The sequence below is a fragment of the Nycticebus coucang genome, chromosome 20 (genome assembly GCF_027406575.1).
Source record: "Nycticebus coucang isolate mNycCou1 chromosome 20, mNycCou1.pri, whole genome shotgun sequence".
NCBI lineage: Eukaryota > Metazoa > Chordata > Mammalia > Primates > Lorisidae > Nycticebus > Nycticebus coucang.
In genome coordinates, this window is record NC_069799.1 from 60,864,683 (window position 1) to 62,018,115 (window position 1,153,433).

At 41.7% G+C, this 1,153,433-nt stretch overlaps 1 protein-coding gene, 1 long non-coding RNA gene, 3 other non-coding genes and 1 pseudogene across 22 annotated transcripts; 4 read left to right on the forward strand and 2 right to left on the reverse strand.

Moving 5' to 3' along the window:
• Positions 1-76,649: 76,649 nt before the first annotated feature.
• CELF2 (CUGBP Elav-like family member 2) lies at positions 76,650-842,998 on the reverse strand. 17 transcript variants are annotated; one of them, XM_053572290.1, is made up of 15 exons: positions 842,945-842,998; positions 659,190-659,228; positions 464,301-464,336; positions 232,382-232,578; positions 182,816-182,898; positions 156,344-156,392; positions 147,434-147,568; positions 138,554-138,633; positions 134,455-134,613; positions 129,689-129,752; positions 118,071-118,205; positions 94,074-94,193; positions 86,999-87,196; positions 82,381-82,524; positions 76,650-79,362 (listed from the first exon to the last, which is right to left on the reverse strand). In XM_053572290.1, exons 4-15 carry the CDS (start codon positions 232,557-232,559, stop codon positions 79,235-79,237), a joined length of 1,473 nt encoding a protein of 490 aa, XP_053428265.1. In that variant the 5' UTR covers positions 232,560-232,578; positions 464,301-464,336; positions 659,190-659,228; positions 842,945-842,998; the 3' UTR covers positions 76,650-79,234. The 17 variants fall into 17 exon arrangements, with proteins under 17 accessions (XP_053428265.1, XP_053428251.1, XP_053428253.1 ...); XM_053572276.1 differs by lacking the exons at positions 659,190-659,228; positions 842,945-842,998 and adding an exon at positions 571,665-571,858 and having other exon boundaries at positions 76,650-77,881; positions 79,195-79,362; XM_053572278.1 differs by lacking the exons at positions 659,190-659,228; positions 842,945-842,998 and adding an exon at positions 571,665-571,858 and having other exon boundaries at positions 76,650-77,881; positions 79,195-79,362; positions 86,999-87,178; positions 94,062-94,193.
• On the forward strand, positions 726,155-727,248 carry LOC128572386 (Y-box-binding protein 1-like; annotated as a pseudogene). Its single transcript, XR_008376193.1, has 2 exons — positions 726,155-726,779; positions 726,812-727,248. The product of XR_008376193.1 is annotated as a Y-box-binding protein 1-like (transcript).
• LOC128573182 (U6 spliceosomal RNA) lies at positions 749,669-749,772 on the reverse strand. The gene has a single exon (XR_008376351.1). It is a non-coding gene; the product is annotated as a U6 spliceosomal RNA (small nuclear RNA).
• Positions 842,999-843,112: 114 nt separating the features above from the next.
• LOC128572384 (uncharacterized) lies at positions 843,113-902,351 on the forward strand. Its single transcript, XR_008376192.1, has 3 exons — positions 843,113-843,334; positions 885,933-886,035; positions 902,275-902,351. It is a non-coding gene; the product is annotated as an uncharacterized LOC128572384 (long non-coding RNA).
• A 113,530-nt stretch (positions 902,352-1,015,881) lies between these two features.
• LOC128573281 (U6 spliceosomal RNA) lies at positions 1,015,882-1,015,988 on the forward strand. The gene has a single exon (XR_008376424.1). It is a non-coding gene; the product is annotated as a U6 spliceosomal RNA (small nuclear RNA).
• Positions 1,015,989-1,117,940: 101,952 nt separating this feature from the next.
• LOC128573245 (small nucleolar RNA U13) lies at positions 1,117,941-1,118,045 on the forward strand. Its single transcript, XR_008376398.1, has one exon. It is a non-coding gene; the product is annotated as a small nucleolar RNA U13 (small nucleolar RNA).
• Positions 1,118,046-1,153,433: the final 35,388 nt, after the last annotated feature.

Below are 1,153,433 nucleotides of genomic sequence, written 5' to 3' on the forward strand. Positions count from 1 at the left end.
TGGGCAACAGAGTGGTCTTCTGGACTATTCCAGACTGAGTGTTACAGCCCGTCACTACCATCACCGGTACAATATGCAGTGAGTAGGGCCCAGTGTACAGAGATGGGACTAGAGATCCCGGTTTCATCACAAGGGCACCGGGAGGCCTGGTGAATTCACACACACTTCTAGTAGTCAGCATCCTCCTGGGAGGCTCCTGACTGCACCTCGGGATGTCTGTGTGGTGCCAGCTCATTAGGAAAACCCATTCAGGGCCTCCTGTGAGTGAACCCAGGGAAGGATAAGTAGGGTCGCTGTTGCTGGTGCCCTGCAGCGCCTTGATAGAACACGTGATTTGCTAACGAGCACTGTGGTTCAACAGGCAGTTACTACAGTGTAGCACCAGGGGCAGCTGGAGCTCGGGATGAACCAGGAACCCAGTTCCACCGGAAGCAACTCCCTGTGCTTCTTAGTGTGGTCTGTCACCCCTGAGAGGCTGACCCGGGCTTCAGGGCCACCATTCCTGCCCTCTTCCCCCAGGCTGGGCAGAGTCCCATGACGCCAGTGAGCATTTCTTAGCATGTGACTGGTAGTGCGTAGTTTAGCCTCTGAGGCAGGGGTTATGTAAAAATAAGCACATAAATAGAGAAAGTGACAAATAGTCAAATTTGGAAACAGCTAAAGAAGCAGATTTTTTGGTTTTTGTTTTTTAATTTTTTAAACAGGACTTCTCAGAGCCTTTAAGATGCCTCAAGGCACTGGGCATACCTTATTTGACCATCAGACCCATTTTTCCTGAGATTATTTTGGGTGAAGAGTGTTATAATGACAACTTTGGGACATGTACCCAGAGCCACTCAGAGTGTGGCCTGTGGTCCATTGGAAGAGATGGATTCTTTTTGGTTGGCAACAGAGTACTGGAGTTGAGAGTTAAGCTTTTAGAAACTCTTGCAGCATTTGACAAGAGTCATCTTTATCTTTTGAACCTAACCATAAAGTGGTGGAGCTTGCACTGATTTTTTTTTTTTCCAGTTTTTTGGCCGGGGCTGGGTCTGAACCCCCCACCTCCAGCATATGGCGCCGGCGCCCTACCCCTTTGAGCCACAGGCGCCGCCCTTGCATTGATTTTATTCATCTTGTTTTTCTAGAAATTAACTTCTAGACTACTTTACAAAGAAGATCCATGCCTAGCATTAAAAATGCAGATGCCCAGCGTACAGCTATCCTGAAGCTCTCCAAACCTGTCCTCTTGGGTGTTTATGGAGGCCTCAGTATGAGATGTGATCCATTAAGCCACTGGCCATTGGTGATCATTTTGACCTTTGGCCTCCTCCTCTCCCCAGACTGTGGGGTGGGGCTGGAAGTCCCTATCCCGCCTGGGAGTTCTGGTGACCAGCCCTGTCCAGGAGCTGTCTAGGGGACTGCCGGCCACCAGTCAATTCATTAGCATACAAAAGGCTTCTCTTTGGAGATTCCAAGGGTGTTAGGAGTTGTGTGCCAGGAGATCAGAAGGCCAATTGTGTACTTCATAGCATCATAGACAGCCATACACACTCAGCAGGAGCTGCTCGTAGGATACCCAGGCGACCATTCTGCTTCTCATCGTCAGTTTCATATTTGATAAATTACACGAGATACTGAGCACTTTATTACAAAATAGGCTTCTCATAGGATGATTTTGCCCAAGGGTGGGCTGATACAAGAATTCCGAACATGTTTAAGGCAGGCTGTGCATGGCGGCCGTGTCCTGGAAGTTGGGTGTGTTAAATGCATTTACAACTTACTGATGTGTCTAATTTACACTTACCAGGTCATCATAGCCCTGTCATTAGTCAGGAAGCATCTGAAAAATTTGCCCCCACCCCCATGATTTGAGAATGTCCCCACCAACACCTGACCCCCAATCAGATCTTTCAAACATCAGGCTCAGAGCACAAAGGTCACCCCAAACTCCTGACCTCCATGGCATCCAGCTCACACCAGTAACACTACAGTGTGAGGACCCCCCACCCACCCACAGACCCATAGCAAGGGTCACAGCCTTAGGAGCCCTGGGGGTGGGGAGTGGGGAGTGACAGCCTTCACCTGGCCACCCCTGCAACTCTGCTCGCGTGTTGTGTGGGTCTCCTCCCACCTGGGTCTCTGGCTGACAGCTGGGTGGAAACTTCCAGAAGGGTGACAGCTGTCTGCAGAAACAGGGGACAAGTAGGCAGGAAGCAGCACTGGTCATTTGCTCTCCTGATTGAGCTGGTCACATGGCGGGTCTGCCCTCTTCCGTTCTCCACTAGGGGACTTCAGTTTCTTAAAAACAGTAATTTCTGTAGCAGCGGCAAATTACTCTAATTGGCATTCTTTAAGGTAGATCCTTCTCGCCCACCTCGTTCCGAAGCGTGAGTCATGTTCTGATTTGGCACATTCCTCTCAATGGAGCCCTGTTTCACTTGCTCTTTGTAGCTATTAATGGGCAATGTGGGAGGGGGCATAAGAACTTCCAGAACTTCCAGAATAATGACAAGCACTTTTTCTTTGTTTTGGGGTAATGGGAGACCGCCATCTTTATGGAGAGAGAGAAACGCACATTGTGTGGAGGGACTGGTCTCATCGGGGCCTTTTTCTTTGTGCCCCAAGGGTTCTGTTTCATCACAAAAGCTTCTCCTGCCCTCAGCAGAGTCTCTTTCACTCGAGTTTCAGAGGACCGCACTGTCATCAAGGGACAGTGGTTATCCCACATAGGGTCTTCGATCCCCACATAGCCCCAATCTTTAGAATTATTGTTTGGGCTGCTTGAGCGGCTCTGAGGAATCAGGTGAAGTGTGTCAACGTTCTCCCTCTGCACTAGGGGCCGAGGGGACGCACTGCATGGAATCTCGCTTTGTGGGACGTGCGGGAGCACCTGGGGCCAGCCCCGTAGATCACGCTCTCCCTTCTCGTGTTCCGTGTCGCTGCGGGGGACACAGGTGTGCAAGCTCTTGGCTTTTAAAGTTCTATCTTATGTTAAGTTTTGACATCCCAGTTGCTGCTGGTGAAATTGCTTGAAATGTCCCCTCCATGGGTGTCCAGACAAGAGGGAAGTGGGGAGCATTGAACTTAGCGTCTCGAGCTCCTCCTTCTGGAGTGTGAAGTGCGAAGACGAGTGATTGGTACCCTCTGGTTCTCTCGCGTTTCCACTTTTCTCTCCTTCCTTTGCCCCTTGTCCACTTTCTAGGAAGAGAATTAAAATGTTTCCTCCGGTTTTTGCTACTACCTATCCATTACACCCTGTGCCTCTCTCCCCCTCTCCTCTGTCTCTGTCGATCCATCCACCCGCCCTCCACCTGTGTATTTATCATCTGTCTTATACCTCCAGCTCTATCTTTTCGTTTCCTTCCTTCCTTTCCTCTCTTTCTTTCACACGTTCTTCTTTCCCTGCCATCCACCTACCTTCCTATCCATTCATCCAGTGCCAACGTCAGCCTGTCCATCCACGCAGCCTGTATCTGTAGCCTTCCTGGCCGTCCATCCATCCATCTTCATCTTCTTTCCTTCTACCCAGCTATTCACCATCCATCATCTGTCTAGTCGTCCTCCTGACACGTAAGTCTTCCTCCCTCCCTCCTACACCTCTGTCTCTGTCATCTGTCTGCCTGTCATGGTTGTCATTGTTGATAGCCTGCCTGTCCAAGCCCCCGCTGTCTGTGACTGTCAATTCAGCCCTACTTCACCTTTCCACGAGTCCCCCAGCTGCTTGTTAATTCTGTGACTCGTTCATCTGGGGTCCCCTCCCAGCCCAGGGTCTCAGACACTTCTGGTGTGGAGCTGGGCACCGCATAGCCATCCCCTCAGGTTGCTGCCCTGACAATGTACCCAGGCATCAGGACCTGCAGTTCAGATACAGGACGGGTTTCCCTTAAATTCCTGCATCATGGTGACTGTCCTGAAACCAGACTCCCTGAGAGTTAGAGATAAAGAAGGAGGACAGGGTGGGTGACTTAGAAGTCTACTGGATGTGGCCACCGTTAGAGCTTCTAGGTGGGTCTGTCCTTGGGCCCCTCCCTACCTGGCTTCTAGGTGGCTCTCATGGGAAAGAGGGGCCGCCACTTCCCCTGGGAGGAGGGTGTGTTATCCCTGACCGAGCGTCCACCCCAGCTGCTATAAGACGCAGTCTGAGGACAGCATCTGTCCCTCATCTCCCATCTCTGGGCCAGGCTGTCCCTAGGGTGTGTGACATCAGACATGCCCACTGTGTCTGAGGGGTGCCCACCCTTAGCCTCAGGGACTAGTAGGGAAATGAGTCCCCACCCTGATGAGCCTGGTCCCTCAGATTATAATCCTCTGGCATCAAGGTGTTCACCGGGCCTGCGGCAGCAGCCTTCCCCGGCACCTCGACACAGCAAGTCCCCCGCCAGGCCCTTATTCTGGGCTTTCTTCAGGGGTGAGGACACTGTGGGGAATTCTCCACCTCCGCACTCATGCGAATGCATATTTAGAGGAGCACGCTGCCCCCAGAACCTACGGAAGAGGCCCCAGAACCCACAGAGGCTGTGTGCAGTCTTCACAAACCCATCCTAAGAAAAGAAACCTTTCCTAAGCCTCCCCTACCAACTGATTTTTTTCCCCCCCAGAATCAGTTCTGATTCTACTATTGACTCTACTCAGAATGCGCAGCTTCTAGCCCTACCACATCTGCATTCAGGCCCATGGTTTCCGAAGGCTAGTGACTATTTGCTTTATGTTTAGTAATCAAAGGCTCATTGCTGTGTTCTTCCCAAAACAAAGAATCAATTTGCCCCAAAGGTGAATTCAGATTTCCTCTCTTTTTGCTAGATAAATTCTGCTTGCAGATTTCCAGTGGTTTTAAAAGGGTAACAGAATAAACAAAAAGTAAAAACCTTGGGGCCTGGGGCTCTGCTGGCCTTTTCTCCTCACCTCTCTGCCTGCCCCGCCTCTGTCCTCTCACAAGGACGCTGCTGCCAGGCTACTTGGGGAAAGTCCTTACCCACTGCCCTTGGATGCTGTTTGGCCCGACACTGGGCCCCAACCTGTGTTCCCCTCTTTTCTGTCCCCTTTGAGGCAGAGGTGAAAGAGACCGATCCCTCCAGTCCCGTTAGCCCTTAGGTGGGCTCTGGCTGGATCTAGAAACAAATTGATGCCAGACAGATGAACAAGAGAAAAGCAGACAGGTGGTGTTTATTTCACAGGTGCGTGGGGATCGTCATGGGAAAGGGAATTCTTAAGAAGTGGCCTAAGAACTTTTTTTTTTTTTTGCAGGTTTTTTTTGGCTGGGGCCGGGTTTGAACCCGCCACCTCTGGTATATGGGGCCGGCACCCTACTCCTTTAAGCCCACAGGTGCTGCCCAGGTCAAAGAACTTTTATACTTTTTAGACAAACAATAATAAATTTGGGAAGAAATGACAGGATAAAGAAAACCGGACAGGACCAGCAAGTGTCAAGGGGATCACTAGGAGATATATAAGAGGGTTATAACTGGTGGGGGGGGTTAGGGTCACCTCGTCGTTCAGTGTGTTCATCCCGGTCCATTGCAGTGCTCAGGTCCCAGTCTCTGGAGATCTGGGCTGTTTCTTTGCCCTGCAGAAGACAGGTCAGCTTGCCTTTTCTGAAACTAAAATTTCTCCAGTGTTTTCAACTTGAAATAAAGCGCATACTAAACCAGCATGTTTAGGGGATGGCACGTCCTTTACTCCTTCAATGGCATGTCATTTTGGTGTCAAAATGAGCATCATTTAATAATCCTTCGTATGCCCAAGGATTATTTAATAATCTAAGGCAGTGGTTCACAGCCCTGAGCCCCCTGGGGAAGTTTTACACTAGGGGGAGCCATTTTTGATTGTCATGACTGGAGCTGGGGAGCTACTGACAATCAGAGGGTAAGACCACGGGTGTAACCAAACATCCCAGGGACGCCAGGCAGTGCACAGGATGCCCTTTCCCCAACCAGGCTTTAGCCTACTTCCTGTTTCCTATCAATTCAGGGGCCCAGAAGTGTTACGTGAACTCTCAATTTTTGATAGAGAGGAAAATAAGTTCTGTCTGGTTGAAAAGATGACCCCAAATGTTGTAGTTTATTACTCTATAGGATGTGTGTATTAGCCCGTTTTGTTTTATTTTTATTAACCTAATCCTCAGATTCTAACAACCCTTTATTAAATTGTCTAAAAGTATCAAGTTCCTCAAATGCTCTTGGAACCACGTCACTGCTTCCACCATAACTGATGGATTAGATTTCTTATGCTGAAGTAGGTTGGAGGATAATCTTTTACAGTACTCATTTCAATGCTGTGATAGTTATAGCTGTGTAACAAATAGCCCCAAATATAGTGGCTTAAAACAATATGCAGTTTCTGTGCATCAGGAATTCGAGTGTATAGTCATGTCATATAGCAATGGAGATACATTCTGAGAAATGCATCATTAGGCGATTTCATCGTTGTGTGAATGTCATAGCGTACACTTATACACCCCTAGACGGTAGCACCTACCACACCCAGAGTATCTGGTGTACCTACCGCTCCTAGGCTACAAACATTCACAGCATGTTACTGTATTAAATACTGTAGGCAATTGTAAGATGATAAACGTTTGTGTATCTAAACATAGAAAAAGTACAGTAAAATGTAGTATTCTGACTCAATGGAGGTGCCATACTATGTATTTGGTCTGTCATTAACCAAAATGTTGATATGTGGCCCTGAGTGTATTTTTCTTTCTTTCTTTATTTTTAGACAGAATCTCATTATGTTGTCCTCGAGAGAGTGCTGTGGTGTCACAGCTCACAGCAACCTCAAACTCTTGGGCTTAAGAGATTCTCTTGCTTCAGCCTCCCAAGTAGCTGGGACTACAGGTGCCCACCATAATGCCCAGCTATTATTTTGTTGCAGTTGTCATTGTTGTTTAGCTGGCCCGGGCTGGGTTCAAACCTGCCAGCTTTGGGGCATGTGGCCGGTGCTGTAACCACTGTGCTACAGGCGCCAAGCCTATATTTTTATTTTATTTTATTTATTTTTTTGGAGACAGAGTCCTAGTATGTCACCCTTGATAGAGTGCCGTAGTGTCACAGCTCACAGCAACCTCAAACTCTTGGGGCTTAGGCGATTCTCTTGCTCAGCCTCCCAAGTAGCTGGGACTACAGGTGTCCGCCATAATGCCTGGCTATTTTTTGGTTGTAGTTGTCATCGTTGTTTGGCGGGCCTGGGCTGGTTTCAAACCCATCAGGTGTATGTGGCTGGTGCCCTAGCCGCTTGAGCTATAGGTGCTGAGCCAAGCCTATATTTTTAATAGAATAGTTTAGCTTGGACTGTTTCCTGATGTTACAATAGAAATGTCAGCGGAGGCTGCAGCCCTCTGAAGCAGGTTAGAGGATCCACCCCCACCCGTATCTTGTGTGTATGGCCTGCAAGTCAGTTTTGCTGTTACCAGGAAGCCTCAATTCCTTGCCATATAGACCTCTCCATAGAGCTGGCAGAGTGTCCTTATAACAGGAAAGCTGTCTTCTCCTGCCTGTCGAAGTTTTAGGATCCAAATTTATCTTTTCCATTTGTGCCATTTCTGTCCTCTTCAATCTAAGCTGACACTCTTTTCCCCAATACAGTTCTCTTAAAGAACACTCTGAGTGTCCTGGAAATCTCAATGGGGCTCCCTCAAATAATAAAAAATGCTCACTCACACATACCTCTCATATAAGCCCTTTTCTAGCTGGGTTGTCTGCTGAGAAGGCCAAGGGACATTATCTGTTTAGAAGTCCCATTGTTTGAGCAGCACCCTCGGTCTTTCCAAGGTGGGAACAAAGGGTTTTAGAGTCTGTTGTGAATTGAATTGGGCCTCCTCCCAAATCCATATGAAGTCCTCAACCCGAAAATGACTGTATTTGGAGACAGGACCCACTTTAAGGTTAAATGAGGTCATCCTCAGGGGGCCTTAACCCCATAGAAATAGTGTCCTCATGAGAAGAGTAAGAGACACCAGTGATCTCAGCCTGTCTCCTGTGTGCAAAGAGGGGGCTTCTGTCTGCAAGTCAGGGGGAGAGGCCTCCCCGGAAACCAGTCCTGATGGAGCCTTAATCTTGCACTTCCGGCCTCCACAACTGTGAGAAAACACCCAGGCCGTGCTCTTCGTTTTGGCAGCCCAGGCATGCTCTTGAATTCATCTTCAGATTTTCCTGACAATGCCCTGTCCTTATTTTTTCCTTGTTAATTTTAGTATCATTTGCCATCTGACAGATTGAGAATTTTCAAAACCAGGCAGGTGTGGCTCCCTTTGTTGGACAGTTCTTCATTTAGCCGACGTCTTCGCACGTTTTGCTGGAAGCAGTGAGAAGAAATCGGATGGTACCGTCAACACTCGACCTGGCTGTCTCCTTAGCTGGATCACCCAGGACACAGATGTGGTTTCTATTTCCGTGTTACTTCCAGCAACAGCACTGGGAAACGTCCTGCCTCTCCCATGTAACTGTTCACAGTAAACCTTTTTCTTTTTTTTTTTTTTTTTAAAGGCTTCCCCCAAACCATACTTCTTTGAACAATTTTTGAAGGGTCTTCAAGGTTGCATGGACACTTTTCCCAAAGTCCTTCCAGCTTCTGTTCTCTGCCAGGGTCTAGAGCCATGCCCACATTTTGGGGCTTTCATTATAACATCCCAACTAAATCACCCCAAAACTGAGCAGCTTTAAGCAGCAGTGAACATTTATTACCGTGTACAGTTTGACTTGGAGTCCATAATCCCATCTTCCCTTTGTCCCCGAGTGGTTTCTCCTCCCTCCCCAACTGTGGCTCTAGCGTGTAGGAAGTGCTCAGGACACCTGGAATGACTCACGGGTGGGTGCGTGTCTGATCTTCACTGCACCCCTTCCCCACCCAGCTGCTGCTGAGATGGAAGCAGAACACTCCACATGTCAAGCTCTGCCTCCTTCCAGAGGCTTCCACAGTGCCTCCCTCCGCCAGCCCCCAGGTCCAGGCATGACACATTCTCTCCAGTCCCAAGGAAATGTTATGTCCGGGCACTTGATTAGAAAGGTGTGCTTGCAAATGAAAAGCAGATGAGAAAAAAACCTCTCCCCTCCCGCTCCCCAGTGCAAACTCAACGCTAATCCTATTGCAAATCATCCCTGAAGCTTCCCTGGGCTCACAGCCTTGACATGTGGTCCTGGAGAATGAGCTTCATGGGGACAGTCTGCATTTCAAGTGTCCTGTCGGGTTCAGCAGGAGGAGTGAGTCGGGTTAATTCTGCCTCACATCAAGGGCCTTGTTGCGATTCCTTACAGCTCCCGCCTCGAGGTCTGCAGGGAGAAGAGTGTTTTTAAATCAAGGACAAAGCCTCAGTCCAAGCAGGCGGCGGGGACTGTGGGGTCTTTGTAGGCAGCTCTCAATACAGAAACTGGCTTTCAAGGCCAGACTTTCTCAGGTACAGCCTTCCCCACAAGGACCGCTGAATGCAGGGCCCAGACAAGTGGTTCTTTTTGCCCCAAAGTGCTTTGTTCTGTGGCTGAATGTGAACTTGGTGCTGAAGACCTGTGTCCACCTCCCCAGATAGGGGTGGCCGGCCTCACTGTCCTCAGAGGGGTGTCCACAGGCCTGCGGGTCCTTCTGCGTGTCCTCCCTCTGCAGCCTCCTGGGAACTGTGCACTTTGCTCAGGGCTTCTGGAAAATGGTGCCCAGCAGGCAGCTGCCCCTGGACATGCCGTCAGGCCGTGGTGGGCTATGTTGCTCTCCCCTGAGTCCGCTGTCCCGTGTCCATCCGAACGCAGCAGCGTCTCAGTGACAGCTTTCGTCTTTTATTTATTCACGTACACATGCTTGGGAGCCGGGTGCCGTTGGCAAAAGATTTATGGCCTCTTAAAGTTTCAGAATCTCTGTTCTTGTGGCCACTGCTTGCTGAACAGAAGTGCTGTTCAGGACACGACTGGCTTGCCTTCTGCTGCGTGGTGGATGAAGAGCGGAGTTCCCTCTCTCGAGGAGAGCTCTGGTGCGACCCGGTGTGCACTCTGCTGCCACCAGCTCTCCTGGGTGTTTGTGAATTCACATGCTGGCACACCCTCCCAGCGGGATCCTTCTGTGGTCTCTGGTTCTGGGCTTGTGCTACGTTCCTGTGACTTGTCATGCTGAGTCCAGGGTCTCAGAAGTTCCTCTGAGAACTACCAGATGCAGATAGGTGAGTCCCCTCTGTCCTGGCCCTTGTCAGGGTGTTAGACTGCAGATGAGGAAGTCGACACAGGCCTGCCCAGCATCTGTGGTTAGGAGTCAGGGTGTCTTAGTCCGTGTGTGCCGCTCTAACACAGTATCGTAGTAAATGAATAATCGAAATTTCTTACGGTTCTGGAGGTTAAAAGTTTGAGATCAGGGTGCAGCCTGGCCAGGTTCTGGTGAGGGATGTCTTGCTCATAATTGGCTTTCTCTGGCTCTGACCTGACCTGGTGGACGGGGAGAACGCCAGTCTCTTCAGCCATATAGAAGGCACTAATCCCACTTATGAGGGCTCCACCCTTATGATCTAATCACCTCCCAAAGGCCCCACCTCCTAATACCATCACCTTGAGAGTTAGATTTCAACGTCTAAATCTGGGGGGCAGGGGACACAGCATTCAGTCCACAGCACAGGTGGCTGTTGTTAATGTCATTAGTAAAAGTTGCTCAGGAATGTGTAGGCTTGCCTTGGCCCAGTCCTGCCTGTTGAGTTTTAAGGGACCTAAAGATATAAGGAGTGGCCGGGAGGCACCACTTAAGCGTCAGTTGGGCTGGTGCATGACCTCGCTGGGCAGGTCTAGCTCATGATGCTGGTGGCTCCTACAGCAGCCTCTGCCCTGCAGCCACAACCTTGAAACACAGGCTCTTACCACACTGCGACCTGCTGCCCAGGGTGTAGAAACCAAACCTGACCACACTTGGGCACCTTGGCAAGAAGAAAGAAAAAGCACAGTGGCTGGGCTCAGCGGTCAAACCTGTCCCACCAGAGACTGGAAAAAGGAATTGTACCCAGGTGTCCTTCAAACAGTCAGGGACTTAACCGCCCAGCCGATGCAGCCCAGGTAGGTGTGGCCTGAGGGGTGGTGAGGGTTCCTCACTCTCCATGTTCCCTGGGGGGCGGCAGAGAGTGACAGCCCTACCTCCTGCACGTTCTCCGTCAGTGCCTTACATCCTCATGAGAGCATTAAAATGAAAGTTCAGCTCTTGTGCCCCTCACGGATCAGAATGGGATATTAATTGGAGCCAAGAACACACTTTCCATTGGGTGCCAGTGTACGTGCCTGGCTCCCCAGAGGGTGATGCAGGGACCGCTTGACGGCACAGCACATGTACAATACCAAAGCCAACAGAAGCCCCTCCGGTTTTGTTTCACCAGAGACATTAAAGGCCCCCAAATGAAATCCCCTGTTGATTTATCATCTCTCAGCTCCAAATCCATCCCTCCTTGCTCTGCCTGTGATACTGGAGCTGGGCTCTGTTAAGGTTTCTCCTCTGCCAGCTGGAGCGAGGTCAGGCTCTGACTGCTGAGGGCAGCACAGTGACCCCTCAAGGCCGCAGCTATAGAACACACTTCTCTTCTGGTTTCTGGTGCTCTGCTCTGTTTTTTTTTTTTTTTTCTTCAGGATAAGAGTCTAGTCTCGGTGTACCCTCCAGCACATTTCCTGGTCATTCTTCTTTGGCCTTTGTCCCTTTGAGAGCTCTGGAGCTCAGCCTTGAGATGGAGGTGGGGTCTCCTTCCTCACCCTTAATTCCTTTATCATCCACTCTCCCTCAGCCAAGAGATAGCACCTGCCACCTTGGAGGCCTTGTAGGAAACAGAGAGCAAGGCTCTTATCAAACACCAAATCCGATGCCTTGGGCTTGGCTTTCCTGGCCTGTAGAACCGTGAGAAATTTCTGTTGTTCACAAGCAACCTAGTTTATGGCATTTCATTTAGCAGCCTAAACCGACTAAGACATGTACTCAAGCCCTTTCTTTGCTTCATGGTTGCAAAATAGATGCTACAGCTTCAGACATCACATCTGAGGTAAAGAAAGAGGGGAGGTGGGGAGTAGAACCAGTTACATCTATTCCTTAAATGAGAAAGCAAGTTTTCCCAGAAGAATTCTCTGCCAGCTCCCATTTAGGTATCATCGGCCAGAAGTAGGTCACAGCCACCCCTACTTGCAAGAGAAGTTGGGAAAGCAAGGTAGGGAGCTATCATATGATTCATTATCTGGCGCCTGGAGAATGATGTCATGTAGGCAACTGAACAGGTGGCTTTCCTGAACTGAGAATCTCGCCTTCATGCAGAGCGCAGGCATATGTAATCTCATTCTATTGCACATTATAGAACTTTGCAAATATTGCATTTTTTTACAAATCGAAGGTTTGTGGCCACTTTGCTTTGAGCTTGTGCTCACTGCATGTCTGTATCAGCGTTCTTTTTAGCAATAAAGTATTTTTAAATTAAGGTGTGTACATTTTATGCATAATTGTTGCATACTCAGTAGACCGCGGTATAGTATAAACCTGACTTTTATATGCACTGGGAAACCAAAAACATTTGTGTGATCAGCTTTATTGCAATATCTGCTTTATTGTGATGGTCTGAAGCCAAAGCAGAGATATCTCCAAGGTATGCCTGCATTTTAGATAGAGGTTAGTTTATGATATCATCTGTTAGAGCAAACAGGGTCTTGTCACCAGCTGTCTTCTGTAAACAAAATTACTTCTACAAGTGACATTATTAACATCCCGGCTGAGCCACCCCGTGGTTTGACCTTGGCTTGCCAGTTTGGAGGGAACTGCTGAATACTGTGTATTTACCAGCTGTTCTGTTGACAATGTTTGAGCATTTGGAACGAAAATAAAGCAGGTGGGTCTGAAGTTTCATGATGAAGTTGAAGGTATGAGGCGGGAGTCCTCCTTCACAAAGAAAGGCCTTTCAATACTGCTGAAGTATTTGTTTGTGCGAAGGCCTTAGAGTGTAGGGACAAGTGGTGGTTGCCCGTGGTAACCAGGGTGAGCTTGTTCCTGATTGGGCGGATTCAGGCCGGGGGCAGGAGCTGCCCGGCTGCTGTGTGCCTAGGTAGGTTTTTTTCCCCTGTAATTACAGAAATGAAAGCAGAGTGGTAGATAAGAGCCCATGGTAGAGGGGTTTTTGCTTTTCTCTGCCTATTATTAGCCAGGACTGCCTTTATCACATAGGATGGCGGGAAGGAGAGAACCCAGAGTGACTATTGCTCCCGAGATTTCTACCACTTAAAACAAAGTTCCAGAAAGACTCTTCAACTTAAGCTAAAGTTTGGTAGCGCTTTATAAGAGCTGGAGATTTTAGTGAGGCGACACTACTTTGTTCTTATATAAATAAAAGCTTGGGTAAGATTAAAAGAATCTGTGCATGTTTATTTATTCATTTATTTTTAAAAAGATCTACTAACCTCCTAAGTTTTCCAATTCTCTCAGTTTCTCAAGCTGGGCAGGTGGTGTCTGTCTGACATCACAGGCCACCCCGCAGCCACAGTGGGCGTGGTAAGGTCCAGCGGGAAACAGGTTTGCCCTCTGGGGCATCCTTGGTGAATGCAGCCCTTTTTTGTTGATAGAAGCTGAAACACGAGCGGATTTGTGTGGCTCGGCCCAGCTCACACGGGATTCTGATTTCTGCTTTTCTGATTTCGTCCTTGCTGGCTTGACCAAATCTTTGAGTATTAGCTCCTTTGTCATCCTTCGGCAGGAAGAGTCGGCCTCGCTCCCTGATAGCTGAGGACACGGGCACTTCGGTAGAGAGTTGGCAATTGGCTGTGCCGTGAAGCACCACCCTTGCCATGAACGAGAGCTGGTGGAAAATGGAACTAAAGAAATTTCAGCCAATTCCAAAAGTGGAGCCCGCAGAACTAGACCAATGTGGACAGGAGAGGGGCTGAAGGTGGCAGTTTGTAAAAATGGCTGTGGAGGGAATGGATCCTGCTTTCTCTGACAGGGAGGCTCACACCCCTCTTTCTGCAAGGGCAGGGACGCAACTCATTGAGGTGTTTGCGACAGAAAGAGAAGCTGGTCCTTGCAGCTGGTCAGTGGATTACTTCAAGGGTCTAGAATGCCGTTTTACATATCTGCTTTGGTGAGATGTCTGTGGAGCTCTTTGGCCTATTTCTTAGGTTGCTTTCTTATTATTGAGTTTTACGAGTTCTTTGTATATTTGGGTAATAGTCCATTATCCGATATGTTATTCACAAATATTTTCTCCCTACCTGTGGTCTGTCTTTGTTCATTCCCTTGATGATGTCCTTTGTGGAGAAGAAACTTTTAATTTTAAAGAAATTCACTTTATTCTTCCATGAACTGTGCCTTTAGTACTGTATCTAAAAAGTCATTGTCAAATTCAAGGTCATCTAGATTTGTTTTCTACATTATCTTCTAGGAGTTTTATAGTTTTGGGTTTCATATGGAGGTCTGTGATCCATGTTGAGTTAATTTTTGTGAAGGGTGTAAGGTAAATAAATCTTTCCCTAGATTTATTAATTCATGTTGGCATGTGGGCTGTCTACGTGTTCCAGCACCATTTAGTGAGATTCTTTTCTCTAGTACCTTGTCTTTGCTCCTTTGTCAAAGGTGAGTTGACTGTATTGATGGGGGCCGTATTTCCGGGATCTCTATTCTGTTCCATTGATCCATTTGCCTGCTATTTTGCCAACACTACTGTCTTGATTACTGTAGCTTTATTACTGTCTGAAAGTCCGGCAGTGTTAGTCCTCCAACTTTGTTTCTCTCTTCAATTTTGTATTGGCTATTCTGGCTCTTTTTCCTCTCCCAATAAGTTTGTTGATATCCACAAAATAATTTGGTGGGGTTTTGATTTGAGATTGCATTGAATCTATAGACCAAGTTGGGAAGAACTGATAGCTGGACGCATACTGAGTCTTCCAATTCATGGATTATTCCTCTGTCTTTTTGTTTTGTTTCGTTTTGTTTTGTTTTTTATTTTTTGAGACAGAGTCTCACTATGTTGCCCTTAGTAGAGTGCTGTGGTGTCACAGCTCACAGCAACCTCAAACTCTTGGACTCAAGAGATTGTGTTGCCTCAGCCTCTCAAGTAGCTGGGACTACAGGTGCCTGCCACAATGCCCAGCTTTTTTTTTGTTGTAGTTGGCATTGTTGTTTAGCAGGCCGGGGCCAGGTTCAAACCCACCAGCCCCGATGTATGTGGGTGGCACCCTCACCACTGAGCCACAGGCACCAAGTCTATTCATTTAGTTCTTCTCTGATTTCTTTCATCAGAGTTTTGTAGTTTTCTCCATCTGGATCTTGCACATATTTAATTAGATTCAAGTCTAAGTATTTCATTCTGGGGAGTGCTAATGTAAATGAATTGTTTTAATTTCGAATTCCACTTATTCTTTTGGCATGTAGGAAAGCAGTTGACTTTTGTATATTCATCTTGTGTTACGTAACTTTGCTATAATCTCTTATTAGTTCCAGTTTTTCTGTGTTTTCTTTCAGATTTCTACATAGATATCATCTGCCAAAAAAGACAATTTTTATTTCTTCATTCCCTATTTGTATGCCTTTTATTTCCTTTTCTTGTCTTATTGCATTGGCTAGGATTGTCAGTGCAGTGTTGAAATGAGAAGTGACCTAACCTTAGTGTGAAAGCTTGATGTTTTTTGCCATTAAGTGTGATGTGAGCTGTAGATGTTTTTTTTCTTTATCATGTTGAAGTTTTCTATTTCTAGTTCATTGAGGGTTTTTAGTCATGGATGAAAGCTGAACTTTGTTCTAAGCTTTTTCTGCATCTACTGATGTCAGGTGATGTTTTCTTCTTTAGCTCAGTGATAGGATAAATTACATTAATTGATGTTCAGATGTTGAACCAATCTTTCATAACTGGAATAAATTTTACTTGGTTGTGTATAATTCTTTTTATACATTGTTGAATTAAATTCGCTAATTCTTTTGTTGAATTTTTATATCTCGGTTCGATAACGATATTGTTCTGTAGTTTTTCTTGTCCTTGTTTTTTTTTTTTTTTTTTTGTATTAGGGTGACACTGGCCTCAGAGAATGAGATAGAAAGTATTACCTCTGCTTTTATCTCTTGAATGAGATTGTAAAGAATTTCTGTAATTTCTTCCTAAATGTTTAGTAGAATTACCAGTGAGCCCATCTGGGCCTGTGCTTTTAATTTTGCTTATAAATTATTGACCGAATTTCTTTGAGATGTACCTAGTCAGATTGTCTGTTTCTTCCTGTTCAAGTTTTGACAGATTGTATCTTTCAAAGAATTGGCTCATTTCATCTAGAATATCAAGTTTGTGATAGTTATTCATAGCATTCCTGGATTATCTTTTTATTGTCCATGGGATCTATAGTGATGACACCTCTTTAATATCTGAAATTAGTAATTTGTGTCCTTTTTCTTTGTTTCTTAGGTAGGCTGGTTAGAGGCTTTTGATTTTATTTATCTTTTCAAAGAACTCGATTTTGGTTTTATTGATTTTTTTTTTTTCTCTGCTGATTTTCTGCTCCCCTTGCTTTTTTTTTTTTTTCTAGGACAGAAGCTTAGATGATTAGTTTTAGATCTTTCTTCTTTTGTAATATGTATAGTCAATGCTATAATTTCCCTCTAAGTGATACTTTGACTGCATTTCACAAATTTTGATAAGTTACAACTTCATTTTCATTTGGTTCAATTTTTAATTTATCTTGATTTCTTCTTTGACCCAGTGTTATTTGGAGGTGTATTGTTTAATCTCCAAGCATTTAGGCATATTTCTGTTGGCTTTTAGTTTAATTCCACTGTGGCCCAAGAACAGACATTGAACGATGTCTGTTCTTTTAAGCTTATCAAGGTGTGTTTTATGGCCCAGAATATGGTCTGTATTGGTGAATAGTCCATGTAAGTTCCAGATAATATATAATCTGTGGTTGTGGGGTAAAGTAGTCCATAGATATCTATTATATCCAGTGGACTAAAAGTGTTGTTAAATTCAACTATGTCCTTGTGGATTTTCTGCCTGCTGGATCTGTCTATTTATGAAAAAAGGATATTAAAGTCTCCAACTACGATAATAGATACCTCTATTTTTCCTTGCAGTTGTGATTTTTGTTTGTTTTTTTGGAGACAGAGTCTCACCCTGTCACCTAAGCTAGAGTACCATGGCCTCAGCCTAACTCACAGCAACCTTAAATTCCTGGGCTCAGGCAAACCTCATGCCTCAGCTCCCCAACTAGCTTGGGCTATAGGTATGTACCCCCACCCTGGCTAATTTTTCTATTTTTAGTAGAGATGGGGTTTCACTTTGCTTAGACTGGTCTCGAATTCCTGACCTCAAGCATCCTCCTGCCTCAGTCTCCCATAGTACCAGCATTATAAGCATGAGCCACTGTGCCTGGCCTTGCTGACAGTTGTATCAGTTTTTGCTGTGTGTATTTTGATACTGATTTGTTGAGCGCACACCTGTTAAGGATTATTGTATCTTCTTGAAGAATTGATCCCTTTATTATTATGTAATACCTTTCTTGTCCCTGATAACTTTTCTGAAGACCGCTCTGTTTGAAATCACTAAACCTGTTCCTGCTTCCTCTCCATTAGTGACTGCATGTACAGCTGGATTAATATCAACCAAAAAATTTTCTATTTGTCACATTTGTCTTTGCTACTATTTTTGTCTTCCACTCTTTTTCTGCCTTTTATGTGTGTTTTATTTTTTTTTAAGAGACAGAGTCTCATTTTGTCACCCTTGGTAGAGTGCCGTGGCATCACAGCTCACAGCAACCTCCAGCTCTTGGGTTTAGGTGATTCTTTTGCCTTAGCCTCCTGAGCAGCTGGGACTACAGGTGCCCGCCACAACACCTGGCTATTTTTTCTTTTTTTTATTGTTGGGGATTCACTGAGGGTACAATAAGCCAGGTTACACTGATTGCATTTGTTAGATAAAGTCCCTCTTGCAATCATGTCTTGCCCCCAAAAGGTGTGGCACACACCAAGGCCCCACCCTCCTCCCTCCCTCTCTCTGCTCTTCCTTTCCCCACCACTCCCTCCTCCTTTCTCTCTCTGCTCTCCCCTTCTCCCACCCCCACCGTGACCTTAATTGTCATTAATTGTCCTTATATCAAAATTGAGAACATAGGATTCAAGCTTCTCCATTCTTATGATGCTTTACTAAGAATAATGTCTTCCACTTCCATCCAGGTTAATACGAAGAATGGAAAGTCTCCATTTTTTTAATGGCTGAATAGTATTCCACGGTATACATATACCACAGCTTGTTAATCCATTCCTATTTTTTTGTTGTTGTTGCAATTTGGCAAGGGCTGGGTTTGAACCTGCCACCCTCAGTTTATGGGGCTGGTGCTGCCCTGCCTTTTGTGATTTTAATTGAGTATTTTATATGATTCTATTTTTTTCTCAGTATATTAGGTTTTTTTTTTTTTACTTTTGTTAACGGTTGCCCCAGAATTTGCAATATACATTTATAACGAATCCAAATCTGCTTTACACTATACTACTTCGTAGGTAGGGTGAGTACCCATCTTACATTCAAAATATAATCCGAATCCCCCTCCTGTCTCCTGCATCATTCCTTTCATTTATTTCGCTTGTGCAGAAACCCATGTAATCAGACACACAGCATACAGAATTGACTACATTGCTGCTATTATTAGTTTGAACAAACTAATACCTATTAGATCAGTCAAAATAAAAAGAAGAAAAAATTTTACTTATTCCTTGCCAATGTTTGTTCTTTTTTTTTTTTTTAATTTCAGAGTAATGTAAGGGTACTGTTTTCTTTACACAGATCCTAGTTTCTAACATATATCACTTTCCTTCTCTCCAAAAAGCTTCTTTTGAACATTTTTTCTGAGACAGATCTACTGGCAACAAATTCCCTCAATTTTTGTTTGCCTAGGATAAGTCTTTATTTTTCCTTCACCTGTGAAGGATAATTTTGCAGAGCACAGCATTTCTTGTGGTACTTTTCTGGGGATTTCCATCCCTCTTCTTACATTGCCCATCTGTTCTTGCATGCTGTCTGCTTTATCCATTAGACCCCTTAGGATCTTAATCAAAATTATTTAAAATTCCTGGTCTGATAATACAACCTTCTTGCCATATCTCAGTCTGGTTCTGGTGCTTACTCTGTCTCTTCAAATTGTGGATTTTTGCCTTTTAAATATGTCTTGTAATTTTTTCTTGCTAGCCAAACATGATGTACTAGTTATAAGTAACTGCTATGAATAGACCTTTCATCATGTGGTGAGTGGGAGGGGGAAGTGGTCTGTAACCCTGTGATTAGGTCTCCGTCTCTTAGCTGTGCAGCTGCTTCTAAGCCTCCTGCTTTATGTGGGAGAGGATGGTTCAAGTAGGAATTGGGTGTATCTCTTCCGCTAGGGTGTTGGTCTATGATAAAACCCCAGCAGGTTAGGTCAGGCGTCCTCAAACTTTTTCAACAGGGGGCCAATTCACTGTCCCTCAGACCGTTGGAGGGCCAGACTATAGTTTAAAAAAAAAACAAAACTATGAACAAATTCCTATGCACACTGCACATACCTTATTTTGAAGAAAAAAACAAAATGGGAACAAATACAATTCACACCACTTCATGTGGCCTGTGGGCTGCAGTTTGAGGACACCTGGGTTAGGTTCTGGTTAGCTACAGATGATTCTTGGTTTACCATGAGGTTACCTCTTGATTAAACCCTTCAGAATTGAACATATTGTTAAGTCAAAAATATATTTAATCCACCTAATTTACTGAACATCATACCTTAAACATGCTCAGAACACTTACATTCACCTACACTTGGGCAAAACCATCCAACACAAACCCTATTTTATGATGAAGTATTGAGTGTCTCATGTAATTTATTGAATACTGTACTAAAAGAGAAAAACAGACTAGTTGTGTATGCCCTCCACTGACAGTTTGGCATTGCACCCACTCTAAAGGAGAAACGCTTGGAGCCGACCCAGGTATTTGCAGGTAACGAAGGGTGAACTTGAAGCCAATAGCAGCAAATGGATAAGTGACACATGGGCAAAAAATTTTGGTTTCTGTCTGCAAGATAGAACAATAGGAAGCAATTAAATTATGTTTTAAAGAGTTATTTAATTTGCATTTCCCTAATGATCCATGATATTGAGCACATTTTGTATAACTGGTGGCCATTTATATGTCGTCTTTGGAGAAATGTCTATTCAAATTTTTTGTACATTTTTGGTTGTGGGTTTTCTGATTTTTTTTTTTTTTTTTTTTGTTCTGTTGAGTTGTGGGAGTTTCTCATATGCTGGCTATTAACCCCTTATCAGATGTGTGGTTTATAAATATTTTCTCTCATTCCATCGGTTGGTTATCTTTTCACTCTGTTAAATGTTTCTTCTGTGCTAGAGATTTGCTGATGCAAGATACAATAAAAAGAAATGACAGCATCTAGAAGCATCTGGATCTGTTAATATACTTTTTATCTGCACCATAAACTCTTCATGTTTTCCTGTCATGATGCACTGTCTGTACATACACTAAATTTACCAAATTCAGTCCAACTTCACAACATGTATCTTGAAAGTTGAAGATACTATTCCCTGTGTTGTGTCCTCAAGAGTTCCCAAAGGGAGTAACTCTTTGTAGCAAAGAAAGTCTTCTGTTATGACCCAAATGAAGTATAAAACCTGCACTCAGACAGCTATGTCATTTGATTCATCCAAAACAATTGAAGAACATGTATTTTCCTTTTGAAGTATTGCATGAAGTTGTTCTGTTAAGTTTAAGGCTAATTCATTCTCCTGATCAGTTATGGTACGCTTTTAAAGCAATGTTTGTACTTTGAAATGTTATTGAGATTGAAGTAAACATCCTACAACTTCGACAATGTATTCTTTCACAATTTCTGCATAACTGAATGGCTTCCCTTCCTCCCCAAGAATACAAGCTAATTTATAAGTTGCTTCAGTGGCATTATTTCCAGGTCCTATTGCTCCTTAAAAGAACTGACTTTGCTTTTGCTTTTTGTCTTTTCATTTCTGCAATAAAAACTTTCTTTCCAGGCTTGGCGCCTGTAGCTCATGTGGCTAGGGCACTGGCCACATATACCAGAGCTGGCGGGTTCAAATCCAGCCCAAGCCTGCCAAACAATGACAACTACAGCCAAAAAAATAGCCAGGTGTTGTGGAGAGTGCCTGTAGTCCCAGGGAGGCTGAGGCAAGAGAATTTCTTAAGCCCAAGAGTTTGAGGTTGCTGTGAGCTATGACACCACGGCACTCTACCCAGGGTGACAGCTTGAGACTCTGTCTCAAAAAAGAAAAAAATAAACCTTTCTTTCCTCTCACTGTAATTTAAAATATTTGTAATCCTTAGGAGTGTTATAATGCTGGATGAGCAAAGAATTTCTTTAATATTGGTATTGCGGTATCACAAAGCAAGCAAATCATCTCAGAAACAAGGTAATACTGTAATTCCTGCTCCTCATTAAAAAATGTTTTCTTCCTTCAAAAAAAAAAAAAAAGTTTCTTCTGTGCTTTTCAGTTCAATTCATACTTGCCTGTTTTTTGCTTTTGTCATATCCAAGGAATCATTGCCAAGACCAACATAGGGAAAATTTTCTTCTAGGTGATTTATAGTTTCAGGTGTTATGTTTTGATCTTTAATCCATTTTGAGTTGATTTTTGTGTATGTTGTGAGGTAAGGGTCCATTTTTTTATCTTTTGCATGTGGATTTCCAGTTTTTTCACGAGCAGTTGTTGATGAGAATGTCCTTCCCCTGTCGTGTATTCTTGGCAGCTTGTTGGAGATCGGGTGGCTACATAAATATGGGTTTGTTCCCGGGGTTTCTACTGTCAGTGGGTCAGTATGTCTGCCTTTTTCAGTGCCTTGCTATTTTGATTACTATAATCAAAATTGCCTTATAGGATATGCAGGGTGTCCCCAAAGTCGTCATACATTGGGAAAATGGGAAATTGTAGCTAAAGTTACCCTTATTTACAGAATATCCATTACAAAATTGTACACAGAGTTGGCCCACACATGCGGCATATTTGGTGACTATTTTGAGATCAGGAAGTATGATGTCTTCAGCTCTGTTGTTCTTTCTCAAGATCATTTTGGCTATTCTAGGTCTTTTGTGGTTCCATATGAATTTTCAGTATGCTTTTCAATTGTAAAAAATGCCACTGGTGGCTCGGCGCCTGCAGCTCAAGCAGCTAAGGCTCTAGCCACATACACCAGAGCTGGCGGGTTCAAATCCAGCCCGGGCCCGCCAAACAACAGTGACAACTACAACCAAAAAATAACCAGGTGTTGTGGTGGGCACCTGTAGTTCCAGCTACTTGGGAGGCCGAGGGAAGAGAATTGCTTAAGCCCAGGAGTTGGAGGTTGCTGTGAGCTGTGACGCCATAGCACTCTACCCAGGGTGACAGCTTGAGGCTCTGTCTCAAAAAAAAAAAAAAAAAGAATGCCACTGGCATTTCAATGGAGGATTACATTGAATCTGCAGGTCACTTTGGGTTACACAGCATTTTGACAATATGACGTCTTCCAGTCCGTGAAAACTACAATTTGAGTCTTAGTTGTGGTGCTGGTATCTGCTGTATTCACATGTCCATACTCACCAAATTATGTACATTAAACATGGTCAGGGGATTTTAGTATATCAGTTATACCTCAGTAAAGCTCGCTTGCTCTCTCTCTTTTTTAAAATGAAGTCTAATGCCTTAAGAAAATCTTAGTTATCTATGAAATGAAAAACCAAATGACAAAAGCAATCAGTATGCTTTCATCCTAATTTTGCGAAAGAAAGCACAGCTCTTCATTAAAAACAGTTTCCAAATGTGTGTTCTTCTGTGCCCCTGCCTTTTGCCCCTTTCTATTTTTTCTCTTGATTTTATAAAAGTGAGAAAGTAAAAGAAAGCTCTTGAGGGAGAATCTCTGTATGTATTAGGGAACCAGTGATTTTCATTTCTTTTGTGGCATCTGCCTCATCCCTCACCCGGGCAGATTTGGGAAATGTGCTCAGTTACCTAGGATTGCGACCTGTAAGTGCTAATGGGCCACTTTTCCTCTCCTTCCTCTCAAACTCCCCCACATTGGATTAGCCTCTTTTGGGCCCAGGTGAGCTGGAAAGGATTTGTACAACCAGCTTAAGGAAGGGCTATGAGAAAATGTGGTTCCCTATAACACGTACTTTAGCATGCATCCATCTAAGGGGAAGAAAAGTGGGCTCTGGGCCCTGCTGCTGGGTAAACGATGTTTAAAGGGAAGAAAAGTGGTCTGTGGTCACTGCTGCTGGGCAAACAGGGTTTCTTGCTGCCAGACTTGGCAGGGTATTTACAGGCTCTGTGAATCTCTGCGTGGTCTGCAGCATTTCCTGGCTTTCATTTTAATTAGTGAGTGTGTGTGTTTTGTAGAACACAGTTTAGAAAACACTGCTAGAGAGAAAGACATAAAAGATGTTTGTGAATAAACACTTTTTAAAAAATATTTAAATATGGAAGTGCCTGCGATCTCCTAGCGTACTGGTGATTGACTTCTGTCATAAATGCAGTGTTACCTATAAACACATCACTGCGTACATGTGCACACAAGCTCATATACACACACACGTCTCTGGCCTTGACAGAGACCAGAGGGGTCTACACCATAGTGGTGGCGCGCCCTGAAATCATGGATGATTTATTCTGTGTGCTTTGCCTTGGTCTCCAAAATGTCTATGATTATTTTTTTTCTTTTGTAGTAAGACAAAAAAAACTGTGACGTGCCTTTTATCATTATTATTTATTATTGTTTCTATTATGATGCTGATGGCATTTAAAACCATCTGCCAAGTGCCACTCTGCAGGAGGGCTGGCACATCACCACCTCCACACCACCAAGGTGACTGCACAGGGACGCCACTGACGTCAGATTTCTTGATGAGGCGGTAGCAATGCAAATGTCAGCCGGGGAAGGTCCCCTGACCTGCTAATAAGCAGGACCTCCTCTCCTCCTAAGGGACCCTCTTGTTTTCTCAGCCAGTGAAGCCCTGACCTCTTTCTGACAATTATTACTTCGTGTCACAGACTGCTGCACTGAGCTGTCCAAAGCTGACAGCAGAAGACAGAAGGGCCCCCATCAAACTCCGGGCCACGAGGCTCCAGAGGAGGGTTGAAGGTTCTGGAGTTTTCGTGGAAAGACATAGCAGCCTCTTTCCCATGTTCCCTGGCGGCTGCCTCCTAATAGGACATCACCAGCCCACAGCATCCTTCTGTGCTGGAGCAGCATCCTGTGGACGCTGGCCTGGCTCCATGCAGTGCAAACGTGACAGGGCAGGCTGCCTGCTGTGCATCTGTGGGACAGGGAATCTTCATTTCCTGGAATTTGTTCAAAGAGGAATTAGAAGTGGCTTCTTCCTCCCTGTCATGAAAAATGGACTACATAAACCCCCAAGCTTTCTGCAGGCATAGAAGGGGGGGATGCATTTTATCATTGACACCCCTACCACCCCCTTCAATGTGGGTTATGACATGTGGGAGGAAAATGGGGGATCCCCAAGTTAGGACAGGGTGACAGAGAGTAGCCAGTCACCAGAAAGAAGGTCACTAAGATGGGAGGGACCAGCCTGGCTCACAGGAAGCAGTTCTCCAGGCAGAAGCTGGTGGAATGTCTAGGAACAAACTCAAAAGTACCAGTGACATCGAGTTCTACCTTGTGACCTCCCCTGCCCAGCTGAGTGACATGTGGAGGGGCCAGGAAAAAATGCAGCTGCTTCCTGGCAGCGCAGAGACCTGCTCTGTGTGAAGCATGTTTGCACTGATGGGTTTAGAATGAAGATGCTGACCACAGCCATGGCTGAAGCTTCTAGAAGGTGGTTATTTCGCTTCAGTCTTTCTTTCCGCATGAGCCTGGACACTTCCTGTGTGCCGGCGTCACCCTAGCTGCTGCCATACTAGGGCCAACAAAAATGATGGAGCCTCGTGGATAAATAAAACCTGGTCTAGCGATAGAAGGAGACATTATTCAGCCTTAAAAAGGAAGGATATGCTGGCACACGCTTCCGAGTGGGTGAGCCTTGAAGATGTTATGCCAAGTGAAATGAGCCAGTCTCAAAAAGACAAATACTCATTTGAGGTCCCTGGAGCAGTCAGTTACCGAGACAGAAAGTAGATGGGGGAGGAGGGGGGTACCCAGGGCTGGGGGAGACGGAAGAGGACTTCGTGTTTAATGGGTGCAGAGTTTCAGTTCAAGATGAAAAAGTTCTAGAGATGCGTGGTGGCGATGGTGGGACGGTGTGAATGTGCTTAATGCGACTAAACTGTCACTTGAAAGTGGTTAACATGGTGAATTTTATGTGTGATTTATCACAATTACAAAAAGAGACAAAAGGGAAAGAGACAATGCCCTTGCTCCCCAGGGGCCTGTGAACGGGGAGGTTGAAGTCCCAGCGAGTTACACTTCGTGTGGAGCTCAGAGGGGTCATCAGACACTCCCAGCAACGCAGGCGGCATCTAAGGATCTGGGTGTGGAGTGGTGAGAGACACACTCACGTCCATCTTGGGGACTTCTGAGCCACGGCTGACTCCTCTGGGCCCCGCTGCCTCCATCCCGCACAAACCATGCCCCCAGATGCCTTTGTCCCTTTCTGGGGTGGCATCAACCGAGGCTCCACCGTAGACCTCCTGGCAGGCTCTGAAGGTGCCAGGAGGCCTTGCCTTTGATCTGGTCCTCGCAGTCCCTCCACCCCAGCCTGTCCTTGGTGTCCGGTTTCAGAGCTAGAGCCTCCATCCTCTCCTCTTTGCTGGGGCCTGGCGCTGCGGAGGTGCCCCCGGCCCAGAGCATCATGTGGCGGGAGCCCAGGGCTTCCCCACCCGCACCCTCCTGCCTCTCACGGTCCTCTCGGGGCCTTTGGTTCTCACAGTGCATTCCTGTGTATCCCCTCCGCGTCCTATGTGTGACCCCTGGGATACAGAGCACCTGCCCGTGGGATGCCCCCGCTGACCTTGGTCCTGGTGGGACACAGACACTACAGACTGTGTCCTTGTCAGGCTGAGGATGTTGGTGGGGTGACCAACCGCTCTCCCTCCCCTCGCTCCAGCTGGCCCCCTGCACCCTGTCTCCGGAAGCTATAAGAATGAGGGCAGGGAAGGGCCATCCCTGCCGGGCCTCACCAGGCACTGGCTGTGGCTCTAACCCAGTGACCTCAGGCACTCGGGGCTTCCCAGCTCTATCTCCCCAAGTTTTCCCAGAGAAGCTCCCCGGGCGAGCCTGCTGGGCAGCTGGAAGTGAGAACCATGGCCTCTCACCCTTGATCATACACTTGGATCCACTGGGGAACTTTATAAAAAGCCCAGGAGAGTCTCATGTCGTGGCCTGAGTGTCACACAGGCCATAGGATTTCCAAAAGCTCCCAGGGCACCGTGACAGGCAGCTGAGGCTGAGACCCAGGGCCTGTCAGCTCCCCGAGGCCGAGACCTCTGCCAGGCCTCCATCCCTTGGGCTCAGCGCCCGGGAGCCGTGATGCTTTGAGGGAATCACATGAAGGTTTTAACTTTCATTTCTTTTAAAATCAGAAGTAAAAAAATGAACTCTCAGGTTAAAGAATATGTTGTTGTAGCTAGTATTTATATATTTATCTTTATACCAACCCAGTCGTAAAGTAGAATATTTAATCTGTTTGGAGGAGGGAGGCCCCTAAGCTCATGTCCCGAGCTGTCCCCAGGGACCCACCCGGCGCTTTGCAGCCACTAGGCATGGAATAAAGGAGGGAAGGGACTCGGGGCTAAACAGCACTGAAGAGGAAAAAATACCTCGTGATGCAAGGAGGTACTAGTGGGATCTTGGAAATCCACTGCGCTGGATAGGTCTGGAGGGAGAGGCTGAGAGGGCTAAGTCGCAAGCAGAGCTATGTCAGTGTGACCCAGAGGGCAGTGTCTCCAGCAGTGTCTCTGTCAGTCTCTGCTTTGTTTCCTTCAACAGAAGCCACAAACTTCATTCAATCTGAAGCCAAAGAATTTAGGATGGATGTTAGGAAAAATTTCTAGAACCTACAAATGATCCAACATCAAAAAGGATGATTCCCTGGGGGCACAGCAGAGGGGACACCCAGACTGGACGGAGACTTGAGTTTGTGCCCAGGGCCCTACACTTCCTTGACCCTAGTCACTGCCCTGTGTCCCCGGGTTGGTGGCCTGCCCTGCCCTGGTGCAGTGATGACCTCTGGGATCCTCCAGGAGTGCACCGATGTGGGGGCAGGGAATGGATGTGGCACCTTTGTGAGATCCGTTCCCAGGGACAAGGACGGCCTTCCTGAGAAAGCAGGAGGGAACCTGGCTTTCAGCTAATTTAAAAATAATCGAAGTGAAGAAGCCAGCTGACCATAAAGCCTTTCCTTGTACCCCAGAGGGAGAGCCCTCAGCTGACCACTCTGAACTTAGATTTTCACGGCTGGCTCTGGGGGCAGCAGTGCTCTCTGAGAGGGGCCATCAGAGCCTCCCTGGTGGCCTGGCCAGGTGGCACCTGCCTCCTCTCTGGGACGTTCTACTTATGTGCAGGGAGGAAAGATCAGCCCATGTGCTTCTCAAGCCGGGCCTGATCCCGGGGGTCTCTGGGCGCTGAGGGGCTGGGTGCAGGGTTTCTGCCGGCACTGGTTCCTGTGAGGAGGTGGAGGCTGGCATTCTCAAGCCACTGCTAAAATGTTCCTGGGGTTTTGTGCTCTGCTGTCAAATGTTATATGGTGACCTGGTGCAGCATCGCTGGGAACCCCACGAAGCCCTGGGAGAGGTTCACCCCATACGGGGGACCAGTGCTGGGCCATACTTCAGTGGGTTCCAAAGAGCCCCTACCCTGTGGCCCCTGCCTTTAATCAATAAACACCTGCAACCCAATGGCCTTCCCCCCACAGATTACAGGTAAAAATGATCCAGGGTCTGCTATAGTGCAGCACAGAAAGCTTCACTCAGGACCCCCATGGTGGGTGCAGGGACCGCTCTGACGGGTCCTGGAGCAGGGGAAAGGGATTGGGCTCCGCTCGGAACCCAACAAGGGCAAGTGGGAGTTTGCAGCCGGGCAGCAGGTGGGGGTCAGTGGGAAATTTCTGGGAGGAAGCATTGTGGGAAGGAGGATTCTAACAGGATTCTTGCTGAAGGCAGGCTGGGTGATCATATGTCCCCCGGGGATGGTGGAGCTTGGGGAACCTCTCAGATATCAGGTGACCAGATGTCCAGGGTGGGGTGGAGCAGTCTCACTAAACTGATTAGCAGGGCTCTTACTGAAACTGGATTTTATAAGTGCCCAGATGGGTTTGGGAGAAGGTTCAGGGGCCTGACTAAACTTTAGCCAAGCAAAGAATCTTCGTCATTGGAATGTTCCTGAGAGGTCTACCAAGTTTGGAGGGAAGGTGATGTCATTGCTTTAGCATCCCATAAAACAACTTGAGACCCCCTCCCCCCCGGCGCCCTCAGTCGCACCCCTTCCTTTCGTACCCCTAGGCCAGGTTCCTCTAGAATATCTGGGGATTGTCTCTCTAATATTCTGCCACAGTCCAGCCCCCATAGCCTGCCTTTCTGAGGTTCCTCCTGCCAGAGCCCTGGGACTTAGCCTACTTCCTTCGTCCCCTGATGCGTGTCAGCCCCAGGCCTCTTCCTGGTGGTTTGGGCAGCAGAAGTGGAGTCACTGTGTGGGGACAGGCGACAACTTAGATGTTGACACCTTGTCCTCAGGTGCTCCCTCCAGCTCTTTGTGACTTCCTCACCAGCCATTGTCTTGGAGTGCTGCCCCAAGTCCTCTCCTTCATTCCAGGCCCTCCCCAATTCTCCAGGAGAAGATTCAAGGTTTGCTGCTTGAATTGCTGTACTTTATTATGGCTGAGTGCTTAGCCCCGCTTTGGCTAACCTCCTGCTATCTGGGTGATGCCTTTGGGGGAGGGGCAGTCATGTTTTTTAAACTCAAGACCCAAGGAAGCCCTTTTCGTTTCCAAAACAAAAGATTACCTGCCCCAAAGTTCAATTTTTCTTGCCAAGAAGAGCCTGCAGTTGGGCTTGGCTGGAAACAGCAGTCCTGTCTGTCCTTCTGCTCCTTGGTAATTGGGAACTGCCTGTGGACTTGAGCCTGAGACGACCCCGGGTAGCTGGGGAGGGCCATGGTGAACAGCTCTGAGTTTTGTGGTGCCTCAGGGCAGGTTGTCAAGGTGCTGGGTAGGGGTCTACCTTCAGGGAGCACAGGATGTCCCTGCTGAGTGTTTACGGGTCGTCGCTATCCCAGGGACATGGTTCTTCCACTGTAAAGTTCTGCACTGGGTTCATCCTTGGTTTCAGACCTGGACAGGGAATTTTTCTCTACTTACTTCCTGACTTTTATCCTTGTTCTAAATGGGGGTAACATTTGGTTTAGGAAACTGAGACACCTCCCCCGCCCCCTCTCCTGGAGATCTCTGTAAAAATCAGGGTCCCGCTGTCCTCCCAAGTCCTGGCTGAAGTGTCAGGGAGGGGCAGAGCCTCAAGGATGCAGAGTCAGAAAGAACAGGCCGGCCCTGGCTTCCTGCAGTGTTGGTCACATGTATACACACGCATATGCATGCACGCACATGCACAGGGCACACACACGCGTTTAGGCACTCATGCATCAGATGCCCATATGTGCACATGTATGACATGTGTGAACATATACATGCATACCCACGCACACATCCACTCACGGTACAACACAGGCATGTGTGTGCCCACATACACACACACCCTGAGGCCACCTCTGCCGTAGTTACGGTCACACACACATAGATGGGTGCCCAGAGTCTGTGTACAGCTTAGGGCAACTGTCGAATAGCATTCTGCCCAGGTGACTGGCTGTTGGTGAAAATGGCCACGGCCACAGCTGAGTGTGGGCACCAGCCAGGCTTTTGCGGGATGTGAGGAAGATGAGGTCTGAAGGGGTCAGGGAAATGGAATGGTCTTAGGAGGGAGGGTTGGGACAAACAGAAGAAACGTGGGGCTTTTAAGATAAAGGGGATGATAAAGGGGGCGTGGACATGAAAGTTGGCAAGGAGATGAATAACTCAGGCGAGAGCAGGGTGGGTGCACTGGGCTGGGGGGTGCATGGGAGAACAGTCCAGAAACAGCGGCAGGTGGATAAAGTATGGCCAGACCAGTGGGAGCCTCGAAGTGTAAACAATGTGATGGGTGTCAGGGCCCCTGATGCTTCTGGAAAGGAGAAATGCGTGTTCCCTGCTCCTGCTGTTTGCCGATTTGAGGCTGGGGCTGCACACCTGTTCCTTCCTTACCACAATCCTGTGAGGTAAGATGATGATATTCCTAGTTTTACAAATGAGGTGACCGAGGCTCGAAGAGGTGACATAACCGGCCCAGGGTTACATAACTTGTCGCTCGAGCCAGTTTTCAAGTTCAGCTCTCCCAGCTCCAAAGCTCCTATGTTCTCTGTGTCACGCTGCTGCCCAAGAAGAGAAATAGAGCTCAAATTAATTTAAAGGAAGATTAATCTAGCTGCAGTGAGGACACAGATGGATTGGAGACTGGGGTCAAGGGACTTGCTCTGGAAATAAGAGTGAGATGAATGTATGAGAGGAGACCGGAGCATCTCGTCACACCAGAAAGCGAGTCAACGGTCAAAGTGGACACGGGCACCCGAGTGGTTCCAACTGGCCAAAGATGAGGCCATTTAAGCATCAGTTTGGACTGTAACTGCAGGGGTTTGACTACAATAGATTAAATATGCCAAATATGTTGAAATCCAATCTGCAAGTTGATATTAATGCTACTGATAATACCCACACAGGCCAGGTGGCTGGATTGCTTGAGCTCAGGGGTTCAAGACCAGCCTGAGCAAGAGCGAGACCTCTGTCTCTACTAAAAATAGAAAAATCTAGCCAGGCATTGTGGCAGGTAGTCCCAGCTACTTGGGAGGGTGAGGCATGAAGATCTCTTGAGCCTATGGATTTGAGGTTGCTGGGTGCTATGATGATGCCATGGCACTCTATCCAGGGTGACAGAGTGAGACTCTGTCTCAAAAAAAAAAAAATAATAATAATATCCACATAGGCCACTTGTGGAGGATGCTGGGAAAACTTTTTTGGGGGAACTGGCATAAGGAGAGAAAGAACCAAGAATTCATTCCGCTTTTCCCAGTACGAAGTATCTTGTTTGTAGAAGGACTCTAGCTAATAGATGAGAGAAGAATTATAGGGTTAAGATCATCACCACTTAGCAACCTCAAATGAATGAATGGGTGAATGAATGGGTCTGAGCAATGATCGTTGATCCCTAACGGCATCACAAAAGACAGCCAGGTACTAGCCACCTCCCTATGGAAGCCATGTTGCCATCTTTGGAGTTTCTTGCCCAAAATAATCATGCCTGAATCGGATTAAGTCTCTAGAAAGATGTACATAATAATTTACAAGAAATTCAAGGGACAGAGGAACACATCAAATGACATCTTGTGGATGTAGTCCACAAAATCCAGACTGCAGGATCATGGGGTGGATATTGGAGAATCTTCAGAAACTGGCATCATTGTTTAAAGGAATGATTAATGGTATTGTGGATATGTATTAAGCAAACTCTGGTCTTTTTGGGATGGGTTTGGGAATATTTTGTGGATGAAATGATGAGATGTCTGGGGCAGAGGTTGGAAAAATAAAACAAGACTGGCCCTGCGTTGAAAATTGTTGAGTTCAGATGATAAATTATTTCTTCTACTTTTATATACGTTTAGAAATATGCCTTGGGTACAGTTGCTGCAGGAAGGATGGAAGAGAGGTGCGTAAGGAGGGGCTGTTCCCAGGGAAAGATTAATGAAGCACAGCTGGACCCGGGAATAAAGTAGAGGCAAGGGCACAGTGAGTCTGAGCCCTTGACACCCCCCATCAGTGTGCAGCCACGAATGTGACCTGGCACGACCCAGGTTCCCGCGGAGCACGACCCTGACTGCGCACAAGCTTCTCTGCCCTAGGGGAGCCGAGAAATGTTCTCAGCCCAGCTGGGAAAATTGTCTGCCAGATCTTAATGATCTGTTCTGTACTCCCAGCTCCAATGTCATCTACTCTGCGAATCCTCCCAGATCCCCCCAGTCCTGGGCAGAGGGAGTCATTCCCTCCTCTGGGCTCACACCCCAGCCCTGATGGTGGTCTGACTTGTATCGTAGTCTGTGCATTGAACTCTCTGTTCCATTGCCTGTGTGTCCCTGTGTGGCGCAGATCCGCATAGGAGCCCCCCACCCCCCAGAAGGCCTGTTGGTTATGAAAGTTGTCACCCTGGCAAGTGGGGACAGTCAGGGATGGACACAGTGGAAAGCCTCCTTGTCCTGTGGTCTGACGCTTGCCCACCTGCCCCACAGCCAGGATTGAGACCCTCAGCTGTTTCCATGGCCACCTGAACTGTGGGCTTCTGAATCTTTCTCAAACTCAAGTGCACTGCGGATCTGGGATCAGCAGAATGCTGCAGGCCCTTCCCAGTAGGGTGTTTTCTAGTCCTCCAGCCCTGTGGCTTCAGAAAGTGAAAGTGAGCAGAGCTGTGCCAGGCTTAGGTGGTCGGGCTTCTAGGAGAGACCACCCTGCCCTGGGAACTGCAGAGGAGGCACAGCTGGTGGAGAAAGCAGGGGGCAGGAAGGCCCGGGAGGCCCCAGACGTGGTCACACGCTCCTTTCGAATCCCCTCTCTGCTTGGATTTGGGGAAGCGGGGCCATCTCTGGTGCATTCTGTGCCACTGCTACTGAGCCCAGGCAGACTCCCTGGGCGCACCAGAGTCTTGGCCACGTTCCAGCTGCGTAATTACATCCGCCGCTTAGGCTCCCCCCGCAGCAGTCTCTACTGGATACTGTAGTCATTGAATTTGCTTTTTCAAATGAGCTTTCAGAGGGGCATCGGCAGATAGCTCGTTTCACGGAGCCGTCTCACGGGGCAGGGACTTGGAAGAGAGCCCCAGGTCGCGCTAACACGGGGTTTCAGGAGCTCCTGGCCATGTCCCTGCTGCTGGGGTCCAGAACTGGCTAGGGATGGTGGCAGCTGGTGGGTGGGGCCCTCCACAGGGTGCTGGGGACCTGTCTGCTTATTTGTCCTGCTTCAGCTCAGGGCAGAGTGGCTCACAACAGGGTCAGGGTGAGCAGGGCTGCTGTGTGAGCCACAGGCTGGTGGCTGGGCCAGCTGGACCACAGTACCTAGCCCTGTGACTTTGAGCAGGGTATCCTGTCCAAATTGGATGCCTTTGAGGTTGCTTCTAATTTTAACAGGATGTGTTTTAGAGTCTTGGAGTTGTCTTGGCTCTGTGAAGCCAGGCAGCTCCCCCCAGGCTAACTGGTCAGAGGTGCTCCTGGGGCCTCCTTGGCCCCATTGCAGCCAAGTCCACAAGCAGACAGGCCGCCTGCCAGCAGAGCGTGCCCCAGTCCAATAAGTTTTGGAACTCCCAGAGCTGCAGACCATTTTGAGACTCTGTCAGAAAGGCTTGGTGGGTGTGGCTAGAGTTCCCCCGCCCTCATGGTCTCAGGATCGCAGGCGTTGGGTATCACTGCATGGGCAGTTCACATGGGCCCTGGGCACTAGTGAAACCAGGTCAACTCTGCCACCCCCCGAACACATAGGCCCATCTTAGAATCCTGGGGTCCTTGGAGAATAGCTTAAGTCCGTGGGCTTAGCCTAATCCCCCACTTTCTGCAACTGGGAACTGAGGTTAGAGGTCACCCAGCTTGTCAGAGGTAGGATGGTGACCAGTGTGTGGCTCCTAACCACAGTCCCAAGTTTTACACATCACCGACAATGCACTACCCCTCCTTCAGTGACTTCTCACCGCCTTCCCCAGCACCTGCTGTCCCAGGGGCCGTGCGGACTTGCTGGGCGGGCACATAGGTGGGTCAACTGCCCGAGGCCCTGGGCCAGGAGACCTTATCCTCACATCTGGACATTGTGCCCACCAAGAGGAGGGTGGCCTAGAATCCAGATGCTTAGATAAGTAAACTGAGGAACTGCCCAGCTGGAGAGTCTTCCTGGAATGTCCCCAGATACCTGCAGGTGGCCAGGACATGGTTGGTGCTGAGGACAGCTGGTACCAGCTGGCCTGGTGGGGGAAGTGGGTTGGTGGCCTGTCCTAGAGGCCAGTCTAAGAGCTGTCCTGAACGTCACTGTGAACGTGTCCCTGTGCAATCCGGAAAGGGCAACAAGCTACTCGCCAAAATGGCTGTAGAAGGTGCTTGATGATTGTGAGGCACCCCTCCCTGGAGGAGGCGCAGTGCGCTGTCTGTGCCGTGTAAAACTTGGGACTGTGGTTAGGAGCCACGCCCTGGTCACCATTCACCCTCTGACAAGCTGGGCGACGTCTAACCTCAGTTGCCAATTGCAGTTCTCTCCCCAAATCTGCTTCCTGTGGGCGCCCTCTGCAAAATCATCTTTAGCGATTAAAGCTTGGCGTTAAACTCTGCCCACCTCCAAAGTGTGTAAGTTGAGTGCTCGAGTTGTGATGAAGGAAAATAGTAGGATGAAAAGCCCTAGGCCAGAGGGCAGGGCTTAGATCCTGTCCGCCCCTTGAGCAAGGCTTCTAACTTCTCTGAACCTTAGTCTCCCCATCTGTAAAGTGGGAATAATAGAAGTGCCTACATTGCTGGGCTTTCCGGAGTAGGAAATGCAATAATCCGTGCAGGATGGCACAGTGCCTCTCAGAGACGTGCTTAACAAATGTTAGTTGTGTATTCGCCTTAAATGTGATTTATTCATCAGGAATTTTGAGTAGATGAGTTCCTGCCTCCAGATCTTTAGTGCTTAGGAGAAGCAGGGAAGGTGGGGAACAGACAGCATCAGAGTGTCTGATGGGGACGGGGACAGGGGGACGACAGGCTCCGCTGACATTCTTCCTGGTGACTACCTGGCCCTTTTTCCCTCCTGGCATTGTCAGGCAGAGAACAGAGAGGTTTCTGGGTCACAAGAGCCTCCTGAACCCCTGGTCCATTTGGTTGCCATGGTGATGGCCCCATCATGTGATGTCACTGAGCTATCTGAGGCCATAGGTTGTGCAACTGCTGTGTCCTGCCCTGCACCTCACACCTGCACATCCCGGCACACTCACATGGCGAGTGTTCAAGGGGGTAGACGGGAAGCTGGGAGGAGGGACTTGGATGGGTGGCTGGAGGGCTCACTGTCCTCAGCTGGCCCAGAAAGGCACCTCCCACCTGAGAAGATGACACCCCAATGACGCCCCTGCGGGCACCGAGTCCCAGCCCCTGACACTGCTGGCCTATAGGAGACCACCCGCAGGAACCCCTGACCCCTTCCTGTTTCCGTCTGCATCCCCATGAGTGATTTCAGTGGGAGTGGTTGGAAACACCTCACCTTACCAATGGGGTACACGTGACATCACTCCTCCTTGGTAGGAGTGACCATTCTACTGATGTCCTTTCTGGGAAGACTTGCTGGTCTGCACTCAGTCAGGGCTGCTGTTAACTCTGTCTGTGCCCAGATCAAATCCCTTTTCTTGATTAGTCATAACTTTCTTACAGTGATCTAATTTCTGAGCAAGTGCACACCAGGGGAGGTGCAAGGATGCAGTATTGGAGTCAGCTGTGGTGGGGGGCGCCTGGGGTGCTCCCTTTTTCTGTGGTCCCGGGGGAGGTACCAGGGGGGCCCTCACTTGGGATGTGCTCTCAGCCTACAATGTTTCCTGTTTCCCAGTGGCTGCAGACATGTGGGGCTGAATCTTAGGAGCATCTCGACAAGCTCCCACGTTTTCTAGTTACTCTCAAAGTTTTTCTCCACCCCTAAAGAGGGGAAGCTTCTCTGGAACTTGTGGTCCACGCAGTGTGAGTTGAGCCAAGCCAGGCAGCTCCAGGCAAAACTTAGGTTTCTTTGACAAGCATCTTCTGGCCCCAGAGATCACCCATGGCCCCTGCCTATGGATGGGGTGAGTGATGGAGCCTCTTGGAATGATAGACAGTAAATATAGAACCCTGGACCTGGGGGGCTGGGAGGTGGGTGAGTGTCTATTCTGTGTATGGGCGCATCTTGGTGGATCCCGACTTTACACCCCAGATCTTGCATGGTCAGGAGAAAGTTTTTCCAAAGCACTAAAAACTTTGGGGCTTTAGTGAATGACCGTCACCTCCCTATTTCTCTTTCCTGAAGTAGTCAGGAGGTCGGCTTCCCTCCTGCACTTGCTCATGGGGAATCAGTGGGAGGAGAGGCTGCATTGTCTGGGCCCTAATGAGCCCAGGAAGCGGAGAGAGGACTTGTGGGGGTGATTTAATTTGGGATTCAATGGCCCAGTGATCCTAGTGGGCTTTAATCTGGACCCTGGGGGTGTCCCAGAGCAGTCAGCCGGCACCTGTGCGCCTCTTGTAGGGAGGCTGGGCGCAGTGAGGCGGGAGAGGGAGGCCGAGGCGGGGAGGAGGAGCTCCCCCCAACCAAGGAAGTCCTTGCTGTCGTCTTAGCTGCTAACAACACCCCTCACGTCCCCCGCCCAGGCAACAGAGTGGTAGCGGCTTTAATTACAGTCCTCTAGCTCTTCCAGTTAGTTCAGAATATTCTGGAGGAAACACGCGGCTTGCCTGTGTAATGTGGTGTTCTAATTCCACAAGGTTTATTTATTTATTTTTTTTGCAGTTTGGCCGGGGCTGGGCTTGAACCTGCCACCTCCGGCATATGGGGCCAGCGCCCTACTCCTTTGAGCCACAGGCGCCGCCCAGCCACAAGGTTTAGATGGGTCCTGCCTGGCTCTGTAGGTTCCAAATAGCTGAGGGGCACAGGTGTCCGTTTTAGGGCAAATCTTATAAAAAATAACAAGACTGATCAGCGTATCTGCTGCCAAATCTGTTGAGCATTCATTATTTGTCATTTATAATTTGTGTACTCAGCCTGCATTCGTGACAGCCGTAAGATATCCCTCTATTTGAGGGTCTGCCCTGCACACGCCCCTTCCCGGGGCTCTCTTGCTTCCACCGCAGGCTCTGATTGCTCTCGGTGAACAGGAGACTCGTCCCTTCCCTTCCCCAAAGCCAGTGCTCTCCTTGCCTCCTCGAATCTACCGCTCCTTGTCCGCAGGCTCTTTGTCAATGCCATCCCAGCGGGTTCTAATCTTCTCCCTCGTAGGAAGTTCCTTTGGGATGTCTGAGCTCTCCAGTTACTCCTCCTCATCACAGCCAAGCAATGCCCAGGATGTCCCCTTAGCTCCTCTTCCTGTGAAAACTTGGCTTTCAAACCTATGTGCCCCTGAAGCTGTGTCCACCCAGGCCACTTACGCTGTCTGGACAGGTCACGCTCTCACTTGCGTGACCACATCCTCTGAGGACTACTTTCTGAGAGTGTTCTGGTGGCTACCACCTTCCCTTGGTTTCTTCCCGCCCTTCTGGCTGCCCCTGACTGGCTTCTCCACGCCGCCGTCCTTAACTCCCCAGCTTCCTCTCTCCCCTCCCCACTGCTAGGGTTCCACGTTCCGTCCACACCCCAGGGTCTCCTCCCATTACCTCTCCCCAGGCCTCTCTCTTGTCCTTGAGGGGTCGGTCTATTTTGGTTCCCCCATGTGGACAGCTCAAAGATGCCTGGTACTTCTGTTTTCATCTCCAGAAATCACATTCTTCCTCTCCATCACGGTTTTCTTTCTTACTCCCCAAATCGTTCTTGAGCTCTTCCCTCCCTGCCCCCACTCCTGGAGTGACAGGTGCTCAGACTGAGATCCTCTCGAGCGTACCCAGGACGCCCCCCGGTGACATGGAGTGTTCTCTTTAGTCTGTGTCACTCTCACTGTCACCTGCACCCTGCACTGTGTCCCCTCCAGTGAATTTTCCGTGATGCTCACGCAGGGATCTTTCCACAACACCAAGTTGTCTATCATGTCACTCTTCTGCATGAAACCCTTCAATGGCCTTACCTTGAAGGTAAAGTCTGAAATATTTAACCCGACGTATTAGATTCTTCATGATCATGCCCTCTTCTTCTCCAGCTCCTTTTTTTCTTTCTAGAACATTCTTTTTAGGATTGGTCACCTGGGTAGCAGCTAATTGCCTAGTAGGCTGTTACAGGCTTAATAGTGTCCCTCCCAAAATACGTGTGATAGTTCCAACTCCCCAGCTTCTCAGAATGGGACTGTATTGGGAGACATGGTCTTTAAAGAGGCGATTAAGTTACAATGAGGGCAGTAGGGTGGGCCCTCGTCCCCATGATGGTGTCCTCTAAGAAGAGTAGAATCGGACAGACAAAGCCAGACAGAAGACCCCATGAGGACACCAAGGACGGCCCATCCATAAGCCTCAGAAGGGGAGAAGCCTCAGAAGAAGCCACCCCTGGTCACACTGTGATCTTGGACTTCCAGCCCTGAGAATTGCGAGAAAAGAATTCCTGTTTTTCCGTCTGTGGTGTTTTGCTAACTGCAACCTGAGCTAAAATGGCCAATGGGCTTCTGCAGGCAGCGGGTGAGAGGGAGGTTTGCAGCGACCTGAGGGTTTCCTTGTGCAGCCGCAGGGCCAGGCAGTGGAGCATTGAGACAGAGAGAGGACGGGCGGGTAGACACTGCAAGTGGCCTGGGTTTCTGAAGAGTTTCTAGCTCCTTGTTCTAGAACTTTCTAGAGGCCCACCTGCATGGGTCTCCTGAATCACTCCCTCTGTCTTTATAGCCTTTTTTTTTCTTAAGCTGGCTTGAGTTGGTTTCTCCTCTGCGCCTGGTAACAGACAGCCCCAGGGTTCAGACAGCTGTCATCTCCCAGGTTCCTCGCCTGCCCTGGGGTCTGACTACTTTTGTGCTTGGCTGTTTGGAGAGGGCCCCATCCCACGCAGGGCTTAGCCCAGCCTGCCAGGTTTTCCACTGGTCTCCCGTAAACCACATTACCAAACCTAGAGCTGCTTCTTTGAGCTAATAAATATATTTTTGTCTTGTGTTCCCAAGTTCAAAACCACCATCTTAGCAATGAAAACACATACTTATTTTTTACAGATTTCCATATGAGGCCATGTTCACATATATTTTTGTACGTATGGCTTTTCTGCAACAGACCTGAACAGAAATACTTGTTCCTACAGAGGGTCCCGTTGTGCCCACTGGGTGGAAGTGACCCAGCGTGTGCGTGCCTGTCTATATTATACATGGAACTGAATCACAGTAGGGCAATTTTCCTGAAAGAGGGAGGGAATAAAACCCTCGGGAATACTTTGCTTGATCAAAATTTCTGGGCCCTGCATTTCATATTTGTTAATCCTCCCGGAAGAACAGTGCTACGGTAATGACTAACGCACGCTGAGTTTAGCCTCTCTTTATTGAAAATGTTTCTTTTCTTTCTTTTTTTTTTAAGGAGTTTAATTTGAGCAGTGGCTTCAGCCAGTCTCCCTGGAATTACAGCCACCCATCCTCATTGCTCGTCCTGTCAAGCTCAGGGGAGTCACAGGGTTAGGGCTTGATGGCAGGCAGGGAGGCCTTTCTGGGAGGATTTCATTTGCTTTTTTATTTACATATTTTCTCTTTCTTCCTTCCCTTTCCCTTTTTTTCTTTCTTTTCCCTTCCCCCCCTTTTCCCCCCTTTTCCCCCTTAGCTGCCACTTGGCATACAGGGTGAATATTTAGATTGCCAGAGCCAGGCTTGGTGCAAAAACCCATTATTATTTTTTCCCCCATGGCACACCTCCTCTGAGTATTTGTCCTGTTGGTTTCCTGGGTGTCTGGATGAGTTGTGAGACTTGAAGCTCATCACACCCAGGGAAACAGAGCAGGTGCTGGTCGCATAGGACACAGATCAGCTTGTGGCCATGGACTCAACCAAATGTTCCCAGATGTCACGGCCAAATCACCCACCCTGCCTTTGCACAGCCCTGTGTCCCCCTGAGGGCATCTTGGGACCCTTCAGGCTGTGTTCAGTGTTGCTGAGCTGTGAATCCTCCGCAGGTAGCAGGCGTCACTGTCCTAGCTCTCTGCCCCCAACACTGTGGGAACATCCTGTGTTTTCACCCTGAGCCAGTTTAGGTGCATAACTCCACAAAAACCTTCCCTGACATAGCAGCATGAGTGAGCCATCAGAGGTGACAGAAACTCCTGGGGAGACAGACGCAGGAGATCACATCTCAGCAAACAACCTAAGGACCCATTTTAGATGTTCTCTATCCCCAGGAAGCACCTAACCTACGTAGCTGTCCTCTCCTTTCTTACCCAGAACCAAAGTCTTTATCCCAGCTCTAAACTTAACTCTGTGTACAGATGACAGTTATTGGATTAACTAGACTCACTCTCCATAAAAGGCAGTTTTATGAGTATCTTGGATACTAAAGATATAATATATCACGGTTGCCATCTGTGATACATTAAAATATTTCTTTCAAAGAGGCTCCTCTAAGAACAGTAATTGAATAAGCCTCTCTTCTCCACTACTGAGTTTTGACTGGTGGTTGTGAACATTATGTCGTATTTGACACTCAGTAGATGCCCCCACCCTGTTTGGAGCCCCACATCCCACTGCTCGTTAATTAGTTCAGGAATTTCCTTACACTCCCCTCTGTGGGCCGGGCACTGTTCTGGGAACACCTCAGCCCAGCACCCACGGAACTTTTTCTTTCTTTCTTGGTAGAGTGCCATGGCATCATAGGTCACAGCAACCTCAAACTCTTGGGCTCAAGTGATCCTCTTGTCTCAGCCCCTCACCCCACCCCCCAAGTAGCTGGGACTATAAGTGTTTGCCACCATGCCCAGCTAGTTTTCCTTTTTTTTTTTTTAAATTGAGATGGGGTTTTGCTCTTGGTCAGGCTGGTCTCAAGCTCCTGAGCTCAAGCAATCTACCTGCCTTGGTCTCCCAGAGTGTTGGGATTATAGGCACGGGGTCCCCATGTCATGCCATCTATTGGGTGCTCTTGGCTACAGCGTTGGTCTCCAGAGCTCCACCCCCACCCTGGGAACGTGTAACCTAATTCTCTGCTACTCCTCTCTTTCTCACATCCCACACCCCATCCACAGAGGGCAAACTAGGAACTGGGACTGCAGTCCTGCCTCAGGCTCCATGAAGTGTGCGAGCAGCCAGGTGGGAGGTGGTGGTCACTGGACACTAGCTCTACCATATTGCTGTAGAGAATGGGGTGGCACTTGTAACAAATTAGGATTTGTCCCAGTAACCTGGGTTACTTTGTCATACCCCAAGGGGCAGGGGACAAAGTCTCTCAGGAGGCCTCCCAATTTCGGATTTGCACCTGTCTCACCCCTGGTCCCCTAGCCAGGGGTTGGGTCCAGGAGCTGTGGGACAGCTTCGAGCCTCTTTGTAGGGCCGGTCCAACTGCTGTGACCTGTGACCCTCACCTGTCTCCAGACTGACCACATCTCTTGTACCAGAGAATATCTCACAGGACACATTCAGCTGCCCTTTGACCCCACCCTGTCTACACAGTCATACCCAAAAATAGACGGCAGAGCCCTGAGTTGTCGGGCTTTGGAAGAGGGTCTGGAACTTGCTCATCTCAACCCTGTTGGGGGAAGCCACTAACTCTCTGTAACTATTTTTCTTTCTGTCCCTGAGACCCAGTATGCAGCAGTATTCTTTTTAAGATTTCCATGGCCTCTGCTTTCTCCTCTTCTGCCTGGACTAATCATGAGGATTCTGGAAGGCCCTGAAGCAGCTCTCAGAGCCCGAGGTTGTTTGTTAACAGTGTCAGTTTTTCCAAACAAACTCCTGGCTGGGTCGTGCTGAGATTTCAGATGAGTCAGCCCAGAGTCTTTGTCCCTGTTTCCACTGCCTCCCACAAGTCTTGCCAACTTCAGGTCTTCTCACTCCCTCTCCGCCAGGCAGTACGAAGTTTACCTTGGATTTTCCCCGAAAATCCTTTCTCTAACAGATCTGGACCTTATCAGACATGGGCTGAACGTCTGTGTCTCCTCAAAATCCACATGTTGAAGCCCTTCACCCCCAAGGGGATGGCGCCAGGAGATGGGCCTTTGAGAGGTCACTGGGTCATGAATGGGATTCATGCCCTTGGGAGAAGAGGTACACAAAAGACCATCTCATTCTCCACCATGCAAGGACACGGTAAGAAGATAGCATCTGCAGACCAGGAGAGGGTGCTCCATCCTGGACTTTCCATCCTGCAGGACAGTGAACGATCTATCAGGGTTGTATAAGCTAACTGGGTTATGGTGTCCGGTTAACACAGCCCAAACTGACGGAAGTCTCATCTTTGCGTGAAGCTCATGCCACTCCCAAGAAGTTTCCAAAACCAAGATTCCACCTGCCCATCCCAAGTCTGAAGAGGTGACTCTATCTCTGTAACCACAGCCCCGGATGGCATAACAGCTCTGCAGCCTGACAGGGCTTACCTGTGCCTCTAGGGGACCCAGCTATGACTGAAGCACACCTGGACTTTGCACCCCAGTTTGGAGATCCTCTTACATAACACACTTGTGTCTTCCCACTCAGATCTGAGCTAAGAGTGGGAGGAGAGAACCCAGAGGACTCTACCTCATTACTTTTTCAGCCATTGAAGAAGCCTCCTTGCCCACACTACAGATAATTCTCTTGTTTGGGTTGAGTGGATCTGGGGAGTGGCTTTTATTCTCCACCTAGGCCATTATTTCCTAAAGTGAACACACACGGGCAGAGGGGAGCCCTGGGATGTTCAGCTGGGTCTTCCTGTGTGTGGTGAGACGTCTACGCTCCAGAGGTGGGTGTGGGGATAGAAGAGAAATCAGGCGTCACACACTCCTCCCACACTCATCCCGGCCTGGCCACCTTGTGTTCTTGAGAGTGCAGCCATCTGGGTCCAGGGATGGCCCCTGGGAGACAGGGACAGGATTCCCTGAACTAGCACACTGCATCTTCCCTCCGATTTTCTTCCCACTCATTTCTTTTCATATTCTGTTGACTCCTTCCTCTTTGCCCAAGTTCCTTTGCCCAAGTCCAAGTGCCAGACTCCACTGGAATTGGAAAAGTTTGCAGTTTCTTTTGCTATTTTGGTTAAGCTCTCACCACCTCTGGGTATAACCTCGACCTGGGTGAAGATGGCACCAGGTGACAGGGGCACGTTGCCATCTGGGGACCAGGTGACAGGGGCACGTTGCCATCTGGGGACCAGGTGACTGGGGCATGTTGCCATCTGGGGCTTGGGCGCCGGAGGTGGCCACTAGCACAGGCCCTACAGAGGGTTGAGCAGTTGGCATTTCAGCCCCCCTAATTAACAAGAAGCAGGGACTTCAGGGTTGCAAACCAAGTCCCTTCTGGCTGGAGGCCCTTGTTGTGTTCTATCTCCCCCTTTAAGTCTTTAAGAAAATACCAGGTGGGCGGGGAAGCCTTTAGATAAGATGCAGTTTTCTGATTGGGTGGGAATGTGCCCACGGTGGAGGGCCACCGACAGGCCCCAGCCCCTGCCCTTGCCTTTGGGAAGCCGCAGGGCCAGACTCTCTCTCCCCAGTTCTCCTGCAGTCATCTTAAACAGGAGGATCATTTTCCCACTCTGAAAAGTCCCGGGAGTCTGCAAATGCCAGTAGAGTGGAATCCAAAGACCCCACGTGGACATCCAGAGTCCTCCGTTCTCTCACACTTGTCCAGGTCGTAATCCCAGGTTCTAAAGGGGCATTTCCCAAGGGGATGTGGTTTGCTCATTCTCAAACCTCTGTGGGCCAGGTGGAGGCCATGGGTACCATCTCCAGTGCTGTCCTTGTGCTGGGGTCCACCTTGACCTGCCGGCTCCCCTGCCTGGCTCTGCTGGCCGCTGGCCCACCTAGCTGTGCCTTTACTCTGTGGGCCTCAGAGTCATGGAATGTCAGAGCGCAGTGTGACCTGGTCACTTTGTAATGGAAGCAGCCGGGGCCCTAAGAGGGTGAGGGGCATGGGCCAGGACACACAGTTGCCACTGAGCACAGACTTTCCTGTGTTGGAAGAGCAGGGCCACACTGCCCCTGGGGTATCTCTGGAAGTCTCCCACCATGCCACAGAGTGGCGTCTGTCATGAGTGCTGCAGGGCTGATTTATCTCCTCCTGACATCTGCAGCTCTCTCTGAAGGAGAAATGGCTCCAGCAGGAGCAAATCTTGTTGGAAGAAAGGTCCTCAGAGATGGGGGAGAGAGCTTCTTCCCATCTTCCCAAGTGGTCTTAGCCTGGCTTCTGGCTAGTCCCCGGGACCTCCCCAAGTGGCCTGTCTAAAGGCCCTGCCTCCCGAGCTGGTTCTGGTGGCTGTTCCCTACGAGCACAGGTGTCCTCTCCCCTCCCTGTGTGATGGACAGTCCCTCATCAGGCAGCAAATCCCAGGCTAAGCAGCTGAGCGGCAGTTTGTGCCTATTTGCAAATCAGCTCTTCTCTGTCCTGTGGCCCCTCGGAGGGGGCTGAGCAGGACTGAGCAGGGCTGAGCAGAGACAGCACAGTACACGGACCGGCCCAGGATTCATGGTTTTAATTACTTTCCCGCCAGGGGCTGAGATGATTGTGGAGGCGGCAGAGACCGTCGGTTCCCTCTTCCCTTTCCTGTGTTTGCCCCAGCGGAGTTCTAACAAGGAGCTGATTTTCCAGTCTCGTTAAAAGTATCACACCAGAGCCAAAAAGGCCTGAGGGGAGAACCTGCAGCTATGGGGTCTGTGGGAAGCCCATGGGCACCAAGTGCGAGCCCCTGGGTCTGTGTTCTAGTCTCAGACCATCCCTGACTTGCTGTGTGATCTTGTGCAAGTGGTTTGACTTCTCTGAGTCTCAGCTCACTTGTTTGCAAATTATCTGTGATTCTAGTACTGGCCTTGTAGGAACTGTCCAGAGTGACATGGAGGAACTTATTCATAATAGATTCCACTTCCTGAAAGCTCACAGTGGGCCAAGCCCTTTCATATTCACAACACTGCTAAGAGTCTGTGCCTGTATTATCCCCACTTAATAAACGAAGAAGCTGAAGCCCAGAGTGGCTCAGTAATTTGCCCAGGAACACACAGCTAGTGCGCACAGAGCCAGGACTGAAACATGGATCTGTTGGCATCCACGGGGACTGTTCTATCTCACTGTGTCACCTGGGTAGAGTGGCGTGGCATCCTCATAGCTCGCAGCAAACTCCTGGGCTGAAGTGATCCTCTTGGCTCAGCCTCCGGAGTAGCTGGGACTCCAGGTACCCTCCGCGATGCCTGGATAGTTTTTCTATTTTAGGTAGAGATGGGTCTCACTCTTGCTCAGGCTAGTCTTGAACTGTACTGAGTGTTCTTAACCCTGGGCTATGCTGCCTCCTAGAACTCAAACTTGAAGCTCTTCCATTTTCCAAATGGGGTGACGATGTTGGTTTCTGCTCTCCTTTCCTTGGGTGTTCTGAGCCGTGAGGGGACTAGAAGAGTCTCTGGGGGAAATTTCAAACATCCTTAGACTCCATGATTCTTCCACCACTGGGTTGCCTGTCAGGGAGGGAGCACAGAGCAGAGGACAGCGGTTCTTGTCCCCTCCCCGCCTCTCTCTCTCTGCACTGGGTCTCAGAGGGCAGGATCGCTGGCCTCCGTTTCTCTGTAAATCTGTGCTGTCCCCACTGCCTGGTGTTTGCCTGGTGCCTGCCCCCTCAATAGCTCTAAGGGCTGTTTGCTTTTCCTGAAAACTAGGACTCAAACCCCTGCCCTGGTGTACATATACCACAATTTATTAATCCATTCATGGATCGATGGATATGTACACCATGGAATATTATGCAACCTTAAAGAAAGATGGAGACTTTACCTCTTTCATATTTACATGGATGGAGCTGGAACATATTCTTCTTAGTAAAGTGTCTCAAGAATGGAAGAAAAAGTACCCAATGTACTCACCCTTATTATGAAACTAATGTAGGACCTCCATATGAAAGCTATAACCCAGTTACAACCTAAGAATAGGGAGAAAGGGGAAAGGGAGGGGAGGGAGGGGGGAGGTAGAGGGAGGTGGATTAATGGGATTACACCTGTGGTGCATCTTACAAGGGTATATGTGAATCCTAGTAAATGTGGAATGTAAAGGTCTTAGCAGAATAACTAAGAAAATGCTACAAAAGCTATGTTAACTAATGTGATGAAAATGTGTCAAACGATCTGTGAACCAAGTGTATGGTGCCCCACGATCATACTAATGTACACAGCTATGGTTTAATAAAAAAAACAAACCACTGCCCTGCCAGTGGTTGAGCTTAGTACTCATTTGAATGAAGAGAAACTGTTGAAAATGCTGCTTCCTCACCTCTGGCCTCTACAAACACGGACCTTTGTGGCCATAGCTCTCCCACGAATTTTCTCCTCCAAGGTCAGTGGAGAAGGCCTGCCGTGTGTAGCCGCCTTCTCTGTGGCTTCTGTGCACTGGCATCCAAGCTCATATACTGTCGAGCTGTTGAGACTGTTCCCTGTCTCATCCTCCCACCCAGTTACAGAGCAGGGCAAGGCTCACGGTTGAAAGAGCTGGCCAGAGCCTGGGCCATCTCCCCTGCCGTGGACATCATCCTAGCAAGTGTGTTTTAAGGATGGCACAGCAGAGTGGGCTAAGCAAGGACAGTGGCGACACAGCCTGTGCATGCAGTCCTCCAGGAGGCGTAGCTGTCTGCCTTAGGGAGGGACCACCCTGGAGTCTGCTGTTCCTCACCATATCCACAGCTGTCACTCACAGCCGAGCTGCTCTTGTCTCTGCCTGGGTGGTGGAGGTCACCTTCTGACTCCCTCCTTTCTCCCAACATGCACTCACAGGCTCTCTGCCCCTGTCGCCTGGTGGGGGTTGCACCCCTCTCCAACTGGCTCTTGTTATCCCCTGTCCTTGACATCTTGGTCCAGTCCAGGATGCAGATGGGGGCTGAGGTGGGCTGGGGGGGACAGTCTGGAGCAGGTGTTTGCTAACCCTGACCCTCTTGGCTGCTTTGGGGCCTGGGTGCTGACCCAATAGGAGTTGACAGAGGCCCCAGGGCAGTTTGCGCAGGAGGTGCTCAGGATGGAGGGACCCTGGTAAATGGGGGTGTGTTTGACCGTTGCCAATTTTCCCATGGGATAAACCTGGCTCAGTGGTGTCCTCAGAAATGGAGCTTAGGGCCTCCAGATTCTTTTAAAACACGAGTCTAGAGCAGGGGTCCTCAAACTTTTTAAACGGGTGGCCAGATCACTGTCCCTCAGACCATTGGAGGGCCGGACTATAGTTAAAAAAAAAAAACAAACTATGAACAAATTCCTATGCACACTGCACATATCTTATTTTGAAGTAAAAAAACAAAACAGGAACAAATACATCACTCCCCCTCTTGTGGCCGCGGTTTGAGGACCCCTGGTCTAGAGGCTCTGAAGTCCTGATGGGTCACAGCAGGGGACAAGGTGTGTCCCCTCTGATTCCCCCGCCCCGCGCTGATGGTGTACGGCTCATTGGTGTCATTTCACGGAAGTCGGCCTTTCCCTTCCCTGATCTGGTGACTGTCTCCATTTTACAAGGATTTGATTCTGAAAACACTGGACCACCTTGAACCGAGGAGTCTGGTGGGGGCCGAGAAGTCCCAGGTCCCACCTGAGATCTTCCTGCAGCAGCCCCTGTGCACCCTGGGAGAGGGCTCTGGGCCCTGGGAGAGTGACAGAGGCCTGACCAGCACCCGTCCTCCTCCCCAGGATCCCCATCCAGGGAGGCCCTGGGGCTACAGCGGTGGGGTGGCCACATTCCCAGGCAGGATTCAGCCTGATCTGCAGGCAGTGGTGAGCCGACAGAATTCCAGGCAGCAAGTTCATATGAGCAGTTTGCCTTTTTCCCCTTTTCTTACTGAGTTCATCAGTTTGCCTTTTCCCCCTTCTCTTACTGAGTTCATTTCTTATAAGGTCTTCAAAAATTAGTCCTTCAAAACCTGGGCTTCCCTTGAAACATTTTCGTTACTGTAAAATGTATCTATTCGCTTACAGTTCCTATCATCACTACAGCTATATCTGCAGGTTAAGGACACCACCATCAAACTTTGAACATATTTACTTCAGGAATTTTGCAGTATGCACTTTTCTCCCAGTAAAAATGCAACAAGGAAAATGTTGCAATAAATGCTAACTGGCTGAGAGGCTGGGGGGACTTGGGGACAGCTCTCGCTGTGCTGGGTCTCCCATTTGTCCATCTTTAGATAAAATACTTGCTCCTTTTTGGACTTGGACAGCGTAAACAAGTCTCTATATAAGAGAAAAAAAGTTATTTAATCTTTCCTCTTTTTTACCTTTTTGAAAAAAAAAATCATCCAAGGCTTATGAGGAGGACGGTGGACATGGGGGCCGATGGCAGGCTGAAGAGAGCATGGCCCAGGGCAGAAGTGCAGGCGGCTGGGAGGATGGGGTTGGAGGTTGCGGAAGTAGAAATAGGTGAGGGCCTGGCACCAGTGGGCACAGATGCACCCTCAGCCCAGGGCCTGGAGGAGCCACAGTCAGAGGGACCCCAGCAGCCGGGCTCCCACCAGATTTTTCTCCCCCATTTGAAAACCCTGCAGATGTCACTAGAGCTGTGACTCCCTAACTCCACGTAATATGTAATTATTGCAACACAAGTATAAAATTACCAAGGATAAGTAGCTGCAAAGTAATTATAGGATTCTTTGTAACTTGGAGGGCTTTTTTTTTTTTTTTTTTTAATATTTTCAAGCTGATTCCATTACACACATTGGTCTGGTCTGGTGGGAGGGCAGCAAAGCAGGGGCCACGGGGCATTGGACTGATGGGTGAGGTCACACTGGGTCTGCAGGTCCGGGGTGTACCTGGGCTAATGGGGGGGATCTGGGCGTCAGTCTGATGTCCTGATGTCCCTCCAGCCCTCCTGAGCGAAGAGCATCACCGCAGCCCCCCAGGGTGGGGAAGGGTCAGGAGTTGGTGGGGGGCTGGAGTGGTGCTCCTAGGCAGCTCTGCCATTACCACGATGTTGTGCGGCACCCTACACCCCGCCCACGCCCGCACACAGAGTCCAACACAGTGGCATGGCACAGCATTCACGCCACCTGCAGTACTGTGCCACGACTGTGACTCATCCCCCACACTCAGCTTATAAAGCTGGCATCATAAGGAGACCTTGGGCTCGCTGCCCAGCCTCAGAAACAGAACGGGCCTGCTCTGACCACCTTCCTGTGGATGTGAGGTGGAGAGGGAAGGTTCTGTAGTGACCATCCTGCCCCAGCCTCTGCATACACCAACCTCTGTGGGTACTCACTTGTCTGTGGCAAGATCCTCTTATCTTCATGATTCCCTGATCCTGGCAGCTGCTCTGCTAGTGACAGCCCTGCCAGGGTCCCTGCTGAGCACAGCGTGTGCAGACGCCGGGCTGCCCTCTGTGTCTACCCAGCTCAAGGTTACGCACACAGTTGGTGGCTAATTGAGATTTATCAGATGGAGTATTGGACTGAAGAGGGACTTGGCTATACCAGGCGGGAAACCCAGTGAGCGGGGACTGTGGTATCATCCTCTTTCTCCAAGGGGACCTGGAGAGTGGTTACCCAGACACCATCCCTGTGCCTCTGTGATTGCTCAAGTTAGTCCTGTCCTCGGGAGGTCCTGGTGCCATCTTTGAAATGGAATTTTCAGCACATACCCCTCTCCTCCACTCAGGGGCACCATTATTAATTTGCACTTTGAAATGTGATGTTTGCGAAGGGCTTTGGTCAGCTCCAGTCAGGAGTGTCTCTATGGGACCTAGAGGGGGCCCTGCCCTGCCAGGCAGCAGTCTGTGTTGGGGGCACTGTGTCTTCTGAACGCCCTCGGACACTCCTTCACTGTGGCCACTTTGGAAACCCTCTCATTCCTACGCGCTATAGTTTGGATCATAGACCCTTCATCTCTGTGAGCGCCTGTGTAATCCACAGGTCACATGCATTTGCTCTCCTACCTCCTGATGGTGTCGGATACCCCCGCGCTTAGCAGAGCCCCCAAAGCCAGCAATGGGCACAAGCCCAGCTACCCCGTCTGGGGGCTGAGGAGAAGTGGTAGAGAATCCTCCGGTTCTGACTGCCAGTCCAGGAAGAGCAAGGCAGAGCTGGGTCCCAAGGAGGTTTCCCCAACACTCTCAGTGACGGGCTGCCTGGGCAAGCTTGTAGCGCTGTAGAGGGTCCCCCCCAGGAGCTGGATGTGGGGTGTCATAACAGCCCTTCGATTAGCCCAAATGCTTGTTTGGTTGGGGTGTAAGAGTTTCATTCCTTGGTGTCCAGTGTGGGGAAAGGCAGACACCCAGATGTGACACCATCTCCGTGGCAGTTCAAATGGGGTCGCTGCCCATGTAGCCACAGGTCTCGCTTTCTGTGGAAGGTTGGTCAGGGTCTCGCTTTCTGTGGAAGGTTGGTCAGGATGTTTGAGAGTCTAGCTGCAAAGGCATCTGTAGGACAATCGCCCAAGACACTAAGCCTGTTCAGGATCTGCAAGTCTTGAACTTAATTCCCGAAGGAGAGAGAGGAAACTGCCACTGTGCTTTTTAACTACTTTCTCCCTCGACTGTAGAGTGAAAAGTGAGACTTTGTTCCTGCCTGACTCAGCCCTACCCACCCCCCATGACCCCAGGAATAAGCATGGTTAACAGTGGGGTGTGTGTACTTACCTTATCTGCCCTTCGAGAAAGATATACATGCAGCCATACAATTTTTTAAAAATCACGTAAATATAGCCGGGCGTTGTGGCGGGCACCTGTAGTCCCAGCTACTTGGGAGGCTGAGGCAGGAGGATCGCCTAAGCCCAGGAGTTGGAGGTTGCTGTGAGCCGTGTGACGCCACGGCACTCTACCGAGGGCCATAAAGTGAAACTCTGTCTCTACAAAAAAAAAAAAAAAAAAAAAATCACATAAATAGGTCAATGATATATACAGGTGGTATTTTGACTTTATGATGGTGAGGAGGTGACGTGAGTACCCAGGCTCCCACTACGCAGATGATCGTTCTGCTTTTCACTGTCAGAACCGCACTGGGTAACTTGAAGGAAATGGTCAACAGCCTATCGTAGAACGGACTCTGTGTCAGGGACCCCGTCCGACAGCAGGGCGATGCACGTGTTCTGAGCCCGTTTAAGGCAGGCCAGGCTTAGCTATGCTGCTCAGTGGGTTAGGGACATTAACTGCATTTTCAGCTGATAATATTTTTGGTGTACGATGGGTTTATTGGGACTTAACCCTCTCCTAAGTTGAGGAGGCACCATATTGTTCTGTTGACTGGTCTGCGTCACTTGATGACAGGTCCTAGAGATCTCCGCTTGCCACTCTATAAGCACATGTGTACGTGACACTGTACAGTAGTTCACCATGTGGACGACTCACAGTTATCACTTCCATATCAATGATCTCTAATTTTTGGTATTACAAATGCTCCTGTAGGGCCTGGAAATGCATTTTCTTGTAAGAAATAAAAATCTGACTATGATGGCTCGAGCAAGATTCTTCCCTCCTTCCCGCTCCCCTTTTTTCCTTCCCGTTGGTTAGCATAACCGGACATCAGAGCTGGGCAGGCAGGGCCTGGGTAGCTGGTCGGGGAGCTTCTCTGCCTTTCTCTTCGGCCAACCAAGTGTGTGTCTTTGGTCCTCCCGGTCGGAGCGTGTCTGCAGCCTCCCCATAGACTGCTCCTGTATTTTAGCCTGGAAGGAAGAACAACCAAGGAGAGGAGCAAAAGGCAGACGCTTTCTTCTTTTGAGACTTTGCCTTTGTACGTGGGGCGGGGAGAGGCTAGGACAGAAGAGAACCCATCCCTTCACAGGGGCTAGACTGCCTTGGAATGGCCAGTGTGATTTTGCCTTAAGGACAGCTTGGAAATGGTTCATTTTATGGGCTCAGTTGCAGCAGAAGGTGGCAGCGAGGAAGTACATGGTTAGAGGCTCTGAGAAGCAGCCTCAGGGTACAGTGCCACAGGGCGCGCAGAGGGTCTGCATTGTTTTGGTAAACTCCGAGTGTTTGACCTAGTACTTGAGGCCAACCTCGCCACCTCCCAGCGGCCCCACCACCTAACACCATCACCTTGGGGTCAGGATTTCAAGGTATAATTCTGAGGGGCACAAACTCTCTGAACAGGGAGATGTTGATTCTCCTTTTCTTAAATAGGCAACTTGGGCTCGGGGCCTGTAGCTCAGCAGTTAGGGCACCAGCCACATACACTGAAGCTAGTGGGTTTGAAGCTGGCCCGGGCCTGCCAAATAACAATGACGACAACAACAACAAAATAGCTGGGTGTCCTGTAGTCCCAGCTACTTGGGAGGCTGAGGCAAGAGAATCACTTAAACCCAGGAGTTTGAGGTTGCTGTGAGCTGTGATGCTACGGCACTCTACTGAGGGTGACATAGTGAGACTCTGTCTGAAAGAAAAAAAAAAGGTAGGCAACTTGGGCACCGGGTGCACCAGAGTAGCACCATGGGGTACGGCTCTGGGTGTCCTCCCTGCTCCCTCCTCAGGGAGAGAGTTGCTTTTGTCATGACTTCAGATACGTTTGCAGTAAGGTCACCTTGAAGAGAGAGGTCTCCAGGGGGTAGCTGTAGCTGTGCTCAAAGCTGGTGGCTTGAGGGCCCTCTCAACAGCCTGAGGGCAGCTTTGGACGGATGCGCCTACCACTTTTTCTGGGCTAAAATTATGTACTCTTCCTCGCTCAGGTAGGATTTGGGGCTCCTGTGTTATATTCAGATTGAAAATAACTAAGGCGAGCCGGTCTTTCTTTTTCTTTGTTGTCTTCATGGTGATTGGCTCCCCTTCCTGCCCGAGACTGCGTCGTTTTTCGTTCACAAATATTTATTGAGTACACGTTGTCATTACGAGAGAAGGTGTCAGAATGGAATCAAAGCCTGGTCTCACCATTTACTGGCAGGGAATGTTGGGTAAATTACTCACTGTGACCCTCAGTCTTCTCATCTGCTAAATGGGAATAACAACCATATCTGTCTTGTGGCACACTGGTAGGATTACATGGTGTGACCCATGGAAATACTTAGAATAAGTAATTGGCACATAGTAAATAAATAATAACAACAACAATGCTGGCTATTATTATCATTATTTTGAGACAGAGTCTCACTGTGCCAACCTGGGTAGAGTGGCGTGGCATGGTAGCTCACAGCAACCTCAAATTCTTGGGCTTGAGTAATCCTTTTGCTGAAGCCTTTGAAGTAGCTGGGCTACAGGCATGTGCTATCACATGCAGCTAGTTTTTTTTTCTATTTTTAGTACAAATGGGGTCTCACTCTTGCTCAGCCTGGTCTCGAATGCCTGAGTTCAAGCAATTCACCTCCTTCGGTCTCCCAGAGTGCTGGGATTACAGGTGTGAGCCCAGCCAATACTAGCTACTGTTATTTAGAGCGCCTGGCACAGGGCTAAGTGGATGTAGTTGGCATGACCCCTGCCTCCACATAGCTTATGGTCTAGGGTGCAAGTGTCCCCTTAGCACACACCTCAGCTGATGGTGATAATATTGGAGTCCTGCTTCCCTGGGCACATCAAAGACCTGAATCCTGGGAACTTGCTAGGGAATGTGAGTGGAAATTGGCCATCATTTCATACATCCCATATATGGCTGGGAGAAACATTAAATTTTAAAATTAATTTTTATCTCATCGAAGTAAAGTGTGCACATGGTCAAACACACTAAATAGTGCCAGAAATTTCAATCAGGAAAAAAAGTGGTCCCCTTCCACCTACATCCATCTGACCCTCCTCCTTAAGGAATACTTTAATTCCCTTTCCCGCGGCTTCTAGCATTTAAGCCACACTCGTAAATGAGATTCTGTATTTTAATTCATTGGTTTTGCAGAAGATGAGGATTTCGACTTCCCCTATCTTCCCCTCCTCCTGTTCCCCCACACTATGGCTAAATACATTTTAAAAATTAAGTCCTTATTCCATTTTTTAAAATTTCAAAATACTAAACATTTAGATTACACGGGTTGCTTTTTTTTTTTTTTATTGTTGGGGATTCATTGAGGGTACAATAAGCCAGGTTACACTGATTGCAATTGTTAGGTAAAGTCCCTCTTGCAATCATGTCTTGCCCCCATAAAGTGTGACACACACCAAGGCCCCACCCCCATCCCTCCGTCCCTCTTTCTGCTTCCCCCCCCATAACCTTAATTGTCATTAATTGTCCTCATATCAAAATTGAGTACATAGGATTCATGCTTCTCCATTCTTGTGATGCTTTACTAAGAATAATGTCTTCCACGTCCATCCAGGTTAATACGAAGGATGTAAAGTCTCCATTTTTTTTAATAGCTGAATAGTATTCCATGGTATACATATACCACAGCTTGTTAATCTATTCCTGGGTTGGTGGGCATTTAGGCTGTTTCCACATTTTGGCGATTGTAAATTGAGCTGCAATAAACAGTCTAGTACAAGTGTCCTTATGATAAAAGGATTTCTTTCCTTCTGGGTAGATGCCCAGTAATGGGATTGCAAGATCAAATGGGAGGTCTAGCTTGAGTGCTTTGAGGTTTCTCCATACTTCCTTCCAGAAAGGTTGTACTAGTTTGCAGTCCCACCAGCAGTGTAAAAGTGTTCCCTTCTCTCCACATCCACGCCAGCATCTGCAGTTTTGAGATTTTGTGATGTGGGCCATTCTCACTGGGGTTAGATGATATCTCAGGGTTGTTTTGATTTGCATTTCTCTAATATATAGAGATGATGAACATTTTTTCATGTGTTAGCCATTTGTCTGTCGTCTTTAGAGAAAGTTCTATTCATGTCTCTTGCCCATTGATATATGGGATTGTTGGCTTTTTTCATGTTGATTAATGAGTTCTCTATAGATCCTAGTTATCAAGCTTTTGTCTGATTGAAAATATGCAAATATCCTTTCCCATTGTGTGGGTTGTCTCTTTGCTTTGGTTATTGTCTCCTTAGCTGTACAGAAGCTTTTCAGTTTAATGAAGTCTCATTTGTTTATTTTTGTTGTTGTTGCAATTGCCATGGCAGTCTTCTTCATGAAGTCTTTCCCCAGGCCAATATCTTCCACTGTTTTTCCTATGCTTTCTTGGAGGATTTTTATTGTTTCATGCCTTAAATTTAAGTCCTTTATCCATCTTGAATCAATTTTTGTGAGTGGGGAAAGGTGTGGGTCCAGTTTCAGTCTTTTACATGTAGACATCCAGTTCTCCCAACACCATTTATTGAATAGGGAGTCTTTCCCCCAAGGTATGTTCTTGTTTGGTTTATTGAAGATTAGGTGGTTGTAAGATGTTAGTTTCATTTCTTGGTGTTCAATTCGATTCCAAGTGTCTATGTCTCTGTTTTTGTGCCAGCTTATCATCAAAAAGTCATTCATCATGATCAAGTAGGCTTCATCCCAGGGATGCAAAGCTGGTTTAACATACACAAGTCCATAAACGTTATCCACCATATTAACAGAGGCAAAAATAAAGATCACATGATCCTCTCAATAGATGCAGAAAAAGCATTTGATAAAATCCAGCATCCTTTTCTAATTAGAACACTGAAGAGTATAGGCATAGGTGGTACATTTCTAAAATGGATTGAAGCTATCTATGACAAACCCACAGCCAATATTTTACTGAATGGAGTAAAACTGAAAGCTTTTCCTCTTAGAACTGGAACCAGACAAGGTTGTCCTGTGTCACCTTTACTATTCAACGTAGTGCTGGAAGTTCTACACGGGTTGCTTTTGTAATGCTTGAGTCCTGGCTGTAGGATTGCCCAGAACCCAAATAGTGTTCGCTGTGCCCATCAGGTAGGTTTTTTTCTCCCCACTCTCTTACCCCCCTTTCTCCCAGGTGATTTTCACTGAGTTTTACTTCCCTCTGTACACATGAGTGCTCGATGGTTATTTCCAATTTAATAGTACGTTTGTTTTTCTATTCTTGAGATACTTCACTTAGAAGAATGGTCTCTGATTCCACGCAGATTGTTGCAAAAGGTATTAATTCATCTTTTCTAATGGCTGAGTCGTAGTCCATGGTATACAAACACTTTTTATTAATCCACTCATGAATTGATGGGCACGAAGTCTGATTCCACATCTTTGCAACTGTGAATTGTGCTGCAATAAACTGAGTGCAGGTGTCTTTTTGATGAAAAGTCTTCTTTTCCTTTGGTTAGACACCCAATACTGGGATGGCTGGATTGAACAGTAGATCCACTTTGGGTTCTTTGGGGAATCTGTTTTCCTTAGAGGTTGTACTAATTTGTAGTCCCACCAAGTATAAGAGTTCCTTTATCTCTGCATCCACATCAGCATCTATTGTTTTGGACTTTTTAATAAAAACCACTGTAACGAGGGTAAGGTGGTGGTTTTAATTTGCATTTCCCTAGTGATTAAGGATGCATTGAACACTTTTTCATGTTTGTTGGCCATTTATTTTTCTTCTTTGGAGATGCTTCTGTTCATGTTTTTTGCCCACTTTTTAAGATGGCTGGGTTTTTTTTTTCCTAATCAATGAATCAGAACAGAGAACCCAGATATAAAACCATCTACCTACAACTAACTGATCTTTGATAAAGCAGACAATAGGAAAAAGAATCCCTATTCCATAAAGGGTGCTGGGAAAATCAGATGGCTACACACAGAGGAATGAAACAGGACCCCTACATCTCAGCACTCACAAAAATTAATTCAGGATGAACACGCCACTTAATCTAAGCCATTAAACCATAACAATTCTAGAGGAAAATGTAGGGAAAATACTTGTAGATATCTGCCTAGGCAAACAATTTATGACCAAGATCCTGATGGCAACAACAAAAATTAATAAATGGGATTTGATTGCATTAAAAAGTTTCTGGGGTGGCACCTGTGGCTCAAAGGGATAGGGCGCCAGTCCCATATACTGGAGGTGGTGGGTTCAAACCCAGTCTCGGCCAAAAACCACAAAAAAAAGAAAAAAAAAAAAAAGTCTTCACAGCTAGGGAGACAACAGAGCAAACAGACAACCTATACAATGGGAGAAGATGCTCACAGTCTCTACATCTGATCTGATAAAGGGTTAATACCCTGAATTTACAAAGAACTCAAGCAAATAAGCAAGAAAAAAAATCCCTTATTCCATATTTTTTATTGTGACCCTATGAAGTATTAGCCATTACTGAGGTAAATAATGTATCATGACAATATTTTATTTCTTGTTCAACTCTTATTATTTTTCTTGGAGTCAATAACTAGACTAGTTTTTTCCTAATCTAGCTAAGTTTAGTTATAAAATTTTTTCTCCTATGAAATTTCCGTTTTCCTCAACTTTCATTTTTTGTTGCAGTTTGGCCAGGGCTGGGTTTGAACCTGCCACCCTCGGTATATGGGGCCAGCGCCCTACTCACTGAGCCACAGGCGCTGCCCTCAACTTTCATTTTTTTCTGTTTGTCTTGGCACAGGCTTTCCTCACACACCTGGTGATGCTTCATAGCGCCTCCTATTGAAAAGTGGGGTACAGGAAGTTGGTGGGGCCTCTGTGCACAAGAATGTCTTGGAGGCAGAGTGGTGGTCGTCAGCAGGCTTTTTCCTTGGAGACCTCCATATGTCAGTATCTGTGGGTCTTTCTTTTCTCTGGAGTGTTTTCATTTCATTAGAGAAGGATTCTTCAATTCCCTGATGGGGAGTGTCACCCCGTTTGCTGGAGATCTGGGCTGAAAAGAAGCAAAGGGCTGACTGTCTTGCTTCTGGTACACCCACCTTTATCCATCCCCCGAGCCCAGTCCTGTGCCTCCTCTGGGCTGGAGACTGGGGGGCCCCCTCTCACATTCGCTGTCTCAGCACTCCCGGGGTGTGGGGGAGAACTGGTTGCCTGACCCAGTGGGGTCTGTCTCTGGGAGTCTCAGTTCTCCTCCTACAGATGGTCCTAGGATCTTCATGTGTTCACTTCTTCACGGAAAGTTTATGTGCCACAGAAACCCATGAGTTTAAAAACCAAATCTCAGTGCAATAGGATTAAAGGTAGAGTCTTTAGGAGGTGATTAGTTCTTGAGGGTGAAGGCCTCATGAGTGGGATTTGTGCCCTTTTAATAAAAGAGCCCTGAGAGAGGTTTTTTGCCCCTCCATCGTGTTAGGACCCAGCAAGACAGGTGCATCTGGGAGGAAAACGGCCTTCACCAGACACTGACTTTACCAGCGCCCTGATCTTGGTCTTCCCAGCCTACAGAAATGACAATACATTCCTGTTGTTTATAAGTCACTGAATGTGAGGTGTTTTGTTTTAGCAGCCCCAATGGACTGAGCTATCTGCCTTCCACTGCATGTGTGACTCTAGTCCAAAGGGTTTGCTTCTTCAGTGTTTATCTCCTTCTATCCAGCCCCTCACTGCAGGCTTTTAGATTTGACCTTCCCGCTCCAGCCTGGGCATTTCTGTCTGCTTTTTATCCTCATTCTGTATTGTTCTAAGTTGCAAATATCCCTCAGCTTCATTGAAGATTAGACCTGTACTTCTGATTTTTCTTTCATGTTCGATTCTTTTGACTTTCAAAAATATATCCCACTAGGCCCAGCACCCGTAGCACAGTGGTTACGTTACCAGCCACATACACCAAGGGTGGTGAGTTCGAACTCGGCCTGGGCCAACTAAACAACTGCAACAAAAAAACATAGCCGGGTGTTGTGGCAGGTGCCTGTAGTCCCAGCTACTTGGGAGGCTGAGGCAAGAGAATTGCTTAAGCCCAAGAGTTTGAGGTTGCTGTGAGCTGTGATGCCACAGCACTCTACCAAGGTCGTCATAGTGAGACTGCATCTCAAAAAAAAAAAAAAAACAATCGAACAAACAAAAAACAAAAATGTATCCCGCTAATCGACAGGGAAATGCGAATCAAAACCGTGACAAGATGTCACCTCACACCTGTGAGGATGGCAGCTATCTAAAAGATGAGAGAAGTATGGGTGCAGAGAATCCTCCCCCTGGCACGCTTTGGGGGAAGTGTGAATTAGCCAGCATGGAAAACAGTGTGGATGTTCTTCAAAAAAGCAAAAATAGAACTATTGTATGATTGAGCAATTCCGCTTCTGAGAATATCCTCAAAAGAAATAAAACCAGTATTTCAAAGAGAGCTCTGCCTTTCATGTCCATTGCAGCCTTGTCCACAGTCATTGAGATGGGACATCTCCTGGAGTAGCCATCAACAGATGTATGGATGAAGAGACGTCTGTCACACACACAAGAATAGTATTCATCCCCGAAAAGTGGAAATTCTGCCATTTGAAGCAGCATGGATGGAACTAGAAGGCCGTATGCTAAGAAGCAAGACAGAGAAAGACAAATGCTGTATGGCATCACTTACAGGGGGGATTCTTTTTTGAAAAGTCAACTAATAGAAACAGAACAGAATGGTGGTTGCCAGGGGCTGGGGGTTGGGAGTGGGTTAAATGGGAAGATGTTGGTCAAAGGATGAAAACCTTTAGCTATAAGATAAAAAGTTTCTGGGGATCTAGGGTACACCGTGGTGACTATAGTTAATAACACTGTATTACTCAGAATGTGCTATGAGAGAGCAGATGTTAAACATTCTCATAAAAAAGGGCAACTATGTGAAGCTGTGGATGTGTTATTTAACTTGATTGTTGTAAGCAATTCGCAACGTAAAATAACACAATACATATAAACAATTTTATTTGTCGATTATATCTCAGCAAAGGGGTAAAAAGAACAGTTGACGGAAATATCTTTATTTGGCAACTTGAAAGTAATTAGTTGGCAGCACATCAAATGGAGATGGGTAAAAGACAGGTGGTCCTCCCCACATCTGCATGATCTAAAATTTCCCTTTGAATTTAGCCAACGCCACAGAGAACCGAAGTCGAAGCCCACTGCATTGCGCTCCTGACTTCCGTGTTGGTGCGAGGCCACCAGCTTCTATGCCGCTCCCAGGAACTCACTGTGGCGTGTCCTGTAAGGACACCTTTGAGGAAGGTGGTCATTGCATTCAACATGGTCCCCTTGCGATGATCTTCAGGAGAGTTGCTTAGTCTTCTATTTCCGAGTCTAGTTGTTTTTTTTACTGAGTGGTCGATTCACTTTTATTTTTCAGTCTGTGCAAATTTCCCTTTTCATGCTGGCTTCCAGATAGCTCTGAGCTCAATTTTGGGCTTGCCTTTCGCAAGCCCAGCGAACTGGACTTTGTGTTCTTGACTAATTTTTGTTGGCATTTTACCCCCCCTACCTTTGTTTGTCTTCGCCTTTGTTTCTTTCTCATCTGCTCTTAATTCTTCTTTTAAAATTAAATCATAGCTGTGTACATTAATGCAATTGTGGGGTACGATGTGCTGGGTTTTTGTTTTTTAGTTTTTGGCCGGGGCTGGGTTTGAACCCGCCACCTCTGGCATATGGGGCTGGGGCCCTATTCCTTTGAGCCACAGGGGCTGCCACACAATGTGCTGGTTTTATATCAATATGAAATATTTTCATCAAACAGGTTAACACAGCCTTCATGGCATTTTCTTAGTTATTGTGTTAAGACATTTGTATTCTACCTGTAGTCAATTTCACATGTACTCTTGTGGTGTGCACCGTAGTCCCACCAATTACCCTCCCTTCCCCTCCCTCTCCCCTTTCCCCATATTCTTGGGCTATAATTGGGTTATAGCCTTGATATGAAAGCTGTAACTTGGTTTCATAGTAGGGCTGAGTACCTTGGATACTATCTCTTCCATTCTTGAGATATTCTTATTACATTGCTCTGTTTTATATGTTGGTCGTGAACAGCTTTGCATCTTTTTTGCATCAAAGGGTTATCGAAATAAAGAAGTAGAATGTTGATAGAAAGTAACAAACAGGAGAATCGCCTAGGCCCAGGAGCTGGAGGTTGCTGTGAGCTGTGTGAGGCCACGGCACTCTACAGAGGGCCATAAAGTGAAAAAAGAAAAAAAAAGAAGAAAGTAACAAACGCATATATATTCCCCCCTGGCAGTTGTTTGGTGTGTGTCTATTTTAGTCACAGGTTGGATCATTTCATACTCTGGTATAATTCAGTCTTTTTCTTTTTTTTTTTTTTTTTTGTAGAGACAGAGTCTCACTTTATGGCCCTGGGTAGAGTGCCGTGGCCTCACACAGCTCACAGCAACCTCCAACTCCTGGGCTTAAGTAATTCTCTTGCCTCAGCCTCCCGAGTAGCTGGGACTACAGGTGTTTTTGGCGTTTTTTTTTTTTTTTTTGGCCAGGGCTGGTTTTGAACCCACCACCTCCGGCATATGGGGCCAGCGCCCTACCCCTTTGAGCCACAGGCACCGTCCCCTACGCCCGGCTATTTTTTTTTTTTGGTTGCAATTCAGCCAGGGCCGGGTTTGAACCCGCCACCCTCGGTATGTGGGGCCGGTGCCTTACCGACTGTGCCACAGGCGCTGCCCCAGTCTTTTTCTTTTACAGACAAGGAGGCTGACACATAGATACATAAAGCTGATTTACTCAGCATCACCAAATTAGTGGCAGAACAAGGTCACAGACCCAGGGCTCTTTTCATGATTGTACTTTGCTACTTCCTAGGAGATTTGGAGAAACAGAAGGTTCACCAAGCTTCTTTGGGACCAAACCCGGAACACTGGTCATGGGTTTCCTGCTCTTACAGTCTACCCACTTGGAGGTACAGAGCCCCGAATTTTTAAAGCTCTGTAGTCTGTGGATTTAACCACATTCTAAATGTTCATTTCTCATTTCTGTTCTCCTTCCCTGGACATCAGCCCTCTGCCTTTAGGTCCAGTCTGGACTTATGTCGGATCCAGGGCCTGGTGGGACATACGGACAGGAAGATAGGACTCTGTTCCTATTAAAAAAAAAAAAAATCCTTAGATCCATCCAGCTGAGGATATTCACCCATTCCTACCTATATGTGCAACACTAAAATACACGGTGATACAAAAGGGTGTTTTTGTTACGAGAGAAATAAGTTGAAACTCCATTTTCAGAGAACTCTTGGTACTGTCAACCACGTGTCCTCAAAGAAAGTGAGGCTCTTTCTTCTCAGGCAGCTCAGGGAGAGAAAGGACCTCTCGGTTACAAGGTAATAGAATATTTAACTTTACCAAATACCACCAAGTTTCTGTCCCAGGAAGAGTTTAACCAGTTTCTGCTTCCACCAGAAGTTTATAAGAGTTCTTTTACCTCCACATTCAATGATCAGATTTTTGTTTTGAAAAGATTACTCTGGTTGTAAAGAAAAAAAGTGAGTTGTGGGGAGTGATGGAGGGAACGGAGGCCAAGTAGGGGGCAGGCAGATGGAGGGGTTAAGAACCAGGCCGGGCAAATCTCCTCCGGTCAAACCTTGCGGTGGAGAACTTTCCTGAGACACGAGGCTTCCCTTCGCTGTCCTCTCTTGTATCAGCACCAGGCTGACAAGAATAGAATTAATCCTCTTCTCAAGTGGTATCAATCACATAGCAAATTGTCTGGAAAACTGAACCGCTATTCTTCGTAGAAAATTATTATTTATTTTTTATTTGACAAAACTCAAGGCTGAGAGGGCGCCCATTGTGCTCTTGTGTGACGTTGGTGTTTTTTCTGCGTCGGCTCCGCCGGCTGTTTGTTATGCGAGAATTGTCGTGCGTGTGTGGAACAAATGAAGCCAAGATATCAAATTAATGCTGTGATCTGTTTTCCTGTTCTGTTGCCATAACAATCTGTGGCTCTTGAAGCAAAGAGAAAATTAGAATTGTATTAAAGGTGTTTATACCACGTGCATTCAGTCCCGGCTTACTATCTATCGCTGTTAATAAGTGTATTTAACATTTGGTTAAGGAGAGTAAACTGCTACTGAGTTTTTGCCTTATGTTTTTTCCTGCTCATCCTTCCAACATGATTTTGCTTCTGACCTTGACTTTTCTCATTGTTCTGAACAGGAACGAAGGGAGGACGTCTGCTTACATGATTTTGGACTTCAGGGATCCTTACACTGGTCTCTCTCCGCCAAATCTTTGGAGCTTTCTTAAGCCAAGAGTTTTGGTTAGAAACGAAACAGGACCCGGGGTAAGTTTGGCTGCTTTTGTCCCATTCTTGAACTCTAAACCTGACTAGGAGGCTTAATACCCTTTGGAAGAGAGGGTAGGAGAATTAGAGAAATTTGAGCCTCAGAAGATGTGCAGTGGAGATCAGTATGACCCGAGGAGACACGGGTGCTGGGCTAACTCTGTTTCCAGTGTCAGGCACTGAAGTGCTGACAGTTGGCTTTGACTGAAGCCTTTCCTGCCCCAACCGTTGCAGACAGAGCTGCAGGTGGCTGAAATGGTGGGGCAGAAAGCTAAGTAGATACTTGTACTCACGTGGATACCTGCTTAGGATTGTCCGGTATTGTGAGGTCTTTGGGGGAAGGTGTCGGCCTACAGTTCTTAGAATAGTGTGGGGCATGCAAGACCCCGAACGGGGGTCTTCACTGGTGGTTCTGGCCATTGTGGTGACATTAAAGAAAATCCTCGTCATGAGGGAAGATAGGTTTAAGAAGGTATAACTCTGGATGATTATGCCAATTTTCCAAAGTCTGTGGCTCCAGAGAAGACAGGTGAAAAGTGACATTCTGGACCCTTCTTGGCGTGTTCAGGTGGCATGTGTCTGTTTTCTTCTTTTTCATCAGGGAAGAGCAGGTCAGAGAGGGCGGTATGGGGACATTCCACACGAGTGACCCTCTGTGCAAACTGATCAGTCACCGAGGCCCAGGGAGTGGACAGGTTCAGCAGTGTCTTGCCGCTCTCCTTTCTAGCCCAGGGATCTTGAGGCAGGTCCAAAGCCCAGCGAGGGATGAAAGCCTTTTTTGCGCTAGTCTCCTTTTGAACAGGAGAGTCTCAAACCTGGGATGGCCCTAGGTGAAAAGTGTCTGTGGGGACGAAGAAAAAAAAATCAGACTGTCTTTTGAGGTCAAAGTTATTTTCTTTCTCAAATTCTTGAGCATGTGCGCCTGTGCGTACACACACACGTGCACACATCCTTTAAAAGAAAGGATAAAGAGTCTAAAAACGGGCTTAGCACAGCCTCGTCCATGGAGGCAGCTGCTGTGGACCCGAGGGAGAAGTGTGACATGGAAGGGAGGCTTAATCAGGGCAGTGGAGGGAAGATGCTGGGGAGAGTGTGGCCACGTCAGGAGGGTGCCAGACATTGGGTAAGGTTGGCTCTGGGTGTACCCTGGGAAAGGCCGATCATGTCGTTCAGATTTCCTGCTTGTCACTGCCCAGCCTTGCTTTTCTGCCTGGGTGACCGTCTCGAGTCCTAGGCCAGAAGTGTTTCTGGAACTAAGGATGAGATAACAAAAGAAAAGCACAGGGCAAGGTGCGTCCTCCTGAGACACTGACGCTTTGCTTTTATGAATAACCCAACTAAATGTTCCATTTCAGTCAATGTCTCCTTTTTGTTTTTTGAGACAGAGTCTCACTGTGTCACCCTCAGTAGAGAGCGGTGGCATCTCAGTTCACAGCCACCTCTGACTCTTGGGCTTAAGCGATTCTCTTGCCTCAGCCTTGGGACTATAGGTATCTGCCACACGCCCAGCTATTTTTTGGTTGTAGTTGTCGTTGTTTGGAGGGCCCTGGCCGGGTTTGAACCCACTAGCTCCAGGGTATGTGGCCAGCGCCCTCGCCTCTGAGCTACAGGCACCGAGCGGTCAATGTCTCTTGTGTAGACATTTCTGAGCAGGGTGAGTAACTGCACTTAATTCCTTTTTCTCTAGGGATTGAAATTGTTTACAAAGTGGCCCATACTTAAGCCCAGTTGCCCATTCTGCCTGCAAGGCTTGTAAAGTACAGTGTGTTTGTTTTGGCGCCACGCCCTTTGCTGAGATGTAGGGACCTGAAGGCCCTTTACTGAGGCATAGAGACACGAACTTGTCTGGGCTCACACCAAGAGTAAGCGCCTGACTGCAGAGCCCTGTGCAATCCTGCTGGCTTAAACAAGCACGCATGTGATGAGGGACTGCTGGGTTGTTGCTGAATTTTACTTAGTTGAATTCCCTCCTGTCCACTTGGTCTGAATGTCCATGACTGAAATGCAGTCACAAGACGGCAGGTTCCAGTACCGTTGAGTGCAGACACAGGTGCATTCCACCTTATGTCCTGTGGGACAGCGTTATTTGCTCCAAATAAATACCTCAAACTCCTGGGCTTGAGTGATCCTCCCTAACTCTTTCACATCTATTCCTGGCCCCACTTCCTGCGAACAAGAACAGGCCCATGTCCTCACTCACCCTTGCAGGAGATATGGTTCTACTGTACCCATCTCGAAGATGTGACATTTGTTACCATGGTGGCTTTCTCCTAATTCTTTGTCCTCTATTTTTATGTTCAAAATATTAAGGGGGTAAAAATTGTTTTGTTACATGGATACCTTTTATAATACTTAAGTCAGGGCTTTTAACGTGTTCATCTAAATAGTGTCACTGTAAGTTTTTTTTTTTTTTTTTTTTTGAGACAGAGTCTCACTATGTTGCCCTTGCTAAAGTGCTGTGGCATCACAGCTCACAGCATCCTCTAACTCTTGGGCTTAAGTGATTCTGTTGCCTCAGCCTCCCAAGTAGCTGGGGCTATAGACACCTGCCACACCACCCAGCTATTTTTTATTGTTGTTGTTGCAGTTGTCATTGTTTAGCAGGCCTGGGCTGGGTTCGAACCCACCTGCCTCAGTGTATGTGGCCGGTGCCCTAAACACTGAGCTATAGGCGCTGAGCCATTGTAAGTTTTTAATATTCCCCTTTGTTCCCCCTTGATTTCTGGTGACAACATCTCTTTGTGCTTGTGTGTGCCCACCAATTAGCTCCCCATGGTTTGACCAGTGGTGTTTGTTTTTCCATTCATGAGTTATTTCACTTAGGATACAGGTCTCCAATTCATACAAGTTGCTGCAAAAGTTCAAGGCCGAGTAGCACTCCACGGTACATACGTATATATGCCCTTTTCTTAATCTACTCTTGAACGGATGGGCTCTCAGGTTGATTCCACATCTTTGTGACTGAATTTTGCTGAGATGAACATTCAAGTGCAGGTAACCTTTTGATAAAATGACTTCTTTTCCTTTGGGTAGACACCAATAGTGGGGTTGCTGGGTTGCCTGGTTAAGTGTACATTTATTTTTTTGAGGCATCTCCATCGTTTTCCACATAGGTTGGGGTAATTTGCAGTCCATCCCACCAACAGTATGTAAGCATTTCTTTCTCGCTGCATCCATAGCAGCATCTATTATTACTGACTTTTTGGTAATGGCCTTTCTGACAGGGGTAAGGTGGTATCTCGTTGTGGTTTTAACATGCGTTTCTCTAGTGATTGGTAATGTTGAGCGTTTCTTCATATATATGTTGGCCATTTGTCTATCTTCTTCTGAAAAACCTCTGTTCATGTCTTCTGCCCAGTTTTTAATGAGGTGGTTTGTTATTTTTTGTGCCAGTTTGAGTTCTTTATGGCTCCTGGATATCAGGCCATTCCTGGATGTACAGTTTGTGAATATTTTCTTTCATTCTGTGGGTTGTCTGCTTAACTTCGTCGATTATTTCCTTTGTGGTACAGAAGCTTTTTAATTTAATCAAGTCTTATTTATTTATTTATGTTGTTTTGCTATATTTGCCTGTAGGGCCTTAGTCATAATGAATTCTTTGCCTGGGCTAAGGTCTGGAAGAATTTTTCCTGTATTTTCTTCTAGAACTTTTATGGTTTCATGCATTAAATGTAAGTCTTTTATCCACCTTGAATAAACTTTAGTATGTGGCAAGAGACAGGGCTTTTGTTCTATTTTTCTGTGTGTGGCTCTTCACTCCTGGCACCGTTTATGGAATGGGGCTTCCTTTCCTCAGTGAATGCTGCTGTCTGCTTTGTCAAAGACCAGTCGGTCGGGGGTAGATGGTTTTTGCTCTGAGTTTTCTATTCTGTTCCACTGGTCTGTGTCTCTACTCTCAGACCAGCACTCTGCTGTTTCAGTTACTGTAGCCTTGCAGTATAATTTGAAGTCAGGAAATGCTATGCCTCCAGATTTGTTCTTTCTGCTGAAGATTGCTTTGGCTATTCAGGCTCTTTTTTGGTTCCAGATGAAGCTTAGGATTTTTTTTCCTCCCTGGATCTGTGAAATAAGACTTGGGTATTTTGAACAAATGCACAATTTAGCACTGAGTTAAACCCGGTTAAATAGGTAGGTCTTTGCCGTGGGTACAGAGACTTCTTAGGAGCTTTTGGTGGACTATGGCAATCCTGGGAGTTTCCAAGAGGAGGGGGCAGCTGGTAGTATTTCTCACACCTTTTGGCTACACAAACCTATTTTTCTCAAAGATTATTCTGCAGGGTAGGGTCTGTGGGATGTAATTTGGAAAACGTTACTTTGGATCAGTGTTTCTAAATTCATACCACACTGTAAGTTAATTATCCATATTTTAAACTGGACAGTTGTCATTAGAGAGGTGTATGACAGACACGGAGTCTCCAAGTTTTCCTTTCTGGTTTGCTTCGGCCACTCCGCGGGTGCAGCCGTCTCACCCTCATCCTAGGGCCAGGGAGGTAGGGTTGGGACTCTCCCTTTCTCTGACACTGGCTCTCCAGAGGGTTGAACGCCAGGCAGGTGACATAATGGTTTGGTACTGGGAAGACGGCAGTAGTAGGAGTAGGGGTATGTCTGGCATTCTAGGAGACTCGATGGGGCAACTCAGGGGCAGACACAGTTACAGTGAGACGGGAAGGTGGCAGAGTTGGGAACTGGGTGGAACGCAAGCTTTTGGGCTGGGGACAGCCGGGCTGCAGGTGGGTGGTGACTGCAGCATCTGCTCGGCAGTGCACCCCTCCCTCATTCCCACAGACGTCCCTCTCCCCTTATCTGCCCCCTGCTCTCACCCAACATCACAGTTCTCCTTGAGGGGAGGGAGCCCAGCTTTTGTTGCAATTTTTTTTTTTGAGACAGAGTCTTTCTCTGTTATCCCAGCTGCAGTGCAGCGTTATCCTCACAGCTCACTGTGATCTCCAACTCCTGGGCTCAAGTGATCCACCTGCCTCAGCCTCCAAGTAGCTGGGATTACAGTGTGTACCACACCCAGCTTCTTTTTCTATTTTTTTCTAGAGGCAGATGTCTTGCTTTGTTTTGCCCAGGTTGGTCTCAAACTCCTGGCCTCAAGTGAGCCTCCCTCCTTGGCCTCCCCAGGGTAGGGATTACAGGCGTCAGCCACATGCCCAACGCAGTTCATAGTTTTTAAAGGGGTGATGTTATTGGCTGGCTCCCATGTCGTGGGCTGGTTAGTGTGTCTGAGTCGGGTGGGGGGACATGGCCCCTGAGCACATGGAGCCCCTGTGGTCAGCTCGGCCCTGAGTTGGAGACACTGGTGTGTGGAAGACATCTGGGGCAGCTCCTGTGGCCTGGTTCTCCCCAGGACTGACCTGTAAGCTCTGGCAAGGAGGCACTGGGTCTGTGCAGCAGGGAGCCCAGCCCTGGGCTGGGAAGTCTGAGCTGGGAAGTCTGTGTACCTCTTTAGCACAGAACCCCACCTGGGTACCCTGGAGACTATGGGACGTTGCGTGTTGTGGAGAAAGAGAGTTTTGTCTGAACCATCCAGTCTCTTACCTGGCTGCAGGCTGTCCCCTTACTTGGCAGGGAGGCTAATTGTGGCAAAACTCCTCGAGGCAGGGCTGATGTGTCCCCACCCCTACCAGAGTGCCTGTTGGGGACAGTTCTTTAATGCATGACTTTTAAGCGAATGGCTGGTGGGTTATGTACTAGCTTTGTGGCAGCTAGTGACAAGTTAGGACATGTGAGTAGGATGCAAGCCCACGTCCCAGACGTCTGGAGCTCGGTGGCATCGAGCAACAGCCCGGGCCTTCCCAAGGCTGTTTCAGTGGCTCAGCCATGCTGGGCTGCTGCGGGCTGGGCCGGGACCTGTGCTGTGCCAGGACTGGGGAGACAGGAGAGCAGGGGTGACCTGCTTCTCAGGGTCGCCTCAGAACAGGAGCTGCCTGCCTTTCTATTCATCTGTATTCAGTCCTGTGGCTCGTCTGTTCTCTTAGATGTTAAAAATCTGTCAGAAAGCTGTACTCAGATATGAAATATTCTTGAAAGGGTGTAAAATATAGCTTAAAAGAGAGGGCGGCACTCCCCAGGTGGCCTGACCCCATTGCAGGCACGTGCTCCGTGCAGGACCCCGCAGCTGAGGAGCCCTGTGGCCGCCTGCAGAGCCCGCACAGGGCTCACAGAAGACTCCTGTCCTGGCTGCTCCACTTGCCACCAACCTGAGCCTATCCTTAGCCAGCCCGGTCTCCAGTGTATTTCCCGAGACAGTGCTCAGTGAGTAAAGGACAATTTTCTCCAGCACAGAGAGGTCACCTGCCACATCCATTAATCTGCACGGCCACCCGGCCATCTGGCATGCTTGGACAGTGATGCCAGGGGGCACAGGGGACCCAGGGGTGAGTGCGACGGTCATTGCCCTCAGAGTCACAGTGTGGCTTGAGGATCAGACGTAATACATGGGAGTGGCACACGATGAGTAGCAACAGCTACCCCACATGGCAGCTGAGGAGTCGGGGGCGGAGAGGAGAGAGGCAGATGGGCAGAGCCACCCCAAAGACCATACCATCTACTACAGGGTTAGGAGGCAGTGAGCTTGCAGCTGCCTCTGCTAGAGCACGGGCTTTTCATCTTTGCACTTTTCGTGGCAAAATTGTTTTTCTAAATAAAATTCTGCAATGCTCACCGAAAAAACAAGCGGAGGTGGGGTGTTTTTGGCTGTACTGGGGGGCAGGGGTCTGGGCTTCTGAGCCCCCCCCCCCACTTGCTGTAGAGGACAGAGTTTGGCCTTGGAGGAGCCTAGAACCTGCAGGCTTGTTACAGACACATCCACAAGTGACGCTGTCCCTCCTGCCTGGGGCTCCAATTGGAGAGCCCAGCTTCCTTTTGGGGAAGAGATGCCTATATATAACGTTCACTGGGAGGAAGTGGGGGATTGGAGTGAGGAATCAGCTTCCTTTTCTGAGAACAGAGTTGTTGGTCATCCCAGTGCAGCGTGGAACTGTGTGGTGTGCTCACCAGCAAGGTAGGGCCCCCTCCTGGGCAGTTTCTCCGGAGGGAAAAGCCTGTTCTGGGACGTGCTAGTGCAGGACCCTGTCAACAGTACCCCAGGGAACCCAGGGGGCACCGTGGAGCTCCCTGAGGAGGGTGGACAGGACACCTGGCGGGAGAAAGTGACAGCAGAGGGGAGCGTAGCTGACCGTGTCCGCAGGTCCTCACTGATGCCCTATGGAGTAGGTTACAATGTGACGGACCCTGGTGGCATCACTTTTGTGAACTAAAACTGAGTTGCTGGCCCTAAGGAGATCAGCCATGCCTCAGCATGTCCCCCCTGCCGCCTCAGAGATGTCCTTTGTGACTCATCAACAGGCCTAAGGCATACCTCAATATACACAGCAAAAGACTTGGGGTCTCTGATTAACAGAGAGCAGCCTTAACTTGCATCCCTTTCACTGACTCCTGATCTATGACAGCCTAACTTTCAGCCAATTGAACCCACTTATAACCTGTTTGTCCCGCCCATGCCTTTCACATACTGATTTATGACTTTACCTGTAATTCCTGCCTCCATGAAACGTATAAAAGCAAACTGTACCCCCCAGCCCAGTCAGCCCACTTGGTCCAAGTTTTTTGGGCATAGCTCTGGATCATGGTTCTTTACATTTTAGCTCAGAAAAAACCTTTTTCTATAATTTTACATAATATGGCTTCTTTTCTGTCGACACTTTGTGTGTCTTGGCTTAGGTAATCCTTATAACAACCCCATGCATTAGGTATTATTTTTACTCTCATTATGCTAATGAGAAAATTAAGGCAGACAGAGATGACCTGAGTAATTAGTGCAGAGCTAGAGTTCAGACGGAGGCAGCCAGCTCTCTAGGGAGTGCTTCTAACACTCACTTTCTGAACCCTCGAACCAGCTTTGTGATGGGACCATCCAGGGTCCCACTCTCTTTAGGTGGAGAGTGTGGTGTGTTTGTTGTTTATATATTTTATCTATTTTTGTTCTTTTAAAAACATCCTCCTGCAGCAGGCAGGTAGAAGTTGGTGCCAGGCTGCTTTGCTACCCGCTGAGGGAGGTTCAAAGAAATGGAGCCCGCCACTTGCCCAGGGAGCAGCTTGAGGTGGTCTCCCAGCAGGCAGTCAGTCCCTAGCTTTGGAGGCGCAGGAGCCTTGGGAGTCAGGGCTGCAGACAGAGGGGAAGATGTTGATTTTTAGTCTCTCTTTCTCCACTGGGGCTCTTATCCATCATGGCCTTGGCCCTGTACCCCTTTACAAAAGGGGCAGCTTTTTAGCTGTGTCTGACTGGCAAGGGTCTCCCCGGACACGCCACCTGCAGTCAGCTCTTCAGCACCCACACCCAGGCTACACAGACCAGTGGACTTCTGGTGTTAACCTCTCTCCTCATTCCAGCCGGGCTGCACGGCCCTAGCGGGTGCCATCTACCCCTGTACTTTGATTTGGAGATCTTTTCCTGTCTGTTGGGTATTTCTTTGCTCACTTTCAGTGGAAGTTTTGTTTCTTTTCTGAGACAAATTTATGAGCAGGAGCTTTGGGGGTAGGAGGAGGGAAAGAATGGAAGCATTTTGGATAATTATCTGTAAACTTTCATCACCTATGCTCTGTCTCATTACCAGACATGACTAAGATTTGCTTTATGAAGGATTAAGATGGCTGCCATGTTAGCAAGGAGAAGTTTAGGAGTTTTTCTTAGGATCAGACATTAAGAAAAACAAATCTTACATAAAGCCCCAGAGCAAAGAACTCCAACAGAAGAGACCATTCTGTATCTTCTTACAGCCTGTAGGAAAAATTTCAAAAATATTCCTTCAAAGGGGCAAGCAGCAGGCCTCCCGTTTAGGCTTTATGACTGTTACAGGATGTCTCTCTCTCACATAGTGCTTTGAAATTTTACCCTTCTCATCCTGAATGATCAAATACCTTCTCTAGCTGACTCTGGTTTTGTGGTCCTGAATAGAAAGAAGGGCTATTGTCCTCCAGCAGGGTACGGTGTTAGTGTCACATTATTCTGGCAAAGTATTGACGCAAATCGTCATTATTCTTGGCTCTGCCTTTCTCTTTTGTCCCCTTTCTTCAGAGCCTAACGCGAGCGCATTCAGAAAGGCCAGTTGGGTTTTGTAGGTTAGGGCAGACTGGGCGCTCCCCCGTGTGCTTCTGGGGTGAAGGGACTGAGGTTCTGCTACCCACGGCGCCCGGGCAGACACTTGCCACGGTCCCCAGGAAAGGGATGGGTTCCCACATGGCTCTCGATAGCGTGTACTCTGAAGAACTTCCCCCCTACTCCATTTTGTTTCCAAAGTTAATTTATTGAATATTAATTCATAAAGCCAGTGATATATTTTTAATGAAAAAACATCCTGTACCACTCGAGACTTAAAAGAACAAATATACCCCTTAGAAACACTGCTTTGAAAAATAATCACATTAACTTTACACACAACATTCCTTTCTTAAGCTTTATTTAAGAAATCGAGTACTATATAGTTCAATATATATAAGACACATCCAGTATTGTGTTCCTGATAGCAAGTGCATAGATTTTGTTAAGATATCATTGTCACTCAATATAAACGTTTCATGGTCACACGAAGATAATATTCCCAGTGATTTTTGCCCAAGCATGAGAGGAGAAAACAGAACACAGCAGAAGTAGTGAACTACAACAGAGATGAAACAGAAACAGCAAATCAGCAGAACAGTCGATTCCTGATAAGTGAATAAGCTGATTGTTTGGTCACAACGTTTTATTCACTTATCAGGAACGATTCACAGTACGTGTGTGTTCACTGTGCCTCCTGGCCTGCCAGCTAAGAGTCCCAGCCCATGGACTGCCCCCCAGTGCTGTGGCCTGGGCAGACTCGTGGCCTCCATCAGCAAGGTCAGCCCTGACGGTTCTGTCATTCCCAAGGTGGCCCGTACATGGCAAACAGCTACACCTTGCTCGCACTGCAACGGTGTGATACAAAAACTGATAGGCGTGCATTTTAAGCAGGGACTAACTTTACAGTCCTAAGTGCTTCCAGGAACTAGCATTTCCGTCCCCTTCTTTGGAGAATTATTATTGTTGCTGTATCCAAAGCAACAAAAACTGGCTTTGTCTTTTCCCTTCCTTGGCTTAGTGTCAGTATTTTTGCCTTGTGCTAAATGGTGGCTATATGTACTTAGATATTTTAAAGATAAACACTTGCACCTTGGAAAGAATTTAATCACCCTCTTCACCCCCCCTTCCCTCGTACTTCCCAACCCTCCCCCCCAATAAAAAAGAAAAGAAATCCCACCCTTAGCCATCTTTCCCACTGCCGTAAGCAGTGGGTCTCAGAGGCTCACTGAGGAAGGTTGGGAGCAGAGGAGTCAGCAGGACGTCAGCCCCTTCTGTGCAGGTGTGGAGCTGGTGGAGCCACTGTCACTGAGGTTTCCATCTTAGGGGGGCCTTTCCTCCCCTCATCAGGCCCCTCTATTGTTGAGCCAACTAGAAAATACAATCTGGGGCCAGAGGGGCAGCTGGAAGGAGGGAGCAAAGGGCCTGAGCACCTACGGGGAGAGATCTCGCTGGCCCCCGAGGAAGGCTGCCAGGGGCTGGGTCGCCTGAGTCAGACAGAGCTTGTGCGTCTGGAAAACTGGAAGGAGAGATAAGATGTGGGAGCGAACACCAATGGAATCTTTTAAGAGCACTTTAAGAGCAATCAGATTCCTGAGCATAGGAGATGGGTGGGAAAGGGAGCGGAAGGAATGGGTCTGCTCTTTTGGTAACAGGTCTCGGGGCCAGGGTGTGGACAAGGCTTATTCCTAACTGCACGCTGCTCCGGGAGGGGGTGTGTGGATGCGAGTGGCATTAGTTGCTTTCACAGAGGAAACACCATCCTAGGGAGAGCTGGGCGTGAGGAACTGCCTCCTCACCCCGGGCTGGGCACTCCTTCCCCCTGAGGGCCTGGACAGGTTTCTCTTCTGTTGGTTGTAATAATTAAAGCTGCCCCTGGATTCAATCTTAAGTTACTTTTCTGTACATATCTTGGGATGGATGGCAACACACGGACTTAAGTTTATTATTCACCAGCTAAGTGTATTATTTTTAATTCCCTTGAGAACCCACGTCTTTTAAAAAGGTAATTGGTTTCTAGGGACAGTTGGACTACAGTGATGCCTTTGGACTAGTGGAGACAGAAGAAAACTTAGCAGCAGTTTTGGAGGAACCTTAAGCCCTGCGTCTGTATGTGTATACACACTCACGAGGGAGGGAGTGTGCAGAAGAGAGGGTGAAATTAAACCTGTGTGGTCAAAAGGCCATCCATCAATTGTCCCGGCACATCCAGCTCAGCAGGCAGCTACTTCGGTGAACCATGCTCGGGGAAGCAGTGGTTAAGGTGGGCTGTTGTACGAAAATCAAAGGTGGCTGGTGTGCAGTTTCCCCTTTCCCAAATCAGATATTCACTTAAGTGGAATCGACTGTATCTTTTTACACAACATATAGAAGAGAACAGATACGTCAAACAGTGGGGGGGTGCAGATGTATCACCAACACATAATGACCACCAACGATACAACACGCAGAGAGAGACAAGTATTAGGAAAATGGTTTAATATTGGGGACAGAAGCAGAAAACCGCATCACACAGTAACATACATTACAAAAATAAGTCTGACTGTTTCAACTACACGGTCATGTTCACAATGAGGACGGGAGAATCAGGAAAACTTGGATCTAAACAGCAAAAAAGCAAACCCCTAGAGTTTTAACTAATACATTTATCCACTTAAAGTGACTGAGTACTTCTAAATCTAATTACCTTATTGTGTAACTGCACGATACAGAATAAAAAGTGAAACTTACCGCTGTATTTTTAAGACAAAATTCTAATGCTAGATATAAGCAAAGGGAAAAAAAGAAATCAAGCCAAAGTTTTTAATCTTCAAAAGAAAAGCAACTTTCGTTCTATCAACCAGAAATCAAACTTGAAATCAGTCATTGTCAGGGCCCACGAGAGCAAGCCACAAAAATTCCCATTTTTTTTAAATCTCCAGTATAAAAAGTTCCACTGGTACAAAATGCGTAAGTACAATCAGTTGTAGAAATAGGAAAGCCTGCGTATTTTTTTTTTTTGGCTCAAATTCCATCAAACAACAAAATCCAAATGCATCAATAAAACAAACAATACTCAAATGGTCTTACAGTTTCCACTAGGTTGCATTAACTTTGGCTTTTCTCTGACAATATTTAAAAACTATTTTGTAATTCTAAACAAAATGGTATCATTAATCTACAAACAACAATTCTCACAGCACAAAAAAACACAAATACATTTTTTTGTATGACATTATTCAAAAAGGTAATGAAACTACAGGTCTTTTTAAAATTTTATTTCTTCTTTTTAATTAGCACTTAAGATAATAATAAAAACAAACAGTAAAATGATTTCAGAGTAGCACAAGCCAAAGAGCTGTAACCCCTATGGTGTAAGAAAGATGAACTTGTCACGCCTCTGAGGACTGCCATTTTGTCACAATTCTCTGATTTAGTTTAAAAATGACTATTCTCTACACTTGATTTAAAAAAAAAAAAAAGCAGTTTCCCTGTGTTTTTTTCCTTCTGGTACAGGCCCTTTGCACCCTTGCAGCTTTTTTTTGGATAAAGGATATTTTGTCTCGGAGGAAGGTTGTTATAATTTTAGCAATGAAAAATGCCAAGAGAAAAAAAAAAAAAAAAAGGACTTTCCCCTGAATGTACCTACCATCTCGGCTGCTTGGAAGTAAGAATTCCTGAACTTCACCTGCCCAACCTGAGCTCCTGTCTCCTGGGGGGTGGGGGGAAGCAGGTGGGATGAAGGCAGGAGCAGGGAAGTTTGTGTGAGTGAAGGAATCAGAAAACGTCGCCTGGTGATAAGGAGATTCTAAGAAATTCAGATGGTGTTCGCTGTATTTCTGTGTCTGTATCCGCACACCCCCATACACTGGAGATGAGAGAGCTGTGTGTGAGAACTTTGTCACTGAGCTGATTGCTGCAGGAAGTACAAAATAGCCCTCAGAGGATGAAGGAAGGCCCCAGCAGTAGTAAACAAGTGTGAGGATAATACAGATCGTTTTGTTGTTTAAGTGCATGTGCTGTAAGAAGGAAACTTTTGTTTTTGTTGTTTTTTGCATCAGTAGAGGCTAGTCCTTTCTATCCCAGGGCTATCACGTCCACATGAGATCAAAGCAGGCGCTGAGTGGGGGAAAGGAGGCTGGAACCAAGATGCTTCCCGGGCATGCTTTGGGGGGACGGCTGGAGGGATGTCAAGACCTCAGGGTACCCAGCCACAGAAAGTCAAAGTTACATGGCACTTTAAAAGGTGGCAGTGGGAACTGGTGCTAAGTATTTGGTCAGTAAGTGTGATAAAGAACTGAGCTTTTACTTACAGGGCCAGTCCCCTTTAAATGTGTTCACTGAAACAATAAAAAGGCCAGGACTATGGGCTTCTAACTCCAGACCCCTTGCTCACTCAAGAGGTGACTGCTGGGGTCAGAGACGCCCCAGCCCTGTGGCTGATCAGAAAGAAACATTGCTGAGGGGTATGTAAAAAACATAAGCGAAACCCCTCAAGGTGTGTGAAAATATTCCAGGCTAGAACATAGCACTGAACTTGATCTCAGAAGCGTCCTTTAGAGGGTTTATCCAATTTTCATTAAAACGAAAGAAAGTCCACTAGTATAGTAGGATTTCTTTTCCCAAAAAAAAAGGGAAAAAAACTGAGATAAATATAGGCGGTGGGGGAATCAAATTAGAAGAAAGACCCTCCCCCCCCCAAACAAAGCACGAGAGTAGAAGAGGTTACCAACTTCCAGATAGCTCTGGGTAGAAAGGGTTAAAAGTTCAAAACTTTCTCACCTTAGAGGTTTCCATATATTATGAAGAAAGTACATGGTCAGGCTGCCTTCACAGCGTGGGTGTGCAGAGTGGTTAGAAAAGTGGGAGGCAGGTACTGATACAATATGCCTTACAAAAAACATCTTAGAGAAATAACAAACAATAACAATTCCAGGCAACAAGACCACAGGATAGCAAGTTAACAAACTTTTAAACCTTTTTTTTTGTTGTTTTTTTGTTTTTTAAATATTAGGGATTTATACAAAACACATAATAAAATACCCATGTTATCAAATTACTTCTCACAAGAAACACACTGAAGCTCTAGGAAGGAAGTACCTTTGGAATTTGGCACTATATATTTTCACTTTTTTTCTTTAAAAGAAAAAAAAAATCACATTTTGCTGAACACAAACACATCTAAAATAGTCCACAATTAAAAAAAAATGACATCAATGCTTCACAAGCCAACACAAAAAACTTACTCTGGAATAGTTCTTTTTTTTTCCCCCCTCACATGAAATTTTTTTTTAAGCAAACTTTTTTTTTTTTTTTGAAATTTTTTGTTTTAAGTAAACCAATTCTAAACTTGTCTTATCAACAAATAACATTAAGACCGTAAGACTCATGATGAAACCACAACTTAATTCACAGAAGCACCAACGTAACAACAGTTTACAGTAACCTTTCTCCTGTACATTGAAACAGTATAAAATATAGGTAATTTCATGTGCATTAAACCATGGATTGTCTAACTGTGAGTCAGTTCAGCAAAAGGTGACACAAATAGGTAGCATTTGCCCCAAAACAGGGTAAATATTTTTCTTATACTAATCTACAAAAAGTGGTTCTATATATATATATCTTAATGAGAAAGTGAGCCACCTAAAATGGCCTTATCAAAAAACTTTACACTGCCTGAAAAATGTAAAAACTATTACAGACCTCTAGAGACTTAAAATCAGACAGTTTTTTTTTTTTTTTTTTTCTCAAACTGTTTTTGGAAGTAGTCTGTTAGAAACCAACATTCTGTGTCCCTGGACACATATTGCTATTGTTACCAGTGACCGGGAAGAATGCCAATCCCTGTATAATACTTTCAAGTCTGTTTTATGAAAAGAAAAAAAAATAATAAGAAAGAAACGTTTTTGCCACAGGTTGTTTTTTTCTATAGTTAACTTGTCTAATAATAAATTTCAGTCTTGCATGAATGCAGCAATGTTTTTCACATTGACTTCCCAGAATTCATAGCTAGATGAGGTCACATGCAAATTTCAAAGGTCAAACTAGATCAAAAGTCAGTAGGAGAACCAAATGTGATGTGAGGTCAGAAAGACATCAGAAACAATGACGGGACGATGAAACTTTGTTTGAGACGCCACAGGGACATGCTAGGCAGACGATGAACTAACGGGCATGAAGATGTCTAGGGAAAAAACAGGGAGAGTAAAAAGTTACACAGGATTATGCAGCAGCAACACCATCACTTTTAGGGGTGCAGGAGAGAAATTAATGCAAATCTTAGGTCATTAGGGAGTCTACGAGCCATTCACATAATTTGCATTTCTTACACTCTTAATCCACAGCACAATGAAACCCCAAGAGAATCCATCTGGAAAGAGCCCAAGGGGATGGATTCCGGTGTTTTGGGGTAAGAGACGGGCAAAGGACAGGGGAGAAGGTCCAGTTTCAACAAATGTGACATATGGGGGGAGAGTCGGACGACTGAACTGTAAACTAGATAATGGAAGTTACGAACAAACTAATTAGACAGATACGAACAACGAGAGGGTAAGCATGAACTTTAGGTCTAGGGTTCAACGGTGAAAAAAAGCCCATTCCTGGAACAATTCCTCTAGAGACTACTTCAGAAGTTTCTAGCTAGACAGAGAACTGCTCTTTAGGTACCCAATAAGTTAACAATAGGCAATAAATAACTTCCATTATTTCTGAGGCAGTAAAAATTTTGTATAAAAATAGAAATGCTTTTTTTACAAATAAAATTTACAGGCCTGTGGCTTTCTTTTTATTTATTTATTATTATTAAATTTATCTTTCAAGAAACATCAAGTATTTTCACTCATTTTTATTTTATTTTTAAACCCTGTAGCTTTAAGAAACAGATCTCTAAATCTTTTTTTTACATTAATCCTTTCTAAAAACTAAAATAAAACAATAACAAAATAGACCACCAGTGTAATCATCTGACGAATAAATGTCATATTTCTTTGAACCCTAAAAATCAATGTAGTGGAAAGACGTATGTTGTTTTAAGTGCTTCTCCTGGCTCCTCCCTCTCTAGGCCACCACGGTCCCCTCCAAGGCCAGGGCCCTGGAGTGGTGGGCGCCGGACAGGGAGGGCATTCTCCAGGCAGTACTCTGGGGCACCCGTGGTTTCAGAGTTAGAATTGCACATTAGCGTTTGTTTGCTTTTAAATTCTCGCGAGATGTCATTTGTGTGTTATGTTTTTCTTTAAAAAAGCAAAAACAACATCAAAAAAAATTAAAAAAAAAAAGATTCAATTTGCAAAACAAAGGAATATACAGTGGCACAAGTGGAGGAGGAATTCACTCAATAGAAACAAGGTAGCCCAGGTTTTAATTATGGCAAACTGGGTGGGGGGATGGGTGGGGAAATGGAGGCCTTATTGTAAAAATAACCGTCTCTCTTGGTAAAAGTTGGCCGTGTGGTCCTCCTCTGCCTCCCCTGTTGAGAGCAGGCTGGCTTGTGGGACTTACCCTAAGAAAGCTAACATGAGAGCAGGGAGCCTCGGGAGGATCAGTAAGGTTTGCTGTCGTTTTTGGAGCGCTTCAGCTGCACCTTCAAGCGTTTCATGCCGATCTGAAAGCCATTCATAGCCTGGATGGCAGCCTGTGCTGACACTGGATTGTCGTAGCTCACAAAGCCTGGAAAACACCAAGGGGAAGGTTAAGGGGGGTCAAGCCGCAGAGGAAGCTGAGCTGAAAGGGAGTCTCAGGGGACTGCCCGAGCTGGTGCCTACCCGGGACTCGGTCGGCTCTGCTCGGCTGCCCGTGTGTCTGCCAGGAAGGGACAGGGCGTGGGGCAGTGTGGGGACCCACTGGGACGCAGCCATGTGCCAGGCAACTGGCAGCACGCGGAGAAAGCCTCCCAGAGCACTGACATCTCAGACTGGGCATCTTTGTGTTAGCCTGTAGTTACTAAGGTCAGTCAAATTGTGCTTAAAGTCCCTCAGAGTCTTCCTGATGAAGCCCAGGTACGCAGACATGGGCTACTCATGCACATAGTGGCATAAACATCTGCTTCCGTGTCCCCACCAGTTGAGGCAGGCTCAGTCAGGGAGGGGCTGGGGGACGTGGACACTGCAGAGACCTGCCCGCCTTTCTCTCCAGCGCCCTGGTGTGTTCGCAGATGGAGCCACGCCTGCTTGACTAGAGGGTGGGTGGGTCAGTTACCGAATTAACTCCAGAATAACCAATACGGATTTTTAACAGTTTGGAGTTGACAGGAACCCAGGAAAACGCTGGGCCTTTCTATCTCAATATCCATTTTCAAAGCTCTAGTCAATTTAACAGAAAAGAAATTGCTATCTTGCATCTCCCAAAGTCTTGGGGAATAAAGAGGCTAAGGTAACTCTCAGTATCCTTTTCCGTAGCAGCCCCAGCCATCAAAAACAGGAGTGCATGCTTTTGAAAAAGAGGCCCCCAAACAAGAGAATGTAGACCGCCCAGTGTGTCTGATCTCTGGGGGTGAGGTGCCTCGGCCGGGCTGGTGCTTGGTGGCCTCGGACAGCTCCCTCTTAGCGCAGGGGTGAGAGGCGGCTGCTGCACACATGTCACATCCTGCTCCGAACCTCTGCTGTTCACTAAGCATCTCCGTCTATTGACTGTGGAAGTTTAAGGCTAAAGAAGAAATTCCTTTACAAACTAGAAGAGGAGAAAAAGGACATAAATACGCTTTGAACAGAATGCTCAGCAGATGAAAGCTCCCCAGAAAAGCTTTTTGTAGTGGGCTGTACTGCAAGTGGCTTTTATAATTTTTATTAAATCTAATTCCCAATAAATGTGAACTTGAACCCAAGATTTGCTGCTATAATTTTACTTTCTCCATTCCTTCTAGGTGTTCATCTAGAAGCACCAAGATGATTAGAGAATGGAAATGGGTCGAAGATGAGATGAAAACAAAACCTGGCCAAGAGGTGAGAAGGAGGCGGCAGCCGGGGCCGAGGGGCTGGGCTGCTCAGCGAGGAAGCGGTGGGGTAAGTCCTTACTGTTAAACACCTGTCTGCCAATACCGACAGCTCTAGCTTGCTTGACTGTGGGCTGATATAATCTCTTCCCAAAGCAGTGAACGTTCTCGCAAATCACATCATGACGCCCAATCCCTTTCTAATCTTCAAATAAGCCTAGAACATTGTTTAGCTGTGAAAAATATGGAACTGCCTCCAAACCTGGTACAGGGAAGTCTCCCAAAGGTAAACTCATGGCCCCCCCACCCCCCAATAATTTAATCTCCACCTCACTCTCTCCTGCACCTTCACAAGGGGGTTTGCAGGTTCAGGCTGACAGCCTCTCGCCAGGAGAGGAACGGGACTTTACATGGCTGAACATGCCAATTCCCCTAACAACGGAGGCTTCAGACCTTCCTGGGTGATAGCACAGAAATTAGAAAGATGCTTTGATCATGGAGTTTTAGAAACCAAGAAATTTCTCTTTGGACTAACTACATGTTACTACCCTGTTGCCCTGAAAATAAGACCTACTTACAGGAAAGATAAGACATCCCCTGAAAATAAGATCTAGCGCATCTTTGGGAGCACACCTTAAAATAACACACCGTCTTATTTTTGGGGAAACAGGGTAGTCAGCCAAATAGTAGGTTGGAGTTTTTGGCTGTTCGAGAAGGACCCTGCCTGTGATGTATTTTTCACAGCACAATCCCATTGTTTCCTCTGGCCCGTATCTGCTGGAGCTGGTTTTATGCTTCAGTAACTACCTGCTAAGAGGGTGACCTGCTACACGGCAAGAGTGACGGAGGTGCCTGTTCTTACTCAGACCAGGCTGTATACTGAGCCTCCTGGCCTCTCAACTGCTGTGGGGGCCAAAAGGGTTTGAAAACTAAAACAAGGAAGAGATTTAAGGCCTGCTGGCTTCCTGCATAAGGCATTAGCTCCACCCTGTCAGTTTTCTTCTCAGGGAGTGACAAACGCCATGGTGGGCAGAGCCAGGCAGGATCGTGCACCACCCCGGACACTGCCGCACGAGACCTGCACACTCCTGCCAACCTCTGACTCCCAAACTCGGCTGTCCGACGCCATCAGAAGCAGCACTGCGCGTAAGCCTGAGCTACGCCAACCACTCACCCTGTGCTCATGGGGCTACAACTGGGCGGCAGCCTCAACAGCTCACTGTGTCTGAGTGGGTGTGCGTTTGTGAAAGTCGGCAGACGTGTGTCAAGATGCTGAAGCAGCAGCCACCAGTTGAGGGTGCTACCCACAACCCTGGTGGGGGGAGTCCCACAACACCCAGAGGGGAAGGAATCAGCAGCAACAGTGTCCACCATGACATTCTGTGTCAGGAGAGCCTAAGCCCCAGCTGCTAACTCCGTATGTCCATCCGAGAAGAATTCCTGGTTCAGGCCATAGGGACTGAAAAGCAAGTTCTTGCTCTGCAATGCAAGGTTATTAGCTATAAACAGCGTAATACTCTATAGTATAGTATAGAATGTTTCCTAATACATGGGCACTTAGTTTAATTCTCCAGATCTTCTTTTATGTAGCCTTTCCCCCTTTTTTCGTCAAATAATTTTGTCCAAATCTGCTCTGTCCATGCAGAAAATCAGAAACCACCACTACATGGGAAGGTCCCTGACTTTGAAAATACGGGTCACTTGCATTCTCACTTGGGAACCCGCTGCAACCTGTTAGCATGGTTTCCTTTGCATACCAAAGCACTTGCTCAGATTGGTCTGTTTGTCAATGAAGACTTTAGCAGAGATGACGTTCCCAAAAGGCATGAACATCTGCAGAATGTCCTGGTCTCCAAACTCCTGTGGAAGGTGGTAAATAAAGAGGTTTGCCCCCTCTGGACCTAAAGAGGAAAAACAAATCAGAGTAAGGTACCCCAAAAACTCTTCCTAGGAATCCTTTAACAAGGAGGCTAAGCCTTCAGCTTTCCCCATACAAAAAGAGAACACACAGATGGGTAAATGTCAGGTGCTGGTGTGTCTTTCAGGAAAGCTCTGACTTCCCATCTTCCTGATTTCTAAAGACAAGGGCTACAAACGGCTTCCTTCTTCTCCAGTAGTCTTCTGTGGGTGACACGTACTACTGCCCCTTAGCACACTCTCCAGTCACCTGTTCATGGAGTTAAAGGTGGCAGTCGTAGGCAGGATGGGGTGGAAAACCCAGGCCTAGGTATAGATGGGCACTGAAGACGTGCTCCATACCTTCTCACCTAACTGCAGCAGTGCACGCCGTGGAGGCAGGGCTGCTCAGATTTCTCCATCATTTACCCAGTTATCCAGCCAGTTTGGGTTTGCCAGATCTCTCAGCACAGGGTGAGAATCAATGAGTCAAGGCAGGGAGGGAGGAGCCTGAGGCTCAGCGCTGACAGACCTTTGTCCTGCTGGGCCCCAGCCCTGAGAATGAACGCGGTGGACGCAGAAGCTATCAGAGGCAGAGCTAAGCCCTTCTACACATTCTTTCCCAGCAAAGGCAAGAAACAAGGGCGGGGCGGGGAGATGGTCCCCGCGCCCCTGCGGGGAGAGGGGAAGCCCCTTGGTGCCCCTCCAGTTCACTCCGCTGACTCCACCCACCTCTTCTAGAGCTAACTGAAAATTAAAAGAAGCTACAAGGACAAAGAAGGGACTTCTCTGTGAGGTGGGTGGAGGTGTTTCTGGGTCTCTGCAGGCTTGGTGTCTGGGAGGAAGGGGTGCACACAGAGCTGGGGAGGTGACTTGTGCATCCAGTGGGCTCATGGACCCTGAGCTGGCATTCACAGGAGAGGAACAGGCCTGCCCACTCCCTGGGAAGGTCAGGCGGGATTCCCTAGAGATATTGGGGGAAGGGTATCTGTGTGTAGGGGGTTGAAGAAAAATTAAAGAGGGTAGGAAGAACTCTAAAATAAATGGATAAATATCTTTGCAAAGAAAATGAAACCAAATTTCTTCCCCGGTGTTGTAGTGAAACTGTTCTTATTTAAAAATGTGTCTGCACGACTACTTTAACTTTCTGTATTTACGATTTCCATGGACGACAGTCTGCATTCTTTTTTTCCCCCCAGACAGGGTCTTGCTCAGCCACCCTGGCTGGAGGGCAGTGGTACAGTCACAGCTAACTGGAACCCCGAACTCTTGGGTCCCTAAATAACTGAGACTATAGGAATGCACCAAACGTCTGGCTGATCTTGCGTTTTTCTTGTATAGACAGGAGTCTATGTTGCCCAGGCTCATCTTGAACTCCTGGCCTCTCGCAATCCTCCTGCCTTGGCCTCCCCAAGTACTAGCATTACAGGCAGTCTATATAATAAAGGGACAGCACTGGAGGTCTCAGCTCCTAAATATTCTCTGGCTTAAAAAAAATCTCAATTTAATATGAATAAAACCAAAATACTGGAAATGGACTTTCTGAGTGCTGCGTTGCCCTGCGCAGCCTTTGGAGTGTGTATTGGTCCAATCTGGTCCTGCCAGATTTAACATCCCTGCTAAACAAAGATTCAAATGCACAAATGAGGATTAATGGACCCAATCTGAACTGTGAAGTACATCTCACTGCCTGAAGCCTGGGGAGAAAACACAATTCTGAGTAAGGCTGAGTGACGCTTGTGTTTCAAATGCTGGACCTTCTGAGTATGTCTACGCCAGACAGAGAGACCAAGAAAATACAGAGCCAGGTCAGCAACCCCCAGTAGGCTTTGCTGATTGGCTCATCACTTTCCCAAGGAAAAAAGTCAGGAGCATCAGGTGTAGACCCCCCAGGTTTTCCATCACCAAGAAACAGTTTTGATTTGGCAACTCTCCTCCACAAGTTTCTTTGTATTAAAATGAGGAAAAGGTGATTTTGTATAGAGAACATCCCCATATACAACTAACGTGGCTAATACCCAGGGGATAAAAATACATTTTGGGGAGGACTGTACCTGTGCAACATCTTCTCCTCTACCGCCAGGAGCACAACCCTGTTCACAATCACCCTGGTTGGGCCCCCATTTTCCCCAGGACAGGCCGTCGGCACCGTCAGAGAGTCAAGTGCTACACCAGTGCCCAGCTGGCCGGAGAGTCCACCCTGGCACTGCTCACAGGGCATTTGTCCAGCCCTGGGGCGTCTGTGGGACTGCGGCTGGGTCAGACCACCCGCACTCCCTGGCTCCTTGCTGGGTGTGTCCCGTGCATCTCTCGCCTCTTAAAAGCACAGGAAGAGGGGAAGGGGCGAGTGGTCAGGGGATCTTTGGGGGGGTGCAAAAAAGGTGATCAGGTTTCCTGGATAGTAGATGCCATGACCCTTCAGAAGGTTTAGCTGAAAAAAGTTAAAACCATTTATTTTTAACAAAGCCAGACTGGTTTACTTTCCTGTGGGGGTAAAATACACCAGGGTACACGACTAAATATACCACATTGCCTTTCAGTTCTCTTGACGGGAGGACAGAACTGTGGAGTAGGAAATTTCAAAGCCTATTTAGTACTGAAGTTCCTTATATTTCTTCCCCCCCCTCCTGGTATAATGTGCTTTTTAAATTACATTTTTATTACACTAATGTTAAGATAGTTTAAACATCTTGAGCACACGTGACCTGAGAGAGGGGAATTCTGCACTAAGCACTTGCTAATACTCAAGGCAAGGAGATTCCGAGCAGGGGACTGGGCGAAGCAACTCAGCAAAACGCTATTGCAGACCCCCTCTTTACTTCTAAGCCACTGAACGTTGAGTCTTCCGGTGATGCAGCTTACTGCCATGGGCTATAGAGTGTGTGGTAAGACCCTGTTGGATAATGAAAAAGGAACTAACATTCCCTAAAGCCACGTGAGGGAAGTGGCTTTATGGTCCCTGTCTGAGGCTCTCGTTATCTTACAGAACCCCACCTGCGGCCCTCATCTGTCACCATGGCACTCAGATCACAGAAGAAGGGTGCACGTACGGGCTATTCTTTGGGGAGATGGGGGCCTCTCTCACATGCCTGGTGAGCCACAGTTCTCTGAACAGTGGTGCACATTTATAACTCAGAATTTCATATATCTTTTGTTGTTAATCTTTCATAAAAAGAAAACCTTTTCCTTTTCAAAAAAAAAATGTTTTCAGCTATGTGCCCTAAAACGCACAACTTTACTAAGTAAGTCTGCTCTATTTCTTATACAACATCATGTTTAAGGTCAAAGCATTCACACAAAAGCAGTTTGGAATTATGGAGGGAAGATAAAGGAGAAGGAAAATAAATTTTAAAATATTGCCTTTGGTACTTCCCATATTCTAAACAAGGGAGGAAAAAAAAACCTATCATGTTACAGATTTTGCTTTAAAGTAACTTCATTTAAGGAGAAATCAAAAGAAGAGAGAAACTATCCTTATCAGGACTAGCTCATTGACCGTGTTATAATTAGCTTTAATTTATTCTTAGCATTAACTTCCAGAAGTTTATTTGGCTTTATTGCCAGAGAAGCAAGGCAATCAATCACTTACTTGCTTTCCCAGAAGACCCCCAATTAAACAAAGACGAACTCAATCCTCACTGTGGATTTTATCATTAACCTGAAAACCACTGTCTACTGAGAGGCAGTCACACCATCACAGGGTAGGGGGACTTCAAAACCCTGAGACATCCAAGGCAGAGGGAGCTTCACCACAGAAGCCTGTCGTTAAGGAGAAGAGCAGGAGAGAAACGGAGGTCCCTGGTGATGGCAGCAACTACTAAGTAACTGTGTGTAAACACACCACGGATGAGAACTTCATCTTCAGAGACACAGGGGTGGGGAGCCTGTGGCCCTGGGGCCACCTGTGGCCTTCTGGATCCTTAACTGCAGCCTTTTGACTGAATCCACATTTTACAGAACCAGTATTTTTAACAAAGGGATTTGCTTTATGACGTTTGGGTTTGGTGGAAGGGCTGCACTTGGGGATCTGGACGGCCACATGTGGCCTCTAGGCTGCAGATTCCCAGAGGGATTTTTCTTAGTTTTGTTATTTGAGACAGGGTCTTGCCTCGTCCGTGTAGTCTGTTTCTTGCCCCCTTTTCTTAACACTGCAGGAGTGAGCTTATTCCTGAAGGCTACAAGGCTGTCTCTCTGCAGCATTGGCATTTACACCAACAGGTTGGAGCCCAGTGGCATCATCACAGCCCACAGCAACCTCAAATGCCTGGGCTCAAGTGATCTTCCTACGTCGGCCTCCCGAGTAGGTGGGACTACAGGTCCACGTCACCATGCCATCTTACTTTTTTTAACACAAGAATAAAACCATTTGGTTTCTCTATGACTCAGGTTCAATCCGGTACCTTCTATACATGCTCTAAGGGTCAATGCTGCCTGTGGGCTGACCCCTGCGGGCCCTGGCCAGGCGAGGGGGGCACCTACCTTCCTTCTGGCTGCCTGCAGCGCTCTGCTGCTGCAGCAGGCTCTGGCTGTACAGAGTGGGCAGCGCGGCAGCCGCGTACTGCTGAATTCCTGAGTAGGCCTGGGTGAGGGCGTCCATGGTGCCAGCCGTGCCATTCGTCAAGCCTGTGGCGCCAAGTCCTCCATTCAAAGCCGCCATACCTGAGAGCATTTGAGCAACTTTACAAAAAACCCAACAATAGAGAAAAGAAATAGCACTTATTCATTAGTGCTTTCCAAAGGAAGTGAGAGAATCATTAGACACAAGTACTACGTTGAACAGCAAGTACATGCAGCTAGCACACCAACCACATCAACAGGAAATTAAAAATAGAACCACGGAGCAATGAATCACAATAATGCGAAAAAAAGACCTAAGCAGTGATGACCCTCCCTCCCTGGGCCAGTGACCCAGATGCACCGAGGCACTACACTTAGACAACACATCTCAGTCCCATGCGGCGTGCTACTGGCAAGTACCATTATTATCTTTGGGGACTAAAAGCCTTCTTAGAGCTTAGAAGAATGTGCAAGAACTTCAGTGGCAGAGGCCTGCCACATCTGTAGGCTTAAATCCACCTACCGGGCTCTTTGAGGAGCCAGGGGCTGGCTCAAGGGTTTGGAGAAGAAAGGACAAAATAAAACTTTCTCCCTGAAGCTGATGAGGAAAGGGCACACAGACAAGGTGACCAGTGGGTCAGCGGGTCCATCAGCTGCCTTCCCTAAGCAGCTGAAGGATGTTGTCAGGGTGTAGGACCTCAGGAATAGCCTCGCTCATTAAGAATGGAGGTGGAGGAAGAAACATGGATGCTTCCCCAAACTACAGAGAACTGAAGCTACTTATTCAATATCAAAGGCCAGAAACTGGTGGTTTTCAGCAGCAAATAGTTACTGTGCACGTGTGAGTATCGATCCCTGCCCAACACTGGGGTTTCTGCCATTGAAAGAGCTCTGCGTCACGTTCTGCTGTCCACTGAAGTGACCTTGTGTCTGCACGCCGGATCCTGGCTGGGACTGACGTGCGTGGGAGGCTGGTCAGTGTACCTTTCTGCTTTCCTCCCATGTCCGGCTGCTCTTCCGCAGTTTGGTTGCTGACCGTGTCACACCTTCCCTGAATACTGAGCCAAAAAGAGCAACACTTCATAGAGTGTCAATGTCCATTTCAACTCAGGAAACACAAGAGGTGACATCACGATTGCCTCTGCTCCCTTTACGATTACAATTTAATAAAACTGTTTCTGTGAAGAACTTACTGAAAACATTAGTGACGACAGAAATGGGTGGGGAGTCTCACAGGGAGAGAGGATAGCTAAGACTGGGTGGTGGGAGATTCCACAGGGGAGTCCAAGCTCCATATGCCTTCAGGACGACTGCTTTCGTCCCCAGGAAGTCAGGGAGGTGGGGAATGTTCTTCCGAGTCCATTCGGGCTTCTGTTCCTGGCCACCTTCACCTTTCGTTGAAAGGACAACGTGTGAGATGTGAATCAGACTGCGGCTCTGCAGCAGAGGACTCCCTGTGCCTCAGGTCTGTGTCCCTGTGATGGGGCCTGAGGAGACAGAGCTGGGCCTCGGGTTGGGGACGAGCACATCCTCCTCAGGACGCCGGCAATGTGGGCGGGAGATGGTGGTGGGGGACGAGCAGGGGACAGCACCACGGAAAGAGGGAGGGAGGTACTGGCCAACAGATCTCTTGTCGCGTCTAAGCTACTTATCAAGAATCTGTTTTTTTTTTTTTTCTTCCCAGTCATGCAAGTGTGTGCTGCTAAGAGTCTGGAAATGGTCTGTCCTCATAAGGACCCCCAACGATCCCTCAGACACCCACTCATCCCCTCTACCTCCCGGCCTCCTTTTCTCCACCATCCCTGTTGTTATTACGGTTGCCAAAGGGCTGAGAAGTGGTTTTCATGTCCCCAGGAGTCTTATTTCACCCCCGCCTCCCAGGACTTCTGTGATGTGAAGAAACAGGAGTGTTTCTTTTCTGACAGGAGAGAGGAGGGTCTGAAGTAACTTGGAGGAAGACAGGCACTCCTGACGGATTCCGCTGGCTTCACTTCTGTTAGGCTACTGCAGGGCTGGGGACTAGACAGTCCAGCCCCGGCTCAGCCCTTGGGAAACTCCGATCCCTGCGTGGTAGGACCTTCTAGCAGGACAGTGAGCGGTGAGCTGCACATGATGTACACCAAGGTGTGTGGGTCTCGGAAGGCGGCGTCACCCAGCTGCTGGGAGTGCGGCAGGAAGACATCCCTCTCTGAGGATCATCTCTGAATTTCCCTGCCACTCATGGAGCGTGTCGCCGTGACTCCTCATCCTCTGAGGGGGTTGCCATTTCCAGGCCCAGCCATTAAGATCCCTAGGAGTGCCTTCCCACAGAGCCCCTGTGACTCAGCCGTGTCTCCAGGGGGCTGGTGTGCAGGTGGCCTCGTCTGTAACCACCTGTCTCTGGCACAAGGTCTTCTGCTGTCTAGGCCAGGAGAATTCTCTTTCCATGTTGAACATCTGTCCTCCTTTAGCCCCTCAATTTTTTTTTTTAAATACAGGCAAGATGAACTTCATACTCTTGAAATACTGGATGGATGTTTCAGGACTAAAGAGAGTCCTGGTGACACTTGCAGCCCTAGCAAGTGGCGTTCCAGACACGTCCTCCATGCTTCCTGCCTACGCGTTACAGTGGTTGGCTGTTTCTGGACTACACCTCAGGGCCAATCTGCATTCTGGAAGGCCTCTGTTTGCTTTTGTTGGTCCCATGTGTACACAGAGTATACCAGATAGTCACAGATGGCCCTACCTGTCTGGAGAAGGGGAGGGAGGTAGCCGAGGACGCCACGTGCCTGGGATGTGGAGCGAAGAAATGCTGACGGGGCTGAGTCAGGGATCTGTGCAGGTGGGAAGAAAAGATTGGCCTCTCCAGCCCAGGGCTTGCCGCTTCCTCACTGTAACCTTCCATTTGAACTCAAAATAAAGGAGAAAGTTCTAACAAGACAAAATGCATTGAGAATATTTAAAACCAAATCTATTTTGGCAAATCCGGGGGCGGGGGCGTTTGCCAAATCCATGAATGAGTGTTTGCCAACTACCACAATAGGTAGTTGGTTCCATGGTAGAATTTTAAGAACCATGAAAGGAAGATTTTAACTTTTGAGTATAATTCCTACAAATTACCTGTTATATCAGTGTTAACACTTACCAACTTCACTGCTGGCAACTGATTATCTCTAAAAGCTTTGGATAATAGAAGCAGGAGTTGTCAAGAAAGTTAAGTTGAATAGAATGCTTCCAGAGGGCTTTTCTTTGAACTGGCCAATGGAGTGACCCCTTCAGTCCCACACCTGCTGTTTGGATGAGGAAGGCTGGAACAAAGTGACAGTGTGGCAGAGCTGGGCAGGGCAGGCCCCTGGTTTGTCGGGAGTGTGGTGCAGAGCCTCCTGACCCCTCAGTGTTGAAGGTTCAGTGACAGAGACCCAAGGGGCTGTGAGCTCACTACAGAGATGGTACTGAAAGGCAGAAGTAGGGCCAAGTATCAAGAAGACCATGCTCTGCTGGATTTTATAACAAAAAAGAAAAAAGCAAAGAACATCGTCGTATGTTCTCATGGATTTGTACCCTACTTACTGGGATGAGTTTTCCTTTGTGCAGATGAGGTATCATCCTTCTAAGCTGCAAGCTGCTAAATGAGAACCTAGGAATCAGATGCCTCCAGCCAGGGTAGATACCTAACAGTTTGTCCAATTAGTCACAGTTCTATGGACACTGTGTCATTAGGGTCACAAATATGTGTGTGCACTGTGTGCTTGGGTATGTATTTAACTGCATTCAGCTGTATAAATTCCAAGAGTATGATTAAAACAGTAATTTCACAATGTAAATAGTGACAAGCCACAAGACTATGCCCAAAAAAACATCTTCTCTTTTTCTCTACTTTACACACAGTATTTCCATAAACACTTTTCACCAGGCATCTGTGGCTGGTTCTATTCAAACAATCATAATTTTAAACACTATATGGGAAGCCATTTAGAAGAATTATGCAGTTTAAATAAGAGAAAATAAGGATGCCACTTGACATACATTTAAACACAAAATCAGATACAGATCTGTGGGTGGACATATCTGCAGGGCCATCCCTCATCTCTGATGCTGACTATAAGACGTGGCTGGGGGGCCTCCGACAGTCGAGAGGCGGAAGCCCAGGTGGGGCACGCCCCTGCCTCACCTGGTATTGCTGACTTTATACTCAGGTGCTGTGCTGTGTTTTACACCCTCCACTTATTAATGTGTAATGGGAGAAAAAGGCTATAAACACAGACAGTTTAACTTAGCTGCTTATCTCCTAACCCAAACCTCCACTCTGGAAGGGCAGGGTTGGGCTGTCAGGCAGGGGAAGAAGGTAAAATTTAGGTTTTCCCAAAGAGTCATCTACCAACTTTCTTTCTGGCTGCCATATCCAAGGCAAAGAGCTGGCTCTATTCAGAAAACTCGAATACCCTCCTGTATAGTAGCAAATAATGGCCCCTGGGACAGAGCAGGGTCGGGAACAAGAACGAGATGGACGCTGTGGCCAACTTGTGCAGAGGCTGGCTCTGTCTAGGTAGCCATTTCTTGATTACCTTCTTTGAGAATTATCCAGCAGAACAGGGAGCATCATCATTTTGTTAAGGAAGAATGGTCTGAAAGAGGATACTCTATCTTAGAAGATTTTTCTCTTGATTGAAGTTTAACTTGAGACAAGTAGCAAACATTCGCTCTAAGTCAATTTGAGAGGGTAAACTAGCTCGCCACGAACAGTACTTGTCAAATCAGAAGGAATGAACTTTCATTTGTACGTGAATGACTTTTGGTTTCCTTAAACATTTTCTTGGTTCATACTTGCCTGGTAGGGGTTCTATGAAACTACAAACATTCGTTCTTAATTTCCCGTGAACTATACATGTTTGTAATAACCCAATGGCAAAGAATTTTGAAAAACAGAACGATTTAAACCTATTGTCCTTGCCAGAAGCAAACTCTGTATAACACAAGCCCCGCGCGAGAACTACTCATGGTCGCTCTGCCAATAGACAAAGCCTTCTCCAGTCCCTTGCGCTAACAGCGGGCAGATCCCAGCAACAGAGAGCGGAGTCACGTGGACAGGGCGGGACACAGACAGAGGACACACACACACAGCAGTCATGAGCACGTGCTGAGGAGGACAACCATTCCCACTGGCCTGTTACTCTGCAGACCAAGGACAGGCGGGCGATCAAATCAAAGTCCTTGTTTTAGGGGAACTAGGTCCTGGGGCAAGAGAAGCAGCATGAGGGGACATGTGCGAACACGCGCGTCCTCAACCTAGGTGCAGGGCAAGGTCAGGAAGAGGAGCTGTGCCTGAAATGGGAGGCGAGGCAGTGAGGCTGCTACTGGCTGCTGGAAAAGGGCAAAGCTGGAATCAGACGTGCTGGCTGTCAGGGTGACCTCGCGTGTACTGTGTGCTAGTCAAGAGCCGTCACCTTGGGGAGGAAAATGTGTGTCCTTTCCCCAGCGCTGGGTAAAACTCAGCCAAGTTGCTGTAGTTCTCAAAGAATCTGACTACAAGGATTTCAGAAAACCTGAAAATTTCCCACTTCTAAACATATTTTTTTATCGGGGTTATAAAAGTTAATCTTTATCTGGATGAATTTTAGGTTCTTTTTTGTAACCATGTAATCTGCAATGTACTCTTTCCGAGCTTTTAAAGCAGGGGTGCCCAACCTGTCACCCGCATGCTGATTTAGTGAGGACTTTTTTTGCTTATCTGTGGTCTCTGTACAGACCTTTTCTCTGTTGTTGCTATCAACTTTCATTACCATTTGTGTATTAACTGTGTGGTCCAAGACAACTCTTATTCTTCCAAAGTGTGGCAGAGAAAAAAAATGGTTGGCTACCCGTTTTAAAGCATAAAATTACGATTTTTCTTTCCTTTTCTAAATCACTGTCTGCTCACCGTTTAAAATTAGTCCACTTACTGACTCACAGTTTTAAACAGGACAACTGTCAAATATACCTTTATTAAAAACTCAAACCTGGGCTACAAGGTAAGTAACTGGGCTCCCAACTTGGCAGTTCTGTTGGCTGCCACAGACTTGGACTTGGGTCCTCTCAAGGCGACCAGGGGGTGCCAAATGGAGAGACCGGCAAATTCCAGGTCCCCTCTCTGGGCTGAGGATGTTTCTCCAGGGCAGGAGCCTACAGCAAGCATGAGCCTAAAATAGGACTTTTCCCCTGGCCTAGATGCTACTCTCCACATAGAGCTTAAGTGACAGACTAGAAGCCGGAGTCCTGTGGTGAGTCTGTTATGTTTCAGAACCAAGTGTAATTCTGCAACCCGTCTGCCTCAAAACCTATTTCAACCCACCATGGTTAACGGACGCTCGTTTGGATAGGCACTGCTGCGGAGTGACTCCTGCCACGCTTGACCGCTGCTGGAAAGTGACCCCTGCCCACGGGTATTCCATAAAGATTCTAGAAGATGATTCTCCCCCAGCAGCTCCTCTCCACTCAGCTTCATGCCCTTCTTTCAAGGGCCTCATTTTGTCCTGTGTATAACAGTCAGGAATCTTTAGAGTTTAGTGCTAGGGGGCGGGGGGGCCTTTAAGATCCTATGATCCAAAACTTTCCATCTGCCACGGAGAGTCTGAAGCCCAGAGAGGGAGTAGGGACCTGCCTGAGCTCCTACCACTGATCAGCAGCAGAGCTGAGCTCTGGCTTCCTGACTTCCCATTATGACATGCGGCTTCATGGGAGACAGAACCCAACCCAACCCCACCTGACCCGGGAAACCTGACCAACTGTCACCCACAGGAATCTTCAGATAGGTGCACATACTATGTATGGACAAGAATCTAGGGGTGGTGAGTGGCTGGGTATTTTCTGAGCAAAATGAAGGTAGACAGCTTTTGCCTATCAAAGCATGCGCTCCTCCATCCCAAGTTTTAGTTCTCCCCGTCACGTATCCTTTTTAGGTCATTTCTGGCTGACCACTTTCTGTGGAGAATTTGGGGGAAGGCTGTCCACCAGAGCAGCAAATACTCACTGTTGATGGTACCTGCTAGTGCATTAATATTATTCAGTCCAACAGTGGCTCCAGCCAATCCTTGCAGAGTCCCAAGAGAGGTCAAGGAATTCATAGCTGCACCAGCAGTGGAGTTAGGGGTTGAGGCAGCCACTGAAAGACAAAAGAAGACAGAAGATAGGATGAGAATGCATAGGGTGAGTGAAGGCCAGACGGAGAGGGCAGTGATCTGTCTCAGCCCTGCACAGGAGTGGGGAGCCAGCCGGACAGGGCAGTGATCTGTCTCAGCCCCGCACAGGAGTGGGGAGCCAGCCGGACAGGGCAGTGATCTGTCTCAGCCCCGCACAGGAGTGGGGAGCCAGCAGGAGAGGGCAGTGATCTGTCTCAGCCCCGCACAGGAGTGGGGAGCCAGCCGGACCGGGCAGTGATCTGTCTCAGCCCCGCACAGGAGTGGGGAGCCAGCCGGACCGGGCAGTGATCTGTCTCAGCCCCGCACAGGAGTGGGGAGCCAGCCGGAGAGGACAGTGATCTGTCACAGCCCCGCACAGGAGTGGGGAGCCAGCAGGAGAGGGCAGTGATCTGTCTCAGCCCCGCACAGGAGTGGGGAGCCAGCAGGAGAGGGCAGTGATCTGTCTCAGCCCCGCACAGGAGTGGGGAGCCAGCAGGAGAGGGCAGTGATCTGTCTCAGCCCCGCACAGGAGTGGGGAGCCAGCAGGAGAGGGCAGTGATCTGTCACAGCCCCGCACAGGAGTGGGGAGCCAGCAGGAGAGGGCAGTGATCTGTCACAGCCCCGCACGCAGAGTGGGGAGCCTCTGAACCATCCTGAGTCTGTGAGCTTGCTTATGTGACTGGTGTGAAAGATGCAGGATGGTACTTGGGGGAATTTTGACAATTAGAAGTGCTCATTTTGTTCTGCCAATACAGCACATGTGCTCACTGCTGGTTCATGGGAACATCTGTGAGAGGGCGGACGGGCTGTCCCTCCTGCTGGTCCTTCCTTACCCACCTTAGGGCAGCCTCGGTCTGCCAAGGCTCCTTCTCATCTGGCCTAAAAAGTCACTGGAACAAAAAGGGGAGCAGTTGGGGAGCACTGGCATGTCCCAGCTCCCCCGTCGTCTCTGCGTCAGACTTGGTATTTCCTGAGTTTGACAGAAAACTTTAGGGACCCAGAGAGGTGGTCAAGTGATGTCCATTTTGCTATAATTCTCTTCCTCTATTCCCCTTTTTTAAAAAGTAACAGCTTTATTGAGATGTAATTCATATTCCATAAAATTTATCCCTTTAAAAATACAATTTGAGGCTGAGTGCAGTGGCTCATGCCCGTAATCCTCCCACTTGGGGAGGCCGAGACGGGTGGGCCCCTTGAGCTCGGGAATTTGAGACTAGACTGAGCAAAAGCGAGACCCCGTCTCTACTAAAAATAGAAAAACTAGCTGGGTGTTGTGGCAGGTACCCATAGCCCCAGATACTAGGGAGGCTCAGGCAGGAAAATCACTCAAGCCCAAGAGTTGGAGGTTGCTGTGAGCTATGATGCTGGGGCACTCTAGCCACAGTGACAGAGTGAGACTCAAAAAAAGAAAAAATAATTAAAAACACAATTGGGGGGGTTTAGTATAGTCAGAGAATGGTATAACCATCACCACCACCTATTTTTAGTGCTTACTCTCCATTGTCCCAGCCCCTTCCACATGGCAACGGCTCATCTACTTCCTGTTTCTCTGGATTTGCCTGGTCTGGGTATTTCATATAAACGGCATCATGAAATATGTAATCATCTTCCACTTAGCATCATGTTTTCAACAAGGTTCATCTATATTATGGCATGTGTCAGTACTTCATACCTTTTGAAACAAACTTTTACTCTCTCTCACAGTGTGATAGGGTCTCACTATGTTGCCCAGGCTGGCCTCGATCTCCTGGGCTCAAGTGATCCTCCTGCCTCAGCCTCCTAAGTAGCTGGGACTGCAGGCATGTGCCCTGCCATGCCTGGCTGGTACTTCACTTTTTTAGATTGCAGAATAACACAATATCCCACTGTATGAAAACATTACACCTTGTTTATCCATTCATCAGTGGTAGACATCTGGGTTCTTTCTACTGGTCAGCTGTCATAAATGATGATGCTGTGAACAGTGTGTACAAGTTTCTTGCTGCCCCATGTTTTCAATTCTCTTAAGTATGGACACCTAGGAGTGGAATTGCTGGGCCACGTCATAAATCTTAAGTTTAACATCTTGAGCCAATTGTTGCCCGAAGTGGCTATGCCCCGTCCTTTTGCACTTATAATCACGTCTGTAAAATAATATTTCAAGTATCTTTGATTTGTGTAGCTTCACAATCCACTGACCACCCTCACATATGTACTTCCATCATTTCCCTTTATCCTGGGGAAGGAGGTACAGGCTGCCCTCACTTCTGAGCAGCCCTGCTAAAAGCAGCACTGGTCCGTTTCTAGCTGTGAAGTGCCCTGTATGTGAACTTGCTTTTCCTCTCTGGAATGTTCCTGCCCAGCCAGGCTGCTGGCTGTGCCTTCAGAGACCCCCTGGCACTGTCTGCAGGAGATTCTGCTCGGGATCCTTTCTGGGTAAGGCCAAATCAAATTCCTAAAAAATGAACTCCCCGTCTTGTTACATTTCTGTTCATGTATTTCATGAATACCATTTGCTTCTGAGACCTGATAATGTATATTTTCTACTTTTTATTAATTTTTACTTCTATTACTTTTTTCAAGACAGGGTTTCACTCTGCCATTACCCAGGCTAGAGTGCAGTGATGTGATTGTAGCTATAAACTTTAACTTCTGGGCTAAAATGATCCTCCTGCTTCAACCTCCTGATAGCTGGGAAAACAGGCACATTTTTTATTTCTCCAGCCAGGGTAATAAAAAAAAAAAAAAAATTTTTTTTTTTAAGAGATGGGGTCTTGCTATATTGTCCAGGTTGGTCTTAAACTTCTGGTCTCCCAAAGTGCCAGGAGTACAGGTTTGAGCTGTTGTATCTGGTCTCTTTTTTCTTAAAGAAATTATACATAATGTAGTCAGTGCTTCTTACCAAACATACACAAAACCAGAGACAATAACAAAATCTTATAAATTCACATTGAGATTTTAGAACATTCAAGAACCAACCTACCTTCTTCCATAACTGTATTTTAAAGCAACATTTAGACCTTACGTCATCTCACCCCTACATACTATAATATGTGGCTCTAAAAGTTACAGACATTATGTTCTTAAACTGCCAAGCCACCATTATACATAAAAAATTATAATTCCTGGGCGGCGCCTGTGGCTCAGTGACTAGGGCGCCGGCCCCATATGCCGAGGGTGACGGGTTCAAACCCAGCCCTGGCCACACTGCAACAAAAAAATAGCCGGGCATTGTGGCGGGCGCCTGTAGTCCCAGCTGCTCGGGAGGCTGAGGCAAGAGAATCGCGTAAGCCCAAGAGTTAGAGGTTGCTGTGACCCGTGTGACGCCACGGCACTCAACCCCAGGGCGGTACAGTGAGACTCTGTCTCTACAAAAAAAAAAAATAAATAAATTGTAATTCCTTGGGTTCCTTATTTAATAGCATCTTGGTCAGGATTTCTTTCATTTATGTACATGAATAAGATTGGCCTTCATTTCTCCTTTTACTACCAAGCCTTTGTTAGTCTCATAAAATGATTGGGAAAGTATTATAATTGTGAGCTAAGTGTTTGTAGAACATGCCAGTAAAAATGTTCTGGAGTTGGTATTTCTTCCTGGGGATATTCTGAATCCTTCTTACATTTCTCTAATAAATAGGCTTCTCTTACTTTTCTTGCTCCTCTTGAATCAATTTTATTAAGTTACTGCTTCGTAGAAATTTGTATATTTTGTTTATGTTTTCAACGGCATACTGGTATAAAGTCACAGTAATCTAAAAGAAAAAAAGATTTAAAATTGGGGGAAAAAAGCCCTTGTGTAATCCATATATGATATATTCATGTTATCACGTGTTCTGCTTCTAGCTCGGTTTTTAAAATCCAGTACATCATGATTATTTTATATAATATGTACGTAGGTTTGTCCAAACATTTCCTATTTCCTTTACTTATTCTTCTTTCATCTGAGATTATTTATCCATTAGTCTGAAGTATATCCAATAAAGGTTCATTTAGTGAGAGTCTACTGGTGGAAAAGTCCCTTAGCTTTGGTTTAGGCAGAAATAAAATAACACATTTATTTTGCACTAGCTCATAACATATGTGTGTGTTATATATTCTGGGTAGACAGTTTATCTTCACATGTCTTACGCCCTCTGACTTCCATTACTGCTGTCAACATGTCAGGTTTTAAGGGGTCTAATTGTGTTCTTTTGAGGGTTTTTTTCTCTGTCTTAAACATTTTCCTCTTTGGTGTTTTGCATTTTTCACTATAATGCTTCTGATTTATGGACTTATTTTTCTTGTCCCTCCTTGAAAACTCATGTGGGTTCCTTAATATGTGGATTTTTGAACCTTGAACTTGACCCTTGTATCAGTCCTACAAAGTTCTTGGTTGTCAGCTGTTCTTATATTGCCTATTCTCTTTTCCTTCAGGAACTTCATGTCATTTAACCTTTCATTTTTTCTCTGTTCAGTTATGTGTAATTTTCACAAATCTGTCTTCCAGCTCACCACATTCTCTCTTCAACTATATCTATTACTAAGATGCTGCTAAACTTACATATCCATTGGATTTCATATTTTGATTATTCTATTTTTCACTTCTAGAAGTTTACTTAGTCGACATGCTTGGTCACTTTCAATTATCCTTGCTTTTTCCACTTTTCAAATTCTTTTAAGTTTCTGTAAACACAGTAATTGTACTTCCTTTTTGGTATATGTTGGTATCAGTAATTACCATATCTGAGGTATTGGTGGATCTAAGCATGGTGTCTAATTCTCCCTCTGCTGCCTCTTACTCCTGGTATTTGGTTTACTTGTATATTTTGTGACCTATGGATTGTGAACTTAACTGTTTTAGAAACTTATTTCTTGGAATTCTTTGAGGCCTGAGTTGAAGATGGACCCTTTCAAGGATGACCTACACTTGATTCTATAAGGTGCTAGAGGGAACTTGGCACCAGTTTAAGGTTGTGCCTTAAGGATTAGCACTCAGACAAAATAAAATTTGGTTGTAAACTCATGTGAGGATTGATACATTGTTATAAATTCTCAGAGAGAAACTCCTAGCCCTACTCAGCATTAATTTTGAGACAGCCAGTTTTCCTTGTACTGTTCTAACGGGGAGTATTTCTTGTTCCTCTTTACACTGGATATTTAGCTTTTTTGTGGTCTCTCAGGTCTCCTATTAGAGGTGACCTCAAGGTGAGCCTGGACTTCTTGTACTCCTGAGTACTGGAAGCCTTTGAGAACTAATTCTCATGTTTATCTGGTCCACCAAGTGTCCGTAAGGTGAAAGTCACCTTCAGGGTGCTGCTTCTTTGGGTTCCTCTTTCACTTAATCATTGATTTCCTTGACAATTTGCTAGTTACTGACTGATTAAAAATACTTAAAAAATGTCTTGTTATACATTTCAGGTTTTTTTCCCCCCCAGTGGAATGGTCTTTCTAGTAACCTAGTCCACTCCACTGCCAGAAACAATTTCTCCCCATCTGGAATATTTCTCATGGACTGTATCTGATGTCAGTCTACATGTAATAGCCCTTACCAGGTTGTTGTATCAGTGATTAAGGCATTAAAAACTATCTCTAGTGCATATTCAGATTTTAAACTAGTAATAAAGGACTGAATTTTTTACATAATTTTAGGTGACAACAGGGAAGCACTTCTCAAATGGCAGTATAAAGATAGCAGTGTCCCTCTCCCCAGTGAAACAGCGGGTAAAAATTATAAAGATCAACCACTTAAACTTTCTAGTAATTGTCCTAAGTACATACACAAAGAAACAATTTTCTGAAGAAAATGTACCAAACCTAAGTAAGAACAATAAGAATCTGTGTCATTTGAGCCACGATCCACAATTGCTTCCTTCCCTGGGACCAACTCCTTATACCCCCTGGGTGGTTATAGCCTCAAAGATGGAATTTTATGTAAAATGTGCAGTCACTAACAAAAAATAACAATACATTCAAAGAAATAAGAACGTGTACAAAGAAGACAATAGGAACTGTGTGAGAGGCCACGGTGTAGGCTTCATAGGCTAAGACATCAAAGAACTAAAAAAAATCATATATAAATAATTAAGCATGTAAGTACAATGTTTTAATCAAATAAAAATATCAACAGAAAGATAGACATTATAAAAATTGAAAAGGGGACATTCTGGAGTGGAAAAGGAAAGAACTGAAATGGAAAATTCACCACAGGAGGTTTGAGGTGGAGGAAGAATAAGCGAATTTGAAGATCAACAGAGATTACACAACCTACAGGAGAAGCAGAAAAAGAATGAAGAAAAATGAATAGAGCCTCACGGAAATATGTGCATCACTAGGCAAAAGAACACACATACGATTAATGTACCAAAAAGAGAAAGAAAAGACCAGAGAAAAACATGGGGGGAAGGAAAGGCAATGGGCTGATAATTTCTCAAATTTGATTAAAAAAAAAACACAAAAAACTACATTAATCTACACATTGAAGAAAGTCAGAAACCCCAAGTAGGATAAACACAAATCTATACCCAGACATGTGACAGAAAAAGTGCTGAAAATCAAAGACAAAGAGAAAATCTTGAAAGCATTAAGAGAAAAACAGCTCATCACCTACAAGGGAATCCCAATAAGATTAACAGCTGAGTTCTCAGCAGAAATAACGGACTCAAAGGCAGCAGGATGGCATATTAAAAGAAAAAAAAAAAACTATCAACTAATAATAATCTTACTTCCAACAAGACTACCTTCCCAAAATGAAGAAATAAAGATAGTGCTAGATGAACTAAAGTAAGGACAGAATTCATTTCTAGCAGACCTGAGTTACAAGAAACACTCAAGTTCTTCAGGCTAATAGCAGATGATCCCAGACACTAATTTCAATCCACACAAAAAAACAAAGAACACCGATACAAGTGATTATGTAATTATGAAAGACAGTTCACACATCCCCCTTCTTTCTTAACTGATTAAAAATTAGTTGACTAAAACGACATGGATATAATTGTATTGTTGAGTCTGAAATGCAGACATGTAATCTATCTGACAATAATGTGGGTGGAGTTGTATTGAGGCAAGGAAGTTATACCAGAAGTAACTGGAATCTGCGGAAAGAAATGAAGAGAACCAGAGATTGTAAATAAGAAGATTACAAATAAACACTGTAAATATAAATACATTTTTGCTCTCCTTTATGCTTTTAGTTCCTCTAAAAAGATGAAGACTATATAAAGAAATAATTATAACAATATATTGTTGGTTTATAACATACATAGATGTGTTTATAAGTCATAGCATAAAAAGGATAGGGGAAGGAATTATATAGGAGAAACATTTCAAAATCTTACTGGAATCAAGAATATAAATCTGAAGTAGATTCTGATAAGAAATGACTTATTACTAAGACAATTTTAAAAACACTGAGGACAATCATTAAAAAATTAAAATATTATGGGCGGCGCCTGTGGCTCAAGGAGTAGGGCGCCAGTCCCATATGACGGAGGTGGTGGGTTCAAACCCAGCCCCGGCCAAAAACCAAAAAAAAAAAAAAAAATTAAAATATTATAACAGAAAATATTCACTTACTGCAAAATAAAGTAGTCAAAGAAGACTAGAAGAACAAAAAAACAAGAGACAGGGAAAACAAAGATGAAAGGGCAGATGTGAAGTCAACCATATTCATAAGAACATTAAATGTGAATGAATTAACAATCCAGTCAAAAGGCAGAGACTGTCAGATTGGATTTAAAATAAGAAAACCACCAAAAATGAGTTCTAACTATATCTTGACTATAAGAGACACACTTTAGAAACTAAAACATAAAGAGACTGAAAATAAAGAGAAGGAAAAATAATATACCATGTAAACAGCAACCAGAAGATACAGGATTAACTGTACTAATGTGAGACTAATACAGACTTTAACAACAATTTCAGAGAGAAAGATACTTGGGTCAACTGCTTGATACACTGTCATGAAAGATCAATGTCTCTGTCCTGATGAAATGCAGCTAATAAACTACCCCAGAGCCAGTGCACAGGGACTGGCAGGGAACCCTCATACTTCTCAGGGCTCTCTTGTTTTCCTCCTCAGACTCTGCCTTCAGGTCTAAGGGAAGGTGACGGAAAGGAACAGGCTGAGGAGATGAGATGTTCCTCACACAGCGCGGAAAACAAACTGGGAGCCAACTGGCAGGAGGAGCAGCAAAGAGGGCTGAGTGACAAGGACAGCCTGGCACTCATCTGGAGCATGTACAGGCACCTGTCCCATTCAGACGTGCAAGGGAGAAGCGTGGGTGCTGCAGCCGTGGGCCAACCTGGAGAGCCAGCAGTGCCGCCTCCTTCCCGGCAGAGCACTCACGCACCTGCCGCCGTGCCAACTACCTGTCCCAGTCACTGTAATTGCTGGGACAGAAAAGCATGACAGGCCCATCTCTCTGTGTGGGGCTCGTGTGTAGAGCCTCATTTTACAGCACAGACCTGTCTGGTCTCAACTCCTCTGCACTCTAACTTGGGAAGGTCCCCTGCTTTCTAACCCGTGGTGAGTCGGGGCTGGCTGGCAGGGGCACCATGGAGGGGCAGGAGGAAGGGCCCAGTTGAGCCTCATAGTCACTGAAAACTGAGGCCGTAGCTCTACCCAGGGGACTGGACACACGGTTTCACCAGCCCCTTTTAGTGTACCCTTAGAAACCGCAAACTGGAGGCAAAAGGACCAAGTGCCTTAGACTCAAATTGTTCCCTCATCTCCCCAAGCTTCTGCTTCATTGTTTCCAAGTAACATACCTGAACTCCAAAGGGTGGCTGTAAGGATGAAGGTGACCTATGTAAGGGAGGTGGCACAGCGTCACCATTTGGAGAGTTTAGATCACTGTCAATTACTACCCCGTTTCCCCCAAAATAAGACATCCTCCGAAAATAAGACCTACTCACAGGAAAGATAAGACGTCCCCTGAAAATAAGACCTAGCGCATCTTTGGACACTGTCTTATTTTCGGGGAAACAGGGTAGGTAGTGGCTGGCCTGAGGCGACAAGACTATACAGGATGTATTTCATGTATTTCGTAAGATGAGAAAAAGGAGAAAAGCTCCTCTCCACTTTCAGTCTCCACATTCTCAGTGGCTGTGCTGGGGGCCTCTTCCGGCTCACAGGATTTAGAGAGGATCCCGTGTGCCTGCGGATGCGGCCTGCTTGTACTATCATCCGGAACAATCCAGAGCGGGACGGCATCAGGCCTGGCTGATCTTATGCCTCCTGGGTGGTTTTCCAAATCCTGCAAGCCTCTGAGGAAGGCTGAGGAAAAGGTGAGCTAAGCCTTACTCTGCTTGCGGGCTCCCTGCGCAGGAGAGAACAGTCAGGCAGACAGCAGACCAGCACCGGGAAGCCCAAGCTGGGGGGGCGGGGCGGGGTGGGACAGGAAGAGGTCGCCTGGAGGGGGGACCATGTGTCACCGATAGTAAAAAACAAAACAAACAAAAAAAAAACATACACAAGTTAGAGGCCTCTTTACCTTTTTGGTTTTCTAATTATTTAAAAACCTGGGAGACTGGCTACAGTGAACTGGACTGAGCCTGGTTTCTTGACTCTTACTCATGCTGTTTACTCCTGCTGTTCTTGGGCAGTGCTAGGAGGACGCAGAGGGGGGGAGAAAGGAAAGAGAAGAACCGCGTGAGAGAGCAGGAGAAATTAGCAGGTGACCTGCCTTTAGGTGACGGCTCGCGTGGCCCACCTCAGCCGGAGCACACGCTTCAGCAGTTCAGCACGACTGGAGTCTCAGCTGGAAAATCTCTACCGCTATCCAGCAGCCTTTAAGAACCTTTGGAGGGCGGCGCCTCTGGCTCAGTGAGTAGGGTGCCAGCCCCATATACCGAGGGTGGTGGGTTCAAACCTGGCCCCGGCCAAACTGTAACAAAAAAATAGCCGGGTGTTGTGGCAGGTGCCTGTAGTCCCAGCCACTTGGGAGGCTGAGGCAAGAGATTTGCTTAAGCCCAAGAGTTGAAGGTTGCTGTGAGCTGTGACTCCACAGTACTCTACCCAGGGTGACATAGTGAGACTGTCTCAATACAAAGAAAAATAAAAAATAGCCAGGCATTATGGTGGGCACCTATAGTCCCAGCTACTTGGGAGGCTGAGGCAAGAGAATTACTTAAGCTCAAGAGTTGGAGGTTGAGCTGTGATGCCACAGCACTCTATCTAGGGTGACAGAGTGAGACTCTGTCTCAAACAAAGAGAACCTTTTGAATGTTAATAATCTGATTTAAAGTAAAAAAGAAAAGCTCGAATTTGTCCCATAGCCAACCTCAATCAAGTCCTTAAAAACTAAATGTTCAAGAGATACACAATAAAGAGACCCCGGACACAATAGACAGAAACAAGTTCGAGGCCACCAACACACATTCTTTCCCATTTCTGTGTTGGCAGACTGGCAAGATGCTGCCTTGGGCAGCTGAATTCTGCCCACCTAAAATTCCCTTGTCTCCAGCGAGCACTGTACCCTTCACTTCCTCACTTCAACTGTTTACAAAATGCCACAGGAACATTTCAGGAGAAAGTGGGGCAAATGCTAGATCATACTGGCTAGAACAGAACAAAGCCCAGAGCAGTGCTGGTGGGGCCAGCAAAGCCTGCCTCACTCAGCTCATATAGGAGCAGCAGTGACCTGTCACATGTCACATTTTAGGCCTTGTTTTACCACTGGTTAGAACCTATTAACCAGCCCAAAGATGCTCTGACCGGCTGGCTAACCAGGAGAAAGAATGGTCATGCAGTTAACAAAAGCCATGCCTTTCATGGCTCACGGGGCAGGCAAAGCCTGTGCCCTTTTGTGAAAATGGTGTGTGTGTCTATGTGGGGGGTGTTAAGAGACCGAGGCGAGGTGTCACAGAGACAGGTGCTGTGACACCCCACCTCAAAGATGGGACACACCCATCTTTGCTCATCTGACAGGGTAGCTCATCGCTGGAAAGACTAACTGGGTAATCCCGAATGTCCATCCCAACTAAGGGGACAGGAGGGGTTCTTTCTCCTCAGGGCCGTGTGTGTCCTGGATGAAAAACACACCAGTTAGAGTTTCTTGGCTCAGGTCAGAACCGTGGGTCACAGATTGAGTGGTTAGGTCATTAGGACGTCGCTATGCAAGGGCCTGAAGAGAAGAGAGAAGCTGGTGCTAGAGGCCCACCTGGCCAGCTCCTCGGACGTGGCTTAGCACCCACCCCACCCACCCTGTGCCAGGCTTTGCTTCTGCGATCCCAGCCTCAGTGACAGCCAGCAGTAAGAGTGATTTCAGAGTGACCCTATGGCTGCAGGTCGGATCCTAGCGGGCAGCCTGTGAACAAGACAGGAGTCTCCTCCACTGGAGAGATGAGGAGGTGGAGTCCAGGGCACAAGGTGAGGGGTGCCAGCACCCAGCCACGTATGCGAGGTCTCCACAGGGATGTAAAGGTGGTGGGGTTTTCTTAAACCAATCCTAATAAGACAAACTTTACCTTAAAATTGAAGTTTCACTGTTTCCTTTTAAAGTTTGTTTCTGCCAGAGAATGCTTTCTCCCACTATTTTAGATTTCCAGAGAGTGAGGGACTCTTGGCTCTACTTCCCAGGAGAAAGTCTCTCATTTCTAAGTGGATAACCTGGACCACCCCCACCCTTCTCCATGATCTTCCTTGTGGGAAGAGGGTGACAGTGCTTTGACTGGTGGAACTGGAAAGACCCACATGCACTGGGCTTGGGGAGGGCCACTGAGCTGAAATGGAAGATGCCAACAGGTGCTTGATGAAGGCCTTCCTGCTTTGTTCTGTGACATTTCTGTTCCTGGTGGTAAGAGATGCCATTGCATTCTCTACTGTGGACAGGACAATCTCCCCATCCCCTTAAGATGTCTGTGTCCTAATTCCTAGGACCTGTGAATTTGTTAGGTTATGTGGCAAAGAGAAATTAAGATTGCAGGTGGAATCTGCTATGGTTCAAAGTGTATCTATCAGATTTCGTGTGCTGGAAACTTACTCCCCAACGTGGCAGTACAGAGAGGTGGGGCCTTAAGAGGGGCCTGGTCAGGAGGGCTCTGTCTTCACGAGAAGATTAGTCCCTTCGTGGACTGATGGACCAGCAGCGTGAGGGGTTATTATGGGAGTGGAACTGGTGGCTCTGTAAGATGATGACAGTGACAGGTGTGAGCTGCCACACTCAGTCCATGCCTTGTACCACCTCCTCAGGACTCTGCAGAGAGTCCCCACCAGCAAGAAGGCCCTCACCAGATGCATCCCCTTGACCTTGGACTTTTCAGTCCGCATAAAGGTAAGAAATAGATGCCTTTTCTCTAAAAATTACCCAGTTTCAGGTTTCTGTTATAAGCAAAGAAAATGGTCTAAGAATTAAGGTTGCAGTTAACCTTGAGATGAGGAGGTTATCCTGGATTATCTGGGCAGGTTCTTGTAAGTGGAAGAAGCAAAAGAGATAAAACCAGAGAGATGGAGGCATGAGGGACACTTCCCGACTCCGCAGGCAGCGGAGGGGCCATGAGCCCTGCCCTGAGCTCTTCTATGACAGGGGCCTCCTAGAGCCAGGAAAGGCAAGGAACGGGTTTCTCCCCTGGGGCCTCTAGAATGGACACGTGTGCTGGCTGCTGTTCTAAGCACTTTATATGTATGAGCTCATTTGGTCACCTGTGGTTATCCAGTGATGCAAGATAACTTGTGGGAGTCACATAGCTCTCAAGAGGCAGAGTCAGAACACACCCAGCCGTGTGGCTCCAAGTTGGCAAACTAGAGCTCTTGTTTTTCACCCTCTATCAGGGGTCCTCAAACTATGGCCCGTGGCCACATGTGGCGGTGTGATTGTATTTGTTCCCGTTTTTTTACTTCAAAATAAGATATGTGCAGTGTGCATAGGAATTTGTTCATAGTTTTTTTTTCTTTTTCTTTTTTTTAGAGACAGAGTCTCACTTTATGGCCCTCGGTAGAGTGCCGTGGCATCACACAGCTCACAGCAACCTCCAACTCCTGGGCTTAAGCGATTCTCTTGTCTCAGCCTCCCGAGTAGCTGGGACTACAGGCGCCCGCCACAACGCCCAGCTATTTTTTAGTTGCAGTTCAGCCGGGGCCGGGTTTGAACCCGCCACCCTCGGCATGTGGGCCCGGTGCCTTACCGATTGAGACACAGGCGCCGCCCCATAGTTTTTTTTTTAAACTATAGTCCGGCCCTCCAACGGTCTGAGGGACAGTGAATTGGGCCCCTGTTTAAAAAGTTTGAGGACTCCTGCTCTCTCTCGTGGAAGCAAGGAACTTGCAGTCACTCTGACATGCCTTTAATTTGGGGCTCTGTCCCTTCTTTCGGGCAATACTGGCTGAGGCTCAGTGTTCATCACAGAGCAGGAGCAACGTGCACTGACGCTGAGATGGACCCAATAAAATGAGTTGACGCTGATGCCTGATACACAGCAGGTGAGGGGTGAACACCTGTGGGATGCACATCCCAAGGAGAAGCGGGTTATTCCATCCTCAAAGGAGGAATTATATTTTTTCTACTTCATTTTGCCAACCCTTCAATACCTGTAATGAAGGTTCAGCACCACCCCCAACCCATGGCGGCTTATTCTCCTGCTTCTGTTCTTAGTCTGGTCATTGTGTATACAGGACATGAAAGTCAAGGTGACAGAGAAAGTGCTGATAAAAGGTAAAAGTCTTAGGTCTTAGCATCAGAAAGATATTCTATATAGCTCAAGAGACCAAAATGAGGATCAGTGGGTGAAAATCATAAAGAGGCAGGTTTCAGTTCAATATAAAGGAGAACCGTCTAAGGATCAGAAGTCTTCTAAGGCGAGCTGAGCTGACGCGCATCAGGCCGAGGAAGCTGCGGCTAGCCACACGTCCAGGGGGGTTCTGCAGACCCCGAAGCTGGGTGGTACGCCTCGCAAGGCAAATAAACCAACCTTTGAAAATCTTATTGTTTCTACTAGAGCCAACTAATGCATGTTGGCTACATCCCCTGGCAGGGAAAAAAGGACTCCAAGAATGCAGAATTCTAATGGCTCATGGCAGAACTTTGGTGAAGGTTCCAATTTTCAGTGCCCACAGCATAACTGAAGAATGTGAAAACCTCAGGTCAATTTATAGACCAAAGAACAAAGGATCTACATAAATACAAGCCCGTCAAGCTTCAGTTATAAACAGCTTTTACCAGCTCCTGTCTCAGGAAAACCTGGGCAGCAGCTGTCACACTCTGAGCACACCTGACCCAAACCCTAAATGACAATTACAGGGCAAACGATCAGGAGCAAGGCTAGACTTCAGTGATGTAGACTCGGTCTGACCCGTGCTCAGGGCTACTGATGTGCTTGCTGGTCAGAATCATTCTGTCCGCTGGAGGCAGGCGGCACACTGCTCTTTGGAGGAGGGGGTTGGGGGGAGCTGTAACCAAACACTCATTTATTGCAGAAAGGCCTTTTTTGTTAATGTTTTAAGTCTGAGACCTCCTGCATCCGAATCACCTGTGAGGCCAGACTCTGGCTGTGATTTAAGAAGGCTTCTCGGTGCTGCTTTGCACACAAATGCTTGAGAACCACCGGCCTCAGGAGTGTCTGAGGCAGCACTACCAAATTCCATCAGGGCTGCGCGTAAAATTTAGCCCAAGACCTGAGAAGGTGAAAGGTCACACAGGGAGGGAAGGTTTGGTTTCCAGCAGGTAGGGGGAACAGCTGGGAGGCAAGTAACCCGGGGTAAAAACTGCATTCAGATGGTAAGTTACGATTCTGTTCTACCAGAAAAAAGTATCCTCCCAGAGGATGAGCTTATTCCACAGCAGGACTTCTGCCTTATTCCTGGCACCTACACGCACGACACGGTGGGCACAAGGTCAGCATTTGTGAATGAACAGGCAGTTGATGACTCTCCTGAAGGCTGAGGCAGGTGTATGGGCCTCCACCAACAGTCAGGGTGAGGCCCATGTGCAGGCCTTTCAGGAGCTGGAAAAGGATGTCCCCTCCCACCAGGTGCCATAGCCTCATGAGAGGACTCCCAGTGATACAGCTGAGTCTGCAGGAAGGAAGGACCCTCCCACACCGTTCCTTTCTGCTCCTGAGCCAGAGAAAAACTGGATACTTTAAAAACCAGAATGAATGGCGCCTGTTGCTGCCTAACTAAGTGTCACCAGGACAGGGCCGGAGACACCGTTCATTCCCCTGACACAGCACTTCAGCAGAGTGACCGACGTCCATCTCAGCTCCCAGGCGCCGCTCCTGGGCACACCCTCCATCAGCTCACCTCCCCTTTCTTGAACTGGCAGCAGGCACAGAATGACTTTGTCCTCCCCTGTCCTTGTAAGGATTCCAGATCCATTAAGAAAGGTAGAAAAACGGTGATGGGGGCCTCTCAATCCCTCACATTTGCCATTTCTTTTCTTAATTCTTCCTTTGGCAATGTTGCCCCTTCCCCCTTGTTTTCTCACGGTGTATTTGCGGGTCACGTCCACCATGAACCGATCCCAGGAACAAGTCTGCTTTCTAGGGGATAAGCACTTGGGTGTCCTCCATCACCTCAACTGGACAGCAAGAGTTTTTCTTTTAAAGCTACAATAAAATGACACTAAGAAAAGACAGCGAGGACTTGCCCCCCCACCCCCTACTCGTTAAACGTTTTCCACAGAACCATTAGACAGTGAAAGCACAGTGGCTTTGCAGTTTAGGAAATAGAATTGTAAACACAGAAAATCACCGGTACTGACCCAGTGGACTCAGGACCCTGGAGACTGTGTTTGCCGTTTTGACTCCAGTGAGCTGGACCCTGAGTCCCAGCGGCAGGAAGGTGCTGTGGGGGCAGAACAATTAAGCAGAGGGGCAGGCACTATCCTCAGTAGCTAATCATAACCCCAGGGCATTAGCACATTGCAGACTGGCGCTTTTCCCACGGGGCCTAATTATTCTACAGCAACCACACCTTTCATTGTAATTTATTTTCTAAAAGGTATTTTTTTGGGGTGCTGGGCGTGGCGATGGGCAGGAAGAAACGGGGATGGAAGGTGGTACTACAGTAGCAATGGCGCCAGGGCGGAGGCTGTCTGGCCCTGCCACTCCCACCCGGGACAGCGCCTCTCTACTTCATAAACACCTGTATGGCTAGTTCTTTTATGACCCATTTCCAGTTCAAAAGGACACAGGTATGCAACTTGGCCTGGTGCAATCCTGGGCCAGACAGGTCATTACTGGTCTCTAGAAGCTGGAACAGAGGAGAACTCTAAGTCCAGTGGGCTAGATTTTTTATTTATTTATTTATTTTTTATATTTGTTTATTTTTATTAAACTATAGCTGTGTACATTAGTATGATCGTGGGGCACCATACACTTGGTTCACAGATTTGGACTTAGAATTACTCTGGAGGCTTCGTTCCATGACAGCAAACATCTTGGAAGGTAAGAAATTGAATTGGGCAGTACCATACTCTTAACATCTAGAGAAGTCACATCGTTTTCCTTGCTTTAATTTCCATTTCCAAATGCTTATTACTCTCACTGGTTGGTGTTTCTGAGAAAGAATTCCAGCGTATTAGCTGTCAATAAACCAGGATACCTTCCTACCTGGCCTTATTTTTCGTACTTTCTCCAGCTCCATGATTACAAACTTCTGGGAAGTTGTGACTAGAATAAAGCTGTGTTGGTCGTCCTACCTAATATAAACCACAAGTGGTACTAACAAGCTCCTATCAGACAGCAATATAGATAATTGAGTGGGACTAAAAGTCTCAGTGAGTAGTCGTGTTGGACAGAAAACGTGCCTGAGCACACATCACAAGGGGGTCTGATGCGGGCCCACCACACACTGCAGGCAAAATGAATCACTAACACTTAGCACAGCACAGACCCCAGGGCCACTAAGGGCAGAAAGAAAGCACACCAGGAACCAGAGTCAACGTACTAAAAGCACACCCAAAGCCAAGGACAATGCACCAAGTTTGCGATAGCCCTAAGACGCACGATAGAGTGTGTCCACTCACAGGATGACAGAGTTTAGGGCACAGGTGGAAGCTACCTGTACCAACCACACCTCCCAGGGTAGGATCTGTGCTGCGCTGTAAGTGCCTCTGCTCCTCAGCTGTACAGCTTCATTAAACTCAAAACTGGTTCAGGACTATGAAGAGACTCAGCCTGCCCCAGGCCAGGGCATCCCACAAACCACACTCCCCCCACATGCAGGGCCCTCAAAGCCCCTCTGGCTGGGAGGTATTTGCTTGCCTTTCCCCTCACCAGAAGCAGGATGAGCAGTGCCAAAGAGAGCGCCTGGCACAAAGACACATCCCTCCCAACCGTCACCCCTACCATAACAAGAGTTTTGAAATGCCTAAGAACTTTTAAAATACTTGGTTTCCATGTACTGATTCTGAAGCCAGAAAGCAGAAGTGCCAGGGACCTCGACAGCCAACCCTTCTCACTTCCTGGTTTTGCCGCTTGCCAAACCTACCCTAAGAGCAGATGCTACCCGAGCTCTCTGTTGCATAAGCAGATTAAACAATGATAACAGCTTAAAGAAGAGAAACAAAGTAAAGAAGGTTTCTTTCCCTCCCGACCTTGGTCTAATTCACAAAATTTAAGCTATATAAAAATATTGGCTATGAAAAGTTTTTTTTAAGGGTGTGGAAGTAATGGTTTAGGGCTGGGCACAATGGCTCATGCCTGTAATCCCACCACTCTGGGAGGCTGAGGCAGGACTATTCCTTTAGCACAGGAGTTTGAGACCAGCCTGAGCAAGAACAAGACCCTGTCTCTACTAAAAATAGAAAAACTTTTAGCCAGACCTGGTGGCAGGTGTCTGTAGTCCCAGCTACCAGGAGGCTGAGGCAAGAGGATCAAGTGAGCCATTGGCCTGATCCTGCCTTAGTAAAATCCTTACCACAAGAGTAAACAGCTAACAAAGGCAAGCGTAGACAGCTTTGAGAGTCACTGGTTTTCCCTGCTAATTTGCAGTGACAGAAAATGGGTCTAAGAGAGAAAGAGGAGGGCAGGAGACCCAGGCAGCCTTCATAAGTCTGGTCCCTGAATTAGTTAAGAAAAACTCTGATCAGCTCAATGGGACACTGCGGTAGGTAATTGGAGCAGGGAAGAGCCATGGAGGTTCTGCTGCACACATAATTAAGGGGCACTTTCTGAGGATGATTCCTTTTTGCGTCATGTTTCAAAAGCCCACGTAAGAACAAGCGGTTCTTCTGAAAGAATCTGATGTCTCTTACATGTTCTAAACATTGGAATGTTTTGAAAGCCATTCTTTATAAAGATACTTATAATAAAAAAACTGCTTTGTGTGACTTTGATGAAAGTCAGTACTAATTCATTCTTCAGAAACCCTTCAGACCTGAACATTCAGGGGTGGCTATGTTTGGACTCCTCATAGGTGAATGCTGGACCCCATCAATGTCACTGTGATGGACTTCAGAGCCCCCAAGAGACGTGTGTACTGAATTGGACGGGATGGGTGGCCTCCAAACACCTGTCTTAGACTATAGTGTTTTTCAAGCTTTTCTATCTCACAGTACACTTGATATACAAACTTCCATGGCACACTTACAGTATGTTAAAAAAAAAGAGTATACTTACTATGCTTTGAATTTATTTTGAAAACTAATAATCTTTTAAAATGTTTGTGCCACAACTAAGAACTTCTCGTGGCCCACCCGTGTGTCACAGTACACTGGCTGAAAGTCACTGATCTAGACTAGGGTGGGAAACAAAGCATGTGCCCAAATAACTGTCGTGTGAAGGAACTAGGACATGTGCCAAAGGAGGTGTGAAGAACGTGCTTGGTAGGACAGGAGGAGGAGGCTTTACTGAACTCCCGGCCTGTGCTGACTTCAGCCTCCTCTTCCTCTGCCCTCAAGGAGCTCCTGGCTGCTCCTTATGGAAGGAGTCTGCACTGACACAGGTCTAGAATTAGTTAAGCATTAATATTAGAACTACGATTACTTTAATAATATTTATTATTATTAATTATTTATAGCAATTATTTCTTACTAGAAGGCTTCATGGTGGAGGAGCACTTGAATTAATCCTTACAAGTAGCAGGACTGACAACAGCTTTTGTCAATGACTACCCCAAACTTTTTAAATTGTAGTTTAATTTATACAAGTAGTATAAACTATACCTCCATAGTGTGCATTAAAAACGTCAGTTTTATACCTACACATTCCTTAGGAATGAACAGGAACAGCTACTACAGCAAATTACTGATGTAGAAGATTTTCATGGCTCTATGAGATGTGGATTTTTAACAACAACAACAACAAAAAAATATATATTAAAAAAACAAATGATTTTCATAGGAAGAAATGGGGGAGAAGGTGCTCTAGGTAGGAAAGCCCACAGGCTGGCGGTGTCTGGGGCATGGAGGATGCCCTGACTTGGGTGAGGGCAAGTGGGCAGTTGGGGCCTGACTGCTGAGCTCAGCAAGGGCTTCACTCCACAGGGCGCAAACGGTGAGAGTGGCAGGGCCGAGGGGGAGGCTGTTGAAGGAGCCAGAAGGGAGTAGAAATGTCTGCTGAAGGAGAAAAAGGCTCCTCGGCAAGAATGAAGGGGTGCGAGGTAGCCCAGAGGCTGGCCAAAGATCAGAGACCGAGTCCTGATTGAGACACAACCAGATGATGTGTCCAGCAGGGAGGGGAAGGTGGTGGGAAGAACAGTCCGTGGGAGAAGTCTGGCTTTGTATTTTCTGAGGTTGTGGCATCACTGTAGTAGTTGTGGGGAGATGGCCTCTCTCCGAACCCTGTGTCTGTCTGTCTGTCCCTTTCTCCAGGCCTCCTCAAACCCCACTTGTGTTACTGTCATGCAGAGAGGGTGGCTCAGGGCTCAGCTCATTTTTGTGTCTGCCCTGCACAGGCTGGGAGGCTCCGCGACGTGGGCTGAATCAGCCCGTGACACGCCATCTCTACACACACGTAAGTTCTCATCTGCTACAGATGCGGACACGTCCAAGGTGGTGACAAAGCCTCCCACCAGCGGGAACCCCTGCTTTCTGGGGCTCAGTCAGCAGCTCTGGTGAGCCCACACAAGCACTGACAGCTGCCGAGTGAGGACGCAGGTGAAGCCTGGATCACGGTAAGCCACTTTCAACCTGGGGTAACTGCAAATCTTCCAAAGGGAAGTATCTCCATTTCCTAGGCCCTTGATCTGAGCTCCTTAAAGACGAGCAGAGACACTGCCTGGGATTTAAAGTGAAGACTCTTTGCAAAGCTAATCGTGGCAAGGGAAAAAATGTTTCCTAGCATTTTAAAATGCCTTACATTTCTTTCTATGGAAAGAAATTACCTATTATCCTGAAGTGTGCACTTGACTGAGTCTGTACTTACAGAAGCATTTGGGGAATTTTAAAACAGACTTTTCTTTAAAAAAAAGAAAACAGAAAAAGGTCAGTGGAATATTGTGGTACATGGCTGCAATATTATGTTTGACACAGAAAATGTTGAAGACATGTTCCTAGTAGTAATAGTAATGTTCTCTCCCAAGCTCTCAAAATTACCAGAAAAAAACAGATCTGTAAGCTGGTAGAAGATATCGTTTTTAATCTTTTAAAGATTATCGTCTTTAAAGGGTAGAGGAATTAAACACAGAGACAGAGTCCTCAAATACAGGTTTTAAAACTGGGTAAGAAGAAATGACCTAAGAATTAACTGACTAAATAGGAGTTTGAAGTAAACAAAGGAAAAATGATCATATCAAAATAAAAAGACAAGAAACATGATTAAATTAGGCTTCAAAAAACCCACGAGAAACTCATAAAAGGCATAATATGCACTTACCTGGTTTTTATTCTTTCATGATTTAATTTCTAATTTTATTCACTATCATCTGATAATTGCATGAAACTCTTATTCCAATCATGGGCAATTTAAACTATTTTAATTTTTATTTCAAGGCCATGAGACAAAGGAACTTATTTATTGCCTAAGGGGATTTTTTTTTTTTTAACAAAAATTAAAGCTTAATCTTTCATGTTTTAAAGCCAAGACTGTTTAAAATCATTTACCATAATGCTGAAGGGAGACATTTCCTGGGCATGCAAAATTGAAATAAATTTACAATTATTAGAAAAATTAATAGTTTGGGGGATTGAATTGTTCCTCTCCTTTCCAGATGAATTCGTCTGAAGCTCGAGATGTATTTTAAAAAAGAAGGTAAACCCAAGGCCTGTGCAGGTTTCCATGCTTGTCACAGGTACCAGGATGGCTCATGGTGTAGGGTAAACCCAGCTTATTGTTACTTATTAATAAAAAATAAATTATGGCATCGGCTTTGGGAACAGTTCCAACCCTTATAATTACCCTGATAAAGTAGAGAGCCATGAATTCTACTAACTACATTTTCTGAGACTTTGAAACATTCCCTGATCAAAATAAAATAATTTACTTTCACCTAAACACCAGATTTTTTAATTACACTTAAGAAAAATAATTGAAATGTAGATTTAAATCATATCTGCTGCTGCACTTCAAGATTCTAATGAAATACTTTTAGCTATTATGCAAAGCATTCCTCAATAGAGAAGAGAAATCTCTCCCAGGGATATCTGAACTAGCAGAATCCAGCGCCTGGCAGAGGGCCTCTTCAGGGGCAGTGAAGGGGACACTCTGCTGGCCAGGTTTGGACTAGAATACGGGGTAAGAGGATCTGTCTCTGAAAGCGGTCACAGGATTAACATTCCTTCTGACAAACACGTAGGCCATCTTTCTAGGCTGAACAGGCTGTATTTCAAGATTACAGCAAACTAGTGGTTCCTTACCGTGTAGGATAGAATGACAGGGACCTCTCCCTGGTCACGGGTCCCCTGCTCAGCACTCGCTAATCTCCCAGCATGCCTGGCTCCTCCTGCCCCTCAACATTTGCTCCTTCCTCTGTCTGAATACTCCACCTGCCTTCCAGGTTTCTGCCCAAATGTCACCTCCCCTTCACACTGTACCTTACCCTGCTCTGTTCTCCACAGCCCCATGGGTCACAGACGTGCTGGGCACCCAGGTGCTTCCTGAGTCCCCGTGGATGTGTGCGCTGCTCACTTCTGGGCCCCAGCGCCAGGACGGTGCCTCCCGAGACACAGGCTGTTCCCAGGTACCACTCACGGACCACGCTGCTGTCGCACTGAGCAGTGTCCACCCCTCCCAACTTATACAGTGGCGCGCATGCATAACGTGCTGTGCTATGTCCGTGTAATCGTAGTCCTCACTGGGGAGAACAACTTACTTAATACTTTTTCTTGATTTTTTTTTTTTGCAGTTTTCGGCTGGGGCTGGGTTTGAACCCGCCACCTCCGGTATATGGGGCCGGTGCCCTACTCCTTAAGCCACAGGCACCGCCCATTTTCTTAAATTTTTTTTAATATCAAGTTACTTAAAAAAATTTTTTTAAGATCATAACTGTGTATTACTGCATTTATGGGGTACAATGTGCTGATTTTATATTTAATACTTTTCAATCTGACACATGGGACATAATTTAGGTCAAATTTATGTTGAAGAAAAATTACTACTTTTTTTATTTTTATTTTTTTACAGTTTTTGACCACGGCTGGGTTTGAACCTGCCACCTCCGCATATGGGGCCGGCGCCCTCCTCCTTTGAGCCACAGGTGCTGCCCTACTATTGTTGTTTTATAAGAGGGAAATTTATGTCAAAATTGTTTATTTCTCAAAAGGGGTCATTATAGGATTTATTTAAATAACATGTTTACGTATTATATTAAAGCAGTAACCTAATTTCTTGAAAAAACTGACAATGTTTATTTTCTGGGAGTAGACTTTACAGTACGAAATGAGGCCCACTTACAGGGTATGATTCTTGAAGACATTTTATGTGATCAAGTGAATACACCTGACACCCTGCCCCCACAAGGTTTCCGCCCATGAAGGATAAACCCACCAGCTTGTCCTAAACATCTCTCACGCTTCTCCCTCAGAACTGTCCACAGGGTGAAGTGTCTTAGACACACAGAGCTTTACAAAGAGACTGAGGCTACTCCTCTTTCGTGCTGTGGGCTCTAGGAGCATGCCTGTGCTCCCTGAAGTCCACAGCCTTAAGAAAGTTCCGAGGTGTGCTTGAGCTTTCACTGTATGATTTTCTGAAAGAAAACACGTGCGGGATTTTTGTTAAAGTTTTTCTGACACTTAGCTCATCTTTTGGGCGTAACTGATAGAGGGTCCTTGGATTTTCAAAGTTAGAGGGAAGCCTGGAGATTGTCCAGGCCAACATCTTCACGTGATAATGGAGGAGGTGAGATCAGCTATCAAAATCCAGAAAACTCAGAGGAAGAGTAAAGCCAGAGAAACATTCTGCCTTTTTTAAATTAAAACACCATCACCACCACCACCACCACCCCCACAAGTCATGGTAGCCAAGCAACCACATTATGTCCCGCTTACATGGAAAGAACAATGGCACCTGCTCTTGGATACGGCAACATAATTTGTGAGGAAAAAAGACTTTCCATGAAATAGCCCAGAATCTGACCAGAAATGAACAAAAGGTGTTCCTTGCTAGAGCATGGATTTTCAAGTTAAATGTGAAAGATGAAACTGCTGTGAAATATCAACATTGGAATATTTAGGAATTTTGAGATTTAACAGCAAACTCTTAAATGATTTTAAAGAAAAAAGGACAAAAAAAGCAGAAGTAAGAGACCCAGGCTATTCGTGGTAGGAAGGCTTAACGAGGGTAGAATGGACAACACAGACCTTTTTTAAACCAACATGAATCCATGAGGGGTGCTAGGCAGCACAGTGGACTTTCCTGTGAAAACTTTTTCATTTTATCCTTGGAAAACAAATCACACAAACCTTGTTTCTTTAAAAAAAATGACACCCCAAAACATGTAAATAGCCCAGCGGCATGTCCTGGCTCTGTCCTGGACACATCCAGGCCTGCCTTCGCACCTGCGGGAGGCATGACCCCTTACTCACCGGGACTCGTGAGGGCTCCCAGGGCGCTGCTCGTGGTAGAGAGAGGGTTTGCATTGGTGCTGGTGGCTGAGGTCTGGGCCGCGGCTGCAGCGGCAGCAAGGGTCGCCAGGTTCTGCAGCTGTAAAGCATTCATGCCTGTGGAGGGAAGACGAAGCACCTTTAGTGACAGGCCCCAGGCCCCCGGGTTCCCACCAAGAGAAGGCCGCGTCAGCAGGGTGGAACACCGGCGTGGACCCCTGTGGTTGCGTCCGTGATGGTGCTGCACGCACCGGGCAGCCCCCTTCTGTGTGGGAGCTGCCTTTTTCAGCGAGGACACTGCTTCAGAGACCTCATGCTGAGGGAGGCAGTGGAACCCCATCCCACTCTTCTCCTAATAGAGTCGTCCCTGGGGCCACCTATGCTACCAGGTTCTGGTCCCACCTGCCGCCTCCTGATGCTGTCAGGATAATCTGAGGACAGAGACCTGTCTGGGGCTGCTGGCCTCTGCTGTGACATGGCTGGCAGGAAATCGTGAGAGGTAGGCTTGGGCAGGAAAAGCTTCAGGGTCAACTCAGAAACCCTTGACTTGAGGGATGATAGAGGAAGTTTTGTTTTATTGATAAAAATCTCTTGCTCTAAAGTTGAACTCACAGGGGCTCTAACTCCAGCGGTGCCATTTCTCCAACTGACTCTGGGCGGTTGTATGCCGTTTCTCGCCCACAGAGGGCCAACATTAACCACATCCTACTTCAAGGTCTGCAATACAGATTAAATAAGGTGACCAAAGCCAGTTACTCTGGTCACGAAAGTCCCTGACAATGCTAACTACTGTATCGTTGTTACTCTTGCAAGCAAGTCCCTGGGTAATGAATGAAATAGGTTCTGTAGGTTTGTTCTTAAGGTCAATTTGTGTGTGAGCTGGACCTCCATTTGTAAGTGTGAGTCATGTTAGTTGGATTTTTGTCACTTGGGGATTACCTGTATTTCCATTGAACTTCTCTCTCTGGATTTATTTTAAATGGGACTCTACAATGTGTACATGGTAAGAACTCAATATTAGATTAACAGAATAATGAATGAAAATGGTAGTGCCTTAATAGTTTTATTTGTAAATTCTTTGTGTTTGCCTTCTAAAAATACATATATATATATATATACACACACAATTTTTTTTTTGTTGTTGTTGCAGTTTTTGGCTGGGGCTGGGTTTGAACCTGCCACCTCTGGTATATGGGGCCAGTGCCCTACTCCTTTGAGCCACAGGCGCTGCCCAAGATACTTATATTTTTAATGGGTGACTACTTTCAACTGGAACGCATTTCTGACCAGTGACAATTACGAAAAAGAGCAGAGAGGAACAAAAATTTCAAGAACACGTGGGTGGGATCAGCCGAGGATGTGGGTGACAGGTGGGCTTAGGCTGCAGCCTCCGCTTTCTGCACGTTTAATATCTTTTCTCCTCTTTGCATCTGGTTCCTCCATCCAATGGTCTCTGAATGGTCAAAGTATTATGAAATACAATAAAATCTTAGGCTCTCCCCTGTTGACTGAATGGACTCCTTCTGGGCCAAGGGGACCCCAGAAATACCCTAAAGCTGAGCTGTTGTCCAGAAGGGAGGCTCAGAATAAACCTTTTTCATTATTTGACAGAGCTGGCTTCTTTTCCGTTGACAGTGTTTTTCCACGATTTACTTCACACTAAGAGAATGTACATGCAACAGGCGGAAACGACGCTTCTCAGCTTCTGCAGGGGATTTAACACAGAAGCGACTGCAGTTACATAATCAGCTTAAGTCTACCTTCTTCTCATGCCTCAAATCCAGGTCTTGATAATTATCTACTGAACAAATCTAATCTGTTTTAAGGAGAGTGGCATGGTAACTGCTTCCATATGAGTTGAGACGGGTGGATGGAGAAGTAAGAGAATGTTCTAGCAACATACCTCTAGCCACTGGTGTGGTGCCCCCAGCATGAGGGCGGCTCAGAACCTGGCTGCAGGGCTCTCCAGGGCACGTCCCTGCTCCTCCTTAGTCAGAGCGTGTCTCTACTCACATAAAAGTTCCTGACGTCTTCCTTGCAAATGGGTTCTCATTTTGTTCAAAATGATATTCTTCTCCCGGGAGATATCCAGACCTATTGGCTTAGGGTGAAAGCCAAACATCTGTTTTTCCAAACCCACTTAGTTTGTGGGGTGCTCAGAAGCAGGACACAACTGTTTGTGATTTCTATAAGAAAAGTGCAGACTTTCTACAACCTTCAAGTAAATGCAACCTGGAACAAAGCTCTCTCTTGTTCTCTCAGTCCGAGGGTCAGTGGCATGCTTACAGGATGAGGGTGTTGAGAAGCACTGGTCTGTTCTGCAGTTTTACTTCAGGAAGATGGAACTGGCGGAGATGCCCAGCTTCAGGGCAGACCTGTGCGGGCCCAGCAAGCGGCTCTGTGTCCTGAGACCAGGAGTGCACTTCACAATTGAGTGTGACAAGAACACCTGGGCTGCAATGACCTTGCAAGGAGCAAAGCACGGTGGTACTGACCCATCTGTGCCCTCTGGAGACTAACGTGCCTCTAATGTCTTAATGACATAAACCAGACAACCAGACACATCACTGACGTGACTGAGTGCACGAGATGGCTTAGTGCTGGAATGAGAACCTCTGACACTCGTCTGGAGCTGATTAACAGCAGGCAGGGCCTCTCTGCGTCGGAGCGCAGGAAGGGGGCTGCACTGACACTGCCTCAGCCTGCTCACCTGGCAGAGACATCAGGTCCCTGGCAGTCCCAGCCCAGCCCAGGGGCAAGGCTTTCTATGGCACCTCACACCGCCTCCACACAAGACTGCAGTTTGTGCTGTGTGCAACACTGTGTGTTACCCGAAAACTCCCTCATCTGTTTATAACTTGTTTGTGGCTCTCAGCAGACCCTACTTTGCCATTAGTTGCATATTATTTCTCACCTTCATAACTAAATATTAATTTCCTGGAGGACAAAGACTTTGTCTTATTCATTTTCTATCCCAGCTAAACACAGACCCGCCCCCTGCTGAATGTATAGTTGGGGATGAACAAACCTGTGTAAGACGAGTGACAGGTGAACAGGCAGGATGACATTCGCATGGACTGCGGTACAGACTGCCATCTGCAGAGCCTGCCCAGGCTTGAGTTTTCCCCATTCTTTGTTAGTTCTGTGGTATTTACAACTGAATCAAATATTGACCATTTTCCCTCAGTCATTAGCTAATCCACTGTGCAAATACTTCCCAGAACTGGGTCTATTCCTTATCACACTCGCTGACATTCACTAACAGCCCAGAGCCAGGCGACAGCGCTCAGGTCCTTTCTGCCCAGCCCTCTCCTTCAGGCAGCGAGGCCTGGATCCTGGCTGTCCCTCCTACTCACACTTTACCACCCACGAGAGCCCCCGACACCCCATTTAGCTACCCTCCTGCCACCTGGAAAGGCTAGGCAGACCGAGTGAGTTTCTGGGGGCACAGCCAATGCTGTTCAACAAACGCATGACAAGGAAAGGGGAAAATGTGGGCCAGGGAGGCAGAGGTGGAGAGAAGAGAAGAGAAGAGAGCCCACTGCAAATCCCATCATCTAACAGATTTGGAGAAAAGCAAAAGGGGAAGTTAGAATCAGGTGAGGATCTGCATTTGCTCACCCGTCCATCATCCATCCATCAATCCATCATCTACCCACCCATTATCTACGCATCCATCCATCTGTCCATCCATCCACCCATCATCTACCCACCCATCTATCCATCCATTATCTACTCGTCCATCCATCCACTCATCATCTACCCACCCATCTACCCATCCATTATCTACTCATCCATCCATCATCTCTCCATTCACCATCTCCCATCCATTCACCATCTTCCTTCCATCCATCCATTCATCTTCCATCTATCCACCCATCATCTGTCTACCCATCCATCTATTCATCCATCATCTACCCAGCTGAATCCATCTATTTATTCAACCGGTACTTTTGAGTGGCCATGATGAACCAGACGCCGTGTTAGACACTGAAGATAAAGTAGAAAACAAAACAGTCCCTGTGCCCAAGACGGCTGCTGGATACTGAAGCAGGAAGTTGCCAGTGAGTGGGAGAACTCCTGCCAGTTCATCAGTTTCTGGCAACAGGTCCAGATGCTGAACTCTCACTCAAGTCTCCACTTTGAGGGGGATGAGAGAGAAGCACAGGAGAACAGCTGCCAGCTGAGGAGCTGAAGGAGGAGTCACGCTGGAGGGTCACTACCTGTCTCTTTCATGGTCCTGAATGCCATCCCATGAGGCTTTCGTGGTCCCCCAACTGCCAATCTCAGAAATTAGTGCTGTTCAGGGTGTGGTGGCAGCACTTGTAGTCCCATCTACTTGGGGGCGGGGGGGGAGGGGAGGAGTCCCTTCCCTTGAATCTGGGATCTCCAGGCTATGTTGAGCTATGACTATGCCTGTGAAAAGTCATTGCACTCCAGCCTGGGAACCTGGAAGACAAAGCAAGACCCCATTTCTAAAAATAAAATAAACCCAAACAGAACTCAGTGGACACACCACAGGTGAGGCAGGGCAGCTGGCCCCTTCCCCATTCCGCTGCCCACATCCTGCTCTTCTCAGCAGGGCTGGCAGAGGCATCTCCTTCTTCCCCTGTCCTGTGTCCCTTGGGCTGGGAAAGCACAGCATTCCCTGCTGGTGACCATAGTGGCAAGAGCAGCGACACCTCCCGGAGGAGCTGGGGCTGGCCCTGCTCTCACACCGCCAGGGTTTAACGCCACCTCTGCTATCCCTGATGCCAGCCTTGGTCACCTCAGGCACATGCTCGCCTGTTTGCACCATGAGATTTGCAGTTGTAAGGGGGGCTCAAGGTAGAACCCACGTCTCGAGGGCTAAGGGACTAAAAGTGTCAACACTTGCAAAGCTCCAACAACAGCTCAGAGTCTTGCCGGGGAGGCTAATGACTGCGGCAAAACCGCGACGGCAGCAAGAACACAGCTCACGCCACGCGTGCTCTGCAGTGTGGCTGCTTAGTGCTCACGAGGAGTTCCACATGGTGCAGACACTACTGTTATCACACAGGCCACGGACAGAGGAGCCGGGCTGGAGGAGTGAAGAGGTCAAAACACATTCCAAGGGCAACTCCCTGAAGGAACAGTCCAGGGTGAATGTGAGGACAGTTCTGCCCTTTCCCCACTAGGCCTGTCCCTTCCTGCCAGCCTGGCCACCTCATGAGCCTTCTGTCCCCTCACCCCCAACTGGAGCCCTTCTGCCTTCCTCTTCCTCCTCCTCACCGTGCCTGGGTGTGCACTGACTTCACTGAACTTTGCACCGCAGGGATGTTTAGGAGGGACAGGGAAGCGGGGAGAGAAGGGGAGGGTGGCCCAGCACAGAGTTTCACAGGACAACATGGGTGGGGCCCTGGGAGTGCACCTGTCTCCCTTCCCACATCTGCCTAGAGAAGCCTCATCTGCTGTCACTGCCACGTGAGCAAAGACAGTTGCCAGCTGTACCATTTCAGTCCAGCAAGATACAACGTGAGTCCAGAGTAGCACAGTAGCCGACTCCCAAATGCCACTCTCTGCTCAGTCTGTGGGGCCCAAACCCCAGAGGGCAGGCTCTGATTTGTGATTTCATCTTCATTGGTGGTTAGAACCCGTTAACCAATGACTGCGTCATCGCTATGTATTCCATTTGCTCTCCCAATCACTTCAGCAAGTCTTTAATTTTTTTTTTTTTTTGTGTGTGTGGTTTTTGGCTGGGGCTGGGCTTGAACCCACCACCTCTGGCATATGGGGCCGGCGCCCTACTCCTTGAGCCACAGGCACCGCCCAGTCTTTAATTTCTTAATGTGATTCCTTCTGCATCATTACCAAAATCCCAGATGTCACAGACCACTGGTTCCAGCTGCTTCTGTTCACAGCAGAGGATCTGCAGCCGCCTACCCGCGCTCAGCACACCGTGGGCTGCGGCCCCCACATCAGGCACCTGAGCTCAGGGCTGGGGACTCCTGGAAACTTTACGAAAAAGTGCATGTATGATGTGTGTGCACAACTTTTTGGGTGAGGGATCCTAGAAAGTTTACGAACTTCTGACCTGCCTAGAAAATCTGAAAGAGACACGCCCTAGCAGGAAAACCCTGACCGGGAGCCTGGGGTGAGGGAGCAATCAGTGACGTGAACAAGCAGGAGTGAGGACGAGGACGCGGAGGGGGGAGGGCAGAGCTGAGGACGAGGACGCGGAGGGGAGAGGAAAAGAGCATGAGGATACGGCTCCCACTTGGGGCAGACGTACGAACACACAGAGAGCACCAGAAGACACCAGAAACCTGGCTCGGTCAGTCCTGCTGCAGCCCTGGGCCTGGCGGACACCAGGAGGGCCCGGTAAGGCTGAACTTCCAGGCCCGGAGCCTCTCCTCCTGCCCCAGGGTCCTCCCGCCAGCCGGGCAGAGGCCTGAGGCCTGTTCTCTACCCAGCGCTCCCCAGGGAGTGCACCGCCCTCGTCTTAGCCGCCACCCGTGTCTTGTGTTCCTATCACATCACAGTCACGATCCTGGGGGTGGGAAAGGAGTCTGCGACGTTTTTATTGGGCTCAGTGTCTCCGGATGTTTGGGCAGCAGCAAACATCCCTGTGACTGACGTCTTGGCTCCTCCTGCCACCAATGCGCCTGCTGCCACGGAGCCCTCATCTGGCCCGTGGACATCTCACTTGCCATCCCCTCCTACCTGGAGGATGAGCTGTTTCGGGAAGAGGCAGTGGTCCTAATGGGGAACACCAGAACAGGCGCTCATACCCAGAATCTCCTCCTCTCCTCCTTCCCACCTCCAGCACCCTGGACTTCCTAGTACTCTCCTAAGTCTTCCCAAACCTCCTAGCAGTCTTACCCTGCTCCCATGTGGGAGGCAGCGGCCCCTCAACTCTGCACCTGCCTCCCTGGAGCACAGCCCTTAGTGGGGGCACCTTACATGCTCTCCAGTTCCTCCTCTGCCCATGGGAATCTTCATGTCCTCTCTGGGTGTGTGAGGGCCAGCCCTTCTCCCCCAGCTCCTCTCCCAGGTCATACTTTCTCCAACATTCATCCTGAAAGGGCATGAGGCAGAGGAACACCCCAGGAGGCTGCTCCTGGCTCCTCGAATACTTCTTCAAAGAAAAAACAACACCATGTAACTTCAGGGGGTATTGTGCTCAGATGGGCACCCCTAAAACCATGGGCAACAATGCACTGGCTAAACATGCAGAACAGCTCAGTTTCAAAAAAAAAAAAAATGGACACTGCCACCATCAAGATGGCAAAAAAAAAAAAAGTTAGGAATACAGGGATTCACCTTTTCATTCATTACTTGGGGAAAAAAATCCTCCTCGAAATGAAGAAATTATGTACAAAACAGATGTGCAATATGCCTACTTGAAATTTAAGATTTAAAAAAATTATTTATAAGGAGAAGGGCATGAAAATTTAATTTAATGTTCACCTTAGGTAATTTTGTGTCTTATTGTTCATAGCAATTACCATAAATCTGCATATCAATAAGCAAGAACAGATGTCGGTTGTTACAAGTGCTTGCCAATCAGGTCTGTTAAAAAGTGACAGATGGGTGGTTATAGAACATTCTCCTAAGGCCTATTAGCACATTCGCAGGAAGTGTCTGCAGAGGGGACTGCCGGAGACTCAGCTTGGGGAAGAACCAGGATCTCTGTGGATCTAAGAGGGACACTCCACATCTCTGAGAGCGTCTCCAATTCCAGAGCTCAGATCTCCAATACACTATTTCTGCAAATGTCTTCCTCCTCTGCACTTGTGACAGACACTCCAGGCTTCTCAGATAACAGATCTCAAATGGATACAAGGTTTTAAGCAAATATTCCCCTCTATCATTTTATGATGACTTCTAAAGCTTAGACCAGATATTCTGGCAGGGAATTACTGCAAGCTTTACTGAAAATCAGAATTAAAATCAAGCAGTTTCCTCCTGTTCATCAACAAATACTTCTCTTTCTCCATAGCTTCATAATCTATAATTTGTTTCATAACAATGCCTTATCCTAGGAAAAAAATTTGCCTGACATAGAACCCACTTGTGATAAATCCGAAATGCTTTCCAGAGTGAAGGGAGGCAGTTTTCCTGTAACTATCTCTGAACTGCTTCCTTTATAAGAGTTTGAGGCCTGTTAGACACCTGTGTGGGCAGATCAGTTTGGATTATTTGTGCAAGCACACCCACAGGGGCTGCCACACAGTTCTGTTTCACAAGCTCGGGGACAACAGACGCTCAGGTGGAGCCAGACTTGACATTTACATCTGCCACTTACTAGCTCAGTGAGTTTGGACAAATATGAAAACTCTCTACGCCGAGGCTCAGCTGCTCACCTGTAAAATGGGGTAGTAATCGTTTCTACTCAAAAAGTTGTCATGGCATTGGGGAATTCAGCATTCAGTATGTAACCCATACTACGCCACTTCCTGGTGCAGTGATCTTATGCCATTTCACTGCTTCTATGTTCGCACTTGTAACCAATGGAGAGGGAAGAGCTGGGCTTGGCAAGCTGTGAGGGTAAACTGCGTGATGATTACAGAAACTCTGTCAAGAACAAAATTGCAAAATACTTCCCTTGTTTTTCTATCATGATATTCTTTTTTGTTACGATTGGTTTTTTTTCTTTTCTTTTTTTTTTTTTTTGTAGAGACAGAGTCTCACTTTATGGCCCTTGGTAGAGTGCCGTGGCCTCACACAGCTCACAGCAACCTCCAGCTCCTGGGCTGAAGCGATTCTCTTGCCTCAGCCTCCCGAGTAGCTGGGACTACAGGTGCCCGCCACAGCACCCGGCTATTTTTTTGTTGCAGTTTGGCCGGGGCTGGGTTTGAACCCGCCACCCTTGGCATATGGGGCCGGCGCCCTACTCACTGAGCCACAGGCGCCACCCATTGTTACGATTGTTTTAAGAAAATAACTTTCTAGCCAGGTGTTGTGGCGGGCGCCTGTAGTCCCAGCTACATGGGAGGCTCAGGCAAGAGAATCACTTAAGCCCAAAAGTTTGAGGTTGCTGTGAGCTGTGACGCCACAGCACTCTACTCAGGGTGACAGCTTGAGATTCTGTCTCAAAACAAAACAAAACAAAACAAAAACGTTCTTCCTTTTTCCTTTAAGAAAAATCTGGACTCTTAGCCCAAACTCAGACTCAAGTTTCTGAGTTGTCAGAAATTCACTGGACAAGCAGCACAATTGAGTGAGAAATGGACAAATTTTTATTAGAAATTTTATGAGGGAAAATAAAATCAATCAACTTCTAGGAGTCACGAAAAGTACACATAAAAGGACTCTGCTCATAAAGATGTGATCCTAATCCATTTTCAAACTCCATATTTAGTAAAGGCTCACTTCTATAAAAACCATAAAACACATTTGGAGTTATTTTTAGTTTGGCGTGAATATGGTAAAGATTTTAAAGGAAGAAAACACACAGCCGATGTCTCATTCTATTGATGCAGCTACTTAATAACTTGTCATCTAAAATTTCTTTTTGTATTTTTTATTTTATTTTCTCCTCAAACAGAAAATGTTTTACTCATATAAATGTGACATTTTATACTTCAGCTATAATCTTCAGTCTCCTGAAGGACATACTGTTATGTTTTGAGATTTGTCTGCAACAAAATATTATTGGTTTAGGAAAAGATACTTCATCCTCTTTCGTTGACGGTGGTCCAGGCTGGACTGCTTAGATTTTAGATGTGGAAACTATAACGTATGTCACCGTGATACATAAAAATTGTATCTTAATTGTTTATGAGCCCACTCTGACAATGTCACAACATCACTCACTCAACAAGCATTTTAGCATCAGGTGGGATACGGGGTAAATAACCTCTTGGGTCTCCCCCCTCTGTGCTGCCATTACATGACTCCTACAGTATATGTTACGTTTTATGTTATAGAAACTATCTGTAAATCCCAACAACTCATGTGCAAACTCATTAGTTTATATAATTTTTTTTTTTTTGGTTTACATGTAAGGCTAACATCAAATTTCTTAATTCAAAAACAAGGTACTTAAGGTCCACTGGCAATGTACCCTGGATGACAAGCTCCACTTTAGCCTCAGGATCCAGTGACCTTCCCTGCATAATTCAGCTGTGGGAGTGGGAGAGCCCGAGGCATCCTCTGAGGGAAGCCCCGAATTTCAGATCGAGGTTCCAAACTATTAGGAGAAAAACAGTTCTTCCTACACTGAAGGTGTGACAAGTCTTAGCATTTATTCTAGAGCTTGCAGTCAGGGGGGTTTCTCATTTAGAGCAGAAAACCTCCTGAATATTTTACTTACGTCTCTCCAGTTCTCCTTATAGAATTAAAAATAAATTAAATACTCAATGTGATTCTTAGCTCCAAGGCCAGCTTCCCCAACTGCTTTCGTGAAGATACTGCGGAATGCTCAAACTATTTGTCATTTCAGATATATTTTTCTAATAATCCAAAAGCTGTATTACAACAGAAGGAGCTGTCAGTGCCAACTGATTTAAAGTCCGGTGTCTAATTCCGCAGTATTTTTACTGCAGTCTGATGTACACTTTCACACAAGGAGCCACCAATTAGCCGTGCGCCTCCGTGGAGGGCTGGGCTGAATGCACAGAATGAGAAGGCTCATGCAAAGCCTTTCCAGACTCTTTCAAACTGAAATAAGAAAAAGACCCAGATGCGTATTGGGGGGGTAGGGGGAGGGGAAGAAACGTGGCAAAAAGAAGTTCGTAGAGGCAGCTAAAGAAATGTGACTTTCATTCTGCACATTCTGGTTTCATCTCATTGATTCAGGGGTGTCCTTGATTAAAACAAACTGTGCCTGATTCCAAGATGCCTCCAAATCTGTTCTCCCCACCCCCCCACCCCCCCGCCACCTCTTTGGAATCAAAGGAGAAAGCTTTCTAACTGCCCCTCGCAGCAGGTTAATGGGCACCTGTGTTCTGATTTATAGCACGCGCTGCCTTCCCTGGCCCTGTGTTAGGCAAGGAAATCAGCATGGAGGTGGCACAGTAGGAGTGACCTTTCACTAATCACTGCGCCTCGGTTACTACTGGCACAGCTCATTATAAAAAGGAATCTTTCAATGAGCTGGCTTTCAAATACAGTCACACTTTGATTTTCTCAAGAACAAAGATTATACTTTCACATAAAAGCTTCTGATGCACAGTTCTGTCAACTGGGGCACTAAAGTAAAAAAGGCACCCTGTTAATTGTCTGTCGTTATCAAGGGGTTGTAAACTGAATCAAAGATAGGCCTGCAATTCGGGCTTTCATTATGGAGGTCAGAACATTTTTATTGACTGCCTATTATTAAAATTTTAAAGAGATGTCAATCATTTTGGCTGCCCTGGATATGGGAATCTTGCTGGAAATGCCCCCACTAATCAATCTCGTTTAAAAAATAAAACAAACCAAAAACCAAATGGCTGGAGAGCTTATAGATGTGTACCAAGCAGGAATTCTTAGATCCTTCATTGTGGAGCTGCTGGAGCACTGAAGGGCGGGTAGGGAACACAAGTAGGTCTGGGAATTATCCTTCCTTCTTTTTCCCCCCTTCTCCTTTTCTTTACCCTCTGAACCAACACCAAATTCAGACAATGGCTCACAGGAGAGGCAGGCTCTTGACTTACCAGCCATTTGCTGAATGCCGCTGAAGGCGCCCAGGTTGCTGGAGGAGGTGGCCTGTTGCAGAAGCTGCGAGGGAAAGCACAGGGCAAAGTCAGATAAGGTGGAGATGGGAACACGGTCACCCCACTCTGACCAGGGGGTGGATGCGTTTGCTTTACCTTTACAGAGTTGGTTACTACTGCCTAGTGATGGACTGAAGGTCCCCAGAGCTGGGGCTGTAAATCCACATTAATGTCTAATCTCTATTAGGAAACACAGACACTGGGGAAACTCACTAACGCTGCTGCCTTAAAACAATTAATCAATTTACTCTTTTTAACAACCAGGTGTTAAATCTATTGAAGCCAACACAGCGTGACTAATTCTCTCTCTAGTCTGGTAGTTACCATAACTCATCTCTGTCAATCAAGGTCCACTCCCCCATCTCTCCTAACTTCTGCACGTTCAGAAGCACATGGATTCACTGACTCTGGGACCACAGGGATCAGCACGACAGCTACAAACACAACTGCATCTATTCACAGCCATAACCAAAGGACCAAGCACGTGACAGGCCGTTTTTAAGATGGTCTTCACTGGCAGAGAGAACGGTGCTTGTCAAAACTGGAAATTACCTGTGCTATGTACTTCAAAGCTATTCATTATAAATATACCCATCTTTAAAAAAAAAACTCATGTACCTGTGAAAAAACCCTGCATTTCTCTCCAGGGCATTCAACACATTTTTTTCCTGTCCTGCAGAATCAGTGGGTGCTACATGACAAAGGCATGTTCCTCCTGTCCCCAAGTGCTCCTGGACTGGCCCCATTCAGATGAACTGAATCGAAGGTCTACTTAGATGCTCGACAGAGTGCTAGACTAGATTTATGGACATTCCCTTTGTAAAGCAGATGGACACAGCCTACAGGGGAGGCAAGCATGTTGTTACTTTCCAATGTGCACGGATACCAAAGAGTGTAGGTTTACTAAATCCACCTTACTACAGAAATAGTTACCACACTATGTGCTCAGGAGGAACAAGATGAATTCAACTACTTAAAAACAGCTTTTAGAATGTATTTAGAGCTCTGCAAAAAATAATGTAGAACACTGTTCCTCGGGAAAGAACAGGCCTTTTAGGTGGCATATGAAAAACTCTAAAGCCCAAGTGCCCTTTGATCCACGAATGGATTAATAAATTGTGGTATATGTACACCATGGAATATTATGCAGCCTTAAAGAAAGATGGAGACTTTACCTCTTTCATGTTTACATGGATGGAGCTGGAACATATTCTTCTTAGCAAAGTATCTCAAGAATGGAAGAAAAAGTACCCAATGTACACAGCCCTACTATGAAACTAATTTAGGGTTTTCACATGAAAGCTATAACCCAGTTATAACCTAAGAATATGGGGAAGGGGGAAAGGGAGGGGAGGGAGAGAGGAGAGAGAGGGGAGAGAGAGGGGGGAGGGAGGAGGGGGAGGGAGGAGAGGGGGGGAAGTGGGAAGAGGAGGGAGGTAGGGAGGGGAGAGGGAGGTGGGAAGGGAGGTGGGGAGGGAAGTGGGGAGGGAGGTGGGGAGGGAGGTGGGGAGGGAGGGGAGAGGGAGGTGGGGAGGGAGGGGAGAGGGAGGTGGGGAGGGAGGTGGGGAGGGAGGGGAGAGGGAGGTGGGGAGGGAGGTGGGGAGGGAGGTGGGGAGGGAGTGGGGAGGGAGGTGGGGAGGGAAGTGGGGAGGGAGGTGGGGAGGGAAGTGGGGAGGGAGGGGAGAGGGAGGTGGGGAGGGAGGGGAGAGGGAGGTGGGGAGGGAGGTGGAGAGGGAGGTGGGGAGGGAGGGTGATTGGTGGGATTACACCTGAGGTGCATCTTACAACGGTACATGTGAAACTTAGTAAATGTAGAATACAAATGTCTTAATGCAATAACTAAGAAAATGCCAGGAAGGCTATGTCAACCAGTGTGATGAAAATGTGTCAAATGGTCTATAAAACCAGTGTATGGTACCCCATGATCACATTAATGTACATAGCTATGATTTGATAATAAAAAAAAAAGAAAATCTCTACAATTGGATATGACTCAGAACGGGGCTCCTCTCCAGTGAGGTGGAAGTGCCAAGCCCTGGGGAGTACCAGTGGCTGACCGCGCCCGTCCCTCAAGAACAAGGACCTTCTGAGACAGAACATTAACACACGGACTGCCCCACTAGAAAACAACTGTTTCTCCTTGCGGCTGCAGTGTTTTATTATAAAAATGGAATGGGAAATATGAAAACAAAATGATCCTTTCTCATTTAATGAACAATCTATTGTTTTTTATTGTGTTCTGGGCATGAGTGGTACGCTTTGATTGACAGTGGAAACACGAGCAGAGGGTCCACCAGTGGAGAGAAGCTACGGGGCTTCTTGCCCACTCACTGGCTCCCATGTGCCTCACGAGACCCTGGGTTCTGAACTAGTATGAGTGAAATACAACTCACACGGCACTTATTGTGCGAACTAATGCTGAGAAAGAGCCTGTGATGTCCGCCCTGCTCCTCGGCTCCCCCTGACTATAGTCCCAGTGCCCAGCTATGCACACACATCACACAGAGAGAGGACGGAGCCAGGCGAGGGGACAGGAGTGGTGCTCTGGAAATCCCTTGGTTAGGTCTGATTTGTTGGCCTTCCCTCTCTCTTGTGCTCACAAGCCTAAATCCCTTCCTCACATTTTGTTTTAAAAATTAAAGTAAAATTAAACAAGTTTTGGGGATATTTGGAGATATTATTAAGACCTACCTAGGTGAGGAAGACATGATGTCATTAAACCATCTCCAAGAGTTATCCCGGGGAGAACCAGCCTCTGCTAAGTCGGGTTGGAATCTGCAGCTAAATACGACCCCAGAGCTCTTTGAGAAGGAAGAGTTTTCAAGTCAAAGATGTAGAACAGACCTGGCTATGAGAGAACTGAAGCCGCCAATTCTTCTCATAGTTAAGAGCTCATGAAAGTGAGTTTTCATAAGTGAAGCCGAAATTGACTCCAGAAATGACATGCAGATGTGATCACAGAAACATGGGTCAGAGATCTCCATGGGCCGTGGGGCACAGGAGATGGGCCAGGAGGCTGAAGATTGGCGTGTGCACCTTACTTCTCAGAAATGGGAGAGTAGGAAGCCGGACTCTTAGTATGAAAACGTGAGCACGACAGCATCTTGGATAGAAATTCTAGAACTGCCAAGTGTATGGTGCCCCATGATCATATTGATGTACACAGTTATGGTTTAATAATAAAAAAAAGAAATTCTAGAATTGCTGACTCGACCAGTGGGGTGTGAGCTCCTGAACAGCACAGTTTCTGAGAGCAGATTACTAGACTCATTTCTTTTTTCTTTTTTTTTGCACTTTTTGGCTGGGGCTGGGTTTGAACCCGCCACCTCTGGTATATGGGGCTGGCGCCCTACTCCTTTGAGCCACAGGCACCGCCCTCATTTCTTTTTTCAAATAAAATCGTTAGATGGATACAAAAAGACAGCAAAGCATATGCAAATTTTAGCAAGACAGCTGACATAGTGTCTTGTGCCATCTTGTATGGAAGGTGGAGAAATAGCCACCGAGGAACAGTGGACGGAGTTGATGCTTTTGTGAAACTCCGGTGAAGACCGGAAGGACAAGCCTCTCATTCATTAACCACACAGCCATGGAAGAACTCGTCCACACCAGCCCCCAGAGGGCATGAGTGGTAGGCGTGGTGCAAGGTGGGGGTGAGCCTTCCTTAATCCTCACCTGTACTCAAGATCCTCCGAGAGGCGACAGGACTCTCCAATACTCCACACCTATGTGGCCCACCTGCAGCTCTGTGGGCCTGGGTAAGGTCACCTGCCCTTTCTGAGCTTCCCTCCCTTACCTGGACCAGCAGGAACACCTCACCTTTCAAGGTAGCAGGGAGGACACTCAACAACACAGTGTGGCTTCTGCCACCAAGTAAAGCTAGTGGGTAATATGGTTCTGAGAGGGCTGGTTAAAATGTAAAGTGACAGAATTAGGACACCACGCATATACTCACACACTTTCGGAGGCTTCTGAGCTCGAAATGTGAAATTAATAAATGTGAACTCCAGCACTTATACTTCAAAGCAGAAAAGTCGACTGCAGAGCACAGTTTAGCAGAGGTTTAAGTAAAAACAACAACATAGGGGCCTTCGCCGCCTTCGAGCCTAGGTCTCACCCGGCTACTATGAAGGCCACTCAGAAGCTACCTAGGGTGTGGTCAAGTGCACACTCAGGGTCACTGCTCTGTCCTGTTTAGACCTTAGCAGGGAAGCTGTTTAAAATTCCGACATCGCATGTAGTGTGATGCAGACACTGACCAGGTGAAATGGGCAGCACAAGGAACGAGGAGGGGAAAGTTGAGAAACCACCGAACGTGAAGGACGGTGGAAGGGACTGGGTCACTATGGCCTGAAACGACGCCTAACTTTGCTGGCTCCTAAGAGATGAAGGCGCTCTTGATCGCATCAACATAGTTCCACTAGGAAGACCCAGGATCAAGGAAGGAAAAGTTCCGGGAGATTTCAGCCAGGCAGTGGGGTCTCAAGCACATTTGCCCCAGTACCCTTCAATTCCAGCACTGGTTGGAAGCTGGCAAGAATTACGTTAGTCTCATTTTTCTGCTAATCAATTTAAGCTGGAGAATTCTTTTGCATTAAATGCTAATTTCAAAAGCTTCCTGAGACCCAAAATGTACCAAAAATGTATTTCCTGATGTACTTAGGGGCTTGGGGGCCGCACACCATGGCCTGTCCCTTGGCACTTACCGCCAGGTACTGTGGGGTCAGTCCGCCCAGACCCGTCAGGTTCCCCCAGGTGGCAGTGTTGAGCTGCTGCATCTGCTGTGCCAGCTGCTGCTGGAGGCGCCTTTGCTCCTTGTCCTTCTGAGTGTCCGCAAACTTCACCACGATAGGTGAAGAGCAGCCCTGTGGTCAGACACATTGGAAAGTGGACAGGGGGTTACAGCTGGGTTGGAGCCCCTCGGGACACTCAGTCTGCACTGGGTCTATTCTTAACTATCTTGGCACACATGGAATGGTCTGAAATGGTTTTAAAAACAGTTTGATATTCCTTCTTCTTCTCTGAATGGAACCATCAACAGAAAATGCCAGGTATTGTCACTGGGCTCTCTGGGGGGTCTGGTGGTTGGGGAGGCCATTTGCTCTCTTGGTCTGATTATTAAACTGCCTCTCCTCCTCTCTTCACGTGTCTTCAACCTTCCAGGACCTCCTTAGAGACAACAGACCACATCAACGTCCTTTAATTAAGCTGCACGGTTCGCTTGTCTTAAATTAGATAGACTTGTCTTTCTGTGGCCGCCTGTGTCCACAGGTGAGCAGACAACAAAGGGGGAGAAATTGCAGTGAGAATGAAAATGTCTCTCATTAATTCATTATTTTTGACTCTTCCCAATGTTCAGTTATGTTATTTTTGAACGTTAGAAATTGTGGGAATCACATGTATCCAGCGACAAAAGGGAGAAGTTGGCTTTATTTTAGTAATGTGGATGAGGAGAGAGAGGCTCAGAGGACAGAGGGACGGGCCAAAGGCACTGTCTCTGCTCTTCCTTCTGCCATAACCAGTCTATCTGCAGTTCCGGGAGCTACCGAGAACCCCCCCAAACCAGAAGTCCATTCTCGTTACAGGAGCGAGGCCTCACGTGGCAGGAAGAGGACCTACCTGGCTTCTCTCCCTGATGAACCTTACCATTCTAGCAGCTTCTTTCAGTTTTAATTTCCTTGAAAAGGCAAGGACTAGGGTGGCGAAAAAGAAATGGCCACAGGCCACATAATAGGGTGACTCCATTTCTGTGGTAGATAAAATCGTTGGGGGGAGTAACGGCCTACATGCCAAGCATGAGACCTCCTTCCAAAGAACTTCTGAAACAGGTGCCACCTGGCCAGTACTGAGACGGACCTGCCCTCCCTCCCCCCACTTTCTCCTGAGTTTGGCCCACCTATACGCTGCCTCACAGTTAAAGCTGCTAAATTTTGCTGAGGTAAAAAGAAGTAATTCTACCCAAGTGATTAAATAAAAACTTTTTTACTGAAACTCAGCATGATAATAGACCCCTCTCTCTCTCCTTTCAGAAATGTTATGTTCCTAGTTATAAATGAGCTTTTCCCTTCCATTCCCGCTGGGTCATTTTTCTTTCTCTTAAAAAACAAACTTATGTCTTTTTTTCTTATCACTTTGGGTAGTTATTGGGGACATAAGCTATGAATATATGAGGCTATCATGTCTGTTAATTAAAAAAAAAAGTGAGAAAATTAAGAAGACTGTTTCAGTGCTGAACGTCCAGCTTATGGGTCTTCAGCCATGGTAGGCAGAGTCATGGGATAGAAGGTTAGCTGCCAGTCAGCTACATAAAAACATTATTTCCATCATTTAAAAAAATCTATAATTCATTTTTCTCTTTATCTGCTCCATGTTTTAGCACTTCAGTACTTTAAAGAGCGCAAAATACTCGGAAGATGAAAATTATTTAGAGAAGGGTTCTGCATGGAAAAGCGTTTTATGATTGTTGCGTCAAATTTGTTCCATAATAAATTACAGCATCTCCTCCTAACCGTCCATTTATTGTTTTTTTCTTCCTTAAACACTAAAAAAATGGTATAAAGGCAGGTAATTAGGCTAATAATTATGGTTCTTAAAAGACTTATTTAAACCATGAAAGAAAATAAAAACGGGCTGGGGAGCGTGTGAAGGGAGTGGAGAAAAGAAGGCACAGTGTGGACTGTTTGTAAGACCTTGTTCTTGTATTACTATTCACGTCCTTTTGAATTAGATACATCTTGGTTAAAGATGTACGCCCGAGTCCTAAAAATAATGTAATTTGTTAAAAAAAATAACGTCAGTGGTACAATTATGTGACTGCATAATCTATCAATCTTTAAATGTCAATCTTCTTGAATTAAAGAAGAAATTTCTTGTTGTGAGGGCCCCTTGTTTAAGCATATCCAGTTTTAAAAACAAGCCACCAAATCTGATGTTCTCTAACAGAGATATTAATACAGGGTCCAGGGTGTCTAAACACACTCCACTCCTCTAACAAATTCTTCCCATTTTGGGAGCCTGATGTTTTCCTGGTTTGGGTTCATGCCCTGTTCCGCTTTAGGACCTTGAACCTACTTCTGCAGCAGCACAGGAGCACAGGGCTCCATCCGCATTCAGGGGTTCTGAGTGAAGGGAAGGGGATGGCGATGTTTCTGACAGTTGAGAGAATTTAGGTTAAAAATTCATCTAAAGGGAGACCACTTTGGGTACAAATCACTAAATTACAGGAAATAAGAATGAACACATATATGGAGGGTAAATACAGGGAAAGACTTTTCATTTTTCTAATAGCATTTTTATCTTTAAACTGATAACGTGGCTGCAAATCAGACTGATTTGTAATAATGGGGCAGCCTAAGTGAAGAGACAGGGAGACTCAGAACGCCATCACACAGGTAACTGTGTTTTACAAGACCAGATTTCCTAGGGCTTTCAAATCCTGCTACCTATTTCCTATCATGGCCGACTTTCACCTGAGTTTGCCTTCAGGTGTGTGTGGGGGGGATGTGAGAGTCTTAAAAATGCATTGCACTGAAAGGAAAAAGGAAAACACATTGATTATATAAGAAATGTTAGGAATATCAAAGTCAAAATGAATGTTTAAAAAAAAAGACAATAGGCTTTGCAATGCTGGTATCACAACTCAGAAAAGTACAGTGAACAGATAATGACAGTGCCATGCACACTCCTTCCCCCCACTTTGCACCCACCTTGTGATTCACTATTAAAAAAGTTGCCCACAAAACATGACGCGTAATGATCACTTAGCTCCCAGCATGCTTTGGGAGATGCAGCATTGCAAAAAACAAACAAACAAAAAAATAAACCCCCAAGAAAATGGGGCTAAAAGAGAAGCTCAATCAATAAAAAAAGTTTGTTTGTACATAAAATAAAACTGAAAATCTTTTTTTAGAAAGTATGAAAACATAGCTTCAGGAACACCACAAGGCCACCTCCAGAAAAGATCACCCATACACAAATATACAGTGTACACGATACAGCAGAACATGCGCTCCCAAATGATTCAATCAGACAATACAGAGAAAGTAACGGCATGTCACTCTTGGAAAGCTTTTGTGCAAAATTCTGAAAGGCCATGACCCAAATCACAGACTGAAAGTACAGAGCCGACTATCTACATGTGTGGGCGTCCACCCACACCTGTGTGTTTATCTTCCCCTAAAGCCGCTATCTCTCGTTAGGAGACCAAATTCGAGCCTTTGTGTTTCTTTGTTACTGCTCATATTTTGGCAAGGAGACAAATCTAATTTTTCAGGGGTCTCTCATAAATTAGCATCTTCACTGCTAAGTGAAGCGGGAGAAGCATCAACGTTCTCCAGCAGTCTGGATACAGAAATACAATTTTGTTTGACTAGATTAAAAATAACTTGGCCCCGAGTAACAAGAAGAGCCTTGTGACTTAGAGCAGGGCAAGCTGCAATTTGGGGTGGGGACTGCTACTGTATCAGCCACATCAGGGCTGGGCTGGGGAAGGTACTTGATCCTTTAGGTCCAGAGTGACACTCTGCTTAAAGAGGCACCACGACGTTACATTGCAGGACCTGTGCTGCAGCAATAGAAGTCTCCAGAAACAACTGCAGAGCAAGTGGAAGCTTTTGCTAAATGCATTTCAAGTCATTAGGGGAAAAATGCAGAGAGAGAGAGAGAGAATGAATATGAATGAATGAAAACTGAGATGGTGAAAGTTTAAATCTGTGATTGTCATGGGAACGATTCACACAGGAGAGAACTTTACCATTCCCCGTCATTTGCACAAAGAAAACAAAGAAAGGGCAGATGATACAGTACCTCCATGGTCTGAGACTGATGCATGGCTTTGATTGCATTCTGTGCCATTGCCCTTGTAGAAAATGTGACAAACGCACAGCCTGTGGGAAACAAGGGGACAGGGAGCAGGAAAGACAAAAAACAACAAGACAAAAGGGTTGGACGCTTGTTAAACCAACACAGTCTACGAGAACTGCCACAAGACGACACTGTTCTCAGTAGTACATAAAAATAAACAACTTCCCTCCTTGGTTTTATCTTATTTTGCTTTTTAAATTCACAGTGCTGACTTGCTAATCTGACCAAAGCAGGAAGATTTTATTTATTGATTAGTTTAATTTTTTTTTTTTTTTTAACAGAAACTAGGGGGAGGAGGTTGGGTACTGTTTTTAGCCACAGGGTTTGAAATGAGCAAGATCTAGTTTGCATTTTCTAAAATAAAAAGTTGCTATTTTCCATTTTCTCCTTGGCTGGTGATCTTCACTGAGGGCATCAACACATCAGGGCTTTGTATTTCAAATTTTAGCGTTGATCTTTTTAAGAAGCAAATAAGAAAATCCTCACACCGAGGGCAAATTAGCAAATACATTCCAAGGACTCAAAATATCAACAAATAAATATATTTGCTCCCTTCTGGGTAGTTTAAAATATACATCTATATATATGTAGAAATATAAACTGATGCTATTCAAATGTAAACAAATATACCAAAATCTGTTACACGCTGTTTAGTAACTAATTATTAACAAAAACAAATGCTCCATTACTCTGAGAATATTCAACACTGTATGTATAGTAAACTTTAAAAATGTGCATTAGAATTACTTGAATAAAAATCTTCATGCTTTCTGAAGGCTATGAATTTTTGAAATGTAGCAGAGCTCTGACCTGAAGTCTAACACGCGTAAGACATCCGTGCCTCTGAATGTCTACCTGAGGTCTGTGAACTTTCATGCTATTTCTCCTTGTGCTGCAAAGTAACTAGACTCTACACGGCCTGTTCCTGGTTCTTGTACCAGCTCTGGCCACCATGCAGGTCACCGCTCCAACTACATGGCTCACTGCCCTTTTCACTAATAAAAACACTGCCTTCTCAAATTTACATTTTATTCATCATGCACCCTTGGGCTTCTTAGAGAAAAAGACTGTGAAATTAATGCAGATTCAGGCTGATTTTATAATAATGCTACGGCACACTAAAAGCTTAGCTAAAGCAACACAGACTTATTTCACTTATGATCTCTAATGACTTCAAAAGTGCATTGATTTTCAGCTTCTTTAGGCTTGCACAGTATGAACTTAGGTATCAGAGGATAATTTAGTGTTCCACTCAATTTCCTCAAAACATTATTATTATTACTACTTAGAAGATTTCCAAATGAAGCAGATCTAAACACCGAGAGGCTCAAGCCTATTGTCGTTGCAGAGAGAATGCAGGAAAGCAGAATTCTGGCACCAATCATACAGGGTTGTTGCCCCTGTGGCCAATAAGCCAAACAGAACATTCTACCTTCAAATAACCAGCAGACTGTTTGGTTTACGTACATCAACTGGTGAGCCATGAAATACATTTCCTTCTTTTGCTCTACATGTGCACCTGGTGAGATTATCAAGTCAATCTGGTCGTGGCACCTTTTAATCAAACAACAGTAAGAGAAAGGAATGCCTGCCCATCACCCCCAAGCACAAGGACACCCCGTCATGAAAATAAGTCAATGCATTTTTTTTTTTTTTTTTGCATCATGCTGTAATTTTTAATACGCAGAAACTCTCAGTACATGGAAAATTCATTTCACATTCGCCTCCTGGGTAAGCTGGCTGTAAGGGGCCTAAATGAAGTCCGGCTTCCGTAAGGTTCTCTGTCAGCACAGCAGCCGAGGAAGCTTACTATTTCAACACCCTACCTGTACCTAGACTGACTGCAGCTTTTGTCATCAACAAATGCAACTCTGCGGCCTTCTCTCAGGCATCCAGACGATGTGTGTAACAGAGTGTGAGACAGATGACAGAGCCTCTACTGGCTTCCACACTGAAGCTGAGCTCTAAAATGATGGCAGTCCAAATTTACCATCTGCTTCAAAGTAACATCTCCTCAGAAGCCTCGTGATCATCACCGACATTATGAAGAAATAATGCTACGAGATTTTAATTTTTCTACTTCTTATCTTGAAACTCCAATGGAGGAAAAAGCTTCGAAGCCACGTGAAGCCTAGACTAATGCTGCTTTCAACAGTCAAGAAGATTGTAACATTCATTGCATTTGCTCTTACTATTCGGGAACATGTGCCAAACTGACAATCTCCAAATGGAAGTTAAAAATGGATTAAAAAACATGTAAAATGTCACCAAGAATCAATAAGGCACAGTTTAGGCATTCACCACAATTTCGTACAAGCGGGACCTTTCTCAGTAACTTAGCCAGGAAAAATACAGCAATTAACAGGTTTCAGAAGAGAAGTGTTAGCAATAGAACAATGAAATTCTATTTCTATAAACCCAAATCATTGCCCTTTCCTCTATGAAACCTGCAATTAAAGACTTAACTGATGCTTCTAATTATACAATAGTCTTACCCCATCCAAAAAACTAATCTGACAAATGTGATGCCTTCTTGAACCTTTTAATTCTGTTGGCAGTGGTGCAGGGGGAGAAAAGCCGTCTCCTTGGGGGCTTCGTCAACTTCTGTACCGTGTGATGTGTTCGAATACTTAAGAGAAAAAAATTACTGTGTCATTTATAAAGTGGGAGTACATGTTGAAAAATGCCACTCTCTGTGTGACTCTGGATAAAGTTAAGTGACTTCAGAACCCAGTGTTTCTTGGAATGGTAGCTTGTTAATCTTTGTGATTTCTCTAAAAGAGGAGAAAATCCTATAGATAGATGTTAATATTCTTTTTTTTTTTTTTTGCAGTTTTTCTTTGGCCAGGGCTGGGTTTGAACCCACCACCTCTGGCATATGGGGCCGGTGCCTTACTCCTTTGATCCACAGGCGCCGCCCAATATTCTTTTTAATACTACAGAAAACATAGTGGTGGCCTTAGGACAGGGCCTCCAAACCTGTGGCTTTTTACCAACACAGGATCGCATAAGCCCCTACCATTGAGATGGGCTGCTGGCTTCTTCTCTCAAGTCAATGAGAAGGCTGTCCATTGGACGACAATAATCTAGGTCATAGCTGTTTCTGTCTCCTACTAAAAAGGAGCTTCCGGGTACAGTGGAGTTTACTGGGTCTTGAAAAGACAGTGGCCCGGACCTTGTAGGGTCAGCTCTCAGCAATTCCAGACTATGTCAGCAATCAGTTTTCTGGCTACTGACCAAAATGTTGGCGAAACTAGGCTGGGAGAAAAAAGATACAGGTATCAAAATAATAAAGCTGCATTTCTTTTTTTGGTAGGAAGGGGGCTTAGGTAAGATGACATGTATATTACTGTCTCAAAACCTCCAAATATATGAAATAGCCAAAAAAAAAAAAATCCATCTGTAAACGTGGCCAAACTGTAATCTACCTTTGTAATTATTTATTGTCTCTGCTTTCAGAATGTCAGACTGCTAATCCACATGATAGGAGCTGGATTCCTCCTATTTTGGTGAGGTTGCCTTCTTGCTGCTAAAACAGATAAATGATTGACTGGGGGAAGGTTTCTCAAAGTAATTTCCTCCTACAGACAAGATCTAAGGAAGGCACAGAGCCCTGTCACAGAGAAGATTTTGGAACACATCTATTACACCTGTCATTTCAACTGAAAGGATAGCTTAACTTAGGCGTTCTGCCTTTTGACTCAGATGCAAGAGAGTTTTGAGAGAACTGGATGGATTCTTGCTCTGCACCCTGCCCCCACCCCCAAAGAAAAAAGTAAAGGCACTTTTAACAGTACGAACAACACCAGGGCCTCTTGCTTCTCTGTTACTTCTTTGAAAGATGTGCAGAATCCTGCTATATTTCAAATGAAAGAAGCACAACTTAAAATGACCAGCACTGAGTGATGGAGAGTTTGACCTGTGGAAAATTTGTTTATGAATTCCTAGTTAGCCAAACAGAGATCTTTAGGTAGCCAATTTTCCTTGTTGTATCTTCTTAGCAGTGGCAGGATTTATTAAACATATGCTATCAGTATAATATGGGGGCATAAAAATTAATACCCTCATGCACCATCCTTGATGTTGGGCTGGTTGTTTAAAATTGGCATGGAAACATCATTCCCTTATGGCATCTGAGGCTGGGTACTGATTAGGACCTACCTAATAGTTGGCAAAAACTTCATCCCTGAGATGAGGCTAGGAGATTGTACTCAGAACAAGATTGTAAAAACAAAGCCAGCCATGCAGGGGGCATGTGATAACTTTCCACATATCTGAATGTTTAGGTACTTTGGAGGCAGAGCTAAAATGATCAAAATAGAGTCCTCTCTGTGAACATCTTTTAATAGCTGAAAGCCTTACCCCCATGCCCTGATCAGATACAACAAAAACAAATGAGGATTTAATGGCTAAATCCAGTCTGTGCGCTCCAAAATCCCTGAAAATATTGCCAATTCATATGTCAGGGGTTCTGGCAGGGGGAATGCTGGAGCACCATAAATATAGCTGGAATATTCTTAAACAAGCAGAAAGTTTCCTTAAATGGCAGTAAAGATCTGACTCCAGTTTGTGGGAAAGAAAAATGAAATAAACTCCTTCACTGTCTCCAGGCCACAGGCCCACAGCAGCCTTTGTGCAGAAATCCCTGTCAACTGTACCTAAAAAGCCTGTTCTGACGGTGGGGTTACGGCAAAGTGAGAATGCGTGTTTCAGGAAATCAACATGCTCAGTGACACGGTCAAATAAGCACATCCGGCTCAGAAGCCTCAAGATCTGCTTTTGAGAGCCAACACTTCCTCTGAAGGGCCATGCGCGGGCTCAGGGACACTGCTCAGGCCCGAGAGGCTGGGCTGCTGCTGCGCGGCATTCCAGTGTCCCGCAGTTGTGTGAGAGCATCTCGAACCGTGTTTTCCAAACTATGTGAGTTACTGGCCCCAAAGAGGGAAAAGCGCACTTTGCTGTGCACAGTGCTGCCTCAGCGAGGAGGCAGCGAGGAGGAAAATGTGTCAAACGATCTATGAACCAAGTGTATGGTGCCCCATGATCATACTATTGTACACAGCTAAGATTTAATAAAAATAAATTAAAAAAAAATACTTTTGCTTGTGAATAGGGAGATCGTGACTTTTCAGACAAAGACAATGCTTCTAACTGAAAGTGTAGCAAGACCTGATGGGCACAGCTGTGGGCCCTGCCAGCCTTGGCAATGCACCTCTGATGTAGTCAGGGTACTGGGGCAAAGGGTCCTGGAAAAGCCTCAGCATCACACCATCCAGGGAGGAACTAATACTACTGATGTGGCAGAGAGGAAGTGACAGTGGAAACCTGGTGGGAACCAGCTAACTAACTGCCTCCTTTTCTTCTTCTTTTTTTGAAACAGAAACTCACTCATTTCACCTTGGGGTTGACTGCCCTGGCATCATAGCTCACAGCAACCTCAAACTCTTAGGGCTCCAGTGATTCTCTTGCCTCAGCCTCCCCAGTAGCTTGGACTACAGGCACCTGCCACAATGCCTGGGTATTTTTTTAGAGATGGGGTTTTGCTTTGGCTTAGGCTGGTCTCCAACTCCTGAGCTCAGGCAATCCATCTGCCGTGGCCTCCCAGAGTGCTGGGATTATAGGCGTTAGCCACTGCACCTGGCCACCCACCCCACTGCTTTTTTTTTTTTTATGTTGAGACAGAGTCTCACTGTCTCCCAGGCTAGAGTACTGTGGCATCATAGTTCACTACAACCTGAAACTCCTGGGGTCAAGTGATCCTCTTGTCTCAGTCTCCTGAGTCTGAGACTACAGGCACCTACCACAATGCCCAGCCAGTTTTTCTATTTTTAGTAGAGACGGGGTCTCGCTCTTGCTTAGGCGAGTCTTGAACTCCTGAGCTCAAGCGATCCACCTGCCTCTGCCTCCCAGAATGCCAGGACTACAGGGCTGAACCACTGCGCCTGCCCAGCTGCCTCCTTTGTCTCCATTCTTATAGGTGAATTGGGCAAAGACAGGAAAAGAACAGCGAACCACTGAACTGTACCTCTCCAAGATCAAATGCTCTGATTTTAAAACTTTCTTGCTGAACAATTCATACCCTGATTTTGCATCAGAAGGCACTTTTCAGAGCAGCCCAGCTTTTGTTTCACTTAATTTTTATTTATTTTTTTAAATGCTGAGCCAGCAACAGCCATTCAGAACAGAACTCCTGAAATCCCCTTATCTGAAGTGCCACTAATGGGAAATATTTATTAATATTTGATTGAAAACTGTAATTCTTTAATAAAAGCAAAATAGTAGCATAAAAGAGAATTGTTCTTTTAACGAATGCACTGATTCAAGAGCAAGTCTCTGTAGCCAGGAGTCCCTGGGTCCTGCTAATTGAAAAACGTACCACTCTCTGTCTTTATATTTCAGAACAAATGGTTATAAATGAGCATTTTCTTTTCTGCAATAGGGAATTCTCATCAGTTCACCAGAAATTACTTTTCTGGTGGAAAAAAAGTGGAGAGGGAGGACCATTCTCCTTTTCACACTAAGCCAGCATTTGCATAAAATATTGAGGAAGGGGCACCCATAACTTGTTTCAGGAATGGGCTGCTTCTGGTGCCAAGTGTGGTTAATCAACTAAACGGCAGATCAAGTCAGCCAAGTTCTCTCTGTAAGCAGTGGGTTTGCTGCTTGCTCTTGACCGTGAAGGTTCTGGCTGCTGGACAATCTGATAAGTGGAAATAACCAGGTGTGCTCAAGGAGCCCTGGGCGCTGCAGGCTGCACTGGTGTGCGTTACCATCCCCACCAGACAGATGGAGAAAGTGAGGCTGAGAGCCACGTCATAAACCAGCCAGGTCATGCAGAGGCCAAGGCTGAGGCCAGGCGAGTATTTGAACCTGGTGCATGTGGGCCCTGCACGACCTACGCAGGCCTGCTCAGGCGGGCGTTACCACCACTTTGCTAACTGGCGATTCCCTACAGGATAAACAGGGCGGGTCATTTACAAATGGGGAAACTGAGAGAGAGAGGTAGGAAGATGGAAGGACTAAGGCTGGCTACGTTTCAGGTCAGCAGAGGTTCTGGGAGTGGAACCTGGAGTCACTGACCTCGAAGCCCTTGCACATTTCACTATGATTAAGGGCTTCCCTTCACCCTTCTCTCCAGGCTGTACCTGGGGGATGAAAAATGCAGTGTGACTGACAGGAGACAGAGGGGACTCTAATTACTAAATGGGCCGCAGAAGAGGGATTACAGAGACCTTATCCTGTCTTTGGACACATCGGGCTCTTCATCTAGCCTCCCTACCTTTTCCGGGACCATCTCTCTCCTGGCTGGTCTTCCTGAGTGGACATCAGTGAAATACAGCTGCTGGAGTGCCCAGAAGCTCTCCTGGCTGGAACGGTGAGGACGCACCCCTAGCTAGTGAGACTGTACGGGAGCCAGAGGCTGCGCAGTCCATCCGGACGCTGAGCTGTCACTCTGGGCCCTCCATCTGCTATTCAGGGACCCTACTCAGTATCTCACCTCCTTCAACGTTTAGAGAATCACATCTATTAAGTGAGTGTTACATAAGAATTCTGGAATTGTCAGAGAATGCACAAGCTGTGATTTTGATGTCCCCTCCCCTCTTTAAAACTGCCTTCAGAAGAAAATGCTGGAACCAGAGCTTGGAACTGCCACGCCTCCTTCCGGCTCCCTCTACGCTGCCCCCGCCTCGGGGCTCTGGAGGTGGCTGGAGGTGGAACTTTTGTTCCTCAGGCCTTCAATGCTAACAGCTGACATGATGAATCTCTACCTCTAAAAATCAAAAGAACAAATATTCTTCCTCAGGTGGTGCTGAGCGTAGGTAAAACCAGTGAGGTGGGTGACAGTCAGTCCTTCCCACTTACGTCTCACTCCTTCAACATGCGGCCAGCCGGAGACTGAGAATGAAACTAAGTTTCTAATTAGTCCTGTGGAAACTGCACTCATAACTGTAGTAATAACAAAAGGAAAACTTCATGTTGCAAAAACATATATTTCTTTTTTTTTTTTTTAACATATATTTCTTATAGGAACTGAAAAATGTTTTACACTGTGGACTGATTCAGGGAACTGCAGTCAGACCCTGTTCACACTCAGCGAGGGGCAGTGCCAGGGGGGCAGGCACACAGGGCAGAGAACAGTAGTTTCCGACTATTTTGTACAGCTGCTTGCAAAAATACTGGTTTTCATCAGGCTCTGAGGGCAGCTTTTGCTTGTGTCATCGTGGCAAAAAAGAGCCTACAGCCTTTTTCAGGATGAAGTCATTTTCTGTCACCTAAAGAACTCCTTGGGCTTGGGACACCAGGAGTTTCACTCTTTAAAATAGAACTCGAATACCCCAAGACGGGCCCGCTATTGTGGGTCCATACCTGCTCTGCACTGATGTGAACACTGACACTTTCTTCTTGGTTTCCACACTGCGAAGAGGCCCATACTCCTAACACTTCTTTCAGGCATGAGCAGAGAGCCAGAAGACGAAGACAAAACCAACAAATATCCTTTCTCATCTCCCAGATCTCCTCCTTGCCCCCTCCCCCCAAATCGTCTTCAACTTGAGACGAAAGGGGTGTGTATGGTAGGGCAGCCTGTCTGCTTTCCGCCTGACAGTGACAACCTGAGTTAATAAGTTGGCACTGAGCCCTTCTCAACTTGTGAAGTAAAAGGTGATCATTTCAGCTACGGTGAGAAGTTCAAGTTGGAGAACTATCACAGGGGACACATTATCGGGTGACCTCTTGCTGTGAGCGGTGCCTACGTCTACCTTGACTATGACACACAGTTCCAATTACACTCCAGCAGAGAGGCTTCTGGGACGGCACACTCACCTCGACTCAGGCCGTCGGGCCCCCGGAGGATCCTGCATTCTTCTATCTGACCAAACGCGGAGAACATCACCCTGATGTCATTCTCGTTACATTTCTTTGAAACCATTCCTATGAACAATTTCCTGTCTTCCACAGCTAGGAGATAAAAATAATGAATGAGCAGAGGCCATTTCATCATTTTTCTTGTGGTCAATGCTTCATCAGCCCATCAAAACAGGCTGCAGCCCTGTGAGACTGAACGTGAGTCCTGAGGCTGCCTCTGCAGACGCCGGCCCGCCCTCCTCCTTCCAGGCGCCCAGCACCCCTCTCCCTCCCACCCTGCCCTTCCTGAACATTTTGAATCTTCCTGCACCTGTTCTTACTAATAAAACATCTTAATAGGGCACAGAAACCAACAGCAGTTTCCCATTCAGAAACGAACAGCAACGTGTTTACTACAATTTTAAAGCACTTTTGTAATTGCTAATGACTACTGCGCCATAGAGGTTACTGGATATAGATTTTAATTGTGGTGCTTTGTAGATGTTCTTTTAACTTAAGTGACAGCAAAGAAGAGAAAGGTCAGGAGAGGAACAGTGACAGAAAGGGAAAGGGTAAAATGCAACTCCAGGAAAGGAAACCCTTTTCCAAATAAGCTGTATCTCCACTGATCTAGACCAGAAGGAGAGACCAGGGCGATTCTGATTTCCTGGGAGAGCCAGGGAAGCACTTCCTTCCCATGGCATGGACTTCACAGTTCTCACCAGCTGACCAGCCAGTCCTCTGAGAAGTTCCTCTGACTGCCCACGCCCACCCTGCCATTCATAACAGAACCAGTGGGAGGCAGGATTTCTGCTGAACACAAATGTATTTTGGGTGTCATGACAATATGCAAACTTGAGCTTTGGAAAGTGACAGCAGGGAAAGAGAAGGCTGGTTTTACCTCAGAAGACCTGGGAGATTTTCCTCAAAATCTCCACATTCCTGCTCGAGATATGTGACCTACATTTGGCCTGAAAGGCAAGGTTAAAAATGATTTGAAGACAATGTTTAAAGCCTTTTTTTAGGAAAGATGCCTTTTTTTCAGGATATCACAGATGCCCCCAGGGAGAAGTCCTGCTTATTTCTCACCATCTCATTTCAACCCATTTCTGAGATAAAAACCAGAGACAGCACAGTGTCCTGCCTGGGCATGGGCTCTGCCTCCAGTCACTGGTGTATAAACCTTTGTTTTACATCTGTGTTATACTCTTGTCACTGCTATTTAATAGGCTTTTATTTTTGTTTCCTTCATATGCCTTCCTTGGGCAGTAAATGTCTCATCTTCATTTAACCAGCAAGCCCATATCTCAGACTTTACAGGGCCGGTTGCTTCTGAAGGCTGAGTTCAAATGCATGGTCTGTGCCTTGCAGCAGCCAGCATCTCCGGTGACGAGGAAACACGGGGCTTCCCCTGTGGCAATGCCACCTACGTCCATGCTGTCCACACAGAAGCTGAAGCCACCTGTGGCTACTGACCTCTTAAAAGGGGCTGGTGTGATTGAGGAAGTGATTTTTAAATGTAGTTTTAATTTAAAAAGCCACATGTTGGTGCGAAGGGCCTAAAGGTGACGGCTAAAAGCTCCTTCTCCTACAATCCCAGACCAGAAGAGGCACAAGGGATATTCTGTCTTTAAAACAGTTCCAGATCTCACAGGGGCGGGGCTGCCTGGGCACCTTCAGCCTGGACCTTCCCCAAATTCTTCTCCAAGTTCAAAGGAGGAGATGAGGCTTCCAGGGGGGAAGTGATAGCCCTGACCAGTTGCCATTCATTTGATGTGTGCCCTTAGAGCAATGGTTCTCAACTTTCCTAATGCCGCGACCCTTTAATACAGTTCCTCATGTTGTGGTGACCCCCAACCATAAAATTATTTTCGTTGCTACTTCATAACTGTAATTTTGCTACTGTTATGAATTGTAATGTAAATATCTGATATGCAGGATGTATTTAGGCAACCCCTGTGAAAGGGTTGTTCGACCCCCAAAAGGGTCACGACCCATAGGTTGAGAAGCGCAGCGTTAGAGAATCAACCAGTTAGCTGACCTCTGAGGATCTCAGTTTTGTCTTCCATGAAATGAAGTTTTCAACATTATTCTGTTTCCTAGCAATGGAGGGGCTGCCTGGAGTACTTGGGGTGAGGGTGTGGGAGAGGTGTGCAGAATCCCTTGCAGTCAGCTGCTCTCTGCACTTGGGACAGCTTCTGAGATAACTCGAGAAATTCGAGGGCTCCAAAGCACATAGGCTGGAGACCGTGACACCACATACTTATAAACTGTGAATTGTGCACTCGAGCAAGGCCTGATGGAAGCTGCGGGATTCGAGCTGACCAGGCAGCACAGGCAGGCTGTGGAGGGACCGGAGGGGCTGGAGGGGTGTGGAGTCAGGGACACGTGGGAACTGTGTTTGAAAGGTGAGGGAGAGTGGCTTGACCTCAGGGTGCCACACCCTGTTTTCTGCTTCTCCTGTAGGTCAGGGGCTCACATGTGAGGACAGCAGTGGCCACTGAGTGTGCTGGGACACAAGGCAGACGTGGCCATAGGCATCGTGGGCTCTCAGGGAGGGACCGAGCTGAGGACCTGACCTCCTGTATGTGGATAAAGAATTTCCAACTGAAGTTCCTTCTCCTCCCCTCAGAATATGTCAGGTACCCCTAGTCCGCTGTGACCTGGAGAAAGCCTGGCAAGTCACGGGCACTGCTGGCACAGTGACTACGCTGCGGATCCACTGTCTGAAGCACTGAGCCTCTGGGCACCGGATGCCTGCAGGCTCTCTGAGGGGCTGCACTCCCCAGCCAGGGACGGGACGGGCATGGCCCAGGAGGCATGGCATTATTCCTGGGAAGGGCAGGGATGGAACTGAGAGGGGGAAGCTTCCAGACTCATCCTTCCCTCTCACCTCCGCAACTCCTACACCCAGCAAACTGTGCCTGGCATCTTTGGGAGAGTAAAAGCTCGGCTGCTCTTCTTCTTACCCTGAAGAATCTAGTTCTAATGCTTTTAAACAACAACAAAAAATTCCCACTTGGTCCTCGGTTTCACCGGTAAACCTATAATCATGGTATTTAGCTGGAACAATTTACAGGTTTTGAGCTTCAGGAGAGACGCCATAGCAAATTAAACATGCAACTCCTGAGGAAGCTCAAACATGATTCTTTCCTGAGATGAATAATAAGAAAATGGAAACCACCCATTAAGAAATCCTGACTTCCCAGCCATTGCTCAGAGTAAGCTTAGCAAGGCAACAGTAACTTTCACTTTTTATTTTATTATTATTTTTTTGAGACAGAGTCTCACTATGTCGCCCTGGGTAGAGTGCTGTGGCATCACAGCTCACAGCAACCTCAAACTCTTGGGCTTAAGCGATACTCTTGCCTTAGCCTCCCAAGTAGCAGGGACTACAGGTGCCCACCACAACACCCAGCTATTTTTGTTGTTGTTGTTGCAGTTTTCATTGTCTAGCCGGCCCAGGCTGGATTCAAACCCGCCAGCCCTGGTGCATGTGGCTAGTGCCATAATCACTGTGCTACGGGCACCAAGCCAACTCTCACTTTTTAAAGCAACTAGTATTGGCTAAGGAAAAAAAAAAAAAAGGAGACGGAGCCATGCACCTGCTATTCAGGATGCTCGCTTCCTCCTTGTTGTGTGCACACCTGGGTGGCACTGGGGAGGCTCAAGGAGTGGACACAGCAGCATTTCCCCAGCCAGGGCTGCTCTGCTTGCTTCAGGGGCAAAACGCAGGTGATCAAACATACCCAGCTTTCCTCTCGAGTTTTCTTGATTTTCCAGTGGAAATTTATTCATAAAATTTATTCCCAGGATTCCCATTCTAAGGATCCCTAACAGCTTTGTACATGTCCTAAATAAACATAGTTATCTTGAATGTACTTAACTTTTTCATCAATTTTTGATGACTTTCTTGGTGAGTTTTTCCTAAGTATTTATAGGCATAAAGTATCTCACTTATTTTTTCTTTCCTTTTCCTTTCTTCTTTCTTTTTAAAATAGAGACAGAATCTTGTTCTGTCTTCTAGGCTGGAGTACGGTAGGGCAATCACAGATCACTACAGCCCTGAGCTCAGGGGCTCAAAGCATCCTCTTATCTCAGCCTCTGAAGTAGCTAGGACTACAGGTACCACCACACCCCATTGATTTTTTTTTTTTTTTAGGAATGGGGTCTTGCTATGTTGGCCAGGCAGGTCTTAAGTGATCCTTTTGCCTCAGACTCCCAAAGTACTGGCCAGAGAGGTGTGAGACACCATGTCTGATTCTCACTTATTTTTTTAATCTGTAAGAATGCCAAGTACTTAAACAAACCTAGTATGTTTACAATCTATTGCTACTTTAGGGGCATTTAAAAAAGATAATTAAAAGGTAAGGTCCTTGCCCTGTAGAAGGAAAAGTAATTTCCTCTAAGACAGCCAATGAATCAGTAAATGTGGGGAAATACTTTACATTTATGGACCAACTGCTGCACAGATTGGGTCCCCTCCATTGATAATGACAATAGACATGAAATGGGTTTTTCTATGCTGGTGGTCATTCCAAGCTCTCCTTCCACGGTATAATAAGAAAGGGTTAATATTTTAAGTACAAGGGGTGACGTTTTTAAGTTAGGGGAATAGAAACTTCATTTTTGAGAAAGCCCTAATTGTAAGTTTGTGCTAACATCCGGGTGTACAATCTGTCAAAGTCACACCTGGATTTGGGGCTGCCTGAATTAATTAACAACTTTTCAATGTGTTAGTGCTAACATATGGCATTTAATTACTGCCTCCAAATCTGTGAGTCTCTCCACTTTGAATTTCAAAATTATTTCTTCATTTTCCAGTAAATCAGAAAGTGACTGGCTGGAAATACCCCGTGATTCCTATTTTTATGGTGGCTTCGCAGGCCTTTACCCTCCCCTGGTGATACTTAGTTATCTTGACTCCAGCTAGCTCTGAACTTGACATAGGGACACTGGAGGCCTTGAGAAAGAGAGACAGCAGCTTAAATGGCATTGCTGGATTTTCAGCAAACTGTGAGGTTGGAGGGTTAAGGCAGGACGGATCAATGCTCTGTCCGCAGAGTAAGAACAATCCTCCTCATAACAAGAAATGTAAGAGAAAACACTGGCTCCAGCCACCGTCACCCTTGCGTAGAACCACTGCAAACTCTGAGCCTCTCTGATCACTTGCTGCTAGACCAACTTCAGCAACTGTTTTTAATTTTCAGTCTTACATAACTGGTACCTTTTTCTGGATAGCAAGAGAAAATTAAAAGCTGGATGGTACATACAAAATTAAACAGGGTAACGATGTTTGGGCTACTTTATACTGGTACCAAAATCCACACCTCCTCAAATGCCCCCCCATCATTCAACTTTCTGCAATGGAGAAATAACAGACAAGCTGGGCTCTGCTGAAAGCCATGTATTTATTCCATGGCTCTTTTTAATAGCCTCAGCAGTTCACTGCTTAGGGATTTTTTTCTCTTGGACACCTGGCATAGCAGGAGCTTGTGGACAGAAAATACAGTACTACACATTTGCGTAGATATGCTAGAGGCTGCAGCTCAAACCAGGGCCGACTGAGAGGGCAGGGCATGGGAGCCTGGGGACTTAAGAAGTCTGTTCAGGAAAATCCCACAGTGCAGGGCTGATCGGAGAGCCATCTACCATTTCTGGGCTCGACACAGAGGCACAATTTGCCAGAATCTCTAGATGAAGAAGGCTTCCAAGGGTGATTGCTTTTCTGGAATTCATGTGTCCATCACTAATTAATCTGTGATTAGCAGCCTTTTCTTGCTCAGCAAATACAGAATTTCAGCAATCTGAACACACTGATAATGAAGACGGTAACTGTCTAACTGTGACGAGTCCTTTGTGCTATCCATAAATGTCAGTAAACTCAATAAAAGTGCAATTAGAGCTCGTTATACTTCTTTCACAACTATAGGAGCTATTTAGAGCATCCGAGTCACAGAAATCTTTGTGCTCTCGGAGCTTTTGAAACTCTGCTTACCTGTCAAAAATGCCATGTGAAATCAGAAAAGGCGTGCAGCTTTTATCACTTGTTTTAGAAAATTATACATTCTCCTGATTCCTCAATCAGGTTCAAAGAGAACCTTAAAACCTCTCTGCGTCTATGCAAGGGGAGGCTCCATTTGACCTGCTGTAAAGAGCCCTTTAAAAGTAGCTTGGGTCCATTTATACTTTTTGGCTTTTCTTACTGGAAATTTAGAAAATGAAATTTAATCTACAAAGCAAAGAGAGAACTGGGCCAAGCAGGGGTGTGGGGGTTTTCACTGTATATACAGATCTAAGCTTTGGTATGAAGCCCTAGCAAGGCCAGGCCTGCACCCACCCCTCAGAACTCTGAAATGGCTGTCTCAGGGAGCAGAATTACGCTGCTGACTTAGCATAACTTAGTATGCTGCGTATTTACTTTGTCCAGGTGTTACGCTAAGCTCTTTACTGTCCTGAGCTTACATAACCCTCAAACAACCTTACAAAAGGAGTTCAGACCACACTTTTGTAGCCCTTCTTACAGTCGAAGACACTGAGGCTGAGTGAGGTTCAATAACTTGCCCAAGGACACAACTAAAAAGTGCAGAGTCAGGGGTCAAATCTACACTTCTCAAGACAGTTCTTAACTGCTGGCCTATGCTGTTTCTTGAAAAATAGTTGACTGAGGTACTTTCTCATCCTAGTGATGATGGTGCCCAATCTGCTTGGCTTCAGAGATCACGCAAGATTGGGTGTGCCCATGACAATTTTATTGTGTTGCTGTGGTTCTAGACCCAGAGCAAACTCTATCCTCAGCATCCAGAGCAGACTCTGGACAGAAAGCAACGGGGCACTCTGAGTACTCCTGGCAGCTTCTATGGAAGGGGTTCTGAGTCAGAGGGCATTCCTGCACCGCAGCGCGCGCGCGCACACACAAACTCAATCCAACTGCTGGGGTATTTGGGGGTTGCCTGCTTTCATCTCTGTTTTCTAACTTGTCATGTTTTTATATCTATACAACCTTAGGTTCAGAAATGAGATGGAGCCTTTTCCGCAAACTTGAATTCCACGCTCCTTGCCCTGACATGCTTTAGAGAATTATGGGGCCACAGTGCATAGTTCTCATCAGGGAACACCTCTTGTGACCAGAAGCCCCAGGATGACCTGTCCCGACAGGATTCGCCCCGCAGGTACAAAATCATCTCTCCTCTCCCCCAAGGAGGGACCCAACAGACCACAAGCATGCACATCCTGAGCCAAAGTTCTCAAGCAATCAGCCTGGCCTTCCACACAGGCAGCACACTCAGCAAAGGGCCCCAAAGAGCCAGGTGACAATCTCTGCACGATGACAGCACTCAATGTTTTATAGACATGCTCTATAGTTACATAGACGGTTCACAAACATCTTATTTGAGTATTGGGGAGAAAAAGCCAATCTACGGGACAGAGTTACCATTAATCTCATTTTAAGAAAAAGAAAATTGAAGTCCAAAGCTGAATTGACCTCTAGATAGACTAAGCATAAATTTTATGAGGTCAGAGACGTGGCCTCCTGTAATCTTTTCTCTTTCTTCCTTTTCATATTCATTGCTGCAGCCCCAGCCCCTGGCAGGAGAGCAGTGACTTGGTCATTGTCCCACAATAAAGTAGCAGATTTTAGAGCTTTGACACTAAAGGCCACGTTTTGATAAAGCAATATAGACAAACGGGAATTAACCCCAAGAAAGGTATAAGCCTGAGGAGAAGACAGTGGTCAAAGTACCAAAAGTCTACTCCCAGAGAGAGCAAATCTTTTTAAAACTGTACATATTTATACAGAAATGGCATCTTGCTATGTCACCCAGGCTGGGCTTGAGCTGCCCTCCAGCTCATGAGGTGGTCACACCTCAGCCTCCGGAGTAGCCGGGACAACAGGTGCACACCGCTGTGCCAGGTGAGAGAGGGAAGCCCTGACAAACCAAGTGCTGGAAGTGCCAGGCTATCACTTGGACTTTTCTTCAAAACTTCCTAGTCTGTGGAGAAGCCAGAAAATGGAATGCACTACAATTAGCAAAAAAATACCTTGTGGAGAGATTTAGAGCCCAATCATAATTTACATTTGCAGATACAGAGATCTCTAAGTGCATGGCTTCTGCCCTGATTACTAATTAATGAGGTGCAAAACTGTCTGTTAGAAGGAAGCGGTGCTGATTATGTCAGTCTTGGGGGACAGAGAAGCTCTCTGGTCTAAGAAGGTAGATGATTCTTTTAACATACATTTCAGTAAATTAAAAGAACAAAACAGGGACAGAAGGCTTGTAGAAATGGAAGCAAAAACTTGATAGAGAGAAACGTGCCTATCAGCTCTCTCGTGTTTTCAAGAGGCAAATCCCAATTATTTCATGGACCTCATCAAATGCATATTTTCGCACCAAGTGTACGTTTATTTAATCAACAGGCTGAACTTGGAGTGAATTCTGATGCGAATGCATCAGCACAATTCAGAGAAGAGTGTAGTGAGATTCTCAAAGTCAAAGAGGAATAAATAGGCAAGAAAAAAAAAGGAGGGTGGGTGGGGGGAAAAAGAAGAAGAAAAACAAAGCAAGCCTAACTCTTGACAGGCACTTCCTTTCTGGCTTGTGTCCTGTCCCCATCAGGTACCCTCACGTTGGCCAGCTGGAGGAGACAAGAGCCACAGGGTCACCACAGGGACCATAACCAGAGGGACAGGGGAAACACTCACAGATCTTTACGCCAGAGATGAACAAGGCTGGAGAGAGACTTGCGGACACAGCAGAAGGCTCCCGGAGCAGTGCTCCCTGCCGCCCCCCAAAGCAAAAGCAGCTGGGCTGGCTCTTCCCTCCCCCACCTGACTTTGTAATTTAAAGAAGCAAACACGAGCAAAGGAGAGAGCTGGTCACCACCTACCGTTTGACTTTTCACTATCTGCAGGTTTCATCTGAATGGGATGATGCATCTAAAAACACAAAAGTGAGACAGTAAGGGCAGATTGAATAGCTGTAACAACAGTCTCAGAAATCTGAAGCAGTTTGAGTACTGATATTGTTTCAGGGGCACATAAATAATAATAGGACTTCTCCCAGGTAAAATCTGCTACAATAAAAAGCAAGCCTGTGCTTTATGTTCAGGAATCTAACCCTTTGAAGCCATGGGGCCCTGTAACCCAGTGTGTATTTGGAAGTTCGGGCTTGGGTGTTAGACAAGCTTGAAACCTGGTTCTGCCATTCAGTATAATGCTGCCCCTATGTGACAGGTCATTCTGGCTCTGCCGTTCATCACAGCTGTGTGATCCTGGGCAAGTGTCTTCACTTCCCTGAGCTTCAGTCTCCTCTCCTCACCTGCATGGTGAGGCAGTGAGGCTGTATGGGTTGTGAGGACTATAGGGGAATGCTGGGACCTCGTATACAGAACCTAAACTGTGCTGGACACAGTGGAGATGGTGCGATCACAGATGGACAGCAGACTGCCTCTGCTCCTCGCTGGCCATTCTATGGCCTAGCAGTTGGCTGACTCAGGTGCAGCGCATAGTTCTCATCAGATGCTAATAAAAGTACAGGAGCAGAGAGCCACTGCAGCATGGAAGGACAGATAGAGAGGCGGCTGCCCAGAGGAGGAGGACACGGAGCTCGCCATTATGCACCGTGTGCACACAGAGCGGGAGGAACCCGCAGCAGGATCCCACCTGGGGCGGACCTGGATGCCCTCTGGCTGTCACACGGTGCCCTCCACTCCACTGGCACCATCCACTGAGCTTGCCCCAAGCACAGAATGCTACCATTTCCAATTAAAATAAATCCCTCAAACTGCTTTCAAAGGTCCTCTTGCTTCATATTTCATCATACTCCAAGGAACACAGACGCCACAGGGTGGATGGAATCACTGGCTGTGCGGATGCTTTTATTATAATGGGCCCTGTTCTCTCTGAACCTTTAACTTCCCCAGTGGACTCCACCACGCACAATCCACAGCTCTGGGCTTTATCTCATTTAAATGAAAGGGGAACAGGATTTGGCTCTGGCACTGGCATGCTGAGAGATTACCACCCAGTAGCCAGGACCACGCACACCTAACGCCTGTCAGGGTCTTCAGGATGGAAGGGGATGAGGTGGGTGGGGATCATCGAGGTACCTGGGCTGCTTCGCGTCTCCTAAAGCCAAGAAAACAGGCCTTGGGACGTGGGGTCTCTCAGAATTCCACTCCATTACTTAATGGATTCAATTTGGGGAGGGGGAGACTAGAATGAGAATGTTTAGGGGTACATGACCATTTTTTTTTTCAGAAAAGAGTGAAATATATATCTTAAAAAGTTAACTTCTGTGCAAACCCCTGATTCGGGCTGAGGAATGTGACCTCCTTGCTTTAGTGAGAAAGACAGAAGGCCTATTTGGGGCCGACGCATAGAGGCTTCGTGTGAGCCGCCCTGCAGTGCCCAGCTCCATGCCCATCAACTGTGGTAGAAACAGGGACAGCGACAGCACATCAGGCTGTGGACTAAGGTTCACCGAGGAGCCATCCCCTCAGTGCTCACTGTGGTGGGGGCACACTGTTGCCAAGAGCCAGCGCAACAACCTGGCCAGTGCTTGGGGAGAGGCAGGACCAGGGTGTACTCGAGTCTAGGGGCCCTGAGTCCTGTTGGAGAGGAAAGCCAAGGCTCCCAGCAAGGGCAACATCTGGTTTGATCCTTGAACTTGCCAGGAGAGGATGAAGGGGAAGGCACGGGACACCCACAGGCGATCCCATACAAGGATGTGGGGAGTGAGAACACAGTTCCTTTTTGCAAAGAGTCCCAAATGGGAGTGGGGAAGGAGCCTCCAGATCTCAAGGGCCTAGAGAAGTGAGGAAAATGAAACTTGTCTAAAATTCCCATGGTCAGGTACAGAAGATTTAAGCAGCAAAGGCAGCAAGCCGGACATTTGTATTCTAAGAAAGTCATCTGCGGCTAGGGCACGGAGGGTGGCTTACAGAAGAGACAGCAATCTCCCTTCCTTCACTCCTGTGAGGACTCCTCTGTTCCACTCTCTTCTCTACAAAGTGTCCCCCTTGGGCCCTGAACATATGAGCCTTCGAGAAAGAGCTGTAGGCCTCACTGGCCGTGGGCGCCTGAGACAGCCCCTCAGGGGAAGGGCCTTCCTCCCAACTCCTGCAACCCTGTGTCTCCGCAGCTGTGTGGCTGGTGTCATGACTTGACTCTGTTTCCATGCAGCTGGTGAGAGAATTAGCTGTTCCTGACCTAAGACACCCAGAAGGCTCAGGAAGGCACCAGTTAGTAGTGATGGCACGGTCTCTGCGGATTTGGACTTGTTTTGGTCTTTCCCAGGCTCAGTGGGCAGAAAAGTCAACTTCGCAGATACGTGAATTGTCAGACCACAGTGAATGGGTGGTCACCCTACTCCAGGTATGTTCGGAAGCCAATTTAAATAACGTATGCAAAGCCCACGACCTTCTTGGAGAAAGGTGTTCAATCAGCACTGTATTAAGAACGGCTCATTATCACCAACAGTTCATTTGAGTTACAAATTTCTGATCACATACAGGATGTAAATGTCAAGAAAGGCAAAAAAGGGTTTGGAGTTATTGTTCTCACAAGGTCTCACTTTGCCTGTATCTCATGATTCTAAGAACTTCAGTAGATTTCTTTAGATGAGCAGGGAAGATCTTGTTTTGCGGGGGGTGGGGATGGGTATCCAGTTTAAATTTTCAAGTTATAAAAAGGGGAGTCTTTCCCATAACAGAAATGGTTTCAAAGATTTGGCCCAGACTGACTCTGGGACTACTGATTCATTCACTGTGTCTGCTCTTACCAGACACTATGTCTGATGCAGGAACAGAGAATGAGGAAGAGTTCTCATCATGACAGAGCGTGTACTGTACCCCTGGGGCAGAGACAGTGACCGTCTCCCACTGTGTGACACAGGGTGTGACACGGGGTGTGCTGAGCCTGGAAGTGTGCAGACGCAGAGACTGACACAGAGAGGGGAGGACACACCAGAGCAGCTGACGCAGATGAAGAGGATTTGAGCTCACTCTCGATGGAACCCTAACCTGGTGATAACTGGACGACGTGTGAAGGGCATTTCAGGGAAGAGGACAGCAGTATTTGAAGGCGCACGCTAAGAGAAAACAGGTTGCACTGTTTAGTAAAAGAATGATGACATGGCGACATTTTAACCAACAGAGGAAGCCACAGAAGCTATCAAAGACAGTTTGCTAAAAACACAAGATCTAAAGCGTAACAACACTTACAGTGAGGAATATACTTGGGGATGGCAGAATTTTAGGTAAGAAGGAAAAAATGCTGGTCTACCCAATCCTGAGTTAAAACTGCCCTAGGCACCAGGACTGGTCGCCAGAGGTCACACCCTTAGCACCTTTCTCAAGGACCAAGACAAAATCAGCAGCTTCTCCCTCTCGCTCCAACTGTGACCAGGGAACCTGGCCTGTCTGCTCCCAGGGTCAGATGTGGCTGAGGCTGGATCTCCATGCTGTACTCTGGCCATACTTGGAAGGCCCAGCTAATAGCAGCAGACCAGGAGAAGGCCCAAAGAACGAGCAAGTCACTATCCCAATCTGGGTAATGTCTAGTCAGGTGTAAGGAGATCTCCGGGTCAGGCTGAGGCCAGTTCCCAAGGGCTACCTGCTTCTTCTGCCTACGGCAAGTGAGCACATGAGCTTCAAGAGTTTTTGCAGGGAGTCTCCTAAGAAACACGAAAATGTTCACATACTAAATGGCCGGACTTCGCTGCTATGCAATATATCCATGTAACAAAATTACACCTGTACTCCATAGACTTATACAATTGAAAAAAACATTCAGTAGTCCATACTGTCATGATCTGTCCGTGCTTTTTGGTAAGTCTAGGAATTTATAAACACCAGCCCGTGACATTTATTTACAGGGTTTCATGATGGGACCCAGCACGGAGCCCACCGCTCGCATTCCATTCAGCTGTACTTGCATAAAACTTAGGAGACAGCAGGAGAGCTACGGTTGTCTCCACGCTAGGCTCTCTGCAGCCCGCCTGCACCAGAGACAGCAAGAGCCGGGGTTTGGGCAATATATCCTATGATATATTGGGAATAAATGTGGCAGTGTATTTCTTCAACTTTATGTTTCTACCAAGCAAGGCTTCTAAATCCATTTCTTTTAAGACTTTTTGACTATCAATACATTTGTAAAGTTTTCTTGCAGAACACTTCGCCTAAAGTTAACGCACTAAGGTACTGATTAACTTCTTGGTCTATGGCCCACAATTTGTTCAAAACGAAAATCTAACAAAAGGGGAAATTTTAAGAGTTCTGTCCCTTCCTCCTTCCATGGGGGAGCAGGAGACTAGAGATAAGCATGTTCCTTCCAAGGCCCGGGCTCAATCTCTGTGACGCCTGGGTGTCAGGCACCAGCATCACATGAATGTCCAGGGCGGACCACTCAGAGGGATGGTCTCTGTGGTGGGATCTGCTCAGGCTTTTAGCACAGTGGCACTTCTTGAGCACAGGCCCCTACCTCGGTGTCCTTTCTATCCCGAGGCTAAACTGTGCACCCACAGAGGCTGCAGCGTGGCTCAGATACAGGCACTAGCTGTCATCAGGCCTCCATCCTTGTCACACTAGTAGGAAGGAACACAAGTCCCCTTCATCCCACCCCTACTGAGAGAGCGGCACGTGGTCCTCTGTACACATGCAGGGACCAGGGACTGAGCCATCCACCCCTGGTCTTGAGAGTGGCTGACCTCTGACTGGATCTGAAGTTCCTTGCTCCTGAATGTGGTGATCTTTCCTGTGTCGCAGAAGAACCCAAGTGCGACTCATTAAAATGAAAACAAGGAACGACCCTGGAAAAGTCTGAGGGGCAGCTGCATGCAGAGAGTGCTGTGCACAGCTCTGGCAACAGCGACGTGATGAGGCTGGTCCCCGAGCATCAGGGCTCAGTAGCCATGCTCTCAGGGATCCCCCAGTAGACGGAGTCTAGTCTGATCTCTCCAGAGCTCGTGGCCGCAAGCCCTCGGATGCATAACACAGCCTAGAAGGGAAGATGGAGCCCCAGGGGAAGGGAAGGGCTGAGGGCAGGTGGCACGGCTGGTTCCCCCACACAGGAGAGCTCGTGTTGAAACCTGTTTAACCCCAACCATCACCAATTGATGAGTTAACCACCTTTCACATGAGATTCAATAAAACATGCCATTTTTAACCTGAAATGGGTTTTTACAGAGTCACTTTTACGCATCTCATTATTAAACCTATCCTGACCCCTGGAGAGAACAGACGTGTTAGCACATATTATAAGTTTCCTGTCCATAAAATATTTAAAAATAGAGAAAGAAGGGAGGGAAAGAAGTGAATTCACAGAAGAGATATACACCAAATGAGAAAACGCTGAGAGCATTCCAGCCAGCAAAGACCCACTGGTATGCCTCTTTCATTCCATGACAATGCAAAAATAATCCACGGAGAATATTTCCTATCTTGCTTGATAATCACTATGAAATATCTGTATTTTCTCAAAAAATATTATGAGTGGGTAAAAATGTTTCAAAAGAGTTGCCACCAACTTGAGGCACACCAGCCCCCCAAATGAAAGCCTCTGTGTATTGTCATGGGATCCCCATTACATAGGAGGTACCCCTGAAGCCAGGCAGGGGTGCCTATGTCCCTTGGTGAGTGACTCTGTCATCTCAGTCACTGTTACATTATGCTCTGTGTAATGGAGACCGGGAGAAAACAAAGGTAGCTTCAGGAGCATGGATTTTGTCATGTCCATCAGCACTGAACAAGGACCTTCAAATTTTGTTATTTTATGTTAACGGTATGGTAAACCTGCTAAGGTTTCTTGAAAAGCATGACACCCCTGTAGAAACACAGATGACAAAAATAATTTGTCTAGTCAGTCAAATCCAGCTTTTATCCCAGGAACAAAGCCATGTTTGGTGAAATGGAGACATGAGGCCACGTCTGTACCAACCGAGCCCATCTTCCGTTCACTGTCAGTGTTCCGAGCACTGTTACAGGCCCTTTATCCATGTTATTGAGAACCATTTTAATTCTGACAAGAGCCTATGAGATCAGTACTTCAGAGGAAGCCATGGAGAGAGCAGTTAAATGACTTGGCCAAGTCACACGGGATGTGGTGGAGGCAGAATTCAAAGGCAGGTCTGCCAGGGGCTGGGGCACAGCCCAGAGCCTACGGTCTGGACTCCATCTGCCTCTAGCACATACCGCACAAGGGCGCTGTGAGCAAGTCTGGGGTTTCTAGGGGCCCAGAAAATGACCTTAACTTTCCTCTTCTACACCACACACACAGACTGCATCCGTCTGCAGGCTTCCCTCCCATGTCCTGCTGTGTGTGGCCTGCAGATGTCCATGCAGGTATGTGCATAGATTTGCATACACACATACCATTATTTTATAAGTGGTTCAAGAACAAAATTATTGTTTGGGTTTTCTTCATGAAAAAGGCAGGAAAAAAAGTTTAAAAGAATGAATGAAAGAAAAAACCGATCCTGGCTTTATAGTCATGCCAGCAAAGTACAGCCCCCGACAACGTGACTCTGGAGGAACCATCCACGGGCTCTCCTCCAGAGGTTCAAGACCCACACAACGGAAGCAGAACTGTTTTATACCCACACTGAGGAGGAGCAAACTTACGGCAAGCAAGATCAGCTACCCATTATTCTGTGAGAGGAAAGGAATGGTTTAGCTTCATGGACATTAAATGATTCCACATTTTGTGGTTTATTCACAAATGAAGAAGGCAAATGGTATGTTAGGATTTACAAAATGAACCACAGTGCGGACCCCTGAGGGCTGGTAAGTCACTGACCCCAGCGGAAGGCCGTGGTAGCTGGCTCTCTGCTAACCGCCTGTGTTAGACAAGGTCTGTTCATGTGAACACTGCCTTGGAAATTCTGGGGCAAAGGTGACCTTCTGAAGGTGCTCAGAAGGTAGCTCATGGGATTCAGCTGAGCTTGGACCACACGCCATTCCAAGTTGCTTTTCCATGCAGCAACATTAAGTGTGGTTAACACATTAGGTACAGAGGACTTTCAGTCAATACTGGCTGACATATTCTTATAAAAGGGATCTAAACCAAGACGGGGGGGGGGGGGTATCTGAATGGTAACAACGAAGAAACGTAAACTACTCTTCTCTCGTATCATCCTTGCAATAGGGGAAAAAGCCATAGTGGAAATAAATTAGGATTTCTCCTTAATTGCCACTGACATGGGAAAAGTGTCCAAGACACTGCACAGTAATGTTCAATAAAGTTATCACCATCACCATCATCTTACATAGACAAGAGGTTCTCTGAGGGGGAAAGAGAAAGGGTCTCGTCCACAGGAGAACAGATTGGAAAGAAAGGCCTTTCTTGCTTACCAGGGATTTGGACAACTATTACCGCTCAACTCCAAGCTATTATCATATATGCTAATAACCTCACGACCGAGGAAAACCTGTAGGACTCAGAATTATAAATCTGCTTTTGGCTTATGAGGCTCCAAGGCAGCCCCTTTTAGCTAAATGACACCTCCTATTTACATTGCTGTTAAAGACATGTGGTACACGAGAGGGGAAAAACAAGCAACGGAACCATTTAGTCCTGGCAAAAAATAAAATAAAATATTGTAAGGAAACTAGATTCCTCTGGGTGGAATTCTATGAGGGAATTTGGCGTCTGTTATGGTGATTAAGTCATCATTTCTGACAGATTACTCTAATCGGCTGTCAAATAGCATTCCACAACCCCATCTGTAACTTGGCATCCCAGCTACCCAGCCTCTGTTACCTTCTGCATATAAAACACACACCCAACACGAGGAGGTACTGCCTGGCATTTATTAGACTCATTAGCTAAGATGAGGCTCTGTGTTTTCACGCTAAATAATAACACAAGCTTCCATTTTGCCTTATTTAATCTTAAAATTAGAAGAAAAATGAATAGGCTTAAAATAGGAGGCACAGACCATGAATGAAAAATAAATGTAATGACCAAAGTGTGAGCATAATGCGTTCAAAAGCACTGCTATTCAAAAAGAATGGCAGTCTTTTCTTAGTTCAATTTTCCTTAGAGATATTATATTTGTTATGGAGGTAAATAAATCTATGCCACTTTTTAACCTTCAGCCAGGTGTGGTACCTAATTAGCTACTACTTCAGCAGAAAGTATCACTGTGTTTGGCAGTATCATTGTGAAGAGAGAACAGATTTCTGTGATCATGTTTCAGTGCCTCCCTTTAATGTTACTGCACCTTTGTGATGTCATAAACAACGGGACCCAGTCAGTTAAGCTCCCAAATAAAAGCTGAGCAGAACGAGTTAATTAAATTGTACCTAGGTCTGCCTAGAACCTTCTGTTTAGATCTATCTGCTTTAATAATAAGAAAACTAAAGGGTATAAAACAATTCTGAAAATGGAGGTCAGCGGAAAGATTCAATGTTAAAAAAGGCCTTGTGAGGTTACAGTGCTGCTGAGGCCATGCGACAGCAGCTACCATACAGCATGAGGCCACGTGAATTGTGTGTGATAGTGGGCAGATCACAACCACTACTGATTAACAGGCTAAAATGAAGAGAAAGGTAATAATCTGCCCCAATCGCTGAGCGGGAAATACACCGATATCCTCTCTAACCATGATTTCTTTCTGATTTGTGGACAGTCTTCCACCGTCAATGGTGGAGCTCCCACACTCAATCTTCCAGATGTTACCCAGATGCTAAATTAGACATGCTGTCTAATGGGGCAATGAAACACCATACACGCAGAATGGGAACGCCCGACCTGGCCACTGAGGAGTGGTTTAACGACCTGACAGTCGTTTACATTTCCAATACTAGATTCTACATGCCAACCAACTTAGTATCATCTTGTATTTTAAGAGAAATGAGTCTGGTTTAACAGTAAATTACTCTCTTGACATTCGTCTCTGCCCACAGTGACGCCTCCGGCCTCCGTTCTCCTGCAGCGCCCGGCTCCTTCCCCAGGGCCAGCCGTCTCCAGCTGTTCACAGCTTCTTGCTTCTCGGCATCCAGTGCACTGGGATGGGTGACGTCCAGCGTGTAGGGAGACGCCGACCTTGCAGCCCCCTCGCTACCCTTCATTCTGAGTGGAGATTCCCGTTTTATCCGACTGGCCCATCTGCCTGGGTCCGCGGGGCAGGGTTGTGAGCACCAGCCCCCAACCGGGACTGTCTTCTTACCTGGTTCTCCCCAGCTTCCTTTCAGGGCTCCACCCTGTTTCTGACAACCTTTTACATTATTTCCAGAATTATCTTAAGTCTCTTTCAGCCACAACCCAGCCTCACCCCCACAAGAAATACCCTTTGGACAGTGAACCCTGCCCAGATTGGACTTGAATTTGGGCCCTGGAAACCCAAGATGCTGGACGGAGATGGCTGCTTACAGAGTCACCTCTGGAGGGAGTGCACCTCCTCCGTTTCCCAGACCTCCTACACAACACTCTGGCTCACCCTAAGTTTGCTTGGTTTTCTTCCCTTTGGAATTCTCTGTTCAGGTTTCTCTACTTAATTTCCTTTCCTTGTCATATTCCTTTGCATCTCCACTGCTGCTGCCCTGGTGAGGTCTCACTCCCGCTTGCCTGGGTTCCTGCACAGCAGCCTCCTTGCCAGTTCAGTCACTGCCTCCCAGACCATCATCTGCACCCTTGTCTCTTTAATCTGCCTCAAACTCCAGGTCCAGGAATTTCCTTCCTCTGCTCAAAAACGTCCAATTATCCCAGCTCCTTGGCCTGTATTTCAGGGAATCCTGGCTTTGACAGGGGAGTTCCAGGCTTACTCCCTGCTTACTTTTAATTGCTATATCACATTTTCTCGTCTGGTGAAACTGGACAACTCCTGAGACACACACACACACACACACACACACACACACACACACACACACACACACACACACACACACACACACACACACACACACACACACACACACACACACACACACACACACACACAGCATTTCCTTTGCCAGTGGAACTGTCCAGTTTGTTCTATGCTAATATGAACACCTCAAGTTAGGTTGAATCAAGTGAAATTACCATTTTTATAGATCTAAAAATGGTTTAAGAATCACAGTTTCATAGGGTTGAACCTCACACCGCATAGCAATGGAACTCCATTATCTTCTCTTTCGTGACGCATAAAAGGTTTGGAAAGTTCAATTTCTGCAGGCTCTTTCCCTTCGAAGGTTTGGACAGCTTTCCAGTAGTCCATCTGCAATACTTACTAGTTTTGATTTGAGTTAAACTAAACACTGACTCGATGACTTAAAACAATACTATACTCTCTTAACTAACCAGGACCTGATGAGCAAGGCCCCTTCACCCCCTCCAAGCAGCTTCACCGCTGTTAGTCTTACTGATGCTTTATCCTGTCATCTCTAGTCTCCTTTCACCTCCAAGGCAATCGAAAGCCAACACAAAAATACCCCTCTAACAAATCTTTAAAATCTCCACTTCAAAACTGACTTGGAAAATGTAAGCCAACTGCCTTTCATCTTGAACCTTCTGGCAGGATACAGGCGCTTCATCGAATCAAAAAAAAAGCACCAACGAATTCCGTATTCTAATATGATCCTTCCAGGGCTTAGTGTGTGAGTCCTGAGTTGTTTGAGCTGCTTTGCCAACCACGTTTATTAATTAGTGTCTAACACTTCCACCTCTCTGCAAGTTGCAACCTCTCATAAAAAATGCATGATTTGATTGGTTTAGGAATGACAACTTCATTTATAGCAGACAAATAAATATCATACTTCACTCACCATTCTTTTTCCATTTATTTATTTAACTAACTCCACGGCCTTTGGGATTTGTACTAAATGAATGAGTGTAGATAACTGGGGTAATTTTCCTCTCTTAATCATGCTTAAGCAAAAATGATTAATTCTCTTTTTTTAAACAAATGAGGCTGGCAAAAAAAAAAAAATCCCTCCTAAAAATAAACGGCAAGTTTTGAAAAATGCCTTAAGGGCTATTTCATATTACCCGTGTTTAAAATGCAAATCCATTAAACATCTGAGCAAGACATCAGATATTATTTTCGGCAGATATATTTATCCATTTCATCTCCAGGAGTATTAACTATGGTTGATATTTCACCAAAGATCTCTCCTCCAGTGCTGCTAACTCTTTATGAGTTTTGAGTTTAATTCCAGGCTCACTTTAATTTTTATCTTCTACCCTAATATGTGAGATTGTTTACCAACTTTAGAAATTACTTCTTGGCAAGGCCTAGAGAAATTATTAAGACGGTTCGATTGTTCTACAAATACCGTTATCCTGAAGTCTTCTAAAGATCAAATTCAAGGCCTTCAAATACTTGGTGCGTAACCAAAATTTAAACTGCAAATACCTTTGTCTTTGCAGACAAAGAACCCGCGAGACAACACTAGGCAGGACAGTCTATATTAAGGAATAAACCAAGAAACCTTTACTGACAGCGCTTGATCCGCAATGGCAAACCTACTTCAATCATTTCTTATGGCTCTAGATATTCAGCACTCAACGGGAATTTGAGAAGCTTGGGTTGCTTACAGTTGTTCTGTGGTACAAAGAAGATCACAGTTAGAATCATAAGGTCTGGGTTTGAGTCTCTGCTTTGCCAATTGTGAGTACTTCAGAGTCAAATCACTTGACCCCTTTAAGCCTTGGTAAACTCAGGTTTGAAGCAAGGATCGTATCGGATAGTATACATGAAAAGGCACAGGGAACTATTAAGTACGGCACAGTGATCTCTTCTTCATTCGCGTAAGGATTTTAATTACAGTGAGAGATGGTTTGTGCCTCTGTACGCGTTCCTGTCTGTTCCTGTCTCACCCCGAGCTTCCAGTTTGCAGAGCAGGGTCCACCAAAAGGGCTGTCACGGGGAACGCAAGGTTTGAGGCCCACTTCCTGCTCCTCGCCCCCACCCCCACCAGTTTAAGAATTCTTGAATTTTTATGTTGAGAGTGTGTCTATGAATAAAAGCTATCCTCGAGAGTCATTAATATGACAAACATTTGTTGAGTGCCACCTCTGGCATGAGACACCCAGCTGGGCTCTGAGAATGCTCCTTCTCCTCAGGGAAGCTGGGCTGCAGCATGGGAGTGGGGAAAGGGAGTATAGCAGGTGGCAGTATAAATTTTAAGCTCATGTGGCACAGGGACTGTGAGACAACATGTGTGGTGTCACAGGGCTGGATACAGCGTGAACAAGAATGTCCTAGAGGCTGAAGGAAAAGGAAGGGGCCTGGTTGGAGTCTGAGTCTCACCCTTTACACTCGGCAGCCACAAGACACGACGTCCACACTCCCGTGATGTGCCGAGGGTATGGCTCAAGTATGCCCATCTTCTCTCACTCGAGAAAGCATTTGGAAGACTAACAAACATAGTTATTACACGGCTGACCTGGAAAATCCCTTAATCCCTCTGTGCTTTTATTAGCTGTGATGACAACTGATAAGCCCCAACTGATAAGAAAGGAGGCCTTCTAGCGATACCACTAAGACAGAACACGGGATTTCCTCGTTGACTGGCCCTGGGGGGGAGTGGTGGGGGTAGAAAGGCGCCGTCTGGGAAGGAGAGAGGGTGACTGGCTCTGGCTTTCTCAGTTGGCAAGTCCATCACCTGGACAGGTAACAGGACAGGGCTGGGTCGGTGGTAGTAAAGTAATGCCTTCAGCACTAGAATTTCCCGTGGACTGCCTGAATGGATCTGTTCAATAACAGATATTGGATGTCTGGGTTTGGGGGAGTAGCAGAAAAGTCTGATTTCAAGGTAAGTATTTGGCAGTCAACGGCCTGTAGAGGTAGTGGAAGCTCTGAGAACAAGTGACAGGGACCTCAGGAAACCACACAGTTGAGAGAAGAGAGGGAAAAAACAATCCAGGGCACAGCAACTCTTAAGAGGCTCTATGTGAACGCATGCTCTGCTTGCAATCCCTATACAAATACCAAAATTCTTTTATACTGAAAGTGTCCTTGAACTCTCCTCCTGGAGTGAGGAGAGCACGGAGGCGGGCATCGCGTAGCTTGTCTTTCTGTGTTCTCCGCGCTCTGCCCTGCTCCAGCACAGCTCCAGGTTCAGAGCTGCAGCCCCGTCCAGCCTTCCCTCTCAAAACCCAATACCTGGCCAGCGGGTGTATTTATCCTTTCATTATTTAGAGTTTTACTAAGTTAATTTTCTTTCCCATTAACGCTTTTTAAATTTACCACTGGAAATATTTAATATCCATGTCATAACAAAACTTGAAGAACTTATTACGTCATGTTTAGAGAACAGAGTCAAAATAAAATGCCTATGAACACATCCAAAGAGTCCTACACCATCTATCCAAGCAAATGCTGTCTGTCATGAGAGACAGAAGGCCGTGGATATCGAAGACTTGGGGGCGCTATAATATTTGGGAACTGTGCCCTGTTTAGGTGACTTTGACAGATGGGCCTCAAACGAGAGTCCTGACATGGACACCGTGCGTTCTGCCATCTTCCCTTTCTCATCCATGGATGTGAATGGCCATCACCTCTGAAGCCAATTGCATACAAATAAAACATGAGTACGTCCTTAAAATCAGTACAGTGCATGTCGGCTTAGCTGACCTCATTAAGGCACATCTCACGAGGAGCTCTCAAAGACGGGCACTACGACTGGAATAGCCGCAGCACTGCTCCTGGCCTCTTTTCTAGGAAATAAAGATTCTAGGGCTAGACATTTGTGCTGAGAGTGCAGAGCTCATTTTCACTGACAGGCTGATGGTGACCACTTGATCCTGTGTCTGGGTGAGTTACTTCTGATTTGTTTTGCCCCAAGACCGAGGGTGAAGGAGACTCAGAGGCAGAATCCTCACTGATGAGAAAACAATGAGGCTTACGAATCTCCAAAAATTTATCATGACAAAGCAGCTGGTTTTTAGCCTCACATCTATTAATTTAGCTCTAATCAGATACTGAAATACAGAAATGGGTGGAGGAATGTGAAAAAGAAATGTATCAACTGCATACAAACTTTCCTCCAAGGTCAGTCATTTGGTTGCAAGCAAAACAAACAGCACATGTTTCTGTGAGATCCCCAGGAAGCCTGGCTGTCTCCATCTTCCACTCCACCTCCTCCCTCCAGACGCCCGTTCTGGGCAGGTCTGACCCTGCAAACTGGTGTCAAACCCTGTGTGTGTCTGAGTTGGGGCTCTCGCTTCTCCTGTGCCGCTCTGCTTTCTTTCCCACGTGAGTTCGCTCTTCACTTTCTGCTTATTTGGTCAACTAACCGTAGTTCACACCCTGGTGCTGGTCTGATGGGCACAGCTTTGATTTAGGTGAATGCTGGCTGTGAATAAGTCTTAGTTTTATGTGGCAATAAGCATTTTGTGCTGATAGAGTCCTACCCACGATGTCTAAGTGCTGAGGAATAACCCCAAATGTGAAAAACTTCTCCTGATCCACAAGAAGAAAGAATGGAAAACAAGAACTCACTCAAGGGCAAATCTCACACTGCTCAGGACACACGACATTCCTTTCAAGCCTCCCACATTGCAACAACAGACAGCGTCCCTTATTATGCAGTAATACATTCTACCGTGCCATTCACGTGGTAGTTACATTTTCTTTGTCAGCAGAAGTCTCTCAAGCTGTGGATATCAAGAGTAAATGCTTTACTTTCCTGGGAAGAAATTCACAGTCCCTGAAGGATGAAACAGCAGGGACTCCACACTCTTATGGTTTCTGCAAGGTGGAAAGGAGCTGGAGTGTCACAGACTAACTCTTTGAGGAGAAAACGGCTCCTCGCACCTTGGAACGAGCTTATACTGACTGGTGAGACTGCTTAACACAGCGCCATTTCTACTCGTCCCGCCTCATTCTATGCTAAGGCCCATTCAGAGATTCCCTAGCAGGTTGACTATGGCTGGGGGTGGTGGGCAGGAATCCAGGTGCCCATTCAAGATGGCCGAAACCACAGGACATCCTCTTGTCCACGTTTCCCTCCTGACCTCCTGTCCTGTGTGGTCAGGTTGCCCCACCTTCAGAATGTCTCCAAAGCATCAAGGGAGGAGCCCGAGCCCACGCGGAGAGGGACGCCCCGGGCGGTGGCGTCGGTGAGGCCTGGCTCCGTGCAGCGCAGCTCACACTCCACTCTGCCCGTGTAGCAACTAGGAGTTAGTTTTTCTCAATGTTTAAAAAATTTTTTAATTTTTCTTCTTTCCTGTGTACAATGTGACATTTTGACATACACGCATTGTGAAGTTATCAAAATCAAGCTCAGTAACATTGGCATCACCTCACACAGCTATTCCTATGATGTGAGAACGGGGGAGGGGGGCTGAGAGTCTTCATATCCAACACGTTCAGATGGCATCACAGCCACCGGGCTGCCTATACGCCGCGCGTAGCAAGACCATGCTGAGCTCCTGGAGGACAAGCAGTGGGTGCGAGTGTGTCCCCATGCATCCAGACCACTAATCCTCTTAACAGTGGTTCTCAAAGTCACTCAAACCATTTGGAACCATTTGGGGAGTTTTAAAAATGCTGCTGCCAAGTTCTCATCCCAAGAGATTCTTAACTGCCTGTGGGGTGGCCGAGCATATGTAGTTTTAAAAGCTCTCCAAGTGATTCTGCTGTGCAAAGTTGTAAATCACTGCCCTGGTTTTAGAAACAAATAGTCTTACGCATCAAGGACCACTACATCAATTCTTTATAGATTAATTCACCTCAGATGTCATTCTGGGTCTTTCTCAGAGAATGAAAATGAGGAGACACCAAGTTCCACGGCCTCATGTGATAGAATGTAAGGGACTGGTAATTTGGGCTCTGAATTTCTGATTCATTCTTTTTGTGTGTGTGTGTGTGTGTGGTTTTGTTTTTTCTGGCCGGGGCTGGGTTTGAACCCGCCACCTCTGGCATATGGGACCGGCGCCCTACTCCTTTAGCCACAGGTGCCACCCGAATTTCTGATTCTTTACAGTGACATGTTTGGCATAATCTTGTGGAGAAAGCCCGGTTTCCCAAAAAAGAGCAATGGGCTCATGGTTAGGAGGGGTGAATGATCTTTGTTCCACCTCCACCACTAACTAACGTGTGACGTCCAGCACACACCACCTGCCACCTGACCTTTCTGGACTTCAGTCCCCAGGTGTCCAGTGAGGAGCTTAGACACCACGACCCCCTACAGTCTCATCTATGGTTTGGTTTGACTGCCTTCCCCCTTTCTTCTCTGTTGATCCACCTAACATTCAAACAAATAACTGGAATTAGCTACAGGGTTTCCTGGGCCCCTGATTCTTCATTTTCCTTACTGATGATATTTAGTACTCACCTAAGCTGACAAGTAGGTAAAGTGCTCAGCTCCACAGATTCAGATCGCCCTGTGACCTGCAGTCACTCTACTGAGCTTCCTAGAGTACAGATGAGGACAGGTCCAGGGAACCCATCCTCTGCTCTCACTCAGTTACTCCTGTCCCTGTGGACAGTGCTGCACAAAATGTCAGCCTAGAAATTGCTGAGAAATTCCTGGTCCAGACCCAGATCAGTAGCCACCAACAGTGACTCTCCAAACTAAGAGGCAGAGATGGCCTGAGCCTTCAAAATGCGTTTATCACTTACGCTGACACATGAACAGAAACCATAGCGGGACAGCTACAGAGAACTTGCCCGACATCCTAGTTAGGGCTTCAGCCTTCACTCTCAACTGGCCCCTGACGAAGAGGGGGACGGGCTGGTGGCACAGCGGAGAGCAGGAGGCTGGCCCGGGAGAGGGACAGCAAACACTCTGTGTACAGCACCTGCTGACGGAGGTGATGCAGTCACTGCCTGATGGGGCTAGTGGGTGGACGCTGCCCATCCAGCCCCACCACTGCAGTGTCTGTCTATAGTTCTCCTTGGCAGCCGTTTGTGGTAAAGAGTCTGGTTCCTGCTTGATCGCTAATTACCCATCAGTGAAGTAAGAGGGCAGAACTGCTTCCAAAGGTGTTTTCAGGGCAGCAGGGTACGGTGATGGCAGGTGCCTGGTTGTTTCCCAAGGTCAGCTCTGTGCTGTTGCAGGTAACAGCATTTGTGCTTACCCTCCTGAGTGGGCTCAGTGCCCCACCCACCCTCCCGCTCGGAGCAGGGGAGCAGAGATGGGGGCAGCTGGATGGAGACGTGGCATTAGGATGCACACGGCGGATGGGACCAAAAGCCTGTGGCTGCAGATAAAGAAATGTGCCCTAATAACGTGAATGCCAATGAGGGATGTTAGTAAAGCTACACTCCTCCAAAGAGGGACACTGCATTTATAATCATTTTTGCAAAGCAGTTCCTCTTCGAGTAATGCCTGTCTTTGATCTACAGCTCTGTGTTCATAGCCTCACACCAAGTTTCGAGCAAACACCTTGTCTTGCTCACTCAACGTCTTTCTCAACTTGTGCCTGTGAGGCAGAGCTATGTCACGTCTCAGGCAGAGTGGCAGCCATGTGCCCAGGGCTCCTGCTGTGGCAGCATTGACTCCTGGGTATGCACATGTGCGCGCACCTGTGTGCTGTCTGCCCAGCTGACGCCCAGGCTGCAGCGCCACCCCTGGCTGCTTCACTCTGCAGCACAGCCCTGCTGTTCTCCACCCATGGTGAGTGGCTGGAGTGGGAGGGGCTGAGGATCTGGATTTATTCTGTGACATCTACAAAGGGAACACACAGGGTTCTCTGAGACCCTACACCTGCTGACTGGAGCTGGGGCTAGGCACCCAGAGAACAGCAGAGCAGCTCCTGGGCTTCTGAGTCCAGACATGGTGGGTTGAACCTGATCGCCTATACTCACAGCTATCAGGTGTGTAATGCCAGACAAGTTACTTGTTGTGAGTTCTAGCAGAGCTCCATGTGGGGCAGTTAATAAAGAGAAGTTACCTTTGCAATGACCATTTTTATGGCCGAAACTCCCTGGAATGAGGCGAACGCTCTGCCTATGTCCACCCCACAGGGCCAGCTGCCCTGGGAGTCGCAGTCCGTGTGACTTCTAGCTCTAGTTCCTTCACTGTTTTGCTCAGGGAGGTCAGAGAAGTTAATTTAATCTCTCCCATCTGTGTCTTCAGTGTAACAGGCATAACAAGGTGAAGGCCACCAACACAAAAATCACCTAAAATGTTTTTAGAAGGGATAACAAACAACCTTCTAAAGCTATTTGCAAACACAGACAACTTGCTTATCTATGTTAACTGGGGACAGGAATTAGATAGATAAAAGAAATTCACCAATAATCCTGAAACCTCATCACACTAATCACCCTTTCTTGTCAAACAAAGACTGTAAACAAGGAATTAACTGACTTGTGAGAATCCACCCCCTTTCTTTTGCTTCCCGTTTCCTGGTGGAAACCTCATGGGTGCTAAGTCCCCAGAGGAGAGGGGGAAGCAGGTGCCCAGACCATCTCAGCATGGATGGCCCAACCAGCAGTCAGGAGCCAGGGGTGTCCAACCTTGTCTTCTTCTCTGCCACACGTGGGAAGAATTGTCTTGGGTTACACTTTACACGAATACTAAGGAAAATTGGTGACCCAAAAGAAAAGGTCCATGCATAATTTTTGTGATATCTAGCACCACAGATAGGCAAAAAAGTCCTCACATAATCTGCCCATGGGCCACAGCAGGTTGGATACACCCAGAAGTACTCTAAAATCACTAGCCAATACCGGAAGCAAGTCGAGTGTCACGTATGTAGTTTTATTTTCTTTTTCATTGACCAGGATATGACTGCAGACAATGCACGACAGCTGAGGACAGCTGTGCAGGATTGTAAAGCATCGTTTTTGTCCAACCACTGCATTTTGCAGATAAAGAAAGGACTTTCAAGGGTTTCTATGTGCTGGAGGAGGAAGAGATGGCACCACGGGTGTGTGTGTTGAGTGCTGAAGGGAAGTAATGACCGTCTGCAACAATAAGGAGCGCAGAAAGGGAACGCTTGTCACGGTGCCCTTCTGCCATCTCCCACGCGCACGGTGGACTGTTTATCCTTTCATCTTGGGGGTTGTGGGTAGTGAGGGCTGTGATGATATGGTCCTGAAATACTGCTCTGTTATCAAAACAAAATTTAATAGCTTATGCCATAATATTAAGAGGACTTCCTGAGCACCTGTGTCCTCCGACAGTCTGTGGCTAAAACAAGCAGAGGGACGTGAGACTCCTTGCACCGGCTTCTCCCCCTGACAGCCACAGCTCTTCCCCTACACTCGCCAGACCAGGCCTGGCTGAGATGGGTGGTCCCCACGATCCCTTTGATCCTGGCCTTGGTTCCCCCTGGCTCAGCCACTCTCTCTTTCTTGGTGGGTGGGGAAGACCTTGGTGCTTCCAGGAGAACTCTCTTTTACATGCACCGGTGTTGTATACTTTCTCGAGGTTACAAACTGGCCAGCCCACGTCACCTACACCTCATCTCCTGAGCTGTGCCCACCTCACCTGTGAAAGGTTCAACTTCTGTCCCAGCATGATGTAATACATCCAGTGACGAGTTCTCACACAAATGCCACACTGACAACAGAAGCCGGACCTGTAACTAACCTTTTCCCAAATGCTTTACCCTTCCAACTATCATAACTTCTGCAATTCCTTCCAGACAACTTAATCAAATTCATGGATTCTCTCCTCAAATCTTCTTTTAAATCTTATAAATCTCTTAGGAACTGAGGCCCATATATGTGAGCTTAATATCCCAATGTAGTTTTGTACTATCGCAGAGAAATGATTTTCTCAGAACTCTGTCACTATCCCCGGAATAACGACACAGGGAAATTTAGCAGATCTGGCCAGGCACCAGGTTTTTACACACACTCCCTCATAAGCCCCCCCAAAAGTCCTATTAATCAGGTCTGTGGTTGTCCTATTAATTAGGTATGTAGTCGTTGTTTGCAAAACAAAACGGTAATGCCTTCTGCTGCGTTCTAGAGCCAGGAAACGGTGCAGCTGCTCCCTCTTATAACCCTGTACTGTCATTTTCAACTTTTTTTTTTTTACCACCAAAGAGTCTTGGTTAATTTTCTCCAATGAACTATGTTGGCTTACTGAGTAGGCCATGTTTGGAAAGTAACTAGTTTTCCCTTTCGTTAATCAAAGCTGTACATAAATAACTGCCTATCAACGTTATTGAACTGATAGACTGCCAGCCCAAAGCAAAGCAGCTGCTCCCCAGTGGCACGTGCAATCTCATGCAGGTGAAATAGATCATTTCCAATGACCTTTTATGAAGTATTAAAATATAATTTCCAGACCCCGGGCCTAGGCCTGCAGATTGGTGCCCACTGGGCCAAGGTGCTCCTTTTATCCTCCAGCTTTGTCTCTCGGGTTAAAATGTGAAGCTGGGAGCAATCCAGTCACACTGGGTGAGCCTCCTGGGCAGGCTCTGTACCTTGACCCTGACCTTTCACACTGGCCTGGGTCTCAGCACAGGCTGGGGCCTCGGTACCTTGGCACTCTTAAATAAGTCATCTTGAAGATCCTTATTTAAGTAATCCTTACTTTTGCTTTAGCTTTCATTTCTACAGGATTTAAGCATGGTATCAAAACAACATAGCCGGGGAAGGGTTTCTCTTAGGCAGGCGCACGAGGCCAAATATTTCAGCCCACGTCAAACTGTGCAAATGTAAAAATCTGGAGAATATATACCAAATGGATGTCCTGTTTCATAAACTCCACAGCAAACACATTTTACACGCTGGGTTGCTACCCAAGAAGAGGTCGTACCTACAGAACGCGAATCTGGTAGCAACAAAATCTCCCCAGGCAGTCTCCCGCTCAGCCCCACGCCACTGGTAAGGAGGCAGAAGGCAGGAATCACCACTGAGCAGCGGTCCTCACGCGCCCTCTCATACACTATGAATCAGAATTCAGAGCGCAACCAAAGGGTTATGATTATACTCAGGAACTGAGAACACTGATGAAGCCTAAAATAAGAAAGTGGACCACAAAGCAATTAAGAGTATGTCGGCAGGCCAAATAGCAAATGGGACTTTGTTATGTATTTATGTGTTTATTCAGACAGATGCCCACATGTGGATGTGCGTGAGCTTACTTTCATCTATCTTTACCTATAAAGACATACACGTGAATAGATCTGTGTCTATGAAACAAATTATACCACTGAACACATATGCGTGTAAAAAATCTACATTCATCCACTGTTTTGGAAGGTTTGGAGTATTTATGGGCAGAATTATTCTTTTTTATATATTATATATATGAAAAAACCTCAACTCTCTTGGAAATAGTTTATAAAACTAACCTATTTGGCCATTAAACATCTGACAGCTACTTACTAAACATTTCCCGTGTAAGAACATAGTGGCAGGCTTTGCTGGCTGGTGATTCACCTGTCCAGGGCATGGCTGCTGCTACCGTATTCCTAGTCTTCACTATTGCCTGGCAAACTATAAAAATGCAGCGTATGTTGAATGAACGGATGCTGTGTGCATCGCACATGATATAAGATGTCGAGGACTCCAACCTAGTCATGCAGATGTTTTTGCTGTTTTTCTATAACCATTTTAAACAAAAGGCACCAAACTTGGCCCTTTCACTCAGATGGGATGGTTTTAGGGGGAAATTTCCATGATATGAGCAGACAGGGCTTGAGGGATTTTATGACAAAAATAATGATGACAATGATAAAATAATAATAACCATGGCCCTGAGAACAAAGGCCTTAAGTACACAGTAACGAGGAGAAGTGGTTCAAAGAAAATGAGTAGCTCAAAATACATTAACATAGGCAAACTGAATTTGGCCTCAGAGTCTGCGAAGTGGTTTGTAGAAAAGAATGAAAACCCCAGCATTCCACCCTTCAAGAGACATTCTATGGAGACAATCCTAAGGAGCGCTGAGTTAGGAGGAAAGCACCTACCAATAAGGGTAAGTCAATTCTTCCAGGGCAAGCCAGGAAGGGGCCCATTCACTTCACGTGGGTGAACACACTTGTCCCAAGAGGCCATTTCACTTACGGCTTCTTCCTACTGGATCAAGCTCATTTGTTTTTATATCTGAATACTAAGTGTAGACCTCACTCACGTTGTGTTATGTACTAAGTGTAGACCTCACTCACGTTGTGTTATGTACTAAGTGTAGAACTCACTCATGTTGTGTTATTATAAAATACCTTTCAGTACGTCACTGCTAAAATGAAGGCTCTAAACAAATGTTCTCTCAGGGCAATAGCTCCTTAATATAAACTGCATTTAATAAAACTGGTAGTGATTCTGAGAAGAAAAAGGTAAGGCATATTCAGAGAGAATGTCTGCAAGAAATTTGCAATTAATATTTTACAAGACATTTAGATTCCGTAGATTCCTCCTCCTTGCTGTTAAAATTTAAGAGCTTTTTCAAAACTGTATTCCTCTCCGTTATTACATCCTTAATTAAATTAATTTATACAGTGAACGCTCTAATGATACTGCTGTAGATTTTCAATCAAAAAGGCCTCACTCTAAGAGACAATATGTGTTAAGACCTTGAAAAAAGAATGACATATGGGCAGGTACTGTGCTGATACTGGCACAGGGACGTGTGGCCCTGACATTTGATCACTGAAAAGAGCTCAGTAGTTTTCCCTGGGCCTCAATAAAGCTCTTTATTTTACTTTATTTTTTAATTGAGCTAAATTAGGTCAATGAAAACAAAACAAATCTTGCAAGTTGCCTTTACGAGGATTTCTCTCTGGGAAACACAATGGCAGGTAAGGACATTTCTACTGAATCCTACTACCAGTTGGGTTGTGCCTACCTGAAACCCTAAACAAAGGAGGCTATTTCTAAGCCCAAGCTGATGCGTCACCAAAGCAGAGGCGACCGACATTTGTCCAAGAACACAAGTGGCCCAGGGGTGGAAGGAGTGGCTCTCATGCTGTTACACCAAACCCAGCGACTCCCTGCGTGGCCCAGGCTCGGCAGACACAGCCATGGTATTATCTTTAGGCTGTGGAAGCATCATTCATCGAGGACCTTACGGGTGTGTGAGTGGAGCTGGTACTCGGTCAGAAGCGGCAAAGCACTAAAGCATAAACCACATAAGCAGTAATTACCTGTCCACTGGCCATCCTCCCTCCCCACTAGATCAGCTGGAGTCCCACCAGCCTTGATCTCTGCTACTTCCTGCCAATACCCCACTTCGTGCCAGGCACACAGTAGGTACTGGGTAAATTACCATTCTGGATGCACAGATCTCATGAAAAGTCAGTCATGAGTAAGGTGCTACAGCTAAGATTTGATCTGCTGCTTGAACCATCATCAACCAAGGGCAGGACTTCCAGGCCCTCATTCCTTGCTCTGGTGTCAAGACACCAGATCTGCTCCCTTTATTTCTACCAGTTTATTTCTGGAACTGATGTTGAGCATGTCAGAGGGTTTATGACAGTGTCTTTCTTGGTCACACAGGAAGAGGCCGGCTTGAGAAGCATGTCCTCTCTCTACACTTCTCAGGAGGGCCCTGCTTCTCCCCCTCAATCCCAGGGTCCTCCCCCTCCCCCACACAGAGGGGCACAAGAGTCCACACACCAGGTGAAAAGGAGGGCGCCTTAAATCAAGAGCTGAGAGAATTCACGCTGACTGAACAGACAGTCCCCACAGCTTGTTTCCGCCCCCTAAGGAACCGAGATCTTTGTTTCCCTCGGGGAAGGAGGCTGATGCAGAAGTGGGGAAGCAGCCCCCAACACGTTACTCGAGTTGACTTGTGTGATAAAAGTTCCTTGTGAAACAAAACATCAACTGCAAAAGAAAATCACAGAGGAACCCCCCTACAATCATTATTTGATCTTGCTTTAAATGGAAAGTTTTGGACACTTTAGAAAAAAGGCAGCAAGTGACTTTTTAATGGATTTTATCCACAGGAAAATGATTACAGCCAGAAAAGCTTTAAAGTGTCAGCTGGTGATGCATTTTTTCTTTATCCCTTTTATTTTTATTCAGAAAGAAATTGAAGGCGTATGGCAGAGTGCATCATTAATTTCTTATTAATTTCATAATATGAAGGCAACCAGTTAAAATAGTAGTGTACAACTTTAAATTACCCAACTCACTTGGTATTTAATGAGAGATTTAGCACAGCAGGGTTTCTGTTAAATTAAGTTGTGCCTTCACATCACAGTGGGGAAACAGGTGTCTATTGGTTTAGAATTATGGAAATGTTGACTAATTCCAAGGCTTGTAATCAAACAGCAAGGTACCCTGTAATATTTTTTCCCCAAGAATATCCATTAATCTTTCATGTCTGGTCCCATTTCTTCCTGTCCACAAAAGGTGCACAGCTGAGAGGCAACCACTTTCACATCTTTCCTATGGCTGTTAAGGGTGATGTGTATCGGGTGAAGCTGTGAACAGATGCAAGACAGGGAACTCTGTCCTCATTTACCATATTTGAAATGGCAAAGGAAGCAAGTGTGTAAAGCTATTAGCCTTACAAATAAGACCTGACTTTTCAGATTTTCGATTCACCTGCCTCAACTAATTGGGCATATGGATGCGAACTAGATAAAAAGAAAATCAAAAGTAATCCACAAGCCATCTTTTCCAGCTCCCACATCACCATCCTTTACCATGGGTCTCTAAAACCACCACCCATCCCTGGATCCCTCATGCAGAATTTTTAAGAAAAAAAGAAAGAAAACATACGCACCTTTAAAAAGAAAATTATAAAATACGCGATTCCTTACCTAAGAAGAGTCAGACATCCCAAACCCACACTGCTAAGTCATTTCTGTGCATTTACTGTGCCCCTTCGTGACATTAACCCTGGGTCTCCTGAGACCTTCGCACACAAGATCATGTGAGAGCCAGGCTGCTAATGGACAAATGCAGACACCCAAGCTTTACATTCACGAAAAACATGACATCACTGCCATCACACTCTGCTAGACCTTAAACGATAAATAACAATTCATCACATCACATAACTTTTTAAAAAACACCAATAGAAGGGATTTTGTGTGCTAATCACTGTCAAACATGTCTTTTTAAGAGAAGGCATACAAGTAACCTGTTGGTTGAACCAGTAAGTATTTGCCTTGGTTCTCTCATTCCATAATGTGACCTGACACTCCGAGAATTTACATTGGAAAAATTCTTTCTACAAGGAGAATGAAGCCAAACTCCAGCTACTTTCTCTTCCAGCAGCTGAGCTTAACAAAGGCAGGCTTGCTTAGAACCACCTGAGTGATTCAGGGAGAAACAGATAAACTGGGAAGGAGCGTTCTGGTACCACATGCTTGCTTTTTTGAACCTTGTTTTCTTTGACTTCCTCATGTGAAAAAGGAAAAACCAAAGTGGTTAGGATTCAAGAGTGAGGTTCACAACTATGACTTTTGGGTGATGAAGATGCTAACATTTTGAAAACCTTTTGTTGAGAGCATCTTGCCACTACAAATTGACAACATTTTCAAGGATTCTAAAGTGAGTCATCCAAATGTGCTGTCTTGTCTGGGTTAGTGGGGGCTACAGAGCTTACCTGTGAATATGTTAGTGTGGGTGGGCATGTGTTCAGAGTCGGATACATGTTGGTCAGATTTTAACAAAGTTAAAATCACACCCTGAAAACATCAGGGACATTATGTCACCTTTCTTTTATTCTTAGCAAACCAGGTTTCAATAAAGCCATCATCACTCCACTGGTTCTTCATCAGAATCTATAATACATGTCATTATGATCCTGAACACACTTGTCACTGATATTTGGGTCAACTGGGAAAATATTCAAACAGCACAGAGAAACTAACTGCAGTATGAAACAGCAGCAGGAAACATAAAAGTGGCGCAAAGTCCTTTAGACAAAACGTATTCTGATGAAGTTGCTACGTGCAATGTCACTCCATTTCTGCTGAATTGTGCTCACCATCAAACATTACCAGGAAGGAAATGGGGGAAAAATTGCAAGCATCATATATTTTCTGTTCTCTATCAACATGAAGCCACAAATTGGGCATTAAAACATTGACTTTGTTAACCACCACTGACTGTTTAGAAACCATTAGGAGGCTTAATATTATGGCAGTACAGGGTACGTTTTGTCCTTTCAAAAGAAAATCTAAAGACAAAATTTGAAAAGGGGCTTCCGGGGAGTAAAAGCTTTTCCTTTTCCATTTGCTTCTCTTGTGTGTGTTGGTTTTTTCCCCCCTCTTAAAATCTTTGCCCACCCAACACTCTTTGCAGCTGCTGCTGCCCAGTGGGGTCACTCTGATTTTCCAGCCAGGGGACATGCTATTTGAGAGCTCTTCCCGGCAGCGTTAATGCCAGCTCTGCTCTAGGGGCTGGCCAGCTGGTCTGGCTGCTGCAGGGAACAGAGGGTCACAGCACACACTCCTCAAAAGACCAAAGTCATTTTTGGCACTAAGAGCCCATAACTAGAACCTTCAGTTGAAAGGACCATTTTCAAGCAATAAAGTGATTCTGGTACGAAAGTAAACCGACTCACCCCAGGTAAAGTTTTAATATTGTGCAGTGCATTCTGGGCCTCAAGTGCAGCTTTTCTTGTATAAAATGTTACGAAACAACAACCTACAGAGAGAAATGAAAAGGTTTTAGAAATTTCTGTGAATGCTTTGCTTAGATATAATGGAGACTGTGGCAAACAAACAATCTACTTAAAAGGATGCACAATTTAAAAGTAATAAAGCGTATGAGAACAGTAATAACATCTCAAGCATTCATCCAGTGCCTTTTCACCCTAAATCATATTCATTAGCTTTACCCATGTTGGAGTCAATTCATAACTCCTTGCATCGGCCATCTGGAACACAGCTATTCAGAATGAGGGTGGGAGGTGGGGGTTAGGTGGGTGAGGTGTTAATGGGATTTGTGGGTAGCAACTACATAAAGTATTTAATCACAGTAACAACAGCATGAGCTTACAGCAATTATAATTTTCTTAAAGGGTATCTTCTCTAAAACATCAGATTTTTGAAACACTTTCTCAAAAGTGAGACAGCTGGATTATAAGCTTCCTAAAAGCTGGGATGGTTAGTTTTTTTTTTAAAACCTCTACCATAGTAAATGATGTAAAGTTCCATTCCTATGATGCTCAATACTTATTTGCCAAAAATGAAAGACTACGTTTTAACCAGCTTAGAAAAGAACTTACAATATAGGTTGGTACACACCCAATAGATGTTAGCAGACTCTGGCCCCCGCATTAAAAAGGGCTGTGGTATGCCAATTGGCAACCACTTAGCTACTCATTTCTAAGAATGTAGGTCACTGGGGCCCTTCCAGGCCAGAATAGCATATACCCTACCCTTTTTTTTTTTTGCAGTTTCTGGCCAGGGCTGGGTTTGAACCTGCCATCTCCGGCATATGGGGCCGGCACCCTACCCCTTTGAGCCACAGGTGCCACCCCCTACCCTCTTTCTAACCAACCTCCCCCTCCAAAGAGCAGGTGTTAAAACCTTAGACTTTCTGCGTGTGTCCTGAAGGCTGGCTGACACCTACCTCAACCTGATGATAAAGGTACTGGTTACCAATCTGGTAATCAGCATATGTACAGTTTCCCAGTACACGCCCACCACTCAGGCATCCGCAGCGGTCTACACGCCTGGCACACAGGCATCTGCAGCGGTCTACACGCCCAGCACTCAGCGGTCTACATGCCCAGCACACAGGCATCCATAGCAGTCTACACGCCCGGCACACAGGCATCTGCAGCGGTCTACACGCCCGGCACACAGGCATCTGTAGCAGTCTACACGCCCGGCACACAGGCATCCGTAGTGGTCTACACGCTCAGCACACAGGCATCTGCAGTGGTCTACACGCCCAGCACTCGGTGATCTACACGCCCGGCACACAGGCATCCGCAGCGGTCTACACGTCCAGCACACAGGCATCCGCAGAGGTCTACACGCCCAGCAGTCAGCGATCTACACGCCCGGCACACAGGCATCCGCAGTGGTCTACACGCCCAGCACACAGGCATCCGTAGTGGTCTACACGTCCAGCACACAGGCATCCGCAGTGGTCTACACGCCCAGCACACAGGCATCCGTAGTGGTCTACACGTCCAGCACACAGGCATCCGCAGCGGTCTACACGCCCGGCACACAGGCATCTGCAGCGGTCTACACGCCCAGCACTCAGTGATCTACACGCCCAGCACACAGGCATCAGCAGTGGTCTACACGTCCAGCACACAGGCATCCGCAGCGGTCTACACGCCCAGCAGTCAGCGATCTACACGCCCGGCACACAGGCATCCGCAGCGGTCTACACGCCCGGCACACAGGCATCTGCAGCGGTCTACACGCCCAGCACTCAGCGATCTACACGCCCAGCACACAGGCATCCGCAGCGGTCTACACGCCCAGCACACAGGCATCTGCAGCGGTCTACACGCCCGACACACAGGCATCTGCAGCGGTCTACATGCCCAGCACTCAGCGATCTACATGCCCGGCACACAGGCATCCGTAGTGGTCTACACGCCCAGCACTCAGGCATCCGCAGCGGTCTACATATCCGGCACACAGGCATCCACAGCGGTCTACACGCCTGGCACACAGGCATCCACAGTGGTCTACACGCCCGGCACTCAGGCATCCGCAGCGGTCTACACGCCCAGCACACAGGCATCTGTAGCGGTCTACACGCCCAGCACTCAGGCATCCGCAGCGGTCTACATGCCCAGCACTCAGCGGTCTACACGCCCAGCACACAGGCATCTGTAGTGGTCTACACGCCCAGCACTCAGGCATCCGCAGCAGTCTACACGCCCAGCACTCAGCAGTCTATACGCCCAGCACTCAGGCATCCATAGCGGTCTACACGCCCAGCACTCAGGCATCCATAGCGGTCTACACACCCAGCACTCAGGCATCCGCAGCAGTCTACATGCCCAGCACTCAGCAGTCTACACGCCTAGCACTCAGGCATCTGTAGCGGTCTACACGCCCAGCACTCAGGCATCCGTAGTGGTCTACACGCCCAGCACTCAGGCATCCGCAGCGGTCTACATGCCCAGCACTCAGGCATCCGCAGCGGTCTACATGCCCAGCACTCAGCGGTCTACACGCCCAGCACTCAGGCATCCGCAGTGGTCTATACACCTAGCACTTAGGCATCCGCAGCGGTCTACACGCCCAGCACTCAGGCATCCGCAGTGGTCTACACGCCCAGCACTCAGTGGTCTACACACCCAGCACACAGGCATCCGTAGCGGTCTATTCAGGGGAACGATGCAGGTGAGAAAAGAGCAGAATAAGACCACACAGCTGCAGGTAGGGAGCTGGCACTGGAGCCCCCAGAGGTTTGCAGTGAGACACCAGCATTCGGATGCCTCCAAATAAAAACTCATTCAAAGGAGTCAGGGGGTTGGGGGGAATAAAGTGCAATCCCCTTCACACAGCATTCCTGAAGATATCGAAGATGCTTCCTCCCCATCTGGAAAGGAAATCTGGAATCTTGTTCTCTTACACTTGATTATTCAGAATCTGATAAGATTAAATGTAACAGGTACAGAACTTTCACCTTTTGGACAGAGAGGATGAGCACAGCTTCTTGGCGCCTATGAAGCTCCTTGAATCTCAGCATCGGAAACCCTTCATATCTGAATATGTAAATATGGAAGGAACTGAAAATTATGAAGTTTCTTAAAGCTCTCAGAGATGGAGAGACTATTTTTATGTGAGCTTTTCATGTCAGCTCTCTCGACTTCTTTGACTAGAGGTCACTGGGCCATGTTGCTTGATGGTAGATTTTTTTACTGGAGCGATCAACAAAATGAGTGATTTCAGCTTCATTGCTCTAATGTAAGCTCTGGAAAGCTATGGAAATTGCTTAATTTTGAAAAGCAAAGTAAAGTCCCAGATTCCAGTAACCCACTGTAATCATTTTTAGAAGCAGAGAAATACCAACTACGCTTTGCTAGGCTTCACATAGAGAAACAAGACAAGCCTTCCCAGCACTTCTAACAGACAGACTCTCAATATGATCTCCTTCCCCTCTCCAGGGCTTATAGGAGTTAGTTTCTAGATAAGGAACAATGGGGACATTCTGAATTTCAACCTCGTGTAATAAAGTTTTAATAAAAGAGGCAGAATCTGACACTTTCAAGTTGGTAATTTTTTTTGGGGGGGTGATATGCTTAAAAAAGATTTAGCAATGGAGCAGCTTGCTTGGCTAAAAAGAAAGAAATCAAGGAAGGTAAGATTGGGAAATGAAAAGCAAAAGCCAGTTTGGCCATGCCAGACAGAGTCAAGAACGGGATGTTTAGGTCGGCCTAACAGAGAGGTGGACTGAGGGGGAAACTGAAAATGGAGAAGTCAACGCAGTGATAAGATAAAGGCAGCGAGGAGCAAAGATGATGTGAACCGGGAGAACTGTGTGCCCGTGACACTGGGCCAACGCGCAGCGGGCTCAGGAACAGAGGACATTTTCCTTCTTAGATGCCTGAACAAAATCCCTGCATTTCTTACTATCTGAGAGTCCACCAGGAAGGTGCAGTCCATTTGGTATTTAAATGTGACAGCCTTAGTCTTGCCTAGGTGTTCCATCTCAGTATCTGACTCTGGCAGCTTACAATGCTTTCTTCTTGGTAAGGCTCTTAGTGAACACAAGGTGGGTGGTTTTTGTTTCGTTTTTTTGTTTTGCAGAAAAGGCAAGTTCACAGTTTGCATCTGAGCAAGGTGAATGGCAGGTTAAGAGGGGGAAGGAGTGAAGAGTATAATGCCCAGAAGGGGAAATGGGAAGACACCCCAAATTTCCAACTCTTCCCAATTTCACCCAGGGTCCACGCTGCCTGTGCAGTCAGTACAGTGAAAACAGGGGTCATCACTACACACTATTCTCCACTGTTTCACTGCACAACCACTTAAACAAAGACTCTTCAAGACCATGTCAGCAGCTCTAGCTTCACAGTGATAGGCAGACTCTTTGTAGAAAACACCCCAACTCAACAGCCCAGCCCGAGAGCCTCTGTGGTTGGCAGGGGAGCATAAAGCCTTTGTGTGAAGTGGAAAATGGTGTCCCATCTCCAGGCTGGCCACTCCCTGCCACAGCCCAGGGCTTGGTGAGCAGAGCCCAGGCTGGACTTCTGCCCCTGCTCAGGCCTCAGCTGGGCAACTCGTGATGCAATTTGCACAACGCGAGGGTCCTGGGCTAGACAAGATGATGGGGAATATTACCCGAAGAGTCTTCTTTTGGTTTCATACTTTTGGTTGTTGAATGACTTAGGCGAAAATACCTTACTTTTGCTGTACCTTACCTTCATAAAAAACAAGTCTGCCTACAATCCTCCCCAAACTACGCGAATATACAGAGGGCTTCACTCAGGACAAACAAAAAAGGGTCAAAATTATTCTTTCTCTTTCTTGGGCTCAAAAAGTCTTATGCTTCATTTAGCATTCACAATGATTCACTTAACAAATTCAGCCTTTAGTGATCTGAACATGTTTAGGACAAACACAGACTCCAAATTTAAAGTCACCTTAGACGCGTGTAAGCCCTAAGAGGATCTAGGTTCCTATGTTTCCAGAAATTGGAATAAGTGTGAAAGATTGCTGTTTCTCTGAGTTCTCTCCACAGTTTTTTCTTAAAAAAACAAACAAACAAAAAAAAACCCCACCAAAACCCCCCAAACTATCCATCACTTATTGTGTTCACTTGAAGTCTTAGATTCCCTGACCTGCAGAGAATATTTCCACAAAGGAAGAGAAAAATATCACTATTTGCCCTGAAGTGGTAATTATCATGGCAAAAGGTCAGGGAGCTACCATAGATCCCAGAAAGCCCACGAAGGGTCAACAAGGATGAAATCTTCTTTCTTGCCAGCCCTAACTGAACGTACAGCTGTTAAGGGAATCACCTGTCTCTTCCATTTCCCCACGCCAGCTGTAACTCAGGTCTGAGATGTACGGGATTCATTTCCAGGTCAGCTGCAACACCAGATGGCTCAGGGACAGGCCGCCCTCCCCCTGTAGGCTCTGTTTCAAACATCAGTGGGAGGTGGGTGACTAAATATCTACAACACCCACAGATGCTCTTCCATGGTTAGTGGCTACAACATACATCCAAAGGGGCAGTCCCTCAGGCTTCGGTATTCATTCCTGGAAGCCCCTCTCCAGGCTGTCCATGGAGAGGAGAGAAAAGCCCTGCCCTGTGTCCAAGAGGCGAAGTGACTAGTCAAGGGACCTAGATGAACAGACATGGATGCAGTGTGACGAGTCGGGAGCTTCAACACACCTCTACCCTCCTCTTTCTGCTTAAGGTTGATAATTTTTGCTGCTTCGTGTTTTTCTACGATGCCCATTTGACAACATCCGTATGATGCATGCTGGGGCTTATCCACTCATTTAGGAGTTAGGGAAGGTAAACAGCATGCTTCACACACACCCAGGCCACTTTATGCTGTCCTTCCTTTCAACCTATTTGGTAATTGTAAGAATAAAAAGCTTCCAGGGGTGTCCAACCTGCAGGCCCACAGGCAGCATGATGATTGTATGAGGACTTTTTTGCTTATTTGTGGTGGCAGGTATCACAAAAGTTATGCATGGACCTTTTGTTTAGCTCATCAGCTTTCATTAGTGTTTGTGTATTTAATGTGTGGCTCTAGACAACTTTCTGTCCTTCCAATGTGGCACAGAGAAGCCAAAAGGTTGGACACCCCTGCATGGACCTTGGAGCAAAAGAAAAAAATCCTGCATGTGTTACTTTATCAACCCCTCCCTTTACTCCTCATCCAGGACTTCTTAAACACACAAGTGAAATAGGTACAGGGGTAAAACTTGAGATGTGATTTCAGAACCAAGCATCACAGTCTTAGGTCCACATAGTACCTAAGATTTCCTTGACTGATGACTCCTTTGGTTGACACCAAAAGGCCATGATGATTCTATATACACCTCAGGGGGAAAGACATGACATCTCACCGGCCATTAACACCTCACTGGGAATTAATTCTGCTGTTTAAACTGTGAACATCCAGCGGAACCCATAGGAAGGGAACAGAAAACAGACCAAGTACTGGAGACCCACCCTGGACTCTAGGGAGCCGCCCACAAGGTGCCACAGCAAGCAGCTCCAGGCGGTCAGCAGCAGCCAGGCCATCTGGGCACCCAAGGGAAGGAGGCAGGTACAGAAAAGCCACCGGTGCCCAACTTCTCACCCGTTGACCCCTTCTCTCTACCTCCTAATGGGGCTGTCTGGGGGCCTTGGGAGACTTCTGATGCACAGATTTCCAGGAACTGGTAAGTTTAGCAATACAGTTGCAGATGCTTAGCTTGTAAAGCAATCTGTAATGAGAATTCTAATTGTGGGCTATGATTACACCACCAGGCATCAGAAGTTGACAGTGGCAACTCTCGGAGAGGCTGAGGGCTGCGTGCCCTGAGCAGGGTCACCCTTGTCCGACTTGATCTTCTCACTACCAGTTTCTGCTGTGGTAAAGCAGTTCCCTCAGGTATTCTGCCAGCGTAATTGCTAGATAATCTGAGACACTGTTATGAAGGTTTTGCTGCTTTCAAAGACAAAGTCCCCCAAAAGACAGGCCAGGGGTAGTCCCCCACCATCACCCCTCCCCACATACAGAGTAGTGTATTTAAAATCACGAAGTAAACACTCAACTTCACTGAAAGACTTTAATTTTAAATGATCAAGTAGATTTATCCTCAAAGAAACCATCTGGTTTATCACAAATCTTTTCAAACCACAGCTGTTTCTCTTGAAAATCTTTACTTAGAAACTCTTGGTAATAATACTCAGAAAAAAAAAAAAAAAAGATGTACTGCTTATGTAAAGATAACCAGTTTACAGCGCGGCTTGCCCTGAGTCTAACTGCAACTGATTTACATTCTTCCATGTGGAGGGCGGTACAGACACAGCCCTAGAGAATGATAAAAGATCAGAGTTTAAAATTAATTCCACCCTTAAGAACACTGACACTGTACTGGTTAAAGACACCTCCCCCACGGTTTTTGACCCTTATCAAATTGGGTAGGTATGGAACTAAAGTTTGATGCTCTGCAGACACCCTTTTAAAACAGCAGTTTTCTTAAACCCCGTTGGCTCTAAAACAAGGTCAAGGCAGTTTTTAAAATATTTGTGTGTCTTTTAAAAATTTTCTGAAATTTTAAATTGATTGATACATAATATTTGTACACATGTAAAGGGCACATGTGGTATTTTGATACATGCATATCATGTGTGACGACCTCATCCAAGGCAGGAATGGTCAGTGACCTCACGGTTTTCAATGATTGAAAACAGTACTCGTCAGGGGCCGAGTGGGACTTCCAGATCCCACGCCAACAATCGACACATTGTCAACGGCAGAGCCTGGCCCCACGGAGCCTGGTGTTGGTTGCCCATTCTTTTTTTTTTTTCCCAGCTTTTTTTTTTTTTTTTTGGCAGTTTTTGGCCGGGGCTGGGTTTGAACCTGCCACCTCCGGCATATGGGGCCGGCTCCCTACTCCTTTGAGCCACAGGCACTGCCCTGCCCCCTGTCCCTGCCAGCCTGGATGGAGGAGAGTCCTCCTGTCTCACCCACATGGCAGGAAGGGCCTTTTTGGAATGTCTATCTCTTAACTGCTAATCCTTTTCCTGATGCTGTTCTTCAATATTTTTTTGAGGAAAAATATGAAGCATTTTCTGAAACAAAACTGTAGAACTCAAGGAATGAGAAGGTACAAAATGATTTCCTAGTATACAATTCTGTGGCTAAGCTGGTAAAATAAACAAGTGTTTCAATTTCAGAGCTTGTGGTAAAATAAAAAGTCCTTCAGTTTGGAAGCTTATAGCAGTAAACGAAAAAGTATTTTAGATTTGGAGCTTACAGTGTTGTGCATAAAAACACCTGTCTGTCCTAGTTGAACTCTGTCCCAGAGTAAAGACAGAGGCTGTCCATGTTTTTAAGGCAAGATTTTAAGCATAAGAAATCTGTTTTGTTTTCTGTATCTAACAAAAAACAAACAAACAAAAAAAAACACTTGAAAATAGCCACAAACTGATCATCTCACGATTGAGCCCTGTACTTTTTTAAAAAACAAAGTAATGGGTCCTGGTAGACAAATTCAACTCAATATATATTCGAATTCAGGACATCAACAAAGTCATCACATTATGAATTGAAAATTCCTTTATAGGCTGCCTTTGAATTCTAAGGGCTGACAGATGAAGAGACTAAGGCCCTGGAAGGCTAAATTAGTGAACCGGCCATGGTTTTTTCCTCTCTGTGAATGAAGCTCCCTTGTGTGTGTGCACATTTGCAAGCAGAGCAGGTGCCTGCTTTACACAAGTGGAATTGCAATCGGGATCTTGGCTTCTTGTCAAGTCAGTAGCACACGAGCCAGCTGAAGTCAAAAGAGGACAGACTCCTTATACTTGATTCCCCTTGTAATCTATTTTCTCCCTCAATCTTAGCCACTACGGAGAGCATTTAATACTTTTGTTTCAGAATCGAAAGGTTGTTGATCTAAGCGGTACATTTTGGGCTCAAGTGTATCTCCCACACACTATGGTTTCGACCATCAATCACCGGCTGCCAAGACCTTCTACTTCCAGTTTCTGCAGAGCAGTTAAAGGCTCAACCCCTCTGCCCCAAAATCCCCCAAATTAAAATTTTTACAGAAAACTTAGCACTGACCTTAAAGAAAGAAAAAGGTCGTTTTTCAGTGGTATAGAAGGTAACTATACTCTGTCTCCAGGGAAAAGACAATGATAAAATGCCATTCTTAGAAAGTACAGAGATGAGATTTGGTCCCCTGGAGAGTCACAGGTGTATTCCTTTCTTCAGCCCAAAGTCCACCCACCCCAAGAGACCATTATGACTGTACCATCTGGTGGCTCCCATGGTGCTGGGCCCTCGGCACTGGTTAGCTTTGTTCGACCGACACGTGTGAGGTATGACTGAACAGTGATGCTGCTGACCCCACGGGCTACACCTGAAATCCAGCCCCCTTGCCACTGCAGACCTTGGCGTATTCCTGCTTCTGATTTCTCGGCTATGGCTCCTCTGCACTTGAATTCTGAAAGTACGGCTGTAGTGACGTGAACTGTGAGAGGGGAATGAGAGGCACAAAAGAGGCGGCAACCAAAGCGAAAATGAGCTCCCTCAAGGAGGAGTCTACAGGAAGATAAGAGGCCCGTGCTTTATATCCTCCACCTCAAACTTTTATTGCTTTAAACTAAAAACTAAGACAACCAGAGGAAGTGAAGGTGGCATTGCTTTCTTGTGGCTTCTATGCCCTTTCTGTAGAATCACAGAATTTTACAATTTAACTAACTCTATCCGCCTGGCCCTCCACTGCCTCTCATTGTACAGATGAGAAGACAGCAGACTCCAGGAGGTTCGTGTCCCCCAGGCACACAGGCAGCAAACAGTGAAGGCAAAACCATCCCATAATTTGAAGGGTTCAAGAGCACCCTTCAAAGTCAACGCTCCAGCAAGAAGAATATCCCGCACCCATCTCCAGTGTGTGCCACCTTACTCTGAAAGATCCCCGGAACTGCTTCAGAACCTTTTCATGTCACCTAAAATGTCTTCTTCCTAAAACTCTCTTGCTTGAAATGTCTCCAAAAGTCACTGAAGACAGATCTTTTCTTTTTTCCATTGACGAGGGGGACTTCCATAGCTTAGAACTGCAGCTACTCGACCCAAATGCCTCATCTGGTAGACATCAACTTTTAATGAAACCGTATCCCATTAGCTTAGTTTTACAGAGTTTGGTATAATTGGCACCCTGATGTAGGAAGTACTGCCATCTGGCCACTCCCTGGGAAGCAGAGGAGTGACGCTGCCCTTCTGCTTTCAGTACTTGAATTACGTGGACGCCACCATTCGGATTACCAAAGGCCAGCCCAAGGAATTCCCCTGGGATCTGCCCTTCTCTCTGCTGCCCAGGGCAGTCACCCAATGCCTTCCCAATAACCCTGACTCAGACAGCAAATCTGAGCCAACTTTTCAGCCAGGGAGAGAACAATGATCTTTTTCGCTCAGTGGCAACCCCGCACCTTTCTTCCGACTGCCCACCTGACACACCGTGACATATTTATACTACCTGGTCACAAGTTGCAACCATTGCCAGGCTCCTGCTGCCCTGGGGACTTTCCCCGAAGGAACGGTCTCCTGTTACTTCCACGTCCCTGGGAAGACAGGGGAGCGCTCTAAATTTTCTGCTAGGAAAATGAAGATTCCCTTTTTTCTTTTTTTTTGGATCTAGATTAAATCTACTGTATTTTCAAGCCATTTGGGAAAGCAACTGAGGAGTAACGTGCACAGCTGTGTGTGTGCTGTGACGCCCCTTCACACAGGATCAGTAAATTCCCACTACAGCACAACACAGAAAAAAGATACCAAGGACAAAACTGCCAGAATCTGCTTTTCTCCTTCCCTGGTTCTCTGAAATAAGCCACTTACATTTGTCAAGGCCCCTCTGGGGATGGTGTGAAGAAAGCAAGAAGGTCCTTTATTACAGGAAAGGCCACTCGACCCTCAGAATCAAAGATGACCAGCCTACAGTGGAATAGATGACATTTTATATTTTTCGCACACTAATTCTAGAGTATTAGAGAAGAATATGTTTTTCTCTAAAGGTAAGAAAAAATTAATAACTTTAGGTTGAACATAACAAGACACGAAGGCCCTACTGGTTAGCTCATGCGCCTGCCCACCTCCAGGAGTCCTCCTGGCCAGGTGGAGAACCAAGACCTCTTCACATACCTCAAGGAAGGCAACACATAGGGTTAACGTGCTCGTATAAGATAGTTCTGTCTTGAATCCAATTAAAAAGGATTTAGTTTCTAAAGTACTGAGGGACCTCATTAAAAGGAAGTTTCTGATATAAGGTTATTTCATAGTGTAGATTCTCTTGAGGATAGAATGGCATTATAATTAGGAGTCTAGTGGCTGTGAGAGTAGGTTAAAATCCCATCTATTTCTCTATGATTCTCAGTTCAACACTCTGGGCTATTAAACGCTTCCAGGACAGGCCAATCTCTTAAGTCCCCACTTCACTGTCCTGCTTCAATGCTGTGTCAGTCTGTATCCTCAGAATACAGGCCCCTTTGTGAGGCTGAATGAGACCCAGCTCAGCTCTGTACTGCAGCCCCTAGCAGTGACATTATAACTTCTTACTGATCTGTTCCAGGTGCCTCTGAGCTTTCAACAGGGGCATCTGTAACCCAGAGAAGAACAAAGGTATTTTTTCTGGAGTTGGAATGAGAGCATGGTTATCTATACTTCCTTGCCATGCTCTTTAGTGTGAAATGGAAAGGCAAACTCTTTGGCTATAGAAACAGAATGTTAGGCTAAAGTAAAGATTTGTACTTATTTTAGACTTTTTCCCGTGCTACATGGCCCTGGGGAGCTAATATTTATGACTGTTACAACTGCCTCCACCCAACCCCAGGGATAGCTAAGCCACAGTTCATACGTATTCGGATCACATTCCGGGAACAATGGACATCACGGAAGACGGTCACTTCTGGAGCCAAGGGTACGTTGCTCCCTGAGTTCTCATGGCAAACACCATGACAGTTTCCAAAGCAAAACTGGATATTTCTCTCCTGCTTCATTCATAATCTGTGCAGTGAGCTGAGTACAGTCACCCTGATTAGCATCTCAGGCTGGTGACTTAGCTTCCCTAAGCCTCTGGATCTTACTTATAATGTGCAGTTAGTAAGAGCAGCTGTATCATTGGTTAACATATCAAAGAAGATAACTTAGGAAAACGTATAACACAGTTCCTGACATATAAATACAAGTGCTTAATAAATGTTAGAGATTATTGTCCACTTTAAATTTATTATCTTTCACTATACAGCCTGGAGCCCCAAAAGATCCCTCTGTAGGTTCTGTTTGAGGCAGGTGAGGCTCAGCCAACATGACTCTACCTCTGTAACAAACCATATGATCATAAAGGCGGCAGTGACGTGCCTGCCCCACACTGAGCTGCTCCCAGGGGTCTCTGGGTGGAAGGGAGGGCCAAGGGGCCTCTCTCCTAAGTGATGACCATGAGCCCTTAATAGGGTTTAGAATTGATTTTGTTGTCTTGCTTTCTGAAGTAATTACTTGGAACTAGGCGAGTTCACCCATTTGCATGGCCTCTGACTACTTTGAACGTCCATTTACATGGCCTCTAAATAGTCAATCCATTTTAATGGAATCATTTGGATGACTTCCCTATTCAGGGTACAACAAAATTTCCCCTAATTGTTCGCTCTACGGCTTGTCCCCATGGGGCAAAAATTCCCTAGAACAGTTTGTTATTTGAAATAAAACCTATGGCTGCCTAACGAGCATACCCAGGTTTCATTACGATAATAGGAGTTTAACCACACATTTGTCACTTCCCTTTATTTCAGCAATAATAGGGGAAGAAAAAAAGCAGTGACCCCGGGCTTCTCATGAAGATATGGCATCTTAAATGCATGGGGTCAGGAGAGGAAAAGGAGGAAACGTCAGGTGGGAGACCAGGGCCCAGACCACATGAGCACTGGGCAGCCCCCTTGGACACGGGGGCTCCCAGGAGCTGGATTCCATGTTGAGAGGTCCCATCGCACACTGAGGGGAAGCAGGAAAAGACTGCTCAGTGCCTGACAAGTGGCTGTCTTCTCATGCTAACTAAACGATGCCACCGCAGCTGAGGGAAGCTGCCACCTCTGAGGGCTTCCTTGGCCCCCCCCAACAGGACATGTGTGCCCCTAGGGATGGACGCTCCTACTAAAGCGTGTGGGCTGACTCTGCTCAGCGCACTGTCCCATCTGCTCACCCTGCAGCAGCCTGTCTCTTTTAGACTTCACACGTTTAGAGCCCTTTCTGATTCGGCCTCCCAGCAGGAATGCTCTCTAGTCCATTTCCCGAGAAACAACTCTGGGTCACTTCTCCAATTTGCAACCTAAGATGGGTGTGGTTTGATGGGAGGGGAAGACAGACCAGGTTCGATCCAGGTAGTGATATGTACACAGTTCCAAGCCGGAATCTGGCCCACGGAAAGCACCAAATAAAGGTTATCTTCTTTCCTTCTACTATACAAGGTGGCTGTAAAGTTCGTGTGCAATTTAATCCTAGAGTATTAAGTATCAATTTAATTGCACACAAACTTTACAGCCACCTTGTGTAATTTCAGGGGCACCATGAAGCCATCCTCTCTATCTAGGGTGATGAAGTAATTATAATTTACTGTGCCAAGTGGGTACACCTTTGAACGTGGAGGGAATAATGTGAATGATGATTCTGGGGCGAGGGATGGAAAGTGGCGGCAGTGGGCAGACCCCGCACCATTCTTCTCTTCTCCCCCATGCTTCCTCTCCTCTTTTGAGCTTCATTCTTTTTAGTTTGAAGCTCAAATTCATACTGAAATAAAAATTCCTCAGAAACAACACCATAGCCTACATCCCCATGATATATACCACAGTATAAATGAATGTTTGGAGGCTCTGACAAGTGACGGGAAATCGTGAGAACGTGGGTGCTGGGGCATGAGGGAGTGTCCTCCAAGAGAAAAAATGATGTAAAAAAATGAACCAGCTGGGCTAAAAGCGACAAACTTTAGTCACAAGGGCAGGTCTGGATTTGACTGTGATCGATTTTAAATGCTGGATTAAAGAAAGAAAAGGGATCATAGTGACCGTCTGGTTCACGTTACTCCAGTTGAAGAAAAGGAGGTACAGAGGTGACGTCCTCATGGTCACCCCTCTGTCCCTGACAACGCCCGGCTGAATCCAGGGAGGGTGGCTGACCCTTGCCAGAGACTGCCCACCTCTTCCTTGTTCGCAATCTCTAACCAGACCCACCTTGGGCACACATTTCCATTTTCCAGGAAATTCAGTAACTACAACTGATTATGGATAGAGTGAAACGTAACACAGGGCCTGAGCACTTGATGTGCCTGGAAAACTAACTGCAGAGTTAACTGTTCTCTTGTTAGCAGCTAGAAAGTAGATTCATCATCTGTGCCATAGAATTTCTCCCTAGGAAACCTCAGAGGGAGGCGTCAAGTACTTCCTTGATTCTGGGGTTACAGATCCCACGTTCCGCTGCAGGAAGGCCGGCCTCATCCATCCTCCCCCCAACCCCCCACAGCCTATGATCTAAAAACTTGCATATTTCTCCATCATTGCCAGTGACTTACTCTTCCATCAAACCTTCAGGAAAAAGAAAAGAAACATCCTGCAAGCTCCTCTGTCTTCCTTACACAACTGAAGAAGAAGGCTTTCTAAGTCTTTTTGCCCTTTGGACTTCAGGGCCCCTGTTTGTTTGGGGCACATAATTACGGAGATGGGGGTGGGAACAAAGGCATGTTGTAAAACACTCTGTGAGGAGCTGAAATGCTTCAGGCAACAAAGATAATTTACAGTAAAGCCTCTGCTGTACTCTGCCGCTTCCTAATTGTGCAGATAACAAATGATAATAATACTCTCCCACCACGGAGGCTCTCACAGTTAGTTCTAAATTATATTCTACAGCAAGAAGATCAATAGCTCAGCAATCCGAAAGAATGGATACCCCAAATACCTTTTCAACAGGTCCTGGAAGGCTTTGATGTCAGTGCGAGGAAGACTTAGCTTCCTGAATGTTACTGTCTTAGCCTAGTATTCAAGTTGCTTTGAACTCTGAGAACATTTCAGTTTGCTGAAGGGACATGGCCCATGTGACTACCCTGTAGCGCGGAGGAGGCAGCCTAGGATCCAAATTTGCTCAGAAAAGCTCACCCCATAGATACGCCACACACTGAGTCATTCTCCTGGCATGTTTGGAAGGCTGAGGGGACAGACAAGCTTTCCATCCTCCCTCTTTGGTACGCGATAATTTTGGTTACTAATCATTAAGCCACAATTTGTCCAATATATTTCTGTTTTCAATTTCCATGATAGTAGGTTTCCAAAGGATTTAACATATGACAGGAGGGGGAACAAAAAAACCTTAGATTTCATTCCTATTCAATATTATATAGAGACCTATGTGTTAAAGAACTGTCAGACGAGAATACATTCCAACTATTTAATATAAGCTATAAAATCACCGTATGTCAAAATGACTAGTAAACTCAGTCAACTCAACGAAACAACCAGATATCCCAAGAAAAATTCAGGTCGAAACAAATGTTCTAGTGTTACATGGTTAGAGCCATAATCTTCTCTATATGATGAGGCCAAATTCAAAGACTAGGTGGTTATGTCAAGGTGTTTGGTTCCACCCGCCAAGTCAGCCGCCATTCCTTCCAACATGGGGTCTTCCACAGAAGACAGCGCAGATGAGTCGCACGCCCACCTGTACTCTAATCACCCCTGACTGCAGTGTTGCCCAAATCTTCCCGAAGAGGACCATCACCTGAGGTGCGTGCAAACACGCTGATTCTCGGAGCCAAGGCAGACCTGTGAGCTCAGGGTTTTCAGGGGAAAGGCCTGGTAATCTGTGTGACAGTGTCCCCAGAATTCTTACCCCTTAGGAAGCCTGAGAAACAACACGATGGGCACTTGTGGCACAAACTACCAGCTGTCCACCAAACCCAGCGCTGGGTTAGTGGGAGAGCATGTAGTGAACTCGGTCCGCCCCCGCGCCATGTGACTATGTATATGCCAATAGGACACACGTGCAAGTGCCATTTGCCCCCTCAGCGCCAGGGTTTTTAGTAGAGTAGACCCGAGTCCTCCACACTTTCCGTTCCTTCTGAATAGATGCAGGCAGTGGGCGGGCAAAGTCCCCCCTCCACCCAAGGTGGCTGGAGGGCTGGATCCCTGTGTCATCTCAAGGACGGAAGGAAGCTCCCTGCCCATCAACTACAGATACTTTCTGGACATGAGCAAGAATCCTTTGTGTTTTACAAGCCCTAACCTATGTATTGGCTTACTTGTTACTGTTTAGCCATCCTAATTATACAACACCTAATGATTAAAAAACAAACAATAAAAATGTGTTTGAAACAATGGCAACTCTGAGCCTGTCGGGGCTGTGTGCCTACACACGCCAGCCAGCGTATTTCCACGGGACTTCCCAAAATGACTATATTACAAACTTACGTAGGATCCAAGTGAATTCATTCTAGAATTTGCTTTCAGAAAAATCAAAAGTTGGTGAATTGCTATAGAGAAGTCATGTAAAGAGAGTGACAGACTCAAACTTGAATTTACAGTTTCTTGATAAGAACACCCTCCTTTTGAACAAACCACTTGGTAAAATTGACCAGATTTACTCCCTGGTAGGGATACCTGACAGTTCACTCTCACTGATAAACAGATCTTCAATTTCATTTACTCACAGGGAAAAGAACTTGTATGGTGAGAGTTAGCTCACAGATGAACACAAAAGTCAAACTTCTATTTTCTTTTTCAATCTTTCTCCCTTGCTTTTGTTAGCACGGTTCAAAGCACTGACCCAGTAGTTTAGGCTTACTGTCACTTTTTTCCTTTGCTGCTTCTCTAACCTCCCAGCAAACTCAAGTGACTCTGGGGTGCAGACAGGCAGGCAGGCCAGAGCAGAGGGTACAGAAGTCTGGCCTAGACGTGGCTCAAGGCATCTGCGCCCACCTGGTACAGACGCTGTCCCATTTCCCGTGGGTACATTGAGAGTTAGCAAGCAGGGCTTTCCAGTCCTCTTGGTACACAGGTAGTGCAGTAGCTGTTTTAAATTCCCCCAAAGTATTCATGAAAATAAGTACATTCAACAAAGTATAAGAAATATCAAAGGGTATGTTATAAAAATCAAGAGAACTGGTCTCAAATAAATTTAATAAATTCAATAAATTCACTTCTCTTCTTTTTCCCCCTTGGTTGAGATTTCCATGAAATCTCATGTAAAGGGTACAAAGTATCTTTGCTAAAAGAAGCAGCTGTAGGAACTGGGAAAAATTAACATTTGGAAGGAAGGCAAAGGTGAGTTTGAATATGAGAGACATGATATAGATGTGACTGTGACCCCTGAAAGTGTGGTACCGGGGTCCTCAAACTATGGCCCACGGGCCACATGCGGCGGTGTGATTGTATTTGTCCCCGTTTTGTTTTTTTACTTTAAAATAAGGTATGTGCAGTGTGCACAGGAATTTGTTCATAGTTTTTTTTTTTTTTAAACTATAGTCCAGTCCTCCAATGGTCTGAGGGACAGTGAACTGGCCCCCTGTTTAAAAAGTCTGAGGACCCCTGGACAGAATGAAAATTCTCTGGCCTAACTGGTCCTTGAAAACCATTTGTAAAACTTCTCTAGTGGCATGTAGACTTAATATACTCCCCCAAATCTCTTCTCTTGCCACTAAGGTGATTTCTGAAAAGCTTGGGTGAATTTTAACATCATTCCTTCTCAACCACAACTAGAAACCCAGAAAGCCTGTCAAAATCTGTCCCTGAAAGATTTGCCCTAGAACACACTCTCTGGAGCATAGTCCCACGACCCAGTTTTGTGACATCCATGCTGGGGCATATCTGGGTGCTGGCTGCTCTGGAAAATTCCCAGGTGGGAAATTCAGGCCATCCAATTAGGGCACTTCTAGGTTATCTGATGCGTAAAGACTCCGAGTGGCTTTATCTCATCAGTCTCCATCTCATCCCTTGTTCTACACTGAGCCTTCCCTCAGCACGGTCGCTTTGGAGAAGCTATGAACAGATTTTGCAGAGGGTTAAAAAAATGATACCCTAAATCTCCAGCCATCAAGGCTCACTTCCTGCCTGTCAGCAGCTTTTAAAATATTGATGGCTTTTTCCTTACAACAGACACACCAAGTGGCTTCTGCAAGGCCTGCTCTCAACGGTGACTAGAAATCAGCACACTCCTGGAAGGGGCGTGCCTCCACGCCTCTCCCTTCCTAGGCCAGACCCTTCCAATCCGAGCCCTAGACGGATGGCAAAGGATAGGGGGGCCTTCTCTGCTCGCAAGCATCTACTTCTGACACTTCCAGTTGGGTGGCTGTGGTGACATGGCCCATACTTCAGAAATGTCAGAAGCAGCACGTGGCTAGGGGCTCAAATTCTGTCTGGAAGTCAACAGTATGTTCAAGGGGGACAAAAGAAGGCGCCAAGAGATGACCAGCCAGAGAATCGAGGGAGGAAGACGATGTCCTCTTACCCCCACGGCTCCTAACAAGCCTCCCACTGGAGCGGTGGGGCCAGAGGTCATCTTCTCGTGTTCTAATAATACTCTTTCATTTTCAATAACCTCTCATTTGTAAGAAACAGTCTTACTACTGTACATCAGTTTTGCTCTTGGCTTCTACAGTCTCCCTGGTCTCAAAGTATCCCTGGTTACCTGATAGGTAAACTCTTTTGCCTCTAAGACGAGACCTGCCCAATAATACAACTCAGTGTATTTTTGTCTCTATAAACTGGACCAAAAAAAAAAAAAAATCACATTTTACTGCCAGTTCAAAGACAGGTCATGTAATCGAATGGGCAGACGTTTATGTAAAAGATTTTGAGTCTTGGGTCATCTTCAAAATATCATTAATGTCTACGGACTGCCACTAACATCTTCGTAAACAGAAATAATTATCTCAAAAGACTACACAGCTTATTAAAAATACTGGACACTTTTCTTTGGATGAGCTTTATGGTGAACAGGAGAACACATGTCTGAACTAAACCATATCCTTTCCTTTCTCCTACAATAGCCGGCTGTGAAAATAGGATGTTAAAAATATGGATACTGGTCTAGGATTTTTGTTTTTTTTTTTTAAGAGCTAAGGTCTTGCCTTGTCACCCAAACTGCAGTGTTCTGATCATAGCTCACTGTAACCTCAAACTCCTGGGCTCAAGTGATCCTCCCACCTTGGCCTCCTGTGTAGCTGAAGTTCAAGGCACGTGCCATCAGGCCTGGCTAATTTTTCTATTTTTTGTGGAGATAGGCTCTTGCGAAGTTGTCCAGGCTGGTCTCTAACTCTTGGGATCAAGTATTCCTCCCACCCCAGCCTCTCAAAGTGCCACAAGCATAAGCCTTTGGGCCCAGTCTAGATTTTTTAATAAGCCGCTTTGTAACTGTGGCTATCATCTGATTGCTTTCAAAGCCAAAGACAACTCTAAGCATCAGCATCTGTATTTGTAAGGGGCCTACATATGTTTAGATGAACGCATGAAATCTACTCTAATCTGCTTTACCTAAAAACAAAAGATCGGGGCAGTGCCTGTGGCTCAGTCGGTAAGGCGCCGGCCCCATATACCGAGGGTGGCGGGTTCAAACCCGGCCCCGGCCAAACTGCAACCAAAAAAAAAAAAAAAAAATAGCTGGGCGTTGTGGCAGGCGCCTGTAGCCTCAGCTACTCGGGAGGCTGAGGCAAGAGAATCGCTTAAGCCCAGGAGTTGGAGGTTGCTGTGAGCTGTGTGAGGCCACGGCACTCTACTGAGGGCCATAAAGTGAGACTCTGTCTCTACAAAAAAAAAAAAAAAAAATCAAAGGTAGAAAAAGACCCTGGCCGTGGCCTACGTGTTCTGCTTCCCAGGCCTTGCCCTAAGCCACCAGGCTGCTAAGAGGAATGACCATCATAACCCAGGCTTTCCCCGAAGATAACAAAATAGAACTATCCAATCCCAGAAAGGGCTTGCTGAAAGCTGTTTTTATCAGTGGCTGCATTCCGGCTCCCATGTTAACTACAGAAGAATAATTATTTTTCAGATTGTACACTGCCACGCGGAGTAGAATAAGCTGGAACACCAGGAGATAATGGACTGATTACACAGCCATCTTTTAAACATTTCATCAGTCTTAGAACAGCAGATAAAACAACTATTTCATGTGTACCAGCAGGTTCCAGATTAACCCTGCAGAGTTAAAAAACTGTGGAACCACATATCAGCTGATTCCAATTTAAAGCAATAAATCACTGGTGAATGTTGACATAGTTATATGGGGTCTGGTTACCAGGTGACAGTTACTGTAAGTTTTAATCCAACTTCTGCATTGAAAAAAATACAGTATTGTACGACTGCCTTGAAGCTGTCACAAAAATACATTTTTCAGAGAGTAATAAAATATAAAGAAATATCCTTAATAAAATTGTCAGCATCAAGAACATACAGAGTCCTCGTAAAGAAATGAATTGGAATCAGCAGTAAATATATACCAAGACACTAAGTTTGAGGAAAGGGAGCAGGTTTTGCCTTTGGGCACCTGAACATCAGATCCCCACCTGGGAATAAAGATCTAAGAGTTGCTCCTGCGTCTCCTGCCACTGACGGTGCAAGACAAACAGGCGAGGCTATTCAGCGCCACGGCAGCCCAAAGGACGGTGTGTGTTACCTCCACTGTGCATTGTTTAGGAGAGAAGTGGCCCACTGAGATGGCCACAGAGGCTGCTGCATCACTGGAAGTGTTAGGCAACCCGGGTGCTATGTTGTATTCTGGGGAGTACAAAAAATGGTTTGTGTCCCCCCCCCCCCGGGACATTTAATAAGCGGCCATTTGCTACCTTAGGATCTGTGTATTTTATGGGAACTGAAACTTGAGAGGAAAGTGAACACTACTTAAGCTACAAAACCTTTCCCAGCCATGCGGATGGAAGAAGCGGAGGAGACCCAGTGGAAGGGTTCTGTATCCCCGGCCCCGGGTATGACAAAAGGGCGAGTGGAGAAGCAGAGAGGGTGGCTCTGGCCCCACGTCTTCCCGCCTGAGCAAGTCACTGGCCTCCTTCAACCATCTATTCCTTTTCTGCATAAAATGCAGTCCCCGGCCTCACCTACTTACTGGCCTATCAATAGAGAAATTCTATTCAAATTTTCAGTTATTACCAAACAGGGCCATCCACGCTCTCGGGTTTAAAAGCCCGATCCGCCATGGCGGACGCAGAGTGGCTTTCAGCAAGTTACTCCTCACATCTTCATTTTCTTCCCCTAAAAAGAAGCTGACGCTGCTCACGTGCCTCCTAGGGTTACTACGGGATGATTGGTCTAAATGACTCTAAATTACACATTCATGCATTTATATGACAATACAGCTGCTAACCAATAAAAATAGCCCAATTATGAATTCAAACTATATGCAAATGTGAAGGATAAAGTCATTCTCAAGGGGCTCGTTTTCCCCCAGGAGGTGCTCTTCCCCAGGGACGTGGACAGAGCAGTTGCGAACGAAGACTCTGTTTCGCCATGTTCAAGAAAGAATATTAATATTTTATGTGACTGCATCTGTGAATGAAGACATTCAAAAAGTCATTATGTTTTCAACTTAGGTTAATAATCAGGCGATTTTTCCACCCACCCTTTGGCACAGCTGTAACGTTCTTGGCCTCGAGTGGGAGGCAATGTGGAATGACACAGTGCCTGGCAGGGCTAGTTCCTGTAAAATGCCACCGGGGGGGAGGCTGCTGGACTGTCCCAGCGACTGCGACCCCTTTCTTCCCCTTCCTCTCCAGCAGGCATGGAGGTCATGGCTTCAAGGTCTGCCAACAAGAGCATGGCTTACTGAACCCAGGTTCTAGTAAACTAATTTTTGTCCTAATTCCAATCAGATGCCAGCCAAAATCTTAAACACAATTTATATCCTGTCCTGTTTCCTTTGGTGATGCTACTTGCTCCAAGCACCGCTGTTGGCCTGGATAGGTGTAATGGGTTCATGTTCATGTTCATGGACTAGGAAACAGTAAGGAATAGAAAGCAATGGGACCTAAGAATGGCTTCAAGGACCCCGAGATCTCACGTAGCAAAGGTGCAGAAGCAGGAGTCCGGGAATGCCGGGTTTTACTCCCTGCCTTGGGAGAGGCCCAGGGCGTACTGAACCTCCTCTTGCTGCCTGCTGTGCTTCTGTTCTGTCTGGTGCCAGAATGTGAGCCAGACAGCAGCTAACACTCTCAGAAAGCACTCTGGGGACAGTCTTAGAAGAGGACAGTAAAAGTGCCAAGTGTGACATTACTCAGTTGTAACAGAATGAGAAATATTATCACACCTAGAGGTGTGATAGGAGGTGAGTTTAAGTTCACAGGTGAACGCTGACAATAAATATCACAGATTTCTATAGCTTCCAAAAGGGCACTTCACAAGCTTCTTCTGAACCACTCAGGGAAAGGCATTATTGTCCCTGTTATCCTGAAATGGGACTAGTGCCCCAGGATGCTTAAAAGTGGCCTACTGAAAATTATAATTCAGAGCAGAAGCCCCTGAGATCAGAGCTCACCTCCACTCCTTCCTGAGATTATGACTTGTCCAACGATGAGCCATTGGAATTTTTGTAACCTAGATGGCACCATAAAATATGAGGGATTGCTGTTTTCTGTGAAGCAGATAGTAAATAAAAATTGAGCTGAACTTCTGCAGGGTAAGTAACACTATGGATGCCTGCAACCAATGTCGCTTTCTTTCAGAATCACTGTTACCTCCCTGTGAATTCCTCTTACTATTTACCACTATACTCACAGTAAAACAGTGCAAGGCGTCAACATGTCATTGATCTTTGTTAATAGTGACAAAGAGGAGGGAGGGTTAAGAAGCGGTTATATGACACAGGCAATTTCTGTAGTTTGCTTTGCTTTTCTTCCCACCCTGTTACAGAGACCAGTATTTGGGCGCTGAATGCTCCAGGACACCCCCCTGCAGAGAAAGGACTTGCTGAGTGCAAGGGTTTAGATATACTTCAAAATGAAAACGATGTAAAAATCTTTATGTTTTACAAGCTTGAAGGAAAAAAAAAATGATGAAAAATTATAAAATGTAAAAAAGCACCAAAATAAAAGCTTTAAAATCCTAAGTCCCTAAACTACCAAATTCCTAGCTATGGGACCACTCCTCAAACGGTGAAAATCTCAACTGTCTCGTCACAAAACGAGCAAGACTGGACTTCCTCAAGTTCGTTCCCAAGATAACGCTGAGAATTAATACTTTGTAAATCTGTAAATGTGAAGCACATTTAGAATTTCTTAGTAAAGCTATTTCATTAACAAAATACCATGTTAAATATTCTTTTGGTTAAACCTGCATTACAATGATCTCACTGAAAACTGTATCAGACCCTTAAAAGGTAGCTACTCTTTGCTAAAAGCCTACCATCAGGGAGGTTTGATTCCCTGCCTCCGGGCCCAACCCAGGAGTCCTGGACATAAGCAGGGACGCTGGGCTGCGGACGGCGCTGGTAAGGTGTTAGGGGGACGCTGAGATCACCCTTAATTCAATTACATCCCACTGTAGGGAATGTTCAGGTAACGCAGAAATTTTCTTCTGTATGCATTTAATACAATTACTACCCTCATCTTGTCACTGGGACACTTTCCAGTTGTTCCGTTCACATTCACATAAACCTGTGATTTCTTACAGACCCGTGGTTGTGCGATTTGCGGACTGAGATTAAACACCTTATCCACCAAACCATTCTTTCCCCTGCAGATTTCTACTTGGCACCTGCCTTTCACCGACAGAGCCCCTCAGGGTTTTCCAACCAGAAGGCAATTACAGCCTTGGAAGGGCTAAGCCTGGATTCTAACAGGCCACAGGAAAACCACATTCCCCAGGGAACAATTCTCATATGAGAATCCCCTGAAACTCTTCAGCCATGCCGGGTCCTTCTGCAGAGGAATTCAATCCAAATTCCTGAGGGTGGAGTCAGGGCACTGGTAATTCTGTTATTCCATTTCTCTAGGTGATTCCAATGTACAGACAGGGTTAAAACCTGCATCTCATTTTCATCTTCAATCAACCCTGTGGAAAGGGCTCTGAGAGCATGGGCAGCTCAGCTGAGGTCACACAGGAGATTTACCCTGTCCAAAGCACAATCCAAGTCCCTGACTCCTCTGAAATAACAAGATTCCCTTGTTATTGCTATGACAGGCCATGATAGGGCACAATTGTTACCCGCGTGGTGAGAGAGAAGAAGGGCTGACTCCCAGGGAAACCTGGCTCTCCCTCATCCAGTCCTCCTGTATCGGCGCTGACCCTGTCATCTCTCCTGCACTGGTCAGTCGCAGGGTGGCAGGCCAGGCAGGACTTGCAGCAGTGGCACGTGTCACTCAGGGCAGAAAAGGCTTCCTGGGAATTGGAAGCAGCTGTGTCCTCTGACGCTGTCAGAATAAAGGGAGCAGCATGGCAGGTGGGAGGGATGTCCCATGCCACACTGGGACGAGAGGGATGCTAACTCAGGAGGTGACACTTCCTCGGTGGCTCCTGTGGGTCAACCTGGGACCGTGCTGGGAGAGGGCCTTTCCCAACCACGACCACACGAGAGCACCCTACGCTTACTGGGTGTGGGTGTGACAAGAGCACAGTCTCAGGGGCCACACAGCCTACAGGGGGGACAGCTGCCTCTTTAAAACTGATGGGCACACTTGCTTGGTAATGCCAGAGACGGGTAGGTGACAATCCCTCACTGCTAATGAGCTTTTACAGCAATAACTCTGAACATGATATGGACTCGTCAAGAAAACTCCCTGGGCTGTCAAGTTTCTAAGAAGTTGCATCAACACAGGGTGGGGGTGTGAGTGGGCAGGAAGGGAGGAGAACGGGAGCCAGAGAAACAGCCCGCACACACCCCCTCCCTCCTCTCTGCGGGAGATTTCTCACTTTCTCCAGAAATCTCCACAACAATGAAACAACCATTAAGAAACTATTTGTTACCTACAAAAGAAGTCCAGTCTGATGATCAGGGAGAGTAGTATGGGGGGGGGCAGGGGGTCCACACTTAACATGAGGCAGCAGGGGACACCCCAGGCTCCAAGTCCCCCCAGTGGCTGGCTACCCTCTGATGGGTCACTCTCCTGAGACCACCAGCTTGGCAGCTGCTGCGCCAGGCACGTTCTGGTCCTGAGGTCTCCTCCCCACGGCCACATCAGGAGACACTTACAGAGTCTCCTGGACCCTCACTAAGGTGCTTGTGTGACAGAGGCCCTGTAAGCAGGACGGTGGTGCCAGCTTCCACTGCCTCTCTGCCCTGTCCCCAGACACAGCCGTCAAAGGAAGAGAACTTCCTCTACAAAGCTGAAAAGGCAGAACATGTGTGAGGGCCCACCCTGTCACAGGCACTACACCAGGCACTTTTCAACACATTAGGCCCCATTTACAGAAGGGAAAACAAATTCAGAGAGAAAAAGCAGCCTGTCCAATCTCAGGGAACAAGAATTTAAATGTAGATTTACCTACCAGGCTTCTATAAACATGGCCAGGACTTTGGCAAAGTCAAGGAGCACCAAGAACTGTTGTGTCACTGTCACCACCACCATCTCCAACCATCTTCCCTTCCATACTCAGTGAGCCATAACTCCCCGTTCCCTTCTCCCCCCAGCCCCAGCAAACACAATTCTACTTTCTGTCTTTCAGAATGTGACTGCTCTAAGCACCACAAGTAAGTGAAATCATTTCAACAGATTTTTTTTTTTTTTTACAAAGAAAGAAAAACCAGAGATTGGGAACTGGAAATTAGTTTTGTGCTTTCTGCTTTGTATGGTTTCAGATGGATTTTAAAAGATAAAAGCTCTCCTTAGCACTCCCATGCTACAGCCTACCTTGCAGGTTTATTTTTTTAAAGGATGATCCTTTTGAGAATACTTCCCACTGAGAGTTACTCAGGTGATGAAACAGCCAGCTCTTGCACCAGGTACAGTGGTGGGTTGTGGGAATGCACAGAGAGCAAAGTGAAAATCTCTTCTTCACAGTTCATTCTTTTCAAGGCAAAAGGGCAATTCTTGCTTGCAAACCAAGGCACAGAGAAAAGGAAGAGATATATTCAGCTTAGTAGTGAGTAGAAACAAAACACCGGGCAGACAGGTGGATCTATCCACGACTTTTAGTAGGATATTCTTTATCATTGGGCCAATATTCCATCAATACCTTCAGGGTTTATTCTCAAGATTGCCAATGTGTCCAGTAGGAATTTTTTATATATATATATTTATATATAGTATATCCATATAAATATACTACATATTACTATATTATAGTAATATACTTTACTAATATACAATAATATAGTATAGTATATTAGTACTACTAGTATATAGTAGTATAATTAGTAATATACTACTATATATAGTATATTTCTAGAAGTATGTAAATGGATGTGAATCTCACCCTCAGGGGATTTATTTACAGCTGGAAGATTAGATGTGTTCATAAATAAGTTAATACACAGGCCCAAGTGATAGGTTGAATAAAAGGTGCGCAAAATGTTTATAGGAGTTTAAAGAAGAGATAATTTTCAACTTGTACATGTGATAAAATGTTGCAGGAAATGGTGAACCCAAAGAAAGGCAAGCTGTCAACAAAAAGAAATAGGGTACAAGAATTCCTGCTAACCAATCCTAAGGAATGGAAGGAGGCTATAGAGGGAATTAGAGAAAAACACAGAATGACCCCTGGAAGATCCGGAGAACATGCCTGAGCGGCGTGGGCTGAATTTCCTGGTCAACGTGGTGCCCCTAAAGGTTCAGTTGGCATCATCAGGGTTGTAACTGGAAGGGACTGTAGGACCAGAACCAGGGATGAGAAATACCATCAGGAAGAGCAGACTTCAGCGCCTCTGGCCTTGCAGGAGACTGGGGCAGGCTGCAGACAGCTCACTGCCCTGGAAGAGTTTCCAGGCCACAGAACAGGAAAATGGAAGCAGGTGGAACCCAGCATACTCCTCGAGTCGAGAGTCTGGGAACAGCTAGAATTCGCAGGTAAAAAGTACCGCAAAGGAGGAAGCCGCCCAGAGAGAGCCTCAGAAAGCTGCAGAGGTCTCTCCCAAGCAGTCAGCAGAGCACTGAGCAACGTATGTGAGTGAAGCAACTGCCAGAGGCCCAGGAAAAGAACCCTCCAGAAGGCTTAAAACAGTGCCTGTCCCTGCCAGGATACCAGCACAACCCACGAGTCATGGAGCAGTGGGTAGGGGACTCAGGAAGGCCTCACTCCCTAAGTTAATAAACAACTATAATATAGATGCTAGAACTTTAATAAAATAGTTATCACTGTATCTGAAAGGAAACTTACAAACAAAAAAACAAAAGAGAAGCACTTTAGTGAGCTGTAGGACAACTTCGAGTGGCCAAATAAATGAGTCTCCAAGGAGAGGACAGAGAGAAAGGGGACAGAAAAAATATCTGGCTGCAAATTTTCCCAATTTCATAAAAACTAGTAACTCATACATTCGAAAAGCTCAATGAACTCCAAATGTAATAAATAGGAGGAAAAGCAAATGAAGACACACTAATCGAATGGTTCAACCCTACTCAAAGAGAAGAAATCTCCAAAGCAGACTGGAGGAAGGAAGACTCATACACAAAGCAACAGAGATGAGGATGACACCAGCAGCTGTGAGAGCGGAGACAGTGGAGGAGCTTTAAAATACTGAAAGGAGAAAAAAACAAACAAAACCAAACTCTGTCAACCTAGGATTTCACGGCATTAAAGATACCTTTCAAAAGCAAGGGGGCGATCAATGTTCTCAGACACACAAAAGGTAAAAGAATTCACTGCCAGATGACCAAGAAATGTTAAGGATGTCCTTCTGACAGAAGGACAGTGGTATCAGAAGGAAATACGGGTCCCCACCAAGGAAGGGACAGCAACAGAAATGACAACCACCTGAGCAAATATGTAACTTTTCTTACGATTCAAAAGAAATTCTATCAATTAAAATTATAAAAATTATTGTGGAATTTATAACATGTAAAAGTAAAACGTTTGACAACAGTAACAAAGGCTCTGTGCAAAGCTGTGTACTATCACTTGAAAGTAAACTGCAGCCAGGAGAAAAAGTGAAATAAAAAAATAATCCAAAAGGAGTGAGAAAAAGAGGAAAAAGGAATGAATAGGTGGGAGAATTACAAAACAATGAGGTAATAAACTTAAGCTCAACTTTATCACCAATTACCTTCATTGTTAATTACTGTAACACTCCCTTTAAAAGGTAGAACTCTCAGAGCACATTTTAAAAACACCCAACTATCTGCTACCTGTGATAAATGCAATCATAGAACTTCAAGATACGTAAAACGAAAGCGGATAGAACTGTAAGAAGAAACAGACAAATCAAAAACGATCCGTGGAGATTTCAACAGCTTTTCTTAATAATTGCTATAACACATATGGATAAAGAAGATTGTCTTCTGTGGAAACCTCAGTCTAAGAACAGTATACATATTCTTCCCAGATATACACAGACCATTCACCACGACTGGTCCTTCTATAAGGCATCAAATAATTCTCAAGAAATTTAAGAATTCTCTGGGTGGCACCTGTGGCTCAAAGGAGTATGGCACTGGCCCCATATACCAAAGGTGGTGGGTTCAAACCCGGCCCTGGCCAAAAACCGCCAAAAAAAAAAAAAGAAATTTAAGAATTCTTTAGCCATACAAGGGATGTTCCCTGAGAACAATTAAACTAAATTATAAATCAACAATAGAATAATGTCTAAAAAATCCTCAAATGCAGGTTGAGTAGCCATTATCTAAATGCTTCCAAGTGTTCTGGAATATTTTTTGATTTTCAAATATTTGCATTATACTGACTGGATGAGCATCCCTAACCTGAAAATCTGAAGTCTGAAAGGCTGCAATGAGCATGTCCTTTAAGTACCGAAAGTTTCAGATTCTGGAGCATTTCGAATTTCAGGTTTTCAGACTAGGGATGCTCAACCAGCATTTGGAAACTAAAACAACATACTTCAACCCACAGGTCAAAGGAGAAATCAGAAAGCATTCTAAGCTGGATGAAATTGAAACCACAACCCGTGAGAATTTATAGGACACAGATCACACAGTACTTACGAGGACATATTATATGAACTATTAAACGCTTCATTAGGAAAGATTTCAAATTAATAACTTCAGCTTTCACCTTAAAAAACTAGCAAGAGCAAATTAATCCCAAGTAAGCAAAACAATGGAATAAAAATTAAAGTGAATTCTGATTCTAAAAAAAAATTAAAGTGAAAATAAATAAAACAGAAAACAAAGAACAATTTAAAAAATCAGTAAAATAAAAGGTTAATTCTTCAAGAGGACAAAACTGAGGATTTCAATTCAGACTAAGGAAAAATTTAGAAATCACAAGTTATCAACATCAAGAATAAGAGAGATGACATCACTACAGATTCTATGCCAATAAATTTGACAACTTAGATTAAGTAGGTATATTCTTTGAAAGAGAGAAACAGGATTTTTAGCTAAAACCTTTTTACCCAGAAAAGTTGGGGCCCAAATAATTTATGTGATGAGTTCTACCAAACAATCAAGGAAATAACAATAAAACTTCGTATGTACTTTTCCCTGAAACTGACCAGAACACTTCACAACTAATCCTGTAACATCAGGATTACATTATACCAAAAGAAATTATAAGCAAATTACAAAACAATGGTCTTCCCGAATACAGATGCAAAAATTCTAAACAGTATTTGAGCAAACAGAATCCAATAAAACCATCATGACCAAGTGGTGTTATCCCAGCAACACTACGCTGGTTTAACGTTTAAAGGAAAAAAAAAAAAAAAAAAAAAATCAATGGGATACACCATATTTACAAACTAAAAAAGAAAACCATATGATCTGAATAGATGCCAAAAAAGCATCTGAAAAAAAATCATTCATTCCTAATACTAATTCTCAGCAAAACAGGAATAGAGGGAATGTCCTTCGTAGAGGGTATCTATGAACAACCTACAGCTTGCGTCATGCTTTACAGGGAAAGAATGATTTTTCCCCAGGATTAAGAACACAACAATGTTGTCTCCTCTTACTACTTCTATATTCAACTCCATACTTCAAGTTTAAGCCAGTGCAAACAGGCAAGAAAAAACAAAAACAAAAAAAAAAAAACCTTAAGTGGAAAGGAAGTAAAACTGTCTTTATTTGCAAATGACATAACCATTCATGTAGAAAATGTAATGTAATCCTAGGAAAGACTACTAGAACTAATGAGTGTGGTAAACTTGCAGGATACATTTTATATATATATATAAACAATCAACTGTATTTCTATATGCTAGTAACAAACAACTAGAAATAGCAAATAGAAGAATATTACTTAGAAGAGCCCTGGAAACATAAAATACTTAGGGATAAATCCGACAAGGGATATAGAAAGACCTATATGCCGAGAACTACACTCGTCAGAGAAATGAAAGCAGACTTACGTAAATGGAGAAACACAGTTTCCTGGGTTGAAAGACTCAGCATGGCTAAGATGTCAATTCTCTCCAAATTGCTGGACAGATGGGATACATTTCCAATCAAAATTACAGTAAGCTTTTATTATAAAATCTGTCCACCCGAGTCTAAAATTCATATGGAAATGCAAAGAACCTGGAACAGCCGGAACAACTCAGGAAAAGAGGGACAGAGTGAAGGACTGATCCCATCTGACTTGGAGACATGCTGGAAGGCTGCACAGACCCAGGCAAGGCAGAACTCGCGGCACTGGAGCCCAGATCAACAAAGGAGATCAATTGGACAGATGAGACAGTCTAGAAATAACCTGACAGGACAAAGGTACAGAGGCAATTGCTGGATAAAGTATTTAACGGGGAAAGGACACACGGGCCTGAACAACTGGGCTTTCACTTCTTTCACATGCAAGAAAAGTGAATTTCAATAGAAGAGGCACGCTGAATACAAAAATTGACTCAAAATAGACCATAGACCAAAATGTAAAGCCTAAAACTATTAACAATTCTAGACAATCTAGTGACCTCGAGTCAGGTTTTCTTTGTTATGAAGCCAAAAGCACAATCAATGAAAGAATAAATTGGTAAGTAAGCCTTTAGCAAAATCAAAAACTGCTTTTTAAAAGGAAACATAATGTAACCATAGCACATAGGTAGCAAAGATATGCACCATGTGTAACCTGAAGCACCTGAAAGCAGAGCGTACCTACAACTCTCGAAACTCAACAATAAGGCCACAGCCCGATTACAAAATCAGCCCAAGATCAGAATTGACGCTTCCTCCAGGACAACACACAGTTATCAATAAATCCATGAAGAGACACTGAGCATCATTCATCATCACGCAAATGAAGATTAAAACCACAACGTATACCACTACTCACATGTTAGAACGGTTGAAATTAGAAATACTGATCCTGCGCGTGCACACACACGGACTCCTGCTGGGCGTGTTAAATGGTGAGAACTTTAGAAAACAGTCTGGAAACCTGTTACAAAGGGAAACATAACCCACTAGGCAATGTAGCCATTCTACTCCTGTAAGTTAAGCTACAAAAAATAAATAAAATGTCCACCATTACAAATACTTGTACATGAATGGGCTCTTAGGGTTTTTTTTGTAATTGTCTCAAAGTGGCAACAACCTAGACATTGGTCCAGAGGAGAACTCTGACGCTGTGGCACACCCATTCTACAGAATGCTACTCAGCAACACAAGGGAATGAACTACTGGCACGCGCGAACCTTGACACTTCATCGTGGGCAGCCAGGCTCTAAGAAGCCCATGCTGTGTGACTGTGGTTATACGAAATTCTAGGATGGGAACTTAGGATGGTCCACAGAAGGCGGATCAGTCACTGGGGAGCCAGGAAGGGATTTCCGAGGACTCTGAGGAAGTTTTCTGGAGAGACAAGTTTGTTATTTTGATGGTGACTGTTCTGTAGGTGTACACCTATGTTAAAACGTATCGAATTTTACAGTTTAGCTTGTGAAGTTTATTGCATATTGATTATGTCTAAATAAAGCTGTGAAAATGCATATGGCAGATCACTGTCACATTCCAAGAAAGCGGGCACAGTGGTGATGATCGGAGGAATGGATGAAATGGTCGTAGGAACGTAAAGGACACGAATTCCCCAGATTTGGATGTGAAGGCAAGGAAAAGCAGGAGGCAGACAGGGCCTACATTGTGAGACTGGGTGACAGGGAGGAAGGTGGCACGTTAACGGGAACAGGGACAATGCAAAGAGGTGACGAGTTCAGGGCAGACGTGCTGTGTGATAAGGAATGTCTACTTTCAGGGGACAGTTTAAAGGCTGGGTGAGACATGACAGGTGACAGATAGCAGTCCCCAGAATCTCCATGCTGAGCTCCACTTCATACTTCCTCGCTCCCCATAAGTCAATTCCCTCCCTGGTCCCTGAAAGTAACTTTCCCTCCATGCTACAATCTGAGTCCTCAAAGGAAGAAGCGCCGTTCCCCTACACATGACCTTGGGGGAACTTCTAGGATCATAAGCAGAGGCAAAGCCTATGTCACTGTCTTAGAGAGTTCCAAAGATGTGGAACCTTACTTCCCCAGTAGAGGTTTCCCAGCCTCATAAAAAGGATGTATGTGTTGCACCAAGTGAAGAGAGGGATGCATGAGAAGTCAGAGGGAAAAGGGAACGTGCACCCCAGGATCTAAGCAACAAGACAGCATAAGACCTCTGACTCATTTCTCCGCGAGCTGCCCACTCCCTGTCTCGTCGGTCCCTGCCAGAGCAGAAGGGATCCTGAGAACTACAGGGTGGTTCTTCCAGCCAGAGCCAAAAGAAACATGTGTGAGTCTGGCGGGCGTTCAGGTGAGCACGCTGCCGAGAGGGCTCAGAGCCTGTGCTGCGAGAGACGCCAACTACACAGTCAACTGTTTTTCGCTTTCCTTATTTTATCTTAAATGTCAAAGCTTTTCACACTATGGTGACACCCTAAAATGATTCTCTTACTTCCACTGCTTCAGCTAAAACAGTATTTTTTCATGCTTCATGGAGGGCCCACCAGCCGACTCAAAACCAGGCGTGTGATGAGGTGCTCCACGTGCTGGGAAAAGAAAAAGGAGGAGGAAAGGTAGAACGGGGCGGCGCCTGGGGCTCAAGGAGGAGGGCGCCGGCCCCATATGCTGGAAGTGGCAGGTTCAAACCCAGCCCCAGCCAAACAAAAAAAAAAAAAAAAGAAAGAAAGAAAAGAAAGGTAGAACAGAGGCTGGGGGAAAAAATACCCCTTTCTCTAGAATGCCTTGCATTTTCTTAATCAGCAAATGTTTATGGCTGTCTTAAGGCACTGTATTAAATTCTCTGAAGTTCCATAAGGCATACCAATGGACTAAACTAGCCCCTGATTATAAGAAGCTTGAAGTTTGACAAGACAAGTGTGTTCATACACGCTGCAGCTTAACACAGAAAGCCCTGGGCGCAGTCAGAGGGGAACGAAACGTCACGGGGACCTCGGTGCACTAGAACTCTGCGGGGTGTCCAGGAGGAAGAGCCATGATGGATGAAATGGTATTTGGACTAGACCCTGAAAGGCCAGGATGTAAATAATCAGAATTTGGAAGCAGCAGCAATACCTCCAGCTGGAAGAAATGGCAGGACTCAGGAACGTCAAGAAGACATGCAAGGAGTGTTTGTGGAATAATTCAGTAAACATTAAGCACCTATTGTTTACCACACACCACACTGAGTAGAAATACAGATATCAAAGACAACTCATACTCAAGCAGAGGACGCATTCTCAAGTGGAAAAGATAATTTCAGGGGAACGATCACAGGTTGTCAGGCACAGGGACATGCCTGGTCTGTGCTACGGAATCCAGAGCCAGAATAATGTAGGAGTTAGGAACAGGGGACCCTACAGGCGAACCACTTAGGTCTGAACTCCGCATCATCCACAGGTTAGTTTTGTAAGTTTCAGTTTCTCCCTTGTAGAATGGGCACAATGAATAGCATTTATAGGGCAGGACTGTTGAGGATACACACTTGAACAAGAGGAGGCACACTAAGCCCACAGTACAGGACCTGGCGCGTGGTGAGGACGCCATATAGCTCAGGTGGTGCCATGATTATTGCCAGTACAACCGAGAACCCATTTTTCTGTCGGCTGATCGATGTTCACTGTTAGGCCAATTCCTTCTGAAAGCAGAGGTGTCACTGGGGGACGAAGTCAGGCCGTGGTGTCCACGTCTGTCCACTGCGGCCTCATCAGTATTAGGCTGGGCGACGTGGTACTGTTCTCAGAACTCTCCCTATACCACCTCTCATAATATGCACAACAGCCCTGTCCACTTTGCAGGTGGGGAAACTGAGGCCTGGAGACATCAGGTGACCGGCTTTAAGTCACTAGAAGGGATCAGAAGAGGCCCTTTATCTCCAGGCCCTGTCCTCAGCCACCACACCACCCACTTCCATCGCTGCTTTCTGAGAAGCTGGGGTTTTACTGGGTAGCCAGAGGGTAAACAGCTAGCCACGGCATGGAGATTAACCAAATCCAGGAAAACCACGCGACCAAACACCACACCCCACCTCGGCATGGAGTTTACAATTTATAAAACTTTCACTTTCTTGATCTATTTTTTCCCCTTTGGCTACAAGTGACTGAGGATCATAAACAGGCTATTAAGCAAAGACTCACGTAACACCATCCCATCATGTAGATTTAGGCCTACCGATGCAGATGACTTGGGGGCGGGAGGGCAGAGAGACTTCATGTTGTTTTGAAACTATTTTGAGAGCTAACAACGCATCATAAGCTTTACTGCTTGAAGGCTTAGTTTTCAGTATGTACCTGTCAAGACCCTATACAAGTTGGACAACTCTTATGTTCCTTCTATTGATACACCGCAGTTGTTTTCAATCTTTACTGGGTCAGACAGCTTTCAGGAAAATAAATACAAAGAGAAGAATGTCACAGACTCTCTCCCCCTCTCCCTACAACACACACACACACACACACACACACACACATCCTTCCTGTGTGCCGCACCCATATCATCCCCCTTTTTGTCTTCCTTTTATTTTTTTAAGACACAGCGTCTTGGTCTGTCACCCAGGCTGGAGTGCAGTGGCATGATCACAGCTCACTATAATCTCAAGCCAATGTTCTGCCTCAGCCTCCCAAGTAGCTGGAACTACAGGTAGCCACTATCATGCCCAGCTCATACTTTTTTCTTTGTAGAGACAAGGTTCTGCTATGTTGCCCAGGCTGGTTCTGAACTCCTAGCCTCAAATGATTCTCACGCCTCAGCCTCCCAAAGTGCTGGGATTACAGGCGTAAGCCATCGCCACCCACACCTAGCCCCACACTTTTTAATCTCTCCCCAGGGCACTGTACACTGCTTAGCACATAAGCCTCTCAAAACATGTTCTAAGAATGAACAAAAGCATCTCTTTGCACCATAGAGTCTAACTCCGTAAAAATGGGTTAGGTGGGGGCAGCACCTGTGGCTCAAAGGAGTAGGGCGCCGGCCCCATATGCCGGAGGTTCAAACCCAGCCTCGGCCAAAAACTGCAAAAAAATAAAAAATAAAAATAAATAAAAAATGGGTTAGGTGGTATTGGATCAGAGAGAGGCAGCATCTACTTCCCTCGCTCATTTTTCAGCTAATTTTGAACGCCTAGTCCATGTCAGGCCCTGAGCTGGGCACAGAAACTTCAGAGACAAGAAAGGTGGTTTTCTAACGAGCAAATACAAGCGAGCTACGTGAAAGACACTTAATAGTGTCATAAATTCTGAGAGAAGATTTTCAAAGTGTGTCTGATGCTTTGATTTTTTTTTTTACAGTACAGTATTATGTGCCTATTTTTATTTGAATGAATTCCAGGTAAGAAAATGGGAGACTAGGTTGTCTTTTGAACTCCTTATACAATATTAAGGATTAGATTTAAGGTCATATGGAACACACATGGCTTAGGTAAAAGAAGTGTAAAAATCACTCTGAGGGATGTGTTAGATTTAGGACTAGATCAGCCATTTTTCCCGGGACGATCAGCTTTGCTCAAAATATCATTTAATCTTTGTCTCAGGTTCCTTTTCTATAAAATGGGGGCAATTTTCCTGGGGGTGTGGAGGAAGTGGCCAGAGGGGCAAGGGAGGATGCGATATTGGTTTAACGGTTTCCTGACTTTGAAGTGATCTAAAAATACCGCATTTTCATTGCAAGCATGTGACACAGTATGTGTCAACACAGCATTCTGTGTTGCTAGGGCAGCGACCAATAGTTTTATGTCGACTGCCGGCAGCAATTCAGCTAACGCAGGGGAACAGAGAGCCACGGGCCCTCCCTTATCTCCCGAGCATTCTCGTCTTCTCGAAGGCATGTGGCAGGCCCTTGAAAGACCGATTAGTCTGGGTTAAACAATCAGACGCTGCCATTTGACGAACACTCTTCTTTTTGCCTCTTAGGCTGTCACAAATTTATTTGCCTCGGAGTTTAATCTGTGGCATAAAAGCCTGACATGTCCCACTTAAAAACTGTACTCCAAAGTACAGATTACAGCGCAATTAGGTAGAGAGGAAAGCCTAAAAGATACGATTTAAAAAAGTATGCCTTTAATTTATTCAGTACCTTTCCTTAAGACTTCTTCTTTCTTCACAGAGATTAGAGCAAAGCCTTTGGCTCTTGGAAGCATTTCCTTTGCAGGGACATGGGCCTGGTGGCAGGATCCCATGTTTCCCACCTCGAGAGCTGAAAGAAACCCAGGCTGGACTTGCAAAACAGCTAAGACGGGGCACCATCTGGCAGCTGCATGGTGGCCCGTGTAAAATGAACTGGTGGTCACAGTCCAGTTCCCATTAGACAGATGTCCACTACACAAAGAGAGCATCGCATTCAGCAGCCCGGCTGGCAAAGAGGAGTGAGCACTGGGCACAGGAAGTGCACTTCCTCTTTCTCCCAACCAGGGTGCTGGCTCCACTGCACAGAGGCCAGGCCAGGCCGGGAGCTATGGCGGCCGGCACAGCACGCAGCAGCCCCGCCAGCAGCATTTCAGGTGTACGGATCCGCCTCGCCCTGAAAGACCTCAAAGTGCTTTCATCATACCGTCTTGTTGATCCTGCTCAGACACCATGTTCTTCCTCTCTGGGACACAGCTTACTTACTGAGCCACTTTTTAAGACCATCACCAGGACACACTGGCTTCACTTAGGGTGTGACAGGGAAAACACCTTGCCTGGGTTAAGTGCCTCAAATGAGTGACTTTACTGTCGAATTCTATAGGGAAAAGGCAGAATGGTCCTTTACTACAAAATATAATTATTGATTTGGACAACTCACGAATATCTTACAGAAGATTAAAAAAAACGACGGCCCCATTTCCTATTTTGCCACTGAGGTGTTTGATTCCATCTAGCACAGATTCAAGCTGGTCTGTTTTCTCCCTAACAGAAGTACAAAGGAAAAGGACGTTTCCAGCCCAGCGGGGGAATGTACAAATTAAGTAATATTTTTCATTGATTTTTCTTAATTCATGCAAACATTTTGGCTCACATCCTCTTTTTAATAAGCTAATATTCCTTTAAAAACATCCACACATACAAACACAAATCAACAAGAAACAAACACCCCCACTTAAGCTAACTTGACTTGAAGGAGAATAGTCAAGAAGCAACATAAAGTAAAAAATGAGGACTTTTACTTTATTATGTTACGTTACCTACATTATATGGTAAGAAAGCCCATTCAGAACCGTCACCAATTATTATAATATTTCTCTACTCAACAGAATGTAAGGGATGTCTCAGTAACCCACCTTATTTATTTAGTTATTTTTATTTTATTTTTTAGAGACAGAGTCTCACTATGTCGCCCTGGGTAGAGTGCCGTGGCATCACAGCTCACCGCAACCTCCAACTCTTGGGCTTACACGATTCTCTTGCCTCAGCCTCCCAAGTAGCTGGGACTACAGGTGCCCACCACAACGCCCAGCTTTTTTTTTTTGTTGCTGTTGCTGTCATTTTTGTTTGGCAGGCCCTGGCCGCGTTTGAACCTACTGAGCCCTGGTGCATGTGGCCGGTGCCCTAACCTCTGAGCTATGGGCGCCAAAGCAATAATATACATTTTTAGAGAGGGATGTTTTATACAGAGGGGTATATATGAAAGGTAATGTTAACATGTGTTACCTTTTTGAAGTTGTGCTTCTTCTAATAATTATGTTAACAATACTTTGTCCAAAATGAGCTATCCTACACAGGCTTCTGAAACTAGTGGTGATTCTGGTAGGGTACAGAGGTGGGATGGTATCAGCCCCTGGTGAAATGACCCTCATGGGGATGTCTGGCTCAGGACACTTAGGTACCCTGCCATGAGAGTCAGTAAGCTTCCTCCACCGCTGGTCACCAAAAGCTGCTCTAATGACAATTCACCACCTTCAGAACAGCGCAGCTGGTGATAAAAGAGGCTGTGTAAAGGCAACGAAGGAACTGGGATAAATATTGACAAATAACTTACAAGTTCAGTTACAACATCAACGCTAACACAAAACACAAAGAAGGGTGTGCGTGGCAGACGCAGATCAAAACCTGAAAGCGTTCCTCGTTATTTTCTTCTACTACATCTAATACATACTATTTACTACACTTCATTCAGTTCCCACTATACACCAGGCACTGCGCTAGGCAATGTACGCTCAATATTTTATAAATCATTTATTCCTCAGACGTCTAACCATGTACACTGTATCACACCCATGTGAAAAAACAGTATTCAAAGAAATAAACTAACTCCAGATAATCACAGAGTTTAAAATACACACATGTAAGTCCTACACACACTGTCCCGTGATGGTTAAGACTGCAAGTAGATCTATCATGCAGGGCTGGCGGTGCCTCCTCAGGACCCTGCACCGGACAGCCTTATGTTGAAAGTGTATCCAGAACCAGCCCGATATGCTAGGTCTGCCTTAATTATGCCAACAGGAGGGACGCAAAGTCCTTGCATTTAGTGGAGAACCCTCAGAAAGGCTCCTTAGTAAATCTTTAGCCTCTTCTTGTCCTAAACTTCCTATAGGAAAGGGAAGAAAGAAAGAAAACTAAAAATGGAGAAAGAGGTGATATGGGCATGTTGCTGAAAGGAAAAACGTCAGGGATCTATTGTCATGTGACCTTGGTTCCCCAATACCGTCATTCATCTCATCTTTATTAACAGTACAGGACTCTCGGCTGGGAGCAGTGGCGCACACCTGTAATCCAAGCATACTTTGGGAAGCCAGGGTGAGAAGATCCCTTGAGCGGAGGAGTTCAAGGCCAGCCTAAGCAAGAGCAAGACCCTGTCTAGTAAAAACAGAAAAATCAGCCAGGTGTGGCAGATGCCTGTAATCCCAGCTACTGCTTGAGCCAGGTCTTTGAGGTTGCTGTGAGCTATGATGTCACAGCACTCTAACCTGAGTGACAGAGTGAGACTGTCTCAAAAAATGAAACAAAACAAAAACAAACAAAAAAACAGTTAAGGATGCTCATGCTCTCTTGAGTATATTCTCCAAAAAAGAGAACATGCAAACACACACACACACCAGGCATTGCTGCCCCAAATCTGTCTCTGCACTTTGAAAGAACTATGGCAGTCCTACCTTTAATACCTGCAATTCTCTCTCTCCTTTTGGCACAGAGAACATGGCCTGCTCATCTTTACGTTCTCAGTCCACAGTACGATGCCTGGCACCCGGTGGTACTGATAAATGTCGACTGCCACGCGGCTGGTACTCTGGTAAACACTTTGTTAGGCCCCTGGGCCACATCTTTCATCTTTTTCCAGTCCGCATTAAATTTAACATTAAATGAGAGCCAAGGCTTTCAAGGTTACCCTAAGCTTCAAATCACTGTTACAAAAGAGCTATGTATTAAGCCTACGCGGCAGCTGGACGCAGGCCCAATTCTGGGGACTGCTAAGTTAGCCGCCGCCATCATCGCCTTAACTTTCATAAATGTGCTCCAAGTTCACCACTTCTGCTGTGTAAAAGTTTGGCTCAAACTCTACACGTTGCCTGCTGTTCCAGCACTTTAAATATAAGCAGCAGAATCCCAGGGTTTAGCATTAATTGAAAGAGCTTATCTATATATAGCTTCACTCTGCACTTTAGCATCTTCAAAACTTCAATCATGTCTTCTCTTTTCTTTTTTTTGAGAACACAATCCCTCCTTTTAATGTCTTGCTACAGCCTTTTTCCCTTTTCATTCTCATGACTCAGTGCCCTCAGGCCTTTTAAGTTAACCTCCTAGACCCTTCCATACAGGTTCACCTTCCCAGACCTCTGTGATCACGCTGCGCTCCTTTGGAACTCCTCCATCTCCTTGATAGACTTCAATAACGTTTCCCAATACCAGGCACAGTGGCCTAGATAGGAGCTGAAAAGCTCTTTGTCACAAGTGGTGAGTTACCTGCTCCTTAACACTTGGGGTCTGGTGTCGTGGCCGGGCACGGTCAGCATCTGGGAAGGTCAACACCGTCAAGGCCTTGTTGGTGCCCCTCACTCACTGACGTTTTCACATCTCTTTACACATCTAGGATGCTGTTTCCATTAAATTACAGTAGCGTGAGATGTAGTTTGTATTTTTATCTAAAACTAACAAGGAGGCAACAGAACAGCAGCAGTTCATGAACTGAGCTGGTGTGGACAACCGTGAAGACCGTGATAAGGGGACAGGTCTCTCCTCACGTGCAGCGTGGGCTGCAGAACTAGCCCTGTGTAAACTTAAGGCCTAACATACCCTAAAGTAGCTGATAAAGATCAGACTCTGGGTCAGTTAAAGAATGGGTGAGAGAATGTTCTCTTTTACTCCATTAGTTCTTCTAATTCTAATTTTTCATCTCTTAATGGAAACAGAGATAGTATATTCCTTTACGCCTCAAACCAATCATTACCTGAAGTATATTTTATGGGTTTCTCCGATTTGAATTAATACCAGAATATGGACACTGGATTAGGAGCATCTCTTGTCATTTGCATAGAGAGTGAAAAATACTGATCCTAAATACCAGTTCCTGCAGGGTTTCAACTGCCACCCGCACGCTCTCGACTCACTACCGTCACATCACGACACTCCCCTGTTCAGCTAACTTCCCCCCTTTTCCACGTAGAGCACAACTTGCTTCTCTGCCTGCCACACCCACACGTCTGTCCACCTACGCCGTAATCCGTCAGCTCGTATGTGCGTTTTTCTTTCTGTTCCTTTCTTTGTAACACAGACTCATCAAAGCAGATACGGAAACTTCTTCACAGATTTGAAGACCCTTATTCTTTATGTATCCACTGGTCCGACTTCGCTCTAGTGCTATGTCATATATCGCTGAGATAACCGAATGTCTAATTGATTTCCCACTGAATTTCACAGCATGGGGTAGAACATTTTCAATTCTCTTGACCAACTGTCTCAACCAATATACTATCATCCTCACTAGTCTTCCCACAACATAAAAATCGATGTCAATCTGTTGCTCAATCATACTATCTTAGCTTAGTTTCCACTTTCCCCCATCTAGCCAGTTGTTTCTTTTCAGTCCTTCTTAGGTTCCAATAGTTTTGAAGATCATGATTACTGTATATTTACTCGCAGTGGCACAGTGGAAATGACCAGGTCTAACAAAGGGAGTTGTCGCTGTGAAAGGTTTGACCCAGGCAGTATCAGAAAATAAAGCATGAAGGCGGGGCGCAGGGGCTCACACCTGTAATCCTGGTACTCTGGGAGGCGGAGGCGGGTGAATCACTTGAACTTAGGAGTGAGACCCTGTCTCTACTAAAAATAGAAAAAAATTAGTTGGGCATTCTGGCGGGCACCTATAGTCCCAGCTACTTGAAAAGCTGAGGCAGAAGAATGTCTTGAGCCCAGGAGTTTGAGGTGGCTGTGAGCTATGACACTATAGCACTCAATCCCAAGGTAATAGAGTCTCTGTCTCAAAAAACAAACAAATAAATAAAAATAAATAAAGCATGAGAATGAATAAAAAGTTTGAGATATTATTTATTTAATGCTAGCATTCTGAATACTTCTAAAGTATAACTTAACTGTGGTTAATTTCATCAGAAGCTAAGAGTGAAGGAGGAAGGCAAACCTCTGTACCTGAATGCCTGACTACCTGGGGTCTGCAGAGCAGAGGTAAGGAAGAGGACGGACACCCTATAGTGAGGAAGGGCAACACATATGGGTTTCAAAGTAACCAACAGCATCACCCCACGGACAGCACCTCTCTCTGCGAGGACACTGGACTGCCCATTTGCAAAGGCCCGATTTCACAGGGCCCCACAGTAAGGAAGTGGAGCGGTACCATTGTGTAACTGGTGGTAAGGCATCGCTAGTGTGGAGAAACCTCATTCTCCTTGGGTGTGGATCAAAAGGCAAATCAGGCCTCCAGGCAGGAACGATAAATACTCTCAGTGGCAAATGCAGATTTTGAGATCAGCTAGACTAGACTTTTCCGATCAACCTGCTGCCTGTGCTGGAGGGATTCAAACAGAGCCACGAAGCCCTGGGTTTTCTTTTCATGTCAAATTTCTAACAAAGAAGTCTGTTCTCCTTTCGTCCGGAGTCTGTTTTCTTTATTCTTTCGCTACTTTAATTCCAGAAATGTAAAGCTACTGGGGATAAGATGGCTGGGGATTGGCTGAAGTTTTCATGTCTCAGACAGAAAAGAAGAAAACAAAACAGTTCAAAGTGGCCTTGAGTAATTTCCTCTCTTCTTTGATATGGGCTCGCCCTGTCTGTCTTCTCTGCCTCCCTCCTTTCCTTTGCTCCTCCCTCCTCTTCCCTCCAGAGATGTAAGTATCAAAATGTGCCCAGGCTGGGTATTATCTTCCAGGGAAGACGCTGCCCTTTGATATAAGTAACAGAAACTCAGTGCTGCGCTGGACAGGGACAGTCTGGTCACTGTTCCAGAGCAAGGGCTATTTGAAGGGATTCCTTTATCCTGAAACTCTAAGGAGGCTTAGTTAATATTTTCCTTCCTTTATCTTAATGGGTGGAGTCCGTAAGTTAAAATATTTAAAACGATAAAAAAAAAGAAAAGAATTGTTAACGTCTTTTAATAGACCCTTATGACATAACTAAAATCTACCTTCACAAAGATGTGGTAGGGATCCCTGCCTGCACGAATGTGAAAATTCTGACTACATTTTCTATCTGTCTCGTAGGTCTTCAGTCAGCCAACAATGGAAAGACGTCACAGAAAGGAACAGAGATTTTTGTTAACGTCACATTAATTCAGGACGAGACATCCTTCCTGTGGGCCATTGAGGCGGCGCTACCCAAACTGGGGCTGTCCCAGAAAATCTAGGGCAGCAACCCTGGGTTTCAAAAAATGTAGGACAGAAATCCTATCTCCTATTTGTGTGCATCAAACTAGCCTGAGTTCATCTTCCTGCGTTTTTGAATTCTTTCTCAATTACTGATTTCAAGATGGCATTGCTTAAATAAATGGGTTCCTCCAATTTCTTAAGCAAAGTTTCCGACAGGTTTTTAGGAAGGAAGGAAAGGCTGAACCCTTCAAATGAGCTTTACCACTCCTTACGAACTTTTAACATTTGAAAAAAGAAAACGACAGCATTGGTAAGATCATCGACTCTCTTTGGACTGCTCTTGCAGCACTCACTCCATTAGCTTAGTATGTAAAGTACACCTCTATTGGGCAGGTGGGTACTATTTTGACCCTAGGAAGAAACTGAGGCTCACCCTGTCCAACAGTTTGTTGCAGTATATTCCACGTCCCCTGACTCCCAAGCCTACTCTAACCACCTCATAGGAGAATCTGCTAGATCAGTTCTCAACCTGTGGGTCACGACCCCTTTGTAACAATGAAAATACATCCTGCATCTAAGATATTCACATTACAATTCATGACAGTAGCAAAATGACATGGTTTATGGTTGGGGGTCACCACAACATGAGGAACTGTATTAAAGGGCCGCGGCATCAGGAAGGTTGAGAACCACTGCTCTAGATTCAGAGTGCCCTTCTACCGAATCCTAATATAAGGAAAGTGAAGCTTTGGGTCTGTACCTTTTCACCTCTCCCTGTATATTCTCGGGCCATCTTATCTCAGCCTCAAGAAATTTCTCCACTGCACTGAACTGAGGAGAGATGAAGACAGATGCAGATTTTATCAATAAAATCGTGAAGACTGGAGTAAAGCCTTGAAACGGGAAGAAATGACTCGCTGTCTTATTTCAAGATTAGTGGGGCCAGGCCCCAATGTTCCCCTAACTACAGTCTGGCCAATAGGAGGAAGCAGCAATGACATCATAACCACCACAAAAGCTGCTCTTCTGAAACTCAAAGGTAATAACCCTTCCCAAAGGAGCCAGGGTGTCATTTTTGTTCCACGCAGAAAGCTCTGGGCTCTAGGCCCTGCAGGGCTGCAGCCCCAGGGCAGTTACAATACGGCCTTCCAACACATTGCAAGAGAAAAAGGAAGTGCTGTCCTTTGGTGCGCAGTGACAGTCAACACGAGCCACTTCCCACTTCTGTTTCTCCTCTGACTGAGAAGTCACCAAAGGACAGGCAGTAAAATGTGGTCAACAAGGCACTGGGTTAGGACTGAGGATCTGTTTATGCCTTCCAGTCTCAAAGGCTAAACCAGGAAAACAATACCTGACTATTTACGTTAAGTATTGTTAACAAACAGCGTTTATTATAGAATATGCTTTTTTAGGGTGCTCTGGTTTCAGATTGTAATTTTGATTTACTAAAACAGCAAAAGAGGTGATGTAAGGCACGTATCTGCTGCTCCTAGGCTTCAAGTTTGGTCTCCCTCGAACACAATCTCCACACTGCCACCAACCCTTAACGCCTCCTCCTCCCAGAGCAGGAGCAATACCTCGGCTACTGGCTCTCTCCTTTAGAGCTCGCAGAGAACACTGTCACACACTTGCTGTCCTTCCCGACCTTCCCCCACATGTGCCTTGGTCACCTCCTCCTCCGGGGTCCCTCTGCTCACTCATGGATGGACGGCCCCAGAAACGTACCGTCGGGGCCCACCCCATTCTGCTTGATCCAACGTAACTAGCCTCTCCCTGCTCTTGCATAATTCTTCTATTCTTTCTCCTATCAAATTTTCCAAAGCAGTCATTTTCAACCTTTGCCATTCTTCTTTAAGTCTTCAGTTCCACCCAGGTTTCACAGAAATTGACCATTTCCCAGGAGACGGAAGGCACCTGCATAGAGCCTCCCTGTTACAATGAAGCTTTCTGTGTGGCTACTTCCTCCTCACTGGCCTCTTGTCTCAAATGAAGTACCTTCCTACCTTCTCTCTGCACTCTTGGGCTTGCTCCCTGTCTCTGCATGGCCCCTGATTCTTATTTACTTTCCAGGCTCACCATTTCCTTTTACTAAACAACTTAAACCATTTGCTAAAGCAATGACGATAAACTACACGTCAGCCCCACCCTCACCCCCGACCTCCCACACAGGCAGCAATTCCTCTCCCCAGCCCCACCTCCACCTTCTTTCCTTCTTCTGAAATGCTCTCAAGTCCTCCAATCACCAAACCTAAGGGCTTTTCTTCTTGACTCTTTTGTGGCATCTCAGACTGGACTCCATCAAAACTGAGCGGAGTCCTCCTCCTCCTCGGTCCTACACTGCTGACTGTTCTCCCATTTCCCCCAGTTAAGCTCAGACCTCCTGTCACCTCGGCCTCAGTTTAGGGGTCATCCCCTTCCTCCTACCACGGTCCTGTCTGTGTCACTCAGTTCCTCCTTCGCCACTGCCATGACAGAGGAATCGACGCGGCACCAGCCTCCTGGCCTCTTCTACAGCCTCGACTGCCTGACAGAGGAATTTCAAATCCCTTAGCCTGAGAGTGAAGGCCTCTTAGAGCCGGCTCTAGCCTCAGAGTCTAGGTGTCACGGATTTCACCTTTCCTCAGAACTCTGGGAAAAGGCACTTTCCAGAACACATCTTATATTTTCTTACCTAAATGCCTATGTCAAGCCAGTCCATCCAGTTATAATGTTCAACATCATCTTAACTTATCGAAATCCTATTGTTTTCAAGAATGGATAAAGATGCCATCTTTTGCCTATGTCCTATAGCTGCAAGTTATTTGTTCCTTTTCTGAATCTCCATAGTTCCAAATGCCCAGCTCTTTCTTTTTTACTCTTATCTCATGTTCCTTTGGAATTACTGATGAGCTTGCCTTATCGTCCCCGTTTAGATTTTAAGTTTTTGAGACAGTGATGATGATGGCAACTGTAATGATCATGACCGTCACCACAAGCTCCCCCACACTGCAGCTCTGTGGGAAGCACGTAACTTCATCACCCCACCAACACCATGAAGACCGTCTCCACTTTCAGGTGTGATTAAGTAACATGCCAAGGCCAGTATGTAGGAAGTGGTAGAGCCAGAAATGGAATTTAGGCTTGTCTGACTTTAACAGCAATGTTCTTAACTACTCTGTGGCATTTCTCACCATCGCAGATGGCCTGACACAACATCCTTCTCCCTGAGTCCTAGGAGGTGAGGGAGTTTACTGAGCTGGATCCCCCAGCGTGCTGAGCCTGCCCGGTCAATACATTTATCTACAGGGAAAAGAAACAGAGCTCAGGCTCTAATTCTTAAAGGATGATTTCAAAAACAGAACAAAGTTTATGTCCCTCAAGACTAAACAGAACATAAAATGCAAAATGAAAGAAAAATCTAATTCTCCTGGATTAGGTAATAGCTTGACTTTGCCTCTTCCCTCGGAACCATCACTGTTGAAAAGGCAGTGAATCAAGGCCACTCTGAAAGACTTACTTAAGTAATTTAAACCACATTTAGAGAGAGCCTCCAATAATTCTTGTTTCTGAGGCTCTGACATCAGCCCTGTGAAAACATGATAATTGTACTCTGCTGACACAGCCCGAATTGATGTAAATTTGGGTTCCTATTTTACATATGAACAGGCAGATAATATATGATGCACACAGGTATCAAAGTCAAAAAACTGGGGGTTGTTGTCTCTCTAGGTGAGCGGCTAAGGGCCATAATCCTCAGAGAGGAATGTCATTATACAGCTCAAATCCCATCACAACAAATACCTTTACAACAGAGATGTCTGTATAACAAAAACCCTTTCAAGCTTTGGCTGACAGCCCATGTACTTCAAGCAGTATTTGATGTGAAACTTGGAGTTCACAGTAATGGGAATTGACCTGTATTTCCAAAGGTAAGATTTGAATGATTTCATCTGCAACTCTGATCCCATGATACCACATGTCGGAGTGATATATAATCTAAACCCATGAGTATAAAAGCTAAACACAAAGAAATTGAATCAACTCACTCTTAAAAGGCAAAAACTCCTTCTTTTCACTTGGGGAACATTTAGGCAAAGGAGGTGACTTCTGACCCAAGCCCTGAAATACACGAGTCCAGGGAAGGTCTGGGGTCTCATCTCATGGAGAGACAAAATGTTCCCCCCTCCAGGAAAGGAGATGGGTTGTATGCAGATGACTATACTGTCATTTACTAGCTGAGTCGATCAGACCACATTTCTTTACTTTCTCAGAGCCTCAGTTTCCACATCTGTACACTGTGACTAACGGCACCCACCTTCTAGATTTTGGTAAAGAGTAAATGAGAACATACGTAAAGCTTCTAACATACAGCCTGATACACGGCATGTGCTCAAGAAAAATCAGTTCCCTCATCAGGCTTCCCTGCTCCATCAAGACCATGGGCTTCTGCAAATTATTTCCATCAAATTAGTTAATAAGACCTAGTGAATGGAAGTCAAAATGCCTAGTCTCAGAGGACTGTCTGAGCAAGAAAGAAGATGACAGAAAAAGTAGGCCATGCACAAATACTTCTTTGACCAGGAAAAGGTCTTTCTGGCCAAGTAAGGCGTGTATTCTTAACCTAAAATGCATATAACCAGACATTGTAACAATAAATGAGAGCTAACCATTTTGTCAGAGGTCATTTTGAGAAATGTTGATAGACAAAAATTCGGAGTCTCATTTTGCTACAAGGACGAATTGTGGCTATTGCTCTAAGTGAGCTTCCTGGCTCTGGCCTAGTTTTTTGTGCATGCTGTTGGAGGTGGCGGGAAAAGACTGATTTGGTGATTTGTTATAGCTCTCGTCCCTGTGTTATACTACCTTTCCTCGACAGGATACTGTGAAAGTTAAGTACTTCAACAAACTCTAGTCTTCTTCATTGACATGTAAACAGCAGCAGAACATGTTCAATGAAGGCTCTCAATAGTGTTCTAACTTGTAAAGATTTCAATTCCACTAACTTTTAGAGACCAGACTTTCTACTTCTCAAATTATGGGACAATCAAGTTTGTGGTGACAAAATTTTACGTTTTTTTATTAAATTACCTTGGTCACGAACATTATCTAATGATACCTTTATACAATGGCTATTGGCTAGGGGCTTTTAAACTCCTTAAAAGGCTCCCAACAGAACTATGAGACCTGAGTAAGTATAGGGAACAAGAGATGGCCCAACATTTCTCAAGAGTTACAGAACATCAGAGCCTTAACGATGCCTCTTAGTCCTTTATTTTCACCTTGCCAGTAAGAAAAAGGCTCAGAGAAAAGTTGAAGTATATAAACAAGCCAAACAATGCATTCAGGAGCTGTTCTGAGAAACCGCATAGAAATAAAGTATGCCAGACAGAAACACCAGAGCACAGAGAAAAAGAAACTGAGACTCAAGAGAGACAGAGGAGCCCTGAGCAGAGATGGAGATCAAGAACAGACGAGGAACAAAATTACTAAGGCGAGAAGGTCAGAACAGTGACAGGGACCAAGTGGTAGCAGGAGAGGGGGGATTTTAAACTCAGTCTGCACAGCTTACTGAGTAGGACTCCAAGACAGAAGGCAGAAAGGTTTCCGGCCCCTGCTTCAGTGAACTTGCACCTTACCCCTCCCTGCCCCTATCACCCTAAAATGGACGCAGCAACCACCCCCTGAGTGTACTCTCAGGTCTCACTCCTGACAAGGGCGGAAACCTCCAGCGTTTGTGAAGGTGCGCTAACTATCTCAGGCCGCTAGGGTGCTGCTCTGGGCTCCAAAAGGCAGCTTCCCTGCACGGACCCCACCTAGCTCCCAGGAACGGGCGTCCCTCCTCCACAGCCCTTCCTTCCTTCCGTGCCCACAGCATCCCCCTGGCTGGCTGGGGAAGGGTCAGGCATTTCAAGGTCTGCCCAGGTTACAGAAAAGTGAAATGCAATTGCAATTACTCCGGCGATCCTGGGCAGTCAGGGGTAGAAAGAGTCAGATGCCAGAAGGCAGGGCTGAGAAACAGCCTTCCTCGAAGCAGCCGCCCGCCCAACGGGAGCCTGCGCTGCCTAGAAAGTGACCTCGCGGGAGCGATCACGCGCCTGGACAGCGGCTCGCCGCGCCCGCCCGGGCCCTCCCTCTCCCGGCGCCCGACCTGTCCGCGCGGCGGGGGGCGGGGAGGAGCCGCAGGCGCCCCACCCGGCTGCCCGCGGCGCCCCGCCCGGCCCAGCGCCGCCCGCCCGGCCCAGCGCCGCCCACCCGGCCGCCCCGCGACCCCGCGCGCCGCGTACCTTTACTCTGGGGAGGGTTCTGACTCCGGTCCCTGAGGACGTTGATCTGGTAGACGGCTCCGTAAGGCTCAAAAAGTTCTTTCAGCTCCTTTTCCGACCAGGACCGGGGGATCTGCCCGACGAACATCTTAATGGCATCTGGGTCTGGCTGGTCCGAGTGATCCAAAGCCCCGTTCATCTTGCTGGCTGTGCCGTTACTGTCAAAAACGGAACCGGGAGCCAGAGTTAGGCGCTGCGAGGCAGGGACAGGAAGAAAAAGACAGTGGGGGCGGGGGTGGGTGTGCAGGCGGAAGCGGGGGGAAGAGGTGCGGGGAAAGTGCCTAGTAAGACGGAGCAATGAGATGAACTGAGACAAAGCGGGGGCACCATCGGGCTGCTCCGCCGCGCGGCTGGCGGTGCGCGCGGCCGCCCTGCGCCGCCGCCGCCCGGGCCCGGGGAGCGCCCGCCGCTGTCACCGCGGCGCGCACATGTCCGCGGGCGCAGCTCGCACGGCGGCCAGAGGCAGAGCCGGGCTGCGGCCGGGCTCCTCTCCCCTGCCCCCGCCCTTCCCGGGAGGCTTTTTTTGTAAGGGAGGAGAGAGGTGGTAATAATAAAGTCACATGGAAAGAAAATGAAACACTTGGCAGTCCGTCAGATGACTAATGCAAGATGCTGGCGATGAATGTGCAGAGCGCGCGAGGCATCCATGTGTGCATCGAATTAGCGCCTCGCTGCTCGGCCTGGGAAGCGGCTCTGCGCCGCCCATTGGCTGCCCACGCCGGGGACCTGGGCCGCGCAGGGAGGGGGCTTCCCTTTAAAAAGCGCATTGTTTACGGGACCCGGGCACAAAGGGTTTAATTCAGGGAAGGAGGAGAGATCTCAGAATTGCCCGCTTTGTGCCGGGAGAGGCCTGGGGGAGAATGCAGCCCCGCAAAGTTGAGTTCCCACTGAAGGACGCTGAATATTTCAAATCTTTCACACTCCATAAATCGCTCTCTGTGTATCTGACTTCCAGATGTTGCACTTGAGTTCTAAACAATCGCACGTTTGGAAGAGAGGAAAAAAAGGAACGTCTGCGTTTTCTTCTCTTAGCTTCAGTAAATATTTGGGGCGGATACAGAGCACATCCACAAGTCTTCACGTATCTGTCTGCCTGAACGCTGCTTCCAAAGGCCCCATTGGGAAGAGAGAGAAGAGAACGTTTTTTTAGAGCCTGCAGTTCTAGTCACCATCGTGCAATGTGTTGGTGAAGACATTTCTTTTTTGCTTGCCCCAAAACACTTGAGTAGAGTAAAACCACATGCCCTTTTTGCCTACTCCCCTCAAAACATACCCTAAACCCAGGCTGCCAAAGGACCGTGCAGCACTGAGCTCCTCAGCCTGTGAACACACAATGTACCCAAATGGTGCAGAGCACCCCACCCCAAGAAGCAGAAAAAAGGGGACCCAAGGGCTACAGTGAACTCCAGCTGGCAGGTGTGATCTCCTGTAGCCTCAGTCCAGTAACAGTAAGAAGACAGGGGGAGATCTCAAGCAGAGCTGAGTTCCTTATTTGGTTAAAACAAACAAACAAACAAAAAATACTAGTGCACCTTAAATCTGCTGTATGTCCAGGCTAGACTTCAGCCCTTATAAATAAAAAAGGAGGGCAGCACCTGTGGCTCAAAGGAGTATGGCACCGGCCCCATATGCTGGAGGTGGCGGGTTCAAACCCAGCCCTGGCCAAAAACTGCAAAAAAAAAAAAAAAAAAAAGGAAGACACCGATGGTTAAAAAGCCAAAAATTTATGGAAAGGAGCAATGCTGAATTAGATTTAATCCAGAGAGAAAAATGGTGCCAATACTCCTGACGAGGTCCTGGCTTTATCCTCGTCTTTTACCACTTTATTTTTGTGTCCTTGAGATAAACAATCAGACTGTCTAACTTGAAGCACTTTCAGAGTTTGCTCTAATCAACCTTATTGTTATAAAAAATGTTCTGCTGAATAAAATATTGAGTACAAAATCTTCTTTCAACAATTTAGGTGTAATGCAGTGCTTGTTTATATTAGAGCTGGATCGTTTATCTTGTTCTTAGGTACCTCTCCTTCTTCTTAAATCACTCTTTGAGAATTCAATAAACACTTTAACCTGAGGAGCTGTGCCTAGGGCAGGGTGGAGGTGGCAGGGCCCTGAGCCGTATGGGACACGGCATTCACAGCAAGTCAAGAGCTCAGAGTGTGGCAAGACCTCTTTGTGGGAGAGGAAGGCATTGTGGTCACTGCTGTTGACAATCAGCTAGAACGAAAAAAGGAAGGCACCCCCACAGCCTCAGCAACAGAAAACGGAAGTTGAAAACGGGGCTGTTGCCTTTACAGAGCAGAGTTTCATACAAAATGGAGGAGTTAGGGTGCAGAGCACTAGTCCTAATGTTTTAACTTAGAATTCTAGACCGAGCATTCCTCTAGGTGTTTCTCTAGGTGAGAAGCCATTTACGCTTTCTCAAAACATACAAACTCACCAAGATGCATCAAAGAAGGGAAGGCTGAGCAGAGGGTTACACCTAACACCACTGGTCTTTCTGTTGATGGTACATATTTATTCACCCTCCCCTCAGCCATCCTTCACAGATCCGGAGATCTCTCACCATCCTGGGCAGGGCAGTGAGGCAGGCTCTGCATCCTGGCACCACCGCTTCCTAACTGTGCTACTCTGGGCCTCAGACCATCTGTAAAATGGGAACAAAGACTCTGCCTCACAGAACAATGTGCTGAATAAAGGACCAGCACAGAATAAATGCTCTGGGCCAGCTGTTTCTGCTGCTAACTCCTTCACGTTTGTGATGCACCTGGAGTGAGTGACCATCACAAATCTACTTTTCAGTTCAAAATTTTCATGTATAGACTCAAATACAACTCACATACTAAATAATAATAATAACACCCATCTTTCATGGAACATTTACATACCAGATAACACGGCAGGTGCTTCACATTTTTATTCCTCATATTAATCTTATGAAAATAAGCAGGGCTTTTCTGATGCCAACTTCTCAGAAATAAGTTCCTTTACCAAGATTACTAGCTTATAAATTGAAGTGCTAGACTTCAAATCTCATTTAGGCTACTTTAAAGCCCACATTTACTCCGAAATCGACCAGGTTAAGAGCATCGGCACCTGCGCAGATGTCCTTTTCCCCACTCCCACACGCAGTGATAAGCGCCTCTCATCTCCCACGTCCTTGCCCGACTTCCTGCTATTTTGCAAATAACTGTTCCAAAGACTTGCATCAAGCACTAAGGGCACAACAATCCGTTCCTTAATTAAATCCAGTCATCTCTAGTTGTCATATAAATTAAAAACACCACCACCACGCCTTCCCCATCGAAGCTTCTATGCTAAATAGGCAGTCCTCACCCACCAACTGCCCCAGAGTTGCTGAAGGCCACGCCCTGAACCCTGCAGCTATTGCAACATTTTGGTAATCTCCACTCTAATCCACCCTCGCTCCTCCTCCTTTGGACTCCTAACTTTCTTCCCGGCTGATGCTCATTTTTAGTGGAGACTCACTGACTTCCTTTGTCCTCATGAGGCTGTAGGCGCTGACACATCTGAGCCAGCCAGAAATTATGTGTTCGACAGTTAAACCTTTGGGGGCCATGGAGAGCCGACTCGCTCTTCACAGAGAAGCAATTATGGGAAGAGACACCCCAGGTCTCAGCAAAACCCTCAGGAAGACCTCCCATTTACGAACATCTGATCCTGGGCTTAGGAAATTAGACTGGTTCACTTCTCTTCGCTCTCCAGCCTTCCTCAGCACCCAGCACAGTGCCTTTGACAGTGTTGGAATTTAGACTCAGTTCATATAATATTTATTGAGAGCTCACTTTTTGCCAGAAACCTCTGCCAAGTACTTGACGTATAACATGACAAGGCGTCCAGTTGGAATCATTATCTCCCTTCTGGAGATGAAACAATGGAGAGTTATAGAAGGAAAGTGACTTTCCCAACGTCTCACCCCTAAGGAAAGGTGCCTGCAGAATGTGCAGAGAGTGAGACTTCAAAGGCACTGTCACTGCTTCATATTGCATGAGTTGGGATCCTCCCGGATGGTACCTCTTGGGGAAGCAGTGACCACCGGCAGGCCGGGGACACAGGCACACACATCTCGTCTGGCAGCTCGCCTACAAACTGCAACAAGATTCTGAGTGCCAGTTCTGCTTATGGTCTTGGCAAGGAGCCGGCCGGAAGGCTCCTCTAGGACAGATGCCGCAGGGAATACGACCACAAGTCAGAGAACACTCTGCCAGCAGGCAGTGGGGGTGTCAGTCTCACAGCCAAGAAGAAAATGTAATGATGTTTGGAAAAAACAACGAGACTGCTTGCTTTTTGCTTTTAACCCAGGCACTGACCTACTTCCCTACTTTATTTTAGAGTAAAAAGAACTTGATCCAGAGTCTATCTGAAATCTTCTGAGGTTTCTCTAAGCAGTGAATTATTACCAAAAAATTTGTAACAATTGACTTAAGACATCGTTATTATTGTTACTACTGTTACAATCCAGGACAACAAGCTTTTATAAGGCCCAGTGATTTGTAGTTTTCCATTTGGAAAATGGAAACAAAAGAATTACAGAAGATCTAATTCCATGGATAACTTTCTGTGTTATACTTTATCTATATAAAAGGAAGAAAAACTTACACAATGGGCTGTGAGAAAGGTCAAGTGGCTATAAACAATTATATTAATGCTGAAAGAAAGACATAAAATGCCATCTTCTAAACCATACTAAACCAAAACTACAGAGGGAAGGAGGGAGGGGTGGGGAAAGGAAGAGCAGAGAGAGGGAAGGAGGGAGGGGGGTGGGGTCTTGGTGTGTGCCGCACCTTTTGGGGGCAAGACACGATTGCAAGAGGGATTTTGCCTAACAAATGCAATCAGTGTAACCTGGTTTATTGTACCCTCAATGAATCCCCAACAATCTCTCTGGTAGTGATAATCTTATTACTCGATACTTGTGATTACTCTTTCATTCCTTAGAATGACCTTACATCAGTGCTGTCCAACTCTGTGCCATAAAGAAAACGTTCTGTATCCCCTTACCCCAATATTGCAGCCACCAGCCGCACATGGCTACTAGGTACTTGAAATGTGGTTAATGCAATGGAGGAACTGAATTTTTAATTTAACTTTGATTTATTTAAATAGTTATAGATGCAAATATACTTGTCCTTTTTCTGTTTTCTTACTGATCAGAAATGAGATTGACCTAAATGTATTACTTCCCAGAAGTTTGTTTCAGAAAAGTAGGAACACGGGGCCAGAAAATGCCCTCAGTGTTGGAGGCACTCAAAAGCAGGGCGGCAAGGAGAGCCGGCGGGCCTGAGCATCTGTCCTGGGTCAGTTTCACTGTGCCCTCTGAGACAAACTATGTGACCATTCTGTGCCTCAGTTTCCTCACGTGTAGAACAAAGAGAAGAGCTCCCATCTGGCTCTCAATTTCTGTAATTATTTGGCTATGGTTTGAACTCAGATGCTGACTTGGGAAAGATGACTTAGATAATATGGCCAGCTGCCTGAAACCTTCATGGGATTCTTCTTCTTCAGTGTGCAATTTATAGGTAGTCTCCCCAGACTCACGGGTGACTCAGGCTACAGGAGGCGGAGCTGACAAGGTGTCATTGACACCCTGTGGCTCAGACAGGACGTGAGCGGCCTTGGGCTCTGGGTGTGGCCAGGGTACCATATCTCTTGATCTCTGCCAACACTCCCCTCATATACCCCAACCACAGCCTGTCATTTCTGTCCCTAACAAGCCTCTCTTTTAATGGGCTCTGGAATCATTTTTTAATATCACTTGTACTTAAGTAATAGCTCACAAAGAAATAGGCTTTATTTGGTTATCACAGGAGACTGTCCAAGACCAAGTTGGGTCAGGCCTGGCAGACCTGGCATGGTGAAAGAATAGGCATGAACCTCATTAATATCAACAGTCTTCTGTGTTGTCCATTTTGGTGTTGCTTATTATTTAAGAAGAGAGCTATCCTCTCAACAGACTGGCAATGCACCACCTGGGGTTTAGGTGGCAACTCGTTCCCTGCACTCTGGAGACTTGACCAGCCCCTCCCCTGGGGGGCTCACTGTCCACCTCAACTTCCTTCAGCCTCTAGACTTAGGAAGAGGAGTCTATCGCCATCCAACCTAGAGCTCTGTGAGTCACAACTCTCTTCTACAATGCATGGTCATCATGACAAAGCCTCCATCTTCTGAGACTGCCTTACAACAGGGGGTGGTTTGCTACTGGCCTGACACAGCTAAGTCCTAACTGTGCTGGGATCCTGGGTTGCTAAAGACTTTCGGTAAATTTAACAGCACTCCCTGGATACCAGGTGTACCACCAATAAGATGTGAATATAAGAGGCTTCTGTGTTCACCCGGAAGGTACTGTTCTGTCTATCACACGAAGCAAAATCTATGGAGGCAATTTCAGAATGAGGTCCAAATCTGAAATCAGATGGCCAAAGAATGAAAGAACGGCTAGTAAATCCTCATGGAAGAGCAAGTGGGACCAAGGACCCTGTGTCTGGAAGAGGCAAAGCCTTTCTCCAATGGTCAAGTTGTAAATAAATTAACTGGAGCTCCTTGGAAGAAAAGGTCTAATAATCCCACAGGTACACACATGTTAATACGTTCATTCTCGTGCTTTGACAAGATTTAAAAAAAAAATCCTTAAAAGTGTGTATGACATCATTGTCATTCATAGCCTACTAGGAAAGAACACACTTATGACAAGATTTTCTGGATTACTGGAGTGAGAGCTGAACCGTATTCAGTCACAGGTCTAAATGTTCTACATCCATGTGCCAGGGTCAAGTGCGGCTGTGACTTACAGGGAAAAGCTCTTGTAGGAGAGGTCACGGGACGCAGGCATCTGGACTCACCAAAAGGGAAACCTCATTATTACCTTATCTCAATTTGACCACTAATAAAAAGCAGAAAGCTGGAAAACCCCCACAAAGAAGTAAAGGTGGAAAAATCTGGGGAGTACCTGATGGCTGAGCATACGCTAACCCTCACTGGGAAGGCAGCGAGGCCCTGGCTATCCAGGGAACGCCTTTCCTTCTGTGATTTATCAGAAACAGTTCAGTGAACTTCAGGGATGAGCAGGAGGGGTGCACACAGGGAGAGAGAGGTGTTTTTGATGAACTTTTAGAGATGGCAATGGGGAAATAAATTAGAAGATTTATTGAGGACTTCACATTTCCAAAGTGCTTTAGAGGTACACATGCTGAATCCTCTCCTCCCTAGCTGAAGTCAGCATTACCTCTCCTGCAACTTCACAAAGTAACTCCTCAGGGCACCCCACAACATAAGCAGAAGATCTAGTGTATCCCCCAGTCTGTCTTACTGGCCAATGGCTCAACGCTGCCAAATTCGCCCATTTGCTGTGACTGAGTAATTGGAAATGGCTCTTTGGATGACTGAGAGAAGATTGGTTTGGCCATCAAGTAATTAAGCAGCAAATCATTATAAAATAAAGACAAATGCAGGGCAAAACCCCACAAGGACCTGCACTTCCAAAACTGAACCCCGATGTTTGACAAAAATGTCCCCCATACATAGTTTAGCAGCAAGGGACGTACATCAGATGGGCAAACAGCAGGAACACACTGCTTGTGTCCCTGCAGACCGGGTTTTAGTGGCTGTGCTTCTCGAGGCAAACAGCTTCTGCTTTCCCCACTGGGGAAAAATGTTTTTCCTGGACTTGTTCACACAGGAAAGAAAGCGGTCAGGGCGAAGTCACGATACTCTCCATTGACTGTAGGAACAGTGAGGTGTTGAACATGGACGATCCCCCTTTGCAGAATTTCAAGCGCAACAGAGGTTTATTCTCACACAAAGTCCTTTTCTTCCCTTCTCATTCTTATGTAGTTATTGAAGACGTGACTTATGTCAGACGCAGTGTCCGGTTTAAAGGAGAGAGACCTAAAAAAGACCATGTAATTTACGCCCTGATGCTTCTCAGAGCCAATTAGAAGAGATCAATATAAAACCATAATCTAATGGGATAAAGCTTATCACAGAGCCACACATCAGGGCGGTGGGAAGCCAGAAGCCAGGAACTCATTCAGCCAGCGGGGCTGAGCGGTCAGCATTCTAAACCACACTGCATCCCCGGGGTTGTGTCTAAATGGAATTTGGGGAGAAAAATCAACGCCAAAGGATGATAGTCTGTATCATTTCACTTAGTTGGCAACGCGACTGGAACAAAACAAATGTAGAAAAGGCCGATCTAACCAGGCTGGGATGTTAGGGAAAGCACCGCAGACGCACAGCTGCCCTTCCCCTGGGCGCCACGCTCACGCGCACACAGCCCTGGCAGGGACAGTGGTCACGTGTCTCCCGCCCTTGCACAATCTAGTCCTACCTCTGCTCAAAATGCCACACCCCAGGGCGGCACTTGTAGCACAGGGGTTAGGATGCCAGCCACATACACTGAGGCTGATGGGTTCGAACCCAGCCTGGGCCTGCTAAACACCAATGACAACTGCAACAAAAAACACCCAGTCGTTGTGGTGGGTGCCTGTAGTCCTAGCTACTTGGGAGGCTGAGGCAGGAGAATCGCTTAAGCCCAAGTGTTTGAGGTTGCTGTGAGCTGTGATATCACAGCACTCTACCTAGGGTGACAGCTTGAGACACTGTCTCAAAACAAAACAAACAAACAAACAAACAAAAACCGCCGTACCCCAGGAGCCTGTTATGCAAAGACCCTTCCACCTCCACTCCCCATGCTCCCACGCGGTGCTAACTCCTGTGCAGGGGTGGTGCCTATTCTCCTGTAGCCCTGTCACTCCCTACGACTCCTACATAAAGAACTTCCCCGTTTTTGACCATTCAACTCTGATTTGACAAAACACTCTAGCACCACCCAAAATTCAGCACTCCTAAAAATAATTGTTTCCTGTTTTCTTCAAATTAGGTTTTGTGCTTAATTTCCCTGTTCTTACTGGTTCAAACTCCTTCCTCGCCCAACAATCTGAGAAAAGGAACAGTGTCCTACACAGAACAGAGAGACGATGTTGATCGGCTGCGGGGTCTGACCACTTCCCTCCTCTGACTGCTGAACCCACAGAAATAATTAACTGAACCCCCAAATTAGGTACATGGTAGAACTGTGAAATTCTTCACAGGGATGTCTTACTCAAGCGCCAGTTCTATAAATAGTGCAGAACTACTATAGCTGACCACCTCAAGTTGACCTAATTTTCACAGACCAGATATGCAACACATGTGCGCATCAGTACGGCAGGCCCTGCTCCTTATATTGACTAGTTTATTACAGCTCCTTGGGTGGTCCACTTACAAAGGTTCTACAGTATTTATGAAGTGACTCTGAATCTATTATTCAAGGAGTTAGGGATACAACAACGGGTAAAAATAGCCTTTATGAAGCTTATAGTCTAAAGGTGGGCATAAATTAAGCAAAATAAGTATATCTTGAAACAGATTAGAAAGAGATCATTTCAATGGAAAAACATAAAGAAGGCGGGGTGGGGAGACAGTGTTGAGTGCAGGGTTGCTATTTTAAACAAGGTGCCCAGGGAAAGATCTCATTTGGAAGGTGAGTACAAGGCCTTGAACTCAGTTTCAGGATTTCCCCAAAACGTATCTTCTGAATGAATAGATTTAATAGAGTAAATGTCTCAAAAGTTGAACAGATTAAATGATATCATGTGACCTGCCAACACTATTATGAAAGAACCATGTTATCCCACATATTATGGGTCTATTAAACCCAAGCCTCATTACTTCTATTACCAATAAGTTACTGAGTCACGCTTGTTTTTCACTAAACGCTCACTGGGTCTACTTGGCCCTGCAGAGCCACTGTCCTAATTCTGGCTGTCATTTTCTGCCTGAATTATTGCAGAACCATCCAGTGAGCTTTCCTCCTTTGGACCAAAGGACAAAGACTTCACTGACCTTTGAGCTCGCCTGGCATTCAGAACTCTATCTACCTTTCTGTGAAATATTGATTACCATTCATTATTCATTTTATCATCTATCAATGGAAAAATTTAATCTCAGGCTGGTCTCTTCTCTCAAGCCGCTTCTGGCCTCCCCTTCCTTGGTCACCAGTAACGTGTAATCAAGGAACACAACTGAAGTGAAATGCCAGCCTCAGGAATGCAGCCAGGAGCATGAGGTTTGGAATAAACGCACTGGAGATGGCTCCTGCCACTGTCTCCTTCCACTGATCTGGAAAATCTAAAGTTGACGGTAAATGGGAACCAATTACATCATGCTAATGATAGCAGTTTTAGCTCTGAAAACAAAAAATCCACTTGTGAAGAAAGATATGTACTTCTGCAGACTAACAGTATTAGGTTTGAGTATATATTTTTCTGATATACCTTTGAATGCCTATGCTCGTCAAAAACCAAAAAAAAAAAAAACAAAAAACAAAAACTCACAGTAGCCAAAACATATGTCATCAAGCTCTGCCCTGAGGTTCATGCCCTTCAAGTCCCTTGCAGAGTTCCTCAACCCATTCCTCAAAGATTTCTTATTTTCTGTTGGTTCTTCACAACCTTGATCTTTGCTATTTCAAATCCAAAGAGATGAGAAGCAGCAAGCAAGAGGGAGGACTGGGAATGTGTGGGTCTCTGCAGTGACAGGGACAGACGTGAGGGCCTGAAAGAGCCCAGCAGGGGAAAGTCCCCTTCTAGAGGGACGTCTCCCTCCCCTGGAGTACAGCAGACTAATTCATCTGTGTGATAACAAACTTGTCTCATCTAAAGGGTCACATTACGGGCAATAAATTCTTCTTAAGAAGGCTGAAAAAATATATACAGTTTATTGTTATTCCTTAAAAAAAGAGAGTAAAGAAAATGGGTGCCTTGAAGAAGCAGCTTTTAGCTACACTACTGCGCACTCAGTTAATCAGACCCACTCATTCCTTAGGGATGAGCTGAGATGTTACTTTCTCATTTCAACACGACAGTTTATTAAATGTTAGGATCCATGTACTATCTTATTTCTTTCTTTTTTTTTTTTTTTGTAGAGACAGAGTCTCACTTTATGGCCCTCGGTAGAGTGCCGTGGCCTCACACAGCTCACAGCAACCTCCAACTCCTGGGCTCAGGCGATTCTCTTGCCTCAGACTCCCGAGTAGCTGGGACTACAGGCGCCCGCCACAACGCTCAGCTATTTTTTTGGTTGCAGTTCAGCCGGGGCCAGGTTTGAACCCGCCACCCTCGGTATATGGGGCCGGCGCCTTACCGACTGAGCCACAGGCGCCGCCCCGTACTATCTTATTTCTTGTCATAAAATGTAGCAACTGATCTTAACTGAACTCTTTAGCTTTGTCGAGGTTAACTTTTACTCAATATTCTGATCTAATTATCCCTACCTGGTAATGTTTTTGTTGTTCCGCTGAGAGAAAGGAGGGTGACAGGTGGAGAACATCAGAGGGATAATTTGTTCCCCTTTGGGAGTCCGTTTTTCCCCAAGTGAATAACGTGTCACTGATCCACAAATAAACTTTAATTCTTTCTCTTCAAGACATCACGAAAGATGATCATTGAGGTTTAAAAAGTGGAAATAAAAGGCCTGAAACAGACGATGATACAGCTAAAGGGACAAAGTGTGGATTTTCTAGAATCTTGCTGTCCAGGCATAAGGAAATGCAATCAGATGCTCTATAGTGACTGCACCAAATTCCTAGACAGCAGTCCACAGCACTTGCCTCGTAGTCTGCTTATAGAAATTGCAAAAATAACAGAAAAGAACATTGCCAAGAGTGTACGGCCACCAAAGACGACTTCCAGAGTTCTGGGCACGTCAGCTTGTTGTGTGTGTTTCCCTCTGATGTGAACGTAATGTGTTGTCATGCACATACCACACACCAAAAGGCAAGGACTCCATGACATTCTACCTTGCTAGTTTTTAAATCCCTAAATTACACTTCAGACGAAATCAATACCAAACGCCACATTCTGATTTGGAAACCTATAGGTCCTCTCCCTCGTCTTTCTTTCTTTCTCACCATGTCATAAATTCCATGCAGCATCTTAAATCACCAAGGACAACAGGCTTTGACATTTCATTTGCTTATTTCTTAAAACACGCACCATCAGATAGCACCCCCTAAACAAATAGGAATAAAAATAGGATTATGTGCTACATTATAATGGATGTTATTCTAAGAAGCTGAGTATCATTATATCAAAATTCCCCATAGCTGATTTTTTAAAAGCCATTTCTTCATTTTTTTGACACTACATCTGGCACAGCGAATATCAATGATCCTGTGTTTATATATCTGTCTAACTGCCTTTCCCAAACACAGCCAGATGGAGTCTTTCAGAATCAAATTAATTTCAGATTAATTCACTCTGGACCCACTCCAGTTTCATGACTCTTTGCTTTGAGGCACCAACCAAATTGATGTGAAGGCCTCGACGTGAAAGAGCACAGGTTCCTCGATATCAAGGGTTTGGGGGGGGGGGGGAAATAGCACAATTCTGTGGCAAACTCCCCTGCCCAAAAAGTAATCATTCAGGTATTACAAGCTGCCAGTTCAAGGACTGGTTGACATTTCATAGTGTCAAAATTATCCAGGAAGAATTCCCTTTTGGATCCACATAAAACTGTGGTTAATTTTCCATCCAGTCTTCACAATGCCTTGAGATGAGATGGTTCCGGTAAAAATCAGGGTCCTCATTAGTGACACCACAACCAGTGATGTGATGGTAAATGTGCCACATAAGCACAGAGTCAAGTCTGACCTGTGACACAAGAGAGTTAATTCTAAACACACAAAGTGCGTATTCGCCGTCTCTAGCTATAGCCACTGAAGTGAGTATAAACAAACGTAGCCGGCTTTGCCCACTGTCAATCTTGCTGGATCCTTTATTATCGTACTTGTTTCAATTGCAATTTGGGTTTCCATGGAGACACAACAGTCAGCTCTAGAAAATTATAAGATAAATGTCAGGCAGTGATAACGGTGTTAATGAAGCTCTGGTGACAAGCAGCTCTGTGCTTCCAATAATAAGCCTATTTTTCATTAGCATATGTATAACCTGTCAAAAAAACCTGGAAAAGAATATTAAAAATTAAATATCTATCTGTATTTACAAGAGATGGGGGGAAAGACCCCTTTAGAATGGCCTAAATTTGGTAGGTCAGCCTGAATAAGAAAAACAGAATGGCTAGTTTCCTGAGAAAATTAGACATCAGTCATGGCTTAGTCTAAATGATGCTTTAGATGACATTCAGAAATGCCTTAAATGTCATAAATTTTTTTTCTTAGAATGTGGTCCAGGTAATCCGTTTTTGTTTCTTGAAGTTAAGAGCTCAATTCACTAAGTCTGAGCGAGGCGTCTTATAAACTTCAAAGACATCACTACCAACCTCAACAGTACAGGGACTGACATACCCACAGCCTCCCCTCTGCTCCAGGTTTCTAGATAATTCTAATTATATCTCTAGAATTTAGAACCACCCTGGACTGTTCTATAGCCAAACATGTGCCACTGAAAATTCAGGTCAGAGAAACTGACAAGTGTGACAAAAGTTACATAAGTCGGATGCATTCTGAAGACACGGGTTGAGATTATGGAATTGTCAACAGCAGAGTTCACAATTCAAGGGAAGAGTCTACAAAAAGAAACTGAAGGAAATGAATTGCCTTTTTTGGGAGGAAAGATGACTAAGGAATGGAACAGAATTTTATGTTTTGTTCAAGAACTTCCTTTAGGATCCTTTGCTAAAAGGTTAGAAGCAAGATAAGTTAAAAATAAATCGAAAGGGTGATAACTCTGCAAGTCAAAGCCTCTCCAAACATACAAAAGATAGACCTGTACATATTAGCTGCTTCTGCCTACTTCATGCTATTTGACCTTGTTGCCATGGTCTCCATTATTATTTAAGTCGTTCCTGTACAATTTTTCCTTCATTTATTTAAGGGTTGTTTACAAAGAACTGTGTCAGGTACTGTGTTCAGAACGCAATGATGAACACTGTGTTGTCCCTTTCCGTAAATTTCTCATTGCTTACTATTTTGTGCAACCTAAGGTCTTAAGCAAGGTGTCAAGATGTTCCTTTCTTTCTGTACCAAGTTTAGTTCACTGAGAAGTGACTACATGAGGATGTCTTTTGGGGCAAGGTAACTAACTCTCTTGGTTACAATTCTACATTGGAAATGAGCTGAAGTCCTTAAAGACAAGATCTCACTATGTTGCCCAGTCCGGCTTTGAACTCCTGGGCTCAAGCGACCCTCCCACCTCAGTCTCCCAAGTTGCTGGGATTACAGGCGTGAGCCACCATGCCTGGCTCTCATTAGTACTCCTGACTCCTTTCTCCAACCCTAAACTTCAGGAAGAAAATTAATGGGACTCAACCCCCAATTCTAAGATATAACTGGTCCATACTGCTTGGATGGGAAATTTCAGTACAGCTTTTGAAGAAACTACAAGTTCTTATTCTCCACAAAGCATTTTGTTTTCTCTTTAAAATGTTCTCGTGTGATCTGCCTGTGCAGATTGTCCAGGGGCTGTTTCCTGCTTATAGAGGTGAGTGCTTTCCATGCTGACGTGATCTGGCACGACCAGAGTGAGATTCAGGGGCAAAAGGAGGAAAGAACGAATGCCTTAAATAAGATGCTCTCATTTTTAGACAACAGAATATACTACTTTTTCCTAAGAGCTCTTACCTACATTCTTTTCTCCCTGATTCCATTTATCATGCAATCTAAAGACGCAGAGAACTCAAGTTAGGGTTTGGTCCAAAGTAAACAGCCTCTGTTCTCCCTTTAGTTTAAGTCTAAAATGATTTTTCGAGTCCCTCCTGGCCAAGTTGGCTCTCAAGAGACATAGGCTCCACGCCATGGCTCATAGCTATACACCGTGTATAATTCCTGGGGTGTCTGCAGGAGTGGTAAACTGAGAGACACTCAAGAGTTCAAAATCCTCTCCACCTCTCTCAACTAGAAGGAATTCATATAGCCTTGCTGTACTCGGCAAAATACTGTACAACAATACAACAACAAACCCAAACTATCAACAACAACAAAAGCCCATCATACCAGCACTTACTCTCTTTCCCTATTATCCCACCACAGAAAAACTATTCAAGTAAAACCCAATGTGTTAGCACTAAGATTCTTTAATGGGACCAAAGTGGTAATCTGAGTCCAGAGAACAGTCATGAGGTTTAAATTTAATAACTCTATTTGGACTATGGGACTTGAGACTGAGAACTTGCAGTTGTAGATTAAGGCCTAATACTACCTTACTAAAAACTGGGTTAGAGCAGCTGTGGTCGTGGAAACAAAAAGACAATATACAGCACAGCTTTCTCACAAACAACTCTAATCAATTAAAGAGCCCAGTCCTTTTAAGAGCTTTCTTTTTTTTTTTAACTAAGACTCATTTACTTCTGCACCTGTTGAAACTTTTCATGCTCTCCCATCATTCTTGATAGGTGCTGGGGAACTGAATCCTGAAACCCCAAATCACCTGCAATTACTATTGTTGGTATTTTTAAACCATTGGAATAATGACAGTTATTTTTAATAGCAACGCAAAGAGCCTATTACTAGAGTTCTTCAATGTTCAAATGACAGCTCTAAACTGGCGCAACCAAAATTACAATCATAATTTTCCTGCACGGACAATGTTTGCTAAACAGATTCCTTGAAGAGAAGGGACCTAGACAGAGGGAAATAAATAGATGATCATCTGAGGGCAGCGCAGCTTAAAAAGCAAGTGCAAAAGTGAAAGCGGACAACAAATGGGCGCTGAGGGTTTTAGTTTTCTTCCTGTTGTTTGATGTGGAGAACAACCTGCTGTCCTCAACACAGGAAGTCCTGGGAAGACGAGAACCTCCATGTTGAAAGGCATCTTAAGTACCTTTTCGAGTTTCAGTTTGTATGATTGCTTCTCTAGACAATTTTATATCAACAATCAAATGGAACACATGAAGTGGAATTCCCATGTCGACAAAGTTATTAAAATATTACTATGAAACAAGCCTTTCCAAAACAATGCGGAACAGATAGTTCCTCTGGGACTTGGGATGCAGGGTTCACGTCTGTGCTGGAAGGGGTGACAAAAGTCACTACGCCAAAATGACAAAGATTACAAACTACAGAAAGGATGACACCTGTGCTCTTGCCTTCAGCTCCCTGTTTTCTTAGAAAAAACAAAACAAAACACCACAACCTCCCCCCGCCTCCAACACCCATCCAGGTCTGATTGAAGGAAAGCAACACTTTTTGGAAAGATTTATGTCTTATGTTACGTAAGACAATAAAAACAACAATTTGAAACAGAAACATTACTGATGTTGAACGTGGAAAGCTCACCAAGAACAAGATGATGCAAAAATATTAAAAACCATTCAAACTGTAACACAAATGATTTTAATTCCCCTCACAGGGTCACATGGTATCACTTTCTGGAAACCACTTTTTCCCTGGGAAATTTAACTATCTGAGCTTCTCTGACCACAGTATCATGAACATACCTGTTTAGATACAGAAAGCTATTAGGACTTTTGTAGATCGTACCTGGATGAATGCCTGGAGACAAAGCGTATTTGTACCTAGGGAGATCACAGATGAGGCGGCAACTTCCTCACTACATACCCACCACTACACATACCCTTTGAGATCAGCTTGCTTTGGAGGCTCCCAACAACCCAATCAAACCTCCACAGACAGCGTGGCAAGGTCCCACCTCAGCACCCAGGGCATGTGAGGGGCCGAAGAAAGCAGGTGACACAGAGTATGACAAGATGTAGCAATAATGGGAACACCAGAAGTGCCCTCAGAAAGTGCAAACCCTCAGGTTTATTTTGGACACAGCTTCTGAAAATCCCTTCTCTTCTGCCCATGGGGCTCATATTTACATGTAGTCTATTTACACAAAAGACCTGTTCTTCAGGAATTTTCACCTAGATAATGTAAGGTATAAAGATCTGTAATTCAGCTATGTGGGGAAATAAAATTCTACCAGCTGATGAAGGCTGCGGATCTCATCAACATACATATCAATAATTCAGCTGTGGGTGGCAGGGACTGGGCTTGAGTCAGTAGGAGGTTACTCTTCTAAATGGGTTACAACTCGTGATAAATAGGTTTTAGCTGGGAGGCAGCTCCCCTGTTAACCCCGAGTGATGAGATTTACTGAGGCAATTTTTAATTCACTGACTGACCACTATTGACAGGTTACTAGGCTTGTTTTGTTTGGTTGTTGTTACTTTTTAAGACCACAGTCAATAATAACAGGGGCAACTAGCTTGGCTGGCTGGCTGGCTGGAGATATTGCTCTCCCCCCCCCCCTTGATTAACAAAAACATTCAAAACCCTGGCAGAGAAGAAAAATGGTGAAATAAATTATAGAGCCACTTATGTATGAAACCATACATTATTAAAATGACTCTAAATGGGTCCTTAATCTAAATAAAGATGGTCATTTTAGGAAGCCAGGCATCTCAAGAATGAGAAAGAACACAATGTTATTCTGACCCAAGATATAAAAGGTGCGCTGTTTTGCCGGCAGCCAGCCAGAGTATCAAACTGCCCTTGACTCGTATTAAAAACTCAAGTATGTCTCTAACACTACAATGAGTCTCAGCTTCAATTATTTACAGCCCTGGATTTCTGTAGGTTAAAGACAGGAGAAAGAAGCATATTGGACAAAATTCATTTCTAATATTTACACTTGGCCTCCTCTTCCAGACCAGTCAGCAAGAGCAAATGCCTTCCATTCTGCACTGTGTAAATGAAGGCCAGGGACTCCCTGGGCCTTCAAGGAGCAACACAGGACAGCTTAGAGTTCCCACTGTTGCTAAAAACACTGATTTTTAGTATGGTTGGAATACTTTTTACTCTGCCAATTTTCATACAAGGAATCTTAACGTACATAACTAGGAACAATAGAGGACCCCCTTCCTTATTAAACCACACCCTCACTCTACATATGCTGCTTTCATTGCTGTTAAACTTCCACAAATAAACAAGCACACTTACTTTTGGCAGCTCTGATGCTCAGCTCTCATACTCTTTTAACGTAAAATCTATTCCAACTCATGTACACTGTCTTCACTTAAGCCTTCAGGCCTCTCCTCACTCTGATGTGTGGCTCTCTAGGGGACACAGAAGCCTCTCTGCTGCCATGTACCATCCCTCCTACTGGGAGGAAGGAAATCATGCCTTGTGTGTGAGCCCAGGCAGGGCTCTGCTTGGCAGTTTTACAGACTTGCGGTCAGGTGTTCATGAAAACAGATTTCCAAGTGACACAGGAATATGAAATCTCAACTCTATGCCATGGAGATAATTATACTGAGAACAATTTCCTCCCAACAAAATCAGCAAACCTTGATTATGTATGTTTCTGGAGCTCATATTCTAAATTCGAAACACAGGAGAAATTCACTTGCCTTGCATATGCTGCCACATGATTATGAAACACGGAACCCGGTCATTTTAATGGGTTTACCCTACTTAACTAAAGCATCCTGGTTTATATGCAGAGAAGCCACACTCAAAAAAGCTTATGGGGACAAGCTTTGCACAGCCATCTTATTTTTTAATGACTGCAGAAGCTCTTGGGGCTCATCATATGAAAAGAAACGGAAAAGGAGGGAAGTAACCCTGGTTTTTAATTACTTCTACCTCTAGATCTAACTACCTTAAAATAAGAGTTCTTTAAATATTTAGAAACAAACCGAAAATGCAAGCCATATGACTGGTCCAACCACTAGCTTTCTGGCCTTACCACACCTGCCAGCATCATGATTTCCAACTGAGAAATCATACCAGGCCAGAGCTAATGAAAAGCTCCCCAAAGTATCATGGTTCACAAAAATAAAAACCTGAAAATTCCAAGTTGTAGTTTCTCCAGAATCCCTTCACCTCCTTTTTTTCCTACGGTCACGCCACCATGTGTCCTTGTGCCCAAGCAGAGGGCCTGGTACATACCAAGGTGGGTGGGGCGGTGGATGGAGAGATTGATCAGATAAACAAACAAGATACAGTCATCTGTCTCTTAGTACAGGCACGGATCTAATTCTAATGACTTCTAGTAATTTTTATTAAGGCATCGTGCAGTCTGAATACCAATTTGGATAACTACATTTACCAAATCAGCTCCATCCTCTTCTTTCAAATGAACACATCCATTCTGATCTCATTCTGTCATCATGTGCCACGGCCTTAGGCTGGCTGCCAAACTGCCTTATTTTTCCCCTAAGTTATATCGAGGCGCTCACGGATAACACTCTGTGGATAAACAAACACATTCAGGGATGTCGCTGAGGGTTGCAAATGATCTGACTACTTGGGGGTCAAGGTGCCTCTGGCCCCGTATGAGAAGACTCCTGAGAAGGCCTCTTGGGTTTTAAGAAAGATTCCATTATTAGGAATGTGAGTAGTAATGATTCACAGATACAGCATGTGGCCATCAAGGGAGGGATGAGATGTGGTGTAGAGACCATGTTCTTCTCCAGTCCACCCGTGGGTCCTCCAACCAGCTAAGACGTATCAGCAGAGAGACAGCCCAGACAAGGAGTAATAACAACAACAACAACAACAACAACGTGGGAAGGAAAACAAGGCTCCTTGTTCAGGTTGTAACAAAAATAGTCCCCCCCACCCCCTTTTTACTATGAAAGTTGGTTTTATGCTGAAAGCCACACTTGCTCATTACCTTGTCCATTTTATTCTATGCAGAGATATGGATACATTCTGTGTTTTTTACAAAAGATACCCCAGTAAAAAGCTTTAATTATACTTTATGTCCTTTTGGAAAAACCTCTTACGAATGTAAGGTACTGGTAACAAAGTACCATTATTTAAATAACTGACTCATTCATTAAAATGAGTCTTTATAAAACACTATGAAATATTCCTAGGAAATGTAAATAAATGGGAAAGAGGGAGGGATTTGATATTAGATAGACTCAAGTTCCCAAATCCCAGCTCTGCAGTTTTCTTGCTATGCGATCCTGGGTGAGGTACACAGAGTCCCTTATCCTTTAGGTATAGAATGAGTACAAAGGGGGCTCTCTGTGCTGTCGTGAGGATTTAATGAGATATTTCACCAAACATTCCCTGGGAAGAGTACAGGTATTCTCACAGGGCTCTCCAATTTTACGTAAATATGTAGGAAATGGAAAAAAAAAAGTTTCCACAAATAAGGAGTAATTGTTTCTCATATAAAGTAAACAACAGTATATAAAATCTGCATTTCAAACAAAAACTATATGGCCTAACATGATCCCAAGCTCCCAGAAAGCTAAAAAAGTTTAATTAATATTGATAACGATGCCAAAAGGAGAAAAATAAATTAAACAACTTCTTATTTATCACAGAGGCCTGGGCTGTTTTATTTGTGGCTGTTCCATGTTCAGGCTGTAGAGAGTTCACTGCCTCTGATCACAATACGCAGCCCCTGCCTTCAACACCCCCCACCCCTTTTCAGTAGCCTACTTGAGAACAGATTTCCCAGAGCAATTCTATCCTTTAATATCTCCACCCCACCGGCTCTGTGCAGACAGTTTTACCCAATTCTCATATTAAATGTAATCACTCACCAGGCAATCGTGTTTTCAAACATGGGAGTCCTACAAGCAACCTGCTGTTACTTGCTTGGTCAGCACCAACCTGTTTCAGAGACACTCATGAATCTGGACGCTCCACAGACCCTTCAGAAGCTCAGCCGGCTCTTTTCAGCCACACATAAAAGTATCTCTGCCACACAGATGCCTGAGACTCATTTACAGAGCAATTACAAAACTTGAGCAGCAGCAGTGTTTTACATTGGTTCTGTTTTGTATTTTTAGCCTGGGCTTTTTCCTTTCATGGATTATGGTAAATACAACATTTGCTTCCAGAATGTGGGACTTGCTGGGATCATAAAGGAAACTGCCTAACAAGCAGATTACCTTTGGCTATTGCATTATAGGGAGGCAGACAGTGACAATAAGTGGCTGGATTTAGTCATATTCAAATTCTATTAAGCCGCCTTGCCTTCGACATACAAATAAACAACAAAGTCCTGGAGCCTGGGTGTGTTTTCCACTCTCTGCTGCCCAACCAGGGCTTCCCTGGGGGAGCTTTCAACAAAAATACAGCCTATTTTTCTGTAAGTTTGTTCCTGAGGTTTCCTTCATTTGACGTGTTATAATCTGGTGTCAACATCAAGTAAACACAGGAAAGAGTGAAGTTAAATAAGCACTTTAATTCTACCGGAGACTCACACGATGTCCATTTCATGGACCCACACAGTAAACATTCTGCATGTGGCACACGTGTGGTGTCCAGAGCAGATGGCCTTCCTTACCAGGTGATACTCCTTGTGACACTATATCCCACGACTAAATCTATGAACACAACATCCAACTACTATTTATATATTTTGCCTAATTGTCCAACTACATAAATCACTGTGAGCACGAAGGCCCATTTTTCCCCCTTCTTTCTTACGAGCCTGCTGCTTCAATGACCTTGCCATAAATTAGTGAGATACCGAGTCATAAATGTAGAGCTGCAAATGTCTTTCACAGGCAATTACTGGGAAACTTTGTTCCAACATTATGAAATGTGGCATTTTCACTAGATAACAGCCATATTAAGCACACTAACCAGAGGCCCAGAGAGTGAACTTGAAAAGAAAATGTAACATGTGGCAAGGTACTAACTGCAGAAATGCCACAAGTTGCTTTCCAGGGTGGGAGTGCATTCTATCATTTAAAGCACTGTCTCCTCCAAGTCTGTGCGTGTTACTGAATAGCTCTCTTTCTTGAGGAAGGAGGTAAAAACATTTTCCCACTCTGGAAGGTTTTTGCAAAAAGTGAAGTACAGCCTTTGAAGAGAAATGTATTTTACTAAAAGATGACAATACACGCAAAGATATATCTAGTAAATGTTTGGTCAAGCACTGCGAAGGTTAATGCAAGTTCTAGACTAAGACTGTCGCTGTTGGTAGGGTTTTGAAACGAGGATAACTGTACATAAAATATCGTAGGGCATGTTAAACCAGGTAGGAGCCCGAAGTTATACGCCTTAGTTACTCGAGAGATTACACATAAAGCAAGAGGAGGGAAAAGCCACATGTACTAGAAAACTTCCAACTAACTCTTCTAGGGTGAAAATCATTCAAAATGTAGACCCCCTAAAGCTGAGGGAGGCCTGTGGGATTGGTAAGCGGGACTGAAATGTTACCCGACGTGAAAAGCGCCAGTGCAGAAACCTTGAGTGCAACGGTGGACTCCCTGGGACCCGAAACCACCGGGATGCGTTCTTCTGCTCACTTTCTAGCATTTTAAGAGTTTGCAGATTTTCAGTGCATCAGAATCGTGATGGTTACAAACAAAATACTTAATTGAACCCAATTTTACAATTATGAAGTGATGACACAAATATCGGTAAGTATTGGTGGCCCACGGGAAAACATCTCTACCATCTCCAACACTGAAGGGATGGAGGAATGGCAATTAAAGGGCATAAAAGGCCAAAGAGACAGAAGGGAAGACGCGTAAGGGGAGTGAGTCCTAGAGGAAGTGGGGCACCCCTTCTTCCTAACTACCTGCCCTCCCATCTTACCAGCTCCTTCATTCCACATGCCACGGCGGAGTTCCTTTTTCTAACTACAGGTAAGAATCTCTCTCAGCTCCTATGGTCATATAACCTGCGTAATTAATCTTAACTTTTTAGGATAAACCACATAATGTTAATCTTCACTCTAAAGTTGTTCTTCACCATTGAATCTAGTTTTTTCCCCCTATTTCTCCTGTAAGAACCCCCAGGCACAATCTCTGATTTATACTTCTGCTGTCTGCCTCTGGACATTTTTTCATTTACTTCTGTACCCCAGAATTAGCTTCCTAATTAGAATTATTATTAATAATAAATTATTCATTTGTGGATACAGTGGCCAATTCTTCTCCAAACTCACCATGTAGTTCTTGTCTATATAAGCTAGCTGCTGAGTAACCACATTTGATACAATCTAACATATTTTCATTTTGTACAACTGCCTGATTATGGTACTGTTTAACAGGTGGGACAGAACGGTGCAGTAACAAGTCTCAGCCTTAGGAGCTGTATCTCCACTTCGAATAAAGATGGCTGCAGTACCTGGCATCATCTGGGCTATAAATATTCATTAATAAAATGCAGCTGTACAATGTGATCAATCACAGCTGTTTTAAGGATTAAAAGAGATACTGCATGCGAAAGTACTCCGTGTGCTTTTAAAACACTATATACTGATTCGTTATATTTTCATCTTTCTTCCCAACTAGAGTCTACATGTCTTGAGGGCAGGACCAGGTCTAACAATAATTTCACTTCTCAAGGCAGACTGCACGGACTAGCAGCTGAGTAAAAATGCCACGACTGATTACGATGCCCTTCAAAGTCAAGGGCCAAGGACTTGAGGAAGCACGGCTGCTGGTTTTGTATTCCTCCTCACTCCACGGTTGTCTCGTCTGGGCCACATTAATGCGTTTTCCACTTGGCTCCCAAAGGTATCTTCTAAGAATGTAAATACACCTCCGTGGCTCCAGCCCTGAAAATCTTTTGAAGTTCCTTTAGATAATCTTCAATCTCTTCAAAATGATCAGGGCTTTGCAGCTGGCCTATGGCTAGTTCTATCGCCTTGGTCCTACCACACAATTCCCCCCGCCCCATTGCCAAGTCTCTGCCCCATTCATATCCATCCACCCACTGGCCCCCGAACATGCCTAACTCACGCCTCCGCTGACCTCTACTGCGGGAATGCCCCTCGCCTCCACCTATTTAGCCAAACCCTATTTCACGTCAAAGCACTTCTCTGAACTCTCCTCCTCCATCTCATAAGCACAGATTAGGAAGCACTGGACGAGGACCACAGCTCCACTTGCCTGGCTTAGACGGAGGGGAAGGGGCCAAACTCTCAGATTTTCCCTCCCCCCGAGCTTAGCACATTGCCTGACACACAACGAGTGTTCAAAAGTGCATACTGATTAAGAGTAAGTGGGAAAAAATCAGCGACTCTTGCAATGCAGGTAAGCCACAAGTATTATTTCAGAAAGTTATTGTAATTTAACAAATATGAGAAGACATGATTGCAAGAGGGACTTTACCTAACAATTGTAATCAGTGTAACTGGCTTATTGTACCCTCAATGAATCCCCAACAATAAAAAAAAAAAAAAAACAAATATGAGGGCATTTAATCTCAAACAGGTGAATTTATATGGGCCAAGGCAAACAGAACTCAGTATTTAGTACATTCCAATGTACCAAAATGTTTTTTTTCATGATGAAAAATTTACATGGTCATAAAATGCAATGCGTGTTCTTCAAAGCAAATACAATTAACCAAGAAAGAAAAAACCGTGGGGTGGATGAACGGTAAAACGATTCCATGCCCACGGTGTTTCCTAAAGAAGCGTACTGGAGAGCTGAAATGGGCCACTTCAAAGTCAAAAGGCGAAGTCTAACAGAATTCCTGCCCTTTAGGTACTTATTCCTAGGAAAGAGCAAAAACACACTAACGAGATTTTTTAAAAGGCAAGTTTAATAGTATATATATCTATTAAAAAAGACTTATTTTACTTTGAGTTTTACTTTAAGTGAAACCCCAAGAAGCTCTTTTAACCTCCTGGATAATAATACAGATGAGACATCCTCAATGGCTTAGTCTACGCTCCCCCCAGTGGAGCTGACGGCAGAATTGGGGGTTTGTTGGCATGATTTGAGGAGTGTTTCTTGAGCAGAGCAAAACAAAACTGAATGATGAGCCCTGCTTAGGGTGCTAGGAATGGAAAATGGGGTAAAGAACAAGTATTTGCAGAACCAGAATTTGGAACATGACTAAGGCAAGTAATCAGATTTGGGGGGTAAGGAAGGGAGAAGAGAGGGACAAAGATTTTAAAGGTTTTACCCAAAGGAGCCAGAGATCCTCAAACTTTTTAAACAGGGGCCCAGTTCACTGTCCCTCAGACTGTTGGAGGGCCGGACTATAGTTTAAAAAAAACACTATGAACAAACTCCTATGCACACTGCACATATCTTATTTTGAAGTAAAAAAACAAAATGGGAACAAATACAATCACACCGCCTCATGTGGCCTGTGGGCCGCAGTTTGAGGACCCCTGGCTCTAGACTTATAAAGTGAAGACATATATGTTAATTGCACTGAAATAACTTAAAAGCTTGGATGACAGTAACTTCTTCCTTTTGGGTTTCATTTTTACAGCAAAAAAAAAAAAAAAAAAAAAAAAATCACCATCTACATGAAAGTTTCATTCCAAAAAGCAACTGAAATATTTGTAAGAAAACACTAATAAGCCCCTTTTATTATAGTATCATTAATACTAACGCAAGATTTTCTAGTCATTTAAAAATATTCCACAAAAAGTAGATGAAGGGATAAAAAAAATAATTCTGTAGCCGGGCGTTTGTGGCGGGCGCCTGTGGTCCCAGCTACTTGGGAGGCTGAGTCAAGAGAATCGCCTAAGCCCAAGGATTTGGAGGTTGCTGTGAGCTGTGTGATGCCACGGCACTCTACTGAGGGTGATAAAGTGAGACTCTGTCTCTACAAAAAAAAATTCTGAATTTTAACAGGATTTTTTTTGTCACTCTTTGGAACTATTTAAAACTATATTTTGCAGAGATAAACTTTCCTGCACTGTAATTTTTTAATTTAAAAATTTAAATTTACAACTAAAGTATGATGATTCATAAGATATATAAAAGATGGCAGAGAACTATAAAATGCTGATAATACTTTTTCATTATTTAAACGTATTCATTTCCGCATAAACTCCACGTTCATTCATTTCAGTTTCCTTACAAGTAATATTCTCAGAATCATTACTGTTTCCATAGATATTCTCCATACACGATGGTGGAAAAAAATCTCAATATGATGATGGTAATTCATTTTCATGACTTAAGTAATTGAGCCTATCTTTGCAGTTATTAATTGTAATTACATTATACTGTACTTTCCAAAGGAAAATAGAATAAATAGAATATAATCATTACAAACATGCTGTAAGGAAACAGTAATTACGTGTTAACTCCCATCAGTCCAGTCACCTTCCACTGCGCTTAATGTCTTCAATATGTTCCATGCTCAAGTTAATGGTAAGTACCAACTTTCCCCTCTCAGACTTGATAATTTATGGCCATTTGCGGTGATAGCACCCACAGTTCCATTCTGAATCCTGATGAATTGTTTAGGAGGGAACACATGTCTGTTTTTTTGTTTGTTTGTTTGGGGCTTTTTTGCAGTTTTTTGGCCGGGGCTGGGTTTAACCCGCCCCCTCGGTATATGGGGTCGGCGCCCTACTCCTTTGAGCCACAGGCGCCGCCCCACACTTCTGTTTTTAACATGTTCAAGAGATGATTTCCTACTGAAGACATGCCATTCGTTTTGTTATCTTGGCTTCCTTAAAGAAAACAAGGTTGGAAATACATCAAACAGAGTCAGCTCATGACAACTGCCCAAATCTTTTTAAAATAAAATATTAGCAGATCTTCAGGCTCATCTTTTCCGTTCAATTGTAAATTCTTTGGAGGGTTAGGTTCATTGTGGTAGCCACTGTTAACACCTCCAAGCACAGTATCCCACATGCTATGAGCTCTCAGTATGTAAATAATGAGTCAAGTCAGTCTCTAAAGCAGTGGTTCTCAGTTCCTGTCGCAACCCACAGGAACTGTATTAAAGGGTCGAGGCATTAGGAAGGTTGAGAACCACTGCTCTAAGACAATCACTGGCCTAAGAGAAGCACAGAAGACTCAGGCTGTCTCGCACAGCCGTGGCTGCTGAGAAGTTTCCACTTCTCCAGTTGAAGGCCTGGACAGCTGGAGCTACAACTGTTATAATGCCCAGGAAAAGTCATCGAACATGATTAGATAATGTCCCGGGAGTCAGCCTTAGCTTCAGGACAAAAGAAATTCCCCTCCCTCCCCCCCCAAGAATAGGTCTAATATTTAATATGTAAACGTCTCCAAGAAACAGTAGCTGCTGGAAAATGAAAATTCCATAATCATTACTGTCAATATTTCAGGGTCTCTTTTATGGAAATTGCTACATTGTGTTTCTATACAGTTTCACATTGAGCTAATTTTGTTTAAATTATTATTTTAATGTATTTTTTTATTTGCATCTAAAAAATATAGTGAATTAGGTCTAATGTACTTCCGAGATGAAATTCATCTATCTTCTGAGGCTTCTTTCTACCCCTACCCTTAATCTTTATTGGGATATAATTGATAAATTGTTCAAATTATTTTTACCATCCAAAATTGAGCATGTACTAGCTAGTATATGCATTGTGAATTACTAAAGAATGCATTTAGAAATCCATGCCCTGGGCGGCACCTGTGACTCAGTCTGTAGGGCACCGGCCCCATATACCGAGGGTGGAGGGTTCAAACCCGGCCCCGGCTGAACTGCAAACCAAAAAATAGCTGGGCGTTGTGGCGGGCGCCTGTAGTCCCAGCTACTCGGGAGGCTGAGGCAAGAGAATCGCTTAAGCCCAGGAGTTGGAGGTTGCTGTGAGCTGTGTGATGCCATGGCACTCTACAGAGGGTGATAAAGTGAGACTCTGTCTCTACCAAAAAAAAAAAAAAAAAAAGAAATCCATGCCCTGTTTGGGGGCATATGTTATGAGGAAACACATTTGAAGCTTGGCTCCAAATTCTAAAATTTTGTATAATTGAAAGAATACAGATGATGTTTAAAAGTTTACACAGTTGCTAAGACAGACCCAGAAATGGTTCTTGAAAAAGGCCAGTAAGTTTTTGGTAAAATATCTTACTTTTTAGACACAGGTGAATGAATATATACATATCATGGGTTCCTCTGAGTAAATGAAGGTGTAAGGAAAGCCAATATTCAGCGCTTACTGTATGCCAGGCCTTTGGTAAGTGCTTAAAATTAACATCTATTAACTTATTTAATATTTCTACATCCCTATCAGGTAGGTACTATCCTTCAGCCCATTTAACAGACGAGAAAACTGAGTGTAAGCAACACAAGTGCTGTGGATGTGCGATGCAGTGATGCAGGGACATGGCCTCTGCCCTCTGGCATCCAGGTCCCCAAAACTGAGCCTTTAATTCAGAATGCTTAAACCACAGAGGGACTGTCAATCCCAGAAAAGCTCCTGAAGAGAATGAAATAGAACATCTCTCACTCACTCTACTCTACTGACTCTTTAAAATTCCCGAGAGAGAAGATTCCAGTCTCCTGGAAAGCCAAACAATAGCACTCTCTTAATATCGCAAATGATCAAAAAGCTCTTATATCCCAACTTTTAACTGAATTACTGTAAAACCACAATGTATTTTCCAAATACGTCTTTTCTCCTCTCCACATTTTCCACATGCCTACAAAGCACTTTTTCTAGGAAGAGTTCACGAACTTAACTGTCACGCCTCATATGATGGTAGCTCTGATGGCCGTTCCAGAGAAAGTGTCAAAATTGCTGGAAGGAGGGACTAGGCACTGGCATCAGTTCATAGCTTCCCAAGGGGAGTACTTGGAAGGTGACCGTGTGATGTTCAGCAACAAGGTATATAGCACTGTTTCTGGGGTGAGTTCATGGACTTAATTGTCTGACCTCCTACGCATATAAACTCATGCATGGAGACCATATATACACATATACGTATGTAAGTCAGGTAGCATTTTGAGAAAAAAAAATTTACCTAAATATAGTTCTACATAATTAGGTAATTAACCTTTGCTTTATGGTTGGGTAACATTAAGTCAGCAGAATAATGCGCTATGTGAAGCAGAGAAAGCCTCTGTTTAAAAAATTCCAAATATCTCATAGTAGCGAATTGGAACCTTTTTTAGTGTGATATTTAATAAAACAAATTTTAAAATGACAAAATTCAGTAAGTAGGATGGACTCATGATGGGGAAAAAATCCAGAAGGAAGGACAGGTATAGGGGGAAAAAAAGTTAGTCTCATTTATTTAGCGATGCACTGTACTTGACACTGTGGTTTCTTCTGTGCTGTTGTACTGAGTTATCTGACTTCTCTACTGTGGTGCTGAACACTTTTCTTATGCTGTTTTTTTTTTTTTTTTTTGCAGTTTCCGGCCAGGGCTGGGTTTGAACCCGCCACTTCCTGCATATGGAGCTGGCACCCTGCTCGTTTGGGCCACAGGCACCGCCCTCTTAGGCTGTTTTTTCAACAAGCATGTAGGATCCTCAGAGCCCAGGAACCATGGTAAGCTCTCTATCCCTTGAAGCGCTCAGCCCAGTGCCTTTCTATTAGAAACCGAATACACTCTTGTTAATTGAATTGATTGAAAATGCCAGCTCCAGGTGTTCGGTCATCTTTCTAAACCTTACAATTCAAAGCTGAGTCTCGTTTCTGAACAAACATGAAGTAGCAAACTCAGGTTCCACATCTGATTTGCGTACCTCTCCACTCATGACATCCAGCAAAGTGACCACTACGTCATGGACCATCAATAAATATTTGCTGAATGAACATAACTATTCTCAGAGAGCCGTCAGGCACCAGGAGCTTAGTGGACGCACAGATCCCAGGTTCCACCCCTGGAAAGTCTGATCTAGCAGGTCTAGACAAATACTGGAACCCATATCCCCAGCCCCAAGTGATGCTGATGGTTGGAGACCTCAGACTACATTTCGACAAGCGTTAACTATATCCATCTACAACAAGGATTTCTGGAAAAGTTCTTTGGCCAGGGCAGCCATGACCAAAAGGCAGTGAATAGCAATGATGGGCTTTATAAAGGGAAGGTAAGTGAAGTAGAGAGTGCACGGAAGCGCAGAGAACCTCTCACTCTGTGACCTACAATTGACATCCTCTCTTCAGTACTACGAGAAACAAATGAATGTGGCTATTAAGAAGTCAGTATTTCTCAGTAAGGCAAAGCCCTTTCTTGTAGCATATTTCTTGCAGCACTGACAAAATCATTTTAATTTTTTAAAAATCTGTTTCCTTGAACTACTATGGAGTCGAGTCAGAAGAAATGCACGTTTCACAGAAGTTCGATTTTTTTTTTTTTTTTTAACAAACCAAAAGGAACATAATGTATGCGCCAGGCACTTGGTCTGGGCCACTGACCATCACTATTTCATGTCATGCATGAAAAAAGTTGTGTCAGGAAGGGAGAAATTGCTAAAAAGAGGTGGGCAGGTTAATATAGAGGCTGCATATAAGTTATTTTAAAACAAGTACTGAGACATGAACGGCCCTGTTGGAGAAACGTAAGGTGGTCTTTTAAGTTAGAAAAGGACATAAAATAGTGTCAGCATGTTGTGCCAGAACTGGTCAGTGCTGGTGACTTCTTCGGAGGAAAGTTCAAGGTGCACGAACCGAAGATTCTTCACCCTCAAAGTATCATTCAACCTCTCAAAGCTTCAGTCGATATGAACACCTTCCTACAAGACCAGCACTCATAGCACTCATAAGTGACGGATATTGGCATTTGAGGACCTACGATCACTAAAAGCACTGATGCCAGACACTGTGAATTGGCTGACACTCTCAAGTCAGTGGCCATAGCTATTTCAACTATTTAAAAAGAACAGTACTTCAATTCAAATTCCAGACACATGCCCCACGTAGGGTGACCAGGTCTCCTGCCTCTTCCAACCAGGAGGAACCTTGCAAGAGTGGAAGCTGAGCAAGGGTGGACACCCCGTGTGTTCCTGATTCTCTCCTCATGCCCGGCCTTTCAGATCTACCACCAACAGAACCACCAATCTTTACAAATGTCCGTGTGCTCACTCAGTCACTCAGCAGGCACTTATTGGAAGGGCTGCAAGGCAGCAGGTGCACCCTTCAAAGTGCTGGAGACAGTGGTGCCCACAAGGCCTAAGGCCCTGGCTTCACAGAATAGTCCCAGCACGATAAATAGTCCCAGATTTATCCACAGAGACTTCCAAGAAGGATGTGCACTGCAAGAAAAATCACAGGATGTCTCAGGACAGAACGGTGATGTTCAGTCAACAAACAAGCTTTGATTAGATAAGGTCTAGTTATATTTAAAGCCTTCCTGCTGGATATCTAAAACTCCTGAGAGGATGCACTGTCCAAGGTCACACCAGGTCTGCTGTTTCCTTCCTCACTTGTGCCTTCAGAGCACCCAACAGCAAATCCACCATATACTTTTACTAAGAAGTGGTGGGACCATGGTATGTGAACACAGCTCTTGGAGAAGTAACTTCAGACTCAGAGCAAAGTAGGACAGACCACAATGTCCTTGCAGCAGAGAGGAGGAACACTGCTCCTGGGCCATTATTCCTCCTCCCAGCCCTTAGCTTTGCTGCAACTCACCTGTGGTGTGGGGCTAATCACCTAGAATGAGGGTGACAAGTGTACTCAACTCTCCTTAAAAGAACGTAATGATATCCTCAGTGAAAGATTTACAAGTATGTCTATGCTGTCCATTCACGGTCAATGGAAAAGATACCATAATACAAATACATAATACAAAACCCCCAAATACAAAGAGAACCTGTTGTCACAGAGGAAAGGCAGCTGTGAAAATATAACCAAATCTGTTGTACAAGTATTGAGCTTTTCAACTTCTGCTTAACACCAACATCTGAGTCCTGGGAGGGGACATTCTTTAAGGATTTCAAAGTCCTCTGCAGACTTAGTCCTAAGGAATTAACCTTTTCTTCTACAAGGAAGCTGTACCTCTTGACTGGACCTCCAGGGGAAAGAGACTGGGTGGGCCAAGACCATAAAGTTAGGCAAAGGCTGCAGGCGTGAGAAGTAAGGAATGGCCTCTAGCAGGAAGTCACTCTGCCCTCTAAACATTCAGATATCCTCTGCAGAGTAAAGGATACTGCATTGCAGTGAGGATTAAGTTAGATGACACAAAAGTATCAGATTCGGTTTTGTATTATTTCTCCTTTGTTCTTAAGTATCGATGTATGCATTTTTGCTCACATACTAATAACATAATCTGTATCTTGTAGATATGTGTAAAAGACCTTTCTTTTTTTTTTTTTATTTTTATTTTTTTTTTTGGCCGGGGCTGGGCTTGAACCCGCCACCTCCGGCATATGGGACCGGCGCCCTACCTGTTGAGCCACAGGCGCCGCCCGTAAAAGACCTTTCTTTCCCAATGATCATTACTACCGTTACCACCACGAATTGCAGTAGGATTGCTCAGGCCTCTAAACTGGGAAGTACAAGGAAATTGCTGTTTTTATTGTTCTCGGTTCCAAAACATAAGCTGTTGGATCAAAAAAATCAATGTATCAATAGGAGACAGATCAATATTTGAAGAAGGGGTGCTTAATGGTTCTATCTTTCAAGACCAATCGTTTAAAGAAATCTAAGTGAGAAATCCAGTTTCTTGACACGGTCAACTCAAGGCTATACAAATGCTATTTTACTTGACACTTCTCCTCTTTAACAATTCTCTATAGACTCAAGAATCTCTTTAAGAGAGATTAGATGTGTTCCTTCTTTCCTAGAATTTTACGTTTCCTGCTTTCCCACATTATGGTGGAAAGATCATTGGAATTCTAGAGTAGAATATGTATCTGTAGCCCAGCTATCTTCTAAAAGCTCTTTACAGTTTTATCTTTTCAAACATAACAGTGCTATTTAATTAGTGGCATTTTCTTAACATTTGGCCCAACATTTCTGCCATCCCCTTTTATCTTACTGTAGCTTCTGAGACAGATAACTGCCAATATCCACTCTTAAATTATTCTCAATCCTTATTTATCCCTTTTCGAGGCCAAGATACTCTGCTAGCTCCTTAACAAAGCAAATTTCACTGCACAAATGACCAATATTTTGGATGCATCATAAATAAAGGCCTAAGGTCCATCTGCTGGCCCTGTTCTTTGTCTGTGACATCTTTGGACATGTGATTACATAACACTGTGTCACTTTTTCTCCTACACAGGCATTTAGCATTACTTTTCATTTAAGTCTTTTGCCAGTGGAGTGATTGTGGTGCTGTCAGACTACATTATGGATATTAGATCTTGAATAAGCTGTAACTTTCTGCAATTGAAAATTTATAACACAAAGACAATTTCATTGGGGCCTGTCATTGTTTAATATACAATCCCTGGAGTATTCAGGATTACGGTGACTTCTAAGATTCTACCTTTATTGCCTCCATTTGCTGAATTATGAAGGTGCTTCATTTTCATTTCTTGGTTGTACTCCTGAGCTGATTTATCCTTCACTGTGATAAAATGAAGTATGTCTGTATTCTGTTCCCTTGATTCTACTGTCTTGTGCACTAGGCTTTTGCATTCCCAAAAAGACAACCTATAGTTGTACAAACAGAGATCATTAAAAACAACCTAGAAACTCATTTTAAATAGTAGGGCTTTAGAAAAAGTAAATATGTGGCCAGAAGTAATACTGATAATCTTTGCTTTCTCTTCCTTATTTTGACTACATACTGGTGGACAAGTTTAACTGGATGTGAAATTTTTAAAAACAAAACAGGAGGGAGTGAATGAAGCAAGGGACCTGGGTGACATACCTGGATGATGCAGGGCAGTCAAACTGGACACACATGTATGCACAGATATAAACTGTGCCTTCTGTTAAAAAAAGTTTGAATAATCACATCTACGTTTTATATTACAGTTTTATCCACGAATTCAAGACTTAAAACTCAATATACACTCAAAATATTGCTCCAAATTGCCTATGAATTTTCTCAATGAATTAGCAGAAACCAAATTCTTTCATTCAGAGCTGTAATTCAGGAGCTCTGGCTTGTATGTCTACCCAGCTGCAGAACTAGCTCCCTGAGCCAATCTTTCAATGATCTTGCTCCACAGAACCCTCTCTATCCCTCAAAAACTCACCAAGGCCAATTCATTGCTGAGCTGCAACTATCTGCAAAGTACCTCCCCTGTGTGACTGTTTGTCCTTCCCAGTCTTAGCAGCAGCGGCCTGCAGTGCAGCGCAACTGAGAAAATGTCATCTTACTTCAGGGATCCACAGGACAGCAGGACAGAAACTATGCCAGGGAGGAGGCCTACAATTGAGAAAGGCCAACGATTCCTAGTTCACAAAATGTGTGGTGGTTACTTAACATCTTTGGACCTTATAAATTGGTTCTAAAGGCTGGGGTCCAAGTCGGCTTTCAGAACAGGCTTATTAAGGCCGAGATAACCGCGGCAGCTAATGTGAACCTTTTCTCAACTAGGATGCTAAATCCCCGAGCTTACGACTGGGCAGAAGTCTTACAAAAATGTCACAGCGCCTTTTCTCTGGTGACTAAGTATACAATGTCCATAACGAGCCCCGGGAGTCCTCAGGCTTCCTGGCCCATATTTTCCATGAAACTCAGCACACGACAGCTGCTGCCTTCATGGCATCCTAAAGGGCACTGCGCTCCTGGAAGCTGCCTCATTCTCAGGCCTCTAAGGCAGCCCGTCCACACCAGTCCTGACTCAATTACCGTCCAGTGCTCTGAACAAGTCAAATATACTTAAACTTCCAAACCATATTATCAAGTGCTTTGAGTAGGACGTCAATTTAAGGCATTTTGTGTCACATTACGCTGTGGTTAAAAACCACTACTTACAAGTAACAACAGCTGAGTTCACCTTGGATTTCTCAATGAGTTGACTTCGTTAATAAAGAAATACATGAATACCTGCTTCCCAGCTGTGCTGACATCTCTACCCCGGATGAACTGCCTTTCTCTCCATCTAGCTGTATATAAACTAGTGAAAAGTTCCAGCGTCTGTTGTACATAAACTGGTAGTAAAAAGGTAGAGGGAGAAAAGAAAAGCAACTCTGCCACTGATTGGATTAATACCAGAGTAGGTTTCAGCAGCAGTCATCCATCCAACTGCCGGTTTAGTAGACACTATTTTATAGGAGACTATGGTAGTGGTACTGTGGGGAATAAATCAAGCACAGATAGACTGTGCTTCCCAAAATATGTACTCTGGTTAGAAATACGAAAAACATTTACACTTCAGAACTCAGGGTCAGTAATAGAAATACGTATTATGCACATACACACATTCTTCACATCTCAAAACAGTTCTTTCAGTACAGAACAGACAGTGATCAATGCCTTAGAAGAAGAATAAACTGCTGTGGGGCATCATCGTAAGAAAACACAACTTCCAGCTGGGGGCATGAGAGGGAGAAATGCGTGAACACGTGGGGGACGCTGATCCCCACCTCCTCAGTGAGCAACGAGGCGCCTCCAACGGTTCAGCACCAGGAAGATGCGGAGTGGTAACGATGCTGGCACAAAGTAAGCGCTGGAAAACATGGAAGTTAGCAAGGACTCCAAGTGACTGGAGAACAAGCAGTCCCTGTGGTATGCAACGGACTGCGAAGGCAAACATTCTGATTAGCACAAAACAGTAGGAGACGTAAAGTGCTACCTAAAGGGTATTACGAAACTGACCAGGCCTAAAGGCTCACTCTGCATCTACAGACACGACTGGTTTATTCTCTTCTCCACTATGTTATATTTTGTATATCCAGAGCGTTGATTTGGACGCAGCTCTGTGAATAGATTAATTAGCCGCAAACAGAGTTAAATGAGGGAAAGGCAGTGTTTAAACAAGGTTTGCCTTTTTAGAGAATGCTGAAAAGATAATCCCTATAAATGCATGCGCATGTATGCATACTTGGATGCAAAATCCTGTCTCCAAAGTTTCCGGAGATTAGTCAAACTTCTCTTACTTTAAATTTCTCTAATATTATAATCCACTTCCCCAGGGTAGTATTGATATTTTTGTAGGTATTCTGGTCTATTTCTGACATCTTGACACATGAGAACAGACATGTGTATAAGAAAAAGAAATGCTTAGCAGGTACAGAGGTGAATTAGGGTTCTCAAAGGAGTCAGCATTCCTTCGATACCGTAAAAAAATGCTACAAAAGATGGAATCTTTTAAGAAACAGAAGTGAAAACTCAGCAGCGTAGATGCCGCTGTCTCCTAAGGCGCTGGCCAGCATGAATGACCTGCCCTTGGTCCTCGTTTTCTGGTTATTCAAAGGAGGTGTAAGGTAGTGATGCCACCAAAGTTGTACCAGGTAATACTTTGTCTGAGTGATGGAAAGAAAATAGGAGGAATACACTGAAAATTTTAAGTGTGTGCTGACAGAGAAATAAGTGGAACGGTTTACACTGGCAGAAGCCACACCAACCCAAAGGCTAAGACTTTAAAAACAGGAAACTTAAAGCACAGAGCATTACTCTGTTTGAAAAATAGCAGACATATAAATTCAGTTGCCAAGGAAGACATCAAAAACAAGTAGTATAAATGAGTTTTAGGAGACAAGTAGACACTTTAATGGGGGCAGCAGGGATTTAAGGCTGTAGAGACAAAGCGACGGTGGGGCGGCAAAGCTGATGGAGACAGCAGCATGAGAAAATGTTACCCTCACTGCTGGAGCAGCATCGACTCCAGACCACGGCGCTGTTTTGGAGTAACTGAAAATGAAGAAAGCACATTACCCAATACTAGATCACCAGTTTATTAAAAAAGAGAGTGAAAAGAGGGCCTTCATCCCTCTAGGGAGGAGGAATATTTTCAAAATTTCCTTGGAAAGATTGAGTTACCCTTTCAGAGCCATTCTGTCGCTTGTTGTGAAACTCTCATTTTTTACCAAATTACCCATCCTGAACCTGCCTCTATCGATGTATCATACTAAGGCCCCATTACAAATAACAAAGGTCAATGAATAATTCTGATTTCTGGCTTACAAAAGTTTAGTTTTACCTCCAAGCAAATTTGTTTTACAAGAGAAGTTGACTATTCATTCAGTCCTTGAGCCCCAGGTGCCCAACTCCACAGGGGTTTGGGTTGTACAGCACCTGCTGTCTAATGGTCTACACGCTCAGCTGGGGCCTAGTCATGGGACCTCGCGCTACATCTGTATAAGTTCTTGGTCATTTCCACCACTGATCAGGTCAATTTCCAATGATCGCCTATTGAACCTGAAAACATCACACTTAATGGTCCAGCTAAGTGGTTCCCATTAGAAAAGGAAGTCATGTAGACTGCAGTAACTAGTAAGACAATGTCACACAATTACGGGGTAAATTCTGCCTTATGGCCAATGTATGTTTCAGCAAAAAGAATTTCAATCAGCATCTTTCTCCTCCATTCTGGTCTGTAAGAAAACAACCTCTTTTTTTTTTTTTTTTTAATATAAGCATAGGCGAATCAGCAAAATAATTATGGTATCCATACGCTACAGAAAGTAATTAAAATAATTTATGAACACATATCAAAAAGATTTTCAATCTTTTGAGTGTCTTTTGAAATTTCACATGTGGTGATACACTGTAAGCTCCGTAAGGTCAGGGGCCATGAATGTTTTAAATACCATCGTGTACTCAGAACTCATCACAGGGTCTGCCACAAAGATGAATAATGCTTTATTGAACTTCCTGTTTACTTGACACAAATGATCATTAATTTTTAGAGAATTTTAAACATTGCCCTTTTATGTTACATTTTAAAATGCTTAATCAGTTTCTGTTTTCGATGTGGAAAACATGAAGTGAATTACATGCATATTTGTACTACAATTTATTTTCAACAGAGCAACCTTTATCCCACCCTATTTCCATCTCTATTAGGAATAAAGAAGCCAAGTGATATCTAAGTGATGTTATCCTTTTCTCGAAAAGGCACAAAAACAGTTGGAACCAATCTCATTTCATGAGAGGATCATCAAGCAGCAGCAGCCCGGTTACATAAAGTGTGTGCACGCGCGGACGCACACATATGCACAAATCTGATCTTTCAATACTGCTGGAGACAGAGACACAGCAGAGAGGGATAAAGAGAGGAAAGACGCAAGTTGATGTGTTTCTCTATGTATTTGCTGTATAACTTTTCCTTGTCTTTTAAGCTTGTCAGAGCACTTCACTGGATTGTGCCCTATGAACATACTGATTGCTGGAGGCGGCTGGCCACTGTGCAGTCGGACAAGAATAGCATGTTTTTTTCTGCGAAGAGCAAGTGTCTCATACTACTAAGGAATCGCCCCAACATGGTGGTCAGTACTGAGACCTTATAAAAATCTTACTATCATCACCAAACTCTGCGTGCCCTTTACCAACTATCAAAACATTGCCTCAGAACTGAGACCTCCAAATAATGTCCTCCTAAACATGGCCATTAGAAACCATGAATCTTTTGGTCCTCCCTTCACCGGTAGGAGCTAGGAGACCAAGGGACCAAGGGACCAGTAAGAAATGGGAAACTCTGAACATCCAATTTATCAGCCCTTATTTTTTCTTTTCCTTTTTGGTACTTTAGGAGGACTGATAACCAAAGTTGCAAATTCTGGTCCCGGATTCTGCAATCACATTATTAGATCTTTGGGTAGGTGCTTTCCCCCTTCATCCGGGGAACCTCCGTCTGTCCCCACCCTACACTGGACCAGATGCCCCAGAGCCCAGCTACTGACCTCCACCAATGGCAAATTTCAAGCCCTAAAATAATCTCCTGTGTTTTCGTCTGAGCTTTTAACTTTCCTGAGCATAAGACTTATTCTGTTTGACATTGAGCTTGGCCAAAATAAATACTTGATATGCATGAGAACGTCTTTCACGACTTGCTGGTTAAGAGGCCTGTTTCTCTTAGTTTTTAAAGGAGCAAATCTAAGAAGGGAAAAGGGAGCTCAAAGCCTGACTACAATTTATCAAGTTGGGACGGTTCTGGCAGACCAAGGAAGGGCTTACTTTCTGATGATGTTCTGAATTAACACGAATAGGTGGCTTTCTACAGTCACTGATTGAAGGGTACAGCTGTTGGAAACCAGCACAAAGAGTCAATTGATTTTACCATTAGGGTTTTTTGACTTTGACAATTTCTGAACATCATAAAAGCCTCCTTAATTTGGCTCCGTATTATGTAAAGCAGATGTCCTTGGTTGCTAAACTGATTAGTAAGTGGTTTATATCATTCTAATGGTTGCCATCGTTATTGCAAATTAAAAAAAAAAAAGAGTGAGGCTGCAAAGCAAGGCTGTTCTGTACAGTTTTGGGAATGACAGGCTGTCACATAAAGAAAGGATCCAGGGATATAGCCAAGGCTTTCCTTGTTGCACAGACCCATTATCAAAGCACATTGCTCCAAACGTTGAATAGTGTTATGCATTAAAAAAAATGAATGTTCCATTCAACAGCTTCTTGAAAATACAATGGGAGGGAGGATAGAAACTGAGGCATTTGCCAGAGATGCCTTAATTATCTGGAGTACCTGACCTGGATCTGGAGTGCTGCAGATTCTTTTAAGAAGGACTCATTCTGCCATAATTCTAGACCATATCTGGCTAATATGGGCAAAAAGCAAGCCCCTTTCTCACCCTGCACTGAGCACTTCCTTGAGGAGTAAATTTCCTCGGTTAAGGGCATGATCATCTCTACTCTCTGCCATCAGAGCATTTCTTTCAGCATGCTGGGCTCTAGGTACTCAGAAAAAGACGTCCCTGAAGACGGCTTCTGCAAGTAGCACCGGGGGGCATCCGTCATTAAGATACAGATACACAGCTAAGCCATGTTTTTCCATAAATGAAAAGTCAAAGACAACCAGAAAAGACACTAGCGTGCATACACTAATTAGAGTTTGTAATTTATGCTTGTTTCATGATTATTAGACTAAGGTCTGCACCCCTGTTTGACTGTGAACTCTTAAAGAACGGGAACCATTTGCTTCTGCTCGTGATTGCGTCACCAGCAACATGGTGCCAGGCACACAGAAGGGCCTTAAGTATTCATTATGAGAAGATGGGAAGAAATAAAACAAAAAAATGTGGGGAGGAAGACAAGGATGAAGGAAGAAAAGAAAGAGCACTGTACAACAGAAAATGCTGCTCAATGGTTTGGCATCAGAAAAAAATTGCCTAATTCCTTTCATGCAATGCAAATAGTCCAGACCTACAAATACCCTGACGTCTTACATGTGCTATTTATTCACAAGCCCACAGAGACTGGCTGGCCTCAGAAAACACTAAGATAGGTCTTAAAATTTTACATCAACCATGTAATTGGACTCATCAAGGGAGAAATTGGTTTTCTAGGCCTAGAAACTGGTGGGAATTTTATTATTTCTGAATTTGCAATAGAGTATGTACTTGAAAAGTCCAATTGTGTATACTCATAAACTTCCTGGGTGAGATATGGGTCAAAGGTGATTTCTGTCTATAACAGGAACACGCCTTGGGGTCTAAGTCGCGGAAACTGTAGACACTGAGCTCATTTACAGGCTGCACACCTACTCCCTGCATCCGCAGACGGACGCACTTCAAAGCTGTTGATTTGAGAGGCGCTAGGTGCTGATGTGTGCGCTGCCTGGGCCACACCTGCAGTAATTTTGCTCTTCAAGGACTCCAAGCTTCAGGCAGGAGCATCCGCCAAGTATTTGTAAGAGCCTCAGTGCTCTCTCTAGTGTCGCTGTGAATCTCACTATGACCCTTTTCTGTTCTTAGGTAGTAATCTACGAAATCAAGGGCCCAAACCAGTCACAGCATGGAGGGGTGCAAGGGTTGGAGAGGAGTGAGGAAACTAGAAGAGGAATCAAGAGCTCCCCACGTGCAGCGATGGTGAGAACACAGGCTCTCCGGGGCGAGGGAGGGTGGAGTTCGCAGCCCAACTACTTCTCGGGGTGGGAGAGTGTCTTTGGAAACTCTTGATGTTTACAGAAATTTCATTTTCAAAGATGGTGTGGGCTGTTAGCATGTCTCTCGATAACATGAAATAAATCTGAAGTCAGATGCTCTCTTGGTTAATTTTATGTTGTTCACCAAAGACCGACACAGCTGAAATGAAGCAAACCCTGTTAGAACGTTAAGGAGCTAGGAGCAAAGCCCAACAAAGTTTTCTTTTTGCTTCTTGAAAGGAGGAGCAGAGGAACAGGGACATTTATACTTGACAAAACCATACAGGGACTATGTGCCACTAGGCACTCATAATGGGGGTGTCCTGCTCTGAACCAATATGCACTGTAAATTGAAAGCTAAATACGGAAGCTCCTGTCTGCACCTGCCTATAGTTGCCGGTGCATTAACTCCTTGAAGACAATAGCCCCCATACCCAGCAAAGCTATGACACACAAAACAAGCTCAAAGAACACTGAGATCTCAAATAAGACTCTCCGTCTACCTGTAGAATGAGCACTGTACCTGCCTCCAATCAAATTCTGCATGTCAGGACGATTAATGGCTGGGAAATGGAAGCATAAAACAGGGACTAAGTGAGTTATGGCAAAAGTTGCACAATTTTCACCCAACTGTACATATAAAATGGTGAATTTTATTGTATGCAAATATCATCTCAGGAAACAGAAGGAGGAGAAAAAAAATCAAACAGCCAAGTAAGTCGTGGAGTTAAGAGTGTGAATCCAGATACACCCACACGGGTGACCGCGGTCGTATTTACGCCCTTTGACCATTACAAAGGGAGGGTCAAGCTGTTTTCAGGTGTACATTTGCAATTTATATTCCTTCTCTGAAAAGCCTATTTGTATATCCTACCTATTTTTTACTGGTGTTTTGGATTTTAAAAAATAATTTATGAAAGTGCTTTAAACATAAAAAATAGTAACTAAAGATTTATAGCACAAACATGACATTTCTGAATAAGACATTTCCTTTCCAATTGATGGAATAAGCTATTAATGGCTAGACTGTGCTAGAGGGAACCATAATTTGATTGGTGTTATAACAATTTTTTTCTCTTTAAAATTTTGTTTAAAATGCTACGGAAGGGTCTATGGAGAGAGTGCTAATCCCATGCTTTCACAAGAAATTAGGTCTGCCATCCTGAATCACAGGAAATCCCCAGCTTCTTCTGAGGTAGGGGGTTGACATCCACTATTAAGAAAAGACGACTGCAGTAAGGTATTATAAAATCTGACTTTTAGGAAGCATATCTTTAATGCTCTATTTTATCGAACTCTCTCAAATTTGCCTCTTCAAGCTCACTCAAGAAATCTAAAGTGTGAGGGGAAAAAAATCCTATCTCTGGACTGTCACACCTGAATTAATACAGGGACAGAGGTGACATGGCTATAATGCTTTTCTGGCACATCTGCTTGTTGAAAACACATTAGTCCCCATCTAGTTACAGCCTTGGTCATGTATGCCGTCAAACGCATGGTGGCTCAGGAAAGTGCCCCGCGTAGGCGATGGCATCCTGTCCGGGCAACTCCATTCACCTCTCCTGATGAAGTCACTGCCTGAGACAGGCAAGGGAGCAGGGCTCCTGCATCCTCCTTCGACGGAGAGTGACAGAGGAGTTAAGTGACTTGTGAAAGGTCATACTACCAGTCATTGGTCAGGACCAAAATAGAACCAGGGTTTGCTGACCTCCTCGTCTCCTACTCAAATGATTCAAGGACAAGAGAAGTGGCTCCTGAGCTGTAAAATAACACTGGGAAAATTAGACTTCTGATTTTCTCCTCCTAGGACAGGATGATCATCCTTGGACAGGATAAGACATATATCTGGTTGAACATTTTCCTTAGACATACAAATGAGAGGTCACTGAATTGGTGGGGAAAACTGAAGGCCAAGGATCCAAAAACTAGTAACTGAAGCTTTTCTACTGAATAGTATTTGAGGCCACTGTGCCTCAGTTTTTCTCTTTACAAAATGGGGACATTTGGAACTACTTACTGAATATACTAATCTTTCTATGGAAGTGACATATCATTGAATATTGTTACTCAAAGATTTGGGAACGGATAATGCGACGTGGTTTTTAAGCATGATCGAGTGACGGTGACATCCTGATAACAGAACATTGAGCCTTGGATTAGGACCACAGAGTAAGAATGAAGAATAAACATACCTTCAAATGGGGTCTACTTATCATGCAATGGAGCAAGGAGCCCTCATTCTGCACAACTAGCATACATCACCTTCACTGTGCAAATAAGGCTTGACACAGTACCTTATTTAATTCACAGACATGCTTATATTTCTGCAAAACTAAAAAAAAAAAAAAGCTTTTAATTACTATTTGTAGAGCATCTAAGACAATTAAATGCTTCTGATTACCCTTTTGTTTTTTAAAAACATAGAAGCAGAGAATAAACATTTCTACACAGCCATTAGAGCAAAATGCCTTTTGAGCCAGAATACTTTGAGTACACTCTGCCTTATAAAAAATGTATAAAAGGACAGCAGAGAAAAAGGCTGTGAGGCGTGACATGGCCTATCATGTTGTGCATGCATGAGTTAGCTTTTACAAGATCAGAAGCAGAAGCTAAGATGAATCCTATTCAACCTAAGCCTGATGATCTCAAGTTCAGTATCACACTGCTCAGGGTCAGCGGCAGAGCCACTCAAAGGGACCCTTTTTGGAGAGTCATACATTTTAAAAATACTTGAGTAATCGTGTTATTTATCACTCTGTTGCTCCATTTTAAGGTGAATAAGGATCACGTTCGGGTCATGACACCATCACACGCATGGTTTTTGTTTTTGTCATAAATATTACGTAGATACATGGAAACCCCATCAGAGGCTATAGACTTGTAACAGCGCCCCAAGTTAGACCACGGTCTGTACGAGTGGCTCTGGCTGCTCCAGAGAATGGCAGGAAAGCAGGAACCTGGGGGAGATAGCAAGGCCCTCCTGGGCATTCTCTTCATCCGAGAACCCCTGGTCTTTCTGAATGACATCTAACCAATTTCCCCAGGGCTTTACATTTTATAGAACATTTTGACTTTTGTCATACCTATCATCAATAGGATTTATACGTGACCCCCATTAAATGAAGAAAGAAACTCAGAACGTGGCTCTTCCAAAGACACACAGCTAGTAAATGTCAGAATTTGAAGGCAATTCTTCTAAGTCAACAAACACACTTGGCATTCAACAAAACCTCTTAATGATCCCAATAAAAGATGCGAGGAGAGAGACAGCATATAAAGGAATAAAATAGTTTACGTTGAGAGATTTTTTATCAAGAGTGATTTACAAGTCATTGCCTGTGGCATTGGAAGCAGCGCAGCACAGTGGCTTCTGAAGCCAAACCACCCAGTGTCAAATCCAAGTTCTGCTGTTACTAGCTGTGTGATCCTCGGGAAGTTCCTTAACTACCTGTGCCTGAGTTTCCTCATCTTTAAAATGAGGGTGATACCAACTTAAATCATGTAACTGTCATGTGGGTTTCATATGTTAGTATCTACAAAGACTTCAAGGAAACGTCAGCCATATTATAAGTGATCAGATGAATATTGCTGAGTGTATTATTACCATCGACATGAAGGTACTGATAAATTTTTAATAGATAAGGCGTCACCTCACTGATATCTTCTTAAAAGTTTCTTTTGACTAATCCTGACACTTTTCTTTGCAACATGACCAACAGGAGCATAGAGTCCCCTTCCTCACCGATTTTAAAAAGGGGCCACTACTGGGCATCCAATCTGCTTCCCCAACTCACGAGGCAACCTTCCCTCTACAGCTTGGAAAGCTGCCAACTGATCTTGCCAAATAATTGCATAGGTTGACTGAAGAAATCTTACTTGGCCAAAGTGGTCACCACACCCAGCCGCAGCACCGGGACTTCTGACTAGAGACCTGCAGCCCCACATGGCCGTGTATGGTCAGCCTCCAAATCTCAGAGCCTCACATGGAAGTTTCTGAACACACACAGACATTCCACCGAACAAGCCCATCAGACTCCGAGGAACCTCTGGATCTGAAAGGTCATTGGGTCTCAAAGAGTAAGTCAAAGAATAGAGTACTGAGCAGGTACTACATTGGGTAATTCCAGCCACTTACTGACAGTTCAATCCACAGATGGCTCAGTCTTCTGCTCTTCTGAAAGGGGCGAGGGGATGTATATATTTCTACAGTCTAGAGTTCTTGCAGAGAAGCAATTCAAATGCATTAATTTATAGCAGTAAAAGGATTTTATCTTAGAAATTGCTAATACCATCCCCCCATAGGATTAAGGACATTTTAAAAGGACATTTGCTATTTCCCTGCATTTATCATTTGAGAACCAATATATAGCACCATGCTGGTTGCCACATGGAAAGAGGTCCTCCATGTGTCATCCTCCCATACCAATTGTCAAAGCATAAATGCCTGATCTATTTCAAAGGAAGGTGGTACAAGATGCAAAAAATCAGCCTATTTTTTATCTATGATAGGGCAAAGAGATACATAAAATCAATTCCTATGAAGATTGTATTTTTAATACCACTGACAACCAGCAGCACCTAACAGATTAACAGTGGTGATGAGTAACTTGAAACTATATATATTTTCATCACACAATTCAGTATTTTGTTTCTTAGGTCTATTGTTTTTCCTCTGCAGCTCTGCCAAGTGTCAGCTGTAACTTTTTGAGTAGCTTTGAGTAATGGGATTAGCTAATGTTCTGTACATGAAGAAATTCCATATCATTCCCTTCTCCAAAAATACTGCTGCCTGCCACTGGAGCCAATCAACAGGATGAATAGCTAAGGGGACCAGTAGGTCTCTAAATTTACTTCCTATCTGACAGTCCTTCAGCAGATACTGATAATAGATCCCTATGAGTCACAAAGGCAGCTCCCTCCTACTACAATACAAGCCAGCCCTTCATTTTTGTACCAGAAAGGCAAGAATTCTTAATGATCAGAGCTCTTCCTTTCACCTTTTCAACAATCCCATCAGAACTTGTTAAGTGCTTATATATTATCAGGTTATATGCAGTTGCTGGGCTTGATATAATGCTGAATAAGATACACATCCTTTTAATCCATTAAAAATCTGTTAGTTGGGGGGGGAGGGGCAGAGCAAGATGGCAGACCAGAAGGACCATCCAGCTGAGCTCTTCTAGAACGACTGGGAAAAAAGAGAGAACCCAGCCATGCCTGCTGTGGGAATGTTACCCAGAGTCATAGCTCAGGGAGCACAGCGAGGAGGTGATGAGCTGGCCACCCACAGAGGTCCAGGATGGAAGGAAGCCTTTCCAGCATTTTCAGCTGTTGGGGGAAGCTGCAAATGCCAAGCTTAGAAGAGTGGGAGGACTCAAACAGGGCACAGCAACCAGGTTTGAATGCCAGTTGGAGTGGATTTGCCATAGGTTTGGTGGCCGGCAAGGCAGCCATATTGAGAAGGTCTCTGTGGCCAGGCTGATGCCATTATGGAAGGTCATGAGAAGGTCTTAGCAGGGCCAAAAGCACAACTGTCTTAATTCCATCTGCCAGGATCAGAATACCACTCTTGGGACAGCATGAGGGACTCCTGTACCCCATGGGAACTGGAGTCAGTGGGCACTATGAGACCTGCCCCTGAAGCATTCTTGGGAGCTTTAAGATCCCAACCCTTTAGATCTGAATGCTGAAGGAACAAGCAGGGCGATCACCAAAGGCAACTAAGTTTGGAATAAAGACCATAGAGGTTGTTGGCTGTGCTGTCTCCTAAAAAAAATTCCCAGCACTATCTGGTGTCACAGCGATACATTGTAACATACTGTCATCAAGAGCAAGGAATTCTGTTTGAAACAGAGGAGGCAGTGAGGAGGAAAAAGGAGCACAAAGGGGGTGAACAAGAAGAAAGAACACATGAGGAAACAACAGAAAAATTCAAGCAACTTGAAAAACCCAAACAGAGGAACACCCCCAAGGGACCATGACGCAGCTACTGCAGAAGACTTCACACTAAACAATTAATAGACTTGACAAAAAGGGAATTTAAAATATGGATGATAAAGGAATAGATAAGAAAATGAAAAGACAGAAGCAAAAGTCAGATGAAAGTTATGTAGAATATAGAAGGGATACGGCAGAGCTTAAGGAAATGAAGGAGACAATCAGGAAACATAAAGATGCATGGGAAAGTATCAAAAATAGGTTAGACCATGGAGAAGAAAGAACCTCAGAGCTAGAGGATAACGTTTTCAAGTTAACCCAGGTAGTTAAAGAAGAGAGAGAAAGCAGAACAGGCATTTAGAGAACTGTGAGACTCCATGAATCATTTAAACATACAAATACGAGGGATTCCTGAAGGGGAAGAAAATTGTCCCAAAGGAATGGAAGCCCTCCTGGAAACTATCATAAATAAAAACTTCCCAAGTTTTACTAAAGACCCTGACACCTTTCAGATGGATACTGAACCCCAGGTCATCTAAACTCAAACAGAGCCTCTTCAAGACACATTGTCATGAACCTGTCCAAAGTCAAGTTGAAAGAAAAAATTCTGCAAGCAGCCAGGAGTAAGCACCAACTGACCTAGAGAGGCAGAGCCATTAGGATGACAGCAGACTCTTCAACTTCCAAGACTCTTGAAACCTTCCAAGCCAGAAGAGCATGGTCATCCACCTTCAACATTCTTAAACAAAATAATTCTCAGACCAGAATTCTGCATCCTGCTAAACTAAGAGTCAAAATTGAGGGAGAAATCGAATCTTTTGTGTATATACAAGCACTAAGGAAATTCACCAGCTCTACAGGAAATACTTAGACCTATTCTCAACACTGACCATCACAATGGACCACCAGCAAAGTAAACACCCGGAAGCTAAAGATTGAAAGAGCTTCCACAATGGCACAAAGGATAAAACTACACAATGGACTTTCACAAAAGATGAATAGGACTCAACCACACTTGTCAATTCTCTCAGTAAATGACAATGGACTGAATTCACCACTGAAGAGACACAGACTGGCTGACTGAATAAAAAGGCATAAGCCATCCATAAGCTGTCTCCAGGACACACACCCAGCCTTGAAGGACAAATCAAGACTCAGGGTTAAGGGATGTGAAACAGTATTTCAAGCAAATGGAAATCAGAAGAAAGGAGGGGTTGCAATCTTATTTTCAGATTCAAGTAGATTTAAAGCAACTAAAGTTAAGAAAGACAAAGATGGACACTTTACACTGGTCAAAGGAACAATACGACAAGAAGATATTTCAATTTTAAATATTTATGCACCCAACTTAAATACTCCCAGATTTATGGAACAGACCTTGATGGGTCTGAGCTATATGATATCCTATGACACCACAATAGTCAGGGAATTTAACACCCTTCTGACAGAACTGGACAGATCCTCTAAACAGAAGCTAACTGGACAGATTCTCTAAACAGAAACTAAATGCAGAACACACCATTCCAAAGCTTAGGAATATACAGTTTTCTCATCAGCCCATGGTGTATGTACTCCAAAATCGACCACATCCTAGGATACAAATCAAACCTCAGCAATATTAAAAGAATAGAAATTATATCTTTTATCTTCTCAGATCACAAGGCAATAATGGTGGAACACAAGTCTAACAGAAATGTTAATCCCCGCACAAAGACTTGGAAATGAAACAATCTTATGCTGAATGATACTTGGGTTCAGGAAGAGATAAAAGAGGAAATCATCAAGTTCCTCAAACATAACAACAATGAAGACACAAGTTACAAAAACCTGTGGGATACAGCAAAAGCAGTCTTAAGAGGGACAATTATTGCATTAGATGACTATATTTGAAAAACAAAAAGAGAAAGCATCAACAAATTCATGAGCCATCTTATGGAAGTGGAAAAAGAAGAAAAATCTAAACCCAAACCCTGCAAAAGAAATAACCAAAATTAAATCAGAGATTAATAAAATTGAAAACAGAAGAATCATTAACAAAATTAACAAAACAAAAAGTTGTTTTTTCAAAAAAATAAATAAAATTGATACATCTTTGGCCAGATTAACTAGAAACAGAAAAAGTAAAATCCCTAATAACTTCAATCAGAAACGATAAAGGGGAAATAACAGATGCCACAGAGCTACAAGAGATCATCTCTGACTACTGTAAGAAACTCTATGCCCAGAAATTTGACAATGTGGAGGAAATGGATCAATACCTGGAATCACACCCTTTCCCTAGACTTAATCAAGAAGAAACAGATCTCTTGAACAGACTGATTTCAAGAACTGGGCTTAAAGAAACAATAAAAAATCTCCCAACAAAAACAAGCTCTGGTCCAGATGACTTCACACCAGAATTCTATCAAACCTTCAAAGAAGAGCTTATACCCATACTGAAGAAATTATTCCCCAAAACTGAGAAGGAACGAATCTTCCCAGCACGTTCTACAAAGCAAACATCAACCTGATACCCAAACCAGAAAAAGACTCAACTGAAAAGGAGAACTTCAGACCAATTTCACTAATGAACTTAGATGCAAAAATTCTCAATAAACCCCTAGCCAATAGATTACAGCCTACATGTCAAAAAAAATCATTCATCACAATCAAATAGGTTTCATCCCAGGGATGCAAAGCTAGTTTAACATATGCAAGTTCATAAACATAATTCATCATATCAACAGACACAAAAACAAAGACCATAAGATCCTCTCAACAGATGCAGAAAAAATTCGATAAAATTCAGCATCCTTTTCTAATTAGAACACTTAAGAATATAGGCATAGGTGGCACATTTCTGAATCTGATCAAAGCAACCTATGACAAACCCACAGCTAATACACTGAATGGAGCAAAACCAAAAGCTTTTCCACTTAGAACTGGAACCAGACAAGGGCGTCCTCTATTGCCACTACTATTCAACATAGCGCTAGAAGTTCTAGCCAATACAATCAGGCAAGAGAAGAAAATAAAAGACATCCAAATGGGTGCAGAAGAGGTCAAACTTTTGCTCTTTGCTGATGATATGATCTTATATTTAGAGAACCCCAAAGACTCAACCACAAGACTCCCAGAAGTGATCAAAAAATACAACAATGTCTTAGGATATAAAATCAATGTCCACAAGTCAGTAGCCTTTGTATAAAAGTAACAGCCAGGATGAGAAGCTAATAAAAGACACAATTCTCTTCACAGTAGCTTAAAAAATATATTAAATACCTAGGAATATATATATATATATATAAAACAACAGACATGAAGGACCTCTACAAAGAAAATTACAAAACCCTACGAAAAGAAATAGCAGAAGATATTAACAAATGGAAGAACATACCAGGCTCATAGCTGGGAATAATCAACATTGTGAAGATGTCTATACTACCCAAAGCCATCTACAGATTCAATGCAATCCTCATTAAAGTATCTTCATCATATTTGCACAATTTGGGAAAAGATAATTCTTCACTTTTTTTGGAACCAGAAGAAACCCATAGCCAAGGCAATTTTAAGTAATAAAAACAAAGCCAGGGTATTACTCTACCAGACTTTTGGCTATACTTTAAGGCCATAATGATCAAAACAACATGGTATTGGCACAAAAATAGAGACACTGTGACAGGTGGAACCGAATAGAAAACCATGAGATGAAACTAACCTCTTATAGACTGATCTTTGATAAACCAAACAAGAACATACAGTGGGGTAAAGAATCCCTATTTAACAAATGGTGCTGGGAGAACTAGATAATCGCATGGAAAAAACTGAAACTGGACCACTTACAAAATTTGATTCAGGATGGATAAAAGATTTAAATCTAAGGCATGAAACAACAAAAATCCTTGAAGAAAGTGTAGGGAAAACACTTGAAGATATAGGCCCGGGGAAAGATTTTATGAAGAAGACTTCCGTGGCAATTGCAACAAGGACAAAAATAAACAAATGGGACTTAATTAAACTGAAAAGCTTCTGTACAGCTAAGGAAAGAACAATGAAAGCAAACAGAAAACCTTCAGAATGGGAAAAGATATTTGCATTTTGTGAATTGGACAAAAACTTGCTAACTAAGATCTATAGAGAACTCGAATTAATCAACAAAGAAAGACCCAACAATCCCATATATCACTGGGCAAGAGACAAGAATAGAATCTTCTCTAAAGAAGACAGACGAATGGCTAGCAAACAAAATGCTCATCATCCCTAATCATCAGTAAAATGCATATCAAAACCACCCGAGATATCACCTAACCCCAGTGAGAATGGCCCACATCACAAAGTCTCAAAGCTGCAGATGCTGGTGTGGATGTGGAGAGAAGGGAACACTTCTAACCCTGCGGTGGGACTGCAAACTCATACAACCTTTTTGGAAGGAAATATGGAGAATCCTCAAAGAACTCACATTAGACCTCCCATTTGATCCCACAATCCCATTACTAGCCATCTACCCGGAAGAAAAAAAATCCTTTTATCATAAGGACATTTGTACTAGAATGTTTACTGCAGCTCCACTTACAACTGCCAAAATGTGGATACAGCCTAAAATGCCCACCAACCCAGGAATGGATTAACAAACTGTGGTATGTGTACACCATGGAATACTATTCAGCCACTAAAAAAGACACTTTACATCTTTTGTATTAACTTGGATGGAGGTGGAACATATTATTCTTAGTAAAGTATCACAAGAATAGAGAAGCAAGAATCCAATGTACTCTATTCTAATGTGAAGACAGTAGATAAGCTAATACAATGTGTGTGTGTGTGGGGGGGGTTGGGTAGGGGAATGAGCAAGTGGGAAGAAGGGAGGAGGGAGAGGGATGGAGGGTCACGGTATGTGGCAGACAACTGGTGTGTGTGTGGATACAATTATAAGAGGGACTTTATCTAACAAATGCAATCCGTGTAACCTAATTCTCTGTGCCCTCCATGAATCCCAAACAATAAAAAAATTTACATTAGGATAAAGCCAACCACGATGGCTCACACCTGTAATCCTTGTGCTCTGGGAAGCCGGGGTGGGTGGATTGCCTGAGCTCACAGGTTCAAAACCAGCCTGAACCAGAGCAAGACTTCATCTCTAAAAATAGCCAGGCATTATGGTAGGCTTCTGTAGTCCCACCTACTCAGGAGGCTGAGGCAAGACTTGAGCCTAAGACTCTGAGGTTGCTGTTGAGCTGTGATGCCATAGCACTCTACTGAGGGCGACAAAGTGAGACTTTCTCAAAAAAAAAAAAAAAAAAAAAAAACAAATCCATTACCATGATGCTTGCCACTTATGTTTGAATTAATGTCACCAAATCAAAATGAAGCTGAGAAGCATGAATTTGTGTGTGTGTCCATCACACTGCTTTGCCCTCTGACCCCAGATGTTTATGTGGCTAATCTGCATCCTGGACAACGTGCGACAAGTAGATCTCCACATGTTCATGGGCACCCGTTTTATTCTCTCAAAGTGTAATTTGGATTCATTCATACAAAAATGTTGATTAAGCCCCTACTCTGTGCCGGAAGCTAATTTTACGTACTGGGAACCCAGTGGTGGTAAAAAATGGACAAAACTGTATACAGAAAGTCAGTTACCTACTGAGCTGATAACCTTTCAAGAAAACTTAATTTTGATGTTTCGGTTTTATGTTTTTGCTGATCACAGCTCAAAATTATATGCTAGTAAGATTCTTACATTTTCTATAGTGAGTGTTGAGAGAAAGGTACCAATCGTTCCAGAGTACGAACATCTTCGTGAGGTTGAAGACCTCAGGATACATTTAAATTTCTCAATCTAAAGAATTAAAAGGGCATGGCCAACACTGCTGGACAATCACTTAATAAGAACCTTTTCTTTCTAGAAGCTGCCATCATCCTCTCGTTCAACCTCAACAGTTGTTTCGTGTTGGAGTTCCAACCAGCGGTCTTACCTTTAAGATCTCCCTTCATTTATGACTCAATGACAGTCTAGGTAAGTAAGAGTGTCAGCAAGTTTTAAACAGCTACCAAGTTGCTTGTGACAAATCCAAATCTGATGTTATCAAAAGACATGATACAGCATTCAAAAACTTCAAATTTTCCTCAGTATACCCTATACATACAAATATTATCAGTTTTACTCATTAACACTCCTTCACATCTGTTCATTACTAGCATTTTACATAAATACCATTGGCTTATTAGGCTTGTGGATATTAAGAAATTATTGTAATTATTTCAGTGTTCAAAACATTTCAAAGGTCTTCTGGATCATTCCTCACTCTCGCTTCACTGATTGTTCTAATCTCAATATGTTCTCAGCACCAGGCCCTTTGCTAGGCACTGCGATTGGAAAGACAACTGAGACCTAGGAAATCCTTAAATGAGCACTTATCTCATAATTTAAAAAAGCCAAGCAGGAGAAGGAACAGGGAGAAACACAATAATCAAAGCACAAAAGCATGTCCCACAATTGGATTTGTTACGAGCTGTTTTTGCCCAATTACTACGTTAATTGAACTATCTGTGATTCTTTCCACTGACCTTTTCAGTCTAGAGTAAGCCAGACACAAACTATCACGCATAAAGCCAGAATCCAGCACATTTTCTGACAGCAAAGGCTCGCTGAAGTCTATCAAAATCAATGGAAGAAAGGAAAGAAGGAAGAAGTGATGGTCCTGGAAAACGATTCCTGTCAAACCAAGAATGTGATCTTGCTTCATAGGTTCCTGGGCTGGCTGCACATAGGGAAGGAGCCAGGACGTGAACTCAGGCAACTGTGCCCACGCAGACCTGCCGGGGACCCAGGTCAAGACGGTCGTGTTTAATAAGCGATTCTCAAGAACTCAGCCAACCAGAACCCTGGAGACCTTTTTCAGCTCCAGTGTAAGGAATGTTTGATTCTGATCCAGGACACTGATGAGATTCTACTGCAGTATTTCACAGCTGTATAAAAGGCACCAGCGCGGAAGACCCATCCTGCCAGGCCCATCTCCACCACTGTCTTTCCAGCATCATGTTAATTAGTGGGAAGAGTCCATCAAATTTTATCTTCCCCTTTCCTCCACCCTCTGATACATTTCTATATTCCCTTAATGGCCAATTAGTGATAGCATACAGGAGGATGAATCCTATAATGTTCGGTGCCCCCAATTCCCTGTGTGGTGATCATAATTACATTAATAGTGATGATGATGCTGTTGATGGTATCCTCGATGAATTTAAAATACCTAAAAAAGCCACTTTCACAGTGAATAAAATAAAATCTTGATCTTCCTTTTGGAAGCGATTTCCCAAGAAACATAAAAAGTGCACATCTTACCTTGGCAAGAATCACTATGGCCTCTAGGTTAGAATTCAAGTACAAAAAGCCATCTATATTTTAAAATAAGAAGATACTGATTTACGGAAGAACTGAAAATTGCAATTCCCTGTTCACTGACTCTCCAAATACTGGTAGTAAGACAAAGAGTTTCTGAAGTTGGGATGCAAGCTTCAGACATGGCCTATGTAAGTGGAAACGCAAGGCGTCTACTATTGTGACTCGGCTTCAAAAATATCTTTCGTCATAAATTAGTTTGCACTCACCATCCCTTTGTCTATAAATAATTTCTATTTTCCAAACTTCTCTTGTCTCATAGATGCTTGTATTAAAATCATTAGTCCTGCTACTCCCACAAATACTGTTGTCTGTACTTCACCATCCCTTGAATTTCTTCTCCTAAATAAATATAAAGACATCTCTCTGGGTGTCTACCACATCTACTTCTTCCTTTTCTATTAAAAAGTGTGTAAGTCACTATGGTCCATTTTCAATCCTCCTCTTCATTGCCAGTAAGGAACCTGATTCACCGGCACTAGGTCAGCCAATTCTTCTCGTCCCTCATTTGAACACGCGTGTAACCAGAGTGAAGGATACACACACACACACCTAACGTGTGTACCTGTATTATGTGGGTATGTATTTTACCAGAATATCAACTTGGCCTTTTCTTTCTCCAACTCCTGAAGTTTCTGATTCTCTTTCTCATATCAAATAACCAGTCATCTCAAGTTCCTTACATGTGCCTAGCTAATAATCTCTTGATGATGCTCTCTACATCCTGAGATACATCCTGGATGAAAAAGCTCACAATTCCCATGGCTGAGATAAACAACAATCTGGAAAAGCCCGTGAAGCTTGTGAAAACACACTGGTATCCAGTGAAAACGTGGCCCAGAGAACAGTAGCAGCTCAACGTCAGTACTGACGCAGGACACTCCGGAGACACTGCTTTAGTATTCCACAACTATTTAAAGGTATAAACGGCAAAGAGGTCCCCTTGACAGCTGAAAACAGAAACCAGAAATAAGTAGATGTTAAAAGCTAGTCTGGAGTACCCCCCCAAATCATCTGTCTTCCTTCCAAAAACCAGGTCAAATACGCAGGTTGCACGGACTCTTGTCCGACAATGGGTCTCTTTTCCCCCAAACATTTGATCAGTGGTTCTCAACCTTCCTAATGCCGCGACCCTTTAATACAGTTCCTCATGGTGTGGTGACCCCCAACCATAAAATTATTTTCGTTGCTACTTCATAACTGTAATTTTGCTACTGTTATGAATTGTAATGTAAATATCTGATATGCAGGATGTATTTAGGCGATCCCTGTGAAAGGGTCGTTTGACCCCCAAAGGGGTCCAGACCCACAGGTTGAGAACCTCTGCATTTGATTATCATAAGGAACCAGATTCAAAAGATGTAACTTGTACTGCTTTATATGCAAAATCGCTTTCTAAAATGCATTACTATCCGAAGCACTGATCTGTTCTCCAATTGCCTGTGGAAACACACTAAGTTTCAGGGTATCCAACATAAACTCGAGGCATCCTGCCTGTACTACAGACGCAGCACAGTAAGATTCATTAACATGATTTCCATCATTTTTCATCTATAACCTCTAAGACGTAAGGGCACATTGCTTAGTGAAAGAGAGAATGTCTTCACATCAGACAGACAAGCATTTAGAATTCTCTTCAATCCATAACCAAGAACAGTTTCCCATAAAAAAAAAAAAAAGAAAGAAAGAAAGAAAAAGAAATCCTCTTTATAATTGAAAATAGCTTTCCTCTAGAACTGTTAGGCTATGCTGAAAAGGAAAAATTTCTTAGTTTATGAGACAGATTTCATCGAATGAGGATCAAAGAAAAACTAAGCTTACTTATATGAATCATTTTTAACTACTTCTGACAAATGTTCATGAGAAACAAAAGCATCAAACTACTGTGTCTGCTCCATGACGCTGCTTTACTTTTCGATATCACTAGATGACCTACTTAGGGAACAGGTAGGTTATTCAAGAGTTTTGTTTGGGGGGGGGGGGGGGAAGAAAGAGTTTTTTTTGGTAAATTTGCCCATTTTTAACATGGAAATTAAAAAAAAGTATAACACCCAGTGAGAAGCTGAAGATTAACATACTAAAAGGCCCAGAAGATCTCAAGCTCTCAAGCTCCTGAGCCAAAAAATCATTCCATTAATAAATGCTATATATTATTATTTCATCAAAGGATTTCAAATCACTTCCCAAGACAGCTCCCCTATCAGAGGCTGGGAGCAGAATGGCAGAGACGGAGGAGCACATCCTGACCCAGTGTTCTCAGAGCGGGGAGGGCAGGGAGATGCTGAGCCGATTACCTTCCGATCTTACAGCCACTCTCCCCAAACGCCTTGCTGTACATGCCTGTAGTTATGCGGTTTTCAAAGTAAGGATTCAATAAAATGCACACCGCTGTGCCGCATTTCCGAGGGCCTCACTCCTTGTTAGCGGTGGTCTAGGCTTCCAAGCTCTCAGGCATGAAATGAGGTAGTGGTTAAGGTCAGGTTCGCAATTCCTTGACAAGCAGGAACTGCCCCTGGAGGCGGCCTCCCATTGGCACACTGCACTCTGGTATTCTGGAAGAAAGGGTCCTTTGTTGGTGCACTGCTGAGAATGCCAAGGACCTCGGAGCACACCATCAAGATCACACCGGCTGCCTCCCTGCCTTCTCCTCCTCCCTCACCAACAGCAAACAAAATACCACCAGACCTCCTTTGCTCTCATCTCTGGTTCTCTGCCTGGGGATGTTACCTCCATTAAAGTTCTCTATTTCTAGTCCATGCATTAATATATTTATAAACCTAGTAGTGTTTAGACCAAGCAAAAGAATAAGCAGAATCCTCACCAGGATTTGGTCCAGACTCAGGTAGAAGGTGAAGAAAGAGGCAATAACTCCTTCTGTTCCTTGTAACTTTTCTCTGCTCTATCCAGCTGGGAGGATTGATTCTCACAGAGAAAAACATCTCCTAGTAAGGCAGCTAAAGGCGTAACGCACTGGAGAAGGCACAAAGGCCAGCCAGGTTGACTCTCGGAGACAGGTATTAGTAACAAAGCATCCAGAGGCCCTTCTTGTCCTACTGTTCCCTCACCTGCTGTGACTCCCACCTGCTTCCCTGACTGGTACCAACAGATTCTCTTTTGCTACAAGGGGGAGAAGAGATGGAGGGGAGAAAAACAGAGAACATCTTCACCCAGTAGTTAAGGACAACGATCAGCTGCAAGAGCAAAACAGTTGCTCACTGTACAAGGTTAAGAAGAAGTAACCAGAAACCCACAAAACTGTGACAGTCAGGAACAGAATGTGGGGCTGAAAATCCATCTGGCCCAACCTTGGGAAGGAAAGAGACAAACTCAGAGATTACTTCACTGACCTGGAGGAAACCTGGGTCTCAGTCCCCTGATCTGTCGTTGGCCTGTAACTTTAAACACCTTGAAATCTCTCTCAATTTCCAACCATTAATGGGAAAATAAAAATGTGAAATATACTATATTTAAAGGCTCTTTCTTTCAGCCTTAAACTTCTACACTGAAACTCTGCAAGTCTACTAATCAGGTGCATGAGATCAGAGAGATTCCTATCCCTGCTTTCTTGGAGGTATTTACCTGGGATGGCCAAGTTTGTTCACTATTCTAGAAACAAAATCAAGGTACTAAAACACACTCATAAATATGTGGAAACTTGTTATATGACAGAGGTAGCAACACAAATTAGAGGAAAATAGATCTGGATTATTTTGGAGACAGTACTGTAAAAATGAGCTTACCATACAAAGAAAGCACTGGGCCCATACCTCACTGCCACACTTAACAAAAGCAATAAAAACATTCTCTTCCAAAAGCCATAAATGTCTAGATAGGAGGTATTACTATGACGCTAATGGAAATACAGGTTAGAAAATATTCTTGACAAGTTGGGATGAGGAGGGACTTATTAAACATGATTTTTTTTAAATCAAAAAGGAAGATCTTACCAGATCTGTCTACAGCACAGGACACAACAGACTAAAGTAACAGGTGATATTTACCACATCTAAAAATGAACAAAGGATGAATATCCAGCCTACACAGGAGATCAAGAAGAAAAAGATGAGAAACCCAGTAGAAAAATGTACATAAGATATGAACAAGTAATTTAGAGAAGGAAAAAGGTCCAAATGGCTAAGAAGTTTATAAAGAAAAGCTCAATCTCACCAGTAATCAGAGTAACATAAATTAAAACGACAATGACACAGCTATCAGATTAAAACCAGAAAGTCAAATAATGCCGAGGGGAGACATGGGGAAATAGGAGACTTCATTCACGGCTCTGGAGAGTATGAATGGGTCCAGTCATTCTAGAGAGCAATCTCACATACTTGGTGAAACTAAGTGTCTTGTACCCCAGACACCTGAGAATAAAATCAGACAAACTCTCCCTCAAAGCCATAGGAGGACACGCATACTCCTCACGGGCTATTTGAAACATCTGGGACCAGCAGGCAACTGAGGTTGACTTACCAGGGGAAGGAATAAATAAAACATGGAGGGCTGACACGCTGGGATACCACGGAGCAGTCAGAGCAAGAAATAAGGTGCATACCCAGCAATATACACAGCTCTAAAATCAGTGCTGACTGAATAAAAACAACACTGCAAAACGAGACACAAACAGAAGCAGTAATCCCACTTCTGCAAATTACAAATTCGCTCATGCAAATATACCATTTTCAAAGCTGCCATGCACCCTAAAGAAACAGCAGAAGCACTGCGCTGGTCACCTCCGAAGAGAACGGGAATGGGGGTGGGCTCGAGGGAAACTGGAAGGAGGGTACTGCCACCCTCCCGGGGCCTGACGCGGTACATGACCGAAGAGGAGAATACGCCAGCCCCACCACACGCCTGGGGAGGATGGCAGAGGGGAAGGTGGAGACAAGGGAGGGGAGAGGTGGCTTGACTACTTCCTGGACAACTGACTCATAGACCTGATGAAGAATTAAGAAGCCAGAACACTGAAGTCTTAAAAGACCTTTTATTTATTTATTTATTATTAAATCATAGCTGTGTACATTAATGCAGTCATGGGGCACCATGTGCTGGTTTTATATACAATCTGAAATATTTTCATCACACTGGTTAACACAGCCCTCCTGGAATTTTCTTAGTTACTGTGTTAAGACATTTATATTCTACATTTAGTAAGTTTCACATGTATCTTTGTAAGATGCACTGTAGGTGTGGTCCCACCAATTACCCTCCCTCCACCCAGCCTACCCCCTCTCCTCCCTCTCCCCTTTCCCCATATTCTTGGGCTATAATTGGGTTATAGCTTTCATATGAAAGCCATAAATTAGTTTCATAGTAGGGCTGAGTACATTGGATACTTTTTCTTCCATTCTTGAGATACTTTGCTAAGAAGAATATGTTCTAGCTCCATCCATGTAAACATGAAAGAGGTAAAGTCTCCATCTTTCTTTAAGGCTGTATAATATTCCATGGTGTATATATAACCACAATTTATCAATACATTCGTGGATCCATGGGCAGTTGGGCTTCTTCCATGACTTAGCAATTATGAACTAGGCTGCAATAAACATTCTGGTACAAATAACTTTGTTATAATGTGATTCTTGGAAGTGAGACATCTAAAATTCTAGAAATGTATGTTTGTTTAAAAGATAGCATGGCATTAAATCATAAGCATTTACCAAATACTTGGGACTGCAGTAAGTGCGAATTCAAACCCAAACCAATCCTAATATGGGTAATGTTGCGATTCCTACAATCTTCTGACAGGTTAGTGGAGAAGCTGCCACATTCGCAGGACTGCACTCCAAAACGTGAAGGTGGCTACTGGCAGGTTGGGGGTGGTGGTGTCCCAGAACCTCCACCGTGGCTGTGAGTATACATATGGCATACATGCACACACACTTGCACGTGTATACATCTGTTTAGCACTGATCCACTTTCCTAATGCTGTGAGTATACATATGGCAAACATACACACGCCCTTGCATATGTATACATCTGTTTAGCACTGATCAAGGGTCCTTATTCTGTGAGTAGCATGATGGCCTAGAACACTTGCCATTTGAGTGAAACAGGGATAAAGTAAAAAAAAAGTCTGTTTTCAAGGCCATTCATAAAAAACGGGATTAGTGCCAGTATTTAGGTTTTATAGGAAATCTGAATTTCTGGTTCTCTTGGAAAACTGGCAAAATATGGGTTCATAAGCCAGTGTTGCCTGGAGCTGCCCAAGGTACCCTCCTAAAGGAGGCGTGTACCTCCCAGGGTTTGTCACGCCCCCCCCCCCCCCTTCAGTACCTGCCAGGCCTTGGTGAACACTTGAGTTGGCAATGTCACCATTGCCGCCAGTAACTCACCGCTAGGCAACAACAGTTTGCAATACAGCCTCCTGGTGGTCATAAGGATGCATATCCTTAAACACAAAAGGGTTGAGCCTTAGCTTAAACCAGGCATAAACCGGATTCTACGGATGTCCACAAGGGCTTTACTCCTCCTGGAACCTACTTGCAGGGGATGAGGAAGCAGAGGATGAAAGGACCCAGGCTCCTGGGCTAGGAAGACATGTAAGCATAGGAGGTTGCCTAAGGACCTCTCTAGGACGAGATCTGGAGACCCGACCAGAGAGGCACCACGCAACACGTCTTCCTGTGTGTGCAAATACAATTGTCACTGCAATGCCTGCTCCCCTCTCAGGTGTTTCCTCCTCCTGAAAAGATGACAAAAGTACAAGAAACGACTGTTTGCTCCATCCAGTGCTCTCACTTAACACCTACTTCAAATGCTCTGAGGATTCCACCCTAGAGGGGGCTGAGTCCTTGTCCCCATTCCACAGTTCTACAGAAATGAATATACAACGTATGTTTTAAGATTATTATGAAAAGTGCCAAGATGACCAAGTCCTGGGTTCAAAAGTTCCTTCTGGCTACGCCTGTCTGTAAGGTGGGCAGTACCTTCTCGACATGACAGGGCATTTCTGATACGGTTAGCATATGGGAATGATAAGGACCTTTTATCAATTCTTTTGCCATATGAAGCCCTGATCTGCAGAGAGAAGATGGGAGCAGAAATGTCTCTCCAGGGAGGGAGCCTCCCAGCTATATGGATATGCAGAGGGCTGAAGTGCAAGGTCCCCAGGGCAGAGATGAGCTCTCCATGTCTGAGCATCTGGAAAGAAAGCCAATGGCTAGAGCAGGAAGAGCTGGAAAGTGACTTGACTAAGAACAGGGGAAGGGGCAAACACTTAGAGTTGGTGGGGAGAACAGAGAAGAAATTAGGTTATAGACACGTGTACACAGAACCCCAAGAGAAAACCAGGTGGTGCTCCTCAGGGAGCAGTTAAAAAGTATACATAAAAGTATACATAAAAAGTAACTAGGCATTGAGAGCCACAGTTGTGTGGAAGTGATTGAAGCCCTGGCTGACCCATTCAAAAGGACACAGGATTTCTTGTTCCCCGCTCCAAGAACTGTTCCATAGTTTTATAAACACGTAATGTCCCCAGCGTCACTCTGTGATAGGTAACTTAAGCTTCCATTCTCCTGTTGAGGACGCTGAGCCCCAAGGTGCAAGCCAGTAAGTTCACGGCCAAGGAGGAGCTGGCAAAGCCAGACTCACGCCCAGACGGGCCGGCTCTGGAGTCAGCGCCCTTCATCACTGCTGTAAAAGGTAAAAGGGACTACTACACCTTTAGCTCATCCAGTGAAAATCAGGAGATGTTCTGATTAATCTGGACTTAGAGTTTTATTTCCCTTCAGGTAACCCAATGGGACACATTTGGATCGCAGTTTTAATTTCGTTAATCAGGAAATCAGAGTAAGGAAAGAAAGACGCTTGGCTCAAGTCCACTGTGAGTAAAGATTGAACCAGGAGCTTACTTACTGCCCACTATTCCTGACAACAGAAGTTCACAAGATAAGCTTCGTCAGATTTTTTGCCGTATGAAGATTATAGTTTGCTCATCTGACAGAGTATTGTATTAGTTTACAGCACATGGTAAAATGCAAGCACATCCGATATACTAGAAGACAAACATCCTTTAAAATTATCTCCTTCCAAATGTATGTAATTGTATAAACTGGCATAATTTATGGCATATTAAACATGGTATAAGAATGGCAGTCAAAATCAGTGGATAATCAGAATTGCTGGAGACCAGCTGCTAAAAGCAAAATGGTGGTGGTCCTTATCTCTTGGTCTCTTTAAGTATTTCTTGAACTTTGCTGAATACAAATTAGAACACCTGACCATAAATATTATAACCTAATTTTCTCACATTTCAGGACAGGATAAATTTAGGAGTTATTAAATTCTACTCTTCCAAATTATAAAATACCTGGTAATTTTAGCCTTCCAATCCAAACAACAATATCGTGTCTCAGGAACATTGTTACTTCTTGACACAGCCGAACTTGATTGGCTTGTTAGCTAGTCACTGAGTATTTATTGCACGTCTGCTGAGGATCAGCTATTGAAACTCAGTCTAGGGACAGACAACTATAACCAACACCACACTGTTACCACCACAAATAAAACATATCCCAGGCATAGCATTTAATTTCATGTGCTGTGCTGTACAGAGTTTATTTCAGGTAATTATAGCAACCCCTTGAGAAAGGTACCATCATAATCCCTATTTTACAGATGAGAACAATAAGGTTCAGGGAAGCCAAATAATTTGGTTTCATAGTTAGATCAGGGTAAAATCTGGCTTCAAAACCAGGTTTATCTGACTCAAAAGCCTGAGATTTTTAAAAAGCAGAAGTCCATAATGCTCTTATAAAACATTAATAAAAAGGTACACAAACATGCAAGTTTGTACAATGTCATAGAATAGGAAAATGCAAACAAATAAAAAAGAAAAAGCCAAACAAAATAAACAAAAAAGATCCCTAGCCATAATACAGGGAAACATCAGGGTGAAAATTACATCAGAGTTGAATCTTGAATGATGAACAGAAGCTCCAAGATGGAAGCGTGGTGAGGGGCTGGCGGTGACAAAGGGGGGATTTTTTTCAAATACTGATCGACGGTTACACAGAGCCGGGGTAAAGAGTGTATGGAAGTCACTAAACCGCAGGGTAGAAAGAGGCAGCTGTAACCCCAGGGTGAGGCACCCTGAGGACATACTGAGAACTTGACACTTCCTCCATTGGAGATTGGGGAGATGGGGGAATTTTAAACAGGGAATAACATGATGAGACTTGGGTTTTGGAAAGTAACTTTAGTGTGGAGGCAGAGAGTGGCTGAAGAAGTGAAGAAGTGACTGCAGTGGTGCAAAGGACAGTCTTCCCACACATGCCAGAAAGGACTTAAGTTTTCAACTGAGTTTAGGAAAAAACACCGAGAAGAATGAGGGTGGTATAAGCTTTGGGGAATGAGGGAGAGAAAGGAGTTAAGCACGATTCTGATAGGTGCTTGGAAAATTTTTCTAAGACTTCTGCACAGAAATAAATTGGGGGTGGGGGGAACTTACAAGTTCCACCTTACACTGAATGTGGCTGCCTAGGTAGAAATTTCCAGTCCAAAATTCTTAGGATCTGCTATCATTTGGTTTGACACCTTCAAATCTCAATTTGAAATCTAATCGGAATGCTGGAGGTGAACCTTTATGGGAAGTGTTGGGGTCATGGAGGGTAGACTAATGAACAGACTGAGCTCTCCTGCGATGTGGGTTCTCACTGACTTTGACCCCAGCAGAGCAGTTGTCACGCACACAGCCTGGCACCTGGCCTTGGCTGGCGCTCCACTGCTTCCCCTCCGGCTGGGTGATCTCCACACATTCAGTGTTCGCTTCCCTTCTGCTGTGAGTGGAAGCAGCCTGAGGCCCTGGGAGACACAAACACTGGCACCAGGTTCTGGTATAGCTTGCGGAACTCTGGGCAGGTGAACCTCTTTTCTTTACACATTATGCAGCCCTGGGAATCCTTTATAGCAACACAAATGAACTAAGAATTCAAGAGAAAAGTGGGGCTTGAGCTAAAGGCCTGAAAGTCAGTGCTGTGTGGATGATGTCTGTTTGCCCTTGATACTCTGGGCCCTGTTCTCTTACTAGTACCGCGGCTACTGAGTAGTAAAAAGAAAACAGGACCCAGAGTGTCAAGGGCAAACATTACAGACAGCGGCCTGCTTCCAGTGCCAGAGGAGAAGTCCATTTCTTGAGCCATATAATTTAATATTTGAAGCCTTTTTAGTATAAAGCAAGTCTCAGCGTCAGATGGTTTAACTTATTAAAACAATCGATAGTACTTGCATTTGTTCTATCTTCAGCTGTTTCGATGTTTAAATTTTGTTTCTTGCCTTATACTAAAAATAGATTGGAAATGCTTTTTTCTTTTAATTGATTCCTTTAAAACTGGAGTACTGGGGAAAGTATCTTGAAATCCACGAAAGTCCTTTTTCTTGTCAAACAGCCATTGTTACTTTCATGAATTTTCTACTTACGTAATGGATTTACTGAATTATAGTCTGGTCTAACAGTGTACACTTTGTAAACTTTGAAACTTCAATGTGGTAAGTAAAATTGAGAGGAGAAGTTCTATATATTACATTAGTCACCACAATAGCTCTGTCAAGAACTCTACCACTATAATTACTTCAATAAACAGCAAACCGATGCTTCTATGTAAAAGAAAAAACACTCTTCGAAGTAGATTTTCAAATTTTGGACTATAACTTTATTATGGGAGTTTGATGCTTTCCCCCAGGAAATCACTTTAAACCAGGATACCTCAGCAATAACGATATTTTCTGGTCATTATCCAAATTGTCAACAAAAGCGAAGATCATTATAACTCCATATAAGATAGAAAGAATGGAGCAGTAAACCAGATACATTTCCCACAGGATGATATTAAAGCAAAATTATTCTAGGCAAGGGAGAAATGATGCTTGGTACGCAGAGGTTAGAAGTTTTTCTGTTGTGTCATAGTGGTAAAACATATAGCCATCAGTCTGTTAGTAAGGGTGAATCGTTGCTGTGTAGAAAACACAGATAATTTTCCAAAAAAATGTTTTAGATTATAATGTTGCCAACAATCGACCGTGCCTGAATTAGGAGAAAATCACAGTCACAAATCACTATCCAGGCTGTCCATTACTTTGACTGTGGCACGCCCTCCTGTGTCGGGTTCTTTGGCCCAGCACTCTCCCCACGTCTTGAGCTAGTCCTCCCTGTCTCTAGGGAACAGGCTCGCCCCGCTCCCTGCTGACAAATCCTTAGGCATTCCCATTCCCACCCGTGACTGAAATTATTCCTGTAGACACACTGGCACAACCCAGACCTTTCCTGTAACGTTCAGATTTCAATAGCCAACTTGTTTGACATTCCCACTTGGATGTCTCAGAAGTACTGTAACTCACTGCACAGATCTAAAGTCTAACACTGCTGAGCATTCCCTCCAAACCTGGTTCCTCCCACGGACTAGCTCTCCCCATTCATTCAAGTACACAGGTAAGACTCCCTGGAGAAACCAACCGCGCCCTCATCTTTCACCCTCCACATCCGGTCCATCACAATGTCCTGTTCATTTCCCCATCCAAGTATCTCTTCAAATGCTCAGTTAAAAGAAACACAGGGTACACAAACAAAATATTTTAGAAAAAGTCAAGTCTCAAAATCTAACTGGAGTCCCGCAAAGGCAGTTAGGGGAATAAGTGCCTCTTTGCCTGGTGTTTCAACATTCTGCATCCTCAAGTGGATTTTGCTTCACTGAATGAAACCTTCTAATTTGTAGAAGACAAGAAAACCAGACAGTTGGTATGTGAGACTGTCTACTGCAATGAACACAGAAGGAGAGTTAGTTCTTCCTATTTTTCCCAAGGTACCTGTTCATTGGGTTTGAATGTTAAACCTTATTCCGTGCTTTTAAAAGGTCTCATATTATAAAATGCTATGGGAACTCTTTCTGGACAGGAAATCCCTGCACATTATCACATATTCATGGACTTACATTTAATGTTTAACTGATACATAGGGTGATGAGTGTTGGATGGGTTGAATCTCATCTCTCTGAACTATAAAAATGAATTTCACAGACTTCTGAAAGTTCCTTTTTCACTTCCTAGAGAGTATAATCCACTTACATTTATTAGGAACTCATATCTGGGTCTGAATGAAGGCCCCATATCCCTTATGAAAAACATGTGTTGAGTTTGAGGAATAAAGAAGGGGAGAGAGAATTTTAAATATAATTAGTATCACCTTTGGGTGACATACCATCACATCAATTTGTTAACCCTAGGTGTCTATGCATTATAAACATAAATTATGCTTTTGAAAATAGTAGAAACAAGACTTTTCCAAAAGGAGTAAAAACATAATGCATAGGAAGTTCAGAGTTCTACCACTAAAAATGGTAGAAATCTGCCATTTTACGACAAAGAGTCTACAATTTACACACAGTAGTAAGTAGAAACGAGACATTCCATAAAGAAAAGTTAAACATATATAAACATACAACAAAGACATGTATTGAGTTGGGAAATAATTTTACCTGATCATGAATAACAAAGTCTATACAATTTTAGTAAAATTGAGTAAGTTACTGGTGTTAATGCTATGACAACCGAAAGTAGAAAGAGAAGGGATTCTATAACTCTATGCCCATGTGTTAGTCTGCTTTTAAATCCATCTCTAAAACTTTATGTCTAAGGCAGAAACCTAGTAAAGAGCCAATGAACAGAAGAAAAAAAAAATCAACCCCCAGGTAATTTTAAATGAGAAATAAAATCTAGAGGGAAGTCATGCCAGAATTTATTGAAAAACAGATTTTTCTCCTTCAAAAATGTTATTAAAAATATGAATGTTTTTGTGACTTATTGCCAAGTATATTTTATAAGCTCTTAGCTACTCAGATGTACCATACTGTACGATGTGATGGATGGAGGCTATTAATCATTTTTACTGAAGAGCTGAACAGCCCGTGCAACACAGTGATATTTAAAAAGGTGAAGGTATTCTAAGAGTACACTCATTTTCTCGCACAGTCACAGCTCGTGTATCCCTTGGCTCTTCAAATACTTTCTTCCAAGAGATTCCCATATTCTGCTAGTCCTGAAAGACTGCAGTGCTGGTAGGGTAAAGGGTCATTCTCATCACCCAGGGGGACGGTCCTAATTAATTCTCTGGCCAAACGTCCAGCTGAAGTCATCTGTAAGTCTCTTATAATACATCTGATTTGCATTTTTGTCCGTTATCTGCATTTTGAACGAAAGACAGTTTTGAATATTCTCTTGCTAGACTGTGTCCAAACAGAAGGGGTGGACAGAGGCGTGGGGAAGTTGTAAGTCACAAACAGCTGTCCAATGGCTCACAGAAACTATGCAGATAAAGGACAAGGTGGCACCAGTTTACAGAAAAGATTAGATGTACAACTTTATGTAGGGCCTATTTTTACAGAGAAAACAGTATGTTCATTATATGCATTTGTACCTATCAAGGATTATGTGCCTGAAATGGGGGTGAAAGTCCACTGTGTCGATGTGCTTTCTAAAGGGATATGAGATCCCCGTTGTGGTTCCCGGTTCCCTTCGTTATCCATTTTTTCCTCTCTTATTCACTAAGGGCCCCTGGTTCAAGGCTAAAGAAACTTTATTCCTCTCTGGTACGCTAGGTCCTGTGCTGGCGTCAAGCTCTTGCTATTCTAAGGGCAAATGAGTGGAACAGGGCAGAATCGGACCCACAGCTCAGAGACCCTGGCTGCTGGGCCTGCCACTGCTCACCACCAAGAATGTTCTACTACCCTGCCTTTGTAGTCCAGTCCTAACGTGCCCTTTACTCGGTCCATTAGTCCCAAATGCTGGCATATTAAAACACATTTCGCTCTTCGAAAAGACAAAATTCTAAATCTTCACTAACTGCCTGACTTTTGGTAACCACACTGGTTTTCTGGTTAGTACCTGGGGACATGTATGGTTCAGGGCTGAGTCCCCGTGGTCTCCGGTATGTGTTCACCATCAGAGTTTAACAACTATAACACAAATCACTAAAGTGCAATGTCCAGCGTTAGGTGACTTCATGTGTTAGCATTCCACAAGGTTGGTGGCAGGACAGGTGGCCCTGGAAGGGTAGAGCCTGGAGAAGAGGCCCACCACCCATAGCCAATCTGGGAAGTCCCCAATTCGAGGTGATGCTAGTGGCACAGGCTGCTGACCAGAGGAACCTCCCACAGAGGGGCATCTCCAGCAGGCCAAGCGGAGTATGAGAAAACCCCACAGAAACTCAAGAACCCAGCAGGATCCTAAACCCAGGAACGGAAGGAAAAACAGGATACGCTGCATGTACTACGTATGGGCATTTGGCCACAAAAAAAAGAGACAAAAACTTAGTTCTCAGAACTGAAGTTGCTATCTGATAGTAGGACAGTAGAAGTGCCCCAAACCTACTCTCAACTGGAACACTTGACTCCTCCCAGTCTCCTGCTCCCGAAGTTTGACGTAGAGTAGAATGTGATCACAGTAAGAGGACAGTGGCTCTCGTACAGGACTAGAACCTGGAGGTCATTTTAGTGGGTGTTTAATTTTCCCAGACCGTATTTTCACCTTCTCTCCATATCTCCTGTCTTAGATTCTCCCACGTCAGAAATTTACTTTTAAACCTCCACATAGATCAAGATGGGACAAACCATCTGAAAAGCAAATGGAACTCCTTTATGAATACCTCCTCAAAGGGAAGGTACAGTAACATTTTTAAGGGCAAGTTTCTTTTTTTTTTGTAGAGACAGAGTCTCACTGTACCGCCCTCGGGTAGAGTGCTGTGGCCTCACATGGCTCACAGCAACCACGCCATTCTCTTGCCTCAGCCTCCCGACCAGCTGGGACTACAGGCGCCCGCCACAACGCCTGGCTATTTTTTGGTTGCAGTTTGGCCGGGGCTGGGTTTGAACCCGCCACCCTCGGTATATGGGGCCAGTGCCCTACTCACTGAGCCACAGGCGCCGCCTGGCAAGTTTCTTAATATTAACAATCTAATGAAATACGTGGACCTCCCCCATCTTGGCATTCTTAATTTTTACTATCGACATACCACGAAAGTTGATGGAAAGGGTGCTTCTCCTTTTATCAGCATACTTGTGGGAAACATTATAAATTGCTCAATTGCCTTAGATAAACAAAATTCGGAAATTGCCAAGTGAAAACACAATCAGGAGAGCTCTGTAACAATAGTAGTTCTCAGGCTACATTTTTTGACCAGAGATCAGACCTATTCATTCCCTAAGTTGCTCTGAACGTCTGTGAGACGTGGTGGGTTTTTAGACACAAGGAACTAGACTTACGGAAACGGAAGGAGAGGAAGAATTTGGTTAGTAAAAAGTTAATTCAGATCTCTTCAGATGAAGGTCACGTATAGAATTCTCATGAGTTTCCTGCTTATTTAAATTAGGGCTAGAGTGATTTTAAAGTTCTGTTGGCCTGAGCTAGGAAGAAATAGAATGAGGGAGAAGGTCCATAGAGCCAGACTGACAGGGTCACCTGCTGCTTCCCAACTTGCAACTAAGAGATACTTGAAAATGCTTAGGATCTAAGGTTGTGGTTTGGCCGAACATCCACACACAGGCGGCTCTCAAACAGCTCACGGAAAGGGACCAGAGAGGTGGCAACTTGTTCCTTCCCTGATTGTTAACTGCTTTGATTTTCCATTTTATTTAAGATACTTAATTTGCTTTTAGTGATTTACTCTTCTTTGTAATTGGATATAGTGATTACCTCGAATCTTTTCCTTGGCAATGCAGTTTTCCTTTAACAGAAATGAGCTGAAGTCAACATTACAGTTGCCACTAAGTACAAGGATTTGTGGAGGGGAAAACAGCCAACTAGATTCCTCCTCTTCTGCTTAAGTAATGCAAATTAAGACAAAGAAATTAGTAATTAGGAGGAGGGAGGCAACAGAATGGATATTTTAAATGCAGAATCCATTCATAACACAACACTTCTCAAGAGAGCTATTCTAATAGATTGCCTCCCTGAAATGCATTATTTAAGCTTTAGTTGTTTAGAGCTAGAAGTAAATGCATCTCCTCTGCATTTAGCGCTTAATGTGTTTCAAATAAACACAGGTCAGGGTGCGGCTACTTCTCTTGTCTTTGCAAAATCCAATCTGGTATCAGAACAAAGGCAGGAGGAGGTAAAAGGAATTATTAATACCTGAGGGCGTGAAGATGATGCCCAACCACGCTGTGAGAATAATGTACAATAAATACCACAACATGTTAAATTGTAAATTCCAAGGAATCTTTTCAAAAAAGTTTTGCTCTAAAAATCAGCTAATTAATGCATCTTCTCTTTTTTCACAAGGGATTTTCACAAGTGGTTTCATCATTTTCTTCCTGAGGCTAAGTGCTGGTCTCATATTTTGTAAGAATTTCATTCCCAAGTGTCTCCTGTCATTATGATGAACGCTAACACCCTCTTCTCCTGCTGGGAAGCGTCCCAGGCCTGCCTCTGTCACTCTCTTTTTCTGGTCTCCAAACAGAAATCGTACCACAACCTCTTTTAGGTTGAAAAGCAATAAGGCCTTTTCCCAAACTACAAGGCCGTTTCCAAGTGGCAACTTATTGTCACCGTTAAAATGTGAGCAAAAGACACGGAAGCTTTACATGCTTCTGTTACACCTCCACTGCCCCCAGCCTTGACAGTTGCGGATTAAAACATCCCTTGGCTACATCCTGGCTACGGGTAAACCATCAAGAAGATACTAGGGAAAACAAGCCCAACGTCAGGGTGCTGAGATGTGGCCAACACAGTCACAAACAGGGACTCTGCCCCGGTGCTTGGTGATTTCAATCCAAGTGACATGCTCTGGAATTATGCAGCACAACCAGACAACGTGCTGTTTCTACACAAAGACGCTCACTTTAATGAGGCCACAAAGTCTGCTCAGAAAGTCTGCATACGTGTGTATTTCTCTTACAAAAGAGAAATCTCAAAGGATTTTGTTAAAAAGCACAGGAAGAAATCTCATTTTGTAAATTCCCCTGCACAAAATGTAGTAACATCGGGCCATGAATCAGGGCCAGTGCTGATCTTAAAAATAAAAACAGAAAACACACACATAAATATGTTGTAATTAAAAAGAATGAATGATTGATAGGAATAATAAATAATAACTTTCAAGATCAAAAGCAAATCGAATCGAGTTATTACTCTACCAAAAATATCAAAACCTAATTATACTGTTTTCACACATCATTATTTGCCATTTTAGAAAATTAGAATGGACACATTAATTAATGTACAAAGTGAATACTCAATTAAAACAAGTGTGCTGTACCCTTCAAGGTTTTGCACTAGAATTCTTGCCACCATTTCTACTCAAGGAGTTTACAGCAAGAAGTCTCATAGGCTCTTCTGATGCTTAAGCTTCACCTGTCGGGATTGAACCAAGGATCTTCCGGGTGAACATTCAGAAGCCAAGGGCCAGCCACTTACATGGACATATCATACGTAGCCCTTTCCACAGTGCTGGAAACTCTCTTTTTACCTTCAAAAATAAATTAGCAAACGTATTTAACATATAGACACACAGCACAGCCTTTCCTTTCGCTTTTTCTCCCCTCCAAAGAAAATGTTTTCAGGATAAAGCTGGTTGCTATGGAAGCTTTAGTCTGGACCACTTCAGTCTGAGAAGGCTGGAAAACATTCAACCATTTCATGTCACCTGATTTACTAAACACTCCCAGGTTCATTATAAGAGGAAAGAGGAAGAGACAGACAAGGTAATATCAAAAAACAAAGCGGTTCTTTGCCTTTAAGTGGACTGCACATCTGAGGAACTGAAATCTCCACAACCATGGCTAAATTCTGACAAACTTTCCCTCCAGAGCTATCCTCCGAAAATGATGGCATCTCTAGAAAAAAACACAGATTCTCATATTTTTAAAATAACATGCAGCTCTTGTCATTGCTATGTACTTGGTGTAAAGTTAATGCTCTGCGGTTCAATTCAGGCAGGCAGCTAGGTCTCCAGCAAGTTAATTTGCCATAAAGACACGTTTCATAAACACCAGTACAAATAGAGCGCTGCAACCCACGAGAAGTGTTCTTTTAAACTGGCCTAAAAAATGGAATGGCTTCAAGTAGCATTTGGACATCCCATCTCTGAGAGCTCGTGTGGACTGTCATGTGGTTCATCTGATCTCATCTGTAATAGTGCTGGCAGAAATGAACTGTAACCAATTTTAAGTAGCTACTAATTGCCCATGACAATGATAAAAAATACTGACTCAACTTTAGAAGAGTTAATTTAGCCGGAGTGGTAGAGATACAGTCTGAGGCTATCATAATTGTATTACAGGCTGACCTTATTCACCAGCCTTTCTGGGATTCTCAATGTAAAAGAAATCAAGAACTGGGAAATAACCTGAGGTCACACCGCCAGGCTGGGCCATGTTAACTGACCAGCTGATTCTGTGCAGGAAAAGGCCTGGACAATGCAAGTAAATAAGTTGTTCCCTGGTAAATTCAAAATTACTGAGTTGTTTTATATATGCACATTATTAGCAGTATCAAGAGTTTGGCACGTGATAACAGTTTCACAAAGATGCCCAATTTGATGACTTTAAGGAAGCGATTTGCTAAAATTACACAACTGGGGTATGCATATGGTGAATGGTTTGATTTGTAACATTTTTCTTATTCTTCTTCCCCCACCACCACATCCCTAGATTCTACAGCAAATATTTTCTTTTCTTTTTTTTTTTTTTTTTATTTTTATTTTGGCCGGGGCTAGGTTTGAACCCACCACCTCCGGCATATGGGACCGGCGCCCTACTCCTTGAGCCACAGGCGCCGCCCAAGCAAATATTTTCTTTAACATAAAAATAAATTAAAATTGATACCAGTTTGAATTTCACAATGCCCTTTGTGAGGACAGAAGTACTTTGAGGTGTAGGTAAAACAGTTTTGGAGGCCAGGCCTGTCAAGACTAAGCTCCAACTCGGGGAACAGTCAGTTGGAATTTGCACATTAACTAATCCCCAAACACCAAACTGTGGCCACATGATAAGCACCCTCAGAAGAGGGGCAGGCCACATGTCCCAGGGAATGACTGACAGCAGCATTAACTCCTTCTTCTGTCAAGAAAATCAACATACCAATGGATGCAAAAAAGCTAGGAGAGACAATTACCAGTGACCTCACCACTCTGCATCTATTGGCATGCTAATTCCGCGACAGAATAGGAAATTAAGACTGATGCCAATCACCAAGCACAGCCTCCTGTCACACACACTGGAGTGCACGGAATCACACAGGGCGGCTTCCACAAGGCCAGGAAAAGCATCTCCTAACAGAGAAGGACACAGGAAAGTCGAACTGCGCTGCAAATTCTGACATGGCTACACAGTAAGGGCCCATAGGTGGATAGACGGATGGTTATGTGGCTGTGAGGTTAAGTATTCATTTATCAGTCCCAGATGTCGATGGGGTTCAGGACCCCAAACTACGGCACCTTGACATTTGAGAATACAGCAGAAGGAGGAAGGCCACGCTCACCTTCCTCTTGACCTTCTGCCCTGAAGGTCATAAAAACTAGAAAGAATTTTCTGGCTTTCTCTGTACTCAGAGGAAAGGAACATCCTCATCTCTGAAGACGCTGGGACGCAGAGAAGAATCAGAACAAGCCTCCCAGGTTTATCACCTTTTGATCACACCCTCTAGTCCCCCAATCATACTTCAGCACAACAATTGATAAGTAGAGTTTTCCCTGTTTCTTTGGGTCTTTCTCTAATGAAGGCGTCCATGTAAAGTAAAACATTAAATTTGCACGCATTTCTCTTGTTAACGTGTCTTTTGTTCTAGGGCATCTCAGTCATAAATGCTGCAAAGGGTGAGAAATCTTCTGCCTGAAATAAAGGATCAGAAGTCTTCGCAGACAAGCTTTCTTGATACCCTGTGTTTTGATTACCACTGCTATTTCAATCAGGGGAGCTCAAAATTGCATTAGATTTCCTGAAACAGAAGTCAAAGGGGGAACAAAAAACCTTAAACAGTATGGTGTTAAGAATAATCTAACCCAACTAAGGAAAGGTGGGGGTAGCAGCTGCCTGTCCTTCCCCTGTCCCGCTGGGGCATGTTTAAGAAGCCTGTCCAAGGATTATCTGATTCTCCAGGAGAAAGCACCTAGGTGTGATTTTGCTATGTGGTTTTCGATTCAAAGTTGTAGGTTAGTGTCTAGACATGTGTCTAGCTGAAATGATCACCCCAAGGGTTTATTACTCTGTAGGACATTAATCAGTATTACACATAATCACAAAATTTTATTCTAACACCTCTCTTCTAAATGCCTACAAATACCCACTTCTCCAAAAGCTCGCTAAACCAACATTACCATCTTACTCGTTTCCTCATTAATGAGTTAAAAAAAAAAAATCTCTGGCAACTGTTCATTCTCTATTTGATGAAGAATAATTTTTGACTTTGCGAGTGTTTTTCACAGTGACAAGCTCATTTTTAGTCATTCAGTGCCATCTTTCCGCTTGCCTTTCTCCATTTTCCTATGCATGACATTTTTCTACCAACTCCATTTTACAAAATGGGTTCAGAACCTACCAGGCTGGTGCGGGGTGGGGCGGGGAGCTGGATTTTCCTCGTCCTGGATGTAGGCTTTCTTCGTACTGTTCTCGGCCAACAGTGAACATGCTCATTTAATAGCAGAAGCCTACATTTTAATATTTCTGCCCAAGAATAGTTTGCCCAGTTTTTTAAAAAAAAAAAAAAAAAGGGAAAGACATTGAAAGCAGAGGCAGAGCACATTAATTCCTCAGAGGAACTGTGTCATGAGCCCGGGGCTTCGTTTCTTTTAGATCCTGGGCACGTGGGTCAGTATTTTCTCAACCTCAAAAGAGGCTGATTAATTTCTATAAAAGAGGCCGTATTTCTCACCAAAGAGTTCATGCCTTTGCAGAACAGTTCCCCAGGGGGAATAGCCTTACCTCTCCAGTCCTGAGAGACTAGTCATTTCACTTAATGTCCTGTTAAAATGATGGAACTTGAATTTAGTACTTGTGGGGGCTGGGATGGGGGTAACAGTCATGCCCTGGAGTAATGTTATTTTAGGAAGCTAGTTAGACAAAAAAGCAGAACAAACATTCATACTATAAGCTTACTGCTTTATATCTTTTCCCTGTAAACTGTCCTATTCAAAAGGAATTAAAATTCCAGAAGATAACTCTGATTAAGAGTTATAAATGTGTACAATCCCGAATGTAACTTTTTTTTTTTGGAGACAAAGTCTCAATCTGTCACGCGCCCTAGAGTGCTGAGCCTAGCTCACAGCAACTTCAAACTGTTGGGTTCAAGAGATCCTCCTGTCTCAGCCTCCTGAGCAGCTAGGATTACAAGTGAGACCCCTGCTTTGACTGGTCTGGAACTCCTGAGCTCAAGGAATCCTTTTGCCTCGGCCTCCCACAGTGTAGGATTACAGACCTCACGAGCCACTGCACTTGGCCTTACATCTTTTTTTTTTTTTTTTAATATGACTCACAGAAAAGTTAGCAAAAAGAAAAACATACACCCTTATTCTTCTAATATAACCACCATTGGTGTTTCTTTATATACTCCAGCTTGTATTTTTAAAAGCTTTTTATATACATGTACATGTGATTTTTCACTTAAATTATATAAATTTCTCATTTACAAATTGGTGGTGGTAAAGCCCAACACTCAGAGAACTACTGCGAAATTCTATTAGATCACTTACACCCTAGCCTAGTGCTGGCAAACAGAAAACAGGCAACAGATAGTAGCCCTTTTTCTTAACTATTATTCTGATTTTAAATGGACTATCTACTACGTATATATGTCGCTGTTCTCTCACTGTAGAATATGTAGGTTGCCTGTAGTTTTTCACAATCATATAGAATGCTGTAGTTTCAATCCTACATTTCTAAGCAACAAATCAATCTTTCAGCATTCTTTTGGGTGAGTCTGTTAAAATGCCTGAGTATTCTAACCCATAAAATACTTCTCCAACTCTTAATTATTTGAAGAACAGTGGAAATCTATTTGCCATTTTAACTGAGAGGGGAAAGAGGAATACAGCAGAACCTCCATAGCTGACCGCCTCCCTACACTGCCCACCCCATCAAATTGGCCTGATGTCATGGACTGGACATGCACCTCACAGCAGGCTCCTCATGGTGACCACCGCTGAATGTCGGCCAGTTTGTTACAGTCCCTTGAGTCACAGAGCTTCTACTATACATAAAAGAGGCATGTCCAGAACCACGTATGATGGACTCTGTATTCTCCAAAGGTCAAAAATAGTAAGTCTCTTAATCTAAGAGAAAAAAATACCCACACTGATTTTTTTTTTAGTATAAACATAGACACAAACCCTTTCTTTTACTTTCTCAGGCTTTGAATTACTTCCTTTGCCTCTTTTCTGCTGCCTTTGTGAAGGTTAGTATGCTCCCTCGGCTCACCCCTGATGGCTCCCACCTGCTCCCCCTCTACACACGCCTTTAGCCTGCCACGTAGCTGCTAAGACCCCTTTCCAAAGCTTGCACATCACCACTCTTGTCTAAAACTCCTCCGTGTCCACGGCTTATATTCTCCAGAATCTGCCCCAATTCTCCCTGGGCTCCTCATTCAACTTTTCTAAACACAGGGCTGTCGGAAGCAGTCATGCTGATCCCCGGCCTCCTCCTCTGCACATACCACTCTCTTCCTTAAAAATTATTGCTATCACACCAGCTGGGCATGGTGACGAACAGCTGAAGACCTAGCTACTTGGGAGGCTGAGGCAAGAGGATAGTGTGAGCCCAAGAGTTTGAGGTTGCTGTGAGCTAGGCTCACATTATGCCATTCTAGCCTGGGCAAGAGTCACACTCTGTTTCAAAAAAATACAAATAAAAAGATAAAAGTTATTTCTGGTCTCTAGATTGGAGATAGCAGCCCCTATGTTTTCACAATTACTACACCCTTTCCTCCTCTGAAGTCCTCTGGCCACCTCGCACTGGCCGTCCTTGCTGCCACCAGATCCAGCCTTAGGGGCTCTGCTGACACTCCGCCCAAGAGGCTGCTCGCTCTCAAAACCCAGCAGCCACACTAAGAAGCCCGACGTGCGTGCTCAGCCCCTGGCTCCAGCAGAGTCCAGCTTTCCAGTAGCCCCGTCCTGGGTGGCAGGCACAGAGGGGAGAAGCCTCCATACAATTCCTGTCCTCAAGCAACTGACTCACTGTCATTTGAGTCTTTCCAGCTGAGGGCCTCAGACAGGGTGCAACACAGACAGGCCACCTCCTCAGCGACTGTCCAAATCCCTGACCCGCCGAGTCCATCAAGAGAAGTTGTTTTATGCCACTCAGTCTGGGAGGAACTGAGAGGTAGCAACAGAAAACTGCACCCAACAAATCCCCCAGTTCTTCTAGGCTCTCTTTGCCCAACATATGTATCTTCTCGTATTCATTTAGACAGCGGAGAGAGATCATCATTTCAAAGTCAAGGTGAGCAGGGGTGTGCACACTGCCTCTGCTTTTAGGCTCTTCCTTCTGAAGTCCATCCTGTATATTGCTGAATCCATCGTTTAAGCCACAAGTCCACCCTGCTCATAAGCCCTTTACTGGATCACCAATGTCTACAGGGAAGACAGTTCAAACCCTTAGCCCCACATGCATGTCTGGCCTCCCTTGGCATCCTCTGCTCATCTCCCATTGCACACTGCCGGTGCTCCAGCCCCACTTCATTAGTCCCTATTCTCTAGAAACTTCCAGAACGTTTTTGCGCTCATGGCATGCTCATGCTGTTCACCCCACCTCACTGTCTTCCTCTCAGCACTGAATTACCGCCTTCTTTGTAACAGGCTTCACCTCCTCTCTTGTATGGAAATTTGCTTTTGCAAATCTTGCCTGGAACGGACTACAGCTTTCCTCGAGTTCATTCAAGGCTCAAGTTGCTTCACATCTCTCTGTGCTCAATCCCCAAAACTCTGCCTTAGGCCTAAAGGCCGTTCAGTTAATCTGTCATGGTGGAGTACACAGCAGAAGGACAGACTTCTTTGGCAGAGAAAAAATTATTCATCTGGTCTGAAAATTCTTCTACTTTAATATTTAATATAGGAATAAAGTGCAAGGCCACAGGATATGGACCAGGTCCACCTGCTCCTTGAAAGTTCTGAGAAAGCAGATCTAGTTCCCTTTAGAGGTAAGCACATAAGTTTAGAGTGAAATTTTAACCGCAGGTGCTTGGGCGAGAGGTCTGTGGAGAAACAGGCTCTGCTAGCTCTGTCCAGCAAGATAGTGGGTTTAAAGGCCTGACTTATGAGACCACATTTCCGTGGGTATGTGTTGCTGTGATAGGCCAATTATTCCTACTGACTGAATAATATGAAGCCAACCCCCATCGTAAATGGGGTGCATCTCATTCCGGGCCCTGCTTTAATGCCTTGGCATTTTGACAATAAAATGGTAGACAGGCCCAGCTTGCTGTTGTATGATAACAAAGCCATTTCCCACATCAATTGAGATGCCTTCAGAAAGGCACAACTTAGCAAGGGCACAGCTGCTCACTCCCTTCACCTGGACAACTTTCGTCAGCACTCTTTCAGTGTTTGCCTCTTGGCAGAACTACTACAGACCTGGAGTGTTTAGGTTTGCCATAGTCTAGTGCCATCTGTTCAGGGAAAAAAACAAAAAACAAAAAAACACTTTCTCATACACACACAATCCAAATGTGAGGAAACACCTCTTGTTACCTGTAAATCTTTGCATCGTTCATTATGTTTGGTAGTTGGTATCTAAAGAATGTTCCTGGGGGTATTCCAAACATCCTGGGAAGATAATCTTCGCAAAATTTGGCATTGCATGTATTTTTTTTCTTTTTCTTTTTTTAATTAAATCATAGCTGCGTACATCAATGCAATTATGGGGTACAATGTACTAGTTTTATATACCATTTGAAATACTTTCATCAAATTGGTTAACAGAGCCTTCACCTTTTCTTAGTTATTATGTTAAGACATTTATATTCTATACTTCATAGATTTAACATGTACCCTTGTAAAATGCACCGCAGGTGTGGTCCCGCCAATGACCCTCCCTCCTTCTTTATAGACATGAGATAGCCCTGACATCACAGCACTTTCTATTTTTTTCTTGGGTATTCTGCTTAAATACCATCTAGTGGCTGATACTGCACAATTCTGTGGTCTCCTTTGCCCCAGAGTTTCTCACATCCACCTCAGTGACAGGATGACACACAAACCAGTGAATGTGTCCAAGAAAGTCAGACGTACCTAACCATCCTTTCTTAAAGCCCAGCCCTCAAGGATTAATGTCTCCTCCTGTGACTGCTACCCCAACTCTTCCTGCCCCTTTAAGAGAGCAGAAAATACCTGTCCCTGGAACTTGCAGAAATACACTTTTTACATGAAATTTTATTTTGGTCTAACCATGCAGGAAGCTATTACCCGTCCATTATCTTTATGTGCGTGATTAGGAATAATAGCTGATTTGTGAAGTTATCTATTACGGGAAATAATCAAGATTAATGAGCCCTGTGGCACTTGCTGAATGCCTCCAGAGATTTATTGCTCAGGCCGTGCATCTTTCTTGTTGTGTTGTTGGTGCTGTCAGGAGTTTTTTACAAATGCAAATGAAGACATGGATTAATTATGGAAGAGGAAAAAAAGCTCTTTCGGTGTTATCAAATATTTTGGACTGCTCGGTCCCACCTCTTTCAATGATGCTATTTTATTTTATATAATGACACTGGAGTCTAATTCCCATCCCCCTCCACAGATCTGGCTAGGGAGTACTTGGCTCACACCCTCCGTGTCCCAGGGAGCAGATGCAGATGACGCTGCTTGCATAAGAATCCTGTCCCAAAGTGAAGATGTAGCTTAGATGGAGAGAAAAATATGGTTGTTATTACTGTAAATGCCAGGGGAGTTTAAATCACTTGCTCAACCAGGGAGCTGCTTCCTCCTCAGTAGAGCTGCCTTGTAGATATGGGGCTATTACTGAAGGGCTGCAAACATACCTCTGTTGGAATGTCCAAATTCATTCAGGACAGTCTCCCACCCTAGGCTTTTCCAAAAATGGAACAGTGATCCAGGATTTAAATGAAACTTTGGTAGTATGTTCTGTGTTCTTAATTATACAGTGAATATGAAAATACAAAAATTGCTTTTGTCATAAAGAAGATGGGGACTTGGGGACAAAAACCTCCCAGCGACGAGATCCCATTTTAGGGGAGCAGATGCAAAGGTGCCGAACCAGACCTCCTACGTCTGAGTCCCAGTTCCGCAGCGTGCAACTTGAGACAATTTATGTAAACTCTTTGTGACTGATTGGCCCATCTGCAAACATGGAAAAGCAATAGTATCAGGAACACAAGGTTGTTATGATAGATTAAATGAATTAATGCAGGTATAATAAAAGTGCTATTTTCAATTAAGTCTGTCAATCAAAGTCTGTCAATCAATATAAACTTGATAATATCTTAGACTCTTAATTCACAGTGTCCCATTACACTGGTTCAAATCCTTAAATTTCCAGTGCTTTTCGATGGACAGGATTATGGTGTGAACTAAGGATGAATATTAAATTAGGAATTAAAAGGTACGGTTTCCAGACCCAGGTCAGACACTAAATGATGGTATGCTGCTGGTCAAGGCATTTTATTTCTTTGGGTCTAGTTTTCTTGTCGGTAAAGAATAAGAAAATGATTTATAATGTCTTCAGTGACAGGACCACATAAGCCTTTAGGTTATAGTTGTTCTTTTTGTTAGCGTAGGGGGAGGAACAGCATTTGATAAGTAAATATAAAATCACTGCCATATACTAGAAATTTTATATAAATGGAAGAAAAACGTAACAAAGGTAAATCTGAATATTTAGAATATCATTGTGCTATTAACTAATAAGGGTACCTATTTGCAGACATTTTCAGAAACCAAAACCTTGGCAGAATACAGTAAGAGGAAAACATTCCAATGGGATACTTTTAATATGCTAGCGCCTGCATTCCCACAATGATATTAAGAGGATCACTGGGTTTATTTAAAAGCACGTACACTGATGACCTCAGCAGCTGAACGATAATGACCTCTGTGTTGAAGTCTGTACTTGCTCTAGACTGAAATTTTCACTTTCTCTTGCCGGAACTTAGAAAACAATATGGTCGGTGAGTGTTTTTAATTCCCTTTCCTAGGGACTTGTTACTACCAGGTACAGTCTTAGATTTTGACGCCCATAGAAAATTGGCTAGTTTTTAAAGCAGTATCTTTATTTTCAATTTAAAAGTAGAAAGGACTGTCTGCAAATTACACCATTCATGAAGTCAAGCGTATGACTTTACTGTTTGACTCAACTCCATCCTTGATTCTGCCTGTTAAACTACAATCTCAGGTAAGCCGAAGTCGAATTCTAAGGCGTGTTCGACCTTTCCAAACGACATTCACTGCTCCCTTCTCAGTGTCCCAAAGCCTTCTGACACCTCCACTGCAGCCCCGTGCACATCACCCGTGGGGGTGTGCTTGTACCTGCCTCCCTTCGACACAGTAAGGAGCTGAGCACAGAGCAACCTCTCATACAAACAGACTCACCACTGTGTGCCTGTGTTTGCTTCTGGCCACCCCATGAGATCCCAAGTATGAGAACCACGTCTTCATCAGGGTTTGCTTCCTGCCATATTGGGCACCTACCAACAAAGCTGTTGCTCAGGATAAGTGGTAAAATTAAATAATTTTATCTTTTGGAGTTATATCCAATTACAGAACAAAAGAAGTTCTGGATTCCTTCCTCTGCTGCAGGAAAGTGAATTATCTAAGTGGTTGTTTCTTTTCTTTGACAAAATATTTTCTCAGACCACTGACAATCAGCATGAACTGGACCTTCACAATAGCGTGGTAACTGCTCTGAACCCCCAAATCGTGGGGTACAGGCCCCTGGATTGAGGGAACAGATCACGTCTAAAGCAGGCCATGTTTTGGTTACTGATATTGTCAATGAGAAGCAGGGAGTGGAGCTGTTATTTTAAAGCCCTTTCCCCGCATTCTCTGATGTAGTCCTCCCTTATCACTAAGTGACAAGGACATTAATATTTCCCTTTTAAAGATGAAGAAACTGAGGCACAGAGAGGTTAATGGGCTTGCCCAAGGAAGTGGATAAACCAAGACTGCAATCTCAAGCCACAGGACTCCTAAGTCCACGCTGTTAACCACTAAACTCTACTAGATGGGCCGGTGGATAACTGTAGTTCTCACCCACTGCAGGAAAAGGTTATCTGAAATATGCAAAGGAGAAAACAGGAAAAAGCAAAGGGTAAAACTGAGGTTTTAGAGAGAGGCAGTATGGCTCTACCTTAGTTACTTTCCACCACTTACAGGCTGGTTATTTGGGACCTTGTCGCTCACGTCTATGACAGAAATAGACACATACCACAGTGGACAAACTACCCTTCGGCCAGTCTGCACCGGCCTCTCCACCTCTGTCATTTAAACTCAATTACATTTACATTTAAGGGCGCCTTTCTATAAACCACAGAGCAGTCAGGAAGGTGAAACACCCATTTGTTTCCTATTATTAGCTGGCACAGCCCCCAATCACCAGGCATCTGTCAAAATGATAATGGTCTATTTCAACAGTTCGGGGGTTTTTATTTTTTTTCCCCCAACAGAGGCATTAGCTGTCAACAGCTTCTGTGCTAGGAGCAGAAGGTGCATAGTGACCCCTAACCTCACTGCCAGTCAGGACAGAATAAGAAAACCACAGCTAAAGCCGATGATGAGTATTGAGATGGGACCTGGGGGCGCTAGTAAGATCCATCCTCAGGGCCGACTCTTCCACAAAGGAAGAGTAGGAACATTGTAAGTGGATTTTTTAATCTGGCATCTATTTCTTCAACTTAGAGATATTAGTAAAAAGTAAGAAACCTAATTCCATTCTAAATAACATTAAAACACCAGTGATTTTGTAGCCACTAATTATTACCTGCAAAGGGGCTGTTCAATGCACACTATCTGAAGGACAGCAATGCTCTGACCTATCTGCCCTGAGGCCTGAGTACTTTCTCCATCTACAACAAGCATTTTAAAGTCAGTAAGTTAATTCTACTGGACGAGGCAACCAAGTCGCAAACCACAGTCCTGCTCCCAGACAGCATGTGCTCCCTGCCAGGACCTGAGAATACGGTTTTCATCCTAAATTTGCGGATGTGAAATGCTGACTCTAGAGATGTGCAATCAGGAAATCACAGCATTTTTAGAAATGGAAGGGATGCAAGAGCCGTCTCCGTAATCCCTCCATTTGACAGATGAAGAACAGAGAGCCAGAGGAGAGGAGTGACTGACACAGTTACTGAGCTACCCACAGCAACGGGAAACGTGCGGCCCGAGGTTACGTCATCCGGGTACCTCGCTGCCACTCTGCAGGTAACGTGGAGTAAGCACACTGCCTCCCTCATGCCAGCCGTCAATACTTTTTCGTTGAATAGCTACCTGAGTAATTCAGAAATGCAGGAAACCTGGAGGAAAGAGAGTTTGGGTCAGGTTAAGAAGCTCGCCCCTCCCTCCCCACTGCATGGCACGGATGTAACAAACAAAGGCGTTCACCCACTTGCTGCCCCTCAGGGATTTTCCTTAGGGTCCCTCTACTGGAAAGAGGCAAGAGACCATTTTGAGTTCTGAGCTCCGAGGGAGCACTGGGAGGCACGGCGGAGATGAGGGTGTGTAAGGAGATGGGCAGGGTGTGTCACCCTCCTTACTCCTCCCCTCCACACAACGCTGGGTCCAACCACAGCAAGGAGGCCAGAGCCAGGACCCACCTGAATACTGACCATGCTGCCATAAACTGGCTGAAGTTACAGCAAATGCACAAGTCTCCCCAGAGAAAGAAAACTAAACCAGGGTGGTACGGTATCAGCCCCAGAATAAAGCTTTTTCTTCTTTAAATCCATGTGCTAACCAAGTATGAAAGAAAGAGTCCATATAAAGGGAAAATCAGAGCCCAGGGAAAATGCATCAGTAAATGACTTACGTGTCCCCAAAGCCTTTTTTCTCAAGGAAAAGAGTACCAAGGATGCCCAGCGGATACTCTTTAGAAACTCTTCAGCAATATTTTTATCAGAGCGGGCAAGAGAATGTGTCAAACACTTCAGAGGAGAATCAATCAAGCAAATTCTCCTTGTCCAGATTTTCATCTATTTCTAAATGATGTCCTCCACCCCCAAAAGAACCTTCCTGGAGGTCCCAACATATTACTTTAACAAATTTTACTTCTTTTCTCCCCTCTCTTAACTCTTCAGAATAATTTTATTTTTTAAAAAGTTTGATTTCTAAGAAATGGATGCCAAAGCAACAATTGAGAAATTCAACATGCATCTTTTTTTTTTTTTTCCTAAAGAAATACCAGAATAATTCGTCTCTTTGGGCCAACTCAAAAACTAAAAACTGAAGTCTGCCGAGACAGACAGTGCTGGCCTGCCTCTCGGAAACTGGCATCTGGCTAAACTTAATTCTGATGAGAACAGACACATGGGTCAACTCACAGTTCATACAATTTTCTTTTCATTAAGAGAATATGAGGACTTTGATCGAAATTAAAGACTGTCCCAGCACAGCCTATCCACCATCCTCCTCCACCTTCAGAGTAGGAGCTTATCATCTAAGTTTTAAATCAAGCACCAGATGAGGTTCTCTCTACAACACACAACAAAAAGCCCTTCAATATTTGAGTCAATGCCACGCACAATTATGTTCTCACAGAAGGAGTATCTGACAGAGACAACGCGTCATGGTTAATACAGGCAGAAACCTTCATGTTTAATACTGGCTTTCCCTGGAATTTACAAAGTCTAAATATTTCTAAATGTCCACATAGTTTTAGTGAACTCATGTTTTGAGCAATGTTGGGTAAACTATGAACCCGATATTCCTTGTCTAATATATTGAGGAAATAAAAGCCACGTCCCACCGCATGAAACAAACGTGTTCACCCCTTCACTCATTCCATGAATGTTTTTCACTGAGAAATGAGGACGGGCCAGAACTGGGCACTAAGGAATTATCCATTTGTGACAGTGAAAGACCTATAAACACGCAGATCTATTTAAACTAAGTCAGAAAAACAAAGGGAACTAACATTAATGGGGTCTTTACTTGGACCTTTCGTAGATGACCTCAATTATCACAGTACACCTACGTTATTTCCATTTTCTTTTTTTAGATACAGAAATTAATGCTGTGAAAAGTTAAATGCTGTGCTCAAGGTGATCCTTAGCTGAAAAACCAGCCTTTGAACTAGTGTCTGTCAAGTGCAAGGCTCTTTCCACCGTCCCTTACTGGCTGCCATAAATATGACTAAGCCTTTACAAACCAGACAGAAATTCATGGTAGTTTATAATCTTGATGATTCAGTCCGTTTCATTTTTTTCTTAGCACTATTACTACAAATGGTTCCCGACTAACAGATCCAAAGTCATCTGTTTTTTATTACCCCATTTGCCGTTGATGTCTGTGCTGCCTGTGGTGATTCTGATCACATATGGTGATACTGACAGGTGATAACGGAAGTTGGCTTAAGAGGGAAAGCAGAGTGACAACTTCTCTACCTTGAACTGCTAAATTTCACTGATTTAAAATGGAGCCATCTACATTTTACCCATATTTTTGTTGAAGTAACAGCTGGATTTCAACCTAAAACCTAGGTGTACAGCAAAACCAAGATGGAATGTAAAGCAACTCTGGAGCGAGAGATCATTTCATAGGGGTCCTAAAAATTGATGAAATCTTCATGTTTTCACGATGTACCTCTCCCAGCCATTCAGAACAAGTTAAGAATGTTTCTGTTTTCACTTCTAGGTAAATAAATGTAAAGAGTACTCTTAAAGCTCAGAGAAGGGAAGGAGGAAAAATAGAACAGGAAATATACTGCTATGCCCCACTCACAGCTGAAAGAATTCCAGCTGCTCAAGTAAAACACATTTCTCTATCACTCACCGCTTTAATCACATTACATTTATACTGAAGATGGGAGCAGCATGACTCTCCAAACGAAAGAAACGGACATGCCCACTAGTATCATTGCTCCCAGACCGTATCTATCCCGCATACAAAGAGTTAGAGTCTTTCCTTGTGCAGGTCAAGAATACAGAAAAAGGGAAAAGAACAAGGAATGGCAGCTTTGGACATTTTTATATTTTCTGTAAGCCACACACGAAGAGAAAGAACCACCAATACTTTTGTGTTGTTATAATTATTCATTCATCCTTCAAACTTTTAATGGGTATATACGACCCTGTAGTGTCCACATCTCAACCAAACCTTTCGGAGAGGGTAGCTTTGTAGGGGATGTGGGTAGATTTTACAAGATGGGAGATCTGGAGATGAATGAAGTTCTGGATAAATGAAACTAGCAACTCTAGAAATGGGTCAACCAGTAAAATAAGGCCAGAGAAAAACACGTTTAGGGGCTTTTGTCTTCACAACTTGGGACTGCTATTCTCTGTGTAGACACTTGTATTATGGGTAGAACTCACTCCGTTCTGGAAAAGCCATGAATTCATTCCCTTTATAATAATTTTCTCTGAGCAAAGCGTAAGTTTATGAAAGGTGAAATTTGTATCACCCAGGAGAGAAATGTTGTTGAATTCCATTTCCCATTGCATACATTCCCCCATAAACTTCCTTCAGGATAATACAAGGAAGAGCAAGGACATAGAAACTGGAAGAGGAAATTAAAAAAAAAAAAAAATTAGGCTAAATGTCTTAAAGAAGCTCTCAAATACCTGTATGTAATAGACTATGGAATCATCCCCCAAGGGAAAGTGTTCAAAACTTACAGGGATAAAACATCAAGGATGGCAAGAGGGAATTATCTCGAAGGAGCAGAAAATGGTCTGCTGCAGTCTACCTAAGCAGGTCACTTCCAAACTCTCACCTATATCTTGCCTTCCCTTTGGTATGATTTTTTCAAGGATTACTTTGGGCTTTAGTTGCAAAACTCCTAATGTGCTTTTCTAGGTATTACCGTCTGTCTAAATCCTGATGTAGCAGTTTGAAAATCAGACTCCTGTCTTCGTCCTATACAGTTTCCTTTTCCTCACATAACAATTTTTAGAGCTACAGGATTAAAGTTCATAAAAGTGAAATTAATTTTACGTTATGGGCACTGTATGGGTATGATTATGGCTGAGTTAGTGCTCATAATTCATCCGTCAGGAGTCTCACCCCTATACTTTAATATACAGCACTTACAGGGCATGGAAATGTTTAACACCCTCAACGATAAAAAGCTGAGTTTAAACCTAATTACTTTCCTGTTTGAACTTTAAATTTTACTGATAAAACTAATAATAGGTATTTTTACATGGCTCAGAGGATTTGAATCATTTTCCAGACACAGAAGAATCCATGTTCAAGACTACGTATTTGGAACTCAGAAGTTTTTAATGCCGACAAATTGACCTAATTACTCCTGATACTTCGCTCACACTTACACTGTCAACCCTCTAATCATAAAAGTCTAATCAGTACCGACCCCCTTGGGGTTACTCTAGGGTAGATATTTCCTTATTTTGCCTGAACTTGGCTTTCAGTATTAGCAATGGTTATTTAGCATAAAAACTTTAATCAAAATGAAGAAGCCTTGAGCTAGGGTACGTTCTGGTACTGGTCAGCATTCCTCCCCACCTACAAACCTCGTTCCTACAACCACTCTGTATATGGAACTCTAGTGCCCCTTCCCCTCACCCTAGCTGTTGTATGAACTATGTCACCGAGGAGACATTAACTTGTCCTAGATTAATGGTTTTTAAACTAGAAAGGACTTGGGAGTCACCATTCTGTAGGTGAGGAACTGAGCCTCCTCCCCTCCCCCCAAATAAAGCGATTTACCTAAGGTCACTAAGTAGTCAATGACAGAACAAGAGTTCAAGGCCAGGTATTAGCTACAAGCACCGACTTCTTTCATAGCCTCTTTAGTTCTAGTTCACCGCCGCCTGTTTGTCTGTAGAGCCACACGCTACCAATAACCAACTTAGAGTCACAAGTTCCCCTATAGACAATCCCCCGTAAGCCTACAACTCTACTACTGACTCCCAATGCCTTGAGTTGTAGCGCTAACTCGGGTTATTTAAATTTTCCTCAGGCTTAGGGAAGCTCAAATCAGATCCACATCCATGGATCTAAGCAGTGCTGCTTTTGCTGTAAACTTTTACTTAACGAACCCACATCATTTGCCTCTGTGGCAGAAGAGAGGCGATACACACAATTTCAGCTAGAGCCAGCCCTGCCTTATAAGGGAACTTTGGGGGCTGCGTGTCACACTGATAACGAGGGGAGTTTGAGTACCTCAGTTAATTCTGGGCTGTGAAGCACTCTTAACAGCTTTCACCTAAAAAATACCCAGGCATTGACAAGTAGCTCTGGGACGTGGACCTGTCCTCGATATTAAAACAAGCACTGCACATTTAAAGCCCTTAGGCCACATTTATCCAGTTCTTCTGTATAATACGTCACGCCTGTGTCCTCACAGTGCTAATGCACCCCCATAGCACCTGCCTTTTCTTTTTGCTATTCAAACGAAAAACTCTGTCCCTTTTTGCTAATTTGGGATCTTGGTCACTCAGGATCCAGAAAGGCCCCATGCAGCATTCCCCTCACCCTGCGACATCCTTCTTCAATTGGGAGGAAAACCTGCATGGCACTGAATACCAGGCCAGCTCTGTGAACAGGCATCCTTCATCTGTGATAACGAATAGCCCACCTACTTTTTAATTCTATCAGCTTATATGTAATAGCACTCTACCCGAACTCTAAAAAAAACAAACAAAAAAAGGAATCTTGACTTTTCCTATAATTCAAAAAAGATTAAATAATCAGTTTTTCTAACACTAAAAAAGTATGTTGATGTATCATTTTTTAAAAAAAACTTTTAACAAAAATAGGGGAAAAAACAAAGTTTTGTTTGTTTTGTTCATTCTGAGATAGTAACATTAAGCAGTAAATTTAAGATTCTGGTTAACTGAGATTTTGTCCTAATTACTAGTAATTTTATCTTGCCTAGAAAGCGCCCTCATTCCCAGAATCCTCACAGGGGCCTTGCTCCCACCTCAGCCTCCCCAGGTCCGCTGCTTTGCTGCAAACACTTCAGCCCCCAGAGACAAGTCTCTAAGTGAATGCTGAACCAACATTCACTTTTCAGACTCTGCACATGTCAGTGGATACTTGGGTTCACAGTATTAATCCACTTTCCTTACATAGCTGTCTTCTTTTGAGTAGAAAAAAGAAAACACCTTCCGCATGCTGACTGTGTGCATCCAGTTACTCTCTCCCAAAACTGCTCACACCCTACAGGCTTCTATGCCCTGGACGACTCTCTGTACTCCTAAGTCGTCCATCCTAAATAAACAAGGTATCCTATAATAGAATGGACTTTTTTTACTGGGCAATTCTCAGACTAACCTTCAAATGTTTTTTTCTGTCTAAAAAATGAGAGCAAGAGAGGAAAAGGTGAGTCGGTGAAAACACAGAGCGAGGTGGAGTGAGCCTTCTTTCACTATTTAGTAAAAAAGAAATAATACACGGTTTCTGGTGGCCTCAACATCACTCCCAAAGGAAGGATCCACGCACAGGGAGAAACTCTGGGCCTTCACCACTCAGAAGCAGCAAAGGAGAACCATCGAGTTATACTTGACGGGGGGACAAGATCATAAACTTTTTGGGCCAAGGGAATTAGGACACAGGAACATTTTCCCACAGTGACAAGAGGAAATAAGGATATTATCAAAAAACATCTTTTAATTCCATTCTGAGTCAAAGAGCTTTTTGTTTTGGATTTTTGGGGGGTTTTTTTGTTTGTTTGTTTTTTGTAGCCCAAGTGGAAACCTACATGCAAACCAATTAATTGAGACTATATTGCCTCAAATTGAAGTATGTTGACTTAAAATGAATTTTCCAGTAATTTGTCATTTAAACACAAAATTCATTTGCTTTAGATACTTCAACATAAGAATAACCCATAGATCCTATGGCTAAACAAGACCAGTGAGTCTTTAAAGGAAGGGATATTTTCCTAGGCAGACATTCAGAGACAACTGTGCCCATTTGATCATTCCAAGCTGCAATACACGATTTATATAATTTTAATCCATCTCCTTCGAGGTCTGCTCACACAGGTGTTGCCAATAATGCCAGACCACAGCGGCTAACCAGGACTGAAGGGCATCTTTTAGAACGTTTCAAAGCCTAGCAGGTAATTTATTTCACACTGAATATTAATTAGGGAAATCAAAGAACAATAATCAGGCGCGGGCTAAAAATGTTTCCCTTTAATGCCACGTTACTTCTCAGGCAGTACCTAGAGATTTGGAGAATGGAGGTGTTCATTTCAAGGATGAGGTTTTACTTTAGAATAAGCTGATACTTTCCAAGAATGAAGAACTAGGCCGGAAGCCAAAGTAACTAAGTAGTTTCCAATGTTTGGCTGTTTTTAAAAGCTCCATTTTTCAAAACAGTAATTCCTACCCTTTTCAAATATATTTTCAAACATGTCTATCCCCCTCATGAGATAATAGTTGAATTTTTAAGTATCAGATGACTGAGGAAAAATGCAAAATATACATTTAAAGCTATTTTAAATTCAGGACTGTGTTCTGAAATTATTACTTCATCGATCAGAACAAAACAGATTGAACAGACGTTATAATATACATATCCTCATTTATACTTCACCTACAGACAGAGCTTGATCTGTCCAAGGATTCAGAACTTGTGACAACTACAGCCCCTCAGGGGCCTACCACACCAAGGCCAGAAATTGTTTCTCTAAAATAGTTTTCAAATCCCATCTTCAATATTCCATGGACAAGACAAAAATCGTGTCGCTTATTTTACATCTTAGTACATTTTTTTTTAATTAACCAAAATAATGTGACAAAATTCTGATTTAAACCCTCAATTTGCTTCACAGCACAGGTAAAGAGTATACTTGTGCGTTCTCATGCCACACCCAGGTACCCATCACTTGACCTTCCTGCTCCCCAGGGAAGACCAGGCCTCTTCTTCATGGTTGGGTTATTAAGGTTACTAAGGCCTTGGGAGGCTCGAGGCCATTTTGATGTGACGCTAATCCCTACCCAGTGAACCACAAGTGAGTCAAATATAAGAACCATTCCGCTTGAAACCAAATCGACCACACACAAAGCTCCCGGGCACCGTGCCTGCGAGAGAGTAGGTGTCAGCACACTCAGTTATTTTTATCACTGTCACAAGCCAGGAACTCATTAAACCTACATACATACGAAATGCTGAAACCCCTTAACCTGCTGTATGTTGCTGTAACTATTCCTGAAGATCGCTGGCATTTCTCCATCCCTGGCTGCCACCGCCACTCCTCCACTTTCAATAAATACATCAATATTCCTAGAAAAAGCTGACCAAAAAGAAAATCATGGCGGAGGTGGGGGGGGGGCGTGCAGTTGGAGGGGTTAAGCTCCAGTAAAATAAAATAAAAAGCTTTCCTAGAAGAAAATGCTACAGTAATTTCAGACCCAATTGTCTAAGCTTAAGGAACAGTTCCTTCTACAGGGAAGCACGTGAGGCCCAGGAGTCACACCACTGATCAGCATCACGCTCCATCCTGGTGAGACCGGTGAACGTTTTATAACCAAAGTATTATTGCTAAGATCAGGCATTTTAATATTTTGGTATGACTATATTAATATTTTATTTCTCATGTCATATTTATATTATTTGTTAATACTTATAATTTATAAGTAGTGTACGTTGTATAATACATACAAGGTATTATAATTTATATAATAATCTATATAGTATATAATGTAAATAAATTTATATTATTTTATAAATTACTCCAAATTATAATATGATTAGTATAGTATATACTATACAAATAGTAATAGTATCAATATCTTCATAATTATTTAAAATGTTTGTTTTAAAATGAATTTTACTATATTTCAGAGATATATGCTTCCCCCCAATATATCTCTAATTTATAATGTGGAAAAAAACAGGAAAACAGAATTCACCCAAAAGAATATCATCCAAATGGATATTCCAAAATTAGAGTGATTCCCGTTAATCCAAGGTGTCGGTAAACTTAATATCAACCATCTGCAAACACCTTAGTCCTAAAATTCAGAGGGGTACCACGGCCTCACAAAGCGAGCACAGACATTAGAGCAACATGTAGAAAATAAATGCCTGAGTCCTTCAAACTGTTGTCATCTGGTTAAAATAAAATTAAACATCAAAGACCTGAGTCTGATAGTGACATCAAAAATCTCCCCCTCAAGGCAAAGAAACAACTTGTCACAGGCACTTAAAAGAGGCTCTGTAAGTTACCATTAGTGAGATGCACAGAAATAAAACCTTAAGAGAAAGAAATGAACCATTTTTTCAAATTACTGCTGTCCAGAGGCTCAAAACGTGTATTAGAAAGGGACTTTGACCCTAAAGAAAAACTGACAAAAGAATGTTCCTCCTTACTTCCCTCGAGTCTTTCTTCTGTTTTACGTGGAAATGTGTAACTTCGCTATACACTTTTTGGTTGGCTTGACCTCTTGGCGAAATCACAACTTAACACAAAAGGCAATCTCCAAGCCCATCACAAATTTAATGTTTCTCTTTCAAGGTAGGATCAACTTAGCCTTGTGGCAGTGCTGGTTAGGACTCCTGTCCATTCATGGCTTCCTTTCTGTATGTGTCAAAACAGTTTACCAACGTGACCCCGTTTACTCTGGCTTAACGGGAGTGAGATATGAAAGGATTTCAGCTGTGTGTTTTTCCTTCACCAGGTCTTGAATAAAAAACTGTGATCACAGTAACGAGGGTGGTGAGGGAGAGAAAACAAAATCCTGTACACCTTCCCATGTTCCCAAAGCCTCCGGGACACAATTTTATTATTTTCATTTTTCAGAAGGACTAATTCCAGCACCAAGGCAGTTAAGAGAAAGGTTATATGAGGCAACAGTGGGGAAACGGGAAAACAGATCTTGAGTTGGTGCTATACACTGACAGAGTATGTGAATTACAAATAATAAGAAAATGATAAAAATAACCCCGAGAATCTGGGTTTGGATTTCAAAAATCTCTTGTGAAAGGGAGTTACTTTAACTGTAAGGATATCCCGGTATGGAAGATGAACCAGGAAATGTGGACCCTGAGTCACCTGGATTTGAATCCCAGTTCGCCCTTTCCCCAGATGTGTGGCAGGAAGTCACCTTCTCTGAGCCTTAGTTTCCTCATCTGTAAAATGGAGGTAATGAACCAGCCTCATCGGGCTGCTGTTAAGAATAAACTGAGATAACACGTTGGACGTCTGGCCCAATAAAACTTCATGCCCTTCGGTTTGATTACAAAACCCAGTGCATGTCCCAGCCGGAGGTTTGCTACAAAATGTAAGCCAGATGGAATCCAAGGAAACTCTTGACAATTCAAAAACATCACCAGCGCTCGAGTCTCTAATAAAGGTGGAACACCAATTTAAAGTAGAATTAGCCTTGATAAATAAAAATGTAAACAAGATGAAAATGAACAGCTTTGCTGTTGTGTTTCCCTGGCCACTGGATGCTGCTGTGCCTTTTTTTTCTCCCATCCCCTTGAAACCGTCAAATTTCTCAGAACAGTTCTCGTTGCCACTGTTGCTACCTCCTGATCCCCCATTTCATGGCCAGCGAGTTCCCAGCCGGCTTGTGGCCTCACCACGTGACTGAAGCCTCTCTTGCTGAGGTCACCCAAATGCCTCCACTCAATTCTCCTCAGCATCAACCAGCACCATGGGCCCTTCCCTAATTTTGCCTCCTGTCTCCCCGCAGCCCCACCTCCCTGAGCTTTCCTCTACGCCACTGGTCCTTTCTGTCTCCTTTACATTTTCCTCTTAGGGGCCCAAGTAACTGGTGGTCCCAGACCCTGGGTCCTGGATCTTCGTTCTTTACACTGTCCTCTAGCTGCTTCTAACCTTACTTCAGAATCTTCATCGTTCAAGATTTTCCATTGAACTAAATGCAGATGAACCCTGGCTTGACATTTTTAGCCCTGAAATCTCTCACAGGGCCAGTCCTTTATACAAAGTGCCTATTTTATATCTCATCTCAGATAATTCAAACTTCACATCAAACAGAGTCATCTTTTTCTGAAATCCAAGTGTGACAAGGCCTGCCTTCTGCTTAAAATCCCCTGAGCAAGAGCACTCTTGCTCTTGGGCTCAGGGCAAGAATTCTCAGGCACCAGGTCACAGCCCACATCCTGCTTCCTGCAGTCTGCTCACCCTCAGCCCAGCCACCCGAGCCTTCATCTAGTCCCTAACGTCAACTGTTCTCTCTCCTGCCTCAGGGACTTGGCACGCATGGTTCCCTCTACCTGAAACTCTTCCCTCACGTTTTTGCCAGTTGAACACTGAATGATGTCATCTTCGATGGCTTTTTTTTTTTTTTTTTGCAATTTTTGGTCAGGGCTGGAGCCTCACTCCTTTGAGCCACAGGTGCCGCCCAATGGCTTTTGTTTTTTTTTTTTACAGTTTTTTTTTTTTTGAGTGAACTCAATGAATAATTTACACAGAATAAAGAGAGAGTGAAAACATTTTTAGAAATGTTCCTAAGAACTCAAACAGCCACCTCCAAGTTCTATTCCAGGTTTTCCTGACTTTGAAGCGACAGACACCCACAACAGGCAGCCAACTGCTCATCATCTGTCTTGAACGATCTAGAACATATTCATTTTGCAAATGTTGTTCCCAGTTTCACACACATTTCCTTTTTTTTTGGAGAGACAGAGTCTCACCTTACCGCCCTCGGTAGAGTGCCGTGGTGTCACACAGCTCACAGCAACCTCCAAATCCTTGGGCTTAGGTGATTCTCTTGCCTCAGCCTCCCGAGTAGCTGGGACTACAGGCGCCCGCCACAACGCCCGGCTATTTTTTTTTTGTTGTTGTTGTTGCAGTCTGGCCAGGGCTGGGCCTGAACCCGCCACCCTCGGCACATGGGGCTGGCGCCCCACCCGCTGAGCCACAGGCGCCGCCCGCACACATTTCTAATAGGTTCTATCTACCTCATCATCACTTCTGGTTTTTCGTCCTACACTTCCATCATCAAAACTTAAGTTATCTTTAATCATTGTGGTGGCTATAATTTTGCTGACAAGACAGCCATCCTCTTGGCTTAATGATTTAAGAACACTTTCATTTTTGGATTTAACAAAATCAGTGAGAATGACAATCTAATAATTATTTCTAGGTCATATATTCCCTCCAACCACCTTTCTATGTACACTTCTGAACCACATGAAGTACATTTTTAATACACAAATATCTTAAAAGAAAACCGCCGCATATTCTTTCAGCAAAAACAGGATGATCCAGGTTTCTGCTCCAAAATGCTACTCGATGAAGTACTTCCTGCTGAGTGACTAACTGGATAAAAATGCCGTGTTTCCTTTTTGTCTTTTGAAGTGTGCTATTGACTCATTGATTTGAGCTGAGGAAAGCTCATCCAGGACGTCTTCACCTGAAGAATCGGCCTGAGGTTTCACTTATACTATCAACCTCATCCTTATCCTTGGAATCTAGAGTGGGTTTGTCTTTTTACATGTTTCTTCCGAATGAGATGTCGTCCTCTGATCAGTTTTCTTCTCTTTGCTACCAGAGGAGAAAATACAAAACTCTAAATTCTTACCTGTGCTCAATTACAGATTTTTTCCCCTTAATTTAGCTAAAAGATGCTATCTCCAGACTTCTTTTATACCTCCTTGAAAGATGATACAAAACTATGAGAAATGCAGTAAGAAAACTTAAGGATTATATAATAATTAACATTTATTTCACTGTAACATCCTTACAGATGATTCCATCATTCTTTGCTTTTTGTACTTTTCAGCCTTTTTTTTTTTTTTTTAAGTATAGTTGGGAATTGAAAGCAAAGATGAACTAAGTCCTCAGATGCTGAAACAGCAAACATTTCAACATATAGAAACAAGATCCCTATGAGGCCTTCATGTATTCTGGATGTACAAATGGGTCCCACGACACCATATAGTAACGGTGAGACAGAATGAATTGTTTTATACCATAAAAGAAATCAGTAAATAGTCTCTCTGTTCCTTGGAAGACCTCTAGGAAAGACAGAATTTATGAAAAAGTGTCACCCTTAAAAGCAGTTAAAATGTCTCACAAAAAAGAAATTCCAAAACTACAATGGGGTCCAGTAGACCCCGATGGTTTACTGAGGGTCAAAGACACCTGCTCACCTCAGTATTGTTGTTTTCTGGATCTTCCTAATTAGGCCAAACTTGCCTATTACCCAGTTTCATAACATTTTCTTCTCTTTCATAACACTAAGCACAGTTCTAACCTGACATTTATTGGTCTGATTAGTCTGAGTATTAATCAATGTCTGCTCTCTCACAAAACCGTAACAATTACAAGGGTAAGGACCATGAGTCTTATCCCCAGTGTATTCCCAGCATGTGGAATCAAGCATGGCACACGGCGGCTTCTCAGCAGACACCTTTGGAAAATGGACCCAAATTCTGGCCTGTTTTTAACCTCCATACTGTGTGAAGAAACTGTAAGAATGGGCAGTGATTGCCCATTGTTACTTCATGAGTTCTTCCTATGAGATGTTAAATATTTTCATTCGTCTCCCTACTGTGTGATCCTCGGTGATAGTGAAATAAATATTTACAAAGTACCTATAGGGGTCAGGTGGTTCACAGTTACTGTTCTCTTTTAATTCTCACAATCCTGCAAACTGAATATTGCCATTTTCACTTTACGGATGGGAAACTGGGATTCAGAAGGTTAAATAACACGCCCAAGGTCGCAGAACCAATAAATGGGCAAGAAAGATTTAAATTCATGCTTGATCTGACTCTAACTGTCTATTTCAACCACTGGAACACCCAAGGGAAGAATGGTCTAGTTCTTTTACAACTATCCGGAACATGGAGATTCTTGTTTGGGAAGCAGTGGGTATTAAGGAGCGCTGTCTAAAGTGCTATGATTCAATGAAATCAATATTTAAGATTTGGTTTGTCTAGAGGGGGGTTTGTTTTTGTTTTTCCTGAATAGCTTGTACTCTCCCTGCCTTGTGTGTAGAATCTGATTTCGAAGTACAATACACGCCACACAGGCACTGAGACACACTTACCTTTTCCCCGGGGAAACAGAAAATCAGCTCCAATTTATTAATAAGGCCAATGTACTGTAGATGTTACACACGTGCAGGTTTCACTTAGCAAATTCAGAAAGAAAGTTCTCCAAAACAGGGGATTTGCCTTTTACCAGCACTTCAAAAATATATTTCCACGGGCTATCAGAATGCTTATTTCCACAAAATATAATGACTTAAAGTGAGCTCAGTGTTTTTAAATCTGCCAGATACGTACACATTCCCGCACTCTTAATTTTAAGAGGCTGCAATGGCTTCCTCCTTAGCACGTATTTCACCTCCTACATCTCTATTAGAGGCCCAGGTTCTTCCTTTCAAAATGCAAGAGCAAATTCGCAAAACGACATCGTTAATAGCCATAAAAAGGTTAGAGTGACAGTAAACGGCTAATAACTGGATGCTGGAGGGAATTGAGAGCGAAGTAGAAATTGCAAATCCAACTCCCTCATCATAATTTCTACCTGTAGGCAGGAGTACACATCATGCCACATGCTGGTTACTACAGACACAGGACAGCATCGGTCTGATGCTCAAAGAACCTTTTGTCAAAAACCAAAATATAAACTCCAGGAGGAGGAATCAAGTCTCTCCCAGCAGGTACGGGGCAATCATGCCTGATACATAGCTGACGGATCTTTGAAAGACAGGGTCTTGCTGTGTCCCCCAGGCTGGAGCGTAGTGGTCTGATCACAGCTCAGTGCAGCCTCAAACTCCTTGGCTCAAGCAGTACTCCCTTCTCAACCCCCATGAGAAGCTGAGACTAAGGTGCACTACCTCACCTGGTGAAGGCCTGATTTTTTTTTTTTTTTTTTTGGCTGGGGCTGCGTTTGAACCACTCACCCTCGGCATATGGGGCCAGTGCCCTACTCCTTGAGCCACAGGTGCCGCCCTGAACTTAACATGTTAGATTTAAGTTTTCCTTACTGGTTCGAAGAGGAAAACCACACCCTGACTCTTTCCCCATTTTGACATGAATAAAAAAAAAATAATGAATGAAGCGCCTTATGATTCAAAGGATCCAGGCCTCTAACCATCACATTAGATTATTCAGAGTATAGTGAACTAAATTTGTGTATTGAACTTATTTCTACCTGTATCTCTCCAAAAAGAATCTGAGGTCCTTTCAGTAGCATGGAATTTCCCTTCGGCAGTCCATTATTTACTGTCACATCTACTGAAAGACACCTGAAGGGGAAAGATGATAAATGTATCCTCACACGTTCAAAAAAGGGAGTAGCAGGAACGTAACGGACACTTGCACACACAAAACTGATTATTAACTTCTAGGACAGGTACTGATCATTTTGGTAGTGAAAGTGGTGGCCACATTTGTGCCTACCCAAAATTCCCAAGATACACTGACCACCCCTCCAAAGAGGAGACCTTCTTTAAGAGAAGGTGAGCGCCCTTAGTTATGAACGGAAAAAAAAAAAAATCAACCTTAGAATACATATATTGCCTAAGTGCTCAATTCCCTTTGAGACCAAGGAATTAAAAGATCACGAGGGATAGTGTAGGTGACAAATTACACGTGTACCTTGAGAAAGAAAGATTCCTGAAATTGCGACAAGGCCTGCAAAGCTTGGGTAGTATTTTTCTGCCTGAACTAATTTTACATGATTCTCTGATCACTGGAGAGTTTGTACGATGCCAGGTTTATCCCAGCTCAAGCCACAGATTTTTATCTCTCTGACTACAGGTCACATTATCTCCTGAATGAACTGCTATTTAGGTCAGTAAAGAGTATCTGCCTAATTGAATGTGCATTTTACCCCTGGTGTTTATGCTCTATCTATCAAGATTTTAGATAATTATTGGTGGGTAGGGAAGAGATTGGTACAGAGATGCAAAAGAGACTTGACACTTACTCTGTTTGAAGCAGAACTTATCAAAATACCTGAAGAATTTAGAATCTTTCATTCTTGAATGACAGGTTTACTTTTAAACTGTATCACCGAGGCTTAACTGATGTTCCCTGCATAACTGCTACTTCTTCCACAGTGTTAAATACTTTTTTTCCCAAATAAGAAGCGCCATTTAATTTTAACTTTGAAGCTCAGGGTTCCCTATTCATTACTTCATAACAGGCAAACAAAAAATAATCCCTTGGTTAAATGACCACAGAGCACTATGACAGGAGCACCAGGGGGACTGAGGAGCTGAGAATAGTAAATTAGTCCAACTACGGAATGTGGCTGAGGAGAAACGAAATCTGAAAGAGAAAATGTCAAGCCCTGTAAACTGATTTGGAAAACCCAACCCAGACGAGAATTAGGTTCAATCTGTCAGTGAAATGAGATGATCCAATCAGTGGTACATTCCGACTTTCAAAAGACTCAAATAATCTTTCGCCAAAACCAAAATATAAACTCCAGGAGGAGGAATCAAGTCTCTCCCAGCAGGTACTGGGCAATCATGCCTGATACGTAGCAGACCTTCAAATACTCTCCGAACAAACTCACGGACGTGGAGTATCACTCTGCAGGATAAATACTGCTCTTCAGGACCTACAAAGCATATAAGATGTACAAGGTACAAATCCCTCCCATATGCCCCGAAAATAAAGCAAAGATGTTTAGTCTCCACCCTCAGAGGGTCTGACTTAACTGGTCAGAGTGGGACACAGGCACCAGTGTTTGTTTTTTGTTTTGTTTTACATTTACAGCACTGAATATGTATATTATTTCCAAAACTTAAAAAAAATTTTTTTTAATTAAATCAAATTAATATGAGGGTACGATTTTTAGCTTACACTGTTCCCACTTCCAGAGTAAAGTTCCATTTGCAGAAGGGCCCCTCACCCAGGGAACGTCCAGGCACCAGTGTTTTTAAAAGAGGGGGCATCTGGGCACCAGTGTTTTTAAAGAATTACTCAGGTAATTCTAACATGTGAACAAAAGTGACAACCACTGATCTGCCAACACCACAGAGTTCTCAAATATACACATTTTATACCATTTCTTATTTATACTGACAAGCAAAAAAAAGTAAATACTTTTTTAAAGACAGCTGTCACACTTGTATAATACTTCAAATATGACCTTCAAATTTAAAATCTTTAATTATATTCTAAGAATACTTTATTAACTAATAAGTGAAGAAATGAACCTCATTTATGATGCTTAAAATATGATCCCAAATTACTTTGAAATAAAAAGGGTTATGCACAGTATCTACCATACAGTGATGTTTTCAAATAAAAATTATATTCTATCATTTCAATACTGATATTTGCATATTTCTGTGCTGGGACTGCCTAGATAAATTTTAAGTGTTGTGGGAGCTGTCTGACCATCTTAAATCAAAGATACCAAATATCAGATATCAAATTTATATAGGGTGTGTTCCTAAACACATGCATGCCTCAGCAACAGTGTGGGTTTGGTTTCAGACTACCAAAATAAATGTTACAACAAAACACATGAATTTTTTAGTTTTCCAGTGCATACAGAAGTTATGATCACACTGTACTATAATCAGTCAAGTGTACCACAGGACTGTGTCTTCAAAAACTATGTATATAACCCTAACTTTAAAATGTTACTGCGAAGAAACGCTAACCCCTCAGCTACACATCGGATGGAGCCTTTGGAGAGTTGCCATCTCTCTGCTGGGAGCAAGGGTCTTGCCTCCATCCTGATGGCTGCTGTCTGATCAGATGGTTGCTCCTGAAGGCTGGGCTGGCTGTGGCAATTTCCTAAAATAAGAGAACAATGAAGTCGGCTGCAGGAATGACTCTCCCTTTCATGCAAGATTTCTCTGGGGCTTGTGATGCTGTTTGATAGCATTTTCCCCATGGTAGAACCTCTCTCTAAACTGGGAGTCGGTCCTCTCAAACCCTGCTGCTGTTTTATCGACTAAATGTATAAAACATTCTAACTCCTTTGGATCATTTGAACAGTGTTCATAGCATCTTCACCAGGAGATTCCATCTCAAGAAACCACTTTCTATGCCCATTCATAAGAAGCAGGTCCTCACTGGTTTATGTTTGATCGTGAGATTGCAGCAATTCAGCAATTCCGTCACATCTTCAGGCTCCATTTCTAATTCTGGTCCACTTGCTATTCCCACCACAGCTGTAGTTCCCTCCTCTGCTAAAGTCTTTGATCCCTTCAAAGCCATCCCTGAGGGCTCGAATCCACTTCTATTGATACTTTGACTTCCAAGGAACATGAATGTTACAGAGCATCAAGAATGGAGAATCCTTTCCAGAAGGTTTTCAATTGACTTTGCCCAGCCTCGTCGCCATCTATGGAAACTATAGCCTTATGAAATGGATAGATGAAATTACTTTTTCATCTATGGGCTTCAGAATGGATGGTCAGCTAGTAGGCATGACAACAGCATTCGCCTCCCTGCACCTGTCCATCAGAGTTCCTGGGTGACCAGTATGTTGTCAGTGAACAGTAATGTTTTTCAAAGCTACCTTTTTTTTTAAGCAGGTCTCAATAGCAGGCTTCACAGATTCAGTAACCATGCTGTAAACAGATGTGCTATCATCTAGGCTTTGTCATTCCATTATTGAGCTCTGGCAGAAAAGATTTAGCATAATTCCTACGGGCCCTAAGACTTTCGGAACGGTAAATGAGCCTTGGCTTCAACTTAAAGTCACCAGCTGCTTTAGTCCCTAACAAGAAAGTCAGCCTGCCCATTGAAACCAGGCACTGACTTCTCCCATCTATGAAACTGCTGGGTAACAACTTACCACAGGAGACTGTCTTCCTACATTGAAGATCTGCTGTTTGCTGTAGCCATCTTCACCAATGATCTTAGCTAGATCTTCTGGATAACCTGGTGCAGTTCCTCCATCAGCACGTGCTGCCTCAGCTGAATTTTTACGTTATGGAGACGGCGTCTTTCTTTCAGCTTCATGAACCACCTTCTGCTCCCTTCACACTTTGCTTCTGCACCTCTCTCAGCCTTCACAGAAGGAAATACAGCCAGGGCCTTGCTCTCAGTGAGGCTTCAGCTTACTGGAATGTTGTGGCTGCTTTGCTCTGTCCACACCACTCGAACTTTCTCTTTATCAGTGATAAGGCTGTCCTGCTTTCTTATTACCCCTGGGTTCACTTTGGAGCACCTTTCATTTCCTTGAAGAACTCTTCCTGTGCATTTACAACTTGACTGGGTAGAAAGAGGTCTATCTCAGCCCATCTTGGCTTTGGACATGCCTTTCTAACTTAACACGATCATTTCCAGCTTTGATTTAAAGTGAGAAACGTGACTCTTCCTGTCCCTGAGAGGTCACTCGTAGGATTCTGTTGCTGGGAAAATGGTACCAACGACTCGTTTGGTGCAGGTTGCCACCAATTTCCAACTTGTGAAAAAAATGCAGCATCTGCGGAAGCACAAAAAAGCTGAGCGCCATAAAATGAGGTCTGCCCGGATTCTATCTCAAAGTCCATCAGAGGAGGACGGCGCTGTGACAGAGTGGCCTCGAGAGACCAATGTGTGGATGCTGGGCAACGTGGGGGCTTCTGTAACAGGAAGAGATCTGACCACAGAAAATACTTCCCATGCCCAAATTACACTTTTCCTAAAATTAACTATTTTATTGTAATAATCAAATCTGGCATATTGTTACCTTACTCCTCAGAGAAGTTCAAAATGCCTCTGGATCAGGAAGATACCACTGACTATCTTGGGAAAGGATTAGAGATGTCCTCTCCAGGACAATTCCTGAGTGAGGGTCACTCAGCACTTCTGAGCTGAATTAAATTACAAAGCGTCTTCCCGTGTCAGAATAGAATACAACCACCATCGTACCTTGGAGATCACAGGGCCGTTCAGTGACTTCAGACAAAGCAGACCTTGACTACTCAACTCACCGTGATGGGTATTCGCAAAGCATCAGCGGTAGCAACCCAGGAACTTCACTAGGTCTCTCTTTTCTTCCTCTTCCATTTTGAGCATGAGCCTCCAATTTCAAAGAGTAGCATTTCAAATATACATTTAAATGAAAAGAATCCAAGACAAAGAAAGAACTATGGCCAATTCAGCTGTTTCAGAGTATCTATTCTGTCCCAATCTTCAGCATCTGAAGGTTGAAACTTACCCTAAATCAGATAAATGCCAGTACTTTATGGGCAAAGGTTCTCTGCCCTCTCATCCAGACATACTGTCAGGATGGAAACACGCACATTTTGGGGGAGTTCATACATCCAGCAGAGTGAGTTTGGGAGTCCTTGGAGAGTTAAGTTTCCTTAAGTGAAAAGGAAAGGAAACTATTTTCCTTAAGTGAAAAGGAAAAGGAAACTATTCTTACACTCTCATGGTGCCTAAGGCCAAGCTTCCCTCTGGCTGATAGAATTCATTGCATTTCCCTCGCTCTGTCCTGACAGCTGTTATCTCTGAGTATTCAAGTACACGGCTGTGGGCTTACTGCAGTTGCACAGCCTTTTCTTTGGACTCCGAGCCTTCTCTTCAAGGTTTAAAATCCTCCATAGAGAAGAAACAAGAGCACTCACTGGGGATGTGTTTTCTGTCACTGGAGTTCTTTAAAACAGGCTTAGCCGTCAAAGGACCTCGCTGTGTAAACACCCTCCTCGTGAGAAAAGGGCCCATTTCCCCAGGCATCTGTTTAATAAGTGCTCTAAATTTGCTTTCCACCTTTAAAATAGCTCAAAAATAGTAAAATAGCTCAAACCTCTCCAAGCTATTAGGCCACAATAAAGACAAACACAAGCCTAAGATCCCTGCTTTAAAACAGACATTCACTTCCAAATTCCAGGGATTACGGAACAGAATACATATTTCAGCAACTCAATAAAACAGCAGCATCATGCATGACGCCACATCGTATGACAGAGGCGCAGTGAAATAAGAGTCGGAACCCCCATTTGGTAATGCTGGTTCTGTTAACCAGTGTGGGGCACCAAAGGAATCTTATAATCTTGTCTGTAGCTTAACGAGATCACATATGATAATTAACAGCACCACACCCAATTTGCTCACTGAGTTTTTGAAAAAGAACATTTTACACAGCACACTGAAATAGAACTCATAAAGCCAGTAGCAGGACGTGGGGAATAACTACAGTATGACTCCTTAAAAAGAGGCTTTTTCATCAAAGAAACATCCACAAGAGTAGTGACAGCTGAATACAGTCCACTCATAGAAGGACGATTTGCAGACAGTACTTAAAATGTGATCACACGGCTGAGCGCATGCAACCTGACTTGGTATTTTATTTATACTCTTTTGCGTTGCATTTAAATGCTAAACCTCAACAGGAACATGCCAAATTCTCTCCTGGCTCTAAAAGAGGGGGTTTTAACATGAGATTTAGATATTATTTTTCTGTTCACATAATGTATTTCCATTTGCTTGGGAATAAAGTATTCTCATTTTGTGTAGCCTATTTCTAGGCAAAAGAAAATCTAGACCACAAAAATGGCAAAGAAAAGGAACAAACTCCATTTAATTTAACACATCTTGCTAACAGTGAAAAGTAGAGTTTCCTCTTGCTGAATAATGGCTCTTTGTGGTGGACTTCTAGCAAATGTTAGAATCTTGTTGCATGGAGTATCTTAAAATGCAGCTTTCTAATCGTGTGGGTTTAAAGGCAGGATACTGGGATTTGGGGAATCAGGCTGTTAAATAAAAATGTTTTGGGGCTCCTCTATTCCCCAAGTCTAAATATGACAATCACCATCCCTAAGTTACGTCTTCACACTTAAAAAGCCAGCTTCAAGTATTTCATCAGGGGAAAATAAAAACAAAGAAATACTACCTCGGTGGCTCTGAGCATATAATCAGCGTTTGTCTCGCCATGAAGGCCAAGCATTCCCTTGGGATTAACACTTATTCAAATGGCATCCTCCCCCGGAGGCCTGGTCTGAGGCTTCTCCGTGAGAGTTCCACGGCAAGTACTTGTTTATCACTTACTCGGTTTCCTTTTTCTCTTCCTTCTATAGATCAACATTTAGAAAAATGCAGATTTTCTCCAAGTGATATATTAAATATTTTAAGGCACCTATAATGTCACTGTGTCTCTGGCAAGGGTCGAGCTCACATGGTAATAGGACATTCATGGAGCGGAGCTCCCCTCGACAGGGACCCCCACCTCCTGGGGCTCAGTGCTGCTCACCCTCTGGGGGGCACCTCTTTAGACCCACACTGGCTCATTAGCTCCCATGGTGGCAGGGACCACACCTCCCGGGGCCCAGTGCTGCTCACCCTCTGGGGGGCACCTCTTTAGACCCACACTGGCTCATTAGCTCCCATGGTGGCAGGGACCACACCTCCCGGGGCCCAGTGCTGCCCCCCTTTTGGGGGGGCACCTCTTTAGACCCATACTGGCTCATTAGCTCCCATGGTGGCAGGGACCCCCACCTCCCGGGGCCCAGTGCTGCCCCCCTTCAGGGTGGGCACCTCTTTAGACCCACACTGGCTCGTTAGCTCCCATGGTGGCATCTTGCCCAAGTCAGGTCTGGGATCTTGTGTTCTTACAGGAGCTGTTTCTGCTGCCCCTGAAGATTGATTTTTCATCAAGGCAGACCGTTTTCCTGTTACACAGATGGAGCCAGGGCCTCCAGGCACGTCCTCTCCCTCCCACCCTCGCACCCCTCAGCCCACCGATTTGGAATCCACTGGAGAGCAGGCAACTGGACATGTCACTCCACTGGCTCTTACTCCTTCTCTTCCAGAAGCCTGTGGTTAGGAGCTTGGGCTGGGCACCTGGTTTTCCTCCTCTGGCCCTTCCCTTTCACTGTAGAATTTTCCCTAGTACTAGGACTTCTTTTTCTGGTGTACGTTCACAGTATTATGTTCACCCTTTCAGACTTGGGTTAGAACGCCCAGACCCATCACATTTGCTCCTGACGCTGGCCCTTGGCGTCGTCCTCACCTTTCCCAGCATTAGTGCTGTGCTGTTCTACCTTCATGACAGTGAACCCTCCAATCCTGCTTCCTCTTAGATGTTTCATTCTTCTACCGAGAAATAAATCAGCACGCTTGGTAAATACTGTTATTATTTTTTAAATTTATAATCCAGTTGCCTCTCTTCCTATACAATTCAAATACCTCCCCTTCCTGTGCAAGAGTTCTTCACAGATCCAACCGCAGCTATTCATACCTCTCTCTCTGATCACCGGTGCATTTTATGGAATTGATGTTTATAATCGTAACTTATGTTTCTCTTCATCTTGTACTGAGACTATCAGGTACGGAGAAGTTCATACAAGTGTAATAAATCGTTACGTGATTGATTACCAATTACAGAGCATGCTATTAGCCACCTAGTTCCAGCTACGCATTTTAGCAAAGGCAAAAGTTATTTATAAAAATATCTAACCATTTATTTCCTACAGAGAGCAACAAAGCCCCATTTATGGAATGACCCTAAAAATGCTTGTGTGAAAGGGCAAACTCCTGGCTCAGCACCCCTAGCTCTGTGGTTAGGGCGCTGGCAGGTTCAAACTTGGCCCGGTCCTGCTAAACAACAATGACAACCACAACAAAAAAATAGCTGGGCGTTGTGGCGGGAGCCTATAGTTCCAGCTACTTACGAGGCTGAGGCAAGAGAATCGCTTAAAGACCAGGAGTTGGAGGTTGCTGTGAGCTGTGACTCCACAGCACTCTACCCAGGGTGACACAGTGGACTCTGGCTCAAAAAAAAAGGCAAACTCCATATACAGAAGGATTTGTGTGATTACAAAATGCATTTTAATGACTTTTATAAGATTGTGAAATACAGGGTACATGGTACACATACATACACGTCTTCCTATAACAAAAATCTCCAGTTTCCATCAGAGGTATCATCTCTCCGTGGGCTCAGTATCCTCCACTTTCAATGGACAAGCATGCTGAAACCAATTTCTGCTAAAAAACAAACAAAAACTCTTTCTAAATGCATTTCTTGGATTTAGGCCATTGTCACAAAATCACTATTCTTTTATGTGGCTCCCCTAGCTGCTTTTAAAGCTTTGTTTTCAAATACAAAAGCAGATTTAAGCCTTGCTTGTAGAGAGCGCTGTAGATGAGATTTAAATAATACAGCAGTTGGGACTGAAAAGGAACCTTTGGAAACGGCTAGCTAGGGGATACTCCAGATGGGGAGAGGGAAAAGCAGTAAAAACTCACTGGTAAGAGCTTACAAGACGGTCACGACAGCATCTACCATACTTTCCAGATGCGACCAAGTGTTTGGGTGAGCAACTGGGATCAAATTAGGTCACGTGTAGCAAAAAATGTTGACTCTCTTCTTTCGAACCTGTTCCATAGAACTTCAGGTTAAGAAGGAATCTTAAAAACCACCTGAGCCAAGCACATCCATCCTCCTCACCCACTCACAAGCACATGAATGAGGAGAAGACTGAGAAAATGCGCTTAGACCCTCAGTTACCAGTGTCTCTATTAAACCAATTATTTGTGAAATAATTGTATTTCTTCAAACTATTAATTCCCTTTCTTATTCTTTCTCTCAGGGGTGATTCAGAAGTTTGGGAGAAACAGGAATTTGACCCTGTCCATCAAGGGCTCCGTGGTGCAACTATAGCACTGGACACAGAAAAACGGTAACTGTCAACTTGGACTTTTAATGGCATTCTACAAATATACAGTCCACCTGTTTCTTTTGAGTAAACGTGTATATGTTTGTCTTTCACTTACATTCACTGACTAGTGAACTACACAGGGAGAAACACAGATGAAACCTGAGTTAACAGCTTTCCCATTAATTTCTTTTTCCGGTTATGCTGGGCAACTGGAAATTTGCATAAATAAATAAATATATGGGCTCTAGGTTATGACCATTATGGTAATGCCTATAATTCAATTTCCAAAATCTACAATAGCTCACAAATTTATATCTTACAGAATACAGTAGAAAACAGAGATTTTTGTCTTCCCTCAACTGTCTTCACTCACTCATGGGTCCACAATAAAGTTTTCTTCAGTCTCTTGTAAAATGAGATCGATAAGGATAATGTAGATTTTTCATCGATTGAAATTCTATAAAAGACAGTTCTATGAATACACACTGAATGTGACCTCTATCACTCCTTTTAAAAATTATGATGAACGCCAGTGACAGATGTTAATAGAATTCCTGGTCAGAATAAAAGCTTAGCCCCCTGGACATGTCCCTCCAAGTCTAGGAACCACTGCCCTACACACCAGCTGCCCTTTCCTAGTGGTATCACAGCAACGATGGGTTGATAAAGTAAGGGAAAGATCAAAGATCAAAGCTTTGCTGAAAGACACAATGTCATAAAAGACACTGTCACATATCCTATGACTCCCACCGTATAAATCTGCACCAGCTTTGTAATGACAGCATATTATGCACTTTCTATATGCCAGGCTTTGTCCCAACTGTTTTGTGTACATCATCTCATGCCTCACAACTTGAGGAGATGGACGGAGGAATCTGTTGCTTCCCACAGATTTTGGCAGTTACACATCAAAATTAATTGTGGCTATAATCAAAACAGGATATTTACTTGTCTTCATTTTGGAAAACAACCCACTGCCCCATTGTTTGTAATGGTATCATTAATAAAATCTATAAACAGAACTGCCAGAAGGACATTCAAGGTGAGCTAACAGAGAAATCCAGAAGTATGCCTAGAAACGCTCCAATACATCGATTTGGTCTTTTTGAAGAAATGTGTGTCCTAGGAGAAAAATGGCAGAAACATGTTAGACAAAAAAAATTATTTGAGCCTAAAAATGGGAAAGTAAAAAGAAAACGGTATTTCCTCTTTATCTACAACACGTAGTCAAAATTGATTATGCATGTGTTTGGATGTATTTTGTTTCCTTAGATGTGCCTCTCAGGTGACAGGACCAATGGCAATGTTAAGAGAGGATTCACACCCAGAAGGTAATGAAGGAGATCACGGCATCCCATCTGCATAGCTGAAGGGGTTGTCTATTGAAAGAAAACTAATTAACGGCTGACCCAAGGAACAAAAGAACGCTGTTGTGTGACACTTTGTAGGGAAAGTGACTATAATAATAAAACGGATGTCCAGAGAATGTGTCACATAATTATAGTGCTTATGATTGATAATTTAAAGGCATAAATGAATTGGATTCTTTAGAAGGTCTCCTTTACCCTGTGAAAATACAATTTACTTTGCTATGATCTTGGTTTTCTGTAAAATATCTTTAAACAACCCAATACTGTAAGATTATATAATATTAAAGATGACAATATATATATTTTTAAAACCCAGGCTCTAATGAAGAGGAAAGTTACACAGGACAACATGGAATTTCATGGACAATCATAAGTTCAGAAAAGTTAGTACAGAGCAGCTGTGATACCATGGGGAACGCCACCAGATTTGGAAATTAGAAGTCTCCTACATAATTCACTAGCCTTAGTGCCTGAATCCACTTACTTCCTCTTCCCAAGCTACAATTTCCTCCCGAAAATTCTATTGCAATAACAAGTCTGGCTACTTCAGACTTGCTGTTTACCTCCAACAAAACTGGGTGGAAAAGAGCTTTTGTTGTAAAGGACAACATCCTCCATGTTCACTGACAGACGTATGAGAGTCCAGGGAAGTGCCAAGCAAACACAAAACCATCCAAGGGGGCAAAAGAAATTACATTTTATTTACCTGAAGGTAGCTTTTCATTATTAAATATGGCACTGCTTGGTTTTGAACAGAGTAAAGGTCCATCTGATAACCCCCAGGGCAGTACCCAAGGCCTGTACAACACAGATCACCTAAGGAAACCTTCCTTAGCACCCAACACCAAACCCAGGGCTTGGTAACAGGATAAAGACCTCCCATCATCAGATGGAGCAAGGTGGGATCACAGTCACTAAAAACAGATTACCTGAAGTAAATTTTGCAGTATCTTTGTAATCAGGTCATAATCTCTACTGGCTAAGTCTTCTCAGGCTTCCCACCACATGGTCTGCAGATGCAGTTTAGCAAAAGAAAGTATTATTAACGAGAAATACACTATAACAGCCACAGACATCTAGGGTATAGTTAAGGTCGTTCAATCATCCTGTTAGTCCCATATAGTGGGCAATATGAAGATCTTTAATATTTCATTTCAGTGAGGCCTTCCCTTGACCAGCTCCACCATCAGTTATATTAAATCCCTGTTTATACATTGTAAACTAGCTTTTCATTATGTATTTGTGTCATTATTTGATTAGAATCTGTCTCCCTCTCAAGTCTTCAGTTCCATGTAACAGTCGTGGTATGTTGTGACACCACGGTACACAGTGTGGCACCTGTCACCCAGGCACTCCACATACAGTAAATAAATGCTTCAAATGTGGTACCCAACTGGAGAGGCCTTGGGGGGAGGGGGCGATGTCTCATAAACATGCACTGTTTAGTTATGATTAAGTTTTATGTAAGCCAGCTTACTGAGAGAGGCAAGCCCCAAAGATGGCGAGGCTAAGGATCCTGCCAGATTCAAATATTTCCCATAAATAATACATAAATGGATAATTGAAAGAAAATCCTATGTTTTAGCTGTTTTCAATCGTCGGCATGTAAGAAAGCGTTTCATGTGAAACACAGCAGAAAAGATGTACTCGAGACAGCGTCCATACCATTCTACGGCTCCAACACAAGTGTTAATGTAAGAAGGCTTTAAAAGACTAACCTTTCCACGAAAGAAAGGTTATCTTTTTAGGAAAACTTAGAAACCAAGACTATAGCTCAGAATCCTTACCTCCCCTAGACCCCACCCCCCACACTGACTGTCCCCCTGATCTGAAGAATACAGCACTGGATCACAAGATATACTCATTCGGTTTTCAGGTATCTTACTGCTAAAAACAGAACTAGTTTTGGAAAACAGCCAAGATTCTCTTTTCAGAGTATGAAGTTCTATTTGTCTTTCTCTCCCTCAAAAAATGGAAACTTTATGAAGAAGGCGGGACAAAGGCAGGCAGGCAGGGAAGGAGTGACAGCCTCACTGGTTGAGTAAGTGATAGGGATGGGAGGACAGGTTGATGTGTAAGAGGGCAGAGAAGTTTCCAGAGGTCTGAGCATCAGGCAGGTAGAGGCAGCCACTGGGAAGCAACTGCATGACCCCAGAAGACGGGCCTGAAGACTGGTCTGGCCTTACTGGCCAGAAGGGACTGGTGGAGGACACAAGACAGAAGGTTGGCACAATGACCCAGAGGTCAGAGGGCCGCCGCAATTGAGAGGCAAGGTCTAATGAGCCATGGTGGAGCAGGCTCTACAGAACGCAGTGCTCAACCCAAAATAAAAGGGGAAAATGGCAGAATAAGAATGTACAAAAAGCATTAGCTCACAGCTGTCAGTCCAGGAGCACGGGTTCCCCCACAGGCAGAAGTGGCTGATCTGGGCCAGTGGAACCACATTAGAACCAGCAAGCCTGATCAAGAAAGGCCAGGTTCTGATAATGCAGATGTCGTCCACTGGCCACGACGTCCGCCTCTTGTAGTACCAAGCATCTGTGCACATCCCAGCAGGACGTGAAACCCCAGCGCAACACAAGGCCGGAACCATGTGGTTTAATGATTTTTAAATGCTGCGTTTTCTTTTACCATTTAAAAGAGATCAACACAAGCAGGATGTTTCTGAGCCCGTTACACTGGATTTCTCTCTGAAAACTTCAGGGACAAAGAGTTCGTGATACAAACAACGTTCTGTTCTTAGACAGCCACATGTTCTGTGGCTCATTAACTCCTCCCATTGCCATTCGGTTCCCTGCCCTTAGCAGGAGGCCAGTTTGTCAAGAAACCCAGAGGGAGCAAGAGAGCTGCAGCAGCCCAGCTGAGCCCCGAGTGCTGATGAAGCTCTTTTAGCCCCGCCTGCCTCCGCGGCCCCTGAGCACCTGACGGGCCACAGGTGGCATGTGTGACCAGCAAATGCTTTTTATTATATCCCAGAGAAATCACACAGGCAACAGAGATCCGAGAGCACATTGCCAGTCCTCCGTATTGGTAATGTTCTCCCGGGGACATGATACCCTGCTCTTCTCCTCCCAGTGCTGGAGGTGCTTTGTAATAAGCACTGTTACACTTGGCTTTTCCCTGCCCCCAATACCCAGAGTGCATACACAACCCATTCCAAGGAGAGCAAGTAAATAAATAACACCCGAAGGAGGCAGGCAGCACATTGTGAGCCATCTCTACAGACCTTGCTATTTCAAAATCCTGTGAGTCTAAGTCTGCGCCGGAAGGATGGGGTAGTGCCGTAGAGGAGACATGCAGAAACAAAATGATAAAGTTAAGTTTTGAGGAAAAATAATCAGGAGATCAGAAAAGTAAAAGACAAGAGAGAAAAGAATAAGTTGGAAGCAAGAGGAAAGGAAATGAAGAACACCCAATAAAGGCAACTTATGGACAGATCCCAACCCAAGGCGGTCAGACGTCCGGATTCACACTGTCTACACAGACTACATCCTTGGTCTCTCTCCCCCCTTCTATTTCACGATAAAATGATGAGAGCCAAACAGGGCATCCAGACTGGCCTAATCCTGCTGACATTAGAATGCAGCAGCAAAGCGATGATGGAATCCAGCACATCTGAACACACTGTAATCTCCCAAATAATTAAAATACTGCTAAAAGTCAAGGTGCTGAGACTCCCAGTCAAGGCTTCATCTGTGATCCAACACTTGGGAAGTTAAGAGGGAAAGAAAGGGTACGCAGTTTAAAAAAATAAAAAGGCGTACAAACAAGTGTGGTTCTCAAAAATATTTGGAAGGCTCGTCTGATATTTTTTTTTTTAAGCCAGGGAAAAGTAAAGAGTTTTTAACAGAACAGTTTGTACAAGGTTACATAAGAACGCATAGCAAACAAGTGATTTCCTTCTTGCCAATTTTTCATGGTAATAGGTTACACCCAAGATCCCACTCAATTCTGTACATATTTTGCAGCTTCTGGCATCTAATACATGAAGGAAACTTGCAGAGACAAAAGCAGGGCTGTGAAATACCTGATATCTGTTTTCCTGACCATTTCAGTGACGTTGTGCTCCCTGCCATTCATTTCAATTAGGTATTCTGCACTCAGAACATTTGCACACAACACATTTACGTATGTGCACCTTTTGGAGTGTTTCACCAACGAATTCATGCACCTAAACTTGTAATTACAGTCAGTGAATAAGAACCAGATTGGCTGAAATAGAAGATGACAGGGCTCTGTACTGCATCGAGTTAAAAAGTTTGGATTGCCCCGGGCGGTGCCTGTGGCTCAAAGGAGTTAGGGCACCAGCCCCATATGCCGGAGGTGGCGGGTTCAAGCCCAACTGCAGCCAAAAACTGCAAAAAAAAAAAAAAAAGTTTGGATTGCCCCTCAAGAAGAGAGGAGAGGAGAGGAGGACGGTGCTATTAAAGTCTGCCTTAGGTATGTCATGGATGTGTTTTCACAGCTCGGTGGATCTTAACAAGCTAATACTGCTGTCAAACGAGGGTGAGTCTACCCTTTCCAAATGTCAATATTCCTTACACGGAGGGTAGAGGTGTGATGAGACAGAAAACAAGGACGGGTGGCATGGAAACATTTACTATCATTAATTACCGCCCTGGAATTAAAAGCTAAAAACTAAACAAGGCAACTGAGAAAACCTTATGTGCAGGAATCCAACGATCTGATTATAAAGTATATCTTTGGTTTCGACTTTCACCACGTTCACATACACAATATTGAAACAGCTAAAAATGCATATTCTGTTCATTGCCAATTTTTTAAACAAGGGCAAGAGCCTAAATGCAAAGAGAAAAAAAGGTCAACTTTTCTATTAACAACCTGCAGCTATAAAACGCTGCTCTTCCCTGTGACACTGTCACAGAGATGAATGGTCTCCACAGTTCCAGCTGTATCCCTGACATTTTCTAGTGACTGGGAAAGGCGACGTTACAGGCAGAGTATTGCTAACTGGAATGCCGCCTTCGGGAGTGTTGAGCGAAGAGGCAGAGAGGGGAACAGTCCTTACATTTGGATACATGGCTCCATGGGCTTCTTTCAATCATGAATGACTGAGTCTTACATTAACATTTAGCTGAACTTTCCATAATTTCAAAGTTGACATCTGGAAAGGGAAAAAACTGATCATCCCACAGTATTTCACCCTTGAAGTGCACTTGGTAAGAAAAACATGCTGGGTTAATTAGACAATGCAATTTTTTTCTAATGTACACACTATAGAATGAAAATATCTCTATCTCGGAAAAATTTAGTCTGTAGTCGACTATCAGGAAAGGCACTGAAGTCTGAAGTGGAGACAGAATTACTGAACAAACTGATATCTTCCCTACTTTAAATCTTCTAAAAAGAAATTATTTTCCTGGCTAGAGCTTTCTACCTCTGAGGCTTCTTTCGGAACCAAAGATGATGATGCAACAAAAGGATTTGGGACAGTACATCTCAAAAGTCTGTTTTGCAGAACACACACCAGAAGGTTCCATGGTCACATAGACTCTGGAACTCTCTCTCTTCCTTACCCATGATGCAAAATAGCCATATTAAAGATCTGACAGTCCTGAATCAAAGAATCAAAGACACCCATTTACCCTCGTTTAAAGCCACGTATGATATAAGCTTTATGTGTGCCACAGAGTCTGTTCAATCCACATGACAGCCTCCTAAGTATTCCATGGAATCTACTTTGGAAAACACAAATCTAAAAACTGAACTTGCAAGGGCTGGAGACAAAAAGTGAAAATTATACTCAGAAATTCCGTGAAAAAGATATTTACAGGTCTTTATTATCTCTATAGAATTTTCTTCCCTTATAAGTATTAATGGGTCAGTGGAAATGGAAACTTACAGAGATTGCTTTTGTTTTAAGTTTAAGTTTCTTTTTTTGAAACTTACAGAGATTGTTTTAATGAAGGAAAACATCACTTTCCTTTAAAACGCCTAAGCAGGAAGAGTTTGAAGGATGAGCAAAACAACTCTCCCAAATTCTTTTCTGGTGAAGAAATATCCAAGTGCTCACACTCAGAAAAATGTTAGGGAAATAAACAATGTGTTTGGCAATATAATAATTCCAAACAATGCTTCCTCTACAAGTCCAATTTGTTTTCTAGCACTTCTCTGTATATCTTCTTCTCCCCAGTGACTCAATCAAGTGTTAGCTCAGCGGAGGCAGTTTCAAACAAATTTAAAATTTTAGAAAATGAACCAACAAGCCAAGGGCTTTGGCTTTATGTTAACTGGGAGGAGAGACAGAGTGAAATGAGGTTAAGGATAAGGGATTTATGAAAACTCTTTGGGAGGTATAAGAATTCTCATTCACGTATTAGTCCTGAGGGCTCTGTTGGCTATTATTAGTGTCTGTCTGAAATGAGTCGAGAAAGGAAAGGGTAAATGAGGAGAACCTTGCAGTCGATGAAAAAGATCGTACTTCAGGGACCACAGAAGCCATGAAAATTAGCACTGAGCCCGCATGCCCAGGACATAAAAGAATCCAGGACAGTCTTAATGAGAACCAGGCAGTCTGCCTAATGAGAACCTTAATATACTTCAACTCCCCTTTATATTTCATTTCAGTGTCATCAAAAGCAGCGAACCAACAAGTATTTATGGAGTGCATACTCTGTGCCCAACTTGGGGTCAAGTGCTCTGGGGAGACCCAACTTGCATACAGCAGTGGTTGGAAACCTGTGCTTTTCCCACCAACACATCAGCACCACCTGGGAACTTGTTAGAAATGCAAATTCTCAGCCCTACCTCGGACCCACTGAATCAGAAAGTCTCAGGATGGGCCCAGCATTTGGTGTTTTTAAATAAGCCCCGCAGTGATTCTGAGAACCACTGGCATATGGCCTAGTTGGGGAGGCAGAATAACACTGAACAGCAGCAAATAAAATGGAGCCCAGAAGTGGAGAGAGCTCAGTTAGGCTCAGTGAATGTTCAAACATGTTATGATCAAGTCGCCGCCTTTATAAACAAACACTGAGCATTTTAAATTCTGTTTTCTGTCACCTCTACTCCCAGAGGCTTAGATAAAGAGGAAAGAACATGAACTTCCATTATACCAACTAAACGAGCACACGATCTAATGGGTATTCTGAGTGTCCCAGCCAGATTGTGTACTACAGAAAGAGCCATTTTTGCTCCTTGAGTAGGCTATAAACATACATGGCGCCTTAAGGGGGTCTCTGTCTGTGTTATACGTGTTATGCTGTGATTAGCAGCAGGCCCAATTCTGGTTTTCACCGAACGGAATGATACACAGCACTGGGGCAAAAAGCAGAGGTCAACACATTTGCATTTTATTGCCCTACTAACAGCCCCTTACAACTCTCTACTTGACAGTCATTCCCCCACACTCTGCCAAAGAATATTTCTTCACATATGATGCTCAAACATTTTAAAATAATAATAGTAGTAATAATTGTAGTTAACATTTATTGAGCATTTCATTACACGCCAGGTATTTTACATAAATCATCTCACACAACCTTACGAGGTAGCTACTGTAAGTCATTCTATTTTACAAGTAAGGACCTTCAAGATTAGAATTAGAAAGCTCAAGATTCATAGTTACCTGTTGTGTTCGAGTCTAAAGTTAAGACTCAGCCTTAGGTAAACCTGGCTGCAGAGCCCAAGCTCTCCACATCATATCCTCTTGAATTATTTAGTGTACTGGAAGGCACTGGAACATTACCTTCACCAGAGTTCATATTAGCCTTGCTTAGTTTTAGCTACTGCAGAAAATGGAATAAACAGGCGACAATCTGGAATTTTAGGTGACAAAGTGCAATGCATTATGAAGAATACATCAAGTGATGAATGTATTAATCAATGTATGGAAATAACTCTGACAGTGTCTGTTCTGGTACTGTGGGATCTTATGTTTTAGGTAAGAGTCTCAACAGCAGATTCGTGCCCTTAAATTATTTATTACAAAACCACAAGAGCTCTCTGAGTATATAAGTGAGATCCTTATTAGTAGAACCACAATGAGATACTATTACAATATTATATCTTAGGGTATTATAATAAGAGGCTATTACCATGTACGTGGCTAATAGGGTCCACACTGTTATACTGTATTAAAACCAGACTGAGTAATAAAAAATGCCAACATGACTATCATATTCTCTGGCACTTGGGTCGGGGGGAACATTTTTCAAATGAGGTCTCAAAGCACCTGCCCAACACTTATTGCAAATTTATATATGAAGAAACAGTTCTACAGAAGAACTTAGACACATTTATACAAAATAGATGGAAGTCTTTTTGCAAAATGTACGAAAAATTAAATTAAAAGCTCACCTGGATTGGGTGACAGCAAAAATGATTCTGAGTATGCCAGGAAGAAAATAAAATGAACTGTTCATTTAATAGCAATTTACTGACTACCCTTTATGTGCCAAGTACCATTCCAGCCACGAGGGTCCCGCAGTAAAGCAGAGAGACAAAGCCTGCTGCCTTGGACCTTACATCCCAGGAGACAGAAACAAACAAATGAGCAAATAAATATTTAATACTTTATTAAATATTAAAACATGTCATCAAGGGGCAAAGTAAGGTAAGGAAAGAGGATAGAACTGCTATTTTTGATATGGTGGTCAGGGGCAGCCTCCTGATAAGGTGACATATAAGTGGCATCTTAAAAAAAGTGAAGCAGCAGCTGGTACCAACATCTGGGGGAGCAGGGTCCAGGGCAGAGCAAGTGCCAAAAACCTGACAGGAGGATACGCTGGCCTTGTCACAGAACAGCAAAGCAGCCTCCATGGTTGAACAAAGCAAGTGGGACTGGAGAAGTGGGGAGCCGGGGCTTAGGATATTTTAGGAGGCTGGATTTCCTTCTAAGCTTGAAAGGAAGCCACTGGGGGATCAGAACTTGCTGAAGTCCAGGTGAGACACATGTGGCTTGGTCAGGATAGTGGGAAGGAAGTGATCAGCAACTGTGTGTGGATCACAGAACACAGAACCCAGAACAGGGGAAAGAGAAGTTGAGACAAGGAGGCGTTGCCTGGAGCAGCTGGCACCCATTTAGTGAGGCAAAGAGAGAGGTTCATGGGCTTAGTGTGGGGCACAAAGTTGGAGATGCCCAACAGGCTAGAGGCAGTCAAGTAAGTCATCAGACAGTCAAGTCCTGCCTTCAAAGAAAAGGCTCAAGTTAGAGACACACAATTGTATATCATCACAGATCAGGAAAAACCGAATGCCCTATCCCTACAAGAAAATAAAAATAGGTAATTCCAGAACACTTGTGTTCTCATGTTTTTTTGTGTTCACCCAGCTGTCCTGAAACACAGAAAGAATGGTGAATATGAGCTAGGAGACATGAATTCTACACCCCTGGCGCTGCCTAAGACCCTCTGGTTTGGTTCTTACCTTCCATATCCCACCCTTTTCACCTACAAAGCAAGCGTAACTGACAAGGCCACGGGACAGACAGTAACAAGCGTTGGCAAGGACATGGAGGAACGGGAACCCCGTGCACTGCGGATGGGAAGATAAAACTGAGCAGTCACTTTAAAGGAAAGCTTGAAAGTTCCTCAAAAATTACATGAGCCAGCAATCCCATTCCCAGGCATAACACCCAAGAGAATTAACTGTCCACACAACAACTTGTGCATGAATGTTCACAGTAGCATCGTCCGTACCAGCCACAACACCCTTGATGGTCATCAAAACACAAATAGATGAACACACTGTGGTATACACATACAATGGAATCATAGCCAGAAAAACATGCATATGTTGAAGCCCTGACCCCCAACATCATGGCCCTAGGCAGTGGGTCCAGTAGGAGGTGACGAGGCTTAGCTGAAGACAGGAAGGAGGAGCCCCATGAGGGAGTAGAGCCTCCTTAGGGAGAGAAATGGTCCTTCCATGTGAGGACGTAGAAACCAGCTGTCTGCAGACCAGAAAGAGCCCTCTCAAGAACCAAATCTGCTAAGCAGCTTGCTCTTAGACTTCCCAGTCTCCAGGACTGTGAGAAATAAATGCCTATTATTTAAGCCACCCAGTCTACAGTCTTTTGTTACAGCAGCGCAACCAGACTAAGACACTGTTAGTGTCAGGAGGCCAGAGCAGAAGCTTTAAAAACTGCTCACAGAGACAGAGTTAAACAGAGGCCTAATGCAGCCCTGAATGGTGGAAAATTCTAAAAAACAGAAGCCTGAAATGGGTGGAAGAGGAGAAATCACAAAATAAAAGGGAAATAATAATCTTTTCTATTAATGGCAATGTAACTCTGAGCATGTAAACACGCGTAACTGTGAGGACACAGAGTTTTCCTGAACCTTGAATGGTAGCTGCACACAGGCAGGCATTTAAAAGTATTTACTGAACCAAGGAATAACAACTAAAATTATTATATAGAGGAAACGGAGCAACCAACCAGACCAGAACAAATAACTGCAACAAAATAAGTTGCTCCACAGAAAATATAGCACAAAATAGGTTTTTCCCAGTAGCTCGGAATTCTACTGCTCCATAATTAAAATTCCATACCAGTTACACCTTTAAAGTTTCTATACACTACTTGCTACTTTTACTGTATGATGCGATTTATCAGATGTAAAAAATGCTATTATAGCAGATTAAGATCTTATCAAGTTCTAAACGTAAGACGAGATGTTTACGTAACAGAGAACCTATTTTGTTTCTTCTCCAAAATACCGCGTCTACATCTTATTAAGGCTCATTTTGAATTATCTCCGTATTGTTGGAGGCAATTCATCTAGAGAACCCTGTGAAGACTCAGTCTGATACATAAATGCCACCCTGCCCTTCTGTAGTGCACCGCCCTGAGAATTCTTTAACTTCTTCTGGAATCCTTCCTGCCTGCCTTCCCCTGGAATCATGAAGTCCCATTATCAAGACATGAGAATTCAAAAATTTCTCAAAATTTACCATTTTCCTAAGGCACACAGAACTCCCTGAAAATAGGAAGTCTTTGATTAAATATCAATTTGCCATTGCCCACATAAAGACTATCGACACCTTTTGTTCTTCTGTCCCTCTGATCTTTTTGGTAATAATTAGTTTGATGGAAGGAAACCGGGAACACCCCATGCCACCTGACCCTCTCCCAATATATACCATAACACATTCCACCTGGATTTAATAATTATCTGTCTGCACGGCAGGCTCGAGTTTCTCCAGTGGCATCAGAATTTACAAAAATGGGATTGATACATAATTTTTTTTTTTTTTTTTTTTGAAACAGTCTCACTTTGTCACCTGGGTGTAGTACTGGGGCATCACAGCTCACAACCACCTCAAACTCTTTCACTTGAGCAATTCTCTTGCCTCAGTCTCCCCATAGCTGGGACTACAGGAGTCTGCCATCACATTCGATTAGTTTTTCTATTTTTAGTAGAGACAGAGCCTTACTCTTGCTCAGGCTGGTCTCGAACTCCTGAGCTCAAGCAATCCACCTACTGCAACCTCCCAGAATGCTAGGATTACAGGAGTGAGCCAGGGCACCTGGCCTAGTTCTTATTTTTTAATGAAACTAGCCTTAAAAACTGATATATAAGTTCCTACTTCCATGAACAAAGTTATGAAGTACACTTAAACCTGTCCTCAATTGAGTGGTTTGAAACCTAATTGTAAAAAGAAGCTACAACACAAAAAGTTTCTTCAACAGAAAAGCATTAGAATCATATAAAGCTGAAAGGAATAAAAAGTGCATATAGGCAAATAAGGGCCGAGGTGTTTTCCAGAAGTCAGTCCACAGCACATGTGCTGCACTTGTGTGTGTGTGTGTGTTTTGGTTGCAGCCATCGTTGTTTGGCAGGCCCAAGCCAAATTCAAACCTGCCAGCTCAGGTGTATGTGGCTGGCGCCTTAGCTGCTTGAGCCACAGGTGCCAAGCCCATGCTGCACTTTTAGTCCACATGGTGACTGCAGAGCTCCCTGCCCTTAGAGTCCGAATTCACACAGTTAGCAGAAGAGGTAGGTCAGAATATTTCAAGGAGTCCTATGTTGGCTTGGATGAGGTTTCTGTCTTTACACTCCAAATATGGAGAGCCGTCCATGGGCATCTGATCAGTTCATTTCAGTATCAGTAATGAGTTCTCCATTTTCCTCCATTCCTCATTTTGTGTCCCCAGCGCTCCTTCACCTGGGTTTGTGCTGTCATTGTCCTCCAGGCTCACAGGAGCAACTGCACAGACTCCAAAGATGTTGCCAGTCCACGCGCAGCACCATGAGAGCTCCTGTGGCGGCCTGCACGTGCGTGGACACACAGGCAGGAGACGGTGGACGCCCTGGGGCACTCAGCTTAGGGAGGAATAAAAAGGTAAGACAGCTGGCTGCCTACACAAGGCTCTCTCTGCTTTCTCCCGAAGAACCTCTAACACTTTCTGTTCTTAATTCCAAAAGCATGTTTAGTTAAGTGAGGTTCACAGCTGCCAGAAACATTTCCATAAAAATGGACTCAACCAGTATAATCTAAAATAATTATCATGACTTTTAAGAGCATAGATGGGGCTTCCAAATATTAAAATGCCTTTACATGGGATATTCATACTAAGATGACAGCACATTTTAAAACTGTAATCTTTAAGATGTTTATCCCACCCTCTTTTGTAGTTTATAAATTTGTGTGTGTAAGGTATACAAAATCAGTGCTAAAATGCACATGCTAAGAGTCACGCCAGAATCATCTTTATAGCTGTGTACTGCATAATATCTGACTGATAACAGAAATCCCGTCAAAATTCCTGCTGTCCCAGTGCCACAGCTACAACTCTTTTGATGTGTTTGGGCAAACGAGTAATCACTTTCTAATAGGATTAACTTCATACCTTGCTTAAGTCGACAACCATCCTGTATCAATAACTTAATAAGCACCGCCATGTGAAATACCATTCAATTTCACACACCACGTACCTCTACCGGCACAACTTGGTGATGCAATACAGCGCAAACCACCTTAGACACCATCTAAGAATAGAAGCGGTTTTCTCTTAAGAATAGAGGCCAGAGGCTACGCAAAAAGACTCCACAGAGCAGCCACACTGCAGATGGAAAAAAGGGAAGTCATTTCTCAAATGAGGCTGAAAGGTCCTCCTTGCGAACACTGATCTGTTCTCACAGCACCTCCCAAGCGAGCTTTGGCCCTCTGCCTGTTATTATCAGCAGAGAGGGTAGATTTATAATTTAACATGGCTACTACCTGGTCAGACTTCTAGGGACTACAGAACTTTTTTTACCCACACCAAATCTAATAAAAACTACAAACTAAAATCACTTTGTTTTGCCATAAATCTAAGCTTTCCAGTAATAAGAAAATCTCAAGCTTTTCAGTTTATTGCTGCTCGTTAAGTCAACCTATATCCCAATTCTTTCTTACTATCTTTTTTTTCTTTAAATTAAATCATAGCTGTGTAATATTAATGCAATCATGGGGTACGATGTGCTGGTTTTATATACAATTTGAAATATTTTCATCGAACTGGTTAACACAGCCTTCATGGCATCTTGCTATCTTTATAATTTTTAATGAAATTAAAAATTTTAGGTCCATAGACTATAAGAGCCATTCGTATAAAAAGATTAAATGTTGAGAAACAGCTCCCCACCTCAATTAGACTAGATATGGCAGCCGAGGATGCAAGCTCTCTAAAGATGGGAGACTGAAAAAGACCAGCTGAGGGAGAAGCCAAGAGCCTGCCGTCCGGAGGTGGGGCGGAGCAGTGAAAGACCAGCAAAATGGGGGAAAGAACCATGCGCAGATGCCAACAGAAGGATTTTAAGAAGAGAGTCAAAATTGCCAAGCATATAAAAAACCCGCAATAAATATCTTAATGACAAAAGGCTCCCGGGCCATAATGATGGGTCATCCCTGTCCACCAACAGGAACAAGGCCATCTGTAAATTCCCAGAAGGATCTGGGGATAAAACTCAAAATGGAACAGACCCAGGGGTATTGTCTTCCCATCAGAGACTGGTCTAAGGAGACTAAAGAGATCAAGAAACCACCAGATGGCAACACAGAGCCAAAGATGATCCCATTTATCTACCTTGATCTGCATCGCTGGATCACTGCAATGGGCAACCTATCAGAACGTGTCTACTTCTATGTTTAGGGAAGGTAAGAGTAGAGAAATAAACATCAGTCCCCAAAGGCAAATACCGAGACTGGAGAAGCTTCTTGTCATTGTGCAGAACCCACCCTCAATTAGTAACTGTACCTTTACTGTGTAAATGGCAGAGGAAAGTAATTAACAATTAATAGAAGCTGCCCTCCATTTAAAGCCTCAGAGGGAAGTAATTAAATTTAGTAGAAGCTTTGGCCTCTAAACAAAGATACATCACATGAATACAAAAGAAAACACAGATTTGAATAATAAATGCAAATTAGAAACAAGCTTTGTCTATAGGCTGAAGAACGATCCTCAATTTATTTTTCCTAAGAAATTCTTGGTTTAAGAGACTAGTTTATGGACCTCTGTTAATCCAGGCAAAGGTTTGATTTGAATGCTGGCAGACGCTGCTTAAGCACAACCTGGCTTCCAGAGCATTTACACACGCAGATCAGACAGCTTCCTGGGGTTTGAATTAGCAGTACAAGTGCCTTTCCTATCAATGCAGATACACTTGATATATACAGTGTCAACATTACTTCCAGGGATGGAGATCACAAACGTTGCTCTGCTTGTTGGTCATGAAAATAGAATCACCAAGCAGAATTTGTGTAGCTCCACAGGGTAAATTAATGCAGGCTCCACGGTTATCAGCAGTTTTTAGCCTGCCTCTCTAAGCTTCTAACAGAAACATTTAGGGAGGGAAAGCGTTACATCTGGCTACAGCCGCACATTACATGGTCCACTGAGACTCAGATGCTGATGACTGAACTGAATAACAAACAGCTGGGTATAAATGTAAAAAAAATCAGGAAATCAATTTTAAACACACACATTTCACAAATCTCCTGAAATTCTAGCACTGTATTAGAACGAGTCATTAGCATTATAGAGTGAAAACGTATTTCAGGGATCACAATTCATGAATCTACCTGGGCACCCTGGGGTCATTACACCTTGGCTGAACTCTGCTATGTCTCACAAAAGGCAGCCTGAGAACAGACAAAGCCGAAACAGCATCAGATCAGTTTCGGGCTCTGGTCAGGCTTTGGTTGAAAGTCATCAGAAGTAGCTGAGCTTCCATTTGAGCTTTCCAGACTGGGGGAAAAGTTATTAATTTAACTAAATTGAACAGAAGGGTTTCCCTGAAAGTCTCATCTCAGGGGCCACCGATGCTGAACCTAGGTGTTCACAGAAGGCTGCAGGGAGTAATTTCTAGCGCAAGCAATCTGAGTGGGAAGAAATCGTAAGTGAATGAGCCAGCACATCGCTGAGTGCCCCAAACAAGGTGCTAATACATTAGGAACATCGAGTAAAGTTTGGTGGATTTTTGTTAAATAGCTTTTCTATTATTTATAAGGATTTAGTTAAGAAACTGAGTTGGAGAAAGAGAAGCTAGAAATTTATTTTTCTGAAGGTTTAAAAGCATTCATCATCATTTTTTTGTGGAAAGTGTTTGGGTTAATCCCCCAGACTTTGAAAACTTGGTACACATATTTATATTTAAGAAAGCTGGAGGCACAGGTTCAGATGTGAGAAGGGGGACCATGTAATTTATCCAAACGGGGGCACTTTTCTGAGTAAAGAGGGGCAATATTGATGGTGATGCTGGAGTGAAAGGTGTAAATTGGGAGCATCTCAGGAAACCAGGTCACACATTCACTGTCTCTTGAGTACCAAGAGCATGAAAAAGAGCTTGAGGGTCATATATGGAATGCCAAGTAAGGGGTTGCTAGCCCCATCATCTTGTTTTCAAACTGATCTGTGCTCATTTGTTCTCAAGATTCTCCATCCGGTGTAAATTAAAGAAGTTATCTATGTGAAGTTCATGAAGCAAAGAGATGAACTAGCGCTTGCACAATTCACTCTGTGGATCATACCAGATCCATCCTGGCCTAGCAGAGCAGGGCACTGCTACCACGGTAGCTTTTTCTGATGGGAAAGCACTGTATTATCACCAGTTTGGATAAATGTTAGATTTTCCCCCAGTATGAGCTAATTGCATCCTACCATCCAAATGGCCAAGATCATGAAATTATAACACGGATGTATAAACGTGTTTCCTCCAAATGACTATGTTTCCTCCTGTGTTCTCGGTAACAAAGAACTCATGAAACATTTTCAAGAAATTTAGGAGGGATATAGATGCAACAAAAAAAAAAAAAAGAAAAAGAGAAAAATGAGGCACTGATCAGATTTACCCCATCTGATCACTAGGGTGAAGCATATAGGTCTTTAGAAAGTTGGAACAGTGAAATTCTTATGTCCCAACAAGAAGATCCTTTATTAATCCACTATACCCTCAAACATCACAAAAGTACAGATCTTTGTTTTAAAGTAGTGTTTCCCTGAAGAAGAAATAGGCAAAGTCAATAGAACAGTCAAAGCTCAGAGTAATCAAATATTTAATGCTTGTAATTTCACTTTACAAAATGTTAACACCTAGAACAGCCAGCAACCAGCCAGCACACTATGAGACTTTGAAACTGAATATTTGTGTTAAAAATGATGCTTAAGATAAACTCTTGTTCACTGATAGACACTTTAGATTAATGGAAAAAAGACTTCAGTACAGAAAATGTTTAGATTGTTTCCACATGACGACACCACAACTGATCAGTTTGGCCGAATAGGGTGGTGGTGACTTGAATCCTAAAATCCTCAGTTGTTCTACTTAATTTTAACTATTAAATCTGCAATACAAACTTTACTATGGCCACGTTTCTGACTTATCCTGTGTTTACAGTACCACACCACAATCGATTTGCTACTGCGGAGGCTCACAAGAAACCCAGAGAATTAGATAACTTTAAAAGCTAATTTACTTTGGTTCTAGGCTAATTACATTTCTTAAAATTAGTTTTGCTGATTGGCTAAGAATCCAAGCTATCAAAAGCCCAGGCACTTTGTCAGAGGCATAAACACACATACTCGGTCAAAAAAGGGCCCGGCATGTAAAACAGAGTATTTGTAATTCACAGACAGAACTCATGAAAGACGCAAATTAAGATGCCCTCATTCATACCTTACACCTGGGCGATTATTTTATATTATGGAGCCTACTTTATGTCTTGGAATTTTCACTGCAGAGCCCTGCCTCAAAGACTGCATTAATTCGCTTACACAGAAACATGAAAAAACTCTTGTTGACGTGTCGTATTCCATCAAAAGCTTTTTACTATGACCCCAAAGTTATCTTACTTCAGCTCCATGAGTGATGTTGAAAATACTGAATTGGTAACTTTCATATATTATAGCATTCGATGATCTGTCCAAAACCCACATACGTTTTGGAGTTCATTATTTATTTTAGAAAAGGTGACAACAGATTACAGAACATCCAACTCTCTAGTTATACGTTAACTGTTCACAGTGATAGCCCAATAAACATTTATGGGATGACATGTTTATCCCACCTGTCAGACACAAGAGAATCAGGAACAGCCTATGGGTATTCTGAGCAAAATTAGTCAAGTATTTGTTCTGCTTCTATTTTGAGTAAAGTCATCCCAGTAATTTTTTAGTTTTTCAAAGAGCTTGAATTCTAGTAGGGCCTGGAGGATGATTTACACCACTGCGAAACACTCTCGCTGACTATAAATTTAAAATTTCAAAAACAAACAAAAAATAATGATGTCATCGTAACTTCTTCCTCCTATCAGCTTTCCGTCCAAAACCAAGGAACATGTATTTCATGAAATAGTCCCCTGGATTTTATAACGGTACTCAACAATGAGCAAAACACTAAGCCATAACACGCTACTTCTTTATAAAAATGCCAAATGGTTCTGAAATTAGAAAGGGAGTCGTACAATGTGCTTAGGAGAGTAAAGTTGGTCGGGAAGGCTTCCCAGTACCATGGCTAGGTTCTAAGGACAATGGAGGGGTCTAACACAGTAGGTCCTCTGGGAAGCATTTTTTTCTGTTTTTACTGAGCTCAGGGTAGGGTTGGGGGATGTGAAGCTGACATGCTGTCACAGGGACACAGCTGCCCCTGCCCCAGGAAGCACCAGCAGCGTGTTTTCCTCAACCAACTTTCTTGATTTTGCCCAACATCAAATTGTGGTTTCTTGTCTTATGACCTGAAAACAGAGGACTTGAGAGAGGAGGTACCACCGTGAGTGGACGATGGAGCGCTAAAAGAGTAATAGCATTCTCCTCCCATCGTGGGATCGCTAGGGACCCAGCACTGTGACCACGTGTTCAAACATCTGAGAATGGAGTTGGTATCACGTAGCCGAGAGCCATGGTGTTGGGACTTACAGTCAGACTTCTGAAAGCCTTATAATGAGGGGGGAGTGGGTATACATTCCATTCTCTGGCTGTATATTTGTTCAACAAAGCCTGCAATTTTCAGTCACTTGAAAATGTAATTACAATGTTTGCATCGGTAGCAAGAATACAATAAGCACACAGGGCATGAAAACCCCCCTCAAATCACATCCTCTTAGGCTATGCCTGCCAAGAGTAAAGGCATCTCGACAAGCTAGTATCTGGTATGAGATGGTTTGCGGGTTAGACCAACCCATGCATGAATTCTCCTGACTTCACTGTTACCCCTTGCTTCACATTGGGTGTCTACACAGGAGACAGACATTTATGATTTGCTGAAAGCCCAAAATCAATCAAATGATTATGAACTTGAGCACAAAGCTAAGAGAGGCTGAAAGTGTAAGGACACTTGATTTTTTTTTTTTTGTGGTTTTTGGCCGGGGCTGGGTTTGAACCCACCACCTCCGGCATATGGGACCGGCGCCCTACTCCTTGAGCCACAGGCACCGCCCGTGTAAGGACACTTGAAAGGGACAAAGGTACCACATGTGAGCTGGTTGCAACTGTCCATTACCTAAAATCCACTGTCGTCTTGCTTGGAGGCTCACGTAGTCTACCGCCTACTTATGTGACCTACTTATGAAGAAGAGGGTCAAAATGGACGCAGGCGTAGGAAGTCACCACCTGAGAGGGACGGACACGGAGCCGCCTGGGAGCCGCTTCCTAATTTATGAGAAGGGTACTAAGGAGCACAGGAAACCCTGCAGAAGGCCAAGGGTTAATTCAAATCAGATGCACAAATTAAAAAGCGGGAAGTTGGTGGGGGAAAATTCCAGGTATCTAATGAAATCCTCCCAAGAAACTTCTCCATAAAATACATTGTTATCATCAATGAAGAGTAAGTATCAACGCAGCTTTCAATGTGAATCGCATCCTTATCTCAGTAACAAGAAAGAATCTGCCTCAGGCATTAAAAGACCTTGACATTGCTTTGGGGCCCCTTGCCACTGACTCATTTCTCACCACACTCCGAAATTGGTGAGGCTGTGAAATAAAACCAAGATAAAGCAATTTACATGAAAGAACATTTAAAAACCAGAAGACTGGTGGGTCCCAGGTAAAAACCACTATTTCACACTCAAAACCTACATATTTAGCTGCCAGTCTGCCAACCTATCTGGACTTTCAACCGTTTTATACCTGAGAATCCCTAAAAAGACTTACAAGCACACTCCAGGGGCCCAACTTCTAGGGATTCAACAGAAAGAGCTCAAGCTTTGGAAATGACAGAGGCTGGCACACGCTTGGGCTTTCGGTACTACCACTTTATAGAGCTCCCCATCTTCATTTGCAAAATGGAAATACACACAAATTACCAGGTCAAATTTTTCTGAAGATCACTGATAACATATAAATTCCTTAGCTGGCTGGAAGTTGATGGCTGGCCCATGGCATATCCTAAACTAAGAACTAATATCATAAAATACTGCAGAAAAATGCAACCACAGGAAGGCAGTGTCCCTTAAAATAATCAGAATTAAAAGAAACACACCAAAAAGCAGCATATGCTTGTCACGGAGTTAATCTGGTTGATACTAGAAAATATTTTTTGGCTTCTGGGTCTGCACTGTTGTTATACTGAAAACTAGAAATAAATTTGGACCTAAAGTAGCATGTCCCTTTGTAGACCAGGAAAACAAGACAGAACAAGACAGGGGTAAGATAAAGGCATGGCCATCACGTGGCTCCTGAGGCTAACAAAAGTCCAATTTCGGTCACTTTTTATAATACCTGGCCACAAAACGTTGGCCCAACTGAAAGTCTCCCTATAAAGTTAACTAGACTTCTTTGGCACTGATAAGATAAAATGGGCTAACTTCCAAAGCACAGAAACATTTGTAGTATCTGTCTGGCCCCCAACTCCACAGATCTTGCCACCTTTCAGCCACAGACTCAGTTTCCTTGCCCCCAAATCTTGGAAACAGCAGTTATCTCCAATATTGCCAAAGTCACACTTCCCCCACCTCCAGCCAGGTGCCCTGGGTCACCCCAATGCAAAGTGCTCTGTTACATGAAGCAAGAGATTCTGCCCTTGGGAGGTCACGTTCACAGCCTGGAGAATCCCTCCACTGTCAATATCATACTCTTTGCCATAACAGATCCAAGTATTCCCCTGGCCCAACATGAACGACACTCCTCAACCAATGGATTCACACACCAAGGCTTTAGGCTTCCAAACAGCACTTGGTCATGGTTAAAGAATCAAGTGAATCACAGGAGTAGAAGCAAATCCTCACACTATATAAGGTCTGACAAGTTCACAAACTCATCCCACTCATCCTAGAAAAAGTGCCACAGACCTCACTGCTGAGTACCACTATGGCCACCTTTGAAGTACTCCGTTGGGAAGGCTGTGCCTTAATGCCAGGGCCTAGTCCACCCTTCAAAGCAATTCTTCTGGGTGGAGTTCATGAACTTAATTGTCAGACCTCATATGATGACAGCCCTGATGGCAATTCCAGAAAGAGTTCCCAAATTGTTCTGAAGGATGGACTCGGCACTAGTATTGGTCAAAGGGGAGTACTTGGAAGGTGACCACAGTGACACTCAGCAAAGATGTACATAGCACTTCCTCTGGGATAAGTTTGTGAACTTAACTGTCCGACCTTCTGTGGTGGCAGCTCTGACCTCTTAGGACTCCAAGGACTCCATCAACTATGTCAAAAGAAAGAAATGCTCATTTATTAACCATACAGGGTAACTAGGATGCATCCTAGATGCAGGAGGTAACATACATGTTAGATCCCCTACCTTAACCCTGTGCACCTTACATCCTGGAAAGAAAGTACCTGATTCCTCCTACAGGTCAGTTCCACCCCAGAGAGGGAGATACACCTATGCTCTCCAGGTGTCCTGAGCACCACAGGGTCTACAATGTCCGCCCTTCACACTCACATGATCGAAACTGTTTCCTTAATGGCTGAGTTTCCCCTAAGGTTGGGACTCCCATTATGTCAGAACCAACCTTCAAACTGTATGGCTGCTACTCTTCCCACAGGAAAATCAGTATCTATTTTAGGGGACACAGCGATGGGATTTTCAGAATGCCCATGTGGGGAGAGCGGATGGAAATATCGCTTTTGTTTCACCCCATCCCAGGATGGAAGGTATGACCTTGACTTCACAGTTGAAACATGAATGACATTTTACTTCTCAATTATCATGCAGAAAGCAGGGGGAGAATCAGTCATCCTGGCACTATCCTGGGGACTAAGTATTTTCTGAAAGTTCACGTGGGAGCGACACTTCATGGGTCTTTGCTGGAGTTAAAAGCATGAATGTTCTGAGGAAGAAACATTAACTGTTCTCTTGTAATGAGGTGCCACTCCATTCGAGTCCCCCAGGAGACACAGGTGAATTCATGGTCAGTTTTAAGAACCAAGAAGCTATAAAATATTTAGGTTGTCATTTCTTTCCCAACATTAGTCTGACAATAATACACTGCAGGACAGGTAAGAAGCATATTTTATTACCCTTATTTTCTAGATGAGGAATCTTGACAAGTCAACTGAGACCTGAAGTGGGCATGGAACAAATCAGAGGACAAGCCAGGAATTCTAAAAGATGCCTGCTTAGTAAAGGATGCCTAGCCTAGAAGGCGACCCTTCCACCCTGTCACTGGGAGAGACCCTGAACAGAACCCCCAGGGATTCCACTCTATGACACATAAAGTCTCCCTGACAACCAGAAACAATCTAAGAGGACGTTAAAAATTAAAACCCACACAGATCCAACGGAATTCAAATGGTCTCTGTACGAAGAAAACTTGTTTCCTAAATTCTTCCTAAAAGGTAAATTCTGTGGCAAGTGCTCCGTCGGGGGAAAGAAATGCCTTGCCCCTTAGTTTCTTCTCCAACACGGTGTGTAAAGGGCTTGTACAACAGCAGACGTGAGAACACATCCCAGCATGCCCCTGGAACACACAGGAAGGACGCCATCCACCAGATGTGAACTTGGACAACTTTTTGACAACTAAGGAAGAACAATGAGTCAGGAAAACATGGGCCTGTTCGCAGAGAGAAAGAAAGTCGAGTCCTGGCAGGGAGCTTGATGATGGAGTATTAGGACAGAGTTAATATTAAGGGATCGCTTTCAGAGGGAGGTGCTGGCAGTATTAAACAGCATCTAGGTTTCTCAAAGGACTCAAGTGTTTTTCTCTAAATCCCGACACCAAAACAAGATGGCTGAGTGGACAATGGGAGTCGTCAGCAAAGACGTTACCAGCGTGGACTGAAATGAGTGACTGCAGTCGGAGGCCTCCTGGTGACAATTTTCACAAAGCAAACACAGCTGCGGCAGAGCCAAATATAGCTGGCCAAGACAATGACATCCACAAAGTTAGTCATTCTGAAATATGCTACCCTTACTCTCAACCCGAAAACTCAACACCCCTTCTGTAATGTAGGAAGTCAAAATAGAGTTTTATGCACAAAACACGCAGCTGCTTCAGTGAATTCACAACAAGCGATGATCTAAGTCCTCTGATCCTGGGGTCCTCCCAGGCTCTGATCTGGAGAACTACGTCACGGACAGACACGGCCCTTCTCTTGAAATTCAGGAAATGGATAATAAAATGGGCTTTAGGGACTATTTTTGAGACATATATACACACACATATATAATATATAAGTCAGGAAAACAAAGATAAAAGAACATCAGACAAAGCTGTACTGTGTATGACCTCACTGAATCTACTGGAAACAACGAGTGAAAAGAAAAACAAATAAGCTCAACCACTTACACCACCAGTAGCCTTGACCAAACACTTCCCTGCTTTATGGTTTCTCATAGCATCTTTCTCTTTTATCGTTTCCCTCATATTATAAAGGACAAAATGAAGTGTCAGCCTCCAACTTGTACTTGGTTCACGTGCCGACAGGCGACGCCTTACTCCAAGTTCCAAACAGAGTGTGTCCAACTGGGTGTGAGGGTGTACGCAGGTGTTTAAGTGGGTTTACACCAATTTACTCCCAAAAGCCTTATAAATACACAGTGAACATTCACCTTTTTAAGATCTTCAGTGACTTTTGGTGGACTCCCATTAGACAGTCAAAATTTCAAGGACTCCTTTCAACAGCATAGGAGGCTGGGGGACAATGACGCAGATCACATAAAAGGATAGCCACTCCTGTGGCTCAAAGGAGTAGGGTGCTGGCCCCATATGCCGGAGGTGGCGGGTTCAAACCCAGCCCCGGCCAAAAACTGCAAAAAAAAAAAAAAAAGGGCACCAAAAAAGCACAAGGTAAGGAATTCGGTGTGGCCAGCACCAGATGCAACCACACAAGGAAACACTCGTCCAGGACCTACTGTCCGGATTTTTCTGTAAAGATCATTGTCCTACTCTTATGCTAAAAGACCTTCAGGGGAGCAACAGCAACCAACAAAAAGAAACAACCAAAAATCCAAGGACTTTGCTGTAGGGAGAGAAGAGGCCAGTCATCTGGGAAGGGTCTCAGCTTCCCACCGAGTAAGACGTGTCAGGATTACCGGAGGGAATTATTTTTCACTTTTAATACACATAGAAATTAACCTGAGGTTGTCAGCAAAAGAGCTGAAGTGCAGTCCTTACACCTCTCTAGCAGAAACCCTCATTTGCAGCCATATCTTTGGCCAAGATGTAAAACTTTTCTTAACCTTGAATTTTTCACCAATAATGGCAATATTAATACTATGTTAATAAGTATTCAGTTGTGCAACAATTTCCTAACTTTTAAAACCAAAGACCATTTAATAGCAGATATTTTTAAAGATTTCCACCAATCCAATAAGTCGAGTTTCAATAACTATTTACATATATTCAGATCTATTCATACCTATGTATACACATATATTTTATGACTACTAATGAAAACCAGGTAAATAACAAAATATTTTGCTCTTTTAGCCTGATTTTATGTTGGATAAATGAGACTCAACTTTCCTGCCATAGAGGAAGGCTAGGAAAAACAAAGACATACTTCATGGAAAAGGAGATAGAATACTGCCTTTAAATGTAATGAGTTTAATTCAAGTTATGGAATTTTTTTTTTTTTTTTTTAGGAAAAGCATGAAAAACGAGCCTTTTAGCATAAAAATCATAGAATCTGAGACTTACAATGGAAGTCGAAGTTACACTGCTATGGTACTAGAAATTTTAAGCTGTCCAAAAGTTATGTCAAAATGTCAAATAAATCAGCTGAAGTTAATTGCATTCTCTCTGACTAGTGAGTCACCACCTTCATCTGTGAGAGGAGGAATAGTCTTACTTGAGCTTGTAAATGTCAGACAGAGCAGCTGCTGGGCTGGGGGAGCTGGATATCCATGGTTATGACAGAGAGCCACACATGGCCTCGTGGAGGACATGGACCTATTGGACTTTTTCGATTATCGAGGCTTCAAATGAAAACATTAAACGTATCCCACTTTTAAAGCCCTGTTACTATGAGAGGAAGCCCGGTCAACTGGTCATCTATCTGTTGTGAATCTTCACTGCTGCTGACCTAAAGGAAGCACAGATCTGTTCAGAATAGATTTCTTTATTTAAAATCTGACCTTAAGTAAAAGGCCACATAAACCCTTAAAGGAAAGTACAGAGTATGAAACTGAAATATTTTAGTCTAAACTGAATTAACATATGTCTTTAAGCAAAAAAGGGGAGGGGGGTCTAAAAATATGCTGGTAAATTGGCTCTGAGGCATTCATTCAAAGGGAGTAATTAAAATTTAACCAATACTCGAATTTGTACTCCTGTGTCATGTTGAAAGCCATATGAGTACATATTTATTAGCATTACATTTTACATTATCAGCTGGTTTTAAAATATCACTCTACATATCCGGAACGTAATATACAATCTTCAGGGCATAAAAGGGACCATCTATAACCCTCCACACCGGCATTTCGAAAGAGTAAATCTCAAATATGCTCACAAGGCACTGCAGCCACATAACTGGGATTGTATTTCTATAAAAATAGTTCGAGCAACCATTTTCTGTCATGGATTTGCAACAAATGGGAAGCGAGAAGCCATCTGAAATCTCCGTGTTTCCCCCTATCTTTGAAAAGGCCTTTAGGAAGAGTGTAACGCTCACACTAAATGAAAAAGACATTCCCAGGAGGGGGAGGACGTCTCCATCCCTTCACATCTGGAGTCAGAGCATGAGGATACTCGATGGCACAACTAAACCGCGATGCCGCTGAAGGGGAATAATTATTTTACAATTACCTGAGAGCATCACATTTACTGCTCTAATTAGTTTTTGTTTCCCACGTAGGTTTTCCCAGGAATGTGCAGCTCCATTTCTCTGAGGTTTACCAAGAGCTGTTTCTTAAGGAAAAATAAAAATACATTTTCTGCACGGCTACACAAGTAGCACACCACTGATGCCGCTTCATTGTATGACTCGGTACCTCCTCGATGGAGGGGACAAACAGGACGGCATGAGGATGTGCAGGTGCTAATGAACTGGAAATCATTAGTGGTTTCCATACCCTCCTTCTGCAGCTTTATACAACAAATATTACACGGAGAAACACCTCACTCTTTGTGATGGCCTAATCCGAAAACAAAAAGGAAGAAAAATGTGACCCTCCCCTGGAAAGACAAAATCCTCCAATAGGAATAAAATGGAAATAATGACCCCTTAAGTTTGGGTAAAGTTCAGTATTGAACAGAAACAACACCCATGACTTATTAATTTCTCTCCTTGCAACATGCTGAAAATATAACAATTTCCATTTAAATGCAAATACGACAAAGGATGCTTAGAGTATTGTTGAACATTTTTGAGCGTTTGTTTCAGTTTTTGTTGTCTTTAAAAAAATTTTGACAATGACATCAGATTTCTATTATGATATCTGGTCTCCTGAGTCTACATATAAAGCCTCAACAGCAAACACTACCCTGAATTTCTGCACGCTACCTGGATCAGATCATGTGCTGATTATATTAGACTCCAGTGTATCAGATCATTTTGCATGCCAAAACATTACCTGTCTTTTTATGAGAACTGAATGAGCAGTTAACTTGTAAGAAACAAAAACAAGGGGTACAGAGAAATGAAAAGTGTGGAATTTATGCAAAAAAATAAAAAGGGAAGGAGATTGCAGTCTTTTATCACAAGCCAAATATAGTGTTATTATGGCTGTTAGAAGGAGATAAAAAACAACACTGTGAGGTGGAAAACATCCTAAATGAGCCCATGAAATCTTAATTACTAGGTTCATTTTGAAAATCCTATCTCCTTTTTATCTTGTCTTTCAAGGGTCTTGTTTCCCCAGTTCACTGCAAAAGATGCCCAAGTAATCTCAATCCAGCCAATTACAATTAAAAAACAAGATTCAACAATTATAATACTACCTCTATCCAGATCAAAGATAACATTAGCACTCTAAAAAGCCAATGTGGGATGAATTCTTGGCCTCAGAAAGCAGCTGATACCAAAATAGGTGCTATTAACGAGAAATCCCACCTGAAAAAATATTTTTAAATTTGTCCTTAAAGAACCATATGGAAAGCCCTTCCTTTAGAGTTTTCTCTTTAATTTCCTTTCATGACCATCATGGATTCAGGTGAAAATTGTTATCTTGTTATTTCATTACCAACAGCTGCATTTTCCAAATACACTTTAAATGCTTATGGGGGGGAGGGCCCACTGGTTTTGATCTTCACCTTGCTGGTACCTTATAAACAAAAACAATTTTTTAAATTAAAATATATTATCAATAGTTGATGAAAATATGGAAGAACAGTGAATTTGAACTAATTCGAAGCATAAAATGATGTTTCGCGTACATCAATCCTGAATAGCTGTTATATATTTAAGTGCTCAGTCTCTTGTGACACAATTTTTTTTTTTTCGTGAAAATCTGTCATAGGCAGTAGAATCTTCATTCCTGACCACTTCCCTACATTGACCACCTCCTTATGTTGACCTAATTTTCACAGACTGGACATGCACCACTTGTGAATGTCAGGACAGTAGGCCTAGTTCCTTAGGTTGACCGCCTCCATATGTTGACCAGTCTGTTACAGTCCCTCGGGTGGTCACCTCACAGAGGTCCTTCAGTACTTTAATTCACGGGTCCCTCTCTCCTCCCTCGCTATGTGAACATAAATTTAAAATACCACTGCACATGCGCAGACACTTGAAAACCACAGGTTTGTCATTTACTGCCTATGTGACAGGGGCAAACGGGTAACCTCTCTAATCATCATCTGTAAAAATGGGTGTAACACCATGAAGATTACAGACAATATACATAAAATATCCTGGTACATAGTAGGAGTGTTATTCAACTAACTGAGTGTTATTCAACTAACACCTCACATTGTGTCATTTTGGGGCAAGCTGTATCACTGTGCCTTCTTGAACAGGCTGCCCTTCTAACAGTTTCTTAAGTTATAAAATTAGGCCCGATGAGAGAGGACAGCCCCTTTAACTTTTACAGCGATGACCTCCTTTCAGTTTAATTATGCGTGAGTACTTTGCTAGTTATTCTAACTTGGGAGGACTTATCCAACAAAATGTCTACCTGGTCAAGTTGATGAATTTACAGTCACAGTAACTTTTCTCATTTTCTTTTTTTGCAGTTTTTGGCTGGGGCTGGGTTGGAACCCACCACCTCCAGCATATGGGGCTGGTGCCCTACACCTTGAGCCACAGGCGCCACCCCAGTTTTTCTCATTTTCAATAGGTTAACTAGCAAAAGAGAGAAAAAAATTAAGATTTCATTTTAATTTACGGGTAGCCTTATCTGTCTTATTCTAATAACAAAAATCTGAACACTTTTAAAAATGCATTTATCAATTTTTCTACCAGTAACTTTTCACTTTCAGGACATTATTTTTAGTTTTGTTTGAAATTTTAAAAACATTTACAAACCCTAAATGCATGTATTTGATCGTGAAAAAGGTAAAACAAAGGAGGAAATACCCCACCCCAAATGAAAACCAACTCCCTGGTTTAAAATAGAATTTTAAAACATCAGCCCCTATTTGCATTATGCTTTGATAAAATGGTATTCTAAAATAATACAAAGACAACAAAACTTTAATAAGCCACAATTATTTAAAATGTCCATTAAGTTTTGACATTGAATGCTTTAAACCCCAAAACTTTAAAGCACATGTTACAGCAATTCTATACCACTCCAGAGCCCTAAATGATGTGGGCTCTTTAAAGACTGCATGGCTCGTGGGGCCAGTAAGCATAATAATTCATCTCAAAAGCTATTTGTTCATCTGCCTTGAGGACTCAAACATATTACATCTTGCAAACTTATCTAATATATTCTTGTGGGAAAATGCCATGGTAAATGTGCTACTGCTTTAGAAAAAAAAACACCAGAAAAGCCCCTATGCTTTAAGTTCCTTTTAGGAATACGCCAATAACTAGCAGACTGCAATTTAGTCCAAATGGCAATACCCTGCACACGCCAACCAGTCCCGGAAACAATATATCTGCACAGATATCTTCTCAGGTTCATGAACATGGCAATAAAATACGCTGCCTAGGTGGGTTTCAAGCATTTTCAACTTGGCATATTCCCTCCCACACACCTCTATCACCACGGTATAGTCTCTAACAAGAATTAATTACAAGCTATTTTGGAAAACATGCTTGTGTTTTCCGGGCTGTGGAGACACACAGTTATCTCAGAAACAATAAAATTATCATCTACAAACCCTCTTTTTTTCCTTCAGTTTAATTAAGCAATAGTTGACAAATGCTGAAAACAATTTGGGTTTGATTCCAAAGGGAAATAACTAACACTTGGAAGAAAAGCGAGGTAGAAATCCAACAGAATTTGTGCAGCAGATTCCATGGGTAAGATACAAAGGTTCTGTTCAGAGCAGATAGTTCCAACAAGCCATATTCATCCACCAAATGAAAAAGACCAATTAAATTTTCATAATGCATAAATTAATTGGCAAGACACTGCATCTTTCAGAGGCCATCACCACTTTAAATTTATAGAGCATTCATTCACTAGAGATATCATGGTCCCTTAAGTAGCAGGTGACCATAAATTCAAAATCATGATCAAGCTAATTCTCTGGTTCAGCCCGGACACTCTTAGTCAGGAGAAAACACGTAAAACTTTCAAACCAGCTCCTGTGCAAACATCACGTTTTTATACAGAGATCTATTTTAAGGGCGGGGAAGGGGAACCAGGACAGAGATCTCTTAAAACAAATATGGAAATTTTACTAATCAAGATTAATTCCCCGGAGAAAACTGCCAAAAGGAATTCAATATTCATTTATGTTATCTGATTATCTCAGCTGAGACAATGGAACCGGATTGTGTATTAGCAAGTTAACATTCTTAACATTGACTGAAAAGAAAAGACAATTCACATACAACAGAGTCTATCAACCCCCTCCCCCAACGCCCCCCCCCCACCAGCATCTCAAATAATTGGCCACTGCGCAGCTTCTCAAAAATCTCTGAACTCGTAACACTTCAGCGCACTCGAAAAAGAACCGAGCATGGTAGGGGGGAAAGTTAGCTGTCAGGGGAATGGATTATAAAACCAGCGATGGCCTGAACATGGTAAGTACCCTAAGATGCAGGAAAGAATACGGATGTGAAGTCGTACCTCGGATAGGACAGACAGCATTTGCCATGCCCTCTTCTGCTACCGGCCCTTTTTTTTTCCGCTAGATTAATTGCAGCCTAGAACCACCATGCCATTTCTCGCCTGATCAGAGAGAATTTCATACATGCCCCGTCTAATTAAAAAGGACACACACCTTTCTTGGTCCCACTCTCGCAATCCTTTTTCTCTCTTTAGGTTTTCGTTTCATAACATGCCTGAAATACAAGTAGATCCGACTGGCAGCCCCCGAGCTTGTAAGAGAAACTTTCCTATCAAGACTAATGAGCCAGATGAAAATTAGACATACTTTCCATTCCTCAGGAATCCCAGCTCTCCACTTCTTCCAATAAACGCCCTACCCTGGTTTGACGACATGCAAAACGACCAGACCCACATTAATTATTAAATTACAGACTGCACATAGACAAACCATCGGCGATTATGTAAAAATTACCTCTAATGGCTGCAACAGAGTTAAACCTGGCTAGCTCAATGCTTTATAATTATTCCTTTTCTTTTCTTTTTTCTTTTCTCCCGCCGCTGCTTCTCCTTCGCACTTGAGAAAAGGAATCTTCGCCAATGGAAAGCCAGACGAGCGGGTGAACGCGGTGAGCGCTTCAAACGGGCCACGAGGGCTCCATCGCTCGGCGTCGCCAAGGCCACGAGCGTGCACAGCCGCACGCGCGCACCCCGCCCCGGACCCCGCGCCCCGCTCGCCGGTGCCCGCCCGACGCCCGGGACCCCGCGCCCCGCTCGCCGGTCCCCTCGCCCCGACCCTCGCCCGGTCTCCGCTCGCAGGTCCCCGCCCAGCTCGGCGCGGCCCTCGGGACGCCGCGCTCCCTCCTCCCCGCGCCCAGCGCCGGCCTCCGAGAGCCCCGGGAGGCGGCCGAGCCCCGAGCGAGCGGCCAAGTGGCCCCGGGGCGCCGCCAGCTCGGAGCGGGGACGGGGACGCGGCGCGGCGGGCCGCCGGCTGTACTCACATTCTGTCAGGAACGAGCAGGCGGCCCTCGACCATCATGTCCGGGAGGAAATCCAGCTTGAAGGCAGAAGTCATGTTCTCCGGCGCACGCGGCGGCGGCGGCGGCGCTCGGGCGGGGGGCGGCTCTGCGCGCGTCCGAGCGGCCGCGGGCGGCGCGAGACGGGCAGGGACAGGTGCGCGCGGCCTCCCCCGGCGGCCGCCGAGCCGGCACTTGTCACATTCTCTCCCTCGCGCGCTCCGCCAATCCCCTCCGAAATCCAGTGCCGAGGCGGCCGGCAGCCGAGCGCCAGGTGCGGCGGGCGGGGGCGGAGCTCCCCGGGCGCCCGCCGCCGCTTAACCCCTGCGGGCCCGCCCGCTCCCCGCCCGGCCGGCTCGGCGCGCAGGGACCCGGGGCAGCCGCGCGCGCCGCCTCCGACCGCGGCCAGACTCCCGGGGGTCCCAGCACCCCGGCGCTGCCCCTCCACTCAATCCCCCAAGCCCTCGGCACCTGGCGCGGGGCCGCGGCGGCCACTTGTAGGGTTAGTGCCACTGTGGTGCCAAAGCCGGATCGGCTTCCAGATTAGAACCTCGCTCCCGAACCCCAGCGGCAAGAGACAGCCACCGGCAGGGTTTGTGTCAGGGCTCCTGAGTGTGATACCAGGACACTAACAATCGCTGAAATGGCATTCGTGGGTTAGCCAAAGTAAATACCCGAGACGTGGCCCAAGTGACATGTAGGGACTTATGGCAGGGCTTTAAGGCGGCGAATCCGTGTCCGCACAGCTGTACTGCCTTTGTGTCATCTTGCAAACACTTGAGAAGTGTAAGAGACTAAAAATAACAGTAATAAATCGCATCGTCTTTTACAATGATAATCACGAATCTGCCATTTCCTAGTATTTAACACAACGATTAAAAAACCAACAGATTGACTTCATGAGCGTCAGGCCATGAAGCTTAAGTACCCATTGAAAACTTGTGACTGAGTTACTAATAGGAATTGTGAGGAAAAGGCAAAACGCTTCCAAATGAATAGAAGCAGGCGAGTTTAATTTTTCCAAAAGGTTTGCGTAAATTCCAGAAAATAAGGAGTGTACGTATATGGGGACATGCTGATTTATCGTTCTCATTGTCTGGTGGTTTAGTTATCTGAGTTAAAGTGAACTTTTCACAATGTGGTCTCAAGTAGGTAAGACTTCCTGGCACATTTTATGTTCTAAATCAACATCTTCATAAATTCCATGTGAGAAGTTTATAGCTTGCCTCTGATGGCCATGACCACTATATCGTATTTTGTAAGGGCCTACCTTATACTTGGAGGGTAATGTGTATGTATAAGTTGAAGTGTGAATGTATACACGGATATGCCGGTTTTATTTGAAAATCCGACTTTTGCCCTATATTGTGTTTTGTTTTGTTTTTTTAATATGCCAATGTTGCGCTGGGAGCTGGTCTTTCTCCTCACAAATTAAGGCATGCCTGAGGCTGCAGCTGCCTGGCCGGAGGGTTAAACAACTAAGTCACCAAAGCAGTTTAACGTATCAGACACGATATGGAGAAAAGATTGTTTTAATATTTTTCTCACCAATTTCTTGTGTGATGAGGCCTATCTTTAGCTGTTATGAAGGGAAATAGATCTTTACATATTAACTTTAAATCCACATACCAGTTTTAAATCCAGGTTTGGTACATTAGCAGTATGGAATAACAGGCCTGGAATAATTAAGCCCACACATACTTCACTGAGTTGGTTTCCTTTTTCAGCTGAACAACGCATCAGCCTTTTAACCTTCTAATTCCAAGATAGATGTGAGGCTAAACTAACCTTCGTTGTTAAAATATCGCCTTTCTTGAGGAGCCAGATTTAGGCTCCTAAGGAGTTGGGGAATAGTTGCAAAAAAATTAATTCTTACACCCCCCCAAATGCCCAACCTTGTCCAAATATATTTACTCCCAACCCCAGTTGGCGTTCTTTGAAATCAAAAGATTTTGGTTGCTCTTTCAATTATCTTAATAAAGTAATTATCTGGGTAAATGAACACAAACCTGGTGGTTCTTGGTTTTCAATATATTATTTACACAAATCCCTAACGTAGTGAGCTGACTACATCACAAATTTATTGTAAGAAAGAGCAGAATTGGCCTCCAAAACAGAAGCACAAGTGCATTAATCGAAAAGAAAAATAGTTTCAAATAAGCTATGGAATAAAGCTTCACAGCTAACTACATACCATAAGGTAGAAAATACTTCATTAATATGTACACTTCTGAAATATTTATTTTCTCTTTAATTGCATGTGAATTAGTTAGAGGAAGCTATAGGGAAGCCCTCTTACTGACTTAGGCCCTCTCAGCAGTTTGTTAAATTCTAGCCTCAAATCCCTTGAGGCAATAGTGGATTCAAAGCAGCTTTTAATCATACTATAAGGAGGGTGAAGTAGTATGTAAGTAGGTCATAGAGAGAGAATTACAAGTGCATAGGTTATTGCCTTATTTAACAACTACTGTGTAACATAGTTTTCAAAGCACATTTGCTTTTGCCATTTAAAGTTAGAAGAAAAACCAGGGTCAACTATAAAAGAAAACTCACTCTACATGGGATACAGAGACGTGAACCAAGAAAAGCTTACGAAGCGTAGCTGAATTTAAATACGGTGGCTGCCAAATAACATAAATAATGTAGTGATTGCATAGACACTTGATGTAGGTGCCAGGGAGAAACAAAATACTCATACACACACACACACAGCCCCCACAGGTTATTCACAACAGTCTTCCATTTGTAGCTTTCATTTCTAATACCTCCTGTTTCCATGATCACACCACATACGCAAGAGCCAGTTTTTTAAAAACACGCATTTCAAAAGCTCTTGAGAAAACAAAAACACCCAACCAAATACCACCTGATGAAAAGCTTAAATTTCTCATTTCACTGCTTTGGTAGAAAGGGAAAAAAAAAAAAAATCTAAAAACAACTCAATGGGGCCCCTTTTAAAAATTTTCATGCAGTAATGAGCCATCAGGTATCATGTTTTGGCAGTTGGAGTTATTTGGCGGACAGCTCCACTGGGCCGCTGTTGAACACTCGAGTTCGATGAAGCTGTATTATAGCCAAGGACCTTCTCGACAGCAGTGAGGGGATAAGGCCATCGGCAGAGGGGGCACCCCCTCGTGCGCATGAACCGCATGGCGACACCACCCTGTGCTGACATCACCAGGGACCACGCTGGGGGAGACAATCAAGTTTCCTCATAGTTTTAGCTCCCTTGTAGAAAAACCATAAGCTCTTCCCCAGCCCCAGCCCCCTACCTTCCCTAATTGTCTCCTTTTTTTAATCAACTTGCTATTCATTTCCCAAACAAAAGGCAATTCAAGAATTGGAAGCACTTCAAGGGAAAGTTTCTGAATGACCTCATTTTATATGAGGCCTTCCAAGGCAAGAGCACAACTGTGCAGTTTCAGTTCCCACTTCCCTCTCAGTCCCTCATCTCGGACTGAGTTTTGTCTAAAGGCCATTGTTTGAGTCCTGAATTATCACCAGCATTAAAAAAAAAAAAAAACCCTCTCAATAGAAACAGTGCTACCAAATGCATTTGTCAGAAGAGTACAGACTGCTTGAATTGGAAGAATTCTTTTCCTGCCAGCCCACTCAATCGATGAACCAGAATATAGACTATTGACTACAGATCTTTTAACAATTTTTGCACAAAGTTCACGCTGTAATTAAGAAACTGGTGCCTGATATATGGTGATTAATGTTTATAACCAAACAGTTAATTTTCTTCTCCTACAGACAACCCTGTATATCTTATGGTAAATTTCCATTTCTTATTATTCCTGTACATAACTTCCCAAATACCATCTCTTTAGAAGCAGAAGCTATCATCACTGCAACTACAGAACAAAGAGGTAGCAGCACATCTTTTTTTGCGGTGGTTGGTGGTTCAGTCAACTCAAAAGAACTATCTTTACTGAAGGATTTCTTTCCCACTCACTTCTGGCTAGTCCTTACAAACCAAAATCCAAAACATCTTTCCCCTACCACATTGGCAAATTCAAATTTTACTAGCATCGCTGTTTCAGTTAAAAACAACAACAAAGAAACAAAAATCAAACCCAATGTGCTCAGAGCCATTTGGAGCAAGAAATTCAGGCGTAGAAGGGGATTTTCCATCATTTCGAAGCAATAAATTTGAAATACGCATGAATTTTAAGTACCTGAGAGAGTATCTGACTTTGTGGCCATGTGTTTATTCTTGCCTTACTCCAGTTTCATTAGCAACTTATAAACATTTTTTAATGTGTTTAAAAAACCCCACCCAAACAAATCCTTAAGCAATACATCGTAAATATATCTTTTCCAGTTTCCATAAAGATACCACTTTAAAAATATTTATATTCCAATCATAAGTTTTAAATGATCACTTATCCTTTCCTCTCCCCATTTTGAAAGCTTCTGAACAGCAACATTATCACATTCCTAGAACAATTTGGGTATAATTAAATGTCAATAAGTTGAACATCTTTTGAAAAGAATATTGAGTCATTACTCCTCCTTGAGAGCAGCTTCCACTGACTTTTTGTGATCTTGTGTTTTTTTTCCAATCTGTGTGTGATAAAACCAAAACACACACATAGTGAATTTATCTCCCTTCTGAAGAGGCCTCTGCCTAAAGCTGGTTCTCTGGATACATACCTTCGCACTCCGCAGTGAGATGCCCCCTTAAAGTTTTCTGAAGCTTCCACTCCCAGGGGATGAAACGGTACTACTGGGCATCTCTCAGACCCAGAATGCAACCACCTCATTACTTCCCTCTCCAACTTTCCCTTTCCTTTTTCTCCTCTCTCCATTATCCTGAGGCTGCAGCCTGTTTTTCCCCCGTCTCAGCTTTTCTTTCCCTCACCCCTTCTTTGTCTCCAATGGCAGAAGCCTTCCCCTTCAGCCGCGTGTCTGAGGAGGTAGGTGACTACTAGAGAGAAGAGAGTAGTTGTGGGTTGCTTGTCTGCGAGGAAAATCAAGTTTAACTTGCCTTGACCAGGGCCGACTTCTGAACTAGGAACAGCTGTCTCTGCCTGGAGCCCTGGGATTCCTTTCCAGACATTAGCAGGGAAAGAGGGAGGGAGACCATGTACTGTTGAGCACACCATGAAGTGAGTAAATAAGATGTGAAAATTGGGAAGGAGAAGTCTGGGGGAAAGGGAGGGGAGAAGAAAAAGGCTTCCCTGTCTAGCACCATCATTTGCACATGGCAGGCACTCAGAAAAAAAAAAAAAAAATCCTTTGAAGGAATGTTCCAGTGCCCTCTTGAAGATGCTGAGATTTGTCAAACTAAACCAGGTGCCCTTATCTGGTGCCAGCCTGGCGGCAGGAACAAAATTTACACTTATCAGAATGAGGTTTTTAATTCCTTCACAATCCTCCCTTCAACACCCCCAACCTAGGCAAAATGTTTTCCCCAATTGGCCAAAAGGTCTTATCTTGCCGTCACGTGTTGGTAAATTTTAACAAGGAGAAATTGCTGCTTGACAAAATACAACAGCTGGGAGGATACAGTTGCGGGGGTAAGGCTGGGTCCCAGAAAAAGCAGCAACAGGTGGGAGAGAAAGAGAGGAAACAGACATTTCGAGCTTTAGGGTGGGGCTGTCTGGGAGCAAACTTGGCAAGAATCAAAATCTCAACCTTCCAGAGAATCTCTGGGGGCGTGACGGCCCCATTTGCCTGAAGGTCTCTCCTTTTTCTAAGCAAATACATCTTGAAGAAGAGTGAGGAATAAGAGACCACAAGCTTGGGTTTCTATAAAATAAAGCACATGAATGTACTCTACTCACTGTAACAAGTGAGAGATTCCTACCAAAGAGCTAAGGTCTCTAGCATCAGAAGATACCTGATCCGGCCCATGCAGATTAGACCTCTTAGGGGAAATGCTACTTTCAAAGGGAGTGAACAGAGTATGAGAGTTAGGACCCAAACCTGTTGGATACAGCATTTCATTCTGTCAGAGTTGATTGACACTAGAGACAGGTCAGTTAATTTTCAGGTTCAACACCTTTGTCTTGCACATGGGCATTCCCTCCTTCCTAGAAAGGATGAATGGCTGAACAATCAAAGCCCACCGTGATCCTCAGATAAGAAGTACAATGTGTTGCCCTAATTATTACTACAGCAATTATATAACCAAGCTATTAAAGTGGCATGTAGGTTGAAAATACATTAAGGTTTTGAGCACAAGAAATTTATTTTTTCCCTGCAATATGATTCAAATCTCTAGCCATTTTTAGCAGAGGATAGAGGTTTTTGAAAATCCCAAATGACTTTTTATTTAAATTTGCTTTTGATGCTAATTCCCATAAAGTCCATGGGGTGAGGGGGGTAGTTTTTCCTTTAAAAGAACTACCCAAAATTTTCATGGAAAAGTGGTATAGCTCTCTACTCAAGCCAAGTAGAATGTGTCCTATCTTATTGCTCTGGCTGAGTGCAAAGCTTTATGTTACCCAACTGCTTCATCTCTTGATTGTCTCTGAATGCTGCTAGCTACATCTGCCCTATTTCATAGGAATATTTCATAGGAATATGGCAGAGTTAGAAAGGACAGATGTGAATGACTTTGGGGGAAGTGTCTAGAGAAGAAAGGTGATTAAGCTAAGAATTGGGTTTTGTTTTATAAACAAATGTTGGTGCCCTCATGCTACCTCCCATCCTTTTTTTTTTTGGCAGTTTTTGGCCGGGGCTGGGTTTGAACCCGCCACCTCCAGTATATGGGGCTGGCGCCCTACTCCTTTGAGCTGCAGGTGCCGCCCCTCCCGTCCTTTTTAACTCCACCTGGGCATCCTTTTAGGCCCAGCTCCACTGCCCTTCCTTTGCATTGCACTACCTGGCCACTCCTTACCCACTGTCTTCTCTTTGTTCCATGAGCACTGTGAGCTCCTTGAGGGCCCAGACTACATCCTTTATTGGGCACCGTATATATCTGTTGCTTCACTGGTTATGACTGCAGCATGACCTACATGGGCAGGTTAGACACATACAGATTCACGTTTTAATTTCACAAGGCTTTAAACTTCTCTATTACTCCTTCCAACAATGTGTTCCCATCCTGCAGATAAAAGCCCACGGGAAGTGAGGCCTAGGATGCTTTCCTTTGGAGAACTCGTGAACCACAGGTGAACAGGTGAGGGTATAGATGGGCATTGATACAACTCAGAAGCAAAAACTGCTGCTTCTGAAAAGTTCCCTTTTTTATTCCCTATTGCTGCTTCCTTTCTTGCCATGCTCCATTTCTTTAGTCCTACACTTTTTCCAAAATTGGCATTGGACAATGAGCAAGTTTAAAATAACTGATTTAGAGAGGGCTGAGCAGATGGTTCACCTTCCTGTAAGATTGTCGTTCTCATTTCTGCAAGGGCGACAGGCCCTGTGATGTTAATGGTGCCTGTAGTTTTTGATACCTTGGTCTGGGACTCTAGTTCTCTTGGGTACTCTAAAAGAGAGCCCATACATTTCAACACAGTTCTTACTGATGGCAGCTGCAAGGTCTCTCAAACGGGAGTCGGGAAAGCCACAGATACTGCAGGTGAACGAACACAATAACCTCAAACCTAAAACTCTCCCTTGCCATGACAACAAAGTTTGTTGAACTGAATAATCTTACAGGAAAATTCTAGCTTTTATTTTTCTCTGAGGGCACGCTGACAATCCAGCTTCGTAAATTTGAGTGATTCATCACAATCTTAAGCAGCCAATCACGGGCGGGTCAATGTGGAATGGGCTGAGGTAGCCGGAGCTCGATCTGTCCTCATAACACATGTCACTTTGGGCTGGTGTCACCCTCTCTCCGCAGATGCCACTTCCTGTTAACTGTGATGGTCTTGACATATAAGAAAATGTGCCAGATTTCTTCACACAGTCCGAAGAAAGCTGTGGCACAGATACACATACCTGTACGTGATAATTGGTGACGACATTCCAGAAGCAGAAGGGTGGGGTTGGGAGCCGTGTACCTTGTTGCAAATCAGAGTTAACCAGCATCATCTCTGAGTTGAGCGGAGGTACACACACACACACACACACACACACACACACACACACACACACTCTCTCTCTCTCTCTCGCTTACATCTTGCTTCCATCTTAGTCCAACCTCTATAAATTGGTACCCTGTGATCTAGGAGGTGCTTCAACTCTGGGACACCTCAATTCTGAATGGGCTACAACCTTCAACCCTTCCCTCCTCAGGAACTCTCTTTCCAATGTCAGCTAAGTTAGATGCCACGAATTTTAATCTTCTCCAAACCACTGCCTCCTCTTTCCTCCAGGACAGAAGTCATTATGAGTCCAGAAAAACTCCCCTGTCCAGTAACAATTGGAGAAGCAATCAATAGTTTTATGAAATGAGAGAACACACACCCACACTCCCCACAAAATCCCCAGCAATTAGCAAAAATGGAGAAAGCAGTTCAGTGAAATTGAATAAAGGAGATTTAAGAAGGCACTGTTGCCCCTGAATGGTCTCACGCGCGTTACTATCTGGACAAGCACAGATAAATGAAAGCTATGGAGCAGCAGATGCCGCTGAGCAAACTGTGTTCTGTTCATGACTTTTACAGAAATCTCTATACAAGAAACCGAATTGGATATTTCTAATATCCTCACTACCACAGTTACACAAAATCCAGGTATGTTTTTCCTCTACAAATTCTGGCACTTTAAATGCACAGTGATCATTCCTATAAGGCTTTTTTTTGCATTTTACTTTCTTTTTATCAACCTGAGGGTTTCCAAGGCTGTGAGCACTGAACCTTCCATCAGCCACATTTTCACCTAATTAACCCCCCTGATTACAATAATTAGTATTGATTTACTCTTTGAATGACTTCCCAGGTATTCCAGCACAATCTGCACTTGCTATAAAGTTCTAAATATGAATATTAATCATACGTTCTCTTTTGTTTTTCAGCCTCAAAAAGGATGTCATGCAATTGTATATGTTCATGTTTTGAGAAAGAAAAACTATGGGGTTTCATTTTTAACAAATAAAGGAATATTAATACACCGAGGTTGCAGATCTCGGTCTGTGGTCTGCTGAACACATCAGTGTGAATATTCCCGAGGCTCATGGTCGAGGGGCGTAGGGCACAATCATTACTCTCTATTAAAAGAAACCATTTTCCCAGTTTGAATCTTTTCCTATTCCTTTTCAGCAGGTCTAGGCTTAGAATTAAATTTTATTTCAACTTTGTTTAGGTCACTATCTCGGGGAATCATTACACGTAGAAGCTTATGGAAGGGTACAGATTAAATATCCTGTTACTGTTGTGGAAATAGATGCAGCCAACTTTGCAGGCTTCAGGCAACCTCACACCATCCCCATCAGATTACAGAAGAAGACATCTGCATGGCGGAGGCTGCAATGGGGCAGTCTCCAAATCCTCAAAACTAGTAATGGATCCAACCACCGGAGAAACAAACAAGTTGAGAAGGGATCTCCCTTGTTTCTGGACCTAAGTATGACCACCCAGAAATAAAAGTTCAGAGACCACAGCTCGATAATTGATAATTTAGTCAAAAATTCAACATGGAGGTTTCCAAGTGATTTCTTAAGTGAGCTGCTGACAAGCAGCAGGAAGCACAGAGGACTACTTTCCTCCCAAACCACAAAAATTGACTTGCAACCTTTGTTTTGAAAAAAAAAAAAAAAAAAAGAAAAGAAAAGAAAAGAAAATTTCCCATGAACGCAGATTATGGGTCTGCTGGTGGCAGTGCTGCAGCCTCAGATATAAAGCTTCCCCAATTACATTTTACGAGCTCATCCTAAAAGCAATTATTGGTATACCCGATGGAATGACCAGTTCAGATCCCATTGGAAGTAAGAGAATATAAGAAGAAGGCCTTTAAAATCCACTCGATTTACAACCGATAACTTTAGAAAAAATAGCATTATACTCCATATGTAAGCTTTGGGTGCACCTACGCTTCTGAAAACATTGTTGATAGGAAAATCTCTACTTGACAAGGCACTTGTATTTAGCTGCTAACATGTATTTTAATAATTCTGCATTAAATATTCCATAACATTTCAACTTAAGTTTTAAAAAATTGAAATTCATGTCCAAACTCTGAAAGAGAGCTAACATCTCATAACTGTGTTTCTGTAAGTAATACATTTTGTTCCTTATTTATTGAGAATATCACTAATGTAAACCAAAATATAATCCACCAGATTTGTAAATGAATTAAAAAAAATTTCCCTCTTCAAAACAATTTCTCTATTTTTAAAAATTAGGTTCTTAATCTCTGTCTATAAATTTATGAATATATTTTGATTTATTGCTCTGGCACAAACAACTAATTAAGCAAAATACTAGGACATTAGATAAGATATATTCTTCATGGAAATCAGCCTTAGTGAAATTATTTTCATGGATATCAATTATCATTTGCTATTCTGGGGCCAATGCCTTTATATCTAATGTGGGAATAAAAATAGTTTTAATATTCGAGAAGTTTGAAACAGATTTTTCCATTTTCTATTTCTAAAGTCTTTCTAGTCTTACCGTGGAAACCAATGCTTCTCTTATAAACTGAAGCATATTTAAAGATGTAAGAAATGTTTGCCCTGCATAGAAATGCATTTTATGAGGATATAAGCATAAATCAAAAATCAATATATTCCATAGAGACCTTTAACTTAACAACTTGATAGGCTGTATAATAATAGTTTGTGACCAAAACTGTAAAGGCAAAAGTTCTCACTTTTCCTTGAATTTCTAAACTGTTTATCTACATGGAAGCCAGAAAGAGAAGTAGAGATTGTAAGCTATAATTTACCTAAACGTTAAAAATATTCCTCTTAACTTCTCTTGCACGCTATGCTCCCTAAGTCCACCAAATGGGCAAATTTTAAATCTCCAAGCATTAAATACCATAGAGGCAGGTCTGATCACAAGGCATTTGCCAGAATGAGAAGGGTATTACAAGCATTCTCAATCAATAAGTTTTCTTTCAGTAGTTAACGGAGAGGTAAGCAATAAATCTCTTAACTTAATCCAGCCAGCATAGTAGCAAAACGCAAGAAGCTCTATGAACGGTAGATACTCAATTTTTTAAAAGCACAAAACCCCAAACAAGCAGTTGGAAAAGCTCTTCATTCTGTATAGCCTATACAAACAAGATTATAGGAGATAAAAAAGGGTGTTGAGAAAGAAAAAAAAAATAAATAAAGCCCCAGACATGCATTAAGCTAGTTTGACAGCTCCATTGTTCAACCAGTCCCATTGTCAGACCCAAAGATGTATTCAGTGCGAGGATGTCTGCTAGCAAATAAACAAAAGACTACATTTTTCAAAGCAGGATGCCAATTCTATCATAATTCTCTCTCTGCTTTTCGAAAGGTCAGTGGTGCCTCCTTCTTGGTACATGAAGGTACCCCAACACAGACGCAGGAAACAAATATTTGCTTTCAATACATGGGGACCCAAGACGCCATGCATGCACAGAGGTCTCCAAACAGGTACACATTTTGGCAAACAGGACAAAGTGATCCAAACCTGGTAACACAGGAGGACTATTTAGGTAGGTTAAGTCCAGATTAGAGCGGTATTTGGAACGCAAGTCTAATATGGAGTCTCCTCAGCTCTTTTTTCGGTGATTATCCCAGGCAGAGTGCATAATAATGAAAGAGGCTTAGACATTGCAAAGGAAAAGACGAACCAAGAGCCAGATTCGGAGCCCTTAAAATTGTCCACTGGCCACTCACAAATAGCAGTGAGCAAATACATGATATGCTTTCAAAAGGCAAGTAATACAAATAGAACGCACGGCAGTCAGCCTTTCTCTCTCTGGCTCTCGCTCTTTCTCCCAATCTCTGGGTCTCGGTTTCATCTCCCCCTCTCTCTTTGATTCTTTTTTCCCCCCTTCTCTTCTAGGATAAGGAAGCTACTTGGTTCAGGGCATAGTTATCGTCTTGGCCAGCTCTAGAAACTAGGGGAGCATTAAAAACAAAAGACAGAACAACATACCTTAAAAGCAGCTCCTCATTTCTCATAGTAACAGCGGATTTGGGACAGCGCATGCTTTCTACACTGATAGTCTCAACAAAAGCCAGTTCAGAAGTACGCTCAAACATCAATGCCACAGTCACTGTTCACTAAGGCGCCCTCTCTCCTCCTCCTCTCTCCCTCTCCCTCTCTCCCTCCACTCTCCTGTCTAGTCAAACGCTGAATAGAAGAGCACAGGGGCTCCTGCAGATTCACTAAGTAGAAATAATCCTCTCTGACAAGTTATGTTGTCTGTGCATATTTTTACACTAATACACTCTGCTGCCTATAGGGGTCTTGTTTGCATTCACTCAAGCCTGGCTGGTGTTAGTTCTCCTAATTACCATCTTAAAAAATGGGAAAGGAACATAAGCAACTCATTTACCTTTTGCTTAGACATTTAATAGCAAAGCCAATGGCACAGTTTCTTTTAGCCGTCCACCACCAGCAAGCATGGCAGAAGGAAGGAGGGAAGGTTTGGATAGGTCAGTGTGATGGGGGAGATTTCTGCCTTGCTCTTCTGGGATGCCTGCCTTCACAGTTGGACTCAGCTGTTCCTCTCCTCCTGTCCGCAGGAAGTCCCAAGGTCAAGGCCCTCAGCCTCACCCTGAGTTGTAGACACAGAGGACAGAGTTTGGGAGAGTTGTAACTATTTTAACTCTGTGGGCACCACAGTTCTTACAAAGCAGAGCATAATTCACCTGAAGGGGGGAGTGTAAAGGAGGAAGGCTGGGCAGATGGTTGGGTCACAGGGAAGTCCTAAAAACACAGGAGCATCATTGTCCAAAGACCAATGAGTTTCTCTTTCCCAAAATAAGAAAAACCTCCCGTTAGCATATTCGCAGGGCTTCACATATACAGTTACCAGGGAAATATGCATTGTACTTCTGTTTATTGGAATTAGAAGAATTCCATGCAGATTAGCCAAGTAAAACAGCAAGTCACACACACACACACACAGAGAAAAGATGGGATGCTTGCTGGAGACTGAACAATCAGTCCTCAAAAATGCAAGCTAAGGTACCTCCTGGAGAGAATGCTCTCAGCTTGGATGGAACAACACAGAACAGCCCACGTCACACTGGGTCACTGAATACCTGTCTCTCTCCCAGCCTCTACCAGGACAACCACGCACCTTAGGAATTTTCCGGACTCAGAAGCATTCATGGGAATAACAGCAGAGAAAATAATGGTGGTGTCTCTTTCCCACCTATTTGAAGATCTGGAACACACTCTAGTTTCTTGCTAAGATCTCTGACCTCTGAACTTGGTCTTAGTTCACAGCTTAGGAAAATGGAGATGTTCTTGGGGGCGGTGGGGATGAAGGTTTTTTAATGTCGGCGGTTCAGCCATCTTGCATAGTGTATCAACTGCACTAAGGCAAATAAGCAAAGGATAGCAGCCACCAGGACTATTTCTAGATGGCAGTGAGAAGGCTGGTGATGAATCACTTGACAAAGTTCAAATCATGAAATGCAAGTCTTGTCCCTAAAACAACCCCATTTTCACATATCCCTGCTTCATTATGTTTGAAAGTGATGGGGTGAATATATAAAAACAAACGACCTTGCCAAGGAATGATATCATATAAAATCTAAGATGTTCTTTTGAAGTAAGAAAAGCATCATGTAAATGAGCTTGGAACCAGAAAGATTTTAGGGAGAGAGTTTGAGCCTATTTTTTTTCCCTTGGGACTTGTGCTAAGTGCTGGGCTGAAGTTCCTTAACCTCTCTGTGTCTCTTCTTGGGGATAATGGATGCTAATTTGTTTTAAAACACATGAAGAGCTTATCATCAATCTGGGTATGTTTAGTACATGGAAATATTAAAAAATGTTTAAAAAAAAGTAGAATGCTGGGACTGACATTGCCATGAGTTTTGTCTATTAGAGAAAGGTAAAAATAAGCTACTCAGACATAAAGCCCCTTTCTGCATACTTCCATATATTTTCTAATGGGGGCTAAACTGTGCGGAAAGTACTAACATAAAACAATAATGCACTAGCTTATCCATAAATAGATGCTTTGCATTGAAAGCTTGTGCTACAGAGCATGAGACTCTTCTTACATTGAAATAAATTATGGATCTATGCTAGTAATGACGGGAACTGAACCAAACCATTAAATATTTTATATTTTCTCTGCTTCCTTTTTAGTCTAGGGACCTAACTAATTTGAAAGCTGTTGAAGTCAGAGTTTAGTATTTGTCCAAACTCCACTAAAGTGACAGATTGAGGGCCTTACCAGCTGCATGGGCCGAACTTGAGGTTACAAAGATAAGGAGTAGGAAAAAGCCACGCTGTTTACCGTATTTACATAGTGTCAAGTACGTCTTAGACCCTACGAATTCATAGTGAGTTAACCTTTGCACTTACTAATGACCCAGTAGAATATCTTTCTCTTAGCTGGTAATGGATAACTAATTGTTAAATAAAGCGATGGATTTATTTTTAACCACTGGAACTGTGAAGAGAGGACCACTTTATTTTTTTATTTATTTATTTTTTTTGTAGAGACAGAGTTTCACTTTATTGCCCTTGGTAGAGTGCTGTGGCGTCACACAGCTCACAGCAACCTCCAACTCCTGGGCTTAGGCGATTCTCCTGCCTCAGCCTCCCGAGTACCTGGGACTTCAGGCGCCCGCCACAACGCCCGGCTATTTTTTGGTTGCAGTTTGGCCGGGGCTGGGTTTGAACCCGCCACCCTCGGCATATGGGGCCGGCGCCCTACTCACTGAGCCACAGGCGCCGCCCCCATTTTATTTTTTAAATAAGAAATGTTGATGCCATTTCCTTAACACACGTGTAGCGAAACAAAACCCCCCAACGCTTTTTCTTCTAATTCAGGCATTGGCTTGGCACAGATGACAACACAGAGAAATTCCTTTCATGCCACTGTGTTTCAGGTTTCAAGACCTTTTCACATTTAGTGATTCATTTAATCCCTGGAACAACCCAGTAGGGCAGGCAGAGCTGGTTACTTTACCGACTCAGCGGTAGAAGTTCAAGTGCAGAAAGATGGCGTGGCTTTCCCACAGAAGGCGCAATCATGACCGAACTTGGGAACTGCCTTCTCGCCAACCCAGACTCCCCACTGGGTACAGAGGTTCACAGACACCCTGGCAGGCATGGTTTTCAAGGAGTGTTTGTGTAATGTCTCTTACGCATTCCTAATGTGACAGTAATAACCTTCCAGGATAGAAAGTTAATGAAAAATTACTTAAAAGGATATGTCTTGGATATTGGTATCATATCAATTCCTTTCAAACTTTATCCCAAATAAAGATTGATTTGAGACAAGATGGACTAACAACTTTTGAAGACAAATTATTATAATTTTGAGGTCCTTTGCAGTAGGGCACAATTTTTTAACAAATCTGATTATTACTAAATTTGATTTGTAGGGGGGAGTTTTCCCCAAGCATCATTATAGCAGTATTTAGCCGAGGACAACAATAGCAACAAAAACAAAAATTTAGACTGTCTTGATAGCTTCTGTTTTTAACCACATATGTAAATTAAATTGTTAGCTAATGATGCAAACTTGGTGAGGGGAAACCTAGAAAAGTGCTGTAATGTGAGAATATTGATGGTGAGCTAGGAATCGGCCAGCTTCTTGGCCTTTCTAGATTTGAGCTTCCTAAATTTTTTTTAAAAGGTAAATTATATGTGCATTTATTTTTATTATGGATAATTTCCAGAATAAAAAGCTAAATTTCACATGCAACATTAACAACTCCAGCATTTTTCTGCCTCTGTGCCTTGTCTTTGCATTTTGCCATTTACATTGCAAAAGGAACAGAAAGTACCATTCAAGGAAGTATATGAGATAAGAGGTGATAAGGACTCAGCAGAATGGATTCTTTGGTAAGGATGGGCCATTACAAAAACCTAGCCTATTTCTAAGACCTACATCCTGAAAGAACAATCCTGGAATGTGGAGGCCCCAAGAACTTTAAATCTATTTAGCTGTCAGTTTCAGATTACAAGAACTGCTAAGTTTAATTAAGAAACATACCATATTGCTATAAAGATGGAAAGACAATGCAGAATTTGTAAAATATGAAGCAATGACCAAGGTCTACAAGAAATGGATTTTCAGTGTCCTAAGTGTGGCATCCTATAGTAGGGCTTGATGAAGTTCATTAAGTACATGTGTGAACAAATGAATTTTCTTCCATCCTGCTGATAGGGTGCAGAAGACACAGAATTCTTGTGACCCAGATTTGTCAACCCCAGAAGAGGGTGTCTGTGGATGTGATGGAGAAAAAGCAGTGAGGCTGTACCAGTGGGCAAGTACCAGGGACAGGAGACCAGAAGAAACAGCCTGGTCTGATCCTGATCTTCCAGCCCCTGAACCCCTTCCTGCCTTGGGGGTGAAAACTCCCAAAGCCAAAAGAACACAGGCATCCCAGATCACTCCCCGAAACATACAGCTGACAGGGAGTTTGAAGGAAACCCCCAGGGGCAGTGGTAAATAAAGGGCTGATAGTGGCCTTGGCATCTCTGTAACATGAGTTCCTTTCACTGGAATACTCAAAAGTCATCTTTTGAAGTAGGAGGCAGCCATCCCAGTGACAAAGCCAAGGGCCCGAAATTACAAAGGGACATTCCTTCCACAAGCTGTGGGATGATGTACTCAATTTCAAAATGGAGATGTTTACTAGGATGAGTGGGGCACAGAGACACATCATTAGCAAGAATGATCGCAAAGACCCTTAAAATCATAAAGTGTCATATTTCTCGATGAGTAGATGTAAATAATAAACCATAAAGTACTTAGAACTCTAAGAAGCCACTTGAAAATAGGTACTAGATAAATTTAAGAGGTATGATTCTAACGAGTAATAATGACTGTTTGCTGCAAAAGAAAGCAGATGTCAAGACATAGCTTTAGAGAACAATGTCTGTGTAGGTAGGGAAAGGTTGGTTGAAGACAAAAAATATGAATTTAAAGTATTTTTCTATTAAAATAGATTACTATAGGGCAGTGCCTGTGGTTCAGTGTGTAGGGCACTGGTCCCAAGGGTGGTGGGTCAAACCTGGCTTCGGCCAAATTACAACAAAAAAATAGCTGGGCCTTGTGGCAGGTGCCTATAGTCCCAGCTACTTTGGAGGCTGAGGCAAGAGAATCACCTAAGCCCAGGAGTTGGAGGTTGCTGTGAGCTGTGACGCCACAGCACTCTACTGAGGGTGACAAAGGGAGACTATCTCTAAAAAAAAAAAGTATTTTTCTATTAAAATAGACTACCATAGGGCGGCGCCTGTGGCTCAGCGGGTAGGGCACCGGTCCCATATGCCGGAGGTGGCGGGTTCAAACCCAGCCCCGGCCAAAAAAAAAAAAAAATAGACTACCATAAATAAACTAGTTGGTAAAATAACTAGCTTCAGTTTGTGAACTCTCACAACTTAGCAAACGACATGTTCACAACTGGGTGGTGTGGTCATTTTTGGCCTTGTGGCCTGATGTTTTGCCCAGCGCCACTTTCAGGGAGATGGGAAATCTCAAGAAGGCCACAGGTGAATGTTCAGAAGATAGGCATGAAAATTTGCAAGGAAAATGGACTAAATTTATTCTTGCTGTTTTTAAAGGAGTCATATGCATAAGCAACCTCTTTTCTGCCAAGTCAGAGAAATTATGTGACTTAACCACTATCTGTGCACATGGAATTCTAGTTGGAGCTGTCCCTGGGGGTCTCTCTTTCCTAGTGGATTTAATCTTACAGGACCCTGAGAAGTAAACAGTACAACCTTAACTAAGACCACCATGGGCGGCACCTGAGTAGGGCGCCGGCCCCATATGCCGAGGGTGGTGGGTTCAAACCCAGCCCCGGCCAAAGTGCAACAACAAAAAAATAGCCGGGCGTTGTGGCGGGCACCCATAGTCCCAGCTGCTCTGGAGGCTGAGGCATGAGAATCGCGTAAGCCCAAGAGTTAGAGGTTGCTGTGAGCCGTGTGACGCCACGGCACTCTACCCGAGGGCAGTACTGTGAGACTGTCTCTACAAAAAAAAAAAACTAAGACCACCATGGAAGAGATCAGGCTTCCTTTCTGGAAGGTGACACCAAACGAGAGACAAACCCAGATGGTCGGGGAGGGGCTGGGAGAGTAAGAAAGGGCCCAGGTCAGGGGCAGGGATGGGTGGGAGGCCGAGCTCATCTTGCTGCTCCACGTGGCCTAGGCAGCAGCTATAGACATGGAGCAGGGGGTCAGATGATATTTTAGTGGGAGAATCATTATGTGGACAACTGAATGAGTGGAATGAAGAAAACTGAGGAGTTGAAGGTAATTCTGATGTTTCTCACATGGACGGTCTGGCAAATGATACTGTGGACTGACAGGGCAACTGGAAAGGTAAAACAGGGTAGTCGGGAAGCTGGCTTATTCTGCTGACAGCGAGCAGAGGCTCGGAGGAGAGGAGGCAGGGAGAGACGCTGCAGGGGAGGGGGCCAGCCGGGAGGAGAGTCGAGGGTGAAAAATGAGAATTGGGCCAAGACCAGACCCCCAGGGCAAAAATTGAGGACCTGGCAAAGGAAGCTGCTCCAGGAAAAGGCAGAGCCACACACATTACAAGGGGTTTGACCCCAGTGGGAGTGAGAAAAGATATACATGCAAAGTCGTGAGTTACCTTGCCATATATGACATCATGAATTATTTATTTGAATGCTAAATGTAAATGCGAGGCAGTTCTAATAAGAAGAAGGAACATTCAGAAAGTTTCGGAAACCAGTTAGGGAACTGGGGCAGTAACTCCAGAAGGCAGCCTAGTTTTGAAAGGAAGCAGGTTCTGTACCTGCACGTGTGCTCAGAAAGAAGGTGGGGGCAGAGGGCAGAGGGCAGAGGGAAATCCTTGCTCGCCCCGACTGTAGCCAAACACTCAGCTGCTTGCCCTGACTTCTGAGATGGAAATAGAAGAGCTCTGCTATCGCTGGTGCTGGGGGACTGTCTGCAGGCTTCAGGATGGGAACACAGCGGTGCATAACAAATTCATATGCTTCCAGGAGGCTGGTGGGATCTGATATTTCAAAAAGGCAACCACAAGAGTAGATTTTGAAGGTGTCTGTTAATTTTATTGCCAGATAGGGACTGCAAACGTTTTAAAGAAATTATAAGCTCTAGACTTTGATAAAATTTCCTGGATCAATTGTTTTAAACTTTAAATTTTCTTTTCTTTTCTTTTTTTTTTTTTGTGAGACAGAGCCTCAAGCTGTTGCCCTGGGTAGAGTGCCATGGCATCACAGCTCATAGCAACCTCTAACTCCTGGGCTCAAGTGAGTCTCCTGCCTCTGCCTCCCAAGTGCTGGGACTACAGGCGCCCGCCACAACGCCTGGCTGTCTTTTAGTTGCAGCTGTCATTGTTGTTTGGCGGGCCTGGGCTGGATTCAAACCCGTCAGCTCAGGTGTATGTGGCTGGCGTCTTAGCTGCTTGAGCCACAGGCGCCGAGCCATACTTAAAATTTTCTTAATAAAGTATTCTAAATTTACAGGAAAGTACATGTTAAGTGTTTAGCTCATGGAATACTCAGAGACTGGACATTCCCATGCAATCAGCACCCAGATTTAAAAACAAAAACAAAAACTTCTTGTATCTATTTTTAACTCCAAAAGCTAAGTGTAATTTAATGAATATAAATTTATAGGAACTAGGATGCCTACATATAAAAATTGTCAGAGAGACAAGGAGAGTGTGCTGATCTTAATTGCGCTACCCTGTCCATCAACATGATCCCAGTTCAGGCCACCAGTCCTACGTAAGAATCTCATTGTCTCCAGACTCTGAGTCTCTGGTCCATGCTACGTATTTCAGCCTGTGTTATTTAATATTGAAATACGGTCCCAGGTGTCTCCTGTGTAGAACCCATGGAAAGTGTCCCTCTCTCCTTAAGATGACATCCAAGCACATAATACGGCTCATGACAACCACCCACATCTCCACCTTATCTCTCAGGTTTTCTCACCTGATGAACTTTGCTCTTCGCACCCTGAACTACTTCTAATTCCTCAAATCCATGATTTCTCTTGCCTCTGTGCTTTTGTTCATGCTGTCCCCTGCCCATGCAAAACTCTCCACTTGCCTCCACCCCCTCACTAGGTTTATTTCTGTGTATCCTTCAGGGCTCAGCTTAAATATCAAAGCATGGAGCCCAAAAATAGGCGCTCAGAAATACTGGCTGGTTGAATATATGAATAAGTCAAAGACATCATCTCAGCAGCAAAAAAGGAAAAGAAAGACAAAGATGTCATAATGTGGCCTGAGTTAAAAAAAAAATTATACCGGGGCAGCGCCTGTGGCTCAAGGAGTAGGGCGCTGGTCCCATACGCTGGAGGTGGCGGGTTCAAACCTAGCCCCAGCCAAAAACCAAAAAAAAAAAAAAAAAAAAAAAAAAAAAAAAAAACATGAGATGAGCTGAACAGGAGTTCAACAAGCCATAACTTTTTTTTTTTTATTTGAAGGACTGTAATGTTAGTTACCTAAAACGGAATTCCACTATGGAGGATTCAGAAGAGGCCCCTACCCTCAGAAAACTTACGCTCAGGTCAGAGCCTAAGTTTACAACTTAGATGTGTGAAAGAAAGAACAATACAATGTTGATTCTATATTAGGAACAGCTGAGAGGTGAGTGGGGAGGAAGAATAAAATAGGCTGGAGATGGGACAACTGGGAATTGAGACTGGGAGAAATGAATCCGGGAAGAGCTGCTATGTGAACATGTCACTGGGTAACTGGATGGGTCAGCAATGTGTTCAGAGAAGCTTGAAGGGCACGTCTTCATTCCGGTCGTGCGTGGAGGGAAAGTGTGAGACATCCCCCGCTAAGGAGACCAGTGTGAGGATGGGTTATGTAGGAGACGGTGAGAACCCAAACAGGGTGGACTGAAGGGGGAGGCTAGACCGAGGACCCTGCAAACCTGCCACCCCCCCACCCCCCCAAAAAAATCTGCATCTAACACAGTGAACGATGATGCTTCCATGTAATTTCTGGATCAGTAAATGAGACTCGTCTCTGAATATGCCCATGAAAACGCGATGAACATTTTTGGCAGCTGGTAGCTGACAGGTAGACCAGAATGTTCCTGACTAAACATTCACAGCTCTCACAGAATATAAAAATCATCAGAAATTGAGATCCTGGTGGAACAAGGGAGAGAAAAGGACATTCTGCAACCACAGAAATAATGAACTCTCCCCTCTCCCAATGGCTTCCTTACCAGTGACAACTCCACCCCTTCTGTAATCTCTTCCTCCTGTCTAGGAAATAACTCCGGAGGCAGCTGTGCTAGTCAGCGGTGCTGAATCAGTGGAAATGTATTTCTCCCGGTTTGGGGGGCTGGAGGTCAAGACCAATGTGCCAGCAGGTTGGTTTTGCACGAGGCCCCTCTCTTTGGCCTACTGGTGGCCTTTTCTCTAGGTCTGCACATCCCCAGTGTCTTTTCCTTTTCCTATAGGGACATAAACCTACTGGATTGGGAACCCAGGCTTATGACCTTATTAACCTCAATTATCTCCTGAACGGCCCTATCTCCAAATAGAGTTACATTCTCAGGTACTGGGGGTTAGAACTTCAATACATAAATGTTGAGGAGGACACAGTTTAATCTCTTAATATCCAGCACTCCCCCAAAACACCCAATCCAGGTCTGCCATCCCCTCCCTTAGAAACCTCTGTAGAACCCTGCAGCATAAGCCCCTCCCATTTCTACAACTAGCCCCGCCCACTTCTGTTTCCTAAGATCAGACCCTTCGCAGGCATTTTCAGTTGGCGCAGCAAGTTAAACGAACCTAATTTTTTTTTTTTTTTTTTTTTGTAGAGACAGAGTCTCACTTTATGGCCCTCGGTAGAGTGCCGTGGCCTCACACAGCTCACAGCAACCTCCAACTCCTGGGCTTAAGCGATTCTTTTGCCTCAGCCTCCCGAGTAAAACGAACCTAATTTTAACTCCAAGTGTGTTCCTGGGAGCTTTGGCTTTGGGGCTTCAATATCAACCAGAGTCTTCCGTATTCCTGCGGCTTATCTTTCTCATGCTTTGTATCCGTCTAAATTAGTCCATCCACAAGGATTCCCAGCCTGTGTTTGTGGGTTACAGCCTCCTTCCCATCTTTAAAGGTTCACTTCAATTATCACCTGTCATGAAGGCATTTCCTAATTTTCTCTTACTAGTTAGTAGTTGAATTAGATGCAACTTTTTGTTTGTTTTTTTGCCACAGAGTTGGTTTTTGACAGTCTCACTCTGTCACCCTGGGTAGAGTGCTGTGGTGTCAGAGCTCACAACAACCTCAAACTTTTGGGCTCAAGCCATCCTCCTGCCTCGGCCTCCCGAGTAGCTGGGACTACAGGTGCCTGCCACAACACCCGGCTAGTTTTTCTATTTTTAGTAGAGATGGGGGTCTCACTCTTGCTCAGGCTGGTCTCTAACTCCAGAGCTCAAACAATCCACCCACTTCAGCCTCCTAGAGTGCTGGGATTACAGGTGTGAATCACCACACAGGGCTTAGCTGCCTCTTTAGATGGCTTTGTTATCTGTCAACATTTCCCCTAAAATTTGTTTTAAAACATTTCTAGCTAAGGGGGACTATAAGGAAGATTCTTGGGAGATCTGAAGGATGGAGAGAAGCAACCGTGGCTCTGTGGCTCCCACATGTTGCTGCAGATGTGCTGATTCGCCTCTGCTGGTGTGAAGCAGCGGCTGGGCTGCACCTGCCCTCCCTTGGAGACCCCCCAGCTTCTCTGACTTCTGGGCCAAGGGTGTGTTTATTTCTATTGCCAAGGTCACAGAACCTTACAGAGTCAGAGGCAACAGGAATTTACAAGGGTTTTAGTCTATCCACAAGGAGTTCCAGCCTCCCTTTATCGCCCCCCACCACTTCATCATCTTCCCCTCTTGACCATTTGTCCTACCGACTTCAAGTTCCAGCATCAGATGCAGACAATAAACCTTGAGAGTGGGGCCGCACCTGTGGCTCAAAGGAGTAGGGCGCTGGCCCCATATGCCGGAGGTGGCGGGTTCAAACCCAGCCCCGGCCAAAAATTGCAACCCCACCCCCCAAAAAACAAACAAACAAAAAACAACCTTGAGCATGCTTAACCTACTGTCACAACTGTGTAAAGTCAAATAATACCTGTAGCAGTTATCTATTTATAACCTATTGAATCTATCTATCATGTATGTTCTATCAATCCATCATCTGTTGATTCTAGTATTCTGTTTTTTCTGGTTGAACCCTGACATTCTCTGATATAGCCAGAGAAATATTTCTCTGAACTTCTTCTAAACTGTGAATAAACTTCTCTTGTACCATTTATCATATCTATTGTCATAATTTATGTGGTAGACTGAATTATTCTTCCAATTCATTACAGCCCCCACCCCTTTATTGTATGACTCATAATACACTAGAGTGAGAGGAATACATGTCCCTGCTCTGTTGATTTTGGTCTTAACAATGTGACTTGCTTCAGCAATTAAAGTGTTAGCAGGCATTACCTTAAATGAGCTTGTGTGGTTTGGTGTGGGTTTTCTGCATTGTGATCTATCATGAGAAAAGTGTGCCCTGGGGAATCTGCTGTACCTTCCACCTGGGTCCAGAACAAACACACGTGGAAATGATCTGAGTCCAACCCACAGTCGGGAGCCAAGCCCAGCTGACTCACAACCTGAAACAGAGCTACCCAGCTCAGATCTGCTAAACCACCATTGATCTGTGGACACCGAAGTGTCAGAATACATGTTTATTGTTGCAAGCCATTGCACTGTGTGCTAATGTGTACGTAGCTTTGTTGTAGAAGTTGACAAATAAATTCTTTTTCTTGTCTGTGGCCTGATAAGAGTGTTGGCTTGTTGAGATCCGGGACCGTGGAGAGAACGTCCATATCTCCAAAGCCTTGTCAGGTGCCAGGCACATAGTAGGCACACCATAAATGTTTGTTGCATAACAGAATAACTGAACCATGGTGCAGAAAGTCATGGCAAAGCCATGTTTTAGGAAGGAGAGACTGATAGGGAGATAGAGGATGGAAATAGAGAAACAAGTCTGGAATGAAGCAGTGAGCATAATGGAATCCATGCACAATTAATGGGGTAAAAAATCATCTGCCTTTTGTTTTCAGATGATCTAAGAGTCAAGAGGCTGCGGGAGTTCTGAGCGACACTAGTGATCTTTGAAAATCCTTTCTTCCACTCTCTCCAATCTTCGGGGGCAGCCTGGCAGCCTGTAGCCATATATAATACTAGGGAAACTGCCGACAGATGAAAACCTCAAAACTTCTCCAAAAAACTGAGAAAATAGAGAACTTCCCTGTCTTCCTCAGGTAACCCTGTTGCCTTGCAATCATCTAATCTGATGTGGGTAGTTTATCACACGGCCCCCTGCCCCCGGACCCACTGATGGTTTTAGTCTGGGATAGGTAGGTGATACCATGTCTGAAACTCTCCAGGCTCTTAGCCTGTCACCAGAGGTCTCTGCAGCCTGTCCTCCTCAGTGTTCTTAGCAGCGGCCATCTCAGCTGAGGCCCTTGTCACATCCCCTTAGCATGTACACTGTGAGCCTGTCATCAGAACTGTTCCTTCAGACATTTGAAGGATGCCAAATTCATTACCGTCTGTGGCTCAATGTTGCAACCCTTTTTCTTTCCTGGGACAAACAGCACACACACACACACACACACACACGTATGCATACATGTACAGCAAACCCCACAGATAGCCACCCATATTCCACTGTGTTGTGGAGAACAAAGAGAGAGTCTGCATTTTGTTTGGTGTCAATCATAAGCTGAGATTAAAGCTGCTGTTTTATGCATTCAGAAGTTATACCCGCCAAACTCAGGCTCTCTCTGCCTAAGCTCTGAACTTCAAAAGGAATACTTTATAGGAAAAAAAACCCAAAACCCATACACAAACAAAACAACACAGGCTCTCCCATGTGCGCACAGACACATAAACCAGAATGCATTACACTCTCGTTTCTATAAAGGAGGGCCTGCTGCCAGAACACCTGCAAAATCATTATTAGGGGGGCTTGTGCAAAGCCTGTGAGAACACAACCTGCTCCAAATGATGCCCAAACCATGTTGACAAAAGGAGAAACATGTCAGCTGGTGCGTTTCTGAGCAACTTATGGAATCCTACTTCCAGACTGTCTCAGGCTGAAACAAAACTTGTTTTATAAGAATTATTTATTCACAAATCCCTAGAAGATCATTTCCTCTTATAGCCTATATTTAGCATCTTGCTTCCAAGGAAACTTATCAATACAATATACTGACTTCCCACTGAGCATATAAGATTACACTACTAAAACTTTACCATGAAAATGTTCTTAATTTGGATGCCATTACTCAGACGTAGGGATAATTTAGACATATTTGTAGATGTGATTCTCTTAAAAATAACATTTTTTAATGATTAGATAAGAAATTCATGCTAATGGGAATGCTCAGAAATACAGATAAGTATAAAGAACAAAAATTATGTAACCCCCACTGCTAAATTTGACCTGCTTTTTTTTAAAAAAAGAAAAATTATCATCACCTACATTTAACTAGAAAATAACTTCGTAACTTTTGATATATTTCCTTTTAGTCATTTTCAATGCATATACTTTATCTTTTTATATAAAATTGTTGTCATATTGATCAGAGTGTTTAATCCTTTTATACAGAATGTGAGGCATTTTTCTCACAGAAGTAATGATTTTTGAAAATATTTTCCTGGGATTGCATATTATTTCGCTTTACTGATGTCTCATGATTTATGTAACCATTCCTTTAAGATTTGATATTAAACATACTTATAATTTTTTACTTTCATCTGTAGCATAGAGATAAAAATTTTTAAACACAAAAAATGTGGACGGGCAATTATGATTTTCTTCTGAGAGAAGAGAATTAGTTTATGTCTACCATATATTACCAAATTGCCTTTCAGAAGATTTGTAATTGTTGATGTTCCCGTTTATGAGAAGAAGAACACAGGGCTTATCACTCTCAAATGCAGCATTACTTAATTTTAATTTGCAAATGTAATAGGTAATAACATGTTACTTATGTTACTTCACTGTTTTGTCTTCAAATACTAATGAAGATAAATACTTTCCCTAGCGTTTACTGCCATAAATGGTCAAAACTGGGTTTTTAATTGAGTTGAAGCAATTCTATCTTTACTGCTGTATTTTGATTCTTATAAAAGAATTATTTTTTTTTTTCCTTTCTCAGTCATCTTTTACAATTTTTCTTTTTTGAGACAAGGTCTTGTTCTGTCATTTGGGCTGTAGTACAAGAGAATGATCACAGCTCACAGCAACCTCAAACTCCCGGGCTCAGATGATCCTCCTGCCTCAGCCTCCCAAACAGCTCCCAAATAGGAACTACAAGTGTGTGCCATCAGGCCCAGCTGATTTTTGTACTTCTTATAGAGATAGGGTTCTGCTACATTAGCCAAGGCTGCTCTTGGACTCTTAGCCTCAAGCAATCCTCCCACCTTGGCCTCCCAAAGTGCTGGGATTAAGGTATGAGCTACCATACCCAGTCCATTTATTTTTAATGATTAAAAATGCTTTGGGTGATGAATTTTTAATGATTAAAAATGCTTTGAGTGATGAAGTTAAAAATTTTTACATAGCCAAAGATTTCAATAATTTCTCTCATTTTTTATGTAAAAATCTTGCCAACCCTGAAAGTAGATTTGAATTTGTTCATTTTTTAACGTTTCTATTTGATTCATCTAGAACTCATTTCGGTGCATGGTATAAGGCGAGGTTCCAGCCATACTTCTCCCTCTTTGCCACATAGGAAGTTTTATCAGTATCATTTATGACACGATCCTTTTCTCACGCCCTGGATGATAGCTAGGGAATCTGGGGCTAAGATTTTATGTCTGGTTGTCAGATCCCATGTGTGTTGGTAGCACATTGCTTTAATGATGAAAAGTTGGTAGCTATGTTTAATAACTTCTGGGATGGCAAGTTTCCCTCGTCATTACACTTTCCTTTCAAAGGGAGCTTCAAGTTGAGGTTGAGAAGAATCTTGTCCATTCAAAAATATTCTACTGAGATTCTGATTGGTATTTGTTCTGAACCCTTGGATATATTTGGGAAAATTTAACATCTTTACAGCCCTTATGTATTCCATCCCCAAATTTACTAAAATTTTAATGTTTTCTCTCTCAGGAAGGACTTAACGCATTTTTCAAAAATAGTTTCCACATGTGTTACTACCAATTTAATGTAAAGTTGTTGACTTAAAAACATTTTTTTATTATACTCTCCTTAAATTCTTATATATTTTTAGTTGTTTGACTTTTTATTTTTATATTCATCTATTTTACAAATGATAATTAAAAAAAAGATGGGGTTTTGCTATGTTACCCATTCTGGTCTAGAACTCCTAAGCACAAGCCTCCCACTGCCTCAGCCTCCTGAATCGCTGAGACCACAGGTGTGAGCCATCGTGCTTTGCATAAGATTTTTTGTTTGTTTGTTTGGTTTTGTTGTTGCAGTTTGGCCGGGGCTGGGTTTTAACCGGCCACCCTCAGCATATGGGGCCAGCACCCTACTCACTGAGCCACGGGCGCCACCCGCTTTGCATAAGATTTTTAAGTCTATGTTTCTAATTAACATATATGCTGTTTTGATTGTGAGTCTTTTTTTTTTTTTTTTTTTTTACGGTTTGTGGCCAGGGCTGGGTTTGAACCCACCACCTCCGGCATATGGTACCGGCGCCCTACCCCTTTGAGCCACAGTGATCCTGAGTCTTAACTGGCATGATTGGCCCTCCTAGAACACTACTTGATGAATGATAATCTGAACCCTTGCTCTTCTCCTACTGGTTAGTTTAAGATAGCTATCTTTGAATACGTTTTAAAAGATCCTTTGTATTCCTGTTTTTCCAAGAGTTTTTTCTTTTTTTCAACCTCGTAGGAGTAAAGACTTGATTTTATTAAGTACTTATTGAGTTTTTTTTTTCTTATTACCCTATGAAGATAACATATTGTATTATGTTTTATATTATATACTATGACATCTATTTATTCTTGAATAAACCATAATTGCTTACAGGGCTATAATTCATTTAATGTATTCTATCTTTGAATTACATCAAGGACCCTACACCTAAATCAAAACATGATCCCAGCTTGAAATCACAAAGAATATGTAACATTTTCGGGTGTAACATATTTTAAAGTAAATGATATTTTATGAGACATTTTACTAAAGTTCAGAAAACATTTAATCTAGCCCCCTTGGCACTTATTTGTTTTCATGTAACCTATTCCACTCACCTAAGTAGTATATGTACACCGAAGTTTATTATAATATTTACAAAACAAGTTTACATTTGGGAAATTCTCTAATTGTAGAGAAGACTATTCCAAATTAGTGAGGTTTCAGTGAACTTCCACAAATGGAAAAAGAAATATTTCTGAAGAGCTGCTACAGTATTTTCACTGCTAACTGACTAGATATTTTAAAATTACCAATCATTTTGCTGCTTGAGTTTTAGAATCAAGAGTTTCTGCCACCTCTCCAATCTTAATTTCTTTCATTAATACCTTGAGATGTGTTTCAAGTGATAGAATCAAACTGAGATGGCGAGACTAAAATTAAAAGATCGTCACTGCCCAGTACGCTGTCCACAGCTGACCTTTAGAAAAATCTCTTAGTGGATTTAAGCTTCTTCCCATAAAATAAAAATGTATACGTTTCTAATGGCATTCTCTTTACATGATCATCAGTCAGTTACTTCTTGGGTTCTGCCTTCCTGCTACCACTGAGAGTCCTCAGGGCTGGGGCCTCCTTTTCTCCTCTGAACACTCATATAAACCCATTATATGTGGCAACACAAATGCCTGACCTTGTGCTCTGACACTGACCTTGACCCACACATCCCGCCCAGTGAGTCTGGCCACACCGCCGTGAAGCAGAAGTGGCCAGATCATTGAACTACTCCTTATAGTTCTACCATCATCGCTTGAAGTGTGGTTTGAACCCCTTGAATTCATTAATTCAATTTTTAAACTATCACTAATTAGCCGTCACATAAATGGAATTATACTACACTGTAAAGATAGTCAGAATATACGCTATTCTTTCCTCCTTCCCAGATAGATGGAAAATTTAATTTCTACTAATTTGGTATCAATACCTAACCAATTTTCAATATTTTAAAAACTACTTAAAAATCATCATCACACTTTTTCATCTTTAGTGTGACATATTTACTTCACATTAAAAACTTCCCATTTGATTCTACAATCCCATTACTAGGGAGCTACTCAGAAGAAAAAAAATCATTTTATCATAAAGATATTTGCATTAGACTGTTTATCACAGCTCAATTTGTAATTGCCAAAATGTGGAAACAGCCTAAATGCCCACCAACCCAGGAATGGATTAACAAGCTGTGGTATATGTATACCATGGAATACCAGTCAGCCATTAAAAAGATGGAGACTTTACATCTTATGTATTAACCTGGACTGGGCTGGAACATATTCTTCTTAGTAAAGCATCACAGAATGGAGGAATAAGAATTCAATTCTCATACAAAGGCAGCAGATGAGCTAATACAAGGTGGGGGAGTAGGGGAATGAGGGAGGGGGAGGATGGGGGATGGGGGGATGGGAGCTCATGGTGCATGGCACACCTCTTGTTGTTTGGTGGGCTCAGGCTGGATTCGAACTTGCCAGCTCAGGTGTATGTGGCTGGCGCCTTAGCCTCATGAGCCACAGGCACTGAGCCTTGGCACACCTCTTGAGGTGGGAAACAATTGTAAGAGGGACTTTACCTAACAAATGTAATCAATGTAACCTCACTCTTGGTATCCTCGATGAATCCCAATTAAACAAAAAAACAACCCATAACATCCATGTTAAATAATAGTAGGATGATGCAGTAAAGCAGATACTTCTTTATGAAATGAATGAGATTCACAGAAAACTTATTAGATATTGGGTGGGGGAAGAAACCTCTATCAGTACTTTGACCCATCTCAGATTCTAACAAATGATATCAAAATTAATCTTTTGAATTTCTGCTTTTTTAATAATTTGAAATATAGAGCACACACTCTTTTTTAAAGGTTTACAGTGTATAGGTATGATCCATTATTACTGGGTAGCGTAAGGAAGTGAATAAAAGTGGAAATGAATCAATTATGAATTTTTAGACGTTCCGCACGAGATAAATAGATATGTGTGTATATATGATTAGACTTCCCTTTCAATTTTAGTGATGTTTTTGTATTTTGATCTCAATCTATAACTATTTTAAACAGAATTTCTATATGGTAGGTCCACAAATTTCCTAAAAAAAAAGTCCACATTTTACAAACATAGCCCACAGGCCTCTTATGTGGCTGGACACGGCAAGTGGGGTGGGGCATCCTCCATACGGCCATCACCATGAAAACATTTAAACGCAGCTCTGTGAACACACATTCACTGGCCTTTAGAGAGCAGAAAGAGGAGATGGAAAGAAAGAAGAAGGAATGTAGGCTTTCAAAGTGCAAAACTTGAACTCTAGTTCCCATATGATGGCCAGGGCAAAGGTTTAAATATGGCCGCTGCTAATTCCATACCTCACTGAGGCCACTGTTCCCAGCATGAACCCGACTCCCACACAGCATCAAAATCCTCACAAAAGGAAACTTGTAGAAGACGGTTACCAAGCACTTACACGGAGACAATGCATGCTTTGTGATCAATTAAAATGCAAGGAAAGTCTGTAGTGGGATCTTACAAAAGGGTCCTTTCTTTTCAGTACTTTAAGAAAGGCAGATCTATCAAACTTATGATAATGCATTACCATGCTGATTTAATTGTCAATTACAAATTACTTAAGTGTACTTTAATGATCTATATAAAGTCTTATTTTTTTTTTTTTACATCTAATAGCTATTAATGGTTGTTAAAGAAAATGAAACCACTTTACTAAAATGTAATGTGGGGGTCTATTAGGAATAAGTTTTTAAAATGATAAAATATTATCACCAAAATGTGAACCCTTCTACATTTTAATATTCCTGAGTAGGTCAATCTTCATTCCACTGAAAGAACATTTCCTTCAAATGACATACAATTACAGTTTAAACATCTTCTTATATACAGAATAAATTTTTCCTAATTCCCAGTCAAAATGCTCCTGCAGAGGTTGGTGAGTGAACGAGGGCAGCATATTATTACATTTCTTCAAAAAGTTTTAGAAGATTTGAAACACTAGCCAGTAGAACAGACTCAGGTGATCACAACCAAACCCCCATTTCTCTCATCTCTGCCGTTTCCTATTTGCTTAAAATTGTCCAGAGAATGAATCAGTGAGAAGCAGTTAGCACTCACTCTCTCTACGAATGAACATTTCATCAAGGTTTCAAGGTATTAATGTGCTTCACTTCATAGCAGATATATCTCTAAAAAGAGGTGAAATTCACATTGATATATTAAAAAAACATTTTAAATATACTGGTTTGTCTTACTCATGAAACAAAATCTGTGATGAATGCCTTTCAAAGAGAAGAGTCGTCTTGGAATCAAATCATTATCTGTTAGTGTGTTTGTCAGCCTGACTTTAATGCACTGAGTTTTTTTTAAAGTGGGGCACATCTGTCCCAATGAAGACTACTCAAAGACATATGACTGAAGTCATCCTCAACCTTCCCTGTCCTTTAGATACCCACTAGACAAGGAGCCATTAGGAACGTGAATTAAATATCTTTTTTTTTTTTTTTTTGAGACAGTCTCACTTTGTTACCCTCGGTAGAGTGCTGTGGTGTCACAGCTCACAGCAACCTCAAACTCTTAGGCTTAAGCTATTCTCTTGCCTCAGCCTCCCAAGTAGCTGGGACTACAGGTGCCCACCAGAACACCCAGCTATTTTTTGGTTGTAATTGTCACTGTTGTTTGGCAGGTCCGGGCTGGGCTCCAGCGTGCCAGCTCCCGTGCATGTGACTGGTTCCTAGCCGATGAGCTACAGGTGCCAAGCTGGAATGTGAATTAAATATCTTTAGAGTCAGAATCAAATAGCAGCAGGCTGTCCACATACCTTAAAGTATTGAGAACCTTTGCAATTATCCATGGAGCTGGTGACTGTAGATAGTTAAATAAGCCAAAGCAAAACAGCTATTTTAGATTCTTAAGTATTCTATTTGGCTACCTGCATTGATCACACTGAACAACTGTCAAAACTTTGTCTGATATTCTGATATACAGTGGGATGTGAAGTGGGAAGAAGATGGATTTTAGGGAAAGATATGGCTTGGGGTCCAGCTCTGCCACCATCACCCCCTCTGTTCTTCAGCAAGTTTCTTACTGGAAGCTTTTCCTCATCTGTGAAGTGGGGACAATGCATCCCTCACACGAATGTCGCAGAAATAAAATACATGAACATGTGACAAGAACCTGGAGCATAATAGATACTTAATAAGAGCTAGTTACTATTCTTTATGATCTTTTCAACCCAGAGGTCTTAAAAAACTCAGCAAATTCACATGTGAGTCTTCCATTCCCGACTTAATAGCTCAGTAATTGAACTCAGAGGTTACATGCAAATTGAAATGCTGGCTTTGAAATCCTCCAGGGCAAGAATCAAAGCCTACATTAAAAACAGATACATCTTCAGTAGCACCTACCACAGCACAGGGTCTTTATAGGCACTCAAGAAAAATTTTAGGTTAAACTGAGTCCAGGAAAAGAACCTTGCTGCCTATGTATTTGCTCTTTGCCTCTCAAGACTAATTTTATTTTTCAACAGTTCCTAATCAAGTCAAGCAAGCAAAGACGTTACGGCAGATGGCTCAACTTAGGTACAGGTACAAAATACCCTTACCTCCTTTCACTATAACGTCCACAAATGCATATTGGTTGGTGGTATTTAAGTATAAATGCTTAAAATACATAATTCAGATGCACCACTAATTTTATTTAGTATTATCATCTTATACAAACCCATGGGTCTGAATTTACCTTCTGAATTAGAAACAATAAATTATGAAAAAAGAGCTTGAATCATTTTTTAAAGATGAGCACCTCAGTTAACAACTCTTGACAACACACTTTTGGACAATTTAAATGAAGAACTCTAGAAGAGACTAGTATCCCCCTAAAATTTCAAATGTGAAAAACAAAACACCAAGGAACTCTCCAGCAGATCATTAGAAATGAAAACAATGTCAAAATCACTTTAGAAATTAAAGATGTCGGGGGGAGTTCTGGAGAAGAATGGGAAAACTGGCAAATGTTTGATAAATTAACTTTAAAGAAGCTGAGAGAAAAACATAATACTCCAGTTGCCTGGATGAATATGCCTTAGGTCATAAAACAAGTCCAATCTGGAAGGGAACCCACTGCATCAAAGCTGAAAGCACAGGGTAACAAGAAGAAAACATTGGAAGTAGTTTCAAAAGCATCCTGGGATCTGGGGGGAGCTGTGTCCCAGTCCCCTTTATTCTCACCTCCTTTGATCTCACCTCCTTCTTCTGCAGTCTGCAGCCTGGGCTCATGTGGACTCATAGGATTGCCGGATTGCTAAGCTGTCGTAGCAGCTAACAATGTACTTCTTGTGTTACCCTGAAAGCTCGTTTTCTTTGGTCAGTTTAGACATACAGCGTTAGAGGCGTGCATTTGGGGATGGGGGAGGAGGTCATTATGAGACTTCCTTCATTATCAATTTCTACATGACTCCAGATGCCAGAGAGTTGGGATTGCTAACTCCTGGGTTCAAGGGATCCTCCTGCCTCAGCCTCCTGAGTAGGGACTATAGGCACGTGCCACTATGCTGGGCTAATTTTGTATTTTTTATTCTGTTTTATTTTTTGTAGAGACCTGGTCTCATGTCGCTCAGGCTGATCTTGAACTCCTGGCCCCAAGCGACCCCTCATCCCACGAAGTGCTGGGATGATAGGCGTGAACCACAATGCCTGGCAGATATTTATATATGCTGTTAAAGGAAGGCCTTTCTGAGGAGGTGGCCTCAGTGCAGACACTTGGATAATCTCTGTGTGAAGGACTGAGCCTGTGTGTCTGAGAAGGAGGGAGAGAGGGAGGGAGGGAAGGGAGAGGAAGGGAGGGAGGGAGAGGAGAGTGAGGAGGGCGGTCAGTGGGAAGAACAAGTGTCAGGATTCCTGAGGCAGGACGGAGTTGGAGGTTTGGACAAACAGCAAGAAGGCCAGCCAGCTACATGGACTATGAGAAGGAGGGACAGGAGGCCACAGAGAAGCAGGGTTTCTGCAGGGCACAGTAGAGGTACAAGCACACCCGAGCTGAAGAGCCAAGACACCGCTGGAGATGATGGTCCTTTTTAATGGGTACCATCTTTGGAGGAAAAAGAAAACAAGATGTAACTTCTTTTAAGTAAACAGGAACATCTGTAAAAAGATAAAATCTGTGAGTTGGGGAGACAAACTATAAGAGACCAAAGACAGTGCCATCCAAGAAGCTGGAGAAAGGAGAAAATGAAATCAAGCCCAGGCCGGCTGCCCAAATGGAAGTGCGCTTACATATTTGTTCTTTGATATTTAAAGCCATTGCAACTTCTCTTTCTTGCTCCTTGAATTCTTCTCTCTTTCCTCTCTGTTTAGCAATTTTTTAGGAGGGGGAAACTGTCAGATGTCTTTGTTGACTTAAGTGCGCTGATACTAGCCTGCAACTTCCTCAGTAACCTCTGAGTTTTGCCAATTTCTTCCTTCCACGGCTCCCCTTCCTTAGTAATTGCTAGATCAGGCTCTGATATTCCATTCGCAAGCTGCTAGTATTTCAAATTGTTCTCATTGCATTTTTTTTGCATGTATGTTACAACTTCTGAGTTCTAATTCTGACAATTATTCCAGATCCTCATTAACATATAATTGCCAATTTCCCATGGCCTTTATGTCTTTAAAATACCCTACACAAATCACCTCGGAGACCGAAGTGCTATGTGGGATGTTTCAGTTCTTGCCATCTTAATTTGCAACTAAAGTCGTCAATAAAAACTTTTAAGTATAAACAAAAAAATCCTCTTAGTCTAACTTTTAATGCAGCTTTTAAAAAAGAAAATCATGTTCAATTCACCTTTGAAAGATTTTTCCTCCCCCACCACGTCTGGCATTATTAGAATTGCAAAAAGGCAGTGAAATGGTTAAATTATGGAAATAGATTTCACAAAGCATTAGGCTAAAATTGGATATTCATCTTCTGAATAACTGAACAATGGTATAAAACCATTGTCTTGGGAAGTCTAGAAATGTTTTGAGAGCAGTTGCTCTGCTTTGATTTTTGAATCACGTAATTTTTATGTGAGTCAAGTACAGTAATCTCATAGACACATTTTTATAAATCGACTAGCAACTTCTAAAACGAATCACCTAATATTAACCACCTTTCTCTTTAAAAAATAAAACCCAAGCCATAAATTATTGTACCTTCCTTAGTATGTTAATTTCTATGGAAGAGCAAAATAGCCTCCAACACTTCCTGAGTTTTGTAGGTATGACATTTATTCCTCACAAAAATCTTAGGAGTTGGGGTCTATTGATATCCCCATTTTGCAGAGGAAGAATCTGAGCTGTGAACTGTTAAACACGGGGCTCGAGGCCACACAGCTGTGAAGCCCGGAATCAGAATGTGAGCTTAGTCCGATGCCAGTGCACATGACAGTGAACTTCCAGGAAAGCCATTACATATCCACATGAGTCCAGTGAGTAAAATGTACAAAAATTCTCCCATTTTCCTTTAAAAAAACTGCAGACCTTTCCCCCATAATTTTGGATGGCGATGACATTCAGAAAAAGGCTTTCTTTCCATTTCCATGTTTCAGAATATCTAAATTGACTCACTCCTAATCTTTACAATTTGTACATTTCACACCAGGGAAGATGGTCAAAGAAGGGAACATTTTATTCCCAATTGACATTCTGGGTTTAAATATCCTTCGCAACAGTTTTGTTTTGAAAGATCTCAGTGGTTGCGTAGGAACCTGCCAGATGTCAACAATGTGTCTGCCATGTACAATATCCCCCAAAGACTGAAAATACTTCTTGCTGATACAGTATTTGGAAATAACCAGGAAACCCGATGGACCCGCTGCAGTACTAAGTGTCTGTGTAAACACCTCTGCAACAGCAGATGTTCTGAGTTCTGGTTGTTCCCTTTGAATAACAAAATGATGTTCCCCTTAACTTTTCACAACAATTTCAGGAAGAATCCATGAGTTCTCAGCCTCAAATCAAGTTCAGGTCCTGGAACCCACCTGTGGCTACTGGCAGGTTTCTGCAGGTGTTTGCCCGTGGGAGCTGTCAAGAATGGGTCTAAATCAGGGCAAAGCTTCCGAGAGAAGGATATTAACTCGCAGGAACTGTTTTAAGTGTCAGAATTTCTTTCTGGGACACAGACATGTACGTGGAGTCTGCACTCAAAAAATAAAATCAGTGGGCGGCGCCTGTGGCTCAGTGAGTAAGGCGCCGGCCCCATATACCGAGGGTGGCGGGTTCAAACCCAGCCCCGGCCAAACTGCAATAAAAAAATAGCCGGGCGTTGTGGCGGGCGCCTGAAGTCCCAGCTACTCGGGAGGCTGAGGCAAGAGAATCGCGTAAGCCCAAGAGTTAGAGGTTGCTGTGAGCTGTGTGACGCCACGGCACTCTACCGAGGGCGGTACAGTGAGACTCTGTCTCTACAAAAAATAAAAAATAAAAAAATAAAATAAAATCAGTGATGGGGACAGCAGAAAATCTGTGGCTGGGCTGATCAGGCAGCTCAACAGTTACCTGAAAAACACACAGTGATTGATGAGAACTGACACATGACAGGAACCAAGAGAGGGACCCAGTATTGCAAATGAGTGGCCTTTGGAGTTACTTCTGTATTCAAGAAGCCAGGTCCCAAAAGGCGAGGGAAATGTCCTGAGGAGGAAAGAAAACAGAACTGTGGGTTTGAAATGTAAGCTTCGTCATAACGACGATGACGACGATGATCAATACCTTATGCTTACAAGGGTTTTGTAATTCCCTACATGGCACGTTGTGTCACTGAAATGATCAGAAGTGGAATTGGGCCTTGAAACCCAGAAAGGGGAAGAGAAGAAAAACAGAGCAAAATGAAAGGTGATCTTAAGGAAAAGTAGAAGGATAAAATAGCTTAAAGTGAGGCGGACGTGAGATGAGAGCTGTTGATTTCATGAAGATCTGTGCAGGCGCCAACTCTGTCTTCAGCAGGGCACAGCATTCAATCACAGTCAGAAGACCCACATTCCAGACTTGGCTCAGTAAGTGACTAACTGTGTGACTTTGGCAATGTCATTTAACCTATCAAAGCCTAAGTTTCCTTATCTGCAAAATAGAAGACATAGGATCTGCCTTCCTTGATATGTGTGAATGCATTTATGGCACTGCTTAGCGTTTAGGAACGAGGCAAAAATGTTAGCTTAAAATGATAGAGTCCTCTTAATCACCTACAAATGTTTGTGAATATTACAGATTCAAGTCCTAAGATCTCCATGAACTAGATGTTCTCACTGTATATGTAAGGAAAGTCGAAGCTGAATGGTTAGTGTGTGGACCTGACATTAGAAATTAGGTCTTTGAATGTATAATCCCTGCATCTCTCACTGGGGAAAATAAATCACTTAAATAACATATCCTGGGCTTGGTGCCCGTAGCTCAGTGAGTAGGGTGCTGCCACATGCACTGAGGCTGGCGAGTTTGAACCTGGCCTGGGCCTGCTAAACAACAATGATAACTGCAACCAAAAAATAGCCGGGCATTGTGGCAGGCACCTGTAGTTTCAGCTACTTGGTAGGCTGAGGCAAGAGAATCGCGTAAGCCCAAGAGTTGGAGGTTGCTGTGAGCTGTGATGCCACGGGTACATGGTGAGACTCTGTCTCCAAAAGAAAATAATAAATAAATCAATAAAATGACCTAAGTTGCACACCTAAAAAAAAGTGAGAGACGGCATCTGATACTAGAACTATTCAATTCTAAGACCTGTGTGCTTTATGCTACACCTGCAAAAACTACAGCGAATGCTACATCTCTAGCATTCTTCTTCAACCTCTTTCTACTGCAGGTTGCAAGTGATCATCAGTCATTTGCAGGTAAATATCCGAATGGTGCTCTGTCAACATGGGAAGATAAAGTTTTGAGTCACAACAACAATAAAATCACTATGTACTTTGCCTTCTTAGTAACAGCAGACGTTCACCTCCACGGCGTGAACTGAAAAGTAATCTCAGTCTTGGGTCATGAGAATTTGACCAGGGAGGGCTCCATGTGTCTTTAAGATGGTCTATTCCATTTAGTTACTCTAGGTGAGAGGTGGGGCTGGGGAAAATCGCAATATAGCCAGCGAGCAATTTCTCTCCTTTCTCTGATAGTAAATCGCTGCACATAATCACATAGCCAGAGGGGATAGCTTAGTGAAGTAAGCTTCAGGTTTGCTAGCCTACGCTGTTTAAAACCTCCAGTTCTAATCCCAGCAGAGTCTGTGTATGACTCCTCATCTCCTCGAGTTAGATCAATTACATTTCATAGATTTTTTTTTGTATTATGTAAGAGACTCAAATAAGGCTTTAGAACCCAAATCCAGTCTCTCTTACACAGACTCTAAATAACTTGTACTTTTTATTTATCTGCGTATTGAATTTCAGGCTTACTGTGTCTAACACCTTCACTGCAGTTAGAGAGGAAATTGTGTGAAAACTTTTAATTAAGATGAGGCTATTCTGGCAGACTTGGGCATTGCACCATTTTCCTGTGTGACCTGCTGGTCCTGGTGAAGAAATGGGTCCATGAACTGAGGACAAAGCAAACATTATACATCTACATTAGCCACCATTTATTGAGCTGTGAATGATCTCATTCAATCCTCCTGGCTCACTTCTAGGGCAGCTATTTCTACACCCAGTTCACAGAGAATTCTAAATGCCCCACCCAAAGTCACACCAGCTGAAGTGGGAGAGCTGAGATTTAAACACAGGTGTGTCTGTTCCCAAAGCCCATGAGGTTCCAATTTCCTATGCCTCTCTGAAATTATTGTATGACTAATTAAAAAAATAAGTATGAAGTGTGGGAAAGGTATCAAGAATGGAGCTGTAAAGTGAAAGCCCAAATCAGGAAGGCAGCAGGACATGCTGGACTCAAGGATAGAACTTGGGTCACACGGTCATGGTCACAATGTCGTCTCAAGACTGTCTTACCGAGATGTAGACGGGTCTTCCCACTCAACGCTTAAACCTCATCTCCGTAGTGAGTAGGCTTTTAGGCGCAGTCTCCAGAAGAGTCTGGTGTGGACGGGTGTGAGGGTAGAATACTCTTTGAAACAATCACGGGCAATGTTCTTACATTTAGTGGACTCTTCTCTGTGTTGAGGTGGCATCTCATGGGGAACTAGGGCCCCATAAGTCATATGCCCACCTGGGACTATGTCCCATTGCCTTGTGCTTTCTTTCACCATATCCTCAGGTCTCTGTATTCTTTGCCATCCTCATCTTCCCATCATCTTCCCATCCATCTTATTCATGACCATCCCTCTGTAACACCTGCTGATGCTGGTTCTACTGGAGGGAAGCCACAGGGAAAATCAAACGTGCCCCATGGTTCCTGGTCAGGGGAGCTCTCCGGGTACCATTAAATAATACCACGTGTTCAGGAATAGAAACAGATCAAAAATGAAGGGTGAGAGGAGACATGATCTTAGCTCGTTGAAACATGCTGGGTTTGAGCACCCAAGGAGCTACAGGTGGGGATTAGAGTAGAAAATGAGGTTTGTGAGTGTGCAGGACATGGGAATTCAGGAGCAGAGCCCTGACTTGGAATTATCAATATTCAGGAGATAAATGGAACCATGAAAGAGGATGAGTTTTAGGACAGAATGTATAGAAAGAAGGGCAGGGGATCCAAGCGTAATGATGGCTAATACCAAGGAAGAAGAGAATTAGAGGATTCCCATAGTTATCCGCGACGATGGGGAAATCAAGTTTGAAGGGCAGCATTTCTCTGAGGGTATTCCTAGTTTTATAATAAGATGAGCTTTACAGGTTAAAGCAAAACAGCCTTGCTAATCTGTATTCTGACTCTTTAAAGAGAATGACAGTATGTAGAGCTTTCAAAAAATCATTTAACCATAGAAATCTTCATTTTACCTGAAACCTATTCATTTCTCTCAAAACTGGCCTTCCTTGGGGCATGCCTTGGGAAAACCTAGGTAGTGAGATTCCCTGAACAAGAAATTATCTGTGATGTCGGTGCCGCAGAGAAATCCAGCATAATGCAGCCTCCATTGAGGCTAAATTATGACAATTACCAGGTCATTGATTACCTTATCAAAGCAGTTTTAGGGTGGCGCTGGCCCCAGATACCGAGGGTGGTGGGTTCAAGTCCAGCCCCAGTGAGCTAAAACAGTAATGACAACTGCAACAAAAAAATAGTCAGGTGTTGTGGCGGGCACCTGTACTCCCAGCTACTCAGGAGGCTGAGGCAAGAGAATTGCTTAAGCCCAAGAGTTGGAGGTTACTATGAGTTGTGACGCTGCAGCACTCTACCAAGGGTGACGTAGTGAGACTCTGTTTCCAAAAAAAAAGAGCAGTTTTAGTGTAGTAGTAAGGGTAGAAAAAAGGTAGCAAAGGGTTCAGTAAGGATAAATGAGGATGATACCATGTATCAGGACATCAAGTTGTATACCTTATATATCTGTAACTTTTATTTGTCAATGAAGCTCAATCAAGATGAAAAGAAAGAATTGAGGATGTAAAAATGGTGCATGTTGGGGTGGCACCTGTGGCTCAAAGGAGTAGGGCACCAGCCCCATATACCAGAGGTGGTGGGTTCAAACCCGGCCCCGGCCAAAAACTGCAAAAAACAACAACAAAAAATGGTGCATGGGGCAGCACCTGTGGGTCAATGGAGTAGGGCACTGGCCCCATATGCTGGAGGTGGTGGGTGCAAACCCAGCCCTGGCAAAAAAAAAACACAAAAAACAAAAAACAACAACAACAAAAAAAATCAGACTCCTCAGAAATTCAAACAATCCTTAACGAATATTATAAGAAACTTTACTCTCAGAAATACGAAAATCTGATGGAAATTAATCAATACTTGGAAGCACGCCACCTACCAAGACTTAGCCAGAACAAAGTGGAAATGTTGAACAGGACTATATCAAGGTCTGAAATAGCATCAACTATACAAAATCTCCCTAAAAAGAAAAAGCCAGGACCGGATGTCTTCACATCAGAATTCTACCAAACCTTTAAAGAAGAACTAGTACCTATATTACTAAACCTCCAAAATATAGAAAAAGAAGGAATACTACCCAACACATTCTATGAAGTAAAGATCACCTTGATCCCTAAACTAGGGAAAGACCCAACAAAAAAAGAAAACTATAGACCAGTATCACTAATGAATATTGATGCAAAAATATTCAATAAGATCCTAACAAACATAATCCAACAACACATCAAAACAATTATACACCATGACCAAGTGGGATTTATCCCAGGGTCTCAAGGCTGGTTCAATATACGTAAATCTATAAATGTAATTCAGCACATAAACAAATTAAAAAATAAAGATGATATGATTCTCTCAATTGATGCAGAAAAAGCTTTTGATAATATCCAGCATCCTTTCATGATCAGAACATTTAAGAAAATTGGTATAGAAAGGACATTTCTTAAACTCATAAAGGCCATCTACAGCAAACCCACAGCCAATATCGTATTGAATGGAGTTAAATTGAAATCATTTCCACTTAGATCAAGAACCAGGCAAGGTTGCCCATTGTCTCCACTGCTCTTTAACATTGTAATGGAAGTTTTTGAGCCATTGCAATTAGGGAAGAAAAGGCGATCAAGGGTATCCACATAGGGTCAGAAGAGATCAAATTTCACTCTTCGCAGATGATATGATTGTGTATCTGGAAAACACCAGGGATTCTACTACAAAACTTTTAGAAGTGATCAAGGAATACAGCAATGTCTCAGGCTACAAATCAACACCCATAAATCTGTAGCCTTTATATATACCAACAATAGGCAAGCCAAAAAAACAGTCAAGGACTCTATTCCTTTCACAGTAGTGCCAAAGAAGATGAAAAATTTGGAAGTTTACCTAACAAAGGACGTGAAAGATCTCTATAAAGAGAACTATGAAACTTTAAGAAAAGAAATAGCTGAAGATGTTAACAAATGGAAAAACATACCATGCTCATGGCTGGGAAGAATCAACATTGTTAAAATATCTATACTACCCAAGGAAATATATAATTTTAATGCAATTCCTATGAAAGCTCCACTGTCATATTTTAAAGATCTCGAAAAAATAATTCTTTGTTTTATATGGAATCAGAAAAAACCTCGAATAGCCAAGACATTACTCAGAAACAAAAACAAAGCAGGAGGAATCACGCTATTAGACCTGAGACTGTACTATAAATCGATAGTGATCAAAACAGCATGGTACTGGCACAAAAACAGAGAGATAGATTTCTGGAACAGAACAGAGAACCAAGAGGTGAATCTAGCTACTTACCGTTATTTAATCTTTGACAAGCCAATTAAAAACATTCAGTGGGGGAAAAGATCCCCTATTTAACAAATGGTGCTGGGTGAACTGGTTGATGACCTGCAGAAGACTGAAGACTGACCCACACCTTTCACCATTAACTAAGACTCTCACTGGATAAAGGATTTAAACTTAAGACATGAAACTATAAAAATACTGGAAGAAAGTGCAGGGAAAACTCTTGAAGGTATTGGCCTGGGTGCATATTTTATGAGGAGGACTCCCCAGGCAATTGAAGCAGTATCAAAAATACACTATTGGGAACTGATCAAACTAAAAAGCTTCTGCACAGCCAAGAACATAGTAAGTAAAGCAAGCAGACAGCCCTCTGGGAGAACTGGGAGAACATACTTGCAGGTTATACTTCCGACAAAAGTTTAATAACCAGAATCCACAGAGAACTCAAACATATTAGCAAGAAAAGAACAAGTGATCCCATCTCAGTCTGGGCAAAGGACTTGAAGAGAAAATTCTCTAAAGAAGACAGGTGCACAGCCTACAGACACATGAAAAAAACGCTCATTATCTTTAATCATCAGAGAAATGCAAATCAAAACTACTTTGAGATATCACCTAACTCCAGTAAAATTAGCCCACATAACAAAATCCCAAAACCAGAGATGTTGGCATGGATGTGGAGAAAAGGGAACACTTCTACACTGCTGGTAGGAATGCACACTGATACGTTCCTTTTGGAAGGATGTTTGGAGAACACTTAGAGATCTAAAAATAGACCTGCCATTCCATCCTATAATTCCTTTACTAGGTATATACCCAGAAGACCAAAAATCACAATATAACAAAGACATCTGTACCAGAATGTTTATTGCAGCCCAATTCATAATTACTAAGTCATGGAAGAAGCCCAAGTGCCCATCGACCCATGAATGGATTAATAAATTGTGGTACATGTATACTATGGAATATTATGCAGCCTTAAAGAAAGATGGAGACTTTACCTCTTTCATGTTTACATGGATGGAGCTGGAACATATTCTTCTTAGCAAAGTATCTCAAGAATGGAAGAAAAAGTATCCAGTGTACTCAGCCCTACTATGAAGCTAAATTATAGCTTTCACATGAAGGCTATAACCCAACTATAGCTCAAGAATATGGGGAAAGGGCCAAGGGAGAGGAAGGGAGGGTTGAGGTTGGGGTGGAGGGAGGGTAATGGGTGGGGCCACACCTACGGTGCATCTTAGAATGGGTACAGGCAAAACTTACCAAAGGCAGAATACAAATGTCTACATACAATAACTAAGAAAACGCCATGAAGGCTACATTGAACAGTTTGGTGAGAATATTTCAGATTGTATATGAAACCAGCACACTGAACCCCTTGATTGTACTTATGTACACAGCTATGATTTAATAAAAAAAAAAAATGGTGCATGTTGACTGCTCTTTCATGAAACTTGAGTTTAAGAGGAAGGATAGATGGACACATAGAGCCAAAACTGGGGAAGAGGCAGCACCAAGTGGTTATAGGAGAGCTTCATGCGAATTTATAGGCTGGGAGGGGAGGGACCAAGGGAAAGAGAGAGAGGGCAAAAATATGCGGGGCAAGGGAGTTGGGTGGGAGGTTAGGAGCTGGACTGAGGTCCTAAAGACAAGAAGAACCGGAAGTGAGATGGAACCTCGTGGGTGTTCACACACCAGCAAAGCCGCCATCTATGAGATGGAGCACGGTGGGTGCTCACACACCAACAAAGCCGCCATCTATGAGATGGAGCACGGTGGGTGCTCACACACCAACAAAGCCGCCATCTATGAGATGGAGCACGGTGGGTGCTCACACACCAACAAAGCCGCCATCTATGAGATGGAGCACGGTGGGTGCTCACACACCAACAAAGCCGCCATCTATGAGATGGAGCACGGTGGGTGTTCACACACCAACAAAGCCGCCATCTATGAGCTGGAGCACGGTGGGTGTTCACACACCAACAAAGCCGCCATCTATGAGCTGGAGCACGGTGGGTGTTCACACACCAACAAAGCCGCCATCTATGAGCTGGAGCACGGTGGGTGTTCACACACCAACAAAGCCGCCATCTATGAGCTGGAGCACGGTGGGTGTTCACACACCAACAAAGCCGCCATCTATGAGCTGGAGCACGGTGGGTGTTCACACACCAACAAAGCCGCCATCTATGAGCTGGAGCACGGTGGGTGCTCACACACCAACAAAGCCGCCATCTATGGGGCTGCAGCGAGGCAGGAGCTTGACACTAGTTGGGAGGACTAAGCAAGGGTTCGCCTTTCGACCTGGCCTGGAAGGAGCAGGCAGAGGAGCAGAGAAGAGAGATCCTGAGGACATGAAAGCCACCTCAAGGGGACAAGAGCCAGGGGAAAGGTGTAGAGATGCTAGGAAGGACACTTGGGATCAGAATTCAGCACTTTTCATGGAATGTGATGGGTTCCATGGAACAGAATTTCTAAGTGATTATGAGATCCTTTTTTTTGGGTAATCTAACAATTATTGTTAAATTATTTGAATCCCTATATGTAAAGTTACACAAACAAATTTTCTATTAAAAGGAAGAATAAGAAAACACGCGGCTTACTTTCCCTGAATGGAATGGAAGAATATAAACAGACAAGCCAGAGCAAACCCAACTCTTTCATGAACAACAAAAAAAAAAAAAGACACTTTCGTGTTGCTAATTTGGAATGAAGAGTTATGTCAAGGATTTATGCAAGACCAGAATCCGGAAAGAAAAATGTGTTGCAGATCTGAACAAGATTATATTTTCCATGTTGTTGGAATATTTTTTCTAGATAAGAATGTGGGAATTCTGGTATTTTTTTGCAGTTTTTGGCTGGGGCTGGGTTTGAACCTACCTCCTCTGGTATATGGGTTTGGCGCCCTACTCCTTTGAGCCACAGGCGCCACCCAGAACATGGGAATTCTTATTGGCAATTCACGTTTACCATGTACAGATAAACAAATAAGTATTTTTGGTAACATTAAAAGAATTATTTTAAAAGTTGTTGCATATCTGTAAAATTCCAAATAAGAATCTACCTCTTGTTTGGGGAGGAAGTGTGAACACTGGGATTTGGATGTATTCAGAAGACATTTCTACAAGACACTGTGTTCTAAGAAGACCACATAAACACAACCAAGCTATGTTCCTCCCTAACACTGCGTTTTAATCCTTTAGCCAGTCAGATTAAAAAATAATCATGGAAATGGAAATTACCCAGTTCTAAAGAAGTTGTAGTTGTTTTAATTAGAAGCCTGCCCCACTCAAAGACTTGATAAGACACCACCGTTGGCCTCTGCTAGGAGTGAAAGTCATTTCCCATCCAAAGCAAGTGTTTAAGCAATAATTATATGGTAGTGAATTGTTAACCTCTGACTCCAGTTCCACCAGCCACTCCTGTTGATGGAGCAGGACCATTAAATATACATACCTTTAATTGCCACAGACACAAGGGCAAGCACCTTTATTTATGTGGCGAAAATTTATATGGAAATAAATCTCAAGTAACAATACATGAGTTCAGATGTATTATTTTAGAGGATATACTGTATTTGATGTGTATTCTAAAGCAAAGGACTATAGAGGCCTTTCCCTCCTTTATGTATGGTGGGTGAGTGAGTGAGTAGGTGTACACAGGGGAGAGGATGGGGGGGGGTGTGAGAAGGAGAAAAAGAGACAGAGTGATACAGAGAGAGGCCGAGAGAGAGAGACAGAGAGAGAGAGAGAGAGAGAGTGCACGCGATATTGCACATGTCTTTCAAAGTATAACAAACCGATTTGCATTTGGCTCATTATTAGTGTGTAAACTAATGAAAAAAGAATGACCATTATTAAAGTTAAAAACCAAAAGATGTTGGCACAGATGCAGTGAAAGGGAAACACTTACACACTGTTGGTTAGAATGTAAATTAGTAGAACGTTTATGGAGATGTGTACGGACGTTTCTGACAGACTTAAAAGTAGATCTACTGTTCAATCCTGCAGTCCCACTACTGGGAATCTACCCAGAGAAAAAGAAATCATCGAATCAAAAAGAGACCTGCTTGTGTATTTATCGTAGCACAATTCATAAAGGAAAAGATATGGAATCAACCTAAAGGCCTATCAATGGATGAGTAGAGAGAGAAAATGTGGTGTGAAAAAAAAAAAAAAAAGAAGAGAAAACGTGGTGTGTATATACGGAGCCCCCCCCCCCCCGAGAGCTACTCAGTGATAAGAAAGAATGAAATGATGTCTTTTGCAGCAACTTGGATGGAACTGGAGGTCATTCTCCTAAGTGAAGTAACTCGGAAACAGAAAAATAAATACCTCATGTTCTCACTTATAAGTGGAAGCCCAGCTATGGCCACACAAGGGCACGCAGAGCGGACAGTGGATGTTGGAAACTTACAAAGGAGGAGTAAGGGAGGGAGGGGTGAAAACAAAAAAAGAAATAGACTGATCTATAGGCAATTAATTGTTCTGCTTAAGGGTGAAGTTCCTATTCCATAAAATAAGCCTTCTCTGAATACTGGAAATCCCTACTGGTCTCAGTTCTTGGAGATTCTTCACCTCTGGTGTTTTTCCTTAACGCTCACCCTTAGCCTGCAACTTGCTGAATTCACTCCATGCCCCTTGGGGGTCTGCGCAAGTCCTACATCTTGAAGCTGTCCGTGGACATTCCTGTCATCACCATTATCTCAGTCATGATGTTAACTGTTCTCCCCATCAGAGGAATCAAGGTCTTGGCCAGTCTCATTTGCATGGTATTAGAACTACTACTTAATGCATTTTAATTTTGAACAAGAAAAAAGGCCTTTTATTCTCAGAGTCATTAACATCTTATTATTAATCTTAACTGTGACTGTTAGAAGTTTATCACCTTAAACATCACGAATAACAGCTTTTGTCAGTGACCGTAATGGTTTGACCTTTCGTTTACATATTCTTCGTCAAGAAAAGAAATACTGAACATTCAGCCACAGCCCCACTTCTAAACACTGACGTTTTTTATCATTTTTTTAAGTAAACTCCATTAATATGTTATCCTTGTTACATATTATTTAAAGCTAAAAGAACGCCGAGTGATACGCGATACAATCAGAATACAATGAGCAGATGTCACCACTGTCCCTGGGACTTCAGCATTAGCTACACTTTTCAAAAGTCATCCAAAAGAAATCCTGTTCTTGTACACTCCCACTGTTTACACACAGCAATAAAATCTACAACACCCCATGGGCTTTTGGAAATAACTTCTCACTTCTCCATTTTGACATGAGAAGACACAGAAAGCAAATTATTTACATAATTTAAAATACAGCATGATACAGGCCAATTTAACTTTGGGAACATCGCTAGGTGGCAGCTGGTATGCTAAACATCATCACATAGTCCTCCCAGTGGAATGGGACACAGATTGTTCATATAAAAAGAAAAACAAGGTGCCCCAAATTAAAAAGCCCCATTTTTTTTTTCTAGGTCAAAAGAGTGAAAATGTTGGTGACCATTAAAGAAAAAGATGGCTGTCAATTCTTGATGGCCTGTGGTCTAGCAGCAGTGACTATGCTGGGGCTGTGCGGCAGCATCCCTCAGCCCGCTGGCTGCTGACTCTGTGGCACGTTTTGTCCTTTCAATAAGGTCCCTGAGAAAAGTGAGGTCAAGGCTATTCATCTAGTTCCTCTCCCCAGAGGGATGTATAGTGAAACTGCGGGTTTAAAGTACAAATTTCAGACTACAGTAGATTTTAGTGAGATACATTCTCTCCTTTCTATATACTAAAGATAATAAAATAGGGGTTTTTTATGTGTGTGTTTAATAACTCTCATTTTTATGTATGTGTTTAATAACTCACATATATATCCCCACTGCAAAGTACAACTGTTAAGTTTACGTTTATCCCAAGATGCTTTGGCTATTGGTCTAGGTGCAGAACTCCGTCTACCGGAGGCAGGGCTGACCCCAGGTCCCCACTGCTGGGCTCTGACACTGCCGCAAGACCAGCCCTGTGCTTCCCACCTGGCTGCTTCCAACTGCTCACGAGTACAGCAAGAATCCCAAGGCAGGCCTGTTTTTGGGAGACACAGGATGAGTCTGAATACAACCTGTGCCTGCTCATTTCTCTCCCCGTGTCCGCTTCTCGAAGTGCCAGCACTAAGGTCATCTGTAGTTCTGTGTGCAAACCAGACACAGGATGGCATGTATTGATAATCAATAGAGTCCGTTCAAGCATTTCCCGTGTGTGTGTAGGAACTCCCCACTTCACACATGGCCTCTTGGAAGGGCTCCTTGGGTTCACCACAAACGGTTGCAACCAGTTGGCTGCAGAAATTATGCTTTCTTTCTGATGTGCCAGTAAAGATTGCTTCTTTTTTTCCTTTCTCTTACCCCAAAATGACAGAGACACTACCTGCCACCTGGGCTCCAGGGCTGGCTCTGGGGTGGTCTCTGCAGTCACAGGCCTCAGAGGTCCTAGTAGCTGCTGACCCACCTCGCCTGCTCTGGCCCAGCCTGTGGTTTCCTGGCCCTGCCCTTGGCTGGCACACCTGCCCAAAGCCTTGTGTTTGGGTTTTCCCCTGAAATGTGACTGGGTGTCTCAAACATTACCTGTATCAGCTGTACGTCCTTTGTAATTCTGAACTAAGACAAAGAACATGGAAGGGTTTGGGTACAGCTGGACGCCCAGAGGAGGAGGTAGAAGGGCAGAAAAGCCGCAGTTGACGGAAGCTGGACAGCTAAGTGGACCTGTCCCTGGCCAAACCCTCAGAGCAAGAAGAGGGGTTATGAAAAAGGGGAACAAACAATATTCTCGGTTTATTTCTGTTTTTTTTTTATTTCATTAAAAAATATCCTTAGTAACTGATGGCACACGATGTGCAGCTCTCTCTGTACTCTCCTGCCCCTGGGACTATACTTATTGACCCAACTATGGAAAAAAGACAACATCACATCTCCCCCACCGCTGCGGGGAGTGTGGGAGGTAGAGGGGCGGGGGGCATCGGGGCGTCGGCTCTGGTGGAGGTGGGGCTGTGCAGGGTATTCATAACTCTGCAAGATGGACATTGCCTGGACGTGCTAAAGAAAAGGACAGATGTCCCCAAATGGAACTTTCCATGTGGTCCCTCTGTGCCCTTCTATCGGGTACCCTAGTTGAGTTGGTGGTGACAGCTATAAATCCTGATGTTTTCTCTTTACAAACACAGTATTAGGACTCATGGCCCCATCAGAACCATTTCGTGTTAGAAAGACATTTGTCACTGTGTCTGATCACAGTCCTTCTACGGTGAAACACATTCCAAATAAGCCGCCGAGTATGATCCATTCACGAGTTGGGTAATAACTGTGCTAATGATGTGGGATACAGTCTCATTTAGAAAATTATTATTATTATCATTAATCACGGAGAGTTATTCATTCGTAGCCTGATATATTTGGAGCTCAGCTTGAATTCTTTCAGGTCTTTTAACTTGTGGGTTTAGCACTAACTTTCTTGATTATATTTGTTTCTGTGAACAGTGTTGTTTTGTACCCTTCCATTCCAATTTTAAATAGGCATACATCTCAAATATCATCAAATAAAATTTGGAGGAGACTTTAAGTACTAGCTTCGTGCAATGATTCTCAACGTGTGGCCTCTGGACCGGTGTGTCAACATCACCTGTGAACCGATTAGAAACGTAGGTTATCAGCCCTTAACGACGCCATCAGAAACCGGGGGTGGGGGTGGGGGTGGGTGGAGCCCAGAAGGGCAGTTTCACAAGCCCTGCAGGTGATTCTGTTCCACAATTGAGTTTAGGATATATAGTATCTACCATCTGTAGGCCAGGAATCATATCAATCATGGATCAATTAAAGCTATTTTAACTGTCCTACCTATAACAGTCCCTATGGAGAAGACAAAAACAGCTCTAAGAATGAATTTTGTCTTTAAGAGTTTTTAATCAAGTTGGGAGAGCCTATACACATGGAATTAACAGAAAACTGATAGAAAAATAAATAATTAAATCTGTCCAAATCAAACTCCACTAAAGGAGAGTCCAGGACTAGGAGGACATTCTGTCGATTTGGATACGATTCAACATTTGCCTTACAAATACATAATTAATATTGATGGAAAGGCAAGATGTTCCAGTAAATGAGACAGAGGAGTGTAAAGCCTTCTATTCCCCTTAGACTCTAAGAAGTGGGTTGGGGTAAATTGAATCATATTTCTAAAGCTATTTTGATCATCAGAGACAATGGCTTCACAGTTTTTCTCATTAAACCATGCCAGTATAACCACCGTGAGGGTAAGAGTTTTTTCATGCCCAGCTGAAATCTCTGCTTATTGAGCAGAAAAAAAGCCCTTCATGGCGAATTTATAATTGACACCGAGAGAGAGTGGGATGTAAAAGCGTTTGGCAAAGTTTAGAATTGTCACAGAAAAGTTAGATATTTTCTATTATTGTTGTTGGATTTAAAGAGTGGCATTGCTTCTGCGTGAGAGGTTGAATGATTGTGTTGTTTCTAAGATGGCAATAAAGGGAAGTTTCACATTCAGTTCAAAACTTCGGAAAATCTGTTTTCTTATTCCTTCTATCTATGGGCCTAAAAATGGACAAGAGACAAATCAAAAGCCTCAGGCTTTCTTTTGCTTCTCGAGATGATATTTTTAAGTTACTGGAATGACAGAAAATCAAATCTCCCTGAAAGGTGGATGGCCTCACTTAGAATTCTATAGGCCTGGCCCTAAAACTAAAAAGGGATTGTTTGCTCACTTAAAAGCACCATCTTAGTAAATTACCTTTTCTAAGGCACTAAATGACATCTGAACGGTCTTAACGTGTTAAATCACCTTCAACAAGTGGTCACCCCTTCCTCTCTGCTAACATAAGTCCAAATAGCTGCAGATTCCTCAGTCCTGGGTTCTGGGCAACATAAAACACTTCCACAGAGATTATCAAATTCACCCTTAACAGCACAGTTACAGTGAGGAGGGAGGGTCTGAGAAAAAGATTTTAGAACCTCCTTTGTAAGATAAAGAAGTACTATGGGTTTCAAAGAAGGTTTTAATCACAAATGTGTCCAGTAATTGTCTAATAATATTATCTGAACGCTGCTGTTGCCCTTTTTTATTGGTCATGCTTTATGACGCCAATAAAGATGTCTGTTTTACGATCTCAGATTCTGATTTATGCGTTCAGGCCGAGCAGGAGCATGTGGTGCTAGAATGTAGATTTTAGTCTAGAAAGGAATCTTGATGAATCTTTTCAGCCACCAGTGATTATGGAGGCAACTCCATGTTCACAGGTGTCTCCAGAATGTGTGTGTACGAGAATGAGAAAGGCTGGGAATTCACTGCTGCCTCTGGACTTGGAGCGATGGGGCCACTGTGACAACCTGGAGAGGATAAACCCCTTTCTTCACCTTTCCTGGGCATCCTCGCCTGTTCACGATGACTTGACTTCCACTTGTTTCTCTCTCTCACAACCCAGTTAATGAGCTACTTCATCGTTTTCCAATAAACCAACAACTAAAAGCTTTCCCAAGAGCAGTAATTCATTGTTTAAAAAATGTTGGACCACCAGTGTATGGTGCCCCATGATTGCATTCATGTACACAGCTATGATTTAATAAAAAATAAATTAAAAAAATTAATAAATAAAAAATGTTGGACCTATACACTGGGATCCACCCTGGGAGGAACTCTGTAGAGGTCTCACACTGCCAGGAAAAAGCGAGGCAGCATGCACCCCCCACTTTTTCACTCTGGGTTTCAGCTTCCTGGCTTGCTTGGACATGCACTTGAGACAAATTTCAAAGAAAAGCGCTAACCTTCGATGACCAGTATGCGATGTTAAAGACTGCATGCAGCAGACGAGGTTAAACAGAAAATCTTAAGTGTGAAATGTAAGGGAACATTTTTTTCAGTGTTGACTAAAACAGGATTTACTCACGGAGAAGGTTAACTCACTTGACTTACTTTGATGGCACTGGATTAAAACATGACCCTTGGAACAAAGGCAACAGGTGAGCAAAGCAATGAAGTGAAATCCACTTCAGCATTAGCTGAGGGGCTCGGGGGACAATCGGGGGACTTAGAAGACATATTAGATTTTTTTCCTAATTTTCCCTGTCACCGTCCCTCTTGCTGTCATTTCTTCACTTTGGTTGTTCAAAAGCGATTTCTTGTTCGATTACATCAAGGACAAAAGCCCCTGCTGGCAGAATTATGTTTTTTCCCCATAACCTGAGGTGGTTCCTGGAGATCTTTAACGCTTTATGAATGTCCATAAAAGTGCAGAGGAGACGGGACAGGGAGAGCCAGCAGTCGCTCAGGTTCTTCTGAAACCTCTACCGTATGGTATCGCGTGCTTGTGGATTGGGAATGGGAGAGGACAGCCTGTTGTAATTTTAGTTTCAACTTTTTGTTTCTCATTTCTACTTAGGCTGGGAACAAAAGATCTGAGGGAAAGGAAAAAAGAGGAGAGGTATACCCAGGAAGGCAATGAAAGATTCAAGACAGAATTAAATAACATGGAGAACAGTTCAAACATCTTTTTCCTCTTTTTAGAACAAAATCTTCACTATCACTGGCACCACTATTTAATTCAGTCAAATGAAGAAATTCACCTGGACAGGAATACCACCTACTTCTTCTTTAAGATGGTAGGTAACATTTCACAATATATTTTTAGTTTTTCTCTTTAGGAAGTCGATATCAACTATAAATACACAGTGTTATCTTCTGCCAATAAAATGAGGTCAGCTTTCCTCTGGGTCTCCTTTTAAAACTTGAAATCATTACTGTATCTTCCTACTCCAAATCCTCTCACCTACTTTAAGAATTTACTTTTCCCTTTTTTAAGGGAAAAGAAATACAAAAGCCTTTCCATTCCAAATTAACCTTCCACCTTCTTCAGGCCTTAAAAGAAAAGGACTTGTAAGAAGATCCTATCAGAATTCAAAGTCCATGGAGTAGCTGTCCTCTTTCATACCATTAGCTAAAGAGAATACTGTACTTTGAGATATTCACGAGCAGAGAGTCCTCCGGCTAGGAGCAGGCAATCCCACCCTCTAAAATGTGCCTACATTTAAATCTACAAAGCTAATGCCCAATTAAAAAGAAAAGGGAGACAGATTCTAACTCATACCTGTTACATTTGCTATCAAGAACAGGATTGAGCTACACTCTGCCTGGAGCAGAACTACCAGCCAGCTGTAACAAGGAGCCTCCGCCACCCTACTAGGTTAGGAAATAGCACGCAAATCAAACACTCTTTTTAATAGAGTGTTATCAAAAATACTAGGTATCATTACCAATTTGCGAGATATGGAATACAATAAAATATACTTAACAGTAAAAAAACAACGCTGAACATATTTTAATCTCTCTCTGGTGATTCAAGGCATTTTAGAATTTTTCATTGACTCCAGGTCACCCTTATGAATACCTCAATTGTCACTATGCCCAGTGAAGCATGGTCCTATCAATTAAGAGAGGGCTCCATTTGATGGAATGTTTTAACAACTAGTGTGAATAGTGTCATGTTTCTCCTGGATGGGTATTGGACCAAAGACATGAATGCAGATCAGTTAGAGGCTGTTTCATTTTTATTTTTTTGCTTTACATAGCAGTGCTGTGAGTTTAGTGCCTTAAAAAGTACAATTTTCAAGTGGCTCGAATGATACAGACTTGCCCTGCTGCTAAGATGTGGAAGGAAGAGAGAAACCCAAGTCCCTTCCCCTGAAGAACACCACCGTGGTTCTTGCAGCACTTACCAGAAAGCCTCCCAGCTGTAACCAGCTGCAGCCCGTGGAGCTCCAGCTGCTGAATGGCTAGCTCAGTTTGCTATGGATGAGGCTAGACAATTAAGTTTGTGAACTCAACCTAGAAAAAGTGCTACACACCTTATTGCTGAATATCACTACGGTCACCTTTGAAGTCCTCCTCTTGAGAAGCTATGTACTGATGTCAGCGCCTAGTCTACCCTTCAAAGAGAGGTTTCTAGGATGAGTTTGAGAACTTGTCAGACCTCGTAGGGTGACAGGTCTGATGTCCATTCCAGAAAAAGCTCTAAAATTGATTTGAAGGGTGGACCAGGTGCTAGCATAGGTGCACAGCTTCCCAAGGGGAATGCCTCGAAGGTGACTACGGCGATATCAGCGACGAGGTTATGGAGCACTTATTATAGGATGAGATTGTGAACTTCATTGTCAGACCTTGGATAATGCACACTTTTCTCACCATATTTTTGAGGGAAAAATAAGGATGTACTTTATACATGGGTAGTACTATTGGTTACCAGTTCATAACATTTCTTGTACCTTGTATCTATTCTTGTGTTTGCTAATTATTTGTTACATAAAATTTTTTGTACAATATGTTAAAAATGCTAAACTGCCTTTATAATGCCAAAATATCTAAATATAAACAAATAAAAATTTTAAATAAAAATTAATATGCAAGGTGGTGTCTGTGGCTCAAAGGAGTAGGGCGCCAGCCCCATATGCTGGAGGTGGCAGGTTCAAACCCAGCCCTGGCCAAAAACTGCAAAAAAAAAAAAAAATTAATATGCAATTTATTTTTTCTGAAAGTTTGGGCCAAAAACATGAGTGCACATTGTCTACGGGAACACATTACACATGGGAGCATCTCCCTCATGGGAGCGCATTATACATGGAGCACCTTACTCATAGGAGCACATCACACAAGGGAACACATCACACATGGGAGTGTATTACACACATGGAGTACATCACACACGGGAACACATTACAGATGGGAGCCCATCACACTTGGGAGCACATTACACATGGGAGCACACCACACACGGAGCACATCACACACGGAATACATTACAGATGGGAGCACATCACACACAGGAGCATATTATACATGGAGTGTAATACACACAGGAGTATATTACACATGGGAGCATATCACACATGTAGCCCAATACACATGGGAGCACATTACACACGGAAGTACATTACACATGGGAGGGCATAATACATGGAGTACATTACACACGGCAGCACATTATACATGGAGCTCAATACACACATGGAACACATCACACCCGGAGTACATTATACATGGAGCTCAATACACACATGGAACACATCACACCCGGAGTACATTATACCTGGGAGTACATTACAATTGGGAATACATTACACATGGGAGGGCATAATACATGGAGCACATCACACAGAGGAGTGCATTACACGTGGAGCATATCACACATGGGAGTGCATTACACAAAGAGCCCATTACACACAGGAGTGCATCATACACGGAGCCCATTATACACGGCAAGTTACGTTAGTCCCCGGCTCTAGCATCCCGGCTGCACTGGGGCATCATTCTGAGTGGGATGCAGAGTCTGGGAGTCTATAGCACAGATTCTGACAACTCACAACTAGGGTGATAACCGCTATATTGGAATAAAATCATGTTGATGCTAATCTTTTTTCAGTTTTGCTCACACAAGGTGACAGTGACTGGTGTTAATTGAAAAGGAAAAGGATAATTCAATGTTGTAACAGTTTGCACCCACTCCAGGCTTTTTCACCTGGAAGAGTAAAAAACATTTTTCACAAAGGGAAATAATCTCAGGTAACTTCTCCCCGGCTTGAGGCCATTCTGCATCTCTGGAGAGGCCAGACGATACTTCTGTGATGACAGCACCTTCTGCTGACAGACCAGAAGGATCCAGGGAGGAGAAATGTAACATTCAATCTTAGGAAGAGGGAGAAGCTGCCCTGAAGAACAGCCTGGAAATTGAAGAGAGTTCCTGTAAATCCAGTTTGGTTGGGTCACCCACATGGAGTCTTATAATTCTCTTTTGTAAAATGCATGTCACAATTTTTTTTTGTTTGTTTTTTTCTGAGTTGAATTCAAGTATTTTAAATACTGAGTAAATATATATAGAAGATAATCATAGTTTCCCTTAGAGGTAAGATGCCATGTAGAAACTGGGGGGCCATCATCAAATTATATCTCCTTTGCAAAGATTCATAATCTGAAGGGTGCACAAGGTATTAGAATGGACCTGAGACTTCTTGGGACTGGAAGAATGTGTTAGCCTCCTCCTGTAACCCTCCAAGTAAAGTGCTGTGAATACATACTTTGTGGTAGGTTGTGTTTTGGCCCTGTTCTTTATTTTCTGACATGTTTGCAAGGCAGATCGTGAGATGACACTTCAAAATGGGGGCAGGGCAATGGCTTGTGCCTCTGTAAGTTTCGGCAGGATGTCCCACGTTCCCTGTGCCGGCTCTGGAAAGCCTCAGGTGAGGTACAGAATATCCTGGGCAGATGGCTGGATTTCTCACTTCCATCCCCCTGACTGCACAGTGTGTTCTAATTTCCCCATTTAAAATGTGGTTCATCCTAAAAGCAGAAGGGTTCGTGCACATGGAACTTCTGCAGAAAGACCCTGAGAAGCGGCATCTCTGGAAAGAGATCAAGGGCATATTTCTGTGCAAACATCTCCCTCCTGCTTGAACAAGTTTTTCTTTCTTGTTGAAACTTGTCAAATCCCCTCTATCCCCCTTTCTCTACAGCCAGACAGACAGACAGACACAGAGATAGATTCTTGCTTCTGTTGGCCTAAACATTACTTTGATGAAGTGTAGTTCTCGGCTAGGCTCAATTACTCCGAAAGAATCATTCACATTTAATCTATCCACTTCATCCCAGCCTGCCGAACACTTCGTAAATATTCCTTAAGTCATAACACTGCTCTGAAACAGATAACGGAAAGAGCATCACAAAATGATTTTCCTCTGAACCATGTGACGGGATTCAATCTTTAGTCTCAGGTCACGTCACTGTGGGTGGTGAGAAGGAGATGGAGCAGGGAACGTACTAGAAAGGGAGGGGAAACTAAAGAATGCAGTTTGCGAGTTAAAGGGCTTGTGTTTGTCTCAAGTCCCGTAAGGAGAAGCTGGGGAACTTGGCTGATTGTGAGACGTTTTACCACGAGGTGGGAAGAACAGATGTATTCTCCAGGTGGGAGGCTGACATTGACCTCTCTGAAAGAGAGAGATTGAGAGAGATGGACAGAGAGAGGGAGAAATAGAGAGGAAGAGAGAGAGAGAGAGAGAGAGAGAGAGAGAGAGAGAGAGAGAGAGAGAAAGAAAGAGAAAGAAATATAGAGAGATAAACACACACAGAGAGAGAACAATACAGCCCAGCCTGCCAAGCAAATGCCTGGCTCTTTAAAGTAGATCTTGGTTAATCCCAGCAGGGGTTCTTACAGCCCTAACTCATATTGCCTCACAGGTGAATCAATTCATCCTTATATTCAAACAAAAGGCATCTGGGCTTATTCTTGAGAGGGGGTGAATAAATCCCTGAGGATCCATCATACAAGAAGAATGTTCATTCTGTCCCAGCACTGACGTAGCACGGCCTGCAATATGCTTCTTCCATAAATTCACCAGTATCTTCGGTTATATCTAGATACCCCCAAAGAAGTCCCTTTGAATGAATTAGTGGAAGACTGGTTACATGGCAGAGAGACCGGGAGCTATCACATGTGGAAGGGGCAAGAACTCCAGAGTGCAAAGAGGATTCGGGGGAGAAGGTGGCTGCCGTCAACTACTCTGATGGCCTCCAGGTGGAAGATTCCACACTCCATTCTGAAGTGCTGAGAGCACAGACCTGGGCGCACCGAGCTCCTAGGGAGACAGAGGGCGTGATAAGGAGACCTGTGTGTCATGCCGTCTGTGGGTACTTTTCTCCACAGCAGTTCTTTGTATCATCTCGAAAGCCTGTCAGGTAGACACAGCTTAACACCACAGGGGTGGCGTTAACAACGAAGTGCAGAGAAGTTAAGAAATGGAGCACATTGCAAGTACAAGTTGGATCTATCATGTGTAGAACACAAATGTCCTAATGCTATACTTGGGTAAATGAGGTGAAAGCTATATTGATTAGTACGATGTAAGCACTCCAATTTGTACAAATAATCAACACACTGAAATTGGCATAAATGTATATATGATCTATGTACAAAAGACCTAATAAAAAAAAGAAAATCAATTGATCATAAATGCAAAAAAAAAAGAAAGAAAGAAAGCGCTTCTGGTCACACTGCTTAGATGAAGCAGAAATAGGGTTAGATCCAAGTCCCAGCTGCTCCTAAGACTGTGCCCACTTGATGGCCACCACCGAGGACAAACTAACTGCTCAAAACAAGCAAAACAGGCAAATCAGTACACTGCTGGGGCATTCTCCCGTGTGAGGGGAAAGCATTTTCTCCAAAAAGAATTTTTAAAGCCCTAAGACTTTGATTACGGGGTTCTCTTGAAGACACAGAGTGGAAACACTGTAAACTTTCATTCTTCTTTCTTTCCCTTCATATTAAGGGCAGTTTTGTGGCAGCAATAAAGTAAAATAACTTGGTATCGATGTTCAGTAAAGCTCCCCATCAAACACAGAGGAGAGAAGGAAGAAGGATGTCGCTATAAAAATAATCTGTAAACGGATCCATCTGCAGAGACAACTTTAAAAGCCAGGACAAATGGATTCTCAGTTGTCCTTTCTTCCCCATTTCTTTCTAACAAGTGTAATCTTTCCTAACTCAGCTTTGAACAATTCCAAATGATGACTTGATTTGCAGTGATAGACCCAGCAGGAAGCGTGGGAGCCCGGGTAAGTGTTTAAACTATCGGAGCCGTGCACGGGACACCAGCAAGTCACCTGCCTCTCTGAGCTCCGGCTTCCCTGTGAGTGCTCTGAAGGGACCTCTGCCATCGTTTGGACTTCAACCTGCTGGATGCAGAAGTCCCTATCACCATAGCACAGTGTCCGTTTCTTCTCTTATTATTGAACTTACTACATATGAACAGAAGATGTGGCTGAGAATATATAGAAAGACTGAACGTAGGGGCTTACCTCTCAGCCCCTGCTCCCCTTCCTAGCTGTAAGCGACCTCTCTCTAAGCCTGAGCTTCTGCATGAAACGAAATGGGATTGAAGGTGCCCACTCTGCACCGCTGGCTGATGGCTGAATGAGTTCTGACATTGGGAGCGTGTGCCGTGATCAGTACCGCCGGGTAGCAGTGGTTCTGAACCTCTGTGTGTCAGGCACACCCATGAAGCTCTATCCCAGGGGGTCATATCCAGGTGAACTGGCACGGGGCCTGCAAAGTTCCCAATCCACAGCCAGAGGTGAAAACTGCGCCTCTTCAGTTCCTGTGAGGCCCCCAAACAGGCAAGACCTGCTCGCACAGCGGGCTGGAGCTGGAAGCACGCGTGCGTCAGATCCACACAGACCTGGGTTCAAACACTGGCTTTGCAATGTCTTAGCACAGGAAGCAGCTTAAGTATCATTCCTGAGTCTCAGTTTTCTCGGCTGTGAAATGGAGAGAACACCATCTTCCTGGCAGTTGTTGTAAGATTTAAAGAGAGGCTGATGATGATAAATTTAAAGGCCTCGCAGGCAGTCAATAAACAACACTTAAAACAATACACACTTATCCTTACACGGATGGCTGAAACCAGAAGGAAAAATCACAGAAATAGAAGGGCTGGCTATGTGGAGTCTGAAACAGGCAGTGGAGCCTCTAAAAACAGTGGATTCTAATTTATCTTTTTTAAAAAAGCAAATACATGAGTTGAACCAAAGATATAGAATATTTACGTATTCTTTGCTATGGATTGATTTTTTTTTTTTTTTAACTTAACAGTGTATCTTGGGGATTTTTCCAAATCGGAACACGAAGAACATCCTCATTTTCGTTTTACACAATCATAGTATTCCACGGAATTGATGTTTTGTAATGTAACTAGTTCCCCATTGACGAGTGTTTAGCTTGTTTTCTACCATTTGTTTTTGCTAACAATGAAGAAATGAATAACTTTTAAATTAGTCCTTTCAAACAAACGTATCTGTAGGATAAATTCCTAGAAATGGAATCGCTGAGTCAGAAAGGTGGTTCATTTGTCATTTGGTTAGAAAATGCTGACTTGCCCTCCGCTGATTTTATGCCAAGTTCTCCTTCCATCAGCAATGATACAGTAAACCCTCCTCTGCCCCATCATTAAGGAAATCTGTTGTCAAATTTTCTGACTTTTGCCAATATGATAATCAAAAAGTGATATCTCAATGTAGTTTAATCTGCATTTGCCTTATTATGAATGGGTTGGGCACCTTTTCATGTTTTAGAAAAATTCAAATATTCTTTTCTGCAAATGATTATCTATATCCTTTGCCTGTTTCTCTCTTAGTTTCTTGGATTTAGTCATTTTGATTTATAGCAACTCTTCACACATTTTCAATAGCAGGCCTTGGTCTGTGATAGGAATTGCAATTTTTTTTTCTGGTTTGTCACTTTTTTTGACTTTGCTTATGGCAGTTTTGTTCTGTCTATGTTAGTTTGCTATGCAGATTTGTTAAAAGTGTCATTGAATTTATGTAACTTTTCTTTTATAGCTTTTGGGTTTTATCTGATGGTTTCAAAAAGCCTTCCCCCCTCTGCTATCATAACAGAACTCTCTCATGGTTTCTTCTGACAAGTTTATTATTTTGCATTTAAACCTCTGACCCTCTGGAAATGTATCCTGGTCTAAGGTACGGATCTAACATCTTTTCAATTGGATGAATTCTATCTTTTATGTTTAGAGGAGAACAGTATATAAAAATGTGCAGGGCAAAAACAAAACAAATCAACAAGAACAACAACACCCCTCCGCCCCCAAACCCCACCAGCCTTGAAGATTCCAGGCAAAAAGAAAATCAACAATTATTCTTGTTAGATTAACTGCAGTGGCTGATTTTCTTGCAGTTTTTCCAGTGGGAAAGCACGCTGAATATTCCTTTCCCTCTTTTCAACAGTTGTCACTCATTTCCTGAAAATATTAGTCTTAACAGTGAATTAAAAACTATGGATGTTAGCCGGGTGTTGTGGCGGGCGCCTATAGTCCCAGCTGCTTGGGAGGCTGAGGCAAGAGAATCGCTTAAGCCCAGGAGTTGGAGGTTGCTGGGAGTTGTCTGAGGCCACGGCACTCTACCGAGGGCCATAAAGTGAGACTCTGTCTCTACAAAAAAAAAAAAAAAAAAAAAACTATGGATGTAACACCAAGTAAAAATTTCTGAAGATGACATGAGTGATGGGTTTTATTTTTCACCCTTTCCACACGAGTCTGTTCTGTGAGCATCCTCTCCCCTTGATTTCCAATGCTTTAAAAGCCTCCGTGCAATAACAATATAATCATAAAAGCTAATTAGTAAAGATTTTGTGTCTTGTTAATGACACACAATTGATTGTGGCTGGAGGACACAACGAGACTACCCACTCATCCGTGATGAGCGCTGCATTTTATCTTCCTGCAATGGGAAGGTAATGGCGTTTTTACGACTGTGTTCCCATTATGTAGACATCTGAACCAACTCACCAATCTGTTGTCCTTCAGCCTCAACTTTCGCTACTACCAAACCCAAGCCCTTTAAAAATGGGAGGATAATTCTAGATGCCTGATTCCATGAGGAACAAAGAAAATTAATTACATATGGACCAAATGGTGACCCACAATCAGGGCATCATTTACCTACTTTATCTTTGCTTCATTTTTCTCAGCGATGCTCCTCTCCCATAAAGCTATGGGCCATAATTACCTCATACAAATGCCTTATTAAAAATTACTTTAAAGTAGCCATTTAAGGAACTATAATCCTCTTCCTCTATTTTACTTTTCTGGACCATTTCATACTCATTCGTTCTTTATCAACAAATAAATGCAGACCGACACAGACCTAGATAGAGACCCGTGATTTTCAAAGAGTGTATCCCGCACACTGGTGTGTTGTGAGAGGATCTTAGGTGTGCTGGGGAAAATTTTAAGGATGGTTAATTGAATTATTTTTGAAAAAAGGTCAAAGCAAAGTATTTTTTTTAGCAACATAATTTAAGTGTGTCGTGGAAGTTTACAGGTTTAAGTGTGCTGTGAGATGAAAAAGGTTGAAAAACACTGATATAGATAGATGTTAAAATATTTATTTATGTAGAGAAGAAAATCTTATCTGTCAGCTCTGGGACAACAGGAAAAGCTCTTCCCAGGCATTTCTCCCCTACTCTTTCCCCGAGTCCCATGAAGCCCGCCTTCCTGTCTTCCTTCCTTCCTCCTTTCTTTCCATGACTTCTTCCTCTAACTCCAAAGCCATCTGCACTTGTAGCTTCTGTGTTCAGGGTTTGGTCCCATTTTGCAAAGGGATGGGACCTGGGCTCTTCAGAGTCAGTCCAGTTCACACAGCTGTGATGGGAAAAGGGCGTAACAGGTGTGGAACTTGAATGGAGAAGGATTAAGAGTCTGTTATGACATGGCTCTTTACTCAGAACGGACAACCAAGACAGTAACTCTGGCATAGTAATTCCCTGTTGCTATTTTCTGCCATTTGAAAATGTCCAAAGACACGCTCCCTGGATCCCTGCAGCGTAGCTCTGGGCCCGCTCCAGTGACTCAGGGTAACTGTGGGTCCTGTGGGGTGTGAACACTGTGCTTGCACTGGGGGTCATCTGGACCCCCTTTGCTTTGCACCCCCACCTCTCTTGAACTGGACCATGCAACCACAAGAACCTGTGGCCCATCAGCCAACCCCAGAATCGCCTGGGGCAGAGGAGGCGTCTGTTGGCGCAGGAAGCAGGTGGTGTTATGGAGGTGACAGGGAGCCCCTCCTGCCTTGTGCCCGTCACTTGGCTCCCTGCTGGCTTCACTGCACTTGGGCTGCTGGGCCCCCGGGAGGGAAGAGGTGAGGGATAGAACAGATTTAGTTTTTCTCTTCTTTTTCTAGGTGACTAGAGTTTAATTCAAATGGAAAAGCAGGGGCTGCCTTCTTTGTTCTTTACCCAGGGGTGGCAGGCTGGCTCCAGGGGGGCAGCTACTAGGTGAATTGGAAAAAAGAAACACAACAGGAGGAACTGGGGAGAGCTTTAGTTTTCAACCTTTACCCCTAGTGTCCTCAGGGGAGTAAGACAGTAAGAGCCGTCCTCAGCTGCCTGACCACCCTTCTTGCTGGTAGCTTTTCACCGAACAGGATCTTCCTACCATCAAGAGCTTGAATATTTGGTGCTATAAATAAGGTGTGGCAGGTGAGTTCCTGGGGTTGGGAGGGTGGTGGGGAAAAGCTTGAAGACTTTGTTCAGATGGCTTTGGTAACCGGCTTCTGCAGACACCAAGAGCCTCGCTAAATGACAGATCATGAAGTAGAGGTGTCACAGATAAGACACAAGGTATTTTCACGAGTCACCACAGTACTATCTTGAGCGTCCCTACACAAGCACTCACAGGGCTAGCATCAGACTGCTCCTGCCTCTGCTTTCCAAGGTGTTTCCCATGGAAATTCCACTTTTGTTCTGTACCGGCCTACATTCCAGGACACCAGGCTTGACACACTTCTAGAAGAGGTGTTTAGCAGTAGAAGCAGATTTAATACGCATCCGTAGCTGCTGGTCTGCCTTACACATTGTAAGTGAACTGAATGGGATTTTTGTCCCCATTTCCTGAGGCGATTTAATCAGGAAAGTTGCAAAGTGATGTGCAAAAATGATACGTAAAGTAAATGGGGTCTAATATCCCAAGCTGGGCAGGACTCCAACTCTTGGAGTCCCTGGGCCATTACCATGTTGCAATTCTGTTATTATTCTCATTTTCTCCAATAGGGCAGCCCCTCCCTCACGAGCTGCGAGGGAACATCCGTACCCCTCACACATGCAGAATAAAATCAATAGACTATTAAGACCCCCATTATCTCCTCCTGCAGCTGCCACTACACATGAGATCGTCGCACAGTTCCACTGTCCTTTTCCAGGTCTCCACGCGACGTCCTGACAGGTTTATGCCTCTTGTTCCATTTGCTCAGATTCAGCCCTTGCTGGGACCTAAGACAGAAGCAGAGGATCCTATGGGGCTGGGTGATGCGGAGTGGCCGTTCTCTCACCTGCAATGTCTGTGTACACACACACACACACACACGCAAACACACACACTGCACTGGTAAAGTTCTCCGGGGTTCCAGAAACCCCGAGACACAAAAATGCTCAGAAATGCTTTCATTGGTCAGACTGGTCCTTCCCCAGTGTAAACTTCTGCCTCTGTTCAGGAATTAAAGGCGGAGGTCCAGAGAGCCCTGGGTCTGCCCGACTGTCCTCCTGCGGCCGGGAGACAAGCTCAGGGAGGAGGGGAGGGAGATGTGAGAGACCCAGGGTCCCTACATTGTCAAGGTATCAGAGAGCACTGGCAAGCACGCAGGGTCCCAAAGGGGACATAGGACCTTTCAGCATTAAAAAAAGGCAAAGTTCCACCAGTCTGAAGAATGAATCTCTTACGCAGCTGGGATGAGGGTTTTCAGCCAGAAACTGACCCCAGGGCTGTGAGGTGAGCCTGAACGTGTAAGTGGGAGGTGAAAAGGCAAAACAAAACTGACTGCACTGCTGAGGGAGAAACTTCTCGTTGGCAGTGAGTGTGGGGCTCTCCACTGTGCCACGCAGTGCGGGGGGAACCAGGCTGGGGAGAGAGCCTTCAGAGCACAGCCCCTCAGGAAGCCACATCGTCAACAGGACACGAATAGGGTTCGGGGACTGGTATATCTTTCCAGAAAATGCAGGGGCTTTGGCAGTGGGATAGGGACTAAAAGAAAGAGAAAGAATGTGGGTCAGGGAGGTACAGAGAAAGCAGAGAGGAAAGTGCCTCAGAGAAGTGGCCTCAAGCTGCAGCAGTGAGACTCACATTCCAAATACTGTCCACCTTGAATTTCCAAGGTAAAGAACAATGGAAGCAAACAAGGAACTTTAGCCAATGAATATTTATTGAGCACCTACTATACGCCAAGTCTCATTCTGGGTTCTGGGGACACGGTGCTGGACAAAAGTGACAAAAATCTCTGCCTTAGTGGAACTAATATCCTAGTAGGAAGAGACAGACTGAGAAACAAACTAGTAAATAGTATTTTCAGGGTGTGTGTGGGGAAGCCTTGGGATAATATTCACAAACTTTCACAGAGGACCTCTATGTGTCAGGCAGTGTTCCAAGCTCTTGACATCCACAAACTTATTCCATCCTTGCCACAACTCTATTATTACACCCCCAGGTCATGGATGAAGAAACTGAGGCTTTGAGGTTGAAGTAGGACAAACATCTGGGATACAGAAGGACCAAGCTTCTCCCTGGGCAGTTTAGTCCCAGGGTCTCAGTCATATCCACATTGCAGGGGAAGCGAACAAGAGTGCTGGGGCAGGGTTGGAGTGACAAGGGGACTTTAATGAGGACATCACTGGAAATTGCAGAAGGTGGTAACATTTGAGCAAAAACCTGCAAAGACGTGAGGCACAGGATGGGCTTTATAGAGGAGGATTATTCCATTGCCAAAGCCTTATTCTAGGAGGGAGGAAGGAAGGAGGAGGCTGGAGAAGCTGGCCCAGCTGCAGCAAGCAGAGTGATCATAGCCCAGCGGCCATGGAGAGCAGGGGCTTTCTGGCCAGATTGCAGGGGTACTCAGTCATGCTCAGAAGGGCAGTGGCTTGTACTCCCGTAAGTCTGAGCAAGGCAGTGGCTGGTCTGTTTTTTATTTTTATTTTTTTGTTTATGGAGGACAGGTACAACTTGGCTCCTCATGCACATTTTTTATTTTTTTTTAAAAAACTTTATTCTTTTTAAAAAAAAAACAAAAAACTTTATTCTTACTTTTGTGCTGAGAACAGGGAAAGGAGGTTTTTTTTTTTTTTTTTTTTTTGTAGAGACAGAGTCTCACTGTACCGCCCTCGGGTAGAGTGCTGTGGCATCACACAGCTCACAGCAACCTCTAACTCCTGGGCTTACGCGATTCTCTTGCCTTAGCCTCCCGAGCAGCTGGGACTACAGGCACCCGCCACAATGCCCGGCTATTTTTGGTTGCAGTTTGGCCGGGGCTGGGTTTGAACCCGCCACCCTCGGCATATGGGGCTGGCGCCCTACTCACTGAGCCACAGGCGCTGCCCAAGGAAAGGAGTTTTAAGGATAGAGGCCACTGCCACCACCCTCAGTGGGCAATGGGGAGTGCCAGGGCTTGTCCCGGGCAAGTCTATGTGGCTGTGTCCTGGGGCTTGAGCAGGATCCCGGGAGGGGGTGGGTGGGAGGGACGCTGTGGTTTCACCAAAGAGAAAACACGAGTTTCCCTTCTTAGACCCCGCACAGTAACTGAGATAACGCCGGAAAGGCTATGTTAACCACTGTGATAAAAATGTGTCAAATGGTTTATGAAGTGAGTGTATGATGCCCCATAATCATATCATTGTATACAGTTATGATTTAATAAAAAAAAATAAAAATAAAAAAAAAATTACAGACGAATACTCTTCTTGCTGTGGCTGTGAGCCATTCTTGGGTGCCTCCTCTCACTTTCCCTCAGGTTCTGATCTTTTCTTATTTCTTTGGCTGCTACTTCCATGGAGATAACCTAGAGCCCTCTAACTGCAGCTCATAGAGGGCCATTTATAATTCCCGGGTCCTGTCTTCCCCCCAAATCAGCTCCTTGGTGTCCCACCCCTACCAGTTCTCACTTTCCGCCACCAGTTACCCTGGTTCAGAGTTTTAGTTGTACCCTGAATGCTCCCATCCAAAGCATTCTGCTTCCCATAGACGACAGGCATTCCCTCTGCCACCATCTGGTTCCGTCTACCTTTCCTCTGGACAGCTGCAGCAGGCTCCTAACTGATTTCCCTGCAGCAGCCAGATTATCCGCCTCGGGGGCATACTGTGGTCAGCTTAACCTCACCAAGGGTGAGCTATGAGCTTCCTTTCAAAACCTTCAACTGTTCCTCTCTGCCTGAAGAACCAAATGCAAATACCCCCACTCAGCATTCAGCACCCCACGCAATACACCCAAACCTGCAGCCGGCTTTCCCATTTCTTTGCACGACTTCCGTGTATCTAACACCCTAAGGCCAGTGCCTTGTGATTTTTCTACCGTACTCTGCTCATTTCTACCTCAAGCTCCTACCGATCCCACCTGTCCTCTGCTAGCTTTCTCTAATACCTTACTCATGAGGGCTTTCTTACTGCTCCAGAGTGGTCTCTCCCCAGTAAAATGACATATTTCTCTTTTCGGGTACAGATTTGTCTATCTGTCCTATTCCATGACGTAGGACCTTAAAAGCAGAAAGCTGAATGCATTCAAATGTCTAGCAAGGAGCACACAGTAGGCGGTTACTGACGCATGAGTCTGTTTCCTCTAAAGACACTGGGAGCCAAGCATTGTTGCTGCAGGCGTCCAGGACACAGGGGCAGGGAGATGCCATCTCCCTCCTCACTGTGCTCGTCAGGTATTCAACACAACAGGAGATAATTTACAAATTCTGGGAGTGGTAATCTGACCATCTTCAGTTAAAAATGATGTTTCATGCTATCATCCCGCCTGCCCTCATAAATCAAGGTAATTACTTGGCAATCTGGCTACTGCCTTGTAAGGCGAAAGAGCTGTTCGTGTCTAGTGTCAAACAGTGAACAGGGAGCGGGAGGAAAGGCTGAGTACCCTGCTTCTCATCTGTGCCCAGTCAGAGCGAACTCCCCAGGAGAGACCTCAGGATCGCCCAAGAAATCTCCTTCCAGCTGCGCAGCTAACCGAGGGATTCTGTGGCTAGGGCAGGTGTGCTAGCGTATCTGAGAGTGTGTGCTGAGTTCTGACATTTGAGAGTGAGCGTGTGTACTTCCAGTGGAAGGAAAACCTTCCTTTGGCTTCTTGGAGCTTCTTGGAGCTTGCACCAGCAAGGAAACCCAGGCTTCCAGTGGAAGGAAAACCTTCCCTTGGCTTCTTGGAGCTTGCACCAGCAAGGACACCCAGGCTGTCCTGTGAAAAGGACCACAGGTCCCATTCCTCTCTCATATTGACCTTTAATGCAACAACTCCCAACAGGCTGAGATTTCAAAATGTGTTCTCACCAGAAGCGAAACTCAAAGGTGGAACAAAAAAGTAATTTCAATGCCCCTTAAAAGTGAAAATGGACAAAATGTGTGTAGTTTGCTTTGGTAGCAGTTAAGAGCACAATTTCTGCAGCAAGAGGCTTGGGAAGAAACCCCGACTGTACAAGGTGCTAGTTGTATAGTACAACCAGGCAAGTACAGAGATTTATTAGTCTCGCTATACCTCACCTTTCAATGGAAACAATATAGGAACCTACCTTAGAAGTGTGGTTGTATTAAATGAATTAACATTTCTAAGAAACTTCGAATAATGCCTAGTAATAATTAGCACCATATGAGTGTAAGTGTTTATTAAACGTTTAAAATGTAATCTTTTAAGGAAAAAACTGGGCACACAGACCCATCCATAACCTCACATGGGCTGGGAAACCCACCTGTGTAACCTCGTGATTATTTGATTTCCAATTGTCTGCTAGGAAGCCAACATCACTTGTGGGAAGGAAAAGAGGTGAGTTTTGTCATACACAATAAAATTTTATACTGAATACTCCTTTAAATGGAAGGAATACATCCAAAGATGGGGAAAAAAAATCTGTCCCAAAGGATACTTGAATAAATCAGAATAAATGAAAGTCCTGTAGGTGATTTAACCCTCTGGATATAGTGACACAAATTCTGCACCATTAATGAGTGTCACGTGCACGCCTGTGGGGCGAGGATTCCCCAAATTGGCCCTCTTGATGCCTTGGTTCCTCCTTTATGTGCAATTTCATCTTTCTGGGGCCCATATAAATCTCCCTCAGCCTGTATTATCCTCCCATTATGAGCCAGCAGCTATAATGACAGCCACCTGTTTTAATGACTGAGCCAAGATGTCATAATTCTCAGCAGAGTGCTGGTAATCTGAGTAACCTTTCCCTTCAGGAATGCCGTCCCCACCCTCCTGCAGTTCCATGGTTCCCCAGCACCTGTTCCTCGGGTTTTGAAAGGTAAATTCCTCCCCGGGGCGGGGTGGGGGGGGTCTCCCTTGCATATGTCTCACTCCCTGTGACAAGATCAGTCTCTATCTTGCCCTTTTGGTCACCACTGTTTTCTCAGTCAAATCAGCAGGGGGAAACCTGGGAGCTGGAAACACGCTGATTGAGAAAGCACATTAACATCCGGAGTAGCCCGGTCAGAAATTTGTCAACACTGTTAACTGCCACTTTCCCTGGGCTTCTGTCCGGGAGCAGGTGCCGACAGGCCCTTGCTGTCAGCTCTTCCAGGACATGAGGTGTCTAATGCCAGGGACTGCCAACAACTCTGTGTGCCACTCAGATGCCCACTGGGTAGGGCTCCCAGAACTCTAGCTACCTGCAGTCAGCCCCCGCGACATCACCAGGCTCCCGGACCCTGCTCAGAGAGCAGACTGTGCATTTGTCCAGCACGGAGGCTGTGCTGTCAAGCCCACCTTGGTCAGGCCCAGGTAGTACTCCGCCTGCCCAGGGTCCTGCAGGTGCAGAAAGGGGGACATTGGAAATCACTTGGGTCTCAGAGGAGGGCCAGGCTCTTCCCTTTGCCAATCCAAAGCCCCCTGAGGCTTGTCATTTCACTGACAAGAGGCTGACAGGCGACACATGCCAGGTCTGGTGGAGGGCAGATCCTTAGCATGTGAACGTGTGTTACCTGCTTCCTTCCCTCCCTCTGCTAAACACCTGAGGCCTGCGTGTGCTCCAAGGCCCCAGCCTTCTCCATGAGTGAGAGGGAGGAAAATGCCATCCCCCAGCCCCCAGCCCTGCTCTTCCTGCCTCCAGGCTGGGCTCCTTGGTGGCACTGGGCCCCTTGGTGGCACCCGTCCCCAGGCTCCTCCTGCTCCCCTCTCTCTGCCTTAGGTTTGAATGTGTAGGAAACTCTCGGGTGCCCTGGCCCCATGCACTGCTCTGAACCCCACATGCCCGTCCTCCCTTCTATCCATGCTTAAACCAAACTGGCTTCCCTCTCAGGCTGCTCCCCTGTGCTCGTGCCTCCGGATGTCCCCTGGCCCATTCCTCCTCCTCACTGAGGCCTGAGTAAGTTCTACCTTCCTCTTTTTGAGAAACACCCTACCTGCAAAACCATCATTCACTCATCAGCTGAGCCTCCTGAATGAATTTCCTACACTTCCAAATCACTTCTAAATCAGCTCCAATCTGGTTTCCTCTTGTCTTTTAGGCCAATGCCTCTTCCAGCTGCACGTTCCCCCCGCCCCCAATCCTGAGTGCATGAGATTACTGTGGAGCTCGTCCAGGCCCTCTGTTCCTGCAAAATACCTTTCCCCAGGTCAAATCCATTTGCCAGTGTGCCATGGCCATGGGTGAAAAGACACAGTAAGTATATTCTTTTTTTTACTCTTTTTTAAAAATGAACATAATTTAAGTGTGCCACAGAAATGTACTTGCGGTGCATCTTACAAGGGTATATATGAAACTTAGTAAATGTAGAATGCAAATGTCTTGACACAATAACTAAGAAAATGCCAGGAAGACTATGTTAACCATTGTGATGAAAATGTGTCAAACGGTCTATAAAAAGAGTGTATGGTGCCCATGACTGCATTAATGTACATAGCTATGATTTAATAAAAAAAAAAAATAAAATCCATTTTCACATAAAAAAAAGAAATGTAACTATAGGTTCAAGTGTGCTATGAGATAAAAAATAAAAAATTGGTCGAAAAACGTTGCTTTAAGGCATGGCCCACCTTCAGACAGGCAAGTTACAGAGTCAACGCATAAAGGAGTGACCTTGGGGAGGTGATATAACTAGATCATTAAGAACAGCATTTTACCCATGGCCCTAGACTTCCTCTGGAACATCCCAATCTTTCTTTCCTAATCTAGTCCTAGGTCACAGCACTTATGTCCCCTATCATAATCTGCTCATTCTTATAAGAAGTGCCCACTTACATTTCTGTTCTTCCTACCTTTTCGAGGTCCCAGGTCCACATGTTCTTCTCCTTTCAGAGCTCAGCTAACTCTTCCTTCCACCCGTGTGGGAGTCCTGACCCCCACTCCTAAGTAGGCATTTCACAGTGATGCTTAGAGCTTCTGCTCTGAGCTTCCCCATGACTTGAACTTTGGTTCTTTCTTGGGCATGATGGGATAATTTCTAATTACAAAGAAATAGTTAATCTACTTGTACTATTTTCTTGGCTCTATGCCTGTGGAGGTACTAATTGGTGTCATGGTGAATACTTGAGAATATATCCTAGAACATAGCATTTGTTTCAGTGAAAATAATTCTCCATCATATTGCAATTTGAGTCACATCAGTGTTAGGAACATCTCAAAGGGTTCCCAGTGATGTCTGCCTCCTGGTATTCATGTCCTTGTATCATCCCTCCTTCAAGTCTGGGCTGGACCTCATGACTCATTCATAATGAAGAGAAGACAGTAACAGTGATGGGATATCAGGATGTTAGGTTATAAAAAGACTGCAACCTCTAACTTCCTGGTCCTATCTTATTCTCTCTCTTATTAACTACATTGGAAACGAGCTTCCCTATGAAGAGGGCCACACAGCAAGGACACAAGGGCCACCAGAAAGCCGGGATTTCACAACCCACAAGAAACTGAATCCTTGGAACAGTACATGTGAGTTTAGAAACGGATCCTTTCATACTCAAGTTTTCATAAGAGATTGCAGCCCCAGCCAAAATCTTGATGGCTGTTTTGTGAGAGACCTTGGAGCACAAGTCTTTAGCTAAGGAATGCTCACTTTCCCAACCCAAGAAAACTGAGATAACAAATGTTTACAAGTGGCTGAATTTGGGGATAATTTGTTGTAGAGAAACAGACAACCAACACAGCACCAAAGCCAATACTTTCACATGATTCAAAAATAGCAAAGAAACATATTCAAGGCAAAGTCATCCCCACTCCCCTCACCCAGGCCTGAACTATGTGGCCAGAACTCAGGCATGATGAGAAACATGGCGTTGGTGAAGGTCATTGACTTTTGATTTCTAAGGTTAACTATTAAGATGAAAATGATGCTTATATCTGTCTATGCCTTCCCTGTGGGGTGAATGAAAGAGATGGGTAGTTGTTGTTTGCTCAGTGTCACTTGGTGGTTGTTTTCTGCGTCTGATTTGGGCAGATGGAAAGTGGATCTGGGATCCAAGTGCAGTGTTAGCATTAATGAATTCCCCAGATATCCTGTTTTCCTGGGGTAAATTTACTTTATAACTACCACCACTGCCAACCAAAAATTAAATCAATAAATCAGTATGAGGGAATTGTCAAGAAGAGCTAGGGGTCCTGCTAGGAGAAACCAAGTGTTTATGGACTGAATTCCCATACCCCCAAGTAGCTGGCCTGCCACCCAGTTCCAGAGGTCATGGGAGGCCTTGCTAGTGAGACAGCATCAGGCCCGCGGGGGCAGGAAAGCACTTCATTTCTCTGGGTCTGTTGGCCCTGGTGTCTCTCTAGCACATTTCTCTACTCCTCCAGGAAAAAAAAAAAAAAAGAAAGTGATCATTGCCAAGTTCCTTCTGCTCTTGTTTCTGGCAAGGAATAAGTATTTCTAACTCCTTAACCCCTTTGCTAATATTTTCAAACTCTGAATGCTCAATGCTGTTTTTCTAAGTGTCCCTTAACCCTGATGTTATTTCTTAACTCAGGACCCAGCAAAAAGGACAAAGGAGCACTGTGACTATGAGTTCTAAGGTTAACACGGTTGCCATAGTTAAAGAAGGCTGTTTGGTAGAGAAGAAAAGGGGCCTTTGAGGTTTTACATTGGCACTCTAGGGTAATTCATGCAATCACGGAGGAATCATGATTGCTACAAAAGCTACAGGTAATAAAAACAAGCAAATATGCCATAAAAAATCTATTTTTGGAAGGAATCTCTCTCCATAACCCTTCCCACCCCTTCACCCCTACCACACATTCATACTACATATATGTGAGCACATTCAGATCCATGCCTGGCCAAACAGACACACGCTCAGGTTGTAACTATCTATCTACATAATAAGAGTGATCAAAATAAATGAAAGTGATCACGGGCTATTTCTAGATGTTTCTATGTTGAGTGTCATGTATTTAAAGTATCTGTATAGCTACTGAATTTTGTACTCTTCATTCAAATCCGTGAGTGTGGAATACAAAGTGATTTCTGTTTACTAAACATCTTAATATCTGCAGACATCCAAGTGACTAAGGCAATTTTTCATTTTTGTCTAGATGCTGGACATTGTCCATCCTTACTTCAAACCTGCACTACCCAGCCCACCCCACTCCTTTCTCCATCCGCATGGCAAGAAGCAAGTTAGCTTCCTTGTTCACGGACCTGAAACTTAGCAAGGATAATCCACGTGGTTCTTCAATGATGCATTGAGAACTGTGAACTGCCTGGAACTCGGGAAGCTCGTATGTCCAGAATAATCATAGATAAACATACTATTAATCTTGTGAAAACAAAACTTAAGTGGGTATAATATAACTACTGATGTCAAAAGTCTGAGTCCCATAGTGCCATCCTTTAGGTCACTGGCATGCAGAGCTCTCCTCTCATGCCTATACTGTCTTGTCATTTCCCATCACTTCATACATACTAAATCTGCTGAGTGTAAAATTTAGATATTAGCTTGGGGTCCTAAATCAGAAGAATACTATTTTCAAAAACTACCTTTAAGGACAGGCATGGTGGCCCACATTTGTAATCCTAGCACTCTGGGAGGCTGAGGCAGGTGGATTGCCTGAGCTCACAGGTTCCAGACGAGCCTGAGCCAGAGCGAAATTCATTTCTAAAAATAGCCAGTGTTGTGGTGGGCACCTGTAGTCCCAGCTACTTGGGTGGCTGAGGCAAGAGAATCACCTGAGCCCAAGAGTTTCAGGTTGCTGTGATCTGTAATGCCACGGCACTCTACTGGGGGCAACAAAGTGAGACTCTGTCTTAAAAAAAACTACCTTTAATCGTCGATCTATCTATGTGGCTGCCTGACATGCTGCCAATGCTGGCTTTTCCAGGTCTATGAGTCATTCATTTTCTCCCTCTCTCCCTTCCTTCATTCAATAAACACTAAAGTATCTGTTATAGTCCAGGCACTATAACAGGTGTTGAAGATACAGTGGCAGTCACACAGATGAGGTAACACTGCCAGTGCCCTGCCTTTATCCCCTCAGCCTGCCCTGAGGGTCACCTGTAGATCCTTCCCTAACAAGCCTGTCAATCTCTGACTCTTCCTGTCTTTTGGAGAGGGTTTTCTATGTCCTGAGACTGCTTGGCCTGGGCACAGAAAAGAATAGGTGTAACTAAGAATAAATGAGCCTGGAGTGACTTCAACTAGACAGGGCAGGTGGATAAATATGGCGGCTTCCTCGCCCCTTGGCGAGTCATTGCTTCACAGAGTCCCAATGGGCTCTAGTCCACACACACACACACACACACACACACAACTTTGCTGACTTCCCCCACTTCCTGTCTTACATCTTCCCTCCCTCATGTCCTTAAACTCAGATCCTTTGCTTACGGTCTTCTTTAGGGAAATTCATAGACCCTACAAACTCATTGGCAACACACCAGAAAAGGACTTCCACATTATCATGCAACTCCTATTCCCCTCCCCAGCAAATAATTCAGATGGCAGAATGCTAAAATAATTTGAGAATCATCCAAACCTAAGTTGCCCAATATGTTTGCAATAGTATTTTAATACATCCCCAAGCATCACAAAAATCCATAAAGCGTTCATTCAAATGAAATTTGAAGGACATAGAAAACATGAGCATATTCTCTGAAAGAATTATTATGCAATGCCTTAAATATAATGTGCTAGAAATTTTCATTCTCTAAATTTAAAGATAATCCTTTGATATTTGGGTCTTTGGGCCAGCTGTACTGTTCAGCTTTTCGTTAAACCTAAATAGAATTTTCTATACTGAAAAATAGCATAATACCTTGAACCAAACCAATTCTACTTGGTAAACCTTACTTGAACGCTATTTTTCATCAACATCACATGCCTATTAGAAAACAAAGAACAGCTGGCTTTTCACTAAAGTGATTATTTTTTATTATTGAATTCTGAATATTCAGCATTACCCATCTCTCTTGAGTCATTCCAAATTAGATTGCTCCATCCAAGACACCTCAGTTTACTTTAGTAGAGATGATAGAATGAAGGGGAATAGAGGCGGAAGTAGAGAGGTGATATTGCTTCTATAATACTTTGTTTCATACAGAATAAAACAAAGCCAATTTTAACAACTGTGCAGTCAATAAATGTCAGTTGCCAGAAATCAGCCTCAAAACTATAGTCAACTCACAGGCTATCTATCTCTCTTTCCATATACATGTTCATATTTGTCATAGCACTTATATGTATGTCATAGACTTACACAGTCACAGTCACTGATACAGAATTAGAGTATCTGAGAACTCAATTACTTGACACAAATAATACTTCCCATCTGTGACATAAAAACTTTCTAATGGAAAAACTTCTGCTGGCTCCTTTAATTATAGCTACCCATCACAAATTCAGAATTGGAAGTCAAATCTTGATTGATATTCTATCCTAACCTCATTTGGGCTCAATGACATAATATTGCCTTTCCAGGGCTCATTTCAATCTACAGGCTTCTACAGTGGTTTTACAGCAACTCAGAATTTAAAATGAAATTACTCCTGCAGTGGCAGCTTCATGGCGTCTTCTCAAAAAGTAAATAAAAACAAGTCAATCAGATAAAGGTAGAATCAGAAACAAGAACACCATTTTCCTAAAGGTCTGGATGTGGGCCTGGGAAGGGACTGTTTCTTTCAAACAAGATGTGACTGGTAGTTCTGCAGTCTTCTGCCACTCGTAGGATGGTCCAAGGGCCAGAATTATTGGAAGCCCATGGAAACTTGTTAGAAATAGAATTTTGGATTTCACCCCAGAAAAACTGAATCAAAATATATATATGTAAGCAAAATCCTCAGGTTACTTACATGGACATCAAAATTCGAGAACCACTCTTCTACATAGGTAACTACCATGAACACTTGTTTCAGAATTTTGCTTTTATTCAGATAGAGCAGGATTATGGTGGAAAATAGTAGAAACAAATTTTTTATCCCTAGGGGTGAGGGATAGAAGTTACCAAGGAATTGGGGGGGGGAGCAAAAGTTACAGACAACCATGAGGTATCCCAAAAGTTACCCCTAAAGTCACCACACATAGAAAAACTGGGAAATGGTAGCTAAATTATCTTTATTTACTAAATATTCCTTACAAAATTGTACAAAATATTTATAAAATAGTCTCTGTGTGTTGGCCACCTTTTTGTAAAATTTTACAAGGGATGTTTTGTAAACAAACGTATATTTAGCTGAAATTTCTCGGTCTTTCCTAGGCCTAGTGACTTTGTGGGTGACTTTTGGGAATACCTGTAGAAAGAAGTTAAAAAGGGTCCTGGCCCTGTCGCCCCAAGAACAGGTCCTGAAATAATTGGGTCCCATTCACAACAAGCAAAAGTCAGATTGTCTCCTGAGTCCAAGTAGTGTGGTTATGACATTTTGCTTTAGACTAGTGATTTTCAACCAGTGTACCCGGTAGACAGGTGTGCCACAAACATTTTTAAAGATTAATTAAATCATTTTCAAAAGAAGTTCAATGCACGGTAAATATATTCTTTCCTTTCCTCTCTTTTTGGATCAGCATAATTTAAGTGTGCCACAGAAGTTTAACTATAGGTTCAAGTGTGCCGTGAGATAAAAAAGGTTGAAAAACACTGCTTTAGATGCTCTAATCTTCAGTCTTTGCTCCTCTGTAGAACAGGAGATGACACAAGTTCTGAACAGCTCTCTGGTTCTATGGTTCTAGACACAAAAAATAGCAGCTGAGCATGTATTTTAGGGAGGACGGTTCTATAACAGAATATTTGCACGGATCTCATGCAGATGGCTTTGTGATTTTCTCTTGGACCATCTTTTTGTTAAAACGTGATCAATGCTCCATGGACAATAAGCATTTCTCTACCTTTTTCCCTCTGAAAGGCTCATTGCTTCTTTGACTTTACCAAAGTCAACCACAAGGCATGTGTGCAGCAGAGAAGGGAGAGAATCCAGTGAAAGAAAGGAAAAGAGTGACCAGTTTAAGACATCTGTGCAGAACCAGGGGGTTATGAGAGTTGCCGACGGCTACTCTGACTCCATCCTGCTTTCCAGTGGTTGGCTCCTTTGGCAGGGCTTCCTGTCCCAAACTTTTGTTTATGGCCACTCAAACATCATACAGCGATACTTGTGAGGCTACAAGAGACAAGCTCCTCTTTCTACCAATAGTAAAGGATGGTTGTCCTCATGCCTCAACAAAGCCTGGAATGATACCAAGTGGCCACATTATGACCTATTTCCCTTTACCTATTATGCCTAAGGTCATCCCAAAGCACCCCCAAAATAACCTGTGCTCTTTGATTAGGACATTTTAATTTGCAATATTTAGGCAATACTGGAGCTAGGGGACAAAACGAATAGCCAAAATGTCACATTAACCCTGGGTTTCTCCTCACCCTGGTTAAAGAGACTCTTGCGTCATAGAAGTTGAACTTGGGTAGGACTTTCTCAACTGAACATCATCAACTGCCAGGGCTTCAGGCAAGAAAGCAGAAAAGATGAAACCTCAGACATGATGAAATAAGCCAAGAAATCCCAGCCCAAGATGAGAAAGGCCAAATGAGAACAAGCAGAGTACACAGTTCTTTTGCCAACAGATGTCCTCCAACAGTGTCCTGTACCAAATTTCTGTCGTGTGTGTCAGGAAGGAGACGGCAGGTGAGGTGAGTGGTCCAAGGAAAAAGACAGTCTATAAGGACGTCACCCCACTGAAGTCTTTTTTGTTTTCCTCCTGAGAAATTGCCAGAATGGATTAGAATCCTTTTGAGTATTACGTTTATCTCCGCAGTAACATTATTTGTCCTCGAAGAATCTCTATCAAATTTGTGTGTTGTCTAGTTTGCCCAGGAATGTCCCCAGGGAAAGATAATTGCAAAATCATTTGTGTGTACAAAAAGGCCTCAACTAAATCTTTGCTCAAACAATGCCCAAGACGCTGTGTTACTAAATGTCCAACCCTCTAGTCCCACGTCGAGAATGGCTCCTCCACCCCCATCCTCTAACCTTTATCTCAAACTCAGTGCAAAACCACCTCCTTCTAGCCCTGCTTTTCCACAGGCTCTTCCTTGAGATTTCTGGGGTCTTTGTTAGGGAGGCCGTGACACTCCCCAACCCGAGACTTAAGCATCCTGGGAGCTGCTCTCTCCCACATCACCTGGGTTTCAGCAAGTCATATTGATTTGTTTTTCTCCATATTTTCTGTCATCAAGTGTTTTTTTATTTCTACAATGCCAGTCCAGTTCATGCGTTTATTATTCTCACTTGAATCATTTAGACAAATCCTTATCGCCCATTTAGTGAAGTGGCTAGTCATATGATACATATTTGAGCACCTTTTTCTCTTTTATTGCCTGTGTGCTGAAGGTACTGTGCTAGGTGGTGAAGAAAGACAGGTGAGCAGAATGCATTTGGGCCTAAGCCTCAGGGAATTTACAGGCTGGTGGTTCTTCCCACCATGATACATTTTACAGAACACCATCAGATTAATCTTGCTAACATGCTCTTTGAATCACATTTTTACCCTGATCTAAAGCCTCTAACGGCTTCCTGAACACAAAACAAAAACAAAATGCCAATCATCAAGGAAATAGAAATAAAACTTTAATGAGATATCTCATCTCCATAAAGATAGCTACTCTCAAAAAAGACAAAAACTAACAAACCCTGGTGCTGATGTGGAGAAAGGGAACTCTCATACACTGTGGGAATGTAAATTAGTATGGCCATTATGGAAAAATGTCTGTAGGTTCTTCAAAAAATTAAAAATACAACTATCATTTGATATAGCAATTCCACTACTGGGTACACCTACAAAGGACATGAACTCAGTAGGTGGAAGAGATACCTGCATCCTGTGGTTACTGCAGCACTACTCATAATAGCCCAGATTGGGAATCAATTTAAGTGTCTGTCAACAGATGACTAGATAATAAAAATGTACTACACCCCCTGGGCGAAGGGCTCAACTACAACTTGCACTTTACCTTAGAATTGAAACAATGGAACCTAAGCATTTGTACCCTTATGTTAATCTCAAATTTTAAAAAATGTGGTACATGCTCACAATGGAACACTATATTCAGCAATAAAAAGAATGAGATGCTGTCATCTGTGGCAACGTGGATGACACTGGAGGACATTACGTTAAGTGAAATAAGCCAGGCACGGAAAGGCTGAGATTCCATGACCTCCCAGGTATGTAGAATCTAAAGGAGCTGACCTCACAGAGGTAGAGAGTAGAACGGTGCTTACCAGGTGCTGGGGAAGGAGGGGGGAGGGGGAGAGACAGGGAGGGATTGGCCATTAGGTACAAAACTATGGTTAGTGAGGAGGAATAAATTCTGGTGTTTAATGGCACAGTGGGGGGACTGTGGTCACAATACTATATTGTATATTTCAAAACAGCTAGAAGAGAGGAATATGAATATGCTGTATACCCTGATTAGATTTTACATAATATATATTTGTATTGAAACATCACACTGTACTCTAAAAACATGTAGAAATAGTACGTGTCAATTTAAAAGTAAGTAAAACGCCTCTGTCATTCTAAAAGTTTACAATATGGGCTCTACCTACTTTCCCAATTTCATATTTCATTATTCTTTCAACCAACCACCTGAGTGAAACCAGCTGGCTGAATCTCCATCTCAAGATGTTCCACATTCCGTGCTTTTTCTCTGTTATTGCCTTCCCTGTTCCCAGAAGACACACGTCCTGTAGTGTGATATTTTTCTAATTGCCATACAAAAAATGTGCTCTTGGGTGGCACCTGTGGCTCAAAGGGGTAGGGAGCCGGCCCCATAGGCTGGAGGTGGTGGGTTCAAACCCAGCCCCGGCCAAAAACTGCCAAAAAAAAAAAAGTGCTCTCTCTTCTCTGCACTTAACTGGGCGGTCCATTTATATGGTACTTAACGTATCACGGGACAGACTTAGTGCTCAGAAAGAACATTCTCCTATCGTTCCGATTTCTACTTTTAGTATCTTTTAGTTCATTATTTCATTTTTCACTGACGAAGTAAAAAGCATACATATTTATGGGGTACAACGTGACACTTGGATCTATGCGTAGATGGTGGAATGAATAAATCAAGTCAACTAATATATCTAGTACCTCACTTACTGATTTTTTTGGGTGATAACAACATTCAAAATCTAGTCTCTGGGCCAGGCGGGTGGCTCACGCCTGTTATCCTAGCACTCTGGGAGGCCCAGGCAGGTGGATTGCTTGAGCTCAGGAGTTCAAGACCAGCCTTAGCAAGAGCAAGACCTCCTCTCTAAAAAATAGCTGGGTGCTGTGGTGGGCGCCTATCATCCCAGCTACTTGGGAAACTAAGGCAACTGAATTGCTTAAGCCCAGGCATTTGAGCATTTGAGGTTGCTGTGAGCTATGATGTCATGGCATTCTACCCAGGGTGACAAAGTAAAACTCTGTCTCAAAAAAAAAAAAAAAAAAAATCTAGTCTCTTAGCAAGTTTCTAGTATACAATGCATTAACATTATGATAGGTGCCAGGCTATATAATAGATCTTGCCAAGTCTGCCCCCATCCAACTAACAAAACTCTGTACCCCTCCTTCGGCCAGCATCTCTCCACTCTCTGCCACGTTGCCATCTCCAGCTCCTCCGTAAGTACCATGCTACTCTGTCTGTATGAATTCCACTCTCACAAGTAGACTAGTTTATTTCTTAAAGGCCAAGGCTATTGCACCTTGGATCCCTTGTGCGATTTCATATATTTCCTTCCTCATTTGGGTCCTCTGTGATATAACAAGTAATGATATTTCTAATGTCAGTAGATTCATTTTATTTATTTATTTTTTGCAGTTTTTGGCCGGGGCTGGGTTTGAACCCGCCACCTCCAGCATATGGGGCCGGTGCCCTACTCCTTTGAGCTACAGGCGCCGCCCTCAGTAGATTTGCTTTAATGTTTCATGACTGTGTTCATAAACATCTTCATAATTAATTCTATATGTTTTCAAATTGTAAACCATCTACAGAAACCCATCTCATTGGAAGCCTGATCTGGAAGTGCATTTCTTTTCCTTTGGAAGAGGACCTTGGGGCCCTACAGTGAATCGTGAGCCACCAGGGGTCACTATCCTAGATGCTGCCTGGAGTTGCGCTGGTCTGTCTGGATCTGAGGGAGGGAGGGTCTCCAGTGCGGTATTGTGCTGGTAAAGTCGAATTTCCACTTATTCACTGGATAATCATGTTCCCAATCTGAGTTTCTCTTTAGACGCCTTTCTGTAGCTCAGCATTACTTCTCAGAGTTACACCCCCTTAAAGCACGATGAGCAGAGGTTTAAGGATGAATAGTCAGGCTTCATAGTCAATTTATTTTCTCTGTTGGCTTGTGTTGCTGCCTCAGCTTGGTTTCATATAGTGTTCTGTGAGTTTAATTTTGCTTATTTGAAGAATGAAAACAACACAGGCTGCTTGAGTGGTTCGGGCCCAAAAGGAAAGCAGTATATTTGCCAGAAAGAAGGGGGAAAAAAAAAACATAATAGAAACATTTACAAAACCTGATGTGAAAAGAAGGGTTGATAAGCTTTAAAACTATCTATGTATAAATGAGAATACATGTTATTAATTTATAAGTTCTTGGTAGCTTGACAATTCCAAGTATCAGTAGAACTCAATGTTTAAGGAAGTATAAAATACAAACCAACTCTGGACGGGGAGAGAAACTCTTCTGATTTTGGGTTGAAGCTCAGCAGACAGAAAAATCTAAAACCATTTTAGGGGACTTTTCACCTAACATGGGTGTGCTTTTTTTATACTGTAGAAGTTTATGAAGTAAATATGAGAAGACTGTACTCAACATATAATTTTATTTTGTTAGTGTCCCTTTAAATATAAGAGGAAACCAAAGACGAAAGGTTAGGAAACAAAATTATGTACCCAAGGGGCTGCAATGGCGCTTAGGGCGCTCAAGCCTGGCATCCTCCTTGTTTCTCGTTGGCGCGACCTTCCGAAGCTCTGTGCGTGTGTGTGTTTTCTCTTTATTCCTCTCAAGAAGTGCAACTTTTACCTAGCAAAAAGCACTCCTAATTGCAAAATTACACCTTCTAGGGAAGCCATTTTCTGCCCCTTTGCTCTATAAAACTCTAAAGATACGAATGCTGCCACAAACAGAATGAATAAAGCCCCAATTCTCTACGGAAATGGCAGGCTTTATCTTAAAGGAGTTCAGCTGCTACACAAAAGCCCTCCTGTGCAAGTAATAGAATTCTCAAATTGGAATAAACTGTGCTTTGGCGAATTTTTATTTTGATCGTTTATTTCAGGTAACACTTGTGGATCGTATCACATAGCTTTGAATTATGGAGTAGATAAGGAAAATCTAACAGGAAAAAAAAAATTAGGGCAGGCCTTTATTAAATTTTAAAGTATGTCTTTGCTATACTCTTAGAGCCAAATAGAGTATCAGAATCTCTGGAGATCGCCAGTATAATTTCTTTATCATGTTCCATTTAAAATTTAATTATGCAGTCTACAACAAGAAGAATCTGAGCAGTCTAAATAGGTCAGGCAGTGAGTTAACTTAATATTCTAAAGTTTTCCTTGTAAAGATCACTCCTTTTATAGTCTGTTACACATCAGAACACTATATTATAAAACAAGCGTCATTTAATTCAGGCACTACAGACACTTATACACATATATAAAGAATGAAATGTTAATGTTTTGATCTAGGTAATTTGGAGAATTAATAAAAACCATGTTCCTGATGGAGGGTATTCCAATACTGTCCATAATAGTTGGGCAATATATTTGCCTATAGAATTTCTTTGGGCAATGTTCATTTTCATGTATGGTAGCCAAGTCAAGGACATTTGACATTTATTGCTGTGGTTATTTTGTTTTAATCATCAGTGCTCATTCATAGCAAGGTCATCATCTAGGCAGTAAGTAATTAAAATCTAAATTAGAGGTTTATTTGGCCGATGACTTGGTATTTTTGCATTCTCTACCTCAAATTTCAACACGCAATTTGAATTTTCTTGTAACAGTAAGCACTGTTTTAAGTACTTCACATGTATCGCTTCACTTAATTCTGAAAATGATTAATCCTATTATTAACTTCTTTTATAGATTAAGAGAATGAGGCGCCGAGAGGCGCAGGAACTTACGATACTAGGTCACAGAACTAGACAGGTGACCAACTTGGGATGTGATTACAGGCTGCAGTTTGGTTCTAAAGCAGCAGTCCTCAACTGTTTGGGCATGAAGGACCCATTTCGTGGAAGACAATTTTTCTAGGGACTGGGGGTGAGGATGGCGGGGGGTTGGAAGCCTGAGAGGAGGCAGAGCTCAGGGGAGGTGCTGGGAACAATGGGGAGCAGCTGTAAATACAGATGAAGCTTCACTGGCTCACACCCTGCTGTGTGGCCCGGTTCCTAATAGGCCATGGACTGTACCAGTCCACAGCCCTGGGGTTGGGGACTGCAGTGCTACAGTACATGCACCAAACCATTTTGGGGAGCTCGCAATGCAATACGGCATCTTCTCTTAGACAAGAACATTACCCCAGTCTTGGTAAAAGTGATTAGCATAGAACCACCTTTGAATGGTCCACAGTGATAGTCACCATGCACTGATTGTTTGCTGTGTACCAAGCACAGGCCACATGCTCATTACATGGATTATTTCCTCATAGCAACACCATGAGATGGGCATTGTAATTATTCCAGATTTATAAATGAAAAACTGAGGCAGAGTTATTAACTCACTTGCTTGAGTTCATGTGGTGAAGAAGTGGCAGACACAGGATTCAAGCATGTCTGCATGCAAACGATGCTAATGTACCCTCAACTCCAGCTCTGTAAGCTCGGGGGCACTCAGATTAAGGTTAAGGACTTCCCAGCAAATTAGAGTCCAGCCAGGTCCTAAAGACTATGAAGCAGGAAGAAGAGTGGGAGGGTGCTAGAAGGAAGGAATCATACCCGGGGTCACCACTGGTTCTTTGGGAAAAGGTTTCCTCAATCCTTCCTCCCTTTTCAACTCAAACATTTATTCATTCATTCAAACACTTATTAATGAATTCAAACATTTATTAATTCATTCAAACATCTATTCAGAGAGTCAAACACTTAGGCAAATACTTACTCAGTGCCGACTATGCTCCACCCACTGCTCGGCATTGAGGACAGACCGGGAATGGCATGGAGTCAGTGTGCTTCTGACATAGTGGAGAAGGTATAAATCCTCCAATAAATTACATTATCACATGACCCAAATGCCACAGTAGGGGTTAATGCTGTGGGCTTTGGGAATTAACAGGAGGGTGATAAACCCTTCGGGGAAGGGAAGGCTTCTGGGGAAATGACATTTAAGATGAGTCTAGGACAGGGGACAGAAAACCTTTTGATAAAAGTAAATAGCAAGTATCTTCAGGTTGCCAGGCCATATCTTCTCTGCCACAACTGCTCATCTCTGATGTGGTAGCACAAAACAGGCAGAGACAATATGAAAATAAGTATGGAAGGCCATGTTCCAAAAAAAAATTATTTATAAGCACAGGCCACAGCTGGATTTGGTCTGCAGGCTGTAGTTTGCCAACCCTGGACTAGAAGAGAGAGAGAGAATTTGGGAGGGGAGGGAAGAGCAGAGACACATGTGTGGCTACTTACAAGGGAGGGAACAAGCCCAAAGACGGAGAGATAAGATCTCAGTTTGCTCATCTCTAAAATGGGGGCTCACGTGGTCAGCCAACAAATATGTACTGACTGCAAGATCTGTTCTTGGTCCTGTCCATGGAGGAATAAGCCAGACAGGCAAGGGAGACTTTGGGCGGAAGGGAACAGATCATAAATAAATGGAGAAATCCATGAATAGGTGAGGACAAGAGCTGCCCAGACAATAGGGTCGCATGACAGCAAGTATGTGCTGGGGGTTACTCAGAACAGGGTGATTCAGGGAGGGCTCCCTGAGGGAAGGAAGGAGAGGAGAGAGGGGAGAGAGACCAGTGTCTTAGCAACAAAGCAAATGAGAGGGAAAGAAGGAGCGGACGAGGTGGTGGAGGAAGCTAACATGTACTGTTCTGATTTTACTGTGAGCAACAGGAAACTGATGCATGGTTTTAAGCAAAAAACAGCATGTTGCGAATGATGCCTTTTCAAAGATCACTTTGGAAAGGACTTTCTATGTAGAATGATTTCCAAAAGAAGAAGCGGGAAGGCCATTTAAAAGTGTAGGTGGGAGTTTATGGTGGCTTGGAAAGAAATGGAGAAAGAAGATGGATTGGAGATAAATCTTGGAGGTTGAGACAAAGGACTGTGCGGATGGATTGTCTGCTAACTGTGAGAAAAAGCAGGGCCACCGAAATGACCCCAGGTTTCTCCATTGGGCAGCTGGGTGCATGTGGGGAAGGTGGGTGGAGGGAGAGTTCAGGAGTCCGTTTCTGGCCATGTCGAGTTTAGGATTCTGCTTTAGACTAGCAGCGCGATATTCGTCTCAGAAGCTCAAGGGAGAAGTCAAGGTTAGAGACATGAACGTGGGAGCTGCTGCATGAAGATGACCTTCAAAACCGTGGAGCTGGATGAAATCTCTCTGTACGGCCTCCCCACAGGGGGACAGAGCAACATTCAAGTCACCTGGGGCACCTCCGGAGGTGGAGGGAGGACAAGAAGACTGAGAAAGAAGGACCAGAGAGAGGAAGAAAAACTGTCCCTCTCCGTGTCCCAAAACTCAGAGAGCACATTGTGGAGAAGGACATGGTCCCTACAGTGAATGCAGCCGAGAGGCCAAGTGGTCTAACACACAAGTGACCACTGGATTTGGGTAGATGGAGGCTGCTGTTCATTTTGGCCAGGCCGGTCTGGTGGCATGAAAGGGTCAGAAGCCTGGCTGAAACAGGCTGAGCAGAAAATGAAAGAACAGAACCTGCCTATGGTAGATACTATTCCTTAAGTGTTTTCGAGCCATTTTTCTTCTACGCTGACCTTGCCTTTCTCTTTGCTGCCAGGAAAAGCCTCACATTATAAAGGTTGAAAATATCAGAAACTCAATTTTCCCTCCATAAGGGCTTAGGTATGGGCAAGGGATTCCTTCCTAGAAGAAAAAGTCACATGGGAAGAAATTGGATATGGTCTCTACATGATGGCTGGGGATGCTGCAGCTATATTGTGAGTATGAGGCACACCATGACAACATGGTTAAGGTGGCAGAGAATGTACCAGGGAGCTCTTCTTAGACCACTGCATGCTGGCATAATGGAATATCACAGAGTGGGTAGTTTACAAAGAACAGGAATTTGTTTCTTGCAGTTCTGGAGGCTGGGAAGTCCAAGGTCAAGGCACTGACAATTGGTGAGGGCCTTCTTACTGTGTCCTCACATGGTGGAAGGTGGAAGATCAAGGGAGGACAAATGATGGGTCCTCACATGGCGGAAGAGTGAACCCACTCCTGCAAGCCATTTTCACAGTGGCATTCAGCCTTTCATGACCTCATGACCTAACTACCTCCCATCAGGCCCCACCTTCCAACAGTTACATTGAAAATTAAGTTTTCAACACATGAATTTTGGGCGGACACATTCAGATCACAGCAGTTCTGAATTAACCCTGCACCTTCTTAGACCTCTTAAACTATAACTACAAACACAATCTGAATTCTCTGGCCTGATACATAACCACAGTGCCTTTCTAATGGATCCAAATTAAGAAAAATAGTTAAGGGGAACATTGTAAGAGAGAGGGTGGTGCAGAGAAAATGAGTCACAGTGGGTGATGGAGGTGAGAAGGTGGGGGCTGGGTCCGGGAGGAAGAGTGAACACCATCAACAGCTGCAACCTCACCGTCAGGGGGCAGCAGGTGGTTGGGTGCTAGAAATAGAAAACTGGGCTATGTAAGTGATGGAAACCAGTCACCCAGGCCAGAGGGCTTTTTATGGTGAGCTATGCAGTGAATCTGGAAGAGGAAGGATCTGAGGATTGCAGGGTCTATGAGTATCCAGCTCGCACCTAACTCACCTGCCCGTCCTGCTCAGAGGGTTAGTGTAGGATGCCCACCTTGCTGCCAGAAGTAGCTTTTCTTGGGGCTAAAATCCCTTAATGTCTTTTGTTAGCCAAATTGTTTTTCTTCTTCTTCTACGGCATTAAAAACTTCCATGTAAGACTAGGGTTATCTGTACCTTCTCTGATAAATTCTTTCAGGGATCAAGTGGTGCTCTGCTACTCCCCTCAGAGCCTCCAACCACATTTGGTCTACACCTATTATGTGATGTCTCTTTATTGAATCAAGGAATAGATGATGGAATTCTCCCAATATTTAAAAAATTAAAAAAAAATTTTTTTTGAGACAGAGTCTCAATCTGTTGCCCTGGGTAGAGTGCCATTGGCATCATAGCTCAGAGCAACTTCAATCCTTTGGGCTCAAGGGATCCTCCTGCCTCAGCCTCCAGAGTAGCTGGGACTACAGGTGCTAGTCCTAACACCTGGCTAGTTTTTCCATTTTTAGTACAGATGGGTGTCTCACTCTTGCTCAGTCTGGTCTCAAACTCCTGAGCTCAAACCATCCACCCACCTCGGGCTCCCAGAGTGCTTGCTGGGTTTACAGGCTCAAGGCAGCCACTGCACCCGGCCAAATTCAGTCAACATTGACAGCACCAGGCCCAGGCGCCAGGAAGGTCAGGGGAGTTGTTGAGTTGTTTCTTAGGAAATATAGAGAGAGCAGGCAGTGGCCATTGGCGCTAGATCACTTAGTGAGACATTAGCCAGGATGTACTGATGTCTTGCAATTTGTACTAAGAACAAGGCGAGATAGGAGGTCTGTTACCACCAAAGCCCTGGGCAAGGGACTGAAGATCTAACTTCAAACTCTCTGATGGGCAAGTAGTAAGGTGAGCTGCCGAGCCCATCCCAATTCCCCTGATCTCCACCTTGTCCGCTGGTTGCTGCCTGACTGGTCACATCTGTGACTGATGTAGGGTCAAGCAGATCCTTCTGTTAAATGAAATCTGCTCAGTTCAAATTTTGGACAGCAGAGACTCCCCAATCCAACTACCCAAATTCCATATGCAAAACTGCAATATAGTGACTTTCATCTCACACAAACCAACCAACTCTGTCTTTTTTGGTAGAGGGTCCCCCAAATCCTGTGGTATAGACTTCTGGTCTAGGAAATGGGAGTTCCATTACTTACAGTGAATCAGCTACGTTGGTTCCCTAACCCCTCATAGAAGGCACAGAACAGAAAAAAGATGAAGTTATTGGATTAAAATACAAGAGCAAAGACTTAAGTTTTTCCTTTATAACTTTACTTAGGCCCTGGCTTCCACTGGTCTATGCTTAAATCTAACACAAGCTGACCTCTGATGCATATGCTTAATCATTTTAAGCTTCATTTACCAAGGGGTAAATGAGGGGTTCTCAAGAAGCAGATTGACTTCTGGGTGTTGTGTATAAGAACTGGCTTGTGAATCTCCACAGCAGCACTTAAGATACTTCTATTAAGGCCTATCATATCCCTGTATTTTCCAAACTGTTTAATTTATGTTCAGTAACAGTAGACTATGTTAACAAGGAATTAAAATGCTCTCTCTTTTGCAAAAAACAGTAGCTAATAGTGCATGATTACTGCAAAACCTCTGTTCCTATAAACCTTGTTTAGATCTTTACTCTGTTACCGAAAATAAAATTTTATCGCATTGTAGGCATCATTTATGTTAACACTCCAGCTTCTTATAATTAACTTACTGCCTCCATTCCATTTGAATAATTGGGGTTTCATTATGATTTAATTAAAACACACCTACCTAAACACAATGCTCTTGGCCAGAAAAATCAGATCTTGAAAAACATGATTGTAATGGGGAAAAACACTGTTCAGATTGTTAAACTGTCCTTTGTTACAAGCAAAAATGAAAGCAAGAAGTCACACGTAAGATTGAAAACGATCATTTTCATAGTTGAAGACATGGAATCCTACATATCATCTCCGGGACGCTTCAAGATAGATCAGCCTGAGTAATATGTGTAGCCAGTTTAAATATTTGTTTTAATCCCAACAAGATCATTGGTTTTAATATTTATAATATAATTACAATGCTTAGCGCATGTTGCTCATATACTCTAATTTTTTTCCGGTGACATATTATTACTAGGCTTTAATTTCGGCAATGGCAAGAATTCAAAAACACATTTAGATTATCATTAGTCATGAAAAACAAACCCGGTGCCTGTTCATGCACCTTGTACACATATCTCACTTCAACTTCCAAACATTTTTAACTACCAAGACCCAATCCGCCGCCCCATGATTTGTGCATTTTCACAGGACACTATCAACCCGAGGCCAGCTGCTTTAAATGAACTCCACGCAGGGCAAGGAAAGTGGAAATACTCCATCCTCCCGCAACCCTTGTAGATAGCCTTGGGGAAAATTTCAAGACAGTCAAAGGCAATGAAAACCGAACCATAAAACTCTTCTAAAATGCCACTGCCTTCCTTCTCAGCCACATATCACCACTTAGCAGTTGCCCGAATGGCAATTTGCTATTTTTCCTAGATGTCATAGCAGAGCGTGCTTTTATGACTAAAAGCATAAAAAACTCAATGTGTCATGTTCCACTAATCATTAGCCGACAGACAAACAAAATAAGGACAGGTGGGTTGTTCTCAAGAGCACGAGGTACCTCAGGGCTCATTTGCACTTTCCTGATGACAGGCTAAAGAAATCCAAAAAAAAAAAAGAAAGGCTGAAAGCTTAAACAACTCATGGAATTCTATACGACTGTACAAACAAACGCCAGCAAAAGAAAATATTTGGGACATCGGGAAAAAATTCATCAGATTTCACATTATTTTATGTTAATGTGAGGAAGGAAAATACTTGTCAGTGGATATACCCCAAACAGCCCCCAGAGAAAGTCCAAAGAATACCTGAGGCTGTCTTAGAAGCATGATTGAGAAGTAACTGACATGTTAATCCCTCATTCTTTATTGCCACACATTAAAATGACGGCAAAGTGCCGTCAGAATGGGACTGTTGGTATGTTGTTTATTTTCAACACAATTCAACATAAGAATGACCTTAGGAAAAAAAAAAAAGTAAGCTCATTACCAAAATACCACCCACCAAACTCAGGAAGAGAGTGGGGCTTTTCCTGGAGTAATAAACCGGCCACAACTGCAGATCTTTCCTGGGGAATCTGAATTGCTGCTTGGTATTCACAGCACAGCCCTACTTAATAGGATGCAGGGTGCTGCTTCCGATTTCCCAGACATCTAAGTCATTTTCATCTGCATGATTATAGCGTGGCCTGGGTCTCTTCTGACAATACAGAAGCGGTCTGCTCCTTAGCTGTTCTATCAAAGTTTGAAAGTCATTCCTCATCCCATTATTTTGAGATTAACTTCTGCACCACAAACATGGAAGGACACACAACTCTCCTCCCCTGCAAATGAAGGGATCCTCAGGTCTTCACAGCGATCTCTTTCCAGAGCCAAAGTTCAAGGACGAAAAGACTCAGAGGGGATACACAGTCCAGTGCACACTGTGGGTTTAACCCTGTCACCGCTTATGGGGTTGAAATGCTGCTTTGGGATGTCATCCAAAAAATGAAGACATACAGTCATTTAAATATTTGGATCACAGTAAACAGGTTTTTGGCAATATTAATCATGATCCTATAAGCAAAGATTTTCTTTACATAAAAAAAGCAACCAAATGTGCTTATCTCCTGGAACAGATGGTAACGATTTGCGCCTCCCCTGTTCCTAGTGCTATTCACGGTCACATTCAGCTCACTCTTCTTTTTCCTTTCTTGATATTCTCTGCCTTTCCAGCAGTTTCCAGGCAATACCTCATAACACATTAATTAATCTGCAAATGGTTCCTGAGCATCACCAGGACGAAGGTACATTCTAGGGCTACGGGTAGATCCTAGATATGCAATGCCCAGTTCAATACCTCTTAAAATGTCACTCCTCCCTCCCTTCCATTAAATAGTGGTAATCATTCTCAATGGCCAGGTATCTAGAACTTGCATTCTGTTACTTTACATATGGAAATAAGATATCACGAACATATAAAATACACTGATCAATGACATATTGATTTCTTTTCCTGCTATATCACTACATATTTATTTAAATGACAAGAGAAATTAAAATGAATTTATATCATCAAAACTAAGGTGTAAGTCCTTTAAAGGACGCTCCAGGTTCTTTCATAAATAATCTACAAATCCCTGAACATAATAATAATAATGAATACATGGAAGAAAAGGACCAATTTAATGTCTTTTTAGACTGCCAATTCGTATGGAAATAATGAACCACATCTTCATGATTTCTGTGGCAAATATTGCTTATATATATTAAAACATCTTCAAATACACTGTATAACTTTAGAGGAATGAGAATAATTTCTCTAAGTCATTTATGAACATAAGCCTCATTATTTCTTGTTATATCACTTATATGTGACTCATACATAATTTTTAGCATTTACATAGTGGTATAGGAAGTTTTAAAATCTGACACCAGGACAGATTGCTGTGTGTATCAGCAATCAGGTACAGAACAGTCAAAGCCAGCTTGCTTACCTTGGTCGATTTCCAGCTAACTCTGCGGCAGTTTCTCTGTAGGAAAAAAGGAAGATAAGTCTGATTAAGGTTGTTTAGGTAAATTATAAAAGTTTGTTTAATCACATAATAAGTATTAGTGTATCATGTGTGAAAATGACATTGCATATACAGGTGTTTAGAAATTTAAAATTGACTAATCATCTTTTTGATTAATTCTCATAAAAACTTTCAATGGTTACTTTCTTTTTTTTTTTTTTATTATTTTTTTTTATTGTTGGGGATTCATTGAGGGTACAATGAGCCAGGTTACACTGATTGCATTTGTTAGGTAAAGTCCCTCTTGCAATCGTGTCTTGCCCCCAGAAGGTGTGGCACGCACCAAGGCCCCACCTCCCTCCCTCCGTCCCTCTCTCTGCTTTTCCTTCCCCCCCATGACCTTAATTGTCATTAATTGTCCTCATATCAAAATTGAGTACATAGGATTCATGCTTCTCCATTCTTGTGATGCTTTACTAAGTCAATGGTTACTTTCTTTTTTTTTTTTTTTTTTTTGTAGAGACAGAGTCTCACTTTATTGCCCTCGGTAGAGTGCCGTGGCATCACACAGCTCACAGCAACCTCCAACTCCTGGGCTTAGGCGATTCTCCTGCCTCAGCCTCCCGAGTAGCTGGGACTACAGGCGCCCGCCACAACGCCCGGCTATTTTTTGGTTGCAGTTTGGCCGGGGCTGGGTTTGAACCCGCCACCCTCGGTATATGGGGCCGGCGCCCTGCTCACTGAGCCACAGGCGCTGCCCAAGTCAATGGTTACTTTCAAAGGAAATTTTATACACATGTAAAATATCTGGCTCTGCTTCCTGGTAGAACAAAAACATATATGAGTTCAAAACATTAAAACTTAAAAATATCCAAGATCTAGGAAAAAAGATAGAAGAAGAAATTATCAAACTACCATCGAATCATTTTCCTCAGTGAAACAAAGCACCCATGCTCTCTTTCTAAGAACCATTTAGAAGCAAACTCTTTTGGGGGGTATTTCCTCATGTTAAACTCTGTCACCTGAGGTTTATGAAGGCTCATGAACAGCAGAAAATGCAACTCTTTTAATAGTAAATTGCTGTTTTTCAGGTTTTTCTTATAATGCCCTACCATTTGGACTATCATAGCATTTACAGGCAGATGCTATGATAATGCAAATGGTACAAAAGAAAAATCATTAACGAATGGCTCTATAGCATATTAATAAAAGTGACCACACATTTCAAAGCTAACTTTGTCCACATTGCCATATTTTGTCTTTCCACTGGAGATGTGCTCTCAGAAAGACAGGTGCGTGTGCGTAGAGGACAGAGGTTTTTTACTGAAGTATTTTAAAAGCAGAGGAAGGTTCAACCTCAGACTGAGGGATTAAAAGTGTAATTCTTAGGAACAGTGGTACATAATCTCCTTAGGGTCATATAACTCATTAAGAGTCTAATTAAAGATATCAACACCTTATGTAGAAAAATTAATAAGGTACGTGTAAGCACACAATGTGGTGTACAAATGTAGATGGTCCAGGGACCGCCTAAAGCTATTGTGTCAACCCTGGTGAAGAGTCTCAGCTCTGATGCTGCCTTCCTCCGTGAACGTCCCCTGAGCCTCCTGAGCTTCTAAAACTTCCTACTTACTGTGATCATCCTTGTGTACCTTAGCAAAGTGGGGGTCCCCATGGAGGCCTATTGCCTTAAAAAAATAGTGATTATAAGTTTAGCTCCCATAGAAATCCTCTTTTCTAAGTAATTATGCAATATTAAACATTCAATTTTTATTCTAATAGCAATCAGCTTTGGGAAGAAAGTTTCCATTCCTTCAGCAAAACCACAGTTGAAGGTATCGTCCACTACACGGCTGAGTTACACATACCTCTTTCAAGAACTGAGTGGCTGCCTAAGAAATATCTCTTTCCAAACAGAATCTGGAATTGTGGGACATCCAGCTAAATGGCACCCCTCTTTTTCGTTTCCCTTTACAATATTTATCACAACAGAAGTATTTTTAAATGTATATTATCATTGTCACTCAAATCCAAGTTCAAATATTTGTTCAGTGTTTAAGGAATGAATGAATGAATTTTTCTGGTCTTGTTGACCTAGATGATTAGATCTATGTTGGAGCTTGATCATATAAACGGTATCAACCCAGGGGTAAGATACAACTATCATTCTTTGTTTCTAATCCTATACCTCTTTCCAAATTACACATATTTCCATATGATGGGTCCCCTGGTTTCTTTTAAAACTACATTGTTCATATGTTAGAATAAATCCATTTTAATCACAGTTGAGCGTCACTTCTCAGGCTTGGCATTTTACTGGCATTTGGGGACAGGTAATCTTTTGTTGTTGGGGGTGGGGAGATATTCTGGAATGACAGCAAGTTTAGTAGCATCCCTGTCCTAGACCCCATAGGTGCCAGTAAGAACCCAGGCCTTAACCCCACAGAAATGTCTCCAGATATTGTGAAATATCCGCTGGGAACAGAACTGTCCTCCGTTGAAAACTACCACATTAGAATGACAGAAGTGTCCATAACGACCTTCGTTTCAAAAGCTTACTGGATTAACTATTGTCCCTTCCCATGGAAAGGCAACATGACCCCCAGGGACGCCTGTTTTCCTTTGGCTCCTGCCCCTTAGGCTTCCAGGCTTACTCAGACTGTGCGGTACCCATAATGATATCCAACTTCAATTAACCATGATGTAAAGCTGATAAAATATGAGCGTGGAAAAGCTCTTGTTTCTATGAAAATCAAGTCGGATGCTTTGGAAAGATTAAAAATGACAAGTTACTTAAAGACTGATGTGGAATTAGTTGTACAGGCAAGACAACTAGAAATAATGGGGGAAAAGGCTGTGACTTTCACAATTGTCTTTAAGCTTCCGTTCCTCCTGAAAACTAAATGGGAATTTCCAAATGGTGAATTATGGGTGGATTTATGCACTTTTGTGCAAGGCAGACCTCTATTCAGTGGACTCAACTCTTAAAAAAAAGGCATTGGTCCTAATCTTAGTACAAAAGACAGACACTAGTGGAAAAAGTCACCTTCATCACATGTTTGGCACCAGCAGGGAAGATTATGCTTTATATGTTAGGATTATAGGCATTACGTGATGTTTATAATTGCTAAAAACCTCATGATTACGTGGGAGCATCGAGCTCCAAGATTTAAACAATGGAAACAAGATAGCAACCACTGTATTTGGTAGCTGCAAATATTGGTTGATAGCTAGGACTCACCAACCGTCATTTTTCAGATCAGCATATCAACAAACACTGGAGCTTTTAAAGTGTTGACGTGTTCACTTTTACCCATCTTCTATGGCTAAAAAAATTGTCTGAATTAGTCACATGTTTTCATGAATTCATACCTTTTATAAAGAAACCCTTAAGGAAGATAAAGTTAGTAGAATATGCTATGGTTCTTTTAGATAACGTTCCTCTGTAACCCGATTGAAGGGATATAGGTGACATAAAGACTATGCATTTTTCATTGAATTTTTATGTGTTGCAACATCCATTATTAGCATTGCTTCCTGAACGTAAATCTCCTTCATTCACTGCGTATTCATTGAGCCCTTACTGCTCCATGCACAGGTGACGCTGGATGCTTTGAGAGGCACCTACGTGAAGTTAGATTCCATTCCTCCTGGCCAAGAGTTTATACGCCAGTAAACGATATTATAGGAAGTACAAAGTCATGGATACTTTTTTATTTTTCCACTATTGAAAACGTCCAAGATCATGTCTTATTCAAAGGTTTGACTACTTGGTGCCTGGTACATAACAGGCCCCGTGTGTAAAAGAATCACGAAACATTTCTACTTACAGATAATTTCACTCTCTTAAACTGATTTTTTAAAATGCCTGATGTAGCTATAGCAGTATTCTGAGTTTAACTGCACTAATTGCCTTTCCTTAGTTATTAATACCAAGATAATCTGATTTCAAGAAGAGAGCAAGATGCTAGAAAAAAAAAAAAACAATGAAGAGGTAAATGACAAAGTGAAGTTGTATGTTCTGAGTAAAAGAATTGTCTCAGGAACTAAGAAACAGACTGAGATGATGGAAGGTGGCTTATTCTGGTGGGCTAATATCCCTGAGTAATTCCTTTGCTCTCTTGAGAGTCTGTATGTCCCAAATATGAGGGTAATAATGCTGCCACGTGACCTAAGGTTGCTGATGCGGTCACCGACATGGATGAGAAAAGCTCGCCGCAAATTTGAACTTGTACTATACATTGAATTTTGTCAAAGGAAAAATCCCAGAAAGAGAGCAGACAAGGATCCCCTGCATAGTACACAGATTTGGTGGGTTATTTAGCATTCCTTAAAAAATGCTTTAATTTGAAAGTGTAGAATATTCTTTGGTGCACAGAATGATGCCAGGTTTTATCAGCTGTCTGAAATAACGTTCTCCCAGCCATCTCCAATCCTTCCGCGTTCCTCAACTATGCAAACTGTTCTTATTTTAGGAAGTGTTGAAACAAGAGCACACCATCTATTTCTGTTCAGCTTGCCAGTTTCCAGAATTAGCTGACACCTATAAAACCGAGGACATGAGACCCCATGCTAACTGTGTGTCAGCATGACAAATATTTTTAAGACCTGGAATATCTTTCTCTAATGATGCCTTTGATTTTTCTAAAAGTGCAAAGACTTTAAAAAAATAGTAAAATACATTTTTAAAAATTGTCTATTGGGCAAATGATTTCATGTTCTGGTTGTAGGAATGAGATTTTCTTTATTTTCATTAAAGGTGAAAGTATTACAATTAAGCAGATTCCTTTCCCTCTCTTTTTGTTTTTGTTTGTCTGTTTTTTTTTTTTTTTTTTTTTTGATCTCCCAGCCTGAGGCCAAGTGTGGGTCTTTCAAGTTGAATCCATTTCCAAGTAATACACACACAAAAAGTTAGCTGAAAGGCATCATTACAAATCCACATATTAATTCAGGGCAGTTAATTTTTTTTTCTTGTAGAGTGAAACTTAGGTCTGGAAAATCCCAAACCCGTTAGAGATTAAAGTTTCTTCTCTGTCAGAGAAAACCAAAAGACACTGCTCTTTACTTTTGCTCTGATTTTCAATCCGTTCATTTATCTCTGTGTTTTATTTGTCCACTCTCTATTTTTTCTCTCCTACTTTTATCCTTCCTCATTTTTCACTCACATGATTAAAACATCAAAATGTGTGTGCCTGTATACAAACATAATTATTTTCACATACATATGTACACACACATGTCATTTGCTTATGTTAATTGGGGTCCTATTTATTTTATTATTATTATTTTCTTTTTTTTTTTTTTCTTTTTGTAGCCAGAGCCCTACTCCTGCCCTGGGAAAAGTGCCATGGCATCAGAGCTCACAGCAACCTCAAACTTTTGGGCTCAAGCAATCCTCTTGCCTCAGCCTCCCAAGTAACTGGGACTATTGGCACTTGCCACTACGCCCAGCTAATTCTCCCACTTTTAGTAGAGACGGGGTCTCACTCTTGCTCAGGCTGGTCTCGAACTCCTGAGCTCAAGTGATCCTCCCACCTCAGCCTCCCACAGTGCTAGAGTTACAATCGTGAGCCACCACGCTGGCTGCAGGGTATTATTTAATAACAGCCACTTCTTCATGACATATGACCAGGCAAGGTAGGAATCAATATTCATCTGCTTGTTTTTTTTTTTTTAATTTATCTCTTCATTCTAGAATATAAAGGGTCTACTAGTGGGGCCTTTGTAGTTGTTGCTCATTATGATAGCACAGAAGCCAGCACAAACAAGGGATGTCTGAGGGAGGTGACCTGCCCACAGCCTGTGCACACTGGATGTCTGAGGGAGGGGACACGCCTGCAGCCTGTGCACACTGAATGTCTGAGGGAGGGGACACGCCCGTAGCCTGTGCACACTGGATGTCTGAGGGAGGGGACGTGCCCACAGCCTGTGCACATTGGACGTCTGAGGGAGGGGACGTGCCCGAAGCCTGTGCACACTGGATGTCTGAAGGAGGGGACGTGCCTGCATGTGCACACTGGATGTCTGAGGGAGGGGACGTGCCCGCAGCCTGTGCACATTGGACGTCTGAGGGAGGGGACGTGCCCGCAGCCTGTGCACACTGGACGTCTGAGGGAGGGGACGTGCCCACAGCCTGTGCACACTGGACGTCTGAGGGAGGGGACACGCCCGCAGCCTGTGCACACTGGACATCTGAGGGAGGGGACACGCCTGCAGCCTGTGCACACTGACTCGTAGCATAACAAACATGCTACCATGAAAAGCGGGGGCGTCATGTCCTGTCACCCTTGATCCCTAGCTGTGTGGCCTGAGGAAGTGGCTTAACATTTTTCTGTCTTATTTTCCTCATCCCTAGCATAGTTTAATAACAATAACTACTTTTTGAGGCTTTTATCAGGATTGAACGAGTGAGTTTTTTTAATTGGCATAGAATAGTAATTCTACAAGACCCCTGAGCCAGTGCAGTGGCTCACCCCCATAACCCTAGCACTCTGGGTGAGGCAGGTGGATTGCTTGAACTCAGGAGTTAGAGACCAGCTTGAGCCAGAGCAAGACCCAGAATGCACTGGGAGGTGTTAGGAACCAGCAACTGGCGTCTGGTCACAGACAGGTGCACAGACTGAGTTGTTAGAAGGTTAATTCGACCTGATCGCTGACCCACAGGCCTCTTTCTAATAGTTACATTATTTTTACTTGGGGTGTTCTGTTTAGCATCCTTGCTAATACTTCATTTGGCTCAAGATTTATTCAGATTATTTTAGTATTCTTTATAGAAAACAGGCATGAGTGGGTGCCTTTGGGGTCTTCCTGTGCTGAGGTGCCCTGAAAATCAAATTGCCAAAAGTTGCTCTTAATCAGCTCTGCCAAGGAGCTCAGCTGCCTTGACCGTCCTCCATTAGGGAGGGCACTGTTTGAAACGGCACGGGTGTGTCCCGACACTTCAGACAGTCTGCAGTTGTGTTTTCTTTTCTTCCAAAAATGTCATACTGACACTCAGCTCAGAAAGAAGTGCTCTCTTGGATGCTGTTAGTGGCAGGATGAGAAGTGAGTCTCTGTAAACACTTGGATTTGTGTATTCACCATCGTACACCATGTTGTGATTTGACCACAGTTAAATAGTGACGGCCACTAAGTACTGAATCAGCCACTAGCAACAATTCCTGCTCATTAACACTCACTCACTGAGACCTTGGAGGGGTGAATGCAGTCAGCCCGGGAAGACAGTCCTGGAACCCAGAAATGACACGCTAAGTTTCGTTTATTAACTTTAGTTTGCAGAAGCGAAAAGCAGAAGTTAAAACAAAAACAAACAGAAAACACCAGAAAATGCACATGTAAGGCTGTCTGTGTTTCTTTAAATAAACAAAAAGGTATATGTTCTTTCTTTTTTATTTTTAAAGAGAGTGGTATTTTATTTATTTTTTATTTTTATTATTATTTTGTTGTTGTTTAGACAGAGTCTCACTATCTTGCCCTTTGTAGAGTGCAGTGGCGTCACAGCTCACAGCAACCTCAAACTCTTGGGCTCAAGTGATTCTCTTGCCATAGTCTCCCAAGTAGCTGGGACCACAGGTAGCCACCACAACGCCCAGCTATTTTTTGTTGTAGTTGTCATTGCTGTTTAGCTGCCCAGGCTGGGTTTGAACCTGCCACCCTTAGTGTATGTGGCTGGTGCCGTAACCACTGTGCTACGGGCGCTGAGCCTTAAAGGTATATTTTCTTATACATATGCTCCTGCAATGGGGGGTAGGGAGGAGGATCAGCTTATTAAAAGAACTCCACACTGACTGTTCCTGAATTACTGTGCTCCAAACTGAAAGTCATAAGTGGGCTTCTTAACAGAAAATATATCAAAACCACTTTTTAATAAAAAGTGAAATTTTTCTTTGATAAATCAGTTTAAAAGGATGTCCACTTTGCAATAATGCCTAATTTTTCTCTATTTATTCCCAGGGACATACTACCACCAATAAGTCCTCTTAATTAGGGAAAACATCATCCCTATTCCTGATCTTTTCTGAATCAAAGAGAAACTTGCAAACACTAGCCTGCATTGTAGTGGCTGACTAATGGCCTAATCCATCAACCAACACGGACCAGTGCTGAATTTATTAACATTTCTTCATTCATTCAACACACATTTCTACAACTCCTACTGTGCGTCAGCCCGTGTGTGCTGAAGATCAGGCCAAGAACTAACTACACAGAGACCTCCTCCTCCATGAGGTCGACCATCTAGGGAGGACCATGTGGTCACACATTCTTACACTAATGAAGACACAGTGACAAGTGGCAGGGTGAGATCTGTGTCCACCCCATCCAGAGGGCCCCTTCTGGAGAGGGAAGGAAGGGAGATTTTGGTGAAACAAAACCCAGCAGACTTCACGAGCACCAAGATTTCACCAACAAGGCCAATATTTGTGACTGATGGAGCAGAGGACATTAGCCAGAGGAAGGATGTGTTTTAGAGACGTTTCCTTTGCCAAGAATTGAAAATGCAAAAGCTACTGTCTTCAGAGAGGAATCTGAAGGTCGAGGGAACTTTCGGGACCTTGAACTTTTCTGGGGAAGAGTGTGAAGGGCGGAAGAGGGGTTGTGAGGTCTAAGGAAACCAGGGAAGGAGGAGGCGCTTCTGACAGCCATAGCCTGACTCCACATAGGGGGAAACGAGTGAAGGACAGAAATGAAGAGATGGGCCAGGCCGACTCCTACTTTATGGTATATTCGAGGTTGACTAAGTCATACTACTTTTTTGGTTGTGAATCATGAGAGCTTTGAGGAACACAAACTACAACGGATGACGGTTGCCTCTCCTGGGTATCTGAGGTAAGGAGCAGATATGCTTCTATCTGGGGAGGACTGTACGCATGGTCCTCTCTGTCAAAAGGGTGCCCCTCTCAGCCCTTCCCTCTACCTGAGCCTGCGTCCAACTGCAGTCAGGGAATCAGGCTTAGTGGAAGGGACATATTTTTTTCTCGCTTCAAAAAATGCCCCAGAAGTTACGTCAAAGCTGTGTTTGGAGATGGGGTTGAAAGTTTTTAGCAGCCATCCATGGAAATAGAAAAGAAACAAAGGTTGTTCTGATGTGATTTGGGGGGAATCTTGCAGGAGAAAGGGGATTATTTGTTTTTGTTTTTAATTTTCAGAATAATGGCTATAAACGCATAATAAACTTTTCCTTTCTCCTGAAGCTACAGAAGCCACTTCTTTTCTCCAACAGCTTGTGTATGAATATATGTATTAATTAAAGTTGTCTTGTTCTGTGGAGTACAGTGGCAGAGTACAGTGGCAAAATCATAGCTCGGTGTAGTTTCAAACTCCTGGGTTCAAGTGACCTTCCTGATTCAGTCTCCCAAGTACTTGAGACTTCAAGTGCATGCCACCCCACTTGGCTAATTCTTTCAACAACCTTTTTTTTTAGAGATGGAGTCTTGCTTTGTTGCCCAGACAAAGCGATGCCCCCCTACCTTGGTCTCCCAGAGTGCTAGGATTACAGGTGTGAGTCACCAGGCTCACCCTTTATTTTTAAAAATCTACCCTCATACAACACAGCCTCTTAGGAAAGAAGTATAGAGAATCCTCATAGAACTCAAATTAGATTTCCTGATCGTGCAATCCCATTACTAAGCATCTACCCAGAAGAAAAAAATCATCTTATCCTAAGGACATTTATACTAGACTGTTTATTGCAGCTCAGTTTACAACTGCTAAGATGTAGAAACAACCTAAATGCCCATCAACTCACATCAACAAACTGTGGTGTTTGTACATCATGGAATACTATTAGGCCATAAAAAAGATGAAGATTTTACACCTTTTGTGTTAACCCTGATGGAGTTGAAACACATTCTCCTTAGTAAAGTATCACAAGAATGGGAAAGCAAGTATCCAATGTACTCAATACTAATACAAATCCAGTAGATGAACTAATACAAACCCACATAAGAGAAAAACTTAATTCAATCCAAGTTGGGGCAGGGGGGAGTGAGGGAGGGGAGGGAAGGGGAGAGGAATGGTGGACTCCCATTGAACAGGCACAATGTAAGGGTATTGGCACACCTTTTAAGTGCAAAACACAACTACGAGAAGAACTCCACCTAACATATGCAAATATAACCTAGTTGTTTGTACCCTCACATTAAACTGAAATAAAAAAAAAATTCTACCCTCATACAGTCTTTAAGGGGGAACAGGATGGCACTGTGCACTCCCATTTCATGGAGAAGTAGAATGAAGCTCTAAGAATATCAATAGTTGGCTTAGGGGAGGCCGAATCAGCCCCCTGACTCTGCAGGCTGGCACAGCACCAGCAGGATGGGCAGAAACAGAACTTGATTTGAGTCCGGAGAATGAAGGGGAGAGAGATGACAATTTCCCCTTTCATGGGACATTTTTACCCATTTGAAATAACACTGCTCCGAGAACTATCTGCGGAAGGGTAGCTAATGCTAGTTTAGAGCCTTCGAATTTTCCAGGTTGCTTCTTGGACCCTGTTGGGTAAATTTCATGCGGTATTCATCATTACCTTTGCACATTCAAATCTGCTTATTCAATGTATTCAACCACGATGGGTCATGTCCAAATCTCTCATTTAAACAATCTCCAATACATCTTTTTTTTGTGGCAACGGGAATTTTGAACCAACTCCAGGTGAAATCTACAACCGTCAACACATTTACAGATGACAATTATATCTCTACAATCACTAAAAATAAATAAATAAATAAACCCCAATGGAAACAGAATCAACAGTAAAAGAACAAATTACAGATAGCAGAATAGTCATAAAACTCTACCTCATCTCATGAATGTGGGTGCGCTGTCTGTCTGCCAGAATTTCTTTAGCCATTGGTGATACGCAGCATATTGCAATGGAGTGCAATTACAGTTAGCTATAATTAAGAACAATTACAGCTTTTATTTCTCTACTTGTTCTTTAAAAGCACATTTGTAATAAAACTTTTTTTAAAAGGTGAAGAATATAATTATACATCCTTATAACGTCTCAAATAATTAGTTTGACTCAAGTTTCTTCTGGAACAATTTTCATTTTAACTGTCAGATCTGCCATTTATAGTCAATGGAATACACTTAAAAAAAATTCCATCATTAACCTTTTTCACCCCCTATAGCTGTATATGAATTATGGGTACAAATGAAAAGTTTCGGTATTTAAATTTCTAGGGCCTGCTGTAAGCTATAAGAATATTTTCTGTTAGGGGTGTGTGTGTGTGTGTGTGTGTGTGTGTGTGTGTGAGTACGTGTGTATGTGTGTGTCTTTGAGCAAAAAAGAAATGCTATATTTGTAGAGTATGTTATCTTAAAAATTTTCAGAAAAAAAATATTTTTGGAAAAATATTGTTTATGTTAGAAAGCTGTGTTCTTTACTTTGCCTGTTCCAGGACGCTGTCCTCTTTGTTTATTTACTGGGAATTTATGCAGCACCAAAATTAAGGAGTCTCTGGATCGTGACAAATCTCCCTTTCGGTTTAGTAACTCATGGAACACACAGTCAATATCAGCTTAATCAGGACCAGAAAAATGCCACCTTCTCCCAAACCTAGACTCCAACTCAGCTGCGCATTATTCCTGTGGTCCCCGGCCTTAGTCTGTGAATTCCTCAACGCGATGGCTATGTAACTTCTCCATCACCAGCACGCGAAACAGAGAGTGGCTGGCCCAAAGTGCCCAATAGATTAAATATGTGGCATCAGTGAAGAGGTCTTTTTTTTAGGCCTCACCCATGTATGTGGAGAACAATTGAAAATTAATCACCCAAATGACTTTGAAGTTAGAAGACAATTAGGTAACACAATTCTGGAAATTAAGGATATTTTCACCACTTATCTGGCTAAATTAGCAATCTTGGGAAATAAATGGTTAGACCAAGCCTCTGCACCTGGGGAGAGAGGCGTTGGAACAGATAATCTTCTCAGATCCTTTGTACTTTGAGTTTACCAATAGCTTATACACTTGGACCAAACCTGAATGACCATAATATAAAGCTACAAAGGACATGTGTAGTTGTGTGCAGGTGGGTAAACAGCAGTCCCATTCCCAGACAGACCATGAGTGACAAAGATACTAATACACCCTACATTGCTGTTACTAAAACTATCTTCAATATTCAAAATACCAACATAGTCTATACAAATACAGCAATTTGTATTGTGAAGTTCCTCATTTATTCCACAACAGCCACCAATTCCCACTTGCTTACTATATTTTAAGCACTTCGCTTAGCATTTTACCTCTTTTATTCTCCACGACACTGTTGTTAGATTGATCATCACACCCATTTTTCAGATAAGAAAACTGAGGCTCAGAGAAACCAAGGAAGTCTGGATCCGAATCTAAAATACTTGGTTATAAGAAAATGAAACAAAACTTGGCTGGTCAAGAGCACGGGGAGGGTAATCTGGGTGGACCTCTAGCTATGGACACCTAAAGGCCAAAATGATAAAAATGGGGATCTAAGAATGAGTTTCCCTCCTCAACTTGACCTACAGATCTTTAAGCCGTTATGTCTTGGGTTCTCAGGTATAGATTCTCTCTATGAAGAAGTTCACCATGTGTCAGTAGTTTTGAGAGTAGCTACGGGAGTAGAAACAGTATTTGTCAGGAGTGTGAGAGTAAAACTTAGTAACTCCTTCTGGGCATGCACCCTCCCCAAGAGCCCGGGAAGCAGAGACATGGATGTTCGTCACAGCGCTGTCTGCAGCAGAAATAATCTCAGAAGCCCACAAATAAGGTAATGGCTAAATAAACCATGCTGGGAGTTTCGTGGGCAATCTGTGGCGTAGTTGGAAAGAACGAGGTAGGTTCCTGTGTTCCAAAATGGATAGAATTACGAGGTGTGGTGAGCTGCAGAATTATACAGTCCAGTTGAAGGTTGTTTATGTTTCCAAATAAAAACACACCACAGAGAATAAGATATTTCCCCAAATACTGGAATAGCAACAGTTTTGGGAGAACACCCAGCTGCCTCATCAGCGGTGGCCTCCACGGACAGGGGGACAGTGAGTGCCTGGCCCTCTGTGCTTGCCCCCCACCTCCCAACTGGGGCACCTGGCACCATGGACACTCCTGACTCTCCACACCCACAGCATGGCCTGCGTCAACGACACCACCAGTGGGCCACTCATGATGGACGTGTGAGTGTGCATGGCCTGAGGAGGATGAGCTGACTCCAGTGAGGGGATAGTAAGCCAGGTGGCCTTCCAACAGCTGCACATGGGTTTCCCGTCCTCTAGGGGAGCTACAGGAGAGCCCTAGCCCTGTGCAGGTGGCTCTTCATCACTCTATGGTACATGCCCCAGATGCCCTTCACCAAGGTTCCCCAGGAGGAGGCTGGGTGGGGAGCTTAAGCCTACCACCTTGAAGCTCTTCCAAAAACAAGAGCAGGTTGTGCAAAAGCTCTTTGAACTTGGCCAGCTGGGCTCAATAGCAGGAAGCTGCATTCCTGAAATGTGTGCACCACTGATTTTGACACTGACGTTTTTATTTATTTGTTTTTTGAGACAGTCTCACTTTGTTGCCCTAGGCTCGAGTGTGGTGGTATCCTAGCTCGCAGCAACCTCAGATTCTTGGGCTCAAGCGATCCTCTTGCCTCAGACTCCCAAGTAGCTGGGACTACAGACACCCACCACATCTGGCTATTTTTTCTATTTTTAGTAGAGATGGCGTGTCACTCTTGCTCAGGCTGTTTTCAAACTCCTGACCTCAAGGGATCTACCTGCTGCGTCCTCCTGCAGTGCTAGGCTTACAGGTGTGAGCCACTGCACAGGCTCCTCGACTACTGTTTAGATTCCCTCAAGACGCTTTCCTACTTAAAGAGCCATTCGGGGGCTCTTTTTGTAAGGAATGATATCAATGTCATCTTTGTTTTATACATCTGTATTTTCATAAATCAGATTTGCTTGTTGGGAAGTTCTATCATCAACAGAATTCGCCATGGTAAGGGTGACAAGGAAGCATTTCTGCGATGTAAAATAAGTCCTGGATGACAAGTTTGCCCTGGGTTCTGTTTGTGGTTGTTTACTTTTTCACCTGACATCCTGGGAGTAGAAAGGTTAGGTTTTTCTGAGACAGTGGACTGGCAGAAACTTCATATCCCAGAAATGGCATAGAGAAGGTGTAAAAAATAAATGCAAATGGAAGAATTCGAGCAAACATTCCAGGGGAACAGATCACATAGCTTGTACACATGGTCAGGGCCAGTCTTACTGAGATGAGGAAAAGATATCTAGGTGCTTCAAAGAAATTCTCACTTTCACTAATTCGATCTCCTAGACAACTTCTCTCATAGCCTCCCTCCCTTCTCCCTTCCACATTCCATTCCTCCTTCCTCCTTTCTTTCTGTATCTCTGTCTCTGTTTATCTCTTGGCTTTACTGAGGTAAGGCTGACATACAATAACTCGCGTACACTTGCAATGTAGGATTTTATAATTTTACACCTGTGACTCAATTGCCACAATCTAAATGGCAAAGTTACTCACCACGCCCCATAGTTCCTTTCCACCTCTTTGTAATCCCTTCTTCCCATCTTTCCCCTGTCCCCGAGTAACCACTCATCTGCTTTCTGTCACTCTTCATAAGCTTCCATTTCCTAGAATTTTACAGAAATAGAATCATATAGTATGTGCTTTAATTGGTCTGGCTTCCTTCACTGTGGTAATCACTAGAGGTCATCCCTGTGGCAGCCTGAGTCAGCAGTCCATCTCTTTAAGTTCTGGAGTGGCAGTCCACTGCGTAAACACACCGTGGTTGTTCATCCGTTCTCTTCTTGATGGGCACATATGGTATTTCCATTTTTCACTTCTACTAAATTGCTGTGAACATAGATACACTCTTTGTACCAACATTTTATAACTTTTATGCTCCTGGGTAAACATCAAGGAGTGGAAAAGCTGCATGAAAGGGTAGCTGTATATTTAACAATGTAAGAAACAACACTGTTTTCCAAAGCGACAGAACCATTTTACATTCTGACCCGGCAGCGTCTGGCAGTGCATGTGAACTCCAGGACTTCCCTTCTCACCATGACTTGGTATGATCAGTCTTTTCATTTTTCACCATCCTAATAGATGACTGGTGGTAGTTCATTGTATATTTAATTTGCATTTCCTACTTAATGATGCTGAGAATTTTTGCATGTGCTTATTTCATATCTTCTTAAGTTTTCAGGGTTCTTTATATATTCTACATATAATTCCTTTATCAGGTATGCTCATATAATTTACAGATGTTTTATCCTGGTCTGTGACTTCTCTTTTCATTCTCTTATTGATGTCCCTTAAAGAGAAGACTTTAAAAAAAAATTTTGATACAGTCCAATTTACCACCTTTGGGATTATGCTTCTAGAGCTGGATCTAAAAAGTTATTGTCTTCTCAAAGACACAAACATTTCCCCCCAATGTTTTCTCCTAGAAGTTTTATAGTTAGGTCTGTGATCGTTTTGATTTAATCTTAAAGTGCAGAGATAAAAGTTTATTTTTTTGCATAGAGCGGTCCAATTGGCCCAGTACCACATATAGACAAACTCATCAATTATATATTGCATTTTTTCCCACTGAATTGCCTTTGCACATCTTTTGGCAATCAGTGGTCCATATATGTATACGTAGGTCTTTTTTCTTGGTATCTATCAGTTCCCTATTCTGTTGCCTTGATCAATCTGTCCTTGTGTCCAGACCATACTGTTTTGATTACTGTAGCTTGATAATGATTTGAAATCATACAGTGTTAGCCTTCCAGCTGCATTCTTCTTTTTCTAAGTTATTTGGTTATTTTAGCTACTTTGCATTTCCACATAAATTTTGGTGGATTTCTACCAAAAAAGCCTGCTGAGATGTTGACTGGTAGTGCATTCCATCTAAGATCCCTTTGTAAAGAATTGACATGTTAACCGTATTGAGCCTTCTGACCCACAAATCTGGTGTGTCCATTTATTTAGGTCTTTCATTTTCTCCACAATGTTTTCTGTTTTCAAGTGTATAGATTTTCACCACTTTTGTCAGATTTATTACCAAGTATATTACATAGAAATACAGTTTACTGGCATGTATACATCTTGTATCTTCCTAACTTGTGAAACTTAGATCTTATTTCTAGTAACTTTTTATTAAGATTTCATCCAGTTTTCTACATAGGCAATCATATTGTATGCATAAAGTTTAACTTCTTCCTTTCCAATATAAGTGCCTTTTATGTTGCAATTTTATATTGACTTCTTCCTAACTACACTTGCTAGGATCTCCAGGACAATGGTGAATAGAGGTGGAGAGGGAAGACATCATTTTCCTGATCATAGAGAAAAACATTTAGTCTTTCAGTATTAAAGGTGCTATCAATAGTATATTTTTCTACTGTTAAGTTGAGGAAGTTTCAGACTGAAGAAATTTCCTTATACTCCTAGTTTGCTGAGACTTTTTATTAGGAATTAATATGAAATTTCATCAAATCCTTTATCCCATCTTTTGAGATGATCATATGGTTTTTCTCTTTTAGTTTGATACTCTGATGAATTATATAAATTGATTTTTGAAAGTTACACCAAATTTGCTTTCCTGCTGCAAACCCCATATGGTTATGATGAATGTTCCTTTTTATTAATTATTAGATTAGTGACATTTGCTAAACTTTTGTTTAGAATTTTTTTTTTTTTTTTGGCCGGGGCTAGCTTTGAACCCGCCACCTCCGGCATATGGGACTGGCGCCCTACTCCTTGAGCCACAGGCGCCGCCCTTGTTTAGAATTTTTATATCTATATTCATAAAGGATATTGACCTGCAGCGTCCCTCCCCCACCCCGTAGCATCTTTGCTTGTACTAACAAACAGAGTGATGCTGGTCTCATACAATGCGTTGGGAAGTATTCTCTCTTATTTGATTTTCTAGAAGAGTTTGTATACAAGCGGTAATATTGCTTCCTTAAATATTTGGTAGAATGTGCCAGTGAAGTGCTTTTGTCTGGAGTTTACTTTGTGAGAAAATTTCAAATCCAATTTCTTATTAGATATAGGGCCCTTCAGGTTATTTATTTCTTGTTGAGTGAGCTTTGAAAATTTATGTCTTGCAAAGGATTTATCCATTTAAGTCAGGAGTAGGCCCATAGCCTGCAAGCTAAGAATGTTTTTATATTTTTAACAGTTGGAAAAAAAAAGTGGCATAGACCATATGTGGCCCACAAAACCTAAAATATCTACAATATGGCCCCTACAGAAAAAGTTTATTGATCTTAATGTGTCAAGTTTATTGGCATAAAGTTATTCAAAATATCCATGATTATCTTTACATATTTATAGAATCTCTAATGATGTTATGTCTTTCATTTTTGGTATTCATAAGTTGTACTTTCTCCTCCCATCAGCCTAACTAGAGATTTAATACTTTTTTATATTTTTTCAGAGAGCCACTATTTGGTTTCATCAATTTTCTCAGTTGTTTCTCTGTTTTTCTATTCCTCTGTGACCTGTATCATTTTCTTTCTTCCACATATTTAGTGTTGAATGAACTCTTTTGTTTTTGTTTTTTTTGTAGTTTCTTAATGAGGAAGCTGAAGTCATAGATTTGGAACTTTTCTGTTTCTAAGCTGGAGGTTAGTGCTGGAAGGTCTGGCTTTGGTGCTGTCCTTCAAGTTTTGATGTATTGTGTTTCTATGTTTATTCAGACAAAAATATTTTCTAATTCCCATTTGATTTATCTGACCCATTGATTATTTAGAAGTATATTATCTTAGTTTCAAATATTTGCAGAGTTATATTTTTCATTTGCCCTTCTATCACTTGTATACTTAGAAATGCACTGAGACTTGTTGTATGGCCTAGAGTATGGTATATTTTATTAATTCATCTACATGCACTTGAAAGAATGCCCATTCTGTTGTGAGGTGTAATATTCTACAAATGCCAAATAGGTCAACTTGTTTTGAGCATTGTTCAAATCTTTTATATTCTTCCTGATTTCCCATCTTTTTATCCTATCAATTATGGAGGGAAGAACATTGAAATCTCTGACTCTTGTGGGTTTGTCTATTTCTCCTGTCAAGTTTTGCTTTATGTATTTTGAATCTCTGTTATTAGATGCATAAAAGTTTAGAATTGCTATATCCTCTTGATAAATTGATTCACTGACCACTGTATCATTAGCAAATGACTTTGGTTATCCTTACTATTAGTATTTGCCCTGAAATTTACTGTTTACTATGAATAGAGCCACTCCAACATTCTTTTGATTAATGTGCTAGTTCTTTGATGTATGTTTCTTAGTTCTCCTGCAAGATAATAGGAAACACAGAAAACAGGTGGCTTAAAATTATAGATATTTATTCCTCACAGTTCTGGAGATTTAAGTTCAAAATCAAGGTTTTTGTGTGGTCATGCTCTCTCTGAAGAACATTAATTCAAAAGTTCTATGTATCATATAAATAATCTAAAAATGAGGTATGGATGAGATTCTTGGTATGAGCCAATCTGGGAAAACTTCTGTCCATCTGTGGACCTGTTATATTGGAAAATAAATTACCTTGCTTCCAGAGTAGAATGGTGGGTCAGGTGATTGATAGGCTTTCTCATGCCAAAGGGAAGAAGATTAAAGAAATAAGGACATTACTACTCTTAAGTCTTCAACCCAGCAGGGAAAGTATAATTAGTTTGCAGAGCCTGAGAATAATTCTTTGAGGCTTGATCCACCATCTTAGCCCATGGAGATCACAATGGCCCCTCCCTCCGCTCTGTCCCTCTGGCTTCTTTCTGCCTCTGCAGCTCTGCCTTCCAAGCCATTCTTCCTGTTCTTCAAAGTAGAACATGTTTGTCCTTGAGAAGTTCTATAAGCCTGTTTCCCGTCTATAGGATACTAGAAGTCCAACAGCCTTCTTTCGTTTCGTCCTGTCTGTTTCCTTCAGTATGAGCTGTCAGTGTCTCTAATAATATAATGTTTTCAAAATGATGTTGCTCTTCTGTTTATATCAGGGGACCCATGCCATGACTCAAGACAATTCTCTACAGATCCTTCCTGGGTGACGCATCTCTGTGCCTTCTGCTGAGATGGCTGCACATGTCTAATCTCCTCAGTGAAGGTCTGTCCAGCCATGCCCTGGGTCTTGTCTCCACAGCACACTATCTGGGTAGGCTGAGGATATTCCAAGTCATCAAGTTCCTTTCTCAATTAATCTCTTTTCTCTCTCATTTTACTATAAGTAACAAGGAAAAACCAGGACACATTTTCCATATTCTGTTTGGAAAATTCTTTATCTAGTATCCAAGTTCACTGCTTATGAGTTCTACTTTCCCCCAAACATTAGCATGCAATTCAGTAAGATTTTTCTGCCACTTTCTAACAAGGATTGACTTTCCTTCATATGTTTCTTCTAAGACCTCACCAGATATACCATATTTCTACCACCATTCTATTCATGATGATATGTGCATTTCCTAAGATGATGGAAGCTTTCTCTACTGCAGTGTTCACACCTCCTGTACCTTCACCAGGGGCATCTTTAATGCTCCTGTTTCTCCAATAATCTGTTCAAGGCAATCTAAGCTTTTTCTATCATGTGCCTCAATATTCTTCCAGCCTCCATCCATTATCTAATTCCACAACCCCTCCACATTAGTAGGTATTTTTATAACAATATGCCATTTCCAGTACCAGAATCTATCTTAGCTTCTTGGGGCTGCCATAACTAATTATAAATGATCTCTGACTTAGGATGGTTAGACTTGTGACGGTATATCAGAATGTAATGCTATCATAAGTTGAGGAACATTTGTACCAGAAAATAAGTGACTTAAAACAACAGAAATTTATTTTATATCACAATTCTGAAAGCTAGAAATTTGAGATCAAGGTGTTGGCAGGGCCATGCTCCTGAAAGCTCTAGGGAAGAATGTATCACCACTTCCTAAGTTCTAGTGTTTGCTGAAAATCCTTGGTATTTCTTGGTATCACTCTAGTCTGCCTCTGTTGTCATGTGCCCTTCTCTGTGTGTATCTGTGTCTCTGTGGTTCCTTTTCTCTTCTTATAGGAACCACCAGTCATAATGGATTTGGGGCCTACTCTAATCCAGTATGCCATCATCTTAATTAATTACATCTCCAGAGACCCATTTCCAAATCAGGCCATATTCTGAGATTCTGGGTAGACACGAATTTTGGGTAGATACTGTTCAACCCAAAATATACATTCTATCTTTTCTCATCCTTTTACTTTTAACCTACTTATTATATTTTTATATTAGCAATGCATTTCTTGCAAGTAGCATATAGTTGGGTTTGCTCAATTTATGGTGTATTATTCCCCACTGTAAGGAGAGACCCTTCTATGTACTATGTCCATTACTCTGTAAATCTGGAGATGTTTCTGTCTGGATAACAGGAATGCATGCTATCTTCAGCCCTGTGTGAGGGCCAGTCCCTGTGTCCTTTAATCCTTTCAGATGGTTCTCTAGTAGTTTCTTTACATGCATATACTGGCCAGTACTAAAATGGGTACTCAAGAGGGACTTTCTTAAGATGTCTGGCTTTTTCACTCTACATAGCCCTCAGCTCTCTAGTAGTGTCTTGTGAACTCCAGCCCCTTCAGTCTTAGACTCTCAGCTTTGTCTCCTCAAGTCAGAGCCTCAACCATCTTCCTCTCCCACCCCCGTGTCTTGAGCCATGACCTAGAAGCTCTCAAGAGACAGTAATCTAAAGACGGTACCCTGAAGCATCTTAGCACTTGCCTCATTTGGTTTGGAAGGATCATTGTCCTTCATGGTCTTGTGTCCAGGGCCTTGCTATTTTTCCAAAAGGAGAAATCATTTCATCTGTTCAAAATATATTTAATATATTTTAGAAAATACATTTAATATATTTTATAAGGTAACCAGTAAGTCCCTTCATCTTTTTTTTTTTTTTTTTTTTGCACAGTTTTTGGCTGTGACTCGGTTTGAACCCACCACCTCCAGCATATGGGGCCAGTGCCCTACTCTTTTGAGTCACAGGTACTGCCAAGTCTCTTCATCTTGATTGAAGTAGAAATCCCCCAGCTGAATTTTCTTGAACTGGAAAATATGTTTTCAATTTCAATTACAATTCAAGGCAAGGTTAAAAATGTATTGTGTGGGTAACACAAGAAGGCTAATTCACAACAAGAAGGCTAAGCATTCTTCCTTGGGAAAGTCTCCTTAGAGGGTAAGTCCATGGAGACCAGGGCATAGAACTGCGGGCTCAGGAATTTGAGCCCCTGGGTTTGAGTCCTTATTCTATAACCTATCAGCTGTGTGACATCAGGCAGGTTATATTACCTTTGTACCTGTACAGATTCTCTTCTGTAAAATATAGTTAAATCGGAGGATTTAATGCAATATCACAGCACTGTGCCAGGTGGGCAGTAACTCGCACGCTTGATTCTCCATCAATATTGACTTTTAGTATGACTTCAACTTAGAATATTGCCTGGAAAGTCCAGGGGGAGCAAAGTGGAAGAAATTGTTTAAAAATGCATCTCTGGGTTTTTACATGGACACTTCCCAGTTTGTAAACAGAGTGTGAAATATTAGATTTACCATGGACTCATCACTGGAGTGGACTTAACCACAAAGTAGGAACTTATTACTGTGAGGAGTAAGTTTGCAAATTGGCTTAGCACCATTTAAACACACTGTGCTGACAAGTGCAATATGAATTCTGTTTTCAGGTGGTACATTTTATAGTTGATTGCAGTAGCTTATTCTTTCTAATTAATTATACATTTCCTACGTTCAGAAATGCTTTTGTTATCCACTGCCTACACGTCAGGCCTGTTGGTATGATTGAAAGTGATGAAAACTGGCACCTGTGAAGTCTCTATGCTAAAGGGATTGTCACATTTTCTCTTAAACTGCCCTGTGTATTTGTGGCTTTGATAAAGAGGATCCACTTCAGAACAATACCAGAAAAATCAAGTTACTCAGAATCTCACTATGTGGTCAGGGTACTTAACAATATCAAAGCTTAGCTATTTTAGACATTACATTAAAACCATCATATTGGTGCTCTTGAGCTGGTCAGATGATTCATCACAGGAAATTCAGTAGCATGCTACCAGCTCTTAGACTCAAACCCCGATTTTATTCTATTTGGCTCTTCATAATCCATTTTAAAGCTCATATTCTTCTTCTTCTTTGAGCTTCAAGTGTTGGCCTCTGGCTCAAAGTGGTAAACTTCTGAGATTACTTCCAATTCTTTTTTGTCCCAAATGAAAAATCTATCTCTTGGACTTTCTTTGCCCTTTAAGAATCGGGTTAAGAACACTTTTCTGTTAAAAGTGTCTTTTAGGTTCTAACTCACACTCATTCCTACGATGGTTAACACAGTCAGCTTGGTCCCCAACTCTCCCTGGTTCTAGAAGCCGTGCAAAGTCCCTGCGTTTACCTTCCTAGATGGGGCTTGAGCTGGGAAAGCCATGAGTAGGCCAAGGTTGTGGTTTGGGGTCCTTCATCCCTGCACGAGAGCACAGTGGCAGCTCTGCACCCCTCTAAATCCTGCCTTCTGTTTCCACCTGACTCTGAGGTCTAAGCTCTTGCTGCTGCGCCCGCGAGCTGATTTCCAGGGAATGGAAGCCAGCGTGAACTGCGGAGTAACCGTCGGATGCCTCCGAAGTCACGACACTGCTGTAATCTCAGGGCTCAAGTAATTAAGACCTTTCTACATGTGTAATTGCTTCTGTGCAGCTCAGTAACTTGCTGTGTGGCCTTGAGCGAGTAATTCACCCTCTCTTGCATCTCTGTGTGAAATGCCCTGCATCTGGGAAGCCAGAAGCTGACTGACTGCCCTCACTGGGATTTGGGCCGGATTAATTTGTTGCTGTATTTAAAAGGCAGTTAATTCTCATTCTCGCTTCAAAGCAGAATGTTCGAATGTTCTGTTCTAATCTAGCCAGGGTGTCCTAAAAGAGCGGGTGCTAGGACATAGTGAAGAAGAACCGGTCACAAGGAAAAGAGGAAACAACGACAAAACAAACGATGGCAGCGCTCTCCTCCTCTGCCCTCTCTTTGTTCCCCTTCCAGCCCTGTTACCTCTGCATGAAAGTGGGGAGTAAGCAGGCCGTGCTCAACAGACACAGCGGGTTTCTGTGCTAGCCTCACCCAGTGACAGCCGAAGTCACCCTTAAGTGCTTTTTATCTTCTAAGTGGAACCCAATAACTTCCTCTAGGATGGATCTACAAATCCCAGGAGACAGGCAGTGTTCCAGGGAATGGAAGTGGCAGGGAGGGTCTGACAACACATCAGGGGAGCAACCCGCTGTCCAGGTTCACTGCATGTCCCAGACAGTTCAAGTCACAAATGGGAACTTACTGTGACATTGCTATATAATGCAAATAACAATGAAAAAAATAAACCACATTAGTGAGAATGTTTAGGGGAATGGGGCATTCCCATTGGGCATTACATTGGGCATTCCCAACGTAATGGGGTATTACGTTGAAATTTCTATTCCTGGACTTGATACTGAAGCAATTCCTTGCAAGTAGCATGGTCTACATGGAGAGAAAAGGGTGTTCTCTCCTGTGGATGGAGGGGACTGGAGGAACCTCCTTCTGAACTTTAGTGTGTGCTCAGCATGGATCTGGGAGAGGGGTTGGTGCAGACAGAGGTATGGGGGTGAGGGGGAAAGACCACAAGGTGGAGTCCCAGAGTCTAGTTGAGTAAGTGACCTTGAACAAGTGAATACACACCTGTGTCCCTAGGTCTAGTTGGGTAAGTGACCTGGAATAAGTGACTGGACACGTGTCCCCACAGTCTCTGACTGTGACCCTAAGAACATTCTAGAAGCCACTGGACCTTTAGCAAAGCCACACTATTGTGGCTTCTTGTCCCACTAATTGTGCCTTGCTCTCAAAAGCAGAGTCCAAGAAAGCAAATAAATACCGATGTAGATAATTAAGAACTTCTATTTCTTTGGGCTCTAATTAAATAAAAGTTTTACTGCGTATCATTGCTTGTGCTACATGGTGAATGCCCACATCTTAAAATAATACAAAATGTACAGACAAGCATATTTTTAGGAATAAGCCTCGCAAACAAGACCCACCAGTGGTCGCTGAGATACATTCCAGGACTCCCTGCACGTGGTGTCACTTGGTGCCCCCAACGATTCCGTGATTGATGGCCCAATAGCACCAACACTTTACAGGTGAAACAACAGGCTTGGAGTGATTAACAGACCCTTCTAAGATCAAGGAGGTAATAAGGGACAGAACTGAAAGTTGAAGGCAGAGGTGATTTGACCGCAAGGCCTGTTATTCTGTAAATCCATCCAGCCTGCCTGGGTTGCTAATAAACATCGAAGCAGCAGCTGGGAGTGGATTGAACTGAGGCCTGAAGTCAGAAGCAGGTTGAAGTCCAGCTCTGCCTCTTAAAAGCTGTCCAAGACACGTTAAGTATCTAGACACTGTGTGTTCATTTGAACAATAGGAACTGTCACACCTAACTTTTGGGAGGTTGTAAGGATGTAATTACATGAGCTAATATATGTAAGCAGCTAGTACTGCAGCTGGTACATATTATATTGCACTGTTATTAATGATGAAGGAGAAATCTTTAGGATTCTGCCATGTCAAACACTAACAGCTATTCTCTCTCTCTCTCTCTCTCTTTTTTTTGCAGTTTTTGGCTGGGGGCTGGGCTTGAACCTGCCACCTTCGCATATGGGGCCGGCGCCCTACTCCTTTGAGCCCCAGGCGCCTCCCAGCTATTCTTTTAAACCTAGAAGAATAACAGTTCTCCCACAGAGTTTGACTATCAGAGCTGGTTAGGTCCTACGAGACCCCCCACTCCCCACCAGGTGACCTTCTCAGGCTAAGGATTTACTTCAGAGAGTGTTAATAGCACAGTCTGCTCCCAGTTGCTCACACTAATGTATAGAAAAAGCAGTGTGAATAATCCCCTCCAGAGAGTACAAAAACTACTTACATTTGTTCTTAAAGTACGTATCTCTAATCTTCAGGAAATAACTTTAAACACACGGAAAACAAACAAACACCACGAATGTTAAGCTTTCCCGCTACACTTTTCACTTTAATCACTTTCTTTTCCCGTCTCTGCTCTGGAGACGGAAGGCACCCCCTTGCACACGGAGGGGGAAGTGACTCAAATCAGAGTTCACCTCCCTCAGTAGACACCCTCCCCGCCCAGGCAGAGAGGTACTTAGCGCTTCGAAAAGGACTTTTCGAAAAGTGGACAAATCATAAACACACACGCACACACGCCGAATTGTCACCCACATTAATCAGACTGGGTGGAAAAATACGTAGAATTATAAAGCCATAGTTTCAAGAACAATTTCCATAATGAACAACTGACTGAGTCTTCTATTAAGATTTTTAGTTGACAACACCTTTTTTTCCATGGCAGTCTATGACCCTCAGCCGGTTTTGTATCTCAGCTGGTACAGAGGACGGAGCTGGTAAGGAGCAGGGGAAACGCACTCCCCTGTCCACAGACCGAGTCTGTGGTCTGTCCTCCAGGCCTCACTGGCCCCGACGTGGACAATTCACCTCGAACAATCCACGCCTAGAAGTGACACTTCCTGCAAATACCACTGATCCCCAGAAATCTGGACCATGGTTATTCTGATCTTCAAACATAGTATTATTCTCTTTCTCTTTGGCTACTAATTTTACTCTTATTTTGAACTGGAGAGAAAAAAGCCATGAGAACTCACCACATCAATGTGATGTTAAAATTCTATCAAGGTGGAGTTTGGGGGAAAAGAGCCACCTCATCACGACTTTAACCCCATTGTTCACATCTCAATAATCTGCACACTTTCGACTTTAGGCTACAAGACTGAGTTGAGAGTTGATCAACGTTGGAGCAGGACTGTCCTCGAGTGCCTCTCCCACCTTCATCACACATGGGAAAGACCGGATGCTCTTCCTGGAAGACAGGTGGTCCTTGAAGATTTCAAATAAACGATTTACTTTTCTTAGAATCAGAACCAGAATTTAAACCTAGAAGGACCTTGGAGGACTCTCCTATGTGACACTATTCTGCAGCAAACCCCTGGGAGGAAGGGAGCTTCCCTGTGTTTTCTCTGCCAGTAGGTGCAGGGCTGGAGGTGGCAGAAGTGAGCTCTTAAGATCAGGGCCCAACCCCAGGCTATGGTTTGCTCATGACTTTGACTAGAAAGTAAAGGTCAGACGGACATGGGCCAGAGATCACTGGAGTTCTTTTAAACTCAAAATCACCTGAGTCTTGCATATTTCTGATTGGAAGACACTCCCCAGTTCTGACTGAGTATGTACAAAACTGCCGATTTTAATGAAGAAACCATCACAGTCCTGCGCACTCCTTAGGGACGGCCAAAAAGAAAAACAAAAACAACAACAGGCATTACCTGCGCTGATAAACACGGGCTTCTTATCACTGCTTTGTATCCTGCTGCCAGTAAAGCACTGCTCCAGAGCCCCGTAAGGAGGGTACAGTATATGATTTCTTTGAAACTTCATTACGTGCGGATTAACCCCTGCGAAATGCCTTCATCACACAGCATTACAGGGAAGAGGTGAAAACAACAAGGAAGCAAATCCACGGATTTCAGAGGGAAAATCCCTCCGGCTTAGCGCCTTGTCTGTTGGATCTACACACATGAACATTTTATATTAGAGGATTTTAAGTTTCACAACCTTTTTCTGCTTTCTTCATCAGAGAAGATTTTGCATTTAGAGTTTTACATTTTTGGACTAGATAAGAAATATAAAAGGGGGTGATGGGCTGTCACTTTGGCTGGTATTCACATTCAATTATTTAATAAGCATTTACTGAGGGTCTACAGTTTGCCTGGGGAACACGGGGATACAAAGCTGAAAGGGACATGGTGTCCACTCCAAGATGCCCATGGCCTACTGGGGGAGACAGCTCATGTCATAGATAAATAATGAAATATAGAGGGTGCCAAAAAAAGTACACATATTTTAAGAAAGGAAAAAAAGGGCGGCGCCTGTGGCTCAAGGAGTAGGGCGCCGGTCCCATATGCCTGAGGTGGCGGGTTCAAACCCAGCCCCGGCCAAAAAAAAAAAAAAAAAAAAAGAAAGGAAACAAAAACTGTATTAAAATTTAACTGTATTAAAAAACTGATATACTTGCAATTGCTTGCAAGTCTATCAAAGGGCCTGTTATTGTATCCGTATCTCTTGTAATTGCAGAAGTCAAAGGTGACTTGAATATTACAATTTGAATACAGTTTTTTCCTTTCTTAAAATACACATACATATTTTTGGCACGTGTGAGTATGTAATGAGGGTGTTTCACAAAAGCATTACTCATTAATTGTGGTGAGAAATGGTCATGACTATTGTTCTGGGCCTTGCAGGATAAGGAGGAAGTTGCCAGAAAAACTGTGTTTCAGGCAGAGGCAACAGTTCAGGCAAAGGCAGGAAGGCACCAGAACGTTCCTTATGGCTGGGGGATGTAAATTTTCCAGGGAGGCTTCAGCTCTTGGTACAAGAAATTCACAGAAAAGTTTGATGATAGAGGCTGCAGAAGGTGGCCTTTGCTTTTCTCTTTATCCACAATAAACAAACAAACAAACAAACAAAAACCTTTCATGTAAAATAAATCTCCGCTTTCTCCTTGTTACAATTGCAAAGGTCAGAATGCATTGCTGTAACTGGTCCTTAAGCTGCATGCTTCCTTATAAGCAAAGATAATTTTTAGCTCTGCTGAAAGTTATGGTGAGAGATGAAACTGTTCCCTTAACTCTTCCCCCAAAAGAATTCCTTTTGCAGGGACGTCTGCCTGATGCCCCTTAAGATCCAGCGTGTGCAATTAAATTTCCTTCGGAATGTTTGCAGTAAGCAAATTGTGCCTCGAAGGAATGTCTGTGTTTTTTATGCTCCCAACTAACCCAAGGTGATTTTTCACCACTGACATCTCTTGTCATTTAGAAACTTAGTAGCGTAAATCATTTCCCACGTTCTCCATTCATCTCATGCACATACGCCACTTGGCGGGCTAAACCATTCCCCACATGGTTTGGCCGAGCACCCAAAGTTCACACCGACAACTGCCCTCCCACCTTTCCTCCAAGGAGTTTCCCAGACGATGTGTAATTTTGTGTTTTATCATTCCACCAGGAGCTTTGCTGTTAATTTCTAAGAAAAACAACATTAAGGACAACTAGAAAAATCTTCTTGAAGTGTGGATAATATTTAGTAAGTGGTTATAAAAGAAATAGCAGCAACCAGATAATCTCTATGGTGTGAACCCGGGTTTCCATGCTATAGGTATTATTTCCGTACTCATTGTATGGAGGCAAAATCAATTAGACAAAAGGCCTAGTTGATGCAATTGAACTTTGCAAACTACTACCCTGTCATAATAATATGCGCTGGAATGCCTGCCTGCGTGGCCTGCCTACCACGGCTCTTATCACAGGAGATTTATCAGCAGTCACATTTTTCTTACTAGACTGGAGCCCAGTGAAATCCATGGTGGAAGAGTCCTATTAATCACAGTTGAACTTCACGTGCTATCTGTGATACCTTGTAAAAAGAAGGGTGATAAAAAAGATGCATAGTGACACGGACTGTCAGAAACGCTTATGGGATGATGTGCTCGTATCAGATGGCTTGGAGAGTTGGATCGGCGTTAAACATTCCACAAGTGGAGTTTAGAAAAAAATAGCAATGCTACAAATCTGGGAAGGAATAGCTCTAGGCTTCTGCCAGTCCCCGGTTATTTTAGACCTGGCGACAGGGAGTTGAATGTGTTAGAGAGGCAGCCAAGGCAGGCATTCGAAACTGCAAATTCAGGAAGCGATGACACCTGGGCAAAAATCTGTCTCCCCACTCCTCCCACTCTACTCCCTGAATCCCACCCTGTCTCCAAATGCAATTCTGGTGACAGTCCCTCACCCGGTATACCACAAACAGATTGTAAATAGTGTCGGCCCATTACTCGTTGGCTTTTTTAATGCACATCCACGCTCTGCGCTTGTTGGGTTGTCACATTCTCTTTTGTAGATCTCTTTGCAAGCATCTTATCTGTCAGGAAGTGTAAGTATCAAGAGGGCAGACTGGCTGTTGGCACTTTGCCTACGTTCTGCGTGCTAAAATGTTCAATAAGTGTTCTAAAATAATGATGCTCAAAAGTGGTTATGAAAGACTACTATATGCATTAAATTATGAGACAATTTTGAGTGACAGTTTTATATCCCTATAGCTTTGTCTTGGAGCAACAGTTAAAGAGATGATGGATGGCCAAGTGACTTCGGTTGGTGTAAGTAACGTGGGCTAAAAAGAGTGCCCCAAACTCTGCACAGACTCAGTAATTACCTACAAAAATAGACGAAGGAAAGAACAAAGGGACATGACCCTGAATAGATCATTAATTTAAAAATATAGAAAAGAAAATCATCTGTCCAGATCATTAGAATACTCGGGGAAGGCTGAGTTTTTTCCTAGTATTATGAGATTTGCTAGGCAGAATAATAGTCCTCCCCAAATATCCACATCCTAGTCCTCTGAACTTGTATAGATGTTATTTTACATGGCAAAAGAGACTTTGCTCAAGGATCATGAGGTGGGACAGCAGCCTGAATTAGCCAAGTTAGTTCAACGTAAGTGCAAGGACTTCATAAGAGAAAGAGGAGGGCAGATCAGAGTCACAGGAGGAGATGTGATACAGGGAGCAGGGATGTGTGGGGAGGAGAGGGAGGAAGTGGGGAGAGGGAGGGGAGAGAAGGAGGTGGAGAGAGGGAGGGGGAGGAAAGGGAAGAGGGGAGAGGGAGGAAAGGGGAGAGGGGAGGGGGAGAGGGAGGAAAGGGAAGAGGGGAGAGGGAGGAAAGGGAAGAGGGGAGGGGGAGGAAAGGGAAGAGGGGAGAGGGAGGAAAGGGAAGAGGGGAGGGGGAGGAAAGGGAAGAGGGGAGGGGGAGGAAAGGGAAGAGGGGAGGGGGAGGAAAGGGAAGAGGGGAGAGGGAGGAAAGGGAAGAGGGGAGGGGGAGGAAAGGGAAGAGGGGAGAGGGAGGAAAGGGAAGAGGGGAGGGGGAGGAAAGGGAAGAGGGGAGGGGGAGAGGGAGGAAAGGGAAGAGGGGAGAGGGAGGAAAGGGAAGAGGGGAGAGGGAGGAAAGGGAAGAGGGGAGGGGGAGAGGGAGGAAAGGGAAGAGGGGAGAGGGAGGAAAGGGAAGAGGGGAGGGGGAGAGGGAGGAAAGGGAAGAGGGGAGAGGGAGGAAAGGGAAGAGGGGAGAGGGAGGAAAGGGAAGAGGGGAGAGGGAGGAAAGGGAAGAGGGGAGAGAGGAGAGGTGAGGGAGGAGGGGAGAGGGAGAGAGAAAGACAGACAGAGAAGGAGAGAGAGAGAGACAAACAGAGAGAGACAGAGAAAGAGAGATATCTGAAGATACTGCACTGCTGGCTGTGAAGCAGAAAAGGGCCAGAAACGCAGAACACAGGTTCTTAAGAAGCTGGAGAAAGCAAGACAATGGATTTCCCCTCTACAAACTCTGGAAGGAATTCTGATCTCCAGGACTATAAGATCATTTATGTTGTTTCAAACCACTAAATCTGTGACAATTTGTTACAGTAGCAACAGGAAACTAATGCATAAAATTTCCATTTTTCTTACCAAGAAATTATGGAAACACTTTTGTGATTAAAGAAAAACGTCCTTTCACTGAGTTTGCTTCTTTCATATGATTAATTTTGTAAATTTCAGGAAGTCAGATGCTGTTCTGTATATAGCTCATCATTGTAAAGTTCTTGCTTTCTGCTTGTTTCCTGCTGATCCCACCCCTAAATCTTAGAGTCACATTAGAACTGCCCTTACGATATTTCTCATATAATTTTTAAGAATAATACACACCTGAAAACGTTTTCTGCTTTACTTTTTAGCACACCTAGAAAACATTCTTCCTTCAGCACATACTTTAGCACGAAGCAGACACCTATAAATCATCTGCAGGCCTGTCATTTAATGTTAAAAAATCACCTACTTAGCACTTACCGTGTACTAGATATGCCCAGGGGCAGAGAATGCAATGACAAATGACCTAGATGTACCTCAATAAACACAGACAGCCACTTGGCACAAAAGACCAAGGGGGCCAAAGTCAGACACAGTAGTCCCATCCATGAGTGCAAAGGCTTGGAGAGCTGATTATTATTAGCAAAGATTTCATAAAGATGACAGAATTTCATCTGGGTCTTTGTGCATACTTCCTCAAGTTCAGGAGAACACTATGAGTAAGGGGTTATGCTCACATACAGGTGGACATGGTCTAGAAATGTCAAGAAGTCAAGGATGGTTCGAGCACAGTGTGTGTGTCTCTTGAAAGTATGAGTAAGTGAAAGAGTAAAAGAATCATAACATACCAAGTATATAAAGGGTAGAAGGAAGAAAGGGTAGTGGAGGAGGAAAAGGAGGAGGGAAACCTTAGGTGAGAATGTCCAGCCTGCAGCATCTCTTTAACACTTGTAGCAGGAGGGGAATGGATTAGGTGAAACCCTATGAAATGGCCATAATTATAGGAAAGAAAAGTTCAGCTATCAGCAGGTAGAAGAGCTCAAGCCTCTCCTCCTTCTGCGATTCCACCCTTGAGTTCCTTCTCAACACCTTAGGCCTCTGTGTCATCTCAGCACAGAAGATGTATGCAGGGACTGGATTGACCCCAGAAGCTGGGCCTTTCAGTGTCACACTGGCCTGCCAGGGACTTTGTAAAGGACACAGCACAAGGAGCACACGGCTGCTCTCCACAGAGTCTACAAACCCTATTCCTGGTGGTGGCCTCACAGATGATGGCTGGGAACACAAGGAGGACAAAGAAGGCTCGTATACATATAGAAAAGGCATGTGAATGAGGAATCTGTCAGAGAGGCTGGGGAACCACAACATGACTGCTTGAATAAAACATTTTTCCCCCTGAAAAATGCTGTGTTTCTCAAATTTGATTTCTTAAGTGCTCAATTTTTGCTAGGAATTTTCAAGCCAGAAATAAATGCAATGAAGCCCAGTTAAACACTGAGACTGGTTATTGTTATCTAGGCTTTTAAATACGTGTATATTTGCTCCTTGAGCCAGCATTTTAATTTGCCAAGCTTTGTGGAGATATTTTTCTTGAAAAGTGAAATACATACACAGGCTGTCTGTAAAAAAGCCTGTTACTAGGTTAGCAAAATGACAAAGTATTGCTGACCTGTTAAAATACTTGCATAATAAAAATGAAAGTAAACTCTAATTTTTACTCCTAGTGCTATCTTACCTTAATTAAAACACATGGAACTAGCATTTCAAGACACAGAAAGAAGGACAATAAGCACTTTTGCCGTCTTCTAATGCCCAAAGCTTATAAACTAGAAGAAAAAAATAATAAACTTTACTACTTAGTTGTGACAAGAACACACACGTCACAGATGATATCTAGCCTGAGGTTGCCTTATAGAGGTAGGCATAAGATCCAAGGCTAGTGTTGTGCCCAGAACATGGTTTTTATCTGATGCTTTAAAATTTGGTATAACAGAATGATAAAATGCACTTTATTTATCAAAGGCTCAAACCACAAGAAAATCTTCAGGTAGAAAATGAACATGGGGTATCCTTGTAATTACATGTGATAATATTTTTTCATTTCTTTTTTTTGTAGTTTTTGGCTGGGGCTGGCTTTGAACCCACCACCTCCAGCCTATGGGGCCGGCACCCTACTCCTTTGAGCCACAGGCACCACCCTATTTTTTCATTTCTTAATATAGTATAGAGTTTCCCTCAACAATGAAGGAATTGCTTTTTAGAGCAATAAAACCCAATGGAATAATTCAATTTGTTCACATTAGCAGTGGGATTTTCCAATAATGAATTGAATTTCACGAGGAAGAGAGGGCGCATTTTCCTAGCCACGAATGGGGATTAAACCAACATAGACTTCCTACCCTGATCAGGCGAGTAATTTAGTGACAACAGAACACTTTCCCTCTGTGGTCAAGTAATGACAGAGTAGAGATGAATTTAAGAAAACCAGCTATGAGGGAAACCACATTTCGGTTCTTCTGTTCAATGGCAAATTTAAGCCAGACCAGAAGGTCACTCCAGGGATTCCACACTGGCTTTCTTCATCTCCCCTCACCTCCCTTTCTCACGGATGCTTTTCAACTTCACTTTTCTTGCTAATTGCTTCATTTTGTAAGACGAGTCTAAACCTTCAAGTAATAAGATGCAAGCCCACAGTGGGAAATGGGGAAATCAGCCACATAAACGGAGGTGGTTAACAATCGCACTCTGGAATTGTGATGGTGATCTGCTAGCTGTGTCAGATTCACTTTCTGCCTCCTCCTCCTGCAATGTCCTCAGAAAACACACTAAAAGATGCAAAAGCAGCGAGAAAGCTGTTAATTGAAAACATCACTGATCTTTGGGAGAAATAGCCCCCACATGTGTAACAGGTGGATCGTATTGAAGAAGAAATACCCAGCCTTGCTCAGACTTCTGAAATGCAACCGAGGAGAATCATACTGAATAAATGACTTCCAGGCAGCAGAAATTTTATCTGGTGGAAGCAGAACAACCCGCTCTCAAGCTCGGGATCTGAGAAAGGGCTTCTGACAGCACCAGGTGGACTCAGAGGAGAGAAATCGGTCAGCAGACACTTGGTACAGAAAAGCCTTTGTTCGAGAACTAGTCCACGACACGAAACAAGAGAGACCTGGGTAAAGAGGCACTAGGTCCTTATGGATCTGGGATCAGGCACCATCTGTCCTTTTGTGAGTGACTTATTTTAACATAAAGTCCTCCAGGCTCATCCATGTTGTTGCAGGTGGCAGGATTTCCTTCTAATTCAGCAGTTCACAGTTTGAGTTTTGCAAGATGAGTAAGTCCTAGCGAGCTGCTGCGTGACACGGTGACGATGGGTAGCAATAGTACCTGGTACAGCTAGACGTCCGGTCAGTGGGTAAATCGCGTGCAAAGTGTTCTTACAACAAAATTTAATAGGAGAAAATCACTCACATGAAAGGAAGGATCTACTGTCCCAGAGATGAGAGAGAAGTTCAGCAGTTTCTTGGTTTCCGCACAGGATTGCTTCCCAGACCCCTGTGGGAACCAAAATCCTGAATGCCCAAGTCCCTCATATAACACAGTGCAGTATTTACATACAATCTATGCACATCCTCCGTACTTTACATCACCTCCAGATCACTCGTGACACCCAGTACAATGTAGTGCTGTGACAACAGGGTTATACCATGTTGTTTTTATTTGTATTTTTTATTGTGGTTAATTTTTGTGTTGTTTTTTCCGATCTTTTTGACCTTGGGTTGCATTCATAGATGCAGAATCTGCAGATAAAGTCAACGCTTCCTTTTCACACTGTGGCACACAGAGTATAACTTTGTCATTACGTGCAGGCAAATTTCTGGGCTGAATCTCAGCTTGTCTGCCTTTTATGCCCTGAGTTTATAAACTCCACTTGGGATTCTGATTCCCCACCTTCCAAGGGGAGAGCCTATCAGCACCACGTGCTCTGATGAGCACATGAATGAATGCCCCAAACGCCCATGGAACAAAGTAGGTCCACGGTGCTTCTTATTATTGTCACCACCACTACCAGCAGAAGCAGCCTCAGTGAAACTACATAATAGGAGACTATGGGTTCTCTTAAAACACCGAAGAAGCCTGGATTTTATAAGAGACAAAACATGAAGAGAGAAAGAGAGAAAGGGTGTGGCCAGGGCGTATCAAGAGAGTGGACGAAGAAGAAATTCACGTGAGAAAACAGATCTGAGCACCGGGTGAGTGAAGACGCACATTCAAGGCAGTAAAAGCCCAGCCTTGGCAACATGGAGGAAAGCACACGGGTACTGCAACACTTTACAGATCGTTTATAGAAAAAGACAAGAAAACAACAATTAAGTAAAAGTGATCAAAGTTTTAAAAACCTGGTAATCTCATCTACAGCAAACTCCTATTCCCAAGAAAGAAACTAGGAAGGAAGGAAAAAAACCAAATCGATATGTAATACCAATCTCCATGGTGCTAAGAGAGTTTCTTATTCCTCATGTAGACTTTGTAATAGTTATCAGAGCAGGATATTATCTTCTCATTGATTTGTACTGTGTGTGCCCTATAAATACGTGTGCATATAGTACACGTATGCACATAAAATATATATCTTACATATTTTATTTATATACATACACTGTATATATAAACATAAACATACATAGTATCTATGTATAGATATAACACGTATTTAGAGGCTCAGCGGCGCCCACAGCTCAGTGAGCAGGGTGCCGGCCACATACACTGAGGCTGGAAGGTTTGAACCCACCTGGGCCTCCTAAACAACGACAACTGCAACAAAAAAACAGCCAGGCGTTGTGGCAGGCACCTGTAGTCTCAACTACTTGGGAGGCTGAGGCAAGAGAATCGCTTAAGCCCAAGAGTTGGAGGTTGCTGTGAGCTGTGACGCCACTGCACTCTCTCTATGGAGGGCGACATAGTGAGACTGTGTCAAAAAAAAAAATGTAGCTATTTAGAGACACACATATATACGAACACACATGCGTTACTATATATGTATACATACACATACATATATGATTAAGTCAATGGCGTATGTTACAATTAATGGCATCTTAAAATAGAAAAAAAAATCAGTACTTTTCTGATCTAAGAAAAATAATCAATAGGGAAAGATCCATCTATGTTCCAGAAGGAATGAAACACATATTTTTATGCATAACTGAGACTTTAAAAATGTTAAGCCTAAAGTAAAATATTTTCATTGAAAATCAGATTTGGAACTTAGCTCACTCTTATGATTTCATTTTCTTTGTGGCTCAGTTGGTAAGGCGCCGAACCGATATACCGAGGGTGGCGGGTTCAAACCCGGCCCCGGCCAAACTGCAACCAAAAAATAGCCGGGCGTTGTGGCTGGCGCCTGTAGTCCCAGCTACTCAGGAGGCTGAGGAAAGAGAATTGCTTAAGCCCAGGAGTTGGAGGTTGCTGTGAGCTGTGTGAGGCCATGGCACACTACCGAGGGCAATAAAGTGAGACTCTGTCTCTACAAAAAAAAAAAAAAAGAAAAAGAAAAAGGGATCTGAGGTATAGATGAAAAAATGTTTTATTATGTAAAATCTGGATGGTGGGTTTAGCATTGCCTCATTTTACTAATCCTTAAACAGTAGCTGAAGTTGGAAATACCTCTTATTTTAATAAGAACTATCTACCCTTGCCAGACTTCTCTTTTTCAACTGTAAACTCCACAAAAAAATGAAGTCTTAAGTTTTTTTTTTTTTTCTTCTTTCCTGAAGAAAATAGGTGGTTACTCATAAATTCTGTGTGCAGCCAGATGGCTTTCAGATTTGCTTGGACATGCGAGGTCTCTGAAAATATACCATCCATGTACCAGCTTGGAAAATTCATGTAAATTTATTCCAGGGACAAGTGAGATAAATCAAAGGCAAAAACTCAGGCACAAAAGTCAGAGTATCCGAGACAGTGGCGAGCAATCGCCTGAGCTGAACTCAGAGAATTACATCCAAGCAATTGTTGGAAATGGCCAATTTTAACATGCATGTTAAAAAGTGATTTTTGAAAGGGAACCTATTTACTGTTTCAATTGATAATTTAGTCATAAGAGTATAAAGGAGCCATAATCAGGATCTGAGATTCTCCCTTATATAAAGATTAGCCCTACCGAGGGTAAGGAGAAGTAAAACACTAAATTTCTCATTATACATAAGAAAGAACCTTCTGGAAGTAGGTCATGAGAGTACGTAAGGCTTTTCTACTTTCCAGAAATGCACCACAGCACTGGGAAAAATAAGAGCAGAAAAGACAGAATTATGGAAGCAGTAAAATGCACAAATATGAAGGTATAAAATATGATGGAAGTTAGTCTAACCATTCTGGTTGAAGGAGAAAAGTAACCTCTGAACATTAATTGTTTTAAGACAATGCTGCAGAATGAAGACTCTAAGAATGTGTTCAAAACATAACCTGACTCTAAACTGGTTTTAAGAGAAACAAAAGGATAGACACATTTCCAAAACTTGAAAAAAAAAAAAAAAAAAAGGATAAGCTATATTTCCTAGGCACCCACAGAAAGTAGAGATAGCAAAACTAATTTAAGGTAAATTTGAACGCAGGACAAAAAACATTAAACGGGAGACATGTTCATCACTAAAAGTTAAAATACTTAATAAAGAAATTATCAAATATTTAGGTGACAAATCAATCAGGAAGCAATTCAAAGGAAACATCAACCCAAAAACAAGAGAAATGGACAAAAAAAATAGGTGAGAATTACTTTACTCTCTGTCTTTGACAGCTTAAAAACCAAGAGAAAAAAGGTATGAGTATCAGAATATACAACTGAATAAATATGATATATATGGATCCAACTTTATATTGTACAAAGCAGCTATCATGGAATGGTTAAGAAGACTTGATCCAATAATAGGTTATTACATTTTTAAAAATCCTTAAAATAAGAAGAAATTATAAAGGCCACTGTGGCCTAATGAAAATTTAAACAAACATATTCAATCCCTTGGAGATCTTAAACAAAACCAAACAAACCCCAAACAACAAAAAAGCCTCCGAGTCCCCTAAAACTAAATCTTTGTGAAATTAAAGAGAAAATTTTTAAAACTTCATAAACTACTAGAGAATGAAAGTGTTAATATACAGGACCTCAGAATTTACAGGTGGATGGATTTATTAAACAATGAATAAAAATAAATTAAGCATCGTGTTCATGAGAGTAAGAAAAAGATGAGAAAATAAAAGAATATAAAAGATTATATTCAGAAATAAATTTATTTATTTATTTCAGAAATAAAACACTTTCTGGGGGCAAGACATGATTGCAAGAGGGACTTTACCTAACAATTGCAATCAGTGTAACCTGGCTTATTGTACCCTCAATGAATCCCCAACAATAAAAAAAAAAAAAAGTTTAAAAGAAAAATTTATTTCAGAAATAAATCCACGAACTGATTATTTTAAGGGGAGAAAAGTAAATTAAATTAAGAAAACAAAAAACGAAGGAGGAAAGATGATCTTTCCCAAAGGCCCCCATGTCAATTTTACAGGTAAGGATTATTTTTCCTCAAACCCCACACCCTTTAAAACCGACAACAAACTTTTAGAAACTGAGCAGTCTGCTCTGTGTTATTTGTTCCAGAGCATAGGAAAATATGAAAGGTTAAGCATCATACCTAGTAAAAGTAGTCTGACGAAACTCTACTAAAAAAGAAGGAAAAAATTAAAGTAATAAAAATGTCCTTAGGAACAAAGATGTGAAAATACTCTAAAATCTCAGCCAATCACATTTGAAATACATGAAAAGAATGGTAAGTTTAAGTTAAGAATGTGTAGATTTTGCTGTCAAGAGGTAAGGATGTCTACATATTAGGTAATCTAGGGGTTACATAAATAGTATTTTTAGAAATGAGATCGAACGTAGTATGGTGAAAAACATCAATCTGATGCATGTTCTTACATCAATGTTTATTATCCAATTTAGGCAAAACTGTCAGAAAACTGCAGTTAAAATGAGCATGGTATGGAAGTTCCTACTTAGCCCTGAACCACACACACAGCCCTCTCAGGCCCAGGGCATGCTTTTGTCCTGATTTCTTGCCTGGAAGTGGCTGTCTGGACAGCAGGTCGTGTTCAGATTCATGTTCAGAGATTGAGAGCAAGTACCTCGTCTTCCAGGCCATTTGCTGCAAGCCCACCATGTCTAGAGAGAAGGGCTAATTCCACCTGGGGCTTTGACCCACTTGCCCAGTCTCCCTTAAACTCCAGAAATTATGCCCTTTGGTGAAATCCAAAAGCCCCCCTGTTTTGGTAGTAGAGGCTGCGGCCAGTAACCTTCTAACCCCACATCTCCCTGCCACGACTTAGAGCTGTAGTCCTAAAGGATTTGGTCAGACAGATAACTGCTCTCTACCATCCTTATTTACCTCCCCACCTAAGAAATGACTCCAGAGAATTGTGAGAGTTTGTTTATTGCCCTTCCCTGTTATCTCTCTGCTTAGAGTATTCAGGCCTAAAATGCTTCTACGCTTATCTTTTCAGCCACTTGGAAGTTCAAAGAAAGCAGTAACTGTAACATGTGTCCCATTAACAGCAGGCTGGGACAGAAATCTAACTCTTCCCAAGCCCAAATCCCACGCTCATGCTCCCTGATGTTCGCACCCCACACTGTTGGTTGAACTTGCAGGAACCGATCCTTTGTCAATGAATAAGCAATGGCTGCCCTTGTGCTGGCCCGAGAAGCATTACCACCTTCTTTTACCTAGCTAGTCACAGACTCCAGATTTATGCTCCTTGAAGATAGGAACCTTATCTTACCCCTCCTGACTCCCATTAGATGGAGCACATTTTTTTCTACTTAGCAGGCTGAATAAATATTTGCTAAATGGATTTAAAGATGAAAATTGAACTGCTGGAGCTCACCCTGTGTCAGATTACTCAATGGGTTAGATGTCAGGTTTTATAATTAGGAAGATGGTCACCTCCACGGTGCCATTACTGTCAGACTAGATGACAGGGTCCTGAGAGTGTGTGTGGCGAGTGGTGGGTACGGGGTGGGGGTGGGGGCAGGCAGCAAAACTATCTGAAAACACTGGAATTATTCAACTCAGGGAAGAGAAGTCTCTTCCTTAAGGACAGGATCTCGGGCTACAAAGGTGAGTTGGACAGAGGCGGCATTTATGTCCACGTAGAGGTGGAGTAGATGAATAACGAGATTACATTTGATGGGGAAGGATTCAGATTGGGCTGAGGGAGGTGTTAGATGCCCTATAGAGTGTTTTCCAAGAGAATCTTCAAGATGGAATTGCCCCTTACCCATCCTGAATGGTTTAAATGCAGGGCTTTCTGGCAGGGTATTTGTAAACTTGATACAAATGTTTCACGGATGATTCTGAGAATCTGTGGTATGAATGACATCAAGAAGGAGCTTCTCAACAATGTGACTCTAAGCAATTTAATTTTCTTTTTATACCCATAGGCCAAATTCAAGTTCTAGATCAGGTTTCCAGTCTGGGTTTCACGGGGTTGCATTTACAAATGTTACCCAGTGTGTGGTACTGCTTCTTGGAGACATTGGGGAGGTGTCCAGGGGAGGGCGCTTGGGTAGGAATAGGGGCAGCCAGCATCGTTTTCTGTCCTTGACATTAATGAGTAGTTGCATTCGGCAGGCCTCCTTAAATGAGTTCTGAACATGACACGGTGTTTACTTTCCATTATGAGAAAGTAGGTTGCCATGCAGGCTTAGAATGAACTGTTTTCATCTGGTTACCTAAAGGATCACTCCCTGGGATGTGAGCACAGTCATCCCAGTAATTCTCCTGGACATAAAAAGACAAGTAATTAATGGCCCCCTGTGCCGTCCTGGCAAAAACAAAAAGGCTCTGGAAGAGGCCTGAGAGTCAGGAGTGTGAAACGTGAAGGATAAAATCTCAGTTTATCGTTCTATGCAATGCATTTGAGGGAGATGGCAGGGAGTCAACCGCAGGCCCTTCCCGGCACCTTCACTGTCCCCTGGTCTTCAGGCAGAGCGAGGCGGAGGCAGGAGATGCGGGGAGGACGCTGTGCTAAGCACACTGCTTTCATCTGTGTCTGTGGAAAAGAAAATCATGTTTTCTGTTCTAACAATCATGGGCTCTTGGTCTGAACTGGAAGCAACACTCTCTCCTCCACAGGTAGGGATGTCCGTCCCTCCTCCAAGCTGAGGAGAGTCGTATCTGTACCAACTACCATCTTGAGAGAAGTCAGGCTGAAGTTGAAGGCATTTACACGGCCGCTCATCCAGGCCTGCCCACTGGGACACGTGTATTTAAGATCTTTTTGTACCATCTCATTCACAGAGAGGAGAGAAGCCCCAAATCTCAGGCTTCAGAAGGCGAGCAGACAACTGTGGGTCAGCACAGCTGGGCACGTGACACTCAAGAGTTTCATCAAAGCGACAAATCAAATGTTTCCCCCGTGTCTCCCCTCTTCCCTCAGCACAGTAACTTTCTCTGTTCACAGACCCACGAAAGGTCTGCAGCTTCCACCTCATTGGTGGTCGGTCACCAGATTAGCCCAGGAAGCTGGCCACTCAGAGTAGCAAAGGGAAGAACAGCCCTTGGGTCCATGCTAGCTGCCACCAGAATCAACAACCTCCTTCCTCTGGTTGAGGGTGAAGGATCCCAAGAAGGTCACACTGGGGGCTGCCGGGCTCCTCACCGTGGAAGGTGAAGGGGGTGGTAGCTTTCGAGCGTCTAGCCTGGAAACTCCTCCGGGCATGCTAACCATCTCAAGATTTTGGTTGCCTCAGCTTCCTGTGAAGGCAGGGAGGTCCTGCTGGTACTCAGGGCGGGTCTTGTCTATATCAGCCATCTTCCTTGGCCTACTCATCTTCCTTGACTTGCTTTGGGTTCGGCTGCTAGAAAATGAGACCCTTTCTGCTAGAATGAATAAAAGAGATATGTGCCATCAACAATGGGCACAAAAATTTTTTCATCGTTCTGCCTTGAAGTTTAAGGACAGTTGAATTACTGCTTGCCCAGATCACCAAAGTGGCCTCTACTTTGCTAATCAGAATCTACTTTAGTCACTCACCTTTATAGAGCTTTAAGTGTATGCCGGGATAGGACTCTTCTAAAAGAGAACCTAACATGGCTGATGGACACTAGTTGTATAAATAAACCTTCCAGATGCCATTCAACTGAGGAAATGTAAGTTTAGGAATTCCAAATATGGACCTGAATTCCCACCCTACACACACACACAACCTCGCATGCACCTATCAATACACACACCACATATACACATGTTGACAAAACTTTACTATGTTTTAAAAAGTATCTCTTAGGTTGGGCGTGGTGGCTCACGCCTGTAATCCCAGCACTCCGGGAGGCTGAGGCAGAAAGGATTGCTTAAGCTCAGGAGTTTGAGACCAGTCTGAGCAAGAGCAAGACCCCATCTCTAAAAATAGCCAGGTGTTGTGGCAGGTGCCTGGAGTGCCAGCTACTCAGGAGGCTGAGGCAAGGGAATCACTGGAGTCTAAGAGTTTGAGGTTGTTGTGACCTATGATGCCACAGCATTCTACCGAGGGTGACAAGTTGCTGTGACCTTGCTGTGACCTATGATGCCACAGCATTCTACTGAGGGTGACAACGTGAGACTGTAAAAAAAAAAAAATTAAAAACATAAAAAGCATCTCTTAATTTATATCTGAAACATCCCTCTCAGATGAAGGACTGCACGATGATGACGATGATGGTTTTTTTTCCAGGCAGCAGATTTTAAAGCAGAAAGGAAGCAGAGGAAAATGTAAGAGAAGAAATTCTGTAAAAAGGAGGAACATTCTGGAGAGTAGGCAAACCCACGTATCCAGGGTGGGCGAGGAGCCGTGAAGAGCCGTCTCCACTTGGCACACATTTGACTTGAAGCCATCAGAAACTCTCAGCCACCAACTGTTCTGGAACCCATCAGCCTCCTAAAATGCAGCCCTTCCTGCTCCATCTCATTTGGAGTCGACAGCCTCGTCCCTTGTGTGAGAGTCTGCTGTGTGAGAGGAAAGGGAAGCGTGTTCTGCTCAGTGGCAGGACATATAAGGGCCATCTGGGGACTTCCTGTCTCTGTGCAATTAACTGGGAGGGCTGAGAAACTGGCACGCTGGGAGAGTTTTTCCCTAAAGAAAGCATAGCCCTCTGCCTTCCCACCTCCCCTTCCTCCTAACATATTTATAGGACAAGATGTTTCCCCAGCTGATTCTCAAACAGAAGCTGACATCGAGTTCGCTTCTAAGAGATGGAGGTGTGTGCAGCTTTTTTATGTGGTCCTCTGCGTAAACCCAGAGATGAAAATGAGCCTCAACAGAAACTGCGGGGAAGCGGCATAAAAATGATTCTAGACCTCCCTACGCCCAGCCGACACCTGGAAGGCGCGATTGTGTTTTAATGCTAACACTCTGGAATGGCTCAGGTAAATATAATCCCTACGCCTGGCTTTCAGAGCCTGGCAAATGCCATGGGCACTTACTATCCCTGTAGGTAGGTTTCCTCTTGCTGTGCTCCAAGTTTGAATGGAATATAAATGCACCATTAAGGCTGCTCTGAAGTACAGAGAGTGGCTGTTGCATAGTTAAGTGAAAAGGCAGCGTTTTATGTCTGATGGAGCAGTCATCGCGCAAACAACAAATTGGTGGAGAGAGGCCTCAAGAAGAAAGACAGACAGAAGTCGGAACTCTTTTATAAGTTCCCCTTTTAAATAAGACGCTGTACTTTACTGTGCCTTGAGAAGAAAAATGCATATGCTTTCCTAGGCTTCTTAGAACTAAGGTGCCTGTCCCCCAACCTCGCACCTGAACCAATGCACGAAGGCTCTGTGATCACCGCCCCATTGTTAGTAAGAAAAGGAAAAGGAAAAAGAAACAAGGATCAAAGTCATCTTTCACAAAGGTAAACAGAGCGGGTTCAGCTTGTCACAGTGAATGATGAATGGTCACCTATCGCTTTCCCAGGGAGAGAGAAGCCAAAGATTGTGTATCAATTTTTATAATTTTAAGGCTGAAAGATAATAACTGTGCAGAAACGGAGCCGACTATATAAAAATCCCCTCTGAAAATGTGATTACACATAAAAAATCCATAAAAATGTACAAAGTGATAGATGAACCAAAACTAAACAAATGCAGTTTTTTATCCTTTTGGAACCCAGCAGAAATAGCATATATAGAGAGAATGATTTTATTTTATATTTTTAAAAGAAATATTTGGGACTTAATCGAATTATACCTCTGGTGGGAATTGAAATTTTCAGATGGAATATCAGATTTTATTTTTAAATCGAATTCTATATTGAGGAAACGAAGAACGAACCATCAGTGAAATAGGAGCAATAAAGTCGACACATTTCAATAAACAACTAAAAATCTGAGCATCATGTGAGCTAGCGCGATTTCTCTGCACACTCCCCTAAACCCCGAAAAGGGTCTATCCATATTAACTAGTCTCGGTAATTCTAACGAGGAAGTCATCTTTGATCTAGTTTGATTAAATCCAGTTTGCATTTGATATTTATTTCTAGAGATTCTCAAAACAGATAAAAACAAAATACTTTTTTTTGTGTGGTCACCCTGAGAAAGCTTTTGTATCTCTTCTGCCTTCCACTTCCTGTAATTAATGAATCTAGAAGATGTATGGAGATGCCCGTCTCATTTTGCTTATTCCTTACAAGTTATCAAGTTGATCCTGGATTCTATATACCGTATCTCAGCACCATGTTACTTTTTATTCATTTTAAGTGACAGTAGAACCCCCCAGAGTTGACCACCTCCCTCTGCTGACCACCTCCCTGAGCTGACCTAATTTTCATAGACCGAGCATGTACCACACGTGAGCATCAGAACAGTAGGCCTACTTCCTTAGGTTGACCACCTCTGTATGTCGACCAGTTTGTGACAGTACCTTGGGTGGTCAACTTACAGAGGTTCTACTGTACTGTGTTTGAGTTGAGCCTTTGGGGCATTTGACTCCCCCACTAGGTAAATTTAACTATCAATAATATATGCAATAAAACGTGCTTACATTTTTTTTTTTGTATTTAGAAATCACACCCATAATTTGTATTTTTCCTATAAACATGGTCATTGTGAAACATGCCTTTCGCTCCTGTAAACTTTAAAAATAGTGTGTTAGAAGTCCTTGCAGGCTCTTATATTTTTCAACTCATGGTTAACAACTAGTATGGACGCCATTGTATAGTACAGTTGAAGTTTTCTCTTTTTTCGCTGCAATCAAAGTGAAATATTTTGAAAATACACTGGAGTGGTTTTCAATACAGAGTTTCAACATATTATTTATATTAGCTAGGTTTAGGGAAAGTACAGAGACCAGGGTAGCTCATATCAATGAAACTTGTACTTTTAAATCCCATAAGGAAAAAGTGTGCCACTTGTATAATTCAGATTTGCTCACAGGAAACTACTTTCTCTAGGCCCTCAGAAAGAAAGCTGGATGGAGGAGCGAGGGTCTGAGAACCAGGGGAGACTCAAGGAAAGGGGAAGTGGATGGAGGAATATAGGTAGGAAAAATGAATTCCAGAACAAAGAGGAAGTGGACAGACTCACACGCCTTTGGTTGACTGCTAATTTCTCTAATTTATGATGACGCTAAGCCCCTCGGGTTGTATAAACCTCCATCCCTCAGCGGCCTCAATACAAGAGACCCATAAAAACAGAGTCTATGTGAGGGGCATTGCTGTGCCTCTTACAAACAGTAGGAACTGCAATTCATCTCACTAAACACCTTGGCCAGAATCCAACTTGAAAAATCAGAAAGGACCTTGGGATAAAAGATGTTGTCATTGAATATATTCTGTTTGCTTATCCAAGAAAAGGCAACCAATTAATAGTTTTATTACTAATACCATTACCCCGAGGGCCAAAATTAGGTTTATTTATTTTAAGTTTGACAGACTAAATTCCATCCCAATGCACAACAAGGTACGGCTCGTATTACAAATGAATAACTTAATTAAAAAACATTGATTTTGCTCATTGACTGCTGCAAATTTTATTAAATATTAATGATAACAGTTTGTATTTTTTATACTAGTCATGAAAGTTTTATGCACTCTCTCCCCTACAGCAGCCTTAGATTTTATGACAATATCTTAGGCAGCTTAAAGTACAAACATAAATATTGCATCGGCCAGCTTGGTGCAACAGATATATGTACACAAGCCAGGAGTAGATGTGTGTACATTCACCCAGCTGCGTTCCGAGCTAGGAAAGCTGTCACAAAGGCAGGAAGGGAGAAACTTGAGAACTGGTCTGAGTTTGTGTTTTGAAGGGTCCCTGAGACACTCTTGGGAAAAGCCCCCACCCGGACAGGAGCGAGGACGTCACCTCTGGGTGTGTCCACTCCCCCCAATTCTGTATGTGGAATAAAAAGAACAAACCATTCCTCCACGAATAACATAATTGTACATATGACAAGTCCTCTATGGCAAAAGGTTTCACCAAAAAGACAAAAAAATGTCCTCTTTTCTCATCCCATGTAGCCAGATAACCAATAAACACTGCCAGCCAATTGGAGAGCCTTCTACATTTGGGTAGGTTTTGTTGTGGTGGTTTTTCGCTTTTTTGGGGTTTATCTTACATGTTTATATGACAGTCTGCACAGCCTCGGACTGTTATCAGCTTAGATAGACTAGAGCTAACCCTCATCTGGTTTCTCCAAGCTCTTAATGGGAAGCATAAATGTTTGGGTTCAGCTGACAACTGTGTGCAGTGAATCAGACAACACCATTATTTGGAATGTTCTATTATTTGGAAACCTGCCCTTAAAAGTCTGTAAAGCATTCAGCAGAACATCATTACTGCAAACTACTGCACTGCCTTATTTTTTTTCCCCCTCTCTCTATCTCAAAGTCATTTAGAAACAATTGAGAAGTTAATTTGTTTGAGTCATTTCCTCCAATCACCTCTAGGTCAGAGGCTCCAGACTCTGAGATGTGCAGTTTTCCCCAAACTTAACCAACTTCCTTAGTGATATGATCATAGCAACTCTGGTCTTGCTAAACACTTGTCACAGAGACTTGGGTCATACTTGACACAGCTTGCAAATGCCCGGGGAGGGAGAGGGGAAGGAGAGAGGAGGGGAGAGCGGATGCTTTCCAAAGGCACGACCTCCCGTGGAAAACACTGAGCATTCTCTAGAAGGAGTGATTAGAAGGCAGACTAGAACATCTTTAAAATATAGGCTTCTTTGAAATGCAGAACAGCAATTTTTGAAAAACAATTTATGAAAAGGTATTTTTAAAAACAATTTATGAACGGTAAGACGTGAAAATCAGTTTATTCAATCTTGCTGTTTCTGTAGTATATACTTAGGGACCTGGGCATAAGTTTGGGTGTTTTGGAATGTACTGGTTTAGGCTAAATTATCACATTTTTGGCAAAGTTTGTCTCCCTCTGCTACTTTCTCTCTTCTGCAGCTTCAGCCCCATTGGCATCCATCCTCCCCTTTGTCCTGGGGCATCCTGGTACTGGTGGTCTGGAGTTCCTTTACGTCCCCTGGCTCCACGCCCACCAGTCCTTCCTTTGAAGTCTCTAGAGGTGCTTGAGCTGGGACTTCCTTTTTTTTTTTTCCACTTCTAGGATTCTAAAATAAGCAAAAAAGTTGTCCTTTCTCCTAAGTGGCACTTTGAGTCTGTGTTATGTAAAACAACAAGTGCAGACATCAAGTCACAGGAAGGTTGGAAAGAAGGAATCTAAAATAAGTGTGCAAGGGAAAACAATTGCTGACCCATGACCTGGTAAGTGGTGCATACACTTTTCTAGAATTTAGAGATAGGTAAAATGCCACCGAGTTACATCAGTATCCTTTCCCTTTCTACTATAGAGTCAAGTTTCTTTCCCTAATAATGAGTACTCAGGAAAACAAAACAAAGCAAAAAAGAAAACAACCTTTCTTTGCATCTGTGGTTGACACTACACCCGAGGGCACAAGCTCTGGAAGTTTGACACATTTTGCAACTACTGGTGTCCCTAGCCCAGCTTGACTGTGAACTGGGTCTGCACAGCCACCCTTAGTCCTCCCAGGGAATAAATTAAATCTGTATCTTGACTGTGTTGCCTGGAAGAGATCGTTCAATTATTTATGGTGCAATAGCGGGAGTTGCTCTTCTTTGCAAGCTGGGGTGAGGGTGGGAGCAGATTGTGCCTCTTGCCTACTCCAGGAGGCCGCCGTGTTAGTGAGTCCAGTAATGTCTTGAGAAAATAACAAGGCTGGAGGCAACCAAGATATATTAACAAAAAAGAGACAGTGAATCACTTTTTACTGTTTAGAGATTGTACTCAGACCAGTGCGATTGCCACTGTGCTCTGCTTCTGCCCGGGATGTGTCTGATATATGCCGATACCCACCTGGGGATGGTTGGGCAGGCAGTGGGTTAAGGACCACATAGATTGAAGACTGAAATTTTAAAATGGAAATAAGAAGTAACTCAAGAATTTGTTAAGTGGGGATTTTGCTAATTGGAAACGTCTGTTGCCCAATTTGGGGTTTGGTTCCTGGATTCAATGTTGTGTCACCTTTGTGTTAAGAATCAGAAGACCTGAGTTTGGTTGTTCTAGGGCTGAGCAGAGATAAATTTCTCAAAATGTCTCAGTTATTTACTGGTATTTTGAAAGTCCCTGAAGGGCAGAGTCACCAGGAGAGACTCAACCCTGTTTCCATTAGCGTGAGTCTTTGTCCTGGGGACCTACTCCTTGTTTTCTGATGCCCAGGTTGCTTTAACCTGGAAAAAAAAAATAATAATAAACTACTGTTTAACTGTAGAGACCTAAACACACATTCTCTGAGAAAAGCAACACATGTACATATCAGGGTAAAATTATCATAGTGAGTAATAGCCAATATTCTAAAAGATCTATTATGTTAATCAGGCCTGGCAAAAGAGTACAATCAAGAAAGAAAAGAAATCAAGGACCTTATATTTACTTGGGCTTTCTCTCTCCCAGACCACAAAACCTTTTCTAGATCTTAATTCTTCTAATTTCCAATGTAAGAAGCCAGTTACCACTTAATTTACTATTAAAATTAAGGTATGCAAAGATGGAGAGTTTTTGCTTTCTAGATAGATAGACGTAAAATATGCACTAGTTCTGTTTGCCCTAATAGCACGCATTGCTACAACATCCTAACTTTTTTCCATGTGTGGGGTGAATTCATTCATTCTCTAGGTCTGAAAGAGAAGTGCTGGGTTTGGGGAGATACTTAGCATTTAAGTTAATATCAAAAATACATTCTCTGAAGACCTACGCATTTGCTAGCAGTGAGTCACAAATTCTTCCTTTCCCTACCATGTTTAAGTTTTTAATCGAAGTACAATATACATAGAAAAAAGTATACATAGGTGGCCAATTTCAATGATCTGCATAGCATTTTTTTTTAAACCATCATAAGGATGATGGTTTAAAACAAATGAGCGAATCATAGGGGTAAAAGCAGATGAAATCTGGGAGAGTTCTAGTGCTGTGGCAGATTGAAGGTCCCCAAGACGGCTGCAGTGTCTCCCATCCCATCTGCTTTTCTGCTATGGTGACCTTCCTACTCACCCACCAAGGGCTAGGGGTTCCTTCTCCAGCCACTGGCATCTGGCTGTACTCTGTGACGGCTTTGGGCAATAGATTGTTGCAGACTTAACCACTTTGGGAGGCAAACCTTTGATGGGCTTGGCAGTTCCTTCCTGCCTCTTAGAACAGTTGCTCTTGGTTTGCTCTTAGAACCCGCTGCCAGACTTCAAGAAGCCCAGGCCACGCAGAGAGGCCAGGTGTAGGTATTCCAGTTGCACCCTGGCTGAGCTCCCAGCCAGCCCCAACTTCCCACCATCTGAGTGCGCCATCTTGGATATCTAACCCGCCATGACCTCAGGTGACCGTAGCTCCAGCTGACACCTCACATCCACCGCTTGAGAGATCCCAGGGAGTAATGCTCAGCTGAGCCCAGGGAATGCACAGAACCAGAAAAGATTGTGATAAACTGTTTTAAAGCCACTAATGTTGGGGGTGATCTGCTAACCAGGAACAGAGAACTGGGACAGGCTCTGGAACACCCACAGATGTAGGAATTCAGCCTAGACAGGAGGCAGGCAGAAAAGACACGATAATAAGTGAGATGCTACGTGTATTTTCACATGGAGTAGGGAATTAGAGGTGAGAATTTGGAAGTAATAAAAGAAAAAAATGATGGGATGGTGGGTTTAGGAAAGGGATAAATATTTGGAATATCAGATAAGCAGAAATGGGGACAGAAGGCAGACACAAAGTTGTTGACATACTTCAAGGCCACGCTGATGTTGTAAGCTATAAATTTGAAGAAAACCATCTGCCTGGGGCTGGGATTTTCTCCTCGGGGCAGGAGAAGAGAAAGCACTTGACTGAATTGATCTTGGATTGTAGGTTAGGGAGCAAGTAAGGGAGGAAGAGGCAGCGAGACGCCTGGGTCTAGTAGGGAGGAGCTGAAGCAAGGGCCCCTTCCATGCAGGGGAAAGCAATGAAAGAAAGGAAGAGGCAGAACTCTGAGGCTAATGAGATTAGCCGCCCGAGGAACGAGAACGGGACAGCTGGAGAGACCCGTTATGCGTCCAAAATAGAATATCACTGAATTCTGTGCTGGGTTTGTACCTTTTGGTAATGTCACTACTAATTAAGAGGTTTACCTATAAAATATGTAAAGACTAATTTAAAATACCAGTTACTATTTCAGTTAGTTTGCCAGTGATTTATGAAACCTCTGATTTGGAAGATGGCTCACCTAACAGAGGGTCAGACTGAGGATTTACCTGCCCACATCCAGGGGTGAGCTGGAGTCACTCATATCTCGTTCCACATCTGCGTTCAGGGAGGGTCACCATGATAGCTCGAAACTGGCTATGCTGGGTGTAGACAGCACAGAAACTGGCAGATACCATACCCCAAGGCTTTTGCTTCCCAAAGAGCAGGTTGTTAAACTCACCAGCATAGCACTACCCCCACCCTCCTTACACTCCTACTTTGCACAACAAAGGGAATTTAATTTTGTCCATTGGTTATCCAGGTAGATCTATTAACCAAAGCCTTGTTCTGTATAATTGTACCCTAAGGACATGTGTGGAAGAATATCTCACCATACTCTTTTTTTTTTTTTTTTTTATCATCTGCCTGAAGCCTAAGTGATTGATTACTTGTAGAGACTCACAGCTTACTCCTCTCTATGCCAGAACGTTCTGAGACTGAAGGAAAAGGCAACTAAACAGGGTGAAGCCAGCAAAGCTCAGTCATAGGATGATTCAGCCCCATCAGCTGCGCGGAATCTAAAAGGCATTAACTGTGAAATAATTATATGAAGGGGGAAAACTGGTACCCTTTGATCTGGCTTCTCAGTGTGATCATGCTAAAAAGAAGGACTGAAGTCAGACACAGTCTTTCCCTAACATCCGCCTTCCATCTGCCTTTGGTTTCCAAACATCAGCACCGAAAACAATGCTAAATAAATTGACTACTGAAAAAAACTGCTTAACCTCCCCCATGTGCCCAATAGTGTACACTGAAATCTAGGGTCAAAATAGACTTAACCTCCAGCTTCATAAAATAAAAAACAAGCTTATGTTTTTCAGTTGAATTTTCAAGTGGATTCTTCTTTCTCATTTTGCTTTAGGACAGTAACAAAAAAAATGAATGAATTGATATAATAGAAAGAAAAGGTTCCCAGGAATATGAATGAAAACATAATCCTCAGAGGATTTTAAACCCAGTAGGTTTGGAGTGAGACCCGGAAATGGTCTCTGCTAGGCAGAGCAAACCTGAGAATCGTGAGCTGTTACTCCGTATACCAAACTATATTAATATTTTTCCCATTCATGCCATAAAAACGGATTGAGAATGACTTAGATGTGGCTCTGAGGATAATAAAACTCTCTGTGACTCGCTCTCAGCACTGCAATATAGCCTTGAAAGGTTTCATTAAAATTAGAAGCATATTAGCTTGTCCTGTTTCTATTAAACAGGCACACATGAATGTATTTTATTTTGGGAAGAATTAGAAAAGATGACTATGTAGTAACTAGTGTTGAAATGCAGAGTGATATATATATTCTTTTGAGAGTAGAAAATGCATTAGCAAACCCTCCACACCACTTGAACTCTGTTCTGGGACATTCTTTATTCAGGTGGCTTTAGGGATAATCCATTAGGCCTCTGCAGATGTTATGTGAGTCACTAGACGGTTTCTTTCCAGACGTTCTCGTGAATACAGTAGGAAGAAGACCGCACTTCCCACTGAGAAGAGAAAAAAGTGAGACTCAGGTTGAGTTCTGTTTCATGGCGATTCTGTTTAGTGAATGAAAATTAACAGGAGAAAATAATTGTCCTCATTTTTTTTTCTTTCAAGGGCACTAATTAAAATGGATTTTCAAAACGAAAATGCAACGATATAGCAAATTAAGCTCGCTGTATCCATACAGCAACACATGACACAATTTTCAAAACACCTAAGGTTCTTTTAATTCATATGAGGGGAAACTACTGTGAACTATATTGTGGATATGTATTTTTTGCATGATTTCTAGATGATAGAATTTGGGGACAAGAAGGGGTTTTAAGATTTCAACAGCTTTCCCCGAGGGAAAAATGACAGAGTACTATGAATGTGGGGATTAAAGCTGGTCTATTATGAACTGAATGCATGTGTCTCCTGGAAATTCACGTGTAACGCTCTAATCGGAACACCATGGTATGCAGAGGTGGGGCTCTGGGGAGGTGATGGTTCGGATGAGGACATGGGGACCGTTCTTATGAAAGGATCAGTGATCTTGGAACAGGAGAGTCTTACAGCCCAGCTGGGAGGAGGCACGGGGATTCTTCTTGTTCACACATGCTTTCTCCAGTGCAAAACTCTGCACTGCAGAACTCTGCCCAGCTGAGGCTCACAGCATCTGGCTATACCATATTCTCTGAGCACCCCTGGCTCTGTCATCCTTGGGACCCAACTGCTGCCAACATTTTAAGGGACTGTATAGTCTGTGCAGACGACAGATCCAGCCTCTCACTCTGCACATCTCGTCTGACCACCTCCTTTGCTCCGCCAAGATCAATCATACTGCCGCCTCCACCGGCACTCCATGCAGATCTGAACACTTTTAACAAAAGTAAGAATAAGTCTGAATACAAATTGTTTGCATATGATGGTGCATCTTTTTAATTCGAATAAAAATATAATGAATTTTATTGATATTATAGTGTTGATGAGAAAAATTTGTCTTCATTTGAAAATATTAAAACAGATACTCTCAACCTTATATGATTTGTAGACTGTAAGCCAGGTCTGTAAATTATTGAATATGCCTTCCATTGGCCCTCTTGAATCTGGGCTGGCCATAACGACACATGAGGAACCAATAGAAGTGATGTTGAAGCTGGGTGCTGTGGCTCACACCTGTAATCCCAGCCCTCAGGGAGGCTGAGGCAGGTGGATGGCTTGAGTTTGAGACCAGCCTAAGCAAAAGTGAGAACAAGTTGAAAGAGAGGAAGGAAGGAAGATAGGGAGGGAGGGAAGAATGGAAGGAAGGAAGGAAGGGAAGGGAAGGGAAGGGAAGAAGGAAAATAAAACTGGATAGGCATTTGTGGTAGCTACTTATAGTCCCAGCTGTTTGAGAGAGGCTGAGGCAAGGGGATCTTCTGAGCCCAGGAGTTTGAGGTTGCTGGGAGCTTGTGAGGACTCCATGGCATTCTACCCAGGATGACAGAGTGAGACTCTGTCTCAAAAACAAACAAGCAAACAAAACAAAGCAAATGAAGTGATATTGAATGACTTCTGAGACTGGTTCAGAAATGGCCGAATAGCTTCTGCCAAATTCTGTTACAATGCTATTCTTGGCTAAACCAACCAGGTATCACCTAAGAAGCTTGAAAGTGTCCCACTACAAAGTCTCTACATAGATGCATTCTGATTGACAGCCCAGCCAGCTCTAGCTGACAACCAGCATCCTCTGCCAGCCAGGTGAGTAAGCCAAATAGAACACACGCCCCACTAGCGTCTTCAGATCAGCCTAGCCAGCATCCAACTTCAGTGACAACTGCTCAGCCAAATCCTTGAACACCTGACCTACAAAACTGTGAGAACATAAAAGCGGTATTTGAAGCCATCAGCCTTGGTGGCAATTTGTTCATAGCTAGTAACTAGAACATACAGATATTAGAGACTTTATATACGTTAATGCCCTCTATTCACTGCATTTGATATAATTTACAGTCTTGCAAATGATGAATTAATATTTCCAAAGAAGTATGCTTTCACTAGTAACAGTCATCTGTTAATATGAAGAACTAGCTTCATTTCTATTTAATTGCCTCCAAGAATCTTGTCTATAAGCACTTTGGAGAGCTGGACATAATAGGAATAAAAAAGAAAATAGGTTGACTCTGCTAATTCCTTTCATTAGACTTACTGTTTTTAAAAGATTATTTCTAATTATATAATGGTTAGAAAGTCAAGGGCCTTTGTCTGACTTTGAGCTTATTAATTATCTTTCATCTTAGTTTCACAAACACTAGGATGTGAATATTTTTTATCTGCCTTGATTATGTCTCATGTCTTCTAGGAGAATTAGAATTTTTAAGAAAAACTTTTGAAAACTTTCACTTGGAAAGAAAATATTTTTAGATGATTTCTAAAATAAGAAGATCCAATTCTTGCAAGATATTAGAAATTCACAGGTGGGGGGTGGGGGTGGGGTTGAAGAGGCAGAGAATTGTTGAGAGGTGGCTGAAATGGCCAGAGGCTAACTCCGGGTGTGGACTTACCTAATGCCTCTTTCACAGCTGAGAGATGTTCTAGAGATCATTAACTTTCATAAGACCATTCAAATTTCTTTCCTAATAAAAATGTACTGTTAAATCAAACTAATTTGGCTTGAGGCTGCCTTCATACTTTGATTCCTATGTAGCAAAATAAACCTAACTGGATATGTAAACCAACTGCAACCTAATTTAAGAGTATAGTCTTAGGTAGGCATCATGGCATACATGGCATAGACCCAGCTACTGGGGAGAATGAGGTGGGAGAATTGTTTGAGCCCAGGGGTTTAAGGCTGCAGTGTGCAATGATCATGCCTGTGAATAACCATTGCCCTCCAGCCTGGGGAATACAGTGAGATTCCCATTTCTAAAAAGAAGTATATTTTTATATCAAACAGCTGAGTCTGAGCCTGTTACAGCAGCCATTTTTAGCCAGTCACAGTCTACCAACTGACAAGCCTCTGTCCATATAAGGTGAATGGCTCATCACATCTGACCCCCATAGGGCAAAGACTGAGCTATAATCAAACTGCTTCTGTATGTTACTTCCTTTTTCTGTCTGAATACTGCCTGCCCATGCTGTTGGGTGGAGCTCTCTAAACCTCTCCTGGTTCCTGGTGCTGCCTGATTCATGAATCATTCTTACATCAAATAAATGTCCCTAAATTTAATTTGTCTAAGGTTTTTTAACAATATCAGATCTCATCATATAAAATTTATCAATTGAATTAAAATTAAGTTTTGGTATAAAAAGTAAAGGAATAAAATTTAATTATTCTCATACTTTTGACAACTTGTCTTTCCTTGTTAAATGACTTTATGGAATTTCCATTAAGAGACTCTAGTCAGAGAGAACTTTTCAAACTAGTTAGGACACGCTTTCTCAAGGTGTGGGCTGGGGACATCTGTGGGTCGCAGAGACATTTTTAGGAGGTCTATGAAGTCAAAACTATTTTAACAATGATGTTGAGACATTATTTTCCATTTTTCACTTCATTCTCTCATCAGTATACTTTCTACAGGACGGATGGTGTGTGATATTGCAACAGATCAATTGCAGAAGTATACAAATAAGAACTCAGTTGTATCATTAAATAAGATATTAAAATGGTTTATAGGGCGGCGCCTGTGGCTCAGTGAGTAGAGTGCCGGTCCCATATGCCAGAGGTGGCGGGTTCAAACCCAGCCCCGGCCAAAAACCACAAAAACAAAACAAACAAACAAACAAACAAAAAAATAGTTTATAAAAATGTAAAATATTGTGACTTTCTGTTTTTGTACAATATAGCTATTTTATGCAGCTATTAACAAACAGTAGATATTTTTGTAAAATTTTATGTTAACATGTAGATTTATTATTTTATCTAGTGAATTAATTTATATTTAAAATTTACCTGTTTTAATTACTAAGATAAAAATGGATAGATATAATGTACATAAACAAATTTCCCTTGAGATCTTCATTTTTTTTTTTAATGTAAAGGAAGGCTGAGACCAAAATGTTTAAAAACTACTGGGTTAGGAATTTATCTGGGGGAAGTAAACAGTATTTTACCAATGATAACTATATCGTTTACACTGACATAAGCAGATGCTTCTAGGTAAATTGAACACTTAAGCTTCTAAATCTATTTTGCTTCAAATCTCAAAAATTCTAGTAATAGAAAACAGTAAACACAGGGGTATCAGGTGTGGCTTGACTTATAGGTCTTGGTAGACCAGATGGTTATTCAGAGCTCTTTGAATCAAAGACCTGGGCTACCACAAAAAATTTTGTCTGTATGTGTATGATTATTTGCTAGAATGAAAAGTAATAGGAAAATAATTCCTATATGAAATACTATTCATTGAAGAATTAGGTTATCTTCTTTTTTTTTTTTTTTTTTTTGGCCAGGACTGGGTTTGAACCCACCACCTCCGGCATATGGGACTGGCGCCCTACTCCTTGAGCCACAGGTGCCACCCTAGGTTATCTTCTATCTAAATCTCTCTTCTCTTTCAGACCAGATGACAGCGTCATACTGTGGTGCCTATTTATTCACCATTTCCTTGTTTGCTTAGGAAAGTGGGTAATATGAAAAATGGTCATATCCTTCTGTTCCAAAGGATTAAGATTCACTTCATTTAGCCTCTTGCTTCTTAACCAACACAATAGGGATAACGAATCACTTTTGATTAACAAGTCCTGAAATTAGATTCTAATTAGGATAATAAAAATTAACTATCCTGACCAACCTGAGCCTTCAACTAAGCCCTGGTTTGATTATCATGTTTTAAGCAAATGTGCAATTTGTTTTTATTGTTAAATTACTTGCTTTCAGGCCTTTACAATCACATTTTAAGCCAAAAACAAATGAATAAGTATGGCCAGAAAAAGGGGAATGAAACTATAAAAACCTTTAGTAATAAGATTTCTTGAAAAAATTCAATTCTTATAATGCCTACTTATAATTTTGAATTTGCTCTGTGAAAGTCAGTCCTTCAAAGAAAAATAATTATGACTTACTAGTTTATTGAACCATTTTGGGTTCATACAAATTGTACAAAAGACAAAGGAACCATATTGTCCTAATATTAAATTATACTCATGACATAGTGCTTTATAAAGGGTTGATGGGAATAATTACATTCTTCTTTCCTTTATAAAGTCTTTTGGATTTCTGAATATTCTATATAAATTAAAGGAAACATGTTATTTAAATGTCCAATTGAAAGACTATATACCCTACATGGTTTGGTTTATAGTCTACATGGAAAATATATCTATTCTTGCCTATTTTCATTCATTCAACAACTATTTATTAAGCAAGTACTATGTGACTACACTGGATAATGAACTGGAAAATAGATAATTTCATGGAATTTATAATCTAATGGAGAAACTAAATTAATAGTTAATATATTTCAAGCACTCATAGGTAGTAGGCAGAAAAATAAAACAAGAATATAGAGTGTGGTGGGGTGTGAAAAAGGATACTTACATAGAATGACCAATAAGGTTACTCTGACCAATAAGGTTAACATGTACCAACACTACATATTAACTCATTGAGACTGTTCTCTGCTTGGATTCCACCTTCCTGTACTGTAGTCTAGAAAGTTCTAGGCTGAGAGCTGGGTGATCATGGTGCTCACTTTGTTTCCCTTCTCTAAAACGTTAGAATCCTATGCTGCCTGTTGTCAAATGTCCAAATTTATTTTACATATTTTGCTAGTTGTTTATTCTAGTTGTTTATGGTGGGTAGGAAAGTCTGGTATTTTATTTTTATTATTATTTTTAAAAATTTTTTAATTTTCAATTTTTTTTTTTTGAAACAGAGTCTCACTCTGTTACCCTGGGTAGCGTACCATAGCATCATAGCTCACAGCAACCTCAAACTCTTGGGCTCAAGTGATCCTCTTGGCTTAGCCTCCCCCCCCCCGCCCCAAGTAGCTGTGACTACAGGCACCTACCACAACACCTGGCTATTTTTTTTTTTTTTTTTTAAGAGATGGGGTCTTGCTCTGGCTCAGGCTTGAACTCCTGAGCTCAAGCAATCCATCCTGGCCTCCCAGACTGCTGTAATTACAGGCATGAGCCACTGCACTGGGCCAGTATTATTTACCCCATCAAGAATGGAAATGAAAATTCAGAAAATTATGTATTTTTTTGAAAATGGAAGATAGTATAGCAATGTTATAAACCAACGAGAATTGCCCAATTAAGGTGATAAATCTGGTGGTGCTCATGAGAAATGATATTTCAGAAGCAAATAGTTTCAGAAAATGAGAATGGGTATCAATTAGTATGTCAGTAGAGGGGAAGACCTTAATAAGGATTGTGGACATTCCGTCTACTGACTCAGCATTTAAGTAAGATGTGAATGAAGTCAGAATAATAAGGTAAAAAAATAGTATGTAATGCAAAGACTGTTTCCATTATTTGTTATCTGATCAAATGATTTCAGTAAGCAAAAGAGCAAATTTAATAAACTATTTGTTCCTTATCTCTGGCCAAAATGGAGTCATTTTTTTCCTCCAAAATTACAAGCCATTACATATTTAATCTACCTGTTCCATTTTGCAGATATGTAAGTTTCAGGATCGCCATACCCAGAGATATCAAATAAAAGATTAAAAAAAAATACTACATGTGAGTATAATCCCAGAACTTTGGGAGGCTGAGGTGGGAGGATTACTGGAGGTCAGGAGTTTGAGATCAGCCTATGAAATATAGTAAAGTTCCATCTCTAAAAACCCTCCCCTAAAAACCCTCCACTGAGCATGACAGTGCCCAGTAAATGGACTGGTGTGGGTCCAATTCCTAGCCATGTGGGAGGCTATGGTGGAAGGACTGCTTGAACCCAGGAATTTGAGGCTGCAGTGAGCTATAACTGCACCATTGCACTCCAGTCTGGGTGACAGAGAGAGAATGCATCTCTACTAAAAACACATAAGCAAACAAAAAACTCATTTGCATTCTACAGACTTGTGTAAAAAATCATACTAATACCTACATAAAAGGATTACAATTAGGATTAAAATAAAATATAGCTAACATGCCAACCACAGATGTCACTGAAATACCGACTTCCTTATCTTCTTCCCTCAGTGAAGAGAGTTCTGTCTTGCATTTAGAAATTTTAAGTTCTCTAGAAAGATTAACAATATGAGACATGGTCCACAAAAGAAGTATAATGAATTTAGTTCTTTTTTCCTCCTAAAATATGCTTCCTAGAATTGTTCTTAAATCCAGTTTTCCCGAATTGAGATCTCTTTAGCATCTTTTCTGCTTTTCATTTCCTGGTGGATCTGTCGGGTCTACAATTACACCTAGCACATAGTAAGTACCTAGGAAATAATCTTGTGGGGGAATATTAGTGCCTGTAAATACCTCCAAAAAATCCTAGCCATCCGTGGAACAAATTTTGGGAACTGCTGTTAAGTAGAACAACTTGCATTAGATTAGCCACCTGGATTCTCTTCCTCTCTCTTGAGAACTTCTGTAGCTCAATGATGGGAAACTCTTTCTTTGTATATGTCAGAAATAGGCTGTGTCTTACGTCTGGTAGCTAAGCCCTTTAAAGTCACAATCTGCACAGGCTTTAGGAGCCAGTGAGATAGAAGGGATTAAATCTCTCTGGGCCCCGCTAGCCTCCGGTGACGGGGCACTGTGTTTCCTGGAATCAGAGCCCCCTGTCCTTGGCTTTCACACCAATGCCCATGGATTTAGCTGAGCAGGCTGGGCCTCACCGTTGTGTGTACACATGTCGGCTGCAGGAGGCCCAGCCTAGGTGACAACAGTGTCACTTTGGTGGCACATCTTCTTTTACACCTGATCACACTTGCGGATGGGAGTTAAAGGCTGGAGGGGGAGACTGCGGAGAGAGGTGCCAAGTGGACATCTTGACATGCAGAGTGGGCCTGAAGAGCCCTCCACATGGGCACTGTGAACCTGACCAAGCTCGTACGTCCTGCCTGGACTGCAGATTCTCACTATGACTGGAAAAGAGCCACATAAAGTGGTGATGATCCAGAAACCAGAGAGAGAGGCAGGTGGACTTGTACTTGGTGGTGACCCAAAGATGACATCCCCCAGCAGGTGAAGACTAACGCTGGCAGGCATTTGTCTGTTGGGCAGAGTTACATCCTGTGTTGGGCACGTGAACTTGTTCACTTGGGCTTGACGGTACGACAAGACCTCTCATTGTCTTCACCAGGAACTCACTTTCTGCTGGGTCAGGTAGGATTCAATCCCTGTAGGCCTAACACAGCTAGAGGATCTGGGGAAGGGTTGAGAGAGCAGCGCTGACTTGGAGAGGGAGTTCTGCATTCAAATGTTTTAATATTTACACACAAAGGTGAAAAAAATCAGTTGAAAGAAAGGAGTGAGAACGGATTTTGGATGGAGAGTTGAAAGTTGAGGGAGCCCCAGGTTTGTATGTGGAGAGACAAGGGTGCAGGAAGAGGGAAGGAAGGAGTTGGGGGAATGGTGGGGGTTAGGAATTGAACATGGGTCTATTTTTTTTAAGGAAATGCCAATAAAGCTGGTATCATTTTTGCCAGCAATGATTTTCAGATCCTGGACCAAACCTTGTTTGGGTTATGTTTGAATAGAAACAATGTCTTCAGCCCATGGCATTTTAGCTGAACAATGCTTACAGAAAACCAGTGTCTGGAGTGCACAGCCATTCAGAAGTAGCCATTCGCGGGTGATCCCACCCTCACTTTATCATCAAACTCCATAACTTGACCCCTGATTCTGCCTTCCGTTGCCACTTTCCATAGCTTGGGGATGCCAGATCTTATAATAAGCACCCTGCCCCGAAACAGTTCCTTAGCTCCGGCCAGCCCTTGATGAACTAGACTAGACACAGCCTCTTTTATCAACTTCCATAGTCCAGGTTCGATTCTTATGTTGACACAGAGCGCTGACAAACCTGATATTCACATTCGGACATTCAGGATGTGGCATTTACTAGGAGAAGGTGCATTTTAAATGGGCTATCACATGAGAGTTCATGCTCAAAAGGAAAACATTCCCAAGTGATGGAATTTTAGAAGCTTCACAAAGGTGTTTTCAGAGCATTCTTTAAGAAGCCCAGCCCTTGACTTTTGTGTCTGCTTCAGTTCTTCTCTCCCCTTTAGTGTCCTTGTTGAGGTGGACCCTTGTCATCACCGGTCCAGCCATTGTTCATTTCCCCTTTCCTGATCTTCTCAGCAGGGGAACCATCTCTCAGACACTGTGGGCAATTTAGTGCAACGTTACATCCTGGTGTCTGCCTTTCTCCAGGTTAACAAAAAGGCAAGACCCTTGTTCTCCTTATCTCTACAGGGCCCAGAGGAAGGCATGTGACTAAGTCTTCCCATGAGAGGCCTTTTTCCCCTGGATTTCCACCCATGAGCAAGTCATGTTACGATCCAAAAATGGTTGGAGTACATTATTCTCAGCCACTGTGCTGCTGTCCCAGACACCTGCTCCTACCCAGAGGCCATTCTGCTTACATGTTTTGTTTCCTAGGCCTCCAGAACTGCTCATCCCTAAAACTGGTTCTCTGACCTTCCCAGTGGAGTCTCTGAATTCCAAAATACCTTTAGTATTTTGCTTATAGTAGCTCGATAACAAAGCCAATTATTATTGCAACTAAGAACCCTGGACAGATAAACCTGGAAAAGACAAAAGTTAAAATAATGATTCACAGTTGTGTGACATCTACACAAATCCTTCTGGGATCCAGTAAAATTGAAATGTTAATCCTGTGTTCCAGTTATAAGAAATTACCCATTTTCCTCAATGGTAACATCTTGCAGAAGCATTAAAATATGATATTGCAACCATGATATGGATGTTGGTTCATTCCATGGATCTTCTTCAGATTTCCCCAGTTCTCAATGGTGGCAGGCAATGTTATCATATGTGTGGGGTTGTGTGTCCACTGCCCAGTCAAGATATGCAACAATGCTATCAGAACAAGGATTCCTCAGGCTGTCCTTTCAAGGCCCCATGCCAATCTTTCATATCTCCTTCCACCTCTAAGTCCAACAACCACTTCTCTCCTCTCTACTTTTAAAAATAATGTTGACATTCCAATGATTTTACACATATGGGACCATCTAGCATACAACCTTTTAGAGTAGTCTTTCTTCGTTCAATATGATTCACTTGACATCCATCCATGTTGTTGCATAAATCATTAGCTTATTTCTTTTTGTTGCCAAATAGCAGTAGTAGTATTCTATTATATAGATGTACTGCAGTTGGCTTAGCAATCCACCTGTTGAAGGAAATCTGAGTTTTTTTGCACTTTTGGCTGTTACAGACAAAACAGATAAAACTCCGTGGATATTTACATACATATCTTTTATGGAAATAGAAATTCCTCTGTCTTGAGTAAGCACCAAAGAGTACAATGATTATGTCCTGTGAGAGACAACCTGTTTTTTAAAGTGACTGCACCATTTTACATTCACACCAGCAATGGATGAGCAGCATTCTAGTTCCTCCGTATCCTTGCCAACACTTGACATAGTCTTTTAATTTTAGCCATTGTAACAGCTGTGCAAGAATAGTTTTAATTCACATTTCTTTAATGATTTTTGCTATTGGGAATCTTTTTTATGTGCTTATTGGTCATCTACATATTTTCTTTAGTGCTGTTCCTATTCAACTCTTTTTGCCCATTTTCAAAAAAAAAAACAGAGTGTATGTTTTCTTATTGTTGAGTTTGGAGAGTTATTTATACGGTCTAGATATACTTCATTTATCAGAGATATGATTCATAAGGATTTTCCCCTTAATCTGTGGCTTGTCTTTTCATTCTCTTATTGATGTCCCTCAAAAAGAAAACATTGCTTTGTTTTGTTTTCATTTGCTATGTTTTGTTTTAATGAGGTCCAATTTACCAACTTTTGGATCACAGTTCTAGTATATCTAAGAAATCTTTGCCTACTTAAGGTCACAAAGATTTTCTCTGATGCTTTCTTTATAGAAGTTGCACAATTTCAAGTTTTATATTTAGGTCTGTGATTGTGTTACATTAATTTTTAAAATATCGTGTGAGAATCAAAAGTTAACATTTTTGCATATGGATGTGCAATTTTTCCATCGTTTGTTGTTTATGGTGGGAGGGCAAGTCTGGTACCAAAAAGCTGCTGTGAACATTTGTTGTGAGAACTTAAAGTTTTCACTTTTCTGGGATAAATTTCCAAGAATGGAATTGCTTAATTTTGTAAGAAATGGCCAAATTACTTTCCAGTATGAGTTTTTAAAAAGAAAGATGTAAAACTAAAGAAGTTGGATGGATCCTGCCTCTGCTTCTTCCCTGTTATTAATCTCAGGCAACTTACTAAAGATCTGTCTCACTTTCCTTATTTATAAACTAGGGCTGAGAATACTGCCCACCTCACTAGCTTATTATGAGCAGTAAATATATTAATGAAAGCAAAGTATTTAAAATAAAACCTGACATATAAGGTGTGATCAATAAATGTTAGCTTTTATTCTTTGTAACTTGCATTGCTACTAAAATTTTTTGTGGCTCCACACCATCTTGAAACACCCTTCTTACATTTTCACAATTTCCCACATTATAAGATCCAAGGAGGAAGCTGAAAAACTGGCTTTCCTGGATTCCCTTGCAGCTAGAGTGGAGGCAAATTACCAGGTCCTAGAAATCAGCATAGGTCTGAACACCTTGGATTCAGAAATGAGCTATAGTGGGAGATACTCACATAGCAGAAATTCATTCTTGCCAGAACATTTAGGGTCAGCTGTAGCAGAGTTTTAGGATTCATTTCCAAGTGACATAGGTACTAAGCAGTGATAAAATTGTCCTCTTACTGGAGAGAACCTTGCCACATATTGGGGCTCTGTTCCTAGTTGTGTAGCTTCAAAGTGTTGTTATCTGGCCTTTGTGAAGACTATTTAATAACTTCTCTTGCCACTTAAATTGGCCAATTTTTAAAGAAATTATATAAGTCTTATATAGGTAAATTTTTAGATATGTATATGTATGTATATATACATCATACACACGCACACATGCAAACATATTTTTAGCCATACATATATATATATATATATATTTTAGTCATACACACACACACACACGGTGGACATAAAGTTCATTTGTAATTTAAAATAGTCTAACATAGTAAATTGCACATGAACTTTATGGGCACTCTATACACCCACACATATATGCATATATAAAATGAATTACTGGGACAATTGGAGAAATTTGAATGTGGTATACTGTGTCATAACATTGCACCATTTAAATTTCCCTCTGATTTTGATAGTTGTACTTTGGTTCTGTAGGAGAATATCCTTGTCTATAGGAAATATACAGTGAAGAACTTAGGAGTAAAGTCACCCGGTCTGTGACTTATTCTCAAATGGATCAGAAAGGAATATATATGGAAAGAACAATCAAGCAAACATGGCAAAATACTGAGAAATAGGAAACCTGGGAACAGTATATGGTGTACTTTGCACTCTTCCTGCAATATTTTCTGCATGTCTGAAATTGTTACAAGAAATGAAAGATTAAAGAAGATCAGCTAAAGTCGATGTGGTTGTCTGTAATGAAGAAGGCTACTAATTTAGAAGAACTGGGGGTAGGGTGAAAGAGAGACAGGTTGTTCTAATGACTTTCCCTCATCGTCCCCATACATGGTCCACATAAAGGCAGGCAACAGTCATACACTTGAGAAGGGAGGTGTTGCTCATATCCGGGGCTCAGATCCTACCTGAAACACGGTGGCATCCCCTAGCAGATTCCCCTCCCAACCCAGTGCTGTAATCTCCACTTTCCAGGTGGTTGATCTATCTCCATTCTCAACAGAGATGAATGAAATGGCCTTTCGCTTTATTTCATGGAGACAAGAATAGCAACCCACTCTGTGGATGTCCCATTTACATCTCCTTTAATGGGCTGAGAGGATGACTGAGACCCACACAGAGGCCTAAACAAACACTTCTCCTCTGATTCTGAAAGGGGAGCTATCAGCCAAACCCAGCAAGAGCATGAGAGCCTTCCAGAGGGCAAAACCAGAACTCTGTCGCAACTGGTCTTCTGGGTGACTTGGAACTACTTTCATTATGAGGCTTCTGTCTTTTATTTATTTATTTATTTATTTTATTGTTGGGGATTCATTGAGGGTACAATAAGCCAGTTACACTGATTGCATTTGTTAGGTAAAGTCCCTCTTGCAAAAGGCTTCTCTCTTAATCCCACTCATAAACTTAAACCCAATTTAACTCCCCATGAAGCGTGTTCTGGTCAAAAGCAACGTCATTCCTAATCTGTGGCAGTTTTTAAGTCTCACATGTCATGCTTTTGAAGAGTGTAACATACAAAACGATGCCACACCCCCATATTCAAGTGGATGTTGCCGATGTTGAGGGCTGACGTGCAGACCAGGAAAGGAGGCAGCCTGAACTTCAGACGCACAAGGTAATTCTGCTCCTAAGTCAAGAGCATTCAAACTTATTTGGGATCACACAATTTTTATTGCAATAAAGAGGCACTCAACACATCCAATAGAAAAGCTTTTACCTAAAAAGTACTTGCTTAAAAGGGCAATTTCACGTAGGAAAAGGAAATGAAATTCCCTCCAGAGGGTTTAATCTGAATTGACATGCACAATATAGCAGGAAATTGTCATCTTCAGGTATCTGATGGACTTCTATACCTCGAGGGGGAGAAAAGGAGAGGAGGAGGGGGATGGAAGAAAGAAGGCTGCCATCTTGTCTATATGCTTTGCTAATTTCCTGTATGGTTACATTCAAATGCTTCCAACATGTACTTGAAGGTACTCATTTTAATAGAGCCACTTTGCTGTGAGTGTGTTAAATATTACACCGTCCAATTCACAGATGATGCTATAAAGTCTGGCTGCCCACTCCAATCCCCAAGGAGCTTAAAACTAAACCACGGCTAAGCTTCATCTTAGACCAAATGAATTAGAAGCTTCAGGGCAGAGCCCAGGTTGATTGTGCCCAAGAATGAGTGCTGAGAAGGATTGCTATAAAATACACAGTCTGCTTTATAGAATAAACAGGCACCGGAAAATGGAAACCTTTTAAAATCCTCTAGAACTTGCTACTGAAAGTCATTCCCTAATGATGCTTTTTAATCATGAAAGCCATCCTCCCTTTTAGAAATGTGAGTCTGAATTTTTAGGCACTGTATGTGCTTCAAACCACGCGTTGTGTTTATAGAGAGGAGTCTGCAACAGAACGCACATGTGTTTCCTTACACATGTGCACCCCAGGAAGGTTGCCCGATCTCACATTTCAGTTTCTCTTCCTAGAACATGTTCTCGTTTGAGCCTATAAAGTTAAGTAGGTCAGAGGATATCGTCACTATTTTACAGATTGATGAGGAAACGGGCAGAAATGAAATGATATTTTAAAACCACCTTTGTGACAGGACTACAACGCAGGTTTCTTCGCACTGAGTGAAAGGCATTCCATCTTCCACTTTCGTTTATATACAAACACACACACACACACACACACACACACACGGTGCCAAAAAATGTTTACACATTTTAAGAAACGAAAAAACTGTATTAAAATTGTAACACTATATGCCAATAACAAAAGATGAATTACAAGGCAGGTTGAACACCTCTTATAATTGCAGAAGTGACTTGAGTATTACAATTTTAATACAGTTTTTTTCTTTCTTAAAGTGTATATGCGTTTTTGACACCCTCTGTGTGTGTGTGTGTGTTTGCATAACACATATATACATTACGTATGAATACATAATATAAACATGTTACTGTGTCTGTATACATATCTGTATATATATAAAAATATACTGTCTGTACATATATGTCCTGCAAATAAAAATATTAAGCTACTGTTTAACTTTGTTTAGAGTGCCCTCTTTAAGGTTAATAATCAACTCAGCTATCAAAACTGTCCATCAGGTATATAGGTAATAAATCACATCAGATATACCCATCTTTCTTAACCTTAGGCCAGCAGGTTTGGGGAAATTGCAAGAGGGAATTACAAACAGAAAACCCAAACCTGCAATCACATGAAAGTGTTCAAATCTTATTTAAACAGCATGTACAATCGTTTGGTGCCAAAACTCAATTTTTATTTTAGGAAAACATAACTTTCCCTTAGATTGTTTTCTAACCTCATTTCAGCAAAATAGAACTTGATCTCAAGGTTCATAGACACCGCACTCTGTTTGCGGGCTTACCTACAGAGGGGCCTTTCTCCTTAGTGTTAAATATGAACTCAAGGTAGAAAGTGTCCATTACAGACCTGGACCATTCTGTGTCTCATGCTGGCTTTGCATGTTATGCTCCACTCAGAAAGCAATTACTGGTTTCTACTGCAATTTATGGAACTCTTCTGAATCTTTATCCCTGGTGATAAAAACATCAAAATGAAGACAAGTTCCTGACAAGAAAGTGACAGGGAAAAGATCACATGCAAAGATTCTTCTGGGACGTATAGAAAGTTATTTGCTTATCTGAATGATATTTGCCAAGATGTAAAGACCCCAGCAGATCCCTCCATCTCTCACTGACCAGGCGGCAGCTGGTACTCTGTTGATACAGGGAACATCTGTGAAGGATTCTGGGCAGTGAGTGGAAAGATTTCGCTGTCAGCAAAAAAGCTTTAGGAACCAGGTCTTGGGAAGCATAACAAAGCTGGGACACAGTGCTGGAACCTCACACATAAGAAAGCCAGACTATCTATAATGAATCATGAAGACGCCGAGTCTTAGCAGAAGAGGGAGGAGGAGCAGATTTTTCTCCCTGTACAGGGAGCTTCCCACATATGGTCAAAGGAAATGCTTGCTCCCTTGGAACTCCGGGAGCGCAGAAGATCTGTTCTGATCCCCAAAGCCTGCAATGAAAGGGGCCTCACAGGGGAATGAGTCATTTCACAGATGGGAAAACCGAGACCCAGACGCACTTACATCTTGACTGACTGCACTGAGTTAATCCTTTGCTCATCATTGAGCAATTTTGCTTCCCAGAGGGTTAGATAATACGGAGTTGTTTTTGTTTTCCAGCTTTAATAAGGTATAATTGTTACATAAAACTATAGCTAGGTATGATATATAGTGTGAGGTTTTGATACATGTATAGATTGTGGAATGATCAAACCAAGCAGATTAAACACATCAGGATAAAAGTGAGTTTTCTCTTCTGTTTTCTGAATCTTTCTTTGCCCCAAGGTGCTTTCTCTTGGAAGAGTTGGCTTAGAAATGGCTGGTGCTTGTGTGTTCACGCCTACGTGTTGTTTTGTTGTTTTATTATGTTTTCTGTTTTGTTTTAAAAATTCAGGGACATTTCTTAGATAGCATCAAATAACACAGGGTTATTTGCAAAAACAGCTCCCATTTTCTTTGGAGCAATGAGCTGAAGGCTAATGAACAGAAAACTGAGATTGTTTTTTTCTTTTCTCCCTCAAAGGAGGCTAATTTGCATTTGGAAACATATTTAAAACAGATCTCTCATTGGAGGCCCTTGAAGAATAAGCCTTCTCTCTCCAAGACAGGGGTTTTGAACTCAAGCAAGCAAATGGCCAAAGCTATTTCCCATCTCTGATGGGAAAAGCCATTCATCATTAAATAAAACATTTAAGCAGTCATTTAAATATTAGAGGCTGTGAAACTGCTTAGGCAGTGAATAGGAATTGGAATCAGAAGACCAGTCTTGTCCTTGAACAAATAATTAAAACCTTGCTGTTTCTCACACTTGTCTACAAAAATGGAACGAAAATTCCAGCTATTCATCCATCTAACATGCAGCGTTGAGACCTAATGAATAGTTAGTTATAAGGCTCTTTCTCTAAAGGAAGTTCTTATGGAAGAGGTGAGGGAAAAAAAAAAAAGCAGCTATGCCTTCCTGATTTTCACTAATCATTCTGATTTCAAATTTTCTCTCCCTTTGTCAAGGCATATGTCAATCTTTGTGCCAGCTATTTCTGCTAACCGATCAAAATCCCTTCTCCATGGTCCTAAAACATAGTTAACATTTCCAGGAAATCTCAACAAAGACAAGAGAGGAAAAGCTTAGGAAATTTCCTTCATATGAGGTATAAGGCATATGCTCATGTACGTGTCTGATTTCTAGATGTCATGAAACAGATCTCTGTCAGTTTTCCCAGGTTTTTCAATTTCTGGGATAAAAGTGCCCCTAGCAACAGAGGAAGGCCTCCCTGGACTCTTTCCACTTGCCAGAATCTTCTGAGCTATTCAACCTCAGGTGTCTCAGAGAGTTCATGATTTTTTTCCTTTAAAATTCTAATACATTCCTTTTGGAAAGATGTTTGGAGAATACTTAGAGATCTAAAAATAGACCTGCCATTCGATCCTACAATTCCTCTACTACGTATATGCCCAGAACACCAAAAATCACCTATAACAAAGATATTTGTACCAGAATGTTTACTGCAGCCCAATTCATAATTGCTAAGTCATGGAAAAAGCCCAAGTGCCCAGTGATCTACGAATGGATTAATAAATTGTGGTATATGTACACCATGGAATATTATGCAGCCTTAAAGAAAGATGGAGACTTTACCTTTCTCATGTTTACATGGATGGAGCTGGAACATATTTTTCTTAGTAAAGTATTTCAAGAATGGAAGAAAAAGTATCTAATGTATTCAGCCCTGTTATGAAACTAATTTATAGCTTTCATATGAAACTTGTAGCTTTCATAACCTAAGAATATGGGGAAGGGGGAGAGGATGGGGAGGGGGAATGGTGGGCAGAGGGAGGGTGATTGGTGGGATTACACCTGCGGTGCATCTTACAATGGTATATGTGAAACTTAATAAATGTAGAATGTAAATCTCTCAACACAATAATTAAGAAAATGCCAGGTTAACTATGTTAACCAGTGTGATGAAAATATGTCAAATGGTATATAAAACCAGTGTATGGTGCCCCATGATTGCATTGATGTACACAGCTATGATTTAACAATAAATAAATAAATAAAAAATAAAAATATTAAAATTTTATTTCAGGAGAAGGTAACAAATGAATCACCATTTTGGCCAGGATTATTGATAAAGACTTAATTTTTCTCCATGTTTTCCCAGAATCGTCACTTTATTTGGCTCATGGGAGGTATTGGGGGTGGGGGGATATGGGTTCCATTCCCCACAGTCTGTTTTGAAGCAGACACTTCATATTTTGATATGATCTCAGGAAAACTTAGGAAAGATTTTACCCATTGGGTCCCCCAATAAATATACTCTTCTGTATGTTGGTCAGAGGTCACCAGTTAGGTTTTCTTTAACAGATGATTTTAATTACTGAGCTGCAAGGCAGGGACAAGAATGGGAGCAAAGAAGTAGAAAATTCAAGTAAAAAATATCCTCGAGAGAATCCAGAAGCACTTAAGCTGTGATGGGATCCTAGGGTTGAAATCACCTAATTCATTTGTTCTCCAAGAGTTATGATTCCCTTTCACAATATCTTGCACATTTGCCTTTTCATACAATTTTTTTCCATACCTCTAATGAAAAGAATTCCTTAGTCATTACTACCATCTCTTTTCAAAGACACCCATTTTCAGAATTTGTAAAAAAGGCAACTGGGATAGATTCAGAGGAAACCTGGATCTGCAGAGCTGGGAGGTGGTTTTGTTTCAAAGATCAAAACATGGCCACTGCTTTATTGCCCCTCTGCTAGAAGCTGAGAGATCACATTGGCAGAAAACCAGTAAGGACATAAATGATTCCAACAGCATCAGCAGTCACCTTTATCTAACTGATGCTTACAGATTACTTCGCCTAACAGCTTTGGAAGACACATCCTTCTCTGGCCCACTGGGGGCATTCACAAAGACAGACCCCATTCTGAGGTGCAAAACGCACCTTAAAACATTTAGAGAAATGCAAGTCATACAAAGTAGGTTCTGAGACCACAGTAGGATTAACTGATAAATCAGTAACAGAGACAGAGATGAAAAAATCTGTGGTATGCAGCAAAAGCAGTGCTTAGAGGGAAACATATAGCAATAAGTGTGTATCCTAGAAAAGAAGAAAGAGGAATAACCTGTTACCACCTCATAAAATTAAATAAAAAGAGTAATTTAAATCTAAAATAAGCAGAAGAAAAGAAAGGAGAAATTAGAAGAGAAACCAATGATTGAAAACAGGAACCAGAAGCTGCTTCTTTAAGATCCATAAAGTTGATAAATCTCTAGGTAGGTAAGAATAAAAAATCAATATCAAAAATGAAAATGTGGGCCATCATTATTTATTCCATGGACATTAAAAAGGATAACAGGAATGTTACAAACAACTCTATGACTACAAATTAGATTGTGTAGATGAAATGGACTGACTCCTTGAAAGACATAAACAGACAAAACTCACAGGAGAAACAGACATCCTGAATAACTCTAGAGGGATACTGGAAAGTATTCAGCCATGTGCTGCAAAAAATAAGAGACACACATGGCTAGACTTTCTGGAAAGTCCACATAAACCTATTTAAGATGTTTAATCAGTAATTTATCTCCTGCTTTCCCCAAAAGCACCAGACTAAGCTGGCTCCTCTGATGAATCCCACTAAGCGTTTATGAAAGAAATAATACCAACTCTCCATATTTTTTTCTAGAAAATAAAAAATAAAAGCAAAGGAAACTGTTCCTAAATCATTCACAAGTCCGCTATTATCCTAATATCAAAGCTAGATAAACATAAGAGAGGCAGGCTCCAGTCTAATATCTCTCATGAACACAAACGTAGAAACTCTCAACAAAATATTAGCAAAGAAAATCCAGTAATCTGTAAAAAGAGTTATACACACAACCAAGTGGGATTTATTCCAAATATGCAGGGCTGGTTCAATATTTAAAAATTCAGTCAATGTAATCCCACCACATAAATAGGCCAAAGCAGAAAAATCACATGGTCATACCAACCGATGCAAAAAAAAAAAAAAAAAAGCAAAAATTCCAATACTCATTTATAAGAATAAAAGTCCCTAAAAAAAAAACCAAACGAAAAAATAGGAATACAGGGAAACTTCATCAGCTTGATAAAGAACAAAACAATCCTATGGCTAACACTATTTTTATTAGTGAGACCCTGCACACTTTCCCCCTAAGATCAGGAACTAAACAAGGGTATTTCCTCTCACTCTTCTAATTTGACATCCTACTGGAAGTCCTTGTTAATAGAAAAAGACAAGAAAAAGAAATAGAAGCTATACAGATGGGAAGAGAAGAAATAAAAACGTCTTTATTCTCAGATGACATGGCTAATTACATGGAAAATCATAATATATCTACAAAAATCTCTTGGACCTGATCTGTAAGTATAGCAAGGTCAGAGGATAAAGCGCCAAAATTAAAAAGTTAATATTTCCCCATACACAGCAGTGAACAATTGGAATTTGAAATGAAAAATATCATTTACAATAGCACCAAATAAAATAAAACACTTAGGTATAAATCTAACAAAAAATATACAGGACCTACATGCAGAAAACTATACAATACTGATAGAAAAATCAAAGAAGATTCAAATAAATCAGGAAACAGTCTGTCTTCATGCCTTGAAATTCTTGATATTGGTAAAATGTCAGTTGTTCCCAAACTGATCTACAAATTAAACAAAATCTCAAATAGAATCCCACCACGTTATTTTGTGGATATTGGCAAAGCAATTCCAAAGTTTAAACATAAAGACAAAGGACCTCAAATAGCCAAAATGATACTGAAGAAGAAAATAAAGTTGGGAGATTTATACCACCCAATGTTAAGACTTACTTGTAAGCTATACTCACAGTAAATAGGACAGCATGGTGTTGGTAATATACACACCGATGAATGGAGAAGAATAGAAATTCCAGATACAGACTAACACAAATACAGTCAATAGACATTTAAAAAGACACAAAGGCAACTCGATGGAGAAAGAACAGTCTTTTCAACAAATGGTAACAGATATAATAACTAGATATCCTTATACACAAAATGAACCTAGGCAGAGACCTAAACTTTCCACAAAAATTAACTCGAATACAAAACGGTAAAATTTCTAGAAGAAAATATAGAAGAAAATCCATGTGACTTTGGATTTGGTGATAAAGGTTTTTTTTTTTTTAATATAGAAAATCAAAATTACAATCTAGGAAAAATTGATAAATGGAACTTTTGAAACTCATAACTGATTAAGGAACTATATCTGCCATAGCTTCAATTATATTATTAAGCAGGTTGATGAGAATGGGCTATAAGGCATAGTTCTGAAAGGTTAATTGCTCTTTGGAGAGCGGATAAACCACAGACATAAGGCATTGTCACAAAAGCTTTATATATGAGAACAGATCCTTAAGATATGAAGTGTAAGAAATAGCTTAACTTCTTCTTTTTCCTAAAATGTTTTCTTCAGAGAACTCACAATAAACACACACACACACCCTTCTGTGTCCGACATTTCCAGTGAATACATCTGGCACAGATCACTCTAAAATGCAGTTCTAGGCCTGGGTGGAGACAAGATGGCTGACTGAAACCAGCTTTTCACAGAGGCTCCTATCCAGAAGGAGAGTTAAAGGACAGAAATTTAGCAAGTAACCTGGTGGATTAGAGCTGCATCAAGAGAGAAGGTTGAAGAACATACATCAACCCTGCTGAGGCGAGCTGCGACACCAAGGATAAAAACAAAAGGTACAAAATCCATCACCAGGCGGATGGAAGTCCCCTCCACCATGAGAACGGCTTGGTGTGGCCCACAAACAAATGAGCAGAGTTCAAAGGTCCTCCCACTACACTCCATGGGAGAGACCCTCTAAAAACTGGACCTACTTCCCCTACTAGGGTGCCATGGCATTCTCCTGCCAGGCATAAAACTGTATATATTTCTACCTGCAATTCTGAGCTCCCAGCACTCCTCTCCACTCTCACCCTGAGGTCTGGAGGCCTGTCCCTCAGGAATCCAGATTCTTGGGTGATTTCTCGAGGGGTGTGGACAGGGCCTAGATTGCAGCTGGTCAGTGCTGATTCCGCAGCACGGGGGTGAGGACAGGACAGTGGGCTGAGAGGAAACCATACCAGAGCGGCGGTGCCCTGAGGTGCAGAGCAGCAGCTGTTTTTGGCAACAATAGGGTTCACTCCCAGATATTCCAAAGCCACACTCCCTGTCTCCCTGAGCAACCAGAGGAGGCCGGGCATCTTCTCAGGTGGCAAACACCGCGGAACAGATCTGCGATGGAAATGCAGGCCCCATGAGTAAAGGGTTTGCCTGAGGCAGTACCGGCCTGGGTGGAGTTCGGGGACTAGAAAACTCACACGCAGAGCCAGGAAATTCCCAGTTTGGGGCTGACCCAGAGGACCACTTTTACTGAACCTAAGATGCACCCAGCCCTCAGGGGATCATCAGCCTATAGACAAAGGAAGGCAGGAGGTTAGAACTGATAGCTAACCAAATACAAATCTGCAGGAGCAAAGACAGGACCTGAGACGCAGGCTCTGGGAACTCAAAACAGCTTCTCTTCTGCAGGGGAATTTAGCAGGGACAGAAACAAATTCCTGCAAAGTTGTTCTCTTCTGTTCTGTCAGTAACAACAATCAGAGGCAGGGCTAGAACTTAGTGAACACCCCCCATCAAGCACCTGAGTTTGTCAGGCCTCACCTCCCCTTGTTGCAGAGAGAACGGAAAGAGAGGAAGTTAACTTAATGGTACATCTCAAGCAACTGGAAAAGGAAGAACATTCCAACCCCAAACCCAGTAGAAGAAAAGAAATAACCAAAATTAGAGCAGAATTAAAAGAAATTGAAAACCAAAGAAGTATACAACAAATAAATCAAAAAGTTGGTTTTTTTAAAAGGTCAATAAAATAGATAAACCTTTGGCTAACCTAACCAGGAAAAAAAGAGTAAAATCTCTAATCTCATCTATAAGAAACGACAAAGACATAACAACAGACTGTTTCAACAGTCTGTTGAAATAACAACAGACTCCTCAGAAATTCAAAAAATACCTAATGAATATTACAAGAAACTTTATTCTCAGAAATATGAAAATCTGAAGGAAATTGACCAATACTTGGAAGCACGTCACGTTCCAAGACTTAGCCAGAATCAAGTGGAAATGTTGAACAGGCCAATATCAAGTTCTGAAATAGCATCAACCATATGAAATCTCCCTAAAAAGAAAAGCCTGGGACCAGATGGCTTCATGTCAGAATTCTACCAAACCTTTAAAGAGGAACTAGTACCTGTATTACTCAACCTGTTTCAAAGTGTAGAAAAAGAAGGAAGACTACCCAACACGTTCTATGAAGCAAACATCACCCTGATCCCCAAACCAGGAAAACCCAACAAGAAAAGAAAATTATAGACCGATATCACTAATGAATATAGATGCAAAAATATTCAACAAGATCCTAACAAACAGAATCCAGCAACACATCAAACAAATTATACCAAGTTGGTTTTATCTCAGGGTCTCAAGGCTGGTTCAATATCCGTAAATCTATAAGTGTAATTCAGCACATAAACAAATTAAAAAACAAAGACCATATGATTCTCTCAATCGGTGCAGAAAAAGCTTTTGATAATATACAGCATCAGAACACTTAAGAAAATTGGTATAGAAGGGACATTTCTTAAACTGGTAGAGGCCATCTACAGCAAACCCACAGCCAATATCATATTGAATGGAGTTAAATTGAAATCATTTCCACTTAGATCAGGAACCAGACAAGGTTGCCCATTGTCTCCACTGCTCTTTAACATTGTAATGGAAGTTTAGCCATTGCAATTAGGGAAGAAAAGGCGATCAAGGGTATCCACATAGGGTCAGAAGAGATCAAACTTTCACTCTTTGCAGACGATATGATTGTATATCTGGAAAACACCAGGGATTCTACTACAAAACTCTTAGGCGTGATCAAAGAATACAGCAGCATCTCAGGTTACAAAATCAACATTCATAAATCAGTAGCCTTTATATATACCAACAATAGTCAAGCTGAAAAAACAGTTAAGGACTCTATTCCATTCACAGTAGTGCCAAAGAAGATGAAATATTTGGGAGTTTATCTAACAAAGGACGTGAAAGATCTCTACAAAGAGAACTATGAAACTCTAAGAAAAGAAATAGCTGAAAATGTTAACAAATGGAAAAACATACCATGCTCATGGCTGGGAAGAATCAACATTGTTAAAATGTCCATACTACTCAAAGCAATATACAATTTTAATGCAATCCCTATTAAAGCTCCACTGCCATACTTTGAAGATCTTGAAAAAATAATACTTCGTTTTATATGGAATTAGAAAAAACCTTGAATAGCCAAGACATTACTCAGAAATAAAAACAAAGCAGGAGGAATCACGCTACCAGACCTGAGACTGTACTATGAATTGACAGTGATCAAAACAGCATGGTACTGGCACAAAAACAGAGAAGTAGATGTCTGGAACAGAACAGAGAACCAAGAGATGAATCCAGCTACTTACCGTTATTTGATCTTTGACAAGCCAATTAAAAACATTCTGTGGGGAAAATATTCCCTATTTAACAAATGGTGGTGAGTGAACTGGCTGGCGACCTGTAGAAGACTGAAACTGGACCCATACCTTTCACCATTAACTAAGACAGACTCTCCCTGGATTGTGCAGGGAGAGAGTGCAGGGAAAACCTTTGAAGAAATTGGTCTGGGAGATTATTTTATGAGGAGGACTCCCCAGGCAATTGAAGAAGCTTCAAAAATACACTACTGGGACCTGATCAAACTAAAAACCTTCTGCACAGTCAAGAACACAGTAAGTAAAGCAAGTAGACAGCCCTCAGAATGGGAGAAGATATTTGCAGGTTATGTCTCCAACAAAGGTTTAATAACCAGAATCCACAGAGAACTCAACCGTAAAGGAAGAAAAGAACAAGTGATCCCATCACAGGCTGGGCAAGAGACTTGAAGAGAAACTTCTCTGAAGAAGACAGGCGCATGGCCTACAGACATATAAAAAAATTCTCATCATCTTTAATCATCAGAGAAATGCAAATCAAAACTATTTGAGATATCATCTAACTCCAGTAAGATTAGCCCGTATCACAAAATCCCAAGACCAGAGATATTGGTGTGGATATGGAGAAAAGGGAACACTTCTACACTGCTGGTGGGAATGCAAATTAATACATTCCTTTTGGAAAGATGTTTGGAGAACACTTAGAGATCTAAAAATAGGTCTGCCATTCAATCCTATAATTCTTCTACTAGGTATATACCCAGAAGACCAAAAATCACATTATAACAAAGATATTTGTACCAAAATGTTTATTGCAGCCCAATTCATAATTGCTAAGTCATGGAAAAAGCTCAAGTGCCCATCGATCCTCGAATGGATTAATAAATTGTGGTATATGTACACCATGGAATATTATGCAGCCTTAAAGAAAGATGGAGACTTTACCTCTCTCAAGTTTACATGGATGGAGCTGGAACATATTCTTCTTAGTAAAGTATCTCAAAAATGGAAGAAAAAAAAATGGAAGAAAAAGTAGCCAATGTACTCAGCCCTACTATGAAACTAATTTATGGTTTTCACATGAAAGCTATAACCCAGTTATAACCTAAGAATAGGGAGAAGGGAGAGAGGGAGGGGAGGGAGGGGGGAGGATGGGCGGAGGGAGGTGATTGGTGGGATTACACCTGCGGTGCATCTTACAAGTGTACATGTGAAACTTAGTAAATGTAGAATGTAAATGTCTTAACACAATAACTAAGAAAATCCCAGGAAGGCTATGTTAACCAGTGTAATGAAAATATGTCAAACGGTCTATAAAACCAGTGTATGGTGCCCAATGATCGCATTAACATACACAGCTATGATTTAATAATAAAAAAAATGCAGTTCTAAGGAGATTCCTGGATATGTAAAAAGCTAGATTTCATAACCAAGGCATTTCATGTTTTACTGTTTGTAGTGATAGGGCAATTCTGCATTTTATCTTCTGTCCCCTCCAATTCCAGTGCAATGGATTCGTGTCCTCAGCAGTTGATTCTTCAAATATTTCCATTTTAAAAACAGGATACAGGGGAGGCAAGAAGCCACTTTGAGACTATGATTAAAGACCTCAGAAAAGGTCCTGAAATGGATCTTGGCCCCTGGATGGGTCCTCCTCTCTGAGTCATGGACTATTTAGTCAACCGATTGATCACCAATGTTTTATTGAACTAATTCCTCCTAGAAAAGGTCATAATAACTCCTGGAAAGCATTATTCTCTGCTATGTTCTACTACATGTATAAGAATGGCATTTGTCTGGAAGTTCAGGTCCTGGACCAGGGTGTCTAGCCTTTTCTTTTTCTCTGTTGTACGCTGAAAGATTAAGAGTTGTCTTGAGCCACACATTAAATACACAAACACTAATATTAGCAAAAATGGTCTGTGCAGGCTTTTGTGATATCGGACATCACAGATAAGGCAAAAGTTTTCACAAAATCAGCACGTGGCTTGCAGGCCACAGGTTGGACCCTGAGTTCTAGACCACTTTTTGAGGTTTTCTCTTGGGATGGGGGATCCCACAGGCTTCTGTGTCTGGGATCTCAGGGGAGGCCCTGTATATATTCACATCTAACTGGGAGCACTCTAGAATCCCTGTGCTAAGCCCATTTCTGCAAAGTTTTCCACATTGATCTTCACTCAGCAATTATTTATTCAATGACTATTAGGAGTCAGGGATTGCCTCCTGCACATAGAAATCAGGCTTCAAACACAATGTCAGGGTCCCCCTTGTGCATAGTGGAATCAAGAGTCATCCCATATCCCTGCCCTGTGGAAAGGACAAGTCCAGGATCACTGAGCTAGTAATCTGTTTCTCGTCCTGCTTTTCAACACCTGCCTTGAGAACTTATTGAGTAACCTGTTCAGGCTGAGGGTCTTCCTGGGAAGCTCACACACCCCGATCTGTGCCAAGGGTGTGGTGTAGGGAGGACTAAGGAGGCTCCGGGAACACGGTTCCAGAAGAGCCTAAGTTACCCTTCGTGCTAGCCATAACCCCCAGCCAGCCCCACAGGAGTAAACATCAGGGAATCTGGGATCCCATCCAAGTGACTCAGAATACTGATGACTCCACCAGAAGTCAACACGAGGGCGATTTGTTGGAGCATAATGCTAACATACTTGAAATATGCAATTGTGAATTTAATTCATTTCAGAATATGAGACCGTCCCCTTCTTCATGCTGCAGGCTTCGGGGGTGGGGGGGTGGGGGCGGAAGTTCTTCTGGAATACCACCACTTCCCACCTCTCTGCCACTTTCTGGGTTTATTTTAGGCAGTCCTCTCTCCTAAATCTCTCTCCTAATCCTTGTGCTTTATACCAGCCTCAGGCCAGCCCATCACTGAAGCCAGTTTGGAGATCCACTGGCGCCCTACTCCTTTGCAGAATCAAGCAAAGCTAGAGGAATCAGAGATTTGGAATTTAATAGGCTGACGTCTGTTGTTTTGAACACATTAAACAAAAAGTGAGGGGAGTGGATTCATTGACAGATGTGCACAACTGTGATAAAAACCCGGTTTTGCAATATATTTGTGCTCTGCAGCTAGGCAACCCCAGATGACTAACGCGCAGGGAGTATGCAGGGGGGCGCTTCTCCTAGCCAAATTAGGGGAATCACAAATCTCTTCTTTTCTTCGTGTGAATGTTCTCTATGTAAAAATAAATAAATAAATAAACAAAGCTAAAAGGAATAAAGCCCCTCGAGTTTACGGGGCTCGTGTTTTGAGTGACTTCTCCCCCACGGCCACTTCGTTTTCTCTCCTTTGCCTTTCCCACAGGGCATAAAGAGTGGGAAATTCTGCAGAACGAAAAGAAAGCAGGGAACTGGAAGCTATTAATTAAAAAAAAAAATCCTTTAAGGACCTGAGGAAGAATAACATAAATGAGAAATCCATCTTGGCTTCATTAGGGGCTGACATATTATATGAACTATGTTAGCTTTTCTTTAAGCTTTCAGGAAATAAACTGGTATTAAGGTAAAGACTATAGCTTTGCAATAGCTATGGTTACGCTGTAACTCAGATCCCAACAATCTGCCGCAAATACTGTTTGTATTATTACTGTAATTCCCCAATGTCTTCCTGTTGGTCTTTTTTTTTAATCCGTGGCATTTAATAGCCCACAATTTGTATTGCCCTTTAGAAATCTTTTCACAGCCTAGGCTAAACAACTGCTGTTTATACACCCAAGTGGGGCACTGCCATTATGGCAGACCACCCAGGTATTTCAAAGAAAGGAGTCTTATAAAACTTTTCAACAGAAATTGCTGTATCTCGACCCTCTGCTGGCCATAGTTCAATAACTTTTCACACCGATACAGTGATGCCAGGTGGGCAAAGACAAGAGCATGATAGGAGAGCAAAGAAATGGTGGCAGGGGGATGGACAGACCTTGGCTAATGGGTTGCAGGTTGCTCCTGTTTAGATTTTAGAAAATGATATGGCATCAGATTAAAGATAATCAAATTGCTTGAAATGTTGAAGACCTGTTAGAACACATGCGTGACATAACACAGAGGTCAACCTCTGCCAGGAATGACACTGCCACTGTGTCTCACGCCCCACCCCCTCCCCTCAGCTTCTTATTCCTGGGGATGTCAGCTGCCTTGAGGCCCAGAGGCACACTTATTTTTAAAAGCACCCAGAAGAAATCCTTGTACCTTATACCTCAAAGCCTGCTGTGCCTACAGATTTGATTAAGTAATTACTTCCGGCAAGAAATCAAGATATTTAAATCCAAATTCCATAAAACAATTAAGGATTTATAGATATATATATGTATATATTTCATACACAAATTGATTAGCATCAGTCAAAACGTCCGATTCATACATTCATAGAAAGTCATCTCTGGAAAGAACCTTCTCCAGAAATCTAGGCACGTAATAGATCTCAAAATGAGTCTCACGGAGGAGGTGACATATCCAGTTAAGATGTATAACTTGTGAATGATTAGCTGGGGACAAAGATGCAGGTTTCCTGACTTCTGGATTAGGAAGTGATTTCTAATTTCAGATACTTTTAAACTATCCTGTCCTTTATAAGTGAATAATTACGACTGGTGTTATATGTCATCTTATTTTTGCTTGTTTCAGTTTTATCAAAACATGGACCACACGTGAATTTGCAAGTCAATACCCAAGACAAATATCCCTCCATACTAGACTGATAAGATAACAATGGTAAGAAATGAGACAGGGAGTAATTAACCATCTTTCAACACAAGGGATCATCTCTGTGGGTTTACTCTCTGCATTATGACTTAGAAATTAGCATTACCATTTTCTTCTTTCTAACCCCTGAGTTTCTCGGAGGCATATGCTCCTTTTCATTTTGTGTCTCCGTGGATAATGGTGGACGATAAATAGGTAGTTAGTGCCTGTTTCTCGTGCCCATGACAAGCATGAGGACACAGCACCAGTTCCAGGGAGATCCTTCATTACTTCATTATTTACTTCATTCATTTCTTTCCATGAATATTTTTTGAATGCCTACTAAACTACTTTTGAATATCAGTCTTAGATGTACAGTTTGTATCATAAGTATTGGTTTAATAAACAAGTAAATGACCAACTTTATTTTTATCTGTTTATTTTTAATTATGGTAAAATACACGCAATATAAAATCGACCATTTTGACAATTTTAAATGTGTGGTTCAGCGGCATTAAGCATATTCACCTTGCTGTGCTCCCATCCCCATCATCCTTCTCCAGACTCTTTCATCCTATACAGTGGAACTCATGTCCCCATTAAACAAGGCCCTGCTCTCCCCTCCGCCCAGCCCCTGGCTACCACCCTTCTACTTTCTGTCTCTGTGAACGTGACCATCCAGATGCCTCCTGTAAGAGGAATCACAAGCTATTTGCTTTGTGATTGACTTATTTCAGTAGCATGATGTCTACAAGGTCATCCATGTTGTAGTGTCAGAATTTCCTTTCAAGGCCAAATGATACCCCAGGGTATGAGTGGACCACACTTTGTTTTCCCACTCGCTGTCAGAGGACACCTGGCTTCCTTCTCACTTTTGCCTATTGTGAATAACGCTGCTATGCGCAGAAGTGTACAACCATCTTCTTGGAACCCCGCTTTCGATGACTGTAAGCACATGCCCAGACATGGAATTACTGAATCATATAGCAAGTCGATGTTTAATTTTTGAGAAATAATGGTACTGTTTTATATAGTGACTGCACTGTTTTATATTTGCACCAACACTGCACAAGAATTATGATTGCTCCACAGCCTCACCAACACTTATTATTTTCTGCTTTTTCTTTTTGCCATTGCTGTTTTTTTTTTTTTTTTTTTTTTTTTTTGTAGAGACAGAGTCTCACTTTATGGCCCTTGGTAGAGTGCCGTGGCCTCACCCAGCTCACAGCAACCTCCGACTCCTGGGCCGGAGCGATTCTCTTGCCTCAGCCTCCCGAGTAGCTGGGACTACAGGCGCCCACCACAACGCCTGGCTATTTTTTGGTTGCAGTTTTGGATGGGGCTGGGTTTGAACCAGCCACCCTCGGTATATGGGGCCGGTGCCCTACCAACTGAGCCACAGGCGCCGCCTGCCATTGCTGTTTTTAATACGAGCCAACCTTCGTGAATGGGAGGTGGAACCTAGTGGTTTTGACTGGCATTTCCCTAATCCAAATTAGTTGTTATTTTGAAAGAAGGTATTTTACTTTACTCTGGAGAGATGTTTACACCAGTGAAAAGTGAAATGTATAGCTCACACTTCTCTACTCATGATTCATATCCTTTGTTTTCATTATTTTATCTTTCCAATGAAATAGCCATATGCATTCACACACATACATTTTTGTCTAACAATGTTAGCTGCGTACAGGTAAATGAAATCAATGCCAGACGCGACACAGATATCTTTTAGAAGTGTTTTACCCAAGCCTAGTAGTCCCCCGTGACATCTTAGGGAACATGGATACTTCCCACATCTAGGACTAATGTATACAGTCTACTCTAGATCATTCCAGGGTCAAAAATATGATAAATCATTCAAATCTATGTATAAACCTTGTTCATCTATTTCTTTAAACATTTTTCCCCCTGATTCTTCTAAAGTGGTTTATTCTCATGTTACAAAGATAAATGGTTTATATTTTATGTTTGTATTCCTTTTTTTCTACGCCTATCCTCAGAAGGCAACATGGCTAAGAGGTTAGAGTATCAGTAATAAATTAATTCCTACAGCATTAATAAAAGGAAGGAAAGGCAAAAATTCCTGGGTAACCCACCATTTTAGATGTTTAACTCTTGAATACTCTTAGGCAGACAGGATCATGTTTTTTATGAGAATAGAAAAATATTTATGAAATGCTGAAGAACATGTCCCCTGGGGCCCAGGGACGGTTGTCAGAATAGCAGAATTCCTTACTTGACTACCTGCAAACCCAGCTTGACCTCAATTGTATTTCCAGAAAGCCACAGCTATGCTTATGTTGTACCTGATCAGTCCTACCCTACCAAGAACATTCTTCCACTCTTTATTCCCTGCAAGGTAGTTAGGTCACTACATTTTAGTCTAACCAGTTATGACCCCCTGTAGGTATTTTGTGTCCTTGTTTATAAAACAAGGCATTTGAATCTGTGGATTCTAAACTCCACCCACCGCCCATCACTGAAATTCTATGATTCTGCTTGTCTGGATGACTTTGTACAAATAGCAATGCAAATTCTGGAACTTAGAGGCAAAAATCCAAAACAGGGTTCGAGAGCAAAGCATTATTTCTTTTCTAAGGCTACTAGAGTGTTCTTATTTTCTGCACCTTTTGTTTTAACAGTATTGTCTGAATTTCAAGCTTCTTAGAGATTTGGCCTCCTGTTCGCTCCGCTTACCTACCAAAGCGTAGAGATCCAGACCCAGCCACTGTATTCTGTCACAGACAGGACTGCCAGGTACCAATACAGTCCAGATTGATGTGAGTTGCAAATAAATGACAAATAATTTTTCAGTATAAGTATAGCCTGAGACACACACTAAAGAATTATTAATTGCTTATCTTAACTTCAAATTTAACAGGATGTCTTATGTTTTTATTTGATAAATTATATATGTTATCTGTAAACACATATACACATATATACATGGCTAGGGTAACCAAATTCCTTACTCTGTTTCTCTAGCCTATAATTTAAAAACTACTCTATTCAGGTAAGAGGGAATCCTTAAAGCTGAAAGGCCAAAGACCATCATGTCTTAGAAAGCAAGAGTCCTGGGAACTGGGAAATGTGGGTTTGAAGCCCACATTTGAATAACCAGCAGGTCACACAACTGCTGTGTTCCTTGATTTCCTCATCCGGTGAACGTGAAGAAGAATCATCTTCCATGAAGGAGGGCCCAGATTAATATAAATGAGCATCGTGGCAAGGCTAAAAAGAATTGTGCCCCAATCCAATCAGCATTAGTTAAATTTGTGCATGAAATTTATTTGGTAAAAGTAGGAATAAGCAGTTTTAATACACAAGTAACATTGAAATGAGTGAATTTAATGTATTAGAAACCAAACCTCTTATGTTCTGATCACCCAGGCCTTTATTTGGCTGCATAGCCCTTTAATCTGACCCTGCTCACAATACTATCGTAAGGATTAATATTAGTGATTATACTTGAAGTTCTTACTACAGTTCCTGGCACAGGGTATGAACTTGGGTATAGATAATGTTACTGTTATTCTTTTTTGTTTGTTTGTTTGTTTTTGAGACAGTCTTACTATATCGCCCATTGGTAGAGTGCCATGGCATCACAGCTCACAGCAACCTCAAACTCTTTGGGCTTTAGTGATTCTCTTGCTTTGTCCTCCCAAGTAGCTGGGACTACAGGTGCCTGCCACAATGCCTGGCTATTTTTTTGTTGTAATTGTCATTGTTGTTTGGCAGGCTCAGGCTGGGCTCGAACCGTCAACCTTGGTGTACGTGGCCAGTGCCCTAGCCGTTGAGCTACAGGCATCACCATATTATTGTTATTCTTAAAATATCTATATATGAGTAACCTTCAGCTCTGACAGATGATCTTGCCTAACTGTATCATTTTACAGATAAGGAAACTGAGGACCGGAGACATTAAGTTTATGCCAAGTCCTCTAGCGAGGTGGGTGCGCAGCCTGGTACACCCAGTATTTCCTGCTGTCATGCTATCTTAGAGAGACATACGCCAACACTCCAGATATCTAGATAGCTAAAAAGATTTACCCCTACAAAGCAAAAATACCAGGCATATTTAAACACATGTGCAAATGTTAACTTTACCATTATGAAAGTTTAAGGGGACACAGAAATCTTACCATCACCACTGGCCACTTAAAACATCTGCACTTTCCCCTCCCAAATCCCACTCGGATCACACAGGGCAACATTAGGGAGGCGGCAGCTAGTGACCCTATGAGAGTCATCTCCAAAGAAAAGCCAATTTCCGATTGTGAAACAGCTCAAATGAGTATCCAAGTATCTTTGGAAACTATTAAGATGCTTATGCAGATTCAAATTACAAATGCTTATTAAAACAGCATGCCCCGGGAATAAGAAAGGACAGGCAATGGCAAACCCAAAGGTCACTGCCTGATGAAATATTTCCATTAGGGTAGCCCAGTTTCATGTTCTTCCCCTTTCTCCTTTCTGATCAAAGCTCAAAGAGGTGTGAGCAAGCGCTGGAGAGTTAACGTTCCATGAGGCTTAAACCCCTCGACTTACAATTCACTGTTTGAAATATGTTCTTATGTTTTTTGGCAGCTAAACATGAGAGCGCATGTTTGAGCTGATCTCTTCTGGCCCACAGTCTGCAGCAACAGAGATTAAATATTTCTGACACTGCTTATGAAAGTAGTCGCCTTCAGTGGGTTTATACTTTGCATCCTCACTGCCCAGTGTGGCCCGATGTGAACAGTGTCCGCACCCCCTTTGGAGACTGCGCATAACTGTTATCCGTGAGCCGTGCAGGCCCCAGTAGAAAGCGAGTATCTGAGATGTGTGCTGAGGCTGATTGGATGAGCATTTACAATCTCTTCCCATTCTACTGAGTTTATTCTCTTTTCTTCTGCAGAGTTGTGGCTGAAGATGTCAGGTTCCAGACAGGCATTTGTTTTTTTGGGGGGTGAGTGGGAGTAAGGTAAAGGTTGTGGATAAAAGGGAGAGATGAGAAATAATATGAGATGAGATGAATGGAAAATTCTAGGAAATTCTGTCTTTGCTGGATAAATAAAGTCACGTGCTATTAATAGTGTTGTGAGTGTGGTTGGCTTATGTAACACAGCTCATCATTCAGAGGCAAAAACTAAGATTTGTCATGAAGGTCTTGCATAGATTTGAATAGGCCAGACTTTTCTACTTATAAACTTTAAGCAGTAAAATTATCTAATAGGAACAAATGCCAAATGGTATTAAAGGGAAAATGAACTTTTATCTGTCAGCTGTGATAAGCTTCAATTCTATCGACCATAAAACTATCTTTCCTTACACACATGTTACATATATGTGTAGTATGCGTGTGTGTGTGTGTGTGTGTATAGCTTAGTGTGGTTACTGTTCACTCCTCAAAGGATCTGAAATAATCACACACACTAATGGTGCCATTTGAGCAGGTTCTGTTTTGTTTTTCTCGTCTATAACGTGAGGACAATGAGACCACCTGCTTTACAGAATTGTTGCAAGGACTAAATAAGTTAATTGATCATTTATTTAAATGGCAAAGGGAGAGCTTACTTAGAAAGGATTTATTATTAATCTATTTTCTGTGCCACACTGAATTGAGTATTTTTAAATGAATAAAATTGTTTTGCTGATTTTTACATGTATTTAACATAATTCCATTTTCTTGTCTGTAAGAAAACACTCTTGTGCACACACATCTCCCTCAGATAACCAAATCCTGTACTTTAGCTCTCTTGCCTGTAGTTTAAAAAGCATGACATGCCGATGAGAGGGAGCCCTCTATGCCGACAGGTCACAGCACATGGTGAATCACCATTGCCACAACCAGATGCCGATTTCCCTTCCTGCAGGTGCTCAGATCTTTCCCCTTCCCTCCTCGTCCCATTACCCTGTGCTGGGACGATCTGTCTGTAAATGCAGGGTAAGTCCAATTGAAATGCTCTGAGACACTATTCAGTGAATTTTTAATATTGAACTCACTATGCAGGCAGCCCCTGGATTATCTACATCTGACTCACACACCACAAATGGAAGCTATTACAGTAAGTCCCCAAGTTACAAACATCCACTGATGTTACATTTATGAACAGAGACTATTCCAGGCGATATGTGAACGTGCCTTTTCAAATTTATATACAAATTCACCTTAAAAACAAACCTATGGAATCCTCTCCTTTGTAACCCAGGGACCGCCTGTTCATTTATATTAACTAAAGTGCTGGAGGGTATAGGCCATATCTACATTTTTTTACTGTTTCTTTCTATGCCCCCCCCCAAAAGACTGCTTTGAAAAAGTACTTGCTGAATAACAATCACATAAGCCATTTTTAAGGGTCTTTTTGCTCTATCTCAAGAAAATATTCGCTTTTTAAAAGCCCACTTAGATCTAGGCACTCAATAAAATAAATAATTCCTGAAAGTTCCATTTTGAATTTATCTGCCTGCAACATTGCCTCGCAGTGAAAATTCTAGAACTGTATAGAGATTTTCTTTATGAGCAGATACTTTGGAATGCATCAACCCTGGGAAAGCTGTTAGGGCCAGCCAACTATTTTCCAATCAAGATGGAAAATAAAGATCTGTAAGAAGTAAATCATCTAATTTTCTTTAACCCCAAATATATTCTCTTTCTCCCCTGCCCCTCTGTGACGTATGAAAAGACAGGAGTCAAAGTCTCTGAGTTGGAGAGAGGTAGTGAAACAGTAAAAATCATAAAACGTACAGACACTTAATTGCTTTAAAAGACATCTTTTCCCTTCGGGTTCTTCAAATCGAAGTTTGAACTTTTTCTGACTGGACACATAATAATTAATCTGTGGAATGCAATCCATTGAGTTTTTATTTTGAGTAAAAACATTATCATGCCTAAACTAGTGAAGGAGCTTTGACTGTTGACTTAGAAAGACATGGCTGCCAATGTTTTACTATTATTCCTTCTAACCATTGTTTATATAACTCCTCTCCTTGGGGCAGGGAAATCCCTCCCGACTCAGCTAACTGCACATCTGAGGTAGTCTCGTGAGAGGCACCCACGTGTGGTTTCATTTCTACCAGGAAGGAAAGGAAGACAGAAGCGAGAAACAGGACTTGGTCAAGGGTAGACAGCTGCCAAGGTTCACAGACGGCACAGCCCCTGCGTGCAAACTGCCCTTCCAGGTTGTGGAGGCACAGAGGTGGACAAGTCCAGTCCCCTCAGCCTGAGAGCTTACTGTGCCCCAGCTGGGGAGGTCACAGAGGCTCTACAACATACAACTCCCATAGTTGACCCCCTCCCACGCTGACCCTCTCCTTACATTGAACCCCTCTCCATGCTGACCCCCTCCCCCATTGACCCCCATGCATGCTGACCCCCTTCCCACACTGAACCCCTCCCCACGCTGACCCCTCCCTATGCTGACCACCTCCCCACACTGATCACCTCCTTACACTGAACCTCTCTCCATACTGTTCACCTCCCCACACTGACCCCCCTCCTCCCACTGACTCCCTCCCCAAGTTGATCTAATTTTCACAGCCCAGACATACACCCATTCAGTGCGCACAACATCAGGCTAGTGCCTTATGTTGACCACCTCCATGTGTTGACCAGCTTGTTACAGTCCCTTGAGGGGAGGTCAACTCATAGAAGGTCTACTGTAAGTAGCTAGAGCACAGTGTGACACTTGTCAGACAGGCATGTCAATTAACAGGTTATGGGAGAGGCAGGCAGGGCAAAGAGCAGCTCCCTGTGAGCAGCCTGGGGAGCCAGTTCCCAGCAGCCACTGTCTTCTGTGGGCTGCAAGAAGCCCCAGAAGCTTCTCATGAGGAAAGAAATAAGATCACTCTTATCTTTTAAGATAGATACCACGCCTCCCACGCCCCCTGCCCAGCAACTGCAGGATGCCCTGGGAAGGGTGTGCTGGGGGCCCTGTTAGGGTCGGAGCGTTTCCCTGGGAGGTTGGAGGCCGGAGAAGGACCTCAGCTCAGGAGGTGCTTCCAAGAGGAAAAGAAAGGATTTAAAGACAGTTCAACACATGTGGAAGGACTCAAGCTGCCCCCCCCCCCCACCCGGGCACTGTGGTCTTGACTACGTGCGGTTACTCCTCACTGCCTCTTTCCCGTCGCTTCCTGCGTGGTCCTTGGGGCTCCTTTCCCGACTTTGGGACCAGCTGAGAGACACGGCTGTGATTACGGAGGCCTGAGGTCCCTCTCTACTTACCCCTCAACATGGGCCTGACTTCGCATTTATTTCTGTGCTATCTCTTTAAGGCTTTTTTTCCCTTTTTGTCAGCTCTACGACAGTAAAGTCAATGACATATAGACATCTGACAGGACGGTAGACAGGACACCCCATGAGGCAGAAGACCCCGAATTCTCCATCTGTAACACAAAGCCTCGCCTAGATCAGATACCCAATAAATATTTCAATGAAAGACTCAGTGAATAAACAAACAAGTCCCTGGTTTCTAACATAGGAGAACAGGGAGATGGAGAACCAAGCTGAGAACAGAGTTGGGCAAGGTGGACAGATGTTCCATGCACAAGAGTCACAGATTTTATTCTTTTTAAAAATAATCTCTCTAGGATATGCATAGGGAAGGGGATAAGGAGAGTAGCAGGCTCAAATGCCTCCAGAGACCACCCAGGAGAGGTGTAATAAGGAAGGCTGGGAGAGGGGATGTATGGCCTGGGGTGGGGGAGTGAGCTGGGCTGTGCGTGCGGAGCCCTGAGGCATGCGTGATCAGAGGAAAGCAGAATGTCCTGTCATCATGGTCCGCTGGGCACTCTCGGAGGGCAGTTTGACATCTTGGAGAGTGGAGGGAAAGAAGGTCAAAGACACAGCCCCACTATGCAGAGGAGGAGCCAGCAAAGGAGACGGAGAAATAATGACTCCAGAAACAGGAGAGGACCGGTGGCTACAGTCCTCCCCACACGGACCCCCTCAGTATCTTGGAAACCAAGACAGGAAATGTCTCAAAGAGAAAAGGTTGAGTCAACAATGTCAATGCCTCAGACAGTTCAAGTACAATAAGGATTAAAATCAGGCCATTAGACCCTGCTATTAGGATTTGGCAGCAGTAGCCTCAGCAAAGCAGTTTCCTGTCCCACTCATGCCAAAACTCATGGTTTGCAGCTCTCAAGCCAGCCTGATTTCAGCACTTGCTCTTCAAATAAGGTTAACCCTAGAGCGCCGTGCCTGACCTTAGCTACCTCAGCTGACCTTTGGAGACACATAGGTAGCTCACATTCTCTTTGAATGTTATTTTTTTAATTTAAATAAAATTTGAAATACTGTAGACCCTCCATAGGTGACCACCTCCTTACGTTGACCTCATGTTCATACACCAGACGTGTACCACATTTGGGTATCAGTACGGCAGGCCTGGTTCCTTATGTTGACCCCCTCTGTATGTTGACCATCATACTAATGTACACAGCTATGGTTTAATAAAAATAAATAAAAAATAAAAAACAAAAATAAATCAAAGCAGGAGTAAATCTGTATATGCTTCACGTAGTTGTCAAATACCCAACAACTTTCGTAGCTATAGATGAGCAACTTTCGTAGCTCGTGGAACTGTGAGGTACCTCTCTACTCACCCCTGGACATGGGCCTGAAAGATTGAAAGATTGACTCAGAATTAACAACCTTCAGCCAGGATCTGGGGGCTTCCTGTGCTGCCGTGGGGTGCTCCCCGGCGAGTTTATTTCCTGATGATATACTATTCACAGTACCAGCCAACCACGCCTCTACCACAGAGACACACCCACTGAGCGAGCCACTAGTCAGCAGTTCAGAAGCTCAACGTGTCATCTGGAAAAAGCCTGAAGCTTGCTGGACCCACCTAAGGCTCATTCCCAAGCCCAGAAATGAGGCTGAGTGCATTTTCCTTGCAAGCTTCTTTTATGTAAGGTCACATTACTAGCACCTGTCACTATGATCCCATCTCTAATGAAGACAAACCTCATCTCTACTGAGAAAACATCTCTCCACCCACCCTCTTTACCACACCAGTGAGTGGATATCTGGACCTGTTTGAGCCCCCTGCTTTCGGCATCTGGTACGTATAATTGACACACCCTGGCCAGCCCATGGCTATCTGGTTTTGACAGAACAAATGGGAGGACCGCTACATGTGATCCTTTAAGGTCTCCTGAATGCTTATTAATACCAAACTAACGGCGTGTCATTACCTCTTCAAAATTATAGCCTCAAAATATGGTGTAGGGATAGATTCTGCCCAGATAATTTTCTTCACCTCCAAGGAAATACCCTGTGTGCTCAGACATGTTTGGTTGTACATAGCTTGCTTGGTGAAGTGGTGAGTACCAGGGGTCAGGGTTTTATACGGATTACCTGGAGGTTGAGCAGCGCCCCTGCAAGGCAGGCTGTCTGCTGGATTTGGTACTTACTCAAGGTCCTGCAGCTAGGAACTGGCAGACCAGATTTGAATTCAGATCGATCTTGCCCTGAAGCCCACTGTCCTATGACACATTAGGCCTTAGAAACAAATTTAGAACGAGCAATGCCAAGTAGGGGAAAAGTTCACCAACCTCATTATCACTACGTGACAGTGTTAATGCCTCCGATTCAAGACAAAGAAGGCCTAATATAGACAGATGTGCCCGTACCTTCTCTCCTCACTCTGTTGCCATGTGAAGCCTCAATTCCCTCACTGCCTGCTGTTTGTCGTGTACCTTTCAGAAGCTTCTGGGTCCAGCTTCCAAGACACCTGTCTGAATTGCTGACACCATATAACTCTGGCCTATTGGCTTCCAATTTTCTTTTCCAACTCCCAATTGTCTTCTTTAAGGAAGGGTCAGAGGAACGCATATTAACATACTTTATCTTTCATATGCTTGAGGTTTTCATATTGAAAACGCTAGTATGGCCCATGGCCACATGCTGTCTTTTTAAAAGAATATCTCCTTAACTTTAATCCATTACCTGGATCTGGAATATATTGAATCACCTGTGGAGAGTTTAATGGAAAACCAAGGTAGCACATTAGGGCCGTATGATTAGTTTGAGTAATACTAAGTTTGTGTATCTGTATTTTTAAGATAGGACCTGTTTTCCTTATCTGCACAGAAGCATGCCTCTAGTCAACTGGACATGTAATTTCCCACTTATTCATCTTTCCTCTTACAGCTGTTTGGCTATTCAGTTTGTGCATAATGCAGAGAAAAATAATTATAGAAAAAGGGACACAGAGACATGTCATAATTAAACCACACATTAGCAAAAGACACTCAATAGACCCGAAATATCTTGATTGCTATAATCAGGTAGATTAGGTTTTCAGCAAATACTTTTTTAAATAGAGGTGCACCTAAAGTCAGGAGCCAAGAGGCCGCTCTTGGAACCACCTTGTAACACACAATTAACTGAATTTACCTCTGATTATTTGGTAAAAAAAAATCAGATGTAAAGTGAAATCAAAATATCCATCAATGGATTTACGAGACATCAAGGTATCTTTAGTCACCCTCCAGAATAGGTTTATGTGTTTCTTGCCTCAATGCTCATTAACACACACTTCTGTGCAGTAACACACACAGAAACGGAAGGCCTCGAGATGCGATTTAAACTCTCATTTTATGCTTTGGAGATAAAGTTTAGAACAAATACGATTACAGAGATTAATGAAACTAAAAGATCTATGTGGGCGAATGGTGTTACCAGGCACGGGTTAAAAACATTTATTGTTTTCACCAAGTAAAAAATGCTGTCTGCCAAAAAATAAGAAATGGCGATCAAAAGGGATTTAGGCCAATTTACAGAGCAAAACTCTCCACCTATGAAATACAGAGGCAGGGACTTCAATCCTCTTACTCTGGTGTCTTGACTTTATGGTTTTTGAAATTTATATGCAAAATGTTTGTAACTAATGGACTGGCCGGTTGAGAGTTCCCTGGGTCTGCTGATTCACTGAATGGTGATCCTTAGAGAGAGAGTACAGGACAAAAAGCTGATTTTATGGCTACTAAAAAACGTTAACTAGAGAATTAAAGCTTTGTATAGCTTTATCCTCTGGAGAGTTCTGCATGATTGCAGACAGAGCTTATAACCAGGATTCAAAAGCACAATAAACAGAGAGCCGTATTTGCTGCTGTCTTTTGTAAGGAGCAAGGATGGCCGAGCAAATGCTGGTCTGGGATCCAGGCAAACACGTTTTAGTCTCCAACTCAGTTACTAGTTTTTAATGGAACCAAATCTGAGTTCTCAAGAGCTGTTTTGCTCAAACATAATCTCTCCCCTTTCAAAGACGAAAATGACGACCCTTTCCTCCGTTCCTTCAGAAATATGAATGGAGCAAATTAAGTCCTATGAGGTGCTGTTCTTTCCTGCCGTCATTAGCACAAGACCAGTGGCCCAAAGGTAAAATCTCCTTGGGCCCCACCAGGGGAGAGGGGACAAAGCAGAACCCCTAGGTGACGAGCCAGGAGGAGACCTGATTAGAATCTGGGCCAGAGCAGGTACACTGGGGAGGTTTTCACCCACTGGGAAGAAGCCGTAAGTGAAATTAAAGTCTTCACAGAAACTCTGCCTCAAAGCACTTCCCTCCCCAGCGAGCTCCTTGATGCCCCATTTTGTATAATCCTAGTTCTTTGACAAAGCAGGTGGACACTTTCAACCTAGTAATTTAAGGGCAATTTATTGTGAAGTGGTAATTTATTAAGGAATTTCCGAGAGTGGAGAGTGCTATCATAACTGGGAAGGCACTCGGCTCACCCCTGGGCCTCCCCACCTTAGGTATTTTAGACAGAACCCACATGGCTGGTTCTCAGGAAATCACAAAGTCTCACCCCACTTCTAGTTCCTAAATTCTTCTGTCCCCACTCCCATTCCATGTTGCCTAATTGGAAATGAGTTGTAGAAGTAAATTCCCTGACTTCATTTTGCCTGGATTTAAATTCAGGGTAAGCGGCAGGTGCCTCCTGCCTCTAGGGGACCTCCCACCCCTGGGGGGACTGAGAGGGCCGCCTTACCTCATTTGGCCCAGGGCCAGCTCTGACCCTTAAATCTCTTCAAAAATACTGTTTTCCTTCTGTTGTGATTGTGATAAATGCCCCATCATGGTCAGACAGGGGTGCAGAGAGGCACCGTCGGAGGCAGGAAATGTGGGTTTCTCAGAGATGCCGAGCGTCCCAGTTTGCCACCGTCAGGTACACGTGCATTTGATCTGGTGTTTAGTCCATGAACAGACCTTATTTTGTTTACCCATAAAACGTGAGTTTACACCCAAAAGAAGAAGCGACTTTTGTCATGAGGAAGACAGCAATATCGGATACAGATCTAAGGTACCAAGAGTCAAGTTACATTTCCTCCAAAGTCATTTTCTGGCTCTATCGAGGCAATAAATGAGCCTTGCGGCTTTCTTCCTGAAATCCTAAAATCTTTTCAGGGCTGTTTCTTCCAGAATCTTTTCTTTGCTTCCCTCTCTTGGCCCTATTTTATCAACTGTATCCCTTCCACAAAGGGGGAGTTCTCACTACGGATTGATAAGATTCCAGATCCTCGAAAAGCAGTGGTGGGTCTTCCTTAAAAGGTGAAGTGTGCTGTGGTTCTATCTCCCCCAAATATAGACAAAAGGAAAGGTGATTCTGGGTCTGAGAAACCCCAGTGACCTCTCCTGTCTTGTACTTGCTTTTTCCCAGGAGCTGAAGCTCAGGCCAGCTTAGGCCAGCTCAGTACAGGGCATCTGGAGAAGGAAATTCTCTCCTGCTTTCTGTGGTTCAGTATCCCTGTTGCTGTCCAGGCTGCAGTGCATTTGGAAGGTCCAAAACTCAGGGGAGCACAAATGGCCCATAACTAGCCCTGGAGTCCCTCAGGCCAAAGGCAGCCCACTCCCTGCTTTTGTAAACAGTTTCACTGGAACATGGCCATGCTCGTTCACGACATACCATCTCTGGTAGCTCTGGTGCGACCATGGCACAGTTGAGCAGTTGTGACAGACAGTATATGATAGATGGTGATGCTAAAAATATCTACTCCCTGGCTTTTTCCAGAGAAAGGCTGCTGACCCTTGGCTTAGACCACTATAAAAATGCAGCTGAAACAGCATTTGATTACCTGTAGCTAAAACATTCCTAACAGCAGACCAAAGTGTCAGAAACAGAGCCAGTATCATAGACTAAAGTTATTCTGGATGATTTAAACCAGAAAAATCCGGCATTTCACCCAGCCTGGCGCAACTCTTTAGCGTTATGTATATTGAGGTTTTGCGCCAAAGCTACATATCATTATAAATTATTACTTTGCTTTAATTTGTCATTCTCACTATCTCTCTCTCAGGCCATGAAGGTCCTGAACATAGAATGGACATAGAATGTTCTAGCTCCCCAAGAGAGGCCCAAACTTGTGATTTTTAGAATCTTCAGATGAGAAACAGAGAGACTCATTGGTCCCTCTGGAAACTCGTGGGAGAGGGGTGGCAGGGTCCGCATCTGGACCCAAACGTTCTTGGGTTTCTTAAGTGTGATGCCATTGACCAGCAGCCAGTCTCATTCTCTGTGCCCCAAAGAACTAGATGTGTTATGTTATTCAAATGTGCACCGTTCAAAGGCGACCATCCCAGTGGGCCCCTAGTGGGGACAAGGTTTCTGGTCTTATGGAATTTAATCTATAACGCAAAAGAATAGGTAAACAAAAAGACATTCCGTAGAACTAGTTCAACCCCATCTTTTTGTAGCGTGATAAGTAAGTAAGTTCCAAGAGGGCGAGTGGACTACTAGAATAAGGTTTTGGGAAGCTACATTCAGGACCTTACGTTGGAATAAAGCTTTTGAATAAACGCATGTGCCTTAGTGTAGAAGGGGAAGAGTATCCCAGTCTGGGGGAACTCACTGACCTGTGCTATGGTCAATGATGACGGTAATAACAGCAGGAAGGAGAGACACAGGCAAACATTCAGAGGCAGCACCCTGAGCCGCTGGCAAAGGACACACTTAAGTAAGGGGAACATTTTTCCAGTTCACAAAATCTTTCCTCTTGCTTCCTCCCTCTTCCTGGCCAGGAAACATAATAATATACATAATAAAACTGCCATTTCCACCGTCCTCTAACAATTCTTTCTGGTTTAGACGTTTGAAAAACCAGCATGGCTACAGGGTTGAGTGCAACCCTGCAGCCTGGATTGATCGCAATGTCCAGCCCTGCAGGACCCTTCCCAGGATTGCTAATGTCAGGACGTGTCAGCAGAGCTCATCCCTGGGACAGCTGATTTACATTAAACCTCTGGCTCAGAGACACAACAGCTGAAAACAGATTTGCAGTTTTGTCCATCAGCTGTGCAGAAGGATTGGGAATAAGAGAGCCTTGGAAGAAAATGAGGATCAATATAAAGAGAATTGCTTTGCTGCGAGAGAAACGCAGCAGCGTAGGAAGTAGATTCATGGGGGGATTCGTAGGAAGTAGATTCGTGGGGGGATATCGCTCAGAGGGGGGATTCAGGATCGGGGGGAAGGAGCTTCTTTCTCTCTTACATCGATCACATAATTTTATAGGTGAGGGATCCTTCATTATAATCTGGTTCGATATCTCATCGTAGAAATGAGAACTATGTGGGTTTCCGGACAAACCCTCGCTGAGCAGAATGCAGCGTCTGATAACACAGGAGGTGCAGATACGGACGTGAATTAGGTGAGCCACCCATCTGTCTGCTCAGAGTTTGCACCTGGTCGTGGAAGTACGAGCTGCCCCCACAACGAAGTGGAAAAACATATCTGCAGTTCTGAGATTCAGAGTCAGTGTTGGGAGCGTTCAGAGGAAGAAGTCTTACTTTTGGAAGGGGGTAGGCAGGCAGGGAAGGAAGGAGGTTCAGGGAGAAGTCCTCAGGTGAATTAGACGGCCTGAGACTTGGGTCTGGATCACAGGGGCAGGCTCTGCTGAGCAGGCTGGTGGCTCCTGTCCTCATAGTGGATGGGGTGTTTGGGGTGTGGAGTTTTTTTTTTTTCTTTTATGAAGACATGACAAAAGGAGAATGACTAAGTGATTTCTGAGGTTCCCCCTAACTCTGCTGCACTATAACTGGGGGCAGGCAGACAGCATTTCTGTGTGGGAACTCTGCAGCACTCACCAACCCTTTTGGCACCAGGGACCAGTTTCATTAGAGACAATTTTTCCAGGGACTGAGGTGAACGGGATTGTTTCAGGGTGATTCAAGTGCATTCCATTTACTGTGCATTTTATTTCTGTTATTACATTGTAATACATATATATAATAATTATACAACTCATCATAAGGAATCAGTGGGAGCCCTGAGCTGCTTTTACGGACTTGAAACAAGACAGTCCCCATCTGGGGTGACGGGAGATGGTGACACCTGAAGTGGGTTTCTTGTGTCCTCAGCTTTACCTCCGATCATCAGGCTAAGGCGTGTGCAGTCTAGACCCCCTCTCACGCACGGCTTACAGTAGTGTTGTGCTCCTCTAAGGCTACTGCTGATCTGATGGGAGGGGAGCTCAGGCAGTTGTGTGAGTGATGGAGAGCGGCTGTAAACACAGATGAAGCTTTGCTCACTCCCCCGCCTGCCCACTGGTCACTCCTTCTGCTGTGAGGCCTGGTTCCTAACAGGCCATGGACTGGTACCTGTTTGCAGCTTGGATCAGGGACCAGAGCTATACAGCATGTGAGTCCAGGATTCTGGCAGCTGTGCCTACACATACTTTTGGCGGGGCCGTATGGGAGGTAAGTGGCACTTGGTACCTTCTGTTTGCTGACCTCTTTCCTTGACCAAACTATCCAGGTTCCTCAGGAGCTCTCTTCTCAACTCGGCCTCACCTGCGGCCAATAAAATCTACAGATTTGACATGAATGATTTCATTACCCCTCCCCCCAACACATTAAAAGACTTGAAAGAACACCAACATAGTTTGCGACAACCCAAGGTCACACCCCGAGTGTCTAAGGTGCCCACCTGAGGGGGTTCGCAGCTGCCAGATGAACACATTGTTCTAGCCAACGGCTGACCCCAGGCTCCCGACCTCTTTTCTCAGGCACTGACTAAAAAGGCCTCTGTCCCTCTGGGATGTATATGCTTTCCCTACAGCCCAGGAGTGTCTTCCTCAAGGACCTGAAAGCTGTTCCTTTAAAATGCAATCCTCCAGAAGGGCAAACCCATCTCCCAGTCTCTTTGGGAGAACAGAATCCTCATGCCTAGGGCACCAGCTGGCAGACAGACCTGGCCCCATCAGCATTTACACTCACCTGCACCTTTTAATTTTACCCTAAAATGGGGCTTCCTCCTTCCTCCCCACTATGCCCCCTTTAAAAGGCCCCATCACCTCTGTGCAAATCCAAGGTGAGTTCAGTTCATGCTGGGCCCTCTTCCCTATTGAAAGAGTAAACCTCTGATTGAAATCTGTCCTCACCAAGGTAACTAGTGGGGTAACCCGTGCGGCACACCGGCTTTGTTTGCCTTTACCATCCCACATGGTGGAATGCAAGGGACATGTGATTCTCCTCTAATTTGGAAAAACATTTGATGATACGAGAAATCTTCTCTCGTTTTTCTCCTAACAAATATTTCATAGATTCTGGAATTTTTTTTTTTTTTTTTTGTCCCTGATAACTTTGCTGATTTAGTCCCCTATGGACACAGACCCCTACGGAGTGGAAAAAAAATATTGTCAAAGTGAATATTTTTCTGTTGATTTGTGTCAATGGAGTAAAAGAAACTGAGGAGTTTTTTAATGCTAAAATATGAAAAAGCAATGACATAGCAGTCTGGCCTGTAGGTAAGTGGATTCTTCTACTTTCCATTTTTGTGTGATCTCATAATACCCTTTGTCATTATGACTTATGCCATGTGCTACGTTAGTCATGCTTTGTAAAAAAAAAAAAAGATTATTCTGTAATATAATGAATTATTTTAAAAGTCCAGTTCTTATATTCACTTTCATAAATGATAATTTGGTCTATCTAGAGAATTCTTACTAGATGTTCTCTATATTTTTATAGCCCTCTTCCCACTGCTCTGCAAGGGATTTTTTTTAAAGTACCCAGTAGTAAGTGAAACGTGAGTCTTCAAACATTCATAAGAGAAAAGGAAGGATTAGCTGGTGCAAATTTTTCTTATCTGAGGTGTAGTTAAGACAACACCTTTTGTCATGTTTATTAATTTATCAAGAGAAGGTCCTATCTAGGTTAGGACAGGACATGGCATCATTTTGAAAGTGCTCTGGCTGGGTGCAGTGGCTGGAGCCTGTAATTCCAGCACTCTGAGAGGCAGAGGCAGGTGGATTGCTTGAGCTCAGGAGTTCGAGACCAGCCTGAGCAAGAGCGAGATCCCATCTGTAAAAATAGTGAGGCATTGTGGTCGGCACCTGTAGTCCCAGCTACTTGGGAGGCTGAGGCAAGAGGATCACTTGAGCCCAAGAGTTTGAGGTTGCTGTGAGCTATCAAGCCAGGGCACTCTACCAAAGGTGACAGAATTAGACTGCCTCAAAAGTAAATAAAGTGCTGTGGCTTGAAGTTGACAAGTTCAAATCTCCACTGTCTCCACAATTACTGTATGTGTGTGTTTGGGTGAGTTACGAAACCTTTCCAAGTATCACTTTTTCAATAACTTCTTACCGTTATTGCAGAGACAGAATGAGATGTTCTATGGAAAGCACTCAGCATAATGCTGGCATGGAGAAAGTGTTCATAATTCTTATATATTATCCTCTAAGAGGATGAATTCCTGATCTGCAGGGGCCAGCCCACTCTCTGTGAACACCAGCAGTGCTGCCAGGCAACCTTGCCCCACCCAAGAATCTGCAGGATGTTGTGTGACGGGAACTCAGAGTATCTGCAGGTGACATTACTCCAGAGCCACATGGCACGCTCTCCTCATGAACACGGCCTTCGTCTTAGGGGAGTCATCAGGCATGTGGGTGGGAAATGGGTAAGCAACGGAAAAGAACAAAGTAAGGCTGAGCAGTGACTTAAAACATGTCAGGGTCTGGCCTTGTTTTTCCCATCAACATGTGTTCTCCTTACTGAGAATTTCTCATATACTCAGAAAGAGAACAGGCAAAACTGTATGTTGTGACAGCTTTAAGGCTCATTCGAACATTGAAGGGATATGGTAAACCATCCATTTTCTCCAGACTATAATCATCTTTGTGAGATCAAGTGCACGCCGTCTAAAAAACATCTCTGATCTCTGAAATATCACCAAGGCGCCTTTTAATTTTGTTTTTCCTAATGACAAGGCAAGTGTTATGATAGTTGCTTTGTCATATGGGTTTGAAAACATCTCTCCCACTATCTGTCAAAGCCACGTCTACTTTCTTGCTGGCCAAACCATTCATCTAGATAACAGAACAGAGGTAGATGACAGTCCGTGGGTCACACACACAGCCTATCACTTGTTTTTGGAAAGGTTTTACTGGGTCATGGCCACACTGCCTTGTTTAAACACTGTCTGTGGCTGGTCTGGTGCTATGATGGCAGAATTTTGTAACTGCGACAGAGATTGTATGACCAGCCAACCTTGATGTATTTACTATCTGGCCCTTCATCGAAGAGATTTGTCAACATCCGCTCTAGATCACTCTCTTATCTAGAAAGAATGAATTCCACTTGAATAACAGCTGTGCATCAGATTCTCAGAGAGGATTTTCTAATTTCCCACATTACGAAGTTGCTCCACATAATGCCACCATAACAGGGTCGGTAAATACTGGAGTTGGGGTGTTAATAAAACACACAAAGCTTCTGGCCCCATGCAGTGTAAAATTGGATGTGAGACACAGACAGGGACCACTTCAATTCTTCATTCATTCTTCATTCATTTACTCTTCTGTCATATCATAGAGATATTTTAGATACTGGGTACATAACACTTAAATACAAGAAGCCTAGATTCGAATGGGAGGGACAGATCACCATTAACAACCATGTATGGTAATGCTGTGAGAATATTAGTTGAAATATATGAAATGAATGTTTTTATAAGTCAAATATATCAACAGCGGAATATTGGCAACTTCCTCTGGTTCAGCCAGTGGAAGAGATAGGCTGGAGAGTGACCTCGGAATGAGTTTGAGAGGGGAGGTGGGGAAGGCCTCATCTTGAAGGGAGGAGGTGACATGGGAGCTAAGACCTGAATGCCAACCAGGATCCTGCCCTTCCAGTAGCTAAGGAAAGATTTCCAGCCAGGGAGAGGGAGTGGCTAATGCAAATAAAGCCAAAATCACTGGGCTGCTTAATGGAGGAAGAGAAAGACCAGCCTGGATGGAGCAAGATGAGCTTCAGCACAGACAGGGTAAGGGCCCGTCAGATGGGGCTTTGCAGATTAGGAGAAGGAGACTGGCTTTTATTCTAACAGTGAAGGAGAAGGTTTGCAGCAAGAAACTCACAGAATCTAACTCAGGGCTTTGAAATGTTTTCCTTCTTCTTGTATACAAAATAGGCTGAGAGGGCAAGGGCTGAAGCCAGGGGGCCGGTGAGGAGGTGGGTGGAGTTCTGAGCAACACAGCAGAGTCCGCCAGCATCTGGGAGTTGAAATCAGTAGGCAATGCAGGATAGTTGGGATGTAAATTAAGGGGGAAAATGAGGCATTGGGGAGGCTGCCTTGCTTTCCAGTCTGAGTTCCCGGCTGAATAGCTGCATGCTTCAAAACTCATGCCGATAAACCGAGCACTCTGGGAGGCCAAGCAGGTGGGGTGCTTGAGCTCAGGAGTTTGAGACCAGCCTGAGCAAGAGTGAGACCCTATGTTTACCCAAAATAGAAAAACAAGCTAGCATTGTGGCAGGTGCCTATAGTCCTAGCTACTTGGGAGGTTAAGGCAAGAAGGATCACTTGAGCCCAAGAGTTTGAGGATGCCGTGAGCTATGACGACGCCATGGCACTGCACCCAGGGCAATGGAGTGAGACTCTGTCGCAAATAAACAAAAAACCCTATGAGAGTTGGAAAGAAGAGAAGAGGTCTTAGGAGCACATCGTGGGTACAGTTTGCGAACTGTTGAGTTTGAAACATCTCCTGGGCATATAACTGGCTCTGTGAGGAGAGATCAGGGTGGAGCAGACATACAGCCTGGCCGGAGAGTAGAACAGAAGTGAGGCCGTTTGCACCATTCCTGAGTTCCGTGACTTCACCTAACACCACAGCTCCTGGCTCAACGCTCTCAACTCTAAACGGGAGAGCTAAACTACACTGGGGTTTTAGATCCTCCCACAGAGGGGCTGGAGGGACTTCAGCACCTGTAGACCAGAGGCCAGGTATTCAGGGCTTTGCCTACTGATTAATCCCTCTCACTGTCAATTTTTCTCCACTCACATAGTATCTATAAACATTAAACCTTGTACTAATCACGCTACCAACTTTGCTTTATTCTTTGAATCAAAGGTCAACCTCAATGTCATTTTCCTCCCTCTTTTGTGTACTGAGAATATTTTGCATTGATTTAGGGTATTTTTTATTTTTTTCTTTGAGGAAGCTCTAGTGTTTGCACATTCCCAATGGTCAAAAGGGGAGTCTTAACATTATTGTTGAACATTCCTGATCCGTCTTTTTCTGGAAGTTAGGGTTCTTGTATGTCCTTTGAGGTAGCTAGGAGTTAAAACACAGCCAAGGGCATTATCCTCTCCCTGACTGTTCATGTACAAAAGGGAACTAGGATGGAATGATTTCAAATATACAGTTGTTGTTTAAGTAATTCATTCTTTCTCTTAAAATTCAGAACATCAGGAGGTACAAACTGTTTGGTTCCATGAATTGCTTTAGTACAGTTTGAGTCAAGGTTGAAAGTGTGCCCATGATCCAGTGAGTGTTCATTATACCTATTATGTCTTGAGAAAGATTCACAACGTGAAATTGTACCCTGAAAGTTTTCACGTCCTAAAGCACTAAATTGTGGTACAAGCAGGTTTAAAAGTTGTACCTTGAGATCACTTTTCAGGAGCAACTGGTCAGGCAGAGTTCCTGGATCAAACACCTGAAAATATTACAGGTGATGTGGGTTTTAAAGCTGTCCCCCTTTTTAGTATGTGTTTCATGGGGTCTGACAATTAAGTTCATGAACTCTTCTTAGAAAAAGTGATACATGCCTCATTGCTGAAAGTCACCACAGTCACCTTCAATGTACTCCCCTTGGGAAGCTATGCACCAATGCCAACACCTGGCTAGTCCCCAAATTGCCAATTCTTTTTCTGGAATGGCCATCACAGCTGTTGTCATATGAGGTCTGACAATTAAGTTTGCAAACTTATCTGAGAAAAAGCACTGTGAAGGATGGACTAGGCCAGTGGTTCTCAACCTTCCTAATGCCACGATGTATTTTCATTGTTACAAAGGGGTCGCGACCCACAGGTTCAGAATTGCTGGGCTGGGCACTGATGTCAAGGCATAGCTGCCTAGCGGGAATAGTTTGAAGGTGACCAGGTATGTAGCACTTCTTCTAGGATGAGTTTGCAAACTTAATTGTCCAAGCTCATATGCTAAATATTCTATTGATTTGTTAACTAGACAAGGATAGTACCTGCCTCTCACCCCATTTCTCTGGATTTCTAAAGGGTTTTATTGACATAACTCAGGGCACAGAGTATATGATGTTAGCATACAAAGCTCACTCTCCTGCTAGATGGCCCATTTATAAGGTTGCGTGATGTCTTTGCTTCTCCCACATACTACAGGCAGAGACTTATTAGTGGGGGAAGGGGTCAATGAATCAAAATTAGCCTCACTGAACGCCTCATTGGCAAAAATTAAGGAGTTTAAAATGCAATTTCTAAACTCTACCCCTTTATCATTCCTTAACTCAGGAAAGGATTACACACAGGTAAAACGCTGATGGAATGATGCTTGCCAGGAAGAGGCATAGACACAGTAAACTTGGTTTAGCCAAAGGCGCCATTGTAAAAATCTTTACCTTCTTCAAGTTTCCCCCATTCAAGTTTGTGAAGCTTTACTTACTCTAGTCATAGACTAAAATTAACTTAAATTAGGAACATACTTAGGGGAAAGACAACTTTCTCACTGATATTTAAATTTTTTAAATGGGTTAAGACTTGGATCATCATCCAAAAAGGCCTTTGGAGGACTCCATTTCCAAAATCTGCAATCGTGGTCACCCACATTCTTAGAGGCTTGCCTTATCTACTTGTACAAAAATAGTAAGTTAATCTCCTAAAGAAAAAGATTTTTGGAAGCACTCTTAAGAAATATTTCAGTTTTAGAGATAGGTTAGTAATCCAGTTAAAGAAAAGGAGAATGAAATTCATTCTAATGGCTGTATCATACGAACATTACCCAAGTACCTTACCATTTCTCAATTCAAAATAAAGTTTAAACACGCAAACAGAAAAAAAACTATTACTGAAGGATCATGAAAATGTTTGTGCTTTTTCATTTAGAAATTATGTGAACTATTTAATGGAAGTTACGAGGCGTAAACACAAAGGTGTTCATCATGTTGTTATTGATAAAAATCAAAGACTAGAAATAATCTAAATTTTCAACAAAGAGGATAATTTAGTAAACGATGTATATCAGCTTTAGGGTATTTTATTTAGCCATTAAAATTATAGTTTTGAAAGGTAGGCAGAAACACAGACCTATGTTTGATATATTAACTGGAAAAAGAGCATATTATATTTTATGTAATATAAACTAATACGTATTACGTGATATACAAAAGGCATACATGGGAAGTTCTAGAAAGTTGTTATAATTTTTAAAAAGAAAATAAAGTGGATATGGCTAACTTTTTCATATGCTCTTTTCTATATATAATATTGCTTTTTAAAATAATAAAATTAGATAAACACTAAGGCAGGACTCAGGCATGGGAAGTAAGAAATGAGCTATGAGACTATGTTTTTGTGGTAGGTATTTAGAAACCATGATATTGCATAGAACCACTTTTAATGAAAATCCCTCAGTTTAACATTTTTATATTTAAAAAATTGCCAAAAATGCTTTTGCTAGGAAATACTATTTAGAGTGAAGTGAAATCTAGGAATCCCCCGTCAGCTTGGCCCCAAGCAGAAATGATGCATCAACTGGGTCATTTTTAGCCCCTCCCATTCTTAAATTTGCCCGGCCTCTGGGAGATGAAGAGGTCAGAGTTCACTTTTTAAGGAGCATTCAGAGGAAGATTTCATTTCATAAATTACACTCATTGTTTTATATGATTTGCTTTCTCTCAAATGAGACCTGGGGGATGGGCCGAGGAGAGAAGTGGCAGGAGGTAGCAGGTTCCTACTGATTCCCTCCAAGGAGGACCAGTAAGAAGATTTTCTGGGAGAGGTCTCTTTTCTACTTGAAGTCCCCCAAAGTTTACCACGTTCTGTCTCATCTCTTCAGGCCTGCGGCAAGTGGGTAATTAAATAAGAGGGCTGACTCTTCTTATGAGTCAGGGGTGTCAGGCGCCCCTTCCTAAACCCCTGTGCTCTGGAAAGTCACCCCCATTTCCCTCCCTTGGTCAAACGCAAGAACATCACGTCCACACGCCTACCTCGCTACATCTACCTGAACTTGCTCCTGTATCCAACCACAGGATTCTGGGGCCAGATCGGGCTATCTTTGAAACCCAGGACAGGCTTTGCCAAGGGCCTCCAGCTCTCCTTCCTTGGGGTGGGGGCAGGCACTTGGCTGTGAACTGAACCCGGGATGCGCAAGAAAGCAAAGCAGCCCTACCTTAAACTTTCTAGTGTTTCGGGGGCTCCAAGTCAGAGAGTAAGGAGACCAGGGCCTGAGAGGGCGGAGGGCGCATCCGGGAGGGGAGGGGTGCAGACGGTGAGCTCCAGGCTCCCCCTTCCTACGGGAGATAGGCACTGTCCTGACTTCTCCCACACTCCCAGCCTTCCCACCCCTGCCCCGGCTACACAAGCACCCTTTAGAGCCCTGGTAATCTGCTCCAACTGATCAAATTTGACCTTTTTGTAGCCCACTTTATTCCAAGCACCGCTCTCAGTTAAATCTCTCTTTATTAACACCATCTTCCTTGGCTTTCTTTTGGAACAAACACAGATCAAGCCTGAAGCCTCCGGACTTTACCAGCAATCATTTACAGATTACTGCGAGCTGCAGCCTTCTCCTCCTCTGGGTCTTTGTCCTGCCTGAGATTTCTTGCTTTCATATTCCTGTCCCAAGACTGGTTAGCCTTCTTTCTTCCCTTTTTTTTTTTTTATCCCATGGCTTTGGTTCTGGGACACTGACATTGGGCTTAGGGCTTCCCTCAGAAGCTGTAACTACATTACTGTTAGGACTTGTTTTGTAAAACTCATTTGGAGCTGGGCTGCTAACAAGCTAGAATTGACTCTGTGTTTTCTGGCAGAGATTTTGCTATACCGCGCCCCCCCACCCCAAGTCTTTTCTTTCTTTCTCATGTTTTTAAATAAACATGAGAAGGGAGATGTAGGATCTCTCTGAATATTAGAGAAAAGGGTGTGGGCTTCTCCTCTGTAACTTGTCTTTTATTTAAAACCAAATATCCTTTCAATAAGTGTCTGAAATTGTGCATAACAGACACTTTTTAAGATACCCTCCGCGGTGTCGTTTTCCTGGTGTCCACAGCTCAATCTCCCTGTCCTCTGCACCCGCATGTGGTCTCTGACTGTCCAGATTCTTGTTTTCATAAGCACCGTCTCTTAAGCAGGGCTTTCTGTTTTCCCTGGAGGGTGCTGGTTCCTGCTAACAGCAAGCTCTTCCTCCTGGCCTCACGGGGGGCCTGGAATTTAGCCAAGACCTTGATGTCATTTGGTTCAGTGGCTTCCAGACCGTGGTCACCCAGGCCCTCAAGAATTTTGCTAGTGCTGCCTGCCACAGCAACTTTATTTGATATGCTTTATGTCAAACCCCGCGTTTTCTCACTCTTATTTTTGAAGGCATTTTTGAGATCATTACCATAAATGGAAAATCAGCTTCATGGGTCTTTGAGAGAAGACAACTAAGGGAACTAAAATTAAACAATTATTATCATACCTAGAAACACAGATTGGTGGAAGGCTCAGATTTAGATCTTTTCCCCCCTCCTTCTCTTTGTTGAAAAGAGAATTTAGGGTGTGTTAGGAGATTTAAGGACACACCTGCGGCAGCCCCAGAGGAGATTTCCCTCTGAAGGAAGAGGAAGGATTTAAGGAGGACATGGGGTGATTCAATATTTTGTAATGTCCTAACAGCAGAAAATCATCAGCGTTTAGGCAAAACCTACCACGGAAGAGAATCTGTTCTTTTCAGGGGAGATGCGGAGGTTTTGGACGCAAGCAGCTGTTTTTACTGCCAGGAAGTCCTGGTCACTCTAAGCACCTCTCCCGGCATTCAGATCCCTTCCCCCCATCCCATGTAAGTCTTAAAATATGCAGCACACCCTCCATTTGGAGTTATTTTCTCTTTAGCTATCCTAGGCTTAATGGCTGCAAACAATCCCTTCAGAAGTGCAGCTATCTTTATGCTAAAATTAAAAGAGAATTTCATACCTTGTACAAAAAGCATTGCCTCTCCTCAGGGACTTCATGCTCTTTCCTGGGCTGTCTGTGCCGCACCACTGAGAATCTGGGGCCACGGAGTATTCAAGTGTAAACATTTACATAACACTTTTAATCCCCAAGTACTTCGCCAAATGTGGGTGATAAGGATAGCTCTTATACAGACTGCACCTCCTAAGGGTGGCGGGTGCTTAGATGGTTAATAAAATGTTTTTCCCTTCAGAAAGTTAGCGAGAGAGAAAAACAAAACATTATCATGTAAGTTTCTCCAGTGATATCATCCTAGTTAGGTCTGGGGAAGGGAGGGAGCTGAGTCTTTAACACTTGGAGTTCAGGGTTAATGGGTGAGAGGGGGAAGGGACTTGGCTTTGGGCCAAAGGACAAAAGGACAAACCCATGCTCATAAATTATGAAATAATGTTTGAAAGCAGCAGTCATTTAGAAAAACTTTTAAAAAGCAGTCAGTGGAACTTTTCCTTCACGTAAAACTTTACACCAAGCTCCAGTACACAAAGAGATACAAGAGTTGGGGCGCGCTGTTCGTTACACCACTGCTTTAGTGAAGCTTGCAGGGGCCTCAAACTGCGGCCCGCGGGCCACATGAGACGGTGTGATTGTATTTGTTCCTGTTTTTTTTTTTTTTTTTTACTTCAAAATAAGATACGTGCAGTGTGCATAGGAATTTGTTCATAGTTTTTTTTTTTTAAACTATAGTCCGGCCCTCCAACAGTCTGAGGGACAGTGAACTGGCCCCCTGTTTAAAAAGTTTGAGGACCCCTGCGAGTAATAGCTAAAGTTCCCTGCCCGGTACTGGTAGGAACTGTTCTGATTTCTTTCGTGTGTTAACTCACCCAATCCTCATAACTAACTTGTTTAGGAGGTGTTACCTGTAGTACTCCCATTTTGTTAATGTAAATGAGGATTTTTAGGCATGGGTCAACTAGGAGACTGGCCTGAGCTGTCAGGGAATTGAACTTGGGAATTATGTCTACAACAGAGTTTTACAGAGCAACCCAGCAAGGCCGGCCCTCCCTCTCGCAGAGAGAGATAGGTTTGGGTTCAGGTTAGAGGTGCGGGGAGACGGATTGCAGGAGTCTCACACTTTGAGCCCTAATGTGCCCTAGAGGAACCCTGAAGTTGAGAATATCAGGACAGGATAGAAAAGGCACTTTCTGAAAGTATCTGGTGCTAAGGCAGAGAAATTATATTTTAAAGGATGTACTAAGTCCCAAAACCATTGAATATTTTGCTCTTCTCTGCCTTCATTTTGAGGTCCCTGTGTTTATTTTTACATACACTGAGGATTATACTACAAATTTCCTTTTCCCCTTTCCCTTAAGGGTTTCCGTGCTGTTTCCAATGGATCACACAGCAAACGCATCCATTTCCTAGCATGTCATAGGCCATCAAAATTAATTCATCTTCAACTACGAGGTTGTTTACTGAAAACAAACAAACACAATTTCTTTCCCTGTTCAAAAGTGGGCCAGTTCTTAATCCTTAATACAGAAAGGCAATAACAAAGTTTCTATTTATAAAAATAAAGTTAGGCTTGGCCTTGACAAACTTGGACCCAAAATATAATTTTCTTCAATGTCACTCTAGTACTTGCAAAGGTTTCTTTTTCTTTGCCTTCTTTTCCACGATTTTGATAAATTTACCCCTTAAGCTCAAATTATTTTGTTGCTGTTTATAATGATTCTTAAATACTTGGCTCTCCTGAGCGTTCTGTCTCTAAAAAAGGAGGAAAGCAACATTCATGATTGCCCTACTCTTATCAGCAACAAGACATACCATGCTCCTTTTTCCATTTGTATTTATTTTTAGCTTTTTGAGGCAGAGTCTCACTCTGTTTCCCAGGCTGGAGTGCAATGGTGCCATCATATCTCACTATAGGCTTAAACTCCTGGACTTAGGCTATCCTCCTGCCTCAGCCTCTTTTCTGGGTAGCTGGAACTAGAGGCAGCATTCACCACAGTGGGCTACTTTTTCTATTTTTTGGCAGAGGCGGAGTCTCACTCTTGCTTAGGCTGGTCTTGAACTCCTGGCCTCAGGCTGTCCTCCTGCCTTGGCCTCCCAAAGCGCTATGATTACAGGTCTGAGGTACCCTCCTCACCCATCATGCTCCTTTTCATACAACTAACATTTCTGTGATCTCTCTCCCTCTTCTTTTGGTTTCTTTTGTGGAGAAACCAAAACCCTAGCCCAATTGCAAACAAGCCGGGAACCCACTGTGTGCACGTCCTCCATGAAACACATAGAACCCTGCGAGCCAGTGGATTCCACACGCGTTTGGATTTGGGAGAAACACGTGGATGTGCAGATGCCAGTCGGGCAGCAGGAGGGGCCCAGGAATCTGCATCCCCCTCCCTGGGATGAGCACACCCTGGGGACTGCTGATACAGGTCAGAGCCAGCCAGCTGGACTGAAGCCTGGTCAGTGAGCTTTCACGTGGTTGTGGACAAGGTCACTGAAGCCAAAGTGAAAAACACGAGAGCTCATTATAATTAATATTTTGGTAGAGGAAGAAAAAGAGAATACCCGGAGGCCTGAGTTAGGCGAATAAAGAAAGAAAAAGGTATTCACCATCCACCGTTTCTGACACCACTGCTTTAGTGAAGCTTGGGAAAAACTGTGTGATGTCTCAGTAAGTTTATCTGCCACAAAATGTTGAACTTCCTGATAGGCATTTTTATTAAGAAATTGCTAGCAAAAAAAAAAAAAAAAATGCAAAATTTTGTCTCTCCCCGCCAGCTCTAGTCTCTGTGTCTCCACTGACGATGGAGTGCACACAGTTCATCCTAGTTCACTGATTATTCCAACGTTTTTGTTGTTGTTTTAGCAAGGGTTGCTTCAAACGTATTTGCTGCTAATTCTGTCATTTCCTGATAAAGATTCGTTCCCTTTCTGGTTGTCTCAGATTTTTTTTCTCTTTCAATATATCAGGTCTTATCTTTTCCTCAAGTGGGTAAGGGCTCTCTCTGTTTGAGAAAGTGGAATGACTAGTTGGAAATGCATTAACCTGCTGCAAAGGAAAGCTTCTTTTTAAAGCTGGCAGTTGGGGTGAGCTAAGAAACTCCAACTTGTTTTTGACCCTGGAAAGAGGATCCGGCGTTCCATAGCAAATCACCACCCGCCCGGCAGCAGAGACAGACGAGATCTTCCAGATAAAATACAACACACGCAGTTAAAGTGGGACTTCAGAGAAATAGGAAATGTATCTTTTTCAGCATAAGTACGTCCCTAAGATTGTATAGGGTGTACTTGTACTAAAAAAAAAAAAAAAAAAAAAAATTATTTGCCTTTTATCTGAAATACAACTTCGACTGTGTACCCTCTGTTTTTATTTGCTCAGTCTGGTAACCCTGAGCTAGACCGACTTTTAAATAAAAATACCACCATCCTGTGTTTTTTTTTATCTATGGAGGTTGATGACAGTACCCGTGATGCTATTGACGAGGCATTAAAATATATTTATGTGTTCTTAGAGCTTTAATTGTATTAGTTGTTACAAGCCAAACATAAGAAGCCCTCGTGAGGTTGCTTTGGGAACAAAGCAGTTGGTAGGATTAAAATATGCCTCATCTTCAAATATTGGAAATTAGGGAATTCCACAGTCTTGTCCTAAGATTGGCTCGTCAAGCAGCTTTCTCAGTGTTGGTAATGTTGACAGACGTATTGAAAAGCACTGAGGCGGACAGTTTGTACAATGTGGGGGCATCTCCGTATTATATTTATTTACTCTGTTGGAGTGACTTGGCTGTTACTGTAACTGCTGTTTTCTTTTTTCTGTTTTTCTTTTCATCCCCACCAAGCATCATCTGTAAGAATCTGCACCTGAATGGTTAACCATTAATCTTCAGTTACATAAAACGTGCATTGAGCGGATCCTCACTTTAATGATACCCACGGAGACGAACTTCCAAAGGCAGCTTTTTTCTTTTTCTTTTTGAGATAAATGAATGTAACTTTAATGGAATTTGAAGTGCTTTTGGGTTCCGCTCACCACACCTGATACAATGAAAAGCCTGGGAACAAAGATTTGTGTTCTGATCCTTCATCAGTGACTGGAGAGTTGCTATGACGGGGTCACTTCAGAAACTATAAAAAAAATCTAAAGTTCCTCTAAAGAGACAGTGTCAAAACCTGCTAAGTATAAGCAAAAGACCTGGTGTGTTACTGAGGATCCACGGAGGTATTATATATTTTCCACCGGGGCTGGGCCCCTCTGAATTGTTGCATTGGGAAGGAATGCTTTTCTCATTTGGAATCTTGGTCAGCTGAACAGGAGGGTAAGATGGATTAAAAAACAGGGAAGGGGGTTGTTGGATCCTTGCCAGGCATATTTTAAAGTGAGAAAGGAAGAGAGAAGAAAGAGATTCACACCCAGCCAGCTGCTGCTTATGCCATTCAAAGGAATCACAGGCCAAATTTGGTACATACAGTAGGGGAAAAAAAAAAAAAAAAAAGCTTTAACTCCTGTATTGCCACAGAGGACGAGATTTTCAAAGCTGTATAAGGTTCTTTTTTAATTTCTAGTCTGCCTTTAGTCCTCAGGGCTCAGAAGGAATGCCCAAGGGAAAAAGGTATTCAAAGTGTCCCTCTGGTGGTCTCCACTCCACAGGCCAGAACATTGATCTTGCAATCTTCTTTTCACTTTTGTTTTTTCTTTAAATGGCAGCTGTAGATTAGTCTGAATTTTGTGTGCTTACAGACTAAACATCTCACCTGTTTTGCAGAGGGAGCCCCAAGGCTTAGAGGAAAGCCAAAGGCAGTGGCTAAGCTGCCAGTCAGGGAAGCCATGTCAATATCTTCCGCACAGAAAGGACTTCCTAACCCCACACGCTGCCCTTGAATCACTGAGAGCAAGGTAAGCCTCTGTGATTAACCCCCAGACTTAAGTGGAATTAACTTGTGCAATGAATTAAAATTCAAGGTGGTAACCACAACAAACAAAAATATTGATTGATGATTAATTGATGGTATGAAGGGTTTCTTCAGCAATCAAATGACCCATTTAGCATGCCAAAGGATTTCCCATTTGTCCTTCCTTCCCTTCTCCCTTCTCTCTCTCTCTCCCTCCCTTCCCTCCTTCCTCCTTCCCTCCTTCTATTTTGGAATTTTCTTTTTTTTGGGGGGGGGGTTTGGCTGAGGCTGGGTTTGAACCTACCACCTCCAGCATAGGGGACTGGCACCCTATCCCTTTGAGCCACAGGCACTGCCCTATTTTGGAATTTTCTAACATATTGTAGACCAATACTTGTGTAAAATATAATAAAATTGAATTGTTATGAAAACAAAAATTTATTCAAAATGTAAGCCCCATTTAAAAAAATTATTGGCATAACAGCCATGAAATTACTATCAACTTTCTATGCATTTCCAGACCCTTCCTCCTGATCGTCCTAAACTAACAAATAACCCCAGACCAGCACAGATCTGCTTTCCACACTCCGGGAGACTTGACAAAAAAGTATTCAATAATGACAAGGAGATAATCTATCGCGACTTTTAAAGAACACTTTAGGATCTGTATGAACTTGGCTTTTTATGATCTAAGGGGAATAGATGCTGTATCTTTTTATACTGTTGAGGAAAAGAAAAAATATACTAAACTATGCTAGCAAAAAATGAAAAGTTTAAATCAAACATTTCTAATGTCATACTATAATGAGACATTTCTTTCTTTCTTAAACTCCTGAGCTCAGGCAATTTACCCACCCTGGCCTCCCAGAGTGTTAGGATTAGAGGTAGGAGCCATCGTGTCAGGCTTGGCAGGTCAGATTTGAAGCCAGGGGGGCTGGCTTCAGAGTCCCACATTATTCTTTTTATAAGGGGCATCTTCTAGTCCATAATCAGAGTCTAAATAAAGCTTTTTTTAAAACCATAAATGTAAATCAACTGGACAATTGAGTGAATAAGCATTGTGAGTTAAACAAATCTTTTCCATAATATATTTAATTCATAGAACAAGGCAGATGGCAGAAACCATAGATTTAACCTTAGACCACTGAAGGGTCACGGTTCATCCATTCATCTCTCCCTCTGAACACCACATCTCTGGATCTCCATTCTGGGCACAATTACTATAGTCACACAGTGACCACTCGCTTGCCTTCATACTGACCTTTGTGAACAGCCATCACTAATGAGTCATTTATAGGAGAAAATAACTTTAGCTCTATGTAAGGATCATTTATATGTACTCTACCAGAATTCACAGAAGGATCAAAAGTCTTTTGAACATACAGGCAACAGAAACTATACAAGCGTTTCCGGCATCCACAGGAGAATTATTTGCTACATAGAAATCAAAACATAAGCACGAATATGAAGGAGACATTTCCAAGGGAAGAAAAAAGCCATGTCTAGACAACAACAATTACAGTAGGGTCTACTGGCACAAAATTTAACAGATAAACCAGTGGGACGGAATATGAGTATTATACTTTTCCTTGAACAGAGAAACTAGATGGTTAAAAAAAAAAAAAAACAGCTGAGGAACTTGAATAACTACTCAACTAGTGTATAAAAATTGTGAGAATTCTGTGATGGTAAAAATACTCCCAATTCAATTTATGTTAAAATAAATAAATGGCAGATAGATAGATGGATGTAAAAAGCAAAATGACAGAAAAATACAGGGAAGGCAGGTCTCTGTCTTGATCATTATTTTCCCTGCTTTTAATTAGTAAAAATAATTATAAAGACAGATTTTAAATAAAAGTTAATTATTGGCCAGGCACAGTGGCTCACCCCTGTAAGTCTAGCACTCTGGGAGGCTGAGGAGGGAGGATGGCTTGAGCTCAGGAGTTGGAGACCAGCCTGAGCCAGAGTGAGACTCTGTCTCTATCCAAAAATAGGAAAACTAGCCAGGTGTTGTGGCTGAACCTGCAGTTCCAGCTACTAGGGAGGCTAAGGCAAGAGCATCACATGAGCCCAGAAGTTTGAGGTTGCTGTGAGCCATGATGCCACTGCACTCGACCCAGGGCAACAGACTGAGATTCTGTTCAAAAAAAAAAAACAATTATTAAAAATATAAAGTTTTGCAAGTTTGAGTTCATAAAAATCCATCATATGAAACATTAAAATACGAAAGACAAATGAGGAAATTCATGAATATCCATAAAAGATCAAAGCTCTATGGATTTAATACTAGTAAAATGTATGCAAATACCCAAACCAATAAATGACCAGGAGGAGAAATTCAAACGGAAGGATGCATACAAAAAACTATCTCTATAAGAAGCAAAGAAATGTAAGTTAAAAAAGTGAGATACAGTGTTTGTCCATGAAATTGGCACACATTTTGGAAGGTCCGTATATAATGGCAGAATGAGGTACAGTGAAATGGTCCCACTTATATATGGCTGGGGAGGGGGGTTTAAATCAGTGATTTTCAACCAAGGTGCCATTAGAGGATCTTAAGGGAGCTGCAAACATTTTTAAAGATCATTAATTAAATTACTTGTATAAGAAGTTCGAAGCAAAGTAAGTATATATATATATATATATTTTTTTTTTTTTTAAACTTTTTTTGATCAACATCATGGAAGTGTGCTGAGGAAATTTAATTATAGAGTTAAAAGAGATAAAGATTAAAAACACGGGTTTAGGGTGGCACTTGTGGCTCAAGGAGTAGGGCGCTGGCCCCATATGATGGAGGTGGTGGGTCCAAACCCAGCCCTGGCCAAAAACTGCAACAAAACAAAACAAACAAACAAAAACCCCACGGGTTTAAACTGTAGTTCAGAAGGCAATTTGGTAATGCGTACCAAGTTTTTACAATGTTCCTATTACTTGATCCAGAAATTTTGTTCCTAAGTGTTCTTTTGAAAGATATATGTAACAGGACAGTCGTAGCAGAACTAATTTTATTTATGAGCAACTGATCACTTAAATGTCTAATTGAAGGTACATTAATTATATACATACACACAATGTTCTGTCTATGAAATGGTGTATTACGAAACCATTAAAACATGCTTTGGTGGAATAACATCGAAAGACTTAAATAAAATAACTAATAAGTACAATATACAACATCTCACACACAATGATTTTGCAGGAATTGTCTTGCTCACAGCGGTTGCAAACTCAAGGGCTCCCAGTACAGATGGGGCACTCTAATGGGAAGGTGACAGGGAAGTTGCCTATGAAAGGAAGAAAAATTTTCCGGTCTCTTATTTTTCTGCAAGTATTCAGCCTTTTTGTTATAGCTTTCTCTTTCACAATGATCCTTCCTCTCCATACCCCCCATAATTCTTTTTTCCCCAGTCTTATGAAAATCAGCACATAAAAATAGATCTCTGGTGTAAGAAGGCGTAAGGGGCAAGGAAACACAGCAGTGAGTGAATAGCACGGAAAGTGGGGAGCAGGTGCTTGCTGAGGCCCCCGGCCCTACCCACCTCTCATCCGTTCTTGCCACAGGGCCGACTGCAGCCCAAATGTTGCCAGATCTTGTGCTTCACTCAAGGATGACAACACGTCTGTTTTTAATGTGAACTTTTATTTTTAATTATTGACTTAATTGTATGTGTCTCTCTCCAAATAAAACATATTTGATGGGCTTCAAGTCTGTGGTTTCTGACATTCACAATAATGTGTGAAAATGGAAAAAAGACAGGAAAGAAATATGCCAAAATGGTACAATTATCGACATAATCTCAATCATTTCATTTTCTTTACTCTTTTCCTATTTTCTAAGTTCTCTCCATGTGTTCGTTTTTATAATCAGAAAACTATGATCTTCTCTTATACCACGCAGGGTGTCTCAAAGGTTACCCCCGAAGTCACTGTACATGGAGAAAATGAGAAATTGTAGCTAAATGTACTTTTATTTCCCAGTCACTACAAAATTTAACAAAGAGGTGGCCAACAAGTAGAGAATATTTTGTAAATATTTTATAACATTTTATAATGAGTATTTTGGAAATAAAGATACATTTGGCTACAGTTTCCCATTTTCTCTGTGTACGGTGACTTTAGGGGCAACCTTTGGGGGCAACCTGTATTATATTGAATCCTTTTAGAGGATATTAGGTAGTTAAAAAAAGAAACTTCCTATTTTGAAGTTTGTCTCTGAATATATCCACACAGCTACATCCTCACAGATCATGTTACTATTTGCAAAATCACTATTTCCTAAGCTGTCAGAAGCTTCTTTGAAAAGCAGGACTTCAAAAATGTGTTTAATTTTTCCTCCCTTATGGTTTACCCTAATCATTTTTGGCCTAAATTCCATTCTTTTCCCCTTTGAGTCCTATCTCTCCTCCTCAATTGCAGCCAGATGATGGTAAGTAATTTTTCCGATCTGGTGGTGGATTCCACTGATAATACGGTTTTGGCAGTTCACTGGCCAAAGTGTCTTTTGTTCTATAAAATATTAGGACATCCCATAATTGATTGAACAAGATTGGCTTTGGAAACAGAAAAGAAAGCTTTAAAGGTTTAAGCTAGCACTGCGATGCCATCTCTTGGACACACGCTTCTCTGGACAGTCACCTTACAAAAGGGGATTAAAGAAAGAAAAGAAATGTAGCCATTGAGTACAGTCCCCAATCAAGGAAAAAGGAATATAACGGGCTCAGCTGATTGAGGGTAATGATAAAATAACTGGGGAAAAGTACAAAGCCCTCTCTTGATGCTGGGACGAAGAATGCTTTTCACATAGCTCAACATAAATTAATTACAGAATCACTGCTGTACACACACAGTAATCTTTACCCATCCTCCCTCTGGTGCCTTCTGTTTAAAGGGTAAGGCTTCATGGGAAACAAGCTTGTTTGACCATTGCTCTCCTGTTCCTAACACTTGTGCTTCATGGAAATTGGGAAAACAGAAAAACCCAGAGTTCATTTTTAACCAGCCCTCATTTTTCCTAGTCTCTCTATGTTACTGTTAGGGATGTTCTGTTTTAAAAAGTATTAAATGAAAAGAGACAATGAAAATTGTTCTCATGATGACTATTCAAAACTATTGTACCCCAGCTCTGAGGCTAGCCTTACTGGGCTGGAAAACATTAGCATTCCCTTTCAAAGAAAGGCTTGACATAACCTTTAAAATGAGAAATGCTTTTCTTTTTTCCTTCCAAGCATGTGATAGCAAACCTTGAGGGCGTTCTTCCCACTGAAGCATTACAAAGTGAGAATTCTGATTTCGAGTTGACAATGTTTAAATGAATATGTCAGTTTATAATTACGAATGCAAGGGGAGAGCTTTTTATAACTGAATATTTAACACATATTAAAGTTCTAACACGAACCTCGTAATTCTTGTCGGAGTTTGTCCAGGGTTTCTCTCTCTTTAAAGTCAGAATCTCAAATCTTTCACTTGACAACAGAAAACAGTCTTCTGAGATGATGAGTTTACTATGAAATTGGGGGTACGGGCAACTGTTGTTTTCCCTTTCGTGATTTTCTATGTGCAGTGTGTTTTAATAACACAATTTTTATAGGCAAATAAAGATGGAAAGTAGACAGCAAATATTTTCTCTAGAGGCAGGAGGTAGAGAAAAGTTAAATTAGCTACACGTATGATTTTCACTTTGCTTAATCACACAACACCTCTTGTTTCTCCAGCACCTCTCAAGTCAGACAGCAGACCACCTGATCAGGGTCAACATTTATTTTTTATTTCCCCATCTCTCTCTTTACTTCTCTGTGACCTCCTGCAAATAAGGTGAGGCTGCCTTTTTTTTTTTTTTTTTTCTATTAACTTGATTTCCATTCTTTGAGTTGAATAACCAAGGATAGAACACTAATAGCAGCAGATGGAGAAATACAGGAATATTTCCAGGGTTTCTGCTCTAGGTTGCCTTTTAAAAATCAACCTTTTATAGGGATTTTTTTTTTTTTTTTTAACATGAATCACGAGGTGTGAAGGCGTCTTATCATCCAGATTCACGTTATGAGTGGCCCGTGCCTGCCTTCCTGTGTGGTAGCTTAGGGTCATTTTATTTTTTTATTGCCTCTTATAAACATCCCAGACTAAAAATCTATAGGTAGATAGTGCAAAGGAAAATTTTATTCACAATAATAATTAATACGGGCAATGTCTCATTTAATGCCCACACAACCACCAAGCAGCGTATGTTATCACCATCCTCTTGTCCCCAGAGAGGAAAGGGAATCACAGGCAAAGCAGCTCAACCCCTGATGGGGCAGCCACTCCGTGCAGGTGACTCCAGGCAGGACCACAGACTTTGCTATGGCAGCTACAGGCAATCAATATACTGTTACTTCCAGAAGCGCCCCCCCCCCCCCACAGTTCTAAGTTCTAAACAAGAATATCTTCAGTTTCCAGGAGGGCTATTCTCAAACAAATTAAGAACTGGGGCTGACATGGCCTTTGGGTCAATGCTTCTGGGCTAAGGTGGCCTTGAGATATTTAGCTAAACCCTCTTCCACCCATCTCACTCATTTGGAACTTATGGAGTAGGGATACAGGCCCTCCACCTTCCCTCCCCCCAGATTCCAGGGGCAGGCTGGGATCTGTGAATACCTAGAACCAAAAGTACTTCATGATAATCGAAAACCTTACAATGGGAAGTGCTTACTTGTGTAGTTTTAAGTTTCCCAAGTTGAATTCCACTGCATTTGCATGGTAAAACCAACATGAGGATGACAGCCAAATGTGAAAGGGAGATTCATAAAACTTCCATATGCACTTGACTCAAGTTTGAGCCACAGCCAGTCCTCACCCTGACTGTTCATGGTGACAAATAAAGAAGTCTGTAGTGCTGAGGTGCCCAGCACAGCCTGTGTGTTATTAACAGGAAGGCACGCATCCGCCAAGTTGGAAATAACACTAATGTCTGGGTGCCACCCTCAGAGATTCTATTTTGGTTCCCCCAAGAGGGTGTCCTGGACATTGGGATTTTAAAAACTCGTAGCCCAAACAGAACTATGACATGATCCACCAGTGTTATTATTGGATATGCATCCAAAGGAAAGGAAATCAGTAACTGAGAGGTATTTGCATCCTGTATTCATTATACCATTATTTACAATAGCCAAGATAGGGAGTCAACCTCAGAGTCCGTCAGTGGGTGAAAGGATGTAAAAAATGTGGTGTGTCTATGAAATCAAACAATTAAGTTTGTGAACTCATCCTAGAAAAAGTGCTACCTACCTCATTAATTGCTGAGTATCACTAGGGTCATCTTCAAAGGGGGTGCAAGAAATATGTTTGTCTGTTCTTTTCTTTAATTTGGCTTCATTTACCTATTTGAGCTCCAATTTCACCAGGAGGGCTCAGGTAATTCTCAGTTCATTCATAATTTTTCTCCCTGTCCTTGGCTTGGACTAAGTTACTAAGGTTTTGTAGGGGGAGAATAACCAGATGCTTGAGCTATCCTTGCCTGCATGTGTTTGCAAGTTCATAGGGAGGGAGAGCTTGGGAGAGACGGTGACAAATTTAGTGGGAGCTGCTGAATCTGTGGTACCCGAGGACATCCCCAGAGGATGCACAGTGTACAGCAGCCTCAGAGCATGGAAAGGGATCTGGGCAGATGCCCTGCCACGGGGACCATTACAACAGAGATGCAGTTAAAGCTGGTGGGCTGGGAGAGACTTTGTTTGGTTGGTATGTAAAGTAAGGAGAAATTGGGGCCAAGAACACAATTCCGAGGAATACGAGCCACAGAGGGAGAGTGGAGAGGCCACGAGACAGACAGAGGCAGCCCACGTGGTGAGAGCACGAGAATGAAAACCCAGACAGCGTGGGACTCCAGGGGGGAACATTTTAAAAAGAAGGGTGTAAGTGATCAGGCCATGTGGCGTAGATGAGAGGTGAACTGAATGTACAGAGCTGGGCCCCCTATGTCTGTGAGGTCACTGTGAGAAGAACAAAGGCAGAAGCATGCCAGAGCCACGTTCAGGTCATGGCGTCTGCTGAAAACTCCTCACTGGTCTTTCTCCCATGTGATGTTTTTAATAAAATCAGGAATTCTCACCTTGATGTAGGTAACCTCCATGCCCTCGCCTCTCTTTCTGCCTCCACTTAGGTCCTTTCTCTCTGCCCATCCCTGCAGCCTGGGGACTCCTTTCTGTCCCTTGGACAGACCAAGCTCTTTCCTACTCCGGGGCCACCGTACCAGCGGCTCCTTCCTCCAGGTACGTCCAAGCCTGTCTCCTCCAATTCTAGGTCTAGGCTCTGAAAATTAGGTCACCTGAGACTCCCTCCCTGAGCATTCTAGAGAAAACACTGCCTGCTCCTCAAATCCATTCCCTGCTCTTCCCACATTATCCCATTTGAGCTTCTTCGTAGCTCATATCCACTCTCTGCCTGTGTCACGCCTTCCTGTTTCCATAGTTACTGTGTGTTTCCTTTCATCAACGCAGGCTTTTTGAAGTCGGGGGCCCCATCTAGTGTGTTTGAAATTGCATTTCCACTACCTAAGATGGTGCTAAGTAAGTGTTCAATTCATATTTCATGGCTGATTGAGAAGCAGCAGCACCTACAGAAAATCCTCGTGAAAAGTCACCAGGCAGTATTAAGGACCGCACTCAGGTCTGGGACATGAGTCTTGAGTAGTGAAATCATTGCCAGTTCTCTCCATGAACACAGAAGATACGGAGGGTGGAATTGGACTAGGCTGTTGATTTGTTGTGAAAATGGGGAGGAAGAAGATGGAAAAGAGGGGCATTGGGGTCTGAGTGGTGCTGAGAAGAGAAGGATATTCACAAAGAGAGAAAGTCAATGTCAGGAGACTGAGGAGTCCCAGCACTGCAGAGGACTGGGGTTTGGGCTTTGAACAATACCCTAGAGCTTCCAGTTTAGTGGGTCCAAAGTATTTGCATTTTTATAAATTAAAACTATAGCGAGATGCCATCTTTCACCAGTCACAATGGCTGTTATTTAAAGTCAAAACATAGCACATGTTGGTGAGGACGTGGAGAAAAGGGAACATTTACACAGTGTCTTGTTGGGAATGTGTTGCAATTTATTGCAGCCTCAATGGACATCAGCATGAGAATTTCTAAGAGAACTGAAAATACAACTGTCCTTAGATTTAGCAATCCCACGTCTGGGTATCCACCCAGGTGGAAAGAGATAATTACATCAAAAAGCGGTGAACTCATATTCACTGCAGCAATATTCAAAATAGCAAAGATATGGAGTCAGCCTAAGTGTCCATGGATGGATGACTGGATAAAGACATTACAGAATGCTACTTGGCCAGGAAAAGCATGAAATAGAATAGTGTCTTTGGCAGAAACGTGGATGAAGCTGGAGACCATTTTCTTAAGTGAAATAACTCAGAAAGTTAAATACTTCATGTTATCACTTATAAGTGGGAGCTAAATAACAGACATGCGTGGGTCTAAAGAGTGGAGTGATGGATACTGGAGACTCAGAAGGCTGGGAGGCTGGGAGGCAGGTAAGGAATGCAAAATTAGTTAATAGGTACAATGTTATTCAGGTGATGGCTACACCGAATTCCCACTGTGGCCAAGTAACCAAACTGCACTTGTATCCCCTGAATTTACAAAAATAAAAAAATAGAATATCTGCATTTATAGAAAAGTCCCCTGGCAACTCTTCTGAGATTTTTTTTTTCTTTTTTTGGAGACAAAGTCTCATTATGCCACCCTTGGTAGAGTGCTGTGGCATTGCAGCTCACAGCAACTTCAAACTCTAGGGCTTACGCGATTCTCTTGCCTCAGCCCCCCGAGTAGCTGGGACTACAGGCACCCACCACAACGCCTGGCTATTTTTTAGTTGCAGTTGTTGTTGTTGTTTAGCAGGCCTAGGCCGGGCTGGAACCTGCCAGATTCGGTGTATGTGGCCGGCGTTCTAGCTGCTGAGCTACAGGTGCCGTGCCTGAGATTGTTTTTTATTTGAATCTATTTTATCAACACACCATATTTTACATATGAATGGAGTACACATGAGTGTTGGTTGCATGCTCAGACTGTAATGATCATTTTAGGGTATTTGGGGTGCCTGTCACCTGAAGTGTTTTTCATATCCTTGTGTTGGTAGCATGCCAAGTCTTTTGTCTTGTAGTTACTTTGAAATACACAAATTGTTGCTGAGCACGCTGAGTCACCTTAGTCTGCTCGAACATCAGAACTTATATCTTCTATCTAACTGTCTGTTTGCACCTGTTGACCAGCCTGTCTTCACCCGCTCCCACCCACCCACTCACCCTTCCCAGGCTCTGGTGTCTATCCTTCTATTCTTATCTCCATGAGATCAAGTTTCTTAGCTCCCGCAGGTGAGTTAGAACACGCAGTATTTGTCTTTCTGTGTCTATTCTACTTCTATCCATGTTAATTATTTTTTATGACCAAATAGGATTTCATGGTGTGTAAAAACTTTTTCTTCATCCGTTTGTGCACTGATGGACACTGGAGTTGGTTCCCTGTCTTTGCTCCTGTGAGTGGCGCCATGATACCCGTGCAAATGCAGGTGTCCCTTGGATGTACAGATTTCTTTTTCTTTGGATAAATACCTAGCAGTGGGATTTCTGGATTGCCTGCTAGATCTATTTTTAGTTTTTTTTTTTTTTTTTTTTTTTGAGAAATCGCCATACTGGTTTTCATCCCCCAGGTAATTCTAATATACAGCCAGGGTTGAAAAACCACTCAAGTCGAAGAATAGACGTAGTCAGATGAATCTCAGCACGCTTGTCAAATAGTGAGCTTCACGCTTTCCTGGTGGTTTTTTTTTCTTTTTCTGGTGCAACATGCTAAGCTTCAAATCAAAGGAATATGCCTGTAAATGTATAAATGCCAACAGGAATTTTGGATGTCATAATTAAATCAAACCGCCACAAATAATGTCGCAGCCTGAACCACCAGCACACCTTGAAGTAAAAGGCTTTCAGTTTGTTTGAATGGCTAAAGGAGAATTTCTCACTTTCAGTCTTTATACCTCTATTTGTGCATGTCTGGAAGCCCATGTGATGAGCTGTTAAAGAGCCTTGCTAGGGCACATATACACAAGCCCCTGAAATCGAAGAAGGTGGGCAAATATAAAGGGTGGGGAATCAGTTTTTCCTGCCCTTGTTTCCTTTTCCTTGGAAATTGACAGCATAATTGTGTGTAAAGAGATGTCCCATGTATTTTTATACCAAGTGGCAGAGCCTGTTTACTGAATAAATGCAAAATCAGCATGTCAGACAGTTTAAACCACCTTCTGTTGTCTCCCTCATCCAAATTTGATAATATAAATCTTTAAAGGTATACATTATAATGAAATGTTATCAAGCACTAAATTTGCTTCTACCATATAGAAATTAAAAGCAACATTTCTGTGGCCTAGAGCTAACTTTTTATGACACCCGTGGTACTTTATCTTGATTTTTTTAAAGATGTTCAAATAAGTGAGTTTTCTTTTTACTTGACACGTTTTCACATATGTTGCCTTGATCTTTCACATCTTTCACCCACATGGGAGCCTTCCTAGGAAATAGAGGATCTGTATTTAATTATCTCGTGGGGACAGTTGCAAAGGAAACGCAGAGCTTCTCCTTAAGGAGGAATAAGACACAACGGTGAGTTTACAGCTTTTGGCTCTGGAGAGAGATGGCTCACAGTTCTCTTTGTGATAATACTAAGCCCACCTGTTCACTTGGGCTCATCCCAAGCTCTTTGACTTAGAACCCAATTTGTGAACATTCAGATTGGGACAAGGCTGCAATATATGGCATGCTTCTTACAAAGGTTTTCATAGAAAATTAAGTATTACAAAAAGATGAAAGAGTGTTTAAATTGAGACCAACAAACCCTATGCAAGTTTAAACATTTAAAAGTGTCCATATACATTTCATCATTTAAAGCTGATTTTTAAAGAATCTAGAATCATATAATTTACATTTTATAGTTGACACTAAATTGAAAGAGTTCAAAGATTCACCATGTAGGTGGATAGTGGTAGAACCAATATTAGAAGGAAAACCTGCTGGGCACATGCCTATAATACCAGTACTTTGGGAGGCCGAGGTAGGAGGGTTGCTCACTAGTTTGAGACCATCCTAAGCAAGAGCGAGACCCTATCTCTACTCCAAATAGAAAAACTAGCCAGGCATCATGGCAGGCACCTGTACTCCCAGCTACTCGAGAGGCTGAGACAGGACGATGGCTTGAACCCTGGAGTTTGAGGTTGCTGTGAGCTAGGTTGAAGCCATGGCAATGTAGCCTGGGCAATATAATGAGAGCCTATCTCAAGATTCCCAAGTAACACCACCTTCCAAACTCTTTAATTAAAAACTGCTGCTCAGGACACACTTAAACTCTTAGGCTAGTTTCAGTTGCTTTTATGATACATTCTTCAATCTAGACCTTTTTCCTAATTCAAACTGGTCTTCCTTTTTCATAGTTGCAGTAATGAAATTCTACTTTGCTAAAGTGTAAGATGCAATTTGAAATGCCTTTCCTGCCCGTGCAGTGTAATGCACCTAGAGAAATGAATGACAGGTTGATGTACTTAGAAAGGCTTTGCCTTACATAAAGAGGGTGCAGGAGAAACGTACACACATTTTAAGAAAGGAAAAAGCTGTATTAAAATTGTAATACTCAAGTCACATTTGGCTTCTGCAATTATGAGAAATATGAGGTATGAGTATACAAGATAACACTCCATTGGTATACATTGAGCATTATAATTTTAATACAGTCTTTTCCTTTCTTAAAATGTTTATACTTTTTTTTGCATCCTCTATATTACATTATTTATCTACACCCTGGTTTGTTTTACTTCTGTAATTTCAAGAGATACAACTACAATGTACGAGATAACAACTATCATCAGCATATACTATTACAATTTTAGTTTTTTCCTTTCTTAAAATATGTACACATTTTTTGGCACCTTTTTTCCTATATATTAAGACTTTATCAATTGCGAGTGACCAAAATTGATGCTGTTGCCTCCTATAGCTGGGAAGGAAACTGGGGCAGAGGACAGGGTAAGGAAGAACTTTAGACACCAGAATCAGGAGCAGGGGTTCAAACAGGGACTTGGGACATTTTTTGCTTCTCTCTGCCTGGCTCTGATCTGTAGACAGACATCCACCTGCATCTGGGGAGATGGCACTAGTGGCCCAGGATTTATACTGTATTGACAAGAACCCTGTAAACTGTGGCTTCCAAATCTATTTGTGAATCTCAGAGAAAGTCTCCAATGGACCCTGCTTAGGTCGTGTGTTCTGTTGTGTGCAGAGGAAAAAGGCACCAAGGTTGCCTAGAGTCATTGCAAGTTGGGTCAGGGGTGGGTGTAACACAAGAAGATGGGTGTTGGAAAAGCTTCCTAGACAGACAGAAGCAGCAACTGCCAAAGTCAATTACAGATAGAATTTGTTGATTTGAGGAGCTGGAGGAAGGCTCATCTACCTCCCACTCTCTCTCCGCTCGGCCAGTATCTTTCATGGGGAGAATTGACAAAATTTCAGTTGCCCTGTCTCCATGCGACAGCCACCAAATCAAGATTGCTTAGGGTGGAGCCCAGGGGTGGTTTAGGAGTGAAACAGCATTGCAGGCGACTCTGATCCATCCCTAGATAAGTACTGTCTTAAGTCAGTACCACCCCGAGTCTATTTTCTGGAATGGATATCAGGCATTCATCAGCCATCAATAGCTTATCATGAATTAGTTCAACAGATCAGCTGAATTCACTTAGCTGTATTTCAAAATCACTGTATAAATGGGATTTGATGAAGAAGAAAAGAGGAATTAATGGGGCCTGGGGTGGACAGCAGGGCTGCAGTGAGGCTCTGTGCAGTTAAGAGTGGTCGGAAACTCAGATTCCCTCTTCTGGCTACAAGTCACTGTTCCGGCCGCTTGGCTTCCTCCCTCCCTCTATGGTTTCTCCTTAGTCTCATGGTTCTAGTTCACAGTTCCCTGGTTTGCTGTAAACTCCCAGCCTGAGGCTGGGCATGGGGGCTCACACCTATAATCTCAGCACTCTGGGAGTCCAAGGTTGGTGGGTCACCTGAGCTCAGGAGTTGGAGATCAGCCTGAGCAAGAGCGAGACCCCATCTCTACTAAAACGAAAAACTAGCTGGGCATGGTGGTGTACACCTACAGTCCCAGCTATTGGGGAGGCTGAAGCAAGAGAATCTGTTGAGCCCAAGAGTTTGAGGTTGCTGTGAGCTACCCTGTTTCCCCGAAAATAAGACAGTGTCTTATTTTCAGGTGTGCTCCCAAAGATGTGCTAGGTCTTATTTTCAGGGGATGTCTTATCTTTCCTGTAAGTAGGTCTTATTTTCAGAGGATGTCTTATTTTCGGGGAAACAGGGTATGATGCCACCACAGCACTCTACCCAGAGTGATAGAGTGAGACTCTGTCTCAAATAAATAAATAAATAAATAAATAAATAAATAAATAAATAAATAAATGTGCAAAAATTCCCAGCCTGGAGTAAACAGCTGTTTCAGTTAACTTATAACCTCTCCATCCAGCACCACCCCAGACCATTGTCCAACCTCTTCCCTCCGGCTTGTCAGAGCTGTTCACTGTTGAGAAAATTGTACAGCACCTCTCCCCTCCCACCAGCTGTGCTGACCACCACCCCACGGCCTGCTCTCCAGCACACTTGGGGACAGGTGTCTGCTCTCTCCCTGCCTTTCTCCCTCTCTACCTCATCCTGCTTACCCTGGGATGGACTCCCTCATAATGTAGTAGCATTTAAGTTTCATTTATTTCATTATCACTATATATATATATTTTTTTTTTTTTGCAGTTTTGGCCAGGGCTGGGCTTGAACCTAGCACCCCCACTATATGGGGCCGGCACCCTACTCCTTGAGCCACAGGCGCCACCCTTCATTATTACTTTTTTAAAGCCCAGGTTCTGCTTTCTGATGGACCAGGCGGAGATGGTTTCTGCGAGGCCCTTGAAAAAAACATGCCCTCAGAATGGCATTTTGGAGGCCAATGGATTTGGAGTCAGGGCTCAGTAGATCCAGAAGCCACAAGTAAGGTGCATGAATGGGGGCCCTGTCTGCCTTGTCATCTACTTCTGGACTACTGACACCTGTCCTTCAGCACTGTCCTTCTGTGGTGTCATGGTGGAGGCAGTGACAGCGGTGGGGGCTGAGTTATGATCAGCTGAATGATTTGGGACTGGTTTATGTTTCCCGGGTAGGTTGCCATGATACAGTGGTGCCACCCAAAATTGGACTAATGGTACATTTCAGCTCCAAACAAGAGTAACTGCCAAAGGACAGAAACCAAGTTTCACTCTATGGAACTTCCAGCAAAACACCCCTTCCTTCCCGCTGTGTGGAGAAAGGTCTCCTGACATATAAATATATTTGGACCCTTGGCAGCAGGGAATGAATGGGTTGGTTGTCCAGGGATTTAGAGGGGAAAAGATTGGAAGGTTGAGGACAAGGATGTCTGGGGAAGCCACCTGGGAGTGGGCACAAAGCTCGCAGGCCTTCATGTCTCAGAGCGACACCCAGAGGGCTGGCCATTGCAGGGATGGCTCTAAAAACCCAGAGGGGCAGGATGCCTCCTCCTGCCACCTGGCCCCCGTCTTTGACAGTCCCAGTATAGGTGGAAAGGCCCATGAACAGAGGGGCCATGTGGCAGAGGTAAGGTTACACGTGAGCCCAACAGCATGGTCTCTCTGTGGACCCTTGTGTGGTGCTACCCCCACAGCGCCCCTTTGGGTCCTGGTGGCAGGTCACTTACACCAGGCCCTTTCCATCCTGACAGAGGCAGCAGTTTGTCCCTCCCAGGAGCCTCGTCTTAGGGTTCTCCTTCCCTCCCTACCCATCTGTCCCATCTACAATCATCTCAGACCACTTTCCTGACCGAGGAATTGCAGTGATGTCAGGGGAACAGCTCAGAACCCCCGGGGTATTCCATGGGACTCGTCTCCCAGGATAGCTGGCCCCAAAAGCAAGGTGGGGGGGGTCCCTGAAGGGCTCGCTAAGGCACAGTTTGGTGACAACATTAGCTAGGATATGCAAATCTGGGAACCCAGGGCACAGGAGTGGGTTTGGTTCCTGGCACCATCTGTCAAGCAATCGCCATGTTACGGAACTGGCCCTTCCTATCTCTGCCATGGTAGTTAGAAGTTCTGCTTTCTGGGACTGGTGATTGGGACACTTCCAGGGGCACTGGGTTTCTCAGGTCCGTATCCCAGTGTCCCAGCACAGCAGCTATTGTAAATCGGCAGCTTGATCCTGACTCATCTGAGGAACGGGATGGGGGGGATGTGTCTGGGGCTCGGGGGATTCACCGTGGTGTCTCCTGGCGCTTCCGTACTGAGTGACGATAATGACAAGTGGGCGACTCCACTGACTGGAGCCTGACCGAGGGCAGACAACAGTGAGTGGCTCAGGAAGGAAGGTCTGGGTGGGCCCTGCAGCGAGCAGTACAGACCAGCCACAGCACTGCTGAGCATGAGGGGACCCAGAATGGGCAGTGGGGGAGGGACATCACTCAGAGCCTTACGATGAATGCAGAAGGTCACTTCACCAACTTCTCAGTTTCTCAAAGATTGAGGCTGCTGCCACTCGAAGGGTACTCTGTGGCCGTGTGGTTTGACATCCCCTCTCGGGCCTTTGCCCTCTCACAGCAGGGAAGCCTGCACTGCAGGACGGGCGTCAGCCCAGTGCCAGCGTACAGATGGGGCTGGCAGATGGATCTCCAAGCCCCCTAAGTCTCCCCCATCTCTGGGCCCAGGGCCACTTACTCTGGCCCTGCCCTTGCTGTGTGACCAGCTCTGCTCGGGTCCTCGCCAATGTCATGCAGGCATGACTTGACAATACCTCATGTCACCGTGCTGAGCACAGCTCGCCTCGCTGAGCACCTCTTGCCCGGTGCCCTGGGCTTTCTATTTCTGTAAGAACTGAAGCAAGAGATGCCTTGGGACTGGCCACACTTGTGTAACTCACAAAGTGAACTTTGCCCAGTGGGAGTGAGCAGATAAGTGCTTTCTCCTCCCCGGGCCGCACTGTCTGAAGTTACACTTGTTCCTATGGCTCCTTGGATGTGCGTCCTACAAAAATCAAGCAATTGTTGACTCTAAATCCCTAAAAGTGGCCAGCACAAGTAGCTGGCCCTCGTGTTGGCCTTCACTTTCCCTAACAAAATACTACACATAAGCTTTGGCCTTGCGCTTAGCTTTCTGGGAGCCCAGCCAAGGCAGAGTTCATAGGAGAAAGCAGAGATTTGAAGCACAGCAATCTACCTGCTACAGAAGATCCGGAAGCAGATGGTCAGCAGGCAGCCAAAGTGGGGTGTGAGAGCCTGGAAAGCAGAATGGGAGGGAGCGTTTTTTCACCTTGACTGTGTCACTTCCAATTGTCACAAAAGTGAAGTATTGGCATGAGGATTGATAAGTTATTATACAGACACTAGAAGGAGTGGGAAAGGAAGATGATGAGACGTGATGGGGCCAGAGGGAGATCCTTTATGTGCACTTTACGTGTGACAGAAACACCCGAGCTGGCGCTGTCTTGTCTGGACATACTGATGCACAGATTCCCGGGCTCCTCTTGGAGAACCTGGCTTTGCTTCTCCCCAGAATCCCCTCTGCTGTTTGAGTAGTTCTGAGCAATTGCTTAGAACTTTGGAGTCTTCTGTCCTGGTGTGTTTATTTACACTTCGTGTATATCAGAAAACCCTGGTTAGGCGAGTAAAAATGGCTAAGGGTGAAGGCATAGCATGGGATTGGGGCCAGGTTGTCCAATGGAATCTTTTTGTAGAAAGTATGCCTTTTTGGAAAAAAAAAAAAAGAAAAAACAAATCAAAACTCCCATTCAAAGCAGCTTTGATATGGAATTTTTTAAAGGACTCATGATTTTCCTCTCAAATACCAGCTAGTGGGGTTTCCTTGTCAGGGCACACAATGAAATATATCATAAACAGCCTCACAGCAAAACACGCTCGTCTTCCCCAAGTGTCCCCCTGACATCTACTTTCCTTTTCTTCCTGTTTGAATTTCTGCATGACCCCCAAGTTGCTCGGTTACTAATAGGAGCACCCGGCTGAAGGCGCAGTAAAGCGTGGAGCGCTGCTCGATGGTGGGTTACCATTTAAAACTCCTCCAGACAGCAGCACAGCATGAAATACTAATTCACTCCGTCTACAATACCATATCCATTAGCACTTTCTCATCCTGGAATTTAAATAGTCCAAAGCTCAGAGAGTCACTAAAGAGAGTAATTAATACAATAGCACAATTCTGCATGCTTCAGGTGATCCGATGAACAGCTTAACCTGCCACAAACAGATATCAGAAGATGCATTTTTTTTTTTCTGGTTTTGTAGTTTTAATCCTCCTCCTCCTCATGTTCCAACATTCTCTTTCCAGCTGGATTTTATATTTTTGTCTACTGAAAATACACTGGACTTCTGTTCCCACGCTCAGGCCTCATTCCATTTAAAACAGCTCCATTGAATAACCACACAGTGAGAAATCAGGAAGGAGAGACGCTCTCTGTAGTTCAGTTTCACCTGCCATTACCCACCATGCTGTCCCTCTCCTTCCTCTCACCCTCATGGCAGTTCTAGGGAGGGTAAAGATAACTATCATTATTATTGTTACATACATATTTTTAACCAAAGTTCTTTTTAAGTCCTATGTCCATCCAGTCAAGGTCCTCCTGACCTGGCCATGTGCCCAGGTTGTGAGAGATGGAGGGAGGGCCTGCATCTTGCCATTACAGACGACTACTAGATCCTTAGGGATTTCAATTTCCAAGTTCATCATCAAATTTATCTCACAAGCAACTTCACAGGGCTTACTACAAGGGATATACATATGGATACTCTCGTGTACTGCAGACATGGGGTTTAAAAACTTTAGCATCATTGTGGAACTGCTCGCATGACTTTTTTTTTTGTAGGAGAGGAAAGCAGTTGCTCCCTACAGACAAATTTGGCAAGCATTGTGCACTTAGCAACATCCCTGCACACGTGTTAGCTCATTTGATTTCCACAACTCTTCTCCACGTTCTACCAGGAGAGTGTCTTGATATCCATGCTTGTAAATGACCAAGCCGAAGCTCAGAGAGGTGAGGAATTGTACATGGGAAGTCTTGGATGAAGACCCAGGATTGCTAACATGAAGTTCTAACTTCTCACGTGGAGGTCCAATACTTTCTAGAGACGACAGCTCTAAAAGTGTAAGATTTTTGCCCCCTTAATATTTCTTTGTTTTATCTTCCTGGAATTGTTTGCCTAAGATGGTAAGTACTTATACTCACATACAAGCCCATTCACTGGCAAGACACTGGGTGTGAATCCCGGATGCCTGAAATCTGAGAACTTCTCCCAAAAGCTGAAGGTGAAGCTTTCTCGGAACATTCTAGAAGATTGTCTTAGTTCCTGAGCATTAATTTGAACTCTGTCTTACATGTAAAGATCTAGCATGAGACTCTATAATGTACTCTCCATTTTCTCTTATACTAAATTCTCAGATGAATTTCCTACTTAAATCTCTACCTCTTTACCTCCAAGTCATTCCCCAAAGTATTTCCATTTGGCTTCCACTAGCACAAATTAAATGCTGTTAGAATACTTCCTTTCATATTCCTCAATCCAATGAATACCACCCAGTTGTCCCCTGAAATTTCCTGCAGTGAACGTCCCTTTGCAGCTTTCCCCTCATAGGTTCCTCAATGCCGAGTCTCCTCGTCTGCCTCCTGTCTCTCCGGCCATTCCTTCTCTGTCTCCTCCGTTGGGTTATCCTTCCCCACCCAGCTTTGAATGTTTGAACATCTCAGAGCTCAGTTTTAGGATCTTTTGTCTTTTCCTCCCAATTTTAGACCATCTCATCAGTTCCAATGGCTGCGCGATTATCACCTATAGGCTCAGGATTTTCAAATTCATGTTAGCAATCAGATAGTTTTTGTATAAGTCAGGATATTGCAGAGAAACAGAACCAATTGGAGATTTTATGTACACGAATATATGATTTATCATAAGGTGATGGCTCATGTGATTAAGGAGGTTGATAAGTCTCAGGATTCAGAGACCCTAGGAGATGCAGTTCAAGTTAATGCTCTCCCAGTCTAGAGACCCCAACTGAGGGTATATTCCCAGTTCAAGTCCAAAGGCCTGATGAACAGGAGACCTGGTGGTGTAAGCTCTAGTCTGGGGAGCTGACAGACTTAAGACCCCCAAAGAGCTAATGTTTCTTTCAGTTCAAGCCTGAAGGTAGGAAAAGATTGATATCCAAGATCAGTCACTTGGGCAAGAGGAATTTCCTTTTACCATGGGACCATCAGCCTTTTTGTTCTACTCAGGTCTTCAACTGATTAGACAAAGCCCACCTACTTCTGGGAGAGCAATCCACTGGTTTACTTTATTGATTGATTCAAATGTCAACTCATCCAAGAACACTCCCATGGAGATACCCAGAATAATGTTTGGCCAGACATCTGGGTACCTCGGGGCCCAGTCAAGTTGAGATATAAAATTAACGATATTATCTTTCCAGAGAATTATATTAATACCACTAGCTACCTATTCACCATGTTTACTTTGATGAATCTGTCAAAAACTTATCCTTGTAATCTTTTCCTTCAGAATGATTCCTCCTCAAATATTCCTGAAAACTGTGAATTGACATCACCACCCATTCACCTGCTCCTGTCAGAAGCTGGGAGACATTTTTCACCCCACTCCTCTCTCTCACGTTCCCCTAAATCACCAATTTCCAGCCCACTCCTGTCCTTAGATAGTGACGCTGTCAACTTCTTTCTGAGTTTATTGTCACTTAATTCAAGTCATCAATCAATAGTCAGCACTGTTGACCAAACTTATCTGCAAGCTTCTGATTCCTACCACTCAGTTCCGTATTCTGTAGAGCATTGAATGATACTTTAAAATACTCATTATAACTTATTTTTGGATGACTTCCCATGGCTCTTAAGATGAAGGCCAAACTCCTTAATGAGCCTTATAAAGCCTTGCATGGCACGACCTTTGCTGACATCAGTAACTTTGTCTTCTAGGTATTTCTCATTCACTGAGCCCCCACCAGTTCCTCCCACACAGAGCTCTTTCCTTCCCCAACACTCTTACAAATCCTGTTCTTTCTGCTAGAAACACTCTTGGCCTTCTTCTGCCTTTGCTCTGTGACATTCTGTACAGCCTCTGGGACTCTGTGTTCATGTCATTTTTACCAGTACATCTTCCCGACTCCCCATCGAGCTTATGTGATTTTCTGCACACGTGATTTTCTCCACTGAGCTCTCATCACAGACATCATTCATTTGCTGCTTTGGTAATTACATGCAATGCCTGTCTCCCACACCAGACCGTAAACTTCATTCATCTGACATGTTTGCATCAATCAGATGCCAACCCATGTAACTACAGTGGAATCTTTCTCCCCTCCAAGTTGCCAGTCTAGGTTACAAACAGCATCTACATAACAACAGTGGAAGATCCCTAGAGTCACACGTGTTCAGAGATAAAAAGGGGCTCTGGGATTGAATAAAAAGGAGATCTAGATGACACCAGGATAGGCAAGGTAAAAGTCGGGACAACAGTGTTAAAGATGATGAAAACTCGGCTATTTTCACTACTATTTCTACAAGGCATAGAACCCTCTTACTGAGAGTATCATTTGTGTTCTCAGTATGGTTTTGCAACAGGCATACATGCCCTGGAAAAACTCGGAGTCTGTTTCTTTTACTTTTGGGTAGGAAGATGAAGACGGCATTTAGACTTATGATACTATGGGCAGAAACATTTATGACCATGGTGGTTCTCCCACAAGCTGTCAGGGCCATGATGTTCCACTTGAGGTTGGGGTCCAGCTGCCCACTGAGTGGTCACTGATGCCCAGTGGACTGGGCTAGTACACATGGATGCCTGGTGCACGTGGTGGGGGGTGAATCAGGCATCTTCATCTGTGTGTTCCCATTTCACCTTGCTTGCATAGAGTGTCATGTCTTTGGACTTGGCTTCAATGATGAATTTGCATATCATGCTCAGGCCCACAGAACGACAGCAAAACTGTGTTACAAAGCAATCAATGGTTAGATATCTCTTATTGCTGGGAAGTGGGTTCAGTGCCAGCTAAGTTGAACGTCAACTTTTGGCAAGGTTAAAAAAATGTAGAGGCCTGACAAGTAGGAGATAGGGAAAGCTCTCCAAGCAGCTTTGCTTAACAAGGCAGCTTTAATCAAAAGACAAATGAAGTTAGAAGACACATAATATTGATCTCTGGGAAAGTGAGCAAGGCACATGTCAGGAAAAAAGAAGAAATGCATGTAATAAAGAAAAAGGACCGGGTGACTTATTTCATTCTACACTTGTTAAAGGCACTCATATCTGTCAGGTATGCAATGGAATGCCAACTATAATTCTTTGTTTATTGCCGCACAACATCTGAACTCTATTTTCCCATTAAGGCACCAAGGTCAATGATACAGATAATTAATCAACTGATCTAGTGCATGCCTTTCCCTTGAAGTTCTACAAAGGCTCTCGGAACCTAACCTTGAGAGTCCTACTCTGTGTGGACACTGGGACAGCTCAGGATCTCTAAGGGCATATGGTCGTGATCCTACAGAAATGATGACAAAAGCCATCTCTGCATCAGCGGGGAGATGTCATTACACTGGCTTGTATAGCTGACCTTCCAGGGTTTCCCACTAAGTGTTGCCAAAGAGTCGTGGTGCTGATAATGCCTCCCAGAATTCTGCAGAGAATAAAGCAGAGACTCTCAAATCAATGACAGGTGGGTAAAGAGCCCAAGGTGAGCTGAAGCTTCACAGACCAAGCAGAAGGAAGAGCCGCTGGGTTCTTTTCCCACCTCTTCTTTTGGCCTGGCTACAATGATAGCCAGCAATCCAGCTGCCATTTCTGACCCTCTAAGCATCCTCCACTCACTCATGCATTTCACCTATCAATAAAAAGAATTTGAAATCTTTCAACATGGAGATGTTATTTCTGCTTCAACCTGTATCAGGAAGCCGCAGTTCAAAAGGAAAAATCTACAGACTGCTGATAGTGCTGTCAATTTTCACTCACCTGCCGTCAACACTTGATTCGTGGTGCCTGTATGTGGAACGCAGGTCTCCGACATCCATGACAGAACAAAAATCCTGGGGCTCAAACCATCAGGTCCTATAAGGGGCCTTGTTGACAAATTCAGCTTCCTCCTCACTGGAATTCTTCACAAGTTTTAAAATATATAACATGTGACCATATTATCACAAATCCAGGAGCAAGATAAGGGGGGGTAAGAAATGTACCTCATTTTTTCCTCTACATTGTTTTTATTTCATGCCACAGAAAGGGGAGTATTTGCTATGATGTACTATTGTTTTAAATATGGGTATGTATTTAATCTCTTCAAACTATACATTTAAAGACAAGTAGCTTAATCTTATATTTTTAGAAAATGGTTTGTACTTGATGTCATTTATATTTTTTATATTTAGGCTGCTCAATATCTTTTCATGTTTTGGATACTTTGTTTTTCTTTTTCATTCATTGGCTTATGAAACTGTATGTCCTTTGTGTGAGTGTGTGTGTGTGTGTGTATTTGTGGCTATTGTCATTGAATTCAATGAATTCATAGAGGCTTTTTATTATGGATACTGACCTTTTGTCCAGGGAATAATAAAAATGATTGGTTCTTTAAGTCAATATGATTTTTAGAGTCTTGATTTTCCCATCATTTTAAGACTATGGTTTCTAGAAAATTACTAATCACAAACGGCTATCATAAAGTGGCAGTTCAAGAAAAGAAAAATGAAGCAATCTATAAAAATGCCATTATTATTAAGAGTTAATTACGAGTTAATTACATTAATACAACTGAGTTATTGTAGGTCAACATATCAGAGACTTATTCAATAGGAATCTACTTCGTCTAATAAGGGGCCCAGGATGTTCAGTGAAAAATTACCCAATAAATATAACATAAATTTATGTGACGCAGCAGAGATTTTATAAATTAAGATTTAATATAATTTTACTTAGGGAAAAGTGAAAATAAATATTTAGCTGAAAACTATGAGTCTTTTAGTTTTTTTTTTTTTTTTTCAGTTTTTGACCAGGGCCAGGTTTGTATCCGCCACCTCTGGCATATGGGGCTGGCGCCCTACTCCTTTGAGCCACAGGCACCACCCAAGAGTCTTTTACTTTTTTTTTTTTTTTTGAGACAGAGCCTCAAGCTGTTGCCCTGGGTAGAGTTCCATGGCATCACAGCTCACAGCAACCTCCAACTCCTGGGCTCAAGCAATTCTCCTGCCTCCGCCTTCCAAGTAGCTGGGACTACAGGGGCCCACCACAACACCCGGCTATTTTTTGGTTGTGGCGTCATTGTTGTTTGGCAGGCTGGAGCTGAATTCGAACCTGCCAGCTCAGGTGTATGTGGCTGGCACCTTAGCCGCTTGAGCCACAGGCACCGAGCCGAGTCTTTTACTTTTAAGAAAAAAAATTCCCAACTCTATCTCAAACAGAATGACTCTATTCCAAATACTTGCTGTTGGGACTATTAGATATTATAGGATAACCATTAAAAGGAGAGTATCTTTTTATTATTTAAGAATGAAGTAAAAAAATGACATTTCTTTACTTCCAGACATTATCAAAGCCACAGTGAGAGCTATCTATCATTATTAGTAATCAGTGAGATAAATTTTCTTTAATCCTTTAAAAAAGAGACAGAACTTTTTTATTTATTTATTTTTATTAAATCATAGCTGTGTACATTAGAATGATCATGGGGCACCATACACTTGGTTCATAGATCGTTTGACACATTTTCATCAATGTGACTTTAAATTTATTCCAAGGTCATGGTTACAAAAAACAAAGACCTGGATAAAAATTTACAAAGAGAAAGGATGAAAAAATAAGAGGTGTCCTTTAACATAGGCTTATAATCTCCAAAGGTCATAAAAGTCTTTATAGTAGGAGATAGGATGGATTGTTAGGTGAAAACTATGAGTCTTTTAGTTATCACACTAGTTAACACAGCTTTCGTAGCATTTTCTTAGTTATTTTGCTAAGACCTTTACATTCCACATTTACTAGGATTCACATATACCCCTGTAAGATGTACCGCAGGTGTAATCTCATTAATCCCCCTCCCTCCACCTCCCTCCCCCCTCCCTCCCCTCCCTTTCCCCCTTCTCCCTATTCTTAGGTTGTAACTGGGTTATAGCTGAGACAGAACTTTTAAAAGGTCTACCGCATCTGAATATTAAATGATCTGAGAAATACAGCCATTTCCCAAAAGAAAATAATAGAAATCAAAAGAAACACTGTGAATATTTTTGGCAAGTCACCATGTTCCTTGTTCTATCTCAGGTATACAGAAGGCAGAAGAAACTTATTCTTGATATTATATGAAATTAATTTTTTGAAGGTAAGTATTTACTAGTCTTCCCCTAAGAATGTATCTATGAAATTATTGTGGAAAACATGGACTCTCATTCCAGGGAGCATTTGTATTTCACAAAGCTAACACACATCAATACTGAACAATAGTACAGCCCTATGGAAACAAGTGTGGAGACTCCTCAAAGAACTGAAAGTGGAGTTTCCATTTGTAATCCCACTACTAGGTTTCTACCCAAAAGAAAAAAAAAGGCCATTTTATCATAAGGACATTTGCACTAGAATGTTTATAGCAGCTCAATTAATAATTGCATAGATGCAGGAATAACAAGTGTCCTTCCACACATGAAATGGTTAATAAACTGCAGTATATGTGTACCACGGAGATGGAGACTTTGTATCTTTTGGAAAGATTTGGAGAACATTCTCTTAAGCAAAGTATCATATGAATGGAAAAACAAACAAGCATTCCATGTACTCAATGTTAAATTGAAACTAGTAGATTAACAACTACAGACCCACGAGAGAGAAAAACTCCACTGAATGAAGCGGGGGAAGGCAGGAGGGAGTTCAGTAAGTCCTGACCTAACAGCTACAATGCATGGGTAGGTGGCACACTTCCTGGGTGCAGGACACGACTACAGCTGGGACTTTACAAATGCAAACAATGTAACCTAACTGTATGCACCCTCATATGAAAAATAAAAAATAAAAAATAAAAAAAAAATACTGAACAACAGCAAGATGGTTACTGGAATGACACCATTTGGTTCTACTCAAGAAGAAAAGATTTTTTTGGCAATTTGGAGTAGGGGTTGTTTGTCGTCTACCTAGCGTCTATTTTTTCATTTCTTCTTCCCATGAAAACCCAGTGTTCCACTCACTCACACTCTCAGGTGAATCTGATCCTACCTGCTATTCAGGAGTGAATGTGATTGCTCTGGTTAAGTTGGTAAGAAGGATCACGTGATATTGTGACAGGATGGGTCACGCACATCATATGCAGGGTCATGTTAGGAAACATTTTCCCCATTGTTCTGGGAAAGTTATAAAAGTGTCCTGTTTTCCCTTTGGGCCGTCTGTCCTATACACATGTTGGATGTAAAGCGATTGTGGCTATCAAAAGATCAATTGGAGGAGGAAGCTGGTCCACAGGACACAGGAGGGCAGTGTGAGGTGAACTTGGGAAAAGGAAGCTTCACCAGCGAATTAAGATTAATCTGAAGGGTGTTCTATCCTTGGATTTCTGATGGATTTATTTAGGCCAATAAATGCCCTTATTGTTGAAGTCACTTTGAGCTCAGTTTTCTGTTTCTTGCAACCAAAGCATCCTGAACCAAGCCCCTGGAATTTTAGTGCACTATGAAGAGGCAATAGAATATAGGTACGAGAAAGGAAAAAACATCATGTTCTGTGACTCCAAATATCTGGTGTAAAATGATAAAAGATGATGTCAGTTATCTGCTAATCACCTAGCAATCCATCCTATCTCCTACTATAAAGACTTTTATGACCTTTGGAGATTATAAGCCTATGTTAAAGGACACCTCTTATTTTTTCATCCTTTCTCTTTGTAAATTTTTATCCAGGTCTTTGTTTTTTATAACCATGACCTTGGAATAAATTTAAAGACACTGATTTGTGTCATCTTGGAAGCCGGTGAAGATGGTCTCTGTCCACAGGAAGTAAATAATAATGTGTTTGTTGAGGAAAGAAAGCATCTAAGTTTTAAAAAGCAGTAGTAACTAACATCACTCTCAAAGCACATTCTTATGGTTGATTGATTGTAGCAGACAGCTCCAGCCTGAGAAATTCATGAAGCTGTTATCCTAAGGAAGTGTTATCATTTCAGGCTTTGGTAACCAGGAGAGAGATTTTGAAGTGTTAGGGACACTTGTTGTAGGATTCGGAGAAAAGCAGAATCAAATCTGTGAAAGAGGGCAGAGGCTGGAGGCTCAGTAGGAGACTCACGTTATTTAAGTTACAATATTAGTGGTATCTAAGTCTGTAAAAAATAATTGAAGCCAAAGAAAAGAGTTCTAAAGAAGAGGGATGTAAACCATACACAACAAAAATAGACCTGGGACTAAGCGCCCTTAAACCATCAAATTCTAAGACACGAAAGTTGACTTTGAAGGCGTGGGCTCCCTCACGGTCACTGCTTACAGCTGGTCTAGTGTATCTATTTCTCCCTCAGCATGTTAAAGAGCATAAACGTGAGGGCTTATCTGTTATTTAAATGGTAAATTTCAAATACTTTTGCAGTGAAATGTTAAAAAAAAAAAGTCACCTCAGAATGCACAAATCTCCAAACAACCTTTATTTAAATTTACTCTTAATAAGAACTTGAAAATGTGTCTCAACAAGCAGGAATTTAATTCCATCAATGCATCTGATCTGTTGAAGATCCTGTTCATAATAAACCTTCACCTATAAATACACAAGGAAAATATACACCAAGCATCCATGTTAAGCAATGAGGCCTATTTTCTGGATGTCAGGAATTTTGCTCTGAATTATTTTTATAACTCGAGGAAGGAGCTATAATTTTTGCATAATTAAATGCATAAATTTTAGCTCAAATTTGAGAGGTCAGGGGAATGTGACTCTATCTCCAAGGTAGGAGTACTGCAAAGAATTTTACAGTTTCAAACGTCCACTGGTCATTCTCTGCACTCTCTCCAAGGACTTGTGGTTCTCTTTACGTAAGAGAGGTCAACAAACTTGAAAAATGTTTAACATCATTAATAACCAGGAAAATGAAAATTAAAACCACAGCAAGATAACTCCTTACCCTGTCACAATGGCCATGATTAAAAAGTCAAAAAAATATGATACTACGTACTGACGTTGATGTGCTGAAAAGGAATGCTTGTACACTGTTGGTGGGATTGTAACTTCATAAAATCTCTGTGGAAAATGGCATGAAGATTCCTCAAAGAACTACAAGCGGACCTACCATTTTATTCAGCAATCCCACTACTGGGTATTGACCCAAAGGAAAAGAAATCATTGTATTAAAAAGATACCTGCACCTACATGTTTATCACAGCACAACTCCCAATTGGAAAGATAGGGAATTGATACAAGTGCCCATTAATGGATGAGAGAATAAAAACAATGTGGGGTGTACACGTGCGCGCGCGCACACACACATATACACCCTGCCGTGGAATACTACTTAGCCATGAAAAAGAATAAAATAATGTCTTTTGCAGCAACTGGAGATCATTATCCTAAGTAAAGTATCCCACATGTTCTCACTTATAAGTGGGAGCCAAACCATGGGTGTTTATGATCATAAAGTGGTATAAGGGATGTTGGAAACTAAGAAAAGGAGAGGGTTGGAGGGGGGTGAGGGACCAAAAATTACTTATCAGGTACAATGTACATTCTTCTGGTGATGAGTACATTAAAAACACTTCCTTAATCATTATACGTTTGTTCCATGTAGCAAAAAACCCTGTAACCCCCGAATCTACTGAAATAAATAAAAGTTAAAAAAAAGAAAAAGAAATGCTACTCTAGTTGCCCAAGAATACGAGCTATAATTAGGTGAGGAGCAGAGTCCTGTGTTTCCCAGTCCTTGACAACGTTTCTTTTCTGGGAGTGGGGTCACTGTTCATAATACAACATTCACTTGCGTAATAATACCGGTGGGAGAGAGAAGGGGTTGTCACAGCTCTGGCCGTTAGAATTCATTATCACAAAAGAGATATCAGCTTTCCATGGTATCAGTCTTAAATTTTATTTCACATTATGACCTAAGATACAAACTCATCACATACACCCACACTGAAACACATGTGAAATTGCCTTTTAAATAAGAGATGCATGCAGAAAATTGTTTATGCTAGAACATCTTTAAACATCAAGAAGTTGCAACCCACAGCAGTCATTTCACAGCTCACTAAGTGTTCACATGAGTCGAAAAACACTATTATTAGGTGTGTTATATAGTGCTCATGAACAGTTGTAAGCTTGGGAAGTAAGCTTGGGTAATATCAGTTTGTGAATATCTGGACTAGGAATCTTCTAAACCAAGGATTAGCAACTGAATGATTCAGGAACTCAGTATTCCAATTTTGATGCCTATCGTGGTGGAAATTATTTTACTACTACCACTTTTACCTCCATAGGTGATATCAGTATGTTATTCAGCCTGATATCTTTTAGACCTCCAGCAATATCTTGAAATATAAACACCACGTCCTGCCATGTCCTAGTGCTATATCTTATTTCTAGTGCCAGATTTATTTAAAAGCTGCAGCCCTCCATGTGCTTCCAGTGGCATAGTAGAGAATCCACAGATTCTGGATAAATTAGCAATGGCTAATGTTGACAGAACTTCTCCAGGGAGCACCACAGTCTAGATTTCAGGCCAGACTCTTCTCCCAGAGGGTGCACAAGTCAAATGCAACCATGATTTAAATTTGGCACATGCTCTGTCATTGTAAACGCTGAGAAGTGACACTTGTCTTCATCCTCTTGAATGTTTCCAGTTAGAACACTGAATTAGGTGAAGTCCCCTCTTTGTCAATTCATTAACCTAAGCACGTCATAATTTGTTATTACTAACACATCTTTTCTCAGCAAGCATATTTGATTTCATCTGTCTATTAGATTTGTGGATGTATTTTAAACTTTAATCAGAGAAGACAAGGTCAGGAGAGCTATGTAACCAAAGACCCCATTAGTCCGGGAAACCACATTTACTTGTTTAATCTCTCGACTAAAAAAAAAAAAAAAGTTCCATTCACTCATTGGAAAGATGATGTGTTTCACAAGCACACTTAATTTAAAACTATTAAATCATAATATTAAGATGTGCCAACCCATCTATACCTTCACCTTACTCTTTTGTGATGAAGGGGGCGGATAGTGATTAACAAAGGTTAGTAATGAAATTCACAGCCATAAAAGGCTGATAACTTGACTGATCAATATTGAGACTGAATGCTATAAATTGTTTCATCAGCCTGAAATTCTATTTCGAGGAACTCTGGGAGAAAAAACCAATTCCATCTGAATGGAATTGCAAGAGGCTGACATATGTAATAACTCCGTCCTTGGTGCTCTTTTTTGACTCTTAAAACGAATCATCATCATTCTGTGTCCTTTTGACACAACCTTGGTTGTTGGTCAGACTTGGAATTATATCTGCACTGAAATCATGTTCCTTCACCTTCCAGAACATTCATCCCTCTATCTCCAGAGTCAGCGGACTTCTACTGAAAGCAAACCTCCTTGGGACACGGCACGCTTTCTCCCCTGTGGTGTCCTTCTTTGTGGGGCAATAATGCTTCTTCTTAAACAAAAGGACAAGACGGAGGTACCAAAAATCTGATTCATATAAATGTAAGATGATAGATTTTCCAAAGTACAACCCTTCAATATTTCTCCAGAAAGGAGATGGCATTAGCACAATGACATTGTCTTAAACCTGCTGGGTTCTGCAAAGAGCACCAGGAATGTTCAGGGATTTCTAGACACTTCAGAAACATCTTTGAAATCTTGAAACAATTATTTTGAGAAGTGATGTTTGTTATTTCTTAGTTCTTTATATCAGCTTTAACAAAGGGATTTGGGTTTTATCAATGCTAGTGCCTGAGTTAGAATAAGAATGGGACAGATTTAGTGACTCCGGGGACCTCAGTCTGTACCCATGCAGCTAAATCAAATGTCATCGCTTGAGTTTCAAAGACGTCTTTACCAGCTGGGCTTTAATTAATGACAAATCAACAGACAGGTGACCACCATTATATCCCTCACCTTATCACTAAGGTTAGAGTTAGTAACACAAGTTTTAATTAAATTTTAACTGTCTCCTACTTAATCAACTTTGTATTACAATGGAACACACATAAGCATACACAAATTAATATATTCACAGGCATATATTTATTTATAATTTTTTTTCCAATTTGTTTTACAACAGTGCATTTGAAAGGAAATGAGATAGTATTTAATCCAAATTAACCCGGTGTGAATTTATCATTCTCCCATTGTCTGTCTTAAAAGTAACATATTTAAAAGGGCACCTGACTCAAGGTCAGTGCACAATAAATGTTACTTAACAATGACAATGTCACTTGTCTTATTTGCCTCGATTGAGAATATTCTCCGATTTTTTTTTTTGCACATTATCGCAGTGAGCCCTAACCAAATAATACACTGGGGTCACAATAATAGTACTAGTACTTTATGTGATTTAAGAGGAATTTATAGGGCTGTTTTTCACAAATGCATTCTGCATATTTAACTTGTGAGAAGGGATCATATCTGCTAATTCCTCCTTTCCCCAAGGTTCCTACCATGGTGGTCTCTTGAGTAATTATAACCGGCTTAAATTAAGAATAGCAGAATCAATCCGTTATTAAACATTCTGAAAATAATTCAAAGCATCGAGAAAATAGGAGATTACTTTAAATCTTATCAATTATCAATAACTATTATTGACATTTTTAGTAATTTCCTTCCAATGTTCTTTGTGTATGTATACATTACTTTCAGACTTTAAGATGGGATCATGCTATAACTATACCACAGTAGCTTTATTTTACTTTTTATATTTAAAAAAAATTATAACTAAAAACAGGTTTAGAATATTATGGGGGTACAAATGTTTTGGTTACCTAAATTACTTTTGTACAGTTTGAGTCAAATAAATATTATTTCATGCTGTTAAATTAAAAAATACTATTTACAATGGTTGCTTACTATTCCATTACATGAATATATATTATTTTGCCTTTCCTCAGACTGTATCAATATTTTACTATTATAAATACATAATATTCTTTGCACATGGATTATTAGCAAATGTCGTTGATGGATTTTTCACTAAGGTATCATTTAACCCAAGTTGGATAGATAGTATGTAAACCTGTACTTTAGATGCTTCTTTGGGACACTTAGTATTTACAGCTTGCTCCTCATGAGAAGGTCCATCCCATCTCCTGTAATGAAGCCAGCGCTCATGGCAGCTCTAAGCTGATTTTATACCCAGCCCAAACTTCCCTGGAATCTAGAACCACAGCCTTCTTTAATAATATAGTAGTATATGACACACAGTACACAGTAATAAGTGTTTGAAATGAAATATCCAAGTGTCTCTTTGACTTTTGTCTAACAGGCATTTCAAACTTTATCACCTAACTCCAGTAAGAATGGCTTTTCTCAGACGTTGGTATTGGTGCGGAAAGAAAGGAACACTTATACACTGTTGTTGGGACTGCAAACCCGCACAGCCTGTATGGAAAACAGTGTGGAGAGTCTTCAGAGAACTAAAAGTGGATCTACCATATATGGAATTCTTAATTCCTGCCATGATTTTCCCCCAAAATAAATGAAAACCTCACCAGCACTCTCCCCTCTCTCCATCTCAGGGAATTCACACTGGTTTGGAAAAGTTGGGAATCATCTTTGACACTCTTAACCTCCCTTACCTAACACAGCAGGCCATGCGGCTTTCCTTACAGTCTCTGCTTCCAATCTGTCCCCTTTTCATCACCATGGCCACCATCTGGCCCAAGCCACCATCAGCTCACTGTGAGTTCCTCTCTCAGGCCTCCCACTCCCACCATCCACTTCTTCCAGAGAGGATTCTTTAATAAACACACAGGGTCATGTCCCTCAACTCTTAAAAATAACTCAACATTTACTTTGCACTTAGCATTTTTTAATTTTATTTTTTCATGGATACATAAGATTTGTACATATTAATGAGGCACATACGATTTTTCCTTACATGTATACATCAGACTGTGTAATGATCAAGTAAGGGTGTTTGCGGTGTCCGTAACCTCAAGTCTTTGTTTTGTTTGTTTTTGAGACAGAGTCTCACTTCGTTGCCCAGGCTAGAGTGCCGTGGCGTCAACCTAGCTCATAGCAACTTCAAAATCCTGGGTTCAAGCCATCCTGCCCCAGCCTCCTAAGTAGCTAAGACGACAAGGACCCACTTTATGCCCTGCTGATTTTTCTGCTTTTAGTAGAGACGAGGGTCTCACTCTTACACAGGCAATCCTCCCTCCTCCGCCTCTCACAGTGCTGAGATTATAGGCATGAGCCACCATTCCCAACCAACCTCGAATTTTTCTCATTTCTATGTGGCAGGAACATTTCAAATCCTCCTCAAGCTATTTTAAAACATACAGTACACTGTTTCTGACTATAGTCTCCCACTCTGCCCTGGACATTAGAATGAATTCCTCCACTCTGCACATTGGTACCATTAACCTCTCTTTGTCCCCCGCTCACCTGCACAGCCCTCCCGATCTCTGCTGTTTTTCATTCTCCTCTCTACCTCCCTGAGATCACCTTTTCTAGCTCCCACCTCTTAGCGACCACATGCAGTATTTACCTTTCTGTGCACTTAGCGCTTTAATACAGTACAAACCCAGATTCCTTAGCACATCTTCTCAGGTGCTCCCCGACTGTCCCTTGCCACTAACCCTTTGTAAGCCCCATGAAGATGCCAGGGTGTGTTTCCTGAGTGTGGCTGAGGTGTCCCTTTTAGCTCTGCCTCCCAGGTACCCCCTCTTGCTTCCACAGCTCTTGGTGAAACTGAAGGTGAAACCTTACACCCCGGTCTAGACACCGTCTACTCAGCCTCCAGATGCGGCCATCAACGTGCCTTCCCCTTTCCTTCATTGTGCTTGCCACAATTTGCAAATACATTGATTTATGGCCGTATTTGTTCCCCTTACCAGCCTGAAAACTCCAAGGAAGCAAGGACCACACGCTCTGTTGGACTTACTGTGTTTTACTCAGCGCCTTGCACAAAGCTTGGTGCACAAAGACCGGTGAGGAATATTTACTGAGAGAGACCTTAGATTCCTTAAATTGCACCACCCCAAGGTGGGTAGGGACAATTTACAAGAAGCTCCATCTCCAGATCCACCAGGTTTTTAAATCTCCTACCTGGCTCAATGTTGATAATTTTTTCAAAGTCCCCCGAGAGAATCCTATCCCTGGAAAAATCTGGATGATTGTTTAATAATTTCAATAAATATATATATATAAATTTTTTTGTAGAGACAGAGTCTCACTTTATGGCCCTCGGTAGAGTGCCGTGGCCTCACACAGCTCACAGCAACCTCCAACTCCTGGGCTTAAGCGATTCTCATGCCTCAGCCTCCCGAGTAGCTGGGACTACAGGCACCTGCCACAACGCCCGGCTATTTTTTGGTTGCAGTTCAGCCCGGGCCGGGTTTGAACCCACCACCCTCGGTATATGGGGCCGGCGCCTTACCGACTAAGTCACAGACTCCGCCAAGCACTTATTCCTGCAGCCTATGGAGGTGCAATGCTCCCGTGCCACTCAGCTCTCACTTCAAAATTAATGTTAACCATTTGCATCTCTCCTGCTTTCTGTCCGACACACGTGATACAAGGGAGCAAACACCATGCTTTGCAAGATTGTTAAAAAATATCATTCAATGGTGATACGGCAGTTACCTGTGTTTGGTTTATTTGAGATATTTAAATTACTAGCTTGATAATTTAAACCTAGAATGATGTTATTTTATTAATTCTTGTTAAGAATAGCAACTCTAAACCCAATACCATTTAAATTTTCAATTTCAGGTCTGCGAGACTAGAAACAAGATTTTTAAAAAGACAGGAAACTACTTCCTGGTGATTATTTGTTTTTGCTCAGTTTTAAGCAGAGAGAGAGAGAGGTTAGGCGGATAAGGAGAATTCTTTTACAACATGCACTGAAACTTCACTTTCAGATTTGGCCTCATTGAGAAGTTAAATTTAAAATAATTTGCTTAAATTTCTAAAGTTTCCGAATTAGAATGCTGTGGAAGATGGCCAATCCATTCAAAATCTGGTTCTCCTTTTTGGATAAGCTCATCTGACACAGACTCTTTCCAAGAGGATGTGAGGGTGGTCGTCAAAACCTTTATATTCTCTCTGAGCAAATGCAACGATCATACCGCATGGTGGCAAATAGAGGCGTCACTGAATACGAACTGTCTGCTCTTCAAAGTCTATGTCAGTATGGTCCATGCTGTCTGTTACCCTAGTTGTCCGCAAGGTGCTCCTTATTGCCCTGGAAAAATGCAGACCATTCCATTCTCATAACAACAAATCCCACAGCCAGGTTTAAAAGCAGAAGATGGTGAAAGAAAGCCCTGCAAGGCGGCGAGGTGGCTGATCTGCCTTAGAGACGAATGGTTAAGTTTTAGGGGACGCGAGGATTCATGTCCTGGACTGGCCATGTCATTAAAATGAGAAATGGCACCTGCAGACACTTGGTGGTTTGGGACATTAATAATCAGGCTAAAATGCAAAATAAGGGTGCCCCATGTGAGAACGTACATTTCCATCCCTATGCCATCCCAACCAAAGGACAGGCAGGAAAAAAATCCCAACATGACACAGGTAACATTAAGTGTTTTGCCCTCCCAGGGCACAAAACAGGTGATAGGAAGCCACGATTATCATCTCTGCTTAAATACAGAACTTTAGCCAGGGTGATGCAACTCACCCAAGACTCCCATGGCAGGGCGAAAAAGGGAGTGTTCAGGATGGGCTGGTTCCATGGTTTTTAGAGGCTCTTTCTCCATGAGGTAGAGACCAGCAGAAAAAGAAATCCAGGAAGAGTGAGGTAGAACCAAGACAGGTGGTCTTGGTGGGGATAGAGGCACTCACTGGGGGGAGATGGAACTGGTTTAAAATTGTATTCACTCTTGGCAAACGGGCCAGTTAGGAGGGGGTTAAATCCAGCACATAACTGGAGCCCCCAGGAGGAGACAGGCATTTTTCTGGGAAGGCTCTGCCAAGTTCTCCACTTCAAAGAGAGCTCAGCAGGGGTGCGGAAGAGGAGAAGAATTTGGATGACTATGTGAGCATGTTTACATGAATCTAGGAGAAGAGATTGAACAAATTCACACGGACTAGAAAATCTCCTTGAAAACTATAAAAAGAGAGGTGAGTAATGAAAAGAAAATAATTGACTAAGAATTCAAGGTGGTGAAGCAGCAGCTGGGCCCAATAAGCAAGTGTTATTTTGCTCCAGGTCTAACCCCAGCTCGGCAACTTTCCTGCTAGCTTGCTGAGGGATGATGGAAAAAAAACCCAGAAAATCACAAGTAGGCCATGCCCGCAAAACAGGCCTCTCTGCAAATGTCTCTTCCGTTTGTATCACAGTTGTGTTTTTTTCCCCCTGTAGCTTTACATGGTCTGGTTTTGATGGCTCTGACAGCAGCCACATCCTGCACATCTTTCATGGAAGAAGCTTTTCCCACAGGGATAAACTAATATTCATGCCTCTCAGCCAGCTTCCCTGGGCCTTGATGCTGTGGTTATGTTCTATAACTCTGGCCACGAGTGTGCTGTTTCCAGAACTCCCTATCAAAACCCCACACAACAGGAAAGGTTGGTAAGCTGAAACAGGAAAGTTGGTAATGGGCTTCTAATTTTGGCAGAGAGGGGAGTTAGGTCAGAAAAGTTGCCTCCTCCTTACAGAGAGCTTTCCTCTCTAACTCGCAAATCTTGATCCTATAGCCAGAGTCTGAAGGAAAAATGAAATATAATGAGAACTATTGACCAATTGAATGTCAGACAAGAAAGGGCCCAACTCATAGTACATAATAAATACACGTTGGAAAAAAACAGCACAATCATTTTGGCTAGTATAATAGACACAGATATAGATGATATTTAAGGACCTCCCCCCCCCCTTAAAAAAAAGAGATTCAAATTTCATAGGCATTTGGCAATTGATGGGGAAATGCTGGGCTGGATGGGCTGAGTCACTAGTCCTACCTGGAGTGGCAAAGGAACAATCACTTGTACCAATTTATCTTTCCATGGGAAGAATTACACGTCATAGAAAATGGCTTATAAAGGTATCTTCAAACACTTTGGAAATGCACTCATACAAACAAGTATTAAATTGCATGTGCCATTACTGCTAATTTATGGCCAAAAGATTCCTTTCTCCTTCTTGCAAATGTGAATAATTACACCTAATATCTCCAGGCACTGAAATTATATGTATTTAAATTATTTAGGATGCAAAACAACACAGATTTTCTTTAACTCAGAGAGGAAAAATAAATGTTTAGAAGCGCACATGGCTTCTAATGCTATTTCCAATATATGGATAGGTGGTTGGGGGGGGGGGAATTAACATTTGTACTTGTACATCTGGGCTTGAGATTTTAGGGTTTCTTTGGATCATTTGCAGTGTCTCAGATCTTTGTAAAACAGTCTTATTTGAGGTTTTCGGGGGAAAAAATATCCCCTTACAAATAGCTTGATATTAAAAGTATCTGAGTGGGACATAATTAATGTGAAGAAGGAGAGGGTGTTATTAACAACATTTTGCCCTGTATTTTGTACCCTAGAGCAGTGGTTCTCAGCCTTCCTAATGCCGCAATGTATTTTCATTGTTAAAAAGGGGTCGTGACCCAGCGGTTGAGAACCACTGCCCTAGAGTGATCAGAGATGACCAAGGTCGGAGGACTGAAATGGTTAAACTGAATTATTTTACTTAAGTCAACATGTACTTCTACGAGTCCATTTTCTGCCTAATTTCTCATTGGAACCTTTGCCTAAAGTTGTGCCCTTAAGAGTTCATATGGTCTGGATGGTTCCCAGAGGTTGGTAATTGTCCTTTGTGTGTGAGATTCTAATCATTTCCACAGCAATCACTTTGGGGTGAAGAGGACGCAACTTCATGTGTGGAATAAACAACAACAATGAAGCGTCACGAAGATAAGGACGCTGCCCACACATTAAATGAATGGGCAGGAAACCGAGGAAATGGCACATCACTGATTTCCTATTAAACATTTGTTTTACTTGTAAGTTGCCTGGCAGTGAGGAAATCCTCAAGGAGAGTTTGGGCAGATAGTATCTGCTCATCAGGGATGATCAAGGCCCAACTACATGTGGCCGTTTATAGATGAGAGGCTATTCTGAGTTCCTCAAAGGGCAATTCTTTGTCAAGGCCTAGCTGCAGAGCATGAAACACTTTTAGAAAAACTGCATTACTATGTGTACCTGTAACTTGTCATTTCTGGTTTTTTATGTGTGTCAAAAATGTTCTGATCTCTTCTAGTCCAAGAAAGTTGCTTTGCCTCTCATTTGGGGGGAGACCACCAGCTCTGTCCACACTAAATCACAGTGGGCCTCCATGGTTACTTTCCAAGATCTGAGGGACTTTCCTGGAGAAAGATTAATTCTACCGTGGAATCAGAGGAATATCTGAACCGGGGAAATAACTTCTATACAAGGGGACAAATTCTAGGGGACCTCAGACCATTTTCCACACCACTTTCCCAGAAATGGAAATGGTCTTGGGCACAGAGCGGGTGTTTGTTAAGTCAGTGAATAAATGAACACAGCAGGGAGTCCAGGACAGGAGAGACAGAAATGCTGTGATGTAACATTCAGAACATCTCACCACAAAGTTGAGATGCCAATTTTAGGTCATAGAACATAACTTGAATCCCTCTGTGGCATGAAGCTGCCAGTCTCCTCTCCTGGTAAAAAGGATCATAAATGTTCCCTCAATGCCAAGGTCCTGGTCGTGGTAGAGAAAATTTCCCTGATTGCCCAGAGATGAGGTCATGCTGCAGGCCACATTAAGAGTCATCGCTGACAATTTCAAGACAAAAACTTTTATCTGACTCCATGGCTAACCCACTACGCCTTTCCTCTAACCTGATTTATCCCAAGTTGATTTCACTGGAGGGAAATGTTCTTATAAGGAGAGAGATGTGTGTCCACATACAGGGATAAAATCCAAGTTGATTAAGCATCTAAATGGGAGAAATGAAACCATATAGTATTAAAAGAAACCTGGGGGAATTCCTCTTTAACTTGGGGGTAGGGAGAGGCTTTCTAATTATGTCTTAAAACTCAGAGATAAGAAAAGATGGATAAATTTGAATATACAGTTAAGTCTGCATTTAAGGTTAACCACAGGTTCTTGGAAACTGTGACTTTCGGTGAAACAAGGTACAATGACATCATCCCTCATCAACATTATAATGAAGTAGCCCTGATGTCATTCCCTGACTTGCTGTTGTTTCACTTAAAGTCACAGTTTCCAAGAACCTACTGGTGACTGTAAGTGAGATCTTAACAAATGACAATTCAAATAGTTCCCATGGCAAAAAACTCCATAAATAACAGATGGAGCAAAACAAAGGGACAATGATGTCAACCCAAGGAGATGAGGTCCTGATGGCAAAGACTGGAACAATGTGAGTGAGAAAACAATGATAGTATTAGATGGGCCCCAAAGAAAAACATAAGTTCATAATGACATAAATACATAAATACTATCTTTAAGAGTCACAAAATGGATGCTAAAATTAGATGGCCAAAGTGTGAGGAGGAATCAGAATATTGGCCTGTTCTCAAAGCATCTTCCCGAAGATGAGTAAGATCAAGACAAAAATGGTAACTTTACAAGCAGAAATTTTTTTTTTATTTTGACAGTTTTATTCTGCATAATATTCCTTTTAAAGCCAATTAAAATGACCGTTCTGGAAATTGCTAAATCCATAGATTCTCATTATCAATGTTACTGAGATTGCTGTTCAGTAAAAAGAACACAATATCATTTAAGGCTCATTCTTTTTTAAAATTTGACTTTAATTGACAAATAATTGCATATATTTATGGGGTACGACGTTATGTTTTGATACACGTATGTATGTGTTGCACACTGATCAAATCTGGCTTATTACCATATTTATTACCTCAAATATCGATCATTTCTTTGTGGTAAGAACACTGAAAACTCTCTTTTTAAGCTGTTTTGAAATACACGATATATTTTTATTAACTATAGTCACCTTGCTATGCAATAGAACAGGAGAACTTATTCCTCTTTAATTGAAATTTTGTGCTCATTAATACAAGTAGAAATTTTGAGAGGATAACGCTTTTACCAAGTGACCAAAGTCACCTTCACCAGCAGTAAGGCGTATTGGCCCTGTGAACATGCTGACTTACGCACGGAGATGGGCACTGTCATCTCTGTGATATTCTTGCCAAAATGTATAATCTTGGGACAGCCCATTGGCTGAGCTCCCAAGGAAAGACGTTCTACAGAACACTGTCACTGCCACTCTCATCACATCACACCAGGTGCGCACGCCACCAACATGGTTTGTCACTGTTGATAGTGACATGGGTGACTGGCCAAGGCAGTGTTTGGCAGGCCTCGCCACTGCAAAGTCGCTCTTCTTTCCTGCTTGATCATGCTCTGTTCTCTAGAAGGAAGTCACCATGCACATCCTGCATATAAGGATACGGTCTCACTTTAGTGGCTTCAGAAATATCAACAGATTGTGGTATATTTAATGGGGTCCTTTTTTCGGTAAAAATTTTCAACTTTTAATTACTAAAAAGGACCATACCATGTGCCCTCCCCGAGTATATCTATCTCTTCTCCCGTCACTGATTATTTCTGTAGGATAAAAAGCAGCAGTGCAATTGCTGGGTCAAAGTATATGCAAGGCAGGACTTTTGACACACAGGGCCACATAGATCTCTAAAACCTCCAAAGCAGTTCAGTCCCTCCAGCCAGTGTTGGTAAGAGCCTCGTGCATGGCGGAGTGGGCGTGGGTGTTGGGAGATGATGCTGGGGTGGTGGGCAGAGACCCCGCTGTGCACAAGGCTGCCCTCTGTTCTCAGTGTGATGGGACACTCCTGAGCAGAGGGAAGATCCCATCCACTTTCTGTGATTTGTGCCACCATGTTCTCCTTACTTCCTAAACTTGTTCCTAAGATCATGCTGGGTGTTTCACTTTTGACCTTGACTCAGAAACCATCAAAATAAAAAGGCAATGTGCCACGCGACCTGCCATGAGTTCTGATGCTAATCTAGCTTGCCATGAAGTCAGGAAACCCGGGACGTGGGACTTGAAGAGAGAAAGTGTCAAGAGAATTTATTCCCTGGGATAAAGACAATGGGATAACATCTTCCTGCCAGTGCAGACTCTCCAAATGACTCTGCTGACGAATTCCATCCTGCCTGGTTACCTAGAGTGAGGAACTGACGTGAGGAGCAAAACGGAGATGGAACTCACATCTCCTACACAGTTTTCTGCTAGTATTGAATTCTGGAAAAAAAATATATTACCCAGGATAAGGAGAACATAAGGTGTTCCCGGAAAGAGCTGCTTGTAGATAATTCTCAGAGAGATACTAGACCTATCTTTTGGTGTGACTTAGTACTCCTTCATGCAAAGATGTTTATCACACTTGGAATGACAAAAGGCGGATATAAAGTATCAGAATCTCCTAAATCTTCATCGCTTTTCAAAAACAAAGATTAAAGAGAATTATAGGAATAGTATGTGAGCCATTAAACAGACTCATCAGGTAACGTTTTAAACGTTTAGGGAATAGCTAGATAGGGCCAACAAAACATTGAAGTGGAAAATGCTCGAACTGTCTATTTACTCTCTGAAAGGCCACAGATTGGAATATATAAGCACCAAAGTTCTTTAAACATCTCAGGAACCAGTAGATGGCCCATTCGTCACAGGGCTTACCGAGATTCCAAATTAATCTTTAACTACTTATTTATAATTTATAATTGCACAGATAGGGCCAGCTCATCCCACTTGAGTAATTTTCTCCAGGAGATTAAGTTACGCCATTTGGAAGACACACTGATTCTTGATCAATCCCTGGAGGCGCAGAAACTTGTATGTCAGGTATCACATTATCATGACCCACACTATTAATCAATAGTCACATCTTCTACAGATAGGTCTCCTTATTCTCATTTATTTGTGATTATTAGAACATTTTAGTATCTGAATCCTGCAAAATTGACAGTCAACGCATTTCAGCTACTAACAAGGCTAAAAACACTGGAAGGTTTTCTTTTTTAACCACTTTTCTTCCTAACTCAATTATTTCACCATACAGGCACTGTTTTGTGAACCAAAGCAGCCAAAAAAGTAAACAAACAAATGAAATACCCAATGTACTTCTCTTACAGTTATGTTTCTCTTAAATTGAATGCCCTATACATAGTAACATGCCTTTACTATATATAGGGCATGTCAGGTGATGTTGATATAAAGCTATTCAATATTTTGACAATTTTACATGCTTGATACTTTTCGGTAACCAGGTATGCAAAACCAAACAGGGAACGAGAAAAAACCAACAAATGCGAGCTAGAAAGTTAACCCCATGATTTTAAATGCAAGAAGGACTTCATGGGCATTTATGAGAACATAATGAAAGGGGAAGCATAAAGACCTGCCAGGATACTGGACCAGGTCTTTGTAGAGTTTTGCATCTTATTTTGGCTGTGCAGAAAGAATCCAAAACAATGAATAAAAATAGATTCTAGGATGTCAGAATTTTCAGGACTGAACTAGGCTCTCAAGAAAATCTAGTCTAATTTTCCTATTTTAAAGATGGGAAGAGTTAAGTCGGTTAAGGTGCTGACTTATCCCAATTCATACGTCAAGACAGTGTCAGGTTTTTCTCATGGCCGGTGTTCATTGGCTACCTACTGAGTATTATTGAACTTCACATACAGAAGATGAAGTGGTAAGTAAACTGTCATGCGGCCACATTTAGAATATCACACTGCTTCGCCAGTGATGCTGAAAAGACAGAACATTATTAACTTGCATGAGGAAAGGCGAAGGGAGAATGATTTTTCCCAAGTGTATGGAAAATTCTATGAAGATGCTGTTTGCTTACTGTCACTATAGGGTTACAAACAAGAACAAATGGGTCCGTATTACATTTAGAATTCACTCAAAAACAAGAAACTACTTCTCTGATGTCACGGAGATTAAGCATTGAAAGTATCGAGGGAATTTGTTCATAATATGAACTGAAATAGATATTCATCAGTCTTCAACTCTAGTTTTTCCCAAATTATTCTTTTTTTTTTGTTTTTCATGAAGTTGTTTTAAACTACTAATCTCAAGGGTTTAAGTTCTGATATCTTTGATACAAAGTATATCATTTCTGCTCTGAGATGCTAAAAGTAATAAACACTTGCTTTAGCTGTTGTGCTTCTGTGTTCATGCTAAAATTATTTTCACAACATACCACTCTCTAGAAATAGCCTGTGAAATGTGGCAGGGATGGGATTTGTAAAAGTTGTCTGCAAAGTTAAATTCAGAATTTAGTTTTTCAAATTTTTATCACTGACTTCACACTAAAATATTGAAGCCATGTACCCATGAAAATCTTTTTAATCCTGATATTAATAGTAGTCTTTAATACTAATTTCCAAATGTTGAATTCCTACTGTGGGTAAGATACTTTGTACTTACAAATTTATTTAATCCTCTCAAGTAACTCTATTTTATTTTGTTAAAAGAAAAGGAAACTCAGGAAATAAAATAAATTCCCCTAGATGCCACCTTGATTTCTGGCAGGACAAAGTTTAGAACCAGAGTTAGATTTATCATGAAGCTAGTGAGTTCTGAGCTTTAGAAGTCTTGCACAATGGCTGTATCCAAGGCCCTAGGAGGTGCATTGAAGGGTGGTCCCATTTTTCCCGGTACTGAGAGATTTATCAGGATTTAGGGATAAAGTTGGGATTGTCCTGGACCAAATGAGATAGTTAGCCAGCTGATTATAAAGAATCATATGTGGCTGGGAGAGGTGGTTCATTCCTGTAATCCTATCATCTCTGGGAGGCTGAAGTAGGTGGATTGCTTGAGTTCAGGAGTTTGAGACCAGCCTACGCAAGAGTGAGACTCCATGTCTACTAAAAATAGAAAAAACTGGCTGGGTATTGTGGTGGGCACTTGTGGCCCCAACTAGTCGGGAGGCTGAGGCAGGAGGATCTCCTGAATCGGGGAGTTTGAAGTTGCTATGAGCTAGGCTGATGCCATGACTCTCTAGCTTGGGGAAATTCAGTAAGGCTTTGTCTCAAACTTAAATAAATAAGCATATCCTTGTCAAAAATTTAAAAAGTGGGATAGTGTGACCGCAATAGAATAATACAATAGGAAAACTGCCTTTTCCCATTCATATTTCCTTCTCCTCTGTCTGATCTCCTCTTGGGTTGCTGGAATAGCCCCACACATTTCTGGGTTCTAGCTCAGGGGAGGTTGAGTTCTGGTTGATTGAGTATATGTGTGTGGTTTGTAGTTATGTCTGCCCAGAGCTGAACATGGGCCAGCGAGTCTGGGCCAGGGAGGACTGTCAGGAAGGACTCTGAGGGCTACTTCTTGGCCTGTAGGGCTCAGTCATCAAGCACTGTGACATGAGGATAAATAAATATGTCCTAATATCACCCTGTGCCGGGAGCGTGTGGACAGAGAAAACTGGATGTGAAACATACAGATCAAGAAGCTCTGCTCTAGAAGATTCTTATAAATCTCAGCCCATAAATGAAAGTAACTAGAAAAGGTCTTCCAAAATTTAACAGCAATCCTCAATATGTAGATGCTAGTGGCAAGTTGTAAAGTTGGAAGAACTCACAGTAATAATAATAACCGCCATCAGTTCCTGGTCAATTGTTCCAGAAGGATGAATTACTTTCCCCCTTTTCTATATAAAAAAGAACATTAGACTGTTATCTTATAAAAAAGTCAAAGACTATGCAGACAAAACACACACAGTAGAGTATTATTGAGGTATGTCAACTAGTTATTGATCAATACACATGAATGCTGTCTAGATTTTTAAAGGTTTTATAAAATGTGTAACTTCCTGTGATTTCTCATTTTAAATAAGAATTCCCTGTTAACCTGATTTTGTTTTTGCAATTCTGTATTATTCTCAAAGAGGGTCTGTCCATTACATTTAAGTTCCAGGTTTTGTAAAACCTGGGACCATCCCGGATGGACCTAAGATTTTGGGTGAGGCTGCTTCCTCAGACTGTGTTTTTTTTATGACTTCCTCTTGGAATACTTTTCACTTCCTACATGCTTAAAGCTTGTTCCTTTGAGCATGTTCAGTCGAACATGTATCTTTATTGGCAGCCAGAAGAATGGAAAGTCTGAAGAGCAAATTTAAATTGTGGCTGTGATTATGGGTTTAGATCTAAACAAGAATAGCAAATCTCTTAGAGAAACTGGCAGGCAGAATAGTCATCTGTGGGGGGCCAGGTGTAGACTCTGCTTGTGGGTAGAATGTGGGTCCTGAAACTAACTTTAGCCACTGTCCTTCTTGAGGACTGTGTCTCCTTTGCTTGAAGGATGGAACTCCCCAACCTGGAATGAAATATTCCCCCCAATGTTCCTATTGGGTGGCCTTACGGTTGTAGGTGTGGAGTGTTGACTATTGGAGGGATACTGACTGTATCTGTGCTGACTATTGGAGGGATACTGACTGTATCTGTGTTGACTATTGCAGGGATACTGACTATCTATTTTCAAAGCTCTGATGCTTTGAAAAATTTTTTTGAGACAGAGTTTCACTCTGTCACCCAGGCAAGAGTGCCATGGCATCAGCCTAGCTCACAGCAACTTCAAACTCTTGGGCTCAAGAGATCCTCTTGCTTCAGCCTCCTGAGTAACTGGCTCTATAGGGGCCCACCCACCAGGCTGTGTTACTTTATGTACTTTCTATTTTTTTTTTTTTTTTAGTTGAAATGGGGGTCTCATTCTTGCTCTAGCTAGTCTTTAACTCTTGAGCTCAAGTGATCCTCCAGCCTCAGCCTCCCAGAGTGCTAGGATTACAGGTGTGAACTGTTGTGCCTCTGATGCTTCTTCAAGAAGAGAAAATGGCCCCAGAGTTGCCTCCCAGAGGTCCCTCCTCCAGCAATATTACACTCCTGTGTTTGATACTTTCCTTTTAAGTTCAGGTTAGCAGCTCCTAGTAGCAATGCTCACCACATCTTCTTTCTCTTCAGGAGGAATTTGGGGATAGTCACCCCAATCCAATCCTTTCTGCTGAAATATAGCCCTTTCCCGAAGACTAGAGGCTACCTGTTTGTTTTGGAACCCCCCAACCTAGAATGGAACATTCCTTCTTCTGTATCTGTTGGGCAGTCTTAGGGTGGTAGGTTTGTAGGACTGACTGCCGCAGGATATACTAAATATTCCATTTATTCTGAGGAGCACCCTTTCTAAATGATTTTCTTTCTGTAAGTGTCATTTTGACAAGTGAGGATCCTCAAATACGGGCTAACCACATTTGGTCTCTTATTTTACATTTCACACTGCATTTAAAAATATCAGTTTCCATATTTCCGTAGCAGATGCTGGAGAAGTTTTCTATCCACAACTTTCAGAAGGGAATGTCAGTTAGAGTCTTGTTTCTTCCCATTTCATAGAAGTATGTCATTTCTTTCTGTTAATTATGTTGTGTGCAAGGTCATGGCACCATCGAGTCAGTAACACTAGATACAGAAATTCACAGAAATAATGGAATACCACCTGTGTGGCCATGGTGATTCAGCTATTAATATCATCATGTTTTTCTATATTGGCTAAATGGACAATGAAAAAAATTACTTAGAAGTGTGTGTGTGTGTGTGTGTACATGCGCTCACATATCTGTGTGGTGTGTGCCTATGAGAAAGATTTTCTGCTGAGTCATCTTGGTTTCCTTAGCAAAAAGTCCTTTATGGAATGAGCTTTTTTACTAGAGGAAAAGTTGACCTACTGTAATATTTAATGTTCAATCCAACTTACTGTTTTGAGAAAGGGATGATGATTGGGAGAAAGGTTAAGATAATTGTGATCTCACACACACGCGCACACACACACACACACCATGTGGTATTCTAAAATGGCAAAGCCACGTTCCCTGGGAAATACTAGCAGCTGCTCTGTTTTCATCTCCTGTACCACTCAGGACAGTATTAGAAACTTAGAAGTGCTGTTTGTGACTTATGCATCCTGTCATAGGTCAGCAGTAGACTCTGCTCCTCATAACCCACTTGGGCTTCAGGCTGACGGAGCAGCTGGCCTGGACAGGGAGGGGACAAACACGCTGCTGGGCCTCACACTGGCAGTGAGACGGTCCAGGCTGGAAGCAAGGTGGGTGCTTCTTACTACTCATGGGCACCATGTAACCACACAGGGGCCAGAAGCACCACCCTCCCGTGTTCCTGGAAGGTGTACGATGGCATTGCTTTCTGAACGAGATTAATGGTTTTTACATGGCAAACATTTTAAAGTTTGCTTCTATCCTGTCCACATTTACCCATCTGTGGATCACTTCCACACGCCCCTACTGAGTGACTAGTAGGTGTTAGGTACTGCGCTAAGTGACAGGAGGCAAAGTGATGAAAAGACCCATTTTTGTTCTTAAGATCAGCAGGTGTAGTGGAGGAAAAAATTCAGAGGATTTATAAGGGATTAGAAAAGTCCCCCAGCAGATCTTAACTGATGTTGAGATTTTCTGGTATTTCTGTGATCTTGGCATAGCATCATTCCTCCCACCTTAATCTACAGGTGACACTGAAGGTTTATAAAGTGCAGCCACCATTGTTTCCTATTTCACCAGTTTTTTCCTGAGACCCAGTAGGAATAACCAGTGTTGTAAGGGTATAAAAGATTAAATTTCATTTATTTTATATCTAAGTAGCCATACGCAGGCTTCTGTGTAAGAATAATAAGCTTAGCATTAATAATTGTATTATTTTTCACATGTGTGCCTTCTTTAATTCCATGAGCTTATTATCACTAGCAATTGTTAACCACAACTAGGAATATCTTGGGGCTTGTGGCTTTTTGACATGTTCCTTTCTGGGGATAGAAACATGAGCCGCAGCCCCTGGTGAGGAAGCACATGGCTTTGCTAATTCTAACCTCATCTCCTGCACCCTTTCAAATCTGAGAAATGAATCTCTGATCTGCTGTATCATTTTTACTATCACTAACCTAACTTTGTTTGAATTTGATGAAATTAAGAACTTGTCAGCATAGTTGTCTGTTGCATAAAGGGCACGGTTAAGATCTTACAACATCTGGGCGAAAGGCTGGATGTGCCTCTCCTGTGAAGACGGGTGTCTTTATCTGGGCCCCTCAGTTTGTCTGCGTAATTTTTCTCCCCACAAATTGGTATTTAAACCTCAAAACCTTTAGCTAACTACATCTGTCATCGATATTTTATTGTTTAATTTTCTTTTTATGGAGCCAAATGACATCTCTCCCACATACAGCCAGCACTTTACATGTCTAATTTGTCGACATGTTCTATAATGATAATTTCATTGATTTAGAAAGTGACATTATGAGCAACATATGTTCAGTTTAGCAGTAGACCTTGTTACGGCAATCAATTCTTTTCCTCTCCAGAACTCGATGATACTCCGCATTTAGAAGTGGTAGAATCATTTAACCATTCCTGTTCTTCTGGTAACACAGAAGAAAGAGAAAGAAACCTAGTTTGGGTACGCTTTCCTAAAAGAATCAGTCCTCACTTGGCGTGGTTTGCAGTGTGCATAAATTATCACTGCATGCCAGAGTCAGGTGAAAAGGCACATCACGCAGTAAAGGACGTGGTAAAACAGAAAAGGACACAGAAGAAATGCTTTTCAGAAGGCCCTTAGCTTTCCCTACCCCTCTCCTATTCATGAATGTGACCTTAATCAATAACCCTGCAAATACGTCTTCTGAGAACCTCCTGGGCAGCAGGCACTGTGCCAAACACTAGGCTTTTCTGGGTGTTTCTATGTCCTTATGTTCTTGCTTTTTTGTCTACCATAATCTGGGAAAAAAAAACAAACCCAAAAACCTTCTTATTTTCCAAGATTCAGCTTAAAGGTCACCTCTGCATTAGACGTGTCCCCAACCTCCTTCTCCCAGCTCAAGTCAGCCTTAAAGTCAGCATTAGTCATGACACCTCTTCCCAAAGTTGGTGAATGTGTCCTCCTCTTCCCTCCCCTGTACGCAAACGGGGGGAGAATCTTATTCATCTCTGCGTCCCCTAGCAGCTCAGAGCCTGATAAAAATGAATTGGATTAAACATAAAATGTTTTCTATTTGACAAAGTTATTGTCTATTATAAAGGAAGTGCTAGGATGGCACCTGTTTTTCTGTATCAAGCAATCAAGGGCAGGTGTTCTTTATGGTTGTAGATGGTGATGTATAAAGCCCGGTAGGAGTTGAGTTCCATACCGATACTGGACTGGTTTACAAATGACATGGAAAATATTAAGACAGACTCATAAAAGTCTCTGATAAAGTTAGGACAGGTGGCTGTGTAAGAAAAGTGGTGTAGGAAAATGGAAGTAGACAGATTAAACTATTACAGGGATCTCAGCTCTCCCTGAAAGAAATTTCTAGAATTTGATGTATAGTGGAGATTAGTGTCCTACAGTATTTACATCTACTATACTACATAGCTATGATCGTAAACATAGCATTGTTCTTAATCCTGAAAGATTAAATTGTTTTATGTAGGTGCTTATAAATGTAAATGCTAGGGAAATACTTAATTTCTCCTCCCAAATAAACATTAACCCGGAAAATCTGAGTTCCAGTTCATAAGCAAGATAGAGTAGACACATTCCTTCCGGTTATTCCTGCTTAGAACAGCTAAATACTGGATATTTCATATAGGAAACTAACCTAGGAAGACCTAAAAAGTGGAGGGACAAAAGCAGATTGGTTAGAAACCTCGGGACTCAATGAGCAATCTGGTGCTGAGTCCTTCGAGTTTTCTTTTTGCCTTAAACATTCCTAATGGGGAACAGACAAAGCTGAGAACCCAGAAACCCCAAGGAGAGCAGACCAATTTATTAGAAGAAATGCGTGCTTTCTCTAACCAAAGGAAGGGGAAAGAGGCACAGTAGCCAGACAGGAAACTTGAAGACAGCAACTGCTCCACGCCCAGCCAAACACAACGGATAACACTACATCCCCTCACAGCCTTGAGGCCAGCTCTGCGCTTTGCTTCCTTGTGGTGTATGTACTGGAGTACTGAAGCGCACCCCAGGTAACCTGAGTCTTGTCTTTCATTTAATGATAATAACCTCTCACCAAGAGAGTCATCATTGCATCCTCCATTTACCACATGGGAAAAATGATGTTTGTGGAGGTTGTACTGTTGTCCCAAGTTGACAAGCTCATGTGTGGAAGGAATGGGGTTAGGAGCAGGTTCACCTGGCCCATGCTTGTTCCACTTCAACATGCGGCTTGAATGCCTCATCCAAGGTGGAAACATAAGCGTTGAGATTTATTACAAGCAAGTTGGGATTTTTTTCTGGCAGTCTGAGGAGGACCACCAGCCGTGGGTATACATTACATAAGGCAATAAATAAAGAAATCTCTTTTGTTCCTCACTCTGTACAATCCTGTACTGCTGCGGACTATTTAATAGCTACTACATTTCACCCCAGGTGACTGAATCGATTCCTTGGATTCAGTTTTGTTTATCACCCTGTCAAACTAGAGAAGTAGTCTATCTTCCTTGGATAGGAAGAAATATTTGATACAAAGGTAAGCGCTTACCAGTGTAGTTATTATTATTATTCCTGTTCGTTGCAGCTAATTAGAGTCACTTTTCGATTCATACCCAGAAACAAAAAAATTGATTTGTCAGTGATACAGAAAGCAAGCCACCCTTAGGGAAATTACAGTCAATAAAGGAGCTAAAGATTGGAATTCTGGCAAAAGCAAAAGTAAACCCCAAAATAATTGACAAAAGTTAACGCCGACATGGAACACATTTTCAAAACAGCATCACACAGGAGTTGAAAGCGGGTTGCATTAATCAGGATGAAATGTTTTAAACAGAGCTGCCACCTTCTAGGTTTTAGAAATCAATTAAAAATCATACTCCCCTCAGAGCTTTCTAAATTTGTGTCAAAATCACCATCAATTATAGATATCCGAACAGATACAACCGTCAAATCGAGTCCATAAAACCATTTTGAGCTATTTATAAAGAAATTCAGAGGCTAGAATTTCTTGCAGGAGGCAAAGATTTTAGAGAAAGACGTGAACAGTTAGGGCCTTTTCAGTATGAAGGCCAAAGTGAAGGGCGTGACTAACCAAACCCACAGAATGAGGTTGTATATGACCTTGCACTTTTAAAGTAAAAAGGATTCAAATAATCCCTGAGCACTTCACTGTATCATTAAGGAAACAGAAGCCAAGGAAGGTAAAATGAATCTCCCCAATCTGTACATTCTCAAAGATAAGACGCTGAGACAAAAATGAACCATGGCTACTAGTCACAATTTTTATTTTTTATTTTTGGCTTTCCCTTAAAAGGATTAGAATTTTTATGGAAAACACAAAGAGGTGAGGAGATTTACAGTGGTTATGAATTTTAAGGATGGGACCTTAATTTCTCTGCATCTCCAAGTCAAGTGGGCTTGTGATATAAATGTGAAGAAGTCATATTTCCACACACTATGTCAGCACATTGATTCCAGATGGCATTGATTGAACAGATCGATATGTGGGGTTACTGCTTCTCTGAAGATCAAATAAGCATGGTCACATTTTTTACAAAACTTAGTCTTCTTGCTACCCTTCCAATGATATTTAGAGAACCTAACTTCCCAACATGTGAAAAAATGTCGTTGGTGAGATGTGATTTTAAATAAAACTCATGAATCATTCTCAAAATGCATTGGCCATTCCTGAAATGGTTGCCTTAAATTTTCACATCCTCCAGAATTCCCTTCCACTTCCTCCTGGAATTTTCTTTATGCTTTATTCCTCTCTACTCAGACGTCACCAACCCTCTTTTCCATCTACATAATAGACAGTGCAGTTTTGAGATTTCAAAAACAAAGGACCAGGCATGTAGCCACCTGAGAAGTCTTGCTCTTAAGTTTTAAGAAACTAAATCACATCGCAAGGTGCATACTAAGTGGCAAGCTATTTAGGGTATCTGGAACAATTTTAGCAATTCAAACCCTTCAAATCCACTGAAGGCTGAAAACATACAGGTATTTGTAAAATGATGAGGTATCTTTGCCCGTCTTATAGAACATTCTCTTTTTAAAGGATCTGTTTTAGCAGCCACTAAGAATCTCCTTTCTAGAATGCTGGGAACATTACATAGAAAGTCATTGGGACCAAAAGAACTATTTCAGCCGTTCAGAAGTCAAGAAATATCTGACCTTTATTTGAGAGATATACTCATTTTTATTTACTCATAGTACAATACTTCCCATGAAAACAATGGTGACAACCACCACCATCCCCAGGAAAGCACGCACAACCACAGACACATAATTAAAAAAAAGATGAACTCAGAGGATGTTTCAGATTCCCAATTGACTACAAGTGGATCAAAAATCCTTGTCCCTCATAGACAAGGATTTTGAATTAAAGCTCAGAGAAAAGATGAAACATCTGACTATTACAGTGCACAAAGATTTATGAGGGATTAATTTTGCAGTTAAGATTTTACTATTTCCTTTTAATCAAAATAAGATTAATGTCAACATCTCAGATGAAGGTAGAAGGGTGCCATGTCCTTGTTACAATAGGGAGGGCCTTGCTTTACCATCTCTTTGGCTGCAAAATCAGTCCCCAAATCTCAGTAGTGTTGTCATGTTGCCCAAGTCAAGATGCTCATGATGGTCATTTTAAGGAAGTGCTAAAGCCTGCTTCTGGAACTACAGTGAGAACCTTCCGTTCCCTGGTACAAGTCATTCTTAATTTTTCCTGCCACCATGGACGGCCAGTTAGAGTCAATCAGATTCGCTGCTTGTTCATTCACAGCAGCATCCTTCCTGGCTGAACTTATATGGTGCTGCCTTCTAAGCATTAAACTGTAAAGTTTTGTTCTCGAAAAAAAGCAGAAATTTCTAATTATAAAAATAATTTTGTTAGAAGGGCTTGGCTCTGAATCAATGAAAGGAGACAAGGAAAGGACATTGTGTGTTTTCAATTTTCCAACTCAGACTTCAAGAAGACTGGACTTAGGGAACTAATTCTTACAGATCAACCTCTCCAATTGTTTCAAATATTTAACGTATACTATTCGAAGCCTGAAATTTTATTAAGACTGCCTGCTTACACATAATTTTACCATTGTGAAAATGCTTTCATGAACTAAGCCTTGTGGAACCCCTGTTCATTTGGCAGGATGGGTGTCATGACCCTCAAATCACAGATGAGAAGGTTCATTCCTTCCTTCCTTCCTCAAACTCCAAACCTGTTTTGTGTGCTTGGCAGCGTGCCTTTCCCAGAGGCAAGTGGATTCCCTGTAGTAAGACAGTCAGAAGGAATTGAGGTGGGGATGGATGCTGCTCATTGCCCTCTCTCCCCAGTTTGCTACAATGGACTGTGGTGAGTGGTTCTGAAGAGGAAACAACTCTATGGTGGGAAATGGACAGACCAGAGGTTCTCAACCTGTGGTCCCAACCCCTTTGGGCATTGAACCACCCTTTCACAGGGGTCATCTAAATACATCCTGCATATCAGATATTTACATTACGATGCCTAACAGTAGCAAAATGACAGTTATGAAGTAGCAACAAAAATAATTTTATGGTTAGGGGTCACCACAACATGAGGAACTGTATTAAAGGGTCGAGGCATGAGGAAGGTTGAGAACCACTGGGATAGACTGTTAGCTTATCCACAAGGAATTTTAAAAAGGTGATCCATCTGTGGCTCAGGCAAAATGCAAATTCTTCATGAAAAGGAAAATTTAATTCAAGAAAATATGCATTGCTCTTCCCTTGCAAAGGATCATCTGAAAGAGAAAAGAGGACTAAGGTCTCGATGAGGCAATGAACTCCGTGCTGAATGCTGAAGTATTATGTTGTTCCAAAACTTCCTCTTGGTAAACATTAATCAAAGAGAACAAATAGTAGCTTTGAGTTTTACCGATTACTTTTCCTAAAGAGACACTAAATATTTGATGGTTGGGTCTAGATTGCTGTGAAATTCCAAGTGATATTCCAGTGTACCTTAACATGGGTAAAATGCATTACATGTGAGTGAACAGATGATGAATATTCCCAGGCAGATCTATCTGGCTACTTTTAAAGCCACACATCAGCCTCCTGCAAAACCTCTGCCCAAGCCCAGTATTTGGCTTCTTTCCCCAAATGATGCAGAAACAACTTTTCATCAAATGCAACTGTATGTGACATTAAGGTTCTGCATTTAAAATAAGATATGCTCTTAAAAACTCTTAAAATGCAAATGTTTATACTCTCTGAGCATAAGTTGTAATCTGTGGGGGAGTGCTTTACCCACACTAAATTGACTAAAACATTACCTGTTTAATACAGCTTAATTATTTTATTAATCTGTGTTACCAGGCAGAACATTTTGTTTTCCATCCAGTGGGGTTTAAATGATAGCTCAAGGATTTGCATTTATTTTTTCCCCCAACTGGCTTTCCTGAGATTTTATTTCTGCTACCTTATGGTGCATTATATGTGGAACTGAATTGTGTAAGGACAGGGCAAAAATAGGTCTGCAACCTAACCTCAGGCAAAAACCCAGCCAGGTTACATGCAATAGTTGCTCAAGATTACTTGAGTTCAAATCAAATAATTGGACTCATGATTAACAAGGGCAACTTTGGATAAGAGGTTTAAATAGACTTTAGTGGAACTCTCTAGAGTCTCATATTACCTCCTAATTGCTTTTTTTTTTTTTTTTGCTTGTTTTGTTTTTTCATTTTTAAACCAAGAACATCCAGTCAACATTTACAACGTGCTATGATGATCTAATCTCAAAATCCTTCCTTTCCAGATTCGGTATCACTGGGGACTCAACATAGAGGAATCGGCGTAGGTGGAGAATGAATTAGGGAAGGGACCTAGTATGTAAAAAGCTGTCCTGTCATTTCTTGGCTGCTTTAAGTAAGTGGTGTCACCTCATCATTTAGGCATCCAGCCTTTTTTTTCTCTTGCACTTTGGAAGAACAGAGTTGCCTTGGGCCACACATAAAATACACAAACACTAATGATAGCTGAAGAGCACAAAAACGCCTCTGTTTACTTTCGTAATATCCAACACCAGGGACAAGCAAAAGAGGCCGCACGTAACCTGCATGAGGCCTGTGGCTTGCAGGTCGGCACCCCTGCACCATCATTTAGTGGGGTCTCCAAAAGGAGGTTCTGGCAATGAAAGCCATCTCTGAGCAGGAGGGAGGAGGTGGGAGAGCAGGGGACAGGGAGAACGATGGACAGGGGACATAGGTGGAAGACTGGAGCGGCCCTCTCCATCTGCCTAGTATTCCCCAGCTCATATAGTCATGCTGAAGAAACTGATTTAATACAACAAACCTGTGAGATAAGTAGAATTATTATGGCTCGTTCTAAGTGAGTTACTTATCATGTGTCCTGCCCAGTGACAAAGGCAAGGCCAGACCCCCAGAGCTTCTGGCTGCCACTCAGCTTGCACTGTCTTCGTCCCATCTCTGTTAACGGCAAGAGGCCTGCCTGGATCGCCTAGATGGGGGAGTTCTATTCACTTAGGAGTGAAGGAGATAGCAAGAAATGATGAAATTCAGTCCCATGATGTGGTGAATAACAAGCCCCTAACCTGTGACTGCACAGATGGCTGCCCTTGCCCTGAAAACAATTGCTTTTGTTCATTTCGAATGAGATTATGAACTGCTCCGATCCCCACCACCCAATCAGAGTCAGCAGCTAACTTTAATTGTGTCATCACTGTGTGCAGGGGCTAGGCTAACTGCTTGCCCCATCAAGCCTTACAATGATCCGCTGAGACCTGTGCGACTCCTGGTCCTACTTGGCTAACCACATGGGGCACAGAGAGGCTGATGTCACTCAGCCAGGTAAGAAGTTGCAGTGTCGGGATTGTGGCGCTGATGCCATCGTGCAGCTCAGAGAGCTGAGGCAAGCGCCGGGCTACACTGTCACAGAGCGTACGACAGCAATACCACGCTTTCAGTAACTAATTATTTGGGAAAAGACGTTTGCCTGGCTTCCTTAGGATCCATGGGAATAGTGAAGTTGTTCTTTATCTTTCCTACTTAGAAAGTCCGGGCTCAGGAAGCTCACAGAACTTGTGTGGCGGATGTTCAAGCTGACTACTAGAGGGTGACACACTCATTCCTCATTATAGGACCCCCAATGGGGTGCCCTCTTCCTCCCCAGGGGCACAAAGGAGGCAGCAACAATCACTGGGCAGGGCACTGGGTCTGGTGGCCAACTTTGCTTCCCTAGGGAAACCACCTGGTGACACCTAGCTTTCAGCCAAACTTTTTGGTGGAAGTTTGGTGAGCTGGTTATTTTTTTCTTTAAAAATACTGAGGACGAACCCCCTCCTCCTGCCAAAAAAACCCAAAATAACCCAACCCAACTGTTTCTACCTGAGTGAGGAACCACTGAGTTCGTGTGTGATAAGGATTTCTGGTGTGCTGTTGTCCCTCTGGATCTGTTTGTACATTTAACATCATGTTGACTGCACAAACACGGGAAGGCAGAGAGGCTCCTACGCTACTGTTGAGGCCCTGCAAACACTGCCAACTGGACCTAGGGATCTTGGTGCTGCTCCTCCCACCTGGCAGGGTGTGGTCTCAGTGGGTGAACTCCGCTCTACAACCACTCCAAGAAGAAGGAGAAATGTTAGTAGGAACTGGGGATAAGCAGAGTAATTACAGGAAGGTGCTGCCGATGAGCGCCACACTGCCACGCTCTTCACGGGGAGGGTATCCCCGCCCCATCTGTGCAGCTCTTCATCATATAAAAATGACCAGGAAGAAATCCTGGACTCGTAAGGAGAGAATGTAGGGAAGTCACCAAGAGGGCAAAGAAATAGAATAGATGTACCCTTGGTTCAAACTCAGTAGTGTTCTGGGCTTCCCAATAAGAACACCACTTCCAGATGTGCCTCTCGGATCTGTTTGTTGGAAAGCAGAGCAGTTTACAAGAAAACAGGATTGTCTCGTTGGGCAAGAAAGCATTTAGAGGTAGCGCCTTCTTTCAAGATTTCGTTTTCCACGTTCCAGAGATAATGATTTTCTCTCTTCATTTTTAATACTGAATAGGACGTTACATAATTTGAATGAACACATCTTGTCATCGGAGTAAACAGACTGTAGTTCATGAATTCAGCAGTATCACCTCACTAGCAAACAGGATTCTGTCATTAATGATTTATAGTAACTTAGAAACCCTGGGGTAAGGTAGGAGTGAAGGAAGTTTTTCTAGACAATAAATACCTGCAAAGACACTAACAAACAGTTCTCCTCTAAAAAAGTGGGAGAGAAATCTTCTGGATAGAACAGATTTTGCTGGATCAAGTGGAACATCTCCTTATTTCTGCCCTCTCTCTCCAAAGCACCTTGATTTCCTTTTTGTCTGCTTTTTATTTTTTTGTTCATTTAATTGTTGCATAAAACGGTGACCCATTCTTTCTGCATCTTATTCCTGTAGGTCACCGTGTGACCTGAGAGGCAGTGAGAAGCTTTATCTCTTCATCTGGGAGGCACAAGGTTAACTATTTTATTCATAAAATGTTTCCTTTCCATTTACACGGAAAGAGAGAACTAAATATAAATTTATTTTTCACATAATGGGCTGAAATCTTCTTTCATGATAAAAGTAATGGTCTATAAAGTAGTTTAAAAAGCCATTCGGGAGACTATTTTGATTAGGTGTCTGTATTTGACTAAGATACATTAGTTTCTTAATTTCATTGCCTTTGGTGACTCTTCGCCTCAACAGAAAGAAAAAAAAAATAGTAAATTAAAGGTACATGCTAGCACATTAAAAAAAGTTCCAATGGCAGGACACAAATTATTTTATTACCACACCAACTGAGCCACGGATACTCCACAATTCATAACAAATTTTCCATTACTATAGAGTCATGCTTTTATTGACTATTATAAAATCACCATTTGTAGCTTTTTTATCCTGCTGGGTTTCTATTTTATTGGAAAAGTCCTGTAACAGGTATAACATCAGCTCAGATTACCAAGAAATTTATAAAATAGCTTCCTGTGACTACTTTTGGTATGGACTGAAAGACTACATTACGATCCCACTGAGTCCCCGGAACAACTGGGATTCACGTGCCCACATGATTTATGCTTAACTCTCAGAGATCTGGGCTTTATCTGCTCTATTAAATTATGGAAGCACTTTGTGAGGATTGATTAGTTTTATTTGTCATAATTAAAGCATATGGGTCATGAAATTTAGTCATGAACTTTGGGCATAGTAATAAAAGCAAAACGAGGAAAAGAAAAAGAATTGTATAGTGAGAAAAAATGTTGTGACAACTGATTACCTTTGCCCATGCTTTGTTTGAAACTGACCACTTTGGTCTCTGATACTCAAACCTGGTGTGTACCTGAGGTTAGAATGGAAATAAAGGGAAAGAGCTCAACCATAAACTGCGATTAGAATTTACTGACTCAATTTTACACTCACATTTTAAAAAAAATTGCAAAAGGTTATCAAATGATCGGTCTCAATGATTTTTACAAAAAATAAATACATATTATGTAAAAACTAATGACTATACATTATATTTTTGAATTTGTATGAACTATTTGGCCTGTATCTTTTGAATACAGTAGAAGAACATCATCGATCACAATTGCTCTTGAGTTTGATAGGGTCAGAATTTTCATGTACCATCAAGCATGCCCGTGCTCATCTAGGAAAATTGGCTGGATGCATCCTGTTCTTTCCATCATTTCTGCTGATGATAAAATTAAGATTTTTCTAACTAATGATGAATGCAGTTTCTTTTTAAAATACAGTGAGTAGAATATTGGGACTCTATCAACTCTAGCTGATGTGAAAATAAAGGTCACCCAGAATGCCAAAAGTTTCAATATTTCACGGACACCATGGAGAAACTTCCTCACCATGGGTTGCTCCAGTGTTAACTATCACTATTTCGAGCAGCTTCGTGCATAGATATTTATGCTTTCCAGGGAGCTGACAGATTAATTTATCTCTTCTCTATAAGGCAAGCAGATAAAGGAGGTATTTTACTCTCAAGGAAAATGATGGTTGTAAGGGGTACAAAACTAAATCCTACGTCACCACCTCTTCTACCAAAGAGGTTTTGGGTAATGTTCCAGGCACTTTTGGTTTCATAGAATACTACAGTGATTCATACCCATGATCTGAAGCTACAACGTGATGCAACATAGATTCGCAAAAGGAATTAGGATTTAAGCTTTTTCTTTGCTTATAAAGGTAGTAAATAGTAAATATTTAAAAGATGCTATTGTGAAAGAATGGAAAATAACCTGTCCAAAGATGTAACAACTTGAAAGTAAATACACTGAACGTCGAGCAAAGGACCTAAAATTAAAACTTCATGTTGACACTTTCATTGTCTAGCTTACGAATTGGAGACTGGACTGCTGAAAAGTCTACAGAGATAGCAAGGAACAAAGAATATTTTTCTTTGTTACTGAAGAATCAAAGGGTCAAAGGGTCCCTTTCTCCCCTAATGGCTTGGGGTAAACTTCATTAACTGCCCATCTCCTGTTTTCTATCATGGTTTTGTTCTTTAAAATAATTCATGAAGTTCTTAAAATGTTAACTTCCTTTCCTATTGACTCCCTTAATGATTTTGCAGATGCTTTATTTTTATTTCTGGGAGCTCTTTGGTGATGGCTTCTCAGATTTGAACTTGAACTCTCCTTATTTCTGTCACCCAGGTCTAACAATAACCTTTCAGTAAACACTTAAAAAACACAGGAGAGCTCTTTATAAAATCATTCGGTGATGAATCTTTTGTTTGGTAGAAATAAAACCCCTTTGTCATAGAAACTATTCTCAATGAATCAGATTTTTAAAAAATACAGGGCTTCTTAATTGTGTACGTTTGTTTGGGGTGGGGATGAGAAGATGACAGAGGGTGTCTGAGTAGATCTCGGCTGATATAATTATTTGTCAATTAAAATATAAGCAGGGGGATGCTAAAAGCATTTAAACATGCCCACTTTCATATTTTGAAGAAGTTATTTTCCCTATGATTAAAAGATATCCCTTGTAAAGAATTCATCAAAAATCTCCTGTCCTTCTGGCACCGAGACAATTGTAATTCTGTCAACATGTCGCTGGGGCAGATATAACCTTCTTTTATTGTGTCAGCCTGCAAGCACTCTTGATCTCAATTGGTGTGAATCTCATTTAATTGCCAAACTGCTGAAAGATGCAAGGTAGAGTCTATGATTTTTTTTTTTTTTCCTAGTTCACACTTTCTTTTCCTCTTGAAGCTGAACATGCCTAACCAGCAGAGCTCCTTATTTCTGATGGCTGGTCTCTAATTAGTTGGAATTCAGCTACCACCCTGGTTTATATTCCAGGTCAATATTAGTAATTGCACTACATTCTTTCTTTACTTCTCCCGATGAAAATTTCTCTCAGCAAAGATAATGCTGCTGATGTTGGCAACAACAAAGTAATTAGAGACAAAATAAGGGTGGTATAGATGCAAAAAAAGAAAAAAAGAGCTACAGAAAGTTAACCAAATTTAAAAGCTTTTCCAGAGGAAAATTTCATAATTTTCCATGGCCAAAATATAATTTGGCCTTTTCTTGAGGGGGGGACTCTATTTTTTTTTGGGGGGGACTATATTTTTTAATCACCATCTAAACCCTCTGTGGAAGTGGAGGCTTTGGGCTGATCTCACTGCTCACCAATAATTTGACCAATATTTTCTTTGGGCGCAGATTCAATTCATTCACAATAGTTTATCCTGTCCTTGGTTCAGTTGCATAGGAATGGTGGCATCGCTGGGTCTTAGAGGTAACCAAACATGCAAAAGCAGAATTAAATGACATACCAGAATTGGAAGCTATCTCAAAAGAGACTTCATTCAATTAGTTCATGTATCTAAATCACCTAAGGGCAATGTGGGATTATCTGCCATGCTCAAGGTATACCTATGTGCTCTGGTGGTATGCAGGCATGTAACAGAGCCAGCAGGTGGCTTTCTAGGAATGCAGCTGTGGGCAGGTTTCTCCCATTGCTTTATGACTTCTGGACAGTCAGCCCCATCTGCTCTATGTGTCAGGCACTGCCCTAGGCTATGGGCACATAGTAGAGTCACTGCCTACAAGGTCAAGCCTTCTAGCAAGGAGGACAGACAATAGATATGAAACAAATCAGGTAATTTCAGGACCAGATGTAGGAATAAGAGAAAAAGATGTTAATGTCGTACCAGCATGATCAGAGGTGAAGTTGCTCTAGTAGGTTACCAGGAAAGACTGGTGGGGCTGGGGCAGGGATTTGGGGAAAGTGTGTTTCACACAAAGGGAACTACAGGCTACAGGGCCTTCTGGTGGGAACAAACTTGACAGTTTTTGAGTGAGGGAAGGGAAGGAAGGGGTGAGTGCCACATTTTGGAAGCCATGTAGATTTTTGTAAGGGCTGGAATTCAGCCCACGCATAATGGGAACAGAGAACTGAAAGCTTTAGAAAGATTTCTTTGGGCACAGAGCAGCAGTTAGACGCCTACTGCATTCACCCAGGAGAGAGATACCAGTGATTTGCACACAGGTGTGACAAGGGAGGAGGTGAATGCTGGCTGGATTTGGAATACATTTTGGAGAGCTGGATCTGAATGTGGGACACAGAATGTGTGATTCACAGATTGGGGAGAGGATTGGGCTATGGGCAGGCTAGTGGACGGAGTGAATATGAGGAGTCCAAAGTTGTACCTTGACCATATTAAGCCTGAAATGCCCACTTAGTTTTCCGAGTCACAGTAGGAGATGTGATGCAGGGCTCCGTGGAGTGGTCCAGGCCATGGGAATACCTCACTGACACCTGGCGTCATGAGTTGTTTTTGACATGATGGGGATCAGTGATATCACACAGGAGAAGAGGGCAGGACAGGAGGGCTGAGGACAGGGCCTTGGAAACTCTGTAATATTTATAGGTATTGAAGAGAAAGGATCCACCCTAAAGGAGTTTAGGGAAAAAAAATGGCCCCTGACCCATACATAATGCAGTGGGAAAACTAAGCAGACGTAGATGACAAAATTGGAGAATAAGGTGATGAGAGAAGAGTGTAGTCAGTCGTGACAAGTGCTACTAAAAAGTCAAGTAAGAACAACACACTCTGAAAAGTCTCATATCCCATGAGCACGAAAAGCTTCCCTGGCAGGTGCACTTGTGTGCGATCTCTCAGGGACGCCTCCGCTGACCTGCCATTCAAAGGCAGTGAATCCGTCCTGGCCTGAGAGATCCCTATTTTTTTTTTTTTTTTGTGTGTGTGTTTATGTCCTTCTAATCTCTAAAGAACTTCATAAAACTAAAATCTCTTGAGAGAAGGGAAGTCAGAGAAAAAAGGGCCTCCAACTGCTCCATAAATAGGAAACTGATGCCCTTGGGAAGCTGAGAGTTGCTTAGGCTCTGCCTTGCCCATGCAGAGATGAACAGTTGGCTATCCTCCCGTGAAGTGATCTGTAGTAAGTTAAATACATCTTTTTCATTTTCTATTTTCATGGTGTACACAGTTACTCATTATAACCAACCCCTAGATGTACAAATTGGGGTAACCATTCCAGGTTATCCTTGCTCTGTGACGGTTAGGAGTGGACCAGGAAAACCAGCTCACAAATGTAGGATCCCTGTGACTCAGAAAGCAACACTGAGGCTTTGCCCTTAAGAAAAGAAATCCGTGAGACTTGCAATAAAAATATAAACTGCGTAACGATACAGTTCTGGCCTGCGTGACTCCTTGCTTTAGCTTATCACAACTGCGATGCACTGAATTCCAAATTTGCTCTTATGGCCAAGAGCAGCTCACAGCATTTTGCTGCCTCTTAAGTGTCAATATGAAGCCAAGGTTTTCAATGGCGAGGGAGATACTCCCAGGAGACAGGTGGCAACATCTTGAGACAGAAAGAACTTTGCTCTTAACACTGGGGGGCAAGGGGTTGCGGGTGCTGCTGCCTCTAGGAGGTCGAGGCCAAAGATCCTACTATTCATCCCAGGACACTCAGGAAAGTCCCTCAAGCAGAATCTTCTGGCCTCAAATGCTAACAATGCAGAGGTTAAGAAACTTTCATATGAAGAAATCTCTAAAAAAGATTAGAGATTAATCTTCGCACAGCTAATTTAATCCTTAATTTTAAAACGCATCAAGAGTACCGTCTTCTTAGTTCCTGCCATTATATAACCAAACATCCACAGCGATGCCTCGGAATTATGCCATTTGTTTAACTTTTAAAAAAGACAACGAGAAAGGTCTTCCATCCAATGTACACAAAAATGCCTCTAGCTTTCTACTGATTCCATTAATGCATTTAGCATTTCTTGTGAAGTTTTTGTGTGTTGTCGTTGGTATTGCAGATGGAATCCCTGTTGCTCCCGAGACAAAATCTGACATTTTAAGGTCATTCTAAGGAGAAACAAAAATGGAATAAAAAAAAATATATCAGAATTTTAAGCTCCCCAGGTAGTGGTTAGCCAGTGCAATCGATTTTCAACCAAACTGTTTGCTTCCTAATCATATTACCAGATCAAAAACACACTTTGCCATGTTCCACTCTACTTATAATGTGGGGCTCTATGGTAAGAGACACCTAATACTGCTTCTTGAATAAGGGACACCCACTAATTACACTATTTCCTATTTCCTTGTAATTATTCCTAGAGACACAAAATCCTGATTAGGAAATTTTTGCCTGAACACTAATCATCCCCACACGATGGGGTCTTTTATTTTCAAATCATGTTTTCACTCTCGCTTAATGACTGGAACAACCTGCTTGTAGATTTGAGAAATGCCTATTTCCCTCCTCTCTTTTGTTTCAAGTACACTGTTAATATTTCCCATACCCTAACTCAGAAAACTGTTTTCTGTTTGCCATTAAAAGCATTCTTTTGCCACATGTTAAGCACAGTGGGTCACTTAGGATGCGTTTGACTTTTTGCAAAGTGGTAGTCAGGTTTGTGCATTCTCATGACGATCACACGGACTGCTCAATTAAAATAGCATTCTGGGGTAGTGGAATTCAGCATAGAGTTTTGTGCTACCAAGGAAGGAGTGAACACAGCACATCTATTGCTAGCCGTGTTGTCCACCCACGCACCAGGCTGTCTGCTCCCCTGGGGGAGACTGACCTTCCTTCTAGGACAGTGTTATTTGATGGAGAAATTTAGGATGGTCTGATGGATACCAAGCAATCACATACCAAGACAGTAAAAGAAATAAGAGATCATGTATCAATACCAGCTGACAGGAATAAAACAAACAAGCCCTTGAGTGTTTGATTTTGAAATTTATCACAGTTACTATTATTCACTTCTGAATGGGTGTCACGGAGTCACTTGGCTTCCTTTGGGCATGTCACCCACCATCTTTTCCTTTTCCTGTTAAACATCGACTAGAAGTAACAAAAGGAAACTTTTCCACTTCCTCTAGGATATGGAGCAGCTTGGAAAATAAATGTGATTTGAAGAATTTTGTATCTGATCAGCCTTTACATATTTTCCTTATCAGGAATCCTAGTATGGCTGGTTGGGCAGTCACTTCCTAGTCCTTGACTTTCGGTGGAAAAGAAGCCTCATTCTTAAAACACAGGAATTCTGCTCGATTCAAATTAGGGAGTAAGAGTCAAGACCAAAGTGGTGGCAGCCGTGGGGGGAAGGGGAGGAAGGAGGGAGGTAAAAAACCAACATTCCCAACCTCCCCCAGAATTTTGAAATAAAAAAGTGCTAAGAAGTTTCAGAGCAGTTTGGAAGAGGAACAAGAAAACTGGAGATTTCTTTTGAAAGAAGTCCCCCTGTACTCTGGGCCTACATTCCCTCTGAATGTTAATTACAGTCTTTACCTTGGCATTTTGCTCTCATATCAGGGAAGCAATTACTGGCCTAATTCAAATTCATAGCAGCCATTAACAATGAACAAACAGATACATTATTTTAATTCCATTTGCTGCTTCCTTTCTGCTGATGTATTGACCCATGAAGCCTTGACGGGATGTCCTGTAATTGGCATTTGGCAAAGGTTGTTAGCACCATCATGCTTTCCATAGACGAGTATTTATTAAGCATATATTGTACACATCACACCTTGCAAGGGCAGGCAGCTTAAAGACCATAGGCCAGAAAATAGCCTTCGCCTTTATGTAGATTATATAATCATGCCTTCAGATTTTAGATAAAAGTTTGGCCTATTTGTGTGTGTGTTTGGAAGGTCAAGGTGAACAACAACCCACTAACAGGATTATTATTTCTTGAATATAATTGCCAGCCATTCTTAGTATATTATTTCAATCACCCATGTAGAGTTTGTCCCGTGCTCAATACTGCCTACCTGCTAGTTCAAACTCCAAGGCAAGATCTTACAATGAGATATAATCAATAAAAAGAGAAGAAAAGAAGAGAAATAGCTCTAAAATAAAATGAAATCTATAATCCTCTTCCTATGATTTTTTTTTAGTCAATGACTTTTGTTATCATAAAGAATTGTATTATCTTGCAGAATTATTCTTTCTGCACGCTATTTTTTTTTGTTATGTTTTAATTTGGAGGCATTTTGTACATAACAAGTAATTTGTTTGCCTTTTACTTCCTTAGGATCAGATAGTGTCACTGTCCTGCGTGCAAAGACACCAGCCCTTACATAAATTAGGTTCACCAGAAACAGTATCAACATCCCTCAACATCATGATGATCTCATGAGCGACAGAGAAGCTATTCATCTTATTATTCATCAATTTCCTGCCCAAGCTATTCATCTTATTATTCACCAATATTCATAATATTATTCATCAATTTCCTCATCTGTAAAGCGAAACAGTAGGTTTATAGAGTATCTTCTAGTTTTGAGATTTTACATATTTACCTAAAATGTACATTCATTGTAGTATCTAAATGTGATCATGTTTTTTCTAAGCTTGTGTTCTGGGCCAGTGAAATATTTTGAAACAAGAAAAATTTATTTTATAATGCACTGATACGCCTTCTTGCGTGCCTTTTTTCTCCCTGCCTCAAATACTCAGTATTTTTAGGACTTTTCTGTGCCAAATCAGCTCCAAAGCCTTCGTTTATTTGAGGATACTGACTGTTAATGATTATTGAAATGTTATTCTTCTCTGAAGTAGTTACATTGTAACTAGTAGGCAAGATCTACATTAAAAATAGTCTCTAACACATAAAAAAGTCAAATTACACTTATTCCCTGTTTTGTTTGCATGAGTTTAAGCTTGTAAGGAGTAGATCTATGTTCCTGAAGGTCTGTCTGTAAGCCTCTAGCTAGCAAAATGTGACTCCCATGTTTAGTAAAAGTTTATTTAAACAAATAATCCAAATCTCATTAAAATCAATGTATAGAATCTGAGTAGTGCAGCGCCCATGACATGAAGGAGATTGCTGAAAAGCAGACTGTTTTGTTCAACCTTACCACCCAGTGTGGGTGTCCTCACACCACTCTGGACAGATGGTCCTCTGGTCTGCTTCCGCTTCACCAGTGACAAGGTGTTCAGGGATTCTTGTGGCAGGACATTCTACTGTCATCTAGCTCTGATGTTAAGAGAATGTTTCCTTCACATAAACCCAAAGGCATTCTCCCTGTACGTCACCCACTTTTTCTAATTTTGCTACCAAGATTAATAAGGAATGCACCATCATGCCAACATTTAATGACAACCATCATCCTTCCATTATCTGACATTTACATCATTTGGTGGAACAACTTTTCCTACCCCAAATAAAGGAAAGAAATCTATTTTTCACCCTGCCTGATGTAATCAAAGCTCCTAGTAGCATCAGGTACATACACAGGCTTTTTGCTTAAGAAACTATCTGCAGGTGCAGGGTATATGCACCACTGGAGATTTCCAAGTCAAATTGTCTACTCATTACAATATATGAAGTCTGTAAATAGCACCTTAAAATTGCTGTTTATATATATATATATTTTTTTTTGTCACATATGATCTTTATTGTTTTGAGGTTTATTCCTTCTATACCAAATTTGTTGAGGATTTTTTTTTTTTTGTCCAAAGGTTTATTTTTTTTTTTTCTTAAATCATAACTGTATACATTGATATGATCATGGGGCATCATACACTCGCTTCATAAACCATTTGACAGATTTTTATCACAGTGGTTAACATAGCCTTTCCGGCGTTATCTCAGTTACTGTGCCAAAACATTTACATTCTACATTTACCAAGTTTCGCAAATACCCCTGTAATATTTATATTTTTACTACTCATACATAACCAGCTTTTCAAATGACTTTGAATATTTAACCCAGATTAATAAATTAGAGAAAAACCAGTAACTCCCAGTGACCAGAGCCCTCGAGTTTGCTATTCATCCCTAGGATTGAAAAATTCTCAGGATTGGGATAATTTTTCAAGATGAAACCTGAGTATTAGGCCCAATCTTGTGGGAATACTTTCATACTTGTAAAACTAAAGGCTCACTACGCTTTGTGTGACATTTTCGTCTGCGTTATATTCTCTTTTTCAAAGCAGCGGCGGAAACACGGAGGGAGTGTTATTTTTACATGTCTTATAAATCTATCTGCCTAAAGTTTTGGTGAAACTAGAGTCTGAAGTTGTCAAATCCAGGTAAAGAAAGGTCACTGGGCTGAGTAGGAGAACTGGAGCAGTGTTCTTGACTCAGCCACCAACAGCTCTAGGACTTTTGACAATCCGTATCCTTGGATCTTGGAGTCCTAGAACCAAACTAAAGGGATCCAATTGAGTGTCATTAGATGGGTTCATGCTCCATGGGAAGGGGACCTGAACAGGTTCTTTTGCGTGGTAATTGTGGCAGGTCTATACGCCAGACACTGGTTTGCAGCAGAGACAGAGATTTAATCACATGGCCTGCATACAGGTTGATGGGAGGAAGCCTCACGTATGCCTCTCCAGAGCTTGGGGCTCTGGATTTTAAGGGGTTTGGAGTGCGATAAAGTCATGGGACCAGGAGCTGAAGCAACTGCTTTCTCACGCTCACTCGGTTCCTCTGTGTCGGGAGGGGTCTTGAAACTCAATGTCAGAGATTCTATCTATGAGAGCAATAGGAATGCCAATTAATTCCTAGACAGAAGCCTGATGATTCTAACTCCAGAAATCCTATCTGTAAGGAACATGAGGATGCAGATGGCCAGGGCCTAACACCCCCTGCCTTCCTGGAATAAGGACATGGGCCAAAGTGTAGTCTAAATAACACTTACTAATAACTCTATTTCTGCCCAGAACCCTTGTTCCATGTGTGAGGATGGTTCCAGGAATCCCTCTTGAGGAAGGATTTTGAACCACTAGAGAAGTTTAACACACGTGTCTTACTGTTCATTACCAGGAACAACTAAAGGTTGGCCGCATTTGGCTGAGACCCTGCACCTGCCCAGTTGTTGTGCAGAACTTGGGCACTTTTCACAGCAAGTCGAGTCCTTTTGAAAGCACGGGTAGTGAGAATAAGATGGAGTTGGTCAGCTGGGGCAGACGTGACCCAGCTGGCCTGGTCAGTTTAGGTCCTGCCTGACCTTCACCCGGTCTCCCATTCCTACTGTTTCGTGAATTTAGCTCTCACCTGGAAGATGCCTATCTTGGGTTGTTTAGGTGGCTTGATTTAGGAGATTAACCTTTAAATTTAGAATGTTGTTAATTGCTTATGAATCGTGGGTTCTGCTGATAAGGGTTAACCTGGTCTTCACTTTGAACTCAAATGTATTAAACTGTAATGTTGGGAATGGAAGATCAGAACAGTCTTGGAGAGACTTTTCTTGCTGCTCTGTAGGATCCCGGCCTCTGCCAAATCAAGTTTGGTGGACCTATCCCGTCTCTTTGCATATTGGCTGACAGTGACAGGTGGCGGGACCCTCTTCATCAGGTAACACTTTTATTGTCACAGTAGTGGAAATGGAGAAAGTGGCATTCCAAATACTACACGTCTGGCATGAGAGGTGTGATCAGAGTGGGTCGATCATGTCCCTAGGATCTAATGCTGGCATTGTCTTGCCATTAAATATTATGAACATACTTAACACTTCTACTTTCTAATTAAAAACATGTCCAAAAACCGACAGACACAATTCACGAGACAGTGAAATAAGGGACAAAGCTTTGCTGCTTGCCTGGGACTCAGCAGTACCCAAGCCATCCAGAAAAGAGTCTCCTAGAGAAAGCAAAGACTCCAGTCCCCTCCCAGGATTGCTGATTACCAGCCTTTTAATTTTGATGTCTGAAATGAAGTACCCCTTGATGTACGTTTGATTATTAATTATTATATTATTGTTCATTATTTCTGAAAAGTAATAACATGTTTAATAAAAATGTGAGCTACAATAATGAAAATCATTTAGATAATTTCAAGCATTTCAACCTCCCGAGGACTTCAATTTGATTTCTAAAATACAGTAGAAACTTCCTAATTCACACTAATGACAGAGAGCCCCATTGTGAATTACCAGATTTTGCAGATGAGTGGATAGGCGAACAGACAGAAAAAAATCCAGGGAGGTAAGTCACCCCATAGGCTTCCTCTATTTGTTTTGACAATGGTAGTTCAGACTCAACAGTCTATGATGAAAGAAAGAAAACTTCCCTGTACATCAGAAAACATATTGTTGCTTGTTTCATAAAGATAATGAAGTCACAGTAATCAGAAATCTCACTCTAGGCTTCAGATATTAAATCTTTGCTCAGAGTTGGTGTTGGGACTGCAGGGATTTGGAATAATTGTCTGTCCTAGAGAGAACTGAGATGGCAATGGTATAAGTCCTTTTTTTATTATCTTATTATTATATAATATTTTGCCATTTTTATCTTATTATCATGTAATATTTTGTCTTTGCAATCACAGATCTTTCGAGGAAGTAGAGATCCCATATATGTTCTCTCACCCAGCCTCCTACTCCACCGCGCTCGTGCACTAATTAGGATTTTACAATTCTCCCTTCCAAGAGACAAGGAGGCCTGACTTAATTACATGCAATTCTCCCTTGTCAGAGAAAAAGGGCCACACATTTTTGTGGGCCGAACAGGACTCAGCCTCAGGAGTGATGTTGGGATTCAGAATCTAACACGCCTCAATTTTTATTATTATGCATCATTTTATATCATCTTCCCTTTCTCTCCTTCTATTCATATAGTTTTCAGCCCTGGCTATCCATTAGAACCCCCCGAGGAGCTATTTAAAAACATCTCATTCCCCATCTCCAGACATTCAGCTTTAATTGATGACTGGGAGCCACTGAGAGACCATTGATGGGTGAAAGGGCCCCTGTTTAGCTGTGATTCTGTGCCAATCTTCAGCAGTACTGTGGTGTCCTTAAATCACCCCTGTGGCAGGGCATGTCAGGATGCTGGGGCAGGCTAGAAGGACAGTCTCATTGTTGTCTAGTGGGGCCAGTGCCACGGAGGGAAAGGTTACAGTCCATATGGAAGCCCTTGGACCCAGCAACCCGGGCTTGCGTGAATTCTCACTCCACTGCGCCCTAGCTGTGCCAAAGACTGAAATTTACTTAGGGCTTCCTGCTTAGTTTCCTCATCTGTAAAAAGCAGACAATAATAGTCAATAACAGGACCTATCTATAGAGTTGTGTTTAAATGAGTTAGTAATATACGAAATGTTTGCAACAGTTCTCAGCACATGGTAAGAACTATAAAATTGCCAGTTGCTATTTTATAGATTCCATAGGTTAAGGGCAGACCAGACTGCTTTGTCAAGCCAGCAGGTTCTGCAAAGACTGGGCTGGGGCCTGCAGGAGATGGACTTGGAAGAACAGGATGGCCCTTTGGGCTACCCCTGTAAATGCTTTTAAATTGGGAAGGTTTTATACGATTTTTGATTTTTTTTACCTATTTGGGGAAAGAAATGTAAATTAGGAGAGGGCCTGAGAAATAAAACTGTTTATATTTAAAGAGAGGTATACCTAAGTCCCTTTGTCACCAAAATTGGATCTGGAATAGGTTTGAGAGGACCAATTCTTTCATTTTTAAATTTTTATTTCAGATGAATTATGAGGGTACAAATGATAAGGTCACAATGTTTGCATTTGTTAGGTAAAGTCCCTGTTGCAGCTGTGTCCCACACCCAGGAGGTGTGCCATAGCCCCTAGATTATGCCCATCAGATGGGAACACACCAATCCCACCCCCTTCCCTCCCTCTTCCCTTCGCGCTCCTCCCCCCAATTTGAATTAAATTGAGTGTTTCTCTTGTGTGGGTGTGTATGGTTCATCTACTGGCGTCATATTAGTATTGAGTACCTGGGATACTTGTTTTTCCGTTCTTGTGATACTTTACAAAAGAAGAATGTGTTTCCATCCAGGTTAAGAGAGAACTAATTCTTAAAATGTTTGCCTATTTCTGGAAGGAGCTATTGTGAAGATATCATAAGCTTGGTTAAGATGTCCCAAAGAGTAACACAGCTATTGTAATTCATTTGGAGGAGAAGGGGGCTCTTAGCAAGATTAAATTTATTTTATTTTATTTTTTACGGTTCTGGTCGGGGCCAGGCTTGAACGCGCCACCCCTGGTATATGGGGCTGGCGCCCTACTCCTGGAGCCATAGGCACCACCCGCAAGATTTAATTTCAAAGCTCACAGCTGAGAAAGACAAATGCCAAATAAAAAGGAAATTTCTGGCAAGAAGCAAAAAGTTAAAGATACCACCACTTTCCCTCTCTCTAAAGTTAAATCTAGATTTACTGAACATTTGCGAATTGTTCATTTTGTGGCTATTCCTCCCTCCCCCATTTTTCAGGGGCGACATTCACATCTTGGGCCCCTCTGTCCTGTTCCACGTCCTTTTGTTTAGAACCAGACTCAGAGAACAGAATACAAGTTTAATATCTGCTTAAGCCAAAGCTAATTAGGGGAGCAAATCTGCTGCTCCCCTCAAAAATCAAACATTGCCTACGAGAAGCAAGGCAAAATGACTTTTAGATTGTCTGTTATTTGAGAATATCTGTATTGCTGCTCCTTCAATTACCGAGTCTCATTTGGAGTTGACTGCAAATTTAAGCACTTTCAGCAGGAGAAGTTCATGAGGCAGTCAGGCTAAATCTAATTCATTTGTGCAGTATTTCTTGCGCAAAGGTGGCTAGGCAGCTAAGGATTCACCTGAGTACAGTGGGGGAGGAAAGCTCTGGCACTAGAGGGGCTTTCTCCAAGTGAGCTCTCCAAGTGAGGTGGGGGCACAGATGGGAAATGGTATGTGGGTCTCCTCGGCCCCACCCTGCACACCTCTTAGTTAGGTGACTTACCTGCAGGCAACTTGTAACTGCTCTGCCTTAACCCCTCCCCCACAAACACACACAGGCTATTTGAGCAAAGAAAAGCCTCCTTATAGCAATGTGTATAGGTATTATACTTAGGTGTCTACCCACGTGGGGCATATCCTGCAAGCATCTGGAGCCTGTGGTATTTGGATATAATTGAAAGGGCACACTCTAATTTAGACCCTGTGACAGCCTGGTAACCAAGACTTCCAGTTGCAAATGGTTGACAACTCAGCTATCGGGTGATAAGAGAGTGATGGGAATCTCATTTGATGGGCTGACCCTTTCTGACAAGTGAATAAAGAAACCCGTGTATCTATTTTTAACCAGGCTCTGGAGACTTCCAGTAATTGACACTGAACCTGAGGCTCATCCTCGTCCCAGTTCCTGGGGATATTTGCATCCTTTCTGTGTTTGGGTTTTGTCTGTCTAATCCTCCCCAGCAGGCTCTCCCTGCCTCCTGCCTGCATCCTCTCTGCCTGGAACCTTCAGGCCTGGAGCCCGGGATTCTTATTCCAGGAGAAATGCAAGGATCACTCTGAGCTTTCATGAGTTGCTGTATCTGGGGGCCACTGATAAATCTAAGTTTAGTTTTTATCATTCCTATTTGTTACAGTGGCAAATAGACATCAAGTCTGGGCCCTTGAGTTGAGGTATAGCAGGAGGAACGATGGAGCCAGAACTCGGAAGTTGGGTTGCGGGGGAGTCAGATGTCCCCCCAACCCCTCTAACGTTCTTAGGTGGGTGCTTTGGGTGGCTCTAGAAACAAATTGACACCAGGGAGATTAACAAGAGAAAAGCAGACACATTGAATTCATTTTTCATCCAAATGGAGGTCCTTACAAGAGAGCAAAGTCCAAAGAACTGGCCGAAGCAAGATGCTTTTATAGTTTTTAAGTCAAACAACAATACATTTGAGTAGGAATGATGGGACAGAGAAAATTTGGCTAGGGGCAGAAATATTCTTGGGGATTTCCTGGGACATAGGTGAGAGGTGTAAAACTAGTGGGCTATAAGGGTTACTTCCTGAAGTATGTTTATTCAGGTCCACTGCAGTCTCCAATCCCCAGCATCTGACAATAAGGGGTGTTTTCTCACTGTGGTCCCAGGAGGGCATCCTGGCCTGAGAAATCTGTATGGCCCACTGCATGCAGAAATGGACACATCAAAATCAGTATGTGGCCTGAGGTCACCCGAGTAGCCTGGTTTCTGCAACTCTTCTACTAATCTGTGCTCATTCAGTTCCACTGCCTTATAATCTTTCCCTAGGGCCATCTTACAGTTCTGCTGAATATTCTACCGTAGATTTACCATTTACTTACTGGATGAGTTCCTAGCATCTATACTATTTTTTGGATGAGTTCCTAGCATCTATGAAATCAAAACATTGCTATCCTGCCAGGGCTTGACGCTACCCCACCAACGGCAGGAGTCTGAGTATAACCCTTCACCCTCAGTCATGCGTCAAAACCTAATCTCCAAGATGATAGGATTAGGGCGTGGGGCCTTTGGCAGTGTTTCAGGTATTGGGGTGGAGACCTCCAGAATGGGATTAATGACTTCATAAAAGAGAACCCAAAGAACCAGTGGGTCCTCTGTGTGAGGACACAGCTAAAAATGTGCAGTCTGCAACCTGACATGGGCTCCTTGCCAGACACCACATCTACGGGCACCTTGGCTTGGACTGTTCAGCCTCTAGAACCACGAGGAGTAAACTTCTGTTGATTATAAGCTCCCCAGTCTGGTGTATTTTGTTATAGCATCTCAAATACAGTAAGACATCAACCCAGTGATGGCGGTGGAGCTGGGCCCTACATAGCTTCCAGGGCTTGCCCTGCATTAAGCATTGCTTCAGGTCACTCTCAGAGAGCTGGTTTTCTGAGGTCTTTATTTTCCATGGACAACTCTTCCTTCAGGAGCTACTTGGGTAATGCATGACCAATTCTCTACTCTGGTCCTGTTGCAAATGTCCTATAAAAACCACCACCATGCTAGCAATTCCCAGGCCTTGTTCATGTTCCATGTGGTCATTTATTACCCTCTATATTCATGCCTATGCTCAGTAGACCAAGGCTTTTGTTAGACACTGGCTGCAGGTGGACAACCTTTTTTGCCTCCTTCTAAAGCACGACATTATCGTAACAGCATGTCCAGTCATAATACCAAGCATCTTAAACATACTGATTTGCTCATCCACCTTATAAGATAGGAATATTGTGATTTTCCATTTTTCTAAAAAGAAAATTAGACAACAAAAGAATAGTAAGTTCCCCAAGGACACATGGCTTAACTGAGGTTGAGCTGGGATTTTGTATCCTGGTGGTCTCTCCCCTGGGCCTGCACTGTTCCCAACCAGTGTGTGCTGATGGGATGCGGATGGGCAGGCGGGCATTTTGGCCGTAGCTTTCTATTTTTATTTTTGCATTCAGGGTATCATACGTTGCATACCGTATATGTTGTATATATACACAGACACCAGTAACTCTTACTAAAATGTCTAGATAACCATAGATACTGAACTACTGGGAAATGCGTTGGTTTTGCATAACTCTGGCCTCCACACACAAGGGAATTTTAGTCTGGAGCATATCTGACCCTGGCGGGTGACACCTGCAACTTAGGTGTAATGAACCAGTCAAAAAAGGAAAAGGTATAAGGTTCTGGAATTTTCAAATGTGAGGTCAGAGAATCTTGTGGCAAGGAGGAAATGCTTGACGGTCTGCTTGACGGTCTTGCAAGGCCATGAGGAAGAGGAGAGGGCTCAGAATTTGGAAAAGTAAAAGCACATAGTATTGACAGGAGACCGTGTCTTTTACCACCCATGTGTGTGTGCACATCTTGGCTCTCGTTCCCCAGGACGGTCACTATTTAAACCTCGCTCTTGGCCTGGTCTGTTCTGACCCCTGCCACTTGAGTCTCTGCTCACAGATCTGACTGAGGTTTGGAATGTTCCTGCCCCTATCTTTGTTGAATGAACTGACCTGGGAAATCATTTCTGTGGGATTTTATAGTTGATTTCTTGATGAAATGCAGTAGGAAAATGTTACGTATGGATAAAGAATTTTGCTAGCATATATGTATTTCAATGCTCGGTAACATAAGGTGGAACAAACTCATTTCTGTTTAAAATCTTTGGCTGAATACAGGGCTTCCTTTGAGGAAGTTGTATATATCCCCAGCTATTCACTAATCCATGCTCTCTGGCAAATCTGCTTGGTTCTCTGGTGTTTGCTTAGGAGCAAATTCATTGTCATAAACCAACCTCGAATAACTCTCTGCCTTACATTACAAAACATCTTTGAGTATTAGTTTTAACTTTTCATGTTAGGATTTTGTTAATATGCTATTTTAACCTGACCTATTACAAAGGCCATAAAAAAGACTTGTATTACTCAGAAATGGTACTCTTCGTTTTCATAAACCAATTATGTCATCAGAGATGGATCTTCAAGTATTGATTCAATTTTTAGGGAAGATAAACGTGATAAATCTTGCAAAGGTGCCATGAACACTCAGTAAGCAAGGAGCGATGCGTGCAGGTCCCCATGTTGACCGGATGTTCTCACTACCGGACATGCATCAGACACTCTCCCTGCTTCCTCTGTCATGCTATAAATCTACCCATCAGTTGGGGAGTCTACTTAACCACAGACAGAAAAAACAACACAGATAGGGTCTACGCAACATGGTACAACACCGATCGTAATTTTTTTGCATCTTTCTTTCAGCGTGTATTCGTGGGAGTGTCATCTCTGAAATGCCAGGACACTGCTTCCCTGTTCCATATGTGGAAGAGCCGTTCAGATCTGCTCATAAACAAGCATTTTATCCACTCTCCAGGGCTCTGCAGCCTGGGATCCATCAGTAGTTCCAAGGTAAACGTACAGAGCTGCCTTCCTAGAAGAGAACTTAGTCCATTTGCCGCCACGTTGAAATAAAAGGAAGGAAGGTAAAAATCCTAAATTCCAAAATAAAATCTCCAGAGTGACTACAATAAAGCAGATTTCCACTCAGGGAATCATTTAACCGTGGTGATCAATTGCTCATGAATATTATTCGTGTAGGAACAGCCACAGCCTTTGCCGGAATACGTGCTTCAGAACGAAAAACTGTAAAGGCTTTATGTGCTAGAATCACAGGTTAGAATAGCAGAAATAATTTTGCTCTCTGGTCCTTTGAGAAGGCCCCTTGTTCCAGACATCCTGGATGTTCTGATCATTTTTCTTTCTCCTGCCTCAGGTAGCAAATTGGCAGCAGATTGGGCAATATAAATGTTGAGGTAATAGAAATTATGTAAATGCTGCATTCTAGCAAGAAAACTTTCAACCCCTCGGGGTCTTTTAAACAGCATTAATTCCAGAAATTATATACAAAATTTAACTTTTTCTTGCTAATAATGATTTTATAAAGAAAAACTCGTTAGTAGAGGTGACAAATGTGAAGTTCTACTGAACATTTAAATTCAGGAACCTTAGCAAGTGCCCCAGGGAGAAATTTACCCAGCCAATGGCTCTGTGATGTTCTTAAGAAGTAATTTATTCAAGAAAGTCTCCATTCATGAGTTTACATAGGAACAATACCTGCTTTACAAAGGCTTGTGTTCTCAGGATGGCACATACCTAATTTACAATGACTTTCACTTAAAATTTTCATTAGGTTGGTTCAACAGTATTTGATAATTTTAATTCTGTTTTGTGAGATCCCAGGTTCCCATTTATAGGAACATGCAGAGGAAATAAATTTTCAATAAATTTTTAAAGAGCAAATTCATCTCTCAAGTGAACACTGTTAATTTCAGTAGCAAATCTGAGGTGGCGATAAGTTAACCTTTCAGCATTTCTCTGGAAGGCCATTGAGGGAAAGGCCGTGGCATCTCCTAAAAACAACTTGAATTCACACTGCCAGGGCTGTGCCCACACCTACTGTGCAGGAACTCTGCAAGAGACTCTTCTGCAAATTACTGAAGTGGAAAAGGGAGCCCAGAGTCTAAGTGTAGGGTGTTTTCATGGAAATAGGAAAGTGAACCAGACAGGTGAGAGGTGGGTGCCATGCGTTCCTGAAACAGGATTCAAGGAGCCACCATTGACTGAGGTCAGGAGTTTTGGTAGGAAATCTACCATGTAAGTAAGATGCATTCACAAATCTGAAATCAGGGTAGGCTCAGACACAGGCAGACAAGTCTGGGCATAGGACCAGCCCTCTCAGCCTGGCACCGTGAGCCTGTCCTGGCACAAAACCGACTTCCTGCTCCAGGAGGAAAAGGATTTCAGGGATGAGGCGGGGCCAGCCCTGCCCCCGGGATGCGTAACTTGCCCTGCTCGACTAGAAGTGGAATGAATTAATAAGCAATTGTGAAAAAACCAAAACCAAACCCAAACCCACAGAAGATTAAGGGTTTTTAGCATTAAAATTTCCTGTTAAAGTCACCTGATGTAGACTTCCACAGTGATAAACACCAAATTTTTTTTCCTAGCTAACCTGCAGATAGAGCAGGGCCAAGCAAAGTACAACACTCTCTCAATCTTATCAACAAACGGGAAGAACCTAATACTATTTGCCAACAATGAAATTATCTTCTCACCATAGCGGCACCATGTTGACACCGTTGAAATGTAAATAACATTCCCTGCCACATTTATGTAGCATGGTCTTGAAAAATTAGCTGTGGTTTGCAGAGACTGCTATGATAGCTGGAGGCGGCCAAACCAAACCACAGAGCCTCTCCGCCCTGGACCTCCTTAACCATTCTGCACTGGCCTTTTCCTCTGACTCTTACTGCCAAGGAAGAAGGCTACAAAGCAATTATTCAGTGAATTTGATCAATGCAGAAAACAAAACTAGATTATCCACCCCCTGAATGTCAGTTTTCATTGACTAGCATTCTTATTTGTGTTTATTCTCTCTACTTGCCCTAAGACAGTCCTCCTGGTCCGCTTAGGAAGCAGAATCCTTCCTACCCGTGTCAATCAACAAAGGGGGAGGAACCAAGTTCCTTCTGGACAGGAGTCCTGAGCTAATGGTCAGCCTCCTGTTAAGGATTCCAATGAATGCTTCCCGAAACGTGGGGCTTGGGCCCTGAGATGCCATCTCAAAGCTTTGACACTGAAGTGAAAACCCGTGTGTGTGTTATACATGAACTTCATGGTTTGTCTATAACACATGTGGATGTACAGCACAGATCGTACACGACCGTCACTGTCACTGTAAGTTACAGCTCTGTATTTTATGATATATAATGAAATGAAAAGATAAAAGTGACATTAAGCCTTGAATTCCAGTGTTTAAATCACACATTTTATTCATCATTTGGCAGCTAAATGTCTCTTCAAATACTGTGGAAAGTTTTATGATTGAATGTTTGCCTAAAGACCTGGAAGAAATGGGGAAGGCAGCGTTCCTAAGTACAGAGGAACTAGGCTGCGTAAAACTACGAGGCGGCAAATAACAGTCCAATTTCCTGGGGCCTTTGAGAAGGGCCAAAATCTGAGCTGCTCATGACACTTCCAAACTCCTGGTTCCAAAAGGCTCACTGAAGCCACCTTGCACACAGAGCGAGTGAAGGGTATACCTGCTTTCTTATCACATTTAACTTGCCCTGACAACCCTTTCAACCTCTTCATCATTTCTAAGAAATTGATATTTTGGTCTCTGGGGTCATTTGCGCTTAGCTTCCCGTCTGTGTTGGCTCTGCTGTGACCTAGGAGGATGCACCATTATGTGGGCAATCCTAACACTCCACGGTGAAAAGCTTAGCACAGCTGCTAAGAGCGCTGTGAATGCTGTCTGAGGGTCTCCCAGAGGCCTCAGCCCCGTGCACCTTGCTCTCAGAGTTACTAGCTTCAAAACAGGAGGCTCTGTTCTCATGATGCAAGTTGTTGGCCTAACTTGGCAAAGCTCCCTTCGTGATTTACAATGTTTTAAACAAACCTTCTGCTAAGGGACATTGCTTCCCATCTCCTGCCACTGACAGCCTGTGCTCATGTTACCAGGTAAGGGAGAGGGTCGGAAAACAGCGACATCAGTTCCAGACTCTCTCTGCTTGGACTCTGTCTGCAGTGAACTGACCACAGCCAGCTGCTGTGTCACAGAGGGGCAGCCAATCTGCGGGGCAATCCCACGATTTCAGCGCATCTATGAAGGTCTCACTGCCCCCTAGAAGGTTTGCTGCCCCACTGGCTCCTATTAAAACATCCATAAGCCTCCATCATCCGTCCTTTCCCCTTCATCCCAGGGCACACATCCAGGGCAATTTGCAATGGCTGTAATGTAGGTAATTCCCCAAGGAAATTAACCAGATCTCCAAGGGAAAGAAGCTTATGAGTTTTTTTTTGTTGTTGTTTGTTTGTTTTTGGCTCTTTTGATGGGAGTAGGGGACCTTGAGGGTAGAAGGTCTGAGACGGGGTGAACTGAAAGGGAACCAGGAAAGAGGGAAACATAAGAAATGGGAACCCCAAAATGTTTGTGATACGCTTGCCTAATGACTCTCTTGTGGTCCTGTTGACAAAACTCTACAGCTTCAAAGAGTCTAAATTGCTTTTTGTCACCCTCTCCCCTACAGAGGCCAATCCTAATAATAATGAACTCTCCTGAGCAGTGCAATGTGTAAAATATTTTTTTCTCTCATAACGCAGCCTCACATGTAGGAGGCACACCCCCACTGTCATTCACGCAATGCATATGTATTTTAGGATTAAGTAACTTTTTTATTTCCCATCTGTGCTCTAAATCTGCGCCATATGTCACCTAACAAGGTACTTTCATGATTCTTTCATTCAGTTCCCTGTGAGCCATTCCTCTTGTCCCTTGAAAATTAACCTGTCTAGAATCAAAATCACTTCAACTCACAGCCCAGAGCACCTACTGCAGATGCGGCCAATGCCTGTTCACAAAGCTGGTAATTGAATTAAAACACTGAAAAGAAACAGAAAAATGGAATGTACTGAAAAATCAGAAAACACCAATACAAAAATCAGCCAAAGCAAAACGAGTTTAAAAAGCTGTAATGAATGAAATTGCCATAAATAAGAATCCTTTATCAGTAACAGTGCTCCAGAGTTTGTGGTCCTCAATACTCAATTGCAATCATGTTTGAAAAAGGGCAAAAAATATTGTGGAACAGTCCTTCTCGGAGGATGACTTGAAAATGGTTGATTCGTTTAGGTGTATCTTCGGGACTGCCTTGAAATATGTGCGTAAGTCTCCCCTATGACTAGCTGTTGAAATACTATAGTAGGCAGAACTCCCCGTGTTGAATTAGTTAAGAAGGAAGATTAATTATTCTTTTAAATTGGACACTATTCTGATACTTGAAATCACAGAAAAGAGAAAGCAAGTGTGTACTGCTTTCCACAGGGTCCTGCCAGAGGTGTGAACAGGTGGAACGTGTGTGCCACGGATGGCACCGGGGGTCTACTGGGAACGTGTGTGCCACGCATGGCACCGGGGGTCTACTGGGAATGTGTGTGCCACGCATGGCACCGGGGGTCTACTGGGAATGTGTGTGCCACGGATGGCACTGGGGGGGTCTACTGGGAATGTGTGTGCCACGGATGGCACTGGGGGTCTACTGGGAATGTGTGTGCCACGGATGGCACTGGGGGTCTACTGGGAATGTGTGTGCCACGGATGGCACCGGGGGTCTACTGGGAACGTGTGTGCCACGGATGGCACCGGGGGTCTACTGGGAACGTGTGTGCCACGGATGGCACCGGGGGTCTACTGGGAACGTGTGTGCCACGCATGGCACCGGGGGTCTACTGGGAACGTGTGTGCCACGGATGGCACCGGGGGTCTACTGGGAACGTGTGTGCCACGGATGGCACCGGGGGTCTACTGGGAACGTGTGTGCCACGGATGGCACCGGGGGTCTACTGGGAACGTGTGTGCCACGGATGGCACCGGGGGTCTACTGGGAATGTGTGTGCCACGGATGGCACCGGGGGTCTACTGGGAATGTGTGTGCCACGGATGGCACTGGGGGTCTACTGGGAACGTGTGTGCCACGGATGGCACTGGGGGTCTACTGGGAACGTGTGTGCCACGCATGGCACCGGGGGTCTACTGGGAATGTGTGTGCCACGGATGCCACTGGGGGTCTACTGGGAATGTGTGTGCCACGGATGGCACCGGGGGGGTACTGGGAATGTGTGTGCCACACGTGACACCGGGGGTCTACTGGGAATGTGTGTGCCACGCATGGCACCGGGGATCTACTGGAAATGTGTGTGCCACGCATGGCACCGGGGGGTCTACTGGGAATGTGTGTGCCATGGATGGCATCGGGGGGTCTACTGGGAATGTGTGTGCCACGCATGGCACCGGGGGTCTACTGGGAATGTGTGTGCCATGGATGGCACCAGGGGTCTACTGGGAATGGGTGTGCCACGCATGGCACCGGGGGTCTACTGGGAATGTGTGTGCCACGGATGGCACCAGGAGTCTACTGGGAATGGGTGTGCCACGCATGGCACCAGGGGTCTACTGGGCCACTTTTGTCAATTCTCATGGCTGGCTTAGCTGACTGCTTCCAGTCACAAAATATATATATTATAAAATATATATATTAATATATATGTACATATATAAAATATATGTACGTGTGGGTACATATAAAATATATAAGTGTATATATGTATACATATGTATTTTATAATATATATTTTGTGAATATATGTACATATATTTTATTTATGTATATATAATATATATATTAAAACAAGTGGCATGGCTGGAATGATTTCTGATTTCTACTATATCCACTGATCTATATTAGCCTGGGGATTTTGGTGCTGATATACACATTACTATATATATATATTTTCACAGAACTAATTTTCTGAATATTCCTTTAATTTCCCTATACCAGGTACTTTTTAAAAAGAAGCTGACATTTGGGGGAAACACAATACCCCCTCCTCCTTAAGTACAACAAAAGCATCTGTAATATAGGAAAGGGAAATCAGTATCCAAGGACAGGCTTTCATGTAAATGTGATTCACGAGAAAACGGGTGAGACTCGACAGTAAATAGCATCCAGAAGTGAAAAATCCAAAGAAAAGCAACAGAAACATTTATATCCCAGAAAGCATAAAAAACAGGAAATCCAAACCACATGAATAAACCACCCTCACTACCTTGCCAACCGATGTTCTTGAAGTCGGCCAGTGCGAGTCTGCAGGAGAGGCAAACTCTTACCTGGTGGGCTGGATCACTCCCTTCTGTAGCTCTGCAGACCTGCATGTGAAAAAATATAGAAGCTATCAAGTATAGTACTTCCATTTGAGAAAGATATTCTGTGCTAACATGTGATTTAAAAAAAAAATTGCTCTTTCTTTTTGAGACAGAGTCTCACTATGTCACCCTTGGTAGAGTGCATGGCGTCACAGCTCACAGCAACCGCAAACTCTCTGGGCTTAAGCGGTTCTCTTGCCTCGCCCTCCTGAGTAGCTGGGACTACAGGTGCCCACCATAACACCGGGCTATTTTTTGTTGCAGTTGTTATTGTTGTTTAGCTGGCTTGAGCCAGGTTCGAACCAGCCATCCTCGGTGCATGTGGTTGGCGCCGTAACCACTGTGCTATGGGCGCTGCCCGTGCTCTTTTTTTTTTTTAAGATGAAAAAGTTGGAGTGAAGCACTGTGCAATGAGGAAGTGAGATTAATTCTGTGTTACTCAGTTTTTGCAAATCGTTTGCTGTGCTGACAGATCTAGAGAGTAAATGTGGAAGTGAAATTCAGTGGTGGTAAGGGACTTGTTCTGTCCTTAGCAGAACAAGCGGCACGCCTGCAATGATTTCTGATTTCTACTGTACCCACTGCTCTCTATTAGCCTGGAATTTTGGTTCCTGATAGCTGCCTTTTATTTTACCCATCTATGTATCTCAACTGAATTGAGGGGAAGGAAAACAATCAATGCGCTTCTTCTGTCAAGGAAATTTTTACCTAGAAACTCAATGTCAGAGGATTATTATGGGAATCTCTTAATCTGTTTTCTTTAGGAGGTAAAATCTGGAAAATCCACTTGTTCTGGACAAATGTTTACTGAAATCCAGTTACTACATGTAACATTTTTTTTTTTCAGTCAAGCAATACAAACTGGGTTCTAAATCTAGTATCTAAAATATTTTAGATCGATGAGTTATAATTCACCTTCACAACTGTCAGTAAGGTAAGATGGATGAATCAGAAATAGTGAGACACAGATATTCTACGATAAATGAAAAGCTGAACTTAATTCTAGAACCCTTGAACGTATTGGTATAGGCCAGGGGGTGGCAAAGTGGAGTCTAAGGGCCAAACCTAGACTAGAAACTGTTTCTATCTGACTTGTGACACAGAATGGTTTTTATCTTTTTAAAAAGTTAAAACAGATCAAAAGAAGAATACTTCATGGCATGTGAAAGTTACATGAAATTCACATTTCAGTGTGCGCAGATAAAGTGTTACTGGAGCCTCTGGCTGCCTTCCTGCTACACTGGCAGAGGTGGGCAGCTGGAACTGAGGGCGGGCGGCCTGCACAATCTAAAACATTTGCTCCCTGGGCCTGGCTCAGTGGCTCATGCCTGTAATACCAGCCCTTTGGGAGGCCGAAGCGGGAGGATCACTTGAGGCCAGTAATTTAAGGCTGCAGTGAGCTCTCATCACTGCTTCCCACATACTCCAGCCTGGGTGACACAGTGAGACCCTGTGTCTTAAAAAATAAAATAAAATAAATTACTATCTGGTTAAGAAAAAGTGTAATAACCCCTGGCAGCCTAGGTTATAATTGATTCATCTTTGTGATGGGAAGGAATCATGTGATGAGATCCCAATAAATGAAGCTGATTAATAAGACAGGCGAGTTCTAGAGCTTTGGATCATTAACATATAGAGGATGTTTTTCTCTCTCCTGGGTCCTCTAGATCACCCACAGCAAACTCTGTGAGGCTCACTCATGAATGAATAAATGAAGTCCTTAGCTGTCTGTGCTAGAAGTACTAGGCTGGATTTTCTGACATACCACAGGTACTTATCAAGATACTTCTCTGTGAATAAGACTTTAAGACTATCCTTAATATTTAATAAGAATATCTGTAACATTATATGGAATTAATAAAAGTAACTCTTGAAAGAAGCAAAGCAAAACCCTTAAGTATACATAATTATTTACATGAAGAATTTATATAAAGTTTAAACAGTTTATATTATCACATGAAGTTATGTATAATACATAAGCATTTATATGAGGTTCAAAAATGGATGCAACCAAACTGCATTTTAATTTATTTTTATTAAATCATAGCTGTGTACATTAGTACAATCAAAGGGTACAATGTGCTGGTTTCATATACAATCTGAAATATTTTCATCAAACTGTTTAATATGAACTTCATGGCATTTTCTTAGTTATTGTATGTAGACATTTGTATTCTGCATTTAGTAAGTTCTAAGATGCACCGTAGGTATGGATCCATGCACAAAGGAATCTATACGATATGTATGCTGTAAAGGATTAATTTTGTCCAGAGAGAGAGTTCTGGCCTATTGCTCAGTCCCTGGAAAAGAACCTCTATTCCAAAGCCCTTGGATGTGAGTGTCACTGTTTACCCTAGACCCCTGGCCTGCACCAGGTAGTCTGTGCTAACACTGGGATTCATGGAGGGGGGAGCCTTGGGCAAAGAACTATCAAATCAACCTTTGGTGGGGCTGGAGACACAGGTCCACCTTGCAGACCAACCAACCAGTTTATATAATTGAGCCCTTAACAGAAACTCTGGACAGAGTGCTTGGTGGACATCCCTGGTTGGCGGCTGCCATGCATTGATCCTGGGAGAGGTGAGCATCATCTGCAAAACTCCACTGGGGGGCGGCGCCTGTGGCTCAAGGAGTAGGGCGCCGGTCCCATATGCCGGAGGTGGCGGGTTCAAACCTAGCCCCGGCCAAAAAAAAAAAAAAAAAAAAAAAAAAAAAACTCCACTGGGAGGGGACCACCTAAAGTCTACCCTTGGAACTACCCTGGATCCTGCCCCACAGGCCTCTTTCCTCGGCTGACTTGCATCTGTAACTCTTCACTATAATAAACCATAAGCATGAGAAGTCCTTTCCTAAGTTCCAAGATCCTTCTAGAAAATTATCAAGGTGGTCTTGGGGATTCTACTATCTACTGATGCCAGAAGTGAGCATGGTCTTAAGGACCCCCAAGCTCTACAGTAATATATGCACATTTTCTTGACTTATATGCATGCGTCTGTATGTATCACGAAGATCATGTTGCTTATTGCCGGGGTCGTGTGTGTGTGTGTGCGTGTGTGTGTGTGTGTGTGTATGTGTGTGAATGCCATGTGGCTTCTGGGATGCCGACAATGTATTTTTCCATCTGCTAGTGGAATATGAACACATCCCTATTCTTGGAGCTGTTCATGTACATCTTACACACTCATCTGTATTCAGACTGGCTCAACACTGCAGGAAAGAAAAAACTCCATCAAGTAAGTTATGAACACACACACATTTCAGTGCAGCCAGTAAAGCATTCAGCTGCAGAAAAGATGACCGTGCTGTCCTCAGTCCCATTACTCAAGAGCTATTACCTATTTTTCACAAAGAAAACAGTCCCGAAGACCCATTTAATAGGAGATGTGCCCTCCTGCCTCCACCTCCCACCGTTCTCTTGGTAAATACGGCTACCAATTTATAAATAAAAAAGTGCGATCTTAGCGGTTTACAACAATAGGCCAAAAGAGGGAGGGGGAAATAAACAAAACCTCTCCGGAAATCTCTTTAACTGAACTGTTCAAGGATCATAATCGTAATTCTCATGGCCATGTGAGAAAACACTGATCTTGATTTGTTTTATTCACTGTTTGCTGGAATCTTAAAAATCCTGTCCCTCTCCTTGAGTATATCTTGGAATGGATTAAATAACTTCAAAGTCTCAGCTCCCTGGTGGAACCATATGTGATCCTAATAGGAAACTGTAACTTCCTCCATGAATGGAAACTGGGATTTCTCTCCCCGATTCACCACCTACCCCGGTTCTGGGAATACTGTGTGCCCAGGTGAATACTTTTTAACTGATCCATCACAAGGACAATGGAAACCCATCCGCTGTTTCCTGCTGTCACAGAGACACATTCAAGCCCAGTTTCTGGCTTTTATGTTGTCACTGCATTTGTACATGGCACATGCAAGGTTGTCACACTGAAAGACCGTCATCATCCTCTTCCATGCAAGAACAGCAGCTCCACCATAGCACACGGTTCTTTACAGCCGGATCGTGAACTTCCTTACCAGCTGTCAGAGTTTAGTATCTGACAAATCTGAGCATTTGTCTGAAATACAGACACTATAATATGGCCATAGTAAGGGAAAGCAATTTTAAATATTCATTTTAACTTCTTAAAATATAATTTATTGACCTTTAAAAATCCCATAAATCCACACACTTTAGAAACAATTTTTTTGCAAGATGTGGGGATCCATCCATATATCTCCTATAAAATAATATTATAGGCAATAAAAAGATTATAAAGATGTCGATAACTAATGGAACAGAACAAAGCACATCACAGAAGTGGAGTTTTGCTACAGAGCTGTGCCAGGGGTCGACTCAGACCAAGTGATACGTATAGACTAAAGACAGTAACTTACTAGGGCATTTTATAAAGTGACTCTCTCTTAAAAGTCACCCCCGATCGACTGTCACAAGTCAATTCCTGGCAATTGCATTACCCAGCTTCATCTGATTTCATTGTTCATATGCCCCTGAATAATCAAGCCACTGTCATTGATCAGGGGCTTGTTCTGACCAACTGAACAACTCAATCAAATTGACCTGTGGCAACTTGTTTCTCTGCTTAGCAGACAGTAGTTAGGAACCCCCAAAGCCTGAGTCAGCTATATCTGAGCCACTTCAATCAATAAACACGAGGCTGCTTCCAAGCAAAGAGCATGGTTATAGAGGACAAGCCACGGGCTGGTCCTACTGCATATTTTTTTTGCAGGAGAGCTTGGATGCAGTAAGGAGCCCCTCACATCTTACTGTGGGTTAATCATTCAATGGAACTTGCACAAACTCCGATTCTTTGGACCCACTCCAGAGATACTGATTTAATATTCTATCTTGGGGTCTCAGGGATATGCATTCTGGGTGATCATGGTGTGACCATGTCCCACTCTGGTTTGGGACATTGATAATGGGGGAGGCTGTGGATATGTGGGGAAAGCAGTTGATAGGAATTCTTTGTATATTTCTCTCGATTTTGTTGTGATCCTGAAATGTCTCTAAAAAAATGGAGTTTTAAAAGAAATGTCTAATAGTTGGGTGGCACCTGTGGCTCAAAGGAATAGGGCGCTGGCCCCATTTACCAGAGGTGGTGGGTTCAAACCCGGCCCTGGCCAAAAACTGCAAAAAAAAAAAAAAAAAAAAAAGAAAGAAAGAAAGAAAAAAAAGAAGCATCTAATGGTTAAACTACAAAACACATTTTTTTTTTTTTGTCAATTTTTAAATAGAATGTTGTTATCGGGACATGATGTGCTTTGTCTAATGGTCACTGCAGGTCTGGACAATCCATAAAGGTGCAACTCTCACAGGAAATTCAGACTGGGATGCAAGTCAGTTTCATTCTACAAATATGCATTGAGTGCATACTATGTTTATTTTATTTTTTGTATTTCACGCTGCCACCCCACCTGCGCATACTATGTTTAAAACATACGTATAACTCAGTCTTTGACCACCAGAGACAGGTAATCTGACACATCTAACAGTCATATTATGAGAAATGTGTTAGCTCTCAATGAGGAGTTCAGGTTAAGTTCTTCAGGATTTAGAAGGCAGGGAAACAAAACCTTGTGACTATAGATGAAGATGTTGTGAGCAGGGATAGCAAATCAGGGGATGTGTGGTGAGGACAAGTGGTCTGTGGTGGGTGGTTCAGGGAGTCCAAGCAGAGATGAACTGAGACGTTTGTCTTCTTGTGTGTTTGGGTTCTGGCCCCCAAGGAGGCAGGGCTAATCACAAATTAGGATCCAAAGTTGCACATCATCTTTAGAAAGAATATGCCTTAAATAGTTTGGATATAAATATAACCATTTAGCTTTTGACACTGCATTCTGGTGGGAGCCAAAAAGATAATGTCCTAGTTCCTAGTTTTGTAAAGTCACTCCCTCTCTCTCTGCTGCAATTACTGTCTCTGTGTGGCGTCTTAGTCCAGGACTCCTTCTTATCTCAAAGGAACATCAGCATTGGAAAAAAGTTTTATTTGACTAGGACTTTACTCTTCACAAAACATCCACCCATATAGTCTCTCTTTGATTTACACAACCAACCCTTCAGGCATTTGGGGCTGACATTTTGATCTCCATTTTGTAGGTTAGGAAACTGAAGCTCAGAGAAGTACATTATCCAAGGTCTCCTGGCTTTCAACCGGATTTACAGTCACAGTTCAAAGTCACTTCTACCGCCACCCAACCACTGCCAATAAGCCGTCTCTATTCACAGTGAGAAGTAAATTAAGAGTGGTTATGAAAATATTCAGTAATAGAAGTTAAAACTCTTAACTACAACGCAACCAATAATCGTGTTCAAGAAGCTAGATGTTTTTACATATAACTTTAAGTAAAATATCAATCAAAAGCAAAGAGTAACAAAACAACTAAAACCTAGTATCAGAGACGCAGACGTAGTAATAGTTGAGTCAACCAGAGGTTAGGGAGGCGTCTTTGACGTGGTGCAACATGAAACACGTATGCCATATTTAGTCAAAAGTGTTTCACGTAAGCGCGTGAGGAATTCATGTCATGAAACCTATTTTCCATTTTATAGGAAACGCGAGAGAGAGAGGAATAAACTAATGGGTACAAGGAAGAAGTACCCAGGCCAATCTAGAAGGTAGGGCATTCTAGCAGGGCAACCTACCCAAGTAATTCCGTAAACTACAGGATGGGAATGGAGAGAGTGGCGGGAGAAAAGGGCTAAAAAGGACCAGAAGAGAATGTGGGGTGACATCTTGGTTGTGGTGGTGATTTCATAGATGATTACATTTGATAAAACTTACTGAACTGTACATTTTAAATACGCACAGTTTATTGTACGCCAATTATATTGCCATCAAACTGTTAAAAATGTCACTGGCAAGAGCAATTCATAGAACTACAGGGGTGCTCATTGTGAATTTCTAGATACCCCAGTCTCTCCCTCCAGGCTGGTGTTTTGCCTGAATTTTCCATTTCATCCTCTCCAGCAGTAGAGGGGTTGGCACAGCTGCTTGCTGGAATCTGTGCCTCTTTGGGGTGTATAATTTGAACAGTCAATTTCATGAAAAGGATTGCGCTAGTGGTGAGGAATGCAAAGAATCATGGGGTTTGTTTGAAGGGTAAAAAGCTACAGCTCACTGCCATTGTGAGATGCTGTGTATAACCCTGGCTGGCAACGGTGTGGGCTAGCCCCTTGCTGAGCGGAAGTTTTATCGCAATCTGACCTTTGTCTGATGCTACCTTGTGTTTTTATTTCCACGTTCTAGAGGATTGGGGGCTGACACATGGGCCTGCACAGAGGCACCTTTGCAAAATCTAATTTGCATAAGCCCACACATTCAAGCTGTAGACTGTTTAAAAGTTCCATCCATAGGTATGATATTGCTCCTGCAGATAAAAATAAAAAGGCCCTTTGAAATTTGGGGAATGTAATAACTCCAGCTTATATGCTCTTTAAGTTATAATATTTCAACACTGATTTATGTTAGGAGCTGTGACCAGCCTGGCAACTCACCCTGTGGCCTCTGGTGCTTAAAAACATCTCCATTTCTGTATGCTGACACCTGAGAGCACTCTCTCGCGGTGCTAACATCCATGCTTGCAAGAGTCTATTTTGAATACACTATTTTTCCCCCAAAACAAATGCTCGGTCCATTTTCACAACATGGAGTGATAATGCAGATTCAGATTCTAACACAGAATTAAAGTAAAAAAGTCAGCTTTTTGGATAAAAATAACTATAGCTACCATAGCTATGTAGTTAGTATAATGCAGGTGGATCAATTCACTTATTCAAAGAGTGTGGTGTCTTTCTGTCCTAACATCCTGAAACATTTTCAAATGAATGGGGATCTTTTAGATTGCCTAGTGTGGGATGTATTTAGACATGGTGGCCGTAATTTTAAATTGCACAGGAGCTTTATGGCCACCCTGTATACACACACACACAAGTAGAGTCTCTGTAGATTGACCACCTCAGGGACTGTAACAAACAGGTTAACATACAGAGGTGGTCAACATGAGGAACTTCCATAGGGCATATCAGGTTTATGAAAATTAGGTCAACTTAAGGAGGTGGTCAATGTAGGGAGGTGATGAGCTATACAGGTTCCACTTGTATGTGTGTTCTATGTATATATTTTCATTTTTCCCAATGTTTACTCCCTCCATTATGCTCTCATCTGATTCATTCTGGAATCACAATGCTCATGCATGTGCAAAAACCAACCCACTGACCCCCGACAATAGGCTGAATTCTGAACTAGCCTCTTTTTCACAGGTGCACCGCCTTCCTCCTCAGGTGGGGCTATTTCTAACAGTGGTTATTTCAGAGCAGTCCTACCCTTCTCATTTTCAACCTCCATTACCAACTTGAGACTCATCAATTCAAGGGGCAGAAATGGTGTGATTCGCTTGAGCCTGGGCTGGAAGGAGAGCTGCTGGCAATGTTTGGCCACCTGGTGGGGTGCTGGGCACTGGCCAGCGGCCTACCTCCCCTGCCTCATCTCCCTTCGAGAGATATGGAGCCAACAACGCAGGTTCATCACCTGGGACTGCTCTACTCTAACTTGAGGACTGTTACAAAGGCTATATGCTCCATGGCTGTAACCGCAAGAGGAAAAGGTTAAAGTTGTATAGGGCAATGGATGCAAAGAATGAGATTTCATTCTTAAACCCAGTAAATGAAGACAAAAGCAGGGAAGGCAAAGACACCTGGAGGGGCTGCACCCACCAAAGGATGCTCTGTGCTCTGCAAGCAGAGACAATGAGGAAGCCTGCTGGGCAAGGGCCTGACTGTCAGGGTCACCTGGCGTGGGCAGGGTGGGGAAACCCATTTACAAGCTTCATGGGCCCTGGCTTCCTTCCTGGACCTTGCCAGGGATTGTATGGAATGTACTTGCCCATGGAGCATTCTTTTTCCTTAAAGTTGCATGCCCTCTACCAGATCAGTTCCCTGTAGACTTGAGTGTTAAGAATAACTTGCAGGATTTTGATGTACCCACCACTGCTTCCCTAAGTGATTCTGAATGCTAGTGTTTAGTATTAATAATTAATGACTGGCAAAAGTATTATAACATCACCCTTCTTTTAAGACGGACTTGTGATACATTGGAATTGGGAGCAAATAAATGAGCGAAATATTTTATGATCTTTGTACTCTATTCAGTTTTTCCAACTATAAAAAGAGTGCTTATTAGATAGCAGTATTTTACTACTTGCTAACAGGTTTTATATGTCCAGGCTAGACCATCAGCCTTCCAAGGGAGACTGTTCCCCCATCATCTCCAGGACAAATAGTTACATGGATAATTGAAGATATTTAGATTACAAGAAAAAGATGTGTTTCTTGCTTATCCATACATTTACATATATCCATTATATATTTTATGCCTATTGTGTATTTGTAATGCAGAACCATTGGAAACTCCATTTGCAGACAATTTTGCTACTTCTACAAATTTATGGGCATAAACTCTGTATTTCATTTTGATTTCCACGAGCTGTTCCAAGTGTGGGCATATTCTTTGATCCCGGGAGCAAATTTTGACCTTTTCAGTTCTTTTATTCACTTTGACACTAATTTTAATCCTTTATTCTGAGCAGGTTCCCATTGTACTTAGTGAACAATAAAGGGGCCCCTACAGGCCCAGAGATATCTGTAAAGTGCCCACAAATTTTAACGAAAGAAGGCGGCACTCCATGATTAAAAGCTTTAAATTCTCAAAGAGCAACATGATTAATCCAGCTCCACAGTGCTGAGTGGCTTCACGCCGGCTTCATTTGTTGGTATTGTTATTTTCCTCGGTTGTATTTGATTCCTTGGAATGGGGACGATTTTAGTGCCTGCAGTTAACATGCATATCTCTCTGCTACTGCAAAAATGTCTTAACTGGTTCAATAATGTTTTACACGATTCCTTTCTGTCTTTGTGAGGAAAGGAAGGCCAGATCTGCCTATGAAGACAGGCTCACGTAAGGCACACACCTGATGTCAGGGCAAACGTAAAAATCCTTTTCGGTTTACTGTGTGTTTAGGTGAACTGAAGGCAGATGGTGCCGATGGTTTTCTATCCCGGTTTGTTTTCTACCGAGCTATTTTTAAAGATCTCTGGGCTCCTCTATTCTTCCTTCACAGCCCACTCCACTGTTAAAATAAAAAAGGACGTGCATCATTTCTAGCTAAACTCTACTTTTACATTTTCTCTTTTGCTCGTTCCTTTGCAAACAGAACATTCACCTGGTTTCATCTCTGTAGCATCACTTCAACTAGCCCAGGGGGGCTCGGAGGGCAATTCTTCAGCTTCACGTTTCCAAGTGAAAACACCTCTATTATCATTCATCTTTCCTCACAGAGCCTGTTTTCTATCGCCTTGTGTTTCTATTTCTGTATTCATTTTTTAAAACTTGAGCCCCAAACCAGTTGCAATAAAAAATGTGACAATGAGTATCTGAAAGGACAGTGGTTTCACCTCGTGTCTCGTGTCACGTCACTTGGGAGAGATAAATGTTGTGTTTACCGTTGCTCTATAGCTATGCTTATTATTTTTAAGTTGCTTCAAATCTGTCTTTAGCTTGTGATCTCCTAGGAGCACCCAAACTGTGTGTTTACACTTTTGCTTACCCACCTGCCTTTTATCCGGATTTTGAATAGGCTGATTATTTTTGGACTCTAAGGATGTTAATCCACATCTATTTCAGTGAAGAAGATTTGTTCTTAAAACTTGTTTGGGGAGTTCAAAGTTCTCTGAGAGAAGCTCCAGATGCTGCAGAAATTTGTTTTCAACGATCTCTCTTTCAAAGAGTCACTTACACCAAAATGGATTTTTGTTCCAATAGGTTATACTGAGAGTAAAGCAAAGATGACAGGCTCAAGCATCCACTGGTGCTCTAATTATGTCACGTGTGGCTGCTGTTGAGTTAGAAATCTAATATTTCTGTTACATGTTGTGATTTATCTTCAAGGAAAAGGGTAGGGAGTCAGGGCTGGGGGCACAACACTTTCAGTGATGTTACCTGGGCAATGTTAGTGGGGGTGAGGAGGTCAGATGCTTTGGGGAGGGGGTTTCCATTAAGAAACAGTACTTAAAGAAGCTTTGTCTACAATAGGAGGAACAAACTGGCTAGAGGGGTCTTAAGGGACAGATGACGTGTCAAGGGGTCCCCAAGGACTGCCAAGATGTTTGGTCTACAATGGGGGTTCTCCAAGGACTGAGCAGACAGAAAAAGGGAGAGAAACTGTGCAATGGAGTGAGAATCAAGGCCTTGACAGGGGGTCTTTGGAGCTTGCTCTCAGTTAAGGCAACAGTGTCCCTTACTGACCTACCCTCGTCAACATAGTAATAATCACACCCACCAGCACCAAGTGCCCTGGTGACCCCCTAGAAATTGTCTCATGGGGAGAGAAAAGGGGTGGATTTGCCATTCTGGGAATTCTTCACCTTTTTCTAAGAAAGACTATGAATATTCCGCCCTCCCCTCTACTTAAAATAGAATTAGGGGATCAGCATAAAGGGGTGAAATCTTGTTAAACTCAGGGTCTCTTCCACTCAGGGGGTTGACCCATTCTTTCTCTGGAATGTTCCATGCTTTAATAAACTCTGGCACTTTGCGTGCTTGCATCTGGGCCCATTTGCTTCATTGACTTAGTACCAGTAATCATTTTTTGGTACTAGTAGCCAAGAACCACAGAACACGGACTTGACCTCAGGTCCCCACACCTGACAGTAATAAGTAACTACAAATGCTTAGCCTTAGTGTGGTTTTCAATGGGTCAACCCACTGAAGCTTTCCTGTCACTTTACCATGGAATTTCCAGTGTCCACCAGCAGTCTTAGTCTCTTTCGATTACCGGACATTAAGTGAGAAGTAATGTTTGGTATTTCTTCCTGGCTCTTTTCACCTTGGTTCAGCTACTGACACACATATTCTTTGGGCTCTTTCATCAAATGGGTTAAATATCCTTTGAAGTCAAAATTATCATTTGTAGTTTAAGAATGGTTGAAATAGAAAGAGTTAAGAGTTCTTGGAGCTCCATCTCTTTTAATCAGCGTATAAATACCTTGGATTTTTGTTGTATTTTTATTCTTTTGGGGGAAACTGAGGAAGAATTGCAGTTTATGAGACCATTCTCCTTGAACAATCCTAAATATTAACTGGTGGCCGCTGGCTTTGGAACAACCACCAAGAAATAACCAGAGATTAATAAATGCTGCTCAATTTCATGGTGGCTGTTCTTGGTACTTTCCTCCCTACACTATTATGAGTGTACACAGCCACTGCTGTGCACTTAAAATGAAAGGTTTTTCAAGTTCACCTCTTAGCCCCTGTAATATTTCAGCTAAGCCTGCCCGAGGACTTTTTCTCTTTTTATGATGGAAATAATAAAGTATCATGAGTTTGCAATAACAGCTCTTATTTCCAACATCATCTTATTTCTAAGAAGTGGAACAATAGCTCCTTATCTTGCAGTAAGACCGTCCAGAACAGTGGAGTTTGGACCAAGAAGCTGGAACGGGGGTTTGTTGACACGAAGTACTACAAGGGTCAAGGAAAAAACATCTTGACATTGAGTTGCCATGGCTGCATGTGATGTTGTAGTGACACTTCTCTTTTTCAGCAAGTGGTTGATGTGCACCCCAATTAACACGTCGCAAAGCAAAGCCACCATGTGAAAAGATCATCTGGTGGCTTCCCCAGTCTCTTGCTTATCACTCTATGGCTGGTTTGGCTGCAAATTTTTGCCAATTTAGGATTAAAATGTACCTTAGAGGGAGATGTCACTTGCTCCAAAGGCCAGGCCTGTGGAGGAGGGGGTTTATTTTTAGTGGAAATGACACTACTTAGGCACATGGATTTCCCTCAGGTCATGAGCTGTGCGTGTCCTCACCTGTCTGCCATGTCTGCAAGTCTCTGTATTAAGGAGTGACGGACCCACCAGGACACAGGGTGAGCAGCTGTCACTGGAAACCATGTCAGTGTTGAAAGGTCTCACCTAATAGCCAGGCTGTCCCTATGGAGCAATGTCACCAGGCAGAAGCAGCTCTTTGCATGGATTGCTCCATCTTGAACACATGCCAGTGAATTATGGTATGAGAAGAATGTCCCCTGGTGACTGGGGACAAGGTCCCCTTCACCAGGTAGGTGTACCCATGGGCCAGGGACTGCATGCTGGGTGTTAATGGTGCACAGCTGTTGTCTTCAGTGAATTTCTCTTCACCTGTTCCCCACAGAGAAGCCTGGAAAGTTACTTCCTACAGGCAAACCCCACACTCCTGGAGCTGGGGTGTCCTTAGAAAATGACTGGCTGATGCGTAGATACCAAGTCCCAGTTTTTGTACCTGAAGATAAGGTGCTCCAGACCTTTCTGTGAGATGAGGATGAGGCCCAGCTTTTCCTGAAACCAGATCTTTGCTTACTTGGTCCCTGTCCCACCTGCTTCCCTCACACCCTCCAACTCCTTCCACAGTTGTCTATGTCTCAGCCTCTGCTTTCAGAGAACATGACCCTGGAAACAAAACCTTCTATGGCAGTATGCTCCCTCTTAGGACAGTGATGACCATTTTGATATTTGTGGAACATTTGAAAATCTAGATGTATCTAATTCACCTGTGAAAAGCACAGATATGCATTGACAACAGAAACCAGCAACTCCACTCCTAGGTCTGTGTCCGAGATAAACGAACATGCATGCAAAGCTTAGGACAAGAAAGTTCATAGCACATTTATTCATAAAAGTGCAAGCTAGAAACTACCTAGTGTGTGTCTCAGTAGGAGACAGAGAAAACAAACTGTGGTATATTCATAAAATGGAATCCCACCCAACCAAGAAAACCAATGACTCATGCGTGAGCGAATAGAGATGAACCTTGAAACCACCATGCAAGAGACCAGATGTGAAAAAGGAGACACTGCATGACTCAGTGTAAATTAAAGTCTAGAATAGACAAACTAATTCATGGTGACAGAAATCAAATCAGTGATTACTCTGGAGAAGGATGTGGAAATGGCTGGAAAGGAGCAGTAAGGAATTTCTGGGGCTACAGAAATGTTCAGTCTTGATTTGCATTCATCAAAACTTGTTAAAGAACATACTGAAGATCTGAGGATGTCTCTGTATATAAATTATACCTCAATTAAAAAAATCAGACGTTAAAAACATCTTTTTCAGAGTTTTCTGTTAAACTTGTGTTGAACTAGGATTGTAACGAATTCAGCTCAGAGATACACCACTGTAATTGGTTGCAATGTTTTGGCAGCCCTGTGCATCTTTTCTATAGAATTTTCCATTCGGGTTCAATTTACTTCAAGTGGACTTAAGATTAGAGAGAAAAAGAGAGAGAAAGATTGTAGAATCTTCAGACTTCCTTAAAAAATTAATGTAACATAATCATGCTTTTTGATGATATTTGATTTGCAAAAGGCCTATCATTCATTTATTTTCTGCTATCAAACATCTATAGTTTACTTACAACATTGAAAGTACTGAATTAGATGCTAGGAATATAAAGAAAGAGAAAACACTGGCTCAGCCTTGAAGAGTGGGTTGAAGGAACTGATTGCAGCCCTAACAGAAATAGAACAGTGGGAGTGAGAGGATAGAAGTTAGGTGGAGTTAGGCTTCAACTCCTGAGGACAGGAGATGTCCTGGGCACAGGAGATGCCCAGTGGAGGCGGTGGAGTACTAGGAGAAGCTTCCTAAAGGACGGGGAGCTTGGAATAGAACCCCCATGGCTTTAGTACATCAGAGGCAGGATGGCCTTGGCTCCAGGACGAGGACTCTGGATTCAGGCAAACCTAAGTTAAGACCTATGCCCCAGCTGTCACTTTGGGCAATTTGTCTACCCTTTGTGAGCCTCCATCTTGTTGTCTCTGATTTTGGATAATAATATTCTGCCTTGGAGTATTGCTATAACATCATACCTGGCTATTGTTGTTGTTATTATCTGGGAAAAGTGACATGTTTAAGACATGATCATTCATTACCACTTGGTTGTATCAGATGAACAGCCCAATTTAATAGCAAACAGAGATTACTGGTGAAGTTGATGTGGGAGTCAGAGGTCAGATCTGTTTCCTTGTTCTTGCAGCTTCTGGAGGCCGCCTGTGTCCCTGGGTCATGGCATCTTCAGATCTCTGTCTCTGGCCACGCCTGCCATGTTTTCTACCTTCTCTCTGGTTCCATCATCACATCACTGCTCTCCTTCTGACCCTTCTGCCACGCCCTTATAAGTACCCTGTGATCACATGGAGGCCACCTGGATAACCCAGGAAAATCTCCCTAAGATGCTTAACTTTTTTTTTTAGTTGAGGCAGTCTTGCTCCATTCCCCCTAGTATTTTGCAGTGGCATCATCATAGCTTCCCGGGGCTCAAGTGATCCTTCTGCCTCAGTCTCCTAAGTAGCTGAGACTACAGGTAGGCACCGCCACACCACCCAAATAATTCTTCTATTTTTTATTTTTGTAGAGATGCAGTCTTACTCTTGCTCAGGCTGGTCTTCAGCTCCTGAGCTCACGCAATCCTCATGCCGTTGCCTCCCAGAGTGCCGGGATTTCAGGTGTCAGCCACTGTGTCTGGCCAAGATCCTTAGCTTAATCATCCCTGCAAAGTCATGTAAAGTAACGCTTTCCATGTGAATATATTTTAACATGTAGAGTAATTTATTACAAGTTTTGGGGATTGGATATGGACATGTTAGGGGAGGCAACATGTTTCAGCCTACATGTAAGAATTATCCTGAGGCTGTTCTGGTGGGTTGGAATAGTGGGAGGTAAGGGTTGTCAGGGCTCAGTAGAGGAGAGTGGGGGTGGGGCCAGTGAAAAGTCTTGCCTGTCACTGAGGGAGCTGGAACCAAAGACCTTGCAGAGTCCTCACACTGAGGGCTGAGATCTGTGTGTCTGAGGGTGGTGGGAGCGTCTGGGGATTGAAGGTGGAGCTGAGTCCTGAAAGCCATCAAGGTGGTCTGGCTGAGATGTGAACTGGAAAGTTCAGTAACTCACCCAAGATGGGTTCCCTCCTCCATCACCACAGAAGAGGAGAGGTCAGAAGGCAAATAGTGAGGAAGGAAGAAGGGGAGTGAGGGCATGGATTTCTTGTCTTCAGAGAGTTTTGTCAGAACAGAGAAATGCTAGAGGGAAGTAACTTATATGAGACTCATTTATAATCACTCACTTTGAAATTCCTTTAAATATTGCAACCCTAAGGGCCTTTTAGACTTGGTAACATAAATATTTTATAAAAGAGCAAACAATTCACTGACTAACCTCATCAGATGAAGATTCCCCCATTATGAAAACAGTGACGAGTTTTTTTGTACACAGGGCATGATGTCTTTAACAGGTTCCTGTTTCTATACCAATTGAGGGATTAGGTAGGTCAAGAAAAATGAAAGAACAAAAACCCATTACCATCAAGCGCTTGAGGTGGCTTGATATTAAATAACAGAATTTGAACTGAATTTATACAATAAGGGTCTAGGTAGCTTCCCTTTGATCTAATCATCAGAAGCTAGAAATAACTGTTAAGCATTCTCCCAGTGACCATTCATTACTTCAAGTACCTCAGCTATGCAGTTTGGTTTATAAGTTCATCTCTGGGTAAGATGTTGCAAATGTTCCTTAAACCAAAGAGGCATCTCTTTCAACTTACTTGGAGATTCTGTAATTCTCCAACAGACCTTGGCATCTTTTTTGTGTATTTTATCCAGGCAGATGTCTGTAGTCTTAGAACACAAGTTCTGGATAATAACCACCAAACCGAGGTGAAGTGCAAACCCTATTAGACCAGTTAAGATGTTAAACACAAATCCATAAAGAATATACTCATATATTCGGAGAGGTTAACAATATAGAATGTATTTTATAAGGCCAAACTCTACTCTCTGAATATGTCCTATATGTCTTTTTCTATTCCAGAAAGTTTGACAAAATGCAGATAAACAGACTTAACTACTTGGATGATAAAAGTGCATACACATGGGTGAACAGGCCACAGTTTCTTCTTAGATGAATGCACCAACTTGTCTGGAAAGTCTGAAGGTCTGGCCCTACGTCCAGTGAGTAAAGATTTATACTGATTTATCTTAAATACAAAGCATACTCATTACCTTGCTTAATGGTAGCACTCATAAAAATGTCAATTTTAATGAGTCTACATTTGAAGTTTAAGATAATCTTAAGGAGTAGAGATGTAGTCAACAGAGAAATGGGGATGTGATTGTGTGACAGTCTAAGAATAAATATTTCAATATGGTTAAGGCCCCCAATATTTCAATGTTTGGGATATGTAAATTTGTAGGAAGAAGCCATGATAATCCTAGCAGTTCACAAGCTAACCACGTACTAGGTTTTCTAAAGACCCAACATTTGAATATTAGAAAAGATATCATCAGAAATTTTTAAGGAACCATTCTTAATAGGGGGATAGTGATGCTAATTTAAGGCCATGCCATTTTATGGGGCCAGGGCAGGAATCCATGTGCTAATTTTCTCTTAATTTTATAGGGGGGGGCATTGAGTTTGCAATTAAAAAACATAGCAGATGTAACTTTTCTTTAACTCAATGTAAATATGAACAGGAGCAGAAAGTTAATGGGGCAGAGTGTACCCTAATAGAACTCGGCTGACCCCTCTTAATGAAAATGCTTCTTGGTAATTATTATTTTCATAAGATAGCTCAATGAATTAAAAATACACAAAAGGATCCCCAACGGAACTGAAGAAATAAAATAATGTAAGTACAACAGAAAACCTTGTGGGACCCTCCAGGAGCACGTGCCCCTGGCCCTCCGGGTGCCCGTCCTGTATGGTATATGCACACAGACCCTCAATCATGTGCAGTATTAAACGTTACACAATTAGATTCATCTGACATGCATCTTTCCCCACCCTTATTCAGTACAACGTGGTGGGAACTCATCATGCTGCTAACTTTAACTCTATTTCATTTTTTTCCTTTGTAACTTTTTAAAAAGCAGTTTTATTGAGATATAACTCATGTACCACACAATTCTCCCATTTAAAGTGTGAAATTATTTTTTAGTAGATTTATGGGGTTGTGCAACCATCACCGCAAACATTAGAACATTTTTTCATTCTTCCTGTAAAGAAACCCAATCCCCATTGGTGATCACTCTCCACCACCCACCCAGCCACAGCAGCCATGCATCGACCTTTTGTCTATATAAACTTGTATAATCTGGACGTTTCTAATAAAGATCTATTACTTGGCCTTTTGTGTCTGGTCTCTTTCCCTTAGCCTAGTGTTGTCAAAGTATTTTCCATTTTGTAGATATACAACATTTTATTCATTCATTAGTTGATGGACATTTGAGTAGTTTCCACTTTGGGGCTATTATGCTGCTATGAATATTCCCGGGTAAGTTGTGTGGAGAGATATTTTCATTTCTCTTGAGTACATACCTAGGAGTGCGATAATGGCTGGGTCAGATGGTAATTCTATGTTAAAAATTTTGACAAGTGCCAAAACTGTTTCCCAAAGTGACTACACTGTTTTACATTCCTGCCAGCAGTGGATGAGGCTCCTGATTTCTTCCCATCTCTGCCAATCTTATTCTTTTTCATGATAGCCATCCTCGAGACTGGGAAATGGAATCTCATTGTAGTTTATTCTACTTTTTGAAGCTGTATAGTATTTTATTTGTAGAAAACGTTAATTCTCCTAACGTTAATGAATATTTAGGACGTTTCATTTTTTTCTCTTATTAATAATTCTGTACTTACATTTTTATGTAAGGCTCTTGATAGGTAGGATTGGAATTTTAAGGTCATAGAATATGCATGGCTTCAATTTCATGAAAAATTGTAATTATTTTTTAACTCAGAGTTTGAGTAAAATAGGTGGATTTAATCTTTTAGAAGCAAGATGGAGAGTAAAAAGTTTAAATGTGCTCAGTGAAAATCATCTTCGTTCTCTTACTAAGATATTTAGGCTCTGTGGGCCTTTTCTACCCAAGTTGGTGTTTTGACTGAAGACTCACAACGGGGATGACTTTATTTTTGTTTTCAATTTCCTTTGACTTTCTCAAGTGGGGGCTTTGATAAAATACTACTCTTTGCATTGTCCTTTATGAATTCCCTGGATGTGGGAACAGAATCTTTAGAGCACGAAATAGTCTGCGTGCTTTCTGCAGACTGCAATGTGGTTGGCACTCTTAGAGCCAAGCCCAAGTTTACCCATGCAGAATGAGCAGATGATGGTGGAGTGGGTATGTTTCTTGGGCTATCTCAGGTATCTATTTAAATGGCCACTTAAATCACCCAAATGCAGAGACTGATGATGTGAAGGTGGCCGAAGTGAGCAGGACAGTCATGATCCAGAGGAATCTGAATACAGGTCCTCAGGCATTGCAGGGTCCTCGACAGCCAGTGGGCACAACAGGAGATTTTCAGTTTACCTATGCCATATACAGTGTTGGGTAGTGTACAACCAGGATTCAGTGTTTTGTGGTTATGGGAATTTGCTTGCCTCTTCTGGAAACACAAGAAAATCATGACACTTCCAGATTCACATTAAAATCTGTGGTGCAAATCTGCCATTACAGAGATAACCCTTGTGCATTTCAATTGCTATCTAAACTAAACCATGTGGCTTTGACGCTTTATCCCTCTCCTAGGATGCAGCTATATGTGAAACATTAAAAAAAAAAATATTTAGGACTGACCCAACTAGTTTTTTTTGAGCCCACCACCTCTGGCATATGGGGCCAGCGCCTTACTCCTTTGAACCACAGGTGCCCCCCCCAAACACTGGTGAAGATGCTGGGGACTAACTAATTTTTTCATTTAGAAAAAATAGCTGGTAATATCACCTAAGGTAATATTGCCCTGAGTATATAATTACTATAGAAGAAAAAAATACACCCTGCCACGGACTTATAACAACTTCTAACCTCCCTCAAGGAAGAATGGACCCGTGTTTTTTACTGTAAGACAGTGAGGGTGCGTATATTCAGAAAATGTAGCTGCTTTTTACTTATTAGGTCATTTAGAAAACAAAAGCCTCACCATTCCTGGCTATGAAGAGATGAGACTGTGGGTTATTTCTGAGAATTCATACTTTCATGGCATGAGGGTATCAGCGGATAATGACTTCTTTAGACCCAGCACCTCTTTCAAAGAGGAACAGATGGGAAATCAGTTTTCGCCTAGCAGCTGAAAACCCAGGATTGAAATCTTTAGCTTTGAGAATTTCCAGTCTATCCCAGGGAAAGGTAAGGAATGTGTAACATTTCCATTCCAGGGTTCTGAGGAGAGAAACCCAGTGACAGGGAAGAGTGCAGCCTGTAAATAGCAAGTTCAGAACCCAGCCACAGGGGGACTTCAGGAGAGGGTCAGAATTCAAACAAAGTTGCGTAAATATTCTGAGGTAATCTGACTGTTAAGGATGTCTTCCTATGGGCAGCTGGGTAGCACAATCATCTTGGATATTAAGAAACCAAATTACAAAGCCTTGAACTATTTCGCAACGCGCAGTAAGAGGAATACTAAATATACGTCTGACCCATGTTAGTTTATGACCTTGACTTCCAGAACACTGCCTGTCATCAGCACACAGCAGGGAGGAAAGGCCACAGAGGCGTGTGGCCCAGCACAAGGTCATGTAGAGGTTGGCGCTGTCACTCTTTAGCTGTGGCTCACAAGGAAATGGTGCTCTTTAAAATACTCTCTCCAAACCTCCCTGTCCACTTTCAAGAAACTGATGAGCTAGTTCATTTGTCCATTCATACGATACATATACAGGAGCATTTCCAGTAGGCCAGACTCTGAACTGAGTCCAGCATAGACACAAGCTGGGTCTCTGTGTACGGGGCTTTACAGCCCTAGTCAAGAAAGACGGACGGGTGATAATGACAGTGGCAATGAAGTACTTTAGGGAGCTGGGGTACCTGAATATCCAGGGACATGAATGGGGGTTTCCAGGTTTCTACATTGGGTACAGGACGTGGAGATATAAGGGGCCAGTGCCACGAGCGTCACACGGAGTAAGTCAGCATGGACAGGGGCACCGCCAAGCAAGTGTGTCTCTCCATTGCTGCTGGTGGCGCACATCGGATAAAACCAACGCATTCACACATATCCTGAGGCTGCACAGTTGGAAGCTTCTGGAAGGGCAAAGACACTCACATGAGGTGTGGATCCACTGTCACTAATTCTGTGACTTAGGGAAATGAATTAAGCAGCAGATCAATTTTCTCTTGGGACAATGAATTAGTAATAAGCATCTCACCTCTTGTGCAGAAGAGTGAAGAGGACCAAATTAAATGGCCTCCTAGCTTCTTTTAAGCTGGTATTCGTAAACCCAAGGAATCTTTCTGGACTAGTCTGTTAAACTTAGTGATAAGTCAGCTAATACATTTTAATATTATAAATGAGTGGGTTTATCATGGAAGACAAAAATTCCCATGACAATTTAAAATAAAGCAAGAGATAAAATATCTTATGCTTGCCTGCCACTGGGGGCTACATCTCCAACCTGCAGGGGACACTCATCTGCTGTGTCGAAGAATGCGCTGTATGAAATGTAGAAAGAGGCTGGGAGCAATGGCTCACGCCTGTAATCCTAGCACTCTGGGAGGCAGATGGATTGTTTGAGCTCAAGAGTTTCAGACCAGCCTGAGAAAGAGCAAGACCCTGTCTCTACTAAAATAGAAAACTAACTGGGTCTTGTGGCAGGTGTCTGTAGTCCCAGGCAAGAGGATCACCTAAGTCCAGGAATTTGAGGTTTCTGTGAACTATGATGCCATGGCGTTCTACCCAGAGTGACAGAGTAAGACTCTGTCTCAAAAAAAAAAAAAAGTAGAAAAAATGCTCACAAGGTAGTCAAATGATCTGTGATTCACAGATGGGTCATCTAAGTCCTCACCAAGCAAGTGCTGCACTGTGGCTGCCGAATGATGGCTTTGGGATGTGGTGGCTAAATGTTATCCACTTTTACATTTACAAGCTGTTTTCACTTTGTCAAAAGCACATAGAAGAGTTGAGATAAGATTTAAAACAGCTTTTGCATAAAGGCTGCGATATTGTGCATACCCACATGTGCGGTACAGTGGATGTGGGGTTAAAGGAGAAGAAACCTCAGGAACCAGAAGATTCTCTTGTAGCAGGTGACACTTCAGCAAAGCCCTGAAGGAGGTGTAGGGTTTAGAATGGGGAGTGGGGGGGGGGGGTTGGACACAAAGGGAAGAGATGAAATGAGAAATGGGAACAGAAGCCAGAGACATGTAAAGTGGGCCACTCAACCAGGTAGACCCTGGTTGTCAACCTCAGAAATTAGTATTAAGTCCAAGAAGGAGAGGGGAGTCAGACCGTCCTGGTAACCCTATTTATAAAGACACAGAGGTATCAGGTGGCAGGAAATGTGATGCATTCTTCAGCCTCTCTCCCACCACCGGAAGGCCTGCAGGGGAGCGGGATGGCCAGGCTGACAAAGTGTGCCAAAGGTCACAGGGCAGGGAGAAGTTCTTGGCACAGGAAGAACCGCTGACCTTTCTGGGCTCTGTGTCTTCCCTCTTAGTGCAAAATCCTGAAGCTGACAAAGTTAATGCAAAGCAAAGCCCAAGTATGAGAGAGAGGCCTTGGGCAAATGAAGTACCTGCAAGTCCCACATAATGACGTGGCACCTCCATGACACCTGTTTCTAGTCGGAACAAACTGGATCAACATTTTATCACAGCTTGTCATAAATATTCCATGAAACAAAACTCAGGAAGTAATGCTGGATTTGGATAATTTTTCTAGCCTCAGAAGTCATAGCAGTGATTTCCATTTTCAAAACATCTAATCCGTTTCTTAATTATGCATGAAGGTGGATGTGGCTGCGATTGGATTTGTTGTAGCAATGGTGTGAAACTTGCTTAGACGGTGAAAGAGCCAGGTAGCGTCCCTAGGGATGGATCGCAAGAAACTTTGTGGCGTGACGAGTGATGGCCCAGAGTTTAATGGGAGACCTGTGGATTAGTATGGATTAGATGTGGCTTTCCTGGGCCTGGGCTTGATTTCCACGTGGCCCAGCAATATGCTGAGCTTCTGTTCATGATGCTCACTGATTGGCCCTTGAAGAAGTTGTGAAATGGGTGAATTCTGGTTTGGTTTTCACAGTTTCCTACTTTCCTTTCTATCTTCACTCCAGACCCTTATTCTTTGCAGCCTTTTATAGATGCTCAGAACATTTACGTTGCCTAAGATGCACTGTTTCATGGGGGAAAAAGACCAACAAATGCCTAACAACTTGTTAGGAACCACCTGTATTAGCCCTTATCTGAAGGTTTGCATATTCAAAGGGCAAGGACAGGTCAAGTTCTGCAAGGTCCTAACCCAAGGGATTAGGATCAGTGTATCTGGAAGGGTCTTATTTCATAGTCTTTATTGCTTGAGAGTAAACTTAGCCCCCAGGAAGTTAGTGTCCTGATGTCGGTTCCGGCCAGCAAGGTGAAAGACCCAGTTTCCCTAAGTCACACTTGCATGGAATTCCCAACTGGAGTTGATTCTATACAGGGAAGAGAGTTTCAGACAGGATTATATTGTTTGCATTCAATCATTCATCCATTCCAAACAAAACAAAACAAAACAATTATTGATTGTTCTTTACCAGCACCTGCTAGACACATAGGAGATAGATGTGACCAGGCACTGTCCCTACACTCTGGAAGCGGATCGTCCCCTATTAAGTCAGTATTTCCTTCCTCACAGTGGGGACAAGGACTTGAAGGTAATTCACAGTTCTCCTTCAGCGGCTGCCTGTATGAACTCAGCCCATCCGGCACAGGAATGGTTCTTCTCCCCAAAACATTTATTCAGCAGGAGGGAGTCAACACAATGCAGCGAGGTGGGGAGGATAGAACCTTACTGGCCAGTAGCATCCCGCATCTCTGAATGAGCCAGCCGCTTGGCGTCCTACTGTTCCGAAAGCATCCTTGTGCTTTTCAAAAGAGGCCAATATTCCCAGGAGATCATTCACAACCCTTGCAGGATATTTTCATTTTGGGTTTGTTTTCACAGCTGCTGGTAAAATGGCACTCTGAGCGCATCAGCCACATTTACTAACGGGTGCCCTGGTGTACAGTTGTCCTACACCATCTTCTTGTCACTGGGATCTTTGAAACAATGAGAAAAAGTTGAATTCCATCTGACATCTCCTAATTCACTGCTGATTTGCTGACATTCTCCAAGTTGTCTGGATGGCAACTGTGAGCCGCCCCAAAGCATGCCTGTCAGACCAGCACAGGGGAGCCTGGGAACCCTCGGGAGGCTTTGTGAAGTTAAAAAATCGCTTTTGTTTGTTTTCTGAAACAAACCACCTTGGAAAAAGAGATCCACGAATGTCCCTCTCTACGCAGATGGCGGCCTGCTTCCCAGGCTGATCCTGCCTCAGACAAAATCACGAGACCAGATGTGGATTAGTTTACCAGATGCCTGAATGCAGGAGGCCACTGAATCCCAGGCCTGGGTTCACCACGAGCCCATTGGGTGCAAGTGTGCTAAAAACCAGGTCTGTAAGGGCCAAGTTGACGAGGCTGTTGCAAACAAGCTCTGAATTACGTATGAACACACATACAGGCACACACATACACACGCTATGCAGTTTCCTAATTGAATCTAAAATGTAAGTGCTTTGCTGTTTAAAAGGACCTTGCTATCTTGATAAGAAAAACTAATGAGATGCCCTTTCCAGAGCTGGTCACACAATAGTCCTAGTGACAAGGACCCCTATCAAGAAATAAAGCAGAAGATAAATGAGATTTTTCTAATATCCATTTCACCCATTGTTCACCAGTGGCAGGCAGCACAGATTCTATTTATCACGGGATGGTAGAAAAGAGGCAGGATTCTGTAAAAGAGCCTCAATTCAGCTTCTTGTGTGTTTTGAGCCACAGGTAAACCCCTTTTTGTTACTTGGTAGAAAACAAAGGCAAGGCTTTGGGGTCGGCGGGCAGGGTGGGGACAATGTCCATACTCTTACATTTTTACCTTCAGGCTAAGACAATACCCAAGAAATTACCTTTTGCAAGACAGGGGAGAAAGATTATTTCTGACTGACTAATTTAATGGGTTACGATTCATAACCCAGTAAATTGTAACGGTGCCAAAGGTTCAAACTGCAAATGGAGGTTAAGAAATTGCCAGTTAGGACTGAGGCAATTTAGCATTTTCAGAGGCTACATTCAAATGATAAAGTAAAATAGTGATGTTTGCTTTCAAGTCCAGGAGAAGGTTGGTTAGGAGCATAGGAAGCAGTGTTATTTTCCTTCCTAGAAGGAGGGACTCCACAGGAGTCAATACTTAGGTGTTGTTTCATGGATACATTATTAACAAAAGAGAACATTAGACAAAAGGATCAGTTCTAAACCAGGGAAATATTTAAAACTCTGGGGTCCAACTCTTCAAAAATTTACCTTTACAAGAATTACCTCGCTGTTAGACACCTGACCCTGCAATGGGCTCACTCCAGAGAGATGTTTAAACGCACACGTGTCCTCTTCCAGGCCTGTTCAGCACAGGCAGGTAGTGTACCCGCGTGATGGTTAAAACATTTAAACATATTTTACATTTCAAGAGAATCTTCTTATCTGCAGAACTCAAAGGGCTGAGCCAGTTCCAAATCTCCCAAGTGCTGTTTACCAGGGATGCGGATGAGGGAACATCTTTTTTCTGAGGAAGAGGCTGGCTGAGAAGCAACTAGGAAGGGTGACAGGAGGGGTCAATGGCAGGACAGCCCTGCAGATCTCAACACCATCCTCTGCCACTGGCTTCCAGCACTACCCTAGGATCAGGGAGGGGTCCCCTGGGAGCTCTGCTAGCCACAGACCCATTGGGAGAACAGATCATTTTGAATCAACATCAACAGACACTTTTAACTATTCCTCTTGCTATTTTTTCAGGGGATGTATGCATTTGAAATCTAAGTATTTCCTCTCCAAAACTCTTACCTATTTTCGTATTATTAGATGCCCTCTAACATTGCAGAGATAAGCAAGGAAAGGAGGGGGAAAGGCAAATGCTGCTCTCTCCTTACAGATTTCCTATTTCAAAAGAGCTCAAGCACAAGCACAAAGGATTCATTTGCATTTCAATAAATATTTTCTCTCTCTGGTTGCTTCATTTTTCCTCTTGCTCCTTGCTAGGAAGATATCCTCTGTCTGCCTGCGGAGGTCACTATTTAAAGCAAGTGACCAATCCTCCTGGTCTGTTGGGCTAACTGGGCTGGCTGTGGGACTCTGCTGGAGAAATGATTCAGACAGTGGGAGGATTGGTGGGATCCATCTGAATTCCCCTTTGCCCCACTACTACAGTGATAAGCTATGGGACAACGATCATGTGGAGGGGGGAAGAATATGTCTCTGACAAAAAAAAAGAAACACAAATGGGAGATCTAATTTGAATTCTATGAGGATTCGCCATACTTCCAAAGAGGCTGTATTAGTTTGTAGTCCTGCCAACAGTGTAGAAGTGTTCCCCTCTCTCCGCATTTGACCCCCACTACTAGGTGTCTCCCAGAAGGAAAAAGATCCTTTTATCAGGAAGACATTTGCATTAGATTGTTTATCACAGCTCAATTTACAATTGCCTGAGATGTGGAAACAACCTAAGCGCCCATCGACTCAGGAAAGGATCAACAAATTGTGGTATACATACACCATGGAATGCTATTGAGTTAGCAAAAAGATGGTGACTTTATATCTTTCGTATTAGCCTGGAGTCGAAATACATTCTTCTCAGTAAAATATCACGAGATTGGAAAAGCAAATATCCAATGTACTCAATACTAATGTGAAGCCAGTAGATGAACTAATTCATGAGTGCATAGGAGAAAACTTATTTCAATTCAAGTTGGGGGGAAGGGGGAATGAGGGAAGGGGTAAGAGGGGGTTTGGGGTGCTATCACTGAATGGGTACAATGCAGGGGTATATGGCACACCTTTTGGGTGCAAGACACAACTACAAGAGGAACTTCACCTAACAAATTCAAATGTTATGACCTGGTTGTTTCTACCCTCACTTTACCCTAAAATTAAAACAAAAAGAAAAAGAACAAATAATCTTGGGACTCATAAATGCCCTTGCCATGGCAAAGGGAACCGCCCTTCTCTGCTTTTTAGTCTCTATCTAGTTCTCTCTTTTCTTCCAGGTTGGTCTCCATCAACTGTTGAAGGAATGAACGAATGAATCGTTCATTGCCCGTCTACCTTCAGGTCTTCACTAGGCACTCTGAATCCATGAGAGAAGCAGGCCCTTTCTCTCATGGGGTGTGTGATCTAGTTGGGAAACTTACTAAAATAAACAGCATGAAAAATAATATGATAGAAAAACAAGAAGGCATGTTGGGAGAAAAAGGAAGGGAACCTAACACAATCCAAGGGTTACCTCCTTGCATTTTTATTCTAATCCACTTTTAACTAAAAATGATGATGGAGTTGGGATGAGGAATATGAGAGAGAAAACTGAGTTAACACATCGATGGCCATACAGCAAAAGAATTTTTTCAGAGGATCACTGTGTTTTATTATGAAAATAGAATAAAAACTCTGAAAACAAATGATCCTGGTGGTGTCCATAGCTTAGTGGATAGGGTGCTGGCCATGTATACCCAGGCTGGCGGGTTCGAACCCAGCCCGGGCCAGCTGAACCACAATGACAACTGCAACAAAAAATAGCTGGGTGTTGTGGTGGGCACCTGTAGCCCCAGCTACTCGGGAGGCTGAGGCAAGGGAATCGCTTAAGCCCATGAGTTTGAGGTTGCTGTGAACTGTGATGCCACAGCACTCTACCAAAGGTGACATAGTGAGATTGTCTAAAAAAAAAAAAAAAAAAAGAAAAGATCTTAAAACATACATCAATAAATAAACAAGTAATAAAAAAACTTGAAAACCTGAAAAGTAGTTCATGACTCATGGGGTGGTGAATGTGTTACTCGATAGAAATCTGTTCTATAACCTCTTTAGAACTTAAGAGAGAAGGAAAAGAATACTGAGTGTGTTGCAGATGCAGTGCCCAGTACAGACACCTAGTATGAAGTTTACTTCAAGCTCCACATGACTACATTATTTCTACTTTAAAAGTAAAGAAACTTGGACTAAGTAACTTGCCTCAAGTCACCTTAGAAGTGGACTTATGGAATCAAAACCTTGGTCTGCCTGTATATGAAGTCTATTATTATTTCCACTATCATATGTTGCCTTCCAAATACAAATATTGTTATTGTTGCCGATGAGCTCAGACTGTGGGAAGTACGTGAAATTTTATAGTTATCCAGAGTGGCCAGGAAGATAGGGTTCTCAACCTCATAGCTTCTATTCTGTTCAGAAATGTATAAATGCTGCTTCTCCCTTATGGAGGATATACCGTATTCATGTAATTGATTTAGAACCTATTGGAATTTCTTTGCTACTCAAAGCCCAGCAGGTCAGATTGCCTGGCAGGTGGCAGGTAGTCAGGAGGGAAACTAAGATGGCTGAGGGAGGGTCCACCCATGGCCGTCACTGGGACATGCCCCTATGTGAGGAACAGCAGAAGTAGAAGGAAGATAAGGCCTAGGGTTCTGAAGTACATGAGAACATATAAATACTTTTTTTCCTTTCTTCCTTCCTTCCATTTCCAGTACAAGTATGATAGCACGATGCACTAATTTATTCACTTAATTTCATTTTGTCATCCACCCATCTAGCAAATACAGAATGCACATAAAGTCATCATGTATAAGGAAATTGTAGCTAAGAAAATTTACCTTCAAAAAATATTCATTACAGCTGGGTATGGGTGGCTCACACCTATAGTCCTAGCACTCTGGGAGGCTGAGACCGGAGGATCGCTTGAGCTCAGGAGTTCTAGAGTAGCCTGAGCAAGAGTGAGACCCCACCGCTACTAAAAACAGAAAAACTGAGGCAAGATGGTTGCTTGAACCCAAGAGCTTGAGAGGTTGCTGTGAGCTATGATACCATGGTACTCTACTGAGGGCACCAGAGTGAGATTGCCTCAAAAAAAAAAAAAAAAAGAAAAAAAAAATATATATACATATACATATATTCATGATAAGATTTTACAAAATATTCTCTATATGTTGTCACTTCACACACAAAGTCTTCTCTCTCACTCATGGAGAACATGTTCCAAGATACCTGTTTTCCTATGCATGGGGACTTGTATTTATTGAGTGCCTGCCATGCTGGTCTTAGCAAGTCAGAGATACAAGAAAGGATTCCTGTCCTCAAAGACCTCACAGAACTAAGGGTAGGACCATTGTGTAACCAGCCACTATAGCCTCACGCCATTATCAAAGAAGGTAGAGATTTCAAAGGAAGTGGAGAAGGTTTCCCAGATCTCACCCAGTAGGGGTGGGAGTGGGGGTGGAGGGGATTGTAGAGGGCTTCTTGTAGGGGCATATCAGCTAGGAGAGTCTTGATGTTTGGGTGGGAGACGTAGGTGGAGAACAAGGACCACTTGGGAGAAGGCTTCCCAGGCACAGGGGACAGCAGTGTGGACCAAGTTCAACAGATGAGAAAGAGAACGATGCCTTCCAAGAACTGCAAAGCCGCCAGATCCCAAGCCTTTACAGAGCATCTAACAGTGTTAAAACATTGTTAGGGGCACAGAGAAGCAAAGACAGGACCAGGTGTTCATCGTCAGCGTGCTTAATATCTCATCGGTGAGAAAGATTCATATATAATTAAAGGTGTAAAGAAATTAGTGTTAAGCAGACTGGAAGGAGCATGCTGATGGTGCAAAGGCAGAGGTAATGAATTCAGGGACTGGGAAAAAGCTTTTTGGAGGAGACAACATTCTAAATGGGACTTGAACCAGGAGCCAGCTTTTGTCAACAGACAATATTGGAGAAAGGCATAATAGCAGGCAGATGTACAATGACAGAGAATTGGAGCCTAGTTCCCAAAAATGGCTTCCATGGAAACTGGGACACAGATTCTAAGAACAGCAAGAGGGAGAAGCATGGCCACGTGGATTCCATTTCCACTGATCGCCCTTAGTGAATCTTACTTGCTTGGTAGAAGTGGCAGGAAGGGCCTCACATTCCTGAAAAATTAATTGCCCCAATAAAATAGATTTATTTTAATATGTAGTAATTATCTGCTCCAACAAGAAACTGAACGAAACATAAAAACATTATTAGATATTGATCAGGGATTTCCCAGCACTCTTTCATCATTTCAATAATGTTTTTGAAAGATTTTAAAGATATATATCAGGGCAATTAAAATTCATTTATTCCAAAGCTTCTTATATAGTTAGAACAAAGTCCAAGTTAAAATGGTTTTAAAAAAAGTGAATTTAATATTTGCACCAGTGCTCAGTGAGAATAGCTATCTCTTCAACATTTATGCAATTTCCTGTTTTTATATTTAATATTTTAAAAGATAGAAATATTTTCAAAGAGGCACAAGTCCTGTAAGTTGCACCTACTATTTCAATATTCTAAGAGGGAAATCTCAAGAGCTACCCTGCAGTTTGTAGTATAATCCATATTGGAAAATAATCTCTTTTGTCATAATTAATAGCACCATAAGCCAGAGGCTGATGATAATATTTGCTATTAAAAATACTCAGGGCACTTGAGTATTTATAAAGAATTTTACCACGTCAGTGCCAATCCCACAATGTAGAACAATTTCACATTTTTCTAGGATATATTTTAGTTCACTTTATTATGATCATCAATTGGTAGCTAGAGTTTTATGTTAAAAGCTCTCTTTGGGGTTCTTTTTTTTTTTTTTTTTTTTTTTGTGGTTTTTGGCCAGGGCTGGGTTTGAACCCGCCACCTCCAGGATATGGGACCGGCGCCCTACTCCTTGAGCCACAGGTGCCGCCCTGGGGTTCTTTTTTTTTTTTTTTTTTAAGAAAGAGCAAAATCAAGAATAAAATCGAGTCACAGAAATAGTATTAATGAAATGAATGTGACAGTCCAAACTCTGATGCTGATTAAACAGGAAACCTGGACAGGGCAGGACTCCTCTGACCATCCTGTACTCCAGCTCGGTTTTTGTTGACTTTTATAACGGGATTTCCACTTTGCTAGTCATGGTGAGGTGGAAAAGGTGACAGGAAAGTGACATTTCATTTCAATCCACATAGGAACTGACTCTTCATGGTCTCAAAGGGAGTTCTGTGTTTGAAGAAAACATTTGGTCGTAAAACAAAGGAGAATTTGGTCCTTTGCCAGTAACTCTTGAGTTGTCCTGAGTCAGAGGTCAGATGTTTGTGCTGTGGTTAATTATCTGCGTCCTCATACACTTCCAAGAGCAGCTCCTTCAGTGAGCACTCACTTCTGTGATGTTGTGTTTCATGCTAAGAATGGATGCTGCCATAATGTTTCAGACAAAGAATCTGGAACTCATTTATTCATGGTGGTCATGACCTTCCAGTAGACACTGCACAGACTACTTCAGAGTTCTAAGCTCTCGCTGCACCAATATATGACAATTTTCCCACCATTCGTAAATGAATGAATGGATGGACAGATGAGTGAATGAATGGGTTCATGCATGGATTCTTCAGTGAACAAAATGTTGGCTGGTAAGGTTAACTATGGGCTTAGAGTAGAGACACATTCAATAGAACTTTGGATTCTGAGACCAGGAAGATCCATAATTTGTATAAACCTGGCCCCTTCAGTAATTAAGAGTGTCGGTGATATTCATCAAGGGGCATTAACTTATGTGAACAGAAGAAAGCGCGGTCAGTTCTGTTCAGTTTTTGTGCCCAAAGACACTGGCTATATTGCCTACAATATTTAATGATACTACAGTCTGTCCCTGTCAGCACCCCTAATTAAATGGAGTTATTTCTCCAGATTCTTTTTTGATGAACTATTCATCAACCGAACGAAAGGGGAAACCATCCATAATAACCTTATGATTTTTCTCTTCTTTTCTATACCGTGAGAGAAGTACAATTTTAAACTATTACTGAACCTTGTAAATATGATGCTTATTTTTAAGAACCTCAGAAATTCTACTTAACCCCTATTCAGATGTGGAATTCAGTGCAGCTGCAACAAGGGAGCTTTTGATGAGAAGAATGAAAAAGGGCCAATAATGTTCCATTTATGTTAATTTCAGCAGAGCAGAGAGCGTACAAGTTCAAATCATTTGAGACTCAGTGTTACATTAAAAGGTGAGCTCAGAATTATTGGGATGACTGCTGGGAACCTGTGCCCACTGCGGAAGGGTATGGTTTCACCACTATCATATTTGCTGGACACTCCCCACTTTGAAACACTGACATGATGTATCAGAGTTTGGGGAGCATCAGGTGTTCCCCTGCCTCTGAGCAGAACACATACTCAGATGCTGGCTGCCGATCTATTCTTCTGTAGTGCTCAGGAGGACAGACAGGGCAATGCAGGGGAAATTGCACAGGCCAGAGATCTAGGAACTAGCCAGAATGGGGTTCTAATCCCACTCCCATTAATGGACAGATATATTATCTTTAGTTAAATGTCTCTGTCCCTGGAGTCTCGGACACTGAAGTCTATTGTGAGAACATAAAGCAAATCCTTGTATTATTACAGGGAACCCAGGTTCCCTTGTTTATATAATTATCATGATATTCAAATATCTAAAACACTTTTCACCTTGAAATTCTTTTGGCTTAACTGATTTTATTTACGTGTACTACCCACAGGGTATCCCAAAGGTCAACCCTAAAGTCTACACACACAAGGAAAATGGGAACTTGTAATTAAATGTACCTTTATTTACAAAGTATTCATTACAAACATTCACAAAACATTTAGAAAATATGCTCTATGTGTTCACCATGATTTGTAAAATTTTGTAATGAATATTTTGGACATAAAGGGACATAGCTACAATTTTCCATTTTCCCTTAAGCATGGGAACGTTAGGGGTGAATCATGGGACACCTTACATAGAATCCCCAGGAAGATATAAGACATATATCCCAATGTGAAAATAATATTTGTTTCTGTTTGTTCTAGTAATCTCATTTGCATACTTGCAAATATCTCATAATTCCAGATTTCCAGAATTTTGTGAGCCCCTCCCTTTTATAATGTCTCTTACAAATTATCTTTACATGGAAGGTTTTACTGATAGTAGAAATGCTTGTATTATTGACCCCATGATGTTATGGTAAAGTTTCTTAAGCAACGTGAATGTCCATTTTCTCAGAAAATAGAAACTGACTACTGGGCACTCATGGGATAGTTGACTTGGATGTGACTTCAATGTGTGTGCTTGAGGATGCTTGGGGAGATTGAAGATTTTCCACAGTATTTTCCCCATATAAATTGCCCAATGCGATAAACACAATTATTGTGATGTAGCTCACTGACTTCCTCTGAAATGATATATTCTGCTTTAGTACGGGGCTATTAACATAACAGAAATGTGAATCTGATTTTATTGCTGAATTCAAGGCTACTTTAACAAGCAGAAAGAAAAATGTTAATATATGCATAAGGTATTTTAAACAAATATCTGTCATACGCAGTTAAACTTGTGCTTCTCTGGTGTTAATTATGGCACAATCAGAAGAGAATAGAGAGGAAGGTATTTATTTCAGGTTGAAAAGCCGAATATTAGCTCTCGTACAAAGTCAAGTGAAGTCCAATTGTATATTGTTTTGATCATGCAGAGAATTCTTTAAAACAGATATTTTCTTGTGCATGTATTATTGATCAGAAGGGAATAATTCAAATAAAAACACTGACTAATTTGCCATTAGAATGGTACTTTGGAAGTAATAAAAATTCACTTGTTTGGGTTCTTCGATATATTTCTTACGTAAAAAAGATTTCTGCCCAATAATCCTTTCTACACACTGTATGTCACATGTATTTCTGTTTAGATAGACTCAAATAGGTTCAAGGGAAGAAGGAAAGATTTTTCTAAGTAGATAATAGGCATTGTTAAGAAAACACGAATTATCAGAAATTACATTAGCACAGTTGCCATGCCAAGCACTAAGGGGGAGGCATTTGAAGATCACACTAACAGCATCTTTTTAACAATTGACTACCTTGTTATTGGAGAGAATTTGAAATGCCTAAAAATCTTTTTTGTAAGCATGCAGCATCATTCCCATCGTATGCCAACATTTTTGGTTTTGCTATTTAGAGAGAGTTTAAATATGCCTATTTTTGACATCATGGTTTTGCATGAGAGCTGATAAAGTGAAGATACATGTATTTATATACGTGGATTTGCATACATTCATCCCCTTTCTACACATTTCTTTTAAACACAAAGATTTTATATAACACACAGTGCTTAAAGACAGAAACCCCCTACTCCCACTGAAGAGATGTAGAGTTAACAGAATAAAATAAGAAAGACAAATTCAAGGAGATACCCACCATATAAAGGGGATATAATTAGAATGTGAAATGGCCTCCTAGAAAAACCATTGATAAACTGGTGAAAGGACTTTCTACAGAGAAAGAAAAGTGGGCTGGGATGTGTTCCTCAGGTATGTGTGAGAACTAGACTTTAACAAGGATTCCTTTTCTGCAAGATTTGAGATAATTTTTTGAATCATTGATATGTAAGTTTTTAATTTGCAGGATAACACATAAAGAGTCAATTCTTCTGGAGCAACTGGAGAAATTATTTTCTACCTTGGTCAAAGGAATTAAGGGAAAGGCTACACTGCATCACCTCTGAATTATCTTTACTTCCAGAGGTACAGCTCCTTGGTCTTGGGGGTACCTCTGTCCCTTGCTCTGATCAATGACATATAGGCAGAAGTGATGCATGCCACTGTGGGATTTAATTGTTGGTTAGCTATCCTTTGTCCATCTCTTTTGTTGCATGGCCTTTGAGAATTTGAATGGTAAGAAATAAGCTTTGGTTGTGTTAAATTTCTAAGAACTTGGGGATGTTTGGTATTGCCACATAACCTAACTTATCCTGATTAACATAAACTACTAACCAAATTACAAAGAAATATTTGTTTTACACCATAAATATACACAGTATTTATTTGTCAATTAAAAAATGAATTTAAGAAAAAGAAATAGTTGCAATTGGTGTGTTTTTTACTTGTAAAGCACAAGAGAATAAGCTGAAAAACTACTAAAAATAGTCTGATAATTCAGTATGCCATGTAGTATAAAATTAATATGCAAAATAAATAGCCTTCATATTAAGTATAAAGGTATGACAGAAGAGAGAAAACTGTTCAGTCATACTCTGAACTTGAAAATACACCTCAGAATAAAATTGAGACATGTACATAATATATATAAAGAAACTTTTAAAGCATTAATAAAGAATTCAAAAGCAAACAAAACCAGAAGTATACTTTGTTCATGGATAGGAAGACGCAGCATCATAAAGACTCAAGAATTTTATGTGAATTTGTAGATTTATGTAACAATTTAAATATGAAGACAAGCTTATATGGTGAAATTAAAATAAAGAATTCCAGGAAAATTCTAGGAAAGCACAGTATTGGGAAATAGGTTTGCGCTAACTCTTACTTAAAATATATTACAAAGCTATAACAATTAAAAACTGGTCATTCCTTTCCACTTAGAATGGATGAAAAAAACAAACAAATAAAACTGGTCATTCCACTGGTTGACTAGGCAGGCAATTTGGAACAGACTAGAAATTTAGAAATAAGCCCAAATACATACAAGGATTTAATATATAATTAACAGAGTAGTTTAAGTCAGTGGGGAAAGATATAATATTCATTAAATAACAACTAGATAATTATCATGCAAAGTATTACATGTCTACCTCACTCCTTAAACAAATATAAATGGTAGAAGGGTCAAATTTTTGTAGGTTAAAAAAACACTAAAAGAATAGAAAAACCAATTATCTCAGAGTTGAAAAGGTCTAATGTAACTCAAAGCTCAAAATATGGAAGCAATGAAAAATGTAATCACGTAAAAATAGACATTTTCTATGTGACAAAACCCCACAGAATCAAAACGTAATTGACAGAGTATAAAAATATTTGCAAACCACGTGACAAAGAGTTACCCTTAATATGAATAGATTTATAAATAAATATAAATAACAACAACCCAATAGAAAGAGCAATAGATATGAATAGAAAGCTCACATAGAAGGGAATAAAAACACAAAGATATCAAGCTAAAGAAATATAAGCAAATGGTAGAATGAGGTATTATTTCCACAGATAGCAAAGATCAGGACTATAGCCTATAAGGAATGTTGACAAGGACATAGAGCAGAGGTTCTCAACCTTCCTAAGGCCGCAATGTATTTTCATTGTTAAAAAAGGGGTCGTGACCCACAGATTGAGAACCACTAACAAAGGAAATTCCTATGAAATAGGAAATTCCTAGCATTTTTGATGCTACAATTGATAAAACTCTATAAGAACAATTTGGCTATGCTTGCCTCATATATTTTTTAAATGCCTATATTCTTCAAACTATTAGTTTAACATCCATAACTTTGTCTTACACGTATACTCACACAAGTGTGCAATAAGTTGGCCTCATACATAATCCAAAAGCCAATGTCTGTAATAATAAAGATAACAAAAAATAACCTCAATGCCCAGAAAGTACTAATTTCAAGAAAAACACAGTATGTCCATATGACGGAATACTATGCAGCCTTTATAAAGAATGAGGCATCTCTACATGTACTAATATAGAATGAGCCCCAAGACATAATGTTAAGAGCCAAATACAAAGTTCAGGTGCAGAACAGTGTGAATCTGGTGCTAATATTTGGGTATGTGTTTATACTTGGGTGTGTTTATAGTTAATTATCTTGGCAAAGCACCCTGAAGCCTTGGTGATAATTGTTGCCTCTAGGGATAGATTGGAATACTAGGTTTATAGGTGAAAGAGAACTTTATGAACTTCATACTACAGTAGAACCCCCCCCCCTCCCCGCCCCCAGTTGACCACATCTCTAACAGACCAGCTCCTTTCGTTGACCTAATTTTCACAGACTGGACGTGCACCATATGTACACTTCAGTACAGTAGGCCTAGTCTCTTATGTTGACCACCTCCTTGTGTTGATCACTTTGTTACTCACAGTCCCTTAGGTGGTCACCTTACAGAGGTTCTACTGTATGTGTTTTCATTATCTACAAAAAAGAATTTAAATAATTTCTAAAAGACAGACTAGCAAACACAGGCAGACAGAATGCTTAGTGATTTGGTGAAGAGTGCTGCTTCAGTAAGCATGGTAAGGATTCTAAAAGAATTTTAACAGCAAATAGCCTTTAGAAGCAGATTGTTCACAATGACTTAACTCCTCCACCTTCACTTTTGCGAGCTGGTCCAGATTATCTACTTGTCCATATGGAAACTTATACTTTGTGTGCCTGTGTGCAAGAAGTTGTAAATGGAGTCATGCTTGTCTACTGCAGACAACATGAGGCCCCTCTGGCTGGGTCAGCTGATCACTCACAAGGTCAGACGAGGGGCTTATCAGCCATTCCGCCCTGCCAGCTCCCCCACCCTTCCTATAGGCATCTCAGAAGAAAGAATGCACCCCCTTCCTCATGCCAGTAGGTGGAAGCTTGGGATCAGATTTATCTCTGAAAGGAATTCAGAAACAATCCCTTCCCTAGTTTGCTTTTAGTGATGAGAATATAGCCTAGAGCATTCTGGCATTTGACAATAAAGTGGAAGGAGAGGGCTAGGATGAAGATAGATGGGTATGCAGGAGCAGAGAGAACAAACAGAAACACCTGCTATGTGCTGGGCACTGTGCTCGCCTTTATTCCTCAGGACACCCGTAAGAAGTATGTATTATTAATATCATTTTCTGCTTAAAGGAACTGAGATGCAGATTAAGTGCAGACTTGTAGCTGGAGAGAGGTGAACCAAGTTGCTAGACTCTTGCAATTTGGCCTCCACCAGAGGCTTGGCTGTTACTGGACATCTTTGCCCAATTCTTTCCCACTTTCTTTATTCCACATTTGTAGGACATCATTATTCCTGAGTAGAATTTCATTTATGCTAGGGAAAATTTTCATGCTAAGAGCTCAAAACAGGAACTGAAAGTCAAATGTGGATATTCTTCCCTCCAAGAAGTTGGTGGTGATTCGCTAAAGTCTTCACTTATTCATACTTCAGAAACCTACAGCTTTCCCATCTTCTGCAGATACAATACGATTTCATATTTCCTATTTTCAAGTACCTTAATTTTGTCAAATTTCAAGTCATTTCTTAACACAATGGCTGGTACTGGTATGAAATGTTCTTTCTCTCTGGTTTTTGAGAGCTTCAGGAATTTTCTGAGGCTAACATTCTTCGAATGGTCCTGACCTCTAGAGACAACTTGGAAGTATAGGTTCTGAGCTGGAGATGGTAGGTGAGTCCCAAACCCTTCAGGTCATCTCCGTGCTCAGACAGAAGAAGATCAGGTCCAAATTATAATTTACAAATACATGTGTGTTCTTTTGAACGAGTGTTTCCTTTAGCCTCAGTTTAGTGTGTTCTAACTCACCATGATCTTGGCTTTGCTTCTAATGAGGAGAAGTGTCTTTGTTAATTCCAAAGTCTCCCATTTAGAAACAGAGTTCTAAATGTCAGGCTGAATCTGGAAGTGATTACTCAGAGGAATAAAACAGGATCAGTACGTATTTGAATGAATGTTCACAGCTGTGTTTTTTATTAAAGGAATTCGGTGAGAGGAGTTTGAAGCATCTTGAGGTACATAATGCTGGCAACTCCAAATGAGAGCTCCCTTGGCAACTGTCACTCTGTGACATCACGCTTTATCTAATGAGGCATTAAAATGTGCACTGTGCACTCCAGGGCTCCTTCGTGTTTGGGGAATGAGAGTTAAGGGGGAGATTGGGAGCCATCTCTTTGAAATCTTAGCTATAATGTTTTGCCTCTGCAGTTCTCCTTATTTGCAGCTAGGCTTTCTGCAGTCATCATAAGTCAGTAATTCTAAGGCATTGCTTATGCTGGAAGTGCTGAAAACACACTAGCCACTTCTCTCTCCTATTGCATCTTTCCCACTCCCATTAATTTATCTTCCAATCCCTAAGATCTTCTAGAGCTATCAACGGGTTTTATGTTTATGCTTGTCCAAATCTCATTCATTTTATGAGCTATTGGTTCAGTGGCTACAAAATGCCTTATAGCATCCAGTGACATTCTCTACCCAGTGGATCCGCTTTTGACTGCAATGTGGTAGCATCTTGTTACTATAATGAGGAAATATGCGTCAGGATGTTGGTATACGTCTTTCTACAGCTAGAGAATCAGTCACTATTGAGTAGAGACCTGAGTGGTCTCCAATCCAGACAGTGGGGGTGAGGATTACCTTTTGGCCTAGACAGCACACAATTCATTCCCTAAGTCTTAGTGTGACCCCTACTGACAAAAAGAAAAGGTCGCCAAAGATGGCACATTATTGGGTGGTCTTCACAAATGCTAACTCTGGGTTTCAGGAGATAACTAACTCTGCGCTTGCAAACGCCCTTCCTTCCAAATGTGAACGGTACAAACATGAATTCCTCAATCCTTTCCCCCAGATGGAGCGACACAGATGGGCTGATTAAAATCACAGGTCTGTGTTAAAGGAAAATTATTGCGTTAGAGGCAGCATTTGGGAGAAGTGGGCGATGGATGTGGAGAAAAATCTAACAAACAAAAGCAGATGGAGTGTCTTGCTTGGCAAGATCGTATTCTATTATTCTTTTATTATCTAACTTCTGAAATGGGAGAACATAGAATAATAGAAGGTACAGTTTTGTCAGTAATAAAACATCAGGTAAAACTCCTTCGGGGCAAAGACAACTAATAGGCTATTGTTTAATAGCTTTGAAAAAGCTTAAGTTTTTTTTCCTTTTGTCTTCAGTCATACCTTGCGCTGAGTTCATTTAGGCAAAGAACTACTGCATGACATGACATCCTGTCCAGTGTGTCCAGGTCCCTAAAACAAATGTCTTTAATTAGTATCTCCAAGTAGAGTACACTGGGGCCACCAACATTCTCACTGGACGACGGTCCATTGGAAGACTTCTGCTATCTCTAAGGACACTGGATCTTTTGTCAGAGATATTGTTATTCCCAAAGTACCTTAGTTTATGTAATCCGAAAGGAATGCAGCTCAAGGAACAATGACTGTGCAGTTTATGTTGCAGAAAGAATGATAGACATTCAGGTGCTATGATGTGAAGGGAACATTAGTTAAATTTAAGTAGGCAAATTTGTTTTAAGGTTCAAAACAGGTTGTAGATGTTCTATAGAATGTAAGGTCCTAGTATGAAAAAGCAAATGTATCCATTTATCTAATAATTTGTAAGGTAGATTTTAAGAATAGGAATGCTTTTTTCGTACAATTCTCTTCTGCAAGATGGGGGGAAATTCTTGACTTGAAGCTATTTTTGGGAGATAAGAAAATGAACCTGGGTAAGAGGACAGAGGAGGCCAGGACCAAAGAATGTTCAGGGCAGAGGCCTAAAGTTAGGGTGTGAAAGAAATTTGGGGCAATTATCCACTGAAGCCCAGGAACCCAGCAATTTGGCATAAACTAAGTCTCTAAGAAGGAAGGAATATCTTGTCTTCAAATCACAGCCTATTAATGCAACTGGATTAAAAACGTGGGTCCTCTCTGCTCTTCAGAAGCTCTGGGGCCTTAAAAGTAGAAGGCGTCTCCTATTTATAGTCATAATCCTGTTCTGGAGAGCCTCTTCTTTCTAAGTCACACATTTATGGGAAGGCATCCAGATAAAGAAGGAAGTTTCACAGTCAGCTACGTGAGTATACGGGCAGCCCCTATTAGTCCTGTGACTGCCGATAAGCTACTTACCATCTCCAAGACCTGACTTACTCATCTCCAAAACGGAGATTATGCTCCCCACTTCATAAGTTTGGGAGGAGGACTGGTGGAACACACACCCAGAAGAGATCTAGTTGAGTGGCTGTCATATGCTAGGTGTTCCCTAAAAGAGTTTCTTTCCCTCCCTTCCTTCTGTCTCCTGTTTTGGAATAGGAACAGCTTAGTCCGCATGATAATGAAATATTCGGTTCTACAGACACAAGGATCCTGATAGCATTTTTTTGACAGTGCCATACAGGACTTGCTGTTTTTAAGGCTAGAGTTAGTCATCTGCCAGGCTCCAAGTAACAAGTTCGTTCCCGGGAAGGTTGTGATGAGCCGACGGAGCATGCGTGCTTCTGTTCTCATGGACCTTATATTCTGATAGAGAGTGAAAAAGAATTCCATTTGTAAGAGGCAATGTAGAAAGTTTAATTGAAAACACAGAAGCTGAAGGGTTCTGAGAGCTCAAAAGACCCAAGAAGGTGGCATCCTGGGCCACCTCGTGTCTGTGGTTCCCTTGTTACGATGTATCCAACCTGAACAGTCTCCCTCCACTGAGATTATCAGTCACCTGGTGGCAGGTGGTGAAGCTCCAAGGAGACACCTATGAGAAAGCTTTGGCACCGATAAGGTGCTGGGCAGACACGAGGCACCTAATTCTTAGGCTCTGCCTCAGCTCTCTGCACTCCAGGGAGCTGACCTCCTGGGGCTCCTTTTCTTGCCCTGCACTCGGATGTAATTTTAGTAGGTACAGTGAGGACTCCCAGAAGCAGATTGGAGACCATGCGTTCATTTAATGTTAGCTGACAAGTATCCAAAGATGCCATTAACATTGGAACGTAACCACCTTAACTCTAATCACCCCTGGAGAGCCCAAGACTACATTATACCACTTCCTTCCTTCAAAGGTTGTACCAGAAAGTTTGAGGGCCCAAGATAAGAAGTCTTATGAATGTGTCTGAAGCATTATCACCACCTTTTCTTTTTTTTTTTTTTTAGGAATAAAATGAAGGTATTTTAGAGGGCTGCAGAATGCTAGAGACTTCTCCATACATTTTTACTGGGTGGGCCCAGAACCTGATTCCTCTTTCAAATTCCTCATTCAGTCACAAAAGCCACTCAGCTGTGTCTTAAGTGCCAGAGACCTGGGGTTTGGAATTACAGGGACTCTCCAACAACGTGCTCTTATTTCAGAAAGCCCCATGGCCTGCCTGGTGCTAAAGTTTAAGAAGTGCAAGGGTGGGGGAGGGAAGAAGCCCTGTAACATTTGATATGCTGTCAGTGGGGCTAATAAAAAAATACTCAGCATCTTAAAATTCTATTGTAAACACGTGATTAGGAATTGATTTTCAGGATTGGAGGACTCCAAAATGAATATACAGAAGAAAGCACATTTTAATAAGCTGTCAATGAAGTACACCAAATAGAAAATATACTGCAGCCTGTAATGGGAGCTAGCCAGCTGCAGAATTATTCTGTTTCAACTCAATAATATAGGAACCCTTAAAAGCATTAAATATCAAGTTCCTCAAATGAGGAAAAAAATATATAGAGGGAATAAAAATCTATAGCAAAAAGATTAACCCCCAGGGGAAGAATTCAAGATCTGTTTATTTGTCATTTTTTTTCTTTCTCATATGACAGCTTTGTCAAGTAGCTGATAGGGGTCACACATGCGTGAAGCTGTTAATCAGGTTTAGGAAATTTACATGCTGTTAACTGCATATGAAACTCATTGAGGTTGGGGAGATTTACCACCTTCCATCAGCCTTATCTCATTTATTCTACACCTATCACTAATACAAATTTCTTCTAACATGAATATGTGAGGAGGTCTTGACTTGAAAATAACACTTTCCTTTCAAATGAAGACCCCAGTGCAATTCTGAGTTGTTCAGAGGGCTATAACTCTGAAACTCCAAGTCTGCCATGTATCATAAATCCATAAAGCAACAAACACATTTCACCACTGGGTGTAGGCGCACACGAGGACCTTCTAAATGAAAGTATAATCAATTCAAGGTGGAAAAAAGAAGTCTGCATTAACTTGTCTTTTGACCAAGTAGGGAGCACAACCCCAAATGTTTTTCTCTTTCTGGATGAAAGCGGGATCTCTCACCTTGTAAGGCTGCAGCAGGCGAAGCTGGCTGCATGTAGAGTTACCATACAACACTGAGCTGTGTGAAGTTTGACTCTTGTTGGCAGCCAACTCAGTATTTTTAGAAAAAGAAAAAAAAATCATCACATGAAATAGATGTGCTGACCAGAACTTTCAAATAAATGAACTGAGGAGAACGAGGAGCTCGCGCTGGCTTAGAGAGTCCCTCACTGTCAGATCTACCCCTACGCCTCTGGGGCTTAGGATGGTGCTGTGTGAGCCCCGTACCTTTCACACCTCTCCAACCAGGGATGGAGAAGGAATCAGAATGCAGAGCAAGGCCTGAGGATTGAGGAAGGAGGAGACAGCCAGGAGAGACAAGCTCTAGGAGGCTGGCCCTACAAGGATGCTTTCTAAAGCCAGCCTGCGTTATACATGATCAAGTAAGGAGTTTTCACTTCAGCCCTGAGGCTATTTCATTATGGGGAAAACCTTGCTGTTCAGAGCTTCAAGATTTGAAGTTTTGAACCTTCACTACATTCCCAGCTGATCCAGCAAAGCATGATACCTTTTGTTGTGTGAAAATATGAGGCATTATTACTGTGCTCCTGAGATTCACGGCAGGGCCTCCTGTGTAAAATGGGCTTCATATGACTGTCCACTAAAGTACCTTATAAAAGGCTGCTATGAGCATCAGATGCATTAATACAGCATGGCAGCTAGCCACGGGACAAGGTCAGTGAACGTCCTTGCTACCATTCTTGTGGTTATTATTGCCACATTTCCATAGTTAGAACTGCCCTCAGATAATGGAGCAAGTGGATTAAAGGCCAAATGAGGAACTCTTTAATTTCCCTAGTCTATCAATACTACATCTACAAGGTTAGGGAAAATCTCTCACCTTCCCTACTTTGTTACTTAGTTGCTATCTAATTAAACTGATAATGAGTTAGGGAAAATTTTAAGAGAAAATGAAGTCACCAAAGGGCAGGGGAAGACTAACATTTTTAGTTTATGTTTTTTTGGTAAATATGAAGAAATGTTTCCGCCCACTTTGACTTGGCAAGGCTGCTGGTGAATGAACAGAGTGCATACGTGTGACATCTTATTAACAACAAAAGTGGCAGCACCAGGACATTTCTTCCTGCCATCTTTTCCATCTGCCTTTTGTCCCCTCGTTCTCTGGATGGAGACGATTGTCCCTGAGTTATTTCAGCAGTGCAGAATTGCTCACAAACATTTTGGAGCCCAGGATGATTGCCTGAATTTGTCAATTTGCAGGAAAACATATTACTATATGTTGCTTTTTAGAGATTTCTAGATCTGTTGGCATGTGAGATGGTGTCACCTCTCCAGGGTTTTCCGTGATCAACATTATTTCAGCACCTGGACTTGGATTTCATGCTGAAAACATTATACTGCTTTCATTTGGATCATTTTTATGACTCATTATGTTATCTACTGACCAAAGCAGCCAAATGTGATGTGAATTGATGGAAGAGATTTACCAATTCTACCAAAAACCAAAAGCATTTTGATTGTGGACACACAGACTGACTTTTTAAAGTGACGAGGGTAAACTGGACAGGAGTGTGATTGTGACTTGGGGATGTGACTCACGTGTTCCCAAAGGTGAAAAGCTAAAGATACTGAAAGGTTTGGCTGGCTGAGGGTTGTAAAATTGATCTAGAGCAGATTTCTGGTGTGGATTGTCGAAATTTGTACACAAGCTCAGCGATGATCCATGTCAACTGTCACAGACACAGAGGAGATGATAAAAATGAAGCCAGGGCCACAGAGGCAGGGATCAGCTTCTCACCCTGGGGAATATTCTTCCCAGCACACACTGCCTGTTTCTTTCCATAGATGCTGTTTCTTTTCATTCTAAGCCACAGAGAAAAAAACCAACCAAATAAATAAATAGGATAAATAAGTGATGGAAAAGCAGAGACCACAGCACGGGAGTCAGTCCAGAAAGACTTGCTGGATCCTGTTTCATCAGAGTGTTGTCGGCCGGGCTCTCCGCCTTCTTTGGGGTGGCGTTAAGCACCTCAGCCCCCCGGTTCTGAGCCAGGCTGACCAGTCCAGCTCACTGGCTGACACTGGGCAGTTCATTTAACCTTTGCATCTCAACGGGCCGATCAGTAAATTGAGAATAACAGGCCCTACCTTGGGGATGTGCGGTGAGAATTAAGTGAGAAAATAACCTGAGGCTCTTTGTAGGGTGAACGGGCCATCGCAATGCTCATTGAATGTCAGATCTTTTTTTTTTTTGTCCTCATAGTTGTTGTCATTATTTCAGGGTGTCTCCCCTGTCACCCTGTCTGGATTGTGGAAGATCCTCCTGCTTCCTAACCCCTAGGCTCAGGGGTGCCTTCCTGACTCCTTCCCCCTAGTACTGGAAGTCACTAGCACTGGCTTGCTATTTCTGAATGCAGCTCTTGTGGCGGTGGCTTTGGGTGACTGCGATGGCCAGAAAAAAATGGAGTGACAGTCCACTCCGCCCCAGGGAAAGAGGCTTTCTGCTGTGAAAATGCTGCCAGCATGACATAATTCCCACTGCTGAGATTAGCATCTCTGCAGAATCAGAATATCGCATTAGGAGAGAGAACTCCGAGTAAATTAAATGATTACGCTGCAATCAACTTGCAAACTGCCCTTTTACTTTTAAGTAAAATATGGAGCTCTTTTCTAACGCTTGTTTATTACACGGAGTGCCTACATTTGCTGCCCTCGGGGGATTGAGAGGAGCCTCGGCTGTACTCTCTGCAGACAGGTTTCAAATTCAGGTAGAGACAGCTGTAGTGTTCTTCAGGGGAGTGAATTCCACCGGCTGCATCTCCTGCATGGCGGAAAGCTTTTCATCCGATTGTCTTGTTTAAAGCAAGGCTGCTTATGGCCTTGGCCTTAAAAGAGGCCCCCACCCCACTGCTCCCCAGACCACGTCTGCAAAACTCACATCCAGCCTGTACTTCTCCATGGCACTGCTCATTTCAGCTTAACATTACAAGGTTCACCTCTTTCCCCTCATCTATGAGGATAACCTTCAAAAAAGTCCCCCCACCCTTTCAGGCCATGAATCCTTCACTGAGGTGTTGAAAGTCTTCCGCGGTGGGAACCTGGGGCCTTGGGGCCACATGCGACCTTCTAGGTCTCGGAGTGCAGCCTTTTGACCAAATCCACATTTTATAGAACAAATCCCTTCTTTTTTTTTTTGTTCTTATTTTTTCATTTTTTTTTTTTGGCTGGGGCTGGGTTTGAACCTGCCACCTCTGGTATATGGGGCCGGCGCCCTATTCCTTTGAGCCACAGGCGCTGCCCAACAAATCCTTTCAATAAAGGGATTTGTCTGTGAAGTTTGGATTCAGTCGAGGGGCTGTATGTTGGGATCTGCTTTAAATGAATGTTTTATTACATATCATTTGAGATCTCCCTCTACAATGCCCTAAAACAATGAATCCACCACCCTGGTGGTGCTCAGCCCAGCTGTGCCTCAGTCACCTGCGCTGTTTTCAGGGGGTACCTGGGCCTCAGCCCTGGTGACTGTCCACAGGGGAGGGCAGGGCCTAGGAGTGAACTCTTTTGACCCCCCTGCCAACAGGCTTTACAATGTAGGCAGCCTGTGAATCACTTTGTGTTTTATTTTTCCACTTCAAATATTCTCAAGGCCCAAGGTGAGAAAATCCTTTTAGAACTTAGAGTAGAGGAAATGTCCCTTTCTGCTACAGATTCCCTTTGCTTTCTTGTCCCCAGCAGAGAGACCTCGGCAGTATACCTTATTTTTCATTATACCTGGCATAAAGACACTTAGAGTAAACTTAAGGTTCACTCACAGAAGCCCCTTAAGTCCCATGGCAAGCATCTTCCATTCTCTCTTTTTTTATTTGATTTTGGTTTCTCTGAATAAATATATTTCTCATAGATCTCCTTGTGAGTGAGCACCTTCAAGTTCTTGGCACAGTGCTTCTTGTCTCTGCACCTGTTTTCTCTCCTATCACATGGAGAGGGGGAAGGGGTTACAACAGTAATTCCTGTGTCCCAAATGCCCTGTGGGCCTGGCATTGTGCGTATGTATCCTTTAGAAAAGGCAGTAAACTCGGGTTCAGCACCCCTCCCCATATTCTCAAGCCTAATCGATGCCTGCCAGGGATTGCTGGGTGGCTCTTGTGGCTGCATAACATTTTATGTCTGTGCACCTGGACTTCTGCTATGCTGCTTCATCCTGGATGTGAAACTCAGCTCTTCTCCAAATGCACCACAGAAAATGCTCTCTCAAAAGCAAACAAAAATTGTTCCACAGACAAATGAGATCTCCCCAAAGGCCGGGGGAGGCTATGCCAGCTACACAGCCTGTTCATGTGTGCAGTAGGCCTTTTGGATCTGAGCAGTTAGTTGAGCCAGTCTAACTAGGGAAGAGTACAGCCCACTGGCCATTTCCTGGTCAGGGGTCAGCAAAATTCCTCTGTACACAGGCAGATGGTAACCATTTTAGACTCTGAGGCCCATGTGGTTTCTGGTAAACCTACCAAACTCTGCTCTTGTATTTTGAAAGCAGCTGTAAGATGATGTTTAAACAAATGAGTGTGGCCATATTCTAGCAAAATCTAATTTTCAAAAACAGGTGGTGATCCATGTCTGACCTGTGGGCCTGATACTGGCCGCCTGGCCAACTGTGTTTTCTCTGATACCTGTGTGTTCTCTCTTTTCTTCTGTCTCGTCTTTAATCCTATTCTTCATCCCTGTCATTACCGACAAACCCTAAACCCTTTCTTTCCCTATAAAGCAATTCTGTCCTTTTCCCCAGAACCTCCCACCAGATGGTCCCTGAGCCCCTGGGTTCTCAATTTCCATCCCACACTCATATAAAGATGTTTTCCCAAACGAAGACAGTTCTTCCATTGTAAGAATCTGGCACTAACAGTTTAGACATTGATAATACAGTATTTCTGCCTCATTAACTTCCCGTCGCCACACAACCAGCCGGTGAATCCACAAACTCTGATGGATTACAGGACAAGCAGTGGCCAGGTGGGGGAGACTGCAGCACATGGGGGAGCCTGAGAGGGACTGAAGAGGCGTGCTATCCCCAAAGACCTTCTTGTCAATCTCTAGAAACAAAACTGTCCCATTAGCCCAGTGAGTACCACTGTGGGAACTCCTCTGTGAAAATTCACATGTGCTACAGTAGCACCTCCAAGAGTTGACCCCCCCCCCCCCAGGGACAGTAACAAGCTGGTCAACACACTGAGGTGGTCAACATAAGGAACTATGCCTACCTACTACACTGATATGTACATGGGGTGTATGTCTGTGAAAACTAGGTCAACTTAAGGAGGTGGTCAGTGTGGGGAGGTGGTCAGCTAGGGGGTTCCACTGTATTTCTCCACATTGTAATCTGAGACCCAAGGTCTACGTGGTTTTCCTGTGGCTTGTCAGTAGCAAAGCACTTGGACAGACACTCACTGAAATACTCCTTACTACAGGGCCTTGGGGATCCCTGAGAGCAAAGGCACAGCTCCTTTCTTAAGGACCTCAAAGTCCCATGAGGAAAGGAGCCAAGTGAGAGACCATTTCACGCTCTATGACAAACACCAGCATGGGGACTGAACGGGCTGCTCCGCAGGTGTGTGGTGGCATCATCCACTGAACACAGGCCTAGGGGTCGGCCTCCTTCACGACACGGTGCTGCTGATGCTCTAACGACAGGTGAGACTTCATCAGAAAAATTTCAAGCAGAGGGTCCAGCAAGTGCAAAGGCCCCGAGGATGACAGGAGCGGGTCTTTTTCAAGGAAAGGCATGAAATGTTGAGACAAAGTGACAGAGGAAGAAACAGCAGGAGAGGCCGGGTCAGAGGAAGAAGCCAGATCATTACGCACCTGGAAATGGGTTCATTCCTAGGGCATTCAGCAGCTGTCAACCGGTTTTAAGCAGGGGAGTGACAGTATTAAATTCTTACTTTGAAAAGAACCTTCAAGCTGGATTATAGATAATGGATTGGAAAGAGGCAGGCTTAGAAACCAAAAAGTGGCGCGTGGCAGCAATCCAGGCATGAGATGACTGGGGGCTAAATGAAGGTCACAGCCCAGAGGGCTGACAGAGCTGTTCAGACTCAAGGAGTGTCAAGGCAGCTGAGTTGATAAGAGTTCAAGATTGCTTTGATTTAGGGAAGCACCCAGAGAAGGGAAGAAGTCAGGAGTTATCTCCAGGGCTCTCTGAGCCTGGCGCTTTCTGGTTTCAGGGCAGAAATTTAGTACCAATTAGGAAAGAAGTTGGGCGTTATGGAACGGGGATATTAATATACATTAGATGAGCACCCTTGTTCGGCCATGATCCTATCCTCCTCTTCCATGCGTGCTTAGTCCCAGCAAAGCTCTGTGCTATAATTTTCCCTGGCCCCCTTTCCTGACACCTTCTCACTTTCCAGAGCCCAAGGCTGCTGTGCCTCGTGGCTGAAGCCAGGACCCCACAGTCAGGTGGCCTCCATTCAAACCCCAGGTTAGCACTTAACCAGCCATGCGGGCTGCGGCAAGTTACTTAACCTCTCTGCGCTTGTCTCACTTTTCTTTGAAACAGGCCTAATAGTCTCTTCCTCAGAATGGCACTGTCACATATGACGTGGCAGTGAGTAGAGCTCCTAGCCCCGGGTGAGTCCTGAAACGTTAGCTGTTCCTACATTTTGCCGTTCCACAAAACCTGAATTTCCATCAGCCCCCTTTTTGCAAACCCATATTCCCAAAGTCATTACCAAAACCCTTGTTCTTTCAGAGGATGTATGCGCCAGTGATCTGAGAGTCCATGCAATGTATGTAAGTTGCTACTGACCAAGACAGGAATGTTTCCAGTTTGGAGAGAGAACTTGAGAAAGGAGGAAGTGGTGTTTTGTCCTTGGTGGATACAACAGTCCTTTCTGCCTGAAGGGGGCGGGGTGGGCCGGCTACAGAACCACATCATCCTCATGGCAGGACTTCTTCTGTGTGTCTTTATAGAATCTCATTTTCTATATTTAAAGAATATTTTCTATGGGACCTGGCACCTGGAAGCAACATTTATAAATTGCTCCCCTTTATTCTCTATACTAAGAAGTGCCCAGAAAGAAAGTTATTTCCTGGATTTTCTCCACTTCCTCCAAGCAAAAGGTTCTGAATTTGCTTTGTCAAATCTCATGTAATGAAAACACAAAAGAAAACAAACACAAACTGGAATGACACCTTTGCGTCTACGTCGTGGTTTTCACTTTCCAGAATATAGTCCATGATGATTATTTACAGTAGCTACATTTTATATGAGTGACCACATACACTGAACTGGGTGGCACTGAACCATGGCTCCCAGGGGAAATTCAAGGTTAGGGTCCTTCAGCCTCTGGTCACATTTTCGTCAACTGATTCATGTGTAACCTAATTTTATGTGTTTCTGTTTGAATACATCTCATTTACTACATATTGTTGATCATTAACATTGAACTTACAGTCAGCAGCATCACGACACATGCTTAAAGAAAGCTAATGGAACACATGGATTTTCTCAGTAAGGAATAGCATAGCTTTCTTGCCCTTAAGAACATTAGGCTTCCTTCAACAGCCGTTTTTAACAACAAAATCACCAGCAAAAAGCACAAGTGGGTGAAAACGTGGTACCAAATAGCCCAGGAACAGGACACGTGTTTGTGTGTCTGAGAGCGGGTGCAGGAAGGCCTGGTGCAGCCTCGCTGGACTTCAACTGGGAATGAGAGCACCAGATGACTCAAATTTTTCACTGCTTTGTGCATGTTCAAGAATGACAGAGCCACAAGCATTGATTTGGGGTGGGGGGTTACCAATACATTTTAAAGAGCAGGTGAATTGATAATTATGGACTCCACAAATAATGAAAACGCACTGTACTTTTATACCTCTTATCTTCCCGACAATTGGATGAAATATTTTGTGTCTCTACTCCACGGCTTTATAAATTAAAGCAGAGAATAGTGAATAGGTCACACAGTCATAAATCAGGAACTAGAGCTCCGTACACCTCATTTATTGATGGGAAGACGGCTCCCAGGGACAGGCAGCCAGGAGCCAGGCTGTCTTTATTAATCTGCACTCATTGATACCATTGAGTTCTTCAGAGCTCACTTCTTCATCAATTCCCATCCCTTTATCACTACTCGTTATTTGATGGTGAAAGAACCAGGCATGGACAAGCTCTGTCTCGCTACATTAAGCACTCTGGTCCACACCACATGTCTGTTTCCTAAAGAGTAGGTTATTTTTATTTACCAGTTTACCTCTGTCTGGGCTCTGGCCAATACTTGCACAGAGAAAATTCTGAATTCACTACCCAGCTTATAATCAGTGGCTTAAAAACCTGGGCAACCTGCTTTATCTTAATAGTGTGATAGCAACAGGCAAGGGCAATGACACGGAGATAAGGCTGGACTCATCTCTCTCCTGTCAACAGGGCTGGCACCTTGTTCATTTTTATTCGTGAATAAGTGACTCAATCAATTCTCCCTTGCTGAGTTCTGCAAGGCAGCCTCTGTGGAGTTGTAGGGAATGTTAATCACTCAAGATCAGGCCGGGAGAGATGGTGGAGTTTTATAACTTTTGTTTTGTTTAAATGGAGCTATTTGCCATGAGGCAAATCTGCCTTTGTAGTCAGAAAAACAACTGTGGAGAAACTGCCTATGGCAATTGCTGGCTTACTTCACAGTGGGGGCCTGGGTCCCAGGGGTTGGGAGGATCACTTATTTGGAAGGAAATGGAAAAATGGGTAGGTGGGGGTATTCTTCTACCACTCTGGCAGAGCAGGAATGCTAACAGACATCTAATCGATGTTAAATCCAAGAGCATAATAAAAATTGTTAAAATTACCAAAGAGAAAATGGGGGAGGAAGGAGACATCTGGTAAACCTAATCAACCTCAGAGATTAGTTAACCCAGATCCTCCAATCCAAATGACTCTAGAAACACAGGCCCAGTGCTCTTTCCACAAACATTACTCTGGTGGTGGCTCACTCTCATGAATTCTCTGCTAGCTGGGGAGACGGCCAAAGCATCTGTTTGCCCCCATTCTGCCTTACCCTGTATTACTCACTTGCTAGTCCAAATAATGCCATTTAAAAATTATAGACATTGAACATAATAAAAAAAATTCAGCCCTTATTTCCAAAAGTGCTTATCACCTTACAGGAAGGAGCAATATATCTAAAGGACATTGGCGAGATGAATAATAATTTGGGGGAGGTTAAAGTCCCCCAATGCATCGTTTTTATTTTGCTCTGTGATTATCTCACCATACTCATACCCCTGTGTTCCATTATCGCTCATAATACAAGTCCACATATTGGAGAGGAAAAGCCTTTTTCTTTCAGAGCATTTATCAGGAAGGATTAGAAGTTATTTTAAATACAAGCCAGGGCGAAATCTAACAAGGGACCAACTTATATGTGTTTGTATTCAACAGTTTGAGAGCAAGCTAATAGTAATTAAAGGGAGAAGTCAGGAATCTGTTACATTCTGCCATCTCCGTAATTAAAGAATAAAACTACTATATCATTTCACACAGACATTGTAAATACTAAATTAAGAAGCTCCGATGAAATGTCAGGAGCGTTTTCTTATGAGTTTATATCAGCCATGCGATTATCATATTGATTCTGCATGCCGATAACATTCCACTGTGTTTATTTTTCTCCCAATTGCCTTCCGGAAAGTAATAAAATTAAATCCAATATGATATTAAATGTAAATATGCACGGATATTATATGTAAATACCCATTTTAAACTCACTCTGCTTTCTGATATTTTCTGAGCCTCATGTTGTCAAGGAACAGTAATATTCCATTTGCCCACACAGCCCACCCTCGATGTCAGTATCAAGAGAAAGAACCCCCTCTGTAATTCCACTTGACATTTGTTTCATGATTTGTGGGGAGGAAAATACCAGAAACAAACAAACAAACAAACAAACAACCCTGCTTTTAGAAGTGACTGAGCGAAGAGTGTCTAGCTCTGAAAGTCCGCTTTCTGTGCTGAGACCTGGCGGGGTTAACTGATGCCAGTCTCCCTGGACTGCTTTGCTTCTTACGTTCCTTGTATTTTCTCATTCTGAAATCTGTCACTGTGTGCTAACTCCATGATGGAAACAATTGCACTCATCTGACTGCAGCCTGAGATGTCCAGCCACAATTCAGACATCAACATGACCTTTCTTATGCTAGGTCATCCTTTTATTGGCAGAGAACTAGGCTTTTCATGGGGATGAAGTGACCAGTCACCTTCGCTAAGTCAGTAGGGCCTGATAGAAGGGTCTGCCTTGGCAAATACTTCCAAACTGGTCAGATGTGTTGGCCCCAAATGAGAGCACATGGAATAGGACAGAGAACATCACAATATTAGCAGGAAGAAGGTCGTCCGGCACGAACCCACTACTGCAAAGACGTTGTGGAGGCCTGGAGGAAGACACTGTGCTTCCGCCTCCCACTTTCTTCCTGGTAGTATCTTTTGAACTTTGCACCCCTCATCCAGAAAGAGTAAGTCACCTGTTTCTTCAGAGATTTGTCTCTGTTAATCAGAACAATCTGTGTTCTCTCTCTGGCCTGTATGTCCCTGCATCTAGCAGAATTCTTCATAATTATTTGGGGAAAGGATGCTTCAGGTCCCAGCTAATTAGCAACAGATCTGAGATTAGAATCTCCATTTATTTATGAGTGTGGTTCCCCTCTCCTTCAGGCTTCCCCTTCTTCCCACAATCTACAGAAAAGTTTATAATTTCACCATTTCCTAAGGAAAGTGACTAAAAATTAAAGATGGAATATATGATTACATTTGATTGATTCATCCATACAGCTTTTTTTTTCTGTCTAATTCGCAATCTGGTCTTTCTGTAGTTTTTTTTTTTTTTTAATGGAAACACCACTGACCATAATTTGGATCAAAGCCAGAGTCGTACTTCTATGGGTGGGTCTGCCTAATACAGCAACAAGTCAACTCGAAGGGAAATTTTCATTTTGCCAAGTGATTATTTCTGCTACATTTGCTACATTATGCCATAACAAGTAGATAGGGTGATTCTTTTTCTCCTAAAATTAACTACGTATGAGGCTGAAATCACAGATCTTCGTGGAGTCTTATTAAGTGTTTAGATAATGCTATGGATGAGTACAGCATCTCCGCCTCCTCCCTCTCCCCAGTTATGATGGGTGATGCCACATTCCTGCTAGTCTGTCTTGCGACAAATAGCTTGTCTTAGCTTGTTAGAATATGAAAAGGTAAGATTTTATACATCTCTGTCTACACATCTAGAGAGGGTGTGTGTGTGCGCGAGCACGTGCGCGCGTGTGTGTGTGTGTGTGTGTATACTTGAGCATTTGTATATAATTACCCGGCTTCATGTGCCTCTGGACTCAACTGTCATTAATCTCTTGCTAAACCAGCAAATCAAGTTAGACAAGGACAGAGATAACATTGACTTTTCGGAGAAGGAGCTTTTCAATCATGGTGGATTTTTAGGGCTGTTTGTCGTAATTTGAAGTGATCTCAGCTATGCATGTTGTTACACACATGGCTTATTACAACTGTGTCATCGTTTCAAGTGTTTTTGACTTATGGGTTCTCAAAGCCATTACTAAGGTGACAATGGCACCACTTTTTCAAGTGCTTTGTCGAGGTAAATTTATTGGAGGTGACATCTTTGCAGCTCACAGATGAAAAAGTCAAATGGAATGATAGATGCAAAGCCTGGTGATGGAAGTTGGGGTGAGTGAAGGTGCCATGTCTCTACGGGGCTTTGGAGGATTAGACCCCTAGAGGGGCTCATCTGCTACAGAAACCCTCTCTAAGTCATTCCATAAAGTTAGGGTGGGATGTAGAGACCTTGGGCTGTCTTCATGGCTCTGGCCATGTCTGCATGAGGCCAGTCGCCGTCCGTTTTCACCCATGCAGCAACCCAGGGGACACACAGGATATTGCTGAGTTGGCCAAGCAAGGGCATTTTTTCAATTTCTCATTTCCAGCTCACACCACAGCTGGATCATAGTAGAACATACGAAGTACTTTCTCCAGAATCATCGCCCAACTGATAGTCTCCCATTCCTAAAAGGTAGAAAGTCACCCAGTCCTGGGGTCCTGTGGTCATGTTGCTTCCAGCTCCCTTTATTTGTATAACACTCTGTGAAAAGTACATTTTGAGTGTATCATCAGCTTTCTCTTTTCTCAACCCAGAATTCCACCATCTCCTCCTCCCAAGAGCTATAACTGGTTTAAAAGTGAGAAATTGAGCTAATTAACTTGTTTGCTTCATACCCATCAAAACGCAGGTTCGACTATTTTTATTGATCTTGCTGAATATAATGTTAACTTTTGGGATAGTATATGGACAAAAATCTTCATTATCCTGAAAGCACAGTCTCCTGTAAGTGAAGTGCAATTGAATCAAATAAAAACTACTTTATTCAAACTTGTAACTTTGAATCTCAAAGAACATCTAAGTCTCTCTAAAGCTAAATTTAAGATTTTTAAGTTCTCTCACATTAGGGAAAACATCTTGAAGCAACAATCATTTTAAATGAACCATCAAAAAATGTCATTTCTAAAAAAAAAAAAAAAATACCACCCTCAAATTGTAACTTACATAAACTTTCCAAAGCCACTCACAGAATAAGATAATTTTCACATGTTTTAAAACTTAGAATGAAAAATTGTGCTGTTCGGAGTTGGCATCATTTTAAGGAAGCCTTAAGGGAGAGAGAATGTGGAGAATGTATCTTTGCTTATAGAGGAAGATTATTTCAGTTCTTTAAACGACACATATCTTAAAGACACAGCTCTAATTAGTATTGCTGGGGCTTGTGGCACATTCAATCAAGCTGGTTGTGGATTCACTTTGATAGATCTTATGTAACTGACTGCAGAGAAGCAAGGTTCATTGTGTTGCTGTCTTTTGGTTTTGATCAAAATATCAAAGGGTGTTTCAGCTTGAACTGCTTATCTTAATTGATATGACGCGCAGCAAAATATATTGATCCATATAAATAGCTTCCGGATCAATTGTTCCTTTGAAACTAATATTTACGTTTAGAAAGGGCTGCAGAAATTCAGGGGCTACGAAGGTTAAAATTAATTTCTCTTTAACCATTGCACTTAGCAAGTGGGTTCCTTGCACCTGGGATAGTTTTGAATCCATGTGAGGTATCTCAGGGGCTTTGCAGAGTGCCCCTTGGAGCATGTCTGCCAGGCACGGCGGTGCAGAAGAGGGAGAGGCCTATTATTTTAGCACATTAGCAGATGGAGAGACCTGAATCACAAGCCAGTTGGGTGAGTTGGCTAAAACCATAGTATCTAATGTGGTTACTGCACTCCCTGAATAGAGTTCTCAACTCCTACATCCCATCTGTTCCTTAAGGGGATTTTGGGAGCTGATTATCCTCTGTAAGAAGAATCTATTGACTCTATCACCAGGGACAGAGCTGATCCTGCAAAGTTTTCCTTAACTTCCTCGCCACTGCACTTCTCAGTTCTCAACAACCCAGCCTCTTGCCTCCTCCAGCCCCACTCTGGCTTCCAACCAGAACCTTCTCAGGGCTGTGCAAAGACTTCAGCTGGGACACGCCCTATGGGTAGGACTAAGAGGATCCTTGCTGAAGGGAGCGTTTGTCAACCCTTTTCTATATTCCAAACATAGCTTTAGGTACTTAACACCACTTTCCCATTCCAGCCTTCATACAGCTTCTTAGACTGGGGTGCTATTTCGGAATATCCATGCAATCAGGTGAGAAATAAACAAATGGATGGTGATGGTGGTTGTGGCAAAGTAGAACATACGTTGGATCAGAAATAAAATAATGGAATTTGGGCTTTATCTGTTGCCAGCAGACCTGTGTGACCTTGGGGAATATCCGGTTTTCCTCTGCAGACTTAGTTCTCTGCCCTGGAACATACACAGGGCATAAAAGACTAAACGAACACACTGAGGTTAAGCTGACATTGAATGGTAAGAGAATGTGATTGGAATCACCATTAAGGCAGGAAGGAGCAATGGTTCTCTCAGGGAGGATGATTTGTGAGGAGGCTGCCTTTCATCCTGGCCCTTTGAGACGGGTGTTTCTAACCCTGGTCATAAATTACAGCCACATCCTTCTTCCTCCCACTCCCCCCAGAGCATTTATAGTTTTAAATTCTAAGCCTGATGATTCAAAAGCATATTTATACCCACACTTTTCAGGGAAGCCAGGGTCCGTCGCTTCTAGATAAAGAACACCTCCCACCCTGGTTCCCTATGCTACCTTTTAATAAGCTCTTCCAGTCCTATTCCAGGTAGCTCTCATCCACATAGCTAGTCCTGGGTAAGAACTGCTGCTGTTTACTGCGGAATTCCAGTCAACAGAGGAATAAATCTGGCACAGTAGGAACTTTGAGACTCTTTAAATAATGCCATCTCTTTGGTTTCCATCTGAGGCTGGACCTAGCCATGAAGCAAGTTGGGGAAAGTTGGGGAGAGGCGGGGAGAGGCGGGAAGAGGCGGGAAGAGGCAGGAAGAGCTGGGAAAAGATTGATTATAGGACACACATTGAGTACTATCTGGGAGGTCAGGCTTCATTTGTGTTTAATTCATCCAGACATTTTCCCCGCTGCCTCTAATGCAGCTGCAATAGAGTTTCCAATCTTTCCTTAAAGCACACCCATTAAAGGTCTTGCCAGAGCCATCCAACCCCATGAACTCTTAAGATGGAACCACAGGGGCATCCACAGCATCCAATTTTGTCTTTGGAGTTAACTGAGTGTCCTGTGGATGCACCAAGTGCAGGATGTTACTTTGCCTAAAGGAGTGAACAGTCACTGAGGATGAATGATGTGGGGTCCCTGGACCAGTATCAATCTGGTTGTCTTGAGGCAAACACACATGGTGTTCAAAAACGTTTTCTCTCATCTAAATCAAGCAGCTACTTTAAGCTGGAAACTCCCAATTCAGATATCTTCTGTGTAATTCCATGGACGTACCCGAGGTTATAACACGTTTGGCTTTACTCAACCAATAGTTAGAACTTTCTACTATTAAGATTCACAAAAGCAGGATTGTGTTTTGCTTTCCTGCCTGGACTCCCATTTTGAGTGATCCTGAGTGATAGTTGAACCTTACTGAAAGTGATGCACTCTCTAGTTTTGAAGGATCCACTTCTACGCTTCTCCCCTGAAGTCTTGCATCTGAGGAAGAAAATTTACCTAACGGTCTTGTTCTAAAAATAAAGAGTCGTGTTCCTCTGCTTCACCCCTTCCTTACCATATTTTTCTTTGATACCATTGGGTTTTGGGGAACACATTGGGATGAATGAAAACCACTTGCTGCGTTTCAGAATTGGCTTGGAGATCAAAGAATAAACCTCTAATTTTCGCTCCTTGTGGTACGAACCTACAAGTTACAAATGGAAGTCACAATTCCTGTGGCAGACATCTTGTTAGGCTTCCAGGGAGCTCGTTTTGCTGTCATCTCCTATTTTTTTTTTTTTAATCTTCTCTTTACATACATAAACCGTAACACTGTTAAAAATGAAAGATCTAAATAAAAACACACGATGAGGTGCACCAAAGAGCACTTCCATTGTTCATTTCAAGTGGTTGGTTGATGCGAAATCTTCGTTGAATAGTGTTAGGAGTATTGCTAAGGTTGTAAACAGAGTAAGGACACAAAATTACTCTCGGTCAGGGATCAGCGTCCAGCACTAAATAGCTTTTGAATATTTATGGAGGGCACATAATACCACTGTGGTGTTTAAAAGACCATCTCGGTAATATTTTTCCTTGGTTTCCCCTTTAATGAAAATAGCCATGGAACTGTTGGCCTGGAAATAACTTCAGAAAAAGGTGAGCCGTATCCTTACCCTTGGTTACACAGTTTGTTCTTAACAGGCCTAGACTTAAACCCTGATCTGCTTTCCTCTAATCATGACATCTTTCCAGAAAACCATCTATCTTTTCTAGACAAATGAAGAAATATATGCAATTCCTTTACAAAATTGCTTTATCCTAGTTAGCCCATCCCAGTTCTATCCAATAAACTAGTATTTCAATATCTTAATTTTACTTTAGGAACTTCAAAGAGCTTTAAAGTATCCCTCAAAAAGGGAGCCATTTATTGGACCAAAATCTCAGTTGTTAGAACATGTTACAAGAAACCAAGTTTGTTGATTTCAACCCCATACAATGTTTGTTAACTTTCTGTTGTGTGACTGTAACAATGCCCCATGTCTTGTGAAAATATGTGCTGATAGCCCCAGGAGTGGCCATGGTGCCTGACTCTTAATTTATTGCTAGAAAATTATATCCAATTCAAAGCTCATCCTTGACTAACCATGGGCTAGTCATACCATGCTAATTTACAAAGGACATTCACCCTTAAAGAGTTTAGGTAATTGTCTTCAGTTACAGGACCGACACCAAAACGTCTTTTTTTTCCTCTCTGTCCAGTGAATTTTCCATGACAGCCTAAATTCTTCGGACAACTCTGAAGAGTGAAATTTATCAAGTCTCCTCAGTCACATTTTTCTCCATAAAGTATAGATAGCTTCCTGCTGTGGATATCCCATCAAATGTGCCCTAACTTGTAGAACTCAAAGCAACCACCAACTCCAAGAGGCCCCTTTGTTTATCTCTGAAAACCAAGGCCATATTTACTTGGTTTTAAAAAGAGACAGAAGGGTTTGGAACAGAAAGGAATGTGAAGGAACACAGAACAAAACACAACATCAGTGCTTTTCAACGTTCGGAGTCACATTTGGGGTTGTAAAATGACTTATAGCTCTGGAAATGTTGGCAGAACACTCAGCCTAGATCAGGCATTTCAGAGACGTGATGCAAATGCTTTCTGGCTCACATTTGCAGGCTAGTAATTTACTGGGCTGCAGAGCCGTTCCAAACAATTTGTTGTATTTGCTTTCTGAAGTAAGGTCCTTGGAGTGATTAAAAGAAGCCTTCCAGAGGCACGCCTTTTACTTGGTAAATGACTTCACTATTTTTCACGTAACTGATGTGACCCTATGTTCTTGCAACAGAGTTTTACAGAATGTTTGTGCAAATACATGTGATCTTCATTCCCTGAATGCTTTGCAGTGTAAGCAGGGTCCAATGCATGGACAACATGATTACATTGGCATGTACACTGGCATGGCCCAATGTTTTAAGCTCATTTCATGTCTGACTACGTGGTAAACCACGGGATCAACCACGTACTCTGATTTGACCAGCAAGTCAGCCAAAAGAGTAATCATATTAGGGGTGATTCAAGACAGAAGGTTTCTGGACCATATGGAAAATCTACAAGCTTCATTCTACAGTAGGGGTTATATATTTCTATTTGTAATATCATTTTTAGGAGGATAGGAATTTTAGTGCCATAAGACATTCAAGGGATAGACATTAAGAATATTTCAATTTTTTATAGGAGGTTAAATTATCAGTAATAATTTGAACAAAATGTTTGTGTGACAATGAAAAAGACAGACATGCTTGAGTTTTTTTCCCCCTTCTGCTATCTGACTAAAATGTCTGTTTGGACATTGGATGCTGGTTAGAACTGGTAGGCAGTTCTCGCAAAATCTCTTAAAATAGCTCTATGTAGAAAGAACAGCTAAGTAAATGCAGTAAATGTTTTTTTCCCCCATAAGTACTCATGTTTGTTTCTCGGCTTACTCAACATAAATTATAGAATGATTCTGAGAATTATTATTATTATTAATGCTACTACTGTGAGGAATCTTAGAAGCCATTTTGCTCCCAGAGGTAAACGCACTGAATCTAATAATTTCAACATGTTTTATCCTTTTGGTCAAGCCTTTGTAGTCATCAAACTTCTTTTTGACCAGAACATTTGATTCATTTATTCCTAGTGAACTACAGCAAAAATGCTAAATATATATATATATTTATAGCACTTTATGCTAATTTGTCTTCCTTTTTAAGAGTTAGTTACTTATAAGTCTTCTAAACAATGTTTTAATATTCTTTCTGAAGTATTTCAACATTTATCACTTACATCGTGAATATTAGTAAGTTAAAGTTTATTTATTTTTATTATTATTTTTTTTTTATTGTTGAGGATTCATTGAGGGTACAATAAGCCAGGTTACACTGATTGCAATTGTTAGGTAAACTCCCTCTTGCAATCATGTCTTGCCCCCATAAAGTGTGACACACACCAAGGCCCCACCCACCTCCCTCCTTCCCTCTTTCTGTTTCCCCCCCATAACCATAATTGTCATTAATTGTCCTCATATCAAAATTGAGTACATAGGATTCATGCTTCTCCATTCTTGTGATGCTTTACTAAGAATAATGTCTTCCAAGTCCATCCAGGTTAATACAAAGGATGTAAAGTCTCCATTTTTTTTAATGGCAAAGTTTATTTTTTTTAAAGACAATGTGTATGTGTGTAAGAGAGAGAGAGAATGTCCTAACCACTGCTTCCTTCCTTGGTGTGTGTTTCGGTATTAAGAGATCTGAGCACTTTCTGTAGTAGGACGAAAGACCGAGAGGTTCATTAGTGGACCGTTAGAGAAAAAACCTTTATCCTTATGTTATTCAGAGAGAGAACAGATTCTTGTAAAAAGTAAAATATTTCACGTTCTCATGTAAGCTAGTTCCAACGGCGAGATTAGGGATGAAATCTACTTTTGTGATAATTAGCCCCATCTCCTCCCACTTTCCCCAACTAAGAAGAGAGTTTAAATTAAAATGCCTCCCAAGAGGCAAAAGACAGTGGCCCCAAGGTAAAAGCAATTTGAGCCTTCATCTCAGGCTGTTCATTCATTTTGTGGCTTGAATGGAGAATGCATTGCCTGGATTTGCAAAATATATGGAAAATAATTCTATCTCCAATTGTCCTCTTGGCTATTCTTCTCATTTTGAAACTGCATGGAGCTATTTTGGGCCTTCTCAGTGCACTTAACATTGCTTTAAAATAGGTGTAAGCCTTCCTCCAAGCCTGGATTTCCAGTTCTCCATGTGACAGAGCTCTACCAGGTGTTTCAAGATGAACACATTTACCTGACTCTTCTTTTAGTTAGAAATAATAGGAAATGGAATTGAGGATTTATGGGGACTGAGTTATTTGATGACAACACTGGTATAAGAACAGCTTTATAACTCCTCGGCAAAAATACAAATGAAATCCGAGATATTTCTGCACTTAAATGCATGTTCCCTCTCTGTGCCTTCCGAGGTCCTTGGTATGCACAATCTCACCGTTGTGTTAAAGACGACTCCAAATCTCCAAAGATTATCAGTTAGGAAGAGACAGGAAGAGGTATCTGAGAGTTACACAGCCAGGGTTTATCCATTCCGGGCCTCATTTGGTGACCAGTTGTCAAAAACTAAAAACCATCTCCTGTTGCTCTCACATATGGTTTAGAAATGTATGCATCTTCATTAAGGGTCAATCAATTAAAAAATAGCTAAGGATCATTTTAGAAAATAAAATAAAAATATCTCTCCCCAGCATTGGAGGGGGAGCCTCATTGCTGAAGTTTTATTCAACAGTGTTGGAAATCTCATCACCAAGTCCACAATTTGGTGTGTAGTACACACTCAGGGCGTCTAACCTATGCCCTGTGGACTGCATGTTGATTATTTGAGGGCTGTTTTATCTATCTGTGATATTAGATATCAGGAAAAGTATGCACAGATCTTTTATTTATTTATTTTTGCTCATTAGCTTTCAGTAGTGTTCGTGTATTTAATACGTGGCCCTAGGCAACTCTTCTTCCAATTTGCAGCAGAGAAGAAAAAAGGTTGCCCCCCCCCGCAATGGAAATTAATTTACGTAAATATAAAGGATGGTCAAAAGCCCCAGTATCTGCTGATTTTGCCTTATCCAGACCATAATATTATTCCAAAGCAATTCAGTTCGGATTGATTTTTTATAAGCAGTCAAGCTGAAAATGTGGTTGGTGCGCTAAGACACGCACTGCCTACGTAACTCGTGGAGCTGACGGATGATACCTCTGCACCACGAGTTCCGATTGACTTTAAAGTGATTGAGTTCCCACTGCGTGCAGGAAGTGTCACTGTTTATCAGGAGCACACACAAGTTTAAGAGTGAGCCTTGGTATTTTAGCAACCCAGACTGGGGGCCAGAGTCTGATGACTTTATAAAATTGCTCAAGTTCAGCATGGGCTTGAGAAGTTCACAGAAGGCCCAGTGTGGGTGTCACTGCCACTCTTGGAAGAAAGAAACCAAATGCTTACCTTAAATCGCTCGAGGGACGGTACATATAGGAGCTAAGTTGGATTTTTTTGTTTGTAAGACAGAATAGAACACAGATGGGCTCTTCCTTAAACTTATAAAGCAGCAAATGAGGCCTTTAAAAAGTTAGAGACAGAATGTTTGGAAGAAAAGCCAACTGTAGTTTAAATACGCCCTCCCTTCTGTACAGGCTTTCCTGGCCCAAAGTTCTAGGAACGCTGTTTCTTTTCCCCCTCACCAGCTGTGTGTGCCTCTGTACTGCACCAGGTTTGAGTTATCGAAAGTTCTTCCTGATTCCTGATTCAACCCTATACCCCGTGCTGGAGATGTGCTATGATTTTTACAGCACCATGAAAGTCCTCCCAGCCTGCTCTCCCTGCCAATGCAGCAATGACTTCCATTTCTCCTCATTCCCCTTTGGAATGTTTTGTTTTGTTCTTTTTCTTTTTGAGATTTGGTTTGAAGCCCTATGGGAAAGCTGAGATTATCTTTCATGAGATTTTAGAGGGAAATGAAAACCCCATCAAGTTGTAAAGAATGAGGAATGAAGGGAGATCTCAAAGCGAGACGTTGGCTGAACCTTTTGGAACGGAGCAATGTAACGATGGAAGAACCATGGTCCTGCCCCTTTTCTCCTGGTCTGGCTGCTGCTGGGGCCTGCGGAAGGCCAGATGCTGTTTTTTTCTCTCCTCCAGGAAATTTTCCCAAGACCCTTCTAATCCTGGGGGTCAAACTTTCTGAATCCTAATGTTGGCTCTACCCTTTACTGACTACATGACCTCCAGCAAGTTACTTCACTTCTCCGGGCTCCAGTTCACTCATCTGTAAATGGGAGTAATAAATAAGACCTATTTCACAGGGTTGGGTAAGATTTAAATGAGTGTCTATGAAATGCTTGAAAGTTGCCACTTACTGTGACCCACTGGCTTGCTCTTGTTGGTTTAAGTCTTGTATTTGACATAAAATCCTTGCAGAAGGAGGATCAGTATCTAAAATAACTTTGAAAACCTCTGCTCAAGTCCCCTACTCACCAGCTTGCTTTATGTGCCAAAGACACAGAAGTTATTTCTCTAAGTCTCGGCCTTCCAGGCTTGTCTCCTCTCCCCATATCCATCAACGGAACAAAAGATTCCCCCCAAGTTCTGTACCCACATTCCCTGCTTCTTCTCTCCCTTTGGGATTTTCTTTGTTTTCATGGCTACAAATATCACCACCACGCAGGTAACTTCCCTATTGCTGTTACTATCCAAATTACATCTCTTAAAAATATTTTAAACAAAAATCGTTTTAATCCCTCCCATTAAAAGAATAAACAGGAGAATGGCAAGTTGGTACAAACAATCCCCGGATCTTCAAAACCTCTTCAGAGGTAGACCAAGCTCCTAAGAAGAAGTTTTAAAAATAGATTTTGGCAATTGACTCTCTACCAATGCCAAATGAGAAACTAACTTTTCTTTTTTTTTTTTTTTTTTAATTTTTTTATTAAATCATAACTGTATACAATGATATGATTATGGGGCATCATACACTCACTTCATAAACCATTTGACACATTTTTATCACAGTGGTTAACATAGCCTTTCCGGCGTTATCTCAGTTACTGTGCCAAAACATTTACATTCTACATTTACCAAGTTTCGCAAATACCCCTGTAATATGCACCACAGGTGTGATCCCACCGATTCCCCTCCCTCTACCCACCCCCCCCTTCCCACTTCCCCCTATTGTTAAGTTGTAGCTGGGTTATAGCTTTCATGTGAGAGTCCCAAATTAGTTTCATAGTAGGGCTGTATACATTGGGTATTTTTTCTTCCATTCTTGGGATACTTTACTAAGAAGAATATGTTCCAGCTCCATCCGTGTAAACATGAAAGAGGTAAAGTCTCCATCTTTCTTTAAGGCTGCATAGTATTCCATGGTATACATATACCACAATTTATTAAGCCATTCATGGATCGATGGGCACTTGGGCTTTTTCCATGACTTAGCTATTATGAATTGGGCTGCAATAAACATTCTGGTACAAATATCTTTGTTATGTTGTGATTTTTGGTCTTCTGGGTATATGCCCAGCAGAGGAATTACAGGATTGAATGGCAGATCTATTTTTAGATCTCTGAGTGTTCTCCATATATCTTTCCAAAAGGAATGTATTAATTTGCATTCCCACCAGCAGTGCAGAAGTGTTCCCTTTTCTCCGCATCCACGCCAACATCTCTGGTCTTGAGATTTTGTGATATAGGCTAGTCTCATTGGAGTTAGATGATATCTCAAAGTAGTTTTGATTTGCATTTCTCTGATGATTAAAGATGATGAGCATTTTTTCATATGTCTGAAGGCCGTGCGCCTGTCTTCTTCAGAGAAGTTTCTCTTCAAATCCCTTGCCCAGCCTGCGATGGGATCCCTTGTTTTTTTCTTGCTGATGCGTTTGAGTTCTCTGTGGATTCTGGTTATTAAACCTTTGTCAGAGTTATACCCTGCAAATATCTTCTCCCATTCTGAGGGCTGTCTGCTTGCTCTGCTTACTGTGTTCTTAGCTGTGCAGAAGCTTTTTAGTTTGATCAAGTCCCAGTAGTGTATTTTTGAAGCTGCTTCAATTGCCCGGGGGGTTCTCCTCATGAAATACTCACCCAGACCAATTTCTTCAAGGGTTTTCCCTGCATTCTCCTCTAGTATTTTTATAGTTTCATGTCTTAAGTTTAAATCTTTAATCCAATGAGAGTCTATCTTAGTTAATGGTGAAAGGTGTGGGTCCAATTTCAGTCTTCTGCAGGTTGCCAGCCAGTTCGCCCAGCACCATTTGTTAAATAGGGAATTTTTTCCCCACTGAATGTTTTTAATTGGCTTGTCAAAAATCAAATAGCGGTAAGTAGCTGGATTCATCTCTTGGTTCTCTATTCTATTCCAGATATCTACTTCTCTGTTTTTGTGCCAATACCATGCTGTTTTGATCACTATCGATTTGTAGTAAAGTCTGAGGTCTGGTAGTGTGATTCCTCCTGTTTTGTTTTTATTTCTGAGTAATGTCTTGGCTATTCGAGGTTTTTCTGATTCCATATAAAACGAAGTAATGTTTTTTCAAGATCTTTAAAATATGACAGTGGAGCTTTAATAGGGAGTGCGTTGAAATTATATATTGCTTTGGGTAGTATGGACATTTTGATAATGTTGATTCTTCCTAGCCATGAGCATGGTATGTTTTTCCATTTGTTAAAATTTTCAGCTATTTCTTTTCTTAGAGTTTCATAGTTCTCTTTATAGAGATCTTTCACGTCTTTTGTTAGGTAAATTCCCAAATATTTCATCTTCTTTGGCACTACTGTGAATGGGACAGAGTCCTTAACTGCTTTTTCAATTTGACTGTTGTTGGTATATATAAAGGCTACCGATTTATGAATGTTGATTTTGTAACCTGAGACGCTGCTGTATTCCTTGATCACTTCTAGGAGTTTTGTAGTAGAGTCCCTAGTGTTTTCCAGATACACAATCATATCATCTGCGAAGAGCGAGAGTTTGATCTCTTCTGACCCTATATGGATACCTTTGATCGCCTTTTCTTCCCTAATTGCGGTGGCTAAAACTTCCAGAAACTAACTTTTCAATGGAAGTTTGCCAACTCTCATTCAGTCCACTCATCCCATGGTTTCCTTTGTCTAAACACCCCTTCTCGGGATGCAGGAATTTCTCTGTGTTTTCCCGATGACAGAGTTGTGCGTGCTCCTTAACCCTGGCCACAGTAGCTGCTTATAGCTGGTGGGGATGCAGAAGTGCATTTCTGCAGAAGGTTGGGCATTAAGGCCTTCAAAGAAGGGAGGCAGAGTTTGATCGGTAGCGGGAGCGGAGAGCGGACCCCAGAGAGCCCTGAGCAGCCCCACCACCGCCGCCCGCCTAGTTACCATCACACATCGGGAGGAGCCGCAGCTGCCGCAGCCGGCCCCAGTCACCATCACCGCAACCATGAGCAGCGAGGCCGAGACCCAGCAGCCGCCCGCTGCCCTGACCTCAGCGCTGCCACACCAAGCCCCCGGCACTACAGGCAGCGGCGCAGGGAGCGGTGGCCCGGGTGGCCTCACATCGGTGGCACCTGCCGGCGGGGACAAGAAGGTCATCGCAAGGAAGGTTTTGGGAACAGTAAAATGGTTCAATGTGAGAAACGGATATGGTTTCATCAACAGGAATGACACCAAGGAAGATGTATTTGTACACCAGACTGCCATAAAGAAGAATAATCCCAGGAAGCACCTTCGCAGTGTAGGAGATGGAGAGACTGTGGAGTTTGATGATGTTGAAGGAGAAAAGGGTGCGGAGGCAGCTAATGTTACAGGCCCTGGTGGAATTCCAGTTCAAGGCAGTAAATACGCAGCAGACCGTAACCATCATAGGTCCTCCATGCAATTACCAGCAGAATTACCAGAATAGCCAGAGTGGGGAAAAGGAGGAGGGATCTGAGCGTGCTCCTGAAGGCCAGGCCCAGGGATGGACAGCGCTCCTGAAGGCCAGGCCCAACAACGCCGGCCCTACCGCAGGCGAAGGTTCCCACCTTACTATGTGCAGAGACCCTATGGGCGTCCACCACAGTATTCCAACCCTCCTGTGCAGGGAGAAGTGATGGAGGGTGTTGACAACCAGGGCACAGGAGAACAAGGTAGACCAGTAAGACAGAATATGTATCCGGATTATAGACCACGATTCCGCAGGGGCCCTCCTGACCAAAGACAGCCCAGAGAGGACGGCAATGAAGAGGATGAAGAGAATCAAGGAGATGAGACCCAAGGTCAGTAGCCGCCTCAACGTTGGTACGGTTGCAACTTCAATTACGGACGCAGACACCCAGAAAACCCTAAACCACAAGATGGCCAAGAGACAAAAGCAGCCCATCCACCAGCTGAGAATTCGTCCACTCCAGAGGCTGAGCAGGGCGGGGCTGAGTAAATGCCCGCTTACCATCTCTACCATCATCCGGTTTACTCATCCAACAAGAAGAAATGAATATGAAATTCCAGCAATAAGAAATGAGCAAAAGATTGAAGCTGAAGACCTTAAGTGCTTGCTTTTTACCCGTTGACCAGATAACTAGAACTATCTGCATTATCTATGCAGCACGGGGTTTTTATTATTTTTACCTACAGAAGTCTTTTTTGGTAATAACAAACGTGTTTTTTAAAAAAGCCTGGTTTTTCTCAGTAACGCCTTTAAAGGTTTTTAAATTGTTTCATATCTGGTCAAGTTGAGATTTTTAAGAACTTCATTTTTAATTTGTAATAAAAGTTTACAACTTGATTTTTTCAAAAAAGTCAAACTGCAAGCACCTGTTAATAAAGGTCTTAAATAACGAAAAAAAAAAAAAAAGGGAGGCAGAGACGAAACAATAAAGACAGCAGAAAAAACAAAACACGTCACAGGTGGTTTAGCAGCAAAGAGCATAGTGATAACCTTTTCACCCTTTTAAAGCCTCTCTTCCATTTTATCCTTTGGATATCCATTAGCTTCAATACTAACATTTCTCCTACTACCGACTTCACATACTTTTACAGTCTTGATGGGCACTTGTAATGGTATGAGCTGGAATTAAGGCTGAGAACATATTCTTTACAAAATGACTTTGTTGCTAGTAAACACAAAGATTGTTAATGTTTACTGAATGCATATTCTCAGCCCAGCATTGTGGTAATTGCTTTTAACATCATGCAATTTCAGCTCATCCACACCACTAGAGAAATAGGATCCCTTTTTTATCAACATACAGGACAGGGAACTTGAATCTCAGAGAAGTGACAGGCCCTAGGCACAGTTTATAAGAGATGGAGCTAAAAATTCCAATCTAAGTCTCTTCAAAAGCCATTGCTCTTAATGGCTTTTCTATAGTGTTTTTACCATTTATGTTAGTTAATAATAACTCTCATCAATGCACTTGAAAATCAGGCCCAGGGTGGTACCTGTGGCTCAAGGAATAGGGCACTGGCCCCATATACCTACCGGGGGTGGTAGGTTTGAGCCCTGCCATGGCCAAAACTGGGAAAAAAAAAAAAAAAAGAATCAGGCCCAAAGACAGTCATACGGGAAGAAAGAGAAGCAAAATGCCAAGTTATTTCCAAATTTAAAAATCAGCCCTTGATTTGCCAAAAGACGACAGAATTGCGCTGAATGTTCAACATATCTGAGTTCTTTAGTTGCAATCATCGACTCTCAAGAGCATCCACAGCACCGCGCAGATAGGCGGAGCTTCTGAACAGTATGCGTATGTGTTGTGTCCCTGTAACTGGGACAAGCTGGTCCATAACCAGGGTGCTCTGCAGGCAGAAGCCCCGGCCGCTGGACACACCTGCTGTGCGAGGTGAACTTTGCCACAGTGGCTGGGGTTTCTCATTTCAGTGTTGATTTTTCACAACTGCTCAACATGAATCATGGCTCTGGCAGATAACCCACTGCCAAGTCCCTGAAGAACTGTGATAAAAGTTTTAAAAAGACCCTCTGAAGGAAGAATGAGTGACATAAATCTATAAATTGCCTTTCCTGAGCAGGAGCTGACACCATGTGTAACAAACATGTTCCTACTTTATTCTTGCCGACCTGAGGTTCCAGAACACAATTTTGGCCATATTAGCACCTCATCCTCACTATTTGGGGGGAAGATAAGATTTGAAATTAAATGCTGTCGATGGGTTTCTCTCTCTTTAGGACCCCTACTGTCTCTGGACACAGGTTCCTATTAGCTTAAGACAAAATATTATTTGAAATGCTTTTTAATCCAGGCACCAAAAGGTTCCTTTTCAACTAGAAAATAGTGTATTGATAAATGATATCCCCCTTTGAACAAAAAGTCTCCCCTAGGGTAGATTCATTCAAACAAAGGGCTCACGACCAGGTTTTATTGAGGAATAATATGTGTTAATCCCACATACCATTTTCTTTTGGGATGCACTGGGGAATACTTAAGAGAAAATATTTCACTGGGTGAATGTGTTGCTTTATCTATAGTCAAGCCTTAGGGTCATTACAACAAGCACTTGAGAAAGATTGTGAAACCTCAGGCACGTGGCTAGAGAGGCCCAGGGATGGGATGCTTGCAGTGTGATTCTGATAATGCTGCTGGACTTCACCTGTCCAATCTTGGACATTAACATGGAATCAACCAAGACTGTGTATCCCATGGTGGCCCTTTCAACTTAATTGTAATTATGTAATATTGAAAGATTTTATAGAAAACCTTTATTGAAATATACAAAATGTTCTTTTGGTCATTAACATTGTTTTCTATGCCATGTTTGTGCCCTGCTGGAAAACGTTCAGAAGGGCGGTTTGTCATTATTATCCAACACAAAGCTTTGAGTACCCCACCCGCCGCTTACTGTTGTTTGCTATTTCAGCTTAATCTCTGGAAAGTTTTGGTGTATTAGACAAAAACTATATTTATTCTCAAAGCTTCTTTAAGAAGTAGTCTGATTTTTCAGAGTGGCATTTCCAGTGTTCTGTCCTTCAGAGTTTAACATGGCTAGTGACACATGGCTGAATTTGCACAAACAAGTTCTTTACCCTCAGGCTTCTTATTCTCTAAGATTGAGTCACCTATCTCCGTCTGGAATTTAAGTTACCAGGGATGCGTTTCTTTATACCCCTCATGAACAGATGCAAAGGGTTTAAATTCCGTGTTAGGGTGGCGAGGGTTGAATTTGGCTTGTGATATTTCTTGTCTGACTAGAGAATGTTCTGGGTCAACCAAACAAGTGACTGTAACTGGGAAGGCTGGAGTGTAGTTTTGGTGCTTTGCTAGTTGTTGGTTTATCAGAAAAGTTGGTCTCTTGAATGAGCTTTGAGCAACCGCCATGGCTTAGAGGGCTGAGAAGGTGGAAATAGTGGTGGGAGGACTCTGAGAAGTTAGAGAGTTGCCGTAGGAGGGCCAGGCTCCACTCAGAGAGGCTGCAAACCCACAGCCCAAATCTCTCATCTGCCTAGTATCTTTCCATGCTGTATTTCAGCCTGAAGAGAAGAAAGGGTGGGTAATACTCAAGAGGAGGTAGCTGGGGTTCCCCTCTCCTTGGATGTAGGATAATATTTAGAAATACACATATCCTACATCAAGCACACAAAATAAATTCAGTGTGAATTAAAATGACTTGCTTTTTTTCCAGAGGCTTAAGAGACTTGGACCCCCCTGAGTTACATGCAGAGTTGGCTTCCTTGAAGTTGTAAATTCCTTAAGCCATATCTCTGGAACTGTACCCGTGAAGCCTGAGATCAAAGGGCATGCCACTCTTCCTCAGCAATATGGGCCAGAGGGTTAACTTATGTTAACAACATATTGTCAGAGGTCTATAGGTGCTCTGCCCTGAGAAGACACAGTCACTACTTCATACTGATTAAACTGAGTGAGTGCTTGAAGATATTTTTCCATTAACTCTGTTCCCCTGTGGCTACTTTCTTCTTTATGATTTTGTTTACACACCTGCCCAGAGATTACTCAGTATTTAGAAGAAGATGTTTACTGCAAAAGTGATTATGTTGATGTGGTAACAAGATATTTCCTTTTTAGTTAATTTCAAATAAGTAAATTGAGATAATGGTGAAACTAATAGATAATAGATTAAGTGCGTATGTGACTAAAAAGATATAAATTCAAACCCCTAACTAAAGATCTTTGCTACACTCCACCTCATCTTGTGTAGTCTGTTTCTTGACTTAATAATTACAGAAGCAAGTTCACACCCACAACAAAGCTGCTGTTCGTCCGTGTCTCTGGTCACGCAACATCGGAGATGTACACGAAGAACAAGATGACAAGTCTGCAGACACCAGGTGCTGGGTGGGAGGCACACCAGGGGACTCACAGCTGCTTAAAACAGGAAGAAGTTCAGTGGCTCGAGAGGAACCCCAGACTGTCCTTTACATTGCCTCAATGCTTTGTAATACAGAACTGTTCACTACCCCATGGGACACCTGCGCTTTTTGTAGTAGCTGCTGGGTAAAGATCACTGACCACGCACCGAGCAGAGCAGACCCAAGCCTCACATACACAATGTCCTCTGAAAGAGCACCAAGCCACCTGTGCAATTCTGAGACCAAACAGAGAGTGAGTGGGATGCCCTGCCAGTTGGTTCTAAACCCAGGAAAGTGAAAACCAACTTTCTTAAGTCCCTCTTTCAAAGTAAACCTTATAAGGAATGCTTGAATCTTTTTTCTTTTTTTTTTTTTTTTGTAACAGGTAGAAATTGGAATCCTTTCTCTCCAATTCCCAGAGCCTCACTTTTTCACCAGGCTCAGTCCTATTAGCCTCAGTACCCACTATACCAGGATGGAGCAGAATGATGGTTTCTCTCAACTGTTCTCAATGTGTTCTTACCCAGTTTTTGAGTCATTCTGGGGACTTCATGGTTAAATAGCACAAACCTTGTGTCTTTGCCCTGATGTGTTTCAGCACCACTCTTCAGAGTGAGGATTCAGCTCCCCATGACAGCTGCTCCCTCCTACCTCTTCTCTACATTAGGTTCTTACTTTGGTCCTCAGACCTATAGCTTTTCCATGAATAAGCTTTCAAAAATGTTAGACACATCCTGAAATTGTATGGGTAATTTTATGTCACATACATTTGCATGGCAAGATGATTCATGGTTTGCATCAGTTTAAGAATTAATGACTTAGTGGATCACTATTTGAAGATTCTTTGGCCTATACTCTAGTTTTGCCTGTGTATGTTCAAGCCCAGAGCTTCCAGACACATATGCTGTCTGAAGCCATCCCTCCAAGGTCCTAACATAAGCAACCAGTCCACCCTCTGAAATCTCCTCTGCCTAGAAGACTTTCTGGCCTCTTCCAGGGTAAGAGATGGATTCCTCTAGTTACCCCAGATTCTTGATGAAAAAGTTGGGAGAATTCCTCAAAGAACCAACTTGGTACCCCACGCCCCAACCCTAGTCATGGTTCTGTGATTCTCAAGCAAAGCCATGTGCTTCTCTCTTCCTCCCACCTGCTGACGTGAGATTCTCACCACTTGACTGGGAATCTAAAGTGCCTTTGTTTGGATCAGTATTGAGTTGTTGCTTCCTCCTGGGGGAAGCAAAATTCTGTTCCTCTTTCCCTTGTCTCTGTTAGCTGACTTTGGTCTTCTCTGCTTCCAGATACCTGAGTTTAGCTCCCTTCAAGGGGGAGGGGGGCGGGGGTCTCAATTTCTTCCCTGCTGTCCAATCTCCTGCCTTGGGCATGGCTAGCTTGAACTAAACTCAAAGTGTCTATTCAGTGGGTGCCCATAACCCTACATTCCTATGGGTATTTCACACTTAACCACACATGAAAATCATCAGTTTCCTTCTAAATCAGTTTTCCCTCTCTCTTCTATATCACTTAGAAGCAAACAGTCCACCTAGTCGCCTAAGCTAGAAAATCTGGAAATCTCAGTCTAACTTGTTTTTAGAGTTTCATCTACAGTCAATCCTTTTGCTCAATGTTAACCCCTACATATTTCTCAAACCTATCCTCTCTTCCTTGCCTCAACTACCACTGCCCATTTCAGGTCTTTATCATCTCCCATGTGGACTCCTGGGTCCTAACTGCTTCCAGTTCATCACTTGAGAATCCATGATTACAATAAAGTAAAGATGGTGAACACCCATCGGGTGCTTATTACAAGCTTTGGACTAAAGTTCTGTGTGCCTCATCACACAGAACCCCCACTAGACCCCTGGGGGGTATGCATTTGGTGCTGTTGTATCCACTTAACAGATTGAAAAACTGAGGCACGCAGAGGCCAACAAACTTGTTCAAAGTCCTATATTAAGAATGTGGTAGAACCAAGATTCAAATCTACGTCTGTCTCCAGAAAAGGAGATTTCATCACAGAATCAATGATTTCTCTGAAATCCGAGTTATCTGGATGGCCAGTCTTTAAACAGTCTCCTTTTCACTCAGGATGTCACTTGGGGACCCTCTATCATTGTTCCCCTTTTGTGGAGAATGGCTAGAAGCCTGGCCTGTCACATTCCACACCTGCCTGCGTCTGTGCCCTGAGGTCTTCTCCTACATTGTGGGCTTGGCCATCTGATGGCTTTGGCCAATGGAGACATTAGAAAGCGTAAAGCAAGAGAAGGCTTGAAAGATGCCTGGGACTCAGGTTTGAGGCTCTCATGGCTCTCTGGACCCCTTCTGGTCTCCACAGGAAGAACCCAAGTAGACAAGATGAAAAAGAACATCCCTGATGGACTCAACTGAATGGGATTTGAACTACTACTAAATAACAGATATTAAGCTTCTTGAAAGCAGTAAGCTCTCCTGTTTATCATTTCATCTGTGACAGTCCCTATTATTGCCACACTTTAGAGCCACATAGTGGAAAGTGCAGTTTGTCCAAGAGTCCCACTCTATCACAGCAATAGTTTGATGGACAGTGAGGTTTAGAAAATCACCTTATGTCTCAAAGCCTCAGTTTACTCACTCATAAATTAACAATAAGAGTGCCTCAAATATCTCTATAAAAATAAAATTATGTATTAGACGTACACATAAAAAAAAAAAAAGAATCTAAAGGTAACTTTCTCCAAGATGTGCACATGAAGTCACTCCAGTCATCCTAGTGGGTGGAAAAGCCTCAGATGTATGAGAAAGGTCATTCTAGACCACCTGTCTCTGACCAAACTGACCAAAAGAGCTGCCCAGATCACCCATAGAATCATGAATAAAGAAAACAGCTGTTATTTTTGACCACCAAGTCTGGGGGTGGTTACACAGCAAAAGCAACTGATTCACCTTCCTCCCTCCCACCTTCACTCCTCGGCACTGCTGGCTCACCCCTCATGTCTTAATAGCCTCCGCTCGTTGGCCTGTGACTCTAGCCTCTTTACCTTTACACATGGCTGGGCCTCCTGCTGGAAACACCCTTCCTCTCAGCCCAGTTAACCCTGACTCATCCTTTGCTACTCACTTTAGATTTTATCCTTTGATTATTTGTTGCTTCTCTTCTAACCCTTCCCTGTAAATCCTCCAGGCTGGGTTAGGTAGGTACTTCTTCTAAATATTCTCAAAAATCCCTATCACCATGCTTCCAAATCATTTAATAGCCCATTCATGGTCTACCTCCCCGCTACAAGCTGGAGATACCCTGACATCCCTATGATTTGGTCTCTTCCCCATCCCAACCTCTAGCATGGTGAATTGCACTTAGCGGTGTCCAATGAAGTTTAGTTAGGGAATGAATGAAGGAAAAAAATGAATGAAATCAGGATTGGGTCATCTGTAACTAGCAAGGGAAAGACACCCCCCAACCAATAGCTATTGGTTTGTTATTCTCTAATTCAACTTTCCTATCTATGAGCCTTACTTTATACGATCTGAACTTTGTAATTCTTGGCAGATGAGCTTTAGGCAAAGGAGGTTGTAGTAGCCAACAAAACAGGAGTCTCAGAGACTTCCACTATTTAGTATGGCTGAGTGTGCAACGGAATGGGAGGGACTGAACAAAACCCATAGGAAGTATTATTTTACTAGTTTGTGCAGAACAGAAATCTAAATCCACTTCCTACTAGGTTTCCTAAAACTGGGAAAGAAAAAGAAAAGGAGATTTTTCTCTTTCTCTTTTCCACCCAAACCTCCTCGAACCATCATGAACATCACCCTGAGACAGAGTTGATAAACTGACAGATAGTATCAAATGTCAGCCAGGGCTTCGCTTCCATTCCGGGGCTCCTGGGAACAGTGCGGGAACAGATTGCGCCTGCCACAGTATCTCATTATTTTAAGCAAATTGAATTTCTCATTGACTATGTTAAAAGGTTGTACGTTTAGTTATAATTACCGGTTTTACTTAATTTCCTTTTATAAATAGGTCGGTACTCTGTACCTGAAAGTAGTATGTTGATTACTGACTTTTTTTTTCCTTTTGGCCTCAGGGACAGTGTAGTGTAGAAACTGCTGACTGAGTGAATTTAACGAAACAAATACATATCCAATTACAAGAGGTGTGTGTGTGTGTGTGTGTGTAAGAACTCACACCGGCATACAGGTAGCAAACACACACTAAGCCAAGACATGCCCTATGTTGAGCGCCGGAGAGGCTCGGTGTTTCCAATGCTTGTGGAATTGAACACAGCAGAACAGCAGGGCTGCTTGCAGCCCCCAGTAGTGAGGCTGAGTGGCTGAGGGCTGCTGTGTCTACAGAGTTATCTTTATCTGAATTGCCAGATCTCTCCTCATGGAAAACCTTTGTCCTAATGAAAGTCAAGTTCCAAAAAAAGTGCAAATATGTTATCTAGCAAGAGAAAGAGACCAAATGACCATTTCTATAGCACTTTTCAATAAAAATATGTATTTTTGGTCTTATGATTATAGAAGTAATATTTTTGGTTTAGCTCAGAACAACCAGACACAATCAGGAAATATCCAAGGGAGGAAAACAAAAATTGCCTATAATCCCACCATCCAGAGATAACCACTCAATATTTCACATATTAAGTTTATGGGTTTTACATATACACAATTCCATATTTTGTTTTTTTAACTGTTAATACATTAAAGCATATTTGCTTTAATCTTATCTTTGTAAATGTAACTTTTAATAATTACATATTATTTCACAGTGTGGGTAGACCATTATATCTTCAATCATCCCATTATTAAATGTTTCATTTCATTTTTAAAAGCTCACTTTTGATATTATAAATAATGCAAAACTGAAGGTTCCTATAATCAATTTTTCTACATACATTTTACTATTACCTTTGAATAAATTCAAATAAATGAGATTTCTGAGTCAATGGGTTTGAGCTCGCAAATGTCTTAACACAGGTGAAATTGTTCTTTTAGCGATTTATGTATCAGTTTGTTCTTACTCAATAGTATATAAAACTGCATGTTTTACCACAGTCTGTGGCTACCAGGAGTTAAATATCTTAAAACATTATCGGTAAGTGAAAAGGTCTACTGTATTGTTTAAATTTGCATTTCTCTTGTACTTAGTAAGGATAAGCAATTTTATTTGTCTACCATAGCAATTTAATGTATGTGTTTTGCCCTGGAAGGGAATAGAGTTTGAAAGAATGAGACACAGACAAATAAGTGTTGTTGGGAAAAGGCAGGAAAAGTAAGAAAACCCCAGAACCTAGATTTTAGCAAAAGAATCAGTTGAAGAATTTATAAAGATTCTGACCTAGTTGACTAGGGAGGAGCCCGACCATAGTATTTTCTAAAAGCTTTGCAGGTAAATCTAATGTGAGTGTGAGCTGGGGTGATCTCGGGCAGTTTGTCCACGAAGACAGGTCTGTTGGGCAGCCCAGGTGGGATATTAGGAGTGGCTGAGGGGACCTGGAGGGGGTCAGCCTCCTTCAGGGCTGGCAGTATTAAAAGGACAAGAATGGCGCCAAAAGGGAATCGCAGATGAGAACAGCCTAGCAGGAGTTGGCCTTCGATTATATCACCTGCTCTCAATTTGGGGCTAAAAACTCTGCCTTTTATTATACAACTTACTCTCTAATGGGGCTGATAATTCAGTTTGTGAATTGCTAGGGGTCCTCATTTTTCTTGCCCCAGGGTGAGTTGTAGAGCTACTTGCTTACTCAAGAGCACCTTGTGGAATGTTGAGAAAAATGGCGGGTCAGGGCTTATCTGTGGATTTCAAATCTTTTCTTGAATCCTGTTGCCATAGAAAATAACAAATTCACTTTAAGAAGATGTTTTTTTTCCCCCATCTCTCCATTCCAAATAGAGATTATGAAAGGGTGGGTGGGTGTGTATGTTACCTGCTGTGTTAGCTCTCAGCCAGTAGCCTGGAGGTGAACAAACCTCCCAAAGGGTGTGGCTCCCCTGTGGGGCTGTGGAGGGATACTCGAGCTGCACCCACCTGCCCTGATTACCTTCCAGGGTCAGCTGGCTTGCCAGAGGTGGGCACCTCAAAACCACTACTTTTAGGGACCTGTGGATACTGACCTTGGCATCTGAGGGAGGTGTAGGACCTCAGCCAGGGTTTTAGAAGCAACAGGATGTAAAGGAAAGATTGTAAGACACCAAGTCAGGAAACCTGGATGGTAGCACCCTTTCTGCCACTGACTAATGGAATCACATGTGAGATCTGCTCACCCAATTTCTCTGGGTCTTTTGACTTCCTCGTGTCAATGGTGAAGATAGTGGCTATGTCCTCTGGTGTAAGGGAAAGGACACATTTTGATCCCCTGGTTGGCCAGGTGTAGCTGTGTGGCCTGGGATGAATCCATGAGCCTCCACAAGCCTTGGTGTCATATTGTATCAAATGGGTTAATAGCACTGGCCCTCAATGACCTAACACAGATGGAGGAATAAGGAAGAATCAAGTTTGTTAGGTGAAAACAACAAGGAGAGTTTAAACTGGCATTTCAGTGTAAGTGGGTTCTGCACTGTTAATGCACACCAGAATGGGGAGGGGTCTCTGTTTCAGAGTCAGGTGATCATAGTCTGGAATACCCTGACAACAGATTTAACCCTCCTGCTTGACTAATGGCTGTGGGGTAATATTGTTCAGCCCCTTTAGCCCATGACCCCTTATGATAAAAATATAAATATCATGTACTTCTTCAGTGCTATTTGAAATATCAAAGTACGTTAACTGTCAGAACCCAACTCAGTCACCTACAAGCATCTCACCATAATGCAGAGAGTGGCTGCTCTAGGGTAAATCTGGAGACATGTCTGGGAATCCCAGGATGGCACAGTCACTCTGTGCCCTGTCATAGCCCTTTGGGCCAACCTCATGTGCTCAGAAAGCCTCCTCTTGATTATAAGAACTGCTAATGGGAACGTGTTAAAAAATACCAATTTCTTGTCCCCATTCCGTGGGAATTCTGATTCAGTAGTGCTGGAGAAGCCCAGGGAGCTGTATTTGAACAGATTCGAATGCACAGTCAGGTGAGGAATCTACTGATCAAATGGAATGTTCCAATTTTGTGGCATATTCAAGTTCACACAGCTAGTTGTGCTCATTAGACTAGAACTCAGCACTGCTGCCTTCCCGTGGTTTTCCCACCACACTGCACAGTTTCTTGTAACTTTCTAGAGTGAGAAGCTTCAAAGAGGCACTGACTTTGTGAGATCAACATCTTCTTGATTAGCGAATGACATTAAGTTGTAAGATTTAAGTCTCGAATTTAAGGACTGGGGTGCTGCTTAAAATCAGTACATGCAAAAGAGCACACGGATGCAAACATTGATTTCATTCAAACACACACGTTGCACTTGGCCTGAACCAGAGTAATCTCCTGGATGGCCAACCATGGCCTTTGTTGTCATCCCAGGATATTCCAGAGAAGAAAGGGAAAATAAATAAAAACAGATGATAACCTGATTTAAAAAAATAGAAAACATTTTTTTCCCTACTGCAAAGTTATAGTCTCAAGGCGGAAATGGAATATGTTAAACACGCCTATTTCGGGAAAAGATTAAACCAAGACAGATCCTGCTTCAGAACTGTTAGAGAATGAAAACAGTCATGGTAAAGAAGCATAAATGCATCCTTACTTTTATTAGCATCCCCTTCTGAAAGGCTAATTGTAAAATTTATAGAGCTAATTATCCGTCCAGATTAATATTAATGAATATACTATACTACATGTGCGTTCCCGGTGTTGAATTAAGCACTGGCTTTTCTCTTTTCACAGATACAAGCAAACAACAGATATCTCAAGGTGATGTTAATATTTTCTCTACAATGTATGTAAACAGTCAGGCTAAATTTTTCTTCCCAGTTGCTGCAAATTGGTATTTACCCAGCAACCATTTACCCAGAAAACCATTTTTAACAGTGAATATTCCTGAAACACATTGGGACTTTTCTGCAGGATGACTAAGAGCTTGGAAGGAATCAATTGCATGAAGAATCCCCTAATCAAACACCAAAGAGAGGGACGTCTCTTTATTAAATTATTTAAACCACATTTTTTCTTATAAAGACAAAAGGAGGATGAGCAAAACCACTGTGATTTTCCATATACCACATGGAGTTTACATGACCCAGTGTAAAGAAAGATATAAAGAGGGTGGGAACAGGAGATGGAGAAGCCAGGTTTGATGACAAATGATTGGCTTGGGACAGTCCTGAAACTCTGCGATGTGCTTTTCTTGTTAACAGACTGCAGGGTGTTTTACTGTATCAGGAATTCCCATTTAGGGACTTGTGGCTTGGAAAGGGGACAACAGAGGAGGTTTAGGGATTCTCTAACCAGCCTGCTCCAAAACTTTATATAAATCTATCCCCTGAATTAATACCAGCATATTACTGGCTGAGAATCTCCATTGCTTTCAAGAATCCCCAAAGGGTTCCCAAACCTTAGAGAGGACATGAGTTTACTGTATCAGTGATGCCTCTGGTCCCTTCCTATTATAATTTTCTGTAATTTTTGCTGTGTTCTCACACTTTTGCTTCAGCAGCCCACCCTTCCTCCTAGGTATCTCGAACTTGTTTCTCTTGAAGTTTCCTCCCAAGACTTTAGATCTGTGCTGTCTCCATGTGGCAGCCTCTGGCCACATGGGGCCATTTAAATCTAAATGAATTAAAATTAACTGAACTTAAAATTTTAGTTCCTTAGCCCCATTAAGAACATTTGAAATGCTCAACATGCTCATTTGGCTTGTGGCTACCACCCTGGATGGCACCGACAGGGAACAACATCTCCGTCATCTCAGAAATTTCTTTTTGGAGAGTGTGGCTTTAATGATGTGATTGCAAAACTCACTCCAAGAATATAAATCTTTAGTAAGCTATCCAGGTGATTCTGAAGTAGAGAAGAGCTAAGTCCACGCATGGAAGAGGAGCTAAAGACATCCTGAGTCCTTGTGTCTGCTTGTTTTTAGGGGTACAGTGATGGCCACGTTATGTTACCACCATTGTGCAAATCCCTATCCATCACTGACATCCTAGCTCCCCGTCCTGGGTGAGTAGACAGCCGTGGACTCCTGCTGTCTTGGGGTTGGAAGGGATCTTGGAAGTTATCTAGCTCAAACACTCATTGGCAGCTTGAATCTCCTCTTAACCATGTCCTAGCCTACTGACCAGAGAGTACGTGTATGTACTTGAACAATGATGGGAAAAAGCTCTCAAGGTTGCATGTCTGATCTTATAAAAGCCCCTGTTGGTGACTAGTCTTCCCTTCTAGGGAAACATCTCCCAGCACCTTCCAACTCTTTGGTCCTCCTGGGTGTGTCTTTTCAAAGATCAAGTCTGACTTTTGGTATGTGAGGCTGGTGCCAGTCCCACTCCCTCCTTCAGAGATGTCTTGCCCTGTGAATATATTTTAGAGAAGGTAACGGCTTTGGGCAAAGCAGTTTTAATGAGTTGCCTTGGATGTGATGGGAGGGAAACTGGTCTCTAGTCCTGTCCCAGGAACCAGGTCATAGACTTTACTAGGAGGGATGGGATTGTTTTTCCAGTTAGAGGAAAATGCAGACAGCAACTTTAGCTAAGCCAGAGAGACCCATAGAGTTTTGCCTAAATGTGGTTTTGAGCCTTTGGGGCACTGAGAGGCCACTTAGTTCCTAGTGAAATAGTGTTTTCACCAGCATTATGCGTAAATGGGACACATACTCTTCATCAAGCTTATGAACAATAGAGGTGAGAGCAGAAGAAAACACGAGGTTTAAGTCAAAGCAGCTAGAAAATACCCTGAGGACACACAGCTATCAACAGTTATAAAATTGGGGAGGGACAGATAAATAAACTCCAAGTAGTGATGGAACTCATTTGTCCCCTTGGTTTGGTGATTTCAGAGACACCTACTTGCATATCCATCATAACCCCCCTTCACACAATTGCACCTCCAATGACTTGAAGAGTTTCCATCATTTCTTTTACATACCTTTTCTTTTTTAGGTTAAAATCTATACTATTCTTTAACCTTTCTTTATGCTACATGGCCTTGGAATAATTCATTATCCTCCGAAAACATTCTAGCTTATCTAACTGCTTTTACATTGAGGATCCCAGGACTAAATGTTTTACTCCAGATGTGGTTAGATCACCCCTGAATAGAACAAAACCATCACTTGCGTATTTCTAAAACCCCAGACAGCACTTCTATTATCATAAATCTGAGATTTCACCACTTTTCACTGGAAACAGAGATTGGAAGAATATAGGAGACATCTGTGACTCAGGAACTCCCAATCTCTCCTCTACTTCACCTTATTTTTATCAGATTGTCATGCTTTTAGGGAAAATACCATGAGATAAGCAGCTCCTTGTATCAGCTAGTATAGCTCACAGAGTATGAAGCGTTCTCAGCAACGCTTACTGATTGTTTGAAAATTTAGGACAGCATATGTAAAATGGAAGAAATCACAGACAAATGGGGTGACACAGCTGTTAACTAGGATTGGAAGGGATCAGGAGAGCTGATTGGAAAAATAATCTAGGTCATGAGAAGTTTGTTCATCTATAAAGTGAAAGGCACAGACTAGGTTTCCTGCCTATTCTCAGTTCATACATTTGTATGGAAAAATATGATATCAACAAATTATCTCAGGCATTTACCAAAATATCACCAGTCTTTCCGATATTCTAGTTATCTGGGGATGTTTGAGAGTCTCAGTAAAAATCTACAACCCAAAGCTATCTAACAAGGGGTTTCACCAACACATTTACATCTTGTCAAAATATAACATGAGGGACCTGCTGCAGAAATGATTACATAATCTAGTTGGCTCACAAGTCAATCTATTTGGTTCACAACACACAAGAAAACTGGCTTGAGTGGAAATGAAGTACAATGGGAAATGAGCCTTGGCAGGGTCACGTAGAGTAGCAACACCCACCCAGTTGAGGACATCTTGGTTAGAATACGTGTCCCTTTTATACTTCAGTGAATATATGTGGGTATCTTCGTGATTAACGAATCATGGAATTAGTTATTTTCTTGATTTTTCAAGAGGACTTGGAGGCGGCTTTGTGGAATTAGTCCCTGATTTCGTCTCTGTTTCTAGCTCAACCCTCCTTCTCTCATTGAAGTCTCATGCGACTGTCCCTGGTTGCCTGTCAGTGGGAAGGAGACAGAGTGGCCTTTTTCTCCTCTCATGTCAGTGTGTCAGCTTGGCTGAGTCCTATTGACACAATTTCCACTCCTGCCAAAGTCTCCTCCTCACCTCTCATCTTGACTGTCACCTCCAATTTGCAACAGTTAATCCAAGTTCCAGAGCTCTGGACGTCCGCAGAAGGACAACCATGTGAAAATAAAGTGGATCAAAAACAGCGCTACTGTTAACTTACTTGTCCTAGTTCGCCTCTTGACTCAAATAATTGGCTACTTCTAAAACTGTTAAAAAATATACAAATGATATCAAAATATTTTACTTCAACTAATATCTGGGGAGTAACCGCCAGTGAATTGAATGAACAGGGCCTCACCTTTTGTACAAGTTGTGAATGCTACCCATTTGTTAGCTTGTAAACAACACATATCTTTCATAACAATTATTATGTGCAAATACTGACACTTTATCTTGTCAGGAGATTCGAAATATGGTGCAATTCACCAACATTTAAAACAGAAATATGAAAACCCCTTATCTCTGACGTACAGGCAAGAATGACCACATGATGGTTTAGAGGGCCAAGATAGAGTTATATATGATCAGGGAAGTGTAATTATAATCCAAATAAATCCATTTCTCCAAAATTGTAACTTTTCATGAACAAGATAGATAAATTTATAAATGGAAATCATTGCCTCCCACTCCCTCTGTATTTTCAGATAATTCTACTGGTTTCTCTGGATTTATACAGTCACTATGAGATCAACTCACCTGTTGACTCAATCATACAGTAAATATTTATTGATCCAATGTAATACAGTTAAGCCATTTTCATTGCCTTTTCTCCAATTCTCAGGGAACAGAGCTGCCAAGAGGAGAAACCTTGAAGCGAAAGTATAATCGACATTCTATTTTCTCTAATATTTTATAATCTGTGCCATGTATTAATTAAAATCATAATTAAAGAATTGCCAGGAACTTTAAAAACTGTATAGGTTTCAATCACTTTGTTTCAAATATGAAGAAACTGAGGTGTAGAAAAGCTCAAGGGCTTGTCAAAGGTCACACAGTTAGTTGGTAACAGCGTCAGAAGGTCTAGCCTGGTGGGCATCTTGGTAAACCATATTACCAGTTAAGCGTGTGAAAAACAGATTGTTTTTACATGGGAACATGTTATGAGCTCTAAAGATTATGAAAAGAATTCTCTGTAGTCATTCCTGCAGGAATCCATGGAAGAAATAGAACCTGAAGTTTTCTTGTCAATGGACATTTCTCGATACAAGCATGGTTGAGAGATTAATAGCAAAATGAAATAAACTAACCCTTGCAAAATGTAGCAGCCAGTGAGTCTGGGAGAAGGAGAGACATCCCCTGCCTCAGTTTCTCCTTTCTTCTTCATCACATTGCCTCCACTATGATCAAAGAGAGAGTATCAGTTTCTCAAATGGTTTCACCTTACCTCCTCAATTCTCTCCTTTTAAAGTTCACATGAAAATATATTTTGTGATGCTTTATTTTAATGGAAAAACTGTCGAAATACATTTTCCTTGTGTGGCAACTATTACTGCTGTGTATGAGTTTGGCATCTTTCTTGTTGTGTTCTTGAATTCTCACACGTCAGTCCAGATCTGACGTTGTTATCTGTTTCTGTAACTGAAATCTTCCCCCACCCCATCAACATTCAATTTATAAACTATTCCATCAACACCACATTGTATTTGGAGGATATGTGGGCCAATAACAAATTCAACTCCATGAAAAATGCATCTTAGTGACCTAACACCCTAAACTAAGCCTCAAGGATCTACCCAGACTCAGCCAAAATAAGGCCTCTAGCTCCGATTTGCCACATGGAGCAGGGCAGTGAAGAGCCTTGAAAAATGGCAAGATAGCTCATCAGCTCATATGCATACCTTTCTTTCTCAGTGACAATCACACATTTTAAGTCTTCTTAAACCCAAGACCAAGATCCCCTGAAGCATTTTGTTGGGATTTGCATTTTTCTAAGTTTCCATTTGGAAATTTCAAGAAATCAGACCTTGGAAAAACCTTTCACAGTGCTTATTTGTTCCTTGATACATTTCTCTTCATTTATTAAACCAAAACATATGTCGTACTATATAGAGAGAACTATCAGGCTTTTGAGTTTCCCAAGTGGGAAATACATCCCTGTGGTCTTAGACCTAGAGATGATAACATAGCCAAAGAGCCACAGCATGCACAAGATAAACAGCTAGTGTCTACACCAGCTAAGATTCCCATTAAAAATCTAAAACAAACACACACACACCTTAATTCCTTCTGGAATCATTGGTGTAGAATAATTGGTCTAAGACATTGGTCTTAGCTTTTATAAGAAGAATTCATATCAAGGCTTGAATTCCTAAAGGGTATTTAGGCCCACAGAGGAAATAAATGCATGCAAGAAACACAAGCAAATAAGTCATCCTACTGAAAATTATAAACATAGTAAAACCAGAATACCCTGACAAAAGCTTCTTTGGGCAGGCTAATTCCATTCTGCGGTTGGAGTGTAACTGCACGACCTCTGCCCCCTTTGGAAATCAATATTCTAATTGAAATAGTCTTGCAGGACAGATCCTGAGTATTCACTTATATTAGATTATTTCTATGGTGTGTGATAACTGAGGACCTCATGAAAGCTGATGAAAAGATTTGATGAGAACTACTGAACCCACATTCTACAATAAGAACTTGCAGGTTTTCATGCTTACTGGAAACAACTAAGGAGGTGATCAAGCAATTTCTCAACCTCAAGTTCCACTCCACTAAGGAACAAATAACTGCTAGCCCTGAAGGCCGGGTCAGTAGCTGCTGTCCAGTCTGAACATCTGGCCTGTGTCCTGCGGTAGTCTCAGCACTTACTTTGGGCTATAGACAGTTTGTGTCTTGCTTCAGAGCCTCTATGTTAGTTTTTGCTTATGCGCTTGCTCAGAATGAAGTGTTCCACCTCTGAGTTTCTCTGAGGTGGCAGAGACTTCTGTCATCTCAGCTGTGACAGCACTCTCCTTCTGTGTTAATGAGAGAGCTGTAAAGTCTGCTGGGCATAGAACAGTCTTCCTGTTTGGTTTCTAAAGTGGAATTGGATCTCACGATTACATACGCCTCAATAGCACCCTATTACAGTACAGCACAATTAAACATCCCACTGGCAGGAGTAGGTCTGGGGCTGGTTTATTTACTCAAGGTAGGTTATTCAGGACCACATACCACACACGGTACAAGTACATTGGTGAGTCAGTGAAGCATGACACACAGGTCAGGGCAGATAGAATTGGGTGAGGCCGAGAAAGCATCATGAAGCAGATGAATTTTATGCTAAGTTTTATAGTTTGGGGGGCAGATGGTTAATGGGTATTGGAAATAAGGGGAATAACATGGCTAAAGGTACAATGGTGACAATGAACATCCCAGAAAAATCAAGGCAATTGTACAAGAGTAGAATATTATTGCACCACTATCAAGGTTTCATGGAAAGTGAAAGTAGGCTCATGGAGTAACCACATAATCCCATTCACTGAGGGAAGAACCACTGGGATAAACACTTCATGTGCATTAGCTCATTGCATTTTCACAAATCTTTGGAAAAGTCTGTTATTATTTACATTGTACAGATGACGGACTGAGGTCTAGGGAGTTTAAACAATTTGTTTAAGTTTATACTCTCACGAGTAGCAAACCCAGGATAAAAACCCAAAATGTTTGACTGCACAGAGACCAACCAAGTGCTAGGTTTGAAGATTCACTCCCTCCTGTACCTCTTACTGGGAGGACTCTGTACTTTCAGTAGCAAATTAGGAAGATCAGAAGCCATTTCTGGGGCCCATTTCTTATTTCATGAATGCATCAAATGTTAAAGCATGTGCTGGAAAGCTAGCACATATGGTCATCATACTTTTATTTCGCTTAAAAAGCACCCAAAACTATAGCACAAGTATATGGGGAAAAGGACAAGGGAGGAGAAGGGAGGGGGGAGGTTAGGGTGGAGGGAGGGCAATGGGTGGGGCCACACCTATGCTGCATCTTAGAATGGGTACAGGTGAAACTTACTAAAGGCAGAATACAAATGTCTACATAGAATAACTAAGAAAATGTCATAAATGCTACGTTGAACAGTTTGATGAAAATATTTCAGATTGCATATGAAACCAGCACATTGAACCCCTTGATTGCACTAATGTACACAGCTATGATTTAACAATAAAATAAAAAAAACCAAAAAACAAAAACACCCAAATTAATTCAGTCAACGTCTTCTTCCATAGTAATTATGACTTTACATAAGGGGCAATGGGCAGCCAAATTGCAGTTGGCTCTACTCAGCCCTCTGACTCTTCCAAGTCCTCTAACTTTTCATTCACCTGAGTGCCCCATGGTTAGTCTCCAACTCCCTGCAAGGCAGGGCCCTTGGAGTTCTGACCATGTGAGATGCAGAAAAATGCTGAAGCCAAAGGCCCCGCCAGATGACTGAAACACTGCCCTTTGCAGTTTTTGTAAAGAATGTCAAATTCAAAAACGTTTTATGTTAGTCCATGAAACTGATAAAATGTCTACTTTGATTTGATTTAAAATCAACTTTGATAAGATTTAGTCCTCCAAATCCAAAGATAATACCTGTTCATGATTCAGGACCTTGCCAGGGGTCAAGCATTCCTCTGAAATGATCTTGAAAAATGTATTGAGTTGTTGAATTTTACCTAGAGGTTTCAACATTCTCTGCACAAACCAAAAGCAAAACATTTTTTCATTTTTTCCCTTCATGTGTTAGTAACTTAAGTGAATATCTAGTCCCTTATAAGGCTTACACATTTTATTGTCTATTCTGTACTTAACTGGTTTTAATTGGATGTGTTGACCTAAAAATTTAAACACATGACCTTAGTAGCCAGAGGAAAGCAAGGCTTTCAATTCTTGTAGCAGACCGTGCCTATTTGATGTGAGGTCAGAGAGAGAAACCACACGGGGTGAGATTATTCCTTTTACACGGTGGTGGAATGGATTCTGCATTGGAAAAAAGAAGTCCCGACATATTGCATAAAACATAGCAACAGAAAAAAACCATGTCTGAATCAGGTATTTTGCAAATGAAATTTTCTTTGTATTTCCTTGAGAATGAATCTCCAACATGGAGCAAATTGGGTCAGTACTTTATACGAGACACCAATTAACCAAGGTGAACAAATCTGTTAATAAAACAAAGATGTTTGATTTAAGTACAACTGTGGGTTAGCTAAGGTTCCTTCCATGATTTGGACTGTATTCTGCATTTTTAAAAATAAATTCTATATTAACCAGTGTGATGAAAATGTGTCAAACTGTTTATAAAACCAATGTCTGGTGCCCCATGATCACATTAATGTACACAGCTATGATTTAATATTAAAAAAATAAATTCTCATTTACTCAGTATCTAATGCTGTCAAGAATGGGTTAATGAGTAACATATACACTGGACTTTTTTAAAACATGTTTGGTTGCTATTATTAGGAGCAACTGGTTCCGTGAAACACTATGGGCCTAGGATGATGATCAATGGTGCGTCTATTTATTCTTCCATTGTGAAGGCTATTGTTTTTTTTTTTTTTTTCCTGTAAGTTATTAGGTATTCTTAGCATTTTAAGTAAGAACAACTAAATAAAAAGTCATTTACTTGAGATAAAACATTAATATACATGTGGCTAGCTACTAATTTGGGGGCTGTTTGTACATTTTGTTCTTTACAAAAACACTTGGTATGAGCTAAAACAGCTGTCTTTCCTATCTGCCACTAATTTCATGAGAAATACTGCAATTTCCCCATTAAATGGAAATCTTGTTAGATCCTTTTGAGTTTCTGATTTATTGCCTTTTGGAAGCTCACAGCTAATAATTAGTAATAAACCATACTAGCTTTCTTAGTCAGTGTTTAATTCTTTACTCTTTTCCTTAACCTTTGGGAAAGAGCTTTATCTCCACATGCCCAGTGCCACGCTACACCAGTAACGGTCTCATGTCTCTGGGGTCTCCCTCACACTCTCCTCCTACCCTGTCTTCAGTAGGTCCCAGAGAGCTGCCTTCATTATCTCATTTGTCTGCTCAAAACCTTTCCATTGTTGGCGATTGGCCCAGAGTGCCTGTGGGATAACATCCTTGGTATGCAAAATTCTGCACCATTTAATCTTTATTTCCCATATAAACTCCCTTTATTGAAGTGGGGTGATCTATTATATATATCTTCTGTATTTAAAATTCAAGCCATTTTTAACTTTCCAATTTTTCTTGAAAATATAGCTTTGTCTTCTATCAATGTTCCAGGTGAATTTTTCCAGGCTTTCAATTCACTAATTCTCTCCTTAGCTATGCTAATCTTGTGTTGTGGCATCTACGGATACAAATATATATATTTTTTAAATTTAAATAACTGTTTTTAATTCATAGATTTCTAAGTACATCTCTCACGTCCACCTATTTTTAGCCAGATTTTCTTCACATTTTGTTAATCTTTGAAATTGATGTTATTCTTTTATTTCTCTCTTTGAACATCCTAAATGCTTACATAAGGTTCATTTCACCTGGAGCAAATTGGTGTTCTGCTTACAGATTTAGTCACTAACATTCTAAGAAATTAAGGACACTAGTTTTATAAATTGGGATTCTGTCTTGTTTAAATTTCAGACTAATGAGAGTACAATTAGGTGACAATATTTGCATTTGTAAGGTAGAGTCCAAGTCGTAGTTGTGCCCTCACATCCAGGATGCTAGGTTCATTCTGAGTTGAGGTTTTCTATTTTCTCTTTCACTTTCACATCACTAGTACCAACATAGCACTTGACTATCTTCATGAACAGTTTAGAGCCCAGTCTTACAGTGTTCACCAGGCCAGTCACTGATCCAGGAGGCAATGGGACTGGGTTTCTGGCCCTGGGGCTTCACTGCTGTTATACCCTCACTACCCACAACAGACCTGTGTCTCTATAGCACACACACCCAGGTCTCAGTGGGCGACTGCTACACGCTGAGATAGCTCAGTGCTGATTTCTCACCCAGGAGCTGAGAAGCCACAAACTCTTTGCAGACATGATTTAGATACTGCCAAAAAGGTACATGCTAGTTAAAACAAGTGAAGTGTTGGCCTAGCCACCACCTTCCTGAAACTTTGGTCTCTGCTGGACAGTAGGTCATGGACTTCCCGAAGCATTTTCTGGTGGACCTTTTTCTTCTGTCCAGAGTTTGACACAGCATAGCTCCTGAAGCCACTGACAACCTAATGTAGCTCCCTAATGTCTGACTCATGGTGCTCTGGAGGTCATTACAAAGAGTCCAGCCTAGAACCCTCTTCTTCAATCCTTCCAATGGTTTTGTCAGCACCCAATTCTTTTTTTTTTTTAATATGGAACACTTCATGAATGCATGTCATCCTTGCACAGGGGCCATGCTATCTTCTCCGTATAGTTCCAGTTTTAGTATATGTGCTGCTGAAGTGAGCACAGCACCAAATTCTTTGCATTCAATTCCTTTATGCTTGAAATCTCTAGAGTGCTTTTTGTTATTTATTTCAAAGTACTACAGAGATACAAATATTTGTGGGTACAAGGATCACTTTAATAACACTTGAGTCATGGTTAAGTGTGCCTGACACTGAGTTTTCCCCCATTCTCTCCTCCTGCCTCCTCCCTGCTTGATTTGTTAAGTTTTATTCCCTCTAAGCTGTGTGCTCTTCAGTTAGTTCCAATTCAATAGTGTGAGTACATGTGGTGTTTGTTCTTTCATTCAAGAGTGCTTTTTGTTCCTTCGGCTGAACCTGGCTGATACACATACCCTAACCCCAGCTTCAGGAGGGAGCTTGGGAATGAAACGTATTTTATCCCTTTCTCTGAGGAAACCAAATTCCCAGACAACAATGCCTGATTCTAGACCAGTCATCAGCAGCCCCCCTAGCTTCCAGTGCCCTAGATTTTTTGCTATTTCAAGTACACAGCAGTGATTATCTTCTTTCTGAGCTAAATCCAAGGTTTTTTCCTTTTATCTTTCACTGCTACAGGTTGGATGAGAAAGAATGGTGCCAAAGTATAAATGTATTACATGTATAGTAACCAGTAATCTTGTCTTTAAGTTTATTTCATATTTGTGGCCACAGGCTCTCACAGTTAACTCAGACCATCTCTTTCCATTTCACCACACTTCCCTAGTAAATTAATTTTTCAATTCTCTAAATCAAGGCCTTCAAAACCTCTCTTCTCTTTTCAAATACTCCCAACCCTCCTCCCCCTAACATTCTCATTTGTCACTAAGAAAAGCCATCAAAATAGAACTTCTTTCTTTCCTATTACCAAATATGCACACCTACCCACCTCTGTACAGGTCTCCGGCTTCCCCCCTGTGGCATCTAAGGAGGAACCTTGCTGTATTTGAAGACACCCTCCCTAGATCTGCACTAGATTTAATTCCACCTTGCTCCCTCACAGCTGTGGGTCAACAAACCCTTTTTGTTAAGGTCTAGGTAGTAACCATTTTGGGCTCTTTGTCACAGCTGTCCAAGTCTGCAGCTGTAGGGGGAAAGCCTCCACAGACAGGCAGGTGTGCCTGTGTCCCAGGAGAACTTCATTTACAAAACAGACGCCCTCAATTGCTGACCCCTGATTTTAAAAACTTTATCAGTTGTACTTTATCTCCTGACTCATCTTTCCCTTTCTCTTTACTCATCTGCTTTGCAAACAATCTTAAGCAAATATCAAGGACCTTTGTTGAACTGTGTCTTCCTGTAGCTACCATCCCATTTCTTTCCTTCACTTCATAATAAATGTTTTCAAATGCTTTCATTCTCTTTACTCCTCTGTTCATTCTTTAATCCAATGAAAAGGGCTCTATTAAAGTAGCCTTTCTGGGGTGGGTGGGATGGGAACAAGAAGATGGATTAGAAGCTCACACATGCCACTCTTTAGGAGAGGCCTGAAAGTAGATGCCCAGCTATGGACAGGTCCTCTTGAGGGGGCTCTGTAAACCATCAGAGATACAGTGGGAGACAACCAGAGTGAAGGGGAGGGAGATGGGGAGATCCACTCACCCAGATTGGAAAGTACCTGGGAGAGGCCCTTATACATGGGAGAAGTCAGAGGAGAGAACCCCAGAGCTCCAAGCTCTGCACATGAACACTGTGATATGAGCTGTGTGCCCCACCCGCCTCCACTGCAGGCCTCTGGACTGATCAGGGAACTGTTGGGAGACTGTGCAGTGGCACTAGGCTGGAGAGAGGGCTCAGTAGGAACCCAGTGGCTTCCATTCCAGAGTGTACAACTGATGCTACTCTGAGCTCTCAGAATGCAAGGATTGCTACAAGTGTCTCCACATAGCCCCTGCTGGGCCAGGGAGGGAGTGGGGGGAGAATAGAGGCTCTTGTGGACCCCATGACTGGGACCTGAGTGCTGGCCTCACCACCAGAGAATTCAGTTAGAGCAGGTGCTGATGTCACTTGAGAAGTCCCACAGCCTTGCTGGGGCCTGTGTGGGGAAAGAGGCCCAGCTGCCTGGTCAATCACACCCGTGCAGCCCCACAGATGTCCCCCTTTCCCCACAGTCCTATGTGGTGCCACAACTGTGGTCTAGTGCTCCACAACAGCCTGATAGCCACAAGCTGTCCCCTGAAATGTGCCACATTACATCAGGACCTGGGTGGAGGGAACACCCACTGCACTCCTGGTCATTGACTACATGGCTTTGTCTAGTACTGATGCCAGTGCCACAGGGAAACCAGGTGGAGCAAGCTCCTGAAACACCCACCTTCATGGAGAAGGATTTACCCAGTCCCCCGTCTGAGCTTCCAACAGTGGCCTGTGATCCAACCCATTGCTCCACATGAGGATCCATCCCCTAGTACTTGCTTGACCTGTACTGACCACAGGGCAGCAGGACGGTGCAGAAGAGCAGCATTGCAAGGTCTCAGTGCATCTGCCCCTCTCCTCCTGGATGAATCTTTCACAACAGGACACAAACGTGCCAGATAGAGGACCTCTCCTTCTTCTTGCTACATAGGAGAGTTCTCTATGAAGGAGGACAGACGCACTGTAAGCCTATCTGCTCAGAGCTGAGAGAATAGTTTTCAGATGAGAAGAAACAAGGAGGTGGCACCTGTGGCTCAAAGGAGTAGAGCGCCGGCCCCATATGCTGGAGGTGGCAGATTCAAACATAGCCCCGGCCAAAAACTGCAAAAAAAAAAAAAAAAAAGAGAGAGAGAGAGAGAGAAGAAACAAGGAAAAGAATACTGTATTTCTTTTGCTTTCTTTCTTTCTTTTTGAGACAGAGTCTCATTTTGTCACCCTCAGGAGAGTTTCATTTCATTACAGTTCAAAGCAACCTCAAACTCTTGGACTTAAGAAATCCTCTTGCCTCAGCCTCCAGAGTAGCTGGGACTACAGGTGTCCACCACAATGCCTGGCTATTTTTAAAGATGGGGTCTAGCTCTTGCTCAGGCTGATCTTGAACTCATGAGTTTAAGTCATCCACCCACCTTGTCCTCCCAGGGTGCTATGATTATAGGTATGAGCCACCGCGCCTGGCCCAAAAGAACACTGTCAACATGAAAAAACTAATTCAACACCCTCAAAGGATCGCAATCACAGTAATGAACCCCAACCAAAAGGAAATTGTCAAAATGTCAGAAATGAAATTCAGAATATGGGTGGCAAATAAAAGAAATAGGATTGAAGAGAAAGTTTAAAACCAATCCAAGAAACCAAAAAACATTTCAGAACATGAATGAAAAAAAAATGAAAAAGTCACAAGAGACAGACAATATAAGAAAAGATACAAGAAAACTGAAAGAAATCAGAGTCATTTAGGGAATTTCAAAGTACAGGGCTAGACCAAACAAAAGAATAATCTTAGAGCTTGAATACAAAGTTTCCAACTAACCCAGCCAAACAAAAATGCATAAACATAAATAAGATGACTGATGACCAACCATCCACAGAAATAGGGCACTATGGAAAATGAGCCAATATACAAATTATAGTTATTCTTGAAGCAGAAGAAACCTATCTGAGGAAATTATTAAGGAAAACTTCCCTGGTGTCACCAGAAATTCAGATATCCAAATATAAGATGGTCATTCACTGTGAAGATACACAGCAAACAGGATATCTCCAAGGCACATAGTCGTCCACCTGGCCACAGTCAAAATGGAGAAAATGCTACAAGCTTCAACATGAAATCAACAACTAATCTACATAGGAAAATCTACCAGGCTAACAGCAGACTTCCTAGCCAAGAACTTAAAAACTAGGCAGTATTGTGGCCCTATTTTTAATCATCTTAAAAATGACAACTGCCAGTCAAAATTTTTATATGTTATAAAACTAAGTTTCATAAATGGTGGAGAAAGGATTTTCCAGACAAACAAGCACTAAGGGAGTTTATCACTATTAGACTTGCCCTAGAGAAAATGTTCAAAAACATACTGTACCACAGATATCCATCAGTTAAATTATCCAAAAGTTAAAACTGATAGCGCTTATAAAATAGTAAAGAGGGAAAACAATGTAATAAGTTATCATGCAGTATGTTGAACAGAATGAATTCCTACATGCTAATACTAATACTGAATGTGAAGGGTGTTAATGCTCCACTTAAAACATACACTGGCTGAATGTATTAAAAAAAAAAATCACAATCCAAATATATTATTTCTCCAAGAAACCCATTCAACTCTCAAGGACTCCACAGACTCAAGGTAAAAGGATAGAAAAAAATATTCTGCATAAATGAAACCAAAAGCAAGCTGGTATAGCCATTCTCATCATACACAATTGACTTAAACAATGGTAAAAAATACAAAGTTTGCCATTATGTAATGCTAATGAGCACAATTTAGCAAAAAGAAGTAACCATCATAAACATATACGCATATAACACAGTAGGTGCCCGATTCTTAAAATAAATTATACTAGGTCTCTGCAAAGAAATAAATAGTAGCATCGTAATCATCACTAACTTCAATACCCTACTGACAAAACTGGACAGATCATTAAAGCATAAAGTCAACAAAGAATCAGTGGACTTAAATAGGACTATAGAATAAATGGACTTAACAGACATTTATAGAAAACTCTACCCATAAACTATACAATATACATTCTTCTCATCAGCACATGGGACATTCTCCACCATTACCCATATCTCAGGCTACAAGTGTCATCAAATCCAGAAACACTGAAATCATATCATGTACCTTCTCAGACCACAGTGGAATAAAACTAGAAATGAATTCTAAGAGAAACTCTCAAATCTCCACAAAGTCATGGAAATTAAACAACTTGCTGGCAAATGATCCTTGGGTCAATGATGAAATTAAGGTAGAAATCAAATGATTCTTTGAACTCAATAACAGAAAGGACACAAGCTTTCAAAATCTATGGGATACAGAGAAAGCACTGTTAGGTGGAAAGTTCATAGCCTTATATGCTTACATCAAAAAGACAGAAAGATAAAAAATTAACACCTACTGTCACAGAAAAAGAACAAACCAAATTCAAAGCTAGCCAATGAAAAGAACTATCATAGCTCAGAGCAGAACTAAAAGAAATGGAAACCAGTAAAACAATACAAAGGATCAATGAAACAAAAAGTTAGTTCTTTGAAAAGTTAAATAAAACTGATAGGCAACTAGCCAGGTTAACCAAAAATAGGAGAAAAAGGACTCAATTAACCTCAATCAGAAATGAAAAAGAATACATTATAACTGATACCACAGAAATACGAAATATCATCTATGAATACTACAGAAAACATCAGCACACACAAACTAGAAAATCTGGAGTATATAGATACATTCCTGGAAAGAACCAACCTCCCAAGAATCGATCAGGAAAAAATAGGAATCCTGAACAGACAAGTAACAAGCAGTGAGACGGAGGCAGTAATAAAAAATCTGCTAACAAAAAGTAGCCTTGGATCAGATTCACAGGAAAATTTCACCAGACCTACAAAGAAGAACTGGGACCTATCTTTCAAAAATTATTCCATAATATCAACAAGGATGGAATCATTACTAACTCATTCCACAAAGCCAGTATTACCCTGATACCAAAGTGAGAAAAGGACACAACCCCAGACTACAGACCAAAACCTCTCGTGAACATTGATGCAAAATCCTCAAAAAGATGCTAAAGAAATTCAATAGCACATCAAAAAATAGAAGAAAATATATATATATATCACCATTATCAAAGGGATTTCATTTCAAGGAAGCAAGGATGGTTCAATATACTTAAATCAATACATGTGATACACCACATAAATAGAAGCAAAAACAAAAGACATATGATCATCTGAACAGATGCAGAAAAACCATTAGATAAAATCCAGCACACTTTTGTGATTAAAAACCCTCAACAAATAGGCATAGAAGGAATATAACTCAAAATTATAAAAGCCATATATGACAAACCCACAGGCAACATCATACTGAATGGGGAAAAGTTGAAAGCATTCCCCCTAAGAATGGAAAGAAGCAAAGGTTCCCCCATCACCACTTCTACTAAACATAGTACTGGAGGTCCTAGCCAGAGTAAGCAGGCAAAAGGAAGGGCATCTGAGTTCTGAAAGAGGAGGTCAAACTATCCCTGTTTGCCTATGATGTGATTTTATATCTAGAAAACCCTAAAGACTTCACAAAGATTCCTAGAATTGATACATAAATTCAGCCAAGTCACAGGTTACAAAATTAACATACACAGATCAGTAGCATGTCTAAATACTAATAACAGTAAAGCTGAGAGCCAAATCAAGGACTCAGTTTCACTTACAATAGAAAGAAGGAAAATAAAATGCCCACAAATATACTTAACCAAGGAGATAAATCATGTTTACAAGGAGAACTATTAAACATTGATGAGAGAAATAATAGGTAATAATAAATGGAAAAATAGTCCATGCTCATGGGCTGGTAGAATCAACATTATTTAATATGCCCATACAGTTCAAGGTGATTTACAGATTCCATGAAAATCCCATCTAAATACCAAGATTTTATTTCACAGATGGAGGAAAAAATGTTAAGCTTCATTTGGATCCCCCCCCACCCCCACAAGGAGCCTAAATAGCCAAAGCAATCTTAAGCAAAAAGAACAGATCTAGTGGCATCAGATTATATTTGATTTCAGATTATACTAAAAGGCTATAGTAACCAAAACAGTATGGCACTGGTGCCAAAGTGGAAATACAGAACAATAGGATAGAATAGAGAATCCAGAAATAAAACCATACAGCTAGGACCAACTGATCTTTGACAAAGCAGACAAAAACATACACTGGGGAAGGAAATCCTATTCAATAAATGGTGCTGTGAAAACTGGACAGCCACATGCAGAACGAAAAGGATCTGTGTCTCTCGCCATATGTAAAAATGTATTCAAGATAAATTAAAGATTTACATATTAGGCATAAAGTGATAAAAATTCTAGAAGAAAATGTAGGAAAAACTCTTCTAGACATAGGTCTAGGCAAAGACTTTAAAACTAAGACGCCAAAGGTAAATACAGAGATAACAAGTATAAATAATTAAGTGAAAAATGTATAGCCACGGAAATTATCAACAGGGTAAACAGGCAACCTAGAACAGGAGAAAATACTCAAATTATATATTCAACGAAGGCCTGATATTTGGAATATACAAAAAATTTGAAACAAATCAAGAAAAATAATAATCATCGAAGGGTAGACAAAAGACATGAAGAGAATTTTTTCAAAAAGAAGGTAGATGATGGACTGGATATAAAATCAGATCATAGGCAAACAGGGATAGTTTGACCTCCTCTTTCATGAAAAAATGTTCAACATCACTCATCATCAAGGAAATGCAAATTAAAAACACTATGAGATACACCTTACTCCTGTCAGAACGAGCATCATTAAAAAGTCGAAAAACAACAGAGGCTGGCATGGCTGCGGGGAGAAAGGAACACTTATATACTGTTGATAAGAACTGCAAGCTAGTGCAACCTCTGAGGAAAGCAGTATGGAGATGCATCAAAGGAATCAAAGAAGGCCTGCCCTTCCATTTAGCAAGCCCACTGCTAGGCATTGACCCAAAGGAAAAGAAATCAGTTACCAAAAAGACACCAGGGCTCAAATGTTTATCACAGCACAATTCACAATTACAAAGACGTAGATTCAACCAAAGTGCCCACCAATTAACAAGTGGGTAGAGAAAATGTGGTACTTATATACTGTAGATTACTACTCAGCCATAAAAAGGAACAAAGTAATATCTTTTACAGCAACTTGGATAGAACCAGAAAACATTATTCTGAGTTATCTCAGAAATGGAAAAACAAACATTACACGTTCTCACTTTTAAGTGGGAACTAAACGATGGGACCCGTGGGTGCAAAGAGACATAAGGGACCTTGGAAACTAGGAAGGGGGATGGTGGGAGGGATGACAACTTACTCATCAGGTACAGCAAACACTATCCTGGTGATGGGCACACCGAAAGCCTTCACCCCAGCATTACACACTGCATCTATGTAACAAAACACTTGTACCTCCTTAAAGTTTTGAAATAAAAAAAATAAATTTCCTCCTATTTATCTCTATTTTATCACTATGTTCTTACTTGAACTCTGTAATTACTTTGTTTTCTTTTTGCATAACCTGTATCTCTCTAGAGTGAGATTTCTAGGAGGGTAAGGGCCTGGTCAGCTTTATTCATTGCTTGATTGCTGTACACGCTAATTACAGCCTACAGAAGCCCTGTAAATATCTGTCCAACACATGAATGGATGAATGAAAGATGCTATTACAATCACTGAGGAGTGTTGCCTGGAACCCACTTTCCAAAATTTATTTCCCCATATTCCAGGACTGCTGCTGGCAGGTGACTTTCACTTAAAAGTGCCTCTGCTGAAGAGAGCGTGTCACCCAAAGTCATGGCTCTCTTCCCCGAGAGACCTCCGTCCAATGACCAACATAGGATTCACACAAGCCCTGCCCCACCACCTCAACTCTCAGCAAATCTGAAGGAGCATTCTAGCCTCCTTCCAATCTGCTGAAGCCATAAAAGCTGTTTCTCCCTCTTCCCAGCTCTCTTCTCCCCTTTCCTATCCTTGGGTGTTGAACCCCAGAGCACTGTCCGATCAACTCCCCCTCAACCCCATGTGTCTAACCTGGAGTTCAAAGTTGACTTCCGCAGGGAACCTGCCTAAACTGTGACACTCACTGAAGGATCATCGATCTATAAATGGCAACTTGGGATTCAAACCATTTCTACTGAATTTATTAGTCAATGAGCTGTCCCTGGTCTGTTTGTCAGAAACAGCACAGAGTTCCTAGTTTTAAAATAAAGTCCTTTCTGTTCTTTTCCTTCATCAGTCCTGTTTACTGTGAAAGCTGACAAGAATGGGGGGAATGTTTTATTTACTCTCTGAATTTCTCTGGATCTTTATTGATACCAAATCAAGAAACTTTGCCCTTGCATATTTCGTTTGCATTATCTTTCCTTAAATGAAAACTGTCCTTTTTGTGCACAAAGATTTTACTGTTATCTTAGTAGTGAGATGTGACCAATACGTAGATTTACGCACGTATTGTCAAATATACATGTATGTATACACACCTAGGCATATACATGCATGTCTGAAAGCCAAAATGCCATGTTCTTTGGCTATAGCTGAGAAAAATCTAAAAATGTAAGTAGAAATAGGTGGGAAAAGCCTACTCTAGAAGAGTCACTACTTTCTAAGATGCTAAAACATTTTCTGGGAGTGTTTTCATAACATTGCAAAATAATAGCCTTGAAAAATCTAAAGTCCTTTGGACTCAAGACAAGATTCAGTTCTAATTCCCTTAGATGGCAACCTGAAGGTTTAAAAAATGTGGTTGCTTAATCTTTTTCTGGAACTTAATATCTCCAAGTGTCTTTCTATTGCACTGTCATGGAAGGTCCATGAACAGCACAGTCATTTGGCAATTGAGGCACATTTTCCTGCATGTTTGCTGTCTAAGTGACTGTGGACTGCTCGGGTATTTGGGCCTTGCTTTGCTCACATCTAGGCAGATTGTGGCTCTCATTTCCCCTTGGAGGTCTTCTGACAGTGCAAAGGAGCTGGGACAAGTGCCCGCCACAATGCCTGGCTAGCTTTTCTATTTTTAGTAGAGACAGGGTCTCTGTCTTGCTCAGGCTGGTCTTGAACTCCTGAACTCAGGTGATCCACCTACCTTGACCTCCTAGGGGCATATTTTTTAAATGACATCTATTTAAAGCCTAATATACATATCCCTACCTTCTGAGCTCCTTGAGGGAGCCATGCGTGATTCTGTTTTGTATCCTTGGGTGATGAATAAATGGTTGTCACATAAACAAATACATGGGTGAGTATGGAATGAAACAAAGCTCTGTGTGATTTCGGAAGTCCTATTTTACATAGCTCTCCACGGCAGGAAAAGAGGAAAACGATATGCTTGTTACAACCGTGTTTAGTTTCTGCTAACTAAAACATAAAGTCAAGTACGGTAACCTCGGCTGCCTCATTAATCGCCGACCTTTAATTAAAGGTATGATACATCATTAAGGACTGAGAGAAGTAAAGTCAACGCGAAACTAGATAAGCATAGCTATTACCTTAATATGAAGCTAATGTAGCTCCTTATTTAATGATTACACAAATAGGCTTTCAGGCTGAGATAAGTGATATTTGCATTAGTACCATGCCTATTAAAAGAAAATCTGTAAGCCCAACATTCTTCCTTGCAGAGAAATTAACACACATACGTTAGGTGTCCCAGGCCTCATATATATTCATGCACCTGACACAACCAGAGTGACCCAGTCTTGTGGGGTGCTTTTGTACCTCTACAGACGGGTCGTGCAGGAGTTAGAATCAGGAGTTGCATTTCCCATCCAACAGGCCTGCTAAGGGCTGGACACAATGAGGGTAATTGGATCATTCCATTCATTCCGTTTTGGGCAAGCCCCTCGCCTCCCACCCAGCTCCCCTTTGCATGTCTGTCACTGTGGGTTTAGGGTCTCCATCATCTCTGGTGGAACCTTAGAACTCTCACTCATTGTTAATTTCAGTCTCCTGTTGCATAACCCAGGGAAGCAGGTCAATGTTGCAATTAACATTTCCTGGACAAAGGAAAGAGACAAAGGCAGCTAGGGACAAGGGACTTGTTTAGGATTGTCCTCGACAGTGCAAGGGGTCCTCCAGTGCTCAGATAACATGGGGACCCCTTGACTGGACACTCCTCCCCAACTCTGTCTCAAACCCGAGAAAGAAAATGAGCAATTTCATTAATTCATTAAAGAGCCTGGGCTTATGAGTCAGGCCAATTTAGGTTAAAAAATTCTAATTCTGACACACCTGGCTGTAGGATTCTGGTCAAATGTCTTTCTCTGGGCATGGATTGCTTAAGTTGTACAAGGGTTGAAAATCCTCATCTGCCGGGATCTTGATGTGAGGGTGAATACAAAGCTCCCCCCACGGTACCCAGCACATCACAGGGTGCTCAGTCAAAGGCCTCTCCTCTGTGGATTATTTGGCTGGTGAATTTTTGTGGAGGTGGTTTAATTGTATCTTCAGGTTGCTTTTCTTGGTGGATGGTAGGAAGGACAGACAGATTGTACAGGGCCATGTGGAACTTGGCGTGGGTTTGTACTTTGGCACTTTGTTCTCTCTCTTCCTGGGCAAAACTGTGTGCATTTGTGTGTTTTCTATTAGTAAGAAATATTGCTCTTAGAAGGGCAAAGGGCAAGGTGTAATGAATAGAGTGTCAGGAACAGATGAAAGGGATAAAGAGGTGATGGAAATGAGGATAAACACTTTTGTCTTTGTCCCCGGTCACTTTCACACAAATGTAATTTCTTATAGCACATCACTGAAATTGCATCTTCATAGATAGAATGGGTTGAAATTTAAAAAGGAGAAAAAAATATTTGACAAAGAAAATGATTGTGTGTGTGTGTGTTTTTAATTAATTCCTCGTGTTCAGCCCCAGTGATGGGGACCCGCCCGGCTTCTCCTGTGACTGTGTTGATGTGTCGCCATTTCTGCTGGTGCATTTTTAAGCTGAGCTGCAGGGGATGTCATGTGTTGCAGTAATTGCCATGGAAACCATTGTTGTCGAATGAATAGAGAGGTTTTAAATCCTTGGTAATGAGGCTGAGAAACGAAGTAGCTCTTCAAGTTTAACTTGCTTGGAAGTGGTTCACCGCTTCACACAGAGGCGTTGGAGGCCAAAGGTAGGGGCACAGGAGGGAAGACAGGACGTTGGTTTTCTTTTTTAATTCGAATAAAATAACCTACCATCATGTTCCACTTCTACTGGCGCTTTTTAATGAAAAAACAAAAAGCGCCAAAGATGCACAGCTTCGGGGGCCCAAGCTGTGAGCAACAATCCTCTGGGTGGGACAAAGTGTAACTCTGTCACATTTCCACCTTCAACCACCACTTTCATCTTTACAGACCTCAACAAATGTGGACGTTAAATATTTTTAAGACAACTGATTCTGAGGCTCATCCAGATTGAGAGACTCCTGAAGTTGGGGGCTGAGTTTTATTACCTTTGTACGATTTCGGGTTTGCGGAATCCACGTTCCCCAAAATGCACAGTGATGGTCTGGCCTGAAGGATTAAGGTAGGAATGATGGTGACCTCAGGAATCCTGCCCTGGTATCAGCAATTTCTTAGGCCCACTCTTTTCTATTTCCCTCTTATGCATCTGTGATCTGTCCACCCTGGCTCCTCGCTCAAGACCACTGCTGGCTGGGGGCCTCCCCAGCAGGGTGGTGGCATGGCAGCGGCATTGGACGAAACAGACAAGGAGGCAAGTTGGACAAATCGAGCCTTCCCCCGCTCCCAGGACCATGAGACTGTCACCTGGCTCTTGCCTGTCCTCCAAAGATGCCACGGCTTGGGGCACACCTGGGGCTTGGAATGGGAGCTGCTGAACATTTACGTGACAACCTTGCAATTCTTTTTAAGAGAGGAAAGAGAAGGTGGGGAGGAGGAAGGCCCCAAGGAAGAAGTCTTGATGTTCTGTCCCTTTATCTTTGTTCCTAGATTTTATAGGAAGCTTTAGAAAGACTTCCCATGGGGAAGTTGCTCAGGGAACATGATGAGTGCAGAGGGTGGAGGGCAGAGGGCGGAGGCATGAGCTTCAGATTTCACCTGGAAAGGGAAGGCAGTGGAAGGGAGGAAGGGAAGGAAGACACAGGAGGGAAGAGAAGGATGCAGTGGGATTCTGGAGGAATCAGCATTTACGAGTGCAACTTCAGGGGTAGAACACTTCGTCCAAGTCCCTGCCTTCCTGTGTTCTGCAGGAGATGCGGTGGGGTCACCGGGATGGATGTTCTGGAGCCACACTGCTCAGCTGAGGGTCTGGGGTCTGCTGTCATCTGCTGCAAGTTGCTTAGCCCTCCTATGCTCAGCTTCACTGTATATAAAGAGTGGATAATTATAGCACATACACAGTAGAATTATTTTTAAGATAAATGAAATAGTCCATGTAAATGTCTTAGAGAAGTCCTAAACAGAGGAAATAATCAATATGTGCCGTAGCACCATTCATCTCTAACTGTGCAGAACCATCCCTTCTCCCTGGGCTGGAAACCCAGACCTGCCTGTAGAAGTCGTAATTCACAGTTTTGTATCACAAATGTGCCATCCCCTTCTCTCTCTGCAAGGAGACTGGGGAGGAGAGAGAGGTGACACTGGAGGTCAGAGTGTTAGCTGAGTGATATTTTAGATGCCTTACAGCTAGAAATCTGGCAGTTCTGAAATCCTGCCCTGCTGAGAACCTCTCCACCTGGGGACGTTCCCATGGGGACCCGAGGCAATGCCCAGTGCTGTCTGACCGTGTCGGCAGGTCTGGAGCCTTCTGGTAAGTGGTACAATTGGAACATAGAGGTTTTCCCTGCAGAACTTAATCTGAGGCCACCACTCTTCAGCCAGCCTCCTGAAGTAATGAAGTCCAAGTAAAGGTGACAACAAGGTGGCCGCCCCTATGGCTGGGCCTTCGGCCACACTGCCACCTCCTCGGTGACGTTTGCACCCATCCGTCCTGCCCCCCACATAAAACAACTAGGACTCCCCATCCCATTTCTCTGCCTTGATTTTTTTTCCTTAGCAACTTAACCATCTTCTGAGATACTCAATGTTGTCATTATCTTGTGTTTTGATCACTCAGGACTAAAATGTAAATTCCACAGAGAAAGGGATTTTAAACTGTTTCTATCACTGCTCTATCTCAGCAACTAAAACAGTGCCTGGAAGATGGTGCTCAGCCTGCATTTGTGGAATGAATGAAGCCAAGGCCAACCTGTCCCTGTCTGGGGAGAAGCCAGATGCCGCCTGCGTCAGAGAAAGACCTTGTTTCTTCTCCTGTCCTCTGTCCTCTTTGCAGACTAGTGACTCCCTACGGCCAGTCACACTTGGGAGCAGGGAGAGGTCAGCTCCTCTGTCATTAGAGTTGGACAGGAGGACAGAAGTGCATCTGAGAGCAAACAGGCAAGGACCAGCCGAGGCCACAGGAAGCTGGGCTCTCTGCTGACAGGGGAGCCACAGCCTGGGTGGTCACATGAAGAAGTGTGAGATCTGAAGTGTGGTGTGCAGGCACATCTGGGTGGTGCTTCTCTCAGGTGGCAAGGATGATGGAATTCATTTTTGCCCCCAGTATCTAACCTGTTGCCAAATTCTGTTGACTTTTCTCCTCATAACTCTTGAGTCAGCTCAGGGGTCCTCATTGCTCCCCCACCGTTTAGTCAAGCCATTGCCATTACACAGTGGCCCCCAGGTCCACCTGCACCCATTCACACTGCATTTAGTCTAATCTTCACCCCAAAACCAAGATTCTCTCCACAAACTGTCAGGACCATCATGCCAGCACCTTGTGTCAATCCTTCAGAGGTTCACTTTGTGTTGGGTGCGAAGACAGCTTCTCATGGCACTGGCGGGCCCTTCCTGGCCTGGCCCCTGCCACCTTCCCAATCAGTGTGGACCACCTTGCTTCCCTGAGCTCATTCTGCTCCAGCAGAGTAGCCTCGTGGCTCAGTTGTTACTTCTTCAGGGAAAGGCCTCTCTGACTTTGCAGACTAGGTCACCCCTCTCGTCCTGATGCAGAAAAGCAGACATCAGATCTCCTCTGTCTCTCTCTCTTTCGCATAGAAGGGGCTGGGGACTGATTGTGTTTCCCCAAGGCAGATGTTGAACCCCCAACCTCCCAGGTGATGATATCTGGAGATGGGGCCTCTGGGAGGTGATTAGGTTTAAATGAGGTTCTGAAGAGGAAGTCTGAGTGATGGCATCAGTGCCCTTATAAAGAGACACCAGAGAGCTTCCTATCTCTCCCACCACTCCCTGCCATGCGGAGGTGCAACAAGAAGGCAGCCATCTGTAAACCAAGAAGAGAGCCCTCACCAGGAACCAGATTGGCTGGCACCCTGGATCGTGGCTACCATCCCAGCCTCCAGGGCTGCCAGAAATAAATGTGTTGGTTAAATCACTCAGTCTGCAGCCTTTGGTTAGGGCAGCCCAAGCTAAGACAGAAGGTGCTCAGTAAAGGAAGAATTAAGAAATCAATGTCAGAAAGGAGAAAGCAGCCCAGTGCCTGAAATGCTCTCCTTGGGATGTCTGCCATCTCTGACCCACTTAAGGTGAAGTACCTTTCCCCCTGTTTATCCATCATGCAGGGTACAAACCTGTTTCATGCCACCCCAGAAAACACTGAGAGCTCAGCTGAGGTCAGAATAAACTGTCTCATTTCATGGCTAGAAGCATTTTGCTTTTTTATCCATCCTGGCATGGTGGGTGTGAATTTACACCTGGAAATAGGATCCACCCACAGGGGATACTGAAGGACAAGCCACATGAGGTTTTGTCCTTGGGAGAACAATGGCATTGAGCAAATCCCCATTTATTTTCTGCTAGTCTCCATTAGAAAAAGCTGCAGACAAGAGGGAACAATGTATTTATTTCACTTGCATGCCCTGCCTGCCTTTACTTAAAATTCTTTATTTATTCTCATCTATTCATTGCTGTATTTTCTTTTCTGTAACAATGGGCTGCCATTTAATTTCGCTCTTCTAAGCCTAACCGTTCCTCAACCCAAGGCCTGACTGCTATGAAGTCCTTTTTTTACAGTTTGGAGAGGCACCTGGCTCTCCCAAATGGACTTTCATTTACACTGATCAACAACAACCACAAAAGCCCTGTGCCAAAGGTGCAAGGCAACCGCTTTGTCTGAAACCACCCACTCCTTTTTTGTTTCTCCCACATTATGTTCCGGCACGCTCTTCTCTGTAGCTCTGCAGATGGGAAACTTTAAATGCAGGGTATTTAAAAATAATAAGGAATAATAATAATAATAATAAACACCCTGAAAATTACAGAGCTTTGTAGTTATGCAGCGCATAGCTCCCTAAAGAGCTCTGTGTACCGAATAGTTCCGACGTTTTTACCTGCTGTTGATTAGAGTGATGGCAGTGATAGGGGAAGGGGCTCAGGGGGAGGGAAAATATATAACAACATTGGAAAATACCTGAATGCCAGCTCCCTCCTGGATCCGGAACCTATCCGGAAGAAATACATTCAGCAAAGTTGTAGGGGAAGCCAGGATTGCTCTCTGTTTAAGGATGGTGCTATTTTGAGGGCCTTGTGAATAAGCACCGACTGGGGCTACAGGGGGGAATTAAAGTCAGCAGAGCTCCAGCTGCATTGCAGGCCCTAAGTGTTAGTATATTTGATTGTTTCAGATAGTCCTTATCAAGATCCTATAAAATGGTGACACTGGCATTGATTTTCCCAGTGGATTCTGGGGTGGGGGATTCTGGCTCACCTCTTTCAAAACGGCAGCTGTCTCTAGGCTCCAAACTATGCCTGGGGGCATCTGAGCAGTCCTGGGGTACAGTGCTGCAGCCTCCACGTGGGGCGACTCTAAGGGGTCAGCCCAACCCCCAAGCTCCCTGTGGGGCCAGTAGAGGCCTCTGTCAATACTACAGTGGACCCTTGAGCAACACAGGTTTGACCCACATGGGTCCACTCATACACATATGTGGGTTTTTCCAAAATCCCTGCCCTCCCTCCACCCAGACACCAAGACCAACCCCGCTGCTGCCTCCTCAACACGAAGACATGTCCACTTAATTGTAAATATATTTTCTCTTCATTATGATTTTCTTCCTTTTTCCTAGCATATACTACTTTAAGAATAGGGCATACGATACACAGTTGTAAAACATACAAAATACATGTTCACTGACTGTTTATATAGGGTGCCCACAAAGTTCATGTACTATTTAAAATCTGCACTTTATGGCCACCCTGTATTATCAGTAGGGCTTCTGGTCAATAGCGGGCTATTAGTAGTTAAGTTTGGGGGAGTCAAACGTTACACATGGATTTTTCACAGTCCAGGGACACCAGAGCCCCAAAGCTCTACGCTGTTCAAGAGCCAACTGTACATCAGGGTTCAACTTCTCTTCTCCTCTATCCTGTTTCCCTCACTGCTTTCCTGGTTTTGTTCATGAGATCCTCCCATCTGCCCCACAATAAATCTCCTGCATGCCAATAACCAGCATCTATTTCCTGGGGAATCCACCTATTACAAGCTAGATTGTGTCTTCTCAAAATTCATATGTTGAAGTCATAACTCTTGGTACCTTAGAAATGAGACTGTATTTGGAGATGAGGTCTTTCGAGAGGTCAGGTCTTTGGGGAGGGCCCTGATCCAATATGACGTGTGTTGACTTTAGAAGAGGAGAAATGACACCTATGTGCACAGAGGGAAGGCCACGAGAAGACACAGAGGGAGATGACCACGTACAGCCTGGGAGAGAGGCCTGGAAGAAGCCAAGCTTGCCCACGTCGGGATCTCAGACCTCCAGCCTCCAGAACTGTGAGCAAACAAACCTCTGCTGTCTCTCCACCCAGGCTGTGGCATTTTGTTAAGGTAGCCCCAGCAACACCAAGATACCACCTATGACACCTTCTCTAGCTGCCCATCTCTGTACATTTTACAAATAAGAACCTGATGGTCAGAGAGGTTGAGGAATTTGCCTAAGGTCACAGAGCTACCCTGTTTCCCTGAAAATAAGACAGTGTCTTATTTTAAGGTGTGATCCCAAAGATGTGCTAGGTCTTATTTTCAGGGGATATCTTATCTTTCCTGTAAGTAGGTCTTATTTTCGGAGATGTCTTATTTTTGAGGAAACAGGGTAGAAAGGAACAAAATTGGGACCCAGAGTTCATGTCTTTTTGTTACCTAAAATGAAATCTAAAGTTAGTATTACTCAACTCTTTGCAGCCACCACTAACCCTCCCTACAGAACTGAATTAATGCTTGATATCAATTAACCCTGTCTAGAAAAAAAAAAGCTCCCAACTGGGGTGAGTCATGAGGAACTAGCCACGAACTGCCATTTATTTTCTCTACTAATCATTAAATACAGCATATTCTTCCCAGGTCAAACATACTTTTAAAATTCAAGGCAATATACCTATGAAAACTAATTATGATATGCAAAATACATATCTATTTGTAAAAATTATAATAACTTAAAGCCAAACTCAAAAGAGAGATTAAGAAAACCTTGACATATTTTCTAAGTAATTTGAAATCATGACCTAATCTTAGCCACAGGAAAATTATTGATCCACCCTAGCAGATAGAACTATTTATATTTAACTTTGCAAAATGCTGAGATTCTCGTAACCATAAAATACCAAGTTCAATGTGAGCCTCCAAAATTCAAAAATGTCAAACATACCAAATCATTCATATTACTATGATTTATTAGATATTCATAACTAAAACAAACATAAACCCTTACTAGAATGGCTTAAAGGTTTACCTCTCTTTCATTACTCTCTATTCTGAATGGATAGCCTTATGTTTAGGGAGCATAATGTTGAAGTCTGAATTGAGACAATGCAAATCCCCTCTCAGAAGAAATACAACAACAGAAGGCACACTTACCCTAGTAAGTATGAGTAGGGAGGTGGACAATGGATGATTTTGGAATGTCTGGTAGAGGGACCAAAGAGGGCCTCTTTCATTGAACACATGAGGGAAGTGGGGCCCAGGAAGATCCAGTGAGGTGTCTGCAGTCACATGCATGTTAGTGCTGGAGCCTGGACTGGAACAAACGGCCCTGCTGATCATTCAGGGTTCTCTCCCCTAGGGTTTGCTGGCTTTTCTTTCGATAGCAGCTGAACATTAGAAAGGTAACCAAATTCAATGAAATCTGAACGTGATCTTTAAAGGAATCACCGCTTTTTGTAAAGGGTGTTATCCCTACATTATGCCTATATCCACGCCGCGATACCGCATCAGCGTTTAGAAGTTAGAATGAGAGATGACCATTTTGTTGAGAAAAATGTGCTCAACAAAAGTTAGGTAAAATTGTTGAGCTTGTTGTTACTCTCTCTGTGATGACTCAAGTCTTTAGAAAAATGTACATTGGGCAAATGTATTGCTGAGGCTACTTGTACACTTTGGTGTTCTAAGAAAAAAAGACTTATTTCACGGAGAGAGAACAGGCGCGAGAGACCAAGTGGCTCACGTGTAAGTGATCACTGGTGACAGGACAGGCCACTGCTCTGTACAAGTGTGATAAAGTGCATATAAACTAGACACTGAGATATTAGGCTTAGGAATTCTTATATCTGAGCTTTGCTTTTCCGAGTCCTGTGGCACCCACTCGGGAACCATTCCAGCATCCATCTCTTATTCACTCTTTCACTGGAAAAGTAGACATAAAACTCTACAGTCCTAAACATATTTCTGACAATTATAGATGAATTCAGGGGATTATCATGGGATGTGGTCACGCAGCTCAGGGTTTGGCTGGTCATGCAGCCCACAGGTGAGGCTGCGGCTGTGGGAACAAGGAGGAGCTTGTCATAGGTAGTTCCTGTAGGTACGTGTTTAGGCAGGACCAGAATTCAAATCGTATCTCCCCAAGATCTCCACACCCCGACACAATCGTTTTATTTATATGTGTTGCCTTGAGGGTCAAGTATAAGGAATCACATTCCTTTCTTTCTCTCATCTTTTCTGCAAGAATTGTGTTGAATATTGTTTTATGATCATAGTCAGGAAAATAATTCACCTGCGACAGCAGTCCCCAAGCTTTTTGGCTTCAGGGATGGGTTTCATGGAAGACAAGTTTTCCACAGGCAGGGAGTGGGCACTGCTGTGTGGCCTGGTTCCTAACAGGCCATGGACTGGTACCCAACCACAGACTTGGGGCTGGGGACCCCAGACCAACAACGTATAAATCCATTCTAAAATACCTGGTTCTTGACCAGAGAGCAATTATGACCTCTAATTGTCTAAATGAGCCAGCTTACTACTATTCAGAATAAGTCCAGGCAAAGCAGAGATAACCTGTGCCTTGAGTTACCAACCCACTATGACCAATTTTCTTATGTGTTCAATTTTCCATTAAAGATACCAGTTCATCCACTTGACTGGTCCATACTCAAACAGGTCAATGACCATGAAAACTGAAATCTGTAATGACCAGGCCAAATTTACCAAATGAGCTTGAACTTCTGAAGTGATCAACCTGAACTCTGAACAGAAAAGCATTTGTTAAGCTATTGAATAGATAGCTTTATCCAAATTTGGTGGGTTTAAGTAATCTAAATGTTGCCTAAATGTTGCTAACTAACCCAAATTCAACCTAATTAAAATCAAATTTTGACATAGCGACTATTTAATAATGACAGCCACATTATCCTGCACATTGAATTAGCCTGACATCCACTATGTGGCCATCAGTAGGAATCACTTCCGTATTTATGGCAGGTAACTAAGGATTCCTAGCCCTGGTGCTTCTAAAGCTATTTTGAATGAATTATTGGTGCCAGGTGCCTTAGATAGGAATCATTTTTTAAAGTGCTTGTCAAATCCCTGTCCCTGGTTGTCAGCAGCTTTGTCCTATACCCCAAGGTGTTCCAGCACTCAACTATTCTCTGAACCACCTCCTGGATTGGTACCTTTCTCTAGGAATGTAGCCAAAGAACTGTGTGGGTGCCTTGGTGCTTTTAAGCATACATGTGGCCTGATTTTGAAATGCTCTGCATTTAAAGGCTGCTTCTGCCAGAACTCATGCATCACAGCTATTATTTCTCGGCTCACTGCAAAATGTCTCTTCCCGTGGCTTTGCTATGCTGCTGTCCTAAAGGGTTAAATTTCTTGGTTCTTATGAGAAAAGAAAATTAACCTATGGGAAAGTTAACTCTTTAACATTAATGACATACATTGAAAAAAATTATTCTGAAGATATCAACTCAATAAAATATATTAAAATATTAGAGGTCAAGGAATGTCACAAAACATCATTTTATCTGTGGCTGTGCGTGTGTGCGCATGTGTGGGTGATACCATTTTCCAGAATGATGCAGTGGGTGATTTACTGATTGCTAATATGAGGTGGCATCTTTTTCAGTAATTAAATAGTCCTTTTTCTTGCTTAGAGGCATGTATCTAGTGCCATTTCTTTTGAAGCGGGCCTTGTTTGGATTTCTTTTGATTATAGGCAGAAATCCTGTTAATCCAGTTCTGGTATTACTACGGTAGCGGTTTAAAGGGAATGTGTGTATCTAAGAGCAGCTATAACCTGAGCAGGGATGTGTGACTGCATTTCTTTGCACACATACAACTGCCTACAAGCATCCCCACATATCCTATCTTGTACTCAAAATAAATCACAACAGGATATGTTCAGGTAGAGATGGGCACCCCTGTGTTAAAGACAGAAAGCATAATCTTACAGGTTTTATTGTAGTCTCTTATTATCAAGCATTGGGAAGAGCCTAGGAGTTGTGTGGTCTGATGGCTTAGCTCTGTGTATCACAGAGAAACAGAAAACCCATTGAGATGTGTGCAATGCAGTGATTAGGAGCCCAGGTGCTCTAGGCTTAAGCATCTTAAAGATGACTTTGGACAAAATAACTTCTTTTAGATGTAGACACCTAGATATTCATCCAAAGGTCCCAAAAAGACTACTGGGTTTATTTGAACACTTTTCACCAGAATATCAAATTAGGGAATGACTGTGCATGTATTACTGGAAGTGATATTCAGATGGCTTTCAACTCTTGTTGGTTAGCAATCTCTCCCTTTTTTGTTAAGTTTGTGGCTTCCTAGAGGAAAATGCTCTTCCCTCTATCTCCATAGTTTGTGGTAGGAAGTTATTAATATCAGTATGAGCGTCTCTTAAAAAGGAGGTCTCACAAAATTTCATGCTGATTCTTAATCTTTCTCTTGTTTTTCTTACATCCAGCTAATATTTGAACATAGAGCACTAGTAGTATACTAATAGCTTTTATCTGGAATATTTTGATTTTATTTTAAAACACTTGTACTTGTCTATACACATCCCTATATGAAAAGATCACACATACATTAGCTATGTAGCTCGCTCTGGTGCTATTTCCACGGAAGCATAGAGAAGGAAGCCATTTGTTCAAAGTCACTCTGCTCAGTAGTGGCAAAGTCAGAACCCAGGTTCATCCAGCTGCACACCACCCTGGCCACGTGCGTGGTGTGTAAGAAGATATTCCTCCCATCTATGTACTCCCCTGTGACCCTTTCTCTGATCCCTCATCACCCCTTACCAGGAGTGAGTGAGATGATGTCCTTACCAAAACACTATGCTTTCATCAGCATTTCACCTACACTGCTGAAGATAAATTCACACCAACCCCATTACTGAAAGCAGCCTTTGCTCCATTTCCTATTAGATTCCAATTTTAACACTGGCCACCCTGGTGCATTGGAACATTAGTAGACACAATGCCGGCATCCCTTTAATCTGGCGTTCTACTCCTTTAGTGTCTTCAGAACATACACCTAAAGTCATTGTGTGTACGTCATTGATTTGGGTTCCCCAAAGCAAGCACATTCCTGTTAACTGCATGTTATAAAGAGGCAATGAAATCATAGCTGGAGCCTTATCTTATTAGGGTCTCAAGGCAGCATCACTGGATGCTTAGTGAGAAATGTGTTTGTAATTCAAAGTCAAGGAAAAACCAGGTCTCAACACAGAAACTGTGGGCCCTTCAGAAGGTGGGGTACATTGTAGTCTCCAATGCCCTTATCGTAGAGCAGAGCTGGCACTCAGGACACACTTGCCGGCCAGCTGTCCTGTGTATGTGTGAGTTGCTCTGTGGTGGGCCTGGTCCTCTCAAAACTAGAAACTACCATTAGCTTAACAAAAGTTTATGAGTCTTGGTGCAGGTCACCAACTGCCGAGAAAGACCTTGGTCTACTAGTGGAAGTAGGTTGATCAGGTAGTTTAACCTCTCGCTTCCCTGGCAGGTGATTTTGAGGCCTGTGTTTTTCTTTAGCTGAGAATGGAAAAGACCATTCTTCTCCTCCTCCCAGTGGTGACCTAGGCCAAATCTTGAAGTTTACTCTGGGGGCACGATTACAAATGACACCAACAGTTTGTCTGCCCCTTTGCTGCCCACTACCAAATATTAAGTAGTGTAGGACAGTGCTCCCCAACCTGTTTGGTACCAGGGTGGGTTTCAGGGAAGACAGTTTTTCCCCACACTGGGGCTGCAGGGTGTTGGATTCTCATATGCACTCACGTACAGTTTACAGTAGGGTTCATGCTCCTAAGAGAATCTAAGGCGACTGCTGCTGACAGGAGGTGGAGCTCAGGCAGGGATGTGAGTGATGGGGAACAGCTGTAAACACAGATGATGCTTTGCTCATTGGCTGCTCACCTCTTGCTGTAGGGCCCAGTTCCTAACAAGCTACAGACCTATGACTATCCATGGCCCAGGGGTTGGGAACCACAGGTATTAGGAGACATCAGTGCCATGGAGCCCAACAGATAGCTGTCGTCCAGAAACCAGGTTTCTACCCTAATTCACAAACCTGCTGTGGTGAATGAATCTGCTTGTCAGCGGGCGGGATTCCTCTGCAGAGGGGCCTCCTACACAGAGCCTTTGAATGGTCCCCTCAGCCTCTTCTGCCCAGGTGACTGCAAATGCAGACCCACAAGAGCCAGACCATGTATAAAAATAGAACTCTGACCAACAGTCTACAGACCCTTGCCCAGGAGACCAACTAGGAACAGAAGTCAGGTATCTACAGACCTGCAGGAAGTCAGACTACCATCTTGAACAATTACCCAGGGAGCCAAACTATCATAATGCTTATAATGATTGTCCTAAAATGGCCAGGAATTGATTAATAACAGTTTCCTTAATTTTTATCCCTTCTTCCAACTTAGGAAGAAACTAGAGAAAATGACACCCGGAGAAAGGCAAAACTGAATGTATACCTCTGATGTTCTAGGAGACTTCTCCTGGGTAGCCGGCCCAGAATGCTCCTGTTTCAACACTCTCCAATCAGGGCACAGCTGAAGCCTTCCCTTTTTTCCTGGTTAGCCTTTCTAGTCCTCTGCCTGCCTTTGAGTCTCTGCCAAAAGGTAAGAGATGGTGGCTGACTCCCTGGCAGTAGCAAGCTCTGACTAAGCAGGCTTTTGTCTGCTTCCATTTGGCTGCTCCTCATGTATTTCACCTACCCCAATGGCTTCTTTTCCTCCATGGTGTGATACAGGGATTAGGTATGTGGGCTTCAGAATCACAATAATATGTGTTTGAATCAGGCATCAAACACTTGTTTGTCCTCTGGAAAGTTACTTAACCCTCTGCACCTTAGTTTCCTCATCTGTAGAGTGAGAATAACTGTATTTGACTCACGGAGTCCATGTGAGAGTTCACTGATACTGATCAAAGCTCTCAGATGCGGCCTGGCATGGTGCTGGCTGTTTTTAGCAGCTCACTGTCCCATTACCCTTGCCTTTGATCCACAGAGCTAAGTATAAATCCCGTTGAGCTATGAATCCTACCTGGGAGAGGCAGCACACAAAACTGTTGACATTCATTCACAAATTTACTTGATTTCCTATGTCAGGTTTCTTAGCCTGGAAGGAAGATTTCTGAAAATCTGACATTAGCAGGCTTTGAGAAAGGCTTTATACTTGTGGGTCTTTCTGGGAACTTTGAAGGGTAATTGGGAAAATACCATGAATAGGGTGTACCCTAAAGGGCCCAGGACACTCACAGGACACTGAATTAATGTGCAGTTATGGAGAAGGGTGCACAAGAGAACAGAATGCAACTGTCACAAAATCTATCCTCTTCGAGAGCCCTAGATTTCCACAGTGGACACAGCCCTGGTAGCCTCTCCTGTCTTAAAGTAGATGGGTCTCCTTCCCTGAAAGACTCTAGGGCTCCCTTTGTGGATTTTCTATTTCCATTCATCAGGAAGTTGGCTGACATCACTGGCAACATCTGCCACTTTGGACTGAGAGGCTCAAACTTTCCCCCTGGCTGTTCTGCAACCTTCTGTTTAATCATGAACCACTGTGTGGGTAGGTTGGTCTTCGGGAATTTAGGAATTAAAAATGCCCCCTTGTCAGTGGGCAACCCCAGCTTAGACTTTTTCTGGAAAACAGGCCAGCCATGAGATTTCTCTTGGTGACTCTTATGAATAGTCCCCAAAGCAAGAAGTTCTTTAGAAGATCTTCGTGTTGGATTTTGCAGCCCAGGACCGGGTACAGGAGATAAGGGTTATAGGGTGTGAGAAGCCTGGGGCACAGTTCTCTGTCTCACATGAAAGTGAACCTGATCTTGGACTGGGGGCTTGGCAATAGATGTATCATGCTAAGTGTGCTGACTTGTATCCTTCTAGACTTTGCAGGGAGATGACCTATACTGTGACACAGAGTTAAAACTTTACCTGAAAGTCCCTTTCACTCCAGTGAAAAAGGTTGCCTCCAGCAAGAGAAGTTGCAAAGTTCTTAATACTAACTCAAAATTTAGACACTGGTGTAGAAAGAATTTTTACCTATCTCAAGGGGTTTTTCTTTGGAAAGAGTTGGGACATTACATTTTTTAAAAAAGAAGCAAATTGGGCGGCACCTGTGGCTCAAAGGAGTAGGGCGCCGGCCCCATATGCCAGAGGAGGCGGGTTCAAACCCAGCCCCGGCCAAAAACTGCAGACAAAAAAAAAAAAAAAAAACCAAATCAGAAAAATCCAACTCTCCTCTTACCTCTATTGAAATAATCTGTCCTCAGAAATTGCTAGAACCACACCTGGCAGTCTTCCATGAGTACCCAGGGGAAGAGAAATCAGAATCTAGAAAAGATGCCCTTATTGAGCCTGGCTTATTTTTTTTTCTTTCTGCTTCAAGTAGCCAAGTCATTTACCTTGAAAGCCTCTGTAACTGAACACATGTATTTGCTGTGCTATTTCAAATGCGTTCCATTATGCCTTGGCCCTTTTCAATGATGGACTTTGCACTTGGTTCCAATGCCTGGTGGTGCGATTTCTAGCTGGGAGGCGTTCTCAATGCTGGCTAAGCAGAGGCAGGAGCAAAACTGCTTAGCAATAATCTCTAATGAGCTGGAGTTCCAGAGTATCCTGTTTAGTTTCAGCAGCCAAACTTCCCCCGGCCTTGGTTCAGGGAGTGTGCCTTCCTGTGGCTTGCTCTTGCCCTCTGTGTAGAGGGTGAGCTGTAATTATGATGATGGGCAAAATATTAATGGGTGAATAAATTCCCGAAACAGCACAGAGAGGGTCCTGGCTCTCTAGAAACCATTGAGACGCTTGGACTGATTGAGCAAAGGGTCAACCCCATAAAGACCCAGGGCAGAAACTAAACACTTGTCCCTAATTGTGACAGACAGGAACCCTGCTAAGCCCTTGACTTCTAAGGAATATTCTGGTATTTCCTGAGAGTGTGTAGACTAGGCGCTGCTACTGTTTCTTTGTGTAGGTGAGAAGTCGGTCTCAGAGAGGGTAAGAAACTTTTTCTACGTCTTAGTCACTCGGCAGCTCTGGGATCTGTTACAGCTCATCAACGAGTCTCTAGGATTCTTACGGGGCTGACTTCCAGAAAGCTGGAGTGTGGACCAGAAACCAGCATTTGTGAAGCATCTAGATATTTCTGCCATGAGTGGTCATCAGGCCATGTGAGAAGCTGTTCGGAGTGTATCACTTATCAGTTTCCTGCTGCTGTTTATTACATAGGGGTATGTCCTACCTCCTTGCAAGAGAATTTGCAGAGGATTAAACAAATGATGCCACTCAAAAAAGATTAAGAAAAAAATACCAGAGTCAGACCGAGCAGGAAGGACAAGAGACCAAGAAAACGTGCTTCCTTCCAGCCCGTAAGACCGAGTCGGGGGAGGTCACGCAGACAGTGGCGTGTGGGCAGCACGCTGACCTCCTTCCCTCGGGTTTCTTCTTCGCTTCAGTAGCTCCACACTTACCACACTTGGCTGACTCAAGGTCATCCAGTCTCACTGCCAAACTGCTATTCGTTTCTCTTTTATTCTGTAGCCTATTCTGGGCTGGAAACTTGGTACCTCACTATAGCAAGAGAAAGCTGGTTTTTCTGGGTGGTGGATGAAGGTGACACCAGGAGATTCTGGTGACAAAGGATGGGTAAAAGCAAAGCCAGCAGGGCAGGTAGAGAAGGAGCTGCAGGGGATTTAACCGGGGACACTTGAGATCAGATGCAAGGATGGGCAAAGGAGAGACAGCGCATGGGCATGCAGTTTGGGCCCCACCCTTCTCCAGCTCTTGAAATCTCTGCAGCTCCCTCTGAGACCAGTGCTGAGCGTACTACAGCAGCCTGGCTCTCTTGCTTTTTGGCTTGAAGCTGACAACAGTCCATGGGGGAGCGGGGGGAAGGAGACACAGGGGCACTCATAGTCTGCTCACCTCCTGACCTGGCACAGGGGGACTGGGCAGTGGCAGCAGGGCTCCCATGAAGGCCACAGCCCGATCAGGGAACTGCCACCTGCAGTTGCTCTCCGGATTTTCCCGTGACCACTCCCTTTTCTTTGCCCCTTTTTGCCTGAAGGGGATGAGGGTAGGCGGTGGTGGGTGCTGTCCCCAGATTCTGCTTGTCTCATTTGGACGGGGGCCTTCTCATTCCATGAGGAGTCCTTGGTGACAAAGCACCGTGTCACCTGGCCTGCATGCAGCACCCCCCTCTCCATTAGGCTCCAAGGGCCAGGGACCCTCCCCATCTTTTGCCCGGGTGGTTCCAGGCCTACTTGCAGGTTCTCTGGACCCACCATGCACCCATGGTGTTTTCAGCCACAGCCTCAAGTGGTGGCCAAAGCTTGGTTGTTTATGGGGGGAGTGTTAAGCTGAGCCAGGACCCCGAGGCTGGGTTGTTCAGGCTTATGAACATGACAGCCTCTTACAGGGCAGGACGGAGCCAGGGGTGGGGCAGGAAGAGAGGTGTGGGCCGATGATGGTGGAGGGGCAAGGAGGGCTTCCCCCCCCCCAAAGATCTCTAGTAGAACTCCAAGGAGTCCCAAAGTTCCACATTCAAGTTCAGCCTCCAGAGCATCATGAATGATACTCGTTAAGAGTATGGAGTGTGTTCCATTTCATAGGTTGCCTAATTTATAACTGTTAAACATATACAGTCATACAGTAGGTTGAATTCTGCTTGTGTTCCTGCCTGAGGCCCCACAAATGCTAGGGACAGTCCTCAGGCCCCCCACAGCTACAGTGCCTGGAGCCCTCACCGTGTGAAGCTTCCCTTAGTGCTCTCCCCAGATATTCTGGAGCTAGTTATAAAGCTATTGACCCTCAACTTCAAAACTCACCCTCCCACCCATAGTGATTCTGGGGCCAGTTTGCCTCTTTGTGGGGTCAACTAGCAGTTTGTTTGGTTCTTCTATGCCAGAGTGAGAGGCTGCATGGATGGAGGAAGGAGAGCGTTCTCCCTCTGTCACCTGGGGGCAGCTTCACTATTTCTCCCCAGCAACAGGGTTTTTTTTTTTTTTCCTAGCAGCAGCAGCAATGGAATCCAGTTTATCCAATTTGCTGTTTATTTCCCAAAACTTGGAGCAGCAGCTTCACCCTACCCTGTCAGCCCCAGCCAGAGGACCCCTCCCCAGGAGTCGGGGTCCCACCCATCGGGTCCCTTCATCTGTCTCCCACATTCTGAGCATTCCAATTGCCAGCATAGTCCCTCCAGTTCAAAGTGCCTCATGCAGCTTGTTTATCCTCTGAAAAGGGCAGTGCTCTGCCCTTTCAGTTACCCAGTAAACATTTCCTTGTATTCAATTCTCTCTGCCAAAGTAACTGGTGTTGTGTCCCTGACTGCACCACATCAGAAGCTTTTCAGCGACCCTACTTGATGGCGACATTTGTCACCTGCTGGGACCCTGATAGATATTCTGGGCCAAGAGTCACATCAGGGATCCTGTTTGTGGGGTCACAACTAGACAGAACTCTATGATCTAGCATTGCCAGCCACAAAACTGACGTGGTAATAGTGGCTTGAGATTCTTTCCACCCTCCTCAGTGAGGAACGCTTCACTTGGAGAAGGAACATGGGCTTATACAACAGATAACATTTTAAAACAGACCAAAACCATTACAGAGTATTTATGTGACCAGTATTTCCCTTAAACTGTTTATCAAAATACATAAAATATCAATACAAATTATTCCAATCAGACTCCAAAAGCTTCCTTGAAGCTCTCCTCTCTTACGAACACTGGCAGCATGTTTATGCCACCACCAATGACAGCACAATCCCATTACCACTTCATCTGCAGGCTTGCTTGTGCTCTGTATTTGGTGTAAAGTCTAAAGTTAAGGCTACTATGTGCCACCTTGGCGTTTGGTTAGACTAGGAGGGTCTCTCCTGACTTGACCACAAGTTCCTCTCCTTGTTCTTCTCCTGGGAGTGAAATTATCCTGCCCAAAGCTTCCTTATCAAAGGCACCAGGTGTAGCTCCTGATCACCCGGGTAGTGACTGTCAGCTTCCTGATGCGAATTATTCAAACAAGGAAGTCACATCCTCCTGTGGGAACTGGGGGCATCTCGCCCTTTTGATGCTACGAGGTCTGACTTCCACAGCACTGACTTCCAGTCCCACTGTGCTGTGTGGCCTTGTGCGTTGGACAACATTTTGTTCTCCCAGACTCTGTGTGGCCAGTAAAAAGCTGTTGATTTCATCTGTCTGGACTGAGTGTCTGTGTTTGAACATTACCATAACTGTAGGAACAGGGTTCTCCTCCTTTTTCCCCCAAGGAGATGAATAGAGGTGATTAAGACAGTAGGCAAAATAGGAGCTTGCCAAATATATACTAAGGTATATAAGGGGATTTAGAGTGCAGGAAATATACTTCTTCCTGTTCTCTCGAAAGCTATTCTAAGGAGTTCTGTGGTATTAATCTAATTCATTGTATTTGTACATATAGGCACAGGTTTATTTTAACATTATCCTGTTTATAAACAAGATTCCTAAAGCTCTGTTCAAGTATTTTATATTATGCCCAATCCTGCTAGGGGGAAGAATTAAGCTGCCTCCTTTCCCTAATTGTTTCAGACCATCATGATCTATCAGGATGACCTCTTGATTCTTTCTAAGAAACATCTTAATGGCCCAAAGTTAACTATTTCTTAAAAATGAACACATTTTCTTCTCCAAGATAGGATTTTACTTGATATCTGGTAAGTGGGGAGAGTGGACGTGGAGCCACGGATCAGTGTGGAAAGAGGAACTGAGCATGAGGTCCATACTTTTAATATAGTAAACTTTCATAGAATTTATCTCTATCTCCTTTCATCCTTTCTCACTCTGGCTCAGAGGAAGAAAGTTCTGTCATTTCCAAGGTTAACTTGTGTTCCTCATCTTACTTCCTGCCACTTTCATCAGGAACTCACTCAACTCAATTTCTCTTTCTTATTCTGCTCTTTGTTGCCATCAACAAACATAGTCTGGCCTCCCAACTTGAAAGGAAATTCTCAAATGGTTGTGCTATTTTTCATGGCTCCCTTCACCCTAAACTTCTGTAAGGTGTTTCTATACTTCAGTGCCTGGCCTTCCCTTACTACACTTATGCCCAGCCTCTTCGAATCTGGCTTCTGTCTCTACTGCTTTCCTGAGTGAGCACCCTTAGAGTCAAGTACAATTGCCTTTTATTTTCCCAGTTCTTATCTTTTTCTGATCAGTCTAAAGCTTTGATCTTGTCATCTACCTTCTTCTGTTCAAAACACTCTATGATGTGACAGTGTGTTGATTTTTTTCCCCTATTTCCAGAAATAGGTCTTTTCTTGGTTTCTTGCATTGCTGATTTGTCTTTAATTTTTTCCAAGGAGAAAATGTTAGAGATTTTTCTCTTTATACTCTTTTCTCATCTCTTTTGCTTGAAATATTTTTGATTGAAATATCTGCCAGTGACTTCCAAATCTAAATGTGTATGGCCCAGCTCTCTGCAGGATCTCAATTCTCCACTGCTTGTCACATTTCTTTTCCTGGGTGGCCCACGAGCATCTCAGATTCAAAGTATCATGACCCTAACTTGGTGTCATAAAGAGGGCTCCCTGTCTGGGCATAATCTTTAACCATTACCTCTGATGCTCTTCCTCCCTCATTTATGAATGCTGTCATGTCAGAGTGGTTAAGCCATTTGCCCGAAGTCCCCCAGCTAGATGGTGGAGTCAAGATTCAAACCTGTTTGTCTCACTTCACTATACTCTTTTTCCTTTTTAATTTACTCTGAAGTAAAGAAATAAAGCAGACCTAGTTTCAGCTCTTGAAGGACCTGTAATAAAGTTCAGGAAGTACCATTGTAAAAAATGAACGACCCACAGTAAGTGCTTAAAAACTGCCAATGGGTCTTCGTATCTCCCTGTGATGATTGCTGAAAGTTTATATTATATGAACATTTTATTCTGGTCCTCCCAAAATATATATTCTCTGAATATTGGGTACTATGTCTCTCCTACCCAAGTCTGTTAAAAATAGTCTTCATTAAAGCACAAAGTCTGTTTGATCAACACTTATAGGTAAAATAATAAGTGACACCCTGAAATCAAAACACATCACCGTATTTAAGCCCATACTGTACATCATACTTTGCATTTAAATGTGCTCTAATTAATTTCAGGTGTTTAAAGCTATATTATGGTAAGTTGTCATGGTTTCGAACAAGCAAAGATAATTTAGCCATCTGCACTAGTTCTTCTCTGTTACAAACCCGGCATTCTGAAATAAGATGGATTTAAATTTGCAGAGACAGCATTCAGGGAAAGAACGAAGCCAGAAGTGCTAAATTCAGGAAAATTCCCTCAGCCCAAATCTCCCGCCAATATTTGGAGGGAGTCTTCTTAAAGGTGGCTATTCTAAATTCATGTTTTATTTTGAGCCGGTCTCTTTCTTCAAGAAAATGATAGCCTCACGGGTAATTCTTTTCTCTTGTATTATTGTAGCATCTAATTTCCCAATGATAGTTCCACCAAGATAGCTTAGAATGTCTCATGAGTACATTAACTTTCAAAGATACAATGCCTAAAGGAGATAGACAAGTCACAGGTGGGGTAGGCTCGACATTTAACAAGTGATATCTGAGATTGACCTTAGCGTTGGCTGTGTCCTGTCTGGGCATTAAGACTGCAGGATCTGGGGCAAGGATGTATTAGTAATGAACTGATGTGTTGCTCTCCATCTCTGAGGACATCATTACAGAAAACGTCATCACAATAGAGAACTTCCTCCCTCCCTTCACGTGTGACTTCCACTTCAACCGTTAGGATTCCAACTGTGCAAATGAAAGTGCTGCTTTGGTAACAGCTTGTTGAGAGAAATCCGTGTTTCCCCAGAACATACTTGAGTAAGATTAATGAGTTCTACATATATGCCAAGTCAATCTGTTTCCCCCTGTCAATCGTCATCCCAGGAACAAACATCTCTCTCTCTCTCTGCCGATACGTTTTCAAACAGATGTGTGGCTCAAATTTTTAATTAAATCACTGGAACAAATGAAGACTAAAGACCATGCAAATTTGTGGCTAAGGAGTTTTATAGTAGCATCAACTGGATTGTATCAAGAAGACTTTGCTTGAGCACTTGTGCAAACACAGTGGTGACGGTAAGGGTTGTGAAGATGTGGTGTGTTTTTGAAGAAGTCGAGTGCCTTTCAGAGCATTGGTATTAAGCAAATTCACAATCCGTAAGTGTTGCGCCATTTCTTCACTCATGATCGTTATTCAAGGCTCTTTTAACATCCAGTCAACCTCTGCTTGTCTGATTTAATCATAAGATAAAATAGATACAGCCACTAATGTATTTCCACTATCTACAAGGGGAGCTGGAGTGCCCAAACATCCTGCGGTCTCCTATTGATATCACTTGTTCCTGACTGGCTTTGGGACCAAAGAGTGCTGACTATCAATAGGGTTGGTACCATATTTTCTCTCTAAAAGTGATGAATTCCCAGTGCAACAATGTTTAAGAGGAGACTATAGTACAGGTCATTAATTCGGATTCCAAGTTTATAAAGTAGAAGTGAGAAAAGAAATTGAACTTGGGGCTTAATCAACAGCCTCCTACCCTTGCAGAATTCAGTTAAAAACACCTTAACCCTAAGTGAAGCATGTATCTTGCCTAGTGCCTCAGGCTTTAGGCATAAATGGCTTCAGTGTGGTAGATTTGGGAAGTGACTCAGGATGTTGGAGCCCAGAAACAGTGATTTGAAATAGGGTATAAACTGTCAGGATCTGGAGCATGTGGTCAGATAGCAAAGTCTGGTATATATTATTTCACTTTGATAGATCTGTTTGTTCTATGAATGATTTAATAATTGCTTATGTGATTATCATAAAAATATTATAAGATCATGGTCAAGTTACTCCATTGTTGTAGAGAATGATTTTTAAACTTTGGTTAAAATCAACCTGAGGGCGGGCAACATTAAATTGCAGATTCCTGGAACCTAACCCAGGAGGTCCAGAGTAGGATCAAAGAATCAGTACCTTAAAAAATGTCCGAAGTTGATTCTGATGTACATGGTTGCTGGGCCCACTCAACAGATGTGGTCTTGAGGAGTATCAGTTCAGACTGTGATTATATACGACCATGAGTGCACAACAAATCAAGTACATGTCTTTACAAGATGTGGCTAGCTTGTTTTTTGAAAGGTCTACTGTTGAAACTATGCGTTGGTGTTTAGCTTGTGGATACTGTAACAGGATAAAAGCACATGGGGCACAATCATGATTTCCCATGCTAATATCAGCTGAAAACCACCAGTTGGCCATCCCCTTAATTAGCTATTTTGCATTATAAATACTGTGAACAGTCATCAGCTGCAGGTGTAGGTCCACCCTCTGGTTTACTTCTATATAATTTGAAGACACGACATTCAAAAGACCATTTCATTCTGCATCTGCAATAAAAGAACAGAACCAATTCTACCCTAAACATAGTTTTTAATAAGAATTACTGAATAGCATGCTGTACTGGCCACTTTGGAAACCTTTCCTCTTTCAATAGACCCATCTCACTCAGCACTCAGTGTTTCCAAACAACTTTGAAGGCAGCCAGGTAACAACGTGTGAAAGTTATAGAGCAAATGAGAAAGATTCCTTCCCTACCTGCCCTCACCTTCCCAGTGGAACAGTGTGGGCTCCCAGACACCCAGACAGTCCTCCAGCTTTGTGTGTCTTTGTGTTGGGGGTGGGAAGGTGGTGAGTTTGGAAAGGCACTAAACCTCTCTCTTGTCTCTTATGTAAATGTCAGAGCACCTCTAGAAACTGTTCAGCTTCCACAAGTTTGGGTCATCCCCTTGAAAACAAAGAATTGTTCTACACACTAAGCCATAGCTTGGAGATATTGGCATCTCTTCAGAGCCAATGGTTTGTATGGTAAAGTAGAGCGTCTTTGTCATCCTTATGTAAGAATTCTTTAGTGTCCTGAGTGCGGCAGGGGTAGATTTCATTTTCCTTAGCTGGCCACCAAGGAACAGATGAGAAAGTGGCCAGAAGACATGTTTGTAAATATAGGTAGTCTCCAGAATATGGTTAGCAAACTTTGCTCATGTTCAAGACAGCCAGGTAATAGAGAGTGTGACAGCTGCTTATCATTTTATGAGCCAAACTCTGGTGTGAGAAGACAGACACAATCTCTATTCACCAAAAAGAACACTTCAAACCCATTGTTTAGTCACCTCTCAGCATTACAGGGCAGAAATCCATGACACATTTGCCATGCTAGGCTCTGCCAGGAATCACCTTAAGGTTGATTTATGTTGCCATTAATGAACGTATACATTTAAACCACAGACAAGGAAGTGTTATTGCACCTCTAACTTATTTCTACCCCCACCAAGGCTGAGAAGACATTCTCCAGACTATTGTAATTATGGGTCATTTGGACAAAAAAAAAAAAAAATGCTTTTTATTAGCTGAAATAAAAATCAATTCTTCACTCAATTACCATTATTGGCTGTGCTGGGGTAAAGACTAGCATCAAAATGAAACTAATAATAGTAAAGATAAAGTTTCTGTGGGAAAAATCCTCCTTTTAAGATTAAAATACCCTTTTTTCTCTTTAAGGCCCTTCCATGCCAACAAAGTCACAAGTGAGCAATGTGCATTCTCTTTTTGCTTACTTGTTGATAAAGGATCTTAGACAAATACACGTATTGCTGTGCACAATAGTAACTTTTTTCTGGAGTGTGAGTACTATCAGCACACAGAAGGCACAGGGGAGGGATTTGCACAAGGGTGGGCTGAGGTGGGCTTCAGCTGAGCCGTAACTCAGGTTGCCATTACAGACTTCTACATGGTGGTGCATGCTCTGGGGTTCTTCACCCCAAAAGTCACCAGCTCACTTAGTTGGAGTAGATTAGCATAGTAATATCTTGGGTCCAAGAATTTGATCTGAAGCAGAGACTTGTGTCTTGTTACACAGACATTTTGCTTTTGCAGAAAGACTCCACAATAGCATTAAATGCCAATGTCAACTAGCTGCCAGGTGGTAGTGAGGAAGCCCAAGTGTCTGCTGCCCCAGAGTCACCTTTCTAAACCTCTGCATACTCATTCTCTCTCTGCCCTCCAGACAATCCATACCTTTTGTTCTTTGGGTTTTCCAGCTTCTCATTATCTGCTCCTGGAAAGCTTGGAGAATTTACTTATTCCATCCTGCTGCATTCACTTTGCTATGATTTAAAAACAAGGGATAGCAGATCTCAAGCTGTAGAAATTCAGGCTTCTGTGAGCTGGTTTGTTTAGGAGCGCTGCACAATGAGCTAGACACTTGAACGCCTGGGCTGTAAGTTCAGAGCATGTAGTTTCTGCGTGATCTCAGGTACATTGCTTAGCTTCTCTGAGAACTGAATGAGATAATGTACGGAAAAGCCCTTTCATTTCTCCAGAGCCAAATGAAAAATCTCTGGAGAAATGTAAGTCAGTCTGCTACTTTCCTTGAAAAGAGAGAGTGAGGATTACAAGGCCAAGTCAGAGATGTGTCCACCTGAGACTCTCTCTAGAGACTCCCTCCTCTGAGCTTGGTTCTGTCCATATACAGGGGGTCAAAGTCTTTGAGGAGAACATCTATCTAAGCAACAGTATGTCTCTCCCCATAAAGAGCTATTGTCACACACTGGACGCAATGACTGATTCCTCCATCACCACTAGAGACTCCTTAGATGTTAGGTAGATGATGCTGGCCATATGAGAAGATCAGAACCTCTAACAGACACACAAGCATCACTTGGAAAAACTCAAGTAGTGCAGTCATTTGGAACATTCCGACACATTCCATGGTGCCTATTAACTAGAATATCATATGGTAATGCATCATGCTACACTCTAGCCTGGTTAATTAAAAGCAGGTCAGCCTCATGGCTTCAACCAGGGCATAACATCATTTGAGTACTGCAGTGGTGGAAGATGGTTAGTGAACATTTGCCTACTTATTTTCCTTTTATGTAAGTTTGTATGCCAGAAAACACATTTGAATCTCTTCCTCATTTGTAATGGAACCACAACATTTTGCTTGGATAGTTAGTAAAATGCCACGGATGATTTATAAATGACTGTGGTCCAAGGTCAATGAAATTTTCTTGAGTCCAAAGCTAGGACTAGCTTCTTTGCTCAGATGCCAGAACTTTAGCTGCAGAGTGCTTGTCTAGTCTTTGACTTCTAGGAAGAGGAGAATGACCAACTTTCGTTAGAAAGGATGCATACACTTTAAGTCTCATTATATAGAAATAAATGCATATCCTCTATAGGACATTCCTTTTATAAAACTGATTAAGGATCATTTATTCATTTATCTAAAAAAACATAAGTGTCAAAAAAGAGTTGGAAGTAGTAGAGGGCAGGTAACGAACTCAGAATGAACATGCAGAGTTTAAGATGCCTTTTGGTTATTACCATCGAGACATCCAGCACATAGTTGGATACTCGTGTCTGGACCTACTGGCTGGTTTAGGAGCTATCAGTATATGCCATGCATATGGTCACTGTTGTGTGATCAGAGACTCAAATGAACAGCAGCTTTGCCGTGGGTATAAACTCACACATGTAATTATTAAGTCAAGAAACAGACTACATGGTATGGGATGGCGTGTAGCAAAATTCTTTTTTCAGGGTTTTGATTTTATACCTTTCTAGTCACGTACACACTTAATCTATCATCTGTTAGTTTCACCATTACCTCATTTTGCCTATCTGAAATTAACTTGAAAGGAAATATCTTGTTACCATATCAACACAATCACTTCTGCAATAAACATCATCTTCTAGACACTGACTAATCTCTGGGCAGGTATCTAAATAAAGATCACAAAGAAAAAAGTAGCCACAGGGGAACAGAGTTAATGGAAGAATACCTTCAAGCGTTCACTCAGTTTACTCAGTATGAAGTAACGACTGTGTCTTTCCTCGGGGCAGAGCAGCTATAGACCTCTGACAATGTGTTTTTAGCATACGTCAACCCTCCAGCCCGTATCTGTCAGGAAGGGTGGCATGGCCTTTGATCTCAGGCTTCATGGGGCACACAGCTTCAGAGAATTGGCTTGTGGAATTTTTAACTCCAGGTAAGCTAACTCTACGTGTGTCCCAGGGGGGCCCAGGTCCCTTAAGCCTCTGGAGGAATAGCAAGCCATTTTAAACTCACACTGAGTTCACTTTGTGTGCTTGATGTAGGATACGTTTATTTCTAAATATTATCCTACATTTCCCCTTTCTGTTTTTTGATGTATATTATTCATATCTGTCATCATTAAAGCAAACACTTGCATATAACATTCATTTTTCTCTTTGGGCATGCTTCATTTTTTTACAAATTAAATACAAAATGAATCCAATAATTAAAAATAATGCTAATGATCCTACTGAACTTCCGGTAAGTCCCTGTATTTTTGGAATAGAATTCATTTGTTCAATTCCATCAGCTATGCCTTGTAAAATCTGATCTCCATCTATTTTTTGTAACTTATTTTCAAAAGTGGAATATACTCATGTTGTAAATTTACAATTTTCTTGGTCAAATTATCATGGTTTAACAAATGCTTTTTAACATTCTCCCAAGGAAATTTACTCTCATTATATTTAACAGGGGTTATACAAAAAGTAGTTACATTCCAATTACATTTTAACTTCATTTGTTTCTTTAAACTAACTCATCCCCCAACAACACAACAGCTTGTTCTAAATCAGAAATTTCATTATATAATTTAGTGTCAATTTGTTTTTGAGCAGTCCATAATTGTTGAGAGTTCTTACGCCAATCAGCCGCAAAATTATGTGTTCTGATTCCTTGAGTCAAAGCCATCCCAGAGGTGGCAGCAGAAGCTGTCACTACAATAATGCCTAGAATGGCAGCAATCAAAAGTCAAATAAATCTCTTGGTTCTTTTCAAGACTCGATCAGCCAGAAGTCGAAGGACTGTCAGGGCAGGACAGTCTTGCCATGGCCTGGTTAAATTCACTGGCACCCACACACTTGTCCTGACTCTCAACAAATATAGCTGCTGCTTTTGAGGATCAAAACTTAGGGAACTATTAATACAAGTAAACAGTTGACACACAGGACAAAACAACTCCTGTTTTTTTTCATTCCACTTTATGTTGCCCTTAAGCCACACAAAGGGTAACTGAACACAAGCTTGAATGTATCTTTCATCATGGACAGTAAATTCCATACCATAAGTATGGGGTGTGGTGGTCTCATGATAAAACAATCCACCAGTCCAACCCTTCATAGGTTTTAGGGCTGCTGCTAATTTCCAGCATTTTGTTTAGGAAAGCCATAAATTCCAGGTGCGGGCAATGCAACCCAACATCTGTCCAACTCATAGGTGTTATCATATTAATATTAATTTTATTTTTATTTATAGGATAGGTAGCCTCATCTCTTGGCAACTCAATGTTAATAGGTCTTTTACTACTGTCATGTAGAGTTGCCTTTGGACTCCAGTCCATTATAGGACCTTTAGAAGTATTAGTTAAGAAAAAAGTTTGATCTCCTTTACATCGAGTCCAATGCACCCATTCCTTTTGTAATGTAAAACTGTGTGCTCCTTACAAGAAGGAGCTTCCACATCTATAGGAGTAAAACCTGGGATAAAATGAGAGATGGAATTAGCACTTAGCATAAACATCTCATGTTTGACGTTATTCCCAGAAGCTGGCCAGTCATAACGACTTAGCCAGTATTGTACAGTCATATTTAAACAGTGATATTGTTGACCAAAACAAATAGGAGGGCTGGTGACCCTAGAAGTATAATTAACAAGCTTCATTTTCTCTTCTTCAGGTTTAAATGGTCACAAATTCTACCTTGGGCGGCAGGAGTTTGCCGTCTTTATCCTTAACAGACCTACATTCATTAGTCCAAAGTTTGCCTTTTCCGCAGTAGTGGCAGAGGCCAGGTGCTTGCGGCTTGGTATCCTGAGCTGCAGCAGCCGGAGCACGTTCAGTTTTAGCCTTGTGACATTCAGAATGCAGATGCCCCATTTTTGCACAATTAAAACATTTTGCTTTCTTTTTAGTCCCATTAAGTGCCTCTGCCAAGGCTACAGCATTAAGCTTTGCCTGAAATGCTCCAGAGCCAATATCCCTACAAGTGTGAAGATGTTGTTCAATAGAAACATTGTCCTGATTTTTGACAGGTGTCAGGGCCAACTTACGATCTGAATTGGCATTCTCAAATGCTAACTGTAATAAAAGCATCTGTCTGGCCTGTTCTCCAGGAACAGACCTTTCAATAGCTGTTTGAAGTCTAGCTACAGATTCAGAATATGGTTTATTGGTTGCTTGCATGATTCTTGCAAAAAACTGTTTAACCCCATCTTTTCCCTCTAGTCTTTGCCAAGCTCTAATACAAACATCTTTAACCTGCATTAATAAGTCTTATGTTAGTTGCAGCTGTTGGTGAATGTCAGCAGGGCCAGTACCCATAAAAGAGTTAACTGAAGTTCTCTGAGCTCGGTTTTGCAAAGTTGCCTCTTCCAGCCACCAAGCCTTGAATTGTAAAAATTGACCAGGGCTCAAGTTAGTACAAGCTAAAGTTTCCCAGTCAGTAGGAATAAAAATATGATTTATGTAATATGAATTTAAAATGCTAATCACAAAAGAAGTAGGTCCATAAGCATAAATGGCATCTTTCATTGTTCTTAAAAATTTTACTTCTACAGGAGCATGTTGAGCGGCTCCTAATTGACCATTCTCTCGAATTTCCCTGAAAACAGGATATGCTTGTATAACAGGCTCTTTATTATTACCCAATTCTGAAATTTGAACTGAGCTCTCATTAGATATAGCCAATTCAGAAACAGCTAAAGGAAAGTGATACCGGGCAGTGAAGCGAGTATCTGGGGGATTAGGCCACACAGGATAGATTCCTGGTGGAACATTACGATGTAAGGGGCCTTCCCTCCAGACCATAGGACCTGCTGGTGCAGACGGAGTTAGAGGCTTGTAAGGTGGAAGCACATCTTTACAAGAACCTGCTTTAGAGCTTGCTCTAGAGGAGAGTATTTCAGCTCCCTTCTTTTCTAAGGCGGCAATTCTTTGATTCATTGTTTGAAAATTTTCAGCTATAATCTTTTTAAGGTGTTCAAACTCAGACTCTTTTTGAGCTGATTCATCAGCCATTTCCACTAATTCTGGACAGCTCCCCGTGTCACTCTCTAGACTAATTAAGTCACCCACATATTTCTTTGTAGGCTTATTAGGCTCGGGTTCAGAATGGGACTGTGGCATATCATATTCATGTTCCGGTTCTCTGGGACTTTCCACAGCCTGCTCTGGCTCGTCTAACTGACCCAGCTCGGGCAAAGGAGGCGGGGGTGGCAACTCATCAGCACCAATCCGCAGTTTCAGAGGTTTGCTCGGAACATGTCTGAAACGGTTCCAACGTGATATGAACCAGGTGATATGTTGCCCATATTTCCCTGCTTATAAAATTGCCTTTGTGGTGGGCAGGACGCAGAGCCCAATCCACTTTCTTCCAGACTTTCAAATTAAGCTGGACCCTCTGGTCAGGTGTGAACCAGTAGCAATGCTTAACCACACGGAAAAGTTTCCACAGGTTACTGGTTTTTACCAGAATTTTAGTGGTAGAAATCAGAGTTTTTAAAATGGCAATATACTGGTCCTCCAAAGAGGAAGAGAGCTGAAGACTCGTATTATTTCCTCCCATGTTTCTTGCTATGCTAGAGATGTCCCACATACTCTGCGTGGCATTGCACCATTCCAGTTATAGTCACCCAGGCAGATTAAGGGGGGTGGTAAGTGATGACAGAGGGACGCTTATTAAATAGCAAGGATTAAAGGTGGCCAGAGCATCTAATGGGTCTTCAGAAACTTGACAAGTTCTGCTTCTTTGTAACCACGTTTGTGACATTACTTTAACTGAAGTTTTAATTCCAAAAGAGATCTTCAGAACGATTATTTAGTAAATCAGACCTTTTTCACTACAACATTGTTTTGTGTGTGATCGTCTATTATCATATAGATCCTGTAGCCTCAGGATTGGAGCCTTCTAGAAGATTATTTTTCTCTTGTGTATGGAGAAACCATGTACACACATGCTACACCAGAGGAACATCAATCTTTCAAACTTCTCTAATGAACTCTGTCCTCTGAGAAACATATTTAGTTCAAGAGACAACGTCTCTCAAGGGTCCCTACTATACATTAGCTTTTTCCTCCTTCCATTTTGTGTTGTTTTGATCTTTTCACATTTCTTATTATTTTAAATACTGCTTATCTATCCATGTAGAAGCTTCATTCACTGAAGCCTTTCCTACCAGGTAGGCATGCACAGATTATTCATCTTCGTGTACAACATCTATTTGTGTATAATCAGAACTGAATCGGCTTTAATTACCAACACATGCAATTTATCTATGGAAATTCAGAATTGTTGCCACTTTGCTGGATGAAGAACCTGAACTAAAAGTTGGATAGTACCGTTCGTGGGCTTAAGATGCTTTTGCTGTTTGATGTGACCAACCAGATCCAAGTATGAAATCTTTTGCTTACTGAACAAACGTTGGTGTTCAGAGGCTGCAAGACTAGAGCTTTGCCCACTCCTGAGCAAACTCCACCACAGATACTACACTCGACCATGCACTCTGGGAGGGCAGAAACTCTGTTGCGTGTATTTTTACTGTTGCCTCCCTGGCGTTCACGGAAAATGTATTCAGTAGGTGTTTGTTAAGTGAAAGACTGCTGAATAGAGGCTGAAAGGCTGCATGACATCCCCAGCCCAGCCACATAGATTGACTTAGTTAGACTCTGGGAATTTTCTACCTTAATGTTAGAAACTAACGCGTTCTGCTATGTTGGTTTAATGCTACACTTACAAGATTTCCGCAGCAATGTGTCGTTATAGTAAGATGCCTTAAGATTCAGGTGGCAGGTCAGCTTCTGACTATTAAGTCAATAAGAGGTGAAGTACGGTGAATGTAAGCGGCTATGTGCAGAATAGTCCATCCTCAGAAATGGTTTAAACGTACATAGTGGAAGTATCTAAAATGTTCCCGGATACCACTGAAAGATGTATGTGTAGTTAAGCCTGGAGCATTGCTATGGAGGTTATTAACTTCATAAATTACATTAAAACTCAATGGCCTGGACTAACTACATATAAAAAGAAGCTGACTAGTAGGAATCTGGCAGGCTGTATTCGCAGGGCCATTTTTGACAACTAGCTCTTCCCTGCCTATTCTTTCCAGAGGTAGATTCACTGCACGTTCACACATAGGCTTCATTCTGCACTAGACCCTCGAATCAATCCTTACTCTCAGTGGAAGAGGCTCAGAGAGCTCCAAACTTGTAGTCTGGACTTTAACTTTGAGCACCTCTTCTGTTTATTTGGCTCTAGCCTGAACTTAATCCAGTGTTGACCATGTGCGAATGTCTCCAAAAATGAAACACATTGAGTGGGAGTAATAATAACCTTCTGGTTGTTCAACATGGATATGCCACTGAATTTGCAAAAATGTGTACCTTGAAGTGCCACATAGTATGTTACACATTTTATGCGCAAATACAACTCCAGTGATTCTTACCTTTGGGAAATGTTCTATACTACATTCATGAACACTTACAATCTCAATTGGCATGCCAAAGATTAGGAGGAATATGGTGAACCGATTTTGTCTATTTGGGCCTAACATTTCCTGATGTTGGATGAATTAAAAAATATATCAAAACAGGAGATTCTAAAGGCTGATAGTTTTAGATAGCTTGATACCAGAAAGAATGACTCCATAGAGTACTTAGAACTCATAAGTCCCACCCATTTTGGCTCCAGGAGAAAGGTTTCTGGGATTATGTAGCAATATTTGCCAGGAGTGCAGTAAGTGTGAGGGGACTGCATGTTTTCATCATCCCTGCCCTAGATAAAAGTGACCTTGCCAAGATGCCACCTTGTGAGACTCCGGCCGGGCTGTGGCCATTCTCGTTCATTAACTGCAGCCAAGTGTGGACCATCACTGCCCAGAGATCCTGTCCATTCCTTCCTCATTATCTGGTGGTTAGGAGGAGGAGGAGGAGCCCACAGATTTGTTAAAGTAATATATCTGCTTATGGCTTTAAAAAGTAGTGTGGACATTCTAGTAGCACCCTCAGAATTACATGTGAATGAAAAAAATATCATATAATAAGTTAAGTGTATTATCCTTTGCTTTAGCTAACAAATCAAAGGGGCTGTGTAGATTTTGCAGCTTAGGGTCAGCAGATAAACACAGCCTTTCCCTTTCTTTCACCATGGTGGCTTTGTCTCTTCCAATCAGTTATGTGAAGGATCTGAGGCTCAAGGGAGTTTAAAGTTTGTTAAATATAGATAATAATAGCACTTAGATTGAGAAAATAAAATTGAAATTAAAAATGCACACAAAATGCTTAGCATTGTGCATGTCACAGAGTTGGGATGAAAACTATTTCAGTTCTTATTAACCTGAACTAATAATAATAGCCAATTATTAATCCACAAACTAAAGGCACAGGATCTTGACCTAGCTTTTCAGGACTGCATCTCAACTTCCCAGGCCACCATAGGCTGATTTTTCCTTCTTTGTTCAAGTGTCTGACATTTTTATTGAGACATGCTGCCTCTAGTTTGGAAAATGCCCCCTCTAGGACCTCATTGCAAGCTCTTGTGCACCTGTGGCACCCTGGCTTGTCAAGTTTTCTGTGCTTCTGCTTTTAGTCTGGGGTCGGTGATGCTAGACCTTTAACTCACCATGACTGTCCCAGAGCAGGGCATGCCTATGTCCATCCTCTGATGGTCAACGCTCTTGTTTCCAGCCACCTCTCCTTTCCTCTCAGTGCTCACCCTGTGGTTGCCTCCGATTCAGACACGCGGCATCTCCCTGCTCCTTTAACAGAAATTTCCACAGGGACTTGTATTGCATAACCTTGCTCCGTTACCATGGCACTGTGTCAGGTCCTGGTTTGAAGTCATCCAGCTTGACTAAGTAGTTACTAATCCATTTGGTTTCCATTTAAACTTCCCTCTCTTCTTCCCCATGTGCTCATTACTTTGGTTTATATTCAGCTTGTGATGACAGCTGACCATTTCTGTGCAGTGCAGAGCAGAGTAGGTATTAAAAGCTCAAGGCTTCTGATGCATCTGCTATTTGTTTTCCGTCCCTACTAATTAACGGGTCTACATCCTCCTTTGTCTGATTCCTAATGTATTTGTGAAATACTGCCCGGCTACCCCTCCTGTCTCTCGTTAGCTGCATTCCATTTTGTGCTCTGGCTTTCTGGCTGCCTCTCCCCATCACACATGCCCTGTTCTCTTACCCCTGGTGCCAGTGGGGGGCCCTCATTTCCTTTACATGCCATTTCATTCTGGCAGCTCAAAGCTCAGCGTGAGCTTTGCTCTCCATAGAATCACTTACTAGGTAGAAGCTTGAGGACATGCTCTTAGGCACAGGGAAAGTGGAAATATTTGTCCTTTCTGGGTATCTAATGCTTAGCATAAAATTTAAAGTATCAGTATGGCCTGGGACGCCTACCTCCTGTGACTCATCAGGCCAGACAGCCTGCCATGGTGTTGGGTGATGGTCTGGTATTTGGGTAGCCAGTGTATCCTTTGTTAATGTCAGTGAACGCTGGACCTGGGTTAGGTAGGGTAGGGTCTTTCCCACCAGCTCTTCTTGCCCTTTCTCGCTCTCATAAAAAAAAAAAAATGTTCGAAATTTCAGGTTTCTCCATCAGTCTTTAAACAAATGCTTACAACGTTTTCTGGGGACAGTTGAACATTGTCGTGTCAGTTAAAAAATGTAAAGCAGTTTTAATTCATCCATGGTAGTACAATGCCTGGGTGCATTGATTTAGTAGACCCAATAATAAAGAAGAAAATAGGTTACGGAGTTCAGTCAGTAATCTATTGGTGCTGATTTTTTTGGCTGGTCATTAGGGCCTCCCCTGCTAGAGTCAGTTACATTCAGGAACCAGCAGCAGTTCTGGGCTCATGGGCATGGAAGGACGCCCACCTGCCCTTGGACTGTGAGACCATTCTGGCTGTCCTTTAGTAACTAGGAGACAGAGAACTGCACTCACCCAGGTCTCATGTGGCCCTTGAACTCAGCGTTTGCTGGTTTAATAGTAAACACAAGTGAAAACAGCCTTACCTGGGTCCAACTCGCCATCCTCAGTAGTCTTTGAACCTGTGACCAGCCTTGCTGTCTGGCCTCACTCTGCATTGTGGAGGTGGTTTCTATAACCAGAACCACCTGGAAGTGCTCATCTCTAAGAAGGCTTTCTTGAGGAGAATGGGTTCTGACAGGAACATTGCAGGCATTCTTTAATTTTTAGCACTTTGCCTTCATGGGATATATCTGTCAGGACTATTTTTCTTTCTTTTTCTACCACTAGGAAGCCAAGCTAGCTGTTGACTTGTAAAGTTCTGAAGCTTCTATGACATTATCCTAAATGTTAGTAATACAGACACATCTTGCACACCACGACCCAAACTAACGGAAGGTCATTTCATTTTTTAAGACTCTTTGAATTCATTTTTTTATTTAGCCTAGTAGTAGGCTACATTAATTTACATAGCATATTTATTCAAAGGACATGTGTCTTAGGACTCCTGAGCCGGACCCCTTTATGAAACAATTGTTTCCAGAGATCAATCCTAGGCTTTGCTTCACAAATATATAGAACTTGCCCCCAAATAGCCAAATAATTTGTCCAAATCCTCTTCTGACACCTCAGTAAATCCTCATTTTCCTAAATTTTGTCCCTAGTTTGCTGATTGGCCCACATCCCCCCAAATTCATGCTATGCTGCCCTCAGATCGGTGCTCATGTCCAGTCTCAGATCATCCTTTGTTAATGATTTTTTTTTTTTTTATTGACTCCTTGGTATTCTGCTTATTTTCCCTAGAAGTTGACTCTTACTCATTTCCTTCTTGACTCTTTCTGGATTAAACTACTGACAAATTTTTGTCCACTTGGAAAGCTCTGCTGGGTTCACTTCAGCTCCCAGCAATGTGCTACCCCAACCACAAGCAGGAACTTTCCCAGGAGACTGGGTCACCAATAAGATGGTCGTGACAAGTAGTCCCTACTCTTCTGACCATGGAAGCCGCTTGTTTCTTACTACTTCGTGGCACACCGTATCTACTCTGATGTCTACCATAAAAAAAATAGGTGCCAATATTAGCTGAGATCAGCTAGCTTTGTTCAGATTCTGTACATCAGCAGTTAGCATTTAATTAAGAATTTTGCTACATCTTGCTTAATGCTTTGCACCTCAAGATGACAAGAGAGAAAAAAGGAAAAAAAAAAATAAAAAGCCGAAGAGACTCCAAAAAAAAAAAAAAAAAAAAAAAAAAGACAAGAGAGAATTCCTACTCTTGTAGTCTTTGGAATTATGGAATTGTAACACTCCATCTCACTGACCCTGAGGAGCCCGGAGCCCAGACAGGTTAAGGAGCTTGCTAAAGGTCACACAGTAGCTCAGACCAGGAAGATAAAATACAGTCTCTCTCCCTTTACTGTACATTCTGTTAATCACTATCTCAGTTTCACACATACAATGCAAACACCCCATTGCATGGGGCTGGGATTGGAAGCACAGTATTCATCTCAGAGCCATTTTTTGGGGTGTAGTACTGGGCCAAGGAAAAGAATCATATTCTCCCAACTGCTCACAACAGTTTGAGAAATTCGTTTAAAAAGCTGTAAGAGGAGGAGGCATCAGATGCTGCTGAGAAGCTCCCGGTCTCTCAGTGACCTACGGGGGGTGTTAAGACTGACTCAGGCATCCAGCTTGCCACGTGAGTCTTCAGGAGGTGGTGGGCGTTAATGACATGGTTTGAAACTGGAAATGAAACCCAGCAGAGCCAGTGCCAGGGAGGCCACTGTATTTGCACAAGAAACTAGCAAACCCCAGGTGTGGGAGGCTAGAAAGCCGGTAAAGGAAGTACCACTTTATAAAGTATTTTCTAGCATATTAACCACATAAGTCCCCAGCAGGACTGCCAGCTCTCTGCTAAGGGCAAACCTCTCCCACGTAATTGTGATAGTGGGATCGCTTTTGGAAAAGTTTCAGTGTTCTTGCTGAGAGTGTGGCAAGTATTTGGCACCTTGTAACACTACGCCCTGATCCCTTCTGTCTCTGCCTACCTTTCGCATCCTGCAGGTAGAAATTGTTTCCCCCAACCTCACATTAGCCCAGGCCATGTCTTCCATATACTTGACTTTGAACGTAAAACAGGGGCCCTGAGCATCAGCCTGCGCTCCAAGAGACAGGCACACATTAACACACTACTTCTTATACACCAGCTGAACTGATGGAGGTCAGGGTGGTGAAGCGTTGTCAGCCTTCCCAATTTTCTATGTTTTCTTTTCCTCCCTATGCCCAGAATTCTTCCACCAGGAGGGCAAACAAGAGGAAACTGGCTACAACTGAGCGTTCCAGGGTCAGACAGCCTGGGTTTGGCTGGAAGCTGGGACCAGTAAGAGGACCATTTTGGGCCAGTTCCCACTCAACCTAGGAAGCCTCCGTATAGAAGTGCAACGCTTTTCAAGCTGGAGTTGCTGAATTCAGAAGGCTCTTAAGCAAGCTCTGATTATAGCGATGGTGAGGGACCCAAATGATAGATAGATATACTGTATCCAGTAAAATTTCCACAAACGTTACGTAGCCTCATGCCCCCGGCCCTTGGTTCTCAAGCTAGATAACTGAGGAATTCACACACTTCCGCTTCCAGTCCTGTCTCCAGGAGTGTCAACATTCAAACTGAGGGAGGGTGATGTGTGAGATCCCAGGGTTCTCTAAAAATGCCACACTGGGGGAGAAGGAGGAGGGACACAGCCCCCTAAGGCCAGGCTCATTGGCCCACGGCAGATGAAGGTGCCGGCTGAGGGGACTTGCCTCTTTTCTAAACTTTCCAGGAGGCCAAAAGTGGGGATGAGTGAATACAAACTCTGCCAAGGTGATTTATGCATTAAAAAAAAAAATGCTGCTGAATATTTATTTTCCAACATCTTCTCTCTCCAGATCTATGGACATAATTTATACAAGATCCCTGAGGGTAATTAAGCTGGCAATTCCTTTGCCAGTAAAATGAGAAAAGCCAGTTGTAAGTAAATTCCAAATTCCACTATGGATATTACTGAAAGAGAACGAAAAACAGCTGCAGTTTATCTGTGCTGCCGACTTGACTGTAATTCCATGCTACCCTCACCCTTACCACAAAGCAATCAGTATACAGAAGTGCAGAATTTTAAGATGATGAATGTTTTATTTCTTAAAATAAACAGTAGCAATTTAGCAACATTGTTATGTATTTTACATTTTTTTATATAGTCAAAGTATATTGGAAACTTCCTTAGTGTCAAAAATCCTTCCATGCACTTGTCAAAAATATCAAGTTGACAAGCTGCCATGGCACTCAGATTTAAATAATAGATTTCTCAGATACATTCTACGAAACTTCTGATTGTTTTGTTTGTGCTGACCGAGTGACGCCTATTCCCTGGTATTTTAAGATTGTCAGATTTAATAGGCAGGCATTCCCCAAATTAGGGCAAGACCAAGTTGTGTTTTTTGTTTTTAAAGTTAACTTTTCATCAACCTAACAAATCCAAGTTGTAGGCTAAGTTTCCTTGGTTGACGCGACTTCCAGAGTCTAGTACTGTACGTGCCACATCCAAGGTTGTGGCTGCTGACATTCTCATCAGAGTTGGTCATTATGACCATCTCTTATCAAAACTAAGGTCTGAGGATTTTTAAACACACCATTATTTCATTTACAACTGAGCGAGAAAAAAATACTGCTGTTTAAACTACATCGTCTATCATTAGTTAGAATGTTTCTTCATTTCACAGATGCTCAATGAGAAAAAGAAAGTCCCTCTGAGAATCCATGAAATACAGAACCCGCACTTTTCAGAGGAAACTGGTTTAGTGACTCATCAAAGTCAACATGGATGTGGAGTGGTCAAAACAAGAGGCACAGGTCTCTTATTCGTGACTTCAGATCTTTCCAGCTTAGCTTATCAGTGTTGTGACCCTGTGCGATCACAAATTCTGTCTGTGCTGCATTTTTCCCTCCTTTGTTTTAGGTGCGTTAACACTGATAGTAACAAAGCACCAGTGAGGCACAGCAGGACACCAGCTATAAAGGACGCTTTGAATTGATCATCTTTCCTCCAAGGTCACTTCATCTCTTTTGCCAGGTTGACTCTAGTTCATTTTTGCCTATTAAATATCCATGTTCAACTACTATATATTAGTGTTTGAAAACTGTATAGAAGGGATTTCAGCTGTAATGAATGACCTTGAGTCAAGGCAATTAAGATGGCAAGTGATATGTTATTGTATGAGTGTCACTAGTTTTAGTGTGTACCAGAATTGTGTCATTCCATGAGCTGACACAGCCAGTGTATGCCAACTTCATTACCTACCTAGAATTGACTGTGAGAACTTGGCACAATGTCTGTGCAATGTGTCCCTGTACAGGTATCCTTACAGATACTTCTGAGGTTGTGTCATCTGGTCAGAACCCTCTCTCTGTAGTACCCTTTACCATACTTGGTGGCTTTTTTCTTTTTTTTTTTTTGTATTTCCAGGTCTCCATTCAAGTCCAAATACCACAGGCAAAGCATTTTTTTTTGGTCCTCGCTGCTATTATGCATTTACATAACCTGTTGTATAACTCCTTGCTTGTCATAAACGTCAAGTAGCTGTGCTTTGTAAGGCATCCAGAGGCTCCTCCAAATCTGCTGATGAGGAAATGAAGGGTAAGATTGATTTTGGAGCAATAATCTGAATCAGGCCCTGTGGCCATACACACTAGTTTTGGGAATTAACACTCATGCTCTTGATCCATTTGTTCTCTGCTTAACCTGTGGATTCAACATCTCTGGATGCTTGTTTTCTTTGGAGGAAGCCATGGAAGATGTCTCTGTTGTCACAGTGCCCCCAACCTCTGATTATTCCCAAGCACACCAGCCACTCTAACAAAACTCTCCTTCCTCCTCACCACGGGCTGAATCCTCAACCCCTCCCAGGGCTCATCTTGGGCTCTTGCACTTGGCCAGGGATCAACTCACTCCCTCATGAAGCATTCCTGGCTGGGAAGTTTCCAGCACGTGATCTCATTCTGCTTTGCGTTTGTGGCTTCGTGTGTTCAGTTTCTTTCTCTACGTTCCCAGTAAGCAGGGACTGTATCTCAGTTCTCTTCATCCTCTCCCCTACCTCAGTTATGCACAGCCACAGGCGCTGCTCAGCCACAACTAATTCACATCTAAGGGAATATGGGACCCAGCAGGTGCATCAGTAGGTCAGTTCTGCACTTGCCAAACCAACTGAAAAATTTGGTGAATGGATCAACTAGGACAATTAGCTACAGTCTAGGGCCAATTCTCTCTCCTCATTCTCCATTTACACTTTTCTAAAATGAGTCACACCATATCTCATTCTAGATTATTTGAAATCCAGGATTCATATTTGCATACATTCCCTGAGGATTTAGGCATAACATCTTAGAAAGCCTGCAGGAATTCTTTATGCTTCCAAAATAATATGAATGAATTTGCTAGCAATCCCTCAAGAGTGGATGGCCCTAGGGTGTTTAAGTGATGGCAATGGGACACTAGCTGAAAAGAGAAAGAGTGGCTTTGCTTAGGAAACAATCTAGGCTTTGCTAGGACAGGATCTAGGTTTAGCTTAGGAAAGGATCTAGGCAAGTGGTTCTCAACCTTCCTAATGCCACGAACCTTTAATACAGTTAAAAGGGGCTGCGACCCACAGGTTGAGAACTGCTGATCCAGGCTTTCCTTAGAGAAGGATTTAACAATACTCACCTACATTACTTTTGCCCTTTCTTTGGATCTAATGCAGAATGTGGTAGGCTCTGTAGCAAAGTGAAATCTGAGAGTTCTTATGTTTAAAATTAAAAGCCTTTGAAGAAAGTCAATGCTTTAGTAGACGGTTTTTGGATTAAATGATACTATCATTTTGACTATTTTACTATAATTTGAACTTTCTATTATGGATGGGCAGCTCTGCTTAAAAAAAAAAGAAAGAAAAGAATTGAAGTCTTAGGACAAAACGAGTTTCCCCCATCACTCTTACTTTTGGTGTTCATGTCTATTACCACCCTGTTTATACCAAAGGAGCAGGATTTCATTGAATTGGACAGAAGTACTTAATCTTATACTTCTTTTTCCTTTTAAAAGAGCTTTGAAATAGAAAGCAGAAGGAGGGCATCTTCTAATCCCATCAGCTGAGCAAGTCAGGGTACAGAAGTGTAGCTCCTTCAACAAGTCAGGTCTAGCAGGGCTAGGGGTAAGGACGACCCAGGTTGGGACATCTGTCACCCTGTGATTACTAGATTTGATACAGTGATATGATCTCTTAAGTATGTCACAGTTTATTCTAACAACAACAAAAAACAAAACAAAACACAGAATAAGGACAAAAGTCTCCAGTGTCTCATGAACTAAGGTACACAGAATTTGGCACAGAATTTGGTCCACTATTAATACTTAACTGGAATTCTTTAATGGCACTGATTATTTTCACTGCCTATAATTCAGAGAGAACAGTAAAAGGAGGGGGTGACTGGAATGGCTCTCTGCATCCCCAGAAAACAACCACTTTTGCACCCTTTTTGTGATGTTAGAGGAACGACTGACCTCTAAGGCCTTGACTTCAGGCAATAGGCAGCTCTTTGTAAAGGAGCTGGTGAAAATCACCCAAGAGTCATCTATTCTAATCCTGAGATGAAGGTCACAGTGTTGATTTGACCATGAAACTAAGACCACCAGCTAATCCTTCCATCTTCTGGGTGCTATAGGAAATTCAAAATAGGACCTAAGGAGATAACTGCAGTGTAACAGGTGAGGAACTGTAATAGCAGAAAGCAAAAGTCATTGATTGATGCTATCCAGAGCCCCCCAGAGTATCCAGACTGGACTTCTCAGAAGCAGCAGGTCTTATGCCAGACGTGCTGTGGAGTGGTGGACATTTCCTACCGTCATGATATGGAGATACTGACACACGCTGTGCACACTGCAAATCCTGGCACTACAGATGTTGTCAATAGCAGCACAAATATTTACGGAGTTCCTACTACCAACAGGATAGAGTGTGAGGAAGAGGCATGCTGTTTGCTCACAGAACATTCTTAAATTGCTCATTTCATATATACCTTGAAGCAGCTGGTTAGTTACTAAAAAATTGAATAACTAGAAAGAAAAATAAGGGTACTTTGCCAGATAGCCATGGTCTTATTGATTTTGACATCCCTGTGTTTTGGGGTCTACAATAACTCAACTGATATCTATTGAGGGCTTGACATTTGCAATCCTATGCTGGCTCTTGAAGACTAGGGTAAGGAAGAGGAAGGGGAAGAGGAAGAGGAGGAGGAAGAAGAAGGGAAGGAAAAGGGGGAGGAAGGGAAGGAAGAGGCAGAAGAAGGGGAGGAAGAGGAGGAGGAAGAAGAAGGGAAGGAAGAGGAGGAGGAAGAAGAAGGGAAGGAAGAGGAGGAGGAAGAAGAAGGGAAGGAAGAGGAGGGGGAAGAAGAAGGGAAGGAAGAGGAGGAGGAAGAAGAAGGGAAGGAAGAGGGGGAGGAAGGGAAGGAAGAGGCAGAAGAAGGGGAGGAAGAGGAGGAGGAAGAAGAAGGGAAGGAAGAGGAGGGGGAAGAAGAAGGGAAGGAAGAGGAGGAGGAAGGGGAGGAAGAGGCAGAAGAAGGGAAGGAAGAGGAAGAGGAAGGGGAGGAAGAGGCAGAAGAAGGGGAGGAAGAGGAGGAGGAAGAAGAAGGGAAGGAAGAGGGGGAGGAAGGGAAGGAAGAGGCAGAAGAAGGGGAGGAAGAGGAGGAGGAAGAAGAAGGGAAGGAAGAGGAGGAGGAAGAGGAGGAAGGGGAGGAAGAGGCAGAAGAAGGGGAGGAAGAGGAGGAGGAAGAAGAAGGGAAGGAAGAGGGGGAGGAAGGGAAGGAAGAGGCAGAAGAAGGGGAGGAAGAGGAGGAGGAAGAAGAAGGGAAGGAAGAGGAGGGGGAAGAAGAAGGGAAGGAAGAGGAGGAGGAAGGGGAGGAAGAGGCAGAAGAAGGGAAGGAAGAGGAGGAGGAAGGGGAGGAAGAGGAAGAAGAAGGGAAGGAAGAGGAAGAGGAAGGGGAGGAAGGGGAGGAAGGGGGGAGGAAGGGGAGGAAGGGGGGAGGAAGGGGAGGAAGGGGAGGAGGAGGGGGGAGGAGGAAGGGGAGGAGGAGGGGGGAGGAGGAAGGGGAGGAGGAAGTGGAGGAGGAAGGGGAAGAAGAATGGGAGGATGAGAAGGGGGAAGAAGAAGGGGAGGACGAGGGGGAAGAAGAAGAGGAGGGGGAAGAAGAATGGTTCTTACATTTTCCAATCTTTCCATTAATTTGAAAATGGGAATTAGGAGTGCCAATTACGAGCCTGCATAAAGACCCTCATAGCAGGGGCCTCTGCACCCTTCTTAATCTCCTGTCAGCTGTGTGAAGAGGCTTCTGGATGTTCACTCATCTGATTCTTACAGTGACCCTTGAACTAGGTGAGGAAACTGAGGCGCAGGTGGGCTGGAGTAACTTATCCAGGCTCTCACGGGGGAGGTAATCTTCAAGCTTTGGGACAGCACGGAGCCTGTGTCAACATGGACCACACATGCTGCCTCCAGGACAAAGGCTCCAAGGACTGAGTTTATTTGCCTAATTATCATGTTCTGTTCTTATTTCTACTTGTTCTCCTTTACAGTTTATTTTTTAAACAGCAATCAGAGTGAAATATATATGTACATACACACAAATATTTTCAAGTAAAATGGATCGTATTATTCTCAGGCTCAAAACCAAGGAATTGGCTCCATCTCCAGCAGTCCCCCGGGCGTCGCACGTCCTGCCCCTGAGTGCTTCTGTCTTGTCCATCTCACTTTTGTGCCATTAACCTGTGTACTCTGGGAACACCCATTGTTCATTCTCCCTCGAAGCCTTTTGCATATGCTGTTTCATCTGCCTGGAAGGCTCTCACCTCCAGATCTTTGCAGGGCTCCCTCCCTTCTTCTGATCTCTGCTCAGATATGGCCTTGTGGACATCACCATCTGTAGTCGCTCCACTGCCTGGCACTCCCAGTCCCCGTGTCTCTTTCCCTGTGGCACTCATCACCGCCTAGCAACTCGCCCCTATATGTCTGTTGTTGTCACTGCTCTAGGAGAGCAGGGGCTGCAGCTTTTTTGTTCACTGTCAGAGCCCCAGTGAGGTGAACACAGTCTGGTACACTATCAGTGCCAATAAGCATTTGATAAATGAATGAACACATTGATGAAGTATCACTGAGATTACCTTTTTGGTAGTGTGAGAGTAAATGCAAGCACTTACTACTATTTTCTGCCCTCCCACCTCTCATTCCCATGCCTTTTGGGCTTTGGCTTGCTAACCATGACCACATAAACAGCATATCCTAAAGAAATTCTTGCCAAAAGCTTCTTTTGCTAGGCAGCTAGTTGCCCATGCAGCTAGAAGCCAATGACATTCTGGATCAAGTATTAAAGGAGGACTTTTCATTTGTGAAAATATTGAACTTCCATTCAGGATAATAGCACTTAGAAATCTGTGACTAGGAAGTGTCTATCAAGAGAAAATGTTTATCCAGAGAGATCATCAAGTCTCAAAAAGAAGATCTAAAAACTCAATATTAAAAGGCAATTATGATTTGGTTGAACATAATTTCTTGCTAGGAAAGACAAGCCTGGTGAACATTGTCTAGAACAGAGATTTTCAGAAGCCAGAGCACCAACTGGGAGTGCAGAAAAGCCTCCCCAGATGCAAGGCCTTGCTTACAGAAAGAACACCAATCAAGTTCACAGGCAAGATCAATCTAGTTTCACGGGTGTCCCTCTACCCTCAACCCACAGTTATGCTTGATGATAAGGAAACTGAAGACATCACCCAATTCTTTGAGACCTATAGAAATTGTTAAGATGTCAAGGAGGTATTCTGCCATGGGACTACAGGGGTCACTTTTCCAGTTTTCCAGGACTGCACCAACACTGACATTGTGGGCTTATACGGTATGTGGTTAATCTCAAAGGGGCTCTTGACAGGGACTGACAGCAGAGTGTCAGATGATTCTGTGGTTTAATGTTGGCATTGTCCTTTGGGCTTCCACAACAAAAATACTGTGGACTGGGCAGCTTACAGGCAAAAGAAACTTGTATCTTACAGTTTTGGAGGCTGGGAAGTCTAAGAGTAAGACGCTGGCAGATTTAGTGTCTGGTGAGGGCCATATTTCTGATTCATACATAGCTATCTTCTCACTCTCCTCCCTTAGTAGAAGGGACAAAGCAACTCTCTGGGGGGTTTCTTTATAGAGATACTAATCCCACACATACAGGCTCCACCCCCATGACCTAATCACTGCCCAAAGGCCCCATTTCCCAAGACCATAGCCTTGGGGGTTAGGATTTCTACATATAACTTTGGGGGAGACACAACATTCAGACTATAATAGCAAATGTCACAGCAGCATAATGAAGGTAACTAGGGCAATTTACTCAAGGAAGACAGACTAACATCCAGTCCTTCCCAATTCACTACCGCCACCTCCTGATTCTCTCAGTGCCTAAAGGAAAATTAAATATGCAGGCAACATGGTGGGGAAGCAAATTAAACAGAGCTTCCAATCCTCAATCATGGGTCAAATTCTGAGGAACTACGCATTTCTCAGTAAAAGTACATGTTAGCTTCACCCAACCCATCTAGCCAACCTTGGGATTCGAGACATTTTATCCTTATTATTTCATTCATTAAAAGTTGGAATCTGTTTAAAAAATGTGATTGAAGGAATTAGTGAAAAATAAAAGCACTAAGGCCTAAACACAACCATTATCCCTAACTGACGTGCCTCCCTGAGGAATATTGGGAAACTTCCCTGAGTAATTCCTAATTGGAGCCGTGGCTCAGATTAATCTGACAGCACATTTGAGATTTGGGCAGTTCAGGAGTATGTGGAAATGTGCAGAAGCATTTCAGATTTGGGGACATTTGGGAAGTTCAGGAGCATGTAGAAACTCTATGATTTAGGTTGCTTGGCTTAAGGATTTGAGGGAGTAAATAGAAGCAGCTGCACCAAGGATTTTCTGCAATTAGATTCATGCAGATTCTGGAAGTTGCTTATTAGATCTGTCACTTTCAATCCATCTGGTATTTTCATATTCAAGTAGTATTGTGAGTTGCTCAGTGGGGTCAGTGGTTTTCCTTTTACCTGCTAGACAGCACCAGATAACCGTGAAGGCTTATCTGCTGGAGGCAGGATGTACAATTTGGCTGCCTATGGCAAGGCGCATGAATTTTTGATTTGTTTGCTTTGAGACAGCACAGACATCTCCTAGGACTTCCAGTTTAGACCAGTTCAATACTTAGATAATATTCCTAAATTGTTCTGGGTTTATTCATTTTTATTTTTACTTTTTGCAAATATTCTTTCCTCTGGTGCATTATATAACACAGGAATACCAAAAGTAAATGCTGTAGAAAGCTAGTTTATTTTATTTCATCTCTTGTCTGGCATTGATTCAAAAACCTATAGACTAAAGTAGATGTTAACCCTGGAAAAACAGGGCTTGACTCCTTCAAATGTCTAAGTTTGAGGGCTCAAAATTTTAAAGATCACATCTGATCTCTTTGTGCCAATTTTTAGCATGATTCTCCCTTCTACCTTTCTCCTCAGAGTGATTTTTATAGTACCAGCCTTCATTTGGATGGAAGAAAAATGAATTCAAAGACATTTAGAAAAATCCCATGTCTACTGCCCACCCTCCTTTTCCCACTAAATTTTCTCTTCCCTCCTCTGGTCTCTCAGTTGGCTGTAAATTTCAAGTGCAGGTTTGAGAATGCACTTATTTGGCAATTTGGTATCTCCTCTTTCTTTCCACGTCCTAGGTAGCCACATGGGATCATCCTCAGGCATACTATATCCTCTGGATAAGGTGGTTGTAAGAGTTTCTAACTCTCAAACTTAAATCTCTAGTAATTTCATGTATTCTCCATTTGCATCTGACCTATTTAGACTCTAAGAACAATCTCATAGGAGGTCTCCAAGGTGACCTGAGCCTGAATTTACTAGTTTTCCCCACTTTGTTTTATTTATGTTGTCTCAGTTGTACTCAAGAGTTCGAATTTGTCAAAGGATAATAACCATGAGGGCACCCATGTTTCTTCTAACATGTATTAAAATAGCACCATGGGGCAGAGCCTGTGGCTCAGTGGATAGGGTGCCGGCCCCATATACCGAGGGTGGCGGGTTCAAACCCGGCCCTGGTTGAATTGCAACAAAAAACAGCTGGGTGTTGTGGTGGGCACCTGTAGCGTCAGCTACTCGGGAGGCTGACGCAGAAGAATCACCTAAGCCCAGGAGTTGGAGGTTGCTGTGAGCTGTGTGATGCTATGGCACTCTACCGAGGACAATAAACTGAGACTCTGTCTTTAAAAAAAAAAAAAAAAAAATGCATCATGGCAGGCACAGGAATTACTTTAGAAAGATGGAATTGCCACTTGTTTGTTTTCATCCTGGCAGCTGTGAAGTGGATCCTACAAATGTGTGATGGTTGGCTTGAGCAGGAGGGGTGTGGCAGGGCAGAGAAAGAAGCTCTATACTTTTAGCTCTGGGTGCAAGGTAAAAGATAAAACAAATAACCCTGTAAGACTGATGGATATTTTGCTTCTCAAAATTGAGGTTTCCTGGTGGCATTTCTGGATGTTAGTAAGAAAGCTGTCTTTGGGTTTTTGACTCAGACTTCCCTAGAACAGGTGGTAACAATGGCCTGTTTGTTGGAAAAATGGAAAAGTAAAAGAGAAGAACTCATTTTAACATTATGTGGAAGTGCTTAAAACTTAGGGGACACAACAGCTAACATGAAGAAGTTCATGGGTTTCTGGCTAATCTTGTGCACGAAGAAGCAGATACCCTGAATCTCTATCACTTTGGTCTACAAATCATGTCTATTGTGTGGATCTCCATAATGAAACATAGCTTTAATCTACACAGCATGTGAACTGATGTGGTGACATCTGCATTGCACATGCATTCTTCTAGAGCCCAGATTCAGAACTTGAGTTTCCCAAGTTTATATTCATTCAAGTTCTAGAGCCCCTCCTATTCCTTAATGAAAACCAGGTTGGAAGAGGAAATTAGGTGGTGTGGTGTGGGTGGGTGGATATGGTGGCTGTGTTTGAAATTCAGTCTCCACTGAGTGCTTTCTGGTGGTCATTTTGATAATATTTGAAGAGAAAATACTGGACTTTTTAGGGCCCTCACTCATTTCATAACCAGTTGATAGCAGAAATTCTGAATGAGTTGGAATTTTTGTTTTATCATCATACACACAAACCCACAGATATGCACCCTCAAAAGGAGCACACTGCCAATTTGATGAGAGATAGGTGAAAACAAAAAAGTATGAGAATCAGGAGAAAAGAACTAATGATGTTGTACTGAAATGGACAACTTGATTTTGATGTTGCAGAGAGTATAACGATTGACTGATCAGTAAAATAGTTTTTAAAAAATAAGTGTACACTGACTTCTGCTTCTGGGAAGATAGAATAGATGTGGTTTTCCTTATTGCTTCTTCTAGGCACAATTAAAACCTTTGGACATTACATATAAAAATAAATATAAGTTTCTGACAGGTGGAAGGAAGAGGGCAAAGTATCTAGGGAACTTGAGATTTGAAGATAACATAGTGATGAGTTTCCTGAGTTTTCTTTTTATCTCATACATTCCAGATTTAGAGTTAAAGAATTTGGAAATCCAGAAATGCCTTTAGGTACATTAACCAAAAAAGAAAGAAAGAAACAACAACAAAAAAAAAGGCCAATAAAAAAGACTGCTCTCTTTATTTTTACCAAAAAACCTGGAAGCAGACATCCCAGCAAGAGAGAAAACTACTGGATAATATCTGCTGTACTCCAGAGAAACACCATAGATCAACCTATGACTTTAGTCTTACCCATGGAAGCAGAGGCTGAAGGAGGAAAGTAGAATTGTACCCTTAGAAAGCTGTAACAGGTGTCTCAAAGCCCATGCATGGTGGTATCAAGGAAGGCAAAGTAGAAAGCTGAACTTTAATTCTCACTAACCAGTAATGAGGTCCCTTTGCCCTCTCTCCTGTTCTTCATGGTATTAGTGGTCTCTCTGTGGGGGGTGCCTTTCAAATTCACCTTGCAGTAATGAGGTATCTCTTTTCCTCTCTGCTGGGGTGGTATCAGAGTTAGTCTAACTCTAGATGTCAATACAAAAAATATCATTAAAAAGAACCAGAAAAATCTCAAATTGATGGGGGAAAAAACTTATCAATAGATGTTAACATGTGGATGACAAAGATATCGAACTTGTAACAACAGCTATAATCAGCATGCTTCAACAAGCAATTACAAATACACTTGAAACAAATGAAAAAAAAAACAGACTTAGCAAAAAAAGCAAAGATCTAAAGAACCAAATGTATATTCTAGAAATAAAAAACCCAATAACCAAAATGCTCAGTCAATAAACAGCAGAATAAAAATGACAGAGGAAAAAAATTCAGCAAACCAAAATATAGTTAAATAGCAAAATAAAGAGGATAGAGGGAAAAATCAGTGAACAAAAATATACAATAGAAATTATCAAGTCTGAACAATAAAAACAAACTAAAGAATAAAAACATAAAACATAATAACCTCAGGGACAGATCAGGAACATGTGGAAGTATAGCAAAAGATTTAATTCTCACATAATTTGAATCCCAGATGCAAAGAAAGGGGAGTGTGTGTGTGGGGAAATGTACTTGAAGTAATGCTGGAAAATATCCCCAAATTTGGCAAGAGGCAGAAACCTACAGAAAAAATCCAGAGAAATCTATGTTAAACTTCTGAAAACTAACCTCTAAAAACAGTTTGAAGTCAGGCACAGAAAAATGATGCTTTGTCCATAGAGAAAACAATTAGAATAATTAAATTTCTCATCAGAAACCATGGAAGCCAGAAGGAAATGGCAAAACATTTTTCAGATGCTGAAAGAAAGTAACTGTCAATGAGAATCCTATATCCAGTGAAAACATTCTCCAGAAATGAAGGGAAAACAAGAAAGTCTCAGGTGATGGGAAACTAAGAATTTGTCACATGCAGACCTACCATATAAACCACTGGCTAAAGGAAATTCTTTAACTTTTTGAATATGAGGCATTCAAGCAAGATGTTTTGGTGTGAATGATACCTATAGGCAAATTTTGTTTCTGAGCACTGTGTAATCAAAGAGTTAATTAGAAAAAATGATAAAAGAAGTTACCTTAGAGCATCAAGAGGGAAAAAGTATACAATAGACAAAAACATAGTTAATATAATAGGCATTCCTACTTCTCTTAAGATTTTAAAATTATGTTTGACAATTAAAGCTAAACTTATGCCATATATGCCTCCGAATATATGTAGAGAAAAATATTTAAGGCAATTATATTATAAATTTGGCATGCTTTAAGGGTTCCTAAAAGCATGTAAGATTTCTATACTTCACTTAAAGGGATAAAATAACACATTATATACAAGCTATGAATATATAGTGTAATACGTAGAGTGACCACTGTAATTGTTATGCAAAGAGATATACTTAAAAAATTCTAAAAATTATTCAAATAACTTAAAGAAAATAGAAGAGAAATACAAAAGAGTATAAACAAATAATAAAATGCCAGACTTAAAACATATGTTAAGTGTGAATTAAATTAAATGTAAATGACATAAATTTAAAGACAGATTGATAGACTTAAAAATCCTGCCCCAATAAAATACTGTACACAATAAAATCACTTAAAACACAATGATATAGACAACTTGAAGTAAAATAATAAAGATATATAATGCAAATATTAATCAAAAAGACAGAGGAGTCACTGTATTAATGGCAGATAAAGTAGATTTCCAAGCAAATAAATGTATCAGAGATAGAGATAAATATTATATAATGACAAAAGGGTCAATCTATCAAGAGGAAAATTCTAACTGTGTATCAAGCACACAGCTACAAATTACAAAAATCAAAAAATAATATAACTGAAGAAAGTAGTAGAAAAACTTCACAATTAGAGTCACAGACTTTCACATGCCCTTTTCAACTGATAGAACAACTAGTCAGAAAATTAAAAGAACTCACCACCAACAATCAATAGAATCTAAAAGATAGTGTTATAATATTCCTTCCAACAACAGCAGAATACAAATTACCATAGAACGTCTATAAGCTGACCACCCAAAAGACTGGAATAAACTGGTCAACACATAGAGGTGGTCAAAATAAGGAACAGGCCTATTGTACTCATATGTACCTATGGTGCATATCTGGTCTGTGAAAATTAGGCCAACTTAATGAGGTCAACGCAGAGAGTTGGTCAACTATGGGGGTTCTACTGTATTTTCTAATGCATATGAAACATACACTAAGATAGTTCACATTTCATGGACAAAAAAGTCTCAATACATTTAAATGAACTGAAATCATATAGTGTTCTCCAACCATAATATAATCAAAATGAAACACTTCAAGGTGATTGGAATATATACCAACTTATTAAAACAGCCCACTTCTATATAACCCATAGGTTAAAAAAAGAAGTCTCAATGGAAATATGGAAATAAAAGATATTAACCTGAATGATAATGAATATAAAGTATATTAAAAATTTGTGGGACATAGCTAAGTCAGTTCTGAGAAATTGGGAGCACTAAAGGCACTGGAAAGGAAGCAAAGTTTCAAACAAATCACCTAAATTCTCACCTCAAGAACTTAGGCAAATGAACATGAAACAAGCAAAAATTAAAGAACAGAAATGACTAAAATTGGAAATTTTAGAAATAATGGAGAAACAATAGAGCTTGCTTTAAAAAAAAGAAAAATGTGAAAATAACAAAAAGCCTCAATGACCTGTAAAACTTCCAACCATCCAACAAGAAGACTGATGAAGGAAAAAAGAGAGCGCAGCAAATTGCTACTATCAGGAGTGAGTCAGGGCACACTACTACAGACCCTGCAGACACTAAAAGTTTAATGAGGAAATACTGTACTGTGTAAGTGTTTACACATATGTCTGAAATCTTTGATGAAATGGGCCACTCCCTCAAAAAACTCAAAACTACTACAATATTCAATCAATATGAATTAAAGTTTCAATAGCCTCATAACTATTAAGCAAATAAACCCACAATTTAAAAAATCTCAAAATAGGAATATCCAGGCCCAAATAGTTTATTTGGAGAATTTGTGACCATGGTGCCAAAACCAAATATTAAAAAAAGGAATTAACAGCAATTTACATAATCTCTTTCAAAAAACAGAATTCAAGGAAACACTTTCCAATTCCTTTTTTGAAGCTAGCATTACCATGCTATCAAAACCAAACCAACTCATTGACAAAAAGAAAACTATAAACCAGTATCTACAGAATATAGCCATAATAATCCTTAATTAAACATTAGCAAATAGAATTCAGCAATATAAGATACTGCCTGATTCAATAATTTAGAATAAATTAACGGAATTTACTACCTTAGCAGGATAAAGAAGTATCAAAGGATAATACCATTTATAAAGAAAAAGCATTTGCCAGTCATTAATGATAAAAACTCTTGATCAAATAGGAATAGAGGTAATGCTAAGGAGTATTACAAAATACCTCCAGCAAACATACATCATCATGAAGATTGAATGCTTTTGCTTTAAGATTGTGAACAAGGCAAGTATCTGCTCTCACCATGCTTATTCAACATAATTCTAGCTCTTCTAAGCAGCTCATTAGGTCAAGTAAAGGAAATAAAGTCATGCCGATCAGAAAAGAAAAAGTTCTATTTGCCAATGACATGATTGCCTACAAAATCCCAAGGGGCTTACGAAAAACTCCTAGCACTAATGAGTTCACCAAAGTTGCGGGATATACAATAAACATTAAAAAAGGAACTGTATTTGTATACACTCACAAAGAATGTGTAGAAAAACAGATTGAAAACACAACATTATTTTTAATTGCTAAAAAATTCTTTAAATATTCAGCTACAGATCTAACAAAATATGGATAGGATTGATATGCTAAAAATTGTACAACACTGATGAAAGTATTCAAAGAAGTTCTCCATTAATGGAGAGACATGCTATGATCAAGGACTGGAAGATTCAACATAGTAAAGATGCCAAATCTTCCCCAGTTGGTATGTAGGTTATACATTTTCTATCAAAACTCTAGGCAGATTTGATAGATATAGATATTATTCTAAAATTTATGTGGAGGCTGGGCACAGTGGCTCACACCTATAATCCTAGCACTGTGGGAGGCCAAGGCAGGTGGATTGCCTGAGCTCACAGGTTGAAGATCAGCCTGAGCCAGAGCAAGACCTTGCCTCTAAAAATAGCCAGATGTTGTGGCACATGCCTGTAGCCCCAGGTACTCAAGAGGCTGAGGCAAGAGAATCACTTGAGCCCAAGAGTTTGAAGTTGCTGTGAGCTGTGACACTGTAGACCAGGTGTCCTCAAACTTTTTAAACTGGGGGCCAATTCACTGTCCCTCAGACTGCTGGAGGGCCGGACTACAGTTTAAAAAAAAAAAAACTATGAACAAATTCCCATGCACACTGCACATATCTTATTTTGAAGTAAAAAACAAAATGGGAACAAATACAATTCATACCACTTCATGTGGCCTGCGGGCTGCAGTTTGAGGATGCCTGCTATAGACACTGTAGCACTCTATCGAGGGGGACAAAGTGAGACTCTCTCTCAAAAAAAAAAAAAAAAAAGAATAAGAAGAAATAAAGAAAGAAAGAAAAAAGAAAACAAGAAACAAAAATTTATGTGGAAAGATGAAGGAGGTAGAATACCTAAAATAATTCTGAAAAATACTGTGGGAAGAACTGGTCTAAGAGATTATATAGCTATAGCAATTAAGACTGCGTGATATTTATAGAGGAACAGAGAAGTAACTCAAAATATATCATAGGCTTAAGTTCAACATACAAAATTATAAAACTTTTAGAGAAAATAGGAAGAAATCTATGAGAGAGAGTTATGTATCCTAAAAGCTAACACACTGTGATGTGTGATGCCAATTACAGCAGACTCTTCAAATGACAAGATCATACAACTGAAGAAATGGCTGATTGGCCTGGGTTATAAAAGAGGGCTGGGAGAGAAGGAAAGAGCTGGGAGTTCTTTTGAAAGACAACTTAGGGGGTGTCTGTAATAATGGGAATCCTCTATGCCTCCATGGCCCAAATGTCAGTATCCTGGCAGTGATACTGTACTATAGGTTGAAAAATGTTACTATTGGAGGGAAGAAAGAACAGGTGGCATCCCTGTATTAAATCTTTCAACTGCAACTCAGCCTATCATGATCGCAAAATACAAAGCTCAATTAAGGAAAAATAAGTATATACTATGAGAATAATTTCCTAAGGAACAGAAATGGATCCTACTGTAAAGTATCACAATATTATTACTTTAGCACCCAAATGAGAGTGGAAGCATTGACGTACAGGATGTAGTTACACAGGACTCACTCTAGTTTACGTGGTGAAGTTTTAATGGAGCTTACCCTCAGCAAAAGTGAAAAGATGGCTGACTTTGTTTTCTCCGCTTGTCCTGCATCACGGTTGCTGGTCCCTGGTACCAGCACTAATGGTTCAGCAATGTTCATTGCCCTACATCATCCCAGCTTGTTTCCCTTTCAAAGACCCAAATTACCATTCTTTCCTCCTTCCTTCCTGTGCACCAACTGCACTCCCGACTCACCACAGTGGTACAGAATCGCACATGAATTACAGGTTTAGCCCTCCTTCTGGATGTCTTGTGTTTAAAAAAAACCCAAAATAATTTTCACACAATTACTCTTTCAGGGGTAGAAGACTTAGGAAAAGATCCAGTTGTTCCTAAGTAGGGGTTGTAGTTGTAAATGAGCAGGAGCAGGTTGCCACGGGCTGGGATCTGACTTCTCATGTTTGGATTTTATGGAAGGAGAATGAGACAGAAGTAGAAAAATGCCCACACATGGGTTTACCCTCCCTTCCTTCTGTTCCCAACTCTCTCCCACCTCCCTGTGGTCCTTCTTTGTGAGTCAAGATTTTAATGAGACTGTTAATTGTATTCCATTATTCTGTGTATCAATGTCCTTTTTAATGAAATGAGTTAATCAAATTTCAGCTGCAAATCCCCACCTCCTCGTTTTTCCTGGATTTACTGCACTCACTGGCTGAACCTGCTGACTGGTGTTCTTCAGCAAGGGGTCTCTGTGTCTTAGCTCCGTGATAGGGACAAGACCAGCTGAAGCTTGACTATTTCCTGCAAAATAGCCCTTGCCAAAAAAAGCAGTGCCTCCGAGACTTGGAGGGAGGCTGGCATGCTTCCCCAGCCCCTTTCATCCATCTGCAGTCTCATGCGACCCTTTCTTCCCCATCTGTCTGGTTTGTCTTCTCAACTGCTGGCTAGGTCCTGCCTAGGAACTGACCTCAAATTGCTCCCCCTTCTTCAAACCCAGGAGACTTTCAATCCTTCCAAGCTCTTCTGCATACCATATTTCCAGCCTCCAACAACTTACCTTACATCTCTAAGCCTCAGTTTTCTTACTTCCCCTGTAAAATACGGGAGGTTGGCACAACACACCTCAGAGTTAATTCAAGGATTGAACAAACCAAAGCACAGAGTGTGATGAACATAGGTCTGGTCCAGACTCAGTGATCAATAAATGCTACTGCTTATAATGAATGCTAAATGCTGCTATTTAAAGAGTCACTAATGAATACTTCCCACGGGTCAGAACACCACCACTCTATTGAGTAAAAATAATAGGAACTTAGATTTCAGTTAATTTACATCCATATTTCCAAGCACATGTGGACATAGGGTAAAAATGCTGACAGCTCTCAGAGAGTGAACAGAGTATAAAAACCAGTGAGCTTACTCCATGGGACAGAAGGAATTGCGGGAACATGGAAACAGAAATGCCCAGGGCTCTCTCACTCACGCACGGCCCAGGTAGTATCAATCATTAGGTAAGGTTGCATAGAGTCGTTTTAATTGTGGTGTTGTCTAATGGAAATAACTATTTCCTCTTCCACAAATTTTGATTTTTTTTTTTTTTTTTTTTTTAAGGAAGAAGAGAAAGTAGGAGGCATGCAGTTGAGGCAATCAGGTCATTTGGAGATCCTGCTGTCTAAGTTTAGTGGACAGTGGATGATTTTGAAGGTATCTTAGAGGTGCTTTTACATGTGAGGTCCCCAATGCCTGAGCCATGGATTAGTGCTGGCCAAGGCCTGTTAGGAACTGGGTGACACAGGAGGTGAGCCAAGCTTCTTCTGTATTTACAGCTGCTCCCCATCACTCACATCACTGCCTGAGCTCTGCCTCCTCTCACATCAGTGGTGGCATTAGATTCTTAGAAGAGGTGAACCCCACCATAAGCTGTGCATGGGAGGGATCTAGGTTATTCCCTCCTTATGAGAATCTAATATCTGCACACACCCCCACTCACCCTGACCCCTTCTCTATGAAACTAGAAAATTGTTTCTTCCATGAAACTGCTCTCTGGTGCCAAAAAGATTGGGGACTTCTGCCCGTGAAATCTTATTTACTAAACTTAAGTTCTATACTAGTTCCTAGTGAAGGGGATATTTTTGTTAACAGATGTAGAGCAGAAAGATAAATTATCCTTTCAACTTACTACATATTAACTTCACTGTATGGATCATAGCTATTTTATGTTCCATACCGAGTAAGAACAGTTATTTTTATTTACAAAAAGATGAATCTTTTAATGGGGGCAAGGCAGATTTTTAATCCAGTCCTTGATTGCTTGTAAGTTAATATTAACTTTAAATAATCTAGGCAGGTGGCATTCTAAATCCAACCTACCTTGATTTTCTCTGCTGTTCAGCTAAATTTGTATCTTTAGTTGTATGCATAGATTCATGTTACTCTTCATCTCAGATATCAAATGCTCATAGTTTAATCATTTGTTTTATAGATGCCCTTGACAGTGATTGTGACATTTAGATGATAAACACTTTGAGATTGTGCATAGTGACGACATAATAGGTGTGCAACAAACCTTCATTGATTGGTCTTGTGTTTAGAAGAAATTCACTACAGAAAGTCATTTAGGATGTTTGACAAATTTGTAAAAATAATGGTCTGAATAAGAGAATATTAAATATCCCAATTATATATATAGCTATTACTTTCCTTTTATGTTATTTAGAACAAATCCATCAGAATTTCTAAGTATTGTAAGATAAATGTTATTGGAAAATTGGTCCAATATTAAAAAAGAAAGACAAAACTTAGAACATTTTCTCAGAATGACTTTTTTTAGTGGACATGGTTAGAGATTTTGGCTTACAACCCCTTCAGTAACTGTATCATTCAGTAACAAAACTAAAAGAAAAAGTCCACGTGTTAGAAATTCAGCTTTGCAGAAAACATTCTGAGTTCTCATACTCCAAAACCCTGCTTCATTTATCTTGAGGCAGCTGCCCTTTTTAATTCCTTCCTTTGAAAGGAGAGACAGTCAATGGGAGATACAGTGATTCCTGTAGCACGGTCTCACAGCACAGGCTGAAAGGTATTCATTAATTCCATGTTTATGAAGCACCAGTTCTGTGCCAGGGAAAGACTACTCCCCTTTGGAGGCTGCACCCTCTCTTGGGAGAGACATTAGTATAAACTTCAGAGATTTTACAGTGGTGATGCTGTAGGGCCCCAAGAACAAAGAGCCATTGTGTCCACAACGAGACAGCAGAACTTCTGCTTTGGACAGTTAGGGAAATGTTAGAGGTAGGGTGGCAAAATGGTACTTTCTAGGCAGAGAATAACATTATTATGACCAGGACTTGGAAGTATGAGGACAGAGAACAGTCTCCAGCTTATTAAAATCTGTGTTAAAATCTTTAACATAGATTAAACCTCTGTGTTAAAGGCAGAAAGGTTTGATTTTATTTGGCAAAATAATCATAACATGAAATTAACCATGTAAAAGTGCAGTTTAGTGGAATAAACTACACTTTTGTAGAACCGTTACCATCATCCACCTCTAGAACCTTTCCTATCTTGAAAAACTAAAACTCTGTATCTGTTCAACAGTCACTCTCTCTGCCCCGACACCCAGCATTCTACTTTCTGTCTCTACGAATAGGACTTCTCTATACACTGGTGCCTCAATTAAGAGGAATCCTACAGTATTTTTTGCTTGTAATTGGCTTATTTTACTATAATGTCCTTAATGTTCAGTCATGTGGTAGCATAAGAATTTTGTGCCCTTTTAAGGGTGACAAATATTCCATTGTGTGTATTTTATGACGGACATTTGGGTCTCTTCTGCCTTTTTGCTATTGTGAAGAATGAAGTTATAAACACAGGTGTAAAAAGAAAATCTCTTCATGTCTCTGCTTTCAATTCTTTGGATATATACCTAGAAGTGAAATTCCTGGATCATACGGTAGTCCTCTGTTGATGTTTTTGACAAACTGCTGTATCATTTTTCACATCCCAGGCAAGGTTTGATTTTTAAATGGTTTTAACCCATAAAAGACTGATCAGCTTGGTTTCTAGAGCTCATTGTCTTCTCTATGGAGATAGGATGAGAGAAAACCAGGCTGAAGTTGGCCTGTTGTATAACCAAATTAGAGATGAAGAAGATGGGGCCCAAGGCTGTCCGTTGTGGAAGAGGACAGAGGGGATGAGGTGCAGAGATTTTGAGAGAAATAAGTTAGTTAGTTTGTTTTTTGAGACAGAGTCTCACTTTGCGCTCCTGGTAGAGTGTTGTGGTGTCACAGCTCACAGCAACCTCCAACTCTTGGGCTTAAGTGATTCTCTTGCCTCAGCCTCCCAAGTAGCTGGGACCATAGGCGCCCACCACAATGCCTGGCTTTTTTAGTTGCAGTTGTCGCTGCTGTTTTAGCTGGCCAGGGCCAGGTTTGAACCCACCACCCTCGGTATATGAGGTCGGCATCCTACCCACTGAGCCACAAGCACCACCCAAGAGTCGAGAGCTTCGTGAAGTTGGTGACAACAGCATCACTGATCACCAGTCTCTGCCACTGAGGAAGACTTAAGGAAGGATTAAATCTTGAATTATTAGTGAGTTACCTGGTAAGAAATGGAGAATAGAACAGCATGAGAAGTAGAGAAGGGGATATGGAATAGGAAGCAAAGGATGAGGGATCCAAGGAAGGAAAAAAGACTGAACGAAAATGGTTCTGGGTCTATGTTTACAAAAAGATGCTCATACAAGGCTTGCCTGCAACAGAAAATAATTAAGATGTTCAAGAGTCGTGGTGGAGAAAGCAAGGAAGAGAGAGATTATCACTGTCCCCCAACAAGAATGAGGTGGTTGCTGGTGGAGGCCCAGCTAGCTGAACCCCTTCAATCATTGGGACTTCACTTAATTGCCAATTGAGCCAAAAGATCCCACTGGTTTTGCGTGTGGGATTAATACAAACTTTTGTTTCAGAAATTAAGAGGCAATACTCTTCTTGAAGTTCAGCTGAGAAAGTCCTAAGATTAGACACAGTCTGGGAGCCCCCACCCCCATCCCCCAACACTCAGGGCAACAGAGGGCTGTCAGCTTATGTCTATAAGGGTGGTTAGAATGAAGATTATCTTCTGAAGGATACTGAAGAGCAAGAACAAAGGAGCACCAGATAAAAATCAAAACAATTTCTAGTGCAGACACAGCAGGAAACCTCATTTAGTCATATTTTAGAATGGATATGCTATGCAAACAAGTATAATTTCTGTGCAAGACAATTCTGTTTCTACTGAATGTGTCTGGAGTTTTTGAAACACATTGAATAGGATATATTGAATGATTTTAATGTCAGTGAAGGAGATTGGATGGAAATTCCCTTCGTTTGTTTGCTCCGCTGGGGAAGTCTTCTTGCCAAGTAAGTTCTTCTCCCCTTGACCCTGAGGTAAGGTTCCTCAGAGAAGGGAGAACTGGTAAGTCTTCAAGCTATGATCAGATTTAAGTTTTCATTAGCCTATTCCCTACAGACACTTAAATAGTACTGGTTTTCTAACAATAGTCACCAGGGAACAAACAGTAAATAATTTTGTGCAAACTTCATACCATCTGTCCAACACTGAGTTTTGTGTACCCTTCTCATTTTCAGTTTGGGAGGTTATCTTGTAGAGGAGAAATGTCTTTGGTTTTAAAACTCTTTTCCATTTGTATCAAAGGTATCTTCAATCCCAAGGAGCTTTCTTGATTAGTTCTTGTGGGAAATTTGGGTCAACTTCTTGCATCTTTGTTTTCATGTGATACCAAACCTCTTTATCTCACAGGGTTTAGAAATGACCATTCTGAATCAAAAGACTTAGCCCAGTTTGTAACATACCCCCACAGCACTATGTTCTTCTCTTTCTTCTTTTTATTCAGCATAAGGTGTCTGCACACACAGGTTACCTTAATGCATGTGAATAACTTCCTAGTTGTCATGCGTTTGTGATCCAGACTGGATAGATCATAAATCATCATCTCTGGGATGACAGAGAACCATTTCCATTTCTTTCAAAATACCCTTTCTGAACACTTATACGCTCTTGGTGGGACTGCAAACTACTACAGCCTTTTTTGGAAACAAGTATGGAGAATCTTCAAAGAACTCAAATTAGACTTTACATTTGACCCTGCTACCCTATTACTAGGTATCTACCCAGAAGAAAAAAAAAATCAGTTTACCACGAGTACATTTGCATTGGAATGCTTATTGCAGCTCGATTCACAATCATTAAGATGTGGAAACACTCCAAGTGCCCATCAACTCACGAATCGATAAAGAAACTATGGCATATGTATACCATGGAATACCATTCACCCATGGCTCATGTTTTCAACTGTTTCACTAGTGTGATCATTTGTTTTTGTTGTTATTTGATTCCTTCAGAATAGATTGCACTGACAGGCAAAATAATGGGGATACACTCTTGGCAAATACTTTTTAAACATAAATGATACACCAAATTGGTTAAATTTGACTCATCAAAATTAATGGTTCTTAATGGTAGAAAGTAAGGTTTTATTTCTATGTTGGGTATTTTTGTCTTTCCACAAACAGTTTATTGGAATAACTCATCCAATTAGTAATATTCTGGATTTTGCTGTTATATGAATGTTGTACAATGAAGAAGTATTAATTAAAATCAGACCCCTAAAATGATTACAAAATTTGCAATCTTTAAATCATGGATACTACTAACTTCAATTACTCATTGTTATGGAGAACCATTTGAGACAAAGATACTTTCATATAATTTGAACGGTTAGGCATAAAGATCATCATTACTAATTCATTTGGTATTCATTATAAAACCTTTAGACATGATGTAGTAATTTGGTATAAATATGAATATATTATTTCTTAATGATTCTGTTATAATTTCAGTTAAATAGTCTGTTATTTCAATATCTTCTCAAATATGCAAAGTATAATTTTTTTTTATGGAACATCCAAAGTCAAGGAAAGAAAGCATTTTCCCTTTGTTCAGAGAGAAGATCATAACATCCAGCAGAAGGATGGGGCCATAGAAATCAGGAAGAAACCTCTCTAAAAGTACCCACAGTCGGTAACACAGTAGTATCACTATAGTGTGTTTGGATTTTGAAATTGTTGGAAGTTAATGCACAAAGCCTCAGAACTAGTCCAATCCATGGAAGACCAAACCAACCAGGCTGTAGTCTGTTTTTTTAAATAGCTGAAACATAAGAAAGGGAAGCTTTTGCCTGTAATTAAACACCAATCTTCCTGTTGCTTTCACTTCTAACATGGTCGATTGGCCATTCTATAATTTAGTATCTGTGCAGTAAGTAAAATATTGCCAAACCATACATAATAACAATAAACTTGAATCTCTAAGCTAAAAAGAGCTCTCTTGAAAAGACAGAACATGGCATTGAAGCATCACCTCATGTTGGTCCAAGAGGCATTCCAGAAGTCACAGGAACCCAGCAAGAAGACAATGTTGACTTCTGACATATGTCCACTTGCCCTGTTGCCTTTCCCCGTGAAATGCTTATGGTCTCTGGTCAAATGAAACACATCCCTAGACATAGACGACGGGGAGGGAAATTTAGTTTTGTATTAAGAGAATGGGAAGATGAGACAAGAAAATAGAGTCAACCTACATATGAACTCGTTGCTTTGAGCTTTTTATAACTCCTCCTCTCTGCTCCCTTTTCCCATTGACTGACCTTTAACTGACAGATTCTTTCCCATCACAGCTGGATCCTTCTGCTTTTAACCTCCTCTCAACAGCTTCCTAAATAAAGATACAAACCTCCGGGATGAGAAACCCCAAGATGTTAACCTAGATTACTCTTTTAAATACAAAAATCTAAAATGCTCCAACATTCAAAACTTCTTGAGTACCAACCACATGACACTCAAAGGAAATGCTCTTTGCAGTACTTTCCAGTTTTATCTGTTTAGATTTGGGATGCTGGACCAGATAAAAGTAGATAGAATGCAAATATTATAAAATTTGAAAAAAAAAGATACAAAGGGTGAAACGCTTCTGGTGCCATTATTCTTGGATAAGGGACACTCAACTTATACTATAAAATAATGAAAAGTACATTATTTATGCTATGCAGTGGAGTAAATTACCCTGGTAGAGAAGACAAAGTATGATCATGGAATATTCATTCTACCTCTCATGTTCAACTGCTGCCGTCTCAAGATCACAAAATCATGGCATTAAAAATGATCAGAGGGGCCAGTGGCTAAGCTTTTCTTTGAGCATTGTGTATGTGTTCTTGTGTCTAAGTAGGTTTAATTAATCAATTAAAATAAAAAGAAAAGGTTTGAGTTCTTCACTTCTGTGTCATCGATTCACGGCTTTTCTTAGTGCTTTGTCTAGCCCAAATTTGGTAGCAAAATAATCAGGACCCCCACCAGCCCCCTACGCTTCTGCCACAAGCTCTTAGAGATTCTTGAACTTTCTCAGGAGAAAAAAGAATAATACCAGAGAAGCTATGACTTTTTTCAATCTCAAGGTGCTGTTATCCTACGATTTTGTGTGATTCTGATTCTACCCCATGCTCTAATGGATGCAATTAACTCATTTTAAAATGGTGTCCTTCTCAACATGACTGCCAAGTGGGGATTCTGGACTTGTTTCTGGTCATGACCATTGGCGATTACAGGGGTAATTTTATGTGCTCTCCTGTTTTTTCTCCACACTGGAATTGCCAGACTTGTTTTTTCTTTTTACAAACACAAGTAGGCTTCTTTCTCCTGATTATGATGTGGTTCTGGGGCTCTGCTTTGCACTTGGATGCCTATTCTAGAAACGGTTAGGACAGAGACAGTTAACTCCAGTGACAATCACTGACACACTCCTGGGAGTATTCTGGGAAGAGCTGCTATACAAATACAAAGCATTCCAAAGATACGGCTGTACTCATCTTCCTAACATCTCACGAGGTGAGTGTACTGTGAACATTATTAACATAAAGCTGCTAGTGCTAGGAATAGAACAGACACGCTATCCTCTCACTGCAAGAGGAATGAAAAGTTTTTCCTCACATTTCTTAGGAGGAATTAGCCACCGGGTTGCTTTGGGAATGCCAGCCTGTATCCATCGGTCTGCTCACTTACATATGCAACTTGAAGTCTTGTTTGGAAGAAAAACCATGTCCTGAGCTCAAAAGTTTATACATATAGGTGCTTCCTCCCACTGCAAACCAAACTGGGAAAGCTTAATATGCTATCCAGAAATAAAAATGCACACAATTGTTCATTAAAGAAGAGCATCTGGTGAACAATGAAACAAATACATGTTAGCCCTGGACATTCACAGCTTGTAAATGCAGGTTCTGGGCTTTCCTCCTCCTAATTGCTTTAAACACTTTAGTCAAGATTATAGTGTAACAGTATGAGTTGTATCCAGCAAGAAGGCTCAGAAACAGCAGGCAATGTAATTAAATCTATTATTGATGACTGAAGGAGGAGTTGACTCTTAAGGCCATCCCCTTTGCAGACCATGTTAAAAAATGACTGGAATGCTCCACTGAAATGTCAGAACATCCCTAGAGGACCATTCTTGGTAGCATCAGAAAGTGTACGTAAAGACGCGAAGTACAGCTGTTCACAAAGCATTACCAAGAAGCTATCGGAAAAGAGAAATTCAGTAAAAGGAGTATTTTCTTTGGGAAAGACCTTTCTCGGAGCTGATTAGCAATGCAGGATTTGAAAACGAGCCCATATCCAGGAAGGCAGACACACTGCCTTGCCTAATTATTACGTGTGCTCATTAAGAATGACATTTTATGTTATGACAGCTTTATATTTGGTATGTTTAATTTTTAGGTTCATCACCTGTTAAAAGATGAGTTAGCCTTTCTGGTGATTAAAATGCACAAACGTGGGCAGCTTCTTATAGAGTGTGGGTAAGTTTGCTTTCTTAACCCGCCAAAAGGTCACAAGTACATTAGGTGAGAACCTATCTCTAAGAGGAATACCATGTTGGAACTCGCCGAGTTATGAAGGAGCTGGTGTTCTTTGCAGAATACTTTGAGCTTATTAATTTTCTGTCTTTTCGGAGTCCTCCTTTTGGTTTTTCACTGGACAAACATAAGTCTGGGCACCAGCCAACAGATGCAAATTTTACAAAATAAAATCAATTGTTGGGAGACCTGACACCTTCTGTCTTTATTTCACTGCCAAACTTTGTTTAAGCAAAACTCAAGACACAGATAACAAGCTTAAAATTGTCTTAAACTGGTGGATTTTATTTATGGGGAAAAATATGATTTTTTTCAGATCTTGAGGATCATAAATGGCTAATATAAAGCTTTATTCACTCCTGGAAATGCATTCTTCTGGTTATCTACTGAACATATTCTAAACTATCACACATACACTAAACTCTCAAACTGTTACCAGGAACTGTGTTGTACTTGGTCTATCTTCGAAGTACTTCCTGAGAGATTATCTATTTTATCATTGAAAACAGACGCTTGGAGAGGGTACGCTGGGACACTTTACATGGCAAGTAGCAGAGTTTTATTTTTATCCAAGTTTGACTACAAAGTTTAATTAATGCTTCTCTTTCTTAATTTTACAGTGTTGACAGAACTATTTAACAAACTATATGGATTCTACCAGTGAGATTTTACCTTACAGAGGTGCTGAGATATAACACACGGAGACTGAAGCTGTGTCCACAGGCCTCAGGGCTACAGAGGCACAGGAATATTACTTCAGCTAACGAGTTAGATTAAGGAGGTGGTCGGGGGTATGGGCTTTAGATTGGTTGCTTTGCATAAAATGCTGTGTTCATAGGCAAGCTATTTACTATCTTTAAAATCAATCAGTTTGGGGAGGGGCAGTCCTTCCAGGATTAGCAAACATGCTCCAAAATGTCCAAGTATCATAAAATACAGAAAATAAAAAGCATGATGAATGTACTGTTTGAAAAAGAAAATTATTGGGTGGCACCTGTGGCTCAAGGAGTAGGGCATGGGTCCCATATGCCGAAGGTGGCGGGTTCAAACCCAGCCCCGGCCAAAAACCAAAAAAAAAAAAAAAAAAGAAAAAGAAAATTATCTTTGGTAGAAGTATGGTAAATGTTGACAATTTTACACTTGGCCTAAATGTTCACAATTCCCATTAGCTAATTTAAAGTCACAAAGAGGTACTATGGTAAAGGAACCTTTTAACCACAGTTTAACTCAGTTTAACCCAGTTTCTTATGATGATTGGACCATTTGAAGCCAATGCCTATTAACATTTAGCAGAGCATTAATCACACAACCACGGTTTGGCAAATGCCTTCCTTCCTCAGCCAACTTTTCTCATATTTTAAATTGGGCGAGTTTTATAAATCTGTTGAACATTAAGCATAATATTTTCCATATACTTTGTGCATTGAGGATAATTTCCAGTGTTATCCCCAAAAGGTGCCACATGCATTGGGATATTTTGGAACCATTCTCCTTCTAGCAATCTTTCCCCATGTGATGTAGAATATGGATACATAATCGACAGTTTGCAGAAAGCAATCTTCCCCTCAAAGACATTTACATGCAAACCATTCTTTTTCAGATGCCAGTGTATGTGCAAATCAATGTTGTTCACCTACTTATAGCAATTCCTATCAAGTGAACTTCAATATCTGCTTAAAAAGAAAATGATTCTTAGTTTAAGAATATCCAAAATGTGGTCATTGAGGATTCAGAATCGTGCATTGCTAGAAATAACTTTTGCTTAAATTGGACTTTCTACATATGCAATGAGCCCTGATTCTGTATTATTTCATGTACTGCTAAGTCTGTGTTTCTGCGAGTGAATAATTATTTTGAGTTATTAGGAGGAAAATGAAGCATAACATTTGCATGATTTTCTTCATACTACAGAATTGAATCAATGATTTACAGTTAAAAGGGGAAAAACCATCTCACAAAATCTTGATATATAAAAACAAATAAATTATTTTTTTCTTCTTTCCTGAGTCTTTCTGATCCAATTATAGGTTTTCCAATAATGTCATATGTCACCAAATGGCAAGGTACTGGCAAAACCGCTGGTCCTTTCAGAGTATCTATGCCTGGCATGCTATTTTCAGGTCCAAAAAATGATCCCAAGTGAAGCAGAGGAAATGGGGAATGGGAAAGTTGATTACATTGATGTTTGGGGTTAAATTAGAGTTGAGAGAATTTTTTCCTTGGTCATGCCTGTCTTACCCCCAAAGAAGTATTTTTATGGTGACTTAAAGTGAGGGCTAAATTAGCTCATCTAGTTGTTCAAGAGACATCATAGGTCAAAATGTCCTAGGCATGTGATTGAAGATCAAGTTCCTTTGCTACTAGACACATTCTGAAGTAGAAACAACTAACACTCAAATAATAAACAATTAAGCATATAAACAAACATGAAAATATTTAGGAATAAAGGACATATAGAAAATGCTTTGATGTGATGGCAAATGACTTGCTAGCTGCTCTGGATGGTGCAGTCTATGAGGGGATGAGGCTAAGGAAGAACATTCTACCTGAATCTTTCTCCTTCAAAAGTACAAACACTGGGCAAGATCCTTTACGGTCTGAATGACAGTGAGGGATAAATAATGATAAAGGAAAAAGAAGATCAATAGCGTTTGAAGGCAGGGAAATGTGAGCTAATCGACATTTAGAAAATGGTTCTCCTTAGAATGAGTTGCAGAGATTTCCACTTTTGAGTTTTCTTTCCAGTATGGTTTTTAGTTATTCTAATTTTCCAAAGAAGTTGTTATACAATGCTTAAGTTCCCTACAGATGGAGTTTGTTCCTCTAATTTGGGAGTTTAGACATCTATGACCATCTTGTCTTTCATAGCAGTGATTCTCAAATTAGGTAGCGTCTTGCTCACTTGGGAAACCAGGAAGGCTACAAATGCCTCATCTGCATCCCCAGTGACTCTAATAAAAACGGCATCCCAGTGCTTAGGAATTCTGAGCTTTTACTGAAAGATTGTTTGGTATATTGCTCTGATTTATCCTCAGATTGAAAAAGCAACTTGTTGGGCTAGCACAGCTTGAGTTGCAGGTGGCTGCAGGTGGGGAAATCAGTTAGGGTAGAGCTGGAGATTCACTATATCAAAGGGGATTGATGAAAGTTTTGGGTCCCTCAAACTTACTCAGAGGCCTGTGCTTGAGTGAGGCTTTGGGGTCCCACATTTTCATAGAGTAACTCTTCCCTTGACAGTTTTATATATTGAGCTTATGTATATGAATTAGTAGGGAAACAATTCTGCTTCTAAATATATTAAACACCATTGAGGTACATGGTAGAAAAAGAATCAGGAACTGTGTTTCCATAGATCAGCTGAGGTCTAGATTCATAAATAAGATTCCAAGCATCAGAAGTCAAAGATGAAGTTCTGGGAGCCAGACTATCTGAGAAAACCCATCTATTACACTTAAAACTTCTCCTTGTTTTAAGCTTCCAATCCAACAAGCAGGGCTCTTTGCCTTTTTCAGGGGTTGATAATATAGAAAAGTTGATGAAATAGCAGGGATACGTATCTTGTTCCCATAATAATTTTTATGCAGTTTGCACATTAGTCTAGATGAACAATCTCTAATAATAACTGAGCAAATGGAGAAAGAAGGCCCTTCTTTATTCTCCGTCCATCTCAGATTTTAAGGGGCAGTCCTAGCTTGAGGAGAAAGGAAGCCATGTGACTAGGTAGAAACGGTGCAGGCCTGTTTCCAGAAATGTCTGGAACCGAAGAAAAGCCTGCTCAAGGGTGTCCCTGAGTTGCTTCCTTCTTACAGCTACACTCCCTGAATGGGCATCTACATCTGTTACTTCTGATATAATAATTTATTTAGAATTCTCTCATGAACTATATTCAGGGTGAGTCCAAAGAAAACTGAAATATGATTTCCCTCTAATGACTGTGTAACTATATTTTTACATTTGAACATATGTAGAGAGGGCTTTATCTTTTATAACTGATTTTTTTAATTCAATCTAAAATTAGATATAGTGACAATGCCCCCAGTGCACTTGATGCCTTAAAGAGAAACATATCCATTCGGTTCTTCTTTGTGGAGGAAGGAATTTCCTGGTAAATGTTTGGCTCTTAGTAGGCACAGATCAAATATAAAAAATGAGTAATATACTTTATGGTAAAAATGTCTAACATTTATAAGCATCAATAAATAAAAACAGCAAACAGCTTAGTTACTGGCCAGATTCCAGCTTTCTGGGGGTGGAAACCTATAATGTATTTGAGAACTGAATAGCACTGGGGTCCATGGCTTTTCCTGTCCAAGTCCCAGCTTACCTGCTGACAAAAATCAGTGTACGTGCTACACAAAATAATCTTCTATCAGACAAAAGAGAGAAAAGCTGATAGCTATCTTTTTCTTTAAAGGGTAGGTTAAAAAAAACACTGCTTATACAGAATCTGGTACTGGTGACACTTTTAATTGATTCAATGGGAAAAAGGGGAAATCAAAACAATCTTCAAAAGAATCTTATGTCTACAGCATTAAGTTGCATTACAGATACTCTGAGCCCAGAAATACTAAATTGTCACATTTTATAAGGATCTATTTTCCCCAGGAAGTTATTCTTAGTAAAAGAATATCAGGGATGTAAAGATTGCTATTTTGCAGAATTTAAAAATGTGATGAAGCCTGTCCTTGTGGGCTGACAAACTCTTTCTACGATGGGCCTGATGGGGACTATTTTAGATGGTGCAGGCCTCACCCAGTTTCTGTCCCATATTTCTTCCCCCTTCTCTCTTAAAAATGTGGAAACCCTTTTTGCTTGTGGGCCAGAAGAAAACAGGCTATGGGCCTATTAATCGTATTTACCTTTTGGGGGAATTATGCAATAACAGTGCTGAGCTCAGAAATCTGTTGAGTCAAAAAGCTAAGACCTGGTGAGAAAGCAAATGTGATTGATAAGTTTTATAATTAAGAGAAGATTAGCTTCAAATTTCTGGATGTCTGAATACCCACCAGGTGTTTCCATTTTCTCTGCCTACTTGGCTGTGACTAGGACTTGCTCAAACCAGAGAGATGGAACATTTTAGCGCCCACCAATTGCATCCTAGTCCTCATGCAAAGCCCTGAATCGCAGGCAGTGCCAGTCCTGGGGGTTGAATTGTCAGTTTTCCATTATTTCCAACAACCTTATTTTAAAACATGGTAAATATATGCCGTCTTTCCTCCAGGTTATGAAATGTGTCACAGCAATGTAGTGGAGTGGCCCTTGTTTTCAGCCCCAGGGTTTGACGCAGGGTGTACGTCTCCGTTTTAAAGCAAACAGAAGTGATACCTGTGTTAAGTATTTTAAATTAAAATGATCTTTCTCCAGATTTCTATTTGAGTATTTGAGTTCGCTGTTTTAAAAATAAAAAATATATATATTATCTTTAATTACTTAAATTCACATTTTTTTTAGGTGAGGATAATTTCAATCAGATTATTTTGTCTTCACAAAATATCTGATTTACTAAACATTTTTTTTTTTTTTGCAGTATTTTTTTTTTTGGCCGTGGCTAGGTTTGAACCCACCACCTCGGGCATGTGGGGCCAGCACCCTACTCCTTTGAGCCACAGGTGCTGCCCTAAACATTTTTAAAAAGTATTAGTCATCAAATGAAACATCCGAAACAAAGAACACCTAAGATCCATGAAACTGATCATTTAAGGCCAAATGACAACAGCATTGCCGGTTTACTAACCTTATAAGGAAGAACACAGGGAGGATACAGAAAATCACAGCTCTGTACAAAAACTAAAGCAGTGTGATTGAAGAAAATGCAATGAGGAATAAATTTACATTTTCTCCCCCCAGGAAATTGGATAGCTGTTATAGGGTTTGACACTTTTCTTTTTTAAAACTTGCCAGCAAATATATTTAGTGCAGAGTTTTACTTACCATAAAAATCTTTGGGTGAAAGATATTTGAGATGAGAGCATAGATACCCATTCAAATATTGACATTAGAGTCCTAACCAGGTGGCATTACTTTGGCACCTCCCTTTTGGGTTTTTGAAGCTAATTCCCTTTACCTGGCAGACGTTAATAATGGCGATCACTATGATGTTAACATTTTTAGCTTGGTATTAAAAGGCAGCCTTTACATTCAATTAGCCCTTTGCCTCTGCATCAAAGTTACTTCTCAAACATCTTGATAGTAAACATACAGCTGAATAATTGTGACTGGACCTGCTTGGGGTGAAGCAGAGGGGAAGACTGTACCATTACAGTTAAATCAGAAAGCAGAGCTACGAAATGATAAATAATCTTCCCTGTATAACTGACAAGCATCACAAAATTGATACATGCAACCACAACCATTTGCACCCCCATAATACTTTGAAATGAAAAAAAAATTTCTGTACAAACATAAATGGCATTAAATTGAAACAAGTTGAAATTATATGATTTTGTTTTGCACAGGGTATTCTTGAGTTTGTGTAAATTTCCCATCTTATTTGTCAGTTTCTCCTTACTAATCTGTGCTAACCAACTCTCTGGAATGGGTTTTCAAGAGAACAAACCCCAGCAGACTCACTGAAGGATGCAGCAAGCTGTAGTTAACTTTAGCAGAACCAGGTGCCAGAGTGACTCACAGGGATGGTAGAAAAAATAAAAAGGAACTGTCAACAACCATTACAAAGGAAAGACATAAACAGCCTTAAAGTAGAATATACAAAAGAATAAAAGGGAAGAAAATGTCTGCCCACTCAAAAACACACTCCATGATCTTAACTGCACACAATTGGTAGTTTAAAAGTTTATTTTTTAAAAGGTAAACCTTTTATACATCAAAAAGGAAAAAAAAAAAAAAAGACAGAGAAACTCTGAATAAAGTATTAACAAGTAACCAGGGTACTTATTAGCCTCAAATCACCTCCGAAGGCTATGGGTAATTTATGGGAAAGATGTTTTAATTACTGTACACTGTGTGCTTTGTCCTCCTTCCACCAATGCATGGATTATATTTCTTTCCCAGAAGGAGGCCTTCAAATTATGTAACTGATTTCCCCTGCTTCCTAGATAATACTACTACCCTGAAAAGTTGATCTGGAAACAGGAAGAGAAAATCGCCTTTAAATGATGTTGCCAATAATTGACTTGAGATGTTCATAACTCAATACCATCACCAGTTTTACATATCACATCCCCATGAGTGATGCAGAAGCAGACCAGCGTGGTGGACTGAATGAGTAAAAGGTTGCAAGGACATGGGACTTAGGGCCAGATCATCAAGAATCATTGCAGGCTACTGAGCGAGTTCTGTAATCTGTTTTAGTTTTAGAGTGGGAATATGGCAACTCCCCTGCCCAAATCAGAGACGTATAGAGAAAAGCACAAGGATGCCTTTGCATGTATTCACAAACAAGTGCTCCAGAAATACAAATTTAGGAAGGTATCCAAAATATGCCTTGAAAAGACCCTTTCTAATAAGAAAAAAAAAAACTTCTGAAATGTTTCTTGAAATACATTGGATATTCTGACTTGAAATAGTCTCAGTCTGCCTGCTTCTATCTTTCCTAAACAAATAGTCTTCCTATTGACTTCTGTTATTGAGAACATTGTTCCTAATGCACCAGTGAAGTCTTTCAGATCTAGTCCTGAAGTACATCCCAAGACTGTCCATTTGTCATTACTTCTGCAGCTAACATCTTAGTCTGGGCCTGGTTATCTCTACTGTTCTCCCTGAAAGTCTCCTTTCCACAGAGCAGACACAGGGATCCTTTGAAAATAAAAATTCTCAGTTCAAAACCTTCCTGATGACTTCCCTGTCAAGCGAAGAATTTTATCCGAAGTACTCACCGAGTCATACAAAGCCCCACAGCAGGGGGCAACAGATGATGGCCTGTGAATCACAAATTTTTTTTTTCATTTTTAAATAGTTGCCATGTGACCATTATATATAATTCATATTTCAGCATCTGTAAAGCTTTACTGGTACACAGCCATGTTTTACTCATTCACATAATGTTTACAGCTAGCTACTTTCATTCACACTATAATGCAGGATTGAGCTGTGTCTCTATAGGTATTATGGCATGCAAAGCCTGAAATGTTTACCCCTGGGCACTTACAGAAAAAGTTGGTCAACTTCTGCTCTCAAGATATGACCACTTTTTTCCCTACTATTCTTGTTGTTACTCTGCTCCAGTCATGCTAACTCACTCTGTCAAGCTTGGTAATATTTTATATGCTGTTTCTTTTTGATTTTATGCTACTATTTCCCTGAATATCTCAGGATTTCCTATCACTCTAGAATATGTTACCTTTCTCAGAGAAGTCTTCCTCAACCACCCTGTAGGAAACAGTGCTGTTTTTAAAAATAAGAATAGCACACAATTATTTGTTCCTAATGTACAATTATTGCTTTGGGTTCCAATATCAATGACACAGATGTAGTTTAGAGGACAACATAGGACTAGTAAATAACATGCTTCTTTATTCCAGCTAAGAATTTAGTATATGACTGTGGACAAAGAATTCAGCAAATGCAGCCTCAGTTTTCCCTTCAATGACCTAATGATTATCCTCCGACATGCATAATTAATGACATCAACCATAGGCGTACTCATTAAACAAATGACTTGACAAGAATAACAAGAAAAACCAAATACCCCACAACATCTGAGGTTTATATTATTGTTACCAGGATTCCATTATTCTGTCTTAAATCTCAGACTTTTTAAGTCATAACTATCTGTATGAAAAATTTTCTAAGTGTATACATAGCAACAATACTGGTGTTGGTTTCCCAGGAGCATTGTAATAGAAAAGCACCACAAACTGGATGCCTTAAAACAATAGAAATTTATTGTATTATAGTTCTAGAGGCCAGAAGTTCAAAATAAAAGAATTGGCAGAATATGCTCTTTTTGAAACTTGTAATAAAATCCTCTTGTCTTGTCCTAGATTGTGGTTGTGTGCCAACAGTATCTGGCCTTCCATGTCTAGCAGCTGTATATAACTCTGGTCTCTGCCTTCATTGTGACAACATCTCCCTACATGTCTCTGTTTTAGCATGGCTATCATTTTTAGTACGTCAGACTGGGCTAGGAACCCATACTACTCCTGTATGATCTTATCTAAACTAGCTATACCACATTTTTAAACAAATTCACGTTGTAAGATAATGGCGGTTAGAACCTTAACATTTTGGGGAATGAGGAATAATTCAATCTAAAACAGCCCACAAAATATAGGCACCAACAGGCTGAAACCTCAGGGGCATTGCAGTGTCACAAGTGAGATCCTGAGGATTTATCCATAGCATCTAGATTTAGAAGAACAAACCTAGAAACAAAAAAACTCACTAAGTGTGAGCCCTAAAAGGTGAATACGATCTCTACTCAAATTCCTAGTTGCCAAATTACACAGGCATAGGGGAGGACACCCAGGAGGCTAGAATAATAAAATATGGCATTCAGGAGCCATAAGAATAGAGCAGAAATATCAGTAGATGTACACCATAGGGAAGACAAACATTGCAGTCATGGTCAGGCAAATTAAAGACTAGAATGAAAGACCAACAATTCTTAGACCAGTAGAGATTCTATTACAATGATCATGTGTTATCTGAAATGTCTAACATGCAACCTAAAATTACTAGACATGCAGAAAAATAGGAAAGTATAACCCATATCACAAAGACAATAAATAGACACCACCTCCCATGGTCTTAGACGTTGAATTTAGCAAACAAAACCTTTACCTCTGCAATTATACATGTTTAAAGTATAATGTAATGAGTAAAAAGTTAAGAGACTCTTAAAATAGAAATCTATAGAAAAAATTTGAAAACTGAAAAATTTAACAAACTTAACAATTTTACTAGATAGACTCAAAAGCAGATTTGAGATTACCCAATTTAAAGGAGAGAGACAAAATAGGTTGAAATAAAATGAACATAGTTTGAGAGTCCTGTGGCACAATATCAGGCTATTAAATACATTTTGTTGTATACAAAGGAAAGGAAAAAGGAACAAGCACAAGATAATTTTACAAAAGTAAATGGCAAAATTTTCTCCAAATGTGGTGGAAAACATTAAATTCAGATTCAGGAAAATTAATGAAAATCAAGCAGAACTCAAACAAAGAAAATGATTCCTAAACAGTGAAGTTAAACTGCTAAAATCCAAAGATGACAGACAAAATATTGAACTCATTTGAACTAAATGAAAAAGACATTAATTATGGAGAAAGAATACTATTCTTGACTACCGACTTCTCCTAAGAAATTATGGAGGCCAGGTGATATTGGAATGACAAAATAAAAATGCAAAAAAATTTAAAGTGGTAAGGAATCCTATGTTTAAGGAAGGTATTCTAGAAAAAAGATGAAATTAAAAATTTTTCAGAAAAACAGAAGATGAAAAGAATTCTCTCCAGGAGGATTGCATTCTTGGTACATAAAAGAAGGTATTCAAGCTATATAAATATGTTTCTTCCTCTTAAATCCTTTAAAAGAGGAAATATTGATTAAAGAAAAGCAAAACTACATAGATGTAATATATATGATGACAATAATAGGTCAAAAACCAAAAGGTAAATGAAAGTATACTTTCGGAAAGTTAATATTAACTCTGAATACATTGCAATGTGTGTTTTAAACTTCATCCAATTTAAAAGAATCATGAAAAATAATGCATAAAGATGTGATTAAAAAAAGAGTAAAGAAATCAAAATGGAATTTTCAAAAACATTTTGTCAGTACAAAAGTAAAACAACCACAATTGAGTACTACTCAAGAAAAGAGAATTTAGTGTGAAAAAATAAAATAGTAATAGGTAACAATTATAAATGTATATACACAAAACAACATAGCTATAAAATAAACAGGACAAAATTTTAGATAACCTAAGGAGATAAATAAATATATAATCATGGATGGAGAATTTATACCACTCTCAGTAACTGTTAGGAGACATAAAAGAAAACAAATCAGTAAGAAAAGAGATCAAAATATATCAACCTAATTGAACATTATAGAATAGTACACCAAATAACTGTAGAATATACATTCTTCTTTTTTCAAGATTAGCCTCATATGTAGGGAAATAAATCAAAATACCTTACTGAGTATGTTTTCTGACCAGAATGGAATTAACTTAAAAATCAGCAATAGCAAAACCTTGAGAAAATCCCCAAGTATCTGTAAATTAAATAACATACTTCTCATAAGTCAATGCGTAAAATTAAATTTGTGGGATGAAAGTGAAGTGATATTTGGGGGAAAATTTATAGCATTAGAGGCATGTAATTAGACAGAAGGCTAAAATCAATTATGTAAAGTTCTACCCCAGAAGATGGAAAAATGGGTCCCCAGAGATGTCCATGTTTTAATCCCTGAAGCCTTTGGGTATGCAGCATTAGATGGACAAAGAAACTTTGTAGAGATGATTAACAGCACAAACCTTGAGTTAGGGAGATTAATCCTGGAACATCTGGATGGGTCCAGTATAATAATATGGGTTCTTAAAAGTGGAGCACCTTAATGAGTAGGATTAAAGATATAAGATAGAAGGACTAGGAAGGGAAATTGGAACTCTGAGAGTGACTTGACCCACCTTTGCTGGCCTTGAACACTGAGGAGGCCGTGTATAAGTTAAGGCATGTGTGTGACCTCTGGAAGCTGGGCATGGTCCTCAGCTAGTCCCTGGAGATGTCAGTCTTATGACTACAATAAAACAGATGCTTCCCTAGAGTCCTCTGAAAGGAATGCAGCCCTGCCAACACCTTGACTTTGGTCTGGTGACGTCAGATTTCTGACCTATAGAATTACTTATAAAACAATAAACTTGTATTATTTAAGCCACAAACTTTATGGCAATTTGTTATGGCAGAAATATAAAACTAATAGACTGACAAAAAAACAAAGAAGACACAAACTACTTTAATAATACTAAGAATGGTAAAGGAGATGCTACTACAGATCCTGTAACATTTAAGGAAAAAGAGAATAGGAGTTTTATTACAAGATTAAATACCCTTCATCGAAAATACTTGGGACCAAAAAGGTTTTCAATTTTGGATTTTTATTCAGATTTTGGAAAATTTTCATTATATTCACTACTCCCAATCTGAAAATCTGAAATCCAAAATGTTACAATGATCATTTCCTTTGAGTGTCACTGTTAGTGCTCCAAATGTTTCAGATTTTGGAGAATTTTGTACTTTAGGTTTTCAGATTAGGGAGAGACTCAACCTGCACTTGTGATCACTCAGATGAAATACATTTATTCTCTGAATAATGAACAATCCAAGCTAGTATAAGAGGAAATGGGAAATTTGAGTAACTGCATATCTTTTAAATAAAAATTCAACTTTATTACAAGTCTTTTCACAAGAATAACTTCTCAGCTCAGAGAGCTTACTAGTAAATTCCGTCAAACATCTGAGGAAGAAACAATACTATCCTACACAAAATCTATACTCGTAAACTCAGAGAAGAAATACTTCCCAACATATTTTATGAAATTCGTATTACACCACACCAAAGGCATTACAAGAACAGAAGTCATCAACCAGTATGTCTATGAATACAGACACAAAAATCCTTAATAAAATAAAAGCAAATCAATTTCTCAGTACATAAAAAGAAAACACCCTTTGATTGTAAATATTCTCAGCAAACCAGCAATAGAAAGGACTTCCTTTGTGTAATAGAGAATATCCATCTATAAAGCCTTCATATTCTATGGTGACAGACTAAATGTTTTTCCTTACAACTGGGAAAATTCCAAAAATACTCACTTTCATAATTTCTATTTTACATTTCACTGGAAATCATGGATATTTCAAGGAGTTAAGAGAAAAAGTAAAAGATACACATATTATAAAGGGTAAAGTGTTTTAATCAAAAAGTTGATGGTACAATTAGAAAATCCTAACTATATATTTTAAAATGTCCATTATAACTAATAATGAAATTTGTCAAGGTAGCAGTATAAGAGGTCAGTATGCAAAAGTCAATAGTATTTATGGATAGTAGCCACAAACATTGGATAATGGAATAAAAAATATAGTACTACTTAAATGAGATATTAAACATTTTACAAGTATACTTAGGGATAAATTTAACAACAATGGTGAAATACTAGTATATTGAAAAATATAATCAATGCCAAAAGAAATTAAAGAACTAAATAAATGGAGAACTCAATAACTTTATGGTTGGAAGACTCAGTATAGTTAAAATGTCAGTTCTATAAGTTCAACTTTATATTCAATACAATTCTGATACTAATTTCAGTAGATTTTGTTAGGGTAGAAATTTACACATTAATTTGAAAGTTTATTTAAAAAGAAGAACAGCCAAAACAATTTTTAAAAATAAAAAAGCTGGAGAACTCACACTACCTATTCCAAGACTTACTGTAAAGGTACTAAGTTTGGTATGAAGTTAGGGAAGGAATGTTTAAATCAATGGTACAGAATAGTTTCCCGAAAATGACCAACATTTAACACTGAATTATTCTTCTGAAAAATGAACTAAGGCAATTACACGGGGGAAGAGTAGTCATTTTTGTGCTGTTGTTGGAGCAACTGACGGTCCATATAAAAAACTGAATCTTAATTTTTATCTTATACCAAACCTACACCCTCAAAATGCACTGTAGATCTATATGTGAAAACTGAAATTGTATAACATAAAACTAATAGAGAAACAGGAGAAAAAATAGTAAAACGTTTCTACATTGTCTATATAAATTTTAAAGCATGAAAGAACATACACTTTTGTGTTGGTTATGTGGTATGGTGGTTTTTTTGATTTACCAGTCTAGAAAGATTCCCTTGAAAAACACCATTGAAAAAAAAAACAACAGAAAAGTCATATACTGGGTGAAAACATTTTTCATACAGGTATCTGGAAAGAATGTGGTTGCTCACACCTGTAATCCTAGCACTCTGGGAGGCCGAGGTAGGGCAGATTCCTGGAGTTTAGGAGTTTGAGACCAGTGTAAGGGTAATCTGTACTAAAAACAATCAGCTGGGTGTCTGTGGTAGGTGCCTGTAGTCCCAGCTACTTTATCGGGTGAGGCAGGGGGATCCCTTGAACTCAGGAGTTTGAGGTTGCTGTGAGGTAGGCTGATGCCACAGCAGTCTAGCTCTGGAGCAACAGAATGAGACTCTGTTTCAAAAAAAAATTGGACAAAGGGTTTGACTCTTCACAAGAAGCCAATGAGCACATTAATAGAAACTCAACATCCTTCAGTCTCGGGGAACAATGATTACAACCACAGCTGGTTACGACCACCGAGGAGTATCTACTAGAATGGAGAAACACACACGGGGCCATCTGCTGCTGGCAAAGATGTGCAGCCACTAGAACTCTCACACGGCTGGAGGAAGCACAAAATTTCACAACCACCATGGTAAACTGCGTGGTTTTTCCTTACTGATTTCTAAATACATCCACCTTATATCCCAGCATCGTCACCTCTTGCTACCTAACCGAGAGAAACACCTGCATCATGAACGCTTACCTAGCTTGGGCCGTAATACTTCGCAGGTGGAAACTACCCAAATGTCTATCCACAGGTGCACAGATGAAGTGCTGTCCATCTGTACCATGAAATACTACTCGGCAATAAGAAAAAATCTGATGTCTACAGTGGTATGTACAAATCTCAGAGGCACTGCACTAAGGGAAAGAAGCCGTACAGAAAGGTGTGCGGTGTATGATTCCGTTTATAAAACCCTTAATAAGATGTAAATTAGTCTGTAATCACAAAAAGCAAGTTAAGCCCCTGCCTCCAGGCCAGGTGTGGATGAAAGTGTCACCTGTGTGAGGACACAAAATTTTTGGAAGGAGGGAAATTAGGTGCATTTTGGTTGTGGCTGCCTCACAGATGTACACATCAAAGAAAACAGGCCAGATAGTAACAATGTGGTTTAAAGACAGAGTCATTCTCTTAGTTTTCTTGAGTCACATAGAAGAAGTTTCCCAACAGATGGTAGAACAGGATTCTCTGTATATACGTACAATTGTGTTTTAATTTCTCTCTACAGTCCTAAGGGCATTACCGTGCCAGGAGAAAAGAGGGTGTGAAATCAAGGGGGCAGGCATACTCACCCATCAACTCAATGCACATGCTGAGGCTAAGACTTAAGAGGATTTTAGTTGTTAATTATATGGGATTTTGTTTAAACCATTGGTACTCAGTGCCCACCATAACTGCCTCTCTTTTTCTTAGAAGTTACCCATCTGCCATTAGGATGGCATAAAAAAAAAAAAAATCATACTGTAGGATAGGGCAGTTTCCCCTTTGTAAAGACGAGACAGAAGCCTAAACAGATTAAGTGACAAACTCAGGGGGAGATTAGAAATGAGAGATCTCCTGATGACCATTTTAGTGTCTTTTATAGTAAAAACTAACAAAAATTACACACGTTTGCAGTATCTGTATTAATTATGGTATTTTTTAAAAATACAGTAAATAGAAAACACATATGTGGCTATAGCAAAAAGAACCTAAGCAAACGAGGGAAGAGAACTATACCCCAGATCCTAGTGCTCAGAAAAAATAGATTAGAATTTTTTTTGTAATCCCAACAGCCTAACGTAATACAAAGGTCATCACAGGCCAATTAAACAAATGATCTGTTCTACTCTACCTGGTGAAATTCTACATTGTAATTCCCCCGATGACCCAAGATGTGATTTTTTCTGTTTCCCACAGATTCTGAATACTTCCTGTTGCCCAGATGACGCTCAGCATGCATTCACAACGAAACGAGCAAACGTCCTTGTCATCTGCTCAGAAAGCAACGCTTACACTTCCATGTTGCCCTTGTATCTGCATTCTGGCATCATATATAATTTTTGTTCTATGTCTGCATGTGAAATAACCGGGTGCACTCTCTTCCTAAGGTATTTTCTATTTCAACACGTGGGCAATAATAAGGTGAATACTATTCCCACAGGCCACAAGAGCTAATGACAGATGCAGAACTATTTTATGCTGTAGTATTTTATTTTGGAAGTTGTAATGATAGCACAGCACTTTAGCAAGGCAAGACGACGAGACATTCTGATATTATGTGTGCACAGATATCAGAGTCTGAGGCAAGCACTGGTTCTTCGTCCATTGGAAAAAATGGATAGGGTAAAATCTAATGCAATTTCAATGTTATCCGATATTTTATTAACGGGGGAAAGCATCATTTTAACTGCGGCAATCTATAGAATTATGGACTGATTACTAGTTCAAAGGACAGAGCCCTACAATGAAACCCATAATTTCACATCACGTTTTGCAAGAGAGGATGGCAGTTCTTCACATATAATGGTGTTGCTAACCCAGAATCTTGTTAACACTCACAGTCTGAGAGGTTATGCTGATTCTCTCTTAGTCCTATTCTGAGCCAGAAAGAATAGTTTTTAAATATCCATTGGCCTTTATTTTTTTAACCTATGAGATTTTGGTCAATTAGAAATTTGTGAAGAAGAGGCACCTCAATTTGATCATTTGAGAGTTTAAGTAAAATGGTAACATTATTTTAAAAAATGAATTTTTTCTTCTTCAAAATTAAGGAATACCAAAGGGCTGGGGTTTGACTTGCACTTAGCTCTTTGTAGCTATTTCTAGTCACTGATTCTATGGAAAGTCGCTAAGGAGTTAGTTGCTTGTTACTGGGCAACAATTTATTCCAATTATAACTGAAATGTTGCTAATAGACAGTTACTGGTGGATAAGAACAGATTTTAAAAATGAACTATTAAATCCACAGCATTTCCACTTGTTGTAAAGAGGCAGAAATTATTCTAACAATTGACATTTTCTAATGTTCTGAGGTCTTTTTAGACATTTCAAGCGATCTGGGGGCATCGGTGAGACCCAAGGGCAGTGTGGTTCAGAGCTGTTAAGTGTAGGAGTGACACAATTAGATAGAATAGCTACAGATTTGCTACCAGGGACTGAATGTCAACCGGTATTTGGAACAGCACATTCCCCAAGATGCAAATGGCATACAACCTTCAAACATCCACAGGAGAGGTTTAAATCTTTGCCAACTACATTCTCTTTTTGACAACCTCCCCAATACATTTCTACTTATCTATTCAGAAAAAAACAAAAACTACAGTTTATAAAGCACAATGGAGAATCTCAAAGTATATTCCTTACTGTTTCACATGTGCTATTAAAGGGCAAAGGAAAATTCTAATTCCTAAGTTTCTTGACCCAAATCCAAGCAGAGTCAGGGACAAGCCTCTATCTTTTCATGTGTCTCCCAGAATCTGTGGTTAGACTCTGGATAAGTTCAAGGTTTGTCTCATATATTCAAATGACATGTTTAATATATAGAAAAGATAGCATTTCTGTTTTTCTTCTTTATCATATTAAAAATGCAATCTAAACTATACCGACCATAGTTGCAAACTGACATGAACACAATTTACATGCACAGAAGGAATATAAGTACATCGATTCACACGATTTCACCTTGAGCCCTTTATCTTATGGTCAATAGTCACACATTTTCAAATATCTTAAGTGATCCGGTCAGTTCTTAAAAGGGTCAGAAGAGATGGTTGCTGACTATTTGCACTATTCTTTCACCAGAGTTCCTCTCCTACCACAGAGTGCCAAGCCAGGGCATTCTCAGCAGCAGTCCCCGACAGAGTATACATAGAAATACTTGTTGAATTTAATTGGATTGAATTAAAATTCGTCCTTTTAGAGAATAAAGTTGGCATCTCAAGTACAAGGTTCCCAAATGATGTATGTTCTTCACAGTTGATCGTCTTAATGAACTCCTGACTAGTTATCAGATGAAAGAGATGAAAATAACGCTATTGAGCGCTCACTGTAGTCTGTTTCATTATCTGGACTAAGGAAGTCTATGATAATTAGTGTTCCTTAAAAAAGTTTCATCCTTGTACTTCCTGTTGGATGAGTAAACAGCAAACCCATGATGGTCTGTACAGTACCTATTAAAACTCATAACATCTCTGTAAGGGAGTAACTTGCAGAAAGTCAAGAATTCTCCCTGACACTGAAACTCCAAATGATCAACAACTCATTGTCACAGCATTGTCCTGGTGCAATCATCTTAGCCCTGTTGCCACGGGGCAATCAATTTGCAGAGAGAAGCAAATCGGGGTATATAGGAATGCTGTTATTACCCATTATAAGTATGACGTGAAGGTCATCTATCAGGCAATTATACCTTTTCATTACAGGCTAACCCCTCACGGCAGGGAAGCCACGCTTATGACTGCATTAGACAGACAAAGCCTCCAGCTCTTTTAAAAAAAAGGAAAAGCAAAAAAAAAAAAAAAAAAAAAAGAAAAAAAAAAGATAAAAAAAAGATTAAAAAAATTAAATTCTTTTTCTTACCAGCACGTTGCAGCACCAACTCGCTCACAGGAATATTGCTTTTACAGGTTTTTCTTTTAATTATCCTAGAAGCAGGGAGACCAAAAAAAAAAAAAAAAAAAGGCAGCAGCAGCAGGGTGGTTAAATTAGCGTGCTGGAATATTTTCAGTTTGTCGCAGAGTAGAAAAATAAAAAAGAGGAAAAAAGGCTCAGTAATTTAAATTTGCTCTCTCAGTTCAGGCTGCATCGCTGGGTCCCGCCCCTTCTTCCCGCTGGGTTCCACTACCTGCGAGGCTGGAACTGACAGCCACTGTGTAAACACAAAAAGGCAACAAGCATGCTGGGACCATTCTCATTCTGCTTCCTGTTTGGGTCTCACTTGTCCTGACAACCAAAAATCATCATTGAAAGGTATTCTGCGTTTTCTATCGGAGGTATTTGCATGCAATTCCCATTTTTATTGATTCACCATAGCTCATGATGTTGGGGTCTGATTACTGTTTTTTATTTCCCTTTTCTAAATATCTGTAAGAATAATTATCGGTAATTACATTTTTACTACTATTATTGTTTAGTTCCATGCTTTGCATTATTTTACCTGTCTTCTGCTCCAAAATACCTTCTTTCTCTTGTCTTCAACTCAAATACTGAAATTTCTAAGAATAGAGATAGAAATATCAAGATTGCCAGAATCCAGGGATTTTACCACTTCTCCTTTGACTTTTTTTTGGGGGGGGAGGGGGAAGCATATATTGCTGAGAATAATTCAAAAGCAGAGGGCCTAGGGAAAAGGTCCCAGGAACATCACACACTTCTAAGAAGGATGAAATATTAAAAAGTGTCTGCACCTAAATTCATAAGTTTATTTTAATACTTATGTACTGGGCCAATAATTAAAAAGCATGGAAATAAACTTAGTTCATGTTGTTGATTGAACCCAATGTATCTCCTGTAGAAAACCACTTTAATTTTAGCAAAAACAAAAAAACCCCTGCTATGTAAAGGGCTGTTCATTGCTGGTCTGTAGCAAAGGAATGATGAAACATAAAAAAATTCATCCTCCTTCTGTCTGAATGTCAATTGCTTCTGCAGAATTTTCAGTATGCTTTCTTGTTCTTTTCTTTTTTTTAATTAAATCATAGCTGTGTACATTGTCGTTCTTTTCTAAATGTTCCTTGTAGATGAGGGCGTTAGAGACTCCTTTGGTATTGAAGCTATCACAAATCTGTATATAGTTGGGACCAGTTACAAGTGAGTCTCTTAATTGAAGCACTGTATTTCTAGTGTTTTAATACATAGTATTGGTTCTCCTATTAAGTGTTATGGATTTTTCTTGGATCACACCACTAAGTGTACCATGTTGATGGATGTGTCAAGTCTCATAGTTGGGGGGTGGGGCTGTTAAGGACCAAAAGATATAATTATACATGGTTCTTTGCTAGTGACTAGAGACATGGAAATGTTACTCTTGATGACATGACACTGTTTAATCTATTTATGCTTGATATTTTGTATTTTTTAAAACAACATTTCCACCTTATCCCTACCTCAAGCCGTTTAAATGGATTTTACTATTTCTGTGCAACTTGCAGAATCCCTTACACTCAAGAGTGGGCTGTTTTAATGCACTTCACCTTTTAAACTCAGACCTTCAAAAGAGAAATGGGTAACAATATAAAATAAACATGATTAGCTTTCTAAATGGGTAAGATGTTTAGCCCAATGTCAGATATTTCTTCCATCATTTGAGATCTCTTCCCCAAACTACAGTTATTAAAAAAAAAAAGTTCTGAGGAGGCAAAGCACAAAACTATGTATTTCCCTTCTATTATGATCTTTATCAGATTTACTTCTCTGTTATGTTTGCAATGAAGTCTTTGTACAATTTGTGCTATAGCAGAGAAAAATAACCCAGGTCAAGTCCTCAAGAAGCCATGTTAACTTCTCCAATGGTTAGGCAATCAGGCTTTAATGAAACAGTGGTAAATTACACCAATGTGCTAATTATAGTCCTTTGTCACAGCATATAATGCAATAAGACCTACGCCTCGGCTTGGGAAATGTTATGCATAGATTTTCAGATTTAATTGAAGAGAGATTTTCCTGAAGCATTCTGTAATTTCAAGCAGCTATTCTTCAATACTTTCCTGAGTTCTCTACAGAAAAAAGTTACAACAAGCTAAACAAAACCCAGTAATAATGGCCTTTTAAAATTAGGATAGTATTACAAAAATGTATGACTATTATAATGATATTTATTACTTTTGTATAATTGGAACAATACAACGTGCATAGACCATGCAGATACACCCAGTAGCACATATAGGTTTATAATGTGCACGTATCTGTTTTAAATGAAGAAAGAACATTTTTATGGTCATCAATGCTTATTGAGTTCCATTAGCAGAATACCAGTCTTAGTAAAATAACCCTGACTTTGAATTTTAAACGAGGAACATTTTTGTGGGGATGAGTTCAACTAGGTTTTAGTAAATGTGCTTCTACTAAAAAGGTGATCTGACAAGTTTTTACTTGCTGCTGGGGACATCAAGTCACATATTACACATCTCCTAACTCTAGTGGCAAACAAACCAATGAAAAAAAAAGAAATACCTTCTGAATTGTTAGGGAATTCTGTGTGGTGATATACACGTAGGTGACATTCAAACCATAGAGATGTGTTAAAGAAACAGACTGAACATGTTGTTTGAAGCTGTATTTGAAAGAACTCGGAGTAGGTACATTGTCATACAGTATTTAAATTTTCATGCTGAGAGAACTTTAATGTCAGGGTAGAAAATGCTAATTCATTTTTAAAACACTATCAAATTAATACACTTTAACTTCCTAGTTAAAAATCGACATCATTTTCAAACTTCTTGCATATATTAAAGTTATTACCTTTGGATAAATGTCTCACTCTAAATAAAGTATCTCCACTGTGATTTTACTGTTTTGTCAGTGGAATATTTTAAGCAGTGGAATATTGCCTGATGCATCGTGTGTTATGACCCTGGTATCTTATTAACTGCAACAGCAACACATAATGTGTTTTTATTTTGATAGGACTCAGAAAGAGTTCACTTTTATTACATACCTTAGCTACCATAATTAACCCTTTAAATTTGAATGAGAAAAAAATTGTTTTTTCACAGTTGTCATAAAAATAGTCTGGTCTGGGTGTGGTGGCTCATGCCTATATTCCTTGCACTCTGGGAGGCTGAGGTGGTTGGATTATTTGAGCTCAGGAACTCTAAGACCAGCTTAAGAAAAAGCGAGTTCCCATCTCTACTAAAAATAGAAAGGCTAGCTGGGCATTGTGGCAGGTGCCTGTAGTCCCAGCTATCTGGGAGACTGAGGCAAGAGGATCACTTGAGCCCAAGAAGATCCTCTTGGCTTAACTGCAAGATTAATTTGCAGTTGCTGTGAGCTATGATGATGCCACAGTACTCTACCCAGGGCAAAGAGTGTGACTATGTCTCAAAAACAAATAAAAAAATATTAAATTGTCTGTTACTCTTTAATTATTTCCAACCATGTCTTAATTGTTGAATCAATTTCATTAAATTTTTGTAACTTTGATTTTTAAAACCTATGCACAGGGGCACAGAACTTATGATTTTAAGGAAATTTTCAAAGTCATTTTCTTGAGACCAACTAGATATAGAAGTATAGACAATTTCACTTTGCACATTTAAAATATAAAGAAATTAAAGCAGAAAATATTTGGCCCAAGCCATAACCAAGATCACAAGAATGCCTGAATGCCTTATACCTCAGTAGGCCATTTCCACATTGCTGTCCTATTCTTACATAGACAGGAAAACGTGTTACAAGTAAATTGTGCTTTTAGATCTAGTTGAGTTCCACAACATAACATAGCCCACATGATGGTGGGCCAGGATGTGTGAACATCATGTCTCAGTACTGTTGGTGCTGGGTGTGTGTGATTCATGAAGTCTGATGGCATTTTATTAATTTGTTTCTAGACCAGAATTACATACTGTTCCTCTGAAAGGCACAGGGAACACATAAGATGCAGAGAATGCTGAAAGCCATGGAAAATAGCAACAGAGAACCCCGAGTCAGAAAGACACAAAGAACTAGAGCATTTTACAGAAACGCCCACTATCTGGTAAGACTGGCTGCTGGAATTTTGCAATGCATATGGGAAATAAGCAGAGTTCCCTTACAAATCAGCCAATAAGAGATTGTAGTTTGAGATGGTTTAAGCAAAGATGGAAGTCCAAGGAATTGCTATACTGACTATGACTGATGAGCAAAAAGAATGACAGAGGGCTTACAGAACAGGGTAGGTAGACACATCTGGTGTCCCAATGTAGGGACAACTTCTCACTGAGATAACAAAACATGCAGTAGCCCAAATTCTGTGAGAGCTATGGGAGAGGTGGCCTTCGGGAGTAGTGCGTGATGATGGGCAGTGAGCCTGGAATAAGTCCATTTGAGAACTCCCTTTGACACAGCAGAGGAGAGGGGCAAGTATCTGCGTCCAGCGCTCAGGAAAGATGTCAGTGGAACAGCTAGAATGAAGAGTCATTAGTGGACAACAGAAAACACACCACGATGAGCTATTCCAGAGACCATGAAGAAACAAAAGCATTGTTTCCAGAACAGCACAGGGGAAGCTCAAGTGACTGAGCAGTGACCGAAGTGGGAAGAAGGAATGTGAAGCAAAACAGGTAAAAGAATTCAAGCAAAAATGATCTGGAGTAGGCCAGGACATCAAATCCTCCAAAGCTGTTTAACACTTATCATCTGGACTAGAACAGATTAGAAAATATCCAGAGGGGTTAGCAAATTGAAAACCGCAAGTGAAGCGATTTTATTATAGTTGTGGAGTTGGATGCCAGATGGCCTTGGTGAAAAAGTGAGTGGCAAAAGGCAAAATTCCACGGTGTTAACTGTTAGGCAATTAAGTTTACTAGAACTTATTAACTATCTTACTATGGTCCTATCTGGCAGTGTGGTTTAGTTTAATTTAAGCTTTACATCAGTAAGGGATTGAAAAAAAAAAAAAAAAAACAGACTTCAAGGTTCCTATTCTCAAGGGGTCAACCATCTATTTGGAATGTATACAATTACATCTTAAGCTTTGTATTAGAAAATATTCTGTTTTATTGGGAAAACTGTGATATGATGGAGAAGACAACAAATTTCCATCTTTTGATAGCTAATAATATAGCTAATAATCTCTTACCAATTTGTGCTCAGTTTGGTGGGAACTATGTACCCATATAATTTCAAAGGGAAAGATTACATGGTATAACTGATAGGTTGAAGAAATACTTACTGGCCTTACATTTAGCTATTTCTTATGAGTTTCTCAAATTAAAATCTTTACCAATTGGTTGATAAAGAAGTTTAGCCCTCCCAGCCCACAGATGCTCTGCAAAATGTTCCTCTCCAGATAGTAATGATATGAGAAAACAGAAGCTAAGGCAGAATTAAATTAATTGTTATTTTTGGCACTTGAGCAAAAGACAACAGCATTTCATTCCAAAACTCAGGATTTCTTTTTAAGCCGTTGGTGACAAAGTCCTTGTTAGGGCAGAGTTACTTTTCTCAAACCACGATTTTCTGTACTTACCATAATTAACATAATCCCTCCCTTTTAGATCTAGGAAGAAAATCAAAGGGATTGATAGATGGGTAAGATTAGATTTGAATCCTGAAAATACTCAACTTTTTTCTTTTTTATTCACTGAAATATTTACCACTTTCAGGTAATTTAAAGCCACTCCAAACATGGGGATTGCGAGTATTGTTTTCCTGGACACTGAATTACCTTTATCATCTAGTTAGGGACTTATGAGCAGTTTGTCACGTAGTATGTTAAATATATTTTTTACTTAGACAAAAGTTGAACAAATGGTAGTTAAGTCTTTATGTCCTGTTTTGCTGTTTTCTACAATTTGACATAAACTTCCTAGCAATTCTATTTCTTACCAAATTGAATTCAATATAGATCACTATGGGAATAACAAAAACAAAGCAAAATAAACAAAAACAAAAGTAACCCTTCCTATATCCACCACGGTGAAAATAAAATGTTTTCCTCTGGAATTGAGATGAAAAGGCAAGACAGTATGTTGTCATAGAAATTTATTTATTTTCCTTTTCCAAATGGTTCAATCACAATGTAGACTTAATGTGCTTAAATGGACAAGTCAATACCATACTCAGAGACGGTATTGGAAAAAAATAAGAAAAAGTACCACGAAGAACCAGGTCAACTTCAGAAGGGGGTTATGTTTTACCCTAGAAGCAATGAGAAGCCACTGAAGTATTTTAAGTAGAAATGAGACATAATTACATGTGCATTCTTGAAAAGACAAAGCTGCCATTAACATTTAAAATAGATTAAAGCCAGGCACAGTGGCTTGTACCTGTTATCTAGTACTTTGGAAGGCCAAGGCAGGAGGATGCTTGAGACCAGGAGTTTAAGAATTTGACAACATAAAATGTATTTTAAGAGAAAAAAAATAAGGACATAAGGATACAAATGCAAAAGAAAACCAGAAAATAGGTTAATGCACCAAATGATACTATAACATTATCTACTCTTAGTAGCTCTAAGGTACATTTTGGTTCTAAGCTAAATAATGTGAAATAAAAATGCCATCAGCCACATGTGTCATATTGTCCACAGATAAAAACCAACCACTTGTTTAGGAAAGCACAGCCTTGTGGCATGATCTGTAGATTCTCACAGACAGGTCCCAGAATGGTCCATTAAACAACTTTCTCAACACAACATTTATATTTTGTATATAGCAGGCCTAATTGTGGTTATAAATAGACCCAATGTTTTATATCAAAGTTGAAGGTGATTTTAATTTTAGCTCAAAAGATAATCAAATTCCTCACATCAGCCCTAAAAGCACAAAAACATAGAAAAAAAATCAACTAATTGATTAATACTCATCCCCTAATTTGTACCAAGCCTTGTCCTAGGTACTGAACATATACCTGGAAACAAGACTCAGTTGGCACTCAGACTAGTGGGAACATGGACCAGTTAACAGAAATTTGAAATCATGAGCAGTAATTGTGTCAGGGCAAGAAAAATGTGTGAAGACTTGAGGATACTCCTGAGACTCCAGAGATGGCTTCTAAGGGGAAGTGATATCTAAGTATCATCTTGAAGAGAGAGAAGTGAAAGGGAGCAATGAACAACTGTCCTACAATGGATTAACAGTTGTATCTCTAGTGCACTGAATAGCGTAATCTAAACAAATTTTAAATTAATTAATAAAAATCATTTCTTAAATACTGACAGATAGCTGCTTAATGTGGTAAATATTATCTACTGAAAACTTATAACAAGCATAATATTTAATGTTGAAACCCAGGAGTATTCCCATTTGAGTCAGAAACAAGATGAGTGATTTCTATTATCCTGGTTATTTAGTATTTTCTTAGAGAAGACGGCTAAAAATAAACTATATATTTTGAGAAGGAAGGCTCAATGATTTGTCTTTTCTATAGATGATATATTATTTATATAGAGAATCTTTTTAATTTTCTACATAAATAGTTATAGCTCATTAAGATTACTGATACAAAATAAATATATAAAGATTATTCCTATACCTCAGCAATAAACATAAAATGTAGTAGAAAACCAAAAACTCCAGGAACAAAATTATAAAGATTAAAGCAATAAATTTAACAAAAAATGTCTATTATCTTCTTAGACAATGTTATTGAATATGTAACACAGCCATAGGAATTTAAGTTATGTTATATTATAGAGACCAATTTTATTCAAATTAATCTACAAATGCAAAGGAATTTTAACCAAAAATTGATCCCTTAGTACTCAGAGTCTAGATCTGAAGTTCATAGCTTCCCTGTCCACCAAGCCTTGTCTATAAAACAGAGAAAATATTTGGAGGAACAATATATGAAAAATTCCCTATTTCATGACAAATATGAAGCCACAGTTCAGAAAGCACACAGCACATCCCAAAGTAAATGATTAAAAAGAATCCTGCAAAGAAACATAAAGAGAAAATGTTTTTTAAAGGTAGCTTCAACTTTCAGCCCTGATCCAGGAAAATAGTATGGGATTTAGCTTCCTGCCATGAAGGAATGTTCATACACAATAGCTGTGTGTGAACATTGGCTCATAAGTAGCCCAGGACTGCCATCCTTGAGAGAAAGAACACCCATGCGGTGAGTGCCACAGTCCAACAGATGTCTAGGAAGAGACCTCCAAATACAGAAGGGAGGACTAATGCAAAGCAGAGCATTATGGTCTCACTGAAATGAACAGGTAGAGAATTCCAGGCTACTGAAACAGCCGAACTTTGCTGGGCTGGCTACCACAGAGAAGGAAGCAGGGGATGTCTGTGTCTGAGTTCCTCCTCACAGGGCCTTGCTTAAAGCCAGCATGGGATTCTGTCTTGTGTGGCAGAGGGTGGCTGTAAAAAGATTCAGAGTGGAGCTGAGATCGCACAGTTGCGGGAGATGAGTGTCGTGACCCAATCAGAATGGAAAGGGCTTGTTGATACCCTGGGCAGTCAGCTGATGTAGCAGCAAGGTCATAGCTCAGGAGCAAAAACCATGTCTGAAAAATTTGTCATCTTCCTTAAGAAAAACCTAAAACCTCCACTATATAGAGATGCTAGCAAATTTTCATCCTGTTGAAACACCTTTCAGAATTCTACAAAAAGTCAGTTTTATTGCAACTGATCATCTACAATAACCAGTACTCCTGCCTATTCCCTAGACATGAGACTAGGCAAGGAAAGAAACATAGCTATGTGTAATTTTAATCCAAAAGAAGGAAGGGAAAGAGAAATAACAGGACAATAATAGACAGGATACACAGGAAAAACTCGAAATATGGTAGGCTTAACACAAATATGCCAATAACTACAATAAATGTAAGTGAATCAAACACTCCAGTTAAAAATGCATGGATTAAAAAATGTTAAGACCCCCAAAAATGCAATATGTAGAAATTCACTTTAAAATATAAAGACACTATCATACAATCCAGAATTCTACTATCAGGTATATTTCTAAGAGAAAGGAAACTAATATACTGAAGAGATTGATGTACTCACAGGTTTACTGTAGCACTATTCACACAGAATCAAACTAAGTGCCCATCAACAGATGAATGGACAAAGAAAATGTGAGACATATATACATATATACATACACACACATACATAAGAATACTGGTCAGCCTTAAAAAAATAAAATCCTATCACTTGCAGCAACGTGGATGGAACTGGAGGTCACCACATTAAGTGAAATAACCTAAGCACAAAAAGACAAATGTTACTATTACATGTTTTCACTCATATGTAGAAATTTAAAAAGTATGGATTGCATAAAGACAGAGAGTAGATTAGTCATTATTGGAGGCCCTGGAAAAGGTAGAGAGTGAAGAAGCATTGATTAATGATCACATATAGTTAGATAGGAGAATAAAGACCTAGTGTTTGATAGATCTGTAGGGTGATGACAGTTAACAGTAATCTATTGTACATTTCAAAATACCTAGAAAAGATTAATTTGAATGTCCCTAGCATAAAGGTGACAGATATTCTAATTACCCTGATTTGATCTTTACACACTACATGAATATACCAAATTATCACATATACCTCAAAAATATGTTATCCATAAAATTTTTTTTAGAGGAAATAAAAAATAAAATACAAAGACACAACTAAGTATAAAGGATAAAGATGACTGGAGTCCATTGTGTAAGCACTAAGCAAATGTAGGTCAGAAAACAAAGGAAAGCAATGGGAGGGTGAGTTGACATCAAACTAAGGATATTTCAAGATAAGACGTACTAGTGGAGATAAAAGGAAAAACATTCCGCTACAAGAATACATTCACCAAGAAAACTTAATCCTATATGTGCACATGGCTAATAATTGGCTCAAAAAATATGAAGTAAAACTGTCAGAACTCAAGAGAGAAATGGGATAAATTTGAAGCTAGAGTTGGAGATTTTGACTATTTGACTATCTCAGAAATGAATTGAGCAAGGAGACAAGAAATCAATAAGGATATAGAAGACATGACCTCTTAACGCCATACTGTCTGCAACTGCAGAATAACTTTCTTTCCCCCCCCAGTGCACACAAAACAGTCACAGATATACCATATCCTGGTCATAGATCAAGGATTAAGTTTCAAGACCAATAAGAAAATAATGGCAATGTCAGGAATAAAACAGGCTCTGTTAATATCTGTCCTCCAGGCTTATGAGAGTAAGAAAATGTTGCCTACACAAAGTCAGTTTGCCAACATCAATACCAGAAGAAACATGATTGGATAAATGGGTGAATCAAAGTCCATTTTTACACAAAATACTTTCAAAATAGAGGACAGAACACCTCCCTGATCACTTTTATTATTATTTTTTTAATTTCAGAGGGATAGGAGGGTACAAACATTTCAGTTACATTGTTTTCACTTCTGAGGTGAAGTTCAAGTTGTAGTAGAGCCCCTAATCAATTCCATGAGGCTATTTGTAATCGTTATTACAAACTTGCTATTAACTATAACAGAATCTGGGATGGCCATCGTAAGAAACACAGTTTAAAATTACTCGTAGGCAAAGATACATCTACCCTACTGTTCTGCAGGTCAACAGGAATATACCCAAGAGAAATAAGAATACACATTGCCGAAAGAATTGTAGTTGATATTCATGATTAGTTTGTCCACAATACCCAGAGACTGAAATAAGTTTAGTAGGTGTTGGATAAGTAAATACATTTTTGTGATTCACACAACAGAATACTACACAGCAGTAAAAGTAAGCAACCCTGATGCAACATGCAAGAGCCAGATGCTTCTTACGGGTATTATGTCTGTTAATAGTAAAAGGCATCGTATATAATACATAGAGCTTAGCTCTGTGAATACGTATAACAGGCAAAACTAATCTATGATGATAGAAATTAGACCAATGGCAACAGGGTAAGGTAGGGAGACTAGGTGCCAAGGTGCAAAGGAAAATTTCTGAAGAGAAAAAAGTACTAGGGGTATTTGTTACTTGGATGTGTGTATTCATCCAGCACACTCACTGAATTATACACTTAAATTTGTGCACACTGTTTTTACATTTTGTATGTAAAGTTTATTGATAATAAAAGCAAAAAAAGAGAAAATAGGTAAAATACTTAGGACAACTGAAATAACTGTGTAATCTAAATACAGCAATATTAAGAAAATGGAATATTAATTTTAAAACAAAGAAAAGAAACATGTAAATTTAAATTCTAGCCCTGTAAAATGTTACGAATGTCCAATTTGTGAGATTTTCATTCAAAAGTCAAAACTAAAATGTTAGACAAGAACAGTAGGCATGTCAGGGGAAAGGTGATGTGAGTTAAAGTCTTCTTAGAGTCTGGTTTTCCAGAAAGGCTCCATCTTGCTTTTTTCCCCCTTTTTAGCTTAAATGTTGATGGGAAAAACTTCAAGAAGAGCCATGAAAAGGAAAAAAAAAAAAAAAAAAAAAGCTTTAGTTTCAAACCAGTAGAGGGGAAATATTAAAAAATGAAACGAAAGAAGTAAAAAAGCTAATAAAGGAGAAAGAATTACAATTGCAAAGGCTCCTCACTACTGACTCTTACAGTCCATGCACAGATTAATCACCTTATGTGTACATATTAACTGCATACTCACCATAACTCCCTGGCTTCCCTGTTCCCCTCATCAGCAGAGGAAAATGTCATATATAACGACAAAAATAGTTTTAAGAAGCAGATTCAAACTGCTTTAAGAAGCAGTTTAGTTATAAAATCCACTGTTGGAACCAATATCCCATTCTTTCCTGAAGAGTGGAATAAAGATAAATTTAAAAAGAAGATATTAAGGAATAAAATTCTAAAATAACAATACTTATAATAATTAGCCCTACAAAAATTTAAAGCAAAAATGCTAACTATTCAGGTTCAATCCATGCCAATGGTGAATAAATGTTGATAAAGTCATTCAAACAGGACTTTAAGGTCCAGCTTATTTACATTATCTAATATTTTAAAGTGGTATTTAATAGTTCCTTTTCATATATGTGCATACACAATTATAAGACCAATAATAAATGATTTTTTTTGGTAAACACTGTATTTTTAAATATAGTAATGGATATACTGGCCAATAAAATCTTTCCTAATTCCCATTACTTTTGTGATAAATAACATTTATAAGAAGTTACTAATTTAGAAATTATGCATTATTTTCAAAGCTTTAACATGTATTAATTACATACATTCCTAAGTTACATCCTGAAAAATTTAATTTACATTTCAAATATTGATAATTTTTTGATGTTTTCATTTTTAAAAGGCTTTGCTAATTTGAATAGATAAAATATAGTACATATATTTAATTTTGATTTGTAGATCATTTAAATAATATAATTTTCTTTCAGACCAGTCCTGTACATAAACTTTGGAGTTTTCCTGTTTTGTCCAATTTTCTTTTTTTTTGGTAGGGACAGAGTCTCACTTTATGGCCCTCGGTAGAGTGCCGTGGCCTCACACAGCTCACAGCAACCTCCAACTCCTGGGCTTAAGCGATTCTCTTGCTTCAGCCTCCCGAGTAGCTGGGACTATAGGCGCCCGCCACAACGCCCGGCTATTTTTTTTTTGGTTGCAGTTTGGCCGGGGCTGGGTTTGAACCCGCCACCCTCAGTATATGGGGCCGGCGCCCTACCGACTGAGCCACAGGCGCCGCCCCTTGTCCAATTTTCTACTGAAATATTTGTGTTCATTTTCACTCAGAGCTCTCATATATTAAGGGTGTTGAACTTTATTTTGTAAATATTGTTCTAAGTTTTTAGATAGCTTAAAAATTACTAAATTACTTATTTTTTAAACAAATTTTTATTAAGAAACAAGTTTAATTCACTCAATTATGTTTCTCTTTATGTTGCAAAAAATCTTTTCTCGTTGAGAAATTAATAATTTTCTCATATGTTTGACAATTAAATGTACCTACAAATATCTCAGATTTAGTGAAAATCACACAAGTAATTAAAGTTGACTAAAATTGAGAAAAATGAAATCTTAGATAAAACCATGTTAAATGTATTGCTATTGGTACTTAAATTGGGAATATCTTAGAATGATTAATTTTTAAACGAGAAAACCGGTAAACCAAATGAAGTAGAAAAAGGTAATAAAAGTTTAGAAACCAATGAAATAGAAAATAAAAATGTCACAGATATAGTTAAAAGGAAATAGTTGGTGTTCCCCCCCCACAAAGAATAACAGATAAATGTCTCATAACTGAATACTGGCAACAAAAGGTAATATTTTTAGAATGGAGAATCAAAATTAAAATATACAACGAATAACTTGATGCCAGTAAATTAGAAATGCTGAACCAAATTCTTAGCAAAATATAAACTATTACATAAGGCTCAAGAAGAACTAGCAAGCTTAAATAGTCTTGTAACAGCCATAGGAAAAAAAATGTCTTACCACAAAAAAAGTATATAAATTGATGGTTATGTTAATCAGTTTGATTTAAGCATTCCACATTGTATATCACAGCATTACATTGTACCCCATAAATGAATACAGTTATGATTAAATAAATAAACTTGTATATATCTTTTCACAAAGTTTTTCTAGCTGTGTCACCTGTGATTCAAACTTCTGTGTTTGAGTAAGGAAATGAAGGTAGTGGAGAATGGCTTTAAGAAATAAAGTATTTTTTAAAAAGTCATCTCACAAAAAAGTTACCCACTCTAAGTGATTTTATCAGCAAATTTTACATAACTTTGAAGGAAAAGATTATTTTAATATATTCTACCTTCTTGAGATGGTAAAATATAAAAATATTCAACTCATTCCGAGACAGCAAAATCATGAAGGAAATCTCAATTCTGACTATATCCACAAAAATCCTTAAAGCAGTCAAATTCAATATTGCATTAAAAGAACAAGTTACATCTATTTATGGGATATAATCTCTGTATTAAGACTTTTAAAGAGAAATCTGTATGATCTTAAAATAATTTCAAAACTTATGTTTAAAATTCTTACAAAACCAGGTTATTTCTATCTGATAAATATAGCTTACAAAATATTTTAATGGTAAGACCCTAAAAGAATTCCTGAGGAATGTATAGTATTATCATATATTTCAGCTTTATCCTAAATGGCTTAAAGACTAAAACTTGAAAAGAAAGTAGATGTAGAGTTATTAGAATTAGAAAGTTGGAAAGAAATTTTATTCAAAGATACAATATACAAATAAAATGAAAAATATGTTAATTATTGTGAATAAGGATATTTAGAAATGAAGCTAGAGATAGGATTAACATACAAAATTTCATTTTTATTTTAAATTAATATGAGGGTACTAACTTTTAGGTTCTATTGTTCTCACTTCCAACAAATGTTCAACTTGTAGCTCAGCCCTTCTCCTGGGGGTGTGCTGAACACCCTCACATTGTGTACATTAGGTGAGATACCTCCAATTGCCCTTTCCCTCCCCTCCTCTTTGATAGACCATATTTGTGTTTTATCATTCATCTGGACATGCAGTTGTTTATATATTGATTTCATATTGAGTACATTGGATATATATTTTTCCCATTCTTGAGATACTCTACTAAGAAGAACATGTTTCAACTCCATCCAAGCAAACATAAAAGATGTAAAGTCTTCAACTTTTCTTAAGGCTGCATAGTACTCCATGGTACACAAACATGTTAAGTGGAAAAACATACCATGCTTATGATTGGGCACAATCAACATCATTAAAATGTCCATTCTACCCAAAGCAATCTACACATTTAATACAATCCCCATCAAAGCACCAATGTTATACTTTGAGGAATTGAAAAAGTAGTGGAACCAGAGAAAAACCTGAATAGCCAATATAATTATTAGAAATTAAAAATCTGGAGGCATCACATTACCAGACTTTAGATTATGCTACAAGTCTATAGTGATCAAAACAGCATGGTACTAACACAAAATTAGAGACATAGATCTATGGAATAGAACAGACAAGATGAACCCAGGCATATATCACTATTTGATCTTTGATAAACCAAACAAAAACATGCACTTGGGGAAAGAATCCTATTTAATAAATGCTGGGAGAACTGATTAACCACATGTAGAGAAGTGAAACTGGACTCAGATCTCACCACTGATGAAAATTGCTTCTCATTGGATAAAAGATTTAAATTTAAGACACGAAGCAATAAAAACCCTAGAAGAGAGTGCAGGGAAAAGCGCTTAGAGATACTGCCTTGGGAAAGGACTTTATGAAGAAGAACCCCCAGGCAATTAAAATTTCATTTTTATACATGAACAAGACACAAAAACCATGAAAATACCTATGTTTATCAAAATTTGTACAAAATGAAAATGGAGAAAACCAGATAGTTTTACTGACAGATGTTAAAAATGATAAACAGATATGTTCATGAATTGGGAGGTTTGTGTTATAATTCTTCAAATTTATCTATAGATTTGATATTTCAACCAAAATTCCAAAAATACATTATGTGGAATTTTCTAAGTTTATTCTCAAGCTTACATAGAATACTGAAAGTTCAAAATTTTCCAAACATTTGTAAGAATATGTTGTGTTTATGTTCATGAGTTGTTCTACCAGGTATTGAGACCTAGTAAATAGCCAGTGAGGTATCGGCTTAGGGATAAAGAAACTGATCAGTGTAATGAAATAGAAAGCTTTAACATCCATCCAGCCGTATGTGAAAACTGGTATCTATTGTCACACCATGTGTGCAATAAAATGGGTCATTTAGTTCAATGTTACATTTTGTGGGATTTTATTTCAGTAAATCGAATGTTCTATAAAACATGAGAGTGTTGCTCGCAGAGTGTCCTTGAGTGTGTAAGGCAAACCCACATCCTAAGAATCAGTTCTGCTGTGAATGAACTTGCTGCCTTTCCAAGATGGAAGAGATCTGAGGTACTAGATTTTCTACTGTGTGGCTGAGCCTTTAGCATAACGGTACAATACTGGAAGCTTCCAATTTGGGATCTGCCATTGACAGGGCTGAACATTCAGGAGCAGCAACAGGAAGCTGAAACATGGTATGAAGGAAACGGGGTTCCTGGGCTTATTCATAGCCTCTTACCGAGCTACTCCACGTACAGGGTCACTGGGAAGATGGGTCAGAGTCTGGCTGACTTTCATCTCCAGACTCATCCCATCTTCTTAGCTGCTGAGGGCCTCCCCTACCAGGAGGTGGTGGTTGTTCCCACACTCACAGGTCCATCATGTCTCTGTTTTCCTCCTGTTTGTTTCCAAGTTTCCAGTGTGCTTGTTTCCAGGCCCTTGCTAATGAGCCCAATCCTTGCTGCTGCCTAGAATTCACATATCTTCTCATGCTAGGTGACTTCTCTCCCCAGACAAAAGGAGAGAGAAGGGATGGCCACGTATGTCTACTACACCTCGCTTTACAAATTCTTTTCAATGTGTTCTTGGAAGTCCTTCCTCAGGACTATAGCACAGAATCAGACTGTTCTGCTTTTACCAGCATGTTGGGCTAACCTGTTTTTGCAATGAAATGTTTTTTTCGGTTTTTGGCTGGTTATAGCATGTCCCAGGAGGCTGTACTTTTGTGTTGGGGGACACTCATCGAGGTAACAGATGTTGGTGATACGGATATCTGAGGCTCTGCTCTTGTAATTTGGGGAACCATCTGGACCCACTCAGGATGAATTCTAAATGTCTAATTTTCATTGGAGGATGGGTTGTGATCGCACCTGTCCAACTTTGTAACTTGGTGACTATAACTAGACCCATTTCCTTTGGTATATCCCATGGCTAGGCACTCACTGTCTACAGGGCTGGTTCACACGCCACAGGTTGCTTTTTGAACGTTAGACAAAACTTTGTTCCAGAATCCGCAGTGACTCCTTCAGTGGTGACCACCAGCCACTTCATGCAGTACCTTCTCTACCAGGCAAGCCTCTAGTCCCTCAGGAGGTCAGTTCATCTGCACTCAAGACAAAGCTCTCTCCTCCTTGTGCACTTAACAACTGGAAGCCTTTGAGTCACTTGATAAACAGATCTGAGCACTTTACACCAATATGGTACATTCTGCCTCCAAAACACAAAGACAACGATTACACCTGTGGTGGTATTTCTCTCAGTGATAAAGAGCACAGGCTTCCATTACAAACCCTTTTCCTTCTTAGAGGGAAAATCACAGCATGGCCCAGATTAGTGGGTCTTATGAACCTTGTGAGCGTGGCAGGTCTCTCAATTTCACAGGGCACATTTGAGCGCTCTACCATATTATATGCCTTACCAGGGCACTAATCACTGATGCTTACATTTTTCATGTTATTATGTATTTTTCTCCATTTTATAGGTGAAAATGGCATTTTAAATACATTTTATAATTTTGGATAAATATTTAGAAAGGTTTAAACTGGCATTTATAAAATTAGAGTTCTTTGATGTATAATAGTCTTGATTTGTGTTATTATATAATTATTTTTGGTCTCACCTTGCTATTTAGGGCATCATCTTTAAATTAGCTTTTATTGTATATATTGAAGGTTTGCAATATGATTGTGATCTATTCATAGTGAAATGTCAAGCAAATTAGCATATCTATTACCATCCATAGTTACCTTTTGCTTGTTGTAAGAGCACCTAAGATCTACTCTCAGTAAATTCAGTGTACAGTTTTCAGTATACAGTATAAACTAATTTTTTCATGTTATATTTAGACCTTCAGACTTATTCTCATAACTGCAAAAATCTACATTTGATTTCCTTCTCATTCCCTGGTAACTACCATTCTTCTGTTTCTATTTATTCGACTAGTTTTTAGATTCTGCATATAAATGAGGTCACACAGTATTTTTCTTTGTCTTATTTCACTTAGCAAAATGTCCTCCAGTCTCACCTACCTTCTTGCAAATGGTGGTGTCTCCTTTATAATGGCTAGATGATATTTCATCATATTTTGCATGCACAATCTTGATAATTATCATGATGTAACATAAGGAGATTAACCACTTTTTAGCTTATGTTAATAATGATACAGGATCATACATGCATACACGTAGATTGTAAAAGGTTTTGGTATAATACGATTTCTTCCATCCTGAACTGTGTCTACAGGGCCTTGTCTCCCTCTGGGGTGACTTGGCTCCCCAAGTTGGTAGTGTGAATTATTCCTTCAGCCTAAATATCATTTTTGCTCCTTTACTGCGTGGAAGATGACCCAACTGTGTCTTTTGTCACACCTGTTATTGGAAGTTTTTTTCTTTTAGTCTCCCCTTTTAAACTTTCCTTGGCACAGACTCAGCCATTTTGGTAATAGATAACAGATTATAAGTTTTAAATTTTCCCCAGCAATATTCTAATGGAGGAATTTATTTCTGCCATATATGTAGTCTGCTCTAAGGAGAGTCATGCAGTCTCCAATCAAAATTTGCTTGGCATAAAACTCACTGCAGATGTTTTTTCTTGAAAAATAAAAGTTATCTAGGTTTTAGCACATTACAATCATGGTCATATTTAAAGAAACATTGGAAAACCTTCAGCATGAAGGTACAACTCTTCTCCTGAGATCATGTTAGTAATTTGATATCTGTGATTTTACATTTGAATAACTATTAAAGTTTTTCTAGACAATTAAATGTATAAGCTTCAATGGGAAAGATTTTATCAATTATAACAATCTACTGAATGGTATGATTAGATTACAAGTACCTATAGTCCCTTTGAATTCTACAAAACTAAAGAATTCTGGGTGTCAATCCCAACATCACCACTGGAGAATCTCGCATGCAAGTTATCCCATTTCTCAGACTGTGTGCCCCAAGGAACTAGAGCGAGTTCCTGCAATATTCTTGTAATTTTTTGATTAAAATGTGGCAAATAATATTATGCTTTTATATCATTCATATATTTACCTTTATTTGGTGGCAAGTCAGTTGTAATTGACTATGACAGTTTGAAGACTAAGAAGCTTTGCTATACTAATCTTACAGCCATAGACAAATTCTCCAGGCATGCCTGAGTCACCTGTGTACTTAAGTCAGGAGATGACACAATTTAGGACACAAAGAGATCACTAAAAGAAAGTATGAATTTGTGATAAATACAAATTGGATACAATGTTTCTCAGTGAAAAAATTCTAGACTAAAAGGAGTCTCAATTTTTGAGTCATTTGATAGCTGAAAAACAGTAGGGACAGTTTTCTCTTAAGTAAAATGGAGGTAAGAAGATTGGGTGAGTATTAGGGCTCCCTCCTGATCCAATATTCTACATGCATTTCATTTCAGTAATACCCGTTGAGATGGTCTTCCACTTGTTGAGATATTTCTGTGTTTTGGTCATCCTTGTGGTTTTCTTGTTGGGATGAACAAAGTAGGCTGCCTTGGCCCTAATGGATACGACTTAGAGAAGAATTTTAGAAATAGCTTATGTAATTCCCAGTTGTTTGGGAATCTCACTCTAATAGTGTTTTTTTGACTCAAGGCGTGGTATCAAAGTGAAAGTCATTATTTCAGCGTATAACTTAGTCTTGTGATATGCGAAAAGGTGGATCACGTCTGAAGTTTTAAAGCAATGATGGTGGAACTAGAGCGATGCTTGGGCCTGTTGTTCCCTGTGCAGTTGGCATTTCTAGCAGGTTTATTTCACTCAAACACATCCCTTTGGAAGTGTGGCCTCTTATGCATTTTTAGACATACCCAGCATGGTGTACACATGGACACGAGGGCATAGCTTATTAAATTTTAACTTCTTTAATAACTCCCAAACTTTCAGTAGTTCATCCTGAGGCTTATTTATTGCTCGATTAACAGTGTAACATGAGTGTTCCTGCTCCATGGAAGCTGTTTCCTCCAAGCTATGATACGGGAGCCTGTGATTCTTTCCACTTGTGGCTCCATCATCCCTCAGGGTTAGAGTTCCCTGATTTCAGTCAACAGATAGGAAACAATGTGCATCCTGCACACTTTTTCCCCTAAGTATCTTGGTTGCAAGCAGCATACTTACCACTTCTCGTCACTTTTTTTGGTCATACTACAAGGGCAGCAGGGAAGCAGCCCCTGGCTGGGCTGGGCTGGCCCTTTCCAGGGTGTTTCTAGACTAAGCCCAAGGAAAGTGTGGATTTCCACAGCTATCTTTGCCCCATCCTGTGTATTAGGAGATATGCGTTAGACCTGTCCTTTAATGATAAAGCCACTGTTCTTTGTTACCCAGATGAGTTTTTAACCAACTTCATTAAACTGTGAGTTGATTTTTTGGTGAATTCTGTGCGGGACTGAGAACAGTGCTCCTTCATTGATGACTTATTACATTCACTACTGAGGTAGAAAGAATGCCAGGAGCAACGTGCTTCTTAGACAAGGTTGGGGATACACTCATTTGAAGGTAGTCTTATTACTCAACATTCTTGTTTAGCGATGAACAGAGGAACACTCTTCTCAGTTGTTGGGTGACCTGGTGCTCAATGCTTACCTCCTCTGACCTCTGTTTCCCTCACTTGAAAAACGAGTTTGGACACAACCCTGTATAAGAGGGCTTCATGCTCTAAAACCTCTACACAGTTGGGTGGAAACCTGTACCTTAGGGACACCTTCAGCCCCTGGAAGTCCTGCTTTCTTGTCTTGTGGTCCTTCGTACTGATGTTTTCACCCACATCTAATGCTGTCAGTGGGATCTGTCCACCTGCCATCCCTTTCTAACCCTCGCAGCTCTGTAGTTTCTGATCGTGTTCTGGTGTCTTTGTAACACGTCTCTTCCTGCCACTATTTCAACATCTGGAATGTGGCATTCATGCTCAAATTCCTCATCAGCTCCTTGAAACTTCAAACTCTAGCTTATGACAACTGAGTTGTCCAAACTTTTAAAATGTGTTCCCCAGGTAGAGACCACCCTCTTCTGCATCTAATTTAGTGCCCATGAAACCTGATCCATTTGATGGGACCATCTGGTTTTTTTCTTCTGCCAAAGACACCCTGCACATTTTGGCAGCCTCCCTAAGTGCACTCAATAAGTCCTGCCAAATACAGTTGGAATTCTCCATAGATCCAAACTCTGAAAACACTGAAGCAAGCAACTCTTAAATTGATTGATTTGTGGCAAACACAGTGGACTGCATGTCTCACCGTGTGGAGAGGAGGGAGGTAAGTTAGTGTGGTAACTGTCCATCGTTGACAATGTGAGAATTATTTAAATTCATAGAATAGTGACAATTTGGGAGTTTTCTTCCCTGAGGTAACTCCCCGATTTTGGAAATTATCATCTCCACATACAGATGCACTAGTGTAATCCTTTTTGTATACACAACTGTGTGTACTTCTAGACCCAAGTGATTGGATCAGAAGAGGCATCTGATTCATGCTGGCTTCAAGCTCAGCCCTTGTATCCTAGAAAGGCAGCTGGATTGAGGACTCACTGTCCATGTGGTATTTCTCAAGTCACTGTCGCTATGACAAAGAGTTCGGGTGTTACACATCATGAGTCTTCTCTCATGTATCCAAGAGAGATAGGGGGACAGGAGGAGGCACAGAATTGGGTAAAAGTGGGCTGGGAAGGGGGGCTGTGAAGAGAAAAAACGGAGCAGCACCAGTGTGAACATGAGGACAGGATCCTGAAACTTGTGCACTTGCTTCTTAATTTTTTGAGCCCAGCCATATTCCAAGAGAGAGACTATTTTGAATATAAATTCCCCCTTTCTTCCTTAAGTTATGCCACTTGCACACCAAACACCAATTTATACATATAGGGAAGAAAATAAGATTTAATATCTTTCCAATTGCTATGCAGTTGGACTCAATTATTGGCAAAGAATTCAGACTAAAAATAAGATTTGTATCATTTGCCAGTTTGATCTCAATTTAGAAGTCATTCCCAGGATGGCAGTTTCTGTAGTTTACCTGTCTCAGAGACAGTGTCCATGCTTCCTACAGATTCAGATGCTGTAGGGCTAATCCTGTAAAATAAGTTGCATCTTTAAACCAGATTTTTAACATTTTATTGGACAAAAGTCTGGGTTTTTTTTTTTCCTGTTTAGATATTAAGATTTTCCTAAAATATCTTTGCAAGATCACAGTTCTCATTTATATTACAGAAAAACTCACCACAATATACATCACTAAGCACAAGACTATCTTGAGAAATACGCTTAAAATAAAGCCTTTATTCGATTTGTTCAGACTGTGGTGAAGGATGCCAAGAGTCAAGTATCATTTCTGACTTATCAAAAAATGTTTACATTTTAACATGAAAATAATAAAACTTCACATAATAGTGACAATTTTTAAAAACGTGTTTGTGTATATATACATATACACGTATATACAATTTTAAAGATTTTTCTATTCCATGCTTTTTCTACTAAAAAGAAAAGCAGTGTTAAGAAAAGTACATTCCAAATTGATGAATGAAAATAGCCTTTGAATGATGGATTAGAAAATGAATTGTATTTGTTCCATTAAAAAAAGGTCTCGTGGTAGAAAATAAATTTGCTCCATACCAAGGTTTTCAATTATCATCAAATAAACCATTTGAGTCATGCTTTTCATTTTTAAAGTCAAGGAAGGCATTGGTGTCCTGTTTACTGTGATTCATGGCAAGTTTAGCAGATTCATATGACCAAATTTATCACTGAGCATTCAAAAACTTTCTATTTCTTATTGCATAAATCAGTAGTAAAACCTACCATGATTTTTAAAGGCTTGAATTCATTATCAATATTCATTCTTCACGTTTCAATTTTACTTTTCCTTGTAAGGTCAAACTTTATTTTGCATATGACGAGGGTTTCAGCCTAGGTGACTTAGTGATACATAGTGGGTATTAAAAATAAATTTTACTCAAGGAAGAATATTTATGTTAGAAATGTGTGTTTTGACCTTCAGTATTTGAAAATGTTGGTCTTATTTCTATAGAATTTATCAGTTGATTTAGTTATGATTACTTGCTTCAGTAAATTCTAACCAGAAGGAGGTACACAAAAGTTAGATGTAGCCAAGAAAGGGCAAGTGGGAATGGGTTCTTTTTATCATTTTTCAAGTAATATGCACAAGTGATAAAACACTATGAAACTTCATTTCTCTACTTAGCTTGTGTATCAGATTTTTTTATCAGGTGATTTATTGGATTTTTAAAGTAATATCAAGCTGCATGATTATAGGATTCCCATAAGACTCATTTATTCCTTATATACCCTGCTAAACTATCTCCCTCCCCTTCGTTACACTCAACCTCTCTTCTTTCTGGTTTATACGACATTAAACCACGTTTCATCATCATTTTAAAAAACCCTCAGCAATTTAAAGAACTTGTGAATAGCACTAACACACTCCATGAAATCTTAGCAGGAGTTGACTTACCTGCTATGGATAATTTAACGATGGGTTTTTTTATAACACATGGAAAAATAAAAAAAAAAAAAAGGTATAATATTTAAAGAGTAATTTTTGTTATTATGGGACCTTTTCAAACACAAAGTCACATGGCTATTTTAACCTTTGCCACATTGCCTGGAGGTTTGGGGCATTTGAAAAATAACAAAAAGCAGCAGAGAGAAGTATATGTTGTTTTCTGATTCCTACTAAAAGCACAAGGACAGGGTAAGTTATTACTTTCTGTATAAGAGAGTGACAGTGGAAACATGAGGATGTAATGGTCACAGCAAGGCAGTCTGATGGCTTCTAGGAAAACCACATTGCTCAGTGACCAGAGCTGTGGTTCTTAACTTTTACTGATCTTATATCAGATACCACAAAGAATCTTAATCCAAACATGATAGAAATGAAAGCTTTTACTTTTAAAAAGATGATTAGCATAATTTTTCATGTTTTTGTTAACATCTCAAAAATGGTAATGTAAATTTTCTGTACTTGCGTGTCCTACCACCAGTTCATATTCCATAATTAGAGACAGTTAAGTGATATATTGGGTCCTAAAGTCCACCTGGATGAGCTCCAGTGATCAAACAGCAAACACAACCTCAAGAAAGTGATTGAAATGGGACCATAAGCAGCACACTTCCCACATGGGGATGTGGGTCCGTCACAGACGGATGTACTAGACCCAAGGCAGATCATGAAAGATTAATTTTGGTTTTTCCTAACTAGAGACATTTGCCTTCTAATCAGCAGTTCAAGTATAAAGAGAGAGATAAAATAGGCACAGTGCCAGCAATAAAATAGCAGTAACTGATACAAACATTTGTTAAAGCCGGAAGCTTGAGGCATTAGAAAGCAGACCTATCTGAAGGCACAGGGATGCTGGGTCTATGTCCCATAGCCAGTATCCTTCTAGGAACCCTCTATAAAGAAAACACAGGAACATCAGATTGAGAACAAAGACTGTCTCTCCCACTCAGAGTGATAGATTTTATGGACACTCAGAATGTATCACAGGCAGTTCAATGAGGTTTAGGCCTATGAATTTCTTTTGAGTCCAATTTTTTTAGCAAGATTATACATGCCTCCAGAGTGTTGTTCTTATCGTCCGTCTTTGTTTTCCAAGTAATACCTTAAAAGCTCCACTTGTGAGTTTAAATATATGTAATTGAACTCAGATGGATTCCACCAGTAACATTGGGATGACCTAACAACTTGGCAGGAATTGCTTTGATGGCATCTTCAGGCCAGTCATAGGCACCTGTTACAGTGGAGTAAGGACTTCGATCACAGGCCCTAATGCTTCCTTCTTTATGCTGCCAGGAATGCATGCACATGGAGATGCTTTGTTAGTGCACTTTTGGCACCAATCGTTTCATGGGAGAAACACAGTAAACACACACGCACGTGCGCACACACACACGTATTTATCCGTATTGCTCATTGGAAACATTTAATCTCTTTAATGTCTGTTCCTCTTCTAAGAGAAAAAAATTCATGGAGAATATGTGACCCTGTTTGTCAATCTTTCTAAATTTGGAATCTGTCCAGAAAACCTGGGAGGAAGCTCACCTCAGTCACAGTCACCCTACACAAAACCCACCCCACGCGACTGCTCCCCCACCCCATCACGGCTGATCTTTTCATGTATTCTTTATAAGAAATCCATTGAACTTTAATTAATATGAAAAATTCAGGTTTTCATCTGATTTAGATGTGACTGACACGCTGCTGCTAAAAATGGAATGAAGTACAGGCATCGCGAAAATAAAATTGCAAACCTGCTGCCTGCCACGCTTGTACTTCCTCTCTGCCAAACCATCTCTAGCTCTTCCGCGAGGCAGGAGAGGAATGTACCCATAGCATTTTCCAGGAATCTTGATGTCCATATGCATGAACAAAGGGCACGCTTGAAAAATGTCTGTACGCAGGCAGGGACACATTTGCTATCTGTCAAATGAATCGGCACTGTTTATTTCCAAAGGTCCTAGTTAGAAATGACTGAAGTGGTACAGTCATAGGAAAATGATTCCAAAGGGGTTACCACGGGAGGAAGGATGAAAAAGCCTTTTGAAGTGAAAACATGCACACTCTGTCACACACCTGTCATTCAGACACGTGTACCTTTTCCTCTGCATTTGGTAAATGATCAGAACAGGTGCCAAGGTGCTCTAGGAAGGAGCTGAGGAGCACAGGGCTTCTCTTCAGCTCTTAGCCATTAGCATGCTGCGTGCCATGCGCCAGGCTGCTCTCATGTTTCTGCATGTATGTGCCCTGCTTATAGACGAGCATGGCGCAGCCCATGTGCCCTGATGCTGGGCATCTTCTTTGCAAGGACTGCTTGGGAGCCTGTTTTCTCCTTAAAACATAGCACCCTGTCACAGCAAGGCATGAAAGCTTGAGAAGTCACTAGCTGGTAACACACTTTTGAAATACACAACGTGCTGTCATCTCTAGTCAAGGTGCAGGACCCCCTAACTGCCCCGACTTGACCATTCCACCTTCCATGCATATGAAAATACCCCATGTAGCCGGCAAGTATGGTTCAAGAACAATGCTTCAAAAAAAAAATAATAAAATAAATATTTCACTTCAATAAAATACCTTGGTCATCAAGCCTTAAACATTTACACTTGTCAGTTAAAAACTAATTCCTTTTCCTACCACCATGGCGTGTGTGGTGTTGCCTGACTTTCTCACTGTGGCTTTTTTCCTAAGACTTTCAGGTGCAAGAGATTCTGGGTCAAGAAACGGAAGCAAAATCGTTCCATTCTCCTGTGGGTTTGAATGGAACCCAGTAGTAAAATCAAATTCAGGTCTAAGAGGAGACATCAGAGGAGGACCCAGGTGGGTCTATAAGGAAGTACATGGGAGACGGCTCACAGGTCAAGCTACATTGAGGTCACCAGCATCTTACCACACCAAGTGGAGAAATTCAGCTCTATCTGAACAGTTGGACAGGCTTTCCAGGGAAAATCTTGACTCCTTTATTTTTAGGCTTCTTTGCAAGTAGGTTGATCTAGCAATAAATGAGGTCTTTTGTTTGGAGAAAAAGTTTAGAGTTAAGAGCACTTTGTTGTTTCAGTCCTATCTGGTGGCCTTGGTCAAATCACTCTGCGGGCATCTACCTCTATTTCCCAGTGAAGCATATTGGGAATATAGCACGTGGGCCAACTCTTAACCTTATAAACGTGCTTATAGATAATCAGAATGTTTGGAAACTATCAATTAAATTCTTTTTTTTTAGAGACAGAGTCTCACTTTGTGGCCCTCGGTAGAGTGCCATGGCATCACACAGCTCACAGCAACCTCCAACTCCTGGGCTTAAGCGATTCTCTTGCCTCTTGCCCAAGTAGCTGGGACTACAGGCGCCCGCCACAATGCCTGGCTATTTTTTGGTTGCAGTTCAGCCGGGGCCGGGTTTGAACCCGCCACCCTCGGTATATGGGGCTAGCACCTTACCGACTGAGCCACAGGCGCCGCCCTCAATTAAAAAATTCTAAGAGGGTGAATAACATGAAAGCCCCTGAAATTCTGGTACATTTAAAATTTGAGGCATCTCAATTTTTCAGTTCAATACCAATGTCTCCTGGTTTTCTTTTTCCAGTAATATCCCATATGCAAGGGTACCAAGGACATATATATTTACACACATGCAGTTATAAAAATGTACATACATATACATTTTTAAAAATTGAAGTATAAATAAGCAGCACTGAAATAGATTGATTTTAAAGTAATTGTGCTTGGAGGAACATGCTTTCAAAGGTGAGAACCAGGAGGTGGAATTGAGTAAGGAAGTAAATCATAGTTTTCATTAGCGGGGGTCTTGAAGTCAAGAGGTACAGTGTGCTTCTGCCATGCCTAGATTTGATTCTTGTTTTGATGAATTCTGTGGACATTTAAATATGATTGGTTTACCCACGTATTTCTATTAAAGCTTTTAAGACCTGGAGGAAGCCTCATTTGGGAGGCTGGGAATGGTAGATCAGTGGCCATTAGCATCTGGTATTTCTGCCCGGGTTGAAGGCAGAGACACTATGGGCCTTTAGTCTGGATTATCTAGTCAAGACTCTGTAGTCAACAGCCTTGGTGAGCAGAGATGGTGTCTACCTCCAGAGCAAGGGGCAGGCAACTGTAGTGAAGTTAACATCTCGTTTGAGGGGCAAAGGTCAGGCAGACGTTTGCCCATTATAGAAGATTCCTGTTTCTGAACTGAAGTTGTTCAGCCCTAGAATGCAATGAATGGTGTGTGCAGTTATCACCTGGCTCTGTGTTGCCCTGTGGGAACTTGGGTTTGGGGAACTGGCACACGAAATGCTGATGCTCTGAGTGCCATCACTTCACCGTGAGCAAAACATTACCCCGTGTCTCTGACCCAGGAGTCAGGCGTCTTACACCAGCATCCACAAAGCTGTCAGGCTAACTTATTTGCTTCCGAATAGGGTGAAATCTCAGATCCTTTACTGCTCCTGAGAGCTGGGTGTTTGGCCCAGAAGGAATGCCAATGCCCTTTTTGTTATAGTGCTGCTTCTGTGACCATCAGGGAGTAGAAATATTTCCTTTGGACTGATGCGTCAGTAAGCCTTTGCCACAGAGCCCAGTGTTGGCAAACTGCCATCTGTAGACCACATCCGGCCTGTCACCTGCTTTTGTACACAAAGTTTTGTGTGAACGGAGCCATGCACATCATTCTCCTTTCACAATGCAACAGTGAGTTGAATCATTGCAGCAGAGATCCTGGGGCCTCTAGCACCTAAGATTTATTTACTATCTGGCTCTTTAGAGAAAAGGCTTGCTGACACTGGTTATAGACCAAAGGTAACAACCACAATGTCAGGCCATCACGAGTTGCTTTAGGAATATTTGAGGTGGAGAGATGAAAACAAAACAACTATTGTATGACAGGATTAAGGGGAATTTAACCGAAACGGGTAAACCTACTGACTGCATATATGACATTTTTCCAACGCATTCGACAAATATGTCAAGCTACAACTGCATATCCAAGTCCTCCAGGACTCTGCTCATCCTCTTAGAAGCCGATCCTAATTCTGTGTTCGAAAAATTTTTCTCCTCAGAGCTCCCTCAGCTCTTTATCTGAACATCTTTTATAACCAATTTTCTACTTTACATTACAGTGTTTACATACACGTGTTTTCTCCTTCTAGACCATAAACTTCCTAGGGTAAAATCCATATCTGTAAATGAATTAACAAACTTATTTCCACAATCCCAATTTCTGGATAATGATCTACTTTTAGGGAACATAGAAATTGATTTGCGTACACACCGTGGTTTTTTTTCTTTTTTTTTTTAAACAGTAGGAATCATTATAATGGGATGTTTTTTCCTACAGTAATTCTACAATAGCAAACTACCCTTACCTTACAATAATTATATATGCTTTAATGCATTGTCTTTGTAGAATATTTCCTTTTCTAATTGTATTTCGTAAAGTCTAATTGAATTTCTTTAGCTGATTTCAACGTAATAAGGGGGAAAGTGACTCAGAATACAAATTTTTACAAAGAAGTGGCCAACACGTAAAGAATATTTTGTAAATATTTTGCAAACTTTTGTAATGACTATTTTGTAAATAAAGTTACATTCAGTTATAATTTCCCATTTTCTCTATGTATGTTGACTTCATGGGTGAACTTTGGGACACCACCATGTAGAATTATTCTTATTGGCAGGGAAAACACGTATCCGTGCTGATTTTTCTTGAGAGGTGAAGAGGGTTCTATCTTTTCTGTATATTTTTCACCTTTCAAAAGTAGAGGAATCAGATAAGCCAGTCATCCGGAATCCATGCTATACTATTATGATAGTGGGATTCAGGCAAGAGTGGAGAGTCTTGGACTAAACACATGGAAGTAGATTCTTAGGAAAGGAAGATTCATCAGGATGTAGAGGGATTGCTAGACTGAATTGCCAGAGAAGAGTTTTCAAGAATAGATGGTTGAATACCATATGAGAAATTTAGGCTTAGTAAGAATCACAGCATCATGAGTGCTTTTTAAAGAGCTAGGCAGTCTATTAAGCAGTTAAATATATTATCTCACATAATCATCACAAAAACCTCATTAGGTAGGGCTGATCATTATCCGTATTTTACAGGTAATGACTAGTTGACTTAAACAGATTAAATTAGGCATAGGTCATACAACTATAAATAGTGACAGGAAGAAACATGTAATTCAAGTTCAAACCACCTCACTCCGGAGGACTTTCTTAGTAACTCTCCCACTGCCTTCCACTGGGCACAGCTTCTTCCATGGAGAGATGCTTTAACCACCTAGAGCTCTGCTGGAAACACTTTATTAAGATGGGTGCGTAATGAAGGGGTTGATCGGCACAGTTTCAGCTGAGTCACATCTGAAGCTGCCTTTGTTCCCTGAGACATCACTCTATTCTCACTTTTGCCATCAGGGAGTGGCCCTTCACACTACCCCACTGACTGTTGATGGCACTGCATATATTCACGATTCAGAAGGTCTTATTTCTAGCCCTCTATGCCTGCGTCTTCACACTCGCAGTAAGAGCGTTCTATTCTCACCGGGACCTTGCCATTAACATATTTAACACTTTAGAACTAAGAGGCAAAGCTTGATCCCAGTCTTTAAGATGTGCTAATAATTTTTCAGGCACAATCTCATTATCTCTGGATGCTCTCAGAATAGACCCACTCTAAAGCACTGGTGACATTATAGCAACCCCTAGTCCAGCGCTCTAGGGTTTCAAACAAAGATCAGAATCTCCTCAGCGAGGCCAGGAGCTTGAAGGGGTACAAAGGAAACGGTGGGAAGAGGAACTGACGCACACCCTGGTTTTATCTGTTCATTTTGAATCATTTAGTTTCACTCAGACTAAAAAAAACAAACAAAATCTCTAAAAGACAAATGAAACTTTGATAGCTAACAAGATAGGAAGGTGAAAAACTTTGAAGAGTGATAGAAGTTCAAGTAGAAATTCAAGGACATTGAAGACATCTGCTTCTTATACGGGACAAAAATGAGACTGTTTAAAGGGTAGGGACCTTTTCGAGTCTCATGTACTTGAACAGACATAATAACCAGATGCTGGACGAGTCCATATTGAACTAATGTGGACACTCAACACACACACACAAGAAGCCAGGACTGGACTTTTCTCTCTGGTGGCCGAAGACAGCCATTCCTTTCACCCTGCAGGACTGCAAACGTAGAAAGAACATGTTCGCCTCTGTTCCTTCTTTACTTTGTTAAACTATCCCTATCCAAGACCAAACATCACTTTCCTCCTGAACCTGGTCCACCCCACACCGTGAGTTACATATTTCAGCAGTGTCCTCACAGTACAGCCACAGGGTTTTATTTTTGAATATTCACTTGTTCCTTACCAGCCTCTAAATTCTAACAGAGGAAAACTATTTTTAAAGAATGAGCAGGGGTTGGGTATATGTATATTTTACCAGGCTTGTAGCATTTTAGGCTTCAAAAATGGTAGTGCCAATGAGAGAAAAGATAGGGACTGTATTTATGTCTGACATCTCCACCATTACAAATGGCCTATTACTTAGAAGTTCAGGTGTATGTCTTATTTCCTTTTGCATCCTCCCTCAAGATACACCTGTAACAGTACGTCATAGTAGCTCATGAAATACTTGAGTGAGTAGCATGGATTGACGTAGCTATACTAATAGATATTCATAAATCTATGAAGATAAAAGTTAATCTGATTTTTTCCCTACATTTACTGTTCTATGTGAGGCCATCAGACTCAACCACACTTTTATTGCTTATAAATAGTGTGCACACACCAGGAGGAAGTCAGTACCAGGCCAACAGACATTAACTTAGATCATAAAATTGTCATTGAACCGATGTCAAATCCCCCTTGAAAACTGACCGTAAAGCCATGTAAGAAAGTTGGCATAATTTACTTTGATAAACTAACTGTACTCCAAACCAGGTATCATTTTCCTCCTGAAACTGGTTTCTCCTGTGAGTTACGAATTTCAGCAATATGCTCACAGTTCCCAAGACTTGAAATTCATGAGCCCTCTCTGCCACCTGCCTTTCTTCACCATACATATCCGCTCCATCCTCAGTCCTGGGGCTGAGACCCTCATCAAGCTTTTTGAATACATTATGGGTTGAGTATCCCTAATCTGAAGATGAAATCCCAAAATGCTCCAATATCTGAAGCTTGGAGTACTGACACGATGTTCAAAAAAATGCTCCTTGGAACATTTATAATTTGAATTTCGTATTTCCAGGTTCAGGATGTTCAACCAGTTAGTAAGTATAATGCAAATATTCCAAAATTGGAAATGCTCACGTCCCAGGCATTTGGATAAAACCTTTTCTGAGGTTTTGATAAAAGTTGGGGACCCTTCTCAAGGAAAAAAATGTAGAATTTCACAGGGCAGGTATGTGGACTGCAAGGGCCTGTCTCTGTACACACAACATTCTGACGTGTGTTAATTCTTTAGGAGTTCCGCTTTAACTCCAACGAGGTTGCAAGAACCTTGGGAGCAGGGCTGGTGTCCAGCCCCATCTCATTCTCCCCTCCCTTTTGAGCAATCATCAGCTCTCACTTGGCACTCTGCATTTTTAACCTTTTTATTTGCATGTACTCCCTCAGATTGTAATTCAGCTCAATTAAACCCCACTCAGTTTAAAATATTTATTCTGTACCTATTACGTACCAAGGCCAGTGTGAAGTACTAGTGATAAGACATAGCCTCCCCATTTGCTAGAAGACAGTTTTACAGACAGGAGAGCAGACTGGCCCAGGACCCACATGTACTGGACTAAATGTAACCTCAGAAGAGCGGCCAAGGTAACAGGGAGCGGGACAGGAAGGTGCAGGGTTGAGGGCAAGGTGTCCAGAAATGGTCCTTAGAGAGGAGACAGCTGTGCTAGGCTCAGGGGCGAGTTCAAGGTCTTGGGCAGGGGTGGGGGAACACAGAAGGGAAACGAGTGCAAAAAAAAAAAAAACAAAACGAAGAAGTGGCCTTTGACCATTTAGGGAAATGAAAGCCGCTCAAGGCGGGTAGAACATAAAGGTTAGAAGAGCAGAGAGCAGCAGGAGGCAGTGGCTGGATGCTGATGATGACAGGTTTGCACGTTATTTTCAAAGGCTTGGATTTGCTCTATGGCCAACGGGAATTTATGTGACAGTTTGCACAGGCTGGCAACAGAGTGACTGTTACGAGGTAAACTGCGGAGGGTGCAGTAGGTGATGACTATTTAATAAACGAGGGTGGTGGCCGTCAGGAGTAAAGAAGAGCCAGTTGGGGCACAGCCCAAAGAACTTAGTATTTCTGTATCTCAAAGTGGGGCTGGGGAAGCATCTAGAGTCCTTCCCAAGTCCTGCCTTGGTGAATGTCGGTGCCACTAACAAGGACAGGAGTGAAATAGGAGGTGGAGAAACTTTTTGGAGGAGAAAATAAGTTCACGTTGGACTTTAGATTATACGCACATTTTTCCTCATGGGATAATCTGGGGCAACTGCCCAGTAAGCAACCAGGGGTACAGATCCAGATGGCCAGGAAGGAGGCCAGGTATGCGTCCATCCCCTGTGTGTCCCCTGAGCCTGCCACCAGGCTCTGCAGCTATCCCCTCTAGGTTTTAGATAAGAGTTGTAATTCTGGTGCTAATGATGATGAAGCTTTATAAGCATCTGACATTGTCTAGGTAAGGCTGCAGCTTTCTTCTTGGTTGAAGCCTTGGGCCTGAAATAACTTGGACGGCTCCACTAAATCACAGGCCTACTCTGTTATGTCATTTCCTTTGATGTGGCCTGTGTCTGCAGCAGGAGGTTCGAACTCATCTCTCCTGAGAGCTGTAGGGTCCAGGAAGCCCTCTGATGCTGCCCACAGGGTACCTGAGTTCCAGCTGTTGCCTTGACAAAACAGCTGTCTCTACAGAATAGGACAGGGTATTCTAAGACTAAGGGTGCAAAAATATTGCTTTAAACATGATTACCAACAATCACACTTTCACCTCAGGCACTTTACCGGGCGTTCAATTTATTTTTCATGCTTTATTCCAACAGAATTCAAAATTCCATCCACTTCAAAATGTAAAGCTGGTAATATTATATTTACATATGTTAAAATGAAAGCATTAATATGGAGATAAATGCCAGAGAATTAACTCATAGTGCTTCAAATGTTGGATTGTTTTTCAAAGAGATTGCTCTTATTGGTGAATGATCAAGTTAGATATTTTTGTCAGGTACAAAAGTGGTACCGATGATGGTTTTTCAGTGAATTAGCTATCGAAATAAACAAAGCTATATCCTTGAAAGCAGCCAGGAAATGTCTTGTCTCTGAGCACACAGGGTGGGCATTCTGGAAACCAGGGTCCCACTCAGCTTCATGGCTGAGGGCAAGTGGTGAAGGCTGAAGCAGCTGGGGTCCAACTGTGGCCACCATTAGGCACAACTCTAGCCTGACGTCCATCTAAACCAGGTGGTCAGCAACACACAGGAAAAGCTGAACTCAGTCGACGTAGGCAGAGCAACAGGTGACAAGTCAAACAAAACCAGAAACATAGGTGGGACCAGGAGGGGGACGAATGTGGAAATAAAAGTGCTTTGAAAAGGAACTTCCTGGGGGGCGTCTGTAGCTCAGTGGTTAGGGCGCCAGCCACATACACCAAGGCTGGCGGGTTTGAACCCGGCCTGGACAACAATGACAACTGCAGATTCTACTGCAGCAGTCCCAGCTACTTGGGAGGCTGAGGCAAGAGAATCGCTTAAGCCCAAGAGTTTGAGGTTGCTGTGAGCTGTGATGCCACAGCACTCTACCCAGGCAACAGCTTGAGACTCTGTCTCAAAAAAAAAAAAAAGAAAGAAAAAAAGAAAGAAAACAGAACTTCCCTGTCCTTGTCACAATATAGCATCCTTCACTGCTTTAGTCCAGCGGTTCTCAACCTATGGGCCAGCGACCCACAGGAACTATATTAAAGGCTCGCGGCATTCGCAAAGTTGAGAACCAGTGCTTTTGTCAAATTTACTTTGCTAATTTTCTTCTCATTGGAGTTTTGGCTCTACTCATTTTCTTCTGGTTATTTTTTCTTCCCTAGAAGATGATGTCTAAAACTTTTTATGGAGCAAGTAAATGTTCTTTACATTAAGTATTTATTAAATGCATCTTAAGTTTTAAGTCACCGCAAGAGAAGGGTAATTGAAAGGTTTCACACAGGTAGTGTGCACGTGTATCTTGGACAAAATTTATAATCTAGTGTGGAAGATGGAATGCGCATACAAATAACTCCAACGCAAGCAGAGAAAAAAAGGGCTGAAAATCTGGAAAGTACAATGGGAGCTCAGATTCAGAAGGGGTTACTCCCAGAAGGAAACCAAAGAAGCCTGCAAAGGTATGGCAACACCCTTAGCTGGGCAGTGAGTGAGGGTCAGTATTGCAGTGGGCAGTGTGGGCAGGAAAATGCCTGAGCAAAGACACAGCCATGGAAAGCAGACAGCAGATCCAAAGAGATCCTGACAAACATTGCCTCAGTGGATGTAGACAGTCTTAAAATCTGCATTCCTTTCCGCCCAAGAATTTAACTTTACTAGTCCCTTTATTTTCCCAGGCAATACCAAGACCCTCCATTAAAACCCTATAAATTTAGCTATAGTCCTGAAAAACATGACTCCCACCTTTAAACTCTGTAAATAAAATATGGCCTCAAATATTTAACTGGCTTTGGATTGTTACAGCCACGTTAAATCCATCCTATTGGTTGAGACTACCAGGCATGGGCTCCCCATTGTTTACAGAGAAACCACTGAAAAGGTATTGGCCCTGGGAGGTTGTCAAACTAAAATTGGCTTTATTCAAAACTAACTTTATGCAATCCAAATGGTAGAGAATTTTTGTGAGTGAAATTGAGAGAGCAGATTTAAGATATAATCATCATCTATCTTTTCAGTTTATTGATCATTTGGAAATCCCATTTTATCTTTGCGCCCAAGTTTATATTAAATTCCCTGTCATTTTCTCATTTTCTTTTTTAAACAGTTCTTTATACATCCCATGTATGAACCCTTTACAAGGCATGCATGTTGCAAGTGTGGCCGATTCTCATTTGTGACTGTTACTTCCATAAAGTTATCGTGAACACTGAATTAGCAAGTACTGAACCATTGCTTGGAGTGGAATACCGGGTGAGGTTGCTAGGAACCTCTTGTCACCTGACCGCAGATTGATACATAAGCTTGTTTCCTGTTTGATGGCACCTTATTTGATGTGTATTGTTGATTCAGTAATTTAAAACTTCCCATAAACAGCCTAATCCACGCCTGAACAGAGTTTACCCGACGCATATTTTTTCTAAGGCACATCACAGGCTTCCAACTCAGGAACCCTGTGGGACCAGGGTTCAAAGCTTGGGGACCATTTACAACAGCAAAATATCCAACACAAACTCAAAAATGCAAATGTGGCATTAAGTAGGTCCCACGAAGGACACTTATTTTTGGAATGACAACTGGAAGAACACAGTGTCCACCTAAGAAGGAAAGGTGTGTGTCAGTCACCTAAGAAGGAAATGAAGACGTCAGGGGACTCACGGTGGCTGCTCTACGCATGTCTGTGCTATTCGGGGTTAGAAATGGAGTTCAGCAAGTAGACAAATCCTTAAGTTCAGAACATGAAATAAGGATTGTACTTCATTCTAATTTTCCATCTTACCCTTCATTGTCTTTTGATGGACAAAAGCTCTCAACGTTAGCCTAGTACAATGGATTGAGGTTTTTCCTTCACTATTGATGCTTTGTGTGCAGACACACAAGGAGGATGTAAGAAATCCGCTACCTCAGGATCACGAAGAGATGCTCCCACACATTCTTCTACAGTTTTAATATTTTGATGTTCAAGTTTAGATGTATGCCCGTCTGGAATTGATATTTTCATACAGTAGGAGTCAGGGCTCATGATTTTTTTCCCATACAGATATCCAGTTGACCCATATCATTTATTGTGAAGATCTTTTCCGCATCCCACTGTGGTGTGAACTTTGCCACAAGTTAGTTGACGACATCTGCTTATGCATTCTGTATGCCTTACGATTCCGTTTATTAGACAGTATTAGAATATTAGAATATCTGCTTTAACTATTGACGACTTTTAGTATAAAACTTCCAGTCTTGTCTTTCTTCTATCTTGGCTGTTCTTAGCCCTGTGTATATTTTTTATGTGAATTTTAAAATAAGCTTATCAATTTCCACATGAAGAATAAAGCTAAAATGGCATGGAACTGCATGGAATCTGTAGACTAATTCGGGAAGAATTTAAGATAGAGTCTTCTCATCCACAAACTTGGTACAGTGGGTATTTAGAAATTATTCTCAGTAATGGCTGGCAATGTTAGTAGGTAATTCTTGCATATTTTGTGCTTACTGAGTTTTTAGAGGCTCTTAGAAATGGTATCTTGGAAAAATTCTCATGTTCTGTTGATTTATAAAAATACAATTGTTACATTGGCCTTGTATTTAATAACTTGGCCAATTTCACTAATTGATGCTAATATTTTACTTGTTGACCTGTTTCTTACACATAAATTTATGGTCTGCAAAATATACTCCCCCTTTCCGTATCTTTTTTTTTTTTTTTTTTTTTTTACTTCTGCCTCTTATTGTGCTTGCTGAGACCTACAGGGTAATGAGGAATAAACCTGGGATAAGCACCATGCTTGTCTCATTCCTAACCACAGAAAGTCTCCTCCCCGTTCCTCTATTCATTATGTGTTTGCCACAGGACTTTTATAGATTCTCTCCATTAGATCATGGACCTCAGCCCCCAGTGCTGCTGGTTCAGTTAGGTTTTGCCCTAACTGAGTATTAAATTTTAATCAATGCCTTTCCTTATTTCTTTTCCCTGCAAATGTGGTAAATTACACTGATTTTCAAATGTTAAACAACTTAATTCGTGAAATAAGCCCAACTTAGTCAAGACGTATTATCCCCATGACATAGTGCCAGAATCCATTTTCTAGGATCTTACACAGGATGTCTGCGTCTGTACTCATGAAAGATGATAGCTTATGACACTCCTCATGGCACGTCCAGGCTTTAATACCAAGATTGAGATTGGATCCCCCATAATAACTAGTATTCTGAGACAGATTTGCACACAGGTGAAAAACTCCCCTTGGAAGTAGACAAGGTAGGACAAGGGAGGAGGAGGTGTGTGACTCTGTTGTGGTCACAGTGACCACAAAGAACCCCAGGGAGTCCATGAGCCAGGAGGTCCCCAGTGGTTTCTCCTTCAGGCCAGGAGGCTAGCTGGGCCTTTATTCCCCAAATAGCCCACTCTTTGGATGAGGTTGTCCTGGCAGGGTATGACCTTGGGGAACATAGCTCTTTTTAGTTTCTAAAAATTTCCTTGAAGGGCCCCAACAGAAAACTTTTTGCTGCAAGCAATAAAGTCAAGAAGAAAACAGTGACTGGCCAACCAGACAGTGAGCCACGGTCTCCAAGTGGGCTTGCTGACTTCGTAAAATGAAACAGATCAAAAATGGCAGAAACAGAATCCTTCTTGTATACTGCTGGGAATCTGACACAGATGACAATCAACAACTGAGTTGAAACGGACAAAAGATCAAAGAAAAATGATTCTTTGCAAAGCAACAACCAAACCCCCCCCCCCCCAAAAAAAAAAAAGTGCAGGTGGGAATAAAAGGTATAATAATTCCCTAAAGATGTTGGAAACATTGAAAAGGTTGTAAGATTATGTAATACATGATTATATAACACATTTGAAAGTAAAATAGATTGAATTATTTTCCAGAGAAACAACTTCAACTGCATTTTTTCGACTTGGAGTCATTGGTTATATGGACAAGAACGGTTTTAGCGGAATGCTGAGGCATCCTAACTCAGGAGTTTAGGCAGGACTCTAAGGAGAAGAATTGGGAGGAAGACAATGTTTTGCATAATTTTGTGGCATAGGGAAATAGAGCTGGAGGAGTAAGTCAGGAAGTATATTTTTTAATGTGGCACAGATCGCATCACATTTGTATGCTGATGGGAGTAATCTGATAGAAGGTAAAAGTTTGAGAGAATAAATTGATAGAGAACTGTGCTTGACAAGGCAAAAGATGGCAAATCAGTGCAAACAGTGCAAGTTTGGCATCAGATGGGAACAGGGATAGTCATCTATAACATTTAGACTGCAGAGGTCCTCAAACTTTAAACAGGGGGCCAGTTCACTGTCCCTCGGACCACTGGAAGGTCAGACTATAGTTTAAAAAAAAAAAAAAAACTATGAAAAAATTCCTATGCACACTGCACATATCTTATTTTGAAGTAAAAAAACAAAAGGAGAACAAACACAATCACTCCGCCTCATGTGGCCCGCGGGCCGCAGTTTGAGGACCCTGGTTTAGAATATGCCGGTGCTGATGCTGGCAGCTGAGTACATTGGCTGTTTGGAGTCTTTGCAAGTTTTCTTCTGATTCAGTATCAATTGATAGGAAGACTACTGTCAAGATATGAACTGTCCAACTTATTTTATCCTTTAAATGTATTAAAGATAAAATGCCTATAGGGGTTTTAGTAGAATTTGACTGTCTGATCCCCTATTTGCTTGACAGAAACAATGCAGGCCGATTTTGATGAAAAAGGTATCTGAGGGTCACTACCATACATCACCATTTGTTTCATATTTATACCGGTTAAGACAGTTTGGTGTTAGCACAGCCACTGGAAATAGGTTCAGTGGGCAGACCACACACGTCCGTAAGTATTAAAGGCACACGCTTTAAATAAGAGATATTATGCCTTACTGGGGAAAAGACAGTTAACAAATAATTTGGAGTAAGTGGTTATTCATATAATGAAAATTAAACTAAATTCTTATGATGCAGCATATGCAAGAATAAGTGCCACGTGGATCAAATACCCAAATGAGAACATTAATATTTAGAAGAGAGATCTACCTTATGCCTATTCTCTAAAATTATCCCCTGCATACCCCCCCCCCAAGCCCAGAAAATCTCTATCACTTAGGCCAGTGGTTCTCAACCTTCCTAATACCGCGACCCTTTCATACAGTTCCTGCGGGGCACAACCCACAGGTTGAGAACTGCTGACTCAGGCATGAAACATATTTGGATGCTATGATCGCTCTCGCACCATGGACCCTCAGATGAAAAATAGTCATCAGTGGTGTATTGAAAAGAAAAATACATTTTTAAATGGATTCACAGGGTCCTCTAATATACTGCTTCTACCCAGGTCTCCCCTGCTTATAATTTTTCTGAAAAACATTTTATTTATTCTGGCTATGTGACTTAATCATGCATGTCCGTCTCATGATACAATTGGCCTTATCCTCATAAAACGTGTTTATATGACGGATATTTCCATCCACTGCCTTAGTACTCCTGTGGGTTAGAAACAAGGCACATGCTTTGGTGCTCAAATTCTTGCACAGAACTTTGTTCCTTGTCTAGCCCTTTTCTGTCCCTGTCTGGCCCATTTCTTGCCCTGCTTCATGTCCCACAGAGCTGATCCAAGCCTACAGTGTCTTTGAAACCAATGTGAGCTTTGGAGGCGGGGGTGGGGGCAAGCGAAGCTGAGAAATGGGACTTTGTAATTCTTGCCTTTGCACTTTGCAGCATTTGTCAAAGTTTTTCGACTAGAGCCAAACTCTTTGAATTTTGTGAGCTCCTCAGATCTCTGCCACAGAAGTGCTTCCTGAAGAACACGCAGCCAGATAATGATCTCCTGAGACTCCCACCTGCTCTGAGTCCACACATGGGACTTGTTGGGATGTGGCATGCGCTTGATCTTTATTTCTGAAACCGAGTCTCAGCTGAGAAATATCCAGGGCATCTAATTAGCATGAGAAGCACATGTCACCTTCCACACGTCCCACTCCTTTTGTTCTACATTAATTTCAATCCAAAGTTTGTTCATTAAGGAGGAAAGGGCAAAGCTTAAATGGAAACAGTGCTGTGGGGCAGTCTGCTGCCTCCCCATCTTTAGCCATGGTTCAGGCCACTGATCTAGCTTTTTTATACACTTTCTTTTGTCCCCAAATCTGCTGAATAGTTCTCTGAAGTCATATTCTGTCTGTCCCCTCAGCCACTAATAGACCACAAGTGAAAGGCCTTGAGTTTCTCATACAGACCTAGGAGTTAAGCCAATCCAAACCTGGATAAACTGTAGTGTCAAAAATTACAAATTTTAATCTTAAAATAAGAATAATCCAAAGATGAGGTTGTGTTATCAAATGGAGGGCAAGGATTTGGGGGTGAGGCCATCCAATCATCAAAAACATAGTGGCAAACAATTTGGATGTTTCAGAGCAAAAACCTAGGAAATGAAAGGCTGGAAGTATTGAGATTTAAACACAGACCCTTGGAAAAGGGTAGCCAGAACAGTGTGCATTCGTTTCAATCCTGGGCACAGTTATTACGGCCTGCTCTTCTGAGCCAGACATGGAGAGAAACCTCTGTTGATACAGAGATTATTCAAAGGAGAACATAGGCTGTTTGTGGACAGAGTTAACATAAACTTATAGATTTTACTCCTGCCATTATAGTAAGTTGCCAATAAATGTGCTGAACTTGGAATGTTTGAATGCTACAGGATATCTACAATCAGTAGGTGCTGAATCATAAAATGTACAAGATAATAAGGTGCCCATCCTGAAGCTAAGTGGAAGCTGAATGGCCAATTGCTCTTTTTTAATTGAGTACAAACTTGATCCAGATACTGTCATTTATCATATCTGTGAGCCAACCTTGCATGGAATATCACAGTTGTTATAACTACCAGAGTGAAACTGCTCTGCAATTCTACTCGTTCAATTAGTGCCAATTAGGCAGCCTGTGTTGTACTGAAATTACCTATAGTATGAGCTTGATGCCTCTGGATTCTTGGAAACTAACAGAATAGAGCTGTAGTTAACATTGTGTAAAGTGAATTTCTAAACAGATACCATATTTCCTTCAAAACATACAATAACTCTGCATTTGAACTTATAATGCTCCTGTTCTATGAAATAAAGCAAAACAGAGATTAATGTTAAGTTATAGTGCAAATAATATATATACTACAAACATCCAGCTTAGAGTGAGTACGTTAATAAATGTGGGACTCGCTTGGAGGGAACATTCCAGGTGAACATGAATGTTTATTTTCCACTATGTTTATATACACTAGTCACTGGGTTGTATATGAATTTTTATCTCCAAGTTATTACTCAGACTCTAAGTTCATTCACAGAAAATGACTTACAATTATAGGCCTGTTGCCAGTGCTTACACTGCTTACTCAGGACAAACTGCTGCTGTACAACTTCTGGGATGGGCTTAATTCAAATACATTATCTTATTCCGTTAAAGGTTGGGATACGACAAAACTCCAACACGTTAGCCTACAAGAGCCAGCGTCTATCCCTTTACTCCGCAGGCTCCTCTAAATGAGACAGAATACGACTATTAGGCTACACGTTCTAACAGTATTTGGAAACTATGATCTCGAGATCAGTGGCTGCATTGTCTTGTGAAGACAGAAAAACTAATGCAAGAAACTTCTGAGTGTGAAAATTAAGTTCCCCAAGATGGAACCTAGAGAGAAAATTAAGGCTTGATAGTATATGGCTGCTCCTGATTTACAAAAATACTCAGCTTAGTTAATTAGCTGTGACAGAAATAAAGATGAACTGGTGTTTTATTAAGTTAGAATGTTACCACTAGTCTATGAAGGGACACAGCACTACCTTAAATTTCCCTGGAAGCCTGAGTGCTGGAGTAGGAGACAAAAATTGCTAAGGGCGAGGAGGAGGGAGCAGGTAGATCTAAATAATAATGTTCTGAGGTGGCTCGGCACCAGCCACACGCACTGAGGCTGATGGGTTCAAACCCGGCCTGGGCAGCTAAACAACAACGACAACCTAACAAAAAATAGCCGGGCGTTGTGGTGGGCGCCTATAGTCCCAGCTACTCGGGAGGCTGAGGAGAAAGAATCGCTTAAGGAGTTGGAGGTTGCTGTGAGCTGTGACGTCATGGCACTCTACCCAGGGCGACAGAGTGAGACTTAACCCAATTATAGCCCAAGAATATGGGGAAAGGGGGTAGGGAGGGGAGGGGGGAGGATGGGAAAGGGGAGGAAGGAAGGGGAAGGATGGGGGGGAAGGATGGGAGAGGGGAGGAAGGGAAGGGGGAGGATGGGGGAGGGGAGGGTAATTGGTGGGACCACACCTATGGTGCATCTTACAAGGGTACATGTGAAATTTACTAAATGAAGAATACAAATGTCTTAACACAGTAACTAAGAAAATGCCGTGAAGGCTGTGTTCATCTGTTTGATGAAAATATTTCAAATTGGGGCAGTGCCTGTGGCTCAAGGAGTAGGGTACCAGCCCCATATACCAGAGGTGGAGGGTTCAAACCCAGCCTTGGCCAAAAATTGAAAAATATATATATATATATATATTTCGAATTGTATATAAAACCAGCACACTGTACCCTATGATTGCATTAATGTACACAGCTATGATTTAATAAAAAAAAAAAAAAAAAAAAAACAATCCTCCACCACTGTAAAAAAAAAATAAAATAAGGTTCTGAGGCAGAGATTGGGAGGATTTATCTTCTTTCTTCCTTCCTCACAGAAATTCCAGAAAATTGCCGTGAGCGACAACAGAAGATGGCTTGGAGTTAAACCAGGCAAAGACTTTGAACTTTACAAGCCACTCCCATTCTTTGGGGCACGAGGTATGTGAAATCGGGAAATTCTTACATTTCTTTCCACTTAATTTGCATCCCATACACTTGTCTGGACAAGTGCACATTACATGTGGACTATAAAAGGAAAAATCCCCCTGCCAGGTACTGTTGGAAAAATAAATGGATATACGAGCTTGTAGAAAAATAGCTGTGTTCCAGGTACTGGTCTAAAGGCTTATGGGTTTTCTTCATTTTTCTAGGAAACCACTGAGGTTAGTATAACAGTATTTTGATCCCATTTTAAAAAACTTGCCCCCATATGTTGTTACCCCAGTTTGTACAACCAATGAAGAGCTCCATTTAGGGAACAGAACGGTCTATTGCAGATGATAGACACAGGTGCATCACGATGTAATCACAACTGTTACCACAAATATTCTTATCAATGGGAGAATTGTATTATAGTTGCCTTCTATAGTTGTAACACCATTAATGAGGGCTGGTGAACAGAATACTGATGACTACGAGCTATGTACCCTGAACACCTACAGACAGACTTGGGAGCTCTCTGCACTTTAAACTTACATATATATAATTACTTACAAGGATGATCTGTTGCACACCCCACCAATAATCAGTTTCTCCATATCTAAAACGCACCATGTCCAGACCTGCTCTTCCAGTGACCCCGTTTCAGGGAACCGAAGTGCTATCCAAGCAGAAATCCTCAACTATCTTTGAATCACCCTGCTAGCAATAAACATTCCTGCCCACTCTCTCTTCTGGCTTCTCCAATGTCCTGTGGTAAGTGCATTTCCCAGGAAGCCGAGATGAGATAGAGAAATGTGTGCAAGAAGTTTCAGAATATCTATGAAGGGGGGTGGGGGAAAGTAGACAGTACAACCTTCATATCATGTTGCAGAGAGAGGGAAGGGGGAAGAAATGGGATTGGGCAGGGGGTGTCACACAGCCAGGCAGATCTTACAAAGTCTAGGTCAAGCCAGTAGGAAGCTCCAAATTCAGACTGGCCATTCAAAGAACCATGTTGGGCCACAATGGCCTTGTGATATAGCTGCATTGGCTTGGAGCCACCTGGGAGGAGTGATTCTCAATTCAAAGGCAACAGCAGACCCCAAAGACACGGCAATTTTTCTAGGACACCTCTGAGGTTAGTATAGCAGTGTTTTGATCCCTCTGGAGTAACTGCACTCCTGGGAGGGATCAACTTCCTTCTTGAAGCCAAGAAAGACCACCACCTCTCTCCATTCCTGCACTTACTGATACAATTCAGAGACTCACAGTTTTCACTCAGATTACTGCATCACCCCCCACAAATGGTCTTGACTCTTGACTTTTTCTTGCCTCAAATTCATTCCATTCTCAAGGACAATTATGGAAAAGTAATTTCCCTCTTAAAATAGGTCAAGCAAGAATAACTTTACAACGAACATAGAACGATTTTCCTCATTGCCTCACCTACGCTCCCTGACCTCTCCCACCTAAGAACTTGTTCCAGTATATCTTTCCAAAGAATGTCCCCTGACTTCTGTCCTTTGCCCCTTTCTTCTCCCCCAATCCTGCCTCAATAGACTACAGACACACGCAAGGCAGAAATCATATCCTTTATTTATTTACTTGCCCCAAAATGTTGTTACCCCAGTTTGTACACTGAGCTGAACTCACTGCCTAGAATATAGTGTTTCAATAAATATATATTGGATGAATTAAATACGAACGAATGTGATATGTAATTGAAGACTGCCTCAAGAGAATCTATAAAAATTTTAGTTTGTAACTACAGAAAATTATTGAATCTACTCCATAACAATAAATGCAATTAAAAAAAAAATTAGCACTCTGGGAGGCTCAGGCAGGTGGATTACCTGAGCCCAGGAGTTTGAGAATGGCCTGAGAAAGAACAAGACTTTCATCTCCACTAAAAATATGAAAACAAGCCAGGCATTGTGGCACGAACCTGCAGTCCCAGCTACTCAGGAGGCTGAGCCAAGATCTCTTGAGCCCAAGTGTTTAGGTTGCCATGAGCTAGGATGCCACAGCACTCTACCCAGGGTGACAGAGTGAGACTATTTCTCAAAACAAAAAAACAAAATCAGCATTAAATAATCAAATATATAAAACATGATTTCATTTAAGGTAGACAATGTATTTAGGATTTTTAAAAAATCCTACTTAATTATCAAGCTTTAAAGGATAAATACAATTCACTCAGGCTCATTTCCGTCACCACCATTCAATTTCATTTTAGTGACTTATACTATGGGCATCATTCCCGAGAGGAAATTATCAACATTTGATTCCTAATGTGATGACATTTGTATAAAAATTCTATTTAATAAAGGTGTTTGCAAAACCCTGGTCATTAAGCAGAGAATAAATCTAAATCTAAAATCTAAAATTCCCCATCTTATTTTATATATAAACTTTAATATAGGTTCATGTATGAAATAGTAAATAAAAATTTTAGTTTTTCAAGCTTTTATCCTTTAGGAGGAAGAGAGTAAGAACATTTCTCCTCCTCTCATTTTTTTGCCTTTCAAAAAAGCATTCGTCCTGGAGAAAGAGGATCTCCCTCACAGGCTGGTATCAGCATTGGTGTTTGCTTGGTCTCTCAGTTAATGATGTATGTGGGAGTTACAGCATCTTAGAATAGTGGGCAGAAAAATGTAAGAAAGTAAAGGAAGGAGGGTGGACTTGGGTATCCATAAAATTCAGGATCAAATTCTAAAGGTGCATAAGGACATTACTGTCAGGTGTGGGGCAAACTGGAATTATGGGGACTCACCTAGGAGCCAGATTAAATGTTACAGAAATTACACCCTCCTGGTCTACGTGACAGCCCTGTCAGGGGCAGACGGGTGCACTTGGACTTGGAGCCCTCCTGTTCTGATTTTCTACCCAAAGCCCACTGTGGCATTTCTTCATTCTTTGTCCTTCTACCATTGTTCTTAAACGCAGCTGTTGACTTTGACCTTACAGCCCTTTCAGATTTTCCAGTTTCCTACTAAATACCTCTAGCATTTGGTCACACCTGCAAACCTCTCAGAATTCCTGTTCATTCAGTAACCACTTATGACTATCAACTATCTTGATCTGCATAGATACAAAGGTTAAATGAGACGTATTCTTTTTTTTTTTTTTATTGTTGGGGCGTATTCTTCCCCTTAAAAACCTCAGAGCCTCAAGCCAAATATGGGAAGCACATATTCTAACAAGAGTTGTTAGAAGAACACATTCAAATAATGGGGACAATTTAAAACCATTTATTGCCAAGAGGGCTTTTCAGATGACATTAAATTTCATTAAGAACCTCTCATGCTCAATTCAAATACATAGGAAATTAGATCCGTATAGTTGCAAATAGGTGATTACCCCGAAAAACACAGTTTCAAAGTTCACAACATGTTTCTCCTGATGTAACAGTGCCAAAGAGACGTGGAGAAGTATTATTTATAAAAGGAGTGGGTATTAATCATCTTTATGTAAATAAATGAGACCCAGTAAACAATGGGGTACACACATCCGTCTTAGAAATAAGCTTTGGTTTTGATATGTGATTACACCGTGGCTATTTAAATATCTAACCAAGCTTAGTCAAATACGATTTTTACCTGAACTGGATCTCAAACTAATTTGTTTATTATGCCATGTCTAATACATGATGTTCCTCTCTTCCATATAAGAGAGGACAGGCCAATATTCACAGAAGTGAGGTAACATGCTTTTATTTTGTAAATCTCTTTGCAATCACATGAACATAATGCTTGTGTCCTAACGACTACTAATTTGTTTTTTATGTAAAGTTGGTGCTATGTCAATGGCATAAGAGGAGTGTGACAAATTACAGAAAGCAAGAATTTGGGTTAAGTCATAAATGATGGGCTACTTTAATATAGTACTACGTAGAGGATTATTCTAGGTTCTAATTTCTGGCATCAGAAATCTCAGTTTATGTCATGGAGACAGTTATTTGTTAGGAAGGGAAACTGAAATTACAAGTGTTGTGCATTTTTGCCTTTGTAACTTTTATCGTAACGAACGGCAGCCTGACCTCACACCATGGGCTCTGAAAAGCAGCACCTGGGCTTGGCGTGCAGGTTAGTTAGTTACCCGTCTACAAATTGAAGTATTAAGTTATTAGATACCTGTGTGTAGGACGCAGCAAGACAATAAAAACATGACCCCAGAATTCCAGAATCATATCCCAAGTAGGTAGGGCCAGAGTGGCAATTGCCTTTCCAAAGGTGTGCATCTCTGTCCCTTTGGTCACTTGTTTTGGCCTTACCTGCAGGCCTGAGGACCTGTAAGCTCGGGGCATCCCAGTTCTGGGCTGGTTTGTGACTCACACCGAGTCTATCAGCAGCACTGTCCCCAGACAGAGACTCTGGCTCTGCTTCGTGGTCCCCCAAGGGGCTTCAGTGTGTTGACCCTCCATAAACCCGACTGCCTTCTCTGTGAACTGGAATCTCTTAATTGTGTACCTCAAACTCCTGTTGTGTCCATCAGGGTTCCCCACGGACCCCTGTGTCGCGCCTTCTGATCACTACGTGCCCCTTATCTGTTGTGATTCCTACTGTGACCACCTCCTCCCCATCTGGCCTTGTGGTCTCTCTCCTGAGAATAGTCACAAGCCCAGGTAGCAGCTCCCAGGAACGGCGCCCTGGGTAGCTTTGCTGTGTCAGTGGGGTGAGACGCGGCAAAACGGTGAAAAAAAATCACATGAAGCAGAAGAAATCGGCTACTCACGGAGTCCGGAGCACGGTGGAGGTAGCAGGGGACTCAGGCAGCAGGTCTGGATGCAGCGAGCTGGCCGCAGACAGGCTTTACAAGGCCTGTGGGCGCGACCCCTCAGGCCTCCCTGCCAGCCGGAGTGGTTGAAGAAAACGCGCAAAGGGGAAACTTACACAACTCAGGTGTGGACTGTTAGGTTTATCATGGTCAGCAGCTGTGGGGTGGGTTGGCTTTGGGGCCAGTGAGATGAGAAACAGGTGGGCCACATGGTAACCCACCAACCAGAGAGGGGGAGCTTTAACAAGGCCACAGATGACAGGTACAGCTGGCTTTGAAACAGCCTGAAAATGAGTGCTGAACTTGCCACTATAATTCATGCCATCATCCCTGCTTGCCGACATGGTAAGCCTTAGCAACTTTAATTTGTTCAATGGCTCCCAGGTCCTCTTAGGCTGAAACAGACAAAACCAAAGCTCTGACCCACTTCTTTTAGCTGTGAGAGTTTGAGGTGTGTGGAACCTGACTGGGAAGGGGACTTGCAGCAAATGCTAACGCACATACCTTGTATCAGAAATGAAGGGGATATTCCAATCAGGAGGGGACAGGGAGGAAAAAGAGGGAGGTGGTCGGCGGCTGTGGTGTGAGAAAGGAGGTGGTGAGAGAAATTCCAGCCTTCATGCTGGCCCCATAACTTCTTTTTTTTTTATTGTTGGGGATTCATTGAGGGTACAATAAGCCAGGTTACACTGATTGCAATTGTTAGGTAAAGTCCCTCTTGCAATCATGTCTTGCCCCCATAAAGTGTGACACACACCAAGGCCCCACCTCCCTCCCTCTGTCCCTCTTTCTGCTTCCCCCCCCATAACCTTAATTGTCATTAATTGTCCTCATATCAAAATTGAGTACATAGGATTCTCCATTCTTGTGATGCTTTACTAAGAATAATGTCTTCCACTTCCATCCAGGTTAATACGAAGGATGTAAAGTCTCCATTTTTTTTAATGGCTGAATAGTATTCCATGGTATACATATACCACAGCTTGTTAATCCATTCCTGGGTTGGTGGGCATTTAGGCCCCATAACTTCTAAGAATGGAGGCAGCTCAGGCTGGTCCACGAGTGTTAATTGTTCTATTTCCATGAATTTTGGTCAGTCTGCTGTTAAACACAGGTGTCATAAAAAATTAAATTATATGGGCATGAGTAAATAAATTATCTGAAAAATGGATGTAATAGATACTCAAAACATCACTTCCTAATTGTTTTATTATCTAGGATTTTGAGGTGAAATATGCCCAATGCATCCAAGTGATGGATATAAATAAGAGGGTGGGAGACTGGCATCTCTTTCCTACAACAGATCAGTAATGGTGTGAAATTTTCTACACTGGGAGTGTTTACACTATGGGCATTGGCAGACGCCATAAGTAGGGCTTTATTTTGTGGGGAGCCAGGTTTTTGAACTATTTTTTTTATTATTAAATCATAGCTGTGTACATTAATGCAATCATGGGGTACAATATGCTGGTTTTACATACAATTTGAAATGTTTTCATCAAACTGGTTAACACAGCCTTCACTGCATTTTCTTAGTTATTGTGTTAAGACATTTTTATTCTACACCTAGTAAATTTCACATGTACCCTTGTAAGATGCACCATAGGTGTGGTCCCACCAATTACTCTCCCTCCACCCATCCTTCCCCTATGGGAGCCAGGTTTTTATTAATAACTACCACCTACCCCCCAGTTCATGCCTATGAATCTCAAGAGATGAGGAGGCAAGTTGCATGCCCCAGCACATGTTGAGGAAGGAATTAAAGGAAAAAAAAATCTCAAGGGACTAGAGAGCCTCCAATGAGAGCTGAGTTACACATGGGGTCACACTTTCACTCTGCTCTTTGCCTGCCCATGGATCCTGAATCTTTGATTTCTGTGCTGTAATTGCCCTGTAAATCCAAGCCTAGCTGTTCTAGTTCTAGAAAAACAAAATCTTATTTCCAATCTTCTATTTTGGATACCAAAATAATACAGACCTTTTCATTCCTTCCTGAGTCTCTTCAGTAATATTGAGATAAACCCTCTTTCTGACAAAGGAGACAACTGATCTCTACACATATCATCACATTTCTTTTTTGTAATAAGAATTTTCTATAGATTTATATTTTTAAACCATTTCCAGGCTTCATAATACATTCCTAAAATCATGCTTGCTGGTTTAAATCTTCTTTGTTAGCCAAACAGGATGATGGAAGTGTGCCTAACCGATGTTTCATCCCTGGAGCAGTTGTGTGCCCGCCTACATCATTTCTTCATCTGTTTCCCCGCCTACATCATTTCTTCATCTGTTTCTCCAGCTCCTTGGAGCTAGAGTCAAGGATAACTTCCAAGTTCCAGCCTGTCTTGTTTTCTGACCTTTGATGGAAGCCAGAAAGCATCTCCAGCTTCCTTAATAATGAAACGATTTGCTGCTAACTCCTGATTTAGTCAATCTATGAGACAGTGCAGAGGTTGAGGGTGTGGGATTCTTTCCCATCCTTCTGCAATTGGATAGCTAAGTAAACCCAGGCATCTCTTGCAGTCCGTCTGAGGTTTCATTTCCCTATCTGTAAAATATTGATAATGATGCTGTCTGCTTGATGGGTGTATTAACTTTCTGTGGCTGCCATAACAAATGACCGTGAACCTGGTGGCTTAAAACAATAGAAATGTTTTCTCTTATAGTTCTGGAGGCTGCACAGACCAATCCAGGGGCCAACAGAGAGACACACTCTCTCCAGAGGCTCCAGGGGAAATTCCATTGCATTTCTCACCTCTCCCAGCTTCTGGCGCTTGTTGGCATTGCTCAGCTTGTGGCTACATCTCTCCAATCTTTGCTTCCAGAGCTACCTTGCTCCCGCTTCTTCCGTCACCCTTCCTCTGTGTGTGCCTTAAAAGGTCACTTGCTTGGACTCAGGGTCCTCTGGATAACCTAGGATGGTCTCAGGATGCTCAATTTAAGGATGTTTGCAAAGATCTTTTCTTCCCAGAAGCTTATGAGGTTCTGCGGATTAGAACCTTATATGTCTCATTGGGGACCACCATTCCACCCAAAACAATTGGGTTGTAAGGGCTTGCTCAGTAAGTACAGGGAATCTAGCTGTCACGGTTTCTTGAATTATTAAATACTTCTTCTCTTCCTCCTCTGCCCCTACTCTTCCTTCTTTTCTACTTTCATTTGTTCTTGGTTTTTGTCTCACTTTTTTTTTGAAGCCTTATCAGATTCATTAAGTTTCCATATTTAGTCACAATTTCAGGATTCACTTTCCACAGGGGTCCTTCATTATTTCTCAATCAAGGGGAAGCTCAGTTTTGATGCAGAGGTTTCTCAAGCAGAATTCTGTAACTTGTATCCCCTGAGTTCAGATGAGCGCCTCTTCTTGTCCCTGTTCCAGTCAATGTCAACATCCTGCCCCATGGTTTCTTGCCTTTTCAGGTTACTTTCCAAGTCCTGGAAAACGGCCCCTGTTCTTCAACCACTTGACCTCAGGCTTCTGGATGCTGCCAGCAAAGACTGTGATTTGAAATAACATCATACTGCACGTTGATTTTTTTAGGTTCTCTTTGGTAGAACTGAGCTTTTAGATGTTTCTGCCTTATCAGAGACACCAGCAGTGATCAGGGTCTGAGACAACAACACTCCAGGCATTGTGTATTTCGCTCTTCGGACCTCTGCTGTGTGTTCCCAAAGAAGGAGCAGTTGATTGAGTTCCTGACTTACCCTGGTAGGGCTGGGAAATCCTGGCTCTGCCTGCTCTGTATCCAGGGACAGAAAGCTGACTGGCTCCGGACAATCTTGAGACACATCAGACTATATAACTAAGTTCAGCTACAAACATTGTGAATACCATTTTGAATAGCATACTTCAAGATTTTTTTTAACATTTGTGGGTGGTGATGTTATGGATACGTGAAAAGGAAGAATAAAATGGTCCATAACAGAGACCATTTGAGTATCTACTTATTCAGACAGGAATGGATTAAATCAGTAAACAGAAATTTTAGAGGGGAGTTAAATCTGATAACCCCCAAATTCAAAAAATAAAAACAATCCCCCACCAAAAAACTTAAGATCATATCTCTTTTTCGAAGACATGGAAAATACATACATACATACGTATATACATGGGTGTGTGTGTGAGAGAGAGAGAGAGAGAGCTGTACTCTAGAATAGCCTGTGTCTTATCATTGCGTAACCTATGTGCTATTCACTGATTTGAAAAGAACCCTGCTGTATTTATTATTTCATAAATTCACTAATTCTTGACTTTACACACCAAGAATTCACTGAGAATAAGTTCTGACATTTCAGGGCATTATCTAGACAATTTACCATTCATTTTGCTTTATTAAAAAAAAAAAAAAAAGACTTAGGATCAAATTTCCTCAAGGGATCACTCCCTACTGCCCAGAAATGACTTTGCCCTAAAATAAAAGTACATTACTTGAGGACTGTGAGGTATTAAGAGGGATTGTAGGAACAAGAAAAAATCTAGCAGGATTAGCGCACTGTAATACCATATCGCACAATATTTCCAAGTTTAGTCATATTATACTACCTTGAACTTTTCAGGGTATCGATTTTTCTGTACATTCTTGTTAAGATGGTGTAATAGCTGTTCAGAAAAGTTCCAAATTGAAAAAACTAAAGCTAGAAAAGTAACTTTTATAGTTCTACTAATTAAATGTCTTTTCCCTGGGAAGTAGGTTTTCCATTCTGTATTAATTTTCTGGTCTTCTGGGGAGTTAAAGAAACTTGTTAAATGAACAGGGAGGTGTGATCAACTTCCTACATTCTGGAAGACAGCTTCAAAAGGAGTCTTTCCAGCTTAACCTGTCCTGATATCAGTGGGAAATTAGTTTTCTGTAAATAGTGATACAATACACAGAGCCCTGCCAGGACTGCAAAATTACTGTACAGTGTTCATTTTCTCCTACTGAAGTCTTATGCTAATGAGGACATTCTTACTCACTGGATGTGTGTTCGTGGTGCCAACCTTCTCTTAGTAACCAGGGTTTGAAATGTAGACCTGATTCCTTGTCATTATAACTTTCAGGATATGGTTCAGCTTCGAGCAACGCCAATTCCAAAATCATAGTAGTTAAAAGCAATTGAAGTTCATTTTTCTCTTATCTTCTAAAAGTGTCAATTACAGAAATGCTGGGCTGGCATGGCACCCTTTGGTGTTGGGAGCCCAGGCTCTTTTGATTTTTATATATCCACCATCCTCAACATGTGGCTTTGCTTCATGGACACGGTTAACTGCTGTTGCTCCAGCCATCAAGTCTGCTTCCCTGGGAGAAGGAACAGACAAAGCAAGACATGTTCTGCCTCTTCACACATACTCAGTGGAAGGTGCACAAGATACAACTGTTTATATTACTTTGACAAGAACTTTATCACGTCATAATAAGCCCTTGTGGGGTCAGGCTTTGCTGGGAAATATAGTTTTTTTTTTTTTAAATCATAGCTGTGTACATTGATATATTCATGGGGCATCATTCACTAGCTTCACAGACCGTTTACCAAGTTTCACATATACCCTTGTAAGATGCACCACTGGGGGAGGTGGGTAGAGGGAAGGGGATTGGTGGGATTACACCAGCGGAAATATAGTTTTTATTTCTGGTAAGTATATTTTCAGTTTGTCCTTACCCTTTATTTATATCATTTTAAAATATCTTCTTAAAATTTATATTAATTATTTTTGCAATGTAAAAGTAAAGAAGTTATGTAGTAAACTGGCAATAATTGCAAAATATAAAAATTAGAAGGTAGTTTTTTTTTTTTTAATTGTTGGGGATTCACTGAGGGTACAGAGAACCAGGTTATGCTGATTGCATTTGTTAGGTAAAGTCCCTCTTACAATTGTATCCCACCTTCAAGGGGTGCCAGATACTGTGACCCCCACCCCCTCCCTCTTTCGCTCTTCCCCTCTCCCCTTCCCCCACCCTGTACCATGTACGCTATGTACTAGGTCATCAGTCATCCGCGTATTAGAATTGAGCACATTGGATTCTTGCTCCTCATCCTTGTGATGCTTTACTGAGAAGACTGTGTTCCACTTCCATCCAGGTTAATACGAAAGACGTAAAGTATTCCATGGTGTACATCTACCACAGCTTGTTAATCCATTCCTGGTTTGGTGGGCATTTAGGTTGTTTCCAAAGTTTGGCAATTGTAAATTAAGCTATAATAAATAGTCTAGTGCAAATTTCCTTATGATCAAATGATTTTTGTTCTTCTGGGTAGATGTCCAGTAAAGGGATTGCAGGATCAAATGGAAGGTCTAGTTTGAGTTCTTTGAGGGTTCCCCGTACTTCCTTTCCAAAAGGTTGTACTAGTTTGCAGTCCCACCAGCAGCATAAAAATGTTCCCTTCTCTCCACATCCACGCCAGCATCTGCAGCTTTGTGATTTTGTGATGTGGGCCAATCTCACAGGGATTAGGTGATACTTTAGAGTGGTTTAGAAGCAATTTTTTTTTTCTAAAATTCTTTCCCATAAAGAAGCATTGGCAATAGTTTAGGGTTTTCAATTTAACATCTGTGTAATAAGACTGGTTTTAGTGTATTTGTTTTATTATTTTTATTTTTTATTTTTGTATTTGTTAACATAATATCTTGAATTCTTTCCATGTCAGTACATACAGATCTAAGACGCTTTCTTTAAGGGTTTATGGTGTTTCATTGCAGGAATGTACCCTAATTTCTTTAACAACTTTATACATTTCTCCTGTTAAAACTCAGTCACCTTAACCATGCATGTACAGATGCATTTTTTGATATTTTTTAAGACTGTGAGAGGTCTGGAATTTTACCACACTTGAAAGTCAGCAAATTAGCCGGACGCAGTGTCATGAATGGCTGCAGAAGGCCCCACACTCCTGCATCAGATTTTATCACGCACAACACAGTGGGTAGCCAGGAATGCCTGTTCACCCCACTTCCCCCTTTTTCTTGACATCCCCTGGGGGTGATGTGGAGGAAGGACCAGGCAGATTCTGTGCAGGCAGTGAGTATGCATCAGATTGAGGAACCCAAGCTCAGAGAATCCTGTTAAAGGGGCTACAAACAAACCTGCCCAATCTTTGCATCAGAAGGAAACATATTTGTTATAACAGTCAGCAACAAATGTACCTTCTGTCCTGGAGAGAGATCCTCTCTATGCTCACCAAACATCTGAATAGTCTGGAACAAAAAGCCTGGAATAAAAGTTGTCAGTGTCTGCTCGCAGGACGTGCAGAGTGCGGAGACCCGTGGAGAACTGTCTCTTCCAGCAATATCAATTTCCCCACTGCACAGGGCTCATCTCATGATTGCTTCTCTGCAGTTTCTCTGTCCTGCAACCTCCCTCAGATTCATGCTTTCCTCATTAACAATGATGACTTCACGGACCAGATGACAGAGACCAGAAGCCCCCGGAAGCCTGCATTTGAGAATGACCGTAGAGTTCCCTGGACTAAGTCATACCACATATAAGATGTGTGCCCCCCCAAACAACCGACCAACGGATAACAAAAGCTCAGGATGAGCACAGCTTCTCTTACATCTGTCTTCTGAACCCCTCTCTGTGCTCACTTTGTGCCAGTTCTTTACTGATGACATTATCCAATCTAGGAATTAGCATAGGACAGGAGAAGATATTCAAATAGGCCATCCCCTGTTTGAGGCTTAGTTATACTTCATATTTCGAGTTTGCAGAACATGAAAACATGAGCAAATATAGCTTGTGAAATATATCCTAATACTAATTTAAATGTATCGCTATCATTGCTACCATTATTAGAGGTATATTTTCTAGTTTGCTTTGTTCCCTGAATATAATAAAAGACACCTATAATCTTGTTCCTTAGATTACCTAACTAATGAAGATTTTAGATTTTTCTTCTTTCTTACTTGGCTAAAATATTTCAAAGCACAAACATCTTTTATTCTCTCTAGCCACACACTTATATTTAAATTCTCACACATGTTGAATTTTTTCTTCTACAAGACTTCAGGTTTCTATAACAGTGACTTTTAATTATTTAGACCAGCTTATCCTTCTACAGAACTCACAAGTAGTAAATGTTTTGTTTTTTTTCTTTCCGTGTAAAATTACTGAGAGGCATCTTCTCTTATCCACTCACAACCAGGGTCATTGCCATGACCCTGTCAATGGCCATCCCATAGGATTTCTTCCTATCTGAGGTTTACTAGGTTCTTCTAAAGTAGATGTTTTCAAAGTGGTCCCTGGCCCAGCAGCCAGAATATCACCTGAGCACCTGTTTGAAATGCAGTTTCTAGACCTATTGATTTAGCAATTCCGGGGGTGGGATGTAGTAATCTGAGTTTTTACAAGCCCTCCAGGTGCTTTGAAGCACAACCAACCTCTGAGAACCACTCGCTAAATCAGAGGATCTCAACTTTGCTCATGCATCGAAATTACCTGGGGAGCTTTAAAAAATATTGATGCCTGGGTCTTCACAGCAGACATTCTGAATTAATTAGTCTCAGGTGAGGCCAAAGAATTGGGCATTTTACTAGCTCCCCAGGTGATTATAAAGTGTAGCCAAGGTTGAGAACCACTGCTCTAAATCATTGATAACTTCACGTTATATTTGCCAACTCCGGTTCTTTGAGCTTCCTTTTCTTTCCCTGAGGAGCGACACCACATGAGTCTATAGCAAGACTACAGTGCATTACATATTACCTCGTTGTGAGCAGATTTAGATGGTAAATGAAATGTGACACTGTACCTTATCACCTCCCTCGGTTTTGTTTATCATACAAGAAGAGCCTTTGAACTTGGAGCTGAATTGATTTAATGCAATGTTTCCTTTGAATCTACTGGATTCTGTGTGCATCGGGGTGACACGCAGCGTGAACATCTCAATGCTCTTCCTGTGATCTTTGGGAAAAGCGCCCGGGTAGAAAGAGTGTCCACGGTACATTAACCATGTAAAGTGAGTTTAATCAGATGGAATTGATTTGTTTAAGTTACACTTACATGTAGAAAAAGAAATGTTCCAGACCAAATAAATTCAATTTTAACATAGCCTCCATACTCCATACCTAACCAATTTTATCACTGTATGTGCTATCAGTTAGATGCTACTCGGGAAGGAAAATGTGATCCTCCAGCTAGCAAAGGAGGAGGGAGGGTGTGTAGAAACGTCTTCATGGCTTTCGTGGAGAGGATTGTGTGAAGAACCTTTCCAGATGTGGTTTAGATGCACTCTCAACCCATTTTGTGATAGACAAAGAAGTGCTTTCTTTACACTCAGACAAGTGTTTAAATCTTGTCTTTGTCAAATAAAAATCAGCCAGTGTCAAACTTGTTTTACAAATGGAGAAAGCTCAGTGGAGACTGCCCTCCATAGGTCACGCTTAATTAATAGTGAGAGAGGCTGCATTGAAAGCGGGCTTCCCAGTGTCTTAGGGGTGAGAGAATTCTAGAATATTCAAGGCCAAGTGACAACATTTAAGCACCAGAGGCTGGACGACATCTATAATCACTCACACACCTGGGCAAAGCCAGCATGGCCCCTGGGGATCTTGACTCACAAAGGTCTGTGATGATGGATGGCAGACAGCGGTGCTGCAAGGCTTGAGGGGGATGACACAGCGGCAAGGGTGCTGCTCTATTTTATAACAGCAACAAGAAGTTAAGAGCGGGGAAGCAGAAGGTGCATCTCCACTGTTGCAATTTGAAAATCATATTCTCTTTCTCCAATCCAGACCCAAGCAAATTGTTGGACCCAGAGTCTTTCTGTTGAAAGAGACTCTGAGACCCTAATGGGGAAGCCCAGAAATATTTCAGAAAATGTATAAAGTACAATTGTACTTCCCCAGTCCTTCCCTACAGCTTTTTAACAGGCTATTCTAGGAAATACTGTGATAGAAGGTTTAAGAAGGTCTTTTGATTAGTCTATGTAACTTGGAGAAACGCACAGGTGCTATGAGTCTACGTAGTGGATGTGGTGGTTAATTTTATGTCATTTTGTTTAGGTTATGGGGCCAAGGTTGTTTGGTCAAACAAACACTAGTCTAGACATTGCTATGAAGATTTTTTAAAAAATTAAATTAGCACATATACAATTAGTTGACTTTAAGCAAATATATTGCTTTCCATAATATGAGAGGGCCTCATCCAATCAAGTAGAGGCCTTAAGAGCACATAATGAGGTTTTCCAAAGAAGAAATTTTGCTTTAATACTGCAACATAGAAATTCTGCCTGAATTTCCAGGTGGTATGCCCTACACATTTTGACTTGTCAGCCCTCACAACTGCCTGTGTGAACCAGTTCCATAAAATCTTTCTTTTCATGATCTATCTTTCATCCTTCTATATATATTCATCCCTCCATCCACCCATCTATTCATCTATCCATTTTTTCTCCTCTATCTATCTGTCATTCATCCATCCATCCATTTATCTCATCTATTCCATCCATCCATCCATCCATCCATCCATCCATCCATCCATCCATCCATCCAATTGGTTTCTGGGCAATTCTGACTAACTCAATAGATAAAGATGTTGATAACAGAGTGATGTTAGAGAACTATAGGGTTCTGAAGCTAGGTCATACCAGCTATGGGCCTCTAATAAATAATGAAGACTTGACCAGGCAACATTAATTGAGCTATCCACTGTGGGCTGGCATTGGCATAAGCCTAAGTTGTAATGTCAAGAGGACACAACGGTGATATATTGTATGGTGGAAATGCTGCATTCAGAATTGGTACCAAGTAGAACTGGGGAGTACGCACAGGTTGCAGGAACAAGTGGTTCAGACTCCATGTCACCTACCTTTGTCACACCAATGCCTTGCCTCAGTTTACACCATTACCAGCTGACATGTAGGTCAGACTGTTTGTTAATACAAGACAATGTAAAACTATCATTGCACAAGAGACCTATCAGGGGTGTCCCTGTAAAACTGTGATGAGGAGAACTCTTCCCAGTGGCATTGCTTTGAGAGGTACATTTGATCATGTACTTCATTTGACTGGAGAAGTAGTGTGAGGTAGGAATAAATATGGCCTTCTTGGCAGTGGAGAATGGCGTGGAGATTAGAGATGGGGAAAGGTATATTTATGGACCTATGGGAATGAACACCCAGTATGAAGAGCTCTCTCTTTCTCTGTCTCATGTCAGTGTCCACCAAAAAGCATCCATTCTCTAGACAAGAGATTGAAAGCCAGGTGGACAGGATGTCTCATCTGGATGTTAGCCTGCCTCTGCTGTTGGCCACCCCCATGATTGCCCATGAACAAAGGAATACGTAGGCTGAGACAGAAACTATTCACGGCCTAGTTGGCATTAATTACATGTCATCAAGCTTTTCTTAGCTTCCACTGCTGCTGAAAGTTCTACATCTACAATCTCTTTAGGAGACCATCCAGCCACTTGATGACAAGCTGATAGTATCAGGCAACTTCTACCCTCTGTGATTCATTCTTTTGTGGAATGATTTATATCCTAAATATGAACTTTTCCTTCTTGCCTATAGTGACTCAGCACCAGTGTCAGACAGCACAAGGGATCCACCGAACCACAAAGGAGGTATGACAATGAATATGTGACCATGGGACACGGTGGTCATCCCATAAATTGGATCACAGGAAGCTGGCAGCCTGATTGAGCAGTACAGTGATCTTCTTAAAGGCAACTGAGCCACAACCTGGAGATGACACCCTGTGAGTTGGGAGCTCTTTTCCCTCAAAATACCATCACATATGGCATTACATGCATATGGTACTGCACTGATGACAGCTATAAACACAGATCCAGGATCAAAAGGCACAAGTAGAAGGTGCCCCTCTCACCGTTAATTCTAATCAGATCCCCTGGGGCCTTTGCCCTTGCCATTCGTGAAACTCTGGGTTTTTCTGAAGTAGAGATTCTAGTTTCTGGTGAGAGGGGAAACATTTCTTTCAAGGAACACAGAAAAGATTGCACAAGTCTAAATCAATGACTGCCACACAGTCATTTGGCATTCCTCATGCCAGTAGTTTGGGGGCAAGAAAGGAATTACTATATGGGCAGGAGTAATTGGCACTGACTGTCATGAAGATGGAGGGTCATTTCTATATGATGGGAGCAGGGAGAAGAATTCCCAGAAGCCGTGGGATTTAGTAGGACATCATCTAATACTTCCATGCCTAGTGATAGTTGTGAATGGCCAATTTAAACCACCACAGTTTGGTTCCAAACTGCTTCGGTGGCCAGTTGACCCCCCAAGAAGTCCATGTTGACTGGGGGCTCAGATCTCCCAGGAGCACAGCTGACACTGAGGGGGCACCACACCGGGTAGTAGCCGAGGAGATGTTGCACATCAGTTAGGGCCTCCTAGGGCCACAGTCTGTCCCATGAAACCTCCAGTTATAAAGGTTTGTGGTTTTACTTTTTTTTAAAGCAAACTAACAAAAGTACAATCTTAAACCTTCACAGGCTACCACCTTCAAGAAGCAGAGACAAGATATCGGGAAAATATGAACTCAACATGAATAAGATTATAAATCAAGCAATCATTTTACATCGTGGAAAATGTGTGGAATAAAATTTGTATTTAGAAAACATGTAACTCATGTTCTTCTCTTTCAAAATAAAATCAAGTGGAATTGGGAGGTTACCTTGTTCACAATTCAGAAAAGTCTGAACTTCAGACATCCTGATGGACAAACAGCTGTGACCCCTTAGATGTCTCTACTGCTCACTGATACTGATGATTAAAAGTCAAGAAAGCGTCATCCATTGTTAAATCTTAGACTCCACCTAAATTCCTACTACTGCGAGCTATACTTGCTAAACAATTGATGAGTACGCGTTCTAATTTCACTATAAATTTGTACACTATTATTAAACTGTCTTCTGTCATCACCAGTAAATAATTTTGATTACTAAGCAAAAACGAAAAGACAATAGATTTTATTCTGCGATTTTAGTTATAAAAAAATTACCAAGCCCTTGTCTCTGTTACCCTTCTTGATTGCTTTCAAAGCTAAAAGCATAGAATTGAGAGCATGGGCTTGGGCCATACTTCAGAATAAATAAATAAAAATAAAACATAAGCAAACCTTACTTCTTAAAAGCTTTCAGCTACTTCTTTCTACATCCAGTGCTTCTGGTATATTCTTCCTCCTGGATTATGACAGCAAGTCGTAGCTGATTTTATTGTCCAGAGTTTTATTTGTCTCATACCCAACCTTTGTTCTGCTCTCAGAGTGTATCACATGGAAACCTGAAGATGTTCGTTTTCTGCTGTAAACTTTCAGGACTGCCATTATCCTGAAAACCTCTCCTTGTTTTGACCCTGAAAATGCCTTGTCAGCTTCACAACCTGCCATAATTTACTTCTCCCTTTGGTCCCTAAAAGGATTCTGAATATCACAAAGTATTATTTCAGTACCATATCCGGACATGCCAACTATATCACAATTAATTGTCCCCCATCTCATGTCTCTGTAAGATTTGGTTTTCAAGGGAAGTTTCTCCATTCCTTGAAGAATCATAATTGTGCATGGGATTGGGCCATCCTTTGGAAAAATGTTAGTTTTCCAGTAGACATTCTTGATACTTAAAGAAACCAGAGAGGAAGGCTTGGATGGGAGGTGTCATAATACAGTTGTGAAGAATGAATCTGTGACCAAAAGAATTACTTCATAGTATAGTAGTGGTTTTAATTAATTAGGAGACAAAAAGATCCAATGAGTTCATGAACTGGGTGATAGGACAATCCAAAGAAATATGGATGAGTATGGGACATGAAGAAAAGAGATGCAGAAATATGCTCCTGAGATACGAACTCTTGTTTCAAAGACAAGGATTTTCAACATAATTCTCTAAAGATCCTCAGAGATCCACAAGCCCATTAGGCAAAGAAAGTAAAGATGATATTTTGGTGGTTGGTATGTCAGATGAAAACTTAACTCCTATTTTTAGCTAGTTTATGAGGCTGTTGGTTTTGACTTTTTGTTAAAAGATAAAAATGCTAAAGGCACCAGCTGTTCCTTAGCCAAAAACAGTGTGAGGTTCCCAGCTCTGTAGCAAATGACCAATGTCCTCGATGGGTTCAGTCACCTGCAGCCTCCATGTCCGCACAGTTGGCCATTTACGAACCAGTGGGGGTTCCTTACAAGTTTGTTTATCTTTCCATAGAACCGCCTGCCTGGAGGTGAATTGTCTGGGCTATAAATAGAGAAATAGTGCCTGGGATAGTTTTTCCCTTAAAGAAGAGAAGAATATTAGATGGAAAAAAGAAAAAAGCAAATTTCTATTTTACTGTTTTATAGGAGCCTGGGTAAGGTCTTTGGAATTTTTACCCAGTTAGCTTTGCAACTGAAAAAGAAAGTAATATGAACAGAACCAGTATGTTTTAAATGTCTAAAATTTGCTGACTATCATTTTATAATCTCTGGCAGTCAGAGAAAGAGCCCACAGTAGGACATTAGCCTTGTCAACCCTAATGGCGGGACAACAGACTGATAATCTATAAAGCAAACCACTGTGGTAACCTCCTGAGGTTACTAGCAGGTGGAACATACTCTGTTCTGCAGAAACCAGCTGGGTAGAGTTCGAAGCATTCACAAACTCTTTAGAATGAGGCATTGTGTTATTGGTAGGGCCAAGATGTTTCAACCAGCTCACATTTCTGTAACAATGACCAAACACTGTACCAATACCTTCCTGAAATTCGCAGTAGACGACTCTTACAATTTTATGGTGTACCTGACGTGATTGAGAATTTTTAATTTAATTTGAATCTATTCTGCTAATGAGATTCATCTAAATGACTGGGCCAAACCAGATTAACTTTGTTTTTGCTACACTGTATACATTCCCACAGATTTATTTTTAAGCAAAATTATAGCCCAATATTTTTCCTATCACTTTTTCTCCTTATATGTATATATTGACTTTATTTACTTTTTCTGATCAAATTTAAACATTGGGCTGGATGCAGTGTGGTTTCTGTCTATGATCTCAGCACTTTGAGAGGCTGAATGCAGGAGAATTGATTGAGGCCAAGATTTTGAGACCAGCCTGAGCAACATAGTGAGACCTTGTCTGTAAAAAAATTTTTTTTACATAAGCCTGGTGTTGTGGCACCCACCTGTAGTCCTGGCTACTCAAGAGGCTGGGCAGGAAGGATGACTTGAACCTACCCGTTTGATGTTATAGTGAGCTACAATCATGCCACTCCCTTCTAGCCTGGGCAATAGACTGAGACCACATCTCAAAAAACAAAAAACAAAAATTAAACATAGGTCAATTATGATACTCTAAGTGATGCAATGATCTCACACTAAGACTAACTCTGTTTGAATCAGGTATTTACATAAGTTATTACACCATTTTTAACCCTTTTTTCTCCCTTGACCAACTATAAAATAATTTTTTATTATTTACTTACAGCAAAATTTACTCTTTATGATATATAGGTCTATGGGTTTTGACAGATACCTAGTCATGTAATCATTGCCCTGGTTAATACAGAATGACCAATCACCCTAAAATTACCTCATTACCCATAAGCCCCACCAAATCCAGGCAACTGCTGAAGTTTGGCTTTTCCCTGAACATCATACATTAGAAATCGTAGAATTTCTAGGCTTTGGGGCTTATTCATGTGGTCACATGACTCAACAGATCATTCATTTCTATCAGTGCCTCGTATTCCGTTTCATGCCAGTCATATTCTATACATAACCTTCTCCTGGGTTGAAGGACATTTGGGTTGTTTCTAGTTCCTGGTAATTATGAGTAAGCTTCTATGGTATGAACTTTTGTGCACAGGAGTGTGTGTGAACCTAAATTTCAGGGCAAACATCATCAAGTAGGATAGCTGGGTCTTACGTAAGTGTACGTTTAGCTTCATAAGAAATTGCCAAACTGTCTTCTCCCGTTGCTGCCCCAGGCTGCCTTCTCGCCAATAGTATGTGAAGATTTCACTTGCTCCCAAGCTTTGTCACCATTTGGTATTGTCAGTCTCTTTTTTTGATAATAGCCATCCTAAGACATGTATAATGGTATCTCACTGTGGTTTTAATTTGCATTTTCCTAATGACCGATAATTTTGAGCATCTGTTTTTGTGCTCATTTGACATCTGTGTATCTTCTTTGGTGAAGTGTCTGCACAAATATTTTGCCGTTTTCAAAATTGGTGGGGATTTTTTGTTTGTTTGATGCTTCCTTGTTGAGTTTTAAGAGTTCTTTCTGTATTCTGGATACAAGTATTTGACAGGAATTGTCTTCACTAATCCTTTTGTCTTTCTCTATACATTTTCAAATTGCTGGTGATATTTAAAAAAAAAAAAAAAATCCTCCATGGGATTTCTGGGGATTGCTTTAAACATACTGTTCGATTTGGGAAGAAGTGACATTTTAACAATATTAAGTGTTCTGTTCCATAAACACAGTGTATGAGTATATCTCTATTTACTTAGATTTTCTCTGATTTATTTAATTGGTGTTTTGTAGTCTTTAGCATACACAGCCTACATATTTTTAAAATATATTTTTATACTTAGCTATGGCTGTGTTTTGGTTTTATTATTATATAAATGTTACTTAAAATTTTTTTTCATTTCCAATTTTTGACTTTTCTAAAGTCACTCAATAGAGAATTTTTATAAATTGAGAAGTTTTTTGTATGGCTTATAACACTATCTAATGCTCCCATTAGGATGTTGAATAAGAGTGTTGGAGGATATGTTCACATTGTTCCTAATCTTAGGGGAAGTTATTCAGTTTCTTCCCATTATGCATATGTTAGCTATAGTTCTTTGATTTTTTTAATAGACGCCCTTTATCAGACAAAAGACTGGGTGTTGGCATCACTGCATGGCTTCCCAAGGGGAATACTTTGAGGGTGACAGCATTCATATTCAATAACGAGATACGTAGCACTTCTACTAGAGTGAGTTTGTGAACTTAATTGTAGATATGTATATATAGCATACATATATTTAGAATTTATAAATGATAGTTATTAAATTAAATGCTTCCAGCCTCTAGAAGTCCAATGGGCTATCATTGTACAACAGAGCCACCTAAATTAAATTAATTTGAACAATTATAAAAATATCTAGCTTTACTCTCATCTATCCAACCAACCTTTCCTATGATTTCTAAAATATTAATTCATTTTTAATTGGCACATAATTGTTCGTACTTTTTTGGCACATAGTTATGCTTTGATACATATACTAGGCAGTGATGAAATTAAGGTAATTAGCATATCACCTCAAACATTAGTTTTTGTATTGGAAACTTTTAAAATCCTCTCTTCCAGCTACATGAGAATACGTAATAAGCTATTGTCATTCCACAGTGCTGTGGAACCCTAGAACTTCCTCCTCATACTCAGCTGTAATTCTGTATCCTCTAACCAGCCTCTCTCTATCCCCAGCTGCTCTTTCCTTTCTTGGATCTGGTGACCAGTACTCTAGTCTTTACTTCTGTAGCAGTCTTTTTCAGCTTTTCTATCTCACAGCACAGTTGAACCTATAGTTAATCTTCTGTGGCATATTGAAATTATATTGATAAAATAAAAAAGAGTGATATAAAATAGAATATACTTAATATAAAATAGAATATGCTAATATAAAAAAGAATATACTTACTAGGCTTTGAACTTCTTTAAAAAATAATTTAATTCATGATCTTTAAAATGCTTCATGGCACATCTAAGATCCTCTCATGATGCAATGGTTGAAAATCATTGTTCTGTAGCATGAACTTGTAGCTTCTATTGTAGCTTCCCAGAGATGAGTGAGAGCATGCAAGATTGACCTTCTTATTCCTGACTTAACATAATGTCATCCCGCCTCATTCGTGTTGCTGTGAATGATGGGATTTCCTTCTTTTATGGCTGAATAATATTCCACTGTGCATATGACTGCAGTTTCTTTATCCATTCATCTACTGATGGACACATAGAGGTTGATTTCATATCTTGGCTATTGTAAGCTGTGCTGTGATAGACACGGGGGTGCGGGTATCTCTTTGGCATGCTGATATCATTTCCTTTGGATATATCTAAACAGCAGAGGGATTGTTCAATCATATGGTAGTTCTGTTCATAGTTATAGTTTTCATACTGTCCTCTGTAATGGCTGGACTAGATCACATTGCCTCCAACGTTTGAAAGTTCCCTTTTCTCTGCGTCCTCACCAACTTGTTATTTTGACAATAACCATTCTGACTGGTGAGAGGACACTTCATGGTGGTTTTGGTTTGTATTTCCCTGATGAATAGGAATGCTGAGTATTTTTCATGGATTTATTGACCCTTGCTTGTGTTTGATCCCATAAGTTCTTGTTACTCATTTGTATACTAATTATTCAATAGATATTTATTGAGCACAAAATGTGTGCTAGAACTATGAGGAGGACCAAATGATAAAGGTGAAGAAACTTCACCCTTAATGAGTTTACTCAGGCTGGAGGTATGACCGAGACATTCTGGAAGTACAGAGAAAGGGCATGTAAATCAGTCTACGGGAGTGGCTGGAGCTGAAGTTTGAAGGAAAGGTCAGCACATGGCATACACTAGCGCCTTCTCTGGGTTAACACTGCTCACGCCATTCCAGGCTCTAGAAAGTGTGAAGGAGCTTTATCACTCATCCACTCCAACATGGTCAATGGATCAGAGGGGCGCATGTGTGCCAACACAATCAATCAATGGCCTGGGGTGAGGCATCTTATTTTCTTCCCCAGTGATCTGGAGAACTGCCCACTTCTTGGTATTGAATTCTAAACCAGAGGATTATGACAGAGACAGTGAATTGGCTCTCATCCTTACCCATGAGAAATTCAAAGAAGAAACAGAGAAAGCCTATCTTCAATGATAGGAGAAAGAAAGATACATGACCCTTCATTTGCCTCAGACTCCAAAGCTCTTTCAGTTTATAAACAGTCCAGTCAAACTTCACATTCTTTGGCTCACTGTATGAGTTTATCACAAATTTAACTTTTTTTTTTTTCATATTTCAAATAGTTTAATTTAAAAAATATTCTATTCAGTGCTAAAATATGTCTTCACTTACTGTTGCCCATTTCCATTTTCTTAAACTTTTTTGAAACAAAAAAATACACAAATTTAACTTTCTATTAGGGCTAGTGAAGGATCAGTTTTGGTCTAGAAGCAAATAGCCTTGATTATATCAGAAATTGAATGCCAGGGGCTGAACCAAGAGACCCTTGGTTGGACTGACTGAAGCATCAGGGTGGAATGAAACTTGTGAGGACTCTCTGTGCTGGTGGGGAAGCCATTAGTAGTTGCACTGAGCGTCTCCGACAGGTGGAGCAGAGTGAAATGCAAAGCAAAAGCCAAATGTTGCCAGAGTGGGTTGTGCTGGGCATTGGACACTCCCTGGAGCTTATAAGCAATGTAGAGCAACTCTTTATCAATGACTACTATATGTATGTCCCCTTTTTCCCTTCCTTGATGTTCATATTCATTAAGATATCATCTATGATATTCACTAGGCACTTTTGGTAAGGAATGATGATGATAATAGCAGCTAAAATTTCTTGAGAACATGTTACATGTTAGTCATTGTGCTAAGAGCTTTACATACTTCACTTAACTCTTATGCATTTTCTAGGAAGTACATACAATTATTTTCTCATTTTACATTTGACAAAGCTGAAGCTAGCAGAGATCAAGTAACTGGCCCAAGGTTATACACCTAGTGAGCAATAGGGCAAGGTTTGAAGCAGGTTTCTAATCATCAAATCCATCTTCTAAAGCATACTTTATTTTCAGAATCTCATTTATTTTGACATCAAGCTAGCAATTCTTATTTAATGCTTTTCCTAAAGATTTGCCTGTTCTTTAATGTTTCCTTTAGACTCTAGACTGGGGGTGGGGGTGCAGGGTCAGAAAACTTTCTGTAGATGGCAAGACAGTAAATATTTTAAGTGTTATGAGAAGCGTTGGACCTAAAGAACTCAACTCTGCCTTGTGGTGATAAAGCAACCATGGCAACACATAAACAAATGAGCATGGCTGTGTTCCAATAAAACTTTATTGATTGACACTGATATTTGCATCTTAAATAGTTTTCCCATGTAAAAGAAACATTATTCTTTTGATTTTGTGTTAACTATTTTAAAATGTTTAGGTCATACCTTAATTAAAAACAGATCAGTTATAGTTTACCAACATTTGCTGTAAGGCTCCTGAAACATTTTTTTTCTCCCTCAGAAAGTCTTTTTCCTCTTGCCTCAGACCCCATCTTTGCTCTCCTGATTATTTTTTCTGTCTTAAGACTGACTTTCAAAACTAGAGCCTTAGATTAATCTATTAATGACACATTCTCCTTGGTCTCCATCTCCTGTCCTTTGCCTATTCCTACCTTGTTTTCTTAGACCATATGCAAGTTTATTCTTATTTTATTACCTGCAATTTATTTACAAGTCCCACTTTCTTTTATTTTCTCTTAACAATCTCAGTTCTCGTCCAGAGGACTCTTGACCCATTGGAAAATCTTTCTTCTGTAGCATGACTTATATTCAAATGTTTTTTTCCCCAGGTTCGTTGGCCTTTATATTACAATTGTTTTAGATACAAAAATACACACACACACACACAAATACAACATATCTGAGTAGCATATAACTGAAGAAATTCAGAAGTATAGATATATTATACCTATTTTTATGTGTACTGATTTGGTCACTAAAACATTTTAATGAAAATATGTCCATGAAAATAAATCTTACCAATATTTATTCAGTAACTATGTAATAAGCACGATTATTATCCTATAGTGGCAAATGCCCAGGTGTACCCTAATGCATTGAATCAATCATCTGTTTTTGGACATTTTGGGTAATAGTGTTTTTTTCACTTTTACTAAGAGCACTTGATTGAAAATGCTAGTAGCTTCCTTGTACAGATCTATACTTATTTATTTACTCAGATTATGCTCTTCATGCCAGAATGCTATGTTGAAAGTTTTGCATACTATAAAACCTAGTTACTGATAGTTCAGATGTGCCCTACACAAGAATTTTTATCAACTTTTACCTCTTGGAATAACGTATGAAATAGTCAGTTTCTTCACAGGCAACCCAAATGCTGCATATTAGCAATTGAAAAATATTCTTTTAACTGCTAAATAAATAGGTAAAAAAATAGTATGCACTAAAAATTATTAAGAGCATTAATTTTTTTCCTACTATACATTGTCCAATTATTTTCTCAGTTTGTGGGATCTCTTTAAATTTTATGACTTCTTATGATGCAGAAGCTTCAAAAAATTTCACAGACTCGAGCATTTCACTTGTCATTTCTTGTCCTCTCCTATTTTCTGGTGTAGGTATCCTTTTAGAACATCCTCCACTTTATATTTTTACATTCCAGAATTTGTTGCTTTTATGTTCTTACTTGAATATTTAACTGAAACAAGTGGCTGTATAGTAGATTAGCAGTATTTATTAAATATTGATTTTTAGAGTCTTACCATAGGGCAAGATCCTAAGGGTTTTAGAAGTTTTTGAGGTTAAGTTTCACACAAGCTAGCCACCCTTGTTTTTAGTGGGTGTCTGGCAATAGTAGAGGCTCGAAAAAGGTAGTTAAACTGAATTGTTGGTATCCACTCGTGTGTCGCCCTTGAACTGTGCCTTCACACACAAAGAACTGTTTTTGTAAGTACATGTGGTCATTTTTTTGTACTTGTCAAGTATGATCTCAGTTGTCTGTATAAGTATTAATTATTTTTAAGACAAGAGTGTCCTGGCTCAGCACCTGTAGCTCAGTGGTTAGGGCACTGGTCACATACAACAGAGCTGGTGGGTTTCAGCCTGGCCCAGGCCTGCCAAACGATAATGACAACTACAACCAAAAAATGGCCAGGCCTTGTGGTGGGCGCCTGTGGGCCCAGCTACTTGGGAGGCTGAGGCAAAAGAATCACTTAAGCCCAAGAGTTTGAGGTTGCTGTGATGCCACAGCACTCTACAGAGGGTGACATAGTGAGACACTGTCTCAAAAAAAAAGACAAGGTAAGCCTCCTTCATCAAGACTTCATAGAGTCATCACCTTTCTCCCTTTCTTTTTACCTCCCTTTTCCCCGCTCCTCTAATTCTCCTTCATGCCTTCAGGCTAAATTAGATGCCCTTTCTCTGTGCTCCTAGGATAACTGTTTCTATTTCCACCTTGGCATGTACCATTATCCATATTCTGTATAATCACCTGCTTTGTGATTGTCACCTCCTCTAGATTAAAAATCTAGCACAGAGTCCAAATGTAGTTGTCATAAATTTTCTTAATAAGCGATTGTACGTGCAATGTGCTTATTTACAGCCAACCCAGACTGGAACTGAGGCAGAAAGATGATTTACCAATGAATTTCAAATTTGAAATTACTTTAAGAAACCGAGATATTTATAGAACTTTTTAAGAGTTAAAGCACAAATACTTGAAAATCGTTTTCAATCTTTTTTTTTAAATAATGGTGATCAATTTCCTTCTTGTCCAACATGTACAATATGTGTGTACCAACCAGTTACCAAGACCCAGCACTGATGGTACCTGTTTCTATGTAGGGAAGAGGGCTGGACTTAAAATCACCCCAAATATGCAGTCTTGTCTATACAGAGACATATATCATGAGGATAGAAATGCATTTAGAAAAATTTCATGTTCTTCCTCAATATAGAAATCTGTTAGTTACCATAGCAACAAGTGATACAGATTCACTTATTCTTTTTTTATTATAAGAAAAATAAGCAGAACCTGAAATATGTGATCATAAACTTTTCCATTGATGTCTAAAAGAATATTTTTGCGATCATCTAAGGTATTTGAAAGAATATGTTAAAATGGGAATTGAAGGTTCTTTCTTAACAAAAAGTCATTGAACTATTCACAAAAAAAATTCAAGTGACATATATTTGAAAATAGTATGAAACCTTCCTGTGCAGGATGAATATTTTGTTTTTGCTGTTTGGATATGAAATGGAGTCAGATTTATTTTAGGGGAATAAGATCTGAAACTTAGAAATATGAATATTACTTTTTAAATAATGAATGTTTTCTTTTTTATATATAATGTCCAATCACCAATGAGCATGTTTTATATTTTTAAATAAATAAGAAATCAGTAACAAAAATGGACTTCATTGCAAAAAAAAATGCAAACTCTTAAAGAAAATAACAAAGACTCTTAAGGAAATATAAGAATATAAATATTCTTGTTATTGAAATGATAACCATACCTTTATCATATTGGTTAGAATGTAGAATTGAAGTTGATTTCAAAAATACAACATTGAAACATTCCAATGATCCATTAGGAAAGTCATCAAAGAATAATTAATTGTTTTTTAAAAGCCCTTAAATTGTATTCAATGCTGTTCCTCTGAGCTTTAGACATCACTTCATCTGAATGCTAGGCGATATTTGGATGTTTCATGAGCTCTGCAGGCTCCAAGCTCAAGGTCTAATCCACAACCACCCCCACCTGTTCTCCTTCCTGGTTTCCCTATTTCCATAAAGAGTCAGCACCACTGACCCAGGGACATAAAGCAGAAACAACAGGACCCCTGGTGACTCTTCGGAAAGACGCCCTCCTCGCCCCTTCAGAGCCTCCAATCAACTGCCTCCGAATTATTTCCTGAATCTGTTGCCCCATCTTCTCTCTCTAAAGAGAAAACTCTTTCCTGACCTGCACTGGGCCTCTGCCTGCCTCTCTACCTCACACTCCTTCAGACACTGTTCTCTAGAATTCTAAGCTGCTCATCCTTTCCTGTCCCTGAAGTTTTTCCCCTCACTTATGTACCCGTGTGTGTGAGATTACCTTCCCTTGGATTTCCTTCCCCACATAGCATCTAATTTATGTTACTCATCCTAGTAACACACAGGCAACACCCCTTCCGGGAGGCCTCCTGGAAGCTCTGGGCTGGTTCCCTTTCTCTCTGTGTCCACAGCAGTTGTTCTAATCTTCCCCACGTCACCCCCATCACACTAGTGACTCTACTCTTCTGTCTTGACTGTCACCTTCTCGGGGTCAGGGACAGGTCCCTGTCACCTTTGAATCCTCAGTGCCTGGCATCAGAATTCTAAGCACACACTTTTAACAAGCCTAAATATCATGGGGTATCATTTAAGGCGATTTGTTAATAAGATGCCATTACTTCTCTGGTAACTGTCCACTAACTCTTTTTTAATTAAGGAAATTTTATTTTTCCAAAGTTCTTTCCAGACATCTTATGTCCAAACTTAAACAGAATGCTGAAATGAAAATGGTGTCAAGTTTTAAAAAGAGAGGAAGAATGCCATCGGAGCAGCTAGCGTCTGTTCCTTGCAGAACATATTTGAGCTATTCTTCTAAGATGCTGTTATTGTGAGCACACAGGAGTTACATGCTGGGTGGGGACACTGAGCCCTCAACTGCATGGCATTAACTGGAACACAATACTCCTGAGTAGTGAGGGAAGAGGAAATAATAAACCCCAAGCCTTGGAGCTCACTGCTTGCCAGCCTGCTCCCGGCTCAGGACTCAGGCCCGTGTGTCCCATCACTCCCTCAATCCACTGGGCCTCATGTAGGGTTTGAGCAGACTCAACTGGATGTGCTAGTGACACTATACCCCAGACGCGGAATATTACTAAATTGAATTCTAACAGCTCAGACAAGTATCCCCCACCACACACCTCGGTACCACGAGGAAGTGACCTAGGCGCTGGGGACCTCTCTTCATTAACCAGCATGAGTTAAGGGCTTGACTGGCCCCTGGTTCCAAAGCATGCAGCAGCTGGAGGCTTCCCAAATGACACATATCTTACTACACCTTTGAAAATGGGGGGCACCCAGACTCTGAATCTGAGGAGCTATTGAGGTTATCCATTACAACCTGTGCACCCTCGCTTGAAAAATATGTCATTCCCTGTGTGCAGGGAATGACCACCTGACTGGGCATTTAATGTGACAACTGTTTGTGCTTTGCAAGGGCGACACAAAAAGAGGCCTTTTAGAGAGTTTCCTGGTCTCTGGTGGTCTCATAAATATCAAGGGTGGCATTTCCATTAAAAATGATCCAAATACTTTCATTGCATTTTAAGAACCTCAGGCTGCAGAAAGAAGCTGGATGTTCCAGTTGTCTGGTGGTCACCCGCAAAGGCAACATTCAGATGGCTACGAGGTATGATCTGGTTCCTGAGATTTCAACTAGTGATTCTAAAACTCTAATGCCAAACGTACAGAAAGATTTCTCACTGGAAAAGGAATATATACATGTCTATTCTCCTGCATATACATAAATTGCTGATTTGTTAGGAGCATTAACACTGAGCTTTCTCCTTAGTAGCAACAGTAATAAAAATAATTTGCATAAGATTTCGCGTTTTAGAAAGCACTTTTTCACTTTCTAATTTGACCTTTAAAGTCTCTGTGAAATAGGCAGCCTATTATCTTTCTATTATTCTACAGATTTGGGAAACTGTAGAAAAGAGAAATTACACGGAAACATTAAGAATTTGCATTGTCTAGCTCTGAGAATCATGGGCCTCTGACTAGGGCAACCATGTGGGACTAAAGCATTGCTGGAAAAAAAAATGAACAATTAAAAACTCTCAGGTGTATATTCTGCTCCAAGTTAGCTAAGAAATTCAATATTTGTCATCTAGGACATATGACCAGGGGAAACATCATTTGGTAGATGAAGAGAGGTGAGTGGGCTATTTTGAAACTTAAACATTTCAGCCCGGGTATTGGTCATGGGTGAGAAACACGATCAGCCCCTGAGTGAGAACATGCAGGGCTGACCTGGTAGGTGGGAGCCCCAGACAGCATCCTGGCGTTTCGCAGTGAGGTTCCAGTGATCTTGGCACTATGCAAAAGCTGGTGACGGAGCAGAGGAGGATTAACAGGTAGCTGGTCTCATGGAGCGACACTGGAATCTGAGTCAGATTTTGCAAAGCTCTATTCTTATTTACACAGGAAGCACACAAAAAGCTCATTAAAATGCAGTTTCAAATTCAGCAGGTTTGGGGGGGGGTGCTGAGTGTTCCCCTTTTTAACAAGCTCCCAGGTAATGCCAAGGCTGTTGGCCCACAGACCCTCTCTGAGTAGCAAGATGAGAAAGAAACACTCTGGAACTTACATTGCCCCTCCACCCTCAGCTCCGCCACCTCTACTTCTTAGCTAAAGAAGTGGGAAGAGAGAGCTAAAGGGTGGGAATAGGGATGGATTACTCTCCACTGCTTTTTCCTACCAATTGTTTACTTTGTCCCTAAAGAAAATATGATTTAATATCTGCTACTCAGATGCCATTCTAATCCATCGCAGAGAAAGAGAAACGTAAGTTGTAGATGTAGAGGTTGTGCATTTACGAACGAAAACTTCTTTCTAAAATCCAAACAAGGGAGTCAAGATACACAGGTACTTCTGAGATATGAAACTTCATTCGCTGTATGGAGAAGTGACTGGAGTGTTGTGTTTTCTTGCTTAGAGTAGAGAATTCAGGAGGACAGTGGGATGACCCAGTGCTGGTAGGAGAGCCCCGCCTGGACTGCGCTCCCCTCACCACCAACTTGTAGTTCTGCTCTTGTTTTAAGACCTCCTGAGACTTTTCTCCCAGCTATTCAGTAAAGTAGATGCTCATTATTCACAGATTCCCTATTTGTGAATTCGCCTACCCTCTAAAATTGACTTGTAATCCCTAACTCAATACCCACAATGACTTTTAGAGTCATCTGCAGGTGTCCAGAGTAGTCAAAAATTTGAGTTACCCAGTTGGTCTGCCCCGGGTGAGGCCACACGAGGTGGCCCCTGTGTTCTTGTTTCAGCTCTCCTGCTGTAAACAAGAGTCCTTTTCATGGTCTACTTGATACCATATTTTCCATGTGTTTTGCTAGTGATTTGGCTGATTATAAAGGCCCCCTAGAGAAATGTGCAAGTCCTGTCCAGTGTTCCTATGTGCAAGGAGCTTATGGAGAAAATGCATGTGTTACAAAAGCTCCCTTCGGGCATGATTTTCAGCGCTGCTGGCCGGGAGTTCTACACTGGTGACCAATCATATGTATTAAATAGATGTCTTTAAACAGAAACACACATAAAACAGGTCATGTACTAATCAGTGGACCAAAACAACGTCACCAGAGGCACTTAGGAACCTAACCCTGTTTCTCCCCTTGGGAACAATGTTTCTATAGTCACACACTCAGTGTTTGCAATGACTTTCTAGAACACAACTATTGTAAATAATGAGAATTAATTGTAGTTGTCTATATTACACACCTTATAGTTGAAGATCAGAATAATTTATGGTTAAGCATGCAGACCCTGAGTTCAAATTTCAGCTTGACCATCAACCACCTGGGAGAAATTTAGCTTCAATTTCTTCCCCTGCAAAAATCCCTCCTTCATGAGATTGTGGTGAGGTTTCAAAAGAACTGATGCATCGCCACATAGCCACCCACAGGAAACACTTAGTATGGTATGTGGCCCGCAGCAGGTCTGCAATAATATGAGCTGTCATTAGGATTTGGTGTTTGATAGGGCAAGAACCATCAGAGAACTCCAGGAAAGGATAGAATATATATGATAAGGGGCAGAACAGGGTTGGGAACATGGTCCGGAGTGTGACACCAGACTCACAGGGGAAGCACCCAAGAGAGAAGTGAGAACTGTGCAGAGTGTGTGTGCAGTACGCGGCTGGTCATCGCCCTAAATGTGGAGTTATGGGCTCTATGTGGAAAGACAGGACGGGTAGGTCAGTCAGCAAGACAGGAGAAGGGGCGCCTTTGTGTGACTGCAGCCGTTTCAGGTGTCAGATCTCAGACCCCTTGGTTTCGCAGCTTTTTATAGAAATGCCTGTGGAAACATAATGGTAGGCAGGGGTGATCGTGGTTCAGCGTTTCAGACATAACATCTTTTCTCTCCAGTGCTGCAGGGGTTATGCTGCAAATTGAAAGATCTCACTACATGAAAAGGAACTGACACATTGAGCCAGGAAGTCTTTTCTTCTGCGGAGAGCTCTGATCTGCGAGTTAGCCAATCTGGAAGGGGCTCATTTGACAAGAATAATTCCCTGCTTTGCGCTTGCAGAGACCGCAAGCATAACAAGGGGGCTGAGGCCCACATCTGGGACTGATGAACTAAATAAGAAGAAGTCTAAATGTGAACCTGGGATGAGGATGGGAGAAGCTGGACACAGGCCATCCCTAGTGCTTCATGCCTCTAAGGTAGTAAAGTTAAAATCAGGAGTGGATTTCTGGTGGTTGGGGGCATCTGGAAGACACTGCTTTTAATTACTACTCCCTGCACCATGGTAAAAACATGCCCTTGTTGTGACTTGTATCTCAGCACAGCCAGTGGAGATGTCCCCTTGCTTTTTAAAGCAGCCTCTTAAAAATACTCACCCAGGTTTGCAAAGGCATGGAAGGGTGTTCTCTTACGTTTTGGGCCTCTCAGATTTGGCACATGGAAGAGACAGAGGTTTCACTAAACATGAAAGAGAAATCACCTTTAAGAAAGGAAATAGCTGGGCATAGTGGCTCACGCCTGTAATCCCAGTACCCTGGGGAGGCCAACACGGGTGGCTTTCCAGCCTGAGCAAGAGCAGACTTGTCTCTAAAAATAGCTGGACATTGTGCGGGGCACCTGGAATCCCAGCTACTTAGGAGTCTGAGGCAAGAGGATCTTTTGGGCTCAAGAGTTTGAGATTGCTGTGAGCTATGATGTTATAACACTTACCCTCAAACCAAAAAAAAAAAAAAAAAAGGAGGTAGTAAGATGGAGGAAAATGATGAATAAGTGTTTTAGGCACACAATGGGGAGTTAAAGACAGAAATAATAATTAATACTAGTTAAATAAAAAATCACCCTGCTAAAGGGGAAGACAAGTTGCTACTGGGGGTGGGCATTACATGCTGGAGGTCACAGATGCTTCACCTCCATACATGCCCTTAGCAGCCCTGGGGAGCAAGGATGGTGTCCTCATTTTACTAGAAAAGAAGCAGTCTCAGTGAATTTTTAGAACTTAGTCAAGGTCACACAGGCAGCAAATGGTAGCAAAGAGATTCAAGCACTTATGTGTATAAGTTCAGAGCTTGAGCTCTTGGGGATAAAACCTCCCATAAAGTATAAGAATAAAGCTAATATTTATCAAGCACCTTCTGGGTGCTACTCACTGTCCCACTGATTCCATGCAGATCAGCTAACCTGATCCTCGCAGCAGTGGGATCTAGATACCCGCTGGGTGGGCGCAGAGACCAAGGCACAGAGCAGTTAAGGACCTCGTCACCATTTGTCAGAGCCCTGGGGGGGAGGCACATGGCAGGAAGGCTTGGCGGGGCTGGGGACGGTCTTTCCCAATGTCTGAATTGGTATTTCAGCAAAGCCTCGCTGGCTGTAGGTATCGAGGGCGGGGCGTGAGGAGGGTGTGATCTGAACTGCAGGGCACAGACACTGCCTTAGTACCAGCACTCCTGTCTGTCATGCTGTCACAGAGCAGATGAAGGATGAGCTGAGGCGGAGCAGGGACACGGCTGTAAAGAAAGGCAGAGAGAAGACTCAGGCTGGGAGAATGAGGTGAAGGTGGGGAAGTAAGGAGGTGAAAAGGGGGAAGAGCCAACTTGCCCCCGCCCCTTTGTGGCTCAGCAAGACACCTGCCATCAGCCAGAGGTGCACAGGGACATAGCCCTGGGGAAGTCGTCCCACTGTGAGGTCAAAGACATGGATCCTGAGGTCCATTCAGAGGAGGTCTCCATTCTTCCAGGAACTGAAATCTGGAAGAGGAGTGCTCAGGCCAGCCTGGAAGCTGGGAGTCCACGCAGCAGGAGCCAGAGCCTCAGGGGTGAGGCACAGGGAGCTCCAGGAGGTCATGGACACAGAAGCCCTGGCAGGGGGACCTTGACCCTGAGCTGAGGGGCCGCATGGGGGGTGGAGCAGGTGGCCCTCTCAACACTTCCTCCCACATCCTCCCGGTGGCCCTGCAGATGGCTCAGACCCCACCCTGAACTCATGCTGGACCTAAGTGGGCTGGAGGCAGGTGCAGGAGAGGAGGGTCTGAGCTATGTGTAAGTGTCAGCAGCAGAGAGGGGGCCTGATTTTTCTCCCACCCACTGAGAGTGGTGGACAAAATCTAAGCCTTTCTGCTTCCACAGAGCCAGAGGCTCCCACTGCATTATTTTACCCACAGTGGATCTGTTTACAAGTGTCAAAGCAGGAGTCAGAGTGATTACTGTGGCTGAGAGATTTTTCCATCTGCACACATACATATTCTAATATATTTCTGCAACTAAGAGAGGCGGCCCCGCCTCCCCGCAGCACTTCAGATCCCCACAAACACTCAGAGGGTCCACTTGTCCCCTTCTCTGGGCTCCTGGGCATAGACGTATCTTGCGCCAACTAAGCCATGTCACTCCAAGTATGATTTATTTTAAGGGAAAATTGCCCACCTTTTAGAGTAAATAAAATTGAGAGCAGCGCTGAGCGGCCTCATTTCCACTTCCTACCATAGAAACTAAGAGTCAGCCGCTGTCAGCTTCAACGGCTCTTCTCAGAAAGTTTTTAGTTAGCTGCATAGAAGAAAGGAAAAAACAAGGCATGGCAAGGAAGTAAAAGACATTATGGCTCTGACTTTTATATTTAAAAATCTCTCTCTGTTTTACCTGGATTTTTATGACCGATCAGTTGCCAGGTATATTATAGAGCATCAGTGTCATCGGTAAAGGCGTCATATACAAACGATAAGAGAAAAGAGGAGAATGGAACAAAACGAACTGAAATATGCAGCTACAGCAATTGTTGTAAATAACATATCTTATAAGAAATGTCCACAGGGGAGCTGGTAGATAAAAATAGCACCACTGTGTGAATAAGAGTTGTGACATTTTCTGTAGAAGCTGCGGTTTCTGTGCCAGTGAGCAGAAAGGCAAACAAAGGACGCAGCCAGCACTGCCCCTTCCACATCTGTCCTGCGTGTGGCCCGGGCTGTGTGTTACGTAAGGAGCTTCCTTTGCCACCGGCATGCTCGGTTGTTTTCTCTCTCTCTCTCTCTCTTTTCGAGGATGAGAGGAGACCATCCTACGGGGAGCTGTCAGGCATCAGTCAACGTGGGTTGAAATTAACCATAGCGAGCAACGCCCAGGCAAGTTTCACCTGACGGGAAAATGCAGACAATGTCCTCCCAAGAAGTTTAGAGACTGGCATATGCATTATTTATTTCTCTAGGCTTTAATTCAAATAACCAACAGGACAGGGGGACTATCAGAAGAAAAGGTTGCAGGTTGTATTGCCTGCAATATAGGTGTCTCAACCTAAGGAGCTCTCGGATCCTAGTTGGCTTCAGAACATCACCGGGGGTGATTATAACTTGCAAAAGTCGGCCAGAAAAAGACGTGTCTTCCTACGTCTTGGGTTGTAATTAAAGCCACAAGCCATCAGAGAGGGAGGAGGCCAGCTGCAGCCCTGTAAACCTTTAGTACTCTGCCATTAAAAATAGATTATAGCACAAAATATGTACCAAAAATAATACCAATAAAAAATTTGCACATTTGATTACTATAATTGATTTTTTTTTCTCTAGATATGAATAAATGACCCAGGCTAAATGCCAGTTCCTTGCAAAGAATTTCACTTAAGCTTCACTGAATTGAAAAGGCTCAACCAGACTCAACATTTCCAACTTCCTAGCAAGTAGCAGAAAATCTACCTGACAGTTGCTATGGAAACACGAACAGGAAGAGTGAACCACCAGCCTATAAATCCACAGAGAAACCTTTCTTAATTGGAAGGCCTTTAACCCACACATTTTTCTCATAGCTGCAGAGCTTATTTCTAAAGAGATTATTAAATTCCTCAATTGACTTATGAAGGATGCTTCCCACTATATTACTGTGCTTTGAGTCGCTTGTTCTTTATATCTGTTTCCAAAATTACAAAGCAGACCAGGGATAATAAAAGTTAACACAGATGTTTCAATGAAAAATCCATATGATTTTCCGAAAATAACTTCCGCGGCAATGCAGAACAAAAAGGATTCCAACGCAGGAACCAAGATGGTGTAGTCGTGTTTGTTTCAAAGCTGTGTGCAGCCACCCAGCTTCAGTCACCCTGATTTTGACACATTAAATGCAGGTGGGAAATCCTGATATATTTTTCTGATTTTTCAAAGGGCTGAGATGAGAAAACTGAACAAATGAGGTGGTGGAATTTATTCATGTTGGGCTTTCTTTAGATTTTTTTTTAAACTCTCTTTATAATTAGCAAATACTAACCCACATGTGACTGACTAAACAAGTAGCAAATTAGCATAACTTAAGCATTGGGGTAGTTTCTGCTGACTAATTTATTCCAGTAAATCCTCACCGAATGTCATTAATAGGTTCTTGGAAATTGCAACGTTAAGGGAAACACCATGGGCTCATGGATATAAGTGGGAGTTACATCCCTACGGCATATTTCTGGTCACCACGACATTACCAAACTTTCAGATAAAGACTGAAACGCTTCTCATACTAAACATTGAGCTAAATGTGAGCTATACATTTAATAAACACAAGGAAGCTAATTATTGCCCAGGTATTCCAGTTCACAGTCAGCCTGGATCTCCCAGGAGGCACATACTCATTGACCTGGGGACACAAGGGTCATGCCCCTTAACCCAAGGTGCACATCTTTAGAATATGAGTGGAAACCAGAGTCTCTAAACAAAACCCTCTCAAACCTGGGGAGCACACGCAGACCCTACAGACATCTATTATTTTCCTCATTAATGTTACAATAAAATAATGGCAAATGAAATGATGTGACTTGGGTCATAACAAAAGTTTTGAGATACGCTAAAATCAAGAAACGTAAAATCCTCGTGGACCGAAACAAATGAAGCCCTCCCAGCAACCCTGAGAAGCTGAGTGAGTGGAACTTGCATGGGGGACTCAGAAAGGACTCTGCTAACTGTGATTCTTGGAAGTGAAGTAAGAGACCATAACCGTCTATCTCAAAACTTTCGTAGTGACCCACGTATTCAAGCACATGCTGCGTTTGACCTTTGTAACGTGATGCACAGGAGGAGTAGGGGTGAGGCCGGAACATGTAGAATACAGAAACCTCCCCATGTGTGCAGCCACCTTCCTCCTGCCTTCCTGCTTTATGAATGAAATGCCCTTCCGCCCCCTCCCAGCCTAAGGTAAGGCCCTACTCCCATCAGGCTCCCCCCTCCCCAAACCCTCTGAAGCAACTTCCTACAGGCATCACGACCTCCCCTTTAGATGTTTCAACATCTCCCTGCCTCCTGCCTCCTGCCTTCTCTGTCATCAGCATTTACAAGACAAGCTCGCTTTGGTTTCTGCCGACCTTAAAGATGCAAGCCCACAACACCCTCCACGCGGCACTCCATTCTCATACCAGACCTCTATCTCCGCTCCTCTCAGCCTGGCATTTGAATGCATTTTGCTGTCTTTGTCACTCCTTCCTCTGCTCTTTCTTCAGGCCCCTAGGAGAGGGTCCCTATCCTTGGGCCCTCCCCCAGTCCTTAGAGTCCTGACTGCTCTGTGTGGGCTCCCCGAGTTTCGCTCTGCCAACTGCTTCCTTATGTTCACTGTGTGGCTTTATCCCACCTTGTCCTCCATCTTTTCAGCGGTGCATTGTCTGTCTACGTGGTACTATTCCCCAGGATCATCCACGAACCCTCTTCCCCTCCCACTTGGTTCCTGCCTTGGGCAACGTCAACCTCTCATTGCTTGGCTTCTATTACCACCAGTCCACTAACAACCCCCAAATATTTATTTCCACTTCATCATAAAAGGGGTGATAAAAAAAATCTACCTCTTCAGACTGCTGAGAGCACTAGAGACAACATTTAAAACTTGTCTGACACATTCTCTGTGCTCAGTGGAAATGTTAGCTATTATTAGTATGCGTCTAAGACACCTCCAAGGCAGCCCATGCAAAGCTGAGCTCACTTCTCCTCCTCATGGTGTTTATGCCCATCAGCTCCTTCTCAGCAAATCCCCCACTTATCCTTTAGGCTCATTTTAATCACCTCCTCCATCCAGGAGCCACCCCGGTTTTTCTTGAGTCGGGGGTTCCTCTTGTTGGCTGGGAGGAAGAGGAAGGGCATTTCTTTAACAAAGCAGGAAGGAAGGAGAGAGGTTCCCTGCACACATGGGTAGGTTTCTGTCCTAACTCCTAGTCCTCACGTGGATTATGTTTCAAAACTCACTCAAGTCCAGCAGGTCCTCAGTGCATGCTCACAGCATATTCATTGCCTATTTGCTGTCTCTCCATTCATTTTAAGAGAGACAAACTACAGAGGTTTATCCATCATTTTATCTCCAGAAATATGTACTGAACCATGATCGAATGAAACCCCATCACTGAACCAAACAAACCATTCACCAGAAATAGTTAAGCTCACTCCTCGCGGTTATCCTGAGAGGGGTTTGGTAAGTTTCTGCTTCCTCCTTCCTCATCTCCTTTTATGATAATCTACTTTTGCCAGTTAACTTTATGGAGGTGGCCGGTATACGTTGGTTAAAAAAATTGCATTAGATGACATGACATTTTCAAGTAAAACAGGAAAGTTGCAAAGTGTAGGGGGGAAAAGTCTGATGAATACATCCATATAGCCATCTTCACAGACAGCATCTTCCCAGCATTCACACTGAAATCTCTCGTTCATCTGAAAAACTTTTTTGTTTTCTTTTTTTTTTGAGAAAGAGTCTCACTCTGTTGCCCTGGGTAGAGGGCCATGGCATCATAGTTCATAGCACCTTCAAACTCCTCTTGGGCTCAAGCTATTCTCCTGCCTCAGCCTCCCAACTAGCTGGGACTACAGGTGTCAGCCACAATGCCTGTCTCGTTTTTCTATTTTTAGCAGAGACCAGGTCTAGCTCTTGCTCAGGCTGGTCTTGAACTCCTGAACTCAAGCAATCCACTTGTCTCAGCCTCCCAGAGTCCTAGGATTACAGATGTGAGCCACCATGCCTGGCTTATCTGAAAAGCTTATTCTGGTGTCTATCCGGATCATTTAATTACCTGTAAAAAAATCAACGTTCTCTGAAACCATTTGTTTTAATGACATGGCCCAAGCCTTTTCCTGGTGAATGTGTGTCCAGATGTTCTCGGACCCTGGGCTTTGGAGACCTTCATGCTGCTGCCACTGAAGCTGGGCACAGATCCAAAATATTTAGCCAGTGACTTCAGGTAGCAAATGAAGGACAAGAAATCAGGGAATAGGGGGCTATGTGGCTTCCACCCACCTGCTGTGACAGTAGCAAAAGAGTCTGGGGTCAGTATACTCAGTTGGTCATCTCACAACCAATGAGCACAGACAAAATACAGGAGTCAGAAGCCCCTCCCACCCAACTCACACAGGTGAGCAACACTTACACCCCACACGACGTGCTCACTCTGCTTCACAGGCTCTGAGCCTGTCACCCGTGGCTGACTGCCTTATTCAAAGACCCAGTTGGTGTCCAGTTTCACAGACCTCCAACTTATAAAACTTTGAAAGAGCCGGGTGGGATAGTTAGAATGAAGGCAGCATGTGCTACTCAGATCTCTACACAACAGAGAAAGGAACCATAGAAATTCCCCATGACAGTCCTGGTGCATGGGCTGGTGCATCTCCCAGGGGAGCTGGGATGGGTAAGTGGTCTCATTTTGAACCTAGCTTCACCTGTTGCTGGCTGTGTGACTTCGGGAAAACTTTCTGAAGCTCAGATGCCTCCCCTGTGAGGAAAAAACAAAAGAACCAGCCTTAGGGGATTGTTGACAGAATTCTATGAGGTTATACGGATGCATTTGTTCAGTACAAAGTAGCTATAGAAGGGATGAGCCAAGGCAGACTCAGTGTATACGAGGTTATCTCAAGTGAACATTGTGGCTAAATCCCCCAGTGCTTTGATCTAAGGGATGGATGAATGATTTAGATCATATATTGTTTTACCACCTGGGACACCATTTAGGATTTGAACACTAATAACTAGGAGCCATCTCTTGAGCTCTGACTATGAACACATAATTTCAAAAATATCTTTCATGGCAGTTCATTCTCAGCTCTGCTTTTAAAACTCAGAAGTAGAAATTTTACCTTGTTTATTGAAAAAAACATAAATTGCTAAAATACCTTTAGTGACATCTCTGTATATTATAGGATAATTATATATTGGACAAAAGCAAGTTTTCAGTATAGACATTGGAGGCATATATTCTGTGCTTTTCTATAAGAAGAAAAAACTAATTATGGCTGAAGCATTTTCTTTTTTTTTTTTATTGTTGGGGATTCATTGAGGGTACAATAAGCCAGTTATACTGATTGCAATTGTTAGGTAAAGTCCCTCTTGCAATCATGTCTTGCCCCCATAAAGTGTGACACACACTAAGGCCCCACCCCCCTCCCTCCTTCCCTCTTTCTGCTCCCCCCCCATAACCTTAATTGTCATTAATTGTCCTCATATCAAAATTGAGTACATAGGATTCATGCTTCTCCATTCTTGTGATGCTTTACTAAGAATAATGTCTTTCACTTCCATCCAGGTTAATATGAAGGATGTAAAGTCTCCATTTTTTTTAATGGCTGAATAGTATTCCATGGTATACATATACCACAGCTTGTTAAGCCATTCCTGGGTTGGTGGGCATTTAGGCTGTTTCCACATTTTGGCGATTGTAAATTGACCTGCAATAAACAGTCTAGTACAAGTGTCCTTATGATAAAAGGATTTTTTCCCTTCTGGGTAGATGCCCAGTAATGGGATTGCAGGATCAAATGGGAGGTCTAGCTTGAGCGCTTTGAGGTTTCTCCATACTTCCTTCCAGAAAGGTTGTACTAGTTTGCAGTCCCACCAGCAGTGTAAAAGTGTTCCCTTCTCTCCACATCCATGCCAGCATCTGCAGTTTTGAGATTTTGTGATGTGGGCCATTCTCACTGGGGTTAGATGATATCTCAGGGTTGTTTTGATTTGCATTTCTCTAATATATAGAGATGATGAACATTTTTTCATGTGTTTGTTAGCCATTCGTCTGTCATCTTTAGAGAAAGTTCTATTCATGTCTCTTGCCCATTGATATAAGGGATTGTTGGCTTTTTTCATGTGGATTAATTTGAGTTCTCTATAGATCCTGGTTATCAAGCTTTTGTCTGATTGAAAATATGCAAATATCCTTTCCCATTGTGTAGGTTGTCTCTTTGCTTTGGTTATTGTCTCCTTAGCTGTACAGAAGCTTTTCAGTTTCATGAAGTCCCATTTGTTTATTTTTGTTGTTGTTGCAATTGCCATGGCAGTCTTCTTCATGAAGTCTTTCCCCAGGCCAATATCTTCCAGTGTTTTTCCTATGCTTTCTTTGAGGATTTTTATTGTTTCATGCCTTAAATTTAAGTCCTTTATCCATCGTGAATCAATTTTTGTGAGTGGGGAAAGGTGTGGGTCCAGTTTCAGTCTTTTACATGTAGACATCCAGTTCTCCCAACACCATTTATTGAATAGGGAGTCTTTCCCCCAAGGTAAGTTCTTGTTTGGTTTATCCAAGATTAGGTGGTTGTAAGATGTTAGTTTCATTTCTTGGTGTTCAATTCGATTCCAAGTGTGTATGTCTCTGTTTTTGTGCCAGTACCATGCTGTCTTGAGCACTATGGCTTTGTAGTACAGACTAAAATCTGGTATGCTGATGCCCCCAGCTTTATTTTTGTTACAGAGAACTGCCTTAGCTATACGGGGTTTTTTCGGTTCCATACAAAACGCAGAATCATTTTTTCCAAATCTTGAAAGTACGATGTCGGTACTTTGATAGGAATGGCATTGAATAGGTAGATTGCTTTGGTAAGTATAGACATTTTAACAATGTTGATTCTTCCCATCCATGAGCATGGTATGTTCTTCCATTTGTTAATATCCTCTGCTATTTCCTTTCTGAGGATTTCATAGTTTTCTTTATAGAGGTCTTTCACCTCCTTCGTCAGGTATATTCCTAGGTATTTCATTTTCTTTGAAACTATGGTGAAGGGAGTTGTGTCCTTAATTAGCTTCTCATCTTGACTGTTATTGGTGTATACAAAGGCTACTGACTTGTGGACATTGATTTTATATCCTGAAACATTACTGTATTTTTTGATGACTTCTAGGAGTCTTGTGGTGGAGTCTTTGGGGTTCTCTAAGTATAAGATCATGACGTCAGCAAAGAGGGAGAGTTTGACCTCCTCTGCTCCCATTTGGATTCCCTTTATTTCCTTGTCTTGCCTAATTGTATTGGCTAGAACTTCCAGCACTATGTTGAATAGTAAAGGTGACAGAGGACAACCTTGTCTGGTTCCAGTTCTAAGAGGAAAAGCTTTGAGTTTTACTCCATTCAGTAAAATATTGGCTGTGGGTTTGTCATAGATAGCTTCAATCAGTTTTAGAAATGTGCCACCTATGCCTATACTCTTCAGTGTTCTAATTAGAAAAGGATGCTGGATTTTATCAAATGCTTTTTCTGCATCTATTGAGAGGATCATGTGATCTTTATTTTTGCCTCTGTTAATATGGTGGATAACGTTTATGGACTTGCGTATGTTAAACCAGCCTTGCATCCCTGGGATGAAGCCTACTTGATCATGATGAATGACTTTTTTGATGATAAGCTGTAATTTATTGGCTAGGATTTTGTTGAGAATTTTTGCATCTATGTTCATGAGTGAGATTGGTCTGAAATTCTCCTTTTTGTTTGGGTCTTTTCCTGGTTTTGGTATCAGGGTGATGTTTGCTTCATAGAATGTGTTGGGGAAGATTCCTTCTTCCTCAATTTTTTTGGAATAATATCTGCAGTACAGGAATAAGCTCTTCCTTGAAGGTTTGATAGAATTCTGGAGTGAAGCCATCTGGACCAGGGCATTTTTTGGTTGGGAGCTTTTTTATTGTTTCTTTGATCTCAGTGCTTGAAATTGGTCTGTTCAGGAGGTCTATTTCTTCCTGGCTAAGTCTAGAGAGAGGGTGTGAGTCCAAATATTGATCCATTTCCTTCACATTGTCAAATTTCTGGGCATAGAGTTTCTGGTAGTATTCAGAGATGATCTCTTATATCTCTGTGGGATCAGTTGTTATTTCCCCTTCATCGTTTCTGATTGAGGTTACTAGAGATTTTACTTTTCTATTTCTAGTTAGTCTGGCCAATGGTTTGTCTATTTTATTTATTTTTTCAAAAAACCAACTCCTTGTTTCATTAATTTTCTGAATGATTCTTTTGTTTTCAATTTCATTGATCTCTGATTTGATTTTGGATATTTCTTTTCTTCTACTGAGTTTAGACTTAGATTGTTCTTCTTTTTCCAATTCCGTAAGATCTCTTGTGAGATTGTTGATGCGCTCTCTTTCTGTTTTTCGAATGTAGGCATCTAAAGCGATGAATTTTCCTCTCAAAACTGCTTTTGCAGTATCCCACAGGTTTTGGTAGCTTGTGTCTTCATTGTTGTTATGCTCAAGGAAGTTAATAATTTCCTGTTTTATTTCTTCCTGCACCCATCTGTTATTCAACAGAAGATTGTTTAATGTCCATGCCTTTGGGTGGGCTCGAGCATTTTTGTTAGAGTTGAGTTCCACCTTTAGTGCCTTATGGTCTGAGAAGATACAAGGTAAAATTTCAATTCTTTTGATTCTGTTGATATTTGTTTTGTGTCCCAGGATATGATCAATTTTGGAGAATGTTCCATGGGGTGATGAGAAGAATGTATATTCTTTATCCTTGGGGTGGAGTGTTCTATATGCGTCTATCAAGCACAGTTGTTCTAGGGTCTCCTTTAAATCTCTTATATCTTTGTTTAATTTCTGTTTAGACGATCTGTCCAGCTCTGTAAGAGGAGTGTTAAAGTCCCCTGTTATGATGGTATTATCAGATATCATATTGCTCAGACTGAGTAAGGTCTGCTTCAAGAATCTGGGAGCGTTTAAATTGGGTGCATAAATATTTAGAATTGAAATGTCTTCTTGTTGTAGTTTTCCCTTGACCAATATAAAGTGACCATCTTTGTCTTTTTTGACTTTAGTTGCTTTAAATCCACATGTATCTGAAAATAAGATTGCAACTCCTCTTTTCTTCTGAATGCCATTTGCCTGAAAAATTGTCTTCCAACCCTTGACTCGGAGCTTTAATTTGTCTTTTGAAGGCAGGTGTGTTTCTTGCAGACAGCAAATGGATGGCTTGTGTTTTTTAATCCAGTCAGCCAATCTATGTCTCTTCAGTGGGGAATTCAAGCCATTAACATATTGAGATAATTGATAAGTGTGGTAGTATTCTATTCGTCTTATTTGGTGAGAGTCCATTGCTTAGTTTTATCTTTTGCATCAGTGTGGAGGTTAGGTTCTGTCCTTTGATTTCTGAGCTCTTACTTTGATGCTGATCCAATGTGGTGGTCAGTGTGCAGAACAGGTTGAAATATTTTCTGTAGAGCTGGTCTTGTTGTGGCGAATTTCCTCAATGTTTGTATATCCGTAAATGATTTGATTTCTCCGTCAATTTTGAAGCTTAGCTTAGCAGGGTACAGAATTCTGGGCTGGAGATTGTTCTGTTTAAGTAGATTAAAGGTAGATGACCATTGTCTTCTTGCTTGGAAAGTTTCATTAGAGAAGTCTGCAGTCACTCTGATGGATTTGGCCCTGTAGGTCAACTGGCGCTTACTCCTGGCAGCTTGCAGAATCTTTTCTTTTGTCTTGACTTTGGACAGGTTCATCACAATGTGTCTTGGAGAAGCTCGGTTAGAGTTGAGGCGACCTGGGGTCCGATAGCCCTCTGAAAGCAGTGTGTCAGAATCTTTGGTGATGTTTGGGAAATTTTCTTTTATAATATTCTCTAGTATGGCTTCCATTCCTCTGGGGCATTCTTCTTCCCCTTCTGGAATTCCTATAACCCGTATGTTGGAATGCTTCATAAAGTCCCATAATTCTGACAGTGAACGTTCTGCTTTCTCTCTCTTCTTTTCTGCCTCTTTTACATTCTGAGTTATCTCAAGAACTTTGTCTTCCACCTCTGAAATTCTTTCTTCTGCATGGTCTAACCTGTTGCTGATACTTTCCATTGCATCTTTAAGTTCCCTAATTGACTGTTTCAGTTCCTTCAGGTCTGCTATATCCTTTTTATATTCTTCATATCGTTCATCTCTTATTTGATTCTGTTTTTGGATTTCCTTTTGGTTATTTTCCACTTTATTAGCAATTTCCTTCATTGTTTCCATCATTTCTTTCATTGTTTTCAACATGTGTATTCTAAATTCCCTTTCTGTCATTACTACCATTTCTTTACAGGTGGAATCCTCTGCAGTAGCTACCTCATGGTCCCTTGGCGGGGTCGTTCTGGACTGGTTCTTCATGTTGCCTGGAGTTTTCTGCTGATTCTTCCTCATGAGTGATTTCTTTTATCTGTTTCCTTGCCCTAATTTTCCTTTCACTTCCTCTTGCTCTTTAAGTTCTTGTGCCTGTGGAAGTTGCAAGCGGGTTTAGACGGATTGAACACACGTGACCACTTGCCATTTTTCCACTGTTTTAGTCCTCCTCTTGGGGTCCAGAAGTCTCTCGCTGACTCCCTGTACCCTCATAGGAGTGGTGATAGGCAGATCCCACCAGCCAGAGATGCCTGGAGTCCTATCTCCCCAGACTCACGGTGTCCAGATGGAAGGAAGCTGTTACTCGGCCGCCATCTTGCTCCACCTCCCCGGCTGAAGCATTTTCTAAGCAAGAGTGAATGTGGAAGTCTGGCTCTCTAATCTGATCCACCCATTATTACCCTGCCCATAGAGAGTCTTCCATAGGATCTTGTGAAACATTCTGCCTCATAGGCAACTAATTCAGCCTTCATTATAACATTTAAATGTATATATATAACATATAACAAAATATATATATATATTTTGACCCTCTTCCTATTTTTACAGGTGAGACAATCAAGACTCAGAAAAGTACTTTTTTTTTTTTTTTTTTTGCAATTTTGGCCAGGGCTGGGCTCCAACCCGCCACCCCTGGTACATGGGGCCAGTGCCCTACTCCTTGAGCTACAGGTACTGCTCAGAAAAGTAAAGTAATTTTTATAATTCTGCCGAGAATTAGAATCAAGATTCAAACCCTCCTATCTTGATTAAGGAAGACTATTCTTTTTCTGTGACTTAACCTAGTCTCAGCATATAGTATATTAGAGAGGCACAGTGGCTCCAGGTAGTTCCCCAAACAATTGAAAAGTGCAAATAAAGTTTTAGCAAGAAAAAGGACATTTATTAACGATTTGCACAGCAAACTGGCTGCCATCTTAATGACTGCAGACTCTGCGGAAAGTGCAGTTTTAGGGTCTTATACACAACTTTGAGAAAGATCAGCTGCTGCTTAGAAGTTTCCCCGAGTCTTAATTAACTCTGTTTTCAAAACAACCCACCAGCAATATCTTGATGACACCTGTCTGCAAGGTCTTAATCACTCTAATTCGCGTAATAGCCCAGGTCAGTCTGACCCAAACCAATCCAAAATAGCTTAACCACATCTGTCATCTTCCCTGCTCATGTCTAGCTAACTGCCCAATAGCACCTTATCTTTATTACACTTGTTTTATAATGCCAGTCTTCCCTACTCTTTTCCCCTCCTTTCCTTCCTTTTTTCATCCTTCTTTCTTCCTTTCCTCCTAGCTAACTCTTTGTTCACGCATTTTCCACTACTTGAAGCATCTGCCTAATTAGCAACTTATTGAATGTGGCATTATTGCTGCTTTTGTCTTTAAGGAGGAGTCCCCCAGTTCAGGGCAGTGTCCTCTCATCAGGACCCCCACAGGCCCCTTAGCTCTTCCTGCCTAAACTTAACCACAAATCCCAAGCATGAGTGAGGGATTGTGCATGCTTTGTGCCCATTTACTTTTTCAGTTATAGCTCCAATGTTTGTGTTGTATAAAGGTGGATATACAAAACCAGGGTCTAGGAGACCTCAAAATTTTAGGAATGGAAGTTTTTATCACAAACTGAAATTCTGCTTTGTAATAGTCAAGAGCCAACATTTCACAACTCAAATTTTCTCCTGGTAACAAACATGATTCATAGATAGGCAACATTGTCAAGATGATTTTCTAATGGTTAAATTAGAAATGGTTGACATTTTCTAATGTATAACTCAAGGGAACAAATCAAGAAGACTAGAAAGTACCACAGTGCACAGAAGAGAACTTTTGCCTTAATATTCTTCGTTTACTCTCCCCTTTCCCATGAAGGAGGCAAAGTTAAGTGCAAGTATCTACAGTTATTTATAGGCCTTAATGAATCAGATTCTTACAGTGCACAAGCCTTTCAGTTGCTTTAGCAACATGTGGAGCTATTAATATATTGACTCGGAGAGGCTTCCTCCCTTTAGTAATATTTACATTGCTTCAAAATGTTAAATTCCGTCGTCCTTGACAATGGGATAGGGCAAGGAATTACTATTTTTGAGACTCACAATATTCTTGGGGAAATGGCCACCCTAGAAAAGAGGAAAATGAAGCAACTTGCTTTCTGTCAATAAGTCAGAATTCAGAGTCAGGTCTATTCATTCTATTGCTCTGTCCTTGGGTTATCATGCAAATATGATTCATTCCTTTAAATAAAGTGAATTCATGATTTAAAATACATCTCTGGTTCTGATTTTCAGTGATGGCAGAGCAGTTTACATTGAACAGGTTCTCCACTGATAAATATTTATAGATGGGTATTGAAGACTCTGGAGAACAACCCAAATCACAAGAAACTGGAGAATATTGAACTCTTCAAAGAAGGAACCAACAATGAGTAAGGCCTGGGTACTGTAGCTTTAATCACGTGTAGAAACCTCATCCTTTCAAGCCAGGGAAGAATACAATCAAGCAGGAAAAGGCAGTTGATTAGCCTGATGAGCCAGATGATAAAGTCTGGGGGTGCAGGGTGCCTGGGAATTGACAGGTGGGGGGAATCCCAGAATGACTGGAATCAGAGCAGTAGGAACCCACAAACTATCATATAAATTCCTTTTAAATACTTCAAATCTTGAAGGATGTATTTGAGAGATAACACACTAAGGGACTCAGGAGGAAAGAACAGCTTAAAATTGAGTCAGCTCTAAGATGTTTCAGTGGCTTCCTACAACACTGGAGACTGAATTAGGAATTCAGGCCCCACTGAGTTACAGGGACTTGATATATATTTTGGGTTTTTCACTGAACCTCCAAAAGGTCTAGAAGTAGTCTACACAAAGACTATGGGGTTCACACTAGAATTAAAGGCAAATCCAAATTGACCTACCTTAATGAAGCTTGAAACCAAGCATCTACCAGTTCAAATTGATATGTAGTAATTTCACTGTCTAGTAGAACAAAACTCTTCATTCCTTGAAGAAATATATTAGAATACAGAGTCTCAACAATATATAGTCTTTTTTTTTTGGGCCGGGGCTGGGTTTGAACCCACTACCTCCGGCATATGGGACTGGTGCCCTATTCCTTGAGCCACAGGCGCCGCCCTTTTTTTTTTTTTTTTTTTAATGAAAAGGTATGCAAAGAGAAAACTCAGTCTATAAAAATAGACCTACAAATGAACCTGATGTGGGAATTATAATAGCAGTCAGAGGTTTTTTAAAAAAAGTGTGAGAGAGGAAGGCAGATGGGCAGAGCAAGATGGCAGCCGAGTAACAGCTTCCTTGCATCTGGGCACCGTGAGTCTGGGGAGATAGGAATCCAGGCATCTCTGGCTGGTGGGAACTACCTATCATCACTCCTATGAGGATACAGGGAGTCAGCGAGAGACTTCTGGACCCCAAGAGGAGGACTAAAACAGTGGAAAACCGGCAAGTGGTCGCGTGTGTTCAACCCGTCTAAACCCGCCCACAACTGTAAGTTCAGTAGCAGCGAGACTGCAAACCAGAAAGGCCTTACCTGTGAACTCTTTTGATGTCCTTGGACTTGGCACTGAGTTGAACTGCCTTGGGGAAGGCCTGAGTGGGAGTGCGGAGAACTTTGGCCGTTGTCTAGGTTCCCAGTCTGAGCCGCTGAGCCAGACGGAGCTAATAGTGTTTGGCGGTGAGTCACACGGATCCATTGTCAGTGATCTGCCCCGGCAAGCTCCGCCCTCAGGGTAGCAGAGCTAGAAACGGGTGGGAGCTGGTAACCCAGCAACCAAGTAGCCTAAGGGTGGGGTCTGAGCCGCCTTGCAGCCCTAACCCTCAGGGGCAGAGTGAGACCGGTTTTGGCACACTGAGTAAGTGGATAGCCACTTCAGCAGTGATTCCAGCGAGAAAGCTGGGAAAGCTTCTGCTCAGCAAGTTTACAAGTTCAAAGTGCCTTTTAAGTGGGCTGAAGAGAGATTTAGGGTGTCTACCTGCTGGGGTTTGAGAAATCAGCAGCCTCCAGTCGTATCAGAACTGTGACTAACATCTCATACCCCAAAAGACCACGTGTTGCCAGACAATATTCAACAACATATACAAACTGCTTTGTTTTTGGTTGTGTATTTTTTTTTCTTTTTTTTTTGTTTGGTTGGGTTTTTTTGTTTGTTTATTTTGACGTTGTTGATGTTCTTTTGTTTCTTAATTTCAATCTTTTCCATACAGATCCCTTTTTCTTTCTCAATTTTTCTAGTTTAATTATAATTTCCCATTGCTGCCTTTTTTAATAACTACAACTTCATTTTTGCTAGTGTTTCTACCGCTATCACTTGGTTTTTCACCCAATTTTATCGCCATAAAGTTTTCTGTTTGCTTGTTTTAGTTTGATTTATAGCATTTTTGTCTCTCCTCTCTACTTGGTGGAGGTGGGGTACTGTGTCTGACCAGGTTAGCAAAGAGCTGCTGACCTCAAGGGAACCACCCAACTGGGCACCCAACCCCCAGAAGGTGGGGTTTTTTAAGGTTGTGTCAAAGTACCCTACTGTACACCTATATTGCCCTGTCTCCCTCTTTCTGTGCCTCTCTTCTTTTTGTCAATATTCCTTATCCCTACCCCCTCTCCTTTCTCTATCTTTCTTTTTTTTCTTATCACTCGGTCCTCCTTTCTTTCATCCCTTTTTTGCTCTTCAACCTTCTCACCTTTCTGGTCCTGTAACCCTTAGTCCACAGGCACAAGAACTTAAAGAGCAAGAGAAAGTGAAAGGAAAATTAGGGCAAGGAAACAGATAAAAGAAATCACTCATGAGGAAGAATCAGCAGAAAACTCCAGGCAACATGAAGAACCAGTCCAGAACAACCCTGCCAAGGGACCATGAGGTAGCTACTGCAGAGGATTCCACCTATAAAGAAATGTTAGGAATGACAGAAAGGGAATTTAGAATACACATGTTGAAAACAATGAAAGAAATGATGGAAACAATGAAGGAAACTGCTAATAAAGTGGAAAATAACCAAAAGGAAATCCAAAAACAGAATTAAATCAGAGATGAACGATATGAAGAATATAAAAAGGATATAGCAGAGCTGAAGGAAATGAAACAGTCAATCAGGGAACTTAAAGATGCAATGGAAAGTATCAGCAACAGGTTAGACCATGCAGAAGAAAGAATTTCAGAGGTAGAAGACAAAGTTTTTGAGATAACTCAGATAGTAAAAGAGGCAGAAAAGAAGAGAGAGAAAGCAGAACGTTCACTGTCAGAATTATGGGACTTTATGAAACGTTCCAACATACGAGTTATAGGAATTCCAGAAGGGGAAGAAGAATGCCCCAGAGGAATGGAAGCCATACTAGAGAATATTATAAAAGAAAATTTCCCAAACATCACCAAAGATTCTGACACACTGCTTTCAGAGGGCTATCGGACCCCAGGTCGCCTCAACTCTAACCGAGCTTCTCCAAGACACATTGTGATGAACCTGTCCAAAGTCAAGACAAAAGAAAAGATTCTGCAAGCTGCCAGGAGTAAGCGCCAGTTGACCTACAGGGGCAAATCCATCAGAGTGACCTCAGACTTCTCTAATGAAACTTTCCAAGCAAGAAGACAATGGTCATCTACCTTTAATCTACTTAAACAGAACAATTTTCAGCCCAGAATTCTGTACCCTGCAAAGCTAAGCTTCAAAATTGATGGAGAAATCAAATCATTTACGGATATACAAACATTGAGGAAATTCACCACAACAAGACCAGCTCTACAGGGAATACTTCAACCTGTTCTGCACACTGACCACCACAATGGATCAGCAGCAAAGTAAGAACTCAGAAATCAAAGGACAGAACCTAACCTCCACACTGATGCAAAAGATAAAACTAAGCAATGGACTCTCACCAAATAAGACGAATAGAATACTACCACACTTATCAATTATCTCCATAAATGTTAATGGCTTGAATTCCCCACTGAAGAGACATAGATTGGCTGACTGGATTAAAAAACACAAGCCATCCATTTGCTGTCTGCAAGAAACACACCTGGCTTCAAAAGACAAATTAAAGCTCCGAGTCAAGGGTTGGAAGACAATTTTTCAGGCAAATGGAATTCAGAAGAAAAGAGGAGTTGCAATCTTATTTTCAGATACATGTGGATTTAAAGCAACTAAAGTCAAAAAAGACAAAGATGGTCACTTTATATTGGTCAAGGGAAAACTACAACAAGAAGACATTTCAATTCTAAATATCTATGCACCAAATTTAAATGCTCCCAGATTCTTGAAACAGACCTTACTCAGTCTGAGCAATATGATATCTGATAATACCATCATAACAGGGGACTTTAACACACCTCTTACAGAGCTGGACAGATCCTCTAAACAGAAATTAAACAAAGATATAAGAGATTTAAATGAGACCCTAGAACAATTATGCTTGATAGACGCATATAGAACACTCCACCCCAAAGATAAAGAATATACATTCTTCTCATCACCCCATGGAACATTCTCCAAAATTGATCATATCCTGGGACACAAAACAAATATCAACAGAATCAAAAGAATTGAAATTTTACCTTGTATCTTCTCAGACCATAAGGCACTAAAGGTGGAACTCAACTCTAACAAAAATGCTCGACCCCATCCAAAGGCATGGAAATTAAACAATCTTCTGTTGAATAACAGATGGGTGAAGGAAGAAATAAAACAGGAAATCACTAACTTCCTTAAGCATAACAACAATGAAGACACAAGCTACCAAAACCTGTGGGATACTGCAAAAGCAGTTTTGAGAGGAAAATTCATCGCTTTAGATGCCTACATTCGAAAAACAGACAGAGAGCACATCAACAATCTCACAAGAGACCTTATGGAATTGGAAAAAGAAGAACAATCTAAGCCTAAACTCAGTAGAAGAAAAGAAATCTCCAAAATCAAATCAGAGATCAATGAAATTGAAAACAAAAGAATCATTCAGAAAATTAATGAAACAAGGAGTTGGTTTTTTGAAAAAATAAATAAAATAGATAAACCATTGGCCAGACTAACTAGAAATAGAAAAGTAAAATCTCTAGTAACCTCAATCAGAAATGATAAAGGGGAAATAACAACTGATCCCACAGAGATACAAGAGATCATCTCTGAATACTACCAGAAACTGTATGCCCAGAAATTTGACAATGTGAAGGAAATGGATCAATATTTGGAATCACACCCTCTCCCTAGACTTGGCCAGGAAGAAATAGACCTCCTGAACAGACCAATTTCAAGCACTGAGATCAAAGAAACAATAAAAAAGCTTCCAACTAAAAAATGCCCTGGTCCAGATGGCTTCACTCCAGAATTCTATCAAACCTTCAAGGAAGAGCTTATTCCTGTACTGCAGAAATTATTCCAAAAAATTGAGGAAGAAGGAATCTTCCCCAACACATTCTATGAAGCAAACATCACCCTGATACCAAAACCAGGAAAAGACCCAAACAAAAAGGAGAATTTCAGACCAATCTCACTCATGAATATAGATGGAAAAATTCTCAACAAAATCCTAGCCAATAGATTACAGCTTATCATCAAAAAAGTCATTCATCATGATCAAGCAGGCTTCATCCCAGGGATGCAAGGCTGGTTCAACATACGCAAGTCCATAAACGTTATCCACCATATTAACAGAGGCAAAAATAAAGATCACATGATCCTCTCAATAGATGCAGAAAAAGCATTTGATAAAATCCAGCATCCTTTTCTAATTAGAACACTGAAGAGTATAGGCATAGGTGGCACATTTCTAAAACTGATTGAAGCTATCTATGACAAACCCACAGCCAATATTTTACTGAATGGAGTAAAACTGAAAGCTTTTCCTCTTAGAACTGGAACCAGACAAGGTTGTCCTCTGTCACCTTTACTATTCAACATAGTGCTGGAAGTTCTAGCCAATACAATTAGGCAAGACAAGGAAATAAAGGGAATCCAAATGGGAGCAGAGGAGGTCAAACTCTCCCTCTTTGCTGACGACATGATCTTATACTTAGAGAACCCCAAAGACTCAACCACAAGACTACTAGAAGTCATCAAAAAATACAGTAATGTTTCAGGATATAAAATCAATGTCCACAAGTCAGTAGCCTTTGTATACACCAATAACAGTCAAGAGGAGAAGCTAATTAAGGACACAACTCCCTTCACCATAGTTTCAAAGAAAATGAAATACCTAGGAATATACCTAACGAAGGAGGTGAAGGACCTCTATAAAGAAAACTATGAACTCCTCAGAAAGGAAATAGCAGAGGATATTAACAAATGGAAGAACATACCATGCTCATGGATGGGAAGAATCAACATTGTTAAAATGTCTATACTTCCCAAAGCAATCTACCTATTCAATGCCATTCCTATCAAAGTACCTACATTGTACTTTCAAGATTTGGAAAAAATGATTCTGCGTTTTGTATGGAACCGGAAAAAACCCCGTATAGCTAAGGCAGTTCTTAGTAACAAAAATAAAGCTGGGGGCATCAGCATACCAGATTTTAGTCTGTACTACAAAGCCATAGTGCTCAAGACAGCATGGTACTGGCACAAAAACAGAGACATAGACACTTGGAATCGAATTGAACACCAGGAAATGAAACTAACATCTTACAACCACCTAATCTTCGATAAACCAAACAAGAACTTACCTTGGGGGAAAGACTCCCTATTCAATAAATGGTGTTGGGAGAATTGGATGTCTGCGTGTAAAAGACTGAAACTGGACCCACACCTTTCCCCACTCACAAAAATTGATTCAAGATGGATAAAGGACTTAAATTTAAGGCACGAAACAATAAAAATCCTCAAAGAAAGCATAGGAAAAACACTGGAAGATATTGGCCTGGGGGAAGACTTCATGAAGAAGACTGCCATGGCAATTGCAACAACAACAAAAATAAACAAATGGGACTTCATTAAACTGAAAAGCTTCTGTACAGCTAAGGTGACGATAACCAAAGCAAAGAGACAACCCACACAATGGGAAAGGATATTTGCATATTTTCAATCAGACAAAAGCTTGATAACCAGGATCTATAGAGAACTCAAATTAATCCACATGAAAAAAGCCAACAATCCCTTATATCAATGGGCAAGAGACATGAATAGAACTTTCTCTAAAGACGACAGACGAATGGCTAACAAACACATGAAAAAATGTTCATCATCTCTATATATTAGAGAAATGCAAATCAAAACATCCCTGAGATATCATCTAACCCCAGAGAGAATGGCCCACATCACAAAATCTCAAAACTGCAGATGCTGGCGTGGATGTGGAGAGAAGGGAACACTTTTACACTGCTGGTGGGACTGCAAACTAGTACAACCTTTCTGGAAGGAAGTATGGAGAAACCTCAAAGCACTCAACCTAGACCTCCCATTCGATCCTGCAATCCCATTACTGGGCATCTACCCAGAAGGAAAAAAATCCTTTTATCATAAGGACACTTGTACTAGACTGTTTATTGCAGCTCAATTTACAATCGCCAAAATGTGGAAACAGCCTAAATGCCCACCAACCCAGGAATGGAGTAACAAGCTGTGGTATATGTATACCATGGAATACTATTCAGCCATTAAAAAAAATGGAGACTTTACATCCTTCGTATTAACCTGGATGGAAGTGGAAGACATTATTCTTAGTAAAGCATCACAAGAATGGAGAAGCATGAATCCTATGTACTCAATTTTCATATGAGGACAATTAATGACAATTAAGGTTATGGGGGGGGGAAGCAGAAAGAGAGAGGGAGGGAATGGGGTGGGGCCTTAGTGTGTGTCACACTTTATGGGGGCAAGACATGATTGCAAGAGGGACTTTACCTAACAATTGCAATCAGTGTAACTGGCTTATTGTACCCTCAATGAATCCCCAACAATAAAAAAAAAAAAAAAAAAAAGTGTGAGAAACATATTAAATAATTCATGGGAATAATTAATTCAAATATATAAGTGTAAAAATATGACAACAGGGGTATTAAGGAAGGGAGGGGGCATAAATGGAATTACACTATTTTAAAATGTTTATATTAATCACTAAGAGAGATATTAATTCTAAAGTACATTATGCTAATATGTACATACATGATGTATATAAATGCAGCCATTTTATATATTTACACATTTGTATACATATGCGTGTGTATATATTGTAATCCTAGAGACACTATGTAAAAAAATACAAAGTGGGGTGGTGCCTGTGTCTCAAGGTGTAGGGCTCTGGCCATATATATATGGGAGGTGGTGGGTTCAAACCCAGCCCTGGCCAAAAACAGCAAAAAAAAAGTTCCAAAAGTAAATTAAAATTAAAAAAAAAAAAAGAATACAAAGTGATTTTGATTAAATAAAAACAGAATTGGAATGGAAACCAAAATAATTTGATTAACAAAATAAAATAAGTAAGAAAAATTAATGAACAAATAATGGATAGGGTAATGAGAAAATAACAGTTACCAGGTTAATAATTCCATTATTATATCTTTCACTTATACTGAGCTCATCCTTCAAATGTTTGAAGATACCACAGCAATAATTATGACAGATTTGATATTTTTAGTAACAATTCTACTTGTACTAAAGACCTACTTATCAAATTTATGAATGACTGAAATGTGACAAGGTTTACAACAATGTGATTTGCTGATAAAAATCTCTGTAAAGGGGTATGAACGAATCCTTATGGTTACCCTGGATCAGAAAGATGGGATTAATCTAAAAGGACGACATCAGTTACAGAGTAGGGGAGACCCAGATTAATAATAATTCATATTAAAAAGACTGTAAGGTATATATGGTCCACTAGGAAGTGCATCAAGTAACAACAGCAAATGTAACGAGGGCTGCAGTGATAGAACTGGGTGCAAGATTCCAGAGCAGTGAAGACATCAGCCATGATGGGGGAGACTGTCAGTTAGAATACTCTGACAGGAAGATGAATAGGACAGTGACAAGCGCGGAATCATGTCCATGAGGGATAAACCTACATGACAAGAGAACAATGAAGCTGCAGAAGAAAGGGGGATGTGCTATTTGGAAGACTATGAGGGGAAAATATAATTTTTTCTGTGTTGCTCCAAATGGCTCTTGTCTCATCTCTGTTTCTATAATGTCAAGTGTACACAGGGTCATACTTGGGGTCATAAGGTGTGCACACTACACAGGAAGACAGATTCTGTACAGGCACCATTTTATGAGAAGTACAGCTTATTTGACCTGTATTCTCTAGGAGTCGGGGCAGAATCTTGAGTGCTCCTAAGAAACCATCCATCTTTTACTCTCTGGCCTTTCTTGTGGCTGTTAGCTGATGGATGTGAAATACTCAATACTTGGCTTTCAGAATCTTGTGGATTCTGCTTTAGTTCACCTGTGTGTTCTCACACTGGGAATGGTATTAACATGGTGACCACCTCTTCACTCATGGCTCATCTGCCAAGTTCCAGAGACTCCCCAGCTTCATATAATCATTCAAATTTCCAACATATAGAATCCATATTTCTCTAGCTGTAGGTGTTCTTTCTACATTGCTTTTGCTCAGAAATTAGCAGCATCCATGCATTTATACTTACGTTTGCATTTTTTAAATCAATTCCCATGGGAAAGGATCTCTCTCTTGCCGCACGCCACAGGAGCTAACCAGGAGTGCAGGCTGAAGAGCCAGATAGTTAACACCATGCAAACCTAGGCCTTGATGCAAGTCAGCTAGGGGGTCTTGGGTGTGTTTTTTAACTTCTTTTTGTCCCAGTATTGACCTCAAAGTGTTGTGCCAGAATCAAATGACTTAATAATATAAAATGCTTAAATAATGCCTAGCATACAGTGTTTTTCAACATTTTTTTAATCTCATGGCACATTTGAAACTATAGGTAAAATTTCATGGCACACTTAAATTATGTTGGTTAAAAAAAAGGAGCAGAACTGCGGGAGCCGCGCAACCCTGAGTCCTCCCTCCTGGACCCTCCCTGCCTTCACACCGGCCCGCTCGTCTGGCCAGGGACTCTGGTAGCCACGTGCCCTCTGGAGCCCTCCCTGCCTCTGCGCAGAGCCCTTCTCCTGGCCAGAGATGGCTGGAGCCTTGGGCTCTCTGTGCAAAGGTCACTGGGCACCAGGCACTCCCAGAACCATGCGCACCACCTCCCGCCCTGTTGCTGGATCTGGGTGTGTCACACTCCGGAGCTGCTTCCACAACCAGAACTCCATGGCTGGGGCAGCCCCAGAGGAACTAGACAGGGTCACTCCCTACAAAGATCCAGCAACAATAGAGTGATCCCGCTGGGGTCTAATCTTGGAGAGACACCTCCTCAACTCTGAGGATGGCCAGAGGCAATGGTGAAAAACAATCATGAGGTGAAATCAACAGAAAAACTCTGGCAATATGAATAATCAGAGTAGATCAACTCCCCCAAGGATCAATGGGGCAGACACAGCACAAGATCCCATGCACAAACAAAAAGCTGAGATGTCAGAAATCGAATTCAGAATCTGAATAGCAAGTAAGATCAAATTAGAATTCCAAGCAGTAACCCAAAAGATATCTCAAGAATTCAACAAATTCAAAAACCAAATGACCAAAGATTTTGACACACTGAGACAAGAAGTTGCAGCCCTCAAAGATCTGAGAAACACAGTAGAATCCCTCAGTACCAGAATGGAGCAAGCAGATGAAAGGATTTCTGACATTGAAGACAAAGCTTTTGAACGCCCCCAAATTGTCAAAGAGGAAGAGAAATGGAGGGCAAAAACAGATCACTGTCTCAGAGAGCTCTGGGATAATGCAAATAAAACCAATATTCATCTTATAGGGATCCCCAAAAGCGACGAAGTGGCTTCACAAGGCACAGAGTCTCTTCTCTATGAGATAATGAAGGAGAACTTTCCAGACATGCCAAGAGATTCTGAAATTCAGATAGCAGACAGTTTCAGAAATCCAGCATGACTCAACCCAAATAAGACATCCCCCAGATACATCATAATCAATTTCACTAAAGTTAATATGAAAGAGAAAATTTTGAAAACAGCCAGACAAAAGAAAACCATCACCTACAAGGGCAAGAATATTAGAATAACTGCAGATCTCTCTGCTGAAATCTTTCAAGCTAGAAGAGGATGGACATTGACTTTTAATCTCCTAAAACAAAATAACTTTCAACCCAGGATCCTGTACCCAGCTAAACTGAGTTTCTTTTTTTTTTTTTTTTTTTTTTGTAGAGACAGAGTCTCACTTTACCACCTTCGGTAGAGTGCCATGATGTCACAGGACTCACAGCAATGTCTAGCTCTTGGGCTTCCGTGATTCTCCTGCCTCAGCCTCCCGAGCAGCTGGGACTACAGGCACCCGCCACAACGCCTGGCTATTTTTTGGTTGCAGTTCAGCCAGGGCTAGGTTTGAACCCACCACTGTGGCTCAGTGAGTAGGGCGCCGGCCCCATATACTGAGTTTCATTTTTGATGGAGAAATTAAACACTTCAATAACATTCACATGTTGAAGAATTTTGCCATAACTAAACCAGCCCTCCAGGATATTCTCAGACATATCCTCCATAAAGACCAGTGTAATCCTCCACCACAAAAGTAAACCCACCCAGAAAATTTTTGATCAAATTCCAACTTCCACAGTCGCAAAAAGAGTAAAAATGTCTACCGGACTCTTGAAAGGCTTATCAATATTCTAAATTATTGTGAATGGTTTAAATTGTCCTCTAAAGAGGCACAGGTTGGCGGACTGGATAAAAAAATTCAAGCCAGATATCTGCTGCATACAAGAATCGCATCTTACATTAAAAGACAAATATAGACTCAAGGTGAAGGGATGGTCATCTATACTCCAGGCAAATGGAAAGCAGAAAAAAGAATGTGTTGAAATCCTATTCGCAGAAGCAATAGGCTTTAAACCAACCAAAATAAGGAAGTATAAGGATGGATACTTCATATTTGTTAAAAGTAATACTCAATATGATGAGATTTCAATTACTAATATTTATGCACCCAACCAGAACGCACCTCATTTTATAAGAGAAACTCTAACAGACACGAGCAACTTGATTTCCTCCAGTTCCATAGTAGTTGGAGATATTAACACCCCTTTAGCAGTGCTGGATAGATCCTCCAAAAAGAAGCTAAGCAAAGAAATTTTAGATTTAAACTTAACCATTCAACATCTGGACTTAACAGACATCTACAGAACATTTCATCCCAACAAAACTGAATACACATTCTTCTCATCAGCCCATGGAACATACTCCAAAATTGACCACATCCTAAGCCACAAATCTAACCTCAGCAAATTTAAAAAAATAGAAATTATTCTTTGCATCTTCTCAGACCATCCTGGAATAAAAGTTGAACTCAATAACAACAGGAACCTGCATACCTATACAAAAACTTGGAAGCTAAACAACTTTATGCTGAAGGATAGATGGGTTATAGATAAGATTAAGAAGAAAATCACCAAATTTTGGAACAAAGCAACAGTCAAGACAAAAATTACCAGAACCTCTGGGATACTGTAAAGGCAGTCCTAAGAGGGAAATTTATAGCACTGCAAACCTTCCTCAAGAAAACGGAAAGAGAGGAAGTTAATAACTTAATGGGACATCTCGAGCAACTGGAGAAGGAAGAACACTCCAACCCCAAACCCAGTAGAAGAAAAGAAATAACCAAAATCAGAGCAGAATTAAATGAAATTGAAAACAAAAGAATTATACAACAGATCAATAAATCCAAAAGTTGGTTTTTTGAAAAGATCAATAAAATAGATAACCCTTTGGCCAACCTAACGAGAAAAAAAAAAAGAGTAAAATCTCTAATTTCATCAATCAGAAATGGTAATGATGAAATAACAACAGACCCTCTCAGAAATTAAAAAAATCCTTAACGAATACAAGAAACTCTACTCTCAGAAATATGAAAATCTGAAAGAAATCCACCAATACCTGGAAATACGCCATCTACCAAGACTTAGGCAGAACGAAGTGGAAATGTTGAAAAGGCCTATATCAAGTTCTGAAATAGCATCAACTATTCAAAATCTCCCTAAAAAGAAAAGCCCAGGACCCAGATGGCTTTACATCAGAATTCTACCAAACCTTTAAAGAAGAACTAGTACCTATATTACTAAACCTCTTCTAAAATATAGAAAAAGAAGGAATATTACCCAACACATTCTACAAAGCAAACATCACCTTGATCCCCAAACCAGGGAAAGACCCAATAAGAAAAGAAAATTATAGACCAATATCACTAATGAATATTGATGCTAAAATGCTCAATAAGATCCTAACAAACAGAATCCAAAAACACATCAAAAAAATTATACACCACGACCAAGTGGGATTTATCCCAGGGTCTCAAGGCTGGTTCAATATACGTAAATCTATAAATGTAATTCATCACATAAACAAACTAAAAAATAAGGACCATATGATTCTTTCAATTGATGCAGAAAACGCTTTTGATAATATCAGCATCCCTTCATGATCAGAACACTTAAGAAAATTGGTATAGAAGGGACATTTCTTAAACTGATAGAGGCCATCTACAGCAAACGCACAGCCAATATTGTATTGAATGAAGTTAAATTGAAATCATTTCCACTTAGATCAGGAACCAGGCAAGGTTGCCCATTGTCTCCATTGCTCTTTAACATTGTAATGGAAGTTTTAGCCATTGCAATTAGGGAAGAAAACGTGATTAAGGGTATCCACATAGGGTCAGAAGAGATCAAACTTTCACTCTTCGCAGATGATATGATCGTATATCTTGGAAAACACTAGGGATTCTACTACAAAACTTTTAGAAGTGATCAAGGAATACAGCAATGTTTCAGGCTACAAAATCAATACCCATAAATCTGTAGCCTTTATATATACGAACAATAACCAAGCCAAAAAAACAGTCAAGGACTCTATTCCTTTCACAGTAGTGCCAAAGAAGATGAACTATTTGGGAGTATATCTAACAAAGGACATGAAAGATCTCTACAAAGAGAACAATGAAACTTTAAGAAAAGAAATAGCTGAAGATGTTAACAAATGGAACAACATACCATGCTCATGGCTGGGAAGAATCAACAGTATTAAAATGTCTATACTACCCAAAGCAATATATAATTTTAATGCAATTCCTATTAAACCTCCATTGCCATATTTTAAAGTTCTTGAAAAAATAATACTTCGTTTTATATGGAATCAGAAAAAACCTCAAATAGCCAAAACATTACTCAGCAATAAAAACACAGCAGGAAGAATCACGCTACCAGACCTAAGACTGTACTATGAATCGATAGTGATCAAAACAGCATGGTATTGGCACAAAAACAGAGAAGTAGATGTCTGGAACAGAATAGAGAACCAAGAGATGAATCTAGCTACTTACCGTTATTTCATCTTTGACAATCCAATTAAAAACATTCAGTGGGGAAAAGATTCCCTATTTAACAAATGGTGCTGGGTGAACTGGCTGGCAACCTGTAGAAGATTGAAACTGTACCCACACCTTTCACCATTAACTAAGATATAGACTCTCACTGGATAAAAAATTTAAACTTAAGACATGAAACTATAAAAATACTTGAAGAAATATTGAAGAAATACAGAAATAAGAAATATTGAAAAATACTTGAAAAAACTTGAAGAAATACAGGCAAAACTCTTGAAGAAATTGGCCTGGGTGAATATTTTATGAGGAGGACTCCCCAAGCAATTGAAGCAGTATCAAAAATACTATACTGGGACCTGATCAAACTAAAATGCTTCTGCACAGCCAAGAACATAGTCAGTAAAGCAAGCAGACAGCCCTCAGAACGGGAGAAAATATTTGCAGGTTATACTTCCGATAAAGGTCTAATAACCAGAATCCACAGAGAACTCAAACGTATTAGCAAGAAAAGAACACGTGATCCACATCTCAGGGTGGGCAAGGGATTTGAAGAGAAACTTCTCTAAAGAAGACAGATGCACAATCTACCAACACATGAAAAAAAGATGATCATCCTTAATCATCAGAGAAATGCAAATCAAAACTACTGTGAGATATCACCTAACCCCAGTAAGAGTAGCCCACATAACAAAAATCCCAAAACCAGAGATGTTGGCATGGATGTGGAGAAAAGGGCACACTTCTACATTGCTGGTGGGAATCCAAACTAATACGTTCCTTCTGGAAGGATGTTTGGAGAATGCTTAGAGACCTAAAAATAGACCTGCCATTCGATCCCATAATTCCTTTACTAGGTTTATACCCAGAAGACCAAAAATCACAATATAACAAAGACATCTGTACCAGAATGTTTATTGCAGCCCAATTCATAATTGCTAAGTTATGGAAGAAGCCCAAGTGCCCATCGACCCATGAATGGACTAGCAAATTGTGGTACAGGTATACCATGGAATATTATGCAGCCTTAAATAAATATGGAGACTTTACCTCTTTCATGTTTACATGGATGGAGCTGGAACATATTCTTCTTAGCAAAGAATCTCAGGAATGGAAGAAAAAGTATCCAATGTACTCAGCCCTACTATGAAGCTAAATTATAGCTTTCACATGAAGGCTATAACCCAACTATAGCACAAGACTATGAGGAAGGGCCAAGGAAGGGGAAGGGAGGGGGGAGATTAGGGTGAAGGGAAGGTAATGGGTTGGGCCACATCTACAGTGCAACCTAGAATGGTTACAGGTGAAACTTACTAAAGGCAGAATACAAATGTCTACATACAATAACTAAGAAAATGCTATGAAGGCTACGTTGAACAGTTTGATGAGAATATTTCAGATTGTATATGAAACCAGCACATTGTACCCCTTGATTGCACTAATGTACACATCTATGAGTTAACAATAAAAAAAGGAGCAAAAAAAAGAAAATACTTATTGTGCTTTGAACTTATTTTGAAAATAATTTAATGAATGCTCTTTAAAAATTTTTGCAGTATACCTAAGATCTTCTCACAGCATACCAGTACACATGGGTTGAACATCACTGCCAGCATATGATAAGCACAATTATTATTTTCATTTATCTCCAAATAAATGCACCAGGAATGCCATCTGGCAAAAGTTTCTACATAAAGTAAGAGTCATCATGCCTCATACCTGTGGAAGTTACTTAAGGCCTTATTGCAGAGACCTTTGTTCCTTAATTGTTATAATTACTTGTCTTTTCATGTTGTTTTTTCCTCTACCAATGTGAGAGCTTCTTGAAGTTAGAGATTGGTTTTAGGTTAACTAGAAGAGAATTGAAATGTGCTCAATGAAATATTCTTGGATAAAAACTTTTTGAAGGTAGAGGGAGGCACCGTTCATTTAATTTAAGGAAGAAGTAACCACACCAAGTCCGTATATTATAATATAATAGGGAGATTCTAATGCTACATTGGAAAGTTAAAAATTTCCTTCTTCTAGTAAAGCATGGTGGCTCATGCCTTTAATCTTAGCAGTCTTAGAGGCCATGGTGGATTGCTTGAGCTTATGAGTTTGAGAACAGCCTGAGGAAGAGCAAGACCCTATCTCTATTAAACAAAAAAAAAAAAAAAAAAAGGAAAAGAAAAGAAGAAAGAAAAGAAAAGAAAAAAGAAAAACAAGCAGGGTATATTTGGCACATCTGTAGTCCCAGCTACTAGGGAGGCTGAGGCAAGAGGATCACTTGAACCCAAGAGTTTGAAGTTGCTGTGAGCTATGAGAGCATGGTACTCTACCCAGGGTGGAAGAATGTCTCAAAATAAATAAATAAATAAAATTACTTCCTTCTGTTTCTATACATATAACCTTTCCTTTTATTTCTTCTTTTGGTCTAGATTAGGGTATTTTAATTTTAGGATTCATAAGAATCACACTTTAGGCTTACATATAAACAAAAGAGGTCCTATTGCTCTCTTTCTGTTCAACATATATTTATTGAACACTTATAATTAAACAAGGTTTCTGCTTTGAAGTGGGAAAACAGCTAGCAATCACAAGGAACCTTGTAGACTGAAGACAAAAAAGTGAATAGTTTGGTAAATAGTTCAAACTTTAATAGAGGTAATCATTGTCTGTCTTATATTTGTCCAAACAAGAGGTTACCTCAACAAAAGATCATTGAACTAAGTCAGTGGTTTTCAACCTTCCTAATGCCGTGACCCTTTAATACAGGTCCTGCGGGTGCAACCCACAGGTTGAGAACCGCTGAGCTAAGTGGTAAAGGACGAGGAAAGTCTATTAGGGTTAGAACCTTCACCCTAATAACCTACTAGGGATGGCAGCTACAGTGATAAATCCATTTCTCAGAAGAGAAACTAAAATGTGGAAAGTAAACAGAAGGTTTCATTCTAAGGTTTTTGTTAAGGACAGAATCAGGAAGAATATCTAAAATTTTTAAGTTCCATTCTCCATTCGGTATAGTTATGTCTTTCCAGAAGCACCTGATAACTTCAGAGCTGATTCTGCACCCCTTCTAAGATTTAACTCTATTATAATGTTGACTCTTGATAATAAAAAACAGTAACATACATTCCAATTAATATTAATAAAAAACAAAAACACGAATTATCCCTTGGGGCAAGCAGAAATGGCTTGCCATTCTCCACCTAACTCCCATTCACTTCTTAGAATTCGGTAGTTTTCCCGGAGGACCCTAGTTTGAACATCCAGACAGCAGAATATTACATATAGCCTTTCCTTTATTTCTTCTTTTGGTCTAGATTAGGGGATTTTCATTTTAGGATTCATGAGAATCACACTCTAGGCTTACATCTAAACAAATAAGCCACATGCTAAACTAAATTTTATGGGCGATTTGGAAATTTTCAAGGTTAATTTGACTATGCAAAATTTTTGCTTTATGAGCTAACTTGAGAATGAAACCACCACATAAAGCGTTTCTTTACTGTGCTGTGGTTTCAGATGTTAGCTGTTCTTATCATCATCTGGCTTATTCAATGCTTTTTAGTTCTTTGCCTCTATGACAAAGTTGATTAATTACATTTTCATAATTATATGAAAATTTTCTGTAATATCAAAATGGATGAACATAGTCACATGGTTACAATGTTTATTCTTACCCCCAAATATCCCCTTTTCCTGTGACCAAAGGTACTTTTCTGCAAATATCTCACACACACACACACACCACAAAACCTTATAAATACCGCTTTTCCTGTTTGCCACATTAAGAAGGCCATTACTGGTAATGACACAGGCAATTTCATTTTTCTCAGCCATGACAAATACCCGAACACCACTATGAAATTGATAATAGGACAAACTCTGAGAGAAAGCAGGCATTAGAAAGAATAAAAGGAGACTCCTGTACTCCTGCCCCGTTTGCATCTGGAGAGACACTCTCCTTTGTGTCTGGACGGGGTAATTTTCTGCCCCACCATTCTCTTCCCTCAGGAGAGGCTGGCTTCGTGCTCTTGTTTACTCCTTTCTTTAAATCATACTCCCCCAGAGCAGGGCCACTGGGATTTTCAACGACAGTTTGGCAAATACTATGAACTTGGTCATCCCGTATGCATCCTGAGAGCCTCTAGTCCAAAGGGTTGAAAAGCTGAAAGTATTGGGGGGTTCCAGGTGTGCTGTTAGGTCTAGACAGTAGGTTCCCTTATTTGAATTCTGTATTTGCAGGGGTCAAATGAGAGGAGAGGCAGAATTGGGGTGTATTTAGAGGGGACTGTGGCAGGGACAGTGTTATCCCAGACCCTGCCGTGTTCTGGCCTTTCCCTGAATTCCACAGATGTCTGATCGTACTAGCAGCAGTAGCCCTTTTGCGGACTCAGTTCTGCAATGTGATTTTGAGGATCATTCCTGGAAACTCAAAACTCAAGACTAGTGTCTATGGTTTTTTTGTTTGTCCGTTTGTTTGTTTGTTTTTGAGACAGAGTCTCACTTTTTTTCCCTTGACAGAGTGCTGTAGTGTTATAGCTCATAGCAACTTCACATTCGTGGGCTCAGGAGATCCTCTTGCCTCAGCCTCTTGAGTAGCCAGGACCACAAGTGCTTGTCACAACCCCCAGCTAGTTTTAGAGACAGGGTCTCAATCTTGCTCAGGCTGGTCTGGAATTTCTGAGCTCATGCAATCCACCTGCATCAGCCTTCCAGAGTGCTGGGATTATAGGTGTGAGCCTCCAAGCCTGGCCTTAAAATCCCGTCCTATATTCTTCTTTACTCTCTACCTTGAACTAGTTTTAAGTCCTTTAACAGCATTTCTGCCCAAACTTCATTAAATGGTAACTTTTCTGCTTAAACTATCTAAAATTATTCATTTCTCAGAGCTGGAACCCTTCCCAGAGTGCTCTGGGGGCAGCGGCCTGGTCCTGTGTTCTCTGATGGTAGATTCAGCACTTGCTCAATCTCCTTCCTTGACTCCTGGCCAGTTTCATGTGGGCTGAATTCCCAAGATGCTAGGGTGGCCCACAGGATGGGCGAGGAGTTACATATTGTTGACAAACTCAAGGCTTTCTGTAAGTTTCATCCCCGTGGGGTACAGTGAAATATCAGTTCATATTGACATCTCTTGTACTAAAGATGCAAGTTTGGGGTTGAATGGGGACCCTCTGACCCTCAAGCCTAGGGCTAGAAAAGGTCAAATGTCCTTTTCTATTCAAGACCCTGCCATCATGAGTTCACATTATCACTATTCAGAAAGGATTCTCACTCACACATGAAGTCCAGCTGCACTGCATATCAGCAGGTGAGCGTATTGTTTAAAAGGATTGAAGGTGTGAAATATTACCTTAAAAATCTCTCCATGGCTTCCCTTTACAATTTACTTCATTATTCTTTTAGTTGGGCAGTTATTCCTAAATACCCTTGATGTAATTTTGTGTTCATTCTTTCTTATCTAGAACTTGTTAGTATAACCTCCGGTGAGCTGGGTTATGCATAAGTCATTTTAATTTGCATAATGAGCCCCAGTGCCACTCTGGCATGAACTGAGAACTGAGAAAAAACCGGATGGCTTCAAAACAGCCAAAAAATTTTTTTTAATTTTTTTTTCAGGGGTGGGTGGAAATCCCTTTACACACCTGTAATCAGGGCTTCCAGGACAGGATGGAGCAGCAGGAAGGAGCAGGCCAGTGACACTAGATTAGAAACTGCACCAAGATCACTCCAGGAGGGCCAAGATGCTGCCTTTGTAGTGAAAACAGGTTTTCCATTTACACATGCTCTTTGAGAAGCCAACAATCTACTTCCAGATAGAGCTCGAAGGGAGAGCTATTTCTTTTTGTAGAAAGCTGATCTTAAACCAAGGGCATGAGCCTAAAGACGAGAAAATCCCTGATCTGGCAAATTGCTGGAGTGTAGGGCTCAGATGGGCTAGATGTAATAATAGGTGTTTTCTTTTCCTTTTTTCCCTGTAGCAAACACATAATGACCATAGTGCCCTATATAAATTATGTTCATGACCCCCACCTGGCCTTCACACAACCATAAAGAGTAGATGCTATTATTACTACCACTTTAGAGATTAGGAAATGGAGGCTCAGAAGTACTTTAGTCATTTACCCAGATTCATGGGTAGAGAATAGTTGAGCCAGGATTATAATGTAGGCAGTTGCATGGACTCCTAGCTCATATGTCATACACTATGCTTAAGTCCTACCAACTAGGTACTCACAAGGGAAACCACACCATGAGGGACAAGGGTGGCAGCCATGTAAGAATACATAGTAGGTGGCCATTCCATTAAAGGACCATGAGACGTGCTTATGGTATAGACACAAAGATTGTCTATTTGGGGATGAGTTAGCCATGCCTTGGGGTGAAATTATTTCAAAATAAAGAAACTATTCTTTTTCGTTCTTTTGATTATATTCCCATCTTATTGATTATTCTGATTGCTTTAAAGTGAAGTCTGCAAAAACTAAAGAAGATGTATTTCTAAGATTCTGACTGTAAAAAGGAATCTGACTCAAGTTTGAGGTAATTGGAACTTCCTTCCCCTGGGTATTGTGATTAATCTTATACGTCAACTTGACTGGGTCACGGGGTGCCCAGATATCTGGTTACACATGATTTCTGGGTGCAACTGTGTGTTTCTGGATGACAGTAGTATTTGAATTCTTGAGTTGAATAAGGCAGAGTGCCCTTCTTAATGTGGTTGGACATCATTCAACCTACTGAAGGCCTGGAGAGAATGAAGAACCACAGGCAGAGGAAGACTGAATTCTTTTTCTACCTGACTCATCAAGCTGAGATTTCAGACTTCTGCCCATGGGCTCAGGCTTAAACTATTGACACTCCTGGTTTTCAGGCCTTCAAACTGGGACTAGAATTCACACTATTGATTTCCCTGGGTCCTCTCACTCTGCAGATGGCAGATTGTGAAACTTACCAGACACCATGATAATTTAAACCAATTCTTTGTAATAAATTTTACTTTATATATGTGTGTGTGTGGTGTATGTGTCTTATTGATTTTGTTTCTGTGAAGAACACTAATTAATACAACGGGCATCATGATTCTCTGATTGGGATATAGCATGATATTGTTGAAAGACTGCAGCTTTTAAAGCAGACATTCCTGAGTTAAAATTTATGCCCCATTATTTATTAGCTTAGTGAATGTGGATCAGTCTCTAAAAGTCTCTCAACTTCCATGTTTTTTAACTTTACACTGTTTAAATAAAGGATACTATGAATTATTTTGATAAAAGTATCAGAGATACATACATATTTTTCACGATCTACTTGCATGTCAGTAGAGTATCACACTAAAGCAGTGATGAGAAAAGGTTGAGAGATGAATTTCTCTACTGTCTCCTTGCTTAAGAGGTTAGAAGGAAATGAAAGTATTTTCCCCTCTTCCACCCCCAAAAATGTAGCCGTGTTTAGTTTTTTGAGACATGAGGTCTTAGCTGTGACTAGTCATTATTAATTTGTAACTAGATGACCAAAAGCAGATTGGCAGTTACCTGGAAGACAACGTCCAACCACAGTTTTGTTTTTGAGAAAATTTTAGATTATGAAAGGTAGATATGAAGCCAACCACAGGAAGAGAATTCGGGGAGCACCCCACCATGCCAAGGCTCAGTGAACGATCATGGTAGCAGGTAATATGAGTGCCCAGGAGGTGGCCTGGCTTCAGTCTGGGACACACTGTAGATTCCTTGAGGGCAGGATGGGGAGCTTCTGGTGACTCTCACTCTGAGTACTGTTCCTGCCACACAGTAGGTGAGGAAGAGCCATGTTGTCCTTACAGAACCCAAACCCTCCCCTGGGTGCTTCTCATATCTCAGGAGAAGGAATGAAGGCAACTTGGCAATGATAGAGACTGAACTTTTTCTCAGCCAGTAGGATGGAGGCTCATAGACTAAATTTGGTGGGGAAGAAGAAAAGAAATGAAAAGGATATTACATTATTTCAACTTGTGTTTTGTGAAATAACTTTTATAATTCTTAATAGTAGCTCTTTTCACAGTGTCTTTGATTTTCTTTTCTTTTTTCTTTTTTCGTAGAGACAGAGTTTCACTTTATTGCCCATGGTAGAGTTCTGTGGCATCACAGCTCACAAAAGTCTACAACTCCTGGGCTGAGGCAATTCCCTTGCCTCAGCCTCCCAAGTAGCTGGGACTACAGGCGTCTGCCACAACACCCGGCTATTTTTTTCTTGCAGTTTGGCTGGGTCCGGGTTTGAACCCGCCATCCTCGGTATATGGGGCCAGTGCTCTGCCCACTGAGTCATGGGCACCACCCCCACAGTGTCTATGATTTTTAAAAGGCATAAATTATATTAAAAATCATTAACACTGAATACTCATTATCTTTTAGTGTTGAGAGATTCTTTGTCCTCAGTCCCAAAAAGTAACAAATAATGGGTTTATTAAAAAATATTAGGAAAGAGGATAACAGGAGGGACTGAATCATGAGTAGTTCAGATACACTTTCTATCAGTAGGAATGAAGGTTTCCACTACCAGGTATAAAGTCAGAAGAAATAAGAGTAACAATAAAAAAACTCCTACTATGTGCCTGGTACTCCGGTAAATGTTAAGAGACATATGCATTATGATTCCATTTTTGTAGATGTAAAGAGTCCTGTAGGGTTTTTAAAAAATGTGTCTATATCATGTAACTGGAAAGCAGGAAAGATGCAATTTATGACAGTGCCCTCCCAATGATTGTTTTTCTGTAATACCTAGTTTAAAGTGCCTGCTGCTCACTGTGGGGAGAAAGTTATGAGGCAAGTCTGAGATACCTCATGGAGCCTATTGAAATTTTATTTCTTTTAGCAGAGAAATTCTAATTTTCAAAGGACTGAAAGAACTTTTCTAAACTTATCCACTTTTAGCTATGACACTAAAATCTTAGGGACAAAAGACATGAGTGATTGGAATGAGGAATCATCCTGAAAAGACATTAGTCCTGACAGCAGCACCCCGGCCAGGGCCACGGTTCTTGGGAGAAGTGACTCTGAGATTTCCAATGCTGGGCTCGCGGTTCACATGTTCCAGCTGCTCACATGTGTGGCTGTGGGCAAGGCTTCTCTTATCTTTCCTTTGGGTGATAGAAAGGCTTTAATTTGTTGGGGCAAGGATAAATTACAGGAAGGCAGTCCAGCTGTTGCAAATTACATACATCGCTTCTAGGTTGCCTTTCACTACACATGCTCAGGATAAGAAGTCCTATTATCTTTCTCAACCAAAAGTTTCTTTTATTTTCTCTGAAATAGAATCTTTGCCAAGTCAACCACCATCCACGCCCTTCCCTGTAAAGGAATTTAACCAAAAAACAAACGGAACATGGGCATCTCACCAGTGCATAAGGTAACATTGGTCTTTTCTTTCCTTTTGTCCCCCTGAGTTTTCTATTTCTGATAACCTTTCACACATTGAGAGAAAAGCAGAACAAATGCAGATTTGAAAACTGCTGGCAAAATAATTATAGCAGTTCTTGAAATACCCGGAGAGGCTGGGTAAAAATTTAGAATGCTTATGTACGAAGAACTAAGGCAGCATTGCTAATTTTGGAAAAGAAATTCTCTTTTTCTTGTTCTACCTCACAGCCTCAGTAAGCAATGTTTCCAGCAAGCGAGTCCGAGGCAAAGGATGCAGAAGCAGGGGAAATAAACAAACTGGGATGAGATGGACGCTTTGGACTTTGGAGGGCAGCAATACCCTTACTCTGAACTTCCAGATACTCTGTGCTACGGAGAATGAACCAAAGACAAGTAAGATATTTAAGCAGCAAGACTCAGGTGCTTCCATACACAGGGAAGGACGCTTGAGAAGCACCAGCGTCAGTGTCACCCAGAAAGGCCCTCTCCTTTCCTCTTTTTTCGTATTAAGTGCATGTTCGTCCTCATTAAGAAGCTAAAGAACATTTCTTGGCATAAAACACCTCCCTTTGGTGGAGACACATTATCTTTTTCTTTCTCTCTTTCTCTGTCTCTCTCTCCATAAAAAATTGAACCTTGGGGCCACTGAGTTGAGTAAATAATTTTTCAGGACTTAACCAGTTATCATTATTGGATTCTCCAATGCCTTCTTTCCCAATTCTTTCCTTTCCCTCCCCCCTGAAAGGTATCCTCCCTAGTATTTTAAATGTATGTGTATTTTCTTTTTTAAGTGTCCTTTCAAACATGTTGGGGTGCATTTATTTATTTTTGGAGGGATTTGAATCTCCATACATTGTACTGCGCTATGGATTTCACCCTATTTCTCATTCTTTGCAGTCAAAATTGTTTTGTTTTTAATTTTTAATCTGCTCATATGTCTCCGGGTGGGTTGTCTGGAAAGACAGCCTGAGACAAAGGCTTCTGAGCAGATAGTTCCTCTGGGAATGGTCCCAGGGTGCTGTGCAAAGGACAAAAAGAATGAGCAGAGAGAGAAGGAGAAGCTAATACCCCAGTCTGCTGTGCTGTTATCCCACTCCTGAGCAGGCCCCGACCCCTGCAGACCTTGTCATGAAGCAGGTAGCAAAGGCATCTCAGACTCTCTGCCTGTGCGGTTGAAGAAGGAAGCACTGACTCCTCTGTTGGCTTTGTCCTGACTTGGCCGAGTGGGGCCCTTCAGGCACCAGGGAAACCCCAGTACTCTGGGGCTGCACCTGGGTGGTGCTGGGAGGTTTCCTGCAGGCACCTCACACCACAGCTTCAGAGAAACCCCAGTTGAGGATTATTCTCCCCTAAAGGTCAAAGTCAGGAACTGTCAGATTGCACCTGGGAAAATCGCTTTGAAGTGTGTTCAAAAAGTGGTTGCCATAGTTTTGCACCCATGAACCATCCCCACTTTATCTTCCCTCCCCACTGGTGGCTGTCATTCTACTCCCTGTCTCCATGGGATCCACTGTTTTTAATATTCAGCTCCCAAATATGAGTGAGAACATGTGAGATTTGTCTTTCTGTGCTTGGGTTATTTTATTAGACAGTTAGATGGAATGAATAGTATTTGGTAGCATAACAAAGTGACTATAATCAATAATGAGATAGGACATACTTTAACTAAGGAGTGGGATGGGAATGTTCCTAACACAAAGAAATGACAGATGCTGGAGGTGGTAAATACCACAGTTAGCCTGATGTGATTCACACCTATGCCCATATCAAAATATCACATGTACATGTATATAAATATACACAAATATTATTTACTCATAATAATTAGGTAAAAATAAAAAAATTTAAAGGCAGTTGCCACAGCAGTAAGTGGAATCCTTCGTATAAGAATTGACAAAGTAGGGAGTAACCCACAGGCGTATCCAGTCTACTGGGCTACTTAATATGAATCTAATACTATTCGGACCACTCTAGATTTCACTATTTGCATATATCACATTTTGCTTATAAAGTTTCCTCATGTCATTTCTAACTCTCTGAGCCCATAACTGTAGTGAACATCTCCGCCCCCACTCCCCAGTAATATCCTTGGACACAGGCATTTCGGGTAATGCTGTAGATAATGCTTCCATGGAATTTCCAAAGTCCCCATTGGTGCCTGGGACCCCTAGGGTACCACTGATATCCAGGTTGGAGACATGAGCCTAGAACAAGACCTATATGGGTGCACTTCTCCTTTCTCCACTTGGGGACTGTTTCTGTCCCTCTACATGTGAGGTTGACCAGTTCCCCTTGGGAGCTCTAGAACTCACACTCTAGGGTCTTCCCAGGGTCTATGGGCCCAGATGCCATGAGGTTGGGTTACCATGGGCTGACATACTCATTTTGGGAGACTCTAAGTTGATGGGATGATGGAAACCATCCCCATACTGTGCCACACTCAACAGTCCCCTCCCCTATGCTGGTACCCAGAGTGGTCACTCGTCCCTCTATCAGCTCTGTATGTCAGGCTGTCTTCTCTGGATGGCAATGAAAACCTCCTCCAAGGACAGTTGCTGACCTAAACTGTTGATCCAAAATACTAACAGCCACTTCCTGTCTATATTTTCTCTTACTCACAATCAATGTGACGACACTATACTCTCTGATCTTAAGCAGTGGTGGACAAAGGATGCACATTCCTTAAGAAGATGGTTCTGGTCTTCTCACTCAGCCCATGGGCCCTGGACTCCTCCCGCTGGTGGCAATATGTGGAAGACAGACGTGTAGTCAACACTGAAAGAGATCACATCCTCCGTATACAGCGACTGCAGCCCATAAGGCTCAAGAGATGACATGATGTTGGGTGATAGATATGTTGTTCTTTGCTTTTGTTTAATTTTAAGTTAACTTTAATATGAAAGGGAACTAATTATCATTCACATTGTCCTGCCTACTCTGGGTGAGATGTGCCTTTGTGGTCATTAGTGATGAGGTAAAACCTTTGTTTGATATAGTCATTTGATACCAGAATTCACAGATGGAAGAATTCAGAATGAATGTCATAGTCCTGAGTCATGATGAAGCCAGCACTAATATAACTACAGAGGCAAGAAGATCCATATTTTGATATATTCCAGAGAGTCATGGAATTCCATGAAATATTAATCTTTCCCTTTATCTCATGGCAAAGATTTGAAATTGACTAGAAATGGTATATTTGACAATAATGAACATGAAAAGATAATTGTTGGATCTGAATAAGAAAAGATAGAACCTAAACATGAGGAGGAATGTTCACATGCAATAACTAGAGGACAAATAAATATTTTAGCACTTCTATTCTACTCTTTATACGAAATCATTGTCAATCAACCGCTATATTCATATAGACTCCTGAATTTTTAAATATATTTTCTGATCAGATTGTATACACAGATCAAAGTTCTGCCAGAAATATTTCCCTGAGTCTCACATACCCAAGGGACAGTCTTATTCCTACATAGCTGTTTGCAAAATTTTGGGAGTTTCAATCTGGTACCTACTCAAGTAAAGAGAGTGCTAAATTATATCATATGCATAAACATATTTGATTTCCCTAAGTGCCACCAGATGGCTTTCTAGAAGATGGCACTTTCTCGAAGACTGCATCTTTTTTGCCTCATCAAGAAGGATTGTGGTTTTAGTCACTACTACTTATCAGGTGAATGGGTTTAAAGTAGCCCATAGTTTTATGTAGCATTTTGTTGATCACTACAATGGTAGAGTCTCTCTTTTCATACTTCAAGCCCCCTTGATTTCTCCTCCTGTGAACTGTATCACCATAACATTTGCCTGTGTATTTACTGTTTAGCCTATTTTTTCTTGATGATCTGAAATTTTCTTTATAGTCTTTATTTTAATCTTTTTTGCACTGCAGATAACAGAAATAATGTAGTATTTTTTTTTAACCAATTTGATTACCTATCTGATGTCCTTTATTGACTAGAAATCCCTAATTTAGATGCAGTAATCTCCATTCATTGATTCCAGGTAGTCCTCCTCCTCCAGAACTTGTGCTCTTAATCACTATATTATACAAGTCGACATGGATTTATTTCTAGATAACAGTCATTGCTATTTCCACTATAGCTGACGAGCCCTGTGAACAAACAGATACTAAATTACTTAAGTGCACATTCTAATTAGGAAAACTATTATTAGATATTCTGAGCATCTGAATTCTATTAAGCCCAAATATCAAAAAACCTCTAGAGAACTGTCAACAGACTAAATGACCCATAAGCCTATTTCATTCAGCCAAAGATCAATGTCTTGGGCTTTCTCAACGGGAGACAATTTTCCATGGGTCTTTCATGTTACAGGATGTCTTTTCTTTTTGTTTCAGACTATCTTTTTAAGGATGGTTTTCCAGTGAACAATCTGGGAAGAAAGAGATCGTCTCTCCATTCAGAGCAAAGAGCATGTATGCTTACTGCCCATTAAGAAAAACTGGAGTAACCCAAGCTCAGAGTTTTTAACCTGTAACAAAAATCTCTATGACAGTAGTGTCACCAGACCTCCTCCATCTCACTGACCTGTGACATTGGGGACTGGGGAGTGATGTAACTGTGGGGATGGTCAAGGTGCCCTTCTTTACCTAAGATTTTCCTATCTTCTATCAGTATCAGAAGGCGGGGAGCTTGTTAGTGCTTACCTATGATATAGCCTCACACCCTAAGCTGTCCTTGGCATTCTGACTAGCAGTTGTTTATCCACTTGTCAACTAGTAATTGTCTATCCTTCTGCTCTCCCGACCCAGTCCTTCCCCCGGAAACCTTTCTTTGGGTTTTCTAAGACTCACATCCTCAAGTTACTAGCTTCTTTAGTATTTGTGGCCTCACATTCCCTCAGAGATTTATTTCCAAGGGTTTTACTCTTTAAACGTCTATGCAATTCCTCGCCCACCAAAACATGTAGTGGACTGGGTTCTTAGGAGCCAGGTAGAAAATTCCTCTGTGTTCTCCCCATAGAAAGCAGCCCCATCCACAACCTTCACTGTAATCATCATCACCAGCATTTGCAACTTTACCAAGTTTATATCCTCAGACCTCTCTTTGGGTGCCATACCCAAGTCAGTTACCACTAAGCATTTTCAGCCAGATATCTCACAGGGCCTAAAACTTAATACATCCAAAATAGAGTTAAGGATTTCCATCCTCCTCCTGCAAAAAAACCCTGACTTCTTCAGGTTTCCCATCTTGATAACTGACAGTATCATCTACCTGGAGATTTTAGCCAGAGACTGAAGTACTCACATTGAATCAAGCATAAAGTTCTGCCGATTCTGTCTCTTAAACATTTTTTGAAACAGCCTGATTTTCTCCATTTCCACTTTTCCCACCGGTTCTGAGAAACCACCACCTACTTCCCATGTTATTACGGCAGTTTGCTCAATGATGTTTCTGCCGCCACTACCGCTTCCTGCCAAACCACTTTCTATTCTAGCCGGCATGACCTGGCAAAAGTGAAAAATCTATTCATTTAATCGCCCTATCATTGAATGGCCTCTCCATCCATATCATTTATATTAAGTTCCCACTGCCTCAATAAGGCCTGCAGAAGCGTTTATTTTTCTAGGGTATCCTCATCTCATGCTATTCTTTCTACCCCAACTCTCAAACACATTGTGTTTCTTTCCCTCTTATAATTTAGGCAAATGTTCTGGGCTCCACTTTGAATTTATTCCCTGGAATGGATTTGAAGGGGCACAGTCCCCTGCACCCTCGTAAGGTGAATCAGTCTCATCTGTGCTCCTTGAGGTACAAGGCTCTGAGAAGGAACATTTCCAGTACTTGGGCTAGATGTGAGTTTGGGGGAATATTCTCCCCCAGCTCACAGAAGTGGCCTTGCTGAAAAATGCAGACAGTCATGCCTTAAAGGAAAGAGTGTGCCTGAGGGCCCCGCCAAGTCGCAGGTGGGGACAGATCATCTGCCTGGGGCAGTGGGTCATTGCACTTTGTTCCCTACCTCAATTTACACAATAACCTTCAGTTAGTCATATAGGGAAGTGGGCAAACAGAACAGACAACCCAGTGCCTTTGTGGTTTATTTCCATTGTTGTTAATCTCCAAGCAGGACATTCTTAGTTTAGAAAGGTATGTACGTACTTTGCTGCATTAATGCTGATAAGGAATCTTTATGAGTTTTCATTACCTTTTGTCTTCTTTATTCTTGGATTATTTTTAGCTGATGAGTTTGGATAAATAAGAAAGTGAATAAAGACAGGTGATTGCTGATGTGCCTGAGTGAGCACCAGCCTTCCCTTTTAAAATCATTCATTTTGTCTGTGGTGCTTCCTCGGCATCTTCGACCAAGTAGCCCAGTGGACAGCAACAGGATTTAAAATGTGGCCATTTTTTCTTCCTCTTTACTGCCTTCTATAGGAAAAGTAATTTTCCCCTCTCGTTAACAATGCTGCTCATGTAATACTTTAAACCAGCAGTTCTCATCCTGTGGGTCATGATCTACAGGATCCATATTAAAGGACCATAGCATTAGGAAAGTTCAGAACCACTGCTTTAAACAATCTGGGGCAGCTCGGAGCTTAAACTTGTGGTCCCCAAACCCTGGCTGAAGATAGGTACCATCCGTGGCCTGGTATGAACTGGTCTGCACAGCAGGAGGTAAGCAGCAGTTGAGTGAACAAAGCTTCATCTATCACTGTCTCATCACCCCCAGTTGGGACCATGTAGTTGCAGGAAAACAAAACTCAAGGCTCCCACTGACTCTGCATTATGGTGAATTGCACAATTTTTTCATTATATATTACAATTTAATAGTAATGGAAATAAAGTACACAATACATATAATGCACTTGAATAATCCAGAAACCATCCTCTACCCACTCATTTCTGGGAAAATTATCTTCCATGAAATTGGCCCCTGGTACCAAAAAGGCTGGAGTCCACTGGCCTAAACGGTAAGGACACCTGGTACCTTTTTATTTCTGTGGCTTTAGGAGTCTTGATCTGTCATCTAAGAAGTCTGGCTGCCTTTCAGAAAGGCATGGCCATGTGGAAAGAGCAAAGGAAGAGGCAAGAATCTGAAACTACAGAGAGACACAAAAGCCCAGCCTTGCTACCTGAACCCAGCTCTCAAGAGCTCTGTCCCCAAAGAAAGACAGATCTTAAATATTCCAGCCTTCTTGAGTTGCCCAAGGATGGAAGTGCCAACTGACATCACATGGGACAGAAGAATGACCCAACCAAGCAGCCAGCCTCACAGTTATAGAAGACAATAAAGTGATTGTTTTGTTAAGCCACTAAACGTTGAGATGGTTTGTTAGGCAGCTACAGAATTACCTGGCAAAACAAATACTATGACAATGATTAAGATATTCTGTAAATCCACAGATGGTGATTTTGGCAAAAAAAATCTAGCAGGCAAGGAAAATCCATATCTAGAGTGACTATTTTTAGTAAGAGTAAAGAATTGTCCCCTCACAATGGAAGTTGTCCAATGTAATCAGCCTGCCCTAGCTGGTGACTCCAGGGAATGACACCATATTGGAGATCCAGTTTAATTCCCTGTTGTTGGCAAGTTATATACAAGCAGAAGTGTCTCTGTACAGGTTGGTTTTGGTGAATGAAAGTCCATTTTCCTGGGCTTTCCTGCTACAATAACCACTTTGTCCATGAGCCCATTGGGCAAGGACAGGGGAGGCTGGCAAAAGGTTGGCTTCCAAGAGGTAAAGGACTTGCCAATACAATGGGGACAGAGAAGTGTGTGTGTGGAACTCAGAAAACTGACTGGATTTTCTGAATTATTTTAAGCCCATGTGGTTTCAAGATATGAGAAAATGCACTGGTCCTATTGCTTATGTTAATAGCCTATTTTTAAAAATCAAGATTAGCTTCCATTCTCCTCAAGAGTAATGCATATAGTTAGAATCCAAAGAATGCATATCTCAAGGGAATCTTCTATTTTTGAGAAGAGAATTAAACTTGAAAATTGAGTCCTGGAGCAACTACTTAGTAGCTGTGTGGGGCATAATTCATGGGGTTGATTAATTTTTAGTGGTTAAAGGAAAAAGGAGATAGAACAGTAAATAGTAAGGAACTGGTATATGATTCAAAAATAAAAAGACATCTGAACTGATGGGAAGCTGCGTGGTAGAAAAAGCAAAGACAAACAGTGCAAATTTACCATAAATCTGCTATTACATAGCTCTGCAATAGAGATTTTTGCCATCGAAAGGCAGGAAAATTTAGGGAACCTTCATAATACACATTCCTTTTTTCTCTGATTCCTTTATCAGTCTGCTATCAACCCTCTCTTCTATGAGTATTATGGAGTCCTTGAGGATATGAAATTAACTTAAGAATATAAAAAGTGTATTAATGGCACACCTTCTGGGGGCAAGACATGATTGCAGGAGGGAGTTTGCCTAACAAATGCAATCAGTGTAACCTGGCTTATTGTACCCTCAATGAATTCCAAACAATAAAAAAAAAGACACACACACAAAAAAAATCCAAAATATCAGCCTGTATGAATGACTTCAGGAGACAGGGGTTACAGGTATCCATTATATAGGATCAGAATAGCATAGCCTCTGAATCCCTGATTAACTTATCAGATCACACATTTCTTAAGCCCTAGTGAACTTTTGGACTCAGTTCTAGCAAATGGAATTTTATGGCTCTAAAAAGCAAGCCCTACTATTTGTAGCCAATAGAAAAAAGAACTACTAATGTTAGTGTAAAAGATGTAATGCTAGCAATTATTCTTACAATGTTCAATAAATTTGGAGAACGAAATCTTTAAAAAAAAAAAAAGTATATTAATAAGAATGGGACCACAGAAAGTATGCTCCACCTTCAAGAAAAAGGTTGTTGAGCCCATATGCAATACTATAGTCAGCCTCCTTATTTTCACAAGGCCAAAAGACAAAATGTGTGAGATGTCTATAAAATATCTTAATTTTTATGTTCTATTTATAATCCTAAGAAGGGCATGGCTATCTAAATAACATGATCCTGGAACTAAAACAAGGAACAATTGAATTTTCCAAGTCTTAGTTTCGTTATATGCAATGTCAGGTTTATAATGATTTTATAATGAAGTTGGTGAAGATTAAATGAAATAATAATCAAAATGGTATCTACCACAGTCAAGTGTTTAAAAAAAAAAAACTGAAGAAAGAAATTCAAAACTAGTATTATTGAGTACTTAGCATGTGGCTGTATGATAATAGAGGCATGGAAGGGACTCCAATTCCATTAACTTTACAAAACCGCTTATAAATACAGTAATCTGTGGGTTCATCACTTGATAAATAATTGTTATATGCTGGGTAACAAAGGCCGTGTGAGTTGATGAAGGTGTTAGCTGAGTCTGTGTATCTGCCGTAAAATGACAAAAATAAACATTCTGAGAACATGGCATTTTAGAAGTAGAAGTTAAATCTAGCAGATTTTTCTAAAGCCTGAACATCTCATTTAAATAAAGCAAACATTTAACCTCCACATTAGACTTTTAAACAGGGCTCTAATGAATAAATTAAATTCCTAATTTGTTTGGGACATCGTTAAAAGTGCTCAGCTATAATCTGGCATACATACATTTGAGATGGTTGGTTATAGAGGATCCTTAACTGTTAAGTAAATAGAGGGTCAACTCATATTCTGAACTCAGGCTTTCAGAATTCTTTTACTTTTATTTTCTGAGTTTTGCTTGGGCAGGAAATACTATGGCCCCTTTCATATGGAAATTATTTCTACAATATGCACCATCAATATTCATCAAGTATCACACCAATTAACAAACCATGAATAATCTGGAACAAAAATTGAATGCATGAAAACCCACAAACATCTAGGTGGCTGTTAATAAGGCTATGTTTGAGGCAATCACACACAAATTTAATTTGAAATATGCTTCCCTTAAGGAAGGAGGTATCAATGTTAATTTAAGAATTTAATTTGTTATGGTGTTTTAATAAAATGTCTTTCAAGGAATCTTTGCAAAAGCATCATGCCAGGAACTTGGTTTACCAACCAAACATTTAATTTTCTTTTACAGAATGGAAATGGACTAATCTTTCATGTTTATGCAGATTTTATATAACTTCCTTGTGGAGTTTACACAATCCTGTAGTATTTTAGTAAAAGAAAAGTGATAGAAATTCTTTGAGTGTATAATTCATAAAGTAATTAATTTTGAAATTAGGACTAAAAAAACATTTTTAAACTTTCAGCAGTATTAAAGTTTAGTCTAGGCACTTTGAAGTTGATTGTCCCTGTAAGTGAGTTTATACTATGATTTCGAAATTTACATCATTTCGAGTGGCTTTCCAAATGTAGTGTTTTAATGTGGCAACACTTAAAATCCCAGATAAGTTCATGATATTTTTGTTTATGTCTTGTCTAAATTTGATGACAGAGAAAGAGGAGGTGGTAACCTCTCCTATGCAAAAAAAAAAAACACCAGGGTCTGAAAGAGTTACACAATTTTTCCAGCAACGAGTGAGTAGCAGAAGGGCAGAGCTTCAACTAGATTGTTTCCCAATCCTTACTAAGTTTTCTGTTCCCCTTCATAAAAGATTAAAGTAAAGCCAATAACAGTCAAAGAGAGGGAATTAGAAAGGTACAAGTGAAAATTCATTACATTGAAAATAAAGATATAACAGAAAGGATCAACCAGGAGAAAGCTGATCCTTGCAAAGACTAATAAAGTAGATAAATCTCTGGCCTGACAAATCAAAGATCAAAAGACTGCACAGATAAAGAATATTAGAAATGTAAAGGAGGATTAATTACAGCTAGAACAGAAGTTCTAAATGTTACAGAGGAAAAAAAAAAACCCTGCATGACAAAAATGTGAAAACAGACAGAAATAATAATTAAGAGAATGTAATTTACCACAACATATGGAAAAAGAATTATAAAACCTGAATAGATGCATCATGATTAAAGTGGTTCAATCTATGGTTAAAAATTATCCCCCCACACAAAAGCATGCCAGGCCCATGTGACATTTTAGGCATTTTCTATCAAACATTTAAGAAAGGTATTATTCTAATACATGTATTATGCAAACTCCCCAGAGTAGAAAAATAAGACCACGTCTTCATTCCATTTTATGAAGTTAATATAATTTTGTTAGCAAAATCAAGGAGCCAGAGTAGGGAAAAAGAAAATTACATTTTACCAATATCACTTATGAACACATATTTTTAAGACCCTAAATATAATATAAATTAATATGAGCAATCCAAACCCAGCAATGTGTATTTTAAAATATCAGCTAGTTATTTTAAATCTTATCAAAAATAGATCTTCTAACTAGACTATTTAACCCATTTCATTTTACTTTTGATTTATTTCTATAATTCTATACAATGGTTTCTAATTGTCCTGATTGTTCCTTTTTTTTTTTTTTCTTTTGGATCTTCCAGTTTGCATTCTTTTCTGATTGAAATTTTTTTCCTATTCCTTTTTTCTTAACCTTTATTCTTGTTTTAAGTTTTATTTTTCTCTGACACAGAAGAAATCAATATACTTATGGCATAAAAATGATGTTTCAATACGTGTCTACAGTGCGATGAACAAATCTATCATCTTAAACATTTGTCATTTATTTGTTGAGAACATTTGAATCTTCTAGCCATTTTAAAATATAAAATACATTAACTGTAGTCATGAAACTATGCATTGTTTTACCTTTTTTTCTTTCCATACTGGTTATAAAACTATCTTTCATCATGTGTCATTTCCATGTCTTTACACATCGATATGCATTTTGATTTTCCTACAAATTTCCCAACATCTTTGTTCATTATTTATTTTGTATCTTAGATTTTCCATCTGAAATGATTTTGTTGTGCCTATTTATGTTTCCTTTATGATTTCTTCGCTGAAGTTGAAGTTCCTCTGGTAGAAAATATCTCTCTGTTTTAAATTATCTTTTTTCACTCTCATAACTAATGGATATTTTAGAGGGATGTGAAAATCAACATTAGGAGTCATTTTCTCTTTACTCATTGAAGGCATTCCATTGTCTTCCAGCTTCCACAACTGCTGTTGTGCGGTCACTTGTCAGTCTGATGTTGTGCCTCTGTAGGTGACTGGTTCTGGCTCTGTGACTGGTTAACTTCTCTGCATTGGTGACTACTTGTACCTCTGTGACTGGTTAACTTCTTTTCATTGGTATTAGCTGTATCTCTGTGACCAGTCAACTTCTCTCCACTGGTGACTAGTTGTATCTCTGGCACTGGTCAACTTCTCTCCACTGGTGACTAGTTGTATCTCTGTGACTGGTTAACTTCATTGCATTGATATTAGCTGTATCTCTGTGACTGGTTAACTTTCTGCACTGATGACTAGTTATATCTCTGTGATTGGTCAACTTCTCCACACTGGTGACTAGTTATATCTCTGTGACTGGTTAACTTCACTGCATTGGTGGTTAGTTTTATCTCTGTTTCACTAACTTTTCCACACTGGTAGCTAGTTGTATCTCTGTGACTGGTTAACTTCACTGCATTGGTGGTTAGTTTTATCTCTGTTTCACTAACTTCTCCACACTGGTGGCTAGTTGTATCTCTGTGACTGGTTAACTTCTCTGCATTGGTAACTAGTTGTACCTCTGTGACTAGTTAACTTCTCTGCATTGGTGATTAGTTGTATCTCTGTGACTGGTTAACTTTTCTGCATTGGTGACTAATTGTACCTCTGTAACTGGTTAACAGCCACAAAAGGTAGGGCAGATCTCACAGGACTCAAGGGCTATTATTTAAAGTTAGGACACTATTCTATGTGTAATTCAAAGCAATTGGACAATTTCAGGCAAGATGTCACTATAGAAAATTTATGTGTGAAAATATATGTATATTACATAGATGACTATCTAAATGATACATGTTTGTACGTAAAATTGTTCAATACGGACGGTGCCAAACATCCCATAGACATTTTAAGAAAGAATCTGTATTAAATTTGTAATACTCAAGTCATGTTTGACTTCTGCAATTATGAGAGTGGCTCAACATGACTGGCATTCCCCTCTTAATATTGATATATATTGAATATTATAATTTTATTATACTTGGTCCTTTTCTTAAAATGTGTACATTTTTTGGCAGTGTGTTGGTGTGTCTAAGAATGGGAAGGCAGAGGGACACAGGGAGGCCAGTTGGGAGGTCATTGCAGGGGTCCAGACGGGAGACTGAGAGCCGTGGTATGTGAAGACAGAGGTTCAGAAACCTCTTGAGGGCACTGCAGACAGAGCTCTGTTAGTAAATGTAGAGAAAGAATCAAGTCTGCTTCCTGGGTTTGGATATGCAGAAAGGGTATTAATGCCACATGACTTGAGTGGTGTAGGGATTTGCCTGCTGAATCCTTCTGTCTGGGCCTTCAAATCCAGAGCAATGGGCCAGGAAATTCCTTCTGCAGGCACAGTGAGGGCGGGAGCAAGGCGGTCACTGCCAGACAGTTTTTGTGACCCTCTCTGTGTTTCTGTCCATTCAACGCATTCAACCAGTGTTTACTAAGCATCTCCTGCATGGCTGACACTTTTCAGGTCCTGAGAATACAGCAATGAGAACACCACCACTGAATATTGACAGATATCTGGGAGCATCTGTGCTCTGGGGAAGAGGACTGTTCCCATCCCTCCTTCTCACAGGCACCCCTTCCTCCAACATCCCCCCTATCTGCTAGAAGCTTCTTTTGGGTCTTTTCTCTCCAAAACGCCACCCCCAAACTCCACACTGGGCAGCCTCCCCAGTCTTCCCAGGCCCTCCCAATGTTTCTCCTCTGCCCCTAATCATGGATATGGGGTTCTCGTGACTTGTTCCCAGTCTGGTCTGGTAAACAAAGGTCAGTCATTTTGCATGAGGTGGGGCTGGAGTGATGTAGGGGATCATTTGAGAGACTATGGACAGCACCAAAAAGTTCTGTGTAACCCAGGAAATGCTTCTAAAATGCTAAGATTACCTTTCTGCTCAAAGAGCTAGCCTCCCTCTCATTATGCAAACGACAGAGGGGACCGCAGCATTATGGAGGAGACTGGTTTCTTCCCAGTAGTTGGTGCTGACCTGATCTCAGCTATGGTTTACAGAGTGGTCCCCTCTCAGACACCTGCTGTGCTCTTCTCCCAAGTCTCAACAAGAGCAACCAGTTCATATTTGTACAGCAAATTTGACAACATGTTTGTACAACAAATTTTCAAGTGCTTTTACCTATCTCATGAGATTTCACTTCATCTTTAAACAACCCTGGGGAAGCAGAGACCGTTATGTCTTCTGAACATGTCGGTGGCTTTTTCAAGGTCAGTGATATTTTCACTCTGTTATATTACACCTTTTTCCAAATTTTTAAAATTTATTTTAATCTAAAAATATTAAGGGAGCACAAATGTCTTTGGTTACATGGATCCCTTTCATAATGTTTGAGTCCTGGCTGTAAATGTGCTCATCACTCAAATAGTGTTCACTGTACCCATTCGGTAAGTTTTCACCCCTCCTGTCTTCCTCTTCTCCCCTCTTGATTTCCACTGAGTTTTACCTTCTTTTGCTCACACACGTGCTCATTAGTTGTAGTTTAACAGTGAGTGCATGTGATGTTTGTTTTTCCATTCTGTAAATACTTTCACTTAGGAGAATGGTCTCCAATTCCATCCAAATTGTTGCAAGAGGTATTAATTCATCCTTTTTTATGGCTGAGTAGTACTCCACGGTATAAGTATGCCATATTTTCTTAATCCACTCATGAATTGAGGGAGACAAGTCAATCCCACATCTTTGCAATTGTACTGTGATGAACATTTGAGTACAGGTGTCTTTTTGTTACATTGACTTCTTTTCCTTTGCATAGATACCAAGTAGTGAATTTGCTGGATTGAATGGTAGCATAGTTTTTGCTGGGAAGGGATATAGATGCTTCTGTCCACTTTACCATCAGTTCCTAATCCTACCCTCTGACTTTTTTCTATTTCTAGTCTGTCATGTATTTAAATATAATGATCACTCTGATGACTCCATGTAACACTTTTAAAAATATAATTGAAACATGGTTTAGAAATTCCCTTCCTTTTAGTACCACAATTGAGTTTACATACTTAGAGATATGTATTTTCACATATCACATATAGAAGCTTGCTGGAAAAAATTACCATGTAATAACTTTTTAAAGAGAAATATTGTGACTGAATTTCAGAAGGGATTGTTACTACTGCAGCCAGTGGATGTCAAGGTTTAAGACAATGCTGTCGGATGGCCCTTTGTCCCCTCTAAAGAAACACACAAGGCTCAATTGTGGGTGTTTCTTCTGTCAGCCTGTCTGTAATGCTGATTAGGAAAAAGTGACTGATTTCACCATACTAAGTCCAAGTTTCACACTAAGAACAAAAAGTAACATTTCCGCCAGCTGTTTGAAAAACAGTTCATGTGCTATAAATAAGTAAAGAGCGAAAAGGGATGTCATCACTTCTATTTTTATACCTGATTCTACTAAAGCTATTTTTGTATTGATAGCTAACAAAATATGTAATTATAACACATATGTACACCATTCTATATATATCTGTCAACATGTGTGTGTGTGTGGTGTGTATTTATAGGCTGAAAGTTTGTGTCTACCCAAAATTCATATGTCCAAATCATATCCTCCCAAAGTGATAGTCTTTGGAGGTTGGTCTTTGGGAAGTGATTAGGATCAGATGAGGGCATGAGGGTGGGGCCCTGGTCTGATGGGGTTAGTGCCCTTATGAGGAGAGACACCAGAAAGCCTACCCTTTCTCTCTGACCATGTGAGCACATATGAAGTAGGTGACCATCTATAAGCCAGTAAGAAAGCTGGCCTGAGAATCTGACCACACTGGCTCCCTGATCTTGGACTTCCAGCCTCTAGAACTGTGAGAAAAACATTTTTATTGTTTAAACCCTCAAGTGTTAATGTTTTGATGTGGAAGTCTGAGTAGTCAAGTGCAATATATATACAAACAAACACATACATTTTTTTCATTGACCCGAAAAGGAAAGGTTCACAGATGCAACTAAAGAATTTTAATTCAAGCATTTCATATTTCAACTCAAGGATTCTGTCCTTTGACCTCTAGAAAGCTTTAGAAAAATGATCTATTTCTTCTTGATTCAGATTCTGACCCTTGATAGCTTCAGTATTTCTAGGTTGCTACAAATAATTTAGCCTGCATGCTACCTTCATGGTAAATCTTACATTCCCATGGAGCCCCTCACTCACCTTACATTTCTTTTGCCCTATTTTTTATAGGCATTACAAGAAGTCCCAGAATTCTGACTCATGCTGTCTGTCCTTGTGCACTGAATGTTATCATTTGCTTAGAGATCTTTGGCTTACATGGAAGGTTTCCATACCTGTGGCCAGACTTTCTCCAAAAATTTCAGAAAGCCTTTTATTTTTAACTGAAAAACATGGGATGAATAGGTCTGTAAATATAATACTTCCAATCATTGTGATGTATAAAAGTCACATTATGCTAGGATTTTAAAAAAATCCCTGATATTCCATAAGAATGATTTTTTTTTTTTTTAGATAAAATCATAGGTACAGAGAGTAGCTCACAATGGGGCAGAAGATTACGTATAGATTTCAGAACACGGTTAGACTGCTGTATCTATAATGTACTAGCTATGTGACTTTGAATGAGATATAGAGTTTTTATGACTTCAATATTGTGGTCTTAGAAGTGGAATAACAATACCATTCCTCAGGGTCATTAGGAGAATAAACACAATTTATATCAAGTCCCTAGTTTGATTCTTGGCCCACAATTGTTCCTACATGGTAATATTATAGTGGTTATTATTTTTATTACTTCTTTTTAATACTTTCACCGCTGCTTCCTTTTGGACCTTTAGCCCTTACAAAATACAGATTAATCCCCATATCTACAGCACTCTGCCCTGAGTGTCATTAATTGTTTGGGGTTTTCCATCATAGAGGGATGGGTTATTTTCTCAGACTTTTCATTCTCTGTCTAGGGGATTATGGGAAAAATGTATAGCCTGTGCCTCAGTTTCTTCATCTGTGCAAAGAGAACAAATATCCCCACCTTCTAAGTATTCAATCTCTGAGGATTAACTACAACAGTGTAAATATGTAAATGTATGGGAAGCCCTGAAAAGAGCACTTTTACATCCAAAGTCAAAGCTTATAATAAGTTATTGTTTCTATTGGTAATGATTAATATTATTGTTTTTATGATAAATCCCTCCCCCATAAACAAACAGGTAAACAAAAACCCAAGCAAGAATTTCTGAGAAAGCCCATCTACGACACTTAAAACTTCTCCTTGTTCATTCCACGCCAATTCTTATCACAAGATTCTCTCTCCTATGCCTAATCCCCAAATTATTTATTCATTCACTTTATAAGGGAGTGATGTTACACGGAGGAAATCAAGCAAATACTAGAAAAGGCTGTCAAAAGACACACCCCTAAGTGGATTTTTAAAAAGATACTAAATAACCTATTGTACCCAAGGAAAAGATAAGTAAAAAGATAAAGTCACAACAAACACCATTAAAAAAAGCCCAAAGTGAAAATATAGCTATATAAACAGCTACTGAATAGTATAAGCCCTATAAATACGTGCATAATCTCATCAGCCACTCTTTCCCTTTCACATTGTTCTCGGGCATCTATTCAAGACAAAGCCACAGTGAGTCTCTTAAATTACTTACACTTGAGTTGCAATTTTCAAAGTATTTGAATTTTTTGTAGATATGCTTAAACACAGTTTTATATTCCTGGATTTGGAGGGAGACAACACACTTCCCACAACCAAACCACTCTAAAATAGTTAAGGACTGTATTGAATGCTAATTAAACCCAAAAAATACGGAAGGAAAAAAATTAAAATTCCAGGGTCATTTAAAATATATTTTGCAAGGTATGTTGAAAGATACAAAGGTCTGGCCAGTGACAGTGAAAAGTTAGAGTGGAGATTTTTAATGTTTTTTAAAAAAATTATACACAATTTCTTAAAGATTATACATATGAATATACCAAGATATTTTATGACTTCATCACCAAGACTGGATTATGTAAGTTTTGGCTAAACTATCAAATCCTAGATAATGATATATATATATATATATATATATATATATCTTTTATATATATATTTTTTATCTTTATATATATATATTCTATATATTTTTTTTAGACAGTCTTACTTTGTTGCCCTTGGTAGAGTACTGTGGCATCACAGCTCACAGCAATCTCAAACTCTTGGGCTTGAGCAATTCTCTTGCCTCAGCCTCCCGAGTAGCAGGGCCCACAGGCACCCACCACAACACTGGCTATTTTTTGTTTGTTTGTTTGTTTTTTGCAGTTTTTGGCTGGGGCTGGGTTTGAACCCACCACCTCCAGCATATGGGGCCGGTGCCCTACTCCTTTGAGCCGCAGGTGCCGCCCAACACTTGCTATTTTTTTAGAGATGAGGCCTCACTCTGGCTCAGGTTGGTCTCAAACTCATGAGCTCAGACAATCCACCCACCTTGGCCTTCCAGAGTGTAAGATTACAAGCATGAGCCACTGCACCCAGCCTTTCTAGATCATGAGATTTTGAAAACTATTCCTTCATAATTGAAGAGTCAGTAATAGTGTTTATAGACATAAGTCTGTTCTAGATTTGTTTTATATAACCCTATCTCAACGTTTTGGTTGGTATTTTCTATCATTAGTAAAGCCATTCTATAATTTTGTTTATAAGGTCTTTTATATTTAATTACTTTAAAACTATTTAAGTGAGGGCCGCGCCTGTGGCTCAGTGGGTAGTGTGCTGGCCTCATATACCCAGAGTGGTGGGTTCGAACCCGGCCCCAAACTGCAACAAAAAAAAACAGCCAGATGTTGTGGTGGGCGCCTGTAGTCCCAGCTCCTCGGGAGGCTGAGGCAAGAGAATTGCCTAAGCCCAGGAGTTGGAGGTTGCTGTGAGCTGTGACGCCACGACACTCCACCAAGGACAACAAAGTGAGATTCTGTCTCAAAACAAAACCAAACCAAAAAAAAAACAATTTAAGTGAGCGAATTAGTTGTGACTTTTGGCCAGCAACCTTGTTGACAGAATAAAGCCATTTGGAGATCCTAGAGAAAATAGTTAATTTTTCATTCATCTGTACAGAAGTGGCCCTGATGAGAGTGAGGGGTTACCCAGAATGGCTTCCTAGTAGACCTGGTTACCAGGGAATTCTCTGTGATTGCAGTAGATCACCATGACGAAATCAAGTCTGCAGACACAATTACATATTTTTCTACTTTTCTTCTGGAAACACAGTGACTTTTTTCCTCATCAGGGAATGAACAGAAAACAGAAATGGAATCTAGGAGAAAGCTACTTGAAGCAGCAAACCAGTCTTACATCCCTTGCCAAATATGAGTGGAGAGTGACTCTGGAGATAATTAGAAATCCAAGGATACAAATGAATGTCTCCTTTCTAGTGAAAAGCTGTTTATAATCTTTGGAAGCCTTAAATTGGTCTGAGAAAGAAAGAACCTGGTGGAGTAAATCAAAGGGTTAAGAGCCCCGAAAGCCTTAGAGAACGTGGTAAGAAATTCTCTGATGCTCCTTGAGGATGGTAATACAGATACAAGTTGTATGTGCTTAAACTATCCTCTTTGGCTATGTAACTGTGACTTTGCTTTAAAAAATGCCAGTGAATTTTTAATTAATGCATTACCATCAGCATGTAAGAAACTTGGACTTTCTCTGATATTCACACTTAGTCAAAGACTTTTCTTTGAGCCTCTGCAAAGCTGAAACCTCACTGCTTGGTGACAAAACCCTGACTTTAATTAAGCAGAGTGTCTAAGTAAAAACATTTTCCTACAAAATTCAACATCCTGAGATACTGGGTCAAGATGGTGGACTGAACATCGGTATGTATTTATTTTCGTTATCCACAAAAACTTACGGCAGTATCCACAGTGGGGACTTTTTTTTAAGGTCTTAAGCCCCAAATGTTACCTGGAATCTTGTTCCTGCGGAAAAGAAGGGTTTTGGGAACAAAGTGGCTGCTTCAAATGATTGTTGTGATGGAGATGTTGCCCTTGGCATTAGGAGTGTGCTAGTTACCTTTGATCACACTGGAGAAGCAGTAGAAAGGGAACAAATACCTTCAAGTTCAGTTAAAAGCACCAAGGAAAGGGAATTATGATTATCATTAAAAAAAAAAAAAAAAAGCTCTTTAGGGCAGCGCCTGTGGCTCAAAGGGGTAGGGCGCTGGCCCCATATGCCGGAGATGGTGGGTTCATTCCCAGCCCTGGCCAAAAACTGCAAAAAAAAAAAAAAAAAAATCTCTTTAACTGCAAGTTTTGATTCGAGTTAATTTCTCCTTTGCATCAAATTTCTTATGTGAATGTTAAACCACTGAGAGAAAAACAATGGTTTTCTCAAAATTAGAATGAAGAAATTTGAGTGGATTCAGATGAATCGGAATATCTTGACCTTCATATAAATGACTTTAAACCTTCCTCACCAGCATGTTCCTCTTCCCCTTCTCCCCTTTCAGAGGAAGCTACCTTCTCCTAGGTTGAGGATACAATGAGGACCTTCCATTCCAAGGAAAGCTTATCTCCAAAACATCCCCACTCATCTCCCCTAATGGCCTCCAGACCCATACTGGGGTTACTTTTAACCCAAGGGAGGTGAATACCACATCTGGTAAGGAGTCAATGTACACACCGCAAAACGTGGCTAACTTCTGCTGGCAGAAATTAAGGTATATATACACAAAAATGGCACATAAGTGTATTTGCTCATGGTGGAAGGAAAAGAACTTTGGATTAGCCAAATGTATCAATATGGGTGTACTTTTGAGAGATTCTGGATTCCACATGTTTGCTTAAGCAACTGGGAAAGGCTGTCATCATTTGCTCACATCGTCTACATCAAAGGAAGCTGAGATGTGGAATTTCCTTGCAATAACATAGAAGAATAAAGTGAAAGACTTAGGGAAACAGGAATGTTGGAGCACATTTATAATGTGTGGCTGACTTAACCACTTCCTCATTGTGTGTCTGGGGAGGGCTCACAGGACACTCTTCACAGAGGCAGGGAGTACTATCTTGCTGGGGAGCACCACTGACCCTGGGGGGCTCTGGGGACATCCCCTTGAAGGACAAGGTACTGGCGGGTTCTCTTGAAGAAACACCCTCCCATGGTGTCAGGAGTGTGCACAGCCAATCTTCCTCCTGTCCTTCCTCAAAGAAACTGGGAGCCATTAACTAGACTAACTGTGCCTTTCAGAAAGGGAAGCAGGGCTCTTTGGGATTACTGGGTCCAGGCGCTGAGCTAGCAATAATCCTGAGAGATTCAAATCACCCTGAAGTCTACTGATCAGGTGGGGACATAGCAAGGTTGGGTGAAAAATAGGTTTCAGGCCTGACTCTGCTGCCCAGTGTATCCAGTGGGACCGTAAATTTATCCAAGGTTCATTTTCCACTTTTGAATGTGCAATTAGAAAAGATAGACTTGGCGAGTGGACTCACACCCTCATCAGCTTCCAGACATATCTTTTCTAAAACTGCTTGAGAATGGTCAAAATCTGTATTCAACTGTGTTCACAATCACCTTTCTTCTTTTCAAAAGGATACCCTACCCTTCATCCGTACCAAATTTTATTATAGCCTGCTTCACTGGGTTAGCAAAGTTTCAGGGCACCTACCAAGTTCTAATGGTAAGATGGATTGGGAAGGGGAAACCTTCCTGACCCTCCGGGTTCTCCTAGATTCCTCCATCTCGTACAGATGTTTAATGGGAGTGAAGCTGAGCTCATTCGTGTTAAGTATTTTGAATTTGGAACAAGTGAAGTAGTAGAGTGACACTGATTTTTCTAAATATAATTAAAATGCTGTCATTGATAACATTTTTTTTCAACTTCTTTTCAATTTGGAGAAAACCAAGTGTGATTTATTTCAGATTGGGTTTGCATGATTTAATGAAGAGTTAGGATCTAGGTAACAAACTGTGTCTGCAATATTCCAATTATGAATCCATCCTCACGTACTATCTCATAACAAAAATATACAATGTTATTTTTGAGAAATGTAAAGAGGTATGAGAACATATACAACTTTCCAGAATTCTGGTAATGAGTAGGCAAGCAGAACTTCTCCTAGTTCTGATTATATCACAAGGGGCATCATCATTCAGCAGGTTGAAATGGACACAGGAGTGGATGACAAGTTGAAAATTCACTCCCCATTCAATGTGGATTTAGTTACTTCAGTATTTCCCTGGAACTGACCTCAAAGGCAATGATATGTTAAAATATTACTTTTTAAAAATTTTGGGCGGCGCCTGTGGTTCAGTTGGTAAGGCGCCGGCCCCATATACCGAGGGTGGCAGGTTCAAACCCGGCCCCGGCTGAACTGCAACCAAAAAATAGCCGGGCGTTGTGGCGGGCGCCTGTAGTCCCAGCTACTTGGGAGGCTGAGGCCAGAGAATTGCTTAAGCCCAGGAGTTGGAGGTTGCTGTGAGCTGTGTGAGGCCACGGCATTCTACCGAGGGCCATAAAGTGAGACTCTGTCTCTACAAAAAAAAAAAAGTTAAAAAAAATTTTTTTTTAACCTTTTCCCCTCCACCAATTATACATGACATGATTTGGGACACCCAGGAAGAGATGAAGTAGGGAAGGGGTGGGGGTGAACAGCAGGGATCCTCCACACCGGCTGCAACATGGATGTAATTGACTCAAGGACGGAGTGTCCTATAGCTGTGTTAGTTCCAGAAACGTTTTCAGCTTTCTCCAAAGCATAAGGAAATGACAAAAGTTAGCTGGATGAGTAGCAGGTGGTAACATGCATTCAAGTTTTTCTGACATAATCTGAGTCAAAAGGTTATAAACTAAAGATGAGCAAACTTTCTTAGTGTATCAGAACACATGCGATTGTTGCTTGAAGCTAGAATGAGGCATTCCAGGGATCAATACTAAAATGTTGGGTGTTATTTTAGACATTGTATATGATGTATTATTCCCTTAGCCGGAGCATGACATGCAAAAGACCCCAAAAAGCTTCAAGGAAAGGTTAATTTTATAAGATGAGAGACATGTTTTGCAGGAAACCAGAGCTCAAAAGCATGATTCCCTGACATCTGAACACGCAAAAACCCACATCCTCCCAGAAAATGTCCCTTATGCCCCTGTAAGACACAAGCTCACAACAGAAGGACCCTGACCTAATATGGCACCGAGGACTGTCCCTCCAGACCTCAGATCATGCCGCAGGCAGGGCGTCTCTCTCTGAGCAGCAGATCTGACACTTCTGTTCAACCTGGCGATCTCAGAGCTTTGGTGTTGCCTGGCACTCAAAAATATTTGCTTAAATAGTGCTGGTTTTGTATTTGTTTTTTTAAATGATGAAGAATGCTTTGTATTTCTTGGATATTTTTAAATTGAGGTATAATTTACAAATTATAAATTGCACAAATTTGAAGATTACAGTTACATGAACATTGCCAAACATATACATCAGGTCACCTTATCCCAAATCTAGAGATACAACATTGCCATCACCCAGGAGCGTTCTGTCAGGTCCTTTCCTATCAAGTTCTGTGGGTTCCAATCACTGCTAGGATTTCCATCGCCATGCACGAGTTTTACTTGCTTTTGGATTTCATGTAAAGGAAAATATGTGGTCAGTGCTCTTTTGGCCAACTGTGATGTTTGGAAACTTTCTCCATGTCACTGAGTTTATCAATATTTAGTCCCTTTGATCCTGAATAACATTCCCTTTTATGAAAACACCACAATGTATTGCTCATTATTTTATTGATGGATGTGGGTTTGATTCTAGTTTTTGTTTATTTTATGTAATGCTGCTTGGCACAGTTCTTGTATAAATCATTTTATGTACATAGGAACTCATTTCTCTTGGGTATATAGGCCTGGTCATAACATTTCTGTGTAATAGGTGCCTGTTCAACTTTCTAGAAACCTCCCAGTGGTTTTCCTACGAGCTTGCACCGCTGTGCACTCAATCGGCAATCTCTGAAGGTTATGGTTGCTCTTCATCCTTGCTAACACTTCGTGTTTCTGGATTTTTCCATTTTCATCCCTCCTGTAGGTGTGTATGGATATTACCTTATGGTTTTATTACGCATACCCTTCAGTATTAGCAGGTTTGAGCACCTTTTGAGTTGACTCTTCTGAAGTATATGTTCAAATATTTTGCCACTGACTCTTTTTTATTGATTTGTATAATGTCCTTATATAAACAAGTATCACTTCTTTATATTATGTTTTTTCCCTTTATGTAACTTGGTATTTCTTTTCCTTAATGGCATCTTCCAAACTATTTTAAGAACGTCATAATTTTTCCTACTATATAGTTATGAACATTAACTTCAATAGCTGAACTGTGTCTAATGTTTGTTAAGTAATACTCTAACAAATATGCTTGAAAAATCCTTTTCCCAAACCCCCATATCATGTCCTATATTAAATAACTCGTCTAGGTGTTAAAAAACTCAAACTAGCTCAACTGGGGGCTGGGTTTTAATTTTACTTTTGTGCTGATTATGATTTTCAGATATAAATGACAATTTCCATATTCCTGGATTAACTTGGCCATATTTATTACCTATTAAAAAGGAGCCCTCACCCCCACCCCCCCAAATCATGTGGAAAAAAGAGAATAGGTGCAAAGCCCTGCTCTGGATATGCACGATTTTGTGTTATAATCAGATCAACCTAAGTTGCATTCTCATTTCCTTTTCATAACTGAAGAAACTAAGTTCTAAAACATTCACACATATGCAATTAGCAATTGGTAGAGAGAAAATTCAAGTCCAAGGGGTCTATCTCTGAATCTCAAGGCTTCTTTCCGTTCACTTGCCATTTTCCAAATATAATTCTTAGAAAACAGAGTTTCATAACCAATATAAAAACAAAATTTACATTAGTCCCTACAGGGATGTGTATAGAACTCACTTTCTAAATAGTGACATCAATTGATAAAGAAATTACAAAATGGAAAAAAAATAGTCTGAATTTTCACATTTCTTGAACTGTGGACTGTCTTTTAGCTGGTCATTTTGTATACATAGAGTATCAGAATTAATGTCTCCCGATTTGAAAACTGATATGAACTTAGCAAATTAGAATACATCAAACCATAGTCATTATCTGCTAAATAAATTATGGCTACTACAAAAGCAATAAGCAGAATCATATACATGAAAGGAAAACATTCTAGGAAGCCAGTGTATTAGAAGAAAAGTGCAGTGGGGACAAGGGCAATATTAACTGAATTTTGAGCCTGCTGATATACAAGTTCACTTTCATAATATCCTGATTTTGGAATAATAAATGAAAAAAAAATGGCAATAGAACTGCCACATCTGATTTCTGAGAAATTCCTATCACAAAGAAAGGGAAGCCACCATCAGAAGACACAGAGGCTTACTTTTTGTCAGGAAGTCCAGGTGTACCTATATAGTGGTAGGGCTGAGGGGAGTTGCTTTTTCAGGTTGCATGATTTCAAACACTCAGTTTTCACATTGTCTGCTTGGTGAAAAAAAAATGTAGGAGGGAGGAGTTGAAAACAGGTAGATAGAAATATAAAAGATGTTTTCAGGTCTGTCAAGGAACAGACCTTAAGTATTTTCCTGCTAGCTTAAGGGTAATTTTCATGTTAAAATGTGATGACCTAGATTTAAGGGGAGAGCTGAGCAATATGGCAGATTAGAAACAGCTCTTTACTGACCAGTCATGGTGAGACAGAGTTGGTTGAAGGAATTTACACAGGACATCACTCCCAGGGCACAGTGAAGCAGTGGTGGACTCCAGGAGTAGATGAGGTGGCCTGGAGCTGAGGACAGCTAGCACACAGAGCAAGTGCTCGTGCATGAGCAAGGGCCGGCCACCCAGCCCTCACACAGACAGGAAAGGGCTGTCCTACAGCTTATTGATTTCAGACTAAACAGCTCCAGTGATCAGTTTAAACTGCTTAAACAAGTAAGGGGACTAAAACAGCATCCAGGGAGGATCTCCCATTGGCTTGGCTGCTAACTGGGTGGTGCCATTGTGGGAAGACTGTGCAGGAGGAACAGTTTGCAGAGTCCCAGCGCAAAGCTGCTATGGCATGTTCACTGAGCTCAGGCAATCAACCTTGGGATGAGCTGAGTAGATAGTGCACCCCCAAGAAGACCATGTTGCTGTCCAGGGGCACTGTTCGACGGGACTCCTAAGGAAGCTGGCAAGATCTTTAGGAATCCAATCATGAGGAGACTAAAAGCAACCAGGTCCTGATTGAGGGCAAACTCTTCTGCAACTAGAAAGTGGCTTCCAGCTTTGATTGTATATATAGCAAAAAAAGCGAGGGTCTTCTCTGTCTCCTAACCCCATAGTGCCACCTGGTGTCCAGGAAATATAAATATATATATGTATGTTGTATACTTATATACTATGTATGTTTTACATATGTATATTGTATGTATATATGTGTATATATGCATGTATGTGTGTGTGAAAAAATATATATAGACAGGGTGGCCATAAAGTTCATGTACATAAATTGTACATAAAGTTCATGTACAATTTAAAATAGTGTGCAATTTAAATTGTAACTTTATGGCCAAACTGTGTATGTGTACATGTATGTATTATGTGTGTGTATATATTTCTTCCATTTTTTTTTTCCTTTTCACAAGTTTTTTTCTATTTTTTCTTGTGGTCATTGTTGTTTTTGGTTTTGTTTTGTTTTTGTCTGGTTGTATTTTTATTTTTCATTTTTACTTTCTTCACTAGCAAGGGCTCTTCCATTTCTGCTTTTTTTTTTTTTGCTGCTTTTATTCTTTCCTCCTTTGTTACTTTTTTTTTTTTTTTTTTACTTCTCTCCTTTTCTTTCTCTTCTAGTAGAATTTTTAGGCTTTTCTCATCATTCCCACATAAATTTTTCATACACCATATGATATCCCCTTTTTTATTTATCTTTTATAATTGTATTTTTAACTTCATTTTTATTTTTTATTATTTTTATTCCTTTTCTCTGAGTGCTGTGAGGTCATGCCATTGGTCTGACTGGGGGTCAAGGCATTTATCTGCTCAAGGAGGTCGCAGGCTCATGGTCCAGGGTGTCCTCTAGCTTTGGGCTTTGGAAAGACAGGATTGATAGTTCCCCACCATCTCATACTGCTGATTTTTATGGCTTTTTTCTTCTACATTTAGCAGAGCAGGGGTCTTGATTTTGCCCAAGTGTGTAAGGAGCTCCACAAGGAACCTGCCCAGCCTGGCTCTGCAAAGGCCACAATTTGCAGATGTGCTGATCACCATCATTAATCCTGTTATTCTTTCTCTCTCTTTCTTTCCTTCTCTCCTCTTCAATTATATTCTTTCACCGCCCCTTTTTTTCTTCTCTTTATCTTTTCCTTTTTCCCCTCTCTTCTTGCTCTTTACCTTTCTCTTCCTTTGGGCCTTATACCAAAAGGAAACTTTGACACCTAAGCTCTGAGACAAGGTAATTTAAGTGAAGGAGGTGGTGAGAAGGAAAAAGGAGGAGGAAGTAAATAAGAAGAAAAGACACATTTAGGAGGAACCAACAGAAAAATTCTAGCAACATGAAAAAGCAAAACAGAACAACCTCCCCAAAGGGGCCATGAGGTAGCTCCTGCAGAGGATTCCATCTATAATGAATCAATGAAAATGACAGAAAGGGGATTTAAAATATAGTCAACTAGTTTAGAATTCTCCTTATAGAAAGGTTTATAGAGTCCATTTATCTGATACATTTTGTAGTATTCAGAATTTCAAATGCATCTTATTTCAGCCACAAGACATGGTCTTTGTTGAGACAATATTTAATTTTATCTAAAATTTTGGATGAGTTGACATCATGGAGTTTTTGTTCATTTTTTTAAATTTATTTTTTTAATTGATTTTAATTAAAATCGTAACCGTATATCTTTATGGGGTACAATGTGATGATTTCATATACGATGTGGAATAGGTGGTAAAGACAATGGAGGGAATTGATGAGAACGTGAAAAAACAAAACCAAAAAATGGAAGAAAGATATGACGTCTATAGAAAGGGTATGGTGGAACATAAGGAGTTGAAGGAGTCAGTCAGGGAACTTCAAGATGCAGTAGAAAGTATGAAAATCAGATTAGATCATGGAGAAGAAAGAGTCTGGGAGCTAGAAGACAAGGCTCTTGAGCTAAACCCAGTAGTTAAAGAGGCAAAAAAAGAAGAGAGAGAAAGCAGAATATTCAGTGAGAAACTTATGGGACTTTAGGAAGTATTCAAACATATGAATTATAGGTATGTAATTGTTCTTCCCCTAAAGGGAAAGAAGAATGTCTCAATCATACTATAAACAAAAATTTCCTAAGTTTCTCTAAAGATTCCAAAACACTCATTTTAGAGGGAGGGATAGTGAACCCCAGGTCATCTCAATACAAGCAGAGCATCTCTAAGACACATTGTAATGAATCTGTCCAAAGTCAAGATGCAAAAGAAAATTCTGCAAGCAGCCAGGAGTCAGTGTGAATGGACCTACAGGGGCAGATTCATCAGGGTGACAGCTGAAACTTTCCAGCTGAAACTTTCCAAGCCATAAGAGAATGGTCATCTACATTTACCTTTCTTAAACAAAACAATTTTAAACCCAGAATTCTGTATCCTGCTCAACTAATCTTCAACATCAATGGAGAAATCAAATCTTTCACCGATATGCAAACATCAAGGAAATTTGCCCCGTCAAAACCATCTGCTCTACAGGAAATATGTAGACCTATTTTTTATACTGACCATCACTATGGATGACCAGCAATGTAAACTGTTGGTGCTGTCACTAACGAAGCAGGTTGGACAATGGATTGTAAGCTCAAACTTGCAGGAGGTGCCCGTATGTGTCCGGGGAAAAGGCCCCAAGCAACCTCTGCAGCTGCTATTTATTGAGAAAATTCGCCCCTCCCCCGAGCACCGCCCCCTTCACTGGAGTTCCACAGCTGATCAATTTCCCACTGCCAAAGTCTGCTCCTAATGTCCAGTAACTGCCACTTAGTCTCTGCAAGCCTGCTGTCCTGGTCAACTGCCACTTTGTCTCTTCAAACCTGCTGTGCCATTTCCTACATATCTTTTCTACATAGGTTGCTACGTAAGTTGTTACATGTTATTACATAAGTTGATACACATCCTGTTACTTAGGTTGCTACAGTAAACACCCAGAAACTGAAGGACAAAACCCAACCTCCATAATGGGGTACTGGATAAAACTAAGCAATGGAATCTCACAAAACAAGATGAATAGAACTCCACTATACTTATCAATTCTCTTAATAAATGTTAATGCCTTAAATTCTCCACTAAAGAGGCACAAACTGGCTGATTGGATAGAAAAGGATGGAGACTTTACATCTTTTGTATTAATCTGGATGGAATTGAAGTATATTCTTCTTAGTAAAGTATCAAAAGCATGGAAAAGCAAATATCCAATGTACTCAATACTAATATAAAGCCAGTAGGTGACGTAATACATGCCCACATAGGAGTAAAACTCAATTCAAGTTGGGGGAAGGGTAATGGTATGGGGGGCATTACTGTGCTCCCACTTGGTGGGCACAACAATGGGGGGTATATGGCACACTTTGGGGGTGTGAGACACAACTACAAGAGGGACTCTACCTAACAAATACTGTGACCTGGTTATTTGTACCCTCACCTTAACTTGAAATAAAAAAAAAATTGATGACTTAAAAATGTATACAAAGACAATCCTTAAAATCATTATTAAAATCATTATTAAAACAGAGATTATATACATTGTAGTATCTTGCACTTAAATACATTTTACCGTCCCCAAACTGGTAAATGAGGTCAAGTGTACAATACCCAGTAATAAAATTTAGTTCACACCACTTATAGTTTTTTTTTTTTTTTCCGTTGATGACATCAGAAAGCTGCCCTCTTCAGATTTTATAGGAATGCACACTTTAAATTCTTATGGCAATAGGCAATGTAATTTTGCATTACAAAAAATGCTTTTGTGTTCTGGAGAATCTGCTCACTTTCTTTCTTTGCTAAAGCAAAATCAACACATAGGCCGGATGAGACACTTAATTTCAATCAAGACTGTCACAAAGATTCAGGGTCACAAAGAAGATTTATGGCTCTTTAGAAGCAACAAAATTACTTCATAAACCGTATTTTCTTAAAGTTAAATGAAAATCAAATAGGTGCTAATCTTACTCAGCATTTATCTGGGGCTACTTGCCACAGTATCTTGAAATTTTATCAGATAATTTAGCATAATACGACACTTTCCATTTGTTGTTTTTAAATATCACTCTGTTCAGGCATTTTTAACATACTCCACGAGCTTTGGAAGGTTAACTGGACACGTTTTACATCGGAAGGTTCTGTTAAGATTTGATATTCCCACAATGTCCTATGGATCCCAACACTTAGTCTAGTAAAGCCAGGTATCTCAGATAACTTGGCAGAAATGGACTTGGGTAGAAATCTGTCCTTTGGACAAACCTGAATCCCAAACTTTCTTAAGTTTAGACAATTAGTATCAGGTATCTCAATCCTTTTCTCTTCACTGGATACCTGCTTACAAAAAAAAAAAAAAAAAAAAAGTCGTGTGCTGGCAGGTGTACACTCATCAGTGGTGGTAAATTAGATAAACTAATTTGCAAATTATACATAACTCACAGAGATTTGGCCCTCTCTTTACTCCCTTTCCCCCATGGTCCTGACTCATGGATGTGGCTTGGCATCCTAGTGGAATGAGATTCCATGGGACACTGAGGTCAAGGCCATGTTGATTCCAGCCTGCGACCGTAACATAGCATTTCTTACAGATTGTGCACAAGGCCATGGCTGCCCCATTGATAAATGTGTGATCTGTCATAATTGATCCTGGACACGTGCAGATCAGAACAATTTATCAGCAGGATTATCTTGTCACTATGGTTGAGAAAACAATTCAAAGTATATGAATGGTTGGCTCAGTGCCCATAGCACAGTGGTTATGGCGCCAGCCACATGCATTGGGGCTGGCAGGTTCAAGCCCAGCCCAGGCCAGCTAAACAATAATAACTGCAACAAGAAAATAGCTGGGCGTTGTGGTGGGTGCCTGTAGTCCCAGCTACTTGGGAGGCTGAAGCAAGAGACTCTCTTAAGCCCAAGAGTTGGAGGTTGCTGTGAGCTGTGATGCCACAGCACTCTCCTGAGGGCGACATAGTGAGACTGTCTCAAAAAAAAAAAAACCACCCAAAGTATATGAATGGAAATCCTCCATTCTGCCAAGAAACTTTTGAGGTTCTCCATCAGAGAATTCTCTCTCTTCCCACCACCAGATTATAGTTCTTTTGTATCTTATGTAACTGTTCTCACAGAAGGTTCTGGATATAGACTTTATTTCCGTGTGTACATTCCCTTTGCTCAAATGTAAGGCACCCTGGGGTAAAGGTCTCTGTCTGTGGGTCTTCCTATCTGTCTCTCTGTCTATCTATCCATTCACAAGTCCTAATATAAGATTTTTGCATGTAAGCTTCCGACTCAGATATGTTAAATGTAATTTAATAACATCAACTTTTATTTTAATGTTTCTCAAGATGTCTCTATTTTTAGTTTTTAGTAGACCTGTGCCTAGGTTATTTGTATTAGAAATGGTATTAAATAATAGTATATTATGCACTTATTTATATAAAAAATAACTCTGCGTAAGAATTTTTGCCAGTGCACAAGGGAAATAAGAAAATCCAACATGTATTTAGAAGTAAACAGAAATTAAAAACTATACTATGCCCGCGTTCCTAAGGACTTGATTTGGTGTCAGCTCCTTCTAGAAACTTTCAGAGTTATTCTTAGATAAAGTCAGACACTTCCTGCTTTGTTTCCCTCCCGGAGTACTTTGAACTCTGGTGGAATTGTAACATGTGGTACTCAGTGTGACATTTATTTATTTACATAACTGCTTCTAATAACCAAATGTACATTTTCTGATAGGGAGACACTGTATATTTCCTCTTTGAACCCTAGAGCAGTGTTTTTCAACCTTTTTTTTATCTGATGGCATACTTGAACCTATAGTTAAACTTTCATGGCACACTAACTTATGTTGAGCAAAACAAAAATAATAATAATAATAATTACTGTGTTTTGAACTTCTTTCAAAAATAATTTTACTAATGATTTTTAAAATTTTTGCAGCATGCTTAAGATACTCTGATGGCACACCGGCATGCCACGGCACCTGGGTTGAAAATCAATGCCCTAGTGATATTAGACTGACACAGATAACGTCCAAGGCTACAAAGGTCTGTGACAGAAGCATCGTATTGGATGAACAACAACAGATTTTATGTAAGGAAACCAAAAATGTATTAGTTTCCAAGTATTTGGAACAGGATGAGGAAAGCTAAAAGACCGGAATGGCACCTTGCCCAAGGTTTCTGTCCCAAACATATATCAAGTCCAATAACGTCCATTTGCGTTGAGTGCTCTTAGCAAACTTGGTTTGCATTTCCAGTGGACGCCTGGCTGAGTAACAGGGAGCTTCTTGCAAACCATGAACCTAATAGAGCAGGGGATGGTGATGGTGGAAACATAAATGATGCAATTTCAAAGATGCCACTGGTGTCTCTTGAGGGCACTCTTCTTTATTTGCTTTTCCTCATTTTCTCATTTGGGCTATAAGTGATCAATTGAAAATTAAATGAAGCAGCTTCTTCATGTTTTTTTTTTTTTATTTTTTTCCCCTTGCCTCGCTTAGTTTTGTGCCCTGTTTATGGAGAACTCTAAAAGATTGGACTGATGTTTAAGTCATAATTTAATTAAGATTTAAACAGCAATCTGCTTACTGCATCTTCCATTCAATTTGCATCAATAAGCACCTGCCAAAAGAATATTCAGTAGCATTTTGATTGAAAGTTTGTTTTAGTAATTATCATGTCAACCTCAGCCTTTCTAGCTTTTATTTTTTATAACTTCTTCTCCACCACCCTAGTTCCTATATGTTACAATGTCTTTGGCTCTAAGAGTTAACATAGATATAAAAACAGTTGGTGGTTTTCTTGCGGGGGGTGGGGTGGGGAGAAATGTAGAAAAAAGAAACATTTTTAAAATAAATTTTGATTCAGAAAAGTAAAAAATATGAAAAAAAAATCGTGCATGTACAGTCATCCTCAGGGTCTCATCCCCATTCTGTCTGGGATATTTTAATGATTTTATATAAGAAGTGTCTTCAGTGTCTGTCCAAATAAACCTGAAACTTCTCCAGTCCAAGGAAAGAGCTTTTAGTCTCAATAGGCCGCTTTTCCACTTTGCCCAAGGATGCAGAAAAAAAATACTCATTTTTTTAAACTTAGGCAAGATGAATTTTTTCTTTTTTTTTTTTTAATTTCAGTTTAACATGAGGCTACAAACAACCAAATCACAATATTTGAATTTGTCAGGTACAGTCCCTTTTGTAGTTATGTCCTGTACCCCAAAGGTGTGCCGTACACTCCTACATTGTGCCCATTCAGAGGGAGCACCCCAACCCCCAGCCCCCTTCCTTGTTCCTCCGCCACTTGAACTGAAATGAGTTTTTCTCCTATGTGGGGTGAATTAGATTGTCTTCCGACTTCATATTAGCATCGAGTACATTGGATATTTGCTTTTCCACTTTTGTGAGACTTTAAAAAACGCTAGTCTCCTAGAGCCTGAACATTTGTCTTTGGAGCAAGGCTGAGCAAAATCTACATCAATGAAGCTGATCTCATGGTACTTGATGAGATGCCCTTGTCTCTCCCTGAAAAAAAAGGCTGTTTTGTTGTTGTTGTTACTAATTTTAGGTACTAGGTGAACTCGACCATCTATTTCCTTGGTTCTACCTTAGGGATGCTGGATTGGAATTCTGCAAAACGTAACTGCATTTCTCACCATCACTGGCCCCTCTGGCCCCACCCCAGCCCTCTCTGCCCTGCTGCAGGCCTCCTCCCTGAAAGGCGTCACTAGCCTCTCTTGCCCTTTCACTTTCTGTTGGATACTCAGTCACTCCCAGGCTCCCTCAGGAGACGAGAGACAGGAGGAGAGGCCAGTTAGAGTCCTTATAATATCCTCAGCTCCATTCCTGCAGAGACACAGCTTGCAATAGTTATAATCAACTCCCAGCTTCTGTTGAACAGTCCTGTCTGAAGCTGAGGACCTTACCAAGTTCTTTCAAGCTTTCTCCTCCTCTCTCAGGCCTCCCACCGTCCACATGTGACTAGTCCTGGGATAGTTCACCTGTGTTTCTTGGCTACTCTTTATCAACATCTTTGTAAATGGACACCTTCTTAAACTCTCCTCCATGATCACATTCAAGTGGTGTGCTGTCTTTTCCCTGCCACGTGCAATCACTTCCCACACAGGCATGCACGCTCACATAAATAAACTGACAGGCAGGTACGGGAGATACCAAGGTGCATTAAGACGCATGCAAGCTCATCTTTAGTTGGTATTATTGTTAGCTAACACTTTTCTCCTTTGTATTATAATCTTTCCTGCATTTTCATGCTGAACACGTCTTTTATAAATAAAAAGAAACAAAATCAATATGGATAATAAAACACAATAAAGTGTGTGATTCGGCAGCAGCTTTGCTCTAGAAGGTACCTGCCAGCATTTGATTCATTCAGAGTTAATTCCTTAATCCATTCCGGTATTCTCTAACCATCCCAGCGTGCCCAAACTACCCCCCACCCCTTTCCACTAACTGAGCTCTGATTTAAATGCAGAAAAGCAAATTCTAATGATGTGAATTCTTCTGATTTCTTTTGTCATTACTTCAAAACTTCATGGCATCAGTTGTAATATATTTTTGTCTATTTCCAAGAAACTCAAAGCAATTTTCCTTTCTAAGACCCACCTAGCCCTGAGCACTAAAAGCCATCTGTTCTTACAGCAGGATTTGACCTTTTGCACCATCTCTTTAATCTCTTTGATCCTTAGTCCTGCCCTGTCCGCTAATTTTTTCTTTTTATATTATATTATATTATTATTGAATTAATTTATTTTTTGAGACAGGACCTTGCTCTGTTGCCCAGGCTGGAGTGCAGTGGCATGATCATAGCTCACTGCAATCTCAAACTCTTGGGCTTAAGTGATCTTCTAGCTGCAGCCTCCTGAGTAGGTGGGACTGCAGGCACGTACCACATCACACTAATTTTATTTTTTGTAAAGGGAGTGTCTTGCTATGTTGTCCAGTCTGTTCTCAAACACCTGGCCTCCGGTAATCCTCTTGCCTTAAGCCTCCCAAAGTGCTGGGAATACAAGCAGGAGCCAGCAGGCCCAGCCTGATTTTTTCTTTACTCTCTGCTCACACATTGCATTCCCTGACCTCACTTTAAAGAGGAAAATGTCTATTCCCCTGTGGTGCTTATCGGTCAGCCCCAAACTTCTTTCTCTCCTCCCTGCTATCTATGTTGTCATCTTACTCTCTACCCTGAAAATCCGTACTTCCAAAGGTCATCAATGCTTTTGTATTTATCAAATTTAAAGGGCCCAACCTTCATGTGATTCAGACTCTAAGGCCTCTGGCACTTTCAAAAGCATTGGTCCCCTGATCCGCCCCCCTCCCTGAATTCTCGTATCCCTGGATTCAGTCATATCCTAGGAACCTTGTGCCTTTAATTTTCCTCTGAAGTTTCCTCCTTGAGTTTCTTCACTGACCCTCCCCTCCCAAATCCATTTACTACAAGGTGTGTTCTCGCCCCTCTTCCCTTCTGATTCTAACCCACTTCTGGACCCTGAACAACAGCCTTCAGCTTAATGACTACAAGCTATATTTTTGGTTCTCTTTATATTTATAAGAACAAGTGCCTTAAAACAGAAAACACGGAATTTGTGTGTTGCTATTTTGATAAATGGCTTCATATTGGGGCTTCTGTAACCTTATCAGACTGAGGGCACAACAGATTATCTGTGCAATTTCCCACCTTGTCCTATTTCAAATCTTTCTCCATGTTGCGGCCGTTCTCAGCTCTTCCCGAATCACACATCTTGTTACGTTATCCCCTGTTTAAACATATCCAGATGTTCTTGTTTCCTTTGGAATAGATTTGAAGTTCTGTAGCACGGCAACCAAAGACAAGTCCATGTCAGACTTTGCTGTTTCTAAAGTTATCTCAGATTATTTATCTATTTGGCAGTTTTTGAACACGCCATCCTTTCATGTACTTTCTTTTTATGCTTATGTCTCATGATTGCTCTTTTTCTTTCTCTGTTACTGAAATTCTACTCATTTTGAAAGTCCACCTCAGGTGTCGTTTGCAGGAATTAAATGCTTCTTTTTCTGTATTACCATACCATGTTGTTTTGCAACCACATTCACGAAATCTTTAGAGGTATCCACCCTTCATTAACATGTGAGCCAAGCTTCCTTTGTGCTTGAGTGAAAATAAAATAAAATTTGGGGGGTTATGTTATAGCCAAGTTCTAAAATTGAGATGAGAAAAAAGGGATTTAAAAAACCCTAATAAAGGTCTATGACTAATATGATATCATACTTAATGTACCTCATTTAAAGTATTATCTTTTTAAGATATGGTTATGTCAATAGATGGATAATTTGGAGAGCTCTCCTCCTTTATTTTTAAATAATTGTTAAAGAGCTTTTAATTACATATATACTATACATCTAAAATTTCTGTTTATCCTTTCAATGTGCTTAGCAAACTACTTCTTCCCATATGGTGCCCAAGTAAACTTCAGAAGTGTGTCTGTATTACATCAAATCCTAAATTAAAATTGTCTAGATAAATGCGAGTCTATTGCAATTTAATACATTTTACTTTTACTTTTATGATACCATAACAGTCTTCATAACCATTAATTACGTTTATGCTTATGATATGGCTATAAGCTGGGGAGGAGAGAATGAAGACTTTCCCTTGATTTAAATACAATAAAGAGAGACTGGCAGCTTGAGAGAAGAGCAGCCATGAGACACAGGGACAGGTCATGTGCCCTGGTGACCGTCTGGGTTGCTGTGCTTTGCCCTGCAAGGGCTGGTCTCCTGCTGTTCTCCTATCAGCCAAGTAAGTTTCCGATGTTGAAATACTCCCCTTTAACCATAAATTGCACTGATCTTTGCCAATATTTTCAAAGAGAAAGTTAAACCATAGTAGAAAACTGCTGAACTCATGTAGTTCCTGGGTTATATGAGGCTCATTTGTTTCATGCAGTATATTTTTATAAAACAAACCCCTCACCCCTAAAACTGGCCCCAATGTGAAGAACTTTGGTTTTCCAAGCTTGCTTTTTATTTAAAATGAAAGCATATGTGCTCCTAAGAAAACCTAGGACACTGTTGAACAGCACACTCTTAATTAAGACTATTCCTACAACCCTGAGTATCTGTCAACAGCATTTCTAAAACTGGAACTGCCCGCGCAATGATCTGAATTCCACTCCTCTGCATGGATTTATATTTTTTTCCCCCAAGAAATGGAGAGCGGCCCATTCATCATTCCCTACTGCTCAGGTAATGCTGAGTCTCATTTGCCTTGGCTGACAGGACCTTTTTAGGATGAGAGCAAATCCCTTCCCCCAGACTAGGGTTCAACAGAGCAAGCCAACAGGCACAGCCAGGTTAATTTCAGTACTCTGGGGATGAAAAAAAAAATGCCAAGAAAATATAGCCCCCTGTGGATTCTCCTACCAGAGAGACCGGCCCAAGATTTGCATCTTACCCAGATGGTGGCAATATGCCCAGAAAAGTGAGACACCTGGCTGCCCCAAGCCCAGAATCTCTGGAATGAGAGACAGGTAAGCGATGAAAAAAGAGCCTCTTTCTAACAGCACAGATGGCTCCCCGAGTCTGACAAAGAGGACAGGGATCAAACAGTTGAAGGCTGAAGTAACTGTTCTGAATAGTACTGGAAAGCTCTCAGGGAATGGGGGAGGTGGACAGAAACAGCAAAAGTCAATTTATGGAAAAATTATTGCTGTCTCCGCCTGGCAGCATGCTCCTGCGACATCTGTCTTCTTTGGGCTCTCGGATTTTGAGTCCCAGCAAGTGGGACCAGGTGCTTGTGCAGATGACACACTTAGTTCCTGCTGGGCAGAGGCTGAGTCCCTGCGCCTGGTCAGGGACTCCACCCCATGAGCGATGTGGATGTGGGAAAGTCACCACTTTGTCACCCTGGTGAGTCCCCTCCCTCTGAAGGGAGAGCCAGTCTCCTTTACGAAAGTGGATGGCTTTCAAGAGTTACGGAGATGTCGGGGGAAGGAGAGGAGCTACTGGAAAGAGGTAAGCGTTTGCAACACAGGACCTTCCCTATAAACATGATCCATAGATGCTGATTCTCTCTGCTCTCCCCTCCAGACTCTCTCCCTGAGCAAGGCTCTTTATTCCCCAGTTTCTTTTCCATAGTCACACTATATTTACCCAACTTGTCTTAACGCTCTACACATACCTATAGACAGGACATGTATGAGGCTAAGTCTTTCTGGAAGTAGAGCCGTGAGTGGAACCTCTGCCTCATTTAGCATCATCCACAAAATAACTGGGAAACGTCACATAGGATTGATCAGTTTGACATGCCAAGTTTATCTTATTGAACAGTTAAAACTTTTACAGGCTAATTGCTTTTCTTTTTCTAAAGCCTTTCCTGAGAGAGGGTTAAAATCAATGATTCTGCTCAAATGCTACCCCTGAAGTGTCAATAAGCATAACATTTCTGGAAGTCCTTTAACCACAGGTGAAACGCCCTTAGAAGTACACCATACACGCCTTTTGATCCAGGAGTTCATAAGAAATGTTCAGTAAGCGGGGAATCAGAGATGTGCTTAATGATTTATCTATTAGGGTAGTCATTGAAACATTACATATAATTTAAATTCCAATAAGATTTTTATCAAATTAACTTTGATATAGTACAGGTATATGAGAGCTTTTAAAAAAGATGCAGCCATTTAAAAGTAAAATTTGTAGAAAAATATTAAAGTATACCATTATTGATATATTCCACATCATTCCATGATAATCAGCCCCTCTCAAACCCCAGTGGCTTACAGAAACAAAGGTTTATTTACTGTTCCTATCATGTGTTCATGGTGGGCCAATGGGGAATTTTTCTCCACTCCTCACTGGGGTGCAGGCTGTGGCAGGCTGAACAGCCCCCCAGGAATACCTGGGTCCAAATCCCTGGGACCTCTACATGTTAACTTATGTGGAAACGAGCTTTTGTAGGTATGGCTAATTTCAGGAACTTGAGATGGGAAGATTATCTTTGGGTTATCCAGGTGGGTCCTGAATGTAACCAAAAGTATCTTTATAAATAAGAAATATAGAAAGATGTAACTTAGGGCAGAAAAGAAGAAAATCACCTGACAGGAGCCGAGGGAAGCAGAGTCACAGACAGAAGATGACTTTCTGGTGGCTTTGCAGATGGAGGAAGAAACCACAGCTCAAAGGTTGCAAGGACACACAACGCCACAGGCTGGAAAAGGGAACAAGTGCTTCCCTGGACCCTCCAGAGGGAGCAACAGCCCAGCCAGCATCTTGGTTTGGACCCTAAAGAATCAGTCTGAACTTCTTGCCTCCAGAACTGTGAGACAGTGAATGTGTTTTGTTTAAAGCCATTAGGATCATCGTGATTTTTTACAGTTGCCATGAGAAGCTAACACACAGGCGAATAGAACAACCACTTGATCATTGCTAGTTCTGTGGCTGAAAGGAAAAGAGCTCTGGTGGATTACACACCAGAAACAAATGCTCCTTCCCAGAAGTGACACAAGGTATTTCCACTTATGCGGCACTGGCCAAACTAAATTTATGGCTTTATCCAAACCCGCTGGGGTCAGGTATTCTGCATGTCCTGAATTTAGGAGAACTCACTATGTGGTGAGTAGTACTAATGACCTAGTCACAAAACCAAAGTACTGGCGATATAATAGCCATGGAAAACCAGGTTATAAACCAATGACGGGATTAATAGTGAAACATAAATGCGTGCTTGTGTTTGAACATAGAACACAGCTCAAAATGCTGTAATTATTTTTCTATAAAGTTGATAGCATTGATAACTTGTATTTTTCTCTCTTTTAAATCATTTCAACTTCACTTCAAAGAATATGCATTTTTATAATACATTTTTAATATTATAATACATTTGTATAATATATATCTTTGGAGAAAGATACATTCTTCTATAGACTGGCAGGTAAGCAGTAGCAGAAGAGTGAACACACCTAACGCTAATATTTAAAACAATATTCATTTGTGAAAACATCAAGTCACCTGCTGGGGACAATCACCATTTAAAGGGTATGAGAAAAAAATGAGACCCAAAGAGATGATAGAATTTTTCTAAGACACAGAAATTGCCTAATACTGGACTCTGGGCAAAACATCAGCTTTCCTGGTTCAAAAGATTATATTTTTTAGGGTGGCACCTGTGGCTCAAAGGAGTAGTGTGCTAGCCCCATATACCAGAGGTGGCGAGTTCAAACCCAGCCCCAGCAAAAAAAAAAACAAACAAAAAAAACCTGTTAAAAAAAATATTCTATTTTTTCAATCATAATGCAAAATCCAGTCTCTTGCTTATTAGCAAAACAATTATTTTTTGTTTCATTTCTCACCTTATCTCCAATTCAAATAATATTTGTTTGTTTTAAATAATGGGCTCTTAAATATACTTTCTTCCCTCCCCCCACCCTTCTTTGGCTGGGACATGCCAGACTTTGGTTACCCGGCAACATCCTGGGAGCAAGGCCTTGTCTTCCCACTTGCTGACCCCAGCACTGACCTACATGCCTAAATCAGAGGAACCTTTCAGAGAATGCCAATAGTTTCAGCCATGCCAAATCACAACTTCAGAGGTGGTGTTTTTTGTGGGAATTCCAAAGTACCAGATTGCTATGGCTGCTATCACAAAGTATCACAAACTGGGCAGCGTAAGGGACAGAAACACTCTGCCAATTAAGGGAGACCCACGTGCCAGGTTGGTGGGACTAGTTCCTTCTGAGGCCTCTCCCCTTGTCCTGTGGACGGCCACCTTCCCGTGACATCTTCCACAGTCTTCAGTCTGGGTGTGTCTATATTTTAATCTCTCCTTACAAAGATACCCGCCATCTTGGATCAGGATCTACCTAATCCCCTTATTTTAATTGAATTATTTCTTATAAAAAATTAAAAAACTATCTGTGAATATGGACACATTATGAAGTACTGGGGATCAGGATGGCAGCATAGGGGGTCTAAGTGGACACGACTTAGCATGTAACATCAGGTTTTTGAGGAACACTCTTTACTGACATATACGAAACTTCTATTTTTTGAAATGGATAAAAATACTGTATCTGTGAGAAAAGATGCTGTCCAGAAGAGCTCAGTATTATTTGGCCTAGCTTTTAAATATCATCCTGTAGAAACCAAACTCTTCTTGGAAGACTGCAAGTGTAGAGGCCCATATGAGCATATGGACTTTGGTAACCACGTTCTGCAGGCTGCCACATCCATCCCTCTGTGCCTCTGCTCCAAAGCAGGAGTTGTGGAAGGCAGAAACTTCCAAGAGAATGACAATTCACCTCCTTCCCCGCTGCAGCATATAGCAGGTGTTAATCACTTTGTTATTTTAATTGATCAAAATCCTCCTAATGGTACCATGACTCTGGGCTCACTTACCCACCATTATGTCACTCCAATTATTTTAAAAGTTTGCCTCGAGTGTCTATTTCTTTAGCCAAAATTCTGTGTTCCAAATTCTTACTGGCTCTTAATCTTACCAGAATATTAAAAAAAAAAAAAAAACAAACCAAAGTTGGTCCTTAGACATGGATCTTTGGCACAAATCACAGTGAAAACATAAGAAGTTAATATTTTTTCTCTTACACAATAAAAATCATATGATGGGGGCCCATAGAACTAGGCTCCCCGTACAAAGTGGTGTGCCACTTTACCAAGCCCTGAGAAAAAAATGCAAGATCTTCGGTCTCCTAAATATTGTGTGTGTGTGTTTCCTGTCGTTCTTGGGGCCCCTGGAGATTGTTGTGGTTTCAATGCACAAACACTTGTTACTGGAGTCACTCACCCTCCTATCAGGGGAGGCTCCTTTCTGCCTCTTTTATCCTTGGAACAAAATGATTCCAGATTGATATTTTACCCACTTTCATCTGGGGAAAGATCAAAAGAAACTGAACGTTTTGTTCAAGTCCTTCACATGCAAAACAACTAAAGTTTGGGTCAGGAAAGATGATCTAGGTTTCTACCACCTCCTACCTGACTCTGTGACCCCTCGGAAGTCCCTTCTGCCATGCTGAGCCTCAGTTGGGTCATCTGTTAAATAATGACCAATTACTGTCTGATATATGTCATACATACTACTTTATAGTTTAAAAAACATAACAGCATTAGATGCTATAGCTATCGGCACTGGACACAGGGAGGGCTCATTATTAGCACTATTATTTAGCGTACGAGGACCCTGACGCTTAGACAAGTGAACTGCTCATGGTCACATAGCCAAGGAGAAAGGAAAACAGCAGCACCTGCTTCAGTAAGGTAGTAGGGCAAACCAGATGTGTTTTTGATATCTCCTTCTGCTGGAAGATCTGTGTTTTTATTAACAAATAAAGCAAATTTTTAGAAAGTTTGCAATAATCTGCAAAAATACAAAAGCCAAACATCACTCATTCATACTAAAGAGATCCAAGGATAACATAAATAATTTATATCTCCAGACAATACAAATCCTATTTTGCTCCTCTGTAATTGCATTTGAACAAACAGAATAATATGTGTGAATTCATCTGCACAGCCTAGTTTCTATTGAATAGTCCATCTACGTCGGCTGAATCCAAAACTATTACACTTATTTTTTTTCTTAGCTAGTTCTTATGTTTTTGTGTGTTTTGCTCCTTTAGTATGCTCTATAAATTACTGCTTGAGAACATATCAAATGTCAGGAATGGAGTTGGTCTTGGTGGAACCCGTTTTTAGGATCAGGATGAGCTCTGTAACCTAACTTTAGAACATTCTCTGTTTCCATGAAAACTTATTGAATACTATGACAGAAATGGTAGGTTTTGGACTAAGTAAATACTGTATATGTGGTGGCTTTAGATGAATTATTCCACCAAATCCCATTGCTTTTGGCCTTTTGATACATTGAGTTGGGTTCGCTTCAACACTGCTCTGTAATTATTACTCATTAGCTTTACTTCTGTGCTTTCGTGCTGGACAGACGAAGGCAGAAGCTTTTTTTTTTTTTTTTTTGTAGAGACAGAGTCTCACTGTACCGCCCTCGAGTAGAGTGCCGTGGCGTCACACGGCTCACAGCAACCTCTAACTCTTGGGCTTAAGCAATTCTCTTGCCTCAGCCTCCCGAGCAGCTGGGACTACAGGCGCCCGCCACAATGCCCGGCTATTTTGTTGTTGTTGTTGTTGCAGTTTGGCCGGGGCTGGGTTTGAACCTGCCACCCTCGGCATATGGGGCCGGCGCCCTACTCACTGAGCCACAGGTGCCACCCTGAAGGCAGAATCTTTTAATTCTTCTTTTAATTCATTCTTTCTTTTCCACTAAACCTTGTGGCGAGCGGACCCACACAGGACAGTATAGAGACAAAAATAGGCTTTGACATTACAAGATTTGAAGTTGAGTGCTAGAGCCCCAAATTACCAGGTACGTGATTATGGGCAATTTACATAACCACCAAACCTCTGTTTCTATTTCTGAAAATAAGGGTGATGACTAAGCTAGTTCACGGGGTGGTTTATCATCTGATGATTCAAAGAAGATTAAATAGATCTATCTAAAATGATACAAGAACTGTGGTAAGTTCCTGCATCAAACAAATTTTTAGGTCCTTTGCCTTCAAAACTGTTCAGATTCCTTTTAAGAGTGCAAATATGTGGCTCGGCGCCTGTAGCCACATACACCAAAGCTGGCAGGTTCGAACCTAGCCTAGGCCAGCTAAACAGCAATGACAACTATGACAAAAAAAGTAGCTGGGTGTTGCGATGGGCACCTGTAGTCCCAGCTACTTGGGAGGCTGAGGCAAGAGAATCACTTATGCCCAAGAATTTGCGGTTGCTGTGAGCACAGCACTCTACCCAGGGCAACATAGTGAGACTCTGTCTCAAAAAAATAAATTAAGTAAGTAAAAAAGCACAAATATGGTAGAAAGAACCTCCATAGTTGACCACCTTCCTACACTGAACATCTTCTTAAGTTCTCCTAACTTTGGTAGAACAGACATGCCCCACATGTACATATCAGTATAGGAAGCCCAGTTCCTTATGTAGACCACCTCTGTATGTTTATTAGCTTGTTATATTGACCTGATTCAAAGCATCCTTTGCAGTTTGGTGTGGCTATCTGACTGAGGTATGGCTAATAGAACGGGCAGAAATTGCCAGACACTTCTTCCATCTATAACTCATAAAAATATCTCACACATACCTCTATGTAAGCTGGCTGATACCTAGAGTTACCTTGGAAGATGTAGTTTAAAAAATGGTAGGGTGGGCCTTCAATAGCCTGGGTACCTGAATGACTGCATGGGGCATAGTCCCCATCCCATCCTGCTACCAAATAGACTTCATGTAAGTGGGAACTAAACCACTATTGTGTTAATCCATTGATATTTTTCATTTTTCTGGTCCCACAGCTGGCATAGCCTTCACCAACACAAATAATACCATTCGATGTTAGCTGATTTTCTTCCAATTATCTGTGGTGATTTTCTGCCTATCTGTAGATTTAAATACCAGAAACTTTGGTAGAATGCTTAAAAAATTAAAGGACTTGAAGAAAGTACAAGCTAGTGATAATTACAGTGCAATCACATCTGCAGTTTAACAATGCCCCCACATCTATAAATCATGTTCTCACTGCAGTATTGATTTGGTCAACCTTGAATCCATGTAGTTATTTGTCATGTGGCAAATGATTGCACTTTCTAGTGACCACGTGAATTGTCTGCTAACTCATGTCAACGCAAGTCATACCGGTATGTGACAATGACACGTGACATTTGCAACTCAGTGGATGTTTTAAAATATATTGTCATAAGATTGAGAACTCTCAGTTACAAAATAACTTTGGTTTCTATATTAATCACAGGTTGTTATCACGGCTGTCCTCATGATACTCCCTGAGGACCCTGGGTCTGGGCTCTTTAAAACAAAACAAAAAGCAAAATCCTTGCTGACCTCGAGAAACCCAAGGGACACACAAAGAATATAATCTGGAATTAGCAGATCTGGCAGTGTTGGGACCTTGAAGGGATGGCCCTCAGACTGCACCAGCAGCCATGAGTGAGGCTGTGCTAATTCATTCTGTACCATGTTGACCAAAGATTATCTCCAGCACCCTCTCAGCACCGCCATGCTGTTTTAGTTTGCAATTGCTTTCATATTTTCTTTGGGCCTCTATCTGTGATCATATCTTTTATCGTATTTTTATGGCCGTTTCTTTTATCTTTAATACAACTTATGGCTCCTAACTCACATTTATCATTTTATCACGCCTTGTACAGAACCTGGACAGATGGGGAGCTCAGCTAAGGTTCAGGTGTTTTCTTCTGATGTGCCTTTCACCACGCACCACGGACACACCTCCATCCCACACTGTGCAATTAGCCTCGTGCTCTCAGAGCCCTGAGCATGGCAGTGTTGCTACCTGGAGATGTCACCGGGGATTCCACACAGCCTGTGCACACGCAGAGCTCCTGCTCCCTTCGGGACAAAGGATGGACAGCTTCATTGATGGTGTCCAGGGCGTTTTCTTTTAAGAAAATCTCTGTGCTGCATTATCTGATCCATTACAATTTACCCCACTCAGAAATGTTACCCTTTCCCCAGACTGAGCAGAGGCCCTGGCTGAGCAATTTCTTTCGATGTTTGGCTAGAGAATATCTCTTTGGGGAACACTGTGACATTTCAGTTCACGAGAAAATCATATTGAAAACCCCCGTGACATCTCCGTGTGTGATAGTCTCCAATGCCTCACCCTCAGGGCAAGCTCCCAGTTCCCTGCCACGCACACAAACACACCAGCACACACACACACACACACACAGAAACATACAAGCACGTACCCACTCACACACACATAGACATACACACACACACACACATAGTCTCCAAGGCCTCACCCTCATGGCAAGCTCCCTGTTTGCTGCCACACACCCACGCACACACACACACCCACAAACATGCATCCATCCACACACACAGACACACACAGACATGAACCTACTCACACACTCACAAACACACACACATACTCAGACTCAGATCCAATTCAAAGTAGCACAGTCAGGACAATACTACAAAAGTAAACTTACAGAGAAAAATGGTACTTAAAGGTTTCTCAAGCATTTGAAGGAAGGAAGGAACTGGGTGTAAATACATTCTATGATTGGATTTTTCTTTTTAAAGCAAAACCCAAGACTCGCAATGTACCATGTATGAAATGCAGTTTTGAATAACAAGGACAGAGCACTCGAAGCCTGGCATCTCAGAAAATCCAGCTATGTGCTGTGATTGTCAGGGCAGGGAGAAGAACCAGGGGGCAGGAGGCTGGGCGAGAGGTTTTCTGAGCTGTGAATGAAAAGCATTGTGCCTCTAGCATGGTGTTGTGTGGAGAAATCAGGCTGAAGAGGCTCATTGAGCCCCACCTACTCCAGGAGGCCTGCAGATCCCCGGGGTGGGGGGCCATGATGGCCAGGGCAGGGAATTAAAGGTTCTCAGATAATGAGACGTGTTCCCTCGGGGGCTGGTTTTCTAACCAGAAAATGAGAAAGTTTCCATCTTTCTTGAAATCTGTTTTTGCTCCTCTGTAGTCTTAGGCACTGAGATGGTTTCCCTGCTGCAACTTAACAAAACAAAAATAAAAGCTGAACCTTCCATACCAAAACACTTCAATTGCCGTTTTCTGTTATTGTCATTTTTGCTGGTGGTGCTGGGCCCCCTCATCTTTATTCCCATTCACCTCCTGCTACGAAAGCTGTGGTGTGTCTTAGGAAGCACCAAAGGAACAGTTTTTGCTGAATTTCCAGCTGGAAGTTTCAGGAGTGGAAATGTCCCAGTATGCCAGTGCTCCTTCTATTTCCAGTCATTTTTTGGAATCGCATTTGACTAAAAATATGGGCTTTCAGATTCTGACACACGCACACAAAAAAATATTTAACTTGAAATATTTTGAAGAATATCCAAAAACCTATTTATTTGGGTAGAAGGGGAGACAGCAAGTGGTTAAAGGCAAGGTAAATTGAATATTTTGTATTGAAGAAATGTTTAAAATAGATTGATTCCCTAGTCAAGTACAGTGTCAGGAATCAAACCATCTGACACCCTAGGCTGCTTCTCTGTGGTTTAATATTTTTGTATTAAGAGTATCTTAAAGCACAGGAAATTTTTGTCTTTTATTATACCACAGACTTCCTCAATGTATACAGAAACAAGCTTGAAGAAAATAATTAAATGTAGAGGTCCAGTGTATACAGAAATAAGCTTGAAGAAAATAATTAAATGTAGAGGTCCAAAATCAATGTCAGTGCATCTTCTAACAAGCTCTAACCACTGCAAACTATGCCATGGAGGAGACCACCTGCTCCAGGCAGACAGATGGAGGCCCTCTGGGGGTCACAACACCCCTTGTAAAGAAAGCTGGAGTCACATAACATGCACAGTTTTGGCAGAAAAGAGAAAAAAAAAAAGACCAAGACATTGACACTTCACAGAAGACAGAAGCGACTTTGTTAAAGAAACATCAACATTTGCAGGTTTCCTGATTCCCTCCCATCTCCCCTGGGTCAGGCAGCCACCTTCTTCCTTAACCACCTTTCACTAAGAAGAATAAGATGTGAAATTATCATTCTCAGAGGCCCTGGCACTCATGCAGATGGAAGGAGCTGAAGGGCACAGTGTAACAAAAATAAAATACAGAGCATACTTCTGTATGTTTGGATCTGCATTCTCCTAATAGCAACCGCACAGGGGTGTTAGACTTTGGGTGATTGAAGATAGTACAGAAAAGGTGGGAGGGATCAGGGAGGGATGGGGGATGGGGAGTTTAGATGGGAAAGGGATGGACCTATTGAATAGCAATTCTATTCTAAGGATAGTTCAAAGAGATAAACCATGAGGAGGTTCATAGGGAGGTATATCAAACAATTGATTACAGAGATGCTCTGCCTTTTAGCAAATACAATTTATCTTAAAATGGAACTACAGAAGATAGTAAACTAGATTCCCTTTTTGATCCATACAAAATATGGCTTTATTTTTACATTTGATATTTGAGTTTTTCCCATTTTTTATGGGGTTGTTCGATTTTCTTTTTCTTGCTGATTTGCTTGAGTTCTTTATAGATTCTGGTTATCAGTCCTTTATCAGATGTACAGCAAGCAAATATTTTTCACCCAGTCTGTTGTCTATTTGCTCTATTGGTTGTTTCATTGGCTATGCAGAAGCTTTTTAATTTATTCAGGTCCAATTTGTTAATTTTTGTGGTTGCTGTGATTGCCTTTGGAGTCTTCATAAATTCTTGGTCTGGGCCTATAAGAGTTTTTCCAACATTTTCTTCTAGACTTTTTATAGTTTTATTTCTAGGGTTTAAGACTGTTATCTTTCATGAATAGCTTTTCAAAAGAAGATAGATGAATGAACAATAAACATGTGAAAAAAATGCTCAATGTCTCTAATCATCAGGGAACTGTGAATCAAAACCGTAATGAGGTCACCTAACTCCAATGAAAAATGACTTGTCTCAAAAAATTCCCCTAAACAACCGATACCAGTGTGGCTGTAAACAGAAAGGAACACTTACACACCATTGGCAGGACTGCGAACTTGTACAATCTCTATGGAAAGTAATATGGGGAGATCCCCCAAAGAACTAAAAGCAACCCTATCATTTGATCCAGAAATCCCAATGCTGGGGATGTACCCAAATTAAAAAAAGTCATTTTATCCCAAAGACCAATGCACTCAAATGTGTATAGCAGCACAATTCACAATCGCAAAGATGTAGAACCAACCCAAGCGCTTAATCCACTCAGTATATGAATGGCTTAAGAAAATATCGTACATATATACCATGCAATACTACTCAGCCATAAAACAAGATGGTGAACTAATTAATACCTTTTGTAACCACCTGGATGGAACTAGAGACCATTGTTCTACGTGAAGTTTCACCAGAATGGAAAAAGAAACACCAAAGGTACTCACTATTAAATTAGAACTAATCAATCAACACCCGTGTGCACATGTGGTGAAAAACTCAAGGGAAATCTCATTGGTGACAGGGGGCAGGTGGGAAGAGATAAATTCACCCCTAACTGGCACAGTGCACATTATCCAGGTGTGGGGCACACTTATAACTTTGACTCAAACTGTACCAAAGCAACTCATGTAATCAAAATATTTGTATCCTCATAATATTATGAAATAAAACAGTAAAAAATTAAAAAATTGAGGTTTAAAGGCATTACCATCTCTTTTCACTTGTTCTGGAAGCCAAATTTCCTATTATTAGAAAAACTTATGTTTCATTTATTTTAAAATAATGGACAGACTAGGCCATTTCATCAGTAAGAGGTACTACCTTGCAGATCGTTTAGAAGGATGGGTCCTCTCCCACTAAATGCCTTGAGAATTCCCCAGTCGTGGTGATAAGAAAACATAAACATTTTTAATAAACTCTCTGCTCATTTTCAAACACTCTCTGAAGAGATGTGGGGTGACCACCCTCTGCCCTATCCCCACAATGTGTTTCCAGATTGAGAAGTCTCGGAAGAGGCCGTGGATATAAAACAAACAAGATGGCCCCTAACACCAAGCAGTGGACAGCCTGCAGGGGATTAGATACAAAGTACAATCAGTTTATTGAGGAGTTGCCATTTAGTCCTGCTCATTTTTTAATCAGTTTAGAACTCAACTCTTCTCTTCCCTGAGCTGAGAACTGGGGCATGAATGCCACTGTACGTACTGGACAATTGCAAGAGCAATGGCCTTCTCATGCCATTGACTTCAGTGGCATCTTGTAAGGTACGTATCACAGTTTTGTAAATAATTCCTGCTATCTGGAGGGTATCAGTAGGTTACCTCCTATGTGCAGGAATTGTTGGCAGGATCAAGGGCTATGGTCTTGTCTCATGAATGAGAGTAGTAACACAAATCACACCTATCAGAAACCACCGAAGCTCATTTTCATAGAGCATTGCTCAGCTCTATTTCATAAAATTTGGAGTGTTGAAAGCACATATTACATACGAATGAGAAAAAAATTATGTATGATTACAGAGGTAACTCAGTAAAACACACTAAAATTTGCATATGATCTGAAAAACATATTTGATACCAGAATAACTTATTCTGACAGTTAGAGAGACATGCAGAAGAAAATACCCCCCCCCCACCCTGCCGCGGGGATACCCTCATGTCTCATTTTACATTAGTATTAAATACATATCCCTGTAGTTTTAACTTTGCAAAACCCAATTACTTTTTACCACCAATTTCTGAGTCTTTTTAAATTGCATCCACTCCCTTCAATGAAAGCAAGACTTACTTTGCCACTACAGTGTATTTTGAACACCTTCCAGGTGCTAATCAAACAAGAAGGAAGACACTGCTTCTGCAAATTCCACCCTGTGTGTTCCCACGGAATCACTGGGGCAACCTTGACTTTCACTTTTGTATCCCTGACCCATGTGATGCATGCTACCTGAGCAACAACAAGAAAGAAAGAACAAATGGAACGCAATGTTAGAGAAGCATTTTAAAGGTATCTAAAAAGCCCAAGCAACCTTATTGCTTCTTTTTTTTTTTTAAATATAACATCAGAACTCATAGTCCTTGATCTTCAAGCCTGTTATTTCAAACCACTGAGCCATGCTGCCTCTGTGAATAGTGGACAAAGGCTTAGAAATGCCTTTGCAGAGTGAGATGCCTTTGGAATATAGATTGTGTCTAGACAAAGAAGCATTGGTGCCTTCCTAATTAATCTTGTTACCATCCCTCCTTCAAGCTGTCGGTCCTGGCTTTCATATCCACTGAAAGATGGCGCAACAATCCCTTTCTAATGTTGGCAAACCGTGAAGATAGAGCTAGTTTCCTAAATAAAGTTTAAGATTTCAAATCTGATTTGTACACATATCCTGAATGCATGAGAAAATTTTATTTAAAAATAAAAAAATAAACACAATGATTCCATAGATTTTCATATGATTGAGAATGAAGGTAGCTTGTGAATATATATATATATATAAAAAAAGAGATTAACATAAAAACAATAGCACTGGTACGCATGCTTATTTTAATACATCCCCATATATTTGGCAAATACAGATAGTGTTCCTTCCCTCTGATATTCTAGAAATACAGATTTCATTCAAAGACGGAAGAATACAGAATATTAGCAATCAACTACAACTTGAACTTCCTTAGAAATGGAAACCATGTAGCTTGAACATTTGTACCGTCATATTGATCTGAAATTAAAAAAGAAGAAAAAAATAATTCAAAGGCTCTGAAGAGAAAAAAAGGATATGAGCAATCAGATATTGTAGCTTTATTAAGTTTACAATTAGCACTCCATCCTCAGAGCCAGAATTTTCAAGAGTGTGGTCAGTAGCCTAACATACCACAAACTTGGGGGTGAACCAGGGCATCATTTCTTAGTTCTTATTCTTTCACTTGAGACAGATGTAATTCTTTATTATTCCCAGGGGACCTCAGCATGCATATCGTTAGTTGATGATTAAGAAAACTGACCCTAGAACCAAAGAGCTTTTATGTGATTTTGTGGGACTGAGGACCATACTTGTCCCATCCTGGCTTTGATGCTCCACTCCTTAAAGGCAAATGTGTACTTCCATTCACCAGATTTTATTTTTCTCTCTACAGTCTATAATCATACAGACAACATGTTTAAGCAGCCAGGAGGAGATAATTTTGTTTCCAACTTAAATGTTTGTATTGATACAAATAAGCCTGTGACTTTCTTTTAATTTCTCCAGGATGATGATATTTTATGTAATAAAATTTTATGTAATAACATATATGGCCTACTCTTCAGAAGCACATATCTAAACTTAATTTCTATCTACCGAGTTGATCCTATATGTTTTGTCAATTTTCTGTGTGTGGGAGTTGAGTTTTATTACTGTCCAAAGAATAAAATATCTTACAATTAGAATATGCTTTGGTGATTTTTGATGTTCATGTCAAAGAATGGTAAAAAAAAAAAATGGAGACTGTAGAGAAATTTTCCGTCATTGAAACAACCATCCGATGTACTTTCTGTGTGTTTTATTACACAGGCACTGTCTGCTATTTTGACTTGGAATTGAACATTCAAGTGTGAAACAAACAGGGTGAGAACTACGCTTAAAATCATTTAATTGGACATTATGAAATTTAAAGATTTCATTCACAAGACTGCCAAAACCAAAAGCAAATTGTAGTATTGTTCAGAAGTTATTGCTGGACAAAACAAAGGGTCACTCCAATTGGAACCACACCTGGAGATGAAATAAAGTGTTACAGTCCTGTACTGCACAACGACATTTCAGTCGGTGATAAAGCCACCATGTGTACAATGGTGGTCTCAAAAGATTATAATAGAACTGAAAATGCCCTATTGCCTGTTGTCATTTTCAGCCATTGTAACATCGTAACACATCACATTACTGGTGTCTTTGTGGTAGTTCACAAATGCATGAAATATTTTTCTAGATTGAAGTGCTGTATAGATTAAACACAATGACAGAAGCTAAGCTTTAAAGTAGGTGAAATCTATCCCTTGTGTTATTTTATAGGATTTCTGCAAGCTTTTATCTGCAAGTGAAAAACCTTTTTTTCTTATTCTTAAGTTGAATTCATCTATGTAGATCTTTATCATGTTGCAAATCTACCAAAGTATTTCCTGTGCTTCTCTTTATTTTTGTTGTATTCTCTTTTACTGAAGATCTTCTAGTCTGGTGGGTATCTCAATTACACATATACCATCCCAAAGAGTTACAGTGATGCATCCCAACATGTTTCTAGGCTTGTCTGGTCAAACTTTTGAGAGATGAATGGGTGGGGGCTGGGGAGAAGAGGGGAGGTATGTTGCTGATTTTGAGATCTTAGGTAAATTAGTGACGTAAGAGTCAATTGTTTTCTGACCTTGGTGATTTGAAGAGAACCCCAATTTCTCTGTTGTTAGTAGGGTCTTTTTTTCTGAGACAGGGTCTCACTATATCGCCCTTTGCAGAGTGCTGTGGAGTCACAGCCACAGCAACCTCTAACTCCTGGGCTTACCTCTTGCCTCAGCCTCCCAAGTAGCTAGGACTGCAGGTATATGCCACAATACCTGGCTATGAAAAATTTTTAGTCACATTCTAGAAGATAATGATACTATGGCACAGAGTTTTTCTTAGTAAGAAGCAGCAGAGCTGGACTTTAAGTTCAAGCCTGACCCCAGCCTCCAACTTCTATAAATAGAGTATCTGCTCCATCGTTCTTCACGGCTCACAGAACACGGCTGGAGTGTGGGCATCGTGGAACCCCCTGGGGGGTTCTAAATAACTTTTGAAAATTCACGAGTTATACAAACTAGTATTTCTACAATTATCATACAACTTTAGAACCCATTCCACTATGCCTCATGAAGGAAATTTTAGAAGCTATAGACACGATCATCAACAGGTTAAATGTTTCACAGATGGTTCATGGAAAATCATTTTCCATATTATTTACAATGATACACCTATAAGTGTTTCCCATAGCCAAATGAGAGTCATTTTGTGATGTGTTACCATTTAAAATAAGCAGTTGTGTGTTGTAATAGCAAATGCTCCTTTCTTTGTGAAGCATTATCTTTTTCTACGACACAGAAAACCGCAAAGGCAGGGGGAAAAATAATTCAGGCAGCCCCCGAGAAGCTCCTGAGATACAGGCAGAGTTTAGCCCTTTTGTTACCAATCCTAACTTTTCCCTCCATAATCTTAACTAGTATCTACAGGACCACCAGCCCTACCTCTTCCCAGAAACTAACCAAACCCAAAAATATCCTCTTCCAACGTTTTTTTCTTTTGATCAGTGGTTCTCAACCTTCCTAATGCCAGGACCCTTTCATGCAGATGATGTCATCACGCAGGGTACTGGAATGGGGGCGTATCTGCATTGGGCAGACCCGCCTGGAGATAGACAGAGAGAGGAGCCCTGTCTGGGTTCCTAAGCCCTAGGAAATATGTGTTTTCTGACCCCCAGAGGAGGCACAACCTACCAGTTGAGAACCGCTGCTTTGGATAGATAAATCAATCGGAGTTCAACCAGAGAAATGCATAAACGCACACAGACACATATACATATTAGTATAGTGCATCTCATATAGTATATATTAGTACATATACATAGACTAATAGATATTATATAATATATGCTAACATATTACTATATATTATTATATAATTATATTATAATTCATGTTTATATGTTAGTGTATATATACCATATCAGTACGTCAGTCAGAATATGTGTATTCTGATCTTGACCCTTACCCCTGTAGATACATTCAGATACATATGTCTGGCTGATATGTAACCTTGAGCTACACACACATATACTTATTGTGTGTGTATGTGTGTGTGTGTATATATATATACACACACAATTTGATTTATATATAAACACACACAGAGAGAAGGTGCCACAAAAAAATCCATATTTTAAGAAAGGAAAAATCAGTATTAAAATTGTAATACTCGAGTCACGTTTGACTCCTACAACTACTAGAGATTCAAGACACAATATAAAAGTTAATAAACCTATGGGGCGGCACCTGGAGCTCAAAAAAGTAGGACACTGGCTCATATACGGGAGGTGGGGGTTCAAACCTGGGCCCCGGCCCCGGCCAAAAAAAAAGACAATAAACATAATTGGTATATATTGAATAGTATAATTTTAATACAGTTTTTTTCCTTTTCAAAAATATATATACTTTATTTTAGCAGCCTCTGTATACATGAAAAATGTATATAAAGTACTATACACATAGATATTCCCATGTATATGAAGGAAAGTGGTAGAGACAACGTATTGTCACTTTTTTGATATTATTACAAAAAAATCTGCTTACAGAACTGTGAAGGCCGAAAGTCCATGTGGAAGGCCATCGGAAAAGGAATGAGGATCTATCATGGCAGGCTGGAATGCACAGCCAGGAGTCTAAGTGACTGTCCACAGGCAGAATATTTTCTTCTTGGAGAAAACTCAGACTTGCTTTTAAGGTATTTTAACTGACTGCATGAGGCCTACGTAGAGTATCCAGGATAATCTCACTTACTTAAAGTCAATTGATTCAGGGTTTTAATTATATCTGCAGCAACACCTAGATTAGTGTGTGATTAAATACCTGGTGACTGTAGCTTAGCCAATTGACACATTAAAAAAAAAAAAGGCACAAAGGAGCTTTTGATAACATGTTCTTCAGTCTCTTAATACTATCTGCTTTATTTACATTTTCCTTTTATATTAGCCTGATCATAATCATTACTTGCGTATTGCACTGCTTAAAATGTAAGGAGGTCCGATTGTCAAGGCAACAAAAATTGGAGTCTGCACTAAACATCCTGAATTGGAACTTTTCTTTTATTTGGTTAAACATCAGCTCTCTCTCCTTTTGTGATGGTAAACACACTCCAGTTGAATTTACTTCTTACTGTGTCTCTTGCTCACCTGTGCATTGTTTGTTAACTGTATTACATTAATAATGCCTTTATATTTTTACTTTGCCTTATACAGTAAAGTCCTCTTCTGTTTAAAACTATACAGCCAACAGCAAGGCATGAAAAGGTTGTAAAGTGTGCTGAAGACTTGTAAGGAAGTTAAAAGGTTGATAACAGAATGAAAATGTCCCTGGAAAGTAGTTATGAACAAGACTCCCCTGTTAAACATTGAATCAGTATGCACAGAAACACTCATAGAAAAATAATAGTTATGAAGGAAAAAAGAAAGAATTAACATATAAAAATATGCTGCTGGTTTAAATACATAAGGAAAAACATTTGAGAAGAAGCAATAGTCAAAAATCTAAAGGATTCATGGATTTAATATTACCGAGGAAACAGAAAGATTTATATATGAAGATTGGTAAGATCTTCCCCCCTAAAATCAACAAGCTGGTGTGTACCCAGAAATACTTAAGAATAATTTAACAGTGGCAAAGAAAGTATCCTATAAACATCGAGGCACCAAAAATGTTATATTTAAGGAAACAAAATTAGGTAGGTCTCTAAAACATTTATACAAAATTAAATTTAAAAAGAAAATATGGGTAGCTCCTGTGGCTCAAAGGAGTAAGGTGCCGGGCCCCATATACTGGAGGTGGCAGGTTCAGACCAGACCAGCCCAGCCCAGCCAAAAACTGCAAAAAAAAGAAAATACAAGATTTCGACCAAAATAAATGGGAAACTAAATTTTATATCTACTAGATTCTATTTTACATACTGCATAGAAAATAATATTGTTGATAAATAGTTCTAAGTTTTCCTTAAGTAAACTCTGTATGTTTTTTCTCTTCCTCTTTCTTTTTTTCCAGATATACTGTCCCCCTGTTACCTAGATAGAGTTCAATGGAATCATCACCACTCACTGAAATCTCCAATTCCTGGGATCAAGAAATCCTTATGCCCTCAGCCTCCCAAGCAGCTGGGACTGAAGATGTATGCTACCAGGCCTAGATAAATTTTTCTATTTTTAGTAGAGATGGGGTTTCCCTCTTGCTCAGGTTGGTCTCGAGTCCTTGACCTCAAGCATCCCTCCTGCCTCAGCTTTCCAGGGTGCTAGGATTATAGGCATGAGCCACTGTACCTGGACTCAGGTATCTTCCTAAGAGAGCACTAATGGAGCCCATGGAGTCTCAGACAATCTATTTCCACAGAGTAGGCCTAAGACAAAACAAAAACATATCTTACCTAAAAATGCATATAACTAAAGACTAATGGAATTTTTAAAAGTCCATCAGTAATTTAACTATAAGTTAACCAAAGTTAACTATCTGACTTTAATGGAAGACAATATAGCTCATCCAGGCCCATTTTTCTTTTTTTTTAACTACAATGCTTAGGAGAGATTAGAACTTTACAAGTCAGTGAAAGAGCAAGAAAAAACGTCCTAAAATCAAGAACGAAAGAAAAAAAAAATCCCTGCAATATAAACTGAATCCAAGAAGGATTAGTAGGAAAGGATTTTAAGAGGGCTATTGTCAATAAGTATGTTCAGAGACCTCAAGGGAAGTCTGAATGAGCAGACTGAGAATTACAGCAGAGAACTGCAAGCAATAAGACAAGGAAATGAAAATCTAGGAATTAAAATATAAAATGTCTGAAATACAAAGAAATACATGACAAACCATAGAGGCCTAGGCAGGCACAGACTGGAGAGTGCAGAGGAAAAGGTCAATGAGCTTGAAGCATATAAACAAGAATTATCCTCCTGGAAGACAGAAAGTAAAAGAAATAAAAATAAAATAAAGATGAAGAAAATGTGGTACCTGTAAACACCATGGCATGTGAGTCAGTCTTTAAAAAGAAGGAAACCTGTCAGTTTTGACATGGATGGACCTGGAAGCCACTATGTTCAGTGAAATTCACCAGACATCGAAAGGCAAATATGTCAGGATCTCACATGCACTTTATGGACACCCTGAGAGGTGACATCCAAAAAAGCTGAACTCACAGAGGTAGAGGGTAGAATGGTGGTTACCAGCCCTGCTCAGATACCTTCTCCCTGTGCTGGGGCTCTCACCTCTTACTCTGACCTGTCCCACCCCTTGGGTGGATACCTGCAGCCAGCTGCACCTCAGAGTCAGGGCTGCCCTCACCTGCTCAGCCTTCCATGCCCACCTCCCGCCAGGGCCCCAGGGTTCCTCTCTCAACCACGCTTCTCAGCATTCTCCTCCTGCCGTGCTTCCTCACCCCACTTGGTCCCACCTAATGGCTTTGGGGGTGAATTTTCAACAAGGGAAGAAGAGTAGGTAAATGGGACAGTGAAGGAGAAGAGAAAAAGCTGTTAATATTTTTAAGTGGAGGCAAGCATATAGTGGATTTAAGTTTTAAAGAAATGCATTTGGTGCTCGCTTCGGCAGCACATATACTAAAATTGGAACCATACAGAGAAGATTAGCATGGCCCCTGCGCAAGGATGACACGCAAATTCGTGAAGCGTTCCATATTTAAAAAAAAAAAAAAGAAATGCATTTGGAGACAAGAAGGGGACGGGTTCAGAAGCTGCAAGTCTAGTGGGGAGTGAATGATGAGGAATTCCCATTACTGTAAATATAATATAAGAGATGATGCTGATATGGGTCTGATAATGTGACAGTGACTGCGTGGTTTTAAGAGAAGGAGAAAAAAACTTTTAGGGGGCTGGAAAAAATGATGATTAAGTAATCTTCAGGTAAGAGAAATGAAGGGGGACTGCTGAACACTGAGTTACTGGTTTAGCTCCAGTTGGGATTTGGCAGAGACAATATTTAATTACTTTAACAACTTTTCTTCTAAATAATACTCCCCCCCCCATCCAATGCACATTTTGGTCTCTGCCCTTCCTAAAGCTAATTCTTTAACAATTTGACAGCTTCACACTGTCATGTCATGGGTAGCTCTTATGTTTTAGTCTTATCTTTCATATTTCCCTTGAAAGGACTCTGATTAGAAATGTTCCCCAAATATCTATCTTCTCAAATGACATAAGCTTAGAAGCTAGCCAAATCTTTCAGGTTTTTGTTCCTAGGAACCTTATCTTCTGCCATATTTATTCTTCCATACCATTCTAAATGTTAAAACATAGATTGTAACAATCTTGACAAGGTACATGGCTATCTGACTTTACGGTACTATATGAAATATGACTTGCCAAGTAGGTCATCATATCAACAGAAAGAAAGGAAGTGACACTGCTGAAGACTTATTTAAATTGCAGCATAGTCAGCAACCGTGAACTGGAATGTTATTCAAGCATCTAAACTAAGTATTTCTCTGTAAGAAAATGGCTTTCATCCAATTAAAAAAATGGCTGGCATGAACATCAAAGAGTAAAATGGAAAACAAAAACCAGATGCCGTTTTGTAATCAGAGTTTGGAAACATACAAGGGAAGGCATCCTTGCCTGGTTTCTGGAAGTTGAAGTCTATATCACCACCAATTTCTTTTTCAGTTATTGTTCCTGTTCCAAAACCTCTCAGTCAGGGCTCACGCCTTCTAGCCAGAAGTAATAAGATACACTCAATTTTCTCTCCACTAATGGTACCTTGGGAAAAAAAAAATGTCAGTTAATGCATTTTGGACAGAGGAATCTATAGAACCTACAGAAATCTCGGGAGAAAGAAATTGAGTATTTGGAACATCTTGGATTATAACTTTGGCCTGAAATATCATGGGCATCTTTTTATATTTCTTTGTCATTCCTCATCTTGATTTCAGTTTTCTCCTATTTAATTTTAGTTTCCAAAGTCCCATTATAATATCTGACATATACGAAGTGCTCATTAAGTGCTTGTACCTAAACAAATTTGGCACTGTTTTAGCCCTCTCCGTAACGGTCACAACGGCAGTATCTTTAAACATATGATAATACTATAGTAGTAGGATCTGGTATATTTGGTATGTTGGACAACCTTTGCAAAGTTATTTATTCATTAAGAGAATTTAATGTGGGGCTGTTATTTTCAATGCACTGGGAATAAATCTGAAAGAGAATAAAGGAATTGATTATTAAGGTCTCTATCTTAAAAGAATAGTGATAAAGCACAGAAATGTTTAATCATAATTAGCTTGAGCTTTAGAACTGTGTAAGCTTACATAGTTAACTTCTGCTAAGATGGAGAGGGGAAGAGAGTAATTACCAGGTAAAGTGGCATGAAGAGACTCATTCCTGAGTGACAGTGACTTTAAAGTACTTTTGTTTATGGACCTGGATTTCTAAAAGAAGAGATAATAGCCCCACTTATTCATAGGCTTCACAATTACTCTTTCTTAGACTTGGTTGTTATACAATTTTGTTTTCCAGCAACCTTGCTATCATTAAATACTGATTTCAGAGAACAATGTTGCATGATGGGTAGAAGCTATGCAATGAGGCAAAAATAGAAATATTAGCAAAAAATATTCAGTCTTGGCATTCAAGTCCTTCTTATTTTAAACCATCCATTCCTAGCTTAACTTTCTGTTATTTCCACTGGCAGAGACCTCACCAGGTGTTTAACACACTGTTTGCTCTACTCCTGGGCATTGAGAAAGGCCATGTTTTCCATCGAGGTAGTGCCAAGTGTCAAGTTCTGGTCAATGGATGGGCTTAGACATGATGTATGGTACATCCGTGCCGGCCCTCCAAAGTCTGTGTGTGATATCCTTTTTTTCTTCCATGTGTTTGACTCAAGCTTTATCTCAAACCAGATAAAATCTCTCCACTGAGCTTCTACAAGGTCAATCAAGTTCACAAATTCATTCCAGAAAAAGTACAACATATCACATTACTGAATATCACTACGGTCACCTTTGAAGTACTTTCCTTGGGAAGCTGTGCACTGATGCCACCTCTTAGTCCCCTCTTCAAAGCAATTTTGGAATTCGGGAATGACCATCAAAGCTGATATCTCACAAGGTGTGACAATGAAGTTCACAAATTCATCCTAGAAAAAGTGCCACATACCTCACTGCTGAATATCACTATGGTCACCATAGGGCCGAGGGGAGCACGTTGAAAGTAACTGTAGTGGCAGCACCTTGGGTGGGTAAGGCTGCAGTCTCCCATACTGGGAGAGGGAAATTTTTAAATAGCTTTTAAGGGAAAGAAAATGTGCTATTCTCAGATTAAAAAAAAAAAAGTGTATGTTGCTTTTAGGTAAATCCTTGGTGTTGTTCTTAGATTCTTGCCCCAAAGAACCTTACCTGCCACTCAGGTCCCCAATTCTGGCTGTCAAAGCTTCAAACTAGACCCACATACTTTTCTGACTCACGTCTGTAGGAACATTTTCTTGTTTAGCATCCATTATTCAGTAATTTGTCTTGGTAATCTCACTTGATTTTTTCTCCCAGATAATTTTTTCCCTGATTAATCCAATTCTATTTCTTGATTAAATTCATCTGAGAAAAAATATTGCTTTCTAATTGACCTCTCAACTAGAAAAAAAATATTTAAATACACTGGATATACCGGGTTTTTGCAACAGGAGTAATTCAGACTCTTACGATGCAGTGGTTACAGGATCCTGCATCCTCCACCCTTCTCCCACACATAGGGAAGACAAATGTCTGAGATCTGAATGCACCATGCTGCATGGGTCAGTTTTTGAACACCTGAGATGCAACCGCACTTCACTTGATATCAGTATTTACAACTTAGTCTGTGAATACAATTGAGAGACAGAAAAACACATACTATATATAATAGGCGGGTGTCTGGGCAAAGAGAAGCTACGTCTTGGAAGTTTTGCTGTTAGAAATCAGGAAGCTGCCAATTTCTCAGCTTATCCATTAATGCATACTTTTCTTTCCAATGTATTGTTTCATGTTTTTTCAATATACAATGTGAGTAGCACCTCCTTTTAATGAAGAAAGAAATATTGATGTATATAAACTTTGTAATAGCATATTTCTACTAGATTTAGCTGCTATGTTTTAACTTTGATGATGGAAAAGTTTTTCCTTAATATATTCTGACATTTGTGTCCTTGCACTCACAAAATAAACTTTAGTGGGTTTCGTTGCAACTACAAGAGACATGTAGATTCTTGAAAGTATGTGGCCTCTGAATATTGACAGGGAAAGGTTATAACATGAAATATAGTTTTCCATAAAAAGATTAAGAATATGCTGCTGTGGGTTGATCTGAGTTATAGTATTTCAAATGCATTGTAACTAAATTCTATAAATCTTTTCATGTTAAATGTTTCCAAGCTTGTTAGATTTAAAAGCCCATTTCTGTCTGAGATATGAAGAGGCAGAGAAAATCACTTCAACCTCTGCACTTCTGGGGGAAATGTAGAAATCAACACAAGATCCTTTAGTTCTCATTGTATACTCCTGTGTTCAAGGTCATGGACACTAAGCACACTATAGTCTTAGGATGAATGCTTACCACACCACACACATTTTATTTCCTTCTATTTCTCAATGCCACTACCTTCAAGAGCTTGATGTGATTATTAAAGAATACTTTATTCCTAATGGAATTCTTTCATAATAAAATAAAATAAATAAGAAACATATACCTTATTGCTTAAGAACATAAATTCTGAAATAAGATAGACAATGGCTAGCATTCAGACTTGTCTACTTTCTATAAAATCCTGATCAAGTTACCTTCTGTCATTTGGGAAGTTGTCTAATTTTTTTTCTGAAATATTTTCTCAGCTGTAAATATGAAGAATTACATTACCTTTCTCAAAATTAGGATCAGAATTAAAATAGGGTAATACTACAATGTTTACTGCTAGCTTGGATATAGACTTTTGCAGCAGAAAATTCCATTCAAAACAACTTGAAAAAGCTGGGTAAAATACATCAATGCACTGGGTAAAGTCATCAGGAATTAACCAGGTTAGAGGGACTGCCTTCAACTATTCAGGCTGCCATAACAAAGTGTCATAACATGGCTCTCTTATAAACAATAGAAATTTATTTCTCATGGTTCTCGAGGGTGGGCAGCCCAAGATCAAGGCAGATTGAGCATCTAGTGAGGGCTCACTTTCTGATTCACAGATGGTGCCTTGTAGCTGTCCTCATGTGGTGGGGCAAGGGACAAGGCAGCCTCCTGGGCCTAATCTCACTCACAAGCTCCACCCCATGACCTAATCATCTCCCAAATGCCCCACTTCCCAACACCATTACATTGTGGATGAGGATTTTGACATATGAATTTTTGCAACAGAAGTACTGAATTTGGGGAGGATACAAACATTCAGAGCACAGCAGGGACCAGGAGAACCTCTGAAAAGCAAGCAGAGGCTATGGAACTGATCTTCTCCTGGAGGCATTTTCTGTTTCTCGATAGGAACTAGAATCTAAGAAAATAGATTTGGCCAAGAAACAAGCTCACTGTTAAGTTAAAAAAAACTAGCAGAAGTTTTGACTGTCACATACAGATGGTGTCTTAGTACATTTCCAGAAGTCCAAATCCATGCAGTATAGGAGGTTAACAGCTGCAGGAGGGCTATGCCTTCCTAACAAGCTTGAATGAGAGGAAATTGAATTTTGTAAAATTGCAATCCAATCTCAATGCAGTTCATTCTGTCTCTCAATATTTAATAATATACCCAGCCCCTCTACTCTACCTACCGGTAGAAGAAAGGCTGACTCCTTTCTTAGGACATATAGCACTGCCACGAGTCTCTACATTTCTTTATGCACAATGGCAATATGAAATAACTAAAAAGAATTCCAAATGTTCAAGTTATTGATTGGTAGTTCACCAAACATCTGAGACCATAGTGGTTTAAATTCATTCAAAGATCATGTATTATGTCAACATGAGCAGGGAATAATAGAAATGGTTTGTCTTTATGCCAATACATATTTCAACTTGAGCAGTTCAACGTAGGGGTGGAAAACCTGCTTCAAGGATGCTTCTCTTGTGTGCCTGGAAATCAGGGCAACTGTAAGCTAGGGACTCAAAAGTAACAGGTGGCTGGGAGTTGTGGTTCCACTTTCCATGGCCTTCTTCAAAAAACTTCTTAGGATTTTTCAAAAACTGGTCATTACCTTACAAGTGTTACAAGAGGTTAAGGAAACTACATTATTTCTTATGACTTAATCGTGAAAGTCTAGAATATCCCTTTTGTCACCTTCTACTGTTGAAGCAAATCCCTAAGGACAGTCTGAATTCAAGGACAAAGGAATTAAATTTCATCAGTCCTTGGGACGAATAGCTAACAATCTGTAATGGTCTTTAATTGACTATTAAAGAAACAATACCATAGGGCCTAAAACTGAGAAAAAATACACAGAATGGGAAGAGTGTAACAGGTGATATAGACATGGGAGTAAAGAGACAAGGATTTTAAAATAACTATTATTAATGTGTTGAGGATAGTAGAGGAAAAAATAGAAAGATAGAACAAGTGATTGGACTTACCCAAGGGAATCTGAATGTTTTTAAAAAAAATCTAGTGAAAATCTTATACCTTAAAAGTAAGATAACAGAAATTAAGAAAGCAATGGACAGATTTAATAGAATGTTGTTCATTCCAAAACACAGAACTAGGGAACAAGAAAGCATGTTGTGTCAGAATGGAAAGCCATACTTAGGCACATTTTAATAAAACTAATGAGAAGTAAAAACCATGATAAAATGTAAAAATAGCCAAAGGGGGGGACAAAGTCTTCTTAAAATGAGTAATTCCTAGCTTCTCAATAAAAATTATGGAAATCCCAAAGATAACAAATAGACATCTTTTAAATAGTAAATAACAATAATATTAATAACTGAAAACAAAGACTTTAATCAATGAAAAAAGTACAATTAGAAAATGAAGGTGATATAAAGATGCTTTCAGGCAAATAATAACCCAGAGACTTCATCACCATTATGCTTCCATTGAAGAAATATCAATAGAAGTTATATTTAAATTTTAGAAATGTAATATAAAGGGCAGAGGAATGGGAAGGATAATGTATGAGTGAACATAAGTGAGTTCTGATGATGTGAAATGATATTATTATGTCATGTGATATTTAAAATGGTGCAAAATTTTCATGACAATGACAATACAAGCTGTAGGGTGTAGGTGGAGTGACTATGTTCTTAGATTCTAACATTGATAGCAAAGTGGAAAATTTTCTTAAAATGTAATACATCGAGAACACATTCTGTAACCCCTATACGAGCACTAAGGTGCAAAAATATGTAATGAATACAGGGAAAATAACTTTAAAAGTTCATTTAGCCCCCAAAATATAAAGAAAAAGATAAAAATTAATGGAGAGCTGATGGGTCAAATTTTTGAAAATTGTAGGATGGTGGGTATAAGCTGAACGGTGTAGTAATTACCTTAAAAATAGACAAAATTCTTCAAGATAATGACCAGTTTTTTTAAACTAGACTGAAAATCAAAATTGAATTATCTGCTGCTCACAACAAATCAATGTTATATACAAAACATAGAAATTCTGAAAGTAAAAGAAGGCAGAATTCACCAACATAAAGCTGATATGTAGCTGTAATAATACTCTAAAATATGGTAAATGCTCAGACCATAAAAGAAAAAAAATTGCTGGATATAAAGAGGGACCTTTTATAATGATAATGAGGTCATCCTAGAAGGCATATTTCAAAATTCAAAACCATATTCATAAATAGCATTATTTTAAAACATATTAAGCAAAAGTTTAATGCTTTTAAATGGTGAAACAAACTTGTAATCAAATAAATTGCTAGATCATGGAGATTTGAATCTACCTTCTTCAAGTGTTAAAAGAACAAAGAAGAAAACATCAGAAAAAGCAAAGCAAAAAGATCTAACAACTACTTTTCAAAGCGTTTACCTAATTAACATTATAGAACACTGTACTTAACAGAGAATTTTCAACATATGAAATATTTACTAAAATTAATGATATGCTGGGTCATAGAGCAAAACTTCAACAAATGTTAAAAGACACAAAATCCAGATTATATGCTTCAGCTCTAGTAGAATTGAGCCAGGCATTATTAACAAAAGAATGGATGAATATCAGACAATTTTCTATCTCCTAGAAATTAACTTCCAAATAATTCAAGGATTGAGGGAAAAATTACAAGGAAAATTCAGAACTATTATGAACTGAATTATAAGATAAAATACATTATACTTAGGGAGCAATCTGTAGTTTTGTGTTCATATGTTAGAAAAATGAAAGCTGGAAAAATTAATGGCCTGTGTTTCTATCTCAAGAAGCTAGACTTAAAAAAAACAAACTTGTAAATCAACACAAAAGGAAGTAAAAGAAAAGAAATATGAGGAGAAATGAATAAGAAACATTCATATAATAGAAAAAAGCCAACACAAAGCCAAAAGTTAGTTGGAAAATAAAAAGAAAAAAAATTAGTAACATTCTAACAATGATGAGCGGGAGGTAGAGGCATTCACAGTTTAGGGATGTCCAGAAAAAAGGGACGTATTTAATCAAGAGTGAAAACTGGTCATCATCAACAATTTTAAGGTTGTTTAAAATTATAAACAACATTATGTCAATTTGAGGGAGGGGAGATGGAAGGCGAGAGGGTGATTGGTGAGAGGACGGAGGGCATTTGGTAGGATTTCAAAATAACTAAGAGTAAATTTTTTTTTTTTTTTTTTTTTTACTAAGAGTAAATTTTAAATGTCTTACCACAAAAAAGAATTAAGTGAGGGGATGGTGATATTAATCAGTTTGATTAGAGCATTCCACATCATATATGAAATCATCACACTGTACCCCATAAAGGTATATGGTTACGATTTTAATTAAAATTAATTTAAAAAATAAACAAACACTCCATTATGTCAACTCACTCAAAATTTTAGATAAAATTAAATATTGTCTCAACAAAGACAATGTCTTGTGGCTGAAATAAGATGCATTTGAAATTCTGAATACTACAAAATGTATCAGATTAATGGACTCTATTACCTATAACCCTTTCTATAATGAGAATTCTAAACCTAGTTGACTTCACCTGTTAATTATTCCACTATTTAAAGAAAAGGTAAGCCCAACACTGGCTCCAGTTCTTCTGGAGAATAGATGTGTCAGTTTGGATCCCATGAAAAGCTATGATAGTATTAAATGTACATGAAATATATTTGGAAAAATCTTGGTGAGGGACAGAGGAGGAGGAAAGAGAAATAGGCAGGGAAATGGGCCTTAGCCTTATGAAAAAGGAACAGGAAGGAAGGAATATTAAGAAGAACAAAAATAATAAACAAACAGGACTGCTGAGAAATTCTGAAAAAGTCTTGGCCAGGTGGATGGGGATTTTTTTGAGCAAAATGAGAAGAGGCCCAATTGTTATAGGAATGGTCTGGCTATAATGCCTCCCTTATGTTCGATCCTTCCCTTGCTAGAAGCAGATAGCAGTAACATGGTCTTGGCATAATGAGTATGAAGATATCCCCAGAGGTTGTCATCCAGCTACCCTCCAAGGGACCGATTCTTCTTAGGAAAACCTAAGAAGTAGTCCTTCATGATTGCTGACAAAAGAATTTAGGAGAATATTTTTACATCATTCCACAAAGGCCACATAAAATGTTGATAATTAAAATCAGACAAATGCATTACAAGCTAGGAAAATTAAATACCAATCTCTTTTATGAAGAAAGATTAAAAAACACTCAAGAAAAATTAGCAAATCATTGTAGTATTATATTAAATGGATCATACATCATGACCATGAAGTTTTATGTGTGTTTAAGATATAGTTTGGAAATACACTTGAAAATCAATTGACCGATCCAAGTTAACAGAAGCAGTTTAAGGTCATCTCAACAGATTCATAAAATATAATTTAAATAACATTCAACACACATTTATAATAAAAAGTCTTCGCATACCAGGAGTAATCTGTGATGCCCTTAAGCTCATAAAGCAAATCTCAAAGATAACGGTCATTATAGAAGCTTTATCCCTGTGAACAGAAATGAGGAAAAGAACATTTGCTGCCATGATTTTATTTCAACATTCAACACCATACTGGAAATTCTAGCTGGTGAACCAAGGTAAGAACAAAAAAAAACAAGTCATAGCAATTGCAAAATAATAAATAAAACTACTGTCTGTCAGAACTGTTGTTTAAAAGAGAAAATCCAAAACCACATACAGAAAAACCAGGAGAATTAATAGCAGAACTTGAATAAGATCACTTGCCATTGCTCGGCTTGAATGTTAGAATATTTCGCCCTTCCTGACTGGCGTGACATCAAGGTTGGTCAGCAGAGGGATGAAAATAAAGGATGAGAAGACTAGTCTGTCCTTCCTGGATCAGGTGTGGTTATTTAGACCAGTATGGGCTGGTACCTTGCCCTGTGCAACTTTTCCTAGCACCAGAGAGAGCAGCTCCTAAGAGAGTCCCACAGAAGACACTGCATCTCTGCGTAGTAGGCTGACCCCAGACCCCATCAGCTTGCTTTGCAGTCAGGTCTGAGACTTTTTTCCTCCAGGTGGACAGTTTCTCCTGTCACACAAAAAATTCTTTCCAGAGAGCCCCACCAGTGTGGCACTGCCCAGGATGTCCTCCCTCAACACAGAACCTCCCAGAGGATGGTCTCCCTTGAACATAGTGGGTGGCTTCGCCATGAGTCCACTAGTTTGGCACCTGATTGTACCCCTCAAAGACCCCGGGGGACACTCTCCAATGAGGTCTGGATTTCAATCCTTTCAGGGGTGGGGGGGGGGGCGGGTTTCCAGATTCTTTCTCTCTCTGGGTGCTCTGCCACTGGCTCCGGTAGCCACCGGATTCTCCCCAAATCTCATTTTCCTTCACTCTTCAGAATTCTCCTTAGTAATCAGTCCTACACTGTTGCAACCCTCTGGTACCCTACGCAGTTCATCATTTGTACATATATTAAACTTTTGCTATTCAAATTCTTGTGGTTTCTATCCCCGAAATGAAACCTGGCAGATACAAATAATACGTATGATCACACACAAATACACACATGAGAAAATATAAAATACCTTAAAAAAATTAAAGAACACTTAAATTAAGGGAGGTATATATTTTCAATTGGAAGATCAGTATTTTTAAGATATTAAATCTTCTGTAATTTATCTGTAGAGTCAATGCAATCACAATCAATCATGGCCTTTATAGGAACTGACCTGCTGACTTTAGAACGTATACGCAAATGTAAAAGACCAAGAATTAGGCAAGAGAATTTTATTTTATTTTTATTCTTTGTATTTTATTAAATCATAGCTGTGTACATTAATGTGATCACAGGGCACCATACACTAGTTTCATAGACCATTTGACACATTTTCATCACACTGGTTAACATAGCCTAAGGATGGTAGAATGCGCCACATGAGACACAAAGTTATAAAGTATAATGATTGTCAAACTGTAGACAAATCCATGGAATGCAAAACAAAGTCTAGAAAGCAATGTGTGCATATAAAGCATATGAAGCTAGATGATTCACACACAGGTGACCTTCACTACAGTGGGAAAAGAAAGTTCTTGGCAATAATTATTGCTGAGGCCCTTAACTATCTATATGTAAAAGAAGGAATCTTGACCTCTACTGAATCATACACAAAATCAATTTCAAATGAATACAGAGCTAAGTGTGAAAATTAAAAAGAAAATTAAAACTTTCACACAAAAACATTAGAAAACTTTTCAAGGCCTTCCAACAGGCAAACTTTTCTTATATAAGACCACAAACGCACCTGACCACAAGGGGAAAAAAAAAATAAGTAAATCAGACTTTATTCAAACAGACATTTCTGTCCATCAAGAGATGTGATTGCAGATGTAAAAAGGCAAGTCACAGAATAAATAAGAAAATACATTTTTTTATACACGTCCAACAAAGACTGGCTTCTAGAAGATGTGAGGGACTCCTATGTAGTCCTAGGGGGAGTGGGCAGCCAAACAGGGTAGCCAAATGGCCATGATGCATATGAAATGCTACTCAATATCATTTATCACATAAAATAGGATACTGCTCCTTAACTAATGATATAAAGTGGAAACGACAGGCAATATCTGATTTTGAGAGGGTGTGGGACAACTAGAAATCTCATTTGCTGATGAGAGGGCCTTGGAAGTGTCCACTAAAGCTGAGCATATACATTATTCTTTCACTCAAGTTTCTAGCCTTAGGTACATATTGAGCAAAATTATACATATACGTGGAATGTGACATGGACTTTCACTGAGGACAAAATGTGTTCATAGCAACACTACTTGTAAAAACCCTAAACTGGAAATAACTGTGATTTCCCTCAACAGTAGAATAGGTCGTGTGTCATATAGGGAGCATGACGAAGTAAGGAAAGAGACCCATAAACGAAGAAACATGGAGGAAACTCAGGAATAGGACAGTGATTTAAAAAGCCAGGTTTAGAAGAATACACACTATTAATAAAAGAGAACCCCCGAAGCCAGCCTACCTCACCAGAATTTTTGTGTAATGTTTAGTAGGAGATACAGAACAAGCTGGAAGAAGGATAGCTGTTCGGTTTCTTGATCTGGTGAGGATGACTCAAGCTGTTCACTCAGGATTTGGGCATGTGTATAGAATAAAGACCTCTTTCTAAAAATTTGAACGAACACAATAAAAATTTTAGCATTTCTTTTACTTTGGACCTTTGAGGTCAAATTTATTCCATTTCATAGAAGTATTTACATGGTGAATATGTCCTCCTGATGGATCTAAAAAGGCACACACAATACATGTCTGCATTTGAAATCAGTCTTAAAGAGACTGATATATTTTATCAGTCTGTATATTTTATTCCAGAATATCAATATAATTTTATGTGCGTGTCTCTTCCTAAATCATTATTCTTCTCTCCCTAACACCACTAGCTTCTAAGCACCTTAGCTTGATAAATTTCCTCTCCACCAAATAAAGTCAAATACCTCCTGGCTACTCCCCTGTCCCAAATAAAAGTCAGAGGCATTCGTTCCAGGACACTCTATACGTACTTGAAATCACTACCTACCTTCATTAATATCAAGTATCAAGGAAGTACAAAAGGGTTACTCCTCTGGCCTTTTAGTTCCAGAAAAGGTGGCTCTATTTGGAGGACTTTGGACAATTTTGCCTTTTGTGTTTCTGTTATTAAAAACTATTTCATGCTGCTCTTCATTATTCTACAGATAATTCCGTGTTATGTATTAACAACAGGGCACCTTTTTACCTAATTACGTTGACATGCCTCTGATCAAATAAATGAGCACCATCATCTCAACTGACTCATTTGACAGAAATGAAAGACAGCATACCAGTGTAGGCGTTGACCTACATAATCCCATACCCTCAGTATGGGGAGTTATTCAAAGTCTTTGGGTTTTAATCCGCCTCAAGAAGTAGCAAATGTTCTGCATTTTTCTTGTTGTCCCAAGTCATTTTCTTAAGTAAGTTCTTTATAATATAGTTTATGAAATTTAAGTATCTTAAAAAGGGCAATGTTAAGAAAAGCCATCTGATATTTAACTAGCTCATGCGGTATTAGTAAATTATTGGTGAATGGAATCCTACCATTCTGACCATGTGACACAGCTGAGTATGGAACGCCAATTTCAGCCCATGTATAGGATTTTGAACACATATATAGTTTTTAGTTTTCTTTTTCCTATGAAGTTCGGGGACATGACTGATTATCACAAGATCTATGTCTGCGCTTTTTATTTATTTTGATCTAAATCCTTCTCACATGGAAACATTTCAATTATCGAAACTTCCAAAAGAAAAAACAAACTTTTTTTTTTTAAATAATACTGGGAAAAACTAGAACAAAATACATTTTTTCTCATCATCACCTTACTATCTATGCATTTAGAATAGAAATAAGGTCGTAGTACAGACAGAAAATGAAGAGGTGGAAGAATACTTTTTAATTTGTCAGGTTTTGAATTGATGGGGAGATCTTCAAAGACGGAGATTTTGTTTTATTCATCTTGGGAACTGCCACCAAGTCCAGTTGTAAGAGGTAAAAATTTGTTGGTGCATGTTTGTAAACCGAATCACTACATTTCTACACGTTCTCTGATCTTACTGAAGGCAAACTCTAAGTTATGTTCTACAAACCCATGGCAGCTAGGTGAATGTTATATGTAGATGTTTAAACTTATTATGGCCAGAGTTAAACCCATCCTCATTCCTCCATACCCTTTCCTATGTCAGCACTTTCTTCTGCTCCAGAGGCATTGAGGATCATATCGAAGAAACAGACTCCAGAATCAGATCATCTGAGATCAAACCTGACTCAACTATTTACTGTGTGTGACCTTGGGTACATTGCTGACCGGACTCTACTATTTACCAGCTATAACCATTTCTGTGCCTTTATTTCCTCATCTATAAAACTGGAATTTATACCAATAGGGCCTACTTGTGTAGCAGTTGTAAAACAACAAATTTTTGCATAGAAATCTCTTGGCACTCTGCCTGGCACGTCAAAATACCCATTAACAATTAGCTGCTGTACATTCCCATTATGTTAAAATGATAATAAGCCTCCCAGGTAGCCAAGAATCAAAACCTGAATTCTTCATTAGTAGATTACCAGCTGAGTACCAGTTAGGCAGAACAAATTTTACTAGAAATTAGAGCAACAAAAAAGGCAATGAAGCAACAGAAGAAAAAAGTATGAGGAATTTTATGTTATGAAAAATAATCAGAAGCTACGAGAAGGGAGAGCAGGGCCATTTAATAAGATACAAGGAGGGGGGTTATGTTTACTAAGAATGGGGATCATGAATAAAAGCTGATTTTTTTCAAATTACTGTTTTGCATCTATGAAAGTGCAAGAAATTACTCTCCATTCCTATTTGTGCTGAGGTTTTTGCGGTCATATGATACTACTTGTTCCTCAGTTTGTTGATATGATGGATGACGTTAACCGATGTTTAAACGTTGAACCATCTTTGAATACCAAGAATAAATTCCACAGGGTCATGCTACATGATTCTTTTTATATATTGTTGAATTCAAATTATTGATATTTTATTAAGAAATTTTACATCGGGTGACACCTGTGGCTCAAGGAGTAGGGCGCCAGTCCCATATGCTGGAGGTGGTGGGTTCAAACCTAGCCCTGGCCAAAAACCACAAAAAAAAAAAAAAAAAAAAGAAAGAAATTTTACATCTATGATCATGATAAATATTGATCCATAGTTTCTTTTCTTGTAATATCATTATCTGGTTTTAGAACTAAGATAATGTTAATCATATTTATGTGAGTTAGAACATATTTCCTCTGCTTCCATTTTCTGTAACATATTTTAGAAGACTGGTAAAGGCTCTTCTTTAAATATTTTGTAAAATTCAACACTGAACCCATCTAAGCTTGGTGCTTTCTGTCTTAGAAAGTTATTAATTTTTTATTTAATTATTAAAAATAAAGACCTATTCAGATTAACTATTTCGTGTATGTTTGGCCAAATATGTGTTTTTCAACACAATTGGCCCATTATATCTGGGTTGTCAATTTATAGTTATTCATAATGTCTTTTTATTATCTTAGTAACATCCATGTTATTAGTAGTAATAGCTACCTTTTATATCCGATATTAGTAATTCATGTCTTCTTTGTTTTGTCCTTAGTTATCCTAGGAGTTTTCAATTTTATTTTTTTAAAAGACAGCATTTGGTTTCATTTAAACTGTCTGTTTTAAATTTCATTGATTTCTTCCCTATTTTTTTAACATGTCTTTACTTCTACTGCCTTTGGATTTAATTATTCCTTCTTCTTATAGGAATCTAAGGACACTCAGGTGTAAGTTTAGATTTTTGGATGTAGATTTCTTCTAAGAGAAAGAGAGAATCTTCTAAGTTCTGCATTCAAAGCTGTACATTTCTCTCTAAACATTTCTTTTGACTCATCACACAAATTTGAATCACTTCATTTTCATTTAGTTTGGCATATTTTAAAATTTCTCTTGAGATGTCTTAGACCCAGGTGCAAATTTGAAGTACAGGGCTGTCCAGAAAGTATCCAGGGAGTATTAATGCTATTTTTCATATTATACAGAAGGATACGTTCTGGACAGCCATCAGATGTTGTTTAATCTCCACATATTTTTCAAATTTTTTAACTCTTTCTCTGGTATTGATGTTTTAGTTTAAGTTCACTGTGTTTTGAGAGAACATTTTTGTGATTTCTATTCGGTTAAACTTGTTGAGGTGTATCGTGTGCCCCACATTGTGGTTTATATTAGTGACTGTTCCCAAGAGCTTGAGAAGAATGCGTGCTGTTGTGTCACTAAACGTCCATTATATCAAGTTGATTTATGGTGCTGTTGAGTTCAACTGTTACTCACTGATACTCCATTGCATTTGTCAATACTGACAGAGGGGGGGCTGAAGTCACCAAATCCAATAATGGTGTTACCTGTTTCTCCTTGAAGTTCTATCATTTTTTTGCCTTACATATTTTGATACTCTGTTATTATTACATACACACAAATTAAACATTAAGATTCTTATGGAGTTGACCCCTTTGTCATTACATAATGTCCCTATTTCCTCTGCTAATTATCCTTGCTTTGAAGTTGGGTTTTTCTGAAATTAAGGTAGCTACTCTAGTCTTCTTTTAGGGTTAGCATGGTGTATCATTCTCTGTTTTTAAAAATCAAACTGTTTTTTTAAAATTGTGTTTCTATAGACAACACATAATTGAGTGTTGTTTTTAATCCACTTTGATGGCTTTCACTTTACAGTGATCATTATAATGTAGCTGCATCTACATGCACCATGTTTGTTACTGTTCTCTCTATGTTGCCCTTATTCTGTTCCTATTTTTTTCTTCCACCCTTTTTCTTCCTTTTATAATTTTATTTTATTTTATTTTCTGACTATATTACAACTCTTTATTTTTTTTATTATTTTATTTTTTATTAAATCATAACTGTATACATTGATATGATCATGGGGCATCATACACTCGCTTCATAGACCATTTGACACATTTTCATCACAATGGTTAGCATAGCCTTCCTGGCATTATCTCAGTTACTGTGCCAAAACATTTACATTCTACATTTACCAAGTTTCGCAAATACCCCTGTAAGATGCACCACAGGTATGATCCCACCGATCCCCCTCCCTCTACTCACCACCCCCCTCCCTCCCCTCCCTTTCCCACTTCCCCCTATTGTTAGGTTGTAACTGGGTTATAGCTTGCATGTGAGAGCCCCAAATTAGTTTCATAGTAGGACTGAGTACATTGGGTACCTTTTCTTCCATTCTTGAGATACTTTACTAAGAAGAATATGTTCCAGCTCCATCCATGTAAACATGAAAGAGGTAAAGTCTCCATTTTTCTTTAAGGCTGCATAATATTTCATGGTGTACATATACCATAATTTAGTAATCCATTCGTGGATTGATGGGCACTTGGGCTTTTTCCATGACTTAGCAATTATGAATTGGGCTGCAATAAACATTCTGGTACAAATATCTTTGTTATGTTGTGATTTTTGTTCTGGGTATATGCCCAGCAGAGGAATTACAGGATTGAATGGCAGATCTATTTTTAGATCTCTGAGTGTTCTCCATATATCCTTCCAAAAGGAATGTACTAATTTGCATTCCCACCAGCAGTGCAGAAGTGTTCCCTTTTCTCCACATCCACGCCAACATCTCTGGTCTTGAGATTTTGTGATATAGGCTAGTCTCATTGGAGTTAGATGATATCTCAAAGTAGTTTTGATTTGCATTTCTCTGATGATTAAAGATGATGAGCATTTTTTCATATGTCTGAAGGCCGTGCGCCTGTCTTCTTCAGAGAAGTTTCTCTTCAAATCCCTTGCCCAGCCTGCGATGGGATCCCTTGTTTTTTTCTTGCTGATGCGTTTGAGTTCTCTGTGGATTCTGGTTATTAAACCTTTGTCAGAGATATACCCTGCAAATATCTTCTCCCATTCTGTGGGCTGTTCGCTTGCTTTACTTACTACGTTCTTGGCTGTGCAGAAGCTTTTTAGTTTGATCAAGTCCCAATAGTGTATTTTTGAAGCTGCTTCAATTGCCCGGGGGGTCATCCTCATAAAATACTCGCCCAGACCGATTTCTTCAAGGGTTTTCCCTGCATTCTCCTCTAGTATTTTTATAGTTTCATGTCTTAAGTTTAAATCTTTAATCCAATGAGAGTCTATCTTAGTTAATGGTGAAAGGTGTGGGTCCAATTTCAGTCTTCTGCAGGTTGCCAGCCAGTTCAGCCAGCACCATTTGTTAAATAGGGAATCTTTTCCCCACTGAATGTTTTTAATTGGCTTGTCAAATAACGATAAGTAGCTGGATTCATCTCTTGGTTCTCTATTCTGTTCCAGATATCTACTTCTCTGTTTTTGTGCCAATACCATGCTGTTTTGATCACTATCAATTTGTAGTAAAGTCTGAGGTCTGGTAGTGTGATTCCTCCTGTTTTGTTTTTATTTCTGAGTAATGTCTTGGCTATTCGAGGTTTTTTCTGATTCCATATAAAACGAAGTATTGTTTTTTCGAGATCTTTAAAATATGACAGCGGAGCTTTAATAGGGAGTGCGTTGAAGTTATATATTGCTTTGGGTAGTATGGACATTTTAATAATGTTGATTCTTCCCAGCCATGAGCATGGTATGTTTTTCCATTTGTTAACATTTTCAGCTATTTCTTTTCTTAGAGTTTCATAGTTCTCTTTATAGAGATCTTTCACGTCTTTTGTTAGATAAACTCCCAAATATTTCATCTTCTTTGGCACTACTGTGAATGGGATAGAGTCCTTAACTGCTTTTACAACTTGACTGTTGTTGGTGTATATAAAGGCTACCGATTTATGGATGTTGATTTTGTAACCTGAGACGCTGCTGTATTTCTTGATCACTTCTAGGAGTTTTGTAGTAGAGTCCCTAGTGTTTTCCAGATACACAATCATATCATCTGCGAAGAGCGAAAGTTTGATCTCTTCTGACCCTATATGGATACCTTTGATCGCCTTTTCTTCCCTAATTGCGGTGGCTAAAACTTCCATTACAATGTTGAAAAGCAATGGAGACAATGGGCAGCCTTGTCTGGTTCCTGATCTGAGTGGAAATGATTCCAATTTAACTCCATTCAATACGATATTGGCTGTGGGTTTGCTGTAGATGTCCTCTATCAGTTTAAAAAAAGTCCCTTCTAGACCAATTTTCTTGAGTGTTCTGATCATGAAGGGATGCTGGATATTATCAAAAGCTTTTTCTGCACCGATTGAGAGAATCATATGGTCTTTGTTTTTTAATTTGTTTATGTGCTGAATTACATTTATAGATTTACGTATATTGAACCAGCCTTGAGACCCTGGGATAAAACCAACTTGGTCATGATGTATAATTTGTTTGATGTGTTGCTGGATTCTGTTTGTTAGGATCTTGTTGAATATTTTTGCATCTATATTCATTAGTGATATTGGTCTATAATTTTCTTTTCTTGTTGGGTCTTTTCCTGGTTTGGGGATCAGGGTGATGTTTGCTTCATAGAACGTGTTGGGTAGTCTTCCTTCTTTTTCTACCTTTTGGAACAGGTTGAGTAATATAGGTACTAATTCCTCTTTAAAGGTTTGGTAGAATTCTGACGTTAAACCATCTGGTCCCGGGCTTTTCTTTTTAGGGAGGTTTTGTATAGTTGATGCTATTTCTGAACTTGATACGGGTCTGTTCAACATTTCCACTTGATTCTGGCTAAGTCTTGGAAGGTGGTGTGCTTCCAAGTATTGGTCAATTTCCTTCAGATTTTCATATTTCTGAGAATAAAGTTTCTTGTAATATTCATTAAGGATTTTTTTGATTTCTGATGAGTCTGTTGTTATTTCATCTTTGCTGTTTCTGATTGATGATATTAGAGATTTTACTCTTTTTTTCTGATTAGGTTGGCCAGAGGTTTATCTATTTTATTGACCTTTTCAAAAAACCAGCTTTCTGATTTATTGATCTGTTGTATTGTTCTTTTGTTTTCAATTTCATTTAATTCTGCTCTAATTTTGGTTATTTCTTTTCTTCTACTGGGTTTGGGGTTGGAATGTTCTTCCTTTTCCAGTTGCTTGAGATGTCCCATTAAGTTGTTAACTTCCTCTCTTTCCGTTCTCTTGAGGAAGGCTTGCAGTGCTATAAATTTCCCTCTTAGAACTGCCTTTGCGGTGTCTCAGAGATTCTGATAGTTTGTGTCTTCATTGTCATTTTGTTCCAAAAAATTGGCGATTTCTTTCTTAATCTCATCTCTGACCCAGCTATCATTCAGCATAAGGTTATTTAACTTCCATGTTTTTGTATGAGTATGCAGATTCCTGTTGTTACTCAATTCAAGTTTTATTCCATGATGGTCTGAGAAGATGCAAGGAATAATTTCTATTCCTTTAAATTTACTGAGGTTAGACTTGTGACCTAAAATGCGGTCAATTTTGGAGTAAGTTCCGTGGGCTGATGAGAAGTATGTGTATTCAGTTTTGTTGGGATGAAATGTTCTGTAGATGTCTGCTAAATCTAAATATTGAATGGTTAGGTTTAAATCTAAGATTTTTTTGCTCAGCTTCTTGCTGGAGGATCGATCCGACACTGCCAAAGGAGTGTTGAAATCTCCGACGATTATGGAGCTGGAGGAAATCAAGTTACTCATGTCTGTTAGAGTTTCTCTTATAAATTGAGGTGCATTCTGCTTGGGTGCATAGATATTAATAATTGAGATCTCATCATATTGAGTATTACCCTTAACAAAGATAAAGTGACCATTCTTGTCCTTCCTTACTTTTGATGGTTTAAAGCCTACTGTATCTGCAAATAAAATTGCAACACCTGCTTTTTTCTGATTACCATTTGCCTGAAATATGGATGACCATCCTTTCACCCTGAGTCTGTATTTGTCTTTTAAGGTGAGATGTGACTCTTGTATGCAACAAATATCTGGCTTGAGTTTTTGTATCCAGTCAGCTAACCTATGCCTCTTTAGAGGACAGTTTAAGCCATTCACATTAATGGAGAGTATTGATAAGTCTGGTGGAATTTTGGGTATCGAGTTTTTCAAAGGTCCAGTGGACATTTTTAATCCTTTCGCCAGTGTGGAAGTTGGAGTTTGACCTGAAGTTTCTGAGTGAGTTTACTTTTGTGGTATAGGATTGGGTTGGTCATTGTGGAGGATAGGTCTGAGAATATCCTGAAGAGCTGGTTTACTTATGGCAAATTTTTTCAACATATGAATGTCATTGAAGTATGTAATTTCTCTGTCATAAATGAAACTCAGTTTAGCTGGATACAAGATCCTGGGTTGAAAGTTTTTTTGCTTTAGGAGATTAAAAGTTGATGACCACTCTCTTCTGGCTTGAAAAGTTTCAGCAGAGAGATCTGCAGTTATTCTAATATTCTTTCCTTTGTACGTAATGGTTTTCTTTCGCCGGGCTGCTTTGAGAATCTTCTCTTTCATGTTAACTTTAGTGAAGCTAATTATGATATGCCTGGGGGATGACTTATTGGGGTTGAATTGTGCTGGGGTTCTGACGCTGTCTGCTATCTGAATTTCAGATTCTCTAGGCATGTCTGGAAAATTTTCTTTCATAATTTCATGCAGAAGGGCCTTTGTGCCCATCGAGGCCACTTCATCATTCTCAGAAGTCACAATTATTCGTATATGGCTTTTCCTCAAATCACCTGAGAGTTCTCTGAGTGAGTGATCCGTTTTTGCTCTCCATTTCTCTTCCTCTTTGAGAGATTGGGAGCGTTCAAAGACTTTATCTTCAATGTCAGAAATCCTTTCTTCTGCTTGCTCCATTCTGTTGCTGAGGGATTCTACTGTATTTTTCATATCTTTGAGGGCTGTAAATTCTTGCTTCAGCGTGTCTAAGTCTTTGGTGGTTTTGTCTTTAAATTCGTTAAATTCTTGAGACAACTTTTGAACTTCTCCTCGAATTCCTAATTCCATTTTATTAATCTTGTCTGCAAACCAAATTCTGAATTCGATTTCTGACATCTCAGCCAGTTGGTTATGAATGGGATCTTCAATCACATCTGCCGTATCTTTTCTTGGTGGGGTTGATCTATTCTGGTTATTCATGTCACCAGAGTTTTTACGCTGATTCCACCCCATGGTTATTTTACTCCCTTTGATTTTTCCCCTGGGGCTTTATCGTGGGCCCGTACAGTGTTGTGGCCTGAGAAACTGGGGCCCTGTCTGGTGTGGTGGGGCAAAGTGGTTCTGTCTTGTTTTCAGCTGGTTTCTGTTTGATCCTGTTGTAACATTTACTCTGGCTTGAAGTCTCAGCTGTGTGGAAAAACCAGCAATTAAGTCACCCCGCCCGCCCACCTCTGGCACCAGTTGGAAAAGGAAAATCAAACCTTCCTACAACCGCATACCCAGGGCACTGCCTGAAAAGTCCTCAGTCTATTAGTTCAGTTCAAAAGGTCCAAATCGATTGTCTCAATCAGCACCTGTCTCAGGTGGGAGAGTTCAAGAGGTCTCTGGGAACTGGATCACAGGGGTCTGGTGACTCCTCTGATATGGCTTACTCCAGCTGTGTGGAGTCAGGAGGAGCCACCTAGCAAATAGATCGGTCTGGGAAGGTTGATGTCTCCTTCCCCACTTTGCCCCTCCGTCAGACCCAGTCACTGGTATCTCTGCAGATGGCTAACCCAGTTGCCTGTAGTGAACAGATACTCCAGGGGTTTGCACCTGCCTGAATCGCAAGGAAGTCTGCCAGGCCCCTGCAGTCTGCCGCTATCTAGCAGGAGGAGATGGGGCCTGACATCTTTGAGTGCTTGATGCAGGTGGTGGGAGGGAGGTGTTCACTCAGGCTTAGCGCCATCCCTGATTGATGTTGCTAACAGAACAGAACAGACAACTTTGTGGGGTTCTGTCTCTGTTTCTGCTATAATCGCCTACAGAAGACGGGCTGTTCTGAGTTCAAACGTCTTTGCTGCTGGAGGTTTGTGTCCGATTACCTCTCTGAGTTGGCCCTGCCCTGGAAGCTTCCCGGGTTTGTAAGCAGCGTCAGGCAAATCCTTTGCTCACTGGTGGCCTCCTCTGGTTGCTCAGGGAGACGGGGGTGTGGCTTCATAATATCCAGAAGTGAGTCGTTTTGCTGTTAAAGAAAAAATGGCTGTTGATTTGCCTCCAGGAACTGCCGCTCTGATGTTGGCACCCAGCCAACCCTTTTCTCCTCTGTCTCGTGCCCCAGAGTCAGCACTAAGTGGCCGCAGTTTTTGCTCTGTCCATACCCCGCGAGAGATCTCCCAAGAATCCAGACTCCTGGGGAGCAGGCCCCCAGACCCCCGAGAGTGGAGGATGGTGCTGGGAGCTCAGCGGGGAAGCTAGAGTTTCATTCAGATTTATGCCTGGCTGTATTGTTGCCCGGGGAGGGCTGCTGCACCGCACCACAGGGAAGTGCTGCCAAGGCGTGACTCCCCCTTAGCTGGGTGCCCTCTCCTCATTCACATGCCTCAGAGTCAGCGCTGACCAGTTGCAGCTTGGGGACTGTCCACTCCCCTTGAGAAATCACCCAAGAATCCAATCTCCTGGGGGACAGGCCCTCAGACCCTGAGTGAGAGTGGGGGGGGGAGTGCTGAGAGCTCAATGGGGAAGCTAGAGTTTCATTCAGATTTATGCCTGGCCGTATTGTTGCCTGGGGAGGGCTGCTGCACCGCACCGCAAGGAAGTGCTGCCGAGGCGTGACTCCCCCTTAGCTGGGTGCCCTCTCCTCACTCGCGTGCCTCAGAGTCAGTGCTGACCAGTTGCAGCTCAGGGACTGTCCACTCCCCTTGAGAAATCACCCAAGAATCCGAACTCCTGGGGGACAGGCCTCCAGACCTCAGTGAGTGGGAGGGGAGTGTTGGGGGTTCAGGGTTGCCGGCAAAGGATTTTTAAAGTTTTATACAGTTTTATGCCTGGCAGGAGAATGCCATGGCACCCTAGAAGGGGAGGTAGGTCCAGTTTTTAGAAGGTCTGTCCTGTGGAGTGTAGTGGGAGGGCCTTTAATTTCTGCCCGTTTGTATAATTGTGCGGTTCTTGAGCCAGTCTCATGGGGGAGGGTGACTCCCGTCCACTTGGTGGTGGATTTTGTACCTTTTGTTTGCATCCTTGTGATCACAGCTTGCCTCAGCGGTGTTGATATGTGTTCTTCAACCTTCTCTCTTGGTGCGGCTCAAATCCACCAGGATACTTACTAAATTCCTGTCCCTTAACTCTCCTTCTGGATGGGAGCCTCTGTGGAAAGCTGGCTTCCGTCCGCCATCTTGTCTTTCCCTTCCCTTTTATAATTTTAATTGAGCATTTTGTATGATTATATTTTATCTCTTCCCTTAGTGTATCAATTGCACTTTTTGAAAAAAGTTTTAGTGGTTGCTTTAGAGTTTGCAATATCCATTTATAATTATCAGCTTATAAGCTGATTATAATAATTTATAATAATTATTATAAAGCTGCCACCCTGGGTCGAGTGCCGTAGCATTACAGCTCACAGCAACATCAAACTCTTGGGCTTAAGTGATTCCCTTGCCTCAATGCCCAGCTGTTTTATTGTTGTAGTTGTCATTGTTGTTTGGCAGGCTCAGGCTGGTGTATGTGGCTGATGCCCTAGCCACTGAGCTACAGGTGCTGAGCCAATCTAAACTGATTTTAAATAACACTATGCACTTCATGGGTAGCACAAGTAGTTTATAACAGAGTATTCCCAATTCTTCTCTCCTTTCTGTTAATGACATTATTGTCATTGATTTTACTTAACCATAAGTTAGAGGACAGTGAAGCAAGATGGTAAAATAGGACTCTCCAGTGATTATCCTCACACAGAAACATCAATTTTAACAACTATCCAAACATAAAGTTATCTTTATAACAGCCAAGAAAATCAGGTGAGAGATTATAATACCTAGTTATGACATTGGGGGCAGCGCCTGTGGCTCAGTGAGTAGGGCGCTGGCCCCATATGCCGAGGGTGGCGGGTTCAAACCTGGCCCCGGCCAAACTGCAACCAAAACATAGCCGGGTGTTGTGGCGGGTGCCTGTAGTCCCAGCTACTCGGGAGGCTGAGTCAAGAGAATCACTTAAGCCCAGGAGTTGGAGGTTGCTGTGAGCTGTGTGATGCCACGGCACTCTACCTAGGGCCATAAAGTGAGACTCTGTCTCTACAAAAAAAAAAAAAAAAAAGAAAATGCATTGAAGATAATAGAAAGGACAGTTTAATATTTCCCATATTACAGCTCCCCAAACAACCCAGGCACCACAGTGCATCTCTGTCTGCTTAAGGAAAAAGAGATGGGAAGTAAGCATAGGAATTTGTCTTGGACCCTAACACTGATCCCACCACAATAAAAAAAAGTACCAAACAGAACCCTGTGGTACCTGACTCCAGACTGGAACCTGAAGACTGAATATCCAGTCCTCTCTTGCACCAAAGCAGGAACCTACAGCCTTGCAATATGGATTTACTCTGTAGTCTGAATCACTGCTGGCCCATTAAAGGGGGCATCCTCTCTGGAAAAATCTCAATGATAAGAAGGCTTCCTGGGCTACAGGGCTTTGTGTATGCCTCAGCACTGTGCTAAGGCTGTGGGATTCCTGGGCTACAGGGCTTTGTGTATGCCTCAGCACAGTGCCTCAGAGCTGTGGGATTCCTGGGCTACAGGGCTTTGTGTATACCTCAGCACAGTGCCTCAGAGCCTAGCACAGTTCTAACTGCAGTGGTTGTAGTCTTAAAATGCTCCAAGTGCTGCAATGGCCACCCTGGGTGGGGAATAGAGGCCAGGCTTGATGGCTTGCCCAGAAATCTCTAAACAGGATTCATGTTGGGGTGTGTTCCCCAAAACTGGATAAGTGTATACTTCTTCAAATTCGTGGACATTGATTCATATCAGCACAAAGATCAAGAATAATGAGGGAAAATTGACAACACCAAAGAGACCAGTGGCAAAGAGGTGAAGATGCATAAGCTACCTGACAAATAATTCAAAATAACTTCTTTGTGAAAGGTTAGCAAACTTCAAAAAATACAGAGAGACGGGCATTCAAATAGATGATGAAAACTGTAAGTTATCAGAGTGAGAAATTTAACAGAGAGATTAAAATACTGCTACTATTAATAATAAAAATTAAAAGGGAAATCCTGAAGCTAAGAATACAATGAACAACATAAAAAATGCAAGCATTAACAGCAGAATTCATCAAGCCTAAGAAAGAATAATGAACATGAACACAAATCATTTGAAAATATATAGTCAGAGAAGCAAAACAATAGCAAAAAATGAAAAAAGCCTCAGCATTGATGAGGTAGCATCAAAAAGAAAAAATAGCTAAGTCATTGCAGCTCAACTGGGAATAAAGAAAGATAAAGAAGTACAAAATTTATTTAAAGAAATAGGAGAATATTCCAAACCCAGAAAATGTTGTAAATATCTAGGTACAGGGAGGTTAAAAGTTTCCAATCGGATTTAATCCAAATAAAACTACCATAAGATACATTGGAGTATGTCCTCTGTATCCATATTTTTTGCTTCCATGGATTCAACAGTGGCTAAAAATATTGTTCAAAGTAATGATAAAAACAATCAAAGATAACATAAGTGAAACATATAGTATAAAACTATTTATGCAGTTGCTGTTGTATTAGGTATTGTAAGCAACCTAGAGATAATTTAATGTATACAGGTGGATGTGCATATGTTATACACACATTTATGTAACATTTTATACAAGGGGCATGAGCATCCACAGAATTTGGTAATCACAGGGAGATACTGGAATCTATTACCATAGATACCAAGGATGACTATATAATCAAATTGTCAAAAATCAAAGATAAGGAGAGGATATGAAAAACAATAAGAAAAAATGGAGCAACAACATATAAAGCAGTTTAAATACATCTAGCAGCAAACTTCTCAGGAGAAAATTGGATGATATATTCATCCAATATATATGATATATTCAAAGTGCTAGGGGGAAAATAAGACCAAAATCTGTCAACCAAGAATACTGTGATCAGCCATCACGTTCTTCAGAAATGGCAGATAGACAAAGATATTCCAGACAGACAAATAAAAACTGAGAGTTCATAATCACCAGTTCTGTCTTATAATAACTGCTAAAGGGAATTATTTGAGCTGAAAGGAAATGATGGTAATGAATAATACTTATTCATCAGCTAAAATCTTTGAATATATTGTTTCTAATATTATTTTAGAAAAATTTTTAGTTCAAAAAGAATAAGAAAAATAGGATATCGCATTTTACTTTTATTTTTTCTCTAATGTTCTTTTCTTTATGTAGGTTGGAATTTCTGACATACGTTATTTACTTAAGAATTTCTTTTAACATTTCTTTTTCTTTCTTTCTTTTCAAGACAGAGTTTTACTGTGTTGTCCTTGGTACAGTGCCGTGGCGTCACAGCTGACAGCAACCTCAAACTCTTGGGCTTAAGCAATTCTCTTGCCTCAGCCTCCCAAGTAGCTGGGACTACAGGCACCCACCATAACGCCCAACTATTTTTTGGTTGCAGTTGTCATTGTTTGGCAGGTCCAGGCTGGGTTCGAACCTGCCAGCTCCAGTTTATGTGGCTGGCGCCCTAGGCACTGTGCTACAGTCACCGAGCCTCTTTTAATATTTCTTGAAAAGCAGGTCTATTGGTGACAAATTTCTTAATTTATGTTTGAGGCTGTCTTTATTTCTCCTACATATTTGTAGAATAATTTCACTGAATACAGAATTGTACATTATAGTATTTTCCATTAAAACTAATATTTTTACTGCACTCTCTTTTCATATGCATGTTTTTTTGAAGAGGCCAATTCAATTTTTATCCTTACTCTTTCAATGGCTATGTTCTCTACCATTACTAGCTTCTTTCAAGATTTTCTTTTTCTTTTTTATATTCTAAAGTTTAAAGATAGTATTCTTGAGTGTATATATTTTGGCACATATACTGGTTGGTCTTTTCCAAGCTTCATCAATCTGAAACTTGGTGTTTGACATTAGTGTTAGAAAATTACCAGCCATTGTTTTCTCAAACATTTCTTCTTTTCCTTTTTTCTTTTCTTTTCCTTATGGTCTTCACATTTGACATAAGATTGTTTATAATTATCTCACAGTTCTTGTATGTTCTGTTACATCTATTTTTTTCTTTGCCTTTCAGTCTTGAAAACTTACATTGATCTCTATCAAGTTCATTGATTCTTCCACTGTTTCTTATCTATTGATGTGAATATAAGTTATTATTGTTTTTGTTTGTATCATTTTCCTTTTTTAAATTCTTTTTTGGAGTTTTCATGTCTCTGATTAATTACCTTTAAGTTCTTATGTGTTGTTGATTTTTCTAATAGATTCTTTAGCACATTAATTATAGTTAATTTAAAATCTAAGACTGATAATTCTAAGGTACATGCCATATCTGGGTCTAGTTCTGATACTTTGTCTCTGTAAACATTTTTTCCTTTAGTGTGCCTTGTTATTTTTTTATGAAAAGGTGAACATAATGTTCTGGGTGAAAGGAATCCAGTCCTAATTCTAGTGGTGGGCTCTGCTCCTGGACTTCTGTTCCAAAAAGCTGTAAATCTTTGTATTTACCTATATCTCCAATTTGGGGCCTATCATTTGCTACATGATTTGAATTTTCTGATGAATCTAAGAGTTGTTTAACTTCTTTTTCTTTTTCTTTTTTCAGATTTTTACTTGCTGTGAGGATTGGAATGACTACCAAGTTCATTACATGTTGGACCAATAAAGTTTTCAGTCTATTTTGATTGATTTATTTTTCCTTTAATTATGTGTCACATTTTCTACTTCTTTACAAGATTATTAACTTTTGCATGGATCCAAAATGCATTCAATGTCGGTTTTTATTTTTTTTATTTTTTTTGCAGTTTTGGTCAGGGCTGTGTTGGAACCAGCCACCCCAGGTCCTATAACACCGGTAAGTTATTTGCAAACAGCATAATCCTTACCTTAGTCTGTTTTGTGTTGCTATAAAGGAAGATCTGAGGCTGGGTAATTTATAAGAAAAAGAGGTTTATTTGGCTTATGGTGTGACAGACAGTATAAGAACCACGGCACCAGCATACGCATCTTGTGATGGCCTCAGGCAGCTTCTACTCACGGCACTGAAGGGGAGGTAGAGTGTGCAGAGATCATGTGGTGAGAAAGGAAGCAAGCCAGAGAGAGGAGAGGTGCCAGGCTCTTTCTAACACCATTTCTCAAGTGAAACAAAAGGGAACCTACTCACCCCTGCAGGAAGGAGATGAATCTACTCATAAGGAATCCACACCCATCTCCCAAACACCTCCCATGAGGCTCCACCTCCACACTGGGGATCAAATTTCAACATGGGCATTGAGGCGAAAACATCCAAACTATAACAATCCCTCAGATATTTGCTTTTATCAGATAAAATACACCAGATTTTAGTTTAGGGTGAATTTTGTCCCACTTTTGAGTCACTGCTTTAAAAAATACTTTATTTGATGCCCTGTGTGTTATGCTACTTTTACCTATTGATTGTGATCCAGTGTGAGCTCTTTTGGGGAAGTCTACTACTTTCAGGTAGTTCTTATCTCGTCCTAAGACAGTGTCCTTGCACATGTGCACTATTCACTACTGCATACTTGAGGCTGACCTTCTGGAGATCTCTGAAGCTCCTTCAGTAGTTCTGTCCTCTTCGTGAATAGGTCCACTCTCTATCTTAGCCTTCCTGGACTTCCAATTTTATCACCTTAACAGTGGTAATAGCAGGTATCATTACCTTTTCTAGTTTATAAAGGGAAGGTGTTTAATAGTAAATAGGATGTTTATCATATTTTGGTTCATGATAATTTAAGTTATTTAAGTAATTCCTTTCCATTTTGTATTTGTTAAGAAATTTTAACACAAGGGTTAATTTTATCTGCATGTTATCAATATGACCATAGATTTTTTACTGTGTAGTCTCTTAACATTAAATCTGTCACTAGTCCTTTGATGAACCCCATCTAATTATGATATATTGTTTTTATGCTTTGCGCATCATTGTCTATAACAATTCCAATATTCTTCTCTCTGCATCCAACATCATACCTATGAGAATGTCTCACAAATAATGGATATTAAAGAAATTTAATGAATTCAAATTCAAATCATTTCATATTGCTGAAATAGCACATAAATTTCAAAATGATTTTTCAAGATTTGCAAGTTCCTAGTCTTTATCTTACCTTATTGTAAAGTATATGCTCTATATGAGATAGAAAAAAAGAATATTTGGAAAAGTGAAGCTAAAGGGAGGTAAATACACTTTTTGGAATTACTGAGGTACATATAAAATGGCATCTCAGCTAAATTTTGGTTCAATAAATGTAATTCTAGTGGGTCAGTTCATTGTGCCCTACTAGAAACTATATCATTTTTATTGGTATACATGTGTGAGGCTGCATGATGAAGCTTTAAGCACTTAAATTTTATATAAGATGATGACAGCATTTATTTTTCTTTTACAGGAATTCAAACACATACATGTCCCAAAGGTTTGCAAGAAGAAATAATTCATTGTGGTGCAACTTTTTATATAGAGTCTCAGAAAGCCACAATTTTTCCTTATTGATTTTTTTCTGCATTATTATGGTTTGTTGACTTTGTATGAGTTTTTCTTCACTTAATTAGTACCAAATTTTTCTTGAAGAATAAAATCTGAGTTCTTGACTAACTGGTGGAAATTCAGGATGGGGAATGGAGGCCATGATGGAGGATGAGTAAAAATGTTTGCATAAAATGGAATGGATTGCTAAAAACAAAATACAACAAAAAAAATTAAATATCCTTTGCATTTAAATGAGTTTTAATCTCCAAGCTTGAGCTGACCTTGAGTAGACCTAAGGAAAATCAGTTGTATTGGAGTATTCAGTAAATTAACATATTGTTAATCATTTAATAAAACCTTTCTTCCCAAAGCAAGAATTAAATATTTTTACTTTTATTTTTCACTCTGTCACTCTGAGTATAGTACTGGGGCCTCTTCATAGCTCACGGCAAGCTCGAACCTCTTGGGCTCAAGCAATCCTTTTGCCTCAGCCTCCGAAATAGCTGGGGCTATAGGCTCCCATCAGATGCCCAGCTAGTTTTTCTATTTTTAGTAGAGATGGGGTCTCGCTCTTACTCAGACTGGTCTCAAACTCTTGAGCTCAAGCAATTTACGCACCTGGGCCTCCCAGAGTGCTAGGATTAAAGGCATGAGCCAGTGTACCTGGCCAAGAATTGTAAGTTTTAATTACAAAGCACTATAACATATGGTAGAACTTTGAAGCCTCATTTTTCGATTGGCTCTGTGCTCAATAATCCCTGATTCACGCTATTGATTCCCCGTGTATCTCTCTACCTCTAAGTAGGTCTTACTATGTTACCAACAAAGAACATAGAAAAAGAAAATTTTAAGTATATTCCTCAAATCATGAAGACACACATTAACTAAGCTTTGAATGAAACAAAGATTAGTCTTATTCTAATATATAAATGTAAATACATAACTGCTAACATAAATTCTTAAATACATTTTTTGCCAATATAAACATTTTAAAATACCTACATGTGACATACATATTCTTTGGTCCCCAGAAGCCTTGAAGCATTTTCACAGTGCAGATGAATATAACTTTAGCATTTAAAAATCATTCCTAGGATTTTGTTTTCCTAGTACTGTGGTCTTTACATCTTAAAGAAGTTTTTGCACAATAGTCGTTTAAATCTACGGCTCTTACAATGACTTTGCCTCCCTTAGAGCTGATTGTGGGTGCCCTGTTGGCATTTCCTATTTGTTCTTTAATCTACAAAGGTCAACATACTGAGATGATTCTGAGAGATCTGAGGGTCGCCCTTCTTTCTGCAATGAGGCATTTTCTTTGTGTGACTGTTCGCATTTTTATTAAAGAATCTTTTTTAAAGCTGGATCTAACTTTTTTTAACCTTTCATTCTTTTGTATTTAAAATGCTTTACTGGAAAATCACATATCTCTCCCACTCAGTTTATGTAACTTTGCTCTTTGAATCATTCCACTTAAACCCACTTGCCTTTCACAAAAAATATGAACCTCATAATCCTACTTTTACTAGTTAATTTCTTTCTTTCTTCCTTTTATTATAGAGACAGAGTCTTACTTTACTGCCCTCGGTAGAGTGCTGTGGCATCACTGCTCACAGCAACCTCCAACTCTTGGGCTTAGGTGATTGTCTTGCTTCAGCCTCCTGAGTAGCTGGAACTACAGGCGCCCGCCACAATGCCCAGGTATTTCTTTGTTGCAGTTTGGCCGGGGCTGGGTTTGAACCTGCCACCCTCAGTATACGGGGCCAGCACCCTACTCACTGAGCCACAGGCACCGCCCCAGTAGTTAACTTCTTTAATCGATGTCTTATATACTCCCTTCTGTCTCTTCTAGTCTATTACGTTAGGACCACCAGGCTTTTTTTTTTTTTTTTGTAGAGACAGAGTCTCACTTTACTGCCCTCGGTAGAGTGCCGTAGCGTCACACGGCTCACAGCAACCTCTAACTCTTGGGCTTACCGATTCTCTTGCCTCAGCCTCCCGAGCAGCTGGGACTACAGGCGCCCGCCATAACGCCCAGCTATTTTTTGGTTGCAGTTTGGCCGGGGCTGGGTTTGAACCCACCACCCTCGGCATATGGGGCCAACGCCCTACTCACTTAGCCACAGGCGCCGCCCAGGACCACCAGGCTTTTTTTCTTCAAACTTCCCTTTACGTTCCTTTGTGTTCTCTGGTTATTCATATACTCAGGCATATACATATATTCAGGCATTTCAAATGAAATCATGTTCAAAATTTGAAAATCATTGTTCAATGATATACCTTGTGTCTAAACAGATTTAGTGAACACTGTGTGTGTGTTTGTGTGCCTAAGTAAGACTTCTCTCATTACTCTTTAAGGCTTTAAAAATCTTGTACTCCAAGGCAATCCAAAAGCTAAGTCATATTGCAGGTAATATAATAAATTCTATTCATATTATCTCAGTAGATTCTTGTTTGAGAAATAGGAAGAAACCAGATGTATTGAGTTTTGATGAAATAGAAGATGTATAGATAATGAGACTTTGTCTACACTGGGAGATGCTTTTCATGTAACATTAAAAGTGACTAGGAAAATAAATATAGTACTGGGAATTACATAAGTGCCCCGAAGAAGTAGCCAAATCCATATCAGCATTAGGAGAGGGAAGGATTCCAAACAGCAGTGAACATCAGGGAAGATGTTATGTCGTGGAAGTAGCATTTGGGCTCTGCTGAGATGATCGCACAATTATGACAGGTAAAAATTGCATAGGGTGGACAAGGATGTTAAAGGTCCCGGACCTAAAAATTAATGAAGTCTGTTCAGGGGAGAGTGACTGGAACCCTATTTAACTGGAGCAAACAGACCAGTGTGGGAGGGAAGTTTGAAAGGGTGGGATAGAACCACTGTAGGAAGCACTTTGAATGAGAGACCAGATTTTCCCTTCTAATTGGTAAATAATAACTGTGGGTTTTGAAATCACTTGAAAATTTGAATGAAGGTTCTTGCTTTATCTTTTCTTCTTGTGGCATTTAAAGACAGAAAGGAATGCTTTAACAAAAACAGAGAAAGCTAGTGACAGTAATTTTTAACAGAGAGAGGGAAAAGAGAGGCCAACTTTTTTTGACACATTCAGGTCTCTGAGAGCTGAGCAGTCAGAGAGGCATGTCTCTGTGGATGAATCGTGCACCTGACGGTGGCCCTGAGCCAGGGAAGGGTGTCTTAAACAGAAGTGGATTTCCAGGAATAGAAAAAGAGTCCCTCTTCAAACCAGAGTTTAGGATCTTTTGTAGACTTTCAAAATTTAAAACAGAAGGGAGCTAAAAGAGAATCAGAAATGACATGTATATGAGTTTATGTAATATTATTGTGCAGTAAGGTGTGTTTATGACCTACCATTTGGGATTGCTCAGACTTAGTACCACTGGGACTTTGTTACCACCTGGTGACAGATGGCTAAAATTTTAGATTTGTTTATTAAGCTTTGATTCACAAAACTGTATATAAAACAGTACAGCAGCATCACAGAGAGGGTGACAGAATCTGACATCTGTGGTTAAGGCATCTCCGTTACCAGTAGAACAAGAGGGTGCATGAAGCATCATTTGACATGATGTCCTCTTTGCACCTTTGGGTTCTGCATTCGGTTGTTAAATTCTCTTCTACTATTACACATTTGCAAGGCAAAAGTTGGGATTACAGAGTAGCACGTGTATTACTTTTCCTTGTAAGTCATTGATCATTTGTTAAGATGGGGATGCAAAGGAGAGAATGATGTCGGAGAGAGGCATGCCAAGAACAGCTTCCTGTTTATTTCAGGAAACAGTTCAGTTTCCTTGAACAGAGGAAGAGATTGCTGTGAGGGAGGTCAAAAAGAAAGGCCCAGCAGAGATGGCGAGATTTGAGGGGCACTTGAAAAATAGGAGAAGTTTGGGTCATTTCAAGGGATTGTAAATGACACAAAGAGAGTTGGGCACTGGTGATAGGTCAAATGCGAGGTAACAACTAAACAAGTCAGGCAAACAAAACTTTATTATCATGCAGAGAAAAGAGCTAATTCAATCCTACTTAATGATATCCATGCATGTTGTATTTTAGCTGTATGTGAGCTGTCTGCTCATGTGTGTATATTCGTATCTTTTCCTCATCACAAGAATATAAATTATAGCACTCCTACCTTTTCTATTTGTTTTTATGTTGCATTTAATGCCACCTATAGTGCTTTATATTTATTAGCTAGTTGATCAATATTTGTGAAATGCATGAAGGAAGGCAGTGAGGAAAAAAGGAAAGAGGAATAAGTGAGGTAGGTCATACTTTAGAGCAGTGGTTCTCAACCTGTGAGTCGCGACCCCTTTGGGGGTTGAACAACCCTTTCACGGGGGTCACCTAAGACGATCCTGCATATCAGATATTTACATTAAAATTCATAACAGTAGGAAAATTACCGTTATGAAGTAGCAATGGACATAATTTTACGGTCACCACAACATGAGGAACTGTATCAAAGGGTCGTGGCATTAGGAAGGTTGAGAACCACTGCTTTAGAGGGTCTGGAAGACCAAAACAAAAAATGCTGACTCATCTATACCTTACTTCTGAAAGATGAAAATTTTGTCTGTTTTTATTTTGAGAAGACAGAGTCTCACTTTGTCACCCTCAGTAGAGCGCACAGGAACCTCAAACTCTTGGGCTCAGGCGATTCTCTAGCCTCAGCCTCCCGAGTAGCTGGGACTACAGGCACCCACCAAAGCCCAGCTATTTTTAGAGATAAGATCTCACTCTTGCTCAGGCTGGTCTTGAACTCCTGAGCTCAGGCGATCCACATGCCTTGGCCTTCCAGAGTGCTAGGATTATCAAAGATGGAAGTTTTGGTTTGGCTAACACAGACAGATGTGATGCTTAGGCCTTTCTTTAAGTTCTTAATGGCTATTCCTTAGTCCTAATTAGTAATTTCATTTTGACTTAAAATTCTCCACTCCTTAGATCTTCATGAATATTTGTGTTTACATCAAAAGTTACATGCAGAAACCCCTTACAAATTTCCTACACTTGGTCGGAAGCCCTCCCAGGATAAAGTGAACCATATAGACAGAGAGAACCTTCATACAGTGATTTTGAATGAATATCTTAGGCCCAAGAGTGACAGAAATAAGTTTCCACTCAAAAATCTTACAAGTCAGAACAAAAACAGTTACTCCCTTCTTTTCCTCTTAAAGTTTCATAGTGTAATAAGCTTATGCTGTGTGAGGCTGGGAATAATGAACAAGGACTTTTGCAAACATCCTCACAAAACATCTGGATCTCCATTTGCAAAGTAAAAGTAGTTACGTCTCACTTTCGTGGTTTTAATTTTATTAAAGAATGGCATTTATTAAAGAGGACATTGAGGCATCATTCCTTTTGTGAGTAGGGAATTTTATTTGTTTGGGTTCATACTAAAAGGTTACTAAAATATATCAGAGCACAATCAGAATTCAACCTTATCTGAGGAAGATTCTATTAGATCTTCCAAAGAGAGCTTTCCAGACAGATCTAATTACATTCGACTCTGCTCACCTGTCCCTTCCTTCTGAGGAGTGGAGAGGATGAAGGGGAGAGGCAATTCATGTGTTTTATATGCACTACACATTGGCATGTGAGAATCAAGGGGAAAACAGATTCTACTAATCAGTATCCAAGTTTCTACAAGCTTGCACACCACCTTCCAAGCTAAGCACATGAATTCCTTCTGGCATTTTTATTTTCACCATGATGATTGAAATGCAACTCAAATCACAAGGGGAAGAAAAGCCTGTTGTTCCAAACATAAACTTGCCTTTCACCATAATATTCTTGCCCACCCATTACTTGTATACCCAGGACGTGACAGCTTTTATTAAGCTTAACTCACAATGCCTCAAACAATTCAGTTGAAATGTAGTAGCTGATATCTAAGTTCAAAGACAATTTAATCTTTATTCTTCTAGAATTATTCCTCCACAATACTATAAATAGGAAAAGGCAGTCTTTAAACTTAAAAAAATTGGGTTCTTAGACTTATTTTGACCATTAGGCTTCAAATTGGAACAAACAGTCTTATAGTTAATAAAAACAAATACATGAAAAAGTCATTTGAACTGTGACTAGGTTGCCAGGTTAACACTATTTAGTAAAATTACTAACCCAAGATTAAAACAGGAGGGTAAGAGGGCAGTGGTTGAAAGCAGAAGCCTCTCTACTTAAAATCTTCTGCAAAATTTTCATGAAACATCTTTTAATCCTCCCTATATTTAGTCTGAGTGTCCTGATGTCTAGTATTATACCATTGTTTGAGGTAGGCAGAACAGTGTTTTTTATCCTGCTGATTTACATCTCATTCTCCTTTATACTTGAATGAAGGCTGAAGAACTGTCAATACCAAAGAAGAAAGATAAGTGGTCATGCCCACCACACCTGCCTGCCTCCCACATATGGTGCTACTGCAAGACTTGCATTGTTTTTATTCAGTTGTGCAAAGCAAGTCATGTGGCCCAACTTGACTTTCATATGGTTGGAAGTACACTCTGGTATACAGACACTGCCAGTTCTATGACAATAGTGTTCATATATTTCTCTCATACAAAATAACTAGGGAAAATAATGCAATCACCCACTATTATCTTTCGATGTTAAAACTGACAAATAATAGACTCCAAAACTGAATACAAATACCAGATGTGACCTATTTGGGGGCATTTTTTACACATATACTATCTCTACTAAATGTATAAAATAATTAATATTCAGTATTATATATTGGATGTGTGACATTAAAGTTACATGTCATAAAAACGTCTCTTTTATAGATAGAAATGTTCTTAATGTGAACCAAAGAGTCATTTACCAAGATGAGAGTCATACCTTTCAATGGACAGAAAAAAAGCTAAAAGGCAGCAGAGAGCCCAGCAGATAATGTGTTTGACACTCGACATGTGCTAAGAAATTCAAAGGAGAATTCAGGGAATTTCCATTCTCAAATTTTGAGCACTTCTTAGATTTGCCTCTCCTAGAAAGAAATATTTTAAATTAAAAAAAAAATGAGCCTTTGATGATTAATATAAGTGACAATATCCTTCTAGATTTTTATTAATAGAATCTACATGTTAATTTCAGCTCACAATCGGGGAAAAGAGGGGAAGTGGAATAATGGTACATGCAGATAAGGAGATTTCTGCTTCTCTTTGAGAAAGACATGTTGAGTGTACAATGAAGAAAACTTGTTATTCAAATTAATGTAAACTTGATACCTTTATTTCTTTCAGAATTTGATTATTCATTTTCCATGATTTGAATGTCCTGCCAAAACTCATGTTGTAATTTAAGTGCGAATGTAATGATATTAAGAGGTGATTATATCATGAAGGTCCTTCCCTTGTTGAAGATGCCTTTATGACTGCAGTGACTTATTTATAAGGGGAGTTTGGCCCCCTCTCCCTTGCTTCCCTTCCTCTGTGTCCTTTTGACCTTTTACCATGTTGTGAAGCATCAAGAAGGCCCTCACCAGATGCCATGCAGATGTCATCACCATGCTCTTGGACTTCCCAACCCCCATAACTACATGAACTTTTGTTCTTTATAAATTACCTAGCCTGTCATAGTCTGTTATAGAAGCAAAAAATGGACTAAGACCCAATTGTTTCCTCCCATCTGTGGGATGCAAGACTTTCTAGATCACTCCAGATATAACTGTTCAAACTGAAGATCCCTTGTAAAACTTGACCTTCATACATTTATTTAAAATGGTTATAAGAATCAAAAATAACTGTGGAAGAATCTTGCTAAGCATGAATTATACAATATATTGGAAAAATGGACTTCTAACATTTATGTACGAAACATAAAATCAGGCTCCATAAATAGAGTACTAATTAAAAACTTGAAGAAATGTTAATGAAAATACATTCCATTTATTAAGACTGTATTATCTAATATAGCCTAACTGTATTTTTCTTTAGCATATTAGAACTAGCTGGGGCCATTATTAAAAGCATTTTTTTCTGTATAAACAGATTCCTCTGTAGTAGCTGCTTTGTCACAGTTCTAATGAAAATGGATTAATAAAAATTTCTTCTTTTAACAGTAAGTGAAAGAAAACTGAATGAACATGAAAACCACATGTTTAATGTTCATTATGATCATGGGTAAATCTAACAATACTACCAAAGTCTGCTGACCTACTGGGTTGTCTGGTTAAATTCCTCAAGTCTTTCTAAGCCATTCATCTGTATCTATCTAGCTCTACTATTTATCCCTTTTCCTTTCCATGTATGTTGAAATGAGTCAGATTTTCCCTTGTTTTTTGAATCAGTGTGGCCCTTAATGAAGAGGGTACAAAAATGTTAAAAGTAAAAAATTGTTCACCAAAATTTTTAACTGGGTTTTTGCCCAGGCTGAGTCCAGTCATTATGTTTTGACTTTTATTGAAAACTTCTTTGCTTTCTTTATAAGTGACAACTCTGAGGTAGAAGTGATGTTACTATTCATTGCCTGTTTCCCGACCCTTTTCAAAATCTGAAATCTGAGCTGCATAACATAATGCTAAGTCCTGATTGGCTCTGAGTGTGCTATGTAAGGACAATTAATTATTGCCAGTATTATTGAACTCTGATACAAATGTGCCTACTGGGATCCCATCTGTTTTATTCACTCACATTCTTCTCACACTGTATTTTGTCCTTCTCTTTTCTGCTAAAATTATTTTTATAGCATTACATATTCTCTTAGTTTCAGTGGACTTTCTTTGCACCTGAATCTAAATAATCTCTAATTTGGCCCACCTAACTCTTTTCAAGTAGCTGTGATAAGAGCTGATGTGATTATTAAACATGACCAGAAAGGGAAAAAAATAACATTGTGACAGTCTCTGAATAAATTATTTGACCAATTTGGTTTAAAAGGCAATTATGAAAAATACGCCATGTCACATTATTTAGAACATCAGAATCGTAAGCGTCAACATACTCTTTTCTTTCAGCAACAATATACTTTACATTAATAATTTGGGTGGCATTTCTAAAAAACGTTATGGGAAATATTGTGAGTATACTTTTAAAAATTTCGTATAAAGAAAGTAAAAGATTTGAAACAAGAAGCATCAACATTTTGAATCAGTTTCATGTAGCATATCAATGAACTAGTTCAATTCCATTGTACGTGTACTACAATCACTCTCCTGTCTATCTATGGGTGCAGCTATGGTAACCACAAGTACATTCATAGTGGAGCGGAGAACAACTGGGGGTGGGGGGAGGAGAAAACATTCCCACCACTTGTACATAATGGTGTACACAGTTCTTGGAGCCAGATAGAAGAGTTATTAGATGAGATGACTAACGAAGACACCGGGCTATGAGATGCTACATATGAACCATGATACCAAGAACATCCTTGGCGGTGCCTGTGGATCAAAGGAGTAGGGCGCCGGCCCCATATGCCGGAGGTGGCCGGTTCAAACCCAGCCCCGGCCAAAACCTGCAAAAAAACAAAAACAAACAAACAAAAAAACAACAAAAGAACATCCTTAAGAAAGAATATGCATTTACTTATGGTAATTTGATATACTGGATAGTCTGATAAAACTCTAATACAAAGACCCATCCTAATAAATGATAATACCATATTTAAGATGCAGATTTAAGCTCTTATTAAATTAAGAGAAATATTCCAGGATGAAAAAAATGAAAGCAGAGTAGTGAAATGAGTGGACAGAAAGATTTTAATGAAAACATTCTAGGTCTTGATAAAGGGGCCAAGGGTGTATGTGGAATAGCCGATTAGTCCTTGGTCCCAGATGAGGCACGGAGTTGGCATTTAGTTTTCCCACAAAAATCAAGGATTTTGATGGCTTCATCCTCAATGAATAGGTAGACCAGATACCCTGCCCACCAGTTTAGCAAATAAAGACAACTGGGAAACTTGTCTCTTTTGGCCTGCTTTCTGGTGGAAATTCTGTAGTCTGTGTTGAGAATTTGTGATCTTAAATGTGCTATTGAGAAAGAAGGTTTAGAGTTCCAGCGTGCATAAGCTACAAACTACAGAAAACCTGGGGCCAGAAATGAACATTAAAAAGTGATACCAGGCTGGCAATACCTCTGAATTAATTGGTAAAAGAAAAAAAAAAAGTTAAAATTGATCACACCTAAGAAATAGATTATAACCCAAGAACCCCCACATAACGCACTCATGATATAAAGATTATAAATAAATGTTAATTAGCACAGACACAAAATATTAAGATATGAGGAAAAACAATCCATGTATCAAAAGACCAAAATCATTTAAAAAATGAACACAGACACACAGAAATGAAAATTTTAGTCAATTAAATTGAAACCTCAAAGGACAATTATATAATAGATTTAACATATTGGAAAAACTAATGAACTAAAAAAATGCATCAGATGAAATTATCTGGAATGCACACAAACAAGTTTTACTATACAGAGAAAAAAAAATGTGGAATTCACTGAAGGAGTAGAAGGAGCCCTTCCATTCATTAAAACCGTGGGCTATTTAGTGGCAACATAGGTCATATACACATCCTCAAATTGTCCAGGCTCCAGAGTAAATTTTTCAGCATAAGATGCTACCACACTGAAATCCAAAATAATCTGACCGTGATATTATATTCTTGGGTGATATCTCCTTAATATGATTATCAATTATCATTCCATTTTAAAAATACATAACTGTGATTCTAAATAGAGATAGGAGCTGAGAAAAAAAGAATGACATAACAAGGAAAAGATCAATTTTTTGGAATTGGGGTCATTATTCCACCCAGGGAGTAATTTATAAAGCCTGAGTCCTGGAGGACGTGTCCATGAATATACCATTTAGCAAATGGCCACATTCATGTATTTAGCATAATGCAGTTTTATTTTCTATACCAATAAATAGATAAAATAGGCATGTTCTTATTTGTCATACCAGCACTAATTTTAAAGTAGCAAATTGGTACACTGCTATTAGAATTTTTCTAAAGGAAGAAAATAAACCTATAAAAATGGAAACATTATTCTTTACCTTGATAGCATAAATCACAAATGACCCAGAGGTGAAGCCTCACAGCTTTATGAAATAAAAAAGGATGTACAGTATTTGTTATAAATCTGAGATAAATATGTTCTCCTTGGCAGCTGCTCACATTCATTTACATTCTTCTGCTTTATTTTATTAGAATCGTGTGAGCATTTCTCCAAAGATACTAAAGAAAAGTTCCTAAGTTTTCTTAGCGTTCTCATAACTTTCAGGACAAAACTTGAGTCTAGTATCTGAGGAAGGTTTAGTTAAATTGACACATCCTCACTTCCCCTCTCCCCAACGTATGGTCTACCCAGAGTTACCCAAGTCCCTTAATACTGCACACAAGTAAATTATCCAGTAAAGGATCCATTATCTTGACAGAGCCACCTGCTTTCAGGAACTCAGAGAAATTAAACAGTGATAAGATGATTTATGAATTTTGCGAATTATGTTAGTATTTTATAAGTAAAAACAAGTATAGCAATATCAGATGTCTTGCTTAAGAAGGATGATCCTGTTAAATCTAATACAGTAACAATGAACGATAAGGAGGCAGAAAGCTTTGCTCTTTCCTTCGCCTATATAAAACGATCTCTGATTTTTTTCCTTTCTTTTCCTTTCCCACAAGATTTTTTCTTTGGGTTTGTGTGCGGCAGAGATCGGCAGAGATAGGCTGAGGAAAAGCGTTTGAGGAGAACAGGTCTGTTGGACAGGCCTGGGGAAGGAGGGTTTCAGGGAGTTAGAAGAGAGATTTCAAGATGATCGCTCCAGTGACATAATGTCTTCTGAGTGTTTCAGAACATGATTAAAGCATTCACCGAACTGCATCAAATCTAAGTGGCCATTGATTAAAAGATAGAATGTTATATATCATTAAGAAAATGCTGCTCTTTGAACTATGACACATTATTAATCAATTTTAAGAGATGAATATATGTGAAAAAATGTATGTCCTGAAGTACATGAAATTCGGTAATTTCCTTCGAGGTTGCTTTTTGATTATCATGTTGGTTTCTTTTTTTTTTTTTTCTTTTTATTGTTGGGGATTCATTGAGGGTACAATAAGCCAGGTTACACTGATTGCAATTGTTAGGTAAAGTCCCTCTTGCAATCGTGTCTTGCCCTCATAAAGTGTGACACACACCAAGGCCCCACCCCCCTCCCCCCATCCCTCTTTCTGCTTCCCCCCCCATAACCTTAATTGTCCTCATATCAAAATTGAGTACATAGGATTCATGCTTCTCCATTCTTGTGATGCTTTACTAAGAATAATGTCTTCCACTTCCATCCAGGTTAATACGAAGGATGTAAAGTCTCCATTTTTTTTAATGGCTGAATAGTATTCCATGGTATACATATACCACAGCTTGTTAATCCATTCCTGGGTTGGTGGGCATTTAGGCTGTTTCCACATTTTGGCGATTGTAAATTGAGCTGCAATAAACAGTCTAGTACAAGTGTCCTTATGATAAAAGGATTTTTTTCCTTCTGGGTAGATGCCCAGTAATGGGATTGCAGGATCAAATGGGAGGTCTAGCTTGAGTGCTTTGAGGTTTCTCCACACTTCCTTCCAGAAAGGTTGTACTAGTTTGCAGTCCCACCAGCAGTGCAGAAGTGTTCCCTTCTCTCCACATCCACGCCAGCATCTGCAGTTTTGAGATTTTGTGATGTGGGCCATTCTCACTGGGGTTAGATGATATCTCAGGGTTGTTTTGATTTGCATTTCTCTAATATATAGAGATGATGAACATTTTTTTCATGTGTTTGTTAGCCATTCGTCTGTCATCTTTAGAGAAAGTTCTATTCATGTCTCTTGCCCATTGATATATGGGATTGTTGGCTTTTTTCATGTGGATTAATTTGAGTTCTCTATAGATCCTAGTTATCAAGCTTTTGTCTGATTGAAAATATGCAAATATCCTTTCCCATTGTGTAGGTTGTCTCTTTGCTTTGGTTATTGTCTCCTTAGCTGTACAGAAGCTTTTCAGTTTAATGAAGTCCCATTTGTTTATTTTTGTTGTTGTTGCAATTGCCATGGCAGTCTTCTTCATGAAGTCTTTCCCCAGGCCAATATCTTCCAGTGTTTTTCCTATGCTTTCTTGGGGGATTTTTATTGTTTCATGCCTTAAATTTAAGTCCTTTATCCATCTTGAATCAATTTTTGTGAGTGGGGAAAGGTGTGGGTCCAGTTTCAGTCTTTTACTTGTAGACATCCAGTTATCATGTTGGTTTCTTTCCCAGGGACATCATTTTGAAAGTGGGCCACATGTGAATGGTTTAATTTTCCACACCCAATAAGCACTAGGGAATCCATTCTCCTCAGAAGACGTGGAACTTATTGAGGGAGTTCCACAAGGAATTGTAGGAGAAATTCTCAGAAATAAAAAGAAGATGGTGAAAGGGGAATACTCCCTAAAGAGGCACTGTCAGGACTCTGGCGGTCATGGTAGGGGGAGTATTTTGTGCCTAACCCGGTGAAGTTGAATGGGAAGAGAACACTTTGAGAATTTTCTGAGTCAGAGTGATGGAGTATGGGTGTATTGAGTCACATTGTTGGGGTTATGAGTTGGAAATCTTTAATATCTTACAAGAAAAAAGAGTGAATTGAGGAATCTTTTTTATTATTTTGTATGTGTTTTACACTGTGCCTTAAAAAATGCAATATATCATAATTCGTGCTTTGAGATCAGATTACAACAAAAACATAAAGTCAAAGAAAAGAGACAAATCTGGAAATCAAAGATAATTTTCACAGTAATATAAATTGTTTACACACAGTTTATAAAATACAAATTTTACAACATTTTTTTCTTATAAAATATCTCCCTTTCTATCTCATCAACTTCCCTTTTGTACTATAGTTATTTTGAAAAGTGGTCCCATTTTCAACACAACATTGTTGGCTTCAGATTGAATTATACTGCAACATCTTGGAGTAAACATATTGCAAAAGATTATACAGCAGACAGTGGTGATGCAAAATGGCATCCTGGTTATAGTTGGGTAAAACAGAATGAGTATTTCTACAAACTGAAAAGATAGAAGACTATTTTCTTAGACTGTATTTTATAAGATAGCTGTATATTCCATAATGAGCTTGGTTGCATTGATGTTCTTTTAGTAGTTGTACATTGATTTTCAAATGCATATGATTTTAAAACAAATCTAAAATTTACTTAATATTTTTATCTCTTTCCAAACTTAGGAAGAAACTTATCTGGATTCAATTACCAACTAAACATTCTCTGGCCCATATTGATGTTGTTGTGTAAAGTTTTGTTTTTAATAGTCTATAAGCACACGCAAAATTTTTGATACTTAGTTTTTACATTTAATTTTTTTTTTCTTTTTTGCAGTTTTTGGCCAGGGCTGGGTTTGAACCCACCACCTCCGGCATATGGGGCTGGCGCCCTACTCCTTTGAGGCACAGGTGCCGCCCTACATTTAATATTTTAAGTAACCTATATTTTATCAACTTTGATCCTCTCATTGATTCTTTTTTTTTTTTTTTTTGAAACAGAGTTTTATTTTGTCGCCCTCAGTAAAGTACCATGGTGTCACAGCTCACAGCAACCTCCAACTCCTAGGCTTAGGCAATTCTCTCACCTCAGCCTCCCCAGTAGCTGGGACTACAGGTGCCCACCACAATGCCTGGATTTTTTTTTTTTGTTGCAGTTTGGCTGAAGCCAGGTTCAACCCACCACCCTCTATATATGGAGCTGGCACCCTAACCACTGAGCCACAGCCACCACCCCTCTCATTGATTCTTAAACCTTCTATGTTCAACTTTGTTTACTTTTCTTCTTTCCAAGAAAATAATAATTTTGTCATCAAAGAAATGATGGTTGGTAAAGTTAGAAATTTTTGAGAATTTTTTTTCCTTTTTTTTTTGAATGATAATTTGGCTGGGTATAAAAATTCCAGATTTCAAGGGTTTTTCCCTCAGCACTTTCCAGCTATCTTTGCTGTCTTTTGACCACCACTGTGGCCCATGATTAAATATTTTGCTATTCATCCAAAAGCCATTTTATTTTTTGTTTCTGTTTTGTTTAGCAGGCCCTGGCCAGGGTCAAACCTGCCACCCCTGGTACATGGGGCCAGTCCTCTAACCATTGAGCTCAGGTGCCCTAAAGGCTGTTTTCAAATGTAACCTGACCTTTCACTCCAGTGGCTTTCTGTCTTTTCTTTATTCTTTCCTCTTAGAGATCACTGTCTTTTAGTTTCAGTGCAAAATGCTTCTATTTTTCTGTATATATCCTATTCAATTTTTGTAATCCAACTTTATTTAACCTAAGGATTTTGTCTGTGTTCAGTTCTAGAAAAATATCAGCCATAAGCTTTTTGTTTATTTTTTTTCTATTTATTTTATGCATTGTATTAGATATAATTTATACGAAATAAAGTATACTGACTTGAAATGTTCATTTCCATGAGATTTGACAAGTGTATACAGCCCTGTGTGACTGTGACAGTCAAGATACATATTCCTACTATTCCAGAGGTTTACCATACTTATTTGCAGCTTACCATTCTCAGCCCCTGCCCCAGGAAACTCTTGATATGCTCTCTTTCTCATAGTGAATTAGTTTTGTGTATATAAAAGTTTCCTAGAAATGTACTCATTAGTGTCTGTATTGTCACTTAGCATAATATTTTTAAAATTGATTAAAGCTGTCATACATGTCTGCATTTTATAGTATATTATCACTAAGTAATTTTTCATTGTATGGGTATGCCATACTTTTTTATTCACCCACCAATTGACAGACATTTGAGATTTCCCAGTTTTCCACCCCCACACAGTTTTAAGTTCTTTATCATTTTTAAAAATTTTAGAACATTGTGGGTGTACACATGTTTTGGTTACACAGTTATCTTTTGTATATTTTAAATCAGAGTTATAAGAGTGCCCTTCACCTAGAAAGTACAAAACGTGCCCATGCAATGTCACTGTTAGTTTTAAATTTACCCCTTCCCTTCAGTCCTCTACCAGCATCTTGAATTTGGTTGGGTTTTGCTTCCATATGAGCACTTAGGAATGGGTCAACTAGTTCCAATTTAGGATTGAGTAGATGTAGAGGCATAAGCTTTTTAAATGTTGGTTTACATTATTCTCTCTGTTCTCTTTTTATAAGTGAAGATTCTCCATAGAAACAGAACCAAGAGGGTATATGCAGAGAAAGACTTATTTAAAGAGTTGGATCATGTGATTACATGGGCTAAAATGTCAAAAACTTACAGAGAAAGCTAATAGGCTAGAGATTCAGGTAAGAGTTGATGCTGTGGTCTAAGTCTAAACTCTACGGTAGGCATGATAGTCAATCTTATATGTCAATTTAACTGGGCTAAGGGATGTCCAGAGAGCTGGTAAAAGATTATTTCTGGGGATGTCCATGAAGGTGTTTTGAGAAGAGATTAGTATTTGAATCATTAGATTGAGTAAACATTTGTCCTCACCCATGTAAGTGGGTGTCATCCAGTCCATTCTGGACCCACAAAGAACACAAGAGCAGAGAAAAGGCAAATTGACTCTGTTTGCTATGTTTGAGGTGGGATTTCTATCTCTTCCTGCCCTGGTGCTCCTGGTTCTCAGACTGGCATTACTGTCCCCCCTGCTTCTCAAACCTTTTGCTTGGATGATATTACCCCACCAGATTTCCTGGGTCTCTAGTTTGCAGACAGCATAGCCTGCAAAATCACAGGTGGGACTGCTCAGCTTCCACAATCACAGGTACCAATTCCCACAATAAATTTCATCACATATTTTTTTCCCTTGGTTCTGTTTCTCTGGAAAACTCTTATATGGTAGGCCATCAATCTGGAAACTCATGTAGGATTTCCATGTTATAATCCTGAGATGGAATTCCTTGTTTTTCTGGGAACCTCTTTTTTTACTCTGAAAGATCTTCAACTGATTGGATGAGACCCACCACATGATGGAGGGCATCGATTTTATTTAAGGTCATATGATTGGAAACGCTGATGACATTTACAAAATACCGTTATTGCAGCATCTAGAGTGGTGCTTGACTAAGCAATTATATACGATACATACATAAAATTAAGCATCACCATTTTTTCCCTGAAAATCCAATTACTAATAAAATATATTGGAATATATCTATTCTCTACAGAAATTGACTCCTCTTTCATGTTTTTGATATCATTTTATTTCCACTGGGTTTTAGGTGAATCTTTCAATTCATTAGTCCTCTCTTTGGAAAATAATTTTATGCTATCTTTTTTTTTTTTAACTTTAAAGACTACCTTTTTATTTTTAACATATAAAATAAGTTTTTCAAAAGACTTCCTATTCTTACATCAGTCATGCTTTCTCCTAATCGTTGCTTGTTTCTAAGGAATAAAAATATTATTTTATATACAAATCATTTCTGTAAATGAGTTGTTTCATTTATCACTCTGAGCATTAAAATCCTATTTAATTTTAAAGCCTTTTTCAAATTCTGTAAATAAAATGCTACATCTGAGGTGAAAATCAATACCTATAATTAACTCCATGGTATTCTATCTTAGCATTTTCCCCATAGATTTGAAAATATGCATTAGAGACTTTGGATAGAGAAATTTATGCTTTGAATGTTGTTGGGCATCTTATTTTCTTCTCCCACTGTCCCCTTCTTCATCTAAAAAAAAAAAAAAAATGGGTATTCTGCCATCTGATTGCTTGTAGCCCCAGTTAAGAACTAAGTTTTGGAATCCTGTTTTGCAACAATATTGAGATATTTATACATTCTTTTTATGAGTAGATGCCAGTTTGTAAAAGTTTCTTGTCTTTGTCTTCTTACCTACCTAGGCCCAGAGCTTCCCGCACAGTCATGGACTCTCAGAGTTTTAATTTTCTCAGCATTTTTGTATGTTGTTAAAAATCACACTAACCCCTGGCCTCATGTGTAGGTCTGTATCTATCTTATGAGGCTATTTTATATGAAACACTCTTCAACCTTATCTCCTGCCAGGAGCCAAGTTCTTAGCTGCCACAGCCTGTCTTTCTTATAAATTTTAGTTTTCTGTACTCTTTGCATTTACAGGAACGTTTATCTTGTTTATGAGCCTAGAGGTATCTTACTGACTATCTCACTCAGATTAAATGTATTATTGTTCTCTGCTTATAGCACAGGGAAGAAAGGTTATGCCAAAGCTTACATTTATTGTGTCATATTTATAAGAAATATTTCTTGCTGATTCATTCATTTCACAATAACACCTACGTCTAAAAGTTCTGTGATCTGATAAATTGACCAGCCTCAACTCCCTTGCCACAAATTCACAGATTTTTCTTTGTAAGGTCATCTCACTAACACCCAGAAAGAATGTATTACCTTTGAGAAAAAATCCATTACCAATGAAAGAATTATCACTGCCATACTACATGGCAACAACCATCTGTTTAACACATATGTTTAAAGAAAAATAAAAAAGGAAAAGAAAGAAAAAGAAGAGAGAAAAATAGAGAAGACAGAAGTCCATATTCTCAAATGTAGCAATTTTGAAGAACCATCCAGTTTGTTAAAATGGGATCAGAGCATTGCTATTCATTTTCCAGACTTGTAACTTTTATTGTCATAACCCTCATTAAATAGCACATAATTGAGTGTTCCTCTGGTATTTGGCACTGTTCTAGGTGTTTTAGTATTTAGCTAAGGAATTAATGAACAGTGGAAATGAATCAGTACATGAGGTTTTTATCTCTCAAAAAAATAACCAAAATATACCCAGTGCAGATTTTTGGAATTCAGATAGTTCAATACAATACAAAATATTATTAGTCCCATCACCTCTGTGATAGTTACCGGAGCCCTATAGCAGAGCATTCTGCAATGTTGAATTAATCATTTATTGAATAATTATTTCAACAATTGCTTAGCGAGCATCCACTTGGGGGCAAACACTCCATCAGACAGAGAGACAAATTATTCTATATCAGCACCTCTGGTATGTGACTCTTTGCAATCACACCTAATATGATATCCAGCTTATGTTAAGTGTTCAGTGGATGCTTGCTGAAATTAATGAGTGAATCAATAAAGAAATAAAATCAAATGCTTTCCAAAAGAGAAGCAATACAATGATTGTATGTAGTTTCATTCTTCTAATTCAATATGTTCACCCCTTAAATTTTAGAGTCATCCTATGTCCACGGGGATAACTTAATTTGGTCCATATGGCTTGGGTGGTTTGCTTTTTATGTTTCTAGGGCCCACAACTCAACTATATTCCCAAACTTCCCTGGCAAGTAGGGAATTCCAACCCAAGCAATGTGAACAGAAATGATAAAGTACGTAGATGTGACCATCTATACAGGTCTCGATATGCCCTTTTTGTTTTCCAACCAGTGAGAGTGACGAACTAAAGAAGATGGAACCACCCCATAGAGTGATAGGGATCTCCAAATCCCTACATGGAGGACAATCACTCAAGTAGGAAGGCCCTCACCAGCCTGTTAGATAAGATAGAAACAGATTTCCATTGTGCTACATAACTGAGATTTTAGACTTTATCTGTTACAACTATTAGTGACACATTAATAGTCATTCCTCAAAAACAAGTTCCCATGACAGATGAAGAATTAAACCATATGATCTCTTCATGTATATATCCTGTAAGTGTGTAGTTTGGTAACTAAGGATTGATCTTGTAACAACCAACCACCAGTGACTGTGGGTTTATAAGGGATTCAGAGGAAGAGAGCAATGAAAAAGAGAGATTGACAATTTCCTCAAGTCATAGGTACTGGTTATTTTTTGTTTTATTTCCCTTAAAAAAAATAAAACAAAGGATTATAATGGGCCAGTCATAGGGAAGATTGTGATATTATAAAAGTGTGTTAATACCAATTTTGCTTTCAGACTTGAGAACTTATTAGCCAGTTGAATTGCTGTTCATCTCTGTAGAATGTGGTAACTGACTAAAAGGAAACTAGAGTGACAGTGAACTGCTTATAGTTTGTTAAACCTAGAATGGTGTTTGTGGTTTCTTGGCCTTTGCTTGACTGTTTCTTCTGCCTATAACGCTTTGCCCACTTCTTCACCTGGTCACCAACTTTCCTTCTTGTTTCACGCATCACCTTCACCAAGGTTGACCCTTCAAGATTGAGCTAAGTGACTTTTGTACATTGAAATGATCTTTTTCTGCCTCTTCATGGGTCAATTGATGTAAAGTCTGTTTCTTACTCACCTTCCGATTCCTACTACCCAGCATAATGCTTGCTACTTATACCTGGGTCACAATAAAACTTGTGCATGACCCAAAAAGCTCAATGATGGGAAGTTTCACTTTTGGCTAGAGAAGGTTCAGAGAATGGGACAAGGAAAATGCAATAAAACACTTGGCTTTGAAAAGATAGCTGGTTTCCAACAGCTCCATGGGGGAGGGCAAAGGATTCTAGACAGAGGGAAAGGCATAATTAGGGGTGTAGAGGAGAATACATATGTAGTAAGACTTTGGAAATATCAGAGGAGTGGGATAAAATGTGTATGTACATTAGTGGGGACAGACAACTCTCCCATTTACAAGGAGGGGAACCTACTTTTTATCAACTTATAGGGGATTATTCAGATAGATATCAGAAAAACAGTGACTTAACAAAACATATAAGAGAGAGCGAAATCATCGCAGGGTTCTAGGCTGGGTATGGCTGTGCTCAGATTCTGGGTCAGTTGCCAAGAGTCGGGGACCCCAGGTGAGTCACGGTCGCCCTGCGTAGTAGGAGTCTACTGTGAGATAGGAGGGGACATAGAGAAGGCTGAGTTCTGTCTGTTTCTGCAGCATGTCAGATAGGCTTGTGAGTTGCCATTTGTTTGGTAGAAAAGATATATAATCACAGATTTCTAACGCTGGAAGTGACCTTAGTTTCCAGGTGAACTGCTTCATCATGCAGAGTCCAGACCTGGAGGGACGATGTGCCTTTCTGCTAGGTCTTATTTTTACAAAAACAGCATGTGGTTGAAATGTACAGTGTCTCTGGGCCTCATCGTTGGGAAAAACTTTTCAGTGTGCAAATTAACTGCAACAATGCTTTCTGTGTCACCCTGCTGAAATGGACATTTGATGCCATTGCTTAATTAAATAACGATAAATATTGGGACCAGATACCAGCCTAGGGTCTCAGTGGAGTGAATGGCAAGGGGGACAGGGAGAGAGATAAGGGAGTTTTGGCCCCTAAGTCACTGATATTTACCCCAGAAATGTTGCTATGGATCTATCTTTACAGTTTCCCTTCTGAGATCATGTGAATTTGGGAATAGAGATATTCTACACCATATGTGAGAGGCACGTTGTCTTGTTGAAATCTCAAGCAATAGAGGTTGGGCTGTCAGACGAATGAAATACGGGTGTCTAATTGGTTCAGGAAAGCAGTCTTTCTCTGAAATTTTCTCCCCTGGCCTGACCACATATGCTCAGAACCCAGCCGGATGTGTCTTACGCTTTTCTCTGCCTTAGCGATTTTTGAGACTTCGCGTTTTCTGCTTGGATGGTGCACGGCCCCCTGTTCCTTATCAACCTGGCAGCAGAGTCCCAGCTGCCTTTCCCTCACAGCCAAGTCAGAGCTGCCTGCTTTGCTTGTCTCTCCTCTCCAGGAAGACAATCAGCTAGAGCTCATCAGAGTTTCTTACGGTGACATCAGGGCCTTACGTTGTAATCACTAGGGAGGCAAAGCCAGGAGAATGCAGATGATCTTCTGCAGAGCTAACAAAAAGAGACAGGATTTCTAAAGACGATGAAAAGTCTCCCCCATGCCAAAGCTAAAGAAGGCAGCGAGCAGAAGCACCTGTCAAAAGTCATGGTCTGTGTTCCTGACACTGGCTGCCTATGAACTGGCCAGGGCAGATCCAGAATGGAAGTCTAACCTATCTACCGGGTTTTCGTGATTAGATTATACATCCCTGAGAGGGGGGGAAACCTTCTAGAAAAACAATACCAGGGAGTGGGATGGATATTAAAAACATAACAAAACAAAACCAACAAAAAGAAAACAGCATTTAGACATGATAGTCATCGGAACAAACTTCGTCTCGACATCACCATGTAAACAAAACAGAAGTCACTTTCTGGAGGTCAAGGAAGAGACACGATTACTGTGGTCTTAGAGATTATTTTCTACATGATTCTGCAGTTCAAAAGGTGAAGTGACTTTCCCAAGGTCTTACATTTAGCTAATGGCAGAAATGGGAGCATTCTCTCTGTGTCAGGATGTCAGCGCTGCCTGTTTATCAAATTCACAATCCAAAGCCAGGATACAATTGCTTCAAACAGAAATCATCATTTACAGAGTGATGCATGTTTATTTAAACCCTTTTTATGCCATTTTAGACCCAGGGAGTAAAATTTCCCTCTTTATTTTCTTCTGAAAACTTTGCCTGGTGTCCTAGAATCCCTGAGACTCACCTGTTGGGATATTTTCTTGTTTTTTGGACTATTTCAGAGACATCAAGAAATGTCTTCAATTCCCTAAGGCAAATGATTTGAATCCCAGACCCTGCCATTCATGACAGACACTGCCCAGTACCTGTTAAACACCCACGTGGTCCATAGTCCACAGAAGTTCATCATTTTAACAGAAGTTGCCATAAATTGGTATATGCTACCACGGTGATTTACCCAGTCAGACCTTGACATCACACAAAAGGTGTGGTTTATTTGGTCAGAAAGTGGTACCTGCAGAACAATCTACCAGAATTGAAAATGAGACTTGAAACGGATACAGCCTTTTATATTTTCAAGGTCTCTCACAATTGTGCAGTTTAGACTCATGCCAAGCTCCCAAGCTGATGCCCTATGCTGATTAGACTGTGGGGAGGAAGGCCAGCCCATAACAATACACCGTGGGGTTACAGGAGGGCCTCCTTCTAGCTCTGTCCAGGCCTCTGATGGCACTGGGGTCTCTGCCCATGCTGGACCTGGACCCTGATTAATTTATTCATTCCTCAAATACCAATGGACTCTGATACACACCAGTCACTATTCTTGATGCTGAAGATTCAATGGTGCACAAAATAAATAAGGTCATAGATAAGGTCTTGGACGGCATGCTGCTTATACTCTAGATGGAAAGGGCAGGCAGTGAGCATTTAAACAATGCCTCCATGAGACCACTTCAGAGAGTGGTGAATAACACAAAGAAATCTGAGTAATGTGGCAACATGTGATTGGCAGAGATAGGAGGAGGAGGTAACTTTATTTTTAAAGTTGGAGTTTTAAAGGGGAGTCGAAAAAGTCCACATTAAAAATGGAGAAGGAGAAGCCAACCACATGTAAAGATCTGGGCAGAGAGTTACCACCGAGGGTCTTAAGCAGAGAAGGCACTTGGAGTCTCCCAGGGAAGGAAAAGAAGTGACCAGTGTGCACAAGGCTATGGTAACCATCAGCTGGTTTTTGGTTATTCTCTTCCTCGTGTTCAGAGAATCTCTCACCTTCCGGAATCTGCCTCTTCTTAAAAAAACTACTAACTCACATGTCTTGTTTTTGCAGCCTCTCTGTATCAGTGACAAAGAGGGTAATACACCAAAGGCCATGGGGATGTGTCCTGGGCCACAATGATTGGACATACCTTGAGTTTGGGCTAGAAATATTAATACAACAGATCATGTCATGTCATGGCAGCATTGCCAGCAGAGGCCAATGGGGGTCTAACCTAGAGGTGTCCACAGAGCAAGTTCTGGTTTCCTGTGCTTGGGGATACAGGATGTATGTCTCCACAAGTCCTCAAATTATTTTCAGCAAGAGTTGGTCTTTTGCTCCCAGTTTTCTCTGCCTGGTTCTTCAAATTTCTCAGTAAGTTTATGAGCACCCTAACAACTCTTTAAAAGCTTTCATTTCCACCAGAACCAGCCTGAGTCAGTTTGCTTGCCAGCAACTTAAACCTACTTTTAAGATTGATGTGAAAATTGGTTCCTTCTGGGTAGATGCCTAGTAATAAGATTGCAGGATCAAATAGGAGGTCTAATTTGAGTTATTTGAGGATTCTCCCTACTTCCTTCCAAAAACGTTGTATTAGTTTGCAGTCCTACTAGCAGTGTAAAAGTGTTCCCTCTCTCCACATCCACACCAGTATTTGCAGCTTTGAGACTTTGTGATATGAGCCATTCTCATGGGGGTTAAGCTATATCTCAGGGTGGTTTTGATTTGCATTTCTCTGACGATCAGGGATGAGGAGCATTTTTTCAAATGTTTGTTAGGCATTCATCTGTCTTCATGAGAGGAGGTTCTATTCATATCTCTTGCCCAGTGGTATATGGGATTGTTTGCTCTTTTTTTTTTTTTTTTGATTAATTTGAGCTCTCCATACTCAGTTCTAATATGAAGCTATTAGATAATCTAATATATACCTACATGAGAGAAAACTCAAATCAATTCAAGGTGGGGGGTGTGGGAACAAGGGAGCTGAGAGGGGAGGGGAGGGGAGGGGAGGGAGGGGATGGAGGTGCTCCCACTTCAGGAGCACAACGGTACTGTGTATGGGCACACCTCTTGAGGGTGGGACACAATTGTAAGAGGGAGTTTACGTAACAAATTCAAACAGTGTAACCTAATTCTTTGTACCCTCAATTAACCTGAAACAATTAAAAGTAAAATTAAAAAAATAAAAAATAAATTAAGAAAAGAAAATTGGTTTCAGGAGCGGATGGACATAGCGAATCACCACAGAGGAAGTCTGGAATTCGTTACAGCCAAAGGTGATAAAACTCAGCCAGGTTTAGGGAATACAACTTTGTTTTTTGTGGCAAGCAGTAGTTAGGACACTAATTTAATCATCACTGGTGTTGGCCTGAACTGCCCAGGGAAAGCAAAGGACGGGGAAAAGAGAGCACTTGGCTGTGAAGGGATGGCTGAATTCAAGGATTATGGAAATGGAGACCTTTCCAACCAAGCTGGGAAGCTCACAGAAAAGGACTGCCAAGCCCGAGGTACTGAATTTTCCAAATAAGTTAATAGACTGTGGTCTGTGACTATGCTAAAGGAATTTTATTTTATGACAGTGATAAAAGAATCTCTCATTTCTTACAGCATGGAGAATGAGGTGTGTCTCTTCTTGTGGCTTTAAAGTGTCTGATCCAAGGGACTTCATAATATCTGCTCACTTATAGTTTCGCAAGGACTTCTGTGTAAATTAAGACATCCACTAGAAAAGCATATGACCTTGAAAACTGGAATGATATCTTCTGGAAAGTATGGAGTAATTCAGGATTCCATGAACTGTAGCTACCCTCTGCAGCGTCCAGCTACTCATTAACCTTTTCTGTCCAATAGGGCGAGCTTGCTTCTCTTAGCTACAGTGATTTACTTACTTTCCAAAAACCTAGAACTGACTTTCTCCATGGTGTCCTTACAAGGGAAGCCAATTCTGTTCATGGCTTAATACAAACAAATCTTTGTTGTTGGAAGACTTGTGATTAGAACCAAATCTGGCTGATGCCCGAGGTCAGAGGAAATGCAAACTTCACCCAGGTAGCAGAAAGCTGACAAAGCCCTCAACTATAAAACTTAAAAACATTTTTTTTTTCACAAAAATTTAGAGGAAAAAGACTGAAACAGAAGGAGGGTAAAGTATTGTCTTGGACAAGTTGGTTAGATATTCTTCCTGTATAGGTGGGGAATTAACAATTTAAGATCAGAATTCTATTCAGTTCCACTGTAGTACTCACAAAGTAACAAAAGTGGCAAGTAATATTTTACATTTCTAATGCTTAGAAAAGTTATACCAACTTTGTTTTTCTTAAAATGGAATTCTTGCTTCACCACTGACATGCCAGGAGCAGGGTGGTGGGAACAGTGCACCTAGTTTTGCGCAATAAAGAGAGGCATTTAAAAAATGAACAAAAGTAAAACAAAAATAGATGGGGGTTTTATGTTGTCGTAATTTATCATCCACTTTTTACAATGTCAGTGGTGAAATGATCCTATCTAATAAACTTTTTGCAGCTGTAAGTTCTAAACAATTGCTACTGTTATGTTTTAATAATAACATGCAAGCTTTAAATTAGCATACTTTTACTTATAATCATTAGGTAACATTGTATTTTACTTGTTAGTCACTCCTGAGCTCTCCCAGTATGGAGTTGAAGTAAACTCCCTGAAAAACACAAATCATCTATATACATATGTTTCTTTCTTTCTTTTTTTTTTTTTTAGAGACAGAGTCTCCCTTTATCGCCTTTGGTAGAGTGCTGTGGCGTCACAGCTCAGCAACTTCCAGCTCTTGGGCTTAGGCGATTCTCTTGCCTTAGCCTCCCGAGTAGTTGGGACCACAGGAGCTGCCACAAGGCCCAGCTAAGTTTTTTGTTGCAGTTTGGCTGGGACAGGGTTTGAACCCACCACCCTCAGTATATGGGGCCGGCGCACCACCCACTGAGCTACAGGCACTGCCCTATATACATATGCTTCAAAAGCAAGGATAATTTAACATACCCAAATCAATTAATGTGACATGTCATATTAACAAAATGAAGGATAAAACCACATGGTTATCTTAATAGATGCAGGGAAGTCATTTGACAAAAATCAGCATCTTTTAATGATAAGACTCACAATGAGTTAGGTGTAGAAGGAAGTCCCCCAACTCAGTACAGTTCATATGCAACAAGCCATAGCTAACATCATACTCAACCATGAAAACTTGAAAGCATTTCCCCTAAGATCAGAAACAGGACAAGGAGCCCATTCTTGCTAATGCTATTCAACATTGCACTGGAAGTACCAGCCAGAATAATCAGGTAAAATAATAAAAGACATCCAAAGAGAAAAGGAAGAAGTAAAATTGTGTTTGTTGACAATATACTTTTATATATGGAAAATCTTAGACTCCACCAAAACACAGTTAGAATTTCTAAATACATTCAGTAAAGTTACAGGATACAAAAATCAATATACAAAAGTCAGTAACATTTCTATATACCAATAATCAGTTACCTAAAAATCTTATATAAAATAGTATTCAAAATAAAAATACTTAGGAGTAAATTTAATGTAGGAGGTAAAATATCTGCGTACTGAAAACTATAAAACATTGATAAAGGAAATTTAAGATGACACAAATAAATGGAAAGATACCCCTCCTTTTTAGAAGAATCAGTATTGTTAAAATGTCCATACTACCCAAAGCTATCACAGGTTCACTGTAATCCTTATCATAATTCTAATGACATTTTTTCATGGGAATAGAATAAAGTATCTAAAAATTCACATGGAATAACAAAAGATCTGAAATAGCCAGGGAAACTGGCTTGGGGTTTTGTGGTTATTGTTTTTTACCAAAAAGAACAAAGCTGAAGGCATAGTATTTCCTGATTTCAAAGTAATTTACAAAGCTATAGTACTCAAAACAGCATGGTACTGGCATGAAAACAGACACAAAGGCCAATGAAACAAGAAAGAAAGCTTATAAATAAACCTACACATTTACAATCATTTGATTTTTAACAAATTGGGAAACAACTGTCTCTTCAGTAAATGATGTCATGAAACGGAATTTCCACATCAGGAGAAAAGGGAACACTTCTGCACTGCTGGTGGGAATGCAAATTAATACAGTCCTTCTGGAAAGATGTTGGAGAACACTCAGAGATCTAAAAATAACCTGCCATTCAATCCTGTAATTCCACTACTAGGTATATACCTAGAAGACCAGAAGTCACATTACAACAAAGATATTTGCACCAGAATGTTTATTGCAGCCCAATTCACAATTGCTAAGTCATGGAAAAAGCCCAAGTGCCCATCGATCCACGAATGGATTAATAAACTGTGATATATGTACACCATGGAATATTATGCAGCCTTAAAGAAAGATGGAGACTTTACCTCATTCATGTTTACATGGATGGAGCTGGAACATATTCTTCTTAGTAAAGTATCTCAAGAATGGAAGAAAAAGTATCTCAAGAATGGAAGAAAAAGTATCCAATGTACTCAGCCCTACTATGAAACTAATTTTTGGCTTTCATATGAAAGTTATAACCTAGTTATAACCTAAGAATAAGGGGAATGGGGAGAGGGAGTGGAGGGAAGGGGGAGGATGGGCTGAGGGAGGGTGATTGGTGGGATTACACCTGCAGTTCATCTTACAAGGGTACATGTGAAACTTAGTAAATGTAGAATATAATTGTCTTAACACAATAACTAAGAAAATGCCAGGAAGGCTATATTAACCAGTGTGATGAAAATGTGTCAAACTGTTTATAAAACCAATGTATGGTGCCGGATGATCACATTAATGTACACAGCTATGATTTAATATTAATAAAAAAAAAGTATAAGAAAAAAATATATATGAATTTCCAAATCAAAAAAAGTATGAAATTGGATGCTTATCTTCTACCATATACAAAATCAAATCAAATGAATTAAAGACTTAAATATATGACATGAAAGCCCAACACTGTTAGAAGAAAACATAGGGAAAAACCTCCATGACATTGGTTTGAGTAACAGACATCCAAATTATTGTCCTTAGAATGGTGAGAGGGATGGAATTGAATCTGTGATAGTTTGGGGTAGTATGGACATTTTAACAATACTAATTCTGCTTATATATGATCATGGGGTATCTTTCCACTTACGTGTGTCATTTTAAGTTTCTTCCACCAATATTTTATAGTTTTCAAAATAAAGATCTTCTACCTCCTAGGTTGAATTTAGTCCTAAGTATTTTATTTTTAATTCTACTTTAAATGAAATAAGGTTCTTGGGTAGAACCTTAGAACAGGCAACAAGAGCAAAAAAAGGACAAAGGGGATTGCACCAAACTAAAAGCTTCTGCGCAGCAGAATAATCAACAGAATGAAGAGACAACAAACTCACAAATCAGGGGGAAATATCTGTAACCCTAACTGAGAAGAACCTAATATCCAAATATATAAGAACTCAAGCAATTTGATAGCATGAAAACACCAATTCAACAATGGGCAAAGAAATTGCATTTTTTGAATGCAATTTTGAAGATGTACAAATGGCCAACAGGTTCATAAAAAAAAAAAAAAGCTCAACATCTACAATCACTAGGGAATTGCAATTTAAAACCATAGTGAGATATCGTTGCATACCTGTTAGAATGGTTATTATCAAGAAGATGACAGATAACAAGTGTTAGTAAGGATGTGGAGGAAAAGGTATGCCATTTTGAAATGGTAGTTCCCCCAAAAAAGGAAGGAAGAAGGAAGGAGGGAAGGAAGGAAACGGAACTACCAGCAATCCCACTACCTCTGGGATTATGATCTACTACTATATATAATCTACTATATATAATCTACTACTATATACCCGAAGGAAAGGAAATCAGTATGCACTGAAATATCTGCACTCCCATGTTTATTGCAGCATTATTCACCATAGCCAAGTATGCAAGCAACCTAAGTATCCAACTGATGGACCAATAAAGAAAATGTGTATATACATTCTTATAAAATGTAAAACATTATACATCCTTGTAAAATAAAATTCTACCATGTGTGACAATGTAATAGAACTGGAGGATATCATGCTAAGACAAATAAGTTGGACATATAATAACAAATACCACATGATCTCACATAGGTGTGAATCTAAAGAAGTAAAAATCACAGAAGTAGGGAGTAGAATGGTGGTTCCTAGAGTTAAGGGTTGGGGTGATGGGAGGGAGGTGTTGATCAAGGGTATGAAGTTTAAGTTAGACAGAATAAGTTGAGTGATCTATTGCCCAGTGTGATGACTAGAGTCAATAACAATCAGTAACTTCAAAATTACTAAGTAATGAGGGGAGATATGTCAAGTAGATTGTTACATCACAATATTATTGGTCAATGGATCAGATCATTCCACAATGTATACATTTGCTAACATAGCACATTGTACCTCATATTATTATACAATTACATATATACATGTTATAGGATAATATGTAGTCTATATGAGGTGTATATCTCATAGAATTATCGGTTGTCAACTGAAAATAATTTTTTAAATAAAGCAAGGCTATGAATATTTGCAATTGGGTGAGCTTGTTTCTGGTGCAATTTGTAGCCCCAGCTGCTGTGGTAGACTAAACAATGATGATGCTGTAATCGCAAAGACAAAGAAACTAACTTCTCCTTCTTTAATTCTGTCGATCCTGTGTATGCAAACCAAAGTTTTCATCTGTGTTTCATGTTTGAGAGAATAAAACAGAGCGCCAACTGTAAATTGTAACATGTTTGCTTGGTAAGTTCCAATTTTCATTTATACAAAAGATGTATAGCCCCCTGTCCTGTTCTGTAAGATTTGCATAACGAGAAAATTCCAGGCCAGCCAAAGACAACCTGTTTGAAGATACCAGATACCTCACTGAAGTCACAATAACTCCTTACTTAATTCTGAACAGAGTCATCTTATAAATCCAGACTAAAAGAGGGGGTAAGGAATGCTGGGTGACCTGGTTAGTAAGGCCTCGGTGAAACCTGGGACCAATACCCAGGATAACGCTGTCCTGGGATGAGGGAAATATGTAGCCCTGGCTTTCATGGTGTCTCGAGCTAACATTAATCCTCGGAGGATCTAGAGAGCCAGGATATTCTGCTTGCTCGGATGAGTTAAAGGGATGGAAACCTGTGTTTCTTCTTTGTCCCCAGGTTCATAGCTAAGGTTCCTGTAACATCAGACAGACACAGAAGACTTCATAAGGAAATAAACCCCAAAGAATACAAAAAACTTTAATTTTTTTTTTGACAGCTGTGCAGAAGTATGGTTAGAGGACAAATGGTGGCATCTAATGGTTGTAAACTGGGGGGACTTAGCAAGCAGAGTTTGTTTCAGGTTCTTCTCAGTGTCCCTGTGTGTTCAGAGATAAGAACATTCTTTTCTAATGAGTATGGGAAAGGTCAGAAAATTCTTTCTAGGTTTTATGACCTCCTTTAGGGCAGAAGCAGTGAGGGGGGGGAGAGTGGCCTTCCTGCCTCTGTTTTCTCACATGCCAACATGCCATAGTTCAGGTACCATGTCCCAAATCTCATCATGAGACTTAGGGGAATCATTTGATAAATAAAAGGTTGTGCTGAAGCCCACATCACAACAGGCTTGAGGTATCTCAAGCTTCTTCCCTGTCTATTTCCTGGGTTTGTATAGAGTTGGGAGGCTGTCTTCAGCAATTGGCAGATTACTGACATTGGCTTATCTTTTGAGCAAGGAGTTGTGATGGGAAAGACAAAACAATACCTGTTGCTGAGGACACCACTGGGGACGCTGCTGGGGACAGCAAGGGCATCTAATACCATCCTGACACCATTTGTCCCCAGTTTTGTTGGTACAAAAGAGGAACAGGTTTAGAAAGACCCAGATGCGTGATTCACTTAATCAGATCAAGATTCCATTCTCAAGTGTTTTCCACATGTCTCTTCTTTACAATAAATCAAGGCAGTCCCCAAATTCAGTTTGCATGCCTCAAGTCTTTTAACCCTGGGCTTTGTTGCCAAATGAGTTACTGAAACTTAATTTGCAGAGTTTTTAGTTAATTTCATGATTGCATATAAAAACCCATTTCCAGTTTACTCAATTAATCTGGTAATTATTTCTTCTCGTCCCCATTCAAAAATATTACTTCCTGCCTATTGTTTAAATTCTGCCATTTTCCAGCACTGAATTATAAATCCAATTCTCTTCAAAATCAATAACTCCCTCTTGGGTATTTTTATCCATTCCTCAGAATTAAATTTCTGACTCCCATGAATTTGAAGTGTGTATCTCTTATCTGGGTATTTCCCATGAACTCTAGTTCCACACACCCAGAAGAATTCCTTGTGTTTCCACTGTACATAGTTCAACAAACTATCCTCAAATCTGATATTGAAACTCTCTGTTAGGTAGTTAGGCTTCTGGCTTTCCTAGGCAAAGAAGACAAGGTGGGTGCTCTGCCTTGGTGCTGTCTCCAGCAATTGTCCCACCTGGGAAGAAGGACAGTGATGGACTCACCTGGAGAAGGAGGAACCCCCTGCTAACATGCAAAAGAGTGCAGGGAATCCCCAGCCCACTGGCCAGGCACAGTGGATTCGGAAAGTGACCTAGAGTAACCTAAGGCTAATTATCATGTTCTTAACTATCCATGGAAGTGGTTTCATGGTGATGTCTGAACCACGAGGAGGGCCCACTCAGACAGTATGAAATGGGACCCCAGACCATAACCTTTATTCGTCACAACCAGATGGTCCATTTTTTGTCTATGGCGAACATATCTTGCCCTTGCTTTGTAAATGGATCTCTTTTCTCGCTTTGTAAATGGATCTCTTTTCTCCCTCAGTAGTCTTCGTTTCATGCTTGTGTTGCTTTGGTTGCGTCTGGTCATTCTTTAGCCAAGAGCACAGCAAGAACCGAGAACACAGACAACTGCCTGAACCCCAACAAGCCCAACCCAAATCCGCCTTGTCTCAGTAAACACCATGCACATTTATACCTCAAGGATTCTTTCAGTCACAACACCCAGAGGGATTTTGCTGCCTATTCAGGGTCAGGAAGTCCAGGGTTTCAATGCCTGCCTGGCTCCTCAATCTAGGAGCAAGATCTTGTGCAAGTCACCCTAACGTTCTTAGGCACAAAGTATATCACACATAAAATGAGATACTTTAAGATAAAAGGCCTGTGTTTCAGGCCTGGCTCAACAACTTAATAATGATGATTTTAACCATTTTTTCATATGTAAAATAGAGATTAAAGAGGACACAAGGCCCATCAGAGTTTTTTGTTGTTTTGGTGGTGGTGGTGGTAAAAACCCTATAAACCAAGACTGCAGAGACCAGGAGTGCATTTTGCCAAAGTGTAAAGCATTGTGGCAAATGCTTGTTGTCTGGAATGGTGAGTAAACCTTAGGCTCTATCACTGGCTCAGCGAGGATGAAACAGTGATCTCAGTTATCAATCCAGAGCAGAAGGTCCTGTCCTTCCTGAGTAAAACAGACAACTGCTATGTTATAAAAATTGGGACATGGGAAGGCATCTGTTCTCAATGACAAACTTGGTGAAGAGGTCACATGTAGCCAGCTCTAAATAAGAGGTGCTGGCTACTGAGACTATGAAGAGAGAATCCTTGGGCCTCAACTTTATCCAGCCCCAACCGGGAAGCTTTGTTTGGATCCAACTGAATTCAGCACCACCAGATCCCTGGGAAATGATCAGAAGCGTTTTTGAAAGTCAAATGTGCAGGCAGAGAGCTCCTGAGCAAGGTAACACCCTTCATCTACCCTCCTTCCTCCTCCTTAAAGCTTTCAAATAGTGCAGCAAGCCTTTTTTTTTATTTCCTTAAAGTCTTTCTTTTCATCTCCAGCACGTCTAACTCTTGTCTCATTATAATTTCACTTATTTCTATAAAAGAAACCTGACAGCTACAGAACATTTGAGAGAAGAGGGGAAGGAGGGTGGGCAGGCGGGGGAGGGAAGGAGCAGGCAGAGAGAAAAAATGGGAACTGCACGTGGCTTGAAGTCCTCAGAGAACCCCTCTGTGTGACTCTCCCTAGAAAGGCCTGCATCTCAGCCATATGGCAGCCTTTGGCATTATTTTCAGATGGCATCTAGAGCATTTGTAGAAAATGGGATGAAATCATCACAATTCCATAGCAGAGAGGTTATCTGATTTCTGCCTACATCAACCTCATATTTAGTTAGTTCTTTTACAGGGGTGCTGAACAAGAGTGGTGTGCACCTATATGTCCATCTGCATTCACTGAAAACCATGCTGTACGTTCCTATTAATTAACTCAGTCATTTATTTATTACCTAATTCCTAGGGAGTTGTAGAATGCAGTTGGGTGCCCTACCACCCCCCAAACTTCATGTGTTTAAACCCTAATGCCCAATGCAATCATATTAGGAGGTGGGGCCCTTGGGAGGTGATTAGGTGAGTAGGATCGAGCCCTCCTGCATGGGGTTACAGCCTTCATAAGAAGAGGTAGAGAACCTGCCTCCTCTCTCTGCTCTCAGCAACCTGAGAGTACAGCATGAGGCAGCAGTTTGCAGCCTGGAAGAGGGTCCTTACCAGAACCCGACCATCTGAACCTCCCGGTCTCCAGAACTGTGAGAAATAAGCCTCTGTCGTTTACAAGCCACTCAGTCTGCGGTAGGTACTTTGTTACAGCAGCCTGAATACTGTGAGAGAGAGAGACACACACACAAATCTCTACTGCTTTTTACATAACCTGTCTTCACTAAGGAAGAATTTCCAGCATGGCATCTCGAACTAGCTGAGAAAATAAGTTTTCTTCCTGTGGGAAAAAAAAAAGAACAAACAACAAGGAAAAGAAAAAAAAAAAGACTTTCTATTCTGATAATATATTCCACTGTTTCAATAAGTTTAGAGTCTTCATATTTCCTGTGATCCTACCTAGCATTTGCATTCTAGCACAATGCTGACTGTATACAAATCTTTTTGCAGCCTTAGTACATTGCAAATTAAATCCAACCCTGTTTTGAGCATCACAATTGACACGATCCAAAACACGCACTGGAATTCTAAAATGAAATCGACCTCTAACTGATGTATCCGATGTTTGAGGCACAGATCAAAGGTATAATCTGGACGATTTTACTTGTGCTAGTCTTGTTAAACTAGTGCAAGAGAAGTTTTTCCTGTGTGTAGAAGTAACAAGAAAACGTTTATGAACATACTCACGTGTGGATAAGGCGTTTACCTACAACTTACAGTTTCTCTGCAATATTTACTAACTTCCATTAAGTCACTTAAAGGTAAACTTTCTTGAGTAAAATATTTCCTTCCGTAACTTTCATTTGTTTTTGCTAATTATTTTTTTTTTTGATAAATTTTTGAGTGGGCAGAAGATAGGGTTTTGACAGCTACAAACAGGAAGTTGGCAGGGATCCTTACATGTGGGAATAACTGTGAGGAGAGGGATGCTGGCTTATCCGCCTCCAATAGGTTTCATAGGGATAATGTCACCCTTTCATACATTTTTAATTGTTATTCTTTCCAAAATGAAAAGACTATGCAGGTTCAGGTTGGTAACATTTGAAATCAGTCTTTTTCTTTTTTTTTTCCCTAACTTGTCTTGTCTCTGAGAGGCTTATCTGTACCTTTGTCTTTTCAGTTCTTTTAAGAATCGTAATTGGTGTGATTATCGTTGCTATGAGAATAATTAGCCATAGCTTTTTGACACTCTAAATTGGGAATACAGAATTTCAAGCAGCAGGGACTGAACTACGAAACCATTTCACTTACAAAGTGAACATGACTATGCCAATGGATTCTGGTGCAATGATTCTTTTGTGGCTCTTACATAGTAGGGTAGAGAGAAGAAATAGACCAATTCACATTCTCATAGAAGCAACAGAAGGGAAATCTTCTGAATGGGTTAATTGCCTGTAATGACCAATAAATAAAAAGAAGTGAGCGATCTGGATATGAATAATCAGATTTTCCTTCTTCGAATTACTACACTGCCTCAGTAAATGACTGCATTGTTTCAAAAATTCAGATAGAAGGCTACACTCATGATAGCCGGCTTTAACATTTGCATTTCTTTTTACCATTAGAATGTTCCAATATTTGAATGAAATGGGACTTTTGTTCTGATTATGGATCAGTGGAGGAAGTTCTGAAATCCCTAGAGGTAAAGCATGTTCATTTACATAATCAGAGGGTCATATTTTATGTTTATTTTGATAATCCACTGTAGTCAATTTTATTTTTTTCAATATTTATTCAGCTTTCTTACCTGAACTGGAAAATGATTCAGGGACATTATAAGAATAATCAAACAATGAAGAAAATATAAAGAGGGAAAGAGAATTTATCTGAAACCATTCCTTCCAGAGATTATTGAAATTTGCTCTGTTAATATCCTTCCATAAATACGTAACATAATGATATGTGTAAATGAGGTCAGGCTACCTGTGACTAAAAACTGCATTCAGCAATGAAAAATGGTTAATAGATACTAACAGACTAAAAATCACTAAGAGTAGCATGTTAATAAATACTAATAGACTAAAAATCACTAAAAGTAGCATATTTATAGCATACAGTAATAATGCTGTAAATATTTAACTAATCTTCTAGCATACTTAATGCTTGATCTTATGAACAATCCTTGTGAGAACATAATTAATACACAGGAATTTTCCATTACTCATTAATGTTTGACCACAGGTACCTTTAGAGCTGTATGGGAATGTAGGAAAGATCTAATTCAACAAGGGCACAAGGGCTTAGAATATTTTCTCAAGATTACAAACTTAGTCTGTGACAGAGACGAAACTATTTACTAAACTCATGCGGAAGGCGTAGCGTCCTGACCAGGATGGAGGTGAACAAAAAGGTAAATTTAAGGCAAGAGCTCCAAATTTTCCTCCTGGAACCTCTCAAAGCTGCAGCAAGTAAACTGTGAAGTCATGTAAACTGTTTATTAAATTGGAAAATCTCAGTTGATACCAGAACTTTTCCAAGAGCATCCTAACTGCTCCTCTGTCCCATCTCTTCTGGTATCTTTCTAACATGCATCCTGCTATCAGTCAGAAATGCAAGAATCGAAGCTCGTTACATCACACCCTTGTATAAAACCTCTATCTTTGTAAACTTACCTGAACCTTTGTAAATTTACCTGAACCTGTAAATTTACCTCAACCATTGTTGAGCATTTCTCTTTGCTGGGTCTTATGAAAGTAATGTTAAATTAGTGATGGGTAAAATTTTTATGATTCTTCCTGTGGGTTCTGAACTGTGTTTTGGTCAAATTTTTATAATGTGGTGAAAACAATAGACTTTTCATAGGAGGATGTGTACATATGCAAAATCTTGCAGACAGTTGTACAACAGCAGGGACAAAAGCAGCACACCTTGCCGATGGAGTCATGGGAGAACGGAGTTTAGATACAATTCAATAGAAGATTGGCAACTGCTACTTTTATTGAAAAGATTATTAATGAGATAGAACTTGTCTGCATTTAGAGGTCACCAGAGTGATAGTTTACAAGGTTAAACAAAAATGAAAGTCGTTTTGGATAGGTAAGTAACAATATAGCCAGCTCAACCTAGTGACGAAAAACCAAGTCAAAGAGATGATGTGAGAACCAAGGCTCTGGGTCTGCTGGGGTTTACCCAGGAGTAAAGAAGAAAGATTATACATAACACCACAGTGGTGATGCTGGTCACCTGAAAAATACGGGCTTTTTTCCTTGTACAAATTACAAAAGCTAAAGAGGGAAAATGCTTGGAGTGAGGGTAAAGGATTGCATTTTAGACCTGTGGACTCTAATTCCATTCTTAGTAGCTTAAATTCAACCTGTTCATTGGGTAAAGGATGCCCTGCCCTGACCTGTCAGACTGACACAGTCAGGGCAACATGAGAGTCTTCCAAGTGTACAGCTGAGGTCATGGTATCTTCTGCAACACCAAGATGTGATTATTTAGTGACTATCAAAAGTAAAAAGATGTGCTTGCAGTCATGTAAGTAAACACATCTTCATAAATATTCACAATCTGTTTAATAACTTATCTTAACATTTTACTGATGATATGGCTGTGGCTCATTAATCTACAGTGTACAGTAGAGACTGTATGTGTTCTCATGTACAAGATGTTTAGAACTGTATCTCCCACAAGTAAGTGCTCAACATGTTGTCACTGTTTATAAATTCATGCAACAAATGTCTACTGAGAACCTATTCTAAATCAAGTGAGTATGTACAGTAAGTGCACAGTAGACTATAGGTACTCAGAATTCAATGTCTCATTTAGAAACAAAATTTCTCCATCTCCTTTTCCTTCTTTTTAGTTCATGTTATAGGGGACTTTGACTTGAACTTCAAGCATGAAAGCACCTGCTTTCCTGTCTGCCTGAGATGCTCTTCTTCAGACACCTGCAGGATAATCACTCCCTCATATCCTTTGGGTTTCTGTTTTCATGTCACCACAATGGAGAGGACTTGTGCACCCTACAAAATAGAAATGCACCATTCCTCTGATGCCTTTAGTATTGTCTTAGAGATTTCTCTTCATTGTTGTCATAGTTTTTCATCACTTGACACATTTATACACACACAAACACACAGACAGATACACACACACATATATATGTATTTCCTTATTTATTTTGTTCATGGCTACCTCCTCTTTTCCCACCTAGTACGTTGAGTTTGTTTATTATAGTCAGATTTGTTTGCCTGGCACCCAATAGCTAGCAGTAAATAGACACTCAATAATTATCTGTTCAACGAGTGAATCAAGGAGAAGAAAATAAGAAGCAGCATCTACTAAATGCTGTCATGTGTCAGGCAGCATTCTAAGCATACTCGGTATACTGTTGTATGAATACTCAGAGTCACCTAAGATAAAATTTATTTTATTTTTAATTTATAAAAAATAAATGTATAAATTTATAAAATTTATATTTATAAAATTTATAATTTATAAAAATGTATTAATACCTCTTCAAAATTAAAAAAGAAAAATGACTGCTGGAGTGATGGGAGGGTACCCTCTGCCATTAGTCAGTGGCAAGAATTAATCCCCACAGCGGCTAAGTTCTTAGCGAAACCCCAACTCTAAGAACTCTGTCCTATTCATGAAGGTTTGATTTCCACACAGTTGGAGCCTCCGTCCCTTGGGAGGCTTTTGTGCTGAAGTCTATTCAGACTCCCCTAATGAGATTTGGCTTGAATCACATACTTGTTAGTCCATTGGAACTTCTACATTTCTTCTAGTGCTTTGCCATATAAATAACCCTGTCTTTACTTGACACAAGATTATGTACTAGCCTGACCTCCCTTTTAAATTAAACATTACAAAATCAATGCAGGATCATTAATGGTACACCACCAGAATGACAAAAAAAAAAATCTTAAGCAAAACCCCATAGTGGGTGGGATTGGTGAGAATAAGAAGTTTTGAGCTACCATTGCGTAGGCTATGTTTTTATTTCTTCCTACACTGTTTTGACACATTGATGAATCACTTCAGAATGGCAGCTAGTCGGGCTGATGTGGATATCACAGCTTCTCCCAAGGCCACACAGACTTCCGTTCACATATGTCAAAGGCAACCACACACAGGGGAGTTTAAGCAGCAGTAGGGAAAGAAAAAGAGGGGGAAAGACCCAAACCTGTTTACAACTGAAATCAAGATAAATTATAGACTTAATACACTTCTCCATAAGGACAAGCTCCTGAACTAGATTCTCTTGTCCAAGGAGAAATTTCTTTTCCGATGCAGATGTGAGAGGGGCAGCTCCTTTCTTCATAAGGTTTAAAGACAGTTTGACCATATTGGGAAGATTATTTCTGGTTAAATCAATTTTCTATCAAAATTCATTCTAATGGAAAGACTATCATGGTGAGGCCATATTGTATCACCCAGCAGGTATAACCAGACAGCTCATTGGAATTGTTTGGGCAGTTGAAGAAGCACTGAGTTAGCAGTAATAGAAAATGCACTTATGTGTGTATACATACACATATATGCGCACACTTATGAGTGAGCACACTTACACACAGGATGTATGTATACACGGATCTGTGTGTACACAGGTGTGCACACATACATGCACATACATATATAGGTAAGTATGTATCGTGAATGGTGAGGCTATATGCTGCTATTTCTGGTTCTATGATACCATTGCATGCCAAAATCCATTTATTTCTTCTATTACTGGAACTCTATTTCTATGATTGCTTCTGATGGTTGTGGTCCAGATGAGGAAATAGAAAGAAAGAAGAGAAATTTTAAAAAAATAAAAAGATTTTTTTCACAACAAAGAAAATAAAGAGACAGCCTACAGAATGTGAGAAAATATTTGCAACAGAAGTTTTTGAAGGACTAAAATACGATGAACCGTAGAAAAGCAAATTAACTTAATTTTGTTTTGAAATGATTTAGAAGTAATCACCAACACCAACAGACAAGACTATAACTAATCAAGGCCAAACATGTAGTAAGTAAGTGTTAAAAAAAAAATATAGACTTGTTGGTGGATAGGCTTACCAAATACCAGTTGGGCAAAGATTCTAGTACTGAAATATCTGGATTAGTGAGATTTTAGCCTAGTGATAAAGGTTTGATATTATATTCTATAATTATTCTACTCTATTATTAGTAAAAGTTTTTTGTTTCTTTTATTATTATATGAACAAATAAAACTGTATGTATTTCCTATGTGGGGCTAAAAATGTGATGAATCTGACAGCTAAAAAATTGAGTGTTTCCACTGGGAATTCTGGCCATAATTAGGGAAAATTATAGAATTTCTGGATTCACTTCTTTTTTCAGTTTGAAATGAGGGTAATTGCTAAATTTCCTTCTGCATTTGACATTCAATGATCCAACAACTTGATTTATATCTGTTTGGTCTAGATGAGAACCAAAGGCTGAGAAACATTATATCACACAGCAAAAATGATATAGACTAAGCAGTATGTAGAATAAAGAAAAAAAGACCCAAAACTATATAACTTCTAAAAGGAAATATTAGGGAAATGCTTCATGACATTGGACTAGGTCAAGATTTTTAGATAAGATCTCAAAAGCACAGGCAATAAAAGCAAAAGTAGAACAAGAGGTTAGATGTAGATAAAAAGCTTTTGCAGGCGGCGCCTGTGGCTCAGTGAGTAGGGCGCCGGCCCCATATACCGAGGGTGGCGGGTTCAAACCCGGCCCCGGCCAAACTGCAACAACAACAACAAAAAAAAAACAGCTGGGTGCTGTGGCGGGCGCCTGTAGTCCCAGCTACTTGGAGGCTGAGGCAGGAGAATCGCCTAGGCCCAGGAGTTGGAGGTTGCTGTGAGCTGTGTGACGCCACGGCACTCTACTGAGGGCAATAAAGTGAGACTGTCTCTACAAAAAAAAAAAGCTTTTGCACAGCAAAGAAGACAGTTAACAGAGAGAAGAAACAACCTACAGAATGGGAGAAAATTCTTGTAAACTGTATACCTGACAAGAGGTTTAATAGAATATGTAAATAATATAACAGCAAAAAATAAATAAAAACACACAGAAATCAACCAAAAAATTCCATATGACCTGATGAAAAATGAGCAAAGACCTTAATAGACCTTTCTCAAAAGATAACATGAAAATGACAATGGGTATATAAAAAATGCTAGGCATCACTAATTATCAGGGAAATATAATGAAATATCATCTCACTTAAGTTAGAATGGCTAATACCAAAAAGACAAAAAAAAAGTGGGGGGTGGCAAGGATGTGGAGTAAAGGGAACCATGCTTTTGGTCGGATTATAAATTACTATAGCCATTATGGGAAACAAAATGAGGGTTGGTAAAAAAATTAAAAATAGAACTTCTATATGATCCAGCAATTTTACTCTTGGGCATAAATCTAAAGGGAATAAAATCAATATGCTGAAGACAGATCTGGACTTCTGCCCATCCATGTTCATTGCAGCACTATTTACAATTAGCCAAAATATGGAATCAATTTAGGTGTCCAAGAGATGAATGAATACAAAAAACTATTCTGCCATAGAAAAGAATGAAATCTTTTCACTTGCTAGAACATGGATGAACCCAGAAGACATCATGTTAACTGAAATAAACTATATAAAGAAAGACAAATATTGCATGATCTAACTAAAAAACAAAAGAAAACAAAACTCTTTGCTACCATAGAAACAGAAGTTAGAACAGTGGTTATCAGAGACTGAGGAGGGAAAAATGGGGAGACATTGGTTCACGGATGCAAACTTACCATCAGAAAGGAGAGATACATTTTGGTGTTCTATCATGGTAGGATGACTGTGGTTAACAGTAAAGTATTATTATATGTATATGTTATATGTATAATACCAAATAACTGGAAGAGAGGTTTATGAATGTTGTTCCCATCACAAAGAGATGTTAAGTGCATGAGGTGACGGGTACGCTAACTACCCTGATCTATCATTATACAACTGTGAACCGTGGCTGGTGAGGAAACAGGGTGCACAGTAGAAGGTGGGCAAGTGAAGCTTCATCTATATTTACAGCTATTCCTCATTGTGAGCTCTGCCTCCTGTAAGATCCTCCCCCTCCACCACTTCAGTCTATGGAAAAAGTGTCTTCCATGAAATAGGCCCCTGGTACCAAAATAGGTTGAGGACAGGTATTTTACAACATTCTATATATGTGTCAAAACAACAAAATGTACTCCATAAAAATGTTCAATACAATGTCAATTAAATTTTTTTTAATTTTAGAAAGGAATTTTATCAACTAAAATCTCCAAGCCAACATGTCTGTTAAACTAACTGCATGACTGTATCCTTTAGTGAACTGTGGCTTCAACCTGCCTTTCTTTCTTTCATCCCCATGGAGCATCTTGGATACATGTCCTTCCCCTTTTGATTTCTACCTCAGCAGGTGTCATAGCTCTGATCTCCCATGTCTTCAGTCTTTTTTACTGGTAAACACAGGGCTCACAATGATAACCTCATACAGACTAGTTAAGAGTCTTTAAACACACCAAGGAATAGAGAGGGTGAAGCTGCTACTTCTAAAAAGACCATAGCAACAACCATCCCAAAAAGTACTTTGATCAAGGGTTCAGTTTGGTTCGACTCGCCCTCTGTAGTTTCATCATTTTGAATACCCTGATGTGCCTATTTTCTGTAAACTTCTTTTATATTTATTGAAATCGTTACCTGAACTACTACTTTAACTGTTTATTCTTGGTGAGGCTTAATCCATACAGTAAATAAAGGGTTTATTGCACTTTGCACATGTTCTCAGAGTTGGCTCAGAGGTGGTATCTAATTAATTTTTGAATAAAGAAGTCATTGCTAAATAACTTTTAAATATTTGAGAACCAGATAAAGAAACTCAGCTTTTGATAAAATTAGGAATTTTTCATATAAAGTATTTGTAATGCGTGAAATGGAAAAAGGTTGAAAAACTGAGAAATGACTTACCACACAGGAGGAAGTTTTCTATTTTTGAGCAGGCAAAGATTTAATAGAGATAAGTGAGAGTTACACAATGTTTGGTGGTCTGGGGAAGTGAAGGTCAGGAAAATCCATTACTAGCTTTTTGGAAGTCATAAAATATAGCAATAAGAAAAAATCAGGAATTAACTGCCTTCAGCACCAAAGTGGGTGACTGTAAGTAGAATTCTAGGAAACAATTCACTAAATTTCACATTTGGCATATGTGAACCTCTTGTGCCTGCAATAGTAACTTTCCATGGAAAATTTTCCAATGGTAAATTTCATTTGGCATATGTGACCCTCTTGTGCCTGCAATGGTAACTTTCCCTTTGCTTCCACTTCTAGAACTTGAATACTTGTCTGTTATTGGTAGAATCAAAATTAAAACACTGCTATGAAAGGATTCTGAAATACATACTTCTCAGCCAGCTTTTAGCCTTTGGTAGCCAAGGAGAGAGCAAGAAGGGAAGGAGTTGAAGGCTGGTTAGCAGCATGTGTCTGTGACAGAGATTGAGCTAGGCAGATGCAGATGGAGGATTCCAAGGGAATCTTGGAACCAGCCAAAAATGCCCAGGACATTGAAAAAATAGAATTTAGTGAAATAAATTGGGAGACTAGAAAGAAGAAAGTTGAAGTCTATATAAACAACAGTGAGTGCCCTGCATTCCTACTTAGATCCCCAACAAAATCTCACTTCTAGAAATAGAAGCCTTGTTAGTGGTCTGGTCTTAGGTATTAAAGAGCAGCCAAAACCTTAGAGGAATGCTTCAAATGCCCAATACCTGAAAAGAACAATTCCAGAATAAAGAAACTCCACTGAGCAGAAGAGGACTTAAAAGGAATTACTAAAGTACAGATCAACTAGATACATTGCAAGGCAAGGTTGTAAGACAAAGAAAAGGAAAGGAAATCTTAGGAAAATAAGGAATCAATATAAAACATTTAACATCTGCTTAATAGAAATTCAGAAAATGTGTACAGAAAATAAAGTGAAAATGATAAAAAATTAACTTAAGCATGTATCCTAAAATTGAAAGTCATGATAGCTTAAGATACATGATCACGGTTGCATGTAAATTATTTAGAGATAAGGAAGTTAATTTCAGATGAAGGAACAAAGTACTGCAAATGACCACCTGTGAGGGATGAGAGAGAGAAATAAGAGAATATTATCTTTTATTGTAATTTGGCTTAGAATTGTTACTTTATAATAGTCTGTTAAGAAAAAAACCCAAATTATACTTCTGAGGATATCATCTGATATGTCAGTAATCAATAATTAGAGAAAATGTGAAATTCTCTCAAAGGGCTAAAAGGGCTTAGGAATAGAATCAGTGACAAAAATGGCATTATGCTTTTAAAGTATATCACTGATGAGATGATAATACGCAATGCTTTCTTTCCTGGTCCAAATAATGCTCTAGTTTTGAGTAAAAGGAAATGATTTTAAGCCTGGACTTCTATACCTAGCAAAACTATTAATCAACTGTGATGGGAACAAAAAAAGATACTTTCTAATTTAAAGTCTCAAACATTTTATCTCACATGCACATTCTCAGAAAGCAAATGCAGTACAAAAATAAGGAAGTTAACCAGAATAAAGAAAAATATGTGTTTCAAAAATTAGGAACCCCATGTAGATTTTAGGTGAAATAAATGTCTATATGAATGCAAAGAAAATTTTCAGGGAAAAACTATAATAAAATCATTAGAGCCGCCATCTGGAATGAATCAGGAAGTAGCCTGGCTCCATGCAGGATATGTACAGAAAACAAATAAAAACAAAATAAACAAAGCTAACATTTGTTTTATATTGTGAAAAATGTATTGAATGTTATTTTAGAAAACCATTAAAATACATGAAAAGGTTTAGTAACACATAAAAAATAAGAAAATACAAAAATGAGGCAACTCTTAAAGTAAAAAATTATAATTATGTAAGTACTATAATACAAGAAGAAAACAAGATAGGCTACTTAAAACATTTATCCACAGTGGAAGCTACTAAATATTTATTATGCCATATCAATATGCAACTTAGAAATTTGGCAGTGTTATGTTTTTTTTAAATTTTTTTTTCCTCAGAAAACAATGAGTTAAATGTTATTGTATTTGGGGAATGGTATGATGACGTAGGATGGTGAAAATAAAAGACCAATTTATTTTTTACCATAACATTCTGGTGCTGAATATCATGTTGACATTTCTCTAGTATTATTACATTTGCACATAATACGTGGATGAAAATGAATGTAAAATGAAAAATTAGTGAAATGAAAAGTTAAAAATCATAAATAAAAATAAACAGGAAAAGAATTAGGATGGGATGATTTGAAAATATAGTAACTAAACAGAAGGTAAGATGGTAGGGACAAAGAAAGAGTCGCCTAAGTGATTGCAGATGGTGGACTCCCAACACTTACCCTTTCAGAATCTCATTGGCCACCCTATCCCAACTTTACTGAGAGTCACATTTCTCAGGGTAATAATGGTGAGTAGTCAATTAATGATGCATAGTAGAATTGAGTTTCAAACACATACCTTCAACAGCCATCATGGAGTAATTCTGTAGTAAGATTTACCAAGTCATATTCTAGCAAACAGTGAATCTGTTTGTGATGACTTTTTTTTTTGGGGGGGGGTGTCCTAAATTACTATTTACTGATAGAAAGATAGCATTGTACTCCAAAATGGGATATATCGTCTATCATGGTCAGCTTTTAAAATTGGCAGTCAAATGGAGCATTCCAGAATAAATATTCCTCTTGGAGAGGAAGAATGAGATGAGATGAAACCAGCCAGCAGAGGCAGCGACACCCCGAGTGGCAGGGCCCCTGGTCTCCATTCTATTTTCCCATCGCTCTTGGGGTAGAGATTCCAAAACATCTGGTTTCATCTCATCTTTTTCTTCCTCTCCAAGCCCACACAGCTCTTTCTCACCTCACGGGCTTCTGGGAGTGCTGTTTCAAAATCTGAATTGTTGTTTCCCTTCATTGCTACTTACATCATTCTTAAATATTCTTTTAAAAAATACTTAGTTTTTTGGGTTGTTTGTTCATTTTTTGAAAGAGTATCACTCTGACACTCTGGGTGGGGTGCCATGTCATCATCATAGCTCAGAGAAACCTCAAACTCCTGGGCTCGAGCAATTCTCCTGCCTCAGCCTCCCAAGTAGCTGGGAGCACAGGCGCCCGCCGTGAGATAGAAGGAATATACTCATTCATCCTATTTTCTATTTTTAGTAAAGATGGGGTTTCACTCTTGCTCAGGCTGGTCTGCAACTCCTGAGCTCAAGTGATCCACCTGCCTCAGCCTCCCAGAAGGCTAGGATTACAGACGTGAGCAACCACACCCAGCTAAAAATATTTAGTTTTAACCTTATTTGGGAGGAAACTTATTTTCCCTGCCAACTTCCTCCTCCGCCATCCCAGATCTGGTTTCTGGATTACATAGAACACCATGTACCTTTTCTCTAGCGCCCTTGACATAATTCTTCAGGATGCATTTCTATGATTATTTGCTTAATATCTTCCAGATCAACACACTAGAACACACCACTAAGACTTGGTCTGTTTTTTCCACCATTTTATTCTTTGAAACTAGCACCACAGGTGGCATACAGGGGGTTTTCAATGGTATTTTATAAATGAATGAATATATGAATAAAATCTTGGTTGTAAGGTTGGAAACAGTAGAATAAATAAGGCTGAGCAAATAAATTTTATAATTACTTCATATTTGAAAGGAGTCATTATTCAAAAGATACATATTTGATTAAAAAAGAATCATAGAGTCATAAGATTCAAAAGAATGAAATTAATCACTCTAATTTTTTTTCTCTTTTCATAGAATGGATAATATCTAATCTTCATATTCAAGACAAAAATAAGCACTTGCAATCTACTTGCACTTTTGAAATAGCAAAAGGACTTCTTATTAATGCAGTTAGCTGCCTTTATGGTCTAGCGTGGGCCAAGATTCAATGAGAAGGTTAATAATGGGATTCCAATTAAGGCACACTGGAGAATAGACAAAGTAAAAGCAAATTATTTTATTAAAACGTCAGTGCAATGTTGCAATTGATGGTGGAAATTCATGACATTTCTTCTCATGAAAAACAAGAAAGAAAAATCTGTAAGCTAAGTCTGTTAGCTGTTGATTTTTGAAAATGAATATGGCAATTTGTCAAACACAGTCGTCTGAAAATTTCTCTGAAATAAATTGGGTTTATGACTTTCGCTACGTAGGGTGCCTAAAGAACATTATTGCGAACTTTTACATTCTTTTTATTTTCTTAGAGTGATACACTATGAAATACCACAGAGAAAACTGGTGAAGGGAGAAAGAATAGATACGCCAGGAAATTTCTAAATCCTTGCTTTTTCCTGAACAGTTTACCAAACTACAATCCCATTTATATGATCACCCTCTACTTCTTAACTGAAAACATATTTTTTGTACTTAAAACAATACAGAACAAAACACCAACTTGGCAGTGGAAAAGTACTAGTTCAAATGTCAACTGCACACATTTGGTCAACATATTCATTCTATCCAAGTTTTAGTTTTCTTATCAGTAAAATTATAATAGATTATCTACCTAATGGATTTTTCTTGGTGGGGGGGGGCAAAAATTAAATTCTGTATTACAGTACTAGACACAGTAAAGGAAAACATTGTGGAAAACTTTGAAATTGTAGCTATACTTTGAGTGTGAAGGGTGAAGAAGAGTTATTCAACTTCTTAAACTTCCCTAATTGGTATAATTTTATAATTTTTTCAATGATTAAAGATTTCTTCAGAGGGTCAGATACAATGAATACAGCATTTGTTATTAATTCACTGCAATTTAAATTCAACAACAAAGCTAAAGACGTGCATTTTTGTGCCCTAAACAGTACCTTATTTTAAGGAAAGATACACAGAGCACTCAATTTTCTGGTTTTCTGGAATGCTATTCTGAAAGCTTTTTTAAGGCTGTGGTCAATACAGAAGAAATGGTTTGTCACCAGCTGTGTTCAATCGCTACAGGCCATTAAAATCCTCCTGATAAAATTCTTCGTCGGTGTGTAAGGTAATACATTTGTCAGATTGACAGATATAGATATAATTTATAGATTTCTAAGTATACAAACAAGGAATGTGCATAAATACAGATTTCTTCAGCAAGAAGAACATCCAAAAAGCAATAAAAAGATATATTTGCAATAGACTTGTGTCGTATTCTGGTATCTTCTTTGCCACATTTAATTTGACAAAGGATTTTTTAGCTTTTAGAGTTAATGCTTCTCATTGACTTCTAAAATTAACATAACTTGGTGAAGGCAAAGACCCTGATAAACAGCATCTGCTTCGTAAAGCTGCCTGGTGGATGAAAACCTGACAAAAGTATAAGATCAGAGACTCTCTAAATAGATCCATCAGCGAGGCAGACACTCGCACACACTCTCATACTCATTTTAAGGCTGATTAAATCCACAAGTCTGTTTCGGCTCAGCTGCTCTCCAAGGGAGAAAAGTTTTCTTATTTGTAACGTGTCAGGGTTTATTCTATCATCTGAAAATTGATTGGATATAAACATAAATAGAGAGGTGAGATCATCACTCCCATGGGTTAAAAAATTGTAACATGACCGAGGTGAAAAAGGGCCTGAGATATTATCGGGATGTATTTGTCTGCCAAAAGCCAAGTGCAGATGAGGCCATGTCTAGATTATTTAAGCAAAAACAATTCTTGAGACTAGTTTTTTATGATCCTAAAATGTCAGATGAAGGTAGGCAGTTTTAGGGCTGTTATCTAAAAAATTGCTCTGAATGTTCTTCACTGTGTACGTGCTTCTGTGAGCCGTACCTGCAGAAATCCAAACCTGTCCCTTGCACTCTCCGTTGAAAGAAAGAGGACCAAGCGCCCAGAGTAAGTCTCTGGAGGTTTTATACCAATTGTATTTTCCTTAGAAGGCAAATGGACTAGCTACCACTTTATCATTGTCACACGTCATAACTCAATGCCATTATTGATTGATTTCACAAATAATGTTATGAAAGCAAGTAAGCAATCAAGTTGGAAAGAAAAAGGAAGGAAGGAAGAAGGGAGGGAGACGATGGAGGGGTAGCAGGTGGAAAGGTTACGAATCAGTGAAGCTGACTTGTTTGGAAGTAGAGCGGCTTTGCAAAGTCCTCTTAAGAGCTGAGTGTTATTCTATATTAATCCAGTCTCCAATACACAGAAAGAATATCAGGGTTGCTTTTTCCTTTTTAATTATTGGGAAATATTTCTTGTTATTGAGCTATCTTTTATCTTTACTCACCTACAAGTCCCCATCATAGAGTAAATATTAGCAAAGATGTTTACCAATTAATGAGGATACAATTTTGAAATTATTTTTTCATGTAGAGCTAGATAAAACTTAAAATGCCTTAGGATTGGCTGGTGCCTGTGGCTCAAAGGAGTAGGGTGCCGGCCCCATATATCGAAGGTGGTGGGTTCAAACCCAGCCCTGGCCAGAAACTGAAAAAAGAAAAAAATGCATTAGGGTTATTATGGTAAAGAAAATTATATGTGGTATAAAATGATTTTAAAAAAATGAGCAATGATGGGGAATTTTGGTATTACAGACTAAAAAATCCTGAAAAGCTCAAAAATTTTTCCTTTGTCTTGAGAAAGGATTTTATCAAAACTGTTTTACAAAGAAAGGACAACTAACCTATCCTTCAGTAAAACATAGAATTTCACAACCTTATTAGGAAATTATTGTTATTATTATTTATTTATTTATTTTTGAGACAGATTCTCACTATGTCACCCTGAGTAGAGTGCTGTGGCATCACAGCTCACAGCAACCTCCAACTCTTGGGCTGAAGTGATTCTCTTGCCTCAGCCTCCCAAGTAGCTGGGACTGCAGGCGTCTGCCACAACGCCCGGCTAGTTTTTGTTGCAGTTGTCTTTGTCGTTTAACAGGCCTGGACTGGGTTCGAAGGCACCAGCCTCAGTGTATGTGGCTGGCACTATAACCACTGTGCTTCGGGTGCCGAGCCAGGAAATTATTCTTTTTAATGTTACGTCTAAAAGGAGAAAAATAATTGCTTGAATTTTACTTAAAGGTTTTTTTTTTTTTACATAGATGTATAAATGCTCTTTTAAAAAAGAACAGGTGACTAGATCATTTCTATTACAATCTGAAACTTTGATCAGATGTGGCCTTTTTAGAATTTTAATGTATTTTGTTTATATTAATACCCAAGCTCAATAAAACACCAAATGAAACAATTACATTATAGCAGGCTCTCTGAACAAATTTCAGGGACACTTAAATGTTTTTCCACAATCCTCTTCCTTAACTAACTACTTGGCTTTTTAAGTTGTTTCCCAGAAATGGTGGATTATCTGCAAGGCAAAGGAGCTGAGATTCTCAAGGTCCTGGGCAGAGTTCTTGATGCCAACATTCACCATCCCACCACAACATGCTCCATGAATGCCTTTAAGGCTTACCCTGAATGAAGAGCAAGGATTTGTGCAAAAGAACTGAACTCACAGGTGGCGCCTATGGCTCAGTGGGTAGGGCGCTGGCCCCATATCTCAAGGGTGGCAGGTTCAAGACTGGCCCTGACCAAACTGCAACAAAAAATAAAAGGGTGTTGTGGTGGGCGCCTGTGGTCCCATCTACTCAGAAGGCTGAGGCAAGAGAATTGCCTAAGCCCAAGAGCTGCAGGTTGCTGTGAGCTGTGATGCCACAGCACTCTACCATGAGTGATAAAATGAGACTCTGTCTCTTAAAAAAAAAGAAAAAAAAAAAAAGAACTGAACTCCCAGCTCATCAAAGCAGATGACAGAGAGGAATATGAGAAGATGTTCAGCACGGTGTCATTAGGGAACTGCGAATTAAAAACAACAATGAGACACCACCACACAACAATTTAAATGACAAATATACAAAACACCAACAACACCAAATGCTGGCAAGGATGTGGAGTGATGGGAATTCTCTCTCCTGCTGTGGGACTGCAACAGGGCACAGCCACTTAGGAAGACACTTTCTCCAAAATTAAAAAAAAAGAAACAACTTTTGTTAAGTGGTCAGCAGCCACTCTCTCTGGTGTTTACTCCAAAGAGTTACAAACTTCTGTCCATACAAAAATGTATACAGTCGCTTTATTTACAGTTGCCAAAACTTGGAAGCAGCCAAGATGTCCTACCACAGGTGAATATACTGTGGAGCTTCAGATGGTGAAATACTCCTCAGACTCACACCACAAACAAGCTATGGAAAGACATGGAAGAACGTTAACTGTCCGTCCCGAGGTAAAAGAAGCTAATCGGTAATGGACACACACTGCGTGATGAGAACTATATGATACTCTAGAAAATACAAAATTATGAAGACAGTAAAAAGATCAGTGGTTTCCAGGGGAAAGGAGGGGTGAGTAGCCAGAACCCAAAGGATTTTCAAGGGTAGGGAACCATTCTGTATGACACTAGGATGGGAGAAACACGTCATTATATATTTGTCAAAATCCATAGAATGTACAGCAGCAAGAGTGAAACCTAATGCAAACTATGGACTTTGGTGACGCTGATGCCTCTATGTAGGTTCATCCACTAGAACAAATGTGCCACCTGCTGCGGGATATTGATGTGAAAGGAGCTATGCATGAGGGAACTCTGCTTTTTCTGCAATTCTTGTTGTGAACCTAAAATTGTCTTAAAAAATACTTTTTTAAGAGACAGAATCGTATAGTTAAGGCAAAAATAGTTATATTCTGATTGATGACATTTATATATATGTAAATTTTTGATACGATTAGTCCAAAGAATAGAAAAAGTGGAAAGATATCATATTTTTTTATGTGAAGTGATGTAACGTGAATGTAGAATGTGAGTAAATAACATATACACAAATCAAAAAGTAATCACTAAAATAACAAAACGTTGTAGCTAATGTGGTGACAACTGAAATAAAATGTGATTATAAAAAAATTCAACCAATTCAGGGGGTGTCTGTGGCTCAGGGGGTAGGGCGCTGGCACCATATACTGAGGGTGGTGGGTTCAAACCTGGCCCCGGCCAAACTGCAACAAAAAATAGCCAGGCATTGTGGTGGGCACCTGTAGTCCCAGCTATTCGGGAGGCTGAGGCAAGAGAGTTGCTTAAGCCCAGGAGTTGGCGGTTGGTGTGAGCTGTGATGCCACGGCACTCTATGGAGGGTGATGAGGGTGACAAAGGGAGACTCTGTCTCTACCAAAAAAAAAAAAAAAAAATCAACCAATTCACAAGAAGCAAAAAAGGAAGAGTTCCAAAAGAGGGCATGAGTTCGGGATCAGCCTGTGTGATACAGGGAGACCTGGTCTTTGGAGGGGTTGGGAGGAGGATAAAAAAACAGAGGGAACAAATTAAAACCAATAGAAAGAGTTAATTTCTAATTTATCAATAATCATGTTATATAATACAGTCTGTATACCTCAATTAAAAGGCAGAAATTATCAAATTATCGTATTGCATAAAAACCCAAGACCTTATTCAAAACTGACTTTAAGTATAAAGATGTGATTAGACAGAAAGTAGAATGTTAAGAAAAAAACACACCAGGAAATCACTCATGGAAGCAGAAACGGCTGTACTAATATCAAAGAAAGCAAATTTCAGAGTAAAGAAAGGATAAATATGGTTATTTCAAAATGATGATGGTGTCTATGATCCTGAGGACACAACAATTCTAAATGATTCTGCACCAAATAACAGGGCTTTGCAAATAATGCAGTAAAAACTGACCAAACCGTAAGGAGAAAATGGAAAAACGCACAGTTAAACTCAGGGGTTTTAATACCTTACTCTCAACTGTTGATAGAATAAGTGTGCAAAATATAGGTAACAACATAGAAATCTTGAACAACGTTCAACCAAGCTGACTTTGTTAACATTTGCAGAATATTCCAGCCGAAAATAATGGAATTCAAGAATTGGTATTCTTTTCCAAAAGTTTGTGGAATAGTCACTGAAAAAATATAGCATAGGCTACAAGACAGATCTCAGTAAATGTAAGGTGCTCAAGTCACACAAAACATGTTTTCTGACCACAATGAAATTAAATTAGAAATAAATAACAGGAAAGAATTGAAGTTTGAAAATACCAAACGTCTGGAAGCTAAATAACATACTTCTAAATAATTTAGATATAAATTTAAAAAATGAAAACCAGAAGTATTTTGAAATCAATAAAAATGAAAACAAAACATAGTACAAAATATAAAAAGCTCAAAACAAAATCCAAGTTTTTTGCTTGAGGACAAATTAGAAGCAAAAGAAAATATAAATTATATCTTAAAGAAAAGAAAATAGTAAATATGGAGAAGTCAATTAAATTGAAACAGAGAAACAAAAGAGAAAAATGAAAGAAATCAAAAGCTACTTATTTGATAACAGCAATAAGAGTGATCAGCTTCAGGCAGAGTATAGGGAGCACAGACAATTTAATAATATCCAAAGTGAGAGTGATTACATCACTACAAGGCCAACGACAGATGTATTTTTAAAAAGATGATTATTATGTATAATGAACACTCCTATGTTGGTAAGTTGGATGACATAGAAGAAATGAACAAATTCTTCAAAAGTCTTAAACTACAAAAACTTCATAAAGAAGAAATGTATATCCACACCACCACCATGTGTATTAAAGGAGTTGATTTTCTACTTCAAAACTCTTCCAACAACAATGAAAAGAGTTCCATATTCAGCTGGTTTCACTTTTGAATTCTAGCAAACTTTAAGAGGAAAAAAATGCTAATTCTCTGGCCCGGAGTGCTGGTTCATGCTTGTAATCCAGCACTCTGGGAGGCTGAGGTGGGAGGACTATTTGAGCTCAGGAGTTTGGGACCAGCCTGAGCAAGTGTGAGACCCTGTGTCTTTCAAAAATGGAAAAACCAGCCGGGCCTTGTGCTGGTGCCTGTAGCCTCAGCTAGTTGGGAGGCTGAGGAATGAGGATTACTTGAGCCCAAGAGTGTGAGGTTGCTGTGAGTTATGATGCCACAGCACTCTATCCAGGGTGATGGATTAAAAAAAAAAATACTAATTCTCTGCAAACACTTTGAGGATAATAGAATATTTCTCTATTTCTTCAATAAAGTCAATAATACCTTAAACAAATGGATAAGAAAAAAAAATACAGGCCAATATCGCTCATAAATTTAAATGCAATCACTTTAACAAAATCGTAGCATATCAAATTCAACATTCCACAAACATAACACATCATGACCAAGTGAGGTGTATCCTAAGAATACAAATACACTCAAAAATCAACTAACGTAGTCTCTTTATTAATTTAATAAGAGAGAAAAACCATGTAAATATCCTAAGACAGGTGAGAAAACATTTAACAAAATCCAATGTTTGTTTCTCATAAAAACTCTCAGGAAACTAGGGATGGTAGCAAATTTCCTAACCTAATGAAAATACTCCAGAAAAAAATCTACAACAAACAGTACAGTTAATGGTGAAAGACTAAATGCATATTCTGTAATATCAGGAAGCAGGAGCTCTCACCATTTTTAGTTCAGGTGGTATAATCAGACAAGAAAAGAAAGCGAGAGATATCCAGTTTGAGGAAAAAATAACTGTCTTTATTTGCAGAAAGCATTGTCACTATGTAGAAAATGTCTACAGAATCACAAAGAAAGCTTGAAGATTTAACAAATTTATCGAGGTTGTGAAACACAAGATGAATATCCAAAGTTGTGTTCCTTTATACTACCAATAAACATTTGGAAAACAAAGTAAAAAATACTGTGCAAAATATAATTTTAAAATATGAAGCTCTTTAGAATAAATCTGATAATGATATGGACAGCCTTAATTTCAAAATCTAAAAATTGTGCTGAAAGAATAACTGTGCTCATAAATTAGAAAATTCAATATACTAAGATATCAATTTTCTCCAAATTAATCTATCAGTTCAATGCATTTGACAATAATAATCCCAGCAATTTTTTTCAGAATTTGACCAGTAAATTCTAAAATTCATATGGTCATGCAAATAGTATAGAATAGCTAACACAAATTTTAGAAACAAGAATAAAGTTGGAATACACTACCTGACTTCGAAATTTATTATGAAGCAACAGTAATCAAGAGAATATGATATTATCATAAAGAGTTATAAAACACAAATTGAAAGAAAACAGAGTTTAGAAATAGATCAGTAGATCAATGCTTTTGACATAGGTGCAAATTCAGTTCAGTGGAAAATACAGTATTTTTTTTTTTTTTTGGGCTGGGGTTGGGTTTGAACCCGCCACCTCCGGCATATGGGACCGGCGCCCTACTCCTTGAGCCACAGGAGCCGCCCAAATACAGTATTTTTAAGAAAGGATGCTAAAAAATATGATTATCCATAATTTAAAAAAATCCCTTTGCTCTATACATTGTGCCATGTAGGAAAGTTAGTTCCAAATGCACCAGATCCAAGAGGAAAAACCTAAATGTATCAAACTCATGGAAAAAATAATCATAGGAGAAATATCTATGTTACTTTGGGTGGATTAGGCAAACTTTCTAAATATGATACCCAACATATGATCCATAAAAGAAAAAAATGATAAATTGACTATCAAAATTAGAAAAAGTCTAATTTTGATAAATTAGACTTGATAATTATCAAGTCTTTTTATCCGGAATAAAAAGACAAGGTACTAACTAGGGGAAAATACATGCAAATCACAGATAATGAAAAGATTTCCTATATAGAACACAGACAAAACTCTCAAAGCTCAATAATAGGAACACCAACAATTTAATTAAAAATGTAAAAAAGCCTATGACAGACATTGAGCCAAAAAATATATGATTTGCAAATATAGTACAAGCTTGTTAGAATGTTTAACTCATTGGTTGTTAAATGCAAATCTAAACCACAACGTGAGATGACATTGTGCATTCATCTATTGGAAGAGTTAAAATTAAATGGTATAGCTAAAAACGATGACTAGAACACATGTTGGTAAACATTTGGAAGAACTGAAACTCTCCCATACTATTGGTGGACCCACTACTTTGGACTGCGAGCTTGGGCCATACTTTAAGTCAAACAGTAGCAATGGCATTTCATCTGGGGATTGAAGTTCTCCCAATTTCTTGTGCAAGGTGTCTGACTGGGTTGTGCAGAAGAGACAAGAAGCTGGAGATGCGGTGAGCTAACAGGCAACAACAGGAAGGCTGGGCGGGAAGGCACTGAGGAAGGTCTGGTCCTTAGTGGCACCAACTTCTGATTCCCTCATAAGATCATCAAAACTCTCTGCTGACAAAACTAAGCCACGTTTATTGCTGTTAGAGAAGAGACCACTACCTTGGTAGGATTCTGAGTAGCATCTTGAGATGTAAGAGGGAAAAGGAAGGATATTAATGGGGAGGGGTGCTAACAGGGCTTGAGTACAGCTCATGACAAAACAGTATCGAATTGGTGGAGACAGTCAGGTGGGTGTTTTAAAGCAGGCTTGCACAATAAAATCTTCTCATGACTTCTTAGCAAAGTATCTCAAGAATGGAAGAAAAAGTATCCAATGTACTCAGCCCTAAGATGAAATCAATTTATAGCTTTCATATGAAAGCTCTAACCCAATTATAGTCCAAGAAGAAGGGGAAAGGGAGGGGGGAGGATGGTTGGAGGGAGGGTAATTGGTGGGACCACACCTATGGTGCATCTTACAAGGGTACATGTTAGATTTACTAAGTGTAGAATATAAATGTCTTAACACAATAAGAAAATGTGGTGTAGGCTATGTAACCAGTTGGATGAAAATATTTCCAATTGTATCTAAAACCAGCACACTGTACCCCATGATTGCATTAATGTACACGGCTATGATTTAATAAAAAAAAAATCTTCTGATGATAGATGAGAGAGCTATTGGCCTAGCAGCTTCTTAAAGTCATTTACTATTTAGATAAATGGATTTGGGGAAGATCTGGAAACAAAGTTACTTGCAACTTAATCTGAGAAGAGTTTCTTGAAATAATAAAGGCATATCAATGCAGGTAGTTGGACATATATCACGTTATTGATGACATTAGAGTTGCAGGTGGTTTTTTGCTCATGGGCGTTGATGATTAAATCAAGGATTGCCTGAGAAATGTAAGATTAGGCGACCAATTATATACAGATAAAACAAAGAGGGCAAATTAGGATGATCTCAGGGTTGAAATTTGAAAACACTCAGCTCAATTTAATATTAGAATCATAATTTGAAGGTAAAATGAGTTTGCAAGAAGCATGGAGGGCAAATGCTGTTAATTTAAATGTTATTAAGTTTAGATAATTATGAACTCTGCAGAAATGTATACTAACATAATTAAAAGTGCATTATGGTGATGTCAAATTATTTTGGAAACAAAGTAGATATATGCAATGAAATAAAAATAAATGAATTGGGACACATTAAAATTCAAACTAATTGTATTGGTTATATGTTTATTTTAGGTGTTTGTGATTACAAAGTGAAATCTCTCCTTTGTGAATGCCTGGGTGACTTTTCTTACACTAATTCAAGACTTGTGTTGTATTACGTTAATCATGACTTTTACTCCCTTAGATTTTGCATTCCTCAAGGATATCAAAGAAAAGCTGCACCACACGGATTTAAACAGACAAGGCAGGCTTCATTCAAAAATACTGCAATAAGGGACAGAGACTGAACTCTGCAGAGCAAACAAAAGGGCGAAAGGGTTTTTAAATTAAGCCCTGGGATAAGCTAATGGAAAAGTACTGGAGGAGGAAGAGGGAGGCCTGTCAATGTGATTTGGCCACTTGTTTGTTAATGGTCACTTATTAGAGTTAGGCTCCTACCCTTCCACAAGGACTGGGAGAAAGGGACCCTTCCTCCTCTAGACATTACATTTCAAAGAAGTGGCTCCCAGGGTCCTAGAGAAAGGCATTCCTAGGTGGTAAAACTGAAAGAATGGGAGATTTGCATCTCAAAGGGGAATAGAAAGAATTGACAATTATGAGTTTCCTAAAGTAATTGCTAGGCTAAAAGGGAGATCGGGGCCCATAGTCATGAAAACCTGTCTCACGTTCAATCAATCTAAGGGGAAGCTCCCTAGATCAAGGGCTGAAACATTTCTATCTGCCATTACTTATTTCACTAGGTAAAGATCGCTTCTAGTGCTCAGTAAACATTTATAGATAGATAAACTCACTATAAATAAATTAATTAACATTCTATAAAAGTTGGATATGGAAATTTGTCAACAATGCCTTCATGCTGAAAAAAAAGGCTATTTTATATATTTATAGGTAGTCTTCAAAATCGGACCATCAGTTTTGATCCTACTCATTTTTTTCTTAGATCTTCCGAGGCTCAGTAAATGCTAAATGTTTAAATCAGCTTGAAAGATAAGCATCTTCAAGGGTCTGCAGTATCCTGGCGCTATCTCCAAACCCATGTTTATTATATAACACAAAATCCTGTCTTACTTAAAGCAAAAAATGATATTTTTAGATGGCAGCACCTAAGACAAATCTATTCCTTTTTAGAATAAGGGCGTTGCAACAAGTTATTTGAATAAAAAAAATAATTTATAATTTCCCTGGTTCTCTTTTCCAAAATGCACCTGTTCCCCTAATCAATGAATTCCAACCATTAAAAAAATCTTGCAGTAAGAACTAACAATTGCATGTCAAAAATTATTTCCAAATCTATACAACCCCCCCTTACCTATTCTACTTATGAAGTATTTTTGTGCCTGTGTGAGAAAGATAAGTCAAAACTACTTTAAAGATCAAATTTATTTTTAAAAAAATCTCCACCCTTAAGATTTACATAAAAAATGAATCATGCAAACTAAGTCAAGTTTGCAATATTTGTAACACAAAGATTTCTGTCAAAAAAAACAGTTGGAAATAACATGCTGTTTGCAATGTAATTGTTACTATTCAGTAAAGCAGAAAAGGCAAATGCAGAGAACTTAAAGGCTGACAACCTAGTCATTTAAAACTACAGGTTGTCTTAGGAATGACAATGGCTTTGAAATTCAGCTCAACCCATGCCGAGAAGTTGCTCACTCTAGATATTGGAGAACATTTAACACTTTCATTGAATACGTTTTTTTCCTTTCTTTTTTCTTCCGAGCATTTCAACCAGCCAAGGAATTCTTAGCCACTTTTCTTTTTCTGTTTTTTTTAGAAAACCTATGAAATATTCAAATAGGCACTGGTCCTCTTTGCAGAGAGCTGCAAATGTGAATTTTTAATGAGGGCATTTGTTTAAAGGTGTATAATCCATAGAGCTTTAAAGGCCACAAACAACATGTTACCTCTGCTAGAAAAAAAAAAAAGAAGAAGAAGAAAGAAAACTGACATATACAGCTATGCATTTGTTGTGTATAATTGTTGAAAGAGCTTAGGAAATTTTACCCGGAAACGTGTCTCCCTGTATGAAGAATATTTTGAATTAAAGGCTGTTGGAGATCAACAGGCCCTTTGAAGGGGCTTTCGCTCTATCTGCATAACCAGATGGATAAATTGAATGATCATTCATTTTCCTTCCCCTCCTTGTTATCTCAGTGTATTGTGGGAAAATGTTAAGAGGGAATGGCTTGGGGAAAAAATGCCCCCCGCTCCCCACTCTTTGGAACTGTCACCTGCATCGCTGCCTCAGGCTGGGGGTCAGGAGGGGCAGGAAAACGTCATTCCTTCTTGGTGCCACATGAGACTGCTCAAAAGAATCAGCTGGACAGGGTGGCGCCTGTGACTCAGTGAGTAGGGCGCCAGCCCCATATACCGAGGGTGGTGGGTTCAAACCCGGCCCCAGCTGAACTGCAACCAAAAAATAGCCGGGCATTGTGGCAGGCGCCTGTAGTCCCAGCTGCTTGGGAGGCTGAGGCAGGAGAATCGCTGAAGCCCAAGAGCTGGAGGTTGCTGTGAGTCCTGTGACATCATGGCTCTCTACTGAAGGCAGCAAAGTGAGACTCTGTCTCTACAAAAAAAAAAAGAATCAGCTAGACAGAGGCCAAGAGATTGTTTTAGCTCAAAATGGGATTATGATTATGGGATTAATCAGAGCCTTTAACATCTCTGTGCTTTTGCTGAGAGGTAGGAATTTGGATTTAAAGAAAATAGTCTGACGTTTTTCTCCTTTGCTGGAAAAGTAATACGTTTGTCTTTCCTTCTCCTCAACCACTGTCCCCATTCTTTTGATGCAGCCTCAGGGACAGGTGCTTGAGCTTTCAGTAACAAAAGGAAATCAAGAATGCACTCAAATGGCCCGAATCATTTTAAATTTAACACCTACCTTCCAAGGTGAATTTAATCTTCAAGTCAGTATGTTCCCCCCATCCTTTCATCCTCCCTAGCAACCATTTATTGCTCTAAAACAGAATTACGGATATGACAAAAAGGAGGATATAAAAATATCTGGATCCCTCAGGGCAGCACCTGTGGCTCAAAGGAGTAGGGCGCTGGTCCCATATGCCGGAGGTGGTGGGTTCAAACCCAGCCCTGGCCAAAAAACAGCAAAAAAAAAAAAAAAAAAAAAAAATATATATATATATATATATATATATATATCTGGATCCCACTTATTAAGCCACCTTAATTGTGAACTGATCTTTCAGCAAACTTTCAGGGGGAAAGGGGAAGTTTCCCCTCACCTCCATACACACAGGAAAATGATCAAGGTAAGAAATCTGACAAACTTGCAAACTTATCTTAGAAAGAGTGCTACATACCTCATTGCTGGACATAACTGTAGTCACCTTCCAGGTACTTCCCTTGGCCATCTGGGGATCATACTCCCAAGAGAAGTACCTCGAAGGTGACTGCAGTGATATTGAGCAATTAGGGACGGAGCACTCGAGTTCATGAACTTAATTCTCCATCCTTGTATAATAGCTCACTCTCTGTTTCACCCATCTGTCTATGGCCCTTTATCTTTCCTGACCTTTGAGCTATAGCTGCTCAGACCTCTGGGTCACAAACATGTAACTTATGTGGACTTATAAATGGAGGCTCCTACAGATAATAGGTTCATATACCTGCCCCAACTTACATACAATTAAACAGAAACCTACATAGAACCTACCTTGTTCGTAACCTAGGGACTGCCTGTATTTTCTCTACCATGTTCCCCATAATTTATGTTAGCCTGAACTTAAAGCTAATTCAGGTATCACCTAACCCCCCAATGTTCTACTAAGGAAGAAACTGAGGTTCAAGATTTGTATTTCTACTTAACAGCAGTTGTGAGATTAGAAACCAACTCTTTTAAATTTCAATTCAGGGTTTTTTCTGCTAGAACACATCGCCTCATACAATTTATGTTTTCTCCTGGTTTCTACTCTTTTTCTGTTTTGTGGATACTGTATCCATTGTCAATGTGCTGAACTGCCTTCAACAATGTCACACTTACCATCCTTGATATGCCTTTTTCAGAGAGCCTAGAATAGGGCCCATGTGTCTGACATGTGTGACTTTAAGACCTGCTCTCCCATGTACATGTGACCTCACTCTTAAATATGTAAAAGGGAGATCTGAGTATTAACAGAATAGTTTGTAATTATCATCATAAATTATAAGCGGACATTGCGATCTCCCTGCCCGGATCATTATAGAAATCTTTGGCTTAATTGCTTTGGATTTTAAACTTCAGACCTCATCAAAGTTCTTATTAAAAGCCTCCGCACAATGTACATCAGATGGAAGACAGCTCAAGCTGGACTCCATCCTTGCTTATTCCTTGGATTCCTTGGTCCAATACCAAGATGGAATATTTCTGCATTTTCAGTTACAAACATTTATAGGATGCAACTAACTGCTGTTATTCTCTCCCAGAAAAATAACAGAAAATGGATCTTTAAATAATGCAAAAAACTATTGGCATTGTTTTACAGATTATAAATACTACTAACTTAAGGAATTTATTTGAAAAGTGAAGTTTATTATTCAAAGTGCTGTTATTTATTCCTTTTTTTTTTTTTTTTAAGTATACATCTTCTTGGCTTCAGCCAGTAATCCTCCTTTGAAATACCATGGAAACAAGCAAATATGCTTCATTAAACTTTCCTTGCAGGAGAAAAATTGAAAGAATTTTTAAATTGTAGATAAAAATAAAACACATTTCCTCCGGGGTGATTAGATTGTCCTTTTAAATTCTTTAAGGAAAGCTACTAGAGTTGCAAAAACAAAACAAAAAAATCACCCAAACCTCAAAGCTATATGTTTTCATATTTGTGAAACTTGTGACAGTTTTTTTAAAGTGGTTTATTATATTTCTTGAATAAACACTGGAAATAAACATGCTCAATTATATTACATATGTAGCACTTAACATTTCAAAAACATGAAAGTAAAATAATCATTTCTGATAATGTATACCCATAATTATGAGCAACATTATAGAACCTTATTAAGAAATCATATTTTCATAATGCCTTTTGTTAAGGAGAATAGCTTTTTAAAAAAGGCCTTATTTAGTTTTGTTCTATGGGCTACCCTGATAGGAGATGGGTATCTTTCTTTGACAAGAACAAAACCAGAAAAGGTGGTAAGCTGTTTCATAACAGGATGGCATTCTTAATGAGGCAGGGCTGTTGAATTCTCTGGTCTCTTAACGGCCAAATAATAAAGAACACCCTTTTGTCTCATTGACATTTTAGTTCTCCCCTAAAATATTAAAACTCAGTTAACACATTTATTTCTTATTAAGTGTTGATGCTTTTACATGGCTTGGAGCATCGGAGTGAAAGACGACGTTAGTTTTCAGGAGGCTTCATTTATCCCTTCACTGTCAGGAGAAGACTAATGAATGAATCTCAGAAACCACAGACATCACTTAGTCAGAATCTCCCCTTTATCCTGCTGACTCGTACTGTGTACTCTTAACTAAGGCAGCGACTGCTAGGAACGTGTCCTGAATTCAGGGACCAATCTTTGAGAAACTAATGTTTTCAAAGCAGACTGTGAAGTGAAAGGAGTTATTGATTTTTGTCGTTAGTATTTTGTACATTGAAATCCACTTTTACAACAGTAATCAATGCATAACTCTTTCAAATCACTGTCTTGGAATTGTAGCCTGTGTTTTTTTTTTCCTCCTTTTTTGCTGAACGCTGAAAGTATTTCATTTAACAAGTTAATTTCCTAACCATCTGGACTGAAAGATTTCGATGCCAGTAATATGTTAATTGAAGTACCTGAAGGGGACCCTAAAACCTTACATAAATTGAGTAAATACAAGTCCTTTGAGGTATTACTTGGCAGACCCCAAATATGACTTGTTTGCAGCAATTATCATTGAAATCTAGACAATGTTGCTACGCTTCAGCAAATGGTGGCTATGTCTTGTCACCTGGGGGTTTGAGTTTTATTCTTCTTGTTGTAAAGATGCATGAGGGAATTGGGAGTTATTACTGGATTTGTAGAATTTAGGTATTAGATCCATGCAAACCCTTCAATGAGATAATGGCCCCATTCTACATAGATTATATTTGTTTTTCAATAGCCTAAATCTTAACCTAGGTTAAATTAAATAGTGATCAAAAGTGAACAATAATGTGTGGAATAAGTACTCAAATATATTCATGATTTTACTTTTTTAAATATAATTTTCTTGTTTGCTCGTCTACTCAAAGTATCTGTTTCCTTAGGCTCTGAAACCTCTGCTTGGAAAAAATAATCCCTGAGCTGTAATATAATGCTGTGATAACTATCCCTGATGTCTAACCCGTATTATTAAATATGATCACCATTTTTTCTTAACTGATGATCAAAGTTATTTTAATTATTTTTAATTTAGCAACAGGTTTCTCTTCAAGACTTGATAATAGAAGGGTGAATACATGTACTGATTCTGCCCAGCCACTTATTTTAAATTTGTGGGACATTTTCAGCTTCGATTTTGCAGTCAACTGTCTAAAGAGGCACAGCAGCATGTTTTAAATTGTTGTGTTGACAATGCAAATCTCTAAGTTTTGCCATGCAAACTTACTTTTCACATTTGTACATGTAACAAGAAAAAAAAATGTACATGTAACAAGAGAAAGAGATATTTGCAATCTCCCAAGATTTCCAGGAAAGGGATTAAAAAAAATAAAAACCCTTCACACCTGTGTGTGTGGACGAGGAAATGCGCCATTATGTGGAGTTATTTCCTTTGCAAAAGGCAAATGAGGTGGCAAATAGCTTCCTAATTTTGACATGTCATTTGCATAACAAACACATAAGATACACACAATCCTTCGGAGTCTTTTAATGGTGTTTTACTTTTCACATTTGTACATAAAACACAATTGTCATGCGGTGTTGGTGTTTAATTTTATATTATCGATATTTTACTGACCTTACCTAAAAAATCAGTTTTTTGAATCCATTTTGACTGTTCCATACGGGGGAAAAATGAGGAAACAAGTGTGGAGAAAGAAGATAACAGATCAGGAAAGGCCCTGGGAAGAAAGTGGTGCCCTGGGTGAGGCTAAAAATTAGCCAGGCAGAAGGGAAGAGAGACATGGGAAGGACAGAGGAAGGGAGGAGGGGGGCAGAGATGAGCAGCTCGGAGGCAGGACGGCGTCCCACAGCATCCCCAGGGGAAGGGGGTGGTTGGAGGGCAATCGTGGATGAAATGGCAGGGTGAACAGAGAAGACTGGAGAAGGGATATGGAGGACTTTCCAATTTGGCCTCTTCCTAGATGACCCAGGCACTATTTTCTGCCTGTCAAATATTCATTCTTTTTTTAGGAACTGCTGTATGATGACATCCACCATCCCCCGGAGGTAAAATCCCTCCTTTGAGCTCCAGTATTTTTGTTGTTGTTGTTGTTGTTCATATTTCTAGTATAACACCCAGTAAAAAAAAAAAAATCACCCAGAATATATTGGTTCTGACCTCTCAGAGATTAAATTATTTGCCTTTGAGAACCCTGCACATCTGAGTGTGAGAGTCACTCTACTGAAAGTTGCTGCTTAAAATTCCATGGGGCAGATTTATTTCCCCGGCTTCACTCCATGTCTGTTTTTGCAGTTATATTCATTTTATGTTTGGCATATTTTGTCACAAAGATATTTATATTTTGTTAGCATTAAGTATATCCAATTGATAAGGGAAGGCAGATGACAAGACATAAAAAAATAGGTATCAGCCTTTTCCCTGTGAATTTCATAGCGTGGATACCCCATATTTTCTTCTAATAATTTCATAGTTGTCTGATTTTCCCTCTTTATTTTTATATTTATGGCTAATTGAAATTTGCTTTTGCCTTTGGAGAAATAATGTAAAATTATACCTTTTTCTCATACCGAATGGTCAATTTTCTTAACACAGATGGTGTCTTAGTAATTTGAAATGCCATCGTTTTTATACTCAAGACTCCCAAAGACACTGCATCTTCCGGCGGGCTCCCTGTTATGGTCTAGTGCCGACTTGTCTGCTTTTGCACAAATACGACGCTACGCTGTTCTGTCACCATAACCTTATCATGCGTTTTCATAACTGTATACAAGTGCTGCATTAATGTCCTTTTTTTTTTTAGAATCTTGGCTATTTTTTCACATTTAATAATTCATACACATTTTGGTTTACTAGGTTTATGAAAACAGTTTGAAATTTTTGAATTACATTGTACTCCTAGTATAATTTGAAAAAATGTCTTTTAAACGATCTTCCAAATTATGAATATTCCCTGTTTTCAGATATTTTTTCATACCCTCATGTTGTGTTCTGTGGGTACGCACGATTCTTGATAGGATTATTCTTATGAATTTCATAATTTACTGTCATGAATGTTCCTTTTTACTGTCATATTTTTAATTAATTTGCCAGAATATAGAACACTGTGAGTTATTTTATATTGATCTTGTCATCTGATTGAATTCTCTTTGCAAATAGCTAGTGCAATAGTGAATTGTTTATGTGTATACAAACTATAGAATGCCAGTTTCATCTGTAAAATTGAAACATTTTATAATATTTGTATAATTTTAATAAAACATGTAGCAATCATGGTGAAAACAGGCATCTTTTTTTTGTTCCTATGCATGATGTGACATTAATTTTTCTATCTCAATTCCACTATTTCCTTAGTTTGCTGGTCATTCCAATTAGCTGCTGACTTTTTACTCTTCTGTGGCTCAGTTGAGGGAAAATGTTTACATCCTATCAACGTTCTTCTGTAAACAATTGGTATTTATCAGATATGGAGGATTAAGAAAGGCTTGTCCCAAAGATTTGAGGCTGATTTCTTTTACTGCTATTGTCTGAAGTTCAAGATGATTTATAGATATGTTAAAAGCAGAAAACTTTTCTGGCTACTTTTAGCACCTGACACCTCCTCTGGATCTCTCTGTAGATCTTAAATCCATTTAAGAGAGAAAGGAGTTGACGGTTTAGAGGAGTGTGAACTGCTGGCATATTTTAAAAGATGCTGTAACAAGCTGTGTGGCGTGAGTTGTATTGTGCTATGGAGGAAGGCCTCTGTCATTGCAGGAAGTCTTGTTGATGTATTTCTTACTATCCGGGAAGTATCCAACTATCCATACATGAAATACAGTATTCCCAGTGGCTGGGAACACTGCAGACAGCCCTCACACACTTATGTTGCTCACTAAGCGTGACATGACCATAAATTTGAATTTATTTATAATTTTCAAACTTTCGCTTGAATTTTTATCATTTTCTCCATAAACATATTGTCTGATATTTCCACAGTGGATTATGTTTTGGCAAATAAGAAAACATTTGTATACTTCCAGGGTTAGAATATACGTGCACATTCCGATGTGTGCACCAGTTCAGTTTTGCAAGAATCTCTTTCTTCCTCCGTTTGCTCCTGCAATCTCATTACTAGGCGTCTACCCAGAAGAAAAAAAAATCATTTGCCATCAGGACATTTGCACTTGAATGTTTATAGCTGTTCAATGAACAATCAAAGATGTGGCAACAACCCAAGTGCCCATCAACCCATGAACAGCTTAATAAATGGCACTACATGTGTGTCATGGAATACCATGAAAAAATTACCTTTCCATGGATGGAGATGAAGAACATTCTCCTTGTAAAGTATCTCAAGAATGGAAAAACAAGCGTCCTGCATACTCAATACTAGTTGGAAACCAGTAGATAGATGAACAGCTAGCTACAGGCCCACATGGGAGAAAAACACAATTAGATGCAAGAAAGAGTTTGGAGTGAGGAAGAAAGGGGTCCCAGTAAATTCCCATCTAATGAGGACAATGTCCCAGGTTTGCGGCACACCTCCTGGGCCAAGATTCCAAAACAATAGGGCTTTTCCTAACCAACGCAAATAGCAAATAGTGTAAGCTAACAGTGTATGCTCTTATATTAATCCCCTCCCACCCCCAAAGTGTAACATGTATATAAAAAAATATAAAAGGAATCTCTTCAGTTTTCTGTGAGGGTAGGAAAGGAGCCCAAGGAAGGATAATGTCAGAGGTTGGGAAAATTAACAAGAGCAAGGGAAGGATTTATGTGAGGAAAAGAAAAATAAAAGACTTTTAGAATTGTATTTAATGGGCCACATTTCTGAGAACAAAATACTCAATTTTTGCAACGCATAGCACAGTAAAATCATGGGCTCAAGAAAAATAGCCTAGTCCCTGTGCTTTAGGTTGTAGTCTCCAAGAATGTGGGTGGCCTCCTTGGTCAAGAGGCCAGCACTCTGTCAAGAGAACATGCTTTGGGTCAAATTGCTTAAAAACATATTTTTCAAAACCAAGTGGTAAGCTAGTAATATTTTAGATGGAATTTGACTTTGGAATTCTACCGCAGAAATGAACTGCTTGACTGAAACTAAAAAATAAAAGGGAAGGGCTGGGTTTCTTAACTCCTAGAAATGGTCTGATAGTATGTCTTCCACTGCAATGATAAGTGTAACTGTTAAGCAAATAATGTGAAGGAGGATTTTTTTTTTTTTGTCCTTAGATTAACAGAAAATACACAGGACATAGGACTTAGTGGATAGGACACAGAATTTTGATCTCATTCTCATGCAAGTTGGCATGACAACTTGTATATTTCATAATTCCCTTCACTTCTTGTCAGAGTTTTCTTAACTACAAAATGAATTAATCGACAAATGATTAAAACAAAGGAATTTTGTACTGTAGACCTATTATCAAACAAACTGAGTAGCCTATGTGTATAAATGCTAAACACCAGGTGGTGTGAGGAACGCCCAGATGAAAGGCCTACCTACAGGACTTCTTGGCCTTCTTCTAACTTTGAAGCATTTCTAAACAGTTTCTTTTGGCTCTCACGTTCTTTGATTTTGAATTATGTGTATTGTTGAGAGCTGTCTCTTACCTCCAGAGTTCCCTTAAATATGATAGTTGTGCTTCATAAGAGGTGATGCCAGAATCTTGCTGATTCTGGTCCAATATACTGGACAATCTTGGCATTACCTTTTGCACCAGGCTTGCACTTAATTCAGCCCGCTCGTGTTTCATGATGCTGGAAAGTGGCTGGACATTTTTCAGTTGGGAACTCACAGAGAAGAGGCTATGAGGTTTGGGTTGTCTGGCCCCACTCAGTCATTGTTGATGGCTAGTGACTTAAAGTCATGCATTAAAGAGATTATTAAAGAAGGCCATCGGAATGGACACAACAGAATTTACTCACAGCAGAAGAAAGTTCCCAGGAATATGTTTCTTGTTTGTAAAGAGTTCCCAGTCTGATCAAGAAAGAAAATGACATAAAAATTACAATCCACAATGTGATTGATGCCAAGAAGGAGGGACAGGTGGCTTGGGAGTATACAGGTGAGGCATCTTAATGACAAGGGAAGAGCAGGATGGAGTTGGTCAATAGCCATGGAGAATTCCAGAGTATGGAGCTGCACTGCTCTGTAGGCTACGTCTGAGGAGGCTTGCCTTTGTTGGGTTTCCACAAAATGCTGCATGACAATGATTAATGGAGACAGCAGGAGAATTGTCAACCAGAGAAAAATGAATTTGTAAGTCTTATTCCATTCATCAGAAATGAACACAACTGCCAGCTATAATGAGGCTGCGTCACATGTGACCTGCTTCATGGCTCTTGGTATAGGGAGCCCTTTAAGGAGAGAGGAAACAGCTGGAAGAAACATTTGAGATCATTTATTTTAACTCCCTATTTTATAGAGGAAGAAACGAACTCAGGAAAATGAAATAATTTAGCTAAGGTCACATGAGCTATCTGACAGCTGGATGTGTAAGGCCAATCTCTAGCCCCAGGAAATGTTTCATGGCTGTGGCAGCAAGATGTTGCAAGCCATTCTTGCAGATTATATCTGAGAGTGAATCTTGATGATGTATGTGCCTCTGCCATTGATATATCTGGGAATTATCAAATTAATGATGTATGTGCTTCTGCCATTGATATATCTGGGAATTATCAAATTAATGGTTCAAGTCTGACAAAAGTAAAGTACTGGTCTTGGTAGGGTAATACTAAATAAGCAAAGAACTCAAGTGAGCATGTTGAAAAATAGAGGCTCCCCGAACAGTGACTTAGGACCTCTTGGTGCACGTAAGTGACATGACCAATTTATCCACACACTAGGCCATAGGTAGCCTCCCATTTATCACTAACTGATAGGTTCTGCTCTCTGATTTCATCTGCTTCTCAAAATGGTACTGCCATCCAAGTAAGCCCCTAGCTTTTCACAAGAGACCTCTACAAAAACCATTCAGCATCACTCACATATGAGCAAATATCCTATTCTTTTTGAAGAGACAAGTCATTTAAAAATCTTAAATAGATTCCGCTCTAAAAACCAGAATAGCTGCTTCGGGATATAATCGAGTCTTTGATATTATTACTTGTGTAGAGAATGCATTTTTCATCCAATATCATGGAATACAGTTGGTTTTCATCATCCCTGGAATAATAGCAAGCACACGAGTTATAGTTGATATAATAACCACACATCTATTAATTTATGAGTGTATGGCACGCTATAATATGCTTAATCAAAATTTAACCACCTGTTCTTTAAAAACCTGGTCAAAGCAAATGAGAATAAGGAACAGTGAGAAAAAAGAATAAAAAAGGGAAAAAAAGTCTACCAAGGACAGACATGGTTTCTGGATGATTGTAACAGTTATTAAAGATAGAAAGAATTGATATTATTTCTTTTATCTCTATTTCATCTTCTCTTCACTTTTCAAAGTGATTTTGAGATCCTGTAAAACCTGTTAGTGCACTTGAACAACCTGGGCTTGAGGAAAAAATAAAAAATATGGGTGGCAGTCCCAGAAAAGATCTGGATAGAACCTATAAATATGAATAGAAGAGGTTTGATAGGAGTAGGGAGAATGAAGGGCGGGAGTAGAAAAGAGAGAGAGAAAAGGGGAGAAAAAGGGCAAGAGAGAGTGTGGTTGGGGGAAGGAGATGAGAACATGCAATGGGTCGTATTTCTCTGCTGCCACCGTATCCCCAGAGTATGTCTGAGAAGTGGAGAGAATCTTAATCACCAGAAATGAGCTGCAGTGAGAAAGCTGAAAATGTCCTCCTCCGGCGATGCTGACATTTTAAGTTATTTACTTTGGAACCTCTTTTAATTCAAATAATAACTATTTGAATTTATAATCAAAATGAATTTAAATTCATGTGAGGTATACTAGTGTAAAACAATGAGTTTATGGTCATTTTACATCTTTAAGAAAAAAGAATCATCATTTCTAAGACTCCAGAATAGAAAGAACTGCTGTCAGCTTTTGAGAAATGTCAAATCATACACTCAACATATATTTGTGTTTCATATTTATACGATATCTTTCATGAATGTAATAAAATATTTTTGCGATACAAAACCTGAGCATTTTAAGCGCTAAATGTCAATTCAGATCTTCCATTAAAAGGTCTATTTCATCACTTTTGCTACCAGTCCATCATTTTCAATAGTCTTTAATTCAGTTGTTCAATAGCTGTACATTTACCTATTATTAGTCTACTATCTCCCATGTATTTTTCTGAGTCTGGCTGATTCCGAAGCTGACACTGGCCTTACTCTGAAAGAGTTTACAGTGTGGAGAAAGCAGTTCATCTCAGAGCCTTCTACGTACCTTACATGCTACACTGTGTACAAAATAAAACAAAAACCATAAAATCATAGAATAGAGCCCTTCATGGCAATTTACTTGAACTTGTCACTGGGAGAAAAGTTATCGTTCTTAAAATTTTGCTTTGCAAATGGTAATTGTTTCTGCTCAAATATATTAATAGGTAGCCTGCTAATTTACACCTGACCTATTTGTTTCTAATTCAGTCCTTCTAGTTTGAAGATATTTTGCTATATATAGTTCCAGCAGGACTGCTTGTCCAGAGATAGTCTTTTCTAATTTCACAGAAATAGAGATGTCACTGACACACAGTCATTCCAGTGAGGAGTCTCTTTCTCAGTTAGCAAGGTTGCATGTGAGATGAAGTTCTAGGTAAATGGAGAAAGAACAAGTGATCTGTACCAGGTTCATGTCTTGCCATTAAAACAATCGAATGTGCTGGGTCCTGCACCATTTTTCCTTACTCCTGGTTAGACACATCCAGCCCTGAAGCAACGATTTGACTCTGGGATCGAAGCCATGTGTTTAAAGTGGCAGGGCTGTTCCTTTCAACCAGGAGCTATTACTTAGGGGTAGCAGAGAGAGAAATTTATGTTTTATTCAATCTAACCTGTTTTATATTGGTTTTTGTTAAAGCAATTTAGCTGGTACCCCAACTAATACTATAATCACCTTGTAAGGGCCACAGAGAGACTTGCTGCCTTTCATTTATAATCTTTTAAATATTTTATAATAGCTATAACATCTCCTATTTATTTAAAGCATTTAACACGTATGCATTGGGTGCCCATTACTACCTGGCTTCATACTAGAAACCAGGCCTCTGATCATGAAGAATTTTGTTCCCATCTTGTAAGTCTGTAAAGCCCTTGGAATGGGTGAGTATGAATGGAGTTTGGGGTTTGTGTGAAAGAGTTCTGGTTGTGCCATGTGTTTGGGGAGGTAGAGGCAGCTATATGAATAATGAGCTCCAGTTTGATGTAATAAGCATAAAGATCTGAGAGTGGTACAGAAAATCAGATATCCAGACCCCTTTTTCATTTCACATGCATGATGATTAGGTATTCATGCATATGTGTGAGACATGCCTCCTTCAAACCTTTGTTACGATGTCAGCATATTATCCATCTGATGAGGAAAAAAATCAATACTTTTTTTTTTAAATCACATATCTAGCCCTTAACCTAAGCATTAGAGTTAGCCTGAGAAAAATTTTCCAAATAAAACATTTCTAGTTCTATTGCAGCTCAGACGCACCTGCTTCTGACCTCTCAGTATTCATTCAAGTCTTCCTTTGGAAACACAGTATCAGATTCAATCAACAGAATCATAAATGCTCAAGTGAAGGATTCTTATACTCGATGTGGGTTCCTTTTGGCTAGTTGAGGCAAAAGCTTGCCTTCTGCATTGTCTCAAGTCAGGGAATAATGGGATTAAATATTTACCTCCTGACAAACACCTTGAGAATAGGAACTAAGAGAAGTGGGTCCCTGCAGGAATAATGTGACATCACAATGACCCTGGAACATTCACTGATGGCAAGGCACCACTTCCTACTAAGCATTGTTTTCATATCCCCCGGAAGTGGTAAAACAGATAAGCTTTTTATTCAGATAAAATTGGGTTCAAATCTGGACAGTTTGACTGACTAGCTGTGTATATTTGATAATGTGTCTTACTCTTTTAAAGCCCTGGTTTCCTCATTTGAAAAAGAGGCTGAAGCAAAGGCCTAGTTTGGGTCCCCTGGGAAGCAGGTGGCAGGTAGAATTTGGAAGTGGAAGGGAGGTATTGGTGGAGATGTCAGCAAATGATAAAGGATGGACACAGCAGAAGTGTGTGGGGAAGGAGACTCTGATGCAAACCTGATACATGTAGGGCAGAGCAGAGGCGTCAGAGCCTCAGGGCAACTTGGAAAATGTCCTAGGCAGGCCAATGAGAGTCCCTGAGCAAAGATGGCCCATGAGAGGAGTCCAGTGTTGGGGAAGATGGGCAGTGTCAAGTACCCAGGCATAGTCATGGCTGCAAGCTGCTCAGTGGCAGCCCGGCCTCAGTGTGAGGGTCAGGCTACCAGATATCTAGTGCCCTGCAATAGGTTTTCTCCTGCAGGAAAAGCTTTCCGTGTTCCCAAGGCTTCCGCCTGTGAGGGTCTAATTAATGCCATAATATATGTAAAGTTCTAGGACATTCTTTGACACATACTCTTTTTTCTTGAATTCTTACTCTATTAGACTCAGTAAATATGCATTAAATGACCACTAGGGAAGAGACAGAACTATAGAAGCACAAGGCATAGTCCCTAGCCTCAAAAAGCTTATAGTTTAGACAATGAAAAGTGATATGTACACTTAAAAGTTTTAAGATTAGCACAGATATGCAAGTTTGGATACAATGATGAGAGAAACATTTACAGATAACAGGGAATTAAATAATGGTAATGCAGTAGGCTCAAGTAGGTAAATAAAAAATTAGGGTTGGGGAATAATAGATCAGGACTTGTGGCAACAGTGGTGTAGGGCTTTCTCTGCTATAAACACAGGGAAATGATGGATAAATTATGATCATGATAATTTTAAATATACAGCCAAGACATAAGAAAAGGCAGAGGAAAGAACAAAGGGAAACTCAAATACAATGTAATACACTTGGTCTAACAGTGAATAGGATTTAGGTACAAGTTGAAAGGGCTGATAGCTGGGAGGATATCCTTAGGGTCTTAGGAGGCAGAGAGCTCTAACCAAGCACTTCCCAAGATATTACATATTTGATGTGGCCGTGAAAACAAGCTATATGCCTTGGGACTTGCACAAAATATAAAGATGAGTAAATAATTTTACACATTAACTCTATGTGAATTGCAACTCCAAGCCAACATCACAACCAGGTCAAACAGCTGACATGCCATCAAATTTGAAACAATGTCATACATAAAGCCCCATCAGGAACAAACCAAAATCATTCTGGAGAACTGCATTAATAACCTAGAGCAGTGGTTCTCAACCTTCCTAATGCCACAACACTTGAATACAGTTTCTCATGTATTTTCGTTGCAAAATAATAATTTTATGGTTGGGGGGTCACCACCACATGAGGAACTGTATTAAAGGGTTGCGGCATTAGGAAAGTTGAGAACCACTGACCTAAATCATGAAGAACTCTCAAACAAAGAAAAAGAAATAGTGCCTATGGAAGGTAAGTTTATAATAAATTTACAAACCAAGTTAGACAAATTCACCAGGAAGAGGGGCAAGTAGACATGATCAATGAGAAATTCTGAACCCCATGATCTTGCAATAATAGACTATCTGAAAGAGAATTAAAAGGTTTAGATTTATTAGAGAGATGGAAATCATAGCGAAAGCATGAGAAATACAATAAAGTGGAGAGAGACAAGATGGCGGACTGAAGCCAGCTTTCAACAGAGGCTCCCGTCCAGAAGGAGCGTTAAGGGACAGGAATTTAGTAAGTATCCTGGTGGACTTGAGCCTCACCAAGAGAGAAGGTTGAAGAATGCACATCAACACCGCTGAGGCACGCTGCGATCACAAGGATGCAAACAAAAGGTACAAAATCCACCACCAAGCGGACGGGAGTCCCCCTCCCCCAGGGGACTGGCTCAAGAGCCCCACAATTAAACAAGCGGGCAGAAATTAAAGGCCCTCCCACTACACTCCACGGGAGAGACCTTCTAAAAACTGGACCTACCCCCCCTACTGGGGTGCCGTGGCGTTCTCCTGCCAGGCATAAAACGGAATAAAACTTTGGGAATCCTTCGCCGGCAACCCTCCCGGCGCTCCCCTCCCGCCCACTGAGGTCTGGAGGCCTGTCCCCCAGGAGTTTGGATCCTTGGGTGATTTCTCAAGGGGAGTGGACAGTCCCCGAGTTGCGACTGGTCAGCATTGACTCTGAGGCGCGCGAGTGAGGAGAGGGCACCGGGCTGAGGGGGAGTCACGCCTCGCGGCACTTCCCTGCAGTGCAGGGCAGCAACCCTCCCCGGGCACAAGACTGAATAAGACTCTAGCTTCCCCGCTGAGAGCTGAGAGCCCCTACTCTCACTCGGGGTCTGAGGGCCTATCCCCCAGGAGTTCGGATCCTTGGGTGATTTCTCGAGGGGAGTGCACAGTGCCTGAGCTGCGTCAGGTCAGCGCCGACTCTGGGACACGTGAGCGAGGAGAAGGCACTCTGCTGAGGGGAAATCAAGCCTTGGCGGCACTTCCCTGTGGTGCAGGGCAGGAGCCCTCCCCGGGCCGTATTGTTGCCTAAAACTGAATGAAACTCTAGCTTCCACCCCCCCACTCCCATTCGGGGTCTGGGGGCCTATCCCTCAAGAGTTCTAATTCTTGGGGGATCTCTTGAGGGGTGTGGACCCAGCACAAACTGCGGCCACTCAGTGCTGACTCCGGGGCGCGAGACAGAAGAGAAAAGGGTCGCCTGAGTGCCACACCAGAGCAGCAGTTCCCTGGAGGTAGAACAACAGCCGTTTTTTCTTTAAGGGCAGAACGCTCACTTCTGGATATTCTGAGGCCACACCCCCTGTCTCCCTGGGCAACCAGAGGAGGCCACCGGTGAGTGGGGGATTTCCTGACACTGCTCACAAACCCGGGAAGCTTCCAGGGCGGGGCCGACCCAGAGAGGTGATCGGACTCAAACCTCCAATACCAAAGACGTTTGAACTCAAAACAGCTCGTCTTCTGTAGGCGATTTCGACAGGAACAGAGACAGAACCCCGCAAAGTTGTCTGTTCTGTTCTGTTAGCAGCATCCATCAGGGACAGGGCTAAGCCTGAGTGAACACCTCCCTCCCATCAACTGCATCAAACACTCATAGATGTCAGGCCCCATCTCCTCCTGCTAGATAGCGGCAGTCTGCGGGGGCCTGGCAGACTTCCTTGCGATTCAGGCAGGTGCAAACCCCTGGAGTGTCTGTTCACTGCAGGCAACTGGGTTAGCCATCTGCAGAGATACCAGTGACTGGGTCCGACGGAGAGGCAAAGTGGGGAAGGAGACGTCAACCTTCCCAGACTGCTCTGTTTGCTGGGTGGCTCCTCCTGACTCCACGCTGCACTGGGGTGAGCCGTGTCAGAGGAGTCACCAGGCCCCTGTGATCCAGTTCCCAGAGACCTCTTGAACTCTCTCACCCGAGACAAGTGCCAATTGAGACAGTAGATTCGGACCTTTTGAACTGGGCTAATAGACTGAGGACTTTTCAGGCGGTGCCCTGGGTGTATGGTTGTAGGAAGGTTGATTCTCCTTTTCCAACTGGGGCCAGAGGTGGGCAGGCGGGGTGACTTAATTGCTGATTTTTCCACACAGCTGAGACTTCAAGCCAGAGTAGAAGTTGCAATAGGATCGAACAGAAACCAGCTGAAAATAAGACAGAACCACTTTGCTCCACCACACCAGACAGGGCCCCAGTTTCTCAGGCCACAACACTGTACGGGCCCTCGATAAAACCCCAGGGGAAAAACCAAAGGGAGTAAAATAACCATGGGGCGGAATCAGCAGAAAAACTCTGGTAACATGAATAACCAGAATAGATAACCCTCCCAAGAAAAGATACGGCAGATGTGATTGAAGATCCCATTCATAAACAACTGGCTGAGATGTCAGAAATCGAATTCAGAATTTGGATGGCAGACAAGATTAATAAAATGGAATTAGGAATCCGAGGAGAAGTTCAAAAATTGTCTCAAGAATTTAACGAATTTAAAGACAAAACCACCAAAGACTTAGACACACTGAAGCAAGAACTTACAGCCCTCAAAGATATGAAAAATACAGTAGAATCCATCTGTAAGAGAATGGAGCAAGCAGAAGAAAGGATTTCTGACACTGAAGATAAAGTCTTCGAACGCTCCCTATCTCTCAAAGAGGAAGAGAAATGGAGAGCAAAAACGGATCACTCACTCAGAGAACTCTCAGATAATTCGAAAAAAAGCAACATAAGGATTATAGGAATTTCTGAGAACGATGATGTGGCCTCCAAGGGCACAGAGGCCCTTCTGCATGAAATTATGAAAGAAAATTTTCCAGACATGCCTAGAGAATCTGAAATTCAGATAGCAGACAGCTTCAGAACCCCAGCACGATTCAACCCCAATAAGTCATCCCCCAGACATATCATAATTAGTTTCACTAAAGTTAACATGAAAGAGAAGATTCTCAAAGCAGCCCGGCGAAAGAAAACTATAACGTACAAAGGTAAGAATATTAGAATAACTGCAGATCTCTCTGCTGAAACTTTTCAAGCCAGAAGAGGCTGGTCATCAACTTTTAATCTCCTAAAGCAAAAAAACTTTCAACCCAGGATCTTGTATCCAGCTAAACTGAGTTTCATCTATGATGGAGAAATTAAATACTTCAATGACATTCATATGTTGAAAAATTTTGCCATAAGTAAACCAGCTCTTCAGGATATTCTCAGACCTATCCTCCACAATGACCAACCCAATCCTATACCACAAAAGTAAACTCACTCAGAAACTTCGGCTCAAACTCCAACTTCCACACTGGCGAAAGGATTAAAAATGTCCACTGGACCTTTGAAAAACTCGATACCCAAAATTCCACCAGACTTATCAATACTCTCCATCAATGTGAATGGTTTAAACTGTCCTCTAAAGAGGCATAGGTTAGCTGACTGGATACAAAAAATCAAGCCAGATATTTGTTGCATACAAGAGTCACATCTCACCTTAAAAGACAAATACAAACTCAGGGTGAAAGGATGGTCATCCATATTTCAGGCAAATGGTAATCAGAAAAAAGCAGGTGTTGCAATTTTATTTGCAGATACAGTAGGCTTTAAACCATCAAAAGTAAGGAAGGACAAGAATGGTCACTTCATGTTTGTTAAGGGTAATACTCAATATGATGAGATCTCAATTATTAATATCTATGCACCCAACCAGAATGCACCTCAATTTATAAGAGAAACTCTAACAGACATGAGTAACTTGATTTCCTCCAGCTCCATAATCATCGGAGATTTCAACACTCCCTTGGCAGTGTTGGATCGATCCTCCAGAAAGAAGCTGAGCAAAGAAATCTTAGATTTAAACCTAACCATCCAATATTTAGATTTAGCAGACATCTACAGAACATTTCATCCCAACAAAACTGAATACACATACTTCTCATCAGCCCACGGAACTTACTCCAAAATTGATCACATTTTAGGTCACAAGTCTAACCTCAGTAAATTTAAAGGAATAGAAATTATTCCATGCATCTTCTCGGACCATCATGGAATAAAACTTGAATTGAGTAACAACAGGAATCTGCATACCCATACAAAAACATGGAAGTTAAATAACCTTATGCTGAATGATAGCTGGGTCAGAGATGAGATTAAGAAAGAAATTGCCAATTTTTTGGAACAAAACGACAATGAAGACACAAACTATCAGAATCTCTGGGACACCGCAAAGGCAGTTCTAAGAGGGAAATTTATAGCACTGCAAACCTTCCTCAAGAGAACGGAAAGAGAGGAAGTTAACAACTTAATGGGACATCTCACGCAACTGGAAAAGGAAGAACATTCCAACCCCAAACCCAGTAGAAGAAAAGAAATAACCAAAATTAGAGCAGAATTAAATGAAATTGAAAACAAAAGAATAATACAACAGATCAATAAATCAAAAAGCTGGTTTTTTGAAAAGGTCAATAAAATAGATAAACCTCTGGCCAACCTAATCAGAAAAAAAGAGTAAAATCTCTAATATCATCAATGAGAAACAACAAAGACGAAATAACCACAGACTCATCAGAAATCCAAAAAATCCTTAATGAATATTACAAGAAACTTTATTCTCAGAAATATGAAAATCTGAAGGAAATAGACCGATACTTGGAAGCACGCCACCTTCCAAGACTTAACCAGAATCAAGTAGAAATGTTGAACAGACCCATATCAAGTTCAGAAATAGCATCAACTATACAAAACCTCCCTAAAAAGAAAAGCCCGGGACCAGATGGTTTCACGTCAGAATTCTACCAAACCTTTAAAGAGGAATTAGTACCTATATTACTCAACCTGTTCCAAAATGTAGAAAAAGAAGGAAGACTACCCAACACGTTCTATGAAGCAAACATCACCCTGATCCCCAAACCAGGAAAAGACCCAACAAGAAAAGAAAATTATAGACCAATATCACTAATGAATATAGATGCAAAAATATTCAACAAGATCCTAACAAACAGAATCCAGCAACACATAAAACAAATTATACATCATGACCAAGTTGGTTTTATCCCAGGGTCTCAAGACTGGTTCAATACACGTAAATCTATAAATGTAATTCAGCACATAAACAAATTAAAAAACAAAGACCATATGATTCTCTCAATTGATGCCGAAAAAGCTTTTGATAATATCCAGCATCCATTCATGATCAGAACACTCAAGAAAATTGGTCTAGAAGGGACTTTTCTTAAACTGATAGAGGCTATCTACAGCAAACCCACAGCCAATATCATATTGAATGGAGTTAAATTGGAATCATTTCCACTCAGATCAGGAACCAGACAAGGCTGCCCATTGTCTCCATTGCTTTTCAACATTGTAATGGAAGTTTTAGCCACCGCAATTAGGGAAGAAAAGGCGATCAAGGGTATCCATATAGGGTCAGAAGAGATCAAACTTTCGCTCTTCGCAGATGATATGATTGTGTATCTGGAAAACACTAAGGACTCTACTACAAAACTCCTAGAAGTGATCAAGGAATACAGCAGCGTCTCAGGTTACAAAATCAACATTCATAAATCGGTAGCCTTTATATACACCAACAACAGTCAAATTGAAAAAGCAGTTAAGGACTTTATCCCATTCACAGTAGTACCAAAGAAGATGAAATATTTGGGAATTTACCTAACAAAAGACATGAAAGATCTCTATAAAGAGAACTATGAAACTCTAAGAAAAGAAATAGCTGAAAATGTTAACAAATGGAAAAACATACCATGCTCATGGCTGGGAAGAATCAACATTATCAAAATGTCCATACTACCCAAAGCAATATATAATTTCAACGCACTCCCTATTAAAGCTCCACTGTCATATTTTAAAGATCTTGAAAAAACATTACTTTGTTTTATATGGAATCAGAAAAAACCTCGAATAGCCAAGACATTACTCAGAAATAAAAACAAAACAGGAGGAATCACACTACCAGACCTCAGACTTTACTACAAATCGATAGTGATCAAAACAGCATGGTATTGGCACAAAAACAGAGAAGTAGATATCTGGAACAGAATAGAGAACCAAGAGATGAATCCAGCTACTTACCGCTATTTGATTTTTGACAAGCCATTTAAAAACATTCAGTGGGGAAAAGATTCCCTATTTAACAAATGGTGCTGGGTGAACTGGCTGGCAACCTGCAGAAGACTGAATTTGGACCCACACCTTTCACCATTAACTAAGATAGACTCTCATTGGATTAAAGATTTAAACTTAAGACAAGAAACTATAAAAATACTAGAGGAGAATGCAGGGAAAACCCTTGAAGAAATTGGTCTGGGTGAGTATTTCATGAGGAGAACCCCCCGGGCAATTGAAGCAGCTTCAAAAATACACTACTGGGACTTGATCAAACTAAAAAGCTTCTGCACAGCTAAGAACACAGTAAGCAGAGCAAGCAGACAGCCCTCAGAATGGGAGAAGATATTTGCAGGATATATCTCTGACAAAGGTTTAATAACCAGAATCCACAGAGAACTCAAACGCATCAGCAAGAAAAAAACAAGGGATCCCATCGCAGGCTGGGCAAGGGATTTGAAGAGAAACTTCTCTGAAGAAGACAGGCACACGGCCTTCAGACATATAAAAAAATGCTCATCATCTTTAATCATCAGAGAAATGCAAATCAAAACTACTTTGAGATATCATCTAACTCCAATGAGACTAGCCTATATCACAAAATCTCAAGACCAGAGATGTTGGCGTGGATGCGGAGAAAAGGGAACACTTCTGCACTGCTGGTGGGAATGCAAATTAATACATTCCTTTTGGAAAGATATATGGAGAACACTCAGAGATCTAAAAATAGATCTGCCATTCAATCCTGTAATTCCTCTGCTGGGCATATACCCAGAAGACCAAAAATCACAACATAACAAAGATATTTGTACCAGAATGTTTATTGCAGCCCAATTCATAATTGCTAAGTCATGGAAAAAGCCCAAGTGCCCATTGATCCACGAATGGATTAATAAATTGTGGTATATGTATACCATGGAATACTATGTGCAGCCTTAAAGAAAGATGGAGATTTTACCTCTTTCATGTTTACATGGATGGAGCTGGAACATATTCTTCTTAGTAAAGTATCTCAAGAATGGAAGAAAAAGTACCCAATGTACACAGCCCTACTATGAAACTAATTTGGGACTCTCACATGAAAGCTATAACCCAGCTACAACTTAACAATAGGGGGAAGTGGGAAAGGGAGAGGGGTGGGTAGAGGGAGGGGGATCGGTGGGATCACACCTGTGGTGCATATTACAGGGGTATTTGCGAAACTTGGTAAAGGTAGAATGTAAATGTTTTGGCACAGTAACTGAGATAACGCCGGAAAGGCTATGTTAACCACTGTGATAAAAATGTGTCAAATGGTTTATGAAGCGAGTGTATGATACCCCATGATCATATCAATGTATACAGTTATGATTTAATAAAAAAATAAAATAAAATAAAAGAAATACAATAAAGAAAAGAAATACAATAAAGTCATGTTGAAAAAGCAATCATTGACATTTTAAAATGAATGGATTTCTCAAAAAGCAGATAGATATAGCTGAAGAAAATGTTAGTGAACTTGGCAACAGCCACTAACAGAGAATAAGCATAGAAAACATGCAAAGGTGGTTAAGAAATTGAAAAAACAGGCAAGATAAAATAAGAAGGCTAGGTGCCTACTCTGATAAACAGAAAAAATATAGTTAACATTCAAAGGAATGAGGTTTTTTTCCCCCCACAACTGAATCTAGCAAAAATATTTTCTTTAGTTCAACATGAAAATGTAGACTTTCTTACAGAAATGCATTCAAACGTTAGAACACCATATAATGTAATTCAGCATATTAACAGGTCCAATGGGAAGTATCTGATCATGTTAACAGATACAGAGAAATCATTTGGTAAAATTCATAATCAATTCAGGAGAATCAGACTCTTAGTACAATAGGATAAAAAGGAACTGCCTTAGTCTGACAGAGTATATCTATCAAAATCACCATTCATTGTGAAACAGTAGAAGTCATCAGAAAAAATGAATACGGAAATGAGGCAAAGATTATTCCTATCAGTACATTTATTCAACATCACACTGAAGGTTTCAGACAGAACAATGAAAGAGAAAAGTGAAGGATGTAAAAGGCTGAAAGATGTTAAAGGAAGATTCTAAACCGTTATTCAAGGAGGATTATCTAAATAAAAAAACTGAAAGAATATATGTAAAATATGGAAGATGTAATAAGGGTTCAGCAGGCTTGCTGGATAAAGATCAGTTTATGCAAATCAGTAATATACTGATGCATTAGCACAACCAATTTAAAAATGGAATTTAAGGAATATCCTTCCAAATTGCAACCATAGCTCATAAAGCATAAACCAAATCTAACCCAGACATTTACAAATAAAACTCAAAACATATGTTCAAGGATATAAAGATTCTATACCATAAAGAAACTTATTTGTTCAAAATTTATAACTAGGAGGAAATACTAATTAATATTAAAGCATCTTACTTTTCTAGAGCTTGGAAAACAGATACAAAAATGTATGTGAAAGATTGACCCATAAAGAAGTAAGGCTTATGGTGACTTGCCAGACATGTGACTTACTGTAAATTTATGGTAATTAGAACAGACAAGTAGACTAGTGGAATAGATCAGTGAGCCCAGAAACACACACAAACATAGATGGTAACTTGATGTCAATCTTATTAGCTTTCCCAGAATGAGAATGACCTTTCCTTCCATCTTGATCTACTGATTAATACCCTTCCCTCACCAATTTGCCTGTTTTTGTTTTGTTGTTGTTGTTTTTTTAATTGGGATAATATACTCCACCATGAACCACAGAATATGACATCCTGAGAAACTGGTGAAGGGCTAGAGATGTAACCCAGATAGATACTCAGGGGAGTTAGCCCCTTGTGGTGTAAACTGAGACTAATAAACCAAGAAAAGAAAGACAGAGGATAGGGTGATACCCTTCATCTCCCTGTCCCCTGTAGACAAGTCTAGCATGACCCATTTGCAGTCTCAGCAGAGAAGTCTGGAGGGTGCTATATCTCTTTGTAGTTCATTGAGAAGAGCATTAGCCTGAATGAAAATGCATCATATGGCTTGCTTCCCACTTACCTTACCTCACTACCGTTTCTTACAACTCTCCTGGCTTATAGTTTGCAAATAAAGTGTTAGCCCCTTCATCCTGGTCCAGGCTTTGCTTTCTAAAAAGGCTAAGTAAGAAATTGCAGATAGCATTATAATAGAGCACCTTAAGGAAAAAAAAAATTCAATAGATGTGTTTTGGATGAATAGTGAATATGGATGAATAGTGAATATGTTTTGCTTTTAAATCCATTCTCTGATATTAATATAGTCACTTCGATGTTTTTCTGACAGCATTAGTGCAGTATATTTTTTCTATCTTCTACTCTTATTCTATTTTTGCCTTTGTATTTAAAATGAGTTTCACGTTAGCAGAGTATTGTTGGATCTTGCTTTTTTAAAAACTCTAACCTGTTCATGTCTTAAATTGGGATATTTACACTATTTACATTTAATGTGATTGTGATTTAATTGAGAAAAATCTTCCCATCTTGCTCTTTGATTTCTACTTATTCTGTGTGTTATTTGTCATGTTAAAATCTTTTTGGCCCTCTTTTGTATAATTTATTCAATTTTATGTATTTACTTCTTTATTTGAGCCTGCACTCCATAGGCTGGGATGAAGGGCACTGGGATAGCTCCCTACAGCCTTGAAGTCCTGCTCTGAAGCCATCTTCCTGTCTCAGCTTTCCATGTAGCGGGGACTACAGGTGCACACTACCAGGCCCACCAAATTTTTTTCATTCTTTTCTATACAGACAGGATCTTGGTATGTTTCCAAGGTTGGTCTTGACCTTCTGACAGGAGTGGGGAACTTGCTGCCTTAGGGTCACATGTGGCCTTCTGGATCCTTGAGTGCAGCACTTTTTTTTTTTTTTTGTAGAGACAGAGTCTCACTTTATGGCCCTCCATCGAGTGCCATGGCATCACACAGCTCACAGCAACCTCCAACTCCTGGGCTTAAGCGATTCTCTTGCCTCAGCCTCCCAAGTAGCTGGGACTACAGGCGCCCACTACAACGCAACGCCCAGCTATTTTTTGGTTGCAGTTCAGTAGGGGCCGGGTTTGAACCTGCCACCCTCCGTATATGGGGCCGGCGCCCTACCAATTGAGCCACAGGTGCTGCCCTGAGGGCAGCCTTTCTACTGAATTTAAATTTTACAGAATAAATCCTTTTAGTAAAGGGATTTGTTCTGTGGAGTATGGATTTGGTTAAAGGGGTCACATTTGGGAAATGGGAAGTCTACATGTGGCCTTGAGGTTACAGGTTCCCCACCTGGCCTTAAGTGATCATCCTACTTTGGCCTCCCAAAGTGCTGAGATTATAGGCATGAGCTACCATGCCCGGCCACACTGGATTAATTTGCATAGTTTTTTTTTCATCTCATTTGTTTTCTTACTAGATACAATACTTCTTTTGTGTGCGTTATTTTAGTAGTTGCTTTAGTATGCATCTTTAACTTATAAGTGTCTACCTTATGTGGAATTATACCACTTTACACGTAGTATAAAAACCCTGTAGCCACATACTTTTATTTCTCCTTACTTAGCATGTATTAGGGCTATTACTGTCCAACATTTTATTTATACAGATGCTCCCTGATTTACAACAGGATTACATTTATAGATCTTTTGGAAGTTGAAAATATAGTTAAGTCGAAGACATTTAATGCTGGCAATATAGCAGGTGGACTCTGACTTACGATGGTTCAACTTAAAATTTCTTTATTACGGCATGAAAGTGATGCACACCCAGTGGACACGAACATTATCATAAGTCATAAGGAGCTTCTCAACTTATAAACCCATTATAAAGGTAAAAAATCTTTAAGTTAGGAGGCGGAGCAAGATGGCAGCCGAGTAACAGCTTCCTTGCATCTGGGCACCGTGAGTCTGGGGAGATAGGACTCCAGGCATCTCTGGCTGGTGGGATCTGCCTATCATCACCCCTGAGAGGATACAGGGAGTCAGCGAGAGACTTCTGGACCCCAAGACAAGGACTAAAACAGTGGAAAACCTGCAAGTGGTCGCGTGTGTTCAATCCGTCTAAACCCACCCGCAACTGTAAGTTCAGTAGCAGCGAGACTGCAAACCAGAAAGGCCTTACCTGTGAACTGTTTTGGTGTCTTTGGACTTGGCACTCAGCTGAACTGCCTTGGGGAGAGCCTGAGCAGGAGTGCGGAGAACTTTGGCCTTTGTCTGGGGCCCTAGTCTGGGCCGCTGAGCCAGATGGAGCTAATAGTGTTTGGCTCTGGGTCACAGGCAGCCATTGTGACTGAGCTGCCCCGGCAAGCTCTGCCCTCAGGGTTGCAGAACTGGAATTGGGTGGGAGCTGGTAACCCAGCGGCCAAGTAGCCTAAGGGCGGGGTCTGAGCCTCCTTGCAGCCCTAACATCGGGGGAAGGGGGAGACCAGTTTTGGCACACAGGGTAAGTGGATAGCCACTTCAGCAGTGATTCTAGCGACAAGCACTTCCCTGGGAAAGCTTCTGCTCAGCAAGTGAACAAGTGCAAAGTGCCTTTTAAGTGGGCTGAAGAGAGATTTAGGGTGTCTACCTGCTGGGGTTTGAGAAACTAGCAGCCTCCAGTCGTATCAGAACTGTGATTAACATCTCATACCCCAGAAGACCACTTGTTGCCCAGACAATATTCAATAACATATACATACTGCTTTGTTTCTGGTTGTGTGTTTTTTTTTTTTTTTTTGGTTTGGTTGTTTTTTTTGTTTATTTTGATGTTGTTGATAGTTGTTTGGTTTTTTAAGTTCAACCTTTTCCATACAGATCCTTTTTCTTTCTCAATTTTTCTAGTTTAATTATAATTTCCCATTGCTGCCTATTTCAATAATTAGAAATTCATTTTTGTTAGTGTTTCTACTGCTATTATTTGGTTTGTCCAGCCAATTTTATCCCGTAAAGTTTTCTGTTTGCTTGTTTTGGTTTGATTTATAGCATTTTTGTCTTTCCTCTCTACTTGGTGGAGGTGGGGTACTGTGTCTGATCAGGTTAGCAAAAAGCTGCTGACCTCAAGGGAACCACCCAACTGGGCACCCCCAGAAGGTGGTTTTTTTTTTTAAGGTTGTGTCAAAGTACCCTACTGTACACCTATGTTGCTCTGTCTCCCTCTTTCTGTGCCTCTCTTCTTTTTGTCAATATTCCTTTCACCCACCCCCTCTCCTTTCTCTATTTTTCTTTTTTTTTTTTCTTATCACTCGGTCCTCCTTTCTTTCATCCCTTTTTTGCTCTTCAACCTTCTCACCCTTCTGGTCCTGTAACCCTTAGTCCACAGGCACGAGAACTTAAAGAGCAAGAGGAAGTGAAAGGAAAATTAGGGCAAGGAAACAGATAAAAGAAATCACTCATGAGGAAGAATCAGCAGAAAACTCCAGGCAACATGAAGAACCAGTCCAGAACAACCCCGCCAAGGGACCATGAGGTAGCTACTGCAGAGGATTCCACCTATACAGAAATGTTAGGAATGACAGAAAGGGAATTTAGAATACACATGTTGAAAACAATGAAAGAAATGATGGAAACAATGAAGGAAACTGCTAATAAAGTGGAAAATAACCAAAAGGAAATTCAAAAACAGAATCAAATAAGAGATGAACGATATGAAGAATATAAAAAGGATATAGCAGAGCTGAAGGAAATGAAACAGTCAATCAGGGAACTTAAAGATGCAATGGAAAGTATCAGCAACAGGTTAGACCATGCAGAAGAAAGAATTTCAGTAGTAGAAGACAAAGTTTTTGAGCTAACTCAGATAGTAAAAGAGGCAGAAAAGAAGAGAGAGAAAGCAGAACATTCACTGTCAGAATTATGGGACTTTATGAAGCGTTCCAACATACGAGTTATAGGAATTCCAGAAGGGGAAGAAGAATGCCCCAGAGGAATGGAAGCCATACTAGAGAATATTATAAAAGAAAATTTCCCAAATATCACCAAAGATTCTGACACACTGCTTTCAGAGGGCTATCGGACCCCAGGTCGCCTCAACTCTAACGGAGCTTCTCCAAGACACATTGTGATGAACCTGTCCAAAGTCAAGACAAAAGAAAAGATTCTGCAAGCTGCCAGGAGTAAGCACCAGTTGACCTACTGGGGCAAATCCATCAGAGTGACCGCAGACTTCTCTAATGAAACTTTCCAAGCAAGAAGACAATGGTCATCTACCTTTAATCTAATTAAACAGAACAATCTCCAGCCCAGAATTCCGTACCCTGCTAAGCTAAGCTTCAAAATTGACGGAGAAATCAAATCATTTACTGATATACAAACATTGAGAAAATTCGCCACAACAAGACCAGCTCTACAGGAAATACTTCAATCTGTTCTGCACACTGACCACCACAATGGATCAGCAGGAAAGTAAGAACTCAGAAATTAAAGGACAGAACCTAACCTCCACACTGATGCAAAAGATAAAACTAAGCAATGGACTCTCACCAAATAAGACGAATAGAATACTACCACACTTATCAATTATCTCAATAAATGTTAATGGCTTGAATTCCCCACTGAAGAGACATAGATTGGTTGACTGGATTAAAAAACACAAGCCATCCATTTGCTGTCTGCAAGAAACACACCTGGCTTCAAAAGACAAATTAAAGCTCCGAGTCAAGGGTTGGAAGACAATTTTTCAGGCAAATGGCATTCAGAAGAAAAGAGGAGTTGCAATCTTATTTTCAGATACATGTGGATTTAAAGCAACTAAAGTCAAAAAAGACAAAGATGGTCACTTTATATTGGTCAAGGGAAAACTACAACAAGAAGACATTTCAATTCTAAATATCTATGCACCCAATTTAAATGCTCCCAGATTCTTGAAACAGACCTTACTCAGTCTGAGCAATATGATATCTGATAATACCATCATAACAGGGGACTTAACACTCCTCTTACAGAGCTGGACAGATCCTCTAAACAGAAATTAAACAAGGATATAAGAGATTTAAATGAGACCCTAGAACAACTGTGATAGACGCATATAGAACACTCCATCCCAAAGATAAAGAATATACATTCTTCTCATCACCCCATGGAACATTCTCCAAAATTGATCATATCCTGGGACACAAAACAAATATCAACAGAATCAAAAGAATTGAAATTTTACCTTGTATCTTCTCAGACCATAAGGCACTAAAGGTGGAACTCAACTCTAACAAAAATGCTCGAGCCCACCCAAAGGTATGGAAACTAAACAATCTTCTGTTGAATAACAGATGGGTGCAGGAAGAAATAAAACAGGAAATCATTAACTTCCTTGAGCATAACAACAATGAAGACACAAGCTACCAAAACCTGTGGGATACTACAAAAGAAGTTTTGAGAGGAAAATTCATCGCTTTAGATGCCTACATTCGAAAAAAAGAAAGAGAGCACATCAACAGTCTCACAAGAGATCTTATGGAATTGGAAAAAGAAGAACAATCTAAGCCTAAACTCAGTAGAAGAAAAGAAATATCCAAAATCAAATCAGAGATCAATGAAATTGAAAACAAAAGAATCATTCAGAAAATTAATGAAACAAGGAGTTAGTTTTTTGAAAAAATAAATAAAATAGATAAACCATTGGCCAGACTAACGAGGAATAGAAAAGTAAAATCTCTAGTAACCTCAATCAGAAATGATAAAGGGGAAATAACAACTGATCCCACAGAGATACAAGAGATCATCTCTGAATACTACCAGAAACTCTATGCCCAGAAATTTGACAATGTGAAAGAAATGGATCAATATTTGGAATCACACCCTCTCCCTAGACTCAGCCAGGAAGAAATAGAGCTCCTGAACACACCAATTTCAAGCACTGAGATCAAAGAAACAATAAAAAAGCTTCCAACCAAAAAACGCCCTGGTCCAGATGGCTTCACTCCAGAATTCTATCAAACCTTCAAGGAAGAGCTTATGCCTGTACTGCAGAAATTATTCCAAAAAATTGAGGAAGAAGGAATCTTCCCCAACACATTCTATGAAGCAAACATCACCCTGATACCAAAACCAGGAAAAGACCCAAACAAAAAGGAGAATTTCAGACCAATCTCACTCATGAATATAGACGCAAAAATTCTCAACAAAATCCTAGCCAATAGATTACAGCTTATCATCAAAAAAGTCATTCATCATGATCAAGTAGGCTTCATCCCAGGGATGCAAGGCTGGTTTAACATACGCAAGTCTATAAACGTTATCCACCATATTAACAGAGGCAAAAATAAAGATCACATGATCCTCTCAATAGATGCAGAAAAAGCATTTGATAAAATCCAGCATCCTTTTCTAATTAGAACTCTGAAGAGTATAGGCATAGGTGGCACATTTCTAAAACTTATTGAAGCTATCTATGACAAACCCACAGCCAATATTTTACTGAATGGAGTAAAACTCAAAAGCTTTTCCTCTTAGAACTGGAACCAGACAAGGTTGTCCTCTGTCACCTTTACTATTCAACGTAGTGCTGGAAGTTCTAGCCAATACAATTAGGCAAGACAAGGAAATAAAGGGAATCCAAATGGGAGCAGAGGAGGTCAAACTCTCCCTCTTTGCTGATGACATGATCTTATACTTAGAGAACCCCAAAGACACAACCACAAGACTCCTAGAAGTCATCAAAAAATACCGTAATGTTTCAGGATATAAAATCAATGTCCACAAGTCAGTAGCCTTTGTGTACACCAATAACAGTCAAGATGAGAAGCTAATTAAGGACACAACTCCCTTCACCATAGTTTCAAAGAAAATGAAATACCTAGGAGTATACCTAATGAAGGAGGTGAAGGACCTCTATAAAGAAAACTATGAAATCCTCAGAAAGGAAATAGCAGAGGATATTAACAAATGGAAGAACATACCATGCTCATGGATGGGAAGAATCAACATTGTTAAAATGTCTATACTTACCAAAGCAATCTACCTATTCAATGCCATTCCTATCAAAATACCAACATCATACTTTCAAGATTTGGAAAAAATGATTCTGCATTTTCTATGGAACCGGAAAAAACCCCGTATAGCTAAGGCAGTTCTCTGTAACAAAAATGAAGCTGGGGGCATCAGCATACCAGATTTTAGTCTGTATTACAAAGCCATATTGGTCAAGACAGCATGGTACTGGCACAAAAACAGACACATAGGCACTTGGAATCGAATTGAAAACCAAGAAATGAAACTAACATTTTACAACCACCTAATCTTTGATAAACCAAACAAGAACATACCTTGGGGGAAAGACTCCCTATTCAATAAATGGTGTTGGGAGAACTGGATGTCTACATGTAAAAGACTGAAACTGGACCCACACCTTTCCCCACTCACAAAAATTGATTCAAGATGGATAAAGGACTTAAATTTAAGGCATGAAACAATAAAAATCCTCAAAGAAAGCATAGGAAAAACACTGGAAGATATTGGCCTGGGGAAAGACTTCATGAAGAAGACTGCCATGGCAATTGCAACAACAACATAAATAAACAAATGGGACTTCATTAAACTGAAAAGCTTCTGTACAGCTAAGGAGACAATAACCAAAGGAAAGAGACAACCTACACAATGGGAAAGGATATTTGCATATTTTCAATCAGACAAAAGCTTGATAACTAGGATCTATAGAGAACTCAAATTAATCCACATGAAAAAAGCCAACAATCCCTTATATCAATGGGCAAGAGACATGAATAGAACTTTCTCTAAAGACGACAGACGAATGGCTAACAAACACATGAAAAAATGTTCATCATCTCTATATATTAGAGAAATGCAAATCAAAACAACCCTGAGATATCATCTAACCCCAGTGAGAATGGCCCACATCACAAAATCTCAAAACTGCAGATGCTGGCGTGGATGTGGAGAGAAGGGAACACTTTTACACTGCTGGTGGGACTGCAAACTAGTACAACCTTTTTGGAAGGAAGTATGGAGAAACCTCAGAGCAGTCAAGCTAGACCTCCCGTTTGATCCTGCAATCCCATTACTGGGCATCTACCCAGAAGGAAAGAAATCCTTTTATCATAAGGACACTTGTACTAGACTGTTTATTGCAGCTCAATTTACAATCGCCAAAATGTGGAAACAGCCTAAATGCCCACCAACCCAGGAATGGGTTAACAAGCTGTGGTATATGTATACCATGGAATACTATTCAGCCATTAAAAAAAATGGAGACTTTACATCCTTCGTATTAACCTGGATGGACGTGGAAGACATTATTCTTAGTAAAGCATCACAAGAATGGAGAAGCATGAATCCTATGTACTCATTTTTGATATGAGGACAATTAATGACAATTATGGTTATGGGGGGGGACAGAAAGAGGGAAGGAGGGAGGTGGGTGGGGCCTTGGTGTGTGTTGCACTTTATGGGGGCAAGACATGATTGCAAGAGGGACTTTACCTAACAATTGCAATCAGTGTAACCTGGCTTATTGTACCCTCAATGAATCCCCAACAATAAAAAAAAAAAAAAAAAAAAGGGAAAAAAAAATTTTAAGTTGAATCAACATAAGTTGGGAATCACTGTACACATTTTTAAAACTTTGTCGTATATTATTTTTGCTTTAAAAAGTTGATTTTTGGCGGGGTATGATGGCTCATAACTGTAATCCTAGCACTCTGGGAAACTGAGACAGGAGGATGGCTTGAGGTCAGAGATTAGAGACCAGCCTGAGCAAGAGCAAGACCCTATCTCTACTAAAAATAGAAAAATAAGCTGGGTACCTTTGGACCCAGTTATTCAGGAGGCTGAGGCAGGAGGATTCCTTGAGCCCAAGAGTTTGAGGTTACTGTGAGCTAGGATGATGCCATGGCACTCTCGTCTGGCCAACAGGGCAAAATTCTGTCTCAAAAAAGAAGAGTTGATTTTCTTTTTAAGAAATGTATTTAATAAACGACAACATATTTTTTATTTACCTTTGTAGTTATGTTTTCGGTAGAGATGGAGTCTCACTCTTGCTCAGGCTGGTGAGCTCAGTTTAAGTCTTTGTTTTTATTGGTGAATGGATATTGGATTAGGGAGGGGGATAAGGATGCGTGGCCGTGGTTTGTGGTAAAGGGTTCAATGATACCCCAAGTTTACCTTTAATGAAATTGCCCCAACGAGCTCAATAATAGTCCTTTTACGTTCCTGATCCCTAAAAATGTGTTCATTTCATTCCTCTGTGTTTCATCTCCTTCTTCTCTTTTACGACCTCATTAACCAGGACAGCTAATTGAACTTATTTCCTCTTAAAACCGTAAATGCTCCCAAGCCTATCACATTATCTCTAGGATGGATGGACCAAAAGGACTCAGTGAATGTGCTGCCTTTTCATGAGAACAGAAACCAATGTTTGGGAGTGTTTTCTTGTATATGCTGTCACTGCTCACTCATTTTTTAAAAATAGTATTCCAAATTCCCAGGTGATAATTCTATGCTTTCTTCCCTTCCAGCTTGTAATAATGAGCCAATAAAATATAATTTTTTGCTTCACATACGTTCTTAGAAGCTAAATTATCTCATAATCACACCATAATAAAGCCTGAAAGGCAGCTCTCCGGGGAAGTTAGACTGAACTCTTAGGTCAGATTTCTAAAGTTGCTGAATAATTACCTCGTGTGTATATAGACAGTGTAAAAAATACTCATGAACTCAAATCCATAAGAAAAAGATATTAAGTATGCTTTTTCTATATATCTCATAGTCTATAGAAACTATAGTCTATAATTTCATTAGTCTCATGAAATTTTTTGGTCTGTTTCTCTTCACTTATTTTCCCCTCCTAATGACTTATATTCTCTGTAGTATCATGGTCTCAACTATAACCAATGACTTTTGAGATGTTTTCTAGGTCTAGCTATGAATTCATCTTATAATTGCTCAGTTTTGTCTTTACTTAAATATACACCTAAGAATATGGATATGTTTTATTTTTCATCATTACTCAATCCAGTTTATAATTGTCCAGTTTTGCCTTTCCTTAAATATGTACTTAATCTCAGGGCAGTGGAGTCCACCAGATTCAGGAACACTATACGTTTTTACGGAAACATATAGTGTTCCGGACTATCTGGGAAGATATTTCTGCTTATTACTATTAACGATTATTACCACTTACTAGCACTATGTATCTAGTATGGTGTATTAGCTCGCTTAATTCTCAAAAGAACATGAGTTAGGTTCCAGTATTCTGTTCATATATAAGCAAATTAAAGTGTTTGCAGCTTAAGTAACTTCTCCAGACTATCACATTCAAATCCAATGCTCTGAGGGTAATGTACTATATTACTTCTGGTCAGACCTACTTCCATAAATCTATTTTATGATAAAACTTGCCATATAATCAGAAAGGAGAAACATTAATATAGTTTTTACCAGCTTCTCCCATTCTTTCAGAGAGATATGTTGTCTTCTAAATCTAGTGTAAGGCTTCAGACCATTTCCAGAGTTATACTATATAAAATTTTTTCTTTTTTCAGACTCAGAAGAAGACCACTGAGTTCACATACCTACACAATTAAAATGATTCATTATTTAGTAGGAAAAGAGCTTGAGAGGACATTTTGATTCATTTTGAGTTAACATGATCCCCAAACATATGTAAACTAATCTGGCAGCCTGCAAAGGGACTTGATATCAAATGATAGACTAAACAGGTGTGGGGAAGATAAATCAAAAAAGAGAAACCCTCGTCAAATGCTGAGCACAGATAGTAAGAACACAGTAGGCTAAAGTATTCTTTCTATTATTGGAAGGCAAATAAAAATGTATTGAGACAGACATCAAGACAGAGACTTTATGCACAGTTCGTAACATGAAGGTAACTCTCTCCACCTGCTTGATCACACACATACTCACTCACCCCCATTTTCTAGGCAAGGACATTTCCCCAAATGTGATAAGAACAACACATAAGGAAAACTTATTTTGTCTAGGTGTGATTGGAATTAAATATTTTGAGAGAAGGTGGGGAGGGGGGGACAACAAAATTGTTAGCCAATGGGCAAGAGAGTACAAAAACATTTGAGAATCATCATTGCCCCTCAAAAGAAAATAGCTGTTATCTAGTATAATTAAGCATAAATGCTCCACTAAGTTGCAGAGAATGACCAAGAGTGGTTATGGATGAATGTACAGTCATTCAGGGGGCCTGATGGGGAAGCACCAAGCCTGCCACATGCGGATACTCAAGAAGAGAGTCTCTGGACGTTGGCCTTGCATGTGTCAATGAGGCAAGAACAAAGGGGCACCAAACGCTGCTCTCAAGCCACTGCTCAGCTTGTTTCTGCCACCACAACAGAACCAAAGGCTTACTGGAAAATGGTCTTTGAAGTTTGGACTGTGGTACAAAGGAACTTTAAGGTACTGACCCCCCCCAACTGCAAGGCGGGTAAAATAATGGAGCTGAGATGTGAGGGGGAGCTTGCCTTGAATTTGACAAATGGTCACAATGACAGGTTTTTGGCTTGTTTTTGTGTACCTACTCTCTGCCAGCTAATGAATTAGTTAGGATAGCCATTCAGTGCCTAAACAGCTCCCGGCTTTCATTCAGGAACCCGCCTTTTACAGGTCTGTCCCACACATGAGCTTTGGAGCATTCCACGAAACAGGTAGTAATCTTTATAATGAGGGCCTCTGAAGAGTCGGGCTGCCCACAGCACTGATATTTACAGACAGGAATCGGATGCTTTAGATGATTTGGGTTCAGTAGTTTACAGGAAAGCAAAGAATACTTAACTTCATGAAATCCTAAAACTAACATCTGGAAAAGAATCCTTTTGTATAGTAGTTTTAAAAATTAGCAAGGTTCCATGGTAACAGCCCATGCTAGTAGGAAAATAGTTGACATGTTATAGGTATGTCATCGTCATATCATTCTTAGATATTCAAGAACTAACCTTTCCCACTTTAAGTCACGGATCAAATAGAGCATCCAGGTATCCTATAGCATTCAAATATATCTATTTATTCTGAAGCTCAAACTATTTCCTCTGAATCATAACAGGTGCCCATATAAAAAATGTGCTATACTATTATCTACCAACAAGAAATATTACCCTTTTGCCTAATATCAGCCCTGTGAGAAGTTAAATATTCTCTGCACATGCTCGTAATTAATAACACTAAGATATTATTTATCTATCTGGACTTCTAATCAACAAGTATTTAAAGAGTTTGGCAATGATCTTGACAGTGTCAGGAATATATTGACAGTGCCTAAGAAAGCTTGAGATGAATCCATAGGCTGTGTAGGTCTGGAAAATTTATGTGACGCCTCCTGTGTTCTTGCCACATGTGTTCCTGCTTGATGGCTGGACTCTGAGAATCATTACTGAAACTCTGAATCACATCCTTAGCACCAGTGATTTGAGGGGAAATGCCTTGCTCTTTAGCAGATGGCATGGTCTTTGCTTTCTGCCCACTGCACAAGCCACTTGATCAATTTTTGGCCTGTCTCTTCAGTTGAAAATACAGAGCATATGATGGGATCCTTAAATTAGCCATACCTTTATGTTCATAATTCCACTTCTGAGAATTTTAGGAAAATGGATCAGCCCAAGCAAAGCCTCATTTATACGGCAATACTTACATACATATATAATGAAGACTACATGTGTTTATACATGTATTTATACATACATACACATACCTGTATGCTGTCTTGTTCTATGCATACATAGACCCACACACACAGAATATATGCTCCTGATATCTAGTAAAAGGGGAATTTATTTAATCAATTAAAATACATAAACCAGGTAAACCCTTATACATCCATCAATGTTATTCTTATACAGACTATAGCAATCTAAAGAATGTTCATTCTGTTTAAGTCAAAAGAGAAGAATCTGAAAATTTATGCATAATATCTATGCAAAACCATGTGTCCAAATTTCTTTAAAAACTATTACGCAGGCTCTGAATTCAGGCTACTTCAATTTGAATCTGGGTTGCATATTTACTATCACTTGTTTCTTGGACAAATTACTTGTCCTTCTTGGGCTTTTATAGTTTCTTTATCTGCAAAAAAAAAAAATGCTAGCACTCAGAGTACAATACTAGGACTGCTAGGAGAGTCAACTAAGATGACACATCTGAAGCACATCTGAACACACATCATGAAATAGGCAACCTATAATGAATGTGTGCTCACTAAACAATTGGTAAAAGGAACATGCGTAGCAGAGAAGTTGCTCCCTGTACCTCCTGAGATGCCAGGGAAGGAATGAAAAGGAAAGACTGAAATTTGGATTCTGCCTGTGGAAGCTGTGCAATGTGTAACTATCGTGGTGCTCAGGTGGGGACTCCCAGCTTTCATTCAGGAACCTGCCTTTTACAGGTCTGTCCCACATAACAGGCACAGGATTAAACAACTGAACACAACAGACAGTAAATACACAGAAGAAATAACCAATTTATGGCATTAAGACAAGAACATAACCCCCACCAACTTCAGGTAGAAAGGAACTCAATCACGAAGCCTGGAGGCAGGAAACTCCCAACAGCTTCCTGGACGTTCACTGAGCGTCCAATATAAATGGACACGGATGACATCTCTCCCCTTAGAAGGGACATAATTTTAAAGGTTAGTTAAGCATGACCAAGAGAAAATGTCTTAAGTTTGGGATGCTTCCAAGAGATGCCAATAAATCTCCACATCTGCTCTCTCAATTGCACCAAGAAACATTCTTGCAATTAGTTAATTAACTCCAAGAACAAACCAAATTAGTTTAAAATGCAATTTAAACGCAAGCCTATAAATTGTAATTAAAACTGCATGCTGTTGGTATATAGATTTCAAAATATTTAAGGAGGGTGGATTTCAAAGGACACATATGTCACGGGAGACAGACAAATAGAGGGAAATTTATTCAAATGTTGCATTTTAAAATAATGTTTTAATTAGCCCTTTAGTCACAATGATTTAGAAGTCTCGATATGAAAATAGTATCTACTCACTGTAGATGATTAATATGAGATTTCCTCTGTGTGTCTCAACAGTCAATAAAGTCCGTGTTTCCTAATAATGAGCTGACTTGTCGATTAATAAAATATAAATGAAGAATTCAAGATTCTTGAAACTGCTAAAAACACTGGTTTATAAACTCACATGGCTACTGGTAATGTGTTACTATAACATTATTATCAATATCAATATTTAGCATTCATAAATAGCCCTGTTAATGCTAAAACATTTCTTTAGCCTTGAACAGAAGTTTATTTAAATGTATTTCTTAATTATAAATTAAATTAATGACTATTCTCACCAGTCAGCTATCATTACCAAGCAAATGCCTCATTAATCAGGTGAAACTCAGAAAGGTAGGCTTTAAACATTTTATTTTTCTTAAAAAAGGAAATTTCAAAAGATGGAAGCATTTTTAACACGCATAGAGTGCAATGCTCAAAATTTTACAGGAAGCGTGAATTAAATTGGATTCTTTCAACAACACAGAAGTCTATGTAGACTAACCTTTTTAGCTGATCTTGTTATCCTTGAGAGTAAAGGGCATCTGTGGGATTTGGGATATGGGTGGAATTTGATATTTAAAAACAATTTATTTTATCAAAATGCTGTTCCTTATATCTTTGTTGAATCTCTTCCTTTTGCCACAGAAATCTGTTTTCTTTTCTTAGTTCTATCATAAACATCATTAGAAAACAGATGGGGATCAGCACACTCAGCCTCATCTTGAAGGCAATTTTTAAGTTATCACTCAGAGTTCCTTCCTCCAGATAAAATTTCTCCATTTTTAACAGATTAGTGATAAGATTTTGTAGAGGCCAAATGTGATAAAAATCAGTTTAAATCTCTAAAATTTCTGGTTAATTTCCTCTTCCAAATTCTATTCAAATGTGTTGTCATGGTAAGGGATATAGATCTCTTCAGTATGGTGGTTTTCATGTGAATTACTAGAATCGACCTGCTCTTTGATCATTAATATTCGATTTTCTACAGGATATAAGTTATAGGTTGCATCTACAGACATTTAAGAACTAATGGAAAGGGAGCTTTTTAAACTTAAAGATAAAAGAGCAAAATAGTAAACATCTGGAGATGACATGATGAGGTAAGAAGATAACATCTTGCCTGGGACCTAGGAGGTTCTTACTATTGAAGTTTAAAGTTGTTAAGTACTTTAAGTAGAAATGATGGGCTGTGGGGAAGAAGTCAAATGGAGCAAAGAAAGTAATGATTGTATCATAGAAAACAACAGAATTACAGTAGAACTTTGATGGTTGACCTCCTCCCCACACTGACCATCTCTCCACACTGACCACCTCCCCACATTGACCATCCCCACACCGACCACCTCCTTAAGCTGACCTAATTTTCATAGACCAGACATTCACCACATGTACATATCAGCACAGTAGGGAGCATTCCATATGTTGCCCACCTTCATATATCGACCACTTTTTTATAGTCCCTTGGGTGGTCTTATAGAGGTTCTACTGTATTTTTAAAAAAGAGCTTCTGTTGATTTTTAAAAAGAATCTATTCCATATGGGAAAGCAATAGTCCATTTTAACTCTTCTTCTCAGGAAGTTACTCTAGCTAATGTGCAGGACTTGTCAGTGAGAGGTTGTGTTACCCCATTCTCATTGTCTTTTTCTAGTTTGTGAGACTTTAGCTGAATTAGGTGTGAGCACCCTCAAGCCCCACCAGGCCCTGCTCATTTGTGGGGTGGGTACTGTTGGCCATTCCTGTCCTGGACTATGATAAACCCCAGGCGCAGTGTTTTTCAACATTTTTCTTTTTTTTTTATCTTATGCCACACTTGAACCTATAGTGAAGCTTCCAGGGCACTCTTAAATTATGTCGATGAAAACAAAAAACAAAAAACAAAAAAAAAGAAAATATACTGGGTGGAACCTGTGGCTCAACGGAGTGGGGCGCTGGCCCCATGTGCCGCAGTGGTGGGTTTGGACCCTGCCCTGGCCAAGAACTGCAACACACACACACACACACACACTTTCTGTGCTTTGAACTTCTTTCAAAAAAATGTAACTAATGATCTTCACAAATTTTCACAGCACACCTAAGACCCTTTCATGGCATATCAGTTGAAAATCACTGGCCCAGAGTCACTGCCCACTGAGCCCAGCTTTAGGGCATCCTTATGCTTGCCAACACTTCCTATCAGATGTCGGAAACGTGTTTAGAAGACTAGAGACCCTTCTATTAATGGGTTCCCCCAAATTTCTTGTATAATTACTGACGGTCTCCCTATCCGTGTTACTGTCAAAGTTTCTATTATCTCAACTGTAGGAATGTTTGTGTGTGGAGTTATTTTGAAGGTGTTTTTAACTAGGAGTATGTATAGTTCTCTCTTATTTGCCCCATGAAACACACTTCTAGTTAGGGTAGTGTTGAGCATCACTTTTTAAAAAGATGCAGTTACAGCAAACTCCTTTCTGCCTGACATACTGAATATAGACTTCAGGAGAAGATGCTTCTTTTTAGGAGAAAAGAGAAAGGAGAAGTGAGGAGAGGGAAAGAAAGAAGGTAAAGAGAAAAGGGAAGAGAAAAGGGGAAGAGATAAGAGGAAGAAAGAGGGGAGGGGAGGAGGGAGAGAAGGAAGGGACAAGAGTGGGAAGACAGAGGGAGGAGGAAGGGGGGGGAGGGCAGGGGAGGGCATCCTCCTTCCCGTGTAGTATTCCAACTCCATGGTCCACAGAATAATGACCACAGAAATGTGTTCATATCCTAGATGCTGTTGAGGGGCTATGCTACATGGCAAATGGGAATTAAGGCTGCAGACAATGTTAAAGTTCCTAATTAACTGCTCTAGGATAGGGAGATCACCCTGGATCCTCCAGGTAAGCCCAGTGTGCTCACAGGGACTTTAAATGTGGAAAGATGAGGGAGAAGAACCAGAGTCAGAGGGAGGGGTTGTGAACAATACTCGACAGTCCATTGCCGGCTGCGAAGAGGGCAGTGGCAATAGGCCAAGGAATGAGGCAGGCTTTGGAAGCTGGAAAAGGCAGGACGACCACCTGCCCTTAGTACCTTCTCACAGAAATGCAGCCCTGCCAATCCATTCAGGTAGCCTATATCAGGCCTATGTCAGACATCTGATCTCTCGACCTATGAGATAATAAATGTGAGTTGTTCAAAGTCCCTCAGCTTATGAGAATTTGTTACAGCAGCAACAGCAAACTAATACAGCTATAATTTATTTTTTTTTTAGTGATGCACACTTTAGGCTATGTTTAATTTGTCACTACTATAAAAAATGCCTTTCGTCAACGTGACTTAAATTTCTGGTGAAAATACTTAGGTTTTGGTTCAGTATGTGCAGCATTTATGAGACAGAAATGTTTAATAACATGATGTGTGTATCTTCAGCTTTAGGAAAGATAACAGTGCCAAAAAGTTTCCTGAATTGTTTCCACAAATTCTATAGTTCCATCAGCCATGTGTGAGAGTTCTAATCGTCCCAAACCTTTTCACACACTTGTTATTATCCAGGTTAACTATTCCATGGAGTGTGGAGTATTACCTCATTACGATTTTAATTTTTATTTCCATGACGCCTAATGAAGTAAACACCTTTCTATACTACTTGGTTTATTTAATATCCTTATTTTTGTGATTTATTTTGCTCATTTAAAAAAATTGCTTTGCCCAGTTTCTTGTGGCTTTTGCAAGACTTTTCCATTTTCTGAATGCAAATTCTTTTAAAATAAGCATATAAAAATCTATTCCCACATTGCAGCCTGCATTTTCTCCTTCATGGTGGTGTTTTCTGAAAAGAAGTTTTGAAATTCAAAGTAGCACTTTCTTTTTCATCGTTAGAATTTATTCTGTGATATTTTCTACTTCAGGCTAATGTTTTTCCTCTAAGTGCTTTTCTATTTATCTTTCACATCAGATGGATCTGGAATTGAATATTTTGGGTTCAGGGAGGTAGAGGTGAAAATTATCTTTCCCATACAGAGATCCCAGTTATCCAGCATCATTTATTGCTAAAGCCATCCTTACCTCCCACCCCCATTGAACTGCAGGACTGCATGCATGGATTTAATATACGCTATTATTGTTTGCAGCAAGGCCGCCCCTCCCATAGGCTGCTCCTCATCAATGGCTCAGGGTCACAGGCACAGTGAAGTAGACACAGGACTCCTCTGACAGCTGACTCAGTTCTGAAGATGCCCCTCTCCCTTTGCCCACCATTCCCTGGAACCTGCAGCTTAGGACTCTTCAGTGCAAACTTCTCTCTCACTGCTTCATACATAAGGATCAGAACTGCATTTTGCCCTGACAGCTCCCCTGAACGTCTCTGGCTCCCCACACCTGTATCCCTCCCCAAAAGCTTTTTCTCTAATAAAATACACACACATTTAATTCTATCCAGAAATCTGCTTTTCAGAGGACCTAAACTAACACAAGTGGCTCCAAGTGTGGTCTGAGGACACGGGAGGGGAGGACTAGGGACTGGCATGATGGTGTGGGGAGCTTGGATACAGGTAGCAGCAAGTGGATTATTCACAACTTCACAAGTGGCGGCCTGGAAAATAATCCCATGGGGACAAGGATGATGTTGCAGGCTCATTAGAAATATGTGGGATAACAAAGCCTACCAACACAGCAGTTGGCTGGCTTCTGCCAAGCCATTTTGACTCCCTGAAAAAGGATAATGAGAGGCTGGGGGCTCTGAGCAAGCAGATGGTAAGGCCAAGCATGAGAGCTGGAGAGCCCCAGTGGTGAGGCCCTTATCACCTGCACTGGAAGGGCAGACATAGATGAACAGCAGACTGAAGACTTAATTACAAAAGCAGAGCTCCACACATGCTTGGATTCTCAGCCAAGGCAGGTCTGTTATGTGGAGGGAAGGTCAGGGCCTGGGAGAGGAAACCTGGGATCCTAAAAATTTGGATAAAACATCCCGACAACTGCACTGGGGAGGGCTGACTCTGCCAACCCTCTGGACTTCCTGGACATGCAGAAGTAGCCCACCCTTCCCTAAGAATGACCAGCACTGACGCTGCTCTAGAAAATACTGCCAGACTCTCTTTCCTGCAAGGTGACAGGTGGCCCCCTCTGGAGCTGTCCCACCTTCTATCATAGATGCTAGGCTGATCCCAAGGTTTAAATCCCAGTGTGAACTAAACCTCCCTGGTGGGCCTGTACAGAGATGGTTTAAGTCATGCCATCTAAGAACCAGGTGGCGTATACCAGCAGGAATGAGGGCGGGCTGGATCTGGCTTTAAGGGAGCCGCAGCAAAAGGTTATAACTTGAGGCTGGATATACAAGAAATTATTGGCTTTGGGGTGCTTCCTTTTGACATGGGATCTAACACCCTGAAAGGACACAGGGGATGGGACACGTGTGCTGCTGGAGTGGCTCTCAGAAGCCTGGAAGAAACGCAGGCAAAATTCAACAAAGTACAAACGCCTGAACTGGCTCAGAACAAGGAGTCTTAAGATATGCTGGACACTTGCTTTTGTGTCAGGTAGCTGGGTCATAGGATTCCCAGATATTTGGTTAAATGTCATTTCTGGGTGCATCCATGAGGGTGTTTCTGGATGAGATTTATATTCGATTTGCTAGACTGAGTACAGCAAACTCCCCCTACTCCACCTCTGGTTGGGTGGGTCTCATCCAACCCATTGAAGCCTTCACTAGAATGAAGGTGGAATAAGAAAGAATTCTTCCCGAATTCTTCCCGACTCAGACCAGAACATACACCTTCAGCTCTCCTGCTTCCAGGCATCTGGACTCAGACTGGAATCGTGCCATTAGCTCTCCTAGTTTGGACTTTTCAGCCTTCAGAATAACATAAGAAAATTCCTTACAATATATCTTTTCATACGTACACACATCCTGCTGGTTTTGTTGTCTGGAGAACCTGAATACAGCGGACAAGCTGGAATCCAGAGGTTATAGAAGGACAGAGCACGCCAAGGATGCAGGTCACCTGACCCCTCTCGTGCCCATGTGATTCACCTGTCTAGCTTCTCTGGAGACTGGCTGGATCCAGATAATACCTCTTTACTTTGGAAGCCTCAACACGACACTTCGTCAAACAGTGGCACTCCCTACAGCTGCTGTGTCCAGTGTGACATCATTTCCAGGCCTCAGATACACGATATGCAACCACCATTGACTTGGATGAATACATTTTTTCTATTCCAATTAGAACAAAGGATCCGACACGTTCAATTCACATCGGGCAGGTAATTTCCTTTATAGTCTTGCCCCGGGCCCATGTTACCTCCCCTTCCCTCTGTCATAATATAATGCCATGAGATAAGGATCCCACAGAATGTCCTGCGTTTCATTTCATTGATGGAATCAGGCCAGCTGAACAGGGCTAGTGTGTTGGAGACCCTGCTTTCCCTGGCGGGAAGTCACCTAAAGGAAGCCAGGCCTTGGTGCAAACTTTGGAATGGACTTCAAAGTACAGCAGTGGGGGGGGGGGCTTTGCTCAGTCAAGTCCCCTGTAGTCAGAGGCCTTTCAGATACACTCCCTTTAGAATCTAGTAAAAATTTATTTCCACCACCCACCAGCACGCCCTGCTTCTAGATGTACAGCACCACTCAAATTCTGACAGACAGTAGGTATATGGATACCAAGTGTTTAAAAGCCTAAGGGTACCTGTGAAACTTACTGAATGCAGAATATGATTGTCTTAACACAATAACTAAGAAAATGCCAGGAATGCTATGTTAACCAGTGTGATGAAAATATGTCGAACAGTTTATAAAACCAGTGCATGGTGCCCCATGATCGTATTACTGTACACAGCTATGATCTAATACTAATAAAATAAAAGCCTATTATATGCACATAAAAAACCGTAAGTTTTTGCCGATCACTATTCATAGAAATCTAGAGAATATGCGTGGGAATGGACAATCCAGGTAGAAAGAATATAATGTCGAGACTGATATAAATGCCGAAAATGCATTGGTGATGGTGAGCAAACTTAAGAAAAAATAGTATTTTTATGTAAACCCTTCTCAGAAAGTGAAAATGATTTGTCTTTACTGACAATGGGGGGTAGATAGATCAGGGGAATGCGCAGAACCTGCCCAGATGTATGGATCACATTTTTTAAATTATTGCCTATAACTATCTTTGAAGAGACCATAAAAGGGTGAAAATCTGAATCTGTGTGTCAAAATTCAGGCACTTTCAAAATCAAATTTGGGGCTGGTTTTCTGAAATCTTGTCAAGTTTCTTTCCAATCATGGAAGGATTCTGGTTCCTTACTTAGGCCTTGAGTTGGAAGCCTCAAGCCTTGAAGTCAACAGCATCTTTCCACCAGTTTCCAGTATCATCAGAAGACACAAGCAACCCCGTCTTTCCAATCTTTACCCCCACTATAATGATTCATTGCCATAGCTCCTTGCTCAACCAAAGCTTTGCACGCATGGCCCTTTGACTCTCTCTTTTAGATGACAACTTAAGCAAGTGTTCTGACACTCTAAGCCATTACTACCAAGGTTCTATCTACCACTAGAAATGGAGCCATGAAGACCTTTGGAGTGAAACAGACCAGAGAATCATCTCTAGATTCCCATCCTTAAGGTATAGTCCCCTGGAAGCACTTCATTTACCAAATTCTTTATCAATCTGGGTTTGCTCAGAAAAACAGAACTACTACACGTATGTTTTAGACTGAGATCCACAGCATCAGGGTCTCAAAGAAGGATTCTCCTGTGAGTGACTGAGAGTGTTCTCAGGAGAAAGTGCTAAGGAAGGGAAGAAATACAGGACAGCGGTAGGTGGAGAAGAAAAGATGCTATTCTAAGTGACGTCTATCCTCAGTTTAATAAATACTATTGGGAACTCTTGAGCGTAAAGGGCACCATGGAATTGCCCCACTGTAAGGCAAGGCAGCTAGGGTTTTGTATCCACAGTTAGTCATTGGAAGAAGGCCACCTCAGGAACTTTGGGTGGCATACATCTATTGTTGATGGCAGTTCAGAGAAGAGGAAGCCATGAGCCCTCAGGAGCCTACAGTCGCATCACCTGAAGATAGGTGCTATGGACCAGTAAAGGGTGTCTAGGCAGGTCACTCACAGTATGTACTAAAAAGTATTATCTGGATGAAGGAATTAATAAGAGGGAAAGGTTTAAGCAAATATAGGAGCAGGCTGATTAAGACACAGCCAGAAGAGAGGAGAAACAGCCCTATGTCCTCAGTCTAATGCCGTGGAGAATAAATAGAAGGTGCTCTACCAGGGAAGCCTGTGATGCCCCACAGAGTAAAGTGTATAGAAGTCTGAGAGCTGCCCCCGACGGCCACGAGCTTCGGAAAACTGCCATCTGTTCCACGTCTGACTTTCCAATCTGTTAAGGTTCCTCTCTGTGGAAAACAATAAGCTGGAATTTTATACGGAATTATATTCTGAAAAATGGGATTGTTGGTAATGGTGCCCAGGTGGCAACGAATCCGGCACATATATCAATTAGGTCAAATAGGTTAATCATGTACCAGATCTTATCCATCGTTATTTTTTGTCACCTGGCTCTAGCAGTCACTTTGAGAGGTATGGTCAATGTCTCCCACTGTTATGGTCTGAAATATTTCTTCTTTTGGTTACAGCAACATTGTTACACAGATGCAGATATGGTGAGGTTATGGCATAAGGTGCATACAAATGCAAAACTGTATACCTTCTTGGTAGTTTAATCCAATTATCTTTTTTTTTAATGATTCCCTTATAGCTATTAAGGTTCATTGCTTTAAAATCTATTGTATGTATTATTACAATGACACCAGGGATATTTGGTAAGTGTTTGCATGATGTCTCTTTTTCCATCCTTTTATTTCAGTCTTTCTGTGTTCTTGTATTTCAGGTATGTTTTTAAAAAACAACATTAAAGAAATCTAAGAGTCTTTGTTAATTGGAGTGTTTGTCCCACTTACATAAAATGTTATTACTGGTGTATTTGTGGTTATTCTGATCTATTTGCTATTTTTTATTCATTTGTTTTTTTTTTATTTCTCCTTTCCTTCTTTTAATTATCTTCATCATTCTTCCTTGAATTACTTTATCAACTTAAATTATTTTGCTTTTAAGTCATATCCATAAGTATGGATTTTAAATTCATTACAGTCTAATACAAAATATCATTTCCAAACAATATGAGAACACTAGAGCTCTAATGCTATCGTTCCCTCCCCAATATCTGTTATAATTGTTATTTTTTTTCAACTTCTAAAACTTAAGTAGATTTTACCTAGAAAATTCTTGTGTAGTTATTAATTTTATTTTTATGTACAAATCTGTAAGTTTTAAAACATGCATAGATTCACATAAGCGTTGTCACATAGGATACAGGACCATTTCAGAACACGAAAAACTCCCCCAGGCTACCCCTTTGTCCTTCCCTCCCCTAAACTCTAACTTCTGAAAATCAACGATACTCTCTATCAGCACAGTTTTCAAATCCACAAAACATTACTTCTACAGCTTACATAGTCAATATTTATTTATATTTCATCAACTAATGACCCTTTCCATTGTATTTTATTTTTTCTTGCATTTTCATGTTTTTGCCTAGGATATTTGTCTTCCGCCTGAGAACTGCTTTGAAGATTTTTTTCAGTAAACATATAGGTGATGTTTTCCCCCCAGTTTCAATTCTTTTGAAAATGTTTTTTCTATTTTGTTTGCCTTTATTATTTATTTATTTAGAGAGTCTCGCTTTGTTGCCTCGGTAGAGGGCTGTGGTGTCACAGCTCACAGCAACCTCCTGCTCTTGGGCTCAAGCAATTCTCTTGCCTCAGCCTCCCGAGTAGCTGGGACTACAGGCATCTGCCACAACAGTTGGCTATTTTTTTGGTGCAGTTTGGCTGGGGCCGGGTTCAAACTCATCACCCTTGGTACATGGGACCAGCACCCTACTCACTGAGCCACAGGTGCCACCCTGTTTGCCTTTAATTTTTTAAGAGATATTTTTGCGGGGTATAAAATTAGAAGATTGCAGTCATTTGCTTTTACACTTTATGCATATTATATACATTTGATATATATTTGATATATATTCAGTCTATAAAAATTCTACAAAGATATATATTCAGTCTATAAAAATTCTACATATCTATATGTGGAGAATATTTTATAAATATTTCATAAAAATTATAATGAATATTGTGCATATAAATCTACATTTAGCACAATTTCCCATTTTCTCTATTTATGGCAACTTTGGGGACATTGTATTTTCTTCTGGTTTTCGTAGT

Bases quoted from the DNA above. Each gene is read 5' to 3' on its own strand.
- CELF2 (XM_053572276.1), bottom strand. From the start codon at position 571,771: ATGTTTACACTTGAATACTCCGTGGCCCCAGATTCTCAGTGGTGCGGC. The intron at 147,569-156,343 runs GTAGGTGGTGAC...TTTATCTCCTAG, and splicing joins AGATAGTGAAAAGTCAAACG to CTGTGGAAGACAGGAAATTG. The intron at 134,614-138,553 runs GTACTGTATCAT...GTCTGACCACAG, and splicing joins ATCAGTCTCAGACCATGGAG to GGCTGCTCTTCACCTATCGT.